Here is a 1,153,433-nt window from a genome sequence, read left to right on the forward strand (position 1 = left end):
CCAAACAAGATTATACAACTCCATACCGTCTAGAGTTTTAACAAAATTCTGCATCAAAAGATTATCTCTTAGTGATCCTTTAATACAGTTTATTCAACGAAAGAATTACGATCTAGGCACATAAAAACTTCCCTTAGAAACACAAAACCTCCAATGCTTTCATTCTGATACTACCTGATTAAGTGGAATTCTTGCTACAAAACCACTACCCGGCGATTCTATCGTACCTTACAGACATGGCGCCCATAAAACATTCTTATCGAATGCAGATTCTTTGATGTTCACAGTCATATCGCCAGATACAATAAACAGGTAACACTTTATCTGAAAGCCATAAAGATTCTCTTTTCTAAAAAAAGGAGGCAGAATTCGATCTGGTGAGAAATCAAGTGTTTATTTGGGACCAGACCATAAGAAGAAAAGACCAATCAAGGGGGATAATGCATGCCTAAGTATTAAACCATAATCTATCCATGCATTTCTAGCTGAAAAAAAGTTCAGTTGTGACGTTTTCAGTTATAAGGCATGAGAGAATATATAAAGGTTTCGCTTGATATTTAAAGTGGAAATATGGATTGATTGAATTTTGATCCAGGAAGAAATTAAGAAAAAGGAATTGTTGTTGTTCTTGCAAAGCTGGGATATTATTGGTATAGGGTTATGGATATGGAAAATTGGAATATGGTTATGGATATGGAAAATAGGGATATAGTTATGGATATGGAAAATTTGGATATAGTTATGGATATGGAAAATTCGGATATAGTTATGGATATGGAAAATTCGATTTTGGTTTTTAAACGTTGGGATATGGTTCTTTATAAAAACAAAGTAGTCACAAATGAGAGAAACATAAATTTCAAAACGGTTCGCAGATAACGAAGCAGTCTTAGAGTATACATATACAGGGTGATTATAAAAAAACTATCCCAATGTTTGGGATCGTAAATATCATACCATTCACAGAAATAGAATAAAATTTTGGTTCAAGGTATCTTGAGGTATGTCCTCAAAAATCATATGAAAAACAACAGTTAATCTCTAACAGTTACGGATGCAATGACAAATTGTCAAAATTTCCAAATGGCAACACCAACTTTTATTTCATTAGAATCTGTTATCCATAACAAAAAGTAATAGATAGCGTTGGAACGATTATCTGTAGCAAGAAAATCGCCAGCGCTCGACAGACTAAGAAGATAAGAGGAAACAACTGTGGTGTGCCTACCGGAGAAGTGAAGTGCTACAGATTCCTCTTGAAATGGTACGTGCTTTGGTTCGAGACACTATCTGCCACGTGCAAAGTGTCATCGTAGTTGAAATAGGTGAAATATAAAATGTGTGAAGTGAATAATAAAATGTTTCACTTTCTGTCACCTTCTCTGCCATTATTAGCTGTTCCTCTGTTCTTAGTTTGTCTAACGCTAGGGATTTTCATGTTTCAGATATCGTTACAGCGCTATTTATTATTTTATTGCTATGAAGAAGACATTACAATAAAAAAAAAGTTGGTGTTGCCATTTCAAAAGTTTGAAATTTTGTCACCATAACTGTTAGAGCTTAACTGATGTTCTTCATATGATTCTTGAGCGCGCGCCTCAAAATTCCTCGAAACAAATTTTTATTTCGTTCTTGAGAAAGGTATGATAGTATAATCTCATATGTAGAAATAGTATTTTTATAATCACTCTGTAAGACCTTAGTGGATATATCCAAAATCAAATAGGATAGTACAGACTCATGATTAGGAAAGACAGACACAGAACATTAACTAAAACCTTTATGCAGTCTTAAAATAATTTTGGTTTTGCTCGGATAGATATCAGCTCATTACCAATTATTTATTAAAAAACAATTAAGCATAAAAAATTCAATTCATTTTTGAAATATTGACTAATTATTTTTGTTAGTTGCTAAAGCAACTGTTTTGTGGGCCTTAGATCTGCGGATAAATAGGTCAGGCCAATAAACAGAACATTATATGATCATTTTTTAAAAGATCTGAATTTTTTTTTTTACTGTAGTTGTGCTCGCAGAAAGATCGGAACTTTTCTAATTGTTTGAAAACAATTTGATGGTACAATCAAGGAATGTTGACGTCTCGACTTTATTGTTGATATACTTAACAGCATTTAAAACTCAAAATTCTTATCTTATTTTTAGGCATTTACTTTCAGATATTTTTCTGTGACAGAGAACAGATTCTCTTCTTTTCACGCCCTATTAATATTTGAAATAATTTGAAATAAAGCGTCAAAACCGTTTGATTTACATGAACAAACAATGCTCTTTTGTTATACTGGGTTTTCACTAAAGCGAATTAGGCAATTTGTTTCCATTTAGTGAAGCTTAAACAGCTATTAAAAGAATACGACGATGCTACAGCAAAAGTTCCGCAGTCAAAATTAATGGTGCGTAAAATATTAAGCGCGCTGAAAGGTATTTATTTGGATTTATTTTCAATGATTTGTTTTTAGTGGCGCTAAACATCATTTCAAAAGGAAGTGTTTTTTCAAACATTTCAGGATGAAAAATAATGCTTGCATAGATAAGCTGATTAATCGTACTTCAGTTTTAAGGATGAGAAATATTCAAACAGTTTTGATAGTTAAGTATTAAGAAGATTAATGGTAATATTAAATATTAACTTGCTTTTCTTCTGTTTTTTTTAGTTCCCGTTTTTTATCGTTCTCACCTAACTAGTAGGAGAATTCTCAATATCTCGCATTCAGTATAGCATAATCATTAATAATAAGTTCGTGTAGGTGTTTCATAATCCTAATTTCTCTAAAAGTTTTTGCCAATTGTATTCTGAAAAATATTTAATGAAAGTTCTTGATTTAATCAGAGAATGAATGGTATAGATATTAAGAAATGTGGCGTAGTGTCGTATTTTTTATTGTAGGTGTTAAGTAGAACTAGTTAAATTATGAACATATGTATAAAGTATTAAATCTTATTGTAAAATTTTATGAAAGTTACTTATTATTTCTAATGAGATATTTTTCTTTATTTATGTTAAAATGCTTAGGACTGGATATTTTCCTATAACAAATTTAATGACACGTTTTTTTTTATATACTAATTACATTTTGATTTGCAAAAGTGTTAAAGCAAAAGTCACTTCGAATATGAATATGATCATAAACTCCATTTTCAATTAGAATTTATTGCCTTTATAAATCAAATGTTTTTCTCTTTTCAACAAGGACTCATGTTGATTATTCAATCAAGTGAAATGATACAGATTTGAGGATGTTTTAAATAAAAAAATAGCAAATATAAAATAAATAATCAGAAAAAAAATAGAAAATGTTGTAAAGAGTTTTCTTTTATAAATTTCTAACTTTATTTGATATATCTACCTGTCTGTAGATTTCTTTCTCATCCGGAAATACAGATATGCAGATTAACAGTTTAACATTCGCGTTTCTTACTGATATTTCCGTCAACAATGAAATACATCAAACACCCGCTCAAGGACATTATGGTAGGCACCAGATACACTTCGATATTAATAGGAAATTCCCTTCCTGTTTTAAGTATAATTAATTGAATATACGTGGAAAGTGCTTTTTCTCTTTGAGATGCTGACCCAGATGATTTTGGAGAACAGAGAGGTTTTCTGAGAATTTTCAAAGGAAAATTCCAGCATATATTGGCTTAATAACCGTCAGTTAACGAAGAACACACAATCTTTCGCACATCAAGTCCTTAAGTACACGGGATGATATTAAGATTTCTTGAGGAAGCGTGGAATTTTTTTTATCTTTGAAAAGGGATTTTTTTTTAATCTTCTAGTATTCTTAAGAATCTGAACTCCAATAATTTTAGAAAGGAAAAGATTAAACATATGTATGCTCGGACATCCATTCAGAGTTTTCAGTAAATAATCCTATCCTTTGAAACCATATGACGACCATCTCTAACATACAAATAGCATACCATGGGTATTCATTCAGTCGCACTTAATGACAGGGGAATTAAATTTCGTAGCAATAACAAGGCGTCTCGGGCTCCCAGAATAGTTGCTTTGAACGAACGTTTGTTGATTTTCAGTTATTCTAAAGAAATAACTCTCTTTGAATGAGGCATACAAATTATTAAGAGTAATTTTTTAAAAAAAATGTATATCTTACGAAATGAAAATAGAAAAGAAAACCCTATTATATAATTACCGTCTAAAAGAAGAAATATTTTATCTTTCTTTTAACATTAATGAAAGTATGCCATTGAACGTGCAGAAGAGTAGATGTAAGTGGATGATCGCAGTGATTCTTAACCCCCTAGCATTAACATAGTTTTAAAAAAAAGTTCATTACAAAACTGTTATATTATGAATGCAAGTTACAAAAGAGAAAAAACAAAAAATAGCATAATAATAATAATAACAAAAGTGATTACAAAGCGTCGAGAAAAATATAATAAAAAGAACGGGAATAAAAAATAATCAGAAAAAAGGTTTACAAAACGAAAAATTATCGGCAATTTCAGCTTTGAAAGTAAGTTTATCCCGAACGAATGAGACTGAGGCAGGAAACAATGGGAATAATTAATTGCAAGAGGATTGACGATAAAAAAAGTTTACTATAACAAGGAAACTGACAAGATGAAATCATTCTTGGGAGTTGTGAAACTATATGGGGAGAACTAATGGTAATGTTTAGATGCAAAGCGATATTGAACAGAAAAAAAGCATTTCAAGGAAGTCTAGAAAGTAGAAGTTTGAGAAAGAATCTTAATTTTAGGTTGGTTGGTTGGCTGGATTTTTCTGGCGCAAGAGCCATTTTTGGTCAAGCTGCGCCAATCATATGGTATGAAATGTTACGAGATTAAAAAGAACCAAACATCATAAAGTCAAATATAAAGTAAAGTGCGCAAATTCGGATGATATAAAATGCTTTCAAAAGGTTAAAATTTCAAATAAAACTTTGAGAAAATATTTTCACTTAAAAATTGTTGAAAAAAATTTAATAAATAAAAGACGATAAAACTGCGAAAGAAAGTGTTAAATGCAAATATAAAATCCAATGGTTCTTAAAAATTAAAAAAAGGTTTGGGCTGTAGATTTAATGATAATGGCTTAAAAAAGTGTAATTTATATGAATAAAAACATGGCCATTCAATTAAAATGTGCTTGATAGTAAAATCAACTTGATATGTTTGGCATACTGGCACCCTTTCACCAAAAATGAGATGCCTGTGTGTGAAGCGAGTATGTCCTATATTTTTAGGACAAAGTCCTTAATTTTAGGAGAAAGACTGCCTGACTGATTTTAAATTGTTTTTTTTATTGTCAGGATTTGTGCACTTCTGCTTAGCCTGAGAGTTTAAAACGAAAAACGAAATACTTGAATAATTCGAAATACTTTTTTTTTACGAAATACTTGAAGAAAGTGACTACAACTATTGGACAGCATGATGTGGATAAAAAATGAGAGAGGAAAGAAAACACTGTTTGGAATTGTATATGAGGAAAATGTAAGTTCACAGTCGAATGGAGATTATGATGTTTTGAGAGGAAGAAAAAAAAGTAAGGGCCGAAAATGGAGAATAATTCGGAGAAGGGTTAGAAAACAAAGGGCGTAACTGACAGGAAGAGGAGCAGAATTATACCATCAGGACATTAAATAGAGAAGGGCCGGGATAGCTTGGTTGGTAGAGCGTTGGTTTTGCGTCCCTTAGGTTGCGAGTTCGAACAACGCCGGCCGAAGATTCCCCGCGTGCTTGGTGGCTGACGTGCGAATAAATCTGTCGAGGTCACAAAGTCCACCATGTTGAAAGTAATACCACTAAGGGATCCGGGTTGATCGTTGTCTGATTCAGATCTAAATTACGATCTGTGAATGAAATGTGCGAATGAAGTTCGCCCCGTAAAAAGGGTTGTGACGTGTGTGTAGTTAAGTCGTACTGTTGGCTCTATGATAAAAACAAGAGCCGCCCCCCCCCCCTTAGGCTTAAAATTGGCTTTCTTCGAACAGCGGACTTCTCCGTCGCAAGTGCCATAAGTAACAACATTAGATAGAGAGATTATATGTATTTATACATTAGAGTATACTAATGTATACTATTATATACATTAACGATTATAAATAGTTTTTCAGCATTATTTGTACTTCTAACAAGTTTTGCAGTTTTAATTAGTCCAGGGTATTACTAAAATACCCTGGATTAAGTTATTCTTGAAACAATTATATCATCAGAACAATAAGGATTTTCAGTATTATTTGTACTTTTTAGAAGTACAAAACTTGTAAGACTTTTGCGGATTTAAGTAGTTCAGGGTATTCTTGAAGATCACTTTAATGACTTCAATCATTTTTTTAAATCCGTTTTAGTCATGAGTATTCGAGTTATTGGGTGAGACGATTGGCTATACTTTAATAATATAATTTCTTGTCATATTATTATTAGCAATTTGAGCTTAAGTCTTTTTCGGTTGCTGCGTGTTTGATGTTGATGTTTCCAATCCCAACAGATACCCAGTTCACGTCAGTTGATAGAAATTGGTTTGGAGATCTTTTCTTTTAAAAAGTAAAGAACAGCATGTTCAACCTCACAATTTACGCAGAACGGATTTCATTTGGAATTTCGCCTGCTGTGAAGGAATCGTTCATACTGGAAGCACTTACTAGAGTTATTTTTCTTGCGATTCGTCGATTTTGATTCTATGGTAACAAAGTGAATTCATTTTACAAATATTTTGATAGCTTCCCTATTGCTTGAATTAGGAAAATAGAATATAGGCATTATTGCTGAATGTTTCAATGTTACGAAATCTGCATTACATTCATATTAATAGATTGATGTTCCTGTTTGAGTTCATCTTTAATTTGGTCGAAAGATAGTCATTTAATAACAATTTCGATTGGTCTGGCTTCAGATACTCAGAAAGGTAGAATTATTTGCTGTTCTTCAATGAACTGCGATCATTCATTTTGTTTGTGAGATTTATTTTCCAATTATTCTTTGAGGAAAAAATGTATAATTTTCCAGAAGTTTTTACATATTTTTTGGACTGTCAGATTGTAATCAACAATAATTTTTAATCTGACGATTTGCGTATTTAATCTTTTAGGATTTTAGGCTTCACCTTAAGGGTTTTTTCGAATTGCGGTATTTATTCTTAATAGATATCTTAGAGATTTCAATTGAAATTTCTTATTTTCTGCCATGTCTCGCTAAATATCATTAATTTTTCCATCAATTTGTATCCTACAGCTAAATAATGGCATAGTAGTTTTCTCTTTTAAAAATTGCTGCCGCCATAAATGATAGAAATAATGATGAGTATAAGTATTGATGAATGTATAATTATAAATTCTACCACAAATAAAAAAATTAAAATATTAAAATTAAAGAACAATTTACATTAAAATGAAATTAATATAAAAAATGAGATAATTTTTACAATTTTAGGAATGACAAAAAATAATTCTTCAGTGAAAATGTCATTAGAAGACATATTTGTAATGAACAAGAAAAACTTGCTTCAATTTTACAAAATTATATTTGATTACCTTTTGATCTTGAAAGGTTAAAATTGACCTTCTTGCCTTTGAGAGTACGTGTAAGAGATTTCTTCCAGCCAACACAAAAATTGTATTTAATTACCTTTTGGTCCTGAAAGGTTAAAATTAATCTTCTTCTTGCCTTTGAGAGTACGTGTAAGAGATTTCTTCTAGCCAACACAAAAATTGTATTTAATTACCTTTTGGTCTTAAAAGGTTAAAATTAATCTTCTTCTTGCCTTTGAGAGTACGTGTAAGAGATTTCTTCTAGCCAACACAAAAATTGTATTTAATTACCTTTTGGTCTTGAAAGGTTAAAATTAATCTTCTTCTTGCCTTTGAGAGTACGTGTAAGAGATTTCTTCTAGCCAACACAAAAATTGTATTTAATTACCTTTTGGTCTTGAAAGGTTAAAATTAATCTTCTTCTTGTCTTTGAGAGTACGTGTAAGAGATTTCTTCCAGCCAACACAAAAATTGCATTTAATTACCTTTTGGTCTTGAAAGGTTAAAATTAATCTTCTTCTTGCCTTTGAGAGTACGTGTAAGAGATTTCTTCCTGCCAACACAAAAATTGTATTTAATTACCTTTTGGTCTTGAAAGGTTAAAATTAATCTTCTTCTTGCCTTTGAGAGTACGTGTAAGAGATTTCTTCCAGCCAACACAAAAATTGTATTTAATTACCTTTTGGTCTTGAAAGGTTAAAATTAATCTTCTTCTTGCCTTTGAGAGTACGTGTAAGAGATTTCTTCTAGCCAACACAAAAATTGTATTTAATTACTTTTTGGTCTTGAAAGATTAAAATTAATCTTCTTCTTGCCTTTGAGAGTACGTGTAAGAGATTTCTTCCAGCCAACACAAAAATTCCATATTTACATAAAGAAATTGCAAAATTCTTTTTATCTTTATATATATAGAAAAAACATCCAATAGAAAGCGCTGACATCTTGATGGGCTTCATAAAATCCTTATTCAATAGAAAATAATTTATAAATTGAAACGAAAAATATCAACAGATATCGCTAGTTATGTGCCACAGGTTTATTAAAGACACATAGCCAAAACTATCCAAAAATTTACCAAAAGATTTAAATTTAATCTTTTTATTCTAACTTTTATCTATTTTATTTTTAATCTTTTTATTCTAACAAAATATTTTTTTATTCTATAAATTATCTAGAAAATTTAAAAGAAGTAATTTAACAAGTGATAGTCAGCCAGATCTCTTCGCTAGGAATTCCGGATTCCATCTGACGATGGTGATTAGGACATTCCAGTCTCTGATGAACTCCTTGCAGCAGACGACTTATTAATCCGAGTAATTACTTCAAAGATGTCGAATGGCAACACCTCGCTAACGACGGCTTACTCCCAAACAATGTGTCCTTTGTAATTTTCTGTCACTCGAGCATTTGATGTTCTTAATTAAAAACGAGATGGCTCGAAGCATTTTCACTCTGCTTGCTGGAAATGTATAATTGCATGGAAGAAGGACGCTTCCGCAGGTATCTGTGTAACAAACATCTACGTTTCGCTCTTCGAATGAAAACAGGCAATTTCCTTAATGATATGGAAGACACAAGCTCAGGATTCTGTTCCTAGTACTTTTATTCCATCAAGCTGGATTCACATTTAGATAGTGAATTTAATTAATGTGTTATGCATATATTATAAATGACATATAAAGCCAATAATTGTAATGTAAAAATACTTAATTGTTTAAAAATAACTAAAGAATCGATTTTCACATGAGTGGCAGGTTCAGATGATATTTCAAAGTCCCTACATATTTTTTGTTTAATCGTTCCTTACATCGAGGTTACATCGAGTTCGATTTACCAATTTTTACTGCATTTTATTATTGCAGTTGTGGTGAATTGCATATAAGCCAGTAACAGCGCTTCTACCCGGACAGCTATTTTGGTATAATCGGTTAGTTACTAAACTGCTAACCCAAAGGTTCCAAGTTCTATCCTCCCGCGTCTGATACCTATAAAATTGGTGACCTGAACAATGAACCTTCAACTTTCGTACAGCTGTTGTGGCGCCATCTACCCGCAACAAAAGTCGTTAGACTCACTTGACACAGCAAACCCAAAAGTCGTCACAGCAAAGCCCACGTGAAGCAGCACCCACACACGCTTACCATAACGCTTGGTGCTATATCAACTGGGTAGGCCCATTAAAACAACAGCTACTAATAACTAAATACATCACCACAACATCCATATCGTTCTTCTCTCCTTCGACGCACTGGAGGGAGAGTACTGTGGTGAATTGCATATAAGCCAGTAACAGCGCTTCTGCCCGGACAGCTGTTTTGGTATAATCTGTTAGTTACTGGACTGCTAACCCAAAGGTCTCGGGTTCTATCCTCCCGCGTCTCATACCTCTAAACAGTCATTAAAGCGTAACTGAATTTGGAATCACAGGTAATAACATAAAATTGTCCAAATATCTAATGATTATAATTATCATTTTATCAGCAAAAAGGAAGAAAAAATCTAATTTAAATAAGGTAATTAGGCTTACCTTATATTCCAGGACCACCAATATAGATGAGTAATAATATCACTTTTGCAAAAATAATCCTGATTCTTTGAAACGAAACATTTATTCACACTTCATGCACATAAATAAACATAAATAACACATAGAATTAAAGGCATCTTAAAATTCTAGTTTACAATCTAACTCGAAAGCCATGTGTGGTGCTTTCAGTAGGTCTCGGTATCAACTGACTCTAATACAGGGACACTACAGTCGGATTCCAAAGTCCAAGATGGGAGGAGTTTGTGACAATAATTAATAGTAACATATTCCTAAGAAAAAAATTTCAAAATCTTCTACGAAAATTATACTGATTTTAATAACATGAAGATAATTTATGAAGTAAAAGTTGTGTAATAATTTTTACTATTATATTTTCTATAATTTTTTACAGCTTTATTCTTTTATTCAGTCAACTGTTTTTCTTTTATTTTTAAACCATTCGGGAATTTTATATGCTTCTTTTATATTAATCGTTAATATTAATGGAATATCGTAATCGGAAGAAATGTTTTGATGCTTCTGGTTGCAAGTTTAAATGTGATAAAGTGGAATTTCTTTTATTCATTGAACTTTTATGGAAATAAAATTTTTAAAAGGTATTAAAATTAAATAAAAGCTTTTGGAAAGTATTTAAACTAAACAAAAATTTTAAATAGAATTAGAATCAATTAAATATCACCAAGAAACATGTGCTTAAAAATTATCAAAGGGACCATTCAAGTCATTACAAAAATATGTGTTCTAAATCTAAAAAAAGATTCTGTAGCAAAAAAAAAAAACCTTAAATAAATAAAACTGACTTAAAATGCAAGGTCTTTTTCTGAGAGATTTATTATCTTAATTCTATCAACTTTAAAAAGTATGCCTCATTTTTAATTTCTCATAAATGAAATACACTAAGAGAGAGAGTATTATAATCGTCAAAAATCCGAAGAGAAATTTTAAGTAATACCCGCAATTCAGGCCTTTCAGAATTATTAAAACAGATTTTTGGTGCGATATCAGTCTACAAACAGGTAAAAAAACAACCATAGCAATTTATGGATTTTAGACCAACCTTGTACATTTAGGGACTTTTGACAAAATTTGCACATTTACGGACCATACGGACTTTAAATCAAATTCTTCTATTTCTATCAAATTTTAAAGGAAATTCATTCGGTGGAAGTCTGTCTGTGTGGCTGTTCAAATATGAGTTAACACAATAAAAACGAATCAAAGAGAATTAAATGAATAACATTGGTGCAATGAATTCATATCTAAACTGCATATATGCATCAAATTTGGAGCTAAATATTCAGGGGGGTTATCATCTTTTGACTGAAAAATGTAACCACGATATCAAAAATTCAATGACTTAACATGGAATTTATTATGTGTTTTTGTGGTTTTCATTCAAGACACATTCGATTTTGAAATAATTTTCTATTAATCGAAATCCAGAGATTAATAGTCAAAATTTCTCTCTAGTAGGTTATTTCGTAAATGTTATTCGGTAATGGAATAAGCGTAAATACAAGTATATGAGATTAGGCAAGAAAGTTTCAAGCTCTCACTTATTTAAAAATCTATAGGGTTCCTTTACCCCTTAAATTTGTAAGTTCTGCGTAACTTCTTTCAAAATAAATTATCTTTCAAATCCGATCAAAAAATGATTAATTACCATCTTTTATTAATTATAATCTTATATTAAATAAATGAAGTTGGGAGCAAAGGGAATTTAAAAAAAGTTCAAGGACTTAAAAATCTTCCTAATTTCTACTATTATCATTAATCTTCTTCCATTATAACTATCAAATTGACTTTTTTTTTTTTAAGATTTCAAAATTTCCAGTAAAATTATTCAATATATTATTTCCCATCCGTCACCACTGATTCAAAAAATTATCAATATTTTCAAAGGTTAATAGCTTCACTATCAACAAATTTCGTCAGATAAATAACCGAAAATAAATTCAAATAAATACCTTTCAGCTATTCTGTAATATTTTACGCTCCATTAATTTCTGCAAGGAAAATTTTGACGTGGTAGCGAGTCATTTCATACTTGTTTTCACTTCAATAATCGCAAACAATCTACATAATTTGATTTTATTGTTCCCCGCAAAATCTGTTTACCATATCATTGAGGTTTATTCTCTGGAATTAAATTTGACAGATTGTTTAAATTATAATGTAAACTATGTGCATACATAATTTTTGGAAATTAGTGATAGTCATAGTGGGAGTTTAAAAAAACATTTTGAAATTAAAGCGCTTAAGGCAAAGGAATGGCTTTATATTTGATTAATTATTAAAATAACGGGAAAAATCTTGAATATAAAGAAAAAATTGCATATAACTTTTAATATGAATGATATAAGAATTCTTATAGGATTTATAAACTTCTAACTTGTCAAAAACTTTTTATGATTTCATTTGATAATCGGAACCTTACTAAACTTTTTAAGGATTGCACATGTGTATACAATAATTAGTTTGAAAAATATAGACAAAAACATGAAAGTAACTGTCGACTTTTCACTCAGAAACGTAATGGTAAAGGGTATTTGGATATGGTATTCGTGTGGTAAGTTTAATAAAGGATTTTTTTTTATTTTAAAGTCTTTTTTTTTCTCAATATTACATTTTCAGAGCTTGCGCGCAGTATTAAGCAAAAAATCGTTCATCGTATCAATATTAAATTTGCCAGATAAACACATATAACAATAAAAATCATGTAAAATCAAAGTATTATTTTGTATACTTTTTATCAGGGCTTGCTAACATACTAAAAATATTTTTTAGAAACGTGTAACCATATTTTAACGACATAAAAAGTAAAATAACTCCAGTAAATCTATTAAAATATTTATCGCTTTGCATCATTATCAAGTTATATTCTTTGGGAATAAATTGGTGAGACATTTACAAATATAAGTTGAAACACTATGCACGTAAGCTAATAACACTATTATTTGCTGAAACACTTTGCACGTAAGCTAATTCTGTCTTCGAAAATTTATACCGAATATTTTTCCCATGTATTTTAATTAATGAAAACTTTTTGTACTGGTTTAAAAATTCATAGTTATAAGGTTAAATGTCCGATAAAACTGTGGTAAAAAATCTATTAAGTTTAGGAATTTTTCTTAAGTTAGGAAGACTCGCATTTCATCAACTTTCGAGGTCTGTTTTAGCTTTTACACATATTATAGCCCCTTAACCGACTATCTACATGATTATATCAACAATAATATCAACATGAAATCACATTCCATTCTTTGCTCTATTTATAAATTAATTTTATTTTAAACTTTAATAAATAACTTTTCCTCAAAAGATTTAATTAGCAAGAACTTAAACTAAACTATAGTATTTTGACTCAATTTTTCTTTAATAATTTCTGAAATAATTATTATAAGCTTATTTTTATACTGTATTAAAGATCTTACAAGACTAGTTTTAATGTTGCCAATTTAATTGCCACCCAATTTGTCTTTTATTTGAATCCTTTTTTTTCAATATAAATTTTTAAATAAAAATCAAAACAATTCTTTTGCTGTAATTCAATGCAAACCAATTTTATTTTTCCATTAAATCTTTCATTCACGTGCTTTACTTGTAATCAAAGTTATGATAAAAAAATATTAAATTCTTTAAACATTAACTTAAGCGTAGAATTATTACGACCCATTTTTGTTTCTAATTAATTATTATAAGAAAATTATTTATTAAGTAATAAATAAAAATATTTTTTTTATTATTAAATAATTATTGTACAATGTTTTTTAATATGCCCATACATCAATCCAATGACATTAGTTTAATTCATAAATGATGCTTCGTTAAATTTTCACAAATGCTTCAATGATATTCATGAATGCGTAAGCTTATTCAAGGCTATTGGATATACTGAAAGTTGGGAATATAATGAGAAAAATGCCATTAATTGATGTTTCTACTTTCTCGTATGCGAAATATGCAAAGAGAAGCCATTGGAATCCCAAAAAATTAACTCGAAATTTTGATGAATCAATATGTTTCACACTTCTGTGAGTATGAAAGCACGTTTTAGACTGTTTGTCTGTCTGTGAAAACAACTATTCTAAAACATATCGCGTTAGATGGATGGAAATTTAGAGGATCTTGGCAGGTATCTATCAATTTTTTTAATGAAATCCATTAAAAGTAATGCTGTCTGTTCTGCTATTCGAATCCAAGTTAACAGGATAGTTACAAAATGAAAAATTAACATGCAAAGAACTAGAAAAACATAGTTCAGTGCACCTATTTAGCATTTAAATTTTAAATATGTATCACATTTGGAACCTCATTAGTCCAAGAGGTGACTTTAAAGCTCTGTTCTCTGTCAGTGCACTTTGCTTTTACATGCATGCAGATGTGATAACTGGACAATTCAAAAACGAAATGACTTTAAATCAATTTTGATATGCTATCTATATATGCTTTGATATGCTACAGCTGTAGACCTAAGTCAAATTTTGGTTTTAAGTTGTCAGGAAAATGACGTCTAATATATATAAAAGGTTTTCTAGCACTTACGTATTAACCTCTTCCCGGGACTAATAGGTAAAGAAATTGCAAAATGTTGCATTCTAATGGGCTCCTTTGTAATTATTGTAGGATAATGGTATATGGTCAATAGTGCACAAGTATTGATTTGTTTTACTATATATTTCTTTACTATATTGTTACGAATCTGTGATGCTGCTTCCCAGCATAGTTGGTTCCATCATCAGAAAGGCTGTTTTACAGTCATCTGTATTGGACGGAGTCCGGGTGTTACGTCGGTCCCAGAGCTTGGCGACAAACTTACGACCATTTGGCGACTTGACGACGAATTTGGCGCCAAAATAGATTATACCCGAAACATCGAGAATTTTCCCGATCCGTCCATTGGGAACCGAGATACGCCTCGAAAGTTCCTGATTAATCGAGAGGCTTATAGCGTCTTCTTTTTTTTTCCTTGCAGAGGAGGAAACAAGGTAGCTATTCTTCTAATCAGTGTAGCAGAATTCATCCCTGAAGAAATCAGTTATTGCCATAGTAATCAAGAGATTGGAAATTACATTCCTAAAGATTAATAAATGCGTGCCAGTTTGGTAAAAAAAAAAAAAAAAAAAAAAAAAAAAAACATGGAGGCAAAGCAGAAAAGATAGTTTAACCAGTGTAAAATCATATTTACAAGAGTTTAAATTATCCTAATCAATGTGCAAGGTGATTCCTGGTTGAGTATTGTTCCTGTCGGATGATGAGGAACTAAGGTGAGAGATAAATAACATATTCACTATTTTCCCATTAGAATTCAGAAGTATCAAAAAGAATAAACGTGACATTTCCGAATATTGTAATTAAAATCATCCCGAGGAGAAATATTTGTTGTGGCCATAACGATGATAAGGAGAAAAATATCGATCTAAAAGTTTGCTAGACTCCTGCACGGAAGTTCAAAATATAGAGACAGACAAATATGAGTGGCGTTCTCGAAATTCTCTCGCACGCTCAGTAATAAAGCTGTCATCCTCCTCTCCCTGCCCAGCATAAAATATAGCCTTGGGTACATCCGATTTTATTTTCAAAGTTCTGCACCTGAGAACTAACTCTATGCTTCGTAGTGGAATAAAAATATTGACTATGTTTTTTTCCGAGTTTCTTTCTGAGAAATAGAAACCAAAATTTAACAAAGAACTAAATTTTAATTGGAAGATTACATATCAAATTACTTTTATTTAAATAGTAGCGTTTTTGAGTATTGCTTTTACATGAATTAGAAAGTGTAATCCGATTGAAGAAGAATTCTTCATAAATTTGGTTTGAAAAGCGATAAGGATCGATATTTTAGTTTCTAATTATGTAATAAATTTCATTTCTCTATGTCGTTGGTTAAAAGTAGTGCATTTATATGTATGCCAAAATACAGACTGAGAAAAATAATCAACCTCTAAGAGAGATATGTTAAAATTTGGCACATATTTATTTAGATATTAAATCTATGTATCAATTTTATCTATTTACGTTTTAATGACGTGTGGTTATTAAATTCGCCTGTACTTGGAAACCCATACAGATGGACTTTTTGTGAAATTATACTGTTCAAAATTTGATAGCAATTTAGAAGTTTTGATGTAAAAACCATATACCAGACTCCTTTTGAACTCCTTTTTGAATGCATTCAAAGGTGAAATGGAGATTTTTGGAACTAACAAGAGGTGTTTCTCAATAATGTTTTCGCATATATAACTAATAACTTCGCATATATATTTGTCTAAAACTTTTCCTGTCTTCAAATGTTTATTTATCTCCGTTTCCCTACATAAAATTGTGAACCAGGTGTAAGGCTGAGAATACCTTACATAACATTGGTGAACGACAATTAAGAAGTATGCATCTTTGGCTTGAATCTAGCATTCGCCCTGAATGTATCGTGATATAGTTCAGCAATGGATTGTAAAAACCTCCGCGCTTTTTAACATGCGTTAGGATGGGTTTAATTCGTCAAAATAGGGGTGAAAGGAAAAATGAAAGGTGAAATGTTTACATTTACTAGTATCTAATAAAGGAAATCCAAGGTCAAAGGGAATACCCGTAATGCACTCATCGTTCCGCGTCTCACCCCTTAATGAGATGGAATCGTCGAATTGCGGTCATCTCAGAATCTGTTGACGAACTATATTATGCATTTTGGACGGATGTTTGCCAACTGATTGGCATCAAAATTTGGCAATTCATTAAAGTTGTAATCACAAGATCACATGCCAAATTTCTTTGTTTTAAATCATTGCTTTTATTAATTATTGCATTTGCACTCGTGTGAAAGTTCACAGTGACAAATAATCAGTTTGTTGATAGATTTGGTTCAAAATTGGATAAGTATATTTTAAAGGTGAAGCCTATGTACCAAATTTTATCTATTTATATCTCTGCGTTTTGTAATTGAAGAGATCACTAGTCGAAAAGCCAGACAGATAGAACTTCTCTGAAAAGTTTTCATTCAACATTTGATCTACCAATCTGATCTGAAGTTCATTTCATCCGTGCAGTCCAATATGTTTTTCCGTTATCGTGTTTATATATAGATAGAAAAACATAATGCCACACATTTTTTTTTTCGAATTCAGTGTGGTATGTATGATACGCGGAGATCCTTCAAATATCGAGCTCGGATTTTTTTGTCAATTACAATATGACTTTACGACTATGGACTATATAAAAAATTCAAAGAACTGATCATCATTAGAACTATTAAAGCTTTTCTTATCTGGTCGATTTGACTCTTACAATATTAGAGCACTCCAACTCAGCAAGCAGGTCAAGTCACCTATAGGTCGGCCATCCCTTAGATAACTTGACGACGCTGAAAAAGACATCGACATGCTTTATGTCTAAAACTGGTAATCTATGACTGGATAAGCAGTGATGGTGGAATCTGACTGGTAAGGTCATGACCCTTGGCTAAGGAGCCGAAGAAGAATATTTTATATATGCGTTGTACGCGAGAAAGTACAAAATGGTTATTGGTGTAGATTTCAGACTTGACATAAACCTCTCTTATTTGGGTTTTAAGGTGTATGTACACACTTGAAACTTCGAAAATCGTTCAAAATACCGAACATTTTTTTATTGCTTAATAATGTTCTCTGATCCTTTAGCTTTCAAACGATACCAAGATGTTGTCAATATTCGAAATATTTCTCGAGTTATGATTATTTTTCTTGAGGTGCTTTCATTAAAAATTCTAGTTTCGGTGTTTTTAAAACTTATTTTATGAAGAATGATATTTTTCCACTATGATACTTCATTCAAACAATCATAACTCAACAAGAAATTAAACAAATACAGTTATTTATATATCAAAATAATTTGTATGAAATAGCGGATGTTTTGTGTCTCAATCAAAGTTATATTTATAGAAATAAATTTTTGATAGTTGTTTAAAAGTTAAAATGACAGAAAAAATCTTGCTTTTTCTACTCATCGTTGATGAAAAAATTGTTTAAAAAAACTATACATTTTTATTACTTGTTTGAGGCAGACAACATGAAGACTAATATTAGGCATCATTTCCAACTAGAAATATGTGTCTGTACAAATTAGAATTTAAGATATCATGTTTCAAAAAATAGGCTAATTAGCTCATTAAATATTATTTAATTAATTAATAATGAGTGTAATATGGTTTTTTCTCACTTAAACGAGTTTAATCATATATTAATAACCTACTGTGAAAAAACTGGAGTTTTAAAGTTAAAATTTAAAAAAAAAATCTTCAAGTGTGTACGTACACCTTAATATGACTTGGAGGCACGGTAAAAAGGAAATTTTATCTGAATTTCAAAAGATTTCAAGAGTCTCATTTTTTATTATTTAAGTTATTATCATGGAAATAATTTATTTATCATAAAATAAATGCTAATATTTATTCGTTAATCTGTAGTGCTTTTTTAATAGTTCCACTGAATCATAAACTTAATAACCTAACATTTTTAACTGAGTAAATTCTTCTAAAAAAAGTAGAGTTATACGTGGGTTGTCATCTTTACAGTAAAAGTACTCAATTAAAATGAAAAGTAGAAGCACCATTTCATTTTTAACATAAAATACTGCATCTAGGAAAAAAAAATTAGAAAAATTGAACAAAACGAAAAGTCGTTATCAAATAATAGAGACAAAAGAAATAAAAATATTTTACATTAGGATCCAAAAAGTAAGAATATAGAGTAAGAAACTGCTAAAACAATTCGACTATTAAATTAGAAGAACAACGTTGATAAAAGAACTTGCGGGAAGTTAAAAGTGATGCAAAGAGGCTATTTCCCAGGAGAATTGTCTCAAATAAAAAAATAATAATGGCTTTTCGTTACGAAGTAAAAGAAAAAAGGTCAGTTATGTCTTTTATCATTGTGGTATGAAAACACATAAAAAAACAAACCACTAATGAGGATTTTTCTTAAGCTTTCAAGTATGAATGAATTTGATCCATATAAAATTTAAAAAAAGAAAGAAATTGAAGAATACGATGAGTAAAGCTTGTGTTGAAATTTTTTTTTTCGACTTTCTTTTACTTTCACGTATATGAAGTAAATGATAAGAAAGTATTGCATATTGACTGAAATACTAACTTGAGTTTTATACGAATATTCCTTCTTCAAAACTCCCTGAATTCTAATAATACGTCTTTAGAATCGTGTATATCTGAATATCACTCTGTCAGTTTATGAGCAACTACTATAACTCATATACATTTTCAGCTGAACGTTTAGCGGTAAGAGACGCGTGAGGATAGAACCTGGGACCTTTGGGTTAGCAGTCCAGTAACATTCCGATTTTGCTAAAACAGCTGTTCGGGCAGAAGCACTGTTACTGGCTTATATGCTATTCACCACAGTACTCTCCCTCCAGTGAGTCGAAGGGGAGACGAACGATACGAATGTTGAGTGGTGATGTGTTTAGTAGCCGTTGTCTTAATGGGCCTGTATCCTATTTTTGAATAGCGCCAAGCGTTATGGCGAGCGTTTGTGGGTGCTGATGCGCCAAGTATGTCTGGAGACTTTGGGGTTGCTGCGTCAGGTGAGTCTGACGACTTTTGGGTTGCTGCGTCACGTAAGTCTGACGACTTTGCTGCGCCAAGTGAGTCTGGCGACTTTAGTTGCGGGTAGATGGCGCCACAACAGCTGCATGAAGGTTGAATGTTCAGCGTCCGAGGTCACCAATTTAGCGGTAAGAGACGCGTGAGGATAGAACCTGGGACCTTTGGCTTAGCAGTCCAGTAACATTCTGATTTTGCTAAAACACCTGTTAGGGCAGAAGCGCTGTTACTGGCTTATATGCTATTCACCACATTTGAAATTTGACACATTTTTGAATTTGATGAAATTTGGCTTGTGGTCTTTGTTCTTCAATTAGGCTTGTAGAATTCTTTCAATTTAGGACGATATCCATTGGTAGGAAATGTGTTCTGTCTGCCTGCCTAAGAGTAAATGAACATCATAGCTATAAAAAGTGAAAATTTGGTAAAAAAGATTCAGTATTTGGTGTATAGATTCATATCAAAATTTTGAATTAAATCCTACAGTCTATTGGATTTATTTAAAATTCTTTATGCAATCTATTTGATGGAACTAAGACTTTGCATAAAATTTTGATAATAATCAGTGTAAAAACTTTATCCAAAATGTAAGTTCGGTTTTCTTTACTATACAACGAAACACCAAACTACCAAAGGTAAGAATCTGAAAATAAGATCTGAGCTCTCGTCGCTTTTACAAACTTGCTCACAACTTTAGAGAAAAGTTTCACAATTTTATTGAAGGGGGAAGGAAGGTTAACGCCTTTATTAGAGAATAAACGAGAAATTTTTCTTTTACAGTCTGTCAAGAAGACGGAACCTATGCCGTATTTCCTCTTTCAAGCTTCTAGGTCATAAAGGCGACAATTCACATGCTCCTTCTACGTCATTGAGTTCAACAATTTCACAGGCACTTGGCCAGTTCAGGCCTATTGCTAGAAAATCTGCAAATAACGACACTCTGAACTCTTCCATTGTAGATATTAAGCAAGGCAAATATATTATAATACAATTCATTTCTTTCACATTTTGAAACCTAACTATATCCCTTATTTCCAATTCCAATAAGTCGATATACCAACTTGCGAGGACAATTTTGAAATTCTACAGTAATGCCTTGGCTTCACCTTCACAAACTTGGTGACTTGATTATCGCGACTAAGAAAGAATTAACGTAGCGTTTCAATATATGTTTTACACAAAAAATACTTCATTTTATAGCCAGAAACCGGTAATGACATATGAGCCATCTTTCGCCGTAGATGCTTCAGTGCCATAAGAGTAAAACAGCGTTTGACCCTGACAGTTTCACATGCACCAGGTGAGTTCAGACACGCTGTTAGAACGTCCCAAAGCCGTATGTCCCCTATGGCTATTTATTAGATAAGCTAAATGTAGTATAACTCTATTGATCTCAATAGAGATCAACAGACCCTTTGAGGCCAAACATAAGCTCGTAGAATTGAATAAAATTGACTCAATATGCTGGTTGATAAATACAACATTGTAGAGTAAGGATATTAAAATGTTTCCTTCAATGAAGGAAAATGTCTTTCTTTAAATAGTTTCGTATATATTTAGTTTTTTCGTATATATTTAATTTTCTTCACAAATGCCAATGTCATAGTTTTTTTTAATCTCATCCAATGCCATAAAACTGTATGAAACATAAAAATTTTAGGTTTTTTTTTTCTTTTTTTCAGGATTTATGTGAAAGACTGCTATCACCCTCTAATTCCATACAATGAATCATCATATATGTAATTCTCTTCAAATAATTACTCATTTATTTCTGGTGAACACCATTTTATTTTCGGACACATTTTTTGTGCCACTTCATGTAGACTGTTACAGATTAGGACACCTCTCACAGTTGGATGCATCGTCTCGCTCACAGAATCCTTCTTACACACTCTGCGTTCTGATACAAAAGAATTAACAGGAACTTTGTACTCGACAGATACGCCATCTATCGGCGTGAAGCTGTAACAATATAGATATTATAGTAATGGCTATTCATGTGTGGGGAAAGCTTATAAGCCAGACAACAGCTACTAACATGAGTAATTACTTTTGTCTTGTTACTCTGCTGCGAACCACAAGGTCCCAGGTTCTATCCTCGATCATAACGATCCGCCACATTGGTGACCTCGGACAATGAACCTTCAACCTTCGTACAGCTGTTGTGGCGTCAGCTACCCAAAAGTCCTCAGATTCACTTGACGCCGCAACACAAAGCCTTCAGACTCACTTGACGCAACAAAACCACACACGCTCGTCATAATGCTCGGCACTACTCAAATGGGTACAGGCACATCAGCTAATACATCATCACTCAACAGCTTCGACTCACTGGAGGGAGAGTATTGTGATGAAAGCTTATAAGCCAGTTAACAGCTACAAAACATGAGTAATTGCATTTGTCTTGTGGTCTTATTACTCGGCTGTGAACCACAAGGTCCCGGGTTCTGTCCCTGTTCTCAACAATCCGCTACACGTGGATGTTGCTGCACGGTAACAATTACTATATGATCATGCAGATTTTTAAATAAATATTAATCAATGTCTTATCCCTAAATCATTTGAAAATGATAAACATTTTCTATAACTAGAACACTCATTTTAAAATCTCTTTCTATTCACTGTTTTGAGGATTCAGGAGTAGCAACATCAAAAATATTTCGTTCCTTTTATTTACATGCAGCGAGAATGAATAATTGTGGAATTTCAACAAAATGGACAGCCGCCCAAACCACCTTTGGCTTTAAATAATTAAATTTAAAAATATTTAACTTATTCAATAAAATGTTTAATATTTGAAATATGTGGCCCCTGCAAGCAACAGAGAATTTGGGTTTGATAGTACAGTAAATAGTCTTTAAATTCAGATTGTAAGAAAATAAATTACAGATTTTAATATAGCACTTATTGATAAAGATTTTTAATTACAAGGACGATAAGTTGATAATGATATAATTCAGAGACAGTACAATTATATAATTCAGATACAGAAACCCCAATTAAATCAGGACAATTCTTTAATTATATGTTAATCGAAAGACTATGATTTCATTGATTTTTGATTCTAGATGATTAAGCCAAAATTGTTAAGGAATAAATTATTTTCTTGTTTCCTGTATTAATGAAAAGATAAGTATTTCATTACTTAAAACAAAACCATTTATTAAAATCTTTTTTTTAATCTACGAGAAAGATTTCAAGTACTTATAAAATAATAAATACATGAAGGTCAAATTTGAAGTTATGACATTTTAGCTATTTTGCTTAAAATCTTGCTTCCTATAAGTTATTATTATACGTGAAAGTGCTCAAAAAATCTTTAACATTACTTTAAATAAAATGGGAGTCAAAACTAAATAAATCTTTAATTAAATAAATACATATCTCATATCAAATCGATATACACTCAATATACATACATACATATATATATATATATATATATATATATATATATATATATATATATATATATATATATATATATATATATATATATATATATATATATATATATATATGTGTGTGTGTGTGTGTGTGTGTGTGTGTGTGTGTGTGTGTGTGTGTGTGTGTGTGTGTGTGTGCTCGCGTGCGCGCGCGAGCGTGTGCAATATTTTAATGCAAACTGTTACAATGAATAATTACATTCTTATATTATCAGCAAATTTATTATAATTAAAATTTGAAAAAAAAATTCACTAAAGAATTTTAACGTCTCATAGTTTCTAAAACATAGCTTTACTCTCTCTCAGTTTGATAGAATCATGGTTATGAAATGATATCTAAACTATTTATCTGAAAATAAATATAACCAATAATTTTGGCAAACTAACTTGTCACCCGAAGCGAATTGTCTTTAAAAAAATTTAAATTCTACTTAAAATTTCAAAGAAATCGCACCAATATATACATTTCTATATCAGTAAATGACAAATTTGATAGTTATGGTTCATACAGCCGACCTATAGAGCGTCAGCAAACAAACGTATTTATCTTTATTATTAGTAGAAATACCTGCCTATCAATGCATAATAAAATAAATACATATAACAAAAATTTTAAAATTTCTGTTTCTTAAGAAAATTAACAGATTATATCATCTTTAGCTTTATTACCTAATAACGAAACAAAGGATTACTTCTAACTTCTCTGTGAAGAAAATATCCTTTAAAATCTCTTTTAATAACGTTCATAACTTAAAGGTATCATCTTATGCACGAAAACACATTTAAAATTTAAATAAAGAGGATTATTGTTGGGGGCAATACTTTTGCAACTAAACAGATTAAAATTCTCTAATCTTGCAGTCAGAATGCATTTCAATAACTTTGAAAGCTTTCAAAGTTTCTTATATATTCAATAAGGCTCAGAACAAAGGCTTATTTTATACTGAAAGCATAATCTTCCATTATTAGATTAGTACACTTTTTAAAAAAGTAATCAAGGTATCGGTGAAAGAGGAAATTTGCTTTCTAAATCATTAAAGTGCAAAAAAATGCATCTGTCCGTTATAAAAAAAATTGTATTAATTTCATTTCCTTCGTAATTATAAATAGAATTATTAAGGATAAGTTTATTTTCTTTAAATTATTCATTTCTTTTATAAATTAACTAGCTGGTACCCGGCGCGTTGCTGCAGCAGAAAAAATAATTTTGGAAATATGGTTTGAAATTTATAGAAATAATCATATTTATCTTCTTATCTGAAATGAAAACATTCAATGTAATTTAATGATATATAAAGAAGAAGTACAAATGATATTTATTCTATATTTTTCACTTTATTATTCAAGTGCTTTAGGGTAGACAATTTTTTAGTCTTCAGCAAAAACAGATAAATTTCTTACCTGCCTTACTCATAAGCATCTAGTATACAATTGGCCATGTGAAACACATGGATTTTTCTAGGTTCAATCTGCACACTTGAAGTGATTGATCTTGTTGATGGTCATCGAGAATGCAAGTCGAATGGGGAACTTCAGTCGTTTGAAATCCAAAGGCATGTCGGTGGGAATAATAGGAATGCGTGGAATGAGCAAATATTTTAAAATTGACTTTCCGTTAAGAATAGTTGCCACGCTTCTTGCAGCATATTGGTCTTTTGATTCTGATGCGCGTGATCAGATAGCATATAAACGTTGTCTTTCGATTCTTGCCACATGTTGATCTTGGCATTCTGAAACACGTGAATTTGCAATCCCTAAACGATCTGCTTTATTGCTCGCTTGTCGTTCCTTTTTTGTTTTAGAAGCTGAAATTGGCTTATTTCTACGTGCTGCGCTGGCAGATCTATTAAGTGACGGGACATTTTTTGGGACATTTTTTTGTCGAAGCAATTAACATGATATAAGCTTGTATAAATCGTATCGTTTTTCGATTCACTGAATAAACAGAAAAATTACTGTTTGCCCTGGAAAATTTCCATTATATACAACTTAACTTGATCGGCATCGATAAAAATAATTCTACTTTGTATGTCTGAGATAAACTCTGAATAGTATGTGTGGTTCGCTGCAGCCAAAATGATGTGCACGCTGAATGACAACATCTTATGTTAATGACTATTCATTAATGAGAGAGAAAACAATTAGCGCTTGCATAAAATATTTTCGATTTCATTTCACACACATTGATTACAATCAATCACAATTTTATTTTGTTTTATATATGAGCGATTAACTCCGAATGGCATGTGTCGCTTGCTGTTTACTGTTGTCTTTTCTTAATTGTCAATTTTAAAATATAACCTTCGCGAAAGTGCAAGCAATAAGTTGATAAATTTTATCGGAATCGGTTGAACGGTACGGCAGCGCATAAAGTACGAACAAACAAAAATTTATTTTTATATATTAGATTATTAAAGCATCCATCACTAAATTAAAGAACTGTAATTAATCATAGAATTCTGCGATAATCAAAACCTTATGATTTATTGAACATTTTGATTTAGTAAACATATTAATTGCAAAAATGTTCAGTATTAAATCCAATTAAAATAGTGAACTGAATTTAGAAATTTATTTCATTTTCATATGCACAACTGAATGAGTGAGGATTGAGTCATATCTTTTATTATATTTGATTTAATAAAAAAAGTGTTTTAATATGAATAACTGCAATTTAAAATTAGCTCTAATTTAATTATTATTAGCAACGTTATTATTAGTACCCCTATGGTATTTTTACGTATAAACGTATTTCATCATTTAAAAAAAGCTGGAACTTTGCTTTCTTTAAAATATTTTTTTTTTTTTGACAATTCATAAGGTGAATAACCGTGGAATGAAAAAAAAAAGAATAAACACACAGATTAAGAATGATCTTCAAAACTACTTATGAATCACAAAAAATTATAATTTCGGAAATGTTAAAATAATTGAAATGTATTTTGTGCATCTATGAATTTTAATAATAGATATCTGGTTTCAGGTGTTAGTTGAAAAGTGTTCAATTGAAATAATAAATTAGAACAAAAAATACTAAAAATGTTCTTCTCGTTTTGTTTGTTTTGTAACGCAATTAATTTTCTGTTTTAAATGCATCGATTAATCGCGTATATATCTATATTTCCCATTTTTAAATGATTTGTTTGCGAATTTATCACCAACAACAGAATCTTCGTCAGGAAAAAATATCTCCGGAAATTCATTTTTACAGGTGAAAGAAATAAATCGTTTGCATAAAATTTAAAAAATTCTCCAATGCAACATTTTTATAAGCTTTAGCAGCAAGCTCTATTTCAGATTTTCAGATTTCAACGTTTTTTTTTTTTTTTTTTTTTTTTGTATTAGTAAGGTTTTCTTTGCAAGTACTTTCAGGTATTTTTTTTATTTTACTGATGATAAACATCATAATTCTGTTTTTGTACAAAAACATAAACAAAAAAAGAAAAGAAAAGAAAAAAGCAGAAAAAATGGAAGAATGAAATTTGGCGAATGAATGAATGAAGTGAATGACTATGAAGAATGAATGAATGAAGTGAATGAAATATAAAGAATGAAAATTGAAGAATGAATTTGATTTTCAAAGGCACTTAGACATTATAATATCGTCTTTCCAGATTCCCTTATAAGTATCTGCATTCTTTAAATGTAACTCTCAGGATAAGAAAGAATTGGCAAAAGTTCAAAATGCATGGCAAGGTCCACAAAAGGGGATATATTTCAACTCCCAAATCTCTGACTCATTGAATATGACACAAAATGGGATATTTTGGACTTCTTAATATAATGCAATTTACAAATTACGCACTTTGGGCATTTTGTTTTCAATCCATTGAAACTAACATTTTATACCAGATTCAAAATATTGTGACCTCATGCCAAATTCTGTTTATATAAATCGATATGTAATAGATTTACCACTATCTCATACATGTGAATATTGAGACTGACTGACGGTTAATCCGATGATGGATTTGATCCAAAATTTGATATAGAGCTGCAGACTTGACAATAAAGCTTATTCATTTACCCAGATCTTCACACTGTTTTGCTGTCATTTGATATACAGACACACACACTGAATGTAATTTGTCTAAAATTTTATTTAAATCACAAATTTTGTGTAAAAAAAGAGTTTAATATACTTTATTTTCCTATCCAGACTCAATTTGAAGTTATTCTGATTTTAGATAGCCAGAATTTCTTCGAAAGAAATTGGATTTTGAATTCAGAAATGTCTGAAATGCGAAATTCCTCAAATTATCGAAATCGGTTTATTTAAGAATGTCTAACGAAATAGTGAGATGTTCTATAAATTTCTTACGAATTTATTTTCTATATATAAGCATTTAGGCTTATCTATCAGCCATATATAAGGATTTATTTCAGTTCTTTCAGAACAAGTTAGACAAGTTAGTTCCAAAAGTTGCTGATAGGGGAAATACCAGCACTGTGGGAGTACAATAATGAATGAATGCAGGAAACTCACAGATAGTGATTTGAATGAATGAATGCAGGACACTCACAGATAGTGTGCGTCTATGGATTTTAATAACAGAAATGTGGATAATTTATTATTGAAATAATAAATTAGAACAAAAAATACTAAAAATATTCGTCTCATTTTTTTGTTTATTTGTTTTGTAACGCAATTAATTTTCTGTTTAAAATGCATCGATTAATCGCATATATATCAATATTTCCTCACTAGTTTTAAATGATTTGTTTGCGAACTTATCACCAATAACAGAATCTTCTATTGTCAGGAAAGAATACATCAGGAAGTTCATTTTTACAAGCGAAAGAAATAAATCGTTTGCATAAAATTTAAAAAATTCTCCAATCCAACATTTTTATAAGCTCTAGCAGCAAGCTCTATTTCAGATTCCAACGCCTTTTTTGTTTGTATTAATAAGGTTGGTTTCTTTTACAAGTACCTTCAGGTATTTTTTTTATTTTACTGGTGATAAACATCATAGTTCTGTTTTTGTACAAAAACATACACAAAAAAAGAAAATCCTGGACGATGTGCAACATTTTCAATATTTTGACCTTCCCTGTGTACAACATATAGCATGCGGCGTATAACATTCCACTGATGCATGTAAACTGTCAGTTCCGATGTTCATAAGAACCCGTCTTATGTTCTGTTTTAATACATGCATGTTTGCTTAAGAGCAGCCATGGCATTACATTGTATAGTGAAGAACAGTTTTGCTGAGGTAAGGTAATGTAGGGTGCATATTAAGCAGACACCAATGGTCAAGAACGAGCAGCTGACAGATCGTTTGCACTTCCCTTTTAAGAGGAATGCTTGGTGCTGCTGTCATGCACGCACTAACAATTTTATATAATCCATCTCGATATGCAAATTTCCTCGTTCGTACGTGATATCAACGCCACTATTTCCCCTATCAGCAACTTTTATTACTAATTTTTAGCACATATGCCTTCCACAGTCTGTATATGATATTTGGTTTCATATTATTCATTCATTTTAGCTGTAGAAGCCTCTAAACATGGAAAGTTATTTTATGGTCCTGTTTGGAGTCCCATCAATTCTTCAATTCAAGCCCATCAATTGGCCCTGTTTGGAGCCCCATCATTTTTTTATATCTGCTAACTATTATAGTTATTGCTTTTCAAATGGCTTTGTAAAAAGAAAATTATTTGACTAAATGACCATGAATTTTAAAATTCTCCAATTTTTTATATTTACTTCATATAGAACGAATATACTTTTGTTTTGAAATAATACCAATAATTATTTAAGATCCCCTATGCTTATCCATAAACTAAATATAAGTAAATATTCGAAAATATATAATTATAAAAAGTCAGTCATAAATATCAGTAAGTTTTAAAACGTACATAAATATGGAAAGGTTAGGTTGTCTGCAAATTTTATTAAAACAGTTAAATACTTTTAATTTTAAAACTTACTGTTAAACTTTTGGTTTTAACAGGCGCATAAAATATTTCATAATTTCTGAAATTTTATAAAATATGATGATTTTATAATTAATGTAAAAGTTAGATTCGAATGAACATTAGATTCTAACTATACCCGACTATTAATATGTTATTACCCTAGCATTACAATATATAGATTAACTATACCTTGTTGCCTAGTATAGCTAATCCTCGTGTAATGCCCTGATCTAGACTGATCAAATAACGAAGCAGAATTTCCAGACAATTCTTTATTTTACAGCCCTATATATACAAAGAACAACTTGTTCTAATCTTGGTTAAATAAATAATTATTTACACCTGTAGTAGGAGATACAACAGTCAAAATCGAAGATTTTTCTTGAAACTCAGTTCTCCATCACGTCAACACGACCACTCCAGGGGTAGTTTCTCAGACTCCGAACCCGTGGGCGTAGTCCAACCATCTCCTGCCATTCATTTCTTCTCTCCTAAATAAAAAATCTCCGCACTTTATTTAGCCGCCAATCTCCGCCTCTTAATTTACTTGGTCATTTGAGCTCTCTTTCGGCCAATCGAGGTGCAGCATTATACTCTCTAAGCGGCACCAGTGGATCGTGGGAAGGTCCTTTCACAAAGAGAAACATTTAGCATCCAGATGTTTGGACACCCCTTTCTCTTTGAAGGTACTATCAATACCTCTGGGACGAGGTATTGATAGTATATTGAATTCCATATGTGGTCTTCCATTGTAGTCGCTAATGAACAGATGCGAGACCACCCAGGTGAAAAAATACACCATCTGGCTATCCCGAGGAGTTTAGTAAGTAATAGCGACGACACAATGAATCAGTACAACACAATGTCTTATCAGTACTGGGAAACGGGGAATGTTACACTAGTGGTCCATATAATTGTATATTATTGTTTGATATTAAACAATATTCGCAATAATGCATAATATTGTTGAATACTGAATCATCTTAGATGTCGCACAATACTGTGCAACAAGCAATGCTACTTGAAAAATGCAGAATGATGAAAAAGGGATTCGAATTCCTAATTCAAAATATCTTAGTATAAAACAAAACGTGTTTTTACATTGCCAAATCTAATTGTTATTCATATATATTTTATTTTTTAAAATTTGCTTGTGATTATAACAACGATGACTTCAAAGAAAAAGAAAACTTGGTGGCGTATCAGTAAAAATATAAAATAAGCGAGTGAAAGAGGACGTGGCCTTTGATAACACATTTATCAAATTGACTTTGTATCTCGCAAAATATTTGCCCGATCCTTTTGAATTTCACAACGAATCCAGACATTGTTCGAGACATAATTTTAAACACAAAATTCAAGAACTGTCATTCGCATCGTTTTTAAAGTGCCGTCCTCATTACAAATTATATGCTAATCTATTATAAACATTATCATATTAAAGGTGGGTACATGTATTTATGTTAGCAAAATATAACACCACAGTTTAATTCTAATATTTAAACACTTCAGTTAAGTCAACAAAGTAATGATTCAGGTTTAATTACATATTCAAGTCTGGTTACTTAAAGATAGTACGCTCCAAGGTCTATTAAATGATTTAATCAGATTTACACCTTTATACATTTGAACCAGTCTTCTAATAGAGTCTTCAAACAAAATAAAATCTACAACTTAATAGCAGACAGAAAGTTGATTTTTCCTTGTTGCCTGGGACTTCAATTGTGTTCGCTTAAAGTCAATAGGCATTTAATTATAATTTTTGTTGATTTTATTGAGCTTTAGCTACTTTTAAAACCTTTAAAATCTCAGAAAATATGATATTCAACATTTTTTTTCTCATTTCTTGAATCAAAAGAAAAGGAGACCAACACATGCAAAAAATATCCCTTCTCTGAATACAAAATTTGAAAATGGGACTTCTTTTATTTCAATGTCAGTATAATCAGAATATTTTAAATATTACTAATAAAACTGAGAAACCAAAGTTTATATATCATGTTCTTCTTTATAGAGTATATTTACTGTCACAAATAAAATAAAATAAAATATGATTTCTTTTACGTCAATTAACTAAATTTTGTACCGAATGTAGGATACATACTTATATATAAATGCATAAAAATTATTGGAATCTTTTTCGGGAATCATAATAGACACGATATAAGTCAATTACATTTATCTCTTTCATTCGCATTCGTAATTTGATTTTGTCAAACCAACAATGGCTTACGCTGTTGTAAATTCGCTACTGTGTTGTAAAGAAAATTCACTTTAATGCAAATAAAACGTCTCTTTGCTAGACTGAAAACATAGCCATTAATAAAATAAATTATACTATAACAGAAAAGAAAAATGCAAAAAAATACACATTTGCCAATAAAATTAAATTTATGAAAAAACTAAAAATTATAGGGAAATTCCTTTAACAAAAATGCAGTTGCATAGCAAAATAAGTCAAATTTCTAGAATTAATGTTGGTGTTTCTTATGGCACTTGCCATGGGACAAGCTCGTTGTTACGAAGACAGCGAATTTAAGCCTTAGGGGGAGCGTCTCTTGTTTTTATAGTAGCGCCATCTAGGGCCAAGAGAACGACTTAGCTACACCCACGTCACAACCATTTTTACGGGGCAGACTTCATTCACAGATCGTAATTTAGATCTCAATCACAGAACGATCACCCCTGATCCAGTATCCCCAGTGGTATTACTCTCGGCATGGATGACTTTGTGACCACGACAGATTTATGCGTGTGGCAGCCACCAAGCACGCGGAGAATCTTCTGCGTGCGGGGTTCCAACTCGCAACCTGAGGGACACGAATCCAACGCTCTACCAACCAGGTTATCCCGGATTAGACTTAATAAAAGAATGTACACATGGATATCTATAGATTTTTTTCTTATCTTTTAAAATATAGAAGTATTCTACTTTTAAATCAAGTTAAAAGAATTTTTATATTTTTGTTCAATAGTTTATATTGGAATGTGTCTTTACATTGGAGATAAGAATGTTCTTCTACACTAAACCATTAGTTGCACTAGAGACTTAAAAGAGGAGCTTTAGTCCGCATGTTGGTGAAAAGGTAGCAAAAAGTGAGGAGATAACTCTAATTATAGTGATCTAGATCATCTGATTCATCACAGACATACATGTCAGATTCCTATATAATGGATATTTTTAAAATGCACTATTGAATATGCACCATTCGTTCCCTCTGTAAAACTGGTTAACAAATGCGATAATTGACTTACAATAAATAAACAATTTCTATTGTCACAATTTTAATGAACATTAACCCTTTAATTTCTAAAAACCTTGAAGCTCTGGAAATGTCGGGCTTTTTGTACTTGCCCATATTCCCGTTATCTTCTTTCAAAAGTAAGAAAAAAATTTTTTACCGTGTTGATAAACAAATCATATTCTGAAGACATTGATATTTCTAAGGAATTTCTTAACTTTATTTCTTTTTTCAAGGTAAGGAACTCAAACATAAAATGTGCATATAAGGGGTTTTCTATCTCATTTAGTGAAAGACGACGAAAGCTTTTTTAATATTTAAGCAGTCACCGCACTTTGTTTGAGCAGGCGTTTCAGGCATTTCAGAATTGAAAGAGTTAAAATTCGGATAAAAAACGTTTTGAAATGGCTTTAATTATATTTCTTTCCCTGTTTAATTTCTACAGGAATTTTTCAGATTCTTTATTCAACTGCTGTCTTAAAATCAATTTTATCTCCTCCATAAACAGATTTCTATGTAGATTTTAAACCTCAAATAATAGATAAAAATTTCTTTTTATATGTATTCATTTTGTCCTCTTCTTTTGCAAACAATAAGAATTCGAATAAATATTTTTATGTGTTACATAAGTTAATTTTTTTCTCTCTCTCTCTCTCTCAGTTTAAAACCTTTGTCATTATGATTTTCTTATATAAAATCTTTTAAGGCTTTTATTGACTTTTTTAAACTTCATTTATTCATCTCATCTTCCGTGAGGCGGGAGAGTCCTTAATCTGAGGATCTGTCGACTAAAAATAGATGGACATTCCGGGTTTTACGAACGAGTTTTCTGAATCGTATCCTCTTTTGAAATACTTTAAAGAAGTTGCGAAAGATTTGCATTTGAATGTTGGCATTGGAAACAGTTATATAAGGAAAAGGGATTGAGAAAGATTGTGTTAGATTTAGTGAAGTAAGAAATAAATAATCTATTTTGAAAAAAGGCTTATCTGCAGCAAAATTGGATTCATTTTTTGATAACAACTAGATAAGCAAATACCTTAAGAATAATCCAGAGACTCCAAAGCTGTTCTTCAAAAAAATCAACAAAAAACGATTATTTTAGATAAGGTATTTCATTTCTTCGGATATTGTTTTATATTCTAGGATAAATTTTAAGGATAGAAATATTAAATGAATCCATATCGCAACAAATAAATAGTTTTTTAAAAAATGATTACGAGTGATATGCCTAAAGTCACTCAACAAGTGATGCCATATAATAAATGGTTTATGTATTATAATTTATACAAAATTAGTTTTTACATTAAAAAATATTATACATGAGAATATTTAAATTCTAAGCAACGCTGAGTAACTAGTTAATTATATACGTGATTATTATACATTTGATTAAAATTATATGAATCGATTCTAATAGATGCCACTAACAAAATCAAACAATCAAAATCCGGTTTCTTATTTAAATGAATCTAGAACGAAATACAACTCATAAAAGAATGATTTTTTTGTAAAAATAATTCCTTCTGTATAATAATTCTTTAAACTATTTTTTTAAATGGGATACAAGGGAATTAATCAGCACTTTATTCATATCAGAAACAATTCAGAAAAATTCTAGTTTTCAAAAGATCTAATATTAGATAATAAAAAAGAATCCTGTCGGGATAGCCTGGTTGGTAGGGCGTTGGATTCGCATCCCTTGGGTTGCGAGTTCGAACCGCGCCGGCCGAAGACTCTCCGGATTTGTGGTGGCTGGCGCACGTATAAATCTGTCGTGGTCACAAAGTCCTCCATGTCGAGAATAATACCTTTGGGGGTAACTGTTTCAGAGGTGAGCGTTCTCTGATTCAGGCCTAAATTACGATCGGTAAATGAAATGTATGATTAAGTCCGCCTCGTAAAAAGAGTTGTGACGTTTGAATAGCTAAGTCGTACTCTTGGCCCTAGTTAGTGATACTGAAAAAAAAGCCGCTCATTCGGCTTAAATCGCTATGCGGACTTGTAAAGTGCCATATGTCACAACAACAATAAAGATTTCTGGCACTAAATACAGCTGAATTTCTATGAACTTGATTCATGTCATTTCCATTATTTAATGAAAATGTTGTGCATTTCTATTAAATGTATAGAATGTTATAATATATATTATAAAATATTAAAAATGAATTACCTTTCACTTGACTTAAAAATATTTCATCTGTAACATTACTTTTTTAAAACACTGTCAAGCAGATGCCAAAAAAAAAAATAATAATAATAATAATAACAAATTTCATTGCAGTGGTGGAAGCACAATGTTTCAGAAAAAATATTTTATAAGCCATGATGATTTTTTTTAAAAGAAGTATATAATTTTTTTAACATTATGTTTAATGTAATTTTTGGCCGACTTCCATTTATATATATTATATATATGCAATATGCTGTAGGCAGATTTATTTAATTACATAAGATAAAATTTTCTTTCTAATATATAAGTTTGTTTTATGCTTATTAAAGAGCAAACTTCTTCGAAAGACTGGAAAAGAATTTCATATGATTGTTTTTTAAATCATTGCCATCAAACACTTCTAATAAGAAAAACAGTTCAGTTAATTAGTTTGCCGAAATTGTATTATGTTTGATGAACAAGAGAAGAAGCCATACATTTGCTCATTTTAATAAAATATCCAATTTATGTATATCCAGACACTTTAGAACAATTAACATCTAAGAACGACTCGTTTCATCCCATTAACACCGCTGCTGATCTCTTCGGTAAGAATTTTACCTTCCGTCTGACGATAGTGATTAGGAAATTCCAGTCTCCGATGAACTCTTCCAGCAGACGGCTTATTAATCCGAGTAATTACTTCAAAGATGTCGAATGGCAACACCTCTTTAACGACGGTTCACTGCCAAACAATGTGTATTGCAATTTTCTGTCACTCGAGTTTTTGGGATTCTTAATTAAAAACGAAAATGACTTGAAACAAATCGGTATCTGAGGAAGTATGATTGCAATGAATATGGCATCTTCCTCAAGTATCTGTGTAATGGGAATCTGAGTTTGTCTCTTCGGTTAAAAATAATCAGGATTCTTATGGATATGGGCTGAAGTAAATTACCGGTTCTGGGATATTTTAGGTATAAAAAGAAAAATTTGGTTTGCTAATATTGTTGAAATGAATGCAAATATGCGGTATTTTTCATCTATCATCATGAAGAAAATCATTTGTCACAGTAATGTCATACTTTGCATATTTCATGAATATTACATGAAGTCAGTTTGCCACACAGTAAATTTGCTTAATGATTAGAATTAATTTAATCGGGCACTATTTTTATTCTATTTATTTCTCCTCATACGGAAAATACAAAAGAATTATCTAAATATAATTTTATTAATTTTATTGAAATATTTGGATATAATTATCAAACAATTTGACATTGAGATTTTGATGAGCATTTGCATTTTAAACATCCTGATTTCGAAAAGTATATTTTAATAATTTTGTCTGTCTGTCTGTCATGATAATTTAAAAATGCATTGATCTAGAGAAATAAAATTTGATACGTGATCTTAATGCAACATTTTTCCGTTCTTGTTAAATTGGGGACTAAATTGTTGGAAGAAAAGTCTCTCTGTCTCTCTGTTCATGTACATATAAATATGTTGCTTGAAACTTTTAAAGAGCAAGATGGATAAAATTCTGTACCTAAGTTTATCAGAAATATAAATGTAAAATGCATTCAGTTTTAGACCAATTATAGATTATATGGCTATATAGTCATATAGCTATAGTCTATATAGTCATGTCTAAAAATTGCTACAGCTTTTATGAATGCTCAAAATTCTTACTCATTTTTTCTCATTTTTGCAAAAGTTTTAGCAATAGAAGTCGAGTTGAAAGGTGACTGGTCATGCGGATTTTCTGAGATCTTAGAAGGTTTACTGCTTTCCTCCCAATCTCCATTGTCATAACATATTTTTGGAATATAAAGGAGGATTTATAAGACTATATAAATGAAGTTGCTGCTTTATTTAATTATGCGATAAATTCGATTGGGCCGACGCTTTAGTTGATTCTGTCATTTTTACGCTTTCAGTTGAAAAGGAATTTGCAAAGAAAATGTAGCAGTGAAGGATTAAAAATAAAAGAATTGAAGATTTAGAACGTTTTATTTGAAAAAAGAACTCGAAAATTCACACTATTGTTTTCATTATACCTTGCCAAATCTAATAATTAATGACAATTTTTTTAACAAAAGTACAATAGCGTAAAGAATTATAGTGCAAAAAATTTTCTTTTTCTAGGAAATAATTCAAAGTGAGCCATTTGAAATTAATAATATTAGAAGGTTATTAAAATAACGTTCCATATTTGAACATCACAAATGCCTTCTTTTTAATATCCTGATGCTTTTATTCTGATCTGCCATCAGGTAGCAAAATTGATTTATAAAATTGAATACATATATTAAAATCTTACAATCTTACAACTGCAATCAGAATAATCTAAATGAAACAGAAGCTGTTTAGAAAATTTTGTAAAGAATCCTATTTAGACAATTTCATGCAAATATCGTATACTTGATCTCTTGAGTATGCAGATTCGATTTCAGGGGGAAAAATTTTTACATTTCAGCTAGAGAAAGGAATAATGAATCAGACATTTTAAATAATTCTGAACACGCATAACATCTTTTTCTATATAAAGTATCGTGAAATAATTTTTCACCAAATCAGGGGTCTATTTTGAAACTAATTTGACCTGATAGCGCATTGTTTGTTTAGTATGTGCACTTAAAATATTTTGCATTTTGCTCTCTGACAAATATGATTAATCAAAAAATGAATATTATATTCTTAATGAAGACAAAACTTTACAAATTACCTCCAAAAGAATGACTTATGAGCTGCTGTGGAATAATTTTTCAACCGCATGCAATTTTTAAAGAAAGATATTTGCGATAATAGTTTCATTCCTTAAGTGATAATAATAAAACTATAGTATCATTTGCACAAAGAAGTCTTGAATACAGATGAAATCTTTCTCAGAAAAGTGTAATTTGTGCGAAATTTCAGTTTTTTTCTTTTTCTTTCTTTCTTTTTCTTTTCTTTTCTTTTTTTTTTTGCTGTATGAAAGCATTTGAAAAATATTGAGTTGTTCCAGAACTTATAATAAATAACTTTTTAAAATTTTCAAATCTTGTATCTTTTAAAATTGTTTTTTTTAATTGCAGAAATACACGCATTCTAATTTCTTTGAAGAGCATTTTAAAAGTATATATAAAATAATTTCTTCAAAATAAAAAATCCTGCTTAATTTTCATATAGTTTAATTATGCCAATTATATTTGAAACTGAGTATATGCGTGTATAAATACCAAATATCAAATTTGTCCTTAATGTCCATTTTTTTTTCAAATCTGCACTATATTTTCCTTAATTAAATCAATTATTTTAACTCTAATTTTTTTAAATAAAAAATATTAATGACTTCTGTAAATTTAATTCAATAAACATATCCCACTTTTATGATTAATGAATATGTTGTCCCTAAATCATGAATTTTGAAAATCTCCAATTCTTTTGAAAGAAATAAGAAAGAATATTAGCGAAGGAAATAAAAACGCCATCTTTTACTTTACCATTACCATAAATCTTCCTTCTTTTTTAACTAATAAAAATTAACAGTATTTTTCATGCTTGAAATCATCCAACACTATTAATCAGTTAATCAACACGTACCACTCATCCTGGATCAACTCGTTTGAAAAAAGATCCACATTTTTAAAAAAACTAAACAGCTCCACTAAAAACAAATTATCGAAAATAAATCCAAATAAATGCCTTTCAGCGAGTGTTTAATATTTTACGTCCCATTAATTACCGTTGCTGAATTTTTGCTGAGTAACGCGACATCCTTTTATAGTTGTTTACGCTTCGCAAACTGGAAACAAATTACCTAATTTGCTTTCGTTATGTCTAATGAAAGCCCAATATATCAAACTAGTACTACTTATTCAATGAAATTGGATTCTTTTGGCAAAATATCGAATAAAATTGCATGGTTATATATATATATATATATATATATATATATATATATATATATATATATATATATATATATATATATATATATATATATATATATATATATATATATATATATATATATATATATATATATATATACAAGCAAAGGAGAAAATATAACAAGAAAAAAAAATGAATGAAAACCGAAGTAAAGAAGGAAAGGGGTTAAAACATATGAAGAAAGAAAAGAAAAAATATTCTTTCAGATGTTGATTGAACTTTTTTACTTTTTCTCGTGTTTGCTTTAGGTTTCTGCTTTTTATTTTTGTTGTTATATTTTACTTATATTTTCTCTTTTGTCTCCTATATTGTCTTTATTTTTGTACGTATATCTGTGTATGTGTGTGTGAAAGCTATAAAAATGGAGAAATTCGTAGTTTCGACTTTCGAAATGTTTTATAAAGAATAATGGAAGCAAAATTAAACATTTAAGTTGTCTTCAAATCATTTTACAATAATATTAGGGACATATGACATAAAAATCTCTTCACATATTAATGTATTGATTTTCTCTTATGCATTTAAATGTTTCCCAATATGTTTACAACATTTTGTTATTTTTTTAACACAGCTACCTATTAAGATATTCCGTTGTTTTAATTGAGTTTGTGGATATTAAGTTTTGGTTTAGTAATTAGGATTACTACCCGCATAGGCGACCAACTTATTTTAGGAAAATACCGGCTGTTGTTAATGCTATTTAATTCTTTAGTGCATATATTATCTCTCTTGATTGACCTTTGGTTTTATGTTTGCGTTAGTTTGATTCTTTCTAAAGCATAATTTTATGCATCTAATAAGGGTAGATAATAAAGGTTTGTTATTTTAATACTCTGTTTCAATGTATTAAGCAGATAAATCTGCCTAACAAAATCAACTCTTGTGACATTGTAGCGACATGAAAAACTCAAATTTTCTGTCATATATCTTATAATTGAACGTCTGTAACTTCATTTAGGAACCGTAACTTCACTTTCTAATACCTCTACAAGTTATACAGACATATAATCCGTCTTTTAATTACATAATAATTAGAATTAGAATATAAATATAATCCGTCTTTTTAAAATTTCAACACAGTCTTAAAATCAAGTAATTTAAATCTAATTATAAAATGAATTAAACAATGAAAAATATTATTAAAAATTATCCAAAAACAATATTTTTAAATGAAATATTTCAAGAACAAATTTTATGCCAAGATCTTTTCGTGATTTATAGCTGATCAACTTAAAAATTAAGTTCTTAATTCATTAATTTATATTTTTTAAAGAATCAGAGATCAAATATTAACACACCAAATTACAACCCATACAGATCCATACATTATCCTTTATTATTAGTTTACACAAAGACTTTTTAAACATAATAACATGCTCCTTAACACATAGGCTCCTTATAGCGTTATAGGATAAAACTTTGAGCTTATAGAATCATTTTTCTGAATTTTATATTTTGCCTGTGAATAGTTCGTATTTCAGAAAAAAGAATGTTTTGAAATTTTAATTAAATTTTTAATGAATTTCAGCTGAAACGGTTATCTTAAAAATATATTTTTGTATATAAAGTGAGTTTATAGAAGATATTTTACAATAATCAAGGTGACCGGAGGATATTCATCTATTTCAACATAACTGACTACTAAGAAATCATTTTGAAGCTAATGTATTAGTCTATATGTATTACGCTCAGCTAATACATGCAGTTATTGTAAGTTAATGCATAAAACTAATGTATTAGTTAATAGCTAAGTATTCTGTGCATGTATGCGTTATGTAAGTCACACCAAATTAAAAAGACTAAAACCTGAAAATATTTTTTTAATCTTATAAATTCGGGTATTTTTTATTCTTTTAATTACATGTTCACTATTTACTTATGTGCAAAATAAAACCAGTTACTAAGTTCAGTTATCTAAGTAATCAGTTAAAATTCTAATATACTCAGGACAAAGCTTCTCTAGATTTTCAAAGAGGGATCTTGTGCCGATAAACACTTGCTTTTATTCTAGCCATAACGATTCCTGTCTGCCTTGTTTATAAATATTTTTATAGCTTTCAGATAAAGTATTAAATGCCGTGTATCTAACGAGATAGTAATAAATATAAAAAATATATGTATTCGATAAGAACGTTATATGAGGCATGTGTCTATAAAGTATGATTGAATCGATGGTTTGTGGTTCTGTAATGAAAGCCACATATGCTTTTATTTAAGTTAGGGTATTGAAAGTACTGCATTTTTTAATGTAAGTTTCAATGTATTATCTTCTGCTTTTAAATGATTTTAAGAATAAATCTGTTAAGAATTAGTCTGTAACTCTTAAACATCAATAAATTCTAATTCATCGTTTCAAGTTAGGAATTATGACTGAAGAAATGATCCGTAAAGATAATTAAAACTCTCAGCAGCCGGCGTCCTTACATAGGAATAGAGCGTCACCCCCATGATCTGGGGGGGGAATGTTTAAAATAATTGTACTTATTAGCATTTATCCTATTACAAGCAAATTTTAATAATCAGCCTTTTTAAAGTTTATATTTTTTTGAACACTATATCTAAGAATTACGCCCGAATTTGTTATTGTTGTTTCTTATGGCACTTGCCCTGCACAAGCCCGCTGTTACGAAGAAAGCGATTTTAAGCCGGAGGGGGAGCGTCTCTTGTTTTTTTAATAGCGGCAACTAGGGCCAAGAAAACGACTTTGCTACTGACGCATCACTCACTCGCTTGCATAATCCCTTTTTACAGGAGAGCACATTCACACATCTCACAGATAGTACAACAGAAGTACAACAATGCCCAAACCGGGACTCGAACCCAGGATGCCCAGATCACGGGGAAGACACACTCCCCCTATGTCAGGACTCGAATTTCCAAATTTGCTCACAGGATGTGTTCAATGGAAGTTTAAAAACTACTTTTATTTTTAATATGTTTGGATTGTTTCAAGGTGATTTTCTAAAATGAAAAATATACAAGAAAGTTAAAGGCAAACTTTAAAAACCTCGTATCTGTGAAGCACTTATTATTTGTGTTACTTATTATACGTTACTTATCAATGCTACACTTAACCCTAAACACCGATTCCTTTCTACTAGCAATATCAAATTCCCAAACCACAAAAATACCCTCGCATCAGTTCTTCCCAGATCTATAATTTCCACAATCCATATTTCCTAGACAAGTATCAGCGGTGACCTGCAACTTTTCCCTCACCCATCAAACCCCAAACCGCCCCAACCAAACACTTCCCACAGTGAGCAATGCATAGATGAACCGAGGCATTATACCCGGGCAGGTATTTATCTCGCTTGATTGGTTTCTGCCTCTTATGGTTTGGCTCCCAAATAAACACTTGCTCTCTCTCTCTCTCTCTCTCTCGCCAAATCGATCTCTACTTGTCTTCTTTAGAAATAGAGACATTTTTATGGCTTCCAGATAAAGTGTTTTCTGTTTCTTGTATCCGGACGAGATGACTGTGAATATAAAAGAGGCCGTATTCGATAAGAAACGTTTTATGGGGTTTGTGTCTATAAGGTATGATCGAATCGGCGGGCAGTGGTTTTGTAATGGGAGTCACACTTAATAGCTTGTATCAAAATGAGGACGTTGAAAATGCTGCGTTTCTGGAGGAAGTTTTAATGTGTTCAGTACGGAATCGCTTCGGCGGGTAAATATTTTGGGGAATAAATTGGTTTAGGAGATCTAAGAAAGATAAGCTGTTGATACAATGTGTCTCGCTTTATTAAAAGCTTTAGGCATCATGGAGGTATTAATCGATTTCGGATATTATATAGTATTAAAGTAAGATTCTATTCTAGACTACAAGCAATGCTATCGAGGAAGGGAATAAATGATTTATAGATAGGCGAATTCATTAGACGTTGGCATGCTGTTTTATTAAACAGCCAATTTTACTGCCATAGTTGTGAGTATTTTATTAATGCAATATATGGTTAAGAATAACAACAAAAGAATTTTTCATTTATCAATTGCATTCGAAGAGAATTTAAATTGATCCTTTATTTCGCAAGAATGTTAATGTTAGTTTTGTACTCAAAGTGATTCCTTTCATTTAGGGACAAATGTTGAAAAATGTTCTGATTCTGAAGCAATAAATAGATGTTTTGTTTTAATCTTAATATTTGAATAAGAGTATAATAGTTAAAAAGGTTTATGAATGGTAATCTCTTAATCTGTTTTGATTATTTAATTTGGCGCGTGATTACAAGCATGTGTACTGACAAGTAGCACTATCTGTATTTTATATCCTTGCCTGTGCAGTAACGATTTGTGTGTACAGACAAGAATATAAAATAAAATATCAAGAGCGAATTAACACAGCTATTTTATAAATAATTGACAGTAAATTTTGAATTCAACTTAACAAGTGAAAAATATGAATAAATGATATCATTTTTATTTCCTCAATATAAAAGAAAAATTTTCAGTCATGGCTTCATTTCGGATACATTTATGTAGTAAGATAATATGAACGAGGCAGTAAATTTTTTTCTTCTCTACTAATAACATAGAAAATATGTATGTGTGTGTATATGCTGCCATTCTACAGGCGCTCTCTGTTTAGACCAAGACCTATACCTAGATTTACCAAGTTACTCAGAACTATATAAAGAAGGTGAGACTATTTATTAGAAAACTCAGAGTAATTCAGAGCAGTTTTTCAGATATTTTATTGGAATTTTTAATAAATTAAAATTCAGACGGCATTTTGGAAATTTTCCGTTGCAATTCACAAAGACTGCTCCGCAAAACTGATTTTTACACAATTAAGCAATCTACAAGCAACCTAGAGTAACCAGATTTGACACTTATATACTTCGAAAGATGGAAATGTACATGTCTGAGCGATTTTTATATTTCCAGTTAATTAAAAATTAATAGAAGTTTTCGTATGTTTGTTTCACTTTCGAGAATAATACGGCAGAAAAATATTTTTTTACATGATCTGAAAATGCTTAAAAATATCGTTACAATAATATCAATATTTCCTTGTATAGTTTTTTTTTATTCTTTTAAAATATTATACAATTGCATAATTGTACGTTTGTATACAATTGTATAAACAAAAACTGATTCTTTTCTTCATCGTTATTACTTATATTCCATTCCAACTAAAACTGTGAATCAAAATATGAATATTAGGCTTATTTTTTCATGCCAAGTCGATTTTAACATAAAGTGTACTTTTAATACGTTTTTAAAACCGTTCTTACAATTAAGATACAATTTTAGAATCAAGCAACGGCGAAAACGTTTTAAATTGTGCCCATTTTTACCTTCTTGTATACACAGCATAGAGAAAACTTATTAAACTTTATTTTAACCTTTACTTTATGTTAACTTTTAACTTACATTAAACTTTTATAATAATGAGAAAGGTTAATATTTCGTAACACTTGTACGTCAATACCATGTAAAGCAATCATGGCATAACATCTTTATTATACAGTATACTAGAATGTAATGGGAAGATCAGTCCCTCTATTTAAATATTGGTGCTCTTTTTCAATGATACAACGGAATCCATGAAAGATATAAAAGAAAATTAGAAAATTCATGTAGAAAAAAATGAGAAAGGTGTAAAGCTTCTAAAATATTATATGTGGTTGGAAATTTAAAGTCTAAATATATTTTGCTGGGAAAGCTATTAAAACACTGCGAAGCAAAATAATTATTTGAAATTTTTAACAAACATTTATCTCAACAAACTAATTGTCTACAAATCTATTTTCAATTAAAACTAAAGACGGCTGTCTTATTCTTAAAAATTGATTACTTATTCCTGATTTAATAAATTATCCGTCGCTAGTTACAACTTTTCCCATCTTTTTCGCGATTGTCGGATGCCAATTAGAAAAAATGATGTATATTTTAAGGCCATTCACGAATTGATCATTTTTGGATTTCTTAACAAGAATAGAAATTCTGTTCAGCAAGGTCATATTATATCGATCAAAATAAATGGTAGTTGGAAGGAGCAACGTCTGGAGAATACAGCAAAAGGGACCTCCTATTGTTGTGTTTCCAAATATATCTTGGCCATTGTTGAAACCTTTTGCTAAGTACTGACATGCTATAAGATAACGTTATCGTGTCTCTTTCGGTACTGTCACCATTTTTCCTTCAATTTCTGGATGTATCAGCTAGTACTTAAATAGTAATAAGATTTAAAGAATAATTAGAAATAATTGTAGGGGGTTGAATACATTTATTATGTCAGAATGTTGATTTTAATGCGTCTCCTTTCCTTTTACTCATAACAGAAATTGTGAACGAATATATAATAGATGTAAATAGAGTTTTCAGTTTCAAGCAAAAATAAAATTTGAGATATGACTCATAAAAGACAAATGAAATTTTAACAGTTACTATATTAAAATTTATTTAATCATAGCAAAATTAAATAAATAATCATAAGAGACTAATTAAACTGTCATTAAAGACTAATTAAATTTTATAATTACTGTATTAAAATTTAATATTTCTTTTGCTGGATAAGTTTTCTTTAAGGTAATCTTCTTAATGAAAATAATTTTAATAGTTTCAAAGGAAAAGGTCCTTGGTACTTAAACACCACAAATGTAATTCAAAACTAATTCATGCTTCATTTAAATTAACGCCTATAAAATTTCATTAATGCTTATCTTTTGTTAGTGTTAATTATCAAAAGGAGAATATTCTAAGCCAGACATGTAAAGTTAATTGAAGTTAATTCTTCTTGAAAGTAAACAGGATTGCTGTTAATTAATAGTGAAAACAAAAATGGAAAGGGTACGCAAAAGTAAGAAATTTAACTAACCTTGGTTAAAATAATTAAATTTGATAGTTTTATCTTTATATGATAGATTGTGCAAGTAAATAAGCTTCGATTATAATAAGATAAATCTGAATATTTAATAATTAAAGCATTAATTTTTATTAGTTTATAATTTAATACTTAATTTAGAATAGTTTTTTTTTAAATAATCGAAAGTGAATTCTTAGAATTTTATTTTACTTAAACTTTATATAATTGAGCTTAAACACACAGAAGAAAAATGGTGAATATTAATACTTTAATTTATATTTTATATTATGTTTATTTTATTATAAAATAAAAATTATATTATTATTATTTATATTTTATATTATTTTTTATTGCATATGCACGACTTATGAGAGGAAGTCCGATTAAATCTAAAATAAACAAAAAGTCTAAAGGTTGGTCATAATAAAACATTTTATCTTCCAAAACATAGAAATTTATATCATTCAGTATTATATATTATTATCAAGTATAAATGGAAATAGGGAATACTTTTTATTTTTGTAACTGTGACGCATTCATTCCGTAAACTATATTATTTATTTTCCTCTTAAGAAACTCAACTGTAATATAAAAATGGTGATACGTTAATTTTGTATTATTTACAAAAGATTAGAATTGGTGGAAATGAAATACAATGAAAAGGATAAATTCTGGCAAAATAAGATACGAAGATCCATCTTGGCGCTTTTATTTATTTTCCTAAATATTATTGGTTAATTCATTTCTCTGCTGCTTACATAATCAATTAATGCTCAAAGTAGGTAAATGATACTGATAGCATGCAAAAAGATTTTTTTCTAAAGAGCGAATAAATAATTTTTTGTACCAAGTATTTTACCTGGGTATTGTTTTATGGAATCTGAATTAAAGTAATCTATGTTATAATAATTAAAACATCTTATCTGAACATTAAAGTGGTAAATTCCTTGCTTGATGAGATAATAATACAGTCTTCTATCAGTTTTGTCTCGTCTATATTCTACTTTTAATTATGGAGTATATAAGTCTTTATATTTTATAGAAGAAGTAATTACATATTGTAGTTTTCAAAAAACACCAGATTAGTTTTTCAGAGTGAATGAAATGATAAGAATATTAGCATGCCATATTTAAAGCGATTTGATCTCAGATATCAATCAACTAAGGCAAACATTCATAAGTTGTCACCCGTTTTGGTATTTATCATGCCAGTGATTGTGAGGCGTAGATTTTACATCAAATCGACCAAGTTGTGTCACGAAATTGATTTTGAGGCTTCGATTTTACATCAAATCGACCAAGTTAATTTGTGCCACGAAACTGATTTTGAGGCGTAGATTTTACGTTAAATCGACCAAGTTGTGTCATGAAATTGATTTTGAGGCGTAGATTTTACGTTACATCGACCGAGTTGTGTCACGAAATTGATTTTGAGGTGTAGATTTTACGTTAAATCGACCAATTTGTGTCACGAAATTGATTTTGAGACGTAGATTTTACATCAATCGAGCAAGTTGTGTCACGAAATTGATGCTTAAAGTAACAAATGCTACCTAGGACCTATAGGATCCCTTACCATATGGTATATTGCTATCAACTTTCAAATCCACCCACTTGAATTTGATATAGCTCAAGCACGAAGTAAAATCCAACATCATTCGTTATCTCAAATGATTTATCAGAGTTTATAGCTCCAGAAGCTGCCAGTAAGTTGTCAGATTATGAGGATTTCTTTTGCTGGCGTTTTAGATGCTCTAAACATTCTTCAATTAATCATCTTTTTTAGAAACTACATAAAGATTTCTCAATTGCAACCACGCAGACAAAATAATTAATTTTTGGTGAATATTTCTTCTACAACTTAACAGAGCAGAACTGTAAATATCGATAGATAAATTATCAACAAAAATGGATTTCTTTTAAGTGGACGAACCAATCATATTTTTTGTCTTCGGCTATCTTGTTCAAAAATGTTTGAAAAATATTTTATCTTGTTACTTATTTTTTAAATAAATAACAAGATAATTATCAAATATTTTTCCCCTAAATGATGATTTATTAAATTGATGATCGCGATTAGTAATGATGTGTATCTCTTCACTTAAAGATCTACATGAAATGTTTATATGTACATTGGTTGGTACAAGCATTGTGTGACAAGACTAGCACACAAATCAAAGGAACCTGAGGCAAATAATCGATCTCTGCATTGCTAAAATTAAAGCATTGTATTTGCTGTAGGTGGTAAGTGTATTATAAATTAGATGAATTAGAAAAATTTTCAAACATTTCATACAGAGTTTGATGATAGCTTTAATAGATTACAATTAGATCATGGTACATTCTGTGAACTAGAGTTAGGCACTTGGAGAGTCAAATATTCATATATAGTTAGAGAATGTTGTTGTTGTGTTGTGGCTTATGGCACTTTACAAGACCGCTGACAGTTACCAATCAGCGATTTAAGCTGAGTGAGCGTTTCTTGCTTTTTTAGTAGCGCCAACTAGGGCCAAGAGTACGACTTAGCTACTTCATGCGTCACATTCGCTTGCACAGTCCTCTTTAAACAGGGTGGCACATTCACACACCTCACAGATAGAACGCAGAATAAGAACAACCATGCCCAAACCGGTACTCGACCCCGGGGCGCCCAGATCACGGGGAAGAATAATTAGAGAATGTTAATAATATATTAATAATCAAAGTAAAACTTCTCATTAGGTTTTCTTTTAAATATTAAAGAATGGCGATTTTAGAAATTATTTGTCTATCTGAACGTATACATCAGCAATTAAGAATCATAAATGCAAAAAAAATTAGGTAGGTGTTAATCGAAAATGACAACCCTGAGGAGCCTAAATTTGCACTTTTACAAAAGACGCGATAGACTGAAAAATTCCAATGATTAGTGAAACATGGTTTGTATTCAGGAAAAAATTAAATATTGTTATGATTGCGATCTAATATAAATTGGTTCATCTTTATCTGGCAAATATTTTTATTAAATTATTTACAATTTATCTTTCTTCTGGGAAGTGAAGCCTGACACAACAATCCGTTTACCAACAACAAGGCACTCATCAAGCCATTGTATTTTTGCAAATTTGAAATTTTGCTTCCTAGTACATTAAGTCTCCTGATTAGGAAGACAGTTTTAAATAGTTTAAAGCATACTGAATGGAATCCGGATCATTGCCACACAGCCGAGACGAAGATTTGGTGACTTTGATTTCAAAATCAAAGATTCCAGAAATAGCAAGAATTTTGGCGTTAGCTCCATTAGCATGGAAGTATAACGATTTTTATAAAACTTTCTTGTAATGTCGCAGAAACTATACACAGCATGCAGACAGAGCTGATGCCATTCGACTCTTGTGTCAGTAGTGAATCAGCAATTGAGTTTCATTTAAGCGAGTAATCAGTTTTGAGTAGGATATGATTTGAAAGACATGCGTACGTTAGCGATGTCTGCGAGTTTTGTCTGAACACTGACAAAATGAGTTGTTACGGCTGTTTCCTACGGATTCCCTGCTTGCACGCTGCTATTTATTATAAGTATTGTTCTTGAATGCGCTTCAACTGTATTTTGTCGTTTGTGTATTGGTATTTTTCACTTGAATAAAGAACTCATTTCTGTTCACCGTACAACAACTGCATCGATGCTTGGGATTTAAAAAGTATCTTAATAATATTGTAGTAATATAAACGGGTAAGCACTACCTTAGGTTTATCTTTAATTAATTTTTCGAATTCTGTTTCTGCTTCTTTCATACATTTACTACATTGCGACCATTATTGTTACACACCTCTAAATATCCTCATTATGTCAATGAAATTCTTAAATATTTTTTTCTGCTATGTTTTACATAGTAAAACACCATTTACCAAGGCTGGTAAATGATCGTCATATACGGTATTTGTTTATTCAAGGCGTCATCTAATTATGGGCCATCAGTTATGCCGTTAAAACAGTTAAATTCTATAGTACCTTTCCAACTGAGTATTTGTCTATCTTTAGATAGACAAATACTTTAATTGGTAAGAGGCTTTAAATGATAAAAAAAATAATTATATTTTAGGTTTATTGAGCACATAGAACTATCGGAGAAATTTAAAAGAATTCTAAATGTCCTTTCGATCGTTAAGTCTGTGGCTTTATTAGTCATAATAAAATATTTATAATAAACCAACTTCTTAAAAAATAAAAAAAATGTCGTATCTTCTTCCTTTAAAACTAACCAGGATATAAAGCATTGAATATCGAATTTTAGACCATTATTAGCAAATCCAAAGACCATTTCGAAGAAAATGAGGGATTTTAAGGCTAGATTCGCACTAGGGTTTGACGGCTTTCAAACCAGGTTTTAAAAAAACCGGTTTTTTAATGTAAATTTATCACATTCGAAAACCGGTTTTTAAATTAAGAAAACCGGTTTTAAGAATTCATATTATTATGTAAAAATTAATTTTGAACTTATTTGATTTGCTATTCATTCTATGCAACGGGCAGCAAACACATTTTTTCAACGTTGCAAATTGCGTTGGCCAGTGCTTGTGCACTGCACAGTTGCGCCTCCAATTCGTCAATTAATGTTTTTCATGAACATCCCTTATCACTTTTTTTCTAGGTGAAACAAAAGTTTGATAAAGTTCATCTCTTGCTTCTCGTCGGATGTTTTGTCTATCGGTATGAAGTCGATGCTAATAGAAGCGTCAACAATTTGACTGGCTCGTTTCGAAGAACGTGTGAAAGGAATAAATAATTCCCCATTTTCTGCTTCTTGATCACAGTATTTAATGATATCATATAAAATTTTCCTCGTACCACTCCTGAAAGCTTTTTTACACCATTTGAACTAGCCATATCAATACGAAATATTCAGTGAAAATAAAATGCTGTCAGAAATGACATAACACTCACATACACTTGAAAAAAAAATAGAACTAAAAAGTATCCAATGCAAGAAATTCAAGGTCAAATGTGCTTATCGTTCCGCGTCTCACCCCTTAATGAAATGGAATTGCCGAAATTGGGCCACAGAATCCGATCCGTCTCCAGTCACGACAGGTTTGCTTAATATTGTGAAGGTGAAAACTGGAAACAAAAATATAAAGTTGTTATAAAATAATATTCGGTAAAAATAACGTAAGTATTAAGTATGTTTAATTTTTATGTTTATATTTTCTATTTTACATTTTAAAATTTAAATTTTATTATATAAATTTCTTCTATCAAAAATTGAGTGTAAAATAAGAAGTTCTGGCTTCTGTTTAATGGAATTTTAAATAAAACACAGGGTGTTAAAACCGGGTTTTTTTTTGGTTTTTTTTGGAAATGTCGAATTCGAATACCGGTTTTTCAAAAAGTCGTTTTTTGTATAAACCCTAATTCGCACGAAGCAGTCATTGCCTTAAAATAATGAATTAAAAGATTCAAAATTTCGTCTATATGTAGTAGAGCAAAACCTATTTAAAGAAATGTAAGTATGACAATATTATTTTTATAAATATGACTTACAGAATACTTATTAATTTAACACTGGATTTATTGACATAAACAAGATAAATTATATTATTCGCCTGAATAAAAAAAATCACATTTGAAATAAATATCTATTGCTATGGTAGGAAGGTTTTAAAAATAAGCTATCTCACCACGATTAGTGTGGGCGTCTCGGATAACACAATTTTCCATTGAAATCTTTACATAAAGCCGGACGATAAATTCCAAACTTTTATCGAAGTGATCCAGTATAATTTATTTGCAGCTCGCCGAAAATATTGTGAAGAGTTTTGGCGAGAAATTTTATAGGCAGTTAAATAAACTTTTCAAAGAAGATTTAATTACTTTCAGGAATATGAATTAAACTAAAACTCAATCGCACGAAACTAAATCTTCTGCAGGAAATGAACGAATTCTCTTTGAACATAATCTCTTTATTATAATTGCAAATGCAACTGTTGGCTTACACGAGCGCATTAAATTAATCATCGCAACAGCATTTCACTTCACTCCGTTCGGATACAAATTAAATAAACGATACTTTTAAGCGATTGCAAATCGTTTGAGAGCTTTTCCAAAATGCTATTGGAGACTTTTAAAAATTTATTTCATCCAAACTTAATCAAGAAGCTTTAGATTCAAGTAAAGCCAAACTGGTCTCTAAGTACATAGCTATATTTGCATAATTTTTGGAATGAAAATATACTTGCATCTGCAATAGTTGGAATATATTTTATCATTACTTCAATCGTAGTGAATAACACTATTTCGACAGAGTAAAAATATGAAATCAAAAAAAAAAAAAGATTAATTGGATATTTTGCTTGAAGGTGACTTTTTCATTAATTTTCCATTTTTGAGAATAAATTTCTTTTACGTGTTAATGATAAAGAATAGATTTTATTAAATTTATTTCATACAGTGTTATGATGATTCTGAAAACTGTCATTAAATATTATTGAATGAAAATAATACAAGGTTTAATGGGATTTTTCATAAAAATTAAATATATAGATTTTGAATGCGCCTTTAATAAAAACAAAATAAAAACTATTATTGGCGGAGATTTGTAACTATACGAAACGTGAATGTGCAAGCGTTTTTATACGTATGAATGCGTTCATTTTTATTCATTTTTTATTGAATTAATTTAATTTCTTTTCCATTTGAGAACGGTTAAGATTAACACATAATTAAAATAAAGAATGAACGGGACCAAGGCAAAATGTAAAACAGTGCACGAACATGCAACTACTTTACGGATACTACTATTTCTTTTCACAGCTTGGCACTAAAATTTGGTACAATGAAGTCACTGTAGCCTTTCTGTTATTTATTTGAAAAACGCTCGCGTCTTTTTATTATGTGAGAACATGATGTTGTTTTGTTTTGGTTTTTGAACGCTTAAAATGCACGAGCAGAAAATTGACGATTTATTACTTTTGAGGCATCAATTTTTCGCATTTACGGTTATTAGAAAATGACAAAGAGAGTTGCCACATTTGGAGACTTAAAACATACTCGCCAACAAAAAGTTACAACTTGGCGCGAATATCCGCCATGTATCCGATTCTCCTGTTTAGCCAATAAAGTGCAGGATCGTAAGAAGTGTTTGCTCGTAGAAGCAAAAGGAAGAAGATAGGAATCAACGCGAATGAGCAAGGCTAGTTATCGAAGCCTACCATAAATCTTAATATTTTGTAATATTTTCCATTGCGACAATTCAATGATGTCGGCATCTTCTTCCAAGTGCGTTTCACTGCTTTCTTTTTCGTTTTCAGTACAATTTATTTCGTGTGGATTTCTCAATATTCATGACAAATGAATTATTATATAAATTATTGTAAGGCCTATAAATTCACAGAAAATATTTTGAAAGGTTACTTGTGAAAGATTGGTTTGATCAGAAAGCAACATAGAAGATTAAATAAAATTAAAATGAAATCTACGATCGCAAATTTCAAGTTATCATGTGAGATCATTATTATTTTTAAGTCATTATGTGTCTTAATTAATTTAAGTCATTTACCAGTTTGAAGCAATCACGAGACTTCTCAGAGACGAGTCTCACGAGATGTTTAATTTTTCATTAATCCTCTCGCGTAAGTTAGTTTTTTTCTGAACACCCTTGTAAGTTCAAAGAATGTCAAGGGAGTATTTTAATTCTACCTAGTATTTTCCAACGTCTCGGCTGTCACAATAAGTACATAGGTAATTTTAATTTGTAACGCCCCAAATGGAGCCGTATAAATTTCATATTATATTTAACTTCGAAATAAGAATAGCCAAATTAAATTCAAAGAACCAAATTAAATTAATCCTAAGAACACATTGAAATTTTTCCTTCGTTAATGTCATTTTGATATAAATTGAATTTGAATCCTTAATTCTGCATATTAAAAAAAATCTGACACAGGCTTTCAGATGGTGAACATATTTTTTATTAATTCTGAACGAAATCCATTCACGGATTGACCGTCTGCAATTTTGCACATTAGAATGAATGCCTTACCTCACAAACATAACAGCATAGAAAGAAAGAAATCTGGTATGTCATACTCTTACCGGTATTGTAATTCAGTGTTAAATTTTGATATCAATCAATCGAAAAAAGGTTCCGGATTACATACTCAATTTTTTTTTATGGTACTACAAACACAAAACATTTATGTGAAAAATTCTGGAAATAAAAATTTGAGCACTTGTGGCGTTCACAGCTTTGTTCATAGTCTGCAGTCTTATGCGGGTTGAAGAGGGATAATATACTTATTAGAGAGTACGGGAGAAATTTCCGCCAACGCCGGTTCATAAAAGATTCTCTTTAAATAGATTATCTATATCTATGAGTGATATACTTCTATTAATTTTTTTTCCAAAACAAAACTGGTTTTCCTGACTGGCGAAACATAACTTCTGTTTAACAATAAATGCACGCAATATAAATAAAATAACTTTTAAAACTGAATCAAAATATAATGCCTTTCATTTATACGACGATATCATATATTTATGCTCACAACTTAAACAAAATCGATTAATCAACATAATAAAATCGATATAAAAGAATTAAGAAAAACACGGCATTTCACTTAATAAAAGGCGGTGTCTCTAATTTCAAAAATCTAACCGGTTATTTCTTTATCGAACTGACTTCGCTTTAGAATCTTGATAAATATTTATACATGCTTCCTTCGCTCTCGGAAAAGAAATCGAAAAGACGATAAACATCTCTGATTATGATGTTAACCCTGCGGATGTTGCTTAAAGACGACGCACTCAGTAATATTGGTTCTCTGAATATCGACAAGAAAGGAGACACTTTAATTATAGACGCGGAAACATTTTTCTTGCTCAATCGCATTAATAATGCTGCATTCTGGGATAGTGGGGGGAAAAAAGAGATATGTAATTAGTAGAGAAATGCCCGCCTTCATTGATTCGGACCCAAATATGTTATTTTTTTTATCTATTTCCTTTCATTTGGTTTATTAAGAACAGAAAGTATTCATAAGTAAATGGATTATTGTGTGTTCAGAAGTTCTTTTAATATAGACAAACAGAGTTTATTTCTAAATGTCATTAATTTTGTATTGTTCCAATTTTAGAGTTTTAGCTTATATCGGATAATAATAACACATAAATCGATAATAAAAGTTTTAAAAGTAGAATAGACTGTTTAACAAATGGGCAATGTAATTTAAAATGGGGGCTTGAAATGAATACTTAATTACCCTCATTGCGCGTGAATTGATGCTTACATCCCTCACACAATGGAGGGCCGCGGAGGCCTGGTGGTAAGGTCTCGGCTCTTGAGCCGTAGGATTTCAGGTTCGAAACCTGCTTTCACCGCAGAACGTCGTGTAAGGCGGTCTGTTGCATGTTAAATCCGTCAAGGTCAATCGTCCTCCCGCTGGTGTGGCGTGGTGTGGAGAAGGAGGTGCCAGCTCAGGTGTCGTCCCCGTCATCTGACTCGATTCAAAATTACGAGGTCTGTCCCAAAATAGCCATAGTGTTGCCTAAAACGGGACGTTAATATAACTAACTGACCCTCACACAATGGTACATTCCGTCCTCACAGTTATGGTAGCAACTTACGCAATTATAATGGTGGCCAGCAATCCGTAAGTCGGTGAAATTGAATCTGTATGCACGTATTTATAGTTCAGATAAATTAAAATGATGCTGGTACTATAATAATTCGGCTTAAAAAGTTTTATATTTCTTGTTTCCACAGTGGAGAATCTTTTGTCTTATATAAATCAAAAATGGTTTGAGGTAATACATTCATTTTCATACAAAACATTCTAGTCTCTTTAAATGCCATTGTTTTCAACTAATAGTATCTTAAAATGGTTTGGAATTGAGAATGATTGAAGTGAGGTAACTCAGTTAATTAGATTGATTTTTTTTACATATTAGTTTAATTTTACAATGTATTCCTTCATTTTCAAATCGATACATTTTGTTGCGGTTTGAAACTTGAGCTTCTAAAGTTTGATCTGCTTGAAAAGTTTCTTGAAAACTTACATAACCTTTCTAATTTTTGCTTTATATTATTACAACTCAAAATAATATTATTCAATTCGTGATTGCCTTAAGGTGTACGTACACACTTGAAGATTTTTTTTTTAAAATTTTAACTTTAAAAATCCAGTTTTTTCACAGTAGGTTATTAATATATGTCTAAACTCATTTCAGTGAGAGAAAACCATATTACACTAATTATTAATTAATTAAATAATATTTAATGAGCTAATTAGCCTATTTTTTGAAACATGATATCTGAAATTCTAATTTGTACAGACACACAATTCTAGTTGGAAATGATGCCTAATATTAGTCTTCGTGTTGTCTGCCTCAAACAAGTTATAAAAATGTATAGTTTTTTTTAAACAATTTTTTCATCAACAATGAATTGAAAAACCGAGATTTTTTCTGTAATTTTAAATTTTAAACAGCTATTAAAAATTTATTTCTATAAATATAAATTTAATTGAGGCACAAAACATCCGCTATTTCATACAGATTATTTTGATATATAAATAATTGTATTTGGTTAATTTCTTGTTGAGTTATGATTGTTTGAATGAAGCAACAGAGTGGAAAAATATCATTCTTCATAAAACGAGTTTTAAAAATACCGTAACTAGAGTTTTTAATGAAAGCACCTCAAAAAAATATATAATTCCAGTAATATTTCGAATATTGACAACATCTTGGTATCGTTTGAAAGTTAAAGGATCAGAGAACATTATTAAGCAATAAAAAAATATTCGATATTTTGAGCGATTTTTGAAGTTTCAAGTGTGTACATACACGTTAAAACAATATTTTGTTTGTGAGGTATTTATCAATATTTTTTTTGGTGTTTTTAAAGTTATTAAAATAAAAGTTTAGTTTAGTTATATTAACGTCCCGTTTTAACACAACACTACGGTTATTTTATTAAACTAAATAAAAACCAGTCAATGATGATAAAAGAAAACTTACCATGGTGACTTGATGCTTCATATTCTTTTTTAAAATGTTAGAAAGTAGTAAATAAAAACTGCTTTTTGGAATGAAAAAAATTCGCAGAATTCTGAAATTAGACCTAAATTTCATTCAAAACTAGCCGCCTTTGGCAACAAATTGATTCTTTAATGCTCGTTAAAAGTTTCTATTAAATATATGCGTAACTAAATGTTGATAAACATATAAATCTTACTATTATAAAACTTCTACGCCGTCCTGCTCATTGTACGTACCTTCTTTAATTTTTTATCAACATCTATAAAATTTGAACATTAAATTGATGTGGAAGTGATTGAATTTCAATTAATAGAGAAATTTTTAGCTAAATTAAATATATATTTTTTAAAAAATATGAGTTCAGAAAACAATTAAGCATTGAAGTCCTTTATGCATTGCAGAATATATAACTTCACTTTTTGTCATCGTGATGGCAACGTGTTGATGAAAGCTAATATTTTCCATATATGCTTATTATTATATATATGCTTATTCCATTATGCTGATTTTTTTTTACTTTGTGTGAAATCAATCGTAGGAAGATACGCCTGAATTAATTTTTAAAATAAATTGAAATTGAAATAGATGTATGTGGAAAAATGGGTAGCATTGAAAAGTTTTTATTTTTAATTTTAAGACGATTTAAAAATAAATTTTGTCTGTACTATATTATTTTCAGATGTTATATCGCAAAAAAAAGACAAAAATTTAGCTTAACTTTTAATTAAAAATTATTCTAATGAAAAGTTCAAAATTCTCACCGTTTGATTCAAAGCAATGCATTTTCTTGAAACAAAACAAGAATCTCATCAGTTTTTTTCAAAATAAACGCTTTTTAATTTGATTCTTCCATAAATATATTCACTTCATTTTTTTTTTAAAAATGGAATTCATTCTTATATAAATCCATTAATTTCTTGTGCTATCTATTTAATTCATTAATATTTTTAGATAATCAACCAATACCACAACCTTCCTAGTAATTATTCGAAAATAACAATGTCCCGGAATAATGTATATCTAATTTTAGATGAATTCAAAAAGATAAATATAGGATACGAAGTTCAGAAAAACTTTAAGTGAATCCATTTTGCACTAACAAGCAATTATTAAAATATTTAATTGGCTTAATCTATTTTATTCTGAAATAGAACAGCAATTTGGTGATTATCCTCATTAAAATAAACGAAATTCAGCTACAAGTTTCTATTTTAAGAATAGGTTATTAATTTGCGCTTCAGACGAATCTTCCAGACTTATTTTTAATGCGCGATAATTATTAGTTCAAATGCTTGAGAGAATAAAATTTAAAAATCACTTCACAGCTCTTTTGTAAGCAATAACTAATTGGTTCTGAGTATCATTAGGAATTAAATTATGAGCCGGAAAGTAGCAGCGAAAAGTGGAAATTAAATGCTACCCCTTTTAAGAAAGCTTCTAATTATAGAATCAAATTTAACAACATCTAACGAATAGAAAGATTAAAGAATACTTTAAAATATAATCGTTTGACAACAAAAAGGTGGTATAAAATGAGACTTTCAACAATAAAATATTTTTGTCTAAAAGGCTTTTAGATTAAAGCATGCATAAAGTGTTCCAGTTGTTAAATATGACATTACTTCAACTGACTTTAAAATAAAAAATGGTCACAAAGTCTTCCTCTGGTTACAAAAAATATTGTAAGAAACTATAACAATGTGACGTATATTTTTCAGCATATTATAATAACATTTATAATGGTTTGAAAAAAAATTTCTAACGTCAGTAAATTTCAGTGTAAACATCTTTGATAGTTCAAAGAATGTTAAGGTTGTTTTCCTATTTTCGCCACGTATTGTTTAAATATTTTGCCGATCTTACAGAATCTGTGAAACTAAATTGGAGTCTATCAACATCTTTAACTGGCATTGAAGAAAAAATGAAATCCCCTTTTTTTTTTCGTTAGTTGTACTATCAATTGAACAAAAAAAAAATGACTGTACCACATTTAACATTTTACATTACATTTAATGATTCGTTCATAATAATATTTTTTTCCAATCAGGAAATATTTTATAGTCATCTTTTATTTCGCATCAACACAAAAAAAATTATAACATTCGTTTGTAAGAAATGCTTATATGCATTTATCAACCCGTATATATCTAAAATGAAATGAAAGCTACATTGCCTGGGGGCTATTTAAAACGGACTTTATGACAAAATTATAGAATTTTATAATCTTTACGATTAGTCCCATTGATATAAAGGCAACAGAAACCAATTTCGAAAGAAATAGCAAAACAAATTCAAGAGAGATTGTAAATTATACCCCCATTGCTTCAACTAATCATTTCTTTTGCAAGAATCGAGAGTGGTTTAGTTGTTAAACGTCTTTTAAACCCTAGATGAACTGACCGACTGTAACGAGGAAGATTACGATTAAGATACCGTAATTAATTATTACGGTAGAATGCGCCTACAGAAGAAAATCTGCTTGCCAGTGATGCACATATTAATTTCATTCAAAATAAATTATCACATTTACAACAACAAATTTAATATTTTTTAACTTTCATTACAAGTAGAATGATTAAAAGTACAATTGTACAAATTATTTAAATAATATGCTAAGTAGATTTAATTTATAATGATTCTATATATGCAGTTTAGTTTAGTTATATTAACGTCCCGTTTAAAGCAACACTAGGGCTATTTTGGGACGGATCTCGTCATTTTGAACCGTGGTCAGATGACGAGGACGACGTCTGAGCTAGACCCCCTCTCCACACCACACCAGCTGAGGACGTTTGGTCATGACGGATTTAACGCGCAACAGACCCCCTTACACGATGGTTCTTCGGTGGAACCAGGTATCGAACCTAAAACCCTCCGGAAGCCGAGACCTTACCACCAGGCCACCGCGGCTCCTCTCTATATTTGTAGAGGTATTAATCGAAGTAGAACTGTTGAACTTCCTTATTAAATTTCGACATTAGAATTGCTCATTACATTGCCAATGTTATACTGCCCATAAAATGAAAATAGATTTCTATGGATAGCCGGTGATATATTCAATAATTTGAAAAATTGAGCAACAAGCAATATTGCTAAATGATGTATTCTGTAATGATATCGAAATGCGCATTTTCAGTTTGCTATTGAAATTGTAGTTGGTATGGTATTTTTATTACCATTTTATAATAGCGGTACAACCCTTATATATTATTATTATTATATAATATTTTTATTACCATTTTATAATAATTCCCTAATTTATATATCAAACATGTATATAAAAGTCGTCACTGATTTTGGAGAATAAGGAAAAGAAACGGGAAAAGATGTTATTTTTATCCTGATCTTAAATAAGAAAATGAAAAAAAAAACTTTTTAAGTCAACTTTGTTTTTATTTATCAATACTGAAAAGCCCCAAACGCCCGTTCAATGAAATTCTAGTATACGCCCAAGACGTCCGAATATCACTGCTGCATTCATCCCACGCTGAGAGATTCCCCCACCTAAACAAGACTCTGAGTCTAACTGCAAGTTATTGCTATGTGCACCCTTGTGCGTTCGTTTATGTCTGTGCATATTTTACCACATTAACAGCTTCACAAAGCATAAAAATTAATATTAAAGTTAAATATATTCTGATATTAGATCCGGCTTCCATTTACGGTAACTTCTTTATCTTATAACATTTAACAAGAATCCTTATTTTTTAAAAAAGTAAATATTTCAAGCAAATTTTAGAATCCTGTTGAATATTATCATCTACTAAAACATTTGAAAAAATTCGGAAATTGATTTGAAAAAATTCGGAGTGAAATCCGAAAAAACTGCATGGCCAGTATGCAATAAAACACATCTTTATTTGGTTAATGAAATAACTGCTAAATTGAGTTTGGGGAATTTGAGAAGCAATTATTTAATAATTTTTTTAATCTGGCAATTAAATGTATCGAATTTTTAAAGTGATGAAAATACTAAATCCACTTGAAAAGTTACCATTTTATGACGAGCATTTATAGAGGGTATTAAAAATTACCTTATTTAAATGCGGAATTCATTAATCAATATCTAACTTAGAAAGTATCAAGTTTGTACCTTTTATTACAGAATTTCTTTCATCGGTTTTTATTGAATTTATGTTTCAAATACAATGAATAAAATATTTAGAAAAATTTGAAGCATGCAAATGTAGTTTTGTAATTTTTTTTCTTATGTTCGGAAAACATTTTCTTCTCTCCAAATCTTCTTTCTATATATATAATTAAAAACAAATGCAGAAAAATAAAATATTCATTTAAACTTTGCTTTCAAATTCGAATAACTCAATTCAAAGAAATATTAAATATTGAAATATATTTAATACATTTTAAATTTATCAAACTGAAAAATTAGAAATATGAAATCTTATTCACGAATTTCTATTACCTGTAATCATTGTAAGAAGGAAATTTTAAAAAGTTGTGCTAAAATGATTAATAATACATTAGTGAAATTATTTAAATTTAAAAAATGAATAATATGAATATAACGTTTTAAAACACAAGTAAAATTCGCATTAAAATATTTGCATTTGCTAAAAAAGTTTTAATATATGTAGAGATATTTTTATATATATAATATAAATATTCGTTTAGAAGTCTTGTTTATATAAAACGAAATTACTTTGAACTTTTTTTATTTCTCATTTAATAAATAGTTTAATATTATGAGTATTTTCATTTAAACAAAATGCTCACTGAATAAAATTTAAAAATGCATAAGAATTCCTTCTATTATTTTATATTATTCTAATTTTCTATTATTTTCTTTGATGCATTATTTATATAAGTCGTTTGCTAAAAATATAGTTTGGAAACTAATTAAAGCTCTTCCATTATATTTAAATTATTTATGATAAAATATAACAATAATTCTTTTCAAATTAAATATTCAAAAAGTAGTTGTTTTCACTTTCTGATGGCAGATAAATATCTTTAACTATTTATAATATTATTTATGTAGATTTTAAATCCTTATAAAAATTTTATATTTCCTTGTCATTTAATTTCCAATAAGGTTAATTCTATTTTATTTATGCTATACTTAGATATTCTCTCACTTTTTCTAACTTAGTGAAAAAACAAATAACTTATCAGAATATTTCATTTATTTCACAAATATTGTTATTGTGGGTTGTTTTTTATTTCAAAAACTTTATATTTGTTTGAAAATATAACGTCCGTACCACAGAAATAAATAAATATTGTTATTTAAAAGTCAGTAAAAATATTAATATAATAAATTAATTTCAAATTATTTATTATTATGGCAAACTGCAAATCATTTACCTTTAAATGAATAAAAAAGTGAAAACATCTTTGAGAATCTTCATAAAATAAACAAATCATAAAATAGTTCAATTTATTTGATATATCTCAGGATAATTTTTATATTAATTAATGAGCAGGCCGGTGGACATTAATAAGTGTATGTATAATTATGTATGTGTATTATGTATGTATAATTTTAATTGAGGTGGCACCGATTGGATGTCTTAAAATAATTAATTTCGCTGCATCGTATTATGATAAACTTTATAAACACAATTGTAAATTACTTAGATTTTTGATTTACCATAAATATAATTTCAGTTTGCAGCAAGATTTGCCAACGTATAGGCTATGTAGGATTGTGGTAGCCAGAAAAATTTTAAGTATATCAATACAATCAGAAATTTATTACAATTTTGTACACGATATATATTTTATTAACAATTTTATAGAATTGTTTTATCGCTTTTAATATTTAAGAAACGTAATGGAAAATACTTCGATCCGACATTGTAAAAAGATAATTTTAAAATCCAATGAATTTTGCAGCTGCGCACTGGCAATAAGAAAGCACAGTCATCCTTCTACAAAATTTATGTAGGGAAGATGCTGTTGGAAGAATAGTGAAAATATATATTCTTTTGTTTTTGTTCCGGATGTTGTTCCTAATTAACCTGCGTAGTCTTCTGAGTGTCACACAGTACACATTGGAGTTAATGGTTCTTCAGTGCTAAAGGAATTGAACAAGTTGATGAACGGAAGTGGAAGATTTTTGGAGCACCCACCTTGCGGAGCAAGGCTATCTCCATGATCCTGGTGCTTTTAGGACCTGGCGTTGTTAGTTGCCCAGAGCTGTGAAGACTATTAAAGAGAAAAATTGGTAAGGATCTTTTCCGGTTCCAGAAACCAGGGTGTGGGAGCGGGAGCGGGAGCGAGCAGTGTCATCCAATACCTCTGCTCTCTTCTGCGCATGCTCCGATCTACCCTGGAGACTCCAATCGCATCTCTAGAAGTCTCTTTACATTCACCAACAGCGGCATAGGCAAATATGTTAACGATTACGTTGTTACGACGTTTCTTACCTTTTCATTTGAACACCCCATATATAAGGGGTACTCCAACGAAGGTGAAACTAACATATTCGCCCAAGAAATTCAAGGCTCTTTACCCTCAAGCACAAAATATTGCACTTCCAGAAATATCAACTCGTCATTTCATCCTGGAACCACCATTTTCAAAAAATGAAATAGAAAAAGTCCTTCATAAAGCCCCACCTAAAAAAGCATGAGGTTTTGACTCCACAGATAATGTAATATTGAAGGAAAGAAACAAGAATTTTCTGGATATTCACCACACCCTTTTCAATAAGTGCCTTCTACTGCAATGCTCCCCTACTTCACTAAAAAAAAGGAATTATAGTTTCACAGGAAGGGTTATATGTTTCACAAGAAGGGTAAGGACAAAACAAACATCAGTTCTTATCGCCTCATCTCTCTTCTTTCCATCATTGGAAAAACTCTTGGAAAACTCCTCTTGCAGAGACTTAATCATCATCTCAGAATAAATGACCTGCTTCTTCCAAACCAATTGGGCTTTAGGGACAGAAAGTCCACAGACCACGCAATCCAGCAATTAACCGAAAAATGTCATAATTTCAAATAGTAAAAAGAACACACCTTGGTAATTTCCTTAGATATCCAGGCCGCTTTCGGTAATCGGCAATTTTCCTCCATCCACAACAGCCTCAGTAAACTTAATATTAATTCAAAAACTAACGAAACACTTAAAGATATCCTAGAAAATAGAGAAGTGCTTCTTCAAACATCACAAGACACTGCCACCTGATCACAACAGAAAGGTTGCTCGCAAGTCTCCTGTTCTGGGCAAATTTTTTGGAATCTTTCGAAAAATGAAATGAAATTCTTTCGGAAAAAAGGCCACCTAACATTAATCTCCAGGCATTTGCAGTCGACTTTGTTTTTCTTTTAGCTGAATCAAATGAGCAAAATTGAAATCAGCCGCTCAGGATGTCCTCTCAATCTTCAAGCGCTGGATCGACAAACATCACCATCAAATTTCTGTAGAAAAATCATGCAATATCTAGAATAAGAAATTAGTTAACGGACCAACAATTAAATGGAATAAAGTGACAATCAAACGCCAACAATCTTTAAAGTATCTCGGTGTTACCATTGACAATAAGCTTAACTGGAAAATTTAAAAATACTTTACTATGTGGAACACCAAGATAAAACTAACGCAATAAATCTTATTCGAACTTTTGTATGCAATAATCCAAGCAAATCATTAAAGGGCACCAGTGATTTATAAAAGTATAGTAGATTATGGATGTTATGAACTTTGAAGAATTACAGATTTAGAGATAGGTTTCTGTCAATAGTCACCTTAATGCTTGTGTTTAATTTAGATTGTTGTTCTGTAAACTATCCTTGAAAGAATTCCTTGTGAAATATCGATTGTTCATCTGTAAACCATCTTTGAAAAAATATATTGTGAAATATAGATTGTTACTCCGTAAGCCATCCTCAAAATAATATCTTGTGAAACATTAATTGTTGTTCTGTAAATCATCCTCGAAAGAACGTCTGGTGAAATATAGATTGTTCATCTGTAAACCATCCACAAAACAATATCTTGTGAAATATAGATGGTTGCTTCGTAAATCATCCTAAAAAGAATATCTTGTGAAACATAGATTGTTGTTCTGTAAATCATCCTCGAAAGAATATCTTGTGAAATTTCGGAGAAAAGTTGCGGGCTGAGATAAGATGTCAGTCAATTATCCAAACTGAAGTAGAACTCCTGTAGATATAAACATGGGTAGTAATTTGCTCAAAATAAATTTAGTTAAGGATTTTTAAAATGGTAATTTATGTGTATAATAAAAAATAAAAATAATGAAAAATGGGTTTAAGTTCTACATTAGCATAAATATTTTAAATGGATAAAGAAAAATAATAGGAATATTAATTGGCTTATTACAGTTTATTAATATGCATTTAAATGTGTTGAATTTGTTAAATATAGTTTGTTAAATAGTAAATAAATTAATCACTAAAAATTATTCCTTTATCAAACATCTTACCAAAATAAGAAGAGCAGTTTCGATCTTGGCTAAGTTCGTCTAACTTCTTTTCCGAAACGAAAGGAATTTTTAAGTTTACGCTTATATCACTAGAAAGTTTAGCAAATATGTTTTTTAAAAAAGTCCTTAAATTATTTGAACTTTTATTGATTATAAAAGAAAACGTTTTAAAACAGAAAACCCTTTTATATGAATCATTAATTAAAGATAAAAATAATAAAGATGTCATCTTAATTATTTTCGAATTGAATATTTATAATAATGATTAGCTATTATAAAAAATATGAACATAAGTTTGTATAATTATTAGCAATTATTTGAAACTTCTAGAAATTAAACAATACTTGGAAGAATAATGAAGATTTAATATTTTCGTTGCTATAGCAACATCTTATGTGGTGACACATGTTAATTTGCATTCCAAACTTAAATTGACTTGATCCAAACTCAGAATTCCACGAAATGCAAACATTCCAAATGAGCTTGACTTAAAGTTCAGCAATGCATAGATATTAATATTCTGAATTCAATTCAAAATTCTTGTTCATGTAATTAATGGCTTTCAAAATTATCAGCTACTAAATAATGTATTAATATTCAAATATGTTCTCTAACATTTTATGCTACAGTTAATAAAACTATTTTTTAGGATGTTAATGATTTAAAATTACTCTATTGTAAAAATGGGGCTTTCTATTTCATAGAATTCATTTGAGTATTCTTCCATTTCATAACACTATGCTGATAAAGATTACTTTCTTATCTGCAAGAAAATAAAATATTTTAATTCAATTCAGGTAAAAAAACGGAATAAAGATTGGTTAATTTCCATTTAGTATATTCCTATTTGAAATCTGTGTTAAAAATTACATTTCTATTATATATTAAATCATATATACGGATGCATTCTTCGATATTGTTGGTAGAATTTCCTTTTAATATTCCAAATTTTGTGTGTTTTTGCTTCATAGCAGCATATAGCTATACCTTCGAGTAGACACTTTTTCAATTTAGGCTTCATTCCACTGACCACTTAAATCTAATTTCATTTAAAAAAATTTGATTTCAAGATGACATACATAATTTCATATATCTATCCGGTTTCATTTTAAAATTATGTTGCATATATAACGCAGTTAGACAATAGTCTGCTGTTTGATGAAATTATCACAAAATTAAGATTAGAGTACAATGAGTATTAGTTAAATTAATTCTTCTAACATTGTGTGTGTTTTTCCTTCATAATAAGTAGAAAGGCAATCAACCTACTCACAGATTTAATCCAAATTTGCATATATACTGGTCACTTATCTAGTGAAAGAATAAATCAAATTTCACCAATCAAATTCATTGTTATATAGATTCACCGTGTGTTTTATTTACATTGATACATACATATTTAGATTTGACGTCTGAGGATTCATCAAATAGCTATAATTTTAGAGAAAAGACTACCCAACAAATTTCACTGGTCCAGCCACTCCCATCGTATCTTGCTCTTAGAAATACCTCATTCAAAAATAACTTTTATTGGATTTAGGAAGGGAGATGGGGTTAAAGGTCCATTGAAATTCACCGAACAATTTCTTTCAGTACAGTAATTACTGTAATGTCAATTTTTTAATTAAACAAGGTATGGTTTGGGATTAATCCTTTGGCTTAAATAAAAATAGAACTTTCCTTGCATATTGGATCACTCAATAGATGGCGCTGGGAGCCTACAACTGTTTACATAATTTACCGCTAGTTTTTTCAAAACAGGGAATCACAATCAATAGTTTAAAGTTTCCTTGACTGTTGATGGTATGTACTGGCCTTTTCGTTTTTAATTTTTAATTTTAGTGCTATTTTTTGTTTTTATTGTTATTTTTGTTATTGTTTTTTTACTTTGTTGTGGTTAATTTCTTCTTATTTGTTGTTTTATATTTCCTTTCTGTTAAAATGGTATATCTCTTGAGCATAATTTCAGGGGATTTTCGGGTCACGAGGAATCATTATTAGACAATGTCTGTATTTCCTCACAGAAAAAATCTCTTTCTTTGAATCCCTGCCTGAGGGTGACCCTTGAAAAAGTCTTCAGGCCGGATTCTTTTTTTATATTTTTTATAATTTTTTTGATTTAATTTTTATTTGATTTTTTGTTTTTACTATACTTTGTATCAATTCATCTAATACTAATGTATCATACTTTTATACTAATACTTTTGTATCAATTCATCTGTGTTTTAGAAGTAGCTGCAATTGCGCTCTCTAAATACTATGAAGTTCTTTTTTGGTTTTAGTTTAAATAGGTTATAAATTTTAGTTGCGATTTCGAAACTGTTTTTGTTTCGTTTTCATTTTAGTTTCGTTTTCAAACTTTTCTTACTTAAGATTGGTTATATATATATATATGTATATATATATATATATATATATATATATATATATATATATATATATATATATATATATATATATATATATATATATATATATATATATATATATATATATATATATATATATATATATATATATATATATACACGAGGGCAATTCAGAAACTAACCTCCGGTTGATTGAAAAAAATACACCAAGTTAAGTAAAAATATTTTAATATATACATCTTACAACTACATCTTTGCACTATTTTTCGACATAGTCTCCATAACGATTGAGGCACTTATCGTATCTCTTCACAAGCTTTGAAATTCCTTCTGCATAAAAATCACCCGCTTGTGCCTTGAGCCAGCCTGTGACCGCATCTTTGAGCTCTTCGTCGTCATCAAACCGCTGGGACCCGAGCCATTTCTTCATACGCATGAAGAGGTGATAATCGCTTGGCGCCAGATCTGGGCTGTAAGGTGGATGGTTGAAAACGTCCCACTTGAAGGACTCAAGAAGGGCTGTTGTTCTGCGAGCAGAGTGAGGACGGGCGTTATCGTGCAACAAAACGATACCGGAAGTCAGCATACCACGGCGTTTGTTCTGTATAGCCCGTCGTAATGTTTTTAGTGTTTCACAGTACACGTCTTGATTAATGGTCGTCCCACGTTCCATGAATTCAACCAACAACACCCCTTTGGCATCCCAAAACACCGTTGCCATCAGTTTTCTGGCAGAAAAATCTTGCCGGGCTTTTTTTGGTTTGGTAGGCGAATCTGAATGTGCCCACATCTTTGATTGTTCTTTTGTCTCAGGGTTCACGTACTTAATCCAGGTTTCGGCACCGGTCACGATTCTGTTTAACAATGGTTCTCCTTCGTCCTCATAACGTGACAGAAAGTCTAATGCAGAGGCCATTCTTTGACTTTTGTGGTGGTCGGTAAGAATTTTGGGCACCCATCGTGCACAGAACTTACGGTAACCCAATCTTGCTGTCACTATCTCGTACAAAAGAGTCTTAGAAATCTGTGGAAAATCAGTAGACAACTCCGCCATTGTGAAACGTCGATTTTCACGAACTTTTGCATCAACTGTCTGAACGAGTTCGTCAGTCACCAAGGATGGTCTACCACTCCTCTCTTCATCATGAACGTTTTCTCGTCCACTTTTAAATAAACGTACCCATTCACGGACAACTCCTTCACTCATAACTTTTGGTCCGTACACGGCACAAAGCTCACGATGAATAGCTGCTGCAGAGTATCCTTTGGCTGTAAAAAACCTTATAACAGCACGCACTTCACATTTGGCGGGATTTTCTATTGCAGCACACATTTCAAACTGCCACAAAAACTAAACTAGCGCAGGTACGATGTTCACTCGACTACGGCTTGATGCCGACTGACCTGCTGAGCGTGTGAATGCACAGATGGCGCGCTACTCCCCCCACTACCCGCACTGTGACCAATCGGAGGTTAGTTTCTGAATTGCCCTCGTATATATATATATATATATATATATATATATATATATATATATATATATATATATATATATATATATATACATACATACATACAGTGTTTGTGTGTGTGTAGAAGTTTTTTTTTCATATTTTAAATATCTTCTACTATTCTGCCTTGTGAAAAACATTTGTTCTCTTTGATTATATTTTTGTCACAAAACAATTATCTTTGCACTATATATTCTATTTCACTATATAACTATTTTTCACATTATAGAAAGGAAACTGTTTTAAATTTCCATTTAAAAAAATCAGAAGAAAAAATAATTAATTATATAAAGGAACACAATTTTTGTTATTCGCAACCTAAATTAAATTTTTTAAAATGGAATTTGGCTTATTGTTTTTTCTAAGCGCGAAAAAAAATTAACAGTTTGTTAATTACATTTCTGATATCGGATACAATGAAATACTTTGAAAGCAAAATCAGATTTTCTCTTATCATTATGTTCTCAAACATAACAGATGAACAAGAAAATACAATATGATAAAAGTTTCTTTTTCTCATTATTTACTCTGAAGCTCGGAATAAATAGCTAAATAATAGTGTTTTTAAGCTAGAAGAGAGCATTTATTTCCTTTCTAAGCTACAAGAGACCTTTGGTTTCATTTATAAACTAGAGGAGAAAAATTGTATGAATGAAACTATATATTTTTAAAGAAATACGTCACTCTAAAAATATAACTTGGCATACATGATTTGTTTTAATATTGGAGACAAATAATGGAGAGTTTTAATATTCTTCAAGCGAATATTCTTAATAATATTCTTAGCTCTAGTTAATCTAAGATTTGATACGATATTTAAGTAGAGGTTATATCGATAGTGCACGATTACGTTAAACTTTTACACTCTTTTCTACAACACAATTGTGATAAAAAATGCATAGCCATTTATTTTTTGCAAAAAACTAAATATTTCATTGTGTTCCTTTCAATTCTTTTGGTATAAACTACACTATTGATCTTCTTAAAGAAGACAACCAAACAATGCGCCGAGTTTCCTCAAGTTTGATTAGTCAAAATTATGATTGTCCTTAAATAGTGATATTTAAAATTTTATGACTCGGCTAAATTTGATCTCAAACGATACAAAGGATTTAAATTTTAAAGTGTCAAAAATATTTTATTGGATATGATTCATTTGAGTCAAAACACTGTATAAAATTTGTACTTCGTAAAGCTTTCAGTAGTACATTTATTGATTGAAACAAAATAAAATATTATTATACATGCCATTTAAATCTTTTGATAGTAAAACTAAGAATTGAATTTATAATGAATCAAAGAAATATTTGTTGAATAATTCTTTGAGGTATTGAATACATTATAAAGGATTATTCAATGCTGGGCGATTATGTTTCCAATGTTCATATTTTTGAAAAGGTTTCTATATTTGCAAGGTGCAAGTTTTCTATATTTTTATGAGCTATATGTCTGTCAAAATTTAAAGCTTAAAACATTATATATATATATATATATATATATATATATATATATATATATATATATATATATATATATATATATATATATATATATATATATATATATATATATATATATATATATATATATATATATATATATATATATATATATATATATATATATATATATATATATATATATATATATATATATATATATATATATATTAAATTGATATCTAAAAAACTATAGTTGCATGTTATAATTTGAATATAAATTTCTGCTTATATTTGAACAATAATTAAAATAGTATTTTTATAAACTTTAACAAACGCCAAATTGTATTCCAAATATAATTTAATAATTTCAAAATTTAACACTTCAACGATTATTTAAATCGATGTCTTTCAGAATTTATACAATTAATATGAAAGATAAAATGAAATTTTTATCATTCTCACAAATCATTTACATGTAGAGAAATGAAAATCTTTGAAACTAAGCTAATATTTGAGAAATATTTTATATATCGATACTTACGTTGCGCTAGCAATATACTTATATTCAGTACATTATTAATTTGCATTTTAAATTATAATTATGATCATTCCTACTCACAGTTTTGCATATTATTAATATAGGCATAATTTGTCACTTCAGAAGCAAGCGGAAGATTTGATATAAAAAATCTATTGGTGCAATGTAAAATTCTGCACTGTTAATAACAAGCGAAATATTTTTTTTTTCAAGATAGTTATCTATATAAATAAAAGTGGAATATTTGAATAGTTTAAACTACATAAAAAATTTTCTTCTAATATTTCTCAATTTTACGCTAAACGAATAAGAAAGGTTTTGATAAAAGTTTGGAACAATAAGTGAAATATTTTTCAATAATTATTTTTAATTATCAGCAAACTATACATTCGTGTAGAGAGAAAAGTGAATTTTATTATTACTATTGCCTTTCTTATTGAAAATATAATATGGATATTTAAAAGTTTTTTACAGGTTTCCTTACATGTTGCCAGACTTAACATTTTTGATTCTGGATTAATTGCAACCATCTATCTTAAATGGCTGCAAGTACTTGATGAATCGAGAATCATTTTAATTTATGATGTGTTCTTTCGTGTTTTAATAAATTCCTCTTTATTTAACTTGTAAATTGTTCTGAAAAAAAATCAAAATGAGTGTTTTATTCTCCAATTGTAATGTAATAAAAATAAATCTAAATATCCATTAAAAATATGTTGCAAACTGAATGGATCTATTAAATTAATTTTTAAGAAATGGAACAAACTAACTTTTTCATTAATCCATTTCATCATTATTTAAAAGTTATCAAGAGTTTATATAAGAAAAAGGACTTCGGAGGCTTTAAAAAATCGTTTGACCCAAAAGATATTTTCAATTATAAAAAAATAAAAAATTGCAGACGATAAACTGTGTTTAATTTTAAACATTCCATGATCCAATGTTTTCGGTAAAAATATGTTTTACTTTTAAAATGCTATGTATTTAAAAAAAAGGAAATTTATTTATGAACAAGATAGTGTTCTTTTAATTTTTTACAATTTACTGATACCAATCACAAATTTCCTCGATATGTGAAAACTGCAACAAGTTATGCAACAAATTATCTTATGTTATCTTATGATCAAATTATCTTATGATCAATATTTCAAATTTTGATCAAAAATGCTAAAAAGCAAGGAAAATTTTAGCAACTCTTTCGTAAAAATTAGTTAATTACAAACATAATTTTAAGATTAAGAGAGTGATGGAAATATGACATTATTTAATTAATTTTCGTTGCTATAATAACCTTTATACTGATGACAATTAGTTTACTGTCACATGTACATATCTTACTTTATTCCACAGTTGTTAGCAATATCTAGAATTTTTTTTAAATTGTTTATTGGAATGCATGTTTATAATTAAACTATCTTTCAGATGAACAAGTTATTCTTAATGAAGACATTTTATTTCAAGAAAATAAAATGTTACCGTTCCAATATTGATCACAGACGTGTCAGTACATATGCGTAGTATATGTAAGTTGTACATATGCGTAATCAGTATATAAGTAGTTTTAAAATATAGAAAGAAGATGAAATGAAAGGATAATTTTAAAACATCTCAAAAAGATTTTTTACAAAATTAATTACTATTAGATTAAATAAACAATGATATGTCTTATTTTTCGAATTCCTAAAAAGATTTGATTTCTGGTGCTATAAATCACAATAATTTTAACGAAAATAAAGTAATCGAAAAATCTTTATTATTAGTACAATGTAATAATTTTATTAAATAGCTATATGATCACGAAATAATTTTCCTATTTGTTAATAAAAAGAATATATAGCTCCTAATTAATTCTAAATATCTAAGGAATCAAGTTTTAGTCGCACAAATAAATTGAGCAGTTATTTAAAAATAATATTTCAACAGATTGAATTTAAACATTTCATGAAATATAATGCTACCAATTTCATGCTAATAAGTAATTTTGTAAGCATTAATGATAGGCATATGTAAAATGATTGTAAAGGATGTCTCAGAACCAGGGTTACAAACTTCAATAAGTCGAATGCATTTGGAATCGTATAGCAATGTTAAATCGGAAACGCTTGCCAAACACAGTAGATGGCGTTGTATGTTTATGAGATTTCCGAGCATTTCCTAAGAAAATCTTCTTTCATCACTCCACAGCAAAATTCTGTTATGATGATTACAAATGTCACAGTTGTTCACATTGAACAGAGCCTGGTCATTAACCAGTGACGTCAGTGTTGACGTCAGCACATCCAAAATGCATATTTCACCTTAAATTTATGAAAAAGTCGATTCAGGGCGTTGACTCACTTTGATTGGGAGGAGTATAAAAATTTCTTTCATGGGGAAATTCACTTCTCATATTTTTTTTCTCGATTAAAGAAAAATAATGAGAGCAAGCAAATGTGAAAGAAAAAATATTTTCTTTCAATAAAAAAAAAACAATTACTAAAGTATATATGCCGTCATCGCCTGAAATATCGATATGAATATCTGGAAGAAGAAAAGGGCTTTTTTTTGACACATGAACTATGCATATTGGATCTAAATTTTGTCATATATTGATTTGACACCAGTTATGTCGTCATTACTTATGATCACGTTCTTATCATGACTCGTTAAATGTCAGGAATTCATAAATTTTTAAATTTTGGATCTTCCAATGGAATGCTGAAATGGAGAGTCTGTGAAGGAATACTCAAAAATTCTATGAACGGAACGTGCAATGCCATCTGCCGTGTTTAGAAAGCATTTCCGACTTAGTATTGTTATGGGATTCCATATCATCTAGGTGTCTTGTTGTTTTCCTAAAAATTTGTAACTCTGAAGCTGTATATTATATTTTCAAAAAAAACTGTTATTCTAAATTTTTACACAGGATCTCATGATCCTTTTCCATTTAGATTGAAAGAATTGTAATTATAAGAATTATTAAATTGATAATAAGCTAATTAAATAATAATAATTTAAGGTAATCATTAAAGAATTGACTTTTCTGAAATTATATAAATTATTAGCTCCTCAAATAGTCAAATAATAATGTAATTAAATCAATCAAATGCTTAAGGAAAAAAAATCATTTAATAAATGATCACAAATTTAGGAAAACTAGAAGTTAGGAAGTTTGAAGAAAACAAAGAAAGAAAAATCTTTTTAAATTATCAAAATTTAGAAAAAAATATCGCGGGTACCCATTAATATTATTACACTGATTAAGTACAAGTTAAAAAAAAATTCTGTTTATCATATTTTAAAAAGTATTTTTAATTAAAATAAATAACAAAAAATAAGGCCTAAGAATTTATATCGCAATTTTTTTTTTCTTTTTGCGCAAATCATATTTTTTTTCCAAATCCCAGATTATAATAAATAGCATGTGAATCATGTAAAATAATTCTCCATAAATTAATTAATGAAAATAAACCAATAGGAAAAATGAATAAAACTATAAATAATGAATAGATGTAGTCAATTCGTGCAAAATTTATAAGCATCTAATAAGTCTCTCCATTTTAACTCAGAAATCCAATCTAACCAGTTAATATTAACGAATTAGTTAATATTAAATGAATTATATAGCTATGTAAAACATGACTGAAAGGACAATCACCGAGGCATTTGGTGAAGATCAAATTCTTTATATAACTTCAATTATTTGGTGAAAGACGAATGTACTTCAGGAAGGATCTAAAAATTGTTCATTATTATTTATGATACAGTTTATCTAAATAATAAAATTGAACTGAAAATATGCATTAGAATATTAATAATTATGGTATTTATGCAGATGAAGAGAAGGCCATTATTAATATGCTTACGAATATTTTACTATGTTAGATAAATGATTGAATTTCTGTATTTTTTGTTTTATATTTATTATAATTATATACAAGACGTATGAAAATGTCATTATTTTAGATGATATTTTAACTATTTAAAAGTTATTTAGAGAAAATCACCAATCAAATCCTGATTTTTCTTCACGGCAGCCATTAAATTTATATTGCCTTGACATTACAAATTTTCAAATTTCATAACTCGGTTAGTTTTTATCGTTGTAGAATAGAACCTTTTTATGTGTAAAACTTTAGGGCTTTAAGAATATTTGAATAAATGTGACTAATAGAACTGGAAGCTTTATAAAAAATTAAATATCGTAACTCTTTCAGTATTTCATTTATTGAATGAAACAACATAAGTTGCTTTTTGTAACTCCATTTAGAGTATTTTTCCAACTGGAATTATTTGTGTAATTCTAAAACATTAGAATTAGCTGTTGTCTAGATATTAAAGTGTATAATATCCTGCATAAATTTTCATGAGTGTTTTTAAATATATATCTAACTTCAAAAAAAATCAGTCTACTGTAAGAATTCTGAACTTTGAAACAAAATTGCATAACCTCAGTTTTTAGTGCTTTTCATTTCTGAATGTATCTTCTTTTCACCCATTTTATCTATAATATTCTATTCTTTTTTGTATCATTTTGTCATTCAAAAAATGAATTACGATATTTTTTGAATTTTCGTAAAGGAACGTCAAATAAATAGCAGCATTAAAAGTTCTGTACTTTTACCGTTCCTATTTATTAATTTTTAGAATAAAATAAATTACTTAAAAGAAATTCAAATTGAATATCTTCTGCTTTTTTTATCTAAACATGTTTAAAAAAAATACGACAGCATTCTCAAATTTGTGATTGTTTTTGCTTTTTAATAAAGAATTTCTTAGTTAAAATGTCTGGTTAAATGCACTTAGAACATGTAGTTGGACAAAGCGTTTTTTTTTAAATATGTTTTCTCTCTTAATTATTTTTTTCAGAAAGCAGATGGATAAAAGCATTAAGATAATGAAATGGTTTTTTATTCTTTACTTATTATTTACTCTGCATTCCATAATAAATAGTTGAACAACGTTGCATCTAAGTAAAAAGATAAATTTTATTTCGCTTCTTTAATAAATAAATTGCAAAAAGCAATTTTTACATAAATGAGCTCCTATGCATAATAATAGGCACGCTTAAAACATATGGGTTTTAACAAGCAACATTTTTCCATGGAACATACCTTTTTTTTTTTTTAATTACAGCCAGTCACTTCGTTACCACAGAACTAAGCTGTATAAACAAGGATTATTGTGACTGGATGTTATGTTTATTAACTATCCAACTTTTTATCTCTTTGAGGACAACTACCAACTAAAGTTCAAAAGAGCTTCACACTTCTAGTAAAAGGCTAGAAATCATTTCCATCATTTTTTTTAATTTTTAATATTGTAACATTTTGCTAAAATTATCATTATCAATCATGAGTCTTCCTATAATTTCCTTAAGTTCGACACATTCTGTTATGTAATATTGAACCGAACCTATTTCGCCACATATATATGTGTTTTCTTGTATCCTTCCGAATTTGTAGAAGTATTCCGGAAATCTCACATGTTCCCGATATAATTTGCACTAGCATCGGTTGAAATATTCTTTTTATAATTTTTGGTGCCGATACACGCGACATACTATTGGATCCATGTTAAATAAAATTTGTAGGAAATTGCAAATTAATAATAAAATGTAGTGTACTATTATTACGATATCAGAGAATGTGCCAGTCTGAAAGAGCTGTTATTATGTTAACACGACTCAGAAGATGATTGCCATATATTAGGTAATGAAAGTTGTAATAGAAAATGTCTTGCATATTGGTGAAATATTTAAGAAATAAAAAGAATACAAATATATTGTAAATAAACCGTTTTTTTTATTTATTAGTGACTTTAATTTTTTATCCAAAAATATTATTTTTATCCATAATTCTCACAAACACTCAAATCAAATCGAATCACCAAAATCGATTATAAACAAATAGTGATTCGCAAACAGAAAAAAAAAATATGCACCGACAAATAAAAAATAAAAATGATCCTGAAAGAAAATATTGACAATAATGTCCAACTGAAATCTAGACATTATGAATGAGCTGACTACAGCTCATTAATCATTACTATAATCCAGCATAAAAAAATGGAAGCGAAATGCAAATTTTGTTATAATAAGTTAATTTTTGTTTTCATGATAGTGCTTCGCTTTTTATCATGCAATTCTCTTTCATTAAAATTGCATTGAAAGAAATAGTGATCTACTAATGAAAAAAAAAATGCTTTAAGAAAATAATATCGGTGACTTCCGACGTTCTCGTGAACAAAAAATATAATAAATCTGCAAAATTTAGAGAAATAAAAATTATAAAATTTATCTCTTTGATATTTGCTACATTCTATGTAGCAACAAAATATAAATAAAACTTGAACTTTGTGATCTCATGATTGTATTTTATATGATAGATAGAGATTATAGTTTTTGAAGATATGAATATTAGTTTAAAATAAGCAAGTCATAGTGATTACCCATCTAGTTAAATCCGTCTTCGAGCTTAATTACACTTTCTGCGTGACACATGCAGAAAGTTTTATCATCTTGAAAGTGCATTGTAAAGAATTTGACCGGGAAATTGCCAGAAGATAGATGGCAGCACCGTGTTGATGTAGATAAAAAAATGTGATGACATCACACCGGTAGTACGTTTGGCAGACGGAGTCTTTTTTTTTTTCCCGGTGGTAGTCAGCGTGGTGTTGTGCTATGTGATGTTGTGTTGTGTTATGTGGTGTTGAAAGTAAAAGGCATTGATGCCTTGTGATGGTGTTCTATCTTGTAGATTAAGAGAATGGTCGTGGGAATGGATTTACAACTATTGTAATATATGAATTTCTTATTGCTTATATATTTGTGAAAGTTTTTATTTTATGTGTTTTATGTTGTGTGTTTGTCCGACTGTGATGTTATAAATAAACAAATTTAAAAGACAAATTTGGCCTAATCACTCAGCTGTATTTTTACGACATCACAGCATGTTTCTGTCATGTTGATTTGCAGTTATTGGCAAAGCGAGCTCTTTCACGAGTAGTTCACTGACATAATAAATGCAACTGTAAAAACATTCAATATGGAAATGAGAAAAAAAGATGATACACAAATTCGTCTTCATTTGAATGTTGCCATTCGATACTAATAAAAGCAATTTCTGCGCCGTGTATACGTAAGTGTTTTAAATAGAGGGAGATGTTATCTGAAAGAAAAATATTAAATGAAACTTCACAAACTGCATAGTAGTAGGGTTAAATTAATATTTTTAAATCATAAACAATATTTAGAATTTTTGTCTCACTTTGCATAGTTACCATATTAAATTATTATTATACGCTTATATTAATTAAAAAAAATTCCTATAAAACTCTGGATAAGGATTCTGGAATAATGTTTACGTGTAATGGATATTTTAATAATATCCTCAATAGGCTTATAAAATGTCGAATTTTATGCAAAAAAAATTTTTAGCTATTTCGATATTCAGTATTTTGAGTATGAGAAGTAAAGCTCAAAACCAACAAATGTTTTAAATTCAATCAATGAGAAGATAATAAAAATTAAATAATTTATTTCCATAGTGTACAATTGTAGTATTAAAGAAAAAGAAATAAATTAGCAGTCAAGAAAATATTTAATGTCTTCATTGTTATTACAACATATCTGTCAAGAATTCTTTATTAATTTGCATTCCAAATTAAAATCGTCTGCCTTTCGAATGATTTCACGAAATGAAAAGATTCCAGACTAAGGTTATTTAGTTCCTCATAGCATATTAATATTTATTATACGCCGTTTTCTGAATTTATTTCAGTATGTTACTTATCCCATTTTATCGCTTCAAGAAGAATTCAAAAATATGTCAGTTACAGACGATATTTGTAACACGCTCAGCAAACTATTTTAATGAAATTTATTAGTTTTAGTTCATATCTCTGTACAATATTCAAAATTATAATTGCATATAAAAAAGAAAAATTACTAATGTATTATTTCATTTAATTACATGTATGTTCTTATATATTTATTTCGTTGCTTTCGCTTTAGTAATTTTTATCACGATAATAAATATTTTTCTATCAAATTTATTTCAGTTTATTCAAATATGTTTGTGTATCGCCAGATGAAAATTTATTTACTTTAAATTACATACTGAAATGGTTGTTTAGGAAAAGACGATTTTGCATATATATTACGCTTAATGAATAAATATTAGTTTAGGAAAGCTATCTATACAAATCTCAATTAGAAACTCAGAATTGCAGAATATGTTGATGTATATAATTAAAAAATAAATAAATATGATGAAAGGAATGAAAAGAACCGACAGAATCTTTTATTCACTGTCAATTTTAAGTATTTTTGAAAACCTTTGAATACAAATTTCTGTAATAATAATTATAATGATTGAAACCTTTCTTTTAATATTTACTTTCAGTATTCCTGCTAAAATTTATTTAAATTTAGAATGATAGACATACAAAATATTAAATAATTTCTGTTCTTTAGCATAAGAACTTTTGCATTATATTTAAATAACTATTAAATAAATGCAAGGTCTTTTAGTTATTTATAAATAAATATTTTCAAAATTTTATCATTATTATATAAATAATCAGATTTCAACCCCATGATCTGCCTCTTGAAATATATTGAATGTTTAAAATTACGGCTAACTAAAATTTAAAAAAAATTGTCTTAATACAGTATTTGGAACATGCTTTCTTAAATACGCGAGTATTCGTTTCATTTAATATTCTATAATATTACCATCATTCTACGAAATTCTCAGTGAAAATGTATTACAATAATGGCACTTCGTTCTTTCAATGTGTTCAATATTTGCATGAAAGAAAACAATGCATCTTTCTACAATTATCCACTTTAAAACAAAAGAATGGCATTTATAATCTTCTTTTCTAGAATTAAATAATTAATTTAAGCTTTAAATTTATCTTTTAGATTTATTTTAATGTGCTGAAATTGTTAGTTCAACCAATTTAAGTATGTTGCATTTTTAACAACTGCTTTAGATATATTTTGTGAAGAATGATGTAATTTATATTTTAAATCGTTTTACTTAATTTACGTGACAAAAGACAACATACAATAACAAAAGTTTAGCATCATTTCACTAAAGGAAATTTATAGTTTAAGAAATGCTTATTATGTAATATAAGCGGGTTAAATAATGAATAATTTCAAAGGAGAATTACTGGACCAACAAAATTACTAGTTACTTTTCAATTTGTAGATGCTATTATTTAAAATTTAACTATTCCTTAGTGATAAAATTAACAAAGATATAAATAATGGTACGGTTACAATTAAATGTAATGTTTATGTAATTCTTTAAGACACTGTCGAGTAATTAAATTTTAGTATATATTACCATTTATACAAATAAAATAAACTTTTTAAAAGCTTTACCATGTTTTGGCAATATTTTTTTTTGATAAACAGCAAAATACGATAAAAATATTATTTATAATATTAACCTGCTGTTATGTCCTTGTCTTACCATAAAAAATTATCAAGTGCTTATGAAAAAAGTCTGTATGAGGTTATTTTATAGATATTTCATGACTTTGTTAGTCTTTGTTAGTGAGGTTGGTATGTTGTGTCTTTGAAAAAGAATTTTGTGAGTTTACATATTTTATGTATTTAAAAAAATGTATTACTGTATTGTTTGTGTTAATATGACTCGTTATTACATTCTATTTTTTGTTCTGAACATTTTGAATTACGTATTGATAATTCAATTAGATAAGATAAAAGTAAACTCCTCCAAAGTATTTATTTGCCTCAAAATTAATTTGATAGCAAAAAAGTCACTCAAATGAATCTTCTCATATTAAAGAAATTTTTTAAAAAATGGCTGAGAACTCAGCCAAAACTGTTTCATTAATAGGAAAATGTTATAATAGACAATTACTTAATTTGTATCGAGGCCACCTAAATATGGAATTTAAATATTATATTTATGCGATAGTAAAACTTCAATATTTTTAGTCACATATTTAATCTAGAAAAGAATCTTGATCAAAATAGAAAAAAATTAGGTCAAGCTACTTATAATTGATTCACACATAAACTTATAATTTATAATGAGAACTTCTTATAGACTAGGTCAATTTATTTTAAACTGAAATATTACTAATAATTTATTTTAGTCATTTTAAGTCATTTTTATTTATTATAATGATTTATTTTTATGCTTTATATAATCAGAAAAATAAATCGCAACTTTCTGTTCAAATGACTAACAAAGACTTGCATTTTTGAAGCTCTTATTTTATAAATGACATAACTGCTCTGTATTATATACTGTGTACCATCACTTTTATAAAGATAGTTTTATCTTGGCTAATTAACCAGTAGACCATAGAAAAAACTGCACATGATATTAATTTAGAATACTAGTAAGAAGCAGATTTGTTATGTTTAATTTTTGAATGCATACTTTTATAAAAAAGAAGTGAAATGCTGCCTTAAGATTATATTTTACAATAATTTTTCTGGTAATTCTTATTTTTCTCCAAATATAACAGTTTTCTGAGCACAGGTTCTTGAAGATGCTATGCAATATCCAATTTACATTGACCGGACGTTACATTTGTAAAGATTAGCAACATTAAAAGTGAAGGGGAAAAAATAGAGAAAGTGAATTACGGGATAAGAATCGATACATAAACTCACAAAAAAAAGAAATTATAAAAAAATATCAATATTCCAATCTATGAATTCAATCAAATTTAAATAAAAAAAATTAAACGGTAAAAATGGCAATAAAATAAATTTACTATGATAATTATAAATGTTTAATTATTCTTTTGTTATGAATAAAACACACACACATAAAAGTGTCAAATATTTCATTGGAACACATAATTCTTTAGCTTCGTAATGTGACTTAAAATCATTTGATTGCAAATGTTTCCCAATGACTAAATTCTAAGCATTTTATTTGCAAACATTATTATACTATATGATCAGTAATAAACTGTCTCTAATCAAAGAAATTTTTGTGTACGGCTCCCCACCCCAATGAACGCACCAGTATCGACACGACTTGTTTCTAATCAAAATACTAACTGAGCCGTCGTCCTGGTCTAGGGGTAGCTTGCCTTCCCCGTGATCTGAGTGTCCCGGATTCGAGTCCTGGTTCAGGCATGGTTATTCTTTACCCAGTGTTCTATCTATGAGGTGTGTGAAAAAGCCCCCCGTAAAAAGGGGTTCTGTAAGCAAGCGAGTGTGTCAGTGTCATCTTCATATGAGATATAAGTCAGACTTCTGCCCTCGGGTGCTCAGGGGCCTTTACCCTCAGAAGCTACTGCATAAACTCGGCTTAAAACGCTGACTTTGTCAGCGGGCTTGTCTTTGGCAAGCGCCATAAGTAACAACAACAACATAGGGAAAACAATTACCCCCCCCCTGAAAAAAATAACCAAAACCTGACGGTACGCATTTAAAAACATGGACAAATGAATATCACAGTTATCATCTAAAAAGTGAAAGTTATTGAGTGAGAGTAATATAATCCTTTTTATAAATAAATATAAATATTTTTATTGGATAATGATTCATGCAAAACTCTAAGAAATAGTAATATTACGAATTGTTAGAGGAAATTAAATGCTTTTCTTTTCTCAAAGCCAAATCATCTCCAAGACTGAATGCTGAATGCGGTTTGGTTTCGTTTGGTTTGGGTATATTAACTTCCCGTTTGAAGCAACACTAGGGCTATTTTGGGACGGACCTCGTAATGTTGAACCGTGGTCAGATGACGAGGACGACACCTGAGCTGGAACCCCCCTCTCCACACCAGCGGGAGGACGTTTGGTCATGCCTGATTTAACCTAAAACAGACCCCCTTACACGACGGTTCTTCGGCGGAATCGGGTCTCGAACCTGAAACCCTCCGGTTCCGAAGTCGAGACCTTACCACCAGCGCGGCCTTGCAGAATGCGGAACAACGTCAAAGATCAATAACTAAAATTTGGGGATGGATAAAATATTTTTTCTTCAGACGTAATCAGTGGAAATGTAATTAAAAATGATGCCTTTAATTATTGAATTTTTAACAGCTTTTAAAATTATCAAAATAAATGATGAATCGAAATGACGTGGATGAACGTGGACAATCGCTACCTTACATATCTAAGTTTAAAACTTTTAGTAGCCTCTCATATACATTTAGAATAACATATATATAAATGAATGAATAAATTAAATACAAAAAGAATAAACATGATATTCAAAATTAATTTTGGTGAATTTTAGGAAATATGAAATAAATCATAATTATAGCATTTGGAAGAAAATAGATCACTTTTTATGTCTAATTATAAATAATTCATTAATTTCGCTCCCTTATATGTGTAAAATAGGTTGATTTAAAATACTCATACTTTTTTATCGTTTAGTTATAAAATTGTGCATCGAAATATTTGCAAAAATGGTCCTATTCCATTTTTATTGTTATAAATTGACATGTTTTGTTCTGAAAAGTTACGCTAATATTAATTTTAATTTTTCTCTGCGTTTTTAAAGAGAAGCAAAATTGAAAAATTTAATTTAAAATGATTTGCACAAGGAATCAATTCAGAAAGTTTATTTCATTTTCTCTTTCTGTCTAGTTAAATATTATTTCCTAAATTCATTTAGATTGAAATATATTTGATAAATTTATAGTCTGAAAAACATCACTTTATTTTATACCTGCTTCAGTTATTCGTATCATAAAATGACAGACGATAGTAAAATGTTTCCCTTCAACCAGATTATATTCCAAAATAATGATGTATTTTGTTGAAAATACATCATTATTTTGGATCATACATCATTTATCCTTTTTGCTTTCTTTATAACAATTTCATATCTTTTTGAAATTCGAAAATAATTTGTTTCCAAATTATTTTTAACTTTAACGACATCTGTCTTAAGATTTTCTATGTACATTTTATTATTTTTTTATTTATTGGGTTTGGCCTTAACTTGAAATTCTATTTTGTCTTATCATTCTTATCCCTTTAATTTATCAAACATAAGACAGGATCATTAGAACAACTTAATAACTTCTTTATCAAAAAAAAATCAGAATGACTATTTTTTGAAGAATTTCTTTTCATAGTAAGTGCTAAATTATTAGGTGTCCCAAAGTTTCTTTCTCATCGTGCTATGAATGGTCTTGACTGGCTCTGCATGTGCAGACATGCACGCTTATCTACTAGTCGTCTATGTCATCGGTTCCAGTAGTGCCAGAGCTCTACTATACCCCAAGCCGGGACTACACATCAAAAAAGTTATTTTGTGCATTTGGTGGGATTTGAAAGACGTGATTTTTTTTCTATGAGCTACTTCCTCAAGGTGAAATAATAAATTCAGCGAAATACCGTCATCAACTTTATCAATTGAAAGCTGCAGTGCAAAAAAAAAAAAAAAAAAAAAAAAAACGGCCAGAAATAATGAACCGATGAGGCGCTGTTTTTCATCATGACAACGCGAGACTACATATTATATTAGGCATAAGAGAGAAGCTCTTACAGTTTGATTGGGATGTTTTACCGCATCCTGCATACACTCCAGATCTCGCTCCATCTGATTATTACATCTTTCTGTCCTTGAAAAATTCTCTTCGAGATAAGCGCTTTAAATCCATTAGCGAAATAAAAGCGCCCCTCGAGGATTATTTCTTGCACAAAACATAACAATTTTGGAAAGAAGGCATAATGAAGCTTCCTAAGAGATGGAAGAAGGTAATACAGCAAAAGGGTTCTTATATAACAAAATAAATAATAAATAGTAAGTATTATGTATTCATTTCATATTAGAAATAGGAAAGAAACTTATGGGACACCCTAATAGTATAGAGCGAAGAAAGTAGTAACATAATGAATTCATAGATTAAAACGGTATGGAAAGTATTATAGTAATTGTATTACAGAAAGTCGTAAATGTGTTGTTCTAGTTGAATGTTTTCCTTTACTAGAAATTTCCTAGAAACTATGAATTGGTATATTGGAAATGGTTGTTTATAAAAAGAATATTTGCATTTTACAAAAGCAGCGAATTTTTTAATTTTGCTTCATTTGTTTTGAAATTCTAGAATTGTATTCGATTCTTATTAATGGAAGATTTGCGTTTCATATCAAAATAAAATGAAAAATTAAGTGAAATTATACATTTTCCAAAAACTTTGGTGCTTTTTGTAAAGTTAAAAGTTTTTACGAATATTCAGTGTATAATCCCACAACAAAAATTTTATTGCAGTTAATATCCTATGAATAACAGTTGCTCAAAATTATTTTAGCATGAAAGTGAGGTTTATTTTTTTAGATATTAATATTCTGCGGTATATCCGAACTTTTTTCGTCTCTCAGATGTTCTACGAGATAAAAAGCTTTTGAATATTTATTCAAGCTTCCCAAAAGTTTTTCAGTTAAAAGAAAGATTATCAAATAAAAAGAAATGTTATTCCCAAACTAGGAAAGAAAATTTCGCGTAAAAAATTATATAATGGAATAAAATATTCATTTTTCAGAATACATTTTGATTTTTGTCTAAAATTTATATGCAGGGGGGGAATTTCAGCCAAAAATGGATTTTCTTTCTTTTTATGCATATTTCTCGAACGAATTTCTTCTTAAAATTCTCTTTCTTTCAATTATGTGCATAAACTAATCTTATCTGCTTCTGATTTCATGATAATAGTTACGAGATCGAGTTTGTAAATTTAAAAATTATAATTTGATCAATACTGCCGAATATTAATATGAACAAAAAAAAAACTCGCATAATGATTTTGCATTTTAAAGCATGAAGTTGTGGTGGATGAGATGATGGATTAGACTAAACATCTAGTTAGTTTAGTTCTAGATATTTTAGATCTAAAACAAATACTTTTATCCCATGGCGACATGAGGAATTGATACTGCGAATCATAACAAATATTTGTTCTTATATAGGCACGGATACAAATTTGCGGTTGTAGCTAATTTATAAGTATTTACATATGAAAAAAAAAAAAAACTGGTTGGAATGCTGGTGGATATTAACTGCCTAGATTCGATACTATTCGAATTCGTAGATCCCCATAAAAATAATAGTAAAAAAAAATATTTTATAATCAGATATATCTTAACAAGGGAGGGAACACATCGGGCTACTGAAGCACGCCGATGGTTTCAAAAGTATATTACGAAAATTTAAATTTAAAGTAGAAAAATCCCAGCATCACGGTTACTGCATTCAAGGTCGTTTGGAAGGTGACCACAAGTATATGGAGAATTTCTCCACATTTCCAATATCAGAAAACTGATATCGAGTCCTTTGAAGTTCAGTACACGTTCTCGCCTTTTATGTAGAATTGGATTGCTTAGCAGAAAGTCGCAAATATATTCGCATATATATCGTATATATATATATTTCAAATTTAATGTTTTTTTTTATTATTAATAAATTATAATTTCAATGCAATTATTGCTTTTTTTCAGTATTTAAAGCGCAATAACCATTGAAATTTTTTTCAAAACTGCATGCGTAAAATATTTTTAAATGTGGAATAATGAAAGGTGATATTTATACGAATACTGTTTTTATACTTTTTTCCTTATTTTATATATTTATATATTTCATATTTTACTTATTATACATTGATAGAACTAATTTTTTTTGAAGGAAATATCTAACTTTCTTCGTGTTTTGTTAAGAAAAAAAAGTTCACAGGACCTGCACATCCCGGCAATGAGCGAATCTTCATGTGTTAAAAATGCGTGATAGTCTACATTTGAAAAACAAAATATATTTAAATAAATAATAGCGAGTTTATTATCAGGTAGGATAAAGAAGTGATAGTGATAAGAAGAACAACTAAATAAGATGATTGTCCAGATGAAAATATGAGCGATTTCCCATGCCTCGGTAGTAGATGTAGAAAGAATGCTTTTTATTACAAAGTGGAAGGAAAAGTGTAAATGGAAGGAAAATTAACATCTTAAGACTATATCTCATTTCTAACTAGATCTTATGCACCTCTTTTTCGGTTCGGAATACATGGTAGTGAGCTTTGTTAAAAAGCAAAAGAAAAGAACAACTAAATAAGATGATCGTCCAGATGAAAATATAAGCGATTTCCCATGCTCGGTAGTAGATGTAGCAAGAATGCTTTTTATTATAAAGTGGAAGGAAAAGTGTAAATGGAAGGAAATTTTAACATCTTAAGACTATATCTCATTTCTAACTAGATCCTATGCACCTCTTTTTCGGTTCGGAATACATGGTAGTGAGCTTTGTTAAAAAGCAAAAGAAAAGAACAACTAAATAAGATGATCGTCCAGATGAAAATATAAGCGATTTCCCATGCTCGGTAGTAGATGTAGCAAGAATGCTTTTTATTATAAAGTGGAAGGAAAAGTGTAAATGGAAGGACATTTTAACAACTTAAGACTATATCTCATTTCTAACTCTAGATCTTATGCACCTCTTTTTCGGTTCGGACTACATGGTGGTGAGTTTTGTTAAAAAGCAAAAGAAAAGTACAACTAAATAAGATGATCTTCCAGATGAAAATATAAGCGATTTCCCATGCTCGGTAGTAGATGTAGCAAGAATGCTTTTTATTATAAAGTGGAAGGAAAAGTGTAAATGGAAGGAAATTTTAACATCTTAAGACTATATCTCATTTCTAACTAGATCTTATGCACCTCTTTTTCGGTTCGGAATACATGGTAGTGAGCTTTGTTAAAAAGCAAAAGAAAAGAACAACTAAATAAGATGATCGTCCAGATGAAAATATAAGCGATTTCCCATGCTCGGTAGTAGATGTAGCAAGAATGCTTTTTATTATAAAGTTGAAGGAAAATTGTACATGGAAGGAAATTTTAACATCTTAAGACTATATCTCATTTCTAACTCTAGATCTTATGCACCTCTTTTTCGGTTCGGACTACATGGTGGTGAGTTTTGTTAAAAAGCAAAAGAAAAGTACAACTAAATAAGATGATCTTCCAGATGAAAATATAAGCGATTTCCCATGCTCGGTAGTAGATGTAGCAAGAATGCTTTTTATTATAAAGTGGAAGGAAAAGTGTAAATGGAAGGAAATTTTAACATCTTAAGACTGTATCTCATTTCTAACTCTAGATCTTATACACCTCTTTTTCGGTTCGGACTACATGGTGGTGAGTTTTGTTTAAAAGCAAAAGAAAGGGGGAAAAATCATACTATACAGAGTGATCGATGAAGTCCTTGTAAGCATTTGAAATTCAAAATGGCTTCCGTACAGCTAGGAAAGTAATGTACCCATATGGTAAAGTGAAAATGCTGAATTTAAATTATATTATTAATATACTATATCTGACAATTTTACATATAATTCCATGAAACTTTCTCCTGAGTTTTTATTATATTATAGTACACATTTTTCTAATTGGATATTTTGGCAGATGTTCTTTATTTTTTGAATTATTTTTATAACCTTATTTCACCGCTACGGGGGCTGCAGTCTGCCTCCATAAATTTAGCATAGTCATTTTACCATAGGCATACTGACCAGCTTCATTGACCAGTGACGTCATTTTGAATTTAAAGGCCTTAAGAGGTCAATCTATGCAGCTGAGCGGATACAAACTAGAAATTTAAAGATAAATGCGAAACTATAGCATACCACCCTGGCTCTTTACAACTGCCTTCCAAATGGTGCCAAACATTGAAATCCTGCCATGGATTTTAGATTCACTGTAAAGACATGTTTATCACATTGGTGAATAGTTGCCACATTCGGCTACTTATTGCGTATATAAATTTATTTTGCTGACGTTAATATATATATTAGACTAGACTAGAAACTTCAGCAGTCTCACCATCGATCTATTATTGGCCTTACCTGTAAGACTAGGCTAGGTGAGACGGTGTGGATATTTCAAAGCCTTATAGATGCGAAGAATAACAATTTTCATCATTTCAGATTTAATCGCTTATAATTCAATATCAAGAAGCTATAGCTAAAATTCCGATCTTTTAGATTGGTAACAGCAAAACCGAATTATTTTTTTAAACTTCATTTCCATTTTTAAAAAAATATCAACACCTATAATTATTTATCCCAACGCGGTTGTTGCGTGCTGAGAGAGTTTTCTTTAGAAACTATGCATTATTCTTTAAAATCAGAAAAATAAATACCAGTGCTTTTATCTTACTTCATGGTGACGTTTATGAATTTAAAATCGTTGTAATGAGCACGATTTTAAATTCATTTTTAGTATGCATTAGCCAGATTATTATAATACAAATAATAAGTACAAAAGTAAGTTAAATATTTGCATTTAATTGTGATAATTGAGAAGCAAGACTCAATGGAATGAAAAAAAACATGCGGTCATGAAATAACATTCCATGATATAAATAATACCAAACAGAGAAATAAATAATAAGAATATGCGAGCTATTAATTCAGCTGGATTCCGCTATCTCTAATAATACATTCAAGTGCAGAGAAATTAAGATTTTCATTGTTCACCCATCAGGCGGAAGTCTTTGCCAATTGCATTCCTAAACTGCTTTAAATGAGGGTTAAGAATCCCATGTATTTATATTTTAGCGATCATCCATTGTATGCATGCCAGTATGAGCATTCAACACGACACCTGAATATACTAAAATACAGGGGAAAATGCTTTTTTTTTCCTTGCAATATTCCCAAGCGAAATGGCAACAATAATGGAATTAATCTCTAAACAATAATAGGATTTGTCTATAAAGAGAATGAGATTCTAGTTCAAGGCACACAACAATCACAATGTCTTCTGTGCGATTTCTGTTGAGTATGATTTATTTATTTACATATTAGCATGATGATATTTTAAAAACACTTTTCTTCCTGTAAATTATTTGAATCACAAACAAAATGGAATTATTCAATATTTAGGCTCATTATTTTGGAATATCCGTTTAAAACATTTTTTTCTAGATATAAATGGCTTATTTTTAAACAAAAAAGTGTTTATTATTAAGATTGGTGCAAAATAATCCTTATCAAAGTAAAATATTAAATTTAGTAGATTTTTAATTGAAAAAGACAATGTGTGGTGTGGAAATTGTTGTTGTTGCTGTTTCTGATGGCAATTGCCATGGACAAGCCCCGCTGATTTCAAACTCAACAATTTTAAGCTGAAAAGGAGCGTCTCTTGTTTTTAGTAGCGCTAACAAGGGCCAAGGGTACGATTTCGCTATTCACGCATCGCATTCGCTTGCACATCCCCTTTTTACAAGGGGGCACAATCAATCATCTCACATATAGAACAACCATGCCCGAACGCGGACTCGATCCCAGGACGTCCAGATCACGGGTAAGACGCGCTACCCCTACCATTGTGTCGGCGGTATGGAAATTAATGTGTATTAATACGTATATAAGGAAAATATGTAAATGTCATTTTAAAGATAAAATACCATAGTTTTTTTTAAATATTTATGAATGACATCTTCAGATTATAATACCATGAAAAATCCATAACTATGCCAACAAACGCCAAGATATTCATTGATCTGGAATTCACACATAATTTAGACGGACATACGAATGTTTAAAACTGCATTTTCTATTCTGCAGGCAAACTATATTTTCTATCAGCTATCTTTACTTCATTTTACTGATGGACCAATTATGTAGATACACCAAATTTCTGTACATTTTATGCATTAATAAATAAAAATTATTTTATTTATTTGATTATTATATATGAAATCAATCTTGAAACATTTTTATCATGCGATGTTGTAATGTTTTGAACAAGAAGTTTCTAATTGTTCTACTTACTTAACGATAGCAATAACATCAAAGCAGTATTAGTAATAAATTGCGAAATGTTATGCATGGCATATTTTATTCACAGTAAGTTCATCACATTTCGTCAACAAGAATTTATTCAATAAATTTAAAACGTGATTGCGTTTCAAAATGAGAAAAATTAATTATTTAAAATTTAAGAAAAAGGACTTTTTTGTACAATTAACGTTTGATAAACTTTCAATAATTTTTGAAAGGCTATAAGACTTTATTTCCTCTTTTCATATTGTTAATTTGTCTTCCAGAATAAGTCAGATGGCTTTTTAAAGCAATTTCATAAACAACAAACATATCATCCGAATATAATTTAGCATTTACAGGTGAATTAACATTAATTGTGTATCATTTTATGAATAAACGAAAAAGTGATATTAATCACAATTTTTCTTTAAAAAAAGGATGATAACTCGGTTTTATAACAGACGATATTTGCTTGATATGTATGTCATACTTATTAAATCACATCATCATATATTTTTTTTACGCGATGATGATTAATAAATGAGAATATGTTTCTAAAGCAAAATCATGAAGCTGTATGTTTTTACTGAATTGTATTTATTTGCCTATGCTTATTTTAAGGTAATCTTACACGTTGATAACAATTATTTTTCTTACAAAAGCGCTTTAATTTATTCAACAGCTGTTGGCAATATCCTAATGAAATATGGTTGCTTTATTTTACTTCCAAGAGCAGATGTTCTTTTAAGAAAATATCGTTTGGATTAATAAATTATTGTAAATGAATAAACATAAAACTGCAGGAATAAAATCATATCCAAACTCATTTTGAAACCTTTCATTGGATAATATATTAAATTATTTCCTGAAAAATAAGAATAAATAAAGACACGTATACAAATATTTGATTTTTACTTTTAGTCCATAAGAAGAGAATAAATGTTTATTCCGAATTTCATAAGAGAGATTGAAATTTTTTCCTTCCTAAATTCTTGTCATTCATTAAAATAATAATTTGTATTTTTGGATAAAAATTTGATGTTCATTCATCTTTATAAAATAATCATCAGTTATTAGATGCTTTAATGAATAAAATACGACTTTGTGATTAACGATTTTTTTCTTACAATAAGTCTTAAATATTTATACAATAATTAGAATGGTCCAATTGTTTATTTTCAATTATTTAATTAAATTTATTTTCAATTATTTAACTAAATTTATTTTCAATTATTTAATTAAATTTATTTTCAATTATTTAACTAAATTTATTTTCAATTATTTAATTAAATTTATTTTCAATTATTTAATTCATTTTTTTTCAATTATTATTATTATTATTATTTATTTCAATTACAGGTAGTGCAACTGCAGATTACACTGATTTTTAAGTTTTACTTTATTTTTTATGTAATAAAAATCATGATATTATTTAATTATTTAATATGTTATCACGACTAAATAAAATGATATTATTTAAAAATGCATAAATAATTGATTATGTAATAAATTGGCTATCTTTGCTGAAATTTTTAATTTGGATTATTTTCTGTACATCATTAGTCTTTAGAACAGTTTGAAAAACATAAGGTTTGAGATTTTATTTAAGCTTGAAACATATGCAAAATATAATGATTTATGTAACAAATAGGAAAGTTAGTATATTCCATTTGCAAAAGGATTAGTTTCAAATACTCATTTTTATCTGGAAAAAATAATTTAATTAAATCACTTTTTTATATTCTTTCCGATTTCTGAGAATATAAAAATTTATAAATATTGTACAAGGGGTGTTCAAATGAAAAAGTTATGAAACTACACTGTGGGTATAGATGAATACTTTATTCAAAGTATACACTATAAGCCTGAGATAACGATCCCATTGATTAATGATTAAGGATTCCTTATTCCCAGAATTCCTGTGGCCATAACGAAACCCAGTCCTTCATAGCATCCTTGAGTTCGCCTCCCGAGTTGAAGCACTTCCCTTTCAGATGTTTTTTCAGAACTATTGACTCCGATGTGTACTGTGAGGCCCTGCGAAAACTACGCAAGTCCAAGAAGAACAAAAGATCGGGACTACTCACGGAGGGTATGGTTCTGCTCCATGATAACGCGCGGCCACACGTCTCCAGAGTCACACACGCAGAACTGGCCAAGCTCAAATGGTAGTACATGGGCCATCCACCTTGCGGCCCGGACATGTCGCCCCACTATTTCCATGTGTTCAGGCTCCTGATAAAACATCTGAAAGGGAAGAGCTTCAACTCGGATGGCGAACTCAAGGTCGCTGGGACGGACTGCGTCATTGGGAATAAGGAATCCTTAATCGTTAATCAATGGGATCGTTGTGCTCAGACCTGTGGTGTATACTTTGAATAAAGTCTTCATTTATACCTCAGTGTCGTTTCAAACCTTTTCGTTTGAACACCCCTTGTATTTCTATAATTTGTTTCCTTGAAAGTTCTACCTGAAGAATATTTCAATGTTAATTTTGAACACAATATGAATTTTAAGAACTAGGTAAAAGATTATTTCAATTTGAAACATTACGACAAAATTTTTTGATAAATATTGCAAGATAAAATGATTTTATTGTTTTCATCAGCATTTTCTGGAATAATTTTCAATAACATATATTTATTTCCTGATCCAATTCCATTTTTTATTTAATTAATGCTACACGGGCTCTATAAATTTGCTGCTGTACGCATTTTTGTTTTAGATTGTTAATTTTTAATATGATGAGACTTATTACTTTACATATAAAAACGATAATGTCATCTTTTGAATTTTATTCATTTGATTATGATGATACTAATGACATTTAAATGTTTATGCTATATATATTTATTTCAGTGATATTTTATTTATTCAATAACTAATGACAATTTTCCGACAAAATTCTATTACTTTCAATTTACTAATTCAAACCGATATTCATTTTAGAAAATGGCGTTTCGATAGATGGATTATTATTAATGAATAGTTATTAGTTCACTCAAGAAAATTTTTAAATTAAGACATCAAATATGGTTTTATCAAATAAGTGAGTCGAAATAATTAATGAATTAATGACGGAGGTTATGAGGTATTCTTATATAACTTTTTTATCCATGATATTGAAATTTTATAGTGAATTATTTATTAAAATAAATTAAGGAATGTCACAAATATTCATTCCTTTTTTTCTTAAAAATTTAGTAGAATTTAATTTATTAAAAATGGATAGAAAGCTTTCAGTTATTTCTCCTTTTTAAAATAAATGGAATTGCTGTTATATTTCTTTGCTAAATCTAATTAAAAATTAGTAAGATTATTAATTGAAATCAATCAATTTTTCGAATTAATACTGTTTCATCTATTGTAGGCATTATTTTCCAGATAAATAAATTTTTTTATTAAATAATTAAGCAAATTATTGTAATTAAATTTATGAAAAAAATTATATTGTTCCAAAAAAATTTCAGCAGTAATTAAAATTATGATTTTCGTCAACTTTCTGCTTCATTTTCTATAAACTTCACAGATTATCTACAAGTCATTAAAGAAATTAGCAGAAAATAACCTGCAAATTGATCTATTATAATCTTTAAAATTTTAGTATGTTCCTTTTTGTGTAAGTCTCAAAGTTATTCAATTCTCTTAGATATTGCGTTGTATTTGTAGGTAGTTGAATTTTTTTTTTAAATTTTCATTTTCTGCTGATTTCGGATTAAATAAAATTATGTGTTTTTATTTCTTACATTTCTATACGTATTTCTTTGTTTTTACCGTGGAAAATTATCATTTCTATTCACTTATATGTTTTTAAAGGGATAATTATACCAAATTAAAAAAGAATTCGTTGATTGGCAATATCTTAAAAAAAATAATGGTAGCAGTCAACTTTTGGCGATTTTTATTTTTATTTTTTCGTGTATGAAATGAATAAAAATAGTCAATAAATTCGAATTCGAGATTTTGACGAATCTCCTTGTGTAAACAAACCGGTGTTCGGAGAGTGCATTTTTGAAATTATATCAGATAACTCTTCACACGATAACTCATAAAGCTTTAAATTAGATGGATTAAATTTGGTATATGAACTTTAGATTTTGTACTAGTAGTAGCTGAAGATTACTACCAATTTCTACCGAACTGTAGATTTCTAGCCATCAACATGGTAACTCAAAAACTCCTTGAACTAATCAGATGAAATTTGTTATAAGGGCTTAACACCATTTTTGTAGTTCTCCTTCACATTTTGTATTAAATCCTCTCTAAGGAAATCTGTCTATCCGACTGTCCGAGTGAAAACGATGACTACAAAACGCAAACACGCAAATAAATAATATTTGACATTCGGCATCTAAAGTATAGATATTTGTAAAATATTCGATGAAATATATCAAGGAAGAAATCGTCTGTCACTCCATAGATCGATATAACAATTGTAAATAGTACACATATACATTCTTTACTATATAAAAAAGCACATATCTCTAATGTGCGGGAATTCGGAAATAAAAATTTGAGTTTTTGTGATGTTCATTGCCTTACCCAAGAACCATAATATTATACGCATGATCACAGAGAATAACAATTATATTAGACAGTACAAGAAAATTTTGCAAAAATTAATTCCACTGACTTCTTTTTGGATTTCGAATTATGTTTTGGTCTGTTTATCTTAAGGATTATTTTATTACTTTTTCTTTAATCTATTACCAGCTAAATAGAAGTGAATTTTTTCTTTTTTTTTCCACATTTTTTACTTTCTTGTATACAGGTAGTATAGTAATCGTCAACAAATTCGAATTCGATATTTTGATGAATTTCCCCGTTTTAAACCTCTCTTCAGTTCGAAAAACACAGCTTTGGAAAATGTTCGTCTGTCTATCTGTGACAAAGGTAAAAGCACTTTGAGTTAGGCTGTGGAAATTTGGTATACGGTGTTTACACCAAATCTGCAGATTCTTATCAAGTTTTGAACAAAATCTATTCCGAGGAAGTCTGTTCGGCTGTTCTGTTATAAGGCTGTTCGAATATGTTAAAACGATAATAACTCAACAAAGATAACTAGATAGATAAAATTCGGTAAACAGATTGAGCATCTATAGTGTATACACCTACCAAATTTTTAGCCAAATCCAAACGCGGATTGACTGTCTTTCGTACTGTGTTTCCAGAAACAAGAAAACTCAATAATTCAAAAACACAACGACAAATATATCAGTTTTCATATGGGATTTTGTGACTACAAGTGCAGTTTTGTGTCAAAATTTTGTTTTCATCGGTTGTGAAAAATTTGTATAAAGCATAAATTCGATTTTCGGATACTATTAACCGCATGCCAGGGATTAATCGCCAAAAAAACTCGCCAACGATGTACGATAGTGTCAGTAAGATTGCTAAATTCACACTAAAGTTAAGTAGCCATTAAATGTCAATGTTTTGTAACTATTGTACTCTAATGCGATGTATGGGGTTCTGTGGCAAGTTTAATAAAGTGCCTGCGAGAAAATTTTGAGATGAACACACCCGCTGGTTTATTTTTTTTATTGGTATAGATAGCATTGCATTTTTATTATTTATGTGAATTATTGAAGCATTTTTTTTTTTTTACTCCTTTTGAGTATTTGTTGATAATTTTGTAGAAATATGGAAATTTCTTAGATACGATTGCAGAACGCACTTTTGTATCAAAATATTAATTATTTGCAGCAATCTAGTAAATAACTTCTGGTCCAATAAACTGAATAAAACTTTGTTCTACAACCGCACTTAGCCTGAAAATACTCTTATTAATAATTTCTTATGGCAAAGCCTTTTTTCTTTCTCTCTAAGTCAATACCATTTTTTTGTCCCATTTTTCTGATTTTCGACGAAAAATTTCATAGAAAAACTTTTTTGAAAATCTTTACTTTTTATAAGCAACGCGTTGAATAAGCGTGTGGTATAAAAACACTTTCATACGAAAAAAAAAATTCTTATAGAAAAGGCCTGTTGGCACATTTTCGGTATTCTTGCCAAATTCCGAGGAAATAATAATAATAATAAAAAAAATTATTAAAGTAAGCTTTGTTTTCATAAAATAAAGCACATTTTATTTTTTTTCTCATGTTTAACTACAGTTTTTGCGTAGGTAGGATGAAAAATTTTAAAGAAGAAAAAATGATTTTTTTTCTTTCTTTTAACTTTGAAGTATAGTAGAAAACCCTTTTTTTCTTTCATCATTCTTAATTGCTTAACTTCGATATTCAGTTCAAATATTATTACAATTTTGATTATGTTCCCAAGTATTTGCATAAACAGAAATACATGATGAGAAACTTTTAAGTTTAAAAATTCATAAGCAAATTGATGCAACACATGGTTAAGGAAAACTCTACGTATTGACTTGTAATGGGCGTATGGGATTCAGCCAACAGGTCTCAATAACAAATAACAACGTTTATAACACGAAGGCATGGACACACAGACAACAAAACATAATCGAGGCGTATACAAGCAATATGCAACAGCACACTTAGTACAAAAAGCATCCCACAAGTAGTAATCGGTAGTACATAACAACTACAGCACACAAAACGGCCAGGCGGAACTCAGCAGGAAGACAGAACTCGCGTAGCTGTGCACTAACGTTTTCTCAAACATCTGCTATTCTCCACTGTCTTCTCGCTTTAGCTGTACCCAACTTCCAGCCCAATATTAACCCGCGAGCACTCGCACCGGGTATGACATGCCCGATCCATTTTCGTTCAGCGTTTTTGTTACTTCCTGTTTTTCGGATTAGGCCAGAATTTCATGTAGCTGTATCCAAGGCCACATTCTTTCAGTAGGGGAAAAACCAGTTCTGTTCTAAAAATAGATTTTGAGAAAGAGGGGTTGGGGGCATGTCATACCCGTGCGAGTCCTCGCGTTCGTCAAAGGTTTCCATTTCCGTCTCTTAGTTTAGTGCAGTATGACGCGCTATATGAATTACGATGAAGAAAGTGAATATTTACGACACCTTATAGACACTGTTTCTAGTGACGATGAACCGTTATCTGACGATAGTGTTGCCTCTGAGGATGAAGAATACTGCAGTGATCACGATTCTTCTACTGAAATTGAGACAGAAATAGAAAATGAATGCAAGAGTATCAAATCGCTGGCCAATGGTTATTCTGTTTTCAATTTTGAATGTGGCCGGTATTAATTCTAGGATTTTGTTGATGTCCACGAAAACTCCTCCCACACAGTTCAGAAACAGACGTTTCTTTTTGAAAACACTGGGACTCGCTCTTTCAGAACAACACAGAAACCATAAGCCTCAAGGAATAATAACAAATCCAAGCACTTCTAAGGAAATGGGATTTACTAATAGTGAACCGCCTGCAAAAAAGCTCAAAGGAAACTATAAACGATGTGCATTTTGTCCATGTAATAAAGACAGAAAGTCAAGGTTTATGTGCCAAAAATGTGTAAGGAGTCTCTGTGTAGAGCATCAGTATGTAATTTGTAAAAATTGTCTCTAAACATGTAAGTAATTATTATTAAATTCACTTAAATTCTTAAATGCATTGTTTTGTAATATTTAATTACCTAAGGTTTGCCTAATTCATTTCTGCTATTAATATTTAAATAGCAGAAATGAATTAGGGTATGAGATACCCGGCGCGAGTTCTCGTGTTCGAAAATGGGTGCGAGTGCTCGCGGGTTAAATGATTGGCATTCAACACACGACTAGATGATGCTCTAATACTTGTCTCCAAGACTCAACGCACGTCTCAATTCTCAATCCATCAATCGCTTAAGTTTCACTCGACGCTTGCGCTTCCTTGGATAGATTCAAATAATTAGTCGTTGATTTAACTCAAATTAAATATATGACTGACTTCAGCTTGAACTGCCAGACTTTTATAGCTTGCAGAGTAGGGCACAGAAGGTTCTCGAACAGTCAACATAAATCCCCTCCAATTGTTTCTATCACCAAATTCCCTGAAGCTTCATCATCCATTTTGTATATAAAGTTGTCAAATTCTTCGCCAAATGGTCGCCAATGGACCAAGCCCGAGGGTCATTTATCCTACATCCGATTAGCATCAAATAGAGCTGACGTGAAACTGTCTTTCCAGTGATGGAACTAATTATGCTGGGAAGCAACAATAGAGATTCATAACAATATCTGTTACTTCAATGTCTGAAGTATATTTGGTATTTTTAATGAATTGCATATTTTTATCAATGGTTGTTGGTTAGTTCTTAAAAGAAATAAACTTCAACTTTGCTAATTTAATCATAGTTATTGTAAGCATCATCTAAATATAAAGATCATAAATGAAAAGTCAAATCTATTCTATTTCACATTAGATTTTTTTTCATAAAAAATAAAATGATTAATTTAAGACAATATATTATTAGATATGTTTGTATTAATTAGAGTAAAAAGCTTTATGTCAAAATACTTATTTTATACATAGTTTGAAACTGTGCGGTTGAGTTTAAATTATGATTACCAATTACTGTCAGATTTCCATAAGTTATGTCTTGAATACGAAACAGGTTAAAGTAAATGGTGTGGAATTAAAGAGAAAGATACAGTATATCTATCATAATAACTGTCACAACTCTACACTTCTACTTTCAAATTCTATTTGTTACATACAAATTTGCCGATGAAGGCGATCAGCAGTATGTGACATTTTTCGCTGACTGGCTTATACTGAACATTTCAGCAAAAAAGACAGCATATTTTTAGTAATAATCTAGCGTACCTTGGCCGTTAAGAATAGCGTATTTCCAGATTCTTAATTAGATTAGCACTTCATCCTGTTGCAGTACTTAGTCATATAATTCTTCTTCTAAACTATATACTGTGCTGTAAATAAAATATGAAAATCTTAAAAACTGCTTCTATTTTTGAAATTCCTTCATTTCTTAGTAATGGGGTTATTTCAACTTCCTTATGTTTTTATAAACATTACATAGTCAAAAAGCTCTAATTATTATTAAAAAAAGACGGAAAATATTTTGGGGAAATTTAAAATGATCCAAAGTCCAATACTCTACTCTATACTTTATCCTCAAATTCTTGCTAAACCGAATTCCCTCTATACCAACAAAGAATTTGTGGAAGCCAAGAAATAAACTTGGTCGAATTTCTGCTCTATCCATTCTGTTTCTATAGCCTGATAAAAAAAAATAAAGGAGAAAACTAAACTAAACTAGTTTTCTTTTCCAAGAAAGTTCCATCTACATAAAAGGGAAGACATCGTAAAACTTAATGAAAAAATCCGGAATTTATTAAGACCCCAAATGTTGTTTTCCGCTATTCAAATACCCTGCCCGTTGACGTCGTTAAACGACCTAAGAAACACAAAACAAATAAGAAGACAATATTCTTGCCCGAAGGGGTGAGTATTGGTTTTTCTCATTGAGAAAGTAACTTGGAAAAGATGTGGTTATTAAATTGGGGATTTCTTTGTAAAGCTCAGATGAACTAAAGATAATTTTAGGAATTATATTTTCGGAAATTACGCATTGTTTTCTATAGCATATTTGAGAAATGAAGTGAAAAGGTAAACAATTAAAGAAGGGAGTTAGTTTTTTAGAAGAATTGAAAAAGTTTTTCATATCGCTATGTGGATGATAAATTTTCTTGAATCAAAATATATTAGTTAAAATCCAAACGAGTTTAATAAATGAAAAGAAATTGGATTATTTTCGCTATGAAAGAAGTATAAAGTAAAAATACTAAGTTGCCTAGGTAACTTAAAAAATATATTACCTAACTCGTGAACTAAGAAATAAGCTTTACACTTAATGTTTTGCCAGTAAACTGTTTTTTTCTTTGAGAAGTAATAAAATAACTGTGAAGCAATTTTAAATGAACATCTAGATAAGAAAATGCAAAAAGTATTCAGAAATTGTTATACCGAATTTGAATGAACAATATGCATCGATTTTTAATTTAAATGGGGATTTTTTGTAGTATAAATGTGCCAAAATTTAAAATCTGAAATGTTAAAGATGGTAATATAATATTAAAATGCATAACACATATAGAAATAATTATTGTTATTTTTCAAAGAGTAAGCTCAAAAACTAAAAGGGTTTTATTATTAACTAACCCCCTTTAGCGACCAACTATTACGTCGGGAGTAACTTCTAAATTTCGTGGTATTCCAATTTCACTTTTATTTTTTTTCCCCGTAAACTGGTGTTTTTTTTTTTTTTGTTTGTTTTTTTTCCTCTCTTAGAAATTACAGATATTAAAAAGCATCTTTCTTCTTTAGATTTAAATAATGGAAGAAAATCATGCAATTAAATATTTGAAGAAGCAATGATAATTGTTTGAATTTCAAAGCAATAATGTAATGTATTTTTGAAAATTAGACATACAAATGTTGTCAGAAAATTTGTCGAAATTCAGTAAACATTTGCAGGATTACTAAATTGATGTAATGAAATTAATTTCAATTTAGAGAGGGAAGACAGCAAATCTCAATTTAATTTTATTTAATTAAAAATTTTAAAACTAATTACTGCGAGATACACTTTCCAAGCATATTTGAGCCAAATTGGTAGCTATGGGTCAAACGGCCTGGTATGTAGATACCTAAATACACATTCATTTTTATTATTAGTAGAGTTAGAGATACAGAGTAAGAGATAATTTTTGCTTTGTAAATCAGAAAAACCATGAATTTACTGTTTAAATAATCTATTTCAAACACAATATTTTTTTTAAAAAACATATTTATCAAACGCAATATTAAAAAATATATATAAAATAGCATTTTAATCAAAATTTTTCGACATACAAAGCTATGAATTAAATATAAAATTCATCTTTACTTCTTACGAAATCGAATTAAGTTTAAAAAGGAAAAATAGTTTTCCAATGAAAATTTTTTTTTATAGAAATTAAAACAGAGGGTTTTTTTGGGGTTTTTTTTTTTTACTGTTTGCAAATTTCTTTTAATTTAGTTAATAATATAAATTGCAACAAAACAATTTTTAAATCACATTGTTCACAAAAAATTATAGACTGTCGTAAACAATATTTAATTTTTTTTTTTTTTTTTTTTTTTTTTATCATTAGTTACTAACATTTTTAAGGACACATTTTAATGCAATGAAAAATTACTATGTAAACTCGGAATCATTTGAATAAAATATTTGTAATATTTTTAATCACAAGCAAAGGCAAAAAGTAAAATATATAAATCTTTTCCATACATCAAAACATAGCTTTTAATTAGAATTATTTTTTATTTAACCCTTTCTAGGGCTGTGGCAAGTATGCTTCCCACCAAATTTATCAATCTTTGTATGAAATTATGTAGGTTAGCATAAGGTCTGACACATTTTTTTAGTAAGTCAGAAACTTAGATGTTTCAGTTTTTTATCTCAGACAAAATGATGTGTCTTGATTTGTTACTTAATTATTAATTAACCATATTAATTAATTAATCAAATTAAATTTATCTAATAAGCTAAATGAATCATTTTTCATATTCTAATTTCAAGCCTAAAAATATTTAAACATAATATGACTAGAAAAAAATGGCCCTTTAAAGGGTTAATTCCTATGAAACCTTCATTAGTTACTTCAATTCTTAAAGTTCTCCAATATATGTAAGCGTAATTTGACGGAATAGTTTTATTTAGTAAAAGGAGTAGTTTTGTTTTGACAATTATTTATTAAATATCTCTGGATATTAACGAATTTATTATTTCTAAACCCTTACGTTTGATAAATATTTCGAGTAATAACAAACCACATCATATTTTAGCTAACAAATAATTAACTCAGACTTTCATTAAAATTTACTAAACAAGCGATTGTTTAGTATATTTTTACGAGAAATAGATGACAACATAATTTCATTCATTACAAATGTTTTGAAAAGAATTTGTCTAGAAATGCTTATTTAAATGATTAATAAATATTTATTGCAAAAGGTTCCCGACGCTGGAAAAAAAAATTGCTTCAGCACATGTCTTTCTTACGACAAGTAAATCACAAATAATTTGCTTCATCATATTATCCTATCATAAGTTCCAAATTGAGATTGGCATATTTTTTTCACAATCTAATACTTATTCATCAGAATAATTTATTTATCCAAACGATAATTTTAATAAATGAACATCTGCTCGAGTAAGTAAATTAAAACAAATATATCTTCATCCATGGTTGGCAACAGCTGTTGAATAAATTAAAATAACGCTGGAAATAAAAATAATTAGTATCAACGTAAATGTTATTAAGGTGAAAATAATGAAACAAATTTAATTTGAAAGAAAATAGCATTTGCTTTGTTTATATTATTTTTTGCTTACTTTTTACCTTTATTATTTATTATATGCAGTGAATAACTATCAATAACAAAGGAGAATTTGTGTGGTGTTCAACAAGCTAAAACATGTCACATAAAGCAGTAAAATTTAGATCGTATTTTCTTTGCAAAAAAAAAGTAATTGAATCTCTGAAACAATTTATTTAAAATTTCAAATAATTACAAATTGAGCCAAATTTTATCATTTTCTACAATAAGTTCCAAAAATATCTCCTGAATTTTTTTAGGTCTTTTAGAATTTGAAAGATTGCTTTTTTAATACATCAATTTAACTGCTATACAATATCTTCCTAGAATTTAATCTTTTTTAAATATATCTTTTTTGCATAAATTTCAACAATAGTTTCCCTTGCTCCAACAAAATTCAATTGTTGTTTTCATTGTTTAGTAGGATATTTATTTGTGTGACTTTCGTCAGTTTTTGAAAGCAAAGAAAGAAAAATTATATTAATCAACTGCGCCGTTTGCATGAGTTAAAAAGAATAAAGTTTTGTGATCGAAAGGCAGCTTGTAAAAAAATAAATTACTCACGTATTTTTCTATAGAGGCAATATGATATTATGGGACTTAACTCCATTAGGAAGGCTTATGCATGTTATAAAAAGAACAGGAGTAATAACAAAACTTTTCCTCTTCTACAATTTGATGCTTAAAAATAATATGTAGAATTCAGCCATATACAAACTATTCATAAGCGATTTATTTGAAATTAAACATTGTCAATATTTCAGGGGAACCTGATTGTTGCTAAAACTGGTTAGCAAAAATATAATAGAGTATGTTAATAAATGTTTCTTTTAGCAAATATTGCAATGATTAACTTTTGAGTAATGTTATGGATTAATTGAAAATGGGGAAAAATTCACAAAATACTATATACTAACATTAATGCACTGTTTAAGATTAAATCAAACATGTTTAAAATAATTGTGTTCCAAGAAAGTAGTATCTAGTAAGGAATTGATTTTAATTTCTAATACATTTTAATATTGTGTAAGACAACTACATACAGTTATCAGACATTTAACTTCCAATACTGTTTTAGTTGTCCAAAATTCTTTCACAAATAATTCAATACAAATAAATGATATTCAGAAATTCATTGTAGTTGGAAAGGAAATAAATTATTTTCCTAATTCACACAATATTCACATTGCATACACATTCATAGATTCATAGACAACGAAATCTAGGAATGCAAAACTTTACTATGTCTTCTCTATTTAAGAGAGGGAAAAACAAATCAACAATTGAATTGTTGAATTCGACAGCGAAAGCATTAAAATAAATTTAAGATTTAAAGAACACACTTGTATTTGAGCATTTCACAGAAATTTCTAGAAATTTCTGAAAGAATAATTTAGTACACTATTCCCATTGAAATGTTAGGAATTTTCGAATATTATTTTTAAAAATATAATGAATCAAAAAAACAGAACGCTTTGGTTTGTTTAGATTTAAAATAACGAACCAAAATACGTGTTTGTAATTATAAATTTACTCCACATACGTTTCTAGAAAATTATGAAAGATTATTTTAGTTCCTTGTTGCTATTAAAATTATGGATATTTTTAATATTATTTACAATTTTTGAAGGAAAACTAATGAATGTAAAAGAATTTTAATGCACTGAGATTTAAATTCATGAATATAGGTAGCAGAAATATTGTATATTTATTTTTCTTTAATTGCCACAAGCAGTACTGCTCGTCAAATTATATTTTTTTGATGTATTAACTTGCAGTATTAATTTAAAAGTAAGTGTAATTATTAACCAACAAATTCCCGAAAAATAATCTTTCTATAGTTCAGATGCATTCAAAAATACTGTTTCATCAATGAATCAAGAAAGTTTTCTATATATCTAGTATTTTCGATTCAAATAGCAAGTACTTTAAAATAATTTAAGACCTACGCAATACAGAAAACAAAATGAAATCCCCGAGAATACATTCTTTTTAATCCTTCAGCAAATAAACGCGAGTTCTATGCTTTTCCCCCAAGAAAATCAAATAGAAACTTACGACGCTTTGATAAAAGTTCGAAAGCCAACAATGAAATAGAGAAGTTTTAAATCTATCAGAAAGAAAAAGATTTTCGCAAAATACCTCCCGTCCAGATAAAACAAATAATAGTTTTCTCAGAACAAGAAAAGTCTGGACAGAGAAAAGATTTAAAAAAATGAAAAAATAAAAAACAGAGAAGAGTTTTGTATTCCGTGACATGAAATTCTTGAAAAGAAGAGGAATTCATCTAGAATACAAATTAGAGGCAGAAATCGTGCGGAACAATTTTTAAGGAATAATTTTTCTCTCAAAAAATCCCCAAATGTTGTTCTTTTGGATTTAGGTAGACTTTTAAGACAAATTACGAGAGCTCTATTTTTTTCCGTTCTATTTTCATCAATTTGGAGAGAAGGATTTTTTTAAACTTAAATTAAAATTCTTTTCGCTTTGCTTTGAAATGGAAACAAACGATATTTTTCTCCATTCGGAATAACAAAGAATTCTTTTTTTGTAAATTGAAAAAAATTATAAATATGTTTAATTATTTGCGAATCGAAATTCGAAAGAAGGTAAATAATTGAAGTATGTCATTGGAGAGGTATGAATACTTTGGATTTGAATCTCTATGATTATTTACCTATTTTTAAATATAAATTTCTGAAAATGGCTAGATTTTTTTTAATATTTTGATACAAGTAATTTCAAATATATTTATTTAAATAGGAAAATTTATTTTATTTATTATAATTATTGTAATATTTTGTCCTTAAAAATATGCTTAATTAATTTCTTTCCAATGTCGATGATGTCCCAATAAATCATGAATATTTTTAAGTGATAAAATATTATGTGTTAATTTTTAAAAATGCATTTGAAAACAAGACTTGATTTAAAGCAACTAAGATATATAATCATAAATATACTAAATGAGTGTCATAGTTGCTACTTAACACATTATTTACCAAATTATTTTACCATCAATTTTTCCCAACTTTATTTTTGCACCAGTATTTAAGTATGCTTGCAGAATTATCACAGGGAAGAAAAAATTTGTAATTAATCTAAATATCTTAATTAATTTAAATAACAAACAAATATTTTTAATTTATATCTACTTGCTACTTAGTCATATTACGAATATATAACCCAGATTTAAATGATACTTTTAAGTACTGTCGGTAAATAAAGGGTTACGGTCATATGTATAAAATACAGTATCCATTGTCTTCAATCTATAGTTTACATAACATGTACAGTGTGCATTCAATATCATATCGATCATACAATAGAGACTCAGAAAGTTTATGATTTTATTCCAAGTGACACGTTTCTATTTTCTCTAATATTTGTTTGATTTATTCTTGATTTTCTTATTCTTTTTTTTTTTACTTTCATTTAAGATAAAATTATTTCATCAAGAATATAGTTTTCCCTTTCTCCTAGAAGAAAAAAATATATATAAAATTATGAAAACATTTAACTAAATTTATATTCCTTAAAATATAAAATGCATTGCCATTCTTTTGTTTTTCACTGAATTAAAACACATCATTTCACTAGCTTAATTATTTCTATGTCCCATTTCAAAGAACTATGCGAACTTCTTGGAATGGACTTGTTAATTTTGTGGTATGGTCTAAAAGTAAAAGGAGCACCTAACCTTTCCATGCATTTGCTCAATACTAGGCAGAAGTGGGGCATTATCTTTATAGGAGTTAACATTCATCAGACCCATTCACGTACTGATTCTTTGGTGGCATAGTTTTTCGAGAACACCTCTGGTCATGAAGCCGAAATAGAGCCCTTACAATCAGAAAACTGCTCCCACTAATTCATGGTGTAAAGACTTCTTTTAATTTCAGTAAAAAGTTTCTTAACAAGAAATGTAAAAAACGAACATTTTAATATATAGTCTTAAAACGTTGAAGGATGAATATAATCTTCAAATTATAAATGTTACAGTAATATATATATATATATATATATATATATATATATATATATATATATATATATATATATATATATATATATATATATATATATATATATATATATATTACTGTAACATTTATAATTTGATGATTATATTCATCCTTCAACGTTTTAAGACGTTTATATATATATATATATATATATACAAAACCCTTAATTGTTCTATGACCCGCTCTTCGTTTCATAGGATTTTCGTCTCATACAATGCTTCGGTCTCCTCAGTATTATCTATAGGAAAAGATTTGATTCTGAGAAAGCATATTAAATTTAGCATTCCTACACTAATTAAAAAATGTCAATTTCATTCAGCATGTATCATGTACATGAACATGAATTCATTCGTTCATTCATTTACAAGTTTATATGATAAATAACAAGTTTACTGATCATTTATTGTTTCAAAAATAATTCTGAATTTTATATATAATGCTCTTAGAAAAATTGCTTTTATTAGAAAAGTTCGAATGTATATATTTAATATGAATATTATTTCAAATATTTAATTATTTATATATAAAATATATATTAAATATATCACTTTATGTATGCAAATCTAAAAGGAATATTGATATTATTATTTATGTACAAATCTAAAGTTTTTATATAATCTTATCGAAATTTGTGACATGACCTTTTGAATTAAAGAAAAAATGTTAACTTTCAAACACCGAAAGTTTATTAAAATATAAGTTAATTAAAGATTAAGTGTTTTTTTTTTGTATTTTTCATTTGTATCTTCTGAACATATTTTCTCAGAATAATTATTTTCATGTTATTTTAATATTTAAATAATTATCATGTTAATGATATCTATTTCATACTAGTGAAGAATGTTCCTTAAATATAAAGTTTTTTTAAAAAAAAATTTCAAAACATTTGTAGCAATATTTTTATTGTTATGATATAATTCAAGTTAATTTCATTGTTCCCAATTCATCCAATTTCACAATTTTATTAACGTTCAAATTAAGAGCAAACATTTTTTTCTGTGGATTATCTTCGCAAATGTTCCATTTCCACTTTTGTTCCGTATTTTATTTATTTTTTTCAGTTTGCACTTACAGTAATTTGTAATACTATATTGAGTCTCTTAAATTCGCTTTTTTCAGTCTTATGAAATACCAAGATGAAAGTTTAAACAAATCCATTGCATTCAATTAATAAAATATCAGAAAAGCCGATATTCCGAAGAAACATGTTGTTCGTCAAATGCGCTTAACAATTATATAAACCCTGAATCACAAAAAGCTTAAGTCGACAAGTTATTCAAACCTGTGGCTGTTTTGATTCAGAATTTGATAATTATCTGCAATTTAGATCTTTAATCTACGTTTCAGTCTAAATCTACGTTCATTCATCTAGTTCTCTTTTTTTTCCCTTCTAAATTCGTGTTCACTTGTAATCAGAAAACATGACTTACTTAAATGTATTTTGTTCGAAATTTCATAGACATAATTTTAAAAAATTCGAAATTTCATAGACATAGTTTTAAAAATTCCAAATTTCATAGACATAGTTAAAAAAAAATTCGAATTTTCAGAGACATAATTTTAAAAATTTGAAATTTCATAGATAGAGTTTAAAAAATTCGAGATTTCATAGGCATAGTTTAAAAAATTTTAAATTTCATAGATATAATTTTCAAAATTTTAAATTTTATAGACATAATTTTTAAAATGAGTTATTATGATTTAGGAAGTTCTGAAATATGAATATTTAATAAAATATTCAATTCAATTTTGCTGATGATTAAAATGATTTTTCTTTGTACACTTCGCATATGACAAAGTAGAAATTTTTTAAAAAAAATATTTTATTTAAATAATTTTTTTAAATAATAATGATTAATATGATGCAAAAATGCAAGTTAAAATAGAAAGCTGAAATTTTACATATATTTTTTTTAATATTTACACTACTTTAAAAAAAATGTTTAAGTACTGAAATGAAATAAAAATTAGTTCGATTTTCTTACCATCCAATGAAAAAAAAATCAATATTCTTAATGCTAAAATAAAAACAAAAAAATGAAGTACAATAAAAGCAATTTATTTTTTTGTTTTCAGAAAAATTAATTGCGATTTCTCTCTGTCCGGAAATTCTTCTGTTTCTCTTGCAGATGATTTCTAAATTGCTTGAAAGTCTTCCTATCATTTGGGAAGAGATTTGAATGTTTAATAAGAGATTTTAATGAAAGATGTCAAACTAATTTGAAAAAGGAAATGATTATTTCATTCAGACAAAGAGAAATAACAACCAGCTTTCAAGCTTTCTATTGTCAGAAGATTGGAGGAACTTACCTATATTGCCATTTTAATCACGAATCCCCACTTCAATTCTAATTGCTCGTCCGTAATGTGATATCGATCGATCAGTCTCTCCAGTAAGAAGAATGATCGTACTCCTGACTCAGGAATGGAATTCCCATTTTAAAATCATAAAAAAATGCTTTCGCTTTGAATGAAATTAAATTTCGCCCGTACCAGGTGATTATTATTAAAATATTATTTTTTTTTTCAATGCATTTTTTTAAAACTTTTTTAACATCTTTTGTATTGAAGTTTTATTTCTGCATTGATGTTTATCGTTAAGTTCCTCAGGAGTAAATGGATATTTGATATTTTTTGATAAAATTTGATATTTTTTAAAAAGTAAATGGATTCTGAGTAGTAATAAAGTTAAGTTTTTTCCGACTTAAACGACATCCTATCATTGATAGCAGGGCTATTATCACACTACAGATGGTTAGAAATCTGCATGCAGACATATTTGATCAAACGCAAATATGTATTGTAGCCGATGACGGCTTTTTAAAATTTTTGAACATCCATCATCATTTTATTTAACAATATATTCCTTTTTATCATTCTTTATTTTTGCCAATCTGTGTCTTTTCCTTTTTCTGTGCACGACGCTGAATAACTCGTATTTGCTTTTGACATTTTCTCTTTAGCGCAACGTTTATTAATATAAAATAATTAGATTTTGTGTCTCCTTTCGTCGCTGTCTAATAGCAAGTTTTCAATCAGGTAGTTTGATAATGGCACAAAAGTACTGTGTTCAGATCATTTGGAGATTCTTCTCACCGTGTATACATTTTTTTTTCATGTGAGAACATGATGTTGTTTTGGTTAAGAGATGTTGAAGCTCGGGATCACGTAGGCAATGAATATTGAAGCTCGAAATCGCATAGGCATTGAATAAAGCATAAATGGCAATTTTCATTATCATCTTAATTCTAATCATCTACTAATTAATCGCATATATTTTTTGACTGCTTTTACCAGTATTGTATTATTATTACGTATGCTCCTTTGAAAGCAGATGAGTGTTTACAAAGTTGAACTGCTTTTACCAGTTAAAATTTGCGATCGAAGATTTCATTTTATATTTCTTTTATATTTACTTACTTTCATCGCTGCTTAAATTTAAAGTAAGAATCCTTTGTTAAATAATAAAATGTGTCAGGAGTTTAATTGTAAATATTTCCACCAACTCTGTAGACGGTGGAGATATGCTTTTTATAAGTTTCTATTATTTTCTATTATATTTTTCTCATTGGACATTTGGGTCGATGTCCTTTAGTTTTTGAGTTATTTTTATTTATATATTTATTTATTTGTAATTTTCCTACTTTGCTGCTAAAGGCGCTTTAATCTGTCTTAATAAATTCAGCATACTCACCTTAATACGAGAACACTTCATTTTCTTGGCTGTACTTTTTGTATTTTGGCAAATTCCTATTTTGCATTTTACCTAATTAATTCTTCAATCAACGTGAAAGTAGCTTTAGCTTTGATTAAAATTTTGGAATCTATCCCAAAATATATTTAATTAAATTTGAATATAAAAGGAGGGGGGGGACTGATAATCTAATAAATCAGATCAGATCGGAAAGCAGTAAATGTGTGTAATGTAGATTTTATGTTTTTAGAAATTGTGTTAAAGAATACATGAAGGAAATAAACCAAGTATCTAAAATATAAAAATATTCAGAGTTCAAGAACAAATATAATGGAACTTAGTTAGTAGGAAAAAAAAATGAAAATACAAGAAAGAGCAAAACCGGTTTAAAGTGTACAAAAAAGAATAAAAGACAGTTTTTCAAAAAAAAATGTGACGGCAACGTTTATTTTTACGCTTGGCACTTTTATTAATTTATGTTTAATTAGAAAATAAAATGAAAACTGTTTAAATTGAAAACAGCAATTTCAAAAATAATAAAATGAGTATACTTAATGAGTAGATGGTTTACATACGAGTGTAAGAGTAAGAGATTTACAACATACGTAAGAGTGTGGAAACATTTTTAATTAATAAAAATAATTCGAACATCAATAAAAAATCACCTTATGTTTCCACCCTCAACTCATAGATGAAATTTTAAAATTACACTAATTTAAAAATAAAGATTCCGGGGTAAAATTCAAAATATCGATGAATCCGTATTAAAATATTTGAATTCACTAAATCTTGATATATAGCAAAATGGATTTGCACGTATTTATTTTTATTAAAATGATTTTAATTCTTGGATCCTTAATCCTTAGTCCATAAATTAGTTCAGATCCATATGCCATCAGTAAGATAATCCTCAAAGCTCTTATCTGTGTCTAGATATTCTCGGTATAGCCCTATGCGCTATATGATCCATGCATTAATGGGTATTCGGTTCACAGTACCCATATAAGACGCACTGTATTATGAATGCTCTGCCACCACAATGCTCTCTATCATTACCGGGGGCTAAAATGCATTATGTCCCAAGCATCTTGTTATAGTAGTTTGCAGTGGCCTTCGTCAATATAATGAAGGCATGATACCGTATATGGGCACGGTTACGTGTATTTATAATATACTTACTTTGTGTAATATTACCTATATACGAGAGTCAAACGTTATATATATTTATAAATAGATCGATACTAGAATGTATTTCATTTATATAAATCTACAGATTTGTCAAATATTAATTAAATGTGACGCATGAGATTTTTCAAGGCACGAGAAAAGTCAGAGTCAACTTTTCAAAGTCTAAAATTTATTTAAAATTAGCCGCCTTTGGCGACCAGTCGGTTCGCCAATCTTAATGTTCGTTTAAATTTTAATAATTAAATAGGTTTAATCGGAGTTTAACCCCCTTCTTCGACAAGTGGCGATAACGCGCCAAATCTGGCAATCTTTATTATGCACTATAATTAAACATCTGCTTCTTTGTTTTTGAACATTTCAAGGCCGTTGTTAGCGATTTTTTAAAATTGCGCAAAGCAGGGGATTAAACTCCGGTCGTACCATTAAATATTTTACGCAATTCCAATTTTAATAGATTCTTCAGCAAAATATTTCAAAACTTCAAATTTTGATAGTCATTCACTCATAATATTATAAAGGCCTTCAGTCATAACGTGATATGTATCTCACTAATTTGATATGTATCTCACTAATCACTCTCACCCCTAGTAGAATTTACGCTTTAAATTAAAGTGTAAATGATTAATCTGCAATTAATATAATAATATTTTTTACTGAAACAAAACATTTTTTTAATAATATGATTACTGATAATAGAGTCACTGAGCGTTTAAACTTTATGGGCACTAAAGAATATCTTTCTTAATTTATGTAATATCTCAAGAATTTGTCTACAAAGTTTTCTCAGATTCATCATGAACAGATCGATTCATTAACAATGTTTCATTTTAAATGCATCAAACACTAAGAAAATAAAATGAATCGTTTAAAATAATCGGTCGAAAACAGGTTTAAAAAAACTACTTAAAAAATGATGTACTTAAAACTATAAGCATATACAAAAATATATATAACTAACATAAATAGAATTTAATTACAAAAGCATGCAACTAACCTAAAAATAATTTAAATCATTGAAAATAGGTTAAAAAAAACTACTTAAAAAACGATATACTTAAAACTATAAGCATATACAAAAAATATATAACTAACATAAATACAATTTACTTACAAAAGCAGGCAACTAACTTAAAAATAATTTAAATCATCCGTTGATAATGGTTGTCATGTCAACAGTCAGAACACAATGCGCATGCGTGAATTTTCTTCGCCATTTACGGTAACGCAAATGCGTGAATTTTTCTACGCCAGTTGGGGTAACGCTATGCAAATTATACATTTTTAAATTCCTTTATTCTGTGTTATTTTAATTCAAAAGTACTTCAGAATGAATCTGAAAAATGGATTAATTAACAATGTTTAATTTTAAATGCATAAAACATTAAGAAAATAAATAGAATCGTTTGAAATAATCCGCCGAAAAATTTTAACCCTAGCCTCATTACTGTTGGGAGAAAAAAAACTGAAGCCTTACTCATTTGGCGGTGGGGAAAATGGAAGATTTTTTTTGGCGGGAAAGTTAGTTTTTAATTAATAATTAAAATTTCAAAAAAAGGGACCCCAGGTACACATTCCCGACCTCTAAGATATACATGTACCAAATTTGATAGCTGTATGTCAAATAACCTGGCCTGTAGAGCGCCAACACACACACACACATTGAGCTTTATTATAAGTATATAGATGTAATTTGATTTAAGATTAATGTAATTTAAGAAAATTTATTGAGTTTGCAGTAGTTTTTTCCGAAAATATAATCTTGTAAAAATTATCTTCGCTTTATTTTAAGATAAAAAAAATGATTTAGTAATTATACTAATTTCATTTCTGCATATTTTCCTCTAATTTTAATACTTTTTTAAAAATTTGATTTGATGCACAATCTGTTAGAGTGTTTTTATAAGATAAAATTCAAATCAGTTTAATTACTCCATTGGGCCACTCAATCGTGTACTTTTGTCAATAATATAAGTAAAATAAATAATAATAAATTTTATGAATAAAAGATAAGATAAGAAATTAAGGTATCAAATTAAGCAACTACTTTTCTCAACTCTAAAGTAAGACTTTTATTTGAGCTTTTATTTCCAAGTATTATACCCTTTTTAATTTGCACTTCGAGCAATTCATAGATGACTTATTCAACCAATACTTTTGCTCAATCGTATCAAATACGAGGTTAAATTTTAAATGAAATAAGTTCGATATTAAAAATGTAATAGGAAAGACAGAATACAATATTCTGGTCTAACAAAAATTGCTGTCTAGACAAGAAGTTTGGTCAGCTGTCAACGAGACATTTTTTAATAGAATCAAACGATTTTAGAATATGTTTTTATATTTACTGTAATGATTTGTCTACAGTTAACATAAAATCCTCCAGAAGTGTTTTTGTTCACATGTTTTGTTTATCTTTCTTTCTTTCTCTTTTCTTTTTTTTTTATCTCCTTCATTTTCAGCTGTTTCTGTCATTTTTATCGTCTGCAATTCACCAGACAATAAAATTACCACAAAGACAAAGAAATATACGATATCAAAATTAATTTTTATTTAAATCGCTTTATTTTATGTTATTGTAGTATTAGTTCAGCTCGAAGGAAGTTAAAAAATGTATGAAAATGTTGAGAGTTCATAGGGTCGTATGTGGTCAACGAATTGCGACAAGCATGCTAAAATTCTTTAGTGCAGGCTGTTGGAAATAGAACTTCTAAATCTGGTAGAAGGTAGTTGCTTCTTGTCAATAAGCTAGTAAACGTAAACTAGTCAATAGGATTTCATTAATAAAAATTTAATCTATTTTTTCACATTCTTTATAATGAATTTTTCCACTTTTAACATCCGGTGCTTATTGGCACACAAAAATGCTTTTTCAGTCATTTTAAGATTCGAAAAATAAGCTTTCTAACGATATAAATGTTTTATAATGTACAATACTTTTTTTCTTCGAAACTTAAGAATAAATTTTAATCTCAAATTTGAAATAATTCATCAAATATGCAAAAATTCGTTCAAAAATGCATACTAATGATGTAATTGAATTTTCTGGTCTCATACCGTGAAATAAATGTATTATTAAATTAATAATATCAATCTTTTAAAACGTAAAATATAAGCTTCCAAATTCAGAGTTTATATTTAGGACATGATTGTACTAAACCGAAGAAACCAAACTATTAGCCTATTAGTGCATTTAGGATTTATTTCTCTAATTTCCACATAAAGCGCATTTACCCTCTGGATGCTATTGAAGTCCATAATCCCTGGAGATACTGATCCATCCCAGCTTCACCTGACAATACTGCTATCACATCTTCGGGTTCTCATCACGGAGAATTATCTTCATTCACCTCCAGGGGATTACAGTAATCCAGTCCTTTGAATCGACATGCTCAGCTCTCATCTTGACATCCCTCTAGAATACTGCCAAATAGAGGATATTCGTAAATGGCGGAATAATTTGGCGACTGTAATTTTTCAGTCGTGTATGGTAGGATAATTTGGGCTTCGTAAATTATTTGAAATTGGATAAATATTTTTTTGTGTCCTCACGTAATTGTGAATTAAAAAAATCTTCTAAACCTTTTTTAAACTTATTGCTTTTGTATTTATTAAATGCAACTTATTTCTAAAAGTGAAGGATATTTAGAAAGTGAATTACTTTGTAATTACAGATAAAATTTTAATTATAAGGTCATTGAGAGTTATTGGGAAAAGTGACTATAGAACGTGCAAGTGAAACCTTGATGAAGCACGTCTACTTTTAGGTACTCTAGAGTAAGACCATGGAATTCTTGTCCATTCTCGCATATGTAGTATAGAGAAAGTAGAATTATCGTCAAATATTCGAATTCAAGATTCTGAAATAATCACCACATTTTAGACCACCTTCAGTTCAAAAAACACATTTTTATAAAATCTCTGTTCGTTTGTCTGTCTATCTGTAACAAATACAACTCAAACACGCTTTGAGCTAGAAGGTTGAAATTTCATATATTTTTATGCCAATTTTCAGATTTCTATCAAATTTTGAGTGAAATCTCTTCTGAGAAAGTCTGTCTGTCCAGCTGTTTGAACATGAATTATCAAGTAACTGCAAAACGAAGAGATCTAGATATATAAAATTCGGTACACAGATTTAACATCTATAGTGAAGAAACCTATTAAATGTTGAGCTCAATTTAATTATGGGTGGACTGTCCATCGGTCTGTACTTTCAGTTAACTTAACTCAACTTAAACTCGATAATTCACAAAACTTTTAAACTCAATAATTCACAATCATACTCACTTAAATATATCAAATTTGGTTTGGGATTTTGCGATTGCAAGTGCAGTTTTGTGTCAAATTTTTGTATCAATAGTTAAGTTAAAAGGCGTCCAAAATAAAAATTTTATTTTTGGATGATATTAATGCATGCCGGGATTAATCGCCAAATAACTCACCAATGATGACATGGTATATTCAGTAAAAATGCTATATTCACGCCAAAAGTTAATGTTTCGTAACTATTGTATGCCAATACCATGCAAGGCGTTCTCTGGCATGACAAATTTATTAGAGAGTGTGCGAGAAAGTTTTGGGGAGACCACTCCATCAGGCTTTGAATAATATTTTCTAATTTGCTTATTTTCGTTACAATCATGGCTAAAAAATAAACCTTAAACTTAAGACTTTCTAAATCTCATTAATCAATTCTTATATCATCTAACTACAAGGTAAATTGCTAAATATATAGTATTTGAATATATAGGATATAATGGTTTGAGTATCTTTTAAGATACTGGATAAGGTTTTCAGCAACTTTTGCATTTTTTATCGTAAGAATAAATAAGCTTAGAAATCGTAATCGTTTTTATCGTAAGCTTAGAAATAAGCTTTTAGGGTAATTAAAGCTTTTATTTTTCCTTATATGATAGAAAGTGATATTAAATCTAGGAATTCGGTAATGTTCTAAGAAGTTGCTGTTTGGAATTGTGGTTGGCTTTCAAGCAAGAACTTTTCAAGAAGCAAACATCTAAATAAAGCTTACTGTTGGAAATAGTGATCTTTTTATACATCTATTATGGATGAAATGTTGATGAGATTGTATTTAATAAAAAATACAATAAGAACTGAACGCTTTGTCGTTAATAAATTTGTTAGAAACTGAAATAAAAGCAATTCTGAAAACTGAAAAAAAACCAATCTTTTCAAATAAAATTATTTTTAAAAAATAATGAGATAGAATAAATTAGCTACAGGTTTGAAGGATTTAGATAAGTATTTCACTTTGAAAGCAATTTCATATATCGCCACATGAAACACCTGTTACATTGATTAAATTACCTGAAGATATGTAAGCTTGATTATCTGTAAAGATAGCTTATAAACTAACCTTCTTCAATATATAATATGATTACATAATTTATTATTAATTATGGAAGTGACGTTTATTGTTACGTTGCTATTAACTAATTGAAAGACAAGTTGCATCACGAAAAGTAATCAACTGAAATGATGAGAATGGTATGAAGTCGCAGACCACGGAAGCATATGGTTTCTTTAACAGAAAATAAAATTTTCCAACGGTAACAATTCTGACGATTTATATAATGTAATTCCTGTCATGTTAGACATTATTTTTCCTTTCTCTGCAAATTTCATATTTATTATTTCATGTAAAATTAATTATTATTAATAGAATTTAATAATTTTTAATATGAGAATTAAAAAAAGAATGATTAAAATATAATTCTTACTTTGATTTTTGGTAAAAGTTCAAGAAAATTATGAATCATTTGATTTTCTTAAATAGATTTAAACGTATTCAATCGTTATACCGCCGTTTCACAATTCAAAACTATTATAAAAAGAAACTTTTATTCTAATGGCAATATTATACACATAAAGAATGCTTCAATATAGTTCTCAAAGTCTTCAAAGAAAGGCAGATTGATCGTTAGCGATTTCAGCTAATACATCAGGAAAAAGTCAAAATTGGCCATTAGCTATGGTGCAGAAATTATAAAAAGTCCTACTCCATCGAGGGACACTGTTGTACTTTAGACGAACATAGGTAGTCGAACGACCAGGTGTGGTTGGTGATACACTGAAAGTGTATATATGATTTCTTCAACGATTTCAGATTTTTCCTAATAATAACTATGATTGAAAGTCAAGATATCAGATCGATTTTGGGAGAAACTCAATCCTGGCTTATGCCCAGTAGACACTCAGATGGAATAAGTATATTTCTTAAAAACATTTATTGATCGATAATTGTAAATAACATCACTGTATTTTATATTTTATATTTATTTGCGATTTCGTAGTCGCGAGTATTCATAATTTCCACATTACCTGATTGCACAACAAAATAAACAAAATATATTTTATTGAGTTCTAGAATCCTTTGGAAATCAGTTTCTTCGCCAGTATCATTGGTGACTTTCTTTTTTGATTCTAAGAAAATGTAGGCACTATACTGGAAACATAAATGAACTAATAATTTAATATTTACTTACCTAATTTTTACTATGCTTAAGGTAATCTACATTGTGTTCCAATTTAATTTTTCATGCATTGTACAACTTTGAATTTGCTTTTTTTATATACATTAAGCTAACTAGAATTAAAAATGTTTCGTTTTGGATTTTAGCATGTTTTATGACGGTGTAAAGAATAAATGAAAAAAAAATAGACAAATGCTGGTGTCTAATTTTTTTTTTTGTTTTGTTTTCGTTTGCTGTTTGTATTATTTATTAATTTTTTTCCGACAGTTTAACTAGAAACTGTGAGATACATTTAGATAATTAAGTTAATTAAACAATTTAGCTTATGCCTATAAAAGCTTGCCCGAAAACAATGGCTAAGGACATAGCATTAAAGTATAACAAAATTAAAAATACAAGCATTGCATAACATAGTTTGTTTCGAATGATAGTAATTTAAATAACTTAATAAAACAGAAAAATTCAAGTTAAATTATGTGACTTCTCTTGATCACACATGCAAACTGTTGATCCGATCATTCCAGGCACTGCCAGCATGCTATCAGCTATTGATAACACATTCCACATGCGAATTTTGTCTACTTAAGACTATCTGAAATTCCTACAAGTGTCTTAATTGTAATGGAATATACCTTTGACATAGCCAAAAGATTCCTTTGCTTGCTGCAGTGAAAAAAATTAAAGTACGCTAAGAGAATATTTCAGGTATTAGGGAAATAAATAATCGATTGGATGTTGTCAAGAAGATCAAGAGTGAGCAAAATAATCGATTGGATGTTGTCAAGATGATCAAGAGTGAGCAAAATAATCGATTGGATATTCTCAAGATGATCAAGAGTCAGCAAAATGATCGATTATTATGTAAACATAAAAATACTTTTAGCTTCTTCCTCTCTTTCTATCATAAATTACAAGAGAAGTACAGCCATTTATTATACGTACAATTGTTTTCATTTATACTGTATTAGTTCTATAATCTTATATAAATACGTATAATTAACGCTCTAAAAATAGTTTTCTAATCTCTCATACTCCAACTTCATTGTAATTTTAACTTCTCAGTTCAGCGAGCTATTATTTCTCCCATAGAGCCCAAAGCGTATATATAAAGTGTCCCAGATTTGAATTTGCCACCATTCATGCTGTAAAATTCATTCGATAGCTAATAATTTAGGGTTAGCAAAAATGGAGAGTTACAGGATAGAAAAACGTGTTAACGCAAGATTTAAATTATATTTAAAAAAAACACCATTTTTTTCTTTAAAATGTGTATAATTTAATGAATTGCAAAGTACATTGGATAGGGTTATGTATGGAAAAATATATCGGACAAATGGCCTCCATAGTTTTGCTAGCACATAGCAATCTTTTGTTGAAATTTCCCATGACCATTTTGTATAAATGTGGTTGAATTTTGTTTATGTAGCGTTGAATTTCCTCCTTCAATGCACCTTTTGCTTGTGGACTTATTGGCATAGAACTTTGACTTCAAATAACCCCATAAAAAGAAATCCAATGGCGTTAAATCACACAACCTTGGGAGTCAATTTTCAAATTTAACTATGGCCATCAGACTTTCAATATTTTAGAAATATTGTTCAACAATGAAAACGCGTTGTTCTATCTTGTAGCAATCCATCTTTACTAACCCTAAACTATCAGCTGTCAAATGTTTTTTAATAGGGTTGCTAACACTTTACTGCACGAAGGGTGGCAAATTCAAATCTTACGCTAATTTTGGGATGCTCTTGACATATTATTTGTCATGGCTTGGAAAAATAATCATGTTAATATGTGAAAATTAGATTAGTTCTCTAAAATTGTGGAGAATAAAAGGTTTTAAATATTTAGCAAGTATATGTTTATCACACTTAATTCAAAAATAAATAACATTATTATAAAATACGACAGAACTTATTAATTCTCTAAATTATATATCATATAAAATTTAGATAAATATTTTGCTTATACTTTGATTGAGATAAATATTTTGTTTATACTTTTCAAATTAAATGGAATCTTTTTTTTTAATTTCTTTAAAAAATATTTATTACCTTGATTCGAAATTCAACTGAATAATTTAATTAAATATATCTTTTTTGTAAACAAATTTTATTAAATTTTGTAAAGATCCATTATTTATTTGGAAGAAAGAATGCTTTTTCGGAAAAAAAATTGACCGTAGTATTTTCCTTTATAATTTATTATTGTTTCGTATTTAAATATTCCAATGTTTGTAGAATGAAACTAGAGAAAGAAGTAACAAAATCAACGATAAGATTAAAAAATTACATACTAAAATTAAGATAAAAATTCTAACAATTCATTTCGAAAAATAATATCACAATTAAAAGAAATACATTGAAATTCTTTTTTTATTTCGAAATACTAACTAGAGAAAAAAAAATAATGAAATGTATATTTGGTTAGCACATAATAATTAAAATCGTTCTTTTACTGGAAAATATAGTTTGTATTAAGGATTTCATATCTATTTATTATACATTTAGTTTTCTTTTTTAATATATTAGGCAAACAAAATAATATCGTGTGCTGAAAATTTTTATGTTTTGTTTATTATTGATAAAGAAATAGAAAATTTTAACTGTGCAATAAAAAATCTTAACTTACCTTCAATGAAATAAATTTATTTTTAATGAAGCAACGTTTTCATCATATCTTTTTTCAATATATTTAAAAATTATTTTTCAGTAAATGTTTTTGACATATTATTAGCATCATAAAACCTTTTTAGATGCTATTGGGGCATTTTATGAATTAGCTACACTGGAAGCTAATACATAATATTTTCATTTTCATTTCCTAGCTTTAATATCTGAAATAATTTTTAAAAATATTTCTTGGAGTAAATGCATGTTAAGAATTTTTTCTCAAATATTAAACGATCAAGATAAATATATTTTTCCCATATTAAAATGAAAAAATTAATTATTATTTTATAATTAACTATAATTTCTTCGGTGAAAGTTATTACTTAGTCCGGAATAAGTTGAAAACTTCCATCTAAAGAACCGAATATTATAATCATAAATTAATCAATGTTAATTTTTAATAAATTTTAATATGATTTGAATATATATATACATACGAGGTAATGTCAAAAAAGTAAAGAGACATTTGCAATTTTTCTTTCCAGAGTTTGTTAACACTGCCAGTATCCAGCGCTGAGTTAGTGTAATCGTTAACACTTACATGCAACGTGTCACTCTTAGTCCTTTACATTGTGGAGTGTAATAGGCTATTAAATATGGCACTTCCATTGCCGATAAGCACCAAGAAAGAAATGAGGGTAGGGATTCGCTTTTTGTTTGCGGAAGGTATTAAACCTGAGGAAATTATTCGTCGAATGTGACACTTATCATCAGCAAAAGTTAAGAAATTTAAATGCTAATAACCAGTTTATAATATCATGCTAACACTATTCTGGGACATGGAAGGTGTAGTAGCCATTCATTTCATCCCAAGAAGTGAAACTATGAACAGTGAGATCTGTTGTGATGTGTTCCGAATTAAATTGAAATTTGCATTGATATCATCCTACAGGAAGATCACATTATGTCCAACGGACTGCCGAAACAGTAAAGGAGTTGGTAATCGAAGTGCTGGAAAACCTGCCATACGGTCCAGACCTAGCTCCAAGCAATATTCATTTGTTTGTACAATTGAAGAAAGCGCTAAAACGAAGAAGATTTGTAATTGTTTAAGAAGGCATTGATGCGGTGAAAAATTGGTTGGTTACATATTCAACTGAAAACCTTTTTTTTTTCGACGGAATCAAACGTTGAGACAAGTCCGTGGTTATTTAGAAAAATAATGTATATTTCAGTTTTTTATCATTAGAATGAATGCATCTCTTCTCAAGTATCCGTTTCCTTTTTGAGTCTCCCCAGTATATATATATATGTATGTTTGTGTGTGTGTGTGTGTGTAAACATATTCAGGCAAGTGTAATATACATTGTAGTTATATTATTTTCAAAATAACATCCCATGTTTTAAATTTTAAATTTTTTTCTATTCTAACATAATATAGTAAGACCCTTGGCAAATTTTAGTACAGTATTCCTTTCAACATAAAAAAAGTAAGAAATTTATTTTCACTTCTAGTCATTTTAAAATTATTGTCGGAAACTAAATCGATATCGAAAATAGTCAGAGCCAGTTCTCTCGTTAAAACTCCAATCTTTCATCCCAAGCAAGAAGATTCCATCAAAAAATAAATTGGCAGCCACTCAGAAAATATTCGGGAAAATAATTCTCGCTGAATGCTTTCAAGCATACTTTTTGATACGTCGCCAAATTTTCACGCTGTCATTATACAGGTTGGCAAAGATATTGTGCTAGCCAGCTCAACTTTCGTTGCAGTTTATCACTTGATTTTGAAACTTCTCCCATTTAAGACATTCTTTTTTCATGCCTTCAGTTGAAAATGCTAATAAAGAATTTTCCGAAGAAGACTATTTGTCAAAAGGTAAAACGTGATGTAATGGAGAGTGGACTTTTTTTTTTCAAAGCATATTTAGTCTCTCAGACACTGCCTTGAAATATAATTTTTTTTTCACATTTTTCTTTCGATGTTTTATCACGAGAACAACTTCGTATCTCTTGACGTATATATCTCATTATTTCCAAATATTATAAAATGTTGATTTACCATCAATCGTTTAAGCTTCAAATTCTGTCATTCGTTTTCCTTTTTAAAAATTAACAGACAAAAGTAGATGAAGTGTTTCAAATAACATAGGTTTGTAATTTTAAATACATTTTTATTTATTACTATGTATTAAAGTTTATACTAATAGTGTTATAAAAGAAAATACAATGTGTGTGTGTGTGTGTTATGGCTAAACTGCAAAAATCAATTAATCTGCAGATTAGTTAGATAATTTGCACATTAATTAAGTTGATCCGTTAAATTGTGGAAGATTAAATAATCTACACCTTACCAATCAACGCATTACCTTCTCGGCACTTGTTAAATTGAAAATAAGTTTTTTGCAGGAGCAACAGTACATTTTAAATGGAATGTTGTTTATTATTTTTTGATATCTTGATATCTAAAGAATCAATCAAGCAAGCAACACATTAATTGATAGAATCAATCATCCATCGATTGAAAACCTATAATATAAAGAATATAACCGTTTAACATATTATAATTAAGGAAATGAACTTGCGAAACATATGATGAACTAGTACTTAATTATTAGCGCAATCTAAAGATCTGTGACACTTTAAATTGCATAGAAATTGTGTTTTGCGACAAGCACGCCTATTTGTGGTGCATTTAGATTTGATGTCACATTTTTTGAAACCTTGCCCGGTATCAAGTGATTATTACATTGATGTTTGACGTAAAGATATTTTTATAGCAGAGACATCTTCTTTCGTTAAAAAATATCTCTTTGTAAACACTGAATTCAGATCTCGCATATAAATGACTTAAAATATCCGTTTTAGCACCTTTTGAGCTTTAACGATATAGAAGCCACTAATGTGCACATTATCCAGTTAAAAATTCTTGGGAAAATTCTTGATTCCGTTCTTTAAAATAACACATCAGTTAATCTGCAGATTAGTTAGGTAATCTGCACATTAACGGCTTTCGAGCTCTAACGGTAACATATATATTGTTAAGAATATGTCATACCGTTTTCTTTTTCTGTGTAAGTCATGACTGGAAAGAGAGTCGTATCGATATCTTTAATGGAAGCCCGGTTAATAACCTCTAACATTAGAGATAAATTGGTGACAAATTTGATAACTTTGGCGACAAAATTAAGATTCTGATAAATGCGCAAGATTATCCAGTTAAAACGTGTAAAATTCTTATATATTTCAGTTACATAGAATCTATTACTTGCAAAATAATTTGTATATATATATATATATATATATATATATATATATATATATATATATATATATATATATATATATATATATATATAATAAAATTAAAATTGAATAAATACCATAAATAAATAAGATCTGATTCATAAAGAAATAAATATTATATATATAATTTCATTTTTTATTACACTGAAAATGTTGACTGAACCTGAAAGGTAGTGCATTCAAAGATTTTATTTCTATATCTCAATAAAAAAAAAATGACTGCTACCGATTTTCCTGTCTTTCCTAGTTTTACTAAACCATTTATGAAGGAATGTAACAGGGGCAACTATCTATTTTGGGAAATTGTTGGAATGGCTTTCATAGAAAAATGTTAGTAAAATAATTATGAGTGTATGAGTGTATTAAAGTATATTCTTATACATTTTCTTGTAATTTTTACTTTCCCCAGCGTAACAAAATAATGTCATTGCAAGATTTGTCACTGACGATAAGAAAAAAGATTTCATAGGAAATTAAATCGATTTTGTATACGTAATTTACATGTTTTTCCAAGAATGCTGGTATGGTAAGGACTGAAGATTCCTAATAATTGTAAAGAAAAATTGTGTGAAGCTCTATTGGCTGTTTAACGCTACAGCCCCAGCTGTTTAATGAAAAGCTAAAAAAATATATGGCATGTATATACTTCAAAGGATAATATGATCTTTGCAGATACTTTTATTGAAATTTTTATTAACATTTTAATTAATTAAAAATTAAAAGTGATTTTAGCGTTTTCCCCATAATGACATCTTAAATATTATTTAAGAAAAATAATATTTTCCCAATTTTAAAATTAAAAAAAAACTATGTTTTTAATTATATCATTTTAGTTACCTTGCATTTGTTCTAGTAATTTTAATAATCATTCAAAAATATTTTTACAATTTTTTTCATTAATTATTATTATTATTATTACAAATAAATTCAAACAATTTTCATTGTTTCTCCCAAATATTAAAACACATTTTTTTTCTGATAAAAACTAAAAAAAAAAAAAAGTACTTGTTTATTATGTGCACCGCATGCATGAGGAATAAGTGAATGAAACTGCAATGGAATAAGGAAGCAAGAAGCAAAACGCAGTAAGAAACAGATTGCTTGCATAAAATTGCATTTAATGTCACCAAAATGCCATAGGATATCATAACATGATAACGTTTTAAAAGCATAATGTAGGTAATTTTTTTTAACTGCGACTTCATCAGATTCATGTGCATAATAAACATAACAGGTGTAAGGTTATTAAAATAACACACTTTAATTTTCAATACAATTCTATATTTAAATTTTTGTTAATAATTTTATTGTTAAAAGAACCGAAAACGAGCTGTGCATAAAAGATTTAATTGTAATTATCAATGTAAACAATTTTCTGGTGAAGTAGATGGTTTCCAAAGGCGACATTCATATTATAAAGATTATATTTAATTAAAATATTTCTATCTGTGCTATATATAGATTGAAATATAGCACAATTTCTATCTACATATAGCACAGATACTATATATAGATAGTAATTGCATATATAGTGTCTGCCTGTAATAGACACTTAACTGATTTTGGTTTTTGGTTAAACATTACTTTCTTCTTTTAAATATAAATTTTATCGCCAATATATGAAACCCGGCAATCTATAGATTTACTAGACCAAAAACTACCGGTAATTAATTTCACACATACCCTAGATATTCTATTGAATATCAAATACTAAGCGGACATAATATATAATCGATCTCCGTTCCAAATATATGAAATGATGTAGAAAACATCATGTATCCAAAAACAAGGATAAGATTATAATCAATGCTGGATTGAACGAACATTATAATGGCATGTTTATAGATGACATTTCCATTTCTGCTCTATTAGGTGTGTTTAAAGGAAATCAGTAATGCCAAAAAATGCACAAAATATCGTTGAAAAATCCATAACTTCTGTGATCATGCAAATAAATATGAAGGAAATGGTATTTTGTGTTACTCTTTGTTTCTGAACTAATAAAAACTCTTCAAAAATAGCTTTATCATGAACTTTTTTATACCTTTCCTAAATAGCACATGTCACTCTATAGAATTCCTAAGGTATACAATGCCTAGAGAAATTTTTTAATAAGCGTCACAATTCAAACGTTATCTAAAAATACCTGAATTCCATAAAGTACCTTGGTACGCTGTAGATTCCTGGCGCTTCAGGCAATGCTGGAACATACAGATTAAATCGTGTTGTTGACACACTCACACATATATTGTTATTAATATTACTATTATTATTATTATTATTATTATTATTATGTGGCCTTCATTAGGCTTATTTTACTCAAAAAAATATCTATTTAAATGTCAAGAAGTATTTTTCGATTTACCTAAATTTATTTTAATGCTGATTTTTCCACTGAAATGTTTATGGAATTCTCATAATTTCCAATTAATACTAAGAGGATTTAACACCCAGTCTGCATAATCAATAAGTAATCAAATTCACATGTGCTAACTGGTATAGTTACTTTCTGGACATCAATTGCAGCTTGTTTTTGGTAAAAATTTCACATTTAATAGTAATAAATTATTCATTTATTCGTTAGAAATTTAAATCTCTTGTTGGAAATGAAGCAGCATAAGTAATTATTACTGCATTATTTTTAGCATCAAACGAATCTTATTAAAGAACAAAAATCAGACCGAAGTTACAGTTCCAGGTACATACATGCCGATTCACTCTTTCTCAATTAAAACTCCCAATTCTTCTTCTGAGAAGACCTCGAGGGGGATTTCAAACCGGTAATTTAAACTCATTTATCGAAGAAGTGTCTCAAGAACAAAGAAATTAGGATTTGCTGCAACAAATCTTCTTTAGAATGTGAAATTAATGAGTTCAATCGAAGTGGTTGCTTTCAACTTCGAAACAAGAAATGGTTTTAATGTGAAATTAAAGAAGTCCCGTATTTTTAACATACTTCTGCAAATCTATTCTGATTTATTGCTGCAAATATCTAGGCAGGATCGAAAATTAAATAAAACTGCAATCAGAATATTGGGTTTCATATATAAATTTAACAAGGAAATTTCTTTTTAAATGATGCATAATTTTTTAAATATTTTAAGATTTGTTTATCTCATTATATCCTTTCTTTTCTAGAAGATTAAATGTTTATTTTCTTCCAGAATAAGTAGTAAAAGAGTAAGTATTAAAATATTTATATAATAGAATGAGTCCACTTCAGATTGCAGCACACATCAATTCAAAAAGTTACATAATATGAAATATAGGTAGAAGTAAAAATCATAAAATGAAAGTTAAAGAAACAAGAAATAAAAGGCCTTAAAGAAACTATAATTTTTCCGAATTTCAATAATAGAAAAAGCACGCTGTTGAATGTTTTGATATAAAATTGAAATTGATTTAAATTTTACGATGCAATAGGGAACATTATATCATATCCTGTATCAAATTTTAAAAAATTATTGAATTTAGTGAAAAATGTACAAAAATGAAACTAATATCATTAAAAAGGGTAAAAGTGTAGGTAGAGTAAAAATGCTAGTTTTGTTAGAAACTGGATTCTAAATACATAGCTGAAAAAAATCAAAACTTTTATTTAAGGTAGGTAGGTAGGTAGGTAGTTGGGGTTTTTTGGCGCAAAAGCCAAATTTGGCCATACTGCGCCAAGCATATGGTAGTATATAAAACTTGAGATTGAAATGTAATTTATTTTTAAAGCTTCAGCAATTCAATAAAAAATATGGATATAAAAGTTTTAAAACCTAATTAGCACAAAAGTAATATTCAGAATTCCAGCGAATGAAATTGCACAAAATCTTATTCACCAACAAAATTTAAAAATTTAAACACAAATTCAATGGAACTATCAATATAAGAAAATGCCCAAATACATGAAAATAAGAAGCCAATAAAAAGTTGCAAAATAAACAAAGAGAGTGCAATTGAAAAAGGATAAAGTTTATCTAAGATGACGATTTATCAGATACATGTAAAAAAGCGAATAGCTTTTAAAAAGTTAAAAATATTTGGGTTATGTTTTTCACCCACCAAGTCCTGCATAGTTAGAGACGATGACTGGAAAAACAACTCGCGATGTGATTTAAAATCAGGACATTCAATAAGAATGTGTTTCACAGTAAAATCTATACTGCATGTAGGACACATGGGTTTCCTGTCTCCACAAATGAGATGTTTATGAGTTAGAAGTGTATGTCCTATACGGAGGCGGGTCAATTTAACATCCAACCCCCGTACAGGCCATAATCCAATGAAAGATTTAATGGTATGCAATTTGTTGTCAACTTTTAAATTTAATTATGAATTTTATTTAATTATGAATGAACTTTTATTAACTTTTCAACATTGAAAATTTGATATTCTTGAAGAGCAAGTATGCCATATTCAGTCAAGAACTGATAATAATTCTAGAATTGTATAAACTAGCGTAAAATCAAGCATTCTTTTCTAGATATACAGATAGAAATAGGCTGATATAGATCAGTTTCGTAAAAAGTACTAACCTCAGAAATTTTCTTGTACTTATATAACTGGATTATTTAAAAATTACTTTTCAACAAACACACAAAATTTTAAAAAATTGTCCAATTTCCATTGATACCGAATAACGTCATTTTTTTTCTTAATCTTATAGACTTTATCTAGTTTATTAATCATAAAAACATAGAGAAAAAATTAAGTTCTAAATTGATACAATTTGATCTGACTCATTACCTAAATGAAGATGATGACGCTGCCATGCATTCTCATTAAGTAAATTAACTTCTTTGCCATACTCATAATATGACAGCCATTTTTTTTACCCAGTCTTAGCAGGGAAAAAAAATGGCGACGAAGAAGTTAAACTCCATTATTTGGCCGTAACTCATATCGTTGTAATTATAGGTTTAATAACTTAATAAGAGAAATGAGTTGGTATTTTGTCAAATCTAGAACGAGCTAAATGAAGTGGATGGACGATTTTTTTTTATGTTTAGAGTACGTGCTTCAGTAAACAAAAGATATTTTAATTAAAGTCAGACGATACTAATTTTGGTTGAAAAAAATGGCGAATGTAATATTCCTCTTTCTTTTGTCGTTTCAAGTACTTCCAAAAAGACGGTATTTCATGTAATTTAGAAAGCTTTGTTTGATAAAAGCCTTATTCCATCAGAAATTATACAGTAGGGAATTGTGTGGAATTGTGCAAAAAAAAGGCTTCATGGCATTTAAGATTCATGAACTCTTACTAAAGACCGAAGTAAGGAATTCATAATTTCTTTTGCTGATTATCTTACTTCTATTGTTAATTTTATGCAATTATATATTTTAAAAGATACCATATCGGTTAGTGCAAGACAACAAAGTAAAACTTTCTATTATTTCTTTCCGTATTTTTTATTTTAAAAAGCATTTTCTTCGAACGAAATCACATTTATTATTATTTAATGAATTATAATAGCTCAAAATCATTTTTTATGTCTTGTTAATATCTGAAAAGTCATTTAATCTAAAAAATTCTAATTAAATTTTGATATATTTCTTTCTTTAGCCCATAATATGTATCAAATGCTTTTTTCAAATTAATTTTGAAATTCCCAGCGCAATTTGAAGAAGGAAAAAAAAGCAATTAAATTAATGAGCAGCTATACTTATCAAATGGGCATGATTTCACAAGAATTTTTGTATAAATTTACAGGTATTTGCCAAGTACTCCATGCAGCACGCGTAATATTAAATAATATTATTCTATAGTATACAATATTAAACAATACAAAATAACGTGATATACCAAATACTGAATGTAATATCAATATTATATTATCCATTATCTGAGCTCTATTTGAAGCAAATGACAATATCATTAAGGTTTGTAATTGCAATGTTAATTATCCCGGCAATACGAGTATGTTAAATTTAGTTACAGACATTTTCGTATATTTGTATCAATCACCATAGCCATTTTTTCTCAACAGATGGTACCATACTGCACATGATTGATCTATAATACACAATGTTATTCGATATTGTTCAATACTTATATTTTACAGTTGTTTTTTATTTATATTTTATAATTGGTACACTTTTATTAACTGCATTTCCGTTTTGTTTCTCAAGTTTTCAAGTTTTAATTTTTCAAAGATCACACTAAAATTAGCGTTACCTGTGACCTTATGTTTTGGGTAATTTTTCATTTACTTAACTGCTATTATCGTTGCTCTGAATTTTTTCTTTCGAATTTGATAATGCTCTCTGAGAACAGTGGTACTGATGTTGCAGCAATGTTTTGTGGTCCCCATTTCAGTTTTTCTTGAATATCTTTAAAACTCCCCAGTTCTCACACTACACGCTTATATCAAATTATAGAATATAAAATTCCTTATATTTTCAAGCTTTTATTTTTTTTCCAAGTTTTAATATTTTTGCAAATATGAGTTCTAAACTACTTTATCGTTTTCAATAATTTACGACCATCGGGATCATCAAATCCGCATGTTACCGGCATGAAATAAGCTTTTAAAAATGTGCTTTTACTTCAAAAAAATTTCATAGTTGAAACAGCATTTGTTATTTTTTTACAGTTTCCAACAGTTATCTGACTCTCTATATTTTATCTATATTTATCTATATCTATATTTTTCATTAATCGTTTGGGATTCCATGTTGTATGGTGATTCCTTATCCTCTTGACGCATATTACCCCCCACCCCGTGTATATATATATATATATATATATATATATATATCATATGTCATCTACGAGAAAATATAAAATTATTTAAAAATAGCATATTCTAAAAAGTTTTGTTTACAGAACTTAGTAGTTTTTTTTTCCATTAAAACACTGCTTATTTAGAAATTTTATAATATTCCATTGAATATAATATTTATTCCCGTTTTGAAAATCTGGATTGAATCAAATATTATTTTTTAATATTATTCATTGGTTTTCCAAAAGCACTTTTTTGTGTGGAATTTTTGAATTTTTTTATTCACAGTTTTGTTTTTAGGTGACTTTGAATTTTATATAAAATTGAGAAATACATCCATTTTTACAGAAGCTGCGACGTGAATAGAAAAAGTCAATGAAATTTCTCACAATTCTCTCCCCACAGTATTCATTTTATACGAATTGTGTCTAGTCGAATGCAGAACACCAAACAAAACAGGTTTTTGTTGCAACAGTTGTTGCCGACAAGCTGAACGGTTCCCGCCAAATCATTGTCATGCGAAAACTGTAATAATAAACCGGTAAATCGTTTCCTGTGTCTCCGAAAGCAAAAAAAAAAAAAAAAAAAAAAAAATAGAATAGATCAAAGTGAAAAAAAAAATCGTTTGCTGAAACCCTGTGGTGACGGGTGGAGAATTTTTATGAGACGAAATGGTGCCCAAAAGAACGTTTTTGAAGCTTTGTTGTTTATCTTTTTCATGCGTCATAACAACATGACAGGAAAATGGACGCTCACTGTGCTCTCTTTGTGGCTTAGAAGTGAATCGATGATATCGATATAATTTATCAGTAATGCGATTCCGATGTCGATAACAGGCGATAAATGATACATTTTGATACGATTTTGTTGCTTTTATGGATTTTTCATGATATAATCAATATTTTAAGTGGAAATAAAATTCTAATAAAGCCTTTACTGTTTAACAAATTTGGATTCACATTCTTATGAAGAGTCTATCTTTATTGTAAGCCAAAAATTGAAATTCGCATATTGAAAATTCTTGCCAACGTTATTCAAATGTAGTAATACCATTTCGTATTTTTTTTTCTTTTTAATTTGAGGATGATTTTTCTATTGAATCATACGAACACATACTTACTTTTGATTAACTTTTTGGTGCAATTACTGACCATTAGTTGCAGATGCATTTTTTTCTTTACAATTTTAGTGAATTAAAATTATAGAGAATTGGTAATTCCGTAATTATAGTTAGTACTGTTTACATGAATATTTTTAAAGTGGCAATATTTTAAAATTTGTAATAAAACATTCAATCTTCTTCAAGTTGTTTGATTAGGTATCCTTATGCATGTTAAATATTTGATGAAAATCAAAGGCTGTAGATCATATCAAATATCTTTACTGCATTATTTTAAAAAAATTTTAGAAAAAATTTGTGTTTGAATTTTTATTAAATGGTAGAATATTACATTTACCAAATTAAAATGAATTCTTTTTTATTTTATGAATTTGAATAAAGATACAATATAAATTTAGAAAAATATCAATAGACTTCTAAAGAACTTTTAAAGAGAAATTTCGAATAATTTTCAAAATAATAAGAAATGCAATTTTTTTAAATTTTAGTTTTAACAGAATTAATTACTAATGATCTTTTCTAGATGTTTTTATTTTCATAAGTAACTTTGTTGTTCATTGTTTTTTTCAATTTTTCAAACAATCATGAAAAACACAGCGAAACTCGTTATTTTTCAAGTCACTTAAATTGACCATATATAACGCTCTCTTTTCTAGACGAGTTTAAGTATCTCAGAATAATGAAATTCCTGGATATCTCTTTCAATTATTGTAAAAAAAAAAAAAAAAAAAAAAAAAAAACCTGCCCTCCCTCAAAAGTCTCAATAATTGCTCATATTTTATGCAGGTGATATACAAAAGAGAACACGCCATAGGTATTAATTATTAAAAAATTGCATGGTTGGGCATCTTTTGAGAGTTCTAAGAAGACTTTCCTACTCCTCAAAAATATCTGGTGGAGCTTCTCTAACAAACAAAGCACGTCCTTAGAGTATTCAATCAATCACATTTAATGAACGGGAAAGGAAATTTTCCAGTGATATCCAGGCGTCTGGAAAACGCCTGTTTCAGTTTCATTCAACGTGCGTTTGGGGCCTTTCAGTAATGATTGAGTTAAATTTTTTGACACCATAGAAATTTCATACTCTATCATGAATAACATTCTTTTATTATCGTACTTATGTGTATAAATATCTGCCAAATGTGCACAATAAGAACCAAAATCGATAAGATTTAAAACTTTTTTCTTTTTTTTCGTTTCCTAAAAGTTTAATGAGAGGTATATCATGATTTCGAATACACATGAATATCTGTACTTTATTTTAATTCTAGAAATGAAATAGTTTAAACACAAAGCCTATGGGGTTTCATCCACGGAAAAGTGTTACTCAAAAACACCATATAATTCGAAAATACTCAATTTAAATCCTAAGTTCTTACTGAAAATAGATATTCAACTCATTTACGATTAACTCATTTACGAAAATAGATATGCAAATCCTTACGATTAACAATAATTTTTAAAAATTCAGATAACATTTATTTACAGTAAATATTAACCAATGAATTCATTTCGTGTTATAAGAAATATTGGTAAGAGATGAGAATAACTGAAAAATTTTATCTTTCTTTTCAAATAGGCTTCATATTTATTACATATATTATTTAATCAAATTGCGTGACTTTAGAATTTATAATTCATAAAGATTTTCTAATATTGCCAAGTTGTGTTCTGTGAAAGGCATGTTATACATCTGCCATTTTTTGTACGGATAAATATGTTTATAGGCTAGCTGCTACTTACTTTGATGGAAATAGTGGCTATGTTTAATTACAATTGCAACTGTTACGCACAACCTGATATTCATGGTAATTCCTCAAGACAGAACTTTTTAGTATCAAATCGCCATAAACACAACTCGATATTATTTTAACGTCCATGCATTGTAAATTGTTCTTCTTATTGGAGTCAAGTCCCATGACGTCACTGTGCCTTTAAAAGCATAATGGAGATGGTAATTGATTTTTTAACAAAATGCTTTCTTTCAAGATTTCTATTCCTCAAATAAATTATACAGATAGTAAACGGAAAATTTCTTCCTTAGATTTCAATAATTGGAATAAATTCTCATGATTACGTTATACAAGAAGCATTGAAAACGATTTGAATTTCAATGCAACTATAAAAATAATAGTTAAGAATTACGAAAATATTTTTTTAAAGTCAAAATTAGAAAAAAGTTGCACGGAATTAAATTAGTGTTATTAAATAATCAATTTCTAAACAAATGAGTTTAATGTTGACATTTGATTCTGTTAATTAATTTTATTGGCAAGGCATGTATCAAACTATTTTAAGTTTTTAATAAATGCTGAATATAAATTTTTCCCTAATAATTGTTAGATTTAAGTATAATTGCTGTATCAGCAGTTCCTTTTCTTTTTAAAACTTAATTCTTCAACTACCCAAGCGTTGTTGGTATATTTATTTGCACAGTTAATCTGTGAGGTCTTTATAAAATCAATTTAAAGATAGTCTTTCTCACCAATGTATTACTATATATACAAAAAATGTATTGTTTTGTTTAGATAAAAATAAATTTACATAAATATCACATCTTCAAATGATTAGAGAAAGAAGAGAAATATATATTTTTTTGTTTCATATTTAGATTTTCCTTTTCAGGAGTATATTTTTAGGATCCAAGCATCTCCGTTTAGTCGAATGGTTGATAGTAAATAATTATAAACTGATAAAAGTAAAACTTTAAACATAATTCCTGCTTTAATAAAATCGTCGAATAATTGAAACTTTAAAAAAAACCATCGATCTTTTTCTCAAAATGTTATACTTTTGCCACATGATAATAAATCAGATACATAGCCTTATGGATGATAAATAGTATGACAGTTCCTATAGTGGCCTTGACATGATATTCTTAATAAATCATATTTTGTATTTTATAGATATTTTTTTTCTGGATTCCTGCCAAACATGTCGGCATTGTTTATCTTTTATATTATAGAGATAAAGTTTTTTACATGCAACTGACTGCTTCACGATAAATTTTTAAACCTATCATAAAAAATCGTCTGCATTAAAAAAAAAATTAAAACCTTTTTTTTTTATTTGAACCACATATTTTATCAGACAAAAGAATTTTATCTACCATTTTTTCAAACATATCTTTTCCACAACAATAAAAAAAAAATGTTTTAATTACCTTTTAAATTATATTTCCCTGTTCTTGTTTTTATTTCAGCTTCAAATAATCGTCACTTAGTTTATTATTTTTATCTGACAGAAAGAATAATCTAGAAATTTTTTTTGAAACATGTATTCTGTTCTAGAGAAACAAAAGCAAGCCTTCATTCTACTAAATATTATTTGCTCTAATCCGATTTTATTCGAAGTAATCTTTTTTAATAATCTTTAAAAACCAAACTTTTCAGTAATTTTTATGAAGTATAAATAAAATAATGCATGTCAGTGTACTTATTTTATGATTAGATTATTATACTCTCAGTATTTACTATTTAAAATATTTATTTTTGAAAAAAGTTTTGGATAACATGTTTTTTTTTTGTTTGTTTGTTTGTGGAAATGCATTTAGCGTTTTTAATTCGACTATTAATATATTGTTTGCATAAGCTTTTGACAACATGCAATTTATTTTTATTGTGTAATACGTTAGTAAAACAAGTATTGTAGCACAAAAAATATTTATTTGCGAATCTGAATCCTCCTCAACAACAATATGTGAATTCCACAACAACGGATAATGACAAATATTTAAATTGTAAAAGGAGTAAGTAAATTAGTTTTAAAACCAAGAAAGAGCTTTTAGATATTAGATTTCTTTATTATTAGCGCATTTTTGAGCATCATAAAAATAACTATTGCATTTTATAGGATATATAAATATGACTGGCTGTCTCTATGTAAGTAAATAAAAGGCACGTTAACTTTTAAAAAAATATTTTTTGCTCTTTTTCTAATTTCAGATGCTTCAATTCAGAAGGAAATACTCTAGTGATTTTTAAACGACCCAGTTATCTTGTTAATTTTGATAATGTCATAATAATACAATTAAAAACAAATGATATTCCAAAAATCTCTATTTCCTGAATAAGGAACGTGAAGCAATGCATTCGAAAATATAATTTTAGAGCTACATTCAGTGATCTACAATATGAGGATAAATAATTACGTTATAAAATATCCCAGCAATTCATTTCGACAAATTAAAAACCATTATCTCAGCATTATTATATTCCGTATGACGGAAATATACATTCTGAACATCATTATTAAACATATAAAAACTCCGAATAGCGCCATAATGAAGTTTTTGGTACCAAAATTATTCAATTTACAGTTTCACTTTTTTAATGGAAATAATATAAAATTTTTAATTGAAGCGTTCAAGTAATTATTATATAACCTGCAAATGAACTTCTAAAGTTTCAATAATATTACTTATCAATAACTTGTAAAGTTTTGATAGTAAATAATTTTTTTTCAAATTAAGCAAACATTTAGAAATTTGGTGCATAGCAAAGCATGAATATTTCAGTCAAAATCATGATCTTTCATTTTTAGTATTCAGATGATGAATTTAATCAATTAAAATAACCCATTAAATAAAAAGAAAGCTTAATAACAAATACTAGTGGAGGTTGATAAATTAAATGATGTCAATTTTATGGACCTCTCAATATTTCAGATACAATTTAGCAAAGAATTTTATTACTCGAAAACAGAAACTAATTAAAATTAAAAAACGTGATTAAGAAAATGTTTAAACATTCCATTAAATTCCATAAATATATCAAAAGATATGGAATGTAATTTCACTGCAATATTTCCATTCCAATTGAAATTTTTTATTGAATCTTGCTGTGAATTAAGCATGAAAATATTGAAAAAGAATAATTAAATATTTGGAATATTTATATTGATTCCTACACTACAAACAAAGGCAATTGAAAAAATTTCTCAAATTATTTAATTTTTGTCATCAGCAAATGCTTAAGTTTTTCTTCGTATAATCGTTTACCCCAATTCATGAAAGTTATTATATTTCTAACTGCTTTGAAATCTATTTTTATTTCATAGCAGTTTATTATTATCGTTTGTTATTTTGTTCTTGTTCTTTCACCATAAATAACAAAAATTAAATATTTAAAAATGTTGAAAACTAAACACAAAACCTAACAAATGGTAACAATAATAATCAGAAGATTATTATTGTTATCATTAGCAGATAAATAATCTGACGATTTTAATGAAAACGTTTTTGAAAGTATATAATAGAAATTAAAATATAGACTTATTTGAATCGATTACCAAAAAAGTTAACTAATAAATATTGTTGGCATAAAGATGCCTCCAATAAAGAAAAGAAAAAATATATTAATTTCGCCATTTCCATCATAGTTGACTACAACGTGAAGGTGAAAAACTAATCTATATCACTTTCATTAAATATGCTTTGTATATAATCTTGAAATATTACAGAATATCCCAGACATTTTCAAAAAATTCAGTTTTAAATATCCACATTTGACATTCCGAGTATTGAAATTGTATATTTAAAAGGAAAATAATTTGATTTTAAGAAAATTATTGTATAACTGTTGAGCACGTAGAAGGCAATGTTAAGTCATCCACCAACTATGCGTACATTTGCAGATTTTCATTCAGTGTCAAATTGTTTGTTATATTTAAAAATTTTGAAAATTGTGATAAAAAAGATTTTAAAGATTTTAATCTGAAATCTGAGTATCTCTAAGACCAGAGATTTGGTTCTTTAAAAGTCAGCATCAAGAAATTGGCTATGCATGTGATATAAGTATTTACAAACGTATTCATATTTTTATCCATTATAAATGGACTTTTCTCATCCTGAAATGTCACTTGATCTTTCTATTTCAAAATTATCATCAAGATTTAAGCATTTCCTATTTGTTCAGCTATAATATTACATATTTTGTCTAAATCCTCAGTCAGTTTATGTGGAATTCATTTCTGTAATTGTGAATTTTACTGGATAATATTTATACTTTGGATATTGTCAAGAAACTGAGTAACAATTTAATTTACTACAAAATGTATTTAAATTTCTTTATAGGCTAAATATTTAGACCAAGTGTTACATAATTCCGCACGTAACTCTCTTTTAATGTGCACTTTGTTACTTTCTGGTTAGTTAACTCTTATTAAGAAAGAATTTCATTTCGAAATTTTAATAAAATTTTCAATTCCTTAATAAATGATTTAAACATTTCTGTTTTTTCTTAATAATGTCGCTGTATACTATCGTACAATAAAAAGGTTTTCCTTAATTACCAATGTATTAATTTACATTCTAACAAAAAACATTTTTACATTCAAAATATTAGATTTCAGTTATGTCAGTTTTTCAGTAAAATTTATTTAGTTTACAGAAATTTCAAAATTACTTTTAAACTCAATCTTGCAACAATGCTTCGTTTTATAACTATATATTATAAAGAAGAAAGTTATGAATATTTATTTTGAATATTCTAGCAGATTTCAACGAAATAAGTAAAAAAGAAGGAAATTTCAAATTCTACTAAATAATGTATATTTATTTATTAATAATTAATTGTTTAGCGCATTTTGAAACACTAAATTTCTTTTAATGATGAAATTTTTAGATTTATGTTTTCTCTTTGTGCATGATGTTAAAATGAAATGCTATGATTGATACAAAGAAATCAGACAAATACAAATTATATGTTTCATACCTAAAATACTATCAAGCTTATATTGTTTTGAAGTAGAGGTTCGAATCGTGTTTTAAATATTTTAATTTATGGTCGGTTGATGAATTATCACATGTGTAATATACCACGCCAAATTAATTTTGCAATAAGGATCGCTATGTTCAGGAATCGCCAACATAGCAAAATAGTATACTTTTTTTTTTGTCTCCCTAACGGGCGAAATTAATTAACTAATTAATACTTAATTAATTGCTTAAAACTAAATTGGCGAAACATGGATTATCCCTGAAAGAAGAAATTGTATCCATAATGACTGATGGAGCAACAGTTATGAAAAAAGTTGGAAAGTTCATTGGTGCAAATCAGCAATTGTGCTATGCACATGGAATTCAATTAGGAGTAATAGATGTATTATACAAAAAAAAATAAAGAACAGAAGAATCCAAATACTGTGGATATAAAAAATTCGGATTCCAATTTTGAAGAGAGTAAGAGTGAGAGTGATATTCACAATGAAGATAATGACAATTTAATTGTTGAAGAAGATATTGCTAATGAGGATGAAATATTAACCCATCAAGAATTGCTTCCTATAATTTATAAAGATCGAAAAATTGTTAAGATATTTAAAAGTTTCCTTATAAAAAATGACATATTACTAAAATACATACTAACTAAAAATAAAACAGAATATATGTTAATATTAGATTTTAAAATACTTTGGAACCGTTTACTCCTAACAGCACACATCACACTAGAACAACACATATCAGTATCTGAAGATTATATATTACATTCAAAAATCGTACAGTAAAAAGATATATCGAAATAGAAAATGTCTTATGGTATTTACATGATTATAATGATTTTAAAAATGAAAATGAAAAAGAAGAAAAGAAAATAACCAATTCAAATCTGATTAAGTTTATAGTAAATTTTCTTAAAATGTTTTACTCACAAACCTATCCACATTCAAAAGAATTCGGTTCAGTTATCGAAGGTTATGATGACACTAATGTCGATAGTGAAAAGGAATTGTCTCTTGAACAAAATTAGAATTAGCGATAAAGAAGAAAATTTCAACGAACCAAAATACAATACAGAAATCAGCTATATCCAAAACCATCCGATAAGAAATCGATTTATTTGAAGATGAGGGATTTAGAGGTAAGTACTTGGAAAAAGTATATCGTGCATTGCTAACAGTACCACTAACTATCATAGATGCCGAAAGAGCGTTTTCGACAGCTAGTAATTTTTGCACAAAATTACTTTTCAGGCTTAATGACAGTACAATTGATGCATTATGTTTTTCAAGATCACTTTTCAAAAATTTGTATTAGTACCACAGACTGAATAGACTGATTGACTGATATTTATAATTTTTTGTGATTTAAATAAATAAGTTATTCCTTTACTTTTTTGTGATTTTTTATATACTGTTATAATTTATAAGTTACAAATTATTTTTTGTGATATTTACCCTTTCTAATAAAACTGGCAAATAAAACAAAGAAACGCCTGTGCTTTCTATCTTTTTCTAAAATTTCTAATACCGGTATTAAAACCGGTATCCCGGTATTAAGATCTAAAAAATACCGAATACCGGTATTGAAATTTTGGTCCGGTATTGCAATCCCTAAACATAACGTAAAATTTCTATTTAGACGTTACAAATACGATTGTTTACAACCATTAACGTCATTTCAAGGTCTTTTACGTCACTCCAAGGTCTTTTTGTTTGTTTGTATAATATTTTTGCTGAAATGATATCATTTAATCTTTTTTTCGTTTTTCATTTGGCCTTCAATTATGAGAATATTTTCTTTGTGAGAAAAAGGATTATTCTAAATTATATTTGTTTATTGATATAGTTTAATTTTCTGATAAATTAAATAACTGTAGTATTTGAACTGAATATTCATGAATATTACCGTATTTGTACTTACTGATTGAAATTTATAAATAATCATATGCATTGACAGTCGAGGATACTATCTGTATATATCGTCATACGAAACGCGTGATGCACCGATTGTTATAAACGCTCCACAAGGCAGACTAGAGCTAATAAATATGACAGCGACCAAGAGTAGCATAAGCATGGAATTTTTGGAAATTAGATATTCATTTAAAAAGAATGTTCCAGAAGTTTAATCATATTTTTATTGAAAATTAAACAATATTTTGACATTTTTCTAAATAATATTAATTTTAATATTTGCAAAAAATCCATTTTAAAGTCATACTAATTTTTTAAAAATCTTTTAGAGATACCATTTAATTTTTAATATTTTTTTTCAGTATATTTTGAAGGAAAACGTTCGAGAATCTGCCCTTGGATTCTGCAGTGAAAAAGTCCATCAAACTCAAAACCTAGTAATGATAATTTATTTTACATGAAATAGAAACAAAAAATAGCAAAACACAGCAGAAGCGTATACAAGAGCAGTATTTGTAGTAAATAGACGCACAGAAGCAGAAAATATCTGTGAAAAAAATTCTACACTACCAATATCTGAATGTTAATTCTCTGGAGATTTCATTCAATGACTTTTTTGAGCTTAATACAGTGGACTCTCTCTGAAACGTCTGATTCACATTTGTGAGCCTTCACTTTGAGTTCTGTTTCAGAACATCGAATGTTCTGGAACAAACCCTGAATTTCGAGTCCTAAAGAAACTATCTCTAGATTCTCAATTTTTCGAGATTCTTCATTTTTGTCATCGAAGTTGCATAATTCGTCACCAATCAATCATGTTCGTCGCCAATCCCGGGGATTATTAACTCGACAAAACGTTACTGAAATTGTAAAACTATCTTTCTCAATAGAAAACATGCTACGCAGTGAAAAAGTAAAAATTGAAATTATGTTTAACAGTAATATGATTCCTTTTTTTTTTAATTACTGGATTTCTATTCATACTTGCTGCCACAATATTTAACACATTTTTATCTGCACATTAAGGTTGCTCTATAATTAAAAGAAATATAAAGATAAAGAAATGAAATATTTTCATGCTACGGCACTTCGGCAATGATGATTATTTTATTAACTTTATAAGAATTTTTTATTATAGAGCTTATTTGTAAAATGTTAATAATTTTATAGTTTTGTGCATTTTCTTGGAGCTATAAATAATAACCAAACTTATATTAAACTATTTTCATTTACGAAAATAATGAAATTTGTCAAAATTAAGAGCAAGGCCAATAGTTGGTATTTTATCTGACTTTTAAAATGTATGCTATTTTCTTGCACATAATAATGTAAACCTCAAATATTCATTGAATAGCATCAAAAAATAAAGTATTCCAATCAAATCTAATTACGAATAATAATTTATTTTTTTGTTTTATGAGCTAATTCATTTTAAGCGCTTGATTTTGTAGACATGGTTCATTGTTATTTTATAAATGTCAAGGACAACTAGGACATCGTATATTTAGCATGCATTATTCAGTTCATATAATAACTTTGCATAAAATAAAAGCTATTTATCAATGTCAGAAACTTCCGTCAAAAATGTGGTAAAAAAATTCAACGAATGAAAAATTCTAAATAGAATTTGGTTGTTGACTTTTATCAAGTAAAAATAAAATGACGAACTTTTTAAAAACGCTACGCGTTCAGTCAAAGAAAAATACAAAAATAAAATGTCTTCATTCTCATTTTTTCTCTAAGATTAAGCCAGGAAGCTGAAATGTATTCACAGAGAAGACCAGACGATATTTTTATGAATAATAAAAAAAATAAAATGAAACCAAATGAAATGAAGAAAAACATCGTTTTCTAAGACTAAAACTCTTTTATTTATCTTTTTCATGAAGATAAAGTTTTTAAATTTAGTGCATCTTTGTTCATTTTAATGTTAACATTTTTTTAAAATTATTTTTCTTTCTGTTTTTGCATGTTAAATAGTTCTTCCTTCATATTTGGGTTTATGTTTTTTTAACTATATGCAAGAATTTTAAAGTTAAAAAATACGATAAACTAATTTCTGAATTTCTTACAAACTATTTGCATAACAAATTAGAAAATAATAAAATTAATTCCTTGATGGATAAAGAATGTAAATATTTCACAAGATTTCAATAAAATGTCTGAATTTCTTTCTCAAAAATATAAACTTTTAAAAAGGTTTTTATAATTTTGTAGAAAATTAATAGTTTGAAAAGAAATGTTTACAAATTTAAAAATAATTTATTATTTGCAAGAACTTGTAAGTGTTTTCATTTATTATTTATTATTCATAAATTAAGTATCTTTTAATTAAAGTTTTTAATTAAAAACCTTTTCTTAACTTTACTTTATTAAAAATAATTTCAGTTGCACATGATAATGGCATACAAAAAAGAATGCTATTACTGAGATTAAAATAAATTAACTCATTACTGTAAAATCACTATTTAAAAAAATGAAAATGATGGTATGCATTTTTTTTAAAAATAATTTAAAAACTATTAACATCATTAACTTTTTATGAATATAAATATGTTATTATTTATAAATCTGCATTCTAAACCACTATTACTATTTTACTAGTTACTATTGGGAACCAAGTTGTTCATCAGATTCGCGGTCTATTGGTTCTGTTTAATTTCAGTTGGATCTCTAATAAATAATTTAGTGTTCTTTATTCGAAGCAATTTTAAATTTGAATTTATGATAGATATTGTACCCTTATATTTTTATCAATCTATTCATTAACCATATGAGCACGCCTAATGGAGATAGAATAAAATTACAAGGGGCTAGCAATTTTTATAAGGCAAGCTGGATTTAAAAAAGATTTGAATTAAAAAGAATTGAATCGAACGAAAAAAAGAATTGAATATTATCAAACAGTTTCTTTAAACTTATAAGATACATTAATTATAAACATATTACATTAGAAATCTTTATCCTAATATTTTGAATTCGAAATTTCATGAAATAGAAAAAAAAATGGAAAGTACAATAGAATAACATTTTAACTTTCGATAATTAAGATGGAATAGGCTATTAAATATATGTATAAACAATGAAAACCCTGCGATTGTCACTTCAGTAATGAAAGGTATTTTTATAAAATATACATAAAAATATTTCTGAAAAATAACCAAAATTAGTGAAATAATCTGATAACTTATATAATATTTCAAGAAGTTATATGCTGAAAAGTGTAGCATTTTATTCAATTTTTAATTTAATGATATACTAAGGAATATTAAAAAAAGAAAAATTCGAGGTTCATATTTTCGCTCTTCATGGAAAATTTGAGCCAAATCATTTTGTCCTAGTTGAAACGGTCTGTTCTGCAGAGCGTTTGCAGACATACGCATACACATTCTTTTTTATTAATAGTAGATATAAGATTTGGGCCATTTTCCTTCTCTTTCTAACTTTCTCGGAATCGTAGAATACAAAATGTCTTTATCACAATCCTCATAAATGTGTTCTTCACATTTTAATGAATCTAAAGACTGTAAAGAAGTTTAAATACTACCTGATTCTGAACCTGATACCATTTTTATTTATTTATCTTCATAAATGGTAATTGTTATAGATATAATTTTTATAGCTAGATAATGATAATATCTTTAGATAATTGGTAAATAAAATATGCAAGAAATTTAACGGATGAAGTGTGATTACCACCAAACCAAAATTTAGATTTGCATCCAATTTCTGGAATAATTCACCTAAGGAATGTACGCCTGTCCATCGTATTGCATTTTCTTCATATGGATTATTAATAGAATAGTAACAATCCACGTTTCATCATTTTTTTCAAATTTTGGCCATGTTAGAGAAAAAGTAATTGTCTAGCCATCAACGAATTAACTACTTACAAAAGACGATTTGGAAACTTTATGTAATATCATATATCTGTAAATTTTGTTACACGTATTCCTTTCTTTAATAATGAATTCGTGAAAACTCGAAAACGTCAAGCATCCACTCACAAGTTTATCTCAATTTTATAATATTTCCAATTCTTTAAATGCCTTCCTTTGTATGAATTACGTTGTTGTTTCTCATGTCACTTGCCACGGACAAGCCCGCTGTTACGAAGACATCGATTTTAAGCCGGAGGGGGAGCGTCTGTTGTTTTTATAGTAGCGCCAATAAGGACCAAGAGTACGACTTTGGTACTCTTGCATCACTCATTCGCTTGCACAACCCCTTTTTACAGGTGGGCACATTCACACATCTCACAGATAGAACAACGAAAGAACAACCATGCCTAAATCGGGACTCGAAACCGGGACACCAAATCACGGGGAAGACGCGCGACCCTTATGCCAGGACGCCGGCGTTGTATGAATTATGAAAAGAGAAAGCGCTTTAAATCCAAATAATTTTACATAGATATTTTGATGAATCTGTAATACTCTACCAGGTCCAAAAAGGACCATTCATTATAATTTCATCTATGTTTAAACAGATATATACATATACACAAAATCAGAATGAGTTAAAACATGAAATTCGATGTGGGATCCTTACAAGAAAAAGGAAGCGAGTTTGATAACTCAAAAACTCGATTAATAAAAAAAAGTGAAAAATTTGGCATACTGTTTTATCGCCAGAATCTGAAACGTGTGACAACATTAGAATCACATCCATCTTATAGGTAATCCTTCGTTGGTAATCTACTGTTAAGTGCGTAATATCGAATTTGAAAACTCAGCTCACAGAGGTTTAGGGTTAGATTTAGCAAATGTAATATCTTAATTCTACGTTTGTTGATTACTATCGAATTCTGAAATCAAATGATTGACAAGAGACACAGCTTCATAATATGTAATCATTCCACTGCACAACGAAGCTAAATACAAAATATAACGTAATGCAAAAAATAAATAAAGAGAAGAATATGCATATATGTAATTGTCAATTACAAAAGTTTAAAACAATCTTTAAGCTCTCTTCATCATTAATCATTAATTTTTAAAAATGTATAAAATGGGCAAGACTAAATAAATAATACATAAAATAAGCTAATTCTTTCGTTAAGATTAAGTAACCAGTTCAAAAATAAAGGTGATCTTCTTCAAAGGTTCATCATCAACTCAATTTTAGAAACCATAGCACAGCTCGTAGAACGACATAAAGATGTGTTATCACACCATGACATAACTCTATTAATATAAAATACCTAAAAATGTTGTGACGATATCTTCATTATATTGTCCAATAATCAGAATATCAAAGAACATAGTTTAGAAATCGCGCACTATCTTATGTTAACATAACATACATTTTACGACGTATAAAATGCGCAGAGTATATGGCATATACTACAACCTCACATAAGCTGAATCCAGAGAAAGAAATAAGCCATAATAATATGGTTTTACAACTTATATGCCAAAGCGGGATTTATATTATATAGCACCATTTGTTATCTTCATGAAGAGAGAACGCTCTTCAGCATTATTGCCTCAGAAAATAATAATATAATTTAAGTTCTATTCGATGAGGATTATGAACTGAGTGCTTTTCTGAAGGTCATACATCTGACCTCCAACCCGCCACGAAGGCACACAGAGAAATTACTGGATGACCGGACCACCGCAACAGCAACACTTGCGGGAACTGTGGTTGAGTCCTAAGGGCCCTTACCGGCCACGGTACAGCTCTTCCCGAAGGAAGTACGTTCCGTCATTGACGGGAGGAGTCAGATTCCCCACCTATTTGCTATTTGTGTACCTTCAAGGGTGAGGAGATCCAACCACCATACCATAACCATCTCATCCTTCTTTCGAAGTGCCCCATGGGGTTAGTGCTTTTCTGAAAACTAACTATCCATTAGTCTTAGATCGGTATTATTATTCTCTATCGCACCAAACCTTATGAAGATTATTTAAAATTTCTTGTACAAATTGATAGAAAAAGAGTTTACCCCCTCCTCGAAAAAAAATCCAGAATCGTTTGGGTATATATGAACAGATTCGTTTCTAAGATATACAGGAGTATATAAAATTGACAAGCCATTAATTGCAAGAAAATATATTTGGCCAATACTTCGAAAAAGAGCATATATCTAGTTCGTAATGACTGATAGGGCATTTTACCATTCAAAATTATATAACTTCAGAGCGGTGATACATAAATAATCATGTTAGCCACCGAAAGTGCATGCCATTTCAAAACCTATTGTAGTCTTAAATAATATTTTTCCAACATGGTTTGTTGGGAAACTCTTATATTTGAGAGTCCCATTCAAAAAGTAGTTCGAGCTAAATAAAAACTGCCCAATGAGTCTAACATTAACACAAGAGAAAAAAAGCTTCCTAACTCATTGGGGTGTTTTTTTTCAGAAACTTTGGTTATTCTTACAACGAGATTGATTTCCGGTCACTCTTTATCTTGGAATATACTTTTCCAGAAACAATCAACGCTAAATGAATCAGACTCTATAATTTCAAATACAGTTCTAGAAAGCAGTGTTATCTAAGTCATTCGGTCTTCCTTGTTTGTTTGTTTATGTAGCAGTTATGGATATTCATACAACGAGGTAGAATTCCGGATATTTCTTATCTTGAAGAATTTCTTTCCAGAAGCAATCACAGCTAAATAAAGCAAGGCTACTGTGGCCTAGTGGTAAGGTCTCGACTTCTGAGCCGTGGTGTTTCAAGTTCGAGACCCGATTCCACCGAAGAACTGTCGTGTAAGGAAGTCTGTTGCACGTTAAATCCGTCATGCCAAACATCCTCCCACTGGTGTGGTGTGGAGAGGGGGGTTCAAGCTCAGGTGTCGTCCTCGTCATCTGACCGCAGTTCAAAATTACGAGGTCCGTCACAAAATAGCCCTGGTGACGGGAAATTAATATAACTAAACTAAACTAAAAGCTAAGTAAATCAGACTCAATAAGCTCATCTGCAGTACTAGAGAACGGTGTATTCTAACTCATTCGTTTAGTTTTCCATGTCTTTTTTTTTTTTTTTTTTTTTTTTTTTTGTAACAGTTACGGATATTTTTACAACGAGGTAGATTTCCGGAATTCCCTTCCAATAGCAATCACAGCTAAATAAATCTAAATCTTAAAAATTCAGTTACAGTATGAGCGGACTTGGTCCTCTTCCTTATTCGATTGGTCCTTCTACCATACTTACATTTTAATTTCAACTTCTCTCAATATTATATATGAATACAGATATCATCTTTAGATTCATACTATTACATACTATACCTCCTTAGATACATTACATATATACATTCTCCTGAAAACCTGATTTTTGAATTCTATATCAACCGGTTTACAAATATTAAGTACAAAGTTTGATTATAACTTTATATTTAAAACATTTCTTGCTTAAAAATAATACTTGTATTTCATTGAATATTTCATTTAATCATTTTAGTAGGTGCAGAACTTTATACAAAATTTTTGCTTGCATCTTGCATTAATATTCGATTATATTCCATAACTTACTTCACAGTTAATTATATTAAATTGTATCTTAAATGAAGTACTGTTTAAAAAATTCGATTAAACCTTTGATTCTCAGATTTAGTAATATATATACTTTTATTACTGTTAAATGGAATAAAAATAAAAAGAGGAGGAATTAGTTACAAAGGTTTTTTCATAAAATTAAGGAAAATTGTTTATCATGAGAAATGTATCTAATTTTTCACAAATATTGGCTGATTAAAATTATTTGATCTTTGAAGATAATTATTAATAACTGTCATCAAATTTTCAAATTTCATTTTAAAACACGAATAGTTATATAGCTTCTAATTTTCTAATTTTTAAATTAATAATAACCCCCATTTTTTATGATATCAAACCGAAAGATTTATTTCGAAGAAAATTAAATTGCAAGACGTTATGTCAATTAAAATGAGATAGCTGAATTCATTAAATATTTCATCGCTTAAAATTAAATGATTAATAATTCAAATATAAACTTATATATATATATATATATATATATATATATATATATATATATATATATATATAAATTTTTTATTTAAAATCTGATGTATTTTCAATTTGGAATGTAGATATATGATAGCTTGATTCTAATCCTACAGACTGAATTCTCTTTTTTTATTTCATTCTCATTTTAATTGACTCGCTAAAACCGAATATTTTCCATTAGGTAGACGGAAATATAATTATCTATAGTCTGGTTTTCTAATTAAAAATGTGGTTTATTTAATTAATTTATATTTTATATATTAATTCTATATTGATAAAATTTCAGTTTAATACGAAAATTAGAAACTTTATCTTCATAGGTATGTTAATTCTTTTAACAAAATGATTCTGGTAAATTGGCATAATATATGTAAATTGCGTCGTCTGTCAATTCACATGCTGAAAATAATTGATCAAAACGCTCTACTAGCGGACAAATGATAATGAATTTATTTAAAAAAAATATTTCTTATATTATGCTAATAAAAATAAATGTCTTCCACATTTTAATTAGATTTTTAAATTTAAATAACTTTTTTATGAATTAATTAGGAGCATATTCGCAAAAAAAAAAAATCAAATTTTGTGCTTTTTAAAATTAAAAAAAAAGAAGCCTTTCAGCCAAACCAATTTTATTTTCGAATAATGTTTTTCTCTAATTTTAACAAATTCTTAAAAGTGTTTTAAGTATATATGAAATAAATAGATTTTAGCAGCTTTTTTATACTTGATCTAGTTGCCAAATATTAAATATATTTTTTGCGTTTACCCTAACGTTGCTATATTATAAAGTATAAATTGCATAAATAAAATATAGGTAGACGAAACAAGCCTAATACTTTATCATGCTAAAATGTTTCGTACTAAAAGTTCAAATCCTCTTTAGAGTTTTTGTTGCAGAATCTTATTTGGTATGTCCCGTTTTTAAGTAACAGAACAGAAATATTTGACCTAAATATTTCGAGATAGTTTATTTCGTTTCATTTTTAAATTGTCTTTAGTGCACTTAAAGGATTTTTGTTGCCGCTGATTTAAAATTGCTTCAATTAAAGTTATTTAATACTTACTCTGTTATAAAGTGATCGCATTGTTGCGCACTCTGCTTTAAAGTGTTCGCATTGTTGCACACTCTGTTATAAAGTGATCGCATTGTTGCACACTCTGTTATAAAGTGATCGCATTGTCGCGCATTCTGTTATAAAGTGATCGCATTGCTGTGCACTCTGATATAAAGTGATCGCATTGTTGCGCACTCTGTTATAAAAGTGATCGCATTGTTACCCATTAATGCTCATAAAAACATCTGAGCCTCTAATTTAGTGTTATCATATTAATAGCCTTGTTTTATTCCTGATGATACTTTCAGATTTTTTAGAGCTTGTTAAACAATTAATTAATTAAAATAGTTGAATTTTTATTTTCATCAGTGGTAGTAAGTTTGAGGGGAAAAAAGTAATTTCAGAATTACTTTCACATTCATTTATTGATAATTAGATTGAAAATGTCTCTGTGTTTTGTCGATGCGCAGCGAAGAATTTTAGACCTAAGTTACTAAATTATACTGAGATAAAATTTAAAAAGGGAACTGGACACCACGAAGTGATTCTTTTACATTTTAATTCATTAAAAAATTTGTAATATTTGGAGTTTTCGTATAATAAATTTCTGAAATAATGTCATAAAAATATTATTTTCAAATACAAAACATACATACAAAAACATTTTCATAATGCAAAAAAAATTTAATGAAATCTACGATTGCAAATTTCAAGTTATCTTGTGAGAAAGTTATTATTTTTAAGGTCATTATTTGTCGTAATTCATTTAAGTCATTAACCAGTTTAAACCTGTTTGAAAAATCACGAGACTTCTCTATCGGTCTCTCTCTCTTTATATATATATATATATATATATATATATATATATATATATATATATATATATATATATATATATATATATATATATGATAATTTTTTTAAACTTTTATGTTTAATTTTTCCAGCTGGCAAACAAAGTTTTGGAGCTCGACAGATTTTGAGATGAAAATAACAGTTACGATGTCATAGTTCTACGTCAACCTTTTAAAAACGTATCTGCTGTCAAAGAAGCATACGTAATAATAAAGCAATACTGGTAAAAGCAGGTCAAACTTTTAAAAACGCATCTGCTTTCAATGAAGCATGCATAATAATAATGCACTTCTGGTAAAAGCAGGTAAAAAAATATGCGCGTTTAAAAGATGATAATGAAAATGGTCATTTATGCTTTATTCATTACCTATGCGATTTCGAGCTTCAATATTCATTGCCTAAATGATTTCGAGCTTCAAATTCCCCTAACCAAAACAACATCATGTTCTCATATGATTAAATAAAATGAACCAAATTATTTTAATGCTAGCATTAAGCGAGTATTTTGTATGAAAAATAAAGTAGTTTATCAACCGCATTCGACAAAGGCAATTAAATGCTGAATGAATCGAATGTTTAAATCTGCATGCAAATATCATCTCATTAATGAAATTATTAGCCGGTATTAAAAACGGTATAAGTCTATTAAAATCATGAGGTTTTAAATAATATTATTTTATGTATTATGGGAAGAATTATATTAAATATTATTAAAAATTGATAATTTACAGTTATGTTCAATCTAGACTAATAACGAAGATGTATATGCATGTGCGTGTCTGCATGTGTTGACACTTTACAAGCCAAATCGTTTTATCAACAACAATGCTATCTGATACACATATATCTTAAAGTTTAAAAATTCTAGGAACGTTTTTTAGGTTCCAACTAGGAACGAATTAAAAAAAAACTTTAATTAGTATTTTAATTAATTAAAAATTGATTTGAATTTTTCATTTTTCCCACGATAAATTCTGAAAAGACCACTGCACAAAAATTAATTTTACGCAGTTTTAGAATTTAACAGTTTGACATTTCAATGATAACAATTCAATATCCGTGCAATGTTTTTAAAAATTTATAAATTTTTTTTGAAAAAAATTTGTTTTCTAATTTCTAACAAATGATTTCATTGTAGCCTTAAAATTCAAACCATTTTCATCGTTTCATCAAATATTTAATTGGGTGATTGATTTTCTTTCATTGTTGAAGGAGAATTCTGCTTAATATCTGTATAATTTACTAGAAGAATAAAACAGCGAAATTAGAATTTTAATTAATTTAAGGTTTTTTTTTTTTTTTTTTTTTTTTTAATTTTGGTGTTTAGGAGATAGCTTCCAAAATTATTAATGGAAAAAATAGTTTCTACACATTTAAAAAATTATTTTTATCAATGAAATTAACTTTTAACTATATATATATATATATATATATATAGAATATAATATATATATATATATATATATATATATATATATATATATATATATATATATATATATATATATATATATATATATATATATATATATATATATATATATAATATATATATATATATATATTATATATATATATATATATATATATATATATATATATATTTATATATATATATATATATATATATATATATATATATATATATATATATATATATATATATATATATATATATATATATGTATATATATATATATAGAAAGAGAGAGAGAGAGAGAAATATTTTGAAAACGAAATTAAATAGTTTCGAAATCGCAACTGAAAATATTCCTTATTCCTAAAACCAATAAAGGAACAGGAAAAGCATCATAGTATTTAGAGAGCGCAAATGAATTTAGACAAAAATAATAAAAACCAAATTAAAAGGAAAAAATCAAAATTAAACCAAATAAAAAAAGAATCCGGCCTGAAGACTTACCCTTGAAAAAGTCTTCAGGCCGGATTCTTTGTTTATTTTTTTTAATTTTGATTTTTTCCTTTTAATTTGTTTTTTATTACTTTTGTATCTATCTATCTATCTATATATATATATATATGATGATATTTTAAGATCTGATTTAAAATCTAATTAATGTCCTTATTCCATTCCACCTTTTTTTTATTTAAATAATTTTTTACGAGTTCTGTAATACTGATGAATTCATTAGGTTCTCTCGATCTGAGTGAAGGGATAAAAATCCTTAAAGTTTGCAACATTCTTTTAAAGATACCTACATCTACACATGTCAAAGACACATGCTACATCAAAATTTCATAGAAAAACGATCGATGGATCTCTTGTGTCGCGATGTAGATTCATGTATTTCTTACTACTTATTTTCTGTAAGTAAACTATGAATCATGGGATGAAATAATTTGAAATATTAACATTTCAAAACTGTTCTCTAATATGTTTATATAAAATAAACACAAACTCAAAACATAAAATATGTTTACACACACCCAGACACACATCCCCAGACACACATCCACACATACCCACACTCAACGAGGTTTTATTTTTTTAAATTTTGTTTAAAATTTATTTTTGAAAGATATTTTTATGTATACTCATTGAATTTTTGAAGTAATATTGGTTTTTAATGAACTAAAATTGATTTTTAAATACTTTTAATAACTCAAAACATAATATATACATACATTTTTATTTTAATGTTTAATAAAAATTCTTTCTTATAAGTTTTATGCAAGAACAAATCACCTAAAATACTTCAAAGACCTTTAAATCTGAAAGAAACATCGTTTTAAGAAAAAAAGTCTTTAAAAATACACGAACTCCTTCGCTGAATATATTAAATTCCCTTTTATCTAATGATACACTGTAACCTACTATTTATTCTTGTATAAACATATATCTTGGTTGTGAAACGTTGAAAAGGAAACCTCAGACTTTTTTTTCTTATTTTTTTTAAATTACAAAACCGAAATTCCACTTAAAAATATTTTGTTTAGAATACCTAATCATGAATACCTCATCAAGCATAATTGATTTACTTAAAATTAATAAAACAAACACTTATAGCAAACCAGAGGCAATATCTCCTAGTAATGAAATACAAATTAAAAATATAAAAAAAACAAAGAAGAAATAAACTAAAGAAAGTGATGTGATGTTATTTTTATTGTGTGAAAAATGATTTTTTAAATACTGATTTTATTAAATTTATTTCACCTATGCTGTTAGGAAAGATATTATTTTATTTCAATACAGTAAATATGAATTATGTTTTTAATGCTCTGTTGTTGTTGTTGTTTTCCAATTTGCAACGAAAAATGTTTCTTTTATAAAAAACTACGTGAATATATTTTATGCTGGCCATCAGGTTTTATCAGGCAGGTAATCATCTTTCTCATAAGGAGTACAAGTTACAATTAAGTTAAATATATCTATCTTGCATACTTATATTATTCACTAGCCGCCTTCTGCGATCACCTGTTCAGTCATCATCTGAATATTTAAAATAATTTTTTTTAACCCAAACAATCATCCCGATCCGATTAGCGAAATTATCTCGATGCGCTTACCGAAAAATTAGCGAAATCTACAGATTTCCCTAATTTTTATTACATATCAAATTCTATTGTGAAACTCGAATGAAATTCATATCAAATCAATAGCTAACCACAATCAATTCCCATTAAGTATTTCATAATATCCCTTCTCTGCACATTTTCTGTGGCAACAAGCTCTGACATATTTCGTCTGTTGCAACCATAAAATAAAATATCTAATGTACCGATTTTGCCCATTTTAATATATCTAGGTGTCAACGAGTTTTAACATGAAACAAATTTTATCGAAATCGGTTAAAAGATTGTGTCTGGCGAAACTGTGTCGCAAGATTTTTATTAAAAGAATGCATTGCACAGTTTCTTCTTTTATTTATCTTACATATGGAATGGGAATGATATCAAGAAACCCTTGATATCTAGGGATCGTGAGAAAAATTAAAAAGAAATCAAAATTATCGAAATCGTACCACTGGTTGGACTTCGGTTTCTGGTTTTCAAATATATAGATGATTCACTCAACGGAATATTTTTAATCTGAAACTGAGAAGAAGAAAATATACAGAGTATTATCTTATTGTCCGTACATTTAGCTGGTTCATTTCGTAAATAACACCGTTTGATGTCAAATGATATAAGAAGATTTAAGCTATTTATGTTATAATTAATTGATAATATAGATCGTTACTGTTATCTCGTATGTCCATTAGTCCTTTTGCAAAATGTGCATCATGCTCAAAATATAATTGAAGAATAATTAAATTAGGAGAATAACCTAAATTTGATTAATAAGCTTAACAGGAAGTTAACTAGACAGAATATATTGATATAATAGCGTTATCATCAGAACAACAACTGTATTTTTTTAATGAAAATTCATATTAACATTGGAAACAAGTGAAAATATGAATATAATGTTCATTCCATAATTATAAATCATAGAGTAGAAATACAAGATTATGTATTTGTAGAAATAATGAAAAGGTTTAAATCTTATTGCAATAAAGAAAAATTTTCCAGGAAATTATGCATGAAAATATTTTTTTATTATTTATGGTTAAAATTAAACAAATAATAATTAAATAAGTATCAATGATTATATAGTTATTTGAATTCTAAAATTGTCTATTGCTTATTCTTATTATATGTTAATATTTTAGGAAGTTAACTTTAAAAAATAAATTCCACCTTATTTTAATTAATTAAAAATTCTTATTTAAATTTGAAAAAAAATCCTTTTTAATAATCTTATGTACTTCTGAAGTATTTATATTTATTATTTTATACGTATTATAATTATATATGATATATATAAAATCTCTATAATGCAATTATATAAAATATACTATATTATGATTATATTTGTGTATGTATTATAATTTTATGTATTTATTTTTACTTGCTAAATTAAATTTCAAAATTCTTGTCATAATACACTGTCATATACAGAGACAAAAGACAGACATGATCTCATTATGTCTAGGTTATGACTGGTCAAAAAAATAAAAGAAACATGTAAATAAATTATATATGTCTAGGAGATAATTCATTCATTAGAAGTTTCGAAATATAAAGAATATTTAAAGTTAAAAAAAATGGACTTGTGTCATGCTTTAAATTATTTCGAACTTTATATCAATTTATATATATACTGTCACACAAAAACTTAAAATTTGTTCCAACAAAAATTTATCTCTGTCTGGATACTTTCACTTATTTTCATTTATTTTTTTGAAGTAAAAATATAATTTTATATCCTTTAGTTCCAGACATTTATTCTTTCTCTTCTGGACACCAATGATTAAACGGAAGTTTACGGTTAAAATGATTGATGGAGTTTGTAGGAAAAATGTATTAAAAGTGCTAACGTTTTATAATATTTTTTTTTTATTTATTTTGATATTTTGTAATTTTCACGCTGGTGATGTTGGCAAAAAAGTTTAAAATATATATAAAAGTTTTATCTTTAGTGAATAAAAAAATTTAATCAAATAAAGTATTTAAAATATTGTTACTTTTTTATACAAATTATACAGTAAGAAAAATATGGTCATTGTCAAAAATTTAAGCCTCTAGAATTAAATGAACGTACGAAAAGCAAACGTAGATTTAATATCTCAAATAAAGATATATATATATATATATATATATATATATATATATATATATATATATATATATATATATATATATATATATATATATATATATATATATATATATATATATATATATATATATATATATATACATAAAGGTCATGACAACTTCAATGATTTAGATTTCCACAAAATTTAGACTGAGATTTGTCTGGGTGTAGTTTGTTTATCTCTTATTGAAAATTAACATAACAATTAAATAGTTTGAGTGATCTCCTCAAAAGCTTCTTACATACTTTCTAATACATCTGACGTGCCAGGAAACGCCTTACATGGCATTGGCGTACAATAGATACGAAATATTAACTTTTGGCTTGAATTTAGTATTTTTACTGAATATATCGTGTTATTTTTGGCGATTAATCCCTGGCATGCGTTAATAGCATCCAAAAATCAAATGTATGCTTTAGACACGTTTTTCACAACCGCCTGAAACAAAAATTTCACACAAAACTGTACTTGTAATCACAAAACCTAATACTAAATTTGATTTATTTAAATCATTGCGTTCTAGAATTATAGCGTTTACATGTTTCTGAAAGCACAGACCGATATATAAGCAACCCACTGTTGGCTTTATCTTAAGGGTTTGTCAGGTGTGTACACAATAGATGTTAAATCTGGGTACCGACACTTATTTATATATCTGTTTTCATTTTTTAGTCGTCGTGTTAACTTGTATTCGAACATCCAGACAGGCGAACTTCCTCTGAACAGATTTTACTTAAAATTTGATAGAAATCTGCAAATATGGTATAAAGACCATATATCGAATTTAAACCGTTTAGCTCCGGCCGCGGTGGCCTGGTGGTAAGGTCTCGGCTTCGGAACCGAAGGGTTTCAGGTTTGTGATCCGATGCCACCGAAGGATCGTCGTGTAAGGGAGTCTGTTGCACGTTAAATCCGTCATGAGCAAACATCCTCCCGCTGGTGTGGTGTGGTGTGGAGAGGGGGGGGGCTCAGGTGGTGTCCTCGTCATCTGACCGCGGTTCAAAATGACGAGGTCCGTTCCCAAATTAACCCTAGTGTTGCTTCAAACGGGACATTAACATAACCAAACCAAACCGTTTAGCTCAAAGCGTTTCTGAGTTGTTTTTGTTACAGACAGATACAGATGGATTTTTTCCAGAAATGTGTTTTCAAACTCGAGTGTGCGAAAATCTCGTTTTCGCATTTTTTGACGATGGGTGTACTTTCTCTATATTACGTGTTGAGATTGTAATAATAGACATAATTACTGAAATTTGGTATTTCTTTTAGCTAGAAACGTTTGTGTTATTCAGATGTTGAATGAAATGTGAATTGACTGTTTATCCCTTGATTATATGAGTGAGATAACACTAGGAAATGATTGAAATTTTTATATGAAATTTATAAAATAATTCCAGATTTATATCAAATTTAGGTTATAATCGGTCGTCTATGTGGCATTCAAGGAAGTTTTGAATGTTTACATAATAGTTTTATTCAATAATAAATCCAAATACAAAACATACCAAGGTAGATATATATAGAAACGCAATAATTTTTTCTCTGAAGCTTTATCGCTTTTTTCTTATAAAAGTATTTGTGTATTATTAATCGCATGCCAATGGTGAACAATAATTACTACGGAAATAATTAGTGCCCCAGTTTTGATGATTAATCACTGAGATGCGATTAATACGCAAGTGGCAGAAAACCGAATATGTATTATAGACGTTGTTTTAATGAATAAAATTTTACAAGGAAATATAATTATATTTACATACCAAGTCATTGTAATTTTAAGTATCATGTTTATATGGTTAAAAATGCATAGACCAAAAGAGGTTAAACCTTTGATAGAAGTGATTGAAAATTTGATAAAAATATACACTTTACATGCAAAAACTTTATATTTTACATGGAAACAAATTACGTTTTCTGTTTTCTTTTTCTTTTTTTTCGTTTTTGTTTTATCACATTTATACGCATATAAAAGAACAGACCGACAGGCTATCATCTCCTTGTCAGATTTGGTTTCTTATTTATTTCATATATAGACTTTCGATATTAAGTCTGTGCTCCAAATTTCAATCATTTAGCTCTCTTCCTTTTGTAGTTATCGTAATTATGTGTATTGGAACAATCAAAATGATAGATTTCTTCTAAATGGATTATGATCAAAATTTGGCAGAAATCCACAAAGTGCAAAAACTATATACGAAATTTCATGTGCCTATCTCAAAGCATTTTCATTTGTCGCATTCACAGACAGAAATAATTCCAAACATGCTTGTTTTCCATCTAAAATGAAGAGATTCGCCAAAAAACTTGTTTTTTGGATTTTATGACTATTAAAATATTTTCACTTTGTATACATCATATATCACAAAATAAAAATTGATAAATTGAATTAAAAATATTAAAACAATAAAAATGAAATAATATACTGAAACCTATGCATCAAAATACAAAATACAGATTACGGCAGATTACAATATATAAATAATTGCATTCTTTGGGCGGCCGGAGAGCTGATAATTAATTAAAATATTCATTGTGGTATCTATAAAAATCATATCTTTATTATATCTAAAGAAAGCAAGAATTCAATATCAAACATTACCAAAGAAATCATAAAACCAACGCATACAGTGAAAAGAAATTACATGCAAATTATAAAATCACAATAATTTTTACTCCATTAAAGATGTTTTATATTTTGAGTCATCAAAAAAAGTATTCAACTGAAAGCCTCCCACACCATTTCCCATTAAAAATCACGTCTTAAAATTGATTTAATATAAAAATAATTTTATTTTATAATACCTAAAATTAAGTATGATTAGATAAACATAAGAGTAGTGTGAACGCAGGGATTGGAAAAGAATGCCAACCGAACATCAAAGTATATTTCTATTATTTAAATGTAGAGGAGCCTACAGTGTATATGTTTATAATTGTTCGTGTACTTTAATAAACAATAAAATTTTAGTCTAAAACCCATAATTTTTAACTAAATATAAATGGAGGTATCTATCTCACATAAAACAATACCAAAGTGTTCGACCATAACATATTCCAAACACAAAAATATTAATATCGCCAATTTAAAGATGTATAGGAATACTGTCATAAAATAAGAGCTATTAATTTATTGTTCAATATTTATTACATTTCTACCAATAATATATCCTTCTCTAAAATACCCTTACATTTATCCGATCCTCAAAATATATTTAAATACGTGTCCTTAAAATCCCTTTCAGAGTTCGTAGCAAATTCCCTTTCATTGCACTAATAAATTCGGAACGGGAACTATTAGGAAACAGCTATAACCGTGAAGAAAGTATACATTTCTCGTCACCTTATATGGTGAATGCAGAATGTTTAGAGCCTATTTGTTGAATTTAGTTAGAAATTCGGGAATATTGTGAGTATTATAGAAAGGCCTACTACTGTCATGTAAAACCAATGATTTATATCTCCACATTTTAGGCTGTCTTTAATAATATTTCAAAATGTTAAATGCTAAATATTAATCGACATGCTGAAGATCAGATAAAATGTGTTGTCTATCAAAGTTAAATTTATCCATCTCAGTTTCTCTACATCTTTTAAACATTTTTTACTATTTAAAGCCGTTTTTAATTAAAACAAATTGAAAGATTTCTAGAATATTTGAAAAACTTTAGTAGCGGAAATAAATTTAAATAAAAATTACTAACTCATTTGTATTGAAATCTTTGGAATAAACGGTATTCTTATCTCATTCAAAACAAATTTTTTTTCAGCAAACGATAATATGAAATAAAGTAATAAACTAATAAATATTTATATAAATAGCGAAAATATTTCATAAATTATTGCAAACGATTTTTAGTGTTTATGTATTTTAAATATAGAACATTATCGATATTTACTATCACAGTAATAGGATTCATGGGAAACATTTTTCTACGAATTAAAAAATAAATTAAGTACATTTCTGCCAATTTGATAAACAAGTGTATATTTTTCTGATTTTAAAAGTTAATCACTTTTACATTTACGATATTTTAAAATAAATTAAAACACTGACTCATTTTATGAAACGTAGATTGCGTATTTGACTGTCCGTGTATGTGTGAATATAATAATTTAATGCATAAGATTTGTAAAGAGTATTTTTATTCATAGTATTTGATTATGGAACTTGATTTTCGTTAGTAAAATGACAGATCTATTAAAATTATATAAATATAATAATATATAATATATATATAATATATAATAAAATATTTAAAAATAAAAATTGCTTTTGGAGTCCTTGAATTGCCAATTCCTCTGAAATAAAGCCATGAAGAAATAGACTCAAAATCACATCACATAGATTCTAAACTTAATTAATGGTTATCTATAACTCAGATAAAAATTGATTAAAAGTTTCAGAATACTTATTTACTTTTTAGACAAATGAATTAAAAAAAACAAATGAAAAGGTCGACTTTGTTATTAAAGAAAAATATAAATGTATTATGAATAGGGCGCTGACTAGCTTACAAAATTACAATATCCTTATAGATTTAAAATGGAAGGTTAATTTTTTCATATTCCGTTTATAACATATATATATATATATATATATATATATATATATATATATATATATATATATATATATATATATATATATATATATATATATATATATATATATATATATATATATATATATATATATATATATATATATATATATATATATATATCATTTTTCAAATTCTTTGAAATTATACCAACTTTATTTTATGTAATGATTTTTAAAAAATAATTTCCATCGTTCTTAATTTGTAATAGGGAATTAGATTTGATTTAAGAGATCTGATTACATCTATTTGTTTATCTAATTTTACAATAAAAAATTAACATCTGTAATCAAAAAATGTTGACGAGAAAGTGCTGAAGGTTGGAATATAAAGTAAAAAAAATCAGAAAGATTTTTGCGTGTCAGCGGATGCCTTTGTTCGCATTATCTATAAAGTGTAATACTACATTTTAGTTGCAAACAGTTTGTGTTTTACTGAATTGAAAAGGGCAAAAACCGAATCACCATTCATTGGCTTGACTAGAAAGGCCACTGTGTGAATGAAGGATCAAGGTCACTTGATTCGTGATGTATTTGTGTTTTGATATGATAATAGTTACATTCACTGCAGGAAATAAACTTTCTCTTCTTTAATCTTCGAATGAAAAAAAAAATGGTGACGAAAGGCAATTTCCTTTTTAATATGTCCGAATCTCTGAAAGCTTTATGAAGGAAATAGAATTCACAAAATTTAAAACTGTTTCCTGTCAAAAAACATTTGCAGTTTCCGCACTAAATTTAAAAAACTGCAATCATAACTAAGCTTAATTAATGCTATTTCTAACTTGTTTATAGAACAGTAGTTCGAAATCGTGTTGTATAACGTTTTATTATAATTTGTTTAATATATGATCAAATCAGGTGATACATCTTTTGAAAACAATTAGATAGCATGCGCAGTGAAAATTATCAATGGTTTGTGATATGTTATGGATTGAATCAATAAATTTTTTAAAGTTATTTAGATGTCAAAAAACTTTTTTGTTTCTTTTACATTCTAAAGATATTGATGAAATTTAATTTTATATACAACTAAGTAAACTTAAAACTCGAATTATTCTCAAGAAATTTCCAATTTTTTTTCAGCCTATAAAGTTTTGACGAATCACAACTTTAATTATTTGAAGAGTTACTTTATTATATTTTAAAATATTTTAATTAAATATATTTTTAAAATTTAATTTTCATGATAATAACCAATATGAAGATCTCCATCATTTTTCAGAAGTCTAAATTATTAGATTATTTTCAACATACTTCGAACAACGTATGAAATTATAAAAGATAATACGACCAATTGGAATACTCAGATTAAATAACTTAAAACCTGGCAGCTAACTGAATAAATCATTTGCTATAAACATCTGCATAAATCGTTTGCTTGATTTTTACTTTCTCGATTTCGAAGCATATATGGAAAAAGTATCCAAAATATTCTACTTAGTGATTTCGATGAATCACATTTTAAACATTCCTGAAAATGTGACATTGACAAACAGTTCTAAAAGAATATTCAGAAAAGGATTCTAGATATTTATTTTCACATTTCTTAAATATAAATATATTTTTTACTACACTTTGTAAGTAACAGGTTTCTGTGGGACTATATATATATATATATATATATATATATATATATATATATATATATATATATATATATATATATATATATATATATATATATATATATATATATATATATATATATATAATGTAAATAATGCAAATATTAAATTTATATATCGTTTATTATTAAATACTAACTGTAGAAAGCATCTCGATTTTAATAATCATTTTGTTCTGCAGTTAGCCTTTAATAATAAACCATATATAAATTTAATATTTGCATTATTAACAATTTCTGCTTTATTTTACAAAACATAAAAAAATAATAAATTACAGTTGAAAAATATTTATTTAAAGTTAACATCATGCGATGAATAGGTAAAAACATTAAATATTTCCTGAGCTCGAATTTTATTGTTATCGTCTTAGCTATGAGCTAGAATTATATTGGCAATTGCTGCACTACAAAAATTCATAGGAATCGATTAATTTGAAGTATATAAAACATTCTATTGACAAATTTATACTTAATAATTAGGAAATTTAATATCTTATATCAAATAAGAAAATATATTTCATAACTAGATGCCTGAATTATTCTATAAAAAAGTCCGACTTAAAACAAAATAATTGTTAAATATAACTAAAATCTTTTTAAATCTGAAGGAAAAACCGTTTTTTAAAAAATACTAAATTACTTTTACTTTATTTTACAATACTTTTATTATTATACTATAAAAGATAACTTTATATTTTAGTTATTATTTACTTTTAACTTCATTAAGTTTATTATTTAAGTTATAGAACACGATTTTAGTTATTATAAAACCTAGAGATTATTTTTTTCGTATCAATTACCAGATTGCATCAATTGTATATAGTCAAAAATTAATTCAACCGATGAATTATTAATTAAAGTCCATATTTAAGTAATGTATTTTTATCGAGAACACGGAAGTATAGAAAACTCTGGAATTATATCATATTAAGAAGTGAGAGAAATCACAACTACAAAAAGGCAACTTTACTTTTATGAAACAAGTCCAGTTAAATAAAATAAAAGTGTGAATTTCGGAAGGAAACAATGTAAAATAAGACAAAAAAGTATCTGAAATGACTTATTTTTTTAATGTGATTGAAATATAAAGTACTTTAAAAAATATTTTGTCATTAATTTCATCAATACCAACAAAACATTAATAACCTATAAATTTTGATGCATTATATTTTTTACAAGAAATTGAACTATTCATAGAACTTTAAAAAATTATAAACACTTTCTTTTAAGTAAACAACTTTTTTTGTTAAATTACAATTTCTTTCTTATCTTAAGTAATTAGAAATAACCATGAATATTTTATAAATTTGAAATTTTTAGAAGAAACATCATTAGTTAAAATTATTAGAAACCATTAGCAAATTGAAGAATAAGTCATTTAATTAATTCCGAAAATGCAACAATCTTTTAAAAGACTCTTATCTTGGAATTCTAGTCGGTAACAATACTACTTGACTTAATGGAAAATCTTCAAAACACTTCAGTTTAAAAGTTTAATTATTTCCTCTCTCAAATAACATCTTGATTATAGAAAATATTGCCCTTTGTTATATTGAAACGTTTTAATAACAACTAACGTATTAAATGAAAGCTTAAAGAAGTCGTATTTTTAAATCATACTCTTTTCAAACAAATAACGTAGTTGGCTGTCCTTACTTAAAAATAACCCTTCAAAACTCACTCAATCATCTTATTAATTAAATAAGTAATTGTTAAAATTCATTCGAAGAGCGCTTCCGACAAGACTTTTCTTATTTTTAGCCCTGGCTTCTCGAATATTTCATTTCGCAAACAAAAGTAATTATTACCACCAACAGAAAAGAAAAAGATCGCGAATTTGTCATTCACTGTTTAGAACTGTTTTCTGTTCTAAATATTTTCTTTGCACCCTGTACCATCGAGTTAGCTCAAACAATACCTAAAGCTGGTAACTATATTGGCGAGCGTCATCACTCGATTCTGTGGCGAAAAGTCGCCAATTGTGATTTTCTGGCAAACCTGAAGAAAAGCATCGGTATTCCGTAATACTGAGGAACCAACTGCGGATCGGAGTAGAGGTCTGTCTTTCGCGCTTCTTTTCAGTGTATGGAAGCTTTATTTTTCTAAACAAATAGTTAAGAACTCAACAAAAGTACGAAATTAATTTATTCTAAAAAGGCACAAACGATTTGGAGGATTACGAATTTTTTCAAAAAGATGTGGCACCTATCCTGATCGATTTGGAACAGTAGTGCAAGATAAGTTTGTTCTGAAGGTGGAAAAGTTCTAATTTTTTCTATTCGGAAGGTCTTTGGAATCATATGATCGCTGTTTTTGGATTCTCTACTACTCGATATTGAAAGTCAAGGGAGCATTTATCGTCATCATGGGATTTCTTCATTTGTGGCTGACTATTTTCAGTGTAGCGGTGGTCACAGTGCATGTATCGTTTGCAGATACTGTGTATGAAGCTTTGGGCCGGCAAGCGGATCTAAGCAAGGTAAGTTTCGAAAACTTTCTTAGGGAAGTTTGGTATCGATATCGGTAGAATAGCTTTTCAAGGAAAACTTCTCAAGTAACTTCTTGGTTTAGAATTACACATTTCTAAGTTAAATATAATTGAACATAAAGCATATTTTTCTATTCAATATTTTGATTCTCACATTTTTATATCTGTGTGAAGTTTTTAAAATTCGGTTGCAGTTAGAATGACAAAAATGTTAAAGAATGATCTATGTGGAAAAAAAAATCTGGTATTAGTTTTGATATTGATATTTTCTGATCTTAGTATCTTTTTTGGAATTAAAAATGTGATATCTTATTTTAAATTATATTTACCGTACTGACGAATATTTTTTCTTATGTAGTTATCGTTATGTACCAATATTGATATTTTCTGTATTTTGTAATTTTGATGAAAGAATGAATAATGCCGATCTTTTGATCAATAATTTTATTAAAAATTCTGTGAAATAACAAAAAAAATGGACATTGCATTAATATATGCACTTATGTGCTAAATTTTAAAAACCTAAGAAATATAGAATTAAGTATTTTTATCCAAATTCTAAAGCTAAATTGCAAAGCTTTTTTCTTCGTTAATTAATGTGCTCTTGTTAAAATTAAAATCACAAAAAATTATTACAGAGATTATATTAGATATTTTTATTCTAACTACAAAATTGATGTCAATTTGAAACATTTATTTTCTCTAAATCGTTTCACTATTTATCATTTTTTACTTTTTCCGCAGACAAGGGCCTATTGGTTAAGTTTTTTTTAATTAAAAATTATCTTTGAATATTAGGAGCAGAGTTGTAAATAAACTGACTGAAACTGCTGAATTTCTTTGAAGAATTTCTGAGAAAAGTTTTAGAACACTGAAATAAAAAATAATACATTTCTGCTATTACCATTTTAATTATTTTCAGATGTATTAAACATACTGTAAGCAAAAAACGGTAGTATTTTATTAGCAATTTTAATATAATAATAAAATAAATTTTCCGCAATATAACTTAAATAACAGCATTAAGATTCTGAAGTATTTGTTTCGTTTACCAAAATGTGTATGAAATTTTACCAAATTCAATACAAATCCAAAAATTCTTTTGAAAAATCAGTTATATTTTTTTCTGGCAGTCTAATAAAAATAATGGAATAAAAAAAAAAACTAGACTCAAACGAAGAAGATAATTTTAATTGTTTTAGCATTTATTTGATGTGTTCTAAACTTTTGAAGTTAATTTTATTATTAAAAATATTGTATTAACAGCAATTTTATTAGTATAAAACAATGCATTAAAAAACTTTATTTTTCAAAGAGCAGACGTTATTCAAATTCACTTACATCTCCAATGAAAATAATATTTTTGTAACTTATCGTTTGCAATTTTTATTATAAAAAATATTATCATATATCGGATATCGTTTGTAAAACAAATTTCTGTATAAAAAAAGCTTATTCTTTTTTTAAAAAAATAATTTCAGACTTTCGTCTCATTATGCTGCGGCAAAGACATGCGTGCTGTTATTTAGTAATGGCGTTAATAAATATGCATATGCTAGCTTCGTGTTACGAAAAGTCGGCGCCTCAAAGTTAGAAAGTGTATATTTTATGACAAAATCTGCATGATCTGACACACCCCACCTCTAGCAGGTAAAAATGGATTTTAGAGGTCATTGATGCTTTTAATCAATAAATGAAAGTAGAATTTCCGTTGAGCTCCCCAGTTATATATAGATCAGAAATATGATTTTTACATGTACTGATCTGTATTGATTAATAAATGGAATGCAGATTTTAACGTAAAGGTGTTCTGCGGCGAAACCGAAAGAGAAAGGCAATGATCTTTAAGAAAGAATTGGCCTTTAAAGTGGTTTATGAAGTTGTTCGAATTTTAATAAAACCGAGAAAACTTTTAAGTGCAATAAAATCTCCAGTGGCTTTCTTTACAATAAATTTAAATGCATAACCAATTTCAGTAATTAAATTACAGTGATTTTTTTCATATGATTCTACAATAAGATATTCAAAACTAAAAAAAAGAAAAGAGCGATTCGCAAATTTAAAACAAAAATTAAAAATTCCTGTCCACAAATCTCAGAATAAATGAGAAATATGAGATTTTGGAGCTTTCGTTTCGTTGCAGCTAACTTAGCAACCGATGTTTAATAATTAATGCTGTGCTTGTAATGTGACTAAAATATTCTGTGTTGCAAGCATATGACATGAGTTTATGGTCGTGCAACAAATTTTTACGCCGGAGCAATTAAGTTAGACGCTTCATTTTGGTGGACTAAACCCTCTCCCGGGGACCATTATAGTCATAGAGTGAAAAGTGGTTTGAATAAATGTCTTCAGAGAACTGAATGGTTTTAAGCACGATATGATCTAAGAAAAGGTCACATAATTGCATTTGTTGCCTTAACCTACGTCATTTCTTATCGTACATTAGGATCGCATTTATTAACGTTTTTTTTTTTCAGTTCGTCTTAATGAAAAGAGTTTTAATGGGGGGGGGGTATATGAAATTTAACACCAAAATGCAGAATGGTTCTCATAATAATCAGAGTAGAGAGTCGGAAAGTGCCTATCATTCCATTGGGAATAATTTCAGACATTCTACTTGTAAATAGATCTTTATTTATCCTTTCTGGAGTGATTGCTTCACCAATCCATTGTCTAAGACATAATCTATGAAATATTAATCACTCTGTAGACCGATTTATTTTATTATATTTATATTATCTAAATTTTATACCAATGAGGAAAGAAGATAAATATTAATCTCAAGGTGATGAAAAGAATAATAAATACTGTCTTATAAATATTTGACCTTTGAATTTCTAAGATCATTAGAGTTCAAATATCTCAAAATACTGGAACGCCCGAGTTTCTCTCTCATTTTATCTCTCCCCCCTGCAAAGACAACCCATGTGTTTTAGGTTTTGACATACGCAAAATGACTTCATTTAGCTTATGGCTATTGAAGAAATATGTATATGTTCTGTATGTTTTTGAGAGTTCTCAGTAAACATCCCAACCCCCTATCGTATCGGTGATGAACTAAGCACACGTCACGTGTATTCAGTCATTTATACTTAACGAAAGAGGAATGAAATTTCACATTGAAATCGAAATATTTTGCGAGCCGGCTGTGGTTTCGTTGAACGTGGCATTTGGGGCTTTTCAGTATTGATAGAGTTAAAAAGGCAATTATTGTATTTTAGTTTTGTATTCTAGCAGTTTATAGATTAAATGCGTATATTCATGATCTACATCATTTCCATCTCCATCTAAATGGCACACGCGCTTTCTTTATACTAAAATATAGCTTTTGCTAAACTATCTCTAAACTCTGGAAATAAAATTATACAACATATGGACAATTCCATGCACAATTTCTTCTTTAGAGAGGTAGATAATAATAATTAAAGGTGTCAGGAAATTAATCATTGCAAGAAATTTAGCTGTTTTGCAACCATGGTTAAGATTTGTAGAATTGATATCACATCTAAAAAGTTTGGGCCAGATAGCCATTTTTCTTACTTCTTATGAAGAATAAACAATATCGTATCGATAGTAATACGCACCAAGAAGGAATATTTACCCTTTCCTTAAGTTAGTAGGGTTTTGTAGAACGCGAAATTGATCATATAGTCTCCATTTCATACATTTATCATATAATTCCTTTCTTAGATCATATGTACTTTCATGATCAGTCCTCAAAAAGGAACAGACATTTATATTTTTATTGGTAACACAATATGGGCCTTTGGTCTATAGGCAGTTCCATATCTGGACATGATGTCTTTATTCAAGCTCGAAATGCTGAAAATGACGTTATGATCATTTTTGCCCTATTCTCCATGGAAAGGGCAATGGTCAGCAGTTATACGAGAAGCATGGAAAACATGCATTTTGATTTTATACAGTATAGAGGTTCTAGATTATCATTTTTTTCATATAATCATCTTTCCTCTCCCTAGAAAATTTTATATTGGCTCTTCATGAAAACAGGTGTTCAACATATGTGAACAACCAAATGAAAAGGGAGAAAAACTCTACGAAAGGCAGAGCATAAGTTATAACAGTGGAGTTATGAATTGCCTGTATTCCATCATATGGTAATTGCTAAATGACCTGCTTTGAAAGCGTTATATTGATTGTGATGTTTGGATCTGGAAATCTTAATTAATTGTAATATATAAACATAAAATATCGCTCATAAAGCACGAGAGATCAGAAAACGAGTGGAGTGTCAGACAGATCTGTGGACTACAACATTCCATCTTCCCAAATAGCAGAACTCGCTTTACAACTGTGGTAGTTTTTAACTTGATCTGCAGTATAGTAGTAAACCCAGTGATGAAAATTATATTAAAACTATATGCCAATACTGTAAATAATCTTTTTATTCTGAATTTATTGGTTGTGCAAATTTGCTCGAGTTTGTTTTCAGTATGTCATATAATTTCTCAATAGTTGTTGCATATTTTCTTCGAGTGTATTATAATTATCTTATAACGATTAAATATTGTTTAGCGTCAAGCAAAGGCTGTCAAAGCTGTTTTACTTTCAGAATGACACAGTACAGTGAAAGAACGTGGCTGAGTATAGAAATTATCCTTAGCACATTTGTGGTACAACAAAAATATTATTAATAATGATATTTTTCTAAGAAAAAAATTAAGTTAGGTATATTTTAAAATAAAAAAGTATTTGTTATTTGAAAAAAAAATCATTAATGTAACCAAAGGAAAAAGAAATAAATGATAATTGAAAAGATTTTTACTATCGGCTTATAAGTTGTTATATGCAGAATTTTTTTTTTAAAAAGATAGTGATTTTTGCTTGAGACAATGATAGTTAAAACTAAAAGTAAAGTGGTTAAAAACATAGAATTTTTCTAGGACATTCTCATAAGTATTTTTCTTTCAACATTCGAAAAATTCCATAAGGCCGTAGTGGCCTGGCGGTAAGGTCTCGGCTGCGGAACAGGAAGATTTCAGGTTCGAGAGTTGCTTCCACCGATGAACGTTCGTGTAAGTGAGTCAGGTGCACGTTAAATCCGTCGGGTTCAAACGTCCTCCCGCTGGTGTGGTGTGTAAGTTAGGAGGGATGGGTACCAGTTCAGGTGTCGTCCTCGCCATCTGACCACCGCTCAAAATTACTATGTTCGTCTCAAAATAGCCTTACTTTAAAATGGGACGTAAATAAAACTAAGCTAAACTCGAGAAATGCCATTTCAAAATCAGACGTCCCCCTTGTCTTTTTCATTTCGCTTCTTTTCTTGTAAATTAAAAGTACTTTACTTTCTTCATAGTTACTGCTTTTTCAGTCAGTTTCTGCTAGTGTTACAATGTATTCAATTTCTCATTCTTTATTTCTCTTTAATCACTCTTGATTAATTCTTAAATTTCTTTCTTTCTTTCTCTCTTTTTTTTTCCATATCTGTGAATGCCAGTTAGTTTTATTCGATGTGACTTGTGTCTGCAAATTTGTTCGATTTTTTTTTCTCTTTCAATATACCAATACAGATTAATTAGAAACAATAAAGTTATTGCGTGTATAGAAAAATCATTCTTCTTGAAAAATTTACTACATGCATTTTAAATCAGGTCATTTTGTATTATATCACAATTAATTTGATTAATATAACTGCTATTATTATATAACATTTTATTGCAAGCTTTTATGTAATTTAATGTTTTTAACACTTAATTTATGATGCGCAAGTGATTATAAAATTACCTTTATAAAGCTCATGTGACTTGTGTCACGTGACTTGTGTCACGTGACTTCATTGATATTTTAGATTACAATACATTTGATTCAACACGAATATTATTATACTAAAAAGTGTACTGGGAATCTACTCGAAAAGCTGAATAAAATTTGAAATATAGTGGTTGATAAAAGTAAAATAAACCCATAATATAATTCGAGAACATAATATCGGATTTACTACCTATATTTAAAATTCTAATTAGACTCAACAGAAATTATAGATTTAATATCTGAAGAATCTTGTATTAAATGGTTTCGCTCTGAACAAATAATTTTTATTTTTGTTTGTGTTGTAAAAATTTGCAGTAACAAGCTTCAGAATTTTTCTGTTGCAATTAGTATTTATTTTTTAGGAAATAGGGAGTTTATTAGTCAAAGATTTTGTTAAAATTAATATGCGCAAAACATCCATCGTATCAAATTATCACCATAAATTGCGTTTTTGGGGGGGAGTCTCAGATAAAGATTTTTCTGAAACCTATTCTATAAAACTATTTTAATATTTATATAATTATACTTCACATATATTATATATTTTTATTCTTTTTAGTATTTTTTTAAATATTTGTGATTGTTTTAATACGTTTTTATTTACTTGTGATGTAGAATTAAAACGTTTTCTGTAAATGCCAACATATGTTCAAAGTGATAACAATAAAAAAAAAGGAAAAAGTTACAGAATATCGAAGTAGCATGTGATTTCAAAACATACCGAATAATTTAGTTCAGTTAGATTTCATTTTTAATTCAATACTATTCGTGGGCAAATTTCGGACGAAATTCGTAGCTTTAGTCCATGATTACAAGACCAGGACAAATCCAGTTTGCAAATTTTTGCACCATGGATGCTGTAGAAAGTCAAATCCCTAATTTCCATTAGATCGACAAATAGATAGACAGATGGATTTCATAGATTTAAAGAATGGGATTTAGCAATAGTCATACAACTAGGATGAGCTCCATTTTCATACATTCACACTGCATTAGCTCTATGAGTTTTACTGGTATAAGTCATACTGATGAAACTTATACCATGTTGGCTTTTTTGACAGATTTCATAGTTTTAAAATCTATGATCACCTGACAAAACTTCCCCATTTTACCTTTTAGACTTCCTCATCACGATATTTCTAAGCCTGCAAAAATATAATTTTCAGAAGACCAGCATTACTTATAGATTTCATAGATTTAAGCTATCTTCACATGATCAGGATGAGCCACATTTTCCATTTTTCACACCATGGTAATTCTAGAAATTCAAACTTTCATGGTTGTAACTTGCATCAGACCGACAGGATTCGTACATTTTATACTTTCAAACAAAGGTCATATAACCAAGACGAATGCTGCTTTCAAACGTTCTTGATAAGGTAGCTTTAAGAGTTCAGACCTTCACGGATGTAACTTATATCAGTCTGAAATGATTGGCAGCTTTCTTCGATTTAAACAATGGTTATATGACCATAATAAATCCTATTTTCAAATTTCCACCTCTTATATCTCTAGGATGCTGGATCTTCATCAAGTTAACTTGCGTTAGATCAGTATGAATGGGAGATATTTGATGAAAAAGAGTTTCAGACCAATCACTTTTTGGTTCCAAACCATTACTTTTTAGTAATAGCGATCCAGATACAAATATAAAGTGCACATAAACCTTTACTGTATTATTTCTTGTTCTTATTATGATTTTTAAAAAAATGATTTTTTATGGACAAGTCTATTTGTTAACCTTGTTGAGAAAGACGTTAACAAGGGCAAAGGAAGTTATTCATGTTTTTCTTCAAGCCTTAATTAGCTATTGTCAGACAACGTAGGGTTTCATGTTCAAATGCTTAAAATGTTTCTTAATTTAAGACGCTATTCTAAGGTTTCTGGAGTTTACCATGATCCTCTGTGGATTATCTTGACGAATTTCCGAGTTTTATTAGAACAAAAGAATATTCATAGATGAATTTTCACAGTTACGAGTTAAAAAATTGAGTAGAATATTTTATTACTTGATTCTTTTTGTTGTATATTATTTTTTTAAATCCATACATAGTTATGTAGCAAGAATAACAGGCACAGAAATATATTTAAGTATTTAATATTATCACAAAGTGTGTTGATATATATTTTGCAATTAAAATAATAAGAGCTATTGATTACAATACGCATAATTATATATTTTAAATCTTATTAAATTTAAAGAAAACCTTTCTAGAAGTAAAACCGATATCACTTTTATTATTGTTGTATAAAAAAGGTATGGCATTGGGATCCAAAGGCCTTGAGAATAACATGAGTATTTCGATAATTTTTAATTAAAATTAACAAAAACTCCTTCTTATTGATTAGCTAATACACAAAAAGTATATATGATCTAAATTTGGTAGCTTTAAGCTGGAAAGTTTGCACTATAGAGTGTTTTGAATTTTAATTAAGCTTATCGCAATTTCCATATATAATGCCAAATAAATATAATCTTTATTAAAATACGTCAAAAGAATAAATAAAGCAATTAATTTACCTGGCCATATTTAATTTAATTGCCTTAGTTTTATTATTGAAATATCAAAATAAATAAATAACTTAATTGAACTCTATGAATTTGAAAGAAAATCAGTTGTACATATTATTTTTTTTCTGATTCATTCTGGTAACATTCTGTTCATAAAGGTGAAATGTTTTTTTTTCTCGCGTGTTTTTTGGTACAGTAAAATTTAACTCCGAAAAGGTTGTTGCTAAAATCATAATTCTAAACGAGTCATATCATATTCTCCTTTTTAACAAAGATGACAACTTTTAATTATACATCTTTCGTGTGAACCTCATTATGGATATTATTTTTATCTTTCGAAAAAGAAAATATATATATTTCAAAGCAACATGCGGTTGGATGCAAGATGAAATTTAAAGTTATTTTTGTTTTGTGACTGCGATTTCATGGTATTGGACTTAATTTGTTTTGCATGCAAAAAAAAAAATTATTTATACATAAGAAATTAATCTGCTTGGTTATTGATGTTCCCTTAAAAAGAATATCTTTTCGAATGCAAATGTACTCCCAAAAAAACATATAATTAATAACGATTAATACTTAATTTAATATACTGCGATATTAGGCATTTTTATCAAGTTCTCCAATTAACATTAAAAAAAAAATGTTAATAATTTCTTAAAAAACATTTTGAGAAGATCATTTTTTTTTGTCTTTCCTTTAAAAATAAGCAAGAAAAACTTATTATTTTTGAAAAAAAATGACTATGAAATTTTGATAAATATTCCAAATCTACACGTCTGCAAAGCGCAATTTTGAAACTAAACATGTCTGAATGGATATCATAATTCAAAATCATCTTTAATGGAATTATGAAATTTACTTCGTGGCTTTTGCACAAACTTTGAAAATTTCGATGAAATTTTAGACGAAATCTATCTACAGTCTTCCGAAATCTGCTTGTCTACATTCCCCAATGCAATGTGAACGCGATAAATAAAAATATTAAAATCTAAACTGATAAAATTTGGTAAGCACTGTCATCATCAAAATTGTATATATTTACGAATTTTGATTCCTATCATTCAACGATTTGATCTCTACTGCAATAAAAGGACTTAGATAAATAAAATTTGATATGTAGTATGGTTACTAATATTACATATTTGTATGAGGTTGATTCCTATCATTCAACGATTTGATCTCTATTGCAATGAAAGGACTCAAATAAAATTTGATATGTAGTATGGTTACTAATATTACATATTTGTATGAGGTTGATTCCTATCATTCAACGATTTGATCTCTATTGCAATGAAAGGACTTAGATAAATAAAATTTGATATGTAGTATGGTTACTAATATTACATATTTGTATGAGGTTGATTCCTATCATTCAACGATTTGATCTCTATTGCAATGAAAGGACTTAGATAAATAAAATTTGATATGTAGTATGGTTACTAATATTACATATTTGTATGAGGTTGATTCCTATCATTCAACGATTTGATCTCTATTGCAATGAAAGGACTCAGATAAATAAAATTTGATATGTAGTATGGTTACTAATATTACATATTTGTATGAGGTTGATTCCTATCATTCAACGATTTGATCTCTATTGCAATGAAAGGACTTAGATAAATAAAATTTGATATGTAGTATGGTTACTAATATTACATATTTGTATGAGGTTGATTCCTATCATTCAACGATTTGATCTCTATTGCAATGAAAGGACTTAGATAAATAAAATTTGATATGTAGTATGGTTACTAATATTACATATTTGTATGAGGTTGATTCCTATCATTCAACGATTTGATCTCTATTGCAATGAAAGGACTCAGATAAATAAAATTTGATATGTAGTATGGTTACTAATATTACATATTTGTATGAGGTTGATTCCTATCATTCAACGATTTGATCTCTATTGCAATGAAAGGACTCAGATAAATAAAATTTGATATGTAGTATGGTTACTAATATTACATATTTGTATGAGGTTCATTCCTATCATTCAACGATTTGATCTCTATTGCAATGAAAGGACTTAGATAAATAAAATTTGATATGTAGTATGGTTACTAATATTACATATTTGTATGAGGTTGATTCCTATCATTCAACAATTTGATCTCTATTGCAATGAAAGGACTTAGATAAATAAAATTTGATATGTAGTATGGTTACTAATATTACATATTTGTATGAGGTTGATTCCTATCATTCAACAATTTGATCTCTATTGCAATGAAAGGACTTAGATAAATAAAATTTGATATGTAGTATGGTTACTAATATTACATATTTGTATGAGGTTGATTCCTATCATTCAACGATTTGATCTCTATTGCAATGAAAGGACTCAGATAAATAAAATTTGATATGTAGTATGGTTACTAATATTACATATTTGTATGAGGTTGATTCCTATCATTCAACGATTTGATCTCTATTGCAATGAAAGGACTTAGATAAATAAAATTTGATATGTAGTATGGTTACTAATATTACATATTTGTATGAGGTTGATTCCTATCATTCAACGATTTGATCTCTATTGCAATGAAAGGACTTAGATAAATAAAATTTGATATGTAGTATGGTTACTAATATTACATATTTGTATGAGGTTGATTCCTATCATTCAACGATTTGATCTCTATTGCAATGAAAGGACTCAGATAAATAAAATTTGATATGTAGTATGGTTACTAATATTACATATTTGTATGAGGTTGATTCCTATCATTCAACGATTTGATCTCTATTGCAATGAAAGGACTTAGATAAATAAAATTTGATATGTAGTATGGTTACTAATATTACATATTTGTATGAGGTTGATTCCTATCATTCAACGATTTGATCTCTATTGCAATGAAAGGACTTAGATAAATAAAATTTGATATGTAGTATGGTTACTAATATTACATATTTGTATGAGGTTGATTCCTATCATTCAACGATTTGATCTCTATTGCAATGAAAGGACTCAGATAAATAAAATTTGATATGTAGTATGATTTCTAATATTACATATTTGTATGAAGTTTTTGATAAACTTTTAACCTATAACTTGATAAACATCCGAAACTGGATGCCCAAAATGAGTGGACGTTTTTTTTTTCTCCCTGATTTTACAAATTGCAGAACCCGCTATATTTGTGTCTTTAAGAGCGAAGATTGAAAGAGCACAATTCGATTGCGTTGTCACTCATCATGTTCCAGTCTGTATTCCAAATATAAATACTCACTGCAGAAATAACTTTTTACAAGGGCAATAGTTTTGATTCAGCAACACAATTCTCTTATTAAAGTGTGTAAGAGGAATTCAAAAGGAGACTACTTCTCTAGTTCATAAATGAAAATTATATAGAATTAGAATTTTGATTGTTATTACAAAATTTGAATTTTTAAAAACTTTTATAGCATATACTTGCAATTTTAGATTCTAATCTATATTCTATAAGTATTCTTTATTTATTTATTTTTTTGCTTAGCTCTAATCTAAAACTTTTAATATTGAGTTTTGATTTTATTTGTTGATTTTTTTTGTTTAAATTTTTTCTTAAAAATTCTTCAGGAATTTCTAGCAGCATATCACAAATTGACTACTCCGACCCGCTCTAAGGCACACGGATAACATTGAATGACCGGACTACCTCGACAAAAACAATGACGGGAATTGTGGCTGAGTCCTAATGGCCATCACCGGCCACGGTACATCCATTCCCGTGGGGGGTACGTCCCGTCATCGATGGGAGGCAGCCAACTCTCACCTTCTTCTGTACCCTCCAGGGTGATGAGAACCAACCACCATATTGGAAGCTTTTCATTCTCAATTTTGAGGTGCCCATCACTAAGGGAATTTATATCATATATTTATAGTATATAGTACCAATTAATTTATATAAATTAATTAGTTTTACTAATTAATATAGATATTATCCAGTATTAAAATAATATATGTTCAATATTAATACAATTAAAATTCGGTATTGAATTTCTGAATTGATTGAATCAATTATGTTTTATCATTGAGTCATGCGGTATATTCTTTATTATCCAGAATGAATGAGAAATCGAAAATACCGGATAACAATAATCGGAATAAAAATTGAAATTGTAGATGGAGTAGTTTTATTTTATGTTTTACCACTAGAAATAAGAAAGTTAAACACATATGCTTCTTCTTTTCAATGGTCTATTGCCGAATGATATTGCACGGTATTTTCTGTTTAATATTCCCTCGCGGTATATTTTTGGTGTTCTAAGAAATCAAGAGGAGCTTCGATATGCATTAACTTATAATAGCGAGTTTAATGTAAAACGCCAAAAAATAATTCTGTACGTCCATGTTACAGTTTTGTAATAATAGGTTCTAATTACTATTTACGTTCCGAAAAGAAAGGTTCGAATTCTTTTTTCCTTTTTTTTCTTCTGTTTTCTATAATTAATGGTTTCATAAATGAGACCCGCCGTCATTGTCGGTTTATTTTTGTATCTTACCTTAGAGTTTTTTTTTTTAAATTTTTTTACGATTTTCTTAATAATTCATTTCTCTCTTAATTCCTCACTAAATAATTGGGAGCCTCTGCATATAAAATAGATAAAAAAAATCTATGCAGTTGTTTATATATTTAATAATTAGTGCATAAACAATTAAATTTTTATGCATAAAAAAATTCGACAGAAAAATTAATAAACCCTAGATTTATTTTAGTTCGCATATATAAATATGTATATTTTAAAAAATTTTGCAGAAAATAGCTGTATGTAGATAATATTAGATTAAAGAATATTTAAAAGAATTAAAGTATGAAAAGTGTTCAAATGCGGGGATTTTTCAAAGTTGTTGATACCTTATTTGTCAAAATTCCATATTTTTATTTTTTTATTTTTTTTACCTAGGCTTTATTTCTTATCCGACTGAATACGTCTTCTGTTAAATTTAATTTCTCTTTCACTTTATAAAATTTCGATTTAGAGTTCATGCTCTCTGTGAGAAATATAAAATTAAATTGATTTTAATGTAAACATTTGACTCGAGTTTAAAAGAAGATTTGTAGAGCAAAAGCGAAGAATAACATATGATTCCTCGACAAGAATTTATTGTTTTTCAGAAACGATTTTTGGGAGTTTCTGTTTTGGTAACAAGCGCTTTAACATTTTTTGAAACTTTATTTAATATATATTCTGGTTATGAAAGAAAACGTTAATCACTTTTCGATATTAAAAATTTTATTCAATATATAGAAGTTTTTTTAATACACAAAAGTTATATTTCTTTTAAAGGTCTTTCTGGAGAAATGTCGATATATCGAATTTTTTACATAGATAGATGATAAATGGCTGTTGCATCATATTTATTAATTTTCTAATATTGTGTTTAAAAAATATTAAATTTTACTTCCCAAATGTTTTTAAAAACTAAATTGTTTTTTGATTGGAATATTTTGCATGGATTGATCGACTTCAAAATTAATTCTAAATTCTATCATGAAGAAATATATCCGATAGATATTTTTATTTAAAAATGGTCAATGAAAGTAATACTTAATCTTTCTTTTATCTTATTATTATTCTTTTTACATTTTAGAGACGATATACCACGTGATATATTACTCAATCGCTTCTTTTAAAATTGCGTATACGTACGCCATGTTTTAATTTTTGCTAAAGATATAACGACTTATTAACTGATGGTTTCATTGATATAAATATATCCTGCCTCTACCAGAAAAGAGGCACGTTCTTTTAAACACTCGTTAAGAAAGTTTTGTTTACTCGCGTGGGTGAATTTCATAATAATCGTTTTTAATGGAATCATTCATTACGTAATCTAGGGAGTCCAGAACGAAATACGATCGCCTACGTTGAGTTAAAAAGTAATTAGATGTTGTAGAAATGAATGAGGTAGGTAGGAATTTTAATAACAATCTCGCTTAAGGAGCGTAACCATGAACTTCTAAGCCAAAATGTAAGATAATTATTCAGTGCAATTTAATTTCCCACGTAAGAGTTATATTTAACTTAAATTGACCAACCAAACTTTCTTAAAATTAAACTGAGACGCTTGCGAGTTATTGGCGAGAATTAGTATACTCTAGGCAAAGATTGAGACGCCAAACTGTCCTGACTAATCTGAATTATCTAATCATTTTATTTTAGTTCTAATAGCACCACAAAATTTGGCTACAGTAGTGGAGTTACAAGGAATTGACTTTGGAGGTCAAAAACTACCCTACTTAGATCAGCTTTGAATTTGGCCTCCTACACTTGACGTTCGTCATGTTTAAGAGGCATGAAATGTTAGAAAGTAGAGTATCGGTCGTCCTTGAAAAGTGATCTCAATTTAAAATTACGAAATAGATTCTCAAAACACACTTTTGCTACAGTTTGTTTTGAGATATACTTAGAACGGTGATCAAAAAGTATCGGGAATCTTGCAATAAAAATTAAAAGTATATATATTTATTGGTTATTATTACTTCACTGTCAAGTTATTTCCTTTAACTGCAATACATTTCGGCCAATGTTTCTTTCAAACTTCGAAAATGGCTTAAAAAAGTTTTTATGTATATAAAATTCTTCCAAGATTTGCAGTGACTTTATTTTAGTTGTATAAATTAAAATAAACCAGTAACCACAGAAATATAGCTTCAAATCCCATAAAATAATAAAAAATTACATAGTTCCTTATAACATAAATATAGAACACTTCCAACCCAAATTTTGATTGTCTGGCAAAACAGATCATTCACCTTGTTGTTGTTACTTATGGCACTTTACAAGCCCGCTGACAGATCTGTCAGCGATTTAAGCCGAGTGAGCTTCTCTTGTTTTTTCAGTAGCTCCAACTAGGGCCAAAAGTACGACTCCGATACTTCATGCGTCACATTCGATTGCATAACCCTTTTTTACAGGGGGGGGGGGCACATTCACACACCTCACAGATAGAGCACAGAAGAACAACCATGCCTGAACCGGGACGCCCAGATCACGAGTAAGACGCTCTACCCCTATGCCGGGACGCCTGCTGATCATTCACCAAAAATGTATTAGTATCATTAACATGATATTCAAAAATAAAGTATAAATTGCAACAAAAATGGTTTCTTTCATTTGAAACCGCGTAAAAAAAAGTAGGACAGTTATAAAAAGAACAAAATATGAGCAGTTTCAGTAAAGAATACTTTTTTCATGAGCTTTTATTACTTCGAATGTTCTGTTTGGAAGTGAATCATAACAAAGTTCGGATTTCTGTTTGACAAAAATTATCCCATGTGGTATTTAATGGCACTCGAAGAGCTGTTCAAACTGCTTCTCAACAGCGTATATTCGACGAACAAGCATTACCCAGATATTTTCTAGTATATTCAGATCAGGTGTTTTAGTTGGTCATGGTAAAACCTACACACTATTTGCAGTGAACCAATTTTTAACTCCATTGGTGGTGTGAATTGAGGCAACTACAGTGAAATCAGAAGAAAATAAATTCCATATATTCCTATATTATTGTGCATTATAAATTTTCGGGAAAGCTTGAGGAAGGGGAGCTGAAATCTGCATTACCCGGATTAGCATTACATTTTTTACAAAATCTACAACTGTATAAGATTGATTGATTGAAACGTCTACCTCTTCAAATCCAAAATTTGGCTCTTGTTTGAATTAAAGTTTCATTAATACCACTATGAAGAACTTTTTCCTTTAAGACGAGAAAAATAATCACTAGGCAGTATAATAGGATTCACTTCATCTATATCGAAAGAAGATTTAACTAATCTACACTTTACTCTTAATAAACCCTTAAGATTAATTATAGGATTAAGGCCATATAATTTAGAATCCTTATCTATACACTTTTACCTTTGATACAATTAATTTGATTTGAAAAACACTGACAATGTGACAATTTTATCCAATACTTCATAGTACTGGATACTTCTTCTGTTGTTAAATGTCCAACTGTTTTTTTTTTGTTGCGATTTTAAGTTTTCCAGAAATTTAAACACATATGCAGTAACTCGTAATAATTTAGGTAAATTGCTGAAATTTTTAATGTCAAGTATTGGTTCCACAATATCAGCGCTCGTAGTTAGTGAAATAACACGTTTTTCAGTCAAGATACTTAATTGATTTGGATCACTGTCGTCATAAGGTGACACACAAGCTATATCTTGTTGAATTAGCCATGGTGGACCATGCCTCTAAACTTGATCATTCACCAAATTTTTAACACTGAGACCTCTTGTGATTTTATCAGCAGGATTCTTGGAGCCAGGACAATGCTTCCATACTTCAGGTGGTGTGTTTTCTTGAATTTCTGTCATTCGATTCTGTACGAATGTCTTCCATCGACGAGGATTATTTTTGATCCAATGAAGCACAATTTTTGAGTCTATCTACATATAGACGGAAGCGTTTGCAAAATGTTCTCAAATTGAAACAATTAATAGGGCACCTAATTATGCAGCCTTGAGTTCAAGTCTCGGTAAAGACAACTTTTTAAGTGGAGCAACTCTGGCATTGGCGATAACAAACACGGTTTTAGTCTCATTCTGGTACGGAAACTTGAGATACACAACAGACCCATAGGCAGTCTGTGAACTGTCGTTGAAAGAATGCAACTCTCAGTCGTGAGATGTGTCAACATCAGTGCAGGAATACCAGCGTGTTATTTGAACTTCCTGTAATTCCTTCAATTGCCCATACCATTTTATCCATTTGGATAGTAATTCTGCCGGAATAGGTTTATCCCAGTCAATAGCAGTAAGCCATAAATCTTTTAAAAGCACCTTTGCTTGAATCTCAGAGGGATTAAGAAATACTAGAAGGTCGAAAATTTTAGAGTCAGCTTTCAAAACATAAAGCTTGGTTTGCTGATTTCCCTCTATAAATTCAATTATATCTTGTGCACTAAATGAGAAAACATCATTATGAGTGTTCCATTCGAGACCCAATACCTTTGCAGATGAATCGCACAAAGACACTGAATCTCTCCGTTTTTCTGTCTCGTTTTGCTTTCGTAAAACAGGAAAATTTTACTTCCACTTCGTTAAATTCATTGAAGCGTTTTTCATGATGCTACTAGCATTGTGATAGACCTCAATAGCTTCCCTTCCAGTATCTGTTCCGCAAATGGAATCATCAACATACATATAATTACTGAGAAGTTCAACAGTTTTCGGATATCCACTTTCAAATTTCTTCAAATGATGTTTGATACAAGCACTGAGAAGAAAAGGGCTGAATTTAGCTCCGAACATCACACGGCACATCCTGTAGATCTGAACCTTTAGATTCAATAAATTCGAATCATCGTGCATCCATAGAAATCGCATGGCATCCCGATCTTCACAATTAATTGATATTTTAAAAAATGCCTTTTGAATGTCTGCAGTAAATTTAATTCGATGCATTCTAAGTTTCAGCAAACCTTTCAAAAGTTCAGGAATAAGATTTGGACCTTGAAGTAAACAATCGTTTAACGATTTCTGATGTTTTTTCTTTTGAAGATTTGAAGATGCATTATAAACCACACGCAATTTTGTAGAAGTGCGACATTTTCTAAGCACTGCTCGATGTGGAATGTAATAAGTCCTTTCGCTTTCAGTTGCAATGGGATCTATCTTTTCTACAATATCTTTGATTTGATCACGTATAACTTGTTTATATTCCTCATAAAAATTCAAATTAGAGCGAAATTGCTTCAATAGATTAAAGAATTTTTTTTCCGCGTTTACATAATTGTCATGTAATGTGACATTTTCATTAATCCGAGGCAATCTAACTTCATAACAGCTATTTTTTTTCTCTATCGATTTTTCAATCTCAAAGCCTTTTTATATGCTAATCGCTCATCGGGACAATCGACACCCAAGGACTCAATATCCCAAAATGATTCCAATGTTCTTGACAGCTCCTCTTCAAGTAATAAATTAGAGCAAATTGTATCCGTAAGTTGAACTCCGAAAAAGAAAAGCGACCTTGAATACACCAGCCGAATATCGTATTCAAAGCAACAGCCTATTCGTTTATTCTTTTTATTTCTTCTTTCGCTAATTTCCTAAATTACAATCTGCCCCTATTAGAACTGAAACGGATTCTTGATCTGTACTGTGATGAGTCATCAGTGATATTCCAAACTTTTTAAGGTCAGATTTTATTTTTTCATCCAGTGGTTTCAGTTCTTCAGTTGTAATTAATGGACCTTCGATGATGTCAAGAGTGATAAATTTCTCTGACTGGTTTATATTTCGTAACATTTATTCCACTTCTGTCGGCTTCAATGTTTATTTTCATTTTCTGCAAATATATGAATGTTTAGACTAGAATAGCCTTTCGATCGGAGTCCAAATTTTTAGAAATGTTTTCTCTAATGAATTAAACTTGATTTCCTCCATCTGAAAGGCATCTTTAAACACGATTCTTTCTTTTACCTTCTGCAACGGCATAAACAGTTCGAAGGATGACGTCAGAAATTGTGGTTGTGACAGAGGAATGAGAAGTGACGGCGGATTCTCCTTTTTCGGGAATGCGAGATGGAATAAGAGCATTCTGATTTAAACAAACAGATTCATGGCGTGGTTTTTCACATTTCTTGCTATATAAATGCTTCTTTAAACAGAAGGTTCCTAAATGTCGTGAACCAAAACACACACACACAAAAAAAATTCCCGTTTCTTTTCAAAAATTCGCGTTTTTTCTGTGCATCCAATTCTTTACATTTGAATTTTCCATGATCGCTCTTGTTACAAAATATGCACTTATCATTCAGCGTTGATAATGTAGATTCATTCGAGATTTTTTCACATTTCTTGCTATAGAAATGCTTCTTTAAACAGAAGGTTCCTAAATGTCGTGAACCAAAACACACACAAAAAAAATTTCCCATTTCTTTTCAAAAATTCGCGTTTTTTCTGTGTATCCAATTCTTTACATTTGAATTTTCCATGATCGCTCTTGTTACAAAATATGCACTTATCATTCAGCGTTGATAATGTAGATTCATTCGAGATTTTTTCACATTTCTTGCTATAGAAATGCTTCTTTAAACAGAAGGTTCCTAAATTTCGTGAACCAAAACACACACAAAAAAAATTTCCCATTTCTTTTCAAAAATTCGCGTTTTTTCTGTGTATCCAATTCTTTACATTTGAATTTTCCATGATCGCTCTTGTTACAAAATATGCACTTATCATTCAGCGTTGATAATGTAGATTCATTCGAGATTTTTTCACATTTCTTGCTATAGAAATGCTTCTTTAAACAGAAGGTTCCTAAATGTCGTGAACCAAAACACACACAAAAAAAATTTCCCATTTCTTTTCAAAAATTCGCGTTTTTTCTGTGTATCCAATTCTTTACATTTGAATTTTCCATGATCGCTCTTGTTACAAAATATGCACTTATCATTCAGCGTTGATAATGTAGATTCATTCGAGATTTTTTCACATTTCTTGCTATAGAAATGCTTCTTTAAACAGAAGGTTCCTAAATGTCGTGAACCAAAACACACACACAAAACATTTCCCCATTTCTTTTCAAAAATTCGCGTTTTTTCTGTGTATCCAATTCTTTACATTTGAATTTTCCATGATCGCTCTTGTTACAAAATATGCACTTATCATTCAGCGTTGATAATGTAGATTCATTCGAGATTTTTTCACATTTCTTGCTATAGAAATGCTTCTTTAAACAGAAGGTTCCTAAATGTCGTGAACCAAAACACACACAAAAAAATTTCCCATTTCTTTTCAAAAATTCGCGTTTTTTCTGTGTATCCAATTCTTTACATTTGAATTTTCCATGATCGCTCTTGTTACAAAATATGCACTTATCATTCAGCGTTGATAATGTAGATTCATTCGAGATTTTTTCACATTTCTTGCTATAGAAATGCTTCTTTAAACAGAAGGTTCCTAAATGTCGTGAACCAAAACACACACAAAAAAAATTTCCCATTTCTTTTCAAAAATTCGCGTTTTTTCTGTGTATCCAATTCTTTACATTTGAATTTTCCATGATCGCTCTTGTTACAAAATATGCACTTATCATTCAGCGTTGATAATGTAGATTCATTCGAGATTTTTTCACATTTCTTGCTATAGAAATGCTTCTTTAAACAGAAGGTTCCTAAATGTCGTGAACCAAAACACACACAAAAAAAATTTCCCATTTCTTTTCAAAAATTCGCGTTTTTTCTGTGTATCTAATTCTTTACATTTGAATTTTCCATGATCGCTCTTGTTACAAAATATGCACTTATCATTCAGCGTTGATAATGTAGATTCATTCGAGATTTTTTCACATTTCTTGCTATAGAAATGCTTCTTTAAACAGAAGGTTCCTAAATGTCGTGAACCAAAACACACACAAAAAAAATTTCCCATTTCTTTTCAAAAATTCGCGTTTTTTCTGTGTATCTAATTCTTTACATTTGAATTTTCCATGATCGCTCTTGTTACAAAATATGCACTTATCATTCAGCGTTGATAATGTAGATGCATTCGAGATTTCGGCACTCTAAAATATTTCTGTGTTAGACTTTCGATGATTCTAATAAATGGAGCCTGATCGTTCACAAAACATCACGTTTATTTTAAGACAAAAATGAACACACATTGCATATAAACATTCTTCCTCAGAAAGGGTAACAGAAGCGCCATCTCGTGACGATATCAATTAGCACATCGATATTTTACACATATGAAATAAATTCCATTTTATAATAGTGCCATCTATCGCTAAATTTTGGTACTAAAATTTTTATAAAATTTAAAATTTTTACATAATTATCTTTGTGAATCATATAATTTGAATTACTTGTAGTTCAAATTTTGTTTCATTTGAACCGCTAGAACGCATTCTAGAACCCTCTGAAGTTCTTACTTGCTAACTCTGTGTTTTGTATTAAATAAAAAATTAAAAAATCAGAATTTAAGTACTCATTACTACTTCAAACGACGAAAACTTTTAATGTTAGTGTTTTGAGCCACAATTATTTTTTTTATTAAAGTTAAAGCAATAAATATATGTATGAAACGAAAACTTTCAGTAATGCCTCTAAAATGTATCGATAAATAAGGATTGTTTGAAAAAGTATAATTTGTAATTGTATTGACAATGCGTCAATATAGAGGGTGCAGCATAAATTCGTGCATAATTCAAAAAATCATAATAAAAATAAGTAATGCTCGAAAAAAATTGCGGTTTGCGGGAATATGTTCAGAGAGCCTTTGGATTTTGTTATTTCCATTAAAAAATGTATTTAAAATGACCGATAGATGGCGCTCACACGTCATACCGAGACGGTTTAGGCAAATCAGCATAGCTATAAAACACAAGGCTAGAAATGGATCTGCCATTCGACGCCAGTAGCATGCTATCACTACCGGATTTAGCATTAATGGTTAAACTGTTCTATAAGAACGGTGAATCCGCGATTGAAGCATTGCAACAGTTACGGACAGTGAAAGGAATTAAGGCAAAGAAAAACCCAATTTCGTTGAATGGGATATTGAATTCAGTTCGCCGTTTTAAGGAAACGGGAAGATTATAGGATCTTCCACGAAGTGGCAGATCATTCGTCAGCGCTGACCGCGTCTCTGTTATCCAAAGGGTTATGAGAAATATGGCAGCCGAGACTTCAACGGGGAGTTGCAGTGCACGTGAAGCAGGTAAAGTAACAGGAATTCCGAAAAGGTCGATCCGACGCATTTTGCATGAAATTTTGAAACTGCATCAGTACAAGATAGAGGCATTTCACCAGTTGTTGCCAGTAGATTGCGAGAAAAAACAAGCCTTTGCAACATGGGTGCTCGCACAAATGGAAAGGGACCCAGAATGGTTACTGAACATCATGTGGACAGATGAATCCCACTTTTCATTGCATGGTGACGTCAATATGCAAAACAGTGGTATCTGGGCGATATCAACCCCTCGTGCCTACACGACCAAACCACTACATTCTCCGCATGTGACTGTTTCGTGCGGTTTGACTGCGTTTTTCATTCTAGGCCCTTTCTTTTTTGAAGAGCGTTGTCCTGTATCTGGTTGGAAAATCTGTTCCGTCTCTGCAGAACGCTATCTTAGGCTTTTGCGTGACCACGTTATGCCTGCTTTGAAGCAAAGATGTGCATTATCTTCCGTCACCTTCATGCAGGATGGTGCCTCGCCCCACGTTGCTAGTTCCGTTAAGACGTTCCTCCTAGACACATTTACTGAGGACCGAGTGATAAGCCGAGGATGTAAGAATGAGTGGCCCTCGCGATCGCCAGATTTTGCTCTAGCGGACTTTTGGTTGTGGGGATACCTAAAGTCTCGTGTCTACCAGAGCTCTCCTGACACTTTGATGGAACTGAAAGATGCCATTCAATTTGTCATCGGTGGCATCGATGCCGACATCTTACAAGCCTCACGTGTTTAATACCTTGTGGTGGTGGTCGTGTTGAGCATCTTTTGCTTTAAAATAAAATGTACTGTAATGTTACTGTGCTTTGTTTTCCTGATTTACCTAAACCGTCTCGGTATGACGTGTGAGCGCCATCTATCTGTCTTTTCCTAAATGCATTTTTTTAATGGAAATAACAAAATCCAAAGGCTCTCCGAACATATTCCCGCAAACTGCAATTTTTTTCGAGCATTACTTTTTTTGTTATGATTTTTTTGAAGTTTGCACGAATTTATGCCTCACCCGGTATATATATATAAAAACTTAAATTGCTTATTCTTATAAAAATGAAATTTTGTAGTTTTTATACTTTTTTGCTATCTTTCTAATGTTCTAGAATTTCAAAAATCTTCACTTGTGTATTATTTATTGTTTTTTAAGCCTTAATTATCGGTACAGGAATTAATTAAACTGAATTTTTATTCCACATGAGCGTTGTTGTAACCTAATATTTAATTTCTGAAAAATTATTTCAATATTTTTTTATAATTCACGAAAATAAAGAATTGTGCGTAGAAACAGAAAATAATTAAAATAAAAAATTCTTTTTAGCACACTAATGAAATTTTGCTTTCAAAAGATGCTTATTTGCATATTCCTTTTAGTTACGTTACTTTCTACCATAGTATATAGATAGTTCTACCATACTATCAATATTTAAAGATTTACTGAATGAAAAATCGTTCTTTATTCACTAAAATAAAATTGCAGCGGAAAAAGCGTTCATTTTATATATTGATAATGAAAGGTTCAATATTGGAACTTGCAGAAGTTCTATGCTGTCTATTATTATCATGTCAATAAACGATTTTACGATATCTAGCTGAGGAGATGATTAGTTAATCAATTTGATGTGAGAAAAAAAATAATGCATTGGATAGATTATTAAACTTTGCATTGATTCGAATCGTTTGTTTACAGCTTGTTTATTCAAGGTGGATGCAAAATCTTTTTAAATAAAATAATACAACGTAATAGTATTAGTTTCAGTGAAGTCACTAAATTAAAATTCTCCTCTTTCTAGTTTATAGCATTCAGAAACATAAATAAATCCATGTTCAAATTTTAGTAAACTTCATTGAATCATTTCTAATGATATATTTCGTTATCTAAATTTCAAACTCGGAATTAAATAGAAATATAGCAATAAATCATTTCCCCAATCTTCACTGTTTCACATTTTAATACAAAATTTAAAATTTTTATTGCGATTTTTTTTAGTATTTGTTTTAAGCTGAATAGAATTTTGTGATTTTTCAGTTTCATTTTAAAATTTAATTTAATTCATTTCTCACTTTTGTTATTTTTAAAAAAAGTATATTTCAGATATAATAGTAGGATTATTATATATTTTATTGAATTCTATCTGTTCATAAATATCCCTTGCTTACTTTGAAACGATCGGTGATAACATGCCAGTGTGGCGGTTTCGAATGAGCGGGGATAGAACCTGGGACCTTGTGGTTCGCACCCCAGTAACATGACCACGATGCAAAAACAATTGCTCGGGTCTCGTAGTTAGTTGTTAACTGTCTTATAAGCTTTCACCGCACCAGATTTTGCCAGATTTCAGTTTATAAAGGAAATTTAATAAATAACGAATTAACATATGAAAGAGCAATAAAAGACATTGTAGATCAAAATATTTATTGTGATTATTGCTGAGATATTTATCCCAGATATGGATCATATCTGGAATACTTCTTCTATGATTAAATTCTTATAAAAATACTTTTTCACAAAGCACTTTCTAATCATGTCCATCGTCAGGTTTTTGAACCCTTGATTCCGAAATTCCTTTTCTGAAGGCCATTCATTTCATCAGCACGTCATCAGGCCGCGATTCAAAATTACGAAATCATCCCATAATAACCCTAGTGTTGGTTTAAAAAGGGACTTTAATATAATTAATTATACTACACTCATCATCTGCAAAAGAAATAAAGTTATATGGGGAAATGTACGGATTGAATGGAATGATGTATGGAATCAATTTGAGCTGATCATTCATGGGATACATAGTTTTGCAGAGGTTAACAATGACAGTAATTAGTTTTAGATCAAAATAAGTTATTTTTATTTTGTTGACCGTTCTATACGAAAAATTCCCAGCAGTGTTTGTATTTTTCTGTTTGTATATTGTAAGTTCACAATTACCTCTTATTGTTTCAAGTTCAATGATGAATTTGAACAGAGTGTAAAACTGATTGTTCTTTTCTTTATATTAGCTGACTGTTGGTACCTCTTGATGTACAGATGATCCTTAGTGAATAAAATAATAATTGTTTAGAGTTTGTTTGTTTTTTGAAAATTTTCAAATTATTTCTACTTTTTTTATGATTTGATAAATATTACTTGATTATGATAATCTTATATTAATGAACCATTACTATTCAAATGTGTAATAAAAGCTTTCTAAAATTTTTTCTATTTCTTTGTCCCCAAATGGAATTTGTATTTGAAACAGACAGAAGATTCTGGGGGTATAAAAATAACCCATACGGTAATTATTTAACATCTTAGCGATATATTCGAAAATTCTGCTTAATGAATGCATAGTTTCCATTTTAATATTTAAAATTGAAGGAATTAGTTTCAATAATATAAGACTTAATTTAAATTTCTACATTAGTTTAAATCTTTTCTGAACAACCTATTAGTTAAATAAACGTAATAAAAAATAGTATGCTTAAAATTGCTGCAAATTTAAATAGAATAGTTCAATGACAATCATTATAGATTAAAGTTAGATTTATTATAATTAGAAACAGAGAATAGATGAAATATAAATATTTAATAGTCGAATTATGAAACTGAATTTTTTTTTTTAAATCAGTGGCCTAGTTAAATTGCGTTAACCCTTTAAAGGGCCATTTTTTTCCAGTCATATTATGTTAAAATATTTTTAGGCTTGAAATTAGAATAAGGAAAAGGATTCCTTTAATTTATTAGATAAATTTAATTTGATTCATTAATTAATTTGGTTAATTAATAATTAAGTAACAAATCAAGACACATCACTTTGTGAGAAATAAAGAACTAAAGCATCTAAGTTTCTGTCTTTCTAAAAAAATTTGTCAGAACTTATGCCAACCAACATAAATTCATACTAAGATTGATAAATTTGGTGGGAAGCATGTTTCCCACGGTCCTAGAAAGGGTTAAAATATATCCTCTTATTAGGTAATTATCAGGAGTTTATTAGACAATTTAATTGCTTTTAAAACATTGAAGCATTCATTTTATTTCCATCCATAACACTTGTTTCTTAGTACTGTAATTATTGATAAAAAATAATTTTGTGGAAAATCAGAATTATTCCCTAAATGCTCTTCGAACTGAGAATTTAAACTTCTTTAATAAAAGCTTAGATTGAAACTGTTTATATTGAATAAACTTGGAATTCGAGTAAAAATTGCATTTCACCTTAGAATCTTTTCCAACCTATTACGAACTTCATCTTTGAACGATTTTTTTCGTGAACTTCAAGCTATTCCGAAATAACGATAATAGTCTTCAAGCTAAGAACATTTATTCTCGCTGAATATTTCAAAATGGTAAGCCGGATTTACTCAGAGCAAAATATTCGGGAATATTTCTGGAGGATTTAGGGAATTTTCTCAGGGATTTAGAAGAAATTCAATAAAGCGTGGGGATTTTAAGAAAAGTAGCGGATGTATGAACGCAATTAATCAGTTCTTCAGTTTCAATTTGAATTTTCTGCGAAACAGCCATTTTAAAAGTTTCTATTTTCTTTCTTTTTCTTGAAGAAAATATTTTAATAAATATTCATTGAACTTTATTTCTGCAAAATTCCTAAAGTTTTAGCTCATTGTTTAATCTTTTGAATAGTTTGGTTCAAGAATAATTCATTTTTTTAGTGTAGAATATTGCATTAAATATTAATTATAGAAAACGAAAATTGCATCTAATGAAGGCAATTGTTTAAAGAAAAAGACAGGATTTTGAAAAATAATAATCTTTAATAAAATGAAATTAAATAATATTAAATACAACGGAATTGGGCTATTTCGAACGTTTTTAATTAGAATTCCTTTTCTAATCTTTTGATTTCGCTGCCATGTAATATTTAAAGATCGCCTATAATTTGAATTTGTTTTAATTATGTTAAAATTAAAAATGAAAAAGATTTTTTTTTTAATTTCTGAATTTATTTTGGTTAGTCAAGTTTATTTGCGCATGGTTCGTTTAATTATTAAAGTTGAATAATTTTACGATGACTAATTGAATTGAAGACTTAATTAAGGAAATGTATTAAATAAAAAAACTACAAAAATTTTTAAAACTCGCTGCACACAAATATACCTCTTAAATTAAATTTACATTTAAATTAAAATCTTTACCTTTTTTGTGTTCAAATTGCTTTCTATTCTTTGCTTCTCTAAATTACTTATCTGCTTTTTGAAGTTATTATTATCAAAGTTTAAAAATATTTTTGCAATTATTATGAAATTAAATATTTTCTCTTTTTTTTGTTGAAATAATTTATCATTTATCTATTAATTATGTGTTATTGTATTAGAAAAAAAAATGATAAAATTTTATAACAATTTTTTTATTAACTAGTTTAGTTTGAATTTATAATTTTGTCCTTCTGTATTTGGTTTTAGAACCAATTTTTCTCAAACAGAATTTTTAGATACATCGAAGTCTTATTTTGGATACATCAGCTTCGAAAAACATAAGCTCCAATGTATCGTGTAAAATACTAGGTTTTATGGTAATTTTATGTGATCATTTATAATACATTGATACATTATTCTTAGTTTGAGAAATATTTAACTAAATACATCCGGACAAAACAAAATCCTGGTAGCTTTACATGCTTTACATACTGTGTAATTCCATGATGTATTAAAATTCTCAAATACAATGTAATACAAAAAATATTTATATCTGCTTAAACATATGTCATATACTACGCTGTTTTTTAAACCTATTCTACAGACTGCTTTTCCGTAGTTTTCTTTTCTTACTGCTGGCTAATATAAAATTTCTGGCGATATTTCATTGGAAATCCATGTTAGAGATTTAATCAGTTTGAGGAATGCTTTAGTTCGCATTTTCTATCATTATTGCATGCTTACTGAATAGATCATCACATGCTTATAGAATAGAATATTAAAAAGTATAAAAGACGAGAATACATTATCTAGAGTGCTACAGAAATAGATGTGCATTTTATTTGTCATTGGGAAGATAATCAATTTCTCGTTTCTCTAAAATTATTTGTGTTATCTTGAGATCTCACTTCTTATATGTTAAGACAAATCAAGCAGCATTAAAAATGAAAATTTTCTTGAAAAACGCATAATCACTTACTTTATATTTGCCAATTTTTGACGGTCATTTCACGTCGTTCTCATTCATTAGGGATTAAACACATGTGCATTTTTGTCAATCTTCTTTAAATTTATAATAAGTGAATATAAACCTTATTAAATCATGAAAGTTGATTTCAATAAATAAAATTTTCTGACTATGGTGACACATTCGGTACCCTATCCTCCCCTTCCATTTTAAGCGGATGTCCTAAAATCCACAAAATACTTCATATCTACATGTGATGAAAAAAACCAAGTAAATATCTTGTCTTATTTACTATTTAGTTTAGTTCTCTAGTTTAATGCCGTATTTTTCAAAAGCAGTAGCCTATTAGATAATGGATGTGTGGATGTTGTCTATAACTGACTCCATATCAGAAAGTTGCGTGTTCATATCACGTCCGGGTCACCAATGTGGATGTTGTCTATAATATTTCATTCAACGACGGCGTATCAAAAATAACATCTTTATTTTACGGAAACATTAAGAAGAAGGAAAAAAGATACTGTTGCAGTATAATAAAAAGCAGTAGAATAAAATTTCGTGCACGTATAATAAATCGCTTGCAGGATCACGCAACTTAAACTGTGACGTCATTTTGATGAAAGCAGGTCCACCACAGATGATATAATTTTGAAGAGGAAGACCGAATAAACATACAACAGGCAGAAGCACTAGGGTGTTTTGGAGAAAGAATGCTATAATTTTAATCAATGACCATGTGGAAAGCACGGTCGAGTCAACATTCATCATTGCAACAGCAAATGAATTTGCATTTGATCCAGAAGGGCCAAATACAGTGAATCTTCATAGATATTAGTTCCAATTTTCAAGCGTCATTCGAAACCAAACAAAAATATCGGTACATAATAGAGACTGGTTGTGAATTGGATCTTATACAAATAATAGAAACAGTGGCAAGTTTGTTGATTTGATTCCAAGCTATCTCCTAATAGAAAACTGATAGAAACCAGTTCTAATTCGTTTATAAAAAGGAGAGAAATGAGTGGCATGAATTCGCTAAAAGGCTTTAAGAACATAGATATGGTACAAAGTAGGAAGTAAATCTTACTGGAGGAGAAACCAGGATTGAATGCATTGTCTCATCGCAGAAGTTGTTTTTCACCAACAAACATCATTCGACTCCAAAATCAATAATCTACTAAATAGTTCTTGGAGTATTTACGCATAGTATAAAAACATTGGCAGATATGTTGATATGTTGCCAATCTTTCTGTTATCAGAAGATTCAGAGGAAGAAAGACAAATTCTTTTATGAAATGGAAAGAAATAAGTGTCATAAATTCGCAGAAATTCTTTAAAAGTATCGATCCAGTATAAATTAAGAAGCAATTCTTACTAGAAGAGAAAAAAATTCTTTTTATAATACAATACCAATAAGTGTACAAGATGGGCTGACGATATATTTTGGATTAAAGGAGTGCTGGAACTTAATGGTTATTCACCTCCTGTCATCGCTTTTGCTGAGAGAAAGCAGCATTTCTGATGGAATTGTATTATAAAAAAGAACGAAATTCCAAAATTCTTCTTAGTGTGCACTTAATCTTCTCCAGCTGAACAAAATCGCCATCACTTAAGGTGCTTCGAAACATACGTGAAATAAATAGTTTGAAAACTTTTATTTTGGATAGAAATTACAACAGAGCATTGAATTTTCAGAACTATTAAATTTTTTTTTGTTTACACTGCAAGCGCATTATTTTTACTAATTAGAGTAAATCTCATTCTGCCTCAATATATGTCAATAGAAGATTTAACTAAATCCTGCCACTATAATTTCAATATTTAAAATTTTAGATTCTGTTCATTTATAAATTTTTATAAAATTTATATTTATTTACTAATAAAATTAAACAAGTTACAACAATTTTTTTTTGATATAAAAATAAATATCTGTTTGAACACTATCTTCATATTAAAATAAAATGTTTGAGAAAGGTATGTTTCATTTTCTATAATCCTATTTCAAAAATATTTTTTTCATTTATAAATTTTCCAAATTAATTTATGTAGAATATGGTTTTCAAAAATTTTCCAAGTCTGAATTTCTATTTTTTTTCAATTAAAACACATAGCTTTTGGCAAAAAAAAATATTTATTTATACTAATTTTGTTTTCACCATATATTATTTCCTTTTGTTTGAGTTTATATTCCACTAATCTGTCTGTTCTTTGCAAAAAACAATTTGATATTAAAAGTATAAAAAACAAACATGGGTTTCTTCGAATTACAATTTCAGACAGAGAGCAACAAATCACAATTTAAAAAGTGAAGAGATGAAGATAAAAATTATAATAATAATTCATTTTGTTTCTATTTAAGTCATGCAAATGCAAATGCAAAATGCACGGAAGTTTAATTTTACTTTAAAATGTATTCTTTAATTATTTATGTACATTTTAAACATGCATTAAGATATAATATGAAGTTGATGATTTTTTTCAAGACGAATGCAAGCTAATTGAAAGCACTTTTCATTCATAGATATTTCGATTGAAATAATTTAATTTCCTGGGAGGAAAATAATTAAGGAAGGAAAATATCTTAAATACATAATTATACATTGAAGAGTCCCAAAGGAAATTTATTTTGACATAATGTGTAAATATACGACTTCTTTTATTTGGGGCTTTCTTGGAAATAAAATTTCTGTGGAACTATACAATTTTAATAAAAATGATGCAAACATATAAAGGCGAATTACAAGCTTCACTTTGCAACTTGTCTTAGAGTCTTCATAGATTTTTGCTACACTACTTTGGAACTTGAATATCATTATCGCTTAAATAAATTATTCATTTGAGAAAAGTTATATTAAACGAAATCAGTTGAATAAAATTGTAGCGAAAATACTAAAATGTGATGTTTTTGTAGGTTTTTTGACACAATGGACCTTTAAGCATTATGGTAGAGCAGCCTGGCTGAGTCTCCCAAAGATGTATCCGCTTATATCTCCTTGAATCATGTACACATTTAACATCTTTTATATATCATAATGGAAAATCTTCTGAAAGGTTTACGAATCTGAAAATCTTCTGAGGAATTTACATATTGCTATTGAAAATCTTATGAGAAATTTACATTTTGTTATGGAAAATGTTCTGAGAAATTTACATATCGTTATGGATAATATTCTGAGAGGTTTCCATACCGTTATGAAAAATCTTCTGTGAAATGTACATATCGTTATGGAAAATCTTCTGAGAGGTTTACGTATCGCTATGGAAAATCTTCCGAGATATTTAAATATTGTTCTGGAAAATGTTATGAGAAATTTATGAATCTGAAAATCTTCTGAGAAATTTACATTGTTATGAAAAATCTATCTGAAATTTATGAATCTGAAAATCTTCTGAGAAATTTACATTGTTATGGAAAATCTATCTGAAATTTATAAATCTGAAAATCTTCCGAGAAATTTATGAATCTGAAAATCTTTTGAGAAATTTACGTTGTTATGGAATATCTTCTCAGAAATTAAATATCATTGTGGAAAAACTTCTGAGATGTTTACATATTGTTAATGAAAACTTTCTGATTATCATCATTTTTTATTATCAAGTTCGGCACGTTTTATAATGAAAAATTATCATTTATTCCACAAGAAAACACGAAACATGGGAAGTAAAAACACAGTCTAAGTTAATACAAAAACTAAGAACAAAAAGAATTTGTAGAAAATGAGAACAAATCTCTAATTAAACTGAGCTCGGCGTCAGCCACAGGCAGTGCGATCAACAATCCAAAGATATAGATACTCTTGTCAACATTTTACAATCTTATCAAAAGAGTATGAAATTTTTTAGAAGAACCTATAAATCTTAAAAGAGATAATGCCAAAATTCTTCTATTTTCCAGAACCTTTATTTTTTGTTGCCAAGATCGAGAGCCATTGAGACGGGAATCCATTTATTATGAATTAGGAAATCCTATAAATCTTTCCTTTAGTGGTACGTTTAACATTACAGAAAAACAATATTACAAATTTATAATTTTTTTTATCATATTACCATGTTTAATTAATTCCCTGAATACAACTCTTTTCCAATTGAAGAAATTGCATTTGTTTTTCGACTAGAAACTTTTACTTTTTATAAGCACACACACTGCGCATGCATCTTGCGTATATGATTTAATTAAACTGGTACTGACTGACTAGTCGGTCACATTATACTCTTTGTTGGAAAAGTAAAATTGATTTGCGTTTGGAAAATATACAAAAAAATATTCCAAACATTTTAAATTAGTAATCTATACTTATAATAAAGCTCAGTGTGTGTGTGTGTGTGTGTTGGCGCTCTACAGGCCAGACCGTTTGACATACTGCTACCAAATTTGGTACATGTATACCTTGGAGGTTAGGAATGTGCACCTGGGGTTTCTTTTTTCGAATTTTTAATTAGAATTTTAATTATTAATTAAAAACTAACTTTCCCGCCAAAAAAATCTTCCATTTTCCCCACCGCCAACTTTTCCGCCAAAAAAATCTTCCATTATCCCCAGCGCCAAACGAGAAAGGCTTCAGTTTTGTTTTTTTTTCTCCCAACAGTAATGAGGCTAGGGTTAAAATTTTTCGGTGGATTATTTCAATCGGTTCTGTTTATTTTCTTAATGTTTGATGCATTTAAAATTAAACATTGTTAATGAATCAATCTTTCAGATTCATTCTGAAGTACTTTTGAATTAAAATAAAACAGAATAAAGGAAATTAAAAATTTCTAATCCGCATAGCGTTACCCCAACTGGCGTAGAAAAAATCACGTATTTGCGTTACGTAACCGGCGAAGAAAATTCACGCATGCGCATTCTGTTCTGATTGTTGCCATGACAACGTTATCAATGGATGATTTAAATTATTTTTGGGTTAGTTGCATGCTTTTGTAAGTAAATTGTATTTATGTTAGTTATATATTTTTTGTATATGCTTATAGTTTTAAGTACATCGTTTTTTAAGTAGTTTTTTTAAAACCTGTTTTCAACCGTTTATTTTAAACGATTCGTTTTATTTTCTTAGTGTTTGATGCATTTAAATTTAAACATTGTTAATTAATCGATCTGCTCATAATCAATCTTAGAAAATTTTGTTGACCAACTCTTGAGATATTACATAAATTTAAAAAGATATTCTTTAGTGCCCATAAAGTTTAAACGCTGAGTGACTCTATTTTCAGTAATCAGATTATAAAAAAATGCTTTGTTTCAGTAAAAAATATTATTATATTAATTGAAGATAAATTCTTTCCACTTTAATTTAAAGCATAAATTCTACGGGTGCTAACAGAAAATGAGAGAGATACATATTACGTTATGACTGAAGGCCTTTATAATATTATGAATGAATTATATGATAATCAAAATTTGAAGTTTTAAAATATTTTGATGAAGAAGCTATTAAAGTAGAAATTGCATAAAATATTTAATTATTAAAATTTTAACGAACATTAAGATTGGCGAACCGGCTGGTCGCCAAAGGCGGCTAGTATATATATAAATAACATTTAAGAAGTTAAAAATTACTGCTATCTTCTTCCTTCCGAAAATAAAAAATGGAATGCTTTTAGACAATTTCCCAATATCTAAAACATCATCCAATTTTTGTACTATTTTGTTTCTGTTATAAATGTACATGAAACTGAATTCTGAATTTGTTCATTATTTCTTTCTTGTAGCATTATATTTTGTTTTTATTCCTTCGGTAATTCAAAAATGTCTGTGTTTTTATTTCTCCTTAATGAATGCGCCGGTATTTTAAAATCGTTATTTTGTATCTTTGTTATCGAAATAACATGTTAATCATCGAAATAATATGAATGGCTTTAACTTATTTGACATAAAAAAGAAAATATTTACTTTAATAATTTATTTTTGTTGTTAACCGGATATATTTTGTGAATAATTTTCCTAAGTAGCAATTCATTAATTTTCATTTTATTTTATTTTATTCCAATTACTTTTTTAAACAATTATTTAATTTTTCCCCTTTGAGCTGGGATAGATTTATAAATTTAATCATGACGCAAAATTAATGATTTTTACTTTCTCGTGTACGAAGTATTGAGAAAGTATTTTAGACATAAAAAAAACCGGATTCGACATTTTGACGCTGTTTTAGAACTCCATGAATGCGAAAAATATATATTTTGCATTATATCTGTCTAATATATCTGTGGATGTGATAAATCAAAAACGCTTTCAGCTATACGAAGGAAATTTGGTATATGCGCTTACAACCAAATTTGTAGATTTTTATCAAAATTGAACGAAATCTGTTTCAGAGAATTCTATTTGTCCTGCTGTTTGAGTACAAGGAAACTTGATAGCTAAAAAAGGCAAACAGCTTGTAAATACGATTTGTACATAAATTTAGCATCTGAAATATAGATTTTAAATAAACTTTTAAAAAACTTATGTCAGTGGTTGACCATCCATTGGTCTGTACTTTTGCATGCAATTCATAAACGTAAGATTTAAATGAATTAAGTTCAGTAATTCGTCATGTAACTACAATTGCAATTCTGTGTCAAATTTTGATGCCAGTAGGTCGGTGAAAAGGCGTTCAAAATATATACTCTTTAAATAAGTTTAGTAAAAATGCTACATTCACGGGAAAAATCGACATTTTGCAAATATCGTTCATCAATGTTATATAAGGTATTCGAGGTCTTCGCCCAAATCCATAATTTTATGCGGCATATTGGATAACATTTTTTTTGAATAGTATGCGTAAAATTCGTAAAAACGACTCCCGCTGGTTTATTCATTAATTAATTCATTACGGAAAATTCTGAATAAAAATGTAATTATTTTTTATTTAGAATTTCTAATTTAATTCTGAAATAAAAGGAAACAAGGTTTAAGGTTTTCTTATAGCAATGTTCCAAAGTGTAAGGTCACGTGTCACTTTTTCATATTTAGCAAAAAGAATTTTAAATGTGTATGTGTCTTTCCATAATTTCTAAAAATACAATTTAACTTCATAATTTCCAAAAATACAATAATTTTTTGGGTAGAAAATGTTTGAAAAGGAAAGCATTTTTCAAATTTTTACATTTTTCCTTCATTGATTTCAGAGCATATATTAGCATAAACCCTTTTTATGCTGTTTTCAGTTTCAGAAATCTTTTTTGTGATATTTTAGTAGATTTTTTTCTATAATTTTAAAACATTTTTAATATACCGTACAAAATTATTTCTTATATTTAAAAAATTATTTTATACACATCCGCTTACATTTTATACGAGAGCATTATCGATGTGATATCACAAAGAATGCATTCAAAAAATTAAAAAGACGAATGAAGCTCAAAACATTAACATATTCACAATATTTCGGATTATACCAGCGGTTCTTAACCTATGGGTCGCGACCCAAAATTGGGTCGCGAAGCATATTTCTTGGGTCGCGCTGAGTCAAACCAAAAAAGTTAGTAATACACCAAATTTCAGACATTTTAGAAATGACGACTTGAATAAATATCAACAATCGAAAATGAATGTGATTAACAAGATCAAAAAATATCAGCTGATTAAAAAGCGAGAGCAAAAAAAGTACGTGTGATGATAATAACGGTGAGAACTAAAGGGAGCAAAGCTGGCGAGGGCGTACAAGAGAAGCGCGCCAAATATCTTAATTTACTTGTTGAAGACAATAATATTGATATCACAGATTTTGAAATACAGAAAATTATTATTAATCATTAAGAAAAACTAATAGCAGACTTTGATCGATATTTCCCTGCAGACAATGTTTTCAAATATAATTGGGTTCGAATGCCATTTCATTTTGATGTAAGTGATTTGCATGAGGAATTTGTTAATATTAATCAATTTCAAGAACAATGAATAGAAATACAAAGTGACCAAGCACTTCGATACAATTTCTACAAAAGCACTGAATCTTTATGTGCTTTCTGGTTAAAATTAAAAACCGAAAAGCCAATAATTGTTAAAGAAGCCCTAAAAGTATTATTGCCCTTTGCAACAACATATATGTGTGAGGCTGGTTTTTCGGCTCTGTGTGTAATCAAAAACAATTACCGGAACAAGTTAAATCCTGAAATAGATACAAGGTGCTCCTTGACAAGCATTCAACCGAGGTTTGAAGATCTTTCAAAATGTATTCAAGCACAAGGTTCTCATTAAAACTGTATGACTTGCATTTAAAATTTAAAAGGCTTAACATACGTTTTGATATTTCTTTTTTTTAGGAATAAGTTAAAATGTCAATTATTTTCAAAAAGTTATAAATATATTTTAATTTGGTCAATAAAAATTATTAAAAACACTTGATTATTAATTAAATTTTCCTTGGATCGAAAAGTACTTTTGTTTATCTTTATTATTAAAAAAATAAATAAAAAATTTGTAAGTTAAAAAAATTATTATCGTAGGATTGAAGATTTTTTAAAAATACGATCTAAAATAAAGCAATGAAAAAATTATGACTTTTTTTCAAATATTTCTCAAATTTGGGTCGCGGCTTAAAAAGGTTAAGAACCACTGGATTATACATTCGATTATTCATTTCCGCATTAAAATACATTATATTCATTAAGATTTCTAAAAATTGCAAATTTAAATATATTTTATAAAATTTCAGAAAATTTATTTAATGTGTTAGGATTTCAATTTAAAGAAGAATTAATTACATTTCTTTCCTTTCAGAAATCTTAATATTAAAGTTTATCTTTCTTAGAAATCTTGGGTATCCAATAGATAAACAATTTCTATACATCGAACAAATTTTCTTCGCATCAAATAAAACTTTTGAAAATATGTAAAGCATTAAGCATATGTAAAGCATAGAAGTATCAGAAATTAATAGCAAGAAATTCTTAGAGTTTCCGATTCTTAGTCTTTATGATATTCTTGGAATTGGAAAATAGTTTGCGAAAAAGCACTGAAAACGTTTTAATGAATCAAATGTTATTCTTAGCTTCAATTCCAATGATTTTTTTCTAACTTGGAATGAAATTCTTATTTTAAATTCAGTTTAGCTATATTTATATATATTTTATAATGAGCGTAGATTCCAAAGGAAAGTCTTCATATCTGAAAGAGAAATTCTCCTTGATAAGAGGTATGGAAAGCTGAATTAAGTTGAATGAAAATGTATAAAATTTCAAAAAGCAAGGTATCAACTGTTTTGATTAATCGTTGTTAATCATACATTTTAAACTTTCTCTTGTTTGAAATATATAAAAGGAAAGCAGTGCAAGTTTGAAAAAAAAATTGATATCTGGATTTTTACAAATCTCCATGTTCAACATTTCCAAGTTCTAAAAACATTTTGGAATTATGTCTCAGTGTTGTTCAGTCTGTTTCTGAACACGATAAATAAAAATTGCTTTCTACTAGAAGGGCGAAATTAGGTTTTTAATGTTACTGTTTTTTGCCAGAATTGTAAATTTCAGTCACATTTTGAATGAAATCTATTCAAAGAATATTTTTCTGTCTGTATAGCAATTAGTAAGCACAGAGTGCGGCAAAAAAACTCGGATAAAGTTATTACATCACAGAATAGAAATTAATTAATTCCATTTTTATTTTTGCTCATTTCTTTCTGTCTGCCACTTTAATTATAACTCATTTTATAATGTATCTTTTAGTCTGCCTATTTTTTTTTTTTTTTTTTTGATTTTTTACAATGCAAAGCAATTGTAAAGTCTCGATCCAATAACAGGTAGCGTTATGATCAAATTCTTTATTTACAGCTTTATTACATAAAAACAACTCTTTCTCATCTAGGTTAAATGAATGATGCTATTTATAGCACGAAATTTAAACAAGAATAGTTCCTCGAACAAATTTGGAGAAAACGCCTTCACAAGAACAGCTAACAGGCGGTTGGCGTCTCAGGCTACTGCAGGGTTAGCTCTAGGAATCCACCGAATTTCCTTCGGGTTGAATTTTTCTCAGAAGTCCACTTCATACCAAGCTCCTCTCTCCTTCTTCTTCCGAAAAATCTCACGTTTTATCTTTCTCTCAGACTCCACCTTTCCTGTCCACTCCCTGTTACCCAATCACCGTTCAGAACAACCTGAATCGTCTCTGGTCGCCCGTGGGAAATGTCCATTGATGATCCACCCTCCACAATGGGAAAAATGAAGGACATCTGGAGTGTTTGACACTCTCGCCTTTCGAAGACACGATTTATTTCCCTGAGAAACGCACGTGTGGTTCCTTATCTGGATTAGCACTAATTCGCCAGACGACCGTACTTAAAAGGAGGGTCTTCCATTTGGCAATCTGGAGGCACTTAACACTGTAGGAGTTTCGTTGATGAAGAATGGCCCGGAATGTAAATTATCGAGTGTGGGAAAAAGGAATGTCACAGTGGTCACCCAGGGAAGAAGCTGAATCATTACAATATGTTATTTTAGAGTTGTTTAAGCAAGGGAAACGAACAGTATGAAGTCATTCGTTTGCTTAATAAGCCTCAGCAAACAGTGTCTGATACAATCTATCGTTTCAAAGAGCTTTGCAACGATGGTCAAAGTCCAGGAAGTGAATGAAAACGTATGGTGAATACTTTCAATAGTCGTAAGGTTATCAAAAAGCGAGTTCAATGAAATTCGAATGTTTCCACGAGAAAGATCGCTCTTCAACTGGGAATACAGGACCGGTGAGTTCAAGTGGGAAAACTGGAGCCTTATAAGATCCAAGAAGTTCTAATTCTCACTGAGGAAAACAAACTCGTACAGCTTCAAAAGCGTCAAAAATTTTTGAAACGGGCGCAAGTCAGAGCTCAGAGAGATTCCTTTTCACTCATGAGAAGCTCTTTACCGTCCAAAAACTCATAACTCCTAGAACTATAGGATCTAGTTTGTAGACGCTCCAAGCATTTCAGCAAGTGTTGAACATCGCAAATATCGAAAGTCGGTCGTGGTCTAGGGCGGAATGTGCGCAAACGGCAAAACATCTCTGGTTTTTTTGTGGATGAGGGAGTCAAAAAGTGTACTAGCGGGGCATTTAAGAAGCTATTGTATTTCCGTGGGCCAAAACACATTTCGGCAATGTAAGACAAGACTCGCTCCAGATCACAAAGCTAAAAAGACATAAGGGTGGTGTAAGGCTCATTTTCTAGACGTGATATCATCTGGAGAGTGTGCACATTATTCGCCGAATCTCAATTCCATGATTACGGTGTATGGTCCATTTTAGAATCTAGGCTTCCACTAAACGGCATAAAAGTTTGGACTCTCTAAAGCAATGGCTTCGGCGGGAATGGGATAGATAAAAGGTAGAAGACTTTCGGCCCATTGCTGAAAATTTCAATAAGCGTTTGCGCCTCTGCATCACTTTGAACCAAATTGAACCAATTTGAAACAAATTAAATTTTTATTAGTAAAAGTCTACTTTTATTATTTACTGTTACATTTTGTTAATTTATTTATTTTTAATCAACTTATATTAAAAATTGTTTGTCCGGATTTTTCTGCCTCACTCTATAAGTAGTAAAGCTGCAAAACGGAAAGAAATCTAAATCAATAGAATTTGGTAAACCAATCTAAAGTATAGATATGTAATCACAGCTGACTAATTCAACACGCCCTGAAGCACACATAAAATGAATGACCGAAACCGACAGCATTAGCTAGAATTAATATTAAATTCTAAGGGCGGTCTCCGCCCAGTGTACTACCCCTCCCGTAGGAGGCACGTTTGTGTTCGGTAGGGGGTAATCCCCCACAACATTTCTGTACCCGCTAGGGTGGCGAGAACCAACCACCATTCCGGAAGTTTATCATTCTCATATTTGAGATGCCACCGGGATATAGTATAGATCTGTAAACAATTTTGAACGAAATCTGTGAAAGGTTTGGCCGTCTATTGACTTCTACATTAGAATACATACGGAGCCATATTTAAAAAAGGAAATACCTTATATAAATGAAACTTCATATGTGATATTATTACTAAAATTGAGGCATTGTTGCAATTTTTGGTTTAAAATTGTTGAAAAAAAACCCCGCAGAAATGCATATTGTATTTTCTTAAAAAAAAAAAAAAAAAAAAAAAAAAACGACAAAGCACAAAACTCTCCTTTGATGGATTTCAAAATTAAATATCTGAGCATTTGTTGAGTTCACGGACTTTTCTAGCTCTTAATTTTCATGTGAAGGTGAGGGATATCATTTTTATTAGTGAATATGCAAGAAACCTATGCTGAAACCGCATCCGATAATTAAAAAAAGTCTTTAATGATAATAGTTTAATTAATTAATTCTTCATTAAACCTAAAAATAAAGTTTCATTAAAAATATATATATAATATAAATATAAAAATAAAAGAAAAGATAATTAAATTCTGAAAAATAAATTTTAAAATAAAATTTTTCTATATCAAGTTCTTTTTTTCTTTTCTTTTTTCTTTCTTTTTCTTTCTGGAATCTTCAACTGATATATAAAGATTCCACTTTATTACGTTTGTTTATCAATTAATAAGCAACTTCTGGTAGAATTTATTAAAAATAGTGAATAAAATACTATTCCTTCTGTTAATTTCGAAACCCTCCCTGTTTTCAAAACATAATTGATGTCTTGTTGACTTCAAAAATAAAATGTTAAAGAATTATTTTTTTTAATATGGAAGTGTAAATTTAATTTCTGGATTAAAATGCACTTAGGGATCAGGCTTATATGAAATATAGCAGAAACGTATGGAGAAAAACGCTTTAGTTGTTTTCATTTATTATGCTGCTAGCTAGAAAACGAACTTTGGTCTAAGTAAAAAAAAAAAAAAAAAAAAAAAAAAAAAAAAATCCTCAACGAAATGTTTTAATAGGATTAGGGTAAAAGCTTTTATACACCACTAACATTACATTCTAGGCCTAAAAATGATTCCTTCTCCAAATAAATAAATAAAGGGTCGTGTATGTAATCCACTTTTTTCTTGCTCTTGCTGTAAAAAAAAGAGCTTTTTACTAATTTATTATATGAAGATATCATTCATTAAAAAAAATCCTCTCGGTAACTTGTAAAGCGAAAGTAGATTCCTTATCAGCTAAGTAAATATTTTCAAATTCCTTTCAATTCTTAAGCAAAAACAATGGAATTTCGCAAATTGGAGCATCCTTAGATGATGATTTTATTGATATCGCATGATTACATATTTCAATACAGACCATGTTGAATTTTCATTTTGCATTTATTTCAAAATAAATAATTATTATGTTCTATATTAAATATCCACATTTAAATAAATAAATAATTATATTATAAACAATTGAAAGGACTAAAACACGCGCAGCTTTAGAAATTTTCTTAAGCTGCCCATTTTACATCATGTTCCAATAAATATTTTTCTACGCTATTAAACATTGATCAGTGTGTCTTTAACAGCTTCAAATTAAGGAAAGGAAATAAGCATGTATTCAAAGATTATTATTTAAAAGTGTCAATGCAGATCAAGCTGAAATTGTCGAAGTTTGGAATGAATATCATTTTTCAGCCCATAATTTCTAATCAATGCAGCTATCAGAAAACTTATAATACGAAATGTTTTCGTCTTAATGAGACGTTAATTCGCCTAATTTGATTTATTTATCATAAATTCTACAGAAGATATGGAAGATATAAAACAGATATATTGTAAATCCTAAAGAAGATATAAAGAATATTCGCCTAGTGAAAATTTCAACTCCCAATATTTGAAAGAAATTTTCTCCATGTCATGAGAACCATTGCAACAGGCAGTCTTCCTATAAGGAATCTACCTAAAAAGAGTATAATTTAATAAATATTAGACATTATTCAATTGAATCCTTTTGATTTCTATTTATAATGAAGTAATATACGAGTATCTAAAAAACTATTGACCTAGAACTATCAAATTTTGCACAGATATAGTTTGGAAATACACCTGGATGTGAATTTTGAAACTTTAACTAATAAAATATTAAGCGAAAGTTTTATATTATTTCACCATAATTATTACAGCACCAAAATTACCTATACATCACGTTAAAATTCGAAAAATTATCTTTTTTATGTGAATAGTTTATTTGCTGAACAATTTTTATTCATTTTTAATTTTTTTTTCAAAAATATTTTATTAAAACAACTTTATATTCCATTATTGTGTATCTTAATGAAATATTTTTTTGCTATAAATATTTCATCCTGTACTTATTTCTCTCATGTTATTGATTAAGAATTAAAGGTAGGATTTATTTTTCTTATATTAAGTATGTTTCTGTTAAAAGTATGTTCTCAAAAAATTTTGAGGAATTTACAAATAAACTCTATTTCATATAGAGTTAAAGTTCCTTCTCAATTAAAGTTTAAATTTTAAGTCCGAAGATAAAAGTTTAGCGATAATAATGTGCATTTTTATTTAGCACAAAAACAAAATGGAGTAAGACATCTAATTTTACGAATTCCTTACTATCTATCAAACTTTGAAGTTTAAGAATACTTTTGTGAGAAAATCATTACAAGTAAAGTACGTGGAATACTTAATTGAAACTTTTCACAATCATTAATCTTGGTGTATTAGTTGGTCACGGAAGGTAATATATATGGTTTCAAATACAATTTATTTTTTTATTCGTTTATAGAAAATATGAATGAGAATGTATAGTAGTTATCGAAAAGTTGAGCATTGAGAATTTGGCGACTCTCCGCCAAATGATGCATGTTTATCTGTGGACTATCTATTCAGAAACTGGCGGATAATATTTGGTAAACACTCTTTAAACAAAAATTGAAAATTTAAATTATCTGCGGAAAGACGAACAGTCTATGGGAAATTCGCATATGAGTCCTTCGATTTCAAAAATATTGGGAAAGTGGGGAATGAAATAAGTAAATGAGAAAAATTCAAACATAAAGCACTACATTAAAAAAAAAAAAAAAAAAAAAAAACGTGACTTATCGTTCCGAAATACTTCTCGCATACTTCAAAATCAAAGTGTTATTTTCCTTTCTGCATAAAATTGTGGAATTTGGGCACAGTCGTGAATGTCACAAGTGCTCAGATTTTTATTTTCAAAGTCTTATACATGAGAGTTTTTGCTTCGTGGTATAAACGGTAATTAAACTTGTGTAATAATTGCAAGGCATTGACGAACATTCGTTATTAAATTTCGAACTTTCGCATCAATCTAATTCGTAATTTATGACGATACTTTTTAGATATTTCACTTGCTACCGTAAGGGTAATACATAAATACCAGAAAATCGAATATATATTTTCGAATATGTATATGAAAAACAAAATACAAATTTGGTGGTCCTCCCCATAGCGCAATGCTTATTTTATTTTATTCCTGATAAATGTATTTTTAACTCTTTAGAAAGTAACTTTCTACAAAAAAGCACTTTATAACATGTTCTGCATCAGGAGCAATGTGTATGATATATAACATTCGGTCACAAGAAAACCTACATAACACAGAACTGACAATCTTTACTAAACAACTTTATTGCTCATTTATTCAAAATAATTACTGAAACATTATCACATGCATTACTTTTAACTCAGTAATAAAGGCACTGAAAATAGGCAAATCATCCATTGAAGGCGGAACAAATGTTATATATTTCGCGTTCATTCCTAATAACTGGGATTCCCCCTTTTATGATGGTTATTTACTACAGAAAAGCATTCTACTGTACGCTCCCCTCAGAAGCAATGCATATGAGTCATAAATATCTCCAGCTACCGGTCATAAGAAAAGCTGCGCAACACAGAACTGACAACCAGCCACCTTTGCTGATAGTCACGAATGGCTCAGCCTGCCCTTAAAATCAAACAGGGCCTGGCCAGAGTCACACTGTAAGGTCTAATCCGGTCTGCGTGACAAGATTACCCAAACAACTGGCATCACGGGGGAGCAGTAAAAATCGAATCTGACTGTTTACTGCAGACAGTAAAATGACCAAAGGGCTGTGGCGCCCCTGCCTATGTCTGCGAAGGTGAAATTCCCGAAGGGCACTTAAAAGACATCGTGAAAACTTCCACGTTCTGCAAACAAGGTTCTGTATTTCCATATGAATGGAAATGCGTTGATTCTTTAAGAAAGTGATATGCAAATGTTAAAAGTGGATAAAAGGTGGTGACAATATATGAATTATAGATGTGTTTAGGGAGCGGGTAAAATAAGTTTCAGTTTCTTGAAGATAATGGCCTTTGTTGACTGATACCTTCCATGACATGTTTTGAAGATACCTGATATTAATAACTTGCCAGCTCGTAAAGTTTGTGTCTAATTTCTAAAAGGTTTGTATTTAATTAAGAAGTTTTGTCACCTTAGTTATATCATCAGAGTTGGAATATGAGTACTGTTTAAAGATCCAGTTTTACCATCATGAAACTACTCCTTACATTAACTTTTCCTTCATATGATATGCTGTAATGTCACATGTATTTTTCTCCTTCAATTGAATATTATAATAAACATAATAATCTTTAAGAGTTTGGGTCTATAAATATAAAATGTAATACAGCTCTACGTAAATACTCCAATGCAGGTAATGAATATTAAACTTAGGGGTCCGACTACGTTAAAAACACTGGTTTTCGACCACATTGGCGAATTCTTCTTTTATTACTATTTCTTGTAGTTCAGGCTTTCCTCTTTCCAAAATAGTATTTTCTAGGAAAAGGTAGGTCTGATCTATCATCCAGGATAATTTTAAACAATTTTTTTAGCTAAAATATTTCTTTAACTTCAATTTTCTTAAACTTTAATTTTTAAAAAATTTTCCACCGTTAACATGATATCTCAAAAACTAATAGAGGTATTTACATAAAAATTTCAGCGTGTGTTTTAAATACTGTGGGCAATGAAATGAACCAAATGTTTTATTGTTGGTGAAATACTTTTTTATTTATAGGTGTTTTTATAAAAATTAAGTTGTAAATTTATGGAAAAAATGTATATATATGTAAATTTTTACCCATAATTTCTTTGCATCTCAAAATGTTTCTTAGATTTTGGTTCATTTCATTCATCATTATATTCTATAACCTGTGTACAAAGAAAAATAGGATTGCTGCATTACAATTTTGTGTAGAGTGTTAACCGTTTAGGTTAAATTTCATTAAAATTTACTACAAATTTTCCTATTTCTCAAAATATATTATATTTCCAAATAATTTTTGTGTATATATAATGTTTATAATTGACAATACATCTAAAAACCATAAATAGTTTTTAAAAAATCCAATTTTTCTAAAATATTGCTTTGAACGTAGTCGGCTACCTTAAACTAATGAATAACTAAACTTAAAAATTTTATGGGATTATTCAGTAAGGTTTGAATTATAAGCATTTAAAAAAATCTGTAATCTTTTGTTTAGTTATCGTTTTCGGCAAAGTCTGGATATAAACAAAACTACTAAGTTGCAGCATTCAACTTTAAAACCTAGATGTAAAATTTCTGAATCATTTGTGCCTCTACTCACTTCTTAAGTTAGAAGTAATTACAATCTATGAAGCAATATCTCTTCTTTAACTGCGTGTACATCTGATAAAACATTTCCTATAATCTTAAAAGAAATGACGAATCTGTCATTATTCCTAAAAACCTACGTTTTACTTAGATGAATGTACTGCTTCGAAGCCTCCTCAGACATATTAAAGAAGAATTTCCTTAGTTTTGAGCAACTTCAATGATTTTATTAACTAATTCATCTTCAAACTACAATAGATCTTTTCCAGGACGGGTCTTCTAATTTTGAATCTCATTCAGAATGATAAGGATAAACTTCGTATACTTCAGTAATACTTTTTGTTTAATATTCTTTTTCAAGCTATGACTAGGAAGTTGCTGGACGAATCTTATAATTTTGAATTCCATTCGAAATTCATTCATACCATTTTTGATGCGAATAAGCATCGTACATTTTCAACAATGTTTCGTTTATTGTATTAGTATTTTACCATTTCGTAAAGTACTGATACAATAACAGAATTTTAAGTTTCAAAAAGACTGTTACAGGATGCGGTTTTGTAATTTTAAATCTCATTTAGAATTAAAAAACAATTCCTGATTCTACGACGATGTATTCACTGGACATATCAGTTCTTTGTGGTATCAATTCTCCTAAACTTGATCTTCCTATAACGAAATCGAGAATCTACCACAGACCACGAATGTATCCAATGTTTGGATGAAAATTTTAACATTTTAACTGACAGTATATGCTCTGAACTTTGTTAATATGGTTATATCAGCCACCCAGACATTTAATTTAACGTGTACCAGAATCACACTGAATGCGATTTGAATATGGATTTCTTGCTTATCAAGCAATATAATCTAATTTATCAATGGTGCTTGATTGTTCCAAATTGTCAACAAGAGTATAGCTTGTAATTATAAAGCATGATTAATGATGAACGCAAATGAATGATGATAAATAATGTTATAATTGATTTGTCTTTTCTGTTACTCTCTATATGTTGAGTTGAAACAAACTTTTTCGATAGATAATAACTAAAACTAAACTTAGTGGCAGTGCAGCCCATGTGGGCCAAGGCCTACAGTGTCCATATATGCTTTCTTGACCGAGGGACCTGGGGTGCAAGACATACGTCCCTGTTAGGAGATCAGATTACGCGGAACCCCCAGTGTTAGTTCCCAAGTATGCCTGGTCCTCAGTTTATCGACGCACTAAAGAGATGAAACGCTGAATCGACCTTGCCCGACCTTTTGCATGCAATTTTGAGAACTATATAATTACAATGTTTATGCAAGGAGATTCAAACTTATACTTAGAAACTGCCCGGAAATTCAAAAGCAAGCTAAAATGGATAGAAAAGTATAGCGGAAGTTCCAACCTAAATACTAATTATTTGCTAGCTTTCCAGAGATATTCTTTTATTAATCTGATCAAAAAGGAAACTATACATCAATTTTTGAATAATTAGATCGCATATATATTGACCTCTTCACTAGAATCTTTTTTGCTAATGGCTATACAATGCACATTAGTTTTGATATGATACAATATGCTATATCATGTGTGTTTTGAAGCTTTAATAACAGTCAGTGTTCAGTTGTTGAAAACTAGTCACGTATATATTTTGTTCCATTGCAAAATGTCGTCAAATAAAAGATTTCCACCAGTTATTAATTTGTCATTTCGGCGTCTTCATGTTCTCTTTATTTTATACCGATGGCGCTTCTGCTTATGTACTTTAATCTTATTATAGTTTTTGTTTTATGTTTTCCTCTTATCTTTGCTTTATTTTCTTTAACAATACTATCAATAGTAATGAAATATTAAAAATAAAAGGAAAATATTTTCTTTCTGTGTAAATGAAATGGTACATATATGCTGATATGTAACAGAAACAACAAAAAGTGACTTTGCTTCAATGCCTAAATACAAACAGACAAATGGTTAAATTTCACACACTCATTTTTTATGGTTTTCATCATCAAACTTTCATAGTGTGAGGGATTTTCAACCCTATTCTTCAATGTATTATTTTTCAACTTCATAACAAAAGAAGTATTTACATAAGTTTATATAACAGCCCAGCACAATCTTATACACAATCTGCACGTATTCATATAATCATAGCAAAAAATGCACATAATTAAAAAAAAACACTTGTGCACATTATTTTAACTTGTTTATATAATTATAAAAAAAATATACATATATCTTTTAAAAAAATCGTGTGCATATAATCTTAATCTGTGCATATAATCATAACAAAACATGTACATAAATTTATTTGAAAATGTGTGCGCGTAACTTGTTTATTTTGCCTGAAGCCAGTTATAATTTTTTAAACTTTTTCCCCATTTTTTAACACGCATTTATTTAAACATATATCAATGACGCTTTCAGATTTCGTATTTATATGGATAAAATTGCATAACAAATTTTTACTCAAGTTATATGCTTCCACTTATAATATAATATGTTAATAATTTCGAAACTTAATAAATTGTTTATTGATATTTTTTCCTAGCTTTATTTTTTAATCAGTGATGCTTTGTGTCAGTGATAGAAAGAGAAATGAAAGAAAATATATGAATGAAATTTCCATAGTATTTATAATTATAAATTATTAAAAAACATATTAAAAAAATAAAAAAAAAAAAAATACAAACTTAAACTGGTATAAAGTTATCATTTTATGAGAATAAGTATTCAGTTGGCTACTTCTGTAAAATGTATATTAAATTAAAATATATGATTTACGAACATCATATATAAAGTCCGAATCTGAGGAATCTAAATCCTTCCCTGAGAGATGGCACTACTACAGAGTCAAGAATTTCTTGATCACGTGAAGTTGTCTAATCAATAAAAATGTCGTACTCGAATATGTAAGGCCAAATCTCAAGTAAGATGCATAAAATTGAGCATTTACTTATGTGAGAAAAATAGGAATTTTTTTTATGAATTTCATCATAACTTTTTTAAAAAATATTATATATTTTTAAATGCGAAATGTACGACTACTTTGCTAGTATGCAGTTCTGAAATAATCATTTAGATATTATTTAATTAACGATTAAATAATTAAAAATTTTGCACATTAATTTTTTTCACTTTTAATGATATTTAAATTAAAAAAAAGTACTCAAGTTATTAAGAAATCTCTATTGATTTTATTTGGGCCTTAAAAATTAATATAACGATTTGATAATAACATTACTAGTAATTTAAAAAATAATGAATATCATTAAAAATCACATATACTCTTTAAAGATTAAAAATGAAAAACATTTAAACCTCAAATTTATTTGTGATATTTCTGCCAGAGCCTCAGACTTTTATACTTTATTTTGATCGCCATATTTCTGATAAAAGAAAATTATTTCCAACCATTTTTATATTAATAAAAGCGTGTTTTCAGAAACTTATATTTTTATTTCGCTATCTTACTTCGAAAAGACCAGAGGTATAAACATTGTCTGCCATATAATACCGCCAGCAACCCACCGAAGCATTTTCTCACTTTTAGAATTCTACGTTTCCCCACTGAAGCATCATCCTTCATTCTTAGTGACATTTCGCCACTGTAGCCAGATCCCACAAACGGATAAAAAAGCACCGTTGCCAACACTGGAGAGCAGAAAAATATAAAAGCATTTGAAAAGAACTCAGATAAGCAAACCGCAAAGGATATTTGAAAAGAACAACCAAACAACAAAGGTGGAGAAAAGTCAAGGAAAAGAACAAATTCTACAATTTTTTTAAGTTCTAAATGGTGGAATGCAAAAATGCTACGTGCCTTAGTGAATTAAATGAATTTTGAAATGAGACAGTTTGCGATGAAAGGAGGAGTAAACAAATTCATATCATTTTGCTATTTTTATAATCCAATTTTCTAAATAGTAACAAATGGAATAAAAATAATTGTATATAAAAAGATGCATTTCAGTATTCATCAATCACTGTAAGTAACTTTTGGTAGGCACCAGATATTGATTTAGTACCGTTAAAATAATAGCTCGATTTAAAATTAAACGATTTTTTGAGGATTTAGTAATTTTAAGCATTAGTGAGATAACGAGGAAGACGCCCTGAGAGAGCCTCTAGAAACTTGCACGCCACAACAACCGTCCTTACCATTCAACAGTGGTGGCTTGGTGGTAAGGTCTCGGCTTCGGAACTGAAGGGTTTCAGATTGGAGACCCGATTTCACCGAAGACTCGTCGTGTAAGCGGATCTATTTCAAGTTAAATCTGGCGGGGCTAACTGTCCACCCGCTGGTATGATGTGGAAGTTTCGAGAGGGAGGTGTCAGCTCAGGTGTCATCCTCGCCATCTGACCGCGTTCAAAATTACGAGTTCCGTCCCAAAATAGCCCTAGTGTTGCTTTAAAACGTGGCGTTAATATAACCAAACTAAAACTAAACTTACCATTTAAAGTGCAGAGTTTTATATACAAAACGGATCAGTCGGTACTGAATGACATCACACTTAATATACTTATTTTTAAGTTTTCACATTATTGTACTATATATTTATTTAATTGATTACGATTAAATAAAATGCATATAGCATCCTAACGAATAGTCAAAACACGTTGATGTCGAGTGCTAAATCCTATATTTTGGATTAATAACCAAAAGAGCGACCGACCTGACATATGGGTAGCGTGTCTTGCCCGTGATCTGGGCGACCCGGGTTTGAGTCTCAATTCGGGCATGGTTGCTCTTCATCTGTGTTCTGTCTGTGAGGTGTGTGGCTGTGTCCCCCTGTAAAATGGGGACACAGCAAATGTAATGCATGAGTAGCTAAGGCGTACTCCTACCATAGTTGGCGCTACTAAAATAAGAGACGCTCTCTAGGCTTAAAATCGTTGACTTTGTCAGCGGGCTTCTCTGTGACAAGTGCCATAAGAAACAACAACAATCATAAGTGCTAAAGTATTCTTAACGAGAAACAGTAGATTGTTCCGAAAAATATTGGATACGTAATGGAAATGCTTCATTTTTAAATTTAATGTTCCGTTTTTTAATCACAGTTATTTGAAAGGAATAAATATTTTCCATATGCATTTCTTTCGAATAAATGTGTTCCTGATTATATGACATATAGCCATTATCTAACCTTTTAAAGCAATTAAAAAAGTCAGAGTAAATCTATCATGCTCCTAGTCTCCACATAGTTGTTTCGGTCCCACGATTAAAGGAGATGAAGTGAAGAGAGAGGAACAATTTCTCGGATTTGTGTGGTGAGTTATCGGTAAGAGTGTATTCTCATTGGAGTTCCGGGGGGAATGAGTTTAAATTTAAATTGGAGTTTAAATGCATACATATAAAGAGTTATTGATCATTAAATCCATAAAATATAATGAATTTGTATTTTCAAGAAAAGTGTCATCACTTATGTCAAGGCACGCGACAAATGACTTGATCACTTCCTTCTTTCATTTTCTCCAAGATTCATTCAACTGATGCTCAATAATTGGAATTTATTCGGACTAAAATTATTTTATAATAGGCTATACTATGATACGCTATAAATTATTACGCTATTCATAATGACTTATATAGATGAAGCTGTATTAAGCGGACAGGATTTAACTTTCCCTAATAAAGAAACTTAGACTACCTATTTTTTTATTATAATTATCAGACTATAAATAGTTCTACTGCCCAGAACTTTTCTTTCATTTTACTGATGGTAGTTTGATTATATATATATAATGATATTTTAAACTCTTAATTTAATCCAAATTAATTTCCAAAGGTTTATCTTAATTTAGCCCATAGTAATTTCATTCTCTTATTTCCTGATCCACATTCTACGTATGAAGCTGTGTAAAAATTACTGAGCTATCAAAAGTTAAACTGATCCCTTCGGTGCCCTTGCTAAGGTGTCAGAGGTCACCACAGAAAGTTTTTTTTAATGTTTAAAATTATTTATTTGCCAGCGTGCGAATAAACCTGAACATGAGTAAATAGCATTATTTACACTGATTCATTATATTCTATAGCAAACCAAATTAATTGACTAATTTTGATTTGAGTATTCGTAAACATTATTTACAAAGACGATACAATTGCAAGGAAACTAAATTTTTACGTATTTTCATTTAAATTGTACTGTAAATATTTTTTTTATTTCATAAGAACTCTGTCAATATTATAACTTTCATTAATTAATTTCTGACAGTCACACCCATAATATTATTCACATAATATTATGAGTGTCTAGATGTTCACATCTGTAAATTCGAAATAAATCACGTCGACTACTCCTACCGGCTCTAAGGCGCATGGAAAAATGTGAATGACCGGACCGTCACGACAGCATTTGTGGGATCTGAGGTTGAGTCTTAAAAACCATCCCCAATCACTGTACAACCCCTCTCATAGGCGGTACGTCCCATCACTGGTAGAGAGTAGCCGACCCGCCGCAACATTTGTCTACTCATTCGTGTAACGAGAACCAACCACCATAATGGAAGCTTCTCATCCGCATATCTGAGGTGTAGCTTTGTGAATAGAGTGGAAATAGAAGAAGATGGAAAGAGAGGACTTCGGGAATAGAAACAGCTCACATATTTTCTAATGATATATTATGAAAGGATAATTAATATTATCTTTTAAATGTTATTATCTATTCATATTAACTTAAACAGATAATGTATTGCTAAATTGTTAGGAATTGAATTTTTTTACACTGGGAAACGTGAACGTATAGTGTCTTCTTTTTATTATTACATCATAGTGAATTATTCTATCATTTAAGATGGATGGATTTATGGATAATAAACGGAGATGGAAATTAGGCAAATTACTGGTAATAGAAATGGATGACATGATTTCTAATACATGCGTTGCACTTTCTTATTCCTCAATCAGAATTCTCATGTTAAAATGTTATTTCCATGTTTTATTTTCTCTCAATATTTAAGTCACACTTTCTATTTTTAAGAATTTTACTATCAAATAAATTTCTAATGTAATTATCATACCTCAATGTGCTCTGGAAATATTTCTAAAAAAATGTGTTCTGGAAATATTTCTAAAAAAATATTTTCTATGTTCGTTTTTCTCTGATAGACGAATGTACTAAAAAAATGATTTCCATGGCAAATATCTATTCCACGATGATTTTGTCAACGAATATATTGAAGCAGCCAGCGGAAACCCTTAGAGTATGTCGAGATGCTATGTTTTCTGAATTTATTGTGGAAAAGATTATTCTTGAAACCCATGATGGGAAAAGTGCTTTGTAAAAATTTTCTTCTCGTTTTGGTGAAGTACTTTTTTGTTGTTCTTTCATATTTTAATATATTTCCTTTCCTGAAATAGGCCAGGAGAACGATATTCAAAAACTCTGAGATGGAAAGCAGTGGAAAAACAAATAAATAAAAAGTAGAAAGCGATCACATTTGACCTATATTGAAAATATCAACATTTCTAGGAGTATTCCTCTTTCGTTTTCTAAAATAATTTTTCAAAGATAAATAGAACGGGAAAATCTTCTGCGGTGAAGGGAAAGCATATTTTGATGTCAGTTTTTATATATGAAAAAGAATATAAATACATTTATTCAAAGGAATGCGAAATATATATTCTTGTTTGAGAACCCATGCATTTCTTTACAATATTCGAAATGGAAATGTATTTTCTCAGAAAAATGTGAATGCTCATCACCTGTTCCTTGATATGCGCGAGTGATATTTTCTTAGATAAAGAATTAATAACACTCCAATGAATCTATAAAAGTACGTATTTTCCCTAACTATAAAATACTATTATAAATTCCGATAACTGGTTCGTTCATTGAATGGATTTAATAAAACACACACAAAAAAAAGATTTACTTGCAAATATTAACAGCTATTATTTAAGTAAATATAAGGAAAAAAGTATTTCAACATTCCTTAACTATCGATTTAAATTCAGACGTAGCTAACTCACAATCGCAGAAAAACGCAAAATACAACATGGAAAAAAGGCTTAATTCTTGACAAGGTCAAAAACCGATATCCAAAAGATTACATTATTCGATAAAGGCATAATCACTAATTATCCAAGATGATATCCGCTAGTTTTTTAAACTTTAGATAGGTTCTGGAATTTTCTCGATGCTTGCCAAAAATTTCATTCATTAATTTCGCCGCCAAATCATCAAATATCACGCCAATTTTAGCAACAAAAGTCTCGCCAAGAAGCTTTTTTTTTTAATTACAGTGAGAGAGTTCGTAATTCCTTCTTTTGCGTTCATTCTTAACTTTTAGTACATTTTCTTTTGGTCTCTGTGAACAGTTTTAAAAAATGCGCTAAGATGAAATTTTGAAATCACAATGTATAAGATCTAAACTGCAGAAATCTTATTGAAGAAATCCATTTGATTCACTATTTAGTAAGCAGAGTATTGACACCGAGAAGAAGCATAATGCTCTTCCTTCTCGTTTTTCATTTTTTATCCTTACCTCTCATCATTCTGTTCTAATCAGTATCATAATATCTGATAAGGAAGGACATTCTGTATCCCTCCTGCTTAGAAAAGTTGATAGAATTTGTCATATGGCATTCGATTATACTGTATGCTATCATCTGATATTATTATTTGATTATTTTAAATTTTTTTAGTATTATTTGAAACTTCTTTTTGTCGACTTGTCTTCTTTGGTGAACAGATTTTATACAAATGAAATCATTTGAAAATGTCGCGCTGATTCTCCAATGAGTTTCAAATCTACTACTTTGTTCGATTGGATTTCATTTGGTAACAGTTGTGTAAATTATGTATTCTATGACAAATGTTGTTTTGAAATATTTTTGGATTCAATTATTCAGATAAGTTTTGAAATAAAAAGGTTTGAGAGTAGGAATAGAAAATAAAATAAATTATTTTCTCTCTTATTTGCTTTTATAGTGCATTTGATCCTTTTATTTTCAATTTAACTTCTGAGACGACTATGTTTATGATATGTATAGAGTTATACGGAAATAATAATGTTTGCTGTATTTGTTCTTTATTATATGTATGCCTATATTCTTTATTCTAATTAATGTTAATATTCTGTACTAAATTTGACTCTGATGTTTTTTTAAATTCTATTAAAATATTTAATCTAGATCCTTTCTTATTTTATCTAATCTAATTCTGTTCTATATACTTATACGTCAATCTAGATCATTTCTTAATTTATTTGTTTTTTATATATTTTTACATCCAATCTAGATCCTTTCTTAATTTATTTGTGTTCTATATATTTTTACATCCAATCTATGTGTGTTCTATTTACTTATACATCTAATCTAGATCCTTTCTTAATTTATTTGTGTTCTATATATTTTTACATCCAATCTCGATCCGTTTTTAATTTATTTGTGTTCTATATATTTTTCAACCAATCTATGTGTGTTCTATATACTTATACATCTAATCTAGATGCTTTCTTAATTTATTTGTGCTTTATATATTTTTACATCTAATCTCTTTACGTTCTATATACTTATACATCTAATCTAAATACTTTCTTAATTTATTTGCGTTCTTTATATATTTACATCTAATCTATTTATGTTTTATGTACTTATGTATCTAATCTAGATCCATTCTTAATTTATTTGTGTTCTATATATTTTTACAACTAATCTATTTATGTTTTATATATTTATACATCTAATCTAGATCCTTTCGTAATTTATTTGCGTTCTATATATATTTACATCCAATCTATTTATGTTTTATATACTTATGCATCTAATCTAGATCCTTTCTTAATTTATTTGTGTTCTATATATTTCTACATCTAATCTATTTATATTCTATATACTTATACATCTAATCTATATACTTTCTTAATTTATTTGCGTTCTATATATTTATACATCTACTCTACATCATTTCTTATTTTATTTGTGTTCCATGTATTAGGTAAATTTTTAAGTGGTTTCCACATGACTTACACTATTTGGATATACAAAACAACCTGTAAAGATTTTAAAAAAAATGAATAAAATGTTATTTATTAATATCTTACCATTCAGCAACACAGTCAATTTACTTTAAATGTGTCATTATTCTAAGGTGAATTCAAATATCTGTCACTTTCTTCCGAATTATTCATTCATTAAATGAATAAATTAAAATCACTGGTGGATCAACAATCTGTTATTATGCAAAACACATCGTAATAATATTTATTATTTTGGGAGTTTTATCATACCTTCCAAAGTTCCATTTCATAGTCAAGTCTCTGAATTTTCTTCCCTCTTTCTTAATCAGGTTCTTTTGCCTTACTTTGCATATTTTTTTTATTATATTTTTCTCCCATCTCGCTGAGAGAGCAAAATTCACATCTATAAAACCTCGCCAAGGTAGGGAAAAAAAGGAAGTGGGTGACAAGAGCATATGCGAAGAGAACTCTAGATATATAAATATTTCTGCAAGCACATTATTCTCGAAAGAATTTTCAAGAACAGAGAGAGGAGGTATTCTCGAGAATTGGAGGAGCCTCGAACTTTGAGAAAAGAAGTGGAATTTGCTCTCGGGTGAATATTCCGCGAGAGGAAAGTTATACGAGTTTGATTTCTGAATTGCTTATCGGATTTCTGCGCAATGCTCGAGGAACTTCTGGCATTTCGTATTCCGGTCTTATCAGCAATCGATTTCGTACTGCATGTGGAAGTATACGCAAAACCGACCTCTGATTGAGTTGGGAGCTTGTTATGCGTTTCAATTAATGCATAGTGAAGTCCAGTTAACTCATCGGATATTGATTCTGGGGCTTCTGTAATATTTACTGGCTTGCCTTATATAAATAGTGTTACTTTCTTACCTTATCTAAGTCATGATATTTATTTTATCTTCTAATATATAATGTATACCAATCAAAACAACTGCTATCGAATTCACAGTTATTATGTATATATTAGCTGAAACTAATTTTGTTTACGAGTTAAATATCAAAAGTTTTCAGTATTTTTGTGCTTTTGAATTATATAAAAGTTTCAAAACATTTTTTAGTCAATAAAATCATAGCATATTTAAAAATTACTTATACATAGCAAATTGATGATTATGCCATAAGAATTGTATAATATTGGTCGTACCTAATTTTGTGTCAGGAAATGGAAATGTATCATTGTTCGAAGATATGTTTCTTGTTGCTTCTTTATTACACAACGATAACACGTAAGTAATTGCAGTAATGCTAATTGCAGAAATTGCAGTAATAATTCTCATTGTTCTCATTATTACACGAGGTCAATCATGAGAAGAAGAAAAGTAATTGCTCCAAATTCTTAGAAATTGCTTTTATTACAAACCTATGATTTCTTCACAATCCCTTCTTCGTTTTAAATTACTCTCCCTTTCAGCAACTAAGGGGCACATTTATACAGGTGTCCCAATACTAAGGTTCTCAGGGACCTTTACTTCTTTTCAGTTCAAAACTCCCTTACCTTTTCTGCTTTTTTCTGTTTTGCTCCATCCCTCGACGACAAAAAAATAAGCTTTTCTTGGGAAGTTATAGCTTCTCTATACGATTCTAACTCTTCATGGGCAACCAGAATACCAACGTGTTGGCAGTGCATGGCGATCCATTAGACAGGCGGTGCAATGTAGTCCCAGGTGTATCAATCAACTAACCACTTGAGTGGTTAGTATGCTAGGGATTAAGCGAAAATGTCACATCATGGACATGGCGTTAAGGGTGATTACTTTCCCCTAAGGTGACTCCGAGTGCATAAGTTCTGGCTAGCATTAAGGTAAACGCCGAGGGCGGAATTGTTCAGCCCCGTTTGCTGTGTTGCCATGTTGGGCTACATGGTGAGCGGTAACGTCAAGCTTGAATCTTAAATAATGCCATATGGGCAGACGAAAGCCTTGTATTTTCAGTGAGCATCAAATCATATTTAACTATATTTTATGAAATCCCCCCAGTCGTTTTTGTTTTATTTTTAAGAGAAGTTTAACTGCAGACGAAACATTTTATTCTGAATAACCATTTTTATTTGAGAAGGCCTTCGCTGGTAATATTGATGAAGTTAACGCTACAGGAAAGCTTCGGTCTAACCACTTGCTCGTCAAAGTCCACACACGAAAATAATAATAACAGATTGAAAACAAAGCCTTTTTAAATATTTCTATTGAATATTTTAAAATGATAATTTTTGCATAATGTTAGCGATAAGTTTTTTTTTGATCATTTACTTTTATTCATTTAACTGCTTTTCCACAAAATTGAACTGTGCTCCATGTGCATTTAATCACATTCAAAATAAGGAAGTGAACGTAGAAGATTTATTGTTCTTTTTAATGTGGCAATATGAACGAAAATAATGACATCTTTATAAGAGAAGAACCAATTAAAAAAATTAAACAAAATTTTAGAATTAATATGATACCAGAGATCTTAATCATAATTTTATATATGAATTAAATAATAAAGGAATAGAATATGAAATATTAAATGAATAATTTTCTCAAACAACGAGAGCTAATTTTTATTACTGTTGATACAAGAATTTTGCTAGAAGCACAATAGTGTCGACATTTGAATGATCTCTAAATAAATTCTGTTTTCTTTTTCTTAATGTAAATTGTCTTCATTATATATAAAAGAAAAAAAGTTGTCCATAAATTTATTCTTTTTTAGCTTAGCGGCTACATTTTCTGAAAATTTTCTACTCAATTATTAAAAAAAAATCATGTAGTTATTTTTTTAATTGTAGGCTTCAATATGAAAGAACAGGAAATTCGTAAAAGCATTATTTTTTTTAATTATATGCCTCAATATAAGAGAATCGAAAAATTCGTAAATGTGTACAGAATCGGGCTAAAAATTTATTAGATGTCTTATGTTTTATTACTTAATTTTGAATTCTTGAAATATTTTTATTTCTAATTTAATAAATGATAATTATTATTTTCATATCAGCAAAACTCATTCAATTTTAAAAATATGAGCATGAATTTTTTGCAATAATAAATTTACAGAAAAAGAAAAATAATTCTTTTAGGTTAATATGTCGAAGGGATTATATAATTTTTTTATATATTTTTGAAAATCAGTAACAAGGCTTTTTGACAAATAAAAAAATATGCAACCTTATCTTGAACAATTTTACAGCTAACAAGTTATATTTATTCCTCAAAAGTAAAAAGTTAATTCACGTTTCAACTTTTTTGAAAAGCCTGTAAAATCTTTATTTATTTTTTTCCATCGACCTAATAAGAAAGTTCACTGAAAGTTTTAAAGTTTTAAGCGTGGATAACTGTCTTAATTGCAGACAAGCGTTTTAGAGATAAAAATCTTTTTTCTACATTTTTATCTTCATGTTTTTAAAATCCTAGACAAAAGATTTTCAAAAATTAAAAAAAAAAACCATCAATTTGTTTTTAACTTTAAGAAAAGAATGCAGTTTGAAAAACGTATATGAATTTAAGCTTAAATTATAATATTATTTACTTTGATTATATAATGTTTCATTCTATCTTTAAATATTGGCTCCCTTAACGATATAAATTTGATTCCCTTTGTTTTTCAAAGACTGTTAATGTTAGAGTAATTTTTAAAAATCACTATTCAATAGGTACGAAATTCAATTTTTAATATTTATTTACTAATGTGTGTTATATATTCTGTATTTCTTTTTCAATGTAATTTTAATTATTATTTGGAAAAATTATAATCAATAATCATTTGAATATTCTAAAACATGCATGAATATTCTAAAAGATATTCCTGGATATTATTATTTACAAACTATTAATATTGATTTGAAACATTTACTCCTATAACTCTTTTAAAGTTGCGGAAAGTGTAATTTATTATCATTAACTTTATCATATTCAAAATTATCTTATCATTAAATCTTATCTTATCATTATTAAATGATCTTAAATTCTTTATCATATCATATATCAAAAAAATTAAAAGAAAACTTTTGATTCGACAAAAAAGGGTTTTCAGCGCTCTAATTGAAGAGGTTCGATAATGATGACGAACCTTTTTTGTATTTTAAAGATTTTATTGTTTCTCCGCTTTCGGGAGTTTGTTTGAGCCTTGCCTTTCGGCTTGCTGCTTCGTCGATGATGTTACAAAGACTGATGGTTTTTTACATATACCGCTAGAGGGCGTACAAGTGAGAGGCGGGGCAACATGCTTACGTAACACTAATTATCTATTAATAAATTATTATCATTATTTTCAGATAAGGAGGAGCCAGCAATTAAATCTGAAGAGAAGTTTGGAGTATATTTTTGATAAATTCTTCAAATTCACTACTTTTGTAGATAGTTCAATGTCTTGTCTCAAATGCATAATGATGCGTTTTGAGTTGTTAATCAATTATTAATTCACTAAATTAATATATAAATCAAATTAATGTTAACAATTAAGCTATACGAATTTGTTTTCTTAAAGTGAAATGTAAAGTAAATGAAAAGTATGCACTCTAAATGTATTTCAACTCACTATTTTCACAAAAAGAAAAATCTAATTTACAATGAGTCTACTAACCTTTTGGATTCGTTTATCAAACTCTGATTGGACCTGTACATAAAAAATAAAAGTACAATGTTTGAATTCTTGCAAGTAAGAAAATATAGGCAATTGGAAAAATAATTGATGACATACATAGACTTATTTTATTAAATATTTTTATTTTTAAATTTTTAAAGAATAACTAAAGGATTTCAATTAATTTTGTTTTCACATTTTGAAAGATCTGTGATAATCAGAATCCAGCTTTTTTTTTATGACAAATAACCTCACTTGAAACATAGGATCATATATATAGTTTAAAAAGATCTATATGAACACAGACAAACCAAATATAATATTGTTTTTTTCTCAGTATGCATCATCTTGTAGAAAAATGATTTTAGAATACCAATTAAAATATGTAGGAAAAAAACTAAAATTAATTTCATGAAACAACATTTCAAAGTAACTTTTTAATTAAGTAAGTGGAAACTGTGAAAACAAACGTGCACAAAAAAGTTTTTTGTTGAATTTAATGTTTTAAAAAATGAAAAAAATATAATACTGTGGGCTTATTTTCGAAACTAAAGTCCTCTCTTAATTATTTTTTAAGTCTACGTTGAGCGAACTGAATGAAATAGAATTGAATGTCGAAGAAGTATTTTTCTCGTCGTTTTTAATGCGAAGTAATTCTTTTAGCTGGCTGACCTTAGAAAAAACATAATTAAAATGTATAATCCTGACAAAATTGGATTTTTACATAGGTATTTTGAGTCCATATTAAACAAGCTCACGTTTTCTAATCAGTTCATAGCATATGTTTTTTTCCCTTAATGTTTATTTGAACAAAATGCGAGAAAAATTCCCCAGAATTTAATTATTTAATTTATTCTTCTATTTACAATGTTATGGACGTTTCTTCAGATAAAACTTAAAAACCGTAGTTAGCTTGTGCAAAATCATTTCATACAAGGTTTCTATTTTTTTTAAATTTCTTATTTCTATTTTATTTTCCAATGTTTATTTCTATTCTATTATTTTAATTTATTTTTCATTTTGCGGGCGGGGAAAATGTTCAGTCAAACTATTCTTTTTGTAATGCTGTAAATATGCTGTCAACGTATCTTTCCTAAACCCCACTAAATCAATCTACGCACTTTAGCTTCCCCTACTACATAACTGAACTGATACAGTAACTGAATATCAACTTAATGTTAATGCAATTTTAAATAAAAGAAGCGAACATAAGAGATATTTGCATTTCATTCTATCCTCGTTTAAAAAAGAAATTTTCCAGTTTCTTAATCTGCGAAACAACTTATAATGAAATGACTTATAAACAAGATGATTTAAAGGTTCAAAGTAATTGTGAAAATCGATATATTTCTGGAAAAAATAAAGAGAAAAGATGATAAATGCATAGGTTTTTTAAAACATGATAAGGCTTATAGGATAGTTTATTATCTATAATTTCTCAAGAATCATGATGTTAAAAATCGTTCTAAAAGCTCTGCAAGAAAATTCATTGGAAAAAGAGCTACGGAATCAACAAATAATATTTCTGGTGTATTATGTACCAGAAAAAAAGCAATTTATGAATTTTTAGTTAGGTTTTTATCAAAAATTTAATCAGTTCCCTAAATTTAAGATTTTTCTTGAATAACTTCAGAGAATTTTATTACACAAAACAAATTGTTCATGCTTTTTTTAAGTTTAAAAAAAATCCGTGATATCAATTAAAATACAATGTAGGTGTAATGTAAAGTTTGGAGGGGGGTGACAACTCAGATGTCTCCTCGTTATCATAACACGGTTCAAAATTACGAGGTCCATCCCAAAATAGCTCTAGTGTTGCTTTAAAACGGCACGTTAACTTAACTAAACCAAATCCAATATCATGTATTTTTTTTCTCTCAAATATAAAATTTTGCAAATTATTTTAAATATATTTTGCAACAATGCTTTTTTGTGTGACAGTATTTTAACTATATTTTGTGTGACTATAATTTAACACTCTCGCACTACAACTTAATTAAATACAGATATTTTTTCCTGTTGTCATTGATTTAAAATTAGAAGCAAATTTTAAATTTAAAAAAGATAGGGAATCCAAATCTAAAACAATGTTTACTACAGTGTTTCGGACTAAAAGTTAGAACATTTCTACTTTCTCGTTTATCTCGTTTATTCTCGTATTCTCGTTATCTCGTTTTAATAATTTTTACTTTCTCGTGTACGTTGTATAGAAAAAGTATAGTAGTAATAAAAAAAATTCGTACTCGAGATTTTAGACAAATATCCACTATTTAGACTTCACTGAGTCCAAAAAAAAACATATTTTTTGGAAATGTCCGTCTATCTGTCTGTGACAAAGACAACTCAAAAACACTTTGAACCAGACGGTTGAAATTTGGTATGCAGTCTTTACACCAGGTTGTAGATTTCTATCAAATTTTGTATAAATTCTGTGCTGAGGAAGTCCGTCTGTGCGGCTGTCTGAAAACGAAGACAGCTAGATGGATAAAATTCGGTTCACAGATTTAACATTTATAGTGTAGATCCCAATCACATTTTGAGCCAAAACCAACAAAGGTTTGACTGTCTGTCGGTCTGCACTTTCAGAAATTTGTAAGCGTGATAACTCAAAAATGCATTGAATTAAATATATCGAATTTGGTTTTTGCAATTACAAGTGCAGTTTTGTGTCAGATCTTCCAATAATTTGGAAAAAAAACCCGTATCTAAAGGACAAACTCGATTTTCGGATGCTATAAACTGCATTCTAGGGATAAATAGTCAAATATCTCGCCAAGGATGACACGACAATGCTAAATCCATGCCAAAATTTAATATTTCCTAACTATTGTACGCTAGTGGCATGCAAGGCATTATCTGGCATGACAAGTTTATTAGTATAAGTTTTTGGGAGACAACTTCCGCTGTTTTCTCTTTGAAATCGCAAAAGAAATGTATCGAAGCTAATGAGTTGCAATGATAAATATTAAGGCAGATTAATCAGTTCCAAAACATTTCCTTTTATTACATTTGTTTAATCTTTACGCTCCATAAAATCACTTTAAACTAGTTGCCGAAGTTCAAACTTCAAAGTTTGTTATTGCTTTCACATGACCCAACATGATTCAAACAGTCAAATATCTCGCCAAGGATGACACGACAATGCTAAATTCATGCCAAAAGTTAATATTTTCTAACTATTGTACGCTAGTGGCATGCAAGGCATTATCTGGCATGACAAGTTTATTAGTATAAATTTTTGGGGGACAACTCCCGCTGTTTTCCCTTTGAAATTTCAAAAGAAATGTTTCGAGGCTAATGAGTGACAATGATAAATATTAAGGCAGATGAATCAATTCCAAAACATTTCCTTTTATTACATTTGTTTAATCTTTACGCTCCATAAAATCACTTTAAACTGGCTGCCGAAGTTCAAACTTCAAAGTTTGTCATTGCTTTTACATGACCTAATATGATTCAAATAGTCAAATATCTCGCCAAGGATGACACGACAGATTCATTAAAAATGCTAAATTCATGCCAAAAGTTAATATTTCCTAACTACTGTACGCTAGTGGCATGCAAGGCGTTATCTGGCATGACAAGTTAATTAGTATAAGTTTTTGGGAGACAACTCCCGCTGTTTACCCTTTGAAATCTCAAAAGATATGTTTCGAGGCTGATGAGTGACAATGATAAATATTAAGACAGATGAATCAATTCCAAAACATTTCCTTTTATTACATTTGTTTAATCTTTACGCTCCATAAAATCACTTTAAACTAGCTGCCGAAGTTCAAACTTCAGAGTTTGTTATTGCTTTTACATGACACAATATGATTCATTTTTTTTTACAATAACAGCAAAAGCAAAAACGAGGGAAGCGTTTGAATCATGGTCATAAATAAATAATATTTCTTCAGTTATTTCCATTGATATTTTGCGCTTAAATAAAACTACTTTTAAGAAACACGCATTCATGTCATCACATTTCGATTAAGCATAAATCAGAATCAGAATCGTACTTTTTCGTGCCTTATTCCAAGGTTACAATCGCACTAATCGAGTCAGGCCAGCCACGATTGGCGCCGTTACTATTGATTTTCAATTTCGAAAACCACTTTGGACTACGCCAATTGTAATTTTCAATTGATATACAGGTGAAAGCGGCTTATCATCGATATTCCTATCGATTCCGAAAGACGGGGATTACTTTCATCGAGTGGCATTCAGGAATTCGTCTGTTACCCTTATTCATTTGCAAATTGATTAACTGGTGCTTTATTTCATCATATGTCCTAAGTGAAGAGTTTGATTTTTGAAATAAGAAATAAAGAGAAGAAAATGCAGAATAAAATTTATTTTGCTGTAATTTTGCCCGCTCATTGTAGAGTAAACTGGCTTTAATTGATTTTAAATTATTGAGTATTACATGAATTCGGACGAATATAAATTATGATAATGAAATCTTTCTTGGTGTGTTTTTTTCATTTACCAAGAGATTGTGAGGATGCATTCCGTAGCATAATGAAGTGCCGTGCCAATCCCACCACAACTAAACTGTTCACTCTCCGACAGATTGAACCTTTTGATGTAGACAGGAAAAGGGCCGTGTTCTGAGAAGAAAATAATATCCTTTCTGATCCAGTTAGTGGCCGGCGTCCTGGCATAAGGGTAGCCCGTCATCTGGGCGTCCCGGGTTCGAATCTCGGTTTGGGCATGGTTGTTCTTCATCTGTGTTCTATCTGTGAGGTGTGTGAATGTGCCCCCCTGTAAAAAGAGTTTGTGCAAGCGAATGTGTGTGAGTTTCATGAGCTAGAAGTCAGACTTCTGCCCTCGGGTGCTCAAGGGTCTTTACCCTCAGAAGCTACTGCAACCCTATTCCGTGGTAATGCGGGCACGAGTGGGTTATCCAGTGGGGTCATCCAGTTAGTGGGATGAAGGTTTACTGAGGGCAGGATATTAAAAACCTTTCTGCCTGTATCACCATTGCTCCAATATCTTTACCATTCCTCTAGCATTTTTTCCTGGGGGAAGTCTTTTACATGTGGTTTAGGAAACTGTTGGCATATAAAATTGCTCATTTTTCGTTGCGTCCTTCCCCGGTTGGTCTGCTTTTTCATTACCTTTGTTACCTGAATGCGCTTTTACCCATGATGCTTTTACAAATAACTAACAAGAAAACCCAAATACATCAACCTTGTCTTCAATCTCAGCCCACCGGACCATTTGACGGTAGCCTTCAAAATTTAAAAAAATGTTGAAGATTATGAAATTTCTTTATTTTTTTCAACAATTCGTATCTAAGTAAAAGAATGAGTCGTGTCATTCATCATGCAGCGTGCCATTTTTCAGACTCCATAAGATAATTGCAAGTCTTCGTTAATTAATCCCGAAAAGAGTAATGAACGATTGCGGAGTACATATCTTTAAGGTTTAGATCTTTAAAAAAGCCCTTAGAGCATTCCTCTGAAAACTTAAAATATTACAAACCTATCTCCATTCTCTTTTCTTGGAATTACTCTTCTACGCTATATACAAAAAAGGAAAAAAAAAAAAAAAAAAACATATTGCCCTGATCTCTTCTAAATGGTTTTCTTCAGACAAAGAATTTTCTTAAGGGGCAACGATTCTCAAATTCCATATAAGTACAGCGATAAAGGTATTGAATATTGTGGTAAAAGATGGCTTGTTATCTGTTTCTGCATATTTTCTTGGACAATATAAAATACAGGGTGTTTATTTAGTCCCGGACCCATTTTGATGCTTAATAACTCATAAAATAATAAAGGTAGATTAAAATTAATAACATAAATGGTTAAATAGACTCAAAAAGTTTCATGACCCTTGTCAATGAACTTTCACGTGAGCCCCCTTCGTCGCACGGAGAATATCAAGTCGATAGTCAATTTCACGCCAGGTAGCGGCAAGCATGTCGGCATCCACAGAGCCTATTGCGGTTGTAATTCTGGCTTTTAGGTCATCAATGTTCGACACTCTCCTTCTGAAAACATTGGAGGATCTTTTTGGTAAATTCTGAAATTTCTCTGTGCTTGCACTATCGATTTCGTTTCTATGAACCACCATAAAATCTGTGCTTTCTCTTGTGGTGTATGCATTCTCCTTAATATCCGCTCGAATAAAACATCACATACAAAAGTACTACATAGAACAAACACATCAAAAGTAAACATAACATTGCAATAGTTGACAAAAACAAAAGAGAGAAAAATGCAATTAATAAGCAGACAATATTTAGAAAAGTACAGATATTTAGACTGGAAAATGAAATTATCTGAAATTAACCACACGCGCAGACGATATTTACAAAAGTAAAAATATTCAAACCTGAAAAGGAAAATATATGAGTTATTCCATCAATAAATGTCATAAGTGTGTTTATATCTTTATTATTTTATGAGTTATTAAACATCAAAATGGGTCCGGGACTTTATAAACACCCTGTATATTCCAACGAAAATGTTGTTACCTATACGAAATAATCAGATTCAATCTGTATTAATTTTCTTGTTATAAAATAAGTTCCAGAGCATCTTTGATATAATAACATATTAAAAGAAAAGTGTCTGCCTTGTAAATGAAATTGTATATTTCCATTATAATGATATATATTATAATACTTATTAATTAATACTTTACGTTTTATTCAAAACATGAGAGCAATTACTTTCAAGTTAAATTCTTGCATTTCCCATTATGCATATATGTATTGCGGTGAACTTCATGCGTATATGCTTTCTCAGGCAGCCTGTAGCTTCCTCTGATATTTAATTATGACTTTATTCAATTAATGAATATACGTATAATATAATTAATTACATTGTATCCACGCTACTAAATTTAATTTGTCTCTCAGTTCGTTAATGTTATGAGATTTATGCAGATTTATGGAAATTAACTTGCCTGGGAAAATTTGAGCTTTTGTTAATGATTAATATATCTGTTTTTCATGGTAGTTTGAATTTATTCCAGATTTTGTCAATATTTAATCCGAGATAAAAATGTAACATGTCTTTGATAATTTGTTATAAATATTTTTTGAACTTATCTCCCTTTTCTTGCAACACTTGTCTTTCTAATTACTTTCCTCTCAATATGCAAATAGGATAATTTATTACATTTTCTTTCTTTTATATGTTATTAATTACAAGATGATATTCCTTGCTTTCTCTTTTACAGAAGCAATTTAAATATCACTTTCAAATATGTATTAAATATTTTTAGTACTAATTATTAATATCAAATACCTTAACCCCTTAACTGTTTCATTTTCTTTACTATCTAATAAGATGACACCTTCTATTTTGGGAATATTTTCTTATTTTGATTCAAATAGAAATCCATTGCATACTTGACGTATCTATGTATTTGAAGTAATTTTAATATTGAATTATAATAAACATGAATGGCTTATTTTTTTGCTTGCAACTATCAAAATTCGATAAATCGATGCACGTATGGCACTCGGGCAAAACAGTTAAGTGGTTAAAAACAAAGCCAGTAAGTTAGAATGTTTTGCAAAAAACATCCAACAGAAACACATTACATTAAAGAAGCCAAACTAACATAAATCTAATATATCTATAACAGTTTAACAAATCAATATTATTACTCTGCAATGAATGAAATCGATAGATTTATAAGGGATCCTGGCGTTGTATTCCGCAGGAAAACTCGGAGGAAAGCTGAGGCATATTAAAGAAGAATACGTGTAAAAACTCCCAACGCAAGCAAGCAGAAAATCTCAAATTCAAAACAAAAATAACCCCATGATTACATAGCTAGAGAGCTCACTGAGCGATTAACATTCCAAAAAGTGTATACATTCCAAGCACTCGCTTTAACAATCTTGCCGGTTTTTAGCTTTTGATAGGCCAAAGACTTTTCTAGAAAGTCCACGGAACTCGAATTTTAATAGAGATATCGCAGTATTTCTTGTATTTTCGAGAATTTTCATTTTCTCACACTAAAGTTGCCGAATTCTTTGACAAGCCAAGATTTTTTTCTTTGACTTTTTTTTTTAACATTTTTTACAAATAACTGTAAAATTTTCTTCCTTACTTCATGTAAAGAATTAATTTTAGGTATTAGTAACTTATTTTTTAACTTTATTGAATAAACATAAAATAAAACTGTGACAAATTGTAAAATTTAAGTCTACAACCAATAAAAATAGTATATGAAACTGCCATGTGAAGGGATCTAGGGCCAAATCCAAATTAATGATCAATTTACATATAATTCTAAAGAACGTCAAAGTCAGCATTAATCCTTTCTTCATATTGACAAAAATTTCAAGGTCTGATTACGCTTTATGTATCTTATTTTCTTTTATTTTTTTCTCTTGGCAACGAGTTGATCTCAACTGGCTATGTGCAAGCATTAACAAGGATTTGGTTTCTTTTTTTTCTTCTCCTTACACCTAATTACATCTTTCCCAATCTTAGTTCCCAATAATTGTGTATTTCATCAAGAGCGTCTCGAATCTTAGAGACAGGTGATTTATTAAAATAAGGAAAGCTATTTATAAATTTTCATTTAAAAAAAAAGATGATTAAAAGTCGATTTGCTTTTATTGTATATCCACTTATAGTATCTTTTATGTCCCTTTTGAGAAAACATATTTGGGCGCTTTTTACACAATTACAAAACATTTTTTTTCTATACGGTTAGGTTAATAACCAATCATCTATGATAATTCATAATTTCTCATGCCTAAAACCACAAATATATACACACTATTTAAGGAAGAATATTTATGTTCATATAACTAAGTCATATTTACTAACGTATTTTAAATGATTTAATTATTTAACATTCAAAAATCTATTCTGGTCATCAGATATTGGGAACTAGATTAAATTCCTTAGCAGAATCGTAAAAAAAGACTTTTTCTTCATTTCCTTCACAATCCTTACTGTTCCATCAAAACTTCCAAAGTGTTTATTTCTCACTTAAAACTTTCGAAGGACTCTTAACATCCCCCCTAAAAGGATTTGGAACTTAATGATCCAAAAATACATCACCCCGGAAGTCTTCCCCTCATATTTAGCCCGGGTCACGTGCTCTTGAAGTGTCTCGATAATGAGTGTCTATTGTACCTTTCCCGTCGGTTTTATTTCCCCAAGAAAAAAGCAATAATTTTCTGCAGATCTCTTCTCCACTGCGAAAGGGAGGCATTAGCCGACCCAAACGATCGTTTTCAACCCTTTCTCCTAGACCCCAGCTGTTTCTTTATCGCCTGCCCTAATTCATTCTTACGTCAAGGGATAACGAATTTTCTTTTCTTGGGACACCCCCGTGGGAGCAAATGGTATTCGCCTAATGGCCAGTACATGGACGATTGCCTAATGAGTTACGGGTACAGTTACCTTCTTCTTCAATAGAAGGCCCCGTTGCACATTAGCATTTTTTCCTTGTTCGCTTTTCTTCATTTACTTTATTTTTGGTATTACCGGCTTGATGGCTCTTAGATTTGATAGTCATAGTTAGGACATCGATTGTGGGGTATATTGATTAATTATTGATACTCAGTGGCTAATTTTTGATATTTTTTTATTTACTCTATCATTCCTAAGAACATTCGAGTTAAGGCACCTCAGAATAAGGGGAAAACTCGAGTTTCTCACTTAAAGATAAGAAAAAATCACTAACCCCTCCCCTCAAAAAAAAAAAAAAAAACAGCAATGACACTCAGTGCCCATTAGAAGTTAATATGCAAAAGCGGACCATGCTTAGCTGATGACTGTTAGACTAATGTGTACTGGACATTCCTTGAGAGCTCTCTGTCCATCTGGGTGAGCTTCCCTAATCGAACAAAGCATGTGGCACAAATTTTCAATCAATCACATTTAACGAAATGAGGAAGAAATTTTGTAGAGATATATATCTCAAGCACCCACCATAGTTCATTGAACAAGCATTTGGGGATGTTACAGCTTCACGCCGATGGATGGTGCATCTGTCGAGTGAGAAGTTTTTGTTAATTGTTATTGTATCAAAAAGTTTAGTGTAAGAACGATTCTATGACCTAGACGTGGCATCCGATTGTGAGCGGTGTCGTAATCTGTAACAGTTTACCTGAAGAGGCGCAAAAAATGTGCCATAAAAAAATAAAATGACGTTCACCAGACGGAAATGAGTTTTATTTGAAGAGAATTACAGGGGCAATTCGTTATTAATAGAATTACACCTTTGACACTACTACATGGCACCGCAGTTTGAATTCTGAAGATTCACTACCAGTGCCAATGATGAGTTAGTTATAAAAAAAAAGAGAATATAGCGGTTCCTTTTTGAGGAGACAAGAGAAAAATGACTCTACAAGCAAAGGAATTACTGATTAACAAAAACAAGATGAATGTTAACAAAGTATCAAATACTAAATGCAAATAAGAAATAAATGTAATAACAAAATGTAAAGATCAGTAAGAGCGAAATAATAGATTGAAGAGCCAAAATAAAAATGATAACGAAAGTATAAAATAAATACATAATATTGTAAAAAACTCATATGAAATGCTTAACATATCGAAGATTCAAAATAATAAAAGATATATAAAGCAGACAATTTCTACTAATCAAAAACAATGTGCATGTGTCGGCAATGAAAAAAGTAGATCTTTGACCTAACGCTGCCAACTTTAGATTAAATACATTTCGGAGAATGGGAAATGTGCATCTCAACTCCAATTTTTTTTGAAATTCTAATTAATCATAATGCAATTTTATCCTAAATTTTGATAATTAAAAAAAATTGTGTTATTTTCAATAACAGATTGTATTGTTGAATCAAAATTCTAAGCATCTTCATTGTTTCTTCAGATAATTAATCGCATGATTTTCTTCCATTATTGAAAACTAAAGAAGGATTCTTTTTAATAATTGTGTAGCTTACAAGATATATAAAAAAGTAAACTTAGAATATCGTGAAATTTCGAAGATAAATGATAAACCGGATACTAGCGTTTTTTTAATAGCACTTAGAATGTTATTGAAATGTCTTCATTAGAAAGGTTCATATTCACAATAAACAGAACTTAATTAAGACAATTAAAATAACATAACACGGGTTTAATGTCAAACAATTTGACGGAATCATGAGCATAAAGTTATATATAAACGATTTATTTGAATTCAAAAGTAGCCAATATTCCCGATGAACCAGTTTATCATCTGAGGCGAATACTCACAAATAAAATTATGGAAGTATGATTTCTTTAAATTTAAAAAAATGAATTAATCTTTCAGTTACTTATTTAATAGCGTTATGATGTCACTCGATTTGATTCTGTTTGGCTGGTTCACGTATGTAATAAACTGAACTCTAAGAATGTTTTTTTTATTGACAAAGCGCTAGTATTTGTCACAATTTGGTGCTTAAAATATTTTCCTGAGAGAATTATGAATATTTTGAATAAGAGAATTAATTGGAAGTAAAGGCAACTAATATTGCTAAAAGCGGTTGTTATTCAATAAAATTCATAAGAATTTAAAACTAACTGAAAATTAAGAAAGTTTAAAATAATAAGCAATATAGAAACTAATGAAAGGTACAAGTTGAAAATGATAGGATACGCAAATAAATAAATAAATAAAATAATGAAAATTCCGGAAAATATGATATAATAAAAGATGCAAGGTGAGAAATACAAATTATATATCTCAGTCTTACACACCCATTAAATGGGATGATTAAATGATAACTGGTAAAAGTTTGTGAAATGAGAATTCACAAACAATTTTTGGAAAGAAAAATTCTTGGGGAAAATTGGGTGCAAGAAAATAGGCAATTTCCTTTAAAATATTTTGAAGTAAAAACAATCCTTTGTAAAGTTCTTTGTTGGCATGATAAAGTCTCATTAAGTCTTTGATGCAGAAAAAAATATACAAGTAGCTTTGCGGTAACTTACGAAGTGCGTAGCCACTCTGTTGTAAAAAGACTTTTAGATGATGAAGTCCAGACAAAGAAGAGGTTCTAGCTTCACTAATGACCCTAATAAATTATCGGTAAACATTAAATAGAAATTTATTAGAACTATCCTTTAATTATTGTTTATTTTCTTTTTTATTTCTTGTGATGCAATATATAATTTTCAAAAATAAATAAATAAATGAAAAGAATACTTATTGCTACGAATTCTTAATGTTGCTTCTCTGCACCATTAGTTTCATATGAAGGAAAAAAGTTTTACAGATATTTCACTGGCTGTTGAATGGATACTAAGTCGCAAATTCCTGACCTGTGCAACCGGATTGACAAATTGGGGCTGAATTTGGCATTTTTGGCGACAAATACCAAAAAAATCATGGAAGTATCCGAATTGTGGCCTTTTTCTATATTAATTACCAAGATACGGAATCGTTCTAGAAGCTTCCCTGCCTTATCGCGAAAGGTATATAAGCGGATAAGCCTTAACCAGAAGCATTACAAAAGCCAATCCAGATCGCATTGTACTGATATGCTTATTAATTAACGATTTACTGTTTGCGTGTTTTTTTAATTCGGAACATAATAATATATATTTTGCATAATCGTCGATTATACTTCGGTACCTGTGCTTTCGTGCTTCCTTGTGGAATGAAGCATCGGCATCCACTTTCGTTGAACTTTTTATCATACATTCAATAGACGGATATTTTTCTTGCCATTAACTTATGAACATATTTTGAGCCTCTATTAAAGGGCACGCCTTATAAATGTGTCTACAACAAATATAGATTAAAAATGTATTCAAATATTTTTTTTTCTTATTTGGGAACATTTATTAATATTTAATACGATTATTATTTTAAAAGATACTATATTGATACCGTATTTGGTACCCTCTTGTTCGTCTAGATTGTTGACATTTTGGGCTGTTAAATATTAATGTGGTATACGTATATTTAAAAAAAAAACAATTACCTTTTTATTTGGTAAGACCATAAACATGAATTGAGTCAATTTCAAAATTATTCGTAACAAGTTTAAAAAATTATATACTACGAAACGAAAGCGGAAGGGAAAAGTCTATTTCAATAGTAAGGCCCAAAGAAAGCATTTTTTTTTTAAATAAAGAGTGGTGATATAAGACATTTTTAAAAGATATGTTTTTTTAAGTTGTAATAAAGAATGGAAACGGGAATATGAATAGGCGTATCTAGAATCGCATGATCAGATCAGGGAAAATATATTCTCTCATATGCTTTCGTTTTTACCGAAAAGGCATCAATATATCCCTTATATCATGAGTTAATTTAATTTAATTCCACGAGTCCGGTTTGTATGAGTATTCCAGTGCACCAAATCCTCGAAATGTTTTTCATGGTCGAAAACAGAATGAAATGATCTCTATCTTCAGAGAAATTACAGAAGGAGGACACTTACTGAGCTATAAGTGAAATGCGTGGTCCGTTTTAACCCTCTGTGGTTTTCGTTTGTGATTTAGGGAAGTGCTTGCTAAATTTTTTGTTGCTGGATTTAATCGCATGCATTTTTCGACGATTTTAGATTCATTTTTTTTATTTGGATTTTATCGTTGCTATGGAATTAAGACTAAATTTTAAATTTCTGAAAACTGAATTTGATATTGTTCACTAGCCAAATAAATTTTCTTATTCAGTCATAGATTATAATAATAAAAATTGAAATTTGCTATCGCAAATTTCAAATTATCATGAGAGAACATATTTTTTTAAAGTCATGTGGAATTAATTCGCCAGAGAAACATCATGTTCTCATATGATCCATATTTCGCAATCACTAACATTTAGAAAAGCGATGTTTGTTTCGAGGCAATGAAAACAACTTACGTTTTCAAATATTGACAAATATTACATTATCTCTTAGAATAAACTATTTTTAAATCCATTTATGTATTTTAACTTGAAACAAAATCCTGTTGAATGTATAAATTATAAGTAGGGTAATTCTACATAGCATGAATATTGGTGAGATATATAATTCTGTAGAAAAGAATGCTTTGCTTTATGGATATATTGTAAATTTTCTAGATGTCCTGAAATTATCTACCACATATTTAAAAGAGATATTCTATAATAGGACCATATCATAAAAAAAAATCCATAACCATCAATCATAAACAATGTCGCTGATTTACAGAAAAAGGAAGTAAAAAAACTACTTTAAATATTTACTAATAATTTTTGAAAAGTAAGATTAATCAAAAGGTCCGATTGCTCAAATTAATGGAACATTTATTTACTATTTAAAAGAAATCGAATAACAGTTACGCATACGCCTGTGTGATATTACCCGCTGTAGGGAATTATACTGCGCGAATATACTTTTTAGAAAATTGGTTATTTTGAAAAAAAGTTGATTGAAAAAAAATTTTTCTCGTTTCGCATTTAATGGCTGTACTAAAACAATGTTAAAATTTGGCCGGTGCAAAATCATTACTAAATTTTCTTGGGTAAGCGGAAATCCCCATTATCTCCCATCAAAAAAATTATTCATATTAAGCTTTCAATCAATTTGTAAGGACTCTTTGGTCTTTCGTTATTAAGATTGAAATAAAAAGTTAAAATTTGTAAAACATAAATATACTTTATTATTTCATTTACCGAATAACTCATGTGAATCATTCTTTTCTTATGAAAAATAAAGCATAATTTTATGCTTTTTGATTTTTTTTTATTTGGCAAAATGTTAATTAGTAAAGCAAAAGACTTTTAATTTCTGACAAAAACAATGTTTATGATGTTTATAAAAGAAATCTTACTGTCGTTATCTGTGTTTTTTAAAAAATCTTTTGCTTAAGAAGGAAAAAAAAAACCAAACATTTGAAACAATGGAATTTATTGGCTATATAAATATTCCGGAAGAATGAAATGAAAAAAAAAAACAATTAATTCTGTTTAATTGGTTCCTTTTTTTTCTTCGCTTTACTAAAGGTAACTAACGAGCAAGAAAATAAAAACAATTCCGAGTTGTTAAAATCGCATTTGAGATGCAAATTGCTGGAAACTTAAATATTAAAATGGCGGAAAAAAAACGAGGAAAAATGCTAAACAATTTCTAGCGAGAAAACGAAATAAATTTCTGAATATCATTATTTCCTTTTCTTTCTTTTTTTTTAAACTATCTCAATTGACCGACGATATTTTTCGAAAAGAAAATCATTTCCACATTTTCGGGCATATCTGCATGTTTTTAAAATATATTTATCGTTTGGTGTTTGCCTTTTACTCTACTCAAAAAAAAGAACGGAAAGCAAATTCAAAGAAATGTTAGTTTAAATAAAATACTCTTACTTTCGAATTAAATTTAAGCAAGACGTATCATTAGAATTTCAAATTTCACGATGTTTCTTTTGAAGTGCATTTCCATCGTCGTTTCAATTCTTTATTTCTGAAAATATGCGGCAAATGAAATCAAGAATTCTTCTTGTTACTGTTCAAATCGTACTTTAATGCGATGTAACTGATTTCGCCCAATTTTTATGCATAGAAAAACACATGTGTTTCAGTATTCATTTAAACGAAGGAGTTTTTTTTTTGAATATTTATTCATAAATTTATGAAGTATACTAATGGATGATTGTCTGGATATATTTTTAGGCTGAAATAGTTCTGCATTTCCTGCATGCTTTATATAATTTTATGATATTTAAGAATTATTATCTGGAAAGGATTACTCTAACATAAAACTGAGGGGGGGGGTTCCTACGTGTCATTTTTTATTTATGAAGACTCATGTTCAGTATTTATTTTTAAGGTGTATGTACACACTTGAAACTTCGAAAATTGTTCAAAATATCAATATTTTTTATTGCTTAATAATGTTCTCCGATTCTTTAGCTTTCAAACGATACCAAGATGTTGTCAATATTCGAAATATTTCTCGAGTTATAACTATTTTTCTTGATGTGCTTTCATTAAAAACTGTAGCTGCGGTTTTTTAAAGACTCAATTTATGAAGAATGATATTTTTCCACTATGTTTCTTCATTCAAACAAACATAACTCAACAAGAAATGAACCAAATACAATTATATATATATCAAAATAATCTGTATGAAATAGCGGATGTTTTGAGCCTCAATCAAAAATATAATTATAGAAATACATTTTTAATAACTATTTAAAAGTTAAAATTATAGAAAAAATCTCGCTTTTTCTATTCATTGTTGATGAAAAAATTGTTAAAAAAAACTATATATTTTTGTAACTTGATTGTGGCAGACAACATGAAGACTAATATTAAGCACAATTTCCAACTAGAATTGTGGGTCTGTACGATTTAGAATTTAAGATATCATGTTTCAAAAAATAGGCTAATTAGCTCATTAAATATTATTTAATCAATTAATAATTAGTGTAATATGGTTTTTTCTCACTGAAATGAGTTTAAACATATATTAATAACCTACTGTGAAAAAACTGGATTTTTAAAGTTAAAATTTTAAAAAAAATCTTCTAGTGTGTACGTACACCTTAGTCATTCAATTTAGTGTTTACTTTTCTTTTATACAATATTGACTTTGACTTTTAGATTACAAGTGGTTTAATTGAAAAAATCTTACAGTTTCTTTTTAATTATGAAATTTCTAAGAGACAATGAAAACAGCACTTTGTTCTTAAGAATATAAAATGTATTTCCCCATCCGGCATTCTTCAAAATTACCTTCACACCTGGAATTATACGCAGGATTTTAGCAGTAGAATTATTTACAAGTTGATTAGAAGATAAAAGAGTAGTTCTACGAGGTAAATGAAAGCTAATAGATGGTTTGTATCAGCCCCTCAGTATACCTATAGCGTAAGTGCTATCTAGTATGGAAAGTTAAATTTAATGCTAGTTTCTTATTGGTTGTATCGCCATGATTAACACAGGAGTACCGTGACTTTCATTCTTTAACAAAATGACCGTTATTCGTTCATTCTTCAACGCTACCAGAGGAGGTACACCCCGTCATCGTTGTAAATATCAGTCACCATTGCTGTGTCCATCAAAATAGCATGGGTCAATAATGGTATTCAACAACTTCTCATTTCTATGTTTGAAGGAAATGAAGAAGGTTAAATATTTTTGGCAATGAATCTGATCTGAAATACCTATATTTTATTTTTATTACTATTTTTCAGGCTTTTCTATTTCTCTGTATTAATTATTTTCTTATATACAAAGTATACTAAAAGAATGCATTGCAGTCGCCAAAAGACTGGTATATAGATTTAGATAAATCTCCACATTTCTAACCTCATCAAATTTTAAATGAAAAATTTTTAGAATTATGCGTTAACATGTTTTCTTAAATAGAGTCATGAACACGTTGTGACAGATTTTGAAAATATGAAACTGCAGGTTTAAAATGTTTTTTGTGATTCTCTCATCTAGTCTAACTATCGTAAATTGCAATTACATTCGAAAGGATTTTGAGCCATCACTTTTTGAGATTTTGTGACACCAGTATTGATATTTTGTGACACTAGTATTGAAATTTTGTGACGTCAGGTATGGTCTTCTATGGCCTGGGTGAACGGTCGTCTTTCAGTTGGATATACATTACAAGAGCGTTACAGATTGAGAACTATAAGATTGTGGATTCAATATTGTTTCTAGGAAAACTTGGGTACAGCTGTTTTCGGGTACATTTTTCAACCAAGGAACGTGAGATAACATTGCAAAATGACATTTCATGATGGTATTTAAGTACCAACTGATAAAGAGATAAATTTCAGATTCCATCTTTTTTCACCCAGATGATGATTACGTTTTTCATCAATTAACTAACTCATTTCAAAAATTATTCTAAGTCAGGTACCCCAGAATATTGGAATGCCCAAGTTTCTCTTTAAAGGTTAGAAAAATTCCTCGCCCCACTTCCCTCAAAAACCACGATGATAATCCGTGTTCTTAAGGAATCTGTATACAAATGAGGACCTCCATTGATGGTTACTAAACAAATGCATGTTTTTTTGTCTATTGGTAGATCTCAGACTATTCTGTCTGTTAAAATGCAAAATTTATTTGAGAGAGCATCTCTAATGAACAAAGTACCCGCCTCGGGTATTCAGTCAATCAAACTGAAAAAAGTGGGTAGAAATTTCGAAGTGAAATATCAAGCCAACTCGGGCGTCCGATATAGTTCCGTTGAATTGACGTATGGAGACACTCTTTCAGTATTGATAGTGTTAAACAAAGGATTCAAAAAATGATAGAATTCAAACTTTATATTGTGAATGCTCATGTTATGGTGAAAATAAACGATGATGTAAATATGTGATTATTAAAATTGAAGTTTATTAATAAAAAAACCCTTCTAAGTTAAAAAAAAATGCTATAATTGTCATACTTCTACAAATCAATCAATAAAAATAGCTATCCATTTGCCATTCTAGTTAGTTTAAATAAAATTTGATAAGTTATATCACTTTGGTTTACCATGATTTAGAAAGTCAAAAAAATATGCTATCAAAATTAGAATTCGAGTGAAATTATCAATGCTTCGAATTTCAAGATTTTCTTTTTACATTTTTGCATAGCAAATAATTTAATTTGAATATTTAACTTGCGCATCGTGGGAAGCTTCCCTAGAGCACTAAAACATCTTTTATTTCTAATAAACTTGCAAACCTTTTAAAATAAGATATTATTATATCTTTTTTACATATTTTTTTTGTTGAAAATGAATACAAATATACTATAACAATAAAATATCGAGAAAGGAAAAAAAATACTTCCTTGGAGACTAAATGATTTGTATTACTCTATTTCCATTTAACGCTGATACGATCATTGCACGCGATTTTCCCATTAGCCGAACAAACCACAAAGCTCTTTTTTGTTTATGAGTGTAAGAGCTGAGGAACAACATCTGCGAAAAATGCGAACAGATAAGATTTGTATAGTGAAAAAAAAAGTTAATATTCACTTTTCTTCACTTTTTTGTAAAACATTTATTTTTAATTGAATTCTAGAGTCTAAGCTAAAAATTTATGTTGAGTTGAAATTTTGTTTTTACATATTTAGTAATTATGTAATTCTTTGCGGAAATGAGTAGAATATTAAATTATTTGTGTTTACATACAAATAATAAATTTAAGATTTCATAAAAGTAATACGTGCATATTAATATGTAAACTAATAATTAGATAAAATTAAAAGTATCTCCGTTGTCATTTCCAACGCTTTCACACATGTATTATTGTTAATTTATTTTTCAGCTATTATTTTTCTCGTTTATCTATTATATTTATAATATTTTTGTTATGAAGTAATATTTTTTTTGCGTAATTGTACTTTTTCTTTTTGTATTTTGATGACTGTTACGAAAACATAAGCAGTAGTAATTGAGGTTTCTCTTATTGGGTTAAGTCATACCCTAATGCTATATGTACTCCCTGTAACCTATAACCAGCTACTCCGACCCACCCGAAACTACAAGAAATAATCTAAATGACCGGACCACCGCAACAAAAACTCTGTCCTAAGGACCGTCACCGGCCACGGTACAACCATTCCCTCGGGAAGCATGTCCCGTCGTCGATGGTAGACAGCCGACCCCCCCACCCCCACCTTTTTCTGTACCCACCAGAGTGACGAGAACCAACCACCATACGGGAAGCGTCTCATTCTCAATTACGAGGTCCCCCTCAATGGGAGATATACTCGTTGTAAAGAGTTGCAAAATAAAAAGAATATGACTACGGTTAGACAGAGAAGCTGGAAAATTTGTAATTCGAGAATTATCCTACTTTATATAACACGATCTTACTTATATTTTTAGATCCTCATATAAATTTAATTAACAGATATGCATAATTTAATTTTTTACAGACAATACTTTCAAACATAACCAGTATATAAAAATCGTATTAATTCGGTGATAAAGTTTGGAATTAGGGTTGCCGACCGAGTTGATTGATTTCAGTTCCAAATCCCAGATTCATTTCAAAATATTCTTCTTTAGCATTGAAATGAGATATTATTTTAACCTAATAAATTCAAACTAGTCATATTACAATGTATAGAATTATGAATATAATAGCTAGATTTAAAATTGGTATTTGGATTCACGAGAAAATCATACAAGACGCGCGCGCGTGTGCGTGTGTACGTGCGTGTGTCTGTGTACAGGGTTGTTATAATTAAAGTTTACTTATTCATAAGGCTATTCTACTCCAAATGAACAAAAGTTTACTAGAATGTAGTGCAAGTGATGTGCTCTGCAAAAATCGAAAAGAAAAAAAATAAAAATTTCACAGTTTTGTCAGTAGGTTAGCGTTGCGTCTAGATTGATCGAAATTCATAGAATTAATCTGCAAAAATTTACCTTTACCAATTGTGAAATAAATTGTCCTTTGTTTTATTTTTTTACAAAAATTCGACAAAAATTGCCTTACATGTTGCCATAGCGCCACCTAGTGACGAACTATGTTTTTTTTTAAATTTATTTTTGTTAAATTTATCACCTTTACTAAATACAAGTGAAATTTTGTTTCGTTTAGAGCAATAGAACTGGCTCTAGAGCCTTCTGAATTGGCGAACTTTAATTATAACATCCCTGTATATTCTGTATTTAATTTCGTCTAATATTAGCTGCATTTTAATTTGGCAACAATTCAATATTATACGATCATTCCTTTTTTGAGACCCCATAGATATCGCTTCTTAATTATATGGATGATGCTATTATAGATTTGTTAAAATGAACTATTATAGGGTAGAGTTATATTATGAAATTAAAGCACTGCTTATGAATAATAATTTGCATCGTTTCAAAATTATTTCCCATTGTTCACAAGGGTTGCCATAAGCAGTAATTTAATATGATTCTGAATTCATGGTTAATATGCATATTTTACCGTTCGTTGCATAATTAGTAATTTCATGAAGTATAGAAGTGTTTCATTTAATAATATTTGAAGGCATTTAGAGGATGTAATAAGTTAACGATTCCCAACATTAACTAATCTTGCACTGAGATAGCTAATAATCATGTGTGAAGGCTTAATAGTAGAAATTCCCTTCACAAGCAAATGATAAGTTAATATATATATATATATATATATATATATATATATATATATATATATATATATATATATATATATATATATATATACTTAGTCTGCTAAGATTAAGCATTTCTATCCCATTGTTTAATTTACTCATATAACTAAAAGATATTCTTATACAACCTTGTATTAAAGAATACCTTGTTCACAATCTCGTATACTATTTGTACAAAACCTTGCTTAAAGAACATAATTCGTTCCCTATCTTACTCGTAATGTGAAGCACTCGTTGAGAAGAACAATTTTTTTTTCTATAGGAATCCATGTTAAATAAGACAATGCATTCAATTCCGAAAATATTTAAACGAATATATAATAATATAATTAATTAATCATAATGCAGGCTTTTTTACAAGAAACTAGTCTAAAGACATTTTTCCTTGGGTACGCTTCAAAATTTTGTGAAAATGATACACTGCATTATCGTTAAATAAATGTGTAATTCACAAAACCACTGTCTTATCAAAATGATACTTCTGAACATAGAATGCAATAAGTTTCTATGCTTTCAGTATCTCCCTTTTTTCACTGAATGGCTGTTGTTCTTTTACCTCTATTATTTCTTCCTCTCTTGGCCTAATCCTTTCCGACATAAGCTCTTCTATAGTTCAGGCCATTCTCTTCTACGAGTTCACTGATGTTATTGCTGTTCACATTTATCCCTGTACTGTCCGAGATAGATAAAATATCGTCAATCAAGTTTCCACAGGTGTTTGATCAAACTCTTCGTAGGCGTGTCCGACAACGCTATCCGGCCAATTCCTACTATAAATAGATATAAGTGTTTTCTTCAAACAAACGCTCGGCACAAACTGGTAAAAGCAATCCCGCATGTGACGCTATGGTGTCTTCTTGCTTCTCATTCTACGAAACATCGTTCCTTAAACGAGTCACTTTTTTATATTTTGTTTTGCTTGTAATATGAATCAATGCTAAGTCAATACATACAATCAATTATGCTAGGTTTGGCAGTATTTCATGATTTAAAAATCTCATCAAATTTTGTTCGCTTAGTTGGTTGTGCTTTTGGTAGTCTATGAATGCACATGGAAAAAAGCAGACATATAAATCCAAAAATATTTTTTCCGCTTCTGGCAATGAAGTTTAAATTATTATGCTTTCAATTAATATATTTCATATACAAAAAGGCAAAGAGAATTGCACATATTTATGTATTTAATTAATCAGAAAAGGTAATTTTTATATCCTTAACTTGCATTAATAATTACAAAATGGACATAAAATTCCATTGTATTTACTCTCAAATGTCTAGACTTGTTAGATTTTTCTAGCAGGAAAACAAATGAATTATACTTTTCAAAAACCGCTCCAAAATGTCATTTCCAGACTGTTTAATTAAACTGGAATGGCATTTAAATAGGGCTAATTCGTTTTCTAGACTTAAAAAGAGTAAAAATAGACAGCTTTTAAATTTTTAAATTACTCTCTGCTTAGATTAAGCCGTAAATGATGCATCAAATGTTTTTAAAAACCCAAAAGAGTCGTTTGTACCCAAAGAAGAATATCCACTCAAAAATCATAATTAACGAAAGGGGGAAAAAAGTATCTGCATGCTGTAAACAATGCATTAAACAATTCTCACATGTAACACACATGTAACATTTTATTAAATTTCTAATAAAAACTAGACATTTTCATTCATTTTAATAACTTATTAATACCATTAAGTGAAAGATTTCGCATTAAGGAATTTACTTTTTAACGTTTGGTTAGTATTTCATTTCATTTTAAAGATGGCAACATTTTATTTTAGAAAATAAAGGAATTTAAAGCCGAAATAATTAATTTTTTTAGATAAAAAAAAATTATTTTAGACAAAGTTTTCATTTCATTTTTAGTTTCAGTCATTATTAACAAAATTTCTATTTTTAATTTTTTTAATATTAATTTTTTATTATGCTGTTATTTTTTTAAATTTTTTTTGCTTTTTTAATAGATACCCTTCAATATAATCGAGTAGGATATAATAACGGTATAAGATTACGATAATTACGATATAAGATTATGATAATTATGATATAAGATTATTAATCACGATATAAGATTACGATAGTTACTATATAAGATTACTAATTACGATATAAGATTAAGCAACCAGATGTCTTAGTTTGGGTAAAGAGTCCCATTATTTTATCCTATATAGAAGCTAAAAATAATATCTATTTGTATATATTTCTATAAATAATTGATATTTGTAGTTTTTTAAAAAAAATGGCTGTCAGTTTAAAAAAAGTGTATTTTGGCAGATTTTTCTCTTTTGTTTTTTTCCTGCTTAGTATGTGACCATCCTGTTATAATGATAATGAAGACTCAATAGCGTTAATATTCTTACAAAAATACCGCTAAAAATCCATGAAGTCAAAGTGTTCAGCTGTAGTGGGTGTATAGTGATACAATCAGCAGGCTTTAATGGCAAATAACGACGTTTATTAACACGAAGACACGAATTCTCAAGCAACAAAACACAGCCGAGACGTACACAAGTAACAAACAGCAGCCCACAAATAGTAATCGATAGTAAACAACCATAACATCATACAAATAGAACCAGACAGAACTCAACAGGAAGAGAGAATCTACATAGCTATTTACTAAGTTCTCTCCAAATGCCTGCTATTCTCCACTGTCCCGTCGCTTTAGTTGTACCCAACTGTATGACTAGCTACTCCACACACGACTCGATGCAAGTTCAATTCTTGTCTTCAAGACTTGGTTGAATTCTCAATCCACTAATTGCTTGAACTCCATTGAACTCTTGCGCATCGCTGGATTTGTTCGTCGTGGACTCGTCACTCACTTATACAACTAACTCTGGCTTAGTATTTCGGCATTTTATACTTTCCAGAGTAGGGCACAGAAGTTTCTCGAAGAATTAGCAAAATTCGTATCTTATTGGTTCTATCGCCAAAATTCCTGAATACTCTACTATCCTCTATTTTGTTGTCAAAGTCTTCGCCAAGTCGCCAAATGATGGCCAGGCCCGGAATCATGGACCCGGTATTTAGATAAGCATCTAATAGAACTGTCTGTAAAATTATCTTTCCTACAATGTAGCTAACTGTACTGGGAAGTAAATTTACAGATTCATATCAATATTAAAATATTTTTTATTCTATCATTTAACTTGCACTAATAAAAATGTATTATAGGAATAGTATATTTGTACGTTTTATTAAGTGCTTCCAGACAGAAACAGTTGTTTGAAATAAAACTATCTCAAAATGAATGCTGATCGATACATTGGTAATAATTTTTGAGCCTGATATGCATTTACCGCATATGTTGAGAAATACAGCTAATTGTTGCCATTCCTTATCAGAAAAAATATTCACATGACCTAAAACTGACAAGAAATAAATTCATTTTTAATTGATGAACGGTCCCTCCAATGCTAAACAACTATCTAAATCTGATCTTATCTCCATCTGCGTGGAAATTTAGGCAGTGCGAACAAAAGAATATGGGATCGCATTGCTTGGACATGGCTATCCCGCACGGAACGCTGTATCATCGGAAATTCTAGATTCATTTTACTGACAGCCAAAATGGCGATCGCGATGTCAACTGATATTTATGTTTATTAAATCCATCCTTCTCACATTGCTTTCCGTTGTGTTTTTTGATCCAATGTTACGTGAATGAATGGCTTCCAAATAATCCATGGTCCAATTAACTCGAGCTGTCAAATTTGACAGCTCTTTTCTTCGGTCGATTTTTTTAATTTTGTATTTCTTTTTTTTATCATTTGTGTGTGTGTTTCTTTTTCGTTTGTTTCCACTAAAATACGTGAGAATAAAAATTGATATGCGTTCGAGTCGATTTAACGCTTCATGAATAAAAGATGCACCATTTTTTAAGGCTGGATTCGTTTTTTTTAGTGGCAACATCTGCGAGAGCTGTTTTCTTTTTCTTCCAAACCCCCAATATGGTGATTTTTTTTTATCTTTTGCGTTGAATTTTAAGCATCTTGAGATGAAAAATACCTGTCATCAAAAATTCAGATAGTCTGATTTCTTTTCTTGGAAATAAACTATTTAAAGATAAATTTTAAGATTAAATTAATCCCAAATTTTCTAATATCGTTTTTGGTTGTTGTTGGATTTGGGATAAAAGATATTAGGTCGGTTATATTTGATCCAAAGTATAAGAGAATAGAAAGAAAGAAAAATAAGATTTTAAGAACAAAAAGGAAATTTGCTAGTTGATATCTTCTGATAGGCGGTAATTTTAGACGACAACTGGATTAACCTTTCGTTTACTAATAATAACAAAAAAGCAGCAATTTTTTCCGTGAAAAATTTGAATAGATACTATATTATTGCAATAAGATATACGTGTATATCCATTTATCTGTACTCCCATATATGATAGCTAAGGTATGATGATTTTCATAATACACCGTGGGCATATGAAAATGTCACTAAGTTCTATCTTCCAAAAGAATGAAGATGGGAACAGTTTTCAATTTTATTATTTACCGATTGAAAAGTGTGTTATGATATTTCATTTACTTTCTCCTCACCATTTTAACTGTTTAGTCTTCAGATAATGGGAAATGGGGGAGGGAGGTCCTTTTTTTATAACAATTTTGTATTTGAAATTTGGCATCTTTTTTCTCTATTTTTATATATTTTTATTCGTCTCTCTAACAACTATGCCTGTGAAGATGAAATATTTTAATACTCTGAGAACTTCATTTTTTAGATCACGAAAAGTTTTAATTCTATATTATTGGCGCTATTTGGCTAAGGATTAAAGGATTATTGATTACAAGATACCATAATAATTATAACAATGATTTATGAGTATTTGTAATTAAAAATATATTTATGTGTGGCAAGAAAAAAAATATAAAAACAAAAACTTTTAAAAATACATTTTTGTATTTTTTTGTATTTAAATGTACATTTACGTTTTTCAAAAAAGCTTTGATAAATCAGCACAAGAGGTCTTCCCAAAACTTTCACGCATTCTCCCTAATAAACTTGTCATGCCAGGGAACGTTCTGAATGGCACTGGCGAACAAATTATTAAATTTTGGCTTGAAGTTATCATTTTACTGAATCTTTCGTGTAATCCTTCGCGAGGTTTTGGCGATTAATCCATGGCATGGGTTAATGGTATCTAAAAATTGATTTTTTTTCTTTAAACGCATTTTTCTCATTCGATTAAACAAAAATTTGACAAAAAAATATACATTTGAAGTCATAAAATCCCAAACCAAATTCGATATATTTAAGTCATTGTGTTTTTGAATTAACGAGTTTATATGTTTCTGAAAGCGTTAATATGTACAGACCGACAGACAATCAAGTTATTGGTGAATTTAGCTAAACATAGGCGTCTGCATTATCGATGCTGAATCTGTTTACCGAATCTTATCTATATAGCTCTCTTCGTTTTATAATTTTCGTGTTAAATTATTTTAGAATAGCCGAACAGACGAACTTCCTCTGAGCAGATTTTATTTAAAATTTAATAAAAAATCTCCAGCTTTGATATAAAGACCGTATACCAAATTTCAACCTTCTAGCTTTAAGCAATTTTTTAATTATTTTTGTCACAGACAGACGGACAGTTTCCAAGCGTATGTAGATTCGCGAAAATCTCGTGTTCGATTTTTTTGGCGACTACTATACTATCTATATACTACGTATATGAAAAAGTAAAAAAGGGAGGGGGGGGGGTAAACATAAGATAAGCGCCAGTTATGTAAAGAAATTAAACCATTATGAACATCACGACAATACAGATTTAAAGTATTCATAAAAAAATTTAAATACAGGGTGTTTATAAATGTTTAGAAAGCTGCATATATGAGAATCTTAAGTTCGTCTACATCAGTTGGTAGAGATCAAACAAGCACCTGCTGCATAGCCGCAGAAAAGAAATGGCTGTCATTTTACGCGCATATCAGAAGTCTCCCAGAGCTTCACACCAGGCATGAAGGAAAAAAGTGTTGAATGAATTAAATAAGTTTCGTATTCCTCAAGCGGCTCGCATTGCTTATAACTGTATTGATTTTAAATCTTCAATTGTTATTTTACATTTCCGGTAAATGACAAGGCTGTACTTTGTTTTGCTTTTCTTTAAAATAGACTTTCAAAGTTGGTATATTTATTTGAGAACATTTTGTATTAAATTAATTTAGAGAATTTTTACTTGCATCTATATCTTTTACAATCTTTTTAACCTCAAATTTTGATAAAAAATATTTTGAATTTTTAATTAAATTGAAAAAGAAAATTTAAAACCCTTCTTGTATTTTCATTAATCGTTATAATAAAAGATTCAAGGTTTATTTTGGCTTTCTACGGGTTTTATTTTCACTTATCTATTCTTGTTTTCTCTTCATAACCAAAAAATTTAGCCTTTACAAATATTTTGGTGCAATAGGATTTGGGAAAAACTGGCTAAAAGATAATTTATGAGAAAAAACATTTATCAAGTAATATTAAAATCATAACGATTAGTTGCATGGCATTAATATCCGTGGACATATGTATTGACAAATTCTATAAGTACGTCATCTGTATTTTTGGATGAAGGTTGAAAATAAATAATAAAGAATATAGATGCCAACATTTGAATAATAAGGAATATAAACACCAAAACATGCTATTAATAATCAATTCTGTTTGCGCACATTTAGGCTTCATTTATTTTTGTTCCATCAGAGATTATTAAGAGAACTTTGATTGATAATTTGCTAGATAAGTAAGCCGGATCTCGATCGATGTTGCTGCAGATATCCTGATTGGTCTGGTATATATAGTAACGATACGAAGAGGTGTTACCTCTACTCCGATGACAGAAAGTGCCTTCTCTATGATGGGTACAGCATAATCGGTTATGATTCTTAGGGATCTCATTTTTAATTTTTGGTTAACTATCGGTAATTCAATTATTCATAATGTCTGGGCACTAAGGTAGGAAAAAGAGAACTTGTTTTAATTTTAAAGTTACAATTGCTTTAGTAAAACTTAACAGAAAAGGATATCAATGCTACGTAGTTCCCTAATAGATTATTTTGTTAAAATAAATCTTTAAACAGATTTTAAAGATTTTTGTGCGCCAAGTCTCTAACTTTACGATATATTTTAACACATCAAAATCTAAATAAATAAGATGGCATTTGGTTCCAACTTGCATAACTGCATCCATGTAAGACAGTTCAAAATACATCTTTACTGTATAAAGGGCTATACTTAAAGCAATCCTAACAAACTGTCTGCGGCATTGTTCAGATGATCGGCGACTCGTGAAAAATGGTCTCCACGGAAGGAACCAGAAACCCAGAAATCGAAATTAACGGTTGAATTGCTTGTTCTTGGCCTTTTAAACTTCTGGAAATACAATATATTTTGAACAAAATCTTCATTTCACGTGTACATTGAAGGATGGCTGCGGAACGCTGAAGGAAATTGAATTAAATGGAGTGATGGAACCATTAATTTTTAGCTTTGTGGCTTCGCCTATTTGCCTTGCAAATGAAGAGTAATTTTAAGGAAGGCGTTGAAATGTTAGTAACATTGAATTTTATTGTTGAACATCGCTTCTACTTTAAAGTAATGGATGTGTGACACTGGAGGAACTTGAAATATGATACCTGTGAGAATTGGAAGAAAAATTTTAAAAGTGTTCTGTTATTCTCCAAAATTTTTATGCACTATAAAATAGATTTTCCAACGTGAATTATAGACGAGAAAGCTAGTTCAGTTTTAGACATACTAGTTCACTTTTGACTTCTAAGATGTACAATGAAAACGAAAACAACAATAAAAATTTTCTTAAGAAATATAAAAAAAAAAAAAAAAAATCTGTTTAAAATTCGATCTAGATTATAGAAGTTTACAGCATTTGAATTGACATCATTGTAAAGATGATTTTTTGGACTTCGAAAAGTATAAACATCATTTTTGCTGGGGAATACTTTAGGAAAAAAAAACATGAAAATCTGCTATATTTTTAATTAATTAATCAAAACTATAATTAATATTTTTAATTAATTAAAGCTATAATTACAATTTTAAAAAAGCGCATTCCGAGTTGCATATTTCTACCCTCCAAAGTATATATCGACGGCATTTGGAAGCTCTAGATCAAAAGGATCGAAGGTCTGGCCTATACAACGACAACACATATGCAGTCATTTTATTCTAAGTAAAGAAACCCGAACGGTATTTGTTTACAAATTATTAGATTTTATTAAAAATAATAGTAAAAAAATATTTTACTAGCAAATGGTTAGTTTTTTAAAAAGAAAGTGTATTATAATGAAAGCATTTTCAAACTCATAATACAATTCGAAACACTCAGAAAAAAAAAATCAGGATTAGTTAAATCGAAATTTAGCATATTGTAAGAATGACGACATAACTATTATATAGAAAATTAACTATTTTTTCTCATTTAATATGCTTATATTAAATTTAAAAAAAAATATTGAGAAGCATACAACTTAAAAAATTTGAAAAAATACACAATGTTTACCATTGAAACATAACTGATTTTTTTTCTGTTTTTGAACAAAATAACTGAAAAGCGGAACAAGCTATATAAAGGAATATTGATATATATTGTATATGTTATCAACAATATATGAAAAGCTGGCTGAAGAATAGAATGTCGGAATAGATAGAATGTCGGAATTTATAGAATGTCGGAAGCTTTTAAACAGATTATGAAACATGAGAACTATTATATACTCTCTTTAGGTAATGTATATAACACTTAAGGCATTGTATAGAATAACAAATGATATTTGGGGAAGGCACAAAGAAAATTATCCCAATAAGGCTATTATTTAAATGACTTTCACTCTTCAAAAATGCAGACTTTATTTTAAAAAATTCTTACAGTAACATTAAAAAATTTTTATTCAAAGAATGTTTACAAAAAAATTTAAAAAGTCGTGCAAAACAAAATTTGCCTCTTTCTTATTAAAGAAAACAAAATATAATATGAACTGAATTATCGCACCATGAAAGAAAATAATTTTATTTGAATTACACTTAATCTCATTTAGAAATTCGATTAAAAATGAAAATGGGCATCACTTTGACAAGTCGTTGTCATTTGGCATTTTGCAGAATGCCTATGAAATTTTTGAAATATTAATTGTTTCGTATATTGATGGCACATTTTCGGCATTCCGTAAAATGCCTAGATTTTCTATGAAGAGCCGAGCCGGCATAGGGGTAGCGCGTCTTCCCTGTGATCTGGACATGTATCCCGGTTCTAGTATGGCTGTTATTCTTCTTCTGCGTTCTATCTGTGAGGTTTGTGAATGTGCTCCCCTCTATAAAGGGGTTGTGCAAGCGAATGTGACGCATGAATATCTAAGTCGTATTCTTGGCCTTAGAGGGCGCTACTTAAAAAACAAGAGACACTCACTCGGCTTAAAGCGAGCTTGTCAACGACAAGTGCCATTATACACAATAACACATAAAGGGCCAAATTTCATACCATGCCGGTACCTTTATGCACCTAATTAGTAGACCTGTCTTCAATTCAGGTGAAATTATTCAATGGCAAGTCAATTTTTCCATCCGCTCTTATTTATTTGAGAATTACATATTAAAAATACAAGAACTATGGTTGAAGTTTATTTAATCCTTTTCTCACCAGGATTGTAAATGTGTATCTTTTTTTCTTTTACCAATTTATTCTTGATCAACCATCTGTCGATAAATTTATCTTACTGTATGTGAACACAATGACACGAAAATGCAACAATCTGGTTTTAAAAAATGATATTTGTTTCTTATGCCTAGATTTGGAATTCGTTTGAAATTTGGATCATAAAATGTCAAAAAGAAAGCATCCAAATTCATCATTTTCACTAGGATGAATCTGAATATAAATTGACGCAGTGATTCGAGAACATAACGAAATATCAAGAGAGATCATTTCCGATAGTCTAAGTCGCGAGCTTGGATTTGACAGGTTGAAAGAGTCACTTAAGAACTGATTGATACTAGTCATGTCTACCTTGACGATTTAGGAGATGGATCAAAGTTTGTGAGATCTCCGTATTTCGTTGCTTCTTAACATCAAATTTGACAGTGCAGAAATTGGAACTCAATAGCGATCACTGCAACCAATACTATTATTTCACCGGTATCTGCTCTCCGTTTCATGCTTTTTTTCTATCTCAGCAAATACGGTTATATGTTCACGAACTCGTCTGACAAAAATCGAATACGAATTGGAGTTCAGGATATTATTTATCATAATGGCAGTATGCCTTTAGGATATCCAATGATTAAAATTTTAAAGCGCAATAACTAGTCAATTGTGTGAAAATAACGCTCAATCTTTCAATGTAACTGGTATGCTAATAATTTGTTGGCGTGGCTCGTCTTGGTAGCCCACACGTATTACATTCTTACCCGTGACACCGGGGATCTGCAATGGACTTATTTTTTCTTTTAACTTCCTTTGAAAATTTTAGAAATTAACAATATACAAATAGTTATATTTAATATGTTTTTTCTTAATTTTTATAGAAAAATAAATGTTTTTTCTCCTAATTCTTGAATTATAATTTAATCTTTAAAAGAAACATAATCAGCAATTTTTGAAGTTTATTTGTCTGTCTGCGAACATGATACGTGAAAAATGCTCTGGAACAGATGGATGAAATTTGGTATAATGTATTTTCACAAAATTTGCAAATCTATCAAATTTTTAACGAAATCCATTCAAAGGAAGTCTGTCTGACTATCCGAATAAAAGTTAACACTATAACTACAAAATAATCAGAGCTAGATGGATAAAAGTTTGTACACATATTTAAGATCTAATACGGATATTTGAACTACATCGGTCAAGAGCTTGACTCTCTGTTTGTCTGTACTTTCTCATGCATGTAAACGTGTTTACTCAAGCATGCAATGACTTAAATAAGCGAATTTTGTTTTGCGATCATGTGACCTTAGGTGTACATCTATGTTAAATTTTGACTTTAATAATTTGGCAAAAAGGCACCCATAATGTTTATTTGAATTTCTGGCTCTTGTGTATTAATCGCGTTTCAGTTATTAAACGACAAATACGGCATGTTAAATTCAATGAAAACACAGAAGATCCAATTCGTATCATTGAGCATCATTAGCATGTAGTTAATCCTGAATCCTAGTTTCATTTAATATGATACGAAGAACAGATCTCGCATCCGTGAAAATGAAACTCTGAGAGCTTGGGGTGTTCATGGCTCTGTACAAGAACTACAATTTTATATGGAGAGAGGTAGATGTAAATTTATTGCAAAGTTTGCAAGATTATTTCAGGGAGACTACTCCTACAGATTTGGGACGCGCTATAGAAAAATATCTAAAAGATATTCAAAACTTGATATGATATGTTTTAGGCTGAAGATAGCATGATAATGTTTTAGGCTGGATTCGTCTATTTGTATTTTAATTTTTAAAACTGATGTCGTAGACCCTCTTTTCCCCCTTGAGCAGACAGTGGCGTTTTGCAGAAGACAACCAGTTGTACAGCAGACCTGCACCCTGAGGTCGACTTTTTCCCCATGCTCAACCCTTAAGCTAACGCCGAATGCTTTCGGCTGGAAACCGTGGAATCCCTCCACCATACTATTCTTTAACCTAATTTTCTATGTTTGTCTGTAGTAATAAGTGTTTGTGAATTTTTTAGTGTAGCTGTGCTTGTGAAAATTAAAAATAGTGTATTTAAAACCGAGAAGTTCCTTAGAAAACCACAATGCACCACTATAATGTTAAATTATTGAGTACAAATAACGTGCACATAAAAAATATGTTTAATATCGTCTGTAATTAACCTTGCCTTGCACTCTATTGGCATGCATCTAGACGTCTAATAACATTAATGCTACATATATATCTAGAAATACATATCTTTATTGATATCTTTTGATATATAGGGTAAAATAAAAAGAAGAAGCAAATATTAAATATTTATTTTTCGTGAATTATCGTATGGGTAGATAGAGAAACATGATGTACGTCATTGGATGATAAACACAAGCTCAATGTTTACTTTTTATTTTCGGATGGAACTGTAAAAGCGGGTTCTTGTTTGTTCATGTAAAAATGACGATTTCTTACGAAAAGTCTTGTGTCCTGCAGTATTCAAAGAATTAATTAATCACCGTTATATATCTGTGTGCATTTCCTTTAAATTCATCAAAGAGCCGTCTTGAAAGCTGGTACGAGAAATCCGCAATAGATGGTTGCATTCGCAAAAAAGAAATCACTGATCGCCCTCGCACGTTAGATGAAAATGTCAAACGTATCCACACTCTTTCCGAAAGTAACTATAGGAAATCCACAAGTGGAGGATGCATAGAGATTAGAATGGTATGACATTGGCTTAAACTTATATCTTCTACTCTTTAAGATCCACAAAATTGAATTTTTAGAAACGTAACTTCATTGTTGGCAAGAAATGAACTTAAGATTTGATTGATGTTCGTAGCATAACATAATTATTTCGGATACAAATTGAATTGTATTCAACATAAAATAATTTATTTTTATTTTATGTTGAAATTTTTGAATTCAAAATAATTTTTTTTAATATTATGCTGAAAAAAAAATTTTAATACATTTTTTTTAAAATTTCCATCCATTTAGAAATACGTCGTATGTGCCTCTATCATTATTGTTCGTTGGAAATAACTTTTTAAATCTACTTAATATTTTTAACTATATTGTAAATAGATATAGGATTCTTTGACTCTTTTTTTAGTTGAATATTATTAAGATTGTTCAAAAATAATTGCAAAATTTTTTCAACGTCTTGACACAATAAATAGACCTTGATATCCTTTTTCATTTCGCTTGAAACTAGTAAATCATCTTTTATGTCAGCTTTTCTCACATGTTTGTGGAAAACCTTTTCAATAAATAGCTGAACCAAGTGCAATCTCACCTCATTTTATGATTGGGGCATTTCGGAAATGATGATTATGATTCAAATAAATGATGAAAATAAATGAATGATGATCTAGGAACGTTCATTGAAACTAAATATATTTAACTTTGCAATCACTTTTTTAAAAATAATTCTGTGCTTATTCATGTTTTATTCATTGACATAGTTTATTAACTATTAAAATTCAAATATAGTAATGTATTTTTCCATAATATGATATTTTGCTTTGTTTAACTAATGAATTATAAATTATAAATTTTTCTTTTCAGGTAAGAACTAAACCTTTATATATCAGTGACAATATGACATGTTCTAAGGAAGACGAAATATTTTTTTTCAACTTGGTAATTATTTTAATTTAATTTTATTATATTTAATAATAGGTGTATTTCTTTTAGTTGAATGTCAGAAATCTTTTTGTTTAAAACGACGAATTTATTTTTTATATTTTGAATTGTATTCGTGTTTTATTTCCAATTTTTGTATTTTATGTGTCCATTGTGTTTTGAAATATACACCCGTAAAGAAGGTGTTTGCAATGTCACCCAAAAACATAAATATTATTATAATTCCAAAAATATTAATGCATTAATAGAACATAATTTTTTTTTCATTAAATTAAGTAATTATGTTTGCAAACTGAAGCTTTTTTACGCTTCTTCATAATTATCTACATAAGGCCATAAAAAATGAATTTCATCTCTAAAAAAATAATGATCATTTTAAAAGACTCTTATTTCTAATTCATTTGCCCAAATGAATTTATTAAATACTATTTTTATCTCTAATGCCAATATTTAGAAATATAAGATATTAGAAATTATTATAATATTAGAAATTATTACAATATTAGAAATATAAGAAAAATAGAAGAATAGTTAGAAATTCTGTTAGAAATAAATTTCGATTAATGCATTAAACTAATAATTAAAGTATTTATTAGAACTTCGATTTTAAGCCTTTTTTTATAAATGCCATTTTACATCGGTCCAAAACCTATCAACGATATTCTACTGTATACCGGTATGAAATATCTTATACTTAGAAATCAGATTTTAAAACCCATTAGCATTATAACTGCATATATTCGCATGTCATAATCTCTTTAATTTACAATGACGGAGAAAATATTTACTGTACATTCTTCATCATACATTTCAGCTGCATAACTTCGCCGAATGATCATTACGAACTCCTCGAGATAAAATTAAGAAATCGCTGCTTGCCTTAAATCTTTGCTCTCAAACTGACACTCCCGAGTTAAAATTATTTACTTTAACGCATTTTTGTTTGCCCTTTTCGGAACTGCGCGATCTCTGGAATATATTTTCCCCGGGAACAGATTTGTTGTTTCTCAATTCAACTCAACGTGTGTTGAATCGAATGAAAGCAAAAGGAAAAAGAAATCCAAGAGTAACTTTGCTTCAAATCTGTGCGCAATGTTTCTTCTCTGCAAGAATAGTTGCGTTGCGAGAAACAGAGATTTACAGATTCAGGATTTGTATCGATTGAATTTATATTCTGAATAAAAGGTACGAAAAGGTCTCTAGTCTCTGGAAAACTATGTGGAAAGAGATGAATTTTTTAAATCATTTTATAAATACAAATGAACAAAAAATAAAATGCAAATTTTGATGTGTTTAAATTTATGTTTCTATACTTTTATTTCATCTGTGAGATTCATTTGAATTTTTTTTTTTTTTTTTAAGTTCAAAGCAATAAGTCATCTTTATGATGCTAATAAACTTATCTGGCATTTTTATTTTTACAATGATACAAGCGATGATATAATTTGGTCTCAGTAATCATGTTTGCCTTTAATTAATAAAATAAAAAAATAATATACAATTAAATAAAAATCTTTAATCTTATAACACTTTTAACTTCAAGAGGATAAGTGCTTTTAGGAAATAAATTTTATTTCAGTATCTAAACTTTAAAATATATATATATATTTTTGGTATTTGGAATTTAAATTCGAAATTTTCAATTATGTTTTCTTTTGTATTTCTTATATTGGCTTATATAGATATGCGAAGCTAATTTTTAACTTAAAGAGTGCAATGTGTGAAAGACCAGTCTTTTAGAAAAAATATAAATCGATTCAATAAACCATTTTGGTGTTAAAAAATTATTTTTATTATCTCTTTACATTTTGAAAGCGCAACGGTGTAAATATTAGAAAATAATAATAATAATAATTAAAATTTGCAATCGCATTAAATATGATAAAATTTCAAGTTATCATTTGAGAACATTATTTTTTAAATCAGATAGTATCAAGCCGATAGAAAACATCATGTTCTCATATGTCTCAAATTTCGTATTCACCAATATTTAAAAAAGCTATGGTTTATGACCATTTCAAAATCAATTGAATTCGAATTTTTTTCTTTCTCGAGGCCAGAATATTTTTCATAAAAAAACTCAGTTTAAACCGGTTTGAAACAATCACGTGCCTATCAGATTACGCATGCGTCGGTATTTATAAAACGATTGATTCCCCCCCCCCATCTTAAAATCGTCCGTTATCTAATCAAGAATTCCAGACCTGAGAGACGGAGGAATGTTTAGCTCTATAAATTGATCTGATGTACGTTAGATCCGTTTTCGAGTCTCGAAGCTATTGATCTGACACAAAATTAACAGTTATCACCTGTCAAATAGGTTGGCTCGATTCTTTTTAAATTTGTTATCATCTGTTAAAACCGTTAGCTTGCATGTTAAATCTCTCATTGTATGCGAAATATATATATATATATATATATATATATATATATATATATATATATATATTGCACATTAAATCTGTCATCATGTGTCAAATATTTTGTATGTTAAATATGTTGGCATATCTCTTGGAAAGCACGAGGGTTTTCTGTGTCCCAAATTTAACAGTTATGGTGTTGATGGCTCCATTGAAATGGAAAAGTGCTGCATCGCTCCATAGAATCTGCCATGGACACGATGCGTCCATTTCAACTCTAACCAATCAATGCAAAGGTCTGTCGCTTCTCCCTGTCGATGAGCAGCAACTGCTGATTGTAACGAATTTGGTTGAAGTACTGTAAAGCAGTATTACAAAATTTATGCAGTGTAGAAAATGCCCAAGTGCCGTGACACTGCACTCCATTGATTCTTCAACAATAGCAGTGGTAAGATCTTCAACAACATCTGAAGAGCCGATTTCCGTCCTCGACCTGTCTGAAACCTAAGATCACCAGTTTTCTGGAATCGAGTGATCATCCGCCTGAGAGCATGTGGAAGTAATAGTCCTTTGCGTAAATTCTTAAGACGACGAAACTCTCGAAATGCCATACAAAACTCTCGCTGCAGAATTTTCTTTGTTTTCATAAAACAGCTTCACAAGCAAAGAACATTTGGCAGCGTGACAGCCATCGCTGATAAGAATTACATTTTCCAGTTTTATCCCCTTTTATGCTAGAACAGTATCAAGCCAAGAGTTTATGCAAATTTTTGCTTAAAATGCGAAATTGTAGTTACAATGACAGTTTAAGTTTCTTCACATTTTCAACTTTTTTTTCATACCGGCAATATAAATTAAAAAGGAAAGTTTCATACCGCATGTGTTTTTTTATTGTGTCTATTCAGCATATTTTCTATTGAACGGCGCCATCTATCGGTTGTTTGAAACTTTTTTTGCATAATCCGTTTTCCCCATGTCTTGAATAGTATGCTCAACAATTTTGGAGACTTTACACTGTATAGAGATCTCAGACTAGGGGTATTTAAATTTTGATCACCTTGTATATTGGCCTCTTCTATGTTAATTTTATTATTTATCCAGTATTTTCAACTTTGTGTGGTGTAGAAGTTTTAAAAGTGGGATGTTACCTCATGTTCCACCTTCATCATACCTTCACGGTTAAAAATTAAAAGGTGTGTCTCCAATAAGCAATCATATAGTTTCTAAACGGAAGTACGAAAGACATGGAAGAGTAACTTAAGGGACAAGTAAAAAGGGCACTTCACCTGAAGTGTTTTAAAATACAAAATTTCCATGGCACAAAATAAATAAATCCAATAAAACGCAATTTTTACTATAAATCACAAAATTTCCCACTAGCAGGCATCGAAATTTATGTGCGCTTCCATTAAATCTGTTTCTGGCTTACGAAAAAAAAGACGGGAAAACAACATCCAAGAAAATACCACATTACAAATGACTTTCTGAGAGATTTTGTAATGCTTCACTTTAATCTCATGCCCTGCCGCTGCCTAAAGCATCGCGACCAGCCCCTCATAAATCACTGTTTGCATTAAAGGTAAAGGGTGGCTCATAGGATCATTCTTTAACTCCAAGGAATTTATGGTCAGCCAAGATTTATTCTAAAACATTTATACTTTTCTGCATATATATATATATATATATATATATATATATATATATATATATATATATATATATATATATCAGAATTTTCAGAGATACCATATTAAAGAATTTCCATTTTGTATATTTTTTGTAAAATCAATTTTTTTAAATAATAGTATTTTGGAAATTAAATTTTAATGCTCTTATGTTTTGAATAACGTGCCATTAGCATCCAATCTTATTTATTTAGTTTATGTATATTAATATTTTTATTTTTATATTTCGAACGTTCGTACCAAAGCTGCGTATGCTACATGAAAGATGATAACAAAGGAAAAAGCACATTTTTCGCGTTTAAAAGAAGTTAAAACCAAAAAAAAAAAAAAAATCTTAAAGTTTATATCATTATAACTAAGATACATTGTATTATAATCCTCTCTAATCATAGCATAGTATCAGAGAGTTAAATTTTGTTATTAATTACACAATTTTATGTGTTATTTTGTTGTTTAATAATTCGTTTCTTTGCAAAAATGCTTGGACTCATTTTCAGTGAGAAAAAATAGTTTATGTATATCTTATGGAAGATATATTTTTCAGGTAAAAAGTTTTTGGATTTAAAATTTGACGTGTGTTATATTTATCGGGAGTCAGACACTTTATCAAGTATAGTGTAAAACTTTGCAAAGATAGGTTGGTTGTCTGTTTTAATGCACAAGAGGCAAAAAAGGCTATACAGCACCAGACATATGGTTAATAAAAGATTAAAATAAAAAAAATCTAAAAACCTTTATTAAGAACAAAAGATGCATAAAGATCTACGTTAAAACTGTAATAGGAAACAATGATATGTTAAGTATGTGTAAAAAAATATAGAATTTATATAAAATGGTAAAAACCAATTGCTTTTATAAACTAAGAAAAAGTTTCTGTGAGGAATTTTCGCCAACAGAGTTGGCATGTCCAGTGATGAGAAATTAAAAAAAGTAAACGATGAAAATTAAAATAAGGGCATTCAATAAAAATATGACGAACGTTAAAATCATTTGCCATCTCAAACAGATAGGAGCTCGATCGGCGCATAGAAGATATTTGTGCATTAAATGAGCATGCCCAATGCGGAATTTTGTCGATATGGCATCGAGCTCATGCATTGAATGGCAAGGCCAGGATGTAATTGTAGCTTTTATGCATTGTAATTTATTATTTATCTGTTGACTCCATGATAGAACTTTGTAGAGAAATTTAATGTCATCGTCCGCTCACGTATAAAAATTATAAATTTAACCCTAAACTTGTCTTTTGTGGCATTTTCAAGATCTTCAGCTAAATTTGATTTGTTTGTTAATATTTCATTTAAAAAAGATTAAAAGTAGTTAAAAATTGAAGAGATAATGCTAAAAGTAAAATGGAAACAAAATTATAAACATTTATTTATAAAAATCAACATATATATATCACAAATATATTTTTAATACTTATTTTTAAAAATATTATAAATATTCGCTTCTAAAATGACTAATTCTCTTTATAAAAGCTTTTGAGTACTTATCTTTTAAAATATTTTTGACGATTGCTTTTTTAATGACTGATATGTATTAGAAAAGCTCTTGAATATTCCATTTTCTAATTTATACATTTAATTCTTGAGTTCATTCCTACTCCTAGGCATCTATGAGTAAAAATTACTGCCATATTGTTAGCGTTCAAATACATGTTGTATTAAGTGAAGGCCCAGTTTAATGAAATAAATTTCGATATTCACAACAAATATAGCGAACGGAAAATATTTTTTTATTGAGATATTACTTCAATTCAATAAAGACTATACTTTGGTCTAATGATAATGTATCTTCATTCAATATTGGCATGTTTTAGTTCACACATTTTAAAAAATATCTCATTTTCTGTAATTTTTGAAATGTCAGTATATACGGAATAAATATATCGAATACTAAGACTGAATGAAAATTTCTATGAGACAAAATCGTAGTTCAACAATCGATAATATTCCACTGTTTTATGCTATTTATATATTTTTAAGTCGAATTTGCTCAAAGAAAACCAATACAAACGCTTCTCAGTGGTTTTTCTTTATAGCTCAGAAAACAACTGAAGAACCCCACTTCTTTTTAAAAGGACCTAGATAAAACCTTAGCCGTTTAGGCTCCGCTCGTATTGAATTCCGAAATGTCATGAAATTCACCTCGAGGCACCAAAATCAGATCAAGAGAGGGAAATACCCTTCCTCTCGAACTCTTCCTTCTCTGTAGGGGTAAAAGTTTGTCCTTCAGAGTTCTAATCGATCCGGCCAAAACGCCGCTGCGACTACCAATGAGTGCTCAAGGGCGACTTTCCACTGACCCTGCTACGTACGGGTGGTTCAAAGTATTAAAAACCGACGGAGTTTTCTCCCTGCACTCATGTTTTATGTTGGGGGTTCCCCAAGTCACACGGCTAGCGCCATGCGTTTTTGTTTTAAACATTGTTCTTGCGTTCGTTTTCAGTTTTATTTTATGAGTTGATTTTTCTCCGTTTCTAAAATAGATGTTGTTCTTTTTATTGTTATATTGTTTTAGAAGGAATTTATTTTATGTTAAGGGAAATGATGTTGCATGGCATTGATAATGAAGAGTTAAAAGAAAGCTCTTTGTCATTTTGGTTAAGTTACTCATGTTTTAAATCAAGTTTCTAAATATGGATGGCTTAGAGTATTAAAAACTTACAACCCAAGAAAACGAGCTATTTTTTTTCTTTCATTACTACATTCCATTTTATGGGCGGAGTTTTCTGGATATCAGTTCCCGTTTGTTTGTTTGTATTTTGTATATTTGTTCTGCATATTTTAAGTTTTCCTTTCCATATTTTCAACTAGAGAGATTAGAATGGAATTTTCTCCGATTGTAGAATTGCTTTATTTTTCCTTGTCTCTTCGTTTGTTTAATTTTGAATGGATGGAACTTTTACTTATGCAAAATTTAATTTAGTTATTTGAATTATTTATTAATGGATTATTTATTATTTACTATTAATGGAATTATTTGAATTGAGTTGAAAGCGATAAACTAATCGTTTAAATATCGATTTGAATGGGCTTGGTTTTCTAATTGTCCTTCTTGAAATCATTCCAGAATTATGGCGCCTTCAATAATTGCATTTGAAATGCATGCTTCGTTTTTAAAGATTATTCTTCAATTTTGCTAAATAAATGCTTTGATACATAATATTATATTTTCAAATTGTTTTTAATTTTTTCTTCTTTTTTATCGACTGAATCAGAATGTGAAATTCCAAATTCTTTAGATGAGAATTTCATATTTCATTTTTCGTTTTCTGATAACCAAATCTTAGTCAAATTAAATCATTCTTTTTAACGAAATTTATGTCCGTGCAGTTAATTTCTTTTGGCACATTAGACTTTGAAAGGAAAAACAGTTTGAATTAATCACTAATTTTAATATTTAAATGTGATTTTCTTTGCATTTAACAAGAGTATTCATTTAATTAGTAGACCTGAATGGTGTTCGTTATTTTTCGTTGAACAATATGTTCCTTTCTGATTCACATTTTCCTCGCATGAACATTTACAATCTATAACGTCTAAATAGTTTTTGCTAAATGTACTTTTTTTTTGGTGAAAAATGTACATTGTTCTTTACGTAATAAAATATAAAGTGAAACAGTTTTTAATAGCTTTCCATCTCTAATTGTGATCTGTTAACTGTTACCTGATTTCAGATATACGCCATCAGCATCAGAAGAAAGAAAGATGACGATATTCTGTCAAAAAATTTTATATTTAATAATTTAAATATTAAATTTGGTCTTATTGAATGACACTCATTTGATGGCAGTGGTGCAGCAGCTGAAAGTTAGATTCTTGTTGGAAATATTATCTGCGCTTCTGCACATGTTTCGAATTTTTTAGTTCTTTGGCAATTATTTCTACGGTGTCTTTCAAGCAAGACTCTTATTTAATTTAGTTTTTTGCAGCTTTGCAATCCAGTTGCAAGCAGGCATATAACTTCCTTCATTGGAACTCGGGGGCAGAATCTCTTCTACAACACTAGGCGACGGTAACATGAAGAATATTTGAACTTTTTTTTGGATATGTGACTAAATGCATTGAATTTCTTCTTTAGAGTCAAGTATCTTCAGGTTTTTATAATTTGGACATAAGCAATTTTTGCTGTTAATAGATTCTTTATTATTTAACTCTATCAATACGGAAAAGCCACAAATATCCGCCCAACGAAGCTGCGGAGTTCTCTCAAGTCAAATGGATATCACAGCCAAATCCCTCACCTTTTAGTTAATCATGAATTATTGAATACTCTTGGCGCGTGCTTTGCTGATTAGAGACCCTCGCGCAGATTGTTTTCGATTATAAGGAAGTATTTTAAGAACACACAAAGAATGTACGAGCATACGTTTGCCCAAAAGCTATCCGTTAAGCATAGACCTCTGTTGTATATCAACCCCTTAAAAATAGAAGATCTCGTTGAGGATTTTGAACTGTGGTCATAAATTTTCTTATTTTCAAAAAAAAAAAAAAAAACTTGCTGTTTTTGCAGTCTGAAATACTTGAACTACAATTATCTTAGGAATGGGAAAGTAAACTTCGTTCAAATCATATGGGCCATCTCTGATAAATCAAAACGACTTGTTCATTAATAAATTTCTCATGAATTTTTCTTTCGAATTTCAAAATCAAATATCAAAATTATATATACTTTTATACTGCTTGAAGATATTGACTTCGATACAAAGCCAGATTTATTTTATATTAACATTTTTCTCCACCATCGTCACATATTTTATGCATCATAAGTTGATATTGTGGCGATCCTGCTTCCATCAAAATGACTGTATTCGAAAAACTATTTTCCTAACTGTGCACCGGAAGTACGAAGCAGTTATCTACGATCAAGCGCGCAAGTTGTGCGAATTAAAAAGATAAAATTTCCGGTCTTTCACAAAATCTGTTGTCTGTCGATGTGTTAGCGTTAAAAATTAAAAGATGTTATTTATATATAAAAAAAGTCGTCGCTCATTCTTTATGTGTGGATGTAACTTAACTAACCCAATTTGCAACCTTCTCCACTAAAACATCCCACATTTGGTGACTCGAAAAGTGAAAGGATAACTTTCCCAGTTTTCTTTATGCATTAAATGGCGCCATAGCGCATTTCTTCCTAATGGCGGTAAGCGTATCGTTGAATATTGTTTCTATTTTCACAGCCTAAATAATTTCCATCGGAACTTCTGTTATATAATTTGGATTAGCATTTTCATATTATTTACTCTGATTATCAGTATATTATTTGTATTTTCGTATTTCAAAGCAGTTTTGTGAAATTATATTTATAACGTGCCTTTGATTTCTTGAATAAAACATGCCAGGAGATACTCCAAATTCCGCCAACAACGACGCAACAGTTTCTCGTGTTGGCGTCAAACTTCCGCCTTTCTGGAAAGCTAACCCTGCATTATGGTTTGTTCAACTTGAGGCGCAATTCGCCTTGGCGGGAATTACTGCTGACGATACAAAATTTAATCATGTTATTTCTGCCGTTGATTCTGATATTTTGAATTGTGTAAGCGATATAATTTTGAAACCTCCTGATACTGATAAATATCCAACATTAAAAAAACGTTTAATTGAGTTGCATTCTGAAAGTGAAGCTTCGAAAATACGTACGCTGCTACAAGGCCTAGAACTTGGCGACCAACGACCATCTCAGTTATTAGCTCGTATGAAAACATTGGCGGGCGATACTGTTGGCGAGCCACTCTTAAAATCTCTTTGGCTCGGAAGACTGCCAAACAGCACACAAACTATTTTAACTGCTTTGAATGAAGATTTAGCTGGTTTAGCATCAGTTGCAGATAAAATAAATGATTTGGCTGGCCATTCAAAAATTAATTCCGTTACCCCTCAATCTTCGAATAATCAAATAGCCCAACTTGAAAAACAAGTCGCCCATTTGACGACTTTAGTTGGCGAGCTTACTACAACAATGCGCCAATCACGCTCTCAAAGCAGAAATAGAAATCGACCTTTTAAAAACAGTCGTAGTTGCTCTCGTGATCGCTTAAAAAAATATAAAGAACCTGCTGGTGGCATTTGCTTTTATCATACAAATTTTGGCACAAAAGCAAAAAAATGTAGTTTGCCTTGCTCTTTCAAGAATTCGGGAAACTAAATCGGCGGTCGTCCACTGGCCTTGGCCACGATCGCAAAATTAATAGAATTATGCTGGCCGATAAAGTTAGTAAATGGAAATTTTTAGTGGATACAGGCGCAGACGTATCTGTTTTACCACACAATTATGCTCCTAAAGCTGATTCCTCTAATGAATTACTCCTCTTAGCTGCTAATGGCACAAAAATAGCTACTTTTGGTAAAAAACGCCTTACGCTAGACTTAAATTTACGGCGAAATTTTACTTGGTCTTTCATAATTGCAAATGTGAACCAACCAATTATAGGTGTTGATTTTTTAAAACACTATAATCTTTTGGTTGATGTTAAAAGTGGTTGTTTGATTGATGGCATAACTAAATTAACCACTCAAGGCAAATATACAAACACAGATTCATTAACTTCTGGTATATCCATTTTGCTTGGTGATTCAGAATTCTATGACATTTTATCGCAATTCCAAGACCTCACTAATCCATCTCAACCAACAAAAAGCAAAGTATCAACTAAAATACATCACTTTATTGAAACAACTGGTCAACCAGTATTTTCGAGACCTCGTCGCTTATCTCCCGAGTTGCTAAAAATTGCACGTCAGGAATTTGAATTTTTAATGTCTCAAGGTATTATCCGTCCTTCTAGTAGCCCATGGGCAAGTCCTCTACACATGGTGAAAAAGTCTAATGGAGAATGGAGACCGTGTGGCGACTACCGTCGTTTAAATTCAATTACCGTTCCTGATAGATACCCAGTTCCTCATATTCAAGATTGCACTCAAATGTTTTTCAATAAAACCATTTTCTCCACCCTGGATTTGATCCGAGCTTATCATCAAATTCCTATTAACCCAGCGGACATTCCAAAAACAGCAATCACAACCCCATTTGGTCTTTTTGAATATGTTTATATGCCCTTTGGTTTAAGAAACGCGGGACAAACCTTTCAACGTTATATACATCAAGTTTTGTCAAATTTAGATTTCTGCATTCCTTATTTTGATGACATACTGATTGCATCAAATAATGTAGAACAGCACAAACAACATTTAAAAACAGTATTTGAACGATTATCTCAGCACGGATTGAAACTAAACCCTTCAAAATGCGTCCTTGGGAAGCAATAGGTAAAGTTTCTAGGTTGTCTAATTACATCTGAAGGCGTGAAACCTTTACCGGAAAAAGTTCAAGCCATTTCTGATTTTCCCAAACCTCAAAATATATCTGAGCTAAAGCGTTTCTTGGCCATGCTCAATTTTTACCGTCGATTTTTGCCTCATGCCGCTCAGACTCAAGCTAGCCTACACGAACTTTTAAAAAACTCTAAAAAGAATGATAAGCGACTTGTTCCTTGGACTGACCTCACTACAGAAGCTTTCGAAAAATGCAAATCTGATATTGCAAATGCAGCTACTTTGAACTTCCATTCACCTAACCAGCAATTATCTATCATGGTTGATGCTTCAGACTCAGCCATCGGATCTGTCCTCCATACAACTACGTCTAATGGTCAACAACCTCTAGCATTTTATTCCCGAAAACTTACGCCCTCAGAACGTAAATACAGTACGTATGATAGGGAACTTTTGGCGATATATGCAACTATCAAACATTTTCGACACTTGTTGGAAGGTCAAAATTTCATAATATTTACAGATCATCGACCTCTTACTTTTGCTTTCACCAAAAAATCTGACTCTTCTTCTCCAAGACAACTAAGATACCTTTATTTCATTGCACAATTCAGCACCGACATCAGGCACGTATCGGGCTCAAAAAACGTTGTAGCTGATACCTTATCTCGTATTAATGAAATACAGTTACCAAAAATAGACTTTTCTGCCATGGCGGAAGCACAAGCATCTGATGAAGAACTTCAGACTATTTTGGCAAAGAATGAACTGTCACTTTGTTTAAAACCTCTCTCAACCGACCCCAATTCATCTAAACTTTACTGTGATGTCAAGCAAAACAAAATTAGACCTTACGTTCCAGAAATTTTCCGAAAGAAAGTTTTTCTATCTTTGCACAATATTTCCCACCCAGGTATCCGTGCCACTAAACATTTGATTTCAGAGAGATTCTTTTGGCCGTCCATGCAAAAGGACATTTCAAATTTCACCCGTTCATGTCTAGATTGCCAAAAATCTAAAATAGCTAGACACACCAATAGTCCTCTTAAATCTTTTCAATTACCTGCAGCCAGATTCGATCATGTTCATCTAGATCTCGTAGGACCTCTTCCACCTTCAAACAATTGCGGATACCTACTTACCTGCATAGATCGTTTCACACGATGGCCTGAGGCAATTCCCATTCCTGATATTTCTGCTGAAACTGTTGCGCGTGCATTCATAACTCATTGGATCTCACGCTTCGGTTTGCCTTCAATAATCACGACAGATCAAGGACGACAATTCCAAAGCAACTTGTTTTCTTTGCTCAGCAAACTCTTGGGTGTCCAAAAGATCCGAACGACCCCATACCACCCAAAAAGCAATGGAATAGTCGAGCGATTCCATCGATCTCTTAAACAAAGCCTCCGATGTCATGCATCTACGAAATGGACCGAATCAATTCCTTTGGTTTTGCTCGGACTCCGAACTACATTAAAAGAAGATCTACAGTGCACATCGGCCGAACTAGTTTATGGCTCAACCCTTAAACTACCATCAGAATTTTTTGAATCCCCTTCAATTAACGTCGAGCCTCATGAGTTCCTAATAAATTTACGGACCTTGATGGATCAACTTAAACCTGTTGCTACTGCACCTCATGACACCAAGAAAGTATTCGTTCATCCAGCTCTGGACACTTGCTCACATGTGTTCGTGCGCCATGATGCTGTTAAAAAACCTTTACAAGCGCCATACGATGGACCATACCTCGTACTCAAACGAACTGATAAAATGTTCACAATTGAAAAGAACGGCAAACAGTCCACGATCAACATTGATCGCTTAAAGCCTGCGTTCTTCGAGAACTCTCACCAGTCCTCTGCACCAGCAATATCACCACCAGTTGCAGTTCCGACTTCACCAAAACCAGTACCTGAACTGTCTCCATCGAGTCCTGTGTCACCTACAAATTCTACTCCAGTACCTTATGTGACCAGATCTGGCCGACGAGTTCGCTTCAACACTCGTTACCTCTAACTTCAGTGCCTGCTGCACTACTAGAGGGGGGAGTACTGTGGCGATCCTGCTTCCATCAAAATGACTGTATTCGAAAAACTATTTTCCTAACTGTGCACCGGAAGTACGAAGCAGTTATCTACGATCAAGCGCGCAAGCTGTGCGAATTAAAAAGATAAAATTTCCGGTCTTTCACAAAATCTATTGTCTGTCGATGTGTTAGCGTTAAAAATTAAAAGATGTTTATTTTTATATAAAAAAAGTCGTCGCTCATTCTTTATGTGTGGATGTAACTTAACTAACCCAATTTGCAACCTTCTCCACTAAAACATCCCACAATATTAATGTTGTAAGAAAACGATGTGGGTTGATTAATTATTCTATTTAGATTAACATTTATTAATTATGGTTATGCTACACATGAACATGTTTGCATTAATTTCAAAACACTTCATTTACTTCTCCTTTTATATAAAACAAATAATAAGAAAGTTTTTGGGAATTAACTGCATTTCGAATTCTATTTCATCACTACATATTTTTCCCTCTAAGACCCAAACATTTCGTCGAAGATTGAAAATGAAATAAAAACAGAACTAAAAGAAGACTCGCAATTTCCTCTGATACAAGCACTCTTTCTTTCTTTTCCACTCCATCTGAAGAAACTTTCTTCCTTTTTGATAGAAATGAATCAAAGGAAGATAAAGAAGCAAATTTCTTCTTTCCAGACCCGCTTGTCCTTGGGCGGGGCTCCATCAAAATCTTTAATTAATTTCTGCAAGGGTTCCTTAAGACTAAACAGCTACGTGTTTTTTTCCCTATCAATTTCAGTTTCTATCTTTACTTGCAGAGTAATCCATTGTTCAGCTATCAATCACGCGCCCGTACGCCGACTGGTCACCGGAATAAAAAGTCGAAAAAATGGTTTAATCTTCTTTATAAGGTTTAATTCGACTAGGTTAAAGAATGATTGATGGGACTGGGCTTTGTTTTTATTTGCTGGGACCCAGTATCAGTTTCTTCTTGTTGTTTCTGGCAACATCTATTAAGTTGTACCGTTCCGTCCGTGATGAGATTTTACTATGCTGACATTTTTTTAGACGGAATTACTCTGGAAGAACTTGTTTTTCATGGACAGTTCTTTGGTAGAAGTTGATAATACCCCGAAGAAACCTCATTAATATGTGTTTAAACTGGGCGTAAGAAAAATGTAGTTTTGTAAAGTAAACGGTCTTAGTTTAATTGCAGTCATTAAACATTTTTAGAAAAAAGTATATCATGGTAAGTTTTTTTATATATTAATGAATATAATGTGTATTGTAGTGACTGATGCCTTTGTGCTGTAATTTGGATTGTGTTATAATTTTTTTCGTATACAAGTTACATAACATCATGTGACAAACGTTAAGGGCAACTAACTCATCCAAATAATAACAATTAATTAGTTTAATACAGTATAGATCATAAAAGCAAAGGGTAGTCGTCGCAGGTGAGAGGATAATTTTAGTGAATTACACTGTGATTATAAGAAAAACCTTTAGATAAATGATTCTTTCGTTTGTATGTGAATTTACTTTGAATATATGTAGAAAAATTATGAGACATAATAAAATGTTCTGCTTTTCTATTACTTCACTGCACTTAATGTCTTCAACTTTTCTTAATATGTGCTTAATTTCGAAGTTTATCACGGTATAATTGTGGTTCCAACATCATTAATGCTTTTGTTTAATGAAAAGATTCCATTCCATTTTCTTACACCCCAGTAAAGCTGTTATCTTCCTTCGCTCTCTAACATTAAAATCTTAAATGAGGCCGTAAAAGTCGCTAGTGCTTGTTCCGCAGGGGTGCAAAAATGGTGGCCTGGTCGTAACGTCTCGGCGTCGTTACTGGAATATCCAAGTCCGAAGCACTGTTCCACCGAAAAACCACCGTGTATTCGTTTTTGGTGCACGTTAAATCCATCGGGTCAACTGTCCTCCCATTGGTGTGATGACGAAATTTGTAGAGGGATACCAACTCAAGTGTCGTCCTCGTCAGCTGACCATGGTACAAAATGACGAAGTCAGTCCTAAAATAAACCTAGTGTTGTTTGAAAACGGGACGCTAATATAATTAAATTAAATTAAATTAAAACCACAAATTATCATTTTAAACTTAGCTGTGTAATAAAGAAAACAAACATATATTTCGAATACCTTCTATTCAACTTATTGAAATATCATTTTGACACATGCCTACATCTTTGTAAAAAATTACGATTCTAAATTTCATTTATTTAAGTCAATGTGTTTTGAATTACTGCGTACAAACAGACAGACAACCAATCTTTAAATGGATTTAGCACAAAATATGTAGAGATTTACATTTTTGATGTTAAAGCTATGTACTATATTTTAACCATTTAACTGGATATTTATGTTTAAAAATTATCATATTTAATTGCACTTGGATGGACAATCATATATAATTCTTGTGTATGGATTTTGTTCAAAATTTAATAAAAATCTGTAAATTTGATATAAATGCACAAACCAAATTTCATCCAACTCCCTCAAAACGTTTTTCGAATTGTGCCTATCGATTAAAAACAGATAGACACAATTCCAAAAACGTATTTCTCAGACTTAGGGAGATCTGAATCTCGAGCTCGAATTGTTTGATGATAACAATGCGACACTTCTTCTTTTTGTACTTCGTGTATTATAAAATAAACAACAGACATTGTTGACACGTGAAATCTTTGTTTGACTATAACCGCAATTGTGGAATTCCAGCTTTCTGCATAGCAACCTTGAACCTAAGCGTAAGAATATATATATTAATATTTTTTCGTTTACTTGAGCTGTATGATGAACAGGATTTCTTTACAGGACAAAATTTAATCGCTCTAGTAAATTAACAAAAATAAATTATGTATTTCAGAATATGAGAGAAAGTTTCAGGGAGATCACTTCTGTTGGCCTTATTTATTTATTTATTGTCGATAAATCGTTCGGATATATTTAATACAAAAGTACCCGAAAATTAAAAATTCATTTTGGAAATCTTTTTTTTCAATCATTTAAAACCAAAATTTGACTTATAACTACAATTATAATCAAAAGATCACATATGAAATTTCATTAATTGGAATCTCTACGATTTGAATTAATGCATTTGCATTCATGCGAAACTACAGATAGTCAATACAGATATCGACAGATAGTCAACCACTTCGAATAATTTGTTCAAAATTTGTAAGAATCTACATTTTAGATGCTAAACTTGTATACTAAATTTTATCTATTTATCACTTTAGGTTTTATTTGACGATTTTCGAATACTGTTAATTACAGGCCAAAGATTTATTTAAAAAAAAAAAAAAAAAAAAAAAAACATCCAAGAATCAGAAGATAGAATCAATAAAAATTCTAGATTCAACCAAAATCCGATATTTCGTAACTATTGTTCGCCAATGAAATGCAAGAGATTTATTATCTTGTCTAAAGTCCACAAAACTATGTGGGTTTGGAAAAGGGGTTAACCCCTTTATTATAGTCAATACAGAGATCGACAGATAGTCAACCCCTTCGACAGATTTGTTCAAAATTTGTAAGAATCTACATTTTAGATGCTAAACTTGTATCTAAATTTTATCTATTTATCTTTTTAGATTTTATTTGATAATTTTCGAATACTATTAATTACAGGCCAAGGATTTATAAAAAAAGAACCCTTCCAAGAATCAGAAGATAAAATCAATAAAAATTCTAGATTCACTCAAAATTCGGTATTTCGTAACTACTGTTCATCAATGCAATGCAAGAGATTTATTACCTTATCCAAAATCCACATAACTATGTGGGTTTGAGAAATGGAATAATTCATTTATTATATTCTTATGCGAGGAAATTTAGAGCAGATCATTAGGTAAAAATTTCAGCCTTTTTATATGATATTTTTGTATCTCTGAAAAGTACAAATCCCTATCTTATTTCCTAATTAATTAAAATTCAATGGCATTTTCCCTGTAACAATTTGAACACTTAAAAACACATCTGTATCAAATTTCTTACTTCTATTTGAGACGGTCTGCCCTATAGAGAACCAATGAAAACATCCAAATACCCAATCACATGCAATATCTTTTATTAACAGTGATGATAAAACACAAAATGGAACATTGTATTATCTTTCTTTGACATGGAAATGTTAAATAAAAACATTTCTTACTATTCAATGTCATGGCTAGTGTTCGAAACTAAATATCTCCAGAAAAAGTAATCAGTTTGATTGTGACTCAACATTTTCGTTGAAAGTAAGCCATGCTTGTATTTTAAAGTCATCAGCGTTTCCATAGCAACGGGCTGTGCGTTGTTTGACTTTGATAGTGATTTGTTATCCAGGCAGAAATTTGTTTACACCTTGACAGACTATGAAAAGTTGAAATTTAATTGGCTATTTCAAAAAGATCAAGCAGCGTTATGTGGAATATGAAAAGAGTCTGTGCGCTGATAGATATATACAAGGAGAAATATATTTTAATTTTGGTGCATTATTCAATGTTTTTCGAAGAACATTGTAAAAGTTTTTATCAGGCTTAGCTCATTGGAAGAGAAAAATCTTTTTGGTTCTGCTTTGGAAAGTTGCTATATTTTCTTTATATTTATTTTTGAAGTAAATTCTTTTAAGATTACACAAACCTTGAAATATTCGATAAGTATGTTGTATGTTAGCTTGAATATAATGTTAATCTAATCGGCTGAGTTACGTCAATGAAAACTAAAATTATTTAAACACTCAGAAATGGCAACACTTACTCCATAATATCTATAGATTCGTTTCACTATTTCTTTAATCGTCACTAATCACTATTATTAGTTTTGCTGCCGGCGTCCTGGCATAGGGGTAGCACGTCTTCCCGGTGTCCTGGGTTCGAGTCCCGGTTCGGGCTTGGTTGTTCTTCGTCTGTGAGATGTGTGGATGTGCCCCCCTGTAAAAAGGGGTTGTGCAAGCGAATGTGATGCGTGAGTAGCTAAGACGTACTCTTGGCCTTAGTTGGCGCTACTAAAACAGGAGACGCTCCCTTGGCTTAAATTCTCTGACTTCGTCAGCGAGCATGCCCATGGCAAGTGCCATTATAAACAACAACAAGTTGTTCTGCCGAATTGTACTTCGACATTAAAAAAATTCTATATCAACAATTTTATTAGTTTAAGTTATTGAGTTGGCGATCCAAAACAGGTAAACTATCCAAGTTTTGTTGTTGTTTTTGTTGCTAGGACTTAAACACCAATAATAATAGAATGTTACTTCTGGGTATGAATTTAAAAATTATGATATAAAGGATCTTTCCTCGTCATTGTAGCAATGATGCGGAGTGAATATAAAGGCTTGTTAAACTTAACTATCTGATTAAATTCATATTGATACTACCATCTGCAACTTCTTACTGTTTGTCCACTATACTAATATTATTAATTCCAATCCCGGCTTCCTTACATAGGGGTAGCGCATCTTCGCCGTGACCTGGGCGTCCCGGGTTCGAATCCCGGTTCGGACGTGGTTGTTCTTCATCTGTGTTCTATCTGTGAGGTGTGTGAATGTGCCCCCTTGTAAAAAGGGGTGGTGCAAGCGAATGTGTGAGTTTCATCTTCATATGAGCCAGAAGTCAGACTTCCGCCCTTGGGTGCTCAGGGGTCTTTACCCTCAGAAGCTACTCCACCTCTCTTTCCGTGGTAACGCGGGCACGACATCATCATTAATTCCAAAATATTTTCATGAATAAAATCTTATCATACTAGCTGAAAGTACTGTTTTAAATTCTACTCAGGCAGTATATATGAAGCATTCTAATGACCATGCGAGGAAAGTAGTGAAATTAATTGTCGAAATCGCTCCAGTCGTTCAGCTTGGAGTTTCTCCTATGGTTTTTGTTCTCTCAACTACTGAGAGCAGAGGAAGGAAGGCAAGTCTTTCTCCTCTTAATGACTTATCAGAGCTTCATAAAGTTTCAAATGAAATAAAGACTGGTTAAATCTGACTAGTGATTGTAACTGGGCCATCGTTTTGGTTCATTAATTAATTTAAATATAGTAGACGCTCTCTAATCCAATACATACGGAACAGGACACCTATTGAATTACCGAGAAAGCCTAGCCTATAATCATTTATACATCACTAAATTAAAGAATTGTGCATTTTTCTGGGTGTGAAATCCTTACGAATAATTTATTAAGAAGAAACATGCATTGAATGGGAAAATGTTAAACACATATATCATGCACTGTAAAATTGGAGGTTTCAAGTTTTAACTAGAAAAAATGTCTCACAACCAAGTAATATGTACCAATAGATGCGTCAGACTAGTGAGAGGTTAGTATAACCATTATCGGATTAAAAAAGTCTATTCTTGAGATAATTCTTAGAATTTTTAATCCTAGCAATCTAGGTGGTTAAGCTAGTAACTTCATAAATATTGTACTCTATACATCTGACTCAAGTTATCCAAAAAAAAAATCAATCGACGTGACGCCACTGGGTTATTCATTCACTCTAAAATCATTCATCAAAATGGAGTACAAACAGCCCAATACCATCACTCAATCCAATTTCCCATTTCAATCAAACTTAACAGAGTCCCGTTCCGCGAGGAGGACAAATTATGTGACAACGCATGCGAATTTTCTTCTTGCTTCTTGTAAAGTCTTCCTCTACGATTAATCTCAATCACATATGCAGCTCGAAATTGGCTCTCAAGATGGATTTAGGGTATGCTGTCGACATGATAGGGAATTTCATAATTAGGAGAATGAATCAACCGTGAGTGTTTCAAGATTGGATGCTGACTGGATCTCTAATTAGGTCAGATGGATTGTTTTGATGACGTCGGACGAATCTTTGAGGGGTGTCACCACTTTATTGCATTAAGCATGGAATTGAAAGGTTTTTGTGTTGCATGCAAAGGGTTGCATATGGAATAAATGATTTTATAGCTAAACACACTGAACTTCTTTCTGATCTGTTTACATTTGGTGTGTTTTTAGTCTTTCCTTCGAAACGCCTAACAGAGAGGCAATAACTCACCGATAAAGTGAAGGAATTCTTCGCTTCCCTAGAATAATGATGGTGTGGTTATATCGGCCACGTCTTCACACCTTTGATAATGCACATACTTTCTTCAGGAGTGGTTGGTACATGAACTGCTGATGGCCATTTTATAACTAACCATAGTTCTCGTCTTATTTAAGCAGTGACAGAGCATTAAATTATCGAAATACCTATGCAAGATAAACCCTCGGGGGAGGGGGCACCTCGAAATGAGGATGAGAGGCTTCGGGTTTGGTGATTGGATCTCGCCAGCCTGGAGGGTACACAAATAGGTGAGGATCTGACTCCTTCCATCGATGACGGGACATACTCCCTTCGGGGAAGGTTGTACCGTGACCGGTGATGGCCCTTAGGACTCAACCGCAGTTCCCGCCAGTGTTGCTGTTGCAGCGGTCCGGTCATTAGGAATATTACTTATTTTCAATCCTCATCAAGAAATTCCAGAAATGAATTAATTTAATGCTATGAAAAACTGTTATAATTTAAACTATTACGAATGTATTTCCTTCAATTATATATATATATATATATATATATATATCGGGGCTATTGCTGGTTATCAATGCTGACTATATCAACTATTTGATCAAGAGCTACCGAATTGGCAATAATTTACTTTGGAGGATGGGAATGTGCACCAATGGACAGATTTTATAATTTTTATTAAATAAAAAATGAAGGGAGAGTTTGCATGTTCTACAACGGTAACTTCCCCGAAAATTATTCGATCACTTCTAAGAATATCTTCCTTTGTTACGGGAGCTATAAAAACAGACGAGAGGGAATCAGTACTTAAGTAACTAGTGGAGATAGAGTTGTTGAATTAAGCTCAAATGAGTAACTCAGCTCTTAGGATTATTGATCTCTAGCGAACTCTCCCTGAGATTGTTGTTTTTGTTGCAGTTGTTGAATAGCGATTTTCTGCTTGTATGCTACTGTTTACTTTCGATGCTGTTCTTGAGTATACTTCGGCTCTGGCTTGCTACGTTGTGTTCGTATTTTCCTGTAGAATAAAGCATTAATTTTCTTTATTGAGCTGGTTGATTTTTTTGACAATATGCCTATCAGATTTGATATGCTCCAACTTTGTGCTATGTCTGTTAACTCATCGATTGAAGAATGACTCATAGGATTGGAATCCCAATGAGAAATTGAAGATGTGTGTCAACTTTTGAAAATAATTGTTCAAAGAGAAGAATGTAAAAACTCATGCTGTTTTATAAAACAATTTTTAATTATATCTTGAAGTTTTATATAAAGCTAGTCAAGTTTTGTAAGTCTAAAAGATCCATGATTTTGACTTATGTATCAAGGATCTTACTGAATATTTTTAATATTAACTAGGTCAGTTTTTTAGTGTTTAGTAAAAATTGCTGGTATCCTTTGTTCTATTATTAAAATTACAAATAAAAGTCTAAAATAAATCAGGACAATTAAATAATTATTACATAGAAACTATTTAAATACACTTGTAATAAAATCTATGTAAATACCTATATGTCTTATCTTTGCTAAATTTTTCAGAGTAATATTGTGTGCTTTTGTTATTTTGCATATTTTGAAATTAAAAATTCTTAAACCTGGAATTTTTAACTAGGACTCTGATCTGGGATTATTTTAATTCTTATCAGCTGATATAATTTGAAATTTGTATATTAATATAAATACTAGAGTCTCTATTAAAATCATTTATTCAACTTATGCAGAATGTTCGTATTAAATAACATTTACACATTCCTTCATATTACAAAAGCTTATATCTATGCTAGGGTGTTTTGGGAGCCTGCCGGTTCGTTGGAAATAATAATTGTGTTTGATTTTCATTAAATATCTTATGCATAATTTTGATGCCTATGATTTCATCAACAAATTACAATTAAGAATTATATTATGCTGGACATTAAGACAATTATTGTAGAAGATTTGTTTTGATTTATTGTTTAAAAAAATTTTCCTATTGGTATTAAATCTCATGACATCATCGTACCATTAAAGGCTTAACTTTGGAAATAATTTATTTTTTTTTATTCCAATTTGACTTTCACGTTTCTTTAATTTTACTTTCTTATTCCTTATATAAGAACAGAATATTTCGCTTTCAATAAGATAAACTCTCATTATCAAATATTTGATAAAAAAATCAAAAAGATTTTTATTTCATTACGATAAAGCAATAAAACAATTCAAATTTTATTATGATAAAGCAAATAAAAATGATTCAAATTTCATTGTGATGACGAACTATATTATTGAAAAAGTATTCAAACATTTTTTTTTTCGATACTCAGAGAAAAATTACACAATAAATAAATTTGTATCATTAAAGCAGCGAGAGTGGTCTCCAGAAAACTTTATCGTATACTCTCTCATAAACATGTCTTCCCTGAGAACGCCTTGGCGTACAATAGTTACGAAATATTAACTTTTGGCATGAATTTAGCATTTTGAATGAATCTTTCCTGACATCCTTGGGGAGGTTTTTGGCGATTAAATACTGGCATGTGTATAATAGTATCCAAAAACCGAATTCATGTTTTAGACCCATTTTTCTCAACCAATTGAAATTATAATTTGACACAAAATTCACTTGTAGTCACAAATTCCCATATCTTGTAGTCACAAATTCCCATACCTTGTAGTCACTTGTAGTCACAAATTCCCATACCTTGTAGTCACTTGTAGTCACAAATTCCCATACCTTGTAGTCACTTGTAGTCACAAATTCCCATACCTTGTAGTCACTTGTAGTCACAAATTGCCATACCTTGTAGTCACAAATTCCCATACCTTGTAGTCACAAATTCCCATACCTTGTAGTCACAAATTCCCATATCTTGTAGTCACAAATTCCCATACCTTGTAGTCACTTAAAGTCACAAATTCCCATACCTTGTAGTCACTTGTAGTCACAAATTCCCATACCTTGTAGTCACTTAAAGTCACAAATTCCCATACCTTGTAGTCACAAATTCCCATATTGCGTTTTTGAATTATCGCGTTTATATGTTTCTGAAAGAACAGACCAACTGAAAATTTAGTGGGTGCCTATATTGTAGATGTTAAATCTGTGTACTCAATTTTATGCATGTAGCTCTTTTCGTTTTCCAGATGCCGTGTTAACTTATATTCGAACTGCCGGACAGATGGACTTCCTCTGATCAGATTTTACTCAAAGTTAGATAGACATTTCCAAATTTGGTGCAAAGATTGTATGCCAAATTTCAACTATGTAGCTTAATGCATTTTTAGTTATCTTTGTCACAGATAGACAGACAGACGGTCATTTTATAAAAATGTGTTTTTCGAACTCAGGGTTGTATAAAACATGGAGATTCGACAAAATATCGAGTTCGAATTTTTTGACGATTACTGTACTTTCTCTACACTACGTATACGAGAAAGTAAAAACGTATATAAATATTTTTTAATTTTAAGATTTGATACATATATTTTTTATGCGCTTATATTTTTAGAACAAATACTACTTTTCTTATTAATTTAGAAGCTGATCTGATATTCATGACTGTTGCCGCGATATTAAAAATAATGTTAGTGTTTATATTAATATTGTGATAGAATTAAGAGCAAATTTTAAAAGTAAAATAAAGTGAATAAATTCAACCTGAAGCATAATTTTGCTGCAACGTTTCGAAAAAAAAGATTCAAATCTACTTTAAACTCTTTTTTTTTTCTTTCATTACATTCTTTTCATCGATGCTTACGTGAGATGTAAAGTCAGTCGAAAACACATTTATAAAACAAGGGTTTCTCCTCTTTTGTTAAGTCCAAACCATTTTTCACAATTAAGGTTCGCAGCGGAACGCTAACGAGATGCAGGTATTTAAAATTTCCGAGTAACCTCAATTACCCATGCGCGGAAAGTGACATAATGTCACGTGTCCTCTTCTCAAAGAACCAAAAAGAGAAAACGGTTGAAGCTGGACATTGATCTTGTTAAGCGTGTCTTCTTCCCTAACGCACGCTCCTTTAACAAAGAACTTTTTTCTCCGCTACTTTCTTTTCTTTTTAGAACTTTTTTTTTTCTCTTCTTTACCGGGTCCATTATGGAAATTTTTTTCATCGGCAATCTTTTCTTTATTTTTTATTCAATGCGGAAATGCTATTTTTTCCCCTTCCTTTTTCTTTCTACTATCGATTGACAACTTTACTGGCTCTTAGACCTGGCGCTGAAACACAACCGGTTTAAGCAAAGATTTGCTCTTGTGTAACACTTTATCAGATAAGGTGAGGGATTCGGTTGTCAAAGACATGTGTTTTTTTCTGCAGGACACGTTCTGTTTGTGTTCGAAATTTTAGCCTCTCGCAGAATGTTTCTTTCAAACTTCTAAAAGGAGAAAAAAAACCTTTGTTTGTCTTTGCCAGATATAATGGCGCTATTCTTTTTTGCATGCATGGAGGGAAAATATTTTGCACATCATTCGTTATTGTCCGTCGAAGGGGATACAGCGATGGCAGAAAATTATTGAAAGGCAGTTGTGTTAAAGAGTTTGTTATCATTTAGAAACATTCATCTATTCAATATTGGGCAAACAGTTAAGGAATAAAGATAAAGGATGGTTTAAAAATGTCATTTTTTTTTGGAAATATGAAAGTTTCTGGTACCTTCGTAAATATATTAAAATTCCTGTTTTTGATTTTTTTTTATTCGTTTCGTCGAATTTCAAATTAAATAAGCCCTTTCTCCTATTTATGCCCACTTTCTTTTTCTAAGTTAACTTAGCAAATTAACTTTTGAATCAAATTAATTAGAATATTAACTTAGCAAATTAATTAGAATTACAGAGTTATTGACTAAACGCATGATTCTACGTATATTATATCGTAATATTTATTCTACATTAATATCCATTTGCGCAAATGAAAAGAATGGAATTATATTATTTCTCTTTTAACAAATTACTGTGAGACTTATAGTATTAATCTACGAAAAAAAATCGTTTGCTAGTCGTTTTCTCTTTAATTGGTTTAAAAAAGAACAAATAGGGAAAACGTTTGTTTACTTTTTAAATGAATAATAATGTATAATATAAAATTGATAATTTGGAACAACATCAATCTTAGCAAAGTGTATTTTGAAGAAAAGGAGAATTTTTTGGTGAAGCTGTGAGCGTTTAAAAATAAATATTAATTGCATATTTGCTTGTACTTGTCGTTTAGTACAAAATAAATCAAATATTTGTTTTAAAAACAATATTTTTCTATTTATTTATAGCACAGCACCTTGAATGGAAGAAAGCATTTTAAATAATACTTAAAACCCAACTTCGAGCAAAGAAGTCGCTTAAATTTTTTCAATAGTATTTTTCTTGTCACGCTTGAAATTCCAAATCGCATATTGCACTGATGCGTATTATCCATTATATTTCAATAAATTAAAACTACATAATTATAATAATACTTGATAAAATTCGCTAAACCCGAATTTTAAAACAAATTCCTCAAAGTTAAAAAAAACTGAACTATTTGAATTTTTTTTAAAAAAATTTTACACTAAATTTTTCATTTGAAATGTATGTGTTTCAAAAATTTCTTATTCATTTCCTCTGAAAACATTTTATACCATCAACCAAATCACCTAGATAAAATGATTCCATTTGCAAAGCAGTGTATGGCATTAAATGATAAAAAAACGATTAAAATTCAAATATCATATCCCAACACTTGAATATCAAATAAATGTAAGGGAAAAAAACATGAAGAAGGGTTTTTTTAAAAAAAATATATTCCATATTTTATGAACTTTATTATATATAAAATATCTGACTATATTTGAATTTTTGTCCCTCACTTTAAAGTTATTCAACAATAGATAGTTTTTTAAAAAAAAATCCGAATATTTTGTAATATTTTTGAAGTTTAATTTTCATTTGCAATGGATGCACTCTGAAAATTTCTTAACCATTTAGACTGAAAAAATTTATACCATGAACCAAATCACCTAAACTAAATGATTGCACTTACAAAGCAATGTATATCGTTAAATAACATGAAATAAACAATTAAAATTCAAATATCTTATACCGATACTTGAATTTCACATAAATACAAAAATAAATCATGAAGACGCTTTTGTTTTTTTCTGCAATATATAGGGTTTTCATTAATTATTGTCGGGGTTTCCGTACCTCATAACTTTCGAATAAAACATATTACGCAAAAACCGATTACGTATTCGTAAATTACAACTCAAAGAATTTTATTAATGATATTAAAGTGTAAAGCTTGCACGATTTGCACTTTGTAGGCATTCATCTGAAGGCGATTATGTATTCGTAAATTCGCTAAACAAATTTTGACTTTTGATAATCGTGCGGGTTCTCCGAGCCCCATATTTCACAGTTATGTTTATTCACTTTTTCTGACACATGAAAAGTGGATTCGTCACTGAAGAACCATTTCCGAAGGTAATTTTCATCATCCTCAATTCGAGTCAAAATTTGTTCAGCGAATTTACGAATACATAATCGCCTTCAGCTGAATGCCTACAAAGTGCAAATTGTGCAAGCTTTACACTTTAATATCATTAATAAAATTCTTTGAGTTGTAATTTACGAATACGTAATCGGTTTTTGCGTAATATTTTTTATTCTGAAGTTATGAGGTACGGAAACCCCGACAATAATTAATGAACACCCTGTATATTCCATTTACAAAGCAGTGTACGGTATTAAAGGACTTTTTAAAAAACGAATAAATTCAAATATCTTATATTGTTTACGCTCACTTGCAGTGCCAGCTCCTCCTGAGGTGGCGAAACAGGAAACCCCTCAGTTTAGACTGAGTTTTCGTGCGAGCTGGACCCAGAGATAGATGCTTCTCTGCTAAGCAGGAGGCGAAATTCTCTGATTTACTGCTGTTCACATTTACCTTCTATTAAGAGAGGGTGTGATCCAATGTTACAGTATTTTAATGCTTTATTAATTTAATTAGCATATCTTTGTTGAGTTTCAAAATAAACTATATAATACAAGTTACAATCCACTACTTTTTTTATTGATCTACAGACATATATCAACATTTAAATGTCTTAAATACAAAAAAAAAAGCATGAAGAATTTTTTTGTATTTTAAATATATTCCATATTTTATGAACTTTATTATCTATAAAATGTCTCACAGTATTTGGATTTTTGTCCCTCACTTTAAAGTTATTCAACAATCGGCAGTTTAAAATTCGGTCCTAATACCTTTCTATAATACAATTTTATTGCTCTCGAGACATGTTTCAGATAAGAAACGTATGACGACGAGTTGAAAAGTGAGAAACCGTGGAACTGGTATGTTTTATTTATTACGTAGAAAAAGTTGACAAGAAATGCTGCTATTTTTAACTGCTTTTTGAAAAGACGAGTTCTTTTTCCCGATACTCTTTTTTCTTGACTTTTCCTTTTTTTTAAAAAAAAGAGCATACAATTTCTACCTTCTACTAAAAGTTTCGAGTATTAGCAAAGGTTTTATAATACTCTTGACATTTGAAGATATAAAATAAAAGAAAAGAAACATACAGATTTTCGAAGCAGAGTGACGTGAAATATATTTTTGAAAAGATTCGAACAGAGGAATTTCAAGTGTATTCGAATGAAGAGAAATATAAATAACAAGAATACATGGTTCGAGATATTTTTTTGTTGGAATATTTTCTTCGAAAAATGAATCTGAATCTGAAATAAATTATTGAAACACGAAAGAAAAAAAAATGAGTCTTCCGTAGGCTCCTCATTTATTCGGATGAGTTGAAAATTTATTTGTGGTCTGTCAATGCACCGTGATGACGTATTCTCAACTTTCGAGTTCATGAAATTCAAATATAAATCACATCAGAATATCAGATTAAATTGTGAATATTTGAAAAATAAATCTAACAAACGCTGTTCTATTTTTTTTTTTTTTTTTGTAAATATTAGTATAACTTAATATGTATTCAGATTTCCCATTTATTTTCAGGTTCAGAAATATTCTACAACCTGTTTTACGATTGAATTTGAAATGTTTAAAACATTCTTTCGTTTGGTTTTTTCATTAATTTTATTAACTTACTTTTCCGTAAATGGATTTTCTTGTCCTTCATTTCAATATTATCTTTATTTAATATACTTCATATCTTTTTCTTTTCTTTATTTTTATTTTACATTTTACGAGGAGATTTCAATAAGATTTAACTTTACTTCCATGTGAACTCTATTCTTGTATAATGTACAGTAAAATCGAATATAAATGGTGATTAACTGTAAATTATGTAATTTTATGTCAGACATTTGAGAAGACTGTCATACCATGACATAAAAATAAAGAAACACATTTCGAAATTAAAAAAAAAACTTCAAAAATATAAATGATTTGAAACTTTGATGATTACAAATATAATGCTAGTAACAGAGATTCGTTTAAATATAATATTTCAAAAAATTCAATTAAAACTATTATATTACTATATTTTATTGAAAATCAAAGATGAATTTTAAATTTAAAATTTATTATATGAGGTATTTGAATCGCTTGTTTCAGTATCTATTAAGTGCAGAATTACAAATTTTGAAACATTAAAATTTTTTTCTAATTTATTTAAAATAAGATATTTTAATGTAAAGCTCTTGAATGAAAGGGCAATTGTAGCAATACAAATGACAAAGACAATTCATTTAAACTCCGGTGAGAAAATAAATAAATCAATTATTTATTATTATTATTTTATTTATTTGTATAATTTGTATAAATAAATATTAAATTTTAAAAATTCCATTTGGGATATGTATTATAAATCTAATTTATCTAATTTATAACACTTTTTTATTAAATAATATCGATATGTGGATATATATATATATATTCATATTGTGAAATATCATTCTGATATTTAAAGAAAAACATTTAAATAAATAAATTTGTTAAGAATGGATTTTTTTTATCTGCATTTTATCTAATTATATAATTTCTTTATTTCTTTCTTTTTTTTTTGTTTTATGCTTGTAAACATGATGTTTTGTAATTTGTTTTTGTTTATTTCCTGAATTGTTAAAATTTGGATATTGCATGGACTTGTGTGTTCTAGATGGCAATACTTTTATTTTGGTATTTTCAGAATTTGACCATCTTTAATTAAATCATAATTTATTTTTATCTTTAATTAATTCATAATTTATTTTTATCTTTAATTTAAATTTTAACAAAATTATTTAATCTAACTAAAATCTGTTTCCATATAAGTGGTGGCACTTGCTAGTGAAGTTAAGAAAATAATCGTTTCAAAATGCTCTGATGTTTTATTGTAATGAACTGTGATTAAATATTACAAAACCAAAAATTGTTATATGAAAATAGTACTAACAAATACACTCAAAGTTACTTTTACTAAATTTTGTAAGCATGAAAAAATTTAATTAAAAAATTATGCTAAATATTTGAACGTCTGTTGAAAAAACCGTTCTCAAACAACAGTTTTAATCTGTGGGTGGGTGTTAAATTAGATGTAAGTATAGTACCGAAATAATGTATTATAACTAAAATATTAAAATTGGAAAATAATTAAAATTGAATTGTTTGCACATTTACATTTACATTTAATGCATTTACATTTAATGCACTAATAAATGTGTATTTTTAATCAATGTTTATTTAAATTAAAAGTTGTTTTAAATATTATCGAAATAACAAACAGTTGCAGTTTAATGTCATGTTATAATAAATAAAATTCCTTTGTAATGTTGAACAGCCCTTGCTATTTGTATTTTCTGGATCTCAGAGTTTCTTAAACAAGTATTCCTTATTAATGCGAACTATATTCAGATTTTTCCATTGTCTAAATATCATTAAAAAATCTTATAACAACATTATTTAAATCTCATAATTAAAAAAATTTATAAAATGTTAAATGTAAAATGCATATTATTCTTAAAACACCCTATTTTCTTGTAAACAGCAAATATTTTCCTAATTAAATAATAGATTTTTTGACGAAAATAAATATGCTTTAGTAGTATTTCATACAATAGAATTATTTGATCAGCGCTCATTTAATAACATCTGAATTATTTATTATTTTTATTATTCTTATAAAATAATCAGAATCTGAAACTTTTTAATTATTCTTATAATATAATCAGAATATGAAACTTTTTTTTATTATTCTTATAAAATAATCAGAATCTGAAATATTTTTTATTATTCTTTTAAAAAATATCGTTTGGAAAATTTAGGTGACAAATTAAACGTCTGAAATATCATTCGAAAATGTCTGAAATATATTGCAGGAAAATATTGCATTATTTATTGAAACAAATAGGAATTCCATTCAGACAAACAGAAATGCAAAGTTTTCTTTCTACAAAAAAAGATTATCTTTTTGTCGAATTTTTTAAAAGTCTTTTTAAGAATTTAAAATGAAAGTAAAGAGCCATTTTCTAAACCTTTTCTTTTACTTTTCATTTTCGTTTTTTTTCTTCTTTCTTTTCTTTTCTTTTTGCTTTTTTGATAAGAAAATCATGGCTGACAGCAACTCTTATGTTCCATGAAACAAACCGAATCTGAAGAAATAAAAAAATAGAAGAATGAAACATTTTATTCTCGTTCAAAAGGAACAAAAAAAAAAAAAAGGAAAAGCAGGAAATACAATTTTTCTTCCCATTTAACAATCCTCGTTATTTTCCGATCATTTTCCACTAAGATGCAGTTGCGTATTACTTATTTTTCTTCGTTCCCTGCATCAAATAAAAACTTTTTTTTTCTTTCTGTTTACCTACGAATTGCATTATTGCATTCATTTTTAGTGTTGTTTGTTTAAAAGAATTTTAGATTTTTTTCTTCCTTTCTGCGACAAACGAATCAATGATTGAACTCGCAACCCAAAGAAACTTTTAGATGATTCAAAAAGATATAAAAGGCGTTTGTATGAAAAAAGATTCAAAATCTATAACTCAATCGTTTGCCTGTTCTTCAAGTGCAAGGACGAAAGACAAAATGATGAAATTTTCTATGAGTTGTTTTCTTTTTATTTCGCTTCCACGCATTGGAGGAATGTTTGGTAAATTGCATCGTCGTTGGTCGATTTATTCACTATTTTCCATTGTTACTATCATGTAAAGTATTGAAGGGTTTTTCAAAATTGACGAGATATATAACGTTGAAGTTTGTCAATGAAGAGAATTAAAAAATAGAGTAGGGTTGAATTTGAGTTTTTTTTTGTGTTTTATGGCACTAAACCATCTTTGGCTAAGTTGCGCCACATTCATGGAATTAAAATATTTGTATCAATTTATGATGAAATAGAAATATGAAATGCAAGTTATGGTACAGTACTGAAAAGCGTGGCTGATGTTTATATCAAATTATAAAAACCATTATTTTTTTAAAAAAACTAAAAAAATAATGATGCAAGATACGACACAGTACTGAAAAGCGTGGCTGATTTTTATATATAATTATAAAAACCAATATTAAAAAAATAATAATAAAAAGGTTAACATGCGGAGTTTTGGAAAGTTACTCACCCAAATCAGGATTAGATTTCTGAAAAAATGTAAGGCACTGTAAAGAGACCCGGGGACATTGCGTTAAACAAAAATAAGACTGTTGCAAATTGAGCAAAATGGTGTTATTTCCAACAAATGCTTGTGGCGAATCTAATGTGCCAATATTTAACTTAGTTAAAATGGTGTCCAGTTTTCTGCTGTGGTAAAGTGGGCCAGAGATCTATTGTAGGTATAACTGTATGATGAATGGAATCACTTCAGTGATTTCACGGTTAGATCAAAAATATAACTACATATGTCATCTTGTATCTATTTCCTCTTGCGTTTTAAGAAATTGTTAACGCAAACTCCATGTATCGTATTTTATATTTGTTTAATATTTTATTAATAAAATTTTTAAAAAATCTTTACTTTTAGAAACATATACTAAGAGGAGAAAATCGCTATAACTATATATACTAATGATCTTGTCTATTAGAAAGGCAATAAATAAAGAGTAATATTAAATTATTTCTAAAAATTTCAATCAAGAAAAACAGCAATAAAAAGAAAAACTTTCTAACCCTTTCTTACATTTAAAATTCTTTACTTGTTGATCATCGGTAAATAGCAAAGCATTCCTCGACTGAATGTGCATTCGCTAGATGCTAATGCTGTTTTATTCGAAGCACAGCAATCAATACTGCTATTTAATCAATTTATATAACATGCAAAATGTTTTCATAGTAGATCAACATCCAACTATTTCAGTGGTTGATTTTTCCTCAATTTCAATTTTATTCTGGTATTCCTTAATTAAAACCATATTAATAATTTTTTGTTTATTCCAATTATCCTCTATTCCTTACACTAATCAGAACGTGTACATCCCTTAATTCTATGTATGTGGTACCATTACTGTTTCTTGGAAAGTACGAGAAACGTTCTGAAAGGAGGTTAACTGTTTAGGAAAATTCAGATATAGTGATGGCGTTACAATACTTCATGAATTCCAGAAGATGATGCAACGCGGTGTTTTGCCGGCATCTATTTTTTTTTTTCGTGTGACTATTTTAAGCCAAATTTTTGGACAGTAGCTTCTGAGGGTAAAGACCCCTGAGCACCCGAGGGCAGAAGTCTGACGTCTAGCTCATATGAAGATAGCACACATACACTTACTTGCACAACCCCTTTTTACAGGTGGGCTCATGCACGCACCTCACAGAGAGAACTCAAGGACGAGAATAACCATGCTAGAACCAGGACTCGAACCCGGAACGCCTAGATTACGGGGAAGACGCGTTACCCCTAGGCCCGGACTCCTGCCTACAATCTAATAAAATTGTAAATTTCGAAACATTTTACTAAAATCTTGTATATTTTCTTTTAAGCACACTGTTGATACTGAATAAGCAACTAATTTGGCTAATTCAGCAAATTGCAGATTTTGAGTGAGCCCTCAAATACTTTAAAAAATATTGCCAAACAATAGTTACGAAATATAGATCTTGTCATGAATCTAGCATTTTTGCTTAATCTAACATGCGAATATGCATTTTGAGTGATTTTTTTCGAAGCGATTGAAGCTAAAATTTTGCACAGAATTACGGCTGTAGTCACAAGATTCTATATTGAATTTCAAAAATTTCAGTCGTTGCTTTTATCAATTATTGCATTTACAAGCTTCCGAAAGTACAAACCAACATACACTCAAACGTTTGAAATATTTAGTTCAAAACTGAATAAGAATCTATGTTCCCTATGTTAAACATGTGTATTAAATTTTATCTATCTTGTCTTTTAATTTTGTAGTCAAGTTCATTAATATTCAAACAGCCAGTCAGACAGACTTCTAAAAAGTGGATTGCGCTCAAAAATGATACAAATTTACAAATTTGATTGGAATTCGATGTAACAAGTTTCTACCATCTTGTTCAAAGCGTTTTGCAGTCATCTTGTTCTATTTCAAAATAGCATTTTTTGGACTCCAAGATGTCAGAAATGTTGATATTCGTCAAAATCTCGAGCTCAAATTTTTCACAAATTACAATACTTCTTTTATAATGAATCATAATTAATTATACTTTTTATTTTAATTTAAATTTTCAGAATTTTTGAAAGAAAAAGTACTCGCATTCAAAGCATATATTTTTTAAACTTCAAAGGGTGAAGCAGTAAAGGCATTACTTTTTGTAAAACACCATTCTAGTAAACGCCAAACATTTTTGTAACAGACACTTAAGACAATAAAAACCTTATAAATATTTTATATATCCGCATGTTACCACTTTTTACTAATTTATTGCCTACTTTCAGATTTTTGCATCTTTGAATCAGTTTCATTTTGAAAGTAATGACATGAATTAAACTATTCATTTATCTTCAACCAAAAATATCACACATATTTATTCATTACTTTTATATTGTCTCCACATGAATAAACCTTTCTGTTTTAGCGGAAACTATTTATACATTCATAAGATATTCATAAGATTTTGTAATGTGTTTGCAATTATTATTTGTTTGCATCCCGCAACACTGAATCCTTTATATTGAAAAACAGCACATTTTATATATTAAAGCTTCATCTCTCTGATAAACTATTCAGTCATTTTCAACCATATATATATATATATATATATATATATATATATATATATATATATATATATATATATCTGTATGAACAATCTTTTTTTATTATTATACAAAAATTGTGATCTTTGTACATTTACATATTCCTGAAATTTGTAAGGTTTCTACCGATATTATTCGTCTGAACCAAAATCATTATATCATTTCATTTAGAAAAAAGTAATTCATATCTAATTGAAGCTTCATCACCGTGCAAATTATTCATCTTCAATCAAAAAAGAGTATATATATTGATTTAACTTTTCTGTATTGATGATGATGATGTCGTGTTCACCTTACAAAAGAAAAAGGGGTACACTAGCTTCTGGGAGTAAAAACCTCTGAGCGCTCGAGGGCAGAAGTCTGACTTCTAGCTCATATGAAGATGACACTCACACACTCGGTCGCACAAGCCCTTTTTGACAGGTAGGCTCGTTCACACACCTCACAAACAGAACTCAGGGGGAAGAGCAGCCATGTCCAATCCAGGGCTCAAACTCGGGATTCCCAGATCACGGGGAAGACGCGCTACGCATAGACCAGGACGCCGTCTCTTTTTTATACTGCCCTTATGTTTTAGAAACCTCCTTTAATTTTCACATTCATGAACACTAACACATTTGGATATATTGTACTTTCATGATTTACATCATCAAATCATTTAGATTTTAAAAGAAATACTTTATAACTAATTACATTACCATCCCCATGACAAACTGTTCATTCATGTTTAATAAAAAAATCATATATGTAGATACGCAAGCATTTAATTATATACTAATTTGAGTGTCATCACCATGACAAACTGCTCGTTCATTTTTAACTAAAAAATCATACATATAGATAACCCAAGCATTTAATTATCACTTAACTTCAACACCTTTTTTTAATGCCTCTATAATGCAACAAGATTTTGCGGTCACGCGGTGTCTTTAAGGAAGAATGCAATTAAAAAAGAAGATTAAAGTGTTAGTAACCCATTTAATGAATCTCTGATGTATCTTTTAAAATTTTGGTTAACGATTATTTGTAGTATGGTTTCAATTTATTTTAATATAACTCCACCATTTTATCTTGTTGTTGTTATATCGCTTTTTCTATGTTTTGTGTCTTAATTTTTAAGGTATAAATATTAGGCAATTGTTTTTAATAATATGAATAAAATAAGGTGCTGTTTATACTTTTCTGAACCTGCGTTAATCCTCAAATTGCTAAAATTTTTAACACATTTGTAGATGTTAGACGTCCACACTTCACATTATTGAATCATTTAGATTTTAAAAGGAGTACTTTATAACTAATTACTGTGCCATCACCATGACAAACTGCTCATTGATGTTTAACCAAAAAAAAGTATATATGTAGATACCCAAGCATTTAATTATCACTTACCTTCATCACTTTCTTCTTTTAATGCCTCTATTATGCAACAACACGCAAAACTCAAGTTCTTTCCCTTAAATCATTGTCTACACCTTTGAATAATATATTCCACAGCCACTGTCGTAATTTAAGGTCCATTTTACGAGTTTGCAAAGGGGCTTTAAATTTATGGGCAAGTAGGGCAAAGGCGGGGGGTGGTAGAGGAAGTTGCAGGCCATTTAGGCTGGAGATAAAATTAGATGTTTTGAAGATGTTACAGCAGGATGCTTCATACAATGGCAAGATGGTAGATGGCCCTCATCTTCTGCAGCTGGTAGCGATGGTTTCCACTATATTTCTGTCAATGCTGCGCTGGGACTTAAGCAGGATGTGGTGGGGATTTGTTAAAGACTTTGCTGTCACGCATTGTCTTTAAAGAAGAATGCAATTAAAATAGAAGGTTGGAGTGCTTGTATTCCGTTTAATGAAGCTAGGATATACCTTTTAAAATTTTGATTCGCAATTATTATCTGTTGGTTGCATTTCGTTTCAATGTAACTCCACTATTTTTGTTGTTGTTATTATATTACTTTTATTATATTTGTTGTAGTATTTATTTCACATTCTTGAAATTATGTAGAGTGCGTTAATCTTTAGGGTATAAATTTTAGTGTGTATGAATACAATAAGGTATGAATACAATAATCTGAAAGGTATCTTAAAGGTATGAATACAATAAGCTGAAAAGTATTTTAAAGGTATGAATACAATAAGCTGAAAGGTATCTTAAAGGTATGAATGCAGTAATCTGAAAGGTATCTTAAAGGTATGAATACAATAAGCTGAAAGGTATCTTAAAGGTATGAATACAATAAGCCGAAAAGTATTTTAAAGGTATGAATACAATAAGCTGAAAGGTATCTTAAAGGTATGAATGCAGTAATCTGAAAGGTATCTTAAAGGTATGAATACAATAAGCTGAAAGGTATCTTAAAGGTATGAATACAATAAGCTGAACGCTATCTTAAAGGTATGAATACAATAAGCTGAAAGGTATCTTAAAGGTATGAATAAAATAAGCTGCTGTTTATGCGTTTCCAGAAATCTTGACTTAAGAGAACATGTAAAAAAAAAAGACTTATGCCCGAAATTTCGATAAATAACTTTAAGTGTCACATCCAGGTAGCTCAAAATTATACAATATAGTCCAATATTATATTACATTATTTAATACTCAATAATATAATACAATACTACGAATATTGCTTAATAATATACAATATTATATAAAAAATATATTGTACTATTCTACTATCCTACTAAGTCAATTCACACAATTGACTTAAATGAAACAGATTTTCTACAAAGATTGATGTTAGATTAAAAAATAAGTTATTTTTACGATATATTTAATAAATTATTATACAATGTTGAAAATATTGTTACGAAATTTCCGGGGGTTCGTTTGGATAGTGGGAGTTATATGGTGTGGAGAACACTCAATCAGCAGGCGGCAGTAGAAAATAAAACAACGACGTTTATTTACACGAAGACACACAGGACAGCACAAGGACGACAACTATATACATCACAGAAGACTATTATCTTCAACCGAGACGTGCAGCATACAACAAGATTCTCTACTGCAGACAGTAGCGCACAGCTTAGTTCAGCACTAGCTTGACTCCGTCGCTGCTCTGCTAATCTGTGGAAGGCCAGTTCTTTACCGTCGATTCCGACTACGACGACCCTGGCTGCCGCGGCCGCCTCCTTTTATAGGTCTCAGGGGGCGGGGCTAGAAGCCTCTCAACCAATCAGGAACATTCGAGGCATATCTCGGTTCCTACTGGACGGTTCGGGAAAATTCTCAATGTTTTGGGTATAATCTATTTTGGCGCCAAGTCGCCAAATTTGTCGCCAAGCTCTGGGACCTCCAACGCGACACACGGACTCCGTCCAATACAGATGACTGTAAAACATTCTTTCCGATGGTGGAACCGACTATGCTGGGAAGCAGCATTACAGATTCGTAACAATATATATAAATAATAATTAAATAGTCTTGAATTAAATTTTAAAATAAAACATTATCATTAAGAACGGAAGAAAAAGTACTTTTATTGTATATTTTGTGTACTTTGTTTTGTGTAGTGTTTTGTATGCGATTTATGAGCATGCAGGTAGGAATTTAATTAAAATAACATAATTTCAAATCACCGCTGGACATGCTGTTTATAAATATTCAGTTAGACATTATGAATCCATTTAATGATAGCTACTATTCTAAAGAAAATATAAGCTATTTTTACTAATATATTTAAACAGAAAATAAGTCTAAAAGTTTTTCAACTGAATTTGTTCGAGAAGAAAGTGGAATAACTTCATCACATCCTTCTTCGCTGAAATAAATAAATCTAATTTTGAGCAGTCAAATGGCATCCGTTTTAGAGACAAACGAAATAATTTCACATCCTTCTTCGTTTAAATAAGCAGTACACAATTTGTCTTCTATTAATTCATTAATCTTAAATTATAGCGAAGTACGAAAAGAAAAATTCTTTACAGGAAGGAAGAATTGATAGACAGTAAATATGGGAATTCAGAAAAGAAGGGAACCTAAAAATGAACGGGATCCCTTCTTTTGCTTCGATTTGAGGAAACGACGTGTAATCGAAACTTATGAATGAATAACTTTTTTGTTATTCAATTCTTTCTTCTCTCGGATGAAATATGAATGTATAACTGTTTCTGGAGACATCTAAATAGTTCATCTATAAATATCTGTTGAATGTTATAATAGTCTTGATAATATTATAAATAATGAAAGAAGTGACATGTCGATTGTGACTGTTTTGGCACATCTTATTTATCGTCTACTCCTTCAATTGAAACCCGTTTCATATTTTAACACTACTTTCAATTACTAGGAATGTTCAAATGAAAAGGTATGAAACGACTCTGTGGGTATAAATGAAGGCTTTATTCAAAGTATACACCATAGGCCTGAGCACAACGATCCCATTGATTAACAAGCCGAAGGATTCCTTGTTCCCAAAATTCCTGTGGCCGTGACGAGAGCTAGTCTTTCACAGTGTCCTTGAGTTCGCCGTCCGAGTTGAAGCGCTTCCCTTTCGGTTGTTTCTTCTGCGGACCAGGCACATGAAAATCGCTGGACGACATGTCCGGGCTATAAGGCGGTTGTTCGAACAACTCCTATTTGAACTCGGCCAGTTCCGCGTGTGTAACCCTAGGGACGTGTGCACGTGCGTTATCATTGAGCAGAACCACGCATTTCTGAGTAACCCTGATCTTGATGGACCTGAGTAGTCTTCAGAGCTGCTTCTCGATCGTCGAATTTTGCAATGTGAACGCCATCCTGTCTTCACATGCCCTGCAATTTCAATTAGACGGCTCTCTTTATGAGATCCTCTACTCTCTCCTGCGCATGCGGGTACCCGCGCATGCTCCGATCTACGCCAGAGACTCCAATCGCATTAGGAAAATATGTTAACGGTTACGTTGTTACGATGTTTTACTTATAAATATGATATAGAAATTGTACAAGAGAATCAAAAGTTTAATCTATAAGCTCAATTATTTTGCACGATGTAGCTGTGTAAATTTATGTTCCATTAGCGAGTTTTAGTTATATATATATATATATATATATATATATATATATATATATATATATATATATATATATATATATATATATATTAATAATCACTGGCAAAGAGAACCTTGCAGTGGGCGTATTTTATAATTTTTATAATTGTTATCCCTGCATGTGTACGAACCAACCTTATATTTGTCCTATAATTTTAGTTCAGTTTAGTTTAATTATAATAACATTCCATTGAAAGTCATTTAGAAGGCTATATTAGAATGGAACTTATAATTCTGAACCGTGATCAGAGAAAGATGTTTGAGTTGTCTCACACCCCATTTGGAACTTCCACACTATACTGTTGAAAAGACGTTTGATTGACGACCTTAAATTTATTTTACAGAAGTCTGTTATGGCAGATTCACTCTACATAATGCAATTATTGCAAAATACAGTTACCACTCATGATATATATTGATATTAATAAAACCGATTCTCAATAATGTAGTTCTTTTCATTCCAAATCAAATCATACTTTAAATAAAAGAAATATTCTATTTTATGTAATTCATTTGACATATATATGTGTGTGTCTGTTATGAAGCATTTTATTTTTATTCCAAAATATAAAAGGTCTTACAATTATATTCCACAGGAAAACAAAAGTTGTGTAAATGATAATTCTGTATTTTTTATATTTAATTTCTTCTATCTATATTGTTTTCACCACATTCTCCTTTCATCACAAAACAAATAAAATCGTTCTTATTATACAAAGTATATTATAATTTTAATAAAAGTAATTTGATATTTTTTTATTATATTATTATTTATATATTAATTTTGTTTTGAGAATGTTATATAAATGTCTTATAAGTCTCCTTTCTTTATTTCAGGTAAGCATACTGACTATGGCATTCCTGATCTTTTGTTGTTATCTTTATTTCCAATCACTCTCTCAGAAGTATTCATTCACCTAGATGCCAGCTAAGTTATATACTTTGTTCTTCATTCGATTATTATTATGACCAAAATGTGCCCACTTTTTTACATATTTGTTGCTTTATTTCCTAGAATTTTGAAGCGAGACCAAAACGTTAGTTGAAAGTGGTGAAAATTATTCATCATGCTTTTGAATATTTCGAATGGAATATGTAAACACTGTAATATATTTGAAGGCAAATACATTTTCCATTTGCAAACTGAATAAATATTGTAACATTTTAGATAGAATATTACATTTCCGAGAGAATATTTATTCATATTACAACGCAATGATATCAAATCTGTCAAGCTTCTTAAAAGCTTTTGAATTATGCGTTTTGAAATCAAATTTATTGCCGATTTATTATAAATTCATCTCTTGTGAATTTGTATTAATGTTGGTTTACGAGATGGCAGTTTGTACATGGAGCGATATTTTGGATAAAAGTGATTTAAATAATTTTATAACAATGGAGAATCTTGACTGAAATTATTTACAGGAAACATTCTTTAATGAAGGAAATGTCTCAATTGTTATATATTTTGTTAGTTATATATGTTATATATTGCGAAAGTTAAAAATATAATGCGAAAGCAATTCTTTTTTAAAACTGCCATCCAGCAATAGTAAGTTATTAAATGCAATGACTGTAAAAGTTCCTTGGAATTTTTTTAAGTTTACTTTATGTATTTATTGTATTGCTAAATTTAATTCCTTTTTAGTATTCCATTCTGCAGATTAATTAATTTATACAAATTAATTTATTAAATAGGTGAAATTAAATTAGATGCTTTTTATTTCAAAAAATGCGAGTCTCTTTTCCTCAGGTTCCGAGTAATTTAAAAAACGACAAAAATAGAAGGTAAAATATATTTCTGATAAAAAGTTATGTACAAATATGTCAACTTCCCAACAAAACCGTCGTGCAGTAATCACATTAGTGGTTTCCTATTTACATATAGAAAAACATTATTACTAGTGTTATGAGATAGCTGTGAAGTTCTGTTATTAGTCTGCAAGCTTTTCCCTTATAATCAATTCTTCAATTCTGGAAAGAGATGAAAGTCGGTAGGAGCTAAGTTAGGGCTATATTGCAGGTGATTATTTGAACTGCTTCAGAAGCTGCAGAATGTGAATATATAATCTTCGTGCTTCAAGAAACAGCATGCACAATTCATATTTATGGCAAGCATTCGTTCTTATCGAACCATTAGATCAACTAAATAAACAAGATTCGCCTGTCTTTAAATTTTCTGTACCATTCATGAATAAACCATCCCTCTCTGCTGCATACTCGTCTCATTCTTTGATGTATTTCTGTTGCACTATTTTATTCTGCTTTAAAAAAAAGTAAAATCGATAAGTTTGATGAGTATAAAGTGTCAGTCAAAAACGGCGTTACATCGGAAAAGCACTCACTATGATAACGTTAAATAAAATTTAGAATTTTTGAGGCAAAAATTCAGCTTACAAAATAATAACAAAAACACAGACATTAGGCGACACATACTGAGTGCAAAAAGAGAAGAAAAAAAGGAAAATTATAAAAAAGAGAGGGGAAAATAAGAAATAAATAAAAACAATTTGAAAGGAAAAATTATAGAAAAAGAAGAAGAAGAAAAATAAGTAAACATAGAAGAAGGAAAGGAATAAAAATTCTAACATTAATAATATAAAAAATGAAAAAAAAGAAGGATAAAAGTTTAAGGCAGCTCAGATCAAGGCAGAGTACACATCTGAAAACAAAAACTGAGTGGCACAGATAATGGTAGAGTTTGCTAAACAATGGACAAATTGTAAACGTCTCAGACAAGTTGAAAAGTTCCTTTTCAATACATTGAATTGCAATAATACTTTCAAATAAGAAATTGAAAAAATATTATTCAAGTGGTTAAGTCCAAAATGTCTTTAGCGTCAGGTGTTGGAGGGCTGTCAGAGAAGAATAGAAAGATGGAAATAGATAGAATCAAAAAGATGAAGATAGAATCAGATCGATAGATGGCTGGTTTGATCAGATATCCTCTTCCTTAGATGATTGTGGAGAGGACACTAGAATACATATTGCTGAAATATCATCTCCACAATGGAAAATGTAATTGCAAAGATTGAATCATTTCAGTTATTTCGAACACAATTCATGATTCGTTGCTATTTGAGAAAGATATCTATTAGCTATGCATCTCAAATTTTTGAATTTTGAAAAAATCTCAAAAGTAGATCATCTTTCTTTTCATTATCACAACGATTTTGTGATGCCTTTAGTAGAAGCTTTTAAAGACATTTTAATTAATCTATTCGAAATATTTAGATATATATTCATTCCACTCTTGTCATGGCATCCTTACCTGCTTTATTGGCTGCTTCATTTCCAGCTATATCAGTGTGGGGTTTAACCCAGTTTAACGAGACCGTCTTATCAACCATATCATTCTTGGGATAAAACGTTTGAAGAGCTTTCAGAACTGACATGCCATCAGTAAATAGATGTCCAGTACCATTAGATCTATTATACCAGTATCATTAGATCTATTATATTACGTAGAGCTTTGCAAATGGCCAAGATCTCAGCTTGAGAAACCAAGCAATGATAATCAAGCTTGTACTGAATTTTTACCATGAAGTCATTGCCAAAAATACAGATAGCTGCTTCCACTGGACCATTAAGTTTGAAACCATCTGTCAGGTGAGGTCTGCTGGAAGGCTGAGAACAATCTCACTGCACTAATGAACACTGGCTAGGGTGAAATAGGGAATCATTCGCACAAGTTATCTTAGAACCCTCGACCGTTCCGTCAATTAAGGAACGTAAGCAACTGCACGCAACTCAAACTGGATGGGAGGAGCAATTCTACCGGCCATGTTTATGGATCATTAGCTCATAGGTTAGGTTAGCTATAGGTTTGTGGTCCTTTACTCTAAAGATTATAATATACAAAGTGATGAGAATGAATTAGAAAATGATGTTATTTAAATTTATTAGTTTTTAACCTGGTATTAATAAAAATCCATATATGAAGTTCTAATATAATAATTATTAATCCCAAAGTAATTATAAAGCAAACAATAATTTCAGACTTCAAGAGAATGGTCTGAACATTACGAAAAACAAAAGAAAAAGGTGCGAATGGTTATAAAGATTGTAAGGGAAATCATACGGTGAATGCGGTAAGAGAAATCCAGTACGCTGGATAAGATTTAATGATACTTTATTCTACAAGGAAACATTAGACACAAGTAGTAAAATACTCATGGAGCATTCATAAAGATAGTTCCTACAGGAATTAACAAAGCACCAGCAAACAGTAAATCTCTAATTAAATCGCGACACAACTCAATAATGCTCAGAAAAATAATATTGGGGAACCTCGCTCGGCAATGAGTACTCCAAACGGAGAATTAACACTCAGGTGTATGCTATCACACATATAGCCCCTATGACATGGAATTTTTTTAAAGAACACATCCTAATAAAAATATTGCCAAAATTCTTATAACCTCTAGAATCTTCATCTCCATTGTGAAACGCTCGCCAAGATTGTCACTAGGGCCACGGATTTTTGACCTGGCATTCATTCAACATCCATTTACAATTGTATAAGCCTCTCTTTTTAGAAATTCTGCTAACAACACAAAACTAAGAATTATCTGTAAGCCTCTCTTGCTACTGTAAAACTAATTTCTAAAAAAATAATGCTACAAATTTCGTTACTTTAACTGCTGAAGAAGATCAATTTTCATATATTACATGGCCGTGTGACTTTATCAAAAAATAATTTAACTGAATGTAATTCTGAGCCAATTATTTAAAAATTAGATAATTAAAAATGATTTAAATTTCTGTTCAAAATAGCTTAATATGTTTTAGGCTTTATTTCTAAAATCTATCCTTAGTTTATTAGCAGCGATTACGTACATTCAAGAAATGTATTAAATATTGTCACAACGCATGCGTACGGAAATACAATAATTAGAAGAATCAAAACCATTGTTATAAAATAGCTAAATCTTTTAGAAACTATCTAAATATTTTTGTGCATCCATCAATATCTGAAAAAAATATTTAAGCATTGTAGTATGTCAATATAATTGTTGTTTCTGAGAAACTTCTTTTTTAATTTTTGAGCGGTATAAGAGTTTTTGTATGTAAATAATTTAGGAAAATCGTTAAATTCCGATTGAAGTTCAAAATTTAAAATTTTGAAAACTCCTTCTTAGTGAATACCTATCACCCAATAAGTAACGTTAATTCCAACAACCTGTCTTGTTTCGAATAATTTTGTCACCATTTTATCATATTACTTATGCCACAATTTATAGATATCATGCTGGCCTAAAGACATGACGTGTCCCCTCCTCCGTCCCAAACCATCGAAAAACATATGGTTAACTTGAATTATCGGAAGAAACCAAAAGAAGTAAGATACATCGTTTAACACAAATGGTTCCCTCTATAATGTCACAAAAATTATAAGTGTGCACTATGAATAGGTATTAATGGCCATCACTGCCTACATTGCCGGCGTTCTGGCATAGGGGTAGCGCATCTTCCTCGTGATCTGGGCGTCCTGGGCTCGAGTCCCGGTTCGGGCATGGTTGTTCTTCATCTGTTCTATCTGTGAGATGTGTGAATGTGCCCCCCCCCCTGTATAAAGGGGTTGTGCAAACGAATGTGATGCTTGAGTAGCCAAGTCTTACTTTTGGCGCTAGTTGGCGCTACTAAAAACAAGAGACGCTCCCCCACCGGCTTAAATCGCTGTCTTTGTAACAGCGGGCTTGTCCATGGCAAGTGCCATAAGAAACAACAAATGCCTACAGTTCGATCTTTCCCGTTTAAGGATATTCCATAATCGGCAAAAGGTGACTCGCCCCCACACCATTACAACCACAATGGCTTACAGTATGAGGATGACGAGAGCAACCATCGTACTGTAAGCCAAGTTGTCTTTTTCATCCCCATATCTATATTTTATAGACTAGCATATTAGACCTCAGATGGGATAATATGTTAGTCTATAAAATATAGCTTGCTATAAACTAGATATAGAGCCAGTACAAAATATTTTGAGCAACCATAATTAGTTGTAAAAGGCATTGATTGTAAAATTCATGTGAAATATTTTATATAAATTTATGTTAAATAATATGCGAAATTAAAAAAAAAAGTTGTAGTTATTTATCATACCTCATTTTAAAAATAAATCTTATTTTTAACACTGCACAGAATTTAATGCGCATTATATAGAGATTTTTTTTGTTGCATAAGAAATGAAGATGGGCACAAGAATTTATTTTGCCTCATATAACTAGATATAAAAGTAATAAACATTTTTTCAGAGACCACCAAAAAAAGAAATCTCTAAACATCCAACTTTTTCCAAAGTCCAGAAAAGGATTCCAGCTGCCAAAATAATCCCCATCCTAAGATTTTTTCCCTACCTTTCTTTCTCTCTTTCTATAGAGTCTATCGTTATTGAAAGGCCCAAAATCAGAACCCATCCGAGTCTGGTTGATGTCTCTTGTCTCTTTTAGAGGATGGGTGGAAGGAGGGGTATGAGTTATGAAATTCAATTCATGTGGTTCGTATTTTCTTATTTCCACTAAAAATATGGAAGGAAGTTTCCCGGGAAAATATGTCCATTTTCTCCTTGGGGAAAGAAGTACAAAAAGAGGGAAATTTAAAAGGGCGAAATTGTTAAATCGACCTGGAGCCCAATGGAGATTTATTTCGCTGTATCGTACTTGGTGGGTTGCTGGTAAAAGAAAAATTGCTGGCAATTAGAAGCAAACAATTCGGATGAATTTTTAAAATGCGCCTGAAATTATTTAAAAATGGGGAAAATTTTGTGTAGAATTGAGAAGGTATTATCTTAGAGATGGAAAAGATATTTAGGGTCATAATAAAATCATTCTTCGAGGAAGTCTTCGATGTAGCTTTTAAAAAAAGATTATTTCGAAACTTGAGCATTATTAGCTTTTATCTCCAAAGATAAATTTTTAATTGTACTTCTTTTACTTCATACATACTTCTTTTCGCAGTGTGTAAATATTATTTGTTTTTATTAGGGCGTCTATGTCTGAATAAATACAGGCAAAAAAATGTCCAGTTGTCGTCATTCCAATGTGAAAATTTTAGTTTAAAAAATCTTTCATTGTTCTTATTTCTTATTAATTTAATCTGAGTTTAGTTTAAAATTTTAAACGATGCATGAGAAGTTGTTTAGAAAATTTGCAAAGCTGACGAATTTCTGAAAACAAATGGGCAAAACTAATGTTACAAATAAATGTAAATCTCGATTTGGCATTATTTATTCACTAACATAGAAAATGTCTAAATTTCACTTGCAAAATAAAATTATTGTAAAATGGAATTATGCTTCATTCTCTCACAGGCTTATAACGCAGTGCAAACCATTTTTTAAAAATGCAATTTCCTCTGGCTATCGGTCTCTTTACAGCAACAACATTGTTTTAGTCTCATTTTTATCTTATGTGAAAAAACTGCAACTATCCTTCTGAAAAGTTCTACATATTTTTAATGCTGTTTAATACTAGAGATTTATTTGTTTACACCACCTAGTGGATATCATCACTTTCAAGAGCATTGCTGATAAAACGTAGGCTGTCCCTGGCCTTATGTGGGATGTTACTTTCCTTATGTGTCAGTGACCTTAAGTGGGCTGTTACTGGCTTAGTGAGTAACTATTGTATGGATATCAATAGTTTTATGTATCAGTGATATTATGTGGGCTATTAATGATCTTATGTGTCAGAGATCTTATTTGGTCTGTTACTGACCTTATCAGTGGCCTTCTGTGGGCTATCAATGGTCTTATGTGTCAGCGATCTTATAGTCTATTATTGACTTTCTTAGTGGCCTTATGTGGGCTGTCAATCTTCTTATGTGTCAGTAGCCTTATGTGGGATGTTACTTGCCTTATGTGTCAGTGGCCTTAAGTGGGCTGATACTGGACTTGTGAGTAACTACTGTATGGTTATCAATAGTCTTATGTGTCAGTGATATTATGTGGACTATCAATCGTCTTATGTGTCAGTGATATTATGTGGGCTATAAATGGTCTTATGTGTCAGTGATATTATGTGGGCTATAAATGGTCTTATGTGTCAGTGATATTATGTGGGCTATCAATGGTCTTATGTGTCAGTGATCTTATGTGGTCTATTACTGACCTTGTCAGTGGCCTTATGTGGGCTATCAATGGTCTTATGTGTCAGTGATCTTATGTGGTCTATTACTGACACAAAATAGTGACCTTATGTGGGCTGTCAATCTTCTTATGTGTCAGTAGCCTTATGTGGGATGTTACTTGCCTTATGTATCAGTGACCTTAAGTGGGCTATTACTGGCTTTGTGAGTAACTACTGTATGGTTATCAATAGTCTTATGTGTCAGTGATATAATGTGGGCTATCAATGGTCTTACGTGTCAGTAATCTTATGTGGTCTATTACTGACTTTGTCAGTGACCTTATGTGGGTTGTCAATCTTCCTATGTGTCAGTAGTCTTATGTGGTCTGTTACTGGCCTTTTGTAGGCTATCACTATTATTGGAAAATTAACTTGTAATTTAATCATTACAAACTGAAATTTTATGTGATTTTTTTATATGATTTTTATTGTGAAATCGTGATTGATATAAAATAAGAATTCTACTGGTTGAATTTCTGTAGATTCAATATGTGTAATTCAGTGTATTTAATGATAATCATTATATCAGGTATTTCCCATTAAATTATATTTTTTATGTTACTGCGTTTTATGCATTTTTTTTAATTTACTGCCTTAATATCTGCCAGTCGGTTAGAGAAAAATATGCAAAGGGTGGCATCAATTATCTTAATTATTTTCCCATATTCAAGAATTTTCCATCCACTTCCGAAATGTCCTGTTGCGAAACTTTATCAAAAATGGTACGCATCTGTTTTTGCGAAACAGCTATAAAATTCTTCTCATGTAGTGCATATTGTCTTCTTTCCATCAAAAATATGGAAGAGGGACATGGTGGAAAAAAACTTTTATGGTCCCTACCTGGAATAAAATAAGAAACTGCGAAATAGTTATATCGCGTGATAGCCAATACTTATCTCGGTAAAGAATGCTTTTAAAAAAAAGTAGATGCAGTTTAAGAAAGGACAGAGAAAATATTCTCAATATAGAGGTAAATGCAGTTGATTTAGAGGTGTTTCCAAAACTGCTTAAAATTAAGATAAAAGTGGAGATAATTTCTGAAAGGAACTGAAAATATTTTCTGTCGTCTATTTATAGAGAGAAAAATACATCATAATGAAGCAGTCTATCTCAAGTAAACTATTCCAAGGGTGCATAATAACCTCTATTAGAAGTTAGAATGATAAGTATATAATATTAAAAATGAATAATTCGAAAAATTCTCGATTTGTGTTCGGAATTTGATGGCTCTATGAAACAATTTCTTCAAAGAAGTGCAAATGGGGTGTGTCTATAATAACACCAGTGAATTTTTCGCAAAACATATGTTTTGTGTGCGAACGATTGAAGGAATTTTTTTCTTCGGTGTTCTTAGTATTAAAAAAGGAATTTTCTAAAGTTCTTTTATTTGTGCTCCGATTATTTTCGGACGTAAAAATTAGATTTGCATTCGAATCATAAAATAGACATCTGTGAGAATTTTTTACAGGCTCTGATTAGGGATTGCAATACCGGTATACCGGGATACCGAATACCGGTATTTTGAGCCATTTGTACAATTTTGTAATACCGGTATTCACAAGTCTAAATACCGGTTTTTCGGTATTTACTAGAAATTTTTAAAATTGTCTCCACTAAATGTTCAGGTAACGCGAATATAGCAAAGTAGTATCTGTTTTTGTTTTTATGTCTCCCTAACGGGGGAAATTAATTAGCTAATTAATGGCTTAATTAATTGCTTAAATCTAAATTAGCGAAACATGGATTATCCCTGGAAGAAAATATTGTATCCATAACAACTGATGGAGCAACAGTTTTGAAAAAAGTTGGAAAGTTGATTGGTGCAAATCAGCAGTTGTGCTATGCACATGGAATTCAATTAGGAGTAATAGATGTGTTATACCGAAAAAATAAAGAACAGAAGAATCCAAATATTGTGGATATAGAAATTTCGAATTCCAACTTTGAAAAGAGTAAGAGTGAGAGTGATATTGACAATGAAGATAATGACAATGTAATTGTTGAAGAAGATATTGCTAATGAGGATGAAATATTAACCTATCAAGAATTGCTTCCTATAATTTATAAAACTCGAAAAATTGTTAAGATATTTAAACGTTCCCCTATTAAAAGGATATATTACTAAAATATATACTAACTGAAAATAAAACAGAATATATGTTAATATTAGATTCTAAAACACGTTGGAACAGTTTACTCCTAATGATGGAACGATTTTTGAAACTGGGAAATAGAATCAAAAAAGCAATAATCGACTTAAACCTGTAAATTAATTTTTCAGATAGTGAATTCGACTTAATATCCAGAACTGTATCAGCTCTACTTCCAATAAAACTGACTACTGAGGTATTATGTCGGAGAAATGATAATTTATTAACAGCTAATGCAACAATAAAGTTCGTGTTGCAGTCACTGATAGAACAGCACACATCACTATCTGAAGAATTATATGTTACATTGAAAAATCGCACAGAAGAAAGACATACCGAAATAGAAAATGTCTTATGGTATTTATATAATTATAATGATTTAAAAAATGAAAATAAAGAAAAGAAAATAACCAATTCAAATCTGATTAAGTTTATAATAAATTTTCTTAAAATTTTTTACCCACAAACCTATCCACATTCGGAAGAATTCGGTTCAATTATCGAAAATTATGATGTCACTACTGTCGATAGTGAAAAGGAATTGTCTCTTCAATAAAAATTAGAATTAGTGATAAATAAAATTTCAACGAACCAAAATACAATACAGAAATCAGCTACATCCAAAACCATCCGACGGGAAATTGATTTATTTGAAGATGAGGGATTTAGAGGTAAATACTTGGAAAAAGTATATCGCGCATTGCTAACAGTACCACCACCAACTAGCGTAGATGCCGAAAGACCGTTTTCGACAGCTGGTAATTTTTGCACAAAATTACTTTTCAGGCTTAATGACAGTACAATTCATGCAATATGTTTTTTAAGATCACATTTCAAAAATTTGTAATAGTACCACAGACTGAATAGTGATATTTACCCTTTTTTGTGATTTAAATAAATAAGATGTTTCTTTACTTTTTTGTGATTATATACTGTTATAATTTATAGGTTACAAATTATTTTTTGTGATATTTACACTCTCAAACAAAACTTGCAAATAAAAAAAAGAAATACCTGTGTTTTCTCTCTTTTTCTAAAATTTCTAATACCGGTATTAAAACCGGTATCCCGGTATTAAGATTTAAAAAATACCGAATACCGGTATTGAAATTTTGGTCCGGTATTGCAATCCCTAGCTCTGATGAAACGTGCACTGTACAAAAAAGAGGAGTATACAAAAATTGTTTTTTTTGTGTTTGGATTATTAATTGGCGCATGAAACAGTTTCTTTTTTACTTTCCCGTGTATACGTAGTAAAGAGAAATTGTAGCCATCGTCAAATGAACTCGAACTCGAGATTTTGAGGCATCTCCACATTTCAAACCTACCTGAGTTCGAAAAACTCATTTTTGGAAACTGTCTGTCTGTCTATGACAAAGATAACTGAAAAACGCTTTCAGCTAGATGGTTGAAATAATGGTGTGCGATCCTTACACCAAATTTGTAGATTTCTGTCACAATTGGAGTAAAATCCGTTCGGGGGAAATCCGTCTGTCCTCCTGTTTGAATATAAGTTGACACGATAATTACAAAACAAAGAGAGCTAAATAGAAGAAAATTCGGTATACAGATTTTAAATCGATAAAGTAGAAACTTTTCAAATGTTGAGCCCCATCCAACCATGTACTTTCAGAAACATGTAAACGCGATAGTACAGAAATATATTGAGTTAATTATATCAAATTTGTTATGGAATTTTGTGACTACAAGTGCAGTTTCGTGTCAAATTTCTGTTTCAATTAGTTGAGAAAAATCCTTCCAAAACACAAATTCGATTTTTGGATGCTATTAATGCATGCCAGGGATTAATCGCCAAAGATGATATGGTGGATTCTATGAAGATGCTAAACTCACACCAAAAATTGATGTTTGGGAACTATTGAACGCCAATACCATGTAAGGCGCTCTCTGGCATGACGAGTTTATTAGAGAGTACGCGAGAAAGTTCCGAGAAGACTACTCCAGCTGGTTATAAGTTCGAATGAGATATATATAAAATTAAAAGTAAATTATTCACAAAAATTTCTATTTGTTTTTTATTAGCGTTACATTCCTGGGAAATCTTTAAGTTATATTAACAATTAAATCAACCATCTGGCCGGCGTCCTGGCATAGGGCATAGGGCATCCACGTGATCTGGGTATCCCGGGTTCGATTCCCTGTTCGGGCATGGTTGTTTTTCATCTGTGTTCTATCTGCGAGGTGTGTGAATGTGCCCCCCTATAAAAAAGGGTTATTCAAGCGAATGTGTGAGTTTCATCTTCATATGAGCTAGAAGTCAGACTTCTGCCCTCGGGTGCACAGGGGTCTTTATCCTCAGAATCTACGGCACCCCCTTTCCGTGTTTACGGGGACAAGACATCATCAATCAATTATCTTTATTAGATTAATAAAAAAGTTAGGGGACTGTAAATGAATAAAATTGGTTAAAACAATACAAAATCAAACATTTACTTTTCTAACTTTAAATGGTTTAGATAAGACGGACGCAGGCAGAAAATATATTGTATTGTAAAATATTCAGTGAAAAGATCATTACATATAATGCGATAAAGTTTTAAATTGCCAGAAATGAACAAAATATATATTAGCGCCGAACCGATAAATTTTACCTTGTTTAATAGAATTAGACGCTGATAACTGTTCATATGAATGCTCTTTTTACTAAATTCAGCCATTTTCTAATACGATATATATTTTTATTAAAAAGCATTGCATCCATTTACATTTTTATTTTCATACCGAAAATAATGATTATTGCATATTACTTGCGTGCGCTTTATTGCTTCATCCTATAAAAGTGGAGAAAAGGTATCATTTTCCAAAAATGGACAAAATCACATTTAATTTATGCGCCCATGAATTTTAAAAACATATTTAGTAACTAAATGCATAATAATCCCCTAAAGGTTCCATAAAAAATTAGAAAAACTAGCAAAAATGGCTCTTAAGTATCAAGAACCTCCCTTAATTGCAAATGGGTATTCTTGATGGCTAATGACAAACTAGTAAAAATATTGATCAGGCGGGAATAGGTTTCTACTTTTTAATAGCGATAACTTTTAACGTCCACTCTATTTAATGAATTCATATCTAGATGAAACATAACTGCAACCGTTCTCTGCAAGAGATAAGTTAATTCAATGGAACAACACAACTTTAACTTTTCAGAACCACGGCGAGTCGTAAATTTATCCTGGAATTTGCTCCCTTGACAATCTTAGGGTCGACTGAACAGCTTTAGGGGCCGTTTTTTTCTGGGACTATGGTAGCCGTAAAAATATTTAAAGACCCTTTAAAATTTCGATGCTCTTTGAAGAAGTTTTCTTTTCTCTGAGGCGTAGGCCTAGTGAAGAAAAAAAATCGAATAAAAGTTTAACCGAATATGTCCAACGTTCCCAACTGCTTTATTTTTTTTTTCTTTATGAGGAAAGGGGTTTAAACCATGCTCAACGCTGGGGGCCAACAAAACATCTTTGGAACGAGGTTTTCTGTCAGTTTATAGCTCCCGTTTTACTGCTGACGGCGGCGATACAGAGATGGGAGTTCCAGCTCGAATCATAAAAGTAGAGAAAAGCGTTGAATGCAATTTCTTGACGGACAAATACAGAAGAGTTATACGTGTAAGGGAAAACTGAGTGGCGTGCTGTTTGGAAGGGAGTAAATTGTGTGTATTGTCTGAGGCGTGGCGTGTATATTTATGACGGGAATAAAGGCAAGAAGATTAAGAGGGAGGTTTAGATCCACACAGAAATATGTCTTTCAAAAAACTTAAAAGCGGATGATGGCATATTCTTGATGGAAATTATCCCATAAAACGCAGAAGAATCTGAAGAGGTTTCTAATAGAAGGGCGACGCGGGAGATTTGAATGATTTTGTATCTTTCTGCTTATATAATGTCACATCAAAATGTTTTCGCATGCCAGATGTAATTAAACGCAGGAATCTCAATAAAGTCCCGGCCTTATCTCAAAAAGAAAATAGTTAATATACCATCCTAAAAAGATGTCAGGTGAATAGCAAGGCATGTATTATAATTTCTTTTTTTTTCATTTAGCAAATGACATTAATTATATGAAAACTAATAAGTGTGAATTTAAAATCTTAAGTGTGCAGTAAGAGTAGTAAATAATGGTTAAAAGCAACACCATGCAACATTGATGGCCGTACCCTTTAAAATAAGAGGCTGCTGTGTCCTTGTGGTAAAGTCTTGGATTCCATACCGGAGGATCTCCGATTCTACAAAAAAAAAAAAAAAAAAACACCATATAAGCCTGTCTAATAAATCCGTCGGGGCTAAAAGCTCTTCTTCTAGAATGGTGCGGATATTTGGAGAAGGGAAGTACCAGCTCAAATGTCGCCCTCGTTATTTGACCGTTGTTCAAAATTACGCGTTCCATACTAAAATAGCCCTATTGTTGTTTTAAAACAGGATGTCAATGTAATTGAACTTTTAAAAATTTCCATTAAACTCTATAAAATAAAGGAAACTAGGAATTAAAGTTTGAAATGAAAATCATTGAATTGAAAACTTTATGACCGTATAATTATAAGTGTTTTCTTAATGACATTAAAATGGTGTTCTGGAGAAGAGTTTTCTTTATTCTCATGTGCTTTCTTACCTATAGTGTCGCATAAGACATAAGGCTTTACCCCAAAAGTTAGAAATTTATCCCTAACCATGATTATTTTTTAAGTAATTTCACTTACGTATACCCTGTTGCATCAACAATGTGTGACAGATTTCGTAATGACAGAGATAAACAAACTAGACAACATCGTGGACAATCATAAGTGACAATAGCTAAATCTGGAATCCAGATAGTGATTAAGATGACCTTCTAGAGGATAATCAAAACAAAATAACTTTGCGGCGATAATCCCTTATTCTTTCCACACTGATAGAAATAATAATCATAATTAATCACATTAATTATTGTGATTAATTATTATTAATTATAAACGAAAGAAAGTAAGCAAAACGGATAATATCATAAAAGGTCATGAGAGACAAAAAAAAAAAAAAAAAAGTATTGAAACCAGATGGTGATAAAAATGATTTTCTAGAGACAATATTTTCCTTTTCTATATCGGTTGCTACACATATACTGTCACGAAAGGTTTTAAGGTATTTTCTGATGTGAAAAAAAAATATTAAAATTATTATGATTATCTATAATTATTCAAAAGATAATTTGACCCATCTATTTTCTTGCTTCACTGTTTAAGGAATAAATTCCTTAAAAACGTGAGTAAACCAGCTGGAGTGATTCCCCCCCCCTCAAAATTTCTTGCATACATTCTAATAAACTTGACATAACATTGGCGTAATATTAACTTTTTGTATGAATTTAGCATTTTCAATGAATCTATCCCGACATCCTGGACAAGTTATTTGACGGCGATTAATGCGTTAATAGTATCCAAAAATCACTTTGTTAGACATGTTTTTCTTAACCGGTTGAAACAACAATTTGGCACAAAACTACACTTATAGTCACAAAACCTCATACAAAATTGGATGTATTTAAGTCATATCGTTTTTGAACTATCACATTTACATGTTTCTGAAAGTACAGACCTACAGGCAGTCAACCCGTTGTTGAATTGGGCTCAAAATTTGAGTAGTGTCTACACTATAGATATTTAATCTATATACCGAATTTTATCTATCTAGCTCTCTTCGTTTTGTAATTAGTTTGTTAACGTATATTTGAACTGCCGGTTTTTCATACTTTCTCTGAACAGATTTTACTCAAAATTTAATTGAAATCTGCAAATTTGGGTTAAGAAGCCTTATACCAAATTTCAACGGTCTAGCTCAAAGCCTTCTTGAATTATCTTTATCAAAGACAGATTGATAAATTGACGGATATTTTCCAAAAATGTGTTTTTCGAACTTCAAGGAAGTTTATAACGTAAAGATTCGTCAAAATCTTGTGTTCAAATTTTTGACGATTGTTATACTTTCTTTATACTATGTACACAAGAAAGTAAAAAACAGCCGGCGTCCTGGCATAGGGGTAGCGCGTCTTCTCCGTGATTTGGGCGTCCTGGATTCAGGTCCCGGTTCGGGCCTCTTTGCCCTTCATCTGTTCTATCTGTGAGGTGTGTGAATCTGCCCTCCCCCCCTGTAAGAAGGTTATTGCGGATTTGATGTTCTTTAATTACTACTGATCAACAAAAAAGAATCTACATACCTTTCTGCTGAACAAAGTTCGAACCGGGGATAGAGCTTGCCTACATTAAAAATATCCAATAACTTCTCTACTGACCACATGACAAAAGCAGTGAGGACGTTTTCTTTAACATTTTAACATTTTTAATGTAGATTATTAAAATACAAGCACTCCTTTAGGAGTTCTAACCGACAACTAGTTAATTCCAAAAAAAAAAAAACCCCAATATAATAATGATCCCTTCTGGCGCCACCAGACCGGAAATGAACAGATGCATCATATAAAAAAAATAAAAGCAAATAAAAATAAAAAAGGAATTACAGGAAACTACGAAAAAAAATCGTTTGTTCGTTTCCCGTTGCAACAAAGGGGTTGTGCAAGCGAATGTGATGCGTGAGTAGCTAAGACGTACTTTTGGCCCTAGTTGGCGCTACTAAAACAAGAGACGCTCCCTCGGCTTAAAATCGCTCACTACGTCTGCGAGTTTGTCTATGGCAAGTTCCATTAGAAACAACAACGACAACAAGTAAAAAACAGACAAACTAATAGACAATCGTAAGAATAATAGATTCTGTAGCTTGAAATGTTGTTATAGATATTTCTTCTGATTACCTTTTATTAATAATTGCTCACATACTCACATAAAAATTAGAAGAAATCTATTTGGCCAAAAGATGTAAGATTTTGTAAGTAATGATAAATAATTTATTTTTCATTTAAAAGTTTTAATTAATTAGATAAATTATGAATTTTTCAAGTTTGATTTAACTAGATTTAAACCAACCACATAAAACTGTAAATCATTATTTTTAATACATATTAGTATCTCGGAATATTCATCATCCATATACTTTCAAAATCCAATTTAAATAACAACCCAATACTTCGAACGTTAAAATTAAACACTGTCTATAAACACTGAAGATAATAAATTCCAACATCTGGACCATTTCTCCATTAGTTACGTAAGCAATTCATGGTTATCAAACGGAATTACTGGAAAGACAGTCGAACACGCAACCATTCTCGCCAAATCCAGCGTAAGCCAAGAACGTCTTATTTATAACACGGACAAATGATTCAAATCCTTGGCAGGAAAATAATAGGGAATTATGGGTAATAGGGAAAATTACTGATGTGAACTGTTGCAGTAGGAGCGATTAATGAAACTGGACTACAAATGTTTATGCTTAAATTATTAGTCCTTAAGTCTTAAGCGAATACCTGCAAAAGACGGATGAAATTTCACATGCCGTTGAGTAAGGTCCTCGTGGAGTTACTTCCATTCGGAATGGGTCGTTACTGTAGTTTATTATGCAATTAAACAAGCGTAGTTATTTAATAACTAATGCGCTTTCTGCTCGCTCATTTATTACTAAATTATTAGCATTCAAAAATTGATACATTGTCAGTAGGCGAGTTCAAATTGTATGTTTAATTGTTTCAAAAATCTAAACATGAATATCTCCCACGAATATGTGAATTTTCGCTGATTAATTATTCTGTTTAGGAGTAATTTTAATTACAGTGTTAGTAACAGGAAGAAACTACAGCGAAAAAGAAAACCTAATTAAATATTGTTAGGAAGCAATGACTAAACAGTGGATTTTTAATTTTTATGCCTTTTTGATTTTACATGAATTGTTTCATATTTTTAAACATGGAATTTTTTTAAATCCATTCTGCATTCATTTCTTGATGCGCTAGAGTTTTGAATTTCTTCGTATTTGTGTATTCTTCATGGGATTTCATATTATAATACACATTGTGAAATTATATATCAGATAAACAATTAATTTAATTAAAGTTTGATTCCGTGCTTGTGGCCCCACATGCTAGTGAAATTTAGAAAATATTAATTTCACGATTATATTATGTTTTTACAATGAATTACGAATTGAAGACTGCAAAATTAGACGTTTAAAAACTAAAAAATTCAACTTTTTAGAATGTTAATTTAAATGCATTTTTAAAAAGTGTATTTATTTGCAAAAGTGCAACCCTTTGACAAATGTGGTTCAAAATTTGACAAAAATATACTATTTAAAAACTAAAACTGTGAATACTATCATTTGCCTCAGTTATGCTTTTTAATTGTCGCATTTAAGGGTATACTAACTGACAGTCGAATCCTTGACGCCTTGGATTTTAAATTTGTTATGTATCGACATTTTAGATATTCAATATTAGTATCAAATTTCCTTCTTTTAACTTACTTTACTGTGAAGCTATCATTTTCATTTCCTAAAACAGTCGAAAAACGTTCAATGAATGGATTTCATTGAAATTTTGATAGAACTATATTATTATGGTCTGAAAACTCCTTGTACCATATACAACGTACCATTAGATCAAGGCATTTTTTCGTTAGCGAATTTACGGACTGACTAATTCCACAAATATGTATTTCGGATACAGGGAGATACAAAAAGGTGGAAGTTCATAAAAATCTAAAAGTCGGTTGATTTTTTGGTGCGGGGAGGGGAGGATTACAATATTTTCGTTTTTTATGTTAAACGAAAATAAAAATCTATAATGATCCACAATAAACTATACTGATGGACTTTTTTGACGAATATAGGCAAAAGTTTTATACATTTATAAGTTCGAAATAAAAGCGACGGTCTCAGTTTGATCAAGGAGTTACCAAATTTGGTAGACTGTTAATTCTTAGGGAGTAGACGCTTATGGAGAAAAAAAAAATTTATTAAATTTTAAATAAAAATATAATAAAATATTTAGCTTTTTTAATAACTTAGAAGCATATTATTGCGCAAAACCCATTTTTACATCGCTATAAGATTTTAAAAAACAAGCGTTTTTGTTTTTTTTCTAAACTCTTTGCCTAATTTTTTAGAAATATATTTATGAATATTTTCAATTTCTTGATAAGCTTGTTGTATATTTGAGTATTATCAATTTATTAAATATATATATATATATATATATATATATATATATATATATATATATATATATATATATATATATATATATATATATATAGAGAGAGAGAGAGAGAGAGAGAGAGAGATTTGAGGAAGCGATAGCACCGTATATTACAAAGTAAATTTATATTAAGAACATACATTTAAGAGTAAATTTTAAAAAATAAAATAAAGATAGACTAATCAAAGCTATGAAAATATCATCCTTTGAAGTTTTAACCCAGAATTTTGCATATCTTTTATTTCTTTCATCATTTTTTACAAATAGAATATTCCCTCTTCCTATGCTTCGTAAAAGTAAAAATGAATTCATACAGATAGAAAGAAATCAATGCGATACTGCATGTCGCCTGTTATTTATTCACTCAGAAACCCATTAATCACACTTGGATCTTACTCATTGCTTTATAATAAAGGTACTCACATCGCCATTAGGTGTTGTTGCAATCCCATTACCGAGCAATGAAATAGAGATTGACGCGGTTGGTGCTTCCTCGACATATTTATATTGCGACCATAATTTTATATTAAGATGATAAGAAAATAGAATGGAAGTGATCGGTTTGCAAAAGTGTTTGAAAATTAACCTGGAAGGAATTATTGGTAAAGCCAATTTAATAATGGATGAAATGTTGCGCATAAATGCATTGTATATTTGAATTTTCAGTAGAATAATATGGTAACTGATAAAAGAAAACAACAGCCCATTTCGCGTTTAAGATATTTGAACAAGATTGCTTTTATCCATCTCTTTGTATTTTATTAAATATAAAATATAGATTACATTGAAGTAAAAGTTAATTTTGAAATAAAATACTATATTGGAACCTTAACAGGCTACTCCGATTCGCCGAGGACACGTGGAAAATCTGAATAACCGGACCACTGCGACATCAACACTTGCGGGTTTCCGATTTTTTTTAAGCTATATTAACGTCCCATTTTAAGCAACACTAGGTGTCTTTTGGGACGGACCTCGTAATTTTGAACCTTGTACAGAGGACGAGTACGACACCTGAGCTGAATTCCTGTAATATACTGATCCTTCCGACTCCCACTCCTTAACGAAGTAGAATTGTTGAAAAATGATAGCCTCAAGATAATGAAACGAATAGTATATGTATGATAGTGCCCCAATTGTTCTCACATTTTTTCTCTATAGTTTTCCCTTTAGACTCATAATCACATCGATGTTGAATGCCCAAAGAAGTGGTCCATAGACACAAGATCCGTTCATTGATCCCCATGTTTGCTGAATATATGTTAGTAAGATTTTCTCCTATGGGTAAAGTACTTTATTTCTCCTATAGGATATTACTTTAAATCAAACATTATGTTACGTCTATAGCGACACAATGAAGGATCTCATAACACGGATTACCGTTATTAGCGTAGATAACAAAAACATACTTAGTACATTCGAGTGGGTCCAGAAATCGTTTTTACGTCGTTGTCGACAATACAGTAACGTCAGCTATGGCCACTTCCAGCAAATCTTTAATAATTAATCAAATTCATTCTTCCGTAGCTATTGTACTTTTTGTCATTCCATTTTTCGCGATTTTTACTCTCTCAGTGTCATTTGTACCCTCATGTTCCATAGCAAATTTATTTCTCAGCGCTTTAAATTGTCTGGACGGTTTAAGAGCACCTTGCATGACCTCTTTGAACAAAACAGTAAGATTATCAATAACCAAAATGAATATTTTTGTAACTCTCGCGTGACTAAGTTACAATCAATATCAGAAGTTTTAGTTTATTATAAACTAATGCATATATTTATCTCTAAAAGCAGCATGTCTCTGTAACATGACGATATTTTTAGGCTAATATTCCTTCTACGAATTGCGTGATCATCATAATTAGTTAGATATAAAAGGAAACAGCTCTTGCAATCAAGTGCCAAACATTATCATGCCAAAATATTTCTGAACTAGAGATATGATTATCTTTCTTTTTTATTTATGTTTCAACATGATATTATATTGATGTTGTATTGACTTTAAAAATGTATGTGAAAAAAATATAAATATCGCGAAGAGTTTAAACTAGCGGCATATGTAAGTGTTTATAAAGTAAATGGTTGAGTGGACATTAAATGGAGATTTATTTTTAAAATTTGCTGTAATTTGCATTTTAATGTGCAGTGCAATAAAACATAATATTAGAAATAGAAAAAAAAAGTAAAGGAGATTCGTTTCTGTTGCTCGAGGCATCGTAAAATATAATATTTTTAGGCCATATCATCTGTGTTATTTTCTTTTTCAAAATTTACTGTTTATGAAATAGCAATAACGAGCACTTAGAAAATGCATTTAATATCGTTGTAACGCTTGGCTGTGTATATATATAATTACTAAAAAAGGATAAATATTTTTCTAAAGTATATTTCAAATTATTTTTAAAAATTTATTAAATATTGAGAAGAAAAATACATGGAAAAAATTAATTTCGCCAAAAAACTTATTTAAAAAAAATAATAAAAGTATGGCAAAGTAATTTTTCTAATATATTTTCATGTTCTGGGGAAAAAAACTTTAAAATTTGTGTTTTGTTGTTGTTGTTAAAAATCTAATTAAATTATTGAAAAGCATTTCTTTAGGATTCTTACTTGTGTGAGAAATAAGGCTTAAATGATTTGCGATGTGGAGCATTTAGCAGGATTTTGATTTTATATGTCAATTCAAAGATAATATGTCAGACTATTAAATGTTATCTCATTAGAATAGTGAAAGAAAGCTAAAAGATTTTTTTTAATCTCCATTAATCAAACACGCTCAGTACTATTCAGAATACTTTTGGACAAGAAACACAGAATTGACAAAATTGACAATTTGTGGTACTGTTTTCTATTTTATAACTTACTGAATGGCATTGTAAGGCGATGGTTTCCTTTTTATCAAAGATTTCACCTTATGAGATACTTTGAAAATTACCAGATAAAAGTGTAAAGCATAAGAATCAATTTTATCCCCCATTATATACCTCTCCCAACTTCAATTTGATTGTAAAAATTCAAAATGCAATTCAATTCGATTGTTATGAATCTGTCAAGCATTTCATCTTATTTTATTTTGAAAATTACTAATGAATGTACTCGGTATAATTTTCAGTTTCATGCTCCAATTAAATTGAGTTTACCACATAATATCTTGATAAAATATTCAGTGGCATATTTAAATCCATTGAACAATTTAAAATATCAAATGAACTTACCTTGTATGGTAATCATATCCTAACATAATATTGCAACCTAAAATGCACTGATTTCCTACTGATTGTTTCTATATTATTATGATACACTATTTTTAGATTTGAAATACGTTAATTTATCATTAACAAATCGAAATTTGTTATTATTATATTCAAAATGGATATAATTGTTGGAGTCGGATTATTACTATTCTTGCCCATTATATATGAAAGCCGAAACTCCATCTATGGTCACTTGATTAATGTCCCTACAAGTGGTTTCCAACCATAGAAGTCTGCGAATCACTTAGTCAGAGATTAAATCACTTTGTTGTTGTTTCTTATGGCACTTGCCACGGACAAGCCCACTGTTCAAAGACAGCCGATTTAAGCCTAAGGGGGAACGTCTCTTGTTTTTATCATAGAGCCAACTTGGGCCAAGAGTGCGACTTGATTACTCAAGCATCAATCATTCGCGTACATAATCCCTTTTTACAGGAGGGCACATTCACACATCTCACAGATAGAACAGGAAGAACAAGCATGCTCAAACCGAGACCCGAACCCGGTATGCCCAGATCACGGGGAAGATGCGTTACTCCTATGCCAAGACGCCGGCTTAAATCACTTTTACCCGTGAGTTGAATGTAGGGGGAGGGAAAGTAGGAGATGAACCTTTCAGGAATTTCGAGGATTCCCCATCGGGAACGTTTTGAAAATTAGAATCCTAAAGTGCACTTTGAAACACTTTTATAATGAATTTATCTGCTACATGCTATTTTTATATGTGCTTCTAGGTCCTTACATTGATCAATTCTGAGGCTCTCACGGACCACTGATCGGGAGACACTGTATTAGATAATGCCTATAAAATGTGATTCTAATTCCATTTCCATATTTCAAAATGTATCATAATATCACCCTTTTCTTTCTGTCTATGTTAAAACTTATGACTCTTAATTCCAATCAGCGGTAATGGTCTCCCCGAAACTGTCTCGCATATTCTCAAATAAATGTGTCATACCAAAGAATACCATGCATGACATTGGCTTATAATAGTCACAATATTGCCACATTGAAGAGAGGTAGTGGAATCTCCATGGCCGTATGGTCATAGCACTGATCTCATAATCAAGAGTTTGTGAGTTCGAATCCCGCTAAAGACAATGTGATTCACAGTTTGTGTAAATATTTAATTCCTTGATTTTATGTTTCTCTTTATTTCATGTTCCAGAAGATTCTGGACAGTTCTTTAGTTTACCAGACAAGTGTTCTGGACTTTTCTTACTGTCTCCAGAAAAGTATTCTGGAACTTTCCCTGCTAGTATAAAAGCTGAAGATTTGTCAGTCACTGTGTTCTCAGTTCAGAGTTGAATTAATAAATTGGTTTAGCTCTACTTCTTGTGTGTGTCATTGAGTTCCATACTAAAGTACCTACGTGACAATATATTAAATTTTGGCGTAGATTCAGCAGTTTTACTGTATCGACCGTGTCATCGTTGGCGAATTGTTTGAGGATTAATCCATGGCATCCGGATAATAGTATCCGAATATCGAATTTGTGCCTTAAATGCGTCTTTTTCAATCGATTGAATCAAAGATTTGGCACAAAACCACACTTAAAGCTCCAAAATCTCAGTCCTAATGCATTTTAATCGCTGCGTTTTTCAGATATCGGGTTTACATTTTTCTGAAAGTACCCCAGACCGACCCACAATCAACCCTTAGTTAGTTTTCATTAAAATTTGGCGGATTTCTACACTATAGATGCTAAATCTGTGTACCGATTATTATCGATCTAGTTCTATCTTTTTGTGTTTATCGTGATAACGTATTCTAGAGCAGACGGACTTCCTCTGAACAGTTCTTACTCGTAAAGGGGCCATGGTGGCCTGGTGGTAAGGTCTCGGCTTCGGAACCGGAGGGTTGCAGGTTCGTGACCCGATTCCACCGAAGAACCGTCGTGTAAGGGGGTCTGTTGCACGTTAAATCCATCATGACCAAACGTCCTCTCGCTGGTGTGGTGTGGTGTGGAGAGAGGGGCACCAGCTCTGGTGTCATCCTCGTCATCTGACCATGGTTCAAAATTACGAGGTCCGTCCCAAAATAGCCCTAGTGTTGCTTCAAACGGGACGTTAATAAAACTAAGCTAAACTAATCTTACTCATAATTTGATGGAAATTTGCAAATTTAGTGTAAAGACCGAACGCTGGATTTCATTCTTCTTGTTCAAAGTTTTTTTGAGTTATCTTTGTCAAACACAGACTGATGGACATTTCCAAAAAAATGTGTTTTTCGAACTCAGGGAGATCTAAAACGCGGAGATTTGTCAAAAAATCGAATTCGAATTTTTCGACGATTACTATACTTTCTTTGTACAATATATAAGAAAAAGTAATAACGCGAAAATCACAGTAAAACCTTGAAAATATTTTTCAAATCAAATCTGATTACCGCGCTGTTATTACAAAAATCCATCGACTTCTTTACAGTGAAAAGAAAGCAAAATAAATTTTGCAGCTTGCAAAATACATTTTTCACCTAGAGGCCGATTGCTTTGAGAGCAATTTCATTTCCAATATGAAAAGGATGTATTGAAATTCAGATGCAATTGAACCTTGTTTGGATACGAAGAATCATCAAGCATTCGAAGATTTGAATGATTTGATTTGAATTTTATTAAAAAGACTGGAAAGACGAATGCTTTTTTCAAACTCGTGTGCCTTCAGAGAAATGATATTATCATTTCTTGTTCCATCATATATTGTAGGGTCTGAGTTGGATGCTTTAAAAGATAACAACGGACCGACAGAGATTTTCCATTAATATAGAATAATTTGAAATATATATCATGGAGATTTGTTTTCCTTTATCTGAGATTGTTATAAGAGGTCGGTTGATACGTTGAATAGTGCACAAAAACTTAGAGTTGAAAACAAATAATGAAACTGGTTGTAGCAATATTAAAAACCACCGGTGTTGACTTATCGAAATTTTCTCCTATAAAATTATTGTCACTCACTCTTGATATAAAATTGTGGACATTCGATAAAACCATAAGTGCCTTACATGCCATTGGCAAACAATAGTTACGAAATATAGATCTTTGGCCTGAATCTAGCATTTTTTCTGTATGTTCAGTGAAAATATGTGTTTTGGTCGCCTGTTTCTGACCTATTGAAATTAAAATTTGACATTGAACTATAATTGTACTTACCCGATCATGTATCGATTTTCAGTGGCTTAAGTAATTGCGTTTAGAAATTATTATATTTATATACATGCAAAAGAATAGACCAACAGACGGTCAATTCCTTTGATAAATTTGATAAAAATGAATAAGAATCCATATTTTTGTACTAATCCGGAGTACCAAATTTTATCTATCTAGATCTTTGCATTTTAAAATTATGGAGTTCACTTTTACTCGAAAAAAATATTGACCGATTTCCTAAGAAGGGATTTTGTTTAATATTAGATAAAATTCTACAAATTTGATATTAGTTCTATATACCAAATACCATTTGTCTATTACAATGCATTCTTGATTTATTATATTCAAACAGACGAACGGACATAACAGTCATAGTTTCAAAAATGTATTTTTCGACACTCAGGAATGTCTGAAGAAAGGAGATTCTCCTAATTCTTAAGTTCGGCTTATTTGAATATTACAATACATTTTCTATATTTCTTATGCGATAAGGTAAAAATCAGAGATATGACTTTGTAGAAATATCCGCAGTAATTCATTTATATGTGGTAATTATTTTAACGGTGCGTTTTAAAATGATATTAATATAGTTGTAATTTTTAAGAATGAGATCTATAAAACCTTTTATTCTAATGAACTTCGACAGCCTTTTAAAAGTAACGAATATGCGATTTCTTAGTTATCATATGCCGAATATTGTCAAGTAGGTACTTTAGTATGGAACTCAATGACACACATAAGAAATAGAGCTAAACCAATTTATTCACTCAACTCTGAACTGAGAACACAGTAACTGACAGATCTTCTGATTTTATACTAGCAGAGAAAAGTTCCAAAATACTTTTCTGGAGACAGTAAGAAAAGTCTAGAACACTTATCTAGTAAACTAAAGAAAGGCCCAGAATCTTCTGGAACATGAAATGAAGGAAAACATAAATTCAAGGAATTAAATATTTATACATACGGTGAATCGCATTGTCTCTAACGGGATTCGAACTTACGATCCCTTGATCATGAGACCAGCGCTATGACCATTCGGCCATGGATAGTCGACTGCTTTTTTTCAAGCTTTGAAGTATTTAATCTTATTTTCGTTTCTTCGATTAACATCAACGCAATATGTGTGTGTGTGTGTGTGTGTGTGTGTGTGTGTGTGTGTGTGTGTGTGTGTGTGTGTGTGTGTGTGTGTGTGTACACACAGCTTCCTAGCCGAATGTTCCTAAAGCGGCCTGGAATGGAATCAAATAAATTTTTATTGAATCTTTAAAGAGATATAATTTTCGTTATATAACATGCCAAGTCTGCCATAAAAGACTGGTGGGAATTTTTATATATCCATTTAAAATAATCAGATTAGTGCAACAATTGCTTGTTTAAGAGCTATGCTTCTCAAAGAAAAGCATTAAATTTACAAGTTAAAAAAAAACTATACAAAAACATAGTTATTGTAAGAATTCCATTTTCCATTCCATTCCATTTACTTGTTTCTTCACTTACGCTTTATCCCTTGAGGGCGCTGCTTTAGTTACCTAAGAAAACTGATGCCAATTAAATAACTGGAGCCAGTAATTAGCTCTAATGCGTGGCTTCGGAAATTAAATACAGATAGTTGAATTTCCAGCATTAAACAACTATTGTTGTTGGCAGAAGCAGTCGCCCTTATCTAAACAATATCAAATCCATCATTATTATACAAAGCCATCGAAAGTTATATATTCAAAATATATATAGATCCCCTTTGAACACTTTCCATAAGTGCGTTATTGATATTGCTTGTTGTTTCTACCTTGCTGATTACGACATATAATATCGTTATCCATGCGATTAAGTTGTTTCATTATTGTGAAATTATATTGCATTGCAATTTTATTTAAACCGAAAATTTGGGTCTGGTGCAGTGGTGGTTTGATGAATAGTCCAATAGCCTCTATAACAAATAATGACACTTTAATCTACAGGACAAACAGACAAGCTACAAAACTCATTCGAAGCTATATAATAGAAGCATTTGCTGTAAATAGGAAAATACAAGCAGCAAATAGTCAATAAATAACTGTAATAGCACAAAGCGTTGAGTGTGTGTAGCTAAGGCGTTCTCTTGGCCCTAGATGGCGCTACTCTAGAAACAAGAGGCGCTCCACCTCAGGCTTAAACCGGCTGTCTTCGATCAGCGGGCTTCTGCATGGCAAGTGCCATAAGAAACAACAACTATAATATCTATTTTATCGTTATATTATTCTTTTCTCTATTGTATGAAATATTTTTAAATTATTTCAAATATATATGAAACAGTTTACTCTAAAAGTAATCTGTCTTCTGTACTCAAAGTTGTAATAACTTAACTATGTAAGAAGGAAGAAAGCAATGGTCACCTAATATGAGAATCATTCCAAATTGCCCTTTGGTTAGTGCTACTTTTGAGGGAAAAGTGGTGATCATCTTTTAAATTTGAACTTAAGAAAAAAATAAATGTGTGTTATAAGTTCAAAATAATCTCTGTTCTGTCGAATACTTGTAGTATTATAAAGATACTATTGTCTTTGGAATTTGTAAGAACCGACGCAATGATAATTTGGCATACTAAAAAGTGCTCTAAATTACTTCAGTAATCATTAAAAACCTACCAATGTCAGGAAAGAAGTTGCTTGGACGAATATATTATGTGCCCAATTCATCACCATTACGCTGAGTGCAAAGATATCCGACGTAAGGATGGCTGCTTCAGAAAAATCCTCCATCGCATATTCATGCCGCTTAAGATTCGATGTGTTTTAAAGACAAAATGGTCTTGACTTTTATTCTTTCTAGTCGCCGAGTGTAGAAAAATGCAAATAAAACTTTTTTGCTGCTATAAATTTAACATACCCCTTCAAAATGGCTTCATATTTTTCTGACTCGCTTCAACGCGGCTTAAAACTCTGCAATTTATCAAACGACAGTTCCCTCTATAACTTGCGAAGAGTATTAAAAATACTCTGTGCTTAAAAAAAATGAAACTTTCGTAAAAGAACAGGAAGTAAGTGTTAGTGTGTGCTTTTAGCACTCTGCTGTTAAGATAAATAGCTGCAACTCACCGTTAATACTTTGACTCCTCGCTGTGTTCATGACTTTATTGTTGGAGGGAAAAAAAAGAGGGAAATTCTCTTTTGCAAAATGGCGGCTATCATAATCGGAAAGAGGGGGCAATAATTCTATGGCCGTTGGATTTTTTTTTTTTTATTAATGGCGCACGAAATGATGAAAAGTTCCAAGAATAAAATATGAACATCTTTTTCAGTTTATTGCCGTGGATAAAAAAATGACTATTTAAAGTTTGCAAGAAATTATTCCTGAATAGTAATATCTTAGCTTTTTCTCTACGTATTTTTGCTCCTTTTTTGTACGAAAATACAAAAATGGCTGCTGTAAAAATAGCCTAGCAAAAAGTTATTATAAGTATTTGATTCTTTCGAAATGGCGATTTTTTTTCCAAAAAGCAGCAGCAAAAATTCTGTGACTGTCTTCTTATTTAAGTAGCGTGTTATGTGTGTGTGTGTGGGGGGGGGATAGTAAGCATAAAATAAGAATTGCTTCTGTAGCGTGCTTTAAAAAAATACAAATGAGCATTAATATTCTACAGGAAATTGTTCCTCTCAAACAAAATAGTTTTCATTTATTTCAGCTTACATTTTGTTCTATTTTTGACATAAGATATCAAAAAATGTTTTGTCAGTCATATAATCATTACAAATGTCAGACACTTTCTAAAATGTCAGCAAATTGTTCTTATGAATGTTGAACATTACAAAATGGCACTTCGAAATTACAAAGTTAGTACTAAAAATAGCACTCATATGTCTTTAACACGATAAGTTGGAATTATTAAACCATGGTGCAAAATGGCTACATTTAAATAAAAAGAAATAAAAACAAAAACCATTGGTTTAAAAAAATGTCTCTTAAAATGAAGGCGTTTTTAAGAATAATATATTTATAGACTTAGAAAATCGTGTTTGATAAGTTTACAAATTAGATACTATTCTTTTCAAATTGGTAATAGCACTTTGTTACATTTCTTTTAGAAGAAAAATAGCTGCTTTTATAATAATGTGTTACCTAGCAAATAGTTATTACGATTATTCCAGATAATCTCTTCAAGGGTGTAAAAAAAATGAAAAGAAAGTAATTTTTAAGACATTTGGCATTGAATAATATGTTATGCAATTTGTATCATTACAAAATATATATATAAATCTTTGTAATATTAAGAATCAAGCGCAAACTGATCTTTTGACTCTAAAAAATTAGTTAAATTTCGATAAATAATGTAAAAGATTATAATTTATCGATATTTCTGCCATTATCTTTGTTTTTTGTTAAAAATTGGAAACTAAATATTTACCTTTCTTACTATTTCTCATCGAAATTAGAAAAGAAGAAAATAGGTTTTTCTTCTTTTTATTTTTCTAGTAACGTATTTTATAAATGCAAATATTCTTCCATTTATACTTTTAGTTATTTCTTCTCTTTTGAAAACTTTAATGTTTGTAATACCTTTCAGATTTGTGATTTTATCTCATGTACAACGAAAATTTATTGTTTTATGGTATTTTGTTTTCCTAAAAGAACTATAATATTATATTTCATACTAACATTATTGTTTTATTGTCAAAATTCAATAATGGAATTTATTAATATTTAAAGATGAAAATGATACGATTGTAATATTTGCTCTTCTCAAATAAAAAAAGTTATTAATAATATTTTTAGTGCGTATGGTGAAATATGTTTACTTGTAAAGAAACAATTCTGTCGTTATTATTACGGAACTTCCTCCGCTAAGTCCGTAAAGTTAACGGGTTCGCTTGTAGTGGGTGTATGATTTAACACAGTCAACAGGCCTCGTTAACAAACAACGGCGTTTATTAACACGTCGGCATGAATAAGCAAACGACAGATACACAGCCGAGGCATACACAAGCAATACACAGCAGCCCACTACAACAAACAAGTAGTAAACAACAACCACAGCACACAAAGCGGCCAGACAGAACTCAGCAGGGGGGGGGGGGGATCTAAGTAGCTATTCTCTAAGGTGCTCCAAACGTCTGCAATTCTTCACTGTCTTCTCGTTTTAGCTGTATCCAACTGCTGACTCACTACTACACGTCTCTCTACACCATACACATACTCCTTCTATAATAAACTCAAATATTCGGCACCCAGCTCAATTTGCCAGTCGCCTGAGATCTATTCAACGCTTGCACTTTGCAGGACTGATCCAAGTAATTCGCCGTTGCCTCGCTATGCGACTACTCACTTAGGCTTGGACTTTTGTCCTTTTATAGTTTGCGTAGTAGGGCAGAGAAGGTTCTCGAATCGTCAAGCATATCTCTTTTCTTATTGGTCATATTGCCAAAATTCTTGAAGATTCTAGTATTATCCATTTTGCCGTCATTGTCTCCAAATTCTTCTCCAAGCTGCCAAATTGTCACCAAGTTTGTGCCACGCTCGGGGGTCACTAATCCGGCATCTGATAAGCATCCAATAGAGATGGTCGTAAAACGGTCTTTCCTACGATGAAATTAATCGTGTTGGGAAGCCATATTACAGATTCATAACTTTATAAATCACTGATTTAAACTACAAACATATTCAATCTAATTTAAAATATGACAATAATAATATTCTACCCCTAGAAAGTTTATATAATAAAATATTTTACTCCTTTAGAAACACTATTTTAATAAATTAAATTAAAATTAGATAGGAGACACTAAGACGGTAGCTATTACAATTTCAAATTTTCAGTAGAACTTTAAGATAAGCATAGTAGTTAACATTATAATAGTGTAACCATATAACCTTCTGAATGGTTGCAGGTATTATCAACTATACCAGGAATTTTCACCACGAGTTATGGTGGTTATATTATTTATAATGTCACTACTTTCATATTCATTCGCCTCATTATATATTTTTAAATGCTGCAGTCATAACGTATAATTTTAAATAAAGAGCTCATATTACCTTAATAAAGGATCAACAGGCGAATTCTGAATCAGGTTAGAAGGACATAAAAATCATCCATGAGCGGAGGTTTTACATGGACTTATAAATTAAAACTCATTATTAAATGAAAATGACAAAAATGTTAATGATGTTTTCAATTAATGAAAGTTTTGAATAAAAGAATGTTCTAATCAGTTGAAAGTAAATGCCACTATGAATATGAGTTCGACATTTAATTTTAATATTAATAAAATGCATTGTGTCTATGTATGCATATAAATATGTACTGTCCATCTCTTCTCCTGAACAACTGGGTCGAATTCATTGACATTGGGCCGAATTCAACCAATTCAATTGGTGAAAAAATAACTAGAATTTTTCCTGCTTCATACAGTAACATTGGAGAAAATTATTTTAGAAAAATAGTTTAATACCGCCTTAAAATTCAAAGGACTCCCTTTTCCAAAGATACCAATTTCATTTCATTGCCTTTTTTTAACGATACCAATTTAAAAAAAAAAAAAACTTTAGCGTTGACAATTCTGAAATAAAGAAATGTATAGATTCTCCTTTGTTAGGCAACGCTAATACGCCAATACTTTGAACTTCTATGTTTTCTTTAATTTCTCTTTTATTTTAATACATATCTGTTAACAATATTTTTGTTTGTTTTAAAATAGGGATTTGACGAGGGCTGAAAACAAGCAACACTCAAATTTAAACGAAAGCTATGAAAGTAGACCTCTCATGAAAGGAAAATTGTTCCTTTAGTTTATTTTCTAATTTTCTTATGATTGAAAAATTAACTATTTAATTAATAGTCTGTCAAAATACTTTTTAAATCTTTCTAATATTTCTGCATTTGTAACAAACTCTGCAATACGAATATTTCTGATTTATCGGTGTAATCGCTGTATTCAAAATCGCCTGCTCCAAATAATTGACTAATTTTAATTAAAAAAAAAAACATTACAATCAGTATAAAGATTCTGCGTGTATAACATATTATACAAAAAGCAGTTTTCACATTGCTAAAAAAAATTACTCATGAAAAGATGTTCACCATGGGCAGCGAAGGATCTACCATCTAATGAAATATAAAACCACTCTGATGCACTCAGAATTTACTGGCGAAAGAGACTATTAAATAATTTGTTTTCTTAACATATCTGCTATAAATAAGGGAACTTAATTCCTCAATTCCGATTTCCCATGGCTAAATAAAACATATTGGCGACGCTCAGGTAAAAGTTATAATTTCGATTTTGATATATATATACCTCATTATGATCTGCAATTAATACTGTACTGTCAAGTAGAAGTTTCAAACTTTGATTTTCCCTTTTTGAAAAATACAAATGTCCAAATTTCACTAAATCCTGTGGGCACTTATATCATCAAGTGAACGAAGTGACTTTCATCAAGTTTACTGTCTATCTGTATGTATCACTAATACGACTTTGACAACTTAAGCGATTTTAAGGTAAATATCTAATGTTATGCAATAGACTATAATAACAATATAAATTATATTACTAATATATCTTTCTTTGACATATTGTTAATGTATAACTTATAAAAAATTAACTGGGGATATAAGTTAATTACTTCAATTAAATAGCTGTAGCTGATTCATAAAAAGTCATAGAAACAACTTACATTTTGGAAAGAAAAAAAAATCATTAAATCCCCAATTTATGAAACTTTTTTAACGGGATAAAGCAACGGACTATCAGTTTCAATTATTTATTTTATGACATAAATCAGCTATCTAATCATCAATAAACATATCTTATATATCTTATAAGAAATCTGTAAAAAAAATTGCTATTACCCCCCCCCCTACTATTCAAGAGTTTAAAATATCATAGTTTGAGAGTTAATGACCTATATCTAAGCAATGCCGATATCTTTTGGGAAAAATTATGCATATCTCACTTATTAAATCGAAGCAGCACTTACTAATCCAAAATTCCTCGAAATTCTAACTATGGTAACAAGACTACTTCAGGCCTCTGTTTTCCACCAGAAGATGAAATTCACCCCTCTGAATTACTTAGAACGTGTCCTCCTACAGACTGATGGAGATCCTCTCATTTAAAGTCTCAGTTTCAAGTCCTTCCGTAAACGAGCTTCAACTAAACAGAGCATCGCCCACCCTAATCCACATTGCCCTCTTTGGCCAACCTGATTGTCCTCTGAGGATCATTAGCCCAGACCAAATATCTGGATGTAGGAAGTTATTCACATGTACAGCTGGCAAAGGCGGTATCCATGGGAACGGCAAGGTACTCTCTCCACTCCAACCTTCCAACACCCCTTCTCTATCCCTAGTCCATAGGACTAAGTGATTCGCTGAAAGCAAATTGACATCTATTTCTGAAATGAAGCACTTCAGTGATTATTGTGAATAGTACTCCTAATAAAGAGTGAAATATTTGGCAGAAAGATTTGGATTTGGGTTTGGTGTGCCCATGATAGACAGATGACAAGAAAGTTTGAATGCTCTCTTGTTAGGTGATTGAATAGCAATGCAAGATGAAATACGAATATTTGAAGAATATGGTTCGATTCCACTTAAAATATATTGATAACTTTTGAATAGTTTTATGAATACCTGTTTTGATACTTGTTTTTTTATAATTCCTTTTTTCATTTTGTTTAATCTTCTTCGAAAGAAAAAAAAACATTTTTCCGACAAGAACCTTCACCTCTATGATCTGTCAATACCTTATCTATAATCCATCAATATCTATAATATCTATAAAATATCTTACTCAGATTATAACAAAGATGAAGGGACATGTATGTTTTCTGAATGCTGTTTTTAATTACAGATATTACAAATAAGAGATTTTCAATATCGGAAAACCATTAACTGACTACTCCGACCAGCCCTTAGGCACACGGATGAAACTGAATGACCGGACCACGGCGACAGCAACACTGGCGGGAACTGCGGTTGAATCTAATAACCATCACCGTCCACGGCACAACCTTTCCCAGGGAAATACGTCCTGTCATCGATGGGAGAGAGCCAATCCCTAACTCTTTCTGTAATCACTAGGGCGGCGAGAACCAACCACCATATCGGAAACTTTTTATCCTCATTGTTGAGGTACCCCCCCCCAATGGAAATCAAAATAAAAATCAGAAAATATATTTTTTTTTTCTTCCTTATGATTAAATTGATATTCTATTAACCTGTAGAATCCATTCTCAGACAAAATTTGCAATAGTTCTAGCAACGTAATGGAACTGAAATAAAATATTAAGCATCTACTCATTGAGAAAGATTCTAAATATTCGTTTATTGGCTGCTTTAATACAAAGTGATTGGCATTTTAAATAATTATAATTTTTAATTGGAATAGCATTTTTATGAATGCATAATTTGGCAATTTCGTCTTCGATCTACATTTCAATTCATTGCTGTTAGTTACCACACAAGGCTCCCTCCCATCGATAATTAAAGGCATTTGGATTAAATTTGTATGGCCGGGCCGCCGCGACAGCATTGGCGATAACCAAGGGCCTTCACTGACCACAGTACAATCCTTCCCGTAGGCAGAATATCTCATCATCGGAAGGAGGCAACCGACCACCATACCGAAAGCTTCTCATCTTTATATGAGCCCCCCCCCCCTCCCCCCCCACAGTGGAAGTAATGTTGTTAGTAAAAATAAAATTTTAGATATCTATATTCATAAATATTTCACTATAAATATATCTATATTCATAAAATTTTCATATGATCTAACGTTTAATTTTTCGTAATTAACATTTTATATTAACAGTTGTAAATAAATAAGATATGGAGCTGTTATATATCAAATATAGTTTTTATATCATTCATTTTACAATTTTTTAAAAAGAATTCAATTGAAGGCAACATACTGAATGCTAATAAACCCCATTTGATAGTTAACCAAGGCACTATAAACTTAAAAACTGTGAATTTACTGATCCGTAAAGTGAAAAATATCGTTTTCACCTTGATTTTCTAAGATAAAATTAAATTCATTCAATCAGGCTCTTTAAATATTTCCAGCCGGCGTCCTGGCATAGGGGTAGCGCGTCTTCCCCGTGATGTGGGCGTCCCGGGTTCGAGTCCCGGTTTGGACATGGTTGTTCTTCTGTTGTTCTATATGTGCCCTCCTGTAAAAAGGGGTTGTGCAAGCGAATGAGTGATGCGTGAGTGGCAAAGTCGTACTCTTGGCCCTAGTTGGCGCTGCTATAAAAAATAAGAGACGTTCCCCCTCAGTCTTAAATCGCTGTCTTCGTAACAGTGGGCTTGTCAGTGGCAAGTGCCATAAGAAACAAACAAATAAGTATTTCCATCAAAATGGATTGAGATGAACCCCATTCTATATGAATCTCATACACAAAGCTCTCCAAAATCGCGAGTGAGGTCAACACTGCACCATCATCTCTAATTCACGGTCCGTTTTTTGGCAAACCTGAAGGCCATTAACCCAGACCAAATATCTCAAAGGAAGACATCACTCAAGCACCTACTAGAATGGGAGGTCTCCATGGAAACCACATGGTATCTTCTTCAATCCACCCTTTGAGCAAACCTGGATCATAGTGCATATATACATTGGTGAATATAGGTGTCAAATATTTTATTGCAATGGGATTCTTTTATATTAAGTCACAGAAAGCTTTCAGAGTAGTAGAAAAAGTATTTGGATATAAACAATGTTATCAGTCTAATAAAATCGAAATTGGTTTATTAGATGTTTGTAGATGAATGATATGTGTGATGAAGAATAACTATCAAATATAAATATCAGGTATCATTGTTTCAGTGACGAAGCCACTTTTCTCGTCATTCAAAATGATACTTGTATTGCCCGAAACTGCCCAAACCATCATTTCAAGGCTAAATATTAATGACAATGACGATTGTTTCTAAGAGTTATTTTTGAAGAATCATTTTACTTTTTACTGCTATTATTTTCTAATTACTATTTTACCCTAAAACACTTTTCAATTAGAACATTTTTCCATATTTCTAACTTTATTTGTTTTGTAAAATATTTTTTCCTTAGTTTCTGGTGAAAAATAAGAAAATATTCGTTGCTTTACCAATAAATTGAATAATATCATGTTGGTCTTTATATCAATTTCTATTCCTTCGATAATTTTCTGATTTGAGATGATAGAAAACATTTACATTTCAGAGAGATATAACATTTCTAATTTAAAAATGAGGCAATAACATTTCTAAAGGAAAATATTAGGCAATTGCATTAAGGAAATGAGGTAATAAATCAATATTATCACTTGATTTTCATAGAGTTCGTAGGATGTATGAGAAGACAATGTTCGAACTATATGAAAATCAAATATACGAACTATACGATTCGAACTTCGAAATATATTGTTACGAAATTTCCGGGTTCGTTTGGATAGTGCGAGTTATATGGTGTGGAGAACGCTCAATCACCAGGCGGCAGTAGAAAATAAAACAACGACGTTTATTTGCACGAAGACACACAGGACAGCACAAAGACGACAACTATATACAGCACAGAAGACGATTATCTTCAGCCGAGACGTGCAGCATACAACAGTATACACAGCAGCTCTACTCCGTCGCTGCTCCGCTAGTCCCTGGAAGACGAGTTCTTCGTCGTCGCTTCCGACTACTCTTCAACTCCACTGGTCCAAGACTGCTGGGTCACGACTACTCGGCAGCTGCGGGCCAGTCCTTTTATAGGTCTCAGGAGGAGGCGCTAGAAGCCTCTCAACCAATCAGGAACGTTCGAGGCGTATCTCCGTTCCTACTGGACGGATCGGGAAAATTCTCGATGTTTCGGGTATAATCTATTTTGGCTCCAAAATCGCCAAATTCGTCGCCAAATGGTCGCCAATCTCTGGGACCTCCTATGGAACCCTATTATGCTATGCCTATGCTATTATTATGCTGGGAAGCCGCATCAAGGATTCGTAACAATATGAATTACATGACCCTTCAGCTTGTTTCACTTAAGGCATCATCATTCATTGGTAAAGTTAATAATAACATAATGCATTAAAATTATTAAAAGAATTACGAATATCACTATATGAATCACTTCCAGATAAATTATTGTGTATGATTGAATTTCAACGAAAAATTACTGTTTCATATATCATCTAATCAGTTTTAATGTACTTATCTCTGCCATCCATCTATGGATATGCATTTACACTAAATTCCAAAAGCATGTTTCACAGTCCAAATATCCCCTAGAAGATGAAATTCATTCCACCGGACTTGTTTTAACGTGTGTTTCAAAGGGTTAAAGGAGAGCGCCATTTACTTAAGTCTTGCTTACAAATTTCTCCACAAATTCTCTTCACATCAATACAACATCACCCAATCTAATCTGATCTCCGCCTTTGGCCAACCTGGGGATCATTAGCCGAGATCAAATGTCCAGGAGACGGACGCCACTCACGTATCCAGTGGAATGGAAGATCTCCATGGGAACCACAAGGTATCCGGCCTTTGAGCTCCAGCCACACAATGGGACTATGCGACTCTAACAATGCAAATGTGACATCTGTTGTTGAAATGAGACACTTATATGCCGCTTGGAATAGCGGAGAAAATAGTTAAGGGTGAGGTTTCATTTGAACAAAGGAAATGGGAAAATTGAATTTGCTATGTTAAGAATTTAAGCAGTAATGCTATTAGGAAAGGAAATTCTGGATATTAAATATCAAAGTTAGTACACTACTTGTGATGAATTCAATGATTCAGAAAACACATTTTTTTAGTTTTGAAAATTTTATTCGTACCAATTTCAATGATATATTCATTCCTTTGTCAAAGAAAAAAATTTCACCATGATAGTTTTTTTATCGAGATCTTGGAGATCATTGTATAATGTAACATTTAGATTCCCACGAATCAAATAAAGACCAATTACTCACGACTTTTAGCTGATTAAGTAAGTCGATGTCATGCTGAATTTCGAAATGAGAAATCGTTAATTTTGAAAAAAAAAAATGATGTCCATAGACACATGTGAGATTCTTTTTTTAACTAAAAATATTATAAATTTATCATTAGCATTCATCAGAAAATTTAATCTTCCTGATTTCCAAATTGAAATGTTCGTAAAGAGAGAAGAAAATATTAATTACACAAACATTTATTAGTGATTAAACTATTAGAATAGTTACTTGAAGCCTTTTAAAGGAAACTACAATAGTAATTGAAATCATTGGAATATAAAAGAATCGGCCATTTTGAAAAAAGCACCATTTTTAATTTTTTCGCAAACTTGCCTTTTCATAGTATCCCATTGGCGTCGATTCATGCATCACATACAAAAACAGATTTAATCTATAAGCCTATCTGGCGAGATCTCATTCTGGCGTTTATTTTGAAAGCGGGCTAGCGTGGTTCTTATCTCTTCGATTTGGCTGACTGCCTATATTTGTTAGAATCTTTAGAAACACACATAAATGCAATGTAATAAATTTCACATATCAGGGTATAACTGATTTTAAAATTTGCTGTCTACCATTCATTGTAAGTAAAGCATTTTCAACTCGAAATTACGGAAGAGACGATATTTAAGAGCAGAAATCATTTTAAGATTTCTGCTTTTTAGATCTGTTTCGTTAGGAAAAAGGATTTTCCTTTGCATCCTGTGCAGGCCTGGTGGTAAGGTCTCGGCTTATGAGCCGTAGGATTTCCACCGAAGAACCGTCGTGTAAGGGGGTCTGTTGCACGTTAAATCCGTCATGCCAAACGTCTTCCTGCTGGTGTGGTGTAGTGTGGAGAGGAGGGTGCCAGCTCGGGTGTCGTCCTCGTCATCTGACCGCGGTTCAAAATGACGAGGTCCGTCCCAAAATAGCCCTAATGTTGCTTTACAACGGGACGTTAATATAACTAAACTAAACCTTTGCATCCTGTTGGACCATATATAATCGTTCAAATATCTTTTTAAAGCACTTGCAGTCTCCTTTTATGACAGAAAAGGTTTGAGAAAATTTTATGAAATGGAATTTGTTTTCGCAAAAAAATAAAAAAATATATTCAATATGGCGAATTCAAATATTTCACAGAATTGATTTCCACAATATACTGCCATCCACTCATTTGAAATATCTTTTATTATACCAATGTTAAATCAAACTTTTTGCCTTTACTTCTAAATTAAGCTCTCTAATTACATATACTCATAAATTCATAGTTTCTGAACATTGTAATTTTCCACTAAACAATAAAACTCATTCTATTGACCGGTGTAGAAATTGTCAACCAGAGGACTGATAGAGAACCCTCATTGCTGAGTCACACTCAACACTCATTTCATAAAGTGATTTACGTCAACAGGTATCATCCACTCTATTTCCCGATCTACCATTGAACAGCCTGAAATCATTATCCGAGACAAAATGTCGTGGATGAAGTTGTCATTCGAATATCCCGGAAATGGAGGCAGTTTCTATGGGAACCGCAAGTCATGCACTTCAATCTGGCTTATGAAGTACCATCTTCTCAAAATGATGCAGTACAATTTTCTGAAAGCATATGTGACACTTGTTACTGAAATGGAACCCTTCTGGAGGAGGCTGTTATATGTAGTATTCGTAATAGCGAGTCTAATATTTTTGCAGAGGGAAATTTGATTTTGATTAGAAGTGAAGTATTGTATAGTGAGAAAACTGAGTATTGCTTCGTTAGAAGATATATGTGGACATTGACAAAGAATTTTTTTATTATGTCATAAAAATTGTCGTCATGTTTGTTAAATTTATAATATGTTCAAAAAGGAACCTTACTGAGAAAAGCGATATGTTTGCTTGAATCTCACGAAATAATCGAAAGCAAGAAAAGATTCGATTGTTTTCTTATGAGGTAGATATGTTACACTTGAAAATCTGTCTGTGCTTATAGCACGATCTTTTTATTTCGAACAATTTTCATACTTGGCTCCAACCATAATTTAATGAATTATTCGGTTATTTCTAAACCCTAAGCATTATCTTATAACATTTGTTATATTTAAGAATTGACAATTTTGTATGACTGAAAATAAATAATGAATGATTATTTTCTATTTTGTTTATATGTAATGAACGCATTTCTATATTAGGCTAGAGCAAGCATCATACAATAGCTTGCATTTAATATGATTACCTCAGAATTTGCCTGCGTCCTGGCATAGGGGTAGCTTGTCTTCCCAATGATCTGGGCGTCCTGGGTTCGAGTCCCGGTTTGGGCATGGTTGTTCTTGATTTGTTCTATCTGTAAGATGTGTGAATGTGCCCTCCTGTAAAAAGGGGTTGTGCAAGCGAATGTGATGCTTGAGTAGCTAAGACGTACTCTTGGCCCTAGTTGGCGCTACTAAAAGCAAGAGGCGCTCCTTTGGCTTAAAATCGTTGACTTCGTCAGCGAGCTTGTCCATGGCAAGTGCCATTTTAAACAACAACAACAACCTCAGAATTTTGATTAACATTAGCGGATTTACAACAATAATCAAATTCTGTAAAATGAATATTTTTATCACATCAAGGGAAAAGTATAAAAACATCTTTTAGTATTAAAGTATCTATAATTTGTTTCAAAAATAACAATCAGAAATATGCATTGGTTATTACTTGCCTATATTTATTCCGTTCAGTTATATACTTTTCATACTTGTACTGATTTTAAAATTTGGTGAAAGATGCTACATACCACGTTTCAAAATTTCAAGAACTTGACAAATTTCGGCTTCCGTAGAGGAATTGCTTCAAAACATTTGTCTTCGTCGGAATCAACATTTATTCCTTGATCTTGCTCGTGATATCTAATAATTTTTTCAAAATTTTCCAAAGAACAGGTTATGAAATTTCCAACTGCTCATCACTATGTTGATTCACTTTAGGTATTTTTTTCATGTATGCTAAGAATTTCAATTCTGTATTAACAGTGAAAGCAATTCTTTTTATTAATTTTGATTAAATCCTCGGGAGGGCACCTTAAAATGAGAATGAGATGCTTTCGGTATGGTGGTTGGGTCTCGCCACCCTGGTGGATACATAAATAGGTGGGGGGATCTGGCTCCTTCCATCGATGACGGGACGTACTTCCTTCGGGGAGGGTTGTACCGTGGCCGGTGGTGACCCTTAGAATTCAACCACAGTTTCCGCCAATGTTGCTGTTGCGGCGGTCCGGTCATTCAGTATTATTTCTGCGTGTGCCTTCGGGCGGGTTGGAGAGTCAGTGATATGACTATCCATTTTGATTTTGTAATTCAATCATATATGTTAGTAATTTATGGTTGATCAAATTACTATCGCAACTGGCAGCCTGACTGTTTTTTTCAAATGTATCCAGGCCTTTCTAGTCCAGATGAAAGAATATAAATCCCATTTCAACGGTAAAAGGTGTGCCAAATGTTTTCTTACAAGCGGAGTGCGAAATTCCACGGACGTCAATCATTAACGGAGATTGAAAATGAATTGCCAGTAAATTCTTTTTTCAAAAGCGATCACATTAAACGATGTGGTGAATCATACTAAACGAATATTTTTGTGTACATTTTAATACATCTGCTCAGGGCCAGAGGATTTTAATAATATAAAGCGAATGACAAAAATAACCGCGATCGCATTAAGTGAAGTCCGCTATGTATAATTTTGTTTTCAAGTGTTTTAATGTTATGAACTTATGTATGAGGATAGAATTTCGTCATCTGCTTTTCACATGCTTCTTGTCATAATAGGGTTCTGAAATACTGTACGGTTGTTTATTCATGACGATAATCCTTATTCACACAAGATAGGCCACAATATATTCATATTCGATATCCTGAATACCGTACAATAGTAAGATGATATCTTATATGTAACAGTGAATATTTTATGCAATATCGTATTTTCCAAGCTCTTAAATATCATTTAATATATTCATTTAATTAAATATCGATTTCTTACTAGTGGTGACATCTAGTAGTCACTTTGAGAAGCAATAATTTTTAACTTCCATTAGGAATTACAATTAGGAAAAATATTAGAAGCTGCGAATTAGAAAACAATGTAGGTAAAAGATATTAATCAGGCTTTTATTAGTGCGATAAACAATAGATAATAACAATTTTTTTGATCAAAAATCAATCAAATGGTAAAATATAAATATTGGATATCATAATATATCATGAGATAGAAACTCCTGCACATCCTTTAAAAATATGATTAAAATCGTAATTCCTTTTAAGCCTATCTGTCAAAATTTCGAGATTTTACGGTTTTATCTGTTATCTGTAATTTTAATTCAAATATTAACGAAGACAAATAATATTTTAAGCAAATATGGATTCAAATATTTAATATAAGGATACTACTAATGTTAACTTAATATTTATTACTCTAGTTTGATATCAAATATTCAAATTACTTGGAAATTAAAATATTGTTCAAAAAAGTCAAAAATACTGATATTAATGGAAGATCATTTTACTCAAGCTGAAATTTGGATTAATTGCTTACAATATGGATGTAAACCTTTAGAAAACCACTCGATTTTAAGATATTTTGCTTGTACATGACTTTGTCAACTGACCAAAAATCTGAATTTCGCTGTCAAGTAGCTCTAAAAAGTGCAACGATACACCACTTTATTGGCTATTGTTTGATGGAAAAGGAAACTAAGTACTAGAAAACAATAGATAAACAAAAACAAAATGACCTTAATCAATTCATGAGAAAGGAAAACGCTTTTTTGTCGCTATTCTGAAAATGAGAACAAGCTATACATTGCTGTGCGGTTATTTGGAATTCATTTGTTAATATTTGATTTTTTTTACTAAAAAAGAGTATTTCAGAATTTTAAGCAATTTGAAACTATAAAAATTTTAATATTCTTCTTCAATAACTTCGAAACGCATAATACGGACATGACAAATTTCCAAGGAAACGCAGATTTCAGTTTTTATAGAATCCAATTTTATCATTCTTGAGATTGATTAATTTTCTTTTATCTAATAATTTTCCAATAATATTAATATCTCAAGTATTTTTGTATAAATTTATTTATTTTGTTATTAAATTAATCACATTTTTTTTACCTTCCTATGTTTGATCTGCACTATTTATTATTTTATGAGTCATTGAAATTTTGGATTTGTGGATTTTGTGAAATTTTGGAATTTATATGAATTGTAGAAAAAATTTGGAATTTCGGAATGAATATGAATTGTAGCAAATTTTTGGAATTTTGGAATGAATATGAATTATAGATTTTACTGTGCTTGATCTCTGTCATGTATGATTATATTGTCACGTAGATACTTTAGTCTGGAACTCAATGACACACAAACAAGAAGTAGAGCTAAACCAATTTATTAACTCAACTCTGGACTCGGAACACAGTGACTGACAGATCTTCTGCTTTCATACTAGCAGGGAAAGTTCCAGAATACTTTTCTGGAGACAGTAAGAAAATTCCAGAATAAGTCCAGGTAAACTAAAGAAAGGTCCAGAATCTTCTGGAACATGAAATAAAGGAAAACATAAAGTAAAGGAATTAAATATTTACACAGACTGTGAATCGCATTGTCTCTAGCAGGATTCGAACATGCGATCTCTTGATTAAGAGACCAGTGCTATGACCATTCGGCCACGGAGATGCGGCAATGTCATGTATCATATATCATATATGATTATATCATTCAAATTTTTACAACATTTTCAAATTTAGACAATTTTTCTCTATTTCAATACATTTGTAATCAAATTCCAACAATAATTGTATTTGCCTCCGTTTGGATCTTTCTACAAAAGTGGTTGTAACTATTATTAAATACAATTTTACTGGTATATTATAATTGTTACTATTAAGAATAATTTTTTTAAATAAAATAAAGACAGACGAATCCAGCTGAAATTATTACAATGCTACAATATGTAAGACTAGAAGCTCGAATCTCCATTTTTATCATTCGCCTTTCTTCATAATACATGACGTTAAAATCTGTCTCTACTTTCCATATCAGTAAATTAATAATAATTGAAAACTGCTTCTCTGATTACTATCATCATTCAATAAAGTAACAATCTATCTTGACTCACAAAATGGCCAATATAATTAATATTGGTCATAAGTATGAATTAATATCGATTTGCTAAAACAAACTACCGCCTTCTGACATTTTATAATTAACAGTCTTACAACTGGCTTGGAGCATTCTTTGTGAGGAATATTCATTAATTCAATCTGGTCATTAAGTCTTTTATCATTTGTGTTTAATGATGAAATATGATACAGAAGTCCATTTAAGACTTCTGCGTAAATGAATTTCATGTTCATTTATGCAGGCATTCAGAGAATGAACTGTTACTTCGTGTAATTTTAACTTACACATAAATCTTGGAATTTCACTTAAAGTTTAACGAAATTTACTCCCACCACCGCGTGTGAGAAATATTTTGCAGTTTAATTTTGTACAATAAACCTTCTGGATGAATATAGTATTTCATTTCAGAAAATTCTCTGGCATTAGAATGTAAGGGCGGAGATGTAGTAGTATTCTTTGTTTGCAATAAACTTTCAAAGGATTTAATCTATTTAAAATCAAAAACATTTTACATTCTCGTTTACATTTTATACAAAGAGAAGTATTGTAATTCTCGAAAGATCCAAACTCAATAATTTGATCAAACTCCACATTTGCAACTTTGATTAACTCCAATTTTAACTCTACACATTTGTTGAAATGATAATTCAAAAATTTTTGAGCCAAATGGACGATGAAGAATTAACTCCACACATTTGTTGATCATATTTTGATTAACTTCAATTTTAACTCCACACATTTGTGGATCATATTTTGATTAACTCCAATTTTAACTCCACACATTTGTTGATAATATTTTGATTAACCCCAATTTTAACTCTACACATTTGTTGAAATGATAATTCAAAAATTTTTGAGCCAAATGGACGATGAAGAATTAACTCCGCACATTTGTTGATCATATTTTGATTAACTTCAATTTTAACTCCACACATTTGTGGATCATATTTTGATTAACTCCAATTTTAACTCCACACATTTGTTGATAATATTTTGATTAACTCCAATTTTAACTCTACACATTTGTTGAAATGATAATTCAAAAATTTTTGAGCCAAATGGACGATGAAGAATTAACTCCACACATTTGTTGATCATATTTTGATTAACTTCAATTTTAACTCCACACATTTGTGGATCATATTTTGATTAACTCCAATTTTAACTCCACACATTTGTTGATAATATTTTGATTAACTCCAATTTTAACTCTACACATTTGTTGAAATGATAATTCAAAAATTTTTGAGCCAAATGGACGATGAAGAATTAACTCCACACATTTGTTGATCATATTTTGATTAACTTCAATTTTAACTCCACACATTTGTGGATCATATTTTGATTAACTCCAATTTTAACTCCACACATTTGTTGATCATATTTTGATTAACTCCAATTTTAACTCCACACATTTGTTGATATGATAATTCAAAAATTTTGAGTCAAATGGACGATGAAGAATTAACTCCACACATTTGTTGATATGATAATTCAAAAATATTTTGAGCTGGATGGACGATGGAGATTGAGACTGTCAATTGGTCTGTTTTTATACACATGCAAAAGCGATAATCACAGAATTTTTATCATAAAATTTGATGCAAAAGTTTTAAGCTATTAGAATTTCAACATTGCTAATATTTTTTGAACAATGCTGTTAAGTTTTGGTCAGTCTTGCTTAATATCTAAGTGAGATGACAGCACGCTTATTCTCCGTCCTTTGATTCGTAGTCCTCGATCATATCTTAACCATAGAGTCCGAAATTCAATGGTAAGTTTCGAAACCATTGAATTTCGATTTCTTCTTCGGTTTTTCTTCATCATCGAGTTTTAAATTGTGATCTAAATGATGATCATGATTTGAAACTTAATAATTCAATGTTCTGGTAGAAAAAAATTTTTTTTAAAGAAACTACTATCGTTTTGCTCCGATTTTATTCTTTTGAGACATTTACCCTTTTTAGCTACATAATTTCTTTTTACATTTCAACGTGAAGCCTTTAAAACGTGCAATTTTAGATTAAAGTTAAACCCTTCATTTACATAGTTATTCTAAAAGTCTTCGGTCCGTCACTTAATCACGATTGTCCTTTATTTTTTTCGAAATTGATCACAAACCTGAGAAAAACTTTATGGCTAGACAGTTGTTCTGGTTCTACTCTTTCTAGAAATTTACACCAATTGACCACTAAATTCTTTTAAAAATTGCAGTTTAAGACTACAATTAAAGCCTTCATCAACATCATTATTCTGAAACTCTTCGGTCCGTTACTTAATCGCCAAGCGACCGTCCTTTCTGTCTCTTCGCTTTTTTTGAAAGCTGATTACAAGCCTGAGAAAAGTTAAAAACTTTACGCTCAGGAAGCTTAGATAAAACTTAAAGAATCGGGGAGCGAAAGCGAGGCAATTAAAAGGCAGGGGAACTAAAGAAGATCCAAGCTTAATCCACCTCTTGTCCTCCAAGCATCCCTTTCAAGATATCCGATAAAACAAATTGCCACGTAATGAACACTCAGTCCCTGGAGGATTTTAATGCTCGCCGACAAGAGAAGAATCGCGCCAGGAAAACGAAGAGGCATTTACAGATCACCAATTGCCTGGGGTCAGATTAGGAACGACAGCAGAGATTTTTTATTCTTCGCTGTGTGCTGTGAAGAAAAAGGAGTGACACATTCATTGTTCAGCGTTCCCTGCGTGTGTATTAGAAAGTTCCCTGGGTACACAAGATCCCATTCTGGGTATTTGTTCTCATTGGATCTGACAGCATTCCCTGATGGGTGAACAGTGAAAATTTCAAAGTTTTGTCAGATGCTATCAGGGAGAAAATAACTGCGATCGGTCGTCCTGCATTATTTTCCACTTGAGGAATCCTATTTAAAGCCACATTTTAAACTCTAGATGTTGTTTTCGAAATCGCTGCGTCTGAATATTTAAGTTTGTATTCTGAATTACCGGAAAGGATTGGAAGTAAACGAATAAGCTGGAAATACAAACTGAACTGAAATACAAAATGCATCTGTAGTTTGGGCTAGGAGGCAGATAGATGAAATTTAGTAATATTCCTCCCCATTTTAAAATGTTTTAGTTAAAAGCTCTATAGTAACTCGAGGCGATGTTTCTAAAATCGCTGCCTTTAAACATTTGGGTTTATATTCTGAACTATTGAAAAAATCTGGAAATAATCAATAAGTTGGAAACACGAAATATTGCGCTGAAATATAAAAAGCCATCGTTGCCTGTTTTACCAGATAGACAGATGGACATTTATAAAAAGCCCCATTTTAGATTCTAAAATTAATTGTTGAAATTACTGCTTCTGAATTTTTAAATTTATATTCTGAATAACTGAAAATAAGCAAATAAGTTGGAAATCCAAAGTTCTGCATTGAAATATAAAAAAGTCATTATTGCCTGTGTTTACGAGACAAATGGATGAAATTTAGTAAAATTCCCAATTTCAAAAGTTTTTTGTTTAAAGCCTCATTTTAAACTCTAGACGTTGTTTCCCAAACCGCTGCTTCTAAATATTCAGTTTATATTCGAAATTAATCATAAAAAATGGAAACAAGAGAATACGTTGTAAATACAAAAGAGTACTGTAGATTCTTTTAGGAAACAGATAAAAGAAATTTGCATATTATTTAATTACTAAAAACGCTGAACAAAATTATAAATTTATGAAATCTCTACTTTATTTTGATCAGAATTTAAGTCAACAAAACTTTTTAATGAAACAAATATGTATATTTAGAATAGTATTTTTTTATGATTGATGTGGCTCGCAAATAAAAATTTAAAAATGCTATTGATATTAAGAAAATATCCAACACTGAAATTTTGACATTACATGAAATCTGGATAAATAGTAGCAATTATTTTAAACAGAGACTGCTTTAATTTTTTTTTTTTCTTAGAGTAAGATTTCACTTTTTACTTTCTCTATAATATTATTTCAAATACTATTCATAAATAATTATTTATGAAAAATATTGCTTTAATAGAGCAATACATTTTCAGATACAGTTGACGTAGAACAGGTCCTGATTTCGAATAACTATCATACCTCATTCTGCAAGAATTGTCTGTCCCAGAATTTAGCATACATAAACGAAATATGCAAAAGCCTTGTAATTAATATATTGAAGAAGATGTAGTCTACCAAAGTGCTTTAGTTTGAGAGAAGGAATAAAGGCTGTAAGATTTTAAAGACATGGGGGGGGGGGTTCTTTGCAGAAATTACACAATTCTGTATTCGATTATTCACCTCGAAATATTTCACAAGTGATGATGTCGTGTACGCGTTACCACGGAAAGGCGGTGCAGTAGCTTCTGAATGTAAAGACCCCGAGCACCCGAGGGCAGAAATCTGACTTCTAGCTCATATGAAGATGGAACTCACACGTTTGCTTGCACAACCCCTTTTTACAGGGGGGGTGGCATTCACACGCCTCACAGATAGAACACAGATCAGGAACAACCATGCCCAAAACGGGATGCCCAGATTACGGTACAGATGCGCTACCCCTATGCAAGGACGCCTGTATTCGGAAAGAAGAAGTGCCATTGAAAGTTCACGTATTTTTACGAACTCTTAAATTTCTTTTATTCCAAAATAGACAAAAATAAAGTATTAAAATCGTCAAAAAAAAAAAAAAAATTCTGACAAATTTCATTGTGTTAGACCTCTCAAAATCCAAAAACATATTTTTGAAATTGTTTCTTGGTCTTGGTCTATCCCACGACAACCTGCTTACCAGAAAGGGGGTAAGACCTTGGAAGTCGCCGGGGAGAGAAATTGTTTCTGTCCGCATTTATGCCTTTTTAGTCCCACAGGGGGGAGGGGGAGGTACCTCGTAAGTGAGGATGAGAAGCTTCCAGTAAGGTGGTTGGCTCTCGTCACACTTGTGGGTACACGAAAAGGTGGGGATCTGGCTTTTTCCATCAATTATGGGACTTACTTCCTTAGGAAAGGGTTGTGTCGTGGCCGGTGATGGCCCTTAGAACTCAACCATATTTCCTGGCAGTGTTGTTGTTTGCGGCATTCAAGTATTTCTGTGTGCCTTCAGGGTGGCGGAGTAGTCAGTTTATGATTTATGTCTATCTATCTGTGAACACAATAACTCAAAAACATTTTGAGCTAGACCGATGAAATTTGATATATGACCTTTACGCCAAATTTCTGTCAATATTTAAACGAAATCCATTCAAAGGAAGTGTGTCTGTTTGATAACTACAACATGATAACTTCAAAATAAAGACGGCAAGAAAGATAATATTGGGTACACATATTTTATATCTAAAGTTAGGTATGTAGCAAATTTGGAAGAAAATCTGTCAAGAAGTTGACTATCTTCTGGTCTGGTCTTTAGCATTTATATAAACATGATGTTTCAGAAGCTTAAAAATGGTAAATAAAATATTTCCTAGCATGCTCTCAAAAGATTCAATTACAAGCCTACGTAAAATTAAATATTTTCTGATATTCAAAAAAAAATGCATCTGAATTATAATAAATTAGAATTTATGCTTAAGATTATGAATTAAGATAATAAGAATTCATATATAATGGGCACGGGCGATATAGTTATAAAACTACAGCCATAGAGAAAATATTTCAGTACTTTGTATATATATTTTTGGCAACTTTCTACGTAGAATTTTTTTTCATTGACCGTCTATTGAAATATTTCAAGCTTTCTCTTGGTACTTTAAAAAGCTCAGAAACTTCAAAAATAAACCGCCTTTACGGAATCCCTAGATACTATCCTAAGCCTAACTCTTGAACCTATAAGACCAAAGAAAGAAAAAAAAATCTCTTCAAATTCATGGGGCCAAAAAAAAAAAAAATGATTTCTGCAATTCTACTTGCGATATAGAAGAGAAAAAAAGTGGCAAGTTACCAACCCACATGTCGCGTGGAGTCTACTTTGAAGATCATTTTTCCCCATCATACCTCACCCTTTCCCTCTCTTTAATCCCTTTTCAGCAACTTTCAACTCATTTTTATTTTTGGTAACCTCCTTAAAACCGTTTTCCATCGTTCCTGTTGGAGTGATTTAATCTGTTACGTTCTTGATGAAAGTTAATTGAAGCATGGAAAAAAATAGATAAAAAATGTTGTGCCGGATGATGTTGTAAACGTTAAAAAAAAGGAAGAGGGAATGTGTGTTGGGGATGAGGTGAGGGTTGCCTGGAAGTGAGGCATCATACACAATGAATTATGGCGATGGAGATCTTAGGGCACGCGCAAAAGAAAAAAAAAATCCCATTAATGAACGTTTGATTGGGTGACGTAGAGTTGGAGGCAAACGTGTGGTCTTTGGAGATGATTTATGGTGTGTTAGGATGGAATGTCTTAATGACATTATGCGTGTACTTGTGAAAATAATAGTCTTATGCTTCGTCGCAATTGATAAAAAAAATTGTGTAATTTTATTTGCTGGATAAAACAGAAATTCTTTTTTTGTAGTACATGTTAGGTTATAACATGGCATTATGGTATTTTTCTTAGCAAAAACAAGACATTTTGCTTTTCTGGATGAAAATTTTTCTAACGCGATAATGAAAAAAACTTTTAGATCTTGCTGACATTAAAATATTCAAAAGCATGAGTACTTTGGTTTTAAAGTTCAGTCGGGTGGATGAAAAGCAGTTTGATCTTACGGTTTTCTTTGCGACATTATGAAGAATTAGCTCCATATTTTCAGATAAAATGCTGATTGAAAAATTCCAATTTTATCTTATAAGTCAGATTTTATACTATATTTATAACTGAATTTTGTTCTTCACCGGACAAGTTACTCTTATAATAAAAATTATAAATCACATTTTTCTTTAACTTATTTATTAAAGTTTTTTCATTCTGAGCTTGATATTTGTTATGAATGTAATGACTAAAGTTGATACGCACTGAACCACTGTTCTTGTGTTAAAAACAATATAAAATTGAGACTTTTTTAGCTGGCGTCCTGGCATAGGGGTAGCGCGTCTACCTCGTGATCTCGGCGTCCTGGGTTCGAGTCCCGGTTTGGGCGTGGTTGTTGTTCTATTTGTGAGATGTGTAAATGTTCCCTCCTGTAAAAAGGGGCTGAGCAAGCAAATGAGTGATGCGTGAGTAGTAAAGTCGTACTCTTGGTCCTAGTTGGCGTTACTAAAAAAACAAGAGACGCTCCCCTCACAGACTTAAAATCGCTGTGTTTGTAACAGCGGGCTTGTCCATGGCAAGTGCCATCAGAAACAAGAACATTTTTCAATGCTATTTTTTTAATGAAGCACCTAAGACTTGGTACAATATCATTCTGTTATTCGCAATAAGTCGTGTTCTCTTCAGTCGTCAGTTGTCGAATCTTGGTGATTTTCAGGACATTTTAACCTCTTGTCGGTCTTTATGATATATATGTTGGCCATGTGTCTCTACATCGCAGATGCTCACATGGTTGCATTATTAACCGTGCTTTGAGGGCACTCTTCCCTACGTATTAACTTCTATTAGTTTTCGTTACAGTTTTCATTTACTCGTTCAGGTATCGATCTTGTACTATTTCAGTGAAAAATTTTGAATTCGAAAACTACGCTTGAATAATTGAAAAATACCTCACTTTATATATATATATATATATATATATATATATATATATATATATATATATATATATATATATATATATATATATATATATATATATATATGTGATAGAAATGATGACTTTCGAAACAACCCTTCCTCTCCTCCAGTACGTATTTATCAGCTAGATATAGATAATAACCAATTAGATATAGATCAAGGCATCCAATCTAGGTATAGATAATAATCAATGCAATCGATTTAACTTGCATTGGATCCAGTGTGCACGAACTGAAAATCGAGCCAGAGAATTTTTCAAAGGTCATCAAATGCGTTCCTTTTGTTGAGGTTTCCAGTTACGTTAAAAGAAAATTCTCTAATTAAATGCCCTATTCCACGATAATTGAGACTAAATCTTGGGTATGTAAAACAATTTAATAAGACTAATATTTTCAAAAATTCCTATCCTAAAACTTTACCTCACTTTACTATTTCTGAATAGCCCTCATTTGTTTGAACCATTCACAAATAGCAAGATTGTTATCTGAATCAGACTTTTACCGAGATAAGGTACACACGGCTCATGAGTATGGCAGGGAATTGTTAGAAATGGATCTTGAATACCTGTTTTTAAAGCTGGGGTTTTGCCATCAATTCATCGTTGCTTGTTAGAAAGTGCAGGGAAAATTTCTGTGAAATATGCGGCCATTAATCATTGAAGTTTCGAATGATGCTCTTGTGGCATTTCAAAGTTTTATTTGGCAATCCTTCCATCGATAAAATTGACTTCATTTCATTTCATAGTCATTTAACAATTGTGCTGGATGCTTCTGTTTATAAAATTTTAATCTCAGCATGTATAGGGGTTGTCCAAATGGAGAATGGACATTTGCGATTGTGTCAGAATGACTGCTGCTCAAGTAGCGCCACCGAACAGGGATATAAAGGGCGGTAGGGGGGGGGGTGTACTGCATACGGAGTTCAACAGTGAAAGCCGTTTGTGTTAGAGGAAATTGATAGAAAGTAAAGGCGTGTTATACATAGATATAGGAACAACGCGTAGTAGCACAGTTTCTGATTCTTCGATTGATTCGAACACCTCTTGCTTGATTTCTTGCCCCAAGGGAACATTATCAATCACATTATCACATTACTACTCTGACGAAACTCAGAAAGCAATCAAACCCAAATCACACAGCAAGAGATCCCTTTCCATGACCATGTTCACACACACGTCTCATGTGAATCTGCAGTGTAATGTCTCGATCTAGACTGATCAAACAAATAACGAAGCAAAATTTCCAGACAATTCTTTATTTTACAGCCATATATATATATATATATATATATATATATATATATATATATATATATATATATATATGTATATATATATATATATATATATATATATATATATATATATATATATATATATATATATATATATATATATAACTTGTTCTAATCTTAGTTAAATAAATAATTATTTACACCAGGAGTAGGAGACACAACAGTCGAAGTCGAAGGTTTTCTTGAAACTCAGTTCTCCATCAATTCGGAGAAACAATACTCACTGGTTGTCAGTCAACAAGACCACTCCAGGGGTAGTTCTCCGGACTCCGAACTCGTGGGCGTAGTCAAACAGTCTCCTGCAATTTGTTTCTTCTCTTCTCCCTAAAAAAAAAATATCCGCACTTTATTTCGGCGACAATCTCTGCCTCTTAATTTACATTGGTCATTTGAGCTCTCTTTCGGCCAATCGAGGTTCAGCAATATGTTCCCTCAGCGGCGCCGGTAGGTCGTGGGAAGGTCCTTTTAGTGAAGCACTTTTCATAACTGACTATTCTGGAACACGGAGTTATCATAGTCCTTTCACAATGAGAAATATTTAGCATCCAGATGTTGGGACACCCCTTTCTCTTTGAAGGTGCTATCAATATCTCTTGGACGAGGAATTCCCACATGTGGCCTTTCACTGTAGTCGCTAATGAACAGATGCGAGACAACCCAGGTTAAAAGATCCACCATCTGGCTAACTCGAGGAGTTTAATAAGTAACAGAGACGACACAGATGGCTGTAAATGTCTTATCAGTACTGGGAAACGGGGAATGTTACACTGTGCATGATTTCCTCAAGAATCAACCATCATAATTCTAGAGTATAGGTACAAACCTGTTACCTAAACAATGGGACTCGTGTTATAATGCCTACGGCGATTTTTTGAAATTTACAGTAAATGTATTCTTTTCATTCAATTGTCCACTTTTCATTTGAGCAACCCTTATATTTGCTGTTTTAGATTCATGCTATCAAATTGTAACTACTCATCAAACAAATACTATAAAATGTATAATTTAATATTTTATGGCTTTCTCTAATCCTTGCTGTTAATAAAACACGCACATTTTAGTCCATATATTAATACAAAAGAACAGTGATTATTTCACACATAAAACATACTAAAAAAAGTTGATTAATTCAGGTTTTTTTATTAAAAAAATATAATAATCTTTCAAACATATTAATGAGAAAGCAAGTCCCATCTGCATTGAAAAACAAAATTACTTTTTTTCTGCCCTTGTTCATTTTAGTGTTTAAAGAAGTAGAAAAAAAGCATCTTACAATATTTAATTTCGAGATAAACCTTGTTCCCCTCCCGAATTTCATTCAAAACTTTCTTTTAAAAAAATTAAACATTGTACATACAATTGTTAAAAAAATATCAAATGTAATAAATAAAAACATTTTAATTTTTTTACGAACGGTAGGGAGGTGGGGAAAAAAATGGAGATTCGCACTAGAAAATCCGTTTAAGAATTAATTAAAGGCATTTTTTTTTCATCACTTTTCCTGCTGATTTTTTGACCGAAACACCTAAGCATTGACTTGCAAGTTAAAATTAGCTGAGATACTGCTTATTGAAAGAGAAAAAAAGTCGGCAAGATTATTTCACGAAATGCAGGCATCGAACCAGAAAGGTTGAGAGCTCCTGCTGCCGATGTAATTAGTGATGCGAAATAAGCAGAATTTTTAAGTCAAAAAGTAAAAAGGCGCGTTTTTCGTGACTTTTTTTTGTGCTGATAGAAGTAATCAGCTTTGTCCCCCTTTTCTTTAATTATTTGCCGACTTCTGTGAGCAGAACAAATAAAAGAAAAATTTCATGCTGGGGTAATTATTTAATTTTGATCCTTAATGACTCTGCAAGGTTAAAAAGTAGTTATTATGAACATTATTTTAGAGTTCACTACGTTCTAAAGTATTCAATAAAAAAAGTTTAAATGTTTAAGTAATCCTATAGCATGACCATTTTTGATTGTTTGTTTGGTTATTTATAGCAAAAATCCAATTACCTAGCCTAAGTTGACAGACCCTCTAACTAAAATAACTGATTAAAACAAGTTCCCAGATTAGCCCTAGTAATTGTGTAATTGGTCAAACTATCAGGTCAATTTTTTCAAATCCGCAATAATTTATATTTTCTGATTCTGAAAAAACACAGTATTTACAAAATGATCTGTTAATTCTGGAAGATTAACAAGTAGTTATTATGAACATGATTTTGAATTTCATTAAGTCCTAAAAAATATTCAAAAAATGTAACTACATTTAAGGTGTACGTACACACAGAAGATTTTTTTTTTATTTTAACTTTAAAAATCCAGGTTTTTCACAGTAGGTTATAAATATATGTTTAAACTCATTTCTGTGAGAAAAAACCATATTACACTAATTATTAATTAATTAAATAATATTTTATGAGCTAATTAGCATATTTTTTTAACAAGATATCTTAAATTAGAATTTGTAGAGACTCACAATTCTAGTTGGAAATTATGCTTAATATTAGTCTTCATGTTGTCTGCCTCAATCAAGTTATAAAAATGTATATTTTTTTTAACAATTTTTTTTATCAACAATGTATAGAAAAAGCGAGATTTGTTCTGTAATTTTAACTTTTAAATAGCTATTAAAAATTTATTTCTATAAATATAACTTTGATTGAGGCACAAAACATCCGCTATTTCATACAGATTATTTTGATATATAAATAATTATATTTGGTTAATTTCTTGTTCAGTTATAAATGTTTGAATGAAGCAACATAGTGGAAAAATATCATTCTTCATAAAATGAGTTTAAAAAATAACCGTAAGTAGAGTTTTTAATGAAAGCACCTCAAGAAAAATAATTATTACTCGAGAAATATTTCGAATTTTGACAACATCTTGGTATCGTTTGAAAACTAAAGGATCAGAGAACATTAATAAGCAATAAAAAAATATTCGATGTTTTGAACGATTTTCGAAGTTTCAAGTGTGTACATACACCTTAAATAATCCCGTAGCATGACCGTTTCGGATGGTTTATTTAGTTATTTATAGCAAAAGTCCGATTACTTAGCCTAACTTGGCAGAAGAACAGACCCTATCACCAAAATAACTGATTGGTCAAGACTCCTAATTAGTTCCTGGAATTATGATCTTGGCCACACTATTGAACTAATTTTTTTCAAGGCCTCAATAATTTATATTTTCTTATTCTAAAAAGAAATCGGTATTTGCAAAATGCTTTTTTACACTAACTGCATAAATTAAAAATTTATTACAGCAAAAAGAGACCTACTAATAAAATTATTGTAAACAGTTTAAAATAGATTTCATGTTATCCTTAATTACAAGAAACCTTAAATAATGCATATTATACAGTAAGAATGCATGCATTTTTAAAATAAACAGTTAACATTAGACCTTGACTTCAATCCGAATTTTACTTACCATCAAATATTATTAGTAGCTCATTCACCCGCTATATTGGCTGCATTAATTAATTAATTAAATGACTGTATTAATTAATTGGCTTAATATATATATCATATTACGTACGAATCACATGCTATATAATTTGACGATTGAAATCAACAAATTGGTGAATTTTTTTCTTGGCGCTTTTTGGTCGCCCTTATAACCGACAATTACCCATTACTCTATCAAAAGATCCGAAATATGCTTAAAGAAATAAAGGACCATGACATCTTAGTTTCATAAAACTTCAGTTCTAGACAAATTTGTATATTGCGTTTTGCAGTAATAGAAATATATACCTACTTTAAGTGTTTATAAAGTATTTATTATAGTACCATAAGATTTCAATCATCTTATTTATCGCAGCATCTTTAATCAGTTTTACATAATTTCTAAACATAAAATATTTCATCAAATAAATTATTATATGTATTATGTATTGTCGTGGTTCCTATTGTGAAATTGTATGCTGAAGAAAATTAAGAAAACCTTCACATTTATACGTTATCGCAATAAATGGTGAAAAATAAAACGTAAGTAAACTTTATTTTTGTTCATAGAACATTCATAGAAATATTTTGAATTTGAATATCCATATTTGTTCATTTGGCGATCTTGACAAAAATCTGAAAATCATCAACTAAAACTCTTGAATGCAAAACATTACTCGCGAAATCTTAGCATTTTATATATGATAGAACTTGGTTATCTGCAAATCGCCAAGTAAATTCATTACCTTGGCGTTATCTAAATCATCAAATATATCTGGGAATAAGAACCAAACTATCCTATAAAGTTCTCAATCGCCTCCAATTTCGCATTGCTAAATAATGCACATCTGCCTGTAAAAGTGTAGCTGTTACAAAAAAAAAAAGCTCAGAGCAATTATTTTTTTCAGATAATATTTACAAAAAAAAAAAAAAAATTGCAGAATTTCAAAATGTACCACTGGCATCCATTTTTGAAAATGACGAATTTAAATCTTTCAACAAAAATTTACGAAGCATTAATTACAATTTGGACAAACATATTCCATACAAACAGCGCTGCAGCAGGCGTAGTGATGCGTTGAAAAACAAGCAATTTCACAATTTTGTAGCATTTCGTATAGCTAAAGAGCTTACTCCTTAAATGTTATAAGTCATAACAAAAGAAATTAAGCTATAAAAGCCAGACGACGAAGAATAAAATATCCTCGGCCCTCAGGGAGAACTTTTTAATGGGTCTTAATAATAAGCATAGTTTTCTGAAAGAAATGAGCCGCCTAAACTTAATAGCGCACTTATAGTACTCGTGAAATTACTTTGTTTATAGCATTAAGAGCTTGTATAACACTTAAAAAACTTAAAGCAGTCTTGCCACTGAATAAACCATATAATATCCTTGCTGTGGAGAATTATAATATTTAACCAATTGCTTGGTTTAAGGAATATGTGTAGTATTGCTTTAAGGAATAATGGCTTAAAGGATTTTTTTTTTTTGCTTTAATTTACTGATGTGAATAAAGTTCGTTAAAAGAACGCCTTTCATTTAAAAAAAAATTTATATATATTTTTTGAAATAACAATAAAATTATTTGATATTTATTTATATTTTTACTAGAAACATTAGATATTTTATTAGCGAAAACTAGGACATGCGTGACTGCAAGAACGATCAATTTTCCATTTATAAATAAAGGGTTTTTTCCTCTGTTAAATATTATATCTAATATAAAATTTTATATATGAAGAAATGAGAACCTATTCAAATTATCAAACATAAAGAAACTTAGCGATAGCAAATCGAAAATCTGGTGTGATGTGATGATACTCAAATCATAACCACAAACCGGTGCATTTAGGAAAAAGTATTTTGCGTAAATTCAGTTCAATATTTGCATAATATTTGAGAACATTTTCATGAATTACTGTACATTTATTTTCATTTTAATATTTTTAAAAAGAAAATTATTTTTTTAAAAAAAATATCAAATCCTTGAATGTAACTTGAAAATATGAAAAATATAATTTTGATTAAGAATAATTCCTTAAATTTATATTATTACCCATAAATAAATTTAAACTAGTTCTATACGTGCACTGGGCATGATAATACTATAGTATAGAATTTTATACGAATATATCAAAAAGAAATTCATAAATTCTCATGGAAATTACAAAAAAAAAAAAAAAAAAAAACTTGGGGGTCTGATTAATTGTATTTTAAAAAGTTAATTCATGAGTTTTCTGCTTCCCAAACCTTTTCTCATATTACTGTATTTAGTGAATCTTTTACCTATTTTATAAAAACAAAATTTTTTTAATACAAACTCTCACACTTTATTTAACTAATATAAAAAGTTATGTTAATAATTTTTGTCTGCATTCATTAAATCAAATATTTTAACCACACGGGATTTTTTAATCTGTGATTCTGAAAAAGGACGATTTACTTGCGTCAGAATTAAAATCCAATTTATGTGGATACATATATCATATCTATTATAGAATTGTTTATGGGCTGAAATTAAAGGGAATGTCACACTTTGGAGGAATACTTTAATGCTTTGATTTAGATTTTAAGGGAAAAATCAGCTGGTACGATCTTCACAAAACTTTCTCGCATTTCTGCGTTTAAAATTGTGCACCTTGGGTAAAACCGCGATGACTTTCCATGATATTGACGAACAATAATTAGAAAATATCGATATTTGTCGTGAATGCACATTCTTACTGAATCAGTCATGTGATTGTTTGGCATTTTTGGGGTATTTATATCTGTGCTGCGGTTGCTATAACGGTAACCCGTATAATTGAATTTGTATTTTGTGGAGTCATTTTCCGACCGATATAAATCTTTAAAGTTGACATAGAAGTACAATTGTAGAGATACGATCACATATGTATAGTTCGTCAACGGATTCTGAGACGACCACATTTCGACTACTCCATCTCATTAAGGGGTGAGACGCGGAACGATGAGTGCATTTCCGGTATTCTCTTTGACCTTGTATTTCCCCTATTAGATACTAGTAAATGTAAACATCTCCTCCTTCCGTTTTTCCTTTCACCCCTATTTTGACGAATGAAACCTATCCTAACGCATGCGCAAAAACACGGAAGGTTTTAAAATCTGTTGCTGAACTATAATTTCATTTGTTTAAGATATTGCGGTTTTGAATTACCTTATTTATATGCATGCTAAAGTAAAGAAGGACAAACAACCCTTTGACAGACATCATCCAAAATCTGAAATGAATTTATATTTTTGATGCTAAAACCGTAAACGGAATTTAATCTACTTGATTTTTTTCCTTTTCGTAATTATCATAGTCACTTATACACGAATTGCCGGATATGAAAGACTTTCTCTGAATGGATTTTATTGGAAGTTTTATAAAAATATACAACTCTATTTACCAAATTTCATTCCTTTAGTTCGACGTATATTTTTAAGTTGTTGTTAACATGTGTTACAGTGTTCACGGATAAATATAATTACAAAAACATGTTTTTCAGAGGTTTGAAACATGGAAGTTCGACAAGATCTCTAATTGGAATTTTTTGACGAATGCAATATTTCATTATCGTATACTTCGTAAATTAGAAAGTAAATAAAAAATTTTCTTGAAGCCTTTTATTCACGAGTTTTAAAATAATGTTTATATGCACGTTGATTCGTTTAGATTAAACTTGAGAATTAAAAAAAAAAGTATGGAAAATATTAGAAATTTATAAATAGACTGTTTCATTCGATTTTATTTTAATGAATGTTTAATTAATTGAACTAAAATAGACTGTTTTATTCAATTTTATTTTAATAAATGTTTAATTAATTGAACTGAAATAAACTGTTTTATTTTAATGAATGTTTAATTAATTGAACTAAAATAGACTGTTTTATTCAATTTTATTTTAATGAGTGTTTAATTAATTGAACTAAAATAGACTGTTTTATTCGATTTTATTTTAATGAATATTTAATTAATTGAATTATCTGAATATCTTACAACTTTATATTTCTTTCAGGTAAGAATATCATTCCCTGCTTTTTCTTCTCCTGCAAATCAAAGGTAACAATTTTTTAATATAAGACCTAAATTAATAAAGAATAAGATATTAAATAAATAAATATCTTTAAAAATAAATCAACTATATAATATTATAATATTTCATAAATATCCAAATATGTTTTGTTTATATTTAATATTCGTCTTTATAATCTATTTATAAGTAAGATGATATGATTATCAGAATAATTTTTCAAATATTTATTTAAAGAATATTATTAAAAAAATTACTTCCTATTTCTTATATTTTGTGATGTTAAATATTATATTATAAATAAATAAATTTGGTAGTTTTGATACTGAAATTCAAACTACTTATCAGCCATTCATGAAATAGTAAGCAAAGAAATATACTACTATAAGTAATATTAAAACAAATTACAAAGTTTCCAAGCACTTTTTATTTAAATCACTATAATATAATAATAATAAACGAGTAAAAAAATTGCTCATGGACAAATGCCACGTGCAACTAGAAAATTCCTTCATGATAAGTTAAATCTTTTTCTACTTGTTAAAAATGTTTCTCTTTCTTGAAGAAAAAAAATTTTTTTTTCATAATTAATCGTCAGAACTAGGACAAAATAAAATGCAACGCTGTAAAGAATAAACATCTTCCGGTTACATAATGACTGCAGATAGACTCAGCTTAACCAGAATATACGATGTTCTAGCAATCTTCCGTTCCTTCATGCCTTTCATCCATCCTCCATGTAATGTACACGAACTATCCTACCAAAGCGATGTCCAAATGACCCAATGAGCAAGTAATGGAGTGACTTAAGATAATTGCACCTATTAGGTGGTTTGCCCAGCCCAGAGTGGAAAGTGATGGTCAAGTACCTCGTGCCAGGTGCGCCCCTCTTTAGTAAGTGGGTGGCGTGACCCCGCCTTTAAGTGGCTAGGTCATGAGAGATAAGACGGTGAATTAGATTCAATCATGTCCTTTTTTACAGTGATTTTCGTGGATACAATGTAATAATTTGTATTCTTTTTTACCTTGCGAAAAAAAAGTAAAACATTTTAATGAAGACCAGATTTCAAGCAATCGTACCATACGGCTGATGGTCGCAGATACAACAATGGGAACTTTATTAAAATACTGTTAATTAATACATTGTATTCTGTATCCTTTCAAGATCTTTAAGAAAATATTTAATTTAAAACAAATAATAATATATGTAGTAAATAATTACTGCTTTATTTATTTGGAATTTATTGTAGAAAATTGTATCAAGAGTCAACAGATTGTTTAATTTGTATTTTACAATCAAAGCCCCATTAAATTTCTTGAGATTTCACTGAAAGATTGTGTATAATTTCACAAATAATTCTCTTTAATTATTGAATTTTATAAATAAACAAAGAAACAGAGTAAATAAACTAAAAAACAAAGTTTTAAGTTCTTTAAGCGTTAGAATTATTACATTTTTACTATCATAATGGTACTATTACATCATTCAATATTTATTGACAACCAATTCATTTTCAATTCAGCGATTTTATTTTTATATTCTAAATATAAATGCATAAATATTTCCAAAAGAAACTAAAAATTCTTTAGTAAAAGCAAATGTAACGGCATTTTTTACAGCAAAATTGTTGTTTTGCTTTTGGATAATTAACTATTATCTAAATTCATTTCGAATGGTGGAAATAGTAGATTTAACTAGTAATGAGTTCATTATTTAGGCATGGCCCTTCGATTTTTTTTGTACTTTTCAGTGTTTTTATATTTTTTATCGTTTTCCAGTTTTTAATTTTAATTTGAAAAATATTTAACACTTTATGAGAAAATAGAACTGAAATTGCATAATATTTACAGAAGATACATTCAATATTGTATCAAAATTTTACATCAAATATTTCATTAACTGATCACACTCAAAACCTTACAGTGAATTAAAATTATTAACCCTACAATGCATGATTAGTTTTTTTATTAAAAATATGTGCTTTTAATAGTCAAACATAATTCAAGAAAATATTTTAAAAATTTAAGAATATTTCTTTTTGGGTAATTAAAAACAAATTACCCTTTGGGTACATTTGATGTGTCAGAACATCCCGTATTTGTTTAAATTTATATTTCCCTTTTTTGGAATTATAATTAGCTTCAGTTATCTTAATATCATGCAGCAATATATATTCTGAATAATAAGAAATAAATGAATTCTTACGTAAAAGCTACTGCCTTCACATGTTCAAAAAATTAAATGCGCTTCAAATACAAATTCGTTTCAAATAAATGTGCAGCCAAAGGGCTAAAGTATGCAAATAGTTACATTATAAATTAAATAATATCCCAGTGACAGAAATCATATTATAACAAAAATAATAGTCCCTTTTTTAGCAATGTATATTTTACGAAGGAAAAAAAAGTAATTTGGTTGTATTTTAAATAGTAGAACTATTTATACAACAGCTGTTCCTGGTATTTTTTCAAGTTTCCAGTTTAAATCTAATTCTCTTGCCGTTTTTATAATCTTTTTTTTTTTTTTTTTTTTTTTTTTTTACAAATTTTTATCAAAACTTATTTAAAAAAGGATTCCCAAGTATTCATGTTTGCATTTGGAACATTCATGTGAAATTTATAAATGGAAGTAAAAACATGTGTCGAAATGGCTATACGATTCATTAAAGGGTTAAAATTTCATTCGTGATATATTTTATCATGCCAATTTATCATTTTAACGCTTTTTAACATCACCCGATAGTCTTACTTTAAATAGTTAAAAACAAACAATCATACCGTTAACGACGATGTTCTTATCCAAAAGAATGAATCTTGGAAAACAATTTTATGAAATTTCTCGAAACCAGGACACTCCCCTGCCACGGCCAATTCCCATAATTCGAAAGATCTTTCTGCAATCGAATATTCCTTTGATCAATAGTTTCTAACCCCCTTCCATCTTTGTCGACGAACACAATTCTTACATCTTCCTCCCCTTCCAAGACAGACTGTCATACATCCTCTCCATTCGAAGGCAGCAATCTGTTCCGATATCGCATTCTTCATACATTCTGCTGTCCTACATTCAATGCAGGCCCGCTGTCGCATGCATTTCGAGTAGTTGCTTCCGTTTTATTTTTAATCTCTTCTGGCGTACAGTTTCTACGGGGCTCTGTCATGCGGGGAGGAGGGGAAGGCCTTCTTGTTGTGTATCGTTTGCTTTTTCGCAGTTGATGCATCTGCGGAGTTGGGAAGGAAATGGATTTAAGAACTTTTTTCGTGATGTCTGTTTTGTATTGATGTTGGAATCTTCGTTGCTACAGAGTTGAATAAGAAATGATTTTTTTTTAATCTGAAATATGCCTTATTCATAACTTATTGGAATACATAGCTCCCTTAATACTTTGCTGTTTACAATTCCTTGAGCATGACTAAGCTAATTGTGATTGCTGTTGATGACAAGGAAAGCATTATATAAAACATATTTCTCCAACTGTCACATAATAATAATAACTACGGTGAATTTAATTTGCCCCATAATGATAGTAGAAAAAGAAAATAAATGTAGAATGCAGCTTGTATTAAACCAGAGGGAGTTTGCCCAAAACTTTCTCGCATACTTTCTAATAAACTTGGCAGCCAGAGAAGGTCTTACATGGCATTGGAGTGCAATAATTACAAAATATTAACAATATAATAATATAATATAATAATAATAACAAATAATATATTATATTGTCATTATCATTATAATGTATATATACCATTCTATATCTCCCCTCGCTGTTTCATGCTGATTCCCATTTTCTTTTTGTTGCGCTTCTTTGGGAGAGAACTTCTTACGACCCATGCCTTTATTGGTCAGACAGGAGAATCGGGTACATGGCGAACTTTCGCGTCAAGTTGTAACGATTTATTGGCGATAAGTCTCCAAAACGTGACAACCTTCTTTATCGTTTCTAATAACTCTAAAAGCGAAAACTTGTTGTCTCAAAAGCGATAAACCGCCGTGATAATCTATTTTCTACCCGTGCATTTTGAGGCATCAAAACAACATCAAGTTCTCACATGATAAAAACAAATGCTTAGCGAAGATTTGTCTCCATTGTACTAAGCACATATATCGCAATAACTTTCCCAAAATTATAAAATCGCATAATAAATACCATTGCGATAAGTAGAATTCTTATAAGCATTCTGCATAATTCATCTAATCAACCGACATTCACCATTTAGAAAGCACCATATTCATTTTGGTTTGTTTCGATGAATCTGATTATATTAGTGCAATGACAGTGAAGTCTAAAATGGAAAATTGAACTAAATCATGTTGAAAACATTAAAAATAAAATGTTTTTTAAAAAGAAATCAATTTTTGAAATTACTGGTCTGCTTGTCATCAGCTAATGTCATGTTTAATAATATTTGCATGGATATTGAAGTGCCTGAACATAGATTTTTTAGAATAAAAATAGCTAACAGCTTCGGTCAATGCATTTCATCGATTGGAAAATATCTTTCAAGTAGTGTTTGCCAAAAATTCTTGGCTTAAATCGGAAATTTCGTAAGTATGGCTTACATTCCTTTTTTTTTATAAGATTGTTGAAACTTCGATAAATCGAAAGTGTGATGCCCTTGGGCAATATTTCCAAGCGGCGAACAAAAGAATAAACATTCTTTAAAAATTCATTAAAAATATTGTTTTTCCAACTTTATTGAAACGTGATATATTTGATTTTTTTCATGAAACAAACATTTTCCCCCGTTATACTTTTTTGTATCAGTTCTGCTTCACACAAAGCATCTACGAAGCAAAGAAATTTAATTTAATTTAATGTTTTTAAGTTAAAATTATGCATGAAAAATTATGAAGAAAATAAAATGAACTATGACATTACATTTAAAAAAAAATAAGCAGAATTTCATAATTAACAGGCTTGATTTACTTAGAAAAAAAAGTAAAAATTATCCATTGATGTATTGCTTAATTTTCTCAGAAAATTCATTTTGCAAGATATGGACATAACCTGTTAATACCTTATAAAATTTATTTCAACGAATAGAAGAACCTTAAAAAACGTAATAGAGTGTAAAGTCAACAAACACAAAATTGATTTAGTGGATTGGTTGTTGATGTCATGTCCGCGTTACCACATAAAGAGGTGCTCCTACGACCTTCCAGACGGCAGATGAGGCCCGCGTCGCCCCCTCAACCCCTCTTGTGCCTTTCTGGGGTGCTTTGATGCCTGTCTCGTTTAAAGACAAATTGTAGAGACGCCGCTTAAAAGGGATGCAATAGTTTCTGAGGGTAAACACCCCTGGGCACCGGAGGGCCGTCAGGTCATATGCCGACACTCACACATTCGCTTTCACAACTCCTATTTACAGAGGGGAGGCTTTTTCACACACCTCACAAACAGAACACAGGGGAAGAACATCCACGGCCGAACCCGGACTCGAACACGGGATGTCCAGATCACGGAAAAGACGCGCTACCCCTAGGCCAGGACGCCGGCAGCGGGTTGCTTAAAAAATATAAATATATGGGTGAAGTGAAAAACTTCTAACTGGCTGAACATTATTTAAACCCAAAAGAACGACTCCTTCTTATTTTTGTGCATTCTGGAGAGAAAAAGACAAATTTCTTTTAAACCGAAACAAGTCACAATTCTTTTATTTTGGAAATTCATACAAAATGCATTTTCTAAGTTAAATTTCACTTGTTGCATTATGGATTATCGTGTTTATAGACAGACAGACATAATTCCCAAAGTGGTTTTTGCGAACTTGGAACAGTTTGAAACATGGAGATTAATAAATTTCGAGGTTGCAATATTTCTTTTTTTCCTATTTCGTAGGAAAAAAAAATTTAAGAATTTGTTGGGATTTTTTTAAAGTTTTATTTCAACTTAATTATTCAACAGTTGAGTCGAAATTAGATATCAAAAATAGGTCTGTTGTACAATTAGAGCAAAAAGAGTCTCCGTTCCATAATTTTTTTTTTCAGTTTTCAAATTTTATTTGATTGTCTAAATATCGTTAATTTTCTCTTAGACTATTTTGTTTCGATTTTACCAATGTATCAGAAAGCCCATTGTTAAAAAATCAGTCATAATGAAATTAAAACTTTTATCTACTAAAAATTAATTCTATTGATAGCAAAGCGATAATTCCAAAATTAAGTGACAGGAATTAGTCTGTTGTTCTTTTATTACAAAGCAAATCTCTGCTCAGAAGTTTGTTCTTAAAGAACTCTTTTTTAAAATTTTAGTTGGATGCGTTCGGAATTCTGCATTTCTCATTCATTATTTTGCATATGTTTCACAAAGATATCAAATCCGTGTTAAAAAATTATGAAGTGAAATATATTATCTCTTAATCTTTAGATCGTAAGCATTTTAAATATTTTGTAAATCCGATGACATCTGTTGCACTAATAATGAATGTTATTTATTAGTTAGTAAAACTATTTAGTATTGATATCGCTAAGATTTCATATTAATTTTGTTTAACCATCTCATTTTAAAGACCATTCGAGTTCACTGGAAAAACCTGAAGTGAAACAGAATAAAAATTCCCTATTCCCCTCAAAAGCTACAAAGACATCCCGTGTTTTTAGACTTCATCTTCAAAAGAATTTCTCACTTGCATGATGATTATTAGCCAAAAGTAGGCTCGGATATCGTTGGTGTATTCTCAGAAAATCTCCTTCTTTCCGAGACTGATTTGAGCGAAACTTCTCTAACGAATAAAGCACGCGCCTCGGGTATTCAATAAATAGTATTTATTTATAGGGAGGAATTTCGGCGACTCCATCACCCATCGTAGTTTCGCTGAACAGACTTTTGGGACTTTTCAGTATTAATAAAATTTACGGAACGAATTATCATGAAACTAAAACTATTTCTCCTAAAATTGCTTTTCGTTAACAATGCCTAAATTCGTAAGTTAGAGCTGATAAACTTTTCCATTCTTATATCGATTTCATGAAGACAGTTACAAGTTAAAGTTTAAAAAAATATCCATCATGAAGCAGAAACGATTATACAATCATGATACTAAATCTAGTAACAGTCATACTCTAACAGTAGTAATTCGTTGATTCGTAAATTAGCTAATACAGATACTTCTGCTTTACGAGTAGTAAAAAGTTGCTCACTATTCGTTAGTTTGTTTTTTAAAGAATGTTCTTTTTGTATTTTATTTATTTATCTAAAGATTTCTATCTTTTTCATGATATATTTTGTATCGATTTTATCAAAATACGAGAATCCCCATTCTTAAAAAATCATTAATCACAATTGATCATAATTCCCTTTTAATACGCAATGTTGTTCGATATCTCTCCGATGTTAGCAAAGCAATATCGTAAAAATGTGCTAATAGCATTATCTTCCCAAAATTGTTTTGTAGCAATGCGTTAAATCATATATAAAGTTAATAAAAATCAATAAATTCAATTAAGGTGTACGTACACACTAGAAGATTTTTTTTTTTTAAATTTTAACTTTAAAAATCCAGTATTTTTTACAGTAGGTCATTAATGTATGTTTAAACTCATTTCAGTGCGAAAAAACCATATTACACTAATTATTAATAAATTAAATAATATTTAATGAGCTAATTAGCCTATTTTTTAAACATGATATCTTAAATTCTAATTTATACAGACACACAATTCTAGTTGGAAATTAGGCCTTCTATTAGTCTTCATGTTGTCTGCCTCAATCAAGTTATAAAAATATATAGTTTTTTTTTTTTTTTTTTTAGTTTTTTCATCAACGATGAATAGAAAAAGAGAGATTTTTTCTGTCATTTTAACTTTTAAAGAGCTATTAAAAATTTATTTCTATAAATATAATTTTGATTGAGGCATAAAACATCCGCTATTTCATACAAATTATTTTGATATATAAATAATTGCATTTAGTTAATTTCTTGTTCAGTTATGATTGTTTGAATGAAGCAACATAGTAGAAAAATATCATTCTTCATAAAATGAGTTTAAAAAAAAACCGTAACTAGAGTTTTTAATGAAAGCACCTCAAGAAAAATAATTATAACTCGAGAAATATTTCGAATATTGACAACATCTTGGTATCGTTTGAAAGCTAAAGGATCAGAGAACATTATTAAGGAATAAAAAAATATTCGATATTTTGAACGATTTTCGAAGTTTCAAGTGTGTTTGTTACCTTAAGTTAATAAAAATCAAAACCTTAAGTTAATAAAAAATCAAAATTTTTCTGGAAACAAAACAAATTCTTGCATAAAGTTAATAATATCACAAATAAAGTAACTTCTATATTTTGTAGAAATACAAAATAAATACTTGCATGGAGTTAAAAAATATCACAAATAAAGTAATTTCTATTTTTTCTATAAACACAAAATAAATTCCTTCATAAAGTTAATAAAATCAAAAATAAAGTAACTTTTATATTTTCTAGAAACATAAAATTAATTCTTGGTTTGCTTTAAAAAAAATATACGCTCTTTATAAATCAGTTTCATCATGTACGAAATTTGACTGTTCTCTGAAACTATTTAGTATTTACTCCAGCCAAATATCAGAATGTTCATATTTAGAAAACAGTCATCGTGAAATTAAAGTATTTTCTCCCTAAAAATTAACTTTTGCGTAGAAGTTGAGAGACTTTCTCTGTTCATTTCGGGTCGTTTGGCAGCTAGCGTAGTGGTTTATCGATTAGTCAGTACAGCTGCTTTGGACTCTGGTCTGGTGAGATTTGAGAAATGGTCCAGGAGAAACGAAACGAAATCTCTGATGGAATCAAGGACACTGGTAATCCCACAAACATACATTTTTTCTCCTTCATTTTCTGTTAACTTTTCCCAGAATTACGGTCATTTCGTGTCCCTTATTTTTGTTCGAACGGAAAGATTTATTGACCCGAACTCATCTTTCACGGCAACCGTTGCAAGATTTAGAGGTCGTCTCTCGCTATTTCCAATTAGAAAGAGAATGGGGCTCAGATGAAAATTTGATGGCAGGAAACATTTCCGGGTTCGTGATTTGTTGGACGGTTTACGATTACTCTTGCAGGGAGTTTGTTAATTTATGAAGGAGGAAAAGATAAAAAAATAAATAAATAGTAAAAAAAGTGAGCAGTTGAATTAAAATTTTTGAAAATTATTCATCTTTTTAAAATAAGTTGTAAGCATCATTTGAATTCTTATTCAATAATAAAAAAAAATTAAGCAAATTTTAAATTATTTTCATAAATATTTAAATCTCTTATACACAGCAGTTTGAACAGTAGTAACGAAAGATTTTCAACCTTTCAAACATTCATTACATAAAATGATCCGCTTTTCTTAACTTAAATTGAGTCTTAAAAGCCCTGGAAGCTATTAATTGCGGGTAAAATTAATTCAGAAAAAATCATCTTGTTCAGTACCATTCGGTTAAAGGGTTTGACAATGACTGGCAGAATATATTTATTTCTTGTTTTTTAATAACAGCAATAATCTATTTTCTAAGTAGTCATCACCTTTCCTGTAGCCACTCTTTCAATTTTCAATATGTAATGTTTTATGAGGGATTTTTGTTATTCAAGAGCTACCGTTTTTATTCATTCTGGTTAATCTATTATTTACTATCTTATAACTTTAACCCCTTGCCTGTCGCGGGCGTATATATACGTCTCCCTAAGTCAATTTGTTAACTGCCCCTGGCGTATATATACGTCTCTCAATTATATACGTATATATATACGTGGCACTGGGGACCGAATCTCGCAAGTTATCCTCGACAGTTAAGGGGTTAAACGAGCAATTCTTGTATTTAAATATTAATTAATTTATTTATTCCTTGCATCTCCTAAATGGCTCTAACAATTTGGATCAAATTTTATATTTATATAAGGTTTTGCTTTTGAAGTTTATCTATTTAAGTGTCTTTCCTGGGGAAAAAAAACGCGATTTTTCAGAAAAAAAAACATTTTTTATAGTTGATTATTAGTATCAGCATATTCAACTTCAGCAAGTATATTCAATCCATTCAGCTTCGAAGTGTGTATTGTGGTCAAATCAACATGAAGGACGCGTGTGTTGCATATCCACAGTTCAAGTTGAGCTCTTTATTTTTTTTTTACTTGTGTATTTATATTTAATATTTTTGGTTTTTAAGTTCATCTCTATAGGAGTCTTTTCTAAAAAAAAACGCGATTTTACACACACACACAAATAATTTGCTTTCATGCTGGCAGTGTCATATAGCGTAATTTCGAACCCGATTTCACAATGGTAAAACTGAGTGCAAGTTCAAAAATATAAGTAATGAGGGATATACTATAAAATAAATACTGTAATATAGCACTTTCGAATAACATGATAAATTAAGTGCATTCAACACTTTTCTTTATTTAAGGGGTCCGAATACGTTAAAAACACTGGTTTTCGACTACATTGGCGAATTCTTCTTTTATTATTATTTCTTGTAGTTCAGGCTTTTCTCTTTCCAAAATAGTATTTTCTAGGAAAAGGAAGGTCTGATCTATCATCCAGGATCATTTTAAACAATTTTTTAGCTAAAATATTCCTTTAACTTCAATTTTCTTAAACTTTAATTTTTATAAAAATTTTCCACCGTTAACATGATATCTCAAAAACTAATAGAGATATTTACATAAAAATTTCAGCATGTGTTTTAAATACTGTGGGCAATGAAATGAACCAAAAGTTTTATTATTGGTGAAATACTTTTTTATTTATAGGTGTTTTTATAAAAATTAAGTTGTAAATTTATGGAAAAAATGTATATATACGTATATTTTTACCCATAATTTCTTTGCATCTCAAAATGTTTCTTAGATTTTGTTTCATTTCATTCATCATTATATTCTATAACTTGTGTACAAAGAAAAATAGGATAGCGGCATTACAATTTTGTGTAGAGTGTTAGCCGTTTAGGTTAAATTTCATTAAAATTTACTAGAAATTTTCCTATTTCTCAAAATATATTATATATCCAAATAATTTTTTTTGTATATATAGTGTTTATAATTGACAAAACATCTAAAAACCATAAATAGTTTTTAAAAAATCCCATTTTTCAAAAATATTGCTTCGAACGTAGTCGGCTACCTTAAATGAGCAGTTCATATGTAGGTAAAATTGAAAAATACTCATATGTAATCAATATGTGGTTCATATCTAAATATTTTCTCAAAAGAAAAAAAAAAGAAAAAAGCTGCTTTGAAGAAGTTTGTTTAATTATATATTAGTCATATTGAATATGCCAAGTATATAAAGCCGATATAGACCATCCATTCGGAAACATCGTATCCATCTGCCTTGTCAGGCGACTTCTACGATGCAACATATGTCTATTAAGGAAGCAACGTTCAGAAAAGATTACCATTTCGAATTCCGTCACGTCTGTTTTGATCCAGGCGACTTCGCCCGTTGTGTAGGAAGGGAAACAGCATTCCCATGTATATAACGCACGCACCCAAGTCTATCCTACCCTTTTCCTTCTATTCCAAAGAAAGCATTCCTACAAATGCAAGTTCTTTTATGGGCCAATCCTGATCGGACTACATTATCCGATATTTTGCGACTCAAATGGTCGTCTGGCGGATTTGGGAATTGTCCTCACGTTCAGCAGATCCCAAACATTTCAACCCTACTCTATGATTCCCGCCTTTATGGAAAATAGAATGGATGGCTGCTATGACTCAGCTCCCGAGATTTTCCCTTGCTTTGATACATACAACAGGCGATTCTTCTGTTGATAGGAACGTTGGAAGGTGGGGGGTTGAGAGAGTTCGGTGAATGCTAGTCATGGCCCATGGTTGGTAGGTTTGTGCGTTTGCTTGCTGATTGGGCTGATGGTTTCTACCGGATTGCTGTCTTTGCAAATTTATTGTTCAGTGAATAAAATGGAAAGATTTTTTTTTTTTCTTTTCTTTGAGGATGCTACAAAAACCGGAGAGAATCGCATTTTAGACTTTTATCGAAGAAATAGTTGCCTAGAAAGACCAATTTTCTTCGTCTTAGAGTATATTCATACATCTCACATAAAAAAAAAAACTTTAAAAGTACTTTCTATGCATCAAAAATATGCCAATGTATTGCTAAAATATATATTTTGACGTTCATCTTAATGATAATGGTGAAATTTTGAATGATTTCCCTTCATTTCTTAATAATAAGATTTTTGCTTGCCTGTTATAAGTTCATTACGACTTCTAGTTAATGAAGGATGATTGCAACCGACATTATTATATTTCAGTTTTTTCGGCTGAGTTGTAGATATGTAGATTTTAAAAGCACATGATTTAAATATCCATACAGTTGCATTGAAGCATAGTATCATTACTATTTTCTGTAAATTTAGATAAAAAAAATAACTGGCGTGTGTTTGTAGTTTAATATTATATATATATATTAATAAGAACCACGTTAATAGGAAAAAAAGTATCACAATTAAACCATATAAAATAAGAATCCGGCCTGAAGACTTTCTCAAAGGTCACCCTCAGGCAGAGATTCAAAATAAGGGATTTTTTCTGTGAGGAATCCAGACTAATTTGTCCAACTGTATTGACTCCTCGTGACCCGAAAATCCCCTGAAATTAAGCCTAAGAGATACACCATTTTACAGAAAAGAAACAAAACAATAAATTAAAAGAATACGACAACTAATAAGCAAAATACAATAACATAAAATAACCATATAATAACCAATTATGAAAACAAAAAGAAAAGAGAATTCCAGCATCAGGCATTTTTTTTTTTACATAAGCTGTTCCATTCTTGTTTTCCGCGCCTTAAACTGTTTTTGCTAACGCCATTCAAGGTAAAATTAATTGGAGGATATCAGCGCGATCTATTTAATTAGTTAATATGCAACGGAAAGTCTATTTTTATTTTAGGCAAAGGATTAATCCCAAATCATCTCTTTTTTTATTAAGAAATGAATATTGCAGTCGTTTCTGGGAAATTCATTATTAGTTATATTTTTAATGAGATTACATACATTTAATTACATAATGCTTACTATTTTTGGTTACTTAAATATATATATAGAACAAGAATGTCTTTACGATAAAGCAATATGAGATACTAAGAATTAGTGCTTAGCTGTTGTACCACTTATCCCTTTTCTTGATTTCGGATTTAATTTTTTATATTCATTTTAGCTTTAGATTTCTTACTATAAGCATGGATCTTAAACGGAAATCTTTTAGTTTAAAAAAAAAGATCAACTTTTAAAACATTTTAAAAAGTAAATGGAAAATAAATACTTGCAGAGAAAATAGAAATTTCAAACTATCTATACTACTATTATAAATGTGAAAGTTTGGATGGATGGATGGATGTTTGTTAGTCAATCACGCCAGAACTGCTGAACAGAATTGGATGAAATTTAGCTGAGAGAAAGATTATAGTCTGGAATAGGACATAGGCTACTATTTATTCCTTTTAATTGAGGGGTTAATTGTTTATTAATTAAAAACTAACTTTTCGGCCAAAAATCGCCAAATGAGTAAAGCTTCAGGGTTTTTTCCCCCCACGCCAATGATATTAGGTTTAGCATGATTTTGACTATTATTTCAAACGATTCTGTTTATTTTCTGATTATTCGATACATTTAAAATTAAACTTTGTTAATTAATCGATCTTTCGGATTCATTATGAAGTACTTTTGAATGAAAATAAAACAGAATAAAGGAAATTAAAAATTTATAATCTATATTGCGTTACCCCAACTGGAGTAGAAAATTCATACATTTGTGTTGCCCCAATTAGCGTTGAAAAAACACGCATGCGCAGGAGTAACAAAAGATAAAGCCATTGATGCCGTAAATTCCAATCTATTTCCATGCGTACGAAGTCGCGGGTAAAAGCTAGTAAAATATAAATATTTTGCAAAAAAAATTTTTTGCTGTTTGTGTGTTTTCAAAAATCTTTATTTCTTACATTAATTATGTTTGCTCTTCAGTAAGCTAAAAAAAATAGGTAGGAGTTTATTAAATCACATAGTTCAGAATGAGTTAAGCATATTAAATTGGATAGTGTTTTCCAATTGTTTTTTAATTCAAAACTATTTTTTAAAGTAATCCGTATTTCTGTATGTTAAACTTTTTATGCATCGAAGTTTTGATTGATATTTTCCCCAGTTATTAAGATAATTTAATTTACAAAGATAAAATTATAATATATTCCAATAATAATTATTTGTCCAATTCCAATAATTATTATTTGTCTGCTTTAAGTTCTGTTTGGTACCGTCGGCAGAAATTCTTCACAAATCGAGAATCGCAACTCTATTCTTTAAAGAAATTCATTTGTATATGAGCGATCGCATTGCGATATGATTTGATTTGATAACATATATGAAATAATCTATGACCTCCAATATGTGACGTAAATAAATTCACGTCCCTTTGAACGCAATCCTCTGTCATTATTCAATGATTTATTAAACCATCGATGTTTGTATTGTTTTCACGAATGAGGCTGCTGAAGCGGGGCGCGGTTCCATTGGAATGGATCCTAAAGTGCACCGCCATGCCGTAGATTCTAAATAACTTCGGAATAATGCCGGCTCCCTGGTGAAATGTGCAGAAATTCATTTTCAATGTCCTATCACGCTTCTCTAGTGAAATAGTAAACAAGGGGCCGGTTAAAAGCAAGCACTGGTAGTAAATTAAACTTATGAGCATCTGTCCAGGATAGCGTCACTGAGTTTGGGTACAAAGCGTGGAATTAGAATGCAATGATAGAGATGGAACTGTTAAACTGTGTAGGAAATGGGTATTGATTATTGATGTGACTGATGTATTCTGGATTGATGATCAACTCGTATTTAGTTTATTCAATAAAAATTTCTTTATTTGCTGTATATATATATATATATATGTGTGTGTGTGTGTGTAATGATATTTTAAACTCTTAATTTAATCCAAATTAATTTCCAAAACTTTAATTTAGCCCATAGTAATTTCATTCTCTTATTTCTTCATACAATCCCACTTTCTGTTTAATTAATTCAACTGAAACTGTGCAAAAAGTAATGCGCCATCAGTACTACGTATCAAATGAAAGTGATTCTTCCGTTGCCCTTGTCGAAGGTCAACATATGTATTCCATCGGCGCGTGGCCGGAAGTTCCATGTTATATATGGCTAGTGATCATTTGTTTCGTCCCTTTTTCCCTTTCGTTCCTTCTTTACTTCTGCTTTTGTGCCGCATTGCGCCTTCTTGTAAATAATTGTAAATAATCATGCTTGACTTCCCGAGATGGATATTAAAGAGAATTAAAAATACCAAACCAAAAAAAATTAAAAATACAACCAAAATAAGTTGTGTGTGTGAATTTAAACCACGTTGAGATATATTGCAGAGCAATCTCTTATACCTCCTGTAAACTATTTTCCATCTCTCTTCTTTAACTTCTATCGCTCTCTCTTAAATACAGACTCTATTCTTTAATTGGGCTGCGGTGGTCTGGTGGTTAGGTTTAGGCTTCAGAACCGGTGGATTTCACGCTTGACATCCCCTTCTACCGAAGAACCGCCTTGTAAGAGGGTCTGGTGTATGTTTAATCCGTTGGAGCCAAACGTCCTCCAATTGCTGTGGCATGGGGGCTTGAAGAGGATGTGCTAGCTCAGGTGTCCTCGTCCTCCTACCATGGTTCAAAATTATGAAGTCCGTCCCACAGCAGCCTTCGTGTTGCTTTAAAACGGGATGTTAATCTAACTAAACTACATTCCTCGTTAGCTTTCAATGATGGAAGTAAATCAATCGAATAAATAATTCATGAATTAATGAAAACGGTATGGACAAAATGTTCACTCAGATTGATTTCCCATCCGTAGGTTATACAAACAAATCTGTAAACTAACACGTGTGGTTTTCCAAACACTTTCTTGCATACTTTCTAAAAAGGTTTTTATCCCTTCACCCAGTACATTTATTAACTATACAGTATATTTATGGACATTGGGTAATATTGTGTACACCATAAGTAATGAGTTATTATTTTCATTTTCATGCATAAGAATTCTTTGCTTGTAGAATAGCAAAGAATACCATTTTTTCTATCAATTTCATGGCACTGGTAAATAGTTAGAAATATCAATGTTTTTACTAAATTTGAATGCAATAATTGGCAATACACAAGTACCACTGATTTTTTTGGTATTACTAACTGGACTAATTGTTGTATGAAGCTAATTTTGACAAATAAGAAAATCGAATGTGCAATTTTTTTTTGGTGACTAAATGTTGGATGAAGCTAATATTGACGAATCAGAAAATCGAATGTGCAATTTTTTTTTTTTTTTGGCGACTAAATGTTGGATGAAGCTAATATTAACGAATCAGAAAATCGAATGTGCATTTTTTTTTTTTTTTTTTTGGCGACTAAATGTTGGATGAAGCTAATATTGACGAATCAGAAAATCGAATGTGCAATTTTTTTTGGCGACTAATTGTTGGATGAAGCTAATATTGACGAATCAGAAAATCGAATATGTAATTTTTTTCCCACAAACTGAAACGAAAATTGGACATAGAACTACAATTATAATCATAAGATCGCATACAAAATTTAATTTATTTAAGTCATTGTGTTTTTGATAGTCACGTTTTTATGCATGTCAAAGTACGGAGTGACGAATAGTCGATTTTTGATATATTTTGTTGATTTTCATCCAATATGCATTTATACTAATCGTTATAACTTACAAAAAAGTAATAAATTTCTAACAAATATATTATTGAAAATTAGTTATGACAGGTCCTGTCAAATAGAATACAGCATTTCTTGTTAAATGATAATGCGTACATAATAATTTTGCAATATATTTTGTTTTAGCAAGTTATTAAGATTCAGTTTAATTAATAATGATTTTAACAATTCATAGAGCCGGCGTCCTGGGATAGGGGTCGGGGCCTACACAGGCATAAAGTAGGCCCCGTGGTCTGGGCGTCCTGGGTTTGACTCCCGGTTTAGGCTTGATTGTTCTTCCGTAGTTCTATCTGTGAGATGTGTGAATGTGCCCTCCTGTAAAAAGGGGTTGTGCAAGCGAATGAGTGATGCGTGAGTAGCAAAGTCGTACTCTTGGCCCTAGTTGGCCCTATTACAAAAACAGGAGACGTTCCCCCACCGGCTTAAATCGCTGTCTTCGTAACAGCGGTCTTGTCCATAGCAAGTGCCATAAGAAACAACACAATTCATAGCACAATTCAATTAATTTAGTAAGAACTCTTTAAATCCCGTGAATTTATTTAACTAATGTATATCTTTAGCAATGAGGCTAATGGCATTTTTTAATGATTTTTCTGTCGTTCCCCGCCTAGGCCCAGTAGTCTTAAGCTTCTATTAGTCGAAAATCCACTATTGGTAATTAATTCGCTTTATATTGCCGTATTGATAAAAAGACAGCCGATTCTCCATGACCGAATGGTCATAGCACTGGTCTCATTATCAAGAGACCGTAAGTTCGAATCCCGCTAGAGATAATGCGATTCACAGTGTGTGTAAATATTTAATACCTTGATTTTATGTTTTCCTTTATTATCATGTTCCAGAAGATTCAGACATTTCTTTTGTTTACCAGACACGTGTTCTGGACTTTTCTTACTGTCTCCAGGAAAGTATTCTGGAACTTTCCCTGCTAGTATAAAAGCAGAAGATTTGTCAGTCACTGTGTTCTGAGTTCAGAGTTGAGTTAATAAATTAGTTTAGCTCTATTTCTTGTGTCTGTCATTGAGTTCCACACTAAACTACCTACGTGACAATATTATGCACATGATTTTCTAATAAAAACCAGTGGAAGTGTTCTCCCTAAAATTTTCTCACATACTCTCTAATAAACTTGTCTGCCAGAGAACGTCTTGTAGGGCACTGTCTTACAATAGTTATGAGATATTAATTTTTGGCGAGAATACAGCAATTTTACTAAATCTATCGTATGATCCTTGGCGACTGTTTTGAGGATTAAACCCTGGCAGGCGTTAACAGTATCCAAAAATCGAATTTGTGCTTTAAACGCGTTTTTCTCAGTTGACTGAAATAAAAATGTCACAGAAATACACTTTGAGCCCCAAAATTTCATACCAAATTTGATATATTTAAATCATTGCATCTTTGAATTTTCGCCTTTACATATTACCGAAAGTACAGAGCGACAGACAGTCAATTTTTTTGTTGGATGTGGTTCAAAATTTTAGAGTTGTTTACACTATGGATGTTAGCTTTGTACCGTATCATATCTATCTAGCTTTCTTCATTTCATAGCTATCGCGTTATTTTGTATTCGAACAGTCGGACAGACGGATTTGTTCTAAACACATTTTACTCAAAATTTGACAGAATTCTGAAAATTTGGTGTAAAGATCGTATGCCAGTTTTCAACCGTCTAGCTCAAAGAGTTTTTTAGTTATCTTTGTCATAGACAGGTAAACGGACGGGTATTTCCCAAAAATGTGTATTTCGAGCTCAATTAGTTCTAAAACGTGGAGATTCGTCAAAATCTGGCGTTGAAAGTTTTTGTCGATTTCTATATTTTCTATATATTACTTATACCAGAAAGTAAATATGTAGCCATTTTGATTTTCAATATCATACTGCTTACCAAATAAAATAGTTTTGCTCGGAAATGTTGAATGAAAAACGTTCTTTCACCGGCTAAATCCAACCTGGAATCGATCGAAAGAGATGAAAGTTCCAAAATAAAGGGGCATTTCTTTTCTTTTTACATCTCACGAGCAATAGTATGCGGAATAAATAACGATCTCGACATTTTCTACTCAGCCCTAATGATGATCTATGCCGCCATACATCATGTCGCCTCTAGTTACCAAACAAAGTTATCAGACGCCCTCAGTCCAATCAGTTGGCAGTCAACAACAATTATCGGCTGAAGCTGAAATTCAGTACAACAACCTGAGGGCCTGTCAAGCCACCCAAAGAGGATCTCTTAAAAGCGAAAGAATAACAAAAATGGAAATCGGTAAATCTTGCAAATTTCCATTCAAGGGAACATGATGCGTCTATGATCAAATATTTAGAAGGCAAGACAGATTTTGTATCGAATTCATCGATCTCTAACCCCAAAGATAATGATGTCACGTAACCCAAGGGCAATCCGTGATTACCGGCCGAATACATCGAAATTGTGGGTTTTGGCGCGACCGCTGAGTGCTGAGATAATAAGTGATCGATGGATGGGATGTCCCGGTTTAAACTGTAATCCTGTTATCTATCGAATGGTTGGTTTTAAGCCCATTCCGAAATAGATTTTGCCAGCAGAATGGACGCAATGGGAGGGATTAAAAGTTTAAGCTCTGCTCGTCTGTAGGAATCATTCTGGTTTTAAAAGGCGATGACTTGTTGTTTTGTGATCAAACCAAATAAAGAGTATTTGTGTATGTAGCAAACTAACTGTTTCTTGAAGCAGATACTTAATCCAAGTTTGATTAAATGATACTATTAATTCTTTGTTTAAGAAGCAATATTTGTTTGTAATATTGCGTTGTAATACGAAATATATTAAGAGTAATTTCTTAGCATTCATACCTCGGTAGTTCATTTCTCAGCATGTAAGCCTGAATTGTTCATTTCTTAGCATTCAGGCTTCAATAGTCCACTTCTCAGCATTCAAGCCCCAATAGCTCATTTCTTAGCATATAAGTCTCAATAGCTCATTTCTTAGCATTTAAACCTCAATAGTTCATTTCTTAGCATATAAACCTCAATAGTTCATTTCTTAGCATTCAAGCCCCAATAGTTCATTTCTCAGCATATAACCTCAATAGTTCATTTCTTAGCATTCAAGCTTCACTGGTTCATTTCTTAGCATCCAAGTCTCAATAGTTCATTTCTTAGCATCCATGCCTCAATATTTCATTTCTTAACATTCAAGCTTCAATAGTTTGTTTCATAGCATTCAAAACTCAATAATTCATTCCGTAGCATTCAGGCCTCAAAGGTCCATTTCTTAGCATTTGAGCTTTAATAGTACATTTCTTAGCATTCGAGCTTCAATAGTTCATCTCTTGCATTCGAGCTTCAATAGTTCATTTCTTAGCATTCAAACTTGAAAAGTTCATTTCTTAGCATTCAGGCCTCAATAGTAGAATCATTGTGCTAGAAATTAAGGTTTCGAGGTTTAATTGCTAAATTAAACAATTCAAGCCTCAGAAACCTGGTATTCGTAGTTTGGAGACAACTTTTAAAAGTTGTATATTCAAGATTCGATTTCATAGAAGATCCTTCATTTATATTTACCAAGTACTTGTTGATTGTGTATTCTGCAATTAATCGCAGGAGTCCGGCTCGTGTGAGAATTCCACTGCCCCTAATACCAGGATAAGAATGCAAACTGGAATCACCCAGTATATAAGACTGGAGACCTCCTCAGAAACTGGTATTCGTAGTTTGAAGGCAACTCATAAAAGTTGTAGATTCGACATTCTGTATTATTTCAGATGCCCCATCTACCTATATTGTACACATTATAGTACGTATTATTTATGTATTCTTCAATTAGCTGTATGAGTCGGGCTAGAGCGAGAATTCCAGTACACCAAAACCTCAGGCATAAGAAAGCGGAATGGATTCACCCCTTATATACAAATGGCTGGTCATGAAAGACCTTTCATCTCTAGATTTCAGCTGTGCACCTGGAGCCGCGGTGGACTGGTCTTAAAGTCTCGGATTCGGAAATGGATGGCTTCAGGTTCGAGTTAGAATTCCACCGAAGAACCGGCGTGTAAGCGGATCTGGTGTACTTTAAATCCGTCAGGGCCAAACGCCCTCCCACTGGTGTGATGTAGAAACATGGCGATGAGGGTGCCAGCTCAGGTGTCGTCCTCATCATCTGACGGCGGCTCAGAATTATGAAGTCCGTCCCAAAATAGCCCTAGTATTACTTTAAAGCAGGACGTTAATATAACTAAACTGAACTTCAGCTACGTACCCGAAAACGTCAAACATTCAAGTCAGGACTTTGTAATACGGGGCAATTTGTGTCAGTCCGGACTCATAGGGTTTAATATTTTCAGGCAGGTGGGTCTTAAATTTGGAAAGTTTATATGTTGTCTGAATATATGAATTAAACAAATAAATAATTTAGCCCCAGTTCGATAACTTTACCTGAGCTGCTAACTCATGTCTGATGATAATGTAAGAAGTGGTGATCACCTCTCCTAACTTCTGCACCATGTTAGGGGCAGGCTAAATTGATTTACGATATCAAATTTAGCTTACACCAAGTGAACATATACAGCGAGGATTTAGTGGAATCATATTTCAAATCTTCTGGCATTGAAGAAAAAAATTGTACCATTACACCATTACGATCGATACATAAAGTATCTGTTCCAGAATCCTCCCCCCCCCCTCCCCCCAAAAAAATTCAGAATATGTTCCAGTTTAAGCTGAAATTACTTAATATAAATTGTTCCCATTTATTATGTAACAAAATATTGCATAAGGAAATTTATTTAAAGGCTATAAAGTATTTAAATATTATCATTTTTTTCAATTTTAAATCATGTTACCAAGCGCTTCATTAAGTAAACTATGTCCTACATCAAATTTCATTCAATCATGAAGTAGTAGGAACCTTTCCTAAAGTACCGTGCCGCTTTTCTACAAGTTAACGGTTAAATCAAATTAAAGTTCAGAGAACTTTCATCCTCCCCTGTTGAATAATGCATAAAACGAATTAATGCAGCTTTTTTGGAAAACGCTTTTCAAAAGGGAATTTTCCTTTACCCCTCTATTCCCTCCTATAAGGATAATTCCTACATCAATTCATAACGTTATCTCTACGGTAAATAAACGGTAATGGACTACTTCGCCATATTGATCCCGTTGTACTCTGAGTATTAATAACTATGGAAACGAGGCCTCGCTGAGAAGGCAAACGCATTATTTTCTGTCATATCACGACAGGGGATGTCATAAACGGGCTCTAACCTAATGGAAATTGACTACGGAATTTTCGGAAAGAATAACAATAAGACTCTTTTTGCTCTCCTCAACTCACTGTTGCTAATATTGGAAGTATGTGGCATGATATTTATAACTTATTCTCTTGTAGATATCGTTGAGTATGAATTGTTATTTAATGTTTAAACCATGAAATTGAAGTACGGTGCAAGGTTTATTTATTGGTTTTTATCTTTTCCACGATTTTATTTAACTTGAATTCTTTCATGTTCTTAACGATGTAGTTTCCTAATCGGTGTCTTTTGCTCATTTTTTGATATGCTAAAATTCTCAAATCTTGTGTGCTTACATGTTTTCGATGTCAATACAATATTTTAATTTTTTTTCTAATTTAATTTTAATGTAGTCAATAGGTTTTCATTAAATTGTGGCTCTTAAATTCGTCACTACAGTCGCGGGTGTTTTTTCACTCCATCCTTCCTTTTATGTTTACAAATTATAGGAAATTTTAAAAGTTTATACTTGCAAGATGAGCTAGAAGAATATTAAAACAACAAAAATCAATGAAACAATATATCTCATTTTTTACAATAGAGTTTGAGTCAAATTGACCACCTGCATTTCAGATTCTTTTAATGTTATGAGTATGTCAATTAGCAATCGCAAGTCTTTCTACTTATAGATAGTGTTACGAAATTTCCGGGTTCGTTTGGATAGTGGGAGTTATATGGCGTGGAGAACGCTCAATCAGCAGGCGGCAGTAGAAAATAAAACAACGACGTTTATTTACACGAAGGCACACAGGACAGCACAAAGACGACAACTATATACAGCACAAAAGACGATTATCTTCAGTCGAGACGTGCAGCATACAACAGCATACACAGCAGCATACAAAACAGCATAAACAGCAGCATACAACAAGTCTCTACTGTAGACAGTAGCGCACAGCTTAGTTCAGCACTAGCTACACTCCGTCGCTGCTCCGCTTATTTCTGGAAGGCCAGATCTTTACCGTCGATCGCGACTACTCTTTGACTCTACCGGTCCACGACTACTCGGCAGCTTGATGGTTGGGTTGACGGGACGCCTAGCCCCGGCAGGGGCTTATCCCCGGTAAGGAGAGACTTCACAGTGCTTTGCTGTCTATACTTTGCCGTGGCCGTCTTCGACGAAATTTGGAGATGACGAGTGTCAGGACTCATTGTGATTGTCTGATATTAGGGTGAGGGTGGGGGGAGGGGGTACGCTGCCGTTGGGCTTAGTAAGTTTTTACTGCTTGTGGGCTAGAATTGGCTATTGATATACTGTTTAATTTGAGTTTGAAAAAATAAAAGTTAGGAAGAAAAACTAAGGGGCTGAGATAAATTAAAGTAGTATATTACGGGGTCTTCTAGAGTTTGTAGATGGTTTATATTTAGGGATTTTAGCTATTGCTTCATTTTCATTCTTATCCATGTTTTTAAAGAAGTTAGTGGCTAGATTTTTAATGAATTTTTTAAGAGGGGGATAGTCTAGGCATAAGTACATATTTGTATTGGGCATGTAGTATTTCATATTGCAGAAATTTCTAATTAAGTTATTTTGCTGGCGTTCAATAAGTCTAAGATTAGTCTTGGCAGCATATCCCCACACAGGGCAGGCATAAGTTAATACTGGACGCAAGTAGGCAGAGTAAATAAGCATTTTATTTTGTCTACTCATTTTGGAGTACGACTACTCGGCAGCTGCGGCTGCTTCCTTTTATAGGTCTCAGGAGGCGGGGCTAGAAACCTCTCAACCAATCAGGAACGTTCGAGGCGTAACTCGGTTCCTACTGGACTGATCGTGAAAATTCTCGATGTTTCGGGTATAATCTAATTTGGCGCCAAAGTCGCCAAATCCATCGCCAAGTCGCCAAATGGTCGCCAAGTTTGTCGCCAAGCTCTGAGACCTCCTATGGAACTGACTATGCTGGGAAGCAGCATCACAGGTTCGTAACAATAGAATGATGAGATCTCATATTTGTCATATATTTATGAAATTTCGGAAAGCGATCATGATACAGAAGCGAAACAACATGCAGATTCTAAATACTCCATAAAATCTGATCGAATAATTTCCTACTTGTGAAAAATGTAACAAATCATTATATGAAATGCGTTCTTTTATAATATGAATAAATTATTTTGAAATTTATGATAATAATTCATTTTATACTGAATGAAAAATAATAAAAATATTTTTTGTGTATGTATATAAAAATGAAAGACAAAAGAAATAAATTTTCGAATTGACATGTTTAAACTTCTTTTTCTAAAAAAAATTTCAAATGTAAGCTATATGTAAGATGGAGGTTTTTTTTTTTTTATTTTTCCAATATTTTTATACAGGAAATAAAACTTCTTATAATTAAACTGTTAGGTTTTATATGAATGGAATGGGGAAAATGGAAATGAATACAGAAAAATATAGACAAAATGGGCTGGGTTAAATTTTGGTTTTTCGCATTAAAAATCACATTTGTATCTTAAATGAGAACCTATTTCCATGGAAAAAAACACTTATATATCCTGAACATCTTTTATTTTTTTACAAAAAGCCATTAAGATAATGAGTAAGTGTCTGACAATTTGGAGTCAGAATGACCCTGTGCGCGTGCTAATTTTCAGAAAAGGGTGCGTGTGTTGTAGGTTCGTAGTTGTGAAAAGTTCAGAATATATTGTTACGAATCTGTGATGCGCCTTCCCAGCATAGTTGGTTCCATCATGAGAAAGACAGTTTTGCAGTCATCTGTATTAGACGGAGTCCAGGTGTCGCGTCGGAGATCCATAAGCTTGACAATTTGGCGACTTGGCGATGAATTTGGCGACTTTGGAGACTTTGGTGCCAAAATAGATTATACACGAAACATCGAGAATTTTCTCGATCCGTCCAGTAGGAACCGAGATACGCCTCGAACGTTCCTGATTGGTTGAGAGGCTTCTAGCCCCGCCTCCTGAGACCTATAAAAGGAGGCAGCCGCAGCTGCCAGAGTAGAGTAGTCGGAATCGACAGAGAAGAGTAGTCGGAAGCGACGGTAGAGAGTAGTCGGAATCGACGGTGAAGAACTGGTCTTCCAGGGATTAGCAGAGCAGCGACGGAGTCAATCTAGTGCTGAACTAAGCTGTGCGCTACTGTCTGCAGTAGAATCTTGTTGTGTGCTGCTGTTTGCACGTCTCGCGGCTGAAGATAATTGTCTTCTCTGTGCTGTATATAGTTGTCGTCTTTGTGCTGTCCTGTGTGTCTTCGTGTAAATAAACGTCGTTGTTTTTTTCTACTGCCGCCTGCTGATTGAGCGTTCTCCACACCATATAACTCCCATTAACCAAACGAACCCCAGAAATTTCGTAAGAATACAATAGAAAAGACCACTGACGTCTATATCGCAAGGTGGAGTAAAAATATCCCCAACCCTTTGGTTGGTGTCATTATCACATGCGTTAATACCTTCTGTCTTGACGACAGCATCTGAGATTCTTTTTTAATACTTCATTTGACTGATGTATCAGTATAAAAATAATGCTAATCATGGACAATGATTAATTATCGGATAGTACATTTCACATTTTATTTTAATTTTTTATGCTGGATTGGAGCATAGGTCAATGAGCTCAGGGCTACATTTTTTAATATTTTAGATTTGTGCTGATCCATTAAATTCTCACTTTTCGGATCTATTTAAGGAAATCACCTGGATGAGCCTGCTTTTCTACATAAACAACCTTATTTTGCATTATCAAGACACCGTGATCCCAGCTTTGTTAATGTTTGAATGTAATCTCTGCACAGCTAAAAGTATAGTTAAATGAAAACTAATATTACACGAAGAATGTTATTCGTAATGAAGTTTTTTAGTTTATGGAATGCAGGAGCTTTATTGATTACATTTATTGTTATTATACATTTATATTTATATTTAAAGTGTACTAAAATAACATATTTTTTTAATCCCCAAAACACTCTGCAAACTTGTTTAAATTTTTTCAGAACAATTTTTATTAGTTAATTTGCGATAATCATGTATGATATATTGTTAACAGAATAGGAATTCGACTCCTAATTAGTAGTAATTAATAATAAATTCATAAATATATAATGTAAGCATATTTTATTTATGGCAAAAAGAATAATTGCTATTTATTCATTTTTCTACAAAAGAACGATAAGAAATCGATGTTTAACTGTTAATATTTTAAAAGCATGATAAGAACGCTAAGATACAGCTTTAATGAAAAATAATGTTTTAGAAGTACACTTTATTATTTAATAATTTTATTTAGAATTTTTAAATAATTAAATTATAGTTCTTGTAGTTCTTTAAAAGAAATTTTAGGAGTAGTTAAATTAAATAGCCATTTAGAGGAAAGGCTATCAATATATAAGGTTAAAAATTTGTATTTGTGTTAAAAAAGGGCATTATTTAATTAAGCAATTGTATTTCAAAAAAAGGACTATTTGTATTAAAAAAGGTGCAGGTTAATAATCATTGTTTCTAAATTTTGAATGAAAAAAAAAATTCCCAAGGCATGAAATGCTGAAAACGGTTCTGTAATGAAATTTATTCACTATGAGCGTCATAAAAGATGAAATGAAAATCCTTCACAAGATTTAAAATTAAAAGTATATTATGGTTATAAATGAAATTTACATGGAGGTATTCTGTCTTCTCCTTACGTTTTTGCGATTTTGTTTTAACCTTCGTATTTTAGATATAAAAATTACTATATAGTCTTTATTATTTCAATAAAAATGTGTCTTAATTATTTTCATCATTTTATGCGTGTGTTTAAGAAAACTTAGGATTTTTTATTATTATTATTTTTTTATTTTGTATAGATACTTTTTGTTTCAGTACGAATTTCTTTGCTAGTCGTAATTTAGCAATAAAAGAGCAGTGTATCTGTATTTAAAAGAGGCAAGTTAATAATCTTTGTTTCTAAAATTTGTGGGAAAAAATAAATTTACAAGTCATGAAGTGCTGAAAATGGTACTACAATGAAATTCATTCACTCTGAACGCCATAAAAGAGGAGGTGAAAATCCTAAACGGAACTTACAATTAAAAGTATATTATAGATATAATTGAAATTTACACAGAGAATTTCTATTATCACCTCATTCTTGCGATTTTATTTCAACCTCCGCACTTTAGATATGCAAGCAATACCCTGTCCTACCAAAGACGCTATGCAGGAAATTTAATGGGGCCTCCGAAGAGAAACTCCACCTAGCAGGAAGTAACAAACGACGCTTGATGATATTGGACACTTGCAAACAACAAAGGACTCTCTAGAGAGAACGCATTTTAGTCCAAAATAACATTACATTTTACATTACATATTAAATTGTAAAACATTAAAAATGCATTAAATACATTAAATGTATTTTAATTTTTTACATTAGGAGAGAACTAAAGACAAGAGCTTTGACAAAATATCCTTCATAGAAGATTTAATGACTGGAATTTTTAAGCGTTTTCGACGTCCAGAAATATCCAATTTCTTGGCCATCTGAGTCTTTGTTTTCGTCATATTCGTACATCTTTTCTTTTATACTCGATGTATAAATTCCTTGTATGCCAACAAGTGTACCACAAGGCTTATAAATATAAGTCAATCCATAATTGATAGTAGAAGTCATATCACTGACTGTCCGACCTACCTGAAGGCACACGGATAAAATAATTGAATGACCGGATTCTCGAAACAGCAAAACTGGTGGTAACTGTAGTTGAGACCCAAGGGCCATCACCAGCCACGGTACAACCCTTCCCGAAGGAAGTACGTCCCGTCATCAATGGAAGGAGCCAGATCCCCATCTTTTCGTGTACCCTCCAGGGTTGCGAGAACCAACCACCAAGCCGGAAGCTTCTCATTCTCATTTCAAGGTGCCCCCTGGGGGAGGACATTAGATAGTAGAAGAAATTTCAAATATACCGGATGCAGGCACAGATGCAAAGATAAAAATGGCTATCTACTTTTTAGTATTTGAGTAAAAAAATGTCTGCATTAACATATAATACATATAATAACATATATAACATAACATATTAAACATATATTTCAGAAAACCTATCATTTTATTTTTTGCATCAGTACAAATATCTTTGCTAGCTACGACTGCTTAATGGGTGAATAAGAGCTTTCTGAAATTCATTAACTGTATTGACTGAAAATCTTAACGCAGTCTCCCGATTAATTATCACAGACGTTACTCCAGTTCAATTCCTATTCTGGCTAGCCCTTCGAGCTGACCTACGCAGATAGTTTGAAATAAAGTTATCTCATCGGCGCTATCCAAGATACGGAAACAGATAGCTGCTGGCATTACATTTGGCGGCGGAACTTTAATATCACACATAAATCGGCACGTACATTCATCCGTCTTCAATCTAATATCAAACATTGTTGTGTTCCTCCGATAATTATCCTCTCCCCATTTGCGCCATAATCATTTGACTTAACCATTCTGGAGTATTGCTACGTCAAAACTCCTCCCCCCGTTCCAATTTTCTGGCCGGATTAACCAATGAACGATGGCAGTGCATCCTCCACTTAGCAATACGTTTATCCTGAATAATTGCTGAATGTCTAGCCTTTGCCCCTCAGCGTCATTTGCTATGGGAAATATTTATATAAGCAGAAACCGCCCATGTGTGTGCCCAGAGCCTTATCGATCTATGATAACGCTAGCTTAATATGCATACTCCTAGGGTGGTTTATTGAATTTCGTTGTCCATTATTGCTTTTGGACGTCAACAGCATTCGCTTCACTTGGCTTCGTAATTGTTGCCCCCCCCCCCCATTGAGAATGAGGGTGAGAATGTTCTTGGAAGACATTCTTCAGTTGTTTCAATAAGCGCGTATTGCCTTCACATATTAGAACTCACAAATTTTTCCAGTCTTTTGCAAACTATATCATGTAGAATTATCTACATATTGAAAGTTTTCTACGACTGAAAGTGTGGTTAGAAAATTGAATAGTTAAGTAATCATTTAACTCAGAATAAGAAGGTAAAAAAGTATTCACATTAGTGATTCTTTGGCGACCAGTTGTTTATCCACCATATCGATAGAGTAAATTTAATATTGCCTTAGTATTAATCTCTTAGATTAACCACTTATTATTACAAAAAAAAATAATAATAAAAATAATAAATGAATAAATAAAAAATAAAATAAAACGGTTTTTAGAACATATAACAAACATGAACTATGCTTGCATAAAGATTATAAAGCTATTGGTTGACAACGTTATTGGGTCTGTAGAGTTCTACTGTAGTCTCATTTTACGAAATTGCTGGAAAATTATGGAACGGTAGTGAACAGGAGATACTGATGACATTGCTAAGAGGTATGAGCTTTCATATGAAATAAAAATTGGCGAAATCGAAACAAAGGTTGTAGATGGGGAAAACTTAACATTTTCTCCTATGAAGATTGTGCAGTAAACTAAGTTTTTCAGATATCTCTCAAAAATGGTGGTCTGTGGAAATGCAAGCGACTTTGAAAACATGTCTAAATGGCATAAGCTTTCATATAAAATAAAAATTTTAAATTTATTCGATTGTTGAGATTAGAAGATCTGTGAAATAGAAATAAAACTGAATAAATCTGTGAAATAGAAGAATTATATTTTGTGATATTTTTTCGAAAAATAATGACAATGGAAGACGAACAACCATGAATTACGTATCCATGGTTCATGAGAATTTGAATGAAATAAAAATTGTATTAATAGTTATAACTGAGGCGGATTCTTTTTCCCCTCAATTGCTTGAATTATATAGATACAACAAGTAAGTACGAAATTCTAGATCAAATTTAAAATCCAGTTAGTTCAAATAAATGAAATGAAAAGTAATTTTTTCATAGAGAAACAATGGAAATAAAATCGATTTATATGCCCCAAAATCATAATTTATTAATTTACTAGCCGCCTTTGGCGACCAGCCGGTTCGCCAATCTTAATGCTCGTTAAAATTTTAATAGTTAAATATTTTATGTGATTCCTACTTTAATAGCTTCTTCATTAAAATATTTCAGAATTTCAAATTTCAATTCACTCATAATATTATAAAGACCTTCAGTCATAACATAATCTGTATCTCTCTCATTTTCTGTTAGCTTCCGTAAAATTTATGCTTTACATTAAATTAAAGTGTAAATGATTAATCTGCAATTAATATAATAATATTTTTTACTGAAACAAAGCAGTTTTTTTAATAATATGATTACTGATAATAGAGTCACTGAGCGTTTAAACTTTATGGGCACTAAAGAATATCTTTCTTAATTTATGTATTATCTCAAGAATTTGTCAACAAAATTTTCTCAGATTCATCATGAACAGATCGATTCATTAACAATGTTTAATTTTAAATGCATCAAACACTAAGAAAATAAAATGAATCGTTTAAAATAATCGGTCGAAAACAGGTTTAAAAAAACTACTTAAAAAACGATGTACTTAAAACTATAAGCATATACAAAAAATATATAACTAACATAAATACAATTTACTTACAAAAGCATACAACTAACCTTAAAGTAATTTAAATCGTCCGTTGATAATGGTTGCTATGCCAACAATCAAAACACAGTGCGCATGCGTGAATTTTCTTCGTCTTTTACGGTAACGCAAATGCGTGAATTTTTCTACGCCAGTTGGGGTAACGCTATGCAGATTAGACATTTTTAATTTCCTTTATTCTGTGTTATTTTAATTCAAAAGTACTTCAGAATGAATCTGAAACATGGATTAATTAACAATCTTTAATTTTAAATGCGTAAAACATTAAGAAAATAAACAGAATCGTTTGAAATAATCCGCCGAAAAACGTTAACCCTAGCCTCATTTCTGTTGGGAGAAAAAAAAACTGAACTCTTACTCATTTGGCGGTGGGAAAAATTGAAGATTTTTTTGGCGGAAAAGTTGGCGGTGGGGAAAATGGAAGATTTTTTTGGCGGGAAAGTTAGTTTTTAATTAATAATTAAAATTCTAATTAAAATTTCAAAAAAAGGGACCCCAGGTGCACATTCCCGACCTCTAAGGTATACATGTACCAAATTTGATAGCTGTATGTCAAATGACCTTGCCTCTAGAGCGCCAAAACACACACACACACACACACACACACATTGAGCTTTATTATAAGTATAGATAATGTATTAAAAATCAATAAACGGTTCTATAGTCAATGAAGCGATTCTTAACACAGGGTAAAGCAATTAATGGCTTATACGAAGTTCGGCTGTCAAATTAGAAACCAGTCTTTTACATAATAATAAGCAATACTTCTATAATGCCATTAGATTCCCTTCATTGCTTTGTCCTCATTAACAAAACACTTTAGCAAATTCAACACTATCTAGAAGAATATAGAATCGTAAACTACGTTGAATCTATAATCGTAATCTACTTTGTCAATAAATTGTGCTTTCTTATACTTTTTTTGTGTAAACTGCAGTTTTCCATCTACATTATATAAATATTATTGGTTTTATTTGTTTTAAAGTTTTGAATCACCCTGGGCATTATGCTAATATGGCATTTTTTATCGTACTGTATATCATTTTCACTGTGCACTTTTGAGTCATCCTGTATATTATGTTCACTTGGCATTCGTGAACCACCGCGTATTGCATGTTCACTGTGAATTTCAAGATCATCTTGCACTTTTGAATCATTCTTTGTGCAATCATATTAATCGCGCAATCGCACTACATATTTCGAATACTTTGATAAAAATTATTAAACTGTAAATCACTTTATAAATATTTGTATCCGATAATTTTCAAGAATCTTTTAAAATTTCCTAAATACGTGAGATTTTTCACGATAGCACCTTCATTTCGGTACCAGATCGATATTTGAAAGAACCGCGCTCTAAGGTGCTAGAAAGATTATCTGATTTACGTTTTAAAAGAGGATTTTTATTTTGTAGTTTTAGATTCTTAAGTAACAGAAAGTGTGATTGTGCAAAAGAAGGTATTACTTGCACGAATGGGGAAGTTCAAGCTCTTAAATCTGCTTATGAAAAGAATTCTTTTTATACTAGAATAAAAAGAACTTTTAGAGACTTGTCTTACACGGCTTTTAAAGAGATGTTTGTATGAAAACTTCAAAGTAGGTAGCAAAATAAAGTCTTAAAACGGTTATATTCTGTTCAACAACCGTTCTTTGAGATAGGTTTATTTCTCCATTTACGAATTTGAGCAACTCAGTTGAGTTTACAGAACATCTTTGATTCCGAAATAACTTTGAATCTCCAAATTATAATAGCGATTCATTTAATAGATATAAAAACACATTATAATTACTATGCATTTAATAGATGTAAATATACATTTTAATTACGATGTATTTAATAGATATAAAACAAATTATGATTAAGATACATCTAATAGATGTAAAAATGCATTATAATTACGATGCATTTAATGGATGTTAAAACACATTATAATTACGATGCATTTAATAGATGCAAAAACGTGTTATGATTATGATTTAATAGATGTAAAAACACATTATAGTTACGATGCATTTAATAGATGCAAAAACACATTATGATTATGATTTAATAGATGTAAAAACACATTATAGTTACGATGCATTTAATAGACGTAAAAACACATTATAATTACGATGCATTTAATAGATGCAAAAACACATTATGATTACGATTTAATAGATGTAAAAACACATTATAATTACCGATGCATTTAATAGATGCAAAAACACATTTTAATTACAATGCATTTAATAGATATTAAAAAACATTGTAATTTTGACGCAATTAATAGATACAAAAATACATTAAACTGCAATAAATTTAAAAAGCAAAAAAAAAATATTTATATATTATTTTTACATGTTTAGAAGAATCAAGTAAGTTTTATAAATGTTGATATAAGTATTTTTCCATATGGAAAATTTTAGATCTGTAAGAGAAGACAGGAAAATATATCGAGATTAGTTTAAAAAGTAACAAAGAATCGAATTAATTTAGAAAAGGAGAGTTTTCGTTCTGCAGTGACAAAAAATATATAATTTCAATCAGAAAAAAAAAGACTAAGGAGCAATTTTGGTTTTAGCTTTTCATTTAATAAATATGAAGATAAAACTAATAAAATATTAATATTTTTAATTTTAATTTCACATATACGAAATATATAAAGATAAATTATTGTATTCATTTAAGACTGTGAACACGAGATAATGATGAGTTTGCATGTTTCACGTTTTCTGAGTTCGAAAAAAAAGTTTTGAAATTATATATATATATATATATATATATATATATATATATATATATATATATATATATATATATATATATATAATGATATTTTAATTCTAATTTCAATTTAATTAATTTCCAAGATTTTATCAGAATTTAGCAGATAGTAACTTTATTCTGAAATATTCTCTTATTTCGTGATCCAATTCCACTGTCTTTACTTAATTAATTCAAGAGAAGCTATGTAAAATTGCTGAATCGGCTAAAAACCTCGCTTTCCCACACTCCGTGTGAAGGGACAAAATACCGCTGACGAGACAAATTCTTTTTTAAAACCTCCCTGTGCTTCCCCTGTCTTGTCCGCGCGTGTAGCGAAAATCTCTATCGAAATCTCATTATATATTAGCACTATGAAGAAATATTTCCCATATCAATTTCTCTGGTTATATAAGACCAGGGATAAAATGTTCAAGTGCTTTTTCCTCATTCCTTTCTGTATCGTTCTGTGTTGTGTGTGTGCTCATCGCTTGTACATAATGCGTGCTTCTTCTATATGAAATAAAACGACGTCACGAAATCGAAAGTCTTTTCAATGTCTTCAAACCTGCCTTTTGCTTCACATAAAATAATAAGATAATGCTTACACACTCACACACACACACACATACTGCTTATTGGACTGTCCCAGAATAAATGAAAACGATGATTGCAAAATGTAAAAAACAAAATAGACAATATTTGTATCAGTACTGTTGCATGCATTTATATAAACAATTTAATACCTTAATCACCGTAATTCAGTTTATAAAATTTGGTTCACAATTCTGCTTATAAATAAATGAGTTCTCAATTGCCATATCAGTGATATATTATGAGGAGAGAGTTTGCCATCAACGATTCCATAGCCGAAAATGGAACCGTCAATACTTTCTTTAGATTAATAAGAGCATGCGACATCCTTAATGACTATTTTATATTAGATATAATACTTATATTTTAAATTCAGTTGTCTAGTTTAAATGTACTCAACATCTAAATGACTGGCGTGTTTTTTTTTTTTTTTTGATAATTACCTTGCCTTCCTCTCTTTTCCCTATCCCGAAAGCCATTACTTTCATCGAATTGGCCTTTCTTGAACATTTATATGCAAAATACTATTTAAACTCTAATATCTGGTAATTCGTTGCGACAGTTGCAACACTTGAGTACAAAATATTTCTGTTTGGTTCAACAAATTTCTCTTATTTGAGTCTTCTTTCCTCGATGTCCTGTTAATCCTTCAAAAGCCTTATTATTATGAAAATAAGTTTTCTAAAAATCTTTTTTCTGTTAAAAATTCGGTCTAGACTCGATTATACTACTGTATGATTCGTTTTGTCAGTTCCATGAACACAGCACCGAATGTTTGCAATTCGCTATTAAATATAGACCTGCTTACATTTCAAAACCTCCATTCTGACCGTCTACTTATCAAAGGAAAAGTCGCTATTAGCATGAAATTTATGCTTTTGTGAATTTTTGCTAAAAACATTTTTAAGCCCTTACGACAGTTAATAAGTTGCGACAGCTCCATACCTGAAACTAACAACAAGATATGGAATTAAAGTTTATTCCTGGAATCATGAAATATTTGCAACATCTTTCCAAATCCATAACTTTTGAGCTCTTCTTTTCTTATTATATTTATACAGAATTTACTTCAGAAAATCAAACTGAAAATGAAAACTTTTCCATTTAAAATATCCCAACCGCAAAGGAAATATCAGTCCTTTTAGGATACTACTGATCTTGATCAAATCCCTTTACTGTTTTGTTTGCTGTATTTTATTTATTTGTGCTATGCCTAATTATCTACTCTCTGAAAAGTCTTTAAGGTCGTAGAATACTTGAAACTTTTCGTCTAATATATTTAGACTATCCTTTGATAATTCGCCGTAAAAGTTTCGTACAGAAAAGTTTTCAACCAATATTAAGTAACAAAATTATTACAGAAATCATGAAAAGTTTCGAATATATATTTCCCTAAATTTATAATATGTTGGCTTTTTTTCTATTTCATTTTCATGTTATCTTTTCCCAGAAAATCAAAATAAAATGAAAAAAAAAATTCTTTCAATAAATTCAACGAAAAAAGGAATTTCCAAATCCCTTTGATATGTATATAGATATTAAAGATCTCATCATATATTTAATGATTTATTTAAATTACTTTTTTTTTGTTTCATGGCAATTATCCAGCTTCTGTTAGAAAATTCTTTACCGTCTTAGAATTAAATTTACTTGAGTTATTTATTGAGCCAACATATTATGAAAATTCTATCGTATGATAATTCAGTGCATCAGGCTCATACATCAAATCAATATTAAGTAGCAAAATTATCTTAGAAGTCAAGAAATGTTTGAAATAGTTTTCCCAAAACCAATAATACATACACTCATCTTTTAGTGCTCCTTTTCATATTATCTTTTCCAGGATATCAAAGTAAAAAAAATGAATGGATTTATATTTAAAACAATTCAATCAAAAAAGAAATGGCCAAATCCCTTAAAGATGTATATAGAATTTAAAGATTTTATCATATATTTTTGTAAAATTCTTTAAATTATTTTGTTTGTGCTGTGACAATGATCGAGTTTCTGTTTTAAAAAAACTTTTCCATCTTAAATTTTCTTGAGCTATTTATTGATGGGACATATTTTGACGATTATATCGTATGATAATTCAGTGTAGGAGGACCTTACATCAAATCAATAAATAATAAAATTATCTTAAAAATCAAAGAATGTTTGAAACATTCTGCCCAAAATCAATAATACAAATGTTCATTCTTTAATACTTCTTCTCATATTATCTTTCCCAGGATATCAAAGTAAAAAATGAAAGCCTTTTACATTTAAAAGAATTCAACAAAAAAAGAATTCCTTAAAGATGCATATAAAACTTAAAGATATCAAAATGTATTTTGTTAAATTCTTTCAATTATTTTGTTTGTTCTATGATAATTATCCAGTTTCTGTTTGAAAATTCTTTTCTGTCTAATAATTAAGTTTCCTTGAGTTTATTGTTCAAACATATTTCGAAGATTCTATCGAATGACAATTCAGTTTAATAGGTTCCTACATCAAATCAACATTAAATAACGAAATTATCAAGGAATGTTTGAAACATTCTTTCCAAAATCAATAATACATATGCTCATCATTTAGTACTGCTTCTCATACTATCTTCTCCAGAACATGAAAGTAAAAAATGAAAAGCTTTTACATTTAAAAGAATTCAACCAAAAAAACGAAATGTCCAAATCCTTTTGAGATACTTATCGAGGCTTAAAGATCTTATCAAAATCCTCTTTCCATCAAGAGCCTCATATCCTATTGACTACAGAAGGACAAATGCATAGCAAAAACGACGTTAATTGTGTGCCAGAATACGAAACAAAACCATAAAAAGTTTCTTTCCTTCACTAATGTCCTTACACGACTGAGCGATTCCTCACTAAAAGCAATGTCTGATTCCGACCAAACAGCAAAAATGCTAAACCTTCAGCCATCGGATTCAGGATGATGGATTACATGAACGTGATTCAATAAATGTCTTCAAACTACGAAGAAAAGGCTTTATTCAAAAGGAAAAAGAGAAGTTTTATCCGACATTCTCTCTCTCTGATAGCGATAGGCCGCTGCCTATGTCGGTGTCTGTAGCAAGAAAGCAATGCATCACGTTGCCTTATCTGTTTATACTATTGCTTCGTTTAATGTTGACGAAGAAGAGAAAAATCCATTTGCTGCCTGCTTACTAACTAGTAACGACTTCTTTTTAATGCCCTTCTTTTGGCACCAAAGTTTTCTCTTTGTTTTTCTTCGATCTTTTGCATGTCCGTATCTTGATAGGAGTTCCGCAGATAGTACTGAATGATGGAGGGCTACGATTTCCAATAAATGGAATGCCAAAAATTTAATAAGCTCTGCAGCTGATAACGCTAACGATTTTGCGATAAGTAATAATTTTCCTTTGAAGTTTAAAGTTTCCGTTTTGAGATCATGTTTTCTGCTTTGAATAGGATTTGCAGTACGATTTTTTTTAGACTTTATGCTCGACTGAGAAAAAAGAACGTGCTAGAGCATAAGTAAATGAGATGGTCTTTTAATAATAAGAAATCCCTTTTTTCTGTTCCAGCAAAGAGAATTCAAAGAATGCAGCACTGCTTTTATTTTGTTCTTTAATAGGCTTAGATGATGTTGGAACAGCTGTGAAACAATGCATTAAAGCTGCTCAATTAATTAGCCGGAGCTCGAAAAAGAAGTGGCAAACGCATAAAAGGGTTGCTGATGCTGAAAAAAAAATCAGATTTTTAGTGCTCTGAAGTAAGAACATAAAGATACCGATCTTTGTAGAATGAAGTTGTTTGGTACAAAAACGCCTGGCTTTAATTTGTTTCCTTTTTTTTTATAGATGAAGTACGTAATGAAAAAGTTGAAAAATTCGAAATCGAGATTCTGACAAATCTTCACTTCCTAAGGGCGTTTTGGAAATATGACTTCTTATCTTTGTACGTCTGCGGGCATGTTATAATGCTCTGATTTATGCAGATGAAATTTGGTATATGGCTTTTCCGCCGAATTCGTAGATTTTTTTTAAATCAAAAATTTAAGTAGAAGAATTGTGTCTTTCTGGATGCTTGAAGGTCGGTACAAAAACTACAAAATGTAAAGTACTAATACTAAAATTCGGTTCATGAATTTAACTTAGAGTACAAATCCACAACAAAATGTGAACCATATCTGTGAAAGCATTGACCGTCTGTCAGTCTGTAATTACAAATAGATGTAAATGCAATAACTCAAAACCACAACGATTTAGATAAGTGAAATGTAGCATGCACAATTATTAAATTGGTATAAATTTTGAATGGGTACATTTTTTTTAAATTTTGAAATGGAGTAAAATATATTTTTTTGCTATATTTTTGAAAGCTAATGCGAAAAAACACCAAAATGCATCTGGAATTAATTTCTTTAATTCTAAATACATTTTTGAAAAAAAAAATCTCTCAGAAATTCACATTTCCATCCTTCAATGCATTTATTTATTTGCCAAATTTCACAGCGTTAGATCAGATGGTCTGACCTGTATAATGCAAACCTACACATACATATACATTCATCTTCAATATTAGTGTAAAAGACACAAAGAACTCCTTTGAAAAATTCGAAATTGCTGTGTTTTGAAAAACACGGAAGAAAAAAAAATTCCATGAATTAAATTCGATTTATAATTTTGTACTTAATACTCATAGAAAGTCAGTGCTGATTAAAAGTAAAAATTAATCAGATAATGATTAATAGTTTATAATAAAGATAATTTTGATAAAAAATGTACTTTAAATAAGAAATGTATAATTAGATAATGAAATTAAAGCTTTTTTTTCACTTTTATTATTTTAAAATAATTATTTTTAATACTGTTTAGTAATTTATCTATAGAAATTTTTTTAAATTATTACTTTTAAATTGATTTGTATTGGTAAAATTAAATCTTATACTAATCGAGTTTGTTTAGGAAACTTTCAATTATATTTTTCCTTTATACGATATTTTATAATAGTCCTTTAAAATACGTTTACATGGCATTTTTTGTATATTTACCTTACAAATATGGAGCTTTAAGAATTTCAAAATTCATCGAATATTCTAGATTTTTAACCATAACGGCATAGCAAAACCACCAAAAGCCATTGCACTTATTTCTCGGAATCGCAAATATCATGATTACATATAATTGGGGGCAACTCAAAATTTCATTACAAGTACGCTAATTATTCCGTGTATTACCAAAAAGCAAAACTTAACAAGTCTCCATCAAATATTTGCCTTCATCGCGGAACAATATGCTCCAAAACTCTTATCAGTTAGGGTAAACACATCTCAGGCGCAGCAGCAGGGCCCTACTGGGGAAACTAATTAAATATTCTCACTTCCCTGGCGCGTGCGTTGGAAGCTTTAAAACTGATGACTTTTCCCGAGCTCATGTTTACTCAACGGCATTCCCATTTATCTTCACCCGTTTTCGTCCTTCTTAACCCTGTCCAACGGGGGCTATAATTAATGAATTTCACACTGCCCTCGAATAGATCCATGCTGCACTGTCCGGCAGCCATTGACTGGTGTGTCTTCATTGCTGATAGGTGGTACGGTGGCAAACACCACGCTTAATTGGTCTTCGGGTGGGACAGGTCAAACAGGGAACCAATTACGTGACGGCACCTTTCTCGCCTTTGCGGATGGCATGCTGTCATAGGTGAACAGAAGGGATTTTGGCACAAAGGCTTGTGTTGGAGGCATTAACTAGGGTTTACCTGAAGAGTGACAACGTTTTAGTTATTCTGACTGCATGAAACTGAGATTATTTGTTTGGAGGTTGTGTAATTTGTTTATTGATGTTACTCCGGTCAAATGTGTGTTACTGGAATAATGCATAAAATAAACAGTGTTAAAATCTTTTAATTTTATGAGGGCACTTACCAGCAAATAAATGAGAACAATGTGGCTATGACTACAATAAGTGGCAGCGCTGGAGTTGACAATATGGTGAAAAGGTACGCTGTACAACGTTATTCGTAGTAACAGAAATCTGGTTACAGTTCAAAAAAGTTTAAAAGTTGTCCTTATCAGTATGAGATATTGTATAATATCTCAAAGAAGTTTTCAAACATTCCGGAAAATTTTGCTCAAATTTGCTTTTGTGTTTTTAGGAATTTTTGAGGAAAATTTGATTTCAAACACTAATAATGTGCATAAAAATAAATATAATTAACCATTTATTATAAAATATGCAACCCTACTGCCAATTTTTTTTTTATAATAAACACTCTGATACTCCAATTCCTTATTTGTTACCGATGCTTTTTGAATTGATGATATTTCTACCCACATTTATCAGATTTCTTAAAATTGACTGTGTAATAATTAGAACATCCAACATTCTATCACTATATAAAAAAAGGCTAAAAAGTAATTATTGTTTTTTTCTAGAGTGCTTATTAATTGTGAATAAACGCCATGTTTAAACATTTCATTAAACCAATTTTGTGTAACATATCTGTGAAAACTGCAAAATGTTCTTATTTTTATTCCATAGTTAAATGAATACGAGGACCTGTTTTATTTGAAGCTTTATTAAAAAATGATTTGTGGAATACAAAACTAATTCATTATCAAAAAAGGTATATGCAAACATGATTAAGTGACATAAAGACAACTGTTATGCCGTAAATTTCGTTGTACGGCATAAGCACGGTAACGATTCAGGCATTTGTCATGTCGTTGGACTAGTTTCACGTACCCTCTTCGAACAATGTTGATGTGAAATGGCTCTTAAGATTTCTTTAAAAATCTTCATTTTTCTTAAAGTTCTGTGAATTTTTTTTTTAAAGAAATATAATGGCTTAAGAATGTCTAAATATCCAACCTCTAGAATCGTAATTCTGGCACTCTGGTCGCCCCTTTCATTGCCTGGAATTCCTGCATTCCAATTTTCGAACGATTTTGTCAATTAGTTGTACAAGATTTACTGCTTTTACAGTCTTGTGGTATTATATACCTTCGTCGAGAATGTGCCTTAGAGACGAGCGATTTTTTATCTCTTGGCTGATTTAAATAATCAGCTAGGATGTTATAATAATAATTACAGACCAATGAAGAGTTTCAAAACAAAGTTGAGACCAATCTTGCCATACTATTGGCGACATTCCTTGATGAGGAGATCAAAAACCTAGTTCATCAATTTGACAAATGTCTTAATTTTCATGGCATTTCAACATTCGTTGAACAAGATCTTCTGTTGGGACTGATTTGCGGCTTTGTTTACCTTCATCGAGAACGCGTCTCAGAGCCGAGTGATTTTCATCTTAATTTTGAATTTTAAAAAATCACTACGAGGAAAAAATAATAAATGCAGAGTAATAAAAAGTTTAAAGCAAGATCAGGGCCCAACTTTCAACACTAGTGGCAATATTCTTCAAAAAGAAGATTAAAAATCTAGTACATCAGTCTGACAAATGTCTTAATCTTCACGGCGTTTCATCATTTATTGAACAAGATCTGTTGCGATTGATTTGCGGCCATGTCTACATTTATCAAGAACACGGCTTAGAGCCGAGTTATTTTCCTCTTTTCTCTAAATTAAAAAAATTAACTAGGTGCCAAAAAATAATAATAACAAACTAATAAAGAGTTTAAAGCAAGGTCAAGGTCCATTTTACAATATTGTTACGAATCTGTAAGGCTGCTTCCCAGTATAGTTGGTTCCATCATCGGAAAGAATGTTTTACAGTCATCCGTATTGGACGGAGTCCGTGTGTCGCGTCGGAAGTCCCGGAGCTTGGCGACAAACATTGGCGATCATTTGGCGACTTTGGCGCCAAAATAGATTATACCCGAAACATCGAGAATTTTCCCGATCCGTTCAGTAGGAACCGAGATACGCCTCGAACGTCCCTGATTGGTTGAGAGGCTTCTAGCCTCGCCTCCTGAGACCTATAAAAGAAAGCAGCCGCAGCTGCCGGGTAGTCGTGACCCAGTGGAGTCGACGGTGATGAACTGGTCTTCCAGGGATAAGCGGAGCAGCGACGGAGTCAAGCTAGTGCTGAACTAAGCTGTGCGCTACTGTCTGCAGTAGAGTCTGTTGTATGCTGCACGTCTCGGCTGAAGATAATCGTCTTCTGTGCTGTATATAGTTGTCGTCTTTGTGCTGTTCTGTGTGTCTTCGTGTAAATAAACGTCGTTGTTTTATTTTCTACTGCCGCCTGCTGATTGAGCGTTCTCCACACCATATAACTTCCACTATCCAAACGAACCCGGCAATTTCGTAACAATATTAACGATAATGTTGCTCTCAGAGGGGATCGGAAAGTTGGTTCATCAATATGACAGATGCCTTAATCGCCAGGCTTATAAGGTTGAAAACTAATCATGACAGTAAATGACTTATGGTAAAAAAATCATTTTCAGGAAAAAACTGATTTTGTCTTTTTTTAATGCTCCATTGGAGTTTGAAAAAAAATCTTTCATTTCATACATTTAGTATTAAATATTTTAAGAGTTTACTTAAAGATTTCATATCATGAACATGAAAGAAAAAAACAAAGCCCACTTCAATATTGTAACAAAGAAAACTACAGAATTTATCTAACAGCCATTCTTTCATACAAAAATAATTCTTTATTAGGAAAATTATTAATGCTTTCACATCGAGGAAACTTTTTCACGAAATATCCCTAGAGTAGACAATAAAACTATAATCTTATTTTTTCCATTTATAAGTGCATTAAACATTGATTTACGGATAAGTTAAAGCTTAATTTAATAATGTTTCTTTGTTCTTTCCTTTCTTTTCTTTTTTCTTTTTTTTCTTTTCGGATGCAGCTCTCGAATTTGCTTTTGCTAGTTGTGTGTATAACCGTTCCAGATAATGTTTTAAAAAAGTTATCTGAAAATAAGTAGAATTTAATGATATTAGTTCTTTTTGGAATGGTATGATTAAATAAAATAAAATATATATCAAATGAATTATGCATGATAATGGTGAGCACTGCTTTAGTATGATTAATTTCCTGTTACATTATCATTACTGACATAGTATTTTACCGAGTGAGTTTGAAATATCTTTTGGTTGGAAATCATTCTTTGAAGTACACTTCTAATAAAATGTTTTGACAGAAAATAACAAACACATTGAATTTCTTAATAAAAGCAATAATACAATATTCCAGGTAAAGGTTTACTAACACATGTAATATTTCATGAAATATATTTGATTGTGCACAGTTTAATTTCTTTTAGTTTCTCTTATTTTAGTAATATATTTATATTTCTCTTCATTCAATGTAATATATATTTCATGAAATATATTTGATTGTACATAATTTAATATCTTTTAGTTTGTCTCATTCCAGTGATATATTTATGTTTTTCTTTCTTTATTTATTCCTTTTTTTTATGCGAAGTGTACATAGAGAAAATCTTACACTCGACAAAGAATTTTCTATACAGGGTTTTGATGAATTTGAACATTTTATACATCTCTGAATTAAAAAAAAAAATTGTAATCGTGTATGTTAGTCTGTCCATCTTTGAACATGCTAGTTCAAAAATGCTTTGGGATTAAATTTTATGTATAAACTTCATACCACATTTATAAACTTCTATTTTAAAGTCCATAAAGTTTTATCTATTTAATTAAATCTTCATTACATTTTTGAGTTTCTCCTCATATTCTCTTTGGCGACTGTTTAAAATGATATCATTTTACAAATTGTTTGGCGCAGTATGGTCAACATCACGGCTTTCGGCTCCAGAAAAACCCAAATAAAACCCCGAAAAATAGGGCAGATTTAAAATTGCAATTATTTATGCTTGGAAACCTCACTACAAAAAAACAAATCGCATTTTTACTGTTGTTGTTTCTGATGGCACTTGCCATGGACAAGCCCGCTTATCTTGGATTCAGCGACTTTTAGCCGGGAGGGAGCATCTCTTGTTTTTGGTAGCGCCAACTAGGGCCAAAAGTACGATTTTGATACTCACGCATCACATTCGTTTGCACAACCTCTTTTTACAGGCGGGAGGGGGGCACATTCGCACGGCTCACACATAGAACAGATGAGGAACAACCATGCTGAAACCGGGGTCGAACCCAGGACGCCAGGTCATGGGGAAGATGAGCTACCTCTATGCCAGGGCGCCTGCAATCACATTTTTAAAAATAGCAAATATCTAGAATCTATTGGCCACCACGTTTTTCCTTAATCCATGGCTCAAAAAAAGAAGAGAAGTTATCATAACTGCGCGTTTTTTAACCCGAATGATTATAATTTCAGCTCTGTTGAATAGATTTGGTCTACACAATTATCCTCACTGCCAAGTTTATAATCATGAAAATAGCGCTGAACATATCCTCTTGGGTTTTGTGTGAGCCGTAGGATTTCAGGTTCGAGTCCCGATTCCACCGAAGAACCGTCGTGTAAGGGGGTCTGCTGCACGTTAAATCCGTTATGGCAAACCTACTCCCGCTGGTGTGGTGTGGCGTGGAGACGGGTGTGCCAGCTCAGGTGTCGTCCTCGTCATCTGACCGCGGTTCAAAATGACGAGGTCCGTCCCAAAATAGCCCTAGTGTTGCTTTAGAAAGGGACGTTATATAACTAAACCAAACCAACTTGGTTTTGTTCCAAATACGCAACTCATAGGTAATTTTTTTTTTTTTTTTTGCAAAATTTAATATTGATTTTTATTCAAAACGTTTATTCCAAAAGATTAAAAGATTTTTTATAATAAGCAGTATCTTTGTATCCTTCTCCAATCTCTGAAGTTTTTTAGCATCTATAGAATGAACTCTTTGGCACTAGAGGATAATGGCCTTTGATGCCAAAAATCCCATTCTCATCCCATTTCAATCAATTATTTATGCTTCTACAACTACCTGAACATTTGAAAAGTCAATTTACATGTGATATTTGAAAATTTTAATTCGAAAAGAGGTGATTCTTGATTCACAGATCATTTATATTTGTTGGGGAAAGTTGTTTACAAAACGTGTAAAAATAAGTGAAAAGACATATAATTAAATTTGGATTTCCAGCAGTAATGAATTGGTTAAGTTTTAATTCCAGGCTCTGTTTAACTAATATAAAATACAAAAGATTTTACAATGCCTTATTTCCATTATCTAATCTTCCACCTAAAGAATTAACAATGCCTCACATTTCCTCTAAAACATAATATCCGCATCTAATTAATACAAAATCCACATAATCCATCTTTCTTCCAAGCGGATTGAAACATGCCTAAACTGTATTAAAACATTACCCAAAATGATTTTTAAACGCCGCCAACCATTTAACCCGTAAGATGGATTATTTTAAACTCTTAATTCATGAGAGAAAGGCGCCAACAAAAATAGACCCATCATCTCAAAATTTGGCGTCACTTTAATTAGTTTCCGGGGCACCAAGGCTTGCTGTTCTCAATTTTACATATGAAGTATTCATCTTTTGAAGCGAAGATCTTATTAATACCAGTGTCAAGTGTTGCGTCAGTTTCCAAGAATCCAATTATATCTTGTTTGCCGAGCAACAAATTATTAATGATTTCCAGCAATTTCTTAGACTCCGAGAGATTTCTGAAAGGCGAGTAAAAGCAGGTAATTTGGATGTTGTGTCTCCGTTTTAAAATGCATTTCTATTTCTGCCTACGGGTGTTTACATGCATATCTGATTAATCCTAGAAATAAGTACAATCTATCTGGAAAATGTAAATAAACGATATTAGGTTTATTTCTTTAAATAAGTTTAATTTTCTCAAGGTTTTCTGACAATTTTCGTATCACAGTTTGCTAATATGTTTGTCTGTTCTCCTTTCTAAAACACAGCATATTCTATTTTCACAGCATATTCAAAGGTAAATCTATCAGCCATAATTCAATATTTTTAGCTATTCTGTATTAGTAATTTTCTGGCGGGATATTTTTTAAATCTCACAATGAAATAAAACACTCCATGCAGAAAAAAAAACCAAAGTAAAGAATTCAGTGAATGAATCATTTATATTAAGATCTGTGAAAAATTATAAAGTTCTCTAAAAACATAGCAATAAAATACATCATCGTAAGGACTTTGACCATTATGTATATTTTTTAAAGAAAGAATTGGAGGAAGGGTTGTGATTCAACCATTATAACCTGATCGATTCCATGTTGTTGTTGTCATGTGACAAGAGCAATGAAAGATAAGGGGGGGGGAGATAGAGAGGTATAATTAGATTGGGCCTAGAGCATGCAGAACAGCCCTGGCCACATCTTCAGCTTTATCGGAATAAAAAATATCCCTGGTGTAATCAATATCTATCTTGAAGAGGGCTGAAATAATAGAACTTCAGTAAAAAAATTTGCTCCGGATCCAGCTGCACGTCTGGACAGTGTCTGCATTCTTCAAAGAGCCTGGAACCATCGGGCACGATCATCATGTCCCTCAGGTGTCCTATTCTGAGTCATGCAATTGTGGTTGTGATGTCTCTTTTATAATTTAGATTTCTCTGGGAGAATTTCTTGCGATTGGTACAGAGCCTCTGTCTTGTTATTATTACTCTGTCTGCATTAGCATCCAGAGCAGTAATAGATAGAGGGGTGGGATCAACGATCAATTCCGTCATTAAGATATATTAAAAATTCGGAACTATAGTCTCTGGAGTTAATTCACTTTTATCATTTAGTTCACTGGCTCATGAAGATTTAAAATTCACACTAATGCTGTATCATATTTTTATTGGCACCTTTCTTTTCAGGCTTAGAGCTTTTTCATGTACCTAATTAAATAGGATTCAGTATCAAGAATGGGTTGTTAAAATTTGTTTTAAAATGATAACATGTTTTTTATATGATATGACAGATTTGCTTTATACATTTTTATCTTTCTTTTGTAGGTAAGCATGAAACCGTACATCCCTGCTTTACACCCTCTCTCTCTACAGAATGTGTGATATTTTATATATTTCAAATGGTAATTAATTTGATTTTTATTTATTATAACTATTGATATGTTTTCTTCAACTATACATAAATATATAATATTTCTATTCGAAACTTGGAAATTTGATCGTTTTATTTCCTTCTTAATCTCATATAAGAAGTGTACAAAAAGAAATTATTGCAATCGTCAGAAAATTAAACTCCAGACTTCGAGTCATCATGTTTTAGATCTTCACATTTTGGAAGTTGGAATCATTGAAAAATTCTATACGTAGTATAAAAAAAAGTAGTATAGATCAAGTATAGTAATCATCAAGAAATTCGAACTCGAGGCTTTCACGAATCTCCTCGTTATGAGTTCGAAAAACACATTTTTGGACAATGTTGGTCTATCTGTCTGTAAACACGATAACTCGAAAACTCTTCTAACTAGACGGATGAAATTTGATATATGACATTTATATTAAATTTGCAGACTTTTAGTAAATTTTAAACTGAATCCATTAAGAGGAAGACTGACTGTCCGAATATAAGTTAACACGATAATTACAAAATAAAAAGAATTAGACGGATGAAAATTTATTTACAGGTCTACGTTTACTACTATTACTACTATTTATTGCATTATTACCATTATTACTATTTACAGGTCTAATTTTACTACTATTACTACTATTTATTACATTACTACCATTATTACTATTTACAGGTCTACGTTTACTACTATTACTACTATTTATTACATTACTACCATTATTACTATTTACAGGTCTACGTTTACTACTATTACTACTATTTATTACATTACTACCATTATTACTATTTACAGGTCTACGTTTACTACTATTTATTACATTACTACTATTATTACTATTTACAAGTCTACGTTTACTACTATTTATTACAGGAAGGTCTACGTTTAAAGTGTAGATATGTTTCAAATTTGGAATCAGATCAGCTAAGACTAACTGTGAAAACTGAATTTATGTACTGACCGTCTATCAGTCTGTGATTTCACAAGAATGTAAACGTAATAATGACTCAAGAACATAATGAATAAATAAAATCAAGTATATGATTTCATGTTAAATTTTTACAGTATGAAAAACGTATCTAATATATATTCAGTTTTCTACTAGTAATGAATGAAGCACATCTTTGCAATTAATCAACCAAAAAACGGTCAAAGAACCTGATTGGCCCTTTCGTAATTAAGTCCTTCAATGCTATACAATTAATAATAAGCAAAAATATATAAAATTATTTGAGTAAGTTCCGAGGAGGTTGTAGTGAATAGCATATAAGCCACTTAACAACTACGCTTCACCAGCAATTGCTTTTGTATCATGGTTATGTTACTGGGCTGCAAACCACAAGGTCCCAGGTTCTATCCTCGCTCATCGCAAATCCGTTACAAGGTCATTCATGCTGCTTTTATTGATAGCACGAGAAAAAATTTTTACAGGTCAAGAAATGAAAATACTAAAAAGAAATTGACAATTCTAATCCGTCATAAACATTATTGTTTAATAATGCTTTAAATGCATCTAAAATAATTTATCCTCATTTTAATCTTTGTACTTAATTCTTGATTATACGCCTGCAATACTATGTATACAAAACGATACATTTAATACATTCAAAATGAGTGTTTGTGTAAATCAGTAACTAAACCATTAGAAAAAATTGTTGAAAAAATGTACTTAATAATATTTTTAAATCTTATTAAAATTAGAAGAAACAACTGTTCGAAATGAATCTGATATCACTAGTGTTTACAGTTTTAATTCAAAAGTGATATAAAATTGATATTTTCGCAGTAAAAAGTTCGAAAATTATTGGGGGAAAACTTTAGAATTATCATTAGTTTATAAGTAAAAATCTAATACAAAATCTGAACAAACATTTCTTCGGGAATACTTATATTATAAGAAGTAACTACGAGTGACATTCAATAGCTGTATATCGAATGTCTCTTAATAGAGCGTTTTTAACGTACTTTTATCAATTGTGTCGCTATTTATATATTTTATAAATAAAGAGTGTCTCAAAATTCATGTAAAATTTTAATTTGCCACCATTTGTGCAGTAAAGTGCTGGCAAACTTATTTTAAAAAAACATTTGACAGCTGATAGTTTAAAGTTAGTAAAAATGAAACACTATAGAATACACTATAAAATAACGTGTTTTCATTGTTGAACCATATTTCAAATACAATGAAAGTCTGGAGGTCATAGTTCGAAAATTTGAATACTGACCCCCAGATTGCGTAACTTAACATCATTGGATTTCTTTTTATGAGATAATATGAAGTCAAAGGTATGTGCCAACAAGCCCGCAAGCGCGCATAGATTGAAGAAAGAAATTTAACGATGCATCAAGCGAAATTCAGCCACATTTATGCAAAATGGTCATGGAAAATTTCGACAAAAGAGTGCGTATGTGCCAGCAAAGTCATGGAAGCCATGTACCTTAAGTGTTATTCCATATATAACCCTATCCTGTTTACTTTCCAATTCAATAAAAATATAACAATTTTAAGGAAAAAAAACTATGTTTTTTATTTAATTCAAATCTTGCGTGAACGCGTTGTTCTGTGGTATAATACTCTATTTTTTCTAACCCTAAACTATCAGCTATCTAATGGTTTTTTAATAGGGTTTGCCAAGACTTGACTCTACGAATGGTGGCAAATTCAAATCTTGCATTAATTTTGGAACAATATTTGTTGTATTGAAATGTTTTAATAATCTTTTTTTTATAAACTCAGTTAGATCTAATTGAGTATCAGCTAAAAGAAACTGTAGTCTTGATAACAACATTCAAGGTATTGATATATTGATGCGCATTTATTTATTCTCTGTTAATTTTATACTATCTTTATCAGAAGTTTCAATTGATTTTCCTAAGCATTTTTAAAATTCCAATTCGCCTTTGATAAATGTAGAAAGCAAAACAACTTCACTAAATGTAATTCATTGTTTGTTGTCAAGAGATAACAATCGTGAGATTGAAGTAAAGTTTTTCAGCAAATAAGAGAATTGAATTATCGGTGTCAAAAATTGTATCTTTGATTGAATCAGCTACTATGATAGTTTAAGCCTTATACATTTTATAAAACTGGAGAAGTCTTTTAAAAGATAAACTCAACATAATGGAACAGTTATGCATGGCAAGAGGCAGATTATTATAGTTTGTATATAAAATGTTTTTTTTTCTTCTTAAATTGGCCCAATAACTAATTTTTACATTGCTAAGATAAATTGCTAAACATATAGCTCCACGAGAGGAGTATTTTAAATGAAGGGAAGAATAGTATATTATGTTATCTGAACATTAAATTACAGATAGGAGATTTAATTGAAATTAAATATATTTATTATTCTCAATGAACAGACTAGTCGCCACAGGCGGCCAGTAAATTAATAAAATTTGTTTCCCACAAATGGGACGTGACATTCTCTTCTTTTAAAGTTATAAGTGAATGCAATTTAATCGTATATTTTAATCGAAGATATTTATTCTCTCGATATAATAACAATATATATTGTTTGTTTGTTTGTTTCTTATGGCACTTGCCACTGACAAGCCCGCTGTTACGAAGACAGCGATTTAAGCCTGAGGGGGACATCTCTTATTTTTTATAGCAGCGCCAACTAGGGCCAAGAGTACGACTTTGCCACTCATGCATCATTCATTCGCTTGCACAACTCCTTTTTACAGGAGGGCACATTCACACATCTCACAGATAGAACAACAGAAGAACAACCATGCCCAAACCGGGACTCGAACCCGGGACGCCCAGATCACGGGGAAGACGCGCTACCCCTATGCCAGGACGCCGGCACAATATATATAGAACAGCAACAAGGCACGTCAATTTCAAAGATCGAATAATGTTATGTACTTCCTTTGATTTACAGCTAACTCATAAAATCTGAGTGACTTGCGTAGTTCCGTCGCACACACATATAACAATTTTTGCAAAGTGAAAAATTATTTAAATTTTGATTTAATACGATTTGCATAGTTAAAATAATAGGGGGAAAACAATAAATCAGTCGTCCAGTTAAAACCGCTGGTTCGAGTTTGCAAAATTCTTTTTTATATGAATACTCAGAATTTCTGGATATATTATCAAAGATCGCCTCCTCTTCTACACTTTCCATTTTCGAGAAAAATTGGAAAACAGAATTTTGTAATACGCTCTCTAAAGGGAAATATTGCGACAGTGTTGGCCAACCAAAATATTGAACCATTTTCGATCATTTTGGTTTCATATGAAAACTGAGGTCCTCTAGACATGTCATCACGGCTCACCTCCTTTCCATACCTTCAATTCTTAAAGAAATTAGAAGAAAAAACACAGTTTTATTGTGAATTCTCCATGAAGAAATCTAATGACTGAGTTCTCTAACCATAACAAGTTGAACCACTTTCGATATTTTTTATTTTGTATAAAGGCCCGTCATAATATTAAAAGGAAACACATTACAACAATGGAGATATGCAAATTTATTCAAAACCAAGATTTAAAAAGATCATCCAAATAGGTCTTTTTTTATTATGTTGAAAATAATAGCCTAAATGGGAATTTCTAAGTAGTAGGTATAGTTGTTTAAAATAAGAATGAAATTGCTTCGATGATTTCTTCTAAAATCAGGGCCATTACTTTCAGTCTTTAAAAAAAATCAAAATTATACATTTATTTTTATTTGATTTTCTTATAAACAATATCGAAAAAGTAATAAAACACCTAGAACTTTCGAAATGATGGGGCATTTGACTTTTACCGATATAAAAATTCTTTCGCGCCTGTAAAACGAGATATAAAAAAGGATCGTAAATCTGATACTTCTAGCATAAAAGCACGACATCGATTTACGCATGATTTCCAGACCAAAAACAAATAAATTTGATTCAAAACATTCCGACTGCAAATGATAAAAACAAATAAATAAATAAATATCATATGATAACTCAAAAATAATATTTCCTCGCACTCTCTGGAATTTTACTGATATCCTCTTGTCCAAAAAAAATAAAAATAAAATAAAAATTACAGTTTACTTTCATGAAGTCGCATATTTCCGCTCGACAGCGATTGTTAAACAAATAATGTCTCTCAAACTTTCTCTCCAGAAGTTTCGCATCTCATGTATAAGCATTGGAGGAAGTGAAAAACCATTCACAGGCTATTAACTGCTCGAAATAAATTGCATTAGACGGAAAACGGTTCGAGGGACATTTATTCCTTCCTTCGACGACGATGACGACGAAAACTGTTTACTGTGAGACCCGGGGCATCTTCATTTCTTCCAAAAGAAAAAGAAAAAAAGGAGAAGAAATCTCTCGATATATTGAGAGATGCGCATAGTTTGAAATTGCTTCATGGCATTAGGCTATCTCTGGTATAATCAGATAAACAAACTTTCGGAGATGCAAAAGGCTTACGCATTGTTTACAAAAAATGGTTCTATTTTTTTTTTTTTTTTTTTTTTAGCTTGGATCGGATTCTATCATTTTTTGATAAGATGATGTACTGGAGTGCTCTAAGTTCAGAGAAATCGATTATAAAATAATCAAAATAACTTTTTATTTTCTCGTAGACGTAATGCGGAGAAAGTACAGGGTATTCATAAAAGACCTCTGGGTTTTTGATGCAAATTTTTAAAATTCAATCATAAAATTAGGTTAATGTTATATATATATGTTTTTAAAGGTTAATTTATCAAGATTCTTACCATTTAGTAGATTTTAATATGTGCCCCCTTTGTGGCATGGTGCACATCCAAACGGTATTTTACCTCTTCCCATGTCCTGGCCAGCATGTCTGGAGTGATATTTGCCATACAAGTAATTATCCTTTACCTGAAATGATTTACACCCTGAATTTTCTCAGCTTAAATAAGATTCTTGACATGTATATTCTTCCCGTAAACGCAAACTGAAGTGAGGTGTTGCCGATCTTGCTGAAAGCAGATAGGAATCTCCTACGCCTCTATATCAACCAAATGGGAATAAATATACTCCTCTAACATTTCACAGTAGACATAATCATTTATGGAATTTTCTACAAAATTGAAGGGATTTATAATTTGGTTATGCATAAGGTCACACCAAACATTCACTTTTGGTGAATTACGTTGATGTTTCACGGACTTATGAGGCAGCTTTGAATCCCAAATTCTGTGTAAGTACACAGTACCGCTTACATGAAAGGCGGCCTCATCAATAAAAATCACATTGTTTATAAAAAAATCGTTATTAGTATCTATTATGTCTAGCATAGTAACAGCAAACTGTAGTATCTTGGTTTTGTCTGATGGTTTGATTTCGTGTACAAGTTGTGACTTATACTCTGTTAGGCGGATACTTTTGTTAACCACCTTATGAACAGTTGATTTGTGTATGACCAACTGAAGACTGCGTCGTTTTTCGAACTTCGAACTTTTCGAACTTCGATTTAAAGTACGGATTTTATTGATATTCTCTTCAGACTCTCTTGGACTACCATACGACTTTCGTTTTAACGCACTTCCCGTTTCTTTAAACTCACGTTACCATTGACGAATGGTTTTGTCCGTAGACGCATTATCACCAAAATCGCACCAAAAGTTCCTCTGTGCAGTGGTAGCAGATCCAATTTTTATAAGCCAGATAACACTGAATTTTTTCTTGAGGCGTCGCCATCGTACTGCACTATGGAATGTGCTTCTGCTACGTTACTTCAAAGTCAATGACGCACGATGCTACCTAGTGTTTAAAAAACAAACTGAAACTGTGTGAACAAAATTTGATGAGCTACTGATTTCTCCGAAATTAACTGATCTGACCTAACTCGTATCGTTAACTCGATATGAATTTTAAAACCCTGGATTTTTTTACCTTTGTCAAAAATTCGAATTCGAGATTTTGACGTATCTCCACGTTTTAGATCTCCCTGAGTTCGAAAAACCCATTTTTGGAAAATGCCTGTCAGTCTGTCTGTGACAGATAATTCAAAAACGCTTTGAACTAGATGGTTGAAATTTGATAAGCGGTATTTATACGAAATTTGCAGACTTCTGTCAAATTTTGAGTAAACCTTGTTAAGTCCGTATGTGTGGCTGTTCGAATACAAATTAAGCTTTCTCTGGCTTAACAAGTTTATTAGAGAGTATGTAAAAAAGTGTTGGGGAAATCACTCCCAGTGGTTGAATTAGGAAAAGTATTAATATGTAATCTAATACTAGATAGCAATAAACATAATTATATCCAAAACGTTAAATCAAATGCAGATAATATAGGCATTAATTCTATAAATAAATTTAAGTCAATAGCTTACGTCTTTTGTTTTTCTTTATAGTAATAATCAAGTTCTCATTGTAATTTCCATAAAACAAGATTAAGGAACTTCAAATTCAGTGAAGCATTGTAACATGGAAATGCATCAGGGTAAATTAGTAAATTCTTGTATAGTTTTTAAAAATTTATTTTTAACTATAGCAAGCATACCGTCTTCATAAAAACGTATTGGATACGTTAAGGAATTGATGCAAATATATGGAAGTTAATGCAAAGCAAAGTTGTTTCCCAGCACCGTTAGTTGAATCACTGGAAAGACCATTTTACGAGCAGCCCTGTGAGTGCTGATCGGGTGCCGCGTCAGTGATCTCAGAGCTTGGCGACTTGGTGACGAATTTGGCGACTGGCGTCAAAATAGATATTACTGAAAACTTCGCAAATTTTAGGGATCCATCCAATAGGAAACAAGTTACGCCTGATTGCTCCCGAACATTCTCGGACCGCCTCTCGGGAACGATAAAAGGCCTGCAGTCTCAAGCTGCAATTGATCGTATTCGGAGTCGTAGACAAGTAAAGCGTCGTCGAGAGGATAACGAAGCAACGGCTGAATAGTCCAGCGTTGTGAGGAGCTCAAGCAAGTGATGAACTGCTGTGTGCCGAATCCTGGCGTTTCTTATAAAAGCAGTGTCGTGTCGTGTGTGAAGTAGCCAGTCGCGTAATAGTGAATTGGCAGTTGAATATAGCTAAAGCGAGAAGACAGTGGAGAGTTTCAGTTCGCTATAACTTTCGCTTGAGCAACTTTTTCATTTAAAGTTGTTAGTTAAGCGCAATGTCTTAGAAGTTGGCGCTGAAAAGTGATTTTCAAGAACTAATTTTGACTGTTTCTAACATCAACAATTTATGCTGCCAGATGGGTTTTCAGATGTAAAGGAATCTACCTTTGCCTTCCAGCTTTCCAAGAGGAAATTTTTTCATCTCAGAAGCCTTTAAAAAATTTTCTTAGAAATTTCTGGCCGAGGTACAAGGCTGAGCAATAAATGCATGTCTGAAACTCATTCAATCCATTTCCATCGAAAATGCAAGCACATTCGAATACACTTTCAACGAGCGAAGTAATACCCTTTTCATAATATCAGATATTTCCATCATTTCAAAAAATGAGGTACAGACAGTACCGTTCGCTATTCATGTAAATGACTTTAATTAGAAATCTGGAAGTGAAATCTCTCAAACTTTTATCAAAAGAAGGGATTTCTCTTAAAATGTTCGTGGAGTATTCAGCTGAGCGTCTTTTGGGCATTCTAAATGGAAGCAATGAGAAACCACTTCGCATTCTCTCGGCGAAAAGCAATTATGCGCGATCATAATGAAGGGCTTGTTTTCACACATTTGCAGACATCAGCAGAAAACATTATGAATCCCCTCCGTTCTGGAGGCTCTGCCTGAACTCCTTTTATGAATTTTCCCGCGCACGAATAATTAGAGACTTTAAGAGAGCCACCGAATGAGAAAACTATGCGTAGGTACGAAATGAGTTTTCATTTCATGAAACAAATGAAAGCGGTAGCAATATTCAAAAGTGATGGGGAGGTAAGAGTGATGAAGATTTCGGTGCGGTATCTTGGAGTCATTCCGCTGTTGGAACCTCGGTAGGATGGTGAAATAATTTTGAGTAAGTTGAAAAATTTTAATTAAAATTGAGACTTACCCTGTGGATATTTTTATTAAAAGAGCGAAATAGAATGTGTTTCTTACAGTGTAATATGGATTTTTTTTTTTAATGTAGATGGAATTTTTTACCTTGAGATATTTATTTAGGCTAATTGTTTCAGATATTCCAATTATTTGGAAAATCCTACCATTTATTATATTTACTTATACGAAGTATAGAGAAAGTATTGTAATCGCTAGAAAAATCAAATTTGAAATTTTGAAGAATTTCCATAATTCAGACTGCAGAAAATACAAAATTAAGGAAGTGGAAGTTCGGTGAAAAGAGTTCAACAGGCTCAATAACGGATAAAGATATTTTATTCTACAGGAAAATACGAATTAATGAACAATATATTGACAAAGCGTACAAAAAAAAACAGCACTTGCAATAAACAACTTCACATAAGCAAAAAAATTGGTAATAAACAACCATAACACCTCAAAGCATTTCAAAGAAAACTCAAATACTACTCGCTTGAGCTCAGTTCGAATGCTGATTTTTTCTACACAATTGATCTCTCGGCCTTTTATAGTTTCCAAGATAAGGCAAGAAGCTTTAATTAATTAATTAATAAGAATTATTCGCCATTAAGAAACTTCTTAATGGTGCTATCGCCACGATTCTTTATATTCTAGATCCTTCATTTTTGTTGCGAAAATCGCAAAATTCGTCACTAGTTTCCAACATGGTAGCTAAGGCCGGGAATCACGTACTGAGCAATCTGAACATCCATTCAACATAGCCTTTACTATATCTGTTAAGTCATATCATGACTCGCCGACATGCCCGAAGGTACACGGAAAAAGAAAACTGAATAACTGGATCGCTGCAACAGCAACATTGGGAGGAACTGTGGTTGAGTCCTAAGGGCCATCACCGGCCACGGTACAACCTTTCCCGAAGGAAGTACGCCCGTTATCGATGGGAAGAGCCAGATCTCCCACCTATTTATGTACCCTCCAGGGTGGCGAGATATAACCACTATACCGGAAGCCTCTCATCCTCTTTTCGAGGTGCCCCCCAGGGGGGAGTTACTATATCTGTTAAACTATCTTACTGTTAGGAAAGCAATATTACAAATTAATTGCGCATCGAATCAATATTACAAATTCGTAACAATATATTCTGAGTACACGAAATCTCAAAGGATTTACAAAAAATACTGTAATTATGGGAAAAGTCAATAACAATAGTTATTGTCAATAACAATTAACGACGGTTAGAATTATCGGAATTCTATGCACTCAAATATAATATCTATGCACTTCTATCTTACTTAGAAAGAAGTCCCCCCCCCCTGAACGTTGCATAAACTTCACTTTTTTTTTTTATCTAAGCTTTACAAAACAGGTATAAAATGTTACCAAGAAACAATTTCAAAACATATATATATAGATATATATATATAAATGTACCAAGTATTTCTTTATTTTTTCCAAAAACATAAAATGTAGTCCCGAAGCATCTTACATTAAGCAGTTTTAGTCTACATCGTTGCCGAAAGGAAAAATAAATTTCTCTCGAACCATTTGATATCTAATGCAATTTACTTCGAGAAGTTAATAGTCTGTGAATGGTTTTTCACTTCCTCCATCGAATGTAGAGGGGTCGGCGACACCTGAGATAAAAGCGAGGGGTATTATTTGTTTAACAAACTCGGTCAAGTAAGAGAATGCAACGACTTTTTTTTTTTTTTTTTTGTTTTACTCGAGCAATACGATATTAGTAATCTACCAGAAAGTGCGGATAAATATTATTTTAACTTTACTCTTTAGCACGTCTTTATTTACTCATTCTTGCTTTTGGAACTGAAATAATTTCTATAAAAGTTATTTGTAACTTGTCTGAAAATCAATCGTCAGGAACACTTTATTTTTCATATGGTTTGGCTGTAGAGGCATTGCGATATATATATATATATATGAATTAAATTTAGAGCCAAATCCGTCAAGATGTTGGCCGTCTGTGGGTTTGTGTTTTCAGAAGCATGTAAACACGATAGTTCAAAAATGTAATGACTTAATTACAAGAAAATTTGGGATTTTGTGATTAAAATTGTAAATCTATGTTAAACTTTTGTGTCAAAAAAAATTAGTCCAAATTGCACATTTAGTCTTTTTGTACTTGTGTATTAATTGCATTTCAGCGTTTAATCAGTAAAAATTGCACACTTAATCGACTCTTTCATTTGGAACGATTATAGACACTTCTCTAAAGAAATTAATGATAGATTATTAATAATGCACAAATACATTTACTAGCATAGATCTGTAAAAATGTCTTTAAGTCCATTCCCACTGGTTGCATCCTTGTGTAAACTGAATAGTTATTAAGCTGAGTCTTATTTCTTTAAATTCCAATTACCAAAAAAAAAAAAAATCTCGACAGTCAATATTTGATGAAATAATGAAAACGCTTTCAATTTAAGAGCAACAATTAAATCTGCTGTTGAGAAATAGGTAAAAGAGTATTTGAAAAAAAATAGCCAAAATTTAAATAAAATCAATTAAATTGCTAACATTAAAAATATTTTTTTTCATGATTTTAAAATGGTATAAAGATCTGTTTTGTGCAGAGATATTTCCATGAGTTATCGTTGAAATTGCAATAATATTGCTTTATTTTTTGATTAATTAAAACTGCACTTGAAATTTTAAAAAATCACTTCGAGATGTCGAATGCAATTATATATACTCCAAAATATGGTTACACTAAGCCTAACTGTGTCCTGTAAAACTCCAAAAAAACAGTCATATTTTTTGTCTTCTTTATTTTCAGTAGATATCTAGATAAATTTCCATAAAAGAACATCTTAAAAATTCTACTTCTAATTTCGCACTCAGATAGTAATCAGATAGTATCCCGCAGAAACAAAATAAATCTGACAAACACAGCAAGGATTTCAATATTCGATGTAAATTATCATTTCTAATACTGTCAGAAAAATATGGATGGAGATTTACAAAGTATGGAATCTGCAATTATAACAGAATTTAGAACATATAAATTGTGTGAAACATAAAAGTAATATTAAGGTTTAAAGTGTAAAGAAATGGCAATATTAATACCGTAAAATACCAAATAATAAGTATAATGTAAAGAAAAATAGTATTAATGATGATGCCGTGTCCGCGTTGCTACGGAAAGAGGCTGCAGTAGCTTCTGAGGGTAAAGACCCCTGAGAACCCAAAGGCAGAAGTCTGACTTATAGCTCATATGAAGATGACACACACACATTCGCATGCACAACCCCTTTTTACAAGGGGGCACATTCACACACCTCACAGATAGAACACAGATGAAGAACAACCATGCCCGAACCGGGATTCGAACCCGGCACGCCCAGATCACGGGGAAGATGCGCTACCCCTATGCCATGACGCCAGAAATAATGCTAATAAAAGTAAAGATAGATTGAAGAAAAAGAAAAATATGATTAAATACAAAATTGATCATATAGTATAATTAAAAATGAGATAATTGTATAAATCAAGATAATTAAAAATACTACTAATAATAAGAACATAGGTAATAATACTATACTATTAATAATAAGAACATAGAACATTGGCTAATAATAAGAACATATGTGTCATATCCATTGTTAAATATGACACATATTAATCTTACATATGTTCTTCTTGTTAATAAATTTTTTTAATTATATTTAATTTATGTTATTATCTCATTTTTACTTCTACTACAGGATCAATTTTGTATTTTGTAAAATGAAATAATAGTATAAATTGAGGATAATTAAAAATACTATTCATAATAAGAAGAAAAACATATGTAAGATTGTCGACAAATGCTGTAGGAATATTTACCATCCACTATTTGTCCATCATTCATTACTCCTTCCGTGAAACTTTAAGCATTATCATGAGATTAACTCTAACAAATCAGTACAAGCTACCACAGACTGAGTTATTCCTCATCGCTCTCATTTAAGACGAAAACATCATACCCAGAAAGAAAAGCACCATAGTCCTTTTCATCTCTCCAGGAAAATGACTTTAATTACAATCTGAAGGAGAAATATCGCCACAAATATCAAAAGAGGGTTTTCTCTGGAATGATCTTGAAGTATTCAGCAGAACGTCTTTTGGACATTCTAAATGAAAGCAAGGCGAAACGACCCCTTTGCGTTCTCTGAACCAAAAGCAATTATGCACGACCTTAATGAAGGACATGTTTTCACACATTTTCAGGCCAACAGCGGCGAATATTATGAAAATCCCCCGTTTCAGGGGTTCCACCGATCCCCTTTTATAAAGTTTTCCACCCACGAATAATTAGGGATTTTAGAGGAGCCCCCGAATGAGGAAACTATGCGAAGGTACCAAATGCGCTTTCATTTCATGAAACAAATGAACGCGAAAGCAACATTCAGACGCAATGTTAAGCTAAGAATGATGAATGTTTCGGCGCAGTTCTGCGGACTAACCTCTGCCGTTGAAAGTTCGTTATGACGTTTAAAGTAATTTTGAGTAAAAGTGCTTGCCATTTTGCATTCTAGGCTTGGCGGGTAGCGTGGAATTTTATGAAAAGAATCCGTTGATATTTCTCTCCAAATGGAAGCAAAATGGTCAATTATGCAGAATGGAAAGCATTCTTTTCAGATGTTTGAAAGAATAAATTTTTAAATTTTATGTTTCAGTATTTATTTGTAGTAGGAGAATGATTATTTTAAATTTTCTAATAAATGTTTAAAATATATTATTTGTTTCAGAATTTTTTATACAATTTTTTTTTATTCAAATGAAATTAATTCAGTAAAGCTCTTCAAAAAATCTCAGAAATGTTTCATTTATCTTGTAGAATCTAGTTCACCTTCATTGTTCTTGTTTGTCTTCATTTATCTTGTAAATATATCATTATCTATGTTCATCGAATTTTTAATGAAACCACTACCAGAAACATTATCTTTTATTCTGGTTAACCCTCTCTAGAGCCGTGGGAAGTATGCTTCCCACCAAATTTATCAATCTTTGTATGAAATGATGTAGGTTGTCATAAGTTCTGACAAATTTTTTTAGTAAGTCAGAAATTTAGATGCTTTAGTTCTTTATCTTACACGAAATTATGTGTCTTGATTTGTTACTTAATTATTAATTAACCAAATTAATTAATTAATCAAATTAAATTTATCGAATAAGCTAAATGAATCCCTTTTCTTATTCTAATTTCAAGCCTAAAAATATTTAAACATAATATGACTAGAATAAAATGGACTTTTAAAGGGTTAAAGGAATTTTAAAGTTGTTGACAATTGCCGTTTGTTTCATATTTTATTTTTCAACCAGAGGTTCTTTAGATTTTTTGAAAAGGTTTCTATAAAATTTCAAGAAAAATTATGGAAAATGGAATTTGAAACAAAATTTTCAAAAAATTGTTCATGCGTAAATATGATTTTTTAAAAGTATTACTCATTAAATATTCTGTGGTAGTTTTTTTTTTTTCATTATTATTCTGATTGTAACTGTGAATAGGTGTTGGAAGTTCGTGGTATTAATTTGAAAAATGCACATAGTGGGTAGATAAAAGTAAATAATGGGCAGAAATATTTTTTATCGACCCTGATTTTCTTGCCTTAACAATGAAAAATGAGGGATTGTCTTCACAGCGTTCTTTAAGATTGTCATCTAGATATTTATATCCAAAGTCGGATCTAGTAATGTAAGGATCCTTAGACATTAACATTTAGAATCACCACACTTTTTTCATCTTCTACTGAGTCAAACAACAATTTTTTTTAAATTAATTTTATTTCAATCTTTCTATAGATTTTTATGTAACAAATATTACAACTAACTGAAATAGCAAGACTTGAATCATTGATCTTCTTACAGAGGATTTATTTCAAATAACGTTTAATAAAATACTTCAAAAATTTATATATTTTCATGATGTAATCCAAATACTCTAACACACTATGTGTTAAGGGCCTTAAATCAGTCAGCCGACCGAACTAATAAAAGTGGATCATATTGTTCCATATGTAAGCAATTTTAACCCTAGAATAGGATCGTATTGTTCCATATGTAAGCAATTTTAACCTATGCGCGTTTTCTTCTATTTTTTTTACAAAAAAATATGTGTGTATTTTGAATAACTGCATATAATTCAGGAAAATTATTTAAAAATTTTGTAACTATTTCTTTTGTGAAATTTAAAAAAGAATTAAAATGTGACAAATGGGTACATTATGAATTAAACAATATCTCGGTGACTCAAATCACACTATTACAATTCTGCAATAAGAATAAAAGTCTCTTTTTACCAATATATGTTTTACAATGCAAAGAAAAAATATTTTAATAGTATTTTTAATGGTAGAACTATTCATACAACAGCCATCTTGGTATTTTTTCAAGCTTCATGGTATTTTTTAAAATTACCATTATTATCATATATCGGTGTTTTCTACAAATATTTATCAAAAAGCATTTAAAAGGGATTTCCAATCACTTATTGTCCTTAGGAATAGCCATGTGAAACTTATAAATGGAAATAAAAAATCATAACCGAATGGTTACTAGATGCACTGTACAATCAAAAACATGAAAATTTCCTCAGGGAAATATTCCTAAATTTAAATAGATTTAGATTTTAATTCTGTATGGGAAAAGACAGATCCAAGATTATCATGCGCCGTTAGATAGTTGTCTATTTCATAATCTGTCAGTTTTAGTAAGCGCATGCATATATCTCGTGTTGGCTCAGACTGCACATATCTGAAAGTGAGAGAAGTGTTTCTAACAGTCGAAGAGTGTAGATTTTCATTTCGTTCTTCATAGATATCTCGCAGTAAATTTTGCAATCTAAGTAAATAACGATTCGATTTTTTTACTTTCTCCTATACGTAGTATAGAGAATTCGAGATTCGAATTGGAGATTTTGGCGACTTTTCAGGTTTTAGATCCCCTGAATTCAAAAAACATATTTTTGGAAAATGTTCGCATGTCTGTCTGTGCGACAAAGGTAACGCAAAACTGCTTTAAGCTAAATGACTGAAATTTCGTATGCGATCTTTATAATAAATTAATAGATTTTTACAAAATTTTGAGTAAAATCTGTTCAAAGGAAGTCCGTCTGTCCTGCTGTTCGAATATAAGTTAACACAATAATTACAAAACGGAGAAAGCTGGGTAGATAAAACTTGGTACATATATTTAATATCGATAGTACAGACACTTACCAAATTTTGAGCCAAATCCGATGACGGATGGATTGTCCGTCAGTCTGTACTTTCAAAAATAAGTAAACGTGATAATTGAAAAACGTAATGACTTAATTATATCAAATTTGGTATGAGAATTTGTAACTACAAGTGCAGTTTGGTGTCAAATTTTGTTTTCATTTTGGTTGAGAAAAACGTGTCTAATGTATAAATTCGAAATTTGGATACTATTAACGCATGCCAGGGAAGAGATTAATCGCTAAATAACTCGCCAAAGATGGCACGAGAAATTCAGTAAAAATACTAAATTCATACCAAAAAATATTTGGTACGATGGTAATTCAATGCCATGTAAGGCGTTCACTGGCGTTACAAGTTTATTAGAGTATATGCGAGAAAGTTTTGGAACTTCCGCTGGACCGTAATAAAAATAGTGAAATAGCATAAAGGAGACATTGGAGTATGATCTAATCGTACCACCTGTTAGTTAAGTTTCAAGATTTGAACTAAGTATTTATATCATGTTGCGCTGTAACTTTAAAGTTTTTTTTAATTGAAAGATTTTATTTGTTTTTTCAAATTGCGTTTATTAAGAGCCTCACTATTTGCTTTGTTATATTCAGAAGGTTCTTAAAAACACAAACTCAATTACTGATTTCATACAACTGAATATTTCAATAAAGTTTGTGTTATTTACACGTGCCATTAAGGGATTTGCCGGCTTTAGTTCAATGAAATGCACTGCTATCTAAACTTTTGATTTGTTCGCTCATCTTTTTGCTTAATAGAATGAATACTAATGATATGAATATTACTTCATAACCAATCTCATGGAATTCATGGTTTGCAAATAAGCTTTCTAACCAAAATAATCTCTCCTTTCAGACAATAGGAATAGGTTTTTGTAAACACTGCATAAAACATGTCTGTTTTATTTATCTGATAATATCAAAAAAAAAAAAGACTGTCTAATGCCATGATAGAATTTTAGAGCATCTCCTATTATACCGAGTGTTTTCTTCTTCTTCTTCTTCTCTCTCTCTCTCTCTCCTTTTCCCCCCAGAAAAACATGAAGATGCCCCAGGTCTCAAAATAAACCCCTTTTCCGTCATCGTCAAAGGGATGAACAAATGGCCCTCGAACCTTTTTGCATCTGATGCAATTTATTTCGAAGAGTTAATAGTTTGTAAATGGTTTTTCACTTCCCCCCGTCGAGAGCAATAGAAAAGAAAACTTACCCGAAGAAAAGTCTGAGACATTATTTGTTTAACAATCTCTTTCGAGACGAAATGTGCAGCTTCATGACAATAAACTACATTTTATTTGTTAGCTGAGACGAGACGATATCTCTAATGTTTCAAAAAGTGCTGAGAAATATTACATCGTGCTATTTTGCTAAATTTCTTTCTTTCTTTCTTTTTTATAGTTACAGTCGAAATATTTTCAATCAAATGTATTTGTTTTTTTTTATCTGGGAATCAGGCGTAGATCTAAATCGTTTGCTTTTATATTAAAGACATCAGATTTACTATTATTTTCTTTTTGTAGTACATCTATTTTTATGGTGCCTCAGCATTTTTGTATTGTTAATGTGAAAGTGTCTCTTCTTTTTTTTAACCATATATTTTTATCCCGATTGCTTATAAATAAAACTGAGATATATATTTTACATTCCTGAAATTTTAAAAATGTTACATCATTTTAAGACGTTACACTTTTTAAAAGGGCATACTAATAATAAAGAAGAGCTAATTTCATTTTATATTATTTGTTTTTTATATACTAGTACATGTGCAGTTTGAAGTAACAGCACATGTTCAGTTCGTGCTTGGTGGGTTTCCTTTTCGACGGCTTCATCAAGTTTCCAGCATGTTCTCAGATTAAGTCGGGGATTGCCTGCATGTATACCAGTATAAGGAAAAATTATCCCATGATTTTTTGAAATTCTTATCGATTCTTATTCATTTTATTATACCAATTCTATTTTCGTTTATTCCTTTCTCTTATTTAAATTGATATGATGATTTTAATCAGTTAATAATAAAAGTATTAGAGTTTTATAGTTACAATAATATGCAGAAATTTTACAGTCTTTCCAAAAGAAAAATATTGTAAAAAGAACTCATATTTATTGCGATATATTGTAAAAATATTTATTAAGTTTTTGATGGAAATATTTATGTCAGTAAATTTCATTGTGATTACCCTTAGCAGCTGGAAGAATGACGGCATTTCCATTCTAACTACATTGAACGATATTTCGGCTGTGACATTAAGCACAGCATTTTGATCCTAACTTTGAATGTATTAAGCTCTTTAACTGGCATTGCAAATGTTCTCTCCTTTTTGTAACCCCACACCTAGTAGAGTAATATTGGGGTGAACGTAGATGTCATTGACGCCATTTCGCTGTCACCATTTTAATAACAATCGAATATAAAATCTTTATTTTTACATCGGTTGCTCGATTAGTGGTGCTAAAGAATTTAAAAAACGACTATTCTATGCTGAAAATATTACTACATGACATCAAATGGCTCTTTCGTAATAGTTTTTTGTATTCCAGAAGGGACTTTGTGATCCGTTCCATAGCAGCAACAGAGTTACCTCTGTTGTACCAACTGATACAGCAGAGGTATTAGCGAGAAATGACTGAGATAGAATTATTTGCTTATTGGGATCAGAACTTTATTGATTCAGATTTGAATCTTTTTCTAATTATGAATTTATTCAAAGGAGCAGAAAATGTTCGTTGCAGTTCCTATCGAATTTCTTCAGAGATTCATAAATTAATAGAATTTTCCATCCAAAGTAGAAATAGAATTGATACTGATTCATCTTTTTACTGCCCTTAAACTAAAATTTTCTTCACTTTGGAAATTTAAGAAAAAAAAAACCATTTATTTTGTTACTGCGCTTGCGCAGGAAAAGAAAATTAAGACTGGTTGAAACTTTAATACTTTTTTAAAAGTTTTCTTTTTCATCTAGTTTACAGCAATGTTTTTTCTGTGTTCCTTTTCGAGACGGAAAACATTGAAGGCCAAATACCATTTGTTGAAATATTTGCATATCACATCTTAAAATAAATTGGAAATTGTTTATATACTGAAAAAAATTTCGGAAAGTGAAGTTCAACAAAAGAAACACACGTGAGCTATTCTTGATTTATTAAAAAGATTTCAACCTAAAATGTGTATCCACTATCAAATATTCTAAAGTCTAATATTCATCCACTTAATCACTTTATGGAAGCAAAAATCATTCTGAAATAAACTCCACACAAGAAGTGAAATTTACCACCACCCCGAAAAATCATTCGTAATAGCAGGCTTATCCACCACAATATCATGCCCGAAAAGACAGACACTTTCGTCCCGTTCGACTCTTATGCAAATGAATTTAATCAAAGGGTAGCTCTCTGGGAAATATTCCTGAAGTATTCAGTGGAACGTCTTTTGGGCTTTCTAAATGGAAACGAAGAGACAGCCTTTCTCATTCTCTCGACGAAAACCAATTATGCATGACCGTAATGAAGGACTGTTTCCTCATATTTACAAATTTCAACAGCCGAGCGTTATGAATATCCTCTGTTGTGACCACTCTACCTGCCTTCCTTTTATATAATTTTCTTCGCACGAATAATTAGAGGCGCTATGAAAGGCATCAAATGAGGAAGCTATGAGGAAGCATAAAATAAGTTTTAATTTCATGAAACAAATGAAAATGACGACATTGTGCAAAGTCGATGTTAACTCTTGAATGACGAATGTTTCCAAATGGTTTCTTTGTTGTATTTCGGCTAGATATAACCATGAATTAATTTTAATGAAACTAAAAATTGTAGTTTTGTATTTACACCTGGAGCTTATCTTCTGGAAATTTTGAAAGCTGTAGATAATTGTCTTCGACAGCGTTCGATGTCGATGTTAACACTTGAATGACGAGTGTTTCTAAACGGTTTTTTTTTGTTCTATTACGACCGTTAAAAGCTAGATATGAGTATGAATTAATTTTTATTAAACTGAAAACTGTAATTTTGTATTTAACAACTGAAGCGTATCTAGTGGAAATTTTAAAATCTGCAAAAAATGTTCTTTCCGAAATCTGATAAAAATGTTATTCACGCTAAATGAAATAGACTTGTTTCTAATTTTTAGTTGAAGTTTCTATATTTTCTTTTATATAAATTTAACATATCTGATCAAATATAAAGTTTGACATTAATACAATCATAAAGCTATGTCTTTTATAAAATTATAAATATTGATAGTGTAGTTTTTTGTAAAGATGATGTGCAGACATTGTAAAACTAATATTTATTCTCTGCTTAAATTTTGTTAAAAGCGCTGTCTCTCAAGAACTAATATTCTGCAACAGTCTCGGGCATATTCCAACTCCATATTTGACTCGCTGATGTTTTTTTATAAAATTTGTAGTGACTAATGGTTTTAATACTTAATAAAAATTCGACGATGTAAGTTAACATTGTTGAGAAAAATACTTGCTTGTTACTAGTATGTGTGGGTATGTGCCTGGGGAGGATATTGAGTATGTTTTACTAACCTATATTCACCCTAGTATATGCAATACAGAATTGCATTAGTTGTCCATAAAACATGATCTACCTTACAAATTATGTAGTTTCTACATGAATTGCTTTTTGATATCTAATTTAAAGGCAGACATACAGACATTTGAAAAAGTAATCTTATCTATTATCAATTTCGTATGTGCAATATAGAATTACTTTAGTTGTCCAAAAATCATATTCTATCTTATAATTGATTTAATTTCTTGATGCATAGTTTTCTTGCTACTTAATTTAATGACTAACATATAGACATCTGAAAAAAATAATCTTATTTATAATCAACTTCGCATGTGCAATATAGAATTACATTAGTTGTCCAAAAATCACATTCTATCTTATCATTGATTTAATTTCGAGATGCATAGATTTCTTGCTATCTAATTTAATGGCTAACGTATAGACATTTGAAAACTAGGCAAAGTTGCCAACTTTAATTCACCAGATTGATATCACAGTCTGAAACAATATCGACGAAAAGAAAGAAATATACAATTAAAGAACGTCATGCCAGTTAATTTAGTGCACTCAGAAAGAAATGTGGTATCAACAAATAATCGTACCAACTAAACCTTCCTTGATGCAATCATCCAAAGTAATTCCAGCGAGAACCTTTAGAAAACAGGACACACAACGCATACAAGGCACAAAAACAATTTTTTCAGCAAGAATTTAATGCAATTTCTGCGAAGAAATTTCCAATCCGTGTACTGCCAGTTACTCCACTACGGCGTTCGATATTAGAAGGATATTAGTCGAGACAAAACACATCTTTGTTTCCCCCGTCCCTAAAGAGAAAAGTCTATTATGGAGACATTTATATACTGCTAATAATACTTTCACTTAACTGCGAACATTTCTTTGGCGCGTGAGCATTTCTGGCTGGGCTACCTGAAGAAAAGAAACAAAATGAAAGCCTGAAACGAGAAAGAGAGGAAAAAAAAATAAAGTATTGAAACAAAGAAAAAAAATAGAGGCATTCCGGCCCAAAACAAGTCCGTACACCTTTATTCTTTGGTGATATATATATCTATAAAATTCTGATACAGGTTGGCAAAGAATCTTAACACGAACTTGTATGGCATAGTCCAATCGCAATGCAAGAGAAGGGAAAATCTTTTTATCAGAGTTTTTCTCAGAATGGCCTTAAGAAATATCTTTGAAGAGAAAGTTATAACAAGATTTTCTTTCTCGGCTGATGTGTTCGATGAACAAAACAAGAGAAAAGAGAGAATGTGAGAAAAATTCGTTAAGATGAATTCACTTCTTTATACCATTTTCTTCTACTTTTTTTTTTCTTTTCTTGTCTTAGGTTTTGTTGCATTATTTTCTTTATTTTTTTAGGAGGAGGGGTGGGGAGGGGGAATTGATCTACGGTGTTGTTTTGTGGTTCACCAACTTTACTGCTTCGATAGTTTCTGATCCCTAAGTCTTGTATCGGGCTGCATGTGGCCATTTTAGGGGCAAGTTTTAGTGCTGGTAGAAGATTTTGGGGAATATAGTTTTCCCATTTTTGGCAGGAATGAAATGAAAGTGATCCAGTTTAGAAACTCATGTGTCGTAGATGGTGTTTCATCAGCAAAGAGATCGAATGCGTCACGTGACACTCTCTTTGCCATTTCCTTTTTGCCCTTTTCTGTATTTACGAAAAGAAGGCCTGATTCTTTCTGATGATTATGGCATTTCTTTAGTGGTAGATTTCAGATTAGGCAAATCAGGCAGCTTCCAGGATTCAGAGGATGCCACACAAAGCTCGAATAAGAAACTTTATTTTTCTAGTGACAAATAATTTAATGTGTAAAGAATACAAATTTTATGAATGATAAAAAAAATTAGGATAATATTAACACTTTAGCAAATATAATGATCGTGTTCCTATATTTTTCATTACGTTCACTTAGTTATCAGAACATTTATAAAATTGAAAATTTGCTTCAATAGAAATTAATGCATACTACTATTGAAATCCAGCAATCTGGAATCATAACAGAGAATTAAAAACAAATATATAATTGCAAAGTTAATAAAAAAATTATTTATCTAAAATAAATCCTTAACAGTTAAGAATAGGCTGATAAGTGAAGTTTGACAATCATCTTAAAACAAGAGCCTCACGCATTGCCTAGGGCCACAAAATAACTAACTTCGCACCTGAATCTAATCCTCAAATGAAAAATCTTTAAGAACAATTTTATTTCCTATACCAATAAGCATTATAAAAGTGTATCTCATTTTGAAACAATTTTTAAAAGGATAATGTTTTTTGGACTGTCATTGTGTTTGGGAAATGCGACATGTAATCCTCAAGAAAGATCTTCAAATGTGTGCTCCTAGTACAGATATTGCCATAAAACTTGTATTTTCCAGAACTTTCATTTCTGATCGTCGGCAGTAGCAGATGTAATTCTATTATTTTAAAGATGCACCTATATATCTTTCTTGAGAAAATATCATCTTGTCCATTGGGAAAATATGTACATTCTCTACAGAAAATGGAAAATAAGCAAGGAATACTAAGCATTTCAAATAAGGAATCATTCATTGTTACGGAGATTTTTGTCTGTTCTGTATGGGTTTAGCATATGCTAAACAACCTAGATTGAAGGAATAATAATGATCTTTCTGTATAAGTCAAAGGGTTAAATACGACAGGTTTCAACGTTAGAAACGGTTTCGCTTCCAGTCTACACTGAACACATGATTCAGCAAATTTTACTACGGATCAACTGCGATATATATATATATATATATATATATATATATATATATATATATATATATATATATATATATATATATATTACTTGATCTCAAAATTTATCAAATATATCAGTGGGTTCTATGCATATTTTATTTCTCTATATTTTGCTATTAAACGTTTGACTTAGAGGATGTGCATGTAGTTAATACCTATTTACACTACATTGTGACCTCTACATGACTTATTTAATTATCATCTATAAGATTTCCACCTTTCTTCATATATTCTCATTATATTGGTTCATCAGTCACTGTACTCTATAGTTATATTTTACAAAAAAAAAGCCATTCGGTACATTCATTTCAAATTCAGGCTAAATGCGCTAAAATGTTTGTTATAGTTTAATTATATTAACGTGTCATTTGAGTAAACATTAGCCCTATTTTGAACATAATTCCAAAATGTAAGATTGACGCGGATGTCAGACTTCTTTAACCCTTTATAATTTCATTTCCACAAAGTTATTATTAATATTCAATTAATCCTGGGAAATCGTCTATTTCTGAATTCAAGCAATATGTTATAAATAATCAATCTAATATTTTTTCTCACTGTTTTACACATCCAATCAGTGCAAAAGAGCATTGAGGGTTTTTTTCCCCTTCTGAATCTCAGATAATAAATAACCATGATCAGAGCTGAAGCTTCCAGTTTCTTTTTGTCGCCATGCGAATTAAGAGGATCATATTCTAAGAAAATTGAGAAAGAGAAGGGTTTTTTTTCTATAAGAAAGTGACTTAAATTATATCTCACGAATACGTAACCGGAAATTTTATCAGCCATCTTCTCAATATTGAAAGAAAACTAAAACTTCTCAGGAAGAAATTCCAGTTACATTTTGAAATTTTTGAAATATATGAAGCGAGTGGCTTTTATTTTAAATGAAATTCTGTTTCACTTAAATGCGGAATGAAAATTGCAACAGATTCTTTAATAACCAGTGGTTGTGGTCTTCCTCAAACTTCCTCACATACTCTGTATTAAGAGACTTATAAAATTGTGAACCTTAATGAAGGCCAAAAATACTTTCAGGGCTTTGATGACAAATATTTAAAAATTTTCGGTGGGAATCTAGTATTTTCACTGAATTTATCTGGCAAATACGTATTTTTAAATGCCTTGTTCCGACCGATTGAATGACCAATGATGAATAATATTTACGGAATAGAGATTTTTGGCGTGTATCTAGTATCTTCTCTGAATCTATCTGGCAAATACGTATTTTTGAATGCCTTGTTCCGACCGATTGAATGACCAATGATGAATAATATTTACGGAATAGAGATTTTTGGCGTGTATCTAGTATCTTCTCTGAATCTATCTGGCAAATACGTATTTTTGAATGCCTTGTTCCGACCGATTGAATGACCAATGATGAATAATATTTACGGAATAGAGATTTTTGGCGTGTATCTAGTATCTTCTCTGAATTTATCTGGCAAATACGTATTTTTGAATGCCTTGTTCCGACCGATTGAATGACCAATGATGAATAATATTTACGGAATAGAGATTTTTGGCGTGTATCTAGTATCTTCTCTGAATCTATCTGGCAAATACGTATTTTTGAATGCCTTGTTCCGACCGATTGAATGACCAATGATGAATAATATTTACGGAATAGAGATTTTTGGCGTGTATCTAGTATCTTCTCTGAATCTATCTGGCAAATACGTATTTTTGAATGCCTTGTTCCGACCGATTGAATGACCAATGATGAATAATATTTACGGAATAGAGATTTTTGGCGTGTATCTAGTATCTTCTCTGAATCTATCTGGCAAATACGTATTTTTGAATGCCTTGTTCCGACCGATTGAATGACCAATGATGAATAATATTTACGGAATAGAGATTTTTGGCGTGTATCTAGTATCTTCTCTGAATCTATCTGGCAAATACGTATTTTTGAATGCCTTGTTCCGACCGATTGAATGACCAATGATGAATAATATTTACGGAATAGAGATTTTTGGCGTGTATCTAGTATCTTCTCTGAATCTATCTGGCAAATACGTATTTTTGAATGCCTTGTTCCGACCGATTGAATGACCAATGATGAATAATATTTACGGAATAGAGATTTTTGGCGTGTATCTAGTATCTTCTCTGAATCTATCTGGCAAATACGTATTTTTGAATGCCTTGTTCCGACCGATTGAATGACCAATGATGAATAATATTTACGGAATAGAGATTTTTGGCGTGTATCTAGTATCTTCTCTGAATCTATCTGGCAAATACGTATTTTTGAATGCCTTGTTCCGACCGATTGAATGACCAATGATGAATAATATTTACGGAATAGAGATTTTTGGCGTGTATCTAGTATCTTCTCTGAATCTATCTGGCAAATACGTATTTTTGAATGCCTTGTTCCGACCGATTGAATGACCAATGATGAATAATATTTACGGAATAGAGATTTTTGGCGTGTATCTAGTATCTTCTCTGAATCTATCTGGCAAATACGTATTTTTGAATGCCTTGTTCCGACCGATTGAATGACCAATGATGAATAATATTTACGGAATAGAGATTTTTGGCGTGTATCTAGTATCTTCTCTGAATCTATCTGACAAATACGCATTTTGGATGCCATGTTCTGACTGATTGAGATCAAAGTTTGATGCAGAATTACAACTATATTCACAAGATCACGTACCAAATTCCCTGGGCTTACGTCACTGCGCTTATGAGTTACTAGCCGCCTTTGGCGACCAGCCGGTTCGCCAATCTTAATGTTCGTTTAAATTTTAATAATTAAATAGGTTGAACCGGAGTTTAACCCCCTGCTTCGCCAAGTTGCGATAACGCGCCAAAGCTGGCAAACTTTATTATGCACTATAATTGAACATCTGCTCCTTTGCTTTTGAACATTTCGCAAGGCCGTTATTGGGGATTTTTAAAAATCTCGCCAATCAGGGGGTTAAACTCCGGTCGTACCATTAAATATTTTACGCAATTCCAACTTTAATAGCTTCTTCAGCAAAATATTTTAAAGCTTCAAATTTTGATAGTCATATAATTCACTCATAATATTATAAAGGTCTTCAGTCATAACGTGATATGTATCTCTCTAAATTTCTGTTACCCCTCGTAGAATTTATGATTTAAATTAAAGTGTAAATAATTAATCCGCAATTAATATAATAATATTTTTTACTGAAACAAAGCATTTTTTTAATAATATGATTACTGATAATAGAGTCACTGAGCGTTTAAACTTTATGGGCACTAAAGAATATCTTTCTTAATTTATGTAATATCTCAAGAATTTGTCAACAAAGTTTTCTCAGATTCATCATGAACAGATCGATTCATTAACAATGTTTCATTTTAAATGCATCAAACACTAAGAAAATAAAATGAATCGTTTAAAATAATCGGTCGAAAACAGGTTTTAAAAAACTACTTAAAAAACGATGTACTTAAAACTATAAGCATATACAAAAAAATATATAACTAACATAAATAGAATTTAATTACAAAAGCATGCAACTAACCTAAAGATAATTTAAATCATTGAAAACAGGTTAAAAAAAACTACTTAAAAAACGATGTACTTAAAACTATAAGCATATACAAAAAAATATATAACTAACATAAATAGAATTTAATTACAAAAGCATGCAACTAACCTAAAGATAATTTAAATCATTGAAAACAGGTTAAAAAAAACTACTTAAAAAACGATGTACTTAAAACTATAAGCATATACAAAAAAATATATAACTAACATAAATACAATTTACTTACAAAAGCAGGCAACTAACCTAAAAATAATTTAAGCATCCGTTGATAATGGTTGTCATGGAAACAATCAGAACACAATGCGCATACGTGAATTTTCTTCGTCAGTTACGGTAACGCAACTGCGTGAATTTTTCTACGCCAGTTGGGGTAACACTATGCAGATTATACATTTTTAATTTCCTTTATTCTGTGTTATTTTAATTCAAAAGTACTTCAGAATGAATCTGAAACATGGATTAATTAACAATGTTTAATTTTAAATGCATAAAACATTAAGAAAATAAACAGAATCGTTTGAAATATTCCGCCAAAAAATGTTACCCTAGCCTCATTACTGTTGGGATAAAAAACAAACAAACTGAAGCCTTACTCATTTGGCGGTTGGGAAAATGGAAGATTTTTTTGGCTGGAAAGTTAGTTTTTAATTAATAATGAAAATTCAAATTAAAATTTCAAAAAAAGGGACCCCAAGTGCACATTTCCGACCTCTAAGGTATACATGTACCAAATTTGATAGCTGTATGTCAAATGGCCTGGCCTGTAGAGCGCCAACATACACACACACACACATTGAGCTTTATTATAAGTATAGATTGGGTTTATATGCATGCAAAAGCACAGATTTGCAGACAGTCAACCCTTCGAGAAAATTTGAAATAAAAAGTCTATATTTGAGATTATAAAATTTGTGTACCAAATTTCATCCATATAGTTCTCTTCACTTTTTAATTATCGTATTTATACGTATTCGGACACTCGTACGAGAAGATTTCCTTTGAATACATTTTGTTCGAAATTTGATAGAAATCTACAAATTTGGTCTTAAATTCATATACCAAGTGTACATCTCTCTAGATCAAGACGTTTCTGAGTTATCTTGTTCACAGAGAGAAGACATGTTTAGTTTAGTTTAGTTATATTAACATCCCTTTATAAAGCAACACTAGGGCTATTTTGGGACGTATCTCATAATTGTGAACTGCGGTCAGATGACTTGGACGACACCTGAGCTGCCATCCCCCTCTTCACACGACACCACACCAGCAGGAGGACGTTTGGCCCTGACGGATTTAACGTTCAACAGGCCCCCTTACACGACGGTTCTTTGGCGGAATCGGGTCTCGAAGTTGAAACCCTACGGCTCATGAGCCGAAACCTTACCACCAGGCCACCGCGGCCCCCAAGAGAAGACAGGCAGGCAGGCGACCGGATAAATAGAAAAAATGCCAAAAATATGTTTTTCCAACTCAGGAAGATCTGAAACTCGAATTTCCACAAAAATCTGTCTGATCAATTTTTTTAACGATTACAATTCTTTCTCTATACTCCGCATATGAGAAAATAAAAACTTTTGCAACATACAGTTCTAAATTTTAATATAAAATAACGATTTTCAAATTATTCAAAATTACTTTGGCTTCATATTTGGCTTTCTACGGCAGAATTAATCTAGAAAAGCAGGCCAAAACTTTCATTTTCAAACCTTAAGATCGCATTTGAATATTGCTGCTTTCGTTCATTGGTTTCATGAAATGAAAACTCAATTTGTGCCTTCCCATAGTTCCACCATTCGGTGGCTCTTTTAAAGTCCTTAATTATTCGTGCGTGGAAAATTTTATAAAATGAGGTAGGTAGAGCCTACACAATGGAAGATATTCATAACATTCTCAGCTGATGTCGTCTGCATATGTGTGAAAACAAATCCTTCATTACGATCGAGCGTAATTGCTTTTCGTCAGGAGAATGCATAGGGGCTTCTCGTTGCGTCTATTTAGAATGCAGCACGGACATTCTGTGGAATACTTCAGAAACATTTTCCTAGAATGTCCTACCTGCGCTATTAAGGACAAGATTTCTTCACGAGATTCGTAATTAAAGGGGGTGGTTTGCATAAAGGTGTAAGCAACTTTTCAGATGATGCCACCTAGAGAATTATGATGTCTATGATTCTAGAGGTAATATTCACTCCTTCATTGGAGTTAGCTTTGGAATGATGCTTGAATCTTTTAAGGAAAGGGGTTAAAAGTGTAAAAATACGACTAAAATTCTTTGTTCGATTCTGTAAAAACTTAGAAAGATTTCTAAAATGTTGCACTGTAGGCATCTCACTACATTTTCGGCAGTGATAGCCTATTCTTGATCATATTTTGGACAATGATTTCCAAATTCATTATTCTCTAGATTTAAGATATGTGATTACGTTAGGGATTAATTCTTTTAAAAACCTTCAAAACTAGTTATTGTTTTGAATATTTGCATAAAAAAGATTGGAAAAAAAAACCCCAGTTAAGTGGCAACTTTTTTAAAGGATTTTTTTTTTTCTAAAAGGAGGTATAAAGTAAAGATTTTTCAATTTAGAGGTTCATTAATTGATTTGCTTAAAATTCTGCTGATAAGAAATATATTAAGTAGTCCTTGAACCAAATAAATAAGCTGCATTTCCGTCCATTCTTTATATACTGGAATTCTACTGATAAATAGTACAATTTTCTTTTCACTCTGTTAAGCATTAAAACAACTATAAAATAATTCTAAATGACTATATTACTGGCGTCCTTGCATAGGGGTAGCGCATCTTACCCATGATCTGGGCGTCCTGGGCTCGAATCCCGGTTCGGGCATGGTTGTTCTTCATTTGTGTTCTATTTGTGAGGTGTGTGAATGCGCCCCCTGTAAGAAGGGGTTATGCAAGGTACCGTGGGAGTTTCATCTTTATATGAGCTAGAAGTCAGACTTCTGCCCTCGGGTGTTCAGGTGTATTTACGCTCAGAAGCTGCACCCCCTCTCCGTGGTAACGCGGACACGACATCATCATCAGATGAAAATATTATTTATTCTCTAATTCAGGAACTGCAGAACATATGGAGAAATTTTTATACTCTATTTGAACAAAAACTGTGCATTAGATTTTAATTATGAAGTTTTTTATTAGAAAATTTATCAAAAATTAGATTTGAGAAAATAGCATCTGAAAGTGTAAAATAGCTTTAAAGCGCATGCAAATGCAAATACAATAATAATTACCACTTCCGAAAAAAAAACAACCCAGAACTAAAACAGGATTTTAAAAGTTTTATAAAAAAAAAGCCTGTCTAAGCATTCAGAAGATTAAATTTTAATAAAAATTCCTAATTTCGAGAAAAAAATGACTTTTTAGCATAATCACCTACCTTAATTAAAATCTTGGTGTAAAGAATACATACTAAAATCCACCGTTACAGTTTTTTCTTGTTTTAGAATTATCATTATAACATACATATCAATTGAAAGGCTTGTAATTAGTGCTCCTTTGATGGATTTGACTTCAATGGAGTCAAATCCGTGAGAATTTATATAGTCAAGGAATATAGTCAAGCATTTGATTATCTTCCAGTTTTTTTTCTCTGTTTTAGAATTATCGCTCTAAAATACATATCAATTATTGGAATGTTAATAATTAGTGATCCTTTAACGGATTTGACTCCACTGAAGTTGATAAAAAAGCATAATTTCGGTAATGAATCTAATTTATGCTGCTAAGTTTTTCATTAAGATAGTAGTATGTGCATGTGGCAAGCAGACATAGCAATACAGGATTTCATCTAAAATATTGCCTCATTGAAAGGCGGCAGTCGACTCTCCATGGCCGAATGGTCATAGCACTGGTCTTTTAATCAAGAGATTGTGAGTTCGAATCCCACTAGAGACAATGTGATTCACAGTCTGTGTAAATATTTAATTACTTGTTCTTATGTTTTCCTTTATTTCATGTTCAGAAGATTCTCGACATTTCTTTAGTTTACCAGACAAGTGTTCTGGACTTTTCTTACTGTCCCCAGAAAAGTATTCTGGAACTTTCCCTGCTAGTATAAAAGCAGAAGATCTGTCAGTCACTGTGTTCTGAGTTCAGAGTTGAGTTAATAAATTGGTTTAGCTCTACTTCTTGTGTGTGTCATTGAGTTCCACACTAAAGTACCTACGTGGCAATATAACAGTTAGTTTTAAAACAATATACAAAATGTTTTTTCTCTATGCATCTTTAAGTTCTTATGTTCATGGGAAAAGAATGTTTCAATCATGGGGGGGGGATGCAATTCAGACTTCGGGAGATCTAAAAAATGAAACTCTTAAATATTTACGATTTCAAAGGTTTCCATTTTCAATGTTTATACTTGGAGCACTTCCAAAAGAAGAAAGATGGGAAGTATTATTATGCAAATATGATGGCTTCTTTAAAACAATGGCACAAGTTCACTTAGCATTGGAATTCTATAACAGAACGAATATTTCTATTTCAATTGCAATAAAAAAAGTCTAAAAAATAACTTAATTATAATATGGATACCTTTTTCAAGAACTTCTCCTCAGTAATTTAATTCTATCGACCAAAGTGCAATTTTTTATCTCATGAAACTTCATTAAACAAAATCCATTAGATTCTATTTAATACAATTCTAAGCAATGTTTACCAAGACTTAAACGTAAACCAACAATTTACAAATTATTCAAAATTACCGCAGAGTCGTATTTAGGCAGAGACAGCCAGAGAACAGCGCCATAACATTCATCATTTAAATCCTAACATCGAATTCGAATATTGAAGTCACAGTTTCATTTTGTGACTTACCATATTTTAATTCCTGTGCTCTCTTAAAGCTCATAACTGTTGTTAAGAGGAAAGTTTTATAAAAGGGGATGGTTAGAACTTCTACATCGAAGAAAATTCATAATATTCATATCCGTCATCTGCAAATCGGTGAAAACAAGTCAATCATAATTGTCACATGTAATTGCTTTTCGTCGAGAGAATGCGAAAGTGTTTCTCCTTACCTTCATTTCTAATGTCCGAATGACGTTCTACTAAATGCTCTGGAATATTTTCGGGAAATATCCTTGTCTTGATATTAATGGCAAGATTTCTGCCACTTTAGTAATTAATGTTATTTCCATTAAGGTAGAAACGAATGAGGGCTCCTCTTTTCTCATATTATGTTTCGGTGGAAATGTCCGCATATTTAAATGACTCTGATGATAATAATAATCCGTACTGCTTCTTTGGTGTTCATTTTAAAATGATGCTTTCAGAAAAATTGCGTTGAAGGTTATGAAAGAACGACCACTTTTTGTTTAAATTTGAAATTTTAGGCTGAACATAGAAAACTTCTATTATTCAAACGGAAAAATCGAATGATGCGATGGCTTAACACTCTCATTCCTGTGATCAAATTAGTTCAAATGTCTCAGAATACATGAACTCCCGAATTTCTTTCTAAAAATTCCCTATCCATCGGTTCTTAAAAGGTCAATATTTTTATATTCGTCTTTCGGGAGTTTGCAAAAGACTTCAATAAAAGCTATTAGCTAAGCAAAGACTTCTTTTTTAGATAAGACTTCAAAGCAAAGAAGTCTTTGCTTTGAAGTCTTATCTAAAAAAGAAGTCTTTGCTTAGCTAATAGCTTTTATCAATGTATGCAAATGTATGTTCGAACATTCTTGAATGTTCTTAGAAAACCTATCTGTTCCCTAAACCTATCTGGGTGAGCATCTTTAATGAACAAAGCACAAGCCGCTAGTATTTAGTCAATCACTTTTAAAAAATAAAGAACTTGGCAGTGATATCTAGGCGGCTGAAGTGACTTTCGTAGCTCTATTGAATGGGTGTTTGCGACCTTTCCTTATTGGCAGAATTAATTAAGTTCCTTTAAAATTTTTCGTGGCAGAATTATCTACGATTCCCCACTGCTCCAAAATAGGTTGTAACATTATCGCAGTTCTCTACGAAATATCTTCATGGTTGTCTTCTTTGATATTGCTATCCTACTAAATTATTCGGTATACATGACCGTGTTTACAGGTTGCAAATCAGCTGTAGAATAATTTGCAACTAAACATACTTAATATCAAAGATATATTCCAACTGTAGATGTAAAGCATATTTTTAAATTAAACAGATTAAATGGGGAATTTTTTCGTTATCCACTTCTTGGATATTTTGATACTACAAAAATTTTTTATTTCATTTTCGTAGTCTTGATGCAATTTTTAAATTTCATGCACATTATAATAATATTTTTCATTTTTTCAACTGTTGATATCCATTATCTTCGTGATCATTGATTAAAATGCTTGAAAAAGATTAAACTTAAAATAAATGAAATCTTAATTTTAAATAGAATTAAGTGACGAGAAGTATAAGAAAAATGAATTACGAATAGCATTGAAAGACACTTAATTCATAAAAAAAATACTTCTGGAACATTAGATCATTAGCCCCTTTAGATCATTTCAAACATCTCTTTCTCCAACTTTCATTATTCTAGCTCTTTTAAAAGAGATGCCAGTCAATTAACTTTCCAGAAATAGATGCGTTTTTCTCCAGTAAAAGTTAATCAAAATAATTAGCTCATCATCTTTCTGCAGGAGTGCGAATCTATCAGGCTGAAATGTGCCATTTGTTTTAAGTAGACCCTTTACATAACAGTCCAACTAATATTAATGAAGGCATTAAACCAGGCAGTTCTTAAAATAAACTCGACTTTTGTCTCAAAAATGACTTCTGTAATGTTTGTTGCATCAGCTAACTTGATTTGCCTATAGTGCCATACCAAATCAATAAATTTTGCAATTTTCACTTAAGACCGATTTTTTGTCGCCATTTGCCAGCGTCTAATGTAGCAGTCATACTGTCTTTTAGCACTTTCTTTTTTTTTTCTTCCGTAAATTGGAATGAATGCTAAACCCCTCCACCCTCCTTTCTGATGATGTCCTCCGCCATTTTTAATGGGCGGGAATTCGATCCGTTTTGTCGCTTGGCGTCGACTGGTCGACGGAATCGTTTTGTTACGGGCCCTTAAAATGACAACACCCATCGCTCACCTCCACTCAGGGTGGGTAACGGGGAGGGAAAAGTAGGTATGAAGAATTGCGCCATCATCCCTTAACCATCCTTTAATTTTCACTTGAGTTTCATGCTCTTTACTAAGTTTTTGTTCCCCTGGATGAAATTCTATCACTTTTTATCTTGTGACATACATTAAGTTTTTATTTTTAACATGGAAAGGTATAAAACGATGTTTTTGAAGATAATGACTACCCTTTAATTTCAACAAAATCCGCATATTAAGATATTCGATTCTATATACGATTAAATCGTGTAGAAGAATGGAGTCAGTCTAATTGATTTGATGGGCGGTAATTTTATATTTGGTTTCCTACCAACTTTCATATGCTAAAGTTTCGCCTGCTTGTTGAATTCTTGTTATTTTTCTTCTTCTTTCACATCTATAAATATATATTTTTGACTTAGATAATAAATGGATGATTTATTTTGATGTTAATTATATCAGTTCGATTTCTACAAACGTTCAGATTGGTTGTTTGCTTAGTGAAATTTATTGGTGCAAGAGCCATCATTGGCCTACTGCGCCAACAAATGTTCAGTTATATGGGATGTTTTATCGTGCACATGCCAGCATTCTCTAGAAGACGGTTGTCCTGTCATTCACTTTGTTTTTAGCGAAAACTCAACAATGAATGGATAATACGACTTTCTAATCTTCGCTGAAGATTTGAATCCGTAATATCAATGAGAATTTAAATTAAAGCACGAAATACAGCAATAAACCTTATACGATTTGATTAAATTGTCCTGTCAGAAAATCTCTTTATTACAAAAATATAAAAGTGAATAAGCATCTTGATTTAGGATTAAAGTCTTCAATGTGATCAAATTGTAACACAAAACACAATAATAAATTATATTCAATTAGAACACATTAATGCAACGTTGAAACTTGACGATGTCAGAGAGATTTGAAACAAATGAACTCGTATCTTTCTCCTGACATTCTATAACCCTTTCGGTTTATACCTTTATCTGTCTGAGAAAGCGTCCAACTGTCCCTGTTCCGCTGTGGTAAGTTATTTGACAGTGTCCTTTGCCCCAAAAGATCCTAATCTACAGTATCTGACAGGAAGAATTCAGTGCTTGAAGTAATTAATGTGATGAACTAATAACTTAGAGAAACCTGAAAGGGCGAATTAATTTAATTAAAAGTCCATGTGTTCAAATTTTTTAGTCTCACAGAAAGTATGCAACATGACTTTTAGAATAATTCGTCTTATTCATTTCTCCTTTTTTTTATATCACATACTTGTTTCAACATAATTTCTTTAATACTTTCGCACCTTTCTTGCATTTTATTTAAAATTATACCGTGATGAATTGATGCCGGGAATAAAAAGAAAATTAAATTTTCTTCAAGCGCAAAATAATGAAGTATTATGTAAAGACTCTTCAGAGCAAACGTTTCAGTATATTTGTAGAAATGGTGTCACAAAGAATAAAAATTATACTTGGATTTTATTCCTTCACTTAATCTAGCATTCTTCATTATTCTTTCTTCAAGAATTAAATAAACGAGATTAAGTAAAAGAGCGTCAGACATTTGACCGTGTTACAAATCAAGGCCGTGACCATAACAGCTCAATTACTGCCAAAATCAATGAGACGAAAATTAGAATTTCGATGTTTTACTGTTGCACATCTATTGCAAAGTGAGTAACTTTGATGCTATCTAGAATGATCTTCGAGTAACTCCAACTTGTATACCTGTTGCTGTTGTTGTTTCTTACGGCACGTTCCATGGACAAGCCTGCTTTTACGAAGACAGCAATTTTAAGCCGGTGGGGGAGCTTCTCTTGTTTTTTTAGTAGCGCCAACTAGGGCCAAGAGGACGACTTTGCTACTCACGCTTCACTCATTCGCTTGCACAACCCCTTTTACAGGAGGGCACATTCACAGATAGAACAACCATACCCAAACCGGGATTCGAACCCAGGACGCCCAGATGACAGGGATGACGCGCTACCCCTATGCCAGGACGCCGGCACTTGTACATCTTGCATTGATTGATTCGTTTTCTTCATTCTTTCTTTCTTTGTTTTTATTTACTTTTTTTTAATGAGTTAGTTTAAGTGAGTTTAGTTTCTTCCCCAAAAGAAATAAAATAAATTTCTTGTTCTTCATCGAACGTTTAACGTGGGAAAATAACTGAACAATATTGAAACTGAGACAACAAAGAGAATGTCATTATCAAAGCCCTAATAAAAGATTTGAAAATTGTGTTTAGCCTTTCTGTTCTTTAGTTTACGTGTTCATAACCGTAAAACACAATTATACTAGTAACAATTTATATTCTCTACGTAACCAGAAATTTGAAAAAAAAAATGCAAAAATATTCATTTTAACGCATAACCTATCTCTTTCATCAACACATTTCACAAATAAAGTATCATTCTTTTCCCCCCCCAACCTACTTTATTAGGCAGGAAACAATAACCTTTGGCAACTTCAGCAGCTGATATCGTTTTTAATTACACAAACAGGTCGTTAGCTTTGAATCCAGCAGCTGTACAGCTGTACATGCAAACATCGGTACCTGAACGTCATTAATCTTTGAAAAGATGGTTTGCTGTAATCAGAACTTGCTTGTAGTCACTAGTGCGAGCACAAAAGGGGAAAACAGCGACGTCTACGTCATTAAGAGCTCATTTCGCAGGCAGTCAAATATTCATTTCCCCACCGCATGGACCGCAGGAACCGGCACTAAATAATCATCCGTTTATGAAGTCATTATTCCCAATAGATGTCTGCGATGTCGTTAATGCCCCATGCAATACGGTTTAGAGATTCACTCAAATTAATTAACGAGTACATAGAGGTGTGTTTAACGACTCCGCATGTTGGGATAATTAACGAACATGGATATAGCGGTCATGTAAAATCAGAGGATAATGCTAAGTAGCGCATTATGCAGGATGTGAATTCACTGGAAGAAAGCGAAGCCTCGCTTCCTTGAATTTGAGTTTAATGATTTGTTCGATTTTTCTGTAGGAATTGATTTATTGTGAAACATATAGAGGAAAAAGAGAAAATTTTACTGGAGACCGAGAACCCTAATCTAAAATCATATCTTAACTTAATAATAATTTTGGCTTATTTTGTCTGTTTTTACGTTATGTTTAAAAATTTTCTTTTAGCTATTACAACAATAATAAATGAATAAAGAAAACAAAGAACATTTATGTGTTTAATATCGTTTTAACGTATTTATTTGTGACTCGTTATAACAAGGAATAATTATTTGCATTATTTTTAAACATAATTCAAATCTATTTTAAGAATTTGTTAAAATTAGAAAAAAAAACTGTACAGAACCAACATTAATATCATTAAAAAGCTAATTCTTTTTAGATTTTTAAAGTGATGCAAAAAGTTTTTTAATAATCTCATCAAAAGTTATTGACAACAAATTATAATATGTCCGTCCATTTTGTATTTAAAATCTAATCAAAAATTTGAAAATCCTTCTTAATCACCCACTACCTAGAAATAATTATGTGAGAAATTTTGTATCTCTAGATACATCAATCTGCTTTGTAATGAATGCTGGATAACCTTTTTACCATGCTTAGCGCCCCATGCTTTTTACAAATAATACGCTAACTTATAAACATTAATCTATTTATTTGAAATATGCATACTACAGAGATTAACTCTATTTACAGGGTGCATTAATCAAAAATATACAAGGAACACTAGCCAAAAAGCAAATTAAAGCACGCATAACAAAGAGATAGCAAAAAAATAAAGAATTACAAAGTTAAAAACTACATATAATTAAAAACTCAAATAATTAAACAGTCAGACATTAAAATTAAAAATCATCATTAAACACTATGATGACTCTGTAGAAACAGCTTCTTTGTAATATATTTAAATGAAAAAGAACGGAATGGTCTCCCAACAACTTTCTCGCATATTCTCTACTGAAACTATTATCTTCTTTCATCGTTCGCGTGCAGTTAACAGCAAGTGCCAGAAAATTCAAGATGTATTTCGGGCGCATTCTGCCCAATCAATTGAAACCAAAATTTGGCACAGAAATACTATGGTAATTCCTCGAATGATTTAAGATAAGGTAAAATAGCATACCAAATTTCGTATATTTAACTCATTGCGTATTTGAGTTATCATTTTACATGCTTGTTGTTTCTAACGACACTTGTTATAGATAAGACCACTGACTTCAGAAGTCAATGATCTTAAGCCAAGGTCGTGTCTCTCGTTTTTCAGTAGCGCCATCTAGGGCCAAGAATACGACTTAACTACACACACGTCAGAACCCTTCTTAACGGGCCCATCACAGATCGTAATATAGACTTGAATCAGAGAACGATCACCCCTGATCTAGTACCCCCAGTGATATTACTCTCAAATGGAGGGCTTTGTGACCACGACAGATTTATATGTGTGCCTAGCCACCACATACACAGCGAATCTTAGGCTGGAGGGGTTCGAACTAGCAACCCAAGGGACACGAATCCAACGCCCTACCAATCAGGCTACCCCGGCCTCTTGCGTGCTTTTGAAAGTACAGATCTATAAATGATCAATTTCTTGAGGGATTTGGTTCTAAATTTGTCACTAATGTGCATATTAAATGTTAAATCTGTGTTCCAAATTTTATCTTTTTTTTTCGTTTTATAATTATAGAATTGGCATATATTCAGATAGCTGAAAGTGCAGATTTTTTCCTCGACGAATTTCGCTCAGTATTTGATAGAAATCTACAGATTCGGGACTAATTTCATGCATCAAATTTCATTCGTCTAATTCAAAGCGTTTTTTAATAATCATATTCCCAGACGGAACGAAAAATAGATATAATTCTAAAAATGTGTTTTTAGGATTCAGGGACAATTAAACGTGGAGATTCGTCAAAGTTAAGAGTTTTTTTGTTTTTATTTTGACAATTACGATGGGTTTTTTTTTTTGTATATTTCAAATACGAGAATTGCAATCTATTACTCTGACTCAACTACATTCTATTCTAAACTTCCCATCTCCTTTTATGAGGTGATCCACGGTGGAGATTCATGTATGAGAACATAAAATGCTAATGCTTCAAGCTGACCATGTAGTATATAGGTTTGTATGTTGATCCTGTATTTCAAAATTACTTGTAGTAAATTTAAAAAAAAAACAATGTTTATTAGTTTTATTAAAAAGACAATTATCTGAACTAATTTTAACTTTACATTAATTAAATAATGCTTGCTATTTTTGACAAAAATACTCTTTTTTTAAATCCTTATATAATCTTGCAAACATTTAAAAAATTATCTTTCATTATGCCCTTGGAACTTAAAGACTTCTTTTCAATTCATTTCTAAGAAATGGTGTTCAAAATGTGTATCACATTTTTCATTAACGATAATCTTCTTGAATATTTCTTGTATCGATGTTACTGTTTTTTTTCAACAAAAATGAATACAAACGCATCTTAAAACTTTTCTCTGCCTGTTGTGGAACATCCATAGTCCATTAAAAAGTAATTTACTGCTGTTTTCCATCCCAGAAAGCATTTTCTTACTACTTTTATTTAGTTTCTCACGTACTTCTTACATTATTTATCATCGTGTCATTGTTACAACTAACAAAAAAAGTAAGAGAAAAAAACATTGGCCCCTACGATGTTGTCTTATCTGATGACTGGTGTCACGTTACATTTTTTCGCCGACGTGAAGGCAAGCAAATGTACTTAAGAAATGGTAGTTCTAATTCCCTTACTTAGCTTTGACACTTCTTATGCATATTTTCTTCAGCACTAATAAATATGCAGAAAACTGCTGATGTTTCCCTGAACCTGAAATACTGAAGATGAATTTTTCGAAGAATATGAGGAGTTTATTTAATAATGTTTATAGATTGCAATTTCTTATGCAAGATATGCAATACTTGATGAGAAATGTTTCATTTAAAATCGTCAAAATACTATGCAGGGGACATCTTGACGCCTTAAACTATCAAATCTGCCAAGAAATTATTTTTTGGGTAATACTGCTCTCTTAGAAAGTTTTTTTTTTAAATTTTCAATTAGATATTTAATTTAATATTTATAAATTTTTTAAAGACTGTTTTCTAAACATATTATCACGCAGACACAATTTTCAAACAACTTCAAAATTCCATAAAATTAACTTTTGAGTTAAATTAATTTGTTTCCCTGGCATTTTTAATAATTTTAATTTTTTAATACATTTTACTAGCATGTTTGATTGCTTTATTCACTGCAATTATATATACGCATTGCTACGATAATAAATGTATTTATTATCGTCGCAATCGGTGTTGCGTTGTTAAGAGGAGCGTTTGAAAATAAAATAAAGACAGACGAATTAAAATAATTTCATGTTATAATGTCTCCAGCTAAATATTGTAATCATCCTTATTTTTTTAAGGAGCATTATTTTTATCTCGCTATAAAACTATAAAATAAAACGTTTTTTTATTTTATTTATTTTTTTCATAATTGTTCTCTAGAGCAAATTTAAGTTGTTTAAAAATGTATAATTTTTATCAAATATATACATTGTTATTAAATTTAATTTTTAGTGATAAAAGTGAAACTGTATTTAATATGAATATGAATTAATAAATCTCATGTGATAATTTAAAATTTCCATTTTCATTTAAAATTTTTAAAACTAAAATATTTTTTTACAATATCAATTTAAAAAGTATTGCAAAGTAATTAAAATATTCAGCCTTAAAATTTTGATAATTACCTGCGTTTTTCTCCTCCTATAATCTGAAAAATAATTTTATGCAATTTACTCGTTCATTATGTCGGTTTGGGCAATCTAGAAGGAGAACCACCGAGAAAGAGGATGAAATATTATACATTGCCTTTAGAACTAACATTTTAAATCAGTGTCTTATTACAGGCGAAACCATCCAGAGCAGATTGGCCTATTTGCATACCCTTGAGAATGTGAAAAGAACTAGCAGTATGGTTTCTTCAAACTCTTCTAGCTTGATGTCTTATGTAGGTGTTATCCCTGTTTACCCACTTAAAATAGTGGCCTTAATGAAGTTGCCAATGCCTTGCATGGTATTAGAGAACAATATTTACGAAACATTGTCACCAATCACGTCTAATTGTATAAACATTGACGCAAAAACAAGAAAAACTAGTAGTCTCCTTACCTCATTTGACAGAGCATCTCGTCTAATGTGGCTAGTCCGTGGTTCGAATCCCAGCCACAGTGTTTTATTCTAAGACTGGAATTCTTTTATTTAAGTTGTTTTCTATTTTTTTCTAAGATCTGGAAGGTTCTAGATCGTTTTTAAATAAAATATTCAAATTTCATTGTTCTCGAACATTCTACATGTGTATCAAAGCTGAGCTCCATGAGTAATGGGTAAGTTCTGATAAGTTCTCGCTGTTGTGAGTTGCTTGTTCTGATAAATCTATTTGTTTGATTAAACTAATTGAGTAGTTCTTTACATCTTCGTGGCAATATATGACAATCATAGATGGAACATTGCAATTAGTTTTAATCTTATATGAAATTGAGTAGGGAGCTTTCGATATAAATTGATAAAATACTCACAAGAATAATTATGAAACTGATTTTTTACAAAGCATTTCGGTACTATGTATTCCACTCAGAAAAATTAAAAGTAATGTTTGGATATATATGGTACTAGCAAAATAATTCTTGTTATTAAGACCTCTTGTACTATGGCGTAAACTGGTCATGAAATTAAATATTGAATATCCTAATCTGCCATCCTCATATGCCAGCTTGAGCATATTAAAGAGAATTAGCTGCACTCATAATGATGCTTCTTTACTGCCGATATAAAAAGAAAGTTAACATTATACAGATAAATGGAAAACATTTTCCATTTTGATTCAACTTTATTTATTGATTCCATTCATAGCATCACAAACTCCGCCGTAGAGAAAACCTAATGAGGCCGCACAACAAAATTACACTCCTCACGGAGTGCAGGCCATACCTAGACATGTCAGAGACTAGCATCCAATCCTGGCATCTCAGAAACCCCTGAGAGATCCGCTCATGTCCATCCGTCTCAAGCAGAAGACCAGTCATTACTCCAAAAGTCACATAGACTTTCTCCTCCATAGGAATCTCCTCTATATCCAACAGTTTTTTTTTATATGTATTTAGGTTTTCTTGCATTTACATTTATCATTTGAAATATAAATCAGTTATTTTAAAATTCAAACATAAATGTTTTTTAGCTATTATCCTACTTGTTCGGTAAATATAATAATCTAAATCTGTTAATAGACATTTAGCAGACGATTCCTTCTCAGACATTTTATAACTGCTACTATTTTTATTTTGTTAAAATATTATTAAAAAGTAAAAGCAAACGATTTTTTTTTGATAAACATATTTTGTTAATATTATTTCGTTTATTTTTTGTATAACAGCTGATGATCAATTGTAAACCTTCTGGAATCTGGCAATGTTTGTAAGATGCACTGTTAAGTTGAAAGAATAAACAAGCCGATCGAATTCTAAATTGCTTGGAGTATTATTTTAGTTTTAAGAATTTAAGATTCTCTGCAAGCTATAGTTTGAAGCTTAAGAAAACGGGTAGTTTTCTAGAAAGCATGCAAAACTACTCATCAATTTTGTCTTTCAGTTATCCAAAGGACACTGTCTTGTATTAAATGCTCCAATGTGTTCCGGCTTTGACCGCATTGGCATGCTGTCGTTTTCTTAAATAAAATCTGTTTGCATATTTATTGAAGACGTCATGGCCAGTGTGCACTTGGTTCATAAACAAATTTACTTCATTATGTTTTCTGTTCACTTTCTGGAAAATAATTCATTCCCCTTTCGTTTGATGTTTTCTCCTACTTTCGTCGCCACATAACGATAATCTACCCTTTCTACCCAAAAATAACTTAAAAACACTTTGACCTGGATGGTTGAAATTTAGTATACGGTCTTTACGCCAAGGTCTTAGATTTCTATCGAAACCTGAACAAAATTCGTTCAGAGGAAGTCTTCTTCCGGGCTTCTACAATAAAATTTAATATGATAACTACAAAAGTAAAAGAGTTAGGTAGACAAAATTAGGTACACAGATTTAATACCTATAGTAAAAATCTTATCAAAGTTTGAGTCAAATGTGACAAGGAGTTGACCGTCTGTTGGTTTTTTAGAAATATATAAATACGATAGCTAGAAATCATAATCGTTAATCACTTAAAACTATCAAATTTGGTATGCCATTTAATGACTACAAGTGTAGTTTCATATCAAATTTTGATTTTTATCGGTTGGGTTGGTTGGTTGTTTGTTTTATTGGCACAAGAGCCAATGTAGGCTATACTGCGCCAGACGTATGGTTAATAAAAGATTTTTCTAATACAACCTAAAAAAATACCTTTAATAGGAATAAAAGATGTATTACAAGTCGACGTTAGAATTAAAACGAAACGGTAGAAAATTGAACAAATTTAAAATTATTATACAAATTTAAATTATTTAAAATTAATAAAAAACAAAATTAAAATTTAAAATTATTTAAAATAAAATTATCGGTTGGGAAATACGTGTCTGAAACACAAATTTGATTTTTGGAAACTATTAACTGTATGCCAGAGATTAATCGCTAAAAATAAAAAGAAAAACACCTCGCCAAGGATTACACGATAGATTCAGTAAAAATGCTAAATTCACGTCAAAAGTTAATATTTCGTGACAAGTTTATTAGAGAGTATGCGAGAAAGTTTTGAGAAGTCCACTTCCGCTGATTTGCAGTCTAGATTTATTACATTTTAGATCTATGTGATCTTGAATAAACGCGAGTATTAATATTATATTATTTTCTTTAAGGACTAGTATTGTGGTTTCTGTGATATCTTCGTATCATTGATTTGGAGTATCGCTGCATTTTTGAGATCTTACTACTTATTCCCAAAACCAAAATACAAGGCAGAAACAGATCTCAAAAGAAAACCCATCAATAATTCATCAACTGAATCCACTTTATGTATTGGTTGCACAAAGAAGAGCACAAAATCACGGTTATCCCTGTTTCTTAAGCCTGCGAAAATCACATTGCTTTCGGCAACCTGAAAATTTGAATTGGTAAACGTACACCTAGCTCCTATTTTACGAACTCCGAGCATTTTTACATAAATACAATTTTCTCCGGAAAGCACTTATAAATCTCGGCCCATTTTCCTTTCAGTGTTTTCTTTTTTCTTTCTAAGTCTATAGAGTTCGCATTTTTTTCCTTACACTTCTGTTCTAGTATTAGATTCTATCACTGTTATCGAAGCCGCTGCAAATTGAATTATCCTTTTTAGTTTTTTTTTCCGAATTCGTCTGTAAATTTGTGGACTTCGATTTTTTTGTTTCTCTTTTCTTCATTCCAGTGAAACAAAAATAGAAGGAAAAGGGGAAAGAAAAAACAAACATATAAAGGCAGAATGACGACTTTAGGTGATGGAACGTGAAAAAAATATTCGAAAAGGCGAACGAAAAAAAATGGCCATACTTCTCATCGTATCATTATGAAATAGAAGTGTAAGCTTTCTCGGTTTCCGTGAGAAAAGTTCTTTTAAAGTTTAAACAACTTTGCGGCCTAGTTCTAACATCTTTTTTTCCCTTCAGTTTTTGCAGAATTTTTTGGCAGCACGCCAACAGTTTATGGATTTGATATATTTCCCTTTCGATTTCGATTTTTTTTTCATCGCAACTCGAAAGAGAAGGGAAAAAACGAATAAATAAAAACGCAGACGAGAATTGCTGAAATGTCACGTGACTCTCAAAACAAACACGTACCGAGATTACGGTTGGATTCCCTGAGTCATTTGTTTTGCGACGCAGACAAATATAGATGGTACAGACCAAAGCCCAACCAAAGATTTGGAAGACATAATGAAAAATAAAATAGAAATAAAAATTGTCTCTCATTTCGTGTCGGTTGAACTTTAAGCATTTAACGATTTCCGAAGTTTATGATGTCCCCGGTTATACGTAATCCTCCAAAGTATGGATTTGTGGCACAGTTCCGTTTCGACAAATCGATTTTGCTTTCTGTAGTAATCGATATCGGAAAGATTATTTGGTCCAGCGCATCTCTCCAATGTAGACCTCGGAAAATTCAGTGAAATATGGTTCCCAGTGGTACAATTACTTCAGCAATCGCTCCCCTTTAATCTCTGGAGTGCTATCCCGGAGAATGTTAGAGATACGAATTCTATATTTCATGCATTGCTGTTGATGTCGAATGTAATTTACGGCTGAGAGAGTCTGTTTGTTAATCTATTTCAATACGAACTGCGTACTATTCAAAATATGAAATATGTTTTTATTTTATGCCCAAGCGTACTTCAGAAACTGAATGATTGCATTCATCGAAATTGTGACGAAGCTCCCAGATTTAAATATGAATATGTTATATTATACGTTTTTGTCTTGAAAAGTTCACTAGTACCAATGTAGTTCATCAAATAAAAATGTTTGATGAAATTTTATGTTTCATATTTTTACTACGGAGTTGAAATCACAAAAACATTTCTTGCGAATTGTATAATTCTTTAGGAAAAGGAAATTATAACCGCATTTAGATAACTTTAATTTCGTTTAGCTTAATAATAATTAATAACTTAATTCCTTTAATTCCGTAATAAAATTTAGAAGATAGAAGCATTTACGTTTACAATAGCGCTGTGGTATTCACATATACAATAAACAGAATTTAAGGAAGAAAATTAAAATGACACAGATTTAGTGTCTGACAATTTTGCGGAATCATGGTGTAGTGAAAGCTTATAAGCCAGTTAACAACTATGCTATCCTAGCAATTGCTTTTGTATCTTGGTCATGTTACTGGGCTGCGAACCACTAGGTCCCAGATTCTATTCTCGCGCATTCCTCGCTCATTCCGAACCGTTACATTGGTGACCCTGGACGATGAACCTTCAACCTTCGTATAGCTGTTGTGGCACCATCTACCCACAGCAATCCAAAGTCGTCCGACTCACTTGACGCAGCAATACAAAGCCGCAGCAACACAAAGTCATCAGATTCACTTGACGCAACAGCAACCACTCACCCACACATGCTCTCCATAACGCTTGGCGTTACTCAAATGGGCACAAGCGCATTAGAATCAACAGCCATATCGTTCGTCTCACCTAAGACTCCCTGGAGGGAGAGTCTGTAGTGAAAGCTTATAAGCCAGTTAACAACCACGCTAACCGAGCAATTGCTTTTGTATTGTGGTCATGTTACTGGGCTGCGAACCATAAGGTCCCAGGTTCTATCCTCGCTCATACCAATCCGCCACAATGGAAATGATCTACGTGATTTACCTGAAATTAAATATAGCCGGTACCAAATCACTCTGAAACAACCACAGTTGGGAGTCCTTGATATGGTGTCAATTAAAAATATATGTAAATATCTCTTTCATACTGTGGGACTAATTGGGCAAGGAAGCAGCATTACAATTTGTAACAGTATTGTGAATCAACATTTGTAACAATATTTTTCGTAGATAAATATGAAAGTAACGTCGTTACATGTGTATTTATTTTAATTATGAAATTGCATAACATTTTATAATGTTCGATTGTTTTTTCGTAAATTGTTTATTAAAGACAGAATGCGAAAAGGAATGCAAGTAACCGAAAACATTTATTTTATAATTAAAATTAATTATCATTTAATTATTTTTTTGTTAAAACTAACCTACATAGAGTCAAAATTTTTGCCGTAGGTTTTTATTTGCTAATAAGTAAATCAATCAAAATTAATTCGATTAGACAAAATTTGAACTACAGTGATAGCATAATTATGCAGTGTGTAGATTAGGTTACATTTCCCAGCTAAAGTGCATAAGCTACTATTGACTGACCCAAATTTTTGGCTACAAATACAGAGAAGTTGGACTTGCAAGCTCATTTATAACTAACGACATCAATACCAGAGCTCATTTCTAAAGCCCGAACGTCTTCTCACGCATACTCTCAAAACCTAAGGGGAAACTTTAATAATATTGAAACTAAAGGTAAAGAAATTGTTATTTTAAGTCAATTTTTTTCGCAGTGGCTTCTGAGAGTAAAGACCCCTGAGCATCCGAGGGCAGAAGTCTGACTTCTGACTCAAATGAAGATGGCACGCACACACTAGCGCCTCACAACCCCTTTTACTGGGCAGACTTCATTCACGCATTTCATTCACTCAACCACAGGTCGTAATTTAGACCTGTATCAAAAAACTATCACCTTTGAACCAGTATGTACCCCCAATGGTATTACTCTCGACATGGAGGACTATGTAACCACGACAGATTTATACGTGCGCCAGCCACTTCATACATGGAGAGTCTTCGGTCGGCGAGGTTCGGACTCACAACCTAAGGGATGCTTGTCCAATGCCCTACCAACCAAGATATCCCGGCCTGGTGAAGAAATTAGAAGATAAAATAGATATTTCATGCAAAATTGATATTTCATGGTATTTTATGGAATTGAATTTATATACAAAAACAATAGAAAAATATTTTATTTCTTTCAGTATTGCGATTAGGCATGTACTTTCAATTTTATTGAGATAGGAAGAAATTTTATTGAGATTGATAATAAAAAAACTTCGCAAAAATTAATTTTTTTTTACTTTTGCCGTGGTAAAAAAAATTCATTTAGCTAAATGATTTTCTTACAAATCATCTATAAGCATGTAATTTTCTTGCTTCTGTTTGTCACATTTGCTAAAAATATTAAAAGACAAATTTATTGACTTAAACTACTTTTTTATATCTCAGATTGCTGATTGAATCCGTAATATTCTGGGATACTTTCATTATATTCAGAGATAATACAGTAACACAATAAATTGTTAAAAAAGAAGATTAAGAAAATAGTAAAGCATTTTTAACATTTTTAAATTATAAAAATCTAGCCACCTCCGGCGATCAGCTTGCTCGCTTGATTATTGATTTTTTAGGTTGCTAAATAATTAACATGTCCTATTACAGACGAAACCACCCAAAGCAAATTGGCCTATTTGTATGTCTTTGAGGATGTGAAAAGAACTAGCAAGAGTATTTCTTGAAACTGTCTTCATGCTGTCTTAGGAAAGTCTCCACTCACATAAAATTGTGGACTTTGATGAAGATTAGCATTTTTTTTTTTAAGTAATCGTTTTATTATTTGATTCGATTGAAAAATATGTATAAATTACGAAATAAAAGTAGAAGTGAAAATTCTATCACAAAGTCAAACTGAATGTTGCAATGGATGAGTTTGAATTCCATCGTAACATTTAAAAACACTGTATGTCAAACAGAATTTTGGGAAAAAAATATTTTTAAAATTTAGAGGGAAAATTGCATAGAAAATTGATAGATATAATTAATAAATATTTTTGTGTGTCTTAAGATATGATACAAATACCACTTCTGTAAGATAATTGTTTTGAAAGATATGTAGTACGAAATTACCATAAGTTTAGGCTGATTTCATTTCAATTTTTTTAATGTGGATTGTAATCTTATTTAAAATCAAACGATAATTCGAAAGCCAAATTTTTATTTGATCAAGGTTTAACCGACCCCGCAACGATTCAATACGAAACTGTTTTAATGGCTGATCCCATGTCAGCAGGGTTACAATAAATTTAATCGCTGAAGCCAAGTTAGCGCATGGTTGCAACATTCTTTAACAAAAAGCGCCAACAAAGCGGTAACAATATGAAAATTAATTTCCATAGGTAAATCATAGCGATTACCCGTTTGTTGACGGTTAAGCCTATTTTAGCTTGAAGCCTAAACTTTTTATTTGAAGCTTATTTTTTCTTTCTTTCATATTTTCTTTCCTCTAATTGAATAGTCCCTTTGGTAACAACGCGAACTCTTCCCTAGAACATTTCGAATAACATTTTGCAACTCCATTTATTAGCTAAACGAAGTGCTCAGTTTAATGCAGATGTAAAAATATTAAATGAAGCAGTCTGAATTTCATAGGATAGTTTATCTATTTTTAACTGTTGCCATTCAACAATAAATAATAAGAACGATTTCTGTACCATGCGCGTTAATGTTTTATATATATAGATAGTGTATTAAATAATGTATTAATAGCATAATTGTTGTAATAATACTGTAATTATTTATATAAATAATGTATTTGCAAAACCTGGTCAAAATGATCATCTTCAGCATCTATATAAAATTACATAGTTTTTAACAATACTGGCTTATATGCACCTAATTCATTGCTTGTGACATTAAGACATGCTTCTTCATCTGCTGCTTCTGCAAAAGACGTCTTATACCCAGAAGAAAGTAAAACCCCTCATAAATAAATACAAAGAGTCGTCAAGTCTTACGATCAACAGGTCCTTGTAAGCCAGTCTGTCTGACAGAGAATTCCATATTCAACTTTCATCTCACAGCTGAAATGTGGTGAGGTGGCGCGTCATTAAATTACAACCATACATATGCAAATGGAGGAAAAGACAATTCATTCATTAGTTCAGACACCATGCCATTCAAATGCAACTGAATATATTGGTCACCATGCAGTATATTCGGCAACGACGACAAATGGGATCGGCAACGACTTTCGGAATATGCCGCATCAATTACTGATGGGAAAATTGCTGCTGATAATTAACCCTTTTACAAAGAATGAATTTTTTATAAATTTCTCTCTTTAAATATTAACCATTTGCACACGGATAGTTGGTTACTCTCATTTACCATTCAAGAGATTGCATCATTTTGACGTTTTATTTATTTATTTATTTAATTTTGATTGTTAAAAATACCTGCACAGTAGTAATAAGAGGAAAATTAATTAAATACCAGAATTCAAAACAAATATATTTACATTTTGGAGCAATAAACAAGTCTTTGTATTAGGTAAATAATTACACATGGAATTAAGTTTCCGAGTGTAAGGGGTTTATCCTGAAATGTGAATTTCATTTCCACTTTTATTTTAAATTTAATTACTTAATTAATTTATATAGTTAATTATTATTTTAATTTTCAGGCGAATAATTTATATTAACCCTTTATTTACCGACGGTACTTTTAAGTATCTATTAAATCCAACTTATATCTTCACAATATGACTATTTTTTCTAACAGTATTTGAAAGAACACGAAGAACTTATTTCCAAAAGAAAGCAGCAGATGTCAACTAATAAATAACATTAAAAATCTTTTATTATTAATTTAATTAATTAAATTATTTTAATTAATTAAAAAGTTTCTTCTTGGATTTGATTTGTACAAAACTTAATTGATGGTTCAAAAATAAATCTGAAAAATTGATGGTAAAGTAATTCTGTAAATAAAGGGTTAAACTAATTCATTGTAATACGGTATCAGTTTTATGAAATAACAAGTAATATAAAAAAATTAATTAAATTCCTACTTAGGTCAACAAAGAAAATTTTTATTTTAGTGACTTTTTATTAAATAATTATCAAATTAAATTATTAAGCATCAAAAAAGATTATTGATTTTCGCAAGAATTGAACTCGCATTCTTCACCTTCAAGTGAAAAATACTGAAATCTTTGCATTTTACCGATTGAGTTACTGCTTGTTGATTTCAATTTTCATTACAAACTGCTAAAACTCTATTTGAAATATTAAAAATTTATTAAATTTAATTAATGAATTAATATTTGAAAAAACTATATAACATCACGTGTCATCCACTACAAGTTTAAAAAAAAAATGTATTTGAACTTGAGTGAATGAATAAAAAGTATTTTATTAACCATTGAAGATTTGAACAAGATATATAAATATTTATAAGGTGAGTGTGAACTAATAGTTGGAATTGAAAAAAAGAATTATTTTTTGAAGGAATGCAAGTCTATTAACCGTTTAACAGACTGTAAGGTCAATATTTCGAGGAAACAAGTTTGTCATCAAAGCGAATTGTATTTTCAAAAATTAAAGCCGTTGTCCTCATATTTTCTAATGATCGTCATTAATCTGTTTTCACCAAGGATTTATTATAATTTTTGCATATTTCAAACGACTATGTAAAATAAAATATTTTGTATTATTATATTCGTTTGCATTTTTTTTTTTATTGTTAAATAATGGCTTTTTACCCTGAATCGATCATTTTTCTTAAGCAAATATGCATTAAAGAGCAACAAAATTTTTAATGCAGAATTGTTCAATTTCCGTGTTTATTCATCGTCGAGACGACAATTTTTGCTGTGCACTTTGGAAAGTTTCTGTTGAACTTTTATATCAATCACTATTTGTTTTCCTCCTTTCTGAAAAGGGGGAAAGCTTTTCTTTCTATAGATTTTTTTTATAATACCACAAAGACTTCAAGTCTGATATTATCAATATTAACTCTGAACGAAAAGGTAATTAATAAAAATAGGAACATGCAAAAGATAATTATAAAACATGCTTTATTACGTCAATTACGACATATTTTCTTTCACCAAATTAAACTAGTTGCCTTTGCTAAAAGAAAAATTTTTTTTCACGTCTTAGGAAATTTCTTATATATATCCGCTAGGCAAAATGTGATAAAAATAATTTCTTTAAGGAGCAAATTAACCTCTCAGAGAATACATTAATAGTTTATTGATAGTTAAGGCCCAAATATGCTTTAACTATTTGATATTTTTATACAGATAATAAAAAACGATACAGACATGATTTTTCAACGCATTGCCTTCATGGTAAATTTTATAAATGCTTATGTATACAATAATAAATTAAAAAATACAATATTAATTCACATTTCATAAAACTTCTTTTCATTAAACTAAGTATATAGCAAAAAATTTTATTACATGGTTTGTCAATATAGCGTTCTCTCTTTCTGCCATAATTTCAGTACATTCATATTTCTTTTCAAAATAAATATGTCCAGGGTAGTTATATATATTTAAAAAAAACCACCCTTTTATATATATATATATATATATATATATGGCTCTCTAACGGCCGGTCGTTTAACTGATTGCAGAGATTTTTCTGATATAGTTATTCAGATGTATGATCTCTAGATTCTATGAACGGTAACAAAGCGTCATTCTCGGTTACAGTTAAAGATATAGAAACTTCGAATGGCAACAGTCATTTTTTCCGTAAAAATATTCAGTATATGCGAAAACTTTAAATAGCGTTAGAACTGCACGTGTATTGCGAAAAAAAAAAAAAAAACGGTGGCGTTATGCACTTACACACACACTCACAAACTCTGCGAAGGGGGAGGGAAACATGTTCGGCACCACACGAAAGAAACCTTTACATATAACAGAAGTAGCACACCAATTACAGAGTGTCGTTTGCCAAATATTCAGCACAGAAAGCTGATAAAAAGTGTGATGGGAATTTTCGTTCTTCAGTTGGGATTTCGTACTTCCCTACGAAATGACTCTGCGATTGAAAGTTAATGTTGAATTGGTAAAACTCTATTATCTAAATTAGATGAATAAAGCTTTAGCTTTTCCTATTTTCCAAAAACCCATCCCCAAATGCTTGATTTATGTATCTTGCAACCCTGCTTAATTTAGTAAAAAATTCTAATAAACTGTCTTCGCCTGTGATAGACCACGATCCAGACGGTCAATTACTCTTTAGGACACTAAAGTGCATCCTATAATGATTTCCAGACACATAAAAACTGCAAGAGATATAACTTGTGTAGGACATACCAAAAACAACGACTCTATAGCTACTGTTCTTTGTTCTCTGCATGTTTCTATAGAGGTGCAAACCCGTCTGGGAAATCTCAAATCTAGAGTGCACAGGTACAATCGGCAAACCTTGACGGATTTGAAAAAAATCTATCAAACGAGGGGTTTCAAACATGCCTCTTGCTATGTTACGTTCGACTTTATTGTCCACAGTCTCATGCATACAATACATAATTGCCTGTGAAGACACCCATGTGGAAATGTGTATTTCAAATAAAAAAATTTTACGATCTGTGTTACCATCAGTGATTGGTGTATTGCTTCTGTCATATTCTGTTCCTTTGTGCACCACTGATTGTTGCTTTATCTTTTCTTTCGCTGAACTGTTTTCTTTGTGTGTGTGTGTGTGTGCGTGTGTGTCTGTATGTGCGTGCGTGCATGCGCCCCTCCGTTTTTTCATATACACGTTCTGTTCCAACGCAGGGTTTTTGTATGCGCTGAGCGACTTGCAATGGAAAAAAGTGGGCTTTATCATTCGAAAATTTCGAAGTTTCTGTAACTATAACTGTAGCAGTGAAAACCATTTTGTTTCCGTTCTCAGAATCCTGACCACGTGCCTCTGAATAACTATATCTGAAATCTCATTTCGATCGGTTGAATGGATCGACCGCTAGAGTTCCATATAACGGTAAAGTTTCTTATAAGCACCATGTATATTTCTAAATATCCGAAAGTGCATTGAATAATATGAAATTTAAACATTTAGATCTTATCATTTTTCACTCAAATCAAAATTATTGTAATCATTTCTTCTTACAATAAAATTTAATAAGCGATTTGTTTAGTATAAGGGGACTCCATTTCTTCTCAGTATCACTAAGGTTTCATAAAACAGAACATATTGCATGGGAGGAGAAAACTGGAGGGTGATTATCACAATAAGAGATATTCAGATATGTATAGATTTCTCTTCACAAATTAGTTAAGCAGCCGTTTGAAGGCTAGTTAGCATTGCGTTTTCTTCATTTCGAGATAACACATTGTGTATATATCTGCTGATAATAAAGATAAATGCATACAAGTTGTGTGTATATATCTTAATGCTCTACAGGCCGGACTGTTTGATGTAGAGCTAATAAAACTGGCATCAATATACTTTGTAAAATGGAAATTTGCACATCCACACTAGTATGTTTTAAAATGTTAATTATAAAAGAATTAATCGAAATATTGGCATTTATTTTGCGATAAATTCCGAAAATGTTATTGTATAAAAATGATTTTATATCATCTTAAAATTCAAAAAATAGATTTTCAAAGCTACCAATTTTTTTCACCGAATATTTTTTTTTATTTTTAAAATGGATTAAAAATTAAATTTTAATTTCCCAATAATATATTTCATTGATGAAATGAATCTCAAATTGGTTTCATTGTTTGTTACTAATGTTTCAAACTTCCGTTTTCCATTACTGACGATAAATCAAAAAGATTCTTCTTATTTTTCCATGCTGAGTGCGTTTTAGCATTAAAATTAAATGTACGCATTAGAATTAAAGTTTTTCAGAGTAAAATAATGATGAGTACTTTAAAAGTGCTTCTATTTTTAAACACTATTGCTGTCTCCTGTAATATAATTGGATGTATTAAGATACATCCAGAAATTTAAGAAAATGTGTAAACACAAAGAACAGAATGGCGCAAGGCTTCTAAAATAATACGAGATAAATGTCTCTAATAATTTAAAATTCGACAATATTTTCTAAAGGAATTAATTCGGATAAAGCTATAACAAATATTTAATTGAAAATTTTAGAGCCATTAATCTTGGGAAATCAATTGGTCACAAAAGACACAAAGTACCTAATGTGCCGGCGTCCTGGCATAGGGGTAGCGCGTCTTCCCAATGATCTGGGCTTCCTGGGTTCGAGTCCCGCTTTGGGCCTGGTTGTTTTTCCGTTGTTTTATCTGTGAGATGTGTGAATGTGCCCTCCTGTAAATAGGAGTTGTGCAAGCGAATGAGTGATGCGTGAGTAGCATAGTCGTCTTCATGGCCCTAGTTGGCACTACTGTAAAAACAAGAGACGCACTCCCACCGGCTTAAATCGGTGTCTTCGTAACAGCGGGCTTGTCCATGGCAAGTGCAATAAGAAACAACAACAGTACCTAATGTAAAAGAAAATTCGATTTTAATTTTGTTAAAATCCTAAATTCATTAGAAGTGGGGATGATATTCAACCTTAATCATTAGAATAGAGCATAATTAAGTTTAATATGTAAAATCTTGATCATCAGAGAAGTAATTGCCTCATATAGTCGAAAATTATTAAAATTCCACAGACGATAGATTTTTTCCAATATATTCCACCAGTTAACAATCAAACTTTATCACCGAAAAACTCTGATCTCAATCGAAGATGCGCTGTTTTCAAAGGAAAAGAAAAAGCTTTCTAAAGGCAATATCCGAATGTCCTTTTCGAGGATGTGACTACTGAGACCACTTATGATTAAATGGTTCCGTCCTGCTAATGTGTTTTCCTTTATGGAGACATCATTTTCTGATCGCACCCCCTGGGGTGATGGTAAATGTCGTCTCTGCAGCTATCAGGCTCCCATTTTCTTTTACCATTCCCGAATCTGGAGAGTATGGAGAGTGCTTATCTTGAAAATTTCACTTCTTTTTGTAAATGCCTCGTACGTTTTTGAATTATTAACGATTTCTTTGCTGCAGAAGCTGCGCTTTTACAGATTTTTCGTCAGTTCCGAAAGTAAATGTTGTTCTTAGCAAACTCGAGTTTTTATGGATAAAAACATTTTTTAAAAAAACCTGGGCTTGAAATCCATTTATCTTGCTTTTTATCTTTCTTTTTTTTAATCTTCGTAGGCTTTAAATATTTCTTTGGGAAATAATATATTCTCTTACTATATCAAAGCTTATAAATAGAACGATAAGTATTCAATTCAGTAATAGTTAAAATAGTAAATTTTTGTATTCATTTGTTAAAAGTAGTTGATTAAAAGTTTATTAGACCCTTATTTTTATTTTATAACAAGCATTTTTAGTAACCAACTTATTTACAAGAAATGTTATCTTATCTATCAAACAAATAATATAGAACGCGTTTGTTATAAATGTTTACTTGCTACTTGATAAGCCAAAAATAATAAATTCAGTAGAGTCAGTTTAATACAAATTAGTGTATGTGTAAATCAAAAAAAAATATCTATACTGTGAAATTAAATGTTGTGTTTTTGTTGATGTCAGATGTTTGACTTATGTCAAAGATCTGACTTATGTCAGATCTTTGACATAAGTCAAAAGATCTGACTTATGTCAAATCAGCTCCAGTAGATAATTGACATCCAAAAATTTTTTAATAATAAGGAGATCGGATGTTAAGTCTCCCTTAGAAAGTCCATTCAACCCAGAATGTGATCCTTTGAAGCTGGATGGTCACAGCATTTTTTACAAGTGGGGTGGGTTTTTCTACCACTTTCAAAGGAAAGACACTTTAAGTGGCCACTTTTTAGTCTAGCCAGAGCAGACTAGGAGCCACGGTCACATTCGATTTCCAGCAGAGTACCAGGAGATGTTCCCGTGTACCATTGGTGCGCAGTTAGAATACGCCGCGTTAAATTGTGTTTAGATCTTTCATTTGAGTATAGTTCTTGATAAGTAAGAAACGAAGAATCAGTGGTCGCTTCATTCTCCTTACTCTCTTTGGCCAATCTATCAGCGACCTCATTAACACTAACGTTTACGTGTGATGGGATCCATTGGAAGTGCACGTCGTGGTTCTGAGAGATCTTCCTTAGTTCGAGCAGAACAGATACACTGGTTTCATTGTTTACAGAGTTCCAACCACGCGACATTATATAAGAAATGAAAATTTTATAGCGAAATTAATGCCCAAAGAAATCAATATTTTGTCGTAATTATTACAATAGCAAAATCGAGCAAATGATTGATTTTATATAACAGTGAAATTAGCGTCACTTTCATGATAACAATGGAATCTTTGTTACAAATTCTGCATGATATAAAGCATAATAAAAATTATTTTTGTTATATTATATTTTTGGAAGACAGAACTGAAAAACATCCAAAACTATCTTAATTTTCACATTTTTAATTAACTTTTTGATTTTGAAATTTTACAGTGACCTTCCTATAGTTTCTTTTTTATCTGACAAAAAAAGGGATATTCTCTTATTTCCGACCATATTGCCACGTAGATGAGGTGAATGTATTAAGTCCAATAGAAATGAACACACTCAAGATCAACTGAGGATTTTATTACCAATCTAACTGATTGAGAAACTACTTATATACAGTTGAAGAACCTTCTAGAATTTGAAAGCCAGCAGAAAATTGGGAATTTACATAAATAACAGATTAGAATAATTAACATAAATTTGAATAATTAACATAAGTTTGACATAAAGCAAATTGAAATTAAAAGTCAATTTTTGACAGTTCGCCTCGCTTGTATTCGAACCCGCAACCTTCCACTCCGCTATGAGATGCGTCGTTCAGCCGACTGAGCCATCGGCGCTTGGTCGTAAGGAGTAATTTTCGCTACAATATTATCGTTTTTGTTATTACCGTTTTATTATCCAGACGGGAATAGTGCGATTTTAAATCCCCAAAATTCATAAATTGGTTTTTCTTGACATGAATCGTAAATATGTGGGATTATACTTCATCATTGTCATTACTGAAATTTTTATATTGGAAAAACATTTTCAAAGATCAAAATATATGTTAATCTGGTATAAAGGATAATAGTAATGGTAAATAAATAATAACATCTCTAACAAGCGCCATACATTTTAGCTGTGTAGCCAAATTCAGCGATGGCATTGTCTTGTCATTGTAAAATATAACAATTTCTTGCTAACTGTTCTCTTTAACTGCATTATTTAGTTAAATAGATTATTAATTTCATACAATTTAATTGATAATGTATTTGAAGAAGATTTTTCTTTTGCCATGTCAGGTCGATATAAATAATAAACAACACATCTTGATCAAGCTCCAATAATTATAACCGTGTGGTCAATTTCATAAACAGCCTTGATGATGTCATGTCCGCGTTATCACGGAAAGGGGATGCAGTAGCTTCTTAGCGTAAAGATCCCTGAGCCCCCGAGGGTAAAATTCTGACTTTTAGCTCATGTGAAGATGACACTCATACACCTCCTTGTTTCATGGGGCTCTTTCACACATCTCACAGATAGAACACAGGGGAAGAATAACCATGCCCGAACCGAGACTCGAACCCAGATCAAGAGGCAGACGCGCTACCCATAGGCCAGGACGCCGGCATAAACAATCTTATATTGCTATTATGAAATATAAAATTTTTTGATTAATTGTTTTTTTTCTTTCATTGCATTATTTAGTTTGGTTAGTTGTTGATTGCTTACATTTTGTTTGACAATGTATTTGCAAAGTAAAATTTTTAAGAAAATCCATGCTTTATAATCTCGCCTATTAGATAAAATAATCTTCGTTTGACGTAGGTCAAGCTATTTTATGTTGTTGTTCCTTATGGCACTTGTCATAAATAAAACTTCTACCAATGTCAGCGAGCCAACAATGTTTAAGCCAAGTTTTAGCTTCTCTTATTTCCATAGCGCCATCTATGGCCAAGAGTATGTCTTAGCTGCTCATGCGTCACAGCTCTTTTCCCAGGGCATACTTCACTCGTTCATCCATAGATCACAATTTAGTTCTGAATCAGAGAACAATCACCTTTGGTCCAGTACCCCGTGTTATTGTCTCAACTTGGAGGACTTGGTGGCTGCGTCTGATTTATGCGCGCACCTGCCACCACGTGCACAGAGAGACTTCCGCCGGCGAGGTTAGAACTCACAACCCAAGACAGGCGAATCCAACGCATTGTATATTAGTTTACCTTGCTCTCTCCATATTATTTTTAAAGCATCATTGATATAAACAATTTGTTTTTGATAGACAAGAATAAATTGTTACAAAAATGGATCCATTTCTTTTTATTTCGTAGGCAAATCTTTATTTCACTTAATTGAAAACTATAAATCAAATTAATTTCAAAACCTATTAGCCATCATAAGATTCATAAAGGCCTTAAAAATACCTATACCAGAACCTTTGAGGAGTCTCAAATTTTTTTATGACAATCTGCTTTGATTATTATTTCGATTTGATCACCTTCATCTTTAACTCAGCAGAAAAGTGCTCAGGTTAAAATGAAAAATTACGTACCCGCAACTTTACAAGCCCATATGAAACAATTATTCCTTAAATTTTAAGTTGCATGCCCAAATAATAAAAATTGTAGAACCTCAAGAGGTGGCTTTTTTGCAAATATTAAATTCTAAAACATCATAAAAATAACCTTTCGTTTTTCAATTTTTTTTTTAATCTCTCCATGTCGAATACAGGGGATATTTCCTTAACAAAGTATTTCTGCACTTTTTTTTTTTAATTTGCAAGCTCACAAGAAATCTTCCCTGTATAATTTTCAAGACAACAGGAATACGCTGTCATCTGGGGTTAGGAAGGGAAACTAATCCCGACACTCCATAAGCAAAACAAAAATTGCACATTTAATCAATAAGGAATTTTTATCGAATGGAATTTGTAGTGGAAACTGTGAAAAACATATTGAATTTTCTAATATGTAAGGTTCCAGAAAACAATAATCTATCATTGAAATTTGCAATTACTTGATTGTCTTGCCAGCCCTATGGATAGTAGCAAAAATGAATAATGAAAGAAGCAACTCATTTATAACTAGCTACTTTTGGCGACCAGTTAGTTCGTCTGTTTAATTTTTCTAATAAAATCTCATATGCATACATAATTTTTTTTCATTCAAAGGTGACATCTAGAAGATTTTCAATTCAATAGATCAATTGAGAAGCTAAAATAATGTTTATTAAAAATTTTAAAAATCACAGTTGTTTTAGAGATGAGTAATAGAATTAAAGTGGTAGCATAAACTTTAATACGAAAAATGTAACCATTACTAATCGCGCTTGTTATTTTTGATAGTATTTTAGCATCATAACGCTAAAAAAGGAGGATAGCTTCATAAATAAAGGAAAATACCACGAATATAATTGTTAAATATTTTGAAACAATGAAATCGTTTTGAATTTCATTATTAGATTGAAAATCATTTTTGAAACATATATATATATATATATATATATATATATATATATATATATATATATATACTTTAATTTATCATGAAAAAATGCCAAAATCACGGCTAATTTTAATCAAAATCTAACTTTAATTAGCATGCGAAATAATTAAATTCAAATTATTATCAAAGTTTTAAAAGAACTCATTCTAACTTTCTAAAGTATATTTGTACTAAATTATTTTAGTACTCTTTAATTCTCTGGTCTGTAGAGCAATAGCAGGTATATATTATTTGGGATAAAAAAAATAACTGTAGAACTATTTGAAAAGATGAAAAAGTATCAGTAATGAAGCAAAAAGAATGCGAAAATGAAAAAAATATTTAAAAAAAAGATATAAAAAATAAATATTAATATCGCTACGGGTACATTAATGGACGGACTTCGTTAGATATTTTCGATATCCTATACCATTATATGAAAATATCGCATTACTTTCATCTTAAAATAACGTGATATAAATATATATTAGATATATATATGAAACATGACATCACTTCTCTAACATCAACACTTTACAAAATAAATTGCACGTTCATGCGACCTTAAATTCTTAATCAGTGCATTTGCATAGAAATTGCTTATTCCTTAAGCTTCAATTCATGTTCTGCATTAACATGTGCCACATCAAAAGCACAGAATCTTAGAACTACGTTCTGTTAAAAGCAATCTGTAGTTCACCAGAATCGATAATATCTTCGCCTGAAATTTATAAAGAATTTAAAATTATGTAAGAGAACATACTAGGAATGGAATATTCATGCTTTAGACTGTCGGCCTAATATTTTGAAACTATGATATTCGAACGAATGACTAAAACTAACTAATATTTAGACCATTATACTAGTTAGTATTTGGGATATTCATACACTTTTTTGTAATGAGTAGTTTATATATTTATTATTAATATTTTCAGCTTTTTGCTTAACTGCGTCTAGTTGCAAAGTTTCTGCTGATTTAATTTTTTTTTCTCTGCAGAAGGTAAATATTTGTAGCACAGTGATTCTCCCGTAGGAATCATGGTTTCACAGATAAATTAATGTTTACTAAATGGATACCTAATCAATCACATTCGGCTTTGGCTACTATTTGATGATTAAAAGATAGGACCGAGAAAATTGGAGAGTTTTGTCGATAACTGTATTAGGACTCGAGTTCAGATGTTTGTTCTAGAAATTCAATGCTCTCTCACAGGAACTATAAAAACATAATCGGTTCGAAAGTAATCCAGGGGCTTGAGACGAAAGGGGAGATTGAATTAAGCTAAAGCGAGTAGTTTAGTGAAATCTCTCTTTGGACTGTTGATCTTCAGCTAGTTCTTTCTGAGCATTTATGCGTGCTATTGTGGTTGTTTAGTAGCGATTTGTTGCATATATGCTGCTATTTACTGCTGTTGCTCTTCTGTAGGTTTTGGCTGTGTTTTGTTATTGTATATTCATATTTACTAGCTGGATGAAACGTCTTTATTCAGTTTTGAACCTGTCCCACATCTCAACCAGATAACCACTTGACGATTTCAATTTCTCAGTAACAATATCTTCTGATCCTGATTGTTTGAAGTAGCATGTATTGTCTCACTTTTTTTAACGTAGAAACTACCAAGTTTCAACCTTTATTTTTTTTACCCCTTCAAGGTATATGACGATATCATTACCATTTTTTTTTCAGTTTCAACATTAGTTTATACATTTATAAAAAAAGAGTACTGCAACCTCAAAAAGAAAGCTAAGAAGATACTGCAATAATGCGTGACGCTGAATTTATCCAATACTTTTTTCCGTAGATTAGAAAATATACAATACTTTTGTAACAGAAGTTGTTCGTTATTGATGATGGAATCATTGAATCCGAAATCGTTCTACTGTAAAACTTAAAGAGTTAAAGGGAAATCAAATTTTGAACTTCATACTTTCTTCTCCTTTCAAATTAAATGGATCTTTTCATCCTTTCTGCAATATATTTTTTTGCCTTCTAGTGTCTTTATTACTCTTTATCCATTAATCTTATTCGAAGGTTAACACCTAAACTGTTGCAAATTATGACGCTATTTGCAAGTCCTTTATTAATGTTTGCTACCTTTTCTACAAGAATTAATGCCAGTCACTAGATATGCCAGTAGATTCGAAACCTCCACCTTCTGACATACGAAACATTTAAATCGTTAATTACTGAATCTGAATGGTAATTAAACCTTCCAAAAGTCTCAATTCAGACTTCATTACCATATTCTACAATCAAAATTACGATCTTTTAAAAGCGTTACTTAGTTCCAAGAAGAATCGATAATGCCTTGTCCAAAAGCTCCATTTCGAATTATGGTAAGGAAGGTTCCAACTTTGTATCATCGCTCTATCATTCCAGAAATGCCACATTCAGACAAGTGTCCTCCACCCACTAATAATCAGAGGCAGCCCACCTCATCTGCAAGTTAATCGAATCATGCCTGCAAGCCCCATAATTGCAATATTCGCATCGAATGCGAATGTACCGTGAAGATTAGGTACTGAAATTGAGCAAATTCGGAATCGCACAGGATTTTGACAGTTACTGTTACATTCCCCATTCGATCAGTTGGAATTAATGTTCTGTGTTACTAAAAATATTCCAGATATTCCGACGAGTTATGTTACTCCTGGTAATTGTTTAAATTGGTAACCTAAGCGCATGAATACTTTGCCAGTTTTGAGGGATCGGGTATTAGAGTGGATGCTTATATACTCATTCCAGTTTTGTCATATCCAAATACATTATTGTTTTGGGAATAGTTGCAATAGAGCGCAAGCAAGCGGAAACTACTTATTGTCCATGAATGCAAAGGGGCAATTTAATGTTTAGATGTCTGCTTTTACCAATAAGGTTTCAAATCAATTTATTTTTATGTATTCATTTAATATGTAATAATGCATTATTACCTCCTTTGTTGCACATTTCAAGGGGCCAGGAAAAACGGTACATTAAACTGTGGAGGGGGCAACTGTTCATCACGTGAAATCTCTTTTATAAATTACTACTTGAGTTTAATCTAAGGAAACCAACAAATTGTGTTATAAATAATGAGGCATTTAACTGTATATCACACGAAACCTCTTTTATAAATTACAACTTAAGCTTAACCTTCCATTGGGCGCAACTAATCTGTGAGATGAAGTCACATTAACTGAGTACTCATATATACTCAAATACTCATACTAAGTATACTCAAATGTAAGTGAAAAGTTCTGTTTAATATGTTTTTTTAACATACATTCAAAAATTGCATTAATTGAGTACATTAATCTCTTAGATGAATTGTGCCCGATCGTGTTAGGATTTGCATTGCGCCCGACGGAAGGTTAATCTAAGGATATCAACAAATTGTATTGTTTGTTTGTTTCTTATGGCACTTGCCACTGACAAGCCCGCTGTTACGAAGACAGCGATTTAAGCCTGAGGGGGACGTCTCTTATTTTTTATAGCAGCGCCAACTAGGGCCAAGAGTACGACTTTGCCACTCACGCATCATTCATTCGCTTGCACAACCCCTTTTTACAGGAGGGCACATTCACACATCTCACAGATAGAACAACAGAAGAACAACCATGCCCAAACCGGGACTCGAACCCGGGACGCCCAGATCACGGGGAAGACGCGCTACCCCTATGCCAGGACGCCGGCACAAATTGTATTATAAACTAAGTATGAACATTAAAACGGGAATATAAGTACGTCGTAATGCTATATTAAGAACGATTAAAATGCTATTTAGCTGCAGGTTTTTTTGTTTTATTGAAAGGATCTATTTATGTTGATCTATTTGATTTTATTTAATCATCAGTAATCTTTTTAAATTTGATTACAATCATATCCGTTTTAAAAATAAACCGATCTCGATTTTAGAACAAACTTCATAGTTAAATATTTTGCTCAGATGACGAGGATAAAATATAACCTTACCTTAAACTGGATACTTCGACCCACCGGAAAGCATACTGAAAAGTCTGAATGAACATTGGCAGGAATAATGGTAGAGTCCCAAGGGCCATCACCGGCTACGGTACAACACTTCCCTTGGGAAGTACGCACGGTCATCGATGGGAGGAACCAGACTCCTTGCTACACACCATGGTAGCAAGAACCAACCACCAAGCCGGTAGCTTCTCATCCTCAATTACGAGGTGCCCCTCGTAGAACGAGGATAAGACGGCACAAGCATTCAAAACTCTGAGCGTCTTCAACGCATTAAGCATCAGAGAAATTCTATTACATAAACAATCTGCAGATGGCAAATAGATTTTTAGACTTGACTAAAGTATGTTTTTGTGTTTTTGAATTCAATGCCCAAAAGAAAGTACGCTTAAAGAAAAGGATTTTGGAGCATCTTATGTCCATCCGGGGGATACTATAAGATCTCAGAATAACTAACTGTAAGGACATTCCACAATGTTACCTGGAGCAGTACTTCAGTTTCAGTATGATTCCAGGAAATATAAATAATGAAAGTTTCTAGCTTTCTGCTAGACTAACGGCAGACAATCACCCAAATAAAAAAAAACTCAATAATGAAAAACAAAGAAACATTTTATATTTCGCTATTTTTATAGTATAAGATTACTCGGCTCATATTTTGGCGACTACTGAGTTAGTAAAGAAAAAGACATCATAAAGAAATATTTATGTTTGACGAAAACTATGCTCATCCAATAAAAAAAAAATCGCCACATTTAATGTATTTTTAAAATGCCAGCCAATAATCTAACAAATTTCGCTGCCGAAAAAATTATAGAACTTTAATTATTTGTTTTTAATAGAGAATGAATTTTAATGAATGAATTTAGTGTCTACATGACTGCCTTGAAACACATTTCAGTTATTCTAATGTGTAAAGTTGCAGAAAAAATATTACTCAGACAAACTTTCATTTTGAAAAATGACATATTTTTAATTATATTAAACTATTAAACAAACTTTCAAATTAATTAAATTAACGTTCCCCTGCGATCTAAAACGTTATTTATCTCTTTATCTAAATATCCGAAACTTAGCCTTAACTATCAATTGACCTGTTTTCACACTTCAGATAGTATCACTAGGTTAACCTGTGTCTGTTACCTCAACCATTCTGCCCTTTGTTCAAAACCAACACGACATCGATCCTGAAAGACTTAAAATACTTTATCATAACTGGAAAAGATAATAATAGACTATTGATTTTCCATTGTCCTGGGTTGTAATTCCGTTTCAGGGCTGATTAAATTACCTCTAGCTTGCCCGTGCACCTTACAGGACATAATTGAATTCTTCCCAGGTTTCTACCTCTAAAGTACGTAGAAGCGCCCCCTGTAATTACCATTTCAATGCCTTATTCTTCTCTGGAATGGCATTTAGTGCAAAATTCCTCTTTCCTTCCCTGAAACAATTTTATTGCTGTGTTGGATTCCGTGGAAAACCAATCATTCTTTGATTACATCTGCCCATCGACCAATGAAAAGTCCAACTTCTATTTCGAAGTGCCAATGAGATTTATTTGTAGTCATTAACGAGAACACCGAATCTTTGTTGCGTTTCATTTCAGATGTTTACTTTGGTCCTGCTTTTATCAGGCTTGAAAACGAAAAGAGTGAGTAATTTAACGACCTTAAATTGCAGGCCGCTCAGCCGAAGTGAACTGAATTAAGATCGAAGGAACTGAACTAGAACTAAGGGAAAGTTTTCGACGATTGAGAGCCGATTAAGAAAGATAAGAAGTAATCACTAGTATCTCGGATGTGTAGTTGAGAAAGCGGTATGGGATTGATTTCTAAATTGAATAGAGTGTCTTTTGTCTCAGATGTTTGAAAGTAAAAATCGTTATTGAATAAAATTAAGAATGATTTTATTTTTTTTTACTCAGAAAGTGTCGTATTTAAGATTGCTTTTGTACAGTGACGCACATTCTATTCTACAGAAGGAAAAAAAAATGTACATTAGAAACCAATTTGTTTTCTAAAACTCGATACGTTACTATATGACAAAAAAAAAAAAAAAAAAAAAAAAACCAATGTAAAAATTTCAGGTGTGTGTGTGTTTATGCGTGCGTGCTAGCATTCATGGAAGATAATTTTATTCAAGATAAAATAGGGATTAATTGCTTACAATATGGATTTAAACTTTTAGAAAGCTACTCCATTATTTTACCTGAACAACTTTGTTATAACAAAATGAGGGTGTATAATTCTCGGATGAACCTTGAGAAGTTTTATCGGAAAATAAAATCTGACTTTTGCCTTCAGGTGGCTTAAAAAAATAAAGAGGCACCGCGTTATTGGTTACTATTTGATGATTATATTGAAAACTAAGCAGTAGTGAAGCATATATATATATATTGAAAACTAAGCGTGCGTGCGTGCGTGTGTGTGTGTGTGTTGTTTGTGGGCGTAAGTGTGTAGGGGGGCAAATTATCGAACAGATCGTTTGACGTAGAGTTGCCAAATTTAGCACAAATATACTGTGGAAAGTGAGAATGTGCACCTAGGCACGAATTCTTTTTAGTTTAATTAAATCTTTAATTGATTAAGAATTAAGTGAGATTTGTACTTTTTTTCACAATCATATCTGAAATTTTAGAGCACAAGAAAGATTTTTATATCAGCTTAAAATTAATTTATTATAATATAATTATATTTTTATTTGTGCTAGTTTTTGCAATATTTTTTCTACATTTAATTAAATTTTTTAAAAAATTTAAGTTTGTTTTAAGAATGATACATCTCATTGTTGGAGTGAACTTCAAACAGTTTTTATTGTTATTAATACTTAAACTTGCCATTTTATTTTCTATAATTGATGAACAAAATATGAAAATTGCGCTTATTTTTTTCTAAACTGAGTAAGCTACAATTTAAGGTAAACTTTTAATAAAATTTTTAAAATTTTGTTTTACTTTCAATTTAACTTCAGTATCAAGCAATGGTGAAAAAAGTTTAAAGTGCGCCTAGTTTTAAGCACTACTGCTGTTTCCTGTAGATGTATAAAAATACAAACAAAAGATTATAAAAATACGTAGTCTATTTTAGAAAATGGTATAACGCTTCTAACATAGTCTGCGTTATATGTCTATCAAAAATTGAAGCTTAAAAATGTTTTATTGAAGGAATTATTAAGACCAAGCAACACAAAATATTTGATTCAAATTCGTATCATTAATATGGGCGAACCACCTGTTCGCTATAGATAACTAATGAGGAAATAAGCCAATTCGATGACAACAACAATTCGTCAACAACTTGTCCAGGTGAATTCAATTTTGATCAGAAACTTTTTTCCAATCACATATAAAGTATATGAGTTTCCTTTTCAATTATACTAAAATATATTGTTTAGATATTACGAATCAATAAATTGATTACGTTACAGCAAGTTGATTGTTCATATATATATGTTTAAGAAATCCCTTTACTTACGACGGTATTGTCTCAACTTGCAACTGAGAACCCTCACATGTCTCAAGCCATTCTCGTCCAGAATAAAATACTCCCGACTTCTACAAGGTTACAACCACAATAAATCACCTCTTGGGCAATTAAGACACTCTTTGTGACGAAGTAATCCTAACTTTCTTCACGACAACCTCTCCACCAGGCCAGAAACCTTACTCCCAACCTTAAGCAAATGAATTTGAGAAATGGACCCGCCCCTTCGTGCAAAGTCCCACTCATCATATCGAATAATATGTTCTTTGCCAACCTGCCCTCCCCCCTTCTCCAGAAGAATCCGATGTCACCATCCTTCCTGTCCCACTTCTTTACCTTGAGTAGCAGGATAAGGTTACATTCGTTGGACGATCTTATTATAGGAAATTGTTGACTGGCATATCCCGTTGCTGTGGCAACAAAAGGCCTCCATCTGAAAGTGATGTAGTGTAGTTTACTCGCCGGAAAAATGATTTACGAGGTAGCTATAGATATTTTGCGAAAAGTTACGTCCTCGGGTATCTGGCGCAGGGGGCATATCAGATAGATAGATAGCGGATGGGGGGATATCATTGGAAGAAGTTTTCAATACCGGGCTGGCTGAATAGAGGCTGGTTGGGAAAAGGAGTAATTCAGTTTTGCTCGAGGCTTTGACGGTGAATTAAAATTCTGGAACGTATTTACTGGGTTTTGATATCGCAGCGAACAGCTGAGCGGAGGGTGATAGATTTTCTTTGAAATTTCAGTCGAATTTTCTCTTTTTGGTATTTAAAGCGATCGTGATCGAAGAGGGATATCTGAGTTTGGTATTAAAGTTTCTTAGAGATAATTTAATTTTGAAATTCCACGGTTATGGTAACGTTTTTAAAGAAATATTTACTCTTAAGATATTGAGAAGGTCTTAAATTTACTTTATAAAAGAATTTGAATAAAACTTTTTTAATTAAAATTAAATAAATTTTATTTACTATAAAACTTGCTTAAAAACATAATTTATTAAATTATTATAAAACTAGAAATATTAAATCTCAAGATACTGAGTAAAAATTAAATAAACTTTATAAAGGAATTTAAATATAAACTTTTGAATTAAAATTGTTTTAAACATTTGAATTTAAATTTCAAAGATAACTACATATAAATAGAAATCTATTTTTCAAATCTTGAATTATATTATAAGTAAAAAAAAAACATTATCTTAAAATATTATTCATATATTTTTATTTCCGTGCTATATTTATTTTATATCATTATTTTTATTATTTTTATATAATTTTAATTTAAAAATAACTGCAACAGGTAAAAGCAATATTTCTGCTTGTGGCAAAACATTGATTTCATTCAATTAATCAAACTATTTAAAAGATATTCGAACCTTTAATCTGAAACATTGTAGTATGATAATATTTTAAGTGAATCGGTGCGCAATGAAATAATTAAAGCAATTAAAAAGTAGTTCTGTAAAATATAATGAAATTATCTTCAAAAATGCATTAAAATTAAAGTAGGCTTTTTGGTTGTTCTTATTGATTGTAATCGAGAACATATCTTGATCACAACTTTGATTGCTCAAAATTTGGTATAGTCACTTTTCAGCTCATTTGTGTATGATTTTTTCATGTGAAGCATACAAGAAGCTCAAGGAAAGAATTGAAACTCAACATGAAAGAGCCTGGCGTATTTTTATAAAATTTTTGATTGATCAAGATATGGCACAGTCACTTTTGAACTCAATCTATGTTTGAATTTCTAATGTGGAAGTATGCAAGAAACTCAAGGAATGAACTAAAACTCAACATGCAAGACTTTTCTTGGATATTCTTATTGATGGTATTCAGGAACATACCTTGATCACAACTTCACAACTTTGATTTCTCAAAATATGGGTATAGCCACTTTCGACCTCAGTCGATGTATGATTTTCTCATGTGGAAGTATACAAGAAGCTCAAGGAAAGAACTGAAACTCAACATGCAAGAAACGTTTTGGTTATCCTTAATGATGGCAAGTGGGACGTATTTTGATAACATCTTTGATTGATCAAGATATAGTCACTTTTGAACTCAATCTATGTTTGAATTTCTCTTGTAGAAGTATACAAAAATCTCAAGGAAAGAATTAAAACTCAACATGCAAGACTTTTCTTGGCTATTCTTATTGATGTCATTCAGGAGCATACCTTGATCACAACTTCACAAATTTTATTGCTCAAAATCTGAGCACAATCACTTCGACCTCAGTCGATGTATGGTTTTCTCATGTGGAAGTATACAAGAAGCTCAAGGAAAGAACTGAAACTCAACATACAAGAACCTTTTTGGTTTTCCTTAATGATGGCAAGTGGGACATATTTTGATAACATCTTTGATTGCTCAAGATATGGCATAGTCACTTTTGATTTTCTTTAAATTTTCTTTGCATTTGAAATTATTGTCAAAACTCTAAGCGAATATTAATTTCTATTCTCACATTTCAAGGTGTTTGAAGCTTTACAACACATTTAATCTATTCCCATTTCTAAAGAACATATGAATTTATACCACCGCCGACGAGGGACGAACGCATCTGTTGGAAAATATTCGTTAAGACGGAATGTTTTCAAAGGTCAAGGGATTCAAGTCCTTCCGTATGCAATATTGAACACATCGTCCCACCACTGGATGGATGCCAAGATTGGAAAGAAGCAATTGCCATCATCAATCACTCGGAAGGTGTGGTCTGGTTACGGTTAAAGTTTGAAGAGAAAGAGTTATCTGAGCAGAATTACGCTCGTTGTCCCTAGAGGGGTGGAATGAAAGTCGGTTGAACCCTGTTGTCGCTTTGTGCATTTAAATACCTTCAACACTATAAATTTTCATTCTAAGTGGCTGTCTAATCGCGGCAATTGAATAATTGTTGTATGTGGGGTGTTTAATGGTATCTATACTACCTTTCTTAGGTACTTTCTTTTCTAAGTCACTGCAATTTATTTGGTTGCAGTTAATTAAATAAAAACATTCTTACAAATATTTACAAAGTTCAAACGTTTTTCAAAAAACTTTATCAAAGTATTATATTCAGTTTTTTGGAAGGAAGGTTTTAATCTTTATTTTTTTACTAGCCTCTTTGTTGGACTTATGTTTAATTTTAGCTAAATGCTTTATAAATAAGTACAATGTTTATGATTCTTTCAACTACGAAATTCGAAGTATCAGATTTATATAAAAATTAAAAAATGTAATATTTTAGTAGCGTAAGGCCAGTTCTTCTATGTCTGTCCTATGGTTCTATCGAGTAAGTATTCGGATATTCTATCTTCTCATTCCATATCGTCTTTAGCGGTACTAAGACTTCCCTTTCTTATTTCTCATATAAGCTGACTAGATAATAAACATAGTTACTTACCTTCCTTTTACAAAGAAGGATTAAAGGATTTCATAGGATTAAATATTTGCCAAAACAATGCAGCTGCTTTGAAATTCATTGTAAGGTAAGAAAGTTTGTTTCAAAAATTATTCAAAAAATATTTTAAAATATTGTCTACATTCTGAAAAAGAGTAACACGATAGTAATAATTATTATAATTATAAGTAACAATAATTTTTTATATTTTTATGACTAATGATAACTAAGATAAATTATAATGTTAGCAATAATACTAAAATAATAATTAAAATGGAAAATTTTAAAACTGCTCAACATTATCTTTGGAAGTTATTGCGGAAAATGCGAAAATTTTGATAAAATGAAATTTTAATACTACAACTAAATTTTTTAAGCAAAAAATTTCAACAAATGGTCGTTTTTAGGTGCACATTTTGAGCCTCGAAAATATACCTGTGCAATATTTCGTGACTTTATAAAGTTTATGATTAGCATTCAGTTTGTCAACAAGAGCAATGTCACATTTGGCAACAGGAGAGAAATTCTTTATTATTTGGCAAAAGAAACCTAATCATCAAGTCTTCTAAGCATTTAATACTGAAATAAATATTTTACCTATTTATTCTGACTTGTAGTTCTTTGAACATAGTTTCACTATTTTATCATACTGTATTATTTTTTATCTTGACTCTTCTTTTTGCCATTGCTATTGTCACTATTGTTACTATTGTTTTCTTCAGTCAATATACAATCATATGATCATATAGTATCACAATTTAAGATGCAATCATATGACTGTACATTAGATTGCGAATACTGAACGTTGAGCTGAACTTTGCTGTCTCAGTTTCTAAAATAACTTTATTCTGGCAAATGCTTATTGAAATAAATAATATCAAGCTACTTATAAGCAATTCCATTTAGTGAAGGTGCCATGTTGTATTTAAGCTTAGTTTTAGATTCCTGCCTATCCACTGCTGATAGTATTTCTTTTATTTTAATTTAATTCACATTAAAAAGAATTTGGAGGGATATACAATAACATTCTTCAAAATTGTTAGTATCGAAATTGTAATGTTCTCGAGGGACAAATCAAATAAATAAATTGCAAATTTATAAAATGTAGTGAGAAACCTAGCAAAGATTTACAAATATAAATTGCTGTTTTATGAAATATAGAATGCCCATATTTGACCTTTCAACCGGCTAGAACGTGGAAAGTTGCTCCAGGAAATCTCATTTATAACGACTTTAACTAAAAAAGTCGTTCTTCGAATGCTGCCTTAAAGATAGATAAAATATAAAATCATTTTCCAAAATTTGTCCTAATATCAGTTCTGACTTTGAAAAATCGTCTATGCTTTTTTTTAAAACAATAATTGCTATTTTTAAGAAAAATCAGATGATGGATAGACAGAAATCAAGTTCCGAATTTTAAAAGCTGCAAATTGAGAACAACTGATCGGAATCAATTGAGAATTTACATTTATACATTTCGAGGAATGTCATTTTGCTTGGCAAAAGGAAAAAAGAAAGAACGGTTTATTTATCAAAAAAAAGGGGGGGGAGGGGTTTCAAAAGTTTGTCTATAACTAACGTTATGAGGGTCATTATAAAAAAGGGTAAAAATAATTAATGGGGGAAAGGCTTTAAACTAATTTTCTAAACACGAAGATGTTGCCATCAACAAAAAAACTATAATTTGCTAGAGAAAATAACAATTTTATAATAGGGAATAATAATTCATTTAAATAAACCGTTCTTGGTGGCAATCTTTGAACTATCTACGAGAAATGCTCAATATGTTGAAGTTTTGTTGCTCAATATGTTGCTGTTTAAATATGTTGGAGTTGATATGTATCAGTTTTGAAGAACTTTTTCTCGTTTACCAAAAGAAATAGTACAAATGCAAGTCTATTGGGATCAAATTTCAGATCATTCTAATATATATTTCATAATTAAGGTAGCTTGAAATCTTAATTTTATTATTAAAATTTTATATCACCCCCCCCAAAAGATTCCATGTTCCCTCTAGAGATCCTGGTCTACCAAAATAAGTAGCTGCTCGAGAAAGTCAATTTTTTTCATTTTCTCGGAAACTGAGTAATTTCTCTATGATACCATGATCAATCTGTCTAAAATGATTTGGGGAAAGCGGTAATTCTGAAACTGTCCTTGTCAGAAAAGTCGACCTCGATTCGTGTTATTTCATTAAATAGCATTATTCGTCCGTGTTTCTCTTTTATATCGCCTACATCAGAGGTTCCCAAACTTTTTTTCTCGTGGACCACTTTCAAAGTTTTACTATTTTCGGTAGACCCCCTGCTGCTACATTTCTACTGTATTCCCAAAACTCCTAAAAAATATCACCCTAAATTGGGGGTGTTACGAAGGAAAAAGAAAGTAGCACATTTCCTTGTGTCCTATTTATTAAACTATTATTATAAAACTATCATTAATAACTATTATTATAAAACTATTATTAATAAAACTAGGTCCTATTATTAAACACTTGCACTATTATCTATTGTTCTCTTCAATTCTGTATTTGAACTGAGTCTCGAATATTTTTGAGTACCTACCTAGTGAATGATGCTACCTGCCTACGTTGATAGGTAAATCCAAGCCAAAATTTTTATTCTTTATTATGAAAACCAGAAATTTTTTCGTGGACACTCACTTACATCTTGTGAACCCCTGTTTTCTTTTCACGTCTACATGGACCCCCGTGTGGTCTCCTATGGACCCCTGGGGGCCCACCTGGACCACTTTGGGAACCTATGGCCTACATAGATCTTCTGGATTAAGACCTTTAGTAAGCATCTTTCAGAGAGTAATCGAATAATAAATTGTTGAATATTCCATAATTTTCTGCAAAACGAATTTTGTTCCAAAAAGTCAAGAAATTAAAACCACTATATAGTCAAAAAAATTTATTAAATGATCGTGTGTTTAAAAATATCATTTGGTAAAAAACCAGGTTCATGCTTTAAAACTTTAAAATGAAAGTATTCACAGGAATTTTTATTTTCTCAACTAAATTTTAGGTTTAAATAATCACTTTTATGCTAAAAATAACATCTTTTTTTTAAACATTAGTTAGGTTAAATAGACTTATTTTCCTTTACTTATAACTTTTATGAGCATTCACGAAAATATTTTCGTAATTGTAAGTTAAAAATTGTTTTGAGACCTTTTTTCTTAAATTTAGAAAACTTAAATTCTACCCTTATCATAACATTAGATATCGTTGCCAGAAAAAAATAGTCTTGTTTATATAAAATATTAATATAAACAAGAATTCTCTCATATTTTAAGTGACAAATTGTAATTGTTGTTAGTGACAATGATTAACTCTTTTTACCAATTGGTATATTACTTTGATTTATTCCCGAATTAAAAACTTATATGCAATTAATATTTTTCATATTTATAAATCTAATCGTTTCTTAGTTAATTTTCTCTGTTTTGAAAAAAAGCTGAAATACTTTTTTTCATAAAAAGAAAATTTCAGCGTCGAAAGCAAATAGCATACGATGCAGTCTGTAAAATATAAGCCTGAATGAAGCCTGAGCTGTTGAAACCTTTTCCTATTCGTTAAAATTTAAGTGACTTAACAATATTTTTTCGGTAAATAAAAAGCCTCAGATGGTTTGAAATTTGATATGATTTGAATGAAAAATTTGCAATGTGGCTGTTGGGCTATTTTTAGTTAGATGAAGATAATAGTATGAAAATAATTATTAATGATGTGATAATGATAATGTTTTTTCACATCTTAGATAGTAATTAAGCAGATCTAATTAACTGGTACACTAAGGTTCGGCACAAAAATAATGATTTAATAGGTTATAGGTCTCAAATTATTCTTCAAAATATGAAGTCTGAAAGTAAAAAAAGAGTTAATATTGGATTTGAAAAAATAAAGTTTTATCTATGACTTTTAAGTTAATTTTATTTGTAAAATTAAGGTATGAGGTTTCAACAATATTTTTTTTTAACTTTTTCCTTAATTCCTTTTGAACATTATAGTTGGTTTAATCATTTTTTTTAACTTTAAAACTATAGCAAGAAAAAAAATTTAACCTGCTCCTTCTATTTTTTTTCTCTAATTGGTAATTACGTAGTTTAATTGTTCTTTAATTTGATTTCGGTAATTAAGGAAAGGCAATTAAATGTTTAAAAAAACAAGCAAATACAGTTTGTTGAACGACACATTTTACAAATAACTTTTGAACTTTTATTCATACTTCGTCTCATTAGCTAATTAAAATATTTCAATAAAAAGTTACTTTAGGATGCTTAAGATTTTATGAAACAATTAATTTGCTTAATTAGCTTCTGTAAGTTAATGATTGTACTCAATTGTTTAAATTTAAATCTTATTCCATTAATTGTATGTTAATTGTTCTTCTAAAAAATATTCAAGTTCCTTGCAACTATATACTGTTTGTACGAAAAGAAACGAGACTTTTCTCTATGCACCCACAGATATATGTCTATAATTTCGTGCAGAAAATACAAAATATGAATATATTTTATTGTGTTAAGAGAAAAAGAAATAAGCTCTCAAAATTCTCTTTCTATGTATTTTTATATTATTGAAATATTTGTGATAAGAAGCGGTACAACTAAAAATTTATTCAAGAAGATTAAATTTCAAAGTTTTATTTTGCTCTTGTCGATGGTTAAATGATGCACGCTTCAAAAGTAATACGTTATGTATATTTAAAGAATTAAAAATAGGAAAAAAAGAGTTATTATATTGAATAATTAAAAAAAACCCTCCCAGATGTATAATATGTTCTTCTTTTGTTGCATGGTGTATAACTCTATAGTGGCGAAAATAAAAACCTCCCAAATGTATAATATGCCCTTCTTTTGTTGTATGGTGTATAACTCTTTAATGGCGAAAATAAAAACCTCCCAGATGTATAATATGTCCTTCTTTTGTTGTATGGTGTATAACTCTATAATGACGAAAATAAAAACCTCCCAGATGTATAATATGTTCTTCTTTTGTTGTACGGTCTATAACTCTATAATGGCGAAAATAAAAACCTCCCAAATGTATAATTTGTCCTTCTTTTGTTATATGGTGTCTAACTCTTTAATGGCGAAAATAAAAACCTCCCAGATGTATAATATGTTCTTCTTTTGTTGTATGGTGTATAACTCTATAATGGCGAAAATAAAAACCTCCCAGATGTATAATATGTTCTTCTTTTGTTGTATGGTGTATAACTCTATAATGGCGAAAATAGAAACCTCCCAGATGTATAATATGTCCTTCTTTTCTTGTATGGTGTATAACTCTATAATGGCGAATCTTCAATGGAAGATCTTTATCGAAACTAGCTATAGCAGTATGATGCGGGTTTTCAAATCAGTCAATGATATTTGTTCGAAAAGTTGGCGTATTCATGCGATATTTCAATATTCAGTGTCACACAGACATCAATTTAGATACCAGCGTGGCCAAGAGAATAGTTCTCTTTCATCTGTACTGCCATTTTGCTTATGACGAAGATTTGGAGACTTGGTGTGTACCATGAATTAAGAGCAGCACTCATTAATCAACTATGTCTGCTCATTTAAAACTACCTTCTATTAATTTTTGGAGTACGTTCGATCAATGGAATATGTTGGAGTATGTTTGTATCAATTTAAGTGATATGATGTCCAAGGGAATAATTTTCTGTTAGCTGCGCTACCATTTCGTCGATTTTATTACATGTTGTAATGTCCTGATCTAGACTGATCAAATAACGAAGCAGAATTTCCAGACAATTCTTTATTTTACAGCCCTATACATACAAAGAACAACTTGTTCTAATCTTAGTTAAATAAATAGTTATTTACACCTGTAGTAGGAGATACAACAGTCAAAATCGAAGGTTTTTCTTGAAACTCGGTTCTTCATCTCGTCAATACGACCATTCTAGGGGTAGTTTCTCAGACTCCGAACTTGTGGGCGTATTCCAACAGTTCCTGAAAATTCTTTTCTTCTCTCCTCTATAAAAAAAAACCCTCCGTGCTTTATATCGGCAACAATCTCCGCCTCTTAATTTACATTGGTCATTTGAGTTCTCCTTTGGCCAATCGGGGTTCAGCAATCTGCTCTCTCAGCGGCGCCGGTCGGTCGTGGGAATGTCCTTTCACAAATAGAAACTTCTAGCATCCACATTTTTTGGACATCCCTTTCTCTTTGAAGGTACTATCAATACCTCTGGGACGAGGAATTCCATATATGGTCTTTCATTGTAGTCGCTACTGAACAGATGCGTGACCACCCAGGTGAAAAGATCCACCATCTGTCTATCTTGAGGAGTTTAGTAAGTAACAGCTACGACATAATGAATCAGTACAACACGTCTTATCAGTATTGGGAAGCGGGGGATATTACAATGTTACTAATATGCTTCGATGTCATTATATATTATTTAGGCGCCATATTCCATGATTATTATTGATTTGAAGGTTTATATCACAGTTTATAATTGGCAAAGACATGCCATAAACGATTTGAAGACTTGATATGTGCCATGAATGAAAGGCAGAACACTCTAATCAACCACATTGTTCATTTAAAACTTCATTATATTATTTTTTGGAGTATGTATTCTTCAAATTTAAAAAAAAACAACAATTTTCTGTTGCCACATCTTCAAATGACTCATATTGATTCTTCAATGATGTCGTTTATGTACAGTATTTAATATATTTCAGAGAAAATCTCTTTGACGGTTGTGATGATTTTGCTATATAATCTATTTGATTCTCAGAATATATTTTTTTCTCCAATATGTTTAGATATCAACAGTTTGGAAAGCCTCCTATAAGATATCATTCCATTAAAAATTTTGTTAGTCAAAAACCACACATTCACTTCTATATTGTATCAAAATATGGCTAAAAAATATATATCATATTCAAAATATAGAGAAAGTCAAAAAATTCAAAGTCAAAATTTTGACAAATCTCTACGTTTTTGACCTCTATGAGTTCGAAAAACACATTTTTGGCATTATGTCTTATTTGTCTGAGAATGCAATAATCCAAAAGATGTTTTGGGCTCAATTTATGAAATTTGTAGAATTTTCTCGAATTTCCGTTTAAAAATCTATTTAAAGATAGATTGTCTGGTTGTTCGAATTCAAGATAACACGCTAACTACCAAACGAAACGAGCTAAATAGATAAAATTTGCTTCACATATATAGCATCTAAAATGTAGATTCTCATCAAAGTTTGAACCAAGGAGATCTGTTCTTTCGCAGACTTGTAAACGCAGTGGCTTAAATGGATGAAAAATCTGTATTTTATTTTGTGATTGCAATTATAGTTCCGTGTCAATTTTTGGATTCAATCGGTCGATGAAAAGACTTCCAAAACATGTATTCGAAGGATAAATTCAGAAAAGATACTAAATTTATGCCAAAGACAAATATTTCGTAACTTTTGTTCGCCAATGGCTTGTAAGGTATATGAAGCCTAAAGCGCGCAATTTTATGCAGAGAGAGGGGAATAAGGCCTTTATTGGAAAATATGCAAGAACGTTTATTTTAGCTTGAAAATATAGAAAAAAGGCTTTGCTAATTCTTTTCTAATTAAATTATTATTAGTATTGTAACATTCCACGTTCCCCAACACTGATAAGACATTTTCAGCCAGCTGTGTCGTCGCTGTTAATTACTAAACTCCTCGAGATAGCCAGATGGTGGATCTTTTCACCTGGGTGGTTTCACATCTGTTCATTAGCGACTACTGTGAAAGACCACATGTGGGAATTCCTCATCCAAGAAATATTGATAGTACCTTCAAAGAGAAAGAGGTGTCCAAACATCTGGAGGCAGGGAGACTGTTGGACTACGCCCACGAGTTCGGAGGCCGAGAACTACCTTTGAAGTGGTCGTCTTGACTAACAACCTGTTAGTTCCCCGTGGTGTTGTTTCTCCGTATTAATGGAGAACTGAGTTTCAAGATAAACCTTCGACTTCGAATGTTGTGTCTCCTGCTACAGGTGTAAATAACTATTTATTTAACCAAGATTAGAACAAGTTGTTCTTTTGTATATATAGGGCTGTAAAATAAAGAATTGTCTGGAAATTCTACTTTGTTATTTGATCAGTTTAGATCAAGACATTACAGTATTAAATGTAGTTTCACTCTTTTTATTTGTATATCACTAATTTTTTTAAATTTTTTGATAGATAATAATTATTTCTTTTCAATTTCAGGTAAGAAATTGAATTTTGCATGTTCTTCAATGAATTATATCGAAAAGAATGATGTCATGAATTATTTCAGTAAGATGATTTTTTTTTCTATTTTCACGCTAAATAAAAACTTAATTTCTGTTCTTTGTAAAAATATTATTAAATATTAAATAATTTTTAGTTATGGTACATTTCCAATTTTTTTCTGGTATCCCAATCACTTATTTTATTTTTTTTTAATAAATTGAATGTGTAATTTCAAATAGATATTTTAATAAATTTTTTTAGCGATATTAATCCGAAAATCTCATATTCTGTCGATTTAAAAACATATTAAGTTATAAAATATATCGATAGAGTTTTAGAATATGACTCTTGTTTTTAAATTTTTGTTTGAATTACTTAACAGCCACATCTTCAGTGTATATTATAAATATAATGAGAATTTATTAGAAATTTTAAAAATTTAGACTTTCTGAGAACTTACAGAAGCAAATATATTGTGTTAAATATCTTTTGCATTTTATGGTCTCCATTTAATTTTCATTGAGATTTTCATACTTTAAAATAAACATCATCTTAATCCAAACAGCTATGAAACAAAATCCATAAAATCATTTTCTTTAGTTTGTTTTAAAACGCGATAGTGTGAAACTAATATTACACCCAAAATGTACAAAATCAAATGTGAAAACTTGGAAATGAATCTGATAATTATCATGTTAATTGAATTTTCTGTTTGTCTTAAGTTCATTAATAACTTGTAAATTCATTAATGGGATAAAGAATTCCAATTTCACTTGTTTTCATATAAATTTCTGGCATAAATGAAGTCCCGTTTACCAGAAGTTCTGCAAATTAATGAAATGGGGGTCCATAAAAGCGTATTTAGTTTATAAAGTTTCTCAAATCTTTAGTCAATTGGAACATTCGAAATCCTAGAGTCTTCTTTTTCCACCCATTTTATGACTTCCTTTAGATTTGGTATTGCACGAAATATATTTCTTAATTCCCTGGGAAATTTCATTATGTCGCCCGTTTCCTGAATCGGAGAAATATTTCTTTGAGAAAATTGGGTTCTTTAGGTTTTCTTCAACAAATACTTCTCTTTTAATTTCTCTCTTTTTTATTTATTTGTCTATGAGATACAGAGAAAGTATTGTAAACGCCAAAAAAATCGAATTCGAGAATTTAAAGAATTTGCTCTTTTCAGACTTTCTTGAGTTCGAAAAGCATCTTTAGAATTATGTTTGTCTGTTCATGAACTGAATAATTCTTAAGCTATTTGAGATAGACAAATAAAATTTTGTAAATGGACTTTAAAAAAATGGGTAGATTTTTATCAAATTTCGATCGAAATCCATTCAAAGACTGTTCTTTCGGGTTGTTCGAGTACCAGTGAATTCCAAAACTACAAAATGTAAAAAGCCAAATGGGTGATATTTTAGGTCGCAGGATTTGCTTCTAAGATGCAGATTCTCATCAGATGTTGAATTAATTTTGACAAAGGGTTGACCATCTGTTGATCTCTTCTTTCGTATGCATGTAAATACAATGACATAAATCAATGGCATTCGATATATGATATTTTGACAACTGTAGTTGTCTATGTCAGATCTTTTTTTTTCAATAGGTTGTAAAAGTGAACACAAATGTGGGCTAATTCCTCTTAAAGAGCAAGTGTAGAAATCATTTTTACGTTGTTGGATTATGCAGTGATGCCATCCGCTGCATCCAATAACGCCTGTAGTTATTAATCAAATAAATATTTGTGTAGTTATTATTGTACTTTTTGCAGTTCCGACTTGACGTCGAAACTTGTATGTCTTTTTTCGGGATTTTCAACATTTCAATATAGTTTACGACACTACGTTCCAGCCCAATTCCCATTCCTCTTGATGCCTACTCAGAATAATCTGTGTTTGTTAGTCTAACTATAGAGCAGCCTGTATAAATTAATTTGGATCATTCATAAATAATATTTAATTCCTAAGTGTAATTAAGTTTCCATTCCTCAAAGTGTTCCCCCCTGGGATGAGGATGAGATGCTTCAGGCATGGTGGTTGGAACTCGCCACCCTGGAGGGTACACAAATAGGTGGGGAATCTTGACTCCTCCCATCGATGACGGAATGTACTTCTTTCGGGGAGGGTTGTACCGTGACCGGTGATGACCCTTAAGACTCAACCACAGTTCCCGCCAATGTTGCTGTTGCGGCGGTCCGGTCATTCAACCTTATGATTAAAATTCGTGTGCCTTCGTGGCGGGTCGGAGAATCGATTGGTTGACTTCCCCAAAGAGTTATTTCAGTTTTTGATATATTGTTCTGTATAATTTAAAACTCCTTATTAAATCAATCAAAAACAAGCTAAAAATTATCGTTTCATCTTCTTCAACTTACATGGAATAATGGGGATGGTCCATGTTCTTAATCTCTGCAGATACTGAGATAATTCATATGCAGAATAATATCATTTGTGGATGTTATAAAAAATCTTAAGCTTTTGGCAAACTCAACTTAAAGCCACTTTGATGCTTATATTACCTTAAAATACATTTCTTCCCCTTTATTAAAAACTAAGGAGCTGAAAAATAGCAACCCCTTATTTATTCCCTTTAATTCCACTTTATGATCCAAAATTTTCCGATGATATATCAAGAATTTTCAAAGAATTCGCCAAAAGAACACTTGCATATACTATAAAAAGAAAAAAGATTATTATTATTCTTTTATTATTTTATCATTTTAACCACTTGTGGCGAATCGGGTAGGACACGGCTTGACTTTATAACATTAATCGAGGAAAGAATTTGTGGTTTCTGAATTTGGCTTCTTTTAACTAACACTGTTTAAAAACTACTAACTGATATATGTTTTAATTGTAATTTGGCCGCTGTGCTCAAGCTTGCTGTTGAAGGGATTTTTCGTGTTGGTTCAAACGGAACACAAATAAGGGCTAATTCCTCTTAAAATGCCTGTAGGAAGTCAATTTATCCAAATCTATAATAATTAAATATTATATCTAATTCAAGTATGTAAGGCATTCATGATTAAAATTTCTAATCATTATATAAAGGAAGAAAAAATCAACTCTTTTGCATATTCTTTTTTATTAAAGAAGTATTTTTTCATATATTGGATTGTAGTGGGTATTTAAATGCAATATTAAATTAATGAAAAACGCAGTGGATGGAAATATGGTTCCAAAGATGGAAAAGTTTATCTTATCAGTGACATATATTTTTAGCTCACACATAAACCTCACCAAAAAAACCTCATTTCCAAAATAGCATCATGCGTGCACACTACGAAACATCTCATTCATTTTGACAAAAAAAATCCATTTCAAATTCCTCCCTGATGCATATATTATGCCATAAAAAACACTCTCCTCTGTATACGGAGCACAAAAAGACCCCGATCGAATATGAAAAATACTCAGCACCTTAAACTCCATTCAGTATCCATTTTCCCCAATGTCCGCTTTGCGCCTCAAAAAGCGTCGAGGACATCCTTCCATTTTGACGCCATATTTCCAATTTCCGGAACCTCGCGCCAAAAGAGGAGTCACGTACACTTCTAAAGGAAGGGATTTTTCAAGTGAACTCTAAAACTCTATCAAAAGCTTTTTTCCCTAGATTATAGCCTAAGTGCTTAAAATAATACTTCGATCAAAACCTCCTTTTGCACGCGAGGGGCGTAGCCAGGTGTCAGCTAGGGACGTCGCATGAACGACTAGATTTACCCACAGTTTTATAGATTTTAGGTAGAGGGTTCCATTACGTTAGGCACGCTAGAAGTTATGGTTTATGGTAATGATTTTCTTGGGCAAGAAATGGCTGGTATATTGGAAACTCATATTGAGAATTGGTGGATAAACTATCCCGTGTGTTCTTTTCAGATGTGAACCAGTTGGGTTTCTATTAGCAGAGGGGGTTTGATGTGACATATATTGTATTGCGTGCTGATATGCATTGATATTACCACCTGTGGATATGGGCCTTTTTTATATCTTGGATTTTTTTATCTGTTGTCTTACATTTATTGGTAGATATAATGTATTACGTTTCTTTCTATCTTTTTGTTAGTTTAATGCATATAACCGTTTTTTTTTTTTTTTTTTTTTTTTATACAGAGTTGAAGTTCTAAACTGTTGACGTTCATTGATTTTATTATCTTGCTAGTAGACATGTCCAAGTTAATTTACAGAACAAAATAAGTTAATTTCAATAAATATAAAAAAATACAGCATTAATTTCAGAGAAGCTAAATTAGAAATTTTATGTCCAGTGGTACTGGGCAGTGAACCGAAAAGAGTTAAAAACATTTATTGATAAGTAATATATAGATATATTGTACTTTTTATATAATCCTCTAGAGTTTCTATTAAATCAGTAGTATAGCGTACATTTATTACATAAACTGATTACTTTGGGTATGGGATTTCCGCCATAGTAGATATGCTGCGATTTTTTCCGCCAACAATTTTAATTAATTTCTATTGCCGGGTAAATTTTTTTCTTAACCTCTGTTATTTTTTTTCCGAACAGGATAGGGGTTTATTTTATTTTGTAATTTTTATGAAATAGTGGAGGGAGTGACTTTTGTTAGTTGGTCTCTAACTGTAATTTTGTGTATGTGCGCGCGTGTATGTGTGCGTGCGTATTTGTGTCTGTTTATCTCTCTCTTTCTGTCTCTCTCTGTATGTGTGTGTTAATGTAAATGGTGTTAATCAAATGTTAACATTCAAAAATGTAACAAATCAAGTAAATGTTAACGTTCATATTTAACAAATGTTAACATTAAAATATAACAAATCAAGTAAATGTTAACGTTCATATATAACAAATGTTAACATTCAAATATAACAAATGAAGCAAATGTCAACGTTCAAACATAACAAATCAAGCAAATGTTGATTTCTCCGGTACATGACCACTCATATAAATATATCGGAAAAAGAGTAGCAAATTTACTATCACTATTTCTCATTTGCACTGGTAAATTTCGATATTTAGCTTGCACTAATGGTGAATATTGAATAAAAATAAATTCGATACTTTGAAACAAAAATTCAAATTTTAAAATTATGCTTTATTATTAACGCATATTATGGTGCATGTGAAAATAGAAGAAAGTTTACGTAGCCGAACTAATAGGAGAAGCCAATAGAAAATTAACTATTGGATCTAAAAGGAAACAGTTCACTATATTAAAGGAAAGAAAATAATACCAAGAGTAAACTCACACATAAGTTATCTGATTAATCATGAAATTTTATTTGCTACTTCAGGGTGCCATTTTTGTTGCCTAATTTATGAAAATTCGATTCTTCGATTCCAACAACACCCACTTGAACATTTCGGACAGCCGGCGTCCTGACATAGGGGTAGCGCGTCTTCCCCGTGATCTGGGCGTCCTGTGTTCGAGTCCCGGTTTGGGCATGGTTGTTCTTCCGTTGTTCTATCTATGAGATGAGTAAATGTGCCCCGCTGCAAAAAGAGGTTGTGCAAGCGAAAGAGTGATGCGTGAGTAACAAAGTCGTACTCTTGGCCCTAGTTGGAGCTACTAAACAAACAAGAGACACTCCCACACCGGTTTAAATCGCTATCTTCGTAACAGAGGGTTTGTCCATGGCAAGTGCCATAAGAAACAACGACACATTTCGGGAATCTTTATGACATCGATCAACATCAAAAGCTTGTATTTTTAAGTTAACACCAAAATTACCTGGAGAAAATCCTCTTAATAAGTTTCGTAATATTTAGAATGTTTGCAATATGTGATTTTCAATCGCTATCGCTTTAAAATAAATGTGTTCTTACTAAGTATTTCGCTTCGATTGCAAAGAATTATTGTAAGAATATTTATATCATTTATCATAATTTTTCAGATATTTATAATTTTAATTTTTCGATATATTTTTAAGACAGTTATAAGACCAATGTGAGTACGCTTAGTAGCTCGAAGAATATCAAGATTGTAGTCCAGTTTTTGCCAAGTATCGTCAAACATGGCGGCGGTTACTGTATATCCTGTGATCTATGACACTGAGTGTATCAATATTTTCAGCTGACTTGCAAGTTCTTTCTCTTTTATGTAGCCCCCAAAATAAAACTGAACAATAATGGCATTTGAATTCCTAAAACTGTAGAATACATTTAACTTTTACCTTATCGCCCAACATGGCGGCGGCTACTGTATATCCTGTGATCTATGACACTGAGTGTATCAATATTTTCAGCTGATTTGCAAGTTCTTTCTCTTTTATGTAACCCCCAAAATAAAACTGAACAATAATGGCATTTGAATTCCTAAAACTGTAGAATACATTTAACTTTTACCTTATCGCCCAACATGGCGGCGGTTACTGTATATCCTGTGATCTATGACACTGAGTGTATCAATATTTTCAGCTGATTTGCAAGTTCTTTCTCTTTTATGTAGCCCCAAAAATAAAACTGAACAATAATGGCATTTGAATTCTTAAAACTGTAGAATACATTGAACTTTTACCTTCGTTAATATCATTTTGATAATAATCGATTATAAGGTCACTGTTTCTGCATTTATTGTTGAATTTGAAAAAATTCTAAGTTATTTGTTCTAAAAATTCTAATTCTATTCATGGACATTTCATAAAAAGTATTTCATAGCATTATATTCATTTTTTTAAATAATTTTTCCTAATCTTATAATCCCCCTGTATTTCAAGAAGAATAAAACTTCATTAAATTCAATGTACCCTTTAAAACTGCAAATATGTCGGACAAAAATTTGCTTAACTACCATTAAGTTCTACTTCTACATAAATAAGTACATTATAATTTTAAAAATGCATTAAATTTTAAAAAATAAAAAAAAGTTCGGATTTATCTAAAAGCAAGCAAAATTGTTATTTCAAATGCATATCCAAACTCCTTGCGAATGTGTACACACTCAGATTTCCAGATGGTGAAAGAAGATAAAGAAGAATTCGGATGCCTCTGAAATATCATTTTATTCTGTCATATAAAATGACATTATGCGTATCAAATGCCAGCTCACAACACGTCGCCACTCTCTATTTTCCATAAAATTCACCCTCGAATTCCGACGAAATTTCTGGAAAATGTTTTTCGTAGAAATATTTGAACTGTTTCTTCAAAAAATATTTGCTCCGAAGTGTCAATATTTCCTCTTCTGTGATCATTTTTTGACAGCGGACAAAATTTTCCACTCTTCAAAATTTCATGGGTTCTTCTTCTGTGCATTCAGCAGTTTATTGTTCCATGCAATTGTATTTTCAGTAAAAATATAAATAGTCGATGTTTGTAAGTCGTGTTTTCTTGTTCAGTACTGTTTACTCCGTTGATTGAAATTCAAAATTCGTTAGTAGACTGTCTATATTAAGCTCAATCTTATTAAAAAAAGTAATAAAATTTTTACTTTATCGATTATGATGTACACTAAGAGAAAATATCGTAATCGTTTAAAGATTCGAACTCGAGATTTTGACGAATCTGCATTCGTTGGACCATCCTAATTCCGGCGAACGCATTGTTTTAATTATATCGGTCTGTCTGTCTTGTAGTATAACTTAAAAAGTCTTCCTCATAGTCAGGTGAAATTTGGTACGTGGTTTTTGCATAAAAAGAGTAGATATCTGTCGAATTTACGACGAAATTTTTCACAGAAAATTAATACTTATGCGATTGTATTTCAGAAAGGATAATTCAGAACACTATTGGAAGGATTTAAATATGCACGCGTTATTTCAAGAATTTGAAACTTGAACTTTTCAACGATTGTGTTTCGATAAGAGGTGATATGTAGAAAGTTGAGTGGTCAGTATGCCTCCTCATTCCACGAATAATCTGAGTTCACCATATTGGTATATATATTCATTTCTTCCTTTCATCTTTCTTCTCGCTCATTTTTACTTTCTCGTATTTCATAGTACAGAGAAAATATAGTAATCTTCAGAAAAATCGAATTCCAGATTTTGACGAATCTCCACGCTTCAGACGCCGCTGAGTTCGAAAAGAATTTTTTTTTTTTTTTTTTTGAAAATGTGTATCTGTCTGTGACAAAGATAACTCAAACTTCTTTGAGCTAGATGATTGAAATGTGGTATACAGTTTTTAACCCAAAATTGTAGATTTATATTAAATTTTGAGTAAAATCTATTCAGATGGAATCCGTCTCTTCTTCTATTTTAATATAAATTAACAAGGTAATTACAAAACGAAGAGAGCTGGATTGGTAAAATTCGGTACACCCATTTAACAACTGTAATGTAGATAACTGTCAAAGTTTGAACCGAATCCAACCACTGGTTGACAGTCTGTCGGTCCACACGTTCATAAAACAAGTAAATGCGATAATTCAAAAACGATATGACTTAAATATTTCCAATCTGACATGGAATTTTTAGACTAAAAGGGAAGTAAAATAAAAATTTGATTTTAAGTGAATGAATGCCATTGATTAATCGCCAAATAACTCGCCAAGGATGACACAATAGATTCAGTAAAGTGCTGAATTCAAGCTTAAAGTTATTTTGTAACTATTGTACGCCAATGCCATGTGAGGCGTTTTTGGAATAAACCTTTATTAAAAAATATGCGAGAATGTTTTAGGGAGATCACTTCCCTGGTTTGAAGTGTTATCTTTTAATTCCTGAAGGATGTGCAAAATCTGGAAAGGTTTTCGAATCCGAAAATGAACAGTAGGGCCTTGCTTCTTTTTTTAATTTCATTATTATATTGTTACAAAATTTCCCGGGGTTCGTTTGGATAGTCGGAGTTATATGGTGTGGAGAACACTCAATCACCAGGCGGCAGTACAAAATAAAACAACGAAGACACACAGAACAGCACAAAGACGGCAACTATATACAGCACAGGAGACGATTATCTTCAGCCGAGACGTGCAGCATACAACAGCAGCATACAAAACTCTACTACAGACAGTAGCACACAGCTTAGTTCAGCACTAGCTTCACTCCGTCGCTGTTCCTCTTATCTCTGGAAGGCCAGTTCCTTATCATCGGTTCCGACTACTCTTCGACTCCACTGGTCCACGACTCAATTCACCACGACGACTCTGGTTCACTCTACTCTGCTCTGTCGCTTCCGACTTCTCCTCAATTCACCGCTGCTCGGCAGATGCGGGTGCTTCCTTTTATAGGTCTCAGGAGGCGGGGCTAGAAGCCTCTCAGCCAATCAGGAACGTTCGAGGCGTAACTCCGTTCCTTCTGGACGGATCGGAAAAATTCTCGATGCTTCGGGTATAATCTATTTTGTCGTCAAAGTCGCCAAATTCGTCGCCAAATGTTCGCCAAGCTCTGGGACCTCCTATGGAACCAACTATGCTGGGAAGCCGCCTCACAGATTCGTAACAATATATATTTTTTAATTAAATTACTTTCTAAATATATTTGATTCATTTTGCTTTCCCATCTAAATTTTTGTCTTAAAAAAGAAAAAAAAAATTCAAAAATATGGAAAGAATGCAAACATTTTCACCAATATTTCTTTATCTAAATTATCTCCTTCTCACCATACTTTTCTTATTCATCTTTGAAGAATTCTGCTAACTATATTTGTAACTATGTACAATCCATTTTATTATGCAATCTTATAATAATTGTACTTGTTTTTTTCCAAATTAAAAAAGAAATGTTTTTGGAGACCAGTCTTCCGATGGGTGTTCGTATTGAACAAAATAAAAGCAGAAAGCCAATATTCACTATGATATTGATAAAAATATGGACATTTAAGCCGATTCATCATTTATTGGTTTTTACCAAAGCAACAAAGATACTCATCTAACTATTCAAAGCAACAGCGAAAATAACTTGAATGACATTATAAGAATGAAAATGTATTACTGATCATTATTCAAATATATACGTGTATGTGTGTGCAAGTTTTCTGACTCGGCAAAACAAAACTTTTATTATACATGGTTTATCAAAAACAAAACTGTTATTATTTAAATCATTATTGTTCTTCTTAGAACATATTACAGTTGTTGGGACTTATGGCACTTCACAAGCCCGCTGACAGTTATCTGCCAGCGATTTAAGCCGAGTGAGTGCCTCTTGTTTTTTCAGTAACGCCAATTAGGGCCAAAAGTACGACTTAGATTCTCACGCTTCAGAACCGTTTTTAAGAAGCGGACTTCACTAATGCATTTCATTCACAGACCGTAATTTAGGCCTGAATCAGACAGCGATCACCTCTCAACCAGTATCCCTAGTGGTATTACTCTCGACATGGGGGACTTTGTGATCATGATAGATTTTTAGGTGCGCCAGTCAATACACACACGGAGAGTCTTCGGCCGGCGGGGTTCGATCTCATAACCTGAGGTATGCGAGTCCAACGCCCTATCAACCAGGTTATCCCGGCCTTCTTAGAACATATTACAGTTGTTGTTGTTGTTTTGTGACATATGGCACTTTACCAGCTCAGTTATCCTTTAGCGATTTAAGCTGTTAAATTACAACAATGAAAATATATTATTGCTGATTATTTAAATATATACGCGTGTGTGTGTGTGTGTGTGTGTGTGTGTGTGTGTGTGTGTGTGTGAGTTTTGTGACTCGGCAAAAACATTATTATACATGATTTATCAAAAAAAAAGACGGTTATTATTTAAATCGTTGTTGTTCTTCTTAAAACATATTACAGGAATCCGATAAATCCAGCATCAACCGTCCCATCAAATTTGGTAGATGTTATGGAATTAATACTCTTAATATTGTCTGCAAACATCTGTTCTCTATATTTTTAACTTCATTAACTTTTTAGCTTTACCAAATAAAGTCTTTATTGTTATAGCCATTACTGTGTCCTCAGTACATGTTAACCTATTTATAAAGTGCCATTTCAGTTTTCCCCGAAGTAACAATTCGTCTAGCCCTTTATTAGATCGTCTGCTGCTGAATTCAATTTAGTGAGAATAAAAGATATGCTACCATGCACCCCAATCTTTCACACAAAAAATACAACATTTCTGATTTTTTTTTGTTTAACGACGAATTAACGAATAACCTCCTGGATAAAAGATTTTCGAAAAGTACTTTAACCAAAATAAAAGAGATATCTTTCTTTGTACCTCTTTCCTTCCAACGGTAATTTCAATTCCTTTAAACTTACATAACCAAAAACGTCTTTTGATTTCTCTCAGAAAATTTTCTCCCAAAGTCTTTCTTAACCACATTAACCTGTTACCGTCCGCCCAGCGTAACATCCGGCATTACTACTTTTTTTTGTGAAAGAAAAAAAAATTGGCCAAGAAGCTTAACATTGTTACTAGGAGTGAAGTTCAGAATGAACAAAAGAAAGAAAGAAGTTAAAAAAAAAGAAACAGAAAGAAAGAAAGATTTTTACAAAAATTTCAGAAAGAACTCCGAAATAATGGGCCTTGCACTTAACAGAATTGCTTACATTGAAGTGTAGTCCGGTTGCACTAGATTTTTCACTTCCCGATTGAAATTGAAACGTTTTTTTTTTTTTTTTTTAGTACTTTAACTCCCCATGGAATTCTTAGTTCCATTCTTTTGGCAAAGCTTCGCTTTTTAATACTTTACAGCTCTTTGATGTTTACCTTCCGTTTTTATTTCCTGTTAATTTCGAATTTTATTTTATGATTTTTGTGTATAAAGGTGATAGCAAGCCGTAATTTCGATCTAAGAATGTGGTTTCGCTATCGTCACTGTGCTTCTTTCATTTTTCGATACACCTGAATTGTTTTCCATTTTTTTTTCTTTTTTTCGCTTTAAGATAATCTTGTTTTGAAACTTAAGTTCAACATGTTCTTTTTTTCTTTGTATCCATATGTTAATATTACCTTTAGTTAACTATGTATTTTTTCTTCTTCCACGTTGTGTATTCAGAATTATTGCAGGTTAGCCGCCTTTGGGGGCCAGCATGTTGGCAAGAAATACCTCCACTCCTGGCTGTTACAATATAAATTAGGAATTATTTATTTAAAATTGTTCCTTATTATTTGAAAACAGGAAAATGCACTAAACTGTAATATTCTATTGCACAATTATAGTGCTCTAATAATACTACTTATTATAATATTTTGCATTAATAATACGTACAAAATTTTAAAAATCAACTGAAAGGGAAGAAAATTTTATTTCGGAGCTATTGTTTAAAAAACCCGATATTTTTTTAACCTTCATATCAGACTTTTGCCATTTTCCGTAGAAATGGGAAAAGTCTTTCAGTGATTTCTGAATCGAAATTTATTTTTCTTGGAAATGATTAATTTTTTATGTAATAATTTTACATTGATATTTAATAAATAAACATATCTTTATCATATTAAAAAAAAAATTATTGTTTAATTAATAATACTTATTTTTCTTCTCGATGTTATGTTTTTGGCAAAATTCCTTATTTTGTGAAATTCAGCTTTGATGTTTCCAGCCTACGTCATATCCATAACATGCATTCTACTAACATCACGTCTAATATCTTTATGAATTCCTTGCTAGAAAACATGCAAGAACCGCCGTTCGCACATCCCTAGCTTATCCCTCCTTATCTTCATTCCATGTGGCATTATAGAAATATATTGACTAGAAATCAAGGTGGGTTGAATACCCAATTTTCAAATCCACGAAATGCCAATTCTGACCGGTCTTTTCATTGGCAATCGTTTTTGGATTGTTGCTGTCGTCCAGATCATGCACGTTCCCTCAAATCCGCTTAAAAATCTCAAGATAATTAACTTTGAGTCAACGTAATAAACAATTTATATGTCTATCAGCTTACGACATCTAATAATTATATAAGATACAAAACAGTTTTGAAGGAGTTGTTTTGGGAGGTCGTGATCGTGACTGCTTGTTTTCTGGTTTGCCCTTTTAGACTAGATCTTGTATGATATCTTCATTTGATATTCTGTATATCCGTTAATATCGTAAAGTTATCAATCAGCTTTCGACATCTTATAATTATATAAGATTCAAAATATTTTTGCAGGCATTGTTGTGGAAGGTCGTGATTGCCAATGCTTATTTTCTGGTTGCCCTTTTAGATGTCCGCTTTTGCCTGATCTTGTATGATATCTTCACAATGTCATTTGAATTCTGAATGTCCGCCAATATCGTAAAGTTATCAATCACCTTTCGACATCTTATAATTATATAAGATGCAAAATATTTTTGCAGGCATTGTTATAGAAAGTCGTGATTGGGAATGCTTGTTTTATATCGTTTACCCTTTTAGGGTAAACGATAAAAACCACGACGTTTAACCTTTTAGGGTAAACGATAAAACTAGATATTGTGCGATATCTTCGCAATATTGTTTCATATTCTGAATGTCGGATATCATAAAGACACTATAACAGGTTGCTGGGAATTTCGTATTAATAATATAAGAACCATTGGTTCGGATTTATAAGCAGAGAGAATCAAATAAAGCTAAAAACTGAAATTTTGAAGAAATCAATAAGCAACAGACGAATACATATTCTAGGTCCAAATTATCATCGATATTTTATGACATTCTGCTTCTGACAGAAACTGTTTTCCTGCCATCCAACTGAAGGATGAATGCGTTGCCTCATCATTTAATTTCGATTCTTACCATTCAAAGAATTTGATTGACCGAACCGACCAAACTTTTCTCAAGATGAAAATAGCATTAAGTGCCATTAAGGATATTATTCCAAACTCCAAAGGTGGGCTATTCTGAGGATTGAATAGAAATCTCTCGATTCACCTTTGCTTATGACAGCCATTTTTCTCCCTTTCTTGATCCAGCCCAGTTTGATGGATGGCATTCGATAACGATTCATCATTGTCTTCCATCGAATTAATCGTTGCAGCCGTGCGACAAGGAGCCCCAGGAAGCATGGCAAGGAAATGATGGAGAATGTTTATTCCCAGACAGCTTTCCCCTTATTTTTCTGACATTTGTTTCCGGCAGGGGATACTTACTCAAACATATTTATCGGTAAGCTGTTGATTACAGCAGGAAATACAGGAGGAAGGGTGTGGGGATAAAAATTGTTGGATTTTTGTGCTTCCTATTTTCGTCTTTATACGAAATTTCCCTGGCGATTCATTAGTTTACGCTTAATGATAGCTTCATCTACTATTAATGATATATTTTCTGCATTGTTTATGAATTAAATTTCTTTATGGTGTAATAGCCGTATTTGGTGACCAGCTTGTTATTCGAGAGAAATGATTTTTATTTCAAAAATGATTCTGTTTTTAAAATGTGAATATATATAATAACCTATTTGTTGAGTAGTCTCCTCAAATCATTCTCGGATAATCAGTAATAAAGATGTTGCGCCCCCCCCGTACACTCATACCCAACACCAACAACATTCATACACTCATACCCAAAAATTGCATTTATATTTTGAATTCCCTTTTTCCAATCGATTCAAGCTAAATATGGGTATAGAAATATAATTATAGTCACAGAATCACATACAGAATTTCATTTATTTGAGTCAATTCATTTTTGAGTTATTGCCCTTATATATATGCGAAAATACCAAGCGATATACAATCAACCCTTTGATAAATTTGTTTCAAAATTTGCTGAAAATCTACATTTTAAATGCTAAACTTATCTTGGTTTGTCTTTTATTTATCTAGCTTGCTATGCTTTGTAAAACTATTGTGTTCATTTGTGCTTGAGTAACCGGGCAGAAAGATTTCTTCTACATTTACTTCGTTCAAAAATTTTTAAAAAATTCTTCAACTTTGTTGACAAGATCGCATTCTAAATTTAATTCATCTAATCTCAAAGTGTTTTTAAATTATTGCTGTCACAAACATGCAAACAAATTGATTCAATTTCAACACCAAAGGAAATTTGGGAGGAAACTTCTTAAATATTTCGATGAACATGTGAGATTGAAAAATATTACTGAGATCCAAATAACAGGCTGCTTGTCACATGATACTATCACCAAAATTACAAAAGAATTTTTGCCATTTTTAAGATCTAAGTTCTTTTACCGGTCATAGTCCAACACCTTATGATTTAGATATATTAAGTTAATAAAGTAGTGACTACTCAATCATCAGCATTGTTATACTCACCTACAAAGCGAGAGTAGCAACTTATGGCAGCGTTATGTCTTATGGTAATTTCTTATCCACCATGGGTGAATTTATTGTCAACCTAAGCATTCATATGCACATAATTTGCAATTTAAAAAAATAGTCAATAAAGCTCTTTTAGAATTTCGGGATGACTGTGAAAAATTTCAGTAAGAATGATTGATATGATTGCTGCTTGTAAATAAGAATGTTAGCAATGTAAGTAACAAGGCTTATGTTCATGTAACACTATGAATATATACCACCATAAGCACTCTATAAACTTAGAAAGATTTATGAAAATAGATGTACATTCAAAAACAAAAGCGCCGACGTCCTGGCATAGGAGTAGCGCCTCTTCCCCGTGATCTAGGCGTCCTGGTTTGGGCATGGTTGTTCTTCCATTGTTCTATCTGTGAGATGTGTGAATGTGCCCACCTGTAAAAAGGGGTTGTGCAAGCGAATGAGTGATGCGTGGGTAGCAAAGTCGTACTCTTGGTCCTAGTTGGCGCTACTCAACAAACAAGAGACGCTCCCCCACCGGCTTAAAATGTCTGTCTTCGTAACAGCGAGCTTGTCCATGGCAAGTGCCATAAGAAACAAAAACAAAAGAAGATAAATTTATGTTAGTAGATTGTGCTATGTTTAACTTCAAGAACAGCACCGAAGTCTGTAATCATTGTTCCATGGACTTGCCACAAAATAGAGTTATGTTCTTTCAAGTTAGGATTAAAAGAAATGTATTAAACACTCTAGAAAAATCGCAATCATTAGAAATATCCGAAATCTTGCCTTTTCTAATAATCGGTTTCACCTGCAAAGAGATAAAAAATTTCCGAAATGTGCAGAGTTTCCACATCAGTCTGTCTTTTATATTCAATTCCCCATTTTTAAATATTTTATATTAAAAAGAAGTGTTAAAAAAATGCTTTCATCTATTGGTCATTCTATTTTATACTGAAATCGAGTATTACAGGAACCTGACATTCTGGGAGAAAGACTTTGATAGTTGATGACTGAAGGTGATTATGCTTTCAATGTTACTTGGTTTATCATATCCAGCCAAGTATATGAATAAAGTTCTTATTATAAAAGTGGAATATGATATTTTTGATCTTTTTTTTTAATCTAAACGACCTTGGAACATCTAGGTATGGCCTAGGTAAGACTGATATAACTTCGATAAATAAAGGAAGGCTCTTTAAGAGGAAACGCATCCATATTAACATTTCGCAAATAGAAGATGTCCCAGCAGCTATCCATCCATTGGTAAAGCATACATCTATTCTGCATTATAAAGTTTGTTGGCTAAGAGGCCTGATATGGTTAGCTATAATCTTCCTCTACGTTCGTCAGTTGCATCATAGCATCTCCAATTCCACTAGTACTTTTTATTTGTTGTGTTTTTTCTTCCGCACAGTATGCTTCAGAACTCGAACTATCGGGAAAAAAAACATGTTCAATACACAATATATTATTACAACAATTTTACGATGTAAGCTTTGGAGAAAGACTTATCAAGTGGTACTAAACGTGATACCATTCTGCGCTCTTGGTGCCTATAACACTTAATTATGTAACCTGTTGGGTGAGCACAAGATGGAAGGAAAAGATAATGGGAAAAAAAGCTGAAAAATATTAAAAATTAATAATTAATAATGGGTTATTACAATTGTAAGAGAAGGATTTAAACTGATTTTGATAAATGACATTTTGGTCTTAGCTATTGAGTGTACCTGGAGAGGTCTTGATATATGTGAATGTGATTTATTATATGATGGGAACTTCCACGAGAAAGGATACTCAATGCAAGTCTCCTATACCATTCTTCCTCGCGATTTATTTCTGGCTTTCTCATGTGCCATGAAAGAGTTAGCATGGAATCGGTGGCATAGTGATATGGAGATACGACCTCCCCATAGCTACAATATAGTAGAAAGGTGGCCATATGGAATCTGTATAGTTATGTCGGGAATATGTCGTGTCCAGTGAAGAATAGGAAGTCCAATCTTTTCCATTTGACCACATGGAGAGAAACTTTGGGTTTTATATTGAATATGGACCGGCTTGTTTCACCTTCTTATCATTCTTTTTGCCATTTTGTCATCATCCAGGTTTAAAGGATGTTCTTCAGACGACATTTTGGGAGCTTCAATAAGTTTCGATCTTGATTCGCACCAGCCGCTGTTTTTGATGGTTTGTCCGTCGCTTCATTCCCGTTATAATCTACATGGCTTAATCCAGGAAATTTCAATTTGTTTATTTCCAAGAACAAGGGTGAATGCGTCTCTAGCTAATTGGATTTTGGAGAACTTCAGGTCTGTATACTTTAGATAACTTGCTTTATTGTCGACATAAATAGTGATTGTATCTCACGAAGAGAGAGAGATTACAAATTAGACTGTTTGGCAGGAGATACAGATGAAACAAATTATTCTGGGCTTGGATCTATGAAAGTCAGCTCTTAGTTACTCTCGAGAAACGGCTCAAGGCTCTGATTTTAATCTGGACATTTTGTTTTTCATCACATCCCCGAAATTGGTTCGAGATCATGTATGAAACTGCTAAAGGGAAAAGACGTGTTGAGAGAGCAGTTAGTGGCATAATGATGTGGACCTTTCACTTCCCCGCAACCATAGAGGTCAGAATTTTTGATGTGGAACCACTTGGAATTTTGTGGGAACTATGACCAGTCTTGTGTTTGGTCGTTTCATGGTGCAGGGTTAAACATAAATAACATAAAACTCTAAAAACAAACCTTGAAAAATACTGATGGAGGTTTATCAATGAAAAACTTAAAAGCTTGTACAGAGGAAACATAAAATCTATCATTGGAGTTTTCACCTTATATCCTAAGCATTTCATCAAGATATTTGCTGATAATACATTTCTTTCTATTGAATAAGAATTCCCAGTTGGGAAAAACGCATCAGAAAAATGAGAAAAAGAGCTGCATGAGAATAAGAATTCATCTCTTTCTGTATGGTTTCTTGTTACACTGCAGCAACGATTAATTCGATGGAAGACATTGATGAATCGCTATCGAATACAATCCATCTAAAGGCGTTGAATCAAGATAAACAGGAACGTTCAGCATCTATAAAAGTTAACTCAATACAAAAACATTTATTTTGTGAGAAATGTTACAAAAACGTAGTTGACAAAATATCTGCAATAATGCTTGCCACCTAATTAAGAGTAATGAGCAGCTATTTACAAACATTTAATTAGGATTTTCTATAAAGAAAGACTTTTATATGGAGTTTCCATAACAAATTTAAGAAATTAGTATTTTCCACAATGCTATGTAAGAATTACCATTTTTGCATGCATGCTCAAAATTTTTACAATGTAGATTACTGAAAAGGCACAAATACAAATCAATTGCAATAGCAACATCAGTCTCATATTTGAAGGATTTAAATATGCTAAAAATGAAAACTAGATTTAAAAAAATATATACACTCTATGGAATTTTTAAGTAACGTTTTACATCTTAAATATGGAGGCAGCTTCATATATTATGTAATTGAGGTATCTTAAGCTTTTTTATTTTGAAAATTTAATTATCTATTTATTTAAATTTTCATGTAATATTTAAATCCATTAATGGCCTAACATAAACCGTGTCTTGGTGCTTTTTAATTTTCAGACGAAATTATATTATTTTTTGTTTCTTATGGGGAAAAATTCTTGTAAATCTGCAGTTCTCCTCAGTTCTCATTTCCTTCTTGTGGCATTCTTATTACCAATGCCAACTTATTCCCAGGCTATCATTAGAAGGAAAGTAGCTTTGTACAAAAGCGCATACCCAATATGTAAATCCAAGTAGCAAATATGTAAATGTATATGTATAGCAATATAAAATGTATATGTATAGCAAATATGTAAATGTATATGTATAGTAATATAAAATATATATGTATAGCAAATATGTAAAGCCGAGTATTCTCCATTGTTCCAAGCCATGCCTGTCTCTACTATGGTGGATTACTACTACTACTACTTGTGATGGGCTGTTTTTTACCCCCTCCATTTCGTATGATCACTCGTTGAAATATTTATTGTACGTTTTTTTCTACGTTTTATTGCTTATTTATTTCGTCTACATCGATTTCATTTTAACTTTACAGGTGTACAATTTGACAATTCGTTGCAGTGCATTGCAATTTTCGTTTCACGCACCCTAAGCCACTCTCTTTCCTTCCACATTTTAAATGGGCGGTGTAAAATTTCAACTTTCGGTATGAAGTCAGTTAAATTACTGAAGCAGGAACTGGTTAAATTCTGAAAAGAAAAATTTTAGGCAGATTCTGATCTCTCTGATTTTGTTCAACATTTGATAGAAATCTACAAATATGGTGTAAGTCCATATACCAAATTCCATCTATCTAGCTCAAGGCGGTTTTGAATTATCTTATTTACAGGCAAAAGAAACGTAATGCCAAAAATACGTTTTTCATACTCAGGGAATTCCGAAAATAGTAAGATTCAACAAAACCTCGAATTCAAAATTTTTGACAATTACAATACTTTCTCTAAATTTCTTGTACGAGAAATTAAAAATGCAACGGATCATAGTAAACTAATCTTTGAAATTCTTTCAGAAATTCATTAAATTTTGGCAAAAAACTATATGGAAATAAAACTGGTATCATTGTAAAGATTATTTTTTTTTTTTTCAAATTTCAGTGTGATATAATAAGTGGTGTTCCAAGTGAGGTTTTCAACAATAATATGCTGCAAACGTATTGCGAAAAAAAAAATATTTTTTTTTTAAATTTAAAAAAAATGTATTTTATGTAAAGAAATGTAAATAAGTAAAAAAAAATGTAAAATGTATTTTAAAACTTTTAGACCCTTTTTACTTTGTACTTGCTATCCAAGAAATCATTACGTGTTAACTTTTATCGGCCTATGATTTCAGCATGCCTTTTCATCTTTCACATCGCAATTTATAGATACACAGATGAACCAGAAATATCGATACACTTATGCAATATTTTGCAGCCGCCACCACAAGCACTCAGAAGTGCTATAAAATGGCATGGCATGGACTCGACTAACATCCAACATCAAATCACCCTAACAAACAAAGAAAAACAGGAAAAAATATTTTTCTAAAACAAAAACTATTTTTATATTTATTCTATTTCCAGCATCCTCTAATAGTTCTTCAAAATTTTTAGAAGGAATTGAAAAAAAAAAAATATCACATTCAAGTCTTTAAGAAAATTGCCTTTTAAGTAAATAATATCTTTTTTCAACAACCAATAAGTTTTTGTTCGTTGATATAGTTATTTCTTTAGACCGAAAGAAAGCGAATCTTTCAAAAGAAAGAAAGGGAGAACAAAATACTTTTCAAACTAAAATCAAGTATTTAATCCAAAATTATTTTTCGAAAATAAAATTCCATTAATGAGGGTTGCATTTAACTAACTGTAAAAACAGAATCTGTCCTAGAACCGGTTTTTAAAAAAGTATTTTTATCATCAACAAGTTAAAAATGTCCAATGCATATTTCATCATTCATATAGGCATGTTTACATCTCCTTCAATCCATTGCTAAAAATATACTTTAAAGTTTTTCAACATCATATTAATTTAATTTCTAAATATATTACATCTTCGAATATTATCCTAATGGAAAATTTTTGATTTACACTTAATATTTTTATTATTATTTACACAATTCGCATTTGCTACTAAACTATTAGGAAGATTATTAATTTTCTACGAAAATAATTATATATGAAGTGAGCAAGAGTGCTCTCTCCGAATTTTTCTCACATACTTTTTAATAAAAGTGATATCCCTCTTTTATCCCTCATAAGATTTCTTTGAAAATAAAGATAGAAGGTTTAAAATCGTTCTAAAATGAGGTTCAAGGTCACAACTACCACCGGATTCTCAGAGTAAAGGGACAGAATATATTGACAAAACTGCTCAAAACTGGAAGAGAAAAAACACGAAAAAAACTAATTATCATCTATTGAAATGGCACCTCCAGATCTCTATTTAAGGCTTTGTCGAAATTGCTTTAAGTCACGACTCTTATCTACCTCTTCCATAACCTGAGGTTTTTGACAAAGAAATAACGTTAAAAATGTCATAAAATATTTGCAATTGATTTTTTATGTATATATATATATATATAATAACATTTATGGTGATATTTTCTAAGAAATATAGGAATTTTCTGTGCCTCTTACATATGCTCAAATTACTATATCATAAATCTAATTTGTTTTGTCGTGTCAAGTTCATACAACATGCTGCATACAACTTAAACACAAGTAAAAAATGTATTAAATTTCTATAAAGTATGCTGTTTTTAACTGTATTGTTTATTTTAATGTATACATATTTTTTCTAATTGAAGGTAAAAATATTAGGTAATCATTTTTTTTTGAAAAATCTTCTATTAAAATCTTTCAAAATTGTTTATTTAAAATTATGAAACTAACTCCATAAATGTATTAAAATATTATCATGTATTAGCATTTTATAAAGTTCTTTTCTTAATTATCAAACATCTGACGTGCATTCTTTCAAACATAATTTAACTTTGTTAAAGATATTTTGATATAATAACGATTTTTGCTGCTCCTTTTGGCTTTTGACAATATTTATTCAAATGTAATTTTCCAACGAATATTTTGCTCCGCTCAACCATACGAAACTTTCCCACACATTTACAATACCCTTTTTTTTATAATATTGCTAAAATTTGCTCAAATTATTATAGAAGTGTTTCAGATTGGATTTCAGTTTTTATTTATTAATTTTCTTTCCTCTTCAGATAATTTTTGAGCTATAAAATGTCACTTCCTGGTAATCACATTTTACAAGTCTTCATACCTTAAAAGTTCGACATCAATGTTATTTCTGAATCCTTTCTGAAAATTCAGAGATTTCATTATAACACGAAAAATATAGTTCGATTTTCCGGTATCTGCTCGGTTAATACAGATCTCGATTGATAGACGAGCAAATAGCCTAGGTGCGACTATAATACTAAAAATGATTGAAAGTATAGCTGATGGTCTCATTAAAAGTCAGACACAACATAAAACAAAAAATTTTTTTTTTTTCCTTAGCAAAATAATTTTCTTGGCCATTATGCATTATTTATCTTTTATATAGCTACGAATTCGTGGCCATTTTATATTAATACTCCTTCTCTATTTTCTACGAGTGAATTGGAGGACGAAAAAAATTGCAGAAGTCATTCAAGTCTTTAAGAAAATTGCCTTTTAAGTAAACAATATCTTTTCGAGAAACCAAGAAATCCTTTTTACTCCCTGCAATTTCCTCCTTTACCTCTTCAGAATAGAAAAAAAAAAGTTTTAAAAAAAGCAATGGGTTGGGGAACACACTCAATCGACCGGAACTGATCTTCGAACCAAAATCAGATATTTAATTCAAAAGTATTTCTTCGGAATGAAATTCCAACGAGAGAACCCGCACTTAACTGCAACTGTAGAACCCGAAGCTCATCCCGGGGCCTGATGGAGAAAAAGGAGGCGAAAATAAAAGCAAAAGGAAGCTACTCAATTCACTACCCCAGCAGCAAAGAAAAAGAACTGATCTCTACCACCTCTTTTTTTTTCTTTTCATTACTAACTCTCTTCCAATCCCACTTATTTAGATATCCCCTTTTTTCTTCTGGGGGAAGCAAAAATTGCCGGCAGGCCTCTTTGGGGGAAACTAGTCGTATTTGTTTCCGTGTTATGAAAAAGCGCGCAGTGTTATGAATAAAAGATTGGAAGCACCTCTTGCCAATGAATAAATGCATACGAAAAATATGGACCGTCGCGTACTGTCTGCGCGGAAAAAAAAATGAAGAAAGAAGGGGAAGGCTTGCTTCTCCATATTCGCCCTCCAGGTGTCTTTTGCCGTCGAATAAGTGCAACAGTCGGATAGAGTCAAGTTCCACCTCGTGGGCACAGGATGCGATAAAGGACACAGAGACACTTTCTACGGTCGGTAACGGAGCGACGAAGACGAGACACAAAGGAAAAAAAAAGAAACGAAATGGCTCCGGTAGCATAAAAAATTGTTTTGAAACACTATAAGCTGTCTAGTATACATATCGATTCTCTTTGAGGAACAAATATTGTCACATGGAAGAAAAATAGCAAGAGATTTAGTAATCCGTCGACTAGATATTCTGAGGGACCTCATGCAACTGATCGGAATTAAATATCGGGAACTTTTATTTTTTATCGTTTGTTTTCTTTTATATATTTTGATAGCAACAAACCGTTTTATCCTACATTTTTTATTCTTTTTATTTTTTATTAAGTATTTCTTTTAGTTCCTTCTCTTTTTTTAACCCATATCTTTTTCATATTAAATAAAAGAATTAATCCTAATATTTCTCATATAATTGAAATAAATGCATTTAGCAGTGACTTTTACTTTATTATATTATTCCAAAGTTGGAACATCGGTTTATTAGTAATTATGCTTGTTAATAAGACATTTAGAGTCTAATACTACTTTTGAATTCTGAAAGATCATCTTGGCGGCTTTGAAATTAACATGGTTTCGAAAAGGAAAAAAAAAAACCTCACGGATGAATCAACTATAACAAGTTTAAACGTTTAGGAAGTTGAATATGTCAAATCAAACTAAACATTAATTTAAAAGTGTAGTTAAAAAACTAGTACAATGACTGCTTTCACTTCTTCTTCGTCCGTAACAGGTCTAGCGCGTTCAAGTAAAACTTCCACAGGGTGTCCGTAAAGCGTTCTCCTTTATTTTAAAACTTTTAAACGCTTTGTAAATGTTTTCTTGTTTGATTTTTTATTTTTGTTTGTTCAAATGAAGGGAAAAATAGAGGAAAAACTGAAATTTTAGTGGACACTAGAGGACGACGAAAGGGTAAAGGTAATGCATAAAGTGAAGAATTGTGTGCTCCCGAGTTTGTCGCCAAAATTGCAACCCATCGGATCGCTCTTCTAGCAATCCTAATGCTGTTTCATTTACTATTTTTTGCAGTGGTTGAGTTGTACATAAACTACAACTATATAATGAAAAATGTTAAATTAAAAATATTAAAAAAATATCGATTAAAGATTTTAATTTTGTTCTTTAATATAATTGAAAATTAAGCTTATAATTAAAAGTTATTTTCTTCTTTCTTTTTTTAATGTGAATACGAACAGAAAACATTTATTCTTTTGCAATTTTTAATTCTCAGTCTGCGCTTTAAAAAATTGTGTGCATTCTCACTTTAAAAGACAGCTGCAATGGAATTCTTCACAGTTCTGGTTGGTGTTCTAACGGTTGGTTCTCTTCAGAATTTGTTATGTCGGGAGTATTTCGAACACCTATAGAATGGATGAAGGATGAGTTATATATATATATATATATATATATATATATATATATATATATATATATATATATATATATATATATATATACAAGTTGGTGAAGTTGGGAAAAGGATGTTTGTTTGAAATTTTGTATGGAGAATGTTCCTTCTTTCTCCGTTCTTTATTTTCTTTTGGTTATGTACTGTTATCCACACAGTCCTTATGTTCAATGTGCTAGCGAAGCTACTAGGTTCCCGCTCCCGCTGCTAGCGAAGCCGTAGGATGTTTTTTTAAGTTAAAAAATTCTTATGGAAAAAAAATACTTATCAGTAAAAAGTAATTATATTATATGGCGGGAAATGGTAACCGTAACTGTTCCGTGGAAGTATTTGTTTATTTTGTCCGCCATCTTTATTGACAACTTGGCATTATTGGCGTAGCAGGGTGCACACTATAATTCACTTTTACAAAGGTAATCATGAACGGTAAGTTTTAATTTAACTTGTATGAACATAAACTCAAATCTGCAGAAGTGTTCTCCCCTAATATTTCTCATATATTTCTGAATAAAAGTACAATCCTTTCTGCATTTCGCATGAAGCTTGCTAACATTGAACAAAGTATTCAACGCCATGAGTGCTAAGATTTTTATCTTGAGAGGTCCGCATATGAACGTATTATGTTTTGTAATATAATGAGGACATTTAAATGTACATTTTGGGTGTATTTAGTTCACCATATTGAAACATAAATTTTCCTCAAGACTACATTTAAATAAGATGATCATCTAGCAAATTTCATTTATTTAGGTAGTTGTAATTTTCATTTTTAATATACAAACATCAACAGTCGATCAACCGATAGATGTATTTGGAACGCAATTTGATAAAATTCTACATTATCTTTAGATGCTGGAACTGTTCATGTGTGCTTGTGTGTGTTTTTGTTTATTTTGATGCATGTGAAAATACAAACTTAGATAGACTTTCTGATTTCGGTTCAAAAATAAACTTGTATCTACGCTTTGAATGCGAAATCTGTGTACCAATCACATCTATTCGGTGCATTTGTCTTTATTTCTATATTCCTTTTGGTACATTAATGTTTATATTTATATTTACTGTTATGTAGTTATTACATACTTGCTCTTAAGTAGGAAGATAGACCGATTTTCTCCAAACGAATTCCGTTCAAAATTCGATGGAAATCTACCGACTCAGTATAAAGACTATATACCTAACTTTATTCATTTAACTCAAAGAGTTTTTAAATTATCATGGTTATAGGCATCTTTTTTTATGGGGGGTGGGTATTACTCAGTAAATTTGTGAAGAACTAAAACGTAGACATTGGGAAAATAAAACCAAAATAAAATCTTATCGAAAGCAAAATTTAAAAAAATCTATATTTTCTTCTCCATATTTCAATTGAAAACTAATAAAAAAAACCTCCACATTTTTTTCCGTGTTTTTTTTGGGGGGGGGCGATTACAATACTGTCTAAATTTAGTTTAATTAATGGATCTGAAATCTTGATTAATGGATTAAAAATTAATTAAAATTAATGGATCTAATTTTTGCAATAGATCCATTATTACCTGAAACACATAATTGCTTACAATATTTAAAGCTTTTTCAAACAGGAATTGTATGTCTGTCTCTAATAGTTTGGGGATTAGATATTGTGCATCGATTAAAAGGGTCAATATATATATAATTAAACTCAAAATCAACAATCGTATAAGTAAAAAAAGGCTAGGTTCACAATAAGTTTGAATATTTTCACAATTGTTGATTATTATACATCGGAAAACTAAGAAAAAAATGGCTTTGCAACACCATTTAGAAAAATATCAAAAAAGAAAACCCAAGCTTAGAGCTCTCGTCTACGTGTTTTACTATCGCATCACGTTCAACGTAATACAAAATGTTCAGGTAATCTTTAGACAGTATTTTTCCTCCAAATTTCATTGAAGAAGACAGATGCACTTCGATTGAATTCTCCATTATGAAGTAGTTTCCGTAGCCAGTGCTTTGAAGAAAAATACTCTTTCAACTCTGAAATGCAATTTCCAAAGCTATATATAGAGTTCACGGCTGTTGTAAAAGCCATTTAAATATCGAAAAGCTTCCAATAAAGAAAAAAATGGCTTCTTTTAGACTTCTTTTAGTGGATTGGACTAAAATTGAAAAGAAATAATGATAAAAAAAAACAGATAAACTTTTTGTAGTGTTGAAGAAACAGGTAATAAAGCGAATTCTACAAGGGGAAAAATAATTTGTTTGAAATTTTATTTAGTCACGTTTTTCACCTTTTATTGGCTGAAATGGAATTTGTACGATTGTTTGGGGATGCTTTGGATATATTTATGCCTGCTTTAAAAAATAATAAAAATTTGCGAATTTTTTTAATAGTCACCCGTATTTATTGATGGAGTGTAAAATAATTCACTATAATAATAATTATTATAATAATATAAATAATTATAATAAATTAAATAATATTATTAAATAACATATAATAAATAATAGTAGTAATAAATTATATATAAAAAATAAAAACTATTAATAATAATAAATTATGTAAAAAAATAATAAATAATAATCATAGAAGTGTAAGAAGATTATGCATGACAAAAAAAGGTGAAAATGTTTCCTTTCTTCGTTAGTTTTGCAATACCATAGATAGCTCAATACTCTTTACCAAATATGTATTATCATAAAGATTTTGGATTGTTATTTAATTTTTTTCATTATTATTTGTATTCTAAAAATTTTATTATTTAATGTAGTAACAGCTCTTTTTTTATCATGTGAGAACAGGATTTTGTTTTGGTTAGTGGTTTTTTTGAAGCTCGAAATCGCGTAGGCAATGAATAAAGCATAAATGGCAATTTTCATCATCATCTTTAAATCGCATATATTTTTTTACCTGCTTTTGCCAGTATTGCATTATTATTATGTATGCTTCTTTGAAAGCAAATGCGTTTTTAAAAGATTGACCTGCTTTTACTAGTTTTGCATTATTATTACGTATGCTTCTTTGACAGCAGATGCGTTTTCAAAAGGTTGACGTAAAACTGTGACATCATAGCTGTTATTTCATTTCAAAATCGATCCAGCTCCAAAACTTTGTTGGCAGCTGGAAAAATTGAAAATGAAAGTTATATATATATATATATATATATATATATATATATAGAGAGAGAGAGAGAGAGAGAGAGAGAGAGACCGATATAGAAGTCTCGTGATTGTTTTCAAACCGGTTTAAACTAGTTAATGACTTAAATTAATTAAGGCAAATAATAACTTTAGGAAATAATAATGTTCTGACATGATAACTTGAAATTTGCGATCGTAGATCTCATTTTAATTTTTCTCCAGTTTAGTTTTTTGTTATGCTTTTTTTTTTTTTTAATCTTTTTTTACTCTTCAGAACATTCAACCTTTTTTTTTTTTTTTTTTTGAATATTATCATATGAACGGAATCATTTTGATCCCAAATTGTCAAGTACTTACTTTATATATTATTGTTTATTTGTATAAAAATAGGGCTAAAAGATATGAGTATATTTTTTTGTTTATGAAACTTACCGAAACTTACTTAATCAAAACTTTAGAGTACACTCACTAATAAAGGTACTTGTATATTATTAAATGCATCCTATTGATGAACAATGAATAATAAAGAGCCTAATAGCTTGCCATCTTTGGCGATTAATCGCTGGAATGATCATATGCAAATAGGCTTTTGCTCAAGAATCGGAATACGGAATGTGTATTTTGGATACCTTTATTTCTGTGTCATTGAAATCAGATTTGGAACACAATTACAATTGTAGTCAGAAAAGTTGTTAAATCTAATGTCTTCGTTTTTATTTATCGTATTAAATTATATTCTTACAGCAGGCATACTTTCTTTGAATGGATTACATTCAAAATCGGATGGAAACGTATAAATTTGTTGTAAATAACACCTACTAAATTTACCCATATAACTCAAATCATTTTTGAGGTTCGTGTTCACTGTTAGACATAATTCCAAAATATATGTTTTTCGGATTCATATATAATTCCAAGCGTGTTTTAGAAACGAGAAAATTTGCCAAAACTCTTGAGTTCGAATTTTTGGACAATACTTTTCCTTTGTATACTACTTTTTCGTCTATGGGAAAATATACTCCGTATGCTTTTCCACATATTCCATAGACGAAAAAGTAAAAACTAGTCTTTTTTACAACTAGCTTGTTCAATCGAAACATAGGCTTTATTGAATCTTAACATATAATCATGGAATGCATTCATTAAGAATTTCACCTTCTTATTTTATAAAACTGAAAAATAGGAATTTAGTTGAATTAATTTCTTAATTACTACTCGAGCTAATAGAAATGTATATTCGTGCTAATTGGAACGTGCATAAACTACGAAATTTTACTGAATGTACGATTTTTATTGCCGAGTTAATGCCCAAAAAAGAGCAATTGTTTTAATCTTAATTCTAAAACTAGAAAAATTACGAGATTGAAGAGTTTGATGGAACAATGAAATTAATTTTAATTTCAATAAAGCAAAGTATCGTTGGAATATTCCAGTATTACCTATTTGAATATATCTAAAATCTGGAAAATGTACAATTTTGTTTTTCAAATACGTACCACCGCCGTTAAGTTATGGTTAAATTTGTTTTTGATACCTTGCTCATAGAGTGGAATGTTATATTTCCTTTAGTTTAATTTATAAATAATTTAACTTGTAATTCACTTTTAATTAGTTCGATCGTCAAAATTCTAATTATAGTACTAAGCGGCTTTGTATAAATTAAGATTCGCGCAATAATTTTAATAATAAATATCTTTTTAAAATATACACATATTGATTCATTATTATTATATCATTAAGAATGAACTTTCAGAATGTAAGCCTATTGAACAGATAATTTCACCTGAAGATTTCAGAATTTAAGTCCATAAAACAGACTATTAGATCTTAAATTTTTGGACTAAGCCTACAGAGCAGATTATTAGATTTAAAGGTTCTACCATGTAAATAGATAATTAGATGTAATGATTTCAGGGCATAAGCCCTCGGAATAGGCTATTATATCTAAAGCTTTCAGGAAATAAGCCGATAGAATAGATTAGTAGATTTATAGCTTTGAGAATATAAACCTACAGAACAGACTATTAGGCTTAGAGCTTTCAGAACATTAGCCTATAGACTAACACAGTAGCGTTCAGATTTGGATCAGCTGCATTTTGGACGATAAAATTATGAATTTAGAAAAGATATCTTTGAAATTTAATTTTAATGAATTGAAAATGAAAGAATATTTGGCTTTAATTCTGTGACATATTATTTTATAAAAATATTTTTTCGCTATTTTAAAATTCAGCTAATTAATACTCAAATGAAACCGCCTTACCCTTTTAGAACAATTACTTTTTCTAATTTTTGGAAATCCCTGTCAAGCCGCCATAATAACATTTTCTTATGAAGTGACAAAACTTATAGAATGACTCAATATATGAAAACGATTTTTTATTGACTCTTTTGCCATATTAAGACATTTAATTTCAGTAAATGACATGACGGTGGCAAAAGCAATAAGTTGCATTTGAAATTTTTCCTTTTTCAAATTTATTATTTTATATAATAACTATAAACGGTAAATTGTAAGAGATGTTCCATGCAAAAAGTCTTGAAAAATAGTATTTCAATATATCCAAAATCGAACCGAAATGACAGTGTGTTTCTTTTTGTTCTTTTTGTGGCTAATTTATAAAATTCACGATATACTTCAGTTTATTTTTCATAATTCGAATAGAATGGAAATATAATCAGAAAGGAAATTAACACTAAATTTCCTTCCTTTGAATCTAAATTCTTTTTAATAGGAAAGAATATTTTCTCTCTAAATTTTCAATGAAATGCGCAAACTCAACTGAAATATTATTTATCTTCACCTTCGAAGATGTGATGCATTTTATTTTAAGCATGAAAGGAAGCATGTTTAAAATTTTATTGATGGATTTTTATCTTGGAAATATCCTTTACTTCGTCTTTTGAGCACGATGAATAATTCCTGAAAATACCTCTACTTCAAAGGTGAATTGACTTGGATTCTTGCAGATTTTATTAAATATTAAGATAGAAGGATTTTCGTAAAAGTTTTATTTTAGAAAACGGATGCGTTTTTTAAATCAAAACTGTCAGCTTTTAAATATTTGCTGTAAATGTTTACTTCAATAATGCAATATTGAAAACTAAGCGTATTTTCTTTAATTCTGAAGACATAAGATAAACATTGCATATTTATTTAAACTATTTTTATTGCGTTCAAAAATATGAAAATATTTCATATACATTAAGTTATAGTAGCATACTAACTTCATTAGACGGCTTCTGTATTATTATAATTAATTGAAGGTTATAAAAATTTAATATTTCATAAAACTTTTTTGTACCAGGACTTGCCCATTAATGGTACAAAATTTAAAATACCTCTACTTCAAAGGTGAATTGACTTGGATTCTTGCAGATTTTATTAAATATTAATATTGAAGGATTTTCTTAAAAATTTTATTTTAGAAAACGGAAGAGTGTTTTAAATCAAAACTGTCAGCTTTTAAATATTTGCTGTAAATGTTTACTTCAATAATGCAATATTGAAAACTAAGCGTATTTTTTTTAATTCTGAAGACATAAGACAAACATTGCATATTTATTTAAACTATTTTTATTGCGTTCAAAAATATGAAAATATTTCATATGCATTAAGTTATAGTAGCATACTAACTTCATTAGACGGCTTCTATATTATTATACTTAATTGAAAGTTATAAAAATTTAATATTTCATAAAACTTTTTTGTACCAGGACTTGCCCATTAATGGTACAAAATTTTGCTGCCTGTGCACACGAGTGCATATATGAATATATGTCTGTAGATACTGTATGGGCCAATGTGTTTTCCAAAAATTATCGTATTTAGTACACGCTTTCGAGAATTAGAATGTACATATAGAAGCTACCTTTTAAATTTTGATTATAATATTAATTCATTAATAATTAAGATAATTTTTTGTGTGTGTTTCGACGATAACTTATAAAACATGATTTACGAAAGTAGGTACATCCATTTAAAAATTCAAAAATTGACCTTTTTTTTTTTTGTTACATATTTCACTGCGTTGCAATTATATCCTAATTTTAAAAAATTAATTATTTTTTTTAATATTTTTCAAACATACATAGCATGATTATAATGAAATTCAATCGCTTTCGTCTCTACCAACAATAAAAATAAATGTTTGTGTGTGTGCATTCTGGCACTCTTCAGCACAGGTCATTTTATCTAGAGCTAAATCATTTTGATCATACGTAATTTAGAGTATGAGAATGCGCGTTTTGGAACTATTTCTTTTTAAATTTACTTAAAGTTCTTGTAAAATAAAAATTAAACGTGGTCTCGTTTTTTTTTCTCTCTGCCATACCTTTAAAAAATTTTTATTGCTCCAAAAATAATTTTCACGTCATTTTGAAATTTAAAAAAAAATTATCTTTTTAAAGATTCTAAAAAATTTTCGCTCATTTTGTAAGCGAACTTTGAATTATTTTTTTTAAAAAAAATGTTTTCTGCATATTTTTTAACGATACTTTTTATTGTTGCAAATAAATTCAAACCTTTCTCATAGCAATTGGTTTTTGTGACAAGCACACCTATTTGTGGTACATTTAGGTTCGGAATGACATTTTTCAAAACCTTGCCGGGGAAGAAGTAAGGAAAGGAAATGAGAGAAACAAACGTTTGAACTTTAACAATGCGGAAGCCACTAATGTGCACATTACCTAGTTAAAATGCGAAAAACACTTGATTCCGCACTGTAACGGAGCAAATCAGTTAATCTGCAGGTTAGATAGGTAATCTACATTAACAGCTTTGGTGCTTTAACGGTAAAGTATACAATAAACAGGATAAATGTAAGGCTATAATACGGCTTTAATATATATCTCTATTTAATGCCTAAACCAAATGGCACGAAATGCAGCTAGTATAACATTTTATGTATCTTGTTGTGCATATTTCCTTTCTTTTTTTACTGCTACTTTGGGAAATATATTGAATGTTCAAACATATGCACTGGTATTTTAAATGAATTTTATTAATAATTTTTCCTTAATATTTTATTGTAATCCTTTTCCTTATTTGATTAAATATTACATATAAGGTCTTTTTAAAATATATAACATACATTTAAAATAGAGAGTGATATATCAATCATAGAAAGCAGGGGGTATAGATACCCCAGTCGCTATGACAGTAAAGTATTAATGCCCTTTCCTTTCTTTTTTAAAGCATGATATCATGGAAAAGTGGGAAAATATTACTGCTATTTGTATCTACTAAACCACAGATGACAACAGAAGTAAAAAAAATGAATACATTATATTCCAGGCACCACTTAACCTAGTTCCACCATTGCAACTCGCTGTTTGAAAGTCCACGATCTAACTTATTGTGATTATATATATATATTGTGAGATTCTCTTTATCGTATGTCGTGTATGTTATGCTTATACTGAAAGAAATATGTATAAATAAAGAATAAATATAAATCTATATTACCTACTAGTTAAAATTCACAAACCGGACTAAAAATGAATATTTTTGAAAGTCTTTTTTTTTCTCTAATATTCCTTGCTCCCATTTGCGCAAAAAAACTTATTATTGCTTCACTATATTTATTGAAATTAGAAATGTTTCGAAAGTTTATTACTAATGAATCTTCTTCATCATAATCATAACCGCCAGCCTAAAATTCAGACTAAACAATATTTCGTTTTCATTTATTTTTAGATTTTGAATTTTTTTCTGAAATACCTTCACGCTACGCGTGCAAATATTTTGTTTTACAGCTTTAAACGAGCAATTTATACACACACACACACACACACACACACACACACATATATATATATATATATATATATATATATATATATATATATATATATATATATATATATATATATATATATATATATATATATATATATATATATATATATATATATATATATATATAGATAGATAGATAGATAGATAGATAATTTATATATTTCGTGTAACTCGAAAATGGCTCTAACGATTTGTATAAAATTTTAGATTTAGATAAGGTTTTACTTTTTAAGTTTATTTATATAGGTTGCTTTCCTGAAAAACCTGAAAAATTTTGCACAAAAAATTTTTTTTCCGAACCAAATTAGAATAAATGTATTCAACTTCGGATTCGAAGTGCATGCTGTGCATTATAGTGGTCAAAACAACATGAATTATGCGGGTGCTGCGGGTCCTCGATTCGAATCACGCATTTTGCTTACGCATTTCTATTTAATATTTTTGCCTTTTAAGTTTATTGATGTAGGTGTGCTTCCTGAAAAATCTTACAAAAAATTAAAAATTATAATTAATTACTAGAGTCTCCTTCTATCGGCTCTCATGTTAACAATGCCATATAACGCCATCTCGTGCCAGATTTCACCATGATAAATTGGTGTGTAACTTCAGAAATATAAGTAATGATATGCATACCGTAATATAGCAGATTGTTTTAAATAACATGTTAAACTAAATACATTCATGAATTTTTTATTTTAAACTATCAACTCATATGTAGATAAGATTGAAAAATATTTATGTTGAATCAGTATGTGATTCTATCAAAACATTTTCTTTAAAAAAAAACACGATTTAAAAAAAAAAAAAAAGAAAGAAAAGAAAGGATGAAAAAGGAAAAGCCGAGCTCTGCTCTGTCTTCCAGATATATTATATTATATCTAAAAAAGAATTTCACACTAAAAAAAATCATCAGTTCTCTAGATATATGTATAATCATATCCGACCGTTGACAGATACGCTGGCTAGACAAGCAATGATTATTTTGCAACCCTTCTTTCACAATCCCCTTCCTGAAAAGTCTACTCCTTACTTTGGAGGATGAGCTTCAAATTAATTCCCCCTTCTCTGCGATCGTGACCGCCATGTAATGGGACGGATGTCAGTCCATCAAGTGGAGAGACACTCCTTATCGTGTTTCCATTCCCACCCCTACCTCTCCCTTTCTAGACACTTTTCTCTTCAGCCTTTCACCAAGGAAAGGACGGAGAGCTCGTGTGTGAGCCCCCATTTTTGAAGCCAATCTCAGATCTGTAAGAGGTGTTGATTCTCTTTATGGTGTAGGATGACGCAGGGAGTAGATTGCGCTCTAATGTGCCGAGAATTGGAAATAGATATTTGACAAGGACTAGATGACTTTCTTAAGGATGACACGAGCGGATATAAAGAGATTGCTTTCATTAGATATATTAAGTGGAAATTTTACTGGGTATTGTGCTCGAGTACAGAATATGCAAATAGTGTGGAATAAAAACACTTACATAATCAGACAAAATATATGAATATTTTTCATCAGGAAGGAGATTGCCCCAATCATATTCAAATGGGTGGTGATTTCATGCTTAATGGCCAACGAATTAATGTTAAATAAAGTTTATTATCCTCTTCCCCGAAAGTTAACTAGTAATTTATAAATAATAGTATTTTACAAGACGCCCACTAAAGGCAGTATCCCTTATTAACTTAAAACGGCGATAGTTATTACCATAAACATGGTGTCTAGGCACAGTAAAGCGCCACACGGTGAGCGCAACCTGAAAGCAAACGTCAGATTTAGCGTTATTTTCTTGAAAACTGTAAAAGAAATATGGGAAAACTAATAAAGAAAATGTAGAATGTATTTGATTTAGTACGAGAAGACATCTTGAACATAGTAATGTAACGAACTAAACTTGTAAAACGCGTTTAGTTAAGACCTCCAAAGCTGTTATCTCAGAAAAACCGCTGAAATAAAACAGAACACTAATTTATGGACTGGGTTTTTTTTTTCGAGATTGTCTATGACAATTGGTTCGGTATTTATTGTTCAAAAGGCAATCTTTCGCCTATTGTCCCGCGTTTTTTACGTCATAGATTTAGACAATCGCTACAAAACAAATCAAGCTCAAACCGCTAGCGATAAATCAAACGAGTCTATCTCAGACTGCTTTTTTAATTATCACGTTCAAAGATAGGCATATTGCCAAAAAAATGCATTTTTCGATCTCGGGGTGGTCTGAAACGTAGAGATTCAGTTAATTTCCAGTTCGATTTTTTTTTTTTTTTTTTTTGATGATTACAATACTTTCTTTCTGTATACTTCATGCACGAGATAGTGATACTTTGATAAGGACAGCCGAAGAAATGCATGCGAGCATTTTAATAATTTTTATGAAATCTCATTCTTATCGTATAAAATTCTTACAATTCAAATTTTATCAAATATGGCAAAACTGTAGAGAATAAGAAAACTCAATATAATATTGCAACACTTCTAAAATGCCTACTGACAACCTCAGAAAAGATGTTAAAATTCTTCTGTTAACTACGATACAACAAAAATAAAAATATTTCTTTTTTTAAGATTTTTTGGGTACTGAAATGTTATTCAACAAGCAAGCAGTGGTTCATCAATTGCCTCAATTACTAGTATATTCGTCGCCTCATTCACTAGTTCTTCATAGAAACTAAGCCTTTGTTTCATTTCATTTGTATCTAAGCACTTTCTAATTTCTTTTCCAAAACATTCGTTCATGCCACACCCATCAACACTCCTTTTTTCCTCTTCAATTTTGAAATGAACGAATCCGGATCATTAATCATCGGAAAACCCATCATTAATCATTGGAACAATTCCTCTTTCAAATGGATCTGGAAACAAGAAAATAACCGTAACAGGGAATACAAAAGTATTGACAAATACGCCTTTAACACAAACCCATTATTTTGTGTAAATATAAATAATTCTTTCTTTGTATGCTTTTGTACACAAATCAATAGGAATATCTTTGTTCCTACATGAGTAATTTACAATATCGATCTATATGCATTTGTAAAAATGTCTTTGCATCTACATTAAGAATTTTAAAATTTAAACAGTAACTACTAAAAGAAACGGAACAAATACTATATTTCTATCTTATTTTTATTGGAATTTTCAGAAACTTTCTACCGATTTATGCTTTTAACTGACAAGTATTTTTTTCACCAATAACGAAATTTATTCGCAAATATTATAATTATATTTTCAATAAACTTACCATCGGTAGGATGCTTCATTATTTTACACTCAGAAAACATGCCTCGCTTATCGCTAAATCATGGGTGCTTTTTGCTGTTCTCTAGAAAACTGTATCTCCCCTTCCTCTTTAGCAATCTTTTTCACTTCAGCATTAGATGGAAGAGATGATAGTTTGATGGTGCCAAGTCAGGACTTGCCATCATTTGGAAATCTCCTCAATTATCTTTTATTATTATACCAATTTTATCTCTGTACAATTTCTTACTCTAATTTCAACTCTTTTAAATTTAGTTTTTACATTATCTATAACAATGTTTCTGTTACTGATATGTAAGTAAAATAAATTTCATCCTTTCATCAAACCATTCAATCGCATATTTTTGTCAAAATTAAAACTAGGATTTAGAAAAAAAAATAAGGGATTGGGGTCTTTAAACATTACCTTTGAAGTAGAATTCTATTTTTATTTCGTTGCACGTACATTGCTTTTTTTTATTTGCCCAAATAGTATTTTGTAACAGACTGTTTCTATTAAATTCATTTTTTTTCGTTCTTACCAAACAGTAAGGGAAACATTCTAAATTTGTATTTTTAGTAGACAAGAAATTCCATATTGCTAGCAGATGACAAAGATATTTAGTAATAAATAATAAAATCTATATTTTAATCTAAGCTCCGTGAAACAATACTAGCTTTCTGATGATGTAATTGATTAATTTAATTTTCTATTATGCAATTGAAGCAAAGTCAAAACGAACATTCAGTAACAGCATATATAAATATCCCTCATTTCCAAAAGAGAAGCTATGCTTTTAGTATGATCCATCCAACTAATAGCTATTCCATGCACACAGACAATCATACACGCCATGTACAGATGTCGGACCAAATATTCCCATCATTGAAAGACCCTCTAACAATAATTACGGTGAACGAGTGACAAGCCAGCATGAAATTCGGTACCAAGACGGCAGGTACTCAACCCCATCTGGCAGCCTTCTCACAGATAATCCCGCACATGTCGTTCCTCTGTGAACTCCCTCTCTAAGAAGCGAACGACAAACAAAATAGCCCGCTTCCCTTTTGGTAAATAGCCTTCCTTTAACAAGCCATGCGTCCTCCATAATTTATGAAGCCAACGGACGGACATTTAATTACGACGAGTGCATTTGCTAAGAAAAGGTCCACTGTTAATTCCATCAACGTCTTTTCTATAGTCCCCAAGTTGTCTTGTTTGCTTACTTTTTGCCACGCAGCGCTTAATGAGTTGATAGTAGGTCATACATTACGGAAGATGCTGATGTTCTTTTAGAAGAGTAGCAGTATTCTTTTATCTGGCTCTCAGAATTATTCTTTTTCTGCTTTTTTTCCCTTCACTTCCTCTAAATAAATATATCAGACGATATCCGCTTCTGTTGAAAGCGACGGTAACTTATATCGATGATCCGAATTTATTTTATAAATTAAAACTACGCTATCGATATTCATTTGTTTTGAATATTTTTTGTCTCCAAGCTGCGTGATAAATTACATTGGGAAGAGGCAGACGACTTTTTACTTCATTTATTTTTTCAGTCATTTCATTCTTTTGGGAGGAAACTTTGTTAAGTTGAGTAGATTGCGATGCTGTATTGGATGTTTAATTTGATTTAGAGAGGTGAAAATGTATTTTATGTAAGAAAAAAACTGACTTCGAAAGATATATGCTTTATTGAAAGTAGTGCTTAAATGAGAAGGGATAATTTACTGCATTTTAATTTAATTTTCTAAATAGTTAAATATGCCTCACTTTTTTTCTATGAAATGCTTATTGAATTTTCAAACTTTGTGAAGATATTTTTTTTATATATATTAGTGAAAAAAACTGCATGCTCAAATAATGCACTTTTGCTTTTAAAGAACAATGTGTTACAAAAGAACTTGATTGATTACCAAAATTGATGCCATGAAAAGGAATATTTCAAAAAATACGTTCTTCTTATCTACTAAACAGATGAACTTTTTAAACAATGGAAAGGGAAAATTTGGCACAAAACGTGGCGAAATAGAAAATTAACGGTAATAAAATAAGTTCTTGATTAATTATACTCGATTCATTTTAAGTTTAATTTCACAATGAAAATATGCGAATACTTTTTAGTGCATAATAATACTTTAAATTGAGATATGAACATTTCAAGCACGTATTTCGCGAAAAAAAAGCTGATTTTCACTTTATTATAAAAGTTATAGCAACAAAAAACAAGAAAAAATTTTCAAAGTTCATTCCAGACTTATAATTTACGCATGTAAGTGTTTTTTATATTAAGTTTTACTTTCAGCATATTTTTATAAGAAATTGAAGCACAAAATAATAAAAACAAAATAAATCGATACTTTCAAAATATCTTATTTCCTGATTTGTCAGTTCAGATCCATATCTAAAGCAATATGCTTTAAATGTATGAAGTTTAATTTCAGAACGATCACAGTTTAAGTCATAAAGGTGAAGTCCATATAGAATAAAGTAGCTATGCTCAACTCAATAAGACCATTTATAGTACCATCTATTGGCTAAATTCGGAATTAAAGTTCTTATTTCAAAATGTAAGAAATAATTCCGAAAACATATAAGTTCCAAAGTCGTCATTATCTGTTATCACTAAGAATTGCTGAAATATCGCCGAAATATTCAGAAAAGGTACTTTATACTCTAAGAAAAGAACCAATGATACGATCATTTATTTGTGCGTTCTTTCCGAAAAAAAAAATTGCTCTTTTAAACTCGAAACTAATATTAAAAGGCTTGTCTAGCAATACTTTTAAAAGGGATTTCCGTCAGTCTAATGTATAATATTACAAAGTTTAAGAAAGTGCACGTTCTCTACAAGATTTCACAAGACATTAGAAATCACGATAAAAGAAATGTGTGATTCATGTATTCTCTTCTTCAGATTAATTTTCCAAGATATCTTTTAATACTATATAATTCTGTAATTGCTTTTTTCACTTATCTTATACCATACATGACATAAAAGCATATTTTCCATATTTTACCGATAGGTGGCACTGTATAGCGTCTCCTTAAGTTACTACATAAACACTGCATAACACCTAAATACCACATTTATGAGTATCTTTATCGTCATTCTGATATTAATTTCGGGGGGGGGGGGAGCTGGAAAGAGGGAAGGGATTCAGAACCTTTTACTAACTATATGTCATATATGCCAATTAAGCTGAAAATTTTAAAATTATATAATTTTGAATAACAAGTTAATATATGACGATGATTTATTTTTAAACTTAGGTCTATTAGCAAATATGTTTCGTGTTGAAAACTTTTCTTGCATGTCTTTTAAACACATAAAACTAAAATTTTGCTTCATTTGCAACAATTTGTGTTCTCTCTATTCTGCTCTGAACAAGATTACTTTGGGTATTCTGCATATCCATTATATCTCCTAGCTTACATCTTGCCAAGAATGTTTAAATTTACTAAACTGCTTCAAAGCGAGTCGTCTTTTATTAATCTGGATAAAAGTCTCGAGCATCAAAATGTAATTCTCAACTAAAAGAGATCGATAAGAAACTCAAACAAGCGCGCAACACACACGGCATCAAGAATCACATTAAGCACTCCGTGGAGAGGCTACAGTTTTAATTCTTCAAGAACCTCCTCGAGCTTTCTCACGAGGAAGCAGCAGCAGCAATTGTACCCGAGAACACTTCAGCGCAGTTGATCCTCCACTCTGATTATTCAAAGCTCTCAAAAGCATTTCAAAGTAAGTGCCTCTCCATCGCGTTTACCATTTGACTTTTATCTGCCTCGTTATCATCTAAAGAAAACGTTCAAAAGAGGTGGCCTGCCTTTCTTTTTGTATATGTATTACTCTCTGAGAAATGAATGCGGGCAGGTCGGAGATGGCTTGGCGATCATCCAAACCGTAGAGTCATTCAAAGGCATCGGATGTTATGACGGACGGAAATGACTTTTGTTTTGGTGGTTTTTGCGCCAAGAGATTAGAATTGTCTGGATGGAGTATTAGACGTTTTGTTTTGTGTGTGTTTTAGATGCCAGGAAATCGGGCATTTGCTTCAGGGGCTGTCCGCCTTTATCTAGTTATGTTAGATAAGAGCACCATCATAGAAGTTCTTTTTTTTGTTGTTGTTGTTGCTCTTCTAGTAGCAAATAGACAATAACGTTGGTAAATATCCCCATTATGGATAACAATAAAGATCTCTTTCTTATTTCCCATAGAAGATTCAAACTTGTCTTTGATGTCCTGTTAGGTGCAGAAAAGCCATAAGGCATTTTACCATAAAAGTGGAGATTCTTTCCGTTGAAATATTTCCTTTTGTTTCTTCCTTTTTGTGTATGCATTGATCGAAAAAATAAATGGAGGGAAATTATATACTTATAGATCTTTAAGAATTAATGCATCAGAATTTTAAATTGATTAAAAAATAATTTGAAACTTCATTAACCTTCGGGTTAAAGCAAATGCTCTATTAGCTAGATTTCTATAGGAAGACTACCAATTGCAATGATTCTCATCACAAGACTTCGGAAAAATTTCTTCAGTTCTTTTTGGATCATAGTTCCTAGAGCCCAAAAAAGTCGTTAAACTAAATTTCGCTTTCCTTCATTCAAAAGTTTATTAAGATCAAGATAACTAGAGCAGTTTTGTTTGGATTTTAACTGGCTTTGAATATGCTGTTTGAAATGTAAAAATCTTGGAAGATTTCGTAAATGGCCCATCCAGCTCAAAGGGGGTGAAAATGTCGGGGGGTGAACTTTCCATTTCGCCATAACTTTCTTAATATTGAAGATCGAAAAGTAAATCCAATATGTCAAAAATTGTTCGTCTTCACTAAGATGAATAATTTTGTATTTAAAGTTTTTCGTCTAACTGCAATATCCTAGAATTTAGAGTCTGAAAAGTTGTTTTCAAGCCCTAATTTTGACTGTTACTAACATTAACAATTTATGTTGCCAGATAGTAATTTAGTTGTAAAGGAATTTTCCTTTGTCTTCCAGCTTGCCGAGAAGAATTTTTAAACTTATATGTGTATTATTATAATATTAAAATGGTAAGCTCCAAAAATACTATCCATTTGATTCATGCATTTAAAGAATTTACCATGATACAGATTTGTGAAATTTAGTTTAAGTGTCTTAACGAATTTTTTCCGAGACACAAGAGCTGTTTTAGAACAAATCTCATAATTTTGTTCTGTGGTGAGTTGACGAAGAATGACACCCTTGTACGGCACAGATTCTCTGAAATTCTTTCCCACACAAGTAATAATGCGCTTTATCCTCAGAATCAAATTTCTTGCAAATCTTATTAGAAAACTATTTAGGGCTATTGGCTGAGGGAAGTCACAGATTGTTCAATAAGAAATTGTATTGCCTGCGAAATAAATACATTTGAAAAAGAATGTATTCCATAAATTACAAAATATTAGGATAATATTAACACTTTGTTAGATATAATTAACGAAGTTCCTATATGTTTCATAAATTTATTTAGTTATTATTGTATTTAAAAACATTGAGCGGCTGCTTAAATAATATTAAGTATAAGCTTGGCTTGGCTCATAGATAGTCATGAGTCATCATAAATAAATAAAAAAATTAATAATAATATGCGAAAATAAAACATTAATTTTTAATAAATATAAAACATTGATTAAATTGAAAATACATTGAAATGTGAAACTAAATTAACCAGTTTATTGATTATATCAATACTGAAGAACCCTAAACGGCAGTTCAAGCAAAGTAAGGCGATCGCCCGATTTTTCATATGTTAAATTTGACTGATTGAATACCTGAGGCACGTGATTTGTGAGGTAAATGGTTTCATCCTGCGGGAAGATACAGCCAAACCTTCCTAATCTTTTTTTTTACACTTTTAAGAATATGAATTGGCTTTGTAGTTTCTAAGAAGGGTGCAGGTAAAAATATCTATTATCTCTGAAAAAAAATATTTTTTTTAATATTTTGAAGCACCAAAACTCCAGTGATTTTAGCAATTTAATGGTTAGAAGGAATTTATCGTAATGTACGCAACCTATATCTTCAAAATCTAAAATTCTACTATTTCTCGAAATCCTTATAACTAAACAACGAATACGGCTACAAAATTAAAATTTGCGATAAAAAAATCAATTGTTTTCTCTATTTCTATCCTTCTTTCCTAATAGTATAGAAAGAAATATTTTTTCACTAAAATCGATATTCCAAAATTTGATGTTTGCTTTTTTCTGTTCTAGCCAACTTCAGTATCATCTTTATTTTGTCATCACTCACGATCGTGAATAAAAACTAATGAAGATGCCCTGAAATGCGAGTAACAGCTTTGCTTTAATATTTTATGTGCCACCCAAAATTAAAGGTGAAGATGCGATCTCCAGTTTTGCTATATCAGCGTTCCTATTTTCATCAAAAGGAAAGAAACTACTCTAAATCTGAAATAACCTCTTGGAATTCAGACAGAAAAATCTAATATAAGTGAAGTTGGAAGTGAAGAGTATAGGCTGCTGTCATTATTTTAAAGATATCTATAACTGGATTCAAAATTTAAATAAACTTTGGGGTGAGTTATCATCCATCAAATATATTGCTGTCAAATAAGTCTTTTGAGGATTTTGATTATAATAATACGAGGTTGATATTTTTCTCGTAAATTTTATAGTTTATAGAAAATGGGGAAGCAATGAGTATTTCTTATTATTTATCTTCGCCTAAAGATATTTAATTTGGGATTTTGTCCAGCAGATGCAGATTTTGTTTCGAAATATTGTTAATCATCTCAAATTTATCACTATTGATAGTGAAAAAAACTGTGCATTTAATTAACACCAAATTTAAAACTTATATTCATTGAAAGCTGTGAAAATGCACTTCGGTTTAGTTATATTAATGTTCAGTTTCTAAAGCAGCATTAGGGCTATTTTGACCGGACATCGTCATTTTGAACCGTGATCAGATGACGAGGGTGAAATCTGAGCTGACACCCTCTTTCCATATATCCACACCACACCAGCAAGAGGACTTCTGGCCTCATTGACTTTACGACAGTTTCGAACCTGGAACCCTCCGATATCTAAACCTTACTACCCAGGCCACTGCGGCACGAATGCATCTCGGAGCTCGCATTTTCACACCTTTTTACTATTGAAGAAATTTTAAAAGAATTTTGATTACTTAAACCGGATACTTTTTTGAAAAGTAAAAGAGTTTTATACTGTTCTAAAATTTACAAGTGCTTGAAAAGGGTCGCACTTGAAAAAATTTCACCATCGCTTAGTTCTGAGGCTAAACCTTGATTTTAAATGCAATATATTATTAAGAAATTTATTAAAAGCATTCATTATACTGAAACATACTCATCATGTAAAAATAAAAAATAATCTTCATATCTTGGTCATGAACTAAGGAAAAAAAGCGGAATGAAAGATTTGAGATACACTTCAGAAATGAAATATATTCTAAAATACTCATAGAATATTTAAAAAATAATTAAAAAAGGAATAATTTTAACGTAAAATGTTCGTAATATTGAAAAGGTAAATTCTTGAATTTTAACATGTAGTAAAAACATTCTACTGTAAAATTTTTGGAAGTTATTGTGGTAAAACGGCAAAATGTTGTTCAGTTTTTAATTAAAATACTAATAATAATTTCAAAAATAGCTACTTTGTGCACTTTTCTATCCTCCGAAGTATATATGTATCAAGTTTGATAACTATAACTCAAGCGGCCTGACTTATAAAGCGCCAAGTGACATACTCAATGTACAAACACTAACACACATACACATTCATTTTTATTAAAAGTAAAGATACATGACTAAGAAAAAAAAATATAACTTAAAGAAATTAAAATGTATAAATCTCATACAATTTATCACTCTTACCGAAAAATATATATGAGTTATTAAATTTACTTAAGATTCAGCTAAATGTATTAATAGAAATAATCTGATATTCATTAAAGCTTTTGAAAAATATCTTTAAAAAAACTCCATCAAATTCTTAATTCGTTTTAACGCATATTAGCACTGAACAGATTTTCTAAATGGGCAAAAAAATTCTAAAAGCCGAAAACAATAAAGTAAAAGAACAGTTCATAATGCGATGACAATAATGCAATTACGTGATTTAATGCGAGGTCTTCCACAAAAATCTGGAATTTATGTTATGTAACGCGAAAACTTTTTGAGACATCTCGAAAAAAAAAATCCAAAGGGATAAATAAAAGAGACAACGTGGAAAAGCGCAAAATTTTATTTATTTGAACCGTAACATACCATGCTAGCGAAGAAGATTCCATTTTTTATTTTATTTTTTAATCCCGGATTTTAGTTCTTAACTGCTAATGTGCGCTTAAAAGCCTGGAAATAGGCTATTCATCAAAAGCTTAATGGAACTTTTTATGTGAGTAGAATTAATTCTTTAAAAAAAAATTTATTATTCCTCGCGTCGCATTAAAGAACGCTGAGGTTTCGAAATTCCGAGTGGCAATGGTTATTTTAGAAGGATAATTTTTGCGGTAACTTGCAGACGATAATAAATAGAAACTAGTAGTGTTAACGGTATTTTGTAATACTTTTTTTAATCGCCCAAAATCTCTTTAATTTTTGTATTTTTTTGAACGGGTAACGGTTGCAAATTTAAGAAAAATGTCCGAGCTCGGCGTTGTGTCTTAAATATCCGCTTTTAAAAGTTCACTAAATGGAGAAATTATTCGAAGTTAATTAAGTTTGATATTGGTTACTTGTAATGAGCTGCGTAATTTTTATACTCTGCTTATTTATTTATTTTTGAACTTGGTGTAAAATGCTGTAGAATTTAATGAATGATCGAAGCATATGCGATAGCTTTTTTTTTCTTCCTTTTTTTCCTGAGTAGCATTTAAATTAGACAAATAATTCAAAATAAATTATTTGTCCAATTTAAATTAACGCAATTTATTGGAAAATTCAATCGAAAATTAAAAGTATATCATTTATACTATGTAACAGGATCGTTATAATAGAACTCTATTTGACTTATAATATTTAATTATCCTAGGATTGGTTTTCGAACCAAAATTATATTTTAATATCTTCTTTTCTCCACTTTTTATTAATCTGATTACTTTTCTATTGGATTGGGACTTCTTGTCCTGTAATTTTTATAAAAGATTATTATAAAATAAAATATTTAATTAATAGTTCTTAAAAATTAAATAAATATAAATAAAATAGTTTATTAGAATTTTTATAAAAATCATATGCTCAGATATTCGCATTAGAGTGCCGGCTCAGGTATCATCTTCGTCATTTCACCACGGCTCAAAATTAGGATGTTGGTACCAAAATTGCTCTAGTTGCTTTAAAAAGACTGCGTATTGATATAATTAAACTAAATTAAAGCGGTACATTTGTTGGTAAGTTTGTTGACCGAACAGATTGTTGGTGGAAACAAATGAAGTGTACTGTTACTCTTAGGGTAGTAGATTCTGGCTAAGATAATTTCTTTAAAAATATATATATATAAATTAATCAAAAATTTGATTATCGTTTGCAATTGTTTTCAATCGTTTTGTTGCAAAAAGAATATTTTGTTACATCACTTTAAATTTTTTTAAAAATTAGTGATATATGTTTTATTTCCTAAATTCTTTCCCCTAAAATTAATTAATCTTTAGAATTTTTCAAATATATTTTACAACTATACTTTTCATTGACTTAGCATTATATTTGTATACTTAGAAGCATTATGACGATGTTAAATTCATTTTTTCCTTGTGTTTGTGTGTGCATGTTAAGTTGCTCTGTAAAGAAGAGCAACTTTTTAAAATTAATTAAAGACAAATGAAATCTATAACTCTATCCTGCTGCGATATTTTGGACCAAAAATTGAATCTCCTTTAAAATTTTTGTCTCAATCTTTAAAAATATTCTCTTTTATTTTAATTTTTTCATGTGTTTTCCTTTGCGTTAAATGGTTTTATATTCAGTTTTAGCAGTTTACACTCATCTTCATTTCTGTGGAAATCAAGTAATGGCTTTTTCCAAAAGAATATATCTTTCGTGATGTATGAAAAAAATCGATCACTTATAAATACTACAAATCTAGAAAGTTTTGCATGGTGATTCATTCTGAATGGGACAAAAATAATGCATTTCTATGAACATTGATATTAATTTATTTTGATAAATCAAATTCATCATGAAATTGCAATTATCGAAGTTTTTTGAACTGTTATATGTGTGCACTGTTATATGTGACATGTCAAATATCTATGCAGATTTCCCATTCCTATTACATCTATTATAGAATATGTCCTGATAAGGGGTTCATCAGTTAACACACACCACACCGTTGTTCGAGGCATATGCAATTTTGAACTCACGGGATGCATTGATTTTTCAGGACTTCAAGAAAATGCTTCATGAATTTTTCAACCACTTCGGTTTCCGCGGAGTTTGTCTTGGACTGGTTTTCTTATATAAGCACTACATGTCCTCAAACTACTTCACCCATCGTTCGATGTTGTGACGATACGATATTTCTTTACCTAATGCCGAGTGAAAATTTCTTGGAAGGCGATTACGAAAGATGTTTCGGCATATTTAAAAACTTAGAATGCTTTCTCTTGCGTGGATGACCAATGCGATGGTCAATTTGATGGATGTCAAATGCAGTGACCATGGTCAATTTGATAATGACGGTGGTGAAAACTTTCTCCTGATCGGTTCTTATGGCGATTTTGTTCTGGAAGAATTTCCGCTGTTGCCAGATAAAAAAAAAACTCCTATAATTCTAATTTTCAGAATAAATTTGTTTCAACCAAATAAATCAATTACAGAACCCGTACTATGCTATTCATTTTTTTTCGTCCCATTCAATATGAATCACCCTGCATATACATATTATCATGAAAATTACAGGAATAAGAAACTATACGGAAATGAACAGTATTAGTATCATTGATATGATATTACTCTAAATCATATAATGCGGAACATTTTGCATACTGAATTTAAATCTTTATATGACTCCACCTCTTCTTTTATAATTCAACAAGGATGGAAAATAATAAATTTATAAATTAGTACCATATAATGGAAAATTAAAAAATGTCTTCTCTCTATCATTTTTCATCTTTCTCTCTATCATTTTTGTATTAAAACTCTAAATAAAAAGTCTCCTTTTGTATCTTCTTAAATTTCATGTGCAAATTCAAGTTCATAAGATTTGAAGGTTTCAACAAGTTCTGAAGCTTTTTGCATAGTATGAATTGTACATGAATCAAGTCTTGAATCCTCGAGCCTCTAATCACTATACCAAAACTTTACTTCTTGTCAACCTACTTCTATAAATGGAGGTTTCTATAAATGGGAGGAGAAGAATATGATTGTGATCCAGTTATTCCAAAACAAAATCCATTATTTTCCAACAGTTTCTGTATACTTTATTTATGTGCGAAGTCGAGCATTTTATATCCTGGTCTCTAATCACTTTGGGGTTAAATAATGAGCTTGGAGAGCATCATACAGGCTTTGGGGAAATTATCATAATCAGATCAAATTCAAAAAGGGAAGGGGTAGTTCCAAAAAGGATCATAAGTAAATTCAGATAGCCCATGGATTGAAAATTAGAATTTAACTATAATCACTCAGTTTCTTTTGACATTTTTCAATATGACTAAAGACATTGCATTCATATTCATTTAGAAAGACGTTTTCTTGATGAACCTCAAAAAATTATACGCACTGATAAAAGTTATGAAAAAAAATTTGACGTCTCCCATTAAAGGCGTTACGAAATAACGAACTTGACTTTTGTAAGTAGTAAGTCAACCAACTGACTCTCCGATCCGCCACGAAGGCACACGGATTTAAACCATAAGGCTGAATGACGGAGTGCCGTAACAGCAACACTGGCGGGAACTGTGGTTGAGTCCTAAGGGACATCACTCGCCACTGTACAACCCTCCCCGAAGGAAGTACATTCCGTCATCGATGGGAGGAGTCAGATCCCCCACCTATTTGTGTACCCTCCAGGGTGGCGAGATCCAACTCCATACCGGAAGCATCTCATCCTCATTTCGAGGTGCCCCACAAGGGACTTTTGTAAGTAGTAAAAAAAAATTCCGTATTAAATATCATTTAGGTTGTTTTACGGACTGAAAATATGTTGGTTAACATTCTGGAAGATAACTATTATTCACAATTAGATAAAACCCTTAACCCTGCTAATGTGTTCGACTCAAAAGCTATTTAATTTTGTAATAAAATTAATTTTGTAGTAAAGTTATTACGTTCTAACTTCATGAATGTGCTCAATTTACTATTCTGTGAAATATATTCGTTTTTTGTTTTAATTTTAGCATAAGCCAATTTGTCAAAAATAATATTATATTTTATATCGAATATTTTCTTAAAGCCAAAAGAAAGATATTCAATTAATTTTATACAAAAATTGGAAATAAAAGTATCGTTAATAATTGAAGTAAGAAACATTGGGTTCATCTGGATCCGAGCAAATTCTGTGTATATTTGAAATCGACGCTTCAGCAGGGTTAACTAATTAGAGTAACTATAAATTTTGGTTGCTAAGATAAAAAGATTTGGACGATAAACATTTCTTGAACATGATTATGTCTAAAAAACAGATCTTTCCAGGAAAAAACAAAACAAAAAAGAAATATTTTTGGCACTTTTTTTATAATAATTATGAAAATACAAGAAAGTATTTTCATAATTATAGGGCAAATAAATTATTACCATAAAGGGATCTAAGACAATCTTTGGTATAAAAATTTTCACAAGAATACTAGAAATATATGTTGCAAAAAAATATTCTTCATAAAATACACTGCATTTGAAATTCTTATATAGAAGTAAAATACTTGAAAATAAATCGAAACTCAAAATATATTTCCAAGAAAGAAAACAAAATCTGAGTAATTCTTGACATTTCAGACTATTATTTTATTTTGCAGTTTTTCTTAAATGGAGTACACTTACATGGAGTACACGAGTTTATATTTACCATATATTTCGCACAAAATTCCTAAATAAAATAAATTTTACAAACAATATATTTTATCTCCTAAAAAAATACCAAATATATACCTCAAGAAATATAACACAAAAAAAAATTGTATATGCACAGAAAGCAAAACAAATATTATTCTAATTCTTAATCTCTCGGATAGCCATTTTTTTGTTTTTCAAATTTCTTATCTTTATAAAGATCAGACTGCTTTCTGCTTACTAAATTTTCATACAAAATTTATATATGAAATAAATTTTGCATACCATAATATCATATATACCGATTCGTATGTATAAATTTTTGTAAAGAAACGATTCTCGAAAATTGATTTCAAACAAATCTCTTTTTTTGGGGGGGGAGGGGAGGGGTTATTCTTCCTGCTTCCACAAGAACTTTTTTGAATCTGTGCATAATCAAATATATACTTTGGTGGAGAAGCAATAATAATTTCTTTTTCTTTTTCTTTTAGGTAAGCAATCTTGTTGTCGTTTTCCGTGAATATTTTAATATGTTATTCAACTACTGAGGTAAGTATTGTTGTGCATTTTTATCTCTGCTGAATATTAAAATTTCTGTGCGAAGTTTATACATAAAGTTGTTATTGCTTATATCAATATGAATCCGGATAGCTTACCTTTTATTTTACCCATATTTATTCATTTCTTTCTTCTTTTGCACTTCATAAATATTTATGAAGCGGGAAGAAACATTCAGCTCTGTATTTTACAATTCTGATTTCAATCTCATTGGTTTTACATTTTAAAAATTTTTGGATTTTTTTTTTTTTTTTTATTCCAGTTCGTAGTTTGATGAAATTGGATAACTTATTTTCTCTGTCCCTAGAGCGTTATTTCAGACAGAAAATATGTGTGGTTATGAGTTTTAATTCAAACTAGAAATACATTTTTATTAGTTTTTCGTTCTAAGGTTATTCATTCTTTACGGATGCAGAAATTTTATTTTTAATTAAATCAGTGAAATATTCAATTGCTTTTAAAATGAATTAAAAATTTCAGAAAATTAATATAGTTGCCAGTTTTTTTTTTTTTTTTTTTTTTTTTTTTGTACGTCAGTGATTAAAAGATTTTATTGATAAGCCAGTACTTCTACACTGTACCTTATTATTTCCATGTAGAAATATTAAATAAACTGAATTAATGCATTTTTTTTCTTTAAGAACGAAATAATACTGAGTAAACGTTACGTAAATGTAAAAGAATAAATCGCACAGGAAAAATAGGTAAATTAATTAATTTGAAATGAAACAAGTTATTGCTATAATAAAAATTAAACGGTAATACATTAAAAAGAATGGTATTTAATATTTTTCATTCGCACTATATTTTTCTGTCTAAACAAATAAAAAGTTAATAGATTTATAACAGAGAAAATATAACTAATGAATAGTTAACGAACAATTCAGAGTGTGAACTCTGCAAAATTTCCGAATAAGGAGGGTAATGTTGCTTTCCAGTACAGTTGGTTCCATCGTAGGAAAGACCGTTTTACGTTCAGCTGTCTTAGATGTTGATCAATGCCGTATTAGTGAGCCTGGACTTGGCGACCATATATTAACTTTGGCGGCCAAATGAATGATATTGGAATCTTCAAGAATTTTGGTGATAGAGCCAGTGGGAGCAGAGATGTGCTTGATTGTTTGAGAACCTTCTCTACTTTGTCTTGGGTGCTTTCTTTCTTTTTGAGTTCAGCTCCAATTAATAGTACAACGAGTTTCCCCCCTGAGTATTTCGAGCTGCTTATCATTGTTTTACTGCGTTTTCCTGTTTATTGCTTGTGTACGTCTCGGCTGTGAAATTGTCGTTTGTGTGTTCTTGTCTACGTGTTAATAAACGTCGCAATTTGCTATTGAGGCTTATTGACTGTGTCAGCATTCACCCACTACAACAAACCCGTAGACTTTACGGACTTCGTGGAGAAAGTTCCGTTGTAAGAGTTTTATATTCGAAAAAATGAAAACGACAAATTAAATTAAAACCAGCAGTATTTTAATGCTGGTAGGCATTGAACATTAAGCTTACAATTAGATTATTTTTAAATGTAATTTTAAACCTTTTTGGAAAAAATGTCAAAGAAAACAAAATTATATAAATTCTAATCATTTGAAATTAAGTATACTTTTTTATGTACATGAGATAATTTATTTGATTTTTAAATTCACATCACAGTGCAAACACAAGAAGGAATCTCATATGTATAGTTTACACAAGGTCACTATTGGCCAACAAGCTTAGAAGGTTGTTTGTAGTCATCAAAAGCAATAAAAAACGCAAAGGAAACTTAGTTTCACAAACCACGTTGAGAGGACAAAAAATGCATGCAGGTTTTAAATCCATAAAGCAATGCTGAAACACATAATGCACATATATGGGTGATGGATAATCTCTATACCAGTATACTGTGGAGATTTCAATAAATTGTCCACATTGCCAATTTGTGGACAAGAATTATTTCTTAGGGCTGTACTTGCTGTCAGAAGACCTGAATGAAGAAAAATACCTAATTATCTGCTATCCGCCTTCCCGGAAATGTTGCAAAGTGTACCAGCGGCAGTACATTAAGGCATGTGGTTCATGCATGATGGTGCTTTGCGTATTTTTCCAGTTAGGATTTCTGTCCATGTGACAGAGTCTATCTCTCATTTATACGACACCCACGGACACGAGGAAGAATCTTATGAAGTATATTGTGACAGACATTAAAAGCATACGTGGAATCTTCAAGCAAATCTAGAAGTAGTTTTAACATCATTATAAATTGTGCCATGACGTCAATTGTCCCCATCTCCAACAACTCTAGTTATAATTACTTAATATGCAGTAATAATTAATAATAATTAATATACAGTTATTATTGTATTTTTGTCACTCAGCGTGCACTTTTCACGAGTTTCACCCTCTCAATATAGTTTGCGACATGTCCCATTTCAAATTTGTAGTCTACTAACAATCCTCTGAGTTTCTCGGTCCATTAAACGAACACGTTTATAAATTTTATGTGTTTATATTCTTTGAATTTTCTGTGGATTTCAAATCAAAATATTTTTGAGTGAAAAATTCCATCTGTTATTTTTAAGCGATGAAGTTACTATAAAGCAATATAAACTTTATAATAATTACGTTTAATAACACAGCACTTTATTAAAAACAAAAACAACACTTTATTAAAAACAAAAACTACACTTTATTAACAAGAAAAAAACACTTTATAAGACAGTCTATAACTTAATGATCTTTAATATTAAATTAAGCTATAAATCTTTGAAACATTGTAAACCTCAAAGGAAAAAAAAACATTCTTCTCAAAGAACAAAACGTCATTTGATTAATTTTTTTAATCTTAACCTTATTTATTAAGGACTGAAACAAAATGAAAAAGGTAGAAAAAACAAAACGAATTTTGAATATTCTTTTCTTATTTTTAGCATTTTAGATAAGAAATTTTATTTTTTTCGAAATTCCCATGCATTTTCTCCATGTCTTTTGCTGTAGTTTATAGTGAAGATTATTATTAATAATTTTGTAATAAATAAATAATTTACAACAACATATATATATATATATTATTTATATTTACTGTGTTTTCACAATCAATTAATCTTTAACTGAAATTGTTCCATTTCTTAACTGGAAATGCAATAAAACATAAAGTTCCATACATTTTACTAACATACCCAATTTATGTTTCGCTTTTGACAAATTGGGAGCAAAAAAAAAAACATTTTATTTATCAAACGTTCTTTTATTTGCATTCGTTCGAACACTCCAAAAACAATAAACGTTAATGAGCGTGAACCATCAAATATTCTACTCAAAGAACGAAACGCCATTTAATTACATTCGCGATTCCCCGCCATATTTACTGTTGCCACTCTCCAACAGAGAAAAGGGAAAAGGAAAGATGTTTATTCCCGCCGCCTTCTTTTTATTTCCATCATTTTAACAACAGAAAATTAAATTTTCCCGCCATTCCCAGCCAGCAAGAATAAGTTTCGTATCTCTCAATTTAGTTACTATCTTTATTGCCCGAACCGTCTATGTCTTTTGAGTAATCGGACGCTGTAACCGTGGCGTGGATTTAAATGCTGTAATAAAACAGCGAGTTGTGTTGGTTTTGGTACTAAAGGTGCAAGCCATTCGAGCGAGAGGCAGCAAAAATTAGTTCGGGCTGTTGCGTGGAACCTTATCTTGCATTCCTTTATGGCCCTGTGCTGTTGGATTGTTTCAGATGGAAAGTGGTACAGATGATAGTTGGGTAACAAGATTTTCAGCTTGTAGTAGAATTAAGTGGTCGTTTGAATCTAAGTACTGTAATAAAAATAGTCAATGTACTGTTATATATAAACTTTAGTTAGGTTAGGTTTTAATTATTACTAAATCTTAGATTTATTGGGAAATAGTACTTATTTTTATGGAAAAATTTTCTGATGCGAAACAATTTCAACAGAAGCATATTCTTGATGAGAGTTACCAGAATGTCTTGTGAATAATTCACTGGAATATTATGTTATTTCGTTGAGTGTTTGATGAATGAAAATACTTCTGCATATAAATTATTACCGAAAGCGAACTCTTGATAGAACAAAACAAATTACCCTAGAAAAGGAGGAAAAGCATAAAAATTAAACTAAATGTTTCTCGATTTCTTTGAATATGGAATAAAATTGCGTTTAATTAAAGAAATGTTGAGTTAAATTGTCATATCTAATGACCATAATACATTACAAAATACTATACTGGTGTTTTCTGTTAAAAATACAGTAAATGATGAAATGCTACGAAAGAAGGGGAAAATATTTTAGAATCGCAGCATTATGAAATAAGTTTCAAGAACTGAACTGCTTAATATGATTTTAAATTGGATTTTATGAAAAAATCTTAGTAAAGAAAATATTTTCATTCTATATGTATTATATGTTTCTACGTCACATTTGGAATTTTAAAAATTATTAAACTTTCAGGAGTTTATTGTATAATGTTATATCTTTCTCTGAACATTAAAAAAGAAATATGCGATACTCAAAACCATGCATAAATGTCCGGAAATCAAAACAGTGAGGAATTTTTAAAAATTGCATAGAAATCTGATGCAATAACGTTAAGAAAACGGTTTTCTTACGCCACTCTTGGATGCCCTTTGTATCATTTATGGTAGATGAATTTCAGCCGGCGTCCTGGCATAGGGGTAGCGCGTCTTCCCCTTGATCTGGGCGTCCCGGGTTCGAGTCCCGGTTTGGGCATGGTTGTTCTTCTGTTGTTCTATCTGTGAGATGTGTGAATGTGCCCTCCAGTAAAAAGGGGTTGCGCAAGCGAATGAATGATGCGTGAGTGGCAAAGTCGTACTCTTGGCCCTAGTTGGCGCTGCTATAAAAAATAAGAGACGTTCCCCCTCAGGCTTAAATCGCTGTCTTCGTAACAGCGGGCTTGTCAGTGGCAAGTGCCATAAGAAACAAACAAACAGATGAATTTCATGCCATCCTCGTAAAATCGGAAGAATCTATCCTACGTTAAGTGAACAGTCAGGTCAGTGAAAGTTATTTAATGTATAAATCTCCAGACTGAAATGCCCCCTTCATCTTGTATAGTTGCATCGAGATAGCACGTGCATTTAATATGTAATTGCTGGAAGGAAAAACATATTTCTTATTAATTTAACTATTCATTTCTCTAATTATTCGGTATATAACTAAAATTCTTAAGATCGAAAAAGAGCTATGTAAAAAGAGTCCAAGAGCGTTAATGATGTATTTATACATACCTTAATTAATGGGGGTGGGGGGTTATTTCATGTTTTTCCTCGAGAAACTGAGAAAAAATAACATGAGTATACTAAAAAGATCTACGTAAAATTGCAGAAAAGTTATTTTGTTGATAAATTTACTTACATCTTTCAGTTATATAACATCCATTTAGTTTTGATTTTTTTTCAAATCACTTTTAAAGTAGGAACATTTCGGAAAAAGTATAAATCGTGCTAAAGAATTTATATGAGGATGTTCATCTCTTTAAACATCCACACCAGGCAATCGGTTTGATACCTCCGCCTATATGTCAGATATCCGTACATCGTCTAAATTCACATACTTGATGAATTGCTAAGGAAAACGGATTTTGAGCCTTCAGTCCTCTGACCTCAGCGCACGAGATACTACTACTAGACCACAGGGACCACAGCCTGATGTGAAATATTCCTGCTTTGAGCATGATTCCTAGAATGGAACACCTGTATCTATCTGTTTATCTAATTATCTATCTATCTATCTATTTATCAGAATAATTTTGATTGGATTTACACCAGCGAGTGACATGTTGTATTTCCAAATCACGTTCTAAGGTGAGCGATTCAAAATGAAAAAGAAGTAGAAATATTGAAAGCTTAAATATTTTATTTCCTTATACAAATTCCTTATAGTTACCGAAGATAGATAGATAATCTAAACTATCGGCTTATCATACCAAACGATTTTTATATGAAATGAATTTTCAACAGTTGCAGTTGCTTAGAAATAAGGGACTGAAAAAGAGATTTCCATCTTTTAACTTCGGCTGCTTTTTAAATTATATTCTATTAAAAAAATTCGTATCAGTTGCAATTTTTTCCACACTCTTTCATCTTTATATTATTAGTGTAGGAACTGGTGAAAGAAATGGTAGACGGATTTTTTTCCCCTTGTGTCTGTCTGATTCGAGAGGTGTCGCGCATACGTGAATGAGAAGTCAATGTCTCAGTTAATTGTTTTTTTGCTTTCCTGGAAAGTATTGCAATAGTAGTAGGATCGTGTTGGCAACATCCCTAGGGTAGGTCAGGCCATCTACTGGAAATGTTGGTGCAAGAACTAGTGGGTGACTAATTTGTTACTGATTTTACTACTAAGTGTTACTATTCATGGTGGCTATTCATTTAGATATGCCAGAGCTGGATTGGGATTATTCTTTTATGTCTTTTTATGACATCTATGAACAAAAGAAATTTATCTTCACCTTAAGAATTGCATTTTTGCTTTGGACAGGAATTGTTTACTTTGTTTGTGCATGATTAGGTGAAAAAATAGTGTTCAATAACAAACAACTAATATGCTTCGTTCCTTCATCCTCTTTTCAATTTCTTGATCCATCTTTGAAAATAAGAAAACTTGCAGATTCTACTCTACAAATATTTTCCATTATCACAAACCTCCATAAAGATGAAACAGAAAATACAACAATAAGAGACATAGCAATCTTAACTCAAGATCTTCAACCATGGCCCCCTTGAGGGGCTTCACGAGGCACAACCTTCTAATTATTTTCCACGCACTGTCATACCACAAAATTGAAGATTATCATTTGCATGTCCTCATTCTGGGCCGATGATAACGTTCAACACGCGAAGATGTGTTTAGAAGAAAATAGGGCTCTACCCTTAAACGAAGTATTTATTTAGATTGCTATGGGGAGGGGTGGGGGTAGAATGCCTTGTTTGCTGCACGCGATACAATTCTAGAGTTTGTTTCTTTTCGGATAAGAAAAATTGCGTTCCAAAGCACTGAAAATGGAGGGGGGTGCAGATGATAAGTATAATTGAAATGAATAACAATGGAGGCATCTATAAAAGTTGCGGAAGTTTTATCGCTTGCAGGAAAAATGGCTTTGATACAAAAGCGTGAGTCGTGTTTCGAACAAAGGAAACGGCATTCGAGCAAATAAGATCGGGGCTGATAAGTCTTTTGGGGTGTAGTCGAAAATACAATGATTTTTCTCTATCTGGTGCTTTACAAAAAAGATTGTTTCATGCAGTTTTATTGTTTGAATCGCGTTCGTTAAATTGCGTGGAATAGTTAAATATCTGAATGTATATGTTGCTGCTATCATGGTGACTATAATTTCATGTAGAATTTTAAATATTTCTTTGCAATAAAATAGCCCAGCGTAATGTAACTATTTTTTAGATTCTGTGTATAGATTCCTTATGTACTGCCAAGTATATAATACTATATTGTTCGTGGACATATATAAATTCTCGAGATACACAAAAACATTTTCATTTAAATAAAATAGAATAATAACAAAAATTTATGTACGGGAAAAGTAGGAAAGAACATAGAACATGAAATTGAAGTAAGAATATTTTTAACAGACTTGCTAATTTATATATGAATTCAAATATTTTTGGATAAACTGAATCGAGAATTGGAAAGTTGCCAGATGTGGAATAGAAGCTTCCCTTCGGATTATAAGTAGAAGAAAAGTTAAAGTTCTACATTCAATAAATAATGCAGTTTTTTTTGGTACAAATATATATGTGCATACAAGTATTTTATTTTAGAAAAAAATTTCTCAGAAACGCTTATATTTGTTTATAAGTTTAGAAAAGTGAAACTGAGCAGTCATACTGGTTTAATTTTAGAGTTGATTGCGTACTTGAGGAAGGTTAAAAGAGATTTCACCTCAACTTAAGATAACAGTAAATTGATATTATTATGGAAAAGATACGCATGATTAGAATGTCATGGAATAGATTCCACTCGGATTTTAGACCAAAAACTTAAAATTAAAATTAAAATTTTAAGCATTCGTTTAAAATTGTATTGTATTACAAATTGGAGAACATCTTGTCTGAAATATAGTGAGATCTGGATAAAATCGTAAAAGTTGTGGCCCTGAAGAAAATAAGAAAATAAAAATTTAAATCGCGTTTATAATATATATCACAGCACAGTAAGACATCTAGTAAATAAGATAGTCTTACAGATCTAGCAACTGCAGCGGAAAAGATAGAGTCAATCATATTTAGCCACACCTATGAATTTGGGAATAAAAATAAGTCCCAGAAAATTCGATAATCTTAAAACCATTAGAAATCGATATCCAACGTTTGTTCCAGAAAATTCGCTGCCTGTCTTTGAAACTACAAAAAACAGAGAGACAGTGCCAGTCGAGTGAATTCAATTTAACTCAAACTAGTTGCTTAATAAAACTCCTCTTTGGAGTGTTGATCTTAGAAGGGTTTGTGCTTGTGTGCTACTGTTTAATACAAGTGCTGCTTATATGTACGCTTTGTCTGTGTTTTTCTTTGTATCTGTTTGTCTTTGTTTTGTTCATCTGTCTGTGTTTGCATCTGCTTGTTTTTAACTGTGTTTGTCTCTGTTTACTATAAGTGCTGCTTATGGGTTATTTCCGTTCGTTTAATGTAATCTTTTTTTTAATTTTATTAGAGATATTAAAAATTATTTTGACCAGTTTTTCTTGAATATCACTAGCAAATTGCATTTCCTGAAAGGAATCAAAATTTAACTAAAATTAATTCATTTATTAATGTTTCAATTCTAAAATTATGATATATTATAATGACATCAGAACTCTTTGGAAAGCATTTGCAATATCAAAACTTTAAGAACGAATTAAATTTTTCATTAATTTGGGTTAAATTTAGTTAAATTATCTCACATTTAGAAAGTATACCAAAGATATCATACGGCAGACCTAATAAACTGAACCAAGATCAGAATAAGAGAATAAATTATTATAGGCATTTACTTTTCTAAACATCCATGCCTTACCAGCTGAAGGACTTTTAAGCATTTTATCATTTTCACTAATGCAAACCGAAGTTTCGCCATCTTGGATGGTTACAAGATATGCTATCAAACTGTTTTTAGACCTACAATAAAAAATTGACAAGCTTACATTTGGCATAACATCGCTCTAAAACAGTTCAACTTCGACAACCAGATATTAAACTTAAGTCTAACTGAAAACTGTGCAGAAATAGAATTGTTACCAACAAAAAGATCACTTTTCTGAGTTTATAAACAGAATTTCCGTATGCAAATCATAACGATTAGGACGCATGCTGATTAGGCGATGCCTGATTAGGACGCATCCCATAGTGCATTACGATTGTAAATAAGAATGAGATGAATTGCTGTTCTGTTAAGGTGTGCAGGCGTGAATGTCTCGTCTTGCCTTCGTGTTTTGTGTAAAATGTGATCATTAGAGATTTTTCCCCAAAAATATGGATCCTCTTGCTTCTACTGCACGGATCATAAAATTCTCCATTCCACCACAACTTTCTATTTGACGCCTATTTCTAACATCTTGTTTTCTCTTATATCGTTTCTTCCTCTGACTGAATGGAAATTTTTGTATCGCAATGGATCATTTCTCGAACATTTGAAATAATACTTTTCAGTTCCATTAATTAGATAAGCGTGATATTGAATTAAGTACAGTTGTGAAAACATATAGTGAAACATTCTAAAAGGTAGGCACGACGAAGTGTTTACATTTGATTGAATCATTGTTCTTTCAACTTGAACCATTTCCGATTTAGTAATGTAAGTTTCCGAACTGTACTGGAATAAAAGCAATTTTCTGTTGTTGTTTCTTATGACATTTGCCATGGACAAGCCCGCTGTTACGAAGACAGCGATTTTAAGCAGGTGAGAAAGCGTCTCTTGTTTTTATAGTAGCGCCAATTAGAGCCAAGAGTACGACTTAGCTACTCACTCATCACTCATTCGCTTGCACAATCTCTTTTTACAGGGGGGGGGGGGGCACATTCACACATCTCGCAGCTAGAACAGATGAAGAATAACCGTGCCCGAACCGGAACTCGAACCAAGAGCGCCCAGATCACGGGGAAGACGCGCTACCTCTATGCCAGAACGCCGGCAGCAATTTTCTGAACTAATTTAACGGTTCACTATTACAGTTTTAAAAACTGAAAATACGCATTTTCGTCTTATCAGATTATTTATTCCCCTGAAAATCTGAATTTGTTTTCTGATGCTGAGGTTTAAAGACAACTGTCAGAGGATATTCGCTTACTTTGATATATAAATAGGTCAGAGCCTCTCTCTCTCAGAGACCTATGAGCAGCAAAAATATTAGTATTTATTCTAAATAAAGCGGCTCAATCATTTTTTTACAGACAATTCAAATTTATAACTCACATTTTTTTTAACAATTTAAAAAGAATTTATATCTTGGTTTCTTTACTTTTCAGAAAAAAATTTGCAGTTTTCCAGGTTCTTTTAACTTTTAATGTCGCTGTCATATTACCAATCTCTAACTTTTGAAAATATATTTCAGGACATTACTAAAATATTTGACAGCCTCGAATCATGTAAATTTCTGTTTCAATGAAATGCTTATTGGATTGTAATATTCCGAAAGTTGTTTTACATAAAATATTCATGGGTAATCATAGGTTTTCAAGAGTCGAATTTTCGAAAAAGGAATGATTTTTGAAACATTCTATATTCCTATTTGAATCTTTGCAACGAATGATTTTATTTTACGACAGGATTCGAATACATTTTTGCAAAGCGTACTCAAGTGTATATACTTAAGTGATAAATGGAAAAATTTAGAAATATTTTGGATTTCTCGAACGCTTGGTCCAAAAAAAAAGTTAAAGAAGCTTTTCGAATCTATCAGATTTGAGGAGGGGGGATTCCGGCATTTTTGAAACATTAAATAAATTATATCAAAGATCTGCAATTTTTATGTAAAGACTGCATACCGAATTTAGTTCGTCTGAATCGTAGCATTTTTACATCACAAATAAACATAATTCCAAGAATTATTTCTGCAGGATTCGAATCTTGTATCTGAAATATCATAGCACGATAAATTTACAGTGTTTGTGTGTGGTTGTGTTGCAGGTTAGACTGTTTCACTTATTGCTGTCAAATTGGGCACATATATATTTTTCAGGATGAGAATGTGCATCTCGAAGTGATTTTGAAATTTCAATTTAATTTAAAATTAAGTTCAATTTTGATTTTTTTTCCGCAATAATTGATGAAAACAGGGTTAAAGAAATATTATTTTTATATCATTTTAAAAATAAAAAGAATATCTCCTCTATGATAACAATTTAATTACTATACAGAATATCGTCCATTTTTATTAATTTTTTAAAAATATGTTTAAATTTATTTCACAAAATACATCTTACTACAATGAAGAATCTTGAATTGTTTTCATTGTCACTATAATTGTTTCATTGTTTTCATTGTTACTATAATTGTTTCATTGTTTTCATTGTTACTATAATTGTTTCATTGTTTTCATTGTTATTATAATTTCATCCAGAATCTTTCTCCCATTACTTATATTGAAAAATATGAAGGTATGACTGATTTTCCAGTGATAAGTAGGTTTCCTATTTTGTTAACTTTCAAAAGGTGTATTTTGTTAACTTTACAAACTTTGTTATGCTTGCAGTAAAAGTTTAACTTCATAAATAAGCAATATTAAAAAATTTGGAAAATAATAAATTATAAGTAGTTTCAGTAAGGAAGTTATTTTATTAGTTGAAGTTTAATCATTTATTTTAATTTAAAGTTCAATTTTTAGAGCAGATGGTGGATAGTTAGGTTTTGGAATAGCATAATGAGCAGAACAGTGTAAGATTTCTTTTATAATGCATTTTATTTATCCATCCAAATTTGAAGTTTAAGCATATTTGATGATGAAACCATAAAGCGCAAGTTATATAAAATATTTAATTAAAAATTTAACAGTTTAATTAAAAATTTAGCAATTTTGCTCATCAATCTCTATGAACCAGCTTGTTATCAAAGTTGGTTAATAATTAATCAAAAAATGCGGAAATCCATTTCATCAAAGAGTTTTAGTGCGTCATTGTTACTGGAATAATTATTGATTGTGTCAAACCTTTTTTTTTCTTTATTGATGAAAGCTAAATTTCTCCATTAGTTTTCATTAATTTTAAAAGAATTAAACAAAATGTAACTAAACATAATAAGAGCATCAAAATAGCCATTTTAAACTGAGAATTTGCTTCTCAACAGACCGTTAAGTAGAACTTTTGAAATGGCAGCTAAAATCAAAAAAATTTTCAAATGGAAGAAATATTTTTTTCAGTATTAAAATAAATCCTGTTGTTAAAATAAATCCTGTTTAAGCATTTCTCTTTCCTAGGATTTGGATATTTTAAGTTCGGTTTGTTAACAAAATGTGGATGCCGCGCCCCCATTTTCTTTGCTGCTGCTAATTTAGTATTATTAAACAAAACTATTGAACTAATGGTCCTGAAATCTCTCCTAAGATTTCGTAAATTACATTAAAATATGTTTAGGAATCACGATTTCTAATAACAACTAATAACAATGAAAAATTATCTTCACAATTTTATTTATAGAGATTAAGTAAATTACGATTGGCAGAAAATGGAGTAAATATCCGCTGTTCGTTCTTCTTTCGTATCTTCATTTAAATATTTAAGGATTTTCCGTAAACAAGTATAAGGATATATAGAGTTTCTTTATAGTAATTTAGTGCAAAGCAACATTGAAATGTAGTAATAACAAACAAGAACAAAAGCACTGCACGGCTCCAACAACAAAACCTCTCAAAAATGGTTATCATATATCACGATGGAAACATCATTCTTTTTTTTCTTTTTTTTTTTTTTTCTTTCTTTTAATGATCCAAAAATAATTCCCGGTATCGTTCTAAGTCCAATGAGTTGCTGAATAATTACCTCTGCACGGTTGGATATTTGTGTTCATTATCCTGCAAATTATCTTTTTTGTTATTATTGTTGTTGCTGTTGTTCTGTATGAATGTGTACCAACTTCCTCAGATGCCATGAGATAATTATTCTTTTTCTCCCATCAATTTCGGTACTTTTATACTCTGAATCGATGATCGTTTGTTGCATTTAATGGAAAAAATAAGATGTGCAATTATAAATAAAAAAAAATTATTTGGGTTTTTTTTATGAAAATTTCCGAATAACTCAATATAGTTATCTACCAGCCGCCTTTCATGAGCATTTCATTCGCCGAGAATATTAGTTTTTGTTTAAAGTATTCAATTAAATATCTTATACATAATTTGAGACTTACCATTCCCTGAATATTTTTATTTTCTCGTATATGAAGTAGTAAAAAAGCGAAAGTATTTCAATAGTCAAAACGTGAAAACTCGAGATTTTGACAAATCTCCAAGATTTAGAACTCCTTTTGTCTAAGAAATACATTTTTGAAAATATGTCTCTCTGTCGCACTGCCTCTCAATGAACATGATAACTCAAAGAGGTTTGAGCTGGGCAAAAGAAACTAATTATATAGTATTTACAATAAATTTATAGATTTCTCTCAATTTTAGGACAAAACCCGTCTAGAGAAAGTCTTGTCTGTGCGCATTTGCTGTGTAGTGAAATCTTATAGACCAGTTAACAGCTACGCTACACGAGCAATTGATTTTGTATTGTGGTCATGTTACTGGGCTGCGAACCACAAGGTCCCAGGTTCTATCCTCGCCCATCACAATCCGCCACATTGGTGACCTCGGACGATGAATCTTCAACCTTCGTACAGCTGTTGTGGCGCCATCTACCGCAACCACCCATAGTCGTCAGACTCACTTGACGCAACAGCAACCACTCATCCACACACGCTCGTCATAATGCTTGACACTACTCAAATGGGTACATGCGCATTAGACACAACAGCTAATACATCACCACTCAACAGCCATATCGTCCATCTCACTTCCGACTCACTGGCGGGGGAGTCTGCGGTGAAAGCTTATAAGCCAGTTAACAGCTACGCTACACAAGCAATTGCTTTTGTATTGTGGCCATGTTACTGGGCTGCGAACCACAAGGTCTCAGGTTCTATCCTCGCTCATCACAATCCGCCACAGCAAGTACAAGTGAATTCAATAAATATATATACTAAGATAAAGAGATAGTAAATTCAATTTAGTGGACAAGTTTAGTGTTTACCATCTAAACTGTAACAAATTTGTAACGATAGCCATCAAGGAGTGGAGCATCTTTCTCTTTGTACTTTTGTACGGATATCAACGTGATAATTCAAAAACAATATTTTATTTACTTGGTGCACACGTTTAGCATCTAAAGTGAAGATGTTTATAATATTTTGGAAAAAAATTGTTAAAGGATTGAATGTCTGTCAATCTATACTTTCATATGCTTGTAAATGCAATAACTGAAATATGCAACTGAAATGAAATTTGGTGATTTTTTTCTTGTGATTACACTTATAGTCTGTCTCCAATTATGGTTTTCAATAAGTCAAAAAAAATGCTCCCAAAATATATATTTGGTCTTCTAGTACTTTTGCATTAATTGCATGCTAACAATTAATCGCCAAAAAAATAATCAAAGATTGATTCTTAGGCTCCTTGATAACTGCCATTCGCTAATGCCGTGCAATTAATGCACAACTATAAATTTTCTTTACTATACTACGAAATATGCAACTCTCATGTATAAAAATAAAATTCTCGTGGCATTTATGGGCTTGATAAGGTCCACAATTTGATATGGGGGAAGAGTGATTTCCCCCATATCAAATATGGGGGAAAGTGAATATTATGGATATAGTCTCTATTAGATAGTATAGTATTAGATAGTAAAAATATTTACAAATATATTTAATATAATCAGGAATTTTATTTATCGATTCCACAAAAAATTGAACGAATAAAACTGTTTGGGAAATTCAAAAACAAAAATTAATAAATATGAAAAAAAAAAAAATAAGCAAAACCAATTGTTAGCCTTAGCAATGAAAATGATATTGAGAATAAAATATTTGTACGAATACTAAAATATGTTTGATATTCATTTAAACAATGAAAATACGAACATAAAAGTTTTTAGTTTTAATTTAATCTGTTATTTACAATGAAATTAATTTCACTTTTATGAGTAGCAAATATAAACAATAGTAAATGTTTCCATCTTAGATTTACTGCACGTAGAATGGTGCTTTTTTGTTTGTTTGTTTGTTTTTACTCGCTTACATACAAGGAGCAATAAGCAAATGAAAGGGATCAAACACTAAAAAATATATTATTATTGCAATTGCAATATAATGCAATATAATAATTGTAATGTAATATAAATATATTGTAAAATATTGTTAATAAATGCTTGTTGTGGAGTTTCCAACATGCCTTGATTAAAAGCAATACAGCTATTAATTTAAAGTTAAATAATAATCATTTATTTATATATATTTAATTAAAATTAAATACTATTTTATTAATTTAAAAAAACGTAATTATTCTTTCTGAATGTACAAAAATGATTTTCTAAATTAAACAAGAAATTGCGAATGAAAAAAAAAAACCCGTTAAATTCTCCACTTACAACGAAGGTCTATGAATACCAGTTAAAGAATACCTCCCAATCACAAACCTCATTCGATTGATCCAGCGAAAATAAATCTACTGCAATCTATTCTATGAACTAATCCACAGAATTTTCTTTTCTATTTCTTTCTTTTCTGACTATTGGTAGAATAATAACCCAGTGCTCTCATTTCCTTTCGGATGACTTCATTTATAAGCCAATCATTCCATTCATTCAGTCCAGGACTATCTCTCCCAAATTACCTTTCCCCCAGCGCATTCTGCGTCGGAAATATCCGTACGCAACCAACCTGCCAAGAACAACCCCAACTTTCGCTCCACATACCGCCAGAAACTAATCGAACAGAAAGATGACGAAGTGCTAAAAGCCGACAACCGGAAATGACGTCAGACAAATGAATATGGTCCACGGCAAACTCTCTCGCCGTTCTTTTTATTTTTTGACCCTGTCCTTTCCTTTTATGGTTTTTATTTCCTCCCGCCCAGGGGCTTTCCTCCTATCCCATCCATCCCCAAAAAAAAAACTGCCCCAGCATTTCTTCTGTGGAGGAAAAGTATAAAATCATTTTTGCCTCACATTCTTCAAGCCTTGATGGATGACAGGGCTAATGTTATTTGACACGGTGTCGTCCCCTGAAGATGTCATGGAAAAGTGTTAAAAGGGAGGTAGGGGGCGTGGAAAAGAATTCTCTTCCGGCGGACAGCATTTCGCTGAGGTTGAGGTTTTTTCCCCAAAGTTTTGCCGTTGTGGTAAAAGATCATCTGTTCTGGATTCTGCACCGTCAGAAAGAAGTTGTTTTAGAGCTCCTGTTTCGATGATATTTCGTTTCGAAGGCTACTGTGACATTTTTAAAGTCTCTCTATGGCCCTGCGGATATTTTTACTTGCTATTCTTTTACAATTCTGATATGGGGGGCACTTGGTTCGTTCCGCAGTCAGTAAGCCGTACTCAGCATGGCTAGGACCTCATTTTATGTTCTCACACGTATGACACTTGGACGCTTGAAAGTTTAAACTTCACTATTATGTTTGATTATATCAAAAGACTAACTGCAAAATTCTTCCTCTGAAACTAAATGATTCTTAAGTAATATTCCTGATTACGATGTAGTAATTCCTAAAATTATTTCTACTGAAGATAAAGATACGATTGTGTGTGTATGTACGTGTGTATGTATGTGAGTGTGTGTGTGTCTGTGTGTTCATGTGCGTTCGTGTGTGTGTGATATTTCGAAAACTAAAATTAATAATGTATTTTATTCCTGATTACGATGTAGTAATTCTTAAAATATTTTCTACTAAAGATAAAGATACGATTGTGTGTGTGCATGCGTGTGTGTGTGATATTTCCAAAAATAAAATTAATGATATATTTTATTCATGATTACGATGTAGTAATTCCTAAAATATTTTATACTAAAGATAAAGATACAATTGTGTGTGTGTGTGTGTGTGTGTGTGTGTGTGTGTGTGTGTGTGTGTGTGTGTGTGTGTGTGTGTGTGTGTGTGTGTGTGTGTGTGTGTGTGTGTGTGTGTGTGTGTGTGTGTGTGTGATATTTCGAAAACTCAAATTAATAATGTATTTATTTTTATTTAATTATAAAAATCATGCAATCGAACTTATTCAAATTAAGTATTGCCTAAATTAATTTTAGAATATTTTTCTAGTGAAATTACTAATTAATTACCATTTGCTTTTTTATATAATGCTATTTTACAATTTAAAAAAAATGTGGAGCTTTATAATGTTTAGAAAAGTTCTGATTCCATAATTAAATATAATTTAAATTGTATTAAGAAAAATTTTGTTTATCTGGGAAAGAGGGAGTTGCAACCTTTTAAAAATTCTTTTTTTATTATTTCTGTTTTGCAATTTTTTATACGTGATGCACTGCAATCAGTTTCTTGAAAAATGATCTGCTATTAAGCATTTCGCTATTTCAATTTGTCAAAATTTTGTAATTAAAACTATTTATACAAAATAAACAAAAACATGTCAATCATATAAAAAATCCTTCAATTTGTAAGTTTTGGAGACATGGGAGAAAGGCCCCAAAATCTACATAGCCTAAGGGCCGTTAGAAGGCTCCGGTATTTAGCCCATCTTATTTACTATTGTGCATTTTAATATTAGTAATAAAATCAGCGGGAGTGATTTTCCCAAAACTTTTTCCCATTTTCTTTAATAAAGGTGTTTTTCTCCTCCCCCTGCTTGCTTTGGGTAAGGCCTACAGGGTAAGGCCGCCCTTTATGGAGCTGGTGAATAATGATTGCGAAATATTAATATTTGGGCCGGGATAGCCTGGTTGGTAGGGCGTTGGATTCGCGTCCCTTGGGTTGAGAGTACGAACCCCGCCGGCCGGAGACTCTCCGTGGGTGTGTGGTGGTGGTGGTCATTAAGTCCACCAGGTCGAGAGTAATACCCTTGGGGGTATTGGATCAGAGGTGATCGTTCTCTGATTCAGGTCTAAATTGTGATATGTGGATGAGTGAATGAAATGCATGAATGAAACCCCCCGCGTAAAAAGGGTTATTGCGTGTGTGTAAGTAAGTCGATCTCTTGACCGTAGATGACCTACTGAAAAAACAAGAGACGTTGTTGTTACTTGTGGCACTTGCTACGGACAAGCCCACTGTTGCCGATTTAAGCCTAAGGGGGAGCGCCTCTTGTTTTTTTAATCGTAGAGTCAAGAGTATGACTTAACTACATACACGCCACAACCCTTTTTAAGGGGTGGACTTCATTCTCTCATTTCTTTCACTCATCCACAGATCGTAATTTAGACCTGAATCAGAAAACGATCACCCCTGATCCAGTACCCCCAGTGGTATTACTCTCGACATGGAGGACTTGGTGACCACGACAGATTTATACGCGCGTCAGCCACCAAGCACGCGGGGAATCTTCGGCCGGCGGAATTTGAACTTGCAACTTCAGGGACGTGAATCCAACGCTCCACCAACCAGGCTATCCCGGTCTCGAAGCGCACCCTTGGCTTAAAATCACTGACTTCGAAAGTCAGTGGGTTTGTCTATAACAAGTGCCATCAGAAACAACAACAATATTGCTAATCAAAAGCAATGTATCATTTTTACTAAATCTGTCCTGTGGTCCTTGACAATTTTTTGGCAATTAAGTCAGTCAGGGCATTGAGTAATAAGTTGCTAAAAATTGTTTTTGTTTTAGACACATTGTTTCCAATCGATTGAAATCAGAACTACAATTGAAGTCAGAAACTGGTATACAAGATTCCGTATACTTATATTATTGCGTTTCTGAATGAGTTCTTTTACATGCTTGTGAAAGTATATATCGGTAAATAGTCAACCCTTTAAAGATTTGGTTCCAAATTCTATAGGTATCTACACTTTAGATGCTAAATGTCTTTGCCAAATCTTATCTGTCTAGCTTCGTTTTGTAGTAATCTTGTTAACTTATACTCGAATAGCTATACAGACAAAGTTTGTTTGAGTGAATTTCGCTTAAAATTTGATAGAAGTTTACAAATTTGACTTCGAGGTCATATACTAACTTTCATCAACCTAAATCAAATAATTTTTAAATTATCGTGTTCAAAAACAAATAGATAGTCAGATAGAATGCCAAAAATATGTTTTTCCATCTCGAGGAGGTTTGAAACGTCACGATTTAACCAAATATGGCGTTCGAATTCTTTGACGTATGATAAATGTATTTGTATACGTATTTGACTTAAAATGTTTTAAAATAATTGATATCGAATTAATTTAATTATCAAAAAAGGCAATTAAAATTCAAGATTTATTTAATAATAAATTTAGCATGATAATGATGTCGTGTCCGCGTTCCCACGGAAAGGGGATGCAGTAGCTTCTGAGGGCAAAGACCCCTGAGCACCCGAGGGCAGAAGTCTGACTTCTAGCTCATATGAAGATGAAACTCACACATTCGCTTGCACAACCCCTTTTTACAGCGGGGGGGGGGGGCACATTCACACACCTCACAGATAGAACACAGATGAAGAACAACCATGCCCGAACCGGGATTCGGACCCGGGACGCATTTAGCATGATAACTCAGAACATATAAAATGATCAATTGCACCTCTCTTCTCTATATATCACTAAGAAAAATTTATGATTTTTTTTTTTAAATCCACTTCTATTTTCGGCACAATTCTTCTTTCCAGTCTAAAAGCAATTTATAGATGGTGATCTATCAAAATTCCCTCACAAATACCACCATTTACAGAAGAAAGGGAAAAATGAAAAATTCACTACCGATAATGGTTTTTGCGGAAAACAGACACTTTCCAAATTCTTTTCCATTAACAACAGTTTGGGCTCGAGGCTCCTCGTCAGCTAATGATGGCTGGGCCCCAGACAGTATTGGGGAAAAGCATCATCAAGTTGTTTCCATTTACACAGTTTTCTGCGAAAAAAGTTAACTGCTTTTGGTAAATGTCATTTAAAATTTTCATTCTCTTCTTCATAAGTGAAATCATTGGGGTGCAATTCGTTTTGTGAATGAGGTTTTCAACTTAATGCATAAAAGTGTATTTGGGTCCATTTTTTTTTATCCCTTCACTTTGCTTAAACGTTTAAATACACATCACGTTGAGTACTGAATCATCAGTTTTGCGAGACATTTTCATTTTGCGTCGTTGCCATTTTTAAAAGTAGTTGTGGAATAATGAAGGTTTTTTTAAGAAAAAACGTTTGGTAATGAGTTATTAATTTTACGTTATTTATTTATTTATTTTTTTAACTTCGGTGAAAAATTCCGCTTTTAATATTGTAAACCATTATTTGCTATTTAGCGGTTTCAAACGAGTTTTGCGATTTAAAATTTTTTTGCTTTTAATTTTTTACTAGCGAAAATCTTATTATTTTTTTTAATAGTTGAAAATCGTTTTCGGTATTCATAATGTAGCATTAATAATACATTGGATATTTTTTATTATTTTCTCATATACGAAGATAAAATATTGTAATCATCAAAGAATTCGAGCTCGAGATTTTTAAAAAATTTCTTGTTTCAGACCTTACGAAAATTATGTCTGTATGTTTTTCTGTATGTGAACATAAAAATACAAGAATCTTTTAGCTAAAGGGAGGAAATATTTTTTGTGGTCTTTACATTAACTTTATATATTTCTATCAAATTTTAAACGAAATCTTTTCATAGTATTTTCGAGAACTGTTTGTCCAATTATAAGTTAAACCTGAACTACAAAAATGTAAAGAACTAGGAAAAAATTCAGCATACAGATTTAATATCTAAAATGTATATGTGTATTAAATTTGGGACCAAATCCATCAAGGAGTTAAACATCTGTCCATTTGTACTTTTGCAAGCATAGAAGCATTACACAGTTACTAATTATATAAGTATATACAATTTGACTCGAATTTTTATGACAACAATTATATTTTGTGTCAGATTTTGGTTTCAATCGGCCTTAAAAAGGCATCCAAAGAGCGCGTTTAATTTTTCTCTTCTCAAACATCCGTACCAAAACACTAAAACCACTAAACATCGCTCACTAATAGGCTCTTTCATAATTATTGCTTAATGGAAAGAGCATAAAATACAAATACATTAATTAGATAATTTGCCAGTGTAAGTTGTGAGCAAACCATTTCTGCTAGTTGAATTACCGTTTTCCAATATAACGAATTAATAAATCTACAAATATTCAAACCTCTACTGGATTCGGTCTGAAATTTAATACAGATCTAGAAATCTAAAAGTAAAAGAATCTGCCCAATTCCACCAATTTTCATCTGCCTTTTTTAAATTATTGTATTTATATGTGCATAGTGTATAATTGGGCAGATTTCTCTTGTTAATTACAAAATCTTAATTTTATTTCATGGTTGATGTGGCTTTGATTTAATTTATTCATAGAGAATAACAAAGATAAATAAATAAAATTAAATTAAGTGGATGTTACTATCATGTTTAAATTAATATGGTAAATGTAAATTTTTTTTATTTCAATTATTTCTTTTAGAATTTAATTTATAAATCATTATATGAGATAATATGGAAGTCATTGAATTCATTTTTGAAGTTTACTGCCAATGATGCCAAGTACATGGAATCAAATTTAAATTATTAATTTATGCAATTAACTGCTGCATTAATTAATTATGTAATTCTAATAATATCAAATTTCAGAACTCTTTCGCATCACGAAGTGAACGAAAAATTGATTAGAGAATACATTCTTTATAAGTAGGAAACACATCGAGTTCAATAAAATTATATGAAAACGCTTTTTAAAATATAACATTTTTTTAACATCATATTAAAATTTTAAAAAACATCCCCAGGTGCAAAATTCCTATCCCCAAAGCATATTTATACTATTAAATAAAAATTGACAATTCTAGATCAAACGATCTGCCTTAAAGAACCCTATTATAATTCTTCTAAATTATCATTAAAGATTTTGAAATGTTTTCAGATAATTGTGAAGAAAGATAGCATTTTCCTTCAATGATTTAATAGATCTTCTTTAACTTTTATTACTTACTAGAATCCTTTTAAAGAAAACCTTATCGAGCAGGTCTTCTTTGTGCAAACCATGACTCACAAAAATTGAAAGATTCTGCTTCTAAATCTATCTCCGGAATAAATATAAACTCCACTTTTATCCCAAATGAAGAGCTATCTTTCCTGCGGCTGTTCTACTTATTATTTCTGAGACATTTCATACGACAACAATCAATTCTGTTTTTAGGAAAGAGATAAAAAGAAATAGAGGACTATTAAAATCAAAGAAAACCAACTGGAATTGAAATGTATATTATAGTTTTGGCCATTTGCTTTATTAGTTTATTCCTCCCACAATATATATTCCAAACAAACAATTTATCAGTGAAATAATATGTCATGAAAGAGTTTTTGGAGTTTCCATCATTTTTTACATAAAGTTGACATACGTATATTGAAAAAATTAGATTTTTTTAAAGTTTGGTTCACTTTGCATGGCTTAATCTTTCTTTAAAAGTTCGGATACTATGATTATAGCAATGTTTGGTGGATAGCATGTTCTTAATGGAAATTGTACAAATAATTGCAACTGTGCATATTTACGGCACGTTTTAAACTGGAATTTATTACAATTTGACAAGCTGTCTTTTTATGATATTAGTACTTTAGAGGTTGTAATTTAGTTTTAAGGTGTATGTACACACTTGAAACTTCGAAAATCGTTCAAAATATCGAATATTTTTTTGATTGCTTAATAATGTTCTCTGATCCTTTAGCTTTCAAATGATACCAAGATGTCAATATTCGAAATATTTCTCGAGTTATAATTATTTTTCTTGAGGTGCTTTCATTAAAAACTCTAGTTACGGCTTTTTTAAAACTCATTTTATGAAGAATGATATTTTTCCACTATGTTGCTCCATTCAAACAATCATAACTCAACAAGAAATTACCCACATACAATTATTTATATATCAAAATAAGCTGTATGAAATAGCGGAGGTTTTGTGCTTCAATCAAAATTATATTTATAGAAATAAATTTTTAATAGCTGTTTAAAAGTTAAAATTACAGGAAAAATGTCGCTTTTTCTATTCATCGTTGATGAAAAAATTGTTAAAAAAAACTATATATTTTTGTAACTTGATTGAGGCAGACAACATGAAGACTAATATTAAGCATAATTTCCTACTAGAATTGTGTGCCTGTACAAATTAGAAGTTAAGATATCATGTTTCAAAAAATAGGCTAATTAGCTCATTAAATATTAATGAATTAATTAATAATTAGTGTAATATGATTATTTCTCACTGAAATGAGTTTAAACATATATTAATGACCTACTGTGAAAAAACTGGATTTTAAAAGTTAAAATTTTAAAAAAAAATCTTCTAGTGTGTAAGTACACCTTAAGTAATTGACCAGAGTGATTGGACCTCTAAAACGTTAGAATACGTTCCTAGATTTTAATAAAGTTATTTTATCCCACTCCCCACCTTCGTATAAAACTGTGGAGACTTCGGTAAGACCGAAAGCACAACGAGTGCTCAAATTTTTAAGTCCGCACTTGAGAGTTGTTACCTCATAACAACGAAATCCATTATTTGTGTATAATTTACCTTCATCACTAGGCGAAGAATTGTTAAGAAAAATTCTAGTAGCCTCTGATCTTCTGCGATTAATTCCTGGGGTATGGTTAATACACAAGTACCTGAAAACGGAATACGTTTTTGGAGGCTTTTTTCTGGTCGATTAAAACTAAGATATGACACAGAACTACAATTATATTCGGAATGTGGTACGCAAAATTTCATTTATTTTATCTTCGCGTTTTTGAATGATCACTTTTACACGTTTGCAATAGTATAGACCGACAGGGGTTCAAATTTTTGACCGACTTAGTTCCAAATTTGTCACGGATCAAAACTTCAGCTGCTAAATATTATGTCAAATGTAATTCATTTAGATTATTTTTGTTTTTAATAATCATGTTAAGTTTTATTAGAACAGCTGGAAAGGCAGATTTTTTAGTGGATTTCATTCAAAATATGATAGAAATTTACGAATTTGTTCGTAACCTCACATATCAAATTTCATTCATCTATCTGAAATGGGTTTTAATTATATTGTCCAGGCAAACATAATTCAAAATATATCTTTTTGTCTGTTCAAAGACGTTTGAAACATAGAGATTCGACAAATTTTTGAGGACTTTTTTAACGACAACAATACTTTCTCTTTTTATACTTTGTTTACAAGAAAGTAAAAAAAGAAAAAAGACTAAAGCATGTTTTTCTACATCTTATCAGATCGATTCGACCATCATACTAAAATAAATAATTACAAAAAAAACGGCACCAGAACTATAATTAAAAAATAAACTCATTAATGATGCAAAAATCTGTCACATACTCAGATTCAAATAATTTTTTTGAAAATAACGATTCTTTGTTCGATTAATTTGTTTCATCTATTTTATAAAAAGCAATGACAGAAATATTAAGCATTAAATAGAAAATAATTCAGACAGTTTATTGTTCTATAGTCTAAAGAGACCGATTATTTTTTTTTAGAAAAAACCTTTCTACGGTAAATTGTATAGAAAAATATGTAAATAAGGTAGAAGTTATACATACAACTTCGCCATGTTTGTTTATTCTATATTTACGTAATATAACGTAAAATATATAAACTTATAGAAGTATTCTTAGAAATATATAGAGACAGTTTTCAAAATCTTATATTTAATATTTTAAGAAGCTTTAAGACTTTGAACTCCATTTAATTTTAATAAATAATTACCACTCTAAAACTTTTGAAATTATTTAAAGCAGTTTATTCTTCTATACTCTAAAGAGCCCGATTACTTTTTCGAGAAAATACCTTTTTATGGCAAATTGTTTAGAAAAAGTATGTAAATAAGGTAGAAGTTATACATACAACTTTGCCACGTTTATTTATTCTATATTTACGTAATAAAAATAACGTAAAATATATAGACTTATAGAAGCATTCTTAGAAATATATAGAGGCAGTTTTCAAAATCTTATATTTAATATTTTAAGAAGCTTTAAGACTTTGAACTCCAATTAATTTTAATAAATACTTATCACTCTAAAACTTTTGAAATTATTTAAAACAGTTTATTCTTCTATACTCTAAAGAGCCCGATTACTTTTTCGAGAAAATACCTTTTTATGGCAAATTGTTTAGAAAACGTATGTAAATAAGGTAGAAGTTATACATACAACTTTGCCACGTTTATTTATTCTATATTTACGTAATAAAAATAACGTAAAATATATAGACTTATAGAAGCATTCTTAGAAATATATAGAGGCAGTTTTCAAAATCTTATATTTAATATTTTAAGAAGCTTTAAGACTTTGAACTCCAATTAATTTTAATAAATAATTACCACTCTAAAACTTTTGAATAAACGACATTCAAAGTCTCACCATTTGGGCAAATATGTAACGATTATCTGGAATTACCTCTCTAAAGCTTGCCAATATATACGGTGGAAGAAATATGAAGCTTCTTCGTAGATGCTGGCAACTTTAAGAGATTAATTTTAATTCAAGATGATTACAATTAAAGAGAGTATAACAGCTGAGTTAATTCATCAAAATGCTAAGGAACATTTTCGAAAAATGTATTTTGAATCCATCTATTTGAAAATTACATAAATATATAATTAGTTATATAATTATCAGTTATATAATTAATTCCATACATGGTATGGAATTATAAGTTTCTAACATGTATTCAATCATGCATAGATGTATAGAAGGGAAAAGATTATTACTAACTAATTATTAATTACTAAATACTAATTAATTACTAAAATTTGTACGAATAAAAACTTCATTTTATCAGTATAACTATTTTTCTATTTGATTATTAACTATATAAATTTAGAAATAAATGTTATTTCCAAAATTTTAATTACGAATCATTTCTGAAATAAAATAAAAATTATTTAAATTTAACTACATATTTTATTGATTCACTGTTGAATATATTTCAGATAATAATATTTAAATTATTTCAAAAAAAATTAAAGATAGACTTCAGCATTTTCTTTTTTATCATTAATAAACTGCTGTTTTTAATAACCAATGCTAATAAAAATAATTCAGGGCTGCAAAATAAAATAAAATATTCCATACGTTAATTTAAAATGGATTAATAATTCTGTGATTTCATAAAAACAATTTTATTTCTTTTCTTAATGAATTTCATTAATTTGTTTTCTATATGATTTGATATTTATTTCCTTTCATTAAATAATGCCTTTACTAATCAAAATATTTTAAATTTCTATAACATATTTTTAATTAATAATTTTTTTGTATTATGTCTTAGAGTATTGAGTCATGTTGCTCAAATTATAATTCTACAATCGATAAAAATTTACCTATATACACATAATACTTCTTTCAAAGATCGTTAATAAGTTTTCACAACTTAACAAGTTGACAGCAATCAAACCAGAACTGTGCATTTTCTTCAGATTAAATTCAACAATTTATATATTTCTTCGGCAATTCGAGATTTAAAAAAAGTAACGATTGACCATGAAAAGTTTATATTACTCATTAATTCACTCACAAGAACATCCAGATCAGCTTACAAACTCTGGTTCCAGAACTTTTATTTTAAAACTTTGTCAGAAGAGTCGAATGAAATAGTACAACTCATTAGGCGAAAGAAGTGCAATTAATCAAAAGATTCTTGACAGTTTTTAACACGGGGAGAAGCACAAATTTCTCTAATTAAATTCAACGAACTAGTAGATGGTTCGAACTTATTGCTTATTTAAGATATCATTCAAATTACTCAAATGTGTATGTCTTTTTTTTTTAAGTACAAAAGCTGAGATTGATTGAAAAATTAGTAAACAGGAAGAGAAAAAATTGTTCTGTCAAAAATTGAATTCTGCCCATTGAAGTTACGATACCATAAAATATATTTTTTTTTATAAATTACAACCGATGAATAATAATTCATAAAGAAACCAGTATGAAAATTTTTTTAATAAAATTTAAAGAATTACCTTAAAGGCAATGTAGCGGATACGTTTTTCTATGATTTTATAATGAATCTGCATTTTGCTAAAGTTTTCAGGGAAATATAATAAATATTTCTGAAATAAGCAGTATTCCTTATAATTGTTCATCAAAAGTAGTATCAGTCACTGAAGTGTTAAGTTAGATGCAATTGTAAATGTTAGAGAACAAAGCCTTCTAGTATAGGGTTTCCAAACTTTTTCTTCTTTCTCTACCCATACTGAATTCATGTGTGTGTGTGTGTGTGTGTGTGTGTGTGTGTGTGTGTGTGTGTGTGTGTGTGTGTGTTCCACATTTTCTACTCAGCCAGACATAGCACATTTATTATTTAAGGTGTATGTACACACTTAAAACTTCGAAAATCGTTCAAAATATCGAATATTTTTTTGATTGCTTAATAATGTTCTCTGATCCTTTAGTTTTCAAACGATACTACGATTTTGTCAATATTCGAAATATTTCTCGAGTTATAATTATTTTTCTTGAGGTGCTTTCATTAAAAACTCTAGTTACGGCTTTTTAAAAACTCATTTTATGAAGAATGATATTTTTCTACTATGTTGTTTCGTTCAAACAATCATAACTCAACAAGAAATGAACCAAATACAATTATTTATATATTAAAATAATCTGTATGAAATAGCGGATGTTTTGTGCCTCAATCAAAGTTATATTTTTAGAATGAATTTTTAATAGCTATTCAAATGTTAAAATTACAGAAAAAATCTCGCTTTTTCTATTCATCGTTAATGAAAAAATTTGTTAAAAAAAACTATATATTTTTATAACTTGATTGAGGCAGACAACATAAAAACTAATATTAGGCATAATTTCCAACTAGAACTGTACAAATTAGAATTTAAGATATCATGTTTCAAAAAATAGGTTAATTAGCTCATTAAATATTATTTAACTAATTAATAATTAGTGTAATATGGTTTTTTCTCACTGGAATGAGTTTTAACATTTATTAATGGCCTCCTGTGAAAAAACTGAATTTTTTAAGTTAAAACTTTAAAAAAATCTTCTATTGTATACGTACACTTTAATACAAAATTCGATTATTTAGATTTCATTAGAAGCTTCAATTAAAATTTTCGGCTTAAGACAAAATTCGATTATTTATTCGATTAATTAGAAACTAACTATAATTTCATCGTTTCTTCGCATGAATTCGGAGCAAATAATCTTGCATGAAATAATTTTTTTTCTCATTTTAAAAAAATTTTGACATTTCAATGATATTATCATTTCTGTTCCGTAAGAAAAGAGCATTTGCAATAAACAGCAGCCCGCAATCAGCAAATCGCTTTAAATAACCGCAACGGCACAGCACAGAACGCTCTGAGAGAAGTCGCTGGAAATCAACACTCCAAAGAAGAACTTTTTCAACTCTCCTTTCAGATCAATTCAATTACTACTCACAGTTGACTATATCCCTCGGGTTTCAACCAAGATTCTCGAATACTCTGGGTCCTTCAGTTACGTCTTCAAGGTTCGCGGATTCGACATCCATTCAGCAGCCATTAATATATATGTAAAACTATGTACCTTTTCCAAAGACATACTGCGCAGAAAAACAATATTACAAAATATTTTTGAAGCATTTCAGTCATTATTACATAAAAATACATGTAGAATTTGTTTACTTATTGAATTGAAAATAGGTGAAATTGGAACTTTTTTCTGTAAATATCTTCTGGAATCATAAAGATTACCCTCTGTTAAGAACTTTTACCTATCTTCGTAAATGATTAGCTTCACATCATCCCTGGTAGTCTCAGTCATTGTGGATTTTTCAAGTTTTCGCTTAATGAAAATAGTCTATAAAGCTAATTTTATTAGGTTTTTCTCAGAAATTCACTGCTTTTATTCCAATTCAAAAAACATGCTTTAGTTTTCTGGTTTGCATTTTGGTTTACAACGAATTCATTTAATAGAATCCCAAATAATCGATGGTCTGTTTATAAGTATTTTTCATTATTTGATATTATATGTAATAAATCAAAAATTTTATTGTCGCGCATTTTTTTTATAAACGACTCCAAACATTGTAATGTTGAGGTTAAAAAAATCTCCTTATCAAAATTGATTTTTCTCCTATTCAATTCTGCCACACAAATTACTTATTACTAATTTAATTAAAATTATATTGATAGTAAATAATTAAGCAATTAGAGTTGCTTAATATAATAAGCAATTATTTCATATGTGTTTATACAAGGGGTGTTCAAATGAAAAGGTACAAAAAGTCGTAACAAGTAACCGTTAAAATATTTGCCTATACCGCTATGGGAGAGCATAGCGAGACATCTAGGATGCGTTTGGAGCATGGGCGGGCGCCCGCATGCGCTTGAGAGAGCAGAGGCTGTTATGAAAAGCGCCATCCAATTGACGTGACGATGCATATACTTGTTGAATTCTTCGAGCACAGAAGAACCATTAACTCCGATGTGCACTGTGAAACAATCCGAAGACTACACAGGTCCATCAAGAACAAAAGACTGGGGCTGCTCACGAATGGTGTGGTTTTGCTCCGTGATAACGCGCGTCCACACGTCCCCAGGGTCACACACACGGAACTGGCCAAGTTCAAGTAGCAGCAACTCGACCATCCGCCCTACAGCCCGGACATCTCGTCCTGCGATTTCCATGTGTTTGGTCTCCTGAAAAAACATCTGGAAGAGAAGCGCTTCAACTCGGACGGCAAACTCAAGTACTCTGTGAAAGACTGGTTCTCGTCATGGCCACAAGAATTCTGGGAATAAGGAATCCTTCGGCTCGTTAATCAATATGATCGTTGTGCTCAGGCCTATGGTGTACACTTTGAATAAAGTCTTTATTTATACCCACAGAGTCATTACGTACCTTTTCATTTTAACACCCCTTGTAATTATATATTTTGCAGATCATTCATTCATATCATGGCTTATAATTTTCAATATTTTGTAGCAAATAAAATTCTAATAATGCGTTCAAATATTAAAAAATGAGCCATTATATGTGATGGATGAAAATTCTAAATCATAACTTTTAAAAAAATAGGTGTAATTTATTCAGAAGAAATCACTTCATTAAAATGAACATATTTTATGAAAGTGAGTACTACATAATTTTATGATCTCCTCCTTGACAGTTCACATTTATTTGATATTTTAAAATGAAAAAAAAACTATAATAAGGACACGCCATACAAATTTTGAACCAAGCAAAAACGACAAATCACTCATTAGCACACCCAATTCCATTCACCAACCGTCGTTCTAAAGCACTCAAGTTGCAATTCCGTCAAAATTCCATTAAAATCGTTCGCCTCGTTAGCCAAAAGAAGTGCAGTTAATCAAACTAGATTTGATAGCTTCCTTAACACCGGAGCTAACACAAATTTCACTAATTAGGTTCCACAAACAAGAATATTGCTCGAGCACGTTGTTTACCCAATTCGTAATTCGAGTTACTCAACTTTTATGCTCTTTTTAGCGTAGATAACAGTGATTGGTTGAAAATGAGAACAGAGCGAAAATGCAATATTATTTTTGTCAGGAGTCCGAAAAAAAAACTAATAAAAAGCAGAACTTCCTCGAAATTAGTTCGGAAAATCGTTATTCTGATCTTTTTTCTTTTTAGTTATCGTGGTAGGATTATTATTAAAATAACATTTTTTTATCATGAAATTGGAATGCACTTATTAATCGATTGGTTAAAATAATCGAAAAAATATTATGATATTCTTATTTTTGATATTAATAATAATAATAGATAATAATATTTTTATTATTATGGTGTGTGTGTGTGTGTGTGTGTGTGTGTGTGTGTGTGTGTGTGTGTGTGTGTGTGTGTGTGTGTGTGTGTGTGTGTGTGTGTGTGTGTGTGTGTGTGTGTGTGTGTGTGTGTGTGTGTGTGAAAACTGACTGCTCATTTCTTAAAACTAATTTATTTAATTGATTACATTATATTTTGAATATACATATGTAAATGTTTGTGTGAAATACATAGATATATTATGAATATATTTATATAATTATTTATGTATTTTATATCATTCGTAATGTTGCATTATTTTTATTATTATATCTTCATTTGCGTTTATGTATCATTTATATAACGGTTATGCATAACGATTTTTTATTTAACATTTTATTTGACATATTTCATATTGTAAAGATGAAAATTTGTAATAGATTTTACACTCACTTATGTTCTAGAGAATTTTAATTTTATGCAGTTATGTATTTTTAATAATAATGTTATTTATTTGATTTTATAAATTTATTTTAATGAAGTGATAAATTAAATAAAATTTTAATTTCCAAATATTATTGTAACCTGGCAAATGATGCATTTCAAGATTCAATAAAATATTAAAAAACTACATACAAAGGGCTTATAAACGGAAAGTGGTTAAAAAGGAAAATGTCCTTTTTATTGCACAATAAAAAGCGTGTTTTTAATATATATATATATATATATATATTATTTTATTATATGCTGTGAAATTCCATATATCGAAATTCTATGAATCAAAAATTCTCTATATAAAACTTTTTTCAGAAATCTTGCATTTTCAAAAGAAAAAAATACGGATTTTGTATAATGAATAAAAATATATAAACATTATGTCTTGCAGCTGTGGTCAAAATGTGGCCACTGATTTCGTTAATTTCCGTTTGTTTTGGAAAGAAGATAAAAAAAAAATAATTAAAAAACTATTTTTTCTTATTCTTCCTGCAATAGAATTTTTTTGAAAGAACTGAAGTTATTTGCATGAAAGTAGTGTACATTTGCCTGTGAATCACATATAATTCTCTGTTTTCCTTTTTTTTTCATATTACATTAACTCTATTTTCATATAATCATTTTCCTAATTTGATGAAAGATTTTTTCCTATAAATTCAATTTAGTCTTAAGAGTCTTATATTGAATATTGACTCTAAATAGAAGTCATTTAGAATAAAAGATAAACTTAATAAAAAAATATATAGAAAGCAAGGTCACAAAAACAAATGCGCGGAACAGAATATGTAATTTCAATAAATATTGAAAGAAATAATTTTAATTTTTAAATTTTTAGACTGCTAGTGGATGAATAAAATTCTCAAAATTTAATCAGATCGATTAAATATCGAAATGAATAAAAATGATAAGGGACTAAATGACTATCACTCATTTACAATCTCAAAAAACATCTATGCATAGTTGTTTTAAGTAGGAAACGTCTGAAAAATGTGTAAAACATAGTTCTGTGTATTAAATTTTCTCAGTATATGAATTTTTATTTATCAAGTTTTTTTCAAGTATCTTCAAGATTAAAATTCAGAAATTTTGTTGCATTATACTTAGACTTATGTGATAATGCATGCTGAATTGGTTATATTTAATTTCAATCAAATCTTTCATGCATAACTTCGTGATTTCCCGAAAAAAGTAGTTGTAAGTATCAAATTATAATCGATATTAATGACGTGTTATAATAATACCTCACACTTTCTCTGGCTATTTTTACATGAATCTTCCTAATGGGAACAAGTCCCACAGCATGCTAGAGCTATTAAAAACATAAATATCTCCAATTTCATGTTGTCACTTCCAGTGTTTTAATTTTTGTTTCTTTTTCTTCTAATAAGATAGAGTAATAATTGTGTATAGTAATAAAAACCAAAAGAGATTCTTTTTTCTTGGAATCTTTCTTTCTTGGCTTTCAGTATTGTAAGAATGTGATTTGGTTAAACATTTGATGAAACATTGAAAATAGTTTAAATTTCATTGCAAATTAAACTCGAATGTTTAAAATTATGCAAAAATTATTTTTAAAATTGCCAAATATCAGAAAGAATTTTAAAGCAACTATATTTATATAATTAGAAAGACAATTTTTTAAACTGTGAAATGTTGCAAAAATTTGCTTTGTGTAGTTTTATTTTCCAGAAGAAAATCAAAATTTCGCTTCATTTTAAGTAAATTAGAATTTTAAAACCAAACTCTCCTGTGCAGTCTAAAGTTTTCCATCCTCTAAAGTATATCTGCACCAAATTTGATAATTCTAGGTCAAACAATATGTTCTAAACGCCACCGTACTCACACAAATACATATATCTGTACGAAGTTTGATAATTCTAGGTCAAGCAGTTTGCTCTAAAAGCCATCGTACTCACACAAACACATATAAATACACATATCTGTACCAAATTTGATAATTCTAGGTCAAGCAGTTTGCTCTAAAAGCCATCGTACTCACACAAACACATATAAATACACATATCTGTACCAAATTTGATAATTTTAGGTCAAGCAGTTTGCTCTAAAAGCCATCCTACTCACACAAACACATATAAATACACATATCTGTACCAAATTTGATAATTCTAGGTAAAATAATTTGTTCTAAAGAGCCATCGTACTCACGCAAACACATATATCTGTACCAAATTTGATAATTCTAGGTTAAACAATTTGCTCTAAAGATCCATCGTACTCACACAAACACATATAAAGTGGCCCAAATTCCCTTTTCTTAATAGCAGAGATTATAAGCGAAATATTATTAAATTAATTAACTTTTTATAGGACGATTTTTTTTAATTACAGTGTTTTCTCACTTCGTTGGAATTGGTACAGAAAAGGCATGATCCCTTAGACCACTGTTTCTCTAAACTTTCTTTCTAAAGACTTGGAAAATTTAAATCTGCCACTGCTGAAGATTAAAATTAAAAACTTCCGTTTAAAATTATGAAAAAATTATTTTTAAAATTGCCAAATAGGAGGCAGAATCTTGGAATAACTAAATTTATATATGATTCAAAGGAAAAAATTTTACATTTTAAACTGTTGCAATTTTTTTTTGAGCAATTTTATTTACTCGGAAAAAAATTCAAAATATCGCTTTATTTTTAGTTGATTAGGATTTCAAAACCAATGCATGATTCCACCTTCAAAAGTATGTCTGTGCCAAATTTAGTAATTCTTGCTCAAACAATTTGCTCTCAAGAGGTATCGTGCTCACATAAACACATATATAAAGGTGTAAATATTCAGAGTTATAGAGATATACAAAGGTAAAAACCAGCTCACGTTTCCACCTTCCAAGGTATGTCTGTACCAAATTTGATAATTCTGGGATAAAGAATTTGGACTGAAGAGCTATCTTACTCACACCAACACATATATAGAGGTGTAAATATACATAGGTATACATATATACAGAAGTAAAAACTAGCACACGTTTCCATCTTCTAAAGTGTGCCTATGCCAAATTTGATAATTCTGGATCAAAGAAATTGAGTTCAAGAGCTATCGTACTCACACAAACACATTATACAGAGGTGTAAATATACAGAAGTAAAATCCAGCACATGTTTCCACCTTCTAAAATATGCCTGCACCAAATTTGTTAATTCTGGATCAAAGAATTTGCTCTCCAGAGCTATCGTACTCACACAGGCACATATACAGAGGTATAGAAATATACAGAGGTAAAAACCTGAGCACGGTTCCTTCTTCTAAAGTATGCCTGTGCCAAATTTGATAATTTTGGATAAAAGAATTTGAGTTCAAGAGCTATCGTACTCACACCAACACGTATACAGAGGTAAAAACCTGCGCACGTTTCCTTCTTCTAAGTATGCCTGTGGCCAAATTTGATAATTCTGGATCAAAGAATTTGGGTTCAAGAACTATCGTACTCACACAAACACATATATAGAGGTGTAAATATACAGGGGTCTACACATATACAGAAGTAAAAACCAGCGCACGTTTCTACCTTCTAAAATATGTCTGCGTCAAATTTATAATTCTGGATCAAAGAATTTGCTCTCAATAGCTATCGTACTCACACAAACACTTTCTTAATAGCAGAGATTATATGCTTTAATATTATTAATTGTGTCTACTTTTTATAAAGCGATTTTTTTCTCGTTTACAGTGTTTTCTCACTTCGTTTGAGATGGTACAAAAAAAAGCATGATCCTTTAGACCAGTATTTCTCTGAGCTTTCTTTCTGAATATCAGAAGACTTGAAGATTGTGTACAATGCATAAGAATCGAGCTGTCCAGATTTGGTTTCAGAATGCCGGATACTTTACCATTAAAGAATTTTCCCGGATGTTCTCTGGTAAATTTATTCCGAAATACTGCATCGGCGGTGCAGTATTTTCAGCGCATAGAGAATTGGCAATGTGCCGAGATCCACCGAAACTAGTAAATGGGAGATTTGAGGAATTCTGACCCCAGTGGTTAGAACGAAAGTTTTATTTATTTGTTTATTTATTTTCCACGATAGTCGGGAGTATTTTGTTTCAAACTTGAAAGCCTTTCCTTGAGAGAATTTTCAACTTCTGTAAGAGGAATATTTTGTTTGGAAATGCTGCTGTTTTTTTTTTTTTTTTTTTTTTCATTGGTTGAAAAACAGTTACTCAAAAAACCTTTCAAAATTGAAAAGTGTATCAATTGGTTAATATTGTTTTTATTAATAAATTCCATTCCAAAATGAAAATTTTGATATCTTTAAATTTCTAGCCGCTTTTAGCGAAATGCAAGTTCTATATAATATTGATTCTATTTAATTTTAATTAAATCCCATAGGCAATTTTTGAAAGTAATGATTTTCTCAACAAAGTGGGAATTGAGTTCAGTTGTAAACAATGAAGATTTTTTTTATTTTCGTAACTTTGTAATTCTCCTGTTTGTTTTGTACATTAATCCCTTTACTGGAGTCAATTAATTTAATATTTTATTTGCAAAAGTATAATGCAACACATTGCACATTGTCCCATACGGTTCTGTAATTTCGCTTTATTTTTTCTCATGTAAAATCGTAGTTGATTGCGAAATTAAAATAAACATATTTTTACTTGTAATATATGAGCAAGTCTAATGGTATGTTACCTGATTTATTAGATAACATGCTGTACATAATTGCTAGAAATCTAAAGTATAAGCTTTCATCTTATTAGATATTTTAATATTTTAAAGTATTTTGTTTAGAGATTCCGTACAAAAAAAAACAGAAAAGTTCATTGCAAAATTGCTAAAGTATAAAAATAATAAATATAAATATTTTTCTTTAGCTTTCTCCTATAAATTAACAGCATCCAATTAAATATTTGTAGAAATAGTGAAAATAGTTTAATTTTTTTTTATGTCTTGTGCAATTACTTTTTAATCATGTCATTGTTTGTATCCAATCTGTATATATATTATTTCTATAATGCTTGCTTTTTTATATCCATTCATAATTTTCGAAATTTTTTTGATTTTTTGAAACTGATTTTTATTTTTATTTATGTTTTTCTTTAAATTAAATATAATTCTTGTTATATTATCGTATTTAGTTGCGTTTGAATTCGCTTCATTCTTATTTTTATTTTATTTTATGAAGTTTTATTCTTTGCATTTTATGAGTGTCATTTAACCATGTTCTAAGAAATAAATAGGATTACTGTGGAGGACTTAAAAAACAAGAAATTTCTCAGTAAAATCATGCTTCTTTTTTACATTTTACAACATTATTACAATCACAATAATAATGCAACAAATGCACATCCTCGACTTTTATTCCCTTTGAAAAAATCAATGGCATGGCCTTTCTTCAAAAATTTTGACATTTATCCGTTAAAATGCTATTTATTTTCTTGTTTCTAGCCTTTTTCTTGTTCCTTTTTGTCTTCAAATCCTACTAAATTTTCTTTTATTTGCCTTCTATTTGCGTTATTACCAAATTTGCGTTTCTTTAAAAAAAAAATGTTGGCATAAAAAAGAAGCTGAAAAGAATTGCTGGAAATATTTTAAGGCAAATTCTTTAGTTTAAGTAAAATGAACCGAAAGGGGGAGAAAAGCAAAAAAAAATAAAAAATCTTCACAAAACAGAGGGTCGTTATTCGAACGCAAAGATAAAAGGATTTTTCTAACAATTACGCTATTTTTTATTTGATTTTTTTAAAGTTGCAACCAAAGCTTATCTTAGATGTTTCCAAATGTTTTACGCTTAAGAAATAAAAAGAATGCCTATGAAAAATAAATAGAATTCATAAAAAATGACATATTTTCTTTATAACTACTTCCTCGTTTTAGGGACTTAAAAAAGTCTCGGAAACTTGTAACAGAAATTGTTATAAAAAAGGTATTTTATTCCTTGTTCTTCATATTTTAAAAAAAGAACGCGATTGCTTATACTCTTATAATACTTTTAAATGAAACTTGAATCAATATTTCATTGAAAAAATGATATGCAATCGGACAAAAGAGACTCATTTTTTAAACTATTTCTGTACAAATAATATCTTTACTTAAGAAATTACCTGTTTTTCTTAAGAAATTATCTATTTAAATCCTTTAGAAACAAAACAAAATTTAATTACATAAATAATAAAAAATTACTCATTTATCGTGTTTCATTTACTAAGAATTTTTTTATTTCTATGAAACATTTATCAATTTCATTAGCTTTTAATATCCATTTGTTTTTTATAGTATTCAGAAAGAAAAAACATTTCGGCTTATTGAAATGTTGCTTTTTAAATAAAAACGAATTTATGAATTTTCAAATGATTATCATGATTTTCGAACTCCAAGATGGCAACATCTTTTATTTTTGATGTTTTCACCTGATTTTATACTTACGAATTAAATGAATGAAGGTATATGAAACACAAAATTAACTGAACTCTTCTTAAAATAAGCAGAATGCTTAAATAACGAGGTGTTTACATTCAGTATTTAGTTATTTAGAGTACATTTTCATGATAAAACAAAAATAATCATAAGAATATCTTTAGTTTTCATATTTTATTCTGATTTTGTTTAAAAAGAAAGCAATCGCAGAAGATGTTGGCATTTACTTCGGAGAATAACCAATAAATATTTTATTAAAAATTTCAGAATTCATTAAAGTTTTAATAGAAAATATCTTTTTTACTAATTTCTTTATTAAATTATTTCTTTCAATAAAAATGCAAATGAAATTTTTATTAGTAATTTTCATTTTTGTATCCGTTTGCCAAAAAATATAACCTAGTTTTCATGAAATAAATTGAGTTTCACAATTGTCTTTAATTTTGCATCTGCTCTCTTTATTAAATTTTATTAAAATATTCATCATTTTTAATTTTTGTTTTGATATTTATTTAAATAAAAACATTCAAATAAATTGAAACAAACCTTTTGTATTTTTAATTTAATTAAATGGGAGATTTCAATACATATACGAAGCATTAAATAAAATGTGATTGGTTATAGGATGCAAATATTCTGGGATTGATTGATTGAATAACTCCCTAGAAGTTTTTTAATTGCAAAAGATTTAAAAAAAATTTTTTTGCTTTACTTCATTATTTAATAAAAACATTCAAATAAACTGAAACAAACCTTTTGTATTTAATCATTGTTAAAATGCGGCGTTTTATTTTATTTTCAAGGAAAAATAATCCTTTCTTCTAAACTTTCCGGTAATTTTAATAGAATAAGTTAAAATTTTTATTTTCTTTTTCTCCTGGGTTTTTTTCAGGTAAAACAATTACTTTTGTCACCGTCAGATTCCTAAATTCATTCGTTTTATTTCAGCAATTATACTAAATTCATTCAATTATAATTCTTCACGAAAACGATTCTGATAAAATTCATTTTTTTTTCTTTTATACCATCAGCAGACGATAATTATAAAATAAAAATGATCCATAATACCTATATTTTAATTCAACTTTGAAAAATCCTTTCCTTTTAATTTGCAATTAAATAATAACTTTCATTTCTTATTGCTTAAAAAAATTCAAGACTTATTTTTATTTCTAACTGAGAAATCAGGTCTAATGAATCGTTCTCGAGAAAATACTAATCAGAAATATTTCATTATTCATTAAAAGATAATAAATGACAAAGTTATTCTCAATATTTTGTTGCTCTCCATTTAATCAAATGGAGAGAATCTGAGGTATATATAACATATAATATATAACATTTTTAATGGTAACTAGAGATTAATGACTTTGTATTTGCTTAGAGTCGGCAATTAAAGTATACTTTATCAATTATGACACGAAAATTTGCTTACCAAAATAACCAATTTTCCAAGGAATAAAATTTAATTAGGAAAATTTTATGAAAGAAGCTTATTAACTATTATTTTCTGAACGTTAGCCTAATAGTTAAACTGAATTCTAGTACACATACTTGTATGTATTTTTATAGCAGAATATGGAAAATGATATTGAGAAAATTGGATAAACCATTTTCACTTTTTTACTTTCTTACATACGTAATACAGACATAGAGCATAGTAATAGTCAAAAAATTCCAGCTCGACATTTTGACGAACCGAAGAAGAAGAGTTCGAAAAACACATTTTAGAAAATTTTCGTCTGTCTGCCTGTGACAAAGATAAAAGATAATTCAAAAGCTCTTTCAGCTAAATGGTTGGAATTTAATATATGTCATTGCATTAAATTTGCTGATTTCTAATCAATTTTGAGTAAAATTTGATTAGAGAAAGTCCGTCTGTCCAGTTGTTCGAATATAAGAAAATACACGATAATTACAAAACGAGATTTAACAGAGATTTAACATTTGCAGTGTAAGACATCTTATGAAATTTTGAGTCAAATGCAATTAGGAATTGACCGTTGGTGGTCTGTACTGTCAGACACATATAAAAGCGGTAGCTCAAGAAGGCAATATTTTAAATATATCAAATTTGGTGCTGGATTATGTAACCACTTTTGCAGATTTTTTTTTTTTTTTTTTTTTTTTTTTTTGTCAAATTTTGGTTTTAATCGACTAAGAAAAAGTTGTCTGAAACACGAATTCGATTTTTGGAAACTATTAACGCCATGCGTCCAAAAAAACTCTCAAGGATTATATGGTGGATTCAGTCAAAATTCACGCCAAAAAATATTTAGTAACTATAGTAACCAATGCCATGTAAGCTGTTGTCAGGACGACACCTTTATGAGAGAGTATGCGAGAAAGTTTTGTGGAGACCATTCTCGCGTGTTATATCTCCTTTATTTGGTGTCCAACTGATTCGCTGGGGAGGGGAGGGTACTGTTTGGGCTATTTCCAGGTAAATCCCTTTGCAGAAAGAATAAAAGGGATTTGGTGTCCAGATCCCTTTTAAAGAAATAATTTTCATTATTTCTTTATTTCCAGCGATAAATATTTCTAAACATCAAATTATCATATACATGAATGCCATATTATTTTAATAATCTGACATATGCTTTATTTATTATGTATATGTTCATTTCTAATGGAAATCCATCCCATAATATTTTAACAATATTAAGAATGTAATTGTCTAGTCCATTTAACTTCTAACATTCGTGGTATTGTAACTTCACTTTTTTATTCATCGCCATTTACGATTAGCAGGTTCGCCGGAGATATTAGTTATATTTAATTTCAGTTAAATCATTTAGAATTGCTTACTAGAACTGTCAGATAATAAAGTACTGTTGTTTCAATTGACTTAATTAAGTCCTATTTTTTATATGTACATGAGTCTTTCTAATGAAGAGAGTCCCACAGTATTAAAGCGCTATTAAAAATGTAAATATCTGGTTCATCTATCGTCTAAATGTCACGATATTATCCTTCGATTTCTTTATGTCTGTTAAACTAAGTAGATGCAAATATTAAACAGAATTTTTCTTCCTGAGATTTCAAATTGGAACAAAATAACGTGATTTGATAAAACAATAAACAGTTTTATTATGTTATCTATTGTTGGAAATCAAGTAAAAAATTATTTTTTTTAAAAAATTGCCAAAATTTTGGAAAAATTGGCATGATTATTTTAAATTAATATAATTTAAAATGCATTTTGTTTTTAATTTTAAAGCGGTGCAAAATTTATTTTTGTACAATAATATTATCGGGGAAAATGCTGAAATTCAAGTTAATTTTTAATTAATTAGAATTTTTATTAAAATTTCAAAAATATTTCTCCGAGGTACACATTTTTACCCTCCAAGGTATAAATGTACCAAATTTGGCAGCTGAATATCAAACAGTCTGGTTTGTAGAGCGTTAACATACGCACATTCATCTTTATTGGTAGTATATATTAAATATGACGTATTACCAATTCTCTGTTTGTATTAAGCAATCATTTTTGTCCCTAAACGGACTAAAGATGATTTCCACATTTTTATAACTGTATGATCGTTTATTTATTGAAACTATCTTAACCAAATGAATTCGTAGACAAATAAACCGAATAAGCCCAAGTCCTTCTGTGCAATTAGACTCAAAATATTATACCATTCTCCAATTTTAATGATATTAATTATACAAACATTAAAATTTATTTATTCAGTTGCCTTTGCGTTCAACACATTGATACATAGTCATCAAACATATCGATAGATGATCATCCCATGAATGGATTTGGCCTAAAATTTCATCTACGCATTTTGTCAAATTTCATCTATTAAGCTCGCTACGTTATTTTAGATTTCGTATTCAAGTTCAAGAATTTATACAAATAGATAGATTTTCAGTGGACCTATATTGGTAAAAAAAATTGATAGAAATCTATAAGATTTATGTTGATACTGCATATCAGTTTCAATTGTGTAATTGCTTTTGTTTCTGCTGCAAAAATCTCTTTTTAGAGACCGGTGCGTCCCCAGTTCCAATTATAATTCCACTGTAAAATCGTTATGTGAGTGAATCTGGTGCGCATGAAAAGCGGCGAAGTGAAACGTCGTCCCATTAATTTGACGTGGAAGTTTAAAGAGCATGCTGCTCAGGTAAAAATTACATCCTAAAATTAGCATTCGTATTGCTTCAAAATATGGTGAAAATGTAATTAATATACTTTTTTAAATTATCGTGTTCACAAACAAAATTACAAATTTTTTCTTTTTTCTATCATTCTCAGAGAAATCTAAAACATTTTGATTTTAACAGATTTTTGATGAAAACAGTCAGTATTGTAAAACATTTACAATACTGACTTTTCTTTACTTTTTATATTTGAAAATAAAAATGCATCAGTCAAACATTATTTTTAAAATTTGGACAATACGGTTTAGCATGGAACAATTTTCTTAAATTACAAAATGCAGTAATAGATTTCAAAAACCTGCTGATTTATTATTTTTTGAGCTATTTAAAGAAATATCTTTATCAACTTTAAAAACCAGTGGCCTCGATCACTGCTTAGGAATATGAGATCGGATGGTCATAATAGAAGACTTTTAAATTGAAGTTTGCGCTAATTTGAAGGAATTATACAGGAGCCGCCTATGGTCCAGATTAAAATTCCATGATTCAAAATAAAATGTGTTAATAGTATAATAATACAGTTTTATTTAAATAATGAATAGGAAGTCAGCGGAATATATTTTTAAGTATTTAGATAAATTTTTAATCATTTTTATTAACCATTTATTTTATGTTATTACGTAAGATAGTCACATACATATGTCATTGGAAGTTAATAATTTATTCACTCATACAAAGTGAAATTATTACATCAATTCAAAAGATTTTAACACAGATTTTAAATATTAATCTTGCAGACGTCTTTTTTAAAGTAACAATTAATTATGTCATTGCAAGCGATTTATTTAAGTCGCCGTTTCTAACGATTTATTTATTTCTATCAAATTCTTTCAATAATGAATGGCATCATTAGTGTTACTAATTTATCGTTTGTGAAATTATGTTCAAAAGATGAAAAGTAAATGCTGTAATTGATAGTTGCTGCTAAACATAAGATTAAAAATTTCAGATTCATTCTTAATAAATTTTGTTTATCTAATTGGCAACAACATCATCATAGAATTTGAAATCTAATTCTTCAGAATAATAATAATTTCTCTCTAATTTCCTCAGCTAAAATACTTTTTAAGGTTATATAATTGCAGAATATTTAATATTTTCCTGAAAGAATATTATGAACTGAAACATAGAGACTAATTGGAAACTATTATAAATAGAGTGGAAAACTTTTCATATCATTTTGATTGCAGTGAATTTCACCCAGAAACATTTAAAGAAGATGATAATTCTTTTAATTGGAATTTTTTTGAGTAGCTATCAATGGGTAAAAAAGCAGGCAAGTTTAAAAATTTCAAACTTTAAAAAAATGTAATATATAGTTGTCGAAAGTCTATTGTAATAACGATTTATCATCCTTTTGCTTGAAACTAATTTAACAATGCAAGTAGCAGTTAAAATTTTATTTATTGTTGATGCATGACCATGAAAAAATAAATGCTGTACATGATCATGTGAAAAAATATTTTAAATGCTTTTTTGAAAATTTACTTTATCTTATGGAATCATACATTTTGCATGCTAAGTTAACATTTAATTTTCTTTTTAAAATTTTCATGAAAATTGTTGATAAGGTTAGTGTGCTTCGCATCAGAATTTTTTAAAAAAATATTATTTGTGATTTTTTATCCAAAATATCAGAAAAGCATTTTTACACTTTTGAAAATTTGTTGAAAAAGAACAAATCTATACTGCTCCATATTTTTGTTGTTGTTATTATTCTTTCTTTCTTCCTTTTTTTTTTTTGTTTGCCCTTTAATCGGCAAATAAAATTTCACATTTAGTTCAATTAAAATTTTATGTATTGTTGATGATAACGTGAAAAAAATATTTTAAATGATTCTTTTTTATTAAATATACCTTATATTATATAATTATACATTTTGTATGCTAAGTTAATATTTGTATGCTAATTGTTTCTTTTAAATGTTCCCATGGAAACTGTTGATAGCGTATTTTGTATCAGAATTCTTTAAAAAAATTATTTTTGATTTGCTTTTTCATCAAACATATAAAAAAATATCTTTATGCTTTTAAAAATTTATTGAAAAAGAGCAAAGAAATATTCTCTCATCTTTTTGTTATTGTTCTTCTTCTTTCTTTTCTTTATTAATTCTTTTTTCCCTTTATTCAACAAATAAAATTTCATATTTTATAATGATGAAAAGTGAGCCTGAAGGGTAATCGGCCATTGATACTACCATTCTTCTATTCATATGGCTTCTTTATTGAAAAGGCTCAAGTTGTTGTGTGGCTTATCGAATTTAAATCTGTAGAGCAAATGCTTTTTATATTCTATGTTACATAACAATCCAAATCCGATTTTCAAACCATGCCAAGTCGAATGCCATTGGCTACTAAGATTTCGTTTCTCCGCTGCTGCATTGAAACTGTCAAGAAACCTCTTATCGACGTCTGTTTTTCGTTTGGGGATATCTTGCGTACAACAAACGTGCATGCATTGAATATTGTACACATTTTTAAAAAGTTTATACTTTCTATTTTGAATAAGATTGTAAGTGTATGGCCATTTATTATTATTATTATTATTCAAAATGAAGAAGGAAAGTTAAAATATTTGTTTCTAATGAACAACAATTGACAAAGATACATGCAATGTATTATTGAATAGAGAAAAACTCTAAGGGAAGTTTTTTTTTTTGCATTAGAATAATCCCAGTATCAGCCAATCAGATAATCTCGATGCCGTATTTTGTTAACGAGAAAATAGCAATGCTTCCAAAAATACTTTTTCCTGTGCTACAATATTCAAAGAGTAAATCCCTTGTTGTATTGCAATTCCTTTTAAATAGAATGAACTCATCATAAACAGATTTATAGTTAAGAAAAGGAATTTGTATGCGATTGTAGCGTAGGTAAAGACAAAAGACTATACTTGTCTTCATACATTCGATGAAAATGATGAACTTATTCAAATCGATTTTTTAAAAAAGCCATAGAAAACAGAGACTTTCCAGTTTCGTATCAACGGTATGACGTATGCTTAAAACTGAAGCCTGTTAATTTTCAAGTTCTATAAAATTAAATTGTTACATCAGTGAGTTCAATAACAGGCATCCTTTTTCAAGTAAAGCAAGAAATGGTTCCCGATTCCACGTTTGTCACATATGAAATGATATTCATGTTAGAATGCTTCAAAAAAAACTTTCATCTATCCATTAATGTATCATATGCGTCCCCATCTATTATTGTTCATTAGAAATAAATATTTTAAATTTGCATCGTCTTTTTTAATTGACCTTATATAATGCCGCATTGAAAAGAGGCACTCGACTCTCCATCTGCGAATGGTCATAGTGCTAATCTCATAATCAAGAGGTCGTAATTTCGAATCCCGCTAGAGACAGTGCGATTCACTGTTTGTGTAAATATTTAATTCCTTGATTTTATGTTTTCCTTTATTTCATGTTCCAGCAGATTCTGGAACTTTCTTTAGTTTATCAGATAAGTGCTCTGGACTTTTCTTACTGTTTCCAGAAAAGTATTCTGGAACTTTCCCTGTTGGTATAAAAGCAGAAGATCTGTCAGTCACTGTGTTCTGAGTTCAGAGTTGAGTTAATAAATTGGTTTAGCTCTACTTCTTGTGTGTGTCATTGAATTCCACACTAAAGTACCTACGTGACAATATTTAAAATAATTGGCAAAACCAAAGAACTAGCAACCCAATCTCCAATTTTTACAAAAATTGGAGATTGGATTGTTAATTCATATCATCATCATGTCATCAAGTCGTCTCGTCTCCCCTTTATCCGCCATGTTTTTACAAAAGGTATCCGAGTGCAAAACTAAACATTTTAAACAATATAATACTATGTAAGCTTTCCATGGTAGCTTCTTTTAAACTATAAAAGTTTTTTTTTTTTTTTTTTTTTTGTAAAATTGTGGGGTTTTTTTAGGAAATATTTAAATACGAATCACATACTGGTTACATATGAATATTTTTTAATCTTACCTACATATGAACTAGTCATTTAAATAATAAAAAAATCATGAATGCACTTAGTTTAATATGCCATTGGAATTGATTAACACAATAATTGTATTGTTGCTATTGAATGTGAGCCTCACGTATTCGTATTCGGATAATGACATATAACGTCATCTCACAACATTTTGAAGTACTAATAGATTATCATCCTATGGCAACAATGCAAGTATCACAAAATCTTACGGGTTGGCGCTATATATCATTGCCAGCATGAGAGCAGATAGAAAAAAAGCTCTAATCGTTAGTTAATGCACTGTAATATTTTTGAGAACTCTCCAAAAAACTTCTCAAGGTCAATTAAATTTTCAAATCCCTCACTTCGAGATTTCCACCAACACTCCCACCCTCCAAAGTATATATGCGCCACTTTTGGTAGCAATATATCAAACTGTACATGTACGAAGGTACATGAAGACATGTACGAAGGTACCATTCTTCTTGTTATTTCGAATGTTAGAAGTGTATCGTTATTCAAATGACGAAATGACGTATATCAAAAGTTTTATCTTTCTACTATAACAATAAATAATATTTCTGTTCCAGCGTTAAATAATTGATTCTTTCGGGTATTTTTTTCCTTTAATTTAATTAATTATTTAAGTTTTTTCTAATAAAAGAAACGAATTTCAATGAACAACTCAAACATCATTCAACATTACAATGATTCTATTAACTTTTTATAAGAAAAATAATACCTAAAAATAATGAGACTTGTTGCCAATCAGGCAAACTGACAGTCAAAAACTACTTAAAAAAATTATTAAATATGATTCGGCGTCGAATGCCTTCGAAAATTATATTACATATGGCATTTTGTGATTTTAACCTGATGGCAATATATCTTTTGACATCAACTGAATTAATGAAAACTATAAAGAAAAGTCAAAAGATTCTATATTTAAAAACTGATTGTTGTATTGCAAATAGGCATATATTGGATACAACTTTAGGTTAAACCAATCTTTTACACATTGAGAGACGCTGTCTTTCCTTATGCCATTTTCGTTCGAAAATGTTTTATTATAATATTGTAGATGCATATTTTATAATGCTGTTTTTCTTTTATAATACTATAGATTTCGGTGGATATACAAACTCTATCAAAAGTATTTTCAATCACAATATTACTGTAATATTCTTTCATTTGTTTCTTTTGTTACAGTTAATGCAGTTTTATAATATATACAGAAAACTTGAAAAGTAAACGAAGTAGTCGAAAAAAATAAACTAATATGTTTGTTTATTCGAAACTATTCAGTTGATATTTTAATTATTCATAAACCAAGCAAGAAACTCATATTTTCAAAATCCTGAGTAAATATTATTTTAGTGCTCTCATATGAAGACTGAAAAAGTTTGCAAATGCAGTTTATTCAAAATGCAGTCTGTACAAACATCACCTTATCAAGCAACCTTAAAAGTTGCATATATGAATATACCTACCAGAATTAAATAACTATTATCGTATAAAATATATTTTCTAGATGTCGATGACAGTTGTGTAAATAATTTTTAAACAAATTTAAACAATTTCTTACTCATAATTAAAGCATAAATTTAATAACTCTTACAACGAGAAAATATACCCTTTATAGAGTAAAAAACGTACTCTTTACATTTAAATTAATTCGTTCTATTTTGTTTTCATAATATATATTTATTAATTTTTCAGAATAAATAAATGCAGGTACATATCGTTTTCTTTTCAAAAACTAGTTTCAATTCTTAATATTAATTTTAATAAAATATTCCATTAATTAAGCAAAAGAATAGGCAAATCTGTATGAATTGTTACAAAATGGTGAGAAATATTGTACAATATTTCCTTCATATCATACTGTTACGAATCTATGATGCGGCTTCCCAGCATAGTTGGTTCCATCATCAGGAAGACTGTTTTACAGTCATCTGTATTGGACGGTGTCCGGGTGTCGCGTCGGAGGTCCCAGAGCTTGGCGACTTTGGCGCTAAAATAGATTATACCTGAAACATCGAGAATTTTCCCGATCCGTCCATTAGGAACCGAGATACGCCTCGAATGTTCCTGCTTGGTTGAGAGGCTTCTAGCCCCGCCTCCTGAGACCTATAAAAGGAGGCAGTCTGCAGCTGCCGAGTAGTAGTCGGAATCGACGGTGAAGAACGAGTCTTCCAGAGATTAAGAGAGCAGCGACGGAGTCAAGCTAGTGCTGAACTAAGCTGTGCGCTACTGTCTGCAGTAGAGTCTTGTTGTGTGCACGTCTCGGCTGAAGATAATTGTCTTCTTTATGCTGTATATAGTTGTCTTCTTTGTCATGTCCTGTCCTGTCTTCGTGTAAATAAACGTCGTTGTTTTTTTTTTCTACTGCCGCCTGCTGATTGAGCGTTCTCCACACCATATAACTTCCACTATCCAAACGAACCCGGAAATTTCGTAACAATACACTTGTAAATGGATATTATTAATGGAAAACTCAGCAAGACTATGCTCAAATCCATGCAATTTTTTCTGTATCAATGGTGATTTAGATAATTAATCAAGTGACTTTTGTGACTTGACACAACTGAATTACCTTTTTTATATACTTTTATCAATGTATCTATAAAATATATTTTTATTCGGGGTTTATATACTTTTTTACCACACCCATGCCATCTAAATTTCTATTAATAATATGGATATGTGTGAGTGGGAGAAGATGTGATTGGCACGCTAGAGGCTTGATCATTCGACCATACTACGAGCTTGTATTTTAGTCAGTTGAAATGTGTCCCTCGAAATGATTTTTTTAAACTTTAATAAAAATATTTAATTAATTAAAATTAAGCAAAAATATGGCTTTTTCCCATAACTTCAAAAAATGTTGCATCACAAAAATGAATTTTTATTATATTTTAAAGAATTTTTTTCAATAATATTACTTTTTGCCGTATATATATTTTTTTAAATGTTTGAGCATATTTAAGAACAATACATTTTATTGTTGAAGTGGAACTCAAATAGATTTCATGTTTGCTACTAATATTTAATTTTGGGGTTTTCACATTGTTGACTATCAAGATATGAAGAATCGGCTTTGTGTGTGTGTGTGTGTGTGTGTGTGTGTGTGTGTGTGTGTGTGTGTGTGTGTGTGTGTGTGTGTGTGTGTGTGTGTGTGTGTGTGTGTGTGTGTGTGTGTGTGTGTGTGTGTGTGTGTGTGTGTGATGGGGTTTCAGTATAAGGCAAGCTTTTAATAAAATTTTTGTAAAATTTGTTGAATTACAATTAAGGTTTAATTTTAGAATCGAGCAATGATAAAAAAAACTTTCAAAATGCCTTTTTTTAAATATTTATGCTTTTTTCTGTAATGTATCCATTTGGATGTATAAAATATGGACAAAAAATGGAAGAAATGCTTAGCACAATCAGCAGTTTGTAAAGTTGTATGAACTATATGATTATCAAAATTTGAAGTTTAAAGGTACTTTACTGCGAGAGCGATTAAGATATAGTACCACAAAATATTTAATAGTAATGTTTAGTAACTATTAATTTCAGGGAACCGATTAGTTGCCAAAGGCGATTAGTATTAAAAATGTAATGTTTGCTTATGTCCAAACATAACACTCTATCAAGCAATCAAACATTCTTGGCAAATTGCATTTTCTTTTCTTTCTTCTTCTTCCACCTTCAGCAAAAAATATGGTGGTAAAACCGCAACAACTTATTTTGTAAACTCACTACATGAAGATAAAAAGAAATATGCTCTTTTTGCCCCTATATCGTAATGTATTCTCAAAGGTATCAATCACTGTGCGTCGTAGTTAGAGGTTTCCTCAACAACTACTCAGTACCCTGTGGGGCGTAATTCTTCTCTGCACATGGCTTTTTTTTCGTTTAAGGTGGATAGGAACGGAACGTGACATTCTTTGGGTCGATATTCTTTTCTTTTCTGGATCTGGACTTGATTGATGTCGAAAACATCAGTATTTTTTATCCACCATCTTGAACTTTTTTTTTATCCCCATCGTCATCTTGAGGACTTTTTTTTCCTGTGTGTCGTTTACTAAATGAAATCCTTATGAGACCCGACAAAGCAAACTTCAATTTAGGTCAGTCTTTGGTGGAAAAAAAATAAACAGGTGGTGGAAAAAGCATACATGATATGTCCGAGTCATTAACTGGAACGAACGTCTAAACGATTCGTAGATGTCAGATAGAATAGAGATTTTTTTTAGACCACATCAAAGATTTGTTTCCATGACAAGAAACAACTCAATTTTTTTGCTTTTTTATTGTCTTTCAACTGAAAAAATGTTTGCATAAATCGAAATATTTTCTTTGGATTTAATAAGCGTTAATGAAATAAAAGAAATGAGATTTTTTTTAATGAGAACACTTGACAATGTCATATTTTCCTATTCACTACTTAATATAACAAGCGTATTTTTACTTTTTCATTTTTATTTGCATAGAATCTGTTCAATAGTTAGTAAAATAATTAATATTAATTGCAAATTATTATTAGTTACATAAGTTACCAGCATTATTTTATGTTATGACAATAATGCAACGCCCAAAAAATATATTATATTCAATATTACATATTTAAAAATTTAAATGTACTCGGAAATAAAAAAGGGCAAAAAATATATTGCGTGCCTAGTCGTTTCTTTCATTTCAATTCTATCTGCTATTAACCTATTAGCTCCACGAACCCCATTTGGAGATTTTGAAATTTTATGTCATCACTCGGTGCCAAATATATATTTGGTACGCCTGCCTATTAACTTCATTATTAAATATTTTATATGGCAGAAAGTTTATATTCGGTTCTAGCGAATAAATTTGAAATTTGTCTGTAAGTTGAAAGGAGTAGAATTGCCATACCTGAAACATTATATTTTTGTTTGATTTTTATAATATAATGAAATACCTTACATAAATATGTGATTTAGACGTTATAGTAATTACTTATTGATACTTTCTCTGGCTTCTGTTTTTTTTATTGAAATAATTTTATTAATCATTTTACAACGATATACTTTTTCCGAAAATATTAAATAAATTCAAAAAAACCATAATTAAAATAATTATACTGTTACACTATGTTTTATTCGAATATATATAATTTATATGGCCAAAGTGTAAAAAAATGTGCCCATTAATGGGCAAATATAGCATCTTGTGAACGTTGATGGATTGATACATGAGGGATTGAACCAATTTTTAACTGATAGCACACTATTAAGATAGAGATATAATGACCATGCATGGCATAAAAAAAATGTAAAATCCTTCATCGTACTGGGAATTTCTGAAAAACTGTGCGTAATTAAGAAAAAAATGGGACTGTGAATAACATTCAAGGGCGAAAACTTAACAATCTAGACATACCCAACCCATCGTTATCAGTCTATAAATATCCAACAATATTCAAATGATAGAATTAAGAAACCTAGAGGTCTCCTAATTCATGTTTATCACATAGTGATTGAGTATTTCTTAAACCACATAGCAAGATAAGGGTTTGTTATTTTGAAAATGCTGCCGCTATCAAGGGAACAAAGTCTGTACAGAAGATAGAACATGATAGCCCATAATGTCCTGCGATTTACCGACTCTGATCTACAACAGCTGATTAATTAGCAGGAATAGATCACACAATTATATCATAGCCCATATCAACAAGGACCATCATCATTGTTCAGAATCGACAAGACATATTCACCAATAAAAGTTTTTAGATAGTATTCTAATAATCATTAAAGATTAAATTTTCATTAGAAATAAGCTTTGTTTGTTTGAAAATATTCTAGAGATACAGGGAACAAAATATTTTTTCAACCGTGCTCAAAAGTAGCTCCGGCTACTTTTGAGTACGGCAGCTTTTTTGATGAATAAGAGCAAAATCATTAATTCTGACTTATGAATGAACTTTTTCCCCAGACGATGATCTCTTAGGGAGGTATCAAGTTTACCAACAAAAAGTTTTGCATGTCTCCCATCTCCATACCGAGTCACATAGCCTATTTCTGTATTGAAAATAAATCGAAGCAATTCTTGCAATCCTGAACAACACTTCAAGAACAACCTATTTGAACTCTCTACAACAGAATGTAGAGTCCAACATCATCTGTGAATTTACCAACCTCTAAACTCGTCGCCAATTTGAAATAGGGTAGATTCTGATTCACTTGAACAGATATCTTGTTGCAGTTTGCTATAAGGATTTAGAGAACTCCTCGTCATTGACTTTGCTCTACGAAATTATGAGATCCACAAACTTTACGAATGTTTATCTGCTATAAATATTCCCTGTAAGGCATTATCTTTCGAAAGTTTTGGTTGGAAAAGATCCTGGAGATGACGGTTCATTTTGAATGTTATGTTGAATTATGTTTGTTTCTATTTTTGAGTAATTGTGCATTTTTATGTTTTAGTCTATCATTTGATTTCTGCTTAAAAGATATTTGATTGTTTATCGTTCTCTCAGGTTGACAGCTGATAGCTCCTTTTTTTCTTTCTTTTTCTGCGCCATCTAGGGCCAAGAGTACGATTTAGCTACATACAAGTCACAACCCTTTTTATTATTATCGTGTGTCTTGCAAACTACACTGAAGTATTTAGCCTCTCTGATGATGGATAATTTTTAACTACAAATACGCGTTATTTCTAATGGCACTTGTCATAGACAACCCCATTGACTTTGGAAGTCAATGATTTTAAGCCAAGGGTGAGTCTCTTGTTTTTCAGTAGCGCCATCTAGGGCCAAGAGTACGATTTAGCTACATACACGTCACAACCCTTTTTACGGGGCGGACTTCATTCATTCACTCATTCACAGATCGTAATTTAGGCCTGAATCAGAGAATAATCACCCCTGATCTAGTACTTCCAGTGGTATTACTCTCGACATTGAGGACTTTGTGACCACGACAGATTTATACGTGCGCCAGCCACCATTCACACAAGGAGTCTTCGGCCGGCGGATTTCGAACTCGCAACCCAAGGGACGCGAATCCAACCCCCTACCAACCAGGTTATCCCGGCCCCTGCAAATACGTGTAAGAGTTGTATGTATTTCAATGGATGAAACCTATTTAGACTGGCGAATCCCCTAATCACCCCACTTATTTGTCAGAATTTTTCTTATTGTTCATTATTTTTTTTTATTTCGTATCGAGGAAAATATTAACACGTATAGACCTTCTTAAGCGTAGTAGCATGTATTCTGAATCATTGGATCGTAAATCATGATGTAAAGAAGCGTATTTTGATTTATATCTTTGACCATATTTTGATTTTAATGTTCTGTGCAGTATAAATGCTACTTTTGATAGAAACAATTACATGAAAATGTGTTTAGTTTAAGGATTTCCATTTCGACAACAAACCGAAAACGCTTAGAAGAAATATTTTCTTAATACAAATAAAAATATAGTAGCAAAAACCACAACAGTTTATATATCGTGAAAAGAAAATAAGCGATTTTCTCCGATACTGCAATGCATTCTTCAATATATCAATCATCAGTACATCATTGACCATGGTTTCCTCAAAAAATGCACATTTCCTTCCAGAAGGAAATTCACTTCAACACTTGACTTTCTTTCATTTCACAGAAAGGACGTGGCATTCCTTGAATCGACATTTTTTTTTCAGTCCGACAACGAGAAATGATTGATATCGCAAGGTGTATCCTCGTGTTTTTTTACCTCCACCTCAATGATTTTTATTTAAATTTCAAATCTTCATCTTTTTTTTAGAATATGTATCGTTTATTAAATAAAAACTGTTCTGAAATTATTCGAGGAAACCTCAATTTTGGTAGAGTTGAATTTTCTTTCATATTCGATAAAATCGATGCTGTAATAGCATGCTTGATAAGGTCATTTCTTTGACAATTTTTTTTTTTTTTCAATATCATCTGCAATCAAAGATTTACATATCTTAAAGAAAATGTATGATTTTTCCGATGTTCTATAAGTTAACCTTAATTATTATGCTCTGTTGATCTTTAACTAATAAATAAACAAGTAATATATAAAAGAAATTTAAGTCAATTCCTACAACATTTTTTTTTAATTTTAGTTACTTTTTTAAAAATAATTACAATTAATAGAAATATGGATATAAAAATGACGGAATTACAATATTAAGTGGCAAAATAGAGCTTGGCGACAAACTTGGCCACATGACGACGGATTTGGCGACCAGATAGAAATTACCGGAGAAATTTAATTAATGAATTAATATTTGAAAAAAAAACTGTATTAACATCAAGTGTCATCCACTACAAGTTTTAAAAAAAATGTATTTGAACTTGAGTGTATATATAAAAAGTATTTTATTAACGATTGAAAATTTGAACAAGATATATATAGAGAGAGTGTGAGCTGATAGTAGGAATTGAATAAGATTATATCTCTAAACGAGTTCAGTAATATGGCATGAAATATAATTTTGTAACATATGATTGTATTAAAAATATATTATTCTTATTACAAATGTAATCATATCACATCAGTTATATGATTATATTTGAGATATTTTGGCATTAATTGTCTTTTCTTACTTCAATTTCAATGATTGAAATTCTTATTTCATATTCATTAAAATATAATTAAAATAATTTCTTTAGAAAAATACTGTTTGTAGGAACCCTTATATTCTCATAAATCACGAGAAGAATATGTTCTCATTTCAAGACTCGTGATTGCAATTAGATGTAACACCTGTTGCATGTGAAAGTGCTACTTTATTGTGCGTTTTGTTGTCTTAGAAATTTTTAGGGGAAAGAGTATGCTCACATGCAGCATAAAATCTGTGGCACATGATATTCAATAGATTTTTTATAAAACATATGTGAATAAAAGAATTATTAAAAATAAGAGCGATTATGTTTTCAGTCCAAAAATTTATTCATTCACATGTGATAATGCCCTTTTCCCACAGATGAAGTGAATCACAATGTGAGTTTTAAAAAAAATTTGTTGATTCCTGAACAGTGATTAATATCTGAAATACCCCCCTAGGCGTCATTAACTTAATGATTAGACGTTACAAATCGATATTAAAACAATTATTAAGTATCTCTTAATAAAGCATACATTTTCTGAAATCCAAAACTCTATCTACAAGCAGATTTCAAATTGCCATTTATAAATAATCTATTTATTACTCCGTCCTATCTAAATATATCAGTAAGTAGCGATACTTATATGAATCACGCTTTCGTTAACTAACCATTCTATCAGGGTACTGATTTCTTTGAATTTCGTCTAAATTACTCTACCTGCAGAACCGATTCTAAATCATCGAATAAATAATCCATTTACTATACGAACCTATCTATAATAAGGCAATTGCTAGCGATTCTAATATGAATCATGTATTAGTTAAACATCCATTCCATCAGTATATCAATTTCTTTGAATTCCGCCCAAATTATTCTATCTACGAAACAGAATCCATAATAATCATTCCATAAATAATCTATTTACCTTTCCATTTTATCTAAATACCACCGTTAATGACAATGCTTATATAAATCACTTGTTCGTTAAACATCCATTCCATCGATGTAACATTCACTTTGAGATTTGTCTTTCAGAATCGAATAGAGTGCAAAATAAAGTGGCCAAAAATAACCAATTATATTTCTGAAGAAGAAAGCGTGTTCCTCTTCCTCATATCATAATGTGTTCTCTGCAGTATCAATCACCCCTGAGTCATCGTTAGAGGTCTCATCAACTACTGTTTTATGTCCTGTGGGGCGTAATTCGTCTCTAGATGTTACTTTTTTCCCTTTGAGGTGGAGGACGTGACATTCATGGAATCGATAATCTTTTCTTTTTGGAACTCGATATTTGATTGATGGCAAAAAACATCAGTATTTTTTTATCCACCATCTTGGACTTTTTTTGGCATCAACTTACCGTTTTCTGGTGTGTGTAGCTTTCTTTAAATGGAACCTTAATGGCAGCTAATATGGTAGATTTCAATTTAGGATGTCCACAGAAAAACATGTCTGGAGTATATGCATATTTTGCGCCAATCATTCACTTGGGAAAAAATATCATTTCTCAATGATGATTTCCTACATGAGATGAAATGGTGATTTTTTACATCGAAAATTTCTGTTGGTGTTGAAAAATTATGCTTACATTATTTTAATCAAAAAAAATTCAGTTTTAGCCAAAAATATTTCTATACAACTAAAATTGAACAGCTTTGAAAAGTAAAATAATTTTATAATAATATTCTGCAGACAAATCAGTATCAGTAATTAAAAATAATCGAGCCGGTGTCCTGGCATAGGGGTAGCGTGTCTTCCTCGTGATCTGGGCGTCGTGGGTTCCAGTCCCGGTTTGGACATGATTGTTGTTCTATCTGTGAGATGTGTGAATTTGCCCTTCCGTAAAAAAGGGTTGTGCAATCGAATGAGTGATGCGTGAGTAGCAAAGTCTTATTCTTGGCCCTAGTTGGCGCTACTAAAAAAACAAGAGACGCTCCCCCACCGGCTTAAATCGCTGTCTTCGTAACAGCGGGCTTGCCCATGGTAACTGCCACAAGAAACAACAACAAAAATAATCGAGAGAAATATTTTATTTTTGTTTCTTATAACAATTAATTGAATATTTGTTAATTTATTTATTACTAGATTAATAATAATTAATAATATTAATATATATTTTTATCTAAAAATAGGTTTATTAGATTTCATTATGAAGATATTCATTATCTTCCTACAAGTATTATTTTTTATCATTAAAATAGAATGTCTCTCACATGAATCCATCTTTTAAATTTTGATCAATTGATCAAAATGATCAGATTTGATATTTTGTTTTAGTAAATATTTAATTTATTTATAAATATTTAGACTGCATTAAACATGGGATAATTTGATTTGCTTTTATGGAGTTTTTACATGAAATCAACTAATTGAAACAATTTGCACGTTTAAACCAATAAATTCAAGAAACGAGGACTTTGGGTTACTAAAATCCTAATGTTAGAGTAAAGCTGGTTTCATTTTGAAATCGAATGGTATTTTTATAGTAAAAGGAATCGCAAAAATCTACAAAACTGTATTTAAGGGAAGAAAATTAAAATATTTGTTAAACAACAATTCTCCTTATTTCGATCCTCTTGTATATTCTCTTTCATTTACCATTATCTAAAACAAAACCAATTATATTTTTTAACCTTTTCACCATTATAAAAACATTGGAGATGTGCGGTGATACTGCATATTGGAGTAATTTCTTTTCATAACATATCAGAAAATATATGAAAAAAATGTATAATAAATTTATGATTTAGCCTGTCTCTTTACCTGTTGCCTTCAATAATAATGTCACAAGAGCTGTCTTTTGTATTAAGCCACCCAATTCTCCTCAGGAGTAAAACCGCTACAAAGTAAAAATAATAACATTTCTTTTATATATGATAAGGTCGTCGTGAAGATTTGAATTAATTTATTAAAAGTCTCTAAAAGTATCAAGTGAAATGTAATTTATTAAAGTTTAATTTGTCTGCGGGGTTCAGAGAGTTTCTGGATGTGGAAATCCTATTTTTCTGGGATCTTTTACTGGCTGAGAGTAGGGTGCAAAGAATCCCGAATTTTCTGATTTTATTAAAAGAAACGAAGCCCTGGAGATACTATCTCTTTGAGGGAATGAAGATTGAAACTAAGCAGAATAATAATGAATTCAGACACGAAATTTTATTCCATTTAGAGACGTTTATTATTTAAAGGTGACTTATTTCTAAATTCGTTTGACGGTTCTATACTTTTCTGGGATCATGGTGGCTTAGTAATATTTCTATTGTCTTTAACAACATTAAAAACTACTACTGCGCAATAAAGAAATATCTATTAAGATCTGTAATGTTTATTACGTTTTGTTAAATGTATATTAAAGATAAATTAAACTCTTTAAAATACAACAGGTACATTTTTCATACCTCTGAGATTTATCTCTGTTGAAACGTTTCGGTAAATTGATAATAATTTTTCAAACCTCTGAGATTTATCTCTGTTGAAACATTTCGGTAAATTGATAATAATTTTTCAAACCTCTGAGATTTATCTCTGTTGAAACGTTTCGGTAAATTGATAATAATTTTTCAAACCTCTGAGATTTATCTCTGTTGAAACATTTCGGTAAATTGATAATAATACCACAGTTTCGATGAAAGAATGGTATTGGTAAAAACAGAATTATTCCGAATGTTTTTATTCGAAAGTACCTTCAAAATGGCATAATCATTTCTTATAAAATCAAAGAAAAATACATCGAAATTCATTTTTTTTCATTGGAAAAATTATATTTTGTTTTATGATGGATTACATGGCTTATCCATCCAAATAATAGTTCAGTACCTAAGTAAGCTCTAAACCATCAGAAAAAGACAATTACTCTCAGATGAAACACTACTCTACAAGACATAAAAAATTATATTTTAGATTATTTTAATTAATAATGATATTGCTAAAATAATTAATAAATCTAAAATTTTATACAGACCTCAAGTTTTATTTTTCATATTCAATATGACATTGCCATATTTAAAAGAAATGAAATTTGTCCTATCATTTTCTTTTCTTACTTCGGACTGGCGAAATTTGAAACCTATGAACGAAGGTTTTTGCTGTCTTAATTATTTTTTTCTTTATTTTAAAATGTTAATGGCAACGTTGCGTAACATTTTCCGTTTTAGAGAGTTCTAGAAGCTTCTGTATGACGCGTATATCTAATCGCGCGCTTTAGTTAATTTAAATATATTTTTTATTATAACTTTTATCTTTGTAGTGGTGCGAGAGCGTTTTTATTTTCTCTTTACTTTATCTTCTGAAATAAACCAAATTACTCTCATGCTAACATCTTAAAAGGAAAAAAGTTTCACATTTCTGCGACTGAAACTTACCAAGTTGTGAAGCTTTGAATATCACTATTTTAATTTGTTTATACAACTGAGGTTTTTTCTGGCATGATTATATTTTAAGCTTCCATTTTACCAATTTCGAATGATTTTTCCTTAGGTTTTTCAAAGACTTGAAAACGTAACATATTAGTGGGATTTCTCGAATTTTTGAATCATTTATAATTGTTGTTGCTGTTGCTTCTAATGGCACTTGTCATAGACAAGCACACAGACTTTAGAAGTCAGCGATTTTAAGCCAAGGGTGCGTCTCTTGTTTTTCAGTAGCGCCAACTAAGGCCAAGAGTACGGCTCAGCTACACACATGTCACAACCCTTTTTACGGGGTGGACTTCACTCATGCATTTAACTCACTCGTCCACAGAACGTAATTTAGACCTGAATCAGAGAAGGATCACCCCTGATATTACTCTCCAGTGGTATTATTCTCGACTTAGTGACAACGACAAATTTATAGGTGCGTCAGTCACCACACACACGGAGAGTCTTGGGCCGGCGGCGTTCGAACTCGCAACCCAAGGGACGCTAATTCAACGCCCTATCAACCAAGCAATCCCGATCTTTCTGGTATAATTAGTTTATCGATACATAAAATACTATACATTATTTCTAGGTATCAGTGAATACATGTATTTGTTATGCTAAATAGCATCCATCTGGGTCTCTAGAAATATTGGTTGCATATCATTTCAATTAACTTTTATAGGCATATTTAGATGCTCATGATATCTTTAATATATTATTTTCAGGCATAAATTGTAATAAACCATAAAACCATATTATTTTAATAGTCTTTCACTTCTTATGCGTATTATTTACAGGAACCTCCCTCATACTTTTGGCATCATAAAGACCTTAAAATGTAACTGTCCAGGCAATGAATCTGCTGAATACAAGTTTTGGTGTTACAATTTCATCTTCTTATTCCACAGTTAGCGCAGGTAATAAACAATTGCATTAGTAATAAAGAAAAATATTTCTTCCTTAGTTTTCAAAAATAAAAGAAAAACCAAGTATTTAAATAACTGGAAAAAAACAGTCAAAATTGTTAGAATTCCATTGTGATTAGGAAAAGAAAAAAAATGGAATTTATGCGAAATAGAAATTTTTAAATAAAATTAATAATTGTCAGAATTCAGCAAAAAATTGATACCATCAAAAAAATTCAGCTTTCAAATAGTTTTAATGTTAACTCTGGCAATATTCTTAGAAATTATTGTTATTGTGGGAAAATGGCGAAATGTTCCTTGTTAAAATTTTAAAAAACTCAATCCGTGAGGTGCATTTCCACAATCAAAAGTACAGGCGGATTCATAAAGAAGTATACACTTTTCAGTTGCTGTAAACCAGTTACAGTCAAAGATAAGTACCACCTCAGCAAACCGTAAGATAGATGCACTTTTAAATTTTGCCACTGAAGGAAGTGACGTAGGCAAAAGCGTGCATGTCATGTTATTAATCAGTCGAAATTGCGGTATCTGCTTTGGAAAAGACTTTTTGTCTCTTTAACTCTTTTGGATATGTGAATTCTTTGATTGATGCAACAGTTGCAGGGCGATATTGACGACTTCATTCTCCAATTGGATTGTGCACTATAACATTAGTCAGCCTATGTGCGAGTTTACCTAGATGAACATCTCCCTCACCGATGGATTGGATGAGTCGCCGACTATAATATGCCACTTATTCAATGGGCACCCCTAAATCCTGTCCTAACAACTTGGGATTTCTTCCTGTGGGAGTACACAAAGGGCAATGCTTTCGTTCAGCTCCGCTAGATCAACAAGAAGGACAACCACAATCGATGGACTTGATTCACGCGTTTGGATGGAAATGGGTTACCGGCTCGATGTGTGCCATGTGATTAAGGAGCCACACATAGAACATCTGTGACTGTCTCTAACAAAACTTAAAATAATGCCAGACAATTCTGTTACAGATGACATATAATATATTGTTCTTAATTTATAGCGCATTGAAATTATACTTCTTTATGAATCGCACTGTATATTTGTGCCAAATTAGGTTACTCCTTGCCAGATGGTTTGAACCTTTGAGTGCTTAACGACAGAAGCACACGCACGTTTTCTTTTATTAGTAGTAAGAATATATTACATTCATTTTAATAATGTATGCAACTTTTGTTTTTCCCATCTTTTAATCACCTACTTATTCAAAACATTTGAGCTATCGTCTTTAAATATATCTGAATGAACTGGTTCAGTTGCGATTGTTTGTTTTCCCTGAATATCAGGAAAAATTGAAATGACAGCTTGATAACACTCTAAACCTAGTGCATTGCAAATCCAAATAAATCTCCTTTGAATACGCTTATTTACATTACTCCAGTTGTGGTTTTTGATAAGAAAGAGAAAAAAAAAACGACTTTCCTCCCTTCTGAGCTTGATTATGTAAGACATGTTTACCCACCAAACAATACCGCAGAATGTTTGCGAGGAAGGAAAACCCTTATTTTCCTTCCTGCGGAATAAAACATTCTTCTTCGACCGCATCTAAAATGCAGAGAAGCCAGAAGAAAACCCTTCTGCTCTTGGATTTCATCCATCCATCCCGCACCTACCCTTTTGTGTTGCCTTCCTTTTAAATGCCGGCTTCCATTAAGCCCTCTTGCGAAATGTTCCCAAAAACAGGATAAATTCTCTCCAGAACTCACTCCTGAAAGGAAGGATCCGGATGCTTAGGTGGGGCGCTAGTCATTGGATGAATTTTATACGGCCCGGCCCTCACAAAGTCGTTTGGAACTGTTCTTGTTGCTCTAGTTGTTTTCTGCGTCAGTATGGACTAGCTTTTCGGAGGCTGATTTTAGCATTGGAATTGTCTGTAAGTGGGTGCACTTCACAAGGGATGGAAAGCTGTAAAATTTCTCGATTCTTTCCAAATGATATTTAGAGGGGTTGTTTTCGTTGGGAAGAACTTTTTGCAGAGAGGATGCCTTCCACACTTTCGGATTTTCGGTACTTTTGGGGATATTTATTCGGGAGGATGATTCTAGTTTTTGAATATTTTAATGTTTTGGAACTTGCACTTTGGCCCGGTTTTTGCATGTTTTCGGCATGGAACGTTATTTAAAGGGGTTTTTTTTACTGCTACATATTTTGGCACATCTTCTAACTGCTTTTATGAATATTAAATGAGAATTATAATCAAGGGTTGGTGTTAGTATTTCATAAAGTTATGGGAAAATTCAGATTTATGATTTCTCATTTATTACAAGTGATGATGTTTATTTCTTCTGTAGTTTTGCTATTTAAAGAGGAAAGAGGAATTCAAAGAAGGGATAAAGTAATGTTTTTTTTTCTTCTTGTATCTGAAAAATAGAGAATGTAATGAAAAATCAAAGAAAATTTGTACTTGATATGTTAACGACTCTCTGCAGTTTTAGACTTCCTTGGATTCAAAAAACATATTTTGGGGCATTATGTATGTATGTCTATGAACACGATAACTCAAAATCATTTTGAGCTAAATGGATGAAATTTGGTATATAGGTTTTTTACTAACGTTTTAGATATCTATCAAATTTTTAACGAAATCCATCTCTCTGTCTGTCCAAATATTAATTAATTTTATAACAGAAGCAATCCTCTGAGTTCCCTATTGAATCGACCTCTGAGATCCTTTAATGATTTCCATTCGAATGAAAATAAAGTATATCTTATTATGAAATGAATAAATGAAATAAAGTATTTCTGTGTTCTTTATTATTCAAGAAGCAATCCTATGAGTCCTTTGCTGAATGGACCTCTGTAATCACTTTATGAATTAGTGTCATAATGAAAAATATATATCCGATTGCCTATCCTTGGTTCAAGAAGCTATCCTTAGAGTTTCTTGCTGAATTTATTTCTGAGATATTTTTGTGATTTTTTGACATGCGAATGAAATTTAAGAGTCTGCCCTAAATTCAAGAAAGAATTCCTTAAATCTCTTGCTGAAATTACTTCTTCAGCCCCGTTAAATAAATCTTATTGAATATTTTTGGGGTACTCTTCACAATGGTCTTCAAGTTCATCATTTAATATACATATATTCATCACATATAAATTATTCAGTGGCATCCAGATCCAGTATTAAATATTTAGCAGTCGCTCCTCAGGAACATTATCTTAAACTTTTTTAATCTATATCTGTATATTATTATCGTTGTTATATTCACGAGTAATAATTATTATTAAGATCAAATCGGCTGTAACTTGTCACTAATAAGATAATACTGTTTAAATAACACGTTTTGCACATACACTTATGAACAAGCAGTAGCAACTTGCAAATTTTACAGAAATGTTCACTATTCTACGAGGGAGAGGCAAAAAGTAAAAAGCCATTTAAGAAAATGCTCATTTATTCTAATGATAGAAAACTAAAATATACTTTATTTTTCTGCATAACCACCCTGGACTTAGCGTACTTTTCCGAACGTTTCACAAGTTTTTTGGTTCCGAGAGAAAAATAGTTTTTCGGTTGTATCTATAACACATTTTGCACCACATCAATGACTTCTTCATTTATTTCAAAACTTCTTCCCCCTAGCGCTTTCTTCAATGGTTCAAACATCTGAAAATCGCATGGATCTAGATCTGGACTGTATGGCGGGTATTCTGGCACTTTGAATCCAACTTCCTTTATTGTTTCGGCAGGCCATTGGGCAGAATGTTTCCGAGCGTTATCTTGCTGCAGGATGACACCTTTTCGCAGTTTTCTACGACGTACTGATTCATCTGTTTTCCAACACCATACCCTCAACGACTTTCAAATTGTCCTCTGTGGTTGACGTCAATGGTTCTTCCGATATTTCATTGTCTCATAAAGAAGTTCTTCGCTGTTTGAAGAGCTCTACCCATTCGTAGATATTACTTTGCGATAAACAGTTGTCACCATACTGCACTTGCATTCGACGAATCATTTCCGCTGGTTTAACACTTTCAACAAACAAAAATAGAATCACTGCCCTCATTTTTTCATTGGTGCAGATTTTGACAATGCAGCTGCCACATTTAACTGTCTGCTACACTCCAACAGCTAACGCGGGAATAAGAGCGACGCGTTGCATAGAAGTGTTTACTACTGCACTAATTCAGCTCTGGATACTAATTGTGTTACCAAACCCTGGAAAGAGAAATTGCAAAAGTCCTTTTACTTTTTTATTTTCCTTGGTATTTAAGAATGAAATTAAATTATATTTCTTATATAGAGAACTGATTTTAAAACATTTTGATACATTAATTATTAATGAGTTAGGTTTAAACATTGATATATAAAATTATTCTCCGCAATGGTGCCAACAAACCAAATTAATGAAGTTTCTTACAAATAATTACATTCTCGCACATAATTTAAAGCATATATAATTCAATTGAATAATAAACACTTCGGCAGTGAGTAAAAGAAAATTTCTAGTCGGCCTCCTCATTATGCAGGTTCTCATCTTTCTCAATTTCTCCAAAAAGATAAAAGTCTCGGGAACTTCATTTCTCTTAATAAAATCAGAAAATCCGAGCGAACTCAGGGTTTTCCGCACTCAACTTCCACCCAGAAAAAGAATCGAGATTTGCTTCTCCAGAGGTTTATGTAAAACGGCCTGCCTCCGCACAAAGACAAATTAAACTTTAATAAATTACATTCCTCCTGATACCCTCAGAGATCTTTAATAAATTAATTCAAATCCTCATCACGGCCTTTTCGCTGCAGCAGTTTTTCTTATTTATATTTTGTCGGGAGTTTACTTTGGAAAAGAATAGAAACTTTAACACGAAAGGCAAATTTTGTGACAAAATTATAAGGATAAAAAGGAAATTCGCAAATAATTTTATTTGTACGTGTTTGGAATGCTTTATCAGATGGCTTTGCCAGTAAATCAAATATGAAAGAAAACATTTGATTATGTGGTAATATTTATTTTGTCTTTAAAGCAATTGAAATTGTAAAAATATTAAAATAATTTTATATTTGCGCAATGTTATGTGAAAGCCTTATGATAATGGATTCTATTTTTGAATAATAAATAAATAAAATTGTAACAATTTTTATTTATCAACATTTTATATGCTTTTTATTAAATGAAGCTTCCAATCTGAAACATCCTTCTTTAACGCCTTTTAAAGAAAAATTCGTAACTTCTTACAGTTTTATGGCCAATACCAGATAATAACTCGTAGTTCAGTGGCCCTAGTAAGGAATATTTTTTTAAAAAAATCAATTAATATAACTGTTATTCTGTTTGTTTTTTTTTAATTTATAATGTTTTCAACTACGTAAACCTCGCTTTATTGCAATCAACTTTTCATACAGTTTCTACTTTTTAATAATTAATAAAAGATAACTTACTTTCTCGTAAACAGACCTAAGTCTGAAAGGCCTCCGAAATGTATTCACCGTTGAAATATTTGTATATTAATCATGTATCAGAATTTAATCGCCGAAGATCGATCTTTTTTAACTATTGTTCACAAATAATATGCTATTAAAACATAAACACTATTTTTCTCTGCAGTACTATGAAACATAAAACTCTCACGTGTGAAAATAAGAGATGAGCGCTCATGACATCCACCTGTCTTCAGTGGTCCATAATTTTTGTAGGGGGAGACAGAGGAGAGACCTTTATTAGAAAATATGCAAGAAAATTTCAGGGAAACCAGTCCCGCTAGTAATCAATCATCTTCTCTTTAAGAGTGGTTATCTTTGCGGTACTATGATTGTTTCTGCTGATGAAATCATGGCTGCACCAATCTTTTGTCACATACTAGATACTCATTATCAGATTTGGCGTGCATTTGGAATTAGATTTGGCGCGCCACTTTGGATCATCGTCGATTGGACTTGAAGATGTCTATCTTCATTCAAATAATTTAGATCCCAATATTGCCGTTGCCTCTTCCATTTGGTAATAAGTTTTTTACCTATAAGTTTGATCAAACTCTTGGCAGATACTTTACACATATCTAGGCGTATAGTGATTAAAATCTTTATTCTAGGGTACTTTTTAAACTTTATTCTAGGGTGCTTTAAATAGATATTGCATGTTCTTGAAAATATTGACAATTCATGTGTCCATCCCATCTTTCAATGAAAATAGTTTCAATGAGATAATTATCTAGCAATTTAAGAAATAGTTGAGTAATTTTACTAAATTACTTTACTACGATTATCTGGTAATAAAATCTTGGTGTGGGGTTAGAGATGACTTACATAAAAATACGCTATGTACATGGTACAGATGACATTCATTATTACTGTTGAGTCACATACTTTTCTGTCTTCATCATCATCTATGGATGAACATAGGAGATTCATCTCCAAAGAGTTTGATGTTATTTGAGAATACCAGCCTGAAAAAGAATTTTTTTCAGAAAATGACTGATCTTAATAATTTTCTACTTTGATATATATTAAGTTCAATAGAATAAAAACCCAGTTATCAAAGAAAATTTGTTCTTGAAAATTGAATTAATCCCCATATTTTAGACTTCCCTGAGTCTGCGTATAAAAACACGAAAACTAAAAAAAAAAAAAAGATAGGCGATTAAAAGTTGGTATGCGGTGTTCCTATCAACAGTGAATCTAAATTAAGACGAAATCCATCAATGTCTGTGTATCCGTTCGTGTTATTATGAAAGAATAAGATCAAATATTGATTGTGTTAGGCAGATGAAATCTGATACGTGATTTACCAAAATTACATATCCAAGTCAAACTTTTGACTTAATCCATCACCTAATCATTTGTCTGTCGGTCTGCCTATTCGGGTATGTAATTGAATGTGATAACTCAAAAATATGAAAGCCAAATGAATGAGATTTGTTATATCATTCATATCATAGAGACAATCAATTTGAAGATCTGAATTTGCATTCGATTTGGCGAAAACAATTGTTGAAAATAAATATGGATCATTTTCTTCGTACTAAATCAAATACCTCACATTGTGGAAATTGTGAGAAATTAGAGCGGAAAATACATTAAATAATTTTTTTTTCTTCATTTCTTAACTGATAAAAAATTACATCGGAAAATCTTGTTTTAGTTGAAAATACTTTGAAAATAGTAACAGTCTAAATAGCCCTGGTACAGATCAATGGATTAAACTTATGTTTAGTTACTGATTTCTCTAATTTCTGACAGGGAGTGGTTATGACTTTTTCCTCTCAGTTTTACGATTCACATTTTTGAGTGAATCATTCTCTAAATATATCCCAAAATAATTTGTTTGCCCACCAGTTTATACTTCTTAATTTAAAAAATAATCAAATGTTTGTGGAATGAAATCTTACTTTTTTCTGCCGTCCATTACGTATTTGAAACTCTATCTCAAATGTCATCCATAGAGCACTTAAACCCCAACAAATTAAAAACATGCATCGATGTTTGCGATTCGAAAATTAACATCCTTTACTTAATATCTTAATGCAAGCTAATGTAAACATATCGTAAGAGAATACATATCGTCCATCTAGATCAGCTTTTATCATAATTTGTCATAAAAAGTCCGCCCATTCCGAAAACATCTGATAAATTCCGCTTTATGCCACATTTAGTGCTTGTGGTCGCAATTGTACTCGGAAATATTACATTAACGAAATGCATATTATCCTTCTAAAACATCAGATGGGGGGGAGGGTATAAATAAGGGACGGAAAGGGGAAAATGGTAATATCCATTACCGCAGGAAAGAAACCATTTGTCCGCGTTCCAACCATCCCATTAGAAGGAAAACCATTCAGTTTGATACAGATTATTTAAGAGGCGAACATGAGTCGTCAAACATTCTCCTCTAAAAGTCAAATAGAGGAGAGAAAATGTATCTATCTCCTCTTTACATAACCTCTAAGATGGTACAGAAGCACTTGAACATTTTTAAATGCAAAGGGCAAGCACATCTTTTCTGTGGCGGTTTTCGTTACTATAGAAACGAACGTGCCCAAACTCGGTGACGTCAAAGTCGGACGTACCTTCGGGGCAAAAACTAATACCACAGAGTAAAGCAGACATCTTTTGCTATATGAGTAGAAACATGGCATTTCGCATCAAGAGCTCTTTTCTAAAGATTGGAATTAAATATTCATCTTATACAGAGACTGGTAGGGAATATTCGCGCCTTCGAGCTACAGACATTTCGTGAGAAAAATATTAGTTGATTAATGAGGAAACTCTTGGGGAAACTTTCGGTAGCATAGTTTCGAAGAGAGAAACTCCCGATGAGGCTTGAAGCAGATTTTAATTTGATGTTTACCACTTTGCTTTGTAAGATTTAAACGGGCTTCAGCTGAAGTATTGCCTAAAGCTACAATATTCTGATTCCTTTGTTCTGAAGGATTTAGATATGCAAGTTTGGATGATGATTCCCTAACAAGATTTATTAAATGAGGAGCATGTTTACTCCACAGGAAATAATGCCTGGTCATTAAAATGGAGATGTTTGATTATATCCGAATCATAATAAGCCGATTTATAACAACAGGTGATTTCAATTCATGCTCACCAATCCTAATGTTTCTTTTCTAATCAAAATTTTCACCGAAATCTTAAAGTAAATATTATTTTCGCGTTCAGATTTATTTTCACTATGCTCCAATCATAAGTATTTATTTTTTTAATGAAATCTATATACGTCATTGTTACCTTTTAAATTTAATTCAGGTATATTTGATGAATTAAATTAAAAATTATTTAAATATCTAAGAGTCATTTCGCTCCTATAGGAGAGAATCGGAAGATAACTTACTGGCATTCTATTACTGGCACAATACTAGCATTCTATTTATTTAAAATAATCGCCAAACTGATAATCTTCAAAAGAACCAATTCCCCAGCCACAGTCACTTGTTCCATTTTGCCAATTTTTGTTTTGTGTGAAAGCTCGTGACCTCTATGTTATTTATGGTCACTTGCTACGATCTATACTCCAATTTTGAAAAAAAGAATAACAAAAACACTACTTATAATATTCATTTTCGGAGGGAAAGAAATTACAACAAAGTCATCAAACCCGGACCACAACATCTATCCGAAAATTCGTTCATATGAATGCCCATTACTTCTAGATATGTTGATAGTGTCTCTCTGTTCCTTACTTTACCCTAAAGTTTAGATAAATATCTCAAAATAAAATTTTAGCATATCTCTTAGCCTCTACAAATAGAAAGATTTTGCTAAAGAATAAAATGATATTATTAATATGGTGGGGGAGTAACTGGTAATTGAAAGTAGCTAGCCAATATTTTTTTAAAAGATGAAAAATGTAACTGAATTATCTTTAAATTGAAGTAAATATATATAAAAAGCATTTTTTAAATGAAAGTAGTAAGTAGTACATTATAATTGCTTTCTAATGCTCTCCTCTTTAGCAATCATTGCACAAAATATACCAGAAAATATACATAAAATATACCTATAATAAACCATAAAATATACCTGACTTTTACAAATAAATTTCCAAAATTTCTGTTAATATTTGGTGTTATATATTTATTTATAGCACAGATCACACCTATCATTTTTTCATTCAAGTAAAAATAAAGGATTGCTGAATTCGTTTTGTTGACAAAATAATGGAATAAAATCTTACAGAATCTCTGAAAAATAATTGTTATTAAATTTTTTTAACGCAAAAAAATTGAAGATAGAATCAATTCATCATGATATAGAGAGAGTCTCTCCTTCGCAACTTGTACATCAAAACAAATTTTTATACCAAAATTTGCAATTCAGACCCAATTATTAAATTAATACATTTATGTTCATTATTTTTAAATGATTTCAGGATATCTATACAACACGCATATAAAATTGCATTACCTTTGTCGCAATGCTTCTTCATAATTGAGCTCTAAATAACTATACTTTCATTATGTCTCCCTTTGTATTAGTTGATCCTTTTAACGATTGCATTCAAAAACTGCGAACAAATTAGTTGAGGGAAATACTTTTAAATGAAAATTCAATTTCACTTTTACATGAACCCTTTATTCATGCTAATCTCTCACCATACCGTATAATTGCTGATAGTTGATTAATTAATTATTACTATACTATATTCTAAGAAGGATAGAAATTAAAATACATAATTTGTAGCCTTTACTGAAGATTTATGTTGAAATTCCATTATTAAACCAATCTATATTTTGCAGTTTTGGATTGTTCTTATTATTTCAACAGGAACCACATTAAATTAATGTTTTGGTAACAATCAAATTTTTCAAATGTTTTCGCTGTAACTGGAACGAAAATAAAAACTAAATTAAACTAAAATCGGCCAGGATTATCTATTTTCAGTATCACGTCATTCTTAAGTATCTTCTCGCAACAGATGCAATTTCCTCACTCTTAACTGAAGAGTTCTCTCGTTCCGCTCTTGCAGATAGGCAGCGCCACCAGTGACAGTCATTGAAAGCTGAAATTACTATCGATCTTTGATCAGCGAAGTGAAATGAATCTGTTTAGCTGATAGATTGCATCTGAGCTGACACAAGAGGTGAACGATCTCAATGCTGATAAATCTAGGAATGCTTCAAAAAATCTGAAAGAAAATTTGCATAGAAAAAGGATTAAAAAATATCAGTAATAATTCTTAATCTGATGATTTTTTTTTTTTTTTTAGATGTTAAGATTTCAAAAAGATACATTCCCAGATTTTAAACTGAAGCTGACACAAAGCTGAAAACACTGTTCATCTTTGACATTATTTTATTCTTTCTGCTTATTATAAGTTAATTAACTAATATGAATTCAATTACAATTAATTAACAAATACACTAAATTTTGTAATTGATGTTTATCATCCATTTCCTCATGTATTAAAGGTCTGAAATTTGCTGGATTTATTTTTTTCTTCGTGACAGTTAAATATTTTAATAACCTTAGAGTGTTTAAAAATTAGTTATTATATTAATGTAATTAAATATTGATTTTACAAAGGCAGTGCCATTTAAAATACAATTTTTAAAATATAAATTTTTATGAAGTAATCATAAATAATGAAATAAATATACTAAAGGAAGACTAAAAAAGGACAGTAATATATATATATATTATTATTCAAACGCAGTTTCCTTGAAGTATATCTGTCAAATTACGGTTTTGTTCTGATATTCAAATATTTGATAGAAAAATTAGTTAGCGTAAGAATTTATGAGAAGAAAAAATTAAAATATTTATAGTTAGAATGAGAAAATTAATATAGAGTATAATCATATTTAACCCTTATGTTCATTTTGTATAGTATACCATACATACAACTTTATAAAAATATACTACCACTATAAAATAATTTTTAAGTTAGTTTTATTACACGATTTTTTTTAAATTTATTTTTTGATGTTTTTTATAGCGTAAAGAAGCTACCTATATACATTTTTTTTTTTTTTTGCTTTTTTTCAAAAAAGCAATTTTGCCACGATAAGGGTTAATGTTCTAATCTCGTAAAATATAGAAATTGTACAAAAATTTGAATATTTATTTTTAGAAAGTTAGAGAATTAATTGAAAGTAATTTTGTATAAGATAAAATTTTATATAATTCTTCGAATATAGATGTAACCTTAAAAGTAGCCAAGTGATTTGGTATAATGTTTTACAGCACAAATGTAACCCGAGTTCAATTTCCGAGACGGCTTCAGTGTTTTACATCTTTTTTTAAGTCATATTGAATATCACAAGAAATAAAGACTAATGAATAAAAATTAATAAAAACTGAAGCATTCTTAAAATAAAATACTTTATCAATAAATGGCATATATATGAAATATATAAATATATATTAAATGGTATCTTTCACTAAGCAATTAATTCTTAGCAATAGTTAACTCATTTCCTCTCCTATTATGCAACAGATTATAAAATTATTTTAAAATTCAAAAATATAATTATATATTTAACAATTTCAAAAGATATCCCTATTAATATATTAATAAATATTAGATCGAGCGTCTATAGTTCATATCTCAATCCAATATTGAGTGTATTTTGCTACAAAAATATTACTATGTAAATTATAATCTTTATTCTTCAGTTCCACGTAATGATGGTCATATATTTATGACGGTTCCAAAGAGTTCTAATAGATTTAAAACAAAAAAAAATTGTAACTAAATTCTGATTTAATCAAATGTATGTTCTCAATATCGTATGTACATTTTTAAATTATGTTCGATGTTAACTGTGCTAAAAGGCTTATATTTTAACAGAAATCGAATTATTTTAGAATTTTATAGCAATATTTATTAATTTGTTAGTTGAATTTTGAGAATTAATAGATAATTGCACTTAATTTAATTGTTTAGTACTTTGGATTCATTTATTCAAAGATTGTGTATTTTTCAGAAGAATTGCAATTAATTAGAATTTTATAGCATAAGAATTTCCTAATTGATATATATTCTTTCAATAAATGCAAACAATTAGCATTTCCTACGAATTTTTTTAGTTTATTCTTTTACTGGTTATTTTGAATTCAAAAAGTGATTATCTATGTAATTTTTATGAATTTTATTTGCGTGAGTTGCTTGTAAGAGAATCCATAAATCTTTAATTTAATTAAAACTACCACTGGAAATCTTTGGCTTATCATCAATTAAGGCAGAGATGAATTTGAGTTGTGTAACAAAAACAGAAATTCTTCATTTCCTAGATTTAATGCAATAATTAATTCAACTGATATTTAGGAATTAATTACATGTTTTGTAATGCAATTAATGTCTTGTAAATACTTTTAATTAATTTACCTCGTATTTTTATTAATATTTTGACGGACTTATCTCGTATAAATTATTTCATATAAAAATATCTTTCTATCTAATTTACTTAATTTAAATTTAAAAAGATGGAAGTTACTAATTGGAAGAAAACAGGAAATGTATCAAAATATTATTTTTTGTAATAAAATGTATTAAAAATATTTTCATTTTTGTAACAAAATTTTACAGAAAAATATGAAAAGAAAATTATAAATCAAAGCATTATTAATGAGAACATCAAAACAACATTTAAACTAAAAACATAACTGAAAGACAATAAAGATTTGTATAATTTTTAATTATGTTTTAATTCAATTTTGTATTTTCTTCTACTAGACTTGAAGATCATGTGCTAAATTTCATTAAAATTAGAAAAACTGTAGATTTCTATTTAAAAAAACACTCAAACATTTATCATTGTTTACGTAAAAGGCATGAAAACATTTTCACCCCTTGAATCACCGAATATGGCAGCCAATACCAAAGTAGAATTTAGTATAAGTATGAATAACTAAATAGAAATATGTCTCATCATCATCCAGTAATTAACAAAAATTCATTGAAAATTCTGAAAAATTAAGTAAAAATTCCTAAACATTTGATTTAGGTAAGTAAAGCCAAATTATATTACCGCATGGGTAATTCGAAATGGTACTGTTATAGTAATTTTTCAAATTTTGTAAAAAAATAAACAAAATAATTGAAATGCCGAATATGCCATCCAGTGCCAAAATAAAAATTAAAATTAAAATACGAATTAAAAATAAAATGTTATAATACAATCAAACATTAACACAGTTCATTGTTAAAATACAAGTAAATACAAATACGTTTCGTCATCATCCAATAATTATCCAAAATTCATTGAAAATTCTGAAAGAAAAAAAACTAGATATTTGGTTTAGATATGTAGAGCCAGATTATATTACCACATGTGTAACTCAAAATGGCACTTTAACAGTAATTATTCGAAATTCATCGGAAATTTTGTAAAAAAATTAAACAAAATAATTAGAAGAACATTAAATAAAAACCATTAAAATATTAAACATGAAAATTGCTATGGGAAGATGGATGTTAAATGCTAAGAAGTTAATTATCTTGAATATAAACCAAGACTTTAAATTTCAATAGCGCACCTAACTTCAAAATCGAATTTACCTTTCTAAAGGCACCCCTTGTCGTTGTTGCCTTAATTACTTATCGCTCGCTTGTATCATTCATTCAGCATCCTCAAGCTTTGCATGAAAAGATTACAAAAAACTGAAACAAAAGAAGGAAAAAAATAATTGAATTTCTGCAGCAGAAAAATACCCCCTAACCTCTTTATCCCTTTCCCAAAATAGTAGACTTAATCGCCCCGGCCTCGCAAACACGGCAACAGCAAAAATAAGGACCATCAGAAACTCGTTAGCTATTCGGGAACATGTCGCAAATCTGGTAACCTTAGCATGCCGGCCCGTGTTCCCCTACTGGTTCCTTTGGGATTAGCTGAATGCTTAATTCTTGGCTGAGCTTCATTATATGAGCGGTCCGTTTTCCTTTATTAATGAACCTTCTGGAGACATTGATTTTGGCAAAGGTCTAAGAAGAACAGAGGTATGCTCTGTCTTGGCGACACACAATACCTAGTTAGGTTGTGCCGTACTAATTAGCGGTAGTGATATTTGATGTTTTTGGCTTGCTTTTGGTCTTTCTTGAACACGGCGATTTGGCGTCTAATTAGCAATTATGTGGGGAATAATACTGGTTTGAGGCCTGACTATTAAGAGAGACACTTCGTTCGGCAAGGAATCTGTAATTTGCATTGTTAATTCACTCTAATTAATGCAGGCGAATGTTTCCTGTTTTTATTTTCGCTGAAGAAAACTTCTTGGTTCATTTGATGGTGCTAGGTGAAATAATGGAAAGAAAAATATCTGTAATCCTTTCTCGTTATCTTTATTGGTAAAGCATTTGGAAGTTATTACTTTGTTGCATTTATTCATAAAATGTCACTCATTAGTGAAATTTTCTTTTTAAGACATATATGGGTCATGAAATATGCCTTTCTTATATTCGTGGGGATTTTTGAGATATAGAGCTTTAGACAGGAACATTAGAATGAAGTTAGAAATTAGAAATTAATGCAATAATCGTCATGTCTCATTTCTCGAGCATGTTTAAGCTGCTATATTTTCTTCAAGTATAAAACAGTTCATTATATAATAGAATATAGATATCTAGATTTGCTATTTATTTCATTTTTATAATAATAATCTTTGGATGCATGCTATATAAAGGGAAAATTTTTGTTTGCTTGACTTTCATATTTATTAGAGTACTAGTATCAGTGCTGTTTTCCTCAAGATTAATATAAAACAATACTCTTTGAAACCACGAAGCTTTAGCTAATGAGCATTTTAAGTTTTACTGGTTTAAACCACTTGCTTAATAAAGTTCGGAAATGATTTGAAAAAAGTATGATTAATTTTCAGATAGCAATAAAAGACTTCCAACAAAAGAATTCATCTCATTCAGTCTCTTCATTGTGATAAAAAGAAATGTATGACAAATGGTGATTGATTAAGATGATTCTTAATTTAATCGGAAAAGACACTGGATAAGTTCTGAGTATAATTTTCAGATCAATCAGTTGTCAAGTTGGGCATAATTTCTGGTATAATGATAAAATAATTATATTCTGTAGAGTTTGAGTTTCATTTCTTTGCCTTTTACTAAAATCCCTAAATTTCGGCTGCGTATGCCAAAATAAGATGAAGTAATAAAAAAAATTATATTTTAATTTTTTTTAATATTTAAATATAATTTTGTTTTGAAGTAATCTTGGTGAAAGGTTAAAAAACAACTGCAATGGCAGTGTCATATTCATCCTCTTTATAGTTCATTTTATGCTTCAATGTATTGAAAGTGTTAACTGAAACGTTACATATGGACAACTTTCCTGTAAAAAACGTGACTGCCAGTCTCATTTAACATTTGACTGAAGTCCAGTTTCAGATTCTTTGCGACTTCTTTGAGATAACGCATTGTTTTCCAAAATTAATTTGGCGCATATGTATCATCTGAGCTTGTAATCAATTGAATAGAGTCAATTACTAGAAATAACTGTCACGTGATAACCGTAACTGTTATGTGATATCACGGTAGATGTTGTTTTATATCTAATTTTATACCTTGTGCCATAAGCAAATTAAAAATTCGCAGTGCATACTAAAATTATAAATGTAAATATGAAATATCTCTATTAGAAACAGTATCGATGGAAGCAGAATTTTTTAAAAAAAAGACTTTTTAATAAGTAGATGGAAACTACTTATTCGCGCTCTTATTTATTTATTTATGTTTTCATGTTGTAAGGATGGAACATGAAATCGATTTTCCTAAATGTAATATAGCACTAAAATGTTCTCCTTATGGCAGTACAGCAAGGAGCTTTGTTATCAGTTAATCAATTATATTCCTTGAATTTTGATCTAAAAAGTGTCATCTACAGCGAATTCGAGAAAATTAATTACCTGATTTCATGATATTTATAGTTGCATTAAAAATAAACAAATTTTTAAGCACATTTATTTGTGTGCCATGCGTGGAAAAAAAATATTTTTGTTGAAATATGCGTTAGAGTAAAATAATTAGAGTGCGATGCTCTGAAAACTGTTATAAGATAAATAAGCTGCAATCAATATCACATAAGCAATTCCTTTTCATTCATTAAGAATACTTTTCGCTGATCTCTAAATTATGATAATAATGTATTAAAATAAAATTTACAATGGAAAATTCTTTATTTTCTTGTGTTTACACAACGTTAAGCCGTTCGAACGTAGAAAAAAATCGAATTTAAATAGCAAGAAAGCAATCAGAAAGTATGAGTAAACGTGACATTCATCTGTAAAGTGAAGAAAAATGAGAATAATTTCGGTAATCTTTATGAACTTCAAAATACAAATAGAGGATTTCAGGAATAAGAGCTGCATAGAATAGATCTGTTTGCGATTACTTATTTCGATAAGAAACAGTAATAATTGTATTTTTAATTTGGATCAAATGCTGTAAATATTATAAATACCTTGTTAATTATTAAAATATAAATGTTTTATGCAGAGAAAGAACACTTGTTGCATTTTTGGTATTAGAGATTTATACTGTGAAAGGTAACGGAATTGAAAGAACATACCACACTTCATACTTTAAATACTCCTCTATACAGTAGAACCAGTTGGTTTTTAGATGAAGGCAGGAGAAGGGACAATAGCTCAGCTAAGTTAGCTCCATTTGCTCGTCTTTCAAAATAATCCTTGTTTTATTGCAGAATTGAACATAACTAAATAGTCTAACCATTGGATAAGCAGATTTATAAACACATAATGATAACAGCAATGAATTTGTATCACTTTGAGATAGTTTCTGATAAGCGTTTGTTAGTACAAATTTACATAAAATTTGCCATAAACTTTTTTACTTTCTGGTTTACGAAGTATGCAAAGATGAAATATTGTAACAGTCAAAAAATTCGAAGATTTTGACGACTATCCCCTTTTTTGGACTTTTCAGAGTCTGAAAAACACATTTTTATCATTACATTTCGGTGTGTCTGTCAACACGATAAGCCAGAATCGCTTTGGGCTAGACAGATGAAAATTGGTAAACGGGTTCTACACCAAATTTGCAGATTTCCATCAAATTTTAAACGACATCTATTCCAAAGATGTCCGTACGTCTGGTTGAACAAATATCAGTGAAAACGATAACAACGAAACATTAAAAGCTTGATTAATAAAATATTAGTACTCAGTTTTAACATCTGAATTGTAGATCCTATAAATTTTGTGATCAAATCCATCAAGTGGTTGAACGTCTGTCGGTCTGTATCTGTACTTTCTTGCGTACGTAAGCGTGATAACTCAAAAATGCAAAGACTTAAAGAAATGAATTTCGTACAGGATATTGTGATTGCAACTATAGTTCTGTGTCAAATTTTGGTATCAAGCGGGAAAAAAAAATATTCGAAATATTTATTTAATTTTCTGGTACTTGTAAATTAACCGCATTTCAGCAATTAATCGCCAAAAACCGCACTAGATTCAAAAACGCTACATTCGTGATCAATATTTATAACTATTATTCGCCAGTGCAATACAGTTTACAAACAAGCACCGAATTTTTTCGCTATACTCTGAAGTACACATTCTCTTCTGTGAGACTTATAATATAAAATTCTGAGCATTCGTTGTATTCATGGCCTTACCCAAAAGCCTCAAGTTTATGCAGGGATGAAGGGGGATATTAGATAATATGAGCCGGCGTCCTGACATAGGGGTAGCGCATCTTCCCCGTGATCTGATCGTCCGGAATTCGAGTCCCGGTTTGGGCATGGTTGTTCTTCCATTGTTCTATTTGTGAGATGTGTGAATGTGCCCTCCTGTAAAAAGGGGTTGTGCAAGCGAATAAGTGATGCGTGAGTATCAAAGTCGTATGGCCCTAGTTGGCGCTACTATAAAAACAAGAGACGCTCGCCCTCCGGCTTAAATTGCTGTCTTCGTAACAACGGGCTTGTCCGTGGCAAGTGCAATAAGAAACAACAACAGATAATATGAGAGAAGGTTTAGGGAACACCACTCCAGCGAGTTTTACAACAAAATTACAAATAAAAATTTGCATAAAATTTAAGATAAAAATCGGTTTCAAGTAAATATTAGGAATAAAAAAGAAATGTTCTATGATATTAATGCTGGATATCTGTAAAGCTTACTCTTTTTTTTAAATTTTTTTGACATTTTTACTTATATAAAGCGATTTATACTTTTCCATCCTTAATACCAATATTCCTTAGATCCCTTGAAAAGTGTGAAAGTGGAGTACTGCTGAATATCATAAATTTGATTAAAATATCTTCTTTACAGTATTTCTGTCTCAACGCCTCTCTCTTTTCCAATTTTGTTTTGACCTTCAGAATGTTCCTAAAGCAGTTGGAATGGTCGCCCAAAAACTTTCTCGTATACACTTTAATAAGAATGTTATCCCAGTGAATAACCTTTCTTGACATTAACTTACAATAATTACAAAATATTAACCATTGGCATAAATTTAACATTTTTTTATTGAGGGGGCCGCAGTTGCCTGGTGGTAAGGACTCGGCTTCGGAACTGGAAGGTTTCAGGTTCAAGACCCGATTCCACCGAAGAACCGTCATGTAAGAGGGTCTGTTGCACGATAAATCCGTCCTGACCAAACGTCCTCCCGCTGGTGTGATGTGGAGAGGGGGTGCCAGCCCAGGTGCCGTCCTCGTCATCTGACCGCGGCTCAAAATTGCAAGGTCCGTCCCAAAATAGCCCTAGTGTTGTTTCAAACGGGACGTTAATGTAACTATACCAAAACAAACATTTTTATTGAATCTGATGTGTGATCCTTGGCGAGAGTTTTGGCGATAAATCCCTGGCGTGCGGTCAAAAGTATCTAAAAAATCGAATTTGGTTTTCAGACGCATTCTTCCCAATTTAAAACTACATTTAATGTTCCAAAATCACTTTCCAAAGTTGATATATTTTAGTCTTTGCGTTTTTTGAGTTATTGCATTTACATATTTCTGAAAGTGCAAACCAACAGACAGTCAAAACCCCTTGTTGGATTTCGCACAAAACTTGGCAGGTGTCCATACTAAAGATGTTAAATCGGTGTACTGAATTTCATCTATATAGCTCTCTTCGTTTTGTAGTTATCGTGCTAACTTATAATTGAACGGCCGTACAGACATACTTCCTCTGAATGGAGTTTGCTCAAAATGTGAATGGAAACTATAAATTTCGTTGTACGCCTGTATACCAAATTTCATCCGTCTAGCTCAAAGCGTTTTTGAGTTATCTTTGTCACAGGCAGACAGACAGAAATGTGTTTTCGAATTTAGCGAGGTCTGAAATGTGGAGATTCGGGAAAATCTCGAGTTCGGATTTTTTTAAAGATTACTATACTTTTTTATACTTCTCTTACGAGGAAAAAAGATTATTTTCACTGTTTTAATGTATTTATAAAAGTGTGGTTACTAAATAATTTTTTCGATGTTTGTTATTTGCTCTGTATGTTCATTATCAACATCATTTGGAAAATTATTATGTTTGCAAACTATGAAAATCCAACTATGTGTTGATCTCCCCTCATTACACGATGCTCTTAAGTAAGCAGTTCAATTTACCTGAACAATTCGAAAGATCACTCGAGAGGCAATCCAACTGAGAGTGAAAAGTATAAATTCGTAGAGAAGGGACTGAGTAATTGAGAGAATGGAATTGTGTAATAAACTAAAAGGATTTAAAGTGCAATCTCTTGTTTCGAGCCGACGGAGCACTAAAGCTAAGTACTGGCTCATCAAATAATGACCACTCGTTCCACTTCCCGTTTCAAATCATAGCTAAACTTTGAAGCGGTATTCATTCCTGTGCTTGTATACAATCGTTCCTGAAGCAATTGTATACATTTAAAATGGTTCGTAATTCTGCGATATTTTCTTTCATTATAAAAATTCATCAGGATTTTGTGCATTTACCGTTTTTATTAAGTTTCTTTACTTTTTTTCTCTCTCTGAAATTTCTAATTTAATTTTCATTGTTGTAAGCAACCAGTTGAATGAATGCACATGATAGTTTTAATCAATCTATAAACTTAAAATAATCAAAAAGATAAAAAAACGAAACTCCTAAAAACAACGACTGGTCCAATTGAGGCAATTTTTATTAATGGGCGCTATTGTCTCTAGACTGTCTAGAGTAATAACCACACTGCTAATCCGCCTCGCTTAATTAAGACATTCAGATTAATCTACCTGACCGAACCGCTGCGATAGCAACTCTTGTATTAAATAAGTTTGAGTTCTAAGAGCCATCACCGGTCAAGATATATCCCTTCCCGTAGCAAGCACGTCCCGTCATCGACTCCTATCATTTCTTTTCCCACCAGGGAGGCGAGAACCAAACACCATATCGGAAATTTCTCATTCTCATTTCTGAGGTGGCCCTCGTTAGGAATGCCTAGAGTAATAAATGAAATTTTGCGAGTCTCCATTATCAACAACTGAGGCAATTTTGTCATTTAATTTTATTACCTTACAAATGCGGTTAACTGATTACAATGAGGTTTATAGCACAAGTATAATTTAGAATAATAGCTTTTTTTGTGATAAGATATAGTACATTAGAATTATTTGGCAATAAATAAATTGGTACTATTATAATGACAGGCAAACAGCTGGACATCGATGGCGGCTAGTGAGTTTTCAATAGGATAAAAAATATAGTTTATAGTTATTATTATTATAAATATTAAGTTTTTGTTATATTAAAATTTCTTTTCGAGATGCATCTCCTCTTTAAAACCTCTGAATTTCGATTGTTTTCGTGCGATAAATGCGCCATCTGACTATAGCACTGGACTGATAGTATTCTTCAGTCAATTGTGAATCTAAGAACAAGAGGGGAAACCTAGGTGGTGATTAGCGTTACCTTGTGGATACAGTTGTAACTCGATGTCGAATTTTAGTTTCAATCGGCTGGAAAAAGACATTCAAAATATGCATTTGATTCTCAAATATGTGTATTAGCCACATGCGAGCCGGCGTCCTGGCATAGGGGTAGCGCGTCTTCCCCATGATCTGGGCGTCACGGGTTCGAGTCCCGGTTTGGGCATGGTTGTTCTTCTGTTGTTCTATCTGTGAGATGTGTGAATGTGCCCTCCTGTAAAAAGGGGTTGTGCAAGCGAATGAGTGATGCGTGAGTAGCAAAGTCGTACTCTTGGCCCTAGTTGGCGCTGCTATAAAAAATAAGAGACGTTCCCCCTCAGGCTTAAATCGCTGTCTTCGTAACAGCGGGCTTGTCAGTGGCAAGTGCCATAAGAAACAAACAAGCAAGCCACATGCGAAGCATTAAACGCCAAAAAATTATCATATATCGCATTATAGATTCGGTAAAAATGCTGGCTTCACGCTAACGATCAATATTTCGTAACTATTACTCTCCAATGCCATGCAAAACATTCACGACTTTATTGAATATTCACAATTTCTTTCTGCTGCCAAATTGCATCAACATGCATGCGCAGTAACTGAGCCCAAGCTTTTCTTGTCGTATTTTATTAAGCTAAAGGAAGTATTGTTGAGGCAATGTTAGAAACTGAATTTTAAACGTTTAGAAAGTTAAAAAGTTAAACGTAAAGTTAAAAGTTTTAAACGTAATAAATATTTTGAAACTAAATTCAAATGCGTTATAAGGAATACAGAAAAAGCAATTGGAAAAATAAATTTCGAATTTAAATTTCATAAGATTAATGAGTTAAAATACTCATCTATTTGAAATAAATAATGTTACAAGTTTATTAATTAATATTAAGCTATAAAAATGAAAAAATTATTCTTAAAAAAGTCAAGAGGTATAATATGCATTTTTAAAGAGCATTTTTTGCATACATAAATATACAAAATATAATAACGAATGTAATAAAAAATGATATAATAAAATTAAAAATATAGTAAATGCATGAAAATATAATATAACAGTTAACAATAAACAGAATTTCAAAAAAATAATATTTTTCTACTATAAACATGTATTTTTTTTAAACATCATCAACTTTGTGTTAAAATTAACAGAAACTTCCCAATTACGTTTCATACGTATCTATTGCTTATTAGTTAAATCATGAGGTAAAATAAATATTTCAAGAATTACTAAAATAACTACCAAACCAAAAATTTCTTTACACCAATTGCAATGAATTCAAGTGCACATTCCTTCCAACCGAAAATAAATATAATTTGGCTGAATTCTTCCCATCCTAAACACCACAAATTTTTCCTCCTTCTAGGAATGCGAAAATTCCATCGCCGTCACCTCATAGAATTTCATCAGCGCCCTCCCCCCCCCTAACTCCACTCCAAAATCAATAGTTGATCGCTTAATGGCCCCATTTGTACAAATTCGTTCCTTCGGTGCTTCCTAACCGGATTAAATACTTACACCCCGGACCTCTGAGGGATAGTCCTTTCCCGGAATCGGCAATGACCGGAAAATACTTTTCTTAATCCGGAAAGATGGCTGCCGAGTGCAAGGTAGAAGTCTGATTTTTTTTTCTCTCGTTGCCTGTGAATAAAAAGAAAAAAAAAGGTTCTTTCTGTAAATGAAAAGAAAAAGTTCGTCTGCTGAAAAGTTGTAGTGAATTAAGTGAAGAAGAGTTTTGTTTGGGAATTAAAGTAATTTTATTTCGTGTTTGATTCTTAACATTAGAATTAGAGGTTGACTTTTTTATTAAGAAAATTGGGAAAATTGGTTTCTGTCTCATTGAAAGGCGATGAGCTTCTGTCTGGGTCATTTGCCTCTTAACGGAATTTTGGCGTTAAAAGTTAAAAACAGAAGAAATGCAAATAATTTCCCTTAAATTGTTTATATGCAAAAATAAACTTAAATCATCAGGATAGGTCTCTCAAAAAAATTTGATCATACGTTCTAATAAAAGTGTTACCCCCTGTACCCCCCCCATAAAACACTGAATGTTGGATAAGGCCCCGAAATCCTTGCATTATATCGCAAAACAATAGTCATGAAATACTGACGTATGATTTTGGCATGATTCTAAAATTTTTACCGAATCTATCATGTGATGTTTGGTGTTTAGTCCATAATATAAAATTGAGCAACAAATACTGGAAAATATAATTTGAATTTTGGACGCCTGTTTTCAAAATGACTGAAATCAGAATTTCACATACAACTACAATTGTAGTCACAAGGTCACATGCTAAATTTAAAGTATTTATGTCAATTACGTTTTTGCATTCTTTCGTTTACATGCATGCGAAAGCACAGATCAAACAACAATTAACCTTTTGACAGATTTGCTACAATCGTTTTTAAAAATCTACCTAAGCAGCTAAACTTGTGTATCAAATTTTATTTATCTCGCTCTTTACGTTTTGTAATTGTTGTGTTCACTTGAATTCGTACAATTAAACAGATAGACTACCTGTGAATGGATTTCGTTCAACATTTGATAGGAATATGCAAATATGTTGTTATGTTAATAAAACGTTTTTGAGTTATCGTTTCCACATATAGACATAATTCCAAAAATGCGTTTTTCGGATTCAGAGGAATCTGAAATATGTAGATTCATCAAAATCGCGAAATCGAATTTTTTGACTATTACGAAACTTTGTATTCGTATAGGAGAAAGTAAAAACTCTAAACAATCAAAATATTGGAAAAAGTCTTTTTCAGTTTTTTTTTTTTTTTTTTTTTTTTCACAAAGATATCAATTATTTGGTCTACTAAAACTTTTCTTGCTACAAATCTATTTTCCTTACTGAAAATGTTAAGCATCATAAAGATCTCTTAAAAAGGAAAAAAATTGTCATTCTTTTTTAAACTATATTTGAATACTTGTTTGATTTTGTTCAAATTTAGCTTAGTTTTAATAACCTACAGTTATATATTATTATTATAAAGCTCAAAATATTACTTAAATATCTAAGATGGTGTCATCTTTCTTATATAAGATGGGATCAAAATATAAAATAATGATCAATGCAAGAAATGATTTATGATTTATAATAACTGATAAATCCAAAGAACCACCTCGCAGTCCCTACTATTAGTTGGTCCAATTTTGCCAATTTTTTTAATATGAAAACTCATTACATCTTAATATATTTTTAACATTCATCTGCTTCCCGTCACTGCCCATCTTTGTGAAGTCTTTAAGCCACAATTCTACTGTACAATTTGTGCAGTAGAATTGTACTACGGTAGAATTGTAGTAGACTGTGTTTTTTGTAATTTTGAATTGTAATTTTTCTCAAAAAGAAAAAGAACTTTGATATAATCACACAGTTACGATTAATTAATTTATCACAATTAGAGCTTTGATATAATCACACAACGCTCCAGTTCATGAGAATTATTCCAAAATAAGACTCAAACCTTAACAATTACAGAGTTTTTACCAATTAATTTCGTTACTTTTCTAGCATAGCTATCGAATCAGAATGTTCTGTATGTATTGTACTATACAAAACTCTTAATAATACTTTCTGTGTTGTGATAAGCTGTAGCTCATGAAAGTTTTACATTAAAAATACTTATATGATACATGAACAATAGATCTCAAATGTTTATTAAATTTTGTTCAATAAATTTTTATGTGTCCCAAAATGTTTTATTTGTGTTTACCAACATAGGAATATTTTCGATCTTATTTCACAAAGCAGAGTTTGTAATTTGACATAAAGTGTATTGAAAAAAATCTAGTTTCGAAAACTTAGTTTCACTGAGTATCGAAAAAGTTTGGAAACGCAAAGTTAGAAGGAAACTGTCTACATTTTTCCACTGAGAATGTTTACCAGTGCATATAATCATCCACCTATGTCTGTAACACTGGGCGAAGATAAAAGTATAATACTATAATAGGGTATACAAAATTCAATATATGTTTTGGGTTTTGGTTTCTGATATATGCTTTTTTAGGTTTAAACTGATTGATTTATCGGTGCACGAATAAACCTGAGCATGAATAAATAGAAAAAGTCAATGAGTACATGTCTACAATTTTTATTATTTTCTTACGCTAATTTTTTTTTTATTTTGTATTCAGAATTGCATTTTTTACTGTTAATGTATTGCTATTTGTTACAACCAGATTTTAATTATTAATTTTGATTTAAGGGTTAATGAACATTGTGGATAGAGAAGATGCCAGTGCAAAGAAACAAAATTTCTAATGCTATATATTTAAGTGTCCTTAAAAGGATATTATTATTTTTATATTTTTTAACCACTCTACTAATTTGAAGGATATTTACTTCCACAGGTTTAGTTAGTTAATCTGTGGCAATCAGATCTGAGATCTTGTTAACACAATAATAACCCTTTTAGACAAATACATTATCTAGCTGTACATAATTTATGAATTTAAAGTTGTATTTATGTTTAAAGTATGTTCCTAAATTTAAGATATGTTAAACTTCACAAATTCCCTCTTAAACTCTTTAATTATTTACGAAATATTGAGATAGGAAATTCCAGCGTTTCAACAAAGCTGCCTGTCTGTGGAACTAATTTGCAGTGGAACAGGACTTCTGATGGCATCAAATGATTCTACATTTCAGCGAATGACGTTTCTCTGAAAATGGATTATAGCAGCGTGTAGCATGATTCTGTTCGGTTTCAATTATTCAAATGCATGTATTCTATTCCCAATTCGACATTCCGACAACTCAACTAGGGCTATCAGATTGTTAATAAAGCAAGAGAAGTTTGTAATATCTGCATACATGAAGTTTACCATTTCACGTAGATAAGTTCTCAAGTAGCAAATATTGTAATTTAGAAATTTTAATATGGTGATATTCATAAGCTGACATTTTATATGTGAATTTCACATGCTGCATAAAAAAAATTTTTAAAACACTAACATGCAAACCGTCGAGTATGAAGCTAACCAATTTAGCACAAAGAGATTTTGAGATTATTGACTGATTCTGATGAATTAGCAGCTGATCTTTGATTTAAGGTAGAAGAGTTCATTTATTGAAGGGGAGGTGAAGGTATGAATATGAGGGTGAGTCGCAAAGAAATAATGGTGTTGTAATTAATAAAATTTTGCAAAATTTTTGTGCATTTCTTCTCTACATCCCATGATTTATCTGTCTTTAATCACGTGTTATGAAGAAGAAGAAGGCAGTATGATCTGAGAAAAATAGATTTATGTCCGTCTCCTAAATTAGCCAAGTAGACTCCTCTGATACCATGTGATTCTTATGTCAACTCATAAGAGCTAAATTATGACAAACTTTTATGTACAAGGGTGATTCCGATTACCTGAATAATTTGACGCTGTAGTAATTGCGAATAAAGTAATTCAACTTATAATTCACAAAATGACTGAAAAATACAAAAAGAACACCAACATGAAAATGCTTTTATTAGTCTTTTGAATAGTTTTTATTTGCAGTAGAAGCAATAAATTAATTACCATGAATCATTAAATCAATTACAGTGAAGTAATAAATTATAGAATTTTTGTACTTACACTTTTTTTATCCACTTTTTTCAAAAGAAATCAGTTGTGTATTGGCGTGTGTGTGTGCGTGTGTGTGTGTGTGTGTGTGTGTGTGTGTGTGTGTGTGTGTGTGTGTGTGTGTGTGTGTGTGTGTGTGTGTGTGTGTGTGTGTGTGTGTGTGTTAATGCAAATGATGTTAATCAAATATTAACATTCAAAAATGTAACAAATCAAGCAAATGTTAACGTTCATATGTAGCAAATGTTAACGTTCATATGTAGCAAATGTTAACGTTCAAATATAACAAATGTGTGTAAGTGTGTGTGTGTGAACAACTTTTAAAACAATTATGAATTTTTAAGAACATTCTGGAAATTATGTATAATCTATAGTAGAGCTCAGTTACAAAAAATGTATTGGGCCAATTATAACACAATATTGGATATATATCATTTATATCATTGAAATCTGTTTATAAAAAAGTCTTCGAATATCAGTTAAAAATGATTTTAAATCATTCTGATGACCCCATCGAAGAAGAACCTTAGTCATTGCATAATGTTTCCTTGAGGCAATCGTTGATAGGACCAAAAATTATTAATTTGAAACTTAATAATTAGGTCAGTCCTAGCTGCAAAAACGTGGAACTTTTTGTTTAAATGAAATATTATTTTTAAAGAATATTTTAGTAAATATAACTATTAGGACTGGAGTCACCCTAAAAATTTTGAAACCTCGATTCCATTCAATTATTGGCTCAAACAGCATAAAATTAATTCTTTATATAATTTAGCGCATTTTTTAACTATAAATAAATACTTATCTCTTATTATTTATAAAAGTGCTCTTGTATCAAGATTAGGCGGGTACCGAAGTTCTTAGCTGAACATCTAACTCAGATGTACGGCTAAGGTTTTAATTCAGATATACCAGTAACTACTTCTACTAGCCCTTTATCTTGATTTCTTTCCTTATGGTTAGTTAATCTAGACAAATTGGAATAGTTACTAACATTCATAAATCCCACTTTTTTTCAATTGTTTTCATTCTTAGCATCAGCAATTTCGGATTAATATTCGAATTTCATCATAAACACTGTCTATTTTGTTGATTAATTAATGATTACTAGAACAATTTTATTTATAATTAATTGCTTGTTAATTATTCTTAATTACTTTTATAAATGCAATTCATTTTGCACAGTTTTCGGCTTCATTCGAATAATAATCATCATTCGTAATTCTCATTACTTTAATTAGAATAAAACGATGACATTCACAATCGTTAAACCTAAAAAGAATTACTTTTATTCAAACGAAAGAAAGAATTAACCATTACAGCGCTACTTACTCCTAACTCTAATATTTAACCACACAATCATTAAATACGGATTTAACTAAGTAATTAATAATTCTTAATTAGTTGAAAGCAATTAAATATTTGGAACTTTTTTTATTTTCTTAATCCTTTCATTTCCAAACTTTCCTTTTCTTCGGAAAATGAAATATTTGAATACAACAAACGAAATCTGGATAAACATTAACAAAACGATAAATTATCCATCATTTTGCCTCTGATTCAAATGTACTATATTTACTTTCCTTATTTAGAAACGTAGCCAATATGCAGTTGGTTTTTTAATTGCACTGTAGAATATTTCCACGCCGCTTTAATGAAAGATCGCAATCTCTTTAAAAAAACACTCATTTTTGCTGGCAGTTCCCTGTGACAGCATCATAGCTTCACACACCCAATTTGAGGTTGAGACAGATATCCTCAAACAAGTTACGATGCGCTTATAATAAAGCAATGATAAATCAGATTTTCTAATTAAAAGGCGGATGCAATTAATTAATTTTTTTTTCTCAGCTCGCTGTATTTTATCAAAATCGTTTGTCGCTTTTCTTATTATTATTAAAACTCGCTGCGATGCTGCTCAGTTCTTTTTTCTCTTAATCTGACGAAAATTTCATCTATTTTGCAAAAGATGTCAATTTCGATAAACTAATTAAAAGCACTGGCAATGGATGGAAGTTTGTATTTATATTCTCTCACCCACTTTTTTTACTCTTTAATTTGGCAACAGACTCTCACTCTCTCTTTCATTCTCACTTTCTAATTTTCTGTTTTGATAAGCTTTCAGAGATAGTTGGGGAGGATGGTTTGTAATCTTTGCTTAGTTTATTATTACTTTTTTTGCCATATTTTGGATAGAAATATTCTTATTATTTTTAAGGGGCGGTTTCTGCTGACGCTTTTAATCAAAATAAAGACCTGAAATGCGAGGTTGAACAATTTTGTCACATTTTACCTTCGGCGTGTTTTCTCAGTCAGGCACAAATAAAGAAAGCGAAGATGAACACATAGCGATCATCATCTGAGGTGAAAATGTTTTTAGGAGGAATTCGCTTCAAAATGAGAGGAGAATATGTGTTTTAATTGCCCTCATTATTCATTTTACGTAATTCCTCATAATTTTTGCGGTTTAATATTTTATTAAATCAGAAGTGAAAAATTTGCTAATTTCTCTTATAAAATCATGTTAAAAGACGGTAAACAGAAATTGATTGCTTTCGAAATGTTAAATATCACTTAGAAAGTTTGATGCATTTTGAAATAAGATCAAAATGAAATGAAATAATCAGAAGACTCACTAAATGATCAGTTTGAAAAATTCTTGGCAACAAGCCAGAAAGAAATTAGATTAATTTTTATTTTCTCGTATACGTAGTATAGGGGGAAAAATAGTAATCGGCAGAAAATTCGAACTCGAGATTTTAACAAATTCAAGTTTCAAATCTCCTTGAAAATCTAATTTCGTCCGAAAAACATATTTTTGGAAAATGTCCATCTATCTGTCTGTGATAAAGATAACTCAAAAATGCTTTTAGCTGGAAGGATGAAATTTAGTATACGGTCTTTACACTAAATTTTTTTAGATTTCATTTAAATTTTAGCGAAATCCGTTTAGAGGAAGTCTGTCTGTCCGGCTGTTCAAGTAAAAGTTAACGTGATAATTACAAAACGAAAGGTGCTGGATGGATAAAATGCTGTACACATATTTAACATCTATAATGTAGACGCCTATTAAATTTTGAACCGAATCCCACAAGGGGTTGACCGTCTGTCGGTCTGTACTTTTAGAAGTATGTAAGCCGGCGTCCTGGCATAGGGGTAGCGCGTCTTCCCCGTGATCTGGGCGTCCCGGTTTGGGCATGGTTGTTCTTCTGTTGTTCTATCTGTGAGATGTGTGAATGTGCCCTCCTGTAAAAAGGGGTTGTGCAAGCGAATGAGTGATGCGTGAGTGGCAAAGTCGTACTCTTGGCCCTAGTTGGCGCTGCTATAAAAAATAAGAGACGTTCCCCCTCAGGCTTAATGCCATAAGAAACAAACAAACAACAGAAGTATGTAAACGTGATAACTCAAAAACGTGACATTTAAAAATATCAAATTCAGTATGGGATTTTGTGACTACAAGTGTAGTTTAGTATCGATTTTTTTTTTTTTTTTTTGCGTTAATTGGATGGGGGGAAACCCGTCTAAAATACATATTCGATTTTCGGATACTCTTAAACGCATGCCAGGGAATAATCACCAAAAAATTTGCCACCCTGCAAAAATACTAAATTCACGTCAAAGGTTAATATTTTTAGCACTTCGTAACTATTATATTAATTTTATTAATATAATTCTTTCCTATTCTGGCAAGCTTTATAACCTAAATGATTTCATGTTCATCATCATGGGATTATAATTAATTTTTTATAGTATTTAAAAGTTTTAATCTGCTTACTACCCTCTTTACAAGATATAATTTTTCCCTGAAACGAAATACTGAATTTACTCCCATTAAAAATATTGTCGAATAAAATAACTAAATGAATTGGATTTTAAAGGCTAAAAAAAGGGAAAAGGATAAATTTAGAACTTTTAAATTATTTCTGTAAATAAAAACTTCAAACGAAAGAAATAAAAAATGCTTGCATATAATTTTCCTTCTGTAAATAAAGCACTGCTAGTGATGTTTAATCCGTAAATGTATTTATTGCTTTCAAATAACTCTATTCAGAAAAAGTGAGCCGAAATAATTATTTTTATGAAATCTGTTATACTGTGTTATTATGTTAATATAAGTGTGTTTAATGTATCATACCGTTCAATAAAATTATACTTAATATCATTCTTTTAGAATTCACCAGTCCTTAATCTAATATTCTTAAAATTTCAAATTGCAATGTGTATTAGAAAAATAAGCTAAAATTTGCAAATCAACATTTTTACCTTGTTGCCATATAATTAAATATATGGATAATTAGGATATAATAATTACAAAACATTAGGATTACAGTATTTGTTTCCACTGAGTTATCAAAATGATTATTAAAGGAATTGAAATGTTATTAATTTCATATTTATAATATTTTAGAATATTAATTATTCATTGAACGGTAAAAATGTATGTCAGTTCTCAGATCTTGTCAAAAGAAATTTTTATTGCTGTATAAATTTGAAGTTTATTATTTCCTTGTAAATTAATTAATTAATGTATCTGTATATTGTTAATTTTTAATTTATCTTAACAATTTAATATGTTTATTTCTTGATAAAGAAATATGAACTAATGAATACAGCTAATTTCTAACAATTTGATTGATTCAGTCAGTTTTTTTTATAATATGCATGACAAAAAAATGAAAAGTATATGTATATTTATGTAAATATAATTATAAAAAATTAAACTGAAATAAATTATTGTTATATTATTAATTTGAATTTCTATGAGTTACTATGAATTTCATTCATGTAAAGCGTTTCCTTGACCATTCAATAAACGGTTGAATAAAATGTAATGTTAAAATAGCCCATTTACTAAATGGTCATGATGATGACAGCGTTTTCGATTACCAGTATTACTAACAATTCACTTGATACGTGTTGCCCGTTACTCGTTAGAAAAGTTTTGCATAGTTATGATACAACAAAGCAAATAATAATATTTTGAATGTTTTTATTTCATTTCAAAAAATAAAATAGTAAAGAATTTTAAACTAGAATATGTTGGTGACAAAAGGTTGAAATAAAGATGCTTCAATCGCGGAACGTTTATCATGGTTAATAATAGCAGAACAGCCAAATAAGTGAAAATGTCATTAAAGAAATAATAATTTTTAGAAGGAATCTTTTCTTGGGAAAAGTTCGTGATAAAGTATGATCCTTTCAATTTGTCTTTTTATTTTTTTTCATTAATCAGTTAAGTGATGCGCATTATTTTCGAATCCGCAAGTGAATAATAAAATATCTTTCATTGTTTGAAGTCATCTGAAATTAAAATTAATGGGCCGATTGAAGCTAAATTTCTTATACGGCTTATAAAAAGATTAAATAAAGAATTTCCCAAAAAACTAAAATAAAAGCGCTGTCTTAGCGCTGTCTGATAATGAAAATGAGTCAGTAATTGCAAGAAAAAAGCACAAACTATCACTAAGTTCGAGGGATTAAAAAAAGACATAACGGCGTCCTGGCATAGGGGTAGCGCGTCTTCCCCGTGATCTGGGCGTCCTGGGTTCGAGTCCCGCTTGGGCATGGTTGTTCTTCTGTTGTTCTATCTGTGAGATGTGTGAATGTGCCCTCCTGTAAAAAGGGGTTGTGCAAGCGAATGAGTGATGCGTGAAGTGGCAAAGTCGTACTCTTGGCCCTAGTTGGCGCTGCTATAAAAAATAAGAGACGTTCCCCTCAGGCTTAAATCGCTGTCTTCGTAACAGCGGGCTTGTCAGTGGCAAGTGCCATAAGAAACAAGCAAACAAACAAAAAAAGACATATTCAGTATGAAAATAATTGTTTATTAATCATTATTAAGGTCCCTTGGCCTATTTACATTTTTGCTATCCTATCTTTCCGGTGTACACTCTTCAGTACAGGAAATTTCAGATTTTTTTTTTTTCTTTTCAAAATTCATTTACTAGGCCTTCTACGATTTACATATGGAATTTGGTTTCATTCCTTTCATTGTTAATTACCTGAAAATACTATATAAAATTACGATTGAAACAGTTACGATATTAATTTTATGGTTAACTTATAATTAGTAATTCTGTTATAGCCAGTATATGTTGCTATCATATCTACCTTGCAATGGCTCCAACATCAGCGCTCCTTATAAAATACATTATATTTTTGAAATTCAATAACTGTATTAGCTACTGTCCAAAACCCTGGGCTCTTCATGGATTTTGTGTGCCTATAAAATCATTTATCCATTATCTGGTGGTGTTGACTGTACTGCATCGCACAGAATGCAGTATAGTCAAATCTGATTTTGTATGGTTCTTTCTTATGCGATTTTTTTAATTCCGATATGAGTTCCGATGGTGTTGGCATTATAACACTTTTGAAGTATTTTCTATCAGAGCGCATATAAACAATATTACAATGTGTATGGTATGCATTGTGCTTACATGTTACGTCAACTAATTTCAATATCAAAAAATAAGATAAATAAAATGTATCCAAAAATAAATCAACTCTAATATCTTTCAAGCGATAAAAGTAATTTTGAAAGCGCTCTTCACGTGAAAATACATTTTTGGGGATTATGACCAGTAGTATTGTATTATGTGCATTTTGAAAAAAATTCCATGTTTAAAATGATAAATTAATTTTTAAAAAATACTGCAATATGTAATGTGTTTATCTATCTTATTTGGAAAGAACTTTCTCTTTATTTCGTAAATCTTTGGCAGATTTTCTGAGACTTTTTTATGCGATCCTCCATTACAGTATAAAATATTCTTTAATATGTTGTAAAAAATTATTTATTATAGTTATTTTTGAAATTTGGAAATATGTTTTTTCTGTAATTTCTTTTATGTGGTTCCTATTTATTGCACAGAAATAGCCTTGACTGTACTCTAAAGAGTACTTATTACCTAGAAGTACTTAGAGTACTAAATTTAGTACATAGTATTTTTTTTCTTAATTCTCATTAAAAGAGTTTTTCAAAATTTTTATTGAAGTTTTAATTAAAATTAATGCAAAATAACAGATAAAAATAATAATTTATTTCCTCGTTTTCCGAGAAAAAACAGAGCACATTATCCAACAAGAAAAAATATTTTTACACCATTTTAAAATTCAAAAAATCGAATTAAAATCATTTTTTCATGTAATATATTTTTTTAATTTTAAAATGCTAAAATATTTTTAGTAACAATTTATAAAAATGCTCCTTTATTGTTGTAATGAAACTCGAACTAATTTTACTATTTCATAAAATCATTTATGCATGTGATTTGGCTAGTATCAATATTATTATTTTTGATAAAAAAATTGTCTTATTTGAATACTTATTCCAATGTAGAATCCTCATTTTTAATAATGTAATAATTCTGCGTGATATGAAAATTATTGCATACAAAATGCAACGTTCGATGCAATCAAACTAGATAAAGATGGAAAAAAACTTATAACCCAAATTATTTTTTATGCTACAATGCTTTAGACTAGAAGTTCAAATTACAAGGCTCTTTTTATTTTAATTTCTAAATTAATTATATTAAAGTTGCAAGTTTTTAAAGCGATTTTTCTTTTGTTCTGCGTTTATAATTAATCAATGTGGCAAAAGATACAGAGAAAATTTTGAATACATTCTTATCATTTCCTTGGCAAGATTTCAAGATTCCCAACAATATATTGAATAAAACTAGCCAAATCCTCAATGAATAAAGTTTTATTTCAATTTAAGTAAAGAATTCCGATATATTCTAAACCATCTTCCCAAATCTAAAACAAAACATTATTTAGAATATTTAGCTACATCAAAGATTCGGGCTCAGATATAAAGAAGAAAAAAAAAACATTCCATTCTATCAAACCACAGCTGAATATTTTCTCAACCACACAGAGTCTATATCTCTCAAAATTTACATTTCCACTTTATAGTACAATACTGCCTTAAACAAAACCCTTTGTGTACCCAGAACTCCGGCAGACCGTAAAATATATCCAAACAATTCAACTAAAGATTCCGACCAATATCTCGTTGCTTAAATTTCTGGAAACAAACACTGCTCCTACTTTTAACGAGATACGTTCCGGAGAATATTGTTTCCTGAATTTCCAGATAGAATGGAGACACTTCTATTTCCATTGAAATAAAAACCAGGGCTTTTACGATGGAGAATAAGAAACAAACTTCTTCCCAAACGGCCACTTAAACCGGGGCTTCCATTTAAAGGTTGAATATCTTTGGTGGGATCTTATAAACAAACGGAAAGAAAATAAACCGAATCAGGAGTGGTTTGCAGAAGGAAGAACCATTTGATTATTATTTTTGAGATGTTTTTGGAAATAAAAGTTGTACCAAGTTGTAGAAGAACCAAAATTGTTTGAAACAATAGTACGAATTCGTATTTCCCGAAATTAATCTTGGAAGATGCAGTTTAACAGTCTTATCTTGGATGCAATGATTTTCTTGTCTATATGATTTTTTTTGTTGCAATTTGTTATATTATATAGTTTAAAAATACATAAATTTAAAATAAATATCCAGCTGTCCTTTTGTAATAGCCTTTAAAGAACAAAATCTTAGCGAATTTTCTGATTATTCGTTTACAATTTACTTATTAGTTATGGCTTTTGTAATTCGTGATATATTTCTATATATTAATTTTGATGGAACCGTTTTATTACTGCATTTTTCTATTTAGCATAATTTTTGGAAAATATTTGAACTCAAAAAATGTGATTGAATTTTTTATTTACGTTAATACTTGAGGAAGAAAATTGTTATACGTTTGGATGATTCATAAGGATTAAAGTAAATGTAGAAACTTATTTTCTACTTGCTTATCAAAATACCTGATACATTTCTCTCTTTTACTTTTCATGGTTAAGTTAAGTTATATTAACGTCCCGTTGTAAAGCAACACTAGGGCTATTTTGGGACGGACCTCGTAATTTTGAACCGCCGTCAGATGACAAGGACGACACCCGAGCTGGCACCCCCCTCTCCATGCCACACCACACGAGCGGGAAGACGTTTGGTATGATGGATTTAACGTGCAACAGACCCACTTACACGACGGTTCTTCGGTGGAATCGGGTTCCGAACCGAGACCTTACCACCAGGCCACCGCGGCCCTTTACTTTTCATGGAGTGATTTTCCTGTTTTTATTATAACTTTTTGCTATGTATTATGATTTTTGGAAAATATATAAAGTAATAAATACAAGAAATAATAATACAATAAAGAACCTTTCTTTTTTATAGTATTTGGGCAGAAAACCATGGCAAATTCGAATGATTCGTAAAATTTCAAGGAAATTAAAAAATTATTGATTGTGGCTTGTAAAATTCATGCCTGATGATTCAGTTTCCCCTTATTCCTTTTTGAAAGATTTTATATTTAAACCATAGTTTTCTGTAATTTGGTAAGATTTTTTTATAAAAATATATGAATGGTATAAAAAGAATATATAGAACAAAGTTATAACTAACTAGAATAGTTCGCAATGTTACCTCGAATAATCCATAATATTAATCCATAAAGAATACTTGGAGAAACATTTACTAAGCACTACTTCACTTAATTAGTATACCAAGTAAGTAAAGTACTTGGAAAGAAGCTCTATCATGTTTGGATGATCCATGAAGTTTCAAGGAAATGAAGAACTCATTAATTATGGCTCGTAAAATTCATGTCAGTTGATTCAATTTCTTTCTATCTTCTTTCACTGAAAGTTATTTCTATTTGAATCATGGTTATTTCTAATTCGATAAAATTTTTATAAAAATATATGAATGTTATAAAGAGCCATTCTGATTACTGTTTTGAAAAAAATAGTAAAAACTCTCTAGAATAGTCGGTAATGCTACCTCGATTAGTCATATTCTACAAAGTGATACACGAGTTATGTATGTATAACTATATTGTAGTTAACAAAATTCATGTCGAAAATTACATTCATTTCTATCATGATGTTAAAATTAATTATCTTTCTGTTTAAACGACATTTTTGTGCAATTTGATAGCGTTTTTCATAAAAATTATGGAAAGCTGAATGAATGACCATATTTCATCAATGTAAATTCCTCAATGCGTTTTTTACAATGAAAAATACACAGGGAACAAAAATTACAAACTAAAGGAAAGAAAGAACACAGCATTTATAATAGTTGTAACAAAATGATGTAAATTGCAACTTTCTTAATTAGAGGTAATACTGGCATAATAAATTGGAAATTCATTAGAAAAACACAGATGGATCAAATTTAAATCAGACATTTTCAAAAAAAGTTTTCTAAAATATTAATTGAAAAATTAAATTAATGCTATTTTTCTACATTTTGTCTTTTGATATCGTGAAACATTTCCTAATGTAGAGGGAATTGTTTTTATTCCTAAATGATAATAAGGAGTCGAAAGTATATGGAACTATTGCGCTAAAATTCTTCTATTTCTTGATCCGATGGCGATTTTTTCCTCCTAACATTTCTTTGGGAATTCAAACAAATAGTAATCCTAAGTTCCTAAATCTGGATTGCTTGGAGAATGTCTGAATATTGTCCAGTAAAGTTTTCTGAATATTTCGTCAATTGTGTTGATTCTTGTATTATCTTGGAATAGAAGAGCAATGTGAATCAAAATAAATGTTTTTGGACCATATGTTACTTTAACTGTCTTTTAAAGTTCACACATGTAACATTCTAGATATGTTATAGTCGGACATACAGAATAATGTGATGAACTTGAATCAAATTTTCACTCCAGTTACATTTGTTTTTGAGAATTGATATTTTGAACCAAATTTTCAATTAATTCACGGCCAATCTTATGTCATTTACATATTTAAAATTTCGATAAGGTGTCATGGCTGAGTTGAGCATTCAATATTAAATAATTTTATCATTTCATGCATTAAAAATTTGATGATTATTCGCTCTGCATATGTATTAAATATTTTGATTTGATTTTACCTGTTAGCGAATAAATAAATGAAATATATGAAAAAATAAAACAATTTGATCTTTTCATAAATACTTTGATTTTAAAATATTTTATTGATTTAAAGAAAAGCTCTTGGTTACTTTCATTTCTATGCAGAAGGTTTTCAAACTCTTATAATTTAACCCTTTTCATATGAACTTCGGGTACGTTTTTTTTTTCTTATATTTCATTTTCTACCATTATCTAAGTTACTTTTGCATATCCTTTAGTGTCCACTTTACACATCCGAAATTATCATATCTAATTTTGGAAATCTGGGTGAAATGTTAAATTCATTTATTTTCATTATTCTCACCAATATATTCTGAACTTTAGCATAAATTGCAGGTTATGAAACAATATAATTTAATTCACAACAATTCAATTCTTCTTTATGTGACATTGTTTTTTTTTAATCTGATCAAAATAATGTATTCCATTTCCAGAAATGTTACTTAAAAATATATATAATATCATTTTATCTTTTTTTCATTAATTCAAATTTAATTAACAGTTACTTTCAGAACATGCTTAAAACCAATAAATCTTTTTCCCAGCATTTGTCAATTAAATTCTTTAGTTTTTTGGCATTGCGACCTTTATTAATGGCTTAACATTACTATGAGGGCACTGAGCTAGATGGATGTGTGTGTGTGTGTGTGTGTGTGTGTGTGTGTGTGTGTGTGTGTGTGTGTGTGTGTGTGTGTGTGTGTGTGTGTGTGTGTGTGTGTGTGTGTGTGTGTGCGTGCGTGCGTATGGGTGGGTTTATGTGAAAGAATATTACAGGTAATATTTCTCAAAAAGTTTTCAAATATAATTCGACCTAAGCGATGACAAAAAAAAATAACTAAAACATTTTCATATTAAATTTGATGAAGGAATTTTTATTCTACTTTATGAATTCCACTCCAAAACTGAGTTTACATTCAATTTCTATTCAGGTGAAGGCATCTCTTTTATTCGCGAACTCTACAGAACATTCCGCGAAGTTCATCTTTCAGAGTTTCGAAACTTCAGTCGAAAACACTTTAAATCGTACGTCGCCCCTCCCTTTAATTCGCTCAAACGATCATTCGCGTGTCTGCCTCCTATTTCACCAGTACTGCCTCCCGTGAACTGCACTAAGAGCAATAAAGCGAAATCTCGTCTGCAAAAAGTCCATTTCCAACAACCCCTCGATGACAAGTCGAAGAAATATTTCGAACATTCGCGTAACGAGCTTCATTTGTTCCTTCTCGCCGGAAACTCAAAGGTTCGATCGTTAAGATTATTTCTGTCGCCCCTTTATCTGGCAGCTGAGTCGATTACGATTTCTGCTGAATCGATTCCGATGACAGGGCTAGTATCGTAATCGACATTTACTGAGGTTGCTACTGAGGAGTGATAGGGAAATGCTTTTTGTTTGTTTAAGTGGCAAAAAAAGTAGGCATTGAGAGTGAGAGCAGGGAATGGTTGGGACATAAAACCTGAGATATGGCAAGAGAAACAATTGCATTTTGTTTTGTATGATCGAACAAAATATCTTTGCATGAAAATACTGGATTCGTAGGCAATATTCTGTCATAAGAAATCATTGGAATGTTATGTGTAATTCAAAATATTCTGTTTCAGATATCATCTATCAGAAAATTTTGTAGGAGGTACAGAACTTATTATTATGCGCTCAATAATTATAACTGGAATGATAATGGAAAAAATTGCAATATTTAAAATAATTTTTTCAAAGTTCAAGAAACCTCCGATTTCTCTTATTCAAACACTGATAACTCCTAAATCTAGGATTTCCTCCAGATATTTTTTTAGCATTAGTATATATTTTGAATGTTTAAACAAATATTTCGTTTGCATATAATTATAGTATTGATAAAAACAACTTGCTGTTTCAAGAAGTCATATCGCTTTTTATATTTTCTATAACGGCATAAATATCTTATGTAGATACTTAAAGTAATATCTGTCTGAAAGTTCATTGAGACAGTGAGAAAATAATCATTTGCTAAGAGGGAGTTCATTTGTTGATTATATTAGCACCTCGTTTTGAAAGCACTGGGTCTATTTTGGGTTAGAACTTCATCACCACCTTCCAAAATTCTTTACTATTCTAGGGAGTGATGCTTTGGCTCGACTGATTTAGCATCTACCAAATCTTCTTATATAGTTTTTCAATTCTAAGAGTTTTGAAATTGAAATCTTGAGATCCCGAAGCTTTAACATCACCACCAGGGAAGATTGGATTAGACTATCAGTCACACCTGAATAAAAAAGAAAAATATTAACATTTGCCATTGATTTCTTTTTCACGACCAGAGCATCGAATTCAGTATAATAGCTTTAGATGGAAATTATTCATTAACAAAATACCTTCCAACAACTTTTTAACTTAATATAAAAAAAACATTAATAATGTAAACATTATTAATGTTTACATTATTAATATTAATGTACATGTTATACATGTTAATGTAAACATTATTAATGTTTACATTAATATTGTTTACATTGTTTACATTAATATTAATGTAAACATTATTAATGTTTACATTATTAATATTAATGTACATGTTATACATGTTAATGTAAACATTATTAATGTTTACATTATTAATATTAATGTACATGTTATACATGTTAATGTAAACATTATTAATGTTTACATTATTAATATTAATGTACATGTTATACATGTTAATGTAAACATTATTAATGTTTACATTATTAATATTAATGTACATGTTATACATGTTAATGTAAACATTATTAATGTTTTTTTAGTGTGTGTATGTAAATTCCAAATTATAAGTGAAAGAACAAAAAAAAATAATGAAACTTCTAAAGTTTTTATTTCAAAATTAGTCTGGAAATCGCCAAACAGTGCCAAGCAAGAACTGATTTTCTGAGAATGTTTCGAATCGCATTAAGGGTTCACTCTTTAATGTTTCCATTCAGAAATATTAAAATGTATTTTAATTTGATATCAATAATGTTTAAGTACATAAGGATTATCACTTTTTCGTATACGAATTATACAAAAAATATTGAATTTTTAAAAAAAAATCAGAACTTCATATTTCGAAAAATTTTAACATTCCAGATCTCCCAGAGTTAAAAAAATACGTTCTTGGCATTATGCATATGTGTCTATGGACACCATAACTTGAAAACTCATGGAATGGAAAGATGAAATTTGGTGTATGGGATTTACCAAATGAAACCATTTTTTTTTCTATCAAATTTTGTACCTTATCCATTTATAGGAAATTCTTCTATGTAACCCAATGAACCCAATAACTACAAAGTGCAAAGAGTTGGAGAAATAAAATTTCTCCAACTCTTTGCTTGCTTTGAACATCTAAAATGTATTTTCTTATCAAATTTCGAATCACATCTGTCAAAAAATCGTCCTTCTATCGGTCTGTAGATTTGCATGTGGGCCGGGATAACCTGATTGGTAGGAAGTTGGATTCGCGACCCTTGGATTACGAGTTCGAATCCCGCTCTCCGTGTCTGTACTGGCTGGCGCACGTATAAATCCGTCTTGGTCACAAAGTTCTCCATATCGAGAGTAATACCACTGGGGGTACTGGATCAGGGGTGATTGTTCTCTGATTCAGGTCTAAATTTTGATCTGTGGGTGAGTGAATGAAATGCACGAATGAAGTCCGCCCCGGTAAAAAGGTTGTGGCGTGTGTGTAACTAAGTCGTACTCTTGGCCCTAAATGGCGTTACTGAAAAAACAAGAGCCGCACTCTTGGCTTAAAATCCCCGACTTCTAAAGGCAGTGGGCTTGTCTATGACAAGTGCCATTAGAAGCCACATTTGCATGTATGAAAAACCATGTCTTAAAAATTTTGGTATGCGATCTCGTCATTAAAATCGGAGCTTGGTAATAAATTTTGATTGTAATCGATAAGAAAAAAGGCGTTCAAATTACACATATTTGGTTTTTCTGTACTCCCCCTGTATTTCAGTGATTTATCACAAAAAAACAAGGCTCTTTCATATTAATTGTTCATCAGTAACATATAGGGTGAGCTACTACCACTGGTTTAATAATTATTACCATAAACTACATAGACTAGAGAAGCTTTTTGTGCTTCTTTTAAACTGTAATTATTTAGATTTTTTGAATTATTATTTTATAGTAAATTTAATTAGTAGTATAATATAGTATTTAATTTACTGAGTATTAATTCGTCTACGCATTTTTATATAATATGCTAGGCTGCTCATAAATTATTTCCTTCAACAATTTAATATATCTGATTATAATTCCATATCAATAAACTATTTAAAACTTCATTCCTTTTACCTGGTAATTCATTAATCAATCTTATGCATAAATAAAGCATCATCAAAAACTAATGCGCCTATTCTTATATTTTACATCAAACAACGATTAAAAAGTTCAATTTTAAATAAAATGTAAAAAGAATCCTCTACGAAAAAAGTTACTAAGCATGAAAACATGATTTTCTCTTAAGTTTATTTTCTTCATCCGATCTTTAAAACAGCTGGCATAAAACATCTTTTCAACGCAAATTTAATTTATCTTGCTCCCATAAAAACTTTAAACATTACCTTACGAAGGAAAAAGAAAGAAAAAAAACATATCAGCGGGGAAAAAATTATTCAATTTATTTCCTTGCATGAAAGGGAATGGCTAATAAAAATTAGCTTTACTACTCATTTCCTCATTTTAATTCGAAAGCGCAAATGATATTCGTAATCAAATGAGTTTTAATTTGCGATACGAAAAATGGGAAAAAGAATGTGAAATCATTCTAATTTAAAATCCATCCATTATTATGCTGAAATGTTACTACTGGTGGCATTGATTTAAAGGCTGCTTTTATAAAATCTTTCTATAATTCTGAATAAAAAAGTTTTAGTACTTTAAAATTTTGCGGATTAATTCGTAATCTTGAATGTTTTTTTCCTTGATGCATATCTATTTGTAGTGATGGTTATTCAAATTAATGGTGCAAGTAGTGCTGTCTCAAATGGCGCCCTCTTCATCTGATTATATTTCAAAATTACAAATTTCGAATATTTTCGTGCATAATGCTCCATTATCAAAACATCATTTTGACTAAACTGAAAGGACTCCAAACTTATTTTAACATAATATATTTTTTAATTTGATTTATCCAAACATTTAAATTTAAAAAAAAAAATAGTAACGTTTTTCATTGTTCATTAAAAATGATTTTTTTCTCTGTGTAATAAATAAGATAAATATGTTTTATTGTCTTTAAATTTCATTTAATTGTATATTTAATTTTATAAGCTAAAAATATCATCATCCCTCTTTTATTACTATTGTTTGAAATTTTATATTCATTTAATCATGCTAAATGCTTAATAAACAATACCTATACTTTAAAATTATTAATTTTCAAAATGTAAAAATGTTTTACGATCATTTCAGAAAGTTTCTTATTATATTTTAAGTATTAGCTATTTATAACATGTCCATCTAATAACACATTAGCTGTTTTTGATGTGCATATATTGAACTCCATTCTACAAAATCCCCCACACACACATTATTACATAATTAACCATTTTCGGCGACCAGTTTGTTTGTCCAGAAAATTATGGAATGAATTTGTTTTAAATTTCTCTTTGTCTTTTCATAAGGCTAAAAATTATCAATTTATTACAATTAGTCAATAGCAAATTAGTAAATATGCATACTATGAAATAAAAGTAAAAGTGAAACTCTTACTTTGGAGTTAATGAAAGCAACTTTTTAATCTTAATTTTGAAGCAGGTGACAAAGCGGGCAAAAGCAGAAGACTAAATAATGTGTTGGAGTAAGGGTTTTTTTTTTTTTTGAACATATCTAAATAAAAAATTTAAAAAAATAAACTTTTTTATTGCAATTTTCAATTTATGTATCGAATTAAATTATTTAAATTACAAACAAGAACTATATAAAAGGAAACTGGTATCACTTGAAAGGTAATTTACTTAATTTTAAAATTAAGAGAGTATCACTTTGTGAGATAATATTTTGGAAAGGTACAGCTAACCATATCAAAGGAAAGTTAACACAAGGTAAAGTTAATAATTGTATTTAATTTTAGTTAACGCATTTTAATTAATTTGTAGGATTTTAAATGTTAACGCAGACATTACTCATATCTTTAAGAGCCCATGGGCTATCCTTTATCCAGCCCATGCAAAAACTATAGATTTATATATTAAAAAACCGACAAACCGTCATTAATCTAAAAAGAGAGATAGATTTGGCGTTTATTTTATTATCCATTTGGCGCCGTATTCTTTGCTAATTTCTTCATTTTTATGACCACTGATCCTGTCGTAATGCGAATGTCTAACAGAAGGACAAGTCATTTTGGCAATTACTCTAATCGAGAGCAGTTATTCTTTTTAGTCATGGAGACGGGTAACAGAATGAGAAACAATATATTATATTGCCATAATTTTTTTCCTTTTGTCTGGGCATTATTTTTTTTTTTTTTGAAGAATGGTGTACTACGTGAAACAGCGATATTTTTGAACATTTTAATCTATAAATCTAAATTCAATCGTCCTTTATCAAATCATAGTTGCAGGACTTTATCGAAGAAAATATTCATCTAGAACTTATTCTTTAATTTTTATGAGTCTTTTATTTACACATTATTAAGAAATACATTGAAAGACTTCATCTAGATTTTACATATTATTAAGAAATATATACAATATGTTGGGGGATCGGTAAAGTCCTTTTACATCCCTTAAATAGGCTAGGAAGTAACGTTTGCCTTTTGACCAAGTAAGTAAAGTGATTATGCTGTATTTTTTGAGACAGACGCCCCTAATGGATAAATAAGGAAGTTACAAAAATTAATTGAAAAAACTAAAGGATATTGGCCAAAAAATTTAATTAGAAAAATGTACGCTATACCGTAATAAAAACATAGAGAAAAGTTTCATGGAGCACTCTTCAAATCTGGCGAAGTTATCGGCGATTAAAATTATGAGTTTTCAGAGATTTGAAGAAAGGTTAATCTAAAATTGAAAAATGTACCTCCTCCCGGTGTGTGTTTTTCATATTTTTTATTTATATTTTTATTTATTTAATTAATTATTATTTCATGTTTACTTTCTTTGTTACTTAAATTTCACTTCGCTGTTTCTTAACTCAGGGAAACTGTATGATAAAATGTATGTGTTGATTCTGCCTAAGCATTCAATAATGGAATAAAATGACACAATTGAATATTTGACAACAGAAAAAAAAGCTATTTTAATTTCTTTATATTTGGTTCTTTTATTTATATATTTTATATATAAATAAAAGAACAAAAAAAAGTATAAAAAAGTTCTTTTATTTATATATTTTTTTATTTATATATTTTAATTCTTTATATTTTGTTCTGTACATTTAATGCGCTTCTAAAGAAAAATAAGTCTTTACTTCTTGCTTTTTAAGTTTATATTATAAGCTACTTTTCTAATTTGTGTGCTTTTTCAGTGTTCTGGGGGTGCAAGTTCTATTGCAAGTTTTTAAATTTTTGAGGAAACTTACCTATAAATAATTATGCTTAGTTTCGCCGGCGTCCTGGCATTGGGGTAGTTCATCTTCCCCGTGATCTGGGCATCCCGGGTTCGAGTCCCGGTTTGGGCTATTCTTCCGTTGTTCCACCTGTGAGATGTGTGAAAGTGCCCTCCTGTAAAAAGGGGCTGTGCAAGCGAATGAGTGATGCGTGAGTAGTCAAGTCGTACTCTTGGCCCAAGTTGGCTCAAAAATAAAAACAAGAGGCGCTCCCCCTTAGGCTTAAATCGGCTGTCTTTGAACAGGGGGCTTGTCCGTGGCAAGTGCCATAAGAAACAACAACAACATGCTTAATTTTCATTGATGAAGTTCTCTGTCTTTTATTAACTTACTTTCGCCTTTGGTTTTTATGATTTTTAATTTTTCCTCTTATACTTGATTTTTTAATGTAGAATATTCTAAAATTTTTATACTTTTTACTTTCTCGTATACGAAATATACAAACAAAAGAAAATATTGTAATAATAACAAAATTTGACCCTAAGATTTTGACGAATCCTTGTTTTTTTCGGAGATTCCTGAATCCGAAAATCATAATTTTGGTGTTCTATCTTTTTACTAGTTGTTCTGTCTATGAGTACTTGTATAGACAGAAAAAAAAACTTCATTTTGTCTTCACACCAAATTTTGTGAATTTTGTACAAATTTTGAACAAAATCCATTCACAGAATCTAAATCTGCCTGTTTGCCCTAGTGCAACTGACTAATAATTTCAAATTAATTATTAATAATTAGTTATAATTTTGTAATTATATGATAATTATAAAAAGCAGTAAACTAGATGAGGAAATATCTAAAGTGTAAATTCTTATCACATTTTTAATTTTAAGCATCTGTTTGTCTATGCATTCATACGCATGTAAATGCGATAAGTTAAAAATGCGACGACTTAATTAAAAAGAAATTCGGTATGTCATCTTGATGCTAAATTTGTATCTCTGTGTCAAATTCTGGCTTTAATTGGCTACAAAACTAGCATCTAAAATAAATGCTCATTTTTCCTCTATATTATGAAGCACGGAATTCGAAACACAAAATTCTGGGCTCTAATGGCTTTCACGGTTTGGCTCAGTTTTTATGTGGGTGGAAAAGAGGGGCAGGATAGGCAACTATTAGGGAATATACTAAAAAGAGTTTACACAGACCACTTCTGATGGTTTAATCTGGAATATTCTAGAATTTTCACATATTTGGGGAAAGTTTATGTCGCCAAGTAAAATATATCTGTTAATTTCTCCAGCGTAGAGTATTGTTAAGCAACCATCATAGATCAAGATATTCGGTTCAAATGAAATTTCAATATCCACCCCATTATTATTATTAGAAGAAAAATAAGAAATAAATTCCTATAAATCCAAATGTTGATAAAGAGCAGAGATTGACCTTTATAAAATAAAATCAAGAACGGCTCCGTGAATCAGACGCATTTAATAACAACCTGCTAATTATTACTAAAATTTACTCTCAGATTTTATCTTTAAGAATTTCATGAAAATTATCAAAAAATACTTATAATTGGACGTTATTTCATAAGGGAAAATTTGCAAATTTCGACATTAGATATCCCAATATTTTCTACTTCTCATAAGACCTTTTATTCTCATTATAAGTATCTTAATATACAAAAAAGAAAAAACACGGATTATTTCTCAATTTATTCTACGAATGTATCTGAATAAAATTTGTGTGAATCCATTATATAATAAAATGGCATTAAAAAAACTGCAGAAAAATAACTTACAAATCTTGAATTCAATTTTTGATGAAACTGAATTAATTAAAGACAATAATTGTTTTAATTATAATTTCTTAATTAAAACATGCTCGTTTCTTAAGTCAAAAGAATAATAAATGAATAATATTATTCATCCATTACTGAACGAATGAATGTTATTTGAAAATGCGATTATAGTAGTGATAAAAATGAGAATCTCTGAGTAACGTAAGGTTATTTTAAATGGCACATAATCGTTGTCAGGATAACAAAAGAAACAGCTTTATTATTGCATGCTTTTATCACCTTCTGAATCGGTATTTTTATTGCTATTAGAACATTAACCAGTGGAATAATTTCCCAAAAAACTAATTTAGAAATAACGAAATATAATTATAGCTCAATCCAATAAAAATATCAACCGGTCTTTAGAAATTGTTTTTGAATCATAAACAAACTAGCAATTGTTAAAAATAATTACATAATCTGCTATTTAATCTTCTGATTGTTATTCTCTGAAATCATTTGCGATAAAATTATTGTTATGTGTTGCCTTTCTTATTCTTTATAAAATCTTTATTCACCTAAAGAACAAATATAAGAGGTCTGAATTATTTGCATTTGTTTCAGTTTCTTAAGCAATTAATTATTTCAGAAATTTTGGCAAATACTTTTTCAACTTATAATTATTTAATTAGCATCGATAGTTAATATTTGTGATAACGATTATTCGTTAATTAAAATATATTAAATTGTATTATTATTTTAAGAAGAAAGAAGCTATAAAAGAAGTTTTTTTTTCATTATATAAATCAATTTTTGTAAACTATTAAAAAAAAACTATCTGCACTAAAGCATGAAGACAAATTTTATTAATTTATTTGTAATATTAATATAAAAAAGAAAGAGAAGAAAAACTTGTGATTGTTTTTTTTAAATATTATTATCCATTAATATATATTTCCCTCGAGTGTCGGAAAGTTTCCCTCTATATCTTTTAATGAAGTTCTTTTGTCATAAAAAAATAATTAATGGTAAATCATTTATAATTTGAAAAAATATAACCGTTGCTCTTTGACTGTTTTATCATAAACATTTGTTCAGTTGTAAGTTTACCCGAAATTCTATTATGATTCGTGATTAACTAAAAAATTCATCACTATTAATGGTTTTCTTCCTTATTAAACAAATATAAGCTGGAATATCACAATTTCGTAATGAAATTATTTATTATTGAAGGTTTAGAATATAAACTGAAAGAACATATATCAGGTCGCAAAACACCGAAAACCTTTTGATTTTCCGAAGCCGAAAAAAAATCGAAAGGCAGTTTCGAAGACAGTAAAGAGACATTTTAACTTCGTTTTATTTCCAACCCTGGAGACATGATTTTTCGCACAAGCAGAAGCGACGAGCACAACACAAAATGAGGAAAAGCTGATGAAAATTTTATCCCTGTGAATATATACTGTGAGATTTTAATAGGGATTTCCATCACGTGTCAATCATAAGCAAGGGAATCATAGGGATCTTTTAAAAGAACGTACTTAGCTGGACAGTATTTTATCCCTTCCCTCGGAATGTGGGAATCAGTGAGTAAAGCATTTTCACAGAGCTTTTGTTGCATTAATTAAATAGAAAAAGTTGAATATATGTATATATACTTTTATTATTTCTATTAAATGGAAAACCTTCTAGAAGTTAGAGTTATCATTGTAAGCATAGTTAAGTGGCTGAAACAATTCTGAATGCAGCCTGCAAAAGGATTAAAAATCTAAAATACTCGTCGCTGATTGTCGTGAACTGCTTCCAAGGGTATGTGTCAAATGAATGGCGAAATATTAAATGTAATTACATTTTTAAAAACAGCAACTATAACCTTATTATTTAAAAATCTTTCCAACTAGTGCCAAAAAATTTTAAAAAATGAAATAATAAAAAAAACGTTAAAAAAATTGATTGCACATGCATAAAAGAAAACGTTTTTGCTTGCTTTGAAACTTTGCTTCCACTCATAATTTTATTTTATGAGTAGTAGAATTTTCGACGTTTTTTTTTCTTTCTAATTTGTGGTCACAAGAGGCTGGTGCAAAAAGAAATTTCTTCAAATGCTTCAGTTTATAATTATTCTTATCTTGAAATATTTAAAAATAGATACTAACAAGTTGTTTAATAATTTTAAAAAATAATTGCACTTAAAAGAAGAAACATATAAATGAATGCTTTTGTCGATTAAATAATTATTATCTCTTAAATTTTTGTATTTATCTTTCGAAAGCAAGTTTGTTTCTTATTGATATCAGCATGAAATAGAAACAACAAGTGACAAGTGACGAAAATAAGAAATAGATTATATTCTTTGAGTACATTTAATTAAATTAGTATTCCAAACAATTAATTAAGTTAGAGTTCCAAACATTTAACTAAATTAGTGTTTCAACAAAAAATATCGCGTGCTTATTAAAATTCAGAATTATCTTTTTCAGAATAGAATAATTTGATTTTTTATTAAACTATTTTTTAAGTATTAGAATAAAATTATCGTCTGTTTAAAATTATACTCTCGAAATCAAAGAAAATGTTAAATATTTGTAATAATGAATTTTTATGAATATAATTTATTGTTTGAAAGAAGTTTTGATAAATTTAACATGGAAATACCTAATAAATCAACATATTTGAGTGTAGTTATCTTGGTTAAAGTACTCAAAAATAAAATTCTAAAATGCATTTTGTAAAATAATTTAGTTTTCTCATATTGCTTTCTGTATTTGTGCACTTTTTTTTGTTGTTGATAAAATAATTAATGTTTTTTTTCTTTTTAGGTAAGCGATCTTTTTTTATGGTTTTCTGTAAATATTCGATTGTTCAAGGTTAGTTTTTATGTATTTGCATCCTTTCCACTGATTTTTATATGCAGTTTTTAATCAATATTGGCGTTGTATTTTTATCTGAAAGAAACAGTTCTTCATAAAAAGGAAAAAACTACATCACAAGAATTCGTATTTTTATAGTTTCTTGTACAGTATATATTTCTTAATTTATGACTAAAACTATTGCTTTTTTTTAACTTAGTCCAGGTATAAATCTACCAATTTATTATCTCCTGTATCATGTTTAATATACCAGTCAATTTTTCATTCCCCTTCATTAAATTTTATGGCCAATAAATTCACTACATAAATATAAGATAGCGACTTCAGCCTTTTATAATTTGGAAGACAATTTTTTATATTAATTTAATCGTTTCTCTCTAAACTACTTTGATAGAATTTTTCCCTGATATTTCGCATTAAATTATGAAATATTAAATGAAAAAATTATCTTAGTTTCAACAGCATAGATTTATTTAAAGTAGAAAAAAGTTTTTATTTATGTACTGGACTAGTCATCTCTGGTGAAGCTGGCTTGTCGAAAGTATTGATCAGAATCTGATATACATCTAAAGCGGGTTGTTTTAATGATCTTTTACCTATTCTGCATATAGTGTACATAAACCTGCTTGAAGGAAAGTCAAATTTAGATGAAAATCATCACTATACATGTCATCAAACATTAGTATGCAAAATATTTTATGCGTTGTTATAACTTAATCCTCTTACTTACTTACTTACAAAGTGTTGTTGATTGAAAAATTCAAATGTTAAAGCGCATCATATGAAGTCGTCTAACTATAGTTTATTAAATCAATAGGTTATTAGATCAATTTCAGTCCACTTAATCTGTAAATACTATAATCAATACCTATCATTCGTATGTAAATATCCTCATGAAACTCTCTTTGTGTTTAGCAAAAATAAACTGATTCTAAAATGGAAGTAGAGTTCCGGGTCATAACAGCACCACCAGGCCAGTAGTTATTGGTATTGCATTTGAAACGTACTGAATTGGCATTAAAATATGATATTAAATCTTTGACAAGAATATTCATCAAAATAAGCATCCTAAACAAAGAAAGCATAACCTCACAATATACGAGGCATATCATCATTGATATCCATTAGTTCTCATAACTTTCTTATGAGATTATTGCTATATTTAAAAATTTCACGCAGGTTCTCCTATAAGCCTAAACTGTGATATTCTTCCTCGAATTTTATCAAATAGGCTCCCTCTTCATAATAACACTTAATAATATTTCAGCCAATTGTATATTGTGATTATTATTTCCCGTTAGCTTTTCTGCTTTGATAGAAAAAAATAGCAATCAATATCTATCTTGATTGCTTCTGATATATCTTCTTAACAACATCTGAACTATATCTTCTTAAACATCTGAATTGATGATGATTGATTTTTTTACCATAAAGACTATTATGAATTGAAATATCGATTTCAAAAGAACCATTGAAATGTCTTTCATTATATCAAGTTGATACCAAAAAATTCTAAAGCAAATTAAAAAGGTCTTTCTGTGTAAAGAATCAATCAATTTTTGCAACTTTCTTTATTTATTGAAATAATATGATTTAGAATACATTTTATAATCATGTTGAAATCCATTAATTTTGTTATTATCAAGAAAAGTAAGAAATCACGTCAAGAAAATAAAATATTTATAAAGAATTTTCAAATGGCTGGTTTGGAAAATTTTCTCTTTTCAGACGATATTACTGAAATTGGTTTAGATCAATTTATGTCGTATTGCATATAATATAATGGCATCTATATTCTTTTCATTGATTTTCTATTGTATATATGAAAATATAGAAATATTAAAAACCTGTTAAGAGCTACGTTTGCGTTTAGTATAAAGAACGAATGTAATCATAAAGATAATTATTTATAAACTGACTATATATGTCTATGTATAAACTGACAATAGCTCAAAAAATAAGAAAAGGATTAGGATATTAAGAAATTGTGTGTTGTACCATCTAAACGTTTAATGCCAACAACTTATTTCAGAATATATTTGTGAAATGTTAATCAAACAAATAAATTTTTATTAAATAAATTGAATTTTAATAAGTTTTCCGAAAAACGTTATATTTTCCTTTGGAGGGTCTAATTTAAAACTCTTAAATTACCTTTAGATTCCATGTTTTTCGGATACAACTTTTTAAATTCATATATTTTTTAATATTTCTAAGATTTATTGTTTATAACTTCTGGTTTTTATTATGTATTATTTTTTTATGTTTTTAAGATTGACTGGCTTTAATTTCAGAACATAATATTTTTTAATGTTTTTAAAACTCATTGCTTACAACTTATTATTTTTTGTGTAACTGATACTGATTTTGTATCACACAATATGTAACTTAAAATACTGTATGATACACTGTACATTCTTTTAAAATAATTTTTTTTTATTTTTATAAATAATTAAAAAACGGTTTTTGATAACAAAAAAATATGGAAAGTAGTGGAGACTCAACAAAGTAATGTCTCTGTTCAAAATTTTAAAAAAAAGTTTTTCTACAAATAATTATATATTTCAGCCAAATTAAGTTCGCAATTTACAATTCGCAACTGATTTAATCCTATTAAAAATGTCGATGATCGCTTATTCAAGACTGAAGAAATGAAATAAAATTTTATAAAATGAATAATCTGCTTAAAACTTTGTTTAAATAGCTTTAATAATGTAATAAAAACGGATTCAAAAACATGCTTGTATTTATGTTATAAAAAGTATTTTTTATTTTAATTGCTTTTTTCATATAATCATTAATAGGTAGTTCATCATAATAAACGTTGCAGAATCTTACTATTAAAATAATCTGAAATTCATTGCTCAATAATTTCACTAGTATAGTAAAAAATTAATTTCATTTAATAATTAGCTTATAATTAAATTATCAGAATATTAGATATTATATTGTCTTCAACAACACGCACATATACAAAATTTCATAATTCATATATCAGAAAATCAATAAAAAAAAGCATTTTTTATTTCACATTTATTATATTTATTCATTAAAATCAATTTTATCTAAACTTTTATCTTTACAAACATTAAATAAGTGAATTTGACGGAAGATGCGTAAAAGTTAACTTAAATGCAATTAATTTATATAATATAATAATACTCTTACATGAATTTTATGTATTTTATTGAAAAACTCTAAATGTGACTGTCAAAATATTTATTACAAATAATGTCATAGCTTCTGATAACATATTAGTAGATATCCGCTGTTTTCCCTCAAAATTTTTAGCACCTTTCTTGACACCATGAAAAAAGCACTACCAAAGTGCTTTTTGTCATGGCAATTGCGTCTAATTGTGAGGTAAAAAAAAATTCAGAAAATTTAACTATTCATACTTTTTATGAAATAACAATTAAAAATATTGTCAATTTCATGCAAATAATTCAATAATTTCATGCAATAAGATATACCTTGAGAAAGAAAGCTACTCGAAACTAATCCGAAATATCATAGTATGCTATTGTTTAATCTTGAAGCGACTTATTTTTATTGTTTTTTTTTAATTTATTCAATTTTTTTTATTAATCAAATAACAGCAATAACACCTGCCGAAATGTGTACTTAATATTTACAACGTGCTTTAGTATAAATCCAATTAATAAAACATGGAAAATGATTGTTGTAAAATATAACAAATAAATTTTATTTAAATTAGAACAAAAAGTGGCACAGATATAAAAATCGGCATTATTGAAAATTTTGAATTTTAAAGTAATGTCGTAAAAATATTTTTTTTTTCAAATAATATGCATTAAAGTTATTCAGAAAAATGAGAATTTTTTTATTAATTTTCTTCAAAATGTAATTAAAATTTCGAAAAGATCGCTTCATTATTATGCGTCTATAACTCAAGAAATAATTATATGTTAAATTTGGTAGCTCTATATCTATTGGGCTGCCCTGTAGAGCTTTTTAAATGCAATCTGTTCTGTTTCATCATGTAATTTACATATTATTCCAGTTGATGTACATCATCATGTTAAAAGGGCAAAATAATATTACCGGTGTTTTAGATAAATAGAAAACCCTCTCTAATTCGATGAGAAAGCACGCAATCAATGCTTCCTGGGATTTAGTATGCACCAAACCCACTTACACGACGGTTCTTCGATTGAATTGGGTCACAAACCTGGAACCCTCCAATTCCGAAGCCGAGTCCTTTCCACCAGGCCACCACGGACCCTTAAAGTTCTCAAAGTAATCCGAATAGATTGTTACGATTAAAAGTAAACAGGAATTGCTGAAGTTATTGGATCATAGTCTGTATCTTTGCCAGATAAGACCTGTGATATATAAGGACTGGATGTTACCATTTACATCATCAAGATTAGCTGATAAATGACATGCATTTATTGAATGAGAAATTTCATGGACTTTATAATCGAAAATGACTCTAAGTGCGTATGAACATCAACGTTTAGGTCTCTATTAGCTTATCTTTTGTTTTGAAAAACAAAAATCTTTTGATTCTGAATCAAATTACAAGGAAAGATATATTAATTGATTTCCGTAATTTAAGTTAAAATGTATTCAAATAGGATATGTTTTACTATTAATTATTAGGTATAATTCATTAAGAAATTTCACCACGTAATTGTATGCATTACGTGAAATTCATCATGGAATAATTTTGATATGTTATATACCGAATGTTCACTTTAAACGTGACCCAAAAGGTAATTTATAATTCACTGGAGATAGACAGATCTTAATTTGGAAAAATACTCAAAATGATGAAACAAATTATGCTGTATAGTTTTTAATTAATAAATGTATTGCTGAAAAAAACTGCGAAATCTAAATGATTATTCAGTCTATTAGTCCTAATAGTGATATTTAGTAAATATTTATAATTCGGAAAACACAAACTGGCATCAGAAAGAATTAAGAGCAAAAAATGTCGGAATTAATCTGTGATAAGTGATCAATCTTTTCACGCCAAATTCTACAAACGCATGCGCTGTAAGAAAAAAAATATAATACAGTGGCATGTTGTTGTCCTGTCGCGAAAAATGCTTGTCATGGGCCGACCAGTGTTGTTCCATCTTTCTATGCATGCTCTGCAAGTATTTGCCATGAACCGAACAGTGTTTTTCCACCTTTCTATGCATGATCTGCCTATTGGCCGAATGTAAACCCACCTTAAAAAGAGGAATTTTTACGTTAGGTAATACGTTATCTCTTTCATTTACGGAACATTTGATCCATTTCAGTCTACTTCATCTGTAAATGCTCTAATGAATTTCTATCATGTATATCTAAATAGCCTCATGAAACTCTCTGTCTTGTATATAATAATTGTGCAATAATAAACTGATTTTAAAGCGAAAATAGAGCTCCTAGTCATGACAGCGTCTACAGAAAATAAGATGTTATTATTTTCATTATCGTGTGAAAAGAATTTTTCATATCACCAAGGTTATTGACATTGTATTTGAAAAATACTGAATTCGCATCAAAGTACGATATCAAATCTTTGACAAGAATATTCATCAAAATGAACATTCTAAACAAAGAAAACATAACCTCACAATATACGAGGAATATCCTCATTGATATCTATTAGTTCGTACAACTTTCTTACGAGATAATTGGTTTACTGCAAGATTGCACAAAGGCTCTCCTATAAGCCTAAACGGTGGTATTTATCTTCAGATCTTATCAAATCGGTCCTTTCTTCACAATAATACTCTTAATAATACTTCAGTCAGTTGTATAATATGATTATTATCTGCTATTAGCTTTTCTGTTTCGATAGAAAAGATAGCAATCAATATCTTTTGTTTCTATATCTTGATTATTATCTTGATAGCTTCAGATATATCTTCTTATCAATATCTGAACTATATCTTCTTAAGCAACATCTGAACTGATGTTTACTGATTTTCTTACCATGATAGATTATCATGAATATAAAACTCTATTAAAATATTGATTTCAAAAAAATCATGGAAATGGCTTTCAATATATCAACTGATACCAAAATATTCTAAACCAAATTAAAAAGGTCTTTCTGTGTAAAGAATCAATCAATTTGTGCAACTTTCTTTATTTATTGAAATAATATGATTTAGAATACATTTTATAATCATTTTGAAATCCATTAATTTTGTTATTATCAAGAAAAGTAAGAAATCATGTTAAGAAAAATAATACTAAAGGATTTTCATATGGCTGCTTTGGAAAATCTTCTCTTATCAGACGATATTACTGAAATAGGATTCGATCAATTTATATCATATTGAATATAAAATAATTCTTATATTGGCCTTTATGTACTTTTCATTGATTTTCTAATGAGTAAATTCAAAATATAGAAATATTAATAAACTGCATATAGTATAATGAACCAGTTTAATTAAAAAGGATAATTAATCTAATAGTCTGTATGTATAAGCTGAAAAATAGTTTAAAAAATAAAAATGGATTAGGATATTAAGAAATTGTATATAATTTGGTATATTTGCATAAAAATACATGCTCTAAAAGTTTAATGTCAACAACTTATTTCAAAAAATATTTGCAAATCTTAATTATGTAGATAAATTTTTGCTTTATAAATTTTCTAAAATGTTAATAAATCATCCGAATAGACTTATATTTTTAATATATACTTTTATTGTTCTAATTTAAAATGTTTAAATTACGCATAGGTTTTGTTTTCTTCGGTTTCATTTTTTTTAATTAATGTGTATTTTTCAATATTTGTAAAATTTAGGGGAAACTTCTGGTTTCTTATTATTTTATTTTTCTTTTATCTTTTTAAGATTGACTGCATTTAAAATCTTAATTTTTTTTAAAATATTTTTAAGACTTGCTGTTACAACTTTTATACTTGTTTTTTACTTGTTGTGTTTATAACTAATGCTGGTTCCCTACATCGTACATTTTCTTTTAAGATAAGTTTCGGAAGTTTTATAAGAATTTTAATAAATAAACTGTCACTTTTTGATAAAAAAAATTAGGAAATGATGAAGATTCAAAGAAATAATAAATATGTTCAAAATGAAAAAAATAATCGTATATCTCCAAAAATCTACAAATAATCGTATATCCCAGCCAAATTCGATTCGTAATTTACAATTCGTAACTTGCTTAATCCTTTCAGAAACAGCCAGGATCAAATATTCAAGATTGAAAAAAAATTACATAAATTTAATATGATAAAAATCTTACTTATATGGCATTAATAATGTAATTAAAAGCACTTTAAAAACATTCTTAATATTATGGTGTAAAAAGTATTTTTTATTTGTTTTTTTTTTTCATATATTTAATATATAGTTTAGTATAACAAATATTACAAAATCTAACTATCAGAATAGACTCAAATTCACTACTCTTTGACTCCGCATGTCTCGGAAAAATTTCACTTCATCTATCAACTAGCTCATATTCGTAAGTCATTCATTTCATGTATGTTCCTTTTTATTTCACAATAATTAATGAAATCTTGCATATCCCATTTTGCATGCGATCAGTACGCTCCGTTTTCGTGTCTACAACCTCAAAAAAATCATCCATCAGTGACTTGTTTTTAAATGTTTTTACAAAATTAATTTTATGCATGTCATTTATTGTTCATATATGAAATTGGGCTTTATTTCACCCATTAAATTTTGCTGAAAATATCTCCAACAATGAAAATAAATTTATGATCTTCTTCATTTTCATATTTCTTGAAGTTTCTATGCATCCATAAGTTATTGGAAAGATTTAATATGCATGAAGTACTCATTTTGCCTCACTGTAAAGAAGAATTACAGCTTCAAAAATCTTATTTTATGTGATATCCAAATATAGGTTGCCTTCTCCTTCTTAATTCGGAATCTGATGCCGTTATGACTTCCCAGGAAAATTCAAACTGTGAAATACAACCATATAAGTGAAGATAGCTCCAATGGTACCGATTATAAAATTTCTCCCTATAGGAGCGATTTTCCAAATAGTAAAACAGACACCTTTATCCAAACATGACTGAAGTCTTTGTAAAGCCAAAGCCGAGGACACATTCTGAGCACTTAAAAATCTAGCTTTACCTGCAACTGCCTCAGATGCTTCATTTAGCTTCGAAGCCGATATCGTCGTGATTAAGAACACCAAGGTAAAATTCGAAAAATAATACCAAATCTGAATATGCTTCACAAGCTTCACTTCATTTAGATAAATGTGTAGTATATAATACATACACGTGGAACTATAAACCGAAGTGCAAAATATCAGGAAGGATACTTTATCGTCAATCATTTCTACTTTGTATTTGATGAATGAATACAGTTGCAGTAAATTGCTGTATTTCACGCTGTCCCCTGAAGTTAGTTTGTTCCCAAAAGATAATATTTCTGATTTGATTTGGATGCAGACAGTAGCATAGAACAAGGAAAACGTGTTGATAGGCATTGAGTGTGTAATATCCAATAGTAGAGCACGGATTATACTTAGCATTTTTATGAATGAATCGTCCGTTCCTGTGTTTCCTATGTTAAATATGAAAATATATCTATCTACGCAGTTTATAGCAAGAAAAACAACCATAGAAATATACTGTATAGAAGAAATAGTAATCAACCAGTTTAAACAGTTTTTATTTCGATGATTTTTAATTCTAATGTCATTTAGCAATACGGTTATGTTTTTTAATGCATCCATCTTTTCGCAAAGCACCCAGCGGTTGATGATCAGTATTATAACCGTGCATGCAGTTGTAATTCTTGTTATTGCTGAAACCTTTTCATCTGCTCTGGTGATTAAAAGAAATATTGCAGCAAATACGTTGAATACGATGATAAATCCTTTAGATACGTTGTGAGATCCAGTGTTTTTTGAACAAATGTGGGTTGGGAAAATCAAACTGAAGTTAAAAATCAAAAATATGCCATTATGAATCCGAGACATCTTTTAAGGAATAGCATGGAAAATTGGTAAAAGAATCGCAAGTAGATGAAGGAAAATTGATTATTGTTATTATGTAGATTTTAAAATGTTGGTAGATAAATTCTTTATGGTTTGTTGCTTTTCATGAGAACAGAGAAAAAATATGCGATTATGAATCCGAGACATCTTTTAAGGAACAGCATGAAAAATTGGTAAAAGAATCGCAAGTAGATGAAGGAAAATTGATTATTGTTATTATGTAGATTTTAAAATGTTGGTAGATAAATTCTTTATGGTTTGTTGCTTTTGATGAGAACAGAGAAAAAATATGCGATTATGAATCCGAGACATCTTTTAAGGAACAGCATGAAAAATTAGTAAAAGAATCGCAAGTAGATGAAGGAAAATTGATTATTATTATATAGATTTTAAAATGTTGGTAGATAAATTCTTTATGGTTTGTTGCTTCTGATGAGAACAGTAAAAAAAATGCCATTTGGGAAAATATTTCATATAATTGACGAATAAAAATCAATCATCATTTGTACATGTAAAATGCGATTTCCGATTTATTTTTTCAATTTCATTCGTTTTTTATAATATCCATTAAAATTATGTTTCATTCTTTGGACTAAATAGAAGCATTTAAGAACTAGAAGCCAACATACAACTCCCCATTTCTTCTGAGTGACGGTAATCCAGCCGCATGGCGGGAATAATACTACTTCGATCCACCAAATTTATTATCTTGATCATTGTTCATGCTATAAAGAAGGTAAACAACGTGTTTCATTTTCCTGAAATCATTTTCGTGCCAACATCTTTGATAATATTTTGTCTTTTTGATTTTTTCTCCTTTGTTATTTGACTGAAATTTCATAACCTGAATTTGTAATCAGATAGAAATTTGCATTATCGATATTCTATAATTGAAACCGAGCAAAAGCAAGAGAGATTGCTCAGCTAACAATACTGAAATATATTCATTTCTCTATTAATTGATTCAATGTCTGTTATCGAAATATATAGCTAAAAACTGACACACCTTTTCAAAAAATAATTTCTTTAGTTATCAATAAGTTTGTAATACTGAGTTTGTAATAAATAACACCTTAAAGATGTCCAATTAAGCTCAATGGTGTATGTGAGTCACTTAAAATTTGGGAAATATTTTTGCCGATGATAATTGTGAAATAATTTTTAGTTGATTAATTCATTTTTGAGTTGCTTTTTTCCTTGTGAAAAGTGAATGAAAATCACAAGATAAGTAAAATAAACAGTTTCTCGTTTCCAAGTGAGTTATGGCAATAATATGGGACTGAGTTACATACACTTCGATGATAGAACATACCTATTAGGGCCGGAATGGCGCTTCTCGGTGAATACGGCTGACGCTTCAATTTTGACTGTTAAGTCTTCAATTTTGGCTCAAGTTTATTCATGGTCATTTAGATAAATCTCTAATAAAGTCACTTAAGTCTTTATATATTAAGAACAATATCTCATGTTCCAGCAAATAAAGGCTATTATTAAAACTGTTACTTTGAATTTCTTTTAAAATTTGGTGGAATAACGCATTTAGGTCAGTTTATCTACACTTATATAAAGCTCAATGTGTGTGTGGCTGTGTGTTGGCTCTCTACAGGCCAGACCGTTTGACCTACAGCTATCAAATTTGGTACATGTATACCTTGGAAGTCGGAAAAGTGTACCTGGGGTCCCTTTTTTTAATTTTTAATTAGAATTTTAATTATTAATTAAAAACTAACTTTCCCGCCAAAAAAATTCTTTTCATTTTCTCCACCGCCAAATGAGTAAGGCTTCAGTTTTTTTTCCCCACACTAATGATGCCAGGCTTAACATTTTTTGGCAGATTATTTCAAACGATTCTGTTTATTTTTTTAATGTTTGTTGCATTTAAAATTAAACATTGTTAATTATCAGACCTTTCAGATGCATTCTGAAGTACTTTTGAATTAAAATAAAACAGAATAAAGGACATTAAAAATTTCTAATCTGCATAGCGTTACCCTAACTGGTGTATAAAAATTCCCGCATTTGCGTTACCATAACTAGCGTTGAAAATTCACGCATGCGCATTATGTTCCGATTGTTGACAACTATTATCAACGGATGCGGACTTGATTTAAATTATTTTCAAGTTAGTTGAATGCTTTTTTTTTAATTAAATTGTATTTAAGTACATCGTTTTTAAGTTGTTTTTTTTAACCTGTTTTATACCGATTATTTTAAACGATTCATTTTAATTTCTCAGTGTTTGTTACATTTAAAACTAAACATTGTAAATTAATCGATCTGCTCATGATGAAAATTTTGTTGACAAATTCTTGAGATATTGCATAAATTAAGAAAGATATTCTTTAGTGCCCATAAAGTTTAAACGCTCAGTGACTCTGTTTTCAGTAATCATATTATAAAAAAATGCTTTGTTTCAGTAAAAAATATTATTATATTAATTGCAGATTAATCCTTTTCACTTTAATGTAAGGTATAAACTCTACGGGAGCTAACAGAAAATTAGAGAGATACATATTACGTTATAACTGAAAGCCTTTGCAATATTATGAGTGAATTATATGACTATCAAAATTTGTAGTTTTAAAATATTTTGATAAAGAAGCTATTAAAGTAGGAATTGTATAAAATATTTAATATTAAAATTTTAACGAACATTAAGATTGGCAAACCGGCTGGTTGCCAAAGGCGGCTAGTATAACAATAAACAAACTAGTCAACTACGTAGGAGTCCACAACTGTAGAGGCAGAGTTCTAAAGTATCGATATTCTTTTGGGGTGAAGGATATTTTCACAGTCGAATTTTATGCTTTTATATGATTTACAAAGGCTAGGTACTAGAAATAATATATATATATATATATATATATATATATATATATATATATATGTATATATATATATATCATTTAAATTTCAGTTCATTATCCTTAAAGGGTTTTTTTCCGTTTTTAAATTTGTTAACAGATTAGTGTGAATCAATTGTTTTCACAATTGGCTGAATAGCTCAATTACTCTTACAAACTTTGTATAGATTATTTAAACTATATTGAAAAATTATTTATTTTTTTACCATTTTATTAATAATTTTTTTAATTTAAATATATTCTATAAGCGAGATTCCGACAGCAGATTTGATATTTAAAAATATTCTACTGAGGAAATCATAAATATCAGTCGGCCACGAAAAATGGTTAGTAAAGTAAATATGTAGAGCCATATATAATTTTTTTTAATGAAAATACCCACAAATTAGTTTATTTATCTTTATGCCTCCTGTTTTTGCCATTAAATACTTGTTTTAGTTAGAGTAAAAACATCTGAAATCGATGAAAAAAGAATGGTTAATCGATAGCATATGCTGAAGCTTGATGGTTATTATTATATATATCTCTACTCTCTACGAATTCATACAGAACATACAAAGAAAGATAATTTGAAGAATAATGGATCCATATATCCAGGAGTGCAGAGATAATTATCCAACAAATTACTGACTGAGCTAAGAAAGATACCAGAGAATATTTTTGGATCATTAACAATAAAAGAACTCATTGTTTCCATCATGATAAGTGATAATCATCTTTGAAGTTTCGTTGGTGATACCATGCAGTGCTTTTGTGGTTTATTATCAGGAAACTGCAATGACTTTTCGCACCAAATTGGAAAACAGAAACTATAATTCAATTTATTTGGCCACAGAATATCCGTGATATGTGAATAAGGGTGCAAAATTATATTAAACAGAACAACAATAATTTTCATGCTTTACCAATGATCATATTTTACTAATGTTACAGGTTTTAACAATCATATTCCTGTTTTACCAATTTTTCATGTTTCTACCAATCATGTTCATGTTATACCAGTGTTTCATGTTTTTATCAATCATGTTCATGTTTTACCAGTCTCAATTTACATAATACATAATTATTCCCATACAAATTTGAGAGAATTTAACTTAACTCCTTTTCAGGAGCTTGCAAATAAATGAGAAACGCTATCATTCAAATAACATGATTTATATATTCATCATAGTTTGATGTTCAGATTATTTTGTTGAAGGACATACAAACATCAAGTTACACATTAGATATTTTATGAAAATTAAACAATCAATATTCCCAACAAATGAGTTAGCTGCCAATAGCGGTTGGTTTCAAATAAATAAAAACAAGGAGATTATTGTAATGTGTGCGCTTTTATTAAATGGATATCATATGCTTTACTACAGTTCGTTTTCTTTTTTCCTTCCTTATGAAATGAGTATTTTCCAAATTTAGTATCATCTGTTATTGCCTGACTTTTATGATAGATGCATTATCGACAAAGAGACCTAAAAAAAGATAGCTTTATATTACTATTTTATAATTTTTTTTGTAAATATAGAAATGTTTTCTTTATTGCTATAGTCAGCGAATCTACACATGTAATTGTACTAAATATATGTAGTTTTATATTAAAATAATTCTAAAATCCAATTAAACTGATCTTCATTTAATGCACAAAACGTTTCAAACTTAAATGCTTGTACACTAAAGTTACTCAAACTTGGTGGAGTGCTCAAAAAATATTTGATTTAATTTCCAAGCTGTGATATAGTACGAAATGTGTCGGAAAAAAAGAACCCTTCTAGTTAAAGTAAAAATGTGTTTTTATGAACAGCATTCAACAGTCAGTCAAGCAGATATATTTTCCCAAGTATAATATCATCCTTTGTAGGTTAGAATAGATATCATCGAAAAAACTTTTAAAATCTCATCCAAACGGCAATTTATGAGAAGCTCATTTTTTATAATATGGGATTTATATGTAATTATCTTAATCATAATTAGTAAAAGGTTTAGAAACAATAACATCTTAAACAAGTAAAAAATTTCCCTATCCGGTGGTAAAAGTTGATGAAATTCTGAATTTTATTATTCTTAACCAATCAAATGCCACCGTGAGCAAAAGCCGCCTGTTGATGGCTGGTCTTCCATGTAACGGCCGTTACAATAGTCTATGTATTGTTACAAAAATTTTCTCTATAAATACCGCCAATCAATCTTAATAACGCAGCACATTAAATCGCTAGTTCAGCAGATTGCTTGCTGTCTAATCCCCTAATTCTGTTACTTGTCGGCGACTCCGACTACTCTCACACACGACTTCCCGCAGCTTGAGAGTGCCTGTCTTTTATACTTCCGGGGGCGGGGCTAGAATCTTCCAAACCAATCAGGACGTCTCTGGGTGTATCTCGGTTCCTATTGGATGGATCTTGAAACTTCTCGAACTTTCCAGTATAATCCATTTTGTCGCCAAAATCACCAAATTTATCGCCAAGCCGCCAAATGATTGCCAAGTTTGTCGCCAAGCTACGAGGTCATTGATGCGGCACCCGCTCAGCATGCACAGGACAGATCGTGATGGGAAACAAATTACAGATTTGTAACAGTATTCACAGTTTCATAACTCGATCAGTTATATTTACTGAAGAGCATACCTTTTTGTTTAAATAATTAATATGACAAGAATAATTGCAAAATATGATTTTAAATGAATCAAATATATTATTCAAATTATAATATTTAGCTTTTATTTATCCTGCAGAAATCCTTCTTGACGCATATGTTGATAATTATACTCTAGCGCAAAATTTTTATTATTTATTTAATGTATCCAATTTCTAAAACAGCTTCAACTAAAAAATAAGTCGTTTAGAAAAAAAAATTCTTTTTTCGATAAATAAATTTTTTCTCGAAAATGAATCGATGACGTCTTGGAAGGAAACTGGCATTTAAAAAAATAATCGATACTTCAATAAATGATATTTCAAATCTCTTCCTAAATATGATTAAAAACTGGAGAAATAGGCCATTATGATCCGTATCTCGCACAACATAAATTAGAGTAATACTCAAAACATTTCATTTTGCTAAGATGAAAAATATTTCTTCGTTTTTCTTTGTTTTTATCGATTCTTTTTTTTTCCCTTGCGTGTGTTTAATAGAAATCAATTTTCCTTGTAATATATGAATTTGATTATATTTTTGACATAGATTTTTGAGGTCATCATTGTCTTCTCTGTAGGTAATATCTTAAAACATTAATATTGATTAATTAAAACTGTTTAACTGATATCCCAGTTTGATAAATGGAGAAGACGTATAAACAGGATCAGAAGCACTTTGAATCACTTCTTTTTAACTGAATCAATCATTACATTTAAAAAAAATATGTATTTTTATAAACGCACTAAAAATACATCGTTTTTATTTTAATTAATTATTAATGCTCATTTTTAATTCATATATCATGATTATAAATAAGAAACAATCTTCACGTCAATATTTTTTCAAGTCTATGTTATAATTCAGAAATATTTGTAATATCAGATATTAACTCACTTGAAGATTAAGAGAATAAGAATATTAACTCACTTCCTTTGATTTCAGCAAATACTAGGGGTTTCGTTTTAGAAAAATTAAAGACAAATTAACTTGAACTCAATTACATTACTGGAAATTTGTTCTAAAATATGTATTTAGAATGTTTTCGCAAATCATTACTCAAAAAAATATTCAAATTAACTTCTAATCATAGTTCGAAGCAGCGTAGAATAAAAAAGATTTTAGATTTAATTTTCTATTTTTAAAATTCGTTCTTAATAATGTATAGTAATTTCTATATAATTGACAACATAAAGCATTTAATATCTTGGTAGCTCGCTTGAGTATAAATTTAGCAACTAAAGAAATGAAAAGCTTTGAATATGTATAAGACATAAACTACAAACATCAGATTTATAATAAAAACTTCCGTAAAAGTCACCCAAATATCAATTATATTATCTTATTATGTGAACTTTTTCAATTCACATTTACTCTTTTGCAATTTACTTCATAACTTTCGTTGATGAAATTTTTAAGATGCTTCAATTTCCATCTTTTCATTCAGAATGAACTATAAAAACTTTCTTTAACTTGAACTTGACCTTCAAAATTATTTTCAATTGTTTCAGAGTCTTCAGTTCAAATATCTTTATTTAATGCCTTCAGATTTGTCCACATTCAGGAACTAGTCTATGGAGAAAGAAATAATTTAGATATAAATATTACTTTTGGGAGCGTTTTCTTTTCATGTAATTGCTTCTGATGAATTAATAATAATGTTTGTGAAATTCTATCAAGTTTAGAATAGGCTTGTTCGCATTCGTCTCTGGTTTTGGTTTTCTTTGAAATATTGGCAAATATTTCATCTGTGCCAAATCAAGGTTGTTATTAATGCATTCGATATTTTAAGCACAATCGTTTTCTTAAGAATAATGTTCATAAGTCTTACTTCCATCAAATTCAAAACAATTTTATCAATTTCCAAAAATTTTCCATCAATTTCAAAAACTATTTTATACATCATCAATAGTGAAATTATATAATTTTTTCTTTGAATTAATGGCCAAAATTTTATCTCATAGAAAATATTTTTTACTTTAATTTTGTTGTTTCTTAAGCCACTTGCCATGGACAAGCCCGCTGTTCGAAAACAGCCGATTTAAGCCTGAGGGGGAGCGCCTCTTGTTTCTATAGTAGCGCCATCTAGGGCCAAGAGAACGACTTAGCTACACACACGTCACAACCATTTTTACGGGTCAGACTTCATTCACAGATCGTAATTTGGATCACCCCTGATCCAGTACCCCCAGTGGTATTACTCTCGACGTGGAGGACTTCGTGACCACGGCAGATTTATACGAGCATCAGCCACCAAGCACGCGGGGAATCTTCGGCCGGCGGGGTTCGAACTCGCAACCTAAGGGACGCGAATCCGACGCTCTACCAACCAGGCTATCCCGGCCTGCTTTAATTTTAGAAGCTATTAACTGCCTAAAAGTTTATGTTGCTCACATCAAAAGCAATCTCCCACATGGGCCATGATTTCAACCAATACTTTACTTTCTTAATAGATAATTGATTTAAATCTTCTAACAAATTTGGACATTGCTTCTTTTGGTAGCATGTTTCTTTTTGGTAGCATGTTTTGAAACCGAAAAGTTAGTAGGCTTTACCCTTCTACCTATGCAATCCTTCTAATCAAACAGATATTACATTTCCGGACGTGTAGAAAAAAAAATCGATATTTTTAATCAAAATAATATTCGTCATAAACATGTCGAAAATAAGGTATTATGTGGTTAACTCACTCTGCAGTTCAAAACTATTGAAATAATTGCATGGCACTGCAATTGCAAATAATTGCCACGTAACTGAAAAGAGCACCTATGGTACCTATGATAAGCTAAGATAATATAGGCAATTGCAAATAATTGCATAATAATAATGGCATTTTACAATTATTATACCTATTATTCAATTTCTAGACTTTATTTTGGTACATTTAGTTGCTTATTGTAAATTATTTTCAGCATGAATATCATATTGTATTTCAAAGTAAAACTCTTTTCTCCCTATTTGAAAATGTCATTTTGTATGTGCTTTTTGCATTTCCAAAATGCGTTAGAACTTTAACCTTAAAGCCTGACTTGTTTTTAAAATTGGTTTCTTTCACAGTAATTGGTTTTTCCCCATCGTTTAATGTGTTAAAATCATTTAGATAATTGGAAAATAAAATACATTATAAAAAACATGCTTTGTTTCCGCTTATACGAAATGCTCAAATTGAGCATGATATAAGAATCAAAACTCGAAACTTAAATGAATGCCCACTTTTTAAATCTCTCTGAGTTGGCAAAAAAGTTCTTTCGGGAATTATGATTGTAAATCTTTTTTCTTTTTGTTAATATAAATGCAGCCGAACTCCAGCATGTTGTACTTTCATATATCGAAAATATATTGAATATTTTTAATGAATTTTATTAGAAAAATTGGTTTTTTATATCGAACAAAAATTATACATCGAAACAAACAAACATTTTCGCATATAAAATTATACCATGCCTATTGCAGACCAAACAAATGATAATTTATTTTGAACATTCAAAACAATTCAAAGAAGTGTGTGCGTGCGTGTGTGTGTGTGTGTGCGTGCGTGTGTGTGTGTGTGTGTGTGTGTGTGTGTGTGTGTGTGTGTGTGTGTGTGTGTCTAATTTCAATAAATTCCCAAAGTTTTATCTTAATTCAGCCCATATTAAATTCATTCTAAAATGTTCTCTTATTTCCTGATCCCGTTCCATTCCATTAATTAGTCGACAGGATTTATCTGTGCAAAATTGTCAAATTAATTAAAAGAAGTGTCTTTTCTATCTTAGGCCACTATTCTGCTTCAAAAATTATGCTGATATATATATATAGAAAACGAGTTATCCCTGTCCTGGCAAGAGATATCCATGATTTAAAAAAAGGATCCTCAACCTGGCAGTAGTTGAAAATTGAAGAAGGTGAAATTCGAATAACTATTACTGGCCTCGAATCGACCCCTACAATATTCCCCCATATTCCCAAACTGTGAAATAAAGCCACATAAGTTAAAAGAATCCCTAATGATGTGCCTAAAATAAAATTTCTTCTTATAGGCACAATTCCCCATAGAGTCAAACAAATATATTTTTCTAAACATAGTAGAAGTCTTTGTAAAGTGAGTGCAGAAGTTATCGATGAGTCTGTTAAAAATCTTGCTCGAACCACCGCAAGTTTATGGGGCGAGTCACTTATTGAAGATGCACTCTTGGTTATAATAACGAATCCCGATAATGTAGCGACAAACATGCAAAAAACGTTCAACTTCTCAAACAATTCCATATAAATGTTCTGAAGGAAAGCGTTCAAAAAATAATGCATAGAAATAAAACAGAATGAAACATTACAAAACATCATTAAGAAAGTTCACCATCGATTCTTTCTACTTTGGCTTTCAGGAAAGAGTGCATTCATAGTAGGTGGTCATAAGATGTGCTCAAGGTGATCTTTTTATTGAACGTAAGTATTTCTGATCTGACTCGACGACAGATAATAGCATACAAAGCAGAAAATACATCGATTGGTAATACGAAAAAAATTATCAAATGCAATGAGTATAACTTACCAATAGTTTCTAGTCAATGAATTAATTAATTCAAGTTCAAAAATATACTTTTCATCTGCTTTTAGAGTACTATAAATAAGAATGAACAGGTGCCCTACGATGTTTATCAGAAACAAGGCAAAATAAAATGTGTCTGTTTCTTTAACTTTAAATGCTTATTCAATTGCGTAATTATATGCCTTATAGTATGCAATTTGGTACATAAAACCCAACTGTAAACGACTAAAATAGTCAGCATGGCTTTATGAACAAGTTTCATCATTAAAGAAGTTGTTAAAATCTTTGAAGTCGAACCAAGGAATAAGGTTAAATAAATATTAATTAATATCGCCTAGAATTTGAATATTTTTGTTTTGCAATTAACATTAGTTTGTATTCCAAGGTGAAAAAATCAGCAAAATTTTCAGAAGTAAAAATATGTAATTATAAGCATATAATATTTTGGACTGCTTTTGATTGTTTATGGAATCAATTTTTTTTTTAGAAATTAATATTACTTTCACCTTCAAATGATATTAGCGGCTAACTCAACTTTATGAAGATTCCTGCCTTAATGCTCTGAGGATGGCCCATTTTTCGTGTGTTAGATGGTTAGTCAATAGAGGAATTTATTTGCAATAGAGCAATATAATTATTATGGAATTGGTATCCCTCAACTCGACACATTTTGGGAATCATGTCACTTATGTTACACAACTGGTAGAATCTTTTTATAGTTACTATTTCATAGATAGTTGGAAAAAATCTGAATAACACTTTAATTCCAGCTGTTGATAATGATGATAATCACTTTTAAAATGATAAAATGTTTTTTGTGATAATATTTTTAGCCAAAATGTTCTGCTGTTCAATAACGTTTTTTGAAGAAAATAGATATGTTTTAACAAATGAATATTACATTTCCGATGCACTTGTCTACCTCATCCATTATTTTTTACCAAAATTTTTACTTCATACTTACTTAATTTTTACAATCAAGTCATAACATTGATTATTCAGAATAGATTTGAAATTATTTAATGGAAAAGAAAGTCAGTCTGTGACAAATCGTCTTTTTTAAGAATTCTCGTCTTTCGTTTTCCCTGTGTTTTTATTCTGTATTAAAAGAAATGACGAATCGATGATAGCGAGTTCTCTGTTAAGTGCAATCAAATACAGCTGTCTATATTTCTTCCTTATTTATTTACTGATCTGTAGACAATGACGTTAATTCTGATAAAACAGAAGCAGCTTCTTTGCCCACAGAAGCTGCCATAGTCTTAGTTGCTAAAGTTTACATTTAAGCAAATTTTTAATCAATAGTAAGTAAGTTCTTGCAGAGTAAAACATCACTAACGAAGTAAAGGATTTATTTCTCATCACAGCATAATCATATAACATATGTAAGTGCATTTCATTTAACTATGGCTTGTTTGATATCAGTTTTGAAATCTTTTTTTTCTTCCTATGAGAACAAATTGATAAAGTTATGACAAAATTTTATTATATGCTTTCTAACTCATGTATTCCAGACTTAAAATCTCATAATTTACTCACTATGGAATAATGCATTATTCATGGGTCTTTTAAATCTATTTTCATTTTGAATTTCCCTTACGCCATTAGAGAAATCACTATAGCAGTTAAATGTAAACCTTACCAAGTCAATTCATTTCCATCAAGAAGAACGAATTATAATAATAATGTTTTTTTCCAGATATTGCGCGATCCATCATGCAGACTTATTTTAATTTTCTTTTAATTTTCTTTATTTTTATTTTATTTTTCATTGCCATAAATATCATGTTATATTTCTAATAATCGATGTAACGATTTTTTTCTTTCTATCGTAAAGATGATTTTATGTGTGCTTTAGCATTTTACAAAAGTCGATAGAGCCATATCGATTAAAATATTTCTCCGTTACAAAATTCGATTTATATTTTGAAAGAAATCGGGATTTTTATTATTTAGTGCAGTAAAGCGTCTCAGATTATTGGAAAGTAAAGCATATTAGAGAAAACATTTTTTATAAAATATCCGAAATTTTGTCTTATCTATTTTCTATATAGTTAATGCAAGAAAGAACCTTAAAATGTGTAAAGTATATTTTGTTGGTTCCGTAGCGAAATTCAATAAAAAATTGTTAAGCGCCTGCTGAATAGAAATTTCAGCATAATAAACATACCTATTAAGCGAGCTTAGTTAATTTTATTGACAATTACTTTTTTGGCAAGAAAATAAAATGTGGTTGATTTTTAAAATATATTACTCAAAATTTCATATAAAAAATGAGAAATTTATTAGTTTACTAAAAAGCAGAAATATTTATTTAATAATTTTCTACTCTTTGATCTTTAATTTATTATTGTAAACGTTATGGTATTTTGAAACTTTTTTTATATATTTTTTGAAAAATGGCTACTCTTATGAAATTTAAATGAAATACAATCTCATGGATAACTGATAAATGAATTCTGAAAATAATAAATAGTATTCGAACATTGAAACACAAGTGTACCAAATTTCACAATTTTAGCACATCAGAAATAGGTGCAAATTGACTACAAAATTCCATGTTTAGAAATTAGTCAAGTTTATCCTATTTTATTTGATTTGCTCAGATATTCTTCCATTTTATGTATTGAAAATTCTTTAACATTAAGCTGAGTTATGCATTAATTTAACAATATTATTGCTTTGAGTATGCATTTATTTACATTTGAGTCCCTTTCAACGCAGCGTATACAGAAATATAATTTTCAATTTTCTGGAAAATTACAGCCAATCTTACCAGATTCGGAAACATAATCATAAATCCTAAAATCATAGGAAATTTTTTGATAATATAATCAATTTTAATTATTATTATTTATACGAATGCTATGATAAAGACATTTATCTTATCTTGATATGTAAAATGTTAATAATTAACACCAAATGATTTAAAAATCTGTCAATTTTTTTTCACTGTATAAACAAATAATAAATAACTGTTGTTTTAACCGAATGCAAATCTATATTTGAACACCTTGAGAAACATCGAAAAAAGTAATGAAATCAAAATAGGTAAACTTTTTGGATAATTTCAATTAAATTCAAAAATTATTTCGGAATTTTGACATATATTGCTTGAAGTAAGCAAGTTCAATTCCAAAAGAACTTACCTAAAATCATTTTTATTAAAACTCGCTTATTAAAATCACTCACATAACATTCATTAGATTAAGTATAATATTATTATTCGAATAAAATTTGACAGCAAAAGCAGCTAGACATACTTAGTTAGTTGACTTAAATATTAAAATATCAAAAGGTAAAGAATATCGATTTTGAAAGACATAAAAATAAATGTAATTATGCAGTAGTTGTGAGAAAAGCGGGCCGAAAACTGGTCTAAAAGCGAGTTCTCCGATCTAATATTAGTCATTTTTACGAATGATTAAATTGGCAACGTCACTTCATTTCCTGTTAAAAGATGAGGTCACGCTTCGCTGGATGTAAAAAGAAAATTAATAGTCGTTGCCATGGAGATTTAGGAAAGCTGGCCTCGAAGTGCGTTGAGTTTCGAATTTTCATACCTTTCACACCGAGGAATTTACTTTTCATTCGAAGGCTTCGGATAAGTTTACAATTTAATAACTAAACAGTCTTTGAAACCGTTTTTCCGATAACCTCTTCAGAAAAAAATCGGCACAAATCAGTGAAAATGTTTATTTCAATGCGATATTTCACATACAAATAATGATCGTTTCAAGTGGTAAATAGGATTCAGATGCTTTCAAAAGGTTTTAAAAAAATGCTTGATACAAACTATAAACAGTGCAATATCTATTGTGTTGTACCCATGGCAATGCATTAAAAATGGTGAAAGTAGATGCAATAAAAAACGTATGCACGTATTGAATAAAAGAATAAATAGAAGAATTAATAAATTAATTGATTTTTCCTTTAAACTGTATCCTTTTAACTGTATTAATTGATGTTTCCTTTAAACTGGATAAAATTGCCATCATCTTTTTTTTTTTTTTTTTTTTTACTTTCTTGTAAACGATGTACACAAGATTTTGACGAATTTTCACATTTTAGGAAATCTGACTGTCCAGATACTGTTGGCGTGTGGATGTGGGTATGCATACGTGTGTGTGTGTGTGTGTGTGTGTGTGTGTGTGTGTGTGTGTGTGTGTGTGTGTGTGTGTGTGTGTGTGTGTGTGTGTGTGTGTGTGTGTGTGTGTGTGTGTGTGTGTGAGTAACAATCGCTCCACAGTTCTTACGAAAAAAATTCAAACATTGATTTATTTTTAATAAAAATATAATTAAAATTTGGCAAAACCATTTCCTTATGAGAATCTGCTACTGAAGAAATAATTAAATTGTTATATTTTCTAACCCTTTTCAATACTAACTGTATTGTATTTTGAATAGTTTTTTTTTTTCATTTTGTATATTTTGTGAGCATACACAAAATACTATCATTCTAGAATGTTTAGTAGACGACCTTTAATACAAAATTCTTAATACAAAATGCTGTTACATAAAGATAAAACTCATTTCTATTTCATTTTTTGTTTCAAAATTTCGCTTCTAAACATTTTTTATGCTCGAATCTTCTGCTGCTGAAAGTATTCTGAAGTACCAGATACTTCATATCATTATTATTTACTAAGTTTAAACAAAAACAAAGGCATAAGAAGAAAAAAAACTAATAAAATAAAAAAAAAACTAAAGTCTAGTGTTTCTGCTTCAATACCTCTTTAATAATTCCTACCCATCGGTATCTGAATCCTTAGAAATACATCCGTGTCTTCTGCTACCAAAAAAAATTTATAAAAAAAATAGTCACATTTCTTTCGATAAAACATATGGAACACGTAAAACGATAAAAATATATTTCTCTACACATACATATGTGACTCGACGAAAAGAAGAGATTCTGAAAAATAAAAAATAAAAATATCTATACATATAACCAAAAAAAACATAAAACCAAAGGTGAAAAATTCACACATTAGAGAAAAAAAAGTATTCTCCCCAACAATAAAAACGAACCTCCATCACCATAGCGACGAATCCTTTCCATCCTGTGACACATAACTCCTCCCACGTTGTCATGGCAACCACGATGAGTGATAGATCCAAACCTGGAAATGGCGCCAAGTTAAAGTCGTAAAATCGCGAGAAAATGGCTCCTCCGTGGCACTATAAGGATGAAATCTTTTGGGGATTTGGTGTCTCAAAGGGTTGTGAGGGAGTGTTGCCACGGTTGGGCGGAAACCTCCATCTTAGTTTGAGCTCTATCGGAGCAGATATAAACTTTGACTGATGCTCGCTGTGGGCTTGAGGTAAATCATCATTGAAACGGGAAGTTTACACGAGTGGGCAGTTTACTTCTTGTTGCTTTCAACATAAATCAAGAAGGTGGTATTTAAAGCTTAAATGGTGAAAAAAAAACATTAAATTTAGAATATTTCAGGAAAACGAAAAAGTATATATCATTTATTATTGTAGAAACATTTTTGCACCTGTTGCATAGGATATTTACAATTACAATCTAACACCTCAAGAATCGAATTTTCATAGTCGAATATCTTAGGCCTCCAATTTTTTTTTTTTATTGTGGTCTTGGATTTTAAATAGAAAGGCAATTTCAAAATAAAATTTCTATACTTTGAACGAAATTTTTCTCATAAAAAAATTGTAAAAATGCAATTTTTTTCAAAAAATGAACAATGATTTCATTTACAAGATGGAATATAAATTAAATAAGAGCCAAAACATTTTTCACTGACTTTTATTGCACTAGAAATTTGCTGAAGACAAAAAGAGTTCTACGAAACTGCAATAAAAATTTGCCTCTGAATCCCACGTTATTCTAGTCTTGTCGCTAGAAAATTCTTTCCAGCTTTGAAATTTTTACTTTAAATTCAGTTTAGCTTAAGATTTCTAACAGTGAATATGGTCTCTAAACGAAATCTTTGAGGTATCTGATTAGATATCCAGTTTCAAAAAATAGATACGTTTATCTCCAGAGATATCTTTATTTTGTCAATTAGAAGCCAAACTGTTCGGTAAATATCGTAATCTAAATCTGTTAATAGACATTTAGCAGACGATTCCTTTTTAGACATTTTATAATTGCTACCATTTTTATTTTGTTAAAATATTATTAAAAAGTAAAAGCAAACGATTTTTTCTTTGATAAACATATTTTGTTAATATTATTTCGTTTATTTTTTGTATAATAGCTGATGATCAATTGTGAACCTTCTGGAATCTGGCAATGCTTGTGATATACGCTGTTAAGTTGAAGGAATAAACAATCCGATAGAATTCTAAAATGCTTGGAGTATTATTTTAGTTGTAAGAATTTAAGATGCTCTGCAAGCTATAGTTTAAAGCTTAAAAAAGCGGGTTGTTTTCTAGAAAGCATGCAAAACCAAGCCGTGGTAAACCATTGACATGTAAGTATGCATATTTATAAGCAATTAAAACACTTAAATGCATTTTCTGAAGAATGAGTTTCTTCACAATTCTACTGTACGAGTATCATCATAACTTAAAAAATAATCAAGATATTTTAATGAAATTTATAATTAATGCTCGTTATGTTATGCAGAATGTAATGAACCATGGATATGATGTTTGATGCTCTAGAAGTGGATTTATGATTGTTTAATGTAAATATTATTGAATAAAATTCCAAAATTTCCAGATAATTTCAAATATTCGACACAAAAACTTTATTTTCGAATATAATACTTAGATAAGACATAATTATACATTCAAAGATATATTATACATGTAATGTTGCAAAGAAAAATTAAAAATTATAACAATTCATTTCTCCAGACCAATCCTAGTTTTTATAAGTAAATACTAAAATTTACATCAAAATATGCTTTTTTTAAGGTTACATATATATTTAAATAATTTCATTTTTATTGATTATTTTATCCTTATATTATTAAAAAAACATCATATAAACATCAAAACATTTGTTTATTTGTTTGTTTGAAAAATCCTTCTCCAAATGTAGTCGGATATCTTAAGAATGAATGAGAAATTTAGCTTATTAAAAAGAAAAAGTAAAAACTCTATAAAAAAATGAACTTTAGACAAGAATAGTATCGGCAGTTTCATAAATTCATTATTATTATTTGTACATTTTGAATTAATTTTCTTTGATATTTAAATTATTTGATTCTTTTTAACACCGAAAAATTAAGCATTCAAAATCGTCTCTAGTAAGAAGCGAAAAGCTCAAAAGATGGAAGATCGATTGTTTACGGCTTAGCAGTAGTTCCTAATGTCTAATTTTCCCAAGCGCTATATAATTTTTAACTTCATCATTTCGAAAATTGTAAGATTAAATTTTCTAATACTCTTCAAAACAATAAATGTAGGAATAAAAAAAAGTAAATTATTCATATAATCCTCTTCAAAAGTATTTTTACTTATATATGAGGTTTACTAAGATAAAGTGTTATAAAAGTTTGACGAATATCCGCGTTTCTGACCTCCACCAAGAACCAGAATCTTTGAGAAAATAGATAAAAGCAATAATATCGCCATCAAAAAAAAATGTGAAACTTACGACCCAACGTTTCGGTAGAACTTCGAGAGACCCTACCATTTCTTCCATGCTGGTGTGGTATCATTTTAGCTTTACCGCACCGTCTTGACTCTGGATCGGTTCAGCCAAAAATAAAAAATAAAACATTAATGTAAAAATCTATTTTCTTTCTCTATATTTTTTCCTACGAAATATTATTTATGACCAGTTTACTATTCTGGAAAATGATTCACCTTAATTAAACACAACCATTTACTAAGTAATCTCAGTGCCATGTTTATACCCATATCAGCTAATCAGATCAAACGATAAGAGTCTTGAGCCCAAGATCTCCGTGACACAACCCAAATTGGCAAATCGACCTCCCGTCTTATATCTCTCTGCAATAAAAATAACACAAAAACGCACGCTTCTATGTATCATGGATAAAATTAGCTATATTTTCAAAACCGGATTTCCAGATTTCTCTTTAATTTTGCACGAGAAGGTCTGTCTTTCCTGCTGTTTGAGTATAGCTGAATCCAAGTTTAGTTTTAGTTATATTAACGTCCCGTTGTAAAACAGCACTAGGGCTATTTCGGGGCGGACCTTGTATTTTTGAACTGCGGTCAGATGCCGAAGACGACACCTGAGCTGACTGGGCTTTAATCTTCAAAAAGAAAGAAAAAAATCTCCAAAACCGCACACTAATATCTTTCGTAACTATTGTTCGCCAGTGATATGAGGTTAATTATATACAAGTACATTAATTAGTTGATAAACGAAAAGGGTTATGAGAGACCACTAATATACACTCTTATATATCTTAGTTTCAAACATCTTTGTAAGGATGTAATTTTATTATCGATTTTTCACTTATTTCTTTATGTTATGGAGTTATATTTTTCTCATGAAGAAATTATTTTTAGGTTGTCATATTTTCTGTAAATTACGTCATCCGATACGAATATTATACAATATATGATTAAAAATCGAATGAAAAGCTTTACTTGGTAGATCATTATAGCTTGTGCTACTTAATTGACAGATAATAAATTCTTAGATAATAGATGCTAATTTAGAAAGAGTTTTTGAACATTTTAAATTAAAAATTCATAAAAATGTTAATAGTTTTTTCAATGATTTCAGAGTATTTTATTGCACCAAATTTCTTTTTACACCATTTTAAAATTCGTAAAAATTAGCTTCTCGATGATGCCGATTCTATTTCCTTATTATTCTCTAACTTTCATCGATTTTTTTTCTTCATATTTTTAAATACATTTTGCTGTAACACTTTAATACTTTTCATTTTTTAGTTATAGAGCTTTTTAACACACTCCAGCATGGCAGCGATATGAAATATACTAGAATTACACAATTATAATTAAAATTATCGAATGTAGATTATTAATATTCATTAATAAATAATTACGAAATAATTAGTAAATAATTTAATTAATTACGAAATACAGATTTTTATTTTTATTTTATAATTAATAATTAACATAAAAATCTATATTTTGTTCTTATTGTTCGCTAAAAACATGCAAGGTATTTACTGCCTTACCCAAAAGCCATAATTGCATTCACTAGGAGAGGCATAACACCTTTATTAAAAAGTATGCAAGAGCGTTTCTGGTTGTTGACCACTCCCGCCATGTTTTTCCTTGCACTGAATAAGTTCTTTAATGTAGCAATTCGTAATTAAAATTTTCATCATCTTTTCTTTGTGTATTTTTTTTTTGTTGTTGTTGTTCTTGGGGAACCATACTTTATTTTTTTAAATAATATATGCTTTATTTTTCAAAAAAAAAAAAAACTTTTTTTTACATTTTTATTTTTATAGCCAGTTTTTATCCCCAGCTAAATCTAAAATAAAGTACTAAAACCAACAATTCTTGTATGTTCTGCTATCACTGAAGTATATTAGGACTGAAGAATACATATGATCACTGTACAGACTGCGACCCCTCTTTCCTTCCCCTATACAGCCAGTGTTCCTCTCTGCAAATGAAGAGAAGAGTTTAAATCCGAAGCCAGCCGCAAGTTCAAAGTTGGGCCTCGCCGTTTTAATCCATTGGGATGGTCTTGATGAATAGGGCTCCCGTGGATGATAAATGGAAAGTAATTCACGCGTTCTCCGCTAACGGGGCATCGGTCATTTCATTCAGAAATTAGGGCAATTTATTTCTCTCTCACCCTTGAAGAGTTAACGATCACACGGAAAGTTTCTATAATTGAGGTCGTAATGAATTGACTTCAAGTACATGCGGGCCTAAGTGGTTGCTGGGAAATTAAAAAACAAGAAACCCTGATATCAAGCGGAGATTCCTTTGCTTGTTCTATTTGTTCGAATTTTTGGAATATTTGTGGTTTGAATTTGAAGATTTTGGGGTGAGGTGATATAGATGCGTTTAGCAGTCCAAATTACACTGAAGTTTAAATTTGCAACTCTATTGATAAATATCATTTGGTGATTAATTTTTAAGTACTTAACAAGTCGTCTTCAGCGACAACTGTTCGTCCACGATATTAACAGCATTAATTCGCTAATTTCAATTAACTTTCATGAGCTGCATCTTATCTCAGTAAATGAAAGTTTTATTTTAAACTAGTTGATATAAATGTTACTTGGATTTAGTTCAGCTTAGTTATATTAACATAGCGTTTTAATGTAGGTTTTAACTAGGGCTATTTTGGGATGGACCTTGTAATTTTTGAACAGCGGTTAGATGGCGAGGACGACATCTAAGCTGGAAACCCTTTCTCCAAACTTCCGCACCACAACAGCCAGACAACGTCTGGCCCCGACGGATTTAATAAGCACTAGATACACTTACACGACGGTTCTTCGCTGGAATCGAGTCTCGAAACTGAAACCCTCCGGCTCAGAAGCCGAGACCTCACCGCCATGCCACCGCGGCCCTAAAACGCTACTTGGAATTTAAATATTTTGATGTAATATATTTTTAATGCAAAAACTAATTTTAGATAATTAATATAATACGCATAATTCTTCCACTATCTCACAACAATTGATTGACTGCGCTTGGTCACTGAGCTTGAAATTGAAGGGTCTATCTGATTTTATCCAAGGATTTTACTACAAATAACTAAATGTCTAAAAGGAAGCGAAAAAGATTTCACGTTTTTTCAAGAATAAACTCCTCAAAAAGCAATATTTTTTCATTTAAAGTGAGATTTTCTTACATAAATATGTTAAATTAGTCTAAAGACTAGATATAATTAAGTTATTGAACAAAAAAACATTATTTAATTTCAAAAAGAATAAAAGGCCAACAAAAGGCGCAGATTATCAGTATTTGAATCCATTTTGGTTCCCCGGAATAAAATGAAGTAAAGAAGAAATTTCAAGGTCTTTTGATCAGAAAAGATAATAAAATAGTTCAAGTTAACTGAAAAGCATTTAATATTTGGTTGGGCTGCATGTGGCTTCGATCACAGCAACCTGTTTGACATGAAATCTACAAGGTTTTGCAACACTTCTTTCGGTATTTCATGGTGCCAAACTTTAATTATTATTTCCTGAATTTCTCATTTTGTTCTGGGATGATTTTAAGTGGGTTTTTTTTCCATTATACTCCATAAATTCTAAATCGAGTTTAAATCTGGCGAGTTTCCTGGTGGGGCGAGAATATTAATACCCTGTTTTGCAAATGTAACCTTAACTTAAAATAGCGAATATTTCGATATAGATGTCGGAATTGAACTGAAATGAAATTTAAAATTAGTTTAAAGTTTGTCTTACCTTTTTCGAAGTATGACAGGGTGCTAGATCTTGTTGAAAGATGCATTTCTGGCTTGGGAACACGTCACGAGCACTACAAGGCAATTTTGCCTTCAGCACACCAACATATTTGCCACCATTCATGATTCCACATACAAAGTGAAGTCTTCCAGTTGATTTATATGAGATGCACACCCATACCATTACGCATTCTGGGTGTTTTGATATGCGAACCAGGAATTCTGGCCTCAAGATCTCCTTTGCTTTACGCCAAACATGACCAGGCTTGTCAGACATTAAAGAAAAACCGCTTCTGTCGCTGAATATAACTTGTCTTCATTCCGAAATACTCCAATTAATTTTTGTGCACTTTAGCCCACTCCAATAGTTTCTACTGTATTTCTTTTGGCAGTACTAGTTTTATTCTAGATACTTGTGCCTATTAATCAGCTTCACAGAGACTCCTGCGAACTGTTCTGGGATTGGCAATGACAGACATCGACTCATCCCATTCTTTTGCAAGTGTAGCAGAGCTTGCAAATATATATATGAAAAGTCTGCTTACACTAGTATTGTATCTAATTTTCTAAATTTGGGAGTTTAATTTATGCTCCTAATAACCCAGTTAAGATCATCAATCAGATCAACACGTATTTAATACTATCTTTACAACATTATAGGATTAAGGAATAATAAAAAAAATTATTAAGTTAAAGAATGTTAAAATATAAAGAGTATTATGGGTATATTATATTTAATATCATATATCATAATTAAGTTAATTCAATTAAAAAAAGACATTTTAAAAAATTCAGATTTGAGATTTAGAAATTTTTAAAGATATTTTTAAAAAAGATTGCGCGATTTTTTTAAAAATTAAATATAGATTTTTGTATTTAAATAAGTATATAAATGTCGAATCTCTTTAGTGAATAATTGTAAGTTTTTAGTCTTGTTTTGTAATTAGAAGTCTAAAAGGATTTTAAAGTATATATATTTATAAAAACGAAAATTATTTATAGAATATACACATAACTAATTAAATGACATCTTAAACGTATAACTATCGTGGCATAATATTTCTATTAATTGCACAGTTCGTGATCTCTAAAATTTGTTTTTTTATTGTTTGGACAGCGCCATCTAGGGACATAATTAATAACAACATCCAGATAAAAGTTTTTTTAATGAATAATGAGGTTTGTTTATATATATATTTATGTCAACCACTGAAAACAAGACTTATGAACTTTTTGATAGATTAATATTTAATTATTATTTAATTTTTTTAAATATTTTTAATTGAACTTGATTATTATGTATTTTAAAGATATAAAATCGACATGACTTAATTGAATAGAAAAATATGCTTTCAAAAAAAGGAGGACGAAAAAATTGTGTAAGAAAGAGTTAATGCAACGTTTTACAATTTAATGACAAAGTTTACTTCTAAACAGCAGTTTAGTAACAAAACGTACGCTATACTTTTAGAATAGTTTTCTTCAATCAAATTGCATTTTTCAAAGCTTAAAAAATGAATTCAATAACGGGGAATTTTCTTCTGAAAGCAATTCCATTCATCAAAGAAAGAAAAAAATCTTATTACTTAAGAAATTCTTTTCGCAAGGTCTCAGTAAATTGCTAGAAGGAAAATTGTTGTTGTTAATACCAACCACATTTATCAAATTTTTCCGCCTAATCTTTTCAAATTCTTTGTGAGGAGTTTTCTCTTATTTTCAGTCTGTCAAATTAGACAGTGAAATAACTTAGCGAAGTTAATGAAAAAGTTTTCTGCTGTGTTTATATAATTTTAGCTTCCAATTTAAAGTTTTTTTCTTGCACTGGGTTTAAAGTTTTTTTCTTGCATTATTTATAATTTCATATCAACTTTACTAACAATAAAAACTGTAGAAAAATTGTTTTTTATCCGTTTATGCAAAGAAAGAATGAAATATAAATACTAAACTGATGCTTGTTCATTTATAAATTTTTAAAAACTTAATTTATGAAAATTATCTTGATCGAAAGTATTTAGAAGTTTTATTAAAAGAAGAATAGATTCTTCTCCAATATTATTTCAAATTATTTTTACCTATATTATTTTATGTTTTTGAGTTTTGCATTTATATTTTTTATTATTTAATAATTGTTTTATTAAATAAAAGTATAAATTCACTTCGAAAACAAATTAAGGTAGCAAAATATTATCAGTCATTAAAATTAACTTAAATACTTTGATCATTTTATTTCTCAGAGTATTCCAATTTCTGTCTTCCTTTTCAAGTACTGTTGATGAAATCCAATTTTTTATATCATTGATAGATAGAATTTATATTTAAAATTTTAAAATGGAAAAAAAATACGGTGAACTATTAAAGCCTCATAATTACTTAACGAAAATTAAATCAAGAAATCAAAAAATAAGGACTCATCAATAAGGAATTTTTCCATGCATTCGCTTTTACAACAGTGTTTAAATTTTTGCAAATGCTAATATATGGATCCCCAGATCATTGAAGCATACGTAAGACAATAAAGATACCAACCAAAAAATAATAAAGAAGAAAAAATTTAATACGTATGAAAAAGCTAGAATAAAGTATCTATTTAATTTACAGATGCATCAAAACAAAGTGGCAACATGCGAAACCCAAGTACTCACATACTGCCTTATGCAATTAAAAAATTATCATGGCACGCAGGGTATAATGAATTCAGCACAGGAATCGTATTAGCCAATGAAGGAGCGAAATTTAAAAAATCTGAACATTATAGCGAAAATTACCAAATAAAAATATATATAAATAAAAATAAAAAATAAATATAAATAAAATAAATAAAAATAAAAATATTATTACAGAAATATGTCCAAAAATCAACCACGATTTATGGCATGAATCAGACTCCAATATGCTCAATAATAGATAACGACAGTTTGTTCTAAGCGATGGCAGGTTTAATTTTTTACAGTTTCTCTGACAGAACATAAGAGCTTCTAGAAATATCTGTGTAACTCAAGTCCTAATAGATATATCGCCAAGATTCTTGTAGTTCTAGAATCTTCTATCTTTTTTTTCTCCTAAGCCACCAAATGCATTGACTCGTCATCCAGCAGATCTGTAAAACAATTTTCCTTACTAGAAGATTTACTGTGCAGAGAAGCAGAATGACAAATTTGTTACAATATATTTTCAGTGGCGTCAATAAAGTTTTGATTCTAATAAGACGCCAAATGGCAAGTCTTGCCGGTATTCTTAAAAGTTCCTCTTTTCTTTTACTATCGACCAATTTTTCATTGAATTCGACATGATGCTCTAAAATGTTTTTTTTTTAGTATTTACTGAAAATTCTATATAAAATATAGAATTGTAAGTGATATAATTGAAACTACCTATGAAGCTGTCTTAGATTGCTTTATTTCTTGATATTCTTTTGATCTTTATAATGCTTTAATTGCTCCACATGTTTGCTTCCATTTCAAAATTTTAAATATTAATTGCAACATTTGGTGTATCCCTATATTTTTCGACATTTCTTGATTTACGCTCAGAAATGTTATATTTATTTTTAATATTATGCATGTGTATGTGGACTTCTCTGTATGTAGAAAGAAAGAAAAGGGGAGTGAGATTGGTTTTTAGACAGGCCAGTTCCTCCATCTCAAAACTGAGTCCTACTCTAAGACAGAAATATAATAAATTCTGGTACAAATCTCTTAAACTCCGTCGTCAATCATTTGTGAACAAAAATTTTTTGTTAATGCTATTGCAAATGTAGAATTTTGAAAGCTTCCCGTTGCGTTTTAATTAATAATTTAATAATTATTATGAAGTTATTCATTTCCCAAAACAGTTGGGGGGGGGGGACCAGCCCTTGAAAATTTTTATGAAATAACGTTCTTTATAAAGTCCTTGGATTCTCTATACTTTATCCTGATATAAAGAATTTTATTTCAAATCATTTTGATTTCACCAACCATGTTTCATGGAATTGGTCCATCTGCAAATAGTTTCGTTCTTTTATATCTTTGGTAAAGTAGAGGCTTGTTGTCTTCAGTCTTCTTCGCTTAGATCATGCCTATTTTGTTCATAAATGGTTGAAATTTGACAAATCGTGTTTGTTAAATACCATATGCAACATTGAATTTACTGCGTTTCTTATTTTACTGCAGTATACATACGTAAACTGTATTCTTAAACAGCTTTTATTTAATAAATTACATCCAACAAGAGACATTAATTTTTATGCACTTGATCTATAGATGTGCCCCAGTTTAATACTCATCACATACTCGTTTTTTTTTTCTTCCATAATCATTCCAGATTTGGTTGGGGAACATTCCTAAGCAAAGATTAAAAATATTAATAATAACAAAAATAAAGCTTCCAACTTCTCAGTTGTAAATTTCCATCTCAGTTCACCTAGATCTCTCTTTAGTAACGCATGTTTCATTCTTTTGTGCTAAGAAATTCCATCGTACGAATGTGTTGAAATTTATGGACCATATGCTTCTAAATCGTAGAATATGTTTGGCCCAACATGATTGAATTTGCCTCTTGTACCGTAAAACGCCATGTATCTCACTTATTTGACTCTATATTCTTCATATCCAATCACCTCTGGTATAATCTGCAACTACCCATCTCAGACATTCTGTATTTGGCATTCGCGGCCAGCATATAACAATTCCATTAATGCCAGTACCATGCGAAATGGAGGCAGCAGTGTCTTGTTTTAAGAGGCAATGGATTAATCTGCGAGAGAACCTCAGTCCTGGAACAATAACATGTCCTAATTGCCGTCGCAGAGAGAAGGGGGTACACGCCACTGAAGGGGACGTCCATCTTCCCTTAATCGCTTCCCATTCCGGCAGTCGTGTTACCATGAAGATTAATTAGACGCTGCCCATTCAGCAGACCCTTCAGGCGGCTTCCGCCAAATCGCATCGCCACCAGCAGCTGATGGACTGACTGGTTTTATGCGGTTTTAGCATTCGATTTGAGAGAGGTACTAGTGGCTTCGAAAGGGAAACGGTTTACCTTGAGGGCGGCAGGCACTGTTTTATCGTCTGTTCTCGTGACATGCTACAGAAGCTGCGGTTGTGAGGCTCCGGTAGAACAAACATATCAATAAGGTTTATGTTGGTACTAATGGAATAAATACGCTTCATATCTGTATGAGCCACATGTACTCTGTACATGGATTTGTCGTTTTTTATTGAAATATAGGCTTATTTTGAAAAAATACAGTATAAAAATAGAAAAAGTATCTTAAATTCCATGTCTCTTCCTAGCATTTTGAGTCCAGTACCTTCTTTCTTACTTTTGAGAAATTCGATCATTGTGATTGCATTCTAAATTATCCAAAGAAGATGTCAGTAATTTTTGACGTTGTAGAAGAATTATTCTCGTACGTGTCAATCATTGCAAAGATGCGTGGTTCCATTATATTTATATTGACACAAGTGGTTTTGTTAAATAGGGACTTGCTTTATTTATGAATAATAATACTGCTGAAAATATTGTTACAATTAGTAACATAATAATAATGGAATAATAGATTAACCTTCATATTTCTCTTCTTTCCTCTCTCTCTCTCTCTCTCACACACACGCACATTTTACAGTTTTTATATAATGACAATTCTGTGAAAATATACGTGGTGTTCAATCGAATCATGATCCAATAGATAATTTCCAGACCATTAGACCAAATCCATTCTGAGGAAGTTTGGCTGCATTGGCTGTTCGAATACAAGGAAACGCTATAATTACGAAACTTAGAGACAAATAGATAAAAATTGCTATACAGGTTAAATTCTAAAATATAGAAACTTATCAAACTTTGAATCATATTTATCAGAGTTCACTGTTTGTCTCTGTACTTTTGCATTCGTGTAGACGCAATGACATAAATCAATGAAGTTCTGTGTGTATTTTTGTGACAACAGTTGTAGTTCTGGTTAAAATGTTGGTTTCAAGCTTTTTGTAAAAATGCTTTGCACGATAGATTCAATAAAAAAGATAGATTCATGCGAAATATCTATATTTCGTAATATTGTTTACCAATATCATGCAGGGCATTTGTAGCTTTAATCAAGATTCGCAGTTTTATGTTTCAAGAGGGAGAAGATAATAGCCAGGATAAAGTTTCGGGATGACCACTCTCGCTGATTTATTATAATACCAGCCGCCTTTGGCAACTAGTTCGTTTGAGGGATTAATAGGCACTAAAATTTTCAATTAAATATGTTACGTGACTTGATATTTATGGTTTCTTTAGCAAACATTATTAATAAACATTTCCCTACTTTTTTGTCATTTGCCTTAAAATTTAAACTTAAATTTGAAACGGAAGTAATCAAACTTCAACTAATATTTTTTTTTTTGCTGAAATCAAACATGCTTTTGAAACTTATGAGTTCAAAAAATAAAATCGTTCGGCACTGAAATATTACCTGTATAATAAAAAAATTTTTTAATCGATACAGTTTCTCAGAGGTGTACGATTTCTGTTGGATAAGTCGAAATTTTCTGAACCATTGTACAATTCAGCTTTCAGTTTTACTTTCAAATCGATTTAAATAAACGTAAATAATAATAATTTATTTTGTTTCAATCAATAAATATACTTCTGAAAGAATTATGAATTTAACTATATTTAGTAATATACTTTTGAGAATTTAAATTCAATTTTCTGCTACCAAATCTGGTCAAGTTATGAGGAACTTACTTCTTTTAGAAAAATCAATAATTTCATTACTAGGCCAATCATGTATGGAGAAATTCAAGGTGATGTATGGAGTTTCTTCTTCAAGACGGTCCATGAAGTAGTCTAAAATCCCGCGATTTTATAATATAATGACATTTTGATTTTCATAACTTAAATCAGTTTTTCAATAAAAAAAGTGAAACTTTTTTATTAGAGTCTGGAGAATATTTTATTAAATATATGATTCACAATTTGTATTTAAAAAATTGAAATTCTGTCATTTATCAGAATATTTATTGACTCAAACTGCAGAATACATAATTATTTCCTTAATTTTAGAGCCTTTTATCTTATTAGATATCTCTATTGTGAATATATCAGCTATTGTCATAATTAACGATTACTCATTGCTAATTAACGATTCAGAAATCAGTTGTCGAGTCCTGATTAATGCGGATATCCAGTATATTTTATATTTTGCCTTAAATAACAATAAATTATTGAATTATAATACGCGTGTTTTAAACTTCACAGAAATCTTTCTCGCATTTATTTTTCCAGAAAATATCGCTTCATATTCTTTTTTATTACACAGAGACACATGCTAAAAATTAAGATTTTCTTGGTATAGTTTGCAATGTAATGAACTTTTAAATCTTTTAATTTGAGATCTTATCAGCGTGAAGACAACGGGCTGATAAAAGCTAATATTTTCAAGCAAACATATCCTGCACGTGCAGATTAAATTTTATTTTTATTTTGCAAATGATGATGAATGTGAGGTGTGTCACAAACTCACATTCATCTTTATAATAAGTCATTATCTTTATTATAAGTTTAAGATCAGTGTTCTAAAATATTTTGTAATGAATAATAATACTAGGTGTGTAAATAGTTAAATATGAATAATAAGGCTAGGAGACTGAATAAGAATTTAGACTTTATCATTTCCTTTATTCAAACAGCATAAAATATAATTATTTACGTCATTTAGAGCATTTTTCAAACTTGAAGTTTATTCATAGCTCTGGTGATTTAGAAATTAATCTTCAGATTACAAACAGAAATACTCTTTATACATTTTTCAACTCTTGACAATTTAGGTTTATATTGAATTCCGTTCATCTCAATCGTGATTGATCTATTTGGATCATAAGATCGTCTCTCTTCTTTTAAAGCTACTCTAGTATTATTTTTAATGCCGATAATACGAAAATGGTTCTTTATTCTCCCTAACTTATAATTACGCAACTTTTTCATTTTTCACATAACGACAGTATAAGAACACTTTCACTCACGACATACTTTCAACAAAAAAAATCATTTATTCCTATTTATAATTTGGCAAAATTTACCTTCTTGTATAACATGCCACTTGGATCTTACTTTTATCATATTTCAGTTAAATGCCCAGTTTTTAACGACCATCTCTTAAATTTTTTTAACGTGATAACATTTATAAGCTGGAATATTATCTGTAAAATGCAACAAGAAACATACGTTTCTCTATGAAAATCCTCTACAAGGTCGCAAGTAATATATATTCCAAACTTTATTTGAACCAAACTGGTTAGCTCCGAATCAAACAGTTTGGCTGGTTGACCACCACCATGCACATATACATTCCCCCTTTATTATCAATTGAAATTTCAACATTTCTGTAATGTCCTCTTCGCCACTGCCCATTTCCGAGCTAGCGAATCATCACTGACTTCAAGATTACCTGATACATTATTTAATATATTTCTTTCACTGTTATAATTATACTCCTAACTCATTGATTTTTCTGCAGTGTGAGTTGATATTACGATCCTTCTGAGCGTGGAGTTTCCAAGTGCTATTAATCCTGACAGATGTCAGCAGTCTGCTGTATAGATAGCAACAGATTAATTCAAGGAAATCTCTAAGGCAACATAAGAGTAACTATACATCTCCAAAGATAAATAGACGCAGGATCAAATGACGCTGGAAGAGCTAACGTGAGAGTGGGTCGTTCAGAAATCGAGATCAATTGCATCAGAAAGCAAGTGTTTAGTTTGCCGAAGAGGGGGGCTCGGCTCGCTTTGAAAGTAATGATCCCAAGAACTGTACCTTAATAAAAAGAAAGGGGGTTAAGTATTAACTGTCTGCAATTAAAGCAGGATCAATTCGCCAAGTACGTTTTGTTCAAATTAATAGAGGGCTATTAGAAGAGAGCTAAAGCACGTCTCACAATAAATCTAATACAAGGTGGTACAGAGGGAGTGGTGAAATTATTCCTGCCAATATAGCGAGCCAAAGTTGGCGGGGCAACAATTGTTCTTTAAAAAATATATTGGTATAACTTCTTACACAAATAAACAAAAGCAAGAACAGCCTTTCTGTGGTAGATTAAAAATTCCGAAAATCACCAAATATTTTAGAAAATATGAGCATTTTGGGATTCATTTTCTAGAATGATACAATTAATTTGTTGTATGTTAATTTCAATATCAATTTCATCAATATAGTTAATTAATGTAGTATTATTTAGGAATTCATTATTATTATTAAGACTAATTGCAAAATTCTAATATTTCCTAAATCAAGGAAGAAACGAAAAAGTGAAGTGTAGTCGTATCTTGAAAAGGGTGGGTCATAAAAGGTATTAAAAATTAACAAAAATATAGTAAGAAATGTGAGATGGCGCGGATGTGGCAAGTATACGAGCCTAGCTAATACAAGCCGAATAAAGAAGATGTAAGTTTATATACGCTTCCAAAAATTACTCATCTTGCAAAATAAGTATTCAGTCATCTGTACTCTAAAACAGAATACAGATACTCTAAAATAGAGAGACAAAATTGTATTCAGAAATCTGTATCGCTATATTTAAGTAGATTAAACATGCATGATAAAGGAGCTAACACTAACTAATTAAACCAAATGTAAGCCTATTTCTCAAAAAATACATTTAAATTTCATAAAAATATAGGCTAATTTCCTAAGATATCGTTTAAAAATTAAATTTCATTGTACCTAAACTTCAAATTTTAATTTCTTCGCAAAACTTCTATGCGGTGGTTCTCCATATTTCTGCAAAAATGTCAGATAAGAATTTTGATTAATCAAGCTGACTGGAACCGTAATATTTTCAAATAATCACAAATTTGGTTAGTGGAAACTAAATTTTTAATCTTGGCTTCTTTTCTTTTGATAATGCTTCCAGGGATTGTTTTTATGAAAATTAAAATAAAAATATACAAGAACTGTCTTGTATTAACATTTTAACTATTTTGTACTAACATGTTGCAAATAGCGACACTTTCCCTGGACTTTCTCTTACTCTCAAAAGAAACTTCGTTGCGCAGTGAGTTCATTTTATCACAGGAAACATTCTGCATTTTGAGTTCTGCTATATGTTCCCGTCGTTAAGATAGCCCACAAAAAAATTGTGAATAATCTCGAACTTCATCTCACTCAGGTGTGAATTTAAAACGTCTAGGACAATCTTCCTATAAAATTATAATGCAATACTTCAATTGCATTTCGCCGCACTATTTTAAGTCCATGTTTTGCAATTGAATTGCTATTTTGCAACTATGATTTCGGCATTTATTTAATTATAGAATAGTCTTACTAATTTCTATCTAACATGTATAGCGAAAAAAAAATGGAAAATCTTGTTAATGGGTTGATTGATTAAAATATTTTTTGTTACCATTTATTGGTAAATAAAGAGCTACATTAGTATACGATTAATTTAATAAACATTTTTTTTCAAATGACAAAAATTACCATTTGAAATAAATACATTCTAAGTACTATTAGTAATCCGGTAATCGTATTCATTCAATTTGGCACCTCTTTAATAGCAGCGTTTCCACCAGCGCATCCATAGAATATTATAAGGAAATCACCTTATCAATGATCTTTGCACTCATAAGCAATAGACCATTGCTTAGATTTTCAATTATACTTAATAATATTTATACTATATTGTATAGCTTCTGCAATAAACATAGATTTTACTATTAAAACATTTTTAATAAATATCCACTAACCTTTGGATCGTGGATGTTTATTAGAAATGTGTAAAAGGCATATATCTGATATATGCAAGATTACAGGGATTCAACCGTACTAGTACGAATAAGCTATATTATGAGATACAACCTTTAGTGCACATCTTTTACTTTTACTGCAAACAAGTGGTTTTCTCTATCACTCTGCAACTAATGACAAAAACTTGCAACATAAACCACATTTCCGGCCATCAAAAGGCTGTCTTCACCGCATTCCTCTCCGACCCTCCCTCCATTTCCTTTAGGCCATCCGATGTCTTCACGTTCTCTTTTTATTTCTTCCGATTCTTTTCAATTTGGTTAATCTCGTTTTCATTTCATTTCAGTTCTTCGAAATGGTGAATCGTGACGAAGTGCTGCGAAAGCTCCTCCAGTACTGGCCCGTCACCGTGTTCGCCCCCACCAACGACGCCGTCGAGAAAAGCAATGAATGGATTGTGGGCAGAGAGAACAAAGTGGTCTCCTATCACGTGCGTAAGTCTAGCCCCTTTCTTTTCATTTGCTTCATCCTGGTTACGGTTATAGCTAATGGCCATCTTTGCAACCCGAAGAGGAAATTGCTTTATTTACGACGTCCAGTTGGATTGGACGTGGTTGATTAACTGGTATTTATTTCCTTGTATGTCCTTGTATTGACAGCATGAAGAAGATAACTTAATAAATAGAAGCATAGAAACAATCCGTAAATCGTCAGAAATATGATTTAAAATAATTTAATTCATGTATGTTACTAGGTAATTAAGTAAGAAGATAACTATTGTTTGAACAGTCATAATTCAACTCTACCAAAGTTGTATTAATTTCATTTTTAAAAAATTCTGAAAAAAGAAACACGATATATTGCTAATTACAAAAAACAGATAATAATAATTGTTTTAAGGATTGTATACTGAAAACATATTAAAGATTTTTAAAAAGGATTTTTTAATTCCTTCCAGAAAAACGTGGCAACCCTAATTTAAAGATGATCATTCACGATAACTCACATTATATGCCATTCCATTTTTTTTTTCTTTTATCCATGTAGACCAGTCATTTATGAATGCTTCACATCCAGCCAATGGAATAGTACCATATGCCATTCCATCCTTTTATCCATTTAAATCAGCCATTCATTAGAACTTCATATCCAGCCAATGAAGTGGTAGCACTACATGCCCTTCGGTTTTCTCACTTATTCATTTAGATCAGTCATTCACGAACATTAAACATCCAGCCAATGGAGTAGTTAGTACCACTATACGCAATTCCATTTTTTTTCATCCATTTAAATCAGCCATACACATCCAGCCAATGGAGTGGTAGCACTACACGCTACACGCCCTTCTGTTTTCTCATTTATTCATTTAGATCAGTCATTCACGAACACTAAACATCCAGCCAATGGAGTAGTACCACTATATGCAATTCCATTTTTTTTTTTTTCTTTTATCCATTTAAATCAGCCATTCATGAGAACTTCACATCCAGCCAATGGAGTGGTAGCACTACACGCCCTTCTGTTTTCTCGTTTATTAATTTAGATCAGTCATTCACGAGCACTACACATCCAGCCAATGGAATAGTACCACTATATGCCATTCCATTTTTTTATCCATCTAAATCAGCCATTCAGGAGAACTTCACATCCAGCCAATGAAGTGGTAACACTACACGCCCTTCTGTTTTCTCATTTATTCATTTAGATCAGTCATTCACGAACATTAAACATCCAGCCAATGGAGTAGTTAGTACCACTATACGCAATTCCATTTTTTTTTCATCCATTTAAATCAGCCATACACATCCAGCCAATGGAGTGGTAGCACTACACGCTACACGCCCTTCTGTTTTCTCATTTATTCATTTAGATCAGTCATTCACGAACACTAAACATCCAGCCAATGGAGTAGTACCACTATATGCCATTCCATTTTTTTTTCCATCTAAATCAGCCATTCAGGAGAACTTCACATCCAGCCAATGAAGTGGTAACACTACACGCCCTTCTGTTTTCTCATTTATTAATTTAGATCAGTCATTCACGAACATTAAACATCCAGCCAATGGAGTAGTTAGTACCACTATACGCAATTCCATTTTTTTTTCATCCATTTAAATCAGCCACACACATCCAGCCAATGGAGTGGTAGCACTACACGCTACACGCCCTTCTGTTTTCTCATTTATTCATTTAGATCAGTCATTCACGAACACTAAACATCCAGCCAATGGAGTAGTACCACTATACGCAATTCCATTTTTTTTTTCATCTTTTATCCATTTAAATCAGCCATTCATGAGAACTTCACATCCAGCCAATGAAGTGGTAGCACTACACGCCCTTCGGTTTTCTCATTTATTCATTTAGATCAGTCATTCACGGACACTACACATCCAGCCAATGGAGTAGTACCACTATATGCAATTCCATTTTTTTCTTTTATCCATTTAAATCAGCCATTCATGAGAACTTCACATCCAGCCAATGAGGTGGTAACACTACACGCCCTTCTGTTTTCTTATTTATTCATTTAGATGAGTCATTCACGAACATTAAACATCCAGCCAATGGAGTAGTTAGTACCACTATACGCAATTCCATTTTTTTTCCATCCATTTAAATCAGCCATACATGAGAACTTCACATCCAGCCAATGGAGTGGTAGCACTACACTCCCTTCTGTTTTCTCATTTATTCATTTAGATCAGTCATTCACAAACACTAAACATCCAGCCAATGGAGTAGTTAGTACTACTATACGCAATTCCATTTTTTTTTTCATCTTTTATCCATTTAAATCAGCCATTCATGAGAACTTCACATCCAACCAATGAAGTTGTAGCACCACACGCCCTTCGGTTTTCTCATTTATTCATTTAGATCATTCACGAACACTAAACATCCAGCAAATGGAGTAGTTTGTACCACTATACGCAATTCCATTTTTTTTTCATCCATTTAAATCAGCCATTCATGAGAACTTCACATCCAGCCAATGGAGTGGTAGCACTACACGCCCTTCTGTTTTCTCATTTATTCATTTAGATCAGTCATTCACGAACACTAAACATCCAGCCAATGGAGTAGTTAGTACTACAATACGCAATTTCATTTTTTTTTTCTTTTATCCATTTAAATCAGCCATTCATGAGAACTTCACATCCAGCCAATGAAGTTGTAGCACCACACGCCCTTCGGTTTTCTCATTTATTCATTTAGATCAGTCATTCACGAACACTAAACATCCAGCCAATACAGTGGTTAGTGCCACTATACGCAATTCCATTTTTTTTTTTTATCCATTTAAATCAGCCATTCATGAGAACTTCACATCCAGCCGATGGAGTGGTAGCACTACACGCCCTTCTGTTTTCTCAATTATTCATTTATATCTGTCATTCACGAACACTCCACATTCAGCCGATGGAGTGGTTAGCATTACATGCGATTCTGTTTTATCGTTTATCCTTTAGACCGCTTATTTAAAAGTACTCTATATTCAACCATTTGAGAAGTTCGTCTTCTCGTTTATCCATTTAGACCAGTCATTTAAGGCAATGACTACAACCAGACAATGGAGTAGTAACACTGTATTCCATTCCATGGGACTTTTTAGTGTTATTATTCCTTTTGACCAGTCATTCACGAGCACTCCATGCCATACCAATTGAGTGCATGGCTGTTTATTCACGAGAACTCTAGCTGGCTCTTCAGAAGCACTATCGTTCACTTTGGAAGCCAATATTATTGCATCGATTATTAAACATAATTTGCCAAGTGATTTAAAGCTTAAAACGCGTTTAGTCTGCATTATCGATTATTATTTTTCTGGGAAAATAATTCTTTTTTTTTTTTTTTTTTTTTGTTTAGCTAGAAATTTTAACTTTTTTATTGCAGCTCCATAAAAATGAAAAAGAATATTAATTTATTAATCAAGTAAATTTTTTAAATAAGTATCAAGATTTTTTTATAAGTTTAATTTTTATTCATCTGTGAGGTTTTGTGCAATAATAAACGATTTATAAAATCAACTGCTATATTTTCTCTACAATACAGAGACCAATTTTTCTAATTGGTACTAAATATATGAGTAAGAAAATCCTGAAAAAAAAACTTGTCCTGAATGTTTTGTAAAAAATATTCCACTTTACGTTAATGCTGAATAAAATTTTTAATTTTTTAAAAAAATTACTGTATTCTATAAAAAAGCATTTGGATGCACATTATAATAAATTACAAATTTAAACTTATTTGATAATATTACAAAATATAAATAAATTGGGGAAATTTTTAAACGTATTGTTTAATTTCTCTCTAAAACAACTTCAAGAGTGAGGAGGGTATAACTTAATTTTAATATAACTGAAAAGAGATAGGGATTAAATCCAAAAATATAATTTTAGCCTTTAAAAATATTTAATTGAAGAAGTATTAACAGAGAATATTATGCAATCAATCATTTATTTAAAAGTAAAATTGATACCATCTGTTTTTATTCTAAGCAATTGTATTTAGGCTTTTACAATGAATAAATCGTTTCATACAAAACTTTTATCTACAATTTTATTTAATAATGTATTTAATGAAACGAAAAGTCAAATTATGTGCTCTTTTACTAACTCAGAGGATTTGTATGATTATAGAAACCTATAAAATCGATTTTTCTGTTTGCTTTTGATTGCATTTATTAGCAGTGGCTCTAGTTTATATGCACTGAAACATAATGTGTCAAACTAACTGTTATCAGCTGACATAAATAGATTTTTGACAAGTATAAGGCAAGGGAATGTACAGCTTTTACGTACGGAAAAAATTAAAAAAATCTACAAACGGGGATATGAAATCCTTCTGTAATAGTTCAATGAAGATGATTTGGAATGTCTTAATTCAAGTTCTGAGCGATCATCAAGGATGTATTCAACACCCCCATGAGTTGCAAAGGGAAGTACGTTCTCTCTAAAAAAAGAAACGATTTTTTTTAATGCAAATGGCAATTGAAATACTAAGAAGATGAGTATGTTCAGTACTTTTAAAAACAAAATAGAGATAACACAGTAAAATAATTTAGAAACTATCTATCCAAAAACAATCAATATGAAATTCGTCGGACGGATTCAATTTGTTGGACGAAAGTCAGATTCCTTAAAGAAAAAATCCTTGGTTTGAATCCCTGCCTGAGGGTGACCCTTGAGAGAGTCTTCAGGCCGGATTCATTATATCTTTCTTTTTGGTTCTTTGGCTTTAAACTTAATATTTATTTCTATTTTAATTTGGTAAAATAATTTATCTATTTTTCCAGTTCTTCAAATCATGTGATTGACAGAAATTTAATTTAGATGACTAACTAAAAGGATATTCGGATACAGGCTTGGAATTTTTAACGGCAGTCATGCAACATTTGAACCGACATTTATCTCTTCAAACCGGCGCTTAATATCAGCGGTAAGATATTTCATCTGCAATCCAGATATTTGGGATCCAGCTCGCAGAACGTCCATGTCAGGTCTTTGGCAAAATCGGGACTCAATCGGGACTTTGAAGCTGAGACTTCGCCTCCAGACCACTGTGGTCCATCAGAGTTTTCCGATAGTTTAGGTTTAATTTCGATCAGCTTCGTTATTTTAAGATACGAATCCGCCAAATTGTATTTTTCATTTTATATGTATCGTATCGTTATCTAGATAATACTTGTTAATATTGTTTCTTCTAAATTTTTTCCCAGTTAATCAAGTGGCTGAGAAAGCTTCTTTCCCATTCAAGTCTCCAACATCCTTAGCCGGATCGCCTCCGCTCTATCTGCAAGTTAAAGAAGGCCCTTGGAAAGTAAGTACAGAAATTTTTAATTTCATTTGTTACAGTGAAAGATTGATATTAAAGAATGCCCTGGTGAATGTCAAATAACGATTATGTGAATGCTGACATTCACCGAAGAATGTTGGCATTTGAGAGATTTTTATCTTTCACGGTAAATTATTTACTAACTTTAGCTAATTCTTACTTTCTAGCACATCGACTGTATAAGGAGAAAGTATTGTAAGCGTCAAGAAATTCGATCTCGAGATTTTGAATTATGTCTGTATGTCAGTGAACGCAATAAATCAAAAACGCTTTGAGACATAGTTGAAATTTGGCATATATTCTTTAGACAAAATTTGTAGATATTTTTAAATTTTTAAAGAAGATTCATTCAGGGAAATTCTATCTATCTATATTTCCAACTAACGTAAATTAAAACGATAACTATAAAACGTAAAGATCTAGATAGGTAAAATTTAATACACAAATATAGCATTTATTCCATATACTCCACATATTCCTTCTCAAATTATGCATATATCTTTGAGATACCTTGTAAAGTTCTGTACACAATTTCAAGTACAAACTTTAATCAATAAATACTTTATGTTTTAGAGAACACACCGAAACAAACTGCACCATCTACAAATACTTGAGAAACATTCTACTGAATTTCGTTAACTTTGTTTTTATATCCTATACACTACTTATTTCTTCTTATATTATGCTTCTAACGTTGAGATTCCATGAAAAGTTCTGTACACAACTACAAACTTTAATTAGCAAATAATTTGTACTTTAGAGAAGACAGTGAAGAAAACTATATTATCTATAAGTACTTGAGAAACATTCTATTGAATTTCGTTAACTTTGTTTTATATCTTATACTCTACCTTTTCCTTCTTAAATTATATTTATATCTTATACTCTACAAATTCCTTCTTATATCATGCATCTATTTTGAAAGTTCCGTGAAAAATTCTGGTCACAATTTCAACTACATACTTTAATTAGTAAATACTTTATGTTTTAGAGAACACACTGAAACAAACTGCACCACCTACAAATACTTGAGAGACATTCTAACAACTTTACTTCTTCCAACCATATACTTACCGACCCACCACACATCCTCTCCCAAATTAACGCGGAGTTTCCAACAAACGGCTGGATTTCCAGCTCCGAAACCAATTAATTGCATAAGTAATGCGACAAGGGCGGGTAACGACATTAATACCGGTTTAAATCTCGTCCCTGGACAGTTTTAATCTGTTAAACCCGGTTCGGAGGAGAAGGGCTTCTGCAAAAGAGAGGGGGGGGGAGAAGTGGGAACTCTGGACTCGTCGAATCCAGAGTTATTAACTCTTTCTGGAATTACTATCTGAGGATTTAATTGAACGTGAAACGAAACCGATTCCCCTGAAATTAATAATACCTCCGGAATCGTATTATTAAATTCGAGCAGCGATTACTAAATGTGACAGCTACACATTGGAACTAGGGAGAAATTTTTCTAATCTTCCCACTGGAGTTTGGTGTTGGTGAAACAAAACAGGACCTCCACTCCAGTGATTTCGAAGAGAGAATTAGGCATGGTAATCACTGGCTTTCCTTCCCTATTCCGCTGCAGAACATATTGTATTAAAGTGTGTTCTTTGATCGAGAAATAAACGGATTTTGTCGATGCATGAATTTTCCTCCCCTTGTTCTGATTCAAACCGAATAAAGAAATGATTACAAATCGAATAAGTCATATCAGAGTGGCTAAACGTGCAAATCTTTTCTATCTTTAATTTCTTTCTAGTAATTAAAGACATTTTTAAGAAGATCATATTTATGACTGGTATGCCACAGTTAATTACGACATGATTCGTTAAAAATCGTGCAGATCGCTCAACAAGGCAAATCGCTGGGACTAAAATTATCAAATTTAATAGTTGCTTCTTGGATAGTAGGTGTTTACAAACACAAGTTTTTAAAACTTTCATTAGGTTTTTTAACAAAAGTTAATCGATTTTTTTTTTCATGAACGTCACGTTTTTCTTCATGAACTTCAGAGCAAAATTTTTGATAAAAATATTAATTTTCACTACCTTTAAATTCAAAAATTAAGCTTTTGATTGATATCAGATTTATTTCCATGCAATTTTTCTATAATTAAATAGCATTCAATACTTAAAATATTGAATTTTGACAATGCTTTAAATTTGATTTATATTTAAGCGCGTTGGGATGTATTAAAAATATTTTTTTCGCGGAAAATATTGCTGCTGTATAATTAAGAGCAAAATTTTAAAAATAAAATAAGCGTTCTCGTTTCAAGTATAAAGCGTTACTATTTTATGATTTTTCATACTTGAAGTTCGAATACTATATAGTGTTTATTGTGTGTTTGTGTTATAATCTGTGACGTCATATTCTTAATTATATTCTTCATCGTATTCTTAAAAGAGATCACGATGATAGTCTTTATTCACTGAATTGCAGTTTTTTTTTATTTAGAATTATGCATTCATTCTTTTTTCTACATTATTTAAAATAATATTTTATTTTACGCTTATAATCTATAAAGCATATCATGACAATAGCAGAATCAAAATTTAAATATTATTCATAGTGGCGAAGCCTCAGAGAATTTGATGAAAATATTGCTTGGACAAATCAATTAATTGACGAATATATCATTGGAAGATGGCTATAAATCAAATTTAAAATATTCCCCAGCAATTATGAAAACTCATTGAAAACAATCTCATCTTACATGGAATACAAGATTCTTAAGGCATACACATTATAAATGCTACATGAGAAACAAATTAAAGTCAAGTCATTTGTGTCTCATCTCAGACCCTTCAAACATGAATTATCAAGTCAGAATTAAAGTCCCTGGGATTCCGAATCTCCACACATTGATCCAGTAAAGCATGTGAATAGGAACTCAAAACTGCCCTCATTTTTGCTAGTCTTCTTGGTAAGTCAATTTTTAAGTGAAGACCAATGGTATTTAATTCATCGCCACAGAAAGTCTAGTTTCTTCAGTTCCTCTTAGTAACAATCAATGCGGGTTTTGGACTCCTGTGATTGACTAAAGCAGTATTTATTGCAAATTTTGTAGCTGGTTTTTGTTTGTGTAACTCTATGGGTTAGCTGTTCTCTTTTTTAGAGAGCTGGTCTTCTATGTTTGTGTGAGCTGGTAAAAATACATAACAAGAGTATTTAAATATGGGTATTAAATAAAATTAAATTAAATTAATTTACATTCCACTTCAGAAAGTATTTTTTCAGTCTCAATAATAAATTATTCGAGTAAAAAAATTTTAAAAGGTATATCGACACAAAATCTTGTCCATTGAGTCGGAATAGGACTTTATAGTTTTCTTTATCTTAGTAAAAAAAAATATCTTTGCAACTTAATAAAAAATCGCTTCAAAGAATTGGAAGCCTTTTACTCATTATTTGTATATTCCGAAGCAGTTTCGTTTAATTTCGTTGATCATCCACCAGAAAAAAAATTAATTCAATTCCGCCTTTTGCTGCACCAAAAAACTGCGTCGATAGCTCTTTGAGCCTATATCACTTGACTCACTATCTTTAACACTCAGAAAAATCTTCAGTTAAGTGGATTGTAAATTTATTGACTCATATTTAAATTCGTGATAGATATTCTCTCTAGGTCACCGAACAGATAGGTGTCACAACCAAATATCGCAAAAACAGTAGATCTGAGCGATCTCATACTCATGCACAAACAAAAGCAAATTCAAAATTTGCAATAGATATCCTTTCACCTAGAAACTAACACCGCATTTGTCAACTGCGAACGGTATGTGATTGTCCACCAAAGAAAGTGCTTCTTCAGTTCTTCAGGTGTTGACAAATACGGTGTTAGTTTCTAGGTGAAAGGAATTTCTAACACCGCATTTAATCAACACCTGAAAAACTGAAGAAGCACTTTCTTTGGTGGACAATCACATACCGTTGGTAGTTATCCCAAGATTAATGCATTGACAAAGCTCACTATTTTCAGACTGTTGATTGTATTTTGGTTGAAATTAAGGCTTTTTAGGCACAAGGATTGTTTAGGGCAAAATTATAAATGCCAGCAATTTCTTCATTATAATCACCTTTGAAGCAATGACACATGTGCTTGAAAAGCGCTGAACTTTTTAGGACCAGTACATGCCAAACGAAGCCAAAGAAAGCTACCAGCAGTGCCCCTATGTGGGAGAGGAACTAACTATAACCAACGGGAGTGCTCCCTTAAAAAAATTTCCGTATGCCCTTTCATAAGTATATGTATGTATTAGGGAACCTATGCCAGTAGTGAATAATGATTACGTAAGAGTCTATTAGCGTGCTATATTTGGCAATTAATGTCTGTGATATGATTAATGCGCGTTCCAATAAACTGAATGTGTCTAGTAAACTTCTTTTACAACAAATGGAAAGTAAAATTTGACAAGGAATTAATATTGTAATCAAGAGATCACACATCACATTTCATTTATTTAAGTCATTGTGTTTTTGAGCTATCGCATTTGCATGTATGTGAAAGTACCGGCAGACAGACGGTCAATTATTTGACAAATATGATTCAAAATCTGATACATATCTATAATCAAGATGTAAAATCTATAAGCAATTTTGATACATCCTTTTTGTTTGGTAGTTCTCGTGTTACCTTGTATTAGGAAAGCCACAGAACACACAGACTTCTTTTGATCTGTTAATTAGAGTTGTATATCAAAGGATGTCTGTACCATTTACCAAATTTCGTCCGTTTTGCTCAAAGCATTTTTGGATTAACGTGTTCATAGACATAGACATAATTCCAAAAATTTGTTTTTCGGACGCAGGGAGATCTGACATGCAGAAATTCATCAAAATCCCGAATTCGAATTTTTTTGCCGATTACAATTAATTTCTCATTATATCTTCGCATATGAGAAAGCAGTAATACCCTAAAGACTCCTATATAGATAAATTTAAAAGGCAAAAATATTAAATATAAATAAATAAGTAATAAAATGAAGGAAACAGCGAGACTCGAACACAACACACGTGTTATTTATGTTGTTCTAACCACTAAACTGCACTGCCAACACTTCTAATTTTATAACACGGTTATAAAAAAAAAGGGAGAGTGGTTAAAATCTCGTGTTTTTAGGAAAGACACCTATATAGATAAACTTACAAAGAAAAATCTTATCTAAATATAAAATTTCATCCAAATCGTTAAAATCGTTTCCGAGGTACAGGAAATAAATAAATTAAATTGCTCGCTTAACGTTATATGATTATACCATCGGAATCTTTCGTCTTTTCTGCCAGAAAAATCAAGTAGGTTAGTTTTTAAATAAATCAAACAGAAGAAGAAATTTGCCTTGTTTGGAACATGTTGTGTCAAGTTTATGTCCGCATTGTATTCCTATTGAGACAAAGATATTATACTATTTATTAGACGATTTAGAATGTTTTGTACTGTATAAATTTCAAAACATTTTTTTAAAAATTCCTTATTAATGATGAGTGTTGAATTTGGAAAAGGTCCAACTAGTGATTTCCATTTTTTGTTGTTTATAGGAAATTGAAGTCATTTTTGGTTATTTATAGGAAGGACTGAAATATAGTCACTGCTCCTAATTTATTGTAGCTTTTTCCCAAAAATGATTATTTTCGTAGATGCAGAGCATGCACAACATCATCATTTGTTAAGCAATTCTCAATGCACCAAAACTCCATGGTTTCGCATCAATGAATATTTATCCCATTTTGATAAGCAAAACTTCTCCTCCTCCAAGAAGACAGTCTTTGGGCAACATTTTAATCACAGCCATCCTCCGAAGTCATGCAACACAACTTATTAAAGATCATCATCGCCGCACCAAACAACAATAGTGTTCCCCCTTTTGAAGAGCAATCAAAGTTCACCTCCATAAATTAGAGAAAATATTAAATCCGTCTGCCCCTCCCACACACCCCTCTCGTCTGTCCCATGCATATTTCATGAGATTAATGACAAAACTCTGAAAAGAGGGTCGTCGTGTTCAACTCGCCTCGTTACATTAAATTCCAGGACTGCCGTGAATATTATCGCTGCGTTTTGTGGCGGAATTATGCAAATTGAAACTATCCAAACTTATCAAGGCAGCCAGCGCGTTCTTTCAAGGTTTGTTAACTATATCGGAGAGAGCTTCATTAGCTTGCAGGCCGTCGAAATTGCGATATACGAGGGGTAGGAGAGAGGGGGTGGTTATTTAGATTTGCTTGAGTGTGTCTGAAATTAGGTGGTGTAACGAAATCAGGTGATGTAACCAAATCTGTGTAATTTTAATAACGTGATAAAATTTGCTTGCTTACAGGAGCAGGTAGACAAGCTTAAGTATACTTTAGTTCCACTTTGAGCAATGGTTGTTGCCTTTGATCGTTCGTTTCGGTGTCATGGTCGTGGCAATTTCAGAGTTTAAGAATGCAACATAAATATTTCGTGTAGAAATGTTTTTTATTATTTTTTAATCTTGTTTACTTTCTTTTATTTAACTTGAATTGCATTCTTTTTTTATTACGGGACTTGGCAATTGGTTTTTTGTTTCTGTTTTCCTCAATCACTTCTTGATGTGTTAGAGTTTGGAAATTCTGTACAGTTATGTTCAGTGTGTTATGTGATGAATAAATTTAAATATTTAACATAAAATTATCTCAACTATTCAATTAATTTCCCTTTGATTTTGAGTGACGCCATCTGGTAATAATATTGGGAAAAATTATTACAAAATTCCATAACGATTATTTTAATGAATTGTGAAATATATAAAAAATCAAAAATATACGAAATATGACAATATATTTAAGTATTATACAAAATATCAATATTATACGAAATATTACTTAATTATTATTGTAAGAAAATTTTTGAATAATATAAATAGCTACCTGCTTGTTAGCCCAAACTATTAGCTTCCTTAGCTGGCAAGCTATTATTATGGAAAAGATTTATTTAGAATTTAATTTCGTTAATTCATAAAACTGAAAAATATGAATTTAAGGAATCAGTGTTCTACAAATGACTACACGTGGCAATAAAAAAAATATATACTAGGAAATAAAAGTAGAATCAAAAATCTTGCTTCGGAAACAATATCAAAACATAAAAATGTTTCACTGTTAAATTTTCAGCACACGATTTAAAGTTTTGATGTATTTTGTATTTGTAAAATGTATGTAATATGTGTACTGTAAAATGTATTTGGTTTGAATTTCATCATATCATTAAAGACATTTTAGGCAAATGAAAATGATATTTTTAATCCTCTTTTTAATAGACGGTTTCTTGAGTTTGAAGATATTTTAATTGTCATATTTGTGATATAGTATTTTTGAAAAATATAACTGGAAAAACGTTAAAAGTTTGATAACTTTTTAATTAAATCATGTTTTGAATCATTTTGTGGAATTGGAATGCTGATATGGCATTCCGCCTACCTGACATGTACCAAATTTAGTGCCCATGTGGAACATTTAGTCCCAAATACACATGTGCCAAATTTAAACAAGATCAGATAAAAATTGTATATTTTTATAAATGAACATATAAACAAACATCTATTTGTATATGTATATATAAAGGGTGATTGATAGAGTCTTTTTAAGCCTTTTAAATTCAATACAGCCTCTCGTATAACCATAGATGAAACGTCTATCTAAAGTAAAATGACTATGCTGAATTTATTGAGAGAGGTTACAACCACGCCTCGTGTTAAATAAAGAAATTACAAAAAAAACTCAAAATATAAAGAAAGATTATCGACCAAAAAATCTAATCAGAAAATAATAAAAACTCTGTATAAACTCATTGAAGATTAAACTTTTGGTGCGCGCAGGAACCGGCAGAGACAACAGCTGTTTCAATTAAGAAGGAGACACACTCTCTTTCTTTCCTCGACTCCATTCATCCTAAATAGATTGATAGTGAAAATTTTCGCGTAATAAACTGTCAACAGCGGCTGTCGTGTGCGTGTTTTTATCCCTAATATTTCACCGAGTCCTCTTGTTCTCGATGTAGGAAGCGGGTTGTTAGTATTAATTGAATGAGCCTCTACGTAGCGGTGAGGTGCTTTGACATTAACTTTTGTAGAGAAGCCAGATGCTTGAGTAACAATGCATTTATTATCTAATATCCGGTTTGCCATCTTATCCGGCTTGGATATTTTTTTTCTAGAAATGTCATACGGCTTCCACAGATCTTTTAGGGCCAAGAGAGGTTTCGGTTTCTGCTTGTTAATTAATCTTATTTCCGTGTTTTCTTATAATTGAAGTTAATTTAATCTTGACATTTGTTTCTGAAACTGTTTACTCAATATTTTGTTAGCCTCTCTGTTATTAGCAATTATGTTGAGTATGTTTTGAAAGAGAAAAAAAATAAGCGTTGGGAAGAGCTCGGTGGTGGCTTGGTTGTAATATCTCGACTTTGAAGTCAGAGAATCGGAGTTCACAGACTGGATTTAACTGAAAGAAATCTTCTTGTTACTTTGTGCATGGTACTCATTAAATCTTTCTTCGGCAATGGACACACACATTCCAAAGTGGGACTGTTCGCAAAATAGAACAAAACAATAGCAATAGTTTCAGCTCTGATGTTTCGTCAGTATACAGAAATGGCTTAAATGTCACCATATCTATCCATTCTAGCTTATTCTATAGTTATTTTCTAAATCTTTATATATATATATATATATATATATATATATATATATATATATATATATATATATATATATATATATATATATATATATTTAAAGCATGTCATGACATTATTAAAAATGACTATTAATGTCTTTAAATTATTTTCTATTTCGATAGAATTTAAAAATCTACAATGAGCGGTCCGCATTTTTATCGAAGGTTGTATTTCACTACTAAGTAATACTGAAATTTTAATGCTTTAAACTTAAAGAAATTCAACAAAATGTATATGGTTTTGTTTTAATTCTTTTTGCTTTAAACTTAATATTTATTTCTTATTTGGTTAAATTCATCTGTTTTAGTGGTAGCAGCATTAGCGCTCTCTAAATAGAATGCAAGAAAAAAATTATATATATATAACAAAAATCAGGTTTGGATCAGAAAGGGACGTTGCATAAAATTACTTGCTTCAAAAATTCTTGCAAACCTTTTAATGTGTTTCCAACTCAAATACAAATCTAATAAGAAGAGTTCATTTACTAATATAATCATAAGTTTGAAAAAAATCAATAGTAGTTCCATCAATAAAATTAAAACTTAGAAAATTACGAATCTTTATAATAATGTTTCGAAATAAAGTTATTCCTTATTAATAAAACTATAAACTCATTTAGCATCTATTTCAAATACAATACATTTTACAAATAACTATTTGATAATAACTTGCTTTAATTTTTGAAAACGAATCGGGCAGAAATATTTTTATAAACTATTTTATTAAGAATGAAAATTCTAACAAAGACGATTAAAGTAAATCAGGTAAACAATTATCTCTTTGAAAACAAGGAAATTACGTCTAGAAACTTTTAACTATCTTCGCATAAAATAAAATGCAATGAAAAGGGTAAGAAACATAAATATATGCAATTTAAAATCGTTGAATTGAGATTTCAATTTAATCCATTATCTACAATAATAACATTACTTTTGATTATTTTTCCCAAACAATTTTCAATATTTCACAGCAGACGATAATACAGCTAAAAATAATCAAATATCTTGAATAAATATTTCTATTCAATTAAATAATAATGTAAAAGCGAATTTTTTTCGAAGAAGTCAAATAAATTTACTAAGTGAGCTGAAATACAATCAAATTAGCTTTTTATCTAGTGATTTGTTGTAAGGGATTTGATTTTTCTTTCAAAAAATATAAAAGTTTATCTTAATAATATACAATATTCATTTTATTCTAGAGTAATTTTGGAAAGAAAATGTATCAAATGAAAATTATGGTAATAAATTTTAAATTATGAAATATTTTTAATGAAAGTTCTAACGAAGACGTTTAAAGAATGGCAAGTAAAAAGTGTTCCTTTTAAGACGTGGAAACTAATGTCTTTATTAAGAAGTAAATCGCTATCCTATTTAATAACAGACTTTAATTTAAAAGAATTAAATGCAAAATATTTGTTTCGCACCACCGGTATTATTACTAATTATATGTTACTTACTTTACTTTAATTAATGAATTTAAGCTTAATGAATTATTCTTTTTTGTTGTTGCTCTTATTTAAAGGAATTATTTTATACATCCGAAAAATTATTTTCACTGTCTTTTTCAATAATTGTGTTCCTTCAATTTGATTTGCAACGTGACCAGAATTTTGTAAAATAACCATTTCATTACTGCACTACTACATTAATATGTATGGAAAGTTTACGCGGTTTTTCAAGAGCTTGATGTCACCATCTTAGAAATACTATTGCTATTATTAAACTGTTACTATCAACTTAAATAGTTCTAAAAATTAAGGCTTTCGAAAATATTGTGTGTTTATCAGCGATATCGGTTTAATTAATAGATTCCTATTAAATTTTAAATTAAAGCCATTTAGAGAAAGTCTGTCTGTCCTGATGTCCAAAATTAAAATAATACAATGACTACAAAACGATGAGAAGTAAAAGGATAAAGTATGGTTCACAGAATTAACATCTATAGTGTAGATATGCATTAAATTAGAACCGAATCCATCGGGTGGGTTGACTGTCTATCGGTCTATACTTGACTTCTGAATAAACACGAAGAACTACAAAGTTAATTTTTGCTCTCATAAAAGCAAAATTATTTTAAGCCGTTTAAATCATGCGTGTCATCTAAGAAGAATCAGCTATAAGTACGCAAGCAGTGTATAGGTGGTTTATGAAATTCAGATGCATCGAATTCTATGTTTAAGGCTGGTGTGGCGAATTGTTATGAGCGAGGATAGAACCTGGGACCTTGTGGTACGCAGCCCAGTAACATGACCACGATGCAAAAGCAATTGCTCGGGTAGCGTAGTTGTTAACTGGCTTATAAGCTTTCACCACAGACCCTCCCTCCAGTGAGTCGGAGGTGAGACGAACGATATGGCTGTTGAGTGGTGATGTATTTTAGCTGTTGAGTCTAATGCGCCTGAGTCATCCGCAGTTGATGACAATAAAATTTAGCCGCTGATCTCAAGTAATCAACTTATTACTATTCGTGAAATAATAAAGAGTCTCGAAAGGTTGAATTTGATCATTTATAAGCACTTAATGTCATTAGCTTCGGTATTCACCATGATATTTGTGTACACTTCAAATTAAGGGAACTCTTTAAATTTTTGTAATCGTGCGATTTGTTTCACAAACGTATCGAAAATTGTTCCTTTTTTAAAGGGACACTAAATAACGATGGTGAAGAAATCGCAAAAAGATTACACTGAAAACATTTTGAGTGAAAAAGAATATGGAGTTGTTCGAATTAGTCACCGTTACAATTTTATCGGTGAGATTGATAGGGCATTGTTTATTACGAGCTGCTATCGTCCAACTAAACATTATAACTGTTAAATATAAAAACCAGATGGGAAATTTGAAGGAAGCCATTGACCAGAAGTGCTCAGAATTGGCCAATAAATCTTGCAGGGTGGCCTTTCACAAGGATCATGCAACTGTGGCGGTATGTGATGAGCGAGGATAGAACCTGGGACCTTGTGGTTCGTAGCCCAGTAACATGACCACAATACAAAAGCAACTGCTCGTGTAGCGTAGCTTTTAACTGGCTTAAAAGCTTTCACTACAAACTCTCCATCCAGTGAGTCGGAGGGGAGACGAACGATATGGCTGTTGAGTGATGATGTATTATTTATTAGCTGTTGATTCTAATGCGCCTGTACCCATTTGAGTAGCGCCAAGCGCTATGGTGAGCATGTATGGGTGAGTGGTTGCGGTTGCGCCAAGTAAGTCTGACGGCTTTGGTTTGCTGTGGGTAGATGGCGCCACAACATTTGTACGAAGCTGTATCACCAGGTTCATCGCCCGAGGTCACCAATGAGGCGGTTTGGTATGAGCGATGATAGAACCTGGGACCTTGTGGTTCACAGCCCAGTAACATGACCACAATACAAAAGCAATTGCTCATGTAGCGTAGCTGTTAACTAGCTTATAAGCTTTCACTACACAACCAAATTGAGTGGCATGGGAAGACGAGTGGAGTGGGGAACAAGTGTGGTCCTTGCCGGATACCACCTTGGAGGGAGTGATGAAAACATTGCTGATTTTGTATTGAAACTCGTTCTTGTTATGTAAAACGATATATCAAATAATTTACCAAGGCCTTTGCAATCTCTAATTGCAATAAATTGCGAGTGGGCGTTGCAATCCTGTAATAATTAAGCATTGCTGTGTGATGCGTGGAAGAGGGATATCTGTTCCCAATCTAACATAACTAAGATTTTTCTTTACTTTCAGTATTTCTATTCCATAAAGTCAAAGAAGTTTTTCGAAACTCTCTCCTAATAGGAATTACATTAAGTCTACTATGAACTATTCACCAGTATAGTTTAGGCATTTTGTTAATTAAAAATACTGTAGCTAAAACTAACCCAATTATATAATCCAGTTTGTAGAAGAAGTTCTGAGTTTCTGTCATCTTTAAGTACAGTTTGTTAAGTTAGAGACTAGATAAAGAAATTCGTAAACAATTGAGTTTTTATCAAATTATATTATAAAAATAATAAACTATGCTCTAGGTATTATCACAGTGAATTTTTTTTTTTTTACATTATACTTAAATTGGCTTTTTATTTTTAAAAAAATGTATTTTACCTGTTATTTTTTATTTACGAAAAATCTCTTATAAAATAATTAACAATATGTCATCCTTTATAAATAATTGAATTTAAAAAAATGTATCTTCAATAAATTTTATTTCATGTTTTGTTGGACATGAGGGAGTCAAAATAAAACTCTAACCTTGCAACGCCACTGACTAAAGGAGCTTATATCGTCAATCCCCATCCAAGGGTAGTTGTATTTTGGAGCACGAGTGGAATATTTTATACCATCCTCCATTAATCGTTACTTGACGATTTTCTTAGAATAAAAAAAGAGCTGACTTATATCAACTTCTGACGAGCTCGACCTTTTTCAAAATCTAATAACAATTATTTTCATTATTCAGTGCCAATCTAGCTGCGTGTAAAATGCAGCACAATTACCAAGAATTTCTAGCTACTTATTTTTCTATAGCTTCTGTGTCCAAATGAGGGAAAGTTCTCATTTCGAATGCATAAAAGCCTAGGCCGCTGTGCTAACGATTTCTTTTTTTGTCTTTGACCTTTCCACCGAAAGCGTGTCTCTCTGTGATTATTGATCATCACGATCAATGTCTTCAAAACTGTAGATAAAAAAAACTGGTCTTGTAATCAATAAGAAAAAAAATCAAAAATACGATACAATTCAAAATGATCTTTATTATTTATTTTTAATATTACAATTCTATATTTACATATTGTAGAGAATCTTTAAAAAGTAGCATTACCATATCTAATTATAGCGAAGTCAAATTATATATAATTACACATAATTATTGAAAAGATAATCAGACCATTTCTCCACTAATAATTATGGATCCAATTTTAATTTTTTTTAACTAGCCTTTGTCTTCATTTTAGCATTCAGTACTAGACTCAGACAGTGTTATATTGCATGAAATATCTAAGATAGCTTGAAAAAGCACTAAAAACTGTCAAAGAATTAATTTACCTCAAAACAAAAATACGTGCAGAGCTAAGCAAACAGATTTAGTGACTGTTTTTGTCCTTCGCTCGACATTCCAAAGCGGCAAGCTAATTATCAGCGCGAAGTAAGCGGAGAATTTTGTTTACTTTTTTAAAAAAACAATTTTTGTTTATCAGGCGCATTAATAAACCCATAAACGCTGAAAAATGATCTTCCAAATTAAGGAAAAGAGAATATTTACATAGATAACAATGAATGGCCCATGATGGGGGAAAAAAAGAAAACAGTTTCCCCCATTGTGCATCAACGGTTTTCCCATTAAGATTCCTATCGTCATTACAAAGAGATTTTTCCATTCTTTTTAGAGGAAATCGGATATTTCTAGAGAGAAAAAACTCAGAACAACTATCATTAATCCCATTGAGCGTTTTTGCTAGCCTTTTAACTCTTAATCTTCAAATAGCAGGCCTGATTTTGTAATTTTTCTTCAATATCCACTTAAACCAGCCTACCCAAAAGAATCGTGATGTATTTAGTTCAGTCAGTTTTATTAAAAACATTACACGTCGATTAAATATTCTATTTCATCGAACAATTAGTCTTGGTGAAATCCAGAAGTATATTACAATTATTTTTTTCTGCCCATTAAATAGCGTCGCATCAATGAATTGCATATTTGTTTCTGTTAAAGATTAAAGTGGGTGCTGTTAGTTTGATTTTTTTGTTTTGACTTTGGTTTCAAGGATTTATGGGGAATAATTAGATGCTCTTTTTATGCTACCATGTCTTAATCTTAAGAAAACAATGGAACTTATGTGTTTTATAAATTAAACGAGTGAATGTCTCTTTTGAGAACCAGATAATTAGAAAAGGCATTACATCTTTCAAATGCAGCACATTTGGGTAAAAATAAAATTGTAAATGACAAAGTACTATGGTACTATGTACTTTTATGTTTAAGAAGGTTTAAAAAACAGGAAATGAATAAATGGCATAATTATTATGGTGGTACAAAAAAACATAAAAATGAATCAATGTAATTTATTTAAATAAGAGGCCCAATAGAATTTAATAATATAGAAAAGAAAAGAAAAAACTCTAATATAGAAAGGTCTCTAAAATAGAAATTTTAATAATATAGAAAGATCTTCCATTGTGTCTATTAAATCATCTTTTATTTCAACGAGTGTAATTTAAAAATTATAAATTCCCTAATTCCAATGTAAATTATTTCCAATAAATAATGAATGCTTTTTTACACAAGACTGTCTCAACAAATTTCAGCTGATGTAGCTGGAGTAACATGGCACCCTATCAGAACCTTAACTAAAAATTTAAAGATTTGTGGCCCAACCAAATTAAAATAATTTAAAAAATGGAATAATAGTCTATTCTTTGATTAACGATTTTTCAAAATGAGAATTTTCCAAACCAGCTTTCACTACCACTTGCGATCATATACAAGGTTAATTTGAATGGTGGTATTATAAAAATTATTTTTACCTTTTGTATATTTCTTGAATATGAATATTATATTTAATATTTAAATTCATATAAAGAAACACTTATGAAAACTTCGTACTTCATTTAATTTTTTAATTATTTATTTACTTGATAGAAAACATGTATTTTGATTTGATACGTTATTTTAGTATTAGTAGTAATATGCAGTTACTACTTTATCATTGATAATGTAAGTGGTGTGTGTGTGTGTGTGTGTGTGTGTGTGTGTGTGTGTGTGTGTGTGTGTGTGTGTGTGTGTGTGTGTTAATCAGATCACAATTAGAGCTTGTGCCTATATAATAACAATACTTCTTTTGTAGTCAAAAAAATTGTTTAGTAAAATAGCAATATGCTGGTGTGTGGCATTTTAAGTCCCGAAAAGAATCAAGGTGATTTTATAGATGATCTCATGCAAATCGCAATCCTTTAATTTTCCATTTCTTAACTTTTATAGCTTTCTCGGCGATGGAATGCATTTCTAAACATAATATATAATTGGTAGCCTCCTCGAATTCATCATATCCTGGAATCACATTATCTAGTGTTTAACAGGAGAAGAGGTACTGACAAGGACTAAACTTCTTTTAATCATTTCCTTTTTCGCGGAAAATAATAGACATTTATCTTTTAACAAAAATGCTTACAAAACTTTTTAAATAGTAAAGGAAATGATGACAAATGATGGGATTTATAATAACACACATCCGTGAGTTGAATGACGTGTAAAAAAATTGCCCTTTATTCTCAATATTATGTTTGACTTGCACTGACGGTCTCAAAGCAAATATTACTTGCTTCTAATTAAATTAACTTTTTGTTTTTTTCATATACGATGTATATAAAGAGAAAGTATGATATAATATGAAAGTATGATATGAATGGCAATAAGTGATTTTAAACTCGTGATTTAAACGAATTTACACTCTTAGAATTCTGTGAATCCCAAAAAATTCGTTTTTTTGCAATTAAATCCGCATAAACATGATAATTTGAAAACTTTTTGAACCATGTCGATGAAATTCGCTATACGGTGTTAACACCGAATGTGTCGATTTCTATTAAATTTTGAACGAGATATATGCACAGAAAGTCTGTCTATCTGATTGTATTCGTATAAATGAACATGATAATGTTTTTATTTAAGATTACTTGATGAAAACATGAAAACGGTTCGAATTTCATTCCAACAATGTTAGAGTAATTATCCATTTCCTCTATTATGTGCTATAAAAAAATATTTTTAAAATAATTATTGGAATTCAAGAAAAAACTGAACTACAATTGAATTGTCATTATAAAAAAGATTTTTTTTTTTTAAATGGTATCAAAATCAGTTTTCTACGAAATATTTTGGAAAACTCTCGTGGAAAAAATGCTAAAAATCTTGCTTAATTTTTTATAAATTAAAATTTTTTAAAAATTGCTCTGAGGTTCACATTTTTATACTCAGAAGTATATCTGATTCAAATTTGGCAGCTCTAGATCTAATGGATTGTCCTTTAGAATGACAATAAGAAAGCATATAGACGCACATTTTTCCTTAGCACTAGAAATTAAAAACTTGTCTTAATTAAAATTTCTTTACCAAATATAATCAAACCCCCGGGGGGAGGGGGGTCACCTCGAAAAGAGGATGAGATGCCTCCGGTATAGTGGATGGATCTCGCCATCCTAGAGGATACACAAAAAGGGGGGATCTGGCTCCTCCCATCAATGACGGGACGTACTTCCTTCGGGATTGGTTGTACCGTGCCTGGTGATGGCCCTTAGGACTCGACCACAATTCCCACCAGTGTTGCTGTTGCGGTGGTCCAGTCATTCAGTTTTCGTCATCCGTATGCCTTCGGGCGGGTCGGAGAGTTAGTGATATGACTTACCAAATATAATCCAGTAAAAAATCTAATAATGATTGTTTATTAACTAATTATTAGGTTATACTAATTGTATAAAAAAGCACCTGACTTTAGATCAGCATAAATCACTATTATGCAATGTAAAATTTTATATTGAAACATCCCCACATTGATTTAGCACAAGCCTGCTCATTTCTATTCATTTATTCAAATTGAATAAACCTGAAAAGAGTGATAATTAACAACTCAGCCGTTAAACTTAAATGCATTTCAGGTTAATCCATGTTTTCCCTTTATTGTACCTAGTATCTGGCCAGTTTCTATGACTTCTATTTACTTTTAGGAAAAAAATTCTTTAAGTGATAAAGTGCAGCATGACACATTATTTAGAGAAAAGTTTTCCTATTTCTTTTTTAAAGAGATAAATTAAACTCTCTTCAGGTAACTCTTATTTTCATTGCTCAGAATAATCTTTCGATATTAAAGACTTTTCTCTCTTTGTTCTTATGTATTTAACGGAGCCCCTGGCACTCACAAAGGCTTATTTCCATATTGGTGGAAATTTTTTGATTTTTCGTACGTTGAAATGAGTTGAAACTTTTCTTGAGGACTGAGGTAGTACCTTAGCAGGAGGATAGAACAAAAGATGAAAATGGAGGAATGAATTGATGGTGGTGTGCTGCCAAGTGTTATGATTCGTTAAGATTGTGTAGTAGCAGTAGGAGCAAGTTCGATGGGAAGAGTTTCCTAAGATTTAGAAAACTCTCTAGTGTTGGGGATTGTTAATGGGAGTGTCAGCTTTTTTAGTGTTGCTTTAAAAACGGGACATTAATATAACTAAACTAAACTCCTAAATTTTAGAGATAAATAACTGATCGCTCTGTACATCAGCTCATGCTTTTAATGGCTGTATCTGTAGCTGCGAATACAGTGTCAACTATTGGCAACATTTATTATAAATTTTGAACTTCTGTATGAAATTTTTACTAGATAATCATTTTTCTAGATAATTTGAAATTTTTATTAGATAATCATAAGATTGGTTAATTCTTTTATCGATCATCATCACCGAGTTATGCTATTATAAAATAAGGAACTTTTTTTGACATTTTTCTGGACACTTAAAATGTTCTTGTTCAAATGTTTAATTTTCTTTTCAAGGATTACTTCGTGAATAATGCCAAGATTCTCCGTTCCGAAGACTACATATCCCAAGACGGGACAAAACAACTTCTGTATGTGATCGACGAGATTCTTCAACCGTATGTTTCCAGTACTTCCCTACCACCCACAGCTTTAGACCTGCTCGACAAGCCGGAACTGTACGACATCCGGGAACCTCTGAGGTAAGGAAGTACTGCCAATCTGCAAGGAATAAAATTTAAATCCGCGCTTGCAATTAATTTATATGGTTAATTTTTGGTTTCTTTTTTCCACACAGTGCATTCGATTTTCGAGTGAAGCAAGAGGGTCTGCAAGAACTCTTTATGAGGGAGGGGAACAACACTTTCTTTCTTCCGGTGGGTGCAGGAGTCGGACATAGTTTCAATAGACAGCAGGAAGTGGATAAGTGGGTAAGAATCGGAATTTACGGTCCATCAGATATATTTTATTCCATACCCAACACAAAATCGTTTTTTAAGAATACATTTCGGGTAAGGTTTTATATAATCCCCTATTGCAGAAAATCATATCTTTCACTTAATCGTATGCTACCTTGAAACGTAGCTTCGAATTCAATGTAATTTGAAGGTTTCTGTGATTCTGCGAATTTCCCCAGAACATAAAATTAGTATATAATACATTGTGCAAATTTATTATTGCTAATTCGAAGATAGGACTTAAAATTGTAACGAACTTAGATTTTCTTGTTATTTAAATAGCTATATACTTTGCGTCTTTAGAAATCTAGAATTTTTAAGGCTTTTAACTCCTTGAATGATTTCATGAATATATATACTATTTAATTAAAACTGGCGATACAAAAAATTCTTGCTTTTTAAAAACTTCGAACTTGTTAATTGTGAATTCCCTTGTTTATTTTAAAGATTTTTTTATATATATTGAAAGGAGCTATGTAATTTCTGTTATTCATATTTATTGAAATCTTTTTAATTCTTAGTGTGATTCCTTAATTTATTTAAATAATATTGACTATTTATTTACTAATCATGTAAAAGTCATTAAAACTATATAATATTAAAATTAAATCTGTATTGCAATTTCAGTTTTAAAAATTGCCCATTTTCTTTTTCTGGTCTTATACCCAGTTGTTTATATACATTTTTTTTTTCAATTTTATTTCAAATTCGTATTGTAGTCTTGTCAGCAGTGATTTATCTAAGTTCTACTACTTTCCCTTTATAATCCTAAAGTTCACTTGTCCTTAATCAATCTTACGTAAAAAAAAAAAAAAAGCATTTAGATCTAACTGTCTTGGATAGATCTAAGTTTGACCATTAATAGTAAAAAAAAATTGACCGCGGTTAAAATGAAATTTGGACACTAATTGGCATCCGAAAACTTATTGGAATTTATATCTTCGAATTTTTCTAATTTCATGTATGATCATAATTTAACTTAAGAATCAATCTTTGCATCTTGTCATAATTCTAAAATACATTTGAATATTTCTACTTGTCACCAATATTGTTACAAAGCATTCGAAAAAATTTTAATTTATCCAATTATTTTAAATTTGTCTTGCCTAATTAAACAAAGCGACAATTAGTAAATAAAATAGTAGTTAATTAACTAAACAATTTATGATCTTCGAGTAAAGCCGTGCATAAACTATTCTCAACAGCGTTCTAAAATACAGCTCTAGAGATTGATATCTTCAATCATAATAAATCTTATTTCTGAGTTTACTAATATTTAAGATGATTCCTAATTTCCAAATATGTGATCTTCATCACTTATTAAAACAAATGATCTAGATAAGTTTAAATCACAACTTTAATTCAATTTTTCTTATTTTTGAAATATATACATTCATACTTTTGAGTTCAACAGATACCATATCTTAAACAGAAAATAAACAAGATTGTTCATTTTTTAAAGTAAATAGCATCAAGTTCCAATCTAAAACTCCATCAACAGGACTGTAGAAAAGACCTTATCTATGATCTTAAAGTGCCGTGATGTATAGTAGAAGAATTTCTATTAAGCAAAACCGGTCCAGTTTTATCTGTGTAAATGAAATTGAATTTCAAAGCGTTCGAGAACTATCGAATGCACTATCAGACGATATATCTCAAAACGTAAATGAATACACATTCCAGGACCATAGTTGTTTTTAGAATTTCATACGAACAAAAGATTTTCATTAAGAATAAAAGAAAATGGCGAATGGAATGAAATTAATCTGGAAGAATAAATTGTACCTGTGTTCATTTATAATGCATTTCCATCTTTTGAAAAATGCAAATAATACGAAAACCTTTCGTTTGGCACATTGATTGATAAAAATTCCGGCTTTCGTTTTGTCCCTTAAATTAAATTTTATTTCATTACCGAAGTAACTGATTAGTTCTTTATCTTTCATTCCTTATTCTTTACTGAATTAATTTTTTTTTCTGGGGTATATGATTTAATTAAATTTCGACCGAACTAAATGTATTTTTAACATTATTGAAGCAAAGAGTTTTTGGCTTTTCGTTAGAATTCTTCTGCTTGATTTATCTTGCATCAAAAATGAAAAAAGAATGGACTATCATTAAGAGGTATATCTAAAACGAACATGCAATCTCTGTAATTTTTAGTGGATAGAATTCTTTAGAATGAAAAGTGCCTTCAGCAAATGCACAATACCCATTTCAATTAATTATTTTAATACCCGATGTAAGAAAGGTATTTTATGAATTTTTTTAGATCTTGAACATTCATCTTCTATTTTTATTGAATATAAAAACTAAACATGCATTCAATGCAGGATTTTTTTTACTTATTGTTATATTTATGCATTCTGTTTAATTATCTTGATTATTTATATATTATTTATTGCTTTTATCAAATTATGTATAAACATGTATAAATCACTCACAAACATGATTGGATAAAATAATAATATTATAAAAATCCATAGATCTTGAACGTTTTTAAAATGAATGTTCAAGATCTATGGATTTTTATAAAAATATAAAAACTTAACAAGCAATCCATGCAGGATTTTTTACTTATTGTTATATTTATGCATTCTGTTTAATTATCTTGATTATTTATAGATTATTTATTGCTTTTATCAAATTATGTATAAACATGTATAAATCACTCACAAACATGATTGGATAAAATAATAATATTATAAAAATCCATAGATCTTGAACGTTTTTAAAATGAATGTTCAAGATCTATGGATTTTTATAAAAATATAAAAACTTAACAAGCAATCCATGCAGGATTTTTTACTTATTGTTATATTTATGCATTCTGTTTAATTATCTTGATTATTTATAGATTATTTATTGCTTTTATCAAATTATGTATAAACATGTATAAATCACTCACAAACATGATTGGATAAAATAATAATATTATAAAAATCCATAGATCTTGAACGTTTTTAAAATGAATGTTCAAGATCTATGGATTTTTATAAAAATATAAAAACTTAACAAGCAATCCATGCAGGATTTTTTACTTATTGTTATATTTATGCATTCTGTTTAATTATCTTGATTATTTATATATTATTTATTGCTTTTATCAAATTATGTATAAACATGTATAAATCACTCACAAACATGGTTTGATAAAACAATGATATTATAAAAATCCATAGATCTTGAACATTCATTTTCTATTTTTAATGAATATAAAAACTAAACAAGCATTCAATGCAAGATTTTTTTAATTATTTATTGTTGTATTTATGCATTTCGCTTAAATATCATTACATTATAATTGTTTATACATTATACATTATTAATTGTTTATACAATTTATACATTATTAATTGTTTTTTATCAAATTATGCATAAAAGTGTATAAATTATATATAAACATGATTTGATGAAATAATAACATTATAAAAAAATCCATTTCATTTTGTATTCTATAATACCTTTTCCTTTCAGTTTGGAATATCTAATTTAAAGATTTAAAATAATATTTTTTTTTTGAAAAATATATTTTTTTATGTTGAATGAACTGTAGAAATAATTAATTGCATAAAGTGTAGTATAAAGAAGAGAAAATGTTACACCCTTCTGCGATCCAAACTGACCGAATTATGAATCTTTGAAATTCGATGCTTTAGATGATTTTAGATTATTTCATTTACCATCTGGAAGAAGATTCACCAAATAACGATAGAGATCGCTATCGCTAAAGCAATGCCATTCAAAACTTCATAACTCAGAGACTTAAAGACTTAAAGTTAAGCCTCTTTTCGTACTCGATTATATTTTATATATAACGTCAATTTCTATTATCTTGATTTGTAGTTTTTGGTGACATAGTGAACCCACCGCCCCACCTGCAGCGTTTCTAATAACATTTTGCAACTCATAAATTATGTAAGCGGAGCGTTGAGTTAATTATAGTTGTAAAAACGTTCAATGAAGAAGTTTGAGATGTTTGTACAGAGCTTTGTTAGCATTTTATTGTTGCCATTCGATCAAAATTATGATGAAAGATTTATGTATATTAATTATATATCGTTGAATGCTTTTGCGTTATAGGTTTCAATGATATAATAAATACTTTGTTTCAGGTGATTCGCGGACATGTCATACCCAGAACCATTCTATTCACTCGGCTGGTTAGTTTCGACAGTTACCCCAGCGAAGCGTACGGCGACGACATAAAAGTCGAGCTAACCATCATAAATGAATCGAATGCTATGGGCAATTCTTACAGTCGTAAGTATTTCTACTTCCGACCATTTCAAATTGATCTAAATGTGAAATGAAATAATCTAACAATAATACATAGTTTTTATTTTAACATTTATGATATTTTTTATGAAATTTTTTTTTTGCATTTGGTACAGGATCACACATACAAGTTTATTTACCTTAACGTTGTAATTTAAAGACGCAGATTTTTTTTTTTTTTCATTTACTAAACGAGCATTTGATTTTCAAATGAAAGCGTCAAAACAGCTCGTATTGACTTCCATCATGTGAACATGAATTGGCTTCTTTTTTTATAAGCACTCTTGTGTAAAATTAATTATTCTTCATAAAAATGTTCCATATTTTATATATATATTGAAGGAAAATGTATAACAATTGTCACACTGTTTATTTTACTAATTTCATGTTTGGAAAAAAATGGAATTTGAGACACATTTTCCCACTACATTCTAGTATTCTAGAGCTTTGAAATTTTGTAAATTTGTGTATTCTCCATAAAAATTCGCTACTAATTCACTACTCACTTAAAAATTGAATTATAAGTTAATTTATTTATTAAATTTATTTAATTAGTCTTCATGTTTGCTTCTATTCGTGCGTTGCTATGTATTAATGAATTTCAGGAAAAAAAAATTAGTCCAAAATTCTACGATATTTTTTAAAGTTAAAAAAGTAAGTAGTTAAATTAATCAAGTTGCACTTTTCAGCATTTTGATAAAGTTCTTTTTCATAAAAGTTTTTTTTCTTTATTTATTTGATTCATTTTTATTTTTCAGTCTATGCTCAGAGCAATACTATTCATAGCGACTACCGACACAAGAAGGGTGTGGTGATGGCAAAAATTCTGAAACCAAACATCCCCGTGAAGAACGGCGTGGTGCACCTTATCGAAAGCCCACTCATGATCATCGACATTACGGTCTGGAAGTTCCTGCAGAACGAGAAAGATGGAAGACTGTCGTATGTGCTACTTGCTTCTTTTTTATACGTTTATTAAGGTTTTTAATTTTTTTCCAAAATGCACCAAAAAGCTGAAGATGTTGCTTTGTAATGCATAAAACTTTAGAATGCTGTATAATATACGTGACATCCGCTTTTTTTTATTATTATTATTTTCTCTTATACGTAGTATAGAGAAAGTATTGTAAAAAAAAAAAATTCGAATTTGGGATTTTGACGAATCTCCAAGATGTGACATAGAACTACAATTGCAATCACAAAATCGCAAACCAAATTTTATATATTTACTTAAGTCACTACGTTTTTTAATTATTGTCTTTACATTTGTGAAAGTTCATATTGACTGATAGTCAAACCCTTGGAGGATTTGCTTCCAAAATTGATATTGAGTAGCGTTTTTAAATGCAATCTGTGTACGAAATTTTATTTATTTAACTCTTTATGTTTTTTAATTATCATGTTGACTTGAACAGCCGGACAGGCAACTTCCTTTTAATTTTTTTCGTTTAAATTTTGATGGAAATCTGTAAATTTGATGTTGAGACCACACACCGATCTGTTCGCAAACAAGAAGGCATAATTCCGAGAAACGTGTTTTTTTTTTTTTTTTTTTTTTTTTTTTTGACTCTTGAATGTTTGTAAGTGGAGATTCGTCAAATCTCATGTTCGAATCTTTTGACGATTACAATACTTTTTCCTTGTTTACTTCGTATGCGAGAAAGTAAAGAGTTGTTCTCCGACCCGCCACGAAGGTACACGGAAAAATTACTGGTTGACCGGACCACCGCAACAGCAACACTGGTGGGAACTGTGGTTGAGTCCTAAAGGTCATCCCCGGCCACGGTACGACACTCCCCGAAGGAACTACGTCCCGTCATCAATGGGAGGAACCAGATCTCCCATCTATTTGTGTGCTCATCAGGGTGGCGAGATCTAACCACCATGTCGGAAGCATCTAATCCTCATTTCGAAGTGCACCCCGGGAGTTATTTAAAACGTGTAAGAAAAATCTTTACATTACAGAATTCAAAACAACAAAATAGAAATCCGATACGAATGAAATGAAAATAAATTAAAATCTGGGCTCACAAATCTCCGCATAGTCTGCTCAAATGCTCAAACGATTAAATTCAGTTCCACGTCCTCTGCACAACATTAAACGTTCGAGGACGTCGCAATTTACGATTCTGACATTCGCCCTTTTCTTGAATAAAGAGGCGGTAAAGATCCTGGCAGAATGACACCAAAAATACAAACGGTGCTCGCCCGTTGTCATAACTTCTGACAGAACATTCCGATTCCCCCCTGCGATCGAAAAGAACAAAAGATATTAATTCCACAGAGCCGCAGAAAAGAATTTCATTCCCCTCAACCCACCTCCCTCCACCACCACCCCAAAGATTCCGACTGAAAAGGCTTTGAACAGAACATATTCATCGTCGTCAGCAAATGAATCCTTTCTTCGGGAATGATTTTAGCTTCGCTCCGAATGGCAACATATTAGAATAAAATTCTCGCTCTACCGAACAGGCGATTCGCCTTTCCGCTGCCTTCTATCAAATGCTTATTTTCCAGAAAACATGACTCGGCAACTCTTTCTAAACGGTTAATTAGTCTCATCTGGTGAATGCACCCACACATAAGCAGTCTTTTAAAACCGGTTAAGTAGCAAGACTTTTATACTCATATATGGCATCGGCTTAATGATTAAGCGATAAAGAGGACTTAGATAGTTGAGTATTTTGTTAACATGATGAAGTTTATAGTGTGGAATATTATGTGTAAATTGCGGCATGCGAAATATTTGATGCAAAAAAAAATGTCATTCAAAATGTTCTATAGGATAGGTCATTGGATTTGGAGTTAACAAATTTAATTATCTCAAATGCAGTTACTCCAGATGCAGTTTTATTTAGTTAATCCATGCAGTTACTTTTTTAGTGGCAAGTACTCATTAAGAATATTTTTTTTCATTTTAATATGATTTTTAATTAAAAATTTGTCAGAAAATTTTTTCGATTGCCCTGAATGATTTTAGAGGATAGTGCTAAGCAAAAATCAATTTTAGATCACTTTAAAAAAATTTAAAAATAAGTTTTAATTAATAAAATTATTTTTGGTTAATTTTAGTAATTTTTTTTAAAAAAAATAAGGTTTAATTGATAAACATTGGGTTCTAGGTTAGTTATAATATTTTTTTAAAAACGAGATTTAATTGATAAAAATATTTTTGGCTAATTTTAATAAATGTTTGAAAAATATTTTTAAATATATTTTAATTTATTGCAAAAATTATTTTCATTGTTTTATAACTAAATTTATATACAATTGCGATGAGCTGAAACAATATTAAATATAATTTTTTTTTACTGAATGTTAATGTTGTCCGATAATTAAAATCAAATTTTAATTATTGTAAATTGGAGTAATTGTAATTGGTAGAATTGCAATTGGAATTGGAATAATTGTAATTATTGTAAATTGCATAATTGTAATTGGAATTGGAATAATTCGAATTATTGTAAATTGAAGAATTGTAAGTGGAATTGGAGCAATTGTAATTATTAATTTAAATTGTAGAAATATAATTGTAAATGGAGTAATTGTAATTATTATAAATTGAAGTAATTGTAATTTTAATTATTGTAAAAAAGTGATGAAATAAAGATAAATGATTTAACACTGAAACGTTTTCATGCTACTTTATTTTGGGTTATATATTCAAATCTCCTTTTCAATAATAACATTCTTGATTTCTTACTCACCTTAGAAATAGAATAACTATCTTTATAGAATGGTGTTAGCGTTTAATGTATTTGACTTGATCGTTTATAAACAGTAATTTTTTACAATTTATAATATAAATTATTTACATGCGCTCACAGTAACATTATGGTAGTTAGAGAAAAATATGGAATAATGGCAAGATTTTTTATATTAAATAGATGAAATAATTAAAACGAAAATTGAGTTGATTTATTGAACCAAAAAAACACACTGAAATTTTTGCTTCATTGACGCCATTTTGATAATAATCGAATGCAAAATTGCTTTTTCTATAGGTTGCATTAAAAAAAAGTTAAGAACAGGTCTATTCTATAGTCAAAAGTTTGCAATATTATATTCAGGGCTTAATTTTTAATATTTTTTTAATCAAGGAAAGGCATTATAACCCCTCTGTATTTCGTTAGCGGTCCAAATTGTTTTTGAGCGAGAACACGTTCCAAAGCGATGGAAGAAAAATTTGAATCCTTTTTAACTAAAATCATATTTAAAATTTAAGAGGCGGTGGTCTGTTGGTAAGGTCTCGGCTTCTAAGCCGGAGGGGTTTAGGTTCGAGACTCGATTCCACCAAAGAACCGTCGTGTAAAAGGATCTGGTGCACATTAAATTACGTCGAAGCCAATCGTCCTCTCGCTGGTGTGGTGTGGAAGTTTAAAGAGGGGATTTCGGCTCAGGTATCGTCCTCGTCATCTGACCGCGTTTCAAAATTACGAGATCCGTCCCTAAATAACCCTAGTGTTACTTTAAACGGAACGTTAATATAACTAAACTAAAACTAAACATATTTGAAATTTGGAAAATCTCTTACTTAAAGAGCGTATGTTACCTAAGAAGTAGCCACATGCCAAAATTAGTCCCTCCAGGTTCAGATATCACTTATAGAGAATTTCAAACAATTTTTTTCACCACGAATGTCATATTACATTCCAATTTACAAATACGCTCATGTCCATAAATTAAGGATAATACAAATTCAGGAAAAGAAAGAATCCAAAGCAAAACAAATGTGACTTAATTGTAAAGCCTATTTACTAAGCAAAAGGTAAAGGGCAAAAAAAGATGCTATATATTTGATATCATTAATAAAAATTGCAATTTTTTGCTCCCTGGAGCAAATTACAAAAAAAAAAAACTATTTACAAAAACCAGTGTTACATGGTTGGTATGATGGTTAATACATACTATGTCTCCCAGACGATGAAATACAGTCCGTACAACGCCTAGGCATGCTGAGTATCAAATAATCGATCTGATCTTGGAGAATATTACACCACTCATCAAGCAATGCTCTCCGAAGTTCCGGTAGACATGTAGGAGGTGGTTGACGGGCAGCAACTCGTCGGCCAAGCATATCTTACACATTCTCTACTGGATTCAAGTCCAGTGAGAATGCTGGCCAGTTCATACAAGTGATATCCTCCGATCGAAGGCATTCGTTTACGATGTTTGCACGGTGAGGACGGGCGTTGTCATCCATAAACACGAATTCTGCGCCCATGGCACCCCGAAACAAACGTACATGTTGTTCCAGAATGACTTCCCCATAGATTTAGCCTGTCATGGTTCCAATTTGAACATGCCGGGTCAGTCTGGAACCCAGAATAATTTATCCCCAAACGAGCAATCCTGCACCACCGTAACGGTGTCGTTCAATGATGTTCTCTTCGTGGTAACGGATACCTGGTGCACTCCATATGAAATTCGATTGAGAATCAGATTACAAGCTAAACCTGGACTTGTCGGAAAACATCACACAAGCCCACTGTTGCGGTGTCCACAATGCAGGTATCTCTATTCCAGGCTAATCGCAGGCGACAGTTAGTTGCAGTAAGTGGAACACATCTGACAGGCCTACGTGCATATAAACCAATCTGCCTTAAGCGTCTGTACACGGTCTACCTTGAAACTGTCGTACCAGTGGCTGAAGAGAGCTCACGAGACAGGTCTGATGCTGTACTCCGCCTGTTTCTTTGGCAGTAACTGCAAAATACCGGTCCTCATTCGGCGTTGTAACTCGGGGTCGACCTGTGCTGTAACATCTACTCACATTACCATCATCTTGGAATCGTCTCTAAAGCCTGGAGATGATACTCTGGGCGATTCCAAGTTCCTCGGATACTTCCAGCTGGGTACGCCCGCATTCCGGACGGCCGATAATTCTTCCAAGTAAAAAATCATCCAAATGCATCCTTTGTGTCATAACTATGCGGTTATTGCACTGAAAGGGTTATAAACCCTTGTTGTTCCTTGCGAACAATTTTATTTTTTTGTTTGTATTCCTTATACATCATTCTCTTACTCTCTCTCGTCATTGTGACGTACTATCGGTGTCATCTGGTGGCTTCCTGCAATTTGCATATGATTTTTGAAGATGTGTGTAGTCATTTTACGGGTGACATATATATGTATTTTAGAGTTCGATTTTCACGTGACTCTGAATTATCCTTGCTTTATGGACATGAGTGTAATTTATCAGTCTGTAAACATTACGTTAAAATAAAATTTTTATTCCCCATTCTTTGTGGAATTTTCCGTGCGAAATGAACCAAAAAATACCATCTTCAAGTATATAATGAGAGTAATTACGCACGCTGGCCTCACTTTAAAAGTATTAAATAAAAATAGAAATATATTCTCATCTTCCCCAATGAATGATTCCAGAAATGTAGAGACTCCCTTTACTATCCCAACATTATGCTGTTGATCAACATCGTCATTGAATAAATTCTTTTATCCACAACGGTTTTAACTTAGCTGCACAGAGCAGCAAATTCACCATTTTCACGAAGATGTGAACCACAACCGAACAGACAATTCGCCTTTCCTCCGCCGCGTATCAAATGCTTACTTTCCAGAAAACACGTTTCGGCAACCTTCCTAAACGGCTAATTACTTCCTCCGAAGTGGGGTGCATCTATATAAAGGCAGAGAGTTTTAAAACGAATTAAGTACCTCAATTTCTGGAGTCAAATCGAATAAGCAAGTAGTTAAGAGGCTCGAAAAGAATTTTTCCCGAGGTCCTTGAGGCTCTGTTAAGAGCAGTTTTCGTTTGAATGCAGGAAAAGATTTGGTTGTGAGAAAATAGAGTAATTTCATTTGGGGGGAAGGAATTGATTGCCTGAAAAGTGGCTCGCAGTCTTTCTTCGGGCGCCCTGGAGTAAACTATTTCTCTCGTTAGCCGGTTATTTTCCAAATACTAATGGACATTTGCATATTACGCTTTTAAAGTTCAAAAGATAATTCGCCAGATCCGAAAGGGATTGCTGCGAAGGACTCTCTTTTTGAAATTAAAGGACCAATTAGGTGAATAATTTAGGGTGCTATTAGGTTGATTAATTTGCCTTTGTCTGATTTCATTTAATCGCCTCGTCCTCTCTTTAGCAGCCCCACAGTTGTACTCTAAATTTAGAGTACTGTCTTCCAATTTTTTTATTGGATATGTACAAAATTGTAAAAAAGACTAGTTACTAAAATAAGTTGCTTATACATATAGCTGCACACAAAGTCATTCACTCTTCAAGTCTTGTTGTATTATTTTTTAATTGACATGAAAACTACAAAATAATTTAACGATATTTACTTTTATTTAATCACTTTTATTTTTCTCTTTTATTTTGCAATGCTTTCGTTGGTTTTGAAGAAGAATTTAATCATGTTTAAAATGCAAGCATAAAACAATTGTTCAAATTAAGAAATTTTTCTTGTGCTTTGACATCTGTGGGTGGTGCTTTTGCATACTGTTTGGCGGTGGCTGGGGATAATGCCTCGGCTTCAGTATCGCAGGGCTCCAGCTTCGAGACTCGCTCCCACCGAAAAATCGTCGTGTAAGCGGGTTTGTGCACGCTAAATCCTTCAAGGCCGAATGTCTTTCCCGCTGTTGCAATGCGAAAGTTTGGATAGGGGAGACACCAGCTCAGATGTCCTCGTCATCTAACATCAGTTCATCCGTCTCATGATACCCCTAGTGTCGCTTTAAAACAAGCCATTAATGTAATAAAAAATAAACTCAACATTTGTATGTGAAATTTGCAATACTAACGTAGAAAACATTATGGAGGAAATTAGTTTTAACATAATAAACACCAAGTCTATTTTGGCGTCCTTTCTGTCTAACCTTTTATATCTGATTTCTTTGATATGCTAACAACCAAAACTCTATGTTAAATTATGATTTAAAAAAATATGCATTATTTTGTAATTTCCAGGTTAGAATTTATTAAGAGAATATAGTTTTTAAATGTATATAGTCTGTTAACAATAGCATGAATGATATATCGTCACTCAACAGGCACTGATGTAACCTGAATGAAAAGTACAAAGTCAGTCACTGGTGACTGATATGGTCCGAACAGAAAATTTTTTCAGTCATCAATGATATGTAATGTGTTAAAAATCATTTGGTTAAATTGGTATTCTAATTTTAATTAAAAGCAGATGATAAAACAATTTTATATATTTGTATATTTTATAGAAGCGTAGTTTTGGTTACCTATGTGCTGACAATCTTCTGCTGAGCATTTCTCATGTGTTAACTAAGTATCTCTAAATTAACACTTCAATCATTATTAATGTTATAGAACTATTTAATTAACATTCACAGCAAACACTTCTCATTGATATTCAATATTGAATCAGAGCTTGTTAATATTACAGGATAATATGATGCAACTGCCATATTATAAAAGTTATAGCTTGTAAAAGTTTTAAGCTAATTGGAAAACTTTCCCGATGCATTTATTAATTAAAAAATTTCTTTATTTTTCCCACAAAGAATTTCTCTAAGACTTCTAAAATTAATCCTTACATACAGAGCTAATATTTCTTAATCATAATACCCTGCTAATCTGAATATTCTAATTTATCCCCGACGAAAATTGTCTTCAGAATCGATGGGCAATGCATTTCCTTATTAAGAATTTTCGAACTGAAGCTTAGCATGGAAAAAAGTTTTCCAATCTAGCGCTCCACGAAGATTCTACCATGTTCTTCCCAAGGAACATTTCTAATTTTAATAAATTCCTTAAACATATAGCCTCTCCCTCTATCCCTCTGGGTGTGGGTGCTTAATTCCAGTCATTAAGCCAGTCTTTCATTCTGTTTTGCAGGGAATTCTTGGACTTGGTGAACTACGCCCCGGACTTCAAGGAGATTCTGATGAGTTCGCAGGAAAAAACTTTGTTTGCTCCGTCTAATGAAGCTATTCGTCAATTGCCTGCGGAAGCGGTGGCAACCATCAAAACCAACATCACTGCCATTACGAACGTGAGTGTCATCGATTGATTATTGAATTTATTCGGTCGGGGCAAAACAAATACAAAAACCAAATACAAGAAGGAACGGGATGGAAAACTTGCATTGATTTATCTGTACCGAAAGGGGTAGAAATTGTTTTTCTTCCGCTTTCGCGAAGGACCGTTTGTCATTTGGGAAGAGCGTGGAAATGGAAATTTATGTGCATAGAAGCGAAAAAGAGTGTGTTTGGGCGGTATCCATATTTCATGGAATCGTTATCGCATTTATCGATGTCGTATCGATACGGGTTTCTGGTGGTAAACTGGGTGTTTCATCATACGGGGGCTTTATTCTAACGAGTTCTCCTCTCTGGAAGGGCTATTAGTTTAGGGATTGAGATAAGATGGTGGAAAGATTGCGAGAGGAATATTAATTCTTTCTTGAACCTGAATGATGAATCTTTGTTTTTTGGAACTGTCACGGAAGTAGTAAATAACCAGAAAGCGGTAACCGCTTTGGTTAACGAAGAATTATGACGTGGTTTCTTTTCCTTACTCCTCGTTTCCGGCAAAAGTGTTAGACACAGTGCTTCCACGGAATTTTGCTTTGCATTTAATCTTGTACTCAATCGAATTGTTCTTCTGTCACGTAAGAGCAGCCTTCTGTTATTCTGTCATGGTTTGCTGCTGCTTAACTTTTCCTGTTTTATCAGACTACTTTTGTAATGAATGGCTATCTTCATACAACATTAAAAGTGCCTTTCATGACTTAATTTTCATCAGCTTTTTTAACAAATTTTTATGCTAATCGTTTTTATTTAATACTAATATTTCTGAAGTTTTCATTTAATACTATTATTGCTGTATTCGTTTTCATTTAATACTATTTTTATTATATTCTTTTTCATTTAACACTATTTTTACTATATTCTTTTTCATTTAATACTATTATTACTATATTCTTTTTCATTTAATATTATTACTACTATATTCGTTTTCATTTAATACTATTATTACCATAAGCGTTTTTTTAATACTATTATGCTTAGCTGGATTTTATATGGTCACATAGTATCAATTTCTTATGTTTTACATGCTCTTTAAACAAAAGAGCATAAAAAATATAATTTAACTAGAAATTCTACCCACCAAACTTAATAGCAAGCATGCAACGGATTGGCTCGTATCCTCTTTTTTCCCATTATAAGCTGGGAAATTAAGCCAGTTGGCATTAGCTGAGAAAAAAGACAACAAAAATAGCTTATGATTTACGAAGTATCGAGTGGCTTAAAGTTCATTTGCATCTCCATATCAAAATCTGGAAATATAATGTATAATTTTCCGGAAATATAAAATGCATTTGACTGAATTTAAATGATTTGGGCTTCTTAGGAATTATTTAAAAAATATGACATTTTTGAGAAGGACTGAGGACTGTTTAAAATAATTTGCAGAGCACATTTCAATATGATTGGCCATGTCAATGGCTTCTATTAAGTAATACTATTTAACAACGCAATATTTTAATTTTGTTGAATTCTCGGATGCAAGACCTGATTTGTCATTTGTAAGTATTTCAGATTTTGACACAGTAGCAAAGTTCAATAGATTTGATTAAAAATCAGGTGTTAATAGTCTATTCATTTTTCAAAAAAAGAAAGAAAGAAAAAACTGTTCAAATATTTAATTCTTTTTTTTTTTTTTTTTTTTTTTTTTTTTTTGTCAAGCTGAGAATAAGCAAATATAACCTGGACATTGTAACGTACGTTTACGAATTTGGGTTATTTTTTTCAAAAATATAAGTTTTTCTAATAAATTCCAAAAATATTCTTATGAAACTATAATGAATATCCATAAATGCTTGGGCATTATCTATTTGGATCAATTGTCTATTTCTGATAGGGTGGAATTTAGTAACTTTTTTTGAGCAATATTATAAATTAACTGTACATCATAGCTCATCGGATTATTGTGTTAAAGAAGAAAGGCTTGCGACTTATCACTTGCTTATTCCTAAAAGTAACTAAATTTCTGAATTAGATATTTGCAATTGTATATCTAATTTGTCTATTAAAAAATAAATTATCGTCTGGAGCATGGTTAAAAATTGCTTAGGATAAAACAAGCATATTCAGTTTTCTTGTAAGAAGGAGATATATGTGGTAGAAGGGTTAACTTTAATTTTATAGCTCGTTGAATCAAAGATCAAGTCAGGATACCAAGTGATATAATAATTATTTATGGATTTAAAGGATAATCTAGAACTGACATGTGTTCTGCAAAAATATTGCTAAATGCCATTGTAAAGTTTTAGGAATACTATATACAGATATGTTGAAAAGATTGAGTTCTATGAGAGAAAATAGCATAATTAATTTGTACATGAAAATTATGTGGAATCATGAGCGAATTAAAAAAAATTGTGATGGGAATAGAACGTCTACTTTTCATGAGTATAGGTATTAAGACATCATTCAAAATTTTATCCAAGTCATTGGATATGCCCTAAACAGCATATCTTTGATTTCTAACTTGACAAAGATATCATGGATCAATTCTATTTCATGCAATATCCAATTTTTTTCTAAATGTGAATTAATTGGAAATCATTCGTTTCATTCAAAATGTACTTTCGAGTACTTAATGTACTTTCAAGTCAAAATTTGGTTTGGGGATAGGGAAAACCACAATAACCGAAAAAATCCAAAACAAGATTATATTGTTACGAATTTGTAATATTGCTTCCTTGCGTAATAACTTGGTAAGGAAGATATGGTAAAGGAGTTTTACAGTTATGGTACTGCTGAATTGAGGGGAAGTCAGTAACATTCCCAGTCAAGCGGAACATTTGGTGACAATTTGGCGTCTTGATTGGGAATTGGACGACAAAAATGAAGGATCCTGCATATTTGAAAATTTCGACGGGAGCTCTATTCGGATTCGAGTTTCACCGTTGGTTCTGGAACATTTATTGCTCTTTCATGTAGGTTATAAAAACACAAGAAACTGAGTCAATCAGTTCATTAGTCGAGTTGAGCTCAAGCAAGTAGTTGACTAAAATCTCCAGAAAGTTTTTTCTTCTACTTCTAAAGTAGTACAGGCCGTCCTGTACTACTTTAAAGCGTGCATATCCCAGTTTATAGCTTGTATGGTAGCCAATTAACATTACAAATATATATTCTAAGTACGAAAAGTTTAAAAAATCGGTTTTTTTTTAATTCATTTAGAACTTCTTACAAATAAAAATATACTGATGGAAATTGTTCCACTGTGGATGTATTAAAAATTCTGTTTATCTGGGGTTTTTTTTTATTATTTTTTTCAGACTGGAAAATGATTTTGATTGTAGTTCAAAAGCAAATGAATTTGAAATTCTTCTTTTATGTTATTTTTTTTTAATTATATATCATGAAAATGAACAATAACTTTAAAATAAACAGATTTCCAGAGAAATTAAATTAATAATTCATAAGAAAAAAATCTCTCGAGCGATTTTGCTAATTATTCAAAATGCTTCAATACTTTAAATTCTTCTTCCCGAAGAACGGAAATGATAAACACCGAAACGTAAATGTAAACGTTTAATCATCTTTTTTTTTTTCTTAAATGAGTAGATTATTGTTAGCATTCGCATAATAATACGGCTGTTTAAAATGCAGTTTGACATTTATTATATTTATCAATGGAATTAAAATTTCTTATTGGGAAATTTAAATACCGAGATCTTGTCTAGTTTCTTAAATTTTCCATGCACTTTAAATTCCACATGCATTAAAATGGAAATAATTATTCTGGACTTTATTACTTCAAATAAGAATTTGGTTATTCAGTGTATAAATAAGTTTTATTTCTTTTTCTGTTGAACCATATTTTAGAAATGGTTTCAAATATGAACTTTACTATATTTTAGTATGAATATAGAATGTTATATATGTAACGAAATATAAACAAATTAATATCGAAACTAATATTTAAAATTGAATCCTGGTCTCTTTATTTGGTATAATAATAATATATAATAGAATTAAATGATATAATTATGTCTTATTAAAACATGAAAACATATAGAAATGTGCTCTTACTAAAATAATTTACTAATTCCTGTGCGGTTCAAACAGCACATCCATTAAACATAATTAATTTCAAACAAATAATAGTATTATCAAAATAATTTCCATTATATGTTATACACCAAAACAAATTATTATTTAATAGAAATGAAATATCTTAATATCACTATATTAACATTTTGAATCGCAGTATATAATTAGCGTTATTAATTTATTTGTCTGGGGGGTTTTTATCGTTTGGTTTCAAAATACAATTAAATGAATAGTAATCATCGAGTCAAATTAATATTGAGCTCAAATGAAATGGAATCAAACAAAAGATAATTGCTGGAAATAGAAATAATCTATGAATAATATATTATTTATCTTTTAATTAATCTTATTTCAAAATTTTGTTTAAAAAGTATTTTATAATAAAACTGAATTAATAGCAGATCAAAATGGAATATATTGATATTGTTATGCAGATGATTTCTTAATATATACGATAACTTTTGCTATATTTATAGATAAGCTTGCATGTTTAATAGTCATTTGTCTGCGCATTATGATAAAATAAACATCAAGGAAATTTCACTTAATTATGCAAGATTAACCTGTCATTGCCAAAAGCATAATACAGTGACAGAATTTAAATACAAAAATATTTCAAAGAATAAGAACTCAAAAAAAATCATATTTTCAATGGAATCATTTCATACTAAAATGTTTATATTTAAAAAATAAATTTTAGTGAGTTTAGATTGAATAAATAGTGGGTAATAGACACGAGGGATAATCTGGTTGTTTATATATTTTTTCTTCCAGTTGCAAGATATGTATTTTATATTTATAGCAAATGCATGAATATAACAGTACGTGTACCTCTTTTAAACTTTATGGGGGGGGGACATACTCACTGTTATTTTTTGTTTTTTCATCCAAAAATGCAATATTTTTTTATCAGCATACAGAAGTTTCACAAAAAATTAGGTTTGAAATTTTTAAGTTGAACAATATTTTATTACATTACATATTTTTATGTTAATATATAGTTTCAGATTCCCATTACTGTAATAATTTAAATTCTTTGCCTTTTATTTTTGTAAAGAGAAAATTTTGATTTATAAATCCTTAATTTTTACATACTTTTGATGTACTTTTTTCTTTTTATATTGTATCCAAATTGTTTCTTCTTGTCATTTTTTACAAGAAAGTTGCAGCTAATTGAAATCAGCACAATTGTTTTGAATACTTGTGAATTATTAAGTAGATTTTTTCTTGGTACTTCCATTGCTACATGCAGAAATACATAGGGCTCAAACTCTAAACCAAAGCTGCATGCTTGCTGTTGTAAATTTTCAAAATTTATTTCAGAATTTTTATTTATTGTCTAATGTCTATTAAAAACGAAAAAATTTTCAATTTATTTGCAATAAACTTATTGCACCGAGTTTACATAGTATTAAAAACAGTTGGAAAAATCATGAAACTTCACGGGTTTGATTGGAAGGTTTGAAACCACACTGGTTTTCAAACGCTACTAATATCACCTCATCATTATTTCGTCTATTTTTCAAACGTTACTAATATCATCTCATCATTATTTCGTCTATTTTTCAAACGCACTTACTTATTGGCGTGGCTTATAGTTACGTTATTCGTTTACTTTTTCAAATATCATCCCATCATTATTTCACCTATATTTCAAACGCTACTAATATCAACTCGTCATTATTCTGTCTATTTTTTAAATGCTACTAATATCACCTCATCATTATTTCGTCTATTTTTCAAACGATACTAATATCAGCTCATCATTATTTCGTCTATTTTTCAACCGCCACTAATATCATCTCATGATTATTTCGTCTTAAAGTCAGCATTCATGTCATCAAGAATTGTAAAGTTTTCTTTAATGCCCAATGGCAACAAAATTAGTAATTTTTTGACAAATTAAACATTTTTTTATGTTCCTTAGAGTTTTTCTGAAATCTTTTTACTATAATCCAGTGTGGTATCATTCCTTATTCATAAGTATAAAACTTCTCTGAAAAATTATAGGTAGAACATCTCAATAAAAAGTGTCAATTCATCCATTCTTATTTTAGATATTTATTACGTACAGCATACAAAAAGGAAGAAAATAAATAAATTTACCTATTCATAAAAGTAATATAATGGTGTTTTCACAAATTTTGTATGCCCTAAAACTGATGACAAATTCTATTTGACATTCTGGCTTTTCTTTCTCCCTTTTATAACACCCAATATTTGCAACATTTAAGAACACAGTAAATTCAGCATTGTACTAAAAATTTTGTAATAATATGATCTCGAATTTTAGGTATCTTTAAAAAAAACCTTACACGAATTATTTGTTATTTTTTGTCAATTTATTTGTCATTCTAGTTTGCCTTTATCTCTTTTATAACTCCCAATATTGGCAACATTTAAGAACATAGTAAATTTAGTATACTAAAAATTGCGTAATGATATTATCTCAAATTTTAAATATCTTAAAAAAACCTTTACATAATTATTTGTCATTCCAGTTATTGAAACTCCATTTGGTGATGAAGAGCGTATCTACAGATGATGTGCTGTACGGAAGATACAAGGACTTTATATCGGCGGATAACAGAAACAGCCTTTACTTCCGAATTTTGGGAGACGAGAAAAACAAAAGTAATCGTGAGCAAGCTGTCTTTTTTTCTCTCTCTCTCTCTCTCTCTAAATATTTCTTATTTTCTTTTAATGCTTATGATATATTTTCATTCCCATTGTCATTTTTCCCCATTTACTTATCCATGTTTCTTTATTATTGATTTTCATTGATCCTCAATATAGTGACTTTTGCTACACATAGACAAAACACGAGCAGGGCATGATTACATATTTTCCCAATATAGGGGTAATTTTTTTTATTCACTGTATAATTAATATGAATGAGGTGAAAGTAATTGAATGTGAATGCGGGTGAATCAAATTTAAACGAGTCTTTTTTACTTTTTCGTATACGAAGAATGCGATGTGAAAGAATTGTAATCCCTAAATTCTGAGAATTCAAGATTTTCTCCAGTCTCTACATTTCATATCTCCTAGGGTCCAAAACATTTTTGAAATGATAATATGTTTTGGAACGCGATAAGTCAAAAACATTTTGAACTTGAAGGATGAAATTTAATATATGTACTTAACATCAAACTGAAGATTTCTTTCAAATTTTGAATGAAATCCATTTTCCATTTGTGACATTTTCTAACTATTAAATTGAAACTTTGAGTTTGATATATATTTATTCTTATTTCCCTGTTACACAGAAAGCGCAAATTAAAATACGCAGGAAAGATTAAAATCAAATAGTCCCTTTTCAGAGCTTTGTAGGGAAGAAAATGTACATTTATGAACACCAAATATTGAAAATGTACATTTATGAACACCAAATATTGAAAATGTACATTTTATGACTTCAAGAAAGCAGGTGGTTTAAAAAAAGAGAAAAAATTATGGAAAAAAATAACGATATGTGTTTTTAAAAATGTCAGTTTCTACTTTATAATTTTAACATGACTAATATGAGCTGTTATATTATACTTTAATTATGTCGTGCGGCTTGCATGACGAAAAAATCGTTCAAAACACAAATTCACGGATCATTTTATCTGGGTATACAACACTTGAATATAATTGCTACTTGTAAATGTTTATTAAGAAAAAAAAATTTCAAAATTTTAATTAGATTATTTTAAATAAAACTTAATGAACATTTAAATGATTTTTCCTCAATAACTTGATATTACATTATTATCAAAATCTATTTTTTACAATACTGTGATATCCAAAAGATGTGTTTTTCTATGATACCAATTTTATTTCAGTACAAATTTTTTTCTCTAATTTTTAATACGTTTCTGAATATGTTTTTAGTATATTTTGCAACACAGTTTTTTTTTTCAACAATCTTTTCACAGTTTTATTTATGGTTATATTTACAATATGGTTTTATTTACAATCACACACAGTGCAACAGTTTGATATAAATTATTTTGCTAATTACTGCCACAAAGCAAGAGCAAATTTTAAAAATAGGGGTAAATGAATCAAGCTTACCATGCTTCAGCATTTTAGACTAGAAGACTTTTTTTTATAAAATAATTAAATCAAAATTATTATAAATTGCAATTTTACACTATCTATAGTGTGTACTAAATGTACATTTCGAATGCAGTTAATGTATGCAAAGATTATTTAATTGTTTTCATACTAAGGATTGTTCGCCTGTCTTCCGCTATCGGTCATTTTTGAAACTTTGAGTGTCCATTCTTTCCTCTTGATTGCATAACACTGAGATTTCAAAACCATGTGTTCTATAATTTTTTTAATCGATTCCTTACAAGAGAAAACGTATCTAAAATTGTGGGAGAGGGGGAGGGGTAGTATCTGTATGTGCTTTAATCTAAATCTAGTTAAATTTCAGTTTAAATGTTTACCATCTCAGCAAAAAAGTTAACAAGATCTTCTTATAAAAATATTTTTATCAGGATTAAAAAGTTCTTCAATTTTTAGAAAGACATTTCCATCAAGTTTCAGAAGTTTCTAAATTTTCATTTTAATATTATTTAGAATTAGTTCAGAACTATTATTTCCTACATCGAAACCATTAAAAATTTCATAAAACGCCCACTAATTCCACTTTCCCCCAAGAGCATTTTCATTTAAATTGTTTGAAAATAACAACATTTTTTCAACTGTTAGGTACATATACAATATCCATTAAGTTTCCTTTCACATTTTCTTAGACAAAGCAGTCTTTTAAAATTTAATTTACTAGATTTTCATTTGAATCTTTAAGAGTATTGAGAGGAAATAAATTTAAGTTCGTATTTGAAACGGCATTTCAAAATCCTATCTTCTGAATCAAAACCCGATTCAGGGAAAAAAAAAGATCAAAGATTAATGTTTTGTATATAAATTTCCGCAACCTTTTGTTTCTCCATGTAAAAACTTACGACTTTTCTAAAAATTTAATTTCAAGATTTGTCTTGAAATAAATAAAGAAAATGGAAAGAAAGAAAATATTCTGAAATGCGTCCAATATAAGTTAAGAAAAGTGTAATATGGAAGAATTCTTCCGCAGAAATGCGATGTCATTCTCAACTCAACGAACGATTAAAATAGAATTATGTTCCTTTTTATCGAAAAATTCTTTTTGAGATAAGAAAAGCTCTAGCTTTAGAAGAGCAGCGTGTTTGATAAAACAAAACTTTAATGGAAGCAGTGAAGTGTAACTTCTCAAAGTGGGAACGCAGCTATTTGATTTTTCCAATACTGACATTTTTCGAGCAGACACTTCACGTTTCAGTACTTCAATATCAGAAATTTTCCAAACACTTTTCTTCAAATTTTGTGCTTTTATCTTCGGCTCAGCTCAAAAACTTAATCTGAGACATTCATTTTAAACCAAACAATTCGTTTCTCATTTTATTTATAATCGTGAGGATGTATTCTTCTATACAATTCGAAAAACAAGAATTTTTTTTTAAAAAACATGTGCGGTGAAATGAGAAAAAATTAAAAGCCATTTGATTATCTAATTCAGAAAATATAATAGAATGATAATATTTTAAACTTGACCTTTATTTTTTTTAATTTGTTTTTAATTACATGGCAACGACAACCAGCATACGAAAAATGTGTTTAATGTTATTTTAATGCATATTGAATGTGAATCCAATAATTGAAACAATAAAAAGTATACTTATTAAATATACTTAAAAATATTTTGAAAAGCTTTATCAAGATTAGAGAAATTATTGTTCAGATACAAAATTGGCCTTGATCAGTTTCTGAATTTTAAAATGGTGTAAAAATAATTTCTGTGCAATAATATGCTTCGAAGCTATTCATAAAAGAAACGTTTTCTGTTTTATAAGGTGTATAAATGCGAGTCCGCTGCATTTTTAATTAAAAGAAGGCTTAACTATTATAACAGCGAAGGACTGGTTTATAAAAAAATGTTTCTCTCCATAAATTATTTGTATAAACCATTTTTCCATCTTTCGAGTGACAAAGAATTCCGAGAAGGAAAAAGTACAGTTGTTTAGAAGTAATCAAATTTTCAAACCAATTTTTGATATCTGCGTGGGAATTAAATCTCTAAAGAAAGAAAACTGGAGAGAGAGGTTCCATGGAGTGAAACAAATATTAATCTGATGGAGCAACATCTGGTGAATATAACGGATGGGGCAACACATCCCAGCGAGGTGATTCTTAAATTTCTTCTTCTGGTCTAGCAGCATGTGAATGAGCATTGCGGGTTGAAAACAATTTTGTCGCCTTTTTCGCCAGAATCTGGACATTTCTCCTTCAATGCTTCGTTCATATTGATTGGCTACTGCTTGCATCGTTCACCATTGATTGTTAATTTGATTGGGTAGCAACAGCTCATGATAAACTTCTCTTTTTGATACCATCAGATACACAGCATAAATTTATTGTCATAAATAATCATTTTTAAATTGCCGAAGTCACTGTCTGCAAGTGATAATCGATGGGATCTCAAATAAAATGTCCAACAGCAAACGGTGTGTTTCTTATGTAGTATTCTTTGCACTGATAATGTAACATAACTTCTCTTAAATGCCATATTTTGGCATGAAAATATTCGATATTTTGTTAAGGCTAAAAATATTTATTTTTTTAAATATTAATCAAAGATCACGTTCGAATTTGTAAAGATTGATTTTAAAATTTCATATGTAACTTTCTCGACTTATTTACAAGCAAGTAGTTATTATCAGTAATATTTATTAAAAATGGGTGAATTCATGTCTAGACGGGCAATATTTCCAATTAAAAGTCTAACACAAATTTAAAAAACTTTTTTCTCAGTAAGCCATATTTGATCGCTTTAAATCCAACCATCTGTACTATAGTTTCAAACTAGTTTTAAAATTATACATATAACAATATGTAGATAGCATCCATCCTCATTAATGGAGCTGCAAAATATTATATGCTAAGACTAATTTATACAAAATTCTTCAAGTTTAGTTTTTAGTTTTTAAAAAAATCAGTTACAAGAGTAAGTCTTAATAGAAAACCTTCAATGTTTTTTTCCCATCATTCCCTGTGGAAAAGTAATTCGGACTCTTTACTAAGATGAAGGCAGTAGATGCCTAAAATCTAAAATAGTTGTCGATTGAAACAGAAACATACTTCTTTCAAGATATATGAACAAACGAAAAATTAGTTATATCATCCTATGATCATTATCAAAATAATAAATTTCATGTAACTTTAGCCTTTATTCAATTTCTTTTTTAGCTTTAACTGTTGACGGTGTTGGTGTGAAAGCCGCTGCAATCCAGGCCGATATCGGAGCTGTCGATGGAATGGTGCACATAATTGATCGTCTTTTAGGCATGCCTTACCAGACAGTTTACTTAAAACTGGCTTCTGACCCAGATCTGAAGTAAGAAAATACTTTATCTATACCATGCAACTTTTTCCCACTCAATCTTAGCATCTACTGTCCTGCATATCCATAATACAAAAAGAAAGTTAATTTATCGCTTAATTATAATTCGTATTATTTATTATATGAGTATGAAATACATAAAATTATCATGAATGTATTGTAAATGAGCAACATAAAACATCAGCATAAAGTCATTCCTCGGTGGTGGTATATTATCATGAAATATCCATTGAAGATGTCATATAAAATGTATATATTCCTGTACTTGAAGCTTTATTTATGGTTATAAATGGCACAACTTGTCCATAAAGAGAAGCACTTCATCAACAGTTAGTTTTTAACGAAATAGACGGTCTGAAATAAAAATACTTGGTGGATTTTGCGATTCCATGACGCCAAATGAACCAATACTTAATGAAACAATGAAAGTTAAGACTTTGTTCTGAATTCAACCCACCAAACGTCAATACTGTAAAAATAACTTACTTTTGGACGAGCTAACAAACTGTGGGGTTCAAAATGAAGAGAATTGTCATTTTGTGTTCGATTTTTTTCCAGAACTTCTTGGTAAAGTTTAATTAATAGCACTTACAATTCAAAGCTATGATCATGTGAACGAATAATTATCTGAGTTATATCGTATAACAAATTTTATAAGATGCTATGAAAAAATGAATTTATAGAGCGAAATTTATACATCTTCCACAGCATGAATTCATGTTGAAAACTGAGCAGCTTATGAGTCTCTGTGGTAGTCGTTCATCATCTTTTTTTTTTCCATGTATTGGATGATTATTGGCGGGTTGATTCTGCAACCGCCCTCCCAAAAACGTCCCAGACATGCTTTATCTGATTAAGGTCTAGAAACCTGGCTGGCTAATCAATAAACCGCTCATTCTTACTTTCTTGAAATTCGTCTATCAGATGAGCTCAATATGGACGATCATTATTATTCTTATAATTGAAATCAAAATCAATTATACTATTTAAAAAGCGAACAGAGACTCCAAAATGTCGATTAACAAATGTCTATATTTTCTTGGGTTGATAAACCATGTATGCGATAAAGTGATTGAACGTAACTATTGCATGGTATTTCTTTTTGTATTATGTGCATGCCAGATTTCATTAAAATCTGTCCATGCACCCGACGATAATCAATTAAAAGGGAAACTCCTGATTATTTTTCTAGTATAGTGTAGTGTACTCTTGTGTAGTTTTCATTCTGTGTAAAATATAGCTACTCAATATAAAACAGCTGGAAAAAATACTAAACTTTTAAATGAAATTTTTCATATGATCTTGTGATTCCACATATTGACATTAGTAAATACATAATGTATGATAATAAATAAAAATCCCTTTTTCCCTATTGTCATCACAATAATCTTATAGAAAATACAGTACACTCCCGATTATCCGCGGAATTGGGTGGCGCGGCCGCCGCGGATAACAAAAATCGCGGATAATTCGAAAAAAGCTAAAAACGGGTATAGCAAAAGAGAAAACAGTCATTCCAACTTTGAAAAATCGTTTTATGTACAATAAAACGTAAAATAAACAGCAGGAAATATTTAACTAATGCTTAATATTTTAGTATATCACTCAAAACTAACCTAAAATGCATTTTGTTAATGAAAACAGAAAAGTGCTTTGTATTTACGAGAGGCGTCAAGGACACACAGAAAAATGAATACATATGTACTGTTTTAATACTGTAATGTATTGTGTAATTACAAAGGCATAACTGTAAAACTGCACCTTTTTGAAAAAATCAGTCGAAAAAAAAAAAAAAACATTGTGCGGCAGGCGCGGATAACCCGCCCGCGGATAATCGGGAGTCTACTGTATTAACTGGGCCATAAGTCTTCATTTCTTCTATAAAAAAACTTTACTTACTATTTATATAAATTTTGTGTTAATATTTAATTAAAATTTCTACTAATCATTATGGTATAATATTTTAAAATTTACATTATTTAATTAATAGAAACTTTTACCATAGTTTTTGACAGTCATTGATAACTATGAAATATAGCAACAAAATGTACCTTTTCTAGAATTCAGAGTTAAATAAATGGATTGAAAAGCAATCTTTTGAAATAGAAATCTTATTTCGGAGAAATAAATAATTTTCAAAATATATATATATATATCTTCACAGTTATTATTCCTTTTCGAACGCCTTTATTTTTTGCTGCTTTAATGTTTATAAAGATAAAACACGGAGTTGAAATTTCAACTAACTTTCTGCACGCTACAGTTTTCAAATTTAGTTACAATTGTGTGCTTCAGGTAAACAGCACTGTTTTAATATATCAAGAACTTGATTATCAGTCAATCGATTAATGTAACTGAATTTTGATTCCGTTTAAGTGGCGCCACCTGTTAGCATTGTGTGTGTACGAATTTGAGAAAAAAAGTTTATTTCAAAACTATATAATATTTGTAATAATGATTTATAATTTCAAATATAAAAAATAATGATTAATTTTAAAAATCTACTTTTCATACAAATATTATAGAATTAATACTAATAAGAATGTGTTTCCAAAAAATTGTTATGTATTTATTACGCTGTTATTTTCGGTTGTTATTTTTTCACGAAACAAATTTGTATTGAATCGTTTTAATTCAAGCCATATATGAAATTCCAAACAGAAATAATTTCTACCTGAATTAAAAATTTTATTCATCCATATCTTAATTAGATGATTAAAACTAATTTCTTCCCTTTAATTCATAGAATTTTTAAACATATCTCTTATATTTTTTTAATTTTCAAATTTAATCAGCATGAAATTAGTTTCAAAAATAAATTTAATATAATAACACTACCTATATCTTTTAAAATTCAAACATTAATAATAATTGTAATGCAATTATAATTTTTTTCCTGAGCCAAAATTTTAATTTGAGATTAAATTAAATATATATTCGCAGAAAAATACTTGCATTCAAATTAAATTCATTTCATTCAGTTTCTCAGAAAGTTTGAAGCAATGTTTCTGCAAATCATTATTTCAATGGAGGATTTTATTACATTTAGAAAATAAATCCTCAAAAATTTTAAAAATAATTTTGAAATTAGAGAGGAAAATTTAATTAAAAAAAGAGTAAAATTTAATTAAATACTTTTTAAATTTATCTGTATCTTTGGAAAAATTATTTTAATTCTATTTTCGAATTCCAAACGATAATTTATGAAAGCATTTAGATTTTATTTCCGCGTTATATTAAAAGAATTAAATATATCCAAAGTGAAATAGATAATAACTAGGAAATAATATAGTATGGCTAAAATAATATTTTTAATTTTACCTAATATTTAAAAATAATGGTTTTAAAATCATCTATTATGATGCCCATTTTTGTAGAAATAACATCACAATGTAGACTTCTGCTTTTAAAGGAGGAACATATTTTTATACTTCCTTTTATATAACATGTTTAAACTCCCATAATAAGACAGTGTCTTTTATTAATTTTGATCCAAGAAATATATAAAATTTATATTCGAAGGATACTTTTCATTTTTCATGTGCAACCTCAACATTTATCATCCACGTACTGAATCGTCTTAATACTTCGACATCACTAATAATTTAATTGCAACTATTTAAGTTATTTTTATTCGTTTTGAAGTATTTATGTTACTGATATTATTCATTCATATATATATTTTCATATTAAAATTATTGTTTGATAATTCAAATATTTTTCGTATATTGCAATTATTGGTGGATGACGATTTTATCTTCGATTTATTTTCGGGAAGATACAAATTATGGTGGAACTTAATTTTATATTTATTTTCTGGTTCCTGGGAATATTACAGTTTGTTTTAGTTATCTTATGTATTTATTCATTTAATTAAAAAATTATATAAAATTATGATGTAAAATTTGTAATGTGAAATTAATGGAAAAAATGTCGAATTGTTCTAAAAACCAGCAATAGAAATAATATGAAATTCTTCCTTGACAATATAATGGGAAAAGGACATTGATAAATAGTATGAATATATGGATTAATCCATAATAGTACTATATATGAGAATTTATAATTGTACTAAATTGTTTTTATAGACTCCTTTTAAATTATAATTAAAATAACTTACACTCATCCAGTTTCATTATATATTCCGATCAGTCTCGGTAATCTCTTAAAAATATTAACAATCCTTTATCCATTGAATAACTAGATATTGGGATTGCTATTTAGAATTTATAAAAAGTTCCATCACCACCTTGGCTTTTCTTTGTACCATTCGATGTTTGCCATCGATTAACGCAAATTTGGCCTCCAAACTATTGTGGTATGAAACTATTAAAATTATTTTTTTTAAGTTTTAATGTAATTATTCAACGTCTTTAATCAATTCAAAGAAAGAAGACTTTTGAAGACTTTTTTTTTTTTTTTTTGCTTTGGGGCGATTGAAATTTGTTTAAAAATATATCTAATATTATATGGTAATAGTATATCTCTAAAAAGAATTAAAGTGTCCCTTGCATGTCACAGTTAATTCCCCTCACCTTAATACTCCATTCTATACTGAGAACTTAGTTCTAAACAGCTAATTGCTTTTTATTAAATTCGAGATCATTAATAGGAGGGGAAAGGGATAACGTATTTTTAAGGAACTTCAGTCCTTAAAGTCAAAGAGTTCGTTTCTAGTGAGTATATGGTGTAACACAATCAACAATATCAAACAACCACGATTTTCATTAAACACGAAAACACGGATAACAGCCGATATGTACACACGCAATACACAGCAGCACATATACAACAAACGGTAATCTACAAGGATTTTAATGGCGCAAAAGCCAGACATGGCTACGCTGATCAGTAATCCACAAGTAGCAGATGGTAGTAATAACAACCACAGCACACAAAGCGGCCAGACGGAATTCAACAAGAGGAGGGAATGTTCGTAGATATGCTCTACGGTCTCTGAACCCTCCTGCAATTCTCAACTGTATCCTCGCTATGTCCAAATGCCAACTCACTACTACACGAGTGGCTATTCCACACACGACCCGATGCTGCTTCCACAATAAACAACAGGATTCGGCACACAGCTCCACTCAACATCTGCGCTTCGCTGGACTGATCCAACTATTCCGCCGTTGACTCGCTTTGCGACTTTAAACCTCTCGAACACTGTTTCCACGACTGTCTTCTGCTTAGACTGCCGGCCTTTTATTGTTCCCCGAGTCGGGCAGAGAAGTTTCTGGAATAATTAGGCATATCTCAGTTCCTATTGGTTTCATCGCCAAAATTCTGGAAGATTCCAGTATTATCTATTTTTTCGCCGAATTCGTCGCGAAGCCCTGAGATCACTGATTCGGCATCTGATTAGTATCCAACAGAGCTGATCGTAAAACGGTCTTCCCAGTGATTGAACTAACCGTGCTGAGAAGCAACATTACAAATTTGTAACAATATTGTATAAATTAAATTCAACAAACAATAATCTTTTGATACTAATTATTTGGAAAATCTGTTAAACTTTTTAGCTTTGTAAATTTTTAACGCAACAAAAAATCGTAAAATATCTCTTGAAATTATAAAATAGGCTAATTCTTAATTTATACAGTAAATTCTTTCAATTTAATTTTTAATTAATAGTTTATTCCTTTGAATTCCTTTTCACGTTCAGATTTTTAATTAAAAACATTTATTGAACTTGACTTGTTTCAAATTCTTGAAAACAGAATTTTGTAATCAATTTTTTTACTCACTTTCTGAATGCGAGGGTTTTGAAATCTTGTACAACTGTGTGTTTTCTTGATAATACACTATTTTAATATTCTTTAAATTAAATTAAATTTTGGTAATCATAAATTTTGATAAGGATCAATTAAATTAAATTTTGGTAATCATAAATTTTGGTAAGAATCAATTAAATTAAATTTTGGTAATCATTTGAAAGAAAATATTTATCATTCTCAAGTGTTTATAATTGTGAATTAAATATTAAACAATTAAAATAAAAATAATAACTAAATAATAAAAATAATAACAAGATAATTAAAATAAAATAATTCATTTTTAGAAAAAGTAATAAAAATATTTAAAATATTGTTTCTGTTGGATTTATTTTGCAAGAAAAAAGTTTTAAGAATTTGATTTCTTAGAAATATATATATATATATATATATATATATATATATATATATATATATATATATATATATATATATATATATATATATATATATATGCAGCATAGCTTTGATATACCACGAACAATTTTTATTCGAAACATTTTGGTTATGTTCCCATCTGATTGGCTCTTTTAGCCAATCAAAAGATGAGAAGCGCCCTTTTTATCCTTCCAGCCTGCCTTGTTTATTTCGATGATTCCCCTTATTAAGGGAATTGACAAATTCCCTAAAAACGAGCTTCACAATGGAGCACTTCGATCGGAATTTATTTGCCTTAAATATGCCATTATTTCCGTTCCAGTTCCCTTTTCATTGATTTTTAAAGCGCTCAAAAGAATAGCAAAATAACGTCCTTTGCTTTTGAGTGGGGAAGAAATTATAGGAATTGAGGCTGAATGGTAAGATAATACAAACCGCTTGGAGCCTGCAACTTTCTATAGTTTTTCTCTGAGAAGAGAATAAGACGGAAGTATTTGTTTAGACTGTGTTCCAATTTTTAAAAGCATTGTTAAAATTGATCGAATTGTAGTATTGATGCCTTAGTCGTTTTGTCAGACTTATATATGTTGTTGTTAAACAAGCAAGAACTTATAAATCTGAATCAATGACAATTGGATTCTTTTATGTGTTTTTCTGTTTAAAATTTTGTCTGATTTATTATTTCTCAGACAACTAAACTTTATTTGTTTCGTTGCTCGGAATATCTATTTTCTAATATTTTATGGCACTTCTTACTACAAAGGCACTTAGTTATATTACTTAGGAGTCCTGAATAATTTTTTCCTTTCTAAGTAATCACCTAAGCGCTGAAATTGATATAGCTTCAAATATTTATTAATTTATAGATACAATATCCACATCGATCCAAAATAAAAATAATATTTTTATATTGATACATTTTGCTTTTATATTTTAACGTGTGTTTTTATAGTTTGCTCTATGATTTTACCATCCGCTTGGCGCAGCATGGCCAAATATAGCTCTTGTGCCAAGAAAACCAACCAACCAACAAAAAAATAATAACAGTTAATGTATAAGTAGATTACACATTCATTAGTTGTTATTATTCTTTTGAAAATGGAGTCATTTGAGAAATTCAATGAAGTATGTCATTCAAAATTTCATGCCACTTTATTTTACGATTGCCATGGTATGGCCTTTTTTTCCTCGGTGATTTTCATTAAATTCTGAAAGTAAATTACCAAGCCATATTCAATTATGTGACAAATGGGAGGAGAAACGCTAGATGCATAGACACTTAGATAGCTGGACGACAGTATTGCAATCCGCAATGAAAAAAAAAACCTTATTGCGGTTATATCACTTATTTTAAACAGTTTTGAAAAAGAACGAAAAATTTTTACCATATCCTAAGCAACATACCATACCAAGCCAGAGATATGGCAGGGGTGAAAAAATGATTTAAAAATCCATATATTAAAATCGCCCTCTCAATATGGTGCTGGACATATTTGGGATATCTAAAGTAAATTGTCTCCATTAAAGATTTCGAATGAAAAAAATTTATTTATCATGGTATTATTCTAATTATTGATTAATTTCAGTTCTTTGACTAAAAAATTACAATAGACTTTTACCTTTCTCAAAGTACAGTACTCAAATTTTATATTGTTGCTTTGAATTATTATAGTTTCGCTTACTTCAAAAAGTCATCGAAATACAATAATGCAAAAATCTCAATAGTACGCAAATCTGGTGCTTTTTATAATCTCACATTTTTAACATGGCAAAAGGAAGGATTGAAAAGTCAATAATCTTGGTGCTACATAAACAATAAGTTGCTGCTCAGATTTCCAATTATATTTTGTTTATAATATAATCTGTATAAAATATTAATTCAGTATAATTTTGCATATTTTCTTCAATAAGCCTAGATTTTGCTATTAAAATGTATTTTTTTAATAATTATGTTCTAAATTGCACCTTCCCCGATTCGGCAATCTTCTGGTCTAATATCTGCCAGTCTATGGAGATTTCACTATATGATGAAAAAAATTTAATTGAAAAGCAATATTTTTTACTTATTTAAATATCATTGAAAAAATATCCATAGGAATTTAAACATAAAATAAGTTTAGCAAATTTGTACCCTTCACAACGAGGTAAGTGCACGTGCACCTTCAGTATGAACAGCCACATTATAATACGAATTGTGACTGCTAAATATGAGCTAAGAAATAAACCATTCAAAAAATACATGAAACCACAATTTTGGTCCTGCTTTATTGATAATATATTGTTTTTTCTTTGTATTTCTTTATTAGATCTAATAATGTCTAATGTTATAACAAAATTAATGTATAATAATATCTGATATTAATGCAAAAAATTTTAATTATTTTGAAAATCTAACTGATGTTATACGAGTGTTTATTTTTATCATGTATTCAAAGTTTTTTTTGTGTCTGTCCTTTGTTTGTTCAATATAATAGAAATCATACTTCGCGATTCAACATCGAAATATGTTAATATTTTAGAAGAATTACGAAGTATGAAAACGGTGGCATAAAAATGTCTATCATAAATAATATATTATTATATAAATATCTATCTGTCATTATAAACATCTGCGGTATTATAAAAGGTAAAGTTTTGTAAAAATCTGATATACACAATTGAAGTCGAAATCCTATGTAACTTACTTAAAGATTCCTGGAAAAAATATCTAATGTACGATGAATTCAATATGAGGAAATACATATTGCAAATGTCTTATCAGTTGTTTGTGCCTGTTAAATAATTAAACTGTCAAAGATATTTAATTTTTAAAATGTAGAAATAGCAGAGATTTTGCAAAATTGTTAATATTATGTTTTTCGAAATGGTATAATTTCTTATTTCGTCTTTATTCTGCATTTTGATAATCCATCTTTTATTAAACTAAAATTCTCTTTCCCATTTTTAAAAAAATTCTTAAAGGAGCCATAAGAAATTTAAAGCTAGATAAAATTTAAATTAAAAATTTAGCTATAAGTTACAAAAACTAAAAATAACGTATGACTAACTGAGAAATACCCATTCTTTTGTCATAAACAGTTTCCGACTTCTCTGGGATTTCTATTGCAATAAGAATAAGCAAAAAAGTTTTATTTATTAATTTCATACCTAACGTTTCTATTTAGAATTAAAATCATTTTTAATGCAAATAAGAATGCAAAATAAACTCGATACAAAAGCAAACGATGTGAAATTTTTTTCATTGTATAAAAATTTTATTCTATATTTAGAAACTGTATTTCACATTGTAAATCTAAGATTCCTGAAAAGTTTATGTGCGGACATTCCATTGTACTTATGAGAAATTCTACAACAACATTTTGGAAACAATGTGATTTTATTTTAAAGTGCAATTGTTGCGTTAACATGTTCGACTGCATTGACGTGCTTGACTCATGCATGGAATTACAGAATTTTTATTATTTAAAAAGGTTATTAAATCAAAACAACACTTAATTTAAAGGGGGGAAAATTTTAAGTATATTTTGTCATGCATGTGTTAATGTTTTATAGATTAATAAATTTATCTTATTAATCAATAAACAGTTTAAATAAATTCATCTTTCAAAAGGTTAAATGAAAAAGTCGTTTTTTTTTTCAATTTAATGGATTTGCATAAAGTCTCACGGTCATTTGAAAAATTAAATCTTCAGTTGACTATGTTAAATTCTTTAAAAAAACGAATAAATTAATTTTATGTCCCGTACATAATGTGCTATTTAATGATATAAAATAATTTCATCGATTAAGAGGGTTAAGAAAAAAGAGCCTCTAATGGCATTATATAATGTCTCATGATCACGTATAAAACTAATTTTTTCAAATGTCTTTTGTATTTTTTATGTTAAATATTTTATATTTGTTATACTTTTTATATTAAAATATTAGAAAAATGAATGAATTATTATTTTGATGTTCCTTATAGTCCGTATCATTTAATGCAAAGATTAAATAAATCTGTCGTCCAAGAAATGAAGAGAAAATTAAATGAGTTTGCATGACGCCTCATGTTCATATCTGAAAATCATATCCTCGCATGAATGTAAAATTTCTTTGTAAAAAAAATTCTAAAAAAGAATGAATTCATTTGAAAATTGAATTATTAAAACTTCTTCATAATGAAAAGAAATTACTTTCTTCGATTGTTAAAAAAAAAATTCTCTGTGATAACTTTCCCATTTTCTCAAGTCGCGATTTACTCACGCTTCAGGGGAAAATCTCATTTTTTTTTTTTTTTGTCTTTTTTATTTACAGGCTTTCGAAAAATAAAACTAAATTGAGCTATTTACAATAACTATTTACCATCTTCATATGATTCAGTCTACTTTCTCGTAGCAAATATTTATAAAGATCTCCCATTTATTTAAAACTGCAATTCCCAAGTGCATCATTATAATGGTTATAGGACGGATAGATGCTTATTGCAACTCATCTACTCTTGATTACTATGGGAAAAAGATTTTTAACTACCAGATATATTCACGTAATCTCAAATCAGACATTAACTGAATGCTTCATATCCTCGTGCGATTAACGAAATGGTTTTCTTTCATTTTGATCATCGTTTTTGGAAATTTTGAGGTGGTATTGTGGATTCATGCGTTATTCATTTTAATTGTTCATATTTTAAATGTCTTATCAGTTTGTTATAAAAACTGCAATAAAAATAATAAATATATCCATGTCTCTTGGTAATTAGTAATATCGTTTTAATTAAAATATGCTTTATAATCTGATGGTAGAATAATAATCAGTTTGGACTGGGAAAACCGCTAGAAAGAATTGTACATTTGATCATACCATATGATTAAATACTGTCTTAAATTATTTTGACTATTTATATGTAAAGAAAAAATGATAACAGTTTATATAAAATATGTTATTATTATACTTTTATCATTGTAGAATAATACAAGGGCTTTTTAACGATGCTTCGACTTCGGGAAAAGACGAATTTCTCGAAACATGATGGCATTTAAAAAAAGCGTATAGGTCTAGGGCATATCAAATCTGGCATCGTGGGTTAAAAGCCCCCCTCCACTAGCTCAGTTTAGATATAAAAAGATGGATGGCAGACTCAGGTATCGCATTCATCATCTGACTCCAGCCCAAACTTAGGAGGTCCATCCTAAGATATTTTTCATGTTACTTCAGATAAGCCTTTTAGGAGAGCTTAGGCAATCAAATTTCAGCGCCCCAATTTCAACGCTCTTACTTTTTAAATTGATTTTAATTCTCTATATAAAACGTTTTATATAATGAATTCTGACAAACTAACAAAATTTCATTGTATATCCAACAATTATGTAGCAACATTTAATTATATGTTCTTCTCCTGAGAGGTGGTTTCAAGATTTCGCATGTAAAAAAAATGAACATTTAAATTTAAAAGCAATTTTAAGAGAAATAGTAAAAAAAAAAAATTTAACACAGACTACCGAATTATAGAACATCTTTTAAATTAAAAATTAATATATATTATTTAGTTTTTTCAACAACATCAAAAGATAATTTTTTAGTAATATTAGAATAATGTTCGACATTTACACAATACTCCATTTTAATTTAAGTGCTCAAGTACATGATCCTTGTAAATTAAATGACAACATAAAGTTAATATGTTCAGAAAATATCGCAAAAAAAAAGTTTGAGCCCCGATGTTGTGACAGGCTCATAGGAATTTGCTTACTTTATTTATTTTATAATCCTGCTTTGTCTTCAGGACGAGATGTTTATGTATATAAACATTAGTATTAAATTATTAGTATTAAAAGTATTAATTATTAGTTATTAAAAGTATTAATTATTAGTATTAGTATTAAAACTTAACTACATTGGATGCTGTTAATAGTCGATACAGATATAAGAATGGTGTGGTTATCATTAGGCCTTCCGTTCATTATGAATGGGGGACATTATTTTTCAAAAATTTATAAGTAAATAGTTTTATTACAAAAACATATTTTTATTTAGATTATGCTATTCATTAAAAAATATTCTATATTTATAGTACATTTTGGTGTATTAATTATCAATACGCCTAAAGATGGTGTTAATATGATAGGAATATTAAGTTATGTTATGCAAAATCACCAAATCAAAATATTCAGCTTAAATCTTAGACATTTTATATTAATTACTATATTTTGAACTTTTGCTTCCTTCTCTTGTCGGAACAGAAATGTTATTATTTCCTAGTAACTGCAATCATATTGAAAAAAATAATACTATTTTACAAAAAGTATGAAACTACTGCTTAAAGTGATGTCAACAAAACAATAACATATTCGCAAATATTATCTTGAAAGAATCCAATTGGATATAAACAGAAATCATAAATATATAAAATATTAGAATCCGTTAAGTTTTTCTTTTCAAATTAAACTCCTCCCCCCCTTGAGTTGCATTAATTTCGTTTTTAGTTTCGTTTATCTGGTATCACCATATGTATTACTTCCTTTCAAGAACTAAGCCTCCTGCTGCCATCTATAGGCGTTTGATGAAACTAATACTGTTTCCCTTCTTCCAGAATCACCTACGAGCTGGCGGAACAGGACGACTGGGCCTCACTACTCAATGCATATGAAAAACGATTCACATTTTTTGTACCAGGGAACGAGGCTTGGGAGCAGCTGCGAAATGAAATGCCAACCGAGTATAAGCAGTTAACGATGAGAGTATTTCCTTACCATGTGCACAAGGTAAACCTGGATTTGCATGTTGGATGTGCAACACTCTTCTGAATAATGTACTTACTATTCAAATCTTCATTTTTTGTTACCATAGAATCTCTCATAAGCTGTATATACATAAGAGGCAATATTAGAATGATGGCAGTTTTGAAGGTGTCAATATAATCCAAAATGTAGATCTCCGAGATTTAAAAAAAAAAAACTAATCGAAATTCATACTTTTTTTTTCCAAAATTTCATAGTATGGAAATTTTTTAAACTCTATTTATTTGTCTTTATTTTTCTATTCTATTCATAATTATATGCGCAAAGAAAAATACTTTTTAATATCGCAATAATTAAAAAAGGAAAGCACAATAATTAAAATAATTAAAGGTATTGTTGTAAAATATTTTGAAAAATTTAAAATTAGAAGAAATTGTAAGACAAAAAAATTAAATCTCTGAAAAGTTTTCTTTTTTTAAAAAAGTTTTTAAAGGGGTGTAAATTACGTTTTTGTCATAAAATCTTTCCAAGTCATTGAGAAAAATCTTGAAACTTTTTTAATTAAACATTGAATCAAAATTTTGGAAAATACTTTCTACGGAAGACTTCCGACCCATGAAGTAATTATGTACTGAATTTCTTAGCTCTCACTTCAGTGCTCTGTCCTGTTGAGAGCTGAAAAAATCACATTTTTCCATCAGGCACTCCATACGCATGTTACTATTTATATATATTACTCTTGGAGATAAGCATTATTGTTTTTAAAAAAATCAGTATGTATTGGGTTATGGCAGAGAAGGCCTGACTAGATGTAGACAAATATGCACACAATTTGCTTATGAGGGCGATATAATCAGATATGATCTGGGAAGAAAGCAATATGATGGAGAGGAAGAAGATATCAAGCAAGTATGAAAGGAATTAGGAAGCACTAGAAGCACAGAAAGCCTTTCATAAAATTTATAGAGTAATGTTCATCTATATCACATTCAATGATCTAAAACTTTGGCGACAATCTCGTAAGATGGGAGACAATCGAAATATATGTCAACACATTAAGAAAATCCTCAACTTTCTAATAATATGTTGTTTGATTTATTTTTTAAATCTAAAATTACACATATGTGAACAGTGAGCAGTTTTGAAAATTATTCAGCCAATTTTTACCCATAGCCGAATTGCATGGTAATTTGACCGTTGACCGAATTGCATGGTAATTGGATTTCGTAAACTATTTTTTCTCATAAAAGATGATCAGATTAATTCTAGAAGAGTGCTTATACAGTGGCGTCTAGGTTTCCTTGTTGCCATTAAGAGAGAGATTCTATCATATAATTTCACTTCTAATTATAATTATTTACTCTGTTATTTCACGAGTCGTTCGAATTTCCGAAAATTACAGCACAGCTTCTATGGCTGAATTGAGTAATGTTCTGAATTCTAATTTGTCAACTTCAATAGTGACTCAAAAGTTTAAAACCTTTGAAAGAAAATTGAATTTATTTTTTATCATATAAAAGTTTCAATCAGTATTATAAGGCAATTCACACATGTAAAAATTTTTTGCTCATTAAAGATAACAACTAATTGATTTTTTATTGTTCTCTTGGTAAAATATAGTTCTCTTTATGTTCATTTTGTTATTTTCGAAAGCTTACATTTATGATTTAAATCAATAATATTCTAAAATACATTCAGGTAGAAGATGTAAAGAAAACATTTCACTCTTACCTGTAATAAATGTATAGCAAAATAGATTATCATCTCAGAAATTCTGTTTATAACTAATCTACTCTATATAGATATGGAGTTATTTTGATTTAAAATGCTATAAGTTTTTCTGGATACAATATTTCTTAATATATATGCTTGAAAAGTATTTAAAAATGTGATTTCTTTGATTTTTGACTAATTGACGTTACTAAGTTTTTCTTCATGTATAGAATCTATTTTGAATGCATATTAATTTCGAAATGCCAGGTTGTTTTTCGACAGTCCCGGATTCGTAACTTATCTAAAGCTTATAATTCCGTTTTAGACCTACCTTCTTCAATTCAGTAAATCTAGAGTTACAAAAAAGTCATTATTATTAAAAAACCATCCAGTAAGGATTGATTTTAAAAAATGAAAAAAAAAATTATTATTTACATACTTATACGAAACTAGGTTTATTATTTATTTTTGTATCGTTAAATTAAATTTGGTAGAGGTTCGATTGGATTTCATAAATTAAAATGTTTAAAAGTAAAGATTAATACTTTAAGCGTTAAAATTTCCTGAAGTGTATATTTTTCACAAATAAAAAATCGAACGTGATTTTAATTTATATTTTTAAAACGTGTAGTAGAGAGAATAGCAATTTTATTCCCTGTGTCTCTTTAATTTTTTCCCCAAAGATTCTGGATCGTCATCTTGTTGTCAACAGAGAATTACGATCTACCGATTTGGAAAGACTAAAAGATATTCAAATGGTTCATGGAAATTTCAAGGTCATCCATAGTGGTTATCCTAATGGTAAGGTTCAATGGAGTTGCTTTTGATTGACTCTACATCATCCTGGATAATTATATGTTTTGAGTTATTAACTGTTTTCATCTTTTAAAAAAATAATTATATTATTATTCTTATTAGAACATAATTATTTTAGTAATATTTCTTTTCTGTCATTTTTTGTAGTTTAGTATTCTTCCCAAAATGACAAGTATTTTGGGAAATATTTTAATATTTCTTTTTTACAGATTTCACCTTTTACAGGTATTTAAGAAATTATTTTTTTCTGCAGAACAAAAATTAAGGCTAGAGTCACTTATTTTTATACTACCAGTTGAATAAATTTCGTATATCGCACGCATAAACGCTCATTAAAGCTACAGTCACTTATTTTTATACTGCTAGTTATATAAAATTCACATATCGCATGCATAAAGGTATATTGTCTGTAGTTTCTGTTGTTGTTCAGTTTGTTGTTTGCGAAATAAAAATTTTTTGAGATGAATTTTATCATTAAAATTTCAGATTAAATGTGTCGTAAATTTACCAAATTTTGAATCGCACCTTTATGTTTTAGAAACAAGAACGTAGTTACAGTAACCATTTTAATTGCATTGGATGTATTAAATTTTGCCTAAAAAATTAGTCATCAGCCTACAGACTTGATTTAAAATAAAAACTTATTAATGCAATACAGTTTTTACCTTCAAAAACTGATTTCCTAACCCCAAAAATGGCCAATGTTTCGAAGAAACTAAGAAACGAGCAGTTTTTGCATACACTACCTGGTCAATTTCTAATAATCTGAAACATTCAAAATGCTTACAATTTTGGTAATTCTAAAATAATACGCATTCCTTTAGTTAATGAATTTTTGCTCGTGGTCAATGTTATATCTATCCCTAATCGAATAACATACGCAAGAAATTTAAATAAATAGAAAAAGAATAATTTAAAAATAATATATAAAAATAGAATTTAAACTTTTTAGCAAAATATGAAAAGTTGTTATAAAAGTTTTTTGGTGGTATTTCTGCTTGTTAAGTAGTATATGTATAATATATAACACGTTCTTAGAAATTTAATTCAATCATTATCCAAATTTCTGATAACAATACCCATATAAAGCGTCTGGGATTATAGATTTCCCATAACAGAGATTAAACCGCATATGTTTCTGATCAACATTATAAAATAAAGAGTTAATTAAAATGAGAGTAAAGTTATTTCCCGAATTTTAAAGACACGATTCGAAGCAAGGATATTAGTTTAATTTTGCTTCCTTTTATGAAAGAATTCAAAAAGAAATATGGCCACCACTGTCAAAAATATGGCCACCCCGAAAAGTTATTTTACTCAGTATTAAAAAGGTTCTCTGGAATGAATAAAAGCTTTATAGTTGTGAAATTAAATTGCATGTGCATCTTGTATTTTGTGATGGTTATTATAAATGTGTTATTTTGCATGTTTGTTCCTGCACCTATGTATGTAACATTGGAGAAACTTTTTATATGCAACATTTTAAAGTTTATAACTCGCATGATTAAGAGACATCATTTAATTCCTTATACTTTATATTAAAAAAATTAAAAATAAGGATAGTTTAAAAAATTAATAAAATAAAGGAAACACGTAATTTATTAGATTGAAATGCTGATTTACTTCATTTTAAAGTGTAATCTTTTTCCAATGATTTTCGCAGTTAATATTTATTATAACTGGTGATTATGGCATCGTAATTTACCGAGCAATCATTTTTTTAACACCAATGAATTATGTCGGTGAGTTTGGTGGTGCCATCTATGAAAGAAACTGTTAATTAAGCTTCGAATATTATTGAAATATTTTGACCTGATTTTTTTTCTTTTATAGCCATGATAAAAATTGAGAAAATACATTATTTTTAAAGAAACTTCTTTTAAATTACAAACTTAACACTTTGGTGCTCATACATGTGATAAAATTATTTCAGTTCGCTATTAGCAATTTTCGCAAATTGGTATATTATTCTCCGGCAGCTCAGAGTTCACACATTATGATGTCTCAGGTATTTAATATTATTTTCCACAAGCTATACCAATATGGCACATCAATATTTCAAACTATCAGTCTGTGAGTTTTACAAATAAAAAAAGAATACGAATTAGAAACAATAAACTTGTAAGTTAGTTTATATTTTACTTATGATGTATTCTCGAAAAATATATAATATTTCGGTGGATAAATCAATTTTTATGGTTCAGAAAATTCAAATAATTATGCATATTAATATTTATAATAAAATTAATAAGTAATCAATTAGCTATTTACCAATTATGGTAAGATTAATAAGTAATCATTTAGCTATTTACTAATTATGGTAGAATGTTTCTTATTACTGAATTTCTTAATTGATAAGTAATCTCTCTTTTTTTTTTAATTTTTCCAATTTTTTTCTTATCTATTTTGTTCTTTTATTCTATCATGAACCTTTAGAAATTATCAATTAAATAGAGATTAATTCATTAATTTATACTTCGACTTATGAGATCTTTAATTAAATAAATTAAGAAATGTAAAACAATTCAAACAATAAAGAAACGTAAAACATCATATTTAATGGGGGGGGGAACTAAGTACCTCTAAGAGTTTCCCAAGAACGGTATATCACTTATTTATAGAAAATTCCATTTAAGTCTTAACGCTGCAAGATTGTTTTATATGTTTAAACGAACTTAGCTGAGTGTTTACTTTATGAGATTGGTTGAGTTTATTCCACCCACAAGTGTATATAATTTTGTTCTTTGTTATGCCTGCTCTATTTTGCCTGCTTTTTCATCACTCCACTTCTCTTTCTGCTGCACTCAGGAAAGAGAAATATATCTGGAGGTTTGCCTCCTCTAGGTAAGTACGCTTTGTGCATGGAACACTGCTTTTCGTTAGATGCTTTAGAGTTTTCACTAAGTACTTCTGTCATTAAAATTTTATCTTTATTTTTGTTGTTGTTGTCATTATTGTTTTATGTGTAGTTTAGAGTAAATATATGGTTCAGGTAAAATATGAAGTATCCATTTCGTTTAAATAAGAAGCCAGATATTCTAAATTCCAGTCATAAAATGCTTAGATAATGTAATTATATGACATTTTGTAGAGAAGCAAAAATCTCTAAAAAAAATTTATTGACTGATATTTGTTGCTGATAAACGAAAGTCTAGATTTAAAATATGCAAAAAATCAGGAAGAAATGAGAAAAATAAATTAAATATTTTACAAATTTATTTTTGTTCCTACTTTTGATTTATACATATTATTTACTATTTTACTAATTATCAACCCATAGCATGAACACAATGGGAACAATAATATTCAAATCTAAAAAGACACTTATAAATTATGGGGGGGGGGGGGTTATGATGATGATGATGTATTTATTTTTGATTCCTTTTAAATCTTTCTTGTTGTTTATATTTTAATACTCGCCAACAAAATTCAGTAGTTTTAAACATCTTATTTTCTCAAAACATTGCAATCGACATCAAAAACCCCAATTAATAACATTCATAATACATGTATACGGCTAAGCACCTTCTCTACCTAATAAAATCAGATAACCCTTTTCTATGCTTAGTAAAACTTGATAAAAAGAATTCTTCAGAAAATAATTTTTAAAAGTTAAATATAATATTTTATTTATTATTATTATTTTATTTATTTATTATTTTTTTTAAGTACAGTAAGTTAAAAAAAACATCTTGACCATTCGAAACATTGTATGTAAAACTGGGACTATTTCAGCTAGTCCGAAACTCCTTATTACTTTATTTAATATGAACATTCCTTTATTATTGGTAAAGTATAGAGCCAAATAATTTTCTGAACTAAGCGATTAATTCTAATCAAAAGTGTCATTCTAATCCATCCATTCACTATAAACTGTTTAGAATTGCGGGAGAAGGATGAGGAGCTTTATGATAATTTTCAATAAAAGTAATTTTATAATTTCTCGAGAAAGATAATTCTATAAGACGCCTTAATGGTAACCCATGTTAAGATATTAAACACTGCCTATATAATACCTTGACAAAGTACGTAAAGTATATATACAGAAATGATATTTCATACTTTACCTGATCATTATGTAAAATGCCTGCATTCACACTTTATAGAATATGTGCATTTAATGTAGAGAAAATTGTTGAAATTATTTTTTAACAGTATGATGTTAAGTTTAAAATGTACCTTTATATTTTAAGTTTCGTCACAATGCAAATGTGATCAGCTTCTCCAGTTATCTATAATTTAATCTGATGCGATTAATGTTATTAATAAGTTATTATTAATGATAACTAATTAAACACAGTGATCGTAATATTCTAACCAAATCTTCTGTATCACTCTAAAGGATAAAACAAGTCCTGTTAGGATACAAAACCTTTAAAACTGTGATGTATCACAAAGAAACAATATGTAATGATTAATATTTAGTCCCAAAACGAAACTAATTATCTGTTAAGCAGTAAGATGTAAAAATGAATCGAAATTGTCGAAGAAAAATTAAAACTTCAAATTATTTAAATTCATTTCTAAGAACGAAACTTCTAATTATGTAAACATGTTTGTTAGTGAAACACTTTGTTTTGCTTGTGTGTGTGTGTGTGTGTGTGTGTGTGTGTGTGTGTGTGTGTGTGTGTGTGTGTGTGTGTGTGTGTGTGTGTGTGTGTGTGTGTGTGTGTGTGTGTGTGTGTGTGTGTGTGTGTGTGTGTGTGTGTGTGTGAATCTTTATTATTCTTGTGTACTGTAAATTTTTATTTACTTTGATTCTTAAAGATCAGATTTTGCCCAAGTTTATAATAATTAAAAAAATTTCCTTAAAACAAAAATTGTTTACTTCCTGTAATGAATCAGAATTATTTTTAAAACCTATGAAATAATTAATTTTTTACTAAATTTAAATTTGTTTGAATCCGCTTAAAATATTTTTTCGAAAAAAAAGTCTATTCGAAGTAAAATTCTTAAATTTAAAATTCAGGTTTCTTTTCTCTTGAGTTTTTATTAATTTCATATTTGTATTTATTCTAAATTAGGGAATTTAAATGTTTAGATGGAGATACGATGCACTAGTCAAACACACACTTTTATCTTGGTAGATTATTTTTTTGTATTTATTTATATTTTATTTTTATATATTTCTATTTGTACTCATACTCCCCTGATTTTATCTGAAATATCCCTTGCTTAATTCATCATCATTCACTTAATTCTTAATTCATTCAGCTGAAAAAGAAAGAAATAACTACAATCGATTTTATCTTGCATCTGGTCTTTAGAGTCAATTTTTGAATATAATTGAAAAAAAATTTATTGTTAAATTCTTAATTGAAATTTTCAATAAATAAATATACGAGTCAGCAAAGTAATTGAGGAAAAACTGTTTATAGTAAAATGCGTTTTATCAATAAACAACTAATATAAAGACTGAAAAATGTCATAAAGCAACTAATATAAAGACTGAAAAATGTCATAAAGCAACTAATATAAAGACTGAAAAATGATTCACCAAGGTGAAATTAAACATCCACTTTAGCTTTAACTTTCATCCACTTTTAGCTTTCACTAGAAACCACTTTCATCGAACCTTTTTCGTTTCAAGTAGTAACATTGTCACTCAGTTAATTTATTATGTTGGCCATTTAATTTAAGAGATATTGAGAAACTCCATTCAGGGAACAAACTTTGAGTCTCATCTGAATTTATCTTTGATGATATGATACTAGGAAATTTACATCATTAGTATCCTACACACAAAATAATTATATCTGCCTCTTGTAATTATCGGATGTAATTAATTATATTAGCAAGCCACACGGGTTCACTTTTCCTCAACTCCGTTCTCTTTTCGTTTCTCATGGTGTTTACAAAGAGAGAGCATTGACCTCTCTACTATTAATATTTATTTGTGCGGAAAAGCGGCTGTAGACTAGATGTCTGTCGCTTAGATAGAAATATACGAGAAAGTTTCCGCCGAATCAAATAATGAATAACCGAGTTCATGGGAAGGGGAGGTAGCTAATCGGGATTGGCAGTTGATGATGATGATGCCATTTTGATTTTCAAATATTGTCACTCATTTTATATTCACATACAACAACTGACTTCGTGAATAGTGAGATGCCCTAGCTCAAAAAAGGAATGCTTTGGACACTGCGGCAGTTAAATTGTTTTGAATAAAAAAAACATAGGATACAATGAAAAGGAAACGATTAAGGGTACATAAAATTACTCAGTCACCGAGCGAAACAAAAATTGTAGAAAAAAATTACAAAATAAAGGAGAAAGGTTTTACAACATACTAAGAATTGCAATAGAATCATAGTAGCTCCTAATGTGTATGAATATTAAGTAGTATGGAATGTAAGCACATATATGTAAGAATATTGCAACACTTTAAAAGTTTTTGGAAGGATCTTCAATCTTGAAGCAATTAGAATATATAGACAAATAAAAGGAAAATGTTCTCATATACATCTTTATTAAACTAAACTTATCGGGAAAATGACCAACATTCAAACAAAACACATATTTCTGAATATTAATAGCATTTTTGGTTATTCTATCAGCATTTAAGTATATTATAAAGAGAGCGTTGTAAAACTGAAAATAAATTTATAAAAAAGTGTTATATAAAAGAAAATAATAAATTGGAAAATTACCATTGATAGCAATCTTTATTATAAAAATGAACTGCAATATTTCAACAAGAAGTATCCTGCATAATTTAAAAAGGGGAGGGGCATTTGTTAAGCAACTTAAATGATTGAATACTTTGGAAGAAAAAGAAAATAAACTTTATAAAGTGTGAAGAAATCTAAAAAAAATGCAATATATTAATCAATAACATAGCTTGAAATTAATCCAAGATAAAGTATTTATCATTCCATCATATATTTCCATTATCATTACCTATTTTATCAGCATGGAACCAGTTTCAGTGTCGGGCTATCAGAACGGAAAAGGAAATATTGTCAGAGCTGATTTTCTATCCTCTGTAAAGTTCTTTCGGCATTGAACGCTCTGCCAATTTCGATAAGCATCAAAATGTTATTTATCAAATGACAGGTGAAGTGATCTATCACTAAAAATAATCTTTATTATAAATGCAAAGTAAAATAAATTAATAAACATTATATTATTACCGATATGAAGATCTCAAAAATTATATATTTTTGAAAATATATAGAAGTGTATTAAATAAAAACCATAAATCTCATAAATATCTCAACACATATTCCTGAAGAGCTTCCAAAGTGATGTCCTCGGAACCATTCAGTAAAAATCTTCATAACTCGATGGTTTGAATGTTTGGTCTGAATCAAAAGTTTGAACAGCATCGAATGTCAATCAAGATTGATGAGCATGAAAACTCAGATAATGTTCATTTGATGAATGAGTAGATCTGTTTCTAAAGTTAAGATATTATCATAAATAAAAAAAATCATAATATAATTAATAATAATTTTAATAAATAATAATAATAATTTTCTTTATTATAAATAAAAAATAACACATTTTAATGAATAATGTGTTATGAAATAGAAATGAAGCAATATTTTAAGAGGTATAAAGTTCGAAAAATTATATGTTTATGAAAATTTAAGAGCGCACCTTGCAGAACAGTAAATGAATGTAAAAGGGAAAAAATCTTAAGGTATTATTGATTTTGAAGATGAAATGTGTGAAATTTTGATCTGCATCAAAAGTTAGGTCTGAAGTAAAATTTATTCATCAAATGGTGAATAAACTACCGAATTGTATAGATTTTTATTCCTTAATAGTAGTTTTTTTCTGTTTTTGTTGCCGTCCATGCTTTTATAATTGATAATAAATCAATAAATTATTTATCAAAAAGTTTTGTAATATGACGAAAAAAAATAATAACACAATTTAAATCCTATACTTTTAATACATTGGTATTAAAATTTGAATTGTTTAAAAATTGCTAAATTATCAGGAAGCTCATAGCCAGATATACCAGCATGAAAGAGAAGAAGAGAACAGAAAATCTTTCACCAGTAAGATGATCATGCAATGGAATAGTATTAAAGGTTCATTGGGTGATTGAAATAAGGAAAAAATATTTTGAGGGAAAAAGATATTAATCAAAATTGTAATAATAATAATAATAAATAAATAAATTTTAAAAAAACAGTGGACGTTGTAAAAACTTTTGATTTAAGAACAGCATTTGAATTCTCTCCCGACCGAGGTTCAAAATTAAGAGACATGTCCATAATAATATTATCAATTCATATAAGCTACATCAAAATATAAATCAAAATACAAAAACAACCTTATAAAAGTTAAAATACTCTCTATCGTTTCCTTTTTCACCTCTTATTGTCTTGATATTAAAGTAATATATCCCAGTTTATATTCTTCCGTTGTGATGCATTTTTATTATCCATTCTCCTTAACAATTATACAAGGAGGTAAAAATAATCAGACTATTATTAATTAGAAAATGGACATTTTAATTGACAGGTAAGCAATAGCTCCTGATTATGCTGACACTTGACCTGCGTATTTTTTTCCGGTGTTAGCATAGTTCAAAGATTAGCAAGGAACACCTTGGTGACAATGGATGTACAGTGCGCGAAAAAAGTAACAGCATGTAAAAAAGGACAACATGTAATTGCATGAAAATATGCTTTATTTCCATTTCACCTAAATGAACTTTTTATATTTCTTACTTCTGCTGCATAATTTTGTGATAACACTTATACCACATAAAAAACATAATTTAGCTTCAAAATATTGATTTTACAAAATTTAACATTAAAGGAAATAAGGAAAAAATTATAAGGACATGTTGTAAAATACTTAAAAAATGTTTCAATAATCAAGAAAACTACCTTTTTTTCAATTACTAGAATAAGCCGAGAGGTCATAGATCCTGAAAGATCTTTTAAAATATCCACAGATATTTTTTCCCAAGCGTCTTTGATAGCGACGACAAGATCTTGTGTACATTGATACTGTGTGCCGTTTTTATAAACTTCTCGGGCTAGAAGTCCCCATAAGTTTTCGATTGTTTAAGATCGGGACTTCTCGCCGGCCAATCAGGTAAATTTACAGAATTAGCTTCAAACCAGAGTTTTGCACTCGTAGAAACGTGTATCGAAGCATTATCCTGCTGAAAAATATAGTCCCCTGAAGTAATTAGTGGCTCTTCAGGTAATAAACTTTTTTCTAACATATCAACATACCTGTCCGAATTCATTTTACGGTTGATAAATACAATTGGAGTGGTTCCATTTGTCGCAAAAGCGCCCCATACCATAACCGAGCCACCACCATATTGACGCCTGGAAAACACTTCCTTGGTCTTTCGCAGATCATACCAAAAATAACGAAAACCATCGGGTCCATCAAGATTGTACTTTTTTTCGTCCGAAAAAATTACATCAGCCCACTTTTGACCAAGAGAAATGTATTTTTTGGCAAAGTAAACTCTTCTTCTTTTATGATGATTTGTAAGAGAGGGGTGTGACACTAATTTCCCATAAGAAACTTGAGGATGTTTACTCAAAACATTTTGAACAGTCCTTGTTGAGCATGGTAAACTCAAATTTTGTCTAACTTCATTTGCGGTTTCTCTTTTCTCGCAAGCTCTCCTTACAATCATTCTTTCTTGTCGACGAGTGAGAATTTCTGGTCTCCCAGTTCGCTTTTTCATACCATACATCCCAGGATTTTTTTTAAAATTATAAACCACCGTTTTAGATCTCTTGATTCTTTTTGAAATTTCCTATCCACTTAATCCACATTCTCGAAAAGCAACAATTTTTCCTTTTTCAGAGTCAGAAAGTTGAGTTCCTTTGGGCATCGTTTAAAAATTCACACTGAAAGTCGCCGAATGGGAAATTCTTTTTGCAAATGAATCTTTTAACTCGGAATTGTCATTTTATGCTTTCAAATATGCAAATTTTTAAATAATTACTGGAGAAAAAAGCAATGTCCTTATACTTTTTTCCGTTTTCATTTAGGTTTAAAAATTAAAATTAAAATTTTAGTAGATTTAAAATTGAAAATTTTAATTACTTTACGCATAAAATATTTTAATTTTACTTCTATTTTTGCTGCAAAAATTTGCATACGATTCTGTAAACAAGGCTTCTAGATTTGGCGATTTTTCGCGTGTCCTTATAATTTTTTCGGGCACTGTACTAGATAGAGGCTATATAATTAATTCATTTAAATATTTTTTAGTGTATTGGAACTTTTCCAAAATTTTCCCTTAACTTACAAATTACCACCGAAACACTTTACGACTTATTCGTTATAGAACGCTTTTATAACAAAGTTCCGGGACTCTCCCGACAGGACAGGATGAGAGAATAAAAAATGTAAACTTTTTCTTTCATTTATATGTATGGAAAGAAATATGAAACGGCATTCCTTAAAAAGAATGTCAAATCATCTATTTATTTATGCCTTACCATGTAAAGTTAATCCAAATAGCTTATGAGTTGAATAAATAGAAAATATGGCAGAAATATAGCTCAATAATTATTTTTAACTGATAAATGGAATGGAATATATTTTTCAAACTTATTTCTAATGCGTAATTATGTTAAATTGCTTATATATGATATTACTATAGGTGAACTATTGTTGGAATGGGAAGGACTTCAAGCCCGCATCATCCGCCCAGACGTTCAGGCTGTGAATGGAGTTATTCACGTGATCGACCGCGTCATGATGAAAAGGCGTGATCTTACGAAATCCGAATCTTCGATTGGCCCACGCTGCACTGGCTTCTTAGTATTCATCCTCGCCTTTATTCAAGTCGCCATCTTGTTCTGAAGACCAATTCGCAAAGACGCAGAACAACAAGAGCACACAACAAACAAATTCAACAACACTCGCCGCGACGACTTTGGACGTACAATGAGTATTCATACTCACCAATCTGAAGTGTGCTTTTTTGGCATACTGATCGGCTTAGGCCGCAAACTTGTGTTCAAACGTATGAAACATTCTTGAAATCCTCTCAACACCGTTTGATACAAATAGAAGGAAAATTTAGAAATTGACGGGATAAAGATTTGATATATTTGTGTGCTGAGGGGGGAAAGGGCTGTGTGAAAAAAAAATATCATAGATGAACAGAACATGTATTTAAAATTATATAGAGCCAGATTATATAAATGCTTGCGATTAGAGTATAAAAAAATTAAAAGCTGATTTAGTGAGCATTACCAAAATTCGAACGTCCATCTATGCTTTCAAAAGTGCATAAAAGAAAATATCATCAATTTTAACTAAAGTATTCATTAATGTTGATTAATTCAGCCAAAACGTGATGTATTGCATATAAATTTAATGTAACGCGCATAGATATTGAAAAAAAATTATCAATAGTTGAAGGAATTTAAATCAGAACGCATTAGATAAATTAAGTGAATAGAACAATGTGGAATTTCAACGCTCAAAAATAAAATGCTTTTATAATATTAGACGAAATTAGTTTTCTAATAAATAAAATTCTATGTCTATTTAAAGAACAGTTAAGATTAAGAAATTTAACCTTTATCTTTGGGATGTAAAAATTTTTTCTGGGAAATTATTCGTTTGAATGTAATTTTTATCTTGCAATATTTATTTGTACGTTTATCATTTCCCCTAAGTTATTGTCATTGTTATATAGACACTGCCATTACAAATATCGGATGGATTTGCTTTCACTATTGGTGAACTTTTCATTGTTAGAACATGCAATGTTTCCAAAGACTGAAGAGTGTAGTTTTATGTCGTCATATTTAAGCATAGTTACAAAAATGATTGGATAAAAATCAAAAACTAGATAACGCAAAGCAAATTATGGTGTTCCGTTGACCAAAAATGGTTGTTAGTTCTTACTTTTTCAATGTATTGTGGTAACACTTGTGTTCTGCTATAGCACGCAGCAACTCTTCATGTTGATCGACAAGTATTGTGATGATATATTTGAATGTTAAAATATGGCCAATGTGTGAATATTGTTATATTATGCTCTCATTATATATAAAGCGAACTGAAACTGTTTTAAAGCATGGTTTCTTACAGTCCTGAGTTCGGTCGAGAGTTACAAAAAAATTTATTTAACTTCTTGTCTGTGCACCTCTTAACCACTGCATCTGGTTTCGTCTGCTGAATATTTGTATCGGTGTTTGTATGGTGGAATCCCTCCCTTTCTAGCCTGCTGATATTGAAAAGACTGTCCAAGTGACTCTCTTGGATTATGTATGTATAGTCAACAGCAACAAATATCTAAGAAATGTAAATCAAGAAACTGGAATATATTATGTGTTTGTATTGATCTCAAAATTTCAAGTTTTATTGGAAATTGTATGGATAAGAATAAGAACATGGTAAAATTATTATTCATTAGGCCAGGTGTTATTGATTTTCAATGAAACTTTCAATCCTTCTCCTTTCCTTTCTTTCATCAAAAATTACGTGAGGCACAAAAGATAACATACTTTTTACCATTTTTTTTTTTTCAATTTATGCCTGTATTATGAAACGTTTTCTAAAACTGCTGATAAAGATCTTATATTTTCTAACTCGATTGCTCTCAGCATATATGTCTGGATCTAACAACTCAATAATTAACAATAGATTTTAACTGAAATAGCATTATCTTTCTGGAAATCCTCCGAAGCTAATTTTTCAAAATAAGCATATGGGTCTTTTGCTTAATACTCATTCAGATTTCTTTCATTCATGAGTTGTTTCATAAATTTTAAAAAACAATAATTCTTTTTATCAGAAGCTTGATCATCTCACCAATACTCCAAAAGTAGTCGGCTTGCTGACGGTATCAGATGTTAAAAACTGTTAATATTTAGTAGAAAAACGAAACATGTTCAACAAGTGCATGATCTGAGATTCAATGTGTATGATCTAAAGAAAATTTCTATTTTAAAATGACATTAACCATTTATCAGATCAGAGATGCAAAAATAAGAGCTTGAAAGTGTAGTACACAAAAGGAAAAAAAAATAACATGTCGATTTTTGGTTGGGGACAGTTGATGGTTCATCACAAAAAGGAAGCAAAGACCTTCAATTGAGCATCGAAGTGACTACCAATTGATTAATCACCTAACATTTTATAAATATGGGAATAATTTACTTAAAATAGTGAAAGCAAAAGAGATAATCTGTTCGAGGGATGATCTGTTCATGAAACGAATAGAACTTTTTCAAGGTAAAGCCAAAAAAAATTAGTCATTAGCTAGGATTCGAACAAATTCAAATGGCTCGGATTGTTAAGTATTATTCCAGTATTATTACATTTTTCGATGTATAGAAAATATTTTGAAATTGTATTCTCGTAAAAACGATGCAAGTTTTAAATATTAATTTACATACATTCTACAATATCAGTTGAAAGTTTTTCTAAAGGATCAATATTGTTCCTTTTTTTTAATGGACTTTGAAAATTACAGCAGTTAGTGTCTATTATCTTTCTACTAAAAATAATAAGTAAATATAAAGATTAGTATCCATGTTTAAAGGAGTGTTTAGAATGATTCATTTCTCGTTTAAATGCTAAAGAAGGTTATCGGGCTCTTCTGGTAGAAGGCCAAAAATGCAAGAAGAGAAATAGTGCGCCTCTTTATCATTCAACTCAGCAAATGCATAATGAATTCAGCATTTTTAGTATATATCCGAAACATTTGTTCAGCTCTTACTCGTTTTAAGATTACAGGATTACTTTGGGTCTATACACATTGCTGAATACTTCTTCTCATCTGATCTTTGTTATTATTACTAAAAAAAGGATGTGCTAATCAATGGTTTGAAGGAATAGCACTTTGCAACTTAGGGAATATTTTGAATCGATACAATTTTTTTCATTTTAATTTTGCCTATTAATAGAATTTTCCCATATTTTCAAAGAAATGAAAGAGTAAAATTGTGAAAATCATTGGTGTTTAATTATATTTTATAGTGGGTATGAATGTTTGAATTTAATCTCAAAGAACTTATATATTTCAATTGATCTCCGAAATAATTTTGATCTCGTATTTCGAAGAAGTATGAGTTTTATTGAAACATTCATTATTTAAAGAAGTAAAATATTAGTTTCTTATAAATTGTAACAAATGTTAATCAAAAATTTTACTGAAAAAAACATCCTGATTTCAGTAAATGTTTAATAACTATTATGATACAGAAATCTATTTTTAGATTTTGCGATTTAAACAAAACACTTTTTTATTTCGATACAATTAAAAATTTATTTCAATATGAGAATATATTGTATTTATTTTCAATTATTATAATTTCTCAATCACATTTTTGAATTCAGTCTTCCGGGGTTTATGAAGAAATCATTAATTAACTGAATTTAAAATTATTTTTAAGAAAACTTAGTATTTATTCTTATCCATTACAATTTTCATTTAAAATTAAAAATTTGTGCATTTAAAACTTATTTGTGCTTTTGAATGTAGACATTATTGAATGTAAACAAGTGTCATGTGATATCGGTGTTTTCATGAAAACGTATCAGGCCAGCATTAATTGTTCGTCGACGCTGTCTCGATTTCAATAAATGAAGAATCTCAAACCTAAGTTCAAGCGTAAACGTTCAATAAATACTGTACTGAGACGCACAAATGAATGAAATTAAATATAATCATGTGATGCTGGTATACATATTTTTTGTCAGTGTCATGTGATATGAAATAAAATTTAAGTGGTTAACTGCCAGCATTCCGTTTCACATCCTTTGTCGGCAAAACGAGCGGACCAACAAGCACATGCATCAAGCAAAGAAATTAAAAAAGCAGCGCTCGAGAATTTTCACACTGAAAGCAGTAGCGCCATCTGTTGATGATTTTTCAATTTAGTAGTTATAAATCATCTATTTTAAAAAATGAGCTATATTAGAATTCCATAAAGGAGATTTAAGAACTTTGTTAAATTTGTGGCTTGCGATGTGTGTTAATTTTGCAAGGTACCAGAAACGTTATCAAAATTGATACTTGATTATGAATGATGTTTTAAATAAATGGATTTTACTGCCGAATAGATGTTTTATTTTCTGCTTTCCATACAGCTCAAATGAATGTTTTATTTACAAATAAATTTACGATCATAAATATCGTGCATTTTATTGTGATTTATGAGAAGTAGGTTTTAAAAATCTATCTAGTAGACATATAAAAAAAACGTGAGATTTGCAGTAAAGTAACAATTGTATGCTTTCGTTCATACATTGTTCCATCACAGCCTCGCTTCATTTGTACAAATTATAAAGATAAAGTATTTTGTTTATACAATGCAAATGAAGCAAAAGCATCGGTTATACATAATTTTCCCCTTTTCTAAAATCGGCATATTTTCTGCCTCGGTCATTATTTACTAGTTCCTATAAAGCATACACTTTTTCTAGAAATTAAGAGAAATAACCTCTTCCTTTCTATTATTTCCAATTAAAGATATAGGAAAACAAAAAAAAATCCTCATGACTGCTCATGATATGACGGGAAAATAGGAAAAGACAATGGGAAAATCAGTTCAGAGTCGCTTCATCCCACTGGTTTGTCTGTCTTTCTGAAGCCTGTCTTTCTCGAATTTCTTTGTTTTCGAGCATTCATGTTTTTTTTTTTTTTTTTTTTTTTTTTGTATTGCTTTTCTATTTACTTTTTAAAAACTCGATATGTCTCGGAAGTTTCAAGCACTTTCTTGAAAGGTAACAACGGCAATCATTTATTTCTTTAATTGAACATCTACTTATATTCTCTTCTATCGCATACAATAAAAAATATATACAGTTAGTACTCAAACTATGGAATAAAGGTATGATTTTTCTCACTTCTATTAAAGTTGCTTAGTTAGTAACTTTATCAAAACTTAACGGCTATAAATAAATATAAGGAAAGTACAAGGCTATAATAGAAATATAAATTGTACTGATTAAAACAGTAACAAATTCAAACTGCTTTAGGCTTTTGGATTCGACTGAAAAATCATTTTCTTGCATACGATTGTATGCAGCTTGCTGAATGGTCTTAAAATATCCTGTATCCTATAAAGTGATTCTAAAATACAGTAGATGATTTGCAATTCAAAAAGTATTACTTCCATTTTCAAAAAGAAACTAGTTATACTCAAGAAGATAAATTTTTTGGGTGATCATGAAAAAAGAACAGTTCGTTAACTTTCAACCACACAAAGAGAAGTCTCTTATTCTGGAAGTTTAATTCTTCTTCTTACACTCACCAATTAATTGCCGTTCAGTATAATTAATATCTTAAGTTAAAAACACGAATGGTTAAAGTAATCTTCCTGAAGCAAAAAGCTTCAAAGATAGAATTTCATCATTCCTGAATGAAGACCATTACTCAAAATTTTAGTAAAATTAAAAGAAATAAGTTTGCGTTAAGGCTTTTAAGAAAAGAAGTACGTTTGTGGCTCTATGTAGTGCACAATATGAGGGTCCTGTTTTAATAAATTGTTCGGTTTAGTTTCCATAATAGTAGATGTTTAATTTAATAAAGTTATGATAATGATTAATTTAGGTTAATTTTTGTAGAATCTTTGAAAAAATGCTTACTTCTTGATTATGGTTCATGACTGGATGACATGTATGTTTGTGCACACTATTATTTATTATTTAAAGTTAATGGAATAAATAAGTTAATGAAACAGACAAAAATAAGACTAAACACACTTGATTAAAATCTAATATTATTCTATATTTAATATTAGCCGCCTTTGGTGACCAGCCGGTTCGCCAATCTTAATGCTCGTTAAAATTTTCAATTAAATGCTTTACGTAACTTGTCTTTTAATCGCATCTTGATCCAAATATTTTTAAGTTTCAAATTTATAGTCATATTTTACTCATGTTATTATAAAGGTAATAACATACTAGGTACCTATCTAATTTTCTGTCAGCTCTTGTAAAATTGCAATTTTAAATTAAAGTGGAAATAATTAAATTGCAATTAATATAAGAAACACTTTTTTCTGAAATCAAGATTTTTTTTAAGTGAATACTGAAAATAGAGTCGTTCATCATTTAAGTCATGTGTGCACTATAGAATAATTTTCATAATTTATGTAATATCTCAACAAGTATTCAACAATATTTTCTCAAATTCATCATAAAATTCAGTTTTTAGTTTAATTTTTAAAAGGATTTAAATCACATGGATAACAATATTTTATTTTCTTTCGGTCTAGAAATATATTTCAAAAAATTATGAAATCTAAATTTTATACAGTCCTAAAGAATCATATTCTGGAAATATTGATGACACTTCAACTTTTAAATAACCAAATGAGCTTTTCTATCTTCGGCTATCAAATTTGATCGATTTATGAATTTTTGAATAGAATAGTTTAGAACAATCAATAATTTCATAATCTGTTTTGAGAAACCCTGGCCTCTGATTAAGGTATCTTTGAGACGGTCGATGAAATGGTCTAAAATCGCCCGTTTTTATTAAATAGTGATATTCAAATTTATTTAAATCAGTCAGTCTTAATGACCGATTTAGTTGATTGGTGTGCAATTTCTTTTTTTAAAAATATTGGTGTCTCAAGAATATTTTGTTAAATTTAATTCGTAGAGCGAAGGATCTAGATAAAAGCTAAAGATTCGTAATTTATTAGAGCATTATATTGACTCAAATTACATAAAATATAATTATTTACTTTATTTTAACACATGTGTATCTGTTATTAAAGGTTTATAAATTAGCCGTTGTGTTCCAAAGTGAAAGGATATCTATTAAATCATGTTTGCCTTAAATAAAACTGATTTATTGAATTAATAATGTAGATATTGTAAAAGATCATAGAAAACTTTGTCTTGCATTTACTTTTTAGAAAATATTATGTTTCTTATTTATTTCATTTCAAACAGACACGTACTGAAAAAAAAAATTTTTTTTTTGGTTGGCAGTAATATTTAACTTATTTTTTAATTTTAACTTTTATCAATGTGATGGCAACTCTTTGATAAAAGATTTATCACATGCACGCGTAACATGCTCATGCAGGTTAAATTTTATTTTTATTTTTGCGAAATAAAATATGGTTAAATTATTTTTAATTCATTTTAAAAAAAATATTTATTGGTTAAAACATTGATATCATTAAAAAGTTAATTTTTTTAACTTGATGTAAAAATCCTTTTTGTGTGATAATATTTTTGGAAGTTATAACGGGAAAATGTTAAAATTTCGCTTAATTTTTAATTAATTAAAATTCTAATAGCAAATTCAAAATAATTCCTCCCAGGTGCACATTCCGACCTCCAAGGTATGCATGTGCTAAATTTGGTAGCTGTGGGTCGAACAATCTGGCTTGTAGAGCGCCAACACACACACACGCAAACATTCAGCTTTATTATAAGCATAGATATAGATAATTCTGTAATTGATATAATTAATATTTTTTACAAATTTATTTATTTGGCAACTATGTAAATTACATCTTTGTAATCGACTTGGCTACTAATTCTCAACTTGGAGATCCTAAGCTACAACTTGGTCGGATATCTGCTACTAAAACATGGCAATCCAAAAAAAATTTCTTTTTTAGATCTTTAACATTAATGCATCACAAATGATAAATAACTTAAAATAATGATAAAAGTAGTCTTCAAACATTGAAAATTTTTAATAAAACATTGATAGTGATAGCAGACTATCGAGCATTTCCAGAATTAACGTCATTTTTTCACACATAATAAGCTAGCAGAACTAACTTATTGACCGTTGAGGGTCCTTAGAACTCCATCTCAGTTCCTGTCAAAGCTGTCGCATCGGTCTGGTCATTCAGATTAATCCAAGTGCCTCAGGGTGGGTCGGAGTAGTCAACTTGTGATTATCTAATGTGGTGGAATGTAGATCATTATGATCCGTGCAGTGGAAGCAACAGGGCGTATGTTTTCGGGTGCCTTTCTTTAATAATCACATTTCACACTATACAAACACAAAGACAAGACATTCACGCGCTCAGATGAACAAAACAGTATATCATCTCATTTTCATTACAATAGCAATGCACTATGGGATGCGTACTTAATCAGGCATCGCCATCTAGTATCCAAAAGAGAAGATAGAGCAATGCAACTACATCAAGCATCATTATTTTTAGACGGAAAAAAATTAGATTTATAAAAAAAAATAGACCAAGCAGAATCTTAAAGAAAGAAATCTAAAACAAATTTTAGATAATTTCAAATAGATCAATATATTTCAAAAGGCAAACTCGAACATAATTTCCATAAAATTCATATATATTCAAAATCGATCTGAAAAAAAAAGTTGACATTTTTAGGTTGGTTATTTAAAATTTTAAAGTCATATTATATAAATAGGACAAGTTTGACGCATTTTTCAGTTTCGTTTGCAAATGGCCTTAAAAAAATGTTGCCTAAATAGCAATCTTACATCCTTTATAAATTTAGAGAAACTGTTTATTGTTTCCTTGCTTACAACACGTGATTTATAACAATTCTAAAAGTTTATAAAGAACATATGAAACAAAATATAAAAGATTTTATATATTATTTCATTAAGCTTGACAATGCTCAATGATTATCCCGGAGATATACAATATTTCTTGTATTTAACCCTGTAGCGTAAATTTGTGGTTGACTCTTTAGTGGTTGACACTTCAGCAGCTCTTCTCCCATTGCTTTTCAAGCCAGGAGGACATTTCACGAATTTGCTACCAAAAAAAAGTTTTCCCCTCTTTCGAAGATCTACGACAAACTTTAAACTCATCAGGAAAGCAATTCATTAAAAATCAATGAAAAAGTTATTTTGACCATTCGTGTTTAAAATTAGAGCGAAATGTTCGAATAATCTTTTTAAAAAATTAGAGAAAGATGTCGAAATTAAAATATTGGATGCAGGAAATTTAACTTTAATTCTTGAAACTATTTGGAAAAAAAGTAATTTTAAAATTTTATAGAAATTCAGTAAATTCTGCTACAGATGAAAAAAAATTTTTTTAGGAAGGCAATTGTTTGTTACCTTTGATGGTACACTGATTATTTTTTTTACAATGTGCAAAGTATGTGCAAAAAAAATCCTCCAAAATAATACAAAGTATTCAGTAAAATATTTTTCACATTAAATTTTATAATTCGGGCTTCGATATGTGTTTAGCCACCATTGCTACTATCCATATGCCAACTTTCATAATTGTAAGGGCAAAATATATGTCTCGACACAGCAGACAAATAGAAAGATACACACTCATAAATAGTTTCTTTTGTAAGTATAGAAATATAACGAGTCGTTTGAACAAATAAAAGATACAAAATAATTCAATCAATAAACTGAAATTGAGAATACTTTAACTCCTAAATTAAAAAAACACCCTAGAAAGCGCAAACCGATTTCATGGCCTTGACACGATATTCTCAGATGAATAAACAACCTAAGATAAATTAACATAAAAAAATAACCTAAAATTTCTAGAATTTTAGCCAATTCTTTGAAATGCATTATTTTAGTTTAATTAATATCAGCATAACTGAATATTAACTTCAATATATTACACTCAGTTGCAGATAAGCTACGCTTGGTAATGTCCTAAATTGCCTGCAGATAGACGAAAAAAGGAGAAAAGTAGATTAAAAATTGTTATTCGCCTAGTTTCTAAAACGATAACCTTTTAAAACATACAAATTCTATGATTTATAAAATATTGGGACTGTAACGTGTTCTTGCATTGAATTCATTACAATCATTATTAATTAAATTTTAAAATGTTGATTTGTAATGTAGGGATATATTGATTATGCATTTAACTTATGTTATTGATAGCTCCTAGAAAATAATAATTTTTAATATTATATTTTTTGGAGTTTATCATCTTTTTTATAATTAATTTTTATAATTATTATGAAATGCTTTAATTTGTAAGGAAGCAAATCTTTAACCAATGATTATTCTTATTTTTCAAAGAACTTTATTACTTTATATTTTTTTCATCATATTATACATATAAAAAATAATTAATAAAAAGTATGTATGTTTTTTCGATCTTAGTTAAACAAATAATTAATTTGAAATAAACTAATAACATGCTTATTGAGTCAAAAATTTGATAAAATGTAAAACAAAATAGACCAGCTATTAAAAAGAGAGCTTCATAATGTGCACCGTTGAATTCCTACATTCTACCACAGAATGCTATAAATTGCTGACATTGGTATTTTCAGACCTCAAATTTAAATCAAAAACAGAGACTATAATCAGCTAATCTGAGACCAATCGTATTACTATTGACACTAATGATCACACAAACCCATACATGTAAGTTAGGTATAACGATACTATGATATGAAAAAGAAGCTGATCACAAAAGTAAGCTAGATTATTTTCGGTATAAAGTACATATTGTGAAAAATCAGAAACAAATTTTTGAAAAAGAAATAAAACTTTTTTATTTAAGATAAATTATTTACTTAAAAGTAAAAACATGATTATTGAAAACATCTTATTCAAAATCGGGAAGTATGCAGAGTCTTTTTTTTCAAACGCGTGATCAAGATTAAAAACAGGACACATCAGTTTAACATTCTTGGGAAAATGTAGAACTTTTGTTTATACAACAATAATAGAATTTCGAAGCACAGTTGGTTGATCCAATTTAACAAATTCAAACATAAAAGTCAGTCACGTAATTATAGAACGGTAAAATGCCAGAGAAACGTGATTTTAGAGAATGCTGATTAGAAATGTTGTAATTGTTTAAATACTATTATAATCCCATTCTCCAGAATTTAAAAAATTAAAGAAAATGTATTAATAAAAACAATGCCGAACCAAATAGCAAAAAATGTATGATTATTAACCGGTACGCCTGCAAGCAATATATTGAGAGAATGCGATCAGAATATAATGAATATAATAAAGTTGATTTTTATAATGTTCTATAAGATATAAAAATGAAACGCTTGATACAAAAATTTATAACCTATCGTTTAGTTTAATTTTCTAAGGAACAGATTTACTTAAGTCACCGATAAAAGCGCAAGGAAAATATAATTTCTCTAAAATTAAAAATTCAACTTTGCTTCCATCTTAATCACGATGGATTTTAGATTATATGGCCCTGTTACAAGAACTTTTGATAAAATTTTACACAAGGAAGAAATGAGGAAAAAAAGCAAATATCAGGCGGAGGATCGAAGGAGTGACATTTCTTTAACGGACTAATTTTCTCCACATAGGCATAGTATTCCTGGCATTAACGGAATCAGCAGCAGAAGCAGTAATATGCACATACAACCAAAAATGCTTTTGTAAAAAATGAAACGGTATAATATTTACTCTGGATAGTAAAAGTGGAATCACTAGGATTCCTCCTCCTACTTAAATGACTTTGCCACTTCTAATGAAGAAGTATTTCCTATTTCTAGCCATGCTATCATCAGATCTTGAGATTGAAAAGGACCAAGCAAAACTCATGTTCTATTTGCCGTTCTGGTTGCCCAGTTCAAGGATAATTTTACCGAACGTTATGAGTCCAATTCACTCTTCGTTTGAAATAAAAGACGTAGAGCCAATCCTTCCTTCCTTTTTTTTTTTTTTTTAATTTTATTCAGCATGATATCAAAGGCTTTAGTTTGACTCCTTGTTTGAGTTTTGTCCTTTTTTTTTATTTTTCAGATAAGATTTTATCTTTCATTTAAAGTTTTATAATTTACTGACAAAAAAGTTTTTTAATAAATCGCCTTTGAATGGAATGAAAATTTGAATTCTCTCCCAGAAAAAAAAAATGTCGAAAATGAAATGTGAGACTTTTAAAATAAGAAAATTTGTCAGCCTGAGGCCGAATAGAATAGTAATTTTATGAATGAAAGGATAATAATTAAAACCAGATAATGATTTTATTTTTAATTTTTTAATTTTTTTAACATTCACCATTCTATTAGTACTTGCATAATTTATATTCACTACTTTTTTTCGTAAAGTATCACTTTTTAAAAAACTTTCCACCTTGAATTCAACATCATTTTCCCTTTAAAAAAACAAAGGATATTTAACAGAAATTTTAGGAATTCATTAATTTATTTAATTCACAATATTGTGATGAACTTATTTTGTCATTATATTTATTTGATAATAATATTTTCACATACCTTCTGTACCATTATATTATGTCTTATTAACTGAGTCAATTTTATTTCCTTTAATCTTTCAAAATTCAGCATTATTTTAATATTTTCATTTCATTCGACCAACAAAAATAGGAAAATCTGTTTTTGAATTTATATAGTTTGAAAAATGATTCATGATATTTAATTATGCTTGTTCCAGATTTGCTTTTAATACTAATTAGAATTTATTTTAAATATATTTTCCATATGTGCATTTGATTTTAAAATACTGATTTCATCTTAATTGAATATTTCCTGTCATTTTATAACTGGAAATGTCTTCCTTTGAACTTTTGTATTTTTTTCTTCTTGCAATGCATAACGGATATTCAGACTTATATTTAAAATCACAATTAATTCAAAACTTCAAAACGGATTCAACTTAAGGCAGGAGTCAAACTGATCGAATATTTTAAGCAGGAGTTCCAAAGATGACTGAACTATTTTATACTCAAAAATTGAAAATGCAAACGAATGAAAGCACTTTTTTAATTTTGGCCTTATTTTTTAAATTATTTATCTTAAAAAAATAAAGTTGTTTTTTTTTTTAACATATTTTTTAATGTACTATTAATTTCTGTTTTTTATTTTAGTTATATTAATGTGCAATTTTAAAGCAACACTAGGGCTATTTTGGGACAGATCTCGTAATTTTGAACCACCATGAGATGACGAAAACGACACCTGAGTTGGCACCCTTCTCCAAAGTTCCATACCACACCAACGGGAGGTCGTTTGGCTTAGACGTATTTAACACGCACATACCCGCTTATACGACAGTTCTTCGGTGGAATTGAGTTTCGAACCTGAAATCTCCTGGTTTCGAAACCGAGATCTTACCACCTCAATAAATTTCTATCAATAACCCAGAAAGCAAAGATAAATTATGTTTGTCCCATAATAGAAAGAAAAAGAAAATTTTATCCCCTTTATAATTCTCTTCTATAATTTCACAACAGTTTGAGCTAAGAGTATGAAAGAGTGTAAAAAAAATGTAATTAATGAAAATTATCCAAAAAATTTGCTTATGTATAGGTTAAAAAATTTTAAAGAAATTCAAACCTCCAAAATAATATAGAAGTCTGATATGATTTCATCTATCTTTACATTAATTTTTAAAAAAAGGCAGCATTCATGAAAAAAATGTATTTCATATCGCGACAACACAACGCATTAAATAAAATGTTGTAAAAAATATTATAAAATATTTTTTAAAATTTATTAAATTTGAGAAGAAATTGAACAGAAATTAAACTAATAAGTGGTATAAAATGATTTATATATGTCAGAATTTTTATTAATTTTGAGTTCAAATTTAGATTTTTAAATTAGAATAAATTCTAATTAGATTTTTGAAAACCTTTTTTTCAATGGAGGCCAACTACCCAAGAAATTACAATCGTCAAGTGTGGTAGCTATGTGTCCAATAATCTACCTTGTAGAGCATTTTGAATATATATATATATATATATATATATATATATATATATATATATATATATATATATATATATATATATATATATATATATATATATATATATATATATATATATATATATATATATATATATATATATATGTACATATTATGTACATGAGGTATATTATGTACAAGAAGCGATGATGAAACTGACGTCCATTTACATCGTGAGACAAGTGCAGAAGAGCAAAAGAGACCTACATTTTCCCTTTAGTAATTTTTACAATGAAATTTTGATAGGGATTTCTTTAACACGTGTAGATTTAGGATAGGGAATCTAAAAGGGTAATATATTTAAAGAATAATCTAATAAAAGGATAATCTAATTTTATAGGAATTTTAAAGAATACGGCAAACATTAAGGATTTTTATCCCTTCACTGGGACCGTGAGAACCTGCTGAGTTTTACAGAGCTCGTGTAGGATTAATTAAATAAAAAAAAATAAGATTTGAATCAGGGAATAAGAGACCATTTCAGAATGAAGTTAATATTGGCTAAATTAAGATAAAAATTGGGAAATTAATTAAGATTTAAATTAGATTAAGAGATATCATTACATATATATGCAATGCAAATAAACTGCATTTGTATTTTTGCCTTCAAATTAGAAAAAACGACCCAAAATGTCCAGAGTGATAGATTATGAATCCGATAATGCACAAACCATGAGAGAAACCTTCCATCTAAAAAACGCTTTTAAATTCTGCTTCCTAGCTTAATACATAACAACTCTTCATAGATAACAATGGCAGATTGTTATTAAAATGGTGGTCTTATGGAATCAGGTGGATTTTCTAAATGAAGACAGTATCGCCTTCACCAACGAGCCAATTCCTGCTTGTTGTAATCCAAAGTGTAAGAAACTTCTTAACAATCTCTATCGTAATAAAATAGTGTTTTGTGAAGAAAATAACTAATACTTATCACAGCGATAAAAATTAAGCATGAGCATGTAAATACGTGAATACTTTTCGTTGTTAAAGTTTCCAAAAATCATTTCTGAGAAAAAACTTGTAATATTTCAATCCAATCATCACGATTGGGAAGTTTTATAATTAACCAGTTAGTGAATTATATTTGATATTTGTATATGCAACAACAGATAAGAATAATCATATTCACTATTAGCGGGTGAAATAAAAATCAATCTCAAGAGCTTATTTTTCATTCATACTTGATAGGAGGCGGAGCTTTTCTTTGTTCTAGTGCCTTGATAAGGGATTTAGAACAAGCAATTGAGAACTTTAGGTTTTGTGAGAGACATTTTATGAAATCAAGGCTCTAAAATGTATTAAAGAGACATTTAATTGTCTCCGTAATACATTTTAGAGCCTTGTGCTTATAATCTCTCTTCGACTCATGTACCGTTTAATAACTCTTTTTATTTCTAAAATTAAATCTTCAAAAGTAATTTCAGGTGTCAAAACAATAAATTCGTTTATACATTAGAATAACGCTTATACTTCACAAGGTTTAAGAATTTTTATTAATCATTAAAATCAGTGACAGTCATTAAGTCTTAACTGTGTTCTAATATCACATTTAGTGAGAAAATATTCATAAAGAGTAATATTTTTATGATAACACTAACAGAGGGAAACGCGCTGAGGTAAATGCTTTGGCGAAAAATAAAATTTGTTTAAATTTTGTTACAACAATAGATGAGTTGATGCAAATTGTATTTCAAATAATATTTTTAATATTAAAATTATACGACCTATAGCAGAGAAAAGAAATTAAAATCTCTAAAAAGCTTTTTTTTAATGTCAGTAAAATATAAAAATAATTTTGATTCGATAAAATTTCTGAAGTGTTTGTGGAGAAACATTAATACCTAAAGTAATTTTTAATCGCTTAAAATTTTTAAAAATCCTTTATAAGTGACAATATATTCCTAGGAGGCAGCAACTTGTCAAATTTTAAGAGACAAGTTGCTTGCTTCCGATCTCTCTCAAAGATCGAAACAGAGCAATCTTGTTAATCTTTGAGAGACTTTTTTGATGATTCAGCGATATTTCGCTTGAAGGATCATGTTAAAAAGCAGTCCAAATTAGAGGAGGGAAAGCAATTTTCATACTCTAATAACCTTTTAGTTTATTTTTCTATCTTTTTGTTCTTGAGGTCCATAAACGCTTTTACAAACTCAATTGAGATTTTCTCCGTCCATGTGTCTGCTGGTAGCCCACAGGACAAACTAACGTAGTTTTTAAACCGAATTTATCATATATGTATTTTGATGGGTGAGAATGCGTACTTTAAAACAATTTTTTTTAATTCACACTGGAAATTTAAAAAATAAGCAAAAATTTGGTGTTTTTCGATATACTTCCAGAGTAAGTATATCGAAAAACTTATTCTGGAAGTATATCGAAAAATAACACAAAAATTATTTTGTGTTATTTTTAAATTCAAAAAATTGCCTTTTTTAATGATTTTAATTAAGAATTTGCACAGTTTTTTTTTTTCCTTAAATTGTGGCTTTTTTTTATATTTTTGCAATTTTTTCGATGATATTTTTCATTGTTGTAATGAAATCCTTTGTTATATTATCAAATATTTAATCGCGTGATTTTCTTCCATGGTTGAAAAGTGAGGGAGAACGACTGTTCATTACCTGTGCAATTTGTATAAAGAATAAGACATACAATTAAAAACAGATTTCCCTCACAGTTAGATTTTTAAAGCGTTAAGATGTCAAGCGATTTGATTCCATTAAAAAGACTAGAGGGTAATTTTAGATTCTAGGATCCATATTTACTGAAGATCTGCAGAAATTTTGCCAAAGCCGCGTCATGAGAACTATTGCAATAGGTAATATCTCTGTGAGAAATTCGATTACCAATGTAGGATACTCTTTCACATTGATTGGTTAATTTCAATATAAGCTTGTGTTCAAACAAAATGAGCTTGTGTTCAATCGATTAATCTCTAATTTCCAATCAGTTTCTATTTACCTCAATGTGAATCGTAGTATGATTAAAAAAAAAAAAAAACAGAATAAACGATTATTCTGTAAAATAAAGCAGAATAAACGATTTTTTAGCATTTTATAACGTTTGTTAAAACGCAACCACTAATTCATTTTCCAGAATCCTTATCCCACCATTAGATGGAAAAGAATGGAAAATTCCTACAAAACATCGTCCAGATCGATTTTTACAGACGCACGCGTAGCCAGAATCTTAAAATAACTTCCCAAACCATGTCGGGACTTTCCCCCTTTTATTTACTTATTTCGCTGCTGACCTTCCTAGTGTTAAGACACGTTGCTGCGAATTGATAAGGAAACCTTTCAGTATGAAGATGTATGGGAAGCCATGGAGGAGTAAAAATCGATAGAAGCGCAGGAGCTCTGACGGTGGGGATTTTAAGCCGTCAAATGGGGATTTGTGAAGGGAAAAGCAATAAATTTGTTGGTAATCATGTCAAAGTAATATATTAGATTAAAGTTTCAGAGATCTTAAGAAAATGTAACAGAAAAAAAAATGGTGAGTAAAGGGATGAAAGTAATGCGATAAAACAGACAAATTAGATTTGCTTTATAATAATTTCTTTCAATGACAATTTTCACAGGCCCAATCCCAGTTTGAATCCAAGCCCATCTTAAAGATCAAAACTGAAAATTTAAGCCTAAGCACACAGCTTTCTCTTTCAGTGTTAGTTAAATTTCCCTTTCATTGAAGCGACAGACGATTTAAAGACAAAGAAATTATTATATGAAAGCAATTCCCATCAGTGTGTGCCATCTTTTAGAGGTACCTTTCAAATTAGTTACTTTTCAAGAGAGTGAAGTTGAAACGTTTCTCATCTTTAAACTAATAAATAAAAGAAATGTGGGTTGGATTTTGGTACTTGAATAGTTATTTCATATAGACGCTTTTCTCGATTATCTGGTTCGCAGGGAATATTGGTTATATTTAATTTTTATAAAATTTCTTATGCAAAATTTAATGTTCATTCTTCTTTCAAAAAAGTACTTTTAAGCCATCATCGGTGAATAGCTATTCGTCCAAGCACATTAATAGTTAACATTAATTAGTTTACTAATGTTACTCGACTTTAATGAACAGCAGTTTATCACACCAAATGTAAATGTTATTTTAATTAATATTTGCTCAATAAATACGCAATATTCTAATTAATTAATTAAGCACACACAGAAACAAAATTAATTGGTTAATGAAATTGACAAAATCGGTCCAGTTGTTGAGGTTTGAGGTATGAAGATTTTATTCTGCTCTATTTATAAAATAATGAATGCAGAGAGCTTAGCGATCATTGTTGACGTATCTAAATTTCATAAGTTTTCAAATGAAATAAAAATTTGCGAAATCGGTGCTATGTTTAAGATTGGAGGATAAACTCTTTGAATTTCCTTGATTGTTTTAAATACATAAACAGTGATAAATTTACAGCCTATTATTTAAAAGTCTTAAACCTTATATGTCTTGTGTGTATGAGTCTTCTGTTGGAGTCGTGAATTATGACATCAGAGTTTCACTGTCAGGAAAATCTGTTTTTTAATTGCATATTGTTTTTCGCAATACTTTAACTTTACTTCCATACTTCTCACATAAACTGCACAGATATTAAACAGGATCTTTCTTATTTGGCTTTCAACAATAGAGAAAAATCACGTATTTAAATAGTTCATATAACAATGAAAATTGCTTTAGTCGCATTACAACATTTGAAGGTATGGTTAAAAATTGTGCTAAAACTATTTTTTAAAAATATCGAAATGTAATCAAAAAATGGTAATTTATTTTGTATCATTGAAAAAACAATTTTTGTAACTTAAAAAATTTAATTTAAAAAAGGAATTAAAAGAATATTTTCCAAAGACTTCATGATAAAATGCCAAAAATAATCATGGTGTCCTCGAAAATTATCGCCGAAATGCAGCAAAGGGAATCATAAAACAACGTTTATCATTAGAAGAAAACGATTTTAACATATTTTTATACTTGTGAAGAACATTTGACTGCATAGGTCATAGACATTCTAATTTTTGACATTATGTTATAAGAGGTATGTAGACACAAAATCAAGCCGAAGTTTTTATTGTTTAAATAAAAGTCTTAGATAATGTACTTGCGAGCAAAATGAAAACCTGTAACATATTATTTTTAGAACATAAATTATGACAAACCTAGAGACATCTAAAAAAAATGTGGATGCATTCTGCTGTTCATTGTCCAACACGATTTTGACCTCTTTGAAGAAATAAAAAAGAAATCTATCTTCACCATGAAATTTCTTAGTCACATTTAATATTAAATTATCTCCTTTTTTTTCAATATTAAATCGCATTTTTTTAAATCACTTTCCAGAGAGCATATTTAAAAAGCCAAAATAATATTCTTTGGACAATTAGAGATAAAAGAAACTGTATAGAATATACATCTCTAAAAACTAATAAATCAAATCAAATCTAAGAAAGGGAAGTTATTTGAGTTATATAGTTTGAGTAAAATGAGTTTAAATTCTACATTTTTGATTGTAGAATTTAATCGACGGAAATGAGAAACTCTGATTAAAGAAGTTGTTAAAAAATCATTCATAAGAAGATCCAGTCAGAAAGAAAGAAATTAGAATTGTTAAACGATTTTGTGCGGCACTTCCAAGTTACATTAACATAATTGTGGAGCTGAGAAATATTTACTTCTTTTTGCCAAGTAAATTTCTTGAAAAAAGAAATAAATTCAAGTGAAAAATATTCAGTCTATAAAATGTGACCATAATAATAAAAGAATGGAAAAAATCTGTTTATTCTTACGGTAATACTGAAGAATTTGTTAACCATTCATTCATTTACAATTGTGGTTGTATATATCATAAAATTTCTCCCTAATATTTCTATAACTTGTTATTACTAGTTTAAAAGCAGAATTGTGCGGTGAGTGAACGAAGGGAGCCCGGATCACGTAACGATCCCAAAAGAATCATAGCGTGCGTTATTCGTTATTCTTGCAGCGAGCAGAGTATATAACGCCCTAGTATATAAAAAAAAGATTACATTCATAGTACCTCTTAAAAGATAATCAGACTCCAAAGAAGAACACTCGTAATGCTGCCAATTATGATATTATTTGTTTTAAATCATATCTTTAGGGGATTTACAAACATAATTTTCTAAACGTTTCATTTCGACAAATTCTGCTAAAATTATCATATAATTACCGAATGAAAATTTGTTTGCCAGTAAAAAGTAAAAGGAGATACGCAAACAAAACGTGTTTCTTCATTTCAGAAATTCTTAAAGGTACAAAAAAAAATATTCTTATTACGAGAAATACTTCTTTTCTTTTTTTTAAAAAAAAATCTTCTCTTCTTTCAAAAAGCGGTAAAAAAAGACGATAAAAATATTGGCGATTGTTAAAAAGAGCTGAAAAGGACAAAATCAATGATACCAACAAAGGCCTCTATTTTTACCTCCCTATGCATTTAAATTTTAGTACTGGACAATTCGCATCAGTTTGACGTCATATTACGTCACGGCGGGTTCGCGCAAGTCTTCAACTATCATAAACATATTGAGCATCTGATCTCTGCTTGGGTTATATTTAAAAACTTAGTTCTCCCTGTTTTATTCTTTACCGTCTTTTGCAAAGCATTCATTCAATGTCTTTAAAAATATTCGTAATTACTTTAAAAATCTTTTAATTATACAAATTTTATTTTTTGGTTGAACGAAAATGTGGAGATTATTGACCTAATTATTCTAGTCCTTGTTTTTCCATTACAAAAGGTTTGATAAGCTGAACAGTTATTCCCCTATAAATGAACTGTTTTAACATGATTTTGCATCAAAAATATATTGAGATGAAATATATTTAGGCAAATCTTGGTCGGTGTTTGGTACAAAATTATATTTCTACTAGTAAAATTTGAAGAAATTCTACCTTTTAGGTATTGTACGGAAATTACAGAAGAGATGGCATTAGATTATAATTAGATTCTAAATCATAGGAACGCGATTAGAATTAGAAGAGAAATAAGAGAATTGTGAAGAAGATATTAGATTCTCTTGCCAATATAACCAATTTATTTGAACAAAATCAACGAACCATCGCAACTCTTAACAGTATATATAAATGAAAATGTTTTATCAGTCAATAAGTTTCAAAATGTTTCAGGTAATAACAATGTATTTTATAATTATACAGTTTGAAGAATTAAGCAAATATTCGTCGAAATGTATGAATTAATAATGAGTTTTGTTATCTCAGTTCTTTCAAAAATGGATATGGCTTTTTGTTTTATTTCTGATTGTTTATCTTATATCTATTACAGTTGCGACAATATTTATTTTACTCGTAATATTTTTTCACAGTTATTTTTTTCTGTGAAATGTAGATTAGATAAATAAATTCCAATAAAAAACGAAGAGCATATAATATTCATTGCAATCGTATGTATTTATTAAAATTAGCAAAGTTTTTCATAAAATAGGACATAAATGTATATCTTCCAACTCTTATTAACTTATAAAGAACCTGAAAGTCGAATAAAAATGCAAACGATATTTTTTTAAGTTTCGGTATAATGAAAATCGGGAAGTTTCTGGTGAAAATAAAAATAAACACAGTGTTAATTTGTTTCCTACCGACAATATCGAAAAATAAAAATGTTAAAAAAGAAATCAAATGGAAATAATAAAATAGTAATGTCATTAGAAACTCGTAGTATATTTAAAAAATAAAAATACCTTAAAACTTGGAATTTTTTCGAACAGCAATGATAACAACATTTTAAACAAAATTAATAAGAAAAGCACAGAGAAAATTTTAATTGTTTAAATGACATTTAACTTGCAAAATACTGCAAGAATTCAAAATACAAGTTAAAGAAAAATAAAAAAAAAATGATTTGCGGTATGTTTTAATGAATCCGGAACATTTTGAAGTTTCACAATATAATAAATTTTATTAATATTTTCCTCATAAATCAATAAATTACGAATACATTTGACTGATACATTTTATGGTGCACGAAATATGTTTAACAACCATGATGAAAATTTAACTATAATAACTCAAAAGTTGGCAAAAAAAATTTTTTTTTGAAATGTTTAAAACAAAATAAAATAATTTCCCAGAAAAACTATGAAAACAAGGTACGTCATTACCCCTTTTTGAATTCCCCAACAGAACCGAAAAATCCCTTTATCCCTACTTCTCTCTAAGTAGGGGAATTCGGGGATTTTCTTCTCTCCGCTCCACTCCAGATTGTTCCTCAGTTCTCTCCATCCTCATATGGGAAGATGTCGGACAATAACATCATCCTCAACAACGGCTGCGAAAAGGTTAGCGTCACGGATTCCACACCGGACAACCCAATAAAACCGCCAATATCCAAGCGTAAACAACACAAAAAATTGGTCAGATTGCTGACCGTTATGGCTTATGTTTTCTCTGTCTCCCTGGGGGCCATAGTGCTGTCGCTCTATTACGTTTTTCTGTGGGATCCACAAATACAAAGAGAAGACCAAAGGAAACTGACCGCTCTACCCCAACCAGAACGTCTGATATCTGACCCGTCGGACCGGCCTGATGTTGTAAGCCTCAATATGTCATCTTTGACGGCAACCACACCGACAGAGCAAGAGGCGACAATTAGTGGGAAAGGAAATGGAAAATGACGACACTATTGAGAGTGATAGGAAATATAATTAAAAACTAAAAGGTAAGAATTTTCCAGTTTTATTCGATATTTTACGAAGCATATAACACTAAATTATGCCTGCCAGATTTTATAACTCTAGTCATTTAATTAATAAGCATTGATTAAGCATAATTTAGTCATTTAACTGACCAGTTATCAAAAACAGTGAATTTTATGTCATATAGTGAATATGCATTTACCTATTGTTTGAATGTCAATGCTTTTTTTCTTCCAAAAAATTGAATATGGTATTTAAAAAAAAGGGTTTATAAATTGCCGATAGCAATAAAAATATAGAAAAAATGCCTTTTTTTTCCCTCTGCTAATAATACGTATGAGTGTGTTTCTCTGTATGTGCATACATGAGTGTGAGTATGTGATTTCGCGTTTGAAATTTTGATTATAAAAAGAGGATTTATACCAAAATTTAGCAAAAAACATAAAAGCAAAAAAATTATTTTTAATTATAAAGAAAGGAAGAATTTTATGTCATGAAAAACTAACGACTTTTTTATGTTACCAATTTACTAGTTGTGCAAATTTTTCCTGAATTTGGCAATTTTTAAAAATATTTTTTACCTAATTTTAAACGAAAACGTAGCAAAGAAATTCAAACCATTTTCACTATTTTCCTCCCTTGCTGAAAAGAAGGATTCTGCTTGAAATCTGAACAATTTACATGGCGAATAAGAATTTAAGTTACTGGACCGAGAAAGTTAAAAGATAGATAACCAAACATTTACATTTTTAAATACCATGATATCATAAGTCTTGATTGAATTCATGTACATAATGAATGTGTAACATTATTAAATTAGCATGGCTTTGATTTCCGCCACAATTTGATATTTAAAATATTTTTGGGAGAAAATCATAAATATTAAGAATTTGTATACATAAGAGATTTATATGAAAGAAAGGGCAAAAAATATTCCGCATGAACCAGTTAGTGTCCGTTTATTAAAATCGTTAATAAAATTTAGAAATCAGATAATTTATTTAAACAAATTTATTTTTTATGTCAAATAATAATTTAAAATAAAAATGGTACAATTAATCAAACAAATGCATTTAATGTAATTTTTGATTTATTCTTATTTTATTAATAGGCAAATAAATGTATTTCATTTTATAATAATTATTTTTCTGTTATCACTTGATAAATTTAGATTTTTTTTATTTAAAAAAGTTTTTGAGTAACCAAGCAATGGCGAAAAGAGAAAAAAAACATGAATGCTTCTAATCATATTTTATAAATTTAGAATAGATCTAAATATTTTTTGTTTTAAGCAAAATTACAATTAAAATTTGATTTTTAAAAAGAATTTCCATATCGTTTTCATATTTCATGTTAAAATTGTTTTAGTAGATGCTTTAATGTGTAACGAATTCAGAATATATTGTAATAAGTGTTCTCAGTATAGATGGTAATTTGTATAAATGAATACAAATGGTTATAAAAAGCAAAGAATCCTATCTTCCTAGGAATCATCGACTCTCGGAAATTTAACATATACGCGTAAGAACTTTTAGTAATATTTTACTTAACACTTTACATGGGAACGTGACAGATTTTCAATTTTTTTGTCGTACATATAAAAAATAGGGTAAGCTTGTTACGAAGGGAAATCAGAGATTCGTATGAATTTAAAATCGCACTTATTTCAAATTTTTAACTCTATTTGGTCGACAATCATATTGAATTAGTTCTGGCAACAAATATACTTTAAGTAAATAGCTTTGCATAATCATAGTATAAAAATAAAGGGCGACTCAAAATTATATTAACACTTAATTGGAAGAAGTGTTATTTTTACATGACAGTATGAATCTGTTTATTTCATTTAAATCGAAAAATAATTTTGATTCGCTCTATATTTACACTTATTTTCGTTATATATATATATGCATATATAGGATAAAAAACATTTATTTTCTTACAATAAATTATAATAGAAAATTAAAAAATATGCACTTAGTGATCGCCTTTAATGATTATTGGTTCATCAGAATTTATAGTTGCAAAAAATTTTAGTTAAATATTTTGTGCAAATTTATTTTAATGACGTCCTTAGAAAAATATTTTTGAAACCAGTACATTTAGTAGACATATTCCTTATACTATTTTAGAAGCTTTACATCATTATGTTCATTGTACTAAGCATATCTCTAAATTTCTCTTTATGTGTCCATACATTCAAATACATCGCAGGAGACAGGTGCAATATTTCTTTTTCTAAGAAATGGGAGCGTTTTAAAAAATTTGCATTTAATGTTCGATTCCGAAATTAAATCTTAATTATAAGTACAGCAAAACTAAAAAAAAATTATTAAAAGCACGATACAGAGCTTAATTACGATTAAAAGCTTTCTCGATACAGAAAAATTATCTATCTTATTATTATCTTATTTATCTTATTAAATCCTTATCTCTTGATCCCATCAATGGAAAAAAAGACAGGATGAGATTTTAGTAGCAGTAAAACTTTTACTTCAGTAACGAAATATATTGTATCAAAATATGTTTAAATTATTTTTAATTAATTAAAAATAGAAAAAAATTATGTGGCGAAATATTGACATCATTGTAAAGATAATTTTTTGAATTTCAAGATGATACAAAAATCCTTTTTGTGCTATGGCATTTTCGAAAGTTATCACGAAAAAGTGCCAAAATTTCTCTTATTTTAAATAATTCAAATTTTAAAAAAATATCACCAAGATGCACTTGTCTTCAAAGCATATATCTGTCTAATTTGGTAGTTCTATATCAAAAGGTCTGACTTGCAGCGTGCCTATACACAATTACTCACATATTCATCTTTATTATTAGTAGAGACAGAGGTAATCGAGTATGATAGATTTTCTAAAATTTGTGCCTTATACACGATATTATACTTAAATTTTTCTCTTACAAAATTCCATTGTACTTGAAGAACGCACCATAGGCAAAGAGAAGATTTAATTATTCTTTTTTCTCTTGGATCAAGACAAAATGCCGACCATATATGTCAGTATTTAATGATTCTGGCAAATACTTTTTTTTTCCAATTCAAATAATCCGGAAAAATTGGAGGTTGGTTTTTTTTTTTTTTTTTTTTTTTTTTAAATTGATAGGAATGACAATAGAGAGTAATTAAAAATTTTTGAAAAATAGGGTTGTATTGGAATCTTAAAATGCTTTTTCCGATCTTTTAGTATTCATGATTAAGTAACAGCCCAAATAGGATGTACAAATGTTTTTTTTAACTTTTCTTAGATATTTATCTATTTCGTCTAATATATTTATATTTTTAAGTGCCGTGAAACTTTTTTTGCCATTTATACAATTGAAAAAGTGCAGAAATCGTTGGTAAAACAAATTATTTTTCTTTGATTCGATAAACACCAACTTCTCTTTTCTTGTCAGAAAATTTTTTATAAAAAATACTGCAATAAATATAGAATTCGTTGATAGAAGTTTTCGATTCTACAACTTTTTATATGATGAACAAAAGACGGTGAAAGCTCGCTATTGCAAGCAGTCTATTGGTATTTACTAATTGTATATTACCGTCATTTCTTGGCAAATATCTTATTATGGAAGCTTTTTCAAATTAATATAACATAATAGACATTAATTAACATTCGATGAATTGAGCTAACAAATTTTATTTTATTTTCATTCAACGATTTTTTAAAAGATTTTTGAATAAAACTTTAATGATTTTATTGTTGTTTAATTATCATCCTGTTCTATATAAGTCAAAATTTTACCATCCACATTTGTTATTTGTTTAAGGATTTATCCTGTATCTATGGCCTCTTACGGTAATAAAAGAACTCGAAATTATCTCTGAAATTTAAAAATGCATTTTATGTTTGTTGTCACTTAAATGAACTGCACTTTTTATAATTATTTAGACAGAGCAAATTCTTTGGGATAAGAGTTATTACAAAAAAAATCATAAAATTTTTATTTAATCTTATGAGATAATTTTTGTTATATATAAAATTAATTGTGAAGTTAAAAGATTTAAAAACATTTCAATGTGTAAGTGCTTAAAGATTTTATTGAAATAGGATTTCTGTCATAGTTACAAAACTACTAAAAGGTATTATTAAAAAAATATTAAAAATGAAAGAAATTACGTATGATTTATTGTTATTTTATATGAGATCTTCGCATGTGAAGAAAGGAGTTTTAAAACATCGAAATGAGTGTATTAAAATTGTTTCAATTTGTAATTTACGAAAATATCGGTTGTTTTTTAGAATATTCGAGCTAAACTCATGTCATTACATCTTTGAGCTTAAAATATGCTCCGAATTCAGAATTCTTATTTTATAATAGACTCAACTTGCGTGATGTCACAATCACGACAAAAGTAATTATTCATATAATCTAATATTTAATTGCCGATTGTCTTAACGTCTATAATAATATTTATGTCTTAAAGACTTTATATAGATTTAGAAATTAAATTGATGCGGCACTAAACTAAATGGGTGCCATGTGACCATGAATAGATTCCACTATGAATAATACCTGCAGACTTTAAATAAAATCTCTTCTATTAACTTAAACAGAATGATCATAAAACAACGGTGACTTTTAATTTTATGTATCAAAATTATGTCTTTCTAATTCAATTACTTTTTAAGGTCTAAAAAATATTGAATCGGTCTACTTAACAATTGTTGTATTGTTAAATCTTTTTTAAATGGCATTACAAAAGTGCATGTATACATATACTTTTGTCTCTACATAAAACTATTATGTAGAGACTAAAGCTATTACATAAACATGAATACTCTCCCTTAACTACCTTTGGCGATCAAGGTGACTAATAAAGAATATTCAAGGTTGGTGTAGAATATTGGCTGCATTGGATTTAAATAAAATCTCTTACATATAACATGATAATCATGATTCCTTCAGTAAAGCCTTATTTGACTTCCAACTCAGAAATTTAAGCAGCTTTATTTTAGAGGCCTTATACCTAATCTGTTCTTTATGAGTTTGGTTCATCTTATCAAAAACACATAAAAATTGTGACTGGCCAATTTATCAGCCATCTAGTTACACATTGTTTAACGCAATGCTATAACGTCCCGTGCTGATTGCTAATTCGCTGTTGATTCCAATATTAAATTGGCGCGGTGTAATCGCCATGTTTTGTGAATACTTCCAGCAGAATGTTTCTTGTATAGAAACATGCTGATAAAAAAAATGAAAGAATATCAAGTTTAACAAATCAGCAATCCAGATTTATTTCCTAATATATTGAATATTGTAGTAGTTTATATTTTAGACTCGCCGAAAAAAATTAAAAGAAGCAATATCAGAAAGCAAAAATTTGTTATGGCATTGTCAAATAATAAGAAGACACAAACAGAACCTTTTTTTTTTCCATAGAAGAAATATGCGTGATCGCGTGATTTAATATTAGATAAAATAATCAAGTGGTTTATTTTTTTTGGGGGGGGGAGTATTGTTGCTAAGGTACATAAGAATTTTTTTTTTTTTAAATTACCAAAATTTCGGGAGGAAATTGTACGACAATTGGATCAATATTATTTTTCAAAAAATAATTTTCTGAATTCAGTAATGAAGTTGAAATCATTTTGTGCCAAGCTAATTTCGTCAGTTACAGCAAAAAATCACCAAATGTTTAATTCATTGAAAAAAAAATTTAAATCATTCCTAGTGCATATTTTTAGCTTCCAAAGTATATTTGTAAAAAATTTGGTTGCTCTTGATAGAACGGTCAGTCATTTAGAGTGCCAATACACAGACGCAAACATTCTTTTCTATTATTATTAGATTAGGCCGAGTTTACCGACCAACTGTTTTGCCATGATTATAGATTATTTTTTGTTTTAATTAAATCTTTTAGACATTTCATATTCCATGTTTCGTCAACTAAATATTTTTAAATATCAAATTATCATAGATATTAAAGATTCATTATTTTGATAGTCTTCTTTGTGTTCTGTTCATTGCGTTCATTCTATCTGTTTCTAATAGAATGTAGTCCCATGATATCATAATGCTATTAAAAACATAATTATGCAATCCATTTAACCTTGATCTTTCCTGGTATAGTAATTTCATCTATCAATTCATCATATCAAAATAAAATTCTCGCAATAAAAAAAAAAATTTAGAAAAGCTATAGTTACGAATTCAAATGTCGTAAGAACAATATTTAACAATTGTAATTCTGCCATTCATAAGGAATTCATTGAAATTCAATGCATGAAATTTATAAAATGAAATGGAATAACAATTTTCTAAAAAGCATACAATAAAATTGAATTATAAAAATCACCAATTCTAAATTCTGAAAAGAAATTCTAAAATAAAATTCTAATAAAAAAGAAGGTTCTACTTACCTGGCTTCTGCTCTATCAATGCATTGTCTCGGAATAATTGTTAAGATCATAATCCAACAACAGCAACTTGGTATTCTCAGTATTTCATAGTGATAAGTGAAATAAACTTTTTGCTGTTATTTGTAAAAAAAAATCCTCAAATGTATACTTCAAATGCAAATTTCATCAATTAAATTTTTTTCATCGATTAAAATAAATATTTTTAAAATCATGCACTTATTTGATTTAGTTTTTAGTAAAATAAGATAGAATTCTAAATGCTTTCTTTTAAAGAGTTGAGTGACTCATTACTGATATCAAAGTTTAAAAAAGAAGGGAAAATTACAAAAATTAATACGAAAAAAGTTTCTTTAAAATGACGAATAAAAATTTAACCTTTTTAAATCTGAAAAAAAGGGATTTAAATAATACGTAGAAAATCTACTAATATTTAATTACCAATACCACTTTTTAATTTTAAGAAAAGAAACGATGTCCAAGTAAATAATTCTCAATAATTCAAAATGGCTAAATAAAAACTCTAGAATTTTTCCCTCCATAAATCAAACGATTTAAAACTGCAACGAACGAATTCTTTTTTTTTAAATATATATTTATAATCCACGGATTAAAAAAAAAGAGAGAGAGAGACTAAACAAAACGATTTTCTTACAAATTAAATAAAGCAACTAATTTTCATTTTTTTATTTATTATTCTCGAAGTTGTCTCTTCAAAAATTCTAACTTAGTGCTACTGAGCATACAGTCATTGAAAGAAAACTATTTTTTTATTTTTTTATAACCGAATGACGTTGGAATATTTTTCTCTCATAAATAAAAATTTCCTTACAAATATTATTTAAATAGCTTGTTTTTGCTATTTAATTTTTTTTTTTTTTTTTTTTTTCAAATTGATCAAACAAACGATTTTTTCCAGTCGTTTGTTTGTTTATGTTTAAAAAGTGAGAAAAGTTATTTGTAAATGAAAATTGTGGAATTTTTTTATTCGAATAAAATTAATTTTCATGGAAATTTAATTCATGAATAAATAAAAAAAAAGAACTCATGTGGGGGAAAAAGAAAAAAAAGGAGGGAAATCCAAAGGATCCCATAATAACGATCCAACGACTCAGGTTGACCACAGATACACACTTGTCACCACTCCGCTTCGATTTCTATTTATAGTCTCTGGGTCATAAATAGGGTTCCTTCGAAATGAATAACATCAGTCACTTTCCAGAAAGAAAACGGTGAAAATAAATTTCTTTTTTAAAAGGAAAAAGATGTAAATATTATTGCCAGCAAAACTTCATGTTTAGCCTCTTTAAGTCATTCAAAATGGAATACATTCTCGATTGCATGAGGTACTATAATTTCCGAATCGCTTTTAAATTAAGTTCACATTTTAAAGTTCTAGTGTTCTAAAACTTTGCAGTGGAAAAATTATTTTCAAGATTGAATTTTAAAAATTGTCTAGATCCAATTCAGGAAGACTTCTTCCACTCAATAAAATAAAGAGCGAAGTTTAATTTTAAATTTTGATGTTCTTGAATTATTAATACAAGTTAAACTATATGCTCACTGAAAGTTAGCACAAATAAATAAATAAAATAAAATAAAAAAAAATAAGGTTTCGGTAACATAGTTTGGCAAAAGAAAATGTTGCCGTTCTTGGCAAGATTTTCAATAACTTTATTTTTAACTTATAATTATTAATAAAAAATAATTAATATTCTTTTGAGCGGATTTAATCGAGCTAATAAGAGAGATATTTTACTTATATTTATGTTCCTACTTTTATTTCTGTCGGGTCTGTTCTTATAGAAGTCAAATGATTCAATTTAAAGATTTGGAAATTTATTTGAAGCAAAAATTTCAATACCTTGTATTAAATTATGTTTAATACGAAAATTATGATGACTATGAAATAAAATGGAATTCTAAAAACAAAAAAAATTAAAGAAAAATAATTGGAAAAGTAAAAGAATATCAGTTTTAAAGCATTTTATAGATATATATTTAAAAAGTTTTAAATTAAGTAAAATATCAAATATTATTTTTCAAATAAATAAAAGAAAAAACAAAATTTTCAAAGTGACGTTACTCTTATGTCAATATTTAGTTATAGATAATGTGTTCCAATTAAAACCCATTTGGGAAAAGGGGAAGGGGGGATTAAGAATATATATTGCTTGACTATTTTGTAAAGTTCTGTGTTGTTAGGCTCTGGTTGTGTATTGCTATTATGTATTAATGTTTTCATGCATAATAAAGCGTCTTTATTGAGCCTATTGGACTTTTCACCATTCAACTCATAGATGAATTTTTATATTTGTTTTTTAGTAATATCACCAACACACGTCTGTTGATTCCATTGTTTCCGCATCATTTTCAAATGCAAAATTCCGTCAAAAAATATTCCTGGTTCCCATCTTCTTAATTTCTTACAATTCATTCGTTTTTACTACTTAATGAGATTTTTTAGATCGTAATAACTTTCTTGCAATAACTTGTTTACAAACTATACAAGCTGACAAGTCATGACATATGAAAAAAATTTTGAACTCTTTAAAGCAAGACTTTTGCTCACATCATATGTTCGACGCAACATAACTAAAAATTTATAACAGTAAACTCCATCAAATCAAATTAATAGTCAATAACAACTACATTGATAGTATGTGAAAACTAAAAAAAAAAAAAAAATGCATCAAAACACTCAGTTAAAAAGTCATGAATATAATCGTAAAATTTTAAAAATTGATTTTGTTTAATAATTTGAAGAAAATTAATATATTTGAAAAATATATATATTTACATTCTTTGAAGTGAAATATCATTTAAGTTAAGGGCTCTAACAGAAAGAGACGAGTCGAGTTTGCAAAGAAGCATACCTCTATGTTTTGGGGAATCTGTCCTTTTTAGTGATGAATCAAAATTTAATATCAGTGGGTCAGATGGTCGAATTACAGTCTGGAGAAAAGCAAAGCAGCATATGTTAATTAAGAATTTATGTGGAATTGTGAAGCACTATGAAGGTGAGAACATGGTATGGAGGTGCATGAGTGCTTCTGGTGTCGGAAATTTATGTTCCATAGAAAGAAATATGGATAGGTACATGTATCTTGACATTCTAAAACAAAACATTTTAATCAATGCAGAAAAACTGTCCCTTGGAATTGAATTTAATTTTCAACAGCGCAACGATCCTTAGCATACCTCCAAGATTTGTCTAGAGTAACGTCTCTATCATGTTAAACAACAGCTTCATAGCCTCCTGATTTAATCCCTATAGAACATTTATGAAAAGAAATTGATCGTGAACTGAAAAAAATACGACACAATATTTCTCAAAAAAAACTTGTGGGGGAATGAACTCCTTTCTTAAGTACTTTAACGGTAAAATGAGCAAATTCCATATATTTTCGTACGGGGGAATGTAAAGTGTATTGATAAGGAAAAGGAAATATCCTTTAAAAAATTCAATGAAAAAAATGCAAAGAAAGCAGTAAAAATGAGTAGAATTCGCAAATCCTCTTTTCGCTGTTTTTTTGTTTTTTTTAATGCTTGTTAAAACACTATTACGCGGCATTATCTGCGAGTTTCTTTTTAAAATTTCAAATAATTTTGAAAAAGTAGTGATAAAAAAATAAGTCCTGCTTTATAATTTAGGCTCTATCAGCCGAATAGTCGGTTAATAGACTAATTTCTAAACAGCACGAGGAAATTTATCCGAGGTGGTAACGGTCTCAATTATCTCGGAAAATAGAAGCGCTATTGTACTAAGAACAATAAATCGTATGAAAGGTGATTCAAAATTCAAACAAAATATTAGGTTAGGTAAGAAACACAAAACCATGCCACATCAAACAGGAAAATATTGCCGGAAAAAATCAACTAAATAAGTTAGAGAGCGCTATGCTATTCTCTAAAGGTTTATATGGATATCGGCAGTAGTTATTTAAATTTTCGATTCTTATATGGAAAACATGCAGTTGCTCGTGAACACTGAAGTGATAGAAATATCGATTACGTTGTTCATTGCCACAAACGAAGAACTCTTGCTCGTCTCCCAGAACTATGTCCATGCAATGTGAGGATATGCTTAATCCATTGATCACTGCTATGAAGCATACTAAACAAATTTGAGCAGTAGTAACACTACATGTTGCTGCATACTGTAAAGAGTTGATCATTGTCAAACATAACTTGAAGCTAATAAGTTTTAGACTCAATTCAACTATATTTTATTTTTTAAATTCGCTTTGAATCAATTATCTATAACGGCACACACCCAATATTTAATAATGTCCAATCCACGAAAATAAATTCACTTACTAAAACAATATTTTCGCAAAATATATTTTTTATTAAATATATTGAAATTAGAGAAAATACATAACAAAATGAAATTTATATCACCGAAAAGCTTTCACTTTCTTCATTTTAAAATGGCACAAAAATAGATAGTGTGATAAAATACCTTGAAGCTACAGAAGAAAATAACTAACATTTTTAATTTTGAATTAAAAATCTGAACTTTAGGAAAACTTTTAAATGAACATTTAAACTCCCAAAATATTATAAGCAGTCTAGTGCGAATGATTTTTTTTCCACCACGCCCAATTCAGAAATATCTAAATCTTATGTTAACATACCTCCAAGGGATAAAACATAAAACAACTCTAATGGTCATTCTAATCTCATTCTGCTAATATTGTTAACATATAACTCAAGAAATAAGTAACACCCATTTAAACACCTTTAATCATAATTTGCCAACATTGCTTTAACTTTAGTAAAAATTGATTTTTTTTTTTTTTCTCACCAGATTTTATAAAAATTGCTGCTTCTAACTGCACTTCTGTGGTGTATTTATTTACTACCTACTTTTAAAAGATTTTAATAATTTATTAATCTATATGCATGCCATGAAATTTTAACATGTTTCAAATATCTTTAGGCTTCTGGTGAAAAAGGTTCTTGCACAATAAAAACCAATTTATTCATGAGAATGAACGATTGTTTTTGTTTTAATATTGTACATTTTGTATGCTGGTACATACAAAGAGTATACAATATTGATATAATGACTGTGTTTAAAAATTCAAATTTAGTACATTCCAATTAAGGGTTATATCCTCCAAATTGAACGAGTTGCAAGTTCAGACTAATAACCCATTAAGACTAATCTAAAACTTTTCACAACTTACAGCCATTGGATCAAAATACATTTTCTGCTAATGTTCTTTTTTAACACATCGTTTACAGGTATATTTTGCTACAGACTTAAGCATATACACTTTCCAATATCAATATACTAAATATGCATATTATATATATATATATATATATATATATATATATATATATATATATATATATATAAACTCATGGTGTAGTGGCTATCTGCAAAAAAATGCAGTAATTGCAATGTATTGATTCTAAATTGCTCCATATTTATTATATTTTATTCAAAATAATTATATTTGAATACTTTAATGATTCAATTAAATGGTATGTAGAAATTAAATTTAGACAAAAATGCAGCCTATAAGAACTGCTGGTCTCTCGCAGGACTTCAGAAAGCGAAATTATTTCATTTGAAATTTTCAGATAAGATACCCAATATATTTTTTTTATCAATATACTGAAATACAGCAAAATTTCAATTTATTTTAGTTTAAACGAATTATGAATAAATGGATATCAGTCAAAAAACTAATTAACATAAAATAAGTAAATTCCATGCCCCTCTCCAAGAAATAACTTATCAATTATCCATCTAGATATTCAATTAGTCAAGAGTCATGTCCCAATTAATCTAGATAATGTGAATCTTAGTACATTTCACTAAAAACCTTCATTTATTTCAGATATCATCTCAAGATCATCGTAAAGGCTTAAAACAAGATTCGAGAAGAAAAGCTACAGAGGCGAAGAAATTATCGGAACTCTAATTTCTTGGACCACTTCACTTTTCATTGCCTTAATGATCCAAATACATCTAACATCTTGTAGATTATTTTCTTATAAATCACATAATGTACCACACTTAATAATAAATAAAAGCACTGCTAAATTTGGTTCTTATTAATACATTTATTATAATAAATGAATACACAAACAGTTCAGCTACAAATATCCAAACTAGAAAAGGGATGAAAAATGAAATTGAATCAACAAGATGACATCTAATACAAGGGCATACATTAATAGCAGCAGTTTGTCTAGATTAAAATCGGGTGATTTCCACGATGATGCATCAATTACGGTGACAAACACCATAGTCCTTAGTATCCACCCCTTGGACCACTACGGCTGCCACTTCCACTACCAGTTGAAGAAAAGCATAGTTTCAAAATATAAGGGAATTTTCCAGCTAGAAAGAGAAAAAAAACATATCAATAAATAGAGTATTCTAATATCCCTCACAAAAGATGAACACATCCATAGTTAGCACAAAAATCAACTACTTGCATGTAAGTTGACAAAAATGTTATTAGTCTCAGAATTTAATGTCATAGAAACTCACTTTTCATTAAATCTAAAAAAACTTATTTAATCATGAGATGTATGAATACTTTTTAATATTTGCTAAATATCGAAATTGAAATGCTTGCAAATTGTATTTTGGACAGCCTTTTATTGGCAAATGAGCAGTTAAAATAATCACTTAACTGAGAAATCATGTGTAACTTATAAATATACTTACATGGATTTGGAATAGGTACATGATTGCACACAGCTAAACCTTCAAGTGACTGATTGATTGTAGCAAATTCAATCAATCCGGAAGAACTTCTCTCAGCTAGAAAAAGGACACAAAGAGCACATAAGAAATAAAAAAAGACACTATTATATTTTCAGATTTTTTAGTGCTAATTGTTTCCATAGTTAAAATAGCAATCAAATGATCAACATCCAGTATAATAAAATATTAATAAGCATTTTTTAAAAATTACTAATTAGTACAGCAAACATTACATAATACAAAAACAAAGGCACAGTGAAATAAAGATTTTAACATTCTTAAAGCCAATATAAACATACAGAATATATCTGAATTCACCATCTTTATTTGGAGGAGAACTAGAGAAGAGGGGAAAAAATTCTTCACTCAGGAAAACGGACGCAGATGTCGTGTAGTAAGGCAACATCAGTCCAGTTAAATAATGAGGGGGTGGGGAATGCAATAAAATAAATGGTAATTAAAAAAAAACATTTATGCAACATTTGTAGACTTATAATAGATGTTCAATATGTCCACCATTTGTTAGAATATATGCCTCATAACAACATTGCCAGAACAACTGGACTTTTTAGAATATGCCTGGTATTTCCTGGATCAATTAATATGCATGCTACAAGGTCCAATACTGCATCAGCAGTCTTGTACATTGTATTTTTCACACCAAATACTAAGAGATTAAGATAAATCTGACAACAATGACGGCAAGAAAAACAGCCCCCTGATACTAATCCATTGAACTCCAGATTTTATATGATCAGGCAATCAAACACATTTATATAATGTGCTGGTGTGCAATTATGTTAAGATATTTACCTAGAATTAACAGCGGGAATCTCATTCATAAAATGCAGTAACTCAGCCTGAAGAAATAGGAAACAATCACCAATGATCCCAGTACATACATTCATAACAAAATGACGTTTCTCAGCTTTAATAATTCTAATTATCCCACAAATTGCATGTATGTTAAAGAAAGCTCACTAAAGAAGAATGTTTCATTGACGAAAAGAACGTGCATCAAAAAACTTGGAACAATGATTATTCTCTGCATAAACAAATACTAAAAGTAACATTTGGCAGAATATTCTGCTTCCAATAACTGCAAAAAATATAAAATTTCTCACTCAGTATCTACCATACTGATGAATGGGAAACTCCAAATTGGTTAACAATACTTCATGTGGCTGTTCAATGATTTTTAGAAGCTTACTTGATTGAAACTGTCAATAATCGCCAGCCTCAAGCATTAATACATTAACCTCAGCATACAATACCAGCAAATTATCCTATTTTACACAGTTGTTGAGCACATGAAAAATTTGAATGCTAAGACACATTTCAGTAAGAATAGAGCTTTACATATATTTGTATAGATATGAGACAGCATTTTCTATTGCAGCACTAAACTTAAGAGCATATCTATAAGATCAATGTTAAAATGACGACTGGTTGTATATTTCAGGCAGCATTTATGAAAATGGAAGTTGCAGACATAAAATATAGTCTAGGCTGTCATTTATTTGCACCTACACTTTCATACATTAAATGGTCTTTTTCTTATTCTTCACCTCCTCACCAAATATTGATAAATTCAGATACAACATACCATATAACATATACTTCTACTGCAGATATGTCTATTTCTCAATAAAATTTTACTTCAAAATAAAAATTCAGCTTTCAGTTGAAAAACTTTAGCAATAACCAAAAAATCCCCTCTTTTTTTAAGAATATGCAAAGAAAAAATTCTTTCCTATCTAATCTGATGAAGCCTAATATTTCAGAAATTAGGTATTTCAAGATGAATAAAATATTCAAAATGCAAAAATCAGTACTTTACAAAACAAAATATTAAATGCTAAATATTACAAACAAAAAAACCCTTGAAAATTTTATACTTACATTTATTTTTGGAAGTAAAAAGCTTAACACTACTTGGAGGTGTCACGTCTTTATCTTCAAAAACCTACATAAAATTTAAAACATTCAATATATTGCAATTTTTTTTTTTTTTTTTGTAATTGATCATTACACGATTTTATTACAGGGATTATTTTATATTTGTGTAAGAAAAAACTAAGTAGTACCTTCTTCATCTCGTCTTCAGAGATACCAAAAGGAGCATTAAAGAAATGCAGCATTTTTGATGGAGGAAGAATTCTGTTCTTACTTGCAGCTTCAGGATTAGTAAATCTGTTATTTCTATTACCCATATAGTCTTTAAATGATGGAGTGCCATCAGGCAAGGTAAATGGTTGTGGTACATCATTAAGGAAGGCTTGTTTGGAAAACCTACACACAAAAAAAATGGCAAATATGTAAAATTAAAGTGAAACGGAAATTCAAAAGTTAGTTTCCATACTCCCTTAACTACTGCATTTGAAACTCATATACACATTCAATAAAACATTTCTATTTAGGAAAAAAAAAAAAAAAAAACTTTTTTTTTTTTTTTTTTTTTTTTAACAAATACTCAACTGTTGGTGGAAGCAACTTTCAAAACAAGAAATTTTACAATAAGTGGAAAAGAACTCCTCAATCCAAAAATTAAATTTCAAAAAGAATTATCACAACAAATCATTATATTTCCACTACAAAACAGCATGCTTCTTTAAAGATTTTTAATTGAAATATTAGAAAGTAATCTTAACATTTGAAGATTTATAATTTTTTTACTACCAAATCCAAGCAAATTACCTTCTATTCAAAATTACATCACTAACAGATCACTTGTACAAAAACAAAAATATAATATAATTTTGTTACAATTTTTAGTAGAATTTAAGTTAACAATAAAAATGATTAATAAAGTTTTATATATGCAAAAATTTGATTCATTAAATAAGTAATCCAGGGGAATATTTTTTTTAAAATAATGAATCAAAATTCATGCATTGAAAATAACATTCTTATTTTTTAGAAAGATATAATTGATGAACAAAATGCCTTAAAAAGAAAAATTCTTTTTCTAAATCAATTTTTAAAAGCTCTTGCTCAACAAATTAAAAATGTTAAACGCTTTGTTCGTACCTTTAAAATTTTCATTGCATGCTGCATCTACCACAAAATAAGTTAATAAATCTGATTATATCTTTCACATATTAATTTTTTTTTATTATTTGTGATAACAATACAATTAAAACTATTCACATACCCAAGTTGCAGTTTGGAGTCAAAAAACACAGATCCGTTCAGATTTGAAACAGCTCTTTCAACGGAGATGGGATCACCCATTTGAATCATAGCACATCCCTCCTTACTTTTCAAGAACTTGATCTGAAAAATTAAAAAAGAAAAGAAATTAAAAAATTTCCACAGAACAAATTTTAGACATCCTTTTTTGCGATTATATAAAACACTTACTCTAACAATGTTTCCATACAAGCAAAGGATATTAAAAAGCTTGTCACAATTCATTTTTTCATGATTTAATCCATAAGCCATCATCACAGAGCCTTGTTGAGTAGCGCCTGGTGGTGGAGGAGGTCCGCCTGGTCCATAGCCTGGGCCTCGAGGCGATACAGGAGGAGGACCTTCACCACGATAAGGATCGCGGCCAAATCTAAATACACAAACAGTTACAAAATTATTAAATAAAACAAAGACAAATAAACACTTCATTTTCATTACACACCAGAAAAATAAACCATAAAGCAAGAACTTAATTTGAAGCACATAAAATTGCATGATTTTATGCTCATAATTTATATATAGGTTTCAAATCATAATAATTTTGTTTTATACAAACAATCAAAAATAAACACTCAATACACATTATACAGATGTCAACTTGTAACCAATAGGTTAATCCTCATCGTGAAAAAAAAAAAAAAACTATGACAAATTATTACTCCCTATTCAAGAATACCTGCTCAAATTTAGGTTTTAATTTATTTCAAAACCAACCAATAAGCAAGGTTTAAAAATATATAACATTCAAAGAAGAAATATTCATTTGGCGATTGCAATGACAAAAAAAAAAAAAAAAAAAAAAACCTTTATTCTTTTACTACTAGTAGTATTGAAAATTCTATTTCTAAGCTCAAAAATATTTGAACCATAGCTATTTATAAGCAAACAAAGAAGAAATCAATTATTATCTCAAAAAAAATCCAGTTTTCTATTACAATGCTATAAAAAATTTATATTAGTTTCTACACAGAATAGGGATTCTCAAACTTTAAAAAAAAGTGCCTCATAAATAAGAGTAAATAATTAAAGTAAATGCCATCATAAAAAAAACAATGGAATGACAAATAAACCAGATGCCATCACAAATGTATTTTCTAGTCAAAATGTTAAACACAACCCTATTTTATATTCCTAATTAAATATTTTACTTGAAAATTGGGTCAACTATAATTTAATGTACCATCAACAACAGTACATGCACCTAAATTTCAAAAATCTTGAATTTAGAAATCAGAAAGAAAAACTGAATACCTTTCGGGTGGTGCTGGACCACCATAAGGATCTCGACCAGCTGGTCCATAAGGATCGGCACCACGAGGTCCTCGCGGTCCTGGCATATAATCATCAAAACCTCCATCATAAGGAGGTGGTCCTCTACTATCTGCAATATGAAAAAAATTAATAGTTATTTTTAAAATATAATCTAGAAATTAAAATTCATAATTAAAAAGATATCAAAAGAACAGCATAGCTGATTTGGTATAAGTTAAAGACTGACAGCAAATATTGCAATTTCATAATCCATATTCATCCCAAACATTTTTAATATCCATATCAAAAATCCTTCAGCATGATAAAATATTTCATTGTGAAACATATTAAATGCTAATTCTCCAGTTTTACAGCTTAATATACTATAGCTATTTTCCATAAATCTTACATTTACACCTTATGCTGACTAAAGGAAAAGAACCAAGACCCTAAATCAATATTTATAAAATGATAAAAATAGAACAAAAGGATAAGTACATACCATAAGGAGGGGCATTTCCTTGTGGTCCATAACCTCGGGGAGGTTCTTGAAGCAAAGCTGGTCTATCAGCTCCAGGTGGTTTACCTAAAAATCAAAATTTCACTATAACTACTGGCTGAGAATTACCCGATTATTTCCAATCATCTCTCAATAAAATATTTCCATTAATAAAATTTTAAGCACTTTAAAATTGCTTCAATAAACTTTATTATATATATATAAATGCATTGCGGCACATTATTTGCATACTTACAGTCGGCCACCATTCACCTAAAACATAAGACATGTACAAAAAAAATGTTAGGCTATTACAAGCCCTAACTTTAAAATAATTCAGACAAGGATCAAACCTTCCTGTCTTTGCTCATAATCCCAGCAACTTAAACAGAAAATGAGTCTGCATCAGAGGGATAGTATCGCTCAAAGACGCTTGCTTGAAACCTCCGATGAAGAGAGCAGACGTCCGCAAGATCGCCTGTATACAAGAGTCACATGATTAGGGATAGCAGATAATCAAGGGTGATTTTTTTGTTTGTTTTTTAATCACTTGAGTATGGATAAGTGTTGTTTTTCCTTTCTCTTTCTTTTCTTCCGAATGGTCCAGTGGAGAATGATGTCATGCTTGTATTCTTGAATGATTGGTGTAGAGAAGTTATATCTATTGTTCGTGCACAGTTTTATCCCCATCATGGCAAATATAATTGAGTATTGTTTAGCAGATTTGACTGAGTTCTTGTATAGGTATAGGTCAGAGGCATTTGTTTCACCTTTCCACTAATAAAGGAGTGTTTGCATTTTTTTTTCATATGTATTCATTTTATAAGCATTTCTGTCACATTTTGATATGTAAATCTGTTGGTCTGTTCAGTCAAAAAATAGTATGCATGATCTATCTCCATGTATGCCATTAGTTCTGTGTGACCATAAAAAAATTCCATGCCAAATATCAAATACATTGTTCATTTGATAATATTTTGCTTGATCAGTTTGGTTACTATTTATCAAATGTTTTTATCTTCATTGTGAAATGCAGTTTAACTGCAACTGCAATAAATACAGCACAATTATTCTATTTCTTTGATATTCATTTCTAAAGAACAAGCACTTAGATGTTTGATACATGTCTGTACTGCAGGACATCTGTTCTTTATTCAAACTGTTGTGTGCATGAAAGTTACAATGGTCAAGTGTAGAAAAGCAAGCCAATAAAAAGATAGAGCTTGCTTTTGGTGTAATAAGTAAAAAAAAAAAAAACAGCAATCTAAGCAATGTTTGGTATTTTAATGTATAAGCAAAAGATCCCAACTGTTTAAGTTCTTTAAAAAAATTCTTGGATAAATGCTTCTATCAGCTGAAAAATAATGCTTTATGTAAGGCCAACTGTATTTCACACGCTTTAAAAATTATGCCAGAAATATCTTCATTAAGAATGTATGCCAACTGATGTATAAATCGCAAATGATCAAATTTTACCCTTGTAAAATATTTAAAATATTTTTAGTTTTTTTTTTTTTTTCCCTTGCAACTAAAAATGTATAATTATCTCCTTGTCATCATTATCAATTGTAACAAAAGCATATCCAATAAATGAATGAAAAATCAGAGCTAAATAAATTTTGTACATGTTAATTGCTTCAAGTGACAATCTAGAATATGTCCTGATTGTAAATACATTTTGTGCATGTATTTTGTTCATGAAGCAATGTCACTACTATGTTGTATGTTGTAACAAAATTCAATAACAGAATACATATAATACAGTCTTACTCTAAGATACTTACAACTAAGATTAAAAATTAATTATTGATAGGAAAGTTATATTATTATTATAATTATATATTATAAGTTATAAAAAGTTATATTATTATTTTATAAGAAATGTATAAATTTTCTACACATATACAAAAGGAATTAAAGAGTTAACAGAAACTGAGATGAAATCCCGACAAGAATATTAATCAATGAATAATTATCAGATTATTAAGCCCATTAAAGATTTAGTCTTATGTTTCCCATTAAAATTCCTAAATTATCTAAAATAAATTGAAATCTTTACAAAAAAACTAATAAAACTATAGCAATTTAGAATGGTTTCTTTATAACAATATAAAGAATAAATTCTTTAAATTTTTAAAAAAAGATTTATTTATAAATTGAAAAAAAGTGGTCAATTTTATTTAAGCATTTAAATTTTTAAAACTATGCAACTGATACTTAATTTACAATTCAGTTTCATTTTTAAGTGTACTTAATGGAATTTAATAAATATTAAAATTTGCTCTAGAGATTCTTAATAAGTAATGTTGCATAAACATTCCGATTGAATTTAAGTAAAAATGAGCATTCTTAAATCCAAAAGAAGGCTTCTAAATATTGGTACTTCTCTGATTTACAGTAACCAATAATGAATGCATGATTTATAATTCATATATCTTTTGAAGATTTCCTAATTAGTATTTATAAAAAAAATTTAAAACTAGGAATCAGTTTAAAAGATAATGTAAAAAGATTTGCTTTTAATACTAAAAAGCACTAAGTGTAAAAGGAATCATTACTTTGAAATTCAATAAAAATAAATTTCCCTAAATTATTTTTAAATATATTAAAATTATTTTTTAGATTGACAATAATATTTCTAAGACTTAATGTGTGTGACTAAATATCCCAAATGGTATAAAGAACATACCTAATGCATTATTTGTATAGTCCCAACTTTCATTATCGTTCTTGTACACATTTAATCGGGTAGGCTAAAAATGAAAAAAGAATGTTCAGTATCAATTCAGAGGGAAAAATAAATATTCAAAACTCAAATTCTTTACAACAGACGATAATACCTCATCAGCCAATAATTTCTATTAAGTAATGGATAAGATCATCCATAAACAATAATGTCTTAAAATCCACGAAGTTTTCAGCATAAAGAAATCACTGATAAATCATAGTAGTAGATTTATACATTGAGCATGAAAAGTACCAATTACCTTTGCAAATTCAATCTTCAATGTACAACATCCGGAATAGATATCGCATCCATTCAAAGACTGCTTTGCTCTTTCTGCAGCTTCCAAGCTGTCAAACTTACATTAGAATTAAGGTTAAAAATAACACTAATGTTTCTTTATCATCATTTACTTCAAGTTCCATAAATGATGAATTTTATTTAAAATATTCCACTTTAAAAAATGTTTCCAGTTTTGCTTAATGCATTAAAACATGTAATGATTTAATTCCTTAATTTCTAGAATCATTTATAAAGAAAAATATATTTCAAAGAATTTGAAAATAAACCTCTATTTTTAAATAATTTACTGTATTTTTAAAATTTTAATGTAAGTTTAAAAAAAGTTTTTAAATAATCGTTCACAAATATTGTGTACTTCAGTAAAACAAATTAAAATTAATCTATTCTTTTTATAGAATTTTATTTTACAATTATTTTTAACCACAACACTTTCAAATAACTAAAAAAAATGTGATGCAAATTTTAAATTGAGCAGAACACCATTACAATAATAAACAGTGATAATTTTACAAAAGTTAGCAGTAAATAAAATAGTCTTTCAATGTATAAAAAAATGTTTAAAACATCTAGATAGCAAAGGATATTCAACCATTGCTTGAACACCATTCTTCTTGAAAATAACAATTCTCAAAACTTTTCCACTAGGACTGCAAATTGTATGAATAACATCCTACAAAAGAAATGATAAAGGATTAAGAAATTTAAACATAAAACCAAAAATAAAATGCCTACACTTAAAAAATTATTAATACTTACAGTGGTTATTGGGTAGGCAGGATTCATAACAGTAATGAGCAAGATGTGATTGGGCTTTTCTTCAAACCTGTTTTTGAAAAATTCACAATAGATTAGATCTATTATATTAAAATCATACATTCAAAATGGTTAGTTTCAACATTAAATTTTTAAAAAAAATTGAATTTGTTACATTATTTAATAGAGCTTTGTTTTGACTTCCATTTTATAAATAGAGGGGGAGGGAGGTATCTTGAACTATTGATATGTTCAAATATAACTTTAAGTCTAGCACCGAAATTCACTGAAACTTTATATTAATTTATAATTAAAGGAGAAAATACCATATCTTCATTTTTACAAAAAATGAAGAAGTGGAGAGCTATACAAACTGTTTCAATATTAACTAAATACTTGAAGAATGTTTAATATCTATGCAATAAATCTATTTCGAAGAAATATTGCAATAAAACAGAATGCAAATGTTTTTAGAAAGAATGTTGCTTATTCAATAATTTTTTTCCTTCGTTATATTAAAATCTAACAAAACTAGTGATGTATTTATCAGAAAACACGATTGACATTTTTTTCAATATAAATCCACTAAAATAATGCTAGATACTTATTCAAAATCATATCCAAAAGACACAATCAACTAGCATTCAACATACCATTAATTTTTTTTTTTTTTTTTTAGGATACATAATGGTCTATACATAAGACAATATATAATAAGAAATCCTGGCTAATAAGAAGTCAAATATGATTGAAATACTAATAGAATTTTTTTGAATTTCATAAAAATATAATAGGAGAATATTTTATACTTCACATCAATCTTCACCTTTTTTCCATAAAAAGCTGTTGCATAAGAAAAATTTTACTTTCAACGTAAGAGTCTTATTTCACAGGAAACTTTTCAACTTTAACAGAATAAATGCCTAATAATTCTTAATTCAAATGATTTTCATAAGTTTTTGCCATAAGAGTCCGAATAATTTAAAAAGACTTCCGACACCTACAAAAATGAATTCTTTAAAATTAAATTTAACTATTTTATTTAAAATGCAAGGGAAAGAGATCCTTTCTACCCTTGCCTATTATATTTAAGAGAGCATATAAAACAAGAGAATTATCTTACGAAACATGTGATTAAATTATGTTGAGATTCATTTTATGAACATCCTATAAAATTTAACTTGTTAACACAGAATCTTAAATACTTTTTTATATAACTATTAAATAAAAAAACTGACCCCTCTCTTCTTGAAGGTGGTCCTCTGTTATAGCTGTTGTTACTATTGTTATAGTAATTCCCTCCACTGAAATCCTATTCAACAAAAAGAAAAATTTAATTTAATCAAATTATTTTAAAACATGATTTGCACACATAAACGAATAACACAATAAATAAAAAATGCAAGTAAAAATTATTATATTAATTAGACAATACCCCATAATTCAAAAAAGAAAAAAAAATAGAAAAATACACACTCAATTCACAAGGTTCACAAAAGTGTGAACTTTTTTCTGGGCACTCTTTGGTCACCATTACGAACGACAAGTACCAAAATTCTATTAGTTATGCCCTTGAAGAGCATTTGACTTTTAAAAATATCTAATTTTTTAAAATATAGATCCATTTCAATCTTATTTATATTTCTTTCTTCAATCTAATATAAGAAATAATCAAAAATATAAGCATTATGAAAATTCCAATTAAAAACTATTTCTGAAACAATCTAAAAACTGAAATTATTTTTGAAACAAACTAAAAAAAGCACAATTGTGCCAATGCAGCTACCACTAAAACACAGATGAACATAACCAAATTAGTAAAAATAAAATCAAAAGTGCAATTAAAAATAAAATAAGAATCCAGCCTGAAGACTTTCAAGGATCACCTTGCAAGCAGGGATTCAAAACAAGGCATTTTTTCGGTGAGAGGTCTGACTTTTTCCCAACATTATTGAACTCTCGTGAAAGTAAGAGAAAGTAATTTGTAATTTTTTTGTTTAATTTCCGTAAAAAAATGGTTAGCTCTTAGGCTTTAATTTCAGGGGATTTTCGGGTCACGAGAGAAAAAAAGTCAGACCCCTTACTAAATATCCCTTGTTTTGAATCCCTATCTGAGGGTGACCCTTGAGAAAGTCGTCTGGCTGGATTCTCTTATTTTATTTCTTAATTGCACTTTTGATTCTATTTTTATTCCCTTTTAATTTTACTAATTTGGTTATATTATATTATATACATACATATACATATCAGGTTTGTCACTCAAATCTGGAACAAAAATACTCCTGTATATATTAAAGACAAGAGAAAATGCACAAATAGCACTCATGTGAATGCAATATGATTTTAAGAAGTTGAAAAAGCAAAGAAAAGAAAAACTTAATATTATCCAAACTAACAGTATATATAAAGGTTTATATTGACATACGGAAAATAAAAACTTTATTTTTATTTATTATCTAGCATTTAAAAAGACAAAATTTATATATTAAGGAAGGGAAGAGGATATATTACTTCTCATGCTCTTTAATTGTAAGTCACAAAATTATGGACTCTGGTGAAATAAAACAAAACATTTTTGTTATTATGATACAAATCATTTAATGATTACTTAACAAAAAAAATTAATAAGCAAGATTTTTTTTTATTTTTACCAATTCAAATATTTGGACATCAATTTCAGCAACTTCTGAAGACTTTTCAGCCACTAGTTTCATGGAGCTAATGGGCCTAGTTCATAACAAATAAGGTACATTTCTGCATGGCCCAATATATAATTTTTAGCTATTTCACTTTCAGTAAACATATGTGAAAATATCTTCGATATATCACTGAATGAATTTAAGGACGAATGTGACACAAAAAGTTTTAATGCTCATAAAAATTCATCTTTAAATGATTATTCTTGACCAAAAAAGTTCGAAATCGGTCAGATATTCAATTTAATGTTTTCAGTTTTGACATGTGATCTTTTCCAATATTCATTTCATCCAATATCAATGACGACTCTTCTTATCTCTTAACCTTTCACCTTAACCTCTAATTTCAAATATTCATTTCACACTGTTCCATCCACTTGTACCAGTCAACAGCTGTTAGCTCCCACCATTTCCCCCACATGGCCAGGTTGTATATTTCTATTTTATTTGTTTTTGCATTTTTATTTTTCTATTTTTACTTATGGCATCTGCTAATGTACCAGTTAAGGATGTTGTTGAAAAATTTCAAAATATGTTGCAGAATAAAGGGCTTGGATTTAGGGTTTTGTAGATGTCAGACAATAAAGCGAGGCCCATTTTTGGAAATCCTGGAGTTGCTACCAGGTATTTTGTCACAGAGTTGATGCTTGATACGAATAATTTTTTTGCTTTTTTTTGAAAGAATCGGGTTTGATTAAAACCCGAAATTGCACTATTTGAATTGTTTTAATGCAGGTGCGAAACATAAAGGATGTTTCAGATGGTTATAGCTTTGTTTGTCGGAACAGTATAATTAGCAGTGAGCGTGTATAAATGGGGGGGGGGGGGGTCAGCGTCTGCCCGACTTATAGTCTAGTGTATTTTGTCAATCTTAGAAATAAGCTTAATGTGGCTTCAAAACTTCCGGGTAAAAATCACAACATAACACAACTAACCTAAACAAACACGCATTATTGGCGGCTTCTTAGCAAAAAAAAAAAAAAAAAAAAAAAATGGCGCCAATAGGCCGTATACGGGAGCTGTTCTCATTATGCAATAAATGAATTCAGTGGAACTCCTCAAACCCATTCAGCAAAATTAAATTTTTTTTATCTATCCAATTCATATTAAATACGGATTTTGAGCAGCTTATTAATGTAAATTATCCAATCAACTTTAAATAAGCTCAAAGTTTCTTAAATTATAAACAAACCTTTAAAAAAAGTATGGTAGACTAAACACCGCTGCACTGCTTTTGCTGATTGAATGTTGCTAATTGTTCTATTCTTTCACGTAGTTAACAGAAGTACTCGCACATACTCATTAGCTTCAATTCAAGATTCTCATGAAAAAAGAACTACTGTCCTGCAAATCGAAAATGGAATGATCTATACAGAAAAAAAGAGTTAAGTTTCTGCATCGCACAATCGTGAATGATATTGTTTAATTTTTGGAAGCTATGACTATGATTCATTCTTGCAATATATAGTGATAAAAATTCTTTTTAATATGGGAGAAAATAACTAAGATATTTAAAACTTCCTATAAAATTTCTTAAATTATGAAAATTCTCAAACTGCCCTGCATTTTCCCGAGTTTTTTTTAAACAATACTTAACATAAAAACATAATATTGCTTTCATTAAGATATTATCTAGAATGAAATTTGAGAAATATTAATTTTTAAGACTACATAATTATAATCATGAATTGCAAAATATAATAAGGCATAATGGAAAATAGTAATAAAAAAGTTTTTTGTCGCATCTTTTGCTTAAGTATAAAAAAATGCTTCTCCAGAAAATAAATATATTAATTTTCTTGATTTCATTTAATAAGAAATTCCTGGACATTCAATCAAAGTTAAAATATTAATTCTTAGATAACGAACATTACAAACGTAAATATTTAATATTCCAGCAGAGTACTGAATAGATAAGTTAAAAACGAATTCTTGCTTTAAGAATAAGATGTTTATTTCCAAAAATCAATACTAATACTCATTCCCCCCCCCCTAAGATTAAATTTCATACAATTGTTAAAAATATGAATGCAAGTGCGAAAAAAGAAACATGGCTTGATAAGAATATGAACAATGAACAATTTGCAAACATATTTCTGAACAATGTTGCAACATCAGGATAACTAGAATTTGATTGCCAACTATGACTTACATTAATATTATGATAACATAAATACTTGGTCAAAATTACTGTAGAACCCCTGCCACAATATATAAATATGGGATTAATCTGATATTACTCTATTAGATAGGTTTACAATAATTGCTGAACTTCAAGAAATTAAAATGAATAAGTATCATTTAAACTTCAATATTTTAAGAAAAATTTTTAATAGCAGATGTAAATAAAGCTTATCCATTACTGGCAAAAAGGAATATTTTGTTCACAGGGTTTTTGTCTGGGATCCCATAAATAGTTACACGATTGTTATTTTTTATCTAAATTTTAACATGAGCCAAGTAAGTAAAAGAATTTAAGAATTCAAATGTAACATCATAAGACAATTTAAGATGTTTCTCTAATTGATTTTAAAATATGGAGATAAAACATTAATCGGATCAGATTTACTGTACGGTCACCCTTGGTGCGATATTTTTAGATTGGCGATAAATCTTTCTATATGGCAACCCCCATCCGACCGACAACTAATTATAATAGGGTAATTGCATTAACCCTATTGGTCAACTGAATGTAGACGCCATTATTTAATTTTCGTTTGACCACGTTGCACATGTGCTTTTTCAATCTTCAGCTCCCACGTTCTTTTATTTGGATTTTTTTGTGATGGCTGCTGCATGGGGAATGTCTGAGGTAAGTGCGAGAATGATGTTAAGTGGTATGATGAGAATGTTAATTTAAGGTATTTGTATGGACTAGATAAAGGTAAGGAGACGTTTGAATTTTGTATGAAAGCGGGTTTGATTGCGAATAAATATGAGTGTTGTAAGTGTGGTGTGTAAGCAAGGACATGAAATTGGTTGAAAGGCATGATATAAGTGATGGTTTTGAATGGAGGTGTAAATCAAAGGTGAAAGGACAAATGCATGCAAAGGAGTGCGAGAAAGGGTTCTTTTTTTGAATTGAGTAGAATGACATTGAATGAGATTTTAGTTCAGGTATATTTGTGGGTGACTCAGAGTAAGGTTGATTTTAATATGAAAGAAAGTAAATGTTCTTCTAAGACTGTGTGTGATTATCGTTCTTATTGTCGTGAGGTTTGTGTGGTAGAGATGATTGAAAGTAGTATGAAAGTGGGTGGAAGCGGCGTGACTGTTGAGATAGATGAAAGTAAATTTGGAAAACGTAAATTTAATCGGGGAAAACGTGTGGAAGGTAAATGGGTGTTTGGGGGAGTTGAGCGCGAGACGGGCAAATGTTTTACGAAAGTTGTGGATGATAGGACGACTGATTCTTTGTTAAGTGTTATAAATGAGTATCTTCTTCCAGGTTCGATAATAATTTCAGACTGCTGGAAGAGCTACGATTGCCTTTCTAATGAAGGCTTTGTTCATCTGAAGGTTAACCATAGTGTGAATTTCAAGGACCCGGATACAGGTGCCCACACTAATACCATAGAAGGAACGTGGGGGGCAGTAAAACGTGCTATACCAGCGAGCAAAGCAAAAACACAACTCGATTACTATCTAGACGAGTATGTGTGGCGCAAAAAGAACAAGCACATGTGTAACAAGTTCATGGCCTTTGTCGACTCCATCATTCGTATTTACCCTCCTCAAAGAGCCGACAAGGAGCCGGAAGACGGAACATCGTCATCAAAGTAGAGGCGGAGTGAGGTGGAAGGTAGTGAGGGGTCGAGCGATAGCGGCTAATAGGAGAGGTATGTTTATTGTTCATTATTAATGATTTCAGCGATTTGTTTATCGTTCATACAAACTCGTTATACATGTTTATAGTTCATTATTAACGATTTCAGCGATTTGTTTATCGTTTATACAAACTCGTTATACATGTTTATTGTTCATTATTAACGATTTCAGCGATTTGGCCGCCATTTCATTTTTTTCCCGCAGGCAACATTTTCACTAAGCTGTTTTCTTTAAATCTCTTTTATACAAAAAATCGCCATTTTGGCGAGATTTTGAAAAAGTCACCAAGGGTGACTGTACAGTAAATTTTTACCCATTAATTTATTATTACATTATAAGACCACAATGTGTCAGATGGAGTCAACAGAAAAGAATAAATTGAGTTATTAAAACAAGTGTGAGATTCCAGTAAACTTTTATCGAAAATAAGAAACAATCAAGACAGTAAAGAGTTTGACAATAAGATATTGCAAATACAGCGGCACCAAAATATGATTTAATTTAAAACTGCTTATCCTTCTACAATTTTGAAGTTCATTACTAAATAACATTACAATATTTCGACTATAACAAAAGTTTGCAGGAAATAATCTATCTATGCACTGCAAAATAATACAACAACAAATATTGTGAATTTATTGATCACTAGTAATATGGAATTATGTATGCCTATGTATTAAAAAAGATGAGTTAAATCGTAATACTCAAACCCATTCAAATCCAGTTTTCAAAGCTTTGTGAAGTTTTTTTATTTAAAAAAAACCATATGTATGCAAATAACAAAGATTTTAAAAGATAAAATATTTAGTTCTGAACAACGCAAAGCAATTAATATTGCAAACTTGACCAACCCTAAATTACTACGCACACACATGCCCATGCATGTTGTAAAAGTGTTACGATACAAAGTTTCACATTATAATAAAATTCAGATTCCTATGCCTCGTTAAAAAAAAAAGTTGACGCAACAACCAAGTGAAAGTAAATATATGTATATACATCAATATTTCAATTTATAATACGAAAAATTACATCACATCTATGAGCAACAAAAATGGCGCACCCGGTTAAGATATTCATTTATGAGTACTTACTCTGCCACCTTCATTATCAGTTCGTTGTCTTTTAGCAGCATGTCCATCAAACTGAGCCATATTGATTCACACAGAAACAAATATATAAATTATTTTACAATTATTAATATTAACAATGTAATACGTTCACTAACAAATATGAACAAAACTAAATACTAACATAAATCGGATTGCCCAATGGAGTTGAGTTGAATACAGCTATTGAACAAGTTCTTGCTCTTATTCAAAGAATTATTCATCAATAAAAACAAATACAATTAAAATTAACTAAACAGAAGAACTTGTATTTTTATCTTGTCATATGCAAAGAGAAAATATTGTAATCATCAAAAAATTCGGTCGCTGGATGTTGACGAATCTTTACGTTACTGACCTCCATGAGTCCATGTCCGAGACCTTGTTTGTCAACGATTCTGCAAACATAAAAATTCAAAAATGTTTTGAGTTAGAATCTGAAAATTGGTATGGAAATTTTATATCAAATTTCATCAACAAAAAAGAAGTCTGTTTGGCAATTTAAGTACAGTTCAGGCTATAACTATTGAACTAGAAGAGCCATACAATAAAATTTGGTGCACAGATTAAGCGTCTGGAATGTTGATCCATATGAAATTTTGAATCAAATCCGTCTAGAAAAAGACCGTTGTCCTTATATTCTCATGTATGTAAACAAAATAACTCAAAAAACGCATCAACTTAAAGAAATTAAATTTTGTATATCATTTTTCTTTAGAGAACTTACAGAACTGAATCCTTGATATATTTTAACTACTGCTTCTGCAATTGGTACGCTGTATAGGTTTAGGGAATGTTAATATTATAAAAATTTCCACAAAAGTTTGAAATGAAAACGTAAATTAAAATCATGTGGAATTCAAAGTCACAATACACCTTATGCGAAATAAAATGTAAGGAGGGAAGGTAGTGGCTTCTACTCATAGTTAGGGATGACGAATATTTTCAGAGCGGTTATTACGTAACCAATATCAAAAAGTCACAAATACAAGTGATCAATACTTTTCAAAGAGGGGTGTGATTCAAATCCTTGATACGATCTTACTGATGATATTTCGATTACAGGTTTTGGATCACGATAGAAAGTAACAATCGATACGATATCACTGAAATTTGCCGGAGCGGTGACTTCATTGGAAAGTAGTAATCGATACGATCTGTCCAATGGAAGCTCTCGAAAGAAATCTGTGATTGGATTGAAAAGTGAACGGACCGGTTATTGGAATTATCGTATCGTATCATTGAATTGCATATCACTGAAGTTTATCGGAGCTGTGATTCACCGGAAAGTGCGAGGCTTCACTGGAAAGTGCGAAATCACCGCTTCACTTAACGGGAGTGACCGATATTCGTATTTGATGATGCACTATTCCATACAAATCATTTTTAATTGCTCGTGACATGATTGACTTTGATTACATGTACTCTGTTTACTGCTGGCGCCATCTATTGGTAGAATATAGGACTAAAGTAAACATTTTTAAAGAAATGACATATATTTTTAACTCATCTTTTCCAGAAAATGGTTCACTCTATTAAATAAATAGTTTTGAGAAAAAAAAATTTAAGAAGTAAGCTGAAACAGATAAATTAATTCAATCACATGTTAATTAAATTAGTAAATTAAGTATTAATTACAATTAATAAATTTTATATTTAATATTAAGTAATAATTTTTAATTAATAATATGATTGAAATAACAGATATTTGGAACGCATATTTAAAAATAACAATAACAATATTATTTGTTATTCAAAAAATCGTGGATTATGCATCTCTACTCATAGTTGCCATTCACAGATGCTTCCTGCCAAGCTCATTATAATTCCCGTCGAACTATGAAAAGTCATATCCAATATTCCGCAATACTCAGAATCTTATACAGGCCGTTTTTTGTCTCCTAACGGGGGCAATTTTAAAATTTAAAGTGCAGATTTTTATCAAATTTCATACCATATCTGCCCCAGGATTGACCGTCTGTCGATCTGTGCTCTCTCTCTCTATGTATGTGGATACAATAACTCAAAAACGCAATTACTTGAATAAATTAAATTTGGTTAAAAGAAATGTTACCAAATTTTGAATCAAATCGTCAAAAAATTGACCGATAAGGGATCTGAAATTTTGCATTCATTTAAACGGGATTACTAAAAAAAAAATAGACAAATTAAATGCGATCTTTTTACATTAATTGCAGGTGTGCATCCCATTTTGCTTGCAATCGGTCCAAAAATTATTTAAAATGCATATTGGGATTTTCCCTGTACATTACATTCCACATGTCGCTCATACGCTGAAAAATTCTGAGCCCTCATGACATTCATTGCCTTGTCTAATGCTCACAGTTTTATGCGGGGAAAGGGGCGATAGCATCTTTATTATTAGTGTGAATGCGAAAAGTTTTTCGAAAAGATCAATTCTGCTTGTTTAAAATAACATTCCAGTTAAAAACCAAAAAAAAAAAAAAAAAAGCGAAGAAAATAAAGATTTGGGAATCATGAAAGAAGCATGAAAATTGAAATTGGATTATTTTTGAAAATCAAAATCTTTTATTTCATTACCTAAAAATATTATCATATCAAAATAGATGGAAATAATTAGTACTGAAAACTTTTTAAGTACCTATAAAATTATATTCTCATCTCCTTTTACAACAGATACGTTATTTTAAGCGAAGCACTTTGTGAAAAAACTGTGACATTCGCGTTCATTTGCAAAAATATGTAATAGTCCCCGCCCAGCAAAAACGAATTAATAAATAAAAACTTTAGTTTTCAATATAAGAAAAGTATATGCTACACATATTCTTATTTAAATAGCAGTACTAAGAGCATAAGACATTACTATTAATATGAAAGTCAATCAAAATTAATATTTTTCCGTTAATTTCAGTTAATATTTTTTTACTTTATTTAAATTCATTCTATTATCTAATTTAAAAAGTCTTTACGTAATTAATGATGCTTTACATGATGACAAGTAGGGCGTATATTGACTGATCTTTCTTGCGTCATTTAAATCTGAGAGTTCAAAGTTTTAGCTCTAAAACCATTGAATGGTAATTTTCTTTATTTGATGATTCATAAAAAAAGTATATTTGATTATTATTATAACTAAGGACTCTGTCATTCTAAGCATCTAATCTTTTTCACTATTACAGTAGACTCCCGATTATCCGCGGAACAGATTATCCACACTAAGTTTCGCACTTAAGTTTTTTTTTTTTTTTTTTGCTTCCAAGCAAAGAGAAAATGCTTCCAAAGCAAGAAGCAAACACAAATGACTGATTTCTTCAAAAAGGTGTAGTTTTACAGTTATGCTTTTGTAATTACATAATACATTACAGTATTAAAACAGTACATATGTATAAATTTTTCTGTGTATCCTTGACGCCTCTCGTAAGTACAAAGCACTTTTCTGTTTTCATTAACAAAATGCATTTTAGGTTAGTTTTGAGTGATATACTAAAATATTAAGCGTTAGTTAAACATTTCCTGCTGTTTATTTTACGTTTCATTGTACATAAAACGATTTTTCAAAGTTGGAATGACTGTTTTCTCTTTTGCTATACCCGTTTTTAGCTTTTTTCGGATCATCCGCGATTTTTGTTATCCTCGGCGGCCGCGCCACCCAATTCCGCGCTTTCGATTATATACAAGAACCAGAATGCTAACTACAGTAAAAACATTGGAAGCAAAATATATTTCGACATCTTGCACAACCGATAAATGATGATTGTCCACAAGAGCAAGGTTTCTTTAAGAGATCTATGGGACAACAAACTTCATTTGTATTTAAAAATATCTCTCTTTCATCAGAAAGTTGGACAGCGTACCATGAATACCTTATCATCTTATTAAAATTGGTGATGACAATTGATGGTGTACTATTGATTGAATTTTTACACTATCTTAGCAAGAATTTATTTCTTTATCATGTTCGGTTAAATAAGAATTTTGTATGCGCTTAATATGCTTTGAACCATTTGCCTACGCATTCAATAAATTAATACCTGCTCTCTACTATTTCTTTTGATTACTGCAGTTGGGGATATTTGATTACATATTTAACAAATATCACCTGCTTCTTTCAATTTTTGATATAAATACAGCTTCGTTGAGTTAGAATCGATAATTTATTATTATTAAAATCCAAGAATTAATTGTTTGAAAAATGCACACAAATTAAGTTATCTATAGCCATTAATGTTACGTTTTTAATTATTTTTCCTTTAAATATTAAATTATAATTTAAGTATTAAAAGAATAAACATTATCCTTGCATAAAAATAAGTAGCATAATAATTAAAACTGTATGTAAATAGTTTATTAAATTTAAATAATTTATTTGTTTAAAAAATGCATCTGTATTTATAATTTTTTTCTTTTAAAATTTTAATTTTATTATTATGTATTTCGATAATAAATATTTATTTTGGAAGGAAAAAACTAAAAACATATTAATTAAAAGTATTTGTAAATTTTTAATTGAATAAAAGTTATTAAAAAAGAAAAAAATCCCTAGCCAGGTTCGAACCCTGACCTTCCGAATACGGGACGGTTACCTATACAACCATACCATCGGGATTATCGGGACGGGAGTCAAGTTATCAGTATATAAGCTTTCCCAAAAGTTTGAGGACCATTTTTTCGAAATTGATTAGTCATTACGTTTTAATATTTTCATGAACGAACATTCTAAATGTATACTATCATTATACTAAATCTCATCCCGATCTCAGATTTCAACCCCATGACTTCCCTTGTAAGAAGTTTGAAATGATCTATTGATTCACAAACTGTAATAGAGAACAGATAAAGAATTTCTATAGCTTACGCATTTGAAATTTCAAATATATAACAAGGGCCGGGCTTTCTTTCTGATTAATAACTGTTTAATTCTTCTTTGAAGGAAAACTATTTTGAATATAAAATTATATAATGTGTTTAGTGAATAAGGCTCACGAACACTGGAAATCGGCGACATGCAAAATTTATTTCAATCATTGGATACATAACCAGAGTCGAATTATTAAATACCCAAAGTGAGAAATTGTTTAGGAAGTTCAAAGATTTTGTTGCTGTATTTTGAAAGTTATTTAATTTTGTCCTTTCATTAAATTACAAAGACTGTGGAATCGAACTTATTTAAATTAAAATCAAGTATTATTTAAATTCACTTCGGAACATTATACTAATAACATTTTCTAATTAATTATTGTATTTATATTATTTTTTATAATTCTAAAAAAAATATGGTGATTTTTTTATTGATTACTATTTAGATTGTATTAAGAAAAATTTTTTACAATGCCGTTTAAAATTACTTTTAAATTTTAGCTGTGCATTTTTTAAAAATATATTCGACATACTGAAACTAACTTTTTAGAAGTTAATCTCTTAACTTGTAGATCACTTTCTAAAGATCTTTTTTTTCATTTATCTCTTTCCTTTCGTTCATTACTATCTTTTACTAAAGAAAATATATAAGTAAAAAAATCTGTAATCTCAATTTCACAAAATTTGTAACATACTTATATAATGATTATATGATCAATTTAATTAATTGATTAATTTAAATCAATAAAAAAATTAGTTTTAAAAGTTTGGAGAAGAAAAGAATATCGGAGATTGCATTGTTTAAACACCATAAAAAGTTTAATCCGGATTGCTGACAGCAGTTCTCTATAGCCTTCTAGATTAAAAGTAATGATTTCAGAATATTTTTTAAAATCATCTTTTTCAGTGTTTTCTTTAGAATTTAATTCTGAATATGTTGAATGTGGCTGTTGTTCTTCACGCATTTTTTATCTTCCTCCCTCTTTAAGAAAAAGTAAAGAGATAAAATTTTCTACGAACAAGCTGCGATGTCGAAAATTCGTCGTCGGTTTATCACTGAGATATACATTGAATAGATATTGAGCCCTTTCCTCAAGTTTCGAGGCATGAGGCAATGGTCTCCCAAGTGTGGAAAACAGTCATTGTTTACACTTTTTAATTATTTGTCGAATTTTACAAAACCAACTAACCATTGAAAACGTACAGCACCATCGTGCAAAAGTTACAGACTTCCTGTGGCTTGCCAACCAAATGTATTGTATTTTAAAATTATTTATTTGAAACAAAAGGCTTTGCATATGGAAAGGCATGGTTTACTGTAAATCATTAGCCAGATAAGTGAATTCCTTTTTCTTTTGCGACAATTCGTTGCCGAACTTCTATATCTCAAATGCTTGAAGATAGTTAATAACCAGAATCTATTAATGTCTCCAGAATGCCACATTTGTGATGCCGATATATATTTAAAAGGAATAATGTATGACGATAATCAGGTTCTGCGACTTTAAAATCTTTAGTTTGATTCTTTGCTCTTACTTCAACTTCAGTGACATTAACGAAGAAAAGTACTTCTTTTGTATGTGTGTCTAGTTATCGAACAAATGATTTTTCAAAAGCAAAACTTCTTATGTGAGCTAAGACGTAGTTCACAGCTTCTGAAACAATCCTATAGGTTGTTTTAATTGTTCATTTCAGCAATTGTAAGAAGGAACATGGAGGTGCCTTTAAAAGTTTTGAATGCGATTAATTTTACTCTCTCCTGCCGAAAATAACGTCAAAGAAGTTTTATATATTATTTTATCGTACAAAGGAAAGATGAGGATTTGTGATTGCTTCCACTATTCACTAACCATTTCAATTCTTATTATTCATTTTATGAACGTCCTGTATTATTCTTCTGTATCTTGATTCCATTTTGAAATAATATCAATGATTAAAATAATAAATTATGATTACTAAATAAAACTAAATTACAAAATTGCATAAGGGGAAAACATTCTTCAGTTTAAAAACTGGTGCTTGTCAATAAAATAACTGTCCTTTAAATTGAATAGCACTAAACCAAGTACTGATCCTTTCAGAATCCCGAAATTAGTACTTTTCGACGATTGCACTTCGTTAAGGGGTGGCAGACAGAAAGATGAACGATTGTTAAGCCTCGTATTTCCGCTAATAATCTCAATTCACCCTGTTGCTAAAAGTAAATATCGGTTTTCATTTCTTCTCTCATCCTTTTTTTAATTAAATAGATATGTTCTTAGGCATGTGCAAAAGTGTGGAGGGTTTCCAACTCCGAAAATAAACAGCATATAATATCCTCCACAATGAACTGACTATTTGAAGATGTGGGAACATAAATTAACATTTTAAACTTACAGTAGAACATAATATGTTGTATTGGGTTATTTCTCTCTTTTAATAAATGTCACTTAAAATGTACATCCATTCAATACTTCAATGCCATTTCATTGTTTTAAATTTTTTTTATACCCAGTGTCTAAAAAGTGAAACAGAAATTTAAATGTTTATTTATTTATTAATAAAGAATTTTTTAAAAAATTTTTTAAAGTAATTTTTGATGGAAAATGTAAAAAAAAAAAAAAAAAAAAAAAAAAAATGTCTTGGATGTTGTAGATATACCTTTTGATTTTATAAATGTATATTTTGAAAAATTATTTAAAATAAAGAATAGCAAGTAAATGGACATTAAACAAACTGCACATGGTTATATAAAGGTTCCTGCATGTCCATAATTAAATTATGTAGGTAGGAAGTATTGAAGTATAGAGATGAGGTAGTAAAGTAAAGAGGTTTACAACATCTAAGAAATGCCACAAGAACAAAATGGTTTGTTATTTTACTTTTTAGAGCCATTAGAAAGGAATTATAAGCCTAAAGTAAAGATATCAAATTCACAAATCTCAATAAGCATCACATTATCCACATTGCAGCAATACAAATGACTCACCAATATTAAGAGATGTAAAATGTTTAATATAAATTTCATAACTTAATTTTTAAAATATATATTTATAGAAATTGATGAATTTTAAAAATCAGCAAACTTAAAAGCCTTAAATCTGATTTTAATAACAAAGTTTGAAAATTTTAAATCTTGAGGAGAAAATTGTTTACTTTCTTTAATTTTATTCTTTTGATATAGAAGCAGTGCCAATTATACACCAATGGATTTAACAATGGATCCAATGCTGTTCAGATTTGAAGGTAAAGAATACCTAATACAAATATTTGCCTGCTAGATTTAAAAACACTTGAGAACTGACTTATGAAATTATTTTTACATTTGGAAGTATTCCTCAACATAGACAATTAGTTTCACTAAGAAAAGGAAACAAGTCTTCCATTAGATTAACAATTCTTAATATTTACATTTGGATAGCAGATATGCCACATCTCAGGAAGAAAGAACTTTTTTAATTTTTTATTTTCTCACAGGAAGTATTGTAATAGTAAAAAAATTTGAATTCGAGATTTTGACGAATTTCCATATTTCAGATCTCCCTGAACTCAAAAATTACATTTCTGGAATTATGCCTGTCTGTCTATGAACATGATAAGTAAAAAATAACTGGAGCTAAATGGATGAAATTTGGTACATGATCAATATTCTAAATTTAAAAATCTTCAACAAATCTATTCAGTGAGTTAAAATGATACTTAAAAAGACGAAGAAAGCTGGATGGATAAAATTTTGTGCACAATTGATAAGATTCAGACAATTATCATATTTAAGTCATCATCAATTTCAATCACAAACAATAAAGAGTAGATCTGGAACAGATTTCAGAACCAAATTTGTCAAGAAATTGATTGTCTATAAGTCTGTCTTTTTTCTGAGAGTTTCGTAAAGGCCACTCTTACTGTTATTATGCTTTCGAGGGGGGGAGGAATCAATGTTTCTATAAATATTAAAATTTTTTTTAGTATGCATGAAGTTGAATTTTTTTTATAAATCCAGTGCATGCATTGCAAACATTTGACTTCCACTACTAGGTTTAGGGTTCCAAAACTAAAAACCTTAAGTTCTAAAAGGTTATATTTCTTATATATTTAAATTCAAACAAATCAGATAGATAATGGACACAGAAAACAAATTACCCAATTAGACTTTAATTTCTTATAAATTCCTACAACATAAATATTGAATTACATTCATTACACTGGAAGATATCGTTCATAATATGAAATAAGCATTTAATGATGATTATCTAAATCATACAACCAAGCCATGCATTCAAATATTTTATTAAAAGAGTAAAAGGCACAAAGTTACCAAATGCTTTATCTACAAATGATCAAGATGCAGTTTCTGATTTATGAGCAAGTCAACTGGTAAAAAATAAAGCATATTTTGGAAGATAATAGATTTATTCAATCATTTATCCATCTAAACTTTCTAAAGTCCGGTTTCTTTCTTCATAGTAGTAAGAGCCTTCATAAGTTCTGCTATAGATTCACCTCTGAAAAAAAAAAAAAAAAGATTTAAAAAAAAATCATTTAGAATAAAAAGAAGAACTTAAAAGTTAAGAAATGTTTAATGCTTTTAAAAATGACTCAAAATTTGAATCTGAAGAATTTTATAGTACACTTTATCACATGGTTTGAGATGCATTCCAACAATTAAATAAAACATAAATTGCCTGCACTGTCTGTTTAGACAGATTTAACACAGACAATATACAAAAATAAATAAACTGTCACAATCTGTCCACAAACCTGTGCATATAAAGCAAGTGCACAAATATCACTTCAGAGACAATAAAATGGATGAGTTTAAATCGATTATAGAAATTAACTTATATCAATATTATATTAAAAAAACAGAAATATGTTATGAATAATCACTTGATTAAACATCATTCAAAGCAAACAAATTAATCATTTTTCAGCTGCACAGTAACACTGAAATAATTACAAAAAAAGTAAATGCTTCTTTTAATTTTAAAATTCAAAAGAATATTTTCCTAAGTGAGGGGGGAAAAAGAATAAAATGTAGCTGAAATCTATTAATACTTCCTGAAATGGTAAAAAGGTTAAAACTGATAAAATATTGATTCATTAGAATTGTTATTGTACAAAAATAACAAAAACTATAAGTTCATATTTTGATTTTATAGGTTACATATATATTTTTGAAATGTTAAAAAATTTTAAACACTATTTAAAAATACTTAATGAGTTTATAACATAATGTTCAAAGCCATTGATTTCTTAGAAAATCTAAATATTCTAAACATTAATAATCGTTTGATACTATAAAAATTAAATAAAGAACAATGATTCAATCATCTAAAATCAAAAGCAATTTTTTTATTTTATAAGTTAAGAAAATTCTTGATTGTTCAAAAAATGAAATCAATTTGTATAATAACTTACTCTTGCATTAGTAGTTCTTTTACATGCTTGGTTTGGGTTTCAGTCAAATTTAAATTACTCATATCAGATTTTGGGGTTGCACTTCCATCAACAAAATCTTGTTTCTTTTCCTTGTGATGTTTCAGTTTCTTCTTTATTTGTTCCAAAGATGTTTCAAAAGCTTTCAGCTTTCCTTCATAAGCTACAAGAGTCTCCTTCATATTTATTTCTGCATTTGAAAGATAAGGCAAATTCTGTTGAAATTTCTGAAGAACAGTTTCAATTCTGAAAGAAAGAAATAAAAATGTGATGCATGATTTTTTTTTTAATAAAATATGTAAACAACTCAATTACAGATTTTACTTATGCAGGATAAAATGTAAAAATCAAATAACAATCTCTATATCATAGTTCAGTATGAAATGCAATTAAAAAGAATTCTAGTTGTAATTATCATTCCTATGTCTTAGTATTAAATATAAAATATCAATTACAAAAAAAATCAAATAGCAATTTTAGAAAAATAGGACTCATTTCATTTATTAAGAATTATTATAAAGATCTCTTTGGTATAAAGTTGCTACATTTTATAGTGATATCAAAAAGTTAAATTCATACTAAAAATAAATATATAAAATATTTTAAAAATATGTTCCTTCATACTAAAAAGTAGGAAATAATATTTTAATCAAAAATAAAATGTTAAAATGAGTGGCACGGATAGAAATATTTTTCAAAAATTTGAATTTTAATATTATATACTTTAAATTTTTAATAAATACTTGGGAAGAGTTTTTGTCCTTATAATATTTATGTTGAATTAATTTGACTCAATATTGTTTTCAAGAATTAGAGTTTTTTCAGTTTGATTTTGAGTCCAACATTTTTATAAGAATTTTTTTTTCTTCTTTATCACAAAAAAATCAAATAGCAATTTTAGAAAAATTGGATTCATTTCATTTATTAAGAACTCATTTCATTTACAAAATTGTACATAAAAATTTTCATTTTTATATTTTTTGTCCTTTTAAATTTAAATATATGTCAAAATTTGTTATTTTTGCAATAATCTTCTTAAATTCAAACTAAATGGTATCTCTTGTACAGAATTAAAATTATTCGATTAAATTGCAATTCAGTGTCATCAGGCACACACAACTATACAAAATTTCAGAATTTATTACATCATAAAGTAAATGAAAAATCAATTACAAAAATTTACATTTACATACATGAAATGAAATTGAATAAAAGAATGCACAAAACATTTCCTGATTCTAAAATTATTTTTGTACCTTTTTAATAATTTCTGCTGGTTAGCACTTGCATCTTCATATTTTTCAGCCAGACGTTCAGCTTCTAAAATAAGTTTTTCTTTTTCTTCTTGGGTTTTGCTAATATCTTGTAACTGATATTCTTTCTGTTGTGTTAGAACTTTAATTCTAAATTATAGAGATAGAAAGTAAATATTAATTTAAAAAATATGCATAATAAAAAAAGGGACTGAGATCACTATATTACAATTTTTACAAATAATAAAGAATAATGTGTGCTTGTTGGCATTTTAAAGGCCAGACCATTTGAGTTAGAAGTAACAAACTGAGTATGAATATATCTTAGAGGATGAAAATTTGCACCTAAATGTCATTATTATGTAATTTTAATTAATAACATGCTAGATTTCGGCATTTTCCACAATGTTTTTTAAATATATCATCACATAAAAATAGTTTTTATGCAATCTTAAATTATGTATATATAATGTATTTTGATTATACCAATTTTATTGTTGAGTAAATTATTTTCAAACTTCTAAGAATTTTTAAAAAATATTATTATTATTGCATAATTTTCAACAACACTTTTCATTCTTGCAATGAAATTAAAACTTGAACTTCATTTTTTCAACAAATATTTAATTACGTGATTTTCTTTCACTCTTGAAGAGAATGGTTTTGCTAAAGAAGAATGATTTTATTCATTATCTAGCCACTTTATATAAGGGAAAAAAGTTAAATTTTTAGTACCACAATAAATATCATGCAACAAGAAGATACAAAATTTATCCAGACATATTTTTAATGGCAATATGATGTGATGGGATTGGATTGGATACTATTAGTAAACTGATGTATACAATAAACAGAATAGGAGAAAGAATTAAAAAGAAAAATTTGTACAAGAATTCATTGTACAAGAACAGACTTTAAAGTCTATCACAATTATGCTAAAAAATATAATTCTCAATAATTATGTATAAATTATTAAAAAATATAATCATTGAGAGAATCATGAATATCAAATTATATGAGATTCATTTCAAATTAAAATAGTGAAATGCTGGGCCAACCAGCTAGTCATCAAAGATGGCTGAGGTATGCAATAAACATTAAGAAACTTAAAAGGAGAGAGAAAAACAAATTAAAAAAAAAACGTGAGCTATAATTCTTTATCTAAAATATATGAATAACAAATCCAATTCCTTTTAATTCGCATTTATCAATTTATTTTCATGATAGATAGTTTTTAAAAAAATAAATGTTTTATAATTTTCTCCAGCAGTAGGGGGGGGGGATCACAAAATAAAAGCACAAATTTCATAAATATTTACTTCCTTTTTTTGCATATTTTTTTCTTTTCCTTTATTCATTAACAGAAAATATCACTGAGTTTTGATGAATATAAATAGAAAAAAATTCTGAAAGTTGTAAACAAACTTCATAAAATAAAGGCAAATAAAAAACAACAATTAATAAGCTTACAATGCATCAGCCAAAACGCTTTCGTTTCTAAAAACACATAATGTAATATGTACACAATATAAATACTTTTATCAAAAGTATTAATTTGTTAACTCAAACATATTTTTAATTATTATACTCGTAACATATTTCTAATTTTGCTTTTGGTATTGAATTTTCCCTAACATTTTACAAAATTTTGAAATAAATGGACCACAGAACACAGTAGTATGTTAAATATAAATTATAACAGATATAAAAAGAGAAGTTTTACCACAGCAGAAGATAATATGCAGCTAACTTTTAGAGATTAATAAAAACACATTATGATTCAAATCTTTCTTCCTCATTAAAACATATTTATTAAATTTTACTATATATAATAAAACAAAAATAACCTGCTACGTAGGAGTGCTTGAGCTGTATTTAGTCTCTGTATATAATCTTCCCTAAAACGTTGAGTGACATTGCACAATAATTCTAACCACTGTTGAGGAGATGAATTATTATGTTCTGCTGGTAAACTAGATTTCAAATAAGGACTACACATGGAACGTTGTAGGCATTTTTCAATTTGTTGTCCAAACACAGAAATAGAAGATTTATCATCATTTTTGGAAAGATAGTTGTTTTTGACAAGAAGCTGTGGTATAGATGAAAAATAAGAGGACCTGAAATAAAAAACAGAATTTAATATCATTTTGTAAAAATCAACAATATTTGCCAATTCAATATGTAAATACAGTAAAACTTTTTTAATGTATGGCTCTGATCAGTATGTCAATTTGCTTTGATCCTAACTTATTGCAATGTTTGAAAACGATCTTTATAATATTAAAGATATTTAACATTGTGTCACTTACACAAAAGGATAATTTTTTAAAGGATATGAAGTTACTCACACTGATTCAATTAGAATTCAAATTCACAAATATAATAACAATCAAAACAGTTTGTTTAAAGCAAAATTAAAATAATTTAAATTTTACAATATATTCAACTGCAAGAACTACATTCTGTCATTTGTCTTATGATAATTTTTTTAAAAGAAGTATTTATAGATATCATTACTCAAGATGCATTATTCCAATAAAAGTATCAAAACATTTAGTTCAATTATTTTTTTAAAAGGAATTTTTTAAATTTAAACTTATTTTTCCTGTTATACTGTTTACTATATAAGTTATAAACTTAAAATGATTATAAGAACTTATATTCTTATATAAGTTCTTATAACTTATAATCATTTTAAGTTTATAACTTATATAGAAAACAGTATAACAGGAAAAATAACTTATATTCTTATATATAATACTTTAAAATTATTATAAATAACCTTAACATCACAATAATATCATTATAATAATAACATAAATATCATGACTACATTATCATATTTTATAGTTATGGTAAGTAGCTTATTATATTTTACACCAGTATTCGATATTAAGCTGTAATATTTTAAAATGATTATAAAATATCATTAAAAATAAGTCCACACCATTTCATTTTACAATTACCGTAAGTAGCTTATTGCATTTTGCATTTGTATTCTGATATTAGATTCTTCTCAGTAAGGTCAATTTGATGTGCTTTCATGAATAAAGTGTTAAAGAAGTTCAACTTCATAAAATAAAAACATACAAATGCAATATTTAAGGAAAAAGTTACTTTTTGCATTTGAAAAATACCTTTTTCTTATAAGAATTCCAACAAATAACTGATATATGAAGAAACTACTTATTATTAATAAAATCAACAGAAGTGATAGTCAGAAATCAAAAATCAACAGAAGTCTCAATAGACCTTTTTATACAATCATAACAAAAGTATTATTATCCTGCAAGAAAATTATGGATTTTAGCAGGGTTGTAGCTTCTATGAAAACTCAGATTTTTATGAACCTTAAAATTAGAAGCTAAGACAAGGAAGATATTCTATAGATATCACATTTATGATTTCTCCTTCCAACTATTGGACAAAATGAGCATTTGTGCTTTACAGTCTAATGAAAAAAACCAAGTTTGCCTTTAGGGTTAAAAAAAAACAAACAGAATTTAATTCAAATCAGCAATTTTGGTTACAAAGTCACATAATTTCATTTGCCTCAGTCAATGAGTTTTTGAACCATCCTATTCACATATATGTGAATATATAGTCTAACAAACAGTCAACACAAAGACAGATAACCTTGATTTAGAATTATAATTCTGTTGGTAAAACTGTACATCAAATTTTTTCATGTTTTTTCCATTTTTAGTTGTGTACACAACTAGACTTAAATGTTGGTTTTGATATTGTAGATAGACTATATCTAAATTTCGAAATAAAGACCACATAAGAAATTTTCCCCGTCTAGTTTTGTCGATGAATTTTTGAGTTACCAGGTTCACAAACAAACAGCAGGATGACATAATAAGTATAGTTGAGGCATAATCTGAAGAATATGTTTTCTGAATCTGGAAATATGGAGATTCATCAAAATTTTTAGGTAAAATAGTTTAACAATTGCAATTTTTCTTTACATACAAGAAATTCAACTATTTAAAAAAAAACCAATTAAATTGAAAACATACAAATTCAGAGAAAAAATTAATTTAATTTTTAATAAGTAAAATGTAATTTATATTAGTGAATTATATAAAGCACTAATATAAATTACATTTATATTAGTGCAAATTATTGGCCTGATAATCTTTAATTTTTTGTATAAAATCTAAAATAAAATAAAGTAAAATAAGGGGGAAAAAAACCTATTCAACATTAAAAAAGACACAGTCATAAAAATAATGCTTACACCAAAGGTAAGCAGACAAATTCCCATGAAGCTAAAAGGCAAATCATAGTAACACCAGCATCATTAATGATAACATCAAAACCAAGCACAGGAATTGAATCTGATTGAGAAAATGGTTTTGTGCAAATAGTGTGTTCCACAATACATGTTTGCTTCAAGTCTTCTGACAGAACTTTTTCTAAGGTTCCTATCAAAAAGAAAGTATAATGTTAACTCACAGATACTTATAAGTTAAATTTACATTTAAAAAAATTTACTATAAAAGATTATGTAATTTTGTTAGAATAGTAATAAAATAATTCCATTAATAATCATAAGGATAATGAATGAATAAATAAAATAAATTAATAAATCATTTTCATTATTTACATATAAAAATTGTCAAATTTAGTTGGTAAGCTTTTTGACATAACAGCTATATTTGGGCGAGCTAAAGATGAAGTATATATATATGATTTCATGTTTCATTTATCAATTAATAATTAATTTATATTCCAAAACAAATATCAAACGATCTTGAAGAGAAAGTATGTCAATGTCAATAAATATGTTAAAGCCAAAATCTTTAAGATATAAAAATAAGTTTTGATGGCAATTTTTTTCCATCAAACCTTTCAGGATTATATTATATAGCATCATAACATCTGCAGATTTAACCTATTTGTTATATTATACCTAAGAATTAGGTTACAAATCTTAAAACCTGGGCATTCTATTAAACATTGGACAAATGAGAAGCAGCCTGGTACAAAGAAAAATTTTTATATATAAGTTTTATTTGACAAATTTTATAGAAATTCAATATAAATTAGCAGTTATGTTTCAGACAGAAAATATATAACATCATATCTTTTAAAATCAAATTTTAATTTTTTGTAATGCTAATCATGTTTTGAATAAAAATTATGTATCTCAGTTCAAAAAATATTTATATCATCTTACCTATCAAAAAAATAAAAAGAGAAGAAAATGCTTTATAAATATAAAATGCAAAAAAAAAAAAAAAAAAAAAAAAAACCTATTACAATTATTAATACAGGAATAAATTACCTGATTCAACACTATCTTCTAAGGCTTGCAGAAAAGGCACAGCAACAGAATGTAATCCAGACACATGAGTTCCATGATATTTGCTATGGGATGTAACATCTAAAATTAAATTTTAAACATATTAAAAAAATATATACACAAATCCAAATAATTCTTAATTAACACAGTTATTACTTATCAACACAATAAGATGTTATCTTCAAAATACATGATTGACAATATATATTCAAACCACTATTTCTCATTATTCCACTTTCCATTCTTCCATTAAGTAATGAAAATGAAAGGCAATAATGATTGACATCCATAGAATTTCTGGTTGCTCTTGGAAGGAAAAATCTGGGAATTATCTTTCCCATGCAATAGGTTTTATATTCTTTTATCTTAATTAAAGAGGTATGTTTAGATTTTAAGTTGCCAAATCTGGATTAAAATTTACTCATAGCTAAAAACCACTGTCTCCAGCAAATGAATTCCAATGGCAAAATGGATTAAAAAAAAAGTTGATTTGATTTTTAAAGAGAAAATTAAAGTTCTAAACAGTGGTAATACTGTATTTACTAAACATGGATTTCTCTTTCTCTATTTCTTCTTTTGAAATTTCAATTCTGAAATTTCTACCACAACAAGTGGAGAGGAGACACAATTCTTTCATTTCATTTAACATCAACAAACAAAAATAACATTTCCATATAAGACAAATACAAAGAAAAAAATACCTTTGTATAATCTAATTGGATGATTAAAAACATCATCAGGTTCTTCAGTCAATGCTAAGGAAAGCTCTACACTTTCAAATACATACAAAGAAACGTCATTATCATCAGGATTAGTATATTCCCATGAAGTTTCATCCTTAAACAAAAAGAAATTACAAGTTTAACAAAGATTATCAAATCTCATAATGAATTTTATTTTGTCATTTGTATCATCTAAACATGTTATTTAACTTTCCAAATAATCAAAAATTTTACAACGTTTTACTCTAAATATTCCAATATTCATAAATACATATAACTATGAATATTGGAAGTATTCAATATCCTCTATCAATATAATCTAAATACAGGATGATTCATATTAAATATAAAAATAAAATATTCCTATAAACACTGTAATTAATTTATTTTGATAAATAAAATTTGCAGTAAAATTACAATTATCCAAGTTTCTATAACTGCTCTATGCCTGCCCCTCCTGTGACATGGCAAATATCTACGTGGTATTCCAATTCCTAACACACTCATGATAGAATATCTTCTGTTGATGAGTTCAGCATATCAGTTAACACATGTCACATTTCCATAACACTCATCACACTGTAGTTTGGGATACATTCAATTTCACACTTACATGAAGCATTGAATTTTCAGGACTTTGTGAAAATGAATTTTTTCAACCACTTCAGATTTGGTGATTAGTCCTGGCTGGTTTTCTTACATAAGCACTTCTTATGTATGTAATAGCAATATTGATTATTTTAGCTGTTTATTATCCTATAATTTTTGAAGTTAATGTTCTTTTTCTAATTTCTCATTAGAAATATTTAAATCCTAATGCTTTATACTTTTGAAACAATAATAAATAGTTGAAGAAAATTTTTAAAATATTTTTCAAAAATAAATAAATAAAGCAAAGGAAAACATTATGTTAAGAAATAAAATCCACAATGACACTACAGATGAAAAAAATTATATGAATATAAAAATGATGTCATAATTATCTGGTTTTTCCAAAATGAAGATTATTATTACTTAAAATTTTTTACAAAAGCTCCATAAAATTACCTTTTTTTTAAGAACAAAATAACCGTATAAAGTTACAATTTTTACCATTCTTAATATATGTCTTATAGAGAACAGAAGGAAATAACTGTTATAATTTTGGCAATGACAGTTTACATCAGTTATGTAAAATTGTTCCATTTCATACCTGCTTCTCTTTCCATGATGGGGCAGAATTTTCTAATACTATACAATGATATATGACACCAGTGGCAGTAGCTATCACAAGACAAGTAGGCACTGTATGCAAACAAAGAATATAGCAAGCATCATATCCATAATTATCATCAGACGGAGGAAACATAGGTAGAGGGCCTAAAGGTTTGGCTGCAGGTTGAGATCTAAGGGGGGAAAAAATAGTTTTATGAAAATAATAACAAAAAAATATTATAAGGAATTTTTAAAAAAGTTTAAGATGAAAATAAAAATAAAATAATAATTACTTCAAAATGTTCTGGATTTTACAGATTTACATTAAAATCACATATGGTAAATTTTCATAAAAGTGCAACATGTATAAAAATTTATGCAAATTAATAATTATTAGATAAAATGATAAAAAGAAATTCAAAAACAATTTTGATGAAAATCTCTGTTCTTCCTTTGTGCAATAATTTGTCAAAAACAGAAACATGCTCAATTTAAGCAGTTAATGTCTAGTGACCTATTAAAATGAGAAAAAACACTTCATTGTAGTGCAAACATACTTCAATGCTTCTTTTTTGCCTTTTATAACAAGTCAATATGTATTCCTTCAAATCATTTTCAATTTTTTTTATTTTCATTTTTTACTTTACATTTAGAAATAATGATTTTTAAAAAAAAATTCTTGCATTATTTTTCAATATTAAAAAAACTAAAGAGATATGTTAAAATTGAATTGATGAAGCAGTCAGTGAATTTTTAAATTTTTTTTTTTTTTTCTTCTTCAGAATGTTATGAATAGCTTTAGGTAAAAGCTAAAAAATTTACTGTATCTTTGAGATTCTAATGAATAAAAAGCATCAAAAGATTCAACAACTGCTTTTTCAAACTAAGTTTTACAAAATGGAAGTGACTGAGCATGAGGAAGGAACTTTGATCTTATATAGTTTTAGAAGAAATTTGCAGATATGAGTACTTCGAAATTATGGGGAAATTAATAACCAACATAATTCCAAAATTACAGATAGGAACAAGCAATTAGGAAATTATTTTCAGAGAGTAACCATTCTGAAATTATTATATATGTGTGTGTGTTTGCATATAGATTTTTAAAATGACCATTAATCTCATGATTAAAATAATTAACAAATATTTCCTATCAGGCATACAATCTGAAAAAAATAAGATAAGTAGTTTGATATCCATTACTATTGATTGATTCAAAATATTTATTAGTATTTGAAGAAAAAAAGAAATGTTTCACAAGGGACATGGTTACTAAATAAATGCAACATGACACTGACCAATGTTGCAAATTATCATTTATAACAATTACATCACCGCAATTGTATCATACATCATTGCAATTATTATATAAATTATAAACTGATTTTTCACATGTATATATTAAAAATGTTATGAATATATTTTTCAAGTGTACTAAAAAAAAGCTAAATTTCAACAATATAGTACTCTGAAATCAACATATATTTGATATGCTTGGTTTAGATATTTGGCAGCCATAAAATAAGATCATATGTCAGTTGACAAATTAATTAAGCAATAAAATTATTTTAAAACTTAATAAAAATATAAAATAAAAACAATAAGTAAAAAACTGTTCTGATATTTCACTTCAAAACAATCTAATTCTTACTTACCTATCTCTGTTTAAAGGAGATTTCACAACAGACACATCTCCATTACCATTTAGAATATAGATAGGCCACACAGTTGTATCTTCATAAGTTTTTATAATTCTAGAGCTGTTTGCTTGAGGCACTTGCATTTCTTCTGGGGGTCCAAAATCAAAACTAACGGAATTTTCTCCAAAGCAAGTGGAAAATGATATTTTAGATTCTGATGACAAAAATGAGTTCTTAAAATTTGGATTAAGAGCTATAGCTTGTTGTGGTGTTTGAGGATCAGTTACATCATAAGTTCTGAAAAAGAAAATAGCTTATAAATGGTAAAAAGGAGTCAAAGTAAATGTATATAAACAATAATAAAATTAAATTCGTAATTTTTTTTTTTTTTTTTTGCATAAGTTTGCATTTCTAAAAAAATACTGCAATATACTAATATATGTATCACACATTGAAAAACGCTGATTGTTGTTGATGTAACTTATGGAACTTTACAAGCCCGCTCTCAGTTATCTATCAGCAATTTAAGGTGAGCGAGTGTCTCTTGTTTTTACAGTAGTGCCAACTAGGGCCAAGAGTATGATTTTGCTACTCAGGTGTCACAGCCCTTTTTACAGAGCGGACTTCATTCATGCATTTTATTCACTCATCCACAGATCGTTATTTAGACCTGAATCAGAGAACGATCACCTTTGAACCAGTACCCTAGTGATATTACTCTCAACATGGAGGACTTTATGACCACGACAGATTTATACGTGGGCCAGCCACAACACACACGGAGAGTCTTCGGCTGGCGGGGTCGAACTCACAACCTAAGGGATGCAAGTCCAATGCCCCACCAACCAGGCTATCCCAGCCATTATCTTGATTTATATCGATAAAATAATAATATAATAATAAAGTAAGCAAAATTTCTGACAACCATGCTGAAAATGCCCTGTTTGCAAAATTGATATATTTTCTGATAAATTAAAAACATTGCAAATTTACAAAACAAACAAAGAAAAATTATTTCTAGCTTCACATATTTATTTAACATTAATTCATATGGTTTGATACTTATTTCAATTAAATACATACAGGCTTTAAACAAACACTAATGGTTAAAAAGCTAGATATTAAACCATTTGACATCCTTAATATTTGTTCTTAAAAAGTAAATTGTCCAACCTTATATAATTATCTGTACTTAAAACAGTCAAATGCGTATTTGATGAACTTCCAGGATGCCATGCTACTTGAAGCACACAAACTTTGCTTGAGCACACAAAAAAATATTCTGCAATATTCCAAGATCTAAAATGACATAAAGAAAAATTATGTATGGACAGAATTTTCAAAAGTTAAAAAACACAAATGGGAATAAGAAAACAATGCTCCAGCTTTTAAGTGAAATTTTCCATTTTTAGTTTCAATGTTCGAATTAACACTTCAACAGGAAGAGAATTAATTAACTATCATTGCCAAAAAATAAAGAAAATCCTTATCTTTAATATTATGCATTAATCATGTATATAATTTGAAGGGTACAAATGTTACCTCAGAGTGATTTTTTAAACATTTTAATTAATTAAAAATTAAGTGATTGGCATTTTTTAGCAATAATTTTCAAAAATATTATTGCAAAGAAATAATTCTTATACTATCTTAAAATTTAAAAACACTACATTATCTTAAAACTCACGAAATTAGATGTGTAATAGTGAGAAGGAGGTATATTGTTGTTTTGTCTGATAGGTAAAATAGCCTAAGTTTATTGTTTTTCATATATTAAAGATAATGCTCAAAATTATGAATATTGGCAACAAAACAAGTGTTGCAATAACAATTCATGGGTTGATAAATATATATATTAGAAGGTCCTAGAATATTGCACTGCAAAAAAAATCAATATTCAAAATGTATTTGTTGGTGGTCATATTAAGCATCAAGGCTCTCAATCTCTTGAAAGTGAAGACAATACAATAACTTGTAACTTGCTTAGCAATATAACGATGCTTATCCTGATCTGAATTAGTTTGCAGTTCACCAATATCAATTGGAATGAATATGGATACATGCCAGAGGATTGAGTGGGCAGAAAAGAATGATTTTTAGTTTCAATCACAATGAATGTTAATTTTAAAACACATATTTACTTGAAAATCATTCCCTGTTGCTGACAATATTCTATATATAAAATGTACAGATTCTGCCAGTACAGTTTAACCTTATTTCCTTGAGGAAGTCAGAGTTAAAGTGAATCAAGTTCATGCTTTCCCCATTTTACATTAATACTGTCTTTGTAGTTTTAAAATGTTATAGTTTTTCATGCAATAATTATTCAAATTTATAATTCCATACATATTCACAAGGAGCTAGAACAATTAGAAATCCAATATTATTTTTAAAATGGAGCTAATCTACTTAGAGATCTCTTTTATCAAAAATGAATCATAACAGCTTTATCCACTTTAATTCCAAAACTTCCAGTAATGAATTCACTTCAGGTCAGACAATATCCACAAGAACATATGTAAGGTCACTAGTCTATATGTTCCTGTAGAAAACTGATTTGTACAAATATGCTAGAGTCATTCTTAAAGCTTATTGGGGCTTTTTCAAATCACCATGCAAATCAAGTTAATAAATCTAAATTTAAAAAAAAAGTTAAAAGTTAAGGTTTTTATTTATCTATTTTTGTTTAATTTGTGCAAACAACAATTATCATTACACCATATTGCCAAATATGGCAAGTTTCTGATAAAAAATAATTTTTTTAAAAATAATTTAATAAAAAAATAATTAAAATATTTTTAGAAATTTATTTATGCTAATAACATCTTTGAAGTCAATTTTGCCTCAGCCTAGCGATCTTAAGGTATTGCCATGTCAGAAATCTGTCACTACCAAAGATTTGTAATAGCATACTTATAATTAAAAAGATATAATAAAGAGAGTTTAGTATACCTTCCAATAATACTTTCTCTGTTGACATTGGAAGTGGAAAACTTTCCATATCTCCAAGGGACTTCAAAAATCATTACACCATTTTTACCACTCAAAGCAAGAAGACTACCAGTTTGGTTAAAAAGGATTGTCTCAACGTCAAATACAGGAGGGTTGGTGAGAGTGAGCTTCTACAAAAATATCCATATAGAAAAAAAGTAAATAAATAGATAAAAAGAGTTTCCAAAGTATCCAGTTTCTATTCTATATTTAATGGAATATAAATTTTAATTGAAGATATAACATCTGAGTGAATAGCAATACATTTATTCCTTCAATTACAAAGGTTTAGAGTCTCTCATTAAATGCTCTCTCTCTATATATATATATTAAAAAATAAGAACTTATTTTCAAGGACAGATCATCAAACAAACAACTACCAAGATTTCCTGAATGTTGAGGGTTCAAAATTATTTTGAGGTATTTTTGAGTTAGTTTAATTTTGTAACACCATTTAGTATACAAGGGTTCTTGTATATTAAAAAAATTCAAATTAAAATCACAAATCATTTAAATTTCAAAACATTAAAAGCTTTAAAAAAAATTCAAATTTGCCAGCATATCAGTATGGTTCAAACTTTTATAATGGATTAATTAATTTGCAATTCAATAGTACAGGGAGACTTGGAATATTCAGAATGCATGAATAAGTTTTTGTAATTTAAAAAATATATATACTTTTTATTCTTTCTTATATGGCCCTAATCTCTTGAAGGCAACCCTCAATTAAATGTTCTATTTGTACGGTTTGTTGCAATATCTATAATAGATACTAAATTCAAATACATATATGATTTTAGAAGAGGGAGGAGCTCTCAAAACACTGTCAATGAGCCTCTATAGAGTTCAATTCTGCCGTTAAAATTCGTTAAAAAAAGAATTTATAAAGAGCAACTAAAGGTAAGTATTAAGAGAGTACAAATCTTTCCCTTTAAAAAATAACAAAACACTTCAACTCTCCATTTCCCAAAAAAATAAAAAAACATGTCCTTAAACTTTGCACTAACGAGGGAAATGACTTATAATTAAAAAAAGAAAGAAAGAAAGGGAGAAAAAATTGTTCTACAATAAGATAATGATTTAGAAGATATTGCGTCAGTCGTTTACACGGTTTATAAAATTAATCTATGAAATTCAAAATACAAACCATATAAGTATTTTCCTTCAGATCATTGTTTTTAATCTCTGTGGTAAGTACACATGATCCGGCATCATCCCATACAAATACATATTGCTCGAACGTTGCTAGCAAACTTTTAGATTCTTTAATATTGAAATACTTTTTTTTATTCAAAACCAGTTTGTCTAACATTCCGCATTTTTTAAGCGCTTGATCAATTGATGCAGCCATTTAGAATAATAAATATAAATGTTTAGTATTCGCAACCAATATTTATCATCCTTAGTCAAACAAAATATAATTTTGAAATATCTGCAAAACAAAATCCACTTTTGTTAGTAAACAATCTCTTCACTTCAGTTGAAACAAATTAAAGAGGGCTGAAACTGAAGCTTATTATCCAAAATTACAAAAAGTCTGAATACATTTAAAACTTCATGATCTTATTAAAGAAAGGATATTTGCGTAATGCGAAACAATCTATTCTATATTATCAGCTTGCTTTGAGCATAGCTTATTCCTATCTTATACATATAAAAAAAGTTCTTTAGCATTGTCAGAGTTATAAGTCAGTGTAATTTTCATCACCATTTTATCCATATCTGAATAAAAATATAAATGATTCACCTCCTAACAAATTCCAGATTTAATTTTAACCAGTTGCTGTTCATATGTTACCTACCACACTGTGACCTTCGTCGTCACTTCAAATTCCGGATGTACAAATGATGCACTCGTATATGAATATAGTATTCTACTTCTTAATCGTATATTTGAATTTAAACTAGACTATCTGAAATTACTTCTTAAGCTGTTGTACAATTTATTTAATTCTAGTCGCCTCTAGCGAAGCTGAATTCAATAGGATTAACGATTGCTACAGTTTTCATGAATTATTTTATGTATGCTCTTAATGGCTTCTTAAGGATATACATATTCTTAAACATTACATTTTAATAAGTCTAATTGACTCGTATTATTTTAGGAACCTTACAAGTTTTTATTTACTGGGCTGTGCATATCCCTAATTTTCTGTCATACACCACATTTAAAATGAGATTAAACTTCAAACAATATAAATGTTCTTAAAAATACAAATATAGAAAGCAGAACCGTTTAACATTACAATTTTTTGTAAATATATTATTAATTTGTGTTATATTTGAGAGAATCATCCGATGGAAATGTCTTTGATTCAAAGAGAATTCGATATAAAGAAGGAATCTTCAAGCTAAAGAATAAAAATAATGTATTTTATATTACAGAAAAGAGGTTATATTACAATTATATCACAGAAAAGAGAGCAGCAATTTTTAAAATGGACACACTTTAAAAATGTTTTCCTTTCCTTATTTGTAAAATTATACTACTTTATAAAAACAAAATTCCAAAATTTTTTATTAAAAATAAACAGAAACCTACTCAATTTGGAAAAGTAAACTATATCTTTATATGTTCGCCAACAGAAAATTCCCAGATGAAATATCTTTAATAATGCAAACGATTCTTCTTGTCAACAATGAAATAGCTTGCTATAAAATAAATTAAGAAATATTTCTACAAGTTTATTTTTAAAAAATTCGTCGGAAACTTGCTTTATAACTCCCTTCTCCCCATTTCTTTGTATGATACTTTTTTATACCAAAAAGGCTGCGCAATATCATTTTAACAATCGAAGGATTTTACAGCATATAGTCACTCGAAGAAATATTGTATTAAACTGCCATTAAATAAAATAATAATAATTCCTTATCGAATTTTCGACAAAGAATGATTAAAATTTATTTTATTTGACTTTGGGTCAAACTCTAAAACGTTTACATGCATCGATTTCCAAGACTGAATAAAAAAATTTGCAGGCATATGTGTATGCAACACAACCGACAAGTAAATAAATTAATAAGACAAAAGTAATTAAAAAATACCTTCCTTAAAGTCTAATACAAGATCACTCTTTTTTTTCAAAAGGAGAGCTGACTTTTTTCTTCATGTGCATGCCATAGGGAAAAAAAAGTGGGATGGTGGTAGGAGATTTTTATCAATATCCCTTTTTCTTTGCAAGTTAAATTTAATATTTTCAAATTTTGAGATTCTATTATTATAATTTATTGCTTGTTTTGTTTAGAAATATCTCCACTGTTTTTATATTAAATTCATCCAAATTCTTTGTAGTGTCTATGTATTGCTCCAAAACTTGGTTAAATTGTCTACCTAGGTTGTACTGATTGTTCGGGAAATTCTGGACGATATTCAGAGTAGATTAGCCGCTCATAAATTTGCCGTGAAGTCGACTGGTAGAGAAACATTTACTGCGGTAACTCAAAATTTTGATTAGTATCGATTATTAGAAAAATAATGCTGAGAGGAGAGAACTAGTTGTTCGGCTGACTAGTGAGAAAATGAATCAGAATACATATTGCTTTTCCAGGATCTCAGTCTTCTCTCTTCAGGACGAAATCATCAGCCAGTAAATTCATTCGTGAGATTCGAGGACGGCAAATTTTATCTATTAGACGTGTATTATGTTTATATTTTTATGATGGATTTGGCATTAAATGCTAATTTGAAAAGAGCAAAGTTTCGAGGCTTAGTTCTCAAGACTTGGGTAATTTAATGAAAGATTCTTTATATCACCAGGCTGTAAAATGTGGATAACTGCTCTGGACTTTTAACTTTGAGTTGACTGAGCTATTGAAAGCATCCAAGCCTAGTGAAATCTGTGATTCGCGCTATTATAAAATTATAGTTCATGCTCTGTTTCAAACGAGTTATATTTCTTCACGCAACAGAATTTGTGACTTTTTACTGTAAAAATCGTTTGTAAATTTAATTTTTTTCTGCGCTATCATTTGTATTCCTTTTTCCAAGTGAAAGGTAGTAGATGATGCAACAATATAAAAGACTACCAACTGACGAGTTAGCTTCTTCCAACTAAGCTAAATGAAGAGCTAATTAGGATAACTTCTGAAAATTTCAACACTTTTATTCGAAGATAATAATTTATTTTTAAATAACCCAAGTTTTTGCAGAAAACAAAAGCACAGAAAATTTCAGAAAAAAAAACATTTTATAAAGATTGCATAATTCTTGAGAATTTGATAGAGCTTTAATCGATAATCAGCAATAGAAAGAAATTTTCCTTAAACTTCGAACGGAGAGTGAGTAAACAAAGGCAGAAATGAAACAGCAAACAGTAATAAAACAAAAACTTTTTATTTTTCAACAAGAATAGACATTTAACAATTTAATTCGAAAACATAATAATATCAAATACATTTCTAATAATCTTTTTAATTTCTGTACAAATGATTTTTTTTTTCAAAAATCATCTTTATCTCTCATCAAAAAAGGAACCTGTAATTAAAAAAAAGTTTCTTATCAATACATAAAAAAATTCACAAGAGATATATTAATTCTAAATCAAAATAATTGTGAATAACAATATTCGTTTGGTACTAACAAGCATATCATGCCAACATATAGTGGGGGATTTTTAACTAAGCAATTGCAAAAGGCTGCGAAAAGGAGGAGCTATGCAGGAAAGTAGATTAAAAAAATGTTATTAGCCAGTTAGGTAAAAAAAAAAAAAAAAAAAAAAAAAATTAAAATGTTAATATAATATTAACACTCTGTCAAGTATAATTATCGAATTCCTATCTGTCTCATTATTTTTGCAATTTATTAAAGTATTATAAGATCATACAGTCATCTGCTTAAATATCATTGTGTACAAATATGGATGTGACATAGTCCTGAGTCATAATCATATATAAATAATAATAAGGTTCATATATAAATAATAACAAAAAATAAATCATTGATATGTTGGCTAAGTTAAAAATGTGATGAAATGTAAAATATAACTAATCAGTTTATTAAAAGAGGGGCTTCATGATTTGCTCCGTCAAGGCCAAGCAATGCTGAAGCCCATCTCTGAGAACATACAACAAAATGTATAACAACCATCAGCTATCTAATAAAGGGAAAATGTAAATTTGGATTAAATTAGATGTAAAGCAGGAACAACTAATTTAAAGAAATTAATATGATTTATGATTCACATGCACAAAAATAGAGCATATGAAATATTCAGATTAAATTAAAAAGCATATGAAATATTCAGATTAAATTAAAAAGCATATGAAATATTCAGATTAAATTTTTTTATCATTAAAATAAAGAAAGGCAAAATGAATATTTCAAACAGAAAAAAGTTTACAATAGGATTAACAGCAATACAGTTCTTCACAATAGAAAAAATTGACTTATTTTTAGAAATGGATATGCATTAAAAATTTATTTTTACTTATTTTTTTAAAATTTCTAATGTATATTCCTTTTAGTTTTTTTCATCACATTTATTAAAATAACTTTCTTAAAAACAACAACAATGTAAGCTTGCCTTTGAAAATGCCCTCCTAAGATATTACTGGTTGACAGTTTCACTATCTCAAACTTTTTTACATATAGTCTATTTCACATTAAACTAAGAGGCAATGATGAGTGTAAAAATCTAGTTATAAAAAAAAAAAAAATGGAATAAAACATATTTTTCGTAATATATAAATTATTTTTTTGTACTAAATATGAATTCTTTTATATTTGCCCCTAATCTCATATAGTCATGGATTTCAGCATTGGCTACTAACAGGATATTTATGCATCCTTAACAATTTAAAAGTACTGCTTGGATACAAACTACATTTAAACTCATTGTTGTGTATCCCAATGGCACAACAGGGTCAAAGTGCAATTAGCCACCATGATAGTGCAGTCAAATTTTTTTTTAAAATGCAGACTTTTTGTTTTGTGTGAATGGCAGCTAATCTGATTGACAGAAAAACATAGCACATTTTTTAACTAAATGTTGAACAGCTGTAGTTAATATATAAATAAGCTTTCATTATTATAACTAAAAATGAGCAAATTTTATATTATTTAAACATAAAAAGTAATTTTTTGGCCATGGAAATTTTATGCCTCACAATCAAATCATTTTGTGGGTTATAGGTCAAATATAAAAGAGAATAAATAAATTCCAAATAATAAATTTTTCTTATTTAGAACCTTACTATCTTCATTCTCACAGAAAATAGTGGAAAAAAATATCCTGCATTCAAATGATTAATATCATGAACTTGATGATAGTTTTCACCATTTCAAAGATTCAAAATACAAAACATTATTGTGTCCATGTCATTATTTTGTCTGAAAAATCTCTATTGAAAATAAATCAAATTTTTTATGCATTCAATAAATTGTAAGGAATATAAAACAATGCATATTATTTCATTCATTCATCAACTTTTCAACTATTTGATACAAAAGTATGCAATGTAATTAATATATGACAGAAAAAAATTCTATATTCAATAAACAACTATCATGCCAACATATAAAGATTTATGCAACTGTGTTATATTTTAGTAAAGCCCATTAAGATGGAATGGTTGCAAATAACACAGATACAGTTTGAATTATTTTACATGAAGTTATGCACAATATGCAGCAGGTAAGCAAAACATTTTCCTGTTATTTATATTCATATGCATTCAGAAAAAATATTTATGAATTGAAATATCCCTATAATAAATATATAAAGCAGAACAGTAATAAAAAAAATGGCACTAAGCAAATAACTAATTTGTTTCAGATGCAGGTATCAACTTTTTGAGCAAGGAAGGGAAAGAAGAAAAAAAAATAATCACAAAATGTAAAGAGCGATAATAGCACAAAAATAACTCATAAATGTCAAGGGAACATTTTAAACAAATATGTTTAAAAACATGTTAGAAGAGAAGGGAAGTTATATGAGATGACCTACAGAACAAAATACTAGATCAAGTTATCTTGTGTGAATTCTCTGAAAAGTCCTTATTAATTTATTTCTATAATTTTTATTTTCTTTATATTTTCCATAAGTATTCTCTTTTTCCAAAATCCAAATTTATTTAAAGTTTTATTTATAAAAAAAAACTTTTATTTAATTCAATTGTACAAATGTATTAGTAATTTTAGACCTTCTCAATATAACAAAAACTTTAGTATAAGCAGTAATTCCTAATTTGTTACATCATACATTTATTCTTTAAAATTTATTCAAACCTCATTGATATATACAATAATAAAAAATCAGATTTTGGCCTTGAGCTAAATAATGCTTGTTCTCTTATCAAATGCTTTTATAAATAATATCTTGAATTAATAAGTTAACTTATTTTTCTTTTCGTGAAGATAGATTGCAGGTGGGAAAGTCAAATAATTTGAAACTAAACAAGAACAACAACAGAAAACCCTAATGGACTATTATTTGATTGTTGCTTTTTCCATGCTTTTAAAATTTACTTTGCATGCAATGATTAATTAATTTACATGCAATAATCATACATAAAAGATCAAAATACTACCTGAATATTCCACATAACTGTATCATTGACCACCAATCAGTTTTCATAAGAAATAATCAATTTAACTTTTCATTTACAGATTGCAACCTTGCTTGATATATCCATAGGCAGACAGATATGACATGATTTTTTTTTTCTCCATAAATAGAATTTTTTAATTTGTTTTAAAGTTGAGCATTAATTTATATGAAGTGATGGTTTTAGATATTATTCAATTTTTTTTCCAAACTAAGATCATGCCACAAAATAAAGTTATTAATTAGACTCTTCCATAATGAAGCAAATAACATAGTATTGATTATCTTAATCATTACTGATTTAAATTATGAAATAAACAGTATATCTTTATTGATATGAAAGAATATTAGCATGTGCAAAATAACATTATTAAGATAGTAGATGAGGTAAAAATGAAATTCTAATTTCTTACTGGTCATATTTCGTTTTAACACACTAATGGCCATTGTATTTAAAGGACAGTAATACACTAAATGCATTTTTTTTTTAAAATTAATTTTCTGTTTCAACGAAATGAATAAGTATATATCTAAACTCCTATACAATTTCCGACTGGCATATGCTACTTACTAGCAATATTTTCAAGTGACATTAATTTGAATTTTTTTAATTTCATTTTTGAGTTATAAAGGAATAGGAAGTTTATTATACTTTAAAATATTACAATATATATCAATAAAATTTTTTCAAATGATTTTTAATAATCGATTTTAGATTTTTTCACAATAATTTTAATAAAAAAAAACTTTTATTTAATTCAATTTCATTTGCAGCCTATCTAAATATAAATGGTTTTAACATAATTTACTGAAATCTATGCTTTTAAATTAAATTGTTGTGTGCTAAGGGATTATGAAATTAAAATTAAAATTTTCACGAACTCATATATAAAAAGACCATAAATTGCATAATAAAAAATTTGTTACATAAAAGAAGTTATTAAAACTGTCAATTAAATAAAAAAAACCACTGCAACCTATAGATGAATAAAATTAGAATAAAAGCTGACAGACTTGAAGAAAAATGAGAACATAACTGTGCATTTGATTTTCGAACAAAGATGTTTAATTTTAAGCAAGTATCAAACTAGCATTAAATATAGTTAGGTAAAAAAGCCATGATATTTTGACAAAATAATTTATTTTATATTAAAAATTGATTTATAAAAAAAAGAGGAAAAGCACCATTCTTATATGGAAGCAAAATTTTATTCAAGAGAAAAATATTTTCATTCATATTTACAGATGATTTCTATGGAAAGAAAACCTCACAATTTTGTTCTGCACACATGATTATTAATGAATGAAATAATTAGTTCAATAATAAATGAGCAATATCAGACTTTTCTTTAAACATAAATCTAACAACAATCAAATCCATCATATAGACACCCATGATAAAATCATACAGCAAAACTACATACTCATAATATTTATATTTACAAGTAGAATTGGAATGTTTTGCTTTATTATAATAAACTATGGAAAAGCTTTTTAGCATTTAAATACACAAGTTAAAATAGTGAACCAGAAAATGGATATAGAAAATCAATTTTCTAAAACAATGAATCGTTATAACCATAATCAAAGCATCTTAGTTATTTCTTTTACTAAGATTGAATAAGATTAAATTTTAATAAACTGATTTTTCAATACAATTTTCAATGAAACATTTACTAAGGTATGTATCAGGACATTCTGTAAATATGAATGTCCTAAATAATATTGTCCTTCTTGAAAATGGAAAAATATCTCAGCATTCACCCCTTTGCTTCTACAAAGTATGACAAGTATGCTGAGACACTCATCTAAATGAAAAGTTACTAGAAAAAAAAAATTTTTTTTAAAGAAAATTCGAATCTCTATGCTGGAATATTGAAATAAGATGATGTTTTAGATTTGTTTGTCCATAATATATTTTTAAAAATGTATGCTTAATTATATAGCACTGAGAAAATTCACACAAAAAATGTATTTAAAATCATAGCAATAGACATTAAATAAAACAATGAAAAGTTTGTAGTAAAATGTATTAATTTTTTTTTAATTACTAAAATTAGAAGAAAAATGATTCAAAAATAAAAATTGTTTAATTAGAAAGCATATTTTTAAAATTTTTGAATCATGGGAAAATGGTTTTTGTTTAATCATCTGTTTGGAATTTGTGAAGGAAAAACTGCAAAATGTCAATAAATTTTTAGGTTATAAATAAAAAAACCTAATTAAAATTATCTTTTAAGTGTCGAATTTGGAGATTTTTAGTTCAGTAATCAGCACTGTAGAGCACCCTGAATGATTTTACATTATGCATGTGGAAATTTATAGACAACATGTCAGTTTTTTAAAAAAACATTATCCTTTTAATCAAACCAGCTACAATTTTTTTTCCATAATTTTTTCCAAAAAAACTTAAAACATTTTTTTACGAAATACTGAAAAAAAAAAATCGATATAAGCTTTTCAAAATACAACAGATATTTAACCGATTAACTGCCATTTTTTTTTTTTTAAATTTTTGTCCGGATAAGTTATATATATGCATAAAAAGTTATGTAAAAGTATAATTATATTAAAATTATGCTTTGTTTTGAAAATAGTGGATAATTTTGAAAAAAAGAAAGGATATTCTTAAAAAATTATCAATAAAAACAAAACAAAAAAATGAGAAAGAAATAGATAATTACTATAGCCTCTAAATTACATTTTTATGTATGGTATTTCATTATAAAATAAAAACCAAACCAAAAATATAATGCTTCAAATATGATAATTTTGTCCCTTTCAATCTACAGATGAATTTCGAATTTGTTTCATAGTTGTGAAGAGATGAAGTACAGAATACACACTTTCTGCTACATACATTGATTGATATATATAGAATGAAACTAAGGCACAGTGCTTAAATACCATAAGGCAATCAGGCTTACCAAATATATTTTTTGGCACAGAGCAGCGTATATAAAATTCCAAAATACCCAAATGGGGATCATGGAAACTAATGGATTAACATATTCACTACATTACAACACTACAGTATCCCCCCCCCATTCTTATTAGGTCTTTTAAAAAGTCACATTGTTTGCATGTGAGGTTTAATCTCATCAATGCATTTCATACTGAAAATTAGGTAATTTTTGAAATTTGTTTGAATGGTGTACATAGAAAAAATAACAGTAAACATGTGAATTTGCTGTGATTGAGGCACACGTAATCATAGAAACAATGCAAGATATCTTTGTATTTGACTCATTCATAACTGCAGTACCATACACTGTTAACCATTAACAGTACAAGAATACTCCACATTCTAAATAATTAAGCATCATTTGTTCACTTTGTAAAAAAAATATTGTTAGTTGGTTTCACATGATGATAACAATAATTAATTTATTGCAATAAATATTCTAAATACAGTTATACAAAGCATTACTTTAAAAGTACAAAATAAATACAGTCAGACACTGCTAAACTGCTATTTACAAGGATATAGCAATTTCTATTTTTGAAAAACTGATTAATAGAATATTTGTTGACAAAATTATTTTATAATCATTACTCAACTGGAAGAATGTTTTAACCTCTAGTTTCATCAAAAAACATGCAGAAATAAAACTACATATGAAAGTAATTATGTAATGGGTTACAAAAGTGTAACAAATAATAGGATGGCTAAAAAAAAGGATACTGAAATCTAATACGCAAGAAATTTATAAATACAATTAAGTTACAATTTACATCAAATAACCAATTCCAATTAAAACATTTAAGTTTAAAAGATACCAATTACTATTCATTTTTAAATTGCATAAAACGATTATGACTTTTTATACCATAAAAAATGAATTAAAAGAGAAAAGCCGTTTATGGTATATAATTACATTACATGCTAGGGAGAATTTAACTGCTGTGATAACATTATAATTATACTTTTGACATTTTTAACCAACAAGAGAAAAGCATTCACCAAAAAAGAGCAACTCTTTATACCACTGTTAATTACTTTACTATTTAACCCATTACATAACAGCAGTATACAACTCCTTTATGAATACTAAGAAATCAAATGTATAGTTTTCTTGAATGTTTTTGTCAAATATTGACAAAACAAAGATATATTTTAATTTTTTAATATTATTAGCAATCCATGAATTCATATGAAATGAATTTTATTTTTACTTTTTACACATCATAACAAACCTTAATTCAAAGGATTGTCCAAGAACAGAATTGTTCTTACCAACATAAAACTCATGAGAGGAGGAGGGGGGGGGGTATAACATAGAATGGTAAACAGAAGTTGTGGATTTATTTGAATTTTTTTATATTCACTTTTTTGAGCCTCATTTCATTATGACATTTTTTTGTGGCTTACATACCATACACAAGCTTATTTCAGTTCTAACATTTTGAAACAACTGAAGTAATTAATGCCTTCATAAATGTATACCTGGGATATACACATCGATCATATTGGAATCTATGAAATTTAATTAGTTAGTTTCGAAGCTACACAAGGTCTATTTTGGGATGGATATCCTTATTGAAAACATGGTCAGTTAAAGTGAAATCTGTTATGTATGTAAAATGGGTTAATGATTTTTTGAGGTTTGTAAATCGAAAATACTAGTCATTAAAGATTACCTTGTTAAAAAATGAATTTTATTTTGTTTCCAATAATCTTTGAATAAACAATGCTTTCACTATTTCATAAAATAAACAGACTATAAACTTTTAATAAAAATTGTGTTTAATGTACTGTGATGAGGACTTCGAACATAAGATTTTTGAATTTTCAATAAAAGTTATGGAAAATCTCAATGAATAAAAGAAATCCATTAAAAAATTACTTTTAATGCTTTAATAAAATTGTATTAACTGAAAGCATTTATTGGTCAATTAAAGTTTTTATACTAAAAAAACATCTTCCTCTTCTTCTCTAAAATATATAGTAAGAAAATAATTTTATTAGTCAATTAATAAAATATTCAAAAGTATAGACAGACATTTTAGTGATGCAAACACAAATAAGTGCAGAATATAGAGTTAATTTTGCATACTTGGTTTTTTTATTCTCAGATTAATCAAGTATAACTGTAATGATTAAGAAATTTTGCCAACTATTATATCAAATTATACTTAAAAAAAAGAGCAGTCAACAACATTTTAAAATATGTCCATACAAAATAGAGAGAAAATAAGATTTCTTAAAATAATTTAATTGAAAATAGTGTCTTTATAATTAACTTTTGGGTGCAACTTGTATTTGGTGCACAGTGTGCTATCGGAATTTGGTTTTTACTTAATAGCACTTATATGCTTATTTGAAAAATAAGTTTCATCATAATAAAGTTTCTGGTTACAAGTCTACATTAAGAAACATGGAAGACATCCCTTAGCATTACTCTTTCCTCTGACTACAAAAACAAAGCATTTTCATGCCTGATATTATGAATGGCAATTTTTTTTGCCCATTCTTGTTAAAAATTCAAAACATGTAGGTACTAGGATATTAAAGAATGCTTTATTAATATTTCGTTTTCAAATTATTCATTTTGAAAGTCCTAATTTCTATATTTTCATTAAAAAATTGCAACATAATTTTTTTCAATGAATAATATAAACTGGATGTATACACTGATTGTAGTTCAAAAGTTAATTATAAAACCATTAAAGATAGGCACATACTTTCAAGCGGTCAACCAAAGATATATCAATTAATGTGCAGAGGTTGCTTGCAATGGCCCCTGATTGCTTAAAAAAAATTAAGTTCAAAGTCCAATAATTTGGTTTATTTTAGTACCAGAAGAGTGTAAGTTTAAAGTATTAGAGTACGAAGAATATTTTACTAAGGATGATTAATAGGACCAAAAGTAACATGAAATTCAAAGACTTTTTAATTTTCAGTAGCATTTTTATTAACTTTACTATTTATTTATTTATTATTATTATTAACTAGACAAAATAAAAAAAAAATTACATCATTCAAAGCATTTTTCCAACTGAAAGTATATGACCACATCTAATGGTTTAGAGATTAGCTATTAGGTCACATATTAGTGTGGGCATCTTGTATAGCAACACATTTAAAAGTATTAAGAACTTAAAAACTATCCACAATAAAAGGGAATAAGAGATGATAAGGAAAATATTCTTTTAGAAACATAATTTATCCCATATACAGAAATTAAATATCCATATTACCAAGAGGTAGGTTCCATTTAATATTTCATATATCTTTAGTTAGCTTTCATCACATTTACAATATCACTGATATAAGTAAAATAAATAACAGCACAAAAGTATGTATCACAGAAACCTAAAAATAAACAGTGTAGTGAACAAAACAGGTTTCTTAAATAATCTCAATTTTAAAGTTCGAAAAAAAAAATCTGATCAGGTAATGATACATATTAAATAATAAACCTTTCCTTACTTTGCACATTTATATGAAGGGGGGGGGGAAATAGAAATGAACACACAATAAAAGGGAAAAACTGATTTAAACTATAAAATAAATAAATGTATTCCTTATAATTTCCATGCTGCAATTATTTATATACAAAGTAAACTCAGGAATTTTTAATGGATTAAAACTTTTTATTTCATGAGTATAAAAGTTATCATTGGCTGTAGAAATATAATTAAAATAGACTTTACCTTCATAATAGATATACCTGAGTTTAAATATCACTAATGTGTGTTTACAATTCAATTTACTTTAGAAAAGTTATTTATTAATTATTTGCACTATTTTTTCACAAAGGAAGACAATAAAAACATTTGTTTAAGGCACTCACTTAGGAAGAATGCACAAATCATGGAAGCATATGATAGAAAAATAAGCCTTCATTTCTTAATAAATAATTTGATAAAACCCATTAAATATTCTTACCACAGGCGGGAAAAAGAAAAAAAAAACTTTCAAGAATAATTCCTGCAGTGATTTAGTTATAAGGTATTTGAAAATATTTGTGATTAGAAATTAAACTTCAAAATTAATACTAAGCAAAAATCATCCTATATCACAGCTATAAATATAGCCTCCAGACTAGAATTAAGCAGACTAGAATTAAGCAGACATGTATGAAAGATAATTTCATACAATATTTTACAATTACATATTTCACTGAAATTTATAATGAACAAGAAATACTATCTAGGCATTCTATGAGTCAGTTGTAATTTAACACTTTTAGAATTAGAAGGTATTCGTCTTGTAACTTTTATTTGGACACTACCCACGGCTCTTCGAGGTTGACCCTCTGTTGAGGGCATAAGCCGCAAGTGTGATGTTGTGGAATAATTTGAGTTATACTTTGCATAACCTGAAGAGAAAGAGAAAAAAAAGAGAACATCAAGAAAGAAGAAAAGGAGAATAAAGATGAAATACATCTAAAGGAATATACACAGAAATAGAGAATAAGAAAAATAAATAAGAAAAAGAGGCAAAAAAAAAATAAATCTATAATTCAAAACATAGTATTGAGCATTGAACAGATAAATACCAATGCATTTAGCATCAATAAATCAGTCAAATTTGAATGAAATTACTTATACCAAAATTTATTATATATATATATAGGATGTTAACTATAATGTATAAAATAATGTGAAGAATCATATTTCGTATTTTCATTACTGAATTATGACATTTTAACCAATTAACTGTTTTGTCTTCTTCAAAAAATGCACATCTAAACATTTATATATTATATAAATATAATAAATAATTAATTATAAAGATAACAATTATTACATAAATTTAATAACTGTCATTGAATAAACTCAACTGAATGCAAAATGTTATACTTTTCCCATGACAAGTATACGTGTCAAAAACAGTCAACTGGTTAAATTTCATTATTTTAGATCAATCAATTACTTTGAAATGTTTCATGCATTGATTGGAAAAACTTTTTTGAGTAGATCATTCAAATGATTTAAAATAGCATTAACCAAAACATAATTTGATCACATTTAATCACAGACTTAGCAGAAAAGTTGGTGTGTCAAGAATAATGTCCTAATACGATGAGAAAATAAGATAAAAAAAATAGTATTGAAATTTGGATTTTAAAATTTCTCTAGCAATAGATTTATAGATTCAAGCAATATAAAATATTCTTTACATAATTTTGGACATTTCTCCAAATAGAAAAATATGCCTATATCTAATGATTTAGAAATTAGCATATGAACCAGGATTACAATGGATATCTTATATATACAAGTAATGGCATAACTAAAAAGGTAAAAAGCGCATGACTGGGAAAAAGTTAGACCTAAGTATTAAGGACTCTAACCTGGGAAGTATTATATACAGGAAGAATATATCACTTTGATTATACACATCTTTAATAGGTATCTTCCATATCTTAAGCTTTTGATTATGTGCAAATAACATTTACTAATAAATATCTAGAAATAACATTTATTTTAATTTCTGACTTAATCATACTCAAAATAACTATAGAAATAAATGATGAAAATACAATAACATTTTAAATAATAAGATTCTATAAATGTTCTATGAAAGCTAATGCAAAGGTTGAAAATTATATCACACAATTTAAAAATAATAATTTCATAAACAGTTCATAAAATCTTGAGTTCTGTACCTGCAAAAGCGGTAATAAATTTTTTTAAAAAACCTCATGTAAAAAAAAAAAAAAAGCTTAACATTTCTATTAAGTTCTTTAAATTAGGAACAAAATTCTTGAACTGAACATCAAGACTTGATGGAATTTTTAAATTAGAATATCAAAATTGTCTATCTCCCATGAAATTTTAAGCTTGCATGGATAACTGCAAGAATCAGAAAAACAATGCAATATTGATAATATTTATCAGACAGGTTGAATTTTTTTGAAAAGACAAATTTCAAAAATCATTAAATATATTTTTCTAAATAGATAATAGAAAAAAATTACCAAAGCCTTTTGGAAGTTCGCACATCTCACATTTTTCTAAGGCTGGATGATTAACAAAAGTACAACTTTTACATTTCCACGAACTATTTTCATCATCTTCAGACTTTGATTTGTCTTGAGATTGCGAATCATGTTTCTTACTTTTCCCTATAAGAGGAGAAAAAAATTTATAAAAGAGAGGTTTACAAGAATAAAATAAATACTATATTTTTCTAAAATACCATATACAGAATCTATATAAATTTATTTTGCAGACATTATATTACTGAAAATGTAACAAAATTGATCTCTGTACTTTTAAACTGGCAGTTATGCATATCATAATAGATAAATGAAGTTCACTTAAATGAATAAATTTATAGAATAGAACTGCTTTTGAATGCCACAATGTAAAACAGAACTCTTCAGCTACAAAACAGAAAACCATATTTCATACAATTTAAAATTCCATCTTGAAATATATGAATAACTTTTGAATTCCATTAATTTTTTGTTGTTCATTTATATTATATTTTTCATTCGTAATAAATACTTTTATTAACTCATTCATGACAATACAAGCCTATAAATATTTTTTTAAAATTCATAATACAGTAAAATCCAGAGAATGCATAACATTATTTAAAATAAATTTTACAATACACATAAGTTTAACCTTCTCATTCCTAAGATCATTTTCATCCTTTAAAGAAAAATTATCTAATCCCACAAAACCCATAATGACAGCCCATATACTTAAAGGAGTAATATATAAAAGAGGGCTCAGATTCAACTCATGGCTATTAAGCAAATATATTTTAGGATATCTTTTGAGAGTTCTCAGAATCCATCCCCTATCTATTAAACACATTTGGAAAAATATCTGAAAAAGGGAATTTCATGATATTTTGGTCTCACCAGTACTTGCTGTAGTTTCCTTGAACTGACATTTATGGCTCTTCAAATAGATAGACTATATACTCACTCACATTATTCCCTTTTCAATCATATTAAACAAGATTTCAAATATTGCACATTTAAAAGAATAATAAATTTTAATCAGTACCTGACTTACAAGTCAAGCCATCATTTGGTCCCGTAAATATGTTTGAATAAAAATCTTCATCTGTGGCACTAATAGGAGCTGTATTAGAAAAAAAGAAAGTAAATTAATACATAAAAATACATAAGCAAGTATAAGACTTTAGAACACCCAAGATGCAAATATTAATTTCCTCCAAACTGTATAGTTACTCACTGGGTCGTTTAATTATTAATACCACATAAAAAGTTTGTATAATAATTAATAAAGTTTGTAACTTTGTATTTAAAATTTATGCAATAAAAAAGAAATTTCAAATTAAGAGTTTTAATTTCAAAAACTCTTAATGGTTCTAAAATTAAAAAAAATGTCTTTACAAATTAAAAAAAAAAGATTATTGCAAATTTGTAGATAACAAATGATCAGATACTAAACTAAAACGTTACACTTTATCCAAAAAGTTCACTGGCAAAAACTATCTTAATTTAATTTTAGATACAAAATTTTGTAGTGTTCATAACAAAATCTCCAAAACAAAAAAACTTAAATAGATGGGTCTTTAATTATTAAATTAAATGTTTGAAACACATAAAAGTAGTAACTTACTCTGATCTTTACTACAAAGATCATATTCCATAATTAAATTATTGCATTCTAGAGCAAGTTTTCTATTTTCCTCCTTCAATTTTTTTAACATTTCTGCCTGCAAAAAAAAAAAAAAAAAAAAAAAAAAAAAGTAAGAATAAATAATACAAATAATAAAATAATATGAATAATTACATTTGAAAAAAGACTTACATATGAAAATGAGTTCTTTTCAGCATGTTGTCTTCTTTCAATTTCTTGTTCTAATTTATTTATTTCAAATTTCAAATCTGAGCATATGGCCTTTTCTTTGTTTAATTCTTCTTGAACTGAATTCAGTCGAGCTTTCTGATGATTCTTAACATCTGAAAGATTATAAATTATCAACTTTAAAAGTTAATCAATCAAATGTACTTTAATTTTTAAAATAGATGTGGAATATATTTCATCAGAATATATGTCTTCACAGATGTAAGGTCACATTAAAATAATTTAAACTTTGTTAGATATAGATATGTTCATTAGTTTATTAATACTGGAGCAAGTAAGGGGACATAATAAAGCAGAAAGCATTAATCATATTTGAAGAGTAAATATTATCCTAATACTTTATAATTTATAAGATTTTTATTTTAAATAAATTTATTTATTCAAGATCTAGATTGATAAGTTTTTGAACTGACTTGCTTACAGGCTGCCTCATACTAGCAGGCCTAGGCACTGCTTGATTAGAAATCGAACAATAACTACAGCTTCAAACATATTTTAAGTTAAATTTTATAAGAAGAAGGATACAGAGCCACTCGCAATTGAAGACTAAGCATGACTTTTAATGCATTAGGGTGCAACAAAAATTGTCTTAAAAAGAATTTTTTTTAAAAAAGATTTTTGTTTGGTAATAGTGCAGAAAAATTGCCTTTTAGGTTCAAAAACGATATTAAAATTTTTTGTTGCAATATTACATTATCTTAAGGTACCGCAAAAACCTTGAAATTTGTAAAAAAATCGAAAAAACGGAAATTTTTAAAAAGGGCCTTAAATTTTTCTTCGATTTAATTATTTTTTCCCGTACAGTTACTCTGGTAACAGTGCGGAAAAGCTGCCTTTTAGGTCTAAAAAAATATTAAAAAAGTTGGTTGCAGTATTTTATTATCTTAAGGTGACACAAAAAGCTTGAAATTTGTAAAAAAATCGAAAAAACGGAAATTTTTAAAAAGGGCCTTTAAAACTTTTTCTTAGATTTTAGTTTGGCAATAGTGGTGACAAATTAGCCTTTAGGTTCAATAAGAATTTTAAAAAATTCTGGTTGCAATACAACTTAATTTCGAGGTGCCGAAAAGAACTTAAATTTTGTAAAAAGATTGAAAAATTATAAACTTTGATAAAAATATTTTTATGAATTTTTCGTTCATATAATGTTACAAAAGATGATTTTAAATACGTATACAATCATTACAATTGGAAAAAATTATTAATTACAAAGTATAATAATAATAAAATATTTTTTATGTCCAATTTTGCGTTTTTTACTTCTGTATCCTTAATGATTACAAATGTTACAGCTGCAAAATGTTTCTTTCTACTTCATTGCCACGTTATGCCATTTATTAAATTAAATTCTGGTATATTCACAAGCGAGTCAATTTTTGCTCTTATGTAGCCTTCTCTTGCGATTGAACTACAGACATTTTGAGCAGATTCGGCCAAAAATCTCACAACTCTTTCCACTGTTTGCATGTGACAAGGAAGCCAGGGAAGGTCGATAACCGAGTCCCCTATACTATTTAGTTCAGCTTCAGATGCTTTCTGTATAAAGTTTTAACCTAATATTAAACCGCAAAGGAACTTGCTAGTTATATCGCTTCTTGTCTATTTGATGGATGCGGTTGATTTGCATCTTTATATAAAGAATACTGTTGTTCTTCACCGTTGTCATTGCCACCAATAATCGTTTCTGATGCGCTAGTATTTTTTACCCGTTCATGATTAAACTTAACTATTCCCTGTAGTTCTTTAGTCTTTCTTGCTTCTTTCTTCCTCAAAATGCTTGTAGTAGCAATATCAATATTATCTATAACAATTTTCCTGTTAGAGCATTGATCGTTTAGAACCTTTTATTCCATAACTGGCACTTTTTTTTATACAATTCAGCAATATAAAATAAACGTCTAGCTTCTTTAAATTCTGTGAGGTTGTAATGAAACTCATCTAATCATTTTTCTGCTTTAAAATTTTAATAAATTAATGTATTTAGTATGATAAGCTTTTATTATTTGTTTAATTCTTTTGTTAGAAACAACGGGAGTAGATGCTCTTGCCCATATTTCATTTACAGAAGGGCTCTTCTCTGAAGCAATTTTGAGGTTATGTCTAATATAACAGAGCACTAGATTCGTCAGTAGTGTGTTCAACTTCAAGCAAATCACTAAATTTCCCAAAAATAGAACACTCTGATATTTGTCTTGTCTTCAGTAATTTAGAGTGATCAATTTTTATTCACAGCAAAGCACACAAGCGCACAAACTAACAAATCAGTTACACAATAGACGGAGGGGAACTTGACAAGGCTACTGATTTAAAACCAGCTCTGTCTTTGTCACCGAACGAAGACAAATCTCTATCTTTCCTCAATAACAACCACTCCGGCGACGACTCAGTGCCATGCCAGTACAATAGTAAAACTGTTTTTATACTTTTATACATATGACATTGCCTAATAAAAACTTTTTATTTCATAATCAAAGCACGCAAAAATCCTTAAAAAGTTGCACAAAGTGTGTTTTTATGAAACTTTAACGCCCTTAAGATGTACTCTAATATTTTTTTATGAGTTTAATTTATCTTATCTATACGAAAAGGCATCGTTTCCACTCTATTACAAATTAAAAATCAAAAGTTGATTATTTCGTTTCATAATAAAAGTCGTTATTATGAAACTTTAACGCTCTTGCGGCCCCTCAAGATCTACTCTAATATTGCTCATATTTATAATTTATTTTATCTACACCAAAACGCAACTTTTCCGCGCTATTCCAAATTAAAAATCAAAAGTTCGTTTATTCGTTCCACCCTATATACATATTTTAATACAATTACATTAAAGAAATATGCTTTTTTTTATTACTCTTACAATAAATGTGAATGTCCATATATTTAAGAGCAAGATTAATTGTTTCTATTCAAATTTTGTAATAGTTTTCTTAAATATGTCAAGGAACGCTTAAAAAATGTAAAACATTAGGTTTGAAGAAACTCTGTATTAAATTGAGATTTTAATTGAACTGAAAGCCAAGTTATAAAATTGGTTTTTACTTTCTCATAAATTAAGTATATAGAAAGTATAGCAATTATCAAATAATTTGAACTCAAGATTTTGATGAACCTCCATGCTACAGACATCTGTGAGTTGAAAAAGCACATTTTTGGAAAATGTCTGTTTGTCTGCCTATAACAAAGCTAACTGAGAAATGCTTTGAGTTAGGTGAATAAAATTTGGTATATAGTCTTCACACCAGATTGGTAAATTTCTATAAATTTTTGAGAACAATCTGAGAAATATCTTTGCCCAGCTGCTCAAATATAGGCGAACATAGTAACTACAAAATGACGAAAATTAGATGAATAAAATTTAGTACACAGATTTAACATTTATATTGGAGATAATGATCAAATTTTAATCCAAATTTAAAAAGGAGTTGAATTTGTTGGTCAGAAGCACGTAAACCTAATAACTCAAAAAAAAACATAATGGTTTAAATATATTGGGTATGTGATTTTATGACCGTAATTGTAGTTGTGTGGTGTATTTTTAATCAGATGGGATAAAAAAAAAATTGCATCTAAAACAAATTAACTTTTAATAGAAAGTATGCGAGAAAGTTTTGTTGAGACCACTCTTGCTGATTATTGGTAAGTCATCAAACTGGTATTTTATTTGGTGACAATTATGTAATTTTAACTTTTGACATTTTTTGCAAGTGGCCACTGAACAGCAAATGTAAGTTGGAGGGTCAGAAAAGATTATATTGGTGTTAGTTTGAGCTGAAAGTTCAAAAGACTTAGATAACATTAATTTAATGAGTTTGAATTGAATTGCAAAGAACTGACAGCCTAAAACGATAAAATCAAATGCTTGATTAATATTGATTTTTTTTATTATTATTTAATCAAATTTTGAAATGTATAGTTTATTTTGCTTGAGGTAATGCAAATTACAATCAGATTTAACTTGAAAAAAGAAATAATAAACATATTTTTGAGTTTATATAGTTGATAGAAAATTAGCTATCAAAAGTGGCTAGCTTACTATAAATTTTATATAATGAGAAATTTTGAAGAAATTTACACTCACAATTTTATTATTACCAATGCAATAAACATTTAGATTGCTGAAGGTTTATTCAGTATTCAAAAAGACTAAATTAACTGACGATTAATACTTACCAAGAATATAATTAGGCGATGCTTGATAGCCATGAAGGAAATTTGTTTCCATGTTTAAATTTTTACTTGAGATTTTTTCTTCAGATTTTAAATTATGATTAATATCATTGATACAATGATCTTTATCAATAACTCCTTTTGAAAAGTTTTTATCAACAGTATCAAAAAGTTCAAGATTCTCTTTAACAGAATTGGAAACTTGTTGAAAATGAGTAGGAAACTTTGATTCATTAGAATCCTGAGCATGACTAGATGAGTGAGAAACATTGAAGGAAGCTTGACTTGTTACAGGAAGTTGATTTGTTGATGACTGAGTAGGAGAAACATGTGGTCTTTGCAGACGCAGAGCTGTGAAGGTTGCACCTTGAGAACCAACAGATATTTGAAGATGGGAGCCAAAATCTCTGTAATTGCAAGGGCTTCCAACATTAGTAGGAATGGTTGATATTTCAACTGGACATGCATCAGAAGATTGAGGCTGCAATTGAAGATTTAATGAAGTAGTGTGACGACCAGGTCTTGAAGAATGAGAAGCAGTTGTGCACACAGAACTGCCATAGACATTCAATTGTTGTTGTGCAAATGGGAATGAAGGAGTTATACTCAAACTTACAGCATGCCCTTTAGAAGGCTGAATTTCAGAGTAATTTGATGCACTAGAAGATTCTTTTGATCTTGGTGATTCTACAGGTAGAACTGTGTGTTCCTTTGTTGTAGAAAACATCATACGATTGTCAGTTTTTTTATCAATGGGCATATGGCACATTATTGTATGACTAGAAACTGGCATATTTTTATAGATATCTTTAAATGGTCTATCATGATTTGAAACAACTGGAGCTGATTTGACTTCAGGTTTGAAAGATTCTTTTGGTGATTTGGATAGGGGATTTTTAGGTAGTTGGAGTTCACTTTTATGAGAAACTTTTGTATCTGATGCTTGAGATGAAACATTATGTTTCTCTATTTCAATATATTCTTGATTGCTATTGTTGTTCTGCCTGATAATGGCATTCAAATTGGAAGTTTTGATCTCTTGATTAGAGTTCAAATCTACAATAACATTTTTCTTTGATTTTGTTTTCTTATCAGATGAATGGATATCTGAAAATGGTTGACTGGAGTGAAAGTGACTTTTGCTCTGCTTTTGCAGAAGGTTGATACACTTATTTTGATCTTGTGCATACTGAAAGGTAATAATAATAGAATAATTATTTACAAATTTTATAGGAAAAATCACAATAATTTGTTGAATTTAAAAAATAAAATTAGCTAAATGGTATTTCTTGCTATAGTCAAAAATAACCTAAGTTGACAAAATATGGATAGCTTTAACATATGCCATTATGCTTTTTTATATGGTGAACAATATTATTTTAACCCCATTCCTGTAATTTAATGAGTCTGATTCATAATGAAGATTTTGGTTTAAACTTGAACAACACAAGACAAACTTAGAAAATGATTTTTAACCAGTTACAATCACGATTTAATTCTCATCAATATGCCACAAGAGTTGGTCATGATTCTTATAAATTATGTAATAAAGCAAGAATGCTAGTGGTTTTGAACTTTAGTTTTTGAAGTAAAATTTAATAAATTCTTACAAAATGCAAGATATGAAATATTTATATGGAAATAATGATAACATATCACTTTGGTCTATTTATTGCGCAATGTCAATTACAGCTTTGGTAAAGATTTTATCGGTCTAAATAGCATAAGAAGGGAGTTAATACATTTGAACGTATAATGGAACTTGAATAATTCAATTCCATCAATACTTTTTTTCTCTGATCTTCTATTATCATAACGTTAAAATGCTATTTAAAATTTGAATTAAATATTAGCATATTAATAATACCTTATCAAAACTAAAAAACTTTTTTTCACTTCTGAGTTGTTTTCATTAGTTAAATGTGCATTCACTTTACCCTTTTATCACTTGGAAGAGAATAATTTTTAGAATAATTTAATTTTAATTGAATTGAGGACTTTATTTGCTGTATAGCTTTTTCAATTAAAAAAAATCATTAAAAACATTTGAACACTTCAGACAGAATTCTACTTTGAAGTTTTATAGAAAAATACTGTTTGTACAATAAAATTTGATTGCAAATTAGAATGCAATGTTATGCTTAATAAATAAACAGTAAATAAAATTGTAAAATATCTATAAAATTATTAATATTAATACTTTTGAAATTATTAAATTAATAGCAATTATTTTTAGTTAAAATTATTGTTTATTTATTTATTATACATTATTTATTAAAAGTGCTGAATAGCAAAATTAAATCTTTTCAGTAGTTTTCAATTCAAAACTATTTTCTCTTTCAGCACTCTTTTTAGAATAAGATTTTTTAAATTCAAATTTTTGGATCAATTTTCTTTTTAATGTGCCCAGTCTGATTAGTTAAACTTCACTGTGATTAATATATTTGAATAGATTTTAATTTCATACCTGATATTAAAGTTTAAAAAAATTAAATAATATTTAAAATGAAATTGCATTAAATTCATAGTGATATTGATATCATCCTTATGTCATTTTGATCATTTTCTTAGTAATTAAAATAACTTTACACATTTTAACAGAATTTTAAATAAATGACACACTAATGTGTGCTATAATCCCCCCCCCCGGTTCAATTATATTAAGTCAGAAAGAATGATATCTACAATCAGCTCTTCCAAAAGTGAGGCTAGCATAAAGTTGGAGTCTGAACCAAATTTCAGAAAACAAAATAGCAATTTATTACATTTTGATTTTATTACTTTGACAGATTGGTAAGGTTTTAAGGAATACATCAGAATCCTTAATAATTTTTTTTATACAGTTAATACTAAATCACATAAGTAAGCATAAATAAATAAAATAATAAAAAGCACTGTTTAATAAACTTACTAAATACAATTTGTTATGTGAATTTCTAGCATAAGATTAAAATATATGACTTATATTTCATCTTCTATAACATTTTATATCAACTTTAAAAGTAGCAACTTCAAGATTTAGTTTTTTGATCAATTCAGATCTAACAGATAATATAAGTAAAGAGATGAAACTTTATTGACTAACTAAAAGATATGCCAACGAGATAGCTATGATTCTGCTAACAATATTTCAGATCTGATTGTCACAGATTAACTAATGAAAACTGTAGTAGAAAATATCAGCTTATTATTTGCAATATACTTTAGATGTAGGTATATTATAATATTACAAATTTTGTTTTCTTGCAATGAGATCTTCTCAATCCATAATGTTCAGGAATAATCATATGAAAACTAATGAATAAAACCGAATCAAGACAAATAATGATCAACTAATAGAAAAACATGCAATGCAAAATACAAAATTAACAATAAAAGCATTGAAAGAAAATACTGGCAACAACAAAATATGTTATTGGAATAATTGAATATTAACCACTATTTAAAACTAAACTTCAAATTTTGATGAAATACTACAATATTAGATAGACATACAATACAATAAACTCTTTAAAGTTCCAAAAACAATACTGTAATAAATAAATAATTGAAGTTTAAAAACACTTTGCTGAAGAAGAAGATATCAAATTACATAAAAAGGATTCAAATGAAATTTTATATAATCAACAATCAATGGCAAATATAGTTATTTGGTGCTCTTAGGGAATGCAGATTACAAAGTCCCTCACTTAAAAGATAACTTAGTTTCATATTTCCGTACATTTTAAAAATGATTTTTTCTTACTTTTTTACTTTATTAAAATATATTTGTCCTTATCAGTTATGATCTGAAACTGCCTGGCATCCATATTTTTACAAAATATTATTAAAACAGAGGTTCAGTGTTTATAAATATTCTAATAACCAGTGGACATAATGAAACATAAAGGAACCTGATCAATTATGATTAAGAGTTAATAATATCGTCATTTTTTTTTTTTATCATTTACAAAATTTCTAACTTTAAGAAACATTTTTTATTTGGCATCTAGGAAAATAAAAGTTTTTTTTTAACTACTTGCTTGTGGCCACCTCCCTGGATAACATAGTTCTGAAATCTGCCCTTATCAATAATTCCGGAGAATCAGTTGATCGTCAAAAGGCGGTTAAAATGCAGCATAATTAAGGTAAAAAGTTTATCAGCAAATTATTCAATACACTTTAATTTACACTTGTATTTTAAAATACTCGTCTGAATGCTACCATTTTCTGCTGCATTTTCTCGCAATCCCTGGTTTTGATCAGATCTAAGCCGACTGTATATTGACGCTATTGGTAGAATTGTATATTGACGTATTATTGGTAGAAGAACTGGCATAATTTAATTAATCAATAATAATAATTTAATTTGTAAAAGTTAATTATAAATTTTATCAGCGAAAATTATATTTTCAGTGTTTTAAAATAAGTCCTGATATATGTATGTAACCATATAATTTTTTTAAGCAGACACGTGGCCGAAGACAAAGAAGACACTTTTGAATTTTAAAGTTCGCATTTATTCCATCCCGGGAGGCATGATTTATGTACAATAAGCGCTAACGGACTAGCGTCCCGTTCCCCAGCGATACAAGAGCGTACAAGGAAAAGCTAAAAAGGGGGAGAAATTATTTTTCCCAGTATTTATATACTGTGAGATTCTGATAGGGAATTCTTTACACGTGTCGATTTGGATAGGGGAATTTAGGTATCTTTTAGAAGAATTTGTTTAGGTCGACAACTTTTTATCTTTTCACTAGGAGAGTGGGAAGCGCTGAATTAAGCATTTTTACAGAGCTTTCTGTTGTATTAATTAAATAGAAAATGTGGAATGGAATCAGGAAATAAGAGAATATTTTAGAATGAAGTTAATATGGGCTGAATTACGATAAAACTTTGGGAATTAATTAGGATATAATTTAGATTCAAAAATACCATTACATGTATATATAAAAATCGAAGTTTTTTCACTTTAATCTAGAATTATATCTGAAAAAAAAAAAAGAGAAAACCCTTACAGCCCCGCCTACATAGTGAAATTAGGGATTTTTTCCCCCCGAATTCTTTTATAATGAATTTTTGCCATTTTCATTCGGACTATATCTTGTGCCTATTGCTCATTCATTAATGGGTCGATATTACTAGTTTAAATAGAAAAAAAAAAATAATAATGTTCTTACAAGTGGCACATGATTCCTTAACAATTCTTCTGGCAAATCAGGAAATTTTGTCTTCATCTCCAGGAACAGATGCATACTGGCAATGTTCCTACTTGCCATTTTCAGTGGCAGTCTCTTCCAACATAGTAAGCTATTTTATTGGGTTCCTACGATTAAATGCATGAAGTTAGAGAAATGATAATAATAATAAAAAATATATCAACTTTTTAGAGATGAATTTAGAAGCATACCGACTCATTTTTGGTTTAAAAAAAGTTGAACATTAAAAGATTATATGCACAGATAATTTTTTTAAGCAGTTAAATCTTTAGGAAGGAACAGAATAAATTTTAATTAAAAAATAAATGATCTTATAAGGTACCATTTATATCATTATAATTGATAAAGAGAATAATTTTTATTTAATCTATTAAAATGAATAATAACTTTATTTTCATCAAGTTCTTTATCATAATAATTAAACATTTCAAAACTCAAGTAATTTATAGGTAAAAAAATTAATGGGATGAACTTAAAAAAAAAGCATTGCATAATTTTTACGATATAATTAATTTACGACTTTGTTTAAAATAATAGAAATTAGAATTTTGATTGCTATTAATTGAAAATGAATCAAACGGTTTTTGCGTTTTCATGCATGCGAATGTACGACAAACAGACAGTCAACTCGTTAAAGGACTCGATTCAAAATTTGGTAAGGATTTACACTTTAGATGCTAAAGCTGTGTACCAAATTTCATTTATCTAGCTCTTTCCGCTTTATAATTAACGATTCCATTTGTACTCAGACAGATATGCAAACCTCTTGCAAACAAACTCCGTTCAAAATTTGGAAACTGATTTTTTTTTTTTTTTGTACTATTACAATACTTTCTCTTAGTATATTGTATGAGGAAATAACAATATGATGTTTAAAAAAATACTTTTTTTTTCTAATCCTTATCGTAAAATAAAAACATCTGATTCTTAAGTGCTCCAACATAATAACGAAATCATTGTTATCACGTCGAAACAAAGCTTGCCAAATATTTATTCAGTATGATCAAGAAAATGCCGCTAAAATGTAGTAAATATTAGGTACTCGTTCAGATAAGAATACCATTTCTTTTGCTCTTTACTCCTCCAGAATATATTCAAGTCCTGATAAGAAAAGTTTGACCGCTGTATTCCAAGATATAATGAAGTCGTTTATTTGTACTTCAAGGATCAGTTAGCCTTCCTAAGTTTATTTTCACAGAATCCCAAACGCTCATTATTATACTGCTGATAATAGCTGTCAAGGATATCAAGCAGGAGCTGTCAAAATGAGTGGACGGTTAATAACGTCTGTAGATATCTTTGAGAAAATCTTTCTAATATAAAAATACTCAAGATTCAACATTTCTGTATCTGTATTAATACAGAACAATGGGTGGAGCTTTACATATCAGACCCTTTGATTCAGAGTTACCAAATTTGGCACGAATACATTTTAGAGGGTGCAATGTGAACCTTAGATATTTATTTCAATAAATTGAAAATTAAGGCAGATCGACATTTTTTCGCAATAACTTCCAAAAAAAAATTTAAAAAATCTTGCATGAAAATGACTTTACAGCATTATAAAAACTAAGTTATTTTTTTTTAACGATAACAATTTCATCATAACGTAATATGTTTCTTCAAAATTTTCTAAGTTAACTTATCTAAATAATATATTTCATAGTTGTGATGAAATTCAAATTGTTTTGATTTCTCATCAACAATTTAATCGCGTGATTTTTCTTGATTATTAAAAAGATTCTGTTATTATCTGTATAGTTTATATGAGGAATAAAAAAAAAAGTTAAAATGCTTGCAATATGACCTTGATACCTTGAAAGGATGGCAAGTAATTAGAAAATAAAATAACCGGATAATTACGATTTAATAGCATTGTCATAGAAAGCTACACCATGTTTAGTTTAGTTATATTAACGTCCCGTTTGAAGCAACACTAGGGCTATTTTGGGACGGACCTCGTAATTTTGAACCCTGGCCAGATGACGAGGACGACACCTGAGCTGGCACCCCCCTCTCCACACCAGCGGGAGGACGTTTGGTCATGACGGATTTAACGTGCAACAGACCCCCTTACACGACGGTTCTTCGGTGGAATCGGATCTCGAACCTGAAACCCTCCGGTTCCTAAGCCGAGACCTTACCACCAGGCCACCGCGGCCCAAAGCTACATCATGAGAAAGGTACAGCGGGAGTGGTCACCCCAAAACTTTCTCGCGTTCTCTCTAATAAAGGTGTTATCCCAGAGAACGCCTTGTATGGTATTGGCGTACAATAATTAATATTACCCTTTGGATTGAATATAGTATTTTTACTGAGTCTATCTGTAATGCTTGGCGAGTTATTTGGCAATTAAACCCTGCTATGCGATTAATAGTATAAGAAAATCGAATCTGTGTTTTAAACACGTTTTTCCGAACCGACTGAAACAAAAAAATTGGCAGAGACCAATTGACTAGAGATCGTAACCACAAGATCTTATACCAAATTTGATTTATTTAAGTTATTGCATCCTTGAGTTGCGCATTTACATGTTTCTGAAAGTACAGACCGTCCTTTGTTGAACTTGACCCAAAATTTGATAAGCATCTAGACTATAGATGTTAATTCTGTGTATAGAATTTTATCTATCTAGTTCTCTTCATTTTGTAGCTATCGTGTTAAATTATATTCGAACAGCACGACAGACAGACTTCCTTTGAGTGGATTTTGCTCAAAACTTGATAGAAATTTACAGATTCTGTATAAAGACCATATACCAAATTTCATCTATCTAAATCAAAGTGTTTTTGAGTTTTCTTTATCACAGACAGACGGGCATTTTCCAAAAATGTATCTTTCGAGCTCAGGAAGGTCTACAACGTGGCGATTCGTCAAAATCTCGAGTTCGAATTTTTTGACGATTACTATACTTTCTCTAGACTATGCATACGAGAAAGTAATAAACATTATGTGAAAGTTATTAAAATAACGCGACTCTATTGTCTATCAGAATGAGATATTAAAAATTTTCATTTGAGGGAATCCTGAATATCAGAGTTGTGCACAAGCTGTTTCATGGAAAATTAAAAGCAACTAATATTCTCGGCGAATCGGTTAATGGATAAAATCTATAGGCACATAATCTATATATGGCATAATATCTAAAAAATATACTATAAATTTACATTTAAATTAAAAAAATAAAATAAACAGTTTTCAGGTCTTCTTTATTATTAACTGTACATGAAATTCAGACTTCCAACATTAGGATGGACGCTTTAATAAAAAACACCTATATACATGTCCAAATAATTTTGGCAATGAGTTTGTAATATTAAAATAATAAATTTTAATAACAAACTTAAAGAAATTGTATGATATTATACAGATGAGATTTCTACATTGCCCGATAAGTTAATAACAAACGAAATATATAATTTTATTCAGAAATAAGTTCCACAATCGAATATGAGAAAAATAAATACTATAGAAAAATGTCATTTTTTTTTTTTTTGCATTATTTCCAAAAATTTAGGAAATATGCCATCAATTTTTAAAAATGTTCTTTAAATAACATTAATTGTTTTCAGAGCATGTGAAAACTATCAATCAAGATTCAACGGATGTTGGTGTTTCAATTGGATTCTTTCATAATTATGTTGCTTCATGTTGATAAGTGGAATGTAATGAATTGCTTATATAATATTGAAATTATCAAGGGTTATTATACGTAACTAAGATCGATGATAATGTCACATAAATAATATTTTAACTGTCAGCAAATTATATAATACATGCTCAGTAAATTATTTTCTAACCTATAATTTTTTTAAACTAGCCACTTTCAGCGACTACTTATTCGCCCCACTATATTAGTAACATTGATTCAATCAAGTCAGCCAATTGAGAGGAATTATATCCTATCACAACAAATGGAAATACCAATTTAAATCATACTAGCATTGGTTTGTTAAGTTCGTTAAGTGACCATATAACTAACTAGGTGAAATCATCCCAGCTGCTAAATTTGAAGATTGTGCCGTTTTTATCTCGCAGTATCTCTTGAAAACGGAGGACAGTAGAGGGTAGGCGAGCATTGATGACATATAAGATGTCATGAGCATCCAAATGGAATAAAAAGCGGTGAAACAAATATAGTGACTAGGGCTGGGGGATTGAGATTTCCTTCCATTAAGTAGGTGCAGTGAAGTAGTTTTCTAGAAAACTGGGTAGGATGTGGCGACTAATGATTATTTAGAGGCCTTGAACTCTCACATGAAACATAAATTGTCGAAATTGGATCAGAGATTGCGGATGGTTGATTGATTCTTTGTTTAGCCACTTATTGAAACATATAGATGAAGTGAAATCGTGTTGAGTCATATCAGTTCGAGATGATGTAATAGAATTTTTTCGCCATTCTCTTTCTGAAGGAATTTCCAATTTTGTGAAACCTTATGACAAATGCCTCGAATGGTTATTATATCGTAAAGTAAAGTTCTGTTGTATATTTTCAATTGCATATAATAAAAATTCTGAATTTACGAGTGTCTGTCAACAATCACCAAATGGAATTCACTTTCAGTCTGTTCTCGTTATTAAGATATTACAATATTTATCAGAAAACAGTTCAGATTCTGCTACTAGTAAAATTATAGTCTTCATTAACATTCTTTCCACAAACAGTATGACTGACAATACGAGAGCTTTGATGTTGCTTTTTAAACGCGCGCGCGCGCACGCACACACACATGCACACGCAAATATATAAAAGGACGGAATTTTTCCTGATAAGCATTATTATCAAAAGAGTATGAGAAGCATTTGCAAAGAATAAATAATTTCAGAAATATTTATAAAAAAAGAAAAAGCTAATGAACTTTTATGTTCCAAAATGAAACAAGAATAACGGATTTATTTTTTTAATAAATTTCAACAACAGTAATAAATTAATTCACTTGCATTGTTTTTAATATGACAAACGATTTTGCATGCTTGCAAAAAAATCACTCAAAACATTCTATACGGCAGATCACTGCCTTAGAATTAACAATTTTAATATTGGCATATTTATTTCTTAAACAGATGCTAGCTAAGAAAGCGTTTAACAAAACACTAAATACGTTTAAAGCTAATTGAAATGTTAGTTTTTTTCCAACAATAATTTCAAAAGAAAATTTTGCACAAAAATCATATGCATACACCTTTAAAAAAAGTTTTTCAATGATTATTTCTTTGTCTCTCTCTCCCTCGATTCTTAATAAAATTTTCAAATTATTTTAAAGACAATTAAGACCACAATCTATAAATAAAATGAAGACAAGTGAATCAAGCTTAAGCTTATCATTACGATGTTTCGGGCAAGAAGTTCGAATCCCCTCCAAATCTTTTAACAAAGTTACACCACAAAATCATTTTTATAAATCAACACGAAAATCATAGCCTTATATGTATGATTTTTTTAAAAATTATAGCAACTCTTAAAATAATAAAATAAAAGCCAGCACTGATCGAGAAAACGTTTCATTTTTCAGAAGTCTGATTAAAAGCAATTCTTTTGTAATTAGATGTTTATAACTATTTCATCACTGCCAAATTAAAAATAAACAATGATAAAAACTAACTTACTGAATTGCACGCAAGCAGACGATAAAAATCTTGTTATTACAGCATCATTAATTAGTGAGGGATAAAAAATGGGATTCAAACTTCAAATGTAACCAAAATGAAAATTACACTGACCTAGCAAAGATAATTTGAACCTTATCGCACAAAGACAACGGAACAAAGTTTTTAGAAAATTCGATAAGATAGGCGACGCAATTCAGAGAGAGATAAATGACTATTCCACAAAATACTAGGTAGCTAACATTGCTGATCAGAAAAATGTTAGAGGTTTTTCTTAAAAAAATATGGCAGCATGAATTCTAAAGGTACGTCAATTTCCAAATAACACGAATGAGCAGTTTCCTGTCTGTGTGTCAGAAATAGAATGACTGTTCTGATAAGTCAAGCAAAATTGTTGATAAATGATTACTAGAGTTGACTATTTCGAATAATAAAAATAATAATGTTCCAAAAAAAGGGGGGGGGGGCATGCTCTTGACAAGACTAATCTTATATAAAATCACCGCTGAAAAAAAAATGAAACATGTTTCTCAATCTAAATTTAACTTGGTCAGTAACTCATATTATTTTTCAATCAGATCCACTTTATATACGTCTGTCATGTATTATTTATTACAATGAATTACATTTAATTTAACATATGGATTTTTTACATCAGTTTTTATAAAAATGTGTATTTATTTTTGTCATTTGAATTGTAATGTTAAGTTACATTTTGAAGAAGCACTATCGATGAATTAACTTTATAATCAGGGTTATATAAATTAATAAATTCTAAACTTAAAAATAACGAAATTATATCTTATTATCACAGTTTTTTTTATTGATTAAGATAAAAGTCAACAGAAAAGGATTTATTGAGAAAATCTGGATATTACCTACATTGGCTATATTATCTTCACAAACAGGCGTTCTGCGAAATTTAAAATTTTAAAGCGAAAATAAAAAGTGAAAACAAAAATTTTAAATATTTAAAGAAGATAGGTAGCACTAATAACCAATTGTTTTTCCTTTTTTCATCATCACTTTAACCGACACAATTTTCGTTTGCAATAAGAATGGTCGCATTATTCTCAGATATGATATAAAATGCGATAAAGCAACGAATAGGATTAATTACCTAGAACCGTTTTTAAAAAGATACGATGAATTTTAGAGAAATTAATATTTCTTTTTCCAGGAGGATGCGGCGGTCGAGTTTTCAAAATCACTAAGTCAAACTAGAGGCTCAAAAATCGGTTCCATCATAATACAGGCTGAATACAAGCTAAATTTAAAGTAGATAAACCTTAAATGCCAAGTAATACTTTTAAATAAAAAATCCAATTTTGTCTTTTAAAATATTACAAGAATAAGTTTAAAGCTTTAATACCTATTGTTGCTAATAGTAAACATACAGAACATGCTATTAAATCAATTTAAAACATACACATGGCGGCACAAAAATACAGCTGAAAAACAAATATAAACTGATGTTTTTCACTTGCGACTGCATGTTCTTTTTATTTCATTACGGTTTCGAATGCCAAATTTTATTCTGCGATACTGAATTAAAAGTCCTTCCCCCCCTCAACCAATGATTAATCTTACCAAATGGTAACCAGCAGTTTCATAACCGAAACCACGCTTAAAACAACATATGACTTTTTAAAAATCTTTTTTCATTATTTATTTGAGAAATGATTTAATTACATTTAAATCATTTTTTTTAAAAAATTAACTCAAGGGTTAAAATACCCTTACACTGTTGTCAGGAGGAAGTATGAAACGTGTGATCATCATCATTTGGCAACGATAGAAAATACCAGCTTACCAGTTTGAAAATACCAGGTCCAACAGAATAGTATCACTTCACAAGAATTTAATTTGACTGATTTGCATCAAAGCTATTAAATGGTATTGCGACAGATCTTCTAAACTTAAAGGTAGTATAGTAGTAAGTAATCTAAAGATGTAAATGACACCTGTTGTATAAAAATGTATAAGACACCTGTTCTAGACCTGGATGTATTACTCACCTGGCAGAATAAATACGTCCCACGTCTACCTTATTCAGTGAATAACTTGCGGAATAACGTGTCGAAGCCACATTTTCTATTAAAGGAATTAATATTTCTCGAAAAGATTACAGCGGCTACTTCACAAGAGAACCGTAGTAAAAAAAAAAAATTAACATTTTAATGGTGTTTCATAATCCACTTAGATTAGCTTAGTTAGATCAAATTCACAAGCTAATATATTTCAATGAAATTCAAGAATAATAAAAGTTTTGCTACTGTCTTTTTCAATACAGGGAGACAATTTTTCTACAAAAGGAGTGGAACGCTATATTGAAGCTGCCTTCAAAAGATCCTTCTGCAAAAAAGTTTAAAAGGATATACACGGAGACGCCCCCCCCTTTTTTTTCAATTTGCAAAATGCAAATGAATAAAAGCTGCTTCTCATTCACCATTTCTATTTTCTAATAGTAAAAAAAAAAAAAAAAAAAAAAAAAAAAAGCTTTTAAGAATATTGAGGATTCTTATAGACTGAAACAATCTAAGCATGCTTTTGAACAAATTGTCTCTCATACCTTAACAAAGGATAATGTGACTGGTTCTAAAGCTAAACAATTTAGAATAAATATATTCTGGAAAGTTAAATGCGCATGAAACATGAACATGAAAATATATCTAAACGATTTAACTGAAATTAAATGTAACCAATATCGATGGCGAAACAGATATCGCTAAAGACGACAAGCATATTAATTAGTAAAGTAATATAATTTTGAAAAACAGTTTGAAAAAAAAAAAAAGAAGAAAGAAAGATTCTACGAACATCGATGTTAAACAAAGACCATAACGAAAGTAGTAACTATTTGAATCATATAACTTTCGTTTCCACAGTACTGTCAGATGGCAAAATGTACACGAATGAGAATTCTTCAGTGTTTTAATAAATCGTCCAAGAAAATTTCCACAGTAGTTCTCGAAATAAAAACCAATTTTAATTAAATAATATGCTACCAAATGTGAAATTAAATGAATTAGAAAAAAGATGAATGGAAGCCGACATCTAATAAAACAGTAAGTTCATTAATTGCACCATCGTGCCTTATTTCCTGTCTAATTTCCATTTCAAAATTGCTAATTAGTTGTTGAAACAGGATTACATTAATTAACATTATTCTTAAAGATTTACATTGTTCTTTCAGGAAATCGGTACCAAAGTTCCTTATGATAACAAATGAGAAGTTATAATTATTTTAATTGTTAATTAAAGGTAAGAAAGCGGCATTAGATTTCTAAAAAAAGAAAGACAAGATCCATAATTGTGTATGTTAATTGTTATAAACGACATATTTCACATTTTAGCTACTGTTTATAGGCTGTTATAAATAAAGAAATTGCAATAAGCACGATGAAAAAATTACATTGATCTACGGCCTATATATATTATTTTAAAAATTAAGTAAAATTAGCTTTAAATGAGATCAGTTTTTACTTGCCTTCATTTTTTTTTCTTCCTCTAAATATATTATTCCTTATTATAATCTTTATTCCCTAAGGAATTATTACAAAATTCATTATTATATTCTACAATTGTTCTGCTTACTGTATTTATATTCACATGTTTGTGCTGATATTAAATACATATTTTGTGCACACGTTATGGTTGACATATAATTAAGAGTAAGTTTTAAACAGCGGGAGAGGTCCCTCCAAAACTTTCTCGCATACTCTCAGAGATAGACAGATTTGCAAAAATACGTTGTTTGAACTCGAGGAGATCTAAAATGTAGATATTCCTCATATATTCCGAATTCGGCCCCCCCCCCTCCACTAATGATTACAATACTCTCTCTAAACTTCGTATATGAAAAAGTAAAAATAAAATAACGATAGACGAATGAAACCTAAAATATTATGCCACAATATTTCAATTCAAAAAGTTCAATCCCTCTTAACCTTTTCTATGTCCGTGGGAAGTATGCTTCCCACCAAATTTATCAATCTTTGTATGAAATTATGTAGGTTGGCATAAGTTCTGACAAATTTTTTTAGTAAATCAGAAACTTAGATGCTTCAGTTCTTTATCTCAGACAAAATGATGTATCTTGAATTTGTTACTTAATTATTAATTAACCAAATTAATCGAATTAAATTTATCTAATAAGCTCAATGAATCCCTTTTCTTATTCTAATTTCAAGCCTAAAAATATTTTAACATAATATGACTAGAAAAAAATGGCCCTTTAAAGGGTTTTATATATATATATATATATATATATATATATATATATATATATATATATATATATATATTAAAATCAGAGGGGGGGGGGAATTGATAAAAAATTGGTAGCAATGTATTATTTTTACTTTTGAAGCAGAGTAAAAAGTTTTTATATTATTTTCTATCATAACTAAAAGATACCTTCATTTTAAACAAATAATAAAATAGTAATGAAATAAAATCTTCAACTAGAGGTGAAGGTGGATTCCTCCAGACATTCTTCCACATTTGTTAATAAAGCTATTTAAGCCAACACCCCCCACCCCACCTTATTGTCGATCTTGTGAAAAGTTATTTTCACACAGTATTGAATAAACGCGTTTTCTGTTTCTTAATAGAAACTTTTTCTTTAGAACACCGAGTAGGCTTTCCCGATGGAAAACTCTTTGACCTATCAAAACCAAAATTATAATTTTACGGAGCTAACAAGATAACATTACAAGCCTTTAGTAACAATTTTAAATAATTAATTTAATTCTAGCACATGTTTAGTAACAAGATATTTAATGCTTTGCATTCTGGTACAAGGAGTTAAATAAAATTTGGTATCATTTGCACTTTGTCTCCTCTCAGGCACCATTTATAAAATATTTCGATTATTAAACAGACCGACAATTTAGTTTAGTTTAGTTATATTAACGTCCCGGGTTATTAGTGTTTAGTTATATTAACATTAGGGCTATTTTGGGACGGACCTCGTAATTTTGAACCGCGGTCAGATGACGAGGACGACACCTGAGCTGGCACCCCCCTCTCCACACCACACTAGCGGGAGGACGTTTGGTCAGGACGGATTTAACGTGCAACAGATCCCCTACACGACGGTTCTTCGGTGGAATCGGGTCTCGAATCTGAAACCCTCCGGTTCCGAAGCCGAGACATTACCACCCGGCCACCGCGGCCTAAACAGACCCACAGAGTGTAAGAAGATGTAGATTAATTTTTCGAAGAATACCAATATATATATTTAGAGAGAGAGATCGCAATAAACAAGTCATTATATTTAGTGAATAATTTTACTTTTAATTATTTTTATATTGCAGAGGATTAAAGAAATTGTTGCGTTTACCTGCATAAAAATGTACAGGCTAACAGACTGTCAAACCGTTGATGGATCTGATACAAAATTTGATAAGTATCTACAATTAGATGTTAAAACTGTGTACAATTTTTAAAAGTTTGCTTTTAGCGTTTTGTAATTCACTTGTACTTGCAAGTGAAACTTCTTGGACAAACTTCTTGTGAATGCATTTCTTACCAAATTTGATAAGAATAGACCAATTTGGTGTACAGTAAAACAAACATACTCAATTTTCAAAATATTTTTTGAGTTATCATGTTCACAAATGAACAGAGAAAAGGACAGACAGATATAATTTTCAAAAAATGATTTCTTCGGGCTTAGAATTTCTGACGATTGCAATATTTTCTCTTTATATACTTAGTGTAGGAGAAGAAAATGTAAATAAAAAAAAATCGCGATTAATTTTTTTTATGCATGCAAATCATATACGAATAGAAAGTCCTGTAACAATAGAATTCCATCTTTTTACAATGTTAGGAAAATGCAATAAAGAATATTATTCAATAAATGTAAAAAAGCCTTATTCCCTCGCTTAGACTATATATATATTAAAAAAAAAAAAAAACACTTATACTCTCGTATTACTTAGAATGACTGATTATGTCTCGCTTCTAAAAAACAAATGCCGTACTGTCGGTCTATACGACGGAGATAGATTACCTTTACACGCCAAGTTCGCCAAGGCGAGAAAAACGCGCATTTAAAAATATAATTCACGCGCTTTCTTTTCTGCATCGAGCAAAAGGACAATGTTAAATGTGACAGATGAAAAACCGACTCTCAACACAATGGATAATGCTTTGTATACAGTCTTGTGTAACGAAATCGTACTATGGGCGTAGAACGGAAAACGAGCTAATTAAATTATAATGAGTGTTTGGATGCTGAAAGAGCTCGTGCCGTGACGCAGATAATAAATACGGACAGTCTCCAAGGGCTGATACTAGAATTTTCACGCATTTTTTTGAACAATTCTGTGATGACCAAATCTATTCTGAATGGCCAAATAGTGCAGTACAATGAGACAAATATAGACTGTTTGTAAATAGAGATTTTAATATAGACACTTGCAGTTATATATAAAGAACAATATACAGAAATGCATATTGCGAAACCTTCCCAATTAATTTACTAAAAGCAATTATGTGTAGTTAATTCTTTCTAGGGTTAAAAAAGGATTAAAAGAAAGTTTGAATGTGAACCTTGTTCAAATATCAAGAGCGGCCCGAGTGCTCAAAATTTTATTTTCAGATTCACACAAGAGTATTTTGTGCTACGTAGTATAGAGAAGCATTATGCATTTATTATGAATTTTGGGTACCTTTTCTTTAAATCGATTGAAATAAAAATTTGACACATAACTGTAATTTTAGTAGCAAGATCATATACCAAACTTCATCTATCTAAGTTGTTGCGTTCTTGAGTAAATGCGTTAACATGCATACTACTACATAGACTGACAGACAGTCAATCTGTTGAAGGATTGGTTTCAAATTTGGATATACACTTTAGATTTTTAACACTTTCAAAGCTACCGACGAGATATCTCGTCTTTCAGTTACTTCCAATTACAGGTTTCTGTGGGCTAAAATTTGTCTCTTATGCCAGTTTAGATAGGTTGATAGATATGTATTAGAAAGTTCAACCTATCTAAACTGGCATAAGGGACAAATTTTCGCCCATTAGAAGTATCTGAAAGACGGGATATCTCGTCGGTAGGGTTGAAAGTGTTAATCTGTATAATGAATCTTATCAATTATTATTTTTTTTTGTAGTTATTATAGGCACTTGCATACGGATAAACAAATTTTCTATGAATGTATTTCGTTCAAAATTTCATAGAAATCTACAAATTTAGAGTAAAAACCATACGCCGTCACCGTTAAATTTCATCCGTCTGGCACAAAGAGTTTATTAATTATTGTATTCAATTTTAATTAGACTTATTGCATTTATCATATTTTAATTAGCATTTTAATTAAAAAATTACACAATATCCTAGCGTTTTTCCGCCATAACTTTCAAAAATATTATTGTACAGAATACTGAAATAGTAGTGAAATGCTTTTGACTGTACATTGTGCTTTTACATCATTTTAAAATTCAGTTTTTTCAAAGATATGAAATAAATTAGAGTGCAATCTTTTAATGAATTTTTATAATTAAAAACATTTTTAGCAAAGTTTTTAATTATATTTTTTATTGTTATAATGAGATTCAAACCGTTTTCATTGTTTTGACATATAATTAATTTAGTGATTTTCTTCCATTTTAAAAGCTAAGACAGAAAGATTCAGCTTATTTTCTCCGCAGTTTACGTGTGGAACGAGGATGTGAAATTACAGTACAGCGAAAAACAGCGTACAATTAGAAAGTAGATTAATCGGATTAAGCACTAAGTATATAAAAATAGCACTACGATAATATGGTTGTTGAGTTCATTAGGACTGATAGATATAAGGTTATCTTAATAGACACAATAGATATAAGGTTATCTTAATAACATGTCTGTCGCAATTTGATGCTTAAAAATACAGTATTGAGCATTAAATTATGCACGAAAGATGTAATTGATAGTAGTCATAACCAGTATTCGTGCCGAATATGTTGGTCACCTGAATATCCAAGTATTTAAAATAATCAAGTAAATCACAGAGCCAGTCTCGCAGCTCCAACCACTAGTTCGAATTCATTTATTTTTATTATATTCTTCTGACTTATTCATCAAAAGTCGTTTACCGTCCGTCACTCTACATTTTCGACATAAATTTCAAAAACACTGAAGAGGAAAAAACCATTATAGAGTTCACAGCCTTAACAACAGGACTGATTTCGCCAATTTGCAAGCATTGCTAACTAATTAGAATACTCTATATTTATTAATTTAAAATAGGCCTCACTTTTGATGTGGCAAGATGAACTTCATTAAGGTTGGTTGACATGACTAGAATAATACAACTTACGTAGCTGGCAAATAGCTGGTCGTTGAAGACGAGTAGAACACATGTAATGAAATAAGCAGAAATAACCTCATTAAATCATATTTTATTTTTCTTTACCATTAAACAGAAGTTTCGTTTTTAAGTAGCTTTTAAAAGCTCTTCATTAAAACAATGACTACGAATTCATCAAAACCAGACACAAAACCGGAAAAAGGTGCGAAAGAGCAAGCTGGCGACATTTTAACAGCCGAATAGGGAAAATTCCCGTTTTGGAAATGAAACTAAAGTAAAAAATTAGCTTACGCAAAAATAGTTCAAGACATTTAAGTTTAGCTATTAGATGCCGATAGGAGCGGAAAACTTGCGCAACTACAATTGATATAATGTTAAACAATTACTAAAAATCCTCTTGAAGTTATATTTAAATTAATTAAAGTGGGCACAATTTTGAAAAAGCTAATAAATTGAATCTATTACATAGTCGCATTTGGCGATCTGCTGGTTCTTCAGGATATTGCTTATATTTAATTTTAGTTCAATCCTTTAGATAAAAATTCTAGTTCACGATTCCGTCAAATTGCCAGGCATTAAAGCTCTGTTATTTTAACTGACCAACGTCTGTTCATTGTGTACATAAACCTTTTTAATGGAGATTAGCCCCTTCACATCATAGAAGTATTAAAAATATAAATACGTGGTTCATCTCTTCATGTTCTAAATTTTGTGGAATTGTTTTTCACTTTTTTATTTATCATGTAAACTATACAGATATTAAATAGAATCCCTCTTTAGTTTTCAACAATGGAAGAAAATCATAAAATTCAATATTTGAAAAAACAATGAAAGCGGTTTGAATTTCAGGGCAACAATACAATCTATCGTTGAAATAAGGTTTTATATATATATAAATATCCATAATTCCAAAAAATTTGTACTACAATTAAATTGGTACGATTAAAAAGATTATTTTTGGAATTCATAAAAATGCAAAAATTACTTTTAGGCAGTGATATTCTTGGAACTTATCGCGGAAAACTGAATTAAAATTTTACTCAATTTCTAACCAATTAAAATTTAACTATAATTTCAAAAAAATAAAAATGCTTCGAAATGCACATTCCCAACAATAGCTGCAGGCTAACTGGTCTGGCCAATAACACGCACGCGCACACGCACGCACAATGAACACACAACGCACACATGTAACTGAAGCGTAAAGAATATTTCATTGAATATGATTCCTTGGCACGAAAGGACTGTATAAAAAGTAGGCTTCATAATTTTTTCAGCAGTATATTTATTGACTTAAAAACAAAATAAAATATTATTACTTATGCAATTTAAATTTTCTTAAAAGTACAACCAAAAGCTGAAAATGATGATGAATTTGAGAAATCCTCATTGAATCATTCTTCGATGCATTGCATAAATTTTGAAAAAATATTCTGAAGTGCACATAAAACTTCAATGTTGAACAAGTCAGTTTTCTGTGTTTATATTTTTTTAAGAATATGTGAGGTTTCAGAAAAAGAGTTCTTATTGAAATTTTATCACTTCGGCTCTAATTTCAAGTTAAAATTTTATGGGAGCAGACAGAAAATTAAAAAGATGCATAATACAATGAATGGAATATCGTAAAGCTTTTATATCAGTCATATTACTATCACAATTTGAAGCTTAAAAATATCTTGTTGAAGAAGTTATTAAGAAACTAAGGTACATAAAATATTTAATCGAAAATTTTAGTGAGCATTAATCCTGGCGAACCAGCCGGTCGCCAAAAGCGACAAGTATTTATATTAAAAAATTATAGCATGCACGTTGTCACTCATATACGAAGTAAATATTGTGTGTTTAACATGGTAATGTTAATAAGCTGGTATTATTGTTTGTAAATAGAGACATGTATTAAAAAATAGTGCAAAATGCTGACCAGGCCTGGTCATTATACCTAGAACTAACAAATTTAAAAGTTAGTTACTTCTTGGATAGTAAGTTATCTTTAAAAAAGAATTTTCAAACAAAATTTGAAAGGCAATTCTTAGATAACAGATGTTCTTTAATAAAGATTTTTTAAAAAAAATTTGTATTACATTTTAACTAAAAAAAAAAAAAACTAAAAAAAACCCACATTTTTTCTTAGTAATTAAGGGCCATATTATCAACAAAGAAATCATTTTTACACGCCTTTAACACAAAAAATTAGCTTTTCAGTAAGTAATATTAACTATGTATATTTCCATGAAATTTGTTCGTTAATTTTAATAAATTTTTAAAAATTGTTTCAAAATAGGTTTTACAGCAATATTTATACATTTCTTTAGTAACTGCATTTATACGCGAATATGTCGAAGCGATTTTAAAGAATTCTTTTGTGCGCATGTTACCATTGTTATAAAAAAGATTAAATTTAAAAAATAATATAAATAGAGACGAATATAGTAGAAAACAAATTCATATTATAATTTTCAGACTGAAGGTTCGAATCTCTTTCAATTTTTAAAGAATTTCTGTAATTTTAATATATTTCGTCATTCTGTTTAATGAAAATATTAAATATATTTATTTGCTTTCATGTTATAGTAAATATAATTTCATAAACCGTCAAAATGAAAAACATTACAACCAAAAAAAAAAAAAGCATATTTGGAAAAATATTTTTATAAGTATAAGATGAAATAAAAGTCATTTTCTTTTTAAATTCGAACTTAAAAACGAAATGAAAAAAAGTGCAGACGATTATTTAGAATTCTGTTAGGAGTTTTTTTGCTACTGGAAATCGTCGTTATTTAATTGCGTAGCACATTTGCAGAATTATTTAAGACCACATTAAGATTATTTTTTTTTTTAAGTATACGACAGAGTCCAGAGAAGAATACTTTTTTTTGAAACAGCAAACAATGAGTATTAATTTTAAGTTAATGATATTTAAAACTCTTATCCTAACGTAATTTTAAGTTAATAATATTTAAAACTCTTATCCTAACGATCCTGATTAGTTAATAGACTCCGATTGTTATCTCGGTTTCTTTTCAACAAATAGTTAAGTCTTGAATAATTAGGGTCGGAGCACTCGAGGTCTTGGAACTCGATTCATCACTCCTCTCATGGATCGTCTTATATCGGATGATGTAGCATTAAACGAGACATTGGTATAATACAGAAAATCCATCTACTTCCCAAGAAAGAAGCAAAACCTGATGAGAAAGAAAGAGATCTATGTATGTCATCCGTTTGGCGACTTTATTGCTGCCAAGTGTTCTCGCCAATTTTCACTCAAACTGTCAACTGTAAAACAGTTGCCAAGTTTATAATGATGGATAGATACAAAATAAAAATGCTTGGAATTTAAATAATCTGAAGTCGCCGTACAATTTTATCAGAGATTATCTTTTTTTATCTCAGATGTAATCTTTCTTTTAGGTATTTTATCTAGCAGATTTCTTGAACCGTGAAATTTCAAAGTTAGTTTTTGTAAACGTACGTGCACCCAAAAGAAGTACCGTTTTTTAGACCTTTATCAATCCGAAAAATATATTTTCGAATTAGGTGTATCGGCTGATTAATTTGTTTATAAGCACTATAACTCAAAAGTAGAGACGTCTACAGAAACAAAATTTGGCACATGATATTTTTTCTAAATTATAATTTTATCCCAAATTTCAGAAGAGATCGATACAAAGGAAATGTGTCTGCTCGATTTTCTGAACTGCTCGATTTACGTATAAATTTCATAAGCTATATCTTCGGACTCTCACTTTTTTTGCTCTGGATAGAGTTTATATTATTAAGTCTGTTAAGAATAAAAATTATTTTGAGATAAAAATTTATTATTTCATTATTAATGTGCTTCTTAAATAAATTTTAATTTACCCTCAAGAAATCCGAAAATCATATTTGTCACCGACATAAAATATCTGAATTTTTAAAGAGTCCACACCTCAAATAGCTTAGAACCTCATAAAATCTAAAACTGTCAATAAATGTGCATGTGATCATGACAATTCGAAAATACCATGAACCAATTAAATAAAATTTTCTGTGTGCCTTTATCTTTAGAATTTTATATTTGTATTATAAAATTTGACAAAAGGTTTCACGCACAGTCTCAGTCATGCATGTAAATATGACAACTGAGAAATGCAGATAATCAATTAAATGACATTTAACGTGCAGTCCTGACGTCTTTTACGGAATATTAGGCTCTTTCAGTTAAAGGACAGAAGCTTAAAGTGCACACTCAATTTCATTCGCTGCACGGTGAAGCAAAACACAAACGCACGACCTTATAACTCTAATTTGGTGGTCGTCCATCCGCTGGTTAATACTGTGACGGAAAAATAATCCATCAGATGGATACATGTGAAAAATAATAGACCCAGTAACGGATAACGATATTTTATTGGACAAGAAAGCATGAAAACGCAGGTAGCAAAATACAGCCGATAAGAATACAAGGGCAGCATTTGTAGAAATAAACAACACATACTCAAGCAGAAAATTGTTAGTAAACAATCAAAAGCAGCAAAAAGTGTTCAGAAAGAACTTGATACAGATCAATACTCCAATGTTACAATTTATTCACCTCCTCTATCACGTTTCTATTCAGTCTATCCAGTGTGGTTTTATAGTTTCCTTGACAGGATAAAGAATGCTCCTAAACAAACTTTGGAAGTCGAGTCTTAAAGGAGATATTGAAAAAATTCTCGAATATTCCGAGTCCTTCATTTTTGTCGCCAAAATTCCCTAATTTCGTCAACAAGTTGTCTTCAAAGCCTGATTTAATGAACTCAATATCCATCTAGCATCCTTTAGAGAAATCCGTAAAGCTATCTTCTTTACCAAGAGACTTACTGCTCAGAGAAGCAATATTACATATTCGTAAAAATATAAAAAGTGACCCCATTTGGCGACTAGTTGTTTCCTCAGTATTGGGTTTAATTTTAGGTTAATTGCTTGTGCATAATTTGATATTCATACTTTCTTCAAAAATATTTTTAAACATCTACAAAGAATCCTTTACTGTAATAATTTTTTAGAACTTTTATACAATCTATTGATATTATGAATCATATTGATAATTAAAATCAGATGCGGGATAGAGGACTCATAAAAATTTAAAATTCCTAATTCATCACAACATTTATAAATTCAAACTACATAAAACATATTTATTTACTTCATTTAGACCAATTTTTATTAAAAGTATATATCTATTACTTAAGTTTTCGAAATTAACTAGTCCCTGATTAAATAGAATATCTTGCATATATTAAACTTTGTTTGTCTTAAATACAACTGAATTATTGAATTAATAGTTTGCATATATTTTAAAAAGCTACATAAAACATTATTTGCATATTTTTTTTAAATATCACGTTTCACATTTATTCCATTTTATAAAAACACATACTGAAAATTAAACTTTTCTAAATTTAGAGATAAGAGTTAATTTTCTAATCTGAGTTTATGCCAACCTGATGATAACAAGTTGATAAAAGCTCATTTTCATTACGCATGCATAATTGCTCGCTCAGGTTAAATTTTATTTTTATTTTATGAAAAATAAATAGTTCGGAAATATGGTTAAAATATATTTTAAAAAACATTAAAAACAGAAATTTAAATTATAGGTTAGAACATTGTATCATTGAAAAGACAACTTTTTAAACTTGGTGTAAATTTTTTTGTGCGAAATGTTTTCAAATGCAATTTTTCAATCCAATGAATAGATCTCACTTTTGCTTATTAGCAACTTTTTAAACAATTAATCTTTTGTAGAATAAACTGAAGAATGAGTTATTAATGAATCTGATAGGATTTCGGTTTTTCCACCGGAGGGAAAACCCAGTTAAGCATCTGAATATTTTGATTTTATTTTCCTTGTTGGGAAAATACTGTCGTTCGGACTATCATTTTGCGTATCTTGAGGGTAGTAAACAGATATGACTAAGTTCAGATGCAACTCCGTTTAAAATTGCTATGTGTTGCAGAAGGATTGCATTTTCTTATACTGTGAGTAAGGAAAATGTTATTTTGAAGTATTTAAAAGTTATTTTCTAGCCTTTATCCTTTTTTTTTTTCTTTCTCAATTCGCAGATAATTTCTCTAGGTATATTGCTATTAATGAAGGTGATAAAACGCCTCGGTTTAGTCAGAAGAATCCCCATTACTAACTGTCTGTTCTGGTGTAAAATTAAATATTCAGAGTTTCATTCATATTAAAAAAAATTATTATATATAAATTTTAAAATGTTAGTTGAAGTAGTTAATTATATATATATATATATATATATATATATATATATATATATATATATATGTTCCACATCGCTTTTTAACAAATGGGCCGAATTTAGCCAAATTATGTATCTATTATTTAACACAAGAGAAATATTTCTGTCAAATTCTGTGCAATTCTATACAGCAAATATTCTGTGCAAAGTGCTGAAGAATTACAAATTAGAAATTAATAGAAAATTTGCAATTGCAAAGTTAACTGAAATAAAAATTTGCACTTTGCTTTAAATTCAACTTCGGTGCAAATTACTGTGAAAGAAATATTTTTATCGCATTTTAAGATTCAAAATTTTACATTTCCAATGATACCAATTTCATTTCCATCCTTTTTTTCTTCAATTTTCATTAATATTTTAAAATTTAACAAATGATTAAATAGATGAAAACGTTTTTTTAGAAGAAAATTAGCAATGGACGGTTTTTAAAAATCGTCTGGTTAAAATGGTACATTAATTTTGATTAAAAAAAATTTCTGACGATCAAAGGATTTTCAGTATTATAATATTTTATGAAAAGCAATTTTTACATAAAAATATTAGAATTAAAGCGTTTTAATTCACGAACAACGAAAAGTACATAAATTCGTATATGCAAATACAAGGTAAATATTATTAAATTATTCTCTTATCTCGAATATTGCTAAACAGTGGCTTAGAAACTTCAAATACGGTAGGTAGTTGTTTCTTGTATACTATTTATATTACTAAAAATTTTTTTCGAAATTTAATTTTATTAATCAATTAAAAATTAACCGACAATCATTCACTTATCTCGAATATTGCTGAACTAAGCGGCTTAGAAATTTCAAATTCGACAAGTTAGTTGTTTCTTGAATACTATGCTCAATAAGAAAAGAAGTAATTTTTTAATTAATTAAAAGTTAATCGAAATTTTATCGTTTTTCTAGAATAATTTTGGAGCATATTATAACACAAAAAGTACTTATACACTATTTTAAGGTATAAAGATTGGTCTTTTAATAATACCGTTCAAATCTACTATATATTAAGTTTTAATAAGCTTTCAAATTAATTTTAAATACTATTTCTAACAACATTAATTATTCTTGTAATGAAATTTAAATCAATATCATTGCATCATCACATGTTTCAGACATTTAGTTTTATCGCTGATAATGTAAAGATAAAGAAATGCCCTTTATATTATATTATATTATATATATATATATATTGACTTCAAAGCAGACCTTCACTTTTTCTTTAATTTCGCAATATACAAGCTCAGCAATTTGCCTTTTAAAACTGTTTGGTTTTTCTTGGTTTCTCTTTCATATATATATATTTTAGAATGTATCCAATTTATGCACCGTAAGTCTTTTTAATATTTGTCTTAAAAGAATTTTAACTCATTTGATTAATTTCATTGTATTTCTGTAATACTTTATTAGATTAGCTTCAAAGAAATCTTTTATAAAACCTGACAATGGCCATTTGCTTTTGTTTTATCCCAAATGATTTCCATAATTTCTTTAAGTATTTAATTCCGTTTTTTCCCTCATTTTAAAAATCAGAACTATGAAAAAATTATTTCTAGTGTATTATATTTCTCAAAAAAGATACAAGATAAATAAAAATTCAAACGTTCATTTTTAATTTTTTAAATACATAAATGTAAAGGAATTCATCAACGCTTTTAAACATAGTAATGATAAATAATAATTTTCCTAAATAATTAATACAATTTTCGCTGAATATTAAAAAAAAAAGGTAGTAAAATGGATTTCAACAATTAAAGATTTACATGAGTATTTGGCAGACGATTCAAATAAATAAATAAATGAAAAGAATTTCGAATTTCTGGTCTAAGAAATTGTAGCCAGAATAATGTTTTAAGTTTGATTCATCTTTATATTTCTTTTAAAATTCTTACTTTTTTACTTCTCTTACTTTCTTAGCAGCGATAATGTGCATACAAAAATACATTTAATATTGCTGCAATACACGTTTTCATATACAATTACAACAACAAAATGTACTGTTATGAAATGTACTTAATTTTTTTGTATTTATTTATTAAAACTAGAGAAAATAAATTATATGAAAATAAAAATGGCATCACTAAAGAGCTATTTTTCTCCCACTGAATATTAAATTGAGTAAAAATGATTTCTGTCCAGTATTCTCCAATGTTATTGAGATAAAAAAAAAGTTACATTTTGGTATATTTTTAACTAAAAATCTAATTAAAATACCGAAAACCTATTTTTTAGAAAGCACTCCTTATTCAAGAATTGACAACATGTTCAAATTGGGAAATACCAAATCCAACAGTCTGCGAACAGATTTGAATTATTTTTGCATACCGCATGTAGCCTCATATAATTTAGCATCCAGCCTAAAAAGGAATCACGTTAAAATGATACTTTTTCTGATTCTCGAATTAGTGATTATTAGTGGTTTACAAGATGACAGAAAGCCATTAAGTGCTTTATTACTTAAATGTCAAAAAGAAAGGGGGAAAATGTCCGAAGAGAAAGGCAGGAAAATCTTTCCATAATTACTTACAATTCAAATAAAAAGTAAAACAATTTTCTGTTTAATGTTCAATTAAGAAGAGAAAAATTAAGCATTAAAAAACGAATAAGTCTGGATAAGAAAACTCAATTATGAAAATTTACCTCGATAAATATAAAATATATACTTAATTCTATACTACTGAGATCAAAAGCATCGGGAATGTTGCCAAAAATCAAATTCATTAGTAAATATCTATTGCATTACTTCAAAGTAATCCCCTCCGACAGTAATGCATCTCTACAAAGAATTCTTCCTGAAAACATGTCTGAATGCCATTTTTGTAAAACCCTTTCAAAACTAGGGTTTTTTTCCCCCCTTTATTTTTTTATTGCATCATTTAACTTAACGACGCGGCAATTCTAAGAAAATAATTGTGAAAATAAGAGTCGTCTGATGCCGCATCTGTTAAATAAGGAATTTATTGAGCCGAAATCGTTGAATTTCTTGTTACGAATAATAATGGTATTGGAAAGAGCGCATTTCCGTGATGCGGGGAAAAAATCAAGTCCTTTTCAATGCAAAAAGTTATAAAATAATATTCCGAATTTTATAAAGTCAATTTTCTGATATGATCGACATGTTAATGATTAGAAGAAATGGGTGGTCTCCCTGAGCGCGATTAAGCAATGAAAGACTTTTTTTAAACATTGTATGCCATTCAAATACTCTTGTTTGTAATTAGGAAGTGTCTTTAAAGTTTTATTTTATTATTATTTTTTTTCAATATTTCACTTGTAGTTGTAAAAATAAATGTATAAAACTGTTCAATTGTAGTTGTAAAAATTGTAGAAAAATGGCATTACGAAAAGAAAATTTAATCCATATATCCAAAATGGTGAATGAGCATTCACCATTTTGGAGAGTCAACAAAGTAAAATTCTTACCTTATGAAAAATTTATTTTCAGACAACAATATAAAATCAATATCGAATGTTGCCAGATGTTTAAATCAATCGTGAAAATATTTTATAAGTAATAGCAATTTATTTTTATATATCATGCATTTTAAATGAAGTATTTTCGATAATTTTTGATCACAGTAGTAAAAATGATTATAAATTCCAGATTCTATTCTAATTTGACTTTTTAAAAATGTCAATTTGTGTGGTTTGCAACCACATTCCAAACAGGTCAGGGGATTTAACAATTTTTAAATATGAAATTATTAGCGCATAACAAAGCGCTAAATGGGAATAACTGTATGAATTTATGAAAGAAAATAGTCTACTGTAAAACTCACAATAGAGTAGTAATTCAAGCTTACAACCCCGTAACACCAATTTCATTTTGGGAGCCATTATTGTGCAATTTGCTAAATGCAACACATGAATTTCAGTCTAGCGTAAAATGGCATGTAATTAACTCCTTGAAATGAGAATTTATTTAAATTCCAAATTAGTTAATACGTTTTATTTTGGACATTTATTGTTATTTATATCCACATTGGAATGAAAAGAATACCAGGGGTACTTAAATATATCCAGAGATTTTTGTCCTTTAAATTAATTGCTACATTAACATATAGATGTAATTATAAAAAATTCTGTAGCTCAGTGCACCAATCTGAAACTTTATTTCAATGGAGGGGATTAAATGAAAGATATCACACACATTTACGTTTATCATGTGATTTTGGTATCCCGGAATCGACTCTATTACGAGCACTCACCCTGGGGCAGTTTCAAAAACAGCCAATATTTATACTGAAGTTGGAGTGATGGGAACGAAAAACAGATGCCAAGTGTCAGGAAGAAAACATTAATTTTGAAATAGCATTTTTTCCCCCTTTTTTTTTCTGTTTGAAATAAACCTACGAAAGTTTAAAAATTGAAGGGTGCTCCTTTTCTACTTCTCGCATGCCACATAAACTTAGAACTTGTTTTATTTGGCCCATGTTTAGTCTTTGAGTTTGGCATGCTTGATGGGGGGGGGGGGGGGGACTGAATTAACTAAAAATGGTTGGAAATATTTTTTAACTTAATAACACTGTTGCATTATATTTCAATAGATATATGAACATCTGAATTTAAAATACTAGATATTGATGAATTTCATTTGTAAATAAATATCTTCTGCATACAAAAAATAAATAAAAATAATAATAAAAATTTTTTTTTTTTAAAAATATAAAATTAGAATGAATTTGTTCCCTTTTGTTATACATTAAAAAAAAAAAGCACAAGACGATACAGATTAACTGGTCAGTAGTTCTGATTTTCAGGATCGAAAAACATAACCCAAACTTCCCTCTTTTTTAAAAAACTTTTTAGTAAATAGTTCAGACTAAAAAACAATGTGATACACACGAGATAAACCATAAAATAAACCCCCACCCCATCCCAATTCTAGTTATTGACTGCGCGTTGAATAGGGCAACTTAATATGTCCTATTAGAATGAATAAATCTGGAAAAAAATACAAAAATGCATGATTCTTTACCTTTTTTATATTTTTAATACTTACTAACTTTTGCCTATTTCATCGATTTTAAATATTTTATTTATTTACTGAATTTTGTTCTTTATCACTTCTATTCTCACTATGCAACTTCCCGCACAAAAGTACAGAAAATCTGGTATTTTGAATTCTATATACATAGATTTAATGTCATATAAAACAATAGAGTATTCTGCTATTTTCCATTCAGGAAAGCTATTATTGCCGACTTATGTAAGTGCATATGAACTGACAACAAATCCAGCAGATAAAATCTATAACGTGGGCGTTAAGGAAAATAAAATGAAAAATTACCAACCTATTAGGCAAGACTTTCAATTCCATTATCTGGTATCAAATCTTCGTTATCGAATAATATTCAAAATGACTGAAAGAGTTCGATCATCCCTTTACTGAAATTTTATTTAAACAGAGGATATTGCTTCATGCGGTGTGTGTGACCGGATGACGTTATGATGAGATAAGAACACTTAAAGAGAATGATAAACAAAGCGCCAAATTAGTTGCCCCTGTAAATCCACGGATGCTTGCTTCGAAAAAGCGTAGATAAAGAAACTCGACGAAAATAACCGACGGTATTTTGGGCAGAAAAACCCGCTCTTTTTCATTTTCGCTTTACACCTTTTCAGACTCAAAATTTCGGCTATCCGGAAAAAAAAAAAAAAAGTATTTTATTTATATGCTTTTAATCGAAATATAAGATTCTTCCACGGAATCTAATGACAGTTAGAATGGTAAATAACGAACTTCCAACCCGATGTAAACGCAGCGAAACTTTTACGTTTGTTGCTGCCATTTTATTTTTTTAATAAGTGAAAAGGATAAATATTTAAAGGGCATCGACTCAAGGTCGACGCAAACGCCCCCGCCCACCGCAAAACAGTTTCGTTTCACTCGGGGTTTTTGGCTTCTTTCTAGAGCCTTGCCAATAAATTTTCTACAGATCTAACCGTTACTGTGTTACTATTCGGGAAAAGATTTTGTACGGAAAGAACTTCAGCAACGAAGTGGATGAGAAGAATAACTCGAGGGAGGTAAAAATAAAAACAAACAGAACGTAAGAACAATATGCAGTGACGTTAGGCATACAGAGATTGAGTAATGTTCCAAACTGTGTGTGGTTGGAAACTTATGTTTCCTAAGAAAAAAAAAAAAAAAAAATGTAACATTTGACATTTCAGGAAAAGAGTCGATTCATGGCTTCTGAATCTGCTTTTCATATAAGTTAACATTCACCTGAATTCTTTGAAGGATTTCTTATGAAACTACATGAATCATTAAAAAAAAAGTTATGAAATCCTCATTCGGATGTATGAATGGTTTCAGAAATGTTTCTGATGAATCAACTGCTTTAAAAAATATAATTTTTTATACACTTACGAGGAAAATCTAATTTATGTAAAATAAGCAAAACTCTGACTAATATGAAAGGCCAAACCTAGCAACTATAATTACTTAATTTCACAGACCGAAGAATGAAATAAGCCAATAATTTAACTAAAATTATACAATATTAGACAATGAGGAAATCATGTAATATTAAAATTTACATATTATGGTGGAATTTTAATTTTTGATATACTTCTGTTGTTTACTTTCAAAAAATAACTAATACAGAGGGAGGGGGGGGAAGAATCCGCATCAGATTTATATTACAAATTTAAAATATATCGGATTCAGGAAGAAGGAGGGATTGGTTTCAATATATATACAAATATAAAGATATAAACAATTTAACGAAATAAACTTTCAAAAATATAATTACTCGATTTAATATTTGAGTCGTAAATAAGAAACTCTGGTACACCATAAGCTTACTGTGAAAAGTATCCATAAGCCTTTCACTAAGCAGATTTGACATGTTACTAACACAAAAACATCTGTTGAATCTAACATGTAAAAATGAAGTTTACAAAAAAAAAAAAAAAAAAAAAAAAAAAAAGATGCTAAATGAATGGCCAAATAGGTATGAAACAGCAAAAACGACCACCTACACAGCAATTTCACCATTTCCTGAAATAAGACAAAAATGTCAAGATTTGAGGAAAACATCCGTCTATTCTCGGCCGTTAAAATACATCACTAATCCATTGCAAAAATATAATGTAATTACGCAAAAACAGTTATTTTTTTTTAAACATAAGAATCAGCAGGAAGGGACTAAAATGGTTTCACTTCTGTGTCATGAGAAAATGGAGCTGATAAACTTTTTGAAAATGTGCGCTTTCATTATATCCGTTGCTGTAATTAGCAACACATCATATATATTTATTTAAAATGAAACTTATAACTTCCTGAGATACCGGACATGAGTAGTTTCACGACTACCAAATTCGAAATACGATTAAAGGAGATTCGCTTTGTGGTACAAGCAATTGTCTACATGTGCCTGTGAAATGCATTTGTGCGATGCATTGTGAAGTAGCAAATCACAAAACGCGAATTGTACAAGAGCCAAAATAAGTGACTAAAGCAATTTCTTTACGCTGAGAGTTTTTGAATGTTTCACTTTACGTCTGAAATTAGTCACACCATGACTAGCATGCAAATTACTAAGCAAAATTAGAAGGCTAATGACGCACAATTTATATTAAATATGAAATATATTATAGTAAAAAATCAAAAAGCATAAATACGCCCTCAATAATGAACCAAAAATTAGAAAATATTTATTTTTTTAAAGGAAAAAACAATAATTTAGATGAACTGAACTAACTCTTAACTATTCCTACTTATAGTACATTTGTAATTTTTAATGGATATTTAGAAATGATATTTCACATCATATTCAACTAAGCTTAAATATTTTTTCCGTGCCTTTCGATTTTGTGACTTTATTTTATAAAACAAAATTTTCTACTAATTAGTAAACTACTGAAACGTATTTTTTAAAAATATTTCTAATTTTTTTTGTCTTTAATATATTTTATAATTTTTTTTAATTTTAATAATAATAAAGGGATGAATGTGTATCTGCAGGTACTCTAAAAATCAAACCCATTGATTTAAAGCTATCGAATTAATTTCAAATATATTATGAAGAGTGAAAATGCACCTCTGACTGCCCCCTCCCCGAATTGAGTAAGAAAATTAAAAGTTAAGAGAGATTTGGGCTTTTCCCCATAATAATTCTCGGAAATATAGTTGGATAATATACTTTTTGCACCATTAAAAAACATTTTAATGATATTAATTCAATCGTAATGCAGTTTAATTCTGCATAATTTTCAATAAAACTGTTTATTTTTGCACCGAAATTTAAACTGGGTGCATTGTTTTATCAAATATATGACCGTGTGACTTTTCTTCCATTGTCGAACGTCAAGGAAGAAAGATTCTTGTTTATTGTCTGTGAAGTTTACACGAGGAATACAAAAGTACAATTACAGTACCGCGAAAGATAACTTGCAATTAAATGATAGATTAGCAGGGCAATTATGTTTTCAGTGACACTCCCTTTGGCAAGTGCATTTGAACAATAAATAAAGTAAGTGCAAGATCATTAAAATAATACGTTGATAGCTTTAATATCTATTACATTTTTTGATGTTTAAGGTTACTTTGTTGAAAGAAGCGTGAACATCGAATAATAAATGGGAGATTTAATAGAAATTAAAACGCTACTAAACACAAATAATATAGCTATCAGATGCCAGCTGATCGCCAAAAGCAGTTAGTAATAAATAACATGTAATTAATTATTACAAACTGATTACCAAAATGCACTTCGCACATGGAATCAAATTTTGATGATATAAAACACTATATGAATGCATACAGCTGTAGAAAATTACAATACTCAAGTAGATCAGGGAATGAAAAATCAATGATAAAATTCCATCTTCACAAACATGAGAAATTCAAGTTAAATAAAAACAAAAACTTATTTCATAAAACATTTTCCACTGCCATTATTCAGAAAATGTAATTCCCATTGAAATGTACATAAGAGTAAGACGAATCGTTGAACATGGTGGGAGGTAGGTTTTTACAAAGATTAGTGAATTTGAGCTGAAATTAGGCAACTTAAATACTTAACTGGCTTATTTCCAGGCAAGAAATGTAAACCATCTGCTTTTAAAATGCTTTTTAAAAATTTTGAGATCTTGGCACAAACAAATGCGATGTAGTTACCAATTTTTTTCTCTTCAATTTTTAGAGATTATTACTTGCGAAACAACTATAAAATAATACATATAGATGAAATTCCATGCTTTCGAAAACAGTTTCAGATCCTCGACGGAGCCTCTTTGAGAATTTAAAATCCAGACACAAATAGCAATGCTCTCCCCCCATGTAAATATCAGGGCTGGATTATCAACCATTCAAAGTAAGCAACTCCCGAAGGGGCCTTGCAATATTAGGAGACACCAAAATTTCATTATATTCTTTTACGATATTGCCTGATTATACTAATTTTATGCTTTCATTTAAATTTCGAGTACCATGCACTTAAATTGATTCAAACTAAAATCAAGTATGAGTTTAAATGCTAAAACATAACTGTAACATTCTTAATTAATTACCTTTTACAATATGTTTAAAAACTTTGAAAAAAATTCACTGCTTCATATTTTTAAAAAAATCTCGATTCTATATTTAAATAGCATTTAGGGTGCGCTCAAAAGTTGTGGTTGTTTTGATATTTTGTTTGAAATTTATTTTAAAATTTCAATCTTGATTTTATATATATATATATATATATATATATATATATATATATATATATATATATATATATATATATATATATATATATATATATATATATATATATGAGATATACTGAAACCAATCCTCACGAACGGGCGGCTTAGTAAAATACTTTGTCAAATTATCAGAAATTGCTACATAAAATTGCTCACACAAATAATTATCAATAAAATATTTAGGCACATAAATTACAGATATCAGAAAAGAGTGCACTCATGCTTTGCCTAAGGACCCCTAGAGGACTTAATCCGGTCCTGGTAAATATAAATATTGTTTATTTTACCAGAATGGTGAGTGTTATTTCTCAAATACTTAAAGAAGAAGAATCAGAATGTAGGAGTCATTCTTTCAATCATAGAAACTTTTTAATTATTATCTTCATACTAATTAAACTAAAACTATCTTGAAAAGAAAGAGAAAGAATGGATACAGTGCTTTTGCAGTTCGAATATTTCAAAAGATTAAATAGAGAACGCATTATTTTCCATATAGAGATTTTTTCTTATAATAACTTAGCATTTATTTCTAATAAAGAAAAATATTACAATTTAAATAATAGCATTAATATTTTCTGATCTAAGTATCAAGCAGATAGACACGAAGTTCAAAGGATACACCTCATTGACCGATGTCGGGGACACTACTGTCAATGCACCCAAAAGCGAAATTCCACATAAGTAGGGGGATCGAAATTTGTGAAAATCGTTTAAATAATATTTTATTATTTTTCTATAACTATAAAAATATATAATAAATTATAATATTTATATTTTTATAAATTATATTGTAAAAAAATATTAATTCTGTGAATAATAAAATATTAGAATAATATGAACACTTTATTAAGTATAACTAATCATATTTTTATGTATTTCATTATGTTCATTTAGTTATTAGAATATTTATAAATGCGGAACCTATGCTTCAATGATATTTTGTATGATGATATTTGAGATGTTGGGCAGTTTAGTCAAAATAAATTGATGCAGATGCATATTTAGAAAACCAATGAAATTATAAAAAAATATATATTAATTTAAAATAAATCATTACGTGTAAGAAATCATATCATGTGAGAACATCTTATTAAAAGAAAAAGGTCTCATAATGCACACAGCCTAATTCCACAAAGTACCCAAATGAATCACTGCATGCACCAGTGATAAAAATCCCTTGAATTAAAACTGTTTGAGAAATGAATAACATATGTGGTAATCAGAATTTTATATGTTGTGCAAGTGTGGTCCATAAAAATTATATTAAATACCCAAATTGTACTTTCCTATAATTAAGATACAAAAGTGCAGATACAACAAAACTAAAGTAAAACAAGCAAACAATAAATCAATTTTTTTATAAACAGGTTGCCAACTGTTATAGTTATCATCACAAGAGACCAAGAACATTTCTAAACAGTTTTTTTCAGGCATGCTTCTTAGAAATTCAAAATTCTTTAATCCTTTACTTTAAAACTAAGGATGAGTATCTTATAGGAAAAACAAAAATAGTAGCAGATTCAGGGACCTAGGTTCCTCTTTTAATTAACTAATCAAATACTTTTTTTCCCACATATTTTTAACTTGAATCAAGATAGCTTTTTTAATTTAAGTTAAAAATTTTTATTTTAGTAATTTTGTGTTATTGCATATATTTTTATTAATTTATTAAGGTTCATAAATGTACAGCACCTACATTTGCACAAAATATAGCAGAAGCAAGCTGTTCATAAACCTTGAAATAATTATGTGAATGTAATGAAATGGATAGGAACTTGAACTATACTTGACAAAATTTTAATATTATATTCAAATAATCAAAGAATTTAGATTTTTAGGAGGGGGGGGGGGGCAGGGAATTTGTAAATTTGGCAACTAAGCTTACTTGGAGACCTAGATGAAAATCTAACATAATCTAACCTAGCTCAAAATCCACTAACGGACATAAATATAAGCTGAGTTCATAGGTAAACCATGTAGCTTAAAAGAAGAGGAAATGGTGACAGTATTTTAGCAGATTGAAATTTTCACTTCCTAACAATTCCTTCAGATTTTAAAAATAGAAAGAAAATTAAAATTAGCCAATGTTTTTTACCTTAAGCATATAACATTATATTTAAAAACTAACATCATTTACATTTTCTTCTCACTTCATAGCTTCAATCTTCCTGAAATTAAACAATGAAAATGCTGCAGAAAAGGTGAGATATTTTTTTCCTTATTTCTCCAAACAAAAGAAATCTATTTTTGTCTTCCAACTGAATGATACAGTATAATATCAGAATGATATCAGTATAATATATTTCAACTTTTAAAAATTTGAATAGGAATTTTCATTTATTTATTTATTTTTTAACATCTTCATAAAAAATTACAAGATGCCCTGTATTTATAGTCTGATTTTAAAGAAAGCTTTTGTACTTGAAAGAGTTAAATCAGATTATGTAAATTTTGTAAAGGTTTATAATTTTTGTAGAAGTCTAAATGTAATACTTAAAATTCGAGTTCAAACATATTTCTTGACTGAAAAATGCCTGCATAGATTTTATGAGCACATAGAAGTAAAAAGGAAAGTTGTTATTTAATTGAAATGAAAATGTTTCTAACATGTTAAAAAAAAAAAAAAAACTACTTTGTTTTTGACAATCTAAAAGCAACAGCAAAAAGAAAATATTTCAATGAATCAAAAATGAAATTTCTAAGATACCAAGAAATATATTTTCTATCAACTATCAATTTCAAGAATTATTTGAAAAATTTTGAAATGAAAGTTTAAATTAAGATTGTAATAAGTACTATTCAAAGGTCAATAAAAGTTGAAATTATCAATGACTAAATATTCATAACAAAATATATAAACGAACACAGATATCACCTCAAACCATAGAGGAAAGTGCATGCTATACAAAAGCCTAACCTAATTCTCATCTCCTCCTTAAAATATAAATGAAGCAATCACAATTAAAAAAAAAACTTTATCAAATTTTTGTACTAAAACATCTTTTTAACTTATAATGCAAAAACATAATCTTATATTAATAGAATTTTATTAATAGTAATAATAATGTAATTTCTTTGTAGAGTATTCTTTATCAAAATAGCAATTTTCCAAAACAATTTTATACACCCTTCTTTCTTTTCATATAGATTGTGGATTAAATTATGACTATTTTTATGCATGTAATCCAATTTCTTTCATTTAACATATAACAACATGATTATATGTTTTTTAAAAGAACTTTCTTAGATATGCTAGCAATAAATATAAATATTTGATAGCCTATAAAAAAGCTGGTCTTTTAATTTCTTTCATTCTTCCAGCTGAAAAACATTTTACAACATTTAGTTTAGAGAATAAAAATGAATAAACTCTTTCTGTCACTTTGAATTAATGGATACAGAAAATCAAAATGAAAGTCTTGTCTGATAGATTCCTAATTTTTCATTTTATTTCCCTTAACACCCATATTGCAAGGTTTTATTAACTGAGTTTGTTGTCAGTCATATGCACGTATTGGTAAAATTCAAATAAGTATGATGATAATTGCTGAAAAACTCAGTAATTTAAGAGAAGATAAAATAGCAGAAATGACCACTGTGAAGAAACTGAAATGAACATACTAGTTTTTTTATAGAAAAAAAAAAGAATCTGATCTGTTATAAGCTGAATTTTAGATGATAAACGAGTTACTCAAAATATACACCAATGCTTAACAATAATGCAACATTCATTTACTTCTAATATTTGCTAAATTTAATGAACACTGAATAAACAAATTAATAAAATTCTTAATTTGCTATTGAAAACAGAAGTCAGTTATTCCTAAACAGATGAAAATTATAACATGTAACATTTCTCATTAAACAAAATTCTCATTGAACAATACAGGCAACTGATTGAAAAACATTTGTTTGCCCACATACAACTCAATTTACAACCAACATACATAAATAAAGAATGGTACATTTTTAAAAATAACTCCTTAGCAAACAGTACTTTGATGATGAATTTATGACAAAAAAAAAAAAAAAAACTTTTGAAAAAACAAAATATTTACATTTTTTTTAAATAGAAATTACATATCCAAAAATTTATTTACTTATTCATAAATTAAGAAGAATATGGAATTTTTTAAAATACAGTTTCCACAATAGTAATTAATAAACTCATATTTAGGATTTATATTTGAATATAATTAATCCATTATCTTATAGATATTGAATTGTTGAGCCCATAAGTACTGATAGTGTTTACATACACTTTGTTGAATCCATGCATTATTTTCACAGCCATATATTTTATAAAAAAATTTCCCATGTAATTTTTGGCCAGTTGCATAACAATTCCTATTGGCAATGTTAAAATGGCATTTAACAGACTTTTGTCTGGAACAAACATTTTAATAGAAGCTGGAGAAGTGAAGCAGCAAATATTTTTTAAACTGTTCTAACTATATTAGATTTTAGGAACTCATAAAATTATTGAAATTGAATCAAAACAATTAAAATTTCATACAGATTGAAATTTCTGCCATATTAAATTTAGTTTGAAAGCCTTTTATATATTGTAATGAAAATTATACATAAGAACATAGAATTGAAGATAAAATGTAGCACATTTTTCTAAACTTTTTCCCCCTTTTGTAAGTATCAAATTCATTACATAAATAATTATAATGATTATACGAGTATTTTGTCAAAGTGCAATATCAAGAATAATCTAATATTATGTCTATCTAACAAAGAATTCTTTTAATCACCTTTAAATTTATTTGATAATCACTGGATCATCATCATCAACAACAACAAAAAATACTGATTTAAGCATAAAGAATATTTTTAGAACTAAAATGGTATATATACAAGGGCTACAGACAAAATTTATCAATAATTTCTCATCTAAATGAAATAGAGAATATGCTTATTTAAATAGAAAAATATTCAAATAGGCACTTCATTTAGTTAGAAATATGCATAAGACGGAAAGAACTTCTTAGAAATAATTTAAAATCATATATAGGTTTAAATCATAATAAATTTTTTGTATCAATTTTATAAGTATCTAAATGTTCAGAATTCACTACATTATCTAACGATTTTAAATATCAGCACAAAGAACACCTAAAACCATTTATGCATAACATGTTAAAGCTATGAACAATATTTTAATTAATATAAGAAATTCTGAGCCATAGACACCAAATTATTTTTAATTACCTTGAATTTACAATAAATGTATCCTCTAATTAATAAAAAACAAAAACTCTATTTATTCATTATATAAGAATATAAAACTAAACAACTTTTTTTCTCAAAAGAATAAATATAGATAGATTATAAAAAATCCAAGAATGGAAATTTTAAAAAAAATATTCCTTCTTGACTTATTTAAAAGAAAAAAAACTTTTTTATGATAAAATTCTGTTTCAGTTAACATTGTTTTTTGCATCTCCAAGTGAGAAAACAAGCTCCAGTTATCAAAAATATATAGAATAGTAAATATTTTATTATTTATCAATAAATTATTAACAAAAGTAAATGTAACAATTTTACTTAAAATTTAACTTTAGGTTTTAAAAAATTCAATTATATATGTAAATAAGTTGTTTATTCCATAATCATGAATTTTTATTAATTATTTGACACACAAGCATTAAAATTTTGCTTTTGCAAAACATATAGACATATTATTGTTAAAAATATATTTAATTATTATAATCAAAAAAATCATTCTATAGCTTAAATAATATAAAATCATTTATGTTAAACATGCAGCTCATATTTTTTTCTCAAACCATTTTGAAAACTAAAATGAACCCAATAAAAAAAATTCCAATAATTAAAAAACAAATTATTAGAAATGTATAGATTACAATTTAATTTTTTTAATAATTCATATTTCTATAGACAAAATCACACCTACCCATTCTTTAAAACGAAGCATGAATGAATCATTTCAGAGACAAAAAAAAAAACAATATCTTTCCTTTTCTGAGAACATTAGTAATGATTGGTATAATATATATAAAAAATAAATAACTGATTAGAAGGATATTACTGTTATTATTGCATGAATCGATGCATTTTGTAGAGATTTTAAAAGAGCATAAAATAGAAAATGCACGGAATATAAAAAAATAAAGGAAGATGAAATGTTTTTTAATTATATACATAAAAAAAGAATCATATGGCAGATGAACTGACCTTGATGGATGAAAGTACAATATTAATTTACATATTCCGGCGATACGTTTTAAAAAATGGAATTAAACTCTAATTAATATCACATATTTCTAACAAACAATACTAGCAATTTATACCGTCGACAAAATTTTCATTAATTTCTTCCTCCATGACAAATCGTTCATTTCAGCACCGTCATGTGACATCATATATAATATGAGTATAGTCCATTGGAAATGGTTTTTAAACACTGTTAAAATATTAAGTGCAAGGGAAAAAAAAGTCAAATCAAATGTAAAATATTTTAAGAATACTTACTTCTGACTTCATAAGCTTCAAATATCATTTTTTAAAAATCCAATAAGATAGAGGTTAATTTTCTAGAATTCCGCTGCTGTTATTAGAAAGAAGCATTCTTTGTAGCCCAATAATTTTTGTTTATTCATAGGGGAAATCAGCAGTACACATCACCTTCAGATCGACGTTAGCAGACATTACAATAATAAAAATATTAAAAAGACATATTTTCATCTACATCGTCACAGTTACAGAAGTTTAATAAAATAAATTTAATAGAAGGTAACTGAAGATCTTAAAATAAAATTCTTAAATTATTCAGAAACTTCGTATATTTTATTTAATATCTCATTTATCAATTTAATTTGTATTATTAATGTATTATTGAATATTTAAATCTTTAAAATATCTAAAACAAAACTGGAACTAATCGTCTGCTATTCTAAGCTGAGTTACTAGTTCTGAACCTTAAAGGGCGTGCGGTTAAAGTTTATTAATTTCTTCACTATATCTGTATGGAGCCGGTGCTGTAATTCCAAACATTAGCAGGTCGTTACACCTTTTCTATTGACAAGTTGGCGCAGAAGGAAATATCCATGTGAATTAGCGTGATCATCATTCTTTTTTTAGAGTATTTTGTTTGATTATTACATATATTTTAAATCAACGAAGAAATTTTGAGATTTCAAACATTGGATATGAAATATTTGCAGTTCAGATACCACAGGACTTACGTTGCTAGAAGTCATGTTATTTAACCTTTCTAGTTGAGCGTTATTTAAGATTTTAAATAAGAAAAATGCATTTACTTCTTTGAAGGATATTCTCTTAATAATGGCAGCGAAACATCCAGATCAAACTTACTCTTGTGACATTTGCGGTGAAGTAGAACTTTCTGAAGTAGAGATGCGATCACACACATTGGTGGCTCACATTGAAGGAGCTATTTCATGTCCTTTTTGTGATTTGGGTGATATATCGGCCGATGAAATGATCTATCACGTTAATTCTGTCCATTTGGATTTCTTAACTCCCACTGAGGATAATGTTCAATTTACTGTTTCCTCTAGTGATTCAATGGATGATGTTTCCTTTTCAAGTAATGGTTTGCCTGACACCAATTTTGCGACAGCTTCAGAAGGTTCACCTCAAAGAGCTAATCTTTCACTTAATTTGAATCCTGGCCGTCTGAAAAAAGTATTACTTAGTCCTCGAGGAAATGATCAATCTGTTTGTCCTCTCTGTGATTATTCTAACAAATCACCTACTAAACTTCAAGAACATGTTAACCGACAGCATTTTGATCTGACCAGCCCATCATTTCCAGAAATCCTAAATAGTGATGGTGGCTCAAGCCCTTTCCTTTGCCCTTTGTGTGATAGAAATTTTGATTCCAGCCGAGATGTAGAGTTGCATGTAAATGTAGATCATAGTGATGTACTTAGCCCAATCAAATCAACCCAAGCTACTCCAGGAGATGAAAATTGCAATGATTGCTGTCCTGTATGTGGATGCTCTAATTTTGTTTGTAGCTTAGAATTAGAATCGCATATAGAGGAGCATTTCAGTCCTAAATCATCTAATGGACTCCTATGTTCTCCAAAGACACCTTATGGTTTAACTCCTCTTGTTACTGATGGTGAGTAAGTAATATTTGTAATGAAGAATTTTTTATGGCTATTGAAGAAAGGAAAATAAAAATATGCTCATTATGCATTCAAAATCATTTTTTATATAATTGTAGAAATGTGTGTAACATTTTTTTTTTTTTTTTTGTCTTCATGCAGATGTAGGATTAATTTTCTTTTATAATTTTTGCTATATTTGATAATTGGGCTGTATATGACTCAAAATACTTTCCATTTGGATTATAAACGACTTCTTCACCAAAGATATATTGCTTCATAAAACATACGATTCATTTTCAATTATAGTGGACGTAGTCTTCTTTTAATTTGTATTTGTTAATAAACATCCTTGATTATTATTATTTTAGGATTTATTAACCATACTGTAACTATTAAAAGATTCTTAATAATATTAATTTGTAAAATTTTTAAATTGATATTATAATGCAGTTTTTTTCATTAATGTATTTATTTATTGCTTTATATATCAATATACTATAATTAATTTTGTGAATATCTTGTATATGATGTCTCTATCCCTTTTATTTTTATTAAAACGAAGGTATTGCAATTTTAAGTTGCACCTGAATCATGCTATGATTCTCTTACTCTCTCATACGGTCCTCATTAATGGTTTTGTATATACTAATGGTATTTGGGGCATAGCATTATTTTCTCCCTTTTTCATCTTACTTGCTTTATGAAACAACTCATATGCACAAATATTTTATCTTTGTTGCTTCTTCTGAGATTAGCAACTGCGAAACATTTTTGGCTTGCTCTTAATCTGTATGCTGTTGTGTTAAAAATTTTTTTTTTTTGTAATTTTCATTTTTTTTTTGTGTGTGCTTTATATATTATGCCTTTTTGTGTGCATTATGTAAGCCAGTGTTTCTCAACCGGGGTATGCATATATCCAGGGTCTGTTTAAAAGTTTTGTAGGGTAAGTGAGGGGAACCTCAAATAGTTGATATTGATAGATATATAGAACATAAAAAACAAGATTTGAAATTATTGATAACAATTGGCATTTCCCATCAAAATTATATTTCATAATGAAAAATCTAATTAATTAAATTAAATCCAAAATAATTTAGTTCCATCTGAATGTCTTAAATTCAGTTTAGTATATATTTTATCAAAGGTATTGGATTACCACGTTATTTGATAATAATAAGCATATTTCAATAAACCATATTCAAATTGAGTTCAAGGTTCAAATTAAATATATGTATATGATTTAATATACTATTACCAGTATAAATATAGAATATACCAGTATATACTATTTTTGCCTAACTAGTAAAAATATCTATATTATAGTACTATTACTATGCCTGTATGTAGGTTTTAGTAATTATGCATAATATAGTTGAGGTACTTGGAGCAGTGATGACAGGCCAAGGGATACTCGTAAAAAAGGGAGTTGAGAAACACTGATCTAAGCTAAGTAATTTATTGTACATACATATGTCAATATAAGTATAATATTTGAAAATTGTATTTCAGCCACTATGCTACAAACTAGTCCTGCCTTAGAAAAATTTTTGTTGAAATCTGGTGCAAAAGGTAATCATAATATTTGTTACTCGGTTATTTTTTAGTGTTTTTAATTTCAATTTCAGAGTTAAAAAAATTATGAAGGAGAGATTGGCAAGTAAAAGGTACCTTGCACATATTTTATGTTGACTAATGAGTTTATTTGGTTTTATAAAAAAAACATCGAACAAATGCGTTTGTCTTTTGCTTCTGTAGCACTGCTCTTTCTAAGCTTTGCACTAATGGTACTGATTCTCCCCACCCACCCATGGCATATCTCCTATTTAAGCTGAAAAGATATACATTTAAATAATGAAATTAAGTAATTAAGGGATTTTTTTGGATATATTTATTATTAATAATTTTTTTTGTTTAAATTAATTTTTCAAATTCGTCATTGGTTAATATTTTTAGAGGTAGAATTTAGAGTGTGCATTTCTAATGATATGTTATTTTTATCTCCCATTTTAAAAATGAATGTTTCTGCTTTATATATATATTACAAGATATAAAAACAGAAGTTTTAATAATCTTAGAGATATCAAATGACAATTTCTTTGATTTTTTTTTTTTTTTTTTTTTTAGTTATTGTGGTGTAAATTTATCCATTTACTGTTAGTCAACTGTACCATTATTATTTCATTGAAATGTCATTTTTTAAATCCTATATACATATATATAAATTTGTAATCATGTAAACGTAAGCTTGGTAAATTTCTATTTATGGCTTAACAGCAACTTTAAGTTGTCCAGGCTATATTTTTTCCCACAGAACGAAAGTACTTTGTCTACAAATTCTTTTCTAAAGTTATACAAATGTAGAGTACTTTTTCTCGCTTTCTTCTTTCTTAAGCACTTTGTTACATTGCTCTCATCATAGCTTGAACAAAGAAATATATTAAAAGTGGATTGTTTCCTTAAAATAAACATTTTTTCATAACTTTAAAAATAAGCTGTTTGGTGATTTTCAAAGTGATTATGATATAAAGCCTATCCTAATATAAGCATCAATTAAAATCATCATCTGGATTCATTTATTTCAAATATCGATTGCAAAACTTGATAGAGATATAAAATTTGTACTAAAGCATAATAAAATTTTCTACACAAATGAATGTTTGTATTAGGAATATAAGATATTCCTTGAAAATTGGCTTTCAATTAAAAATTTATATAAACCTATACTTATTTTCCTAAGATTTTTGTTTTATCAAATTAAAATTCTTTTGTTTTTCTCTATTTTTTCTGTTTAATATAATTATTTGTTTTTATGTTGTTAGTATTATTTATTAATTTAGATTGAAAAATTTATATAATATTTAATTATAATTTTTATATATATAGAAGAAGGAAATGCTGATCATTTACTTGCTCTGGAAATGGAGAGAAGAGAAAGGGAAGAGCAACGACTACGTGAACAACGAGAGTTCCGCATATTACAAGCCCAGTATGGAATGGATAATCAAGGCAACTTTCGTGAACAATCAATTACTAATATGCAAAGAGCAGTGTATGCTGGAGAAATGAGTGTGGCTGATTATTATAACAGACAAGTAGAGCTTTGTATTGCAGAACGAGATGGAGTGGATGATGGACATTCTTGTACAAAAGGCAAGAAACTTTTGTTTTATAATTATTTTAGTTAATATGCAAGGGTCATAGTTAATTCAAATTTTTAATGTGGTCTTGTCAGCTTTGAATGACCAAATTCCACTGTATTTGAATCTTTTTTTTTCTTTTATTCAGATTTTAGTTCAAAAGTTTTATTAAAAATTAACTTAATTATTAAAGCATCTATGTTATAAAATGTTATTTTTTTATGATTAACTTGACAGTTCTTATTGCTAAGCAAAAATCTTGCCATAAGATGAGACTTTGCTATTATCTTGACAGCTATCAAATAAGTATATTAAATATTACAGTACTCACCATTGTTGTTGAAAAACCTTAGAATTCTCAGCATAATAGTAAAGTCTTGAAGCTGAAGAATTCTATGCTCAAAACCTAATTTCACTAAAAATCCATTGTGCATACGAGTCTGATGCATACTAAATCTCATGTTATGGGCCAAAATCTCATTAGTATAGCATTGGAGTTTAGAGTCCCAGTTTAGGTGTTGTCTTCTTCACCTGATTGGTGTCCAAAATTATGAAGATCATCTCTAAAAACCCTCTTAATGTATTTAAATGGGATGTTAATATAACCTAACTAAACAAAATTTGGCATAAAGTTGTATTTAATAAAGTTTAGCATACTTTTGAATAGTTGTTTATTTTTATACACTTTTGTTTATACTTTTTAATTCAGAGTTTAATGCATAAAGTTTTTCAGGGAATTAATTTAAGAATGCAAACATGTAAGCTGCAAAATTTTGTTTTCCATGTTTGATTAAAGTTTTTGCAGTATTTAGAGAATTTTACATGAATTTAATGTTGCTTCCTGTTGTTCTGAAAACTTCATTTATTTTTGCACATTTCTGTGGAGGAGATATTTTTTTTATTTCCAAAAATTTTAATTCATTAAAAAAATATGATACTAAATGTTAAAATAAATATAATCCTTGATTTAAATATCTTTGGACATATAAGAAAGTAAAAGGAAATATCCAAGCAATTTCCATTGCCACCAATTTAAAGAAAATGTTGTTTTTAATTTACTGTTTTTCATATTGCTTACTGCTAGTTATTGTTTTTCAAATTACTTACTTCTGAAAATAAGATTAAGAAGTCATTAGAAGACAAATTACTTTTCTCTGTAGCAGTTTTAAAATCCTAGTTGAACTCCCATTATGTGTAGAGATAGTATTCAGATTCAGATAAAATTAAATTGGCTATTTCATGATGCAACGATTATAATTCTGTGGAATATAGGGTTAAACAAAATAAACAATGCTCAATTTCAGCACCATACACATGGGATTATCTTATTTCAATGAAAAATAAATATTCTCTTCAGTCCAAGTTCAAAGGTTCTTTTTTTTTTCTTTCTATTTTCACTGTTACAACAGAAACAACCGAGAAAGTTTCACATATAAAGTTTTTATGTTGATATAGCCAACCCACATATATGCATAGATATTTTCTTAAAAATAGTAGGAATTGGATACTGACTGTGAAGTATTAAAATTATTAATTAATATTCTATCTTTCTTTCTAAACGAAATATTATGAAATGTAAATTGTTTTAAGTTATAAATTGAATTGATTACTGCACAATATTTTGATAAGATGGTACTGAAAACTATTTTTTGCTTTGTTTGTGTTTTTAAACTAATTTGTCTTTACCTGTGAGAATAATCTATAATTCTGATTAATGGCACACTCACACTACTACTCAGTCATTTTTTAAAATCAGATATGCTGTTTTGCTCTGTAGTTTTAAACGTTCTTTAGAACTAAAAATTTATAGGATAAATATTGGTCCTACTTTTTTCTATTAAAGATGCTGATGTCTCTCTTTGATGTAAAATTATGAAAAATTAAAATTTTTAGTGTTCATTCTCTTTTAGCATTTTCTTTTGTTTTTAGGCATTGAAATAATTTTCTTCAATCAGATTGTTTACTGCTAAAAAAATTTTTAAATTTAGTACTGTTTATTAAATGATTTTGTCTAAATTCCAATTTTAATAATGATTTTCAGAAAGAAAACTACTCATAAAAAGGCTATTAGATAGATTTGTCTCAATGAAACATAAATTAAGAAAATAAAGTATATTTAGCAAAATTATTAATATAAACTATTTTTCTAGGTCTCATTCCAAAGATAAGAGCTTTTAGCATGGCTACCCCAAATGTAGAACATACCTGGCTTTGTAATTCTGTGGATCATTATGCCTCTACTTATGGTGATAAAGGTTGGGGTTGTGGTTATCGAAATATACAGATGATGTTATCTTCATTAGTACATAACACAAAATATAACAGCAAACTTTTCAATGGTATGTGTAATATTTCTTTTTTTTTCTTCTTTCTTAGTATTATATGAAAAATGCTATTATTTTAAAAAAATTTCTAAAAATATCTATTCTTAAATTTTTTAAAAAATTATAATATATTATATTAAAAATAAATATTATATAAAAATATATTAATTAAAAATATATTATATAAAAAATATAATATTATATTAAAAAAATATAATATTATATTATAATTATATATATAATTACAAATTATTTCCTGTGATCACTACATTTCATTCAGATGTAGTACAATCCAATTTCATTTTAAAATTTTTTTTAAAAAATCAAATGGTATTAAATCCATGATTATTTTTAAAAAAATTCCTTTTGTAAAAGTGAAAAAAAAAATAATAAATATAAAAAATAGTGGTTGAAAATGAGTTTTGTATATAAATATGAATTCAGTCCATACTTTTAATGCTTCAATTAAATGCTTCTCTTATTTTCATTTTTGTTTTTTAATAAATTAATGTCAGTAAGATACAAATACAGCAGTTTCTATTATACTATTATTAATCTATAAGTGTACATATAAGCTGTCTAATCTAATTATTGTTTAATAGCAAAATGTTTTAAATGGGGTAAAGAATTATATTTTTTGTTCTTTGTGTTTATAAATATGTTGCCAAAAAAAGAATACTAAATTTAAGTTCTATTAAGTTGTACATAGTAAATCATTCTTGATACATCATAAAAAAGAACTCACACATTTAAACAAGAAAAAAAAAAGTTATATTCTTGTGTGACTAAACCTGACAAATTGTGAAGCTTTGAATTACATTAATTTAAACTTGTTAACACTTAAATTAAACAAACACAGTGTTAATTGCCAAAACTTCCTCAAGATAGCTGTTGAAGCATTTTAAGATTTTTTAAAATAGTCTATTAAAGTTTTAGCAAATTAACATAGATTATAAAATGCTATGCCAAAAAATTTTTAAATATCAAAATTTGAGTTAAAAAAATCTTGTAATGTAAAAGGATTACATCTTAATTATGACTAGAAAAAAAAATTATATGTTTCTTATTTAATATGTCAAATGTATTGATTTTCAAAATTTGTTTTAACAAATTAGCAGAAAATTTGAAATGATTAATGTTTGAAGTTTATTCTTTTAATAAAGGTAGATTTGCTATATCCAAGCTTCAAGAGCTTATTGAAAATGCCTGGAGGCAAGGATTTGATCCTGCTGGTTGTGAACAGTTAGGTGGTCGCCTCATAAATACTAGAAAGTGGATTGGTGCTACAGAAGTTGTAACATTTTTGGCATCTTTTCGAATTAGGTCAGTATTTTCTATTATGAAATATTTCTTTAGAATTCTTGTAATTTTAATGACATTGTAATTTTTTTTGATATATTTAATATTAGTTGCCTTTGGTCATCAACTGCCATATGGGATTTAATTTCTTCACTTTTCATTAATTATTTTCTTATTTATTAATTATTTTACATTAAAAATAATTGCTGGACTAATGTGAAGTTAACTGCATATATAACTGTTTATTGTGCCATATAAACAGTTATATAAAAAATGCTATAGAGATAATAACACTAGAAATTCTTATCAATGATTGTTGAAAACATGTTTAATTTATGTTACAAAGAAAACATAATTAAGAAGTTTTCTTTGTGACATTGTGTTTAATTAATGTAACAAAGAAATTTAAAAAAGAAATTTCAAACTATTTCTTTTAAAGACTATGATTTAGTTTATCCATGCTTTAAAAATATTTTTTAATTCATGTCTTTTGCAGCCTAATATCTGTAACTTTAACTATTTTTGATGGAATTATCGTAAATAACTAGAGGAAAGGGCAGTGGTTTATAAATTTATCATACAAAAAAAAAAAAATTGTACTAAAATAAGATTTTGCTATAACCTTTCCAGACTTTATAGTCATTAATTTCCCAGTCTTGTCTCAGATATCAGGGGCCAGTCACTTTGAAATGTCCTAATGTAGATGAGATATGCATTCCTGTCTTCTTTTTTCTACAATCTCTCTTTCTCTGACCAAATTTTACTTTGAAAGCCCAGTTTAGTTACCTATAATTCATTGGCTTTCAGATGCTTCTTTATTTTTTTGCAAGATCTACATAATGCAACCATCTTAATGATGTATTTATTTGATGGGGATGAACCCAAGAACTATGAAAATAAGCAAGTACAACCATTCCTTCATACAGTTATAAAACATATTAAAATTAGTGAAAAAATTGCAACATTAAAAAAAATTCTTTAAAAAGATAATTACACAGGTCGATAAAAAGTATTTCTTGAATATTGTTTTAATTTTGAGTACTCAATTTTTGGTTATTCCAATTGAGAAATTGATATTGGTTATTCATTCTTGAATTATTAAATGCTTTTCTTCTTGGGATATCTTACATAAATTATACAAAATGGCTATAGAGCATTTATTTTTTACAGCCAAAAGACTTAAAACTAAAATATCATTAAATATTAATAATAAAAAATATGGGCTGAAATTTTTTTTAGAAGTTAATGTAAAATTATGTATATTTCTTAATAGAGCACGCCTTATTGACTGCCATCAACCTACTGGACCAAATGGAACACATCCAGAAATGTTTCAATGGGTTAAAGGATACTTTACAAAAGATGAAGAATTTAAACCTCCTGTGTATTTACAACATCATGGTATGAATTTTATCTTCATAATCTTTAAGTAATTGAATTACTTTTAAATTTCTGAAAAACGAATTTGAGTTACATGTTAAGAATTTGCAAAACTCTTTACAACTACTTTCTCATTTCTCTTTCTCTCTTAACTGAATATTTTATTTCAAATTTACTTATATCCATTTATGTGGAGAAAACTAAGAAATTTATAAATTTATTATAATTTGCTTATTTTTATTTTATTAATTATCATCAACATAGTCCTTCTTTATATTTTGGATTCTTGGAATTGTAAAATAACAATAATATATTATTCTTTTTATTTATTGAAATTAAATCCTTTAAATAAGTCCATGTATCCATATTTTCTATTCTAATAATAATTTACAATTTTTTCTCTTTAAAATATTTTGTTTCCTCTTTAAATATGAATCCAGTTCTTATTTCAAACAAAAAGCAGGATTTTTCTATATTCATTTGTGATTTATAATGAAGTTTAATAAATTATAATGAATGACAGATTTATTGCAATAATATTGCCATTTCATATTTGAAAGTATTAAAGTTACTCTGTTAATGTTATTGTTATGTCATTTGACAACTCATATATCTAATTGAATTCAGTGGAAGAAAAATTGATGTTATTTGTTTAAATTTTAGTTTTAACAATGGCAGAAAATCATAGAATTATCTATATTTTACTTCTATAAAGGAAATTATACATGTCAAATATATGAAAATCTGTAGTATTTACTTTGACTTTCCTCAAACAAATCAATAATAGTTCATGAATTTCTGTCCTACTTATTTTGATTTGTACTATCCTCTGAATCTCTATGAACTCTAAAGCTTGGCTGAGAATATTTGTGACACTCTTGCAATTCTGACCTGACTTTGTACAAACAGTCTTCCAATTTATTCAATTTCAAAACTCTATTAATGGCTTAAAATTAAATTCAGATAAAATTTAAATTCAGTGTTTTCAAATTTTGTTCAATTTTTGCAAAGATCAATCTTTTGGTGATGATTAATATGTAATTTACTAAAAGTTAAAAAGTTTTTGATCTAAGCCAACAATTGACTTGTTCTTTATATATATATATTTTATTTATACAAATGATCTTTTGAAACATGCAATAAAAAATGTTATGAATTTTTTTGTTAACACTCATCATAATATTCCTTTTTATTTATTTATTTCATGCTCAAAACTTGTTTTTGAATTTCATAAACGTATTTGTAAATTTGTATAGAATTGCTCAACTCTTTTGTCTCTGACATGCTTATTTCCTTCAAATGCTTTATATGTAATGAAGAAGGGAAAAAGGGGTATAAAAAGTTATTTAATAATTTTTCTCTAAGAGATGCTTTTAAGCAATGTTATTCCATTTATTAAAATGTGTTGCGTAAATATCTTTTGTTTATATTTTTCTTTAATTCTATGAGCTTAGACAATGTGAGAATTCCAGTGCCCTAAAACTCAGAGTAAATTATTGTGAATGGGAAAAATCTGGAATCATTCATTCCATATGGGCGGCTGGCCATAATTCTCGGGGGGATTATTTTTCACCCCCAGATTTCAGTAATGCACCCAAAAATTTTTGATAGGGGGAATTTGGTGTTATAGAATTAAGAGATCATATTGCGGAAGTTTCATTTTTGGAAATAACCATGCAATAACTAATTATATTAAGAAAAGGAAATTACTATAAGAAATCTTTTATATTACAGGTCACAGTAGAACGATAATAGGCTTAGAGGAATTACAAGATGGAAGTTTGCAACTTTTAGTATTTGATCCTAGTCATAGTAAATCACAAATGGAACAGTTTAGTAGCACTGCATTAAATTCAAATGCTATGAGGCTTATACGACGCCCGCTTTCAGCATTAAAAGCTAGGCAGTATCAATTAGTTTATGTTGATGGCATTATAGAAAATGAAGATGAATATCAGGTAATATATACAATTTTTTTCTAAGCTATTAGTAAATATTAAAAAAAAAAATTTTTTTAGAATGCAACATTAATCTGAAAAGTATGAAAATTTCACTTCGATAATATATGTAGACTAGCATATTATTATGTGCAAATTTTTTCAAGGAAGACATTTGAACCTAGAGCTACAAATTATTTTATTATTTCTTGAGATACTGGCAAAAAAGGGTTTTTAAATTTTTTTTAATTATTTCAATAACTTTGGAGCATATTATTGCAGAAAAACTATTTTTATACCATTTTAAAGTTTGAATTATAAACTTTTCATTGGTACAATTTTATTCCTAACAATTTTTTTTTCTGATTTTAATAAATTCGAAAAAATTAAAAGTATATTTTACAATAATACTTTTCATTGTTTTAATTACTGTATTTGTAATTGTTCATGTTGCAATGATATTAATATATTTTTTTGCATGCATTTTTGCTGCTATATAATTAAAGGCAATTTTTAAAAGCAATAAGGGCAGACAAATCAAACCTAAAACATTATGATGTGAAGATGCTTTAAATCAGAGACTCATTTTTTTGTTGTTGTTGAATGCTTATTTCAAATAAATCTTATACTGGTAATCACTTATATTTGGTTGTCAGCATATTTTCTCATATTTCTATCATTGATTTTGTAATGATAGTTTTGATTTATAATTGCAAACACTTACATTTAATTGATATGTATTTGTCTTTTAAAAATTTAAAATAAATTAATATACTATAATAATTTAAATTAATGATAAATTAAAATTTTTTCATAATTGGAAGTTAGTTTTAATAAAATAGAATAATAAAATTATATAAATGTTAAGTTGTATAAATTGCCCATAAATTTATATCTGGTTAACAATTTTCTAAAAAATTCAGAATAAATAATAGAAAATTCTGAATAGCTCTGAATCAAGAAGAAGGAATTCATTTGGAATTCATCATACCTAATCTGGAAGAGTTTTTCATGAAATATCCAGAACATGAAAAGTGTCCAGCACTTTTCAAGATGAGATTAGATAGTTACTTATATATTATTGCATAATTTTTTTTTTTCACTAGGCCTCATTTCAATTTCTACTTCTCACTCTAAACAAAATAAAAGTAGCTTTTTATTTATTATCTCTTTAAGTTGAAATAAAATAAGTTATTTCCATGTATTTTTAAAATTTATTTTTATATAAACTCAAATTAAAACATTTTAAGACTGTGGGAAATATATAAGGCAGCAAATTCTCCAATTTTTAAATTTCCATATTGAGCTATTTTATCAATTCTCATTTGAGATGATATTTTTCTATTAACTTCCAAACCACAAAAGCATGAATTAAAACTTTTCATTGATATAGAAATTCATTAGCTATCAATTAATCATTATATTCTTATTATTAAAAAAAAAAACTATTGTGCCAGTGTCTAAATTGAAAAGTAAGTTTGTAGATGTTCTTGTAAAATTTTAAACTAGATGTTTCAGTTTCTCATCCTAAACTATAACAAAAGGCTGTTTCACATGAATTGATGGCTGTTAATTAATCATTAATTAACAAGCCAATTTCATGTGATAAATTGAAACTGTTTTTCCTTAAATTAATCTTAATTCTAAAAGTATTTTAATATATCATTCTCAAACAAGAGCTCTTTAAAAGTTTTGCCCAATAATTAAATTTAGCTATCCTGTATAACAGATCTCATTTGTTTAAATGTTCAGTATATTGATTACATGATGTTAATGATTTATGTATCTTTACAGCATATGAAAATTATTCGTTCACAAAGAATACCTCCATCCAATTAAGTCTCGTTCCTAAAGGTATGCATTGTGCGTTTCATCGGTATCTTCTGATTACAAGAGGGGTGAAGTTTTATTCAATTTTAGTAACAAGTTTGGCGTTGGAGGCAGAAGATTATAGCATTTCAGACACTCATGTTGCTTAAATTATTAAGTTTAACTTATTTAGATCATTCATAGTTGAAACTATGCATGTACCCAAGTGCTTCATAAACTATCATTGCACAGAGGTAACTTTTTTCAATGCTAAAATAAATTATTAAGTCAGTTGTTCTTGTGTGACATAGGACCTAATTGTAATGAGATAAATGAAAAGTTAGCATAGAAATTTTACTATTTATGACACTTTTTTTTCAATAACATTTTTCGATTTAAAGCTCTATTTTCTGTGTTCATTCCATAGTTAAAGTGTAGATGTAATTGCTCTTATACTTTAGCATTAAAAACAAGTGTTACCTCATTCCAAATATTTAACTTTTCAATGCTGAAACCTGCTGTAGTGTGTCAGAAGTTTCAGATGAAAATGTACCACTAGTGCCTGCTCATTAATGGAGTTTGTAAATAATATGTTAACTCTCAATGCTCTTTTTTGTAAAGTGATTTGCCAATATCAGTGTTTAATGTAGGGAACTTCAATAACGTGACTGTGTTTTTATTGAGAAATTTTAAAAACTACAATCACTCTAAATGTTTAATTTTTAAACGAATTATAATCATGCTCATCTTAACATAGGAAAATAGAACTTAATTTCTTTGCATACTGTTTCCAGACACTTACTTTTGTTAGCAAAGTTTCAATAAATTATATTTTGAAAAAAATTAGATTTAATTACTAGGAAGTGATGGGACTGCATGCATATGACTCAGTGGCAACTTTTGCTGCTTGGCAATGGAAATAATTATGGGGCTGTTTTTTAAATAACTATCAATTTAGTTTCATGTTCCAGCACATTTTAAATTTAATTTAGTAATTTTTAATTTAATTTTAAAAAAAATCTTTTTAACTTTGTGAAGACAGATTTTTATTTATTTTGTTAAATATGTACATCATTAGAATAACATGGCTAAAGTAAAGATATTTGTGAAAATTTATATGTTAAATTGAATTCTTTACTTATAAATTAGATTATTATGATAGATTATGAAGATATAAGAAACTTCAAACAAGAACATTAAATGAATAACTCATATTACAATATAATGTAAATAATTAGTTCTATTTTGATTCATTTAATAATTCAATGTGAACACTCATTACAATCATAATTTTTTATAATTTGTAAAATTTTATTATGTCTGTCATAGTTTATATTTTAAAATTTATTTGACAATATAAATTATTCCCCTCCCTTTTAGCCCTAGACTGTTACCTAATAGGAAATCCACCATTACTGAAGTGAGTTACAGTGTTATGGATATTTCTGATCAATTATGTGAAAATTAATAATAATTTAAATTAAGAAATTGGGAAAAATTAATATGTATGAGATATATTAGTCTACCATTTTTTCAAAGTAATTTTATGAAATATTAATTATTTACTAAATAAAGAGATTACATATTTAGTTAAAAATGTGTGAAAATATATAAAAAAAGGAATTGCTCTGGTCATTTCATAATTATTTTATTATTATTTATTTATTTTTTTAAAAAATGGTTTTTCCTTGTTTGGATATAGTTTGTTAAAAATTATTTTTCTTCAAATTATTAAATGGTGTAGAAATTTGTTTGAAATAAACTTCTTAATTTGACTGTTTTAAACAAAATTAACCTAATGTTCTATAATTAGCATGAAAGTTTTCAAAATTTCTGTGTGGCCTATTTAAGTAATAATCTTCATGAAGATTTTGCTCTAAATTTCTCTGAAACAAAAAAAAAAAAAAAAAAAAAAAATTTATTGCTGCTAGAATTTGACTGATTTTAACATTCGAAAGTCTAAAGTTGTACTTATTTTGGGCCATAATAGTGATGTCGCCTATTATAAATGGACATTTGCCTTTATGTATCAACCGATGGATATCTTTTTCCTGTTTTGCTTGCCAATATCCCTGTGCTTTGTATTTAAGCAAATGTTTTAATAGACGATATTCATAGTCAAGCTTCAAAAGTTCAAGCGATTATACTTTATTTAAGTAACTAATCCGTTATATTGATAAATGTGTTTATTGCATAACAGTATAGAAAAATTAAACCAAAATGTAAAAAAGTTAATTCAGTTTCTATTCACATGATAATTATATTTTACTTGGCTGGTTTTTGTAGCTTAGGCCTCTCAAAGCATATATAAACTGCATTTCTGTTTTTAAAATTTCCGTTATAAAACAATATTTGCTAGATTCACAGAAAACTTTTTTTGATTTCCTTGTATATTAAGACAAGTTATTGTAAGCACTAAAAAAAAAAAGATAATACGAATCTCTACATTTAAACCTCCCCAAGTTTAAAAATTGCATTTTTTGAAATTATGTCTGTTTGTATGTAAACACAATAACTTCAAATGCTTTGAACTGGGTGAATGAAATTTGGTACATCGTCTTCATGCCAAATTTTTAAATTTCTGCCATATTTTAGGCCAAATGCATCCTCAGGAAATTGTCTGAATATAACTAAATAATATAACTACAAAATGCAAAGAGCTGGATATATAAAATTTAATACATAGTTTTAATATCAAAAATGTAGATCCATATCAGATTTTTACTCAATTCTTCAAAGGGCTGACCGTCTGTATTCGAATGTTTGTAAATGTAAGTATTCATGAGAAAAAAAAAAAGAACCAACAAAAATAAATGAAATTTTTAATATGTAATCTTGTTATTAAAATTGTAATTTTTGTATCAAGTTTTAATCAGTTGGAAAAAAAGGCCTCTAAAATGCATTTTCACTTTTCTTTGTTTGCTACAAAGCATAAAACAGTCATGTGCTGTACTCTGAAAATAAAAATTAGAATACTTGTGGTATGCACAGCCTTGACAAGCTTCTAGAATATCTTTTTTATGCAGGAGGAAGGAGGATAGCACCTTTATTAGAGTGCATGCAAGCACATTTCAGGGAGATCATTTTTGATAGTTTTAGTGATGTAAATGTATTTATTAAAATATAAAAGTAAAAAATCTTGTGTAAGGCATTTTAATAGTAGAGATAAAAAAATGCAAAACATTGAAACTAATGGTGCTAGCAAAGTTAAATGAAATAGTTTTACTCTACAGATAATAAATGGAAGATTGTCTAATAATCATTAAAGAATCGCTAATTTTGATAAAAGTGCTACTGAATTTCATTCATTTTGATAATTTTTTTAAGTGCAAGAAATTCTCAAAGAGGGCTGTTGAGGAAAAAAATAAATGATTATTTAGTAAACACCAGTATTGAATAAAAATTCAGATTTATCAGATTTTTTCCCCCTTTGAAAAAAATCCAACAAAAAAATTTTATTAACCGAGTAAATGAAAATATTCAATTCACATCATGTTTTTAAAAACACAAGAACTCTTTTGAGATGATCTTGTAATTTTGTATCATAACCAAATAGCAAAGATGAGCCAACAAGTCCTCTTTAAGCATCAGCACCACTTCATGAAATTAATCAAAATAACTAAAATTATTAATCAAAATCATTGTCTTTAAAATATACCTTGAATATGTATTATAATTCTTTATTTAACTTACAAAGCACATAAAATTAATGTGTAAATGTAACTTTTTTCTGTATAGTTTTATTTATTTATTTTTTACCAAAAGCAATAAATTAAGAACATTATTAAAAATAAATTAATACAGTTTTCATTTTTTTAAGTTCATCCTTTTATATTTGGAAGCCCACTATCTTATATTTGAGGACAATTTATTATTGTTTAAAAGTATACTCATTAAGTTAAGAATTTCATTTGCTCTTTATGACTTTTTAATTATATTTAAATTTGCTATATTTACTTGACTGTTTTCATTAGTTATATTTATAATAAATTTTATTTCTTTAAAAAATTTCCCATGCTTGTTGAAAAAACTATAATCAAAAATTTTTTTTAATGAAATCATGAATTTAGTTTTCTTTGGACTTCAAAGTGCTTGGAATGAGAAATATTTAAAAAAAGAATATTGCTTCTTTTTTTCATGCCGTTTCGTAATTAACTGATTATATTTTATAGAAAATGAATTTTCACAAATTCTTTATTACTATTGTATGAAGTATGTGTCTGAAAACAGTCTTTTAAAAAAATACTTTGTAGTTTAAGTTCTTGAAAACTATGTATGATCATATAGTGCAATTAGAATATACATTTTTGCATTTCAGGTTAAAATGCTTTGTGTATACAAATTGTTAAACAATACTTTTATATATATATATATTGGCTTAGTTATTTATATTTGGAAGATTAGTTTCTGATTGAGATATAGAAGGCCAAATATCATTTTGAATTCTCTTCTGTATTAATAACAATAAATATAGACTTCCTAATTTGTATATTAAATTATCTCATTTTCAATTATCAATTTTTTCATTAGTATCAGTGTTTATTTTTACAGGTAATGAATACAATATGAAAACCAAGAATTTGTTTCTACATAATTTCTGAAATTTCATTTTATTTTTTATAATTTAATGAATATCTTTTTTATACTGGGGCCAATATCCTTTTGTATGCCTTACTGTTCATAATTATTAAAGTTCAAATCAGTAAGAAATACATAATAGTTTAAAATAAATAAAAATGCTATTGTATAAATATATTTCACCTGCATTTTCATATAACTAGAAGTTTAAATATATTTTTAATAATTAATGAATTAATGTTATAATTTCTTATTGTTCAGTTTTTTTTTTTGTTATATGTTATATGGTACAGCATTAGATACTAATCTAATGAAGTTAGATGATTATGTCATTTACAGATAATTCCCTAACCTGTGATTTTAAAAAGTTATTTTTAAGTTGGCTAATTATTGTTCTACAGTACATTGAAAGAACTCAAAGTGATTTATTCCAAGAGATTATTGGATATTTTCTTGTGAATGTATTTTCTGTCGTGGTTTTAAAAATGTAAAATTTATATTTTAGTGAGCATATATATTGAAAAATCTATGCAATATCTGTTAAAGATTTATGGCATGTTTACCATAGTATTTGTTATCAGTGATGGGAGGATTGTTACCAGTGTGATAATATAATTGTGATGTGAAAGTTTCTGTTATAATTAAACTATATTTAAATAGTCTGACATATTCCAATTATTAACAAATTACAATTTCTTTGTTGAAATCTCCCCCCTCCTCAATATTTTTTTAAAATATAAGATTTAAAGGAAAATTATCTTTGTTTGAAAATATATACATGTATAATTATTGTGCATTGAATTGGATATTTTTCTTTTAAAAAAAAGGCATTTCATAAACTCTCAAAAATTTTCTTCGCTCTTGAATTTTATTCAATAATGTATATTGAGTTGTGGATATATTTTTAAAAGGGGGGGGGAGGGGAGGGAAGATAATATGTATTCAAAAGTTCATGAGAATGTTATTTTTATAACAATAAGCAAGTTAAATCTAATTAAAAAAAATTTCATTATAAATTACTTTCTGCACTGTACAAAATGATTAATTTTTATTCAAAAATCATGAAATGATTTACAATAATTTCTTATTCTTCCTGCAGAATTTTTATACTTAAAAGATAAATTACTTGAATTCCCCCTCCCTCCCCTCAATGTTTTTGTTTCAGAAGGATGGTAGTTTGTTGTTTTTATCCAAATATGTATATTATATGAAATTGATATTTTTATTTGTTTTTCTTTTATTAATTGTTATTCATTTTTATTACTTTAAAAATTTATTAATGTTTAAGTTTGAATCTCTGTTTCCTTTTAAACTGCAACTAAATAAAAAAAATCTAGTGCTTAATTTTTATATTTGTTTATAATAAGCAATTTGCATCTGCTGTTTTTTTTATTATTTAAAAAAATTTATTAATGTTCAAGTTTGAATCTCTGTTGCCTTTTAAACTACAACTAAATAAAAAAAAATCTAGTGCTTAGTTTTCATATTTGTTTATAATAAGTAATTTGCATCTGCTGCTGAATTAAATGTAAAGAAAACAATTGCCAAATGGATAGTTTTTTTAAAAGACTTAAGAATTTTGTTTAGATTTTATTTTTTAATACTTGATTAGACTATATAATAAAACATTTTATTCATTGCTGTAAAAGTATTTTTACTTTTACCCACCATTCTAGTCGTACATTTGTTGCATTATTATTTAATACATTTATTTTTATTTTTACATTATGTATCATTCATCTGGATATGTGTTTTTAGGGATTTATTTGCATCTAAATTTCTGAAACTTGATTTTTATTTTTTATAAATAAATAATAATATATTTTGTGATTAATTAATATTAATCAACTTGAATTTTTGTTGCAAAAATAGAATGGAATGATTTTTTTACAAATTATACCATATCATATCTATTTCAAATATTAAAAAATTATTAAATCAATACATTGAAATTTAGATTTAATCATATAATGAGCATTCTTGAATCTTGTGCTGCTATTGCAGCTTTATCAGCTGTTTTTCAGTGGATTGTGCATCAAAAATTCTTAAACTACTTTATTCCAGTTAAAAGTTGTGCATTTTTTCTTATATTCAAAATATAATGTGATTACATCTGTGATCATTTGTGTGTGCAGTTGTTAATAATTGTTAATGTGCCTTTGTCTTGTTAAATTATACTATGGAAAAAAGTTTTAAAAAATAAGATTGTGTTGAAATATGCTGTGTACTTCAAATTATTTATGGCATATGTTGTTTAAATTGATTTTGCTACTATGTTAATATTATTGAGAACTAAACTGCTCTTGAAAATGAATGTCAAAAATGCAATAAAACAAGACAAGCTTTTTGTCTTTATTCTGCCTTAAATTGTGTATTAGTCATAAATTACATAATATACATCTATAATACAACACAACACTGTAATATAAATATAGGTAACTTTTAACATCTTTCAAAAACTTTATATAAATCTGGTAAATTAGCAATTTGTAATATGCTAGTATCTGAGGAAAAACGGTTTGGTGGTTTCAGGTTCTTTTTGACTGCTGCATATATTACATGTTCTGTAGTCCAGTTTAAAGATGGTTTTCCACTAGCATCCTTAAAATAAATAAATAAAAATTACAAATCAAGTTATTCAACCAGAATTAAAAATGAATACTAATTGACTAATTCATACAGTTAATATGAATGAGCAATATTTGAGATTAGCCAGCTGTTGATTATAGTTTTCACAAGCCCAAACCATAAAAAATTTAGATGTCAGAATAAATGTTTAGTAATGCTTTGATATGTTACATTTGGTAGAACTTATTACTTTTTTTTATCCATAGTTTAAAGGAAAATTTCAGTATATATATAAATGAAAAAGAATATAATATATTACTACTTTCACAAGAAAAATATCTTAATATTCAAAGTTTTTCTACCTAACAATCCACACATTAATATTATAATTAAATAACATATTATAAATAATTATACATGATTTTGCTATTAGATTAATTATGCAGTTCGTATCAACTATTACAGCCAAGTCTCTCAACATTCATTTTCAAATAATTGAACAATTTTCTTTTCATCCATGCTTAAAATCTAATTAGAAGGTTTAGTGTTGTTTTTTTGTTTTACTTTTTTTTTCACTTAAAATCTTTTTTAAGATTTTTTTCCCTCCTGCCTGAAAAACATTATGAGGCTTACCCAATTACTCCCTATATAATGAACGATTAAAAAAAAGTACTGAAATTACATTACATAACCTTATTTGCAGCCTGATTGTAATAGTTTGATACTTTAAAACATTTCAAATATATAAATAACATTAAGAAAAATGTTGCTAATTACGAAAATAGTTAAAACAAATAGTAATAATATAGACTCACAAAATAAGATTTTTTCATTTGTAGCAAGGTAGTTATGAATTTAGTCATTCATTGTGATATGAAACCATGTTTTTATTACTTATATTTGTCTTCTTTCATTCTGATGCAAGAGATTCCTTACGCATATTATGCTTGATTGGGATTTTGTCTTCTTAAACAAGATTTATAACAAAAAAAAAAAAATCTTAAGAACAATAACAATTGATTCTAAAAATACTAAAATCTGCATTTCCTTAGAAATGTGTCATGTCTGCTCTCAGTTTAATTCCTAATGTGGGTTGAGGAAAATAAATTCAAAACACTGCAAAGCTATTTATAGCATGATTAAAAAAGTGGATTGTGGACTTGAATATCCAGGAACAAAAATTGAAAATATCGAAATACAAATTAATGTTTTTAAATGATTTTCTTGTATAAGGCAATTTTTATAAGTAAATCAAGATAGTTAATTTTTGCAAGTTAAAAAAAGATTTTTAAAAAATAAATTTTCAAAGCAATATTTTTAAAAATATAAATATGTACGGTGTTTTGTTTACGATATATTAAAAATACACTTAAATAATTGAAACTACTTTTTTTCAATAAAATCATTCTTAATATTTCTTTGAATGCAATCTTTTGATATTATTTTAAAATAATGCCCACTTTAATTCAGTGTGTTAAAACTTTCTTTGGAAGATTTTGGATCAAATAAACATTTCTTTAAAGGTGAATTGGAAACAATAAAAATTTAACTCCAAATTAGGAAAAGAGATTCAAAAAACAGAAATGATTCACCAGCAAATTTTTATTTTCGACAAACAAATTTTAGTGTTACAAGAATTTTTATTGGAATAAGAGTCATGTAAACAGCCCTGCCCCCTTGCCTTATTTAACTTATATTCCTTCTAATCAAAGTAAATGTTGGAAGTTCTTTGACTGTAATAAGTATACATAACTCTTTTATGAAGAAATTTTTGTTCAATACATAAGCATTTTATTCAATAAATAGAAACTGCCTTCTTGATGAATTCAAAATTGCCAAATAAAATTTGATATATGGGGGTTCAAATTTACCAAATAAAAGAGAGATTTTTAAGTATAAAGTATTTATAGTTCGTAATTTTTTTAAAAAAAATATAAACATTGATTAGGTATAAAGCATAGCTAAACACACTTGAATGTGCAATCTATATAAATGAATGTTTTTTATGTCTTTTTTTTTCAATTAAGTGAGATTAATCTTACTTAATAAACAAATATTAAACATTATCATTATCAACAAATATCAAACATTATCATACCTCCACATTACTGCCATTTCCTTGATTAAAATTTTTTTCAGGTACAGCATAGAAAGAAGCCATTTCTCTGCAAAAAGACTCAAAGCATTCTTTTTCAGAAGTCCATTCTACATCTGAAGCTACTCTCAAAACTAAACCAGGTAAGTTTATTAATGGCGGATCATAATTGTCAAGAAGTAATGGCAAAGTCAACAGATTTCCATCCTACACATGCAGAAAACAAAACTATGAAGTGTTTAATTCACAACTGAATTTATAATCAAAAAAATAATAAAACAATTCTACAAAATATCATCAACAAGTATATAGAAATAAAATTATAAAAATTGTAGATTTGAGATCAATATTATAGTTTCTTAAACAACAAGTTCTAATTTTAAATATGGCCATAGAAACATTGATAGCACCAAATTTTGAAAGTTATTTTCATAATTCGAAAAGCGATTTTAAATTGAAAATTGCATTAAGATTTTCCACAAAAATATTTTTTTTATTAAATAATCAATAACTGAAATATTATATGGGCTATGTTTTCTTATTGTGGCCTAACAACTAATTTCTAAATCATTATGAACTATGCAGAATTTACTTACTTCATCGATTTCAACTGAGAAATATTCATCTAGCATAGGAGCTTTTGATTTCAGAAGATCAACAACATACTTTGCAAGGGATTCTTTAGGACCATCAGCCACAGTCCATCCACTGTCTTCACTGTCCAGTGCAATCATAGCCAGCTCTGCTATAGGTGCAGGATTCTAAATTTAATGTGGGAAAATATTATAATTCAATAATATGGTAAAATTGAAAAGACAGTAAGTGGAAATTTAACAAATTGTAATGAACAATTCAGTAGATCTTATTTTTAAAGAAATGTTTCATTTTAGTATTAAAAGGATGGATTCTGTATGCATTGAATGAGATGAATGGAAGGAGACTGTTCAAAATCAATGATTCATTTACTTGTTTAAAGTCACTGATTATATAACCTGCATATCTTTGCAGTGTTTAGGTATATTTTCATCAAATTGTGCCATTAAAATTTTTATGTCTGAATAGAATAACAAGACGATTCAAGAATCAAAAGTAGATGAATCCTTCATTCCTTTTCGTTGTCACTGGCTTCATATACTTAAATTCTACAATTAGTGACAAAAATTAAGAATTTATCATTCATTTCAATTAAACTTAAAAGAGTTTATTTAAAATCAAAATCTCAATCAGTATTCTGAATTTATTTGCTATAACTTATCATCCTTTCTTAAAGGAGATCTAACTGAACAAAATGAACAATAAGGATAAAATGGGTCATAAAACATTGTCCTTTTTTTTTTTTTTAAATGATGATTATAAAGGTATAAATAATTTGATGCTTTATAAGAAACAATATTTTTCAAAGTAGAAAATTTTTAACAAACACAGATGTACATGGAAGCTCCATTAATTATTTATTTTGATGCATTGGCATTAACGAATTGTGACTTTTTAAATCAAATACAGATGACAAGACTTTTAAAATAATCAGTCATTATAAGTGTCTTCAGAAAAGAAGCTATTACAAATTATAATTTTAATTACTTGAAATTCACTTTGGAAACTGAGGGAAGAAAACAGAGAATAACTGTATGGAAATAAAATTAGTGCCACAAAAATGTTAATATTTTGAAATTTAGGAAGTCATACAGATAATTTTTGTTTGGTAATTTATTTCAAAGTTATAGCAGAAAATTTTTTAAAATTTTATTTACACATTATTCCTTTTAAGGAGGCTTAGAAACTCTTTATTACCATTATTAATCTAACCAGAATGTTGATATCTTGAATATTAATGAAGTTACAGCAACTCTTCTAAAATATTCCAAACTTGGCTACTTCCAGGATCGGATGAATTCAACATCTTAACTTTGGCAATAGCACCTGATGAAATTAAGAGACTGCTTCACTTATGTTGATGTTGATGCAATACTTGAGGTTGTTGGAATATTGCGTTAGAGCATCTGGTGGTACCAGTAATTTACCGAAAGAACTAACTTATAAGAAGGGAAGCTATTGCCGTTTTTACAAACTAAACTCTGGTCTAATATTAAAGCTTCAATCTCATTTGTCTTATATAGCATTGGTGACTTTTGTATGTAGATTAAGTATAGACTATTTTATGAGTTGCTGTAACTTCATTAATATTCCAGATTTCGACTTTCTGTTTACTGTTTCCAAAACCTTTCATTTCTTGCCAAATGTCACCAAAATTTGGCGAGTTTTCTTAAATATCACCAGACTTAAAAATCTTATATCTCAATAACAGAGACACAAGGGCAAATGATTTTTGTGTCAAAAATGCTTCACTACACTCTATATAATACATAAAAAGATTTCAACTATTTTACGAAAAAAATTACTAGCAAGATTTGAGGACAGTTAAATGTGGAATAGTATCCATCTTTGTGCAAGGAAATATTTTTAGGCATGAAAAAAAAATTAATAAAATTTTACTTAGAATATTTAGATTAGTTATCAAAGTAATTACTATCAACTAGACTTTCTCCAAGGCAAGAATTAAGACCACTTAAAAAACATAAAGGCTTAGGCACTAATTCATAACATACATAAACATAGAGGACACATAGAAACACTAATTCCTAATCGTCACACATGCAATATGGCAGCCAATTGGAACAAAATAGAAAGAAAAGCAAAATTCATTATTTCTAATTTTGTACCTTGAATTTGTACACCTCCTTCTCAGGTCAAACAAGCTTAAGTCACACGATATGATAGCGTGCCATTTACAATTTTTAACGTAATATGATTTTTTTTTTCTATTACATTGTATATATATATATATATATGTAACACTCTGTCCCAAAGTTTATAGACTCTAGTAAAATATATGTTTTAGTAAAATGCAAAGGCGTACTAAGATCAATTACAAATGTGTTTATTCAAACTACATACAACGTGCATTCAAAATATTTAGAAAAAATAACAAATTGTTTTTCAATTATATACAAAATGTCAATATTTGGTGCCCAAAAAGTTTATAGAACATATGACATTTCAATAAAACATGCTTAATAGAGGTTCCTTAATAGTTTAAAAGATGTTCCATTTTTCAATATGATATTGTATATACTTTTTTTCATTGACATAATTCAAGTCTGCAATATCTATGGTACATTGTACTATATACTTTCAATGACTAATTTCAAAATATACATAGAATAAAATTGCTCTCTATTCTCATATATCTTCTGAGACATAATCTCCCACACATTCTCATTTGGGTTGAGATCAGGATTCCTTCAAGGTCACTTAACAGCAGTTAATGTTTTTTGAGTTTAAATAATTTTTTGTATCATTGGGAAAATAGACTTAAGCATTATCATACTGATATACCCAATTTCGACCATGCCCACCTCATGTTTTTCTCTAGTAGCATTAAATGATTTTTCTAGTGTTTCTATGTATTTAGGAGAACTTTGCCAGTCATTAAATAGCCAAAACCACATGATTGTTGAAACAGAAAACTGCCCACACCATCACAGTCCATATTATATATATATATATACATATATATTATTCTAAACCATTACTTTCTTTACACCGTATAACAGAGCATATACCACTCAAGAATCTCTGCCTTCGCCCATATTAATTACATCATCAAATCCTTTTTTTCCACTTCTCATCCACTTGTCAATCACTGTTAAAATCACAGCCAACAGTTAATCATCATTAATGTTATTTTGAAAAAGTGAAATTCATATTTGTGGATTCAAATCATATCAACAATTTATTCATTGAAATCATATTTGTATTAGTAACAGCTAGTCTTGGCTCAAGTGCAAGCAAGCATTTATACCATTGAGTAACTGATTTTATTTTAAATTATTATTAATTGATTATATCATATACAATCAAATATCAGTAGCATCCAGTACCTAATACAGCAAACCCTCCCATCCATATAGTTAAGCATACGTATAAAAATATGATATATACAGAAAATATGAAACAATAATTTTGCACAAGAGCCAAATACTCTGAAGCTGGCCATGGTAGAGAAAATGGTAAATTTAGTTCAGGAAGTAAGCATTTTTGTATTATTATAATATATGCTTTATATATAATATATAAGTACTTATTTTGTATAAATGTGTCTCCATAAAAGTTGTGTTTTTTTTAAATTTATTTTATTAACCTATGAGTTAAACAGTCATCCAACACAAATAAATTATAATCTAAACCATTAATATTTAATTATAATAATTATTTTGTTATATTATTATTATTATAATATTATTATAATTATTTATTAATAATAATAATTATTTTGATTATAGATTCTTAATTAGTTTTTGAATGATTTTTAATAGGCTACATTTTATAATGAATAAAAATGAAATGGTATAATAAATTGGTCAAGCAATAAAATTAATGTTGAGGGCTATTTATATGTAAATGGTGAATGAGCCTACAAAAGAGTGGGATTAATATGCAATCAAAAAATTATTTATACTGATTAGTCTTGTGTTGAACACTTTAATTAAATAAGTCATATTTTAGCATAAAAGGATCCAATGATACAAAAGACAAAATAAGTTATGAATGAAATATTACTCACTGAAAGCCGAAGAGCTCCAAAATTTCCAAAATCTCTAAGCATAATTTGATAAAAGAGTTCTTTGCTATAAAAATAATAGTCATATAAATATGCAATTAAAAATATTCCAAATTAAACACTTAAATATGTTAAACACTTCCTACACTAAGTCAAATATGAATATAATTTACCACATTAATATATATATCAAATATTACATTTACAGCAAAACACGTTTAAATCAAAAGAGGGAATATACTAGAAAAAAGTCGTTTTTTAAAAATTCAACGGAAATTTTTAAAAAAACATAATAAGCAATAAAAATCTAGATTAGTAGTATACATAATAAAATGCTTTGGTTTATGCTTTCTTCAAATGAATGAATTTCAATTGAAATACTTTCCATAATCAAATATTTCTGCAATTTTGTATACAATTTTCAAACTAAAATCAGCATGTAATTCTGAGAATGAAAAATGTTTATAGATCAACTCGTCCTGAATTATTAAAAAAAAATAAAATGAACATAAAATATGAGAAAATTTTAATCAGTGCGTAGTTATCTGTGAAAGACTATTTTATCTTACAATTATCTGTGTATCTATATTTTGTTATTTTTCATGTACTGTTAGTTTATAGCTACAAAGATAACATTTAAAAAATTACTTTGATCATTTAAAAAAAATATGAAAATATTTTGATGAAAAAATATTAAAAAACAAATTTTTCAGAAGAAAATTAATAAATTACCTGATTTCATGAGTATTTCCTAAATATAATTTAGTGTTATGTTGAAAAAGAGCAAATTTCTGATCAACACATCCCACGAATGTCATATTTTGAATAATTTCATAAAGACCTGTAAATAGAAATGTTTTTCTTTAAATCACATAATAAACATTTACTTCAAGAAGAATAGTTAAATAATAAAGTATTAACAAAAAATAGTAAAATATCAACATAATTTATCAAAATTTCTAAAATAAATCTGATTAAAATTTAATAGCTTTCTAGCCTGTTTTCATCTAATTTGATAGCAAACAAAATTTATAAATAAAAAGAGAAAATATAAATGAAGTACCTGAATGGCAATCTTTCTCAATTGTATCACGCAATTCTAGGACACTTGTTAACTGTATTTCAACTCTGCTTTGCAATTCTTCTGAACTAGTGAAACATAAATGAAAGACTTTAAACAGAATCTTTCAAAAGAAAAAGGGGGAGAAAAAAAACTTATATTGGTATTTAACTAGCATTGAAGAATTCTTTAACTCAGCATCAATAAAACTTGCTGCTTTTCTATAAAAGTAATTTAGAAAGAGCTTACTAGCTATTTTATTAACTTTAATGAATATCAAACATATTTATATCTTCTTGTTTCTCAAAACATACTATAAAACAGCAGAAGAAAGAGAAAGGAATTTTAATTTAGAAAGAAAAAAATTAACAATGAATTCCTCTTGTCAGAGCGTTATTTCTGCATGAAATGTGCATTGTCATAGGTAACACTATTCACAGGCATTACCATTTCACTCAGTGTAAGTTCAGCAAATCTTATTTCTCTACGGATTTATATGTTAATACAAACTAAGAAAAATAATAATTTAATTAGAAATCAAAATTTTGATAATTTAAATTGACAAAAATAAAAACAAATTAAGCTATAAAATCAGGATATCTACTTTTCTTTCATCTTTGATTCTGATGCATTCGGAGATTCAGTTTGGGATGAATGAAAGAAAGCATCCAGTTTCTGCTCTTTACAATCAGTTCTGACAAGATGATGATCATAAACTTTCTTTTCTTTGGTGGAATCACCAGTGGCAGAAATTGACTTTGAATTTTCTTCAATTGGTACAGGTGCACTAGGCAGCAAAGTCTAAAATTTATAATGAAATATAGTAATTCACAAATAAAAAAAATATATCACTATATATATTATAATCTGTTAGTATAAATTATTTGAAATTTGGGGGGGATGAAATAAGTGAATAAGGAAAAAAACTTATACAATTTTTGATGTATAGTTTTAAAACAAATGACGATATAAAAATAAAATTCAAACAAAGGAAAAAAAAAATGTTTAAATTAAGAAAACTGATACTGCATTTTACAAAAATACAAACCTGGGTTAAAAACGAACGAGAAGTATTAGCTCCAAGCAATTTTGCATCAATAGCCTGTTGTATTTTTTCAAAAATATCTGCTTCATACAAAAACCGAACTTCATGCTTAGTAGGGTGTACATTGACATCCACATTTTGAGGTAGAATATCTAAACTTAAAAAGAGACAAAGAAAGAAAGTAAAACAAACAATTGTATAACATCAATAAATGCTAAAATCCTTAAGAAACATTAAAAGAAATTTTTGCTAAACAAATTTTGGATATAAATATATGAATGCAGAGTTTTTACAAATATAGAGATTACTAATATCTCCAGATTAATATTTTTGACAGAGTAGTTTTTACACAAGACATTCAAATGTATGTAAAATGGCATCTCATTTAATATTTCAAACATAAAACAAATTTTAAAACCTTTCAACATATTACATTTTGCAAAACTAGATATCTTGTAATTATTAATAAAAATTAACTGCAAAGATAATGAAAATAACCCTCAACTTATTAACAATAAGTACAAAGAAAAAGATCCATTCATCGCATTAATCTTCATTGATGATATTTTCCATTATGAATTATTACTCACTATTTCTTAAATTCTAAGTTGTATTTATATTTTATTTTTGAAAAATCATATTTTATTGTAACAAAACATTAATTTCATTATAAAAATTTTATTTATAAATAGAAATCAATGAAACAAAATTAAAATATTTTATTCTTTGATTGCAAGAAGTAAAAATATGAAAGAAAAAAATTTTTTAAGATGACACGTATATTTTAATTCATATTTGTTTGGTACAAAATTTTAAAAAAAATTTTAGAACCCTAGCTTATGATAAACAAATAATTATTTTGCTATGAACTTTTAAAAATTAACAGGATGAATTTTAATAAAACAAGATGGAAAAGGCCATAGAAAAAAAAATGAAACATTGTAATTCAATTCATATAAAAAAAGATTTTGATAATTGAGAATAACGCACGCCCACATATATTAAAGCATATAATAAATATTACAGAAAACTAATTTTCTTCCCCTGAAATTAGAGAAGTGGGGGGGGGGGAGTAATTGCAGTTAAAATCATGAAATTAAATGTTCTTCATATCAACATTACATCTTATTTAAAAATTTACATAAAATTTTCAATCATACTTTTATACATAATTACAATTTAAAATTACACTTTACAGGTTATATATAGCTTCTGGTTATTGTTTTATAGTTATTAATCTCTTTGTTAAAATCATTACTTAACTATTTTCACAAATGATTAACAGAGTTAATATAAGAAAATAAATTAACTTTAAACTACCTTAAATATAAAAAAGGATGCATATTTTTGGGTAAATATGCAGCATACACAGATTCAATAGCTTTTCTCATTGGAGAGCTTTCAACCAATCGATCTGAAAATTAATAATTTTAGTTAATTTTTTCAATGTGAAAGAATAAGGAAAAAAAAATTAAACAACCAGTAGATACTTACTATTGATAAACAAAAGAAAAGTACATTTCTTCACAGAGTAATTTGCATTGGATATCAAACCTTTTGCTTTGAATTTCAAGCGATTGTCTTCAACTTCAAGATCTATGAGTTCTCTATATGAAATAAAAGTACACAGATCAATAATTTGTTTAAGAAAATTATCTAAACTGTTCAACTCCGCATTTATGTAGCAATAAATAAATTATCATAGTTGCATATGTAAACATATACAAATGCAAAAGTATTAAGAATGTTTTAGCTAATCCATTCATTAACAGAAACTGGAATATTTTAAAGTATGTTCATTAACTAATGTAAGCATTCGTTCAATGTTCACTCCTTGAAAGGGAAGTGAAAATACCATATTTAAAATGATTTTTTTAAAAATCAGGAATTAATTATAAAAAAATTTATTTGCACTTAAATTTGAAGATTCAAAAGACAATAAAAAAAGAAATAAAAACAGTTTTTATTAATCAAAAAGAAAAATAATTTTCAAGTGTCATTAAATTCCATTTTTGTGCACTATTTTGTTTTTCAGAATTAAATTATTTCTTCCAAAAATAAGGCAAGGGGATGAACAATTAACATGGTGCTGATATAGCAAATTAAGAATACTATGATTTTTTTTTCATTTTTAAATAAATTTCTAATAATTTAACAATTAACAAAAGTATTTACTACCTATTATTTTAATTTAAAAGAAGAGAGATTCTCACTTAAGAAATTCAAACAAAATGATAAATTTTTATTACTGACTTTTTATTTTTTATTGCAATTTTTATTATTAATTTTTTTGCTGTTAGGAATATTACTTTCTCCACACAATTATTTTCTCATTAATTATTACTTTTTCCAGTCTTTCATGCCTTTTTAAACAGACATTTCTTAATCCAATGGGCACATTTGATGCATCAGAACCTCATGAATTTGTGTAAATTTATATGTAGATTTTTTTTCTTTTTTTTTGTAATACTAATTATTAATTGCTTAATCATTAAATTATTTTAATATCATAACAGTATATATCACGAACAATACACAATAAATGAATTCTTACATAAAATCAATTACTTTTATAAGCCCACAAAATCAAATATCCTCCAAATGAAAAAATAAATAAACAAACAAATTTGTACTTAAAGGGTGATAAGAGATTACCGATGTTTAAAGAATACCATTTGAAAAATGGTATCAAATTTTAAAAAAAAAAAAAAAAAAAAAAAAACAGATTTCTATAGAACACAAACTAAATAAAAACTATTCTATAATTATTTATAATAAAAGCTGCTTATGAAAGTTTTAAAAGAAACATTTTGTTTTTCAAAACAACATTTCCTTCAACAAGTATGGGAATAAACAATTTTTAAATACTATAAAAACAATATTTTTTAAGTTAAAAATTTTAATACTTTACCTGGCTACAGTAGCTCCAAAAATATTTCTAATATTTTCTCGAGTAGTGGCATTTATTAAAGTATGAACATCACTATTTCCTTCACCATACTATTTTTTTAAAGAAAAATAAAGCTGTGTTTAATGTTAGAAAATACATAAATTCAAATTTTAATAATATTGAAAACTAGAAAGGAAATTATCTCAAACCTTTTTTAAAGAGAAAGATTTTCCAGAGTTGTGTATTGCGTATCGCCCTACAACCTCAGCTATTTTTGCATATTCTTCAGAAGCATTCCTTAATGCATTCTTGCGAACACCCATGTTATAGAAGAGATCCTCAACCTAGAAAGGTTTCTAAATGATAAAATATTTGTACGGATGTAGATATATTTTTACAGCATTTAAAAAAAATTATCAAAAAATAGAAAGTTACTAGAATATATATATATATAACGATATCTCTTAGTTTAATTTAAATCCAAATTTTTATCTTAAATAAGCCCATGTTAACTTCATACTGAAAAGGTCTTTTACTTCCAAGTCCAATTTTCATTTTTTTATATATTTATTTCTAATACACAAATGAATTTCAAAATCAAGATTAAAGGGATAAAAATCCTTAACACCTGCACATCTTTTTAAAAGATACCTCAGAGTCCCTTGCTTAGATTGAAACATAGCACAGAAATCCCAATCAGAATCTCATAGAAAAATCATTCAAAGGACAAATTTCTTCCTCCTTTTGCTCTTGTGTCATGATGTAGACTGATGCATCACTTATTACTATTTCTCTGTACATAACACACATTCCATGTAAAATAAATTAAAGTCTAATTCGAAAAGTTTCTTCTTTTCGGCCATGTAGTTGCAAAATTACATTAATACATATATATTTAACAGACAGAAAAATGGCAGAAAATATTTTTAAAAACAATATCCAATTTCAGTTAAACAAAATGAAAGTTAAAACCCAATTTTAAAATAAATTAGTCAGAAGAAATCATAGATATTAATTCCTAATAACTTGAAAAGACTTCAAAATCCTTATCATATGATAATGTTACAGTTTTCTTCTAGTCAGTAAATGCAGATTTTGTTTTATATTGCATTAGCAAATTGATTAACTAAATAATAAAGAAAAATTATTCACAAAAAAATTAAATGTAATTATATTTAAGTTGATTTTTATTATTATCATTAATTAAAAACGAATTACACAGTGAATAATGAATTTCAAAAGAAATTTTTGTTGTTACCAATATCTGAGTTCCTCTATTTCCTGCGCATGGTTTAGGTGGATGAAGAGGTTTACCGTCAGAATATTGAACCCTTTAGAGGAAAAACACATAATTTAAATGAAATATATCTTAATTATATGTGAAAGCCAAAAATTATTTAAAATATTTCTTTAAAAAACTCAAAAAATAATTGGCAAATAGGAATAGTGATAGGAAAATTATCAAAAAGCAGGAATACTGTTTAGCATTTTACAAATTCAATCAGAATTATACTTTCAATGCATGAAATTAATTGGAAATATTCATAATCAAAGAAGAATTTCAAATAAAAATATTAAGATATTTAAAACACATATGCAGCATACTTAAATGCTAAAGTTTTATTAAAAATTATTTCAAGAAAGAGTATAATTATAAAATTAAAATAAGATATGAATTACTTAAACAAAACTCAATTAATACTATAAATGTAAATAATATTCTCAATTAAAAAAATGTTTAGTATTATAATAATGAAAAATTGTAAATTTATGATATAACATAAAAAATGAACTTTTGCTTTTGAAGTTATTTGCTTTTTGTTGTTATACTTTCATCGTTGTTTTTGTATGTGCAAATAATTTTTTACAGCAAAAAAAATATTAAAAAGATAGTAAAAAAAATGGATAAAGAAGGAATTGTAAGTAAGTGAAAAAAGAAAATGCAAATAAAAAATACCTCAAAATAAAGTTAAATTAAAAAGAGTACTAATGAGACAAACTGCAAATATTTAAAAAAGTAAAAGAAACATCAAAATGCATATTAACGGCATTTCTCTAATTTTAAATTCTTTATTAAAACAAAAACATGCCAAAGAAAAAACATTTAGTCATTGTTTAAAATTAGCACCAACTTTCTGACAACTTATTGATTTCAAAATGCAGGAATTTATTTCACTTAAAATTCAGTTACTTTTAATTTCGGGATTAATTATTATTATTCATTTTGTTCTAATCCATAAAGTATAATTCTATCCTACAGCCTTCAACTTTTTATGGCCATGTAAACTTATGTAAGATTCAATTCTACAAAATTTGTTTTTATAAATATTTGAATATATGTACAAACATGCAAACAGATGTGTTAGCAACACAATTTTACTTCATACAATCTTATAAATTGAGGAGATAGAATGTAAAATATAGCATGTTTTAGATTTAGCATTAACATTGATAAAAATATGTACCTAAAATAGTGAATTGTGCTATGCAAAATATTTAAAATTGGATAAATAGCTGATAACTATGTTGTACACAATGAAATTGAAATAATCAATCTACAGTACACTGATGATTATCTGCGGAATTGGGTGGCACGGCCGCCGCGGATAACAAAAATCACGGATAATCCGAAAAAAGCTAAAAACGGGTATAGCAAAAGAGAAAACAGTCATTCCAACTTTGAAAAATCGTTTTATGTACAATAAAACGTAAAATAAACAGCAGGAAATGTTTGACTAACGCTTAATATTTTAGTATATCACTCAAAACTAACCTAAAATGCATTTTGTTAATGAAAACAGAAAAGTGCTTTGTACTTACAAGAGGCGTCAAGGATACACAGAAAAATTAATACATATGTACTGTTTTAATACTGTAATGTATTATGTAATTACAAAAGCATAACTGTAAAACTACATCTTTTTGAAGAAATCAGTCATTTGTGTTTGCTTCTTGCTTTGGAAGCATTTTCTGTTTGCTTGGAAGCAAAAAAAAAAAAAAAAAAAAAAAAAAAACTTGTGCTGCAAGCGCGGATAATTGGGAGTCTACTGATATATCAATTTGAAAAATTCCTAAAAACTGTAGAGCAAAGTGAAAAAAATTAAAGAATTTGCTATATACATAATTTACAGACATGAAATAAGCTTGAAATAGAATTTTAAAAAAATATTAAGAAGTAATATAAAAATGATTGAATAATAAAATTAAATTTACTGAAAAAGTGCTTAAGATGTCAAAAAATATTGTAGATTTATTTTTTGTTTGTTTTGTTGTTGTTTTGAGAGCAAAATTTTTCATAATTCCATCAGCATAGATGAAGTTTAAATAAAATATGTAAATTAATGATGTTTAACTAAGAGTAATTCCCTGACAAAAAGAATTCAAATAACATCATTATTCCATAAGTTTCACAGCCTTTTCTATATTGTCAAGTTAGCCTGTCTCAGATGCCCTTGAATAGTAATTAAATATTTTTGTATATTCTGATAAATATATGTAAGTGTTTGTAATTTTATAAAAATTTAAATTAAGGAAAAAATTTATAAAATAATTTTTCATACTTAAAAGCACACTTGGAATCCTCAGTTTTAGTAGTTATGGTAACATGTGCAACATGACTAATACTTGCTAAGGCTTCACCACGAAAGCCATAAGTTGAAATAGAAGATAAGTCATCAAACTTTTCTAATTTACTGGTAGTAAATCGCTCACATACAATATCAAGGTCTTCTTTCTAAAGAAAAAATAGTTAACAATTTGTATTGATACTGCATTTAAGTTTTCGTAACGTTTGACATGATTAATTATCAAAACTTTCAGAGTTCTACTCATTATGATTTGTTAAATAAAAACTCAATGTTCAAAGAATATGCTGAACAAATAGTATATGCAAATGATTGTGCTAGAAAATTGAATGCTTACTTTTAAATATAATTCAATTTCATTACAGACAAAAACAAAAATCAAAATATTTCCAACTTTGATAGAAAAATCAGAAATTACCAAAAAAATCCATGAGAAATGTAAATTAAATCTTGAAAGTGTGAATACAAATATAAATCTCTCATATTTTATTTTGCATAGTCAAACACTTCATTTCAACATTAAAAAAAAAAAAATGGTCATCCAAAATGTTTTTTTTTTTTTTTTTTTCTAATTTCATACGTTCTTCAAATAATTTTAGATCTCATATACTTTATAATTAATATATCACATTCATAAAAGTTTTTAAACTATTAAACATTTCTATTCCTCAGCATGATTTTCCTCCAGCTAATAAAATAATTATTACTAAAGAAGCATACAGTTTATTTAAAATATGATACAGTTATTGGTATTGCTTCCACAATGAAAAAATTTTGCTTTCTACAACTCCACTTTTATATGAATTTTAAAAGCAATTTGCAAATAACATAGCTAAAATAAATAATTTTTCAAAACGTAGCACTTTTTATATGGCAGATTCAATAATTATGCCTTTATATTATAATTGCATATTAATAATAGTGATAGTTAAAAGAAACTGCATAAACAAATGTGTATAATCATTCTGCATATAGAACTTACAATAATTAATTTAATAGTTAATTGTAATTAATTTAATTTCCTATGTCCTACATTAATATAAATATATAGTTCATTTTTTTCAGAAAAAATAACTTTATTTATTTATAAATGGAGGTTTCAAAATTAATTGATTAAAATATAGTTGGCATAAAAAATTCCTGAAGACTTTAATTCATTCATCAGTCTAAAATATACCAAATTTCTAATTTTACAAGAAAATTTTAAAAAGTGTTTCAACTGAGATAGAAACTCTGCTTCTAAATTGCTGTTGAATTTTATACATTCTGTGTTATGCTAAGAGTCATTACAGTATGAAATTAGAGCATTTGTAACTGATTGCATATGTAACAAAAATAACGATAATAATAAAGTACCATTAAAGAATTCAATGCAAAATATGAGATGAATATAATAAATCTATAATAAAAAAAAGCTACTTTTGAAAAAAAAAATACAAAGAAAATTAATGAATAAGTAGTTTTTATTTCCATTAAAAAAAAAGGAAACCTAAATCTGTACTCTTGATTAAGGTAATATTAGAATTCACAATAATTGAAAGTAAACTGAGAAAAATCTATTCCACAACATTGCAATGCGTGGATTAGATGCTACAGCATGCAATCAAGTGGAAATGTAATAATAATAACATAAGAGAAAGTTAATTTTTCAACTTTTCTGATATCAGCATGCTCAGTTGTATAAGCATCTGCCTTTTTCTTCTAGATGAGAGGATCTATTCTCCTATATCTGCAAAAAGCATGCTTCATTTCTCAGGAACACATGAGTTACCTCATGAAATTTAAAGCTGTAGTTGGAAATTTATTTCGTTATGATCTACTGATAGATATTTAGCATCATAATGCTATCTATAATCACTGATCCAAGGCAAGTAAAAATTTTTGTGTTAATATACAGATAAATTCATGATGATGATAAAGATAACAGCTTTTAGAAACGTTATCATTTACACAATCATAATAAAAACAAATAACTCTCTCTAGCATCATCAAATCTCTGTATCTATTACTGTCTGTCCACGACAAGAACACTGCTAGACAATCGTCTATGTTTACGACGGGCGTTTTAGAAACGGGTTCCAGCAGGGACTATCCATTTTGAATGGGTGGAATAGGATAGAAGTCTGGGGGGTATTCTTTTTCTTGGCGTCAATGTGAAGCGATGAAAGAAAACCTGTTGCTCATACGTCTTCTCTCTTTAGTCGCAGTTGCAGGTTTCTTTATATTCGCTTAGCTTATTTCTTTTATATTTTATTAATCTTTTCTTTGGTTAATATTAACAGCATTTTATTATTTAATATTTTTTTTGTCTCTTAAATTTTGACATCCTTTAAAATGCCTTTTCGATTTAAGAAAGGAGAGACTTTAAAATCACAAGCACATTACTATGGGCTAAATTAAGATAAAACCTTGGAAATTAATTAAATTGAAATTAGAGTTTAAAATATCATTACGTATATATATATACTTTTATAGCTTTTTCTGGATCAAAAACTTTTATTTAATGTTATAAACTGAAATTTAATAAAATAATTGGCGTAAATTAGAATTTAACTTTTTAACATAAATAAGATCACCTTTTGAATTGATCGATATATGGAACTGGAAAATATAGAAATCCATTTCAGATCATATTTAGAAAAAAATGAACAGTTGAAACTTTTATAGCAAATTATACTTAGCTGTTTGTATAAGTAAAATTAATTGATTATTGATTTTGAATTTTTTTATTTGAAAAGTGTATTGAAAATGTATTAAAAAAACATTCTTGCAGGAAACTTTGAATTTCATTATTTTTTAAAGAAGTATATTTTACATTTCAGTATGTTATTTTCATCTAAATTATTGAATAATTTCCTTAAATCTACAGGTATAATTAATTCAGTTATCTCCTAATACAATCATTGTCAAGATAAAAAAAATGAGAAGTAAAAAAAAAAAAAAAACGTTGTTTTAACCTTTGGTTCTTAGTGTTAAATAATAATTATGAGAAATTGAACTGATAGTTTTAAAAGAAAAAAAGAATTATTTTGAAATTAAAAATAATGATTTTATTATGCTATATGAAAATATTTAGAGATTAAAACGATTTAATTTCTTTTCTGGAATTGAATGAGTATATGCAATTGTTAAGAAGTAATTCTATTAAATTTATATTGCGAAATATTATTCAACTATATAATGGTATGAAGAAAATATTATATTATAGGTAGCACATTACTTTTTTTTTCAATAAAATAAAGAAAAATAGTCATTTATTCAGGCTTGTTTTCTCGCCTCCCTGTTATTTCAATAGCTTTCCTTCTTAACTATGATTCCAAGAATCTAAAAATTTATGCACGTTAATGGGAGTTAGAAGGATTAAAATATTGAACGAGATTCCTTTCTACTCAGGTGCACTGATTCTGATAATAAGACGGTAGCAGATAAGTATTCTCAAATGGCATTGATCGGCTTTGAATAGAAATGTGAAGAACATTGGAAGTGATAAAATGCATGCAGAAATTTGGATCCTTTAATGCTCGAGCTCATGACTACTGATATACATTGAAAGGAAAAGCTCATTTATCCCTCTATTATTTGAATTGACAGTTCGTGAGAAAAATTTTTCTTTGAAATAATTGTATTTCCTTTTCAAGCCGGGGGAAATAAATAAATGGTAATCTGGGATACAAAAACCAACTTTTACCGCGTTTTTCATAGAATAATGTAAAGCGCTGTTGGGCTTATTTAGTTGGGTTCCTTTAAATCCGGGACATCTGGCACGGGCATGAATGAACACTTGAATTACCTTCAAATTCAGAATATTTTTACATATAAACTTTGCGAAATTAATTATGCTGCAAAAAGCTTGTGCATATTGAAAATAAGTAACAAATCAAAGTTTGATTTTTAAAAATCTGAAAATTGATAGTATGGCAATCGTTAATTTTGTGTTTCGGGAAATAGTATATATATCAGAAAAATAAATATAAATCTGGAAAGGTTTCAAGCATATTTAACAATGAACATTTTACTTTATAACAGAATAAATGCAACCTTTTGTAAAAATTATGAAATAATTACGATTAATTATGTTATAGTTTTTATCTTAAATTAGACAGATTACCTCGCGTTTGCTGCGGAGAATTTGATAATAATAACTTATATAAATTTAAAACAAATGAAATGAAGACGATTAATGTTTTGTCATGCATTATTTTACTTCTTAATTATTTTTTTTATTCTTTTGCAATCGTTAGACATACAAATAATTATTCAGTTTTTCTATTTGATTTGTTTTGTTCTTTGCATACATATAACAGGAATATCAGATATTTTCAATATTTCGAGTATGCAAATGATTTTCAGCTTGGTGAATTATTTTTTAAATTTGTTTTCAAGAATTAAATATAATAATACCAAATATCGCCAATTTGGCGCTAAACATGCCAACGTAAGAAGCTTGGATTAATTTCTACCTCTGTGAAATGAACTCTTCCTACAGTAACCTGTTTCTATAACGCCCGCAGTAAACGTAGACGATTGTCTAGCAGTGTTCTTGTTGTGGACAGACAGTACCAACCATTTGTAGCCTTTCACCTTGCTCTCTTCATCATCAACTTGTACAATCCTGAACTATATAGTTCAAGTAGTAATAGAGTTAAGATTGATTAATCAATATGGGGTTGGAATTGAAGCCCTTTATTTCCAAGAATGTAACAGAGGTTCCAAAAAACATAGGCTTATTTTCTAATATTCTTTACAAATTAATTACCTCTGATAAAGAACTTTGGACCCATATGGAAAAAAAAAAATCTGAATACCCCAAACATTGATATATGATAAATATAGAAATATGTTTTATAATTACCTTAATACCAGTACCATTATCTTGTATTTGCAACATTTTAATTCCTCCAGATTTTACCACTACTGAAATACTAGTAGCTTTAGCATCCAAACTAAAATAAATAAATATATCATAATATCTTATATGATAATAGACATAAATATATCATAATGGACACATACTGAATTGCATAGTAAGTAGAACATACGATTCATAATAAAAATAAACTTATAGTATATAAAGATTAAAAAAAAAAGATATCACTTTATTACTAACCAAATAAATTATCTTCATTTTTTTACTACAACTTTTAATTGATTTCTTTAAACAGGGATCTTTCATTTTAATTGAATTATTTCTTTATACTTAAAAGAAATTCTCCAATGAAAATTCTTTTTTTTTTTTCCCTTCTTTTAATTTGAACAAAATATTGTAATTAATATAATCAGAAGAAATCAATATTTTAAATATATTTTTAGGTTTTATAATGTTTCTAAATGATACTAAATACAAAAATATTGCATGAAAGGGGGGGGACATTCCAGATGTTTTATTGGTACCTGTGTTTAGCTACACACTATTGTTGAACTTTCATCTTAACTATTTCAATGATAAATGTGGTCAATAATATAATATATTTGCGATTTAAAAAAAAAAATTGTGAATTATTACTGGGTGTAATAAATTTGACATCCTTGACATTTTTTTTAATGATTGATCACTGACATGCAATTAATATAGAAGTAATATTTTATAGTGGAGACATCGATCAGGTACATTTTCATATTTCAAATAAATAATAAGATGCAAGTATAAAGAAGACTTCATTTAATAACTATTTTGTTTTATCATATGATTTCTAAATAATTTCTTAAGGTTAAAATTGTTGCTCGATTACAAAACCCAGTATAAAATATTAAATACTCTAAGAAATAATAATGATTAGCAGAAATATAAACTAGAAGAACCTATAGTATGGAAACAAAAACTATTACTAATTTGGTTGAAGCATCTTAGGTGCATTCAAAATAAAAATTTAAAAAAAAAACATACTTAACTCCAATATAGGCTGGCAGGAGAAATTTCAGGGGAAACTTATTAACAATGATATTTTTCTCAGATATTTAACAGTTAGTAATTCATCATAATGCTCAAAAACATTTAACAGATAGTAATTCATCACATTTGTTAAGTTTTTGAATAATAAAAATAAATAAATAAAAATAATTAAATGATAAATAGTAAAATAATTAAAATAATACATAGTAAAGCTTAAATTTTTTTTTTCTATTCATTTATGAAATTATTGCAATAATGAAAAAAATTAAATAAAACTCATGGTTAAAAATCTGTTAATATCAATGTCTATTTAATCAAACTAAAGTGCATGACAAATAGATCACACTGAAAGAAAATTTAGATGAAATTTAATTAAGAGAAATAATTTTAAATCAATTTTTTAAAAATGTTTTTACAAAACAGGAAAGAAAATATTACAAACCTATTTTCAATTAATTCTTTTAAGGCATTACATGGTCTTTGCACAACTTCACCTGCTGCTATTCTGTTTACAACAGTTTCATCCAATTTTTTTATTATCCCAACCATTTTCTTGTGATCTAATGATGTTGCTTTATAAATGCTCTGTCTAAAATAGAATAAAGGTTTATCAAAAACAAAGTGAACATAAAATGATTACATAAAATATGTGATATATAGAATTATGGATTTTTTTTTTTTTTCTACTTCTAGTGTATATTTTTAAACTAATATAGGCTTTTCAAATAAACAAATTAATGAATAAATTAGCTATTTGAGAGTTAGTGATAAAAATGAGATTTCCTATCCCGAGAACAATAGGAACAAGAAATTTGTTCATATTACTCTGGGGTTTACATTGCAGGTCAATATCATGTTGCTTTCAACTTTCAATGTAATCATTTCTAAAAACTATCAACCTGAATAAAAGAAATGTCTATGAAAAATTCTTAGATACAAATTATTATTTTATAACATAAAAAAAATCAGTGAATGAGTGACAAGTCATCCATTAAGACTGCAACACCCTTGAACATTTTTTAAAAGCTAAATTTTCATTTTTTTATTGAATTTCTTTATTTTTCCACTTTTAAATTTCAAGAAGCTTACTTTGTCCCACTAAAAGGTCAAGAATCTATAAAAACGGAAAAAAAATCAATAAAAACATAAAATAGAAAGAAAAAAGATATGAACCAGTAAGCATGAGAAACATGGGCCAGAGTCATTAGAAGTTCTGCAACAAAAGTTATGCACATAATTAAATTGAAGTAATCACTTATATCTTAGTATTATCACTTAAATAGTCACATAATTTTCTACTGTCAAGGAATTTATATCATATGCAGGTTAATAATCTATTTGAAATGTAATTATTTTTATATTTAGATTACAAATAAAAAGTTTAGACTCTCAGAATTTTTTTTAATTGCAATCTTTAAAAAAATATTTTTTGCAACACTACTAATTTCTCACTATTTCTCATTTTTCTAAGTTAATCACTGCATTTAGGTGAATTACAAATAACAATGCGAATATATTATTACAGCCTAGCAACACAAGCTACAAAGGAATGCAATATATATATACATGTGCATATGTGTGTGAGTGTGCATGCTTCCAGCCAGGTATATGACCAAAAAGAAAGGAGAAATATTTCAGAACAAGCAGCAGTAATAAGAACTTAAAAGAAATTGAGAAAACAGGAATGCTAAAAAGATATAAGTAGAGAATTATTTCAAATAAAAGAAGGTGTGAAATTACAACCAATTAATAGTATTGCATTAAATATATGTTAAAATTTTAAATTATTTTCTATAACTTTCAAAAATATTCTTCTTGGAAAATAAATGTATATAATTTTGCTGATTTGCATATAAAGATGAAATAAGTTACACAAAATTAAAGTTAGGAATGATAAATCACAAAGGTTATAATTTAGTAAGTCGAGCAACAAGTCGATGAAGTTATAGTAAAACTTTATCAATGAAATTAATTTAGTCATCTACAGTTGATTGGTAACAATTTAATTTAAAATTACAGGATTCACAAAATTAATTATAATAAATAAAAAATGAGTTTCAATTTATCTTAGAAGGTCGGTAATAAAATTACAAATAAAATATTTATTCCATAAAAAATTTGCTTAAACATAATCATCGATTTTAGTAATTTTTTTATATAAAATACACATGATGTTGTCCCATATTTTCTCTAAAAAATTTTAACATCATAAAAACAAAACCTACACACTAACTTTTAAAAAAACATATATAGCTTAATGTATCTAAACAGCTAATAAATTAGAAAAATTAAACCATTTTGAAAAAAATAAACAAATCTTATAAAATAAATAAACATAGACATTAGATTGGCACATATGTAGTATATTTCTTTGCCCCTGGCAACTCTTTTTACACTTATATCTTAGCTTAATATGATTTTTTCACACTTCAATGTCTTCAATTTCCAACTGCATTTTGTTGATTTTTATTGCTGTCAAAAAAAAAATCACTAACAAATATTCATACAATTTCTTTCTCCTTTTGACTATGACAACAAATTTTGTTTTTAGAAATTGTTTTAAGCAATTTTAATATATTTTAAAATTTACCTGAATCGTACATAAAATGTTTTACTTGTTTAATGAAATGAAAATATTTATTAGACCATTTATTTTCTGCTTTACACCAAAGCATTTAGAACAATACTAAACAGGAGAAGGAAGGAGGAAGGAATGAGGTTTGTTTTCCGGCGTATGCTCCTGAACGGATTCTTAGCTTGTGCCGGGTTCACAAAAATCAAAACTCGAATATCACAAAAAACTAAACAGGAGAAAAAATTATATAAATTGACTAAAACATAGAGGTTAGTTTACAAATACAAATTAGCGCTTTAAATCAAGTCCGTTACAGTTAGAACCACTTCTCGAATTTGGCTATAATAACATGCATGGGAATATAAGATAATTGATTCACATTTCGCCATTAAGCTAAAATTACAGCTGAAAATTTCTATTCAAAAACTCTTCGTTGATAAATTATACAGTGAATTTTTAATTTTCTTGCCTATGATTTGAAATATAAGTGACTATTTTTTAATTTTCCTCTAAGTGAACATTATTAAAATCCAATGAAGTGAAATGACGCAATACAAATTGCAATAACCGCGCTTTTGTTGTGCTTTTGGGAAATCTGCTCTGACGAATGTAATATTATTTTATTTTAGCATTTATTTTACTAACTAAGATAATGGATTTTTTAGAATATCCGGAGATTTTAAAGGAAGAAAAAGGGGGAATGGTAAGTTTTCTGACTGTGTTTAAAATCACTTCATTGATTAGATTGAACCGGTTAGAGCAATATTTGGAATTCAGGAAAGCTATCATCGTGGGGTGAAAAAAATACAATTTTATTTCTGAAAAAATAAGCGGCTAAGCCTACTTATTTTTTTCTGTACATTTTTTATGACAACTTTTTTTAAGGGCAGTGTCTCAGTCGCAAATGCTTTTGTCTAATGTCTGCAAGTACTATATACATTCTGTTCTATCTGACGAAGGACAGAAAAAAAAGTGAATATCTGCTCCTGATTAAAGCGTGCAACGTGATTGAAATCTATTATAGTTTATCTGTTTTTTATTGCTTATGTTGAATTAGTGTATTACAACTCTTTCTTGAAAGTCTTAATATTATAATGAGCACAACTAAATCTAACTACAATTGCTGAAGCTCTCGTTTTTTACTCGTAATAAATGTAAATTTTATTGTTTTGTTGCGAAATATCAACAGGATTTCTTATTTAAGGCAGATTTCATTGCTTAGAAATTATTTGCAATATAGTATGTACTATTTGGTCTTGAATTTGTATTTTCTTCTCCATAATTTGAAATAAAGGGAATTTCATTATTTGATATTCCATTGTTTATCCTACATTTGCGCTAAATCAGCTAAAACTCTTTAGCCTTAAAATTAATTCTATAATTTTTACTGTTAATTAGGTGGATGGCCATTTTGCCATGCATCAAGATCCAACATACAGTTGTAAACAGCTCAAACTAGTTAAACTGCTTTGTATATAAATACCATTGTCAATATTTATCTCATTAGCTAAATGATGATTCCACTTATGTTTGCAGTTCGATGTAACTCTTGGTAATGATAATTGAAACTGTTTTGTTTTTTTATTTGCATAAATTGAAATCCCTTGATCAAACCAATTTTGGTTATGGTTCATTGAATAGATTTTTTTTTTTTTTTTTTGCAGTCATACATTAAATTATTTTGTGGCAATTCTATAAATTGCACTTCTATTGAAGCTTCCAATTGATTGGTTTACAACTGGAAAGCATTAATTTGCACTAAGGCAACATGCTTCTACTAGTAGAAAATGAAATATTTTTATGAGAAAATTATTTAAAAACTGTTTGTAGGTTCATTTTAATTCAATATATTTTTGGGGGAGGTATACTAAACTAGTGATGGCAACCTGCGACACATATAACAGATATTTCCCTGAAATTCAAAATTTTTAGAATTGAAATTAATTCTTAATGCTAAATTATGTTATTGTTTTTGACTTATGACACTTTACAAGTCCGCTGACATATGTCTGTCAGCGATTTAAGTCCATTTAGCATCTCTTGTTTTTTCAATAGCGCCAACATCATAGGGCCAAGGGTATGACTTACCTACTTCAAGCGTCACTTTCGCTTGTAGAACAGGGGGGCACATACACACACCTCACAGATAGAACACAGAAGAACAACAAATATACCCGAACTGGAATGCCCAGATCGCGGGGAAGATGTGCTACCCCTGTGCCATGGTGGCGGCATGCTAATATTTACAAAATTAATTCAATGATTTAAAATGCAGTTTTTTTTTCAAAGCTAATTTAAGCATTAATTAATGTGTGATTAAGAATGTAAGAATTTTTGCATTCAAAAATTTATAAAATTGTATCTTACCTGTCATACTTACAATTTAAATGAATCTACATTTGTTTGAATATAGTTTTTAAAAAGGACTTTAAAAAAGATCTGTTGTCTCCCTCCCTCCCCATTTAGTAGTATGTTTACTAGCTCACTGTTGGTCTGAATTTCTACTTCTTAACTATGAAACATTTTCCTTTGAAAAACATCTTCCTTAAATCAGATATAAAATCTTTGAAGCCAAGACCCTTACCATTTAATTATTTTATAGTTAATTTGATTTGGGTTAGATAAACTTTTTTTCTATTTTAATTGATTAATTTACTGATCAAATTCACTGAGCTTCAAATTAATTGTTAGATTTTTTAAAAAAATTGTTATTGAATTTTATAATTTCTTCTGACAATTATCTATATGATTTGATCATTTTGTAATATAATCTACTTCATAAAGAACTTTACAATAACTATTATTCATCTTCTTAATATAGATCTTGATGAAACGTTAAAAACTGATAATTAAAGATTTGAAATGATATCTTTTGGCAACAAATTTTCTACAAAAAAAATGTCTTTTTACTAATTACTGTTGCAATTAAAAAGGGATGTGTCTTTAAAACAATAAAAGTAACATAATTGCTTATTTTCATTTGTTTGTATTTTAGATACCTGGTCGGCTCAAACTTACAAACCAGACTATCATTTTTAAAAGTAACAAAACTGGAAAAGTTGATCAAATCCAGGCATCTGAGATTGAAAGTATAAAATGGCAAAGATTGGCAGCTACACAAGGGTTGCGTATCTTTCTTCAGAATGGAACCATGTATCGTTTTGGAGGTTTCAATGAAAACGTAAGTAGTCCTTACTAACATGAATATTTCTGAGAAATTAATTTTTTTGTCTCGCTCTATATGTGTTGATTATTTTAATAGAATTTATCTTTGGATGTTTGTAGTTTAATAAGAAAAAGTATTTGAGGGAAAAAAACTATAATCAACCTTAAGTTGTTAAGACAATTCAGGATTTTAAGAAACCTTCCAGATTTTTAGAGCATTGAATTTAGCACATTTACTATTGAGAATGAATTATGATTCACTTACGATTTGTGTAATTAATGCTTGAATTTCTTAAATGTAATAAATAATTTTTCAAAAATATTTCCTAGAAACTTGTTTCTTTGTCAGGTAAATAAATTTATATTCATCATTTCTTTCTTTCTCACTCTCTCTCTCTTTTTAATTTTCATGACTAAATACCATGGTTGTTTTCTTCTATATGCTTAGTGAATTCTATCTTATTACAAACATATTAATAATTGTGATAAATTAAACTAAAGCTTATTTAGTATAATCAATTTTGTTTTTCAGGATCATGATAAGCTAGGAAAATTTTTCCAAGCTAATTATGAAAAAGAATTGAAAACCAAAGAGATGTGCCTGAAGGGATGGAATTGGGGAACAGCAAAATTTCAAGGTATCTTTTTTCATTAACTTTCATTTTATGTACATTTAAGGAGATATGCCCATCTAGGCAGGCTGTTATCCTGTTAATAATATCTCAGATGGGTTTGTTATAGAATAATTAACTAAAGTTGTCAAAGATCTCATCCACATTGGTCAAATGTTTAAGAAATAAAAAATATTATTATATACAAAAGACTTTAGTCTTGACTCCTTACAATCGAATCTTTTCTATCCATAATATTAAAGATCATTCAAATCAAGGCTGCGTTGTTAATTTTGGGTTTATTTCACAATTTATTGATTAATTTAGTGTGTGAAATTAAATTCTGCTCTCTTGTGCAATGTTAAACAGATGAATCATATTTGGGACTATGTAATCATGTTAGTTTATCTTTTAAAATTTCTTTTGTTGTGAGTTAGGTGTATAGCAATCAGTTTATAAGAATTATTTGTTTTCATTCTCTGGTAAGGAAAATGACTTCTTTTTAGAAATTTTTGTTTATGTATTTGTGACTTAGCTTATATCTAGCCATATGTATAAGTATATGTATTGTCTGTGATCCGTGTCTTTCACTCAAGAGTATGTATTTATATATACGTATATACTTGTAAGTGCATTTTTTAAAAATTTGTTTGCGATAATATATTAAAATAAAGTTTTCCTGTATTACTTGTAAAATAAGTCTTATATTTGTATTTCTTATTATTTGAATCATCAATATTATCTTTTGAATGCATAATATAAAATGGAAATATTTTGAATAAATGTTTTCTGATGTTAGAAAAGTGGTATTTCAATGAAAACAATACAGCTTTTTAATGTAGATTTTGCTTTGTCAGCAGAATAAATTTATTAATGAAACATAAAGTGACACTACTTTCAGATATTGATTGGAACTATTTCAAGAATATTAATCCTTATATTTTGATAATGTTTCACTGCTTAGAGTATTTAATTTTTGATTTCTTAATGATATAAAATATGTGTAGATAACTTATTCAGCATTACCTTTCTAAAGGCTAGGATTATAAAATCTTTTTAGTTGTATTATATTAAGTGTTAATTATATTACCTCTCCTACTTGAAATGGGAACTACTGTTCTACAAAAGGTTTTATTAACATTTGCAGGTGCAGTTCTTTCTTTTGATGTGGACAAATCAACTGCATTTGAAATTCCTCTAACAAATGTTTCCCATTGTACAAGTGCTAAAAGTGAAGTAACAGTGGAATTTCATCAAAACGATGATGCTCCTGTTTCCTTAATGGAAATGAGATTCCATATTCCAACCGACCCAATGTCTTCTATTGATCCTGTGCAGGTACTTTTTATTATGTTTATTATCTTATTAAGGATGTTAGTTAAATTTAAACGCTCAGATTGTTTACTACACTTGTTTTTTTTATATATATTTAATAATAAAAATGAATGTTTGCATTGGTACTCTACAGGCCAGATTGTTTGGCATACAGCTACTATATTTGGTATGTATGTATGTATATATATATATATATATATATATATATATATATATATATATGTAATGTATGTAATGATATTTTAACTCTAATTTCAATTTAATTAATTTTCAAGATTTTATCTTAATTTAGCCCATAGTAACTTCATTCTAAAAATATTCTCTTATTTCGTGATCCAATTCCACAGTCTCTACTTAATTAATTCAAGAGAAGCTTTGTTAAATTGTTGAATCAGCTAAAATCTAACTTTCCCACACCGCGCGTGAAGAGATAAAATACCGCTGATCATGCAAATTCTTTTTTAAAATCTCCCTGTGTTTCCCCTACCTTCTCCGCGCCTGTAATGAAAATCCCTATCGAAATCTCATAATACATTAGCACTGTGAAGAAATATTTTCCCTATAAAAATCATAGGTTATATAAGACAGGGATAAAATGTCCAAGAGGTCTTCCCTCATTCCTTTCTGTGTCGTTCTGTGTGCTCGTCGCTTGTACATATGCTTGCTTCTTCAAAATGAAATAAAACGACGTCACGAAATTAAAAGTATCTTCATTGTCTTCAAACTGCATCATGCTTCACAACAAATATTACATATATATATACCTTGGAGGGTGGGATAATGCACTTCAAGGCAATTTTGATAAGAAATTAAGATGAATTTCAGTATTTACTTGTCTAATTTCTAACAATAGTATTTTGCCTTTTTCATTATTTAATCAAATATATAAAATTTTCTTTCCTTGTTAAAAGATAAAGGATTCTGTTTAATATTTGCAATTGCAAGTTGAATAAAAAAGTAATTATACAATACCACAAAATTTAGATGACAGATGAACCATATATTTATATTTTTCATAATGCTATTATGCCATGAGAGTAGTCTTTATTAGAAAGCTGCATATATACTAGGTGAACAGAACATATGTAAGATAGTTAAAATAATATGACTTTTAATATCTGAAAATCCGATGGAATCATTAATATAGAGTTTATTCCGAAAAAATTTGAATAAAACCAGTATCCCAGCTGGTCTGCAAAGGTGACTTGTATTACATATAACAATGTTTTACTGGTAATTGCAGCTGCTTCTGAAAAATAGCTGTTTGATTGGTTATGGTTGGTTAATTCTTATCAATAAAACAAAATTTGTTTAGCTTATATGCTCTAATTAATACTTTTACTGAAAGAAAACTAGGAGGACTTGCATTTTTTAAAATTCTATTTAAATATTTGTATTTCAAAATTAGAGTGCCTGAATAAGAACTTTGAAATATAATTCTTTTGGTAATGCTATATAATTCATTTTATGGCTGTGCTTGGAAATATTACTTTTAAGGGCTGTGCTAGATTTAGCATTTATGTAAGAATTTTCTTATTTCAAATATGGATTGTTTAAGATCAGGATTGTTGTCTGTGTATATCAGAATCAGGTTTCCTGTATATGTATTATAAACTGATGAAAAGGTCATTAATAAATACTATTATTTTTTAGGCCTTTGTAGATAACGTTCTCTCTAAAGCAAGTATTATCCAAGCTACTGGAGATGCCATTGTCACATTTAAAGAACTGCAGTGTCTTACCCCAAGGTAAAGTTAATTATTTGAAATGTATAAACTACAGTTGTTTTTTATTAGCTAATTTTGTTAATTATAATAATTTTAATCTGTTTATTTTTTAGAGGAAGATATGATATTAAAGTTTTCCCAACTTTCATTCAACTTCATGGCAAGACTTTTGATTACAAAATACCAATTACAACAATATTGAGACTATTTCTTTTACCTCATAAAGACAATCGACAGATGTTTTTTGTAGTAAGTGTCAACTATTTGCCTTACTGAGAAAATGTTTGTTTGCTTAATGACATTTTAAAAAATCTTGAATAACAATAATACATGATTTTTTTATGATGTTTTTCATATGTGTAAATTTAATTTAATCTTAGCTAAAACAGTATTGTACATAAGCTAATTTGCAGTTGTATTATTTATGCTTATTTTGAATATTCTATTTTACATTGGTTCTTAATCTTTTTCAATTATTCTTTAAATGAATTTATTTTATGATATACGCAGAAATTTATTTTGAAGCTTATTATATGTTCATTCCATTTTATTTTCTATTATTTCAGCTTAGCTTGGATCCTCCAATCAAACAAGGACAAACTCGTTATCAGTTTTTAATCTTGTTGTTTAGTAAAGAAGAAGAAATAACTGTAGATCTAAGTCTTTCGGAGTAAGTTGCGATGTTTTTTTAAACCAATCTCTTATTATAAATTAAACACGTGAATTCTTTATATATTATATTTTTAGATAATTTATAAGAAATGTGGTAACTAATAGCTTTTCATGTGGATCTATCTGTCATGAACCCATTGTGGATGCTCTACTCTTTAAAAGCGGGGGGGGGACTGTGGGTAACATATTTAATCTTAAGGGTTATTGAAATTAAAATTTCGAGAAGATTATATTAATCCTTTTTGATCATAGTCATAAAATCATGCATCTTTTTACATCCATAAAATATTCCTCTAAATTTTTTGACTGACATATGCGAAAGCTTTAAATTTGTAAGTACTTGTTTGAGCCTTAAACTAATTATTTTGAAGTAATAGCATTTTTGTAAATATTTACCTAATGTAATAATTTGATTTAAATGTAATTTTATGTGAAAAAAATTCTATACAATTTCAAACAAAATTATCTATGTATTTTTTGGGAGCTAAGATTTTAATATTTATTTCTCATTTATAACTCTTTCTGAAACAAGTAAATTTGTTATATAACCGTAAATAATTTACGAAATAACTAGTATGTAAAATGTCTTAAGTCGTGAAGTAATAAATATTAAGTAGTCTAGAATTTTTTTCCCTGCATTAAAATTTACTTTAAAATTTAATTTTGCAAATTTCTTTCAAGAGTTGTGACTACAATAAATTGATACTATGAGTTTGTAATGGTATTAAACCAAATTGAATATTATTTTTCATTTTAATGTACTTTTAACATAATAGTAAATTAATTTTATAGAGAAGACATCAAAGAAAAGTATGAAGATAAACTTCAGAAAGAAATGTCAGGTCCAACTTTTGAAGTCATTAGCAGAGTCATGAAAGCTATTGTTCAAAGAAAGATTACAGTTCCCGGATCTTTCAAAGGGTATAGTTTTTGAAATATGATATTATTATATATCAAATATTGTGAATTAGAATGTAATCCTTAATTTTTCATTTATTTATTTTATATTTTTCAGGCATAGTGGTACACAAGCTATTACTTGCTCATACCGCGCTGGCAATGGTTTACTATATCCATTAGAGCGAGGCTTAATATATGTACATAAGCCACCAGTACATATTAGATTTGATGAAATAGCATGTGTGAACTTTGCAAGAAGTGGTGGAAGTACACGATCATTTGATTTTGAAATAGAAATAAAAACAGGCTTGGTTCATACATTTAGCAGTATTGAAAAGTAAGTCTCTTTTATTTTTGGAACCTATGTAGGAGCACATATATTTTGCTTGAAAAATTTGATATTTATGAAGTGTTTCTACAGTTAGTAAGAGAAGATGGTGGGATAGTTTACCGTGGGCGTTTTTAAACTTGATTTTAGTTATCTTTCTTCTTGCAGTTCTTGGAAAGATTAATAAAATGAATGCGATTTTTAAGAAGATAAATTTTTAAACTTTTCAAATATTTTTTTACAGTACAATATTTTGACAGATTTCTCTAATAAAATTTTAAACACTAGCACACTCTCACTTGATCTTTTTACTAAATAAATTAGACATAAATACTTAGAATATATAGCACATACTTTTCTTACTGTATATTAAATAAAAAATGTTCCATACCAGGTTTGGCTTGATATAAGAAATATATATCTAGGTTTAACACAATTTTAATTTCTCTCCTTCCTTTTTTCTGATGTGGAATAGTTGTGCTAAATTTGTGATTGTATTAATGAATATTCGAAAGGTGGTTAATCTTCAATGTTATTTTTTATTTTATTTACAGAGAAGAATATGGACGTCTATTTGACTTTGTAAATTCCAAAAAACTACGCATTAAAAATTGCAACTTGGGATTGGTAATATATATTTTGTTTGCTAATTATAGATTAATGCCCTTTTTTTATGCTAATAACAAATCTTTTCTTGTATTCAATCTATAATTATGATTATTATATCTATCATCTTCCCTCTATCAGCCTTTATGAGAGTCGTGAAAAAATTTTGTTGGAAGTAAAATTATATAAGAAATTCTTTTAGTTGTCATCAATAACAAAAAAATGTTTAAAAATCTTTGATAAATTTGAGAGTAAATTTTTTTTTTTTAATGCTATTGCTACTTTTTTACTATACAATATGGAAATTATACACATTGTGGGAATATAAATTTTGAACTGTTTTATTTTTTCTACTTCTGTTGGGACACTTTCTGTGTTGAGGATTTGTTATAATGATGATTCAGTAGGGAATCGCTTATAATTCTAATTTTTGGTGCAACATATTTTTGATTATAGTTTGCTTGAATGATTTAATTTTACTTAAAAAGAAAAAATAATAATTCTGTACACATAGGATGCATAAACATAACAATTAATTAATTAAACTTATTTGAAATTCTCTTTAGCATTATGCCATCTTTTATATGAACCCGTTCAGGACCATGGTCTTCATGGCTCACAATATCTATATGAAACAAGCTCGCGATCTCATATATATATATTCCTCTGAAATTGGAAAGGCTTGTCTTACATATGATACCATGAGCCATGAAGGAAGAATCGTGTGATCACAGATATTTGATCACAATCCTGAATGGGTTAGTTTGTTTTTATTTCAGTATTTTATATTGTTATACCTTTAACTTCTTTTAATTTTTAAAGAGTACAAAAGAGAAGCCAACATACAAAGAAGATTTGGTGGATTCTGATGAAGAAGATGAACCCGATGCATACTTGCAACGTGTTAAAGCTGAAGGCAGGGAGCGTGAAGAAGGTGGTGGCTCCACTGATGAAGAATCATCTGATGAGTCCTTTGCACCTGAGGAGAGTGGAAGTGAAGTTGCTGAAGAGTAAGTAATTAGTTTACTTCTAGTATACTCATTGTAATTAATGATACTTAGATAGTATTTGTATAATTTGTATCAGTTTCTCAATTTTATGAATAGATCTTTCATATTAAACTGCAATGGAAGCCAATGTTAATTAATGGGGGAGGGATTAAATAAGTTGTACTGTTTATGTACTATTTTTGCTGTATTATTAACCAGCTATCAATGGAAAAAAAATCGTAACATAGAACAGAAACATAATGCCATATGCATTTATGTTGACACTTACCTGTATGTTTTACTTTAATATATATTTTAGTCAACCTTTTTATGTTTATGAAATAATTATTATTACTAAATTAATAAAAAAAATTATATTTTATGATCTGTGCCTAACAACTAGATAAAGAATAGAAATATTTTTTAATATTTGTATCAGTACAGAATATGTTTGTATCACATTTCACTAACTATTATTTGCAAAAGGAGGGGGACGGGAGAGAAAGATAAGACAAATAAAGGGATATATCTAAATATTTATATTTTTAATGCTTTGTCTTATCTTTTATTATTATTTTAACCTTTTAAATGGATAACCGTTTTTTCTTATTTCCATATTCATTTTAAAATGAAATATCTATAAAATTTTGTGTACTGTTATAGCTAATATGCTGAATTTATAAAAGCAATTTTAAATGGGTTTTTTTGTTATATTTTAAGAAAATAACAAATTGTGAGTAATTATTTAATGTTGTCCATTTGTATTAATCAAATGAATTACTTTTTTTTTTTTTTTTAGTTCTATAAGTCTTTGATTTTGCAGATTAATTATTGTTAAAAGAGTATAAAATTAGAAATTATTCATTATCATAATTGAAATAAAGTATTGGGCTTGAAATTGAGCTATGTAATGTTAATATAAAATATTTAATGTGCAGTGAACTCTAGTTATTTACAATAGTTAGTTTCAAAAAATAACTAAAAAACAAATTTTTATAAAATATTTAATGTGCAGTGAACTCTTAATTATTTACAATAGTTAGTTTCAAAAAGTTATTAAAAAAACAAATTTTTTAAAGGATTGTTTTAGAAAACATGCATGGAAAAAAAATGAAAATATAAAAAATTTGTTTGTATAGAAATCTGTTTATTGCATCATAATTGTGTATTCAGCTTACAATTATCAGTAAATAAAAATTGTTGAAAAGCATTTTTATGCCTTTTTCATCCATTTTATCAATTAATAATGGTTGCTGTGCTAGTCATTTTAATGAATAATGAAGAATTTAATGTTTAGATTTACTATATTAATACTAAAATTCGTGGCAACTGCATATTAAAATGATGGTGGGAGGGGGGGGGGCATCAAGCTTTTGTTACTTTCTCATTTAGTGTTATTTCTTAGTAATCAAAAAGTTGAAACAACTTGATTGTTGATAATAAGCTGAAATTTCCCGATCTGATAATCTTCTTATATATTTCTATTGTTTTTATCTTATACCTTTTAATTTTGAGACAAAATGGATTCTTCCTCCTACATCAGCCAAATTCTATTTGATAAATCTGAGATTTAAATTAAAGATTTAACTATAAAATATTTCTGCAAGATATTTGTTACATTTGAAGTACTTGATATCTTGCTTTGATAAATTTTGATGAAGTGTATATTAAATTTTTATATTCTCATCTGTCATCTGATAGATATGACAGCAATCCACCTACTAGTTCAGATAGTGATGATGATTATGAAGGATCTGACAAAAGTTCTGGAGATGAGTCAGAAGCAGAAGCTGCTCCAAAAAAAGTAAAAGAGAAGAAGCCAAAAGAAGTTAAAAAATCCAAAAGTGCAAAGACGGTGGTAAGTGTGCAGCAATTCAGAATTGTATATAAGAATTTGAATTTTTCAAATTTTTTGAAACTTAATAGTGTTAAAAAATTGTTAAATCATAGTATTTACTAACACTATTTATGCTTTTGTCATAATAAGCTTATTCATAATATTATGCTAATTATCTTTTTAAAATATTAAAAATTGCTTTAAGGAATAAACATTTATTTTAAAATGTATGCAAAATTCAATATTATATATTGAAATTTCAAATGGTTGTATTTTAATTAATGTTTCCAAGCTCTATACTGAATTCGATAAATTTTTAAGCTCATTTTATGAATAGAAATATATTGATTTCTTTTAAAAAGAATTCAGAAGTACATGATAGAGTATGCATAGAATGAACTATCAGTGATCTGGAAATTATCATACCAGAAAATGGTGGAATAAGCAAAAATTATAGATATGGGGAATATCCATTAAAAAGCATTTTCAGAGCAAAATCTTTTTTGCTCTAAATTTTAAATAGAAAATGATGTTATTTATAATAAATATTGCCTAATGTAATTCAAAATCTGCAAAGCTGCCTAATGTTTGTCATTCTTAGGTTGCTTGCATATTTCAGTAGCATGTATGTGTAGTGACTTTTTTTCATTTTAAAACTCTATTAAACCTATTGAAGGCAACAGATTTTAAGAGAAAGATTGCTGCAGTGTTAGAATACTAAAAGTTTAATGTGTGTAAAATTGTAATAAATTCCTTTCAGTTTAAGATTCTTTTATTCATGTATTTTAATGTTTGCATTTTTTTACAGAAAGAACCTGGTATGCGAAAGAAAAGACAAAAGAAGGAAAAAGATGAAAACAAGCCCAAACGCCCTCCTTCAGCGTACTTCTTATTTTTGGGTGATATGCGAGAAAAAATTAAAAAGGATAATCCTGGAATATCTATAACAGAAATTACTCGAAAGGCTGGAGAAATGTGGAAGGAAGTAGCAGACAAAAGTGTAAGATAGCTTTCTTGTGACTTTTTTTAAAAATTATTATTATTATTATTTGAAAAATATAATGAATTAAACATAAATATTTTCAATATTTGTAGAAATGGGAAGAGAAAGCAGCTGAGCTCAAAAAGCGATATGAGGTAGCAATGGCTGAATACAAAGAAAGTGGTGGAGGAAAAGTGTAAGTGCAAATAAATTAATACCTTAGATTCATTTTTGTTGTAAAAGGGAAGAGGCTTGAACAATACCTTCCATTTTTATAGCTTTGTAATTAGGAATTTTTTTAATTAGATTTTTATATAAAGTTGTGTGGTTTAAATTAACAATTTTGCATGCTTCCTTTGAAGAATATTTCATCTTAATGAGAGAAATATAATAAAGTAGCCTTAGAAGTTAAAAATGTAAATGAAAGAAATAAAAGAAAAAAGATTTACATTGAGAAAATTTATTTTTATTGTTTTTATTAGTAATAATGTGCGGATAGAATTCTAACCAAGATTATATAGATTATTGTTTAAAATTAAATTATTAACTATTAAATAAATTCATTATAAAAGGAAGTGTATTTCTTCTGTTTATGAACATGACCTTTATAGTTTCTGAAATAAAAATCTTTCTTCTTAACTGTAATAAAATAATGAATTTCCCTCCTAGAAGACTTTGAGAGAAACTTTTACATATATATACATTTGTATACAAATATGAATATATACAAATATACATTTGTGCTTCATTTAAAGAGGAATCTAAAATGCATTTCAATATTTGAATTTTGTTGGTCAGGAGTACAGTTAAAGGATTGAATATGTAAACTTCTTCCTTCGATTCATATTCCATGACATGCCTTAATCTATTTGATAATTAGTGGCTTATTGTTTTTGTATTTAACTTGAATAAGATTACCTATTGCAACCCAGTTTTAATAAACAATATACAGTAGCTTTTTTTCTTGTTTTGAATATAATTTTTTTATGATTAATATTTTTTTTATAACCATAGTTTATTAAATTTATTTTGTTTCTGCAGATCAAAGGAGAGTAAAGAACAAAAAACTCCCAAGAAGGATAAGGACAAAAAAGCATCTCAGGCTACAAAATCTCCAACTAAATCTCCCGGTTCTTTCAAAAGCAAGGAATATATTAGCAGTAGTGCAGACAGTTCTGATAGCGAAGACAAGCCATTGAAGAAGAAAAAAGATTCAGATTCTGATGATGATAAGGTGAGTTAGTTATTTTTGTCTTATAAAGATCAGAATAATTGCAAGTTATGTCTAAGTTCATTATTTTAGGTCAATCAACAGCTGGAATCTTAAGGAAGCATCATTCATTGAGGTGACTGTGGATTGACCTAAAATAATGAACTTAGACAATGCTTGCTATTATTCTGAATTTTCAATTTAATATTCTGATCTTTATATGCAAGCTATGCAATTCTGATCGATTTTGATTGCACTGAAGTAGGATGTTTTTAAAATTTAATAATATTTATTTTTGCTAAGTATTATTAATAGGAATAGGAAACTGTATAAAAATTTAAAGTGTGTGTGTGTGTGTGTGTGTGCATGCGCACACGTGCCTTGAGCTTTATATCTCATAGAATAATTTGCTAACTCTAGTATATACCTACCTCTAGTAGTTTAAATTTAGTTCTTGGACTATGATTGAAGTGAATGCCTTCCTGAATGGTAATATCTAAATTATATGAGATCACTTTTTATTGTTAGGCCCTCATCTCTCAATCCTCTTCCCTTATTGAAATATTTTTTTCCCCCCTTCAGAATTTCACATAAATATAAAATTGTATGATCTGTTAGAAGTAGTTTTAAAAATTTGTAGATTATATCTTAATATATCATGGGGTGTCTACTGCTTCAACATTATCTGAATGCTTTAAATTCTTATCTGGTTTGGAGGATTGCTAGCTTCTTTGTTATTTATGCAGATACACAAACAAATTGGTATTAAATAGTAAATTTAAATTGTGTAAAATGTGTAATGTACGGATTATTTAAAATTAATAACTTATTTTTATTTCAGATGGAAATTGATGAAGGTGCTTCTGATAATGAATCTGGGTCTGATTAAAGGACTTGAAACTCTTGTAAATAGTGAAGTTGTAATCTAATTTGTCTCAATAAAACATTCTTTTGTATAGATGGTATATGTTCTTTTGTATAATGTTTAAAACCATCCATAGTTGTTACAGAAATTAGGTGAAAATCACTGAATTAATGGATATGAAGTGAAAAATTACAGAAAACTACAAAAAAAAAAAAAGCAAGCTTGATATATACTTGAAATTACAAGAAACATCGAAAATACCTACTTATCAATTCACCATTTACAAAATGCTGGCATTAAAGGAATTATTAACGTATTTGGAAAAAATAAATGGAATCTTATTCCAGCATGAATACAAAAATATTGTTGCTTCTCATAAAAAAAAAATATACATGGGATTTTCTTATGATGTTAAACTGAGTATTGATGGGTTTCGAAAACAAAAGTGATTGCGATTTAATGGAAATGAATTGTAAATGTCTGACAAATAATTTGTTTAGTTCTATGATTTTTTAAAATTATTTCCTTTATATATTTAATCAATAATAAACATCTGTTAAATAATTTTGAATGATGTTTGAAAATATTTAATTCATTCTTTGGAAATATCTATTCTTCAATAATTTGTTGCTACTACATTAAATGTAATATATCTGAAAGAAGTGCTATAGATGATTTGGTAATCAATGTTGGATAGTATGATATTACTTAGTAATTACTTGGTAGTCCTAAAGGATTATTTACATTAGCAACCATCTTATTTCTTACATTAGTGACTGGCTAAAATAAATAGTGAATGCTTGGTGTGGTCATTCTACAAATTAAAAATAAACCATATATCACTGAAAGTTCTTTTCAGTGAATGTATGGTTTTAAAACTTTAATAGATAATAAATAAAACAATTTTAATGACAGAACAGCTTATTAGCCCTATCTAATTGATGCAGATTTGACAAAAAAAAATGATACCACCAGAGCAAATTCAGTATATAGAAGTATTTGCTCTTTATTTCAGTATATAGAAAGAAGTGTATATTCAGTATTTCTATACTGGTTTATAGAAATAGTCTAATTCTCAAATACAAAGTGACTTTTAGGCATGCTATAGAAAGGAATTATGATTTTGTATATGAATCCGAGGCTACGGATCATTAGGATTTGATGCATTCTCAATATATTTGAGTATGTCTCTGTGAAGTTAGAGAGTACATAGAAAGAAACTAAATGCTCACTGGATATTATCCTTGTTACTAGCATTTTGCACATTGTTTTATGTAAGAAAACAAACCTTTGTGAATGTCTGCTACATGTTGAAAACCATTTGTTATTATCTAGTACAGTTTTAAACTTGAACTTGTAAAAATACTTTATGGATACGAATATATTGGTTTGAATAATAATTCATGAGCATTTTCTGAATTTCATTTATTATATACATATTCCTCTAAATTGCCAAATAAGTTTATAAATCTTCATTTTTGAAAAGCCAAAATTAATGATTTATAGTACATAAAAGAATAATGGTTTTGCAAATGCTCTGTTCATTCAGTTTTAACTATCTGAATATACACAAAAAAATCCATAAAATTTAGGAATAAAAATGCAGTACCTTGTGAAGCATCAATTCTTCTAGGTATTTTTTTTTTAATAGAAATAAAAAATTGTAAATTATTAATCAAATCAATAGATCACAGATTATATGTTATATAGCAAGGATGTCAAACTCATATATTATTAATGAAAACTATTTAAGAGGGGGGAGGGAAGAATATTAAGAGTTAATGTTTTCTTCCTGGGACCTTGCGTCTCTTCTTTGCTGACATTTCCCCAATTTCAGGGAATATGTCATCTACAGTAATTATTTACAAACTTGATCCAAGGTAAATGTATTCACATAACAATCTTGAATACTTTCAATCTTAGCTGGCTAATACTTATAAAATAATCTTCACTGGAATTTATTTTCAAATCTGAACAACATTAAATCTTGGTAATCTTTATTTCCATATGATTAGGTGCTGATTGTGTACCTTCATTTAATTTTTAGTATGATACATTACATTTTGTTTAATTCTGTAAGAATAGTAATAATACTAATGGCATGATGGTATGTTTAATATCTGCTCTAAAAATATTCACTGCTGTTGTTAACACAGTTAACAATTGGTTTGTCGATATAACCTGATTACTAGTCAGTTATTAGCAAACTTTTAGTTATTTATAATAAAGAATTTTAAGAGTAAAACCGAAATTTTTATTAAAAATTGTATTACATATTGTTTGCTAAACCATAAAGATACTTACTACAAGCAATGAGTTTGACATCCTTGTCATTGAATTTTTCATTTAAAGAAAGTTGGCTAAAACAACTCATTCATTAATATAGACACACTAGGAAAGATAGTCACCCAACAAACGTGACTGAAAGTGGTAGAATTCTGATTTGGATAATCTCTTGTTGAACAAAAAGGATACCAGTAGATTAATTAATGACTGTTGTTGAAAAAGTATCTTTTCTAGGTGACAACTGGTCCAAATTATAATTTTATGAATGATTAACTATTAGACTATTGTTATATATCTAATGAATGTCGCGAAAAGAATTGTTAGAATGTGATGTCCAGTGATAGATTTGAGGAGTTAAATCTAAAGCCGACCTAAGAGATATTCTGATAAAATTTCGGAGTTCGTCAATTGCAGTGATTATTTATTATCTATAGAAAACTGAAGTAGGAATGAACGATGATGTGGAACTCTTTCTCAACAAGGGAGCATGGTATCAGTCATATTTGATATATTATATCCAAATGCGGCTAAAGTGTATATTATTTATATCTGAATGCTGCCGTTCGTGTTTTCTTAATGTTACTTTTCTTTTTGATTATTATCTACTAGTCGTCTCTGGCAGCCATCTATTTAGCTGCGAATATTGGTTGTATTAAATTTTCAAATTGTTTAGATATAATCATTATTTCATTACAGCTGTGTCATTTTAATTGTTTTACTTTTTTTTTTTTTTTTTTGTCGTGTGACTATTTTAAGCCAAGTTTTTGCACAGTAGCTTTTGAGGGTAAAGACCCCTGAGCACCCGAGGGCAGAAGTCTGATTTCTAGCACATGAAAAAGAAACACACACTCGCTTGCACAACCTCTTTTCACAGGGGGGAGGGGCTCATTCACGCACCTCACAGATAGAACATACGGTAGAGAATAACCATGCCTGAGGACTCGAACCCGGGGCGCCCAGATCACGAAGACGCGCTACCTCTAGGCCAGGACGCCGGCATTGTTTTACTTAAACTCTGTTATTGCATACATTTCTGTTTATAATAAAGATGAGTGTGTGTTGGTGTTGTACAGGTCAGACCATTTGGTCTATACCTATCAAATTTGGCACATATATACTTTGGAGGGTAGATAAAAATGTGTACTTCGGAGTGATTTTTTTTTCTTCAAAATTTTAATTAAAAAATGAAACTGAATTTTGGCGTTTTTTCGCGATAACTTCCAAAAAGATAACAGAAATCTATTTTAACCCGTTTCAAAATTTAAAGTTGTCTTTCTATTGAAATCAATTTAATTATCATGCAAAATTTTCCTGAAATTTATTATATATTTTCCTAATTTTCAACAATAGATTATTTTATTGCCTTGAAATCCAAACCGCTTTTATTGTTATATCAATCATCTAATCGCATGATTTTCTTCTGTTGTTAAAAGCTAAAAAAGAAGGATTTTGTTTAAAAACTGAAGGTACAATATTGTGATATTTAAGATAGATTTACCAGACATTTGCGTTTTTAATAATGCTTTGATGTCATGGGAATGGCCTAAATTGGAAAGGTTCATGCACACAATAAATAAAGCATATATAAGACAATTAAATTAACTTGACTTTAATATCTAATAATTTCGTGGAATCATGAATGCTCTATTATATATCTGCGATTTAAATAAAATTAAATATAATCAATATTAGCGGGGAATGGACAGGTCGCGAAAGACGACTAGTTTGTAATGAAGACCAGCTTCAACAATGGAAGAAAATCACGCAACAGTGCAAAAGGTTTGAATTTCAAGGCAACGATATAATATATTGGTTTAAATCACTCGGAAAAAATTGTCAAAATTTAAAAAAAAAAAAAAATCTATTAAATTAGTATAAAAAATTTTTTAACTTTCAAACGGTGTAAACTTTTTTTTTTCTGCTTGTGTAATATTTTTGGAATTTGTCGCGAAATACATCAAAACTCAACGCATATATTTAATTACATCATATTAAAATTTCAATAAAATCTCTCCGAGGTGCACATTCCTACCCTTCAAGATATGTCGAAATTGGTAACTGTAGGCAAACGGCGTGGCTTGTAGAATGCCAACACATAAACATACATGCATCTATTATTTGTAGGGATAACATTTACTACATAAATAACGAACAAGATTACAATACCTGATTTTTGTTTTTACATATTTTATACGAGAAGGGTTTGTAGCAAATTCGTGGATAATATCTTTATAATATAGTTTATTGGCTAATTCAAAAAATGTCATCATTGATAACAATATCAATGATGGATAAAATGTGTAAGGAAAATAGTTTAGTATTTTCAACTTTCAGAAAAATCTTTCTGCAAATGCGACAGCAATCTATAAAATTAATATTAATATTCTTAACAATATTGAAATTAAAATACAAGTTAGAAATTTTTGCCTTGGAAGATAAAATTAGATGTCAAATGTTATTTCATTAAATAAATCAATGCTGCCATTATCGCCCTGCAAAGTTTAGATCTTTGCAGCATTAAAGAAGATTGTCTTCAATAAATTAGTGAAACAATCCGATATATATATATATATATATATACTTCGAGATTTATCGCCCATGATAAATCTGGAATCTTTTCTTAAAAGAAATAATAGTACAATCGATTATGACTACATGTAATGCAAGTTTCAAAGTCAACTAGCTTACCGTGGATTTGTGAGCATATATATGCTTTGGAAGGTGAGAATGTGCACTAAGGAGCGATTTTTTAATTTTTTTAAAAATTTTAATGAGTTAAAAATTAAGCAAAATTTTGATGTTTTGTTACCATAGTTCCCAAAAATATTATAGCGCCAAAAAACTTTTTACATCCTTTTAAAATTCAAGGGATTATATTTTTAATGATGTCGATTTAATTGACATGCATTTTTTTCAATTTTAAATGTTGACAATTTTTAAAAAATAATTTTTTGTCTAATTTCCAACAGTAAGTTAAATACATTTGACATACTCCTTATTGTTACTGGACATATAATAAAACTGGTTGGTTTAAATAATGGATTTATATTCACACTTATTGTGACGATCTCTCCCTCCCCCCTTGCTATCTTTGTTATGCAAGTAAAAATAAATTTTAAAAATAGAACAGTAGGCAGTGTTCTGCTATGCAAGTGAAAAATTTTTATAAGGCTTATACTTTACCATACTAAGATGTTTTAAATTAGAGAATCAAATCTCCTACAATATTTTTCATTTTTTTATCTAGAAAATTTTAAAAGGATATATGTTACAACTTCACAGATAAAACAAAGAGAATCTTATATATATAAGAGCTATCGCTAGTAACACCAGGCAGTTGACATTACTTAACGAATCCTTAAATTGGGGCATGAAAAACAAACGCCTTGAACTAATAAGTAGCGAATTAATCTCACGGTAAACGGGTAACGGCTGAATTCTGGGGAAAGTTATGTCGAAAACCATCCTGCTAATTATTAGATTAAAATTTATTTATTTTTAAAAACCGTTTTCATTTCTTAATTTTTTATGTGTATTCAGGACTAACAATCGTCATAACCTACATAGTTGCAAAAGAATATCATAATAAAGTATTCCACAGTAAAATTCTAGAAATGATGGTTTACTATTATAGTTTATTTAGTGGGTATCTTCTACGCAGATATTATGACTGGAATTCCTTGGTTTAATTAAATAAATATCACGCTTTAAAGCTACATGTGGGGTATTATGGAGGTGAAGTCACACAAAGAGGATATCTGAACGAACACCTTGACCTCTTACTTTCTATACAACTTCCACAATAAGATGTGGGATTCCAACCATTTTAACATACACAAAGGATCTTTAATGAGATCATGCTGCGATTTCGTTACATTAGTGTAAAATTTTTAAAGTGAAACCATTTTTAAATATAGATGCTCTTTCCCATGATATAATTAAATATTTAAAGATATAGATAAAAAAAACTAGGGAAATTAACAATGAATTTATTGGTGTAAGGTTTCGAAAATATTAAAAGTTGTATATCCATTAAAATTTGAAAAATATTTGACTGAGGAAAACATTAAAATACACAAAATATTTAATTAAAATTTTTAGCAGAACTTAATTGCAACGAACTGGTTGCTTAAGTCAGCCAGTTAAACATAATTAGGAAAACTTCAATAACCGCACGCAATCCCCCATAACCACTGTTCTGTTTTTGTTAATTTTTATTTCAAATGAAAGCTCATGACTCATGTCATCACCGGGCATCTTGTCCTCAACCACCTCCCAATTTCGGAAAATTCTATATCCTATTTCATATCCCATTCACAATTTCCCAATCACTATTCCAATTTCACAAATTTTTTATCTCGTATGAAATCTCATGCTTCCTATATACATAATCCATTATCTCATCTCTTCTCCTTTACCTCGATATTTAAAAGATTTGACGAAATAGATCTTTGGTCGAGCCCCAAGCCTGAACTATACGATCTCGCTAATTAATTTTGTATGCACAGTACAGTTAAACAATCAAAATGTTTACTATGCAAGTAAAATTTCAAAGAATACTTATTTGGTGTGATACAACGTAATCCATTAAAGTTAGACTAAATTCATACTATTATTATGGTGCGCGAACAGTTAATCACTGAAGGCGACTAGTATACATATTCTAAGGTTATCATCTACAAACAGAATGCATATTTATGAATGAATAAAAGATACATGTTCAATGTCGTTTGATTTTATTCTCGGATCATTTTTTTTTTTTTTTTTTTAGCAGTAACAGAAACGGATGGAATGTTAAATGATACAACAGAAATCGACGCTTTCTAAGAGGCTTATTCAAATATAATAAACATATCCAAGTTGCTTGAGCATTGCATCGCATGAAAAACACTGTTCTCTTTCCTATTCGTTTTAATCGAACATAAGTAACAAAGACAGACATTTAACCAACTGAAAATAAAAATAAAAAAAAAAATCTGATGCGATATTTCAAGATACGATTCTAAAGGAAGTGTTCCTCCAGGTTATGTCATCCTCTCCCATTTATCTTTTGCTACCTGTAAATATCTCTCCCATGTTCTCCAAAAATGGCGAATTACTCTTTAATGACACATACGTGTAACCGTCAATGCCATGCCTCTTTCTCAACTGGCCGCAATACTAGTTACTCATTACAATACTTCTTGAAAAATAATGGTTACAAGTTTATATTGAGAAAGCGGGGAAGACGTTCAACCAATTTTTAAGACAACCGAATTTAAATTACTTTGGGAAATGACATTAGGGTAGCAAAATTCTAAATCTTGCCCCGTCTTTAGAAAGCAGAGGTGAAAAAGACAAATCTTCGAGGATTGGGCACTCCCATTTGCAAATTGGTAATAACGCCCTCCGTTTCTCCTCATGTTATGAGCTTAGCGATACGATGAAAAAAAAACTTTGTATGCTTTTTGGACACCTTCCTTTCTACCAGTTGGATTCAAAATTTGGCAGATCTCCAATTTTGGCGACAAAACTCTTTAGCAAACTTTACCCACGTCATTTTATTTCAATGTAAATAATGTATTTTTACTTTCTCGTATACATAATACAGAGAAAATATAGTAATCGTCAAAAATTTCGAACTCCAGATATTAACGAATCTTCACATCTCAGACCTCAAGGAGTTTGAGAAACATTTTTGAAGAATGTCCTCTTCCTGAAAGTGATAAAGATAACTCAAGCGCTTTGATATGGACGGACGAAATTTAGCATTCTATGTTTACATCAGATTTGTAGACAATTAAGTAATTAGTAATTCAATAAGACTATTCAATTATGAGCAAAATCAATCTGAGGAAGTCTGTCTGTCAATCTGTTTGAATATAAGTTGACACGACAATTACAAAACTAAGAGAACTAGATGGATAAAATTCGTTACATTATTTAACATCTATAGTTTGACCCTTATCAAATTTTGAGCCAAATCTCATAAGTGGCTGACCTTCTGTCGGTCTGTACACTCAGAAACATGTCAATGTGATAACTGAAAAATACAATGATTTAAATATATCAAATTCGGTATGTAATTTTATGAACAAGTATATTTTTGCTTCAATCGGTTGGAAAAAATACGTCTAAAACAAATTCAATTTCCAGATACTCTTAATGGCACACCAGGTATTAATCGTCAATAAATTCGTCTAGAGATCACATGACAGAATCAATGAAAATGCTAAATTCACACCGAAAGTTAATACTTCGTAACTATTTTGCATCAATGCTTGCAAGGCAATTTCCGAGATAATGCCTTTATTACAGAGTGTGCGAGGAAGTTTTGAGAAGACTACACCTACTGGTTTCGAACTGGCAGATCAGAAATGTAGGAATTCAAAAAATATCTCAAGGTCCCCCCCCCCCCTCTTATGACTGTAATACTTGTGTTCATATCAAATCTAAGATGGTAAAAAACATTGGGGATGAAGGGGGGGGAATCAAGCAATAGCTCATTACTAGAACTATTCCTAATTGGCATAAATATTGCCAATAAAAAATGAAAGTTGGATGCGTATTTCAATCTTTAAGAAATTACTTTACAAATTTTAACTTCAAATTTTAAAATCAAAGTCCAAAATAGATTATGGAATAGGAAACTTATATAAGAATTCTTAAAATGCAACTACACTAGTCCACTGCTATTAATTTATGTATATCATTTTAAATATATAAATTAGGTAGAGACAATGTACAAATATATTTTGGAATGTTGCTACTCTAAAAATAATTACCAGAACCGTTAGTTATATGTACAGAAAAAGATTTATTTCATCTTGGAAGCAACATCAATTAAGAATTCTAAACATAAAAATTAATCTATAGAATTACATTTACATACATAGCACCACATAAAAAAAATTCCCAATACACTGATTTAATTGAAAATATTACATTAATATTCCATTTCCACAGACACTCCACATTACAATTTGAAACAAATTCATTTCAAAACGTATTCATTTGGGTTAAAACATTCTTGTATTTTTTGTAAAGTTATCATGGTCAGTTGAAGATGCTAGCACACACACAGGCTAATGGACAATTTTATGGCCATTTAAAATAATTTTTACATATTACTAGCATTACTTCTCTATATACTGTAGTTTAGACCAATAACTTTTAAATACTACTTGAAAGCTTCTATTAACATTTAATCATTAATATATCATTATCCTCTTAGCACATAATTTACTAATTGAATCAAGGCATAATATCCATTGGAGATTATTAACACATAGAGAGAGAAATGTACAGTTAACGTATTGTGTAGAAGTGGAGGGAAAGTTTAACATTCCAGTATCTTTTTTATAGTTGCTGGAAGATTTCAAGATGTTATTTCATGTGCAACATTAAATACTTTGATTTAAATAAAACTACACAGTATTAATAAAAATCTTAAGAAGAACTGAATGCTAATTAAGGTACATCAATTATTATAAGACACCTAGCATTTTGAGGACGATCAGACCAATATCACAGACACCATTCTAAATTCCATGAGATTTAAATGGGAAAAAAATGATACATTAAAACAGGACACATGACTTCAAAATTTTCAATAGCTTAAAATATATCGTGTAATCAAACAGTTCTACATTGGTCTTTATTAAAAACCAATGCATACAGAATTCAATCTAATACCAACCTCAAAAAACATCACACCAATAATTCAAGATACAACATATGGGTTTGAAACATTTAATAAACATAATTTTTACATAGATAAATCTTGGATTTTAACATACAGAAAGAATGAAAGAACATGGGAGGAAATCAAGTCTCTGGTATAGATAGAATTTTGATTCCTTTCCAACATAGGAACATAACTCCTTTTAATATGCATGATCTTTAATGAAGAGGGTTTCTGCGGCTGCGGCTCCACTGACTCCACCACCATACTTTCCAAGGGAAGCTTCACTGTTGGCCTAGATACACCATGGACGGAACAAAAAAAAAGAGCACAAAAAAATGGAAAATTACATAAAAGAGAAGAAACAGCACATAAAGAAAGTAGCACCAATTAATTGGAATGTGAGAAGAGAATGCACATAAGGAGACATGCAAGAAGTGTAAAAAAAAAAGCATAGCATAAAAGTTCTATATAAAGTAGGATTAGGAGTTTTAATATTCATTTAAAATTGGCACGACATGCACTAAAGCATTAACACACATTAAAAAAAAAAAAAAAAAATGGAATGGCAAGGAAAATTAATAAGCATGAGTTGGCACAAAATTGGATGATTTGGAAGCCAGACTTTGGATTGATCCCGCTGCGTATTTACCCTGACATGCAAGTGAATTAGCCTAAAAAAGAAATGTTCTAATCAGTACCAACTAAATCTACAAGCTGATGGGATAGATGTCTGCAAGGGAAGAAAAAATTATGCATCATGATATAAATCATGCACTTTTAAGGAAAAATTCAAAAAAGATCCTTGAAAGCACCCATAAAATCCACCGGAAATTCAATTTTCCTTCTTTTGATATTGTGAAATTTAAAGGGAGAAAATCTATTCAAAAATAAAATGCAAACATGCTACAAAGAGAAAAAAAATTGTATCTTTATAAAGTATTGTTGAAATAAAATTAAGATCTTAAATTAAAAAAAAAAAATAATAATAATTGCATTTTCAAGAATATCCAAGTTTGAACTTGAAACTTGATACTGCTTATTCACTGCTTTTCTAAAAATAATTTGAATTCAGAATACCTTTGCTCTTTTAAGGAATTCGTCCTGTCCAGCCTTAATGGATTCATTCTTTCCAGCCCATGCCTTCAAGGCACTAGCTTGCAAGGCTCGGCCATAACTGAAGGTCAAGGCCCATGGTTTCTTGCCAGGGTATTTGTTCAGGGCATCCAAATGAATAGAAGCTTCTTCTTCAGACTGTCCACCAGACAAGAAAGTGATTCCTAGATACAAAAGTTTTTAAAATATTAGAAATATGCCGACCATCAATATATTGCAAAACTTTGTTCTAATAGCTCATAAATGAACTTTCGAGTTGAACAACAAAACAAAGACTAAAATATTTCCCAAGAAAAACATGATATTCAAACATAATAAAAAAAATTAAAGTGAATAAACTGTTTAAGCTTCAAAAATATCTTTATTAAGTTTCAAATCAGACAATACATTATTATTCTTATTTTAATAATTATTCTAGGTTACTAAATAAAAAAAAAAAATTACATTTCAATTAATGTATGTCTATTTTCCCCCCAATTTAATAAAAGTGACTGTTTCATGTATTTTAAGATAACCATGAAGTTCAGGAAGGACGGGGAAATAAGAGGGAAAAACTAGATAAAAATATCCATGCCAAATAACATCAAGAATTAAAGAATATACAAACCAGGAACAGCAGCAGGTACAGTTCTCTGCAGAGCAGTAACAGTGGCTTTAGCAACATCTTGTGGAGAGTATTTCTTTGCACAGCTCTGGCCTGGGGTTACCATATTAGGCTTCAATAATGTACCTTCCAAGTACACATGGTGGTCGCTCAAAGCTTTGTATACGGCAGCTAATACTTTTTCAGTGACTTTCTGACAACGCTCTAAGTCATGGTCACCATCGGGCAAGATTTCAGGTTCAACAATGGGGACGATGCCATTCTGAAAATATTCATTTTATTCAGCATTATTAAAAAAATAATAATATTAAAAGATCAATAATAAAAAAGGCTCTACTTAGTTCCAACAATGTTAATTTAGATATTAAATGCACTCTGTTGAAAACAAAAATTTGAAGAGTAAAAAATTCGTATCACATAGAACCTAATTAAACCATAGAATAATCCCAAAATAATGGAGACCCTTTTATACAACCACAGAAATAAAAATAAAAATTGCTTTTCATAAAATATGAGCTCATATTCCTTTCAAACTTAATTGCAATAAAAATTTTCTAATGCTTCATATCAAATTAGCTTTCAATACATACTAAAATGGAGATACGGTATAGGCTTATAGTACATTGTATACATATATCAAGTTTATATAAAACTGGCCATCTGTGGCGGCCAGCTTGTTTGGCCAAATAATTGACTTACAGGCTGTAAATTTAATGTATCTTAAACCTTGGAATGTATATTAACATTTTACCTTGCAATTTGACGAGATCAAAAAACATGAATTTAATTCAATCAATCTGCTTCATTGAATTGCTTGCTTTAATTGAATTATTGCATATGGAAATTAAAGAACGTCTATGCTTCAAAATGAAACCATTAGTGAAAATGGTATTTTATTTATGTCACTACATCTCAAAAAATATTTTTAATTGTCTACATTAATGTTTTAAAGGAAGAGTTGAAATTTAAGCATAACTTTAAAATATTATAATTGCTTGTGTATTAAAATTTTTTTAAAAAAATTAGATTGTAAAGAAATGAAACCGATATTGTTAAAAAAGCAATTTGAATTTTAAGATACTGCAGAAACTGTTTTGGAAAGAATGATTTTCAAAGATATATCATCAATTTTACAATTAAATCACACTGATTGCACATTTAACGATAGTTAAGCCTATTTTCAAACTTAATAAAACTTTCCGTTTTGCCCCTACTTATTGATTTCTTTTACATCTTGATTATTCGACTGAATGGAGTTTTTGGTGAAATAGTAAGCTTTTCTAATAATATTTTGATGCTCAGTTAATTAGTGAAGCACTGAATTAAGCATAGCTGTAAAAGGCCGAATGAAACAATCTGAAATGTTCATGTAACAATTTGTTTCCACTTGACGGCTGGCATCCGACAGTAAGCAATAAGTCATTTCTGTGCCAAGCACATTAGAGTTTATATTATATATATATATATATATATATATATATATATATATATATATATATATATATATATATATATATATAGAAAGAAAATACTCCCATGCCTGTATATGAATAAATTAAGAAATCTACAAAATTCTCAAATATTTAGGGATGCTGAATTTCAACCACAGTAACTCTTATTCAGTATAATATAAAAGAAACTAACCTTCTGGCATTCAGTTGCATAACGAGCTAATACATTGGCATTCTCCAAAATTGACAAGGGAGATGGAGTATGGTCTCTGATCTTAAGGACACATCTCCATTTAGCAAATCGGCAACCCAATTTGTAATATTCAGCACATCGGGAGCCCAAATCATCCAAACCTGGTGAAGAACAACGAATTTAAATGAAGTTTCATTTTATAATAAAATGTTTCAATATCAATCCTGACTAACTGCATCTGTTAAATTACTTAACGATGTTCAGTATAACAAGAATATGAATATATTCTGACTGAACATATTTAAAGAACATATTTTAATAACTGAACATATTTAAAGGATATGTTCACAGTTGTTAGCCAACACTAAGCAAGTAAGTATGTACAGTTTATACATTTTTAAATATAAAGAATAAATTTAGATTTGGAAGAAAATGTAATTATTACACAATCTTTCGCTTATAAAGTCTTAAAATTTAAGAGCTATATATACACATATGTATGTGTATATATACAAAAATATATATACACATACATCAAAAGGGCTAGGGTAGGATATTGTTATGGTATTTAATAGGATACAAGTCACTAAAAACATTTAATAAAAATTACGTTTCACTTGAAGAAATTTGTTTTTACTTTCATAAAAAATTATTCAGAGCAAAAGTTTAAAATTTGAAAAAAAGTTAAGAATATCCACAATTATTTTAATTGATAAACCAATTTATTTATGCTTTGTATGCACATAAAATTATCATACTTAAAATCAAATGAAAACTGAATCAATAAATTATGGAGTTGGAGAAAAAAATTTTTTAAAGAACACTGAAAAGTCCCCCCCCCCCAAAAGAAGACATCCAATTTGGCAGTAATTAAAACCATAAGTGGTTAATATAACTGTTAAGTAATGATATAAATGAAATGCATCTCATTTTTTAAATATCAGATAATTTGATAATATCAAGCAATATTCATTATCTTTAACATTGAATATAAAAGTATCAGAAACATGATCATCTCTTTAAAATATGCACAAGATATGTTTCAAAAGGTTAAGAGATAATTACTTTTTTTGTAATAACTAAAAACAATTTATACAAGCTAATCTGGAAAATTTTAATTGGCTAAACTGTAGAAATAAGTAACGCTGTTGAATATTTGCGTACAATACCAGGGAATGTCATTTTTTTTTTTTTTTTTTTTTTTTACACTCCTTGCATAAGAATATCTAATGTAATCATGCAATTATTTCATTACAAAGTGAAATACCATCAATACTGAATAGTTTATGAAAACATTGCATTATTTTATATAAAATATTATTAGAATATTTAAGTACATATTAAATATACATAGATAATATTCATATTTCTAATTATATAAAAAGCTTCAAAAAAATTTAAAACTAAAATTTAGTTCCAATAAGATGACATAACTTTGTCAAAAGAAAATTTTAAAAAAAGGATATTACCTTGTGTAGTACATTCTCCATCTGTTCCCATAAGGTCAATGACACCTTTGTCAACCTTGATTCCTGGAATAATTCCCCTGTTCTGGAGCAGAGTAACGAAATTTGTGCCATCATCAGTTTTCTGGAAGAGGGTTTCATGGAAAAGAATTACACCACTGATGTAGTCTTCCATAGATTTATCAGAGGTAAAAAGAAGTTGTCTGTAGATCCTCCTGTTCTCTTCAGTATTTTCAACACCAATGTTAGACAATCTTTTGCCCATTGTGCCTAGAATTTTATAGTTAAGAAATATTTAATATAAAAGTTGCTATTTAACAACATTACTTGTAAGTCTATATTATATATATATATAAATTTAATAAAAAGACATTTTGATTCATAGATTCTTTGTAACTTGAGAATGAGTAAAATTAATTTTCATAAAGCAAATTATTTTATATTTTTAAATTAACAGGGGGCTAAATGTGGCTTTTTATTCTCATTGTTTAGCTTAAAAGCAAATAATTCCTTTTTATAAACATGTTTTAAATACCAGGGTTTAAATTTTTGTAAGTTTTCAAAGATTTTATAAAATATAAAAAAATAGTCATTGCTTTTAATGAGAAAATTTCCCCAAGTTTAAAATTGTCCAAACAAAATAATAATAGATATATAGAAAAAACTAATGTATGTTATAGGACAAGTTACTGAACAGCAATGCAAAACAGACTTTTAATGTTAAAGATTCTTAAAAATGAAAAATAGATATTTTACTAATTTTAAAACTTTAAAAAGAATGAGAATTACATAAGAATATTTCTCAATCAAAAGATACATATTCAAGAAAAATATTTTAAATCATGCTAACTAATAGAAATAATTTCAGCAGTAGTTTGTATCTAAAATACCTACCTGTACTTTCATCTGCAGCTAAAATGCCTTTACCAGGAGCAACAATAGCTTCAGCAGTTTTCTTAAGTTCAGCTTGAAGAGCATCAGATAAATAGCTGAAGTGAGCCATGTTTATTTTTTAAAGTCTGGAAAAAAGAATTTTATACCTTTAATTTATTTAGATCTACAAGTTTACATTATACAATATTGTCAGTATGATTAAAATTAAATATACATAGAAATAAATTAATTAACCAAAATATTTTAATAGTGGCCAATATTCTTTAAAAGTTTTATAATAGTTGATCAAATTGAGAACCACTGTATATACTGCAATGCACTGTATACTATATACACTGAACTCTAAAACATTTTTTTTTTTATCCACCTCAATTCTGGTACCACTAGCGATAAAACGTGTCAAAATTTTCAAGTTTTATTATAGGAATAAAAATTCTTAGATTTCAAAATATCAAAAAAGTAAAATTATTATAGCATACATTTAAATTTTATTCTGAAATTTAAAAAAAATTCTCTTAAGCATTTACTTCAATGCTAAATCAATTATAAAATAAAGATTACAATACTCAAATAAAAAATAATTACAAACCAAGTATAGAGTAATTCTTTAATAAATTTCCTTAATATAAAAAAGTTATTAAATTAAGTTGAATCTGAATTGCCAAAAGAAAAACAAATTCAAGGCTTATCTGTCAAAGAGTTATGTGATAATTCAAACAAAAAAATATTCATTTATATAAAAGTTGTATCAATAAGGACAATGAAAGACCCACAAAAATCAACTATTTCAAATCGAAAGTCTACCTTTGGGAAACTCTTTTCATTAAAAGAACTACCCAATATATCATTAAAATTGTTCTTTAACTTAAGATCAAATTGAGCCTTATAAACTTTCCCCCCTCCTACCAGGCATTACAAGTTTCAAAAGGTCCCTTTTATCTCAATTTCCATAATCAGGATTTTTTTTAAAATCGTATCGGTTTAATCTCTATAAATGCAATCTTTAAATAAATATTATAATTAAAACATTGCATTAAAGGTCACCTTCAAGATTCAGTAAAGGACATATAAAAGATACAATATACATTTAAAACTAATTTTAAATAAAACGGCAAAATAATTATAAAACTTTCTCATAATCTAAATACTTGTCATACAAAGTTTGCTAGAATAATTGATATGCAAGTCACTCAACCAATTAGAGAAAGAAACCACTAATCTATACTTCAAATTGGAAGGGGGAGGGAGATCATTTTAGCGACTTCTGAAAACAGTAAATAGCTTAATATGAATTAGTTTAAATGCATGACCCTTGTTAATCAAATGAACATATAAAATTTCATCACCTTAAATATATCCTCCCCCCCACCAAAAAAAAAATCTTAATATATTTGAGTCCCTAGACAATGGCCTATTTAACCTGTTATTTGGCACTGCTTACAAAAAAAAATATTTAAATAGCTCGTGCTGCAATTAAAGATGGTTTTATATAAATGACAGTAAATAATCTTGAAATCATCCATATTCAAATTAAATGCAATTTATCTAAAATATTTTCTTTTAATAGGTTTATTTCTATGCTAATTGCCTATTTCTATTGAAATCCAATACTTTTAAAAAGCCTTTCATTAATGCCAATATATTCCACATGATCAAATTAAATTCATATCAAGATTTTCTTTCTAGCAGTAATGACTCTGCAAATGGCCAAATTAATCATTAGTTTTTCATATCATTTAACTAACAGGAAGAAATTCTGAACGAGTACTGAAAAATTTTATATTTAGGCCTTAAATAGCATTATGCTTTATTCAGTACGAAATTAACATTTTATATTATTAGAAATATTCTTCATTACAATCAAAATGAAATAAATACTAAAAAAATTTAACCAAAAATGTGAAATATCCATAAAGATGTTCATTTAAAAAAAAAATCATTTCCGCAGAAAGATAAACTGTTAACTTTAAAATTAAATTTCTACTATTTTATTAAATATGATGAATTCAAAATAAACTTATCACTTTATTCCCTCCCCCCTTCTTTGAAAAGTATTATATATACAAAAAAAAAAAAAAAATATCTACAGATAACAGGCTTTTATACAGAAATCTAAAAAAGAAAAAAAATTTCACTATAAAAAAAACCTTAATACATACAATATATTATTTGTACTATGAACTTATTTTAATCCACCAATTAAGTTTTTTTCTGTAATATTTTTTTCTTTAATAGAGCCAATTTCTAACATTCTTATTTGATTTTTAGATCTTTATTTTTGACAGTATAAAAACAATTATATCCATAATTTATTACACATATCAATAAAATTGATTTAAGTATTTGGCCATCACTTAAAAATATTAAATATTTGCAAAGATTTTTTTTTCTCCTTAGTAGAAGAAATGCAGAAAGAATTTTAAAAAAAAAACTATTATATATGTTTTTCATTGATTACAAGATTTTAAAAACTAATAAAAATTAATGAAATATATAATTTTTTAATAAATTTTATAGAGAATTAAATGGCTAACCTAACAATGAATGATAAAGGGAAAAAAATTAAACAATGAAAACATAATGAATGACAACTGGGACATTAGCCAAAACTACTCAACAAGGTCATTCAGGTTATCTGTGTCAAAGATACAACCTTCAGACTCTGAACTCTTAATTATCAATTGAATACTTCTGGAAAATGCTAAACTGGAAAGGAAATAGAGGTTTTGCAAGAAAACTTTTCTCAATATTTGAATGATAACTTAAAATTATCAAAATACTTTGATAACTCTTAGTTTATCTCCACTGACAAGAAAAAGATAAAGAAAGATATTTATCTCGGTTCAAATTATCTAGCAATGATTATTTGAACATTTTACATAATCTAAATTAACAAAGCTTTATCATTTGAGATATCTTCAAGGAGTAAGTAGATAAGAATTACATCTCCAAGAAACACAGAACTTACAATTTGAAAACTATGTTAAAAATGAACTGTATTTTATTTAGCAAGAATTGCATTATTAAAACTAATTCAGAAGTAAATGCCACAAGTATCTGAAGTTATGAATGAATATTAAAAAGTCAATTACTTGCACTATATTTATATTCTTAGTTATTTAAATATAATACGAGATAGTTTTTCTTTCCGAAATGATTACAAAATAATCAGAGGGTAGGAGGGAAAAAGCAGTGAAGACATTTCTTTTGTTTCAAAATAATTAAAAGATAGCTTTGCAGAATGACAGAAAATAATATAAATGATTCCTCTAATGATCAACCACACTTATTACATGAATATTATCCATTTTATTCTAATGCTTTAACTTGAAAGTCATACATGTATTTCAAACAATAGGCAAAAATGACATTTGTGAAAATGAAAGTTTGAAATTTTCATTTAAGACTCAAAACAATGCCATCTGAATTAAAATCAGTAAAATGAATTTGATCGATCCACAAGAGCTTTCATTCATACTAAAACTAAATTCTTAACCTAGAAAATGTTTCAGTTTGCATCTCGATTTATTTGCTTAAAATATTGGAAGTTTCTCCCAATTTTAAAGGCTATATACGATTTCTTGAATGTGCACAAGACTAGATAAAATCAAATAAAAGTGAAAAATTAGAAATGCAAGACACAAGAACTGCACACAGATGGAGCGTAACCGAGTTTTACGATTTTAATTATGTTTTCGCAATTTTAAATCCTACGACATGAAACTGGATGACAAACTGGTACATTTCACAAAAAGTGTTACAAATGCGAAAACTGCGTATTAAGATATTAACAACAGGTATTAGATAGGGATTTTTTTAATGCTACTCCATACCGCTTATATTAGAGAAATCAATAGCCAAAATTTACATATATATTATATATTATTTTAGCCGATGCAAATTCTAATGATCAAATTAAAATAAAGGATAAGATATTGCATTAACAAGTTCTGATCAGATGACACTCCTTGATGTAAAAATACGGAAGTATTGCGTTATAACATTAACAAATTGTAGACACGAAATAATTTAAAAATCAATCACTAACTTATTAAGGCTTACAACAATTAGAATAAAGATTTAGTTTGCTGATAAATTGCACTAATTTTCACATTTAAATTGAAAAGATTACTACCTGAAAGGAAATGTAAACAAGAGGAGCCGCAGCACTGACAATCAGAACCAACAGGGTGAATGAAGGTCACCTTCGCGGCATTTAAACTGCAGTGACAGAGCAACGTCACACACGGCTTCATTGTGATTGGCTGGAAGGATGTGATACGGAAGCTGTCTGCAGATCCTAAAAAAAGAAAACAAAAATAAACGGATATGAAGAAAACTTTTAATTCATTTTACTTTAGTTAGTAGTACAAAGGTCGTGAGGGGGACAGATGTCTATTCGACCTTTTGGGGGTCGTTACAGTTCTACAGTTTTCTGCTCAAAATATTGAAATCGATTTTTATTCTTAGCTTTTTATTTCACGTGATAAATTGAAAGTACATTACTTTAAGATAAAAAAAATTAGTAGAAAATCTTGTTTTCGGAACTTGCCTGAACTCAGAGTTAGAAGGAAATAATGGTCAAGGGCAGAAAGAAATAGTATTCAAGGTTAATAGATGTTTAAAAAAAAAATCGTTAAACGATGTCTAAACAGTACCCAACAGCAGAACCGTAATGCGAGACAACACAAAAAAAGCAGATGCCTTATTATTTATTTTCCTTAGAAAAGCCAGAACGTTAATTATAAAAAATATTGTATTATTATGAAACGGATTTGTGAAACTGAAGCATTAATCTAGATTCTTCATCACAGATTGTTAACTATTTTTGTGATACAATGATTTTTTCCCCCATTCAAATGGTGATGTATGAAGACAGTTATTTTACCGCCGTTTTAAATTCATTATTTACTCTCAATACTTAAAAATGTGGGGAAAAAGAATTCGAGATAAGATCAGATTTTAAACTAATACTTAAAAATTCATTTTAGAACATAAAAGATTTGTAAACAATATACACTATTTTATTTTGTCCCCCTTGAAAAATTTATTTTTTATGCATTTGAAAATAACTAAAATTAATGAAATTATTTTCTCAAAAAAATACTTAACAAAATATACTTCTGCATGCAAAATGCTCTATTAAGTGAGATTGAAAATTTATTTTTAGAATTTAGTAATAGGATCTTAAAATTTATAAAACAATTTTTAAAAAAAGAATCAAAAGACTAGATTATTACTATCATGAATATATATATATATGTATTACATCTTATTAATTTTTAAAAATTTCTGTTAATTATTGTTCAAATAAACTGTTTAAAATTTCATGTTAAAAAATGCAATGATGGGTCCCAGATATAAAATCATATTCAACTCTGAGTAGTGCAAATGTCTTCTCTTATTCAGTTCAAAAGTAAATAATTTATATTTTCTTAATTCCTTATCCATGGATATTTAAAATTTTAGGAAGAGAATCAAATGCAAAGAATTTCAGTTTACTCACTTTAAAGGCAAATTTTTCTAATTTGAAAACTACAACATCCAAATAATAACATGCATAGGCTTATATTTTGATAATCATGTTAAGATATATCAAATATATATATGTTTCAGAGCATTAGAAAATGTTTCCTGCCATTTCTTAACCATTAAATTTGAACATATTCAACCAAATACATAATAAAAATAAATTTTAATTAATATATCAGATAAAAAAAAGCCTCCTAACTTCTTTTATTTTGATTTTTATTACAATTTTTTCAAATAACTGCTGTTATGAATATTTTCTAACTAACAATTTTAACTTAGAGCTTAAAGAGGAAAAAATAAATAATGTTGAAGTTTATATGCAATGCAATCCTCACACAATTCAAGATTATAAAAATGTTTTCAGACAGATATTCTATTATAGTCTGTGTATTTTTGTAAGTTGTTCAAGGTCACATTTTCTACTGCATTACTGGTACCAGACAAATAATAACAAGGTATAAAATGTATTGAACCGCCTATAGAAAATACACAGATTATAATAAAGAATGCTTCATATATTTTATCAGCAATATAAAGCTGCATGATAGATTACTTTAAAAAAGAACTTGTATGCCTCACTTATTGGCAGAATTGATATGTTTATTTATTTAAAAACCCATCATGACTGAGTGAATTGTCTCATTTCTAGTTTAAATTATATTTTGGCATATTACTTATGAGGTTGCAGGTCAAGTGCCTAAATTAAGGCACAGTATAGCATAAAAAAAAACATGAATAAGAAAAAGAATATAATGGGCTCTGATTTCTGACTTTGTTTTTAAAACAGAATTATTCAAAAACTGATTACATTAGTAGACTGACATGCACTTCAGCAATATTTTATTTTCTGGTTTGAGTATGAGGTTTTCTTCCAAATGAAGCATGATCACGAAACTGCTATCTTAGAAAGATCTCTATCAAAATAACCATTTCCATATCGTAAACTAAATCAGACTATTACCACAGGTGCTCCAAGTCCCTTTAATCAACATATGAAGCCCAATTTTTCTTTATCATGATTCCTTAGCTCAAAAATGTTGCTAAATACAAGTTAGGTGAAATGAAATTACAGTCATCATTATGAAATAAAAATATTTTACATTCCAATTTGGCAATGTTAAAAACAATTAAATATGGCAAAATATTTACTTTAAATTTACAAACTAAATTCCATTGTCTTTTCTTTTAATGAAAGTTTTGCTTTAAAGTATAACCAATATCTTCAAATTAAATTTATTCTAATCTTTATTCATCTACAGTTCACCTACTTCTCCAAGCTGTTCTCATTGCAATCCATTATAATATTCTCTATTATAAGAGATAGTTTTGACATTTTAAATTCTTTCACAGCATAGAGTAAACACATATTAAAGAACATACTAACTTTGCCTTACAATGCTAATACATAAATGTTTATATTCATTTACATATTCTGCTGTCTCATTTATTATTGGCTAATTCACACAAAATCATGATTACTTATTAGTATGCTTCATTAAAAAAAAAAAAAAATTAGGGTTGTTTTTTCACTTACAAATATCACTTTAAAACAAGTGTAACAATTGCTAAATATTTCATCACTCTCTCCTCTAAGTAACAGAACAAATAATTTTAGGAAGATTATATGTTTCTGTGTCTCTTCAAAATATACAGAAAACATGTCATCAAACTGAATGTTCTTATGTAAGAAATTAGTGAACAAATAAGAAAAGGTCCACAGATTTTCAGAAACAGACTTATTTTTAATATCTTGAAACAGATGCATTTACAATTTTTGATGATAATACAACACAATACAAATACAGAGCAAAATGGCTCATGAAATTCAGGTCTTCAATGATTTACAAATTTTTTTTCCCATGAAAGTTATGTACAATGAGTTTGTCAAGGCATCAAACTTACATTTCAAATATCTATTTGTAATTTTTTTTACATTATGCAGCTGATGAGAATCTATTTTGGTTGACCATAAAGGCAGGGAAAGAAAAAAGAAGAAAATTAATTAGCTGTTATGCATTATATATAAACATTTTCAACTTAAATTTTGCAAGCATTTATTAATAATTAAGCAAAAACCGGTTTCAAACAATCCATTGGTATAATAAATTTCTTATCAGAATAGGAAAAATAGTGAAAGAACTAATATCACAAATATCTGGAATTTTACAAGAAAATAAGTCAGAGATAAAAGTATAATAAATCCACATACAGGGTTACAGCAAATTAAATAACAAATAATGAAGATCACTTCTATTTTCAGAAATTGAAAACATTTGAGAATTTTTTTTTAATATAAAAATACAAATAAAAATGCAATAAAGAACTTTTTTTTTCATAGTAAATTATCAACCAAATATTTTGTAATAAACTTAAGATTTCCAAATATTTATTGTAATTTAAAATACAAAAATTATAAAATATTATCAACAAATTGCTAATTTTAAGAATTTATGTAGCGGTACAAGATCTATTATTTATTACTTTTATTGAATGCACCATTACATAAGTATGAAGGAAACAAGGATATGTAGCTTTGGAATGATAGTTATAATAACATAATTAGTATTAAAACTAAAAAGTTACCTTTTTTGTCTTTAAGATATGTAGTATAAATAGATATCCTTTATTATAAAGTAAATGAAATAATTTCTTTAGAATAACCCAGCATGCAGAGAAATCTCTGATTCAAAATTCAGTACTAGATTATTTTTTTATCCACTTTAAATATTGTTACAAAGAAAAAAGTGAACAAAGAAAGTTGTCAGTGCAAATTGGTTTAAAAATTGAAAGTAGAAAAAGTATAGATAATTTAACGAACAAAACATGTTTTACCTAACACAGTAAGTCATCATGATAAACTTTACTTGTACAAAGTAAAGTTTATCATTTGACTTTACTTTCAAATACATTTATAAGTCATAAATATAACAAAACATTTACTTATTTTAAATAACATAAGTCAGGTACAATAACATAATCACATTTTTGTTCCCAATGGATATTTTTTCCACCATAAACTAGAGCAAAAGTATTTTATGCACATCATATATTTAAATAAAACAACAGTGCTAACTACAAAACAAAGATTTACAGAAACACTGCAAGAAAGACGTAGGCTGTATTGTTAATTAAAATATAATAAAGCTGCATAATATGCAAAGTCTCAAAAAGCTCAAGTTGAATAGCATGTTTTCAGAGCTTATTTCTTTTAAAGAGTTTCTAACAATCTAAGAGAATAAATGTCTGATTTTTTTATTTGTTACAATAAAGCAAAAATTGTGAATTAAAACATAAAATGCAGAAAGTGGGAAGTTATAGCCTCAACCAGAAAAAATGAATAAAATGCAAAATAAAGCTTTGTGCTCAACTACAATAAAATAAAGTCTCATAAAATAAATTTCAACTAAAAAGTAATAAAACTTTATTTGTACACTTAATAAGATATAATATATGTCAAAAATAATTTACAAAATCACTTATATTTTATAGCCAATAACTTGCATTTAACCAGAAAAGACTTACAACAATACCAATAGGCTTTAACAACCATTTAGGCATTTAATCAGATATAAATTTCATTTCTGGTTTTCAACAAGAATAAAAACAGAAATAATCTGTCATAACAAAATAATTATGAAGATTTTTTTTTTCCTTTTTAATTTAAAATTTTTTTAATAGTGCAACAAATACTTAGTCAAAATGAATTATGTCGAAAGAGGAAAAAATAATTTATAAATTATAGAGAATATACAAAAGGTCAATAAAATTCATCTTACAATAAATTCTGCAAATAATAAAGAATATCTAAACTTGGGTTATGTTGATTCTCATAACAGTTGAGCAGGCTGAAAGTATCTCCAATATGAATTACTTCACATCTAGGTTTCACTTTACACTATCTTTATACATACATTAACATTTCAAATTTTAATTTTTATGATTTAAAATTAAGTTTTTTTAGAGATTAAGGTAACTTTTATAGAATATAAAATTTCAGTACCTTTAAATCAAAATTTATGTATAGAAAAACAAACATTCCTATATACATTTTTCTTTTTAAAAAATACTTAGTAACACTGGAATGAAGAAATCTTTTCACAAAAAGAAAAGAATATATCTGTACCTCCCCCCCCCCCCAACAGAAAAAGAGGATTACATTTACACCACACTCTTTTAACTGTATTTTTTTTTCTCTTTTTCGATCTCGCAGTAATTTTTAGAGCATACAAAATAACACTAGTCGAAACTAAATAAAATTTCTACTTTTAAGAAAGTAGTTATACTAGAATCTAATTACTATGGCATTTTTTAAATTTCAAATTTACAAGTTTAGTTTCAATTGATTGAAAGGCAATTAATGTGAGATCTGATACTTAATGTAAAGGCACAAAAGATTCTTTCAACCAGAACAACTTTAGAAAAATCAACATAATCTTTATATTTCAGTTCATTTAACATTGCAATATTTGAAGAATTTTGCATGGTGTGATATATTAATTTGTGTGCTTACCTTGAACATTACAGCACATATAAAAATTGTTCTTTTCTCTGTACACTTCAAAAATATGATAACTTGATGTTTAATGAATAAAACAGGGTTTTTCTATACAATTCTGTTGATGAATGGCAAATTTTAATGAAATTAATCGCAGTATCCAACTGCTGATTCCTTTGACTTGATATCACATGAAGGTACATTTCCACAGCTATGCGACTGTAGACTATTAATTGAGCGTTCCTCTGCATTGAGGTGCACCACATAAACATATTATTTTTTCTTCTTCTATAGGGAATTTATAGTCATAAGTGATTTCTTCATTCACATTTATAGGTTGTTTTGAATAAATAACTATCTTCTTTAAGCCTTCCACTGTGATGATCTTTGCATAGCAGTTGGGCTGAAAAAAAACAACATTAAACTTATAGCAAACTTAATATAAATATAGAAACAAAACAATACATTCCAAAATTTCATCCGATATTATTTCAAGTTAAGTTCACACTTGTAACTAGCATGATAAATAAGGATGTAAATTTTCAGTTACATTGCCTTCTTTATTATATTTATTAGCAATTAAGCACAAATTTTAATATCAGTGAAGGTATATTGTTGTGCATTGATTAGGAATCTAAGTAACTCATGCAGAGGCCAAACACACACACAAAAAAAAGCAATTGATAATGCAGCCAATGTCTTTTTATAGACTCTGGTGGGAATTTTGCTATTTAAAATGAAAAACTAAAGAATCGCTAGTTCCTCAGTTTATTGGGTGGCAGAGAAAAATCAATCTAAAGTAATTAAATTTGCAATTATTAGGTTTTGAGAAGCAGAGGTAAAAATAATTTATTACATCAATATAATATATTCTTCTAATTACATATAAATTTTATTAATTCACAACAAACTAACAAATACATATATAATCAATTCTCTGATAATTATCAATAAAGAATTAATAACTTTTAGATAAATTTGCAATAATATTGTTAATAAATTTAATATGATTTTGCCTGAAACAATATAAGTAAGTTAAAAACAATTTGCTAAGTACAGCTGTTACAGTACATTTACAGCTGTAAAAAATAATAAGAAAAACAATAAGTCTATTTCATATCAAATTCTGCAAATCAAAAAGGGAAAATACTGCAATAAATAAGAAATTATAAAAAATTGACAATTAAGAAAATTTTTTGCCACACCAGTTACAAAAGGAGTATTTCTTTATTCAAAATGATATATGCTTACATCCAAGAAAATGTGAGGAGACTTATTTAATTACTGCTTAGATTACAACAATCATTTAAAAATACATTATTAGCTAAAATATGTTTGATTACCAAATTTAAGTACAATTAGATTTATTTTCACTTACTAAATAATCTAAAGCGACATTACAAATATTGAATTTCTAATAATTTTCAATGTTACTTATTAAAAAAAGTAAAAAATGGAAATGCACAAAAGGTTTACAAGAATGCTAAAAATACAATTAATACTTTTCTACTGCATTAAATTAATTATAAATTGATAAATTTTAACAAATCCACAAATTTGAAATCAAGATAGCATTTTATAAATCGCATTAGAGATTAACTAACTCAACTTTTTCATACTAGTGAATTTTAATTTTAAAATATTTATTTAAAAATATTTCAAATCCATCTAAATCATTTATTTAATCAATAATTAAATAACTACTTACTCAATCAATAAGTACCATTCACTTTGAAAAGAATAAAAAATTTGAATTATAATTTGTCTTTACAAATAAACTCCTCCTACTTGAAATAAGATTAAAATGAACTGATTTAATACAGCTGTAATCCATAATTCATACTTACATTACAACTATGATTTATGAACCTGGCCAAATTTCCACATCTAGTAGCATCAATGATACCATCTACATCAACTTTAAACAGATAGGAGCTTCCAACCCCTAATGAAGTGTATTTCTTCTCTCGCATATCAGCTACTAAAGGTCGGACCATTTGTCCCACATATTCAATAACCATTTCATCTGCTGCAATTGGTTCCAAGGCAAAAAGCCCCCAGTCATGAATTCTGCTTCTAGCAAACTTCAATTGCTTCTTTCGGAACTAAAGTAAAATGGAATAGATTAGAATGAGTTTGTAGAAGGGGGGGGGGGACTTTTTTACTGATAGTAAAGAAAAATGTGGATAATTGTGCTGACATTCTACAGACCAGACCTACAGCTATCACATTAACGATTTGACTACAAATATGATGTTTGGCATATATATATAACCTCAGATGGTGAGAATAATCGCTTAGAGTAATTCTTTAAAAATCTTAATTTTAATTAACCAGACATTTTCATGATGTTATGAATATTACAGGACTGGCCTTCCATTAAAAAGGTTCATTTACACAATAAACTGAACACATGTAAGGCAACTATAAAATACAGCTTTAATATGATAATTTGAGCAAATCACAGGCATGAAGTTTATCTAAAAGGTTTAACTCAAATTAAATATAACCAATATCCTCACCGAACTTACTTGTTTCCAAAAGTGACTACTACTAAATAAATAATAATAAAAATAAAAGAATCTTACAAAAGTGGGCATTTCAACTCAATACTAAACTATAAAAATATTTTCAGCATCACAGCTGAATGCAAATATTAACAAACATACAAAATTGTATGCGAGTTTTCAAGATATGAAACTATCTGATCTGTAAATATAAAATCAATAATTATTTAATGTGAAAAATATATTCAATATTCAAAAAATATTTGCCATAAAGCAGATAGTGATATGTATCTACTCCCTCAACTCTTCTTGAGTTTTTCACAAGTGATCATGATACAGGGTGACAAATAGAACCAGGACATTTTACTGAGCTGTAAAAATCATGGAAATTTATAAAAATATCTATCAGGAAAAATTGAGGATGATAGAATTTCACACAATCCTTTCATTACACCTAAAACCCATTGTCTCCAAAAATATCATCACAAGAGGAGACTGGATCAGCTTTCTTTCAAGAATATGGTGACTTTTTGGAATTTTAATATGAAAAGAAGAGTGATATGCTGATAAATATTGTTAACAGCAATACTAATGAAACTTTCAAAAAATTCTGTTTCAACTTTCCAAACAGAGAGAGTGAATAAATTTTGGCTCAACCTGCTTTGAATTCACAACTTTGCTATAATGTCATATCATTGTTAAAGATGATAATGATACTTTCTCATGATAATAATAATGTTGAGAGAGGATTTCCAGTCAATAAAGATGATCTATGAGAGAACATGAAAGACCAAACACTGATAGCATGAAAAATTATTAATGACAATATGCAAGTAAATAGTGAAATAAATAATTTTGAAGCGATAAAAAAATTTAAGTGTGAGGAATTCATGAGCCAAATATGAAGAATATAAAAAGAAGAAAGGGAAAATCTGGAAAGAAAAGAGAATCAGAGTATCACATAAAAAAAATTAAAAGCAAAAAAAAAAAAAAAAAAAAAAAGCCAATTAAATAACAAAATTTAAATTCTCCAGGTAGCTCCAAAAAGATAGAAGAAATTGCAGGTTTCAAAATTCTGCAAAAGAAGGTTTTAAAACTTTTTAATTTACTGAAAGCAGAACTGGTTATTTTAAACCAAGTATTTTTTTTATTCATGTTTCAATTTTAAAATTAATAATAATTAATATTTGTATTCTTTTTCCTTGCATTTTAAGTGTAATAAACAAGCAATTGTTATTTGCTACTGAAATTTTTATCCATAATTTACTATCTTACATATAGCATTAATTGTAATAATAAATGAAATTAAAAAATTATTCAGTTATAAAAGCATAAATTTTTAATTAAAAAAATATTGTTCATAATTGCCTCGAAAAAGTAACAACAATTAAAAATTGTAAACAATTCATTGTTGTTACTTTAATCTTTTACAATTAAAAAAGTAATTGTAAAAGTTACCTCATAATTTTAATGCAATATTTTCACAATTTCTTTTATTTAAATCTTTATTATTATATGTATTATTAAGTGCACATAATCATACTATTTTTATATTTATGCTGCAATGTGTATTTCTGGTACTTATACAAAAAGCACTAATTAGTTATTGAAATGTTTTAAAATTTTGAGCAAAGATCATTATAATCTTTTTTGTTTAACATAATTTAAATTTGTATGGTAAAGAGCACTTTTAACGTTTCTTAAAATTCTTATGCAGTATTTTTAGCATTTATTATGCAGTATTTACCATTTAAAAAAAAAATCATGAAGATATATTTCATTCCTATTCAATAATTCAAAAAATTGTTCCTAATAATGTATGTTGTATGTAATTTTGAATAGGTAGAAAACCAGAAAATTATAGTTAGTAGTTGTAAGTCCAGGAAATGTTGTAAGTTTAACCAGGGGAAAAAAATGCACATTTACTTCTGTGTTACTAAAAAAATTATCAAATGGTAACCCCCATGTCATGCATATGACTTTTATAAGAAAACATGAATTTTTTTTAATTAGAGTATTAAAAAATAAAATAAAGCAAGTAAAATTTTATGCACCCAGTTTGTTATGCTTTTGAATTAATGTGCTACTATTTTTGAGCATGGATCGACAGGTCCTGTTAATAGATAATATCCAAAATTTGATAGAAATCAACAATTCTACAGTAAAAACCTTGTATCGCTTATCAAATTTTAAACTTGTAACCCCTCTCCCACCCATGCTTTAAAGAGACAGTCTAATCCATTAATAGACACAATACCATTTTTTTTAGGAAGATTGGAAAAAATAATACATGTGATTCATCAAAATCTTTAGATAAAATATGTTAGTGACAAAACTTTCTCTTTTTACATTTCAAATATGAGAAAGTAAAAACAAAGGTTTCAAACTAGCTCTCAAACATAAAAAAATTAATGAAAATTTTCAATAAATTATTATCTAGAAGATAAATTTCGATCAAACAATGTTTACAAAATAACAATTTCATTTACCTTCAGCTGATTGAATTTCAATAAGTCACTTGTAAAATCAGCCTCTCCAAAAGATGTGAGTAACCTCCTCTGATTTGATCGTGCCTCTCGATTGGATTGAGCTGTTGTTTTAGCTTTATTAGCTGGATCCTAAAAAATAAAATGGTAAGTTTAGAAACAAAAAGTTTCTTTTCTTTTTATATACAATAATGAGAAGGTAAGGACAATTCTTAAATTCATTACATATCTGTTCACCTTTGAAAAATCCAAATAAGAAATATCAAGTTTACACATTCTGATAGTATTCAATAAAAGTGCAGTGACCAATTCATAACATTCTAGAAAAAATGAAGATATTAATCAAAACATTTAATTCTGAGGACAATTTGAAATTTTTCATGGTGGAAAGGATCAAAATACTAATTTATAACTGATTCTGCTAACAAATTTTAATATTGCAAGCTATTATTCAAAATTGTAATTATGTTGACAAAAAGAACCAATATATCAATGCAGCATGATATTAGGAATAGAAATATTATTATTATTGCCGTAATGCAAAAAAATACAACTACTTTAAATTATGGATTTCAAAATCATACTCATCGATTTTACTAAGAAAAATAAAATCTATTTCCTATTCTATATGTTCCACTAGCTGGGTTTAGTTTATAGATTAACCCATAATATGAGATTCAAACTGCCTATTTTTTTATACCTTCTTGGAAACAATACACTAAATGTTTTGAAGAATAATCTAGACTCAAAAGTGTGTTGCACACTCTTCCATTTTTACAATAAGATTGCATTTTATGAGAATAATTCTCTAATTTCATAAGCATGTAATACATTGAACACTGCAAATTCTATTGTGTAATAAACATGCATTCGTATAAAACATCATGGCATATACAATTGCCATCAGATAGTATAATTGCTTCCATAATGCATTTCTACTTTTTCTTCAATGAGGCTTGAAGATTGTAATACTTCAAAACAGCAAGAAGTTACATTATTCCTGAATAGTTTTAGAATATTTTGGGAAAAAAATATAATTATAATAATTAATTATAATTTGTAGGATTTTTAAAGTAAAAGAAAATCTCCATCAGAAAAATTTAATAAGATTACAAAATTCCAGTATTAATTATCTATTTGCCATAACTGCAATTGAATACAAGGGGGATATTCAAGCAAAAACTTCATTTTTAAACTACATTAATTTTAAATTTACCATCACTCATGTCAGCTAACAATGTTCGAGTTATAAAAGAGTCATTTAAATAAATGGTAAAGATGAGTAAAAACAATTACTGAAGGAACAGAGATTCTTACCTCTCCATCATTATCCAAGCTAGATATTGCACCATGATTATATACAGCCTTCTCTTTATCATCAATTTTATAGTAGCCTTCACACCTGGCACAGCCTGATAAATGAGTGCGCATCCCTTCATCTTTCTTCTTCTTCTTTGGCGGAGATGGCACAGGAGGTAAGCAGTTGTTAAGAAAAATATATAAAACCTCAACAAAAATTCTTCATCAAAAATCCTCATAACTACTAAATGCGATTAAAAAAGATTCTGCAATAGTTCTTACAGATCCAATTAGATGTTACTTTGTGACAGTTCAAATAATTTCTCATAGATTCTAAATAAATAAGTTCTCTCCCCCACCTTGCATGAAAACAAGAGACCTTGGGCAAAATGAGCACTCAGATTAATAAACTAAGCATGCAGGAAGTATGAAAACACAAGCAAGTGTCCCTCTTCCTCTAACTTCCAGCAATACTGACACAATATAATGCATTTTTGAACGATTTTAGTAATGGCACTCACTTGCATTCAAAAATTGACAAATGGTGTTGACTAATCTGGTCCAAAATCCAAACATATCTACGATTCTGAAGAAATGTGTATCAAATTTTATCCATTTAGTATTTTGTACCCCCCCCCCCACACACACACAATTAGCATGCTCACAAATGAAAAAGTTTCTTGTAGGTAGATTTTATCCAAAATTTGTAGTAAAGATCACATACCACATTTCATTTGTTCAGTAAATGTGTTTTCATGTTCAGAGACAGATATTATTCCAAATATGTGTTTTTCCGATTTAAGGATGTCCAAATCTTGTGAATGTGTCGAAATTCCAAAACTGAATTATTTTGATGTTTACAATCCCTTTTCTTTGTATGCAAGATGGGAAAAAAAAGGTATAACTACATTTCTCACAAAACTAATTACACCTATAAAAAAAGAAGATTCTTTTCTTTTATGCAGAAATCAGATAATCTATTTACAACATTTTTTTTTTTTTAAATGTCTTTACTAGCATGGGGTATATAAGATTCTTACCTCGCAGAAAAAAAATTTAAAGTACAAAATCTAGTACTATTTGTTTCTTATCTTGAATATAGAGATACATAATCACAGACAAAAATAGGAACTCATAATGATTACTTTTTATTCTATTTCCACCATAAAGCTAAACAATGAGACTTGAATGGTTTTCAGGTGAAGAGTAGTGCAGATCAGAAAGATAAAGCTCAGAAACTTTTTGGAGTAGATTTTGTTAAGGTTTTAGCATATGGACAAATATCCTTAGAATGGGTCAGATGAAGCATGCTTCAACATGAGCATATGACCAAGAGGCAGCAACTTTATAATCTGACAGTGAAAAACTCACAGTTTTACTTTCAAATATGCCTTTACAGGCTAAAAGGAAAATTTTAGCTAGGATTCAGGTAAGAAATAAAGTTTATCAATTGTAATAAGAGAGAGAAAAGAGAGGAGTACTGCTCCCCAAATTTTGAAACTTATTGAATGATTTTTTTTATATAAATGTTGTATAAAGTTAGTTAAAATTAGAGAAATCGAAACTGTTATCAAAGAAAGATATCTTGTTAATTTAAAAAAGTTAGAACTAAATGTATTCAAATTCAAACACTCTATTAATATAATTACATTATTATAATTACAGAGCAATATAATGTATTTTAAAGAGATCGCAGTCATCCTTTAAAATGTTTGGATAAATAATAATATAAACAAACATTTTTCAAAAGCCACATTTCATTTACTTACCAACTCAAAATGTTCACAAATATTCAAACATAAATGTTAACATAGAAGCTAATAGCGATTGCAATAAGCTTTAAAATATGTTATTTTTAATTGCTTGTAAGTATGCCTTTTATTTATGCTATTTTTAATATTTAACAATGACCATTAAATATGCTATTTTTAATATTTAACAATATGCTTTTAATATTGTTATTTACTGCATATGTAACAATATGCTTTTTTAAAATCAATTTAAAACATAATTCAAACTGCATGGATGAAAATTTAAAACTATGATAGTGATAAGAATAAAAAATCCAGTAAAAGTATAAGAATATTTGAAACAGATAGTTAAATTTAAAAAAAAATCCATAAAAGGATATCTGGATAGTCGACCCAATGTGTATCATTTAACCAGAAGCCTTGAGCATCATCTTGCAGTAATGCATCATAACTTTTTTGTAGATAATTTATATCTTCTTGGTCTAAGCCATTTTTCAAAAATCCATATAAGACAATCATTTCATCAATAACTGATCGTTTTTCAAAAATGGGGCCTGAATAAGACTGTGGTTCAGGAGGCCTTATATATGTAGTTTCTGGTGGTTTGATTTCTAATTTCACTTCTTGAATGTTTTTGATACTTGAATGCCGTTTTCTTTTTACTTTAGTTTTCTTTATTTCTTTCTTTGGTGAAGGAACTTTCACAGGCGATATAGGCTTGACAAAAGGTGGTGTTACAGCCCGTGGTTTAGTATATTCATGGTCTACAACTAACTGCTGTTTTGGACCACGAACAACTGAATCTATCACAGAATCTACAGAAGTAAGTTTCTGTTCATGGACTGGTTTATGAATTGGTTCACTAGGTTTGGTAGGTTGAGGCAAGCAATAGCTATGTTCTGCAATCAACTGGCTAGCAGCACTATTATATATTTTCCGACAAGAATATTCTTCCTCAAGTTCTGCTAAAGCATCAGCCGTTTCATCAGCTGATAATGTAGCTTCAGAATCAATATCAATTTCTCCATTCATTAATTTATCAGGAGTTTTAATCGTTTGTTTAGCACTGATTTCAGATAGATCACTTTTAGCTTCATTACTTGCCTCTTTAGGTTCTGTAACAGGTTCAACATATGCCTGGCGTCCAAAATCAGCAAAAATTGAAGCCAATTCCATCAAGCATTCTGATGCTTCCTTGGCCCTGGATTCAGGACTTGGTTCTTGTATTTGTTCTGATATAAGAGGTTTCAAAGAACTTGTGTCCATGGATTCATCTACAACCATTTCAGCCTCGTCCATCTTTGAAACTACTGTTAGAGATTCCTTATCCTTTAGAATTGTTTTTTCGATAGCCTGATCCTTCTCTTCTAGGTCAGATTCCCGATCTTCTTCCATATCTTCAGATTCCTTTTCTTCAATATCCTCAGATTCTTTGCTTTCTTCCATCTCCTCCTTATCACTTGGTGGAAGTTCACCTTCAGAAATATCGTCAAGATCGTCACTGACTTCCATTTTTTCTTGTTCTGTATCTTGAGAAGCAATTGGTGTACTGGCAATCTCAGAGAATGCTTCATCATTACTTGAATAACTGTCTCCAATTTCCCTAGACTTCGATTCATCCAAAAGGCCTGTAAATGATGTTTTCCTAAATAAAAGATAAATTTTGTATTAAAGATATAGTCAAATAACAACTTATTTAAAAAACAGTTCACAAATTTTGAAATATAAATAAATAATAATTTCTGGAAGATAGGTAAATTTATTGAAACAATGATATATAATATTTATATTTAAATAAGTCATATTTAATACTTTTAAAAAGAATAATAGAAAAAATAGTGAATATTATATATCATAAAACAGAATAGGTAAGGCTTAAAAGCAATCTTTAAAAAATTAAAAATTTCACGAAGTGAGAATATGGTGTAAATATAAAAACACAATTTCAGACATAAAATATAGACATAAAAAATTCTCCAACTTAATGTCATCAAACATAATTTTATTATCTTGGTCCTGATAAGAACCAGCTGATAAAATACTTAAATTCAAAGGGAGTGGGGGCTTTATAAACAATAATATTTGAATAAAAGGATTACTTTTTGTCAGTTTCTGCTTCCACTTTGCTAATGGCTTCAGAATCCAATGACTCAATTTCTGTTTTGTCTTTCTTGATTGGACTAGAGAGTTTTTGAACACTTAAACTGTCATCATCAGTGGCAATAGGCTCTGCAACTTCCTCATCATTAGATTCTTCTTCACTTTCATCAGAAGCAAATTCAGATTCATCAGAAACACTTTCAGAATCTGAGCTCTCTTCAGCAGAACTGGATTCCTCATCTGTTATTAAAAAAAGGAAAAAAAAAAAAAGAAAAAAAAAATCATTCCATTTTTCAGAAAATATTAAACTGAGAAAAAAACTTATAATGGTTATTTATAATAATAAATTGATTTAAGTAATTTAACAATTATGTCTATACAACACACAGGCTGGAAGAGTTTGTATGTTTCATTATCATCTTGCCTTGTTTGAAAGGGTGGGGATCACAATAATATTGCCATGAAACAACAATTAAAGAGGAGAATTAGGCTTTATATTTCTTTACACTTTGATGAGTTTTACATGATCATCAAATCTATCTAATTGTAATTGTGTTTATCTGAATAATAACACAATCCTGAAATGTGTTTTGTAATTTCTAGGCATAGAAACATACAATAAAAATGAAAATCCCGATGGTCATACTACAATAGTAAAGGAGTATCAATAGTACAGACCAACAACTGAAGTTCAAAAGCTTTTTTTGTACCAAAAAAGAAAAGGAAAAGAAAGAAAAATGATTACAAGTAACATCAAAAACCACATTTGATAATCAGATTAGACGTCATTAATAAAATTACAAGTATTGTATACAAAAGAGTAGCAAACACTTTCTAAAACTGATTTTGTTTTATTGGAGGATAATTTTCAGAAGTAATTCTACAGATTCCAGCGAAAGATTTCAGCAAGAGATCAAATGCTACTTCCTGAACTGTAGTTTGGATTCTATTTCTCATTTTGCTTTAAATTGTGACATACAATAAAGCCACCTCCAATAAGTAAGAAAATATATGGAAGTTGCAAATTAATTCTATTTTCTAAAATTACCACAGCAAACTTGCTTCCTTACATATTACATGACAATAACAAAAATGCTATAGAATTTGCAAATTAACTGGATATAATTTTTTCTGAAGCTACACTGTATTGGTTATTGTAATGATAATAAATTAATTTTAGTTAATATATTTTTTACTTAACAGAACTATACTATATTTGTTACTTAAAGAAAACAGTCAAATGTTTTAAAGAACCAAATTCTACTATTAGTATTCGATTAATTTTGGCAAAGATGCAAATATCAACAAAAATTATATTTAAAACAATAAAAATGCAATCTAAATGTACAATTATATAAACCATGAATAGGATTCCAAAATATTTTAGAATTGAAAAAGTACATATCTATTTTTATTGAAAAGTTGGATAATGCAATTTGAAAGAAATTTAACACCAGTACTGCAAATATTACTAAATTTAGATATCAACTGCAATGGCTGCAAGAATGCTTTCTTTTCTGAATGATTAAATAACAGATTTATATTATGATGGATTAAAGACATCTCTGTTTTCAGTTTTAATTTGCCTATTTACACAATTAGTACATCAACTTATTTTTTAATATCAATTTTGTTAAATGAATAAATAAAAAAATGCTTTTGATTTATATTGTTCAGTTTGATGTAAATGCTGTCTGCATATCAGTACATTTGCTTAGTTTCAATAATGCACTTAATCTGATTCTACATAAAATAATACAATATTTAAAAAAATGTAGTTTTGAGACATTTATATAAAAAAAATAATTTTATAATATAATTTTTTTTGTGCATTATCTATTACTTTCCAAAATAAATGTTAAAATAGGAAGTTTATTTATTTTTATTTTCTACCTGAATCGCCTTTTTCACTTTCACTTTCTTGTGAACTTTGATCTTGATCTTCATCCTCTTCATCTGATGAAAAGACAACACGTCGTCGTTTTACAACAACAGAACTCTCTTCATCAGAATCCGATTTAACCTTTTCAGTATCTGTAGGAACATATTTCCTCCAATAATTACTAAATGCATACATCTGACATACATAATACTGCAAACTGCAAATGGAATTCTCAATCCTCACAAAGTAAAATGCTCACCTAATTAGAAACTTTAAACTTCATTCACAAAAACAATAAGAAAAATATATGTATACACACACATCTATAAATAAATGTGGATTTTTTCCTCCTTTAAATTTATATGAAACAAAAACAACGAACTTACAAGAATGATAAAGACAATATTATTTATTCAGCAGTGAATTTTTGAAAAATTCAATGCAATTTCATTTATTTATATTCATAAATAATATGCATACTTTAAAAATCTAAAAAATAGAAAAGATTTTTTTTTTTTTAAATTTTATACATTAATACTGTGGAGTCTAAGATAGGCTTCATAACAATTAAAAATTATGGTTCCGTATATAGAAAAGATTGTATCTTTCATGTTGTCATTATTATTGGTTTAAAATTTTATATACAATTTAAATTATGTCATTTATTTGTGTCAAAATTTCTATTAGCCATCATAATTTAAATTTTAATATTATTTGCAAATTATATAAAAAATTTGACAATTTTTAGATATTATTTTGTGTAACTGATAGTCTTATATTAATTAAAGAGCAAAACTAAAAATAAGGGAATATTAATTAATATTTTATGTAAAAGAAATCTTTATATTAAAAATATTATATATTTAAAAATATATCCATGCATATTTAAAATCTCAGCAAGTGCAAACACTAAATATAATTTTATTTTCCTGGATATGACATTTACAGAAGAACATGCAACTGGCAAGAGCTGATTTGATTTATGCTACAAATATTTGTAATAAGTACTTCAAATTTTACACCAAAATTCTACACTAAAAAAGGTTTTAAGGAAAGTTTTATGACAGTTATATAATTCACCTTTAATAATAAATTTACATCATGAACAATACAACTGGGTTTATTAGTTAATAATATTTATAAAATAAAACTGACCTGATTCTTCTGCCTTTTTACTGTCCTCATCATCCAATGGAGGTGGAGATGGTGCTTTTATTATTTTCCTCTATCAAAATATCAACAAAATGTTAGATTTTTAAACAAGTTTTAGATGAAGAAAATTGAACACTTCAAAATTAATGAAAAGACAGAAATAAAATCTTTACCCTGAATGATGGCATTCTAGGCATTGTAGCTCTCAAACCAAGGCCAATACCTGTGCTTTCCATGCCAAAACCAAATGAAGAACGGTCTTTATCAAATAGAGCAGAGAGAGGAGAAAATGCAGGAGGTTGTGTTTTTTCAGGTGTTTTCACAGGTGCATCACCAGCACTTTTAAGCTATAGGTATATCAGAAAAATGTAAACTTAAAAATTATACTGTAATCTAAAATCCATAAAAGAAAAAATTATGTAACTTTCATCAAAATTATTTTTTCACTTTATTTCCCTTTATTTTAAATAATCACTATTGAGATAATAGAAAAATAACAAATTTTATTCCTCATATAAATGAAACAAATTGATTGAATGCTAATAAAAATAATATGCTATTGTTCAAAAAAAATCTGACATTAAGAATTTAGAAATTACAAGATTTAATAGTTGTATCATGCAGAAATTCTATCTTGAAGATTTTACCAACATAAAATTACACCAGATTCAAATGGATAGCAGGGCTGCCACACAAATCTGGGGGGGGGGATGCAGGGTTTTTTTCCTGTACATATACTCAAGATACGAAGAGATGCGCGAACAGCACTCATGTGCTTGGTGTAATGCAATATGATTTTAAGGAGTGGAAAAAGCAAGGAAAGAAAGCAACAATTTAATATTCTTTGCAATAATAGCATATTGAAAAATAGTTTACACTTACAAAAAAAAAAAAATATTAATTTGGTAATTAGAATTTAGCAAGACAAAATTTGTATATTAAGGTAGGTGGATATATTACCTCTAATGTTCTTTAAATGTAAACTGCACAAAATTAAGGACTAGGGTGAAAAAAACACAAAACATTACAAAGCTAGATTAATTTTTAAAATTAATTTTTGCCAATTCATGTATTTGGGCAGTAATTTCTGTAGATTTTTTTAGTCATCATTTTCATGGAATTAATCTTATCAAATAAGATACAGTATTTTTATGTGGTTTAATGTACATATTTTAGCTATTCACTTTCAGTGAATATTTGTGAAAATATTTCCGATATATTATTGAACACTATTAAAAAACGAATGTAATGCAAAGAGTTTTAATACCCATAAAAAAATTCAGCTTTAAATTATTGTCCGTGAAGCAAAAATTTCGAAATCAGTTATTTTTGAGAATTAAATATGAAGTTTTCTGATTTGAAATAATATCTAAATGGAATACAGGAGAAGATGACAAGTTCAACATCAATAACAACTGTTTTGAACTGGCAAGTAGTCTTGTATGCTTTCCTCTTTTGGCATGACTAGTAAAAGCCTGTTTTTATATATTACTTAAGCTTATTATCTTCTTAAAAAGAGAAAAGTACACAACAAATCGATTTTATGGAATTCCTCAAACACATTCAGCAAAATCAAGAATTTTTTTAAAAATCCATTTAAGTCGTATTAAATACGGATTTTGTGTAGTTCATTGTTAAAAAAAAATTCTTTGACCTACTCTGAATAAGCTGCCAGTTTCTCAAATAATAAACTAGAGTATGGTAGACTATGTACCGTTTTCCGCAGCGTGAATGTTCCGGCCGGAAAAATGTATTCTATTCTTTCATGCAGTCACAGAAGTCTCATACATGCTCATCAGCTGCAATTCGGGAATCTCATAGAAAAAGAACACCTATTTTGCAAATCGAAACTGGACTGATCTATACAGAAAAAACGAGGAGAGAGTAGAAAAGGGACGAGTTTCTTATTACATAATCAAGAATGGTATTGTTTTGCTTTCAGAAGATACAACTATGATCTTTTATTCTTTCAATCTCTAGAGATTGACATTTTCGAGATGGAAATAAATAAATAAGAAACTTAAAATTCCCTGCATTTTCATGGCTTTTATGAAAATTTTTAAATTTTCCAACATTTCCCCCCCCCCCTTTTTCTTCTTTTTTCTGTTGAGTTTTAAATTCCTTGTTTTCCCAGTGGCATGGCAACCCTATCTAGACAATACCTAAGAATTATTTAATATGTATCCATCATTTTGATTTTTCATATTTATTTCATTATTCATGAAAAAGTAACCATCTTTGTTCATAGAAACTGATAAAGTAGAAAAAACTTTATCAAACTTTTTACTTTTTAAAATGTAACTATCAAACATGATTTATATAATGATATACAAGAAAGCCTATGGAAACACATTAAAATAACATATACATAAAAAAATTGCATATAATGATAAATTGCACTGGGTGTTGAAAGATTATATAAATAAAACAATGTAAGAAACATGATTTTACAATTAACATTAAAACAAATTTGAACAATCATGTACATATAATACCTTTAAAAAAATGCTAACCTTTTCTTGATGTACTTGTTCATCCCACCACTGTTCAAATCGTTTGAAAGCAGTTGCTTCCACCATCTTTTTGCTAATATCTTTTTTCATCACTTGTTTCATTTCTTTAATTACAGAAGCCAAAACACCACTAATTGTTGGTGCATGGGGATCTGTAACTCTAATAGGTGGTGGTGGAAAAGCAGTAGAAAACGGTGGCGGAATATGGGGTGGTGGTAAAACTATGGGATAACCAGGTGGGGGCCTCATTACCATTTCGGCTATTTTAGAAGGTGGTGGCAAAGGCACAGAAGATAGAGGAAATGCTGGTCTTGGTGTAGCAGCAGGTGTGGTTTGTGCTTGACTAAAATAATTCTCACGAGGAGGATATGACGTTTGAGTGTAACCTGAACTGAAAGTAGATGACGAAGCAGTCATGCCAGAACCCATGCCAGGTTTCCAAATACCCATGCGTGCCATAAGTTGTACTTGCTCACTTGGATACATTGGATGACTTGTTGGTGCAGCCTGAGAACTTGATTGACTTTGGCCACTGAGAAAAGGTAAAGGCGGAGGTGGTGGTACATTTGCTACTGAAGGTGCTGCAGTTCCAGCACCAGGGGGAGGTGGTGGAGCCCCAGGAACTGGTGGAGGAGGAATTCCTGGTACAGGAGGTGGTGGAGCTCCTGGTACTGGAGGTGGTGGAGCTCCAGGAACCGGAGGACATGGTGCTCCAGGAGGTGGAGCCCTCGGAATTGGTGGTGGTGGAGTTGTAAACACGCTTTGAGATGGAAATGTTCTTTGAGTTGTAGAATAAATAGAAGTATTAGCAGGTGCTCCAGGATAAGTAGCAGATCCTGTACTCCCATAATTAGGGTATGTTGGTGCTGCTGATTCGGTCACTCCATATAAATTTGGGCCATTTTGAGATGAATACAAAGTATTATAATTTGCTTCAGAAGAAGAAGTATGTACAGAATTCATTGGTTTTTGTACTGGAGGACCCTGAACAGATCCATCAATTATAGTTGGAATATGCAATTCTAATTTGTTTTCGCCATCACTGATGGGTGACAAAGACATTTTGTCATCATCTTCCTCTTCCTCCTCCTCCTCTATTGGTAACTCATCTCTCACTGGAGTTGAATCACCTTTATCTTGTAAAATAGGAGACTCATCTGGTTTTTCTGTTGTTAAACTATCTGCTTTTAAATTAATACCAGATAGGCGAACTCCTTTCAAAGATATAGGATGCTCCAGAAGTGCATCATCACGGATTACTATATCTTCAAGAGATGTTACTTTCCCAGAATCAATATCAGCAGTGACAATAGCCCATTTATGATATTGAGAAAAACTAAGGAAAGGTGATGGTGGTGTAGACAGAAGAACAACTTCAATTTCTTCTGGAGGAGGAGGAGGTGGCTCATCAGTTTCAGGAAGTGGGGGTAAAGGTGAAGAATCAGGAGGTAATGGAGGAGCTTCATGCACCCAAGGTGGTACAGGAGGTTGCATTGACGATTTATCATTTTTAGCTGAATCTGAGCTGATAGATACATCATTTAACTGTGCAGACACAGCACCAAGCCCCAAGAAACCAGCCTTTCCTTCACTTTGCTTCAGTAGAAGCTCAATTCTTGTATCTAAACTCTCTCGTATAGGACTCTGTTTTGGCACAGTTACAGGGGTTGTAGGTGGTGTAATATGTCTTTTTGTACTTCGACTATCCCAGCTAGGAGAGTTATTGCCCTCCCAAGGAGAAGATGCTTCTCCCCATGGAGCTGTAGGTATCTTGTCCCAAGCATTATTTTTTATCGCAGCGCTGGGGACTGGGGTCGGTGGTTTGTTCTGGCACACAGAATTTTGAACACCATATTTATAACCAAATCCAGAATCATAACTCAACTGACTAGGTGTTGAATGCATAGATGGATAGTTTATGTCTGACTGCACACTCATACTTCTATCAGACATTCGGCTGCTAAGTAAACTTTCAGAACCATATCCATAGTCAGAACCTAATGGAGTTAGTTGGTCTGTATTATATAATCGAGAAGGATCTCTAATAGTTCTGTTTAAAATATTTTCATTACTCTTGTCAAATGATGGCAACCTCCTCCTAGGGTCACAAATATTAACATGAGGCTCTTCGCCCACTGAACTAGTTCTGATCCTGCCAGAAACAATTTCTTCATAGATAGTCATACAGTCTCTTCCTGGGGAAAAAAAAAAAAAAAAAAAAAAAAATATCACATGTAATAATAACATTTTATCACTGATAATTATCACCTTAAAATCTTATAACCGAGTGATAATAATACTTTATCTCCTTCTCTATCAGGAGACGGTAGTTTTCAAACTTAAGTGTATATATTTCCTTAAAGAAATCACTTATATAACATCCTATTATTTTGTAAACATTAGCATCCTATTTCAAGTTTTACTACTTTACTGTCAGTTTCAAGACATTTTTATAAATTTTATTTAGTTTATATTTTGAATAAAAATTGTAAAAAACGACAGTTTACATCAATTTGGCAATTAATAATGAGCTCAAATTATGCTTAAGAGAAGAGCTGCCTTTTTTGTCTTTCTTCGCAGAGGAATGATTTTTCAAATAAATGATTATATAGCATGCCTCCCCATGGTACCATTATGATTTGATAAATGAATATATATATATTGTTTATATTTTCTTCTTAAATTAAAGAATATTATTACAAGCAAATATAAAATTAGCAACATAACACAAAATTTTTCTCTTTTAATTTTAATATGAATTATTATCTTATGTTATTAATCCTTTATTGTATATCTCAAAAAAAAAGGAAACAATTTTTTGAGAACATTAAAAAACAAATCATTTAATAATAAAGATGGATTGTATTAAAAAAATGTAAGAATTAACATTTAATGAATACATAGAGTGGAAAAACTCAAAATTTAATTTTCAAATATTCTGCTCAAAATATTAAAATTTTTATTACACAAAACATTTGTAGCTGCAAAAAATTTTATGCAAATAATCAGCAAAATAAAAATCAAACTTTTGAATATATGAAATTTATAAATGGACTGAAAACTGAAATGAAGGCTTGTATTGATAAAGTCAATATAATCGAACATATGCAAGGAAAAATAAATTTGATGAAGAACAAAAACAAAGATGATAAGAAGACAAAGCTATGGGGAAAAAACTTTGCAAAGAACTGCAGGCTTTCACAAAATTTGCAGAGTAAAGTTCATCGTTACTAATATGTTATAAAGATATACAATGAATTTTTAAAACTGGCAACAATCTTGTAAGTGGATTGACATTTGAATTTATCGTCATACTAATATATATGATAAATGAAGTATAATTTTTTTCTGTGAAACATAAATTTACAGTTTTATTTTCCAACATGTACTTAACTGAAATAGATAGATGGAAAATATGATGTACAAATTTTGAATGCTATATTTTCTGCAGATTGAATCATAAAACAGAAGGTATCAGCTCTATTATTATAGGACAAACTATACAGAAAAATCATTTATCAAGCATTAGAAAGATTCTACTTATGCTGCATGACAAAAGTTCTGTTGATATAAAAATAACCATGTAAAACATTTTAATGACACATATTTAACACTATAGTAGTCAACATTTATGCAATGCCTAGTCATTTCAATATCAAAGGAACTACAGCTACATTATTAATGTGTAACGACTTCAGTATAATATATTAAATACTGAAGTTATAATTTTTTCCACCTATTAATTAAAACATCTTACCAAATGGGTCTAAATACACGTTCAATACATCTCCCATGACAGTACTTCTATTTAATTTATCAACACAGGTTCTGGCAGCATGAATGGTTTTAAAAGTCACATGAGCAAGTCTAAGATGCTTTCGAGTTCTGGGATGATAGTATATTTGAGACTGTTCCACTTCCCCATATTTCTTTAACATGTCGTCCAGGAATTGCTTGTTGATATTATCATTTAAATTTTTAATCGTGACTTGTACTGGCGGAGGAATGCCAACATAGTTTTCATCAATCTAGAAAAATAAATAATAAAAGATGTTTGAACACACATAAGAAATCATTTACCAACTAACTATACATAACACAAAGAAATAAAATACATATAATTAAATGTACACTATAGTAAATAAATTTTTACAAAAAGCATTTGAGATACTAAGAATTTCATAGAAATATTATATTGAAAAAATCAATCGTTAACAAGAATGATAAAATATGATTCTGAAAACGACAAAATCTGCATTCTGAAGGAAATGTGTCATTTTGCACACTATTTTTACTACTAATAAAAAGAAAATTTTAGTATAATAAAAAGAATTTTACTGTAATTATCTTCTACTTATTTATTCTTTAATTTATAATATATTACTGTAAACATGAAACTTGAAAAGCAATTTTTCTCATGTTCACTATCAGATGATAATATTCATCCGGAATCAAATTTTTTTTATTAAATTAATATACATTAGCTGATAATTAATTTCTGAAAATAATATAATACTGCACAAATTCTGGTTTTGCTAATAGGAAATAAAAGTTTATAATAAATGCATGCACTAAAAATTAATACTTACCTTAAATCGAGGAACAATAAGGTCAGCAGGCTCAGACTTGGCCCAAAGAGTGGAAAGTCTTGAGCGAGGATCTCTGACTTGTATGGGTGGATAGTACTTTTCCAGCTGAGAAAATAATAGACTTTACTTTTTAAAAATTGGGGTGACAAATTACTTATACATAATACAATTTTTTTTATCTGTATACTATTCATTCACAAAAATATATCACCAAATAAATTAGTACCTTTCATTATGAAACTTCACCACGATTAACTACTTAATTCTTTTACACACATGTGATGCATATACTATTTCAGGTACCTCCTAGGCTTGACAGTAAAGCATTCAAGCAAAACGAATAATCATGCTTTATTATTCTTTAAGCAGTATTTTCTTAAATTAGTTTATAAAAAAATATTATTAAAAATCAAATTAATTTTCCGAGATGTCAATAGTTTGGAAAAGGTTATTGCATTGATTTGTAGGTAATTTCTTAGCTTCATTTAAGTAACAGATACATCATGACCATCTCACAGCCATATAGAAGGGAAGCAAGAGACTGAAAACTGGCTCAAAAGTAAGAAAATGTTCCTAAGGATTCATTCCTTTGAATCTAGTTTATAATGGAATGTAACAGCTATCTTAGATTATCAAAGTTAAGAAGTGATTTCTTTGTTAAACTCTTATACCGTACAAAACTAGATTAGTACGCAAAAAATAGGACCCTTAACTATATATTTAAAAGAAACTGTTCTTTCAAATTTAATTTTGTACTATTCATAGAAATATTTTCTTTCTTCTGGAACTAAAGGCTAAGATCAAAATATCAACTTTCAGGAAAAACATGTTTTAATATCACTTTAGTTGTAAAAATTTAAATAAATGTCTTCTGAAGCTACACTATAAAGGTGATAATTATGCAAAAGTTCAACTTTTCAGACCTTATTGGAAGAAAAAAGTAACAATTATGTGATTAATATTTGGCATAACATGTATTTTAAAATGAGAGGCAATTTGATTCATTTGCACAATTTTGATTACTACTTCCTAATAGCAAGGTATTAATGTTTTCACAGTTTTTGAAATTCTATTTCGTGTTTTGTAATATTGCATTTAAAAGTTCAAAATTTTTATAAAATATATAGTTTTTATAAATTTAATGTGGAAAAACAATTACTACAAAACAAATAGATTTTCTAGAACTCACTCCTGGTACAATGCCATCATATCTATAAATTTTTTCTGTCCCTTTCCCTTTCACTAAAAGAGGATCAACAATTAATTTGTAGTTCCGTTTCCTTTTTTCAGATAGGTCAGCATGTACTGGCCTCACCCCATTCATTTCTGAAAAATATAACAATGTATTAATACATTTATTCTACTAATAAATACAACAGGTTTTATATTATAAAATAAACAAATATTATATTTAAAAAAAACAATACCTGTATCAAGCAAAAATATTTTTAATTACTTGTGTGTGCATATATATATATGAATGTGTGTGAAATGATATTTAAAAATCCAATTTAATTAATTTCCAAATTTTTATTTTAATTCAACCTATATGAACTTCATGCTAAAGCATTCTCTTATTTCCTGATACAATTCCACCTTTTTATTTAATTAATCCAACATGAGTTTTGTAAAACTGCTTTAATCAGGAAGTTCTCAAAGTCCGAGTGATGGGATAAAAATCTGTCATGCTTAGCATATTCTTTTCGACACCTATATTTTCCTTTCCTAAGTCTACACATGTAAAAGAAATCCCTATCAGAATCTCATAGTATAAAAGCACTGAGGAAAAATATTTGGGCCTCTTTCTCTATTCTTCATGTCATGGACTGACATATCCTGTTGCTTCTTTCTTGTACATAAATTATGCATTCTGGGATGGAATATATGAAGTAAAAAAATGAAATTTGTCTTCTTCTTGAAACTGCTTAAAAATGTTTTTACATATATTCATACAGTAAACACATTAAAAAACATCTACTTTAAATTAACTTCGACATAATGAAATGAGTTCTCTGGTCCAATAACCACAAGATTACTAAAGAGTTGAATTTATTTTGTTTAATCAGCATATTTTCAAAGCATGCTTCAAACAAGTTTTTTTTTTATCAGTTTTAATTACAAACATTGTTACATTTGGTGTATAATGCTTAAGTATTTAGTGAAAATATGCTGCAATTATTACAATAGCATAAACTAGTATAGGAAGGGAAAAAAAATTTTTTTTAAAGAGAAATTTCGAAAAACAATAAAAACAATTTTTTTAAGTTAGCTGTATTTTATATAAAATCATCGGATTATGAGCAAAAGTTAACTGAATGTATTGCATAGTTATAACCTAATTAAATGCAATATTCATAAATTAAAACCATATATTTCAAATTTTGATTTAAATGCTATTAACATTATTTACTATTTGCATTACTTTTTTAAGTTAAAAATATTTCTACATGAAATAAATAAATGAAATGAGAAAGCCTGTTGATATTACATGGATTATAATGCCCCAATCATTGTATTCAGAAATATAATAGTTCATTAGGATATAACAATAATCTAGTAATTATTAAATATAAGTTGCAACTGTGAAAATATGTTTTAAAGACAACTAAATAATATCAAACAATGTATGGTATTTTAAGATAAATAGATGCAAAATGATTATGATTTAATAAAATATAATTTCATACTTTACCTTTATCTTTCTTAGAATATACCAAGCAGTTAGTAACTGTTTAATATAAAACTCAATTTCGTCACAAAGAAATAATCTACACATTGTTAAATTCTGGTCTATCCAATATACAGTTCACATCTGCTTTCTTCTCCCAAAGATTGTTAAACATATTGATAGATTAGATAGTTGCCAAATACAAACAGACAAGAGGTTTAACATTTCATGAATTTGTTAAATGGATGAATATGGGCAATAATCACCTAAAAAAAATGAATAAAATACACGTTAGTACTAATTCAGATTTATCTTTAAATAAATAAAAAATAGCAAAAAGTCATATGTCATATTAAAAGAAGTATATTCAAAATCAACCATATATTAAAATTATTAAGTTCTGATAAATGCTAAAAATTCTATATTTAGAGAAATTTCATTTAAACTAATTTTAGAAAGTTATCAAAAAAATAGAGGATTATTTATGTTAATGAGTATAAAGAAAGAATAATAATAATCATTTATTTTAAATGCAACTTTCAATACAGTAATTTTTAGAGGCAGTTGTAATATAAAAAGTTGTAATGAGTTTCATCAATAAGGGCTAGAACATTAGAAACTTGCTCTACGTACATTCAAATATCATAGTTTTAGGGAAGTACAGGTGCTACATAGTCAACAGCCAATGGATTAATTCTGTTATATTTCCATAATATTTTTCAATATTGAGAACTATTGATTAAAAAAATTATAAAAGCAGGATGTTTTATATAAGTTCTCTAAATAAATGAAAAATTAAAGAAAATAACTTAAGCAAATTCATTTCTAATTTCCATTTGAGATTTTAACTAACTGGCAATTTTCATTTTTTTTTTTTTTTTAGCAATTTTACAAAACCTTCTAAAGAAAGAAAAAATCTAAAATTTATTAAAGTTTTATTACAACTTAAAAACAGAGGATTTAATTTTAGCTTTCAGATTTGAAAGCTATTACATCAAAATAATAGGATTAAAATTTTAACTCCAAGAGATCAAAGATGACAAGAATTTCATAAAAACAATAACTAGTTTCCAAACCAGTATATCAGATTTGATTATGCTTTTTAAGTATTCATTGTAATTATATCAATATATCATGTTTATCTCCAAATAAACAATAAATAATTTCTGTCTATGTATAAAGAGAATTAAAGCAGATAAAAACACAAACATATATTTTTCTCTAACTTCATTCAGCAAATAAGCTTAGTTATCAATTGTTGTTTGTCGACTGAGTCACTTCTTTGCGCTTCTCCAAAATGAAAAAAAGCAGGTAGCAAGTATCAGCCTTTTAAAGTGAGAATTAAAATTTCATGTCAGATTTAAAACTACCATGACCCTAGCAGAAAACAACAAATTTGGAAATAAGAAGCCATTGATAAAGCAGGTAGTACTTGCTAACCTGTTGGGCAAAATAACCTCTACTTCAATGACAGAATGTACCTCTAGCAGGAATGATTATATTATAATTGGTGATGGCCATTACAGCTCAACCACAGTTCCATCTTCAATACTCTCAAAACAACTGTCAATCAGTTTACCCAGGATACTCTGGAATGTTTGGAATAGCTCCATCACAACTATAACTATTACTAGTGACAACTTACTACTAACATGTCAAATCTTGTCACTCTCGAAATGATACGGAATGCAAGTTTAAGAGATGAAACAAACTCAAATGCCATTATTATTATTATTTTACGATTTCAAATAGTAAAATCCATCCTGATAAGCCTAAAATAATGTTGAATATATAAATATTATAAATCAAAAACCTTTCCAAGTAACTGGAACTAATTTGGGAACACTGCTCATAACAGATGAACTGTATCTCAAAATGAAGTAAAATAATTTATTCCTAGTATTAAAACTTTTATTAATTTTTAAATATTAAAACTTAAATACATTTAAATATAATAATGTTTCTAAAATTTAAAATATATATTGATATTGAATTAAGAATTTTTGAAATGAAAACCAAGTAAAGATTCATTCATATGTTTTTCCTGAATTTTAAAAAATTTGAAATGATTTGCTCATTTTACAAAAATTGCTATTAATTCTTAATTGAAAATCAAATTTAAAAATTTATCATTATAACTTTTTAAAATAGGAAGTATAAAAACTTAAAAATAATTATTGTATACCTAAAACTGCTAATCAAATATATATATGTATATTATTAACGTATGTAAACAAGCTCTAATTATTTACATCTACTAAATTAAGGTAATTGCCTTTTATTCCAATTTTAATACTCATTAAATAAATTGAAGCCTATACACTATATAAATACATACTTGAAAATTAAAAAGTTTTTCTTCAAGAGTATCAAATACAAATGAAAACAGTACTCTTTTTGACACCTGATACTTACTCTTTCATTGAAAATACTATAAAGACAAGTATCAAAAATATCAGACCTAAATTGTTTGTTTACAAACAGGAATTGTCACACCAGATCATTGTTTTCCTTACACTTACCATATCCAAAGTAACAAATCTTGATACCTAGAAAAAATAAACACAATTATTAGAAAAACCGCCAAATGATTATGTTGATACAATTTCAAATATAAGTAAACAAAACTCGCTCTTACGTTATTCTCAACAGAAAAGACGGTGCCTATATTATAACTGCTACCAGATTTAATTATTTTAAAGTATTTAATCACGATCACGCATTTCTGATCAGTGCCGAAAACCTATTTAGGAAATTTATGTTATGTTTACAAACGGTGATGGTCGTACAAATTTTTTCGCGGGATTCTTATTTTCAGAAAATTAACTCTAAAACAATTCTTGGCAACGTAAATTCGAAACTCTTTCAAAGTTGACGAAATATTTCGAATTATGAGCTTTTTAACAGTTAAAAATCTTACAATATTTATTACAACATAGCCTAGTGGCGTTTCCCATAATTCTCAAGCCAATAGCGATCGAGTAGAGGTTAGTTGTTTACTAATAAACTATTCAACTCGGATACAGTTTCGAAATTTTATCACTTCTTGCACGAATAAATGACGAATTGTTTTAAATAACTTATTCCTTAATAATTATAAACTAGCAATATAAAAACATTAATCAGATACCGACCTTCACTACAAAAAACAAAATTTTATGATAACAACAAAAAAAGATAAAAGAAGGTTTTTTTTTTAAAAAATTCGTTGCTGCAAACTTACAAAAACAAAATTATAATCAGAAATAAAATTTTTTGGTGATGTGGTTGAAATTAAATGATTTAATACAGTTAAATGATTTAATGACTAATTATAGAGTTAAAAAATCGTTTAAAAATTGTTAAGAAATTGAGAAAAAAATAGAAGCATCGAATAACTACATTTTTAATTAACGGTAGTAAATATTAAACAGAAGAGTAAAAAAGTGTTAATTCATTAAAATCTAGTGGCAAAGTATTTAGCCTTTATTTATTTGACAAAAGGAATATTTTTTAAAGAGATAAAAAGAATTAAGAGCACAAGATAATTTGTGGACAACCCCTACTTCCATTACAGAGAGGCTATACTAAGCCACCAAGCAGTAACCGATACCCCAAAAGATCCGTTACGACGAGACAAATTTGCCTTGTGACTACCTCGAGGATTAAACTTGATATGTTTTCTAAATATCTACGGTATTATTACTCATTGCTTGCATGTGTAGAAAATTATATAACTTATGTAATGAATTTAAAGCATACAGAAATTGCAATATTTTATAATGACGTATGTTTATTTTGTGAGAAAAAATACCTCAACTCAAGGTGAAAAGTACACATTACGTGTTTAAAAAAAATTGTAAATTTTTTTATATTATGTTGCTGAAAGCGAATATATTCACACTCTTAAAATTTACCTTTGAAATATTACCTGATTTATCAAAGTAATCATTTGTCCTTTTCAGATATATCTTCGCATTTTTGGTATACACCCATTACACAGTTTCATTTATCAAGTCGGCCATAAAGAGTTTTGAATGATCCAGTTTTTAACTGGGAAACAGAATTTCAAAAAGTTTCCCCTTCTGATAATATAAAATAGGTGAGAATGTACTTGTATACAATTACAAATTTTCTTTAAAAATTCATAATTCAAGGTTACTGAATACCTCAACAACACATTTTGATTCTGCATCGTAAATATTCACGAAGTCGATAAACGAACACTAATTTCGATGAGAGTTTTTCAAAAAAGATCGTTCTTTTGGTGAAATACGCAGGAGTAAAGGCAGTGATGAAATATTAAACACATATTCAGACATCCAACCACATTGATTATAAGTGCCTCCCATTTGCAACAGCTGTATTGTCAAGCATAGCATACTGATACTGATGCTATGGCGCACGCGGCGTCATTATGATACGTAGATCGCCAACTTTGGCGTCGAATCTTTGCATATCTGTATTACGTTGGCATTTCTTCAAAAATAAAATGTTACAGGCATTTTTTTTTTCTGAATATTCATTTGATGAACATTCATTTTCAAAATAATAAACTTATATAAATGAAAACATTAAAAAATGCTTTTTATAAATGAATGAAATAATTTTCAAATTATCTTATAAATTTAAATAATTTAAAAATATTCTTAAAGATTTTGCAAATTTATGTTATGTTATTTTCTAATTTCAGTCCAAACCTATATTTCTGGTAGAAAGAGTAATTGGTATATTTTAGAGGATAATTTTTAAAAATAATTATTAGGTTGCATATTTATGCACTCAGATATGCAAAAAAGAAAGAAAACAATAAAATTTTAAATAAAAAATTGTTGTTCATATCCGAATGATTCCTGATCATGCCAAATTTTGGCCTTATAATATGAATCACTTTCATTATTTATTATGATCATATTTTTATAAGTACTGTCAAACAAAACTCAGTCCAATGTATGCTGTCTTCCTACTCATGTATGCTTCCCTTTATTATAAACTTTTTGGCTAAATAAGTTTACTCTATTTTCAATATAGAAATTTTTGAAAAGGAATTAATTTCATTTTTTTAGTTCATTTCATTATTAGAGATGTATTTTTAGTTCTTTTTTATAAATTTTTCTTTTCCGTTATATAGCTACAAGATAATAATTGTAATCAATTCACCTTCAGTTCGGAATATTGAGATATTAAAATTGTTGTACTTTTATTATAAAAAAAATGTTGAAAATTTCACTTGAAATAAAAAAGTTCTCCAATGCTTTGTTTGAAATTTTATTGACCAAATTTTAGTGTTATGAAAATTTGCAAATTCTAATTTTGCTCATTCTTTATATCATAGAAAGATTCTAGAATAAATAAAAAATGTAGAATAGTTAAGAAAGTTTTTTATCTGAACCTTTATATACATATTAGATATCAGTTTTAGATTTAGCTAATTTTAATTGATTTTTTGAAAAATGTAATTTAAGTTCTCAACCTGCACTCTTAAGTTTTTAAAAGTGTCAAGCCATTAGTTGTGCTTTCTAGAACTTCTGGTATAATTTTAATCTTAAATTCATGGCTAAGAAAAATTTATCTTGTATTAACATAGAAATTCTTAAAACTATTTAGCACACATATATATTTTTTTAATATGTTAACGCATGCACAATTGTAATTTAATTATATTCGTATCCCTCATTTTATTGGTTTTCCTAACCGAAAATGCTCGTATAATATATGATTTTTGTTTTTCTTTTTTTTGTTCAAACAAACTATATTTCGGAGAAGAAAAGGAAAAATTTATATTATATCCATTTTTTTTTCAATGAATTTTTCATATCTATGATGTTATAAATAAGATGAGTAATTTTTTTTTGTATAAAAATGCTCATAATGAAAAAAATAATAATATTTTATTTAGTTATATATATTTTGTTTTAACTATAAAGTTACATGAATCAGAAATGCTAGCAAATATGAAGGACAAATCTGACCCTCAATTCAACCCTTAGTAAAAAATAACCACCTCTTTTTTTTTTTTTCTGCATTTTTTGCTCTGATTTTATCTTCCACAAGCAGTTATAAAAGTACAGAAATTGCAGATTTTGAGAAATTTTTGTAGATTTCTGTAGAAGATCCCATGCATGTGTTTGCAGGCTTTATTCTTGTAAGCATATTGGTTTCCTTTTTAGTTTAGTGGAGAAACAAATAAAATATTCTGCTACCAAGTCATTATAAACTAATATAGTCTCTTTAAATGACTTGTAATCACAGTAGCAGATTTAAATATTTTCTGCCCTAGTAACAACACTTTATAAGGCACCACTTTGGATAATTGATTAGTTTAGTCTCATATTTCAGCAGATTTTTAATTTTATCAACATTTATGATTTTTTTTATTTTAGTACCTTTGTAAAATTATCTTTATTTTTGTTTATTTTTTAGTATGTATTTCTATGAAAAAATGAGTAAAATAATAAAATTTTTGAAAAATTCATGATAATTATTAATTAACAGTATCTTTACTTATGAATAAAAGTATTTATTATTATAGATTATAAGGAAACAATAAGATTCAAACAAATATAAGATTAAAGATTCTTTTTTTATAAGATCTTTAAGGCAAATGAGTAATTTATATATCAGTTTATTATGTATTAGTAATTTATTATATTTTATTAAATAATGTTTTTAATAAGTCGGCGTAAGTACACACTGTAGTCCTATATTTTATAATTCATAACATTTTATTTTTAAAAATTTATTTATTTGATATAGGCTAATGAAATTTTTAATCGACTTGCCTACTTGCCCTCCTCACTTTAGCTACCTTAACGAAAATCTGCTATTTGTGGTCCTACGTATTATTGCTGTTATCAAAAAGCCTACAAGGATTAATAAATTATCAGAAAATATGATTTTTTTTACCACTTTCTGAGATAGTATATTGAGTTTATATTAAAACACATTGTTTAAAAGTAAAGTTTAAAAAATTGAAACATTGTAGTCATTGTGACATTATGAAATATGCCAGAAAATGAAATCAAAATTTCATGAACTACTATTTTTTTAATATTATTTTGTGCTTATGCTTTTCTGAGTATTTAATTTCAGTTTATAACTATAGATTTATTTGTAATATTTGTTTTATTTTTCTCAGTGGTAATGCACTAATCCATTATATATACCATAATACAATAAATTATAGTAAAGTAATACTACCCAGAAAGTGCTTAGAAATTGAATAGATTAGTGCTGTAAGGAGAAAAAAAAATCCCAAACAATTTTTGATGTGGCATCTGTACTGCCTGTAAGAAAATGTTAACTGTAAAGCAGTTTTATAAATTGCTTTTGTAATGCACTCATACATCTTTATTCACCCATTCCTGTCATTATTACCACACATATCCCCATTCTTCAATAATTTCTTTGTTTTTTTTTTTTTTTTTTTTTTTTTTTTTTCTTTTTTAATATTTGTAGACTTTATGAATTTTGAGATTCCAGGTCTCAGAATGGTTTTTTCTCTTAAAAAAAGATAACATATATTCCATTACATAGTGTCCTTTTTATTAAAAAATGGGCTGTTAGTATTGAAGCTACTTTATTTTTATTTTTGAGTCATTATTCATAGAAAGATTTTAGATATTGATTATTCAATTATAAATTTTGCATTTTTAATATGTATAGCAATTCTAAAATAATTGCAATTTTCTGCATTTTTTAAAATATATTTATAAAGAAATTTTACAAAATATTATTCTTAAAGTGAATCATGAATATTAATTAAATGTTGATTTACTCTGGGGTAAAAAAAATTATTAAAAAAGATAAAAGTATTGTAAAAATGTACATAATTGGACGCATGTAAATTGAATTATGAAATGAGAAGTATGTATTGTGATTTGTTGTATGATTTTATCCTTATTTGGTATTTTCTGAAAACAATTAGCATTGGCACATTGTGCTTGAATGTCTAGAATGTATTCAATAGTCAAAGCATATTTCATGAGCTAATTGATTGCATTCCACTCTTCTATTTCCTGAATATTCCATCTGACAGAAGACACAAGAAATTAAATTTTCACATTTCAAAATTCTCTCAACAAATTTCTAAAATTAAAAATTAATAATCCCGACATTTATTTTTATCGCTGAAAATAGCTAAAATATCTGAAAAATACAGATAATGCAATATTTCCTGTATTTTTAAAAACGTATTTATAAAGAAATTTTACAAAATATTATTCTTAAAATGAAATTTCTACAGCAATCATATTATTCAATGCTAATTTATTTACTTAAATAATAATATTTCATAAATAATTGATAGAATCTAAGTATTTTAATTTAATTTTAGATAGCATCTAGAATGAAACAAAAAAAATATTAAACTATGCTTTTCTCCTTTAATGAATTTAAAAGTTTGTACTACATTATTAAAAATAAAATTAAATATTGAAATCTATTTTTTAAAATAGAATATGTTAAATCTAATTTTTATGTTTTATATATCATTGTGCCAAATAAAACTTATCAAATAAAAAATATAAACAAACTTTTATTAATGTACTAGTAATTATATTAGTTCTTGTACTTTTAATAATTGAAATTCATTAAGATAAATATTTTGTCCATTTTTTTTTTTTTTTCAAATTTATTATCAGTTGGCATCATTTGTGTGAAATTAGAATTGTAGCACTTCTTTTTCCCCTTGAGCAAAGAGCGCCCCCTTGTGGCGTTTTGCAAAAGACAACCAGTTGAACGGCAGACCTGCACCCGGAGGTCGACTTTTTCCCCATGCGCAACCCTTGTCCTAACACTGAATGCTTTCGGTTGAAACCGTGGAATCCCTCCACAATACTGTTCTTTAACCTAATTTTCTATGTGTGTCTGTAGTAATAAGTGTTTGTGAAGATTAAAAATAGTGTAGTTAAAACCGGGCTGTTCCTTAGAAAACCACAAAACACCAATATAAAATTTAATTAATTTACTATTGAGTTTTGACTTTTTAAAATATTATTTTGTCCTCAAAAACACATAAACAGTTTAAAATTTTACAACTCTAACACGTCAAAAAATGAAGGAAAAATTTATTACAAAATTCTATCTTCACAAATAAAAAAACAGGTCAAATTGAAAAAAAGTGTGCAAAGGAACACCTAATGTCCTAGGCTTGAAAAATAGTATAATTGGTTTCTTCCATTTTTATTTAATTATTTTTATCTTTAATAATTATATGCTTATATCCATTAATGATAAAGGGATATGTGTCTGTATGTGTTTGTTACCTGGTGCATCAAATCTACCAAATTTGGGATTAGCATTCTTTGGAGGATAGCGATGTGCAACTTTTGCCGATTATTTTAATTTTTAATTAATTAAAATTGAGCTTAATTTTTTTTTTCGCGATGATTTTCAGAAATATCGCTCAAAAATTGCTTTTATTCCATCTTAAAATTCTTTAAAAAATCATGTTTTTATTGATGCTAATTGTTGAATTTTTTTGTGTTTTATAAATTTTCAAAATTATTATTATGCATAGTTTGCTACAATAATTTTCATTGTTGCAATGAAATTCAACTTTTATATTATTTATACAAATATTTAATAGTATGTTTTTCGCTCATTTTTTTATTATTAAAGTAATATCCTAATAAATTTTATTTTATTTATTTATTTATTTTTACTTTCTGGTATTTAAAGAAAGAGCATTGTAGTCTTTAAAAAATCTGACTTCAAAATTTGAATGAATCGCCATTTTCACATCTTTCCTAATCTGAAAAACACATTTTTGGAATTAGTAGATTTCTATAAAGTTTTGGATCAAACCCATCTGCAGAAAGTTTGTCTGCCGATCTATTCGTGGACAAGTGAATTTGATAATTATAAAAGATAAAGAACTAGATGGATAAAATTTAGTATCAATTTTTTTACATGTATCAAATACTAAACCAAATCCTTAAAAGGGGTTATTTTATTCGAAATTAAGACCATAGTGCTTATTTTCGATATTTATAACAGTTGGAATTTCTTGCCATGGGTATGATTTGTCGTAACAGATGTCGCTGCTTTTATCTGGAGATTGCCGATATCTAATTACGGTAAGCCAATCAGGAGACAAAGAAATCCAAATATTTGTAATCGAAATTTAGCCCCGCGGCTTTCTTTATTTAAGATAGGCGAAACTGTTACTCTGCGCAAGAGTCCGGAAGGTCTTTGGGAGGGGAGATATACTCTGATTGGATTGTTTCCTTTTCGTTTTGTCCAAAGTCTGCAATTTTCATGCATTGGGTGAGGGAGTAGGGGAAGGATTTTCATTTATTAGCCGGGTCTGAGTATTAAGAAAGCAAAGTAGCAGCTGCCCTAGGGGCTTTGAGCCTCTGGATTTCTAGCGGTATTTTCAGAATAATTTAATTTTTGTATTTTCTTTGAATCTACAAAAAGCATACAATTGAACTTATTCAAATATTGTCTAAATTTTGAACAATATTTTTAATTAATTAATTTTTATAAGTTTACTGTGCTTTATAATTTAAGAAATGCTCTATCGTATAATTAATATTATTTAAATTGTGCTTATTATTTTATTTTATTTATTTGTTTTGCTATTCTGAAATCAACTGTTTTGAAAATCATTCGTAGTTTAATGTTATGCTGTTACCGATTGTCAAAATTTGCTAATTAAATCTGCTAGTACTGCGATTAAATTAAAATGAGTAAAAATAATTGATTTTGGAACTTGGAAAAAGGAAAAAAAAGGGTACCCGAGACATGCATTGCCTGAAAACCTCTAGAAGGAAACAGATTCAGGGCGGCTGCTTTCGGCTGACTATTTTGTCTATTTTTCTATGAAGTTTGTAAATAAAGTCCGATTAGATAATTATATTGGGAAATTTATTTCGTGGCTCTAAGATAAAAGTTGCTAATCTTTAATTTTTTTTTATTGTCATATTTTGAAACTCAAGTGATAAGCTGAGGGACATAAAAATGTGCCGTGCCATTTTAGTGCTGCTCAAATCAAGGACGGATTTCAAGCGGATATTTTAGTGGGGGAGGGGGGGCTTCCTTAAGAATATAGTCCTAGGTACGAAAATTTTGTGGAGAGGGGTTCGGAGGTGGATAAAAAGCACTAAATTGATCTCAGTAAGACTTTTAAGAATAAACTGTGTTTACGATGTGTTCCATAATTTTGACTGGAAAATTAGAGCTTATATTTTCAATTTTTAGTTATTTAATTTCGTAGAAAATAATAGAAAGTATTTTTGCAAATCGTTATTTCAAGTTTCTACGATTGCCAACTGTCAATATCAAGTTTAACACTTTCATAGCGGCAGTGGCTCGTCTTTGTCCCACCCTAAGCGTTAAGAGTCTGCGCAGATCTCTGCAGACTCTTAGCGCAGAGGGTAGGACTAATATAGAAAAATAGATAATATAGAAAAACCTTGAGTAGAGGACGAGTTATCTCATCCTTCGTGCATAGCGAATATTCCTGGAAAACGAGTTATCTCGTCCCTCGCGATGAAAATGTTAATCCAATCTTCAATCCTTTAACACTATATATAATGTACAGAGTGTATTACAACTTCTTTGATAATGTATAACATATAGTACTTATTATTTTATCGACATCTCGTCTCAACTGAGCTGTATAGAATGTATTAGGCCTAATATTCATAATATTGACTTTACACGAAAGTCCTAGACGGCGAATTGACTGTCAATCAAGCTGCAAAACTGTAAAGCCAAATCTTTGTGTGAATGTGTGTATGTTAAAGCCACACACACACAAACAAAAAAAAAAAACGTGGATTAAAAATAAACAAGTTTATTTATTTCTTTTACCTAACTGGTTTCAATCAATTTTTTTTATTATTTTTTAAATTAAACAATCAGATATAGATGATCAACTACTCAAACGCAATCATCCTTACGGCTCTATTTTTTCCAGGCTACTTTTTTTTTTTTTAAAGTCTAGAAGTTTGTACTCAGGCAGATCGGAAATGTGAAGATTCGACAAAATCTCGAATTCGAATTTTTTTTTACTTTACAACACTTTCTTCATATTCTTTGTATTCTTCGTATGCCAGAAAATAGAAAGTACCAAAATTCACCGATTGACTCTACCTTGTGCGCAGGAAAGGATTAGAATGTTGAAAACATTGCATTTGAGTCGAGAACACTAATATTGACGAAAAGTGTATTCTCTAAAACTTTTATACTGTATAGTATTTATTATTGTATATGCATTTTTATTACTCGGATATCAGTGAAATTCTGCATTATCCAATTTTTATGCATTCGTCCCGAAAATACTGGTGGTTCAATGGACTCAATAAGGAATGGAGATGCTTTATTCTACTCGAAAGACATACAAAAAAAAAAAAAAAAAAAACAGGAATGAAGCGTACCCAAGACAGTACTTGCTGAAATCAACAACACAAAATAACAATTCGTTATTGAATAACTGCAACACACAAAGCACATCAATACTCCAAATAAAAATTTCGCTGAACTACTCGCTTGAACTCAACTTAATTATTGCCTCTCGCCTTGACTATTGATTGTGCCTGATATGCTTAATTGCGGTGATCAGATGAAAAATGACGCTGTCAACAAGATATGGGTATTAGTATCAGTCTCTTTGCTTTACTTCTCTTAGTCTTGTCTTTTACAAATAAACTTCGCGAAATTAATTATATTTTTGAAAATGCGTGCATATTGAAATTAAGTTACAAATCAAATTTAATTATAAACGAGCATCTTTTTTGGAAAAAAATTGGTATTAATTGCTTATTTGAACTTGGTATCAATAAAATTAAACGATTGATTTTTTTTTTTTTTTTTGGCCTGAATGCACCCTATAGTTGTTTTTCAATAACATTTTGATTATGATTCCTTTAAACGACACATCATTTTACACACACAAACATATATATGTAATGATATTTTAATATCTAAATCCTAATTTTCCCAATTTTTTTTCTTAATTCAAACCATATTAACTTAATTATAAAATGTTATCTTATTTCTTGATCCAATTCCACTTATTTTTATTTAATTAATGCTACATGAGCTCTGTAAAACTGCTGAAGTAGGCAAGTTCCGAATGAAAAGATAAAAATCTGTGAATCTACACAAATTCTTTTAAAAGATATCTATAATTCCCTTACCTAAATCGATAGGTGTAAAGAAATCCCTATCAGAATCTTGTAGTATATAATCGCTGGGGGAAAATGTTTCTCTCTTTTGCTCTTGTGCCGTGATATAGATAGACGTATCTCGTCGCTTCTTGCTTGTACATAAATTATGCCTCCCAGGATGGAATAAAAGAGTTCAAAAATTCAAAAGTATGTTCTGTTTCTTGGGCCACGACTATGCTTAAAAATACGTGTTTTTACTTTATATATATATATATATATATATATATATATATATATACATATACATAGGAAAGACGAATAAAAGAAAATTACATCGCATTTACTATTCATTATCATAAGCACATAGATATTCAACGCTGGCCGGAAAAGAAGACAGTGAAGAGAATGAGGGAAAGAAAGGATAACGTAGTTACACAGATATTCATTCGTTCAAAGATATTTTAGAAAAATAGTTCTCTCGCCTAATCCCAACACACTCCTCCTGCGAGTGATACATTTTTACAAATAATTCTAATACTAAACACACATAACATAAATATATATTAACATCAGAATTATGAAATCAGTGAAATAATTTACCATGGAATATTTATCGTTAACAGACTTTGTAAGAAATTCTGCAATTAACGTTTCGGATTGAACATATTCTAATTTAATTACACTGTCTTCCAATAAATCTTTCACAAAATGAATACTTTAATTCAAATAGATAGATTATTTCAAATAGATAGATGTAGTTAACAATAGATTTATTCGAAGACCTAGAGCGTTTAATCCACTGAATTGCTGCTTGTCTGAGCTTGAATTTAAAGTTACAGCATCATCTATATATTGTCGACCTTTCAGTTCAGCTAATAAATTTACTATCTAAATAATGTCTTAACAGATTTCAGAATTTGTGTGTAACTCTGCTTCTCATATTTAGACAAACAACTTTGATTTTGGCGTTTCCAGGAAATTAATGGATTACGAGTAAATTTATGCCACCTGAAAATGGTTTACCATTTTCTCTAACGTACAGAATACTAATAACGTACTAACGTACAGAAAATCAAATTTATTATCATAAAACAATTTCCTATCTTTATTATGCATTAAATGTCTAAATACTCTTTTAACTAAATTATAATGCCTTCTGGTTTACGGTTAAGCTGTGAAAGATCAGTTGTTACAAATGATATATCAGGGTCAGAGCTGACCTTCTCTATAAAGGGGTCCGAATGCAAAAAAAAAAAAAAAAAAACACGTTTGGGGTCTCCTAAATATTTTGTAAACTAAAAAAAATAATAATAAAATACAAATGCGAACACTTATTGCATGCTTATTTAATGCGCGATTTTGTTTTTGCTATTAATTACTTCAGAACAATTACAATGTTGTGTAATTTCTTTTTCGACGCTTAGTATAACAAGTGCATTTAAGCATTATGCACAAATGCTTGACTGAAGACAATTCTTTATCATTTTTAATTTGCTGAAAGAGCGCTCAGCACTTGCTGTAGTAACTGACAATGTAAAGAAAATTTTTAACACAGTTAATACATTTAGAAATAACTCATTATAATTATTAATTAATAGTATATATTGCAATGTGCGTTGAGCGTTATTTACATCCCTTTTATTCAAAATCAAATCCCTATAGCAAAAGAATTATTTGGATTAAGCTTTCATTTACATCGTTATTATAAAACGTTACAAAGTTTTGGGAACATTTTTCTAATTCATTCATGTTTTTCTAAAGATTTTATATCAGTGATTGATTTGAAATACTTTTAAATCTATCTTCTACTTATACAATAACAGTATCAGTTACAGAATTAAAAAATAACATCTAAATTCCTCAACCGGGATTTTAATAATTTCATCGTCTGCTGTTTCGAATTATATTTTTTCGAATTCGTGTTTCAGGAAAATGTTCTGAAAGATTCAAATTGCGTGTTATCATTTTTGCTTCGTCTAAATTCTTAATTTTGGATTTTGTTTTTAAATTTTGGATTTCAGTTTTAATATTATTAACTAAATTAAAAGCTAGTCGAGAGCAATTGTTTTTACTTGAAATAGTTTATTGATAGTGCTAATTTCGGGCAATATTGTAAACCTACTATTAAACATAAAATAAATGTCATTTCTTTTATTGAATGTAATAAATTTTTAGCTTCGGATATCGCTGTATTATTGTTATTTGCATCAATAAATTATTCTATGGAATTAGAAGTTTGTTCTAACTATATATACATTGATTTAACGGAATCTATTTTGGCTTTCCAACGAGTGTCGCATAATGGTTTAAGAGTAATTTTTAAATGCTTTTGTAGAATTTTCCATCTTTCTGTAGATGCAAAAAATAAGCAATTTTAAGCGATGCAATATATATATACACTGCTGGAAGTGGCATCACAAATTAACGAATTAAAAGAATGTCATAGGCAAGGAACATAAATTGCATGAGACCTTAGAGCAATTATACTAAATTGTACGTCTTTATATTTGCCTTTGATGTTGCTACCATTGTCGTATGCTTGCCCTCTACAATTCCTAATATCTAAATCAAGTTAACTTAATATTTCCAATACAGCCTTTGCCAGTCCTTCTCCAGTCACATCAGTTATTTTAATAAACCCTGTCAATAATTCATTTATATTTAATCTTTTATCTTCAAAATTTACATACTTAATAAAGACTGAAGTTTGTTTTTTATGTGAAATATCAGAAGTAGAATCCGTTTGGATACTGCAATACGTTGCTACTTTTGTATCGCCTTTCATTTTGTTAAGAACTTCATTTCCTAATGCAGAAATAATTTATTCTTGTGATGCATTTGTTAAATCATGCAATTCTATTTTTGGAATTTTTAATTTTGTTTATATGAAACAGAAGCACAGAGTCGTATTTACTTAATAATTCAATTAAACATAAAAAAAAATTCCATTATTAGGCGTTTCTATTATTTCATGGTTTCCTAGAAGTGGAAGATTATTATTACATGCTAAAAATAGAATCATATTTACAATTCTTTGAAGTAGTCATTTAAGTCTTTCAGTTTCTTTATTTATATTAACGATTTGTTTTATCAAGAATCGAGCATAAATTTATTCATTTCAGTAACTCTTTCCAAGCAATAAATGAATTAAGTAAAGTAGAACGTTCATGATCTTGAGTTACAGTTGATAACTTTCTCCAGTTATTATAGATATCTATAAATCATGTAGATTTTTCCTTTCCTCTGGAAAATAATGTACAGTAAAAACAAAATACCGATTCTTGCGGTTTTGAATAAATCAATCTGCTGCGGAGCTGCATTTCACCATTTGGTTCGTCTAAAAAAAATGAAGTAAGTAGTGGAAAATGATCTGCTTTCAGCACTCTTAGCATAAACTGTTATTATTATTATTATTATTATTTTGTTAAATGTAAGTGACCATATAATGCATATTGTGAAATATTGAAAAAGAATTATTTAGAAATTATATACATTTTTTAAAAATTTCTAACGCTTTTTTATTATTTTCATATTATTTTTTTGTGTAGCCGTTTAGATGTTGCATTTAAATGTCGTTTCCGGTACAATGGATTATGTATAGTTAAATCTGACAGTAAATAAGCTAGAAAATGAAGTAATATATTTCAGGTTTGAAGGAATTTCAGTAGTTATCAACATTTTCTTATTGAAAATATATACTTTTTTTCTCCTGAGAATTAACCAGCAGTTGTTTTTAAAATTATTAATATGATTCCTATCATTTATTTTAACCAGCCAAAGCGCTTATTATTTCGCAAAAAAAAAAAAAAAAAAAAAAAAAAAAAACTTATTTGAACAGCTTTAAAGTAAAAAATACATTAGCTCATTTCAAGTATCAGCTTGTGGAATATATATACATAAAAGCATACATACATATTGAAAGAATTAAACATTATTGATATCCATTTAAATTTGAATTTAAAGCCCTTTCTATGTATTTTTTTTTCATTTTGTTAAATAAAGTTAAACCGTAAGAGATATAAAGATTAAATTCTCATAAAACTAAAAATTATAATTCATTTTATTAGCACATTATGCACATCAGAATTATAATTTTTATAAATGTCTTCCGTGAGGGAAAATTATAAACATATTCCTTTTAATAAATACATTTTTAAAGCAAATTTTTCACACTTTATATTTATTATTTTCAACACTCGTCTGAAACGTGGTAAGGATCATCAGCATTTTTCTCACGGAAGTTTCGTTTCGTTATCAGAGACAAGGAGTATAATTCTCACTCTCATAGTGAGTTGATTACAATTTGGCGTACATTAAAAAATCGCCAAATCTTACATGCAAAGATAAAGTTTGTAATGTGGTAGCCTTTCTTAAGGCTTGAGCGGAGAGGGGGAAATTTATGGAGCGCAAATGCCACACAACCGTTCCGAACGCCTAAGTGGGATTTGTTTTACTTAATTATTCTATTATTCTTAAACTCAATATCTGGAATTTGGTTTTCGTCCTCCGTACTGTAGCTCTATTGATGGGAAATAAGAATCTTATATGGTTTTCAGTTATTACCTTCATTTGCTGGAGTTTCAGATGAATTTCTTAGTAAAGCATTTCAATTTTTTAATCACATTTCTTTCTGTACCCTTGGTTTCTGGCAATGAATATGCATCCCAAATGTTTATTTGGTTTTTCCCTAAATAGTTATTATCCTTTAGAGATTCGTAGAATTTAACAGATCTTTTCGCAATTACTTTTAATATCGAAAATTTGACAACCCCCCTTTCTCTAGAGTATTCTAACATTATATTACGTCTTCTCTGTATATAAAATATGTTTTTTTTTCTTTTTCATTTTTGAAACTTGAAAATAAGCCGCACAGTCGAATTTTTTTAAATATAATCTAATCATAATTTTTAACTTGTCCAATTTTTAAATGATTTTTTTCTTCTTTTCCTTTACGTGATGTTACGTTAGATATCATAGTACCACATTTAATAACTTCGGCCCAAAATTTTAATAGAAGCTTTCTTTCATATAGCTATAATTTAGTTCTTTCTAGAAGGATATGGTTTGCACTTGATGCCTTACAATTACTTTTACTATTGTATAAAATGCTTTTTTTTTTCATGAAATGTGCCTGAATTAGTAAGATAAGTATCAAATTCTTTATTTAAAAATTCTAAGTCATTACCAGTTCTTAATTTTTTAAAAATTCTTTTACCAGCCAGATTTTCGTACTTAAATTTAAACTGAGAAAATAATCAAATATCACTTTTTTTTTAAGAAAAAGTAAAATGCATTTCAGAAAAATCATCCTCAAATATATGAAATATTTTGCACCACCAAAAGAATAAGGTTGAAGAGGACCACACATATCAACTCAAAAATCTTAGAGCTTTGTTTTATGTCAACACCCAGATGAGTTTTTCCGATTATTTTACCTATGTATAAGTTTTAAATTTGAAATCATTTATATCGTCAATATCAATGCATTCTTTCATTTTAAGCATATATTTAGGATTTATGTGGCTAATCTGTTATGATAAACTCATAATTATTAGTAGATCGATCAGAAAAATAACTCTCAAAATTATTCAATGATTTTAAATATTCTTCTAGTCTACCATTATTCTTATATGCTTTAGCAACTGTTTTATTATTTTATCAAATACCAATACACAATTATTATCAGATTTAATTTTGCAACCCTTATCCATCGAACACGTAACAGATTATAAAACTATTTCAGTTGAGAAACATAACTTACATTTGTGATAGTTATATTTATGGCATTATCATATTTCGTATTCGCAGTCTTTGCTTTCTTTGACACAAAATTTTATAATCTTTACCTGCTTAATAAATGTCCTTTTTTCTTCAGGGTTTAAACCGTCAAACAACATATCGTCTTTGACCATATGACAAGAAGTTTTACTACACAGTAACCATAATTTACCGCATAGTTTGTCACGATGTGTAGAAGCAGTAAAAACAGAACCTCGTTCTTTAGTTGGTTTGATGATGAATTATTATTCCCATTGAACATATTATTTCTTGCATTTTTGTTCTTTTGAAAACAATCTTTGGCAATCTTGCAGACATCCAAACCACGTGATTTTGGACATCTGCAAATCTAATAAAATCTTAGAAATGGATGTATAATTTTTCTTGAATAAAACACTTCTACGGCCCTTTCATTTCAATTTTCCGGAAAATTAAAAATGTTTTCTTCTTTCCTTCATCCATTGATTTATTGCATTGTGTTTTGAGAATATATCATATTTAGGATAATTTTGCCTTTAGATCACATACTGTATATTACACAGTTTCCCTAGATGAGATATCAAATCCAAGAGAGTCACAATTAGTCGCATTTCCTCTTGCTCTAGCAATATAGTCGTTCGCCAACTTGTAATTTTTGATTTAAATGCTTTTCAGTTCGTTGCCACATTGAATTTTTCGGTTTTCTGTGTGGCCCGTGAGTGTTGGTTTGATTTACCCTCCAAGAGTTTTCCATCCTCCTTAGCTTCGAACTACAATATATGTAAATCCGAGAGTGACAGCTTAATATATGGAACATCATCGGAATTTTTCTAATGTCATTCGATTGCTTCTTTTACTTTTAAAATTTTCACAGTAAATATCCAGTCTTTTTAATAACTCGGAGTTTTTTCGAGTCCAAATGAAATAATTAGTTCCACTTAATTCCAGGACGTTATCGTTTCAACTCACACACTTTTTTCTCAAAGAATTCTAAAGAAACATTCCACGTTTTGATATCCTATTTGTTATATCTGGTATCCTAAGATTTGGATTATGATTCTTTCAAACAGCACATTTATTGCATACACACAAATATATAAGTATATAATGATATATATTAATCTAATTTAAATTCTAATTAATTTCCTACTTTTAAAATCTACTAAAATTTTATCTTATTTCCTGATCCAAATACCACTTTTTTTATTTAATTATTTCCAACACATGCTTTAAAATGTTGATGACTATGTTTTTAGCACGATACAAGCAGGGGTATGAATCGCAAACGTCCATTAAATTCCTTCCAAAGGATACCAGATATTCCCTTTCCTGGATCAATAAGGGTCAAAGAAATCTTTTTAAGTTTCTCTTAGTAAAAAGCGCCGAGGGAAAAACTTCTCACACTTTCTTGGATCCTGGTGTGAAAAGGCGCGTTTCACTGATGTTCCACATGTATAAATTATACCATTCCGAAGAAAATTAAATTGAATTTCAATCCAAAATTGTCTTCTTGTCGGCTTGATACCTGGAAAAATAGGTTGCAGTATATAGGGAAGGCGAATAAAAGCAGATCGCTCAGCATTTTCTAATCAATATAATATGCACATAGTTACATCTTCAGTGGCTCATGGGAAGAGGAGGGAATGATTATAATAAAGGAAGTGGGTAATGTAACCACATAAATATTCATCCGCACAAAGATATTCTAGAAAAGTAGTTCGCTCGCCAAAACCCAACAAATATTAATATTATTTTGTATTTCTCAACTGACTTTTTTTTTTTGCTTTATTGTGCAATCGTTAACATTCAGATAATATATATATATATATATATATATATATATATATATATTTCATTTGAATTCTGTTGCTATTCGTATGCATTGGATACTTGATATTCTCTTTAAAATTACATATTTTCTTATATTTTACTTTCAAAAATTATAAATAATAATACTATATATAACCAATTTGGCACTAAACGCGACAATGTAAGTAACTTGAATGAATTATTACTTGTCAGAAATCGAATGTTTCTCTTATGTCCGCCTTAAATGAAGATATCTGATGCCAAGAGTTATCGTGGTGGATAGACATTGATATTAGGAACCCAATACCAATTCATTGCAGGGCTAGCCTTACAGTAAGGAAGAGAGATTTACAGATATTCTTCATGTTCAGTAACATGATTCGATGGTCATCCCCAATCTTGGTGATAAATATGAAGGTTCTGGAAAATGCAAGAATTATGGCGCCTATTTGTATTAAGAAACAAGATTAGGGAATTCTTTCTGGAAAATTCCATACGATTCACAATATACCAAACTTCATCCGTTTCGACCAGAGTGCTTTTGAGTCATCCTCTCCACAGGTAAATGCATAATGCAATAAAAAAAAAAGTATTTTTTAAACTTAGAAAGGTCTGAAACATGAATATGTGTCAAAATCTCGAGCACGATTTTTTTTTTTATGATAACAATATTTTCTCTTTACTTCGTATATGAGAAATAAGGCAATGAAATTAAAAAAAAATTTTGAATGTAAGGATTTTAGGAGTCCCAATGTACGAGCCATCATTGCATATAATGCAATTTACTATTTTACATGTAAGAAGTAATAGCCATTATTACATCATTGCTTTAGAAAATTTTTCCTCTAGATCAGCAGCAAAGTAATTTTAACATCAAAATTTGTTGTGATATAATTAAGTAAAGATGGGAAGGAAACTTTGGAAAAATTTACGGAAACAAAATTCTCATTCATCATACAGTATATCCAGTAGTTAATTTTTATATTGCCGTATAGTTCCAGTTGGAAAAGGCTTTAAATAAAGAATTAAATTTTGTGTTGTTTAGTTCTATAAATTTGCTGCGGAAGAAAATTATGCAATCCAAACTTTTATACAATTCTCTGATCCTGTTACTCATATATTTAGTAAAATAATCTTGGTACACTAAAATTTTTTAAAAATCTCACTCCTATGCTATTAAAACTAACAGAGTTTTGAAGTTTGAATGCTTCTGTTTTCCATTTCACTGGCTGCCTCATGAAAGATCATCCAATCAATAGATTCCATTCCTTCGAGTCCACAGTCGATTGATCTGAAATAAGGAAAATATTTTTTAAGCATAGGTTATCACTGTTGTATAATCAAGATTAAATTTTTAAAATACGACATAGAATGATGCGAAGAGGGTGATAAAAAAAGTTCGTTAGAAACTCTCTTCACAATAGGCCATAGAGCCTAGAATTGCCAAATTTGACATGTAGTTACTTCTAGGGTGTAACATTTCCTGTACTGATAAGACATTTACAGCCAGCTGTGTCGTCGCTTTTATTTACTAAACTCCTCGAGATAGCCAGATGGTGGATCTTTTCACCTGGGTGGTCTCGCATCTGTTCATTAGCGACTACAGTGAAAGACCACATGTGGAATTCCTCGTCCAAGAGGTATTGATAGTACCTTCAAAGAGAAAGGGGTGTCCAAACATCTGGAGGCTAGAGGTTTCTCTTTGTGAAAGGACCTTCTCACTATCCACTGGCGCCGCTGAGAGAACATATTGCTGAACCCCGATTGGCCGAAAGAGAGCTCAAATGACCAATGTAAATTAAGAGGCGGAGATTGTCGCTGAAATAAAGTGCGGAATTTTTTTTAGGAGGAGAGAAGAAACGAATTGCAGGAGACTGTTGGACTACGCCCACGAGTTCGGAGTCCGTGAACCAACTGAGTTTCAAGAAACCCTTCGACTTCGACTGTTGTGTCTCTTACTACAGGTGTAATTAACTATTTATTTAACTAATATTAGAACAAGTTGTTTTTTTGTATATATAGGGCTGTAAAATAAAGAATTGTCTGGAAATTCTGCTTCGTTATTTGATCAGTCTAGATCAAGACATTACAAGGGTAATAAGGGCTCGCTAAAAGAATTCCTTTTTGAAATTTAAATTAAAAATTAATAAAAATGATATTTTTATTAGTAACTTAGGAATATATTATCGCTCAAAATAGCTTTATGCCATTTTAAAATTTAAAAAATAATCCTTTTACTGATTTAAATTTTATTTTCGTATTTTCTTTTCTCTTATTTTAATAAATTTTTAAAGATATTTTTAAGCTTATTTTACTACAGTGCTTTTCATTCTTTTTGTTACATGTTTTATATTAACATATATTGCGAAAATATCAAATACATTTTTTTTTTTTTTTTTTGCACGCCCGTTATCGTTTCTATCTAATTGCTATTAATAAATAAGATGAATAAGTTTGTATGCATGGATGTTGGCAGATTATTTGACCTATAACTATCAAATTTGACTTATATATACCTTAGAAGATAGAAATGTACAGTTTGGGGAGATTTTTTAAAAATCAATTAGAATTTCCATTAATTAAAAATTAACTTGAATTTTAGCGTTTTACCACGATCACTTCTGAAAATACTATTGAACAAAAATAAATTTTATTTCGTTTCAAATTTTTCAAAAATGTCCTTTTACGCCAATACATTTTTTTTTCTGAATTTCGGTAAATTTTTAATAATATTTTCTGCCTAATTTCCAAAAATCGATTATATTGCTGCCCGGAAATTCTAATTATTTTTATTGTTTCATCAAATATTTAACCGTATGATTTTCTTCCATTGTTGAAAGCTTAAAAAAAATCTTTTTAATGTTAATTTCTGTTAATGCTGTTTCTTCATAGGACGAGTAAAAACGCAAAGTTACCATTTGTATACATAAAACACTAACGTATTTATTAGGTTGTAGGTAGCACTGCAATCATTCTTATTACTTATTGCCAAATGGCAACTGTCTAGTATAAACAAATCGCTAAATGAACTTTTCAGGCTGCTTCATCGAACATTTTTACAACTGCATTTAATTCAATGCTTCACCATTTAATATAGCTGTGGAATATCAATTGAAATTTACTGGAGAGGAGTCGCCGTTTCATCAAAGCTCCATTCCGTCAGAAGAACCAAAACGTAAAAGAAATCAATAAATAGAGGTGGAACAACAAATTTAAACGTGCTGTAAAATAGGCTTAATCGTCGTCAATGGTAATGGACTTGACAATGAAAATTGATAGCCATGTCACCCAAAACTATCAATTTCATTTATATGCAATTTTTTTTTACTTTTAATAACTTTTTTAAAAATTTAATTTAACACGCAGTCTGTAAACTCTCCTTTAATATTACGATTAAAATCAAAGTCATTCATCAAAATATTCAATCAAGTGTTTAACTTATGTTTAAACTACGGGAAAAATACTTTCTTTGGACATTAGCTTCAAAATTAAATTTTCACTTCCGCTTTTATTTCGTTGTATATACAGTTATTAATTTGCACTCATAGTAATCTAAAGCAGACTGATTCAATTAATTTCGTATTTTTTAGTCACATCAAATGGCATGGTAAAAATTTAAAAAAATGTCCTTTATATTAATCTTTTAACAACCAAAAAAGTCATCAAGCTTATCGCCAAAGGCGGCTAGTATTTGCGATAGATGAACTGCACATTTACATTTTTAAAGAGCTATAATGTCATGGGACTGATCTGCATTAGAAAGGCTCATGTGCGCGATGAACTAAATATATATAAAGTAAAATGGTTTTAGTGTTTGAAAATTTGGAGGATTCATGGACATGAAATAATATCTAAACGATTTAAGTGAAATTATATAATTAATATCTCAGACGAACCAGGTGGTCGCTAAAGGCGATTAATTAAGAATAAATTTTAAAATTGGCATATCAAGCCTGAAACATCATCATGTCATAATATTTCACATAAGACTAGAACCTTTTTTTAAAATTTTTATTTCAAAGCTGGATGACTAGTTTTTTTTAACTATATTACATATCTCAATTACACTATTTCCTTCCAATTTAGGAACTAATTAAGATTTAAATCAAGATCCATCCTTTTCATAATGGTAATCATCTATTTTCCTGCTACTAAAAATAGCAACACTATTTGCATATCCTTTTTGATAGCCGGCTTATCTATACACTCGTAAATAAAAGTAAAAATTGTTTAATAATTTTTACGCGATAGAAATCAAAATTATTGAGTAGATTTTCTTCAGATTTTGCATAGCATGTAAGAGTTTAGTGGAGATTCCGCGGCAGTTAATTAAATTTCTAGTTTTCTATTAAAAATTTGAAAAGAATTCGAACTTCAAGTCCAGAATACCGTAGCATAATAATGCTTTAAGTTTAATTCGCTTATCGTTATTTTATTTTTAAATTTTGCTTTTAATTCTATAACAATGATAACGGGCATCCAAAACAATGTTTCTAATATTGCCGCAATGCATGTTTTATAAATATATTTTAAATTGTTGTAAAATTAATTTAAAAATACTTTTTTTTAGAAATTTATAAAATTATGGTAAAAGTTACACAAACGTAATTGGTAGCACTGAGAAATCTTCCTTTTTTGAATTTTAATGTAGTGTAAAAATTGTTTTTGTGCAATTGTGTGCTCCCGGAGTTATTGGAGAATAAAGTTAAAATTTTAATTAATTTTTAATTAAAAATCTAAATAAAATTTTTTTAAAATTGTTCTTAGTAAGTGTTTACTACAGAAGTAGTGCATAAATGCTAAATTTGGTATGTATAGATTTATCAACTTCTCTTAAAGGGTATTTTAAATCGTTTCTTTATGCAAGTCACATCGCATATGTTGCAATTCACAGTTAGTATGACACCAGCATGTGAAAAGTATCATGTTAAATTTTTTATTTCCATTCTTATATCAGAAAAATAGATATTTTAAACAATTTATCAATATTTAAAAGCTTTTGATAACTCAAAGAAAAAAGCCAACGGTTTTTTAAAAAAATCGTTTGGTATTGTCTGTCATTTTTCCAGCAGAGCGAAATCTAAAAATTATTTGGTGCAACCGATTTATTATTTTAATATTTACTAGTATTAAAAGAGAATGTGTGGATGGGTACCGTACGGGACATACTGTTAATCTAGAGTTACAAATAGATTCCACTATCCACACATATTTTTGGAGGATGAAAATATGCACCACGGATCGATTTTTTGAAAATTAAGTTGTCCTTTCTCTGATTTTCCACATAACAATAAACATCTGTTTGCTATTTAGTTTTATTATTATTATTGACAAAGTCTTATCTTTTCTGTAAAATTAAAAGATATGACCATCCAGACAGGCTATGATCCTGTTACTATCTTAGATTTGATTGTCACGAATTAACTAACGAAAGTTGTCGTGCAAAGACAACTTTCGTTAGCATATTCGCAGAGTGCTTAAAAAATAAAAATAAAAATAGTAATTTATAGCACATTTTATATATAAAATTAAAAGTAAAGAATAAAGGCACGGAATTCTGTCAACTAAAAAACTTCAATAGCACTGAAGTCAAAACTAATAATTAAAAACGGATTAAAACAAACAGAGATCCGCCACAACCCCCGATAGAGGGTCTATCGGGGGTTGTGGATCCGCTAACAGAAAAAGAAATGCATTACCAGATACAAAATAAATTTAAAAAAATTGCTAAAAGAAAATAATAGAAATAAAATGTCCGACTGTCCCATGAATATATATATATATATTGTAATGTGTAATAACAAGTCCAATCTTTCCTAAATTATAAAAAGCTTTTCTAAATAATCAGATAATTTAATTTGAGTGTTGTTATAGTTGAAATAACTGTAATAGGTGTGAAGTTGAAAATAATATTGCACGAATGTTCGTATAAAATGTAATCAGTGGCATATCAACGAAAAGGAATAAAGGACTATAAGATACCTCGTGCGCCTACCTTAGGGGGTAATATGGACGCAAACTGTTGGCGTTTTTATGTCACTCTTTGAGGCCAATTTTAGTAAAAGCGGAAACAAAGAAAGTCACGTCCATGGGGATTTTTCTTTTGTTAACCTTTTCTAGGGCCGTGGGAAGTATGCTTCCCACCAAATTTATCAATCTTTGTATCAAATTATGTAGGTTGGCATAAGTTCTGACAAATTTTTTGTAGTAAGTCAGAAACTTAGATGCTTCAGTTCTTTATCTCAGACAAAATGATGTGTCTTGATTCGTTACTTAATTATTAAGGTTATTAAATAACCAAATTAATTAATTAATCAATTTAAATTTATCTAATAAGATAAAGGAATCTCTTTTCTTATTCTAATTTCAAGCCTAAAAATATTTTAACATAATATGACTAGAAAAAAATGGCCCTTTAAAGGGTTAAGCTATTGTTGACGACTGGAGACGAAAAAATTAGATTATGCCTCAAGCGTTCATTATTTTGGCTACAAAATTGAATGCAATGTTTTTAAAATGTTTATCGGCCAGTTTAAATTTTTGGAGAAAATGAGCAATTAATTTTAAATACAAGATATACTTTTGATATATAAAATATTATTGCCAGTCGGTAACATCAATAATTATTGGAAAATTATTTTTTGTTAAATTATTGATTGTCGACCAAATATTTTTGAAAACAAATATTTGAAAATAAAGCGATTTTTATATCCCTTTCTACATTCTAATTTTCTTGCATTTGAAGCGTACATAAACAAGATACTGTAATCTTCAGAAAAATAGACCTCGACATTTTGATAAATTCTGCCATTTTAGATCTTATAGACTCCGAAGTATCCATTTTCAGACTATGTCTGTCTGCGTGTACGTAAATACGATAATTCCCAAACCCAAGGTTCTTATTGGGGGGTGGGAGGGGTCCTACAGTTCGCTACTCAAAATCCAGGTATATGCAAATTTTTTATTTTTCGAAGTCAAATATTTCCGATTCGAATTCGAGATTTTGATGAATATTCAAGGATTCAAGTCTTTCCGAGTTCGAAAAACATATTTTTTTTTGCATTATGTCTGTATGAACATGGTAACTCAAAAAACACTTCAAGCTATAGCATCGAAAATGCATCGTATATGATTTTCACACCAAATTTGTAGATATATATCAAATTTTGAATAAATTCTATTAAGAGAAAATATATTTGTCTTGCTGTTTGAGTACAAACGAACTCAATAATTACAAAACGCGAGGAGATGAAAGATAAAATTTGGTACACTGTTTAGTATCTAAAATGCATATTCATATCAAATTTGGAACCAAATTTGTCAAAGATTTGACCATCTGTTGGTTTGTACTTTCGCATGCAATGCTTTAAATCAGTTAAATTCAGTACGTGACTACTCTTGGAAATTTCACGTTATATTTTAGTTTCAATCGCAAAAAGACATCCAAAATACACATTTTTCACGATAGGTTCAGCAAAAATGCCTGATTCAACTAATATATATATATATATATATATATATATATAGCCCATATTGACTTCATTCTAGAACATTCTCTTATTTCCTGATCCTATTCCACTTTTTCTATTTAATCAATTCAACAGAAGCTTTATAAAATTGCTGAATCGGCTAAACGCCGAAACTTTCACACGTTCTGCGTGAAGGGGCAAAATACCGCTGACTTTACAAATTCTTCTAAAAAATCCCTGTGTTTTCCTTGCTTTTTGATTGACACGCGACGGAAATCCCTATTAAAACATCACAGTATATAAGACCAGAGATAAAAGGTTTATCAGCTTTTCCCTCATTACTTTCTGTATTGTGTGTGGGCTCGTCGCTGCTGCTTGTTCATAATGCGTGCTTCTCTGAGATGAAATAAAACGACGTGAAGAAATCGAATGTCTCTTCACCGTCTTCGAATCTGCCATCTGCTTTAAAAAAATTATTATGGGTATGAGAAAACAGCATATTGTGTCTAGAAACTTGGGTGTATTTTGACTCAAGTTATAACAGAAGATAGTTTAATTACAGTCAGAGGAGTAAAAAATTTCCCTTGAGGTATTTACTACCACATGCTGATTTTCTCGGGTCATTATGAAGTATATAAGGATCTCTGTCCATTATTTTTCTTCATTCACAAGATTTGCATGTACACTAAAATATGAAAGCATTCTGACACAATAGATAACAGAGGATTATTTAAATTACAATCAGAGGTGTAGAAAAATTTCTGTATTCACAAATTTTCTCTGATTACCATGCGTCATTACTTTTATTTTTTTTAATTTAAAGATAAATTTAATTTATTTGCGTAAATAATTTTTCTTAATTTTCAAAGCATATAAATAAATTTCAAAGGCAACACACTTTAATATTTTATAAAATGCTTATGCATATTATAAATTTAATGTTATGTAAAATGCAAGATTCAACTAAAAAATCTATATTTCGGAGCTACGTTTCAACAATGCCAATAGGGGATTCAAGACTTTACACACACACACACACACACACACACACACACACACACACACACACACACACACACACACACACACACACACACACACACACACACACACATATATATATATATATATATATATATATAAATCTAAATAAAACCTTAATTAATTCCCAAAATTTTTTCTTAATTCAGCCCATATTAATGACATTCTAAAATGTTCTCTTATTTCCTGATCCAATTCCACCTTTTTTATTTAATTAATACTACAGAAGCTCTGTAAAAATGCTTAAATCAGCTTTACTCACGCTCTCCGAGTGAAGGGATAGAAAAATCTATCAAACAAAGCGAATTCTTTTAAAGGATATCTATATTCCCTTTACTTAAATCAACACGTGTAAAGAAATTCCTATCAGAATCTCATGGTATATAATCGTTGGGGATAAATATTTCTGGCTGTTTTCTTTTTTCGCTCTTGTGTTGTGATGTAGATTGACGTACCTCGTCACTTCTTGTTTGTACATAAATTATGCCTCCCGGGATGGAATAAAATCAAAGTTTAAGAATTAAAAGTGTCTTCTATATATGTCTTAAAAGTGTCGTCATATATATATATATATATATATATATATATATATATATATATATATATATATATATATAAAGAGAGAGAGAGAGAGAATAATATGAATTTAAAAAACTGTTTTTAAAAAAGTACAGCAAAACAGAATTCCAATTTTTAAATCAAAAATAATGGCAATGACTTCTTCTTAATTTTTTTTACTTTAATAAGAAAACAATACATAATTTAATGAAGTGATAAATTAAATTTAAAAATTATATAAGATAAATTGAATTTTTATTGTGCTTTTTTTTCGAACTTCGAGTCAATTAAGTACCTCTGTATACTTTTAAAAATAACAATTTCATCAAATAAGTAATTTTAATAAATAAATAGCATATAGCGTTTTAAATGTAAAGAGAGCGCACTAAAACTTCAAAAGTAACCATTCAGTTAATTAACAGCTTGTTAAAAATTTTGCATGACCAAGAAATTTTTATTGAATACATTCTACATCAGTAAAGCATTTAAGTAAATTAAAAATTATTTAGTTACGATCACTGAGGGCACAAAGTAAGGACTATTGAATTTTCAAAAACAGTTTTTTTTTTAAATAAAATCTCAGTTTATTATAATCTTTAATATTTACTACTAAGTAACCAAAATAAACTAATATTATAGTGGTTATTTTATTATAGTGTTAATAAGAACATCAAGGGATAAGAGAAAATTCGAATCAGTCAAGATCAAAGTGAAAAAAGTGTCCCCGATAAGCTAATTCAAATATCAGCTCCATCCAGAAAATTTGCCGAAAGAGGGAAAAAGAGAGGATAAAAGCAATGCGGAAATTGCCTTTAGCAGAAAAATTACGTAATACTTATTACTGAAAAACATCCTCATCAGAGACCTTTAATTATTGTGCAATAGAACCCCAGGCCTAAGATACTTATTTTAATTTTTAGGGTAGTGTAGACCGGTTCTGAGAGCATTCTTTTCTTAGGTTCTTTTTAGATAGAAAGTTCATCAGTATGTAACGGTGACGGAAATTGTTGTTATAACGAATTTTTCATTAAAAGCGTATCATAATAAAACACTATAGTGATAGCAAACCAATGGGAAAGGGTCTTTTCAAAACTTTTTCGCATAATCTCTTGTATTATCTTAGAGAACGCCTTGCATGGCATTGGCTTGCAATAGTTCGAAATATTAACTCTTGATGTGAATGTAGCATTTTTACTGAATCTGTTGTGTAATCCTTGGCGAGTTATTTGGCGATTAATTCCTAGCATGCGTTATAATATCCAGAAATCGAATTTGTGTTTTAGATATGTCTCTCTCAATCGATTGAAGAAAAAAAAAATTGGCACAAAACTACACTTGTAATCACAAATTCTTATACCAAATTTGATATATTGAACTTACTGCGTTTTTGATTTATCACGTTTATATGTTTCTGAAAGTACTGTCCGACAGACAGTCAACCCGTCTACACTATATATAGACCGAATCCTATCTATCTAGCTCTCTTCGTTTTGTAGTTATCGTATTAACTTATATTCGAACAGCCGGGCAAACTTACTTAATCTGAACAGATTTTACTCAAAATTTGACAGAAATCTGCAAATTTGGTGTAAAGACCGTGTACCAAATTTCTACCATGTAGCTCAAAGCCTTTTTGAGTTATCTTTCTCACAGGCAGACAGACGGACATTTTCTAAATATGTGTTTTTTGAACTCAGAGAAGTCTAAAGCGAGGAGATTCATTACGAATTTTTTGACGATTACTATGCTTTCTTTATACTTGGTATATATTCTTGTGCATTCAGCAAGGATCTTTATCTTTGCAATTTCTAAGATGTTTCTTGTGTTCGTTCTTTAAGAGGCTTAATTAGTTTTACCGTGAACAAAAGGTGATTATTCCATGAGAAATAACCTACGATCAATCATCTCTTATCAGAACAAGAAATAAGTATTCCCCATAATTCCTCTAAATGCTCGCCAAATTTTCCTGCCAGAGGTGACTAAGCTGCAGTAAACCTACGAAGTGAGTGCAAGTAGCACTAGTTAATGAGTGAACGCAAATGCGACTGAGTGCAAGTTCCACTATCTCTTCTGTCCACCGGGCTCATTGATTTCTCGACGTCTGTTTTTGAGATTTTCACCGAATAAACGTCATATGCGACCCTACGTTTTGTAGTAATTTTTCATCTCCTTAATGCCTACTATCCCAGCTCTGAATTTATCTTTCGAATTTGACAACACCCTCTGTAAACATCGGTACCGTTGTTGGAACGATGTTTTCTGGTGCCCATTTAAATTTTTTTTTTTTAATATCTTAAAAACTTCTTAGTTTTCACACTACATGCTTATATCAAATTAAAGAGTATAAAATTCTTTACATTTTAAAACTTTTCTTTTTCTTCAAGTTTCAATATTTTTGGACATAAGGATTCTAAACTACTTTTTCGTTTTCAGTAATGTACGTCCCCCTGGATCATCAAATCGGCATGCTAATTACATGAAAAAAAAACTTTTAAGAATGTGCTTTTACTTTTAAAAAAATTCATATTTGAAAAATCATTTGTTATTTTTTATTAATTTTTTTAGTTTTCCCCGATTTTCGGGCTCCCTATACTTTTGGGATTTTCACTTACTAAGCGTCGTTTGGGACCCTATGTTGTATGATTATTTTTTTTATCCTCTTGATGCTTACTATCACTTCTCTGACTTTTGTCGGTCGAATTCTGGAACCCTCTGCATATACAGTAGATCTCGATTATCCGCGCCTGCCGCACTAAGTTCTTTTTTTTTTTTTTTTTTTTGCTTCCAAGCAAAGAGAAAATGTTTCCAAAGCAAAAAGTAAACACAAATGACTGATTTCTTCAAAAAGGTGTAGTTTTACAGTTATGCTTTTGTAATTACATAATACATTACAGTATTAAAACAGTACATATGTATTAATTTTTCTGTGTATCCTTGATGCCTCTCGTAAGTACAAAGCACTTTTCTGTTTTCATTAACAAAATGCATTTTAAGTTAGTTTTGAGTGATATACTAAAATACTAAGCGTTAGTTGAACCTTTCCTGCTGTTTATTTTACGTTTTATTGTACTTAAAACGATTTTTCAAAGTTGAAATGACTGTTTTCTCTTTTGCTACACCCGTTTTTAGCTCTCTTCGGATTATCCGCGATTTTTGTTATCCGCGGCGGCCGCGCCACCCAATTCCGCGGATAATCGGGAGTGTACTGTATAATAAAAATTAGATTCAAAGATAAAATTAAAAGCTCAGATATGTTTGATTCACGTTACTTATCATTCGTATCTCTTTGTATTGTCAACACTCACCAATGGTTTCTTAATTATTGAGAAGTAGGACAGCAAAAATTCTTGGGGCACGCTTTGAAGTTAGCAATGAGCGTCCAGTGGTAATGCATAGCAATTAAGCTGCTTTTCTTTACTCAAGTGAGACTTGTATATTATTTGGAAACTGCTACAGTATGAAACGACAAGCATGAAGAAAAAGTAGTTCAAAATGCTTTACATAACAGACTTTTTTACCAAGAGTTTCAAATTTGTTGCTTAATTATTTCTTGGATAATAGATTCGCATTAACATAAGTTTTTTTATTTGAAAATTAATGAAAATTGAAACGTTTTTTCCCTACTTAATAGTGTTTTGGTGATTCTCTTTTATTTATGATAAAAATATATATATGTGTGTGTATTTGTGCTCTATAGGTTACACTATTTGGAGTGGAGGTACCATATTTGGTAGTTTGGAAGGCGAAAATGTGCACATAGTTACGATTTAAATAATTTTTTAATAGTTACAATTTTTAAAAAATTTATAGTTACGAATTTTAAAAAATTTAATTCATTAAAAATTAGCCGGAATTTTGTCCTTTTATTGGCGATATCTTTCAAAAATTTTACAGATTAAAAATCATTTTTACATCATCTAAAATTCAAAAAATTATCTTTCCAGTAATACATATTATTTACCGTATAATGTTTTTACAAATTTTTAATTATTTTTTAAATATATTTTATGCATAATTTCCAACAATACCAATTTCCCAATATATTTCACAGAAAATAAAATTAAAATTTCTCCAGTACGAGCACGATTTTTCAGTTCTTCTGTGCAATTTTTTAGTTTTTATCAACTTGTTACCATTACATTGACAAAAACTCATGAAAAATTAGGTTAACATTCACTGCAAACTAAATCTAGAAAAGGTTAATAAAGGAAAGAACGTGACATAAAAATTAAGATAATCGTGTAAGGTTTGTGTTTATTTTTGCTCGCTGCATTTGCATCTCGGGTTTGGAGAATTCCATCGGTGTGGAATGAGTGTCACGAATAATTGTCATATAGTATTTTCTTTTCTTTTTTTTTTCTCTTTCAAGTTATTCTCGAAAAAGATGGTTAAGACTACTTGTTTTATTTCTCAAAAACAATAGTTCTGTCGGTGGAACTGGTCACTTCAATGGAATCGTTAAAAACGTGGACAATGGATTATGTATGGTTAACAACGGTTCACTTTTAAATCTATCTTTCAAAGTAACAAAACACTTTTATCAAACTAATAAGAACATAAATGAATTTGTCTTGCACCTGGTCAAAGACTGCATGAAGAAATTAATAGTGTTATTGGCTATAAATACACAAATTCAAAAACACACATTCAGATCCAATACTTCTATTGAGACATATCAAATGAGATTTTGCTTGATATGCAAACATTTCAAATATGTGGGTCACTAGACAAGAGAAGATTATATTCAGGAACCTTTTATCCTGTGTGCAGGGCACAAACTCTGGGTTTTAAAAAATTAAACGAAACCCCAATACGTACAAATGGTATGTGGAAAAATATTTCACCAAGATTTCTTCTGTTTGACATTTCTCAGAGCTTCAGAAGAGCTTAAAGAACTCCGAAGCAGAAGTTTTCGAAATGAGACATTTCACTGGACCATATTCCTATCGGGAAAGCTCGTCATGACTTGTAACTATAATGAGAAAAGTCCTCCTAGATTTGATAAAAATGTTGTTTATCCGTCAAAAAGTTCAAAAATTTCTCATAGTTCTCATTATAGTTACAAGTCATAACAAACTTTCCCGATTGGAAAAGAGTTAAAAAATTACCACAAAACATAATTCTCGAATTCATTAACACAAATTCTAAATAGAGCAATATAATCCTCCAAAGCAATCATTATATTTGTGATATTTGTGATCCAAAAGAGAAAGGGAATTTTTTGATGACTTTTCGAACCACTTGAAAACGATTGAACTCATTTCATTAGATTTTTCTGGCAGAAAATCACCTCTTAACAACAATTTTGAAATTTAGGAAAACTGACTGACTGAAATTAGATCGTTTTATTAAGTGCCAGTTTAAATCTATCTTCTACTTATACAATAACAGTATCAGTTACAGAATTAAAAAATAACATCTAAATTCCTCAACCGGGTTTTTTATAATTTCATCGTCTGCTGTTTCGAATTATATTTTTTTCTCTTTTTTCGAATTCGTGTTTCAGAAAAATGTTCTGGAAGATTCAAATTACGTGTTATCACTTTTGCTTCGTCTAAACACGAGTTAAATTTTGTTCTTAAATTTTGGATTTCAGTTTTAATATTATTGACTAAATTAAAAGCTAGTCGAGAGCAATTGTTTTTACTTGAAATAGTTTATTGATAGAGCTAGTTTCGGGCAATATTGTAAACTTACTATTAAACATAAAATAAATGTAATTTCTTTTATTGAATGAAATAAATTTTTAGCTTCGGATACCGCTGTATTATTGTTATTTGCATTAATAAATTTTTCTACGGAATTAGAAGTTTGTTCAAACTATATATACATTGATTTAATGGAATCTATTTTGGCTTTCCAACGAGTGTCGCATAATGGTTTAAGAGTAATTTTTAAATGCTTTTGTAGAATTTTCCATCTTTCTGTAGATGCAGAAAATAAGCAATATAAGCGGTGCAATATCGCAAAAGAAAAGAAAAAAAAATACAATATATACTACTGGAAGCCGCATAAAAAATTAATAAATTAAATGAGTGTGATAAGCAAGGCACATAAATTGTATGTGGGTTTAGAGAAAGTATTCGAGACTGTGCACCTTTATATTTGCCGTTCATGTTGCCATATGCTTGCCCTCTACAATTCATAATATCTAAATCAAGCTAACTTAATATTTCCAATAGAGCCTTTGCTAGTCCTTCTCCAGTCACATCAGTTACTTTAATAAACCCTAAATATATATGACTCATTATATTTAATCTTTTCTCTTCAAAATTTACATACCTAATAAAGACTGAAGTTTGTGTTTTATGGGAAATATCAGAAATAGAATCCGTTTGGATACTGTAATACGTTGTTACTTTTGTATCGTCTTTCATTTTGTTAAGAACTTCATTTCCCAATGCAGGAATAATTTATACTTGTGATGCATTTGTTAAATCATGCAATTCTATTTTTGGAATTTTTAATTTTGTTTATATGATAAAGAAGCACAGAGTCGTATTTACTTAATAATTCAATTAAACATAAAAAAAAATTCCATTATTAGGCGTTTCTATTATTTCATGGTTTCTTAGAAGTGGAAGATTATTATTACATGCTAAAAATAGAATCATATCTACAATTCTTTGAAGTAGTCATTTAAGTCTTTCAGTTTCTTTATTTATATTAACGATTTGTTTTATCAAGAATCGAACATAAATTTATTCATTTCAGTAACTCTTTCCAAGCAATGAATGAATTAAGTGAAGTAGAACGTTCATGATCTTGAGTTACAGTTGATAACTTTCTCTTGTTATTATAGATATCTATAAATCATGTAGATTTTTCATTTCCTCTGGAAAATAATGTACAGTAAAAACAAAATACCGATTCTTGCGGTTTTGAATAAATCAATCTGCTGCGAAGCTGCATTTCACCATTTGGTTCATCTAAAAAAAATGAAGTAGTGGAAAATGATCTGCTTTCAGCACTCTTAGTAAAAACTCCATTGTGTTGCACAGGTCTGTTTTTAACATAAAATATTTTAAACTTATCAGTTATAATGCCTGGTCATAAACCTGAATCACTTATATGCACTTCATCACATTTTTTATTGTCATTTCCATCGTTATTTTCTGATTCAATTATATTAGTATAAATATGTAGTTCTTCAAAGATTTTCATAATTTCTAAACTTTCATTGAAAGATTATGTAGTTTGTGCGTATCTTTCTTCAACATTGAAGCTGGAATTGTAACTTCGGAAGTCGAAGCAATTTCATTGACTCAATTTCCGTAGACAAAAAAAAAAAAAAAAAAAGATCTACTTATGACTAGGGTTTGACGGTTTTCAAACCCGGTTTTAAAAAACCGGTTTTTTTAAAGTAAATTTGTCACATTCGAAAACCGGTTTTTAAATTAAGAAAACCGGTTTTAAGAATTCATATTATTATGTAAAAATTAATTTTGAACTTATTTGATTTGCTATTCATTCTATGCAACGGGCAGCAAACATTTTTTCAACGTTGCAAGTTGCGTTGACCAATACTTGTGCACTGCACAGTTGCGCCTCGAATTCATCATATGAATGTTTATTATATTCATATGACGAATATTATGTTTTTCATGAACATCCCTTTCCACTTTTTTTTCTAGATGAAACAAAAGTTTGATAAAGTTCATTTCGCTTCTCGTCGGATGTTTTGTCTATCGGTATGAAGTCGGTGCTAATACAAACATCAGCAATTTGACTGGCTTGTTTCGAAGAACGTGTGAAAGGAATAAATAATTCCCCGTTTTCTGCTTCTTGATCACAGTATTTAATGATATCATATAAAATTTTCTTCAATCACCCCTGAAAGCTTTTTTTACACCACTTGAACTAGCCATATCAATACGAAATATTCAGTTAAAATAAAATGCTGTCAGAAATGACATAACACTCACATACACGTGGGAAAAAAAATAGACCTAAAAAGTATATAATGCGAGAAATCTAAGGTCAAATGTGCTCATTGTTCCGCGTCTCACACCTTAATGAAATGGAATTGTCCAAATGTGGTCTCAGAATCCAATCCGTCTCGAGTCACGACAGATTTGCTTAATAATATTGTGAAGGTGAAAACTGGAAACAAAAATATAAAGTTGTTATGTTTGGTAAAAATAACGTAAGTATTATGTTTAATTTTTATGTTTATATTTTCCATTTTACACTTTAAAATTTAAATTTTAATATATAAATTTCTTCTATCAAAAATTAGTGTAAAATAAGAAGCTCTGGCTTCTGTTTAATGGAATTTTAAATAAAACACAGGATGTTAAAATATTCCATATTTTCTTTCGCAACGTTTTAATATAAATTATGTCTTTAGCAGGCATCGGAATTAGATTAAGAAGTGTTTTTTTTTTTTCAAAATTCCTAGAAAATGTGTAGATTAGATTATTTTAAATTGCATTAATATTAATAGTTAAAAAAATAAAATTGTAAAATAAACGTAAAAAATATTTATTCAATAACTTTAATTTCATTTTTAGATAAGAATGAGTAAGTCGGAAGTTTGGGATAGTTTCAAAAAATTCGGGATAGACAAGGCAATCTGAAGTCATTGTAATAAAATGGTGAGCTGCAAAGGATCATCTACGAGCAATCTACATAATCATTTGAAAGCAGTTCATAAAATAATTGTCGGAAATAGTATAATTGTTTAGTTTCTTGAAGACCCTGAAGAAAAACTTACAAATCCAAAGACATTGAAAGCTTAATTTTCATTATTTGAACAAACGAATAAAAAAAGAACAAAAAACTTAGATTTGTAATTTGAGGCCAAACTCAGTAACTAGTGAACGAGTATTTTCAATTTCAGGCAATATTGTGTTCAAAATAAGAACGAGACTCAGCCACCGTTCAGTGGATATTTTATGTTTTTTAAAAATCCTATATTCTTAGGAGAAATTAAAATTAGTGAAAATAATATAAATATTATTTGGAATTTTTGTTTGAGTTTTCATTATTTTGTGTAAGTAATATGTATATGTAATCTTTAATTTTGTTTTTTATATTTTGACTTTGATATTGATTTCGTTTTTTGTTATTTTATATAAATTAAAATAAAATAGGGAAGAATATTTTATTTTTCCCTATTCAATTTTTTTGACAAAAATTCGAAAACCGGCTAAAACCGTTTTTTTTTTAAAATATCGAATTCGAAAACCGGTTTTTCAAAAAGTCTGTTTTTGTATAAACCCTAATTCCGCCCTAAGAAATAAACATCTTTTCATGACGAATGAAATACATTGCTTAATCCCATTTTTTTAAAGTCGCTGATTGGGGAAATGCAGATACCGTAAATATATTTTAAACTAATGTAATTATCGATGTTTATTAAAAGGATGGACTTTTATTTTCAGGTGGAAACAATTTTTAATTGGATTGATTTATTAAATTTACTACTGTAAGTTATTGTAAGAATGGTGCACATTCTTTCTGTTATGCAACGGCTGATATAATGAAGATAAATAAATACAGATAATTGAACTAAGCACATTATGAAGTTACAGCGTCTCCAACTAGAGGTTCGAATGTTTTTCAACGCAAGTGCAAATAGAAGATTATTTTATATTTCTGAGAGAATTATTTCAAGCATATTTTTAAATATTCTCCACCTAATTAAAGAAATTTATGAATGGGTACTCAACATTAAGCGATTAATTATATAAATAATATATGCTAGTTAATTTTCTTATTTTAGTTTTAATTAATTTACTGAATGATAAGAAATAGAACATATTTCTTTGGATCTCTATTCATTCACTTGCAAACGATAACTGCCGGTCAAGAGCAAATATTAATTAAACATTCCAACACTTTATCTGTCTTGTTATATAATTTTATATCATCTGAGAAGAAAAAAAAGCATTAATTAATTTTTAAACATTAAAATTAATTTTAAAGTAAAGTTTATGATAAATTAAAATCGTCTGCTCACAAAATAATTTTAATGTTTAACTAACAGCGATATTATAAAAGTTGTTAAAGCTGGTGCTGCATAAAATTTAGACATAAATATAAATGAATTTAACTTAAAATAATCTGTGATGCAATTGTAGTTACATATCATATCAATAAATGTTCAATATTTGTTGTCAAAATAAATGACTTTTTACCCTATATTTTAAAGATTTCTCTTTCTGTTAGTTTTGTATTTATATTCAATCTTGATAGTAATGATCGATATTATTTTACCATGAGTTTTTCAAGAATTGAGCTGTGATACAATGAAAGAAATATGAACTGTAAAAATATTTTTTAATATACAAGTAAATAGATAAAATAGGATTATTTATGAACACGAATGCAAGATGACTGCTTTACTTAAAACCAAATTTAGAATTTGGTTCTTATAATTTCCACTAGATGTCAGCACGTTCTAGAAGATTTTAGCGTTGCGCATTTCAGTTAAAAACAAGTCGGTAATCCACATGTTATTTTCTTACTTCAATAATGGCGACCTACAAGCCGGTTACTCATGTTATCTTTGACATGGATGGACTAATATTTGGTATGAGATACTGTTCTTCAATATTTCTTTATTTCTTATATCAGAAATCTGCTATAGATTTCTTATTGGTCGATAAAAATTATATTAATTCAATTTCACTGCATATTTTTGAATCATTATTTATTAATCGTTTATTTCCTTTCGATAATATGAGAGTTTGTTTATTTCTAAAATGATACACTTTTTTAAATATCTTGACTTCTGATTATCCCTCTATATTATTTCTACTTTATACTAAATATCCCATTGACCTTTTCTCATCTTATTAGTGCGAAAATGGTATGCTTCTATTCCGGAAGATGGCGTTATGTATTGATTATCTCATTGCGTAATAAGAAATTAAAAATTATATAATGCCCGGCACATTGAAATCATTTCAAAGTTGAAAAATTTATAAAAACAAAAATTAATTTATTGAAATTATTACCGTGTTTCTATTTCTTTCATTATATTGATTCGATTTTTCTATTCTTTTTAATATTTATTGTAATGTTAATTTTTTAATTATACAGCAATTTAACATTTTAGAAAATTCTGTTTTTTTTTTTTCTTATTATCATTGATAAAGTGGTTGCGTATTTGTTTTGTAGGTTTTTTTTAATTTATAAAACTAGAAATTGTAGGCCTTTTTATAGGTCTAGAAAAAATAGGTTTATTTTAATTATAATTTTTATAATGTTATAAAAATACAACTTGCAATATAATTTGAATATATCGTTAGTATGCTTCTAAAAATGGCTCAAATCAGAAGAAAAGGCAAAAATTAATATATTTATATATATATTTGTATTTTGTTTTAAATCAGAAAACATTATGCATATCAATATGTGTGTATGTGGTGTAAAAATATTTTTCGTTACAATAACATTTTTAAAGACAATAGCGCGACAATTCGTTTTTCTTTTTCTTTTGATTTGGTCATTTTTATTAATGTATTGACTTTATGAAATTTCTTCCAGTATTCTTTTTGAAGCAATTCAATTAATTTTATATTAATTACCCCATGTTTAAGATTTAAAAGTTTAATTTCTGTTTTAATTCGAAAAAAAAATGGAATTTTTTTTTGGAAAACAAAAACAATTCTGAAAATATATTGATTAATTTGGAAAAATTATTAATAATTTATTAATATAATCATGATTTGTCTTCTAAGCCGTGATAATATAATATAATACATGCTAATCGTAAAAATTGTATACAAAAAAGCAAATTTAAAATCCCATTTAAATCACTTAGGAATTATGCCTAACAATATTTTTAATTAGTATTTTATATTCTGAAATTTTTAGACTTCTGATTTTCTGAAGTACTTTAAGGGATTGTCACCTTTTCTTTGTGCTCAGAAGCTTGACTTTTACTTTAAGAATTTAATTTTTTTTTCTTATTATTAATTTTTTATTAACTTTTTCATACGTTCAAGGAGGACGTGGCTTGTCTTTCCGCAAGCCGCTTCTAAATAATCTAATTTTCAGACAAGTTTAGATTTTGGCTGAAAAAATTTTTCTCCATTGTTTCTGAATTTTCAAAGCTTATTAAGCATATTTTCTCTCTCTTTTCACTCCAGTCAGTAACGGATTTAGGCATTTTGTGGGCCTGTGGGCATTATTGTAGCCAGCTTCTTAATAAAGACAATTATTTTTAGTCAAATTCGCAGTAATCTCATTCAATTAAATTTTAAGATATTTTCAACTTAATCTACATTTTTATTTTATTTCAGTGGTTTTCTGAAAATGTATATCTTTTTATCTATTATTTTATCCACATTTGTATACAATTATTGCAATATATTGTATTATTGCAAACGCACAGTGATTCAATTAAATGAATGTAATGAAACTAAGATAAGCAAATGATCACTCATACTTGACAAAGAGTTAATATTTTTATAATTCATATAATTAGTAATTTTTCAAGTTTCTTTGGCAACTAGACAAATAACATTTTTTAATCGATCTGCTTGCGGCTGCTTTCAATTTAGCGGAGAGTCCTAATTTGTCGGGTTGGAAAATCGCCATCAATTCCATTATTAGTCTTTGATAGAATTTTCAAGGCTTTCATAGGGTCTTACTTCGTTCTGAAGTTTATGAAATGTGCGTAGGTACTGGCATTCAATCGAATATCTAAGTAAAAAAGTGATTATTATAATTTTGGTTTTTACTGTAGTATTAGTTGCAGGAAGAGGTCTGGTTAGGTATAAATTAATTTGATTGTCAGTGTGAACCACTGATTCAATTATTAGTCTTTTATAGGATATTCAAGGTTTTCACAAGGTCTTACTTCGCTCTCAAATTTATGAAATATGCATAGGTATTTACTTGCATTCAGTCGAGTCAAGAGAAGGGATTGTTTTGATTTTGATTTCGGCTGTGGGATCAGTTGTCTGAAGAAATTTGGTTAGGTGACTGTAACCATATTAATATTTGTCTATTTGACGTAATATTTTGTGAAATAAGAAAACGACTATTCCTGATTTAGTTGCTTTTCATTGCTTCGTAACACCAAATACCTCAGCAACGCTTCGGAAAGAAATAGGAAATATACGTGCCATAATTCGCACAATCTTATTCATTACAACTGTTTTTACGCTTAAATTTTTCTCCTTTGACGTAGAAGGTCAGCCATCAACTCGTAAGAGCTTATCTACAGTGTCTCTCAAAAGTGATGGGACACTTGTGCTTTACAAAAGGAAACTGTAATAAAATAAATTAAAAAAACATATACAAATTTTTTGTGGGTGTGTTTCTTACTTAAATTTAGTAACAATTATTACATAACATACATTTTGTCAAAATATTAAAATTTTAATTTAATAAAAATACAATTGTTTAGAACGGAGCAAAAAATAGCTCACATAAGTGATGGGACACCATTAGATATGCAACAAAAATCGTCTGAAATAAGCAATAAAAATATTTTTGGCGGTTTTATTTTTACTCAAAAGCAATTGCCAATAATTTATAAAATCGTCTGCAGTATTTCTCTCCAGTTTGTTTTGGAATTTTTGTGTTTTTTAGCTCTGTGCAGCCATGAATGCTAAACGAAAAGAAACTTCGCCTGGAATTCGAAAATTAGTTATTAATTTGTATATTGAACGTGGAAAATCTATTAGAAAAACTACTGAAACAGTTAACTTGAGTCATTCAACAGTTTTCAATATCATTAAACGATATAAAAAGAATCATATTATTCATGATAAAAGAAGACCTGGCCGACCATCAAAGCTATCCTATGGAATAAAGTAAATTATCGTTCGAAATATTAAAAAAAAAAAAAAAAAAAAAAAAAAAAACCAAGAAAGAGTTCTAAAGTTACTGTTGATTTACAAGCATTATATGGAATAATTGTTAATCCTCAGACTATTAGAAGCGTAATTCGATCTGCTGGATATCACGGTAGAGTAGCCAGGAAAAAATTCTTCGAAAGTGAAAAGAATAGAAAACTCAGACTAGCTTTCAAAAAATCCATCATAAATAAGAATTCTGATTACTGGAATAAAGTTATATTTGCTGATGAGAGTAAATTTAATATATTTCGTTCTGACAGTAGAATCTTGGTGTGGAGAAAACCCAAGGTAGAATTTCGCAAGCAGAACTTGGTGCCAACAGTAAAATATGGTGGAAGTGGAGATGGTATGGGGGTGTATGTCGTCCGCTGGAGTTGGTAATCTTGTTTTTATTGACAGCATAATGGATCAGTACAAGTATATTGACATTTTAAAGCAAAATTTGAAATCTTCAGCACGAAAATTGAACCTTCATAACGATTTTAAATTCTACCAGGACAATGACCCCAAGCACACTGCTTTGAACGTTAAGACTCTGGCTGCTGTATAATTGTCCTGAAATAATAAAAACACCACCACAATCTCCAGACTTAAATCCCAGAGAGAATATTTGGCAAGAATTGGAATCAAGAATTCGCAAACACACCATTTGTTTAAAACAACAAATAAAATCGGTGCTTCAAGAAGAATGGAGTAAAATCACTCCCAGAAATTACAAAAAAATTAGTCGAATCCATCCCAAGAAAATGAAATCATGTTTTAAAAGTAAAAGGAAATCCAACAAAATATTAAAACCTTTTAAAAAGTAAAATTTTTGGATAAATATTTGATGGAAAAGTAAATGTCCCATCACTTATGTGAGCCATTTTTTTTGCTGCATTCTAAACAATTGTATTTTTATTAAACTAATATTTTAATATTTTGACAAAATGTATGTTATGTAATAATTGTTAATAACTTTAAATATGAAACACACCCAAAAAATTTTTGTAAATGTTTATTTATTTATTTTATTACAGTTTCCTTTTGTAAAGCACAAGTGTCCCATCACTTTTGTGAGACACTGTATATCACATTTATTAACCAAAGAAAGGAGATGTTAATAAATAAATTGAAAATAAGTTTTGAAGTAGAATGGATCTAATATTGAATAAGATTTTAAAGTATGCATTTTTTACAAGATGAATATTTGTTCGCACTCTTCATCACAGCCTATTTACTCTAGAATTACCAAATCTGAAACAGATGTGATTTGAAAGGTTAGAAATATACATTTCGAAACAATATTTTTTTTGAATTTGTAATTAATTAAAAATTGAGCTAGATTTTAATGTTTTTCTGCAATGATCCCGAATATATATATATAATACAATATAATATGTGTATGTGTGTCATTCAAAGGACGAAGAAATACGATATAGCATGTGATTAAATTTGTATTAACTTTCCTTCCTTTCTCTCATCTCTGTGCCTTTAAATTGATAACAGAATAAATATTACTTCTTTATCGATGATAATCTACTGCATTCGATTGAGTTATGTAAAAATTTTTGCTTTATCAAGTTCGAAGAAGTTACATAATTATGCTATTTATAGGGTATTTTTCCCAAAGCAATTTTATAGGAAAAAAATAAATAAAATAACGTAAAGGCAATGCTTTTAATCACCTCAGCAACACCACAGCAAAATTTGTTTATAAATATTTTACTTTTATTGTAACTGAGGAATCAAAGAAGGAAATTTGAAAGATAACTCGTGGCTTCTGATGAGAGAAAATATTATCTCGTAATGCATGTACCTTTAAATAATAATAATAAAGTTCAAATGTCTTCGCCAACATCTCCTAAATATCATAAAAAAGAACATTGCTGACTTAGTTCACCAAAATTACGCTTCGTTTGAACGTGTATTTTTCATCCAAAGACAAAGTTTGGCATTTTGTCTAAATCCATCACTGGAGCAATGCACATTATGAAACTCCTCTTTAAATAATTTTTATTAATAATTAATGGCCATTTTAGTTTCTCATTTCAACACACGGCATTAACCTAACCCTTTCATTTTCATAATTCTGAGAAAATACATGATTATTTAATATGACTCATCATCGCCTGCTTTCCGTGCTTGTAAACAATATTATTTTCAGCAAGCGTTTGATGTTTATAAATACTGTAATAATTAATTGAATATAGTTAAACAGATAGGAACTTGATTAATTACTCCTATTTAAGTAATAAAGCCTCAGCACATTATTTTATAGTTTATAGAATATATATTTTTTTACAATTTTTTTTTATTTAGCAATTAGACTAATAAGATCTTTTTAATTAACTTGCTTGTAGCCCTCGTCAACCTATTTATTTTCAGCAATCGTTTAGGAAATCCGCCTTTGAAAGCCCAGAAATTCTAATGAATAGTTAATGCTGGTGATTTGGGCTTCTTACATATTTTATTAAGAGAAACTTTATAGCAGTAGAAAAATTCATCGTAGTATCAAAGAAAATTTATTCATAAATGACGAATACTATTAATGTGTGCATAAAATATTATTAGGTTGCTGTAAAAATAATTTAATTTTTTACTTGCGTTTTAAAGCAATAATATTATTGTGGAAAGTTTGTCTGGCAAGTGTATGACGAAAAGTCCAGCAAGTTCAGTAACGAATAATGATGCTTTATTTCATACAAAAGCACGAAGCGTACAAAAGAATAATACTTTCAGAAATCAGAAACACGCAGGAAACAACACATCATTAATTGAATTAAAATATAGCACAATATCATTCAGATAGCTGCTATAGAGTTTACTTCGGTAGCACGTTCAAAGAGAGAATCCACTCGATTCGCAGACTTTCGTGTATGTATCTCTGCTTATATATCCTTTGTAACAGGATATGGAAGTTTCTAGAAAAATCTCATATCTTGGCTCTTATTTGAAATATCACCAAAATTCCTATAGTTTCGAGAATCTTCATTATTGTCACGAAATAGTCGCCAAGACCGTTGGTCATTGATCGGGCATCCGTTCAACATCCATTAAAATATTGGTACGATTCGTTTTCTTACTCTAAGACAAAATGGGCAATGAAAGGTTATTATAGATTCTTAACAGTATTGAAAAAATGAATGAACTTTTATAAATGATATACTGGGTGGTTATAACTAAAGAAATCTTACACAGACCTATGCTGAATCCGTTTTGATTGACGTACTTCATTGAAATTTGGTTTATGCATTATGAACCATAGGGAAAAGAAAGCTGAAAAAATTAATAGTTTAAATTTTGACCATTAGATGGCGCTTTTCATACAATATAGATAGGTTGTTATACAGATTAGAGATGTTTGAAAATACCAGTAATCACCGTCGTGAAATCATGCCTTTAGAGAAGAAAGATTGAACTTTACTGGCCGAGTTGTTTTTATCAGAAACTACATTAATGGTTTAGCTTGAGAAAAGGGCCTATGTCGAAAAATGGATTTAAGAAGGTGATTGAATTTGCTTACCGATTTCTGGCCAGGATAATCGTTGTCTAATGAAGGTGACAAGTGAAGGAATTCGTTCCAACTTTGGAGATGTTCGAATAATTTCGACATCTTCTGATTGCCCAGCCTATTCGTTTTCCAGATTTGAATTTCTATGATTTTTGCTTGTGAGAATTTCGGAATGTTTATGTCTATGAAGAAAGCACGTGCATTTTTGCCGAATTTAAAGCAAAAGCATCTCGTTATGTTGCTGCAGTTCTTCAAGAAACATTTCTAGTTAATGCTCAACATGCTGTAACATGCCTTGAACACAGGGCTGCCGCGTGGGTATTAAGCGCCCTTGTTCAAATTGAAATTTGGCGCCCCTTTATGGGATTCTGTTGCCCTCTTGTAAAGTGCTGCAAATTATAAGTGAAATACTCCTTTATAGTATTCAAAATTTGACTTTCGAACTGAAAAGCTCTAAAATTATAATATTAAAACACGTTTGTCTTATTGTTTATTGTTTTTATTATTATTTAAATTATCTTATTGTGTTTTTTTTTATTATTTCATAAATTTTAAAAACAAGAAAAGGATAAAACATTTTTTAAGTAAAATTTAAGAATTAGAAAATATATTTAAATATGGATTCTCCTAACTTTAGCAGCTACAAACGCTCGTATCAATTCCTTTATATTTAATTTATCCAACATTTCGCTGTCTATGGATATAATTGACAAGTTCGGTAATCTCTCCTGCGCCATGGTAGATCGCATGTAGTTTTTTTATAATTATAAGTTTGAAAAAACTTTGTTCTCCAGTAGCAACCGAAGCTAGAAGGGTTAAAAAAATCCGTAAAGCTATTCCAATATTTGGAAATGTATCGGTAAGATTGTTTTCATAAATATCGGTAAGATTGTTTTCATTTAAAATATCAAAAGGTGGCATATCCTCTTTGGTAAAACATCGCAAAGATAAGGGTATTCGCTGTTAATTCACGGGCACACTCACACGGTGGTGCTGCCACCATCATTACAAAAAAAAAAAAAGCAAACTAAACAACGACGTTCAACCGCAACAGCTTCAGAGCACATAAAGAATAAATATATGCCGTTACAAAGCATTCCCAATTCCTGTTGTTACATGTTACAAATTCTTATATTTTTAACACGTTCCGTGTGGTAGCACGAACTCTACACGGAACGTGTTTTTATTGTTCGTATCGGCAATCAAATTTTATTTTACACAAACGAAAACAACCCGCAGAAACGAAAATAAAAGTAAATTAAAATATAAAATAAAAATAAAATTTCACTTTATTGCTTAGAAAATACAAAACATTCAAAATTGGTAGCGTATAATTAACAAATTTTATTGAAGTAACATTAAATAAAAAAACTATAAGTACTATAAATTTTGGCGCCCCCGTGGCCCAGACGCCCTTGTGCGGTGAACAATTTTGCCATCCCTACGCGGCGGCCTTGCTTGAACACGTCATTCACCCATACTGAATGCACAATGAACAAATGATGTAATTAAATAAATTTCAAATTTGTGTTTGTTATTCTTTATTCTGTCATTTTTTTATCTGCTCAAAATTTGAATTATGAATTTGTATTGCAAATTGCTTTTCTCCATGAGCCAAATAACAAATATACCAAGTTTCAGCAAAATACGCCTACCAGCACATTCTCCGCATGAGTCTGAGTAATGTCACATTAAGTATAATTACTCTGTACTTTTTTTTTCTATAATAGTTTGCAATTTTTATATGATTTCATTATTCCACACTCGTAGAACTTGTGGCCTTATTCAGCTATGAGGGAACTAAATGATATCTCATTGCATTATTATCGATTTGACTTTTACCTTTAAAAGAGTTTCGTTGAAACATAGATAAATGATAATTTGATAATTTAAAGTCCGGGTTTCATGATGAATGAATATTACATAATTTTTCAATTAAATTCCAATCATATTCTTTGAAGATGTGCATGATTTTTCCCTATCATAAAGAATCAAAATCTCTAACGTTTTTAACTTAAATTTCTAACAAAATAACGTTTTTCTTTGAGATTTTCATCCAATTTGTTGATTCATAATGTTTTTCTTGGAGTTTTTCATCCAATTTTATCCAGTCTTATATTGTATGCATTTGGACAAATAATTTTTTTTATTCTAAAACATCTTAAAATACTCTTTAATTTATAACTCCACCGATCTAATGACATAATCTTGTCTGGATGAGTTTCAGTTTTCAGTCTGGATTATGCTAACTGTTCACAAATGATGTTGGCAAACATTAATGTTTTGCAAAATGATGCTGCTAAGCAATGCTGTTTGCAAAATAATGTTTGAGAATTTTCTCAAATGATGTTGCCAAACAATCCATTTTTCATCGTTATTTATCATACAGAGTTATTGATAAAAAAAAATTTTGTTGTGATGATAAAAATACAATGTTTTCTTTCGGTACTTTCTGGCTGTAAACTGCAGATTTTGTAAGCTGTGTTTCTTGCATTTCAATTAATATGAATTGAAATATTCAAATAAATAGGTAAGCTATTTGTTTGTTGAAAGCTACAATTATTTTTGTATACATTTAATACGCTCATTTCTACTGAATAATTTAACAGAATATTTCTTTGTTAATTTTCTGTTTCAGTTACGGAGATTCATTTTTGCAAGACAATATTTCAATGTAAATTTTCTGTTTCAGATACGGAAATCCATTTTTGTACACAATTTGGAACAATATTTCATTGTAAATTTTCAGTTTCAGATGGAAATTCAAATCTGCAAATGATTTGGAACACTATTTCAATATAAATTTTCAGTACTTGTCCGCTGCAATGGCGACCAAAAAGCGCGTAGAAAAAATTTCGCCAATTTGGCGATTTCAAAAGTCAAACTATATAACATGTGATTCGCGCATCCAAAATTTTTCATAATAATGGATTAAGTGAAGACTAGTGTGCACCCAAGTTTGTCGCCAATATTGCAACCCATCGGAATGCTTTTCTAGCAATCCTAATGTTGTTTTATTTACTACTTTTTGCAATGGTTGAGTTGTACATAAACTACAACTATATTATGAAAAATGTTAAATTAAAAATGAAAAAATATCGATTAAAGATTTTAATTTTGTTCTTTATTATAATTAAAATTTATTAAATAAAGAAAGTTAAGCTTATAATTAAAAGTTATTTTCTTTCTTTTTTTAATCTGAATACGAACAGAAAATATTTATTCTTTTGCAATTTTTAATTGTCAGTATGCGCTTTAAAAAATCGTCTGCATTCTCACTTTAAAAGACAGCTGCAATGGAATTCTTCGCAGTTCTCGTAATTCTTTTGGTGTCCTAATGGTTGGTTCCCTTTATAATTTGTTATGTCGGGAGTATTTCGAACCTGTAGAATGGATGAAGGGTGAGTTAAATATGCATATATATATATATATATTACGAGTTGATGAAGTTGGGAAAGGATGCTTGTTTGAAATTTTGTATTGAGAATGGTTTGATATCGAACCGGCAAAATGGATGAAGGGTGAGTGGAATATATTTTTTTACGAGTTGATGAAATTGAAAAAAGGATGTTTGTTTGAAATTTTGTATGGAGAATGTTCCTTCTTTCTCCGTTCTTTCTTTCCTTCTTTTTTTTTGGTTATGTATTGTTTCTGTTATCCACACAGTCCTTATATTCAATGTGCTAGCGAAGCTACTGGGTTCCCGTTCCCGCTGCTAGCGAAGCCGTAGGATGTTTTTTTTAAGTTAAAAAATTCTGTCCGGTGACTTCTACAGAAGCCGAAGGACAGATGCTGTAGAAGAGGCACCGAGTAGTATGGGGGAGGGGGAAACAATACTTCTCAGTAAAAAGTCCTAATTATATGGCGGAAATGGTAACCGTAACTGTTCGGCGGAAGTATTTGTTTATTTTGTCCGCCATCTTTATTGGCGACTTGGCATTGTTGGCGCAGCTGGGTGCACACTAAAATTCACTTTTACCTAAATAATAATATAAATTCACTTTTACCTAACCTGAATATATTTTTATATTTGGCGAAATTTTTTCTTGGCGCTTTTTGGTCGCCATTAAAATTGAATTGTACCAAATTTTCTGTTTCAGGTACAGAGTTTCATTGCTGCAAGACAATTTAGCACAATATTTCAGTGTGATTCTTTTGTTCTTTCAGATACCGAAAGAATATATACTGAGATACACCAAACAATAGCCAGTAAGTATGGCAAGGTGTTTACATGGGAGGTAAAAGTGAAATGTATGGGAAAAGTTGCTGATGAAGCAGCCAGGACGTTTATCAAAGAGTTAGAGTTGCCAATAACTGTAGAAGAATACCACGCAACTTTTGCAGAAATCTGTAAAGAGATGTTCCAAAAGACTCAAGTCCTTCCTGGTATGTAATTTCTTTGAAAAAATTGAACTTCTGAATATGTGCAATTATTGTTTGTTGTTTTTAAAATTTTAAAATAGAATTTTATTTATTTTGAAATCGCTGACATTGATGACACGTTAGTTTTAAACAAGCCAATAGTGCTCCAAAATTATTTTTTAAAATTTAAATTTGCATTTTAAAAATCCCCTTTTCTTCTTTTAGTGTGACATTCATGCATTCATTTATTGTATATTTTGAAGACCTTCATTTTTTATAGGATTTTATACGTGATTTATTTATAGGAGCAGATGACTAGTCTCACTTGCCCACATCCACTGTCCATTTTGGGAGAGAGAAAAAAAATACTTGACGTATTAACGCCATCGCAGCTACAGATTTGGCGGTTTTTGCGCTAATGCGCCAATAAAGAGCAATCCTGTTACGTATTAACGCCACCGCAGCTACAGATTTGGCGGTTTTTGAGCTAATGCGCCAATAAATAGCTTAATCTATAGCTGCGGTGGCGTAGAATGTTGCAAGTGATTGGTGGCACTTAAAAACCGCTAAATCTGTAGAATTTTGAAAGTGATTGGCGGCACTTAAAAACCGCTAAATCTGTAGCTGCGGTGGCGTTTATACGAAAGTACCAAAAAAAAAGCATTCTTTCATATTCTTTGGTGAAAAGCTTGCGACAGACCTCCCCACCCACAACCACTGGATCGATTTCGAAATTTTTAATTTTCGATATGTCGATATGTCATCAGTGGTAATCTACTCTCTCCCTCTCCATTCTGAGTGGCATTGCAAAATAGAATTTTGACTCAGTCCTCAGCTCCCAAATTGAGCCAATTTCGCTAATTTTCGTCGCCAACATGACGATTTCGCTACTTTGAAGCATAGCTAACAAATCAGAATTGTTAATCATTAACTTGTTATTTTTACATTGTAACTGTATTTTTATTATACTTTGGCTGTGATAACATGTAGTTCTCCTGACATAATTCAAAATAATTATAGGAAGTTGAAGCAAAGCAACCTGCTTCAACGACTGATTAATAGTATTAATGTAGTCTCTTCGAACCATTTTAATGAATGTCAAAACGATAAAAATATTATTTTAAATTATAATTTCTTAAAAATGATAAAGAAATTGGATTGCTTAGCTATGCTTTCAAAATGGAGTAATTAATTGACGGCAAACATTTTCGGAATCCATAAAGCTGTTGAGTTGTGGCCCTTTCTAAATTTTAATTTACTATGAAGGCTAAGAAGATAGACAATCCTTAGTGACATATCAAAGGGTCATAAACTTTGATATGAAATAAAAATTAGTGAAATTGGTACGTTACATATTTTAATTGGTTGTACTGATTGAAGTATGTCGAGGTCTTCTCTTACAGAGAATGCATAATGAAATAATACTTCTTAATTTTCTCTGGAAAATGAACGGAGGTTGAAAGTAGGAAACTGCTAATGGTTTATCTTAGTATCATTAGTTTTCATAAGAAATAAATATTAGCAAAAGCGGTTTCAGTGATTATAGGAGATAATAAAGCAGTGTTTAATTTTGCTGATTATTTTTAATATATGGATGATGGATAAATAGCTGATCGCCGAAGAAGGCTAGTCATATAATTCAACGCTGTACTAATAAATATAAATATATTGAATGTCGAAAAACGCGAAATGTCACTGAAGATAGACTGTATTACTGGATAAACACTTGAAGGATTGACACTTTCATTAAGAGGGAATTCTAAATTACATAAGTCCAAGAAAGAAAGAACTCATTTCTGAACTCGTTATTAATATGAAGCACTGAGAATCAAACTATCGCGGATATGGGTATGATTCGTATTCGGAAGATGAATTTACTCTCGGAAGATTAGGATCAGAATTCCTAACTGAAACAATTACACCTCCGATCTACAAATCTTGCTTACAAGTATGTGACGAACCTATTTGGGACTATTTAGTTGTGCGCTATATTATATCTTGCAAATTTATGCTTGATATCAGCTATAAAGTGTTTTTCAGTATAGCGAAACTATGCTATAGCTTTTCTGTGCCATACAAGTAATTGAGGTCATTTTTTAAAAAATGATTGTATGTTTGGTTTGATGTAAAAATGAATAATTACAAACATACAAATATTATTTTATTTTTATTTTTATTTTAGGCGTAGAACGATTAATCAAACATCTTCACGCCACCGGCGTTCCTATAGCCATCGCAACCAGTTCCAAAAAAGAGACAATGGATATGAAAACTAAAAATCATAGGGAATTAATTAGTCTGTTTCATCATGTCGTCTGTGGCTCGAATGATCCCGAGGTGAAACGTGGCAAGCCTGCACCAGATGTCTTTCTCGTGTGTGCCAGTCGATTTGAGGACAAACCATCTCCAGATCAGGTAAATAGAGATGATATAATTTTAGATTAGCAGCATTTCGAATTAAAATTACTCTGAGGATTAATTAGAGTACACCAGATACCTTTCTTGTATGGGCCATTTGAGGATGAATCATCTCCAGACAAAATAGTTAAAAATGACATGGTTTAAAATTAACTGTATATTTGATTGAAATTACTCTGAGGATTAATTAGACTATAATTGATATTGTTACAAACCCGTAATTTTTGTTACCCGGCACGAATAGTGTCATCCTGGAAAAAACCGTTAAAACCTTTGTAAGATCTGTCCTGTGCGTGCTTAGCTTGGCGACCATTTGGCGATGAGTTTGGCGACTAAATGGATCATACTGGAAAGTTCGAGAACTTTAACAATCCATCCACTAAGAACCGAGATACACTCAGATACGCCCTGATTGGTCTGGATGATTCTAGCCCCGCCTCCCGGCTTTATATAAGACATGCACTCTGAAGCTGCAGTGAAGTCGTGTGTGAGAGTAGTCGGAGTCGCCAGCAAATAAAAGATTTGAGAGTATTAGACAGCAAGCAAGCTGCTGAACTAGCGATTAAATGTGCTGCAATCTTACGATTGATTAGCGGTATTTATCGTAGAAAAATTTTGTAACAATATATTTCTTGTATAGGCCATCCGATTTGAGGACGAATCATCTCCAGACAAAGTAAATGGATTAACTGTATTTCGGATTGAAATTACCCGAGAATCAGTTAGATTACACCAGATGTCTTTCTTGTATAGACCAGCCAAATTGAAGTTAAACCATTATTAGATCAGGTTCATAAAGTTGATATAGTTTAGACCAACGGTATTTCTGATTGAAATCACTTTGCGGTTCATTTAGATTATACCAGATGTCTTTCTTGTACGGACCAATCGATTTAAGAATGAACCATTTCTAGACAAAATAATATGGATAATAATAATGGAGATGATTTACTTTATGGTAACAGTATTATAGTTAATTCTCATTATTTTAGAAGTAGCTCATTTAGACTAATAATTTCGAAACAAAATTACTTATGAGAATTGATTACTCGCATCTTTTTACTTTTCCTCTGATTACAGTCCAATCCGCATGGCAATGCGTTATGTTTCAAAACTTTCATCTTTATAGTTCAAAAGCGTCTTTGAAAACTTTTTAAAAGAATAACCGAACCCCTACTCTTATATATCATAGTGTTTTAATTTTTTAAGCTTAATTCATTTTTCGTTATTTTATTTTTAAATTTTGGTCTTAATTATAGCCAATCTTGGCGTTATCATATTGTTACAAACCTGTAATGCTGCTTCCCAGCACGGTTAGTTCTATCACCGGAAAGACCGATTTGCAATCATCTGCATTGGATGCTGCTCGGGTGTCGAGCCAATAATCCCAAAGCTTGGCGACAAAATAGATAATGCTGGAAATTTTGAGAATTTTAACGATCCATCCAATAGGAACTGAGATACACCTAATTGGCCCAGAAGTTTCTCGGTCCTCCTCCCGGGAACTAGAAAAGAACGGCAATCTCAAGCTGCAATGAATTTCTGCAGCTACAGTCTCAATAATTCAGCTGCCTTTTGACAGTTCGACACATTCTTATAAACTGCCCACGTTTTAATTCTCAACGAGTTCAATGTTTTCATTTGCCTCACCTTGTTTTAAAAGACATCCTTAACAAAAGTTCCCCATCCTCTCTTTTTACCTTTTTAAAAATGATAGGATTCTTCTATTTTATATGAGTATTGTGCATTCTCTTTTAATGCTTTAAATCTTTACAAAAGTTTTTTTTTCTAGAATAGAGTATTTGACAGTGAGCAGAGGTTTTGAATAACCTTTTAAAATGTGACCATGCACCTTTTTAATGAACCATATGTTTGCATATACCTTATGGTTGGCGCTGCATAATCAGAAATGGTTTTAGCGCATTAAACTCCATCAAACTCAAACTCAATAATTCAGATGCAGTCTCAAGCTTTTTAGAAAAATGTTTCATAATTTAAGAGATATTTAATTCAAATGAGTTCAGATGTATAACTCTTGAAAATTAAATAAAAACACCAAAATTAAATGCATGAAAATAATGTAAAAAAAATCAAAACAGCTACAGCCCTAGGCAGCTGCATACTTTGCCTATTTGCTAATCTGACCTTGGTTATTTTCTAGGTACTTGTGTTCGAAGACGCTCCTAATGGTGTGGAGGCTGCCTTAGCCGCTGGAATGCAGGTTGTGATGGTACCGGATGAACGCCTTCAACCGGAGTTCTACGGCGGCGCCACTTTAGTTCTCAAATCTATGGAAGATTTCAAACCGGAATTGTTTGGTCTTCCACCCTTCCCTCAAGCCTAACCCGTCCTGTTATAAGTAATAATAAATAAAATGATTTTCTATTCAAATGTTATTCATATTGTTTGTCTCTTATTAAATTGCATTATTTCGTTAATAATAAATGTCCCAAAATTAACGCGATTTGAATTCGCCACCATTCTTGCAATAAAATGTTGACAACCCTATTTACAAAAAAAAAAAAAAAAAAAAAAAAAAAAAAAAAAAAAAAAAATTGCAACTGATAATTTAAGATTAGTTACACGATGGAACAACGCGTTAACGCAAGATTTGAATTAAACAAAAAAAAAATTTAATTATATTTTTATTGAATATCTTAAAGTATAAAAGATAAAGTTATGTATGGAATAACACATAGGGCAAATGGCCTCCACAGCTTTGCTGGCACATTCGAACACCTTTTGTCGAAATTTTCCATTGCCATTTTTCTTAAATGTGGAATTTCGTTGAATTTCTTCCTTCAATGCACGCGTGCTTGTTGACATAGATCTTTCACTTCAAATAACCCAATGAAGAGAAATATAATGGTGTTAAATCACACGATCTAATGGGCCAATTCTCAAATTTTCGAACTGTAGCCGGTAGACTTTCATTATTTTTGAAGTATTGCGTTGAAGTATTGAAGTACTATGAAAATGCGTTGTTCCATCGTGTAAATCTTCACTTTTGCTAATCATAAACTATTAGCTATCAATTGATGTTTTTAATAGGGTTGCAAACATTTTCTTGCACGAATGGTGGCAAATTCACATTTTGCATTAATTTTGGGACATTCTTTATAATGAAAAATTTTGAAAAGAGGGCACTTCAATATTTTTTTAAAAAAACTAATTCATTGGTTAGATAATTAGTGCGAGAGCTTTCTGCTTGACATACCAGTAACATATGAATTTATGTTAAATTTATATAAGGAAGAAAACTGAACGTGCATTTTGTTTAACTTCCTTTTGATCGATTGCCTACAAATAGAATTATACAGAATTTGATATTGCTACAAATATGTAATAACTTTTTCCTTCGCAGTTAATAATAGAAAGAGAGTTTACAGATGTTCTTTATGAATGCCGAATCAAGTGTCTCTGGTCTGGGTGACTAAAATGAGGTTTATAGAAAGTAAAAGAAATTGAGTGATATCTCTATTGGGAATAGAAATCCTTCTAGAAAAGCATTCTATGTCCTGTCAGAAGATCTATATAAACGCGAAAGAGTTATAAGGTGTTAATCTAATGGATTCTTTTTTTGGAGTGCTGATCGCAGAGCGAGCTCTCTAGCTGCACTTTGAGCATCTATTTCTGCTTTCTGTCTATTTATGTTGTGAGTTTCTGCAAGTGCTTTTCTTTGTTTATTCGCCTTGGCTGTGTTTTAGCAAATTGTACTTTTTGTTTTTCTTAAAATAAAGAATAGTTGTCTCACAGATTTCCCCGCTCTCGAAATGTGTTAGAAATCTAGAATTTTCGTGTTAAAAACACCTCAAATCTTATATTTCTAACCTCCACTGTAGTGGTGGGGTATCCGAATAATCAGATCGCCGCAAATAGTATAAGTTCAATTACAAGATGGCCCAAACAGCGACCCATCCCTAAAAAGTCCTTCATTGACATTATATCATTTCTGCGCACCCAGGGGAAGCGAGAACTAGATTTCAGTCAACTACTTCGTATCTGTGTACTGAAAGTCCCTCTACCTATAAGAAACGGATAAATTAATAGAATAAGCGATATTTTCCAAGTAGCCTGAACAATACTGTGTAATTGAATGACTGTGTTTCATCGAACACTAGTACTTTTGAGGTTCAAAATGACTGTCAAGTACCAAGCTTTCCTGAAAGAGGTACATCTACTCATCATTGTACTCTCCACCCTCTTAGTGAACAAAAGGACTGACACCCTGAATCACAACACCTCTCGACCCCATTTCTGAGACACTTCTCTGGATAACATGATCAAATAAGGAAATTAAAAAGTAGGTTTGTAGAAGAATAGAGAGAAATATGATATTATTTATATAATTTAATAAATCGGTACTCTGTAATCTTCGAAAACAGTATCCATTCTGCCTCTGCGGGGGCTGTTGAGATGGCAGTCGAATTATATTTAAATAATTTTTGTTATCAGGTTTGGTTAGTCTGTTTTCACTATGATAATATGTCGAATTTTCTTTTTGTCTTTTCTTATATATTATTTTTTTCTCTCATAAATAAAATACAGAAGAAAAAAAATATTGCAATTGTCAAAAAAAAAGGGGGGGGGACTTGAGATTTTGACGAATTTCTATCCATATTTCATACTTTCCTCACTCTGAAAAATACATTTTTAGAACTTCGTCTGACTGTCTGTGAACTAATACAATAGCTCAAAAATGCTCACATTTTAAACGGAATCCATTTAAAACCAATCTATATGTCCGTCTACCCGAGTACAAGGAAACACAATAACTAGAAAACGTAAAGTGCTAGATAGATAAAATTTGTTGCACAAGTTTAGAATCTCAAATTTTGAACCGAACCTGTCAAAGGGTTAATCTCTGTCAGTTTGTAATTTGTATGTAAACGCAATAATTAAAAAACACAATGATTTTAAATAAAATTTGGTATGTGATTTTATGACAATAATTGTAGTTCTATACCAAATTTTGATTTCAATCGGTAGGAAAAAAGTCGTCTAAAATACAAAATCGAATTTCAGGTACTTGTGTATTAACTGCATACTAGAAATTAATCCCTAAAAATATCGCCAAAGATTACACTATAGATTCAGTAAAAATTCTAGATTCACTCCAAATATCAATATTTTGTAAATATTGTTCTCAAATTCCATGCAAAGCATGCGCAGCCTTATATAATATCCACAATTTTATAACGGAGGGGGGGGGGGGACACTCTAACACCCTTTTTAGAAAGTATGCGTTAAAGTTTTGGGGTGACCACTTCTTTTGTTACTAATAAAATACGACTTTTTATAGCTTTGAATGAAACTTGTCTCGGAAATCTATCTTTGTAATTTTTTTTTTATTTCAGAAAAATCGAAATCGAATGATGATAATTAATTGAGCTAAATTAATGAAAAGAAAGGAGAAATTAAAAAGCGGGAAAAAAATTCCACTGAAAACGAAAACAACGACAACACAGATTAAAATTCTCCCTTTTCTCCTGAAACGACTCATAAATTCGTTTGCTTAACTTCTGAAAAAAAATTCAAAAGCTCTGATAATATCGTGACGTCGCCTCTATTATCTTTAAGTAGAAGCCTGATAAAAAAATTTTACCGTTACACTTACTTAACTGTTGAGTGATGCGACAAAAATGGAGAAAACGTTTCTCTTTTCTCTGTTTATGCTCTACTTTTTGTATCCTGTCAACACATCCAGGATTAAAATTGTAAATAACGGATACGAAGAGATTCTTATCGCCTTGGATCCAAAAACTTCAGCTCGGAACAGAACATTTGTTATCTCCAATTTACAGGTAAGCAGAAATGTCGAATTAAGTTAGTTTTAAAAACTTATTTTTCTCTTATTTACTACTAGCCTCCTTTGGTGACCATTTAATTCGTCGGGAGAGTGGGTAATGATTAATTTCAAATAGTTTTGTGTATCTGGATTGTTGCTCATGATATCTTCAGGGATATACTATATATTTGATTACGTTAACCCTTTTAAGGGCCGTGGGAAGTATGCTTCCCAATTTATCAATCTTCGAACAAAGTTATGAAGATTGACATAAATTCTGACACATTTTTCAATAAGGCAGAAACATAGATGGTTCAGTTCCTTATCTCACACAAAATTCCGTGTTTTGATTTGTTGCTTAATTATTAATTAACCAAATTAATTAATGAATCAAATTAAATTTATCTAATAAGTTAATTGAATCTCTTTTCTTAAGCCAATCTCAATTCTAAAAATATTTTAATATACCACAACTAGAAAAAAATGGTCCTTTAAAGGGTTAAACATAAATTGTAGCAGACATTAAAGAAATATTATTTTTAAAGCTTTACAACAGTTGCACATTGACATTTATAATGGAGTCGAGTCTCAAGAAATCATAGAGTCATCAAAAACTTAATTGAAATCTATTTTTAAAAATACACACTGGCTTTTGCATGTATATAGTTTCACTTTCCGATTCCTCAAGTTAATCGAGCAGGTAATTAGTAGAAGCTCCAAATTATAAAAGAAAATTCTTGATATTATATATTTGATAACAAAAAAAAATGAATTTGAATTTCATTGCAACAATGAAACATATTATTATTAATTATGCAAAAAAATTAATTATCAAAACTTGGGGGGGGGGAATTGCCTGGTAATTAAATCAATATTGATAAAAACAATTTTTAGAATGATGCAAAAATAAATTTTGCGCAATGGAATTTTTAGGAGCTATTGGGAAGAAACTGCAAAATCTCGCTTAATTTTGAATGAATTATAAAAAAATTTAAAAATTATTCTTCGATGCACATTCACATCCTCCACAAAAATATCTGTGCAAAATTTAGTTGCATTAACATCCTGTTTTAAAATTTTAAAAATAATTTGGCGATGCACATTCACATCCTCCACAAAAATGTCTGTGCAAAGTTTAGTTACATTAACGTCCTGTTTTAAAAATTTAAAAATCATTCTGCGAGGCACATTCACATCCTCCACAAAAATGTCTGTGCAAAGTTTAGTTACATTAACGTCCTGTTTTAAAAATTTAAAAATCATTCTGCGAGGCACATTCACATCCTCCATAAAAATGTCTGTGCAAAGTTTAGTTACATTAACGTCCTGTTTTAAAAATCATTCTGCGAGGCACATTCACATCCTCCATAAAAATGTCTGTGCAAAGTTTAGTTACATTAACATCCTGTTTTAAAAATTTAAAAATTATTCTGCGAGGCACATTCACATCCTCCACAAAAATGTCTGTGCAAAGTTTAGTTACATTAACGTCCTGTTTTAAAAATTTAAAAATCATTCTGCGAGGCACATTCACATCCTCCATAAAAATGTCTGTGCAAAGTTTAGTTACATTAACGTCCTGTTTTAAAAATTTAAAAATCATTCTGCGAGGCACATTCACACCCTCCATAAAAATGTCTGTGCAAAGTTTAGTTACATTAACATCCTGTTTTAAAAATTTAAAAATCATTCTGCGAGGCACATTCACATCCTCCATAAAAATGTCTGTGCAAAGTTTAGTTACATTAACATCCTGTTTTAAAAATTTAAAAATCATTCTGCGAGGCACATTCACATCCTCCATAAAAATGTTTGTGCAAAATTTAGTGGACTGTATGTCAGTCTGAGTTTCCTAGTCTCAAAACATAGACACACGTGTACACATTCTTCTTTATCATTAATAACAAATATAATGTCTCGCTGTTCGAATATACATTCAAGGTACAACCATAGGTTTCAATAACAATGAGTGATGTGATGATGACTCCAATTTAAAGGGGAAAAACTTTTGAAAATTACAAAAAAAAAAAAAAAAAAAATTAACTAGTATATTATTATTATTATTATTATATATTTATTATACATTTTATATCAAAATACTTTATATATTTTATATAACATTTTATATTTATATTATTATATATTTCCTTTCACACGCACGCAAACTCACGCACATGTTTATACATATTCAAACAGTGTCATTACAGAAGCAAAAATTATTAAATCTAAAGAACTTATTACGAATTAAATTATAATTTAATGCATAAGAAACCCTTTGCGTTTCCCATTTATTTATTTGTTGTTAATTACAACCTGCTTTTCTGCATGCGAGTATGGGGAGGGGCTAAGTTTGGAGTTATATTTCTTTATGTTTATATTTTCTTTGCTAATAAATGGAAAGAAACATTTCAATTTAGGCCAAGGAATTTTTGAATTTTGAATCTTCTAAATAAGAATAAAAGTTTATATATTGCCATATGTACCAAAAAATACGGGTATGCACCAAAAATATGTAAACCATGACACAAAATGAGAAAAGAGGTGCTATTTTCCTTTATTTTGAAAATTCATTTAAATCTTTCATATAAAAATTGACCTCCAAGAGTAATCTAATGTACCATCATTGGTACATGCGTAATCATTTGAGAAACTTTGATACAGACTATGAGTTTTCACATTGGCCTTTGAGTATCAGATTAAGACATGAATTATAATTTTCAATTGTTTTTTGACGCTGAGGATTAGTAGCAGGAAATATAGGTCATGAAAACTTTAAAAAATATATTAAACTATCCAATTAATCAATATATTATTCTTAAATTCTTTCCCAATAGGATTTTGAGGAGAATTTCCTACCGAAAAATTATAAATGAAATTTCGTTTAGTGATAGTATAATACTCACTCTGTCGAAATTTTACTGTCCAATTCACCATTTTTTTTCTTCTTGGAAGTACTATTATTAAAAAATAAAAGAATCGAATATTAATGTATTTCGAAATGTGAATAATACATACAAAGCTAAGTATTTTGATTTGTATTGTGCATTAAGTCTCAAAATTTATATATTTTTATAAAGATCAATGTTTCTCTATGTATGCGTTCTTTATACAAATCTTTTCTTAGTCTTGATGAAATTTTGAAGACTATATATTAAATATCAAATGTTATAAAACGTAAAATGTTATGAAATTGATTAAAATTTTCAGAGGATTAAACATATAATTTTGTAAAACTTATAATTGTAATAAACTAATAATTTTGCTATTTATTGGTACAAAAGTATTAAAAATTTGTAAAAATAATAACTTAAAGGGAAGATTACACAACTTAAATGAAATATTACATAATTTTTTTTTACAATTTAATTGACTATGCTATTTTTAAGTTATATTCTGTAATTCATGATATAAAATTTTAAAGTATTTTTCAAGAAGCATAGATTTTAAAATTTGTATTTAGAACTAAAGACATGAAGCATATTTAATTTTCTTATGATGCATTCCTGCGTCGCGTCATCTGCACTGAATCTATAAACATTTACATTTTAATTTGTGATTGACCCTTCGCCAACTTTGTTTTAACATATCTTTGAGAGTTTTCATGATAAAATTCTGAAATTTTGTACATGACCTTATTAAAGTATGGGACACATTTTACTCAATGTGAATTTTTTTGTAAGGGGTCTATATAAAAATTTAAATTTTGTATTTTTTTAATTCCCTGAAAATTTTAATTTCATAACATTTTGCACCTTTTTTTTACACAATTTTGTAATTTACAGTATATGTCTATGATCAATATTTAGGGAATAAAAGCCGCGGTCAAGGTTTTTGAGACACCCTGTATATGAAATAAAATTACTTGTTTCTTAATAATTACTATCTAACAAAACAATGCATTAAATTTTCTTGTATTAACGCATTAAATTAATTTACTTGATATTAATTTCCTGTGCTTTAACATCATTCATTAATTTACTTTTTATGTATGAATATATTTTGGCAATGTGAAAATCTCTCTAATGTGCCATATTTGAATTTGTTGAAACTGTAAGTCGCCAAATTGGGCATTGAATTAAAAATAGTTCTAACAGTTATTTCAGCGCTTTATGTTTTATTTAAAAAGCAGACATAGATAAAGATATGCTTTTTTTTTGCATAAATTTCAGCTTGGTGAAAATATAGTTTAAGATGCCAAATTGTCAAGTTGCTATTCAATACAGCTGGCCAGGCAAACAATATAGTAAAACAGTTATTATTAATCATCTTGATTTTTTATTCCGGTTTGGCATTGCTGCTAGCCTTGGCGATATGAAAAGTACTCTAAATTAGGTTTCAATTCTCAACTTGCATTAAATTCAGATTTCTCAATCTTATAAGAGATGCAATCTGAAACAGTTCTGTAAACCGTTTTAATGGTTGAAGGGCTAGGAAAGCCAATATTTTGGGCGAGCTATCTAGTATGGAGGGGTAGATTGTCACAAAATATTGCAGAACCTATTTTGAGAAGCAAGCTTCGTTGAAAAATTTATTATTTCCATGTAGTCTTTTGATGTAAGGAGAAAAGTAAAGGGTAATTTTTATTATTTAGTTCGTATTACTTCATTTTTTTCAACACATTCTTATTTGTGTATACAAATAGTTCTGTACTAGTGAACAATCTTTTCCGAGAAAAAGGGAAAATTTGTTCACTAATTATAATAAGGCAAAATTGATATGCCATTTTCAGTAGAAGACATTGATGGTGCACATTCATCTGTAAAAAGATGCATGGCCAGTTACCTAACCAAGTTATCTCCAAATGAACTTAACACTATGCCGCCCGCACGTCTAATCGAGATTTTTTTATTGAGGGTAGTTTAGAAAGGCTCAGATCATTTTGCTTATACATAGTTTTCGAGGGATACCAACAGCATATTGTTAATTTAATGGAAACAGGAAAATCAGAACATTAAAACTGTCTAAGAGAGTAGTATATATTAAACACAATATTAAGAGATTTCATTTTTATATATAATTTAAATATTTTAATTATGTTTAGTCTCTGACTGATGCAGTGTGTACCAGTAGTTTAAAACAGCAATAATAATAATAAAAAAAATATTTTTATTTCTTTTATTATCATATCACATTTATATGCATATAATACTGCAGTTTTAAAATTATTTCAAACATTACTATCTTTTAAATTTCATTTCTAAGCATTAGTTTTATGAATAGAGTAAACATTGCCTTTGAAAAGTTTAAATACAAAATTAATTTTACGAAGATAAGAGAAATCATCCAAGCAATTGGACTCACTCATTATATCCAGATGCACAAGAAAAATTTATTTGTTATTTGACATTAGTTGTAAAAATGACTAAATCTAAGGAATTTTTCTCTTGAAGAAGAATAAAATCTCTGGTATATAAGTGCAAATCGGGAGTCTGAATCATCACATTCATATCAGAAAGATCAAACTTGGAATTTATCAAATTCTGGTTCGTGGTCTCTTTCAGAAAGTTCACAAGTAATCAGCTCTCACGTGAGCTGGAGAGTTGACTTCAGTTGGAAATTATTCTCTTTCGTAAATTAGAAATGTAATTTGAGGATAAACACCGAAAAGAGAGGAAAAACGTTTTATAAAAGAATTCTACAATCCAGGAGTATGAAAAATCTTAAGATGACATGATTATCGTAATAAAAACTTCGCCATATATGTTCTCAATTATGGTGGACCAAGCAATGCAGGTCATTTGGCGATAAATGGCTGAATGTCATGAAAGGAAATGGAATTGATAACGTTAATGGGTATGCAAGCTCTCTAAAAAAGAACCAAAGAGAGTGTATTAAAAGCAATATTTCGATGGATCTCTCATGGTATGAGAGCAAGTTGGTTTAGTTGTCGAACTTGTCTCAATGGTCAACAAAATACTTAAAACTGACAAGATAATTCATCGATCGTTTGCTTCCTTTTACTGAAATATTATTTGGAAAAGACTGGATTTTTGAAAGAGATTATTCAATGTCTCCAAATCCATCTGTAAAGTGGATTAGTTCCAATATGATACCATTTTTGACTTGACTAATCTTAAGTCCTGATTTGCATGCTACGTATCATGGGTATGCTCATCTGTTCTGTTTATCAAAATGGTATGTTTGAAGTACTGAAATTGACTATTGAGGAGGTGTGATTTGAATTAAAACCAGAAATGACATAGAATTTGGTATTATCAAATGGGAAACTGCACATCAATCATATATCAATCTAAAGAAGCAATTTTATATTTTTGATACTACCGTAAAAAATAAATGTCTCGCATGTTTAAGTTTCTGATATATATATATGATGTATTATTTTGGTATATTGTGTAGTTGAAAATGGAATTTAAAACCTAATTATATCAATTATAATTTCAAATCTGTAGTTTTTAACACTTAAGATTTAAAATGGAGTGAATATCTAAAATTCTATTTTTAAATTATTGTTATGTTGAAACTTTAAATAAACACTGTATATTCGTTCCACTGTAATTGAAATTTCAGGAGAATAATGAGACTATATTTTTTTTTAATTGAAAATTATAATTTTGTGTAAGTATATATTCCAGAATTGTAACTATATCCGAATTGCAATTGATTCTAATTATACTAATAATACAGGGTGTCTCTGTATTATTATTCACAGTATAAAATATTATTTACGTTTAAATAGTATTTTAATGTTTGGATATTTATCCGGGCTTATACGGCCTATTTCCGTCCATCTATTCTTCGATTACTGGACAACTATTTGTAATTTTCCACAGCAAATATCTATAGATGATAAATATTGTCTTCTCGTCTGTATATAAACGATATATATTTGGAATATTCTCCTGAGTCTTGAGTCAAAAATCTGAAAAACATTCGTGAAAAAACAATTTCAAGATGAATCGGACTCCCTTTATTATTTCCCATGGCTAATAAAGTGTTCAAGATAATTCTTGCGTCCTTGCATTGGGGTAGCGCATCTTCCCCGTGATCTCGGCGTCCCGCGTTCGAAGCCTGGTTCGGGCATGGTTGTTCTTCATCTGTGTTCTCTCTGTGTGAATGTGCCCCCCTGTAAAAAGGGGTTGTGCAAACGAATGTGTGTTTCATCTTCATATGAGCTAGAAGTCAGACTTCTGCCCTCGAGTGCTCGGTGGTCCTTACCTTCAGAAGCTACTGCATCCCCTTTCCGTGGTAACGCGGACACGACATCATCATCAAGAAATTCTTGACATAAGTAGGCCTGCCTGAAATATAATCTTCATACTTCTATGAAGCATTTTATAAGATAAACTTTCTTGAGAAGGAGAAGAGAGAGTCTGATGGTTATAATATGAAAGATGGCTTAACAAAGAAAGATGAAATTACTCGCATAATTTTGGTAAAAATTCGATAGCATTATTTTATCTTTGTCTAAAATCTATAGAAAACCATATAGATATAATTTTTTCTATCATTATATTTCTATTAATAAAATATTTTATCATATTTTTATCTAATATTTTAAAATTTGAGCATTCGTATATTTGTCACTTATTTAGATACTTAAAAATGTTACATTAAAAGTTTATTTTTAAATATTGCTGATTTTTCCTCATGTTTTATAGAAAATATTTGTGTATTATTGTGTATTTGTGTTCATTGAAAAATTTAGCATTGACATTTTTTAAAGATCAATATATCCAATTGTAAGCATTTTCACCATAGGTATCCCTTCCTCTGATAACTTGCATTTGAAATTTGGATTTTAATATTCTTTTAGAATGTTCTTGAAGATGCATCGTCCATCCTAACGACATCCACCAAAGGCAGGGCATATTTTCGCTCTGTTACATTCCTCGTCCCTCGTTCATGGGGCCACATCCAAAACTGGTACTCTCGTGCAGACAACAGTACATCCTTCAAAGAGGCAGGGGCTGCACTTGACAGAAAAAATGCAGACATCGTAGTGACATCCTCAAGGACAAATGATTTTTCGTATACCCTTCACCAGGGTGGATGTGGTAGACGAGCTCTGAGGATCTACTTGCCCGAAAACCAACTTTTAGAAAATCGGCAGAAATTAAATGGTAAAAATATTTATTTCTTTTTCCTGTTTCAATAACGGCAAGAATCGCAATGATTCTTGGCGTAGAAAGGTGGATCGTTATAGTTTATATTTTTTTCGATACTGTAGAAATGAAAAAGCTGTGATTAGCACATCTATACATCCGAATCTATATATGTAGAATATATTTTATACAGGACCAAATGATTAAAAATGTTATTCAAATCGTCATAAGATTGCTACGAAAACTCAATTAAAAACAGAATTTTTTTATAGAAATAGAAATAATCAGAAATAATAAACCTTTCAGAACTGGTTTAATTTAAAATAATCACAAATGACTACTCCAACCCGCCTCGAAGGGACACAAAAAAATTTGAATGACCAGACCACCGTGACAGCAAGCTCGAAAACTAAGGTTGACACCTAAGGACCATCATTGGCCACGAAACAACTTCTCCCGTAGGAGGCACGTTCCCTCATCAATAAGGGTTAGATAACACAACATCTTTTTGATACCCACCAGGGTGATGAGAACTAACTATCATATTGGAAACTTACCTTACCAATGTCTGAGGTGCTCGAAAACTAAGGTTGACTCCTAAGGACCATCATTGGCCACGAAACAACTTCTCCCGTAGGAGGCACGTCACCTCATCAATAAGGGTTAGATAAACCAATACCCACCAGGGTGATGAGAACTAACTATCATACTGGAAACTTACCTTCCCCATGTTTGAGGTGTTCGGAAACTAAGGTTGACTCCTAAGGGCCATCATCGGCCACGAAAACAACTTCTCCCTTAAGTAGAAGGTCCTCTTTTCCCGTAGGTCCTGTAGATAACACCTCTCCATTTGAACCCATCAGAATTGGAAACTTCCCTTCCCCATGTCTAAAATACCCCTTCCAGTAGGATTTAATTTAGCATTTAAAAAAATCTGTTAAGAATATGGAATATGCACAGTAAAATAGCAGTTATTTAGAATTATTGAAGCAAGTAGAACAGAACTTTTGTAATTAAAAAGAAGTGTTGAATAATATTTTACTTCAAAGCTGTAAGTAGAAAAAAAAATTATTTTATAGTTATATAAGTTATCTATACATATGTAGCTGTGCCCATAAATTTATTTCAAACCATTAGAGATAAACATATAACCCCAAACATAAAAATGCTCTAAATGATATAAAGAAATATATTTAATTTGTACTGAGTCGATAAATATACCAATGGGAAAATTACGATGTTTATATTTTTATTTAATCTCCTAGCCTTGTCACCAAACAAAATAGTTTTGACACATTGATATTTTAAGCAAGAACAATACAGTTTTTTAGCGATCAAAACTGATCGAGTTATGAAACTTTGAATTGCATTATTGTAATCTAATTGATGGTAAACTCGAAAAAGAGGCTATGCATTGATTCCGAAAGGGCTATTAAAAAAAAGGGCTATGATATTCGTAGAAGCAGTCATGGGAATGGTATAAATTGTTTAATATAGTGATATTTAAAAGCTTCAGAACAGCAGCCTTTGGGCAGTTTCAATAAAAAAAAGATTTTGAACTTTTTTATTTGTTTAAAATCCTACTATGTTTAAAATATTTTACTAAATATAATTACTAAAAGTGGAACATAGTGTAAAATTTTATATTTATTAATTTTTTCAAATGCTCATTTACTGTCTGAAATAACTTTAAAAATGCCATTTAAAGCATTTTTATAATGTGAAGCTTATGTCTATGTCTAAAATTAAGATTTTAGCTATTAAGGCATGATTAGAATGGATGCATTGTACTAGCACATCGTTTCGTATAAAAAATTAATTTCTTTTGATGGTTTAAAAAATAACTGAAAATATTTTACAAAATTAAAAATTATGTAAAAAAAAAAGTAAGACTAACATGTATAAACTGTCTTTTTTTAAAAATCCATATTAAAGGTCACACTTTTTAGCAGTCAATTGAGTTTTTATTTATTCTGCATTAAAAGTTTTTACAATTTTTTCTGAAAGTTTATAAGCTGTTCGAAAGAATATCTTCCTTCATCCTAATCTCGTCTCGCCCGAGTCTAGACTTGGATGAAAATCGATTTCCCGGAGTTAAGTCTTGGAACTTATCCAAACTTCGCAGACAAAAGCTCGATCTGAATACTAATGTATACTTGAGCAGTTCTTTCATTTTCTCTTTGAATTTTCAGAGATCCACGTCTGAATAGATTACCGTGTATTACGTATATGTCGGATGATGGAATTAATCAGCATCAACTTTCTTTTTAATTTCTGGTATATGAAGCACAGAAGAAAAATAGACAAAAAATTTGAACTGAAAATAATTTGGTCGAATTTCCAACTTTTTTGGTATTATATTTGTCTGTGAACACGATAACTCAAAAATGCTTTAAGCTAGAAGAATGAAATTTGGTATATGTATTTTTGACCAAATTTGTTGATTTCTGTAAAACATTGAACAAACCATACAAAGGAAATCTGTCTGTGCGGCTATTCGAGACAAGTGAACTCATTAATTATAAAATGTAAAAAGCTAGACAGATAAAATTTGCTACACAGGCTTAGCATCTAAAATATAAATTTTATTTTAAAACTGTCACCATTAAAACTGTCAAATTTTATTTAAAACCACATCTGTCACCCTATGCGCTCGCATGCATGTAAACACAGTAACTTAAGTCATTGAAATTCGGTTTATCATCTTGTGATAGCAACTATAGTTTCGAGTCAGTTACAATCGACTGGGAAAAAGTAATCCAAAATCCATATTTGTACGACCATTAAAATTAAAATGTTAGATTCAAATTTTAAAAATCCATATTTCGTAATTATTGTTCGCAAATATCACGCAAGGCATTCGCAGATTTTCTCAAAGTTTCACAATTTTATACAGGAGAAGGTGGGCTAAGACTTATTAGAGAATATGCCGGAAAGTTTTGAGGAGACTGTGGTGAATAGCATATAATCTAGTTAACAACTACGCTCCATGAGCGTACGCTTTTGTATCCTGGTTTAGTTACTGGCTGCGAACCACAAGGGCCCAAGTTCTATCCTCGCGTATCCCATATCGCTGAAAGGCCGCCAATACTGTGTTGGTATTGGCCTTTCCTCGTATTACCAGGTGACCTCGGATGATGAACCTTCAACCTTCTTACAGTTGTTGTGGCGCCATCTACCCGCAACCAAAGTCGTCAGACTCACTTGGCGCAGCAACCACTCACTCAGACATTCGTTACACAACTGGGTACAGGCCCATTTAGACAGCAGCTCAATACATCACCACTCAACAGACATATCGTTCGTCTCACCTCCGACTCACTGGAGGGAGAGTCTGTGGTGAATAGCATATAAGCCAGTTAACAACTACGCTACAAGAGCGTACGCTTTTGTATCCTAGCTGCGAACCACAAGACTGCGAACTTGTGAACAAGAACCACAAGACTGGACTGCGAACCACAAGACTGGACTGCGAACCACAAGGACCCAGGCTCTATCCTAGCACGTCGCTAAAAGACCACTCCTGCTAGTTAATTTCAAAACTTGTTTATTGTTTTTAATACCGTACAGCAATATTCTAATACTCTCTTTAAAATTTTAAAATTATTGTTTTTAAATGAATTTGTGTCAGTAATATTAAATCTGTAATAAACGAAGTTATTAATTAAAATTGAAATATTTCGTCTTTTTATTTATATATAGTTCCACGTTAACCCCTTGAAGGATGTAAATGGAACTTAACTATAATTAATTTTAAAATTGTAAAATTTCCTCTTGCAAAAAATGCAATTTTTTATTTAGTGTGATTATGCTGCATAAATATGGTATGATTTATGAAATCAATCAAGTATTCATATATGTGTTTTTCTATTTGCTATGGCGAGTGGAAAAATAGATACTTCTTTATCTTTCCGAAGTTTCAGTTAGAATCCAATCTCACAGAAGAGTATACAGTTTGCAATGCTTGTTTATATAATCTTTAAAATATAGAGATCACTTGAGATATGTTTCTAAATACATGTGTTTTTTTCTTCTTTTTTGAAATAAATTTTAAGCAACTATGAAGATATTTAAACTACTATTTATATTTAAATGTTAATCAGTTCTTACCAAAACTTAGTTCAGTTAATATATAAGATTCAACTCTAAACTAGATGTAACTATTATATAAACTGATGGATATAGGCATATACGCATTAATTATTGATACTAATTGATGCTAATTGAAACGATAAAGATAAGAAAGTCATAAACCCCGAAAAAAATTATGAATTCTAAATTATTTTTATATACTTTCTGTTCCTTTTAAACAGGTTTAGTAAAATATTTTTAACACTTTAACATTCTAAGCAAAAAAAAAAAAAAAAAAAAAATACTGATCTGCAACTAAATCAAACTGAATTATAAAATTTTGAATTTCATTTTTTAGGCCAATCAATAGCCACCACGAAGAATTGGGCATTGACTGATGATTCTTCAGCAAGACAGCCGTTAAAATAATATATATATATATATATATATATATATATGATATTCAAAGCTTCATAACTTGATCAGTTTTAGTCACAGAAAAGAGGAGATTCTTTTTGTTTAAAATAATAGTCAAACTAGTTAAAATATTTTAATAAATACCATTAATAGTTTATAAAACAATTAGAGAGCATAATTTTTTCAACAGTGAATTTATGGATTCAAACAATTGCATTTAATAATTTTTGTTTTGGAAAATAGATTATCATTTCGACATATAATGTATTTCATACGTTGACGTATTTGCTTTAAATTTGAATTGTGAATCACCTCGTTTCTATCTGCTGTTTTAAAGGTAGAGATTTCGCTCGTCTTTGGGCTGAGTTTCGATATGGAATATTTCCTGAAGGGGGTTTTCAAGACGACGTGAAGTATCCAGAGCAGTTCAGAGATCCTGATGAAAATACCAACAAAACTACCGGATGCAGGAATGAGCCAAAAGGGTGAGAACGAGTTCCGTGTCAAAAACTTGTAGCAGTTGTTTCATTAGCAAAATTCACTTAGGGACCTAGATATAATATATTTCTGAAGTGTGCATTCATTCAGCTCCAAATAATTTTCTGCGCAAGTGTTCCGGGTTTTTGAGTCGTACTTGATTCGAAAACTTCCAATTTTATAATTATAAAATTAAGATATAATCAAATAAAGTTGATGGATTAATCCTGACAACCATTTACTTCTCTCTCTGCACTTTCCTCTCGTCATATGATAAGCGCAATATGGTAAGAAATGGTGACAAAATTAGTTTAAAAAAACATATATTAACTCTTAAATGCATAATATACGCATTTCTGAATTATATATGAATTCTGAAAAAATACTGACATGCTAAAGTCTTTAGTTTTGCATACTATATGCAAATTGCCTGATGAGATAGGCATGTGGTAATAGATAGATGGATTTATTAAAGCAACATCCAAAAATCACAGAATAAAAAAAAAATGCTAAAACACCAAATTGATTGAATCGAATACAATGGTATATAATTGATTATTACAAACAGAAAAAATATACTTTTTTTATATATTTCCCCCTAGTTGGCATTAACTGTGTCACACGCTGCAACATTGTGGGTTTGTAACTGAAAATCTGTCTCTTCTGTTACTGTAATCAGTATCTATAATAAGTCATATCATTGACTCTCCAACCCGCCCAAATGCACACGGATAACGACCGGACCGCCGCAACAGCAACACTGGCAGAAACTGTGGTTGAGTCCTAAGGCCATCACCGGCCTCGGTACAACCCTTCCCGAAGGAAGTACGTCCCGTCATCGATAGGAGGATCCAGATCCCCCACCTTTTTGTGTACCCTCCAGGATGGCGAGATCCAACCAATATACCGGAAGCATCTCATCCTCTTTTAGAGGTGTCCCCTCGGGGGTCTACTATCTATAATAATACCAACTTTTAGATAACTCAGTATAACAATTTCGGAAAAAAAAAAAAAAAAAAAAAAAAAGGTAATTTGTTACATTAGCTGGCTTTGGTGACCAATTCATTCACCAGAAAAACTGGTTCTGTTTAATTTCAGTTAAGTTTTGCATCAAAACTTAATACTCATTGTTGCCTTAATAAAGAGTTTTTAATATCAAATTACGACAGGCATTAAAACCATATTATTGTAATAGCTTTACAATTATTCTGTTAATAGTGTACATGAACCATCTTAATGGAATCGCGTCCCATGACATCATAACACCATTCAAAACTTGATGTTTTTTGCAGTAATTAATTTCACTTTCTGATTCTTTATCTAAACTGAGCATATAATTAGCACAATCTTTTTCTTAACATTCACAATGGAAGTAAATTACTCGATTAAATATTTCATGAAACACTGAAAACGGTTTGAAGTAAATATTATTGTTGAAAATTATGCTTAAAATTATTTTGAAAAAACACAAAAATTTAAGTAAAATTTTACGGGATAACTAAATTGAAATGATTAAAAGGGTAATTTTTTTTAATTTTAAAATAAGTGTTATTAAAATTAAGTTTGTGCAGTTATATTTTTGAGATTAGTTTGTGCAATTATATTTATATAGTGAAAAAACAACAAAATACGGCTGAATTTATAATTAGTTAAAATTCTAATTATATTATTCCAACCAATTTATCCTCCAAAATGTATCTCAGTCAAATTTGGTAACTAAATTCTGCGATCTGTCCTATACACGTCTAACACTCAATCTTCTTTATTATGTGTAGAGATCACAAGTATGATTCAAATTTTACTGTAAAATGTTTCTCTAACAACCATCCAGTGAGGGAAAAAATCTGAAAATTCTTTATTTGGGAGAAATTCTGAAAATTTATTTTCATTATTCTAAGATAATGAAAATCTCCGCAAAATAACCCCAGAGCGGAATGCAACGGAATGTCGTTATATGTTTTTGTACTTTTAAATTAACAGGGTATTATTATAGGCATTACAGTTAAGAATCGAACTGAATATTGAAGATTGAATTTTAGATAGAAATGAAATTAAAATATGTTTCTAGAAAGCAAGGGTTCATAACCACATGATAATAAGAATAAGAAAATAGTGCATAATCTGAATGCAATAATGCAACGTTCAAGCCGTCTATAAAATGTTTATTAACATAATGATGTTCACAAGCTAGCAAGAAAACTGCAAACTGCGACATTTGTGATGCGACATAAATGCTGAAAAAATTGTTCACGACAGAATAACTAATGAGTCAAGAGCTATCAACTTTGGCACTTAGTTACTTCTTGAGTTGCAGATGCTCCCGAAGAAGGGCTTTTAAAAAGATAATGAGATCTTTAATTAAAAACTATTCATCTTTTAATTTAAAGCATATTCTTGAGCAAAATCTATTTTTACATTACCTTAACCCTTTCTAGGGCCGTGTGAAGTATGCTTCCCATCAAATTTTGAATATTTGTATGAAATTATGTAGGTTGGCATAAGTTCTGACAAATTGTTTTAGAAAGACAGAAATTTAGATGCTTCAGTTCTTTATCTCACACAAAATGATGTGTCTTGATTTGTTACTTAATTATTAATTAACAAAATTAATTAATGAATCAAATTAAATTTATCTAATAAGCTAAATGAATCCCTTTCCTTATTCTAATGTCAAGCCTAAAAATATTTTAACATAATATGACTAGAAAAAAATGACCCTTTAAAGGGTTAAAACGCAATATTTTTCATGATATCAGTTTTATTACAAAACAATTTTTTTAATTACAAAAATTTTTTTAATGTTCTAAGAAAAATTTAGGACAATACTTTTCAATGTTTAAGTTACTGAATTTGCTTTAATGCACGTTGTGACGATATTCAATGCATTGTTCTTTGTATGTAAAGGTTATTCTATAATCAAGATTAAATTTTAGAATAAAATAAAGACAGACATTAAACCTAAAACAGTATCATGCTATGATGGTTCGAACTAGTAATTCGAATCCCTTGAAAAAAAATTTCTGATTCGTATTTTGAACTAATAAGAGTTTTAGATTTTAATATTTTAAGGAATCTTTTTATCGTATTCCTTCAAAAGTCAACTTTCTTTTTTTTAGATTAAAAGAAGACTGTACTGGAAATGACGTGTGCATAAAGGAATGCAAAGACGAATGCAAAGTTGAATGCGAAGTAAAATGCAAAGAAAGATGCGAAAAGAAATGCAAAGATGAACCTGTAGTAGCTTCACTTGCAGACCAACATTTGCCAAACAGTGTATGAATTTACTCTTTATTCATTCGAAACAATGCTTCAGTAAGCATTGTGTTTTTTTTCCGACACAGTCTAGTTGTGTGATCCCATTTTGTTTCTCTCACAAAAATTTTCAAATAAAGCATGATTCTGTGTAGGCACGAATACATCCCTCCTTCTTATAGCATGGCTAAATAATAGAGTTGCGAAAATGCGTATTTAAAATGAGCAGGTGTTTCGTGTTTCATCTTTCTAGCTTATTGCTACTTCCATCGAAACTATGCTCATTACGTAATAGTTTCCGTTACACTCATTGCATGACATTTCGGAGCTGATATAGAACTTGCGCGTACAAATGTTATAGAGAAATTGAAATTACAAGGCAAACATTTTCTGGATTTATAACGCATTTATCTGCTCAATATATAATATCTATATATATAAAATGTTTGTGTACGTAATACAGAAATCGTTCTTATTACTTATTGTAGAATCGCAGTAATTAAATTGTAAATAAATCTCTATAGGAATGTTTCAGATTGCCTTTTTATACGAATAGATTAGAGGACCATTCATGACATATTTAGAAGTCATAAACTATCATACGAATTTAAATTTTTCGAAATCGCTCCTCTGTAGGAATTTTCTGCTGGACAATGTACAGTGAAAAAGAATTTTTTCTCCAAATTCTCTCAGAAATTGAAGTTGAAGAAGGATATGTAATCAATCATAATTGGTTTCATGGTGATGATAAACAATCATGTGAGAAAAAATTGGCGAAATTGGATCGGTGGTTGGGTAACAACTGGTTCAATAGTTTTCTTTATTATTTCACATACATAAATGTTCCTAATTTTGAATATAAGAATTTACCTCACTTATGCATTGTTCTATTTTATTACTTGGTAATTTATTACAATTAATGAACTGTTTTGAATTTATTTTTTAGGAAAAGATAATATGTTGATGAGATTAAAGAAACATAACACTCTTTACAATATAACATTAAAATGCTCACTAATTTGATGGAAATAAATATTATAAAACATTCCATACTTTTTTTAATATTTTTAATAAAAATAAAAAATAATATTAATAAAATACAACATAATCTTTTAGATTCTGCAAAAATCCGCAACTATATGGTTCATCTGTTTTTTTGAAGAATCGTATTTTACAGAAATGCTTTTCTAATATTTAGATTTTAAATTAGAGACTTTCTTTTAGAAAGAAAATTTTTAGTTCTGCTAAGTCAAAATCAATAAAGATTGAAAATGATTTTTTTTATGTCCGTTGATTCTTAAGGTTAAAAAAAAAAGAAAAAAAGAATGCAAATGAGATTAAAAAAAAAAGCGTTTTGTGTTTTATTCTCACATTTTTAGGCAATCCTGTTTTGTGAAGGACGTCTGAGCTTGGGTCCAAACCATGATCCTACATCGCCATCGAAACATAATTTGTTGTGTAATGAGGAGGGAACCTGGTTTACGGTTCTCAGAAGTCCTGATTTCAAGCGTGGAAGGTAGGGCATTTCAACTTTTTTTTTCATTTAATATACAATAGAGTTTTAACATGACGATGCTAATATTGTAGTTACTAGAAGACACGCATGCTAATGTTTTAAATATTAGAAAATGTGCCCACTTAGATGAATTGCTCACAATTTCTTTTTTTTTTATTTGTAACATAAAACATCTCTTTCCCTCTCATCTATGCTATGATTATATTGCACTGATGTATAGTCTAGCCCTACACTCGACTGTAATCAGCGGAATCGGTTACAGTCAAATTACAAAACTTTCGTGCATACATTCTAAAAAAAGTTGTTGTACCTCTCTTTTCCAATACCAAATTATGAACCTTGGATAAAGCCGCGAATACTATTCAAAACATTCGTAAACATTAGCTACGAAATATTTATCTTTGACCTGAATTAAGCAGAATTTGGCATTTTTCTATGAACTGAATTGAATCGATCGTCTAGTCCTCAGCGATCTGTTTTGGCGATTAATCTCTGTCATTTAGCAATAGATACCGAAAAGCAAATTTGTGTTTTAGACGCGTTGATTCCAACCGAACGAAACCAAAATGTTTCACAGAACAATAGTTATAGTTATAAAATCACATACCAAATTTCATAAATTTGAATCATTGCATTTTTGAATTTTCCTGTTTATATGATTGTGAAAGTACGTACTGACAGAAAGTCAATTTACTTGACAGATTTAATTCCAAATGTCATAAGTATATATACTTTAGATGTTAAATCTGTGTGCCGAATTTCATCCGCCTAGCTCTCTCTTTTGCAGTTATCACATTACCTATAATCGAAAAGCCGGACTAACAGACTTAACTCGATGAATTTCGCCCAAAATTTGACATAAAAATCTAATACCAGATTTGAAATTAAAATTTGATATCTAAAGAAAAGTATTTGGTTGATGTGAAGAACATATACCAAATTTCATCAGTTTAGCTTAAAGCGTTTATTAGTTATCTTGGCCATATGCAGATAAATGCAGCTAAAAATGAGTTTTTCGGACTCAGATATCCGTCAAAATCTCCATCTCGAATTTTTTGGCGATTATAATATTTATATTTCTAATACGATAAAGTAAAAAAGGTAAAAATTCTTTTTGCTTCTTTTTTATTTTAATTATTTTTTTAATTTATTTATTTTGTGCTGAAATATCTTTAGTGATATTATATATATATATATTTTTTTTACTCTAGAAATGCGGCACCGAGACACCCTCCTGATACAAAGGTGACCTTCCGATTTGTGAGAGAAGCAGAAGCTCCGAAAGTAATCGTGGCCTTTGATGTCTCATCTGAAATGAAATCTCAGGTATTAGTTACCATAAATTTTGTCTCTAGCATTGCTCTTGAAAGGTCATCTTGAGTACGAGGATTGGAAGTCATTTTATAATTAAGCGCAATCACGATTCACTTAATATATGCTGATTAATAATTTTATTATCGATGAGCGAGGTTCAAGACGCTCTTTGTGCGAGGTGCTATAAAAAAAGTCTGTGTATTTTCTGTAGGCGGTTCAAGGTCACATTTTCTACCTCTATACTGGTTGTCTGCCTACACAGCTGTTAAGGTATTCCGAAGGTAAGGTATTCCCGAAACGTACGGGCGTGGATAAAAAATAAGCTTTGTCGAAACCATGGCAACGGAGAAGGAGAAAGTGTGAAGAGTAGGGAAAACGAGTGTCTTTGAAACGCCTACAGAAATTACACAGACTATAGTTATGATTTTTTTTTTTTTCGTATGCTTCACAATGTCTTTTTTATTATCTATTATTTCATATCATTTAGTAATATCGAGATGTTTTAGTGATATCATTATTCATTTTGTCCTTGTGTAAAACCATTTTCGTTTAGCTCAAGGACATTCAAACTTTTAAAAGACGACATCCACAACGCAATAAATGTTTCTTGAGATAAACAGCACATCATCTTCCGAAAAGAGGTCTTGTGGGGCAAAAAAACAATTTTTAACTAGAAAAAAAAAACTCATTTTTTAAATATAATAAGCATTTACATAAAGACAAACTGCTTTGAAAATCAGACCTACACAAACTGAAATGAACGCTTATTACAGAGTTCAAAAGAAGTGTATGATTACGTGGGCAGGGCCTGAGTTGACACGAGTCGTTTGTTTGCATATTGCGCTCTTCTTTCGAATTACTACCGTGTGTTTTGATAAAGACTTTAAGTCCGCATCAAATTTTTGCAGATTGTAGAAACACATCTATACATTTATGATCTCATCAAAGCCCACCCAAAGCTGATTCATTATTTTCTACTGGGTTGCGACCCACAGTTCGGGAATTCCTATTCTAGACTTCAAATATGAAGTTTTGGCTTCTTAAATTCTCGGATAAAATTGTCCTTAGATTCAAGAGATTTATGGCTCATAGCGAAAGCAAAAATAATTTGCAATCAATTAGAGAAAGATGTTAATTTAAAACTAATAAGTACTTAAAATTTTAATAAAAATTTTCCTCGGTATAAGATTAAAAATTTATTTAAGACAAACGAATGGAGAGATTCACAATTTGTTTACAAATGCTTTGACAGAGACAAAAACCAATAGTTAGCAAACAAAGATATAGATATAGTATATGTTTATAATATAGTGTATGATATAGTATATAAAAACAAAGATATAGTATATGTTTCGCCTGTTTTTAAAATTTACAAATATTTCATTGCTATCTAGGCTATCTAACCACTATACAATTACTGTATTTTCACAGAAGATGCAAACAAAAGGGAGAAAATTGTAATAATAATAATAATAATAATATATATATATATATATATATATAATATACTAATTGTAGGAATTGAAAAAGACCAAGAGAGAATCTGACAATTTAAAAAGTAAAGCTGATCTTGAAGCTGCTAAGTTGGCGACAAAATGTGAAAAAGGAGATCAATATTTAGATATTGGAACTAATAATGTTCTCATTGTGGAGCTTTCAGTTTTGAATCGGAAGTAGGCCGATCGGAAAAAGTAAGTTCTCATCATGGAAATATAGAGTATCCAATATTGAATATATGGCCAGTGTTGTTTAAAAACTTGCTAACTGGAATTGGAAAACATCACGTACAGTATCTGACAACAACGGGGTTGGCGAGCGAAGCCCCCTTGTTTAAATATAATAATATTTTCTCTATAAATTATGCAATCTGTGAAAGTTTTTGTTTTTTCCCTAAACTACACTGCATTCAGATTTTTTTAAACTTGAATTCTTTTTTTTTTTTCAGAACAGATATGCCTTAAGTAAGAACGCATTTTCTCATTTTGTTACCACCCTCCTCCCCTCTGGCAGTGAGCTGAGCCTCCTCACTTTTGGCGGTGAGGGTAACTCCACCTCTCTGATTACCCCGTCAATTAACATAACCGATGATCAATCCAGGATCAGTTATTTGGAAAGTCAACCTCTTCCAGAAGAACCATTGGACGAAGCAAACACATGTTTGGACTGTGTATTGGCTGATATACTCGAGGTACAAAAAATCTTTAAATTTATTTTTCACATAATGGATAATAACTGATTATTTCTGATTGTTTGTAGCAAAGTAGTTGAAGGTACACAGACATTCTAATCTGAAACTAAAATTACGATAACTGTAATAAAATTGAAAAAATAATGAAAATATATAGTTATTAATGCTATTTTACTTCTTTTTTAAGAGCTTTTGTTTTATAGTTTTGATTTTTACTTTCAATTTTAAGTTTTCTCAGACTCTTTTCTTTTTTAAGTAATATAGGTAATAAGTATAGGTCTTTCTGAATTTTCTCAACAAATATACATCTCTGCTCTCAGAGATATATATTTATTGATAAAATCGTTATTTCAATCGTAATTGGGTAAGTAATGCTTATTTCAATTAAAAGGAAAAATTAATGATAAAAAATACAGTTTCATTACTTTTATGAAAAGGGACTTTTGAGAAAATCAAAGATTTCCTTCATTGCTATCAAATTTTCAGATGGTCTGAAAATTTGACATTATCGTCATAAAACACATGATATAAAAGAATAATTTTAAAAAAATTCTTGAAATTTTATAAAATAATAGTATGCAGGTATCATACCCTCTAGCGGCCTTATTTCTCTACTGCTAGGCTCGTGAAATCTCTTAAGACTCATGCTAGTATCATAAATGTTTTAAGGAAATTTATCGCATATATCTAAAGAGTAGTAAGATACCTATCATTAACAATATATTACATTTCTTCTATTCAATAACTATTTGAAAAAATATGCAAACTTAAAGAGATCAAAATAATTGCTCTAGATGGCGTATTTCCTCATCTACAGGAAAGTTAACGGACTCACTCAGTTTGGAACACTGTCTGATGTTAGTTTTCTTTTCAAGTTTTAGTATTCTTTTTTGTTAAGAGTCTAAAATTGTTCTCAGTCCGCCAAGAGACCACATTATCCTCAGATTCCTTATTTCCAAGGAAATAAACTAAACTGGAAAAATTACTCGTGTTGAACCTAAAATTCTGTTTCAACAAATTCCCTTCTGATAATATAAAAATTCAAAATACTTTCACATGGTCACTTTTTGCTATTTTCTGCCTTCCCATTCAAACTAAGCAAGTACCCGATCAATGTCTAGAAAAGAACTTTTCAAACGCATCTTAATGACTGAATTTTTACTTTAATCATGAATAAAAGCTTCAATTATAAAGTATTTTAAAGTATCGAAAGATTCATATTTTTATTGTTACTTTGAATATTCGATAGATAATTGGTAAATCGAAAAAACTCTCAAAACTCTTTTCAAGAAAGATCAAATTTATGCCTGAAATGCTAAGAATATGAGTATTACAGTTGGATGCCTTTTCAAAAGTTTAACTGTCAATGAAATTCGCATATGGTGTAGTAAAATTTCCTTATTTAAAAAAAAAATTATCGTAGTTTGAATACTATAGCCCATCAAATGCCAATCTTTTTTTTTTTTTTTCATTTACCCATTTTTTTTATTTTATCCTTTATTTACTTGAACTTTCTACATATTTAAGTGCAATATGCCGTGATAAGTTTCGTCACTAAATTATTTTAAAATGATAAAGTTTATGGGCTGCTTTACTATATATAAATTACCTTACACAAACTGTGCAAAATGCTCTATAAGACTAATTGTTGATCTAAGAATTATCAAATTTTGCAGACAGTCACTTCTTGCGTTGATAAATGTACATTAAGAAATTGTTTTTCAAAATCATAATTGAAAATCAACCGAAAAGCTAACAGCATTCCACAATAACTTCGAAGCATACTACTGCACAAACCCCTCTTTTATACCACTTTAAAATTTACAGAAATTGGATTTTTAGTTTTATTTCAATTTTATTTCCATATAATTTCTTTCTTCAATTTTAATTAATCTTTAAAAATATTTTATTGCTTTTATTTTACAATTCATATCATTGCTATAGTTCCTGGATTTATAAGACTTACGTTGTGGTGTTATTAAATGTTTTTTTTTTTTTTGTTTTCTTTTTTGCGTGTATCTTATAGCTGCAAACAATAAAAGCAAGAGTAAACTTTAAAATTCAAACACAGACAGATGAATCAAGATTAAATATCGTAGTATGATGGTGTGGATTAAAGGTTTCAATATACTTAATTTTTTTCATTTAATATTTCTTACTTTTATGAAAACTCTTTGAATTTAAGGAACTTTTAAAACGTTCGTCATTTGCCTTATTCTTTTATTCTTATTAAAAATATTTCTTCCTTTCCTTTTCTTCAGCTAGTAGAAGGCGAAAATAGCAGTTTTTCATCTGCACCAATCGTCATTCTCCTCACCACGACCCAAACCCTCGATTCTGAAAGATATGAAGAGATAGAATCGGGCCTGCAACAATCCGAAATACTGTTGCTGGCTATGGCATTTAAGGACGACTTGGAGCCACAATCTTTATACGAAGTGTGTTTAAAAACCGGTAACCAGTTCATATACGTTGAAGAAGATCCTCTAAAGGACTTGTACAGAGGTTTTCTGCAAGCCATTAATGGTCACAATTCTAGACAATTGGTAATTATTTTTTAAAACCTTTATGTAGATATTTTTAAATTTCTGCTTCAATTTGTCTTTTATGCTATTATGTTCCATTCTGACAATGTCTAGGAATAGTATGTTCTAGCAGATGATAGATATGTGTTACCTTAGAAATAATCAACAAATATTGTAAATAAATACAGTTCAAATTTCTATTTATCGAGAAATTCATCTTTCCATTTTGAAACTTCGTAATAAAGAGAATGAAATACGAATTTGTTAGTTAAATTTTGAAGGAAGGAAGGAACAATGACTATAACTTAATTTATCAGTATTAAACTTATCCCGAACTTAAAAGAAAATCTGCAATCCTGCTTTGTAGAGGCTAATAACAATGAGCATTTTTTCCATAGCATTTTTCACATTTGTAGAAAGATTGAAACACAGAGCAGCTATAGGTAATTTTTTGAAGCTTTAACACTTTCCTATTGCATCAAATATTGTTATATTTATAGTTGTGATGGCATTTTAATAACCTCGTCTTATCACCATTTTCTTTCACATAAATACATTGTAATTATCTTCATTATCATACTTTTAGTAACATCAATGTGGAAAGAATTAGACCTATCTTACCTCCGTCAAAATCTGTCATTTTTCTCGGCATCTGATTCAATTTAATTTCTGGAACTCCGGCGACTTAAAAATAATAAAACCTTTCTACTAATGATAAAGATGTAAGTGTGTCTGTATGATTCTGTCTGTGCTGGCGTCCTACAAGCCAAACCATTTGACCTAAAGTTAACAAATTTGATACATATATGTACTTGTATAAACTTAACATTACATTGACATTTTAGAGTACTTGAAATTATACCTAAATTTATGTTGAAATCGGCTATACTATAATGAAATATTTCAATATAGTGCTCAACGTACTACTCTTAATGTTTAATTTTTAAAAAAAAAAAAACCCTCATACATGTAGTTTTTTTTTTTTTTTTTTTTTTTTTTTGTATAATGTTCTCCAAAAGAAGTTATATATCAAACAGCCGCTTTTGGTGTCGGCATCCAGTTACACAACTAAGATCAATTAATTTTTTAAATCGATATATTTCATATTTTTAAATTTTACTTCTGAATCCATTCATATAGGTTGCTCAAGAACATTTAATCAGGCTAGACGAAGAAAACATCTTTTTCGATTTCTATCTGGATAAAAGTGTCTCTAAGCAGCTTCAGGTATCCATTTCGGGTCCAGAATTCAGCACCTCGCCTCTCGAATATGGAAATACAAAGCTGGTCCTCCCAAGTAATCGCATCGTGATGGCGAGGAAACGAGAAATTGTGCCATCCTGGGATTTCAATATTTTAAACCCTCAGGTAAGAAAACTATGTTATTAAAGAGAAGGACTAGTGTAAAACTTCTTTTAGATTTACCTGATGTTTAAACTACCAAAATTAAATGAACTGTTGCATTGCAGTAAGTTAAATTTTGATTATCCAGACAACTACTAACCAAGGTCCCTGTTATCAAAAATAGTACCAAAAAATCAAACTAATAACATTTCTTCAATAAAATCATCAAATTTTCAGAAGAAATTTGAGCCAAAGTTGCTATCTGAAAACAATTCTGAATATGAAAATATACAGGGTGTCTCATAAATATTGGGACAAACTTTAAGAGGAGGTAGGGGACATCACAAGGATTCAGATTTGCATAGAAACCCGTGGTTCGACATGCCTTCATTCGGCGATAGGTGGCGTTGTTCACAGTAGCATATAAGGAAGCAGACCTGCAATCCCTCAGTCATTTGAGCTGCGATCGCCCGCCGAGGAGTATGGAACGTTTTACGAATACGGAGCTGGCAGATATGCACCTGATTTATGGATTGGCAGAAGGAACTACAAGAGCGGCTGAAAGGTTGTATCGAGAAAGATACCCACAGAGAGATGCACCGGACCGCCGGATGTTCAGTAATTTGTATCACAATTTGTGTGAATATGGGTCGTTACGAGGTAATAGAAATAGTGAGGGCAGGCCACGAGTGACTTTAACTCACAGGATGGAAGAAAATGTGTTGGATACCATTAGAAGGAATCCGAGTTCCAGCGTACGAGCCGTCGCTACTGCCGTTGGAGGATCTCGGAATAGTATTCATCGCGTTTTGCAAAGTGAAGGCTTACACTCATACCATCTGCAAAGCGTACAGTTACTGCTCCCCGCAGATTATCCTCCTCGTGAACGTTTTGCACGGTGGTATCTCGATCAATGTTGCCAAGATGCTTATTTCCCATCCTACGTTTAAATGAAGCGTACTTAACTAGAAATGGGATGTTCAACTACCACAATGCGCATTTATGGGCTGGCGAGATCCCCATGGCACCCCATCTGCAGACGATCGCAGCTCAAATGACTGAGGGATTGCAGGCCTGCTTCCTTATATGCTACTGCGAACAACGCTACCTAGCGCAGAATGAAGGCGTTTCGGACCACAGGTTGCTATAGAAATCTGAATCCTTGTGATGTCCCCTACCTCCCCTTAAAGTTTGTCCCAATATTTATGGGACATCCTGTATACCGATCAGCCCTCTGTTTGATGCAAGACCCATTAATGAGAAGTCTTGCAAAATATAGATATGAGGAGATGATCAAACAATTATTAAGGGGGAAATAAAACACAGTTCTAATTAGAAGCGTTTTAGAGATGTAAAAAAGTTTTATGTCTTTTACTGAAAAATGTGTACTGTAAATGTGTCGGCAAGTTTCACCTTGTTGAGTGATGCAAAATATTCTTTTGACAGCACTCTTAATAATCGTAGAGGAAAATATAATTAAACAGTGAAAACTGGTTACATTTGCTTGACTTTAAGTAAGAAGATGGACAGATAATAAAACAGTCTATTAAGTTATTAATATGGGATAGTATGTGATGACTTTTTGTTACAGATGAAGTAATTTGGAAAACCTTGTGAAAAAAAACGTGGTGACTTAAATTATTGTTAGTCATGTCTGTATTGATCAAATTTTCAGTTATTCTAGGCGATTACGACTCGAATCAACATTGATACCGCGGTTCAGTCAATAAGTTCAATTGACTTTGCTTGCTCAAAAGAACCAGCATGAGTTCCCTCCTCTCCCACAGTATATATATTTCGACAATATCGTGCAATCTGTGTTTAACTTTGTTGTATAGTGAAGATAATAGAGTAATCGGAACGTACAGTTTGCTTATCTACCCGTTGATTGACTGAATTGAAAATTCTACAATTTCTGTATCAAGATTGTGGTGAATAGCATATAAGCCAGTTAACAGCTCAGCTACCCGAGCAATTGTTTTGGTATCATGGTCATGTTATTGGAGTTCAAACCATAAGGTCCCAGGTTCTATCCTCGCGCATTCCCATTCGCTAAATTGGTGACATCGGATGATGAACCTTCAACCTTCGTACAGCTGTTGTGGCGCCATCTATCCGCAATGAAAGTCGTCAGATTCACTTGACGCAGCAACCACTCACCCACAGTCACTTGCTACTCAACTGGGTATAGGCCCATTAGACAACAGCCAATAACTAAATACATCACCACTCAACAGCCATATCGTTCGTCTCACCTCCGACTCACTGGAGGGAGAGTCTGTGGTGAATAGCATATAAGCCAGTTAACAGCTCTGCTACCCGAGCGATTGTTTTGGTATCATGGTTATGTTACTGGACTGCTAACCATAAGGTCCCAAGTTCTATCCTCGCGCATCGCAAATCCACTAAAAGATCATATAACAAGTTTATTTTTTCTTATTTGCTACGTTTCTGAGGTTTTATATTCACACACATGCGAGCAAACACACAAGTAGATACTCTACCTGTTGAAGGATTTAATAGAGAATTAGACAAAAAAGAATATACAGCTTTAGCGTCAAGATCCTGATTGTTTTGTTTTTATGTTGTCACGTTCCTATACTGGAGAATATATAAACCAACAAGATTTGGTCCAAATCATGATACAGGTTTACAAATATAGCATTAAAACATTCACTTACCATATTTTCTGTTTATCATTTGCCATTTATTACATTGTTGAATGCTGTTCTATAATTCAATAAATAACAAAAGAATTGCATGATATTTGATTTTTTTAATTTTATTTCCAGACTGGTGTATATAGATTAAAAACGAAGCGAATAATGGGAGCAAAGAGTCCTGTGATGGTTTCTGTATATGGAACACCAAATTCTAACGAAGATCTAATCTCAGCGAGAGTTTGGGTAGAAATCCCAGAATCAAAAGTAATGCCAATAATTTCTAAAACATTTATTTTGTTGTTCTCTGTGTTGAATTCTCTTAATGAAAGTTATAAAAACCATCAATTATTAAAAATGTAATGACTGTTTATGAGTATAAATTAGTTGTTATCCCTGGGGCAATTAACTTAATCTTTTCATCTTAGGAAGAAAAACCGACAACCCTGTTGCTTTATTATTTAAATTATAATTTTTATTTAATATATTATTTAAATGTGATATCAACTGTCAAGGAAATAAAAAATAAATCAACTTTTTTCAAAGTGCATCATACATTTAAAAGCATTTGTCTGAAAGTAATGGCGAATTTCCGACTAGACTATCTAGGCAGTTGACTAGAGTCACTCTGTAGAAGGCAATCGTAAGGAGACCCACTAAAAATATTATTAGCGTAGCTACTAAATAAAAAAAATTGTAAAAAAAATACAAATTCTATAAATTGCAAAATACTAAAAGGGTTGCAGCGTATATTTACAATGAATTATTGAAATCATTTTTAAAAAAAAATCAAATATAAATAATTATTTTTTAATATATTGGAATGTTAATTATTAATTTAACTGACTATGTTATATTCCACTCAACAAAACATGAAAGTAATACTTTTCAATATTCTATTTGTTTGAAATTTGTTATTTCGTTATAATTTATCGTAATAATTAAATGCTTTTCTTTGTAAGCGAGAAAATATTACAAGACAACTGTGCACCGTTTATTGGAACAACATATAAGACATCTAATTTCTTTTTTCCATCAATTTTTAGGAAAATTTTATGCTTCTGGAAATTTAAAAAAATATATTTGATAACATAACCACCTATGTGCAGCATGATTAGATATAAGAATTTATCCTAATTTGATAATGGACACCTATCGTATTTTTGTAGCCAAGAAGTCAGTTGAATTAGCTTTACATAAACATAGCAGCGGAAACGGAAAAATTAACTATAACATGAATCCTGATTATATTATTCTATCCATTATTTAAGATATCTTATTCTGCTTATCTCAGCTATTGAAAAAGATAATATTGCTATTACTAGTACATTGCACTTGAGACTATTATAAAATCGTTTGATTGCATCTAACAACCCTATCATCGCGGATGACCCAATTGACAGTCTATGGTGAGAAAACTAGGGAATAGAATTAAAAGCAGAGTTCTATTATGACCGGAAACGTTTGTATACCTTGATTAAAGACTCCCTCCTTCACGCACTTGGGCAAGGTAACTCATCAACAAGTAAGTAACATACGTCCTCATATGGCACAGTTTTGCCAAAGACGGTTCTATTGTCAAAACAATCCACTTATCCTCAAATCAGGAAATCTTCACATGTTCCAATAAAGCTATCTTTTCTCCGTCTATCCAGCTAATTAAAATCGATCTTATGGGTATTTTCTGTGAAATGACTCATACTAAACTAGATTATTGTCTCTTGTACTATACCTCATTTCCTTATTCTAATTATTTGAATGAAACAAAAGTTACAACATTACGATGGCAGAAGCAACACGTGCTTTATTGTCTAACAAATTTGTATTATCATTATCAACATTTAAATTGTGCTTGTTTATAATTTAGTCTTCTTTGATTAGATTTCACCTCCTCCAGTTCTGATTTATGCCGAAGTGAGAAAAGGCAACTATCCAATTCGGAATGCGACTGTCACTGCCTATGTTCACCATCCTCATGACGAAGGAATATCTGAGATCACTCTGCTGGACGACGGTTTTGGAAGTAGGTTTGAAGTTCATCACTTTTATAGTAGTAGGTTTGAACTCTAGACATAATTATTCATTATGTTATATATATTGCAATTTAAAAATTCACACAGAGATCTTCATTATGGACTAATAATTGGTGTCGAGAAATTCATGCTTAGGTCTATATATTGAAAAGAAGTAGATGAGAATTTGTAATTTTCTTGTACTTGTTTTTATGATACAAAGATAAGCTCATAGATATATGTAATGATAATTTTAAACTATTTTAAATCCTAATTTTTATCTTAAATAGCCCATGTTAATTTCATTCTAAAATGTTCTCTTATTTCCTGATCCAATTCCCACTTTTTTAAAATTATTTTTAACACACGCTCTAGAAAACTGATAACCATTGCAATTTCTCACGTTCCGCGCGAAGGGATAAAAATTTCTATCACTCGCCATACCTTTCAAAGATACCTAAGATAACTTTTCCTAAGTCGGCACTTGAAAAGAAATCAATATCAGATTCTCTTAGTAAAATCACTGAAGGGAAAATTTCTGTAGCTTTGCTTTTATGTTGGGATGTAAATAGACTGCTTTTATCATCACGTCTCTTCTGTGCAGAAAATAATTCCGTGTAAAATAAATCGACGTAAAAATATCAAAGGCTTCTTCTTTTCAATCACCATCTGCAAAATTATGTTTACATATATGTTCAAAGATTATTTCTTTTTTTAGGCGTCCTGGCCTAGTGGTAGCGCGTCTTCTTCATTATCTAGGCGTCCCAGGTTCGAGTCCTGGTTGTTCTCTTCCGTGTGTTCTTTATGTGAGGTGCGTGAATGAGCCCCCCCCCCTATAAAAAGGGGTTGTGCAAGCGAGTGTATGAGTTCTGTCTTCTTTTGAGCTAGAAGTCAGACTTCTGCCATCGGGTGCTCAGGGGTCTTTACCCTCAGAAGCTACCAAAAAAGAGACTCTACGACAAGAAAAACTTTTTCTACTTTATATTACCAACTCTACGACAAAAAAAAAGAAGTTCTTTTTATAATGCAAAACAGTTTAGGACTTCATATGCATTTCAACACAATTTAAACCATCCGGAGTGGTCTTACCGAAATTTTCTAGCTTACTCCCCCCAAAAAGTCTAATCCATTTTTCCCCACAGAAAATTATAATCCTAGAGTTAGGGCAAAAATGTTTTGCATGGCATTGGAGAACAATGGTTACGAAATATAGATTTTGGCATAAATCTGTCATTTATACTGAATCTATTGTGTGAATATGTATATTGGACACTTTTTTTCTGATTGATTGAAATCAAAATTTCACACAAAACTGCAGTTATAGTCACAAGATCGCTTACCGAATTTCATTGATTTAAATCATTATTTGTGACTTATTGTGTTTGCACGCATGTGAAAGTATAGACTGACAGATGGTAAACCTTTTCAGAGATTTAATCAAAATTTGATGAAAATCTATATTTTTTAATTGAAAGGCCAGACAGGCAAGTTCAAAATTTATTTCCACTAAATAAATTTTGATCCATATTTGATAGAAATTTAAATTTTATCGTAAGTTCACTTACCGAATTTCATATGGCTAGCTCAAAACATTTTTGAATTATCTTGTTCACAGACTGACGTACGGAAAGACATAATGTCAAAAAGGTGTTTTTCGAGTACAATTTACAGTTTCAAGTTTTCCTGGGATATCTTCAACGTGGCAATACATCAAAATTTCGATTTCAAGTTTTTTCATATTAAATTATTAGGCTATTTTACCCCGCTTTTATGTTTCCTCGCCGTTTAAAACCAGTAGTAAAATCCTCACATTTTCTTTTATAAAATTTTATATTACCAACTCTTCATTTTAAGTCAAACAATCCGAACAGAAAGAAATTTAAGAAAACTGGCATCATAACCAACCAGAAGCACTTCGATTCACCTATGAAATCAGCTATAAAGAGGATGAAAACTATTTCGATGATTTTCACAAACTGAAACACAAATGGAGCAGCACATAAGAATTAAAAGATTCAAATAAAATTCCACTTTGAATTGCACACTTCGGTAAAAGAATTTAAATATTGTTTGCAAAAAAAAAGAAATTTCTACATTTAAGTTAATTTCTTGTCTGTACTATGAAAACTAAACAAATTAAAATATAATATTTTCACTAACCTTCTCTTAGCCAATGAATAAGCGAAATTGCAAAGATCGAGTCGTACCAAAAATTTACATTGAATTTCGGGGTAAATTCCTGGACTAAGAAGAAAATGTTCTATAGTATTGTTAAAAATCATATTGTTCCATTTAATCTAAAGTAAGTCTAAGAGTAAGAAAGAAATATCTACAGACATTCTAATGGATGCTGAAAGGATGCCAGATAATTGACCAAGACCCTAAACTATAGCGGAAAACTTGGTAACTATTTGGCGATTTTGCAATTCATTTGGGAATAAAAATAGAGCTAATATCTCAATTATTAGCAGAGATCCGTAGCTCCTTCTCTATCCTATTACGGAGAATATATAAGTGAATGCATGCACATGAGTGTCTACTCTCTCTTTGGAAAATGGAACGAAGAGCAAACTTTCTAACTGCACTCTGAGCACTGTTGCACGTCATTAATAAAGATATGATACTTGTACATGTGTGTATAGATCTCTGCAAATTTTGATTATGTTTTGGTTTTGTGGAATAAAACATCGTTATCCGTTATCAAGTTCATTTGATTTCTTGCAGCGTACATCCACTGGACAAATGTCCTTAACAATATTAATGACGTGAATTTGTTAAAAGTTTATTTCTTTTTTCCTGAGCATTTTTATCTATGTAAGTGGTTTCCCGCCGTTTGTACTACTATTCGTTAAGTAGTACAAATGACCTAAAATAGGGATAGTACTATATCTTATACATGCCATTTAATTATAATTTTTTATCTTTATTTTCAGATACTGACATAACGCAAGATGACGGTGTTTATAGTCACTATTTCACGAATTTTTCGTCAACTGGAGCATACAATGTGTATGTGAAGATTTCTGGCGGATTCGATGACTCCGCAACAGTTCTTAAAGGTACTTACTTTTTTAGTAAGCAGAGTGATATTTTGTATAGCGCAAAGTGTACTTTGACTTTTTCTTAGCGTGCAACTGCGAAGAGATTTCAAATGATTTACATAAAGGACTATTTATTTAAGATGCAAAACCAAAATTGAGGGAAACAAAAATATGTTTTGTTTGAAAAAGATTCTTTGATTTTCATAAATGCATTTAGGAACTTCTATCTTTGCTAATAATAAAGAGATATGTATGTGTCTATGTACGTATATCGGCATTCTAAAGGGCAGATTTAGAGCTACCAAATAGAATTTTAATTAATTAAAAATAAAGGAAATCTAAACGTTCTGCCATAACCATACCTGCCGAAAATGTAATAGCACAAAAAAAAAAAAAAATTCCTACCATCTCTCTCTCTCTCTCTCTCTCTCTCTGTGTGTGTGTGTGTGTATGTGTTTTCAATGATACTAATTTAATTGCAGTAAGTTGCAGTAATTGTTTCTAATTCCTTAAATATTTTAACCTATTTTACATCATTTCATTGATATAATGTAGCTGAGATCTTTTTTCGTAGTTGCAACTAATACTTCATACTTTCCGTTGTTTATAATGATTAATCATTTTATGAAGATGCGGCTTATTTTTCTATGTTAAGTATGTTTCTGTTTAAAATATGATTTTGAAACGCCTTTTGAAATTCTGTTGCAATTACAATTAAGGCTAAATTTCAAAAGTAAGCAATGATGCAATTAAAAAAAAAAGAATGCTTTCATTGTTAAGAAGTTATGCTCTTTCCTGAGCTGTATTTGAATATTTAAAAATACAGTCAAACCTTGATTTACGAGCAAACAAAAAAATTTAAAAGTGACTCGCTTAACAAGCGATATTTCTCAGAAGGAGTGGCGAATAGACATCATGGCGTCATATGCTGCATTGACTTGGATCAGTCTGTGTTGAGTGTTTATTTGAAGAAAGCATTTGTATTTACATGGTAGAAAGTTTTGGCCGGATAGCGTTGTCTAACGCGACTAATAGGAGATTGAGCGAGTGCCTTAAAAAAATTGTTTCGCTTGACAGGTGTTTTGCATTACAAGATTCAGGAATGAATTATGCTCGATAGGCGACGTTCCACTGTGCATTATTATTCTTATAATTTTAAAAATTGCTTTCTTATTGTAGTGCATCGAACTTTTTATCATATGATACTCTAAAGTATCTTGTAATTTGTGAAGCACGTTCTGTAGTGCATACTAAACTCCAGTGCTAAACAATATTACTTTATGTTCTTATATTTTTGATGGCCATGTTTAGTTTCAAAAAGAAAATTATTGTGTAACTTCAAGTTTCTCAGTTTTCGTTTTCAACTTAAAGCTCAAATTTTAAGGTGACATGACAGAAAGATGCATTGCACAATGTAACGATGGCATTGTGGGGAAAGCTTATAAGTCAGTTAACAGCTACTCTACCCGCACAATTGCTTTTGTATTGTGATCATGTTACTGGGCTGAAAACCTGAGAAACCCAGGTTCTATCATCGCTTATTCCAATCCACCACATTGGTGACCCGGACGTGATCCTTCAACCTTCGTACAGCTGCTGTGGCGCCATCTACCCACAGCAAAACCAAAGTCATCAGACTCCCTTGACGCAGCAAAGCATTAGCAACCACTCACCCACGCACGCTCGCCATAACTCTTGACGCTACTCAAATGAGTACAGGCGCATTAGAATCAACAGCTAATACATCACCACTCAACAGCCATATCGTTCATCTCACTTCCGACTCACTTATTAAGAGAGTCTGTGGTGAAAACTTATAAGCCAGTTAACAGCTACGCTACCCGAACAATTGCTTTTGTATTGTGATCATGTTACTGGGCTGAAAACCTGAGGAACCCAGGTTCTATCATCGCTTATTCCAATCCACCACATTGGTGACCCGGACGTGATCCTTCAACCTTCGTACAGCTGCTGTGGCGCCATCTACCCACAGCAAAACCAAAGTCATCAGACTCCCTTGACGCAGCAAAGCATTAGCAACCACTCACCCACGCACGCTCGCCATAACTCTTGACGCTACTCAAATGAGTACAGGCGCATTAGAATCAACAGCTAATACATCACCACTCAACAGCCATATCGTTCATCTCACTTCCGACTCACTTATTAAGAGAGTCTGTGGTGAAAACTTATAAGTCAGTTAACAGCTACTCTACCCGCACAATTGCTTTTGTATTGTGATCATGTTACTGGGCTGAAAACCTGAGGAACCCAGGTTCTATCATCGCTTATTCCAATCCACCACATTGGTGACCCGGACGTGATCCTTCAACCTTCGTACAGCTGCTGTGGCGCCATCTACCCACAGCAAAACCAAAGTCATCAGACTCCCTTGACGCAGCAAAGCATTAGCAACCACTCACCCACGCACGCTCGCCATAACTCTTGACACTACTCAAATGAGTACAGGCGCATTAGAATCAACAGCTAATACATCACCACTCAACAGCCATATCGTTCATCTCACTTCCGACTCACTTATTAAGAGAGTCTGTGGTGAAAACTTATAAATCAGTTAACAGCTACTCTACCCGCACAATTGCTTTTGTATTGTGATCATGTTACTGGGCTGAAAACCTGAGGAACCCAGGTTCTATCATCGCTTATTCCAATCCACCACATTGGTGACCCGGACGTGATCCTTCAACCTTCGTACAGCTGCTGTGGCGCCATCTACCCACAGCAAAACCAAAGTCATCAGACTCCCTTGACGCAGCAAAGCATTAGCAACCACTCACCCACGCACGCTCGCCATAACTCTTGACGCTACTCAAATGAGTACAGGCGCATTAGAATCAACAGCTAATACATCACCACTCAACAGCCATATCGTTCATCTCACTTCCGACTCACTTATTAAGAGAGTCTGTGGTGAAAACTTATAAGCCAGTTAACAGCTACGCTACCCGAACAATTGCTTTTGTATTGTGGTCATGTTACTGGGCTGCAAACCAGAAGGACCCAGGTTCTATCTTCACTCATTCCAATCCACCACAGCGTGATGCTAAGCTTCTAAGAGAACAAAAGAGTACAAATTACATGTCTATCAAAATTTAAAGTTTAAAATTATTTTACCTAAGAAAATCATAGTTACATGAAATATTTTTCTTTTTGTCAAGCATAAATGTAATGAATTATTGATTATTGAGATTTGGAATTATTAAGAAAATTCGAATTTATTGAGATTTGAATTTTTTTTCCAGGTCCATCATCTGATTGCTGCGGATCTGTCTTTTTATCCAGTCTACAGAGTCCTGTTGGTCGATTTCTGCGAGAAGCGGGACCGGCAACATTCCGAGTGACCACCTTATCTGACCAAGACGATGCTTATCCTCCTGCCAAAGTGACGGACCTTCGCATTATTAAAACTTATGACTTGATAGCTTCCCTTCAATGGACAGCTGTAGGTGACGATTTTGATACAGGAGTTGGTAAGTAAAAACTAACAATCATAAAATTAGATGGATTTAATTCATTTATATCTTTCTTCATCTGAGACAGGTTTAGGTCTAGAATCAGATTTAAAAAATAATCAAAAGAGCAAGCGGTACATATCAGATTTTTAAGTTCACTCTATTTTAAATTTGTATTTTCATACGGAAATCCGTCTAGTGGTTCTATAGTGCAGGAAGTCCAACAAGTTCAATAAGGAGCATCAAAGATTGATAACGCAAATAAGCATGACACATAATAACAAAACACAGTCGAAACATGCGCAAAGACCGAACTTGGAAGAATTTACACCACATAAGCAAACCCAAATATCTTACTATATTGTATAATATTATAAAATTGGAGAAACAGTATTGTTTTATAATATTGAAAGTAGAGATGCATAATCCACGATTTTTTGAATAACAAATAATTTTGCTATAGTTATTTTTAAATATTTGTTCCAAATATCTGTTATTTCAATTATATTATTAATTTAAAATTATTACTTAGTATTAAACATAAAATTTATTAATTGTAATTAATATTTAATTTACTAATTTTAGTAACGTGTGATTGAATTAATTTATCTATTTCAGCTTACTTATTAAATTTGATTTTTTTTCTCAAAACTATTTATTTAATTTCTTTATTGGAGTAAACCATTTTCTGAAAAATATGAATAAAATATATAGGTCCTTTCTTTAAAATGTTTACTTTAGTTCTATATTCACCCAATAGATGGCGCCAACAGTAAACAAAATATATGCAAAGTCATGTCACAAGCAATTAAAAATGATTTGTATGGAATAGTGCATCATCAAATGCGAATATCGTAAAGTCAAGGTCACTCTCATGAAGTGGAGCGGCGACTTCACACTTTACAGTGAAGTCACCGCTCCGATAAATTTCAGTGATATGCAATTCAATGATATGATAATTCCAAAAATAACCAGTCCGTTCACTTTTCAACCCATTCACAGATTTCTCCTTTTCTGTTTTGTTCGAGAGCTTCCATTGGACAGATCGTATCGATTGTTACCTTCTATCGTGATCCAAAAACTGTAATCGAAATATCACCAGTAAGATCGTATCAAGGATTTGAATCACACCCCTCTTTGAAAAGTATTGATGACTGGTATTTGTGACTTTTTGATATTGGTTATGTAATAACCGCTCGTAAAATATTCGTCATCCCTAATTAAAAGAGTGTAAAATGTAACAATTTTGTTGTATTGGGCTCCGATAATTCATAATATAGTTTTCCCATAGGCAACAAATTAATTCCAAATATCATTAACATTCCTGAAATTAATTCTAATGATCTATTAGAATATGAATGAACTGTAATAGTTATGGATATAAATTTTCTCTTGATTATTTTTAGCTTTAATATGCTATACTTCTCTTTTCCACTAGAAAACTAACAATAGATCTGTTCGAAAAATCTAGAATGATCTTAGAAACTCGGCTCCTAGCAGAGATATCATATCCCAGTAGCATAGTAATATTTAATTATAACTGCATAGTACTGCATAATATTAGGAATACCAAAGAATAACGAATCTGTTTCCGGGATTTTAAATTTTCAAATATATTATAAAATTGAAATTTATATATATATTTTTTAAATTCAGAACTTCAATTGACTTGACTATAATTCTAGAAACTTCCACTGGGGCAGTTATTATGTTGATAATTGATGTTATGTCAAACTGTGTAATAGAATAAAAATTAGATAAATTCTATATTTATTGATGCAGCTCAATATAAATTTCATGCTGATCGAAAAATGTCAAAATTACAATATTTTCGTCATGGTGTTGTGCAGTATGATAGGCTGCCATCTGCTGACGCCAAGAATAAATTGACTTTTAGAAAGAACTTTTCGTTTTGATTTCAAAAATTTGCTTATGTTTTTCTTTAAAAAAATTTCAGAATTTTTAGTTTTAAATATTTATTAAAAATTAGATTTTATTTTCCATCCTTCAAAAATATTGTTAAGGCATTTTATAGCACCATGAGGACATTAACAGTAAACAGAAGCCAGAAGAGAACCTTCTTTAGCCCATAAACTTTGCAAGCTCTCTCGAGCTTGAAGGAGATCAGGTCAATACCGTGCTGTATATTTTGTTGGACATTATTCATATAAAAGATTTTTACAACAAATCCTTTATAACTTAGTAGTCGCGATAAACTTTTAAGAAAGTTATAAAATTAAATATATAGGAATATTTATCAATCCTGTACTTGTGAGGATGTTTTTATTTCTTATTAGAGCAAATAAATTATGCGAATGATGTTGTGTGTTCTAAGTTTATGCTATCCTTGTGTACTCGTTGAATTATTTTTTAAAACATGTAGGAAATATTGGCCACTACAAAAGGCGTTCACTATATTTATTTGTTTTTTTATTTATTGTCTAATTTTATATGGTTATCTGTTTCTTCCTTACCACACCCTTATTTCGATTATTAATAACTGAATTAAAAAACAATTCGTCACAATGTACTCTTTTCTTTTCAGCTTCAAAATACGAACTGAAATTGTTCCGCAACAGATCTTTGATACGAAACCGCTTCTCCAATTCTGAACTCTACTCAGAGATCATTGAAACCACTCCTTTGGCTGAATATGGAGTGACTCTTTACCATGTCATGGATATACCAAAGCTCGAGCAAGGTATCTATTATTTGGGCATTCGAGCTGTGGATGAAGCCGAAAATGCGGGTGAACCATCCAACGCTGTTGCAATCTTTGTGGAAGGAAGAAAACCTGTTATTCAGTGCACAGATGATGAGCCAGTGACTGAAAAGATTACATCAGGCAATAGTGCTAGTCGAAATTTGTTTTCATACATTCTAATTTTTGTTATAATCTATATTCATCTGTAAAAAGATTATTAGAAGAATAGAGCAGTGGAACTTGGGCAATTTGAAGTTGGAAGAAAGTTAATAAAAATCTGGTTTATTTGAAAATTTGAATGAGGAGAACTGCAGATTTTAATAATTTCAGAATTGTTTCATTAATACGTTCACTGTCATGGTTCATATGTTTGATTCGGACTTTCATTAATATTATGCCTATTTCTTTGCTTAATTGTAATGAAAAAGAGAATATCTAATTAGATAAGAGGTGTGAATCACAAGCTATTTGCATAATAAACAATGTGTCAAGACAAGGAAATAAATATAGACATGTTCTACAAGCATAAATTCTGCATTAAAAGAAAACTTTTGCTGTTATCAGAATATGGGTGACAGGCCAATCAAATTTTTAAATAGTTCCCAGCATTTTGAATTGTAAAATAATTGATATAATTAACATCTTTAAAGTTCAAAGTTTTCTTTTACAAAATGACGTTTTTATGTTCTGTTGCTTCGATATATTGTAAAACATTTAAGTCTTCGAGAGAATAAAAGCCCTTAAAATATTTTACTTGAAATCACTAATTTTGGCTTCGAATCAACTAAAATAACTGTGAATCACAAACGATACTTTAACATTTTCTTCATCGAAAATTCTGCGAACCAGGGGGGGGGGAATCAAATTACCGACGAATTTTAACTAAACAACTTTAATTTAGCCTAGTTCCACTTGAGTTTTATTTAGATAATCAGTGCCTTGGATTTCGTTGATGCGTAACAGCTTACAGAAAAATGTTTCGGACTGATGATAGGAAGAATGATATTAATGAAGAGGGAAAAAAAGGCGCCAAGTAGTAATAAAATATCGATTATACAAAGCACGTGAAAAATTATTTTAGACACTATATAAAGTATTTATATCTTTCAATCTAAAAAAAATTATTCAATTTTCATTTTGATTTTATTATTCATTTGTATATCAACATAAGGTTCTAAAATGTGTTTTTGTATTATACATAATAAAAATGGTTTTCTAGTGTTGAGTATTATTTCATCAACTAACTGAATACAATCCAAAGTGATTTTCTTATATTCTGTCAGCTCATACGAGTTTGTATCTATGCTGGAAATACTTCTCTTTCAAAGCTCAGTGTGAAGTAATGATCAGAATGGCTTGATTGTTTTATAGGGGAGCGATTCAACTAACTATATATTTTACAATTCCATTTTTAATTAAAAAGAATATCAACACACAAGCATTAAACACGACAGCATTACATTAGTATTGCACAAGCATTAATAGCAGGGATACAGGTAGGATTCTGCATATGACGTCATGATGTGTCTTGGTTACTATTTTCGCAAACCATAGTTCATTAAGAATTTTTAAGTTTTACTTTGCTCTTAATGCGAATTACATGTAGTTAGAAGTTATTCTTAAGCAAAATTTCACTGCATAAGGGCTTTAAAATGAAAATATCTATTTTGTATTTAAAAAAAACTTAAAAAGAGTGTCGAACCTCTTACTCAAAACATCGAGGCTTGGTAAGATTTCAGATTTGATAAAGTTATCTTTATTTTTAATATTTTTATTCTTAATAGTATAGGAAAGTGCGAGCACAAAAAAGAAATTTTTTGATATCCAGCAGCGCACGTATGTATAAATCCATTAAAAAAAATTAATAAACGGATTTAAAAAATGAAAGAATTGTTGTAAAATACACTTAAAAGTAATCTTTCAAATTTAATAAAACTGGGGACGAAATGTCATGGAAAATCTAATAATTTAAATTTTGATCATGCATCTTAATAATCCTTGTAAAGTAGTTTTTATCTTTTGATGATACAAATTTGTCTCATGGTACACCAGTTTATTTGTTTTTGTATGAATGATATTTACTGTTACGTTAAAATTTGATATTATGCATAAAAAATTCTAATAGTCACCCTAAAATTATATTACCAGTTATAAAATGGTTGTAAATTTTGCAAACTACTCTCCGCAGTGAAGCTGTACTTTGTGATGATGATGATGATGTAGACAATGAATAAATACAACCAACTTATATACTTCCACAACAAGTTGTATTTTGTGTTCATGTTCTTTGTAGAGTTAAGATTCAGCAATTTAGGCATCTATTATTTCACATACTGAGATAAAAATTTCTAGCTGATTAACAATTTAAATATCAGGACCACTACTGAATTTCATGAATTCACTTTGTTGCCTTTTTGTATTTATCCAGTTAATATATATATACAGATAAATTAAGATATAACATACACATTGGCGGATTTCTGCCTGGTCAGAATAGACCTCTATTAGTACAAGATATTACCTGATACATCCGTGATATTCTTTGATATTCTGAATGTCGGACAATAATGTGAGGATATAATAACAATGATATTGGTCATTGCGTTTTAAATCTGCCACTGAACATGCATAACATATGGACATATAAACCATCACATCCTGAAATTCCTTTTTTCAGGTTGGTACGTTTCTATATTTTCGCTTTCATATGCGTACAAATAAGCAGACAATCAACCCATAGATGCACAATTCTAAAAAATGAGCAGTAAATCGGATTTTATTTGTCTGGCTCATTGATTTTTCTGTTTACCATTTTTACAAACAGAAAGACATGCGTAATTCCAAAAATTGTTTCTTTTGTCTTTGGATGGCCTCATATTTGGAGGTTCATTTATATCTTCAGGTCGCATGCTTCCAAAATATGATACGTTTGATGATGTTTAGTTGTGCAGGGAACAGATCTCTTCTTTCTTTGAGACTCTAACAAAAATGCATTTTCGACATCCCCTTTTAGGATTCTTTCAAAATTCAATACATGTCTCTCATATTAATTTTGAACTAGTGAGAGTTGTCATTCCAAAAACTTTCTCGTATACTCTGTAAAGATGCATAATCCACGATTTTTTGAATAACAAATAATTTTGCTATTTGTTATTTTTAAATATTTTTTCCAAATATCTGTTATTTCAATCATATTATTAATTAAAAATTATTATTAAGTATTAAATATAAAATTTATTAATTGTAATTAACACTTAATTTACTAATTTAAGTAACGTGTGATTGAATTAATTTATCTATTTCAGCTTACTTCTTAAATTTGATTTTTTTCAAAACTATTTATTTAATTTCTTTATTGGAGTAAACCATTTTCTGAAAAATTTGAATTAAATATATATGCCATTTCTTAAAAAAAATGTTTATTTTAGTTCTTTATTCTAGCAATAGATGGCGCCAGCAGTAAACAAAATATATGCAAAATCATGCCACAAGTAATTAAAAATTATTTGTATTGAATAGTGCATCATCAAATGCGAATATCATAAAGTCAAGGTCACTCTCATGAAATGAAGCGGCAACTTCACACTTTCCAGTGAAATCACCGCTCCGATAAATTTCAGTGATACGATAATTCAAAGAATAACCTGTCCGTTCATTTTTGAACCCATTCACAGATTTCTCCTTTTCTGTTTTGTTCGAGAGCTTCCATTGATTTGCGAAACTTATAAATGTTTCAAATACGAAATAATAATTGTATTAAACCCTATCTCCTTTTTATATGGTATAACAATGCTAATCTTAGCACAATAGCTAATTTATAAACGACTATTAACTATTTTACTAAATAAATAATTTCTTGACAAAGGGTTAAAGTGCATGAAATCCTAGTCAAGCGTGTTTCCTTGAAGATGAAATAAGAAAAGATTTTAATGCAATCCTCTAGTCTTTTTCTTTTGAATAATAACCTTTGAATACTATTTGACTTGACTTTTTTGATTTGTTGACTTGATGTCGCACTAGTGTACAATTATATCTACCACCATTCTGTAAGGATTATTATGGAGCTTTTTCGTAAGTATATTTGGCAACTTCGGCAAGTTTGTTTATATTTAAACGCAATAACCTTAAGCATGAAATAACAAAACTGTTAAATCAGAATTAGAATTCCTTTGTATCTGCTGGAAGTCGATTTAACAACTTAATTTAAAAGATTCCCACAAAATGCCTGCATACGAATTATCTCTCCTGCTAAAAAATTTACCGAAAGTAAGTAGCACCATCAAAATATTATTACCTTAATTAGTTTTGTTTCATAGACTCCCAAAAATTCATATTGTTCAGCCATCTCCAAAGAAGATGTAATTTATTATTATATTGTTTTATATAATTTAAATACGTATATATGTTTTTGTTTTACATATATATTCGAGGTGAAATTTTATTACTGATTAGTTCATTCCTAAATTCTTGAGTTGAATGAATTAGTTGAATTCTGCCTCATTTTTGTTATATTAATTTCCTTTTCGTATTCTAATATACTATAATATAATAAATAGATGCTCTAATATATATGTATTTTTTCGAATTAGATTTCGTTAAAATAATTTCTAAGACGAAATTTTATAATTCTTTACTTTCTGTTTACAACAAAAAATGCCTCTATTTAATATTTAAGAAAATCAATTTGATCAGATTAGAAACTTGTGCATCTAAACTTAAATTTAAACCAGTTTAAAATCTCAGTGTCTGTGGAATGCTTGTGTAAAAATGATGCAGAATTTTAAGAGAAGCAAGTCAATATAATGCAGCATCAAAAGTCATTCGCGATAGTTTTCCCATAATATTTTGTTGGAATTTTTAATATATTTTTATAAATTTTGCCTATGTATATATATTTTTTACTCTGCTATTCTTATTGACTGATCTGCAGTTAGATCCATAACGTTTACATAATATCATGAACCTTTTTTTTCAAATCATAATTTATATTAATTTGATTTTAAATAAGATTATTGCAAACACTTTTATTGGTTTCTACTAATCCAGGAAAATATTATAGATATTTTTTTATACTGTGATGTCATGATAACAATATGCACAGGGTGCATGGCATCATGAAAATGCTTAAAAAGTGCTTAAATTTGAAAGAAAAAAATTAAGCACCTTAAAAATGCTTACTTTTTAGAAAAGGTCCTTAAAAAGTGCTTAATTTTCTTGTGATGGTGACGAAAGCTTTTTGTTTTGTTTTATTTCCCCACAAGTTGAGTACAGTAATTTGAAATCATGGTCATAAAGGCTTGTTTACTGGTTGTATCAAAAAAAGAAAACCAATGAATGGAAAGAATTTGAAGAAGTATTCCAGAGGTTCCAACACATATTAAGATAATGCTTAATGATTCCGTTTCTCCCCCCCCCCCCTTATTACTTTCTTCTGCCTTTCTTTCTTTTTTTTTTCTCTCTCTTTTTCTTTAACAACTTGCATTGTTATTTATTAAAATACAGGTATAGTTATCTGGAAGGGGCAATACAAAATGCATACTATGCAATACTTATTGCAAATCGAAAATCATTACAATTTTTAGTGTTTGAGATGTTGAAGAATTTATTTTAAGTTATGCTTGGTAAGTATATATTTAAACTTTTATGTGTTGTTAAAGAATATGCAATATAGTCCGATCAATGGAAAATATGAAAATAGCAGGATGAATTTGATTTGCAAAGCAATATATTAAGCATGAAAAAAGCTGCTTTAAAAAACTAACATATTCAACATTCTCATTAATATATTGTTTTTGAGCAATCAATTGAAATGCGTACTACAGGAATTCAACTGTACTATATTGAATTGCAATATGTAATTACGTTAGTCAATCATGCAAAATCTATTATGATGAAATTTAAATATGACTTGAAGCCTTAAATTTTCAATGATCGTGGTATCTTTCGCAGTATTTTTTGAATGTCCCTATCCATTTGAACATTTTTATTTGTTAGACTAATCTTTCCAAATTTGTTTTGATTAATTAAAAAAAGAAAGAAACAGTTGGATCTGGTACTTAAATATTTTTAAAGAAATAAAAAAGTTTTTTACTATTTTTTTTTTAAGATTTAGGCTCTATCTTTTTATTATTATTATTATTTTCTTTTTATAACTCTTATAGAAATTTTTTCACCGATAAAACCTCTCTTTATATATAGTCTTGTCCTGAACAATGCCCAGCGAAAAGCCATTGAAATTAAGAGCATGAAATTCGGGAAATTTTTGGGCATTAGAACACACTAAAAACGGATTTCTCAAACTTTTAATTCAAAGTTTAATTATAAAATAGAGTTTTAATGTGTTTTCATCATAATATCATAGCATATTATCGAATAAAAATTATTTTAACATGGTTTTAAAGATTAAAAAATAATAAAGCCTTTGAATAATAAAAATTTTGTTTGGCTGAATGTAATTTTTTAATAATAATTTCTGAGAAATCAGTTTTGGACGGAGTTTATAACAAAGATTTTTATTATAATGAAATTTGGAATGATATTGGACTCGGGGAGGGGAGGGCAGTAAATATAGGGATTACTTTTTAATGCAGAGGAACTAAAATGACAAGTAATATTATGAAATGAAAAAAAATTAAAAAGCACTTTTTCCTTCATGAATAAAATTTTTGAAAAATATGTGCATTTAATAACGTAAGATTAATATTTAAAATTATTTCATATTAATTTTAAGAATTTTTAAATTGATTTAGAATTAGTATATCCAGATGCTTGTGTTATTAATATAATTGTTTTGTTTCATAGCAAGATCTTGCGGCTGCCTTAAAAAGAGTTGGAACTCTTCTCCTTGACCATGGAGTGGTACTGCAAAATTTACAAAATCTGGGAACAAAAAATCTGCCATACAGAATTAAAAAAGATGAAGTATATCACTATAAAGGAAGGTAAATATTTCTTTTTCTCTCACACTCTTTTTTTTTCTTTTTTTTTTTCTTTCTTTCTTTTTAATTAGCTGTTTGGCATTTTAGGGATTTAAATTATATAGCATAAATGTGTTCTTAGATATACTGTAAGGATAAATCAAGCATACAGAAACAAATCTTTTATTTTTAATTGAACATGGGACCAAGAATGGAAAGTGGGTCTACAGTTGGGAAACCTTTGTTAGTGAATATAAAAAAAAATATAGATCATACAACATATTAAGCATACAACAAAGATTTAATGGAATACAAATTCACATTAGCACAGCATCATATTATAAATCATATGTACAGTGACAAATATAATTGCATATTGAATGCAGTCAATACAGACTTAAAATAAGTGCTCAAAGAATCCCCTTCCACAGTGATATAGGTTTTGCATGTTCATATTTATGCAATTGTATTGTAAATTAGAATTGCAATATTTTCTATTATACAAATTTGCTATATTATTGTAAATTTGTATATCTTATTCACAGTTATAAATTTGTATTCTCACATTTTACACTTTATCTAATGTACCCTTGTCTTTTTTTTTTTATTCAATGCAAATAGCTCCTATCACTATGTTTGCAACCCTATATTCTATTGGGAAAATGATTTATTGCTCATGCTTGGCCAACTCTTTAAATTTGACTAAAACATTTCTTTTAAAAGTTGCAGTTCTAAATTCATGTAAAATTCACCTAGAAATGTTGAAAATAAACATAATTTTGCAATGAATCTAGGTTTATAAATGGTGCTCTCAAGTGATATAATACCATTTTTAAATCGGTAGGGATTGAATAGTAGATCTTAATTCAGGACCATGACATAGACACTAAGATCCCCATATAGTAATTTTTTCCAAGAACAAATTAATAACATGTTTTATGAAAATGCATTATATAAGATGAAAAGTAATAGCTAATTTGTTAGTTACATCTTGTAAATAAATATGAAATCTTCGCTAGCATATGCCAGTTCTATTATTGATGTTATGAATCTTACATTACTATTTGCAGTCATATTTTTGAGTAGCTATTTTAAAAGTTACGGTTTACCTTTCACTTTAATTCACTATCTATATCCTCTTTATGAGATAATGTTCAAGTGCTTATATTTTATTGCAGTTTATTTCAAATTCTGTTTCTGCCCTTACAATTTTCCCAATTAGTTAAGGATTATACTGTGTAATTATATTTTTAAAATGTTTTACTGTATTAAAAACACTTTAAATGATGCATAGAATTTTGTATATTTAGATTATACCTTGCTTGCATTAATTTGATTTATAAATTCTTTTACTTAATAGATTATTTGCAACAATTTTTTGGTAAGAATGATTTTAATTTTAAAATAAGTTTTAAAGGAAATATAATTCCTGTTAATAAATATTGAAATGTAATTAGTGTATTCTATTTTTTATGTGGGACAAATGTGAGATTTTTTTTGAACATTGCAGTTATACTCATCTGATTATATCCTTTGTTACACATTGTTAATTAAATATATCTACTGGTATAATATAAAAAATAAATTTACTGGTGTTAAAAGAAATCAACCTGTTTTCCTTGTCAAAATATATAAATATCAGTTTGATATACTTTATAAACAAACCAAAGCAATGTATAAAATGGGTTTTGATACTAATACTAAGCATTTTATCCTGAGAGTTGAAAAATTCACAGATTAAAATAAATTATCTTAAAAATACATATTAATTTCAAAATAAATAGCAAATTTCCATCTTACTGCAATTTGCTAAAAATCGTAATTTAAAATTTGAAAATTTTTTAATATCATAGTTCAGCCGCTATTAAAATTTATATTTCTTTCGACTGACATATGTTATGCTCATCTTTGAATGCTGGCATACACATCCCACTGACCTTTTGACATTATTTAAATAGTTCTTTGTAAAAGTTTTTTTCCCCCTTTTTTGTGGGGGGGGAGTTAGTTACTTGGCCTTGTTCCTATCTAACATAAGAATCTTGTGAAAAAAGAAATTGGGGAAAGGGGTAAGATTTGAACGAATTGATCTTGTTTAGAAGCTATTCTCTTTACTTGTATAAAAAATGAAAATAAGAATTTTAAAAATTTGTAATCAAAGGTTTATATCTATACATTGAAAGTATAAGGCACTGTTTCTTTCTTTTTAAATCAAAATAGGATATCTGTATTTCTAAAAAGTTTAACTCAAAAGTGTATAATATTGTGCCCTGAACCAATAATTTGAAAGATTATATGCTTGGAAAAGAACACTAAGTCCACTTTTCCTACGGAAATTAAACTTGTTTTAAAATCCATTTCTGTAAAGATCTGTACAAATTATATAGTATTCTTATACTTTTGAACTATAGATAGTTTTTTTAATTAAATATAACTTACCTTTCAAATGCAAATAAAAATCTATATTAAACAGTTAAAACTGATAAGATGAGAGATTTTTTGAAAGTATTATTAAAAAGGTTTTAGTTCAAAATTTGACGTTCATCAGTTTCATTTAACTATGGATTTTAACTACATTTGGGACATATATACCCTATTACTAGTGAATAAAGTCTGTTGCAAGTAGATGAGTTTTTTTTTTTTTAAGAATGAAAAACAAAAACTTTGACATTTTGTTAATTGAGAAAATGAATTAAGAATGGAAATAAAACATTTTATATACTAAATTTACCTTTGATGGACTGTTCACTGTAATTAGTCTCAAAACGATTAGAGAAGTGTCATTTATTAATCTGGAAGTTTATGCCTGATAAAGAATTATATTCATGTTGAATCAATAAATTAAGACAGTAATTTTTTTCAGCAATTTATGTAGTCCAGCAATAATATCAATCATGTTTAGCTAAGTATTCTTGTAATGTTACTATTTTGAGAAAGAAAAGCTTAACTTTTCTGGGACCTGAACTGACACTTTTTTGAGTTTCATTAATTTAGACCTGTTGATTAGAGTATCTTCCTCGAGAAGTCGTTGAAATAATCAAAAGTTTGAATAAGTTTATACACTTCATTTTAATTGTAGAGAAGTGGAATTTTTTAGTTCAAAATGTGAATACTATTTAATATGAATAATAGGAACAGAATGCTATGAAAAATTAAGAATTAAAATAACACAATATAATTTTAAGTCATTCATTACATGCTTTTAATGGAGAAAATATTCTATTGCAAATTATTAAAATTTTGGCAATGGAACTGTGATTACTTGCCTTAATTTGATGCATATGTTACGGCCAAAGCCCGAAATGCGGCCAGTTCGCGAATTGGCCGGCCAATTCGCGAACTGGCCAAGAGGTTTGGCCAAAGTCCGAAATACTTGCAATTAATGTTGTATTTTCTACTTTGGCTGGCCATTTCGCGAAGTGGCCGGGCATCCTTGGCCAAAGCCCGAAGTGATAATCTATACTTATAAATAAAGCTCAATGTATGTTTGTGCGCTCGCGCGCGTGTGTGTTGGCGCTCTACAGTCCAAACCGTTTGACAAAGAGTTATCAAATTTGGCATATATATACCTTGGAGGTTGAAAATGTGCACCGTGGAGCGATTTTTTAAAATTTTTAATTAGAATTTTAATTAAAAATTAAGCGTAATTTCGGCGTTTTGTCGCTATAACCAGAAAATATTACAGCACAAAATCGATTTTTGCATCAAATTAAAGCTTTTTTTTAATTAAAGCTTTTTTTTAAAATTAAAGCTTAAAATTTAATTTATAAATTATGCTTAGATTAAATTATGCTAAAATTTTATCTGCACGAGCACGTCAAATTAAAAAAAAAAAAATCTTTTATCAACGTGTTGCCATCACATTGATAGAAGTTTAAATAAAAAAATAAATCAACTATTATTGCAAATTTAATAAACAAAATTGTAATTTTCTGCAGGTGTCTGTATAAAATGAAAAAAAAAAAAGTGAAATAAGATATTTTCTGAAAAGTAAAAGTAGGAAATATTTTCTATGAGCTTTGACAATACCTATATTATTAATTCAATAAAGCAATTTAATTTAAGGCAAGCATAGTTTAATATACTTAGGATAATCATTCTAATCAGCTACCATCAGCTAATTTGGGGCATACATTTGCTAACAAAATGGTCTAAATTAACTAAATAATTATATTTAATATAACTTTAGTCAATAAATGCTCCGATGAATCAGGAATTTTAAATTTTTACATAGGTCCTCTGCCCTTTTAATTATATTTAACAAAATATTCTTGAGACACCAATATTTTTAATAAAAATTGTTGAACTCCAACCAACTAAATCAATCACTAAAACTGACTGATTTATGAAATTTCAATATCTCACTTCTATAAAAACTGGTGATTTTAGACCACTTCACCGACTGTCTCAATGAAGATACGCTAATCCTCTGCATGGTTTCTAGACAGTGATTTGCCTGTGATTATAAAAATGATGTATAAAAACTTCATAAATCGGTCAGATTTCACTGCTGAACGACTCTGATTTCAATTTTCATATTTAAAAAAAAGACATGGTTAGCTTTAATATAAAAAGCTTTTATATTGATTGCAGTTTAACATTTCCACTTTAGTTTAAAGTAGAAATTTTATGGATACTGACAGAACATTAGGGAAATGAAACAGAACTGTTTAAGGCCTACATAAAAGTACAACTGAATCATAACTACCAAAATATGAAGCTCAAAAATATTTTGCAGAAAAAGCTACTAAGAGAGCAATTTACATTGAAAATTTTAGCGATCATTAATACTGGTGAACCGTCTGGTCGCCAAAGGCGACTAGTGGTAAATAAATATAATGACATTCATGTATAAAATATAAATAAGGACATCTTGTAGGTGAAATTCGACAGATGGCGCCAACAAAGAAATGTCTTTAAATGATATTAATAACAAAACTATTTGTCCTTCATATTTGTTTTAATTAGCCCTTATTTTTGTTATATGCCTTTGCAAAAAATTTCATATTTTTTGAAGCGACATTTCGGGAGACAAAGTGATCTGGGATCTTTAACATTAGGTCCATGGAGCAGAAAAAGACTAAGGATCACCCCTAAAGATAATTGAAAACTGAATACTCAATTTACCTTTGTATTCATACACGATACGCAACGCTTTTGCTCAAGATATAATTATTTCATTTTGAAGGGCGCAAATCTTCACGCTATCACGTTGTTAAAGTATACACGTTCACTGAATAATTTCTATTATGGCTTTAATATGAGAACAGAATAACACAAGATCATATTTTTTATATATTACAAGCTTATTTTTAACTCAGGGGTGTCACTAATATTTGAACTCGTTTCTGAAACAATTGTACTTAAAAAAAAAAAAAAACAGTACACAGAAGTACTCATTTTTAAATACTTCATTTTTAACAGGGTGTAAAACAATGTGTTCTTGATTCCTTTCTTTCTACTTTGGCCGATCGTCCCCAGCCATTTCGCGAACTGGCCTGCCAAAGCCCGAAATCAAGAAAAGATCGGACATTGGCCGGTAAGTTTACAGCAACGTTGGCCAGATCGCGAATTGGCCGGCCAATTCGCGATCTGGCCGATTTCGGGCTTTGGCCGTAACACATATAAAGAGCATTGCAGATATTACTGTTGTAAATTCCTTAGTTGTTATCAAAGATTGATATTAATCAAAAACTTCTTAAAATTCATACTAATTTTGTTTGTAACAAAATTGTCATTTAATAGAATGTTTTGGGATGCTGTTGTTGGAATTTGCTATATAATCTGCATGCAACTTGAATATTTTAGAACTTGTTTTAATGGTGGCAACAATCTTCCCTATTGCCTATACATATGTTTAAGCATAAGTGAATAAACTAAAGATTAATTTCTTTTTAAAATTTTACTTAGATATGTTTTAGTTGAAATAAACACTCAACAGCTGTAAATGTGATAAATAAGGTATTGGATTTGGACACTCCTCGTTCACCTTGTATACTTTATTCTTTCTAAAAAGTAAAACATACTTTTATACGTGAGTATATATATGTTTAACTGGTTATGAAAATATGCAATTTTGTTTGAAAATTTAACAAATACACTGCTGCTTATTTATTAATACATTTGAAATATGTATAATTTTGAAACAATTTTTCTTTTTAGCTATTTTGTGTACAAATTCATTGGTTCACCAACCATTTTTGCTGAGATAAAAGAAGTATGCAGCCGCGATACTGACATTCTCAAACATGGATTTGTTGATGTTTATAAAGAAGATCCTAAAAATTGTACTTTAGAAGAAGAATTATTGCCACCTGCTCTTCGCCCTAGTGTCCAGAAATTATTGGAAGAAAGCAAAAGACATAAGGGAGTATCAAAACCATTTTATAAACATCTTAAAACATGGAATTACTTTGACATATATATGTGAAGAACTTTATAGAAAATGTAATCAGTTCTATTGTAGAATAAAATGTATTTTCTGGTTTTCACCATTTTGATTGTCCTATATAATATTTGGTTAAAAAAAAAAATGCTAAGAGTCAAGCATACAAGAATATCCTGGTTGATAATCTTTTTAATTCTTGCTTTAAGGCAGGAAACTGTTTTATAAAAATACCTTTGTTACTTAAAAAAGGCTAGGAAACAAAAGTAAAATTTTGATGTTATCGGCATTTTGCATTAAGAAGAATGCCCATTGTAAATTATGTTTATGGTGTAGTTGTTTATTGGAATAAATAATATTGAAATTTATTCCAGTTTCAAAGTATAATATTAAAAGTAAACTTTTTAAAATGTTTTTATTAAAATTCTCGTTATACAAATATTTAAACAATTTTTTTGCATCAGGTTACATCATAGGATATTACCATATGTGCAGTATTACATATAGGAATGTTTGCAAATGTTTTTGGCCCAAAATAAATATTTTGATATAAATGAAGCTTATTTAGACATAACTATGAACTGTCCTTGGACATATTTTATAAAATTCTACTTTTAATACATAGCTTGCAAACAGAAAATATAAATTATCTGAGTGTAAAATAACAAGCTAAAATAGAATATTGTTGACATTTTTGTTCAAGCTATATTTCATTTGTAGGAATATGTATTGGTTTTGGAAGGCTGAAAAAAAATTCATATCTTCAGTTTAAGTGAATACAGGAAAAACAGCACAAAAATACACAAATGGCAGTTCTTTCGCACATAACATGGTTCACATGTGGCGTGTGTTTCCAAAATTAATACCACTTTGGTTGGCACCCTTATTAGAGCCATACTGAAGACTGATTACACCTTGTCCTGCCTTTAGTTGCTCGTCAGTAAACTGGCGGACATTGGCTTCTGCTTCCTTTGGTCCAATGCTCTTAAAGCCAAATTTGGATGCCTGTAGGTAGAAAAAAATAAATAGAAATTAAACTGTTCAGGAATAATGTTGGAAACATTTCACCATCATCATAGATTTAGTTCTATTTTTTCATCTCATTATTTAATATAATTTAACTTGCAATGTTAACAGATTTAATAAAATATTATGTACTTCTTTGGTAAAAATGACAAAAAATATCAATAGTAACAAATGCTACACAACTTAGATTTATACAAGCAGAACTAACGAAAACACAAGATTTTTCTGTATGTTTTATTTTTGATAAATGAAAAAATTATATTTATTTATTGAGCCTCTAGAATGAATTTATAAAATTCTTACTATTTATCTACGACTGCACTGTTTAATTAGGTAAATTTAATAGCTATACTCCAATCTTAAGATTTTTCAATTTTATAACATTTAGAATTAAATATTAAAACATTATGTTATATATCTATATATGTACACAGTATAATTAATACTAAATCACAAACTCACTTTTCTGGCTAGGGATTGTAAGCAGATGAGAACAGATGTAAGGTTTTGTTGTTCCCATAAGTCAACAGTTTGGAATGTTTCTTCTGCTGGAACTCCCAATTTCTTCACCTTTTTGAAGAATGTTTTTAAAATTTAATATCGTTTTACAAAAGATATATATTATACATTAAAAATTGTAAAGTTTGTAGATATAAAGAAGAGGTGCCAATTGTAAATAAATTCAATCCAAAATTGAAGACATTTGAACATCTCTAAGCTTTATAATGACACTTTTTCATAAAACTACTCTCCTCAACACAAATTAAATTTAATAATAGCATAAGTAATACTATGTAGCAGTTAAATTTTCTAAAAAAAGTCTGGAAACAAATTTTTTATAAAAATAGAAAAGGGTAGGAATTAAATTTACTACATTTATTACTGCACTATTCAAAATCCATTTTAATACATGTTTTTATTTTCCTTAAATACTGCTTATAATTTCATTTCTATAAACTACATCTGTCTTTTTGTATACACTGGTGCATGTATGTTAGAATCAGAATAAGTGGACTTTGTCCTTTCTTTTGTTACATTTTAATTAAAAATTTTAGGCATTGATGTTCATAATTTACATATTATTTATTATGTACATGAATTTTCTTAAAAAGATTTTAGTAACATTTTAAAATCTTTAAAAAATACGTTAGATTTTAAAAACATAACTGTCTGGGTAATCTATCTTTTAACTGAACAGTCTTTCTCTAATAAATAATCTCATATTTCTCATGTAAATTGTACTCATAGAATACAGAATTTTCTAATCTTTTCTGTCAAAAATGGAAGAAAACCATCTCATAAAACATTTGATAGAACAGTGAATATGGTTTGAATCTCACTTAATGTTTAATAACTAAAATTTCAAAACACCTCAAGATGCAATTTCCTACCCTTCCGGACATTTTTGTGCCAAATTTATTAGCTCTAAATTTAACAATCATAGTGCACCAACAGACATTCTTCTGTATTATTAGTATAGGTTTATTTTTGTTTCATAAAAATTTTATCAAATTGTGATTGAAAATGATAGTTAATAAATACAAAATTACAATCAAGCAACTGTCAATTTATAATGATATACTTAAAATATTTAGTACGAATATATATTGTAACTGATAAATAAATACCTGGTCTAAGAAGAGATTAATATTTTCCATGCACTTGAAAGCCATTTTGGTGTTGTTAATTTTCTTCTCAGGGATGGATCCTGGTTGAAGTACATTTATAAGCCTGAAAGAATGGAAAAATACCATTATTTTTGAAATTGTATCGACACATTTGAAATATTAAAATTCAAATGATATTTTAAATTAATTAATTATATTTTATGTTTAATTTGTGTACATGAATGATTAATTGTTTACATTTGAGAAACTTGTACTGTTATATCCAATTTTATTTTTCTATAAAGAAATCAAATTTATGGCTGTCATTTATCTATTAATTTAAAAAAAAAAAGAAAGCTCATAAGAAGTTAAATGTATTAAAAAGAAAAAAATTTGATGAATATATAGATATTTGGATTAATAACCAATGTTTCAGTAAGGTACGAGATGAGTTTCATAGAGTTAAAATAGTTGTTTTTCCCTCTACTATTTATTAAATGAAACAAAGTCTCTTGGCAAGTTAGAAGGTAAAGATAAATTCCTTTACATTGAAGTTACCACCTTGCAACATAAATTGTTGATGTTAGAAACAGTCAAAATTAGGTCATGATAATCACTTTTCAGCCCCTAACTTTTAAAATATTGCAGTTAGAGAAAAACTTTAAATACAAAAGTTGTTAATCTATCTTAATGATGCACTAATTGGATTTATTTTTCTAAGAAAGTTATAGCTTAATGAAAATTTTAACTCCACACCATTTCCACTCCCTTTGAGCTATATGGGCCATTTAAGAAATCGTCCGATTTTTACATTTCTGACAACATATTCTAAGCCAGTTAAAAATCAAACAAAATTATTCTAATTATTCTGTTTACAAGATAAGATAGGCAAAGCGTTATACGCATATTATATATATATATATATTGAATGAAGGATGGTTTTGGGTTCTATGGACCATGATTGCTGAAGAAATAAAGAAATTTTCCTGAAATCTTGTCATGAGAACCATTGCAATAAGTAGTCTTCCTATAGGAATCTACTTAAAATGAGCATGAGCCCAACTTCAAAGGCAAAAAAAAAAAAAAAAAAAAAAGAATAGTTTGAAAAAAAATTGTAACATCATTAAAAGATCCATCAACATGCAACAAGAGGCCATTCTAAAATATTAAAACAAAAAGAAACAAACAACCCCCCCCCCCTTCCCTTGAGAGGTTGCACCTGTCAAGCTAATCTTTTTTTTATGTTAGCAATAATTTTTTTTACAAACAGGATCAATGGTGATTTTGAATGGCAAACTAAGATTTCTCACCAATCCTATTCCCATAGAGTACTAATTTGCCTGTTTTGAATAATCCTATGAATAGTTTTATATCCTGTTATACATATGAATCAATTTGTTGCTTGTGAATAAATATAAGATCCAAGATAGACCACAGATCTTTCCTTTCTTTGCCTTGAAACTGGGGAAAACTATTTATTGCTTTTTGCCGATATATCCAAATAAAAATGAAATTGAAATTCCTACTCTTAATTTGCATTCTAAGCAGTTTCGATTTCTAACAAACTTTTACGAACCTGCACAACACCTGTCCGTCTTTCAAAAGTTGATAGAAGGGTTCCCTTTCACCAGAAGTGTCGATATCTTCGAGGCCCATCACATCCTTCATCCAAAGTAGAATTTGGCTAGCTAGGGCAGGATCATATTTGGACTGGATCTGTAAAAACAACAACAAAGGATTAATTCGTTTGCATTTCTAACTAGAAATTCACGCAAGAAATTTGTGTAAAGTATTTTAATTAGCAAAGTCTTCTATATTTAAAATTAATGACTGATATTAACATAACAGAAATTCTATTACTATTCAGTTTTTATTATAAACCGAAGCAGAACCAAGCCACAGCAGAATCGAAATCATTACAAATCCTCACCATCACTTCTAAAAAAAATCATAAAGCAATTAAAAAAAACACGAATTGAAAAGTTATAAGTGTCATGAAGAAAGTATTTTCTGTCTGAAATCTCAGTGGTCACTTTGTCTTTTTTTGATTAGTTAATAATGCATTCTAAAGAACAGCAAACATTCCATCCACGACATTCTCCTGATTATTAACCTGCTTTAAAGATTTGAACACACATTTTATCCACACAATTTCCGTCATTGTTTCGAAAAGAAAAAATACTGCAAGCTCTTTTTACTCGTTTCCAGAAACGGCAAATGCATGTTTGTCATATTCTTAATGTTCTACAATTTTTTTAGAATCATTGTTTTAAAAGTAAACTTTTAAAAAAAAAAAAAAAACTTCTATATATTTCTTGTCCATCCATTTCATTTCAATCATACAATTAGGAAATAGCATCAAATTAAATCATTGAGAATTACAGAATTCGTAGAAACGCCTCATTATAACGAATAAATTACGAAGATTCGTATTTTTTTTAACCGAAAGTTCATGTAACGAAGAGGCGAGATGTAGAATAAAAGTTTTACTATATATTTTATTTCTAGAAAATCTATTAGGATTCCCCCTCCCCCAACAATTGTTTTATCAGTAAATCAAACAAATAAAAACCAAAGATAAAGATGTTTCAAATATACAAGGTCCGGGTTGAATAAAAATGGATTGAAATTTTTAAAAATGTTCATTTCGAAATGTATAATATTTAAAAAAGAAACACTAATGGCAACAGTAATATTTCATCGTTGATATCTCTTCTATTAGCTTCCAATTCTCTAAAAAATCTGTTCGAAATAATTATTTAAACTAATCGAAGGTAGATTACAATAATTCTAATTAATAAGATCTTGAAATTTTACTAAGATTTCGTTCCCTTTATAAATACATCGATTTGTAATTTCGATCACTAAAATCATTTCAAATACAAATGTTCCGATAGTACAGTTCCAACTTGTCCAAACTCTAGTTATATGGATTTCCAAATATGCTATTGATTCTAACAAAAAAAAAAAAAAAAGACAAAATTCAGAAAATAATATTCGGAGTATACTTTTCGGTAAATTTCAATTAAAATAGAATATATATTAAAATTATATCTACAATGGAATATATAAAATATATTTATATGAACATAATAGATTTAAAATAACTTAATTTGCTCTTCCCTTTTTTTTAATGTAAATCTTATATAATTTACAGATTATTTATCATATGTTTACTTTAAATTCAATTTCTCCAGTTCCAGTTAAGTTTTTTTTTAATTCAAACTAACGTCTTAAAAAAAATCGGTCCGATTCCCGTTTAACTAGAATTCTATTTCGACACTTGTATTAGATTGTAAAATTCATTCATCCCAACTTAATTGAATTAATTTTCAAATTAAAATCTTATTTGATTTCAATTTTGTGTGCATATTATAAAGTGCTGATTTAATATTTATTGCGAAAAGTTTATGGTGAGAAAATACGAAAGTACATAAAATTTGAAATAGTTTCATCGAAACTTAGTAATTAGAAATGTTAAAATACAAATTTTTTATTGATGAGCAAGATATTTGTTATAGGTAATGTGGCTGCAGCAAGTTGAATAGAACGCCCAAAATGCCTACAAATATGAAAATTTATTTGATACCGAAATTCATTCTGCTCAAAACCATATAAACAACTGTTACATCTTCGTGCTTTCAACATGTGTAAAGAAAACAATGCTAAATTCAAAAGTTACACCCAATGTGCTATTATGCATAATGCTTTGAGTCTCCTCATAGCACTAGCATCTGTTAATATTTCCTGCCTTTGACAATCAGCAGACGTTACGTCTAGGGAATGTCTGTTTGAATAATCGAATCACATGCCTCAGACGGAAGAAGAGTTCGTGCTGCCTTTCCGTTGCCGCCAAAAACGTGACCGTGACTTCATTTTAATATAAGATGTTTTTATCCATAAATTTCCTTTCATTTTACAAAACGTGTCATCGTAATGATGAGTTATTTACTTTTGTACTGTCCCTTGCATCACTGAAGGTGACTCAACTATGAGGCAAGTGTCAGAGGACGAAATAAGTGTGTCAAGAAATTTGAAAACGTTTCAACATAGTACAATTATTTAACAGAATTTAAATAAAAATTCTTTCACACACGCACTTTATTTTCTTTGTAATTATCATTGCTATAAATTCAACACATTGTTAATCATATTATCAAAAAATTAAAAAAAAAAAAAACATTATTAGAAACCTATTTGCATTCTTATTTTGAAGCTGGTACTTAATATGCAGCACGCTTAAAACGGCATACTCATATAAAAACTTAAAATTTAATAAATTATTTGTGTTCGTAAGATGCATATAATAAAAAATATAAAGTTATAATTTATTTTAATTATCGTTTTTATAATAAAAAATGCCAGAGGTTAATCTGAAAATCGAGCAATTAATAACCACAAGGCTATTCCGACCTGCCCAAGGCTATAAGGAGAAAATAAATAAAATTCCAAATGAAAATACCGTTAATTTAGTTGCATGTTTAATTTAGTGGCAGCTCAGAAATTAGCAGTGCTGCGAAAATATCTATCAGGCGATTGCAATTTTCAAAAAGTCTGTTTTAGTCAAGAGTAGACTCAAATTTTCAGTTTCAAAGCCAAATACAAAGTCTGTTGCATTTCAAAATTATTAAATGATCAACGATATAATAAACTCTTTGTAATTTTGTCAATAGAAAATCAATACTCGTCCAAAAATAAAAGATGACCAATACATCATCTGCAATTATCAACGTTTATATTATATATATAGTGATTAAATGTTCATCTGAAAAACACTGTAGGAGATTATCCAAATTTCTTTTTCTTTTTTTCTTTCCTTTTTTAAGAATGACCTCTTAACAAAAGAAAGTAAGTGTCCAATAAACCAAATACGTTTGAATCCAGATAGCAAGAAACAAGATTAAAACTCATAAGCGATCAACAACAACAAAACTAAGAGAACGATGGCGAACATTGGGTGAAAATGAAATAATCATTTTGCCGCGCTTCAAGCAAGGGCTGATCTGGTTGCAGCTCTAATGTCTGAATTGAAAGTATTACTTTTACTCCCGTCTCCGATCAATTAGTTGTGACTGGAGACGATTGGATTTTTTCATGAACTACACGTAGATCAGACATAGGCTGCGTTTCTATAACTTGTTGATTCATCCTTACCTAGTTTAACATCTTTCATTGCTTTTTTTTTTTTTTTTTTCGTTAATAATGTATTTTCAGAGAGAAAAGTAAGGAACTTATTTTTTTAAAAAAAGAAAACAACTTCAAAAAATAATTTCAGGGAGTTCTGCAAATCTCCAGTCCTAATGAATGGGCCACTACTGGTTTAACTCCTCAATGCGCTCAACAAAGTTAACTTGAGTTTAGTCACACAGGAAATCTTATTCAGTGTTAATTCTTTTCAAATTAAAAAAAAAAAAACTTTATTCAAAGTAAAGTTTTTTCAAAAACAAAAATAATTTCATTCTATATATTCTCAAAAGTAATGAATTTATTTTGAAACAATGTTCTGCTGCATTCATAAGTACGTACGCATACAAAAATATACAAGATAAAAATATTTTGACGCACAAACCGTGTTATTAAATTTATTTACGTAGGTTTCTAAACTTGTCACAAAATAAACACAACCGGATAAAATATACGATACTTCAAATATCACAGAAACTAAACCCATATTTTAAAATTAGAAACATTCCCGTGAATTTAAAGGGAAAAAGTCATTTTCTCCCAGACTTAATGATGAGAAGTTTCTAGATGAGACTCTAAATATCGTTCACCATTAGCCAAGTCAAAATCTTAAAGGAATGGAAATTGAGATCAAATAGTTCATCACAAGACCGCTTTTGCTCTCTTTCAATAATGAATACGTTAAACTTAAAAGTAAACTGCAAATTTTCTTTTATTATAGTAATACTAATTACAGCAAAAATGAATTACTTTGTTTTTCAAACTTTCATGTGGAATTGTGTAGCATGTAAAAACTTTAAAGAAGCTATATTTTTTCAATACACTATTTTTTTTTTTTCATTAACTGTATTCATTCATTTCATTAACTGAAACTTTTTTCTTTTAATTTTATTTCATCTTATTTTCATATTACGTTTTTATAACTTTTGGAAGTATGTTTTATCACCCTTGTATTTCACTTTATTGAATTGTTTTTGTCTTCTTTACATTTAAAAAAACACTTTACATCTCACTTGCTGAAACAAGAGCTCAACAAATGCTAACTTTTTTATATTTTATAACTTTTTATTATATTACTCTAATTAAACTACTGCACTATAATATTTTATATTATATTGTTCTTTTTTTACTTATTATTAATTATTCTTATGCTTTATTTTTTGCTGCTATTCTATGCAATAATATATGTACAGAAAACATCATACATGGAATAATTTGAACTCTTCAATTAGTGCCAATGATTTATTTTTGAATACGGATAGAAACAAGAATTGTTCAATGAATAATTGCTTTATTTTCTCACCATCATCCAATTATGAAGCTATATGTTGCTATTAGGCATTGATCTAGTAGATTATCATGGTCATATGACGAGAACTACCAACAAGTAATTGCCTCTTTCTCTAAAGTTCTTCCGCATATTGTCAAAATGACGTAGCTTTACTTATTACATTTTCAGAAGAGGGTGTCAAACCCACTAATCTATCTATTAAAACTGAAAATATCTGTTTTTTTCTCCCTGTGTTAACATTTGAAATTCGCGGATATTGAGAAGATTATCTACTTGACTTTTCATTATCACTTTCATCACGAACCTATAGCTAAACAGGAAACAATAATATTCATAGAAATCTTTTTTTGAACTGCCATTATTCTCTAAAAAAGGTAGGGCTTATCTTCTGAACAAAGAAAAGTTGGCAAGAAGTCTTCCAAGTTTAATTACCTATATATAAAATTTAATTTAGATCGGAACGAAGATTTAAAAATCGGGAATACCTCCACATATCATTATTTAACAAAAAAAAAAAAACTTTGTTATTGCGAGCGAAACCGTGGCTCTTTTTATTATTAAATCAACGACATTTTATGCTACCATATTCGTTATTAAAAGCCAGTTATATGAATATAGTAAGCAATCGACTTAATCTTGAACTATTGAACATGTAATAGATTCGTGTAAATCATAATGTCGCACCTTTCTACCACATTTTGAGATTTTGTATGCAAAATGAATTAATATCTTCATTCGAAACATTTCTCTGAAATTTACCGATTAATTTAGCTTCAGATCCATTTACATAGACATATCTGAAAAATCTGAAAATCTCTTTAATATAATATTAAAAGGTTTAAAAAAACTTACATTAAAATAATTAGTGCCCCCTCCCCTCTCCATGAAAATAACTCTAGTATAAATTTAAGAACCGTACTATATTCATGCACTATAAAAAGCTAATCATATCTCTCATGACCACTTCGCGTATCTTGAAAGCTTCCAGCCATTTCGTTCGACCTTAAAATAGATACTTTTTAATTAAAATCTTTCATGTCCAGAAAAGGAGATGCGCTCCGTAAGAAAATCGTAGTACGTGACTTAAAGGCGGTAAAAGAATAACTCAGTCAGCACATTTCCTTTCGTCATGCTCGGATTTCAAGGGGAAAGGAGAGAGATTACGGATTTTTTTCCCCACGCCAAAGGCAGAAAATTTAACGTCACCTGATCTATTCCGATTGTTTTTTACCATCTGCTCAACGAATTCGTTTAAAATGGAATACATAACTAATTTCATTTATTTAAGCTTATCGCGAAACAAAGAAAACAAACATCTGTGGAATCTAAAATGAAAAGATAACCTCAAAATTTCAATTTTTTTTTCTCCCAAAAATATATTAAAATACAATACTTTTTAAACTCGTATAAGAGAAGGTAAAAGAAAAAAAAATTAATAGGTAAACAGCATCATTAACAAACTAAAATATAAATTTATTAATAAAGAATATAGTAGTAAAATTATCTTATTTAAGAAGGCAATGGGAGTGCTTTATAGCTTTAGCTTTTATATCTTCACAGTATTTTTATTTCTCATACATCAAGCATACAAAATGAAAGTAATGTAATCGATTGTAAAAAATTAAGACTTCAAGATTTTGATGAAGCTCTTCGTTTTTGGCCTCCCTGAATTTTGAATCCCATTTTGTGAAGAATCATATGCCTGTGCAGACAATTTAAAAATTCATTGAGTTGAGCGGAAGAAATTCGATATACTATTCTTTATATCAAAATAGTAGATTGCTGCTTAAGTTTGGAGGAAATGGTTGCAGAGGAAGTTTTTGTGAATGCGCAAACGACAACTAAAAAAGTAATTTAAAAAAAAAAACCCTATACAAGGATAAAATCTGATACACAATTTTATCATAAGAATTATTAATTCTTGTCAAATTTTGGGTGATATACGTCAGCATGTTGATTGTCTACTCAGACCGTATATTTGCGTAAATATGAACGCACCATTTCAAAAACGATGATTTAAATATTTGAAATTTGGTATGCGCTCTTATAACCAATTTGTAGATATAATAGTTTCCAATTGAATGAAAAAGAGGGGCCCAAAATTTATATTTGGTTTTCATTATAATATGAAGCACAGACTGCGATTGTTTGTGCTTTAGTCTGTGGTGACGCTTTATAAGCCAGATAACAGCTTCGAGACATGAGTAATTACTTTCGCCTTGTGGTCGGTCACGTTACTCGGCTACGAACCCAAACACTGCGACTTCGGTTTTCGCTTATAACCAATCTCTACAAGTCTATTGTATAGGTAGAAAGGGAAACATTTGTCACCTTCCTTCCGTATCTTTAAAATATAAACAGGATATGTGGACTTTAAAATAATAAAATTGAAAAAATGTCGCCATATCGTCTAAGCATATAACAAAATCTGCAATTTTTACTTTTTCGTATACATAGTATAGTGAAAGTATACAAACATCAAGAAATTCGAACTCGAGATTTTGAGGAATCTCCACGTTTTAGACCTCACTGAGTTCGAAACGCATATTTCTGGAAAATATCCGTCTATCTGTGACAGATAACTCAAAAATGCCGCGAGTTAGACAGGAAATCTGGCGTAACACCTTTACACCAAATGTGCAGGTTTTTAGCAGTCTGAGTAAAATATATTCAGAGAAAGTGCATCTGTCCGGTTGTTCGAATATAACACGATAATTACAAAACGAAGAGAGCTAGATAAATAAGATTTGGTGCACAGATTTAACATCTATAATGTAGACATCTCTCAACATTTAGATAAATCCAACAACGAATTACTGCCTGCCGGTCTTTACTTTCAGAAATATGTTAATAGGATAATTCAAAAATGCAATGACTTAAATATATGAAATTAGGTATGGAATTTTGCGACAACAAGTGTAGTTTTGTGTCAAATCTTTGTTTCAATTGATTGAGAAAAACTTGTCTAAAACGCAAATTCTATTTTCGGATATTATTAACACATTCCAGGAATTAATGGCCAAATATCTCGCCAAGTATCAGACGATAAATTCAGTAAAAATGCTAAATTCACGCCAACAATAATATTTCGTAACTATTGTACGCCAATGCCATGTAAGTTCTCTAGCATATCATGTTTATTAGAGAGTATGCATGAACATTTTGAGATCACTCCCATTCGCTCATTTTTATTATTACTGATTATAATTCCTCTATACAGTGCGTCTATAAATATATTTTATAGGGAATGTTGATGCATTAATTACTTATAAATAAAATATTTTTTTAATACAACTTTATATTAAATGAGAAATGGTGAAATTCCTTAGAGTAAAACGTAACTAAAAGAAATTCTATGATTCATCAGAACTTTCGAAAGAATTTCAGCGATTATTCTTGAAATCGGCGGCAATAAAATCGAAAGCAAACATTTCGTGATTCGGAACTATTCGTAAATGGAAAGAACTCCAGTCAACATATCACTACCATATTCGGAACAAGCGTGTTTTACACAGCGGAAGCAAGCTCACGTCATGAGATGGATAGTTTTCACTTTCTTGTTTACATTTCCAGGTCCACTCATCAACTTCGTTTCTAATCTTGTCGGAAATGGAATACCGATTCATCAGGGAAAAAAATAAATAACTGAAGCAAACCATGCAACACTACATATACATCAAATAACTAACGCCATCTGTACATATCAAACAGTTGTAACGGATATGGCAGACGATAACTTTGTAGTCTCAGATTTAATTGGCTTTAGTAGGCATAAAACTGGCGGGAACAAAGCCATCAAGTATGCAACGATAGAACTCAAATCAGCAGTTTTAACTCTTGCATTCAGACAGGAAAACTTCAGATTCGTCTCTTATTGTAAAATTATAAGGGAAAAGTTCATATTAGAAATATAAGAATATATATCTAACCTATAATTTTGACAGTAAAAAAAAGAAATCCATCTGATTTAGCCAACAAATTTTTAAAGGTTTTAATTTAAAGAGCTGATTAACTAAAATACAGAAAAAAAAAATAATAAAATAAAGGAAGATTTGAGTTTCCGATTCGAAACATCGTAGCATTGGTAATGTTAGTCTTGATGCGTCTAGTTTCATTTTAACAATTCACTCTTAATTATACAGCAGCGAAAAAGTAAACACATACACACACGTTTTCAATACCATTGCACCGCGTATAACTCCAGTAACTTAAAGAATAAAAATTATTGCTGCAAAATTTACAGAAATGAGTATTTAAAAAATTATTAATATTAAAGGAAAAAATATACAAAAATATAATTAGTATCAAGGAAAAAGCTACATAAAAGAAAGGGCTAAAAATATTTTCATTTAATAATCTGAAGTCATTCAAGGTAAAATGTTAAAGTTTCCGATTAATTTTTTATTAAAAGTCTAATTAAGATTGTGAAAGCTTTTAGTGAGCACCTTTTTTTCCAAATTTGGTAGCGAATTATGTACCAAATTCGGTAGTTTTATGTCCAATGGTTTGGTCTATAAAGTTTTTTACATAATTCTTACATACTGCATGTCTCATTTTAAAAACAGTATGCCAGTTCATAAATATTACACTAAAATTAACTACACTAAACAGTTAACTATGCTATTATAACGGTTATACTAAAAATAACTGGAATAATATCAAATCAAAACTGACCTCCCAAATATCAAATACAATTTTACCTCACTTGAGGATTTTCTCAATTTTAGAGTCTCGAAAAATTTTATACAGCCCTTATTCATTGAATAAATTTAATCCAACTCAATTTAATTTCTGAACTTTTAAGTATTTTTATTTCATGAACAGAAATTATTTCTTTAAAACTTTTCATGTTTAATTTGTGCAAATGAAAATAACTTATATAGCATAAAAGACATTTATGAAAGGAAAAAATTATCACACTTGCTATAAAACAATTTTTAAGACAAACGTTTTGCTGAATAAATCTTATAGATATGCAGAACAAGACAGCTGAAGGGGAGGAAAAATTAAAAAAAGAAAAGATGTCTAGAATTTTTGGCGTCTCAAGCTCCCCTCAAAGCAACTTTATGTTGCTATAAATTTCAGGGTTGGTTTTTTTAATTCATGCCACTAAGACTATAAACAACCGTTGAGATAAGAAGCAGGAGACCACTGATAAGAACTAATCATAATGCTAAAACAAATGTTTATCTGTCTAGCCTTTAAATTGGTAGGAAAATGTACTTTCTTCTATATCCATGTTGTGGAAGTGTGCAGATAAGTTTGGCATTCTGTATGGAGAAACTGGATTTAGCTTGATAGTTTTATCAGACTGATTCAATTACTGAGAAACGGGAGGTGTTTTACTTTCCAGGAAATGGAGAACAATGCAGTTCAAGATAAATAATTTTGACAATTTACTTTATTGTCATTTCCTCCAAGTAAACGTTTAGAGTACATTATGTGAATGAGATTTTTTTTTTTTTTTTTCTATTTACAGTTTCACAATATTTTATTTCAATCTCTCACCACGGACATAGAAATAGCGTTTCAATTATTTAACGCAAGGATTTTGTATCTAAAAAGTATGTAAAAATAATGGTAAATATTATAATTGTTCGAACAATTTTAACATTAAAAATTTAAATGAATGTGTGTAAATAATGTCTTTCTTTTTTTAAAAATATTTTTTATATACATTATATTTGTATGTTTATAATAGACTCTTAAAATAACGCCTACTGCTGCGGTCATACGTTCATTATGGCTCTGAGATTAATACTGAAACATGTAGAAGAAAGAATTCAACTATGCGAACCATACCTAAGTTTTAATTTAGTTTAATTAAGTTTAAAGACTAAGTTAAAATTTAAGAAGATTGACAAATGAAATAATTTATGATGAATCAGGCTTAATCATAATATTAAGCCTCATCATAAGTTTTAAAATTTCCATGAATGACCTAAGAAATACTGAAATTTACAGTTCAGCTTACTGCATTCTTTAAGAGAACGTGATTCTAAAAGGTTCCGTGCGCTGATGACTTTTTTTTCCTGTAAAGATGACAATATTTCCACCATGAAAAAAGAAGGAAATCCGGAATTTTAGTTGTTTGTTTCCATAATTTTCAAAGTTGTACGATTTTTTTAAATGGCAATATTTATATGCTGGAAAATTATTTGTCATTACAAAATGCGTGTTTTTTTTTTTTTTTTTGTTTTTTTTTTTTGTAAGTATTTTGCAAAACGACTCTACAAGGCAGAGTATTGAATCTAGGCTTATTGAATTCAGTAGATAGTTATTTCTTATGTAATAAATGTTTCCTAAGATATAGTTCAAAATTTTAGTAAAGTTTTCAATTAAAAATAATCATTTTTTTTATTATTATTTTTAACATTTTCCTAAATAGTTCTGACGGATATAATTGCACAAATACCATTTTACTCCAATTCAAAAGATTAGCTTTTCAATAATAGCAATTTTATTTCTTAACAGTTTTCACTCGCACATAGAGAAAGAATTTTAATTGGCAAAAAAATTCGAATTCGAGATTCTAACGTATCTCCATATTTCAAACCTCTGACTTTGAGAGACACATTTCTTGCATTATGTTTGTCTATGAACACGATAATTCAAAAACGCTTTTTACACGACCAAATTTCTAGATTTCTATCGAATTTTGTGCAAAATCCATTGATAGGAAGTGTATCTGTCTCTTCAAATACAGCGAATTCGATAATTTCAAAACGTAAAGAGCTAAATAAATAAAATTTGGTAAACAAGTTCAGCATCTAAAAAGCAAATTCTTATCGGATTTTGAACCAAATCTGTCAAAGGGTTGACTACTGGTGCATCTGAACTTTCGCATGCATATTAAAGCATACGTTTCAGTATTTCGTTATGTTATCTTGTAATTACAACTAAATTTAGCCTTATTTCAGTAAAAGAAAAATATATATTATGCAAATTAGTTTAAAATAATGGTTTGATGTTAGAAAATATCGAGTTAATATATCTCTGCCCTTCTGTTGGGGCATCATGAGCAAAACCATTTCGAATTAAGGTTAGCAGACAACCTCATCTGCAAAATGTCGGATGACTTAATCAATCCAAGCCAATCTTGTTTTCGCAATGAAACGTTCTCAATGAAGCCTTACGGAACATCTGAATCATCCCCTTTCAGCGGGCCCCGAGGATGTGGGCAGCTGGTAAGGGAGGAAATTGAAGCCGAGGGCGTTGCTCATTCACACGAGTGGGCGGACAGACAGACAAGATACAAAAATTCTCCAGCACCAAAGAGCGCCGCCATTATTTATCGATTTTTTTGCATTGCAACTTTCACTGATCAAAGTGTGTTGCTGATAAACCGATTACATAAAAATGTGGAGGTCAGGGTTCCATTGATAACAATGACAGTTAACTGAAGTTTGGCGGAGAAAGTAAGAAATGGGAAATTCTAGAAAGATTACTCATAACAAAACTATTTTACTGACCTTCATATGGCAATGTTTTGAATGACAATATTGAAGAGAACAATAAAAGACCAGATGTCAGTGATGGCGGGCAAACGTGAGCATGTTTTATCAATCGGAGATAAAATATAATTAAAGCAATACATGCATAAAATATTTCGAGACGTAAGCATGCAGTAAAGATGTCAGTGATGAAATTTAGATAAACTATATTATTTAAAAATCAAATACTTTTAAATATAAATTCTGCGCTTGTCTTATTCAAACTCAAATATCTTGAATTTCCTAGTTTCATAAATTGTGTGTTAAACTAAGTGAAATGAACGTAATAAAAATCGGCCTTTACAGGAGGAATGAAAAAAAAAATGGAAATAAGAGTATAAATATATGTAAAATTTAGTTCCAGATGCAAGAAAATTTTGCACATATTATCGTGTTTATTACACATTTCATTAAAGTACATATTATAAATTAAAATTATGCATATTATCATATATGATATTAAGTATATAAACATAATATATAATTGCCTCGTTGAGGGTTTCTTTTTGCCTCGTTTTTATAATTTAATTTAAAAATTCCCCCTTCCAATTGTCCAATAATCAAGTTCATTAAGATGTTCCGCAATTATATCTTTACAACGTAAAAGAAATTTACACAACTCTGTACCTCCTATATAAAAACAAGAGAGCGTGAAGCCACGGCAGGTGGTTAAGCAAACTTTGTTGGAACTTCGACACAAGATATATCGTAAAACGCAGCAAAAATACATAATTAGTAGACAGAATTTCGTTAAATAAAAGTTATCTTTCGTAAAAACGACAGAATGCCATTTATATATTAGTTCTCCATATTCACGAAAGATAATTTGTTGCAAAAAATCTCGTTATATAGAAAACTTTTCTAAATTGAAATTCGCTATATGAAGATTGTTTTCCTTATTTCAGTTATAGGTTGGGAAGTCAATCAGAATAAAAGGAAAGAAAAAGAACTTCCATAATTAATAAGTATTAACTTTAAACAAAATGAGACTAATCCCGGCAACTCTCTTGACATTACAGATGTGATTTCAAGTTTGGATAAAATAATGCATCGAGTGTTCAATTGAATATTAGAATTCTTCAGAAATTAATATTTAAAAATTAAATCTAATTCATTTCTTTAACCCTTTGACTACACATTTATTGAAATGATTTTTGTATTTGAAGCGAATTTTTTGAAAATGTGAAGGCAGTAACTTTTACGTAAGAATTCGTTGATTTCTTATTATTCAGAATATATACTGCTGCATGATATTGAGATAACTTAAGCTAATCTGAATTAAAAAAAATATGGAAACAAATTTAAACAAATATGGAACGTTCTACGGATAAGTCAAATGTACCCAAAAGGTTAATATGATTAATTCAACTATCAATAAAAATTCAACTATCAACAATCAATCTGAAGCATTTTATTCGAAGTCAGGACACTTTTTCAAGTTGATGGAGAACAAAGACCATCTATATGCTAATTTTTGACAATTAGGATGACGGTTTCATTAAATCCCAATTTAATTATAGTCAAATTGAATTTTGCATTACATTATAGATTTTTTGTTTTCAGAGATCCAAATTGAACTATAGTTCTCAGAAAATTTATTTTTCACTACATTTATGTTTTCAACATTTCATAACTTTGCTTTGCACTCATATCCTTCTAATCCTAGCAAAGTCTGATAATTCCAGAATAAGAAAATTATATAATTCATATTTACTAAACATAGGAAAAATAACTATATTTCATATTCAATCTGATTTTATGGAATTGCAAGATTCGTGATATCGAATGTGTCTTATCTTTTAATGTTATGATACTTCTAGCATTCAATGGTATATGCAAAGTTAGAGATTGATAGATAACGATAGAGAAAAATTGCTATTAGATTTGACTTTTTCTCATATGATGCAAAGTGTTTCGTATTGCATACATTTTAATGACACTGGATCACACGTGTTTTATGATGAAGTGTCCAAAGTGCAGCAATGAAAATATATACTATATCAAACCCACTTTCAAATCAAAGAGTATATTTAACCTAAGAATGCGACCGATAAATAAACTATATACATTTGTATTTTCTCCCCTCCATAATTGGCACCTTCTCCAATGAATATTTTGATAAAGAGCAATAAAAGCAGTTTGAAACCGGATGGAATAGACTGATTCGAGGAAGTTTCTCTAATTGTTTGCAGAGCTGCATGTAGCTTGGAGCAGATGGTACATTAAACGGGCCCGTAGAGATGTTTGTCCTTCTAACACTTCAAACAGAACAGTAGTAGAAAACGTGAAAGAAAAAAGTTAAACGTAGAAATATTCGAATTCCGAACGGCAGGATGAAATAATTAAAAAGAAGAAAACAAGTAAGAAAGCAAACGGAATTTCGCCACATGGAGCTGTCCTCATCAGCATTAACAACCAAAAAAAAAAAAACATTCTGTGAATGATTTAGATGTGAATTCAGTTGCGAAATCTTTTAATGACATACTTTCAACCTGAGACGTATTTAGAGGTAAAGAGCATTTGGAATGGAAAACTACGAACTTCTTAATAAATGAAACTCTACAATATTACCAAGCACTTATGCTTCAAGTCTTGAATGTTTTCTAGGCGATAACACACTGTTGGATTTCTGAGTTTTTCAGAACATGGTGTTATGGAAATAATTGAACTTTGCGCTTCACTATTTCTTTGGTTCCTTGAAAAGTGTAAAAAAAGGAGAAAGTAGATAATAGTGTACAGAGAAATTCTTCTATATATCGGTCTACATAATATATAAAAAAAATCTATGTACATGTAACGATACGTATAGATAGATACACAAATGTGCATCTTTATTACTGAAGAACTTTCAGAATGATTTCATGATATCCAATTTTAATTTAATTGGGCTGTCAGTACAATGGCGGAGTGATGTAGTTGTAAATGGAGTTAACCGGTTAAATGTTTTTAATGAGTATATTCATCATGGAAAAAGTACAACATTTTGCATTATGACGCGTTTATTCATCAGGAGAAATAACTAATGGCAATTTGCAGTTTGGATTACAATCTTAGTAAAAACTCAATCATATTCGTAAATTTCAAGATGTTTGATTTCGACTTGGCTTCAAAATATTTTAAAGGGACGAATAAAAGATTATCATGCGTTGTACCAAGCTTTGCTCAATACCATTTTCTAACAGCAAATTAAAATAAATTAATTTTTTATTATTTTCTTTTTGTTTATATACAGGAAATATATGTTATTTTAAGTAAATAAATAAATATGATTATTGAAATAAAAAAATAACATATTTCATTACCTCATAATTTTATGCTACACATGTGTTTGACGTCATCATTAAATTTTTTCGACACAATTTAGATACGCATTTTCTGAAGAGGTGTCGAAACAGTTAATAGTTAAAGACAAAAACAGTATGCTATTTCCACTCTTTCACAACAAACATAACGAGCTAAGAGACAAAAAGCCTAATATTTCTTTTTTTTTTTTTTTTTTTTACGTCACTGTTTTAATATCTGAAGTTTTTAGAGCGTCTTTGTAGGAAAATCATATTCAGACTCTTTCTATCCGTATTCCTCTCTTTGGAAATACCAAAACATTGTAGCCAAAAATGTAAGTTAGTAATAAATTTAAATCACAATATCTGAAAAACCTCAAGAACGATAAAATTGTTAATATCTTGAAAAAACTACCAAAAATTATTTAGTAAACCTACTACACGAGATGTTTTAACGGTGAGTATGGTTTATTAAAACAGATTTTCTATGTGGTTTTGATGACACATTTAATAGCTGCAAACCGCAATTAAAGGCTTTACAGGAAGTACATAGTTTGGATTATGTTACAAAAATGTATAGGGAGATATAAAAAAATTCCTAACCAGGACCTATCGTGATCTAAATTATTTTTGTCCAGAATTAACTATAAGAAGAAGGAAATTCAGTTTCATTAGGACAGTCATCAGACAAATTATAAATAATAATCTGACAGATAAGAGTTTTTTTTTTGTTGTTTTTAACATTTTTAAATATTGAGGATTTATAATAGGCCCGGTTACTGTAAAAACATTCAAAATTCTGTACTTTTTCCACATGCTCTCGAATGACTCATTAATTTAAAAAATGTTTAAGGGAATATACAAGTCATGGCTCACAATTTTATTTTTTAAATAGATTTGCTCTATAAAACTGAAAATAGCGATGCAATCGTCCACTATTAGCGGCGTAGTGATGGATATAAAGGGAAATACAAGATCGATAATGAAAATGATCATTAAGGTATTAGTCAAAACAAGTCCAAGAGTTTGAGACTCTAGGATTTTTTTTTTTTTTTTTTGTAGTATTTGCAGAATAACTTAAATTTGTGCTTTCATTCGCTTTATAAGGACTTCAAATTAAATCTAGCTCAAAAATATCAAACCAAACCAAAATCTAATATTGTTTAAATTTCGGAAAAAAATATTCTTAGTCTTTTTCTCATATTTTTGAAATCCCTTGGCAGATCAGCATAGTCTAATTTATCTATCTGTCACCTGGCTATTTCACTGGGAAATCAACATACCCTAATAAATATATAGTATTTAGATTGCATTTAAAAAGTGTTTTTTTTTTTAACTATTTTGCTTAAAATTTCTTTCAGATTTAAATTATTTACATTTGAGATACTGAAATAAATTCTTGAAGGTGATCGAAAATTAAATGCTTTGTTATTTCATTAAATCATAATATTTGTTACTTAAAAACTGCTTATATAGAAATTAGTTAAAATTTATAAAAATATCTGAAATCAAAATAGTAAAAATGTCCCCCCTTCGAAATCTGCAATGTCTAAAGACCCCTATAGGGCTTAATTGGGCTCTGGGGAGAACAGTATAGTTTACCAGCGGCCTATCTATGAAAGGCTATGGTGGCAAAGTATTTATCACTTCTTACAGCAAAGTATATAGAGCAAAAAATGGGGGGGGGGGAAAACCAACTTTCAAATACTTTGTTGGGGACAAAAAAATCATATGTCCCAAGAGATTTTTGCTATGTCAATGCTGTGAGACAAATGTTTCCAAAGGTTTGGTTGTTAGATAATTTTCCAATTAGTTATAAATTCTAATATACAGCTTTTTAACGAATAGAAACTGAAATACCAAAGAATAAGATTAACTTAGATCTCCTTTACATCAATTTGCTCTCTTGTCTGTCACGAATAAAATATTTCACCGAATTCATTAGACAATTCTTGTGACAGGTTGAGAAACAAAACGCGATTCGCCTCGCAACCCCAGTTTGGGCACGATAAATTCTGCAAAGTTTGGACATAAATGGGCGGAGAGTCACGGCACAGCACACCAAGACCAGATTTACAGCCTTTTTGCACTTGACAGCCGACCCAGTGACCCAACCGAAGACAGCAGCAACACCCTCCCTCAACTCAAACTTTTTTTTTTTTTGCGAATGTCTCCTTGACCCTCCCACGTCACGACGAAGTCGGGGCTAGAAGTTCCTCATCTAAGATTATCGGAAAAATTCTTGGAAAACCACTCCACTGCTGTGGGATTACGTCACAGACAGATATGGAATGTCATCTTCTTCAAAGCTTTCTTGTTAGATCATCTGTTATTTATTCTTTTTTTGCTTGTCATTCGACGGGTGAGAAAGAAGTGAGCTTTAAATCTTGAACAGCTAAGGGTAGTGAAATGCTCTGTGTGATAGCAAAAGTCTTTTTTTCTAAGTCTTCACACAACCAAGTAGGGATCTAAATTGGTGGTAAGCCATGGGAATAGATAGGCATATCAGATAGTAAAAACATAGCGTGCTTGAAGACATGATATGAATGTCAAGTTCAGTTTTATATCAGAGGGTGATGAATATGCTCTGTTCGTCTTTCTGACATGATGCATTTCACTATGACAGCGGTTCCAAACTTTTATTGCCTCCCGGATCACTTGAGCTGCCTTTTACATTATTGAGCAACTTCTACTATCGTATTCCCACGATCACCCCTCAGTCAAAAGAAGTTTTATTTGAAAAAATGGTAAGGGCTGGTAATGTTATATATTCGAATGATTATGATTCGAATTAACACATTGCTATTTGTAGACTGCTTTTTGTATTAAATTTCATACGCTGTTAGCTGTGTAATTCGCATTTACTATCAAATTTATATCTATTATCATATTAGATTACCCCTTTTCTACAACTGTTAAGGATAAGGGGGAGGGGGAAGAGTCATCTGATTACAATCACAGGCGTAAATCATGACTGCGAATGTTTACTTTCACGCAGAACAAATCCAGAGATTAAGTATTATGATTGATCAAAATATATTCAATATCCAAATTTTGCGAATCTTCACATTTGAATCTTTTCTACATGCAAACAATAGATCCGAAAAATGTACTTTTGGGATAAAGTGCGTATCTGCCGCATTGTCTGAGAACATAATTCAAAAACGCTTACAGCTAGATGGATAAAATTTGGGAGTTAGCCTTTACACCAAATTTTGAACGAAATCCAATAACAGGAAGTTTGTCTATTTGTTTGAATGCATATGAACACGAAAATGCTTGATGAATAGGCTCTGCGGAGACTAATCCCATATTAACGAGATTTCAATTAAGCTGTATTCACCCCCCCCACCACCACCACCACTCCTTCTAAGGAATTCATTGTATTTCTATTTTCATAAATTATTCAAAATTCCTTTTTAATCCAAAAATGGAATGATATAAAATGCTCAATAATATAGGATTAAAAACATTCGAAGCTTTCCTTCGGGTCTTTTAAATAAACCATATTTAACTTAATTGGTGATATATAATGCTACAATGGACTACTGCAGGGAAAAAGGGGGGAACACGCATCTGATTAGGATCGCAGATTTTTCTCGGAAAAAGATTGCCAGTTAAAAAAAAAAAAAGTCAACTTATCAAACAAAAATTCTGAAACTTTACTATACAAGACCGCATTTTAATACGTGAAATAAATATACGATGCCAGTTGTCTACGAAAACTTGTTTTTTCCAAGTATATAATATAAATAAGATAGAAATATGGAACATCAATAAAGTAACAAATGAAAATTAATTATATATATCATCTATACAGAAAATGTTAATGTAATGTTTCAATTGAAAATGACTCCCACAGAAGTGTGCCGCCTATTAGGATGATCTACCTAGCAGTAAAATCTCGGCTTAGGGATCAGATAATTTTCCAAGTTCGAGATCAATTCCTCCAAGAGCCGCTATGTAAGGGGGGGGGGTGCACGTTAATCTGTCAAGCAAATGCTTTTCTCCCTGCATAATGGGGAAGTATGGGAGATTTCCAGTTCAGATTTCGTTTGCATCATTTGAGAAAGATTCAAAATAATTTTAATGTCAGTTTAAATTATTTTGAATTGCTTTAAACAATTTTACCTTTAGTTAATATGATGAAACTAGGGCCACTAATAAGTATACAAATGTCAGTGCAATATAAGAGAGTAATATTCAAATTTTATGACATTGAATTGCGGTTAAACATTAAAATAGACAGGAAATATTAAAATCTAGCCAATCTGTCTTAAATTCTGAATATAAAGTATTTGCTTGGCAATCTGAAAAGGCACCTTCTTGAGTATTTTATTCAAATATGATGACTTCTCCCCCCTCCCAAGTCGGATCAGAGAATTAAAAAGACATTATGTTCTGATTTATTCGAAGCACCGGGATACCTTAAATTTAAAAAAAGCTATCGCCAAAAATAGTGTTAAAATTATTATGTGCTATTAATAATCAATTTGGATCAGCAAGTTTGACGTGCGTAAGGCCGAACCGCAAATGACATCAAAGTTCCATGTAAAATCTTTTACCCAGCAAAACCATAACGTCAAACGCCAAAGTTATTCTACTTCCTTATAAGGAAAATGAGGTTTCGTGTGTGGACATTCCCTTGACCAATGCAGGAAAAGATACGAGGTCTTACGAGGGAAAGGAAATCTGTTGTGCAATTAACAACAGTGATTTATCCAAGAGGAAAAGGAGTAAATAAACAAGATATGTTACTTACAATGAATGTGCAGCGCCAACAAAAATTATGATGACAGAAAATAAACATTTTATTCTTTGCAATATCTTCGTACGCAACTGCAATTTCGAATATTTTTTTTTCATAATTAATGTTCCATTTTGATTCAATCCATAATTCAATTAATGTTCCATTTTGATTTGGAACTGATTTCAAAGTTGGGTCAATGTTAGAAGACGTGGTAGATACCTGGGACGAAGCCCTTCCTCCCGAATTCCACAGATGTGTACATTTAACCCTGATGAATATATTAGTATATTAAGCTTACACACACGGTTTGCCATGAGCAGGGTGTGGTCCCTCCAATCAAGGGACTTGGGTTGGAGACCTTGTCTCAAAACAAGACTGGCATTAAGTTAACGCAGCTCTGTCTATAATTAAAAAGTCAGTAAGACATTAGTAGCAAATTATCTGAAACAGAAAAATCTCATAGGCATACTTAAATATAGGAAGTATCATTTAAAATGTTTATACATTGAAATTAAAATTTAATGGCATTTAACTAGGAATAAACATGCCACTAATTAGACAATACAGACAATACTGTGCTGAGCAGAGTATTGTGGAAAAAATTGAAAAGTTACGAAAGTTAATTGAAATTGAAAAAAAGTTAAAATTACAGTTACGAAAATTTAAAATTACAGTTAATAGTTACGAAAAGTTAAAATTGAAAAGTTAAATTATAAAAATGAAATAAATTTATTTTAATTTGTTCCATGACCAACTTTACTCCCTATCCAGACCAGTATTAAGAGAAGATTTTGAGGAAAAATATTCAAGTTCGTGAAAAACAAATTTTAAAAGGAAATGCTGATTTTACATTAGATAAAAGTTAAAGTACATTACGTAACAAAGGTTGCGAAATCCTGCAAAATAAACTTGCACATAACCTCATGATTTTTTATAATCAAGCTTCATGAACTTTTCACAGAATAAGTTCAATAAAATCAAAATATTAAAAGAAAAAGAAACAGTTAACTGCAATATAAAAGCAAACTATGTCAGTGCAAACTCGAAAATCTGGTACTTCCAGTGTAAAACTTACAACAGAATTTAACTTATAATGGAAGCGGTTTAAGGTGAAGAGTTTAATGCAGTTAAAAGCAATGTGTAAAAAAGTTGAGACATTTTAACCGTGCCAGTTGATATTCAAATAAGAATGCATTCAGTTAGTTCAAATATTTTTTCTTTTCAATTAACTTCAAGTACACAAAACAGTAACAAATTCTATAGCTAAATATTTGCATGAAATTTTAAGGGTTAAAAAGCATTATCATGTCATAGCGACGTGTGCAACTACACATGACATGCAGTTACATTTGTCACATGAATTCATTGCCATTTTTAAGTCTTTCATTCTCTTTAAATTTACATATTTCGGAGTATACTTGTAAGTTTTATATGAATTTAAATTTAAGTTTAAAAGCAAGTTATTTTCCAATTTGATAATTAACTAATTTTAAGTAAATAAAATTATCTTTAAGGCATGATTAAAATATTCGAACTAAACATTAAAAAATCATATAGAACATAATTATCAAATTTCCGTAGCCAGCAAAAATTTTTAAAATAAGAATGAAAAAATTGGCTCATATGATAGATTCCTGGTAAAAGTAACCAGAAGTCAAAGATTCAGCAGAATTCCGATTTTCGATTTCATTCTCAAATTTAAAAAATGTCCACATTTTTTACTCAAGTTTTACAGGGATATTAAAAGAATTATAAATTAACTTTTAAAATACCTTTGCTTAATCACCCCTTATAAAAGCAGAATAAAGTAGCCTTATTTTAATACAAAGCAGTTGAAATTCATACGAATATTTTTAATTTAAGTTATGAAATTTAGTATTTGCATAAATTTAAAAAGTAAAGTGACCAGACCTGTGCTTGTAATCGATATGGTTTAAGGGTTTTGAAGTCGGAGGTGGTAAAAAGGGAAGAGGGAACCATCTCCCGCACCTCATAACTAAAGTATGGGATAAACCCAATAAAATTGAGTCTCATGATCTTCATGCGCTGATTTTTTTTTCCTTATATTTCCTAAACTACTTAAAAAAAAACAAGATAAAATCTCAAATTCTAAGTAATTATTTTCAAAATTGTGTCACTTTCAACTGTAAAAGTAGCCCTCAAAAAAGCATACTGATATTCTGCAGTGCAACAAAAAAGATGTGATACTAACATGAACAATAATATTAAAATCACGACACTTCAAATATAGAGTGAAAACAATCCAACATAAAATTCCAAGTAACGATTACGAAATTTGTATAAATTTCTGTCGTGAAAGTAGCCCTCAAATGCATACCGATGAAGTTACGTGGAAGACGCATCACGTGATCCTTGTCACGGATGAGCATCCGTTAACCGAAGCGCGCCAAATAAAAGAAAAAATATCAAGGTTTTCATTCATCCGGTTGCGGGGAATTGGCGCGAAATAAAGCAAGCAAGCGTGGGTGCATCTTTTGAAAGACAATGAAAAAGAAATTCAAAGAAAGTATGCTATGCACCTCTTTATCCGACATGCAACAGGTACTTAGTTACAATCGCTGATTTTTGAATTCAATGGAATATTGCTAGACGTGTGTTAATATTTATGCAGTTATCTTACAAAATGTCTTAAAAGGAATAGGGTAAAAGTTTTATGCTTAAAAACCTTTTTTTTTATATCAAACCTTGATATAATATGAATCTCCCTCATTTCTTAATCTTTGTCGCTGATTTACTAACAGCTATAGAAAAACTTTTTCAAGCTGCGATTCCGTGATTTTTTTTTTTTCTTAAATCATTTTATCTATAAAAGGAATAATTATTTAAGATAATTAAATTATTGATTGACTCATTAGATCATTGATTAGTGAAAACAATGAAAGCTAGATCACAGGGAAGCGTTTAACTAAATGTCAAAATAAATTTAATAAAAACATAAAAGTACTAAACAATTAAAATAGAAAAATTTGACCTAACTTCTAAGTTTTTAATTTATTATTCATTCTTATAAATATTATGGGACCTGAAAATAATTTTGTTCTCAAATTCAATATAAAGTACACAGAATTCAAGCTTAATTGCATTAATCCATAAATTCTATAAGCATTACAAAGTTTTTTATTTAATAGGCAGAACTGTATAAAATTTCAAATCCCTAAAAAGCAAGAAGTATATGAAAAATCAATTGTAAAATTCCATCTTTAAATATATGAAGCAAGTCACATTAAAAAAAAAGTATCCATGTCATTCAAAATATAGACATCTTTTCAGTTTGGGACAATTCTAAAAAATAGATTAAAATAAAACATGAAATAAAATTCATAAATGTAATAAAACTTCAAGCATTAAATATTATTTTTCTTAATTCTGAAAAAAAAATGCCGATAATAGTAATAAATTCAGATAGAAAGACTAGAAAATATAGCAAAAAATCAATCGTCCAGATTCGAATCCAAATCCTTCGAAGGCGCAGTTCACTAATGCGTCAGTGTTGAAAATTATCACAAGATATAAAAAAAAACAGTACGTAGCAATAAAAGCATCAATAGCTAAAAAATGTACATAATTTAAAAGTTATGTAGGGTGGCTATTAATAAACTTCATTTTATAAATTTAAAGAAAATTGAGAAAACGCTATTCTCACATTTTGAAAAATCATTATAATGGATATAAAGCATTTAGTAACCGCAAAAATGTCTCCCTAATCTAGATCAACCGCAAACAAAACATCGATTGATTAAAATTCTTCGGTTAACCATATGTGCATTTAGAAAAAGAAAATATAAAAGTACAAATATTATAATCACGTTAATAAAAATATTATATTAATAGATTAAAATTTTAACTTCAATTAATATATTTAACTACATAAAATTACATTACTGGAAATAAAATTAAATGAAATCATATTGTGCTTCCAACTCAAACTCATGGAATGCAGCAATCATTTAATTAGAAATTTCCACTGAATTTGTTACAGACCATTTTGCATTTAGTTGCAGTATTTCAATTTTGCAATCCGTCTACGATCCACCCATTTTTTTTTCTCCGATGTTTGTAAATCTGGATTTCCATTTGAGAGATCCGAATTTCGCATTGTAATTTTATTTAATTGCAGTTCTACAGTATTTGCTTTTCTGAAATGCCATTCCTCGTAATATCTTAACAGAATTAGAAAAAAATTCAAAGCCCTTTCAATAATTTCAAATCAATATTTTCATTATTGGGAATCGAGACACAATAAGGATGAAATGTTTTCATAGAAAGAAATTTAGTAATTTACATAAATGCAATAAAACAAATAATAATATAAACCAAAGAGAATCATATAAACATACACATTTGAATTTTTTAACAAATATAACTTTCCATATTAAAAAAAATCACAATTTTATGAAAAAGTTATATTAAACCACTTTCATTTCTTCTGATAATTTCCTTTTTATTAAAAGAACATATAAACTTTGTTCGAATATTATTTTTTCATCATATTTTTATTATAATCTATAATTGAAAAATACGATTTAATTTTTGTTTGATTATGTTTTATTCATATAAATTAGAAACAAATCAGTCAGCTAAAAAATTGGAAACTACTTTCAATATCCTGATCCTCTAATTAGGGCATTTCTCTAAGAATAATTTAAACTTACGAATAACATCTAAATTTATTATGCATCAGTTAAATTAATTTAAATTACAATTTTTTAGTTTACTATGTTATTATTCAAATACCCTCAGCTCCAGAATTCAAAAATTATTTCTCAAAAAGAGGATCAGCATCTTCAAACAGCATCCTCTCGTCCCTCATAAGAATGGAGGCCCACCCCACCCGTATTTCTCGAATATATTTTTATTTCTCACACATTTTATCAATTATCAAACTATTTCAAGTATAATGTTACTAGTTAAGTCATGAAGAACTAATACAAAATAATCCATTTAATATATGAAGATAAATTTTTGAATAAAGATTCAGATATTAACAGATAATTTAAAAATCCAGAAAATAGGGAATTAAAATGATCGTTCTTGTCCATATTTACCTTGCTATGAGCTTCAGCTGCTAATCCAGACTTGGTAGCTCTGTTTTCGGCCATTTTGATTAAATGTCACTCCAATAGAAAAATATACCTTATATGGAAGGAATATTCCGGGGCTTATCCGCAAAACAGCTCACTCCAGCAAATTCAGAGAGCAACTGAGCACGGAGAGAGATCGACCGGCATCTCATCACCGACAGAGGTCGCTGCAGACAGAAAGGGAGGGGAGGCAGCATGACAGGTGGGATGGAACGTTTGTTGTATGTAGTATTTGCACTTTGAATCTGTCCATAACAGGCGAGGCCCGATTCGAATTGCTTGATTGTGACCTAATGCTGATTCACTTACTTGACCAGGGTTATTACATCGCGGGTTTCGTTAATGCATTGGCTGAAGGCCTTTAGAGTTGATTGCAATAAAAATGATGCAAGTTCCCGTTTGGTAGAGAGCGTGTTATCAAGTGCGAAAAAGATACGCGACCTTTAATTTGTGTAAAAGCCATATTTGTATGTATTAAACGCAATAACATTTTTCACGCTATATTTAAAATGAAATGGCTCCAAAGTTAACGTTGTTATATAAATAAACGAAGTTAATTAGTTTGATAATGAATAATATTTTATAACATTTTAAAATTCTTTAATGAGAGTTGTATATCAAGATTTTTTTTAAAAAACTTTTTCTATATATAGATATAGATTATTTTTTGTATTCGTTTGCACAGACTAAGACAACATAATCTTTTCAAGTTTGCCTTAATTTAAATGGAAAAAAAAACTGCTCTTTTTTAAATTGCAATTCGATGAAGCTTATATTAAGCTGAGGTCATTCAACTGGGCTTATCCCCAAAAAATAATCGTTCCTCTCACTTACTTCCCTTAAGCGTAAATTATGGCAGATTTAGGCTAGGTAGTGCACATTATAAGACTCATCTTTTAATGAAATGAAAAAATTTCGTTTCACATTTCACCTCATTTTTAGAATATTACTGATTTATTTTAGGTTAATTATTTTTTTATTTTATTACTTTCTCAGAAATATCTTTGTTTTTATTTATTTAATACGACACCAAACTGCCTGGTATCGACGTTTATATACATTTTACACAATATTATTGGAATAGTAATTCGGTGTATATCAGTATTCTAATAAGAAAGTGAACGCAATGAAATCTATTAGTACCTAACCAATTATAATTGATAAATTGTTAATATAAACCTAATATTTTATAATTAGTTGAATTTGCATTTTTTACAAACTTATTTGGCAAGTAGGAAAATAAAGTTTTTAAATAAACTGTTTGTGTTCCCCCACCTTCAGCCTAATGACCCTAGAAAACTATTTCATCGAAAATCCGTTTAAGTGTGTGGATTACAAAATATTAGAGATTATGAGTTAAGTATTATTATTTAGGTAAAAAGAAATGCCGCATAAATTCCTTTTTTTTGTACTAAAAATTAACGATTTTATTTATTTCTTGCCTTTCTTATTTAATAGAGGTTCCACTCCATATTTGTACCTCAGATCTCTAAATCCATAAGTCAGTCCTCAATGAGGTTCAAATGTTTATGACTTTAACGGCTATATCACGAAGGAAAATAGTGTATGGGGGGGGGTAATTGATAAATTCTTCTGAAATATCATACAGCAGACTTAAATTTTTCTAACTTGGAATAATTTTACAATGATGGTATCATTCTGTAAAACGAAAATTACATTGCTTAAAATTAAATCAAGATTTCTTTCTAATTCTTTCTGATATAAAATTTATTTGTATAGTAACATTGAAGAATCTATAAAAAGCATGTATAATTAATGTGTTCGTGATTTAAAACTCATACCCACAAAAGCTACCGATAGTTTAAAAAACAATGGATTGTCACTATTCATGACAAATTCAAGGACCGCATTTAGCTTACAAAGGAACTTATACTTCTTGTTGACAAAATTATCTTATGATTTAAGTATATATGTCTCATTATACATTGAATGTCCAAACTAATCGTGGTTCAATAGCTAATTTCAAGCCATTAAAGATGTATATTTTTCCAATTTAAAAAAAAAAAGGGTCTTAAATGGCACAAAGAATAAAATTTTTGTTGCTTTAATTAATAAATTTACATCTGAAAAAGATAAGGTTTCTAAATTTTTACATATTTTTCCGGTCCTATAAACAATATTTAGTGT

General features: G+C 29.6%; 13 protein-coding genes across 21 annotated transcripts; 6 read left to right on the forward strand and 7 right to left on the reverse strand.

The window, feature by feature from the left end:
- Positions 1 to 164,111: 164,111 nt before the first annotated feature.
- On the forward strand, positions 164,112 to 766,079 carry LOC129975926 (fasciclin-1-like). Of its 2 annotated transcripts, XM_056089216.1 has the most exons (14): positions 164,112 to 164,555; positions 686,754 to 686,901; positions 692,133 to 692,233; positions 710,455 to 710,639; positions 710,735 to 710,867; positions 715,010 to 715,157; positions 715,931 to 716,114; positions 724,004 to 724,160; positions 730,734 to 730,866; positions 735,508 to 735,655; positions 748,382 to 748,553; positions 750,926 to 751,043; positions 753,867 to 753,902; positions 761,659 to 766,079. In XM_056089216.1, the coding sequence occupies exons 1-14, from the start codon at positions 164,442 to 164,444 to the stop codon at positions 761,859 to 761,861; spliced, it is 1,980 nt and encodes a 659-aa protein (XP_055945191.1). In that variant the 5' UTR covers positions 164,112 to 164,441; the 3' UTR covers positions 761,862 to 766,079. The 2 variants fall into 2 exon arrangements, with proteins under 2 accessions (XP_055945191.1, XP_055945192.1); XM_056089217.1 differs by lacking the exon at positions 753,867 to 753,902.
- Positions 766,080 to 796,778: 30,699 nt separating this feature from the next.
- Positions 796,779 to 813,973, reverse strand: LOC129975628 (heterogeneous nuclear ribonucleoprotein L-like). The gene is made up of 14 exons (XM_056088711.1): positions 813,792 to 813,973; positions 807,412 to 807,485; positions 806,177 to 806,243; positions 806,005 to 806,090; positions 805,380 to 805,476; positions 805,082 to 805,145; positions 802,396 to 802,479; positions 801,894 to 802,023; positions 800,814 to 801,012; positions 800,605 to 800,726; positions 799,538 to 799,742; positions 799,353 to 799,416; positions 797,412 to 797,507; positions 796,779 to 797,078 (listed from the first exon to the last, which is right to left on the reverse strand). The coding sequence occupies exons 1-14, from the start codon at positions 813,849 to 813,851 to the stop codon at positions 796,990 to 796,992; spliced, it is 1,437 nt and encodes a 478-aa protein (XP_055944686.1). The 5' UTR covers positions 813,852 to 813,973; the 3' UTR covers positions 796,779 to 796,989.
- An 8,784-nt stretch (positions 813,974 to 822,757) lies between these two features.
- LOC129976611 (nucleoporin 88-like) lies at positions 822,758 to 838,640 on the reverse strand. Its single transcript, XM_056090259.1, has 12 exons — positions 838,322 to 838,640; positions 837,136 to 837,305; positions 835,357 to 835,482; positions 834,199 to 834,480; positions 832,542 to 832,734; positions 831,329 to 831,464; positions 830,610 to 830,708; positions 829,560 to 829,746; positions 827,161 to 827,433; positions 825,317 to 825,463; positions 824,043 to 824,306; positions 822,758 to 823,126 (listed from the first exon to the last, which is right to left on the reverse strand). The coding sequence occupies exons 1-12, from the start codon at positions 838,523 to 838,525 to the stop codon at positions 823,063 to 823,065; spliced, it is 2,145 nt and encodes a 714-aa protein (XP_055946234.1). The 5' UTR covers positions 838,526 to 838,640; the 3' UTR covers positions 822,758 to 823,062.
- A 2,851-nt stretch (positions 838,641 to 841,491) lies between these two features.
- On the reverse strand, positions 841,492 to 901,505 carry LOC129975022 (TGF-beta-activated kinase 1 and MAP3K7-binding protein 2-like). 4 transcript variants are annotated; one of them, XM_056087885.1, is made up of 8 exons: positions 901,311 to 901,504; positions 864,854 to 864,999; positions 859,698 to 860,883; positions 855,468 to 855,619; positions 855,276 to 855,372; positions 854,694 to 854,771; positions 853,649 to 853,795; positions 841,492 to 841,648 (listed from the first exon to the last, which is right to left on the reverse strand). In XM_056087885.1, exons 2-8 carry the CDS (start codon positions 864,950 to 864,952, stop codon positions 841,626 to 841,628), a joined length of 1,782 nt encoding a protein of 593 aa, XP_055943860.1. In that variant the 5' UTR covers positions 864,953 to 864,999; positions 901,311 to 901,504; the 3' UTR covers positions 841,492 to 841,625. The 4 variants fall into 4 exon arrangements, with proteins under 4 accessions (XP_055943860.1, XP_055943858.1, XP_055943859.1 ...); XM_056087883.1 differs by lacking the exons at positions 841,492 to 841,648; positions 901,311 to 901,504 and adding exons at positions 851,685 to 852,043; positions 890,399 to 890,543; XM_056087884.1 differs by lacking the exons at positions 841,492 to 841,648; positions 901,311 to 901,504 and adding exons at positions 851,685 to 852,043; positions 870,503 to 870,621.
- A 312-nt stretch (positions 901,506 to 901,817) lies between these two features.
- On the forward strand, positions 901,818 to 915,881 carry LOC129975023 (zinc finger-containing ubiquitin peptidase 1-like). 2 transcript variants are annotated; one of them, XM_056087886.1, is made up of 8 exons: positions 901,818 to 902,928; positions 904,427 to 904,486; positions 905,801 to 906,067; positions 908,205 to 908,393; positions 909,542 to 909,701; positions 910,951 to 911,078; positions 912,792 to 913,015; positions 914,789 to 915,881. In XM_056087886.1, exons 1-8 carry the CDS (start codon positions 902,124 to 902,126, stop codon positions 914,831 to 914,833), a joined length of 1,878 nt encoding a protein of 625 aa, XP_055943861.1. In that variant the 5' UTR covers positions 901,818 to 902,123; the 3' UTR covers positions 914,834 to 915,881. The 2 variants fall into 2 exon arrangements, with proteins under 2 accessions (XP_055943861.1, XP_055943862.1); XM_056087887.1 differs by lacking the exon at positions 904,427 to 904,486.
- Positions 915,882 to 921,743: 5,862 nt separating this feature from the next.
- On the reverse strand, positions 921,744 to 945,938 carry LOC129975845 (DNA mismatch repair protein Mlh1-like). Of its 2 annotated transcripts, none has more exons than XM_056089090.1 (17): positions 945,750 to 945,938; positions 943,577 to 943,723; positions 942,097 to 942,187; positions 937,221 to 937,393; positions 934,919 to 934,991; positions 933,870 to 934,004; positions 933,682 to 933,770; positions 932,265 to 932,377; positions 932,091 to 932,184; positions 930,774 to 930,927; positions 930,330 to 930,526; positions 929,729 to 929,814; positions 929,398 to 929,506; positions 928,669 to 928,732; positions 924,641 to 924,805; positions 924,048 to 924,251; positions 921,744 to 921,982 (listed from the first exon to the last, which is right to left on the reverse strand). In XM_056089090.1, the coding sequence occupies exons 2-17, from the start codon at positions 943,681 to 943,683 to the stop codon at positions 921,824 to 921,826; spliced, it is 2,013 nt and encodes a 670-aa protein (XP_055945065.1). In that variant the 5' UTR covers positions 943,684 to 943,723; positions 945,750 to 945,938; the 3' UTR covers positions 921,744 to 921,823. The 2 variants fall into 2 exon arrangements, with proteins under 2 accessions (XP_055945065.1, XP_055945064.1); XM_056089089.1 differs by having other exon boundaries at positions 945,725 to 945,937.
- A 329-nt stretch (positions 945,939 to 946,267) lies between these two features.
- On the forward strand, positions 946,268 to 961,029 carry LOC129975228 (FACT complex subunit Ssrp1-like). Its single transcript, XM_056088257.1, has 16 exons — positions 946,268 to 946,412; positions 948,705 to 948,890; positions 949,407 to 949,512; positions 950,633 to 950,823; positions 952,474 to 952,568; positions 952,661 to 952,796; positions 953,114 to 953,217; positions 954,012 to 954,140; positions 954,235 to 954,456; positions 955,002 to 955,074; positions 955,876 to 956,063; positions 957,744 to 957,900; positions 958,688 to 958,879; positions 958,975 to 959,057; positions 959,903 to 960,095; positions 960,913 to 961,029. The coding sequence occupies exons 1-16, from the start codon at positions 946,362 to 946,364 to the stop codon at positions 960,958 to 960,960; spliced, it is 2,154 nt and encodes a 717-aa protein (XP_055944232.1). The 5' UTR covers positions 946,268 to 946,361; the 3' UTR covers positions 960,961 to 961,029.
- A 9,908-nt stretch (positions 961,030 to 970,937) lies between these two features.
- On the reverse strand, positions 970,938 to 980,892 carry LOC129975251 (fructose-bisphosphate aldolase-like). Of its 2 annotated transcripts, none has more exons than XM_056088294.1 (7): positions 980,745 to 980,892; positions 976,610 to 976,734; positions 975,719 to 975,985; positions 974,250 to 974,410; positions 972,609 to 972,867; positions 971,966 to 972,165; positions 970,938 to 971,180 (listed from the first exon to the last, which is right to left on the reverse strand). In XM_056088294.1, exons 2-7 carry the CDS (start codon positions 976,716 to 976,718, stop codon positions 971,088 to 971,090), a joined length of 1,089 nt encoding a protein of 362 aa, XP_055944269.1. In that variant the 5' UTR covers positions 976,719 to 976,734; positions 980,745 to 980,892; the 3' UTR covers positions 970,938 to 971,087. The 2 variants fall into 2 exon arrangements, with proteins under 2 accessions (XP_055944269.1, XP_055944268.1); XM_056088293.1 differs by lacking the exon at positions 970,938 to 971,180 and adding an exon at positions 971,372 to 971,559.
- A 2,990-nt stretch (positions 980,893 to 983,882) lies between these two features.
- Positions 983,883 to 1,013,606, reverse strand: LOC129974878 (histone-lysine N-methyltransferase SETD1B-like). 2 transcript variants are annotated; one of them, XM_056087652.1, is made up of 16 exons: positions 1,013,494 to 1,013,606; positions 1,012,106 to 1,012,132; positions 1,009,608 to 1,009,849; positions 1,008,105 to 1,008,241; positions 1,006,916 to 1,007,020; positions 1,006,084 to 1,006,354; positions 1,002,327 to 1,004,521; positions 999,987 to 1,000,160; positions 999,817 to 999,886; positions 998,673 to 998,813; positions 996,779 to 997,019; positions 995,060 to 996,324; positions 992,947 to 993,104; positions 991,633 to 991,761; positions 988,484 to 988,741; positions 983,883 to 987,039 (listed from the first exon to the last, which is right to left on the reverse strand). In XM_056087652.1, exons 4-16 carry the CDS (start codon positions 1,008,237 to 1,008,239, stop codon positions 986,866 to 986,868), a joined length of 5,316 nt encoding a protein of 1,771 aa, XP_055943627.1. In that variant the 5' UTR covers positions 1,008,240 to 1,008,241; positions 1,009,608 to 1,009,849; positions 1,012,106 to 1,012,132; positions 1,013,494 to 1,013,606; the 3' UTR covers positions 983,883 to 986,865. The 2 variants fall into 2 exon arrangements, with proteins under 2 accessions (XP_055943627.1, XP_055943626.1); XM_056087651.1 differs by lacking the exon at positions 1,013,494 to 1,013,606 and adding an exon at positions 1,012,222 to 1,012,564.
- Positions 1,013,607 to 1,049,747: 36,141 nt separating this feature from the next.
- Positions 1,049,748 to 1,065,803, forward strand: LOC129974880 (pseudouridine-5'-phosphatase-like). Its single transcript, XM_056087653.1, has 4 exons — positions 1,049,748 to 1,049,851; positions 1,060,795 to 1,061,013; positions 1,063,172 to 1,063,404; positions 1,065,569 to 1,065,803. Exons 1-4 carry the CDS (start codon positions 1,049,794 to 1,049,796, stop codon positions 1,065,749 to 1,065,751), a joined length of 693 nt encoding a protein of 230 aa, XP_055943628.1. The 5' UTR covers positions 1,049,748 to 1,049,793; the 3' UTR covers positions 1,065,752 to 1,065,803.
- Positions 1,065,804 to 1,069,029: 3,226 nt separating this feature from the next.
- Positions 1,069,030 to 1,109,470, forward strand: LOC129976345 (calcium-activated chloride channel regulator 4A-like). Its single transcript, XM_056089869.1, has 14 exons — positions 1,069,030 to 1,069,211; positions 1,076,970 to 1,077,276; positions 1,082,084 to 1,082,231; positions 1,085,340 to 1,085,496; positions 1,086,855 to 1,086,991; positions 1,088,203 to 1,088,317; positions 1,090,251 to 1,090,493; positions 1,092,755 to 1,093,039; positions 1,094,159 to 1,094,386; positions 1,097,155 to 1,097,289; positions 1,098,904 to 1,099,045; positions 1,101,968 to 1,102,093; positions 1,105,339 to 1,105,566; positions 1,108,094 to 1,109,470. The coding sequence occupies exons 1-14, from the start codon at positions 1,069,050 to 1,069,052 to the stop codon at positions 1,108,459 to 1,108,461; spliced, it is 2,781 nt and encodes a 926-aa protein (XP_055945844.1). The 5' UTR covers positions 1,069,030 to 1,069,049; the 3' UTR covers positions 1,108,462 to 1,109,470.
- A 2,855-nt stretch (positions 1,109,471 to 1,112,325) lies between these two features.
- On the forward strand, positions 1,112,326 to 1,121,657 carry LOC129975605 (probable 28S ribosomal protein S6, mitochondrial). Its single transcript, XM_056088673.1, has 3 exons — positions 1,112,326 to 1,112,518; positions 1,115,054 to 1,115,193; positions 1,121,329 to 1,121,657. Exons 1-3 carry the CDS (start codon positions 1,112,474 to 1,112,476, stop codon positions 1,121,594 to 1,121,596), a joined length of 453 nt encoding a protein of 150 aa, XP_055944648.1. The 5' UTR covers positions 1,112,326 to 1,112,473; the 3' UTR covers positions 1,121,597 to 1,121,657.
- Positions 1,121,658 to 1,121,947: 290 nt separating this feature from the next.
- Positions 1,121,948 to 1,151,427, reverse strand: LOC129975603 (myophilin-like). The gene is made up of 5 exons (XM_056088672.1): positions 1,151,250 to 1,151,427; positions 1,125,761 to 1,125,900; positions 1,124,206 to 1,124,308; positions 1,123,040 to 1,123,147; positions 1,121,948 to 1,122,556 (listed from the first exon to the last, which is right to left on the reverse strand). The coding sequence occupies exons 1-5, from the start codon at positions 1,151,301 to 1,151,303 to the stop codon at positions 1,122,386 to 1,122,388; spliced, it is 576 nt and encodes a 191-aa protein (XP_055944647.1). The 5' UTR covers positions 1,151,304 to 1,151,427; the 3' UTR covers positions 1,121,948 to 1,122,385.
- Between the last annotated feature and the right edge of the window lie 2,006 nt (positions 1,151,428 to 1,153,433).

Source organism: Argiope bruennichi, chromosome 7, assembly GCF_947563725.1.
Source record: "Argiope bruennichi chromosome 7, qqArgBrue1.1, whole genome shotgun sequence".
In the NCBI taxonomy this organism is placed as follows: Eukaryota; Metazoa; Arthropoda; class Arachnida; order Araneae; family Araneidae; genus Argiope; species Argiope bruennichi.

Coding starts and splice junctions, on each gene's coding strand:
- LOC129975926 (XM_056089216.1), top strand. CDS start 164,442: ATGGGATTTCTTCATTTGTGGCTGACTATTTTCAGTGTAGCGGTGGTC. Junction 686,902..692,132: donor AGTGGTCTCCTATCACGTGC/GTAAGTCTAGCC, acceptor ATTTTTTCCCAG/TTAATCAAGTGGCTGAGAAA. Junction 724,161..730,733: donor ACATCACTGCCATTACGAAC/GTGAGTGTCATC, acceptor TTGTCATTCCAG/TTATTGAAACTCCATTTGGT.
- LOC129975628 (XM_056088711.1), bottom strand. CDS start 813,851: ATGGCTCAGTTTGATGGACATGCTGCTAAAAGACAACGAACTGATAAT. Junction 806,244..807,411: donor CCACCTTCAAGAAGAGAGGG/GTCAGTTTTTTT, acceptor TTTCAAAAACAG/GTTTGAAGAAAAGCCCAATC. Junction 805,477..806,004: donor GGTGTTCAAGCAATGGTTGA/ATATCCTTTGCT, acceptor ATTCTAATGTAA/GTTTGACAGCTTGGAAGCTG.
- LOC129976611 (XM_056090259.1), bottom strand. CDS start 838,525: ATGGCTGCATCAATTGATCAAGCGCTTAAAAAATGCGGAATGTTAGAC. Junction 835,483..837,135: donor AGAGAAAGTATTATTGGAAG/GTATACTAAACT, acceptor ATGTCATTTTAG/ATCTTGGAATATTGCAGAAT. Junction 825,464..827,160: donor CAAGCACTCCTACGTAGCAG/GTTATTTTTGTT, acceptor TCTATAATTTAG/AATTAAAGTTCTAACACAAC.
- LOC129975022 (XM_056087883.1), bottom strand. CDS start 864,952: ATGGCAAGTAGGAACATTGCCAGTATGCATCTGTTCCTGGAGATGAAG. Junction 854,772..855,275: donor TCTTTGTAGTAAAGATCAGA/GTAAGTTACTAC, acceptor TTTCTAATACAG/CTCCTATTAGTGCCACAGAT. Junction 852,044..853,648: donor CGAACTTCCAAAAGGCTTTG/GTAATTTTTTTC, acceptor CTTTCTCTTCAG/GTTATGCAAAGTATAACTCA.
- LOC129975023 (XM_056087886.1), top strand. CDS start 902,124: ATGGCAGCGAAACATCCAGATCAAACTTACTCTTGTGACATTTGCGGT. Junction 906,068..908,204: donor TGGACATTCTTGTACAAAAG/GCAAGAAACTTT, acceptor CTATTTTTCTAG/GTCTCATTCCAAAGATAAGA. Junction 911,079..912,791: donor TGTGTATTTACAACATCATG/GTATGAATTTTA, acceptor TTTATATTACAG/GTCACAGTAGAACGATAATA.
- LOC129975845 (XM_056089090.1), bottom strand. CDS start 943,683: ATGGTTGGGATAATAAAAAAATTGGATGAAACTGTTGTAAACAGAATA. Junction 932,185..932,264: donor TTTTCTTTTGTTTATCAATA/GTAAGTATCTAC, acceptor ATTAATTTTCAG/ATCGATTGGTTGAAAGCTCT. Junction 929,815..930,329: donor GAATCAAAGATGAAAGAAAA/GTAGATATCCTG, acceptor ATGTTTCACTAG/TTCAGAAGAATTGCAAAGCA.
- LOC129975228 (XM_056088257.1), top strand. CDS start 946,362: ATGGATTTTTTAGAATATCCGGAGATTTTAAAGGAAGAAAAAGGGGGA. Junction 946,413..948,704: donor AGGAAGAAAAAGGGGGAATG/GTAAGTTTTCTG, acceptor TTTGTATTTTAG/ATACCTGGTCGGCTCAAACT. Junction 952,797..953,113: donor ATCGACAGATGTTTTTTGTA/GTAAGTGTCAAC, acceptor CTATTATTTCAG/CTTAGCTTGGATCCTCCAAT.
- LOC129975251 (XM_056088293.1), bottom strand. CDS start 976,718: ATGGCTCACTTCAGCTATTTATCTGATGCTCTTCAAGCTGAACTTAAG. Junction 975,986..976,609: donor AGCTGCAGATGAAAGTACAG/GTAGGTATTTTA, acceptor ATAAAATTCTAG/GCACAATGGGCAAAAGATTG. Junction 974,411..975,718: donor TGGAGAATGTACTACACAAG/GTAATATCCTTT, acceptor GTTCTTCACCAG/GTTTGGATGATTTGGGCTCC.
- LOC129974878 (XM_056087652.1), bottom strand. CDS start 1,008,239: ATGAATGGGGTGAGGCCAGTACATGCTGACCTATCTGAAAAAAGGAAA. Junction 1,007,021..1,008,104: donor ATGATGGCATTGTACCAGGA/GTGAGTTCTAGA, acceptor TTATTTTCTCAG/CTGGAAAAGTACTATCCACC. Junction 998,814..999,816: donor TAAAAAGGCAGAAGAATCAG/GTCAGTTTTATT, acceptor ATGTTCCTACAG/ATACTGAAAAGGTTAAATCG.
- LOC129974880 (XM_056087653.1), top strand. CDS start 1,049,794: ATGGCGACCTACAAGCCGGTTACTCATGTTATCTTTGACATGGATGGA. Junction 1,061,014..1,063,171: donor AAAGACTCAAGTCCTTCCTG/GTATGTAATTTC, acceptor TTTTTATTTTAG/GCGTAGAACGATTAATCAAA. Junction 1,063,405..1,065,568: donor ACAAACCATCTCCAGATCAG/GTAAATAGAGAT, acceptor GTTATTTTCTAG/GTACTTGTGTTCGAAGACGC.
- LOC129976345 (XM_056089869.1), top strand. CDS start 1,069,050: ATGGAGAAAACGTTTCTCTTTTCTCTGTTTATGCTCTACTTTTTGTAT. Junction 1,094,387..1,097,154: donor TCAATATTTTAAACCCTCAG/GTAAGAAAACTA, acceptor TTTTATTTCCAG/ACTGGTGTATATAGATTAAA. Junction 1,099,046..1,101,967: donor GCTGGACGACGGTTTTGGAA/GTAGGTTTGAAG, acceptor CTTTATTTTCAG/ATACTGACATAACGCAAGAT.
- LOC129975605 (XM_056088673.1), top strand. CDS start 1,112,474: ATGCCTGCATACGAATTATCTCTCCTGCTAAAAAATTTACCGAAA. Junction 1,112,519..1,115,053: donor TGCTAAAAAATTTACCGAAA/GTAAGTAGCACC, acceptor TTTGTTTCATAG/CAAGATCTTGCGGCTGCCTT. Junction 1,115,194..1,121,328: donor GTATATCACTATAAAGGAAG/GTAAATATTTCT, acceptor TTTTCTTTTTAG/CTATTTTGTGTACAAATTCA.
- LOC129975603 (XM_056088672.1), bottom strand. CDS start 1,151,303: ATGGCCGAAAACAGAGCTACCAAGTCTGGATTAGCAGCTGAAGCTCAT. Junction 1,125,901..1,151,249: donor CAGCTGAAGCTCATAGCAAG/GTAAATATGGAC, acceptor TTGTTTTTACAG/ATCCAGTCCAAATATGATCC. Junction 1,123,148..1,124,205: donor TTAATCTCTTCTTAGACCAG/GTATTTATTTAT, acceptor TTCTTCAAAAAG/GTGAAGAAATTGGGAGTTCC.